Genomic DNA, 1153433 nt, shown 5'->3' on the forward strand with positions numbered 1-1153433 from the left:
TGACTGCTTTCAGTTCTTTATAAATAATAAATACAGGACCAAAGTCATTTATTCGACTATTTACTCCTTTCAGGAGAGTTACTGTGAACATAAAAAGGAGAAAAAAATCAAAAAGTGAATGCTGACTCTCTAGATGGGTCACTTGCCAGCCAAGTGACTCAATTCTACAGACCAGCCTAGCAGAAAACATTACTCAAGTAAATGTCCTAACAAAATTATGAGTTAGGTCATTTCATGAAACTTTGAGAATTGTGGTGAAATTGCTGATGTTAAATCTGTGAATGCTAAGGTTCTTCTTTATTTGAGTAACCAGAAAAGAAGCAGTTCCTATAATGGGTTAAGTTATAGAGCTGTACATAGGATGTCAAATCAATATAAAGTTATTATGAGAGTCATACAAAGATGAAATAGGCTGCCAAGAGGAGCATGTGAGCTCCTCCTCATGGCAATGACCACCTGATGGAAGGATGGAGGGAGGATCCAGGAACCAGAGGGTTTGGGTTAGACCAAGAGCTTCTCAAATATTCTTAGGACAGCAAAACCCTGCACCTAAAACCTTCTCAGTGAAATCCTAGGCATAGACCAGGGTTTATAAAATAACAGACTAGGTGGCCTATAAAAGCCTTTCCAAATCTAAGATTTTATGACATATTATTTAGCTGTAAGTAGAAGAACTATAGTTGAATTCAAATAGTTCGGGAGACGCTTGGGCTGCTCCTAATTATCCCACTTATTTCTAGACTTTGGTGTAAGATATAGGTATTAAAAATAGTCAAAGCATGGTCGATCCTTGGCAAAACTTTGAAATAGGCTTAGTAAAGCTCAGAAGTTAGCTCCTGGGAATACTGTCCTTTATTTCTAAGAAAAATGTGGCTTAAAGTCAGCATTCCCTCCAGTATCTATAAGATTTGGGGAAGATAGAAGACTAAGTGGGTGATGTTGCTCACATATACCTCTATATACCACAGAACATCAAAAAGAAGAGTAAACATCACCAAGAATTTTACATCCTCTTCTGGGGAAAGGGAAAGTGCATTTTCAGTTAAATGTAGAATTGTTGTATCATGTTAAGAGGAAGTATGGCCTTGCTCTCATCTTTGTTTGGAGATTAAGTATGATGTAAGGAGATACGGATGGGTGCCAAGTTGACAAGGGGTAGACTAATGATGGTTAATTTTATGACAAGTTGGCTAGACCATGGTACTCAGTGGTTGGCCAAACACTAATCTAGGTGTTTCTATGGAAGTATGTTTTAAGTGAGATTGACATTTAAATCAGACTTTGAGTAAAGCAGATTATCCTCCATGGTGTGGGTGGGTCTCATTCAACCAACTGAAGGTCTTAAGAGAAAAAATTCTGAAGTCCCTTGAAGAAAAGGGAATTCTGCCTCCAGATGGCCCTTGGAGTTGAGCTGCAATATGAACTCTTCCATGAGTCTCCAGCCTGCCAACATGTCCTGCAGATTTCAGACTTACCAGCCCCCCACATCTATGTGAGTCAACTTCTTAAAACAAATCTTTCTGTGAATGTACACATCATATTGGTTCTGTTTCTCTGGAGAACCCTGGCTGATATACCACCCTCCCCACCCTCCCCACTCTCTCTACCTGCTTTATGCCTCCTCATAGAGTGCCTCCTACATGTACAGTTTCTCTTCTGTACTGCATGGATATACCACCACAGACTATTGCCCCCATCACTTCATGTCATCAAATCTGTGTGTGTGTGTGTGTGTGTGTGTGTCTGTGTGTGTAGTTCACTCTACAGAAGACTTGAGTTAATGGGCTGGGGCAGGGGTGAGCACAATTGCACAGCCCAGCAAATACATAAACAAAAAAACAAACAACAAAAACCTTAATGTTAGACATACCTTTCATCAAAGTCCTTCAGCCATAATGACTGTGGTTATGTTTTGGCTGCCCCTGTTGTGTTATTTGGCTACTCTTTTTACCCCAATATACATATCTCAATAAATTTTCAAAAAGTAGAAAGAGCATAGGCCAGATTCTCTGACTGCTGTACAATAACACTCAGATTCAATAATAGAAAAAAAAAACTTCAGGGGAAAAAAACCTATTCACTTAGAAGTTTAAAAATGCTGCCTAAATAAAATAAGAAATAAAAATATAAATTATGAACTATTTAGAAAAATCCTATGAAAAGCAGCCAAAGAAGTATTCATAGAAATAATTAATGACCATAAAATGAATTTTTTTCATAAAATGAATTTTTTTTAGGAAATGTGATAAAAATGAATAAATTGGCATTCAACTAAAGAAGCTAGGAAGTGAACAACAAAATAACATGTAAGGAAGTAGGAGGGGGGTCAGTGAAGATAACAGAAGAGATAAATTAATTCAGTTAATTAAAAAACACAGGACAAAAGCAAGAGCAGGTGTTTTTTTGAATCCAATAAGTTAAAAAGCTTATGACAGATCTGTTTAGAAAGATAAGGAAGAAATCAGTAAGCAGGATTAAGAATAGGTAAAATGCCTAAACCACAAGAAGAAAGCACTGTTTTAAGTATGAGAAAATATTAGATACAAATTTGCTACACTATATATTTTGATAGTCTATATGAAATGAACAATTTTCTATGAAAGTATAACTAGTCACAGGTGGTCTGGGTGGCTCAGCAGTTTAGATCCTGCCTTCCGCCCAGGGCCTGATCCTGGAGACCCTGGATCGAGTCCCACATTGGGGTCCCTGCATGGGGCCTGTTTCTCCCTCTACCTGTGTCTCTGCCAATTTCTCTCTGTGTCTCTCCTGAATAAATAAATAAAATCTTAAAAAAAAAAGATTCACATTAATAAAAAAGTATAACTAGTCAGAACTTAAGAGGCAAGAAAACCTAAAAATACCATTATTCATGGTATAATTATAATATTATAATTATATATTCATGGTATCATTAACTAATGATAATCATATGCCAGATCTAGGAAAATTCTATCAAGCTAGAAAAAAGTTTTCTATTAATTAATTTTTTTTTCAAAATATACCCCCAAAAGGATAGAAAACTTCAAACAGCCCCAAAAAAAATAAAACAGATTCAACCCCAGAGATTCAAATGTATATGCACAATATGGATTATTTTTAAAATTGGGAATCCAATCCAGCATGTATTATGGTTATCAGTATTTTTCCTGCTACCACATCTATTTCTTATCATGAACCACTAATCTTTTGGTAACAGTGCCACTTCTCTAAGGAGTTACTCTGCCCCCATTCCAAAAGAGCACACACTATTCCTTCTCGACAGTGGAGTGGACATGTGCCCTAAGCCTGAGCAATCAGATTCTCTCTGCTTAAAATCTGCTTCTTGAAGTGTCACAAAGCAACAAAAGCAGTTAGGGTCAATTATACAATAGTGCCATAGTAGCAAAATGGTCCACTGGTTTCCGCTACTCTGCTCCTTGGAGCAATCCTGATTCCTGTCTTTCTTTAGCTGTAATCATTCAGGTTTTACTTTGCTTCTGCAAAATACCTACACTATATTTCTAATGCACTTTTTCTTCATTGTTATTCAAGGATTATTGTTCATTGTTTGCCACCAGAGAAATTCAACCAGAACAGTTAGAGTATCTAGAAATATAGTTTAGTTACATAAAGCTTTCAATAGAAGCACCCTCTCCAAAAGCACTTACTAAAATACAATGCTTATAGGTATTTACCCCCAAAATACAAAAATGCTAATTCAAAGGGATACATGCACCCCTACATTTATAGCATTTATACATGTATATATGTGTGTGTATGTATATTTGTGTATATATATATGTATATATACATACACACACTGGAATATTAATCAGTCATAAAAACAGATGAAATCTTGCCATTTGCAAAAACAGGAACAGCATGGATGAATCTAAAGAGTATAATGCTAAGTGAAATAAATTAGTCAAAGAAAGACAAATACTTCATGATTTCCCTCAAATGTGGAATTTAAGAAACAAAATAAATGATCAAAGAAAAAGAGAGACAAATAGAAAAATAGACTTTAACTATAAAAAACACACTGATGGTCACCAGAGGGGAGGTAGTTGGAGGGATGGGTGAAATAGGTGATGGGGATTAAGAGTCTACTTACCATGATGAGTGCTAAGTAATGTATAGAAATGTTGAATCATTATATTGTACACCTGGAACTAATATAACACTGTATGTTAATTATACTGGGACTAAAAAAAATAAAATCCAGTGCTTATTCCTAATTTTTTAAAGAAATTCGTAGTCAACTAAAAATAGAAGGGCATTTTCTCAATTTAAGCATATCTGCCAGAAGACGTCATAACATGATTGTGAAATATTAAAAGTAACATGATAAAAGTCAGGTTTAGGTATCTCTTCTATCAATCCTATCACTCTACATTGTCCTAGAGCCCCTTCTTGGTGCACTAAGAAGAATACAGACAAAATAATTTGCAATTATTATGATGACCTTAAAATAGGCCAATATTTGAAAATCATTTAGAACATGATATTTGCCCTAATTGGTGAAGGGCAAGTAGAGATAGAGATTATAATTTCATCTTACAAAATGAAAGAATCCAGTAATATTTGGCTTCTAACATGCAAGTAGGATTAGTGTTCTTTGGGGCAGAAAAGATAACCATGTCTTCCTATGATTGCCAAGCCATGACAGAAAAAGAAAAGTAGTGGAGGGCAAATTTCAAAGAAATCTTTTCTTTTTCTGGGCTGGGAAAGGAAAGGGATTCAAGAGAGAAAAGCAGGCCAACTGTCCCAGTGTTCGTCTCTGGACAAGGAAAGAGAGATGTGAAAGATAGATCAGATGAAACAGAGGGCAGATGGGTTCTCTTGTCTCTGCTCCCCGCCTGGGACTCAGGGACTCCGCCTCATAGGTTGTCCCCATACCATGAAGGGACTCGAATCAACGCAGAGAGAGGTTTGATGTGCAGCTTTCACAGGCTACCACCTTCTGTTCCCATCTCTGTGGAGAGCCTGGAGGCTTGTGCCGTGGGAGCAGAGGCTGGGAGGGACCCTCAAGCCAGAGGGCCGGAGAGGATGAGGCAGAGACTCAGGGATGCAGCAGCAAGAACTGGAGGAAGTCTATATAATAGTGTGGGGGCCTAGGGAGGAGGGCCAGTGAGAGTACAATCACTGCATCCAGGAGCATTGGTGAAGTAGAACAGAGTGAACTGTAAATCACAGCCACAAATTACAATACTAAGCCCAGCAGAGCAGTAAAAGAGGTAATGGAGAAGACAGAACAAGAATATTGCATGCAGTGGAATCCTCCCTCCCAGTGCCACCCTGAAGACAGATTTGGTTTCCTCCTATATCCAGACCCCATCCTGGGGAAATGAAGGGCAAAGGGGCAGATCACCAAACAATCGTGTTTTTTCCTGGAGAGACTGGCAATGCTCTATAGAGAATACAGTTAAATTACTAGATTGGACTAAATTAGAACTTTAAGTTAAATGTTCTTGCTGTTAACTAGCAAGTAGGAAGACCAAGTCAACTATGGGCAAAGGAAAGAAACTACATTTTCTCTTAAACGTAAGTTGTAGGGGGCACCTGGGTGGTTCAGACAGTTGAGTGTCTGACTCTTGATTTTGGCTTGGGTCATGATCTCAGGGTCCTGGGATGGATCACTGGGTCGGGCTCTGCACTCAGCACTGAGTCAGTTTGTCCCTCTCCCTCTACATCTCTTCTCTATCTCTGGAATAAATAAAATCTTTAAAAAAAATGTAAGTTGCAGGATGACATAAATTTTGTAACTCCATGCCAGTCTACCAAAAAACTGTATGATAATCAACTGGAAAATTATTAGAATAAAGAAGAGAGTCAAGTAAAGTGGCCAGATAGAAGATCTACATGTAAAAATTAAAAGGTGTGCTATATGGTAATAATAACTAGCTACAAGTATAATTTTTAGAAAGATCTCATTTATAATAAAACAAAAACTCTCCTTAGGAGATGAAACAGATTAGCATAAAGAAAACCATAAAATTTCACTTGAAAGCATGAAATAAATAAAGAGACAGAGCATGATCATACATATGAAGAGTCCATTTTTAATGTCAAACAAATTTCCACAGGGATATTTTTGTTGAAATTGACAATATCTAGGTTGCTGGACTAAAAAGAATTTAGTATAATCACTTAAGTTCAGTATCTAGTGAGATCTCTGGCAAATAGCAGGTACTAAATAAACAGATACAGCAGCTCTAAGAATTATTATTACTTCTATTCTCTTTGCTACCACTCTTAGTTGGCCAATATTGTTAAATCTTGCAATAGAGAGGGAATTACTAAGAATGAGGCCAAAAGTAGAATCCATAAAAGACAAAATTTGTAGATTTAATTATAAAAAATTAAAAACTTTCTATGCAGCAGAGAGCACCATAAACAAGATTAATACTCAAATAGAAAAGCATCCATAACATACACAAAACATAAAGGTTACTATCTTTCATATATATTTTTAAAGTCTTGCAAATCAACAGAAAAAAAAAACTAAAAGAAGAGAGAAATGAGTTAACTGGAAATTCACAATAAAATAATGGGGAAAGGAAAAGAAAAGAAAAAAAAATATATCACATCTTTATCCATTCGTCTGTTGATGGAATCTGGGTTCTTTCCATATTTTGGCTATTGTGAGCATTGCTGCTATAAACATTGGTGTGCATGTGCCCCTTTGAATCACCTGGTGAGGATGCAGAGAAAGAGGAACCCTCTTGCAATGTTGGTAGGCATGCAAAATGGTGCAGCCACTCTGAAAAATAGTATGGATCTTCCTCAAAAAGTTAAAAATGGGGCTACCCTATGACATAGCAATTGCACTACTAGGTATTATCCAAAGGATACAAAGGATAAAAGCAAATAGTGGTTCAATTTGCTTTTGGTAAAAAATATTTATGTACTTTGCAGTTCACTTTCATGTACAGGTAGGTTTTCTTGCTAAACCTTATTTGATGTTGTTACTTCCCAAGGATACTCCTAAAGTGCTTGGGACAACTCACCCACATCTTGCGAAGAATAGCTTGATACCTGGTCACTGAGTGTCACCAATTTAGAGCGTGTAGGGGCAGTTATCGAACAAGAGAACTGAAGTCCCTAAAATCTCACTGCTCGTATATGAAAGTAATTTTGTATGATTTTTCCAAATTTGACAATAACTAAAAAATTAGCAAGACATTGCCAGCAGCAAGTTGTGAAGCTGAAAGAAAATTTTATAAACTACAAATGTGATTTAAAAATTTTTTTTTTACTTAGACATCCAAGAGGAAAGACTGGTCTATCTATTCTCTGGTGAAAACAATACTATAAGATTGTCCTATAAAGAGGTGATCATAGAGAATGCAGATTTAAAATATAGGAAAGCTTCTTGGTATATCAGTCATTCATTGATCATGTTTATCAAATATTTGAAGCATCTCTGAATACTAGAACAGGAAAATGCAGAGTGAGGTGTTCAAAAAATGCTACTTTGGGCAAGGATTTCTAGTCTTCTTTTCTCAAACCTTACTCATTTTTCCGCACACATCTGAGTGCTAACATTTGGATCTCCATGACTAGTATATGGTTCCATGAAAAATGAGCCAAGAACTTAGATTCCTTGAGTTGGTTTTAAATCGTAGAGTAAAAGGGAGCCCCAGACCTCATCATCCTAGGAGACCACCAATGATGCAGAGCCAAATACCTAACAAAGTGGATAAAGTATATTTCCTTGGACTGTCACTTGACGTTGGTCCCTTAGAATTCAGAAAATCTGATCGTGCTGTTCCTCTGTGCATCTCAACATATTTAGTAGTCTTAAAAGCAATTTCTCAAGGATAAGAAATAGAAATTCAGCTCCTATTTTCTGTTTAGCCAAGTTACTTTGGTAGCCATGACAGTTTGTCAATGGGGATGCAGGAAATCAAAGAGAGCTCACTTCCACACATCAGAGTGAAAATGCTATTTGCTGCCCAACTGCCAGCAGGTGAGGGGCATTCAGGACTTTAACAGAACAGGATGAGAAGCTTGCCACATACAATTTATCTTTGCCAATTGTCTTTACTGCATTGCCCCACAGTTGAGAGAATTGTACCTACCCTCTTCAAGCCCTTGTAGCTCAATGAATAACATATAAACCACAAAGGCAGAAAATGCATTTCATTCCCAGATTACCTGGGGATGCCTGTATTCTAGTGTTTTTACATGTATGGTAGATAGCAGAGGATATAATTTTGAAACTTTTTCTTCAGAAATATTTACAGACTCAGAGGACATTGCAAAAAAAAAGTTCATGGCATCCACATCTTCAACCAGTTTCCTGTAATGGTGACATTGAAAATAATTGCAGTCCAACTAGGATTGCCAGATAAAATACAGGATATTCAGTTAAATTTGAATTTCAGATAAACACAATTTTTTTGTAGAAGGATGTCCCCATAAAATTTGTTGTTTATCTGAAATTAAAATTCAACTCAATGTCCTATATTTTTATTTGTAAAATCTAGCAACCCTCAGTATAGTGTCAAAACCAGGAAATCAATGCTGGTACAATATAGAAAATTTTACTCCAGACCATATTCAGTTTTTACCATTTTTATATACAATCATTTGTATGTGTAGATATAGTTTGCTTTTTATTTTTTAACAATAGAAACAAGAACCAGAAACATCTGGCAACTGAGTAGAGTCCTTCCACGACTGGTGCAGAGCCTACCCCAGCTGCCCCTGATCACCTCCTGGTATGCCATGGAACTGGTACATTCTCCTCCCCGGGTACCTGGCTAAATTCACAGGCTGTGGGCATCAGGTCTGGTGGAAAGCAGTAGGTTTGCTCTCATCTAGAAGACTCAATTAGCTTTCCACCTGTCTCAGGAAGGTCTTCATTTGAATTTCCTTTGTTTTTGTTACCCCTAGACCATGATTTCCTGAGTGAATAACCACTTTCATGCTTTATAACAAGAGGAAAGGCCAAATTCCTTCTCTTGGGCTATAATTTATATTCTGCAACCAGCAATTCAATATTCAATCTTCTGGACAATTTTCTTTATTTTCTTTGTGAACAGTGATGCTAAAAATAAGAAAGAGAAGTAAGGTGGAGAAAATAAATCAAACATCACACTGCCTAATCCATGCAGATCTGGTGGTTCTCCTTGAGGACGGCTGGTCACAGACCCTGGGCATGGGCACCCAGAACCACAGAATGAAACAAAGAAAGCATTTGCTCCACTCAGGACACCTCATGAAGGACCTCACCTGGCTATTTCCATACATCCTCATGTCTCAGAAACAGCGTGCTTTAAATGCAAGGGGTGTCACTTGCCTTTTGAAGAGTTAAATAGAGATTTTTATGAAAGTCATTATAGCAAAATGGTATCCTGAGATACAGGAAAAGAAATATGCAGGAACTGTAACTCATACATAGCTGGAGAGCCCAGGAGTTATTCTGGGGGATCCCCAACTAGACCCTTCTCTCTGCATAGAGACTATAGTTATTCCCAGACTGCTACAAGCCAATGATGACATTTTCACAGTTCCCATTTAAAAAAATGAAGAAAATGAAAAGTCATTAATGTGTTCTTCGTAGAGTTAAATACTTTAGTTTGAAGGAAAATCCTTTATTCTAAATTTTTTCTTTCCGGGTTTCAGTAATAAGATGTTGTTTAATATGAAATGATGGTAATTATAACGAGAACTTTTGCCCTTTGCTATTCTTGCTTGGCAAATCAAATAAAATGTTGAGTAGGTCTATCAGTTATAGCCACAACAATTCTACATAACACCCAGAGCTCAATGGCATATAAGAATAAAGATTTATTTCTTGGTCACTCTTATGGATTGGTGGCACAGCTTTATTTCTTAGGCCTCTCCCTCTGGGCCACTAGGGCAGCTGGGACTGGGACATGTTATTCCCATGACAATGGCAGAGAAGCAAGAGAGAAAACCCAAACATTCCACAGGGCAAACTGAATCCCACAGCTGAGCCCAAAGTCAAGAGTGAAGTACTTTCCATTCTCTGTGGGGTCAAGGTTGTAAAGGTAGAACCACACTACAGGGAGACGGGAATGTGACTACTGGTTCACTCTACCACATGGTGGCAATTACATCAACCCCCCATTTTGTCCTGACATTTGCTAACCTTAGGAACACAACAGATTGAGAACCTCAGCTTCAAAGGCACCTTGACCGGGGCGGGGGGGGTGGGGTGTGCAAAAAACAAAAAAACAACCTAACACACAATAAATAGTAGTTCAGAAAAACCGGAAGTGGGAGTTCTATGATTTGAACCAGGACCATGGGTCCTCGCTAGGCCTCAACTGTCCTAACTGCCACCACTCTTCCCCATTTTATGAAACACGATCCAAATCTAGGGCAATTTACAGTGACTGTACTATTGCCTGGCACATTTGTGAGGCATCTTTGATAGAGCATTAGGTGTTTTATTTTGCTATGACTACTGGAAAGAAATACACTAATCAGAATTCTGTGTGAAATCCTAAGTAACTGATTAATTCTCCTCATCCAGCTTTCCCTGTGCACATGCAATGGACCCAATTTCCATCCTAGGAACTTAATATCATTATTCCATTATTAATTCATCATCCAAATCTTCCCTTCATGAAAGATTATACTCTAACTTTCCAGCCTATGCAGGCTCAGCTTTACCAACAAAATGTTCAGTGTCTTTTTAACATTTTTATGTTTTAATTTTAAAAATAAAGACTGCTAACTCTGGGAAACGAACTAGGGGTGGTAGAAGGGGAGGAGGGCGGGGGGTGGGAGTGAATGGGTGACGGGCACTGGGTGTTATTCTGTATGTTAGTAAATTGAACACCAATAAAAAAAAATAAAAAATAAAAAATAAAAATAAAAAAATAAATAAAAAAATAAATAAAAACTTTCTGTCAGAAGACTGTTATTTACTTTTGATATTAAAATCTGGAATAAATGTCATTATATTTGATAATTTAAAAAAAATAAAAAATAAATAAAAAATAAAAATAAAAATATTCTGGGAATCCATCACCATGGCCTCAGGTCAGAAAGTTTAATCAACAAACATTGAAAATTCCAAGAAATGGTTAGAGCATTTTGAAAATTATCTGCACTCTTCCCATAATCTTCCCAGAAAAATTAGAGTCTCTGGAGGAGTCAGCTAAGGCACACAGCCTGAACTCTGTACCAGCACCCACCTCTGATGTGGAGTTGCAGTGAATATGTTTGGCATCTCTATTCCTCTGGTTCCATAGCTACAAACTGGGTGTTGGGTGGGATTTAAATGTGTTTTTGTGTTGCAAAGCTCCTTGGGAGAAAAATGATACAGATCTGGAAATCATGTTATAGTCCAAGGCAGGATCAGGCTAGACTACCCTTGACACAAGGTCAGGGATAACTGCCTTCCTCTTAGCGGAAGCCTAAATATGGCACGTCTGCCCTCTCAGAAGGAAGCACTGAACATACACAGCCACCTGTTTCCAGTTAGAATGCCAGGTGCAATCATTCAGGCAGGAGACAAAGGCCTTTGTTTTCTGACCAGCTGCATCCACCCACAGGTCTGCTGGAGAGTTCTACGAAGCAGTGGGTGTCTCGCAGCTTCTTGCTGCACAGCTGGGCTCTCAAATTTAGAGTCCATGAGCTTTGAGAAAAGCTCACAGACATAATTACGTTCTCCACCCATAGCCAGGCTCAATCCAGAGAGGCGTTGGCTCAGTTTGCATCAGGTAAGACTCCTTCGTGGGGCCAGGAAGGAGGTGGAGGAGGGAAGGTGGACAAAAAGGGGGTGGGGGCCCTGGGCCTGGCCCGCTTCTGGGACACAAGCTGTCTTTTGTTCTGTGTGTCATCATAGACGGGCGAGTTGAATTCCTCTAAATGTGGTGGCATCTCACATACGTGCCAGGTAGCTCAGGGGCCAGCCAGGAAGGCTAGTGAAGCCTCAGCCTGGAGGCCTCCTCTTTGAGGGAAGCTGAAACAGCTTTTTTCCGAGAAAGCCTGGTAGTGGGAGCTGTAAGTCTCTAGTCCCACAGAAAGATGTAGAAAAGAAGTGAGTGCCCCTAAACTCTGGAAGCAAGGAAGTAAATAGATCAAGAGACGATCTCCAAGACCTGAAGAAGGACTGCTTTAAACAAAATTCAAAATCGGCATCACAGGCAAAATGTTTGTTAAATGATGACCTAGAAGTCACAAGAAAGCTGAATTCTAGCCTGAAGAGCCTCAAGCCAAGAAGCCAAAGGTTTACTTCCTCAACTCCACGGAGTCCCTGAGGATGTCTAGAGTGTGGGGATAGAGGTGCTAAAACGAGGGGACTGAGCCCAGTTTCTCTGCAAAAATCTAGAACCACGTACATGTCCCCCAAATCTGGTTTAGCTAGCCCAGTTCCCCTATCTGAACCCAGAAAGAGGACTTGAACATTTATTCTCTAATAGTGTGAACTGAAAGTCTCTGGGCTTATAGACACACAGATGTGGTGTAAGTCAGGGGGTGCCCACCCCCAAAACCAGAGGGCTTGTATAAAACAGTTGTATACTCTAGTCTGAAAACCTCCCTCAACACTATCCCTTCCCCCAGGCCTTTCCTTACCTTTTCTAAAAGCCAGCAGCTCCATGATATCCTCTGCAGGATAGGAGAAGACCCTTCTTGGGGGAATCTGCCCCTTGAGCTGAAGAGACTTTGAGGCACTAACCAGCAGACTACCCCACCAGCGGCCTATGAGCAGGAGGTCCTCCTGCACAAACAGAGCTTCCAGTCAGCTTGTCCGTGTGACCGTTGTAAAGCGTACAAACACACAGTTAGGGACTCACCAGACATTTGAGTAAAAACTTTGAATGAGAAAGACAGAAGCCAAAACATACGAAGAACAAAAAGGCAACCTGGAGAAAACAATGATGCGAGGAGGATACTAGCAATTATTTTTCCACGAATTGATGAGGAAAGTTAAACTGTGTAGCAGACTGTGTTGGGAAAATTGATTTACCATTTGGAGAATTTAAAGCTGGATCACTACCTAATGCTGCAAACAAGGGTAGATGCTGGATGGCTTAATGGCCTAACATTATAAATTTAATATAATAAAACATAAGAGACGATCTCCATGACCTGGAAGAGGACTGCTTTAAACAAAATTCAAAATCAGCATCACAGGCAAAATGTTTGTTAAATTGATAACATCAAAAATAGGAATGTCTATTCAATGAAGAATGATGCTAAGGAGAGTTGACAGACCAGGAAAAGGCACCTTCAATATCTAAAACCAATAATGGATTTATATGTAGAATATAAAAGGAACTCCATCAATGGACAGGTGGCGGGCGGCACCCTGCAAACTGGCTCTCCCACTCAAGGATGAGTCTGCAGAATGCTCACCCTGCCCCCCTGCACCACCAATGCGGCCCCCCAGTTGAGCATTCCCAGCAGCATACAGCCCTTCATTATTATTGTTATTCAATTTTTAAAACACCCTCTCCTTACTCCACTTAACCCAGTTTCTCTGCTCCTCTTTACAGAAACACTCCTCAAAACAATTGTCTAGAATCCCTGTTTCCAATTCCTCTCATTCTGTTTTAATATTTTTGTCGTGTAATATCCGACTGATACAAAAGAATATATGTAAGTTATGAAACATAATGAAATCAACACCAGTGAATATTCTCATCCACTTAAAACATGAAACATCACCAGTTTCATGGCATCGACTTATGGTTCCTTCCCGATGCCAACACTCTGCCCTTTCTTCCCCCAGTGGAGAAGCTACTACCTTAAATTTTGTGATTGTCACTCCCTTCTATTTTACAAACTTTTATCACACATGTCTGTCTTCCTGGACAATAAATATTAAAGTCCGAGGGAGTAAACACTTTGTCTTCCCTCCACACTTTGAAACATTCCAAATCTAATGGGTTCAGACAGAAACTCCTAACCTGTCCTCTGAACTGTCCACAGGCTCCCAATTTCCAGTGTCATCCTCCTAGGTGCTCAGATGACTATTTTCATAATTTATGTTGCTTTTTCTCTTATACAGCATATCCAGTCTATCAGTAAGTCCCGTTGGTTCTACCTTCAGAATCTCCTCTAAATCCAACAGCTGTTTACCTCTGCTCTTTTTTCCCAGGTTCAAGCATCTCCATTCCATATCTCAATGACTGCAAGATGCCCATCTCTGACTCCTTGCTTTCACCTTACCCCCACCCACACCCTGTTCTCCACACAGCACCCAAAGTGATTATTTAAAATCCACATCAGATCACAGTACCCTTTAGCTTAATGCTCTGCAGTGGCTTCTATCTCTGGCAAAGTGAGAATCCACAAGGCACTATGTGCTCTGGATAGCCCCAACTCGCACACCGTCTTGGAGACTTCTCTCCTGGGCCCACTTTCTTCCATCCATCTGCTTCCATGAATGAGCCAGAATCCTTTTGTCCCAGGGCCTTTCCTCATGCTATTTGTCCTCTATCTGAAAGGCTCTTGCCTGTGAGTATCCCCTCTTCCCAACTGACTTGGTCTCCATCCTCTCCTTCACTCCTTAAATGTCATCTTAGCAGCAAGACCTTGCCCTGTGGTCGATTTAAAATAGCCTCTGGATCCCCATCAGCACATCTTCCTTCCCTGCTTTATTTTTCTCCACAACACTTATCACATTCTGACATGCTAGATCTTTTGCTTGCTTATTTGTTTATTATCTGGCCTCCTTCACTACAGTATAAGCTCCGTGAAGACAGGAGTTTCGGTCTATAGCGTTCACTGCTCTCTTCCCAGCAGTGTGTACAATGTGTCAACAAATATTTATTGAATGAATGGCTGGCTGGATGAATAAATGAATTAATGAATATAAATAATCTCATTTCCACCACTTTTACCAACTACCAAAATCCCATGTCCAGCTCAATGTGCCACATTACCCACCCCAACCAAACTTCAAGCCAGATCAAAATGATGGTTAGCCCCTAACCCAGTGACTTCCAAATAGTAATGACAGGTTCTCTCTCTGCCTCCTTGCAGAGCCTCAGGAGATGTGCCTCACAATTTTTACTTCCTCCTTTTGCATCTTTACAGGCTGTGTCATGGCACCACAGATTTAAATTGTGTTCTTCCACAACAGAAGGTAAGTCAAAAGCTATTTCTCGAGAAGTCATTATCCATTTGTCTTCCATCACTGACATAAGCCCATTGTCGATTTTAAGGATATTAAAGCATAAGCCTGGTTGGCTCTGAGCAAAACATCCCATATTTTAGTTCTAAGAGTCTGTGTGGCATCTTCGGGTTTACTATGACACTCAGAAAAATAAAAAGAAGAAGAGAAGATTCTTATTTACTCTGTATCCTTCCTCTTTCTTGGAAAATCTTACATCAGATCAGAAAAACCTAAATTACATGAAGTTTACAAAATTAGTTGCCTCATGAATAAATGGATTTATTATTCAAGATGCTGGGAAGCACATTTTATTATTCCATATCCTTGGAACAAAGTATTTGAAATGTGGGATGAAATATTTTCAAGCTGCTTCACTAAAGTCAGACAGACCAAAAAGAACATTTGCACATTAACATAAAACATTCATCAGGAGGTCTGCTGGCAATGCAGAGGGAAATGGTTGCATTTTTTATTGCTAATCATTCCCATTAAATGTGTGGTTTGTGACCATTTTTCCTGTACCGTATTCAGGAACTTACCTCAGATAATGGAGGTTATATCCACAGATCTCATAAACGATCCACTACAAAGAACTAAACCTTTCAGAAGTGTTCTTAATGATTAAAAAGATATGAATGACCAAACAGCCTAAAAATCGATTGGTTTCATTACATGTTTTGCTCAAAAACTGAAGTTCAATCTTTCTATAACCCACAAGCTTGTAACAAATACAGCAAGCGAGGAGGAAAACTGTTCTCAATTTTTAATTATCTTGCTCAATTCAAATTTCCTGACTTATCTCTGAGCTCTCCTCACCTCCTCCCTCTGGGTCTGTTTATGATGCACTGTTTCAAGGTTAAATTCCAAAGCCAAGTCCTCTGCCTCAGCACACGGCTCATCACGTTCTCAATAAATGTTGGACCCTTAGGGTCCTAAAGGCCATGCAAAATATATTTTTCTAGGTTTACTTTAGAGAAAAATTTTAGCAGTTTCATCTATCATTGGTTTTAGAACCAAGTATGATAAAGCGGGGGTGGGGGGGGTGTAGGGGGTGGGGAGCTTAGAATAATGGAATCTTCAAGCAGGAAGAAACTTTTGATTTTCTAGTTAACCCCTTCCTTTTACAAGTAAACTCAGCGGGGGACGTGGTTGTCCTGGTGTCCATCACCAATTCACTGCAGCACTGATAGAGCCAAGGTCCCCAAGGCCAGCCGGTGTTTATCACCATGGTGTGAAGTCCTGATCTGCATTAACTCACCAGGCTTCCTCATATCTGCATCCAGCCAGGGCCCCCAATCCCAGCCTTCAGCTCTGGAAACATCTTGCCTCTCTCCACCCCATCCCTGTTGTTACTGACTTGATCCAGCCTCTCACTGTGCCCTGCTGGGGCTGCAGGCTCCTTCTGTACAACTGTCCTGCCACGGGACTCGCCTGACATCAGCTCATTCTCTGTGAGGCTGCAAAGCTACCCTGTCCAAAATAACCACTCAGGTCATACTGAGTCCCGCTTTACAACTTCACTGATGTCTTGTCTCTGATATCTCCACGCATGGGTACAAAGTTCTGTGCAATGGTCTGGAGCCCCAGCTCCTCCATTCTTGGTGCCAGAGACCATTCCATGTCACTTTTCTCTACCCCAAAAGACTTGTGACATTCCTTATCCACCATGCACTGAATCTTGCACACTTGATTACTGGGAACCCTTAGTTATCCTTCAGCAGCAATTCAAATGTCATTTCCTCTCAGTGAAAGCTTGGAACCCACCTTGATCTTCAGGTCTCCAGTTTGCCCCAGGGCAGAGCCACTCTGTCTATCTTGGAGATTCCAGGTGTGGCCCACTCCTCTCTTCCTGTTTCTGCCCTTCTCCAACACTTGGACCTTTTGATTTCTGGATTCCCACAACTGTCTTTTCTTTCTAGCCTAGGTTCTCCACAGACTAATGAATCACATTATGACCTGTCCCTTATTTTCCTCTCTGGCCACATGTACCTTGCAGGGACTTCTCACCCCAGATTTCTGCCCCAAAAGGCAGCTCATAGAAGGATGACTCAGTCTCCTCAGGGGACCAAACAGTGGAAAGATTTGTGTAGAAATGCTCACACTGCCATGACAGGAAGAGTTTACATCCTTGAATACCTCTTCAGATTGTGAATAAAGTCATATGAGGAACTGTGACTTTTTTATCTTTAGTTGTCATTGCCTGATATATAGCTATCATTCAATAAATGTATGAGTGAGTGCAAGCAGTCCTAATAGCAATAGAGTCCAAAGCATTGAGCAGACAATTGGATTGGGGAGTCATTACACTCATAGATCCCTTTCAGTCTGAAGAATAAAGGCTTTGTGGGACATTAGAAATTAAATTCAAGTATTTATTTCTTTAATTTTTTAAAAGATATTATTTATTTGAAAGAGAGAGAAAGATACAGAGAATGAGCAGGGGGGAGGAGACACATAGGGAGAAGCAGACTCCCCACTGAACAGGGAGCCTGAAATGGGGCTTGATCTCAGGATCCTGGGATCATGACCTGAGTTGAAGGCAGATGCTTAACCAACTGAGCCAAACCTATTCACTTGAGCAAGTAACATGGTTGTGCCTGACTTCAAAGAGACATGGAGGGACAATCCTAATGGAAAGCTGGAAGGACAGGGAACTGGGGATCCATGGAGGTGGTGATATCTGCCACATTCCACTCCTCTGGTCACATAATCATTTCCTCTTTGTCCCTCATGCAGAATATATGCACCTGCCATGGCCCTGTCCCAGCTCTGTAATTCTGCTGTGGAGAAAAGGGAGAGCAAAAACATATCTTTTTAGATCATGGGTTTTAAATTCAAGAGGAATTACGCTGTACCTAACATAGAGACAAATGTTTATGATCTAGCTGTATTAGTTTGCTGGGGCTGCCCTAACAGAATACCACACACTGAGTGGCTCAGAACAACCAAAATTTACTGTCCCACAGTTGGATACTAGATGTCTGAAATCAGGATGGCAGAAAGTCATGCTCCCACTGAAACCCATAAGGGGGAATCCTTCCTTGTCTCCTTCTAGTTTCTGGTGGTTTGCCAATAATCCAGAACATTCCTCAGCTGGCAGCAGCAACACTTTAAGCTCCACTTCTGTTGTCACAAGACCTTCTCTTCTCTCATCTCTTCTTTTGTTACAAGGACACCAGTCACACTGGATTAGAGCCCTCCCTTCCTTAATCCAGCATGACCTCACCTTAAATTCATTACATCTGCAAAGATTTCAATTCCAAATAAATTCACATTCACAGGTACCAGCTTGTAATAGGACTTCAACCTATTTTTTAAGGGTGACAATTCAATCATAAATCTTACCCCTGAAACCTCTCATTTAAGCGCTGTTGCCCATCACCCCAAGGTCATGAACTTTGAGCTCAATGCCATGACTGGATAGGGCTATCTGTACTGACCTCCCTGAGAAAGGTGTTTATATGTTCTGCATTGGTGAAAAGGAGAATGAACCAAATATTTGGGGTCCAGAACGGTGGACTATGGCAGTTGTTAGAGGTCCTGACCAATATTCCTAGTTGTCTTTCATCCAGTGGGAAAGATAGTACCTTACCTGCTCCCATGAAACTGGGTGTGACCATGTAACTTGCTTAAAGCCAATGAAATAAATGTGAGCAGAAGTGATATGCATTATTTTTTTATATGTATTATTTTTAAATAGTAGAATTTAAGAGGGAAAGCATAATTTTCCACCTTTCTTCGATGTTCCAGGTTGTCTGTAAATTCCCACTGGGTGAAAGTTCTGGAATAAAGACAACATAATCGCATGTAGTTGACCTGTAGCTTGAGTCAGCTACATCTCATTTAGACATTAAGACACTAGGATGAATGCATGCATATCCTAGGACACAGCAATTTCACTTATATCAGAAAAATTCAAAAAAAGAGAAAGAAAAAATTTTGCACATATTCATCAGGGAAACATATACAAGTATTTTTAGGAGAATTATTTGCAGCAAAAAAAGTGAGAATCAGTCCAAATTGTAGGTTGAAGTAAATAAATAAATTCTACTACCTCTCTGAACTGAATAATATATAACAACGAAAATTATTTACAGCTCCAAAAATGCATATGGATAACATTTTTAAATAATTTTAAGCAGTCATAGAAGAATGTATAGATATGATTCCAATTCCATAATACACTCAGAATTAATCAGTATATTATGTAAGGATATAAAAATGTCTAGTAACAACAGTGAAGAAAAACCAAGGATTCAGCTAAGTGATTACTTTTGGCAGATATATTGTGTAATGTGATTGGAAAAGTCACACAGAAAACTTCCAGGTTATGATAATTCATTTTCTGGCATGGTTGTTGGGCATATGCTGTTCATTTTATTATTGGTCTTTAAACTCTACATATATATTCTTTATGTACTCTCTTTACAATCTATATTTTACCACTATTTTTAAAAAATAGATCTAGGGTAAAAATACATGAAGGGCATGTGTTGTAGAAATAATTCTATGGGTTTTTTTATATAAAATGAAGAACAATTTCTTGTATAAATAATGATTCTCCCACCTGTAACCCTCTACATCTATTGGCTTTTTTTTTTTTTTTTTTTTTTTTTTTTTGAGAGAGAGAGAGAGAAAGAGAACACATGTGGGCATGAGCAGCAGGAAGGTGTAGAGAGGGGCAGAGGCAGAGAGGAAGAGAGAATCCTAAGCAGACTCCATGCTCAGTTCAGAGCCCAACACAGAGCTTGATGTCATGACCTTGAAATCATGACCTGAGCCTAAATCAAGAGTCAGATGTTTAACTGACTGAGCCACCCAGGTGCCTTTCGTTTGGCTTTATTAAAGAAGAACTGGTCTTTCATTTTTAAAATTTATGTCCCTTTCTCTTTGTGTGATTAAAGAGGAGAAAATAGGAAATCACAAGTATATAAAGGGTTCTTTGGGAGAAGGGTAATTTTCTTCCTGTGCTAGTGAAACAGCAACTCTATCACTATGTTTCGATTTTCCCCGTTGTTTGTTTTTGCTATTTTAATGGTTTTCTTTAAAAATTTTTACCATACTTTCCTTAACAAAACAAAAATTAATATCTCACACCTTCATAACAATGACTTTAGAATTTCTTAATTTTCATACCCTCCCTGCTCTTTTTCAGAAGTATTTTGGTTTCAGTAAACTCAACACATCTTTCCTTTTTTGAAAATGTCTTTATTTTAACCCCAAAGAGATTCTTCTGGGCATACAATTCTAGATTGATAGTTATCTTCCGTTGGTGTGAACAAGGTGTGACTCTGCTCTCCTCGGGACCCCATGTTGCTGCACACGACTCTGCAGTCATCTACATGCCCTTGTATATCTATCCTTCTCCCTGTCTGCTTCTATGCTCTTCTCTTTGCTGTTCCACTACAAACTATGGTTTCTTTTATTTGTTCTTCCGAGAAAACATGGTTGTGGAAATTGGTCAGCTGTTACCTCCTCAGATATGGTCTCCATCATTCTCATCATTTCCTTCTCTGGGTCATTAATTAGCCCTTTCTTACATACTCCCACTCTGTCTTCCATAGCTCTTGCCCCTACTTTATATTTTTTATTTCTTTTTTCACTCCCTGTTACATTCTGGGCAAGTTCCTCAGAGCTGCCTTTCATTCCACAATTTTCTTCAGCTGTATCTAATCTAATATTGAACTTATTTCAATACCTATATTTTCATTTTGTTATTTTTTTCCAGTCTGCCTGTTCATTTTGTAAAGGCATTTGTTTCTTATTTTTATAATCCTATATTTTATTTCTTTAAACATTTTATACATAATTATTTTGTATTCCCTATTTGTTAGTTCTAGTATCCCCCAAAATCTTTGGGATCTAAATGTTTTGCATTCTACTTACTCTGTTTCCTTATATATTTATCAATGAATGATTGTGAGCTACTATATTTGATTAATTTCTATCCACAGGCATCTTAGAAGTCTTTTCTCCAGAAGGATTTGTGTTTTCTTCTGCACAGGATCCAGGGAGACACAACTGATCTATAGACTATTTCAAGCCCCTGTAGGGGTCCAAGATTATGTAGGACTCTGGACAAGTTCTCTCATTTTGCTGCTGGCCCAAAGATTAAGGATACTACTGAACAAATCACAGGGCTAATATTGAAATTTGACCCTCAAAAACTCTGTCATTTATGTTATGTTGTACAATTGGAATTAATGGACCATTGCATGTCAACTATTGGATTTTTTACCTATTTAATACCTGTCCTTTGACCTCAGGGATATCTGTGTGCTACACACTTCTCTTAGGGGTACAACATTGGCAGCAACCTGAGATCCATTGATGTCAGATAAATATAATAATGTGGTTTAAAATAATAGCTATTTTTAACATCATGACTACCTGTTTTTCTGTAACAACCTATGGATATTCAGGCCTAAACAATAAAACAGTTTAAAACTTTTCTTGCCTGCCCTTCCTGCTGTAATTTTTCTTTCCAATATCACCTTGACAAACCCAAGTTATAACTACAAAGGAAGATTTTAGATATGCAGATAACAAAGAAATAAAACTGAAATTATTTACAGATCAGATGATGATTTATGGCAAAAACCCAAAATCAACAATGAAATCAATAGTTAATGATAGAATTTAGTAAGAGGTTGGGATAAAAGATGAATATAAAAAATGTATTGCAGTTCTATGTCACATTAATAATCACTTAGAAAATGTAATTTTTTAGGAGCATCTCAGTGGCTCAGTCAATTAAGCATCTGCTTTTGCTCAGATCATGATCTCAGGGTCCAGGATCAAGCCCTGCAATGGGCTTCCTGCCCAGCAGAAAGTCTGCTTCTCCCTCTGTGCTTTCTCTCTCTCTCTCTCTCTCTCTCTCAAGTAAACAAATAAAATCTTTTAAAAAAACGCAATTTTTAGCATACTATCTGGCAACATAAAAGTAATTTAGGATAAACCCTACCAAATATGGGTAAAACATCTATTGAAAACATTTTAAACTTTATAACATTATTAATTCATTCTTTACATACACATTTTAAAGATTCTTCAATGAAATAGTTCACAATACAAAAAATTAAAAACTATGTTTTGAAATTATTATAAAATTACCATGAGTAAAACTTTCTATTGTAAACTCACCAAAACATACAAGTGAGAAAATCTTATTTGGAAATAAGCCTATTCATTTAAAAATGTGTCTGTGTAAATTGTATCCATGTGTACATAGAAAAAAGTCTGGAATGATATAAGCAAAAAATTGTAACAGTTATTTTCCTGAGTATCTCATTTATTTAACAAAATATGTCATTCACTATGTGGCAGACACTATTTGATAAGTACTTTTTGAATATTAATTCCTATAATCTTCATAATAACCCTCTGAAAGATGCAGCATGATCTTCATTTTACAGATGATGCCGTTGAGGCATGAGTGGAGTAAGTGATTTGCATAAGGTCACACACAGTGATGATAGAATGCAGATTTGAACACAGGCAGTTTGATACCAGTCTAGGCTCTCAGGGACTACATTAGGCTAGGGGTTTATGTACTCATTTTAATTTTTTCTTTATATTTTTTGAACTGCATGTTCTACAATGAACACATTTTACAATAAAATCCAATATTAAGTCAATCCATTTTGGAAAGCAGAGTAATGTATTTTTAGCTTTGATGTGGGATATGAAATTCACATAAACATAAGGGGAAGAATAAAGAGTTTTTAAGAAGACAACATATACTCACTCTGCCTCATATAATTTACACTTTAGTATTAGTTCTGTGTGTTTAAAAGTCTCAAATAATGCTGCTTCCTCAGGAGAAAAATGTGGGCTGATATTAGCTCTTAACTCCTTTTTTCTTTTTTTTTCATAATTCCACCTTGGTTCTTCCTGAGGAAACAGTTGGGACAAGGAACCTGTTTAAACTTCTTATTGTGCATAATATCTTTTATTGTACTCACGTGGGTGACTTTCCAACAATACTGTCATATTTCTTTCCAAAGTACAAGTAAATTAAATACAACACCAATTGGCTTTCAGTTTGTTCAATTCTTCTAAATTTCCCTTAATGCCAAGTGGAGGTATTGGTAATTTCAAGTCCTAACTAAACAGCTCTACAGATGAGTCTGTCTCAAGAGTCGGACCTTAAGCCAATGCATGTGAGAGACATAGATGCCTCCTGTTGCCCCATTTTAACTCACTTTGTGCCTTTAATATGTTTTAATGAGTATCTACCAGGGGCTGGAGCCTGACTGTGTCAGACACCAAGAGCCTGGCAGCAAATGGCCATCATCCCTGTCCCCAACACAAGGAGATGATTTTATCCTCCAATTATGATATCCTAAGCTCAAGTGCCTGGAGGCATGCAGATGGCACAAGAAGGGCACTGGGGGAGGAGAGGCTGGAGAGAGAAAGCCATCAGGTGGTTGTCATTATTCATCTCCAGCAAACTGTGTTTCTGTTAAAGGGTGATATTAGTGTTTGTATCTCTACTTTTTCAAAGGAAGCCAAATACTCATATTTCATAAGTAATAGCCCCATTCTTATATGATGGCAAGCTAGTCAATGCTTATTTTTTAACTCAATAAAATACATCTTCGAAGTAAAGACCTGACTGGTGATGAATTTGTAACCTTTGTCCTACTTAGTTCTGTGGTTTTTGACCAAAGAATTTTCTGTGTTTCCCTGTGTTCAAATATGAAAGACCTCTCCAAAATAAGTTGGGTTAAACTACCAGGATTCTGGGCCACCAGGCTGAGATTCTGATAGCTTCATGCTACCACCTCTTCCTTATACCAAAGTGCAAAGTACACACACACATGTGCATGCACATGCACACAGAATCCCTCACCTGTTGATAAGATCCTGTGTGATCCAGCCATCCCACTGGCCTTGACTTCTGACATCTTCCCTATTCATGCTTTGCCTTGAAGCCAAAGACTCCCTGCTCCTTCTCGTCTCAGAGCCTCTGCATAAAACAATTTTCTCTCTGGACAATTTCCGTTCCCCTGAACCTGATTAATTCCTCCCCATTCCTCAGACTTCAGCTTAAATGTCCACTCTTTAAGAAAGCCTTTCTTGCTCCCCAGCTCCCTCAGCGGGACAGCAGGGAGTCTCTGGGTCAGTGGACAGTAGCAGCTTAGGGCTCTATCTTACTAATGGCCAGCAGATGCTGGATGAGGTTTCACAGGGTATGCAAAGCAGGCAGACTCTAAACAGCTAAAAATCTACTCATTTGGGTTATTTTTAAACAACTGGATATGTAAAAATTTGAGTGTGGCACCAGCAAGCTTGTCAGCTAACAGGTCTCCTCTACCTGACATGAAAAAATAACAACCTAGGGACAACAGAGCCATCGTTGGCTCATTGATTTCATGTGGGGCAGGGGCCTCCATACACTGATGCTCCCAGTAGTGCTAGTTGTGGTTAAAGAATTTGAATACCTTTCTTTGTATGTGATACATGAAGAGTTCAGATCCTGATCTCCATGGAGTCATTTTCCTGAAGGCAGGCAGACGGGTATAGTCCCAAAAAACCATGAGACTCTAAAGCCAAAGGCCATTCAGGAATTTAGCCATGGTGACCATTTCTGTTAAAGGTAAAAACAGTTTTACCTCATCCAGTCCTGACTCTTATTTTACAGCTCTTCCAGACAGATATTTAGAGAAAATCCTATTAAAAGCAGAAAGTTGCTACAAAGACAAGGGCCACACTTCTGTTTGTCACAGATGGCTATTCCAAGGAGACGAGGGAAAAGACTAGTGCTCTGCTTAGATTGTAGAATGAAACACACTAGAAAAGTTCTAGCACTAAAATTAGAGAGTGAAAAGTGAAGAGAATCTGAAGACACTTTGGCTGCTTGAAAAAACAAAACTAACCTGAATAGTTGACGTACACATATACATACCAAAGACTTGTATTCTCCTTTTGCTTTGGCCCACTTTGTCATTTACTGTCTCTGCCAGCTCGGGCTGTTATAACAAAACACCACAGAGTGTGGGGCTAGAACAACAGAAATTTATTTCTCACAGTTCTGGAGGCTGTGATGTCTAAGATCAGGGTGAGAGAGGTTCTGGGAGAGCTCACTTCCTGTTTCCAGATGACTGCTTTCCCATTGTGTCCTCATATGGTAGAGAGGGAGTTCATTTCTCTCCTGGTTCTTCCTATAAAAGCACTAATCTCATCATGAGGGCTCCATCCTCAGGACCTAATGACCTCCAAAGGCCATACATCCAAATATCATCATATTGAGAATTAGGACTTCAACATATAAATTTTGGTGGAATACAAATATGTACTTTATAGCATTTACTAAATCTTAGCTTCAGGTATACACACCTGGGGCAATCTAAGAAAAAACAACACAGACTCGCCGGGATGCAGAGAGTCTATAGAACTCAGGAGCTGTAGGAGGAGTAGCTAATACCCACAAGTTTCAAACATTCTAGGGGTGGATGGCCATCTCTTCTGGACCATTCATAATCTCTGACAACTTGCTTTTTCACTGAAGCTACAGTTCTCAAAATATAATGTGCACCAAGTATCATACAGGGAGCTTGTCAGATTTGTCACTTCCAAGGCTCATGATCTCTGAGGCAGGAGGTTTGAGAACCCAGCTTGTGAAGCACTATCAAATCATAATTTGGTGAACCCTTCTCCTTCAAGGTTGACATGATCAGACTCAGGAGCCAGTGTGGGATCATCTCTAAAGGAAAAGCCTATAGGATGAGAAACCAAGGTAGATCACAACCTTAAGTGCAACCGTGAGAGCAAAATGTTGCACCAAATGTAAAAGCTTGTGTGGTAGCAGGTACAAATATCTATCTTTTACTTTGTGTCAATAAAGTGCCACTGACTGAGCTCCACTCAGTAATAATGTGAGCTACCATGAGATGTTCATGAATCCCAGCTGATCTCAAAGAGTCTAAACTATCTCTTCCATGATATGATCATAAGGGTTAGAGAGGTAATTTTACTTGTTCCCTCTTAAACCTTCCTTTCAAATTCTTTAAAATAAAGAAAAAGGAGGAACACCTGAGTGGTATAGTCAGTTAAGTGTCCAAATCTTGGTTTCAGCTCAGGCCAGGACCTCAGGGTCCTGAAATCAAGCCCCATCGGGCTCCATGCTCAGCATGGAGTTTTCTTCATAGTCTCTCTTCTTCTTCCTCTTGCTCATGCTCTCTCTCTCTTTCAAATAGATAAATCTTTTTAAAAATTAAGAGTGAGAAATAATTTAGTAAACAGATAAGTCAAAAGACCACGGTCACACTTTGCCCATATAGCTTACATATTATGCAAGTATTGATCATTTCCTATCCTGTTACACTCTATATTGAGCAAGATCATTTTGATGGCAATAAAAATAATAATACATTATCAATTGGCAAATGATGTGTTTCATTCATCAAACTAAATCATTCACTCACTTCATTTCCTATAGACTTCTAACATAAACAATGAGGAAGAAGCTACTTTTTTATGCAGGTCAGGCACAGCTCAATTCATAGCACTATTTCTTGACTTTTTTGTTTTCTTCTGCCCTGAGCTAGGTCTTTAGGCACGTATCCTCAAAATGCTGAATCATTCATTTTAAAACTATATTTGAGGGCACCTGGGTGCCTCAGTGGTTGAGCATCTGCCTTCGGCTCAAGTCGTGATCCCAGGGCCCTTGGATAGTGTCCCACATCAGGCTTCTTGCAGGGATCCTGCTTCTCCCTCTGCCTATGTCTCTGCTGCTTTCTCTGTGTCTCTCGTAAATAAATAAATAAATAAATAAATAAATAAATAAATAAATAAATAAATAAATAAAATCTGTAAAAAAACAAGCTGTAAATCTGATATTCTTCTTTCTACTTCATCAAAAGAAGTGAGGAGTCATAAACATTAAAAATGGTAATATAAATAATAACAAATGCTTGCTTTCTTTGTTATTATTTTATTCACTCAGACTGAGAGGAAAAATTAAATGGTGATAAAGCACAAGCAAAATGAGGTGGACACATAGTAAACCTGCTATGGAACCCATTAGGTACAGGAAAAATAAGCCTGTACTTGGAGCTAGTTAGCAAAATCTTAAGAGGAAAAATAAGAATAAATCAGTTCTCTAATCACCTAATGTTTTTTCAATTTCACTACAGGTTTTCATTCAACGTCTTTTTTCTAAGGTACAATTCACTAAAGAATGTGATATGAATGCCACACAAGTGATAGACCAAAGAGTGCGTTTCCATTCCCTCTACATCAAACAAGTGCTAGCTCCTGTGGGCAACTACAACATATCATTAGCTTCATCATCTTAGCAAATCAGTTCTGGTTGATAGTTGAAAATTGGTTAAATGGGATGTTCTATGACATGCAGCCCTGGGAGTGATGGGAAGATAATGGGTCTCTCTTTAGGCAAAAGAATAATTAGCAATAAGGAGTTGGCCAAGTTCAATTATTTAATGATTTGCCAATGCAGTGAGTGTCACATAAGAACAGAGAGTCTAGTTCAAGATTTATCTAAATCAAAATGAATAAGCAAACCCAAACAAAAGGATACCCATTAGCTGTCCCTTCTTCCTCTTTAGTGCAACCTCAAGGAATTTATTAATCAAAAAACTGACCTTCTTTAGAGAACAATCATGAAACATTTCTTCTGTTTAAAGAGGTAAGTCTTGAGACAACACCTCAGGACCTGGCAGAGTTTGCAAATTTTGTAGATATATTACTAATCCCCAAAATATTGTATCAATATAGTCCACCCTATAAATACTGGATCAAGAGGCATTCTAACTAATCTAGACAGTTAAAGAATTTTAGACGTGGGTTAACTGGTAAATAGGCTGATTTCCCTCAACATATCCCAGTTAAGGGTATTCATTTCACCAAGATCATGAGAGCTAACCTCCTGGAATTTAAGACCAGAGACACCTGATCACACTCCAACTGAGCAACCAACTCTGTACACATGATATGGTGACTTTATTTTCTACAGGATAGAGAAGTTGGCAAAATAAACTGCTCTGAAGATTAAGATTGACAGAATGTATGCCAACTATTGGAGGTTTTTAAAAAAAAAAAAGGTTTAATTTGAGTATAGTTGGTGCACAATGTTACGTTAGTTTCAGATATACAACATAGTGATTCAACAGTCCTACATGTTACCCTGTGCTCACCACAAGTATAGTTGTCACCCGTCAGCCGTCATACTCTATTATAATATCCTTGACTACACTCCCTGTGCTGTGCCTTCTATTCCCATGACTGATTCATTCCATAATTGGAAGCCTGGATCTCCCACTCCCCTTCACCCATTTTGCCTATCCCCCTACCCATACCTTTCCGAAAGCCAGTAGTATGTTGTCTGTACTTATAAGTCTGATTCTTATGCTAACTGTTTGAACTTCCCAGAAGAAAATGCTGTAGGCCCTTCTTCCCTATGTTTGGTTCATTGTTAGAAGCACCTGGGAAGCTTCATACAAATAAATTCCGCATCCCAGTGTTATCAAACTTCAAAGTGCATAATAATTCCCAGAGTTTGGGTTGAAGCCTCAGATTCTGCACTTCCCACAAGCTCCCAGGTGACAATGATGATGCTGGTCCATGGTTGGGGAATCATTACTCGAAGCTCCGTTTTTAAATGGGGTAATTTTCTTGTGAACGTGCTTTGTAAATGATGAAGTATCACTACATTGAAATATTATGATAAACAGAGATTGTGTTATTAAAATAACTATGTCACAGTCCATTTTAGATGGAATATGGGCCTCAAACTGTTTCCTTTGATTTTATAATTACTGAGTACTTCTAAATCCAATCTATTAGCTAATGCTGTCAGGACTGGTGGGACCTGCTCCTTTCCTTCAACATCAACTTTGTAAGATTCATTTGCATCATATGTAGCTACAGCTCATTAGGGGAAAATTGTATTTCAATATAAAAACATGAATTCAAGTCTCCAAATATTATACCCTACTCAAAAATAAACTGTAGGTTGATTTTTAAAAACTAATGGAAAATGACTATTAGTGGAAGACACAGCAGGATGTATTTATTACTCCAGAATATGGAAGGGTTTCTTAAACAAGAAGAAGAATCACAAATCACAAAGATAAATACTTGATTGAATTGATAATATAACAACTTAAATGGTCAACTATGATTAAAAAACTAGGGTGGCTGGCTGGCTCAGCCAGGAGTGTATGACTCTTGATCTCTGGATCATGAGTTCAAGCTCCACATTGGGCATAGAGCCTACTTAAAAAAAAATGTTTTAAAAAAAGTGGATACGTGACAATAGATACAGCCTATATGGTAAAAAATTAATATAGGAATTCATAAAGAACTCTCACAAAATTCATAAGAAAATGACAAATGATACAACAGAAAAATGGTTTAAGAAGGAGCAATTGACACAGCAAAAAAACCTAAATGGCTAATAAACAGCCAAAGGCGTTCAAGCACAATTGAGTAACCAAGGTACATAAATTAATACATTAAGTTACCATTTCATAGTCATCAGGCTGGCAAAAATTTAAAGTCTGATGACACAAAATGTTGGTGAGAATAACACTATTCATGGTGTGGCTCTAAATTATTAATACCATTCTGGAGAGCAATCTCCCAATTTCTAGTAAAGCTATTGTTCCCTTCTGTCTTACATCTAGATAAAAAAACATGGAAATGATTGTTTATTGAAGTACTGTTTATATAAAGGATAATAACCATTGTAGTGAGTAATACAGAGTTTGTTTGCTTGCCTGGAAAGAGAAGACATGCAAGTCAAGTAATTCACTGAGTAGTCCTATAATGGGGAGGGTAGGGGAGGTGGCCCATGGAAACCACATTAATTATAGACTGGAGCTTGCATTTGGGGTAGAGTTAAATATTTTATATACTCTAGAGCCATGCACAGTTGATTAAAAAATATCAACAGTAAATATTGAAAAAGAAAAATATCACACAATGTCTGAAACCAAGAGCCCAAACTTACTCCCTACTTAAGAGAGGGGGGTTATGCTGGTCAGGTATACAGTCATTTAGCAAATCAAACCGCTCGTTAGGTTCTTCGGGAAGCTTACTTTGGGCAGTGATGATTACAGATGCAGAAGTGGGTTGGCCTTAGTTTCAGAAGCATGGATTGTGTTACCTACAGAGCATGTTTTGGGTTAGTTATGGAGTGGGAGTGACTTGTCATCAGTCTTAGAAGCTTAACTGGAGTGAGTCTGATGCTGATTGGCTGCCTTTCAAAGCATGAGGCTCTCATTGACTGGTTGGCTATGATTTAACAAAGGGTTTAAAAAGCCAATTTTGGGGGCCCCTGGGTGGCTCAGTGGTTGAGCGTCTGCCTTTGGCTCAGGTCGTGATCCTGGGGTCCTGGGATCGAGTCTGGCATTGGGCTCCCTGCTGGGAGCCTGCTTCTTCCTCTGCCTATGTCTCTGCATCTGTCTCTGTGTCTCCCATGGATAAATAAATAAAATCTTAAAAAAAAATAAAAAGCCAATTCTGATGTTTACTTGTTATCGTGACTACTGGCCTATCATTGATTAAATAAATACACTTAAAACCAGTTCTAATATTCATTTATTACTTCTAAGACTAAAGGTTCTATTGTTTTTCTTATTATCAAGAAAGAGATTTAGGTCACTGAGGATCGCTCAAAGCATCTAGTTGCCAATCAGTTTCTATTAGAACCAGTTGTACTGAAACACAACTCTTGGTTTGATTAGCATTTAAGCAAGCACTGCTGCAAGTGTCAAGTTCTTGCTTTACATTTGCGTTAGGAAAAAATTGGAGATCACATATATTCCATAAATAGAAGAATAGGCAAGTTATGGTATATCCGTATTGTAAAATACAATTGTAAAGATCAACTTGATGCACATATGTCAACAGAATCAGTATCTAAAACAATGTTGGGTACAGAAAAAAAGCCTGCAGAATATTACATATAGTATACTACATGTGTAATTACAAAAATAATAATATATGTTGTGTATGTTAAAATTTAAAAATACATGGACTGGAGAAACACTAAATTCATAATTATACCTAACTCTGGGAAGGATGAGGAATATATGGAATTGGGGAAGGAAACTCAAAGAACTTTGAAAAAAAAAAAAGTTAATATTTGTTTATTTGGGGATTTATTTTGTATGTTTATGCATATTGCACATTTTAAAAATAAAACATGAAACTACAGTGTTATGGCACAAAACATAATCTAAAGAAAAGTTTTCTAAAACCACAACTTGTTCTGCTTATATTATAAACATAATACTGGGGTTAAATTTGCACCACAATCTAAAACCACAGATACAGTAAGATCTAAGTAGAAGGATAACCTCCTCTTCTAGTACTACATTCTAGCTGAAATTCTGACTGGTGCCATTTTCCTCAGCTTTTGTGACTTTTAATTTAAGGCAGAGAAATAGTCTTCTTTGCAAGTTTCTTGAAGAAAAGTAGAAGTCGCTAGAGGAAAAATATAAGGGATAGAAATAAGCCCTCCCTCCTTTTGTTGACAGTTTTATTGACATAATTAGAATATAGAATAGATTTTCATGCAGTCAAACAAAATAATACGTAGAGATCCCATAGACACATTTACCAGTTTCCCCCACTGGTAATGTTTTGCAAAACTATAGGATAACATCACAACTATGATATTGACATTGACAATCCATTGATCTTACTCAAATTTCCCTAGTTTTACTTGTGCTCATGAATCTGTGTGTGTGTGTGAGAGTATGTATTAGGTATGATCCACTTTTTAAAAATTTTTTTATAAATTTATTTTTTATTGGTGTTCAATTTGCCAACATATAGAATAACACCCAGTGCTCATCCCATCAAGTGCCCCCCTCAGTGTCCGTCACCCAGTCACCCCCATCCCCCGCCCACCTCCCCTTCCACCACCCCTAGTTCATTTCCCAGAGTTAGGAGTCTCTCATGTTCTGTCTCCCTTTCTGATATTTCTCACTCATTTTTTCTCCTTTCCCCTTTATTCTCTTTCACTATTTTTTATATTCCCCAAATGAATGAGACCATATAATGTTTGTCCTTCTCCAATCGACTTCACTCAGCATAATACCCTCCAGTTCCATCCACATCGAAGCAAATGGTGGGTATTTGTCGTTCCTAATGGCTGAGTAATATTCCATTGTATACATAGACCACATCTTCTTTATCCATTCATCTTTCGATGGACATCGAGGCTCCTTCCACAATTTGGCTATTGTGGCCATTGCTGCTATAAACATCGGGGTGCAGGTGTCCCGGCGTTTCACTGCATCTGTATCTTTGGGGTAAATCCCCAGCAGTGCAATTGCTGGGTCGTAGGGCAGATCTATTTTTAACTCTTTGAGGAACCTCCACACAGTTTTCCAGAGTGGCTGCACCAGTTCACATTCCTACCAACAGTGCAGGAGGTTTCCCCTTTTTCCACATCTCTCCATGTGGTTTCCTGCCTTGTTAATTTTCCCCATTCTCACTGTTGTGAGGTGGTGTCTCATTGTGGTTTTGATTTGTATTTACGGTATCATCCACTTTTATCATGTGTGTAAATTCATGTGTTCACCATCATATAGTCAAGGTACTGAACAGTTCTCACCCCAAAGCATCCCTTGTGTTGATCCTTTATGACCAAATCCAACTCCTTCTAAGCACCCCTCCCATCCATAACTCCTGGAAACTACTAATCTGTTCTCCATTTCTAATGTTCTCATTTTTTAAATGTCATGCAATGGAATCATAGAACACGTAACCTTGCAGAATTGGCTTTTTTCACTCAGCATAACTGTAGATTCATTCAAGTTGATGGAGTATGTCAGTAGTGTGTTCCTGTCTGTTGCTAAGTTATTTCAAGGATCACACAACAGTTTGTCTAGCCATTTTTCCCATTGAAGGACCTCTGAGCTATTTCCCGATTTGGGCTTATTATGCATAAAGCTGTTATGAACAATTGTGTAAAAGTTTTGATGTGAGAAAAAATGTTTATTTCTCTGGGATAGATGCACACGTGTTCTATTGCTGGGTCATAGAATAATTGCATTTATAATTGTACAAGAAGCTGCCAAAACATTTTCCAGAGTGGTGGTACCATTTGGCATTTCCACCAGAAATGCAAAAGCTCCTTTCTCTGTATCCTTATCAGGTGTTATCACTATTCTTACATTAGCCATTCTAATAGGTGTAGCTAAACATAGCTCATTGTGGTTTTAATTTGCATCTCCATGATGGCTAATGATATTAAACTTTTCCTGTGCTAATTTTCTTAAGTAAGCTCTACACCCAATGTGCGGTGCAAACTCACAACCCCAAGATCAAGAGTCCCATGCTGTACTGCCTGAGCCAGCCAAGAGCTCTGCTGTATGCTATTTTCTATCTGGCCAATTTATTTTTTTTGTCCATTTTTAAACTGGATTCTTTAGTTTTTTAATGTTGATGTTTCCTTATGTATTTTAGATATTAATCATTTAATAAATATAGGGTTTGGAAATACAGGCATACCTTGGTGATATTTTGGGTTCAGTTCAAGACCACTGCAGTAAAGAGAGTAATATATATAAGGCAAGTCAAATAGGAACACTTGAGTTGCTCAGTCAGTTAAGCATCGGACTCTTGATTTCAGCTCAGGCCATGATTTCAGGGTTGTGAGATGAAGCCCCTCACCTCATTGGGCTCTGCAGTCAGTGTAGAGTCTGCTTGGGATGTTCTCTCTCCTCTAAACTGCCCTTGCCACCCCTGCTTGCACATACACTCTCTCTCTCAAACAAATAAATAAATAAAAATCTTTTTAAAAAAGCATGTCAAGTGATTTTTTAAATTTCCAGTTCAAATAAAATTTATGTTTATACTATACTGTACTATACTATTACGTATGCAATAGCATTATATCTAAAACAACAATATACATACTTTAATTTAAAAAGACTTTGTTGGGGGATCCCTGGGTGGCTCAGCAGTTTAGCACCTGCCTTTGGCCCAGGGCGCAATCCTGGAGTCCTGGGATCGAGTCCCACGTCAGACTCCCGGCATGGAGCCTCTCCCTCCTCCTGTGTCTCTGCCTCTCTCTCTCTCTCTCTCTCTCTCTGTCTATGATAAATAAATAAATAAATCTTTAAAAATTTTTAAAAAAATAAAAAGACTTTGTTCCTGGGGCACCTGGGTGGCTTAGTTGATTAAGTGTCCAACTCTTGATTTCAGCTCAGGTCATGGTCTCAGGGTCATGAGTTTGAGCCCACATAAGGCTCTATGTTCAATGAAGAGTCTGCTTGGGATTCTCTTTCCCTCTTTCTCTGCCCTTCCCCCCATGCTCTCTCTCTCAAATAAATAAATAAATAAATCTTTAAAAAAAAAACCGAAGACTTTACTGTTAAAAAATGCTAACCATAATCTGAGCTTTCAATGGCTCATAATCACTGATCACAGATGACCATCAGAAACATAGTAATAACGAAAAAGTTTGAAATGTGAAAATTACCAAAATGTGACACAAAGACACAAACCCAGCAAATGCTGTTGGACAAATGGCACAGAAAGACCTGCTCCAGATAGGTTGGCCACAAACCTTCAACTTGTAAAAAATCATATCTGTGAAGTGAAGAGCAATAAAATGAGATGTGCCTGTATTTTCCCCTCGTCTGTAGCTTGTCCTTCCACTTTCCTCACATGGGCTTTCACAGATAACAAGCTTTCATTTTAATGAGGTCAAATTTATCTATTCTTTCCTTTTAGGAAGTCTGTTTTTGCCTATAACTCAGTCAAAGGAGCAAGGAATCCAACAGTTATTTTTCATTATTTACATAAAACTACCAAATTATGACTGGCATTTTTCACTTTCCCTTTAGTCTTGACATCTTGTAAACACTGCCATGGGGAAAACAGGAAACCTAATAGCAGCATCTTCACCTTCAATTTTCATTTCATACTGAATTAGGTGGTCGTACCCTTTCCCAAATGCCCTCAGGGTTTCCAGTGGTCATTTATTCCTTCCAGAGGAATGTCCTGGAGAGTCCCTCTGGCTGGCCTGTGGTACAGGACAGGGCAGAGGACAGACAGGGTGCCCATGTGATTGAAACACAGTGGGCTGTCTGATAGGAGTGAGAATAAATGCTGAGAGATCCCCAAGAAGGGCATGCCCAGTTCTGCAATGGGGAACAGAAGTTTTCCAAGAGAGTGACCTTTCAGCTGAGACTTGAAAGCGTGAATGTGTATGCATTGCTGAGAGAAAAAACAAAAACAAAAATAGAGAAAATAGATGGCATGGCTGTTTGAAGACTGAAAGATGGTGAGCCAATGGCATTTTAGAGGATGTGGGTGGGAAGGATTATCAACAGAGGTAGATTGGGACAGATGTTGCTGGGTCTCTTCCTGTCTGTCTCTCCCTCATGAATCAACAAAAAGCTACAGTCTCACTTTTTAAAAGTTACCTCACTTTTTAAAAGTTATATTCAAGAACTTGTTTAGGTTAAGAAAGAAACACACACAGGAGGAAGGCTAACTTTAGACTGTAATTATATTTGCCAGGAGTGCCATATTGGAAGGTGGGACACCAGAACTATCCTCCCAGCTTCACTACTAACCTGAGGAAAATACCATGAGCTTACAGCTTCAGGACAGACAAGTAGTTGTTTACAATTGGAGTTAAAATGCCTCTAAGATGTGAATCTTCATTCATTATTAACCAGGGAATGAAAGGAATGAATGGAAGCTTCTGGTTGCTCAGTTACCAAGAATAAATATAAAGCTAATATCAACAATATGACAATTAAATGAATATTGATTTTACCCTGAAATGGATATACTGAATATTTAAAGTAGTATTTCATTTATTTTTTTAAAGATTTATTAATTTATTTTAAAGACAGATAGGTAGATGGGGGGGTGGGGGGGGGCAGGTTGGATGGCCAGACAGAGAGGGAGAGAGAATCCATAAGCAGAATCCCTGCTGAGGACAGAGCTAGATGTGGAGCTTGATCCCATGACCCTGAGATCATGACCTGAGCCGAAATCCGGAGCTGGCACTTAACTGATCGAGCCACCCAGGTGCCTCTATTTCATTTATTTTTTTTAATCAATGAACACATGTGATTTTGGATGTGTAGCTCAGCCCATGAAACAGTGGACCCCAAGCTTTGGTTGCTGGCACTCCAGGGTACAACTTCTCTAATGACTGGTTTTATAATTGTTACTAAATAATAAGTTTGTTTATCTTTAACTTATTATGTTAGTGCCCTTTCGAGCTGATTAGTTGATTCTATATGAAGCAAACAAAGTTGCTTCTAACTCTACAGAAGAAATCATGTAAAAAAAAAAAAAAAAGAAAAAGAAAAGAAATCATGTAGAAATGTGATTTGAGGCCCTCTGGAAGGTTTTATCTCTCACAAATCTGTCCCCAGGCCTTTCTTTTATCCAGTACAACCTCTATCTTCAACTTGCCCCAGCATGAGAACACTGGATCCCAGGGCAATGTCCTTCCAACGATCCCTAAATCAATATACACCTGATTTAAGCCAGTATGAGCACATTAAAATATACTGGTGTTCATTAAATCTGAAGAAATTAATCTCATATATTTTGAGAGGGTTGAGACATTGTACGGAAAATTGGAGCCCTAAAAGGGAGGCTAAAAAACTCCAAAATATATTTTCTTGCTCCAGATTGGGTCTAGAACCAAGCCTCAGGGTCAATTCAGCTTAGAAATGTTTATTAAGCAATAACACCTGCCAGGTAAACACTACTACTTTACAGGTGGCTAGGAGATAGGCTCTGCCCTCCACAGAAACCTGGATTCAAACCTCCACTCTGTCACTTAGTTGTATATGCAAATAACTTTACCTCTTTGTATACTTTCCGTATCAGTACAATAAGGAGAGTAGTAGGACCTGCCGCATGGAACTTTGATGAAGATTATATATGATATTTTAAGTAGAGTTTCTGACACAAAATAGAGTATCAGTATGTGCTCAGATACCAAATGGAAGAATCAAGGGAGATGCCCCCGAGAAAGTAATGCCTGGATTGAGCCTTGGGCTTTGCCACAGATTATGCTCATGAATGGCAGAGGGGATGGTGACAGGCACAGGGAATAGCATAAACTAAGCCTCAGGAGAGAGAGAAACATAGGGAAAATGCAATGTGGGAGGGAAACAGGGAGGGGAAATTGCTCAAGGTGGAGATGCTGAGGGACAAATGACCGGAGATGACAACATGAGTAGCTCATCTCTGGTAGGACTGAGAAATTTGAACTTGGTCCTTAAGGCTTTGTGGGGAGTCACCCAAGGATTTTAGTAAAGGAGGGAAATAATAAAGCTTGCTTTTAGAATTATTACCTAGGAAGCAGTGTACAAAATGAATGAGAGAGAGGTGTTAATTAATTAGGGGGCAGATGGAGTGCTCTGGTGACAGTCCTGCCCCAGCTAACGTGCCAAATCCATAAGACAGAGACCAATCGAATGTGACAAGGCAGGTGAAAGCATTAAGGAAGAATCTGGAATGTTGGTTTGAGTAACTGAGGGGGTGGTAGTATGATCAACTGAAACTAGAAACACAAGGCAAGCTTGGGGGCAGGGAAAGGGAAAACCAGATCAAATTCAGCTCTCTGTCCCAACCCTGGTATGGACAATTGCACTTGGCATCTGGTATCTCAATACCTCAAGGTTTAAGATTTATAGATGTCCATGTTCCTGTCCCAAGAACACCCTGCTTTATCCATCAAAATCTGGTGGCAGATTAACACAGGGTGAATGATCTATATAGCAAACAAAATCTGAGCTACGAAACAGAAGCAAAAGCAGGGAATAAATTGCTAAATTAGGAAAAGTGTTCAGATGATCTAATATGCTATTCAATGCAGCACTGTTGAGAAAAAGGTCTCATTGTTGGTTCATCTTTCTTCTTGTTTTTGAGACACAATACCATGCCTATTGCATATATATGCCTATCACAGATCACTATATTCAAGCAGAAATTTTAGACAAAGCAACAATTTTACGTGTTTCATCCTGACTTCTAAAGTGGTTTTGATCTACTTCCCTGTACGTGAACATATCAGAGTCCATCATTTCCACCATAAAGCTACATATGTTTTTTTGCTCAATTTCAGATGACCTTTTCCACGTAGTAGTGAGAATTAGAATTAATTCAACTCAACAAGTAATTAAAAGTCTGCTACATGACAGCAATGTGCCATATATTCCTGAGACAAAGAAAAAGAAAAACACTGCAGATCACCAGTGTCCTCCACTTTTTTTAAGAGATTTTATTTATTTATTCATGAGAGACACAGAGAGAGAGGCAGAGACATAGGTAGAGGAAGAAGCAGGCTCCCTGAGGTGAGTCTGATGTAAGACTTGATCCCAGGGGGATCCCTGGGTGGCTCAGTGGTTTAGTGCCTGCCTTCGGTCCAGGACATGATCCTGGAGACCGGGATCGAATCCCATGTCGGGCTTCTGCATGGAGCTTGCTTCTCCCTCTGCCTGTATCTCTCCCTTTCTCTCTCTCTCTCTGTCTCTCATGAATAAGTAAATAAAATCTTTAAAAAAAAAGAGAGACTTGATCCCAGGATTCCAGGATCATGCTCTGAGCCAAAGGGAGATGCTCAACCATTGAGCCACCCAGGTGCCCCAGTGTCCCCTTTTCTGAACCATGATGTAAAGACTGGAAGTCCCCATGCAAGGGCCAAAGGGGGGCTGGGGCTGCATGAATTTGGGAATGAGAACAATGCTAAGGAAAATAATTCCCACCAGGATGCCCTGAGTATGCACGGATCCCAGTCAGATGTGCTGTTGTCTGACTTGGAAAGTTCCATTTCTCTGGGTCAGGGGAAGCAACTCTGTGCCTGAAAAGCCTGGATTCTGTGATTAAATGTAACCCCCTATACATACACTCCCATAAATTTTGTCTGGGGCTTTGTATGGGGATGAGCCTGACAGGGCCTCAGACATTATGAACCTATATTCATAAACCCATATACAATGTTTAGTGAATCATGGTATATGTTCCATGAACTGTGATTTTAATTGCTCAGTTTTCAGAACAATAACTCAAGAAAGCCAATCACTGGAAGACAATAATGAAATCAGTTTTGAACTTGGCACACATGGGCAGGTAACTGTGGGACACCAGGAGGAGATGTCTATTAAGCAGTAGGAAGTCTGTGTCAGGGCAAGGTCTTAACTAGAAGTACTAATTTGGGAATTACCAACTTAGTTGAACACATGGACATGTACGAGAAGAGAAGAGAGCTGAGGTGGAATCCTGGGGGCAATCTGAGGGCAGAGAAGTAAGAGGAGCCTCATTGATGAAGGAACAGAAGGTAGGTTGAGGGCAAAGCACAAGCTGACACCCCACAAACCCCCCATCCTACCCTGCCCCAGGTGGGATATATGTGACATTCCTCAGGCACTCTAGGCTGCCCTAGAATGAGGGAAAGAGAAAAATAAATGGTTAACTGCTAAAGATCACAGTCATGTAGGACATGTATCAGTTTGCAACTGTCTTAATGATTTACAAGAAGAAAACAATCTCTGGAAACCCATAGACTCAATTTCCCGGAGCCCTAACATCACCTTCTCCTCTAGAGGATAGAAAATCTTATATAATCAATCACTCCTCACAACTCTGGTGCAGCTATTTCTGCCTATGGGTCCTGCCCCCGGGCTTTAATAAAAATACCCTTTTTGTGCCAAAGACATATCAAGAATTCTTTCTTGGCCATTGGCTCCAGACCCCACCACTCCAAACCACATCACCATGAAAAAGAATAGAAAGTAGGAAGCAGCAATTCAAATGTGGGAAAATCATGAGAGATTTCTAGTTTGGAAATATGGTGGAGTAGATCATCCAAAAAGCTTGCTTCTACTCAGATACTCACGTAAGTTGTTTAATACATAACAAAAAGATCTCTCTCTCTCTCTTTTTTTTTTTTTTTTTTTTTTTTTTTTTTTGAGAGAGAGAGAGAGAGAATGCAAGCGAGGGGTTGGAAAGGGACAGGGGAGAGGGAGATAGAATCTCAAGCAGACTCCTCCCTGAACATGGAGCCTGCTGTGGGGCTCAATCCCACAACCCTGAGATCATGACCTGAGCCAAAACCAAGAGTCAGGCACTTAACCAACCGCACCACCCAAGAGCCCCCCAGAATATTTCTAAGGCATAGCTGAGTTTCTAATAAATTAAGAAAACCTTAAATATGCAAATGAAGAGGACAATGAACCTCAGAAGGGTGAGCATATTTTATGAAGATATTTTGCTGACCCCAGGGACAAGCAGCTTGGATGGTAGCTGCCCCATGGAGACTGGGTGGAAGGCTGTGGGCATCTTCAAGACTGGGAACTGAGGGGATCCCTGGGTGGCTCAGTGGTTTGGCACCTGCCTTTGGTGCAGAATGTGATCCTGGAGCTCCAGGATTGAGTCCTGCATCGGGCTGCCTGCAGCAAGCCTGCTTCTCCATCTGCTTCTCCCTCTGTCTGTGTCTCTGCCTCTCTCTCTGTCTCTTATGAATAAATAAATAAAATCTTTTTTTAAAAAAAGACATGGAATTGAAATTGAGACTCTTATATGAAGCATTAATATTTAATTTCTTTTCTGTGTGTTTAAAATTCTCCACTAAACTAAAAAAATTTTTTTTAAATGGTCACCAGTGATCCCTAATGTAAGCCACAGACTTGGAGTGATAATGTGCCCTATATATGGCTCTGGTGGGTGGCAGTGTCAATAGTGGGGGAAGCAGTAGTGAGGAGGGGCATATAGGAATTTCTGCCCAGTTTTTCTGTGAACGTAAAACTGCTCTAAAAAATAAGATCTGTTAACAGAAGAGACATGGGGTTCTGGGTTTCCTGGCAGAAGTAGATTTAAGATCTCTCTGGAGGACAGATATAGGCAGTAGAGAATTCCCACAATTCTCTGTTCACGATCACATAGATATAGATATGAAAAGACAAGCCCACATGAGAATCACCAGGTGCCACAGCAAGTGAGATCAGAGCCTCAGAACTTCAAAAAATAAAACGACTTACTATAGTATAAGGAATAAACAAGCTTCATATTATTCAAAAGTAAAATAAAAAATCAGAGCATAAGAAATTTATTTGCTTTTTAAGGGAAAAAATGTCTTTTAAAAGGAATGAAACTTCCAGAAATAAAACCTCAGTGAGAAAAAATAAAAATCCCATTAACTTAAAAAGTAAATTATACACAGCCAAAGAAATACAGTTTTTACACCTGAGGAAAGATCTATAGAAATTATCCAGAAAATAGCACAGGGAAATAAAAGATACAGAAAATGTCAAAAGGGAGCACCTGGGTGGCTCTGTGGTTGGGTGGCTGCCTTTGGTTCAGGTCGTGATCCTGGGATCTGGGATTAAGTCCCGCATCCAGCTCCTGAGAAGAGCCTGCTTCTGCCTCTGCCTGTGTCTCTGCCTCTCTCTGTGGGTCTGTCATGAATAAAGAAATAAACCTTAAAAAAAAAAAAAAAGAAAAGGTCAAAAGGGAGAATACCGACAAAAATTCTTATATATTGTTGAAGAGAGCAAAACTTTGTACAACCAATTTGAAATACAATTTGGCAAAATCTAGTTAAATTGAAGATGCACTCATTCTAACCTAAAATTTTCCTCTTAAAATACTCCTATGGGTGCTGGGTGTAATTCTTGGATCCTGCCCCTTAGGACTCAGGCACTAACTTCTTCTCAGGAAAATGCTCTTACTGACGGGAGCTACCTCACCCAACAATGAGTGGATGCCCTGCTGGGGGCAGCCTATATCCAACACGGGGATGGAGACCAAGCCTCACCCCGATTCAGACAGCTTGAATGACCACATCAGTTGCAGACCTGAGGCTTCTTTTGTAAGTACATCTCAGTTTAAATTTTTTCTCTACCCAGTGTTGTTCCAAAGAGCACTGCACAGTAGCATCTTGTATATGTAAACATCAGAGTCTTCTCTAAATCTAGATGATGACCTAGAGTGAAATCCATCCAAAGTGCACCAAGGTTTATTTACATGTTCATTGCAGCAACGCTAGAAACATGGAAACAGGGACACTTGGGTGGTACAGTCAGTTGAGCAACCAACTCTTGGTTTCAATTTAGATCCTGATCTCAGGACCATGGGATAGATTCCCATGCCTGGCTCCACGCTCAGTGCAGAGTCTACTTGGGTTTCTCTCTCCCTCTCCCTCTGCCCCTCCCCCCCATGTTCACTCACTCTGTCTCAATAAACAAATAAATCTTAAAAAAAAAGAAACATGAGAAAAACAAATGAAGGTCATCCACAAAAAAATAGATAAATGAAAGATATATTTATGAAATGTTATAGTGTAAAGTGTCATCAAGCACCTACTAAGTGTTAACTTATAGGTATGCATCAGTGAACAAAACAAAATTCCTGTGTTAATAGAACTTAGTTCTTGTCAGGGAGAGGAAAAACTATGGATAGATGGGTGATAGATACATAACTAGTTAGCTAGATAAAATGTTAAAAGTTTCTAAGTGCTTGTGAGAAAAAAAGATAATAGTGGGGGGTCTTGTTTTTATTTTTTAGAGTTTTATTTATTTATTATTGTTTTTTTTTTAAGGGGGCCGAGGGGCAGAGGTAGGAGAGTGAAAATCTCAAGCAGACTTTCTGCTGAACACAGAGTCCATCTCACAACCCCAAGATCATGACCTCAGCCAAAATAAAGAGTCAGATGGTTAACTGATTAAGCCACCCAGGTGCCCCTATTTATTTATTTTTTAAATAATCTCTATGTGCAGGGTGAGGGGAGCAGCTTGAACTCATAACTACAAGATCAAGAGTCACATGTTCTTCAAACTGAGCCAGCCAGGTGCTCCATTTTTAAAATTTGGTTGGGGGAGGGGGTATATCTTTTAAAAGTGTAATCAGAGTAGGCCTCACTAAGAAGGTGGTATATGAGTAAAACTTGACAAAAGTATAACATTTGTTATAAGGCTATACATGGAGAAAGCATTCTGAGCAGAGGGAATATCATGTGCAAAGATGCTGAGGAAGGACTCTTGCTGGCTTGTTAGAGGAACAGTAAGGAAGCCAGAGTGGCTAGAAAGTAGTAAGAGGGGTAACTGGAAGACAGGAGAGGATTAAATCATGTGAGGATTTCTTTGACTCTGAGTGAGGTGCCATTTTGCTGAAAATGGACTGCAAGGGACAGTGGGAATCGGGGGCAACAATCCGGAAGCTATCACAACAACCTAGGCAGCAGATGATGGTGGTTTGGACCAAGCCAGTAGCAGTGAAAGTGTTGAGAAGTGGCTGGTTCTGTATGTACACTGAAGGTGGAACCATGGGATTCACTGGTTGCCTGATGTGAGATGTGAGGAAAGAGAGTTCAGGAATGACATCGAGGTGGTCATCCTGATCAACTAGAAGTATGGGCTGCCATGAACAGAAGTGGCAACTACCATGGGAGGCACAGACTTATAAGATAAAGAATCAGAATTTTGACTTTAACATGGTAAATTTGAGATACCTATTGACAGAGGGTCTCGATGCCCAATGGTCAAGAAAGAGGTCTTGAGACAGCTTTGGTGCAGAAAAGGTGATTTTATTAAAGCATGAGAATAGGACCTGTAGGCAGAAAGAGCTGCATTATAAGTGTGAGGAGTGACTGATTATAAAGAGTTTTTCATCCTATGGAAGGGGAAGGCAACATTAGGGCTCCAGAAAATCGAGGGTATAGGTTTCTGAAGCTCTGACTATTCTCAAGATTGTGTTTTTCTTGCAAATCATTAAGACAGTTACAAACTGATGGTGACTTGTGTCCTTTGTTTGTGTGATCCTTTGCAGTAAACCATTTGCTTTTTCCTTCCTTTGTTCTTGGGCTGTCATGAGCATCTGAGAAATGTCACATATATCCCACTCCCACTGTGGGGAGGGGGGTAGCATATGGAGCATCAGTTTGTCTTTTGCCTTCAGCTTGCCTTTTGTTCTTCCATTACCTGGTACACACCCAAAGAGATGTGTCTAACATGCAAGTAGATATATGAGTCTAGAGTTCAGGGAGGAGTCTGAGCGAAAGATACAAAAGGAAGCTTCATCAGTATGTGGATGGCATTTAATGTCATGAGACTGGATGAGCTCATGCAGGTAATTAGTTTAGATAGAGAATAGCAAGCAAGTACAGGGCTGAACCTAGACACAAATATATATATTTGTCACTGTCAGCAAGTAACTGTCTTTCCATAATTACTCTCATTGCCTCGAATGTTGAGGGCCTTTTAAGTAGGTACTCAATAAATATTTAGCCATGAATAAATGGAATGAACAAACAAATGGATAAATAGTGGGTTTCTGCATAAATCTATATTTGAAGAAAATGCTTTATTTCTTTTATAGTTTAAAAACCACTGGACTTAAGAATTGTATGTCAAGGGGAATTTGTTTCATTTGAAACATTGACTTAATACAATTTTACTTATGTATTAATTAGAACTAATTAGAACCGAAAATATATTGAAAAGAAAATGGCCATGAGACTATAGAACCAGATCAAAATCAGGAATGAGTAACATTGCCAAATATCACAGAGTTCAAAAGGACTGAAAAATGTTCCCTTGATTAGATAACTGAAAGGTCAGTGATAATGTCAGCAAGAAATGTTTCCAATTTAAATAAATGAGAACACTTGGGAGAAAGTAAAATTGGGAGAATGGTGCCTGTGAGTGGAAAGAGAAGGATCAGTTGATGGCTAGATTTGGAAGATAAGATCACAGTCCCTGTGCTGATGGGAATGAATTAGGAGATAGGAGGCAGCTAGTGCCAAAGGAGGGGGAGTCACTGATATAATTACTTCTTGTTGATGAGGGAGGGATAGAGCCAGGTGAAATTTGCTTTAGCTCAGAAAAAGAAAGAATAACTTAAATGCTCAGGTTATTTTTTTTAAGATTTTATTTATTTATTCATGAGAGACACAGAGAGAGGCAGAGACATAGGCCGAGGGAGAAGCAGGCTCCCTGTGAGGAACCCGATGCAGAACTTGATCTCAGGACCCTGGGACCATGCCCTGAGCTAAAGGCAGAAGCTCAACCACTGAGCCACTCAGGCATCCCTGAGCAGGTTCTTTAAAGAAATGATCTGGAACTTACAGCATATTTTCTTTACGAAGGAGGAGGTGTGTGACACAGGTCAGAAGGAGGAAGTAGAAGAGATTTGAAAAGAACAGTGAATATTTTGAACAGATTACATAAGGAATTGTCTAGAAACTCCCCTGAGGGTTGCAAGGCATTGTCAGGGCTGTGTACCTGTGTTCAGAAACAATGACATCACAATGGCAGAAATTTGCATAATTTTTGACGTTCCTCAGAAATCCTTAGCAACATGGACAGAGGAGCAGAAACAACAAATGGTTGGATTGGTCCTCAGAATTGGAGCTTAGAAAAAAAAAAAAAAAGAATTGGAGCTTAGACTGAGGGTAGTGGAAGCTCATGGGGTTAACAGAGTGGTTCAACAGACAAGCCACTGGTCTCAGAAAATGTGAAGACTTAAAAATGTTTACTAACTGGAAGTAAAATGAGGCATCAAGGAACTAAAATTTATATTAGATTGAAGAGCAGATAGGATGGGAGATGAGATTTGGAGAACTGGAAATGTGAGAGATTGTCGTCCTAAATATGATATTGCAGATCAGATCTTTGACAATGGAATGGTTCTGTGCAATGATGGAATGTGGGAGTCCTCAGGTGGGCTGGCATGGATTCAAGATGGAGAAAAATGATGTCAAAGGGGTCACAAGGATATTTGATGAGGCATTTAGTTCCAACACCCATAGCCACATGGGCAGTGGCAGAACATTGTTTCTAGAGAGGGCAATGGTCTCAGAAGGATGAGTCAGGGATCAGGAACCTTCAAGCTCTTTGGGAATGCCTACATAGAAAGGGTGGTTTGCATTGTCCAATGGAGGTGGGAATATAAGCCTAGCAGATTAATTGGCCTCAAAGATTAGAAAGGAATATGATGTCAGGTTTTCAGTATTAGCACATGCTGAGGTCCACACTTCTATCAGAGGCCTACTGCTATCTTCCCAAGCTTCCAAGAGGAAGTTTGTCAAAAGAGCTCTTGTGACCTTGGTAGAGGTTCAACAGCTGGTAGGGAATCATAGGAGAAAGCAAGTCAAAGCACCTACTACAAACCAAACACTGTGCAGAGCACTTTATATAGACTATCTCATTTAATCCAAGCAGTATTGCTTTTTAAAAACATTTTATTTTTATTTATTTGGCAGAGAGAAAGAGAGCACAAGCAGGGGCAGCAGCAGGCAGAGGGAGAGGGAGAAGCAGACTTTCCACTGAGCAGGGAGCCCAACGAGGGGCTTGATCCCAGGACCCTGAGATCATGACCTGAGCCGAAGGCAGATGCTTAACTGACTGAGCCACCCAGATGTCTGCAAGCAGTCTTGCTATAAGATAACTATTATTCTTATCTCCAAGGAACCAAAATGGAAGCTGAAGTTAGTAGACCTGAAACAATTCATAAAGATCATGCAGTTATTAACTGATGGGGCTGAACTTTGAACCAAAGTCTTTGTACTCCATTTCCACTGTACACTTAAGAGTCATGTGACTTAGGGGCACTTAGATGGCCCAGTCAGTTAACTCTTGGTTTCAGCTAAGGCAGTGATCTCAGGATTATGGGATCAGGCCCCGCATCTCTCTCTGCTTTTTCTCAACCTTGTGCACATGCACACACGCTCTCGTTCGCTCTCTCTCAAATAAATTTTTTTTTTAAAAGTCATGGTATTTAGAGGGTATTGAACAAGCCCATATCCATGAATGGGCCCTAACTAGCTTAGAGTCCCTTTCACCTCAACCAAAGTTATTGGCTCAGGAATTGGCATATGATCCAAGGAAGGCCAATCAAGACCATTTAGATTCATGGCCATGATTCAGCTTATATCCCGCTGTACTCCATAAAGAAAGATTACAGCCTAAGATGCCAGGACTGCAGGAGAGTGGATACCTGGAGCCCAGAGAGCACATCAGCAAGTGGCACTGAGAAATGGAGGGAGGAAAAGGAGGTCTTGGCCCATATTTTTTAAGCCATAAATTAAGTCCTGTTTTTGAAATCTACATCTTTTCAGTTTTGTGAGCCAATAAATTCTCTTTTTTGCCTAAGCTAGTTTTAGTAAGGGTTCATAACTGATTCCATACCAAAGTATAAAATATAAGCATTTGCAAGCAAACCAACATCTTAAGAAAATATGTGAAGAACAAACTTAGCTTTGAGGACAGACCTACTTCACTGTCAATAACTCATTCTTGGTTTCCCATCCCTCTACTCTGAGAACATCTAAAAACTCTATAGAGTGCTATTCATTCTTCCAAGAAGAGAGAAATCTAAAACCTAGCAGCCCCCCTGTCTTCCTCTCCATCTAGGCCCTCCTCTCTAGACTCTCCTGAAGGTCTCAGAGTCAAACACAGCATGAATTCACAAGGAGTTTCTCCTTGGCCCTTTGCTGACTTCCTGGCAACAGACTCATAGCTCTCTGAAAATGTGAATGTATCACACAAGCTTGTTGAAGAGGGCTTATTTAGAATAGGACGGAGCAATAATAAAGCCAATATGTGGGATGGAGGGGGAAGTGCAAATGTTAGCTTCATTTGGTTCAATGTGCCCTTAAACGTACTTTGTTAGTTTTATTTTTTTTTAATTTTTTATTTATTTATGATAGTCACACAGAGAGAGAGAGAGAGAGGCAGAGACACAGGCAGAGGGAGAAGCAGGCTCCATGCACTGGGAGCCCAACGTGGGATTCGATCCTGGGTCTCCAGGATCGCGCCCTGGGCCAAAGGCAGGCGCCAAACCGCTGCGCCACCCAGGGATCCCACTTTGTTAGTTTTAGATTTAAAGGGGGGAGAGGGAGGAAGGAAAAGGCATGGGCAGGAGAGCCCATTTCTCCTGGAGAGCCAGGAGAGAAATGTTCTTAATTTTGGACGATATTTATCTTTTAAATAGATAAAGTTTTCAGATATTCTAACTATATTATCACTTTTGAAAATGTCTATATAGAAATATACAAAATTTGGATTTTCCAAGAGGAAAAGATCACAAAGGTGGGTCTGTGTTTGTTAATGATTCTTGTATTACTTGTCAGCCAATCAGTACCTGTGAGTTGTGCCCTGGTTGTTTAGTTCATAGGTTAAGAGAGAGCCCTTCTCCTAAACCTGCTTGTGTTATAATGGAGTCATTCCCTAAATGACATAGAACCTTGAGAAATGCAAGAACTATGAAAAGAGAATTTATAGTGGGTCAGAAGTGGTTTGGCAGATGGGAAGCAGGGATAATTTAATTTCAGGGAGGTAAAACTTAAGCGAATACATGAAGGGCAGAGATGCAGCATGTCAAACAAGGCAGATGAGCCATCTGTCACCTTGAGGGTCAATCCAGTAGGTCCTGAAGGTCCTGGAGCTGGAGGCAGAACTAGGGCTCATTACTTTTCCTTTGCAATGTATCTCATACTTAGTGCTCATATGGCTTCTTGCTCCCACTGCCCTGGCCTAGAGCATCATTGTCTAAGGCCAGGGTGAGCATCTTAAACTCTGCCTCGACCCTCCTGGCCATGTAATCCATTCCAGCATGCTCATAGGCAGCATCATGTGCAGCAGCATCACAAAGGTTACAGATTGTCAAGAGCCCAGAGACTCTGACACTTAGAAATATAAATATTTATGCAGCTAATAAGGACCAAGATGTACTGATTTGGATAACAAGGTGCCAGGAGGGAATGTGAGGACCAGTGTTCAAAAATGGGATTCCCGAGGGTCCCTCAAAGCCAGAGATGCACTCAGGCACCTGACAGCAGCCTGCAGGATGAGGACACTGGGTATGGAAAGCCTGCTGTTGACATCACCCCATGTCCTTCCCAGGGGGCGATGGTTGGATATTGGTGAGAGTCCTCACTGAGACAGGCCAACCATACCCCCACTAACAGTTCTGAAACAGACCCTCTGCTACACATCCATTCAGGCTGCATTTCATCTGGATTCTGTCATCAGGTGTGTGCTTTGGTTCTTCATTTCTTACAGGCTCAGATCTGGAGTGAGAAGGCCAGGTCTGGTTCCTGGCTCCTCTCCTCTAAAAGATTATAAAAAGAGCTGCATCTTGTTCCATCTCTCCTTCAATGTGTATCTCACTCAAAAGAGCATTCACAGATCTATAGAAGAGGAGCACATTTCTCTCTTATTGCATATATATTTTTTCACTAACTTAAATATTTCTAAATTATATTTATAAATTAAATATATAAATATAAATAGACAATATAAATAGATCTAAGTCCAATAAAACATTATTAAACTCTGGCTATGGTCTTCCATGTTCTTGCCTAGAATATATGCTATATGTTTTGAACTTTAATGGAAATTTGGTTAAATTCACAATTAAAGTATTTCTTAAAAGATTTTATTTATTGAGAGAGAGCACGAATAGGGGGAGGGGCAGAGAGAGAGGAAGAAGCAGACTCCCCATGGAGCAGCAAGCCTCATGCAGAACTCCATCCCAGGATTATGGGATCGTAAGCTGAGCCCAAGGCTGACCTTAACCTACTAAGCCACGCAACGGCCCCCAATTAAAGTATTTTTTAAGTATACTGATATTTCTTTGTCTTAAAGCTGATTACATGTTTCTTGAGATGCCTATAACCCCCAGAAGATTAGGAAAAATAAACTACTTTTATTTAAATATTTCTTGAACACTTATCATCTTCATAAAATGCATTCAAATCATTCTAAAAGCATTTCAAATACGAGGATTTTATCCTCTTTTTACAGAGAGGATGCCTGTGCACAGAGTAGTTGAGATAGGCTGGCTTAGCTTCTATGCCAATTCCTTGACCAAAATCTTCAGGGAGAAAGAAAAAACCCAAACAGATGGAGTTACAGACTCTGTCTATAGAAAATAGATAGTCCTAGTGTCATAGGTAAAGTCTCAGCCTTTAAAAATATCAAGATTTCTCTTTAAATTTTCTGTTTAAAAATGCCAAGAGAACACTTTTGATTTCTGTGTTTAGGTACAACTGATGTAATTAACATTCATAAAAGTACAAGATGGATCCAGATAGGTAGATAGAGCTGGGAAAATAGATGAGTTTTAGATATAAACATGCATGCACAGAAAAAGGAAAAAATGCATACATAGAAAATATCAATCTCTGCATTTGACCAGGGTATCTTTGATTGTTGTGATCAGTTTGGGTGTTCCACCTTTGCTTTTTCTGATTTTACATGTTTTCAGCTAATTCTTTTATAATTAAATTTTTTAAAGTGCTTCTTTTTCTTCCCTTCCCAGCCTGTCCAGAACAACCCAGTCCTCGAGCTGTTTGTGAAGGCAGAGCAGGATAGGCTGATAGGGGTGGATGAGCCACTGTGCCTCAAAGCAGAGCATCAGAACACACGTGGGCAGAGGGCATCACATAGGAGGCATGCCTAGTGTAGGGTGCTGGAGCCCATGCAAAGAGAGGGTGTTGTCCCGAGGTGGGTGGTGTGATATAAGGAGTCAGAGTCCCAGCAAAGGCAGAAGGGCACTTCCGTAGAAGGCAGCCTCGTATTGGGCATCAGAGCCCAAGGCGGGGGTGAGGAGATGTCCACACTGGGAGGCCAGACCTGTACAGATCAGGAAACCAAGCAGCATCAGTAGGACATCCTCACAAAGTGGCAGCCTGGTGGGAAGTGTTGGAGTCTGGGCAGAGTGAGAAGGGCATTCATGCCTGGACGCCTCCTGGCATTGTATATGAAGACCAAGGAGGTGAGAAGGGTGTCCATGTGGGTAGGGATTGAGGGTGGGAGAGTTGGCAGCATAAAAACTGGGCATCTGAAAGCAAGTGGGGTGAGGAGGGCTCAATGTAAGTTGTTCTATTTGCCCCTAAATCCTATAATGTCTCGACAATGTTAATATCTTAGCATCTAGATTTTATCTCCCCCAAAAGAGGGAAGGGACATCTGGGTTAGCGTCAGAATGACATTGACACCATTGAAAAAAAGAAAATCTGCCACAAACGTCATATTATGTCATATAATTGTTTTAAGTTGTTTGAAAAACAGGCTGTCATTTTTCATCTGGGTTTATTGGTCACAGGTTCTCACTCACCTCCCTAGGCTTGGAGCACAAACTTCTCAGCTATGTCTCTGTGAGAAGGGCTGTGAACTCGGTTGTATTACTCTTGGCATTCACACACAGGCAGAACAGAGGCAATTTTGACGCCTGATTCACCCCCACAGCACTCTGCAATGGGAGTCAGGTCTTAGCAAATGTCAGCAAACACCTGACAAGCACGCTATATCCCGTCTTGATTCTTGTGTCTACCACAGATACTAGTAATTGGGCAAATACTCTTCCCCACCAGGAGCCAATGCCTCAGAATCTTTTACAACACAGGACTCCAATTTTCCATTACCAATCGATAGAGGTTGACACAAGAGATGAAATTTATTTGCTAACCTTGGTATAACAATAATTGAAGTTCTTGCTTAACATGAGATGTGTCTTATATTTAGGAAAAGAAAATGCAGCAAGATATCAAAATTTGCTGGAGATCTGGGGGGAAGAGCAACATGGGGACTAACCAGTGTGAAAACATTTAAAACCCTAGAATTTTGGCATATGGCTCTTCCCAAAGTAAGCGTTAACCCTACCCAGCCCTGCAAAAGTTTAAATGACAACTCAGCTTCACTGGAAAACAATGATCAGGGGAATCAGAACCATCTGAAAGCTTCATATCATGTCAAGGGTAAAGCCCATACAATTTTTCCAGGAGCACATTGGCCTTGCAGGGAGGCACAGCAGTATGCAGGAGGTTGGGAGAAAGAAAACATGTAAAATTACATGATGATTCTCTTTGTGAAATGCAAGAGTGTGCATATAAATAACATGAAATGTTTGAGTACTAATAGTAATTACTAACATTTATGGAGATATTCTAATGGTCTGGGTACTCTGCGAAGTACTTTGAGTATTATTTAATACACAAACAACTCTTTGAGGTAGGTAGGTTTTACATTGGAAGCCCAGGTCCTTAACCTTATATAAAATTGCTCCCCCCACACACCACATACAAAAATGCAATGAAGAGCAGGGATACTTCAGAGAAGCAAATGCAGATGACATTCAGGATATTAAAACTCCTCTGCTCCCAAAACTGGCTATTGCTCTGGCACGCTTTTATTTGTCATTGAAAATTAAATATTAATTCATGTGAGCCTCTCAGTTGGCAAAAGAAAATGATAAACACTGTCTTTAAGAAGGAAAACATTCTCATGGGGGAAATGGGAAGCATTTGTAGCTAACCGGATCTTCATCAGAAAGGTAAGGAAATGAAGCCAGATTCAGGATTCATAGCAATGTTCTATTGATTCTCCATCAGCACTGCGTAAGCGGAACTCCCCAGAGCCAACACTCACTCTTCAACTGGCTTATAACTAGTCCTGGGAATCAAACAGACAGAGAAGTATGAGGATAAAACTGCATGTTGAGCAGAACAAAGGAATAAATAGCACAACAAGCCCAATTCAAGTCTTGAAGGATGCAAACCAGGTGCCCAGTCATACTGTGTGACCCGTGACTCCAGTAGAAGTAGAGTTTGAGCCAGATTATGTTACAGGACAGACCGGGATGAGGGTCAGAGCAGAAAAGACAAGGATCAGGAGAGGAGTGAGCAAGGCCATGAAGGAGGGAACTGGCCTCCTGGGGGAAGACATCAGTGGTCCAAGATGCACTCTGGAGGGAACTGGGAGAGATAACACTGAAGAATAATGAGGAGGAGATTGAAGACAAGAAGGGATAGGGCTGCTCTGGCTTTGATGCAGCCACAAATTAAGAGAAGCCTGGCAGACTGAAGATGGCAGAGGACCTTTGTGGCAGCACAGCGTCACTTGAAGAATCCCAAGCTACTGGGGCACCTGGGTGACTCAGTTAAGTGACTAATTCTTGATTTCTTGATTTCTTGAGCTCAGATCATGATCTTGGGCTCAGGAGATGGAGCCTCAGCACTCAGCAGGGTGTTTGCTTCCTCCTCCCTCTTCCTCTGCTCCTTCCTGCCCTCTCCTCCAAATACACCTTTAAAAAATAATAATCCCAAGACACTGTAAATTCTGCACTTCGTTCAAGAAGTGTTGGAAGTACTTTGCCAATATTAACTCATCTAACACCCACAATAATTCAATGTCATGAACTAGGAAGTATCATTCATTCACACAGGTTGAACACATTGGATGTTGCACAGGTGGTGGTGGTAGAGCTGAGAGTCCTGTAACAGTGCTTTTAGCCACACTCCCCAGTTGCCATTCTGCTTTGTGACACATTGGAAGTAGGAATAATCATTTGGTCCCAGGGCGTGACATTTCCAGGTACTACATCATGGGAGGTTTTTTTGTTATTATTTAAAGCCATCCATCGAAATCAAAAAGAATCTGTTGTGGGCTGAAGTGTGTCTCCCCACTCCCAAATTCTTATATTGAAATTTTAACCCCAGTACCACAAAATGTGACTGTACCACAAAATGTGAGATAGAATCTTTAAAGACCTAATCCCTGGAATTTGTAAATGTTACCATATTTGGAGAAAAGGTCTTTGCAGATGCAATTAAGTTAAGGATCCTGAGATAAGATCATCCCTACATGTCATCACAAGTTATGCCATTATGAAAAACAAAGAACAATAACACAAGCAGAAGGTGGGTAGAGACTGGAGGGATGTGGCCACAAGCCAAGGAATGCCAACAGCCACCAGAAAATTGAAGAGCCAAGCATCAGATTCTTCCCAAGAACCTCCAAAGAAGGTGAGAACCTGCCCACACCTTGATTTCAGACTTCAAGCTTCCAGAACTGTGAGTTAATAAATTTCTATTATTTTAAGCCACAAAGTTTGTGGCAATTTTTATGATAACTACAGGAAATTGTTAGAGAAAGTAAAGAATAAACATTTTTCTTACAAATGATATGATTTTACATGGAAATATCCAAAAGAATCTACAGTAAAGCATACTAGAATGAATAAGTGAACTTAGCAAAGTTGCTGGAAGCAAATTTATTAGATAGAAAGTATCTGAATTTTTAGGGGCACCTGGGGGGGGATTCAGTTGGTTGAGTTTTTGATTCTTGATTTCAGCTCAGTTCATGATCTCAGGGTCATGAGACAGAGCCCCATGTCAGGCTCTGAGCTTGGCAGGGAGTCTGCTTGGGATTCTCTCTTTCCCTCTGTCCCTCCCCCCACTCTTTCTTTCTCTCTCTAAAATAAACAAGTCTTTTAAGAATATAAATCATTTGGATTTTTATATATTTTATACACTAGAAAAAAGTAATTGGAAAATTGAATTTTAAAACAGTACTATTTATAATAGAATAAAAATTTATTAAAGTTCTAGAAATAAATCTAAGAAAATATGTGAAAGACCTCTACACTGAAAACTAAAAACTATGGTTAAGAGAAATTTGAGAAATCTAAAGAGATATATACCATCTCTTTATAGATTGGAAGGCTCACTTTCTTTAAGATATTAATCTCCTCACAACTGATTTATACATTCAATGAAGTCTCAATCGAACTTTCAACAGTTTTACTTTTCATTAAAATTGACAAGCTGATTATAAAATCCAAGTGGAAATGCAAAAAAAAAAAAAAAAAAAAATCCAGAAAAGCTAAGACCGTATAGAAAAGGATGATCAAATTTGGAAGATTTAAAAGCCAGATTTTAGAACAGACTCTAGAGCTTTAGAAAATAAAGCAATAGAATATTGTTTCAAGATACAAAAACAGAAAAGTGGAGCAGAATAAGAAAGATCAACAATAGATCCATATTTAATAACATAATTTGATTTAAAACAAAGGTGTCACTTCAATTCAGTGAGAAAGAATAGTCAATAAAAAAAAATCAATGATGCTAGAGCAATTGGATATCTACCTGGAAGAATAATTTTTTACTCCACCTCACTTTATACAAAAAAATTAAATTGGGAAGGATCATAGATATAAATGTGAAAGCTAAATGAATAAAACTTTTAAAAGAAAACAAAGGAGCATATTTTCATGACCTTGGGGTTAAGCAAAGGTTCCTTAAGACACAAAAGCCCTAACCATCACGGGGAATTTTTTGACAAATTGAACTTCGATAAAATAAAGCAAATCTACATTTTAAAGACATGTTTAAGAAAGCAAATAGGTAAGCCATAAGCTGAGAAACACATGTGTATATAAAATGAGGATATACATGTATATCTACATCTATTTTTTCATATTATGTCACATTATCTATACCCTTATAGATGAATTATATATATTCTCATACTATATATCTATATTTTTTACACACACAAAGGAGCTTGTATCCAGAACGCCTACAACTTAATAAGAAAAAGCCCAATTTTTAAAAATAGGCGAGGGGTGCCGGGGTGGCTCAGTTGGCTAAGCATCTGTCTTCAGCTCAGGTCATGATCTTGGGGTCTTGGGATCGAGCTCCACATTGGGCTCTCTGCTTGGTGGGGAGTCTGCTTCTCCCTCTGTCCCTCCCCCCACTCGTGCACATGCGCTCACGTGCTCTCTCTCAAATAAATAAAAATCTTTTTAAAATTTTTTTAAAAAATAAAAATAGGTGAAAGACTTACCCACTTTACAAAAGAGAATGTCCAAATGGTAAATAGGCATAGGAAAATTCCCTAAAATCAGTCCTTATTGGGGAAATGCAAATCAAAATCAAAATGGCATACTACCACCTTCCCATCAGAAGAGCTAAAATGAAAAAGAAAATATCAAATTTAGGAAGAATGTGAAACTGGCAGTCTCTCAAACGTTTCTGTGGTCCATGGAAATTGGTTCAACCACCCTGGAAAATTCTTTGCCTTACCTCTATGCTAAACATTTGACTCAGCAGTTGCATTTCTAGATATATACCTGAGAAGATGGTGGATATGTCCATGTTCATAAAAACTTAATTCATATGACCAAAAGACTTGAAACAACTGAAAATTGTCCTGAATTGAGATAAGAGGATCAAATATATGTACCCAACATCCACCAACCTTCGGATGGATGTTGACCCATTAGAAGGGTTGTGACCATGGCAAGGAGGCTCTCTTCAGCCAAGGGAAAGTCCCTGAGGGAGACAGCCTAGAGCAGTCAACTGCCAAACATCCTATCACCCAGGGAAATAGAGCTTCTGACCTGAAGGGGGAATCTGGGCAGTGGACCACAGCTCTCACTCTTCCCTACCAGGTCAGAGTTTATCCAAATGCAGTTCTTTGACTACAGGCTATTCCCAGAAATCCCTGGTAATCCTTCAAGCTGTTTACAGGTGGTTTAGCCATTTGGGAGCAAAAAACTACAAAATAAGTTTCCTTACATTAGAAACATAAAAATTAATTAGTTCTTTAACAAAAATATTCTGTATTTTTGATAATGCTTATATTCTTAAACCATCTGTTTACACTAAAGGAGATGAATGAGGGCAGACCGGGTAGCTCAGCAGTTTAGCACCTTAAGCCCAGGGCCTGATCCTGGAGACCAGGGATGGAGTCCTACATCGGGCTCCCTGCATAGAGTCTGCTTCTCCCTCTGCCTGTGTCTCTGCCTCTCTGTGTGTGTGTGTGTCTCTCATGAATAAATAAATAAAATCTTTTTTAAAAATTTAAAATAAATAAATAAATAAATAAATAAATAAATAAATAAATAAATAAGATGAAGAATTATATTATCTTGATTAACATTCCAAGGTCCAGGACATCTGGGCTAATGTATTTTCATGTCAATGGCATGTAATGTTTTATGTTGTTTAAATTCTACTTTTTCTCCTTATTATTTTGATGAATAATATCTCCAAACTGACAAAAAGGGATGGCTGACTCCAAAACACTGCACTGATGCATGAAAGTAGTGATGAAAATAGAACCTAAACACAGCAATTCAGAATAATACAATAAACATGAAGAGGAATAGGAATTCCAGCACCATGCACTCTCTGAGACAGGTGAGGATTTTGCAGCAGCTGATAAGGACACAAGTGAACAGGAGCATAATAATGAAAACACAAAGACTAGTTAGCTGTTACTACTTGCTTCTAGGGCTTCTAGTGTTCTCTGTTGTGATACTTGGTCAAATGTTGTTTGGGAGTCACTGAAGAATGCTTCATCATTTGCAAAGATAGGACCCTAACTTGTAAGCCCCTTAAATTAAAAGAATGCTTTTTAGTACAAAATTAATGATCTTAGTCACAAAAAGCAAAGAAGAAATCAAAATCACAAAGTCATCATTCAAAGTTGTATTCTTTATAGCAAAAATGGGGCAAGCTACAGGATTGCCAAAAGTCTTATAAAACAGGAGGAAGGTTTATGAAATGATGCTCAGAGAGAATGCAGAATGTGCTATTAGCACAAATCCTTTCTGAAATGGAACCTGAGCAAAGTGATGGCATTTGATGTAGAGGAATAGCCACCATCACATATGTGTGAGAGAAAATAGTTTGCTTTGGGGATGAACAATACCACCTGTTGTACAAAGCATGAATAAGCACTTGGAAAATGTATAGTATGTATAACAGAGGGACTTTTATCTGTTTGGCATTGAAAATCAATGCCATTAAAAGTAGGAACAATTGTTTATTGGTCTGATTTTTTAAAAGATTTCATTTATTTATTTGAGGGAGAGAGAGCGCACGTGCATGTGAGCCAGGGGAGACATAGAGGGAGAAGAAAGAATCTCAAGCAGACTCTATGCTGAGTGGAGCCCGGTGTGGGGCTTGATCTCCTAACCCTGAGATCATGATCTGAGCCAAAATCAAGAGTTAGACGCTTAACTGACTTAGCAGGCACCCCTTGGTCTGATTTTTATTTTGAAAAAAATGTGTGTTGGCATGTTTCCTAGCAGGGTACCAGTCCTTAGCTTTATGAATAGAAGTTGTCTCTAAATCCCAATTCAGAAACTTACTGCTTTATTAACAGACAGTAGTTGGTGATCAGTAATGAGCCTCTTGATTCAGTGTTGAAGAAAATAATGAAAACAGTTGTTTCCTTAGTGTACATCTTCCACACATGCTGGGCAAAGAAATGAGCGATAAGGACAAGACCTTGCTAACTGTTAAGGGCAAAATGCTCATGTCCATTTCTGAAATGAGGGGAGAAATAAGAAAACATTTTTTCATGACATGGCAATTGTAGTAAAGATCATTTCTACCACCTCGAGTGGCTCAGCCGAAGAAATTAACTCAACAATGTATGTGGGGGTCATAAGTAACCTGCACAGATTATACTGGGATTTTAATCAGGATTTATAAGAAGTTTAAGCAATGAACTGAATAAGTCAATTGCTAAGAATTCAACTCTGTCCCAATATTTTGATATTTTATGTCACTCATTAGAGGGTGAAATTAATCACCGACTATGAAAAAATGTAAAACCACATCTAATATCTGAACAAAATATCATTTTAATTTCCAGAACAGCATGCAATCAGTGAATTCATTAGTAATCTATTTTCTCCTATCTCCCTAATTATACTTTTGAATTTTCTAGTGTTTCATTGTGACCAGTTCTCAGCACTGACAGCCACCAAATATTTGCAACCTTTCTAAAGGAACCTAAAATTGTGAATTTGACGTTTCCAATTTAGTAGAAATAAAAGGTATGAATAAAAAGTAGACATGAAATCTGATCTATGGCTCAAGTTACTTGCCCTCAAGCTCAATAGAGTTACTTTGATGAAAGTTGAAATAATCACCTCAGTCACTAATGTGAAATCATAGTTACCATTATTTTAAATAATTTACATATATTTCAAATTCATAATGAATATTTTTTTAAAGTATATGTTTACCTAAATTGATGTTCATATTTTCCTTAAATTGGTTCATGGACACCAAATACTTGAGAGCCACCACTGAGGTTAACTCTGAAACAAAGACCAGCCCTGGCCAAGAATAAAAGCCAGAACTCTGAGTTCCTTCTCTCCCATGTGACTTCAACTCTATAAATTCTTAGGCTAGTGCCTGGTACATAGTAGATGGTAAGAAGAAAATCTGTGTCTATTTCCTCTCATCCCTGGCATCAACTATTTATCTGATTTTATTAGAAGTGAAATAGAGAATACTTTGTTCCTTATTCTAAAGAGATACTTTGCATGATCTATCAAAGTCGGGAAACATGTCACTTCAATAAGGAGATTAGAGACTCTATAGTTGATGAAGTATCCAATTTTCATTTCCTTTCTAGTTATACGGAGACTATACCTCCCAGTCCTGATGAAGTTACAGAGAGCTGGTTTGAGATGGGAGCAGAAGTATAATGTATCAAAGGCCCTGCCTACATCAATCTCTCATCTTTTTTGTTTTCTTGTGTTTTCTCTTCTCCTGATTACAAAGGCTGTCTGTTGAGGTCTCGGTGTATCCATCAGCTTGGGTCTATGAATCACAAACAAGAAATTACCTTTTGCTCTGTCAAGAAACTGAGATTTCTATGACAACATTGATAGACTTTGAGAGTATTATGCTAAGTGAAGTAACTCAGACAGAGAAAGACAAATACAGGTGATCTTTAAACAACTGGGAGGTTAGGGGAACCAACCCTCGTACAATCAAAAATTTACCATATAAAAAAAAATCCACCATATATTTTTGACTCTCCAGAAATTTAACTACTAATAGCCTACTGTTGACTGGAAGCTTTACCACATATTTCATATTATTATATGTATTATATAATGTATTCTTACAATTAAGTAAATTACAGAAAAGAAAATGTTATTAAGAAAATCATGGGGTACCTGGATGGCTCATTCGGTTAAGCATGGGACTCTTGATTTTGGCTTAGATCATGATCTCAGGGTCATGGGTAGAGCCTCATATCAGGCTCTGTGTTCTGGGAAGTCTGCTTCTTGCTCTCCTTGTGCCCCTCCCCTACTTCTCACACTCTCTTTCTAAATAAATTAATAAATAATTTAAAAAAAAATACCCTCATATAGGTGGACCTCTACAGTTCAAACCAGTATTGTTCAGGATCATCTGTACTGTATGATTTCACTTCTATGTGGAGTCATAAAAAAAAAAAGTGAACTCATAGATAGAACAGATAGGTGGTTGCCAGAAGTGGGGGGTTGGCAAATGGGTGAAGGGGGTCAAGAGGTACAGACTCTCAGCAATAAATAAGTCCTGGGGGCTAATTTATGCATGGTGATGTTAGTTCACTATATTTGGAATATTTCAAATATTTCAACTCAGATATTTGAATGTTGCAAAGAGCGTAGCTCTTCAAAGTTCTTGTCACAAGAAAAAAATGTGTAGATGTGATGGTAGACATTAACTAAACTTCCTGTGGTAATCATATGCCATATCATTACTGTGGTGCGCAACATAATGCATAATGCACTATATATATACGCACACACATATATATATACACATATATACATATATATACACATATATATACATATATATATACACATACATAATGCACTATATATATATATATCAAACCATTACAGTGTACACCCAAAAGTAATACAGTGTTATATATCAATTACATTTCAATCTTTTTACAAAAGATAATAAATAAATAAATAAATAAATGTTTATTTAATAAATAAAGGGTTTTTTGGAAAAGAAAGTGAAATTGGAGTTTAGAGCATCATCTTGCTTATTCCTTTTGTTTATTTGTTTGTTTGTTTGTTTGTTTGAGAGAGAGCACAAACCAGGGGAGGGGGCGAGGCAGGAGCAGAGGAAGAGGGACAAGCAGATTCCCTGCTGAGTTTGAAGCCAGACAAAAGGCCCAATCCTACCACCCTGAGATCATGACCTGAGCTGAAATCCAGAGTCAGATATTTAACCAACTGAGCCACCCAAGTGCCCCAATCTTGCCTATTCTGACTTTTATGTGACTAGTTGCTATCACTTAGGGAGAAGATTTATAAGCATACTGAACAAAAAATAAAACAAAAACAAAACTTCTAATAACAGTCTTCCAACTTCCTTTTGATCCCAACATTAAAATCAGACTCCAGGGCTCTGATGTGTAAACTTAGAGACAAACTTTGTTTCTTCTGGAAAAAAAGATTGATTCATACTAACTTATAACTAATAAATCTACAGACCTGACAAAATCCTGTCTTTCCCAAATCATCTGTTTTAATCTGCCATGAAATCAGTCTTTTCTCCTGCTTATGCTTGAAATTTGATGAATTTTAGTTTCCTCATCTATAATAAAGAGATAGAAATATTATATGATTACACTCTGAAGCAGCCTGACAGAGAGAAAAGAGCTTGACTCTTGGCATCGGACAGACTGCTTTTAATACCTGTTCCTAAGTTCACTCATGTTTATTTAACCACTATTCCCTTTCAGAATGTGCCAGGTTCAAGGTTAGACTCTGGATTGGAAGACATGAGGCAAAATGCCATGCTCCTTACTGCTTTCCAGACGTTCATAGACTGAGATCTCAGTCTTTTTACCCCCATCCTCTTATTCTACTTTTGAAGACCCATCTCTATTTGTGCCTCAAGTCTCAGCCCAGCCTTATTTCCAGAAAGAACCTTTATGTGATCTCATAAGACAGAACAGATGGCTGTCTTATGTGCTTCCTCAGAAGAGTAGTGGGAACTCCCATTAATTTACCCACAAAGTCTGGCCACTTGACCCACTTCCATCACCAGCACTCTGATCCACAAGTGTCATCTCTGGCCTGGCCTTCTGCAGTCCTACCTCTTCTCCTCAAGTCTACGTTGACTACACTACAGCCCGAAAGATCTTTCCAAAAAATCAAATCTGATCAAATTCCTGTTATTCAATATTCCACAATACACTCACCCATACAACCTTTCAGTGTGTTCCTACTGCTCTTAGGATAGAGATCCAAAGCCTTCACATTACCCTTCTGAGTCTGCATCAGACACTTGGACTTTTCTTTCCTCAACAGGCCTTGCTCCCTCATGCAAGGGACTGACTCATCCACTTTCTACCTCTCTACCTGGGTTAATCCACACCTTTCAATCATCACTTTCTGGAGGAATCTTTCCCCAGTAGGATTAGTTCCTCTGATAAAAGTTTTTATAGCCCATGCACTTCTCCTTAGCATGTATCACTATAATAATTTTACCTTTATAAAAAGTTATATAATTTTTTTGGTTAATAGTTTTCCTCCCCCACCCCACACCCCTTCCAGGCTAAGCTTGATAAGGGAAAAAACTATGTCTTTGTCTATATTTGTGTCAGAGCAAGAAGAGATGAAAGGAGGTCAGTCAGGAGGTTATTACCACCCTGCAAGTGAGAGGTCATGATGGCTTGTTGGGGTGTGGCCATCCTGAGGGGAGCATGGATTTGTAGATATTTAGGAGTCCAAAATGATAGCACTTGGAAATGGCTTGGTTACAAGACAGCAAGGGAGGGAGACATTGAGAATGACTCTTAGGACTCAGAGCAATTCAGTGGATGAGATGTTGATCATTAAGGCAGAAAAGCTTAGAAGAGGTCCAATGTGGAGATATTTGTTTTTTAGGAAGAGGACCTAGAGCAGGCTGCTTGGGTCTGAATGTGCTGGAGGACTCTGAGAGCCGGGCTTATCATTGTGCCAGCCATGATCTTTGAGCCCCAGCCTAAGGAAGCTAAAAATTCTTTGTGAGGTAACCTATTGAGGTGGGTAACCTATTGGTTGCAAACTCCTGATTACTTGCAAAACTGCCAAGAATCTTAGAAAACAATGCAAATAAGCCTCCAGTTTATTATAAGGCAGCAGCTACTGCCTTAACTACATTTGCATGGAAATTGGCAATTAGAAACCTATTAATCTTGCACCAACTTATTTGAACTGCTTGTTGTCAAGGTCTGTTTTGCCAACTCATTCCCCAATTTAAGAGTATATACTAGATAATTAAGAAGTCCCTGACCCTCCTATTCCCTTGACTTTTTGGCAATAATAATAATAATAATAATAATAATAATAATAATAAATCTACTTCTGAAAAGAATAAGTTAAGATGACCTTATTTATAGTACAAACCTTATAGTACAAACCCACTATGAGCCAGCTCTTTTTTTCTAAAAAGCCTTGATTCCTTGATTTCCTCATTGATTCTCTCACTTCTGCATTTTAGAGACCAAAAAGAACCCCAGTATATGATGTTTTGTTGATACAAGGAAGAATTTATGAGACATGTGCCCTGTATGCCCTAATTAAGAATTTGTAATTAAGGCTGCCAGCAAAGTGAAGCAAATGAACAATCACCCCAATGAATGAGATTATCTAGAGGTGAAAATAGTCCTGGAGATGAGCTGTCAATGTGCAATTGACAAGGTCTGGGAACCCTGAAAATTCCAATCTCAGTGGCCTGGAAGCTCAGAGCTAAAATGTGGGCTTCCATAGATTTCTATGGCTGCCATAACAAAGGGCCACCAGCTGGGTTGTTTAAAAGCAAAAACTTACCGTCTCACTGTTCTGGAGCTAGAAGTCTGAGATCAGATCAGTGTTAGCAGATCTGTTCCAGGCCTCTTGCCTAGCTTCTGGTAGTTTGCCGGCAATCTCTGCCTTGCAGATGCATCATCTTCACATAAACGTTCTCTCTGTATGCATGTCTGTCCCTGGGTCCAAATGTCCTCCCCTTTTAAAAGGACACAGTCATACTGCATCGGGAGGATCATCTAACCTCCAATCTGCCAATGCCCTATTTCTAAGAAAGGTCACATTCCAGGGGCACCAGGAATTAGGACTTTTGTGGTAATATAATTCAATCCATAGCAGGAAGTAAAGTTTAATAAATCAAAACGTAATTGGTTGTATCCTCAGTGGCTGTCTAAAGAAGAGCTCTGTAAACACAACAGGATTCAGCCTGGAGCATCTATGAAAGACCAGCCAGAGAGTAAACATGTCAGTATGTCAGGGAGGAGTGGTGGGTCAGTGGACAACACAGAGGATTTTCTAACTTTGTGAATAATAGAACCATTTTTCCCCTAATGAAATTTTAAACAAAACCCCAATGAATAAAGCAAATATAAATAGAGCTATTCTAGTGGAACCTTGAGTGAAAGTCTGTGTTCCATCCAGCGAGCCTTCCCCTCACCCATCAAGAGTATCTTGTCCCTAAGAAATATTTTGGGACAATGATACCAAATTAAAGTTGTGGCTATATACAAGTCAACAAGTGCCTCTAGAGAGAAAGAGGGTCATTATATAATGATCAAAGAGTCAATTCAACAGGAAGATATAAAAATTATAAATATATACATACCCATCATCAAACACCTAAGTATATAAAGCAAATGTCGGCAGATCTGAAGGGAGAAATTCACAGCAATACATTGATGGTAGGAAACTTTAATACTCCACTTCCAATAATGAAAGAACATCCAGACAGGAAATCAATAAAGAAAGAACTATCTTGAGCAACACTATAGACCAAATGAACCAAATAGATGAATTTAGAACTTTCCATGCAACAGCAGCAGAATACACATTCTTCTCAAGCACACACAGAATATTCTCCAGAGCTGCCGCCACCAACATGGAGACCTTGTACCGCGTCCCGTTCTTAGTGCTCGAATGCCCCAACCTGAAGCTGAAGAAGCCGCCCTGGGTGCACATGCCGTCGGCCATGACGGTGTACGCTCTGGTGGTGGTGTCTTACTTCCTCATCACCGGAGGAATAATTTATGATGTTATTGTTGAACCTCCAAGTGTTGGTTCTATGACTGATGAACATGGACATGAGAGACCAGTAGCTTTCTTGGCCTACAGAGTAAATGGACAATATATTATGGAAGGACTTGCATCCAGCTTCCTGTTTACAATGGGGGGTCTAGGTTTCATAATCCTGGACCGATCGAATGCACCAAACATTCCAAAACTCAATAGATTTCTTCTTCTATTCATTGGATTCGTCTGTGTCCTATTGAGTTTTTTCATGGCTAGAGTATTCATGAGAATGAAACTGCCGGGCTACCTGATGGGTTAAAAAATGCCTTTTGACAAGAAATCTGTGGATATTGGATTTGCTCCTGTTAATGAAGTTTTAAAGGCTGTACCAATCCTCTGATGTGAAATATGGAAAAAGAGTGAAGCAGCAGAAAAGAAGCATCTCGTAAGAAATAGGAATCATATTAAAGCTTGAACTAGAATGTCTTCTTGGTATCAAAGAGACAAATTTCTCACAGTATTTCTCCTGCTGGCCTGTACTGACACACCAATGATGTTTAGTGGCATTTTTTTCTTAGTTTTTCATTTCTTAAAGAAAATATACTCCCATTTCCACAACTATAATATTGAATAAAGTGATTATTTCTTATAGCCCCCTTAACATTTTGTGGAGATAACATTTCTGACTTTCAAAAATTAATCTAAAATCAGGAAGCGAGATCCCATAAGCTGAGAACTCTGATCAGCTTTACCTATGGTGCTTTGCCTTTAAACAGTGTGACAGTACATTATTCAGATATGTGTGAGACTGTTTCTGCACAATAAGATGTATGAAAGGAGCAGAAATAAATAATTTTTCTAATTAATAAAAAAAAAAAGAATATTCTCCAGAATATATCACATGTTAGGTCACAAGACAAGTCTTAAATTTTTTAATAAGACTTAAATTATCACAGGTATCTTTTTAGACCACAATGGGATGAAACTAGAAATCAACACTGAGAAAATGAAAAAATTCACCAATACCAATATATAGAAACCAAAAACACACTCTTGAATAACCATGACTCTAGTAATCAAGAGAATTTTCAAAATATTTTGAGACAAATAAAAATAAAAATATGACATGCCAAAACTTATGAGATATAGCAAAAGCAGTATGAGTAAGGAAGTTTATAGCAATAAATGCTTATACTGAAAAAAGGGAGGGGGTGCCTGGGTGGCTTAGTGACATAAGCAACTGACTCTTGGTTTTGGCTCAGGTCACGGTCTTAGGGTCATGGGATTGAGCCCGCCCCACTTAGGGCTCTCCACTTAGTGTTGAGACTGCTTGAGATTTTCTCTCTCTCTCTCTTCCTCAGCCCCTCTCCCTGCTTGTACTCTCCCTCTCTAAAATAAATAAATGAAATCTTAAAAAAAAAAAAAAAAAGAAGAAGATCTCAAATAAAGAACTTAACTTTACACCTCAAGGAATCAGAAAGAGGAATAAAGCCTAAAGTTAGCAGAAGAAAAAAATAATAATAAAGATCAGAGCAGAAATAAATAAGAGAATAGAAAAACAAAACCCACAACCAAACTAATTAAAAAGGAGAGAAGACTCAAATAAATAAAATCAGAAATGAAAGGAAATATTGTAAGTAATGCATTAGAAATAAAAAGATTAATAAGGAACTTTTATGAACAATTATATACCAACAAATTAGATAACCTAAAAGATATGGATAAATTCCTGGAAGCATATAATGTAACCAAAATGAAACCAAGGAAGATTAGAAAGCCTGAACAGACCACTAAAAATTAAGAGACTGAAGTAGTAATTAAAAACCTCCCAAGACAGGGTGCCTGGCTGGCTCGCTTGCTAGAGCAAGTGACTCTCAAACTGGGGTTTGGCAGTTCGAGCCCCATAGTGGGCATAGAGATTAAAAACCTCCCAAGAAAGAAAAGCCCAGGACCAGATGGCTTTACAGGAGAATTCTAACAAATATTCAAAGAAGAATTAATGCCAATCCTTGTTAAACTCTTCCAGAAACAGAAGACGGAATGCTTCTGAATTCATTATATGAGGTTGGTATAACCCTAATACCAAAACCAGAGACACTTAAAGAAAAGAAAGCTATAGACCAATATCTCTGATGAATCTAGATGCAAAAATACTCAATAAAATCCTAGAAAACTGAATTCAACAATGCATCAAAAAGATTACACACCATGACCAAGTGGGATTCATCTCTGGGATGCAATATTGGTTCAACTTACCCCAATCAATCAATGTGATATAGTACATTAACATAATAAAAAATGAAAACCACATGGTAATCTCAATAAACACAGAAAAAGTATTTAACAAAGTTCAGCTTTCATTTATGATAAAAACGCAACAAAACCAATAAAAAGGAACTTACCATAATCAGGCCGTTTATGAAAATCCCACAACTAACATAATTTTGGGAGAAAAACAGAGCTTTAAACTCTTAAAAAAATAAAAAATAAACCCTTACCACTTCTATTCAACATAATATTGGAAGTCCTAGAGCAACTAGATAAGGTAAAGAAACAAAAGGCATCAAAATCAGAAAGAAAGAAGTAAAATTATTTCTATTTGCAGATGACATGATCCTATATGTAGAAAGCTCCAGAAAGGCTCCATTAAAAAGAAAACTGTTGAAACTAATAAATGAATTCAGTTAAGTTGCAGGTCATGAAATTAACATTAAAAAACCAGTAGTATTTCTTTATACCAACAAGGAATTCTCCAAAAAGGAAATCAAGAGAACAGTCCCATTTATGATAATATCACAAAGAATGAAATACTTGGGAATAAATTTAACTGAGGAGGTAAAAGATCTGTATACTGAAAACTAAAAAATATTGAGGAGAGAAACTGAAGATGGCACAGCTACTCTTCAACAGGGTACAAAGAACACACGATGGGGAAAAGACAGTCTCTTCAATGATGATGCTGGAAAAGCTAGATAATCACATACAAAAAAATTAAATTTGACCCTTACACAATACACAAAAACAACTCCAAATGGTTTAAAGACTTAAACAGAAGACCCAAGACCACAAAACTCCCAGAATACATTACAGGGAAAATTATACATATACAAATTATGCATAAAATTACACATATATGAAAAGGTGCTCAACATCACTAATTGTCAAGGACAGGCAAATCAAAGCATAGTGCAGGGGGAGTGGCTCAGTGGGTTGAACATCGGGTTCTTGATTTCAGCTCAGGTCATGATCTCAGGGTCCTGGGATGGAGCCCCACATCAGGCTCTATGCTCGGTGGAGAGTATGCTTACAATTCTTTCCCTCTGCCTCTCCCCTCACTTCCACTTTCTCTCTCTCTCTCTCTCTCTCTCTCTCTCTTTCTCTCTTTGTCTCTCTCATAGATAAATAAGTCTTTAAAAAATAAAATAAAACCAAAACACGATGTCATATCACACCTGTTAGAATGGCTACTATCAAAAGGGTGAGAAAAAGATAAGTGCTGGAAAGGGTGCAGACAGAAGAAAAGAGAGAAGAGAACAGAACAGAACAGTAGAGAAAAGTAAAGGGCTCCTGGCCAGCTCAGTTGGTGGAGCATGTGACTCTTGATTTCAGGGTTGTGAGTTTGAGCCCCATGTTGGTTGTAGAGATTACTTAAAAATAAAATCTTAAAAAAAGAAAAGAAGGAAATCCTGCCATTTGTGATGACATGGATGAACCTGGAGGACATGATACCAAGTGAAATAAGCCAGCCTGGAAAGAAAAATACCCTATGATGTCACTTTTATGTAGAATCAAAAAAACTCAAATCCATAGAAGCAGAGAGCAGAATGGGGCTACCAGGGGCGGGGTCGGAGGGTATGAAGCTTCAGTTATGTATAATGAGTAAGTTCAGGAGATCTAATGCACCTCAAAGTGGCTATAATTAATGCTGTACCATAGACTTGAAATCTAATAGAGTAGATCTTAAGTTCCTCTCTTGCCCACATACACAAGTGGTAGCCTTGTGAAATGTTAGATATGTTCAATATCTTGACTGTAGTGATCTAATCCATTTGCAATGTGTGTGTATGACAAAACATCACATTGTACACCTTATACACATATAATTTTTAACTTTTTTTAAATAGAAAATTATGGATAAAAAAGTGTCTTGCCCATTTAACAAGTGCGTTAACAGTGGCCTCGGAGACAGAAAGCTCTCATAGGATATGTCACTGGTCCAGCCAACTCCCCTTTCTCCAAGTGTATGTTTACCAAGAAATCTTCTGCTTCTATGTTTGTCCCTATAAATTTCCCTGCAGGGAGAGATTATCCTGATAAGATGATTCAAGTGTCTGTTCACAAATTATATTTCTAGTTATACTGTAGTATATTGACCGGGTTTATACATCAGTTTCACATGAGTTTGTCAACAGTGGAGTCAGTGCCCCATAGCACTTTGACCTTACAGTGTCTGGCCACATAAGGGAATCAGGCTCTGCAAACAGAGAAACAGACTGAAGCCTTCCTAGGAAGAATCCTTAACATGCCCTCTCTCCACTGCTCCCCATAGCTCACTCCAATTATTAAGACGTTTATGATTGAGGCCACCCAATATCTGTTCCTGAATGCTCTCATTTGAAACCCTTGCTATTGTTCTAAATCAGGTTTCTCAACCTCAGTATTATTGACATTTTGAATGAGATAATTCTTTACGGAGGAGTCTATTCATTGTAGGGTGTCTAGCAACATCCTTGACTTCTCTGCCCTAGATACCAGTAGCATCTCCTAAACTTTCACAACCAAAGCTGTCTCCAGACATTGCTCAAGGCAGGGAGTCATTTGCCATCAAAAGCCACCAAGCTAAGTGAGGACTCTAGAACCAAGTCAATTCTTCCTTGTACACTATCAAAGGGAGGTGGTAGGCTGGAAGGAGAATTGACAATTTCTGCCACAGATTACTCCATAGCTAGACATTTCTCACATGTAGCTTTAATCCTGTGAGAAGTTTCATCACATTTACTAAAGGCTAAATAATCCCTGAGAAGTGCCATGACATTTATGAGAGTTAATCCTTACTGGAATTAGAAGACTATTCTGGGGTTGGGGTTGGGGTTGGTTTTTTTTTTTTTTTTGAGGTTTAATTTACATGAACTTTATACTAATACTTCAGGTGTACAACATAATTATTTGATATCTGCATACATTGCAAAAGGTTCACCACAAAAAATCTAGTTACCATCTGTCACCAAACATAATTGCAAAATTTTTTTCTTCTTTTTCTTGTGAGACAACTTTTAAGATACACTCTCTTAGCAACTTTCAAATAGGCAGTACAGTATTATTAACTATAGTCACCATGTTGTACATTATCTCCCCATGATTTATCTTATAACTGCAAGTATGTGTCTTTCAACCTGTTCGAACCATTTTACCCTCACCTCTACCCCCCACCTGTCTAACAACCACCAATCTGTTCTCTAATCTAGGAGTTTGATTTTTGTGTTTTGTTGGTTTCGTTTTTTTAGATTTCACATATAAGTGAGATCATATGGTATTTGTCTTTCTCTATCTAATTTATTTCACTCTGTATAATGCCCTCAAGTTCTATCCATGTTGTCCCAAATGGCAAGATTCCATTCCTTTTTGCTGAACACAATTCCACTGTATGTATGTATGGATGTATGGATGTATGTGTGTGTGTGTGTGTGTGTGTGTGTGTGTGTGTGTGTTTGTGTATACACATACCATATCTTTTTCCATCCATCCATTGGTGGACACTTAGGTTGCCATATCTTGGCTATTGTAAATAACGCTGCACTGAACATAAGGGTATGGATATCTTTTTGAATTAGTATTTTTGTTTTCTTAAAATAAATACCCAGAAGCAAAACTGCTAGATCTTATGATAGTAATATTTTAAATTTTTTGAGGAACCTCCATGCTATTTTCCATAGTGGCTCTTCTAACTTACATTCCCTCCATTAGTGCACAAGAGTTTTCTTCACAGCATCCCAGAAATAATTTGTTATTTCTTGTCTTTTTGATAATAGTCATTCTGATAGGTATGAGGTGATGCTTTTTTATGGTTTTTTTAAACTCCAATAGAGTTAAAATATAGTGTTATATGAGTTTCAAATGTACAATATAGTGATTCAACACTTTATACATCATTGGTGCCCCTCCCCTCAAGATAAGTTTACTCCTTTTTTTTTTTTTTTTTTAAGTTCACTCCTTAATTCCCATCATCTGTTTCTCCTCATCCCCCTGCCCACTGCCCCTCTGGTAACAGCATTTTATTCTCTATAGTTCAGAGTCTGTTTCTTGGCTTATCACTTTGATTTAGTATTTTTGTATTTTGGGGGCAAATACCCAATAGTGTGATTACTGGATTGTAAGGTAGCTCTATTTTTAACTTTTTGAGGAATTTCCACTCTATTTTTCAGAGTGGTTATATCAGCTTGTATTCCCACCAACAGTGCATAAGGTTTCTTTTTTCTCAGCATCATCACCAACACCTTTTGTTTCCTGTGTTTTTGATTTTGGACATTGTGACAGGTATAAGATGATATCTCATTGTGATTTGGATTTGCATTTCCTTGATGATGAGTGATGTTGAACAACCTTTCATGTGTCTGTTGGCCATCTGGATATCTTCTTTTTTTTTTTTTTTTTTTTTTTTTTATGATAGTCACAGAGAGAGAGAGAGAGGCAGAGACATAGGCAGAGGGAGAAGCAGGCCCCATGCACCGGGAGCCTGATGTGGGATTCGATCCTGGGTCTCCAGGATCACGCCCTGGGCCAAAGGCAGGCGCCAAACCACTGCGCCACCCAGGGATCCCTGGATATCTTCTTTGGAGAAATCTCTGTTCAGGGGCACCTGGGAGGTTCAATCAGTTAAGCATCTGACTCTTGATTTCAGCTCAGGCCATGATCTGAGGGTTGTGAGATTGAGCCCCATGTCAGGCTCCACACTGGGCATAGAGTCTGCTTAAGATTGTCTCTTCCCTAGGGATGCCTGGATGGCTCAGTGGTTGAGCTCCTGCCTTTGGCTCAGGGTGTGATCCCAGAGTCCTGGGATTGACTTCCGCATTGGGCTTCCGGCATGGAGTCTGCTTCTCCCTCTGCCTATGTCTCTCTCTCTCTCTCTCTCTCTCTCTCTCTCTCTACCTCTATCTCTATCTCTCATGAACAATAAATAAAATCTCAGAAAAAAAAAAAGATTCTCTCTTCCCTCTCCCCCTCGCTCTCCCTTCCTCTCTCCTTGTATCTCTCCTCTTAAGAAAATGTCTCTTCATGTCTTCTGTTCATTTTTCAATCAGATTTTTGGGTTTTTTTGTGATTGAACTGCATGAATACTTTATATATTTTAGACATTAAACCCTTATCTGGTATATGACTTGCAAATATTTTCTTCTATTCACCAGGTTGTCTTTTCATTTAGGTTTTGTTTATTTGTTTGCTGTGCAGAAGCATTTTTTGATGTAGTTCCACTTGTTTATTTTTTATTTTGGTGCCTTTGCTTTTGGAGTCAGATCCAAAAAATCATTACCAAACAAATGTCAAGGGGCTTACTGCCTATATTTTCTTCTAGGAGTTTTATAATTCCAGGTTTTAGGGTCAAGACTTTGATCTCTTTTTAGTAAGTGTTTGTGTATAGTCTAAGATACCAGTCTAGATTAATTCTTTTGCATATGACTGTCCAGTTATCCCAACACATTTACTGTCCTTTCCCCATTGTATATTCTTTTTAAAAAAAAGATTTATTTATTTATGATAGAGAGAGAGAGAGGCAGAGACACAGGAGGAGGGAGAAGTAGGCTCCATGCCGGGAGCCCCACGGGGACTTGATCCCAGGACTTCAGGATCGTGCCCTGGGCCAAAGGCTGGTGCTAAACCACTGAGCCACCCAGAGATCCCCCCTCCCCCCATTGTATATTCTTGTCTCCTTTGTGGTAGATTGATTATATATGTGTATATATTCTCCACAGTGTCCCCAACATTTGTTATTTCTTATCTTTTTGATAATAGTCATTCTGATAGGTATGAGGTGATGCCTTTTTGTGGTTTTTTTAAAATTCCAATAGAGTTAAAATATAGTGTTATATGAGTTTCAAATGTACAACATGGAAGAAAGAAGAGGTTACAAATGAGAAGCTATTATTGAGGCTGTGACTGTAAATACCAACCCATCTCCATAGATGAGATTTGCCCTACTATTATTACTGCTTCTATTCCTTGGTACTCAGAAGAAAACATTTTTAATAGCTTTATTAATGCTGACTAAGTTTTCTCCCCTAATCCAACTGTCCTTGCTGCTTATTAAAAGTATTCAAAAGTACTTATTGTGATCCTGGATTGGTATAAAGGAATCTCATTACCTTTTTGCAATAAAAATCTTGGGGAAAATTAGTTTTCCCCTGCAGTTCTAATAAGACAGAAAAAAAAATAGCTGGGTTTCTGCAATAAAGTTTGCTTCGGAAGCTGGCAATGAAAATGGGACCTCAGATATTGGCTATGATACAGGCTGTGTGCCAGGAGTCCTGCACATGCACTGTCTTGTCATAAACTCCCTATTCAGAGCTGGAAAGAACTGGGGCTCTTCCCCCAGACTGTAGCTCCAGAGCACACATCAGAAACAATACCTAATCCCAGAGACTGGTGTGGTGATCCAGTGATGGCTTTTCCCTCTATGCTGGTGGCCCTGTGCTGCCTAGCACCCAGGGAGCAGTATTTGACTCCATAGACTTGGGTGCCAGTTCACAAAGCTGAGCTCCAATGCCATCCTTGAGGCCACTGTGAATCTACGTGAGAGGCACCCACCTTAATATTCAAGATGGAGAAGAAAAAGCAGGGAAGATGTCTGGGAACCAAACCAGTTATGAAATTTATCTTTTCTTGCCCTATTGCATATCAGAAAGATGAGTGGGAGCTTGAAGGACAAATTTATTCAGGCAATCAGGGCTTTTGAGCACATCATTCTTGTGAACTATATATGCATATTCTTGATTTTTCTGGCCCAGCACTTTTCTAGGAGCAGAAAGAGCCCAAATGCTGTAGTTTGACACTCCAAAGCAATTACTCTCTTTAACTTTATATCTGAGCTTAATAAAAACTTTATGGACTCCGTATCTTTCATAAAATAACTAATGTTTAATTTAGTAGAATCTTTTAAAAGAAAACATAAAACTCAAGGTTTGGTATTATTTAATGAAAACCTTAGAAGAAAAGTGATGTTGGCTCAACATCTTTTGATGATGCAGCAATGAAGCAGTCATAACTTTTTCTCTCCAGGCTAAAAAATAAGATTAGAGAGTTCATGCTCATAGAGAACTCAAATGTGCAGAAGCTCTGCATGAGCAGCAGAGAGAAGCCCAATCACAGCTGTAAGATATGATCTCTGTCCAGGTTGAGGCATAAAGCTATGTTGTACATAACCAGCACCAGCACACTGATTTAAATCAAACATGGAAAGTGTCCAGTAGATTGTTGCATTCCTTGCAAACAAGGTAACTAGCTCACCGAATTTTTCATATTAGCTAGTAGCACATACAGTGTGCTATACTTTGCTCCTTGGTGGATTTGTTAATGATCATGATGTCACCTAGTTTACTTTCTTTTATGCCCTTTGGAATCTTCTTTAATGATAAAGACTTTTCCAACATTCAGCACCTGACAGATTGTTCTCGGGTTTCAAATTCAGAACACAACACATCCTGCTTTGAATCCCCCTGTGCATCCAAATGCAATCCAAATGTAAATCCAATTCAGTGTAAATCCAATTCAGCACCTCTCTTCCACTAAAAATTTAACTAATCCAGATGCTCTAGAGTATTTTGGCTAATTAAATGTTCTGATTCACTCTGGATTAAACAGAGAATTCCTTTTATTTCTATCTGTGATGTTAAAAAAAAACATTGCTAAACTGTGTTAGTTCACATTCTTGCTTAAATACCAAGACTCGTAAAATCTCTACCCCAAAAAGAGAAGAATTCTTCTTTTCCATATTCCAGAAAGTTCCAATTCACGTTTCACAAAGGATCACTCCCTTTCTAAAGTCTATGTTGAGTAGGAATGCTGTCTGGTGCTGAAATTTTGAAAGCTGTCACCCAAGACTACATCCGGTTTTAAATATAAACTTAGAATTTATTAATTCAGTCTCCCCACCACTATGCTAAAATTACACTCTGGTCACCTTTTTGTTCTTGTCTTTTCTGGATTTTTTTTTTTAAGATTTCATTTATTCATTCATGAGAAACAGAGAGAGACAGGCAGAGGGAGAAGCAGGCTCCATGCAGGGAGCCAGACATAGGACTAGGACTGGATCCCGTGTCTCCAGGATCATGCCCTGGGCTGAAGGTGGCACTAAACCACTTAGCCACCCAGGCTGCACCTTTTCTGGATGTCTTTTTGTAGTGAAATTGCCTGAGACAAGGAAAGATCAAGTCAGAAAAATATAGCCTTTTGAGTTTTTGCCTTTTATCCTGTCCATAAGCCCAAGCTTAGATTTATCAGGCCATGTGTAAAAAAGGAAGTAGATTTTGCTGAAGTTCATGTGGAGACAGATTATCCCATTTTAATTAGGCTGTCAGGTAAAAGAGTTAATTTCTTGTCCCAGCTACTTCTTAGTTGTGAGATTTGGGACAAGTTATTTACCCTTGATCTGTAAGTTTCCTGACTTATAAAAAGGAAGACGTTTATGATTATTTTCAAGGTTCTTTTTTGCTCTACTCATAAACCCATGAAGTTCTTCAGCAGTGTTCAGCGGAGTGGAAAAATATTGATTGCTGATTAAGACAATTTTCCAGGAATGATTTCAATCATTTCAAACCAGCGTCTTATCTGACATATAGAACACATTGTGATTTGTATTTTTCTCTTCTAATCTTACATCAGCCAATGGCATCTTGTCAACAAACCTTTATGGGAAGCCATTCCATAAGTTCTAGTGATCAGAGATAATTTTTCTATAAAGTATAAAGTTGGATCATTTCATCATTCATGTATGAAACATTCTATAAATTTGACAGAAGCATAATTGCATTTGAAAGGAGCCTATTTGGCAGATTCCACTGAGTGCTGAACTGAGAATCTGAAATCATTTATACCCCTATCTGCCACTGGAATCTGGAAGAACCTATAGACAAATGGAAGCTCCATTTTTAAGCTCCTAATAAGCAAAGATTATTAGAAATTACTCTGGAACAAAGATATGAAGTTGTTATATTTTAGTCCATCCCACAAGTTTAGAAAAATCATAAATCAGAAGAAAATAAGAAATAACATAATTGTACACTCACTGCACATAATGAATGATTCACTTCCATTATCATTTCATTGCTTGGAAGCATAATTTTTAGTTACTTTCATCTCCTATATTCTTGGATCTGATTCTAAATTTGTGATTTGTTATTGGTTCACAGTAATCATAAAGACATCAAGAGAATATCTTTATTATACAGAAAAAAATGACTAAATGTTAGAAAGTCCACATCTTTGAGATCACCATGGTCTTTCTGGTTAGCATCCTCGGTGTTTTTGGCTTTCAACCACAATTTAATAATGCTTTTGGGTGTGGTTATGTTCACAATCGCATACAATGATTTGTTGGCCAAATTTAACATCATACTTTTCTGAAGGCTATTAACATTTTTTTCAAAGAAGATTCCTAAAAATAAAATCTCACTCCAATCCTCAGTCACTCACACACAAACACACACACACATACACACACACGCACAAATTTAATCACTCTTGTAGCTACCCTTTTACATCTGAGTAAAGATGACTTTTACTTCAATGAAAATATTACTGGACCATGATTTCAACTCATTCTAGCAAGGAGAAACGAGGACAATAAAAGCACGAAATGTCTTTCCGCTGACTTTCATTTATATTCAGCTTTCTTCTTATAACACTACACATCCTCTCATTGTGTTTTTGCAATTCCCTTAATATATTTGGAAAGAAGCAGCTCAGATCTCCTTTTTCCATTAATAGATATTTCTTCATTTAGATATCTATCTGTTTCTTTCTTTACCCTCAAACATGATCTTTTATATAAAAGTGGGTCACAGAAAATTGTTAATGTCAAACCATTCAAGATCTATTAATCCACCTTCCAGGGCTTAAGAAGCAATAGCTGACATTACCAGGAAGCAATTTCAGGTGAGGTCCACTAGCATTTCTAGTATTCTTCCCTAAGGAAATTTTGTCTTTAACAGAAGAAAATGGGTAATTTTAAATATTGCACTTGGTTTCAATGGCTTAAAAGTCCCAAAGCTTTAGGCTCAGAAGATTAAACAGAAATCAAGCTGTATTATATTACATGTTATCTGATTAACAATTTTGCAAACTACTTTTTAAAATTTCTTCAGTCCAAGGGCAACATGAGGAAACACAATGAACACTGGGCTTGGGGTCAGAAAATCTAGGTGTGATACTTGATCTGCCACCAACAAGCTGTGGCAGATTGCACACTCTCTATTGGCTGCACTTCTTTCTCTGCAAAATGTGGATTTAAATTAGAAGAACTTTGAGGTCCTATATGACTCTATGACATTTCTACAACTCTCCCCAGTTCATGTAGTCCTTACATATTTGTTTAATCGAGCTAGTGCCAGGTTCTTAGAGGGGGTAGACTTGGGACTGGGTAAGGCTAAGGGCTATGGACAATGCAGCTGAGAGAGAGAGCCAGAGGTGGTCTCTAGAGGCAGAGTCATAGCAAGCAAGACTCCATAATACAGCACTTGTGAAACATTAATACAGAAGGACTGGGCAGGGGAACATAAATCATGAAGCCAGGGGAAGGGCCAGTAATAGGGAGCTTTAACACAGAGTGAACATGTGCAAAATGGAGTTTGAGTGTGGCACTCAACGTATTTCTGGGGGCACCTAGATGGCTTGGTCAGTTGAGTGCCTCTTGATTTTGGCTGGAGTCATGATCTTGGGGTTGTGAGATCAAGCCTGGTGTCAGGCTCCACATTCAGTGGGAAGTATGCTTGAGATTCTCTCTCCCTCTCCCTTTGCCCCTCCTGCCCTGCTCAAGCCGTGTGTGTGTGCCCCCATGCTCTCTCTCTAAATAAATCTTCTAAAGAAAAAGATATTTTTGAAGACACTAGAATGTTTTTCTAGAAAGCTATAAAGAGGGCCAAGTCCAGAGAGAAAGACAGGAAGGAGAGACAAAATCAGGGAGGAAGGACAGATTGGCCCCAAACTTATGAGAACATCTTGAAGACGAGTTAGAAAAAAATTTAATGGCCTTGAGCTCTTTTGAAGGAGATGAATAATATCAGCAAAGTCTTCCTTTTAGCCATCAGTTGGTTCAGTGCCCAAATTGTATTGCCTTCTAATGAAAAGTGCAAGAGAAACATTTGCTTTGGTCTTATTTCTTACCAGTGCTAGATCTTTACCTTCCATGTGTGTCCCCAGAGGATATAGACAAGATGGTGACATAGAGTTTAGAGATTAACAGAACTAAATTAGTAAAATGGCATTTTCTTAGCAACATCTAATATCTCAGCAGCTAAGTCCAGCCTTTCTGGGGCTGGACCCTTGTTCTGTTCCCCAAGATTGCCTCCTTAGGCCCTGGTACCATGCTCATTAGATGTCATGGCCAGTGCTGTTTCATCTGAATTCGCCCCTAGAAAATGTTTTCTGAGGACAGGGATCTTTCTGTCTGACCTAGTGAATCCCTTGTGCCATCTAGAATTGGAGACATTGCAGGTTCCTTCATATATATTTGTTGAATAAATTAATGAAAGGATCAATTAATCAATTCAGCTCATTTTATAGATCAACCACCCAGATTTGAAAATACTCCTTTTCTTTGATCTATAAAAAATAATGGCCCAAATTTCTCCAAAAGCAGGCTTTGTCCTGAATTTGCTTTGCCTAGATTAAGTACAAGTACAGGAAAAGGGCATTTGCTTACTCAAAGCTCTCTGGGGGGATGCCTGGGTGGCTAGGTTGGTTAAGTGTCCCACTCTTGGTTTTGGCTCAGGTTATGACCTCAGGGTTGTGGGATCAAGCCCCATGTTGAGCTCTGCCCAGTGCATGAAGTCAGCTTGAGATTCTTACTCTCTCTGCTCCCCCACCCCTCATGCTCATTCTCTCTCTCAAATAAATAAAATCTTAAAAAAAAAAAAAAAAAAAAAAGCTCCTTGGGGCTAGAAACACATGTCCAGTTTGAGGACCTTTCCGTGTGAACCAGATGCTATCTTTGCTAGACAATAATTTATTTTTTTTCCTGCCCTCCATAAGCACTCTGCTTCTCAAATCATTTTCTATTCACAGTCCTTTACATCTTAGAATGCAGATTTATAAAGATGAAAAAGATAAGGAAACAGAGGTCTAGAAAGATTAGGATTCAGCACTTCTGCCCTAGATTTTAACTGCTCAGATAGAAATACACACTTCTACAGAGAAGTGTTAAGCTAACCTACAGAGCAGGTTAAACTCTGCTTAGAAATTTCAGCTCATTAAGTCCCTTAAAAACAAAGGGACCCTAAAGGAAATGATGTAAAATAGGCCTGGGGAAATGAGTTATACAGGAAATGAATGTTTTCTCTGAATGATGTCCCTTGGAGATAGACTTGGTTATTTTCTAATGTAATTTAGAAAGATTCCAATAAAAATGTTTTTAAATTATTTTATGGTTTGGTAGTGTACAGTGTCAAATTCTCAGCCATCCTGGAAAACCCACCATTCAGAACAACCTAATCTCCAGGGGTTGCAGACAGTAAGCATGCCACCTAATTCTATCTGTTCCTCTTCTTCCTTTCACAAGAATACTGACATGAACCACACCAAGAGAGAATTACAGAAGGGAAGAAACACAGCCCTCATTACACAGATATTATGTAGCCCTAGTAAGTTAGAAGCAGAGTTCCCAGAGCTCTAGTGCAGTGCTCATGGAGGCAGAGGAGCCAGAAAGTAGGTTCCCTGGCATGCGGAGATAGGAGCAGGCATAGAAAGCCATGTAACCAGCAATGCCATAGATTAGGCCGTAGTGATTCCACTGGTGCTTCAGTTTTCCCCCAACATGATCTGTCCTGTTGGACATAGCATCTTTCCTGACCATCTCTGGGGGAAATCCAAAGTTATCAAGGTCCCATGTGAGAGTGGAGGTCTGTAGAGGGCAGATGATGAGGGGGTTCCTGGTTTGGGGCCATCTACAGTGGTCATTTCCTCAGTTTCCAAATGCATAGCAATGTGAAGGATGGACATGTTTTGCATACAGTACAATCCTCATTTTAGCTCCTTAATCTGTGAAGTAAGAGCCATCATTAAGAAAAGCCAAGAAGAAGCCCTTGAAACTGGTCCTCCCACTCTCCCACCAAGATTGTAAGCAAAAAGTAACAATATCTCTTGCATGGAATGGCAGAGATTAGTGTCACTCTCAAAGACTTCAAGCTTGCAGAAGTGGGGAACCTCATCATACCCCCGCTTAATTCTACAGTCTGGCCACTGAAGTAAACAGATGGGTCATAATGGTTGATGGTAGACTACCACAAACCAAATCAAGAAGTGGCCTAATTATGGTTTCTGGGCAATTTTATCCTTATTAGAGCAGATAAACACAGCATCTTATACAGAATGTGACTGTAGATCTGATAATTTCATTCTTGTCAATAACCCATCAGGGAAGAGGGCGAGAAGTAGTTCACATTAAATGGGGATGGACAACAACATAAATTCAATCTTTTCCCAGGGCTGTTAACGCTTCTGTTCTCTTTATAATTTTCTCTAAAGAGAATTTATTGTTTAGGCATTCCACAGAGTAGCATCCTGGCCCATAATGTTGATGACTTTGTGTTAATTGGACCTGACTGGCAGAAAGAGGCAGGTCTCCTGGTTGTCCATATGAGACACATCAGAGGGTGTCCAGAGAGTGGTAGAAAACCCCTACAAAGATTCAGAGACCTACCACATTGGTGAATTTTGGGGAGTCTAGAGGTCTAGGATATGCTAGGATCTCTCTTCCAAGTTAAAAAATAAGTATCACATCTTGCAGCTTCTGTCACTAAGAAATACTGCTCTGAATAGATCTCTTCAGACTATAAGGTAGCATGCACCAAACTTAAGAACACTGCTCAACTCATAGATCAGTAGGCTCAGTAGTCTGGCAGTTTTGAATGAATCCTACAGATCCCATGGGCCAGCAGATCCCATGGTGCTAATGTTATTTGTAGTAGATAGACAGAAATTGGGTATCTGGAAAGCTCCAACAGGAGAGTTTCAGGGCAAGCTCCTAGGATTCTGGAGTAAGACCATTTGAAAGCATCTTCTAGTAGAGTACTGTGCCCTCCTAGAGACTGAGCTCTGACCATAGATTAAGTGACCATGAAACTGGAGCTTCCCATCACAAGCTGGGTGCTATCAGACCAACCAAGTCATAAAGTCATCTGAGTACAGCAATAACCCATTATACAGTGGAAGAGGTACATCGTAAACTGGGCACAAGCAGGATCATCAGGCACAATTAAGGCACATGAACCAGTAGCCAGGCTCCAGCATTCCCCACCTTGTTGCCCTAATGTCTGTCCTTTGCCTCACATCTATGGCCTCCTACTGCAAGTCTCTACACCAAGCTGGAAGAGGTGGAAAAATCCTGGGGCTGGTTTCCAGAGGTGTCAGCTCAATATGGTTGTATAAGCTGAAACAAATATTGCTGCTGGACTACAGATTCATTCAAGCATGAGCCTGAAACACGATAAAAGCAAGCCCTCCCAGTGGGCGAGGCTTCAGGAGATACATCTGGTCATCCAGTTCATTGAGAGAAAGAAGGGGTAAGCACACATTCGTGCCTTTGGGGAAGTGCTTTGCTGATTTGTCATAGGGTTGTACTGAGCGAAACAGCAACATCAAAGATAAGGGGTCTGCAGAAGAGGCATATGGAAGAAGCATGTGGGAGTGGGCACCAAGTGAGCAATTCTTTGTGCTAAACATTAGTGTTCACCAGACAGTATCCACTGCAGGACAGGCACTAAACAACCAGTGGACAGAATGAGTCATCCACTAAATGTTGGCAAGCCTCAGTCTTTGGCAATCCTAGTGCTTGCAAAATGGGCCAGTGCAGAGTATAGCCACAGTATAATAGATGAAGGCCATGCATGGGCCTCAAACCAAAAGCTCTCTCTCATCAAAGCCAATGTAGCCACTGCCACTGCTGCATATCCAACCTGTGGTGGCACCAGTCAACAGTAATTGGGTATTACAATGTCCAATGACCAGAATAGGATCTCATGTAATATTGCCCTGGACCAAGAGACCTGCTTGTCAGCAAAGGGCATGCAAATGATCGTTGCCTATGACCACTAGTCAGTGGTCCTATGCCATGCTGTACAGCACCACACAGAAGCTGCCAGCCTGGAAGATGGGGAAAGTCACTTGAAGGTGCAGCTGAGGCACAAGCCTGGAGATGACAGCCTTCTATGTTGATGCACTGTCCTTCAGAATGCAGTACATACCCTGAGCCAGTGGTCCTTATATGGTTCTGTGTTCTACATGTGTAGAATATGAAAGTCTAGCAACCAAGGGATGGAAATAGAAGTGGTTCCACTCACCATCACTGCTAATGTCCCACTAGAAACAAACAGGTACTGAAGGTCTAGGGTACCTTGTTCCCAGAAAAGGAACACGTCTAACACTATAAAGTTCCTCCATACCTAAAGTCACGGCACCTGTCTGGTGATTTTAGGTTATGCTTGTAGACCAGCAGGTAAAGAAATTTTATCAGCAGGGATAATAGAACAGTGGTAGAGCTGTTGCTACATAATGGGGGTGGAGAGGAATATATTTAAAACACGGTTACCCGCCAGGAAATATCTTGGTGTTTTCATGCCCATGTTTTAATTGTGAAGAGATCATTAAAATGACCATGGCTTGACAAGGACTCTGATCCTTCAGGGATGAAAATCTGGGCCAGGTAACCAGGCAAGCTGTCTAGACCGGCACAAGTGTTAGCCGTGGAGCATGGAATCTGGAATGCATGGTAGATCAGTCCTGCACTGTGAACAACCTTACCAGATGAATTGTGGTAGCTTGTCCCCTACTATGTCTTTATGTGCCCCCTCGCCTCCTGCTTTGTTTCCACCACTCACACCCTTAGCAGTCTTTGGAGGACTGCCCTCATCACTCTGCTTACACTTGCAGAGAACTGGAGACTTTCTCCTCCAGCCCCACACCTTGTGGTTTACAGGATGGTTCCTCGGGACTACAGGCAAACTCTATGCCTATGGTACAAAACAGGGAGACTCTGGGACAGAAGCTTCTGTCCACACAGTGAAACCATCGAACTCTGGTCCCCTTAACACTGATTATCCACCCAAATATGTTAGCAGTCCAAGAAAGGGAAGTGCAAGTTATATCCTTAAAAATTACATGCCTAAAAAAGCAGAAGCTTTCACCACAGAAGTTATTTATCAATACAACTCTAATTTCTGCCAAAAGGGATAATTAGCCCCAAAATATCCTTTCCTCAGAGACTTTTTAAGAGATAATGAAGTGAATGCAGAGTATACACAAACAGATCTTTTGCTCAACTGCTTTAAAAAAAAAAACAGGGCAAGAAAAAAAAATAAAAAATAAAAATAAATTTAAAAACAGGGCAGGACATGGGTACCTTTGTGTCAGATGGACCTGGCAGTTCTTCATTGCAGCAACCACTCTGGCAGAGGCTGTGTGTTTTAAAATTTCTTTCTTGGTGCTAAGAGCCTGTGTGCTCTCTGTAAAACTGGATCTCATTCTGTGCAAGGCCCAGCAGTTATCTGCAACTTGGTCACATCACAACCTTTCCATTTACTTATCTTTAAACTATGATGGCTATATTCTATTTTGGAGGTAGGAAGAGAAAAGATAGGTTATCTTTATTTACTTAAAGACATATAGACTGTGTAGTTCCAGAAGGACCTGGGGCCAGCTCATGGTTTTGACATGTAGCTCACAGGCACAGTAGACATTGAAACATAGAGCAAAAAGGAGCCCCCAGAAAGGGAAAGAGCTCAGGCTAGTAGATGCCACAGCTGAATAAACTTCTACTCATGGAAAATTATTGTGGACCTCACCTTCCCAGCCACTGAGGGAAAAAGAGAAACATATTGTTGTTACTTGGCTTTCGTTTCATAAATTTATCTTCAGAAATGCAATTATTCTTAAAACAACAGAATGGAAACTACCTCTGGAAACAGGTTACAATGACACAGAGGGCCCAAGATTTTTAGAATCATTTCTTCAGAGCTAAAGAGGGGATGTCAGTGGTTTTACCTGCCCTCTGTTTACTGACCTGGAAGAGTCCGGTCACCCAGGAACAGAGGAATAAAACCCAGCACTTCACATGTGTGGCCACCAGATCATGGGGAAGTGATGTCCCTAGGCTTCAAAAGAGCCAAAAGGACTATGGCCCAGCACCCCAAAAACCAAGAAAGGAAGAGAGAGTAGCAGAGCTATGATAGAGAAGAAACAACAAAAGGCCTCACCTTCCTATATTTTTTCAACTCTGCTAACAAAGTTTCTATCAGCCAAGTATGTCTTTGAAACTCACCTCATTCATTGATTTATTACCAACAGCAATAAATATTTCTTGAAATAGATGCCACAATGACTTCCTCTCCTGTGGGAGCATCCCCTTCTCAGCTAGGGGACTCCTAGGGTCTCCCTCTGTATCCCCTAATGAAGCAGACAGAGGCTGCTTGATCATATGAGAAGTCTGGAATGGAACATTGTAATGGTGGAAGCGGTGCTGATAGCAGTACTTGGCCAGGGAAGGAGACCTCTGAACTCTTGCTCTTAGATGCTTTAGAGCTCCCATGGGATTTCTCCTTCCCTGGATCCAGATAAATCATGTTTTTCTTGGATTCTGTGGGCTCTACCATCGTCTTTCAATTTTCCTCTCCTTCTCTTCCCTCTAGTTGCCCAGAATTGATTTTTATTTCTTAACTTTTAACACAAATGAATCCTTCTATAAGAGTCTTACAAATGACACTAAGAGACATGGGGGGAGATAGCCAATGGTTATTATGAGTAAGAAATACAATCATATACGATAAAATTAAAAAGCATGTAACAAAAATGGAGGACTGGTGGTGAATGGAATCAGCCAGTGTCATGGCTCCAAATGGATAGAAATAAGGTGCTGTTATGGGCTGAGTTATCTAGAAGCAAATGCTGAGAAGGTTGGGGTACAAGATGTTTATAGGGGATGAACATCTGTGAATGGAAGGGACAGGATCCAGGACTGTGCGGAGAGTGAAGTCAAATCGTGAAGCCCATCCAGAAAATCCTCTCAGCCAGGAGCCCTGGAGCACCAACACTGAGGCAGACCCTGAAACGTATGGACAACTAGAGACTGCCTTCCGGTCACCCCACAGTTAAGTGGCAAATCCTCCCCTGAAGGGAGACATAGGTAGTGCATCTCTGTGTCCATTTGGATTCACTTCTTCCTATATACTCAGGATCGTCCCCTCCTAGTTTCCTGTGGACTTTTCCTCAGGAGAAACTTAGAAGACAGTGGCTAGTTAGGGGGAAGAATTGTTCCTCCTCCACTGTAGTTGACCTCAGGGCTGCAATGGATACTCCTTGTCTCCCTCCTGTACTATCCATTCTCAATTACCCTCATCATTTGCTCCCATCTCTGTTGGTCTCATCGGCTTACTTGGGCCACAAACCAGACCATCACCTCTGAAACATGTCTTTCACAGGCTAAAGTTGCTGTCTCTGTCCATTTGCAATCACAGTTGTGAAAGACAGTCCCAAGAAGCATCCAAGTGGATCATCTTGGTTTCCTACGTATCCTTCCCTACCCCATAGCACAATAACAGCCCTGCCTCTTCTGGAAGCTCAGGGCCAATGACCCACGCTGTGACAATGACACTTCTTCTTGTCTGTCCTTGACGCGAGTTGCCTAAACTGCTCAGGTGGCAGCCATCCTTCAAAATTCACTGGGAACCTCGCTGTGGCCTTTGGCAATAATATGTCCCCTCTGGGGACCAGCATCTCCCACCTCACAGAATCCAGACTGCAGAGATAGAAAGCAGTCATTCTGTGGATTTCTGGGAGTAATGTAAATTTTCATTCCAAACAATGGCCAAAACCCCAGCACTGAGCTGAGAAGCAGCAGCACCCAGGCCTGGGGAACCTGTTAGGCACCTGTGCGTGAGTTATTCTATCTGATGCTCAAGACACCTAATGACATGAGTCCCCTCATTATCTCCAAGCTGCACAGGAGGGCAGTGAGGCTTACAAACAGGAAATTACTTGCTCACGGTTGTGCAGCTAATACAGGTGAAGCTGGGACACCTTTGCTCTTACGATTTTGTGGCATCATATAAAATAATTAAAAATTAGCTACAAGACCTAAAATAAGTGAACAAATGCAAGTTGATATAAGAAATAACTTTATAGTGCTTTGTACATGCTTGCTCCTTGATAAGTGAAGAACCAGTTTGGCTTTATCCTTTCCATTATCAGTTAATTATTCTTCCTACTTTCATGTCTCAAAATGGCCCTGCATCTCTTCTTGTTATCATTATTCAATTAGAACTATGCCCCAGTTTCTATCCTGCAGTAAATCCTGGAGTGGTGTCTGTTGAGTATAAGTGTAAGAGAATGATAAGACAGTCTCTTATTCTAAAAATACAGTGAAGCAGGAGAAATAGTCTGTACGTTAATTTTTTTTTCCCAAAGAAGCTCAAAACGGTATCTCTCTCAGCTTATTAATTCTAGAAGCATCCCTGTGAAGATGGCTACCAAAGGAGTCTTCTTATGTTTCAGAATGAAGGGCAGGTAGTAAGTGGATGGAAAGGAGAACTCAAAACTCTAGATAGAGCCATTTTATTAGAATCTAAGTGTCTACAGGTGAAGGAGCTAAAATCAGATTGAATTCAAAGCCATAGTCAGAAGACAACTTCTCTCTTTTGGGAGCAGGTAGGAAAGGGTACAGGTAAAGTGTTTTTAGAGATAACTTTTTAATCTAGGAAGAAGAATTTGTGGATAAGGAGTATTAATTACATTACTATTCCTACATCTCTGTTTTTTTTTTCAAGCTTTTTAATACAAAAATCTTTTTAAAGAAATCTGAAAAGGAGAGAAAGATAAAGAAGACAAGATTTATTTTTCCACACACAGATATCTCTTCTTCCTAAAAGGAAAAAATACCTTTCAGAATCAATTTATGAAAATAACCACCCTAGCTTTTCTTCCTCTTCTACCCTCCAAATTTAAAAACAAACATGAAAGCGGCACCTGGGTGGTTCAGTCAGTTAAGCGGCTGCCTTTGGGTCAGGTCATGATCTCAGGGTCCTGGGTGTGAGCCCTGCATCCAGCAGGGAACCTGCTTCTCCCTCTCCCTCTGCCATTCCCCCTGCCCCCTTCCTCTCAAAGAAATAAAATCATTTTTTTTAAAAAAAGAATTTTTTCAGGTAATTTCTAATATGGTAAGAATGAGTAGCTATAATCCATATAAACAAAAACTCTTCAAGGTCCACAATTAATTTTGAAGGTGTAAGAGATCCTGATACCAGAAAAAATTAAGAATCACTTCCTTAGCCCTAGAAGTCCAGAAACCCCAAGTTTTTTCTGCTGAGATGGTTCCCCCTCTAGGCGAGCCTCTGTTACAGGATGTGAAATGAAGTCATGCTGACTTGCATGACTACCTCCAGTCCTTTACTACAACTTTTCCTCAAGCAATGAATCATGTGGGTCACACTCACCCAGCTTCTCTTCTGCAGCCATAGAGGAGCCAGCCTGCCTCAGTTTGGGCCTGTTTCACCTCCTCGGGGTAAGTTGGAAGCTCACAATCCCTCAGACTGCCTGGGACATACATCAGGCTCAGAGCTTGAAGGAGAGAGCATCTGCAAACTTCCCCACAGGTGAGTGGTGGTGACTTAATCGAACAGTGCTCCCCACAAATTCTCTCCCCTCCGTGCCTTCAGGCCCACAAGGTGGGGAGAGGTTTCAGAGTACTGCAAAATCCGAATTTTAAAATCTGCCTCTTCTGAACCCCTATAATATTCCTCTTGAGGTTTTGAAAGTTGCTTAACAATTGTTGACAGTCAAGTACACACCAACTGGACCAACCAGAATGTAAGCTACTTGAGTCTCATTTATTCATTATTTAATCCTTAACACAAGAGTAACGCTGATCATGTATAGGTGGAATTCACAGAGGCCAACTCTGACCTCCTGAGAGATCATCAGAAGAGAGGACTGCTCTTAGACTGAATTCTTGCCTATCTTTCTAGCATCTGTTCTAGATCTCGTCCACGTTATTGGTAAGAAAAACTACATCAGGGACGGCCTGGGATGGAAGCTCAGTCTTTATGGACTCTTTGGGGCTCTTCAGTGAGGCAGTGCAGAGTTCGAAACATGAGCCGGTTCTCAGAAGAGGTGGCCGCAAGCTCGAGGTGCACTATTGATTGTAACATTCCTGCCATCCTTCAAAGCACCCTGCAGCAGGACACCATTTTCTCTCTCCTTGCATGCAGATGTAGGCAGTTCATAGAACCATGAGCATCTGTGCAAATAAGAACTTCAGACATATTCTTGCCCACCCACTCATCTGCAGACGATCATGTGTGTTGCTCACATCACCGGGCTGACCGACAGTGGAGCTCTCATCAGGTACGACCCTGTCAACTCCACTGATTCTGAGTGTATGTGGCTGTACTACAGTCACCTAGCATGACAGAAACAGGGACCAGTCTGACTAGGAAGGGACACTCCAAAGGAAGATTTGTGGAGGGAGGAAGAGAAACAAAGAAAGGAGGGAAGTAAGAAATACAGGCATGATATAAAATCATAGCTAAAGCTATGATTACTGCTTTAGAAGAAACAAAACAAAACAAAACAAAACAAAACAAACTGCCCCCGACCACCATAACTTCCCCTTTGTTCTTCTACTCAGACACTGTGGATTTCATTTTCTATTTCTATACTGCAAATTACCACAAACAGCAGCTTGGAACAATTCTCATTGATTCTCTCTGTTCTGTAGGTCAGAAGTCCCAGCAGGGCTTGGCCAGCCTCTCAGCTCAGGTGTCACAGGGCCTTAATCTTGTGTCTATTTGTCATTTGGATTGTGTTCTGAATTGGAATTCAGGGTCCTTTACCACACTCACTCAGACTGTTGGTAGAATTCAGTTCACTGTGTGGTGGAATTCATAGAAGCTTGTCTCTTCAAAGCCTGCAAGAAAAATATCTATACTGCTTTGACTCTTTCTGGCTTCAAGAAATGCCCAGTACCACCCCTTCTAAGGATTCACCTGATTAGGCCAGGCCCACCCAGAATGTTTTGCAATTAATCTAGCCAAGTGGCCAGGAACCTAATCATGTGAATAATATCCCATTATATTCACTAGCTCCACCTATCCTCACTCAAGGAGAGAGGACTACACAGGCTGCACATGCCAGGAGGCAGGAATTTGAGAGGCCACAGTAAAATCCTGCCTACCATAGTCTGCCCTCTAGCCCAAGTACTTTTCTTTCTATCAAGTACAAAATATATTCACCTGCTCCAAAGCTTTCTGAGACTCTCATCCCACTATAGTACCTGTTTAAAGCCTAATATCTAGCCTTATTTTTCCACTTAGTTATTTTCAAAAAATGAAAGTGACAGTTCTAACCACCTATAAGTCAAACAAAAGTAGATTTGTTACTTTTTCAAAAGATTTTATTTATTTATTCTAGAGGGAGAAAGAGAGAGCACAGGGGGTGGAGCAGAGGGAGAAGGACAAGCAGACTTCATGCTGAGCATGGAGCCCAAGGTGGGGCTCAATCTCAGGACCCAGAGACCATGATCTGAGCTGAAACCAGGAGTCAGACACTTAATCAACTGTGGCACAAAGGAGCCCTGATTTGTTACTTTTAATAAGAAGATATTTGTTACATAGGAATAACATGCCTGTCCTCAAAGATTGCTTCTGGTTTACACACCCGAAGTGCTTTATTAATTCTTCACAGTCATTAGAGACTTGGATTCCCCAGAGTACCAAAACAATAGGGACTTCACAATAGGCTGTTGTCTGAGTGGCACACACATCCAGTCTCTGGCTGCATGATTTCACCAGCTGCTTTAGGTCACTACAAATGGTCTCTGCCCCTTATTCACTGTTAAAAATTACTTCCTCCAGTTCCTATTATGTAGGGAAGTGAGCTGGCCAACAGACACACCTGAGGCAGCAGAGAGAGGCTGGACAAGCTGCTGCCATTTGCAACCAGTATTTAGATTCAAAGCAGGCATGGGAGGGAATGCTGAGTTAATGATAAAATACCTCCTGGTCTTTATGTTTTCCAGACACCTATCCCTTATATGTGTCTGCACTTCACCAGTACTCTTTTCTTTTTAAAAATCTTTAGTAGTATACTTGACATAGGACATTATATTAGTTCCAGGTGGGCAACAGAATGTTTCAGTATTTGTACATGTTGCCAAATGATCATCATAATAAATCTAGTTATCATCTGCCACCGCACACAGTTACAAAGTTCTTTTCTTTAATGAGAACTTTAAAGATTTCCTCTCTTAGCAACTTTCAAATATGCAAGACTATTATTACCTACAGTCACCATGCTGTACATTACGTCTCCATGACTTACTTATTTTATGACTGGAAGTTTGTACTATTTGACACCTTGACCCGTTTTGCCCACCCCACACCTCTGGCAACCACCCTTCTGTTCTCTGCATGTTCTGTTGTCTATGAGCATGGATTTTTTTCATTTGCTTGTTTTGTTTAGGATCCACATATAAGTGAAGTCATATGATACTTCTTTCTCTGTCTTATTTCACTTAACATAATACCCTCTAGGTCCATCCATGTTGTTGCAAATGGCAATATTACATTTTTTAATGGTAGTTTAAAGTTCCATTATCTATCTATCTATCTATCTATCATCTATCACCTCACATCTTCTTTATCTAGTTACCCATTGATGGGCACTTGACTTGTTTCTATATCTTGATTATTGTAGCTAATACTTCAATGAATATGGGGGTGCGGATATTTTTGTTTTCTTTAAATAAATACCCAGTAGTGGAATTGTTGGATTGTATGATAGTTTTATTTGTAACTTTTTGAGGAATCTCCATACTGTCATCCACAGTGGCTGCGCCAATTTGTATTCCCCATCAACAGTGCACATGAGTTCCCTTTTCTCCACATCCTTGCCAACACTTGTATTTCTTGTCTTTTTTTAAAAAGTTTTATTAACTATTTAAGAAAGAGAGAGCATGAGTCGGGGGGAAGGTAGAGAGAGAAGGAGAGAGAATTTCAAGCAGATTCCCCACTGAGCACAGAGTGCAACACTTGGCTCCATACCCAGGTCCCTGAGATCATGACCTGAGCAGAAGTCAGATGCTTATCCGTGAGCCACCCAGGTACCCATCTTGTCTTTTTGATATTAGCCATTCTCACATCTTCATGACCATTACCCTAAACTCTTTGTTAGGTAAATTACTTAAGTCTGTCTCATTAAAGGTTTTTTTCCTGAGGTTTCATCTTGTTCTTTTGTTTGGAACATATTCCTCTTTTTACTCATTTTGCTTGCCTGTGTGTATGTTTCTATGTGTGAGGTGAAAGAGCTACCACTCCCAGTCTTGACAGAGTGACCTCACATAGATGAACGTTATGGTTCAACCTTGCCATAGCTCTTGGTTGTCTCTAGAACTGTGATTATCTAAGTAGCCTGATTTCTTTTTATTAGCTCCAGTTGTTGAGGGTATGCCAAGACACACCAGTGTTTGCAAGGGAGGGATCTCAGTCAGCACCTAGATTCAGGCTGACTGGAAACCACACACTGAGCAGCTTCTAAATTATACAAATATATACAGTGGGCTACAAATGTAAATGCTGCTGGCCTCCAGACTGGGAGATCTGGAGGTGTCCCCTGTGCAACAGATGCAAAGATCCAGGCTCAAGACATGTAGAATCTCCTTTCTGAGAGGTACTGGTGAGCTGGAGTGAGGCAGAGGGGTGGCACAAAGATGGCATTCCCTGGCCTATGTTCCCTGAGAGCACCTCTATAGCCCTTGGTTATGGGGCAAATCTTCAACCTGCCTCTTAGCCTGAAGGTCCAGGACAAGAAAGAAGGACTCCTTCACAGAAAGACTGGGGATGTGTTTCAGTCTGCTCTCTGTGCAATGTCCTGGGGGTGGGAGCCTACCAAAGACTGTCTCTCCAACCATTACAATTTCACAGGACCCAGAAGCATGAGCCACCCTCCTACCCTGACCCTGGTCACCAGAGCCAGATGTTCAAAACTGGAGCACCAGATATGAGTAAAACTCCCCACCATCAGACACAAGCACTGTGGAGCATGACAGAGAAAGGGCACAAGGACAGTAGCCCCAGGCCTTCTTGAGAGTCAAGCTCCAGATGGTAAGCCCCTCCTGACTGTGTGTTAGGTGACTGGAGTGGGGTTTTTGGTGAGACTGTGTCTCAGCCTCTTGGAGGTTGGATGTGGGCTTCTCATTTGAGGTGAAGCAGCTGCTCGGCTGGTTTTCAGGTCTTTTTCAAACAATATTGTTCCATATGTAGACTGAGTGTGTCCATGGAGGGCATGAATCAGGATCTCCCTATGCCACATCTTGGACTGCTCTCCCAGTGCTTCCTTCTTAAATGTCTCAACCTAATTTATTCTCAAGCAGTAACATTCTGATATTTTGGTTGCTTTAATTTTCGTGGCTGCTATTATATATTTATTCTTCAAGATGAATGTTACAACCACTTTTTAAGAGCGTCAAAAGAAATACTATTAGAGTTGACATCAGGATTGAATGAGTTTATCAAGATTTATTAGATTCATTTGTGGAGAATAGGCACCATGAATATATTGAGTTCTTCTCTTCAAATAGAAGATATGTCTATTTATTGAAATCTTTGTTTATATTCCTGGAAGGAGTTTGTTTTCTTCATATAGATATCATTTCTTATTTAAGTTTATTCACAGATATTTTTTATTTAGTTATTATTTCAAATGCAGTCATTTCTTAAATTTCTAGCTAGTTATTGTTGCTGGAAACTGGAAACACTGACTTCTTTGTATGCATTTTTAACCAATTACATTATCAACCTCCTCTATAGTTGATACTAAAATTCTAGTTGGCTCCCTGAGTTCTTCCTGGTATGTAGTCATACCATCTGCCAAAAAACAATACTAAAATTCATTTACAATATGTGTTTCTTTTATCCAATTATAGTAGCCAATACTTCCAGAATCAGTGAAAAAATAGCTAAAAAAAAAGTCATATGGGGATCTCTGGGTGGTGCAGCGGTTTAGCGCCTGCCTTTGGCCCAGGGCGCGATACTGGAGACCAGGGATCGAATCCCACGTCGGGCTCCCAGTGCATGGAGCCTGCTTCTCCCTCTGCCTGTGTCTCTGCCTCTCTCTCTCTTTCTCTCTGTGTGACTATCATAAATAAATTAAAAAAAAAAAAAAACAGATGAGAAAAGTATAAAAAAAAAAGTCATATGGTGACAGGTCTTGTCTCATTAATAATCTGAGATGTTCATTGTTAACTGAGTTGAGAAAATACTTTCGTAATTTATCTTGAAATTATAAATTATCAAATATTATTTTGCTATTGGAGTAATACAGGTTTTCCTTCCATTGAACTATTAATAGTGACATATAGTGATTCATTTCTTTTTTTTTTAAGATTTTATTTATTTATTCACGAGAGACACACAGAGAGAGGCAGAGACATAGACAGAGGAGAAGCAGGCTCCTCACAGGGGCCAAACGCAGGACTCAATCCCAGGACCCCAGGATCACAACCTGAGCCAAAGGCAGACGCTCAACCACTGAGCCACCCTGATGTCCCTAGTGATTCATTTCTTTAAGTTGGATGCTTAACTGACTGTGCCACTCAGGTGCCCTGTGATTCCTGTCTAACTACTGAACCATACTTGGATTCCTGGAATGAATTCCATGTGTCACAGTGTATTAATCTTTTAGTGCACCGTAAGATTCTACTGATTGACATTTTGTTTAGGGTTTTTGCATCAATATCCAAAGGTGTGATTCATTTGTAGTTTTCTGTGCTATCATTTGTTTTTGATAGTATGTTTCCATGTTGAAATTATACAAATAAGGGGATCCTTGGGTGGCTCAGCGGTTTAGTGCCTGCCTTCAGCCCAGGGTGTGATCCTGGAGTCCCGGAATTGAGTCCCATGTCAGGCTCCCTGCATGGAGCCTGCTTCTCCCTCTGCCTGTGTCTCTGCCTCTCTCTCTTTCTCTCTCTCTCTCTCTCTCTGTCTATCATGAATAAATAAATTAATTAATTTAAAAAAGAAATTATACAAATAATGAGGAATTTTTTTCTTCCTATAAACTCTGGAAAGGGTTGAATCACACTGCAATTATCTGTTCTTTTAAAGTTTGAAGGAATTTAGGGCAACTCAGTGGCTAAGTGAGCTAAGCCTCTGACTCCTGATTATAGCTCAAGTCATGATCTCAGAGTTGTTGGATCAAGTTCCATGTCAGGATCTGTGCTCAGCACAGAGTCTGCTTGTACCTTCCTACCCTCCCCTTGCTCTCTCTCTCTCTCTCTCTCTCATTCTCTAACATAAATAAATAAAATCTTTTTAAAAATAAAGTAAGTCTGAAGGAATTTAATTATGAAGCTATAGAAGCCTCATGCTTTCTAGAATGTTAGTTTTTTTTTAAGATTTTATTTATTTCTTTGAAAGAAAAAGAAGAGGGAGGAGCAGAAGGAAAGAGACAGACTACACACCTAGCAGAGAGCCTGATTCAGGGCTGGATCTCATGACTCTGAAATCATGATCTGAGCCAAAATCAAGAGTCAGACACTCCACCAACTGAGCCACCCAGGTGCCCCCTTGCATGGTAGATCTTGACAATTTTGAAATGTTTTTTACAATAACTGGTTTATTTGTGTGCAGTAAAGAATGTACTCATTCCAATGGTCTTCAAGCCAATGCTAGACCAGCTCCTGGGACATAACCTCTAAGCCCTTTGGATATCCTGCCTAAAAAGAGTATGTCTGGACACCTGAGGCCTCAGGCTATGCCAGAGAGTCTATGTTAGCAATGCAATTTAAGGTGAATGCCTATTTTTGTTCACATGGGGTCCTGGACCATGCTGTGTCAGTTTGACCCCCAAAGGGGCTAGAACTTATGTATGAAAGTCACTCCCAGGAGTACTTCAGGCCTACATGACTGAGTCTCCATGAAAACCAGAGTTTTCAGGTAAATATCTCTAGTTGGCAACACTCTGCCTGTGCGGTCCCACACAGCTGCTGTCCATGGGAGTCCCTGGGAGAGGACAAGCTTGCAGATGCTTTCTCCTAGACTCCATCCTATTCACCTCCTTCCTGTGATTTTAATCTGTGTCTTTTCACTGCAATAAACAGTGTTTCTGAGTTCTGTGAGTTCTTCCACACATCATCAGTCTGAAGCTGGTCTTACAGACACCTGACACATTTGGTTTTGAATTTCTTCAGTCAATTTTGCTTATTTCTCATTTCTTCAAACATCTTCCTTCTCATTCAGTTACAAGCGTAAGAGCAGAGCATTTCTTATAATTATTGTAATTTCTTTTGTGATGACTACAATATTTCTTCCCTTAATCCTACTTGTATATATCTGTGTTTTCTGTTTTATTTTTAAGATTAGGATAGGTAGTATTTTAACTACTTTTATGGTTGCTTTATATTGTTCTTGAGATTACTTCTTAAAACTGTAGGCTTGTTTATTTTGTAATTCATTAATTTCTATGCTTATCTACATTATTTTCTTCTACTCTACTAATGATTGTTAGTCTTTTTCTTAATTTGTGAATTCGGGGCTTAATAAACTACTTCTACTTCTTTTTTACAAACAGGCTTCAAGGCTTTCTATCCATATATTCAACATTCTAATTATTTTATAACTCTTTGGGAATTGCAATTTTTATGTCTTCTTTGATTCATGAGTTATTTAGGAAATGGTATTTAAATTTGTGATGGGGTTGGGATGCCTGGGTGGTTTAGCAGTTGAGTGTCTGCCTTCAGCTCAGGGTGTGATGCCAGAGTCCTAAGATGGAGTCCCACATCGGGCTCCCTCTGGCAGTGTCTCTGTCTCTGTCTGTCTCTGTGTGTGTGTGTGTGTGTGTCTTTCATGAATAAATAAATACAATCTTTAAAAAATAATAAAATAAAATAAATTTATGATGGAGCATGTGAACTCTACTTTTACTGTTTGTTTCTAATTATAGTTAATTCAGTTCAGAGTGTGTAGCCTGTACTGTTTTACTCTGAGGAACTTACTTGTTTTATGTCGTATATGGTCAGTGTTTATAAACATTTCATCAGTAGTAGAAAAGAATTTGTATTTTCTGTTGCAACACATAAGGTTTGATGTATAGCTTTAAAGGTGGCATCAAGACTGGTACCATTCATATACTGTTATTTTCCTTTGTCTGCATGCTTTACCAAGGCCTGGGGTAGGGGCTGTTAAGAGCCTGGTGCTGCTAGCAGTTTTCACTTACATTTCCAAAGATATTTGCTCTTTGTATTTCAAAACTCTTTCTTTTTTTCTAGAATTGCATAATTTTAATAGCTTCATTGAGTACTGAAACCTCATTGTTGATGACCCTCCCAATATTTAATATTTTCATATTTTTCTGGCAAACTTTTGTTCACTGTTTTCCTTCTAAAGTTTCTGAATCACTTCATTTTACCTATGTCTCTTTTAGACAACAGATTGCTAGATAATTGTTTTTAAGTTCATTCTCAGAGCCTTTGTCTTTTAAGTTCTTTCAAATTTCTTTCAAGAGCTAAGTTGCCTCCTTCACTGTTAAAACAGGTTAAGTTTTATTATTCATTTCATTTTATATCATATTTTATATCTCTTTTATACCTTTCCTCTCTATTGTTTTTTTTCTTTATATTCCATTTTGTTTATATTATTTAATGTTTTCTTTGATTTTCTCTTGAGATTTTTGAAAGTTCTATAATCTGGGTTGGGTTCTACATGGGTTTAGCTTTAAGTTATATGCCTGAAGCTATGTTACTACATACCTCAACTATTTTTTTAAGATTTATTTATATATTTGAAAGAGAGTAAGAGAATGTGGGAGCAGGGGGAGGGGCAGAGGGAGAGAATCTCAAATAGAGCCCCTGTCCTGACCCTGAGATCATGACCTGAGTTGGAATCAAGAGTTGGAAGAACTCACAGATGCAAATGATGGATACTTGTTCAAGATTCTGTGTTGAGTGGTGGGCTCCAGGCATTCATTGTATTCTTATGCTTTGTAGCTTACATATATATCATTTATATTGTCATGCACATACCAACTGTTATTTAAAACCTAATTGTCTAATTACCAAAAAAAAAAATTTGCAATGACTTCCTCTACTCTCTTCCCTGGTAATTCCATCAGTTCTGCCTCTCCCCCAATTCTTAGCAAACCATTTTCTATTGTTATCCTCTTGATTTCTTATCCTATTTGTTTTAGGTAAACTTTTTGAGACTATATAACTTATAGTTAAAAAATACCAACAAAGTGGCACCTATACAATGATTTCAACATGACTAAAAAATACTTAGAAATTATATAAACAAATTCTAAAGGATAAAACACAAAAATGAGACAATTTTATGTTAGTATTGTGGGATTAGGTAAGACAATTTTCCCCTGAAATTGTTTTTTGCTACCTCATCATTTGACTTAAAATGTCAAAAAGAAACAATAGATGTAAGTATAGTCTTCTTACAAAAGCAGTTATGAAGTATCATACTACAAAATATTTTTTACATTTTTGTATATTGTATTATACTCAGCAATTTTAAATTTCAGAAGAAAATAATAAACAGTCCCTTTACATGAATGGCTCTAGTAGATTACAAAAGCCTAAAATTGTTGGCAAACCTGAACCTACAGAAGTAATTTGATGCTAATTAGTTACTTAAATATGCAAAAGATAGGTGAAGTGAGAGAAAGGTACAGAAGACAAAGTCAGACCTGTACAAGTAGTAACAACTTACAGGAATGCAGATACTTCAGAGCTGCAGGGTTAAAATATCTCCTAACAGAACAAAGGGGAAAAATCACTTTGAAGTCTTTGTTCTTAGAAGTATGGAAAACCCATATGTGAAAGAGCCTATCTAGCAAAAAATTGCATTTTTAAAAAAGTAGTTCACGTTTTACCAATCAACTTCAAATTAGCATCAGAGTGTTCCTACCTAGAGTGGAAATAATTCCAGTCTAGAGTAAAAACATTTGACATTTTAGTTGGCCTGAGTGGCCTGCCATGGGTAAACATGTAAGTTCCTTTGAGATTACTGAGGTATGAAAAACAGACCTGGACCCTGGAGTCCCAGGTTGGAACCACAGCTGACAGAGGACTTTGCAAATCAAACTTCTATCAGCAACAGCAAATGTTACACAGACCCAGACCACCGGGAGAGCTGAGTGCATGTGGCTGGCGTTATTTTTACCTGAACCTACTGTCCAAATACCGATGGTTCCCTGAGGGTTGCCAAAATAACCTAAAGGCTCCTTATAGAAAAAGCTTAGGTCATTCTGTCAATGTGTTCAATGTAAGAAAGGTAAAAGTCTCCGTCTGCTGGGTTTCTTCACCTTCCTTGAGACTCCGTCACATTCTTTTTCTTCCCAAAATAACTGTTCCAGAACAGGGCAGAAGAGAGCAGGACATCAGTTCAGTTTGGCTCTTTATTGCATCTTTCTTTGCCTCCCAAAGGGCAAGAATACATCAAAGCCCTGAAGTTTCTAATGCAGCTTTTGACTTAGCATCTGGTCTTCCATGCCTCAGTTGTGAAAATGCTGCCACGTTCTGATATCTCTCATACTTCTGCACCCCCTTGGGCCCAGCTGTCTGCCCTCTACTGAGTATCTCCTGGTGCTCTCCATGGCATCCTACAACACTGATTCTTGGAGCACCTATCAGACACAAGGCAGGTGCTGGGCACAGACAAGGGGTTTTAAGGTGCACAATAAACAAAGTCAAATCACCTCAACATAAAGTAGATAACAAGGAGAGGACTGAAGACAGTGCTTTGAGGCTTTACAGAAGCAAGAAGAGATTACTCTTTGGGAATATGGTGAAGCTCCACATAGCCACCTGTATTCTTGACTGGGAAGAACTCAGACAAATTGGACAGTAATGGATATTTTCCAAGGAGAGGCAACCAAAGAGGGGATTTAAAAGCACAGAGATGCTCAAGAGATGACTAGGAAAGAATGAGTAGTCCAACTGAGCTAAAGCATAGTGAGCTCAATGGGAAAAACTGAAGAGGGACGTAGCATTGAGTTTGTAGGACCTATGTTTTCTGGATCTTCCAAGGAATACATATAGGCAGTTTGTCCCACGGAAATTCAAAGCTGCTTTCCCCTTTCATCTAGACTGCCACCTCTCTAAGGTCCAATTTTGGTTGTCCCCTCCAAAAGAAACAACTGTGGAAATGACTGGTCAGCTTGTAGGGGTACTGCATGTCTCTCTCTCTCAAAGGACTTCACGTAATCTGACTTAGTACTCTTTCCTCTGGTCTTTCTCCAGCTCTGATGGCTTACATAGACCTCTTTAGTGCAATATGAAGGGCTATACTCCAGAATTATTATATTATGAATATTATATTATTCACAGTAAAAATCAGAAGACAGCTCAGTCATAAGGAAGGGCAATGGTGCAAGTCGATCTGTGGAAACATTCAACAAATACAAGAACAGAATGTCATTCAATGTGATAGAAATTTGGGTCCTGGAAGAACCACCAGTTTGGCATTGACCTAAGGCTTCCCTCAGTGAAAGAAAAAATAACTTCTGTTCTGGGGTCTACACTTGGTGACAGGAGTCTGGGAAGAAGATATGAATGGGAAACAATAAAAGTAGATGCTTAAGCAATGACAGGAAGGGAGGAATAGTTGAATAAGAGTCATGTGAATGGGCACAAGTGTACAAGCATCCAAGTGAGAGAAAAAAAATGGTTTGTGTTTATTGTCCTAAAGAAATCAAAGAAGAGGAGCTCCTGGTTGGCACAATTGGTTAAGCATCTGACTCTTGATTTTGGCTCAGGTCATGATCTCAGGGTCATGAGATCAAGCCTTGCATCAGGCTCCATGCTCAGTGGGGAGTCTGCTTGAGATTCTCTCTTCTTCTCCCTCTGCCCCTCCCCCTACTCATGCTCTCTCTCTCTTTATCTCAAAAAGAAAAATCAAAGAATAAATTTTTTACATAAAAAATTCTTTCAATACTTTTTTATAAAAAAGTATTGAAAAAATCTATTCATAGAACATTAATCCCATTTCTTTCTCCTGAAAGATACAGAAACTAGCCAGACTCTTCCCATATATCCTTCTATTGGATAAAGTATTACTAATAGAGTAATTTATTTTTTTATTTTCTCTAAAGAACGATAAGAAGGATGCTGACAGCCTTCTAAAAACACTTTCCTACAATAAGGATGGTGGGGAATCATTCACTTATCCATTCCACGAGGATTTATAGGGCCTACATTTTGCTAGGCATTAAATACATAAAATCAAATAAAAATGTCCCTTCCCTACTATACGGTGGGAAAGCACTTTCACAGACAGAAGGTTGTATGAGGCAGAGAGCTAAGTGGTGTGATGAAAGCATGTACAAAATGCTCTGGGAGTACGAAAAATACTTTATCTGTGCTGGAGAGAAAATGGTGTGATGAGGCTCCCAGATGAAGTATGTCTTAGGCCAAGGGTTAAGTGGTGAGTGGAAATGATCCAAGTAAAGAGCAAAAGAAAGTACTTTCTGGGCAAATGGTTACAAAATATGCCCACAACACTGTCATGAAACTGCCAGTGGCTGAGTGAGCCTGAAAAACCGGGGCAAAGACAGAGGGGAGTGGTAGGCTGGAGGCCCCTGTGCCAACAGGCCTTATATGTCAAGGCCAGGAGTCTGGATTGGCTAAAGGCAAGGAGGAACCAACAAACAACTTCAAAAAGTGAATCTCTTGTTCATAATTGCCTCTGATCAGTCAAACTTGTGAAACATGGAAAGCATATCAGGGAAAGGCAAAAAGCATGCTTGGAAAAACATGGTTGGAAGCAAATAGTAATCCTAACAAGAGCTGGTGAACTAAAGTCATGAGGATAGAGAGGAAGATACATTCGAGAACTGGGGGGAGCACAGCTGCAAGTTTTAGTTTGAATATGGAGAGTAAAGGTTTTGGGACTAGGGAAATCGATGACAGAGACATGACTTGTTACATGCAAGGATCCTCCATACGATTATTGGTGGGTTTCTCAGTAGAGTCTTTCAGCCCAAAGGCAGTGAGGATGATCCACTTAAAAGGCCAAAAGAAAAGAACTGTCCTGCAAGAACTCCATATCAGCGAAGCCATCTTTTAAAATAAGAATGTAATTGAGACATTCTCACTCAAACGAAAGCTGAGGGAATCTGTTATCATGAAACCAGGCCTACAAGAAAGGCTATTAGAGACCTTCAGGTTGGGGCAAATGGCAAGTTATTATTTAGTGAATACAGTTTCTATTTCAGATGATGAACAAGTTCTGGAAATGGACAGTGGTGATGATTGCACAATACTGTATCTGTACTCAATGCCACTAACTTGTACACTTAAAGATGGTTACACAGCAAGTTTAAATGTATGTATATTTTACCACAATAAAATGAAGTAAAGGGAAAAAGCATAGAATGGTGCTTACTTTTAAAAAAGATATTTATTTATCTTAGAAAGAGAGTGAGGGGGATGGAAAGAGAGAGAGACAATCTCCAGAAGACTCCCCACTGAGCAAAGAGCCCAACATGGCGCTTGAGCCCAGAACTCCAAAATTATGACATGAGCTGAAATCAAGAGTCAGTTGCTTAACTGACTGAGCCACTCAGGTGCCTCTAGATCAGTACTTATTACCTGCACCATAACCATGACTGATATATAAGTCAAACAGTAGATTTTCATAATTCAATCAAATAAGCCATCATTTTATTTTTTTAAAAATCTATCAATGGACTGATAATCAACTAAGTCAAAATACCCCATCCAGTATTTCTGTGTGCACAAAGTCTACAGGTGGCAATAAGGTGCCACCAATATCAAGGAACAAAAGTCTTCAAATAAGACTACACTCAAGAATCCATAGCTCTGCAGGATTTATATCTCCAAATCAGCCACATCCTACTTTTAATCAGTTTCTACAGCACCACCGACAAATGACAGCCCACTGTGAGAGCTACAAATGTCAGTTCTTGTGATGTGACTTTAGGAGTCTTCCACAGGGCTGTTCCTCCTGTTCACCTCATTTTCAATACTTGAGAGGTAATGTGAGGTCATGGGCATCTTTAGTTCCTTTAGGACCTCATGCTCCCTCCATGGATATAGCTTGTTTTATGAAGTCATAGTTATCAACTATCACATGGCACCAAGTAGGCATCTAAGGACTCAAGCAAGTAAAATGTGTTTCCCAGGGCAAGGAGCAGGAACCCCACTGGAGGGCCCACTGGGAAAGGCAATTGGTGAAAAAGGACATGAAAACTAGCTATTACGAACTGCCTGAGATACCAGACACGTAAACAGGACTATAGATGCTGGTTCTTACACCTGCTGCTCTGAACATGAGAACATCTTCAAATTTGGGATAAAAATAACCCTAAAGGTCGCACTCATTCACCCTCAACTTCACTGCAGATGTCTCCTCCCAACACTCCCGACAGGAATGAACCTGTTCTCAAACATTGGGTGCCTACTGAAACCACGCACTGGTCCAGGGGCTGAGGATTCAATGATGATCAAAAGAAAGTTCCTGTTGGTGCAGCTTATAGTCTAGGGGAGACCAAGGAAACTAGCAAATAAATACATATCATGTCAGGTGGTGATGAGCACAGGGAGATAAAGAAGGATAAAGTACCAGAGGATGATAGGAAGAGGTAAGAAGAGCAGACAGGAAAATGCATTGAGCCACACAGATACACTGGAATGGTTACTGAGGAGGTAACTGTTTAGAAGAAGGTACACTTCTAAATTCTCTACACAGGTTAACTCTTTTAATTCTCATCAAAATCATATGATAGGGGTGCTATGATTAGCCTCCTTTTGCAGATGGGGAAACTGCAAACACGCAAGAGATAATTGACTTGCAAGTGGCAGGGGTGAGATTTGAACCCAGGCACACTGGCCTGAGTCAGTGTATTTACCGCCCCCCACCCCCCATCACATCCACCTGAGGCTGGAGGGTCTCAGGTGGAGGGCAATTCAGGCAAAGCCCCAATGATGAGGAGAAGGCTTACCCTGTCTCAGGAGCAGCCACAAAGAGAGATGGAAAAGACTTATGAGCAAAGGTCCAGGAGGTAGCAGAGTTCAATTTCGTAGGGTCTTGAGGACAGTTGTGGGACTTGGGAGCACTCACAGCAAGTTGGACACAGTAGAGGTCCACAGCAGAAAAGAAACATGATCTGTCCAAAGTTCTCAAAAGTTCCCTCTGGCTATTGGGTGGAGAGTAATCCTTAAAGTGAGCAGATTAGTTTCCCATTGCTGCTATAACAAATTACCAACAATTTAGTGGCTTTAAGAAAAAATGATTTTATTTATTTATTCCTGAGAAACCCAGAGAGAGAGAGACACAGGCAGAGGGAGAAGCAGGCTTCCTTCACAAAGCCTGATGCAGGACTCAATCTCAGGACCCCCAGATCACGACCTGAGCCAAAGGCAGACGCTCAACCACTGAGCCACTCAGGTGCCCAATTCAAATTTATTGTCTTACAGTTCTGTAGGTTAAAAGCTTGACACTGGTCTTGCTGGGCTAAAATCAGGGTGTGCACAGTTCTGTATTCCTTATGAAAAGCTCTAGGGGGCAATAAATTTTCTTGCCTCTTCTGGCTTCTAGGGGCCACTTGGATTTCTGAGCTGCTGATGCTCTTCTTCCATCTTCAAATATAGCAATGGTGGGTGCAGTCCCCACATCTCATTACTCCCACCCTTCTTCTGTCTCCCTTTTCCACCATTTCTTTAGAGAGAGAGTGCACGTGTGTGAGCAGGTGGGGAGGGCAGAAGGAGAGAGAGAATCCCAAGCAGGCTCTACACCCAACATGGAACCTGATCGGTGGCTCAATCTCACACCCTGAGATCATGACCTGAGCTGATATCAAGAGTCGGACGCTCAACCAACTGAGCTACCAAGGTGCCCCCTCCCTCTTCCATTTTTAAGGACCCATGTGACAACACTGGACCCACCCAAAAAGTCTAGGATGATCTTCCCATCTCAAGGCCCCCAACTTAATCGCATCCTGCAAGATCTCTTTGGTCACATAGGGTAACGTATCCACAAGTTCTAGGGATTGCAAGCTATCGAAATAGTACCAGTAATTATGCCTGAATAATTATCGTGGACATTCATTCTTAAACAGTGCACATTCTGCATTTTACATTTATTATTTCACTGAAATCTTATAACAACAGTCCAAGTAGATATTGTCATCATCCCTGCTTTACAGCTGAAGAAATCAAGAGTTACACCTTGTCTTAAAAACACAAGACTCATATTGGAGAAAGCAGGACTCTGCATACAGGCCTGCTTCATATTTCATCCCCATGCCTTCCCTACTGCACTATTCCACTGCACTAACAGAAGCAAGGACAAAATAACACTATGAACAATCATTTTAAAAAGTTTTTGAAACCTGTTATGAGAGAGGAAGAAGGAGGGTATGCATAGAGAGAAAAGCAGGACGCCAAAAGTCTTCACGAGGAGTCGTTTTCTAAAAAGGCAAGAATTTGAAGGGCAACCTAAGGATTCCCACAAGGAGACACCAGCCTGGTTCCCAGCACACTATATTTCTAAACTATTTTGCCATGTTGAAACCATGATATAAAGATATCGTTACTTGTGTTAATGCTCTAATGGTAATAGACCACAGAACAAAAGATTTCCGGACAGCAACTTGGACACAAAGGATAGAGAGAGTGTGAATATATAAATATATTTTTTCCCTTGGCCTATTTCTAACAAGCCATTCATCAGTTATTTCAATAGAAAACTCATTAAGGATTTTCTTCCCCAATAGACCTTTTACACTTCTTTCTCTCTGCCTACCCTGCCCGGTGCTCTAATTCATAGCTGTTTAATGTGTTCTGGCTTCAGACTGTAGTGATGTGCAAATCAGATCCAATAATGACTCAATCACTCATTTTCGAAGACTTCCTAATTAGGACACTTATCTCCTCTCCACAGAAATGCACCATTAGGGCTCCTGGAAGCAACACAGGTGAGTTTGTGCCCTAGAGCCCCTGCAGCCATGGCCCCCTGGGTGCATGGCCAAGCAACTGTGTGTGCGCATGCATGTGTGTATGTGTGTATATGTGTGTACTATTGCAGAGGAGGACTGGGGGCCGGGGTCAGAGGTATTTTGCTTGGAGCAGGGAGTGTCACAACTCAGTGTCCTCCCTTGTGTTCTCTTGGGAGGACTCCTTGTAAAGTCTCTGGGTCACAGCCAGAGAGAGAACAAAGTGCTCCCAGAGCTAGCACCCAGCTAGCACCCTGGGGCAGCCTCCTTCCTCCGAAGCTCAGGGTGGGTGGGAATGTGGAAACTCACTCCCTTCTCCCCACGGTAATCTCATAATCTCAACGTTGGGAGCAAGTTCCCTCTTCCAAGGCTGGCTCAAACCAAAGTATAAACAAACCTTCCAAAAGATGTCTGCTTTCAGATCTAAGAAAATCAAACTACAACTCACAGAAGCTGGGAGCTGTGCAGCTCATCTGTGCATCTTCAGAGAAGCCTGAGCTCCTGCCCCTTCCCTCATTGGGATACAAGGGACTGGGCTGGTGTTCTCTTGTTGGCTGGCCTGGAAGGGTGAAAAGAAGTGATCACTTCACCAGACAAGACTGTGCTTGAAAGGACAGAGCTTTGTCACTAGGATGGCAGGAGCCAGCCGCAGGCTACATCCATTAACATAATTCAGTTAAGGGAGATCCTTCCCTAAAGCAGAGCCAGCAGAAAGGTGTTTTAACTTTTCATTGTTAATACTTCCCCAGTTTCCATGGAGACCAAGGTAAAGCTGCAGCACAGATTTTCCTTGTGAAAGGCAGAGTGACATCACCCTGCCTGAGGAGACACTGGAGCCTCTGGGGGCCCCCTTGCTGCGCTGCCCTTCCTGCCTTTTGTAGGGAAGGTGGCTGTGCTGGAAGCTCCACAGAGAAAGCTCTATCCTCCCTCCACGGTCCCTCTCACCTTGCAGGTGAAGGCTGCTCCAAGGAAAGCAAAATTAAAATTTTACATTAATAGGATAACTTTTACCACTCACCTTTATGTTGTTCATTTTCAGAACGCCCCCTTTGAACATGCAAACATAAGGAACACCAGTAAGAAAGGAAATGATAGGGTTCCTTGGTCACATGGGTTTCTTAAATGGCATTTCCTTCCTGTATTGGAAGTAAATTGTTCGAGAGGGAAGCATGGCCTTTTGGGCTCTCAGTGCCCAGTTCACTCAGCCTTTGGGCCTCACACCATATACACCCCTGGAGTCTCCCAAACTCCTATATACCTGCCACATGGGACCCCTCGGTTCTGCAGGGAGTGTGGGGCCAGTGAATTTGTGTGCATGCTCCATTGCCCAACCAGCCTTCACTCACAAAACACACATTCACAGATAAAATTACTCCAAATTTCAAAATGATAACAACAGAACATTAAACCCCGCAGGTGGAGCCCTTGAATGTGCAGGGGTGCAGGAGGGCAAAAGCCCATGAAACCAGCCCTGAGTTGGCCATCTGAGCTCTCCCTCCAATGCTCCATGTGGGCAAGGCAAGTTCCCAGGGAAGCTTCTGCTTCCTCCTCCATAAATTGAGCATCAGCTCCAAGGTGGCTTCCAATATACAGACTGGTGCTTCTAGCCTTAGGACTAATCCTGGCCCTGAATGCTGGTGTGGATGACCCAGAGCAGAGGATTTGAAGCAGGGGCTGCCCACAAATGACCTTGAGTCATTTTACCATCCCACTGCAGCTTGGCTTGACTAACTTGCCTGCCTTAAGACCCCCTGGAATATTTGTTTAAAATGAGATCCTGAGTCCTCCTCCAACACATATGGTACAAAAGAAAGCAGCTCAGTGAAGCAAAGGCACAGTGGTGGGAACTGAGGGAAGCCTGTCAGCAGGACAGTAAAGAGACTGCCTGCCCAAGGAAGAGGTCACAGTGACCTCACCGTGGGTCACGAAGAAAACAAAAAACCACTTAGTCACCTAGACAAGCCTGAAGCAACCTCAGAGTCTGAAAGGTGTTTTACTTTCAATTAAAACAAAACCCAGGGGATGCCTGGGTGGCTCAGTGATTGAGCGTCTGCTTTGGCTCAGGTCATGATCCGGGGGTCCTGGTTTTGAGACCTGCATCAGGCTCCCCAAAGGGGGCCTCTTTCTCCTTCTTCCTATGTCTCTGCTTTTCTCTGTATCTCTCATGAATACATAAATAAAATCTTTTAAAAAGACACAAAAAACGCAGGTAAAGTTTCTTCCAGGTAAACCCTGCTACTTGATCTAATTGCTCAATTTCTTTTCTCCCCCGTTGTTTTGTAACATAGACAAAAGCTGCTCAGTCTTAAATGGACTAGTCAATCTGGGCAAAATTTTCCTTCTTCAGTGGAGCAAAGTCAGTAAAATGGGTCATTTGTTTCCTTCATCTAAAGATAAAGGCTGATTGACCGAATGTGTCGCTTTGAAACCAATCATACTCATGTAGACACAGCTTAAGACTGTTCTTTGCTAATGTCCCTTCTCAACTGGTAATGCCTCCAGAGGACTGACTGGAACTTATTTCCAAGAAATCAATACCAAAAAATGAAAGAACAGGGATAGAGCAGAACGCACCCTCCTGCCCCTGCATAGCTCTGCATCAAGTACAGAGGGACATGATTCCATCCAGCGCCTGTCCCAGGATCCGCAGTACCCCGCTTCCCCAAATAATGACTCTTTCTGAACTCATGTGGCAGAAGCCACTGTCAGAAAACACTTCATACCAATTTGGCAACAGAGATTGTGTTTGTTCCTTAAATTGAAAAAGAGCTCTGCTGTTCTTCCCAAGTATGGGTTATAAGAGTTAAGGAAGGCGTCAGTGAGCTGTAGAAATTTTGTGGGTAGGGGAAAAAGGCAAATCCGCACATCAACTTCTTTGTAAGCATTTTGATGACAAAACTCTTATGGAAAACTGAAGATAAAATTCATCCATGGAACCTTATTTATATTATTATTAGCACAAATTTCCCTTTTGCATGGAATGGTAACTCTCTGTGCACCTCTATACTTTCTCTTGGAGAAGAGAAAATCAGAAGTCAGCAGTCAAGATTACAGCCGTAATTTTGCTCATTCACACACTTGGACCTTCAGTCACCTACTTACTGACTTAGGCTGAAATTTATTGGAAACAGAAACTCACAATAAAAGAGAAGCTTGTTTTTATAGCTCAATTTTATCATATTCCCCAAAGAATGAAAGTTATTATTTCGGTAAATTTCTGCACTTTGGTTTCAGTATTAAATATTAAATAAAAATTGTGAATTTACAAATACTGACTTTGGCAGAAACCTCCACAGCCTCATACTTAGCATATATTCAAATCTGCTAATTTTGCTATGAATTGGTTCTTTTGGAGAATAATGTTACATAACTGCATTTACTCTGTGTCTGGGCTTATAGTAGCAGCTTAAGTCCTTAAAATAATTCAGGTTTAAGATACCTTGCCAACAGCTGTTGGATTACTTCACCCCAAATCCTAACCTAGTTTCCTATTCTTACATTGCTTCCTAAGTAATAAAGAGGAGCCATTCGTTCAACAAATAAATATTGAGCACTTACTATGTGACAGGTGTTATTTTAAGCATTGTAGGATATATAGGGATGAACAGATTAAAGTCTGTTACATTCTAGTGAGAAGAGGTGAAATAAGTAAATGAAGTTGTTAATTTCAGATAGTCATAAGTGTTTTGAAGAAAATAATACAGGGTGATTCCAGCTTTGATTCTCAAATATGTTTTCATGATGATATCATAAAACTGGATATCATCATAGGAAAAGAGCATCCCAGCCAATGGAAACAGCCCATACCAAAACCCTGAGGCCAAAAAGCATTGGCAAGTTTAGGAAACAAAGACCAAAGAGCTGGGGGTTGGTGAGCAAGAGAAAGAATGGAAGGCCAAGGCCAGAGAAGTAGCCAGAGTCAGCTCACCCAGGAGCCTATAAGCCATTCCAAGGGCTTTAGACTGAGGGTTTGCAATGGGGAGCTGCTGTAGGGTTTCCAGCAAGAGAGTGACATGCTTTGACCCACACTTTGAAAGATCATTCTTGCTGCTGTGTGGAAACCAGGCTATGGAAGGACAAAAATGAAACTGGGAGACCAGCTAGCGAACAAGAATAATACTCCAGTGACAGTATGAGGATTTTAATGCCATCTCCTCTATAAAACTTGCCCAAGACTACCAGGTGTGTGTTTTACAATCTATAAAATGGAGATACAACAATAAACTTATATATCTGCAAGAGGTATTGTGAGAATCAAGTAAAATCTTGTAAATAAGAGAACTTTGAAAAGTATAAAGCATTTCATGCACTTAAGGATTAAACCACCCAGTTCTAGTCTCCACAAACTCCCTGAAACACCACACTGGATGCTACTTTTTATAGTATAAAGTATCGTGCTAGAAATACATAATCATGGAACGCAGTCTCAATTTGCATTGCTTGAAAAATATGTCTTTATCTGGAAGCTTAGTGTATTTTGGCTCACCACACAGAAACTGCTTGGATGACACCAAAACACCAGTCTCCACCATAAAATATGGGAAACACACATACATCCCATACATACACCCACTATATGTGCATAAATTTCTTAAAGATCCAGAAAAGTAAGCATTTCAATTGAGAACTCAGATGACTGCTGTCTTATCAGCCAAAATTCTAAGTGTGTAAAATGAAACAATTCAACAATCAGAAAAAAATTCACAATGACTTGTCTTAATTCTGTCCTTCGGTCAAGCTCAAGGCTTACTCATCCATATGTTTATTTATGCCACCAACACTTACTTTGGTGCCCGTTTCCTGCACTATGTTCTCTCTTTTAACTTGTACATAACCCTGTGTTATGACATGATGGCCACTTTTCCAATTTACTGATGACAACACTAAAGCTTTGAAGAGACAAACGGCTTACCAAAAGTGTCCTACTAGTTAGTATACCACTGGTTAATGGTAATGTGAGATTCAATCTCAGGTACCCAAAACCCAGCTCCAGTGTTCGATCCTGGACTGGACCATTATACCTGCTGCTTCAAACTGCTGCTGGGCCAGGGAAGGAGCCAATGGAAGGAAATTCAAAAATCAATTGCAAAACAAAGGAAGACTCCAGACCAGAGGAAAGCTAAGAAAAAAAAGACATAATCTTTGAAAAACTATGGCATCTATTTCTCTTGCAACGTGCAGAGGTAACTGTAAGAATCTGAAAACAAGTCCAACATACTCAGCTATGAAGGAAATGTAATTTGCTTCATATTTCCTGCTTTCTCCTTTCCAAGTGAGTGGACACAGGAATAAATAGCTGAGTGAACCAATCCTCATGCTTCCAGTTCAAATTGTGGGTGGATATTAACAAAGCCTCAGAGGACAGAGGAGACGCCAACACAACCCACACCTCTTGCCCACTGCTCACATCAACCCTGCCTCATCTTCTTCCAATATCCAAGGTGAGAAGCCCGCAGGCACAGAGCCAAATCAGGAAGTACCCTTCAACTTCCACACCGATGCTGTCCTTGCAGTCACCTGTGCATCCCTCCCCTGGGGTGCAGTGGGATGTAGCAGGAGAGGCTGGAAATTCATTCAAAGGAAACTTCAGTGATGCATTAATGCTGCAAACAGGAGGCCTCAGTAAAGCTCCTTTCTTAAGGTCTTCTGCTATCTCGGGAATTGTAATCTCAAGGCAATATCCTGCTTGGCCAGTGAAAAAGAGAAAGGTTGCTGGACTTGGCTGAATGCTGACAAGAGCCTGCAATGGGTGTTAGGTGGCTGCTCCTGACAGCACCACAGTTCTTCCCCTTTCCATGGGGGATGCACTCCAAGACCCCCAGTGGATGCCTGAAACCCTGGATAAGGGAGGGACTGCTGTACTCCATAAACCAGTCCTGCTGGAGACGCCCATCTGGGGAGGCAGTGCCAGGACCACATGACTCCTAACACCTGCCTGGATACTTCTCTCCCTGGTCCTGTGGGGAAACTGAGAACCACAGCTCCCTTCCCTTCTCTGTTGTCACTTCGCTTTCTTGCATCCTCTCTCCCCCTCCCCTTCTCCCCCTTCCTCCCTATAAAATCGGAGACACTAGATGTGTTTCAAGACCCTCGGTCTATCTTTCTCCAAGTCTGAGACAACTAATTTAATTTCTCCAAAGAAGAGGAGAAACAGCCATCCCCACCTGGCTTCCCTGCCCCTAGATCACACACAGACTCTTCCCTCCTGCGTGCCCTGGCGGACAGCAGGCATCACTCTGGGCCTGAGAGCTTATTTCAGCCTCTCAGAAGGCTAGGTCAAAGCTCTCATCCAAAACTCGCTGCACTAAGTTCTCATTTCTGACTTACCCTTTCACACTAGCACTTAAAAAGGCAATAAAAAGTAAAAATAACTCCAAAGACTCTAGAGATTGATAGCTTGGCTATTTTCTGGCAAACACTTTGGACTGGAACTAAATGTCTGTGTTTCCTGTCCAGGTCGCTTAGAGAGGTGCATCTTACAGTGAGATAATTATGTGAGGGCAGTTGGTCCCGAGTATGTGTGCCACTCCTGTGACACGCGTGTCTGGATAATGGATATGAAGCCCGGTATCCCTTCCTGCCCTCTTGAATTCTTCTATTCCAGCATAAAATAAGGTCATGTCCAACACATCCACAGAAGAGCTCTTGGGTGTAATGTGCTTTTAAGTTGCTTTCACTCACGTTCATTGGCACATAACAGCCATTTGGTTGTAGGTGCTTTCCCCTCTCCTCTCAATTCAAAGACACCATTTTTTAAGATGAAGTTTTAACCAGAACAATATACCTATATTGTTGGACCCTGTTGCTTCCAGCCCTCCAATGCCCTACACCTTCCACCCTGCTCAGCTAACCCTTCCATTCATTAGCCGGTTGTTCCAAGAAGCATCTCCTGAGAACCTAACGTGCGGTAGGAGACACTGGATGGTCCCTGGGTCATGAGGATGAATCATCTCTGCCCACCCAAACTCAGAGCCCTGCTGGGGAAACAGGTATGAATCTGTCCAAATAAAGCAATACCATCTGAAAGGGGGAGGAATGATGGGATGCCATGTGAACACAACAAAGGAGAAATCAGCTCGGCTGGGTGAGTCAAGGAAGACCCCCTCAGAGAAGGAGGTAAAAGAAGATGATATATACTCTGGGCCTGAGGAAAGTGTAGATGTTAACCTGGAGGGGATATGGAGGGCAAAGGGAGCCAACACTGATTAGTAGCCGTAAGACTCACTCTCACCCCTTCCATCCTGGCATCAGACCAAGCTCCAGGTGGTCCCTGCCAAGAGTCTACACCTGGCTTAGTCTCTGTACCCTGAGAATCCTGGATCTGCCCTTGCAGGAGTACCCACCCCACCCCGAACCACCACCAATTTATACAGGAAAGCACCTCACCTGGAAGCCCACCAGCACACTTAGGTTTTATTCTCTCCCATTCCACCTCAAAATAAAACGCTTTCTGAGAGCATCCTGATTCTTCACTTTAAAGTTTCCTTGCTAAAAGCAAAAGCACCCAAATATCAAAGATTTGTCAGAAACAAGAGAAATATCATCTTGCCAGTAATGTGTGCCAGTCACTGCTGGCTCCCATAGCTCTAATCACACGGGCAAAGGCAGAAGTAAGTAAAAGTTAAATGTAATAAATCTGTTGCTTTTGGTTATTCAGAATCACGAGGACATCTTTAGTAGCCAACAAATTATCATTTAGAAGACCACACATAGAAACCTGATGATTTACAAAACTATTGTCTGAGTCATGGGAGGTAGCTTGGAGAGACCTACTTTATAAATCATCAAGAATCCTTTACAGAGGGGTGCCTGGGGGGCTCAGTCGGTTAAGGGTCTGATCCTGGAGTCCTGATCCAGGTCCTGATCCTGGAGTCCTAGGATTGAGCTCTGCATCAGGCTTCCTGCTCAGTGGGGAGTCTGCTTCTCCCTCCTACCCTCCCTGCTCTCATGCTCCTGTGTGCTCTCTCTCTCTCTCTCTCTCAAATAAATAAATAAAATCCTTTAGAAAAAGAATCCTTTATAGAAAAGGGAACACATAAATTAGCAGCAAAGCCTTTAGGCTGTATCTTGGGTTTGGGGGACATGAGCCGGTAGGTTGCTGTTTCTAGCAGTTGTTTACTTCAAACATCTTGGAAGGAAATGGTTCGCTAATGAAATGACCAGCACAGTGGAGCCTGTTTGTGGGGAAGAGTTACTGACTTCAGGTTCATCTGTTAATGTAGAGGGTGCCCATAGGGAAGCTACGCCAGGAAGCTGGACAGACAGGCTGCAGCTTGAGAAAGATTAGGGCCAGCTATAGACTGGAGCAATATCTGTGTGCAGCTTGGATAGGCTGCTGCTTGTAACCCACAGTCCGCCCCTCAAATGTCTTCGAAGGCTGCCTGTGATAGTTAGGAAAGGTGCTTGGAGTTTCCATCTGATGTGCTCTGGGAAACCCAGGAAGCTCACTGCTTCTGTAGATTCCCAAGCAGGGTAGGTGCACATACCATCTTGACTACAACTTTTCCTTTCATTGAATTTTCTAAGATCCTCCTAATTGGTTCATTTTGACTCCTCAAAGCACCCCTAACACGATGTTCCACACTTCTGTATATGGCAATAGGGAGGAAAATAAAGCCAAGCCCAGAACTAGCTTCACCTTGAAAGCTGGACCTCCCACTCTCCCACACAGCAGAGCATTTTCCCCCCAGGGATTGCTCTCATGGGCTCAGCTGGCTCCTGGTTCACTGTACCTGAACCCCCACTCCCACCCCGCTAGCCACATCTCCACCCTCACCCCCACCACCACTCCCATACCACCCCCACCCTGCTGGCCACATCTCTACCCCCAACTCCCAGGGTTGTTCCAATCCTGCTGGTTTTTCACTCCTCCTTTCTGGATTACCTACAAATCACAAAATTCCTCTCCTTTTACTGTGCCAGTGAATTCAGTTCCATCTCGTACTTAATGTTGCCAAACAGGCTGTGTCGAGGGGGCTTTGCTTTTCCACCCACATGAGGCCCCTCAGACTCCACCAAGGTGTGTTCTTAACTGCTGGGAAAACCCACCCCTGAGACAAATGGCACTCCTTCTGTAGGTGACAAAAGGAGCATCAGACAGCAGATATCCCTAGAAAGACATGCTGACTTCTTCCTACCAGAGAAAGCAGAGAAGCCTGGAATTGTTTAAGGATTATTTTAGCCAGTATTTCTAGAGCCCATTCCACAGGCTGAGCTAAGAATTGTGATGTGTCTTATATGCATTGCACTGATTGAATCTCACAACACTCCCACTTTACAGATGAGGAGACTAACACTCAGGGAGGTCAGGCATCTCACCTCAGGTGACCAGCCATTGACAGAACTTAGAATGAGCTACATCATTCTCCTGCTGCTCTATCTACCCCACCGTCACTGTACTCAGCGGTATGCTGGTCAATGTTAACAAGAGGCCTCATAGAAGAACAATCCCTGCTTTGTTCTGTTTGCTAATTTCCATGGTGGAAACACTCCCACTAAGGCCTATTTCAAGTTGCCAAAATGACATCACTGAACACAGAGTGGGGAAGAAATGGACAGGAAGTACCATTATATCATAATCCCACCAATGGACCAGTAACCCCAAGAGCATACATAATAGCAAAATGTAGTAAAATAATTAGTAATACATTTTACATATTTATTACCTTTTTAAATGTTACTTAAGTAATTTTTTTAAAGATTTGATTTATTTATTTGATAGAGAGGAGGAGCACGAGCTGTGGGGAGGGGCAGAGGGAGAGGGAGAAGCAGACTCCCAGCTGAGCAGGGAGCCCCATGTGGGGCTACACCCCAGGACCCTGAGATCATGACCTGAGCTAAAGGCAGATGCTTCACCACCTGAGCCACCCAGGTGCCGCGAAGCTTAAGTAATTTTAAGTTTTAATAATGGCTGTGGTGAATGATCAGCTTGCAAAATTCCTGAAAATTTACCAATTGTCTCTAGCAAGCCAATATGAGCTCCCTCTAGAACATACAACTGCTTCTTCAGTGTACCTTAAATATAATCCAGACTTGGAGGAATTAGGGAAGGATATAACATGAAGATGGAAAGAAAACCAGGAATGTGTTCTATAATGAAAGTAGAAAATTTCAGGAAGCTAGACTGGAATTGGGGAGGCCAAACATTGGCTGCTAAATGATATGAAAATGCTTGGAGTTAGGACATATTTGCCATGAGTTTCAGAATTTGTTTCAGTAGATAAAATGATTGGGGGAACCATGTGGTTGCTTGTTTATTGATCACAGTGAAGTTACAAACAAATTATGATCCTGTTGACTACTCATAAAGGAAAGAAAATATAAATGATGATAAATGTCATCACTGTGGATGTAGGAAGTACTTGGCTTGGTTTGAGAAAATAAAATGATATCAAATCAACTCTAAATATCTATTAATTCATTATCAATTTTGAAATATTTTCATATGGAAACATTCACACAAGGATCTTATAGCAACTAAAGACAATAATTCTCCAAAACTTCTCACATCCGTTCCTGCCGCATATGGAACTCCTGCTGTCCCAGCTGGGGAAACCGACCTCAGGTTCACACAGACAAGCTCAGAGGCCGGAGCCCAGGGCCAGCCTTTGCTTTTTAACTTTGGGACAGGTAACTTGACTTTTTCCTGCCTCATTTTACATGTCTCCAAGATACTTATAATCCTATCTGCTCTATCCTGCTACTCCTTTGTATGTAGTGATTACAATAGTAATAGAAGCCAAAGTCCTTGGAATCCTTCCCCTTGGGAAAGATCAATTGGGCATACAACTTTCTGCCAGGCCGTGGGAGTACGATAATGAGCAAGCCAGACAAGGTCCCTGTCATGAGGAGCATTCAGTCTACTGGTAAAGCAAAGAGTGTCTAGAGAAGGAAAATTTATAAGCAGTGTTCTACATTCCTATTGTCATTTTTTGTTTAAGAACATACATTGGAAAGGTTGAGAATTTTATTTTATTTTTTTTAAGATTTTATTTATTTATTCATGAGAGACACACAGAGAGAGGCAAAGACATAGGCAGAGAGGCAGAGGGAGAGGCAGGCTCCATGCAGGGAGCCCAACGTGGGACTCGATCCCAGGACCCCAGGATCATGCCCTGCACCGAAGGTAAATGCTCAACCGCTGAGCCACCCAGGCATTCCAAGGTTGAGAATTTTAAAAAGAATCCACCAACACCCAGAACTTGCAGAATGTTCTACACAGCTTCCTGAAATCCATTCAGTGTTACACCAGCAGGCTGGATGGGTTATGTTGGTGTAATTAAAAGAAAGGGACCATGGTTCTTGTAATAAGAAGACCCACCATCAGTACCAGCTCCAAAACCAAGATAAGTTCTATTTCTTGACAATGGTTTTCAAAAAAGTCCTTTCATTTTAAGAAAGTCCTTTCATTACAGATAGAAAGCATTTAGAAGATAAGCATGTGGTGAAAACAAGTCAAGATAAATGCCTAAAAAAAGCTTTTTCACTACTCAAAGCCAGTGTTGGCGACAAGGTTAGTTTTAAGCTGGAATCAAGGTATTTGACCTTGAAAGGCTGGTTTTTCATTTGCACAACAATAAGTTCTGGCTGTTGTGCAGTCTGTCCAAATATCTAAAAATCTATTATTACTTGGCTTAATGGCCTGTGTAACCTAATTTAAAATGGAAGGGTGAACCTCAGGTTGTCTCTCGTCAGTTTGCTGTGAAGTCAGTATTAACATACTACTGTGTTCTTGTGGTTATTTATCCCAGATGGATCCTTCCAGTAGGAAGAACCTGCCACATCATGGTTTTGGCTCAAAGGTAGGTGGTTACACCTGCCCAGACTGGCACAGGGGTGGGAATGGAGGCAGGTAAGATAACATAGTAGACAGTACATGAAGAGATTGTAGGCTTTAAAAGGCATAGAAATTTACATTTTATTTTTTTAGAGAGCAGGATGGGCAGAGAGAGAGAGAATCTTAAGCAGGCCCCATGCTCAGTGCAGAGCGCCACATGAACCTGACATCATGACCTGAGTTGAAATCAAGAGTCTGGACACTAAACCAATTGAGCCACCCCGGGGCCCCAGAAATTTACATTTTAATCTAAGTTCTACATCTCACTGATGACAATGGGCCCTTGAGAATGTAACATGCCCTATCTGAATTTTAGTTGCCTCCTCTGTACAGTGGGAATAGTGACTCGGTAAACAGCTTCTGGGAGAGCTGCCGTCTCTGCAAACAGTGCTGTGAGTCCCCAGAGCCATGTCTGTACCAAGCCATCTTTCCACCTGTGCCTCTACTGATTCATCCAAGGTGACACCTGACTCAATATAAGGCAACTCACTTCTCTTTTCTGGAAGTTTATGTTTGCACAAAGACAGACACATGAAGTCTCTGGTGCTAACAAAAACAACAGCAATAATAATTTTTAAAATAATAATAAAGCAAACATGGAGAGCATTTCCTGGGTGCCAGACACCATTCTAAGCTCTATCACTGTTTACATCTTCAGAACCAATTCACGTACATGTACCATTACCTTTGTCATCTCCATTTAACAGATAAGGAAACAGACCCAGTTATGGGTCTGTTGGTGGAAGATGCAAGAAGTGCTGCCTCTCAGACTCCTAGAGATGCTTAGCTCTGACCTCCTCCATGTCCTCATGGTCCAACAGTTTGGAATTCATGGGGAATGTCCATGCACCTTCCTCTTTTTGCTACACTTGCCCAGAAAGCAGTTGTTTGCAAACGAAAAAACTAAAATCTTGATGAATGCAATATTTTCCATAGGATTGTTAGAAATAGCTTAACTAGAGCGCTAATAAAGAGCCTAGAACAATTATGAGAGAGATTCTAGAAGAATTTACCACTGAAGCATCTCAACTATCCAAGGCCCTCTAGCCCTCAGGATATAGCTACAATACTGCTACTACTGATAATGGTTGTTGAAAGATTATTCTGTGGCTGGCACTGTGCCATGGGCTTTGCTTGCATTATTGCCATTTAAATTTGAGGAGTTGCCTGTGAGGCAAATCCTTTCACTGCTTCTCTTTGGCCTGTGGAAAAACGTAGCTCTGGTCCTTTTCATCCCTCCCCTTCCTCCCTTTCCTCCAGTGGGTGGAAAGAAGGTCTGACTTAGTATAAATAGAGACTCTGTGCTTGTAATGTCTCTGAGGATTTGACCAACATCGGTGAGAAACAAGTTGGCTTGTTTTACAGATGCTATAATTTACAGAATGTGAAAGCCATAAGGCCACTCACACCTAGAATAACCTGAGGCCAGAAATGCTGCTCTCTCAGAGACTGGGGGCACCTACCAGATGGGCTGGGACACAGAGAAGATAAGAGGACATGAGAGGCAGAGCCAGGGAAAGAAGAGGCTCCCCAACACTGCCCACACCCAGCCCTGAGGCCTGATGAGGAAAGAAGGGCCATAATCTGGGTGCTAGAGTACCCACCATCTGTCAAAGCCATGATGGCATCCTAGCTGGTCATGAACAGCAAGACCCACACAACACTGTGAGCAATGCTGAGAGTTTCCATAGAAATGAGGGTATTTCCATATTAATGAGGTATCCATATAGTATGGATTCTGCTTGGCCTGGAGCTGGGTAGGCATGTCCAGTCTCCCTAGCTAACTGTGGTTCTCAGGTGCAGAGGTATTTAATATGTCTTAGGCTTTCTTCCACACCAGTCCAATGCACACACCATACTGCCACCACTGGGACACTGCCTTGCAGTTGGCATACAAGAAATACATATTATAAATAAGTCCTGGGAGCTAATGTACAACAAGGAGAGATTGTAGGTAACATACCATATTGTGTACTTGAAATTTGCTAAATGTAAATGTTAAGCGTGCTCACCACAAAAAAAAAAAAAAAAAAAAAAAACCGGAAATGATGACTGTGTGGGTGATGGATGTGTTAATTGACTTGACTGTGGTAATCATTTCACAAAGTATATGCAGATCAAATCATCTTATTGTACACCTGAAAAGCACACAATTTTTATTTTATTTAAAATTATTTTATTTTATACCTCAATAAAGCTGAGGTGAAAAAGCAGTACAATTTGAAGGAGGCAAGCATTCAGAGGACTCAAACAACACACATATAACAGCCTCAGAGAAAATGCCAGAAGTGAGCCTGTGCTCCAGCTCCGTCCATTAGGCTGGAAGGGCAGCTTGAGTCCCCTGAATCAACCAGTTGCAGGAAGCTTCTTCTGAGGACAAGGATATAGCATCTTATGAATAAGTCATCTGCTGACTCACTACATAAGAATAGAATAATTTGTTATCTAATTTAAGTGCACAAAAAAGAAACTTGGGGGCACCTGGGTGGCTCAATTGGTTAAGCAACTGCTTTTGGTTCAGGTCATGATCCCAGGGTTGGTCCTGGGTTAGAGCCTCCAAGGGGAGCCTGATTCTCCCTCTCCCTCTGTCTGTCACCACCTGTTCTGCTCTCTCTGTCAAATAAATAAATAAAAATTTTTAAAAATCACCCCAAAGCCCAGAAACTGGACCTCCACCTCCCTGAAAGAGCATTTTTTATAGCCCACTTCCAGCTCGTCCAGAGACCATCAACCAAACACAGGATTGGCTGTTTGCCACAATCCTAAGTAATCACTCTAATATACAAGTATAACTGCATTGCATATCTACCTCACCTCTAGTCCTCTGGGAAGGAGAAAGAAGGCAAACCAAATGCAAGTTCAAGCCAGCCACAAGGAAGCACTGGTCACAGGCTCCGGGACCTACAGAACTCAGACGAAAAAGGGACACGTGGACAGCAAACTGAACTTGAGCTAGAACTAGAACAGAGAGGCTGGGGGAAGACCATTCTAGAAGAGAGGAAAGCATCAAGATGGGAACAAGCCCAGTGAGCTTGTGAGGCTATGAGGAACAGCTCAAGGAGAGCTGAGATGAATGTCTCCTTGTCCTTTTTTAGAACCTTTTAGAACAGGTTCTAAAAAAGAAGCAAGAGCTCAGAGGTCTTGACGGGCTCTTGAGAGCATGCATGGTGATTTCAAATTGCCATGGAGGCTCTTCCAAGATTCCTCACCTCTCCATCCAAGGGGGCCATCTCCTTTTTACATTTTTGGATGTATTTTTCACTTAAGTACATGACCCCTCACTAGAGCTTCCACAAACATTTGGCGAGTGTTGGCTGTGCCGGGTCATCATGGATCAAAGTCCTGGTCTCGTGGAGACAGTACCACCCAGTCACAAGCAGTGGTTATCATGCTTGTTTCCACCTCAGGGCTTCTTTGTACTTACTATTCTCTCTGTTGGAAAGGCTATTTTCTCAGGTCTTCTGTTACCTCCTGAGAAAGACCTTCCTGGACTACCAATCTAGAAGAGCCATTCAGCCACTTACCATCACGCCACTTTGTTTGAATTCTGTGGGGATCACAGCCTTGATCATTATTTGATCTTTCATGTGCACTTATTTGTTTCCTTTGTGTCTTACTCAACAAGAATGTAAGATCTGTGATACCAGGGCCTTATTTTCTTGTTTACCACTTTATCTCAGGACCTATAACAAGGCTGTATTAGCTGGGGTTTTCCAGAGAAACAGAACCAATAGGAACTATACTCTTATCTCTTCTGGGTCAGAACTTCTCAGCTTCTGGAATGGTGTGAGCTGATTCCTTATAATGAACACATCCCATTGGTTCTGTTTCTCTGGAGAAACTGAGAAGGAGGAGAGCTGATGATGTAAATTCTACTCCAAGTCCAAGTCCAAAAGCAAGAGAAGACCAATGTCTCAACTTGAAAACAATCAGGCAAAGAGAATTCTCTCTACCTTGCCTTTTATTCTATTCTGGACTTTAGGGGACAAGGCCACATTAGGGAGGCCAATCTGCTTTACCCAGTCTACCTACCCAAATGCTCATCACATCCAGAAATGAGACTCACTCAGAAACAAAGCTCAACCAATCCACGGCCCCGTCAGGTTGACACATAAAATTAACCATCCCAATGCCTGACATTGTTCAACAAATATTTGTTAAAGGAGCAAATAAAGAAATTATCTGACCTTAACAGAGTCAGACACTGTTCAGATGTATTTGAAAGTGAGTGGAGACAGTCCCTTTGTGTTCCCCCAACCCTACCCACTGACAGGATGCTTCTACCCAGTTTTCCCCACTGCTTACAAAATTTGTTCTAGCCCTCTGCTCAGTATCAGTCTAAGACTGCTCTTCTTCCAGGCTCATAGCCTCTGCCTTGGCACTGCCAGCATGGTAAGCTCTTGAGAACCTGCCCTAGAGCCTGCCAGTTTCAATTCAGTGATTCCCCTGCCCATGCTTGGCACAGCCCACAGCTCTAGAGAAGAACATATGGTAAGAGAGTTTGGTACCTCTGTGTTTCAGAGGGAGCCTTCTGGAAGGATGGAAGGAAAGTTTCTGAACATGGCAGATTTAGAATGGCTGAAAATACTGCCTTCATGCTACTCTGGACTACAGTGTGACCTTGGTAAGCCCTTCCCAAAACTGCTACCAAATGATCTCCCCTCCAGAATCGATGGGTAAGAGTACTTCAAGAGAAGCCTCTGATTGACGGAGCAACTCTCAATCATAGTGCTTTCCAACCGATGTGCCACAATATCAGTGCCTTTCTTCCAGCATCTGTTTACAGAACCTTAATTCCTAAGGCTGTGTGACCACTGATCAAAGCAGTGCTGTTTCAGGCACTACTGGGGAGGAAATAAAACATCCCCTCCAGCTGCAAGATCAAAACTCTTCTGTTTGCAGGATATAATCCATCACTAATGCAGTGGTAGACTATGCTCCTAGTATTTAATTTAGCTCACTGTTGCTGGGCTGGGGAGGATGGAAGATCTGTAGTAAGGCCAGGACCCTTTGCATATGACTAAGTGTATGTAAGAGACATGTATCTAAATAATCCTGAAATCTGAGTCTTTAAGGTAGCCCTTTATGATGAAGCTAGTGTTGTAGCATTACATTCTATGCTGTAGAAATATTCTTCCCTAATGACCCAGGCATTCCTGCATGGCCATTTCCGGCAGAAAATACCAGTCCTTTAAGTCCAGGGAAAAGGGTTGCAGGGAAGCACCTCCTTTGTGCTTTACTTTTTTAAAAAATATTTTACTTATTTATTCATGAGAGACACAGAGAGGCAGAGACATTGGGAGAAGGAGAAGCAGGCTCCCTACAGGGAGCCCAACGAGGGACTTGATCCCAGGACCCCAGGATCACGACCTGAGCCAAAGGAAGACGCTCAACGACTGAGCCACTCAGGTGCCCCTCCTTTGTGATTTTTACCTTTAATAGACCTTCATTCCCACCCTAATACAGCATTTACTCCAGGATTTTATGACAGGTTGTCTATTTCTTTGCCTCCCTCACTAGACTACGAGCTCCTGAGGACACAGGCTGTGCTTACTCATTGTAATATCCCAAATAAATGTTTAAGATTTCATTAATAATCAATTGCGACAGTGAATCCAGGCAAAAACTGTAATAAAACCAAGTATAATAAAATTTTGGGCAGTCTATAAATAAAATAATATACATAAGCAGCTATTAAGCAGCCTTAGCAGTCACGTACTAGGCACAGAATGGAAAATTGAAACAGCATCTGTAGAAACAGTATGCTTTATTAAAATTACTCTAGAACATGAAAGAAGTGCTGGTGGTTGTGGGAATGGAAACATACTGGGGTGGTCATGATCACAGTGAGGTTTTGCTTTGTGGTTTCAGCCTCCCCACACACAGACACACTTGAACCACCGTAAACAGCCACGCATTTGGAAGGCCACCAATCATTTCATTATCACTTCCTCCCTTCTCCCATGTCCCAATGCACACACTAATTAGAAGGGCTACCCCTTGCCTTGCCAACACAAGATAGCACCAGTCACTTCATGATGATGGTGTTGCTGCCATTGCACTGATGCTGAAGAGATACCTGTGCACCTCTCCCAGACAACCCTAATTCACAGCACCCCGTGTTCAGTTGCTAGAAAGGCAAAGTGCTTTTTATTTTTAAAATTTAAGAACACTCTTCTTTCAGAATCTTCACATTTCACGGCGAAATTAAGGATGACCATTCAAAAAGAATGACCCGGCACCTTATTTCCTACAGCATCTACTTGTTCAGATCAGAGGACTCCGTGTCTTTCATGAGTTAGATGCATAGCCAACCGAGCTCCATATCGAAGTCAGACCTCTCAGTCTAGAATCCTATTAGCGCTTTTCTTTATCCACAGACAAAAAACATAGAAGTCCTGGATGCTTTTCACAAAATTCTGGCCCCTGTTTCAAGTCACAGCCCCCGGCACTGCTTCACCTGAGTATTACTGAGGGAGATTTGCTCTTCTTTCTCTTTCCCTTACCCTGTATCTCATCATGCCAACTAGTTGAAAAAATAACCAAAAGGTGGGCTGGTAGAAGAAAATGAAGAAAAAAAAAAGAGTTCAAATGAAAGAAACTAGTTCCTTGACCCTTTAAAGAGTTACTCCCTTGATGTGTGTAAATACCAATGGTCTGACTCATTCGCAGACTGCACCTTATCCAGCATCTCCCCTCCGAGAACTCACGTTTCAAACAGTGATACCCCATCTGTGCAGGATTCCTGATGTTGCCCCTTTTCAGAGAAAGATGCCAAGATGGAACGATTTCAACATAAGTAGAGAGATGGCAGGTCAGAAAATCATCTTTAATCAAGTGAACCATCTAAAGTTAGCCAAGGCTGTGCTGGTGTGGATTTCAACTCTGAAATGTTCTCCAGCTCACAGGACAACAGGCAGGGGAGCCAGGGAGAAGTCTCTATTTCTGTGAGATTAAAGCACAGACCTCTGACTCCCCGGCAGGAGTTCGTTTGCAGAGAAAGATATACTTACTTTGGCAGAAGGGTGAGGGAAGGTTCTCTTTGCAGCACTTGTAATTTAAAGGCTAACGTGGAGCTGGATACACAGAGGACAATCATTCAGTAAGTGCTATTGACTGGCAAATAACTTGAAAAGCGTCTGAATGCTCCTGGAATTGGTGATTTCTTAATCCCTGTCATCCCTATCTTCAGATTGGCATTTAAAACATGCCCTTTGGGGCCTCTGTTTTAAAGCTTTGGATCATTGTGAATTCTTTTAGATCCTTAAGATGAGAAATGAATGTTAGGATCAAGGCTTCTAAAATTTAAAACCATTTTCCTTCAAATTGGGTTGACAGTCACTGAACACACAGAAAACTAAACCCCCTTTCTCTGCTTCCAGCTGATGTTCTGGCTGCCTTGGTAAGAAGATCCAGAAAGTACAGAGTGGGACCAACTTCCTCCTGCCGCAACTCTTAACCTATCACCTCTAATTTTTAGATGTATTGGTCAATGTGACCAGAAAAGTAGCACTGTAGCTTCTTCCCCACTTTTGCCTCCTGGAGGGCGCTCTGCCTTCGGGACCTTCTTGGGAAGGTCCTAGGGATCTGGTAACGGGTGAGAGGGGGATTAAAAGTCATCAAAATGAACTGGATTGGTTTACACTGGAAATGACAGGTAATCATCAACCAGTGAATATAGACTACACACAGAGGATGGGATGGGAGAAAGAAGAAAAGAGCCTTAAGGGCAGAATTGGAATGAGCTTGAGGGAGAGGAAGGGGTGAAAGATAAGGGAGGGGAAGCTTCTTTGAGTAGCTGTCAGGTCAGGAGTTGCTGAGAAACAGAGGGAAATGTCAGAGAGATGTTAATAAGCTTGCTCAGTGTTAAGAACAGCTTGGAGGGGCACCTGGGTGGGTCATTTGGTTAAGCATCTGCCTCTGGCTCAGGTCATGATGCCAAGGGCCCTGGGATTGAGCCCCGTGCCAGGCTCTGTGCTCAAGGGGAGTCTGCTTCTCCCTCTGCCTCTGCCCCTCCCCGTGCTCACTCGTGCTCTCTCTCTCTTTCTCTGTCTCTCAAATAAATAAAATCTTAAAGAAAAAAAATAATGGTTCGGAATTATTCATAACATTGAAATTGCTTTTCAAATACTCTTGCTGGCCATCAGCAGGGCGCTCCTGCCAATGCCACACTGCACTGAGCCTGGGCCCCCAGGGAGCTCAAGTTAGCAGTTAAGTAGGCTGTCCCTCTTGGGTCCAAATCTATGGTGCTCCTTGGAAATGTCTTGAAATACATCATGTTGTTTTACTTATCTCAACATTGGCGAAGAAGAAGCTCCTCCTCAAAATTTATTCTATGGAGTCTGAATGTTGGGCAGGAAACCTAATCCAACCCTCAAAGATTAATATTTTTTTTAATGTAGAAAAAACCAGAATCCCTGGGTGGCTCAGCGGTTTGGTGCCTGCCTTCAACCCAGGGTGTGATCCTGGAGTCCTGGGATTGAGTCCTGCATTGGGCTCCCTGCATGGAGCCTGCCTCCCCTCTGCCTGTGTCTCTGCCTCTCTCTCTCTCTGTGTCTCTCATGAATAAATAAATAAAATCTTTTAAAAAAATAAAATAAAATAATGTAGAAGAAACCTGTGATTTCTAAAGGTTTTGCTGATTAATTTTAGAACTTAGGTATGTAGTTTATGTATTTATTTCTTTATATAATAGGCTCTAATCAAAACTCTCAACTTATTAACTGATTCTTTTTTTTGATAACAGCTTTATAGAGATACAATGCACTTACCATATAGTCCATAGCCATTTAGAGGGTACAGTTAAATGGTTTTATTTTTTTTTATTTTTTTAAAGATTTTATTCATTTATGCATGAGAACATGGAGAGACAGAGACAGAGACAGAGAGGCAGAGACACAGGCAGAGGGAGAAGCAGGCTCCATGCAGGGAGCCTGACGTGGGACTCGATCCCCGGTGTCCAGGATCATGCCCTGGGCCGAAAGCAGCACTAAACCGGGCTTCCCCTAAATGGTTTTAGTGTATTCACAGAGTTGTGCAAATATCACCACAATCAAGTTGAGAACATTTTTATCACTCCAGAAAAAAAAACTGTACCTCTTAGCTATCACTCCAAATCAAGCCCCAAACCCCCACATCATGCCAATCCACAGGCAATGACTATCTACTTATGGTCTCTCATAGATTTGCCTATTCTAGACATTTCTTATAAATAGAATCATCATTTGTGGTTCTGGTGACTGACATCTTTCACTTAGCATATGTTTCATGTTGTAACATCAGTAATTGTTATGAATTTTCTTTTTTTTTTTTTTGTTATGAATTTTCTTAGCAAAATAATATCTGTTGTATGAATATACTACATTTTGTCTATTCCTTTGTCAACTGATGGATATTTGGGTTGTTCTCACTTTTGGTTATTTCAGCTATTATGGGTAATGATGCTATGAACATTCATGTATGTGTTTCTATGTAGATATATGTTTCATTTCTCATGAGTATATACCTAGAACTAGAATTGCAGGGTCATATGGTAACTCTAGGTTTAACGTTTTAAGGAACTATACTAATGTTTTCCAAAGTACTGCAGCATTTCACATTCCTACCAGCAGTGTATGAGAGTTTCAATTTGTCCACATCCTCACCAACACTTGTTTTTACCTGACTTTTTGGTTAGAGCTACCCTTGTTAGTATGAAAGTGCTATTTCACTGTAATTTTGATTTGTATCTCCAGGATAACCAATGGTGTCAAGCATTTTTTTTCATGTTCTATTAGATATTTGTATGTCTTCTTTGGAGAAATGTCTATACAAATTCCTTGCCCATCTTTTAATTAGGATGTTTGTTTTCTTACTCTTGAGTTATAAGAAGTTATTTTTTAACATATTCTAGATTCAGGGATCCCTGGGTGGCGCAGCGGTTTGGCGCCTGCCTTTGGCCCAGGGCGCGATCCTGGAGACCGGGATCGAATCCCACGTCGGGCTCCCGGTGCATGGAGCCTGCTTCTCCCTCTGCCTGTGTCTCTGCCTCTCTCTCTCTCTGTGACTATCATAAAAAAATTTAAAAAAAAAAAAAAACATATTCTAGATTCATATTTAGATATTTAGACATGATATTTATAGATACTTAGACATCTAGATTATGATTTGCAAAATTTTTTTCCCATTTTATGGATTTTCTTTTCAGTTTCTTGATAGAATTCTTTGGAACACAAAGGTTTTTAATTTCAATGAAGTTAAATTTGTCTATTTTCTTCCTTGGTTACTTGTGCTTTTAATCTATCTAAGAAACTATTGCCAAATCCAAGACCATGAAGATTTTCCTCTGTTTTTTTTTTTTTTTTTTCAAAGAGTTTTATACATTTAGCTCTTACATTTAGGTTGATCCATTTTGAATTAATTTGTATATGGTGTGAGGTAGAGGTACAACTTCATTTTTTGACATGTGATATCTAATAGTCCCACCACCATGTGTTGAGGATTATTCACTTAAATGGTCTTGATACCCTTGTTAAAAATCGACTGACCATAGATGCATGGGTTTGTTTCTGGACACTCGGTTCTATTTCATCAATCCATATGCCCATAATTATCCACATATCCTTGGTAACCATTAGTTTGCAATAAGTTCTGAAATTAAAAGGTATGAATTCTCCTACTTTGTTGTTTTCAAGACTATTTTGGATATTCTGGGTCCCTTGCAATTTCATATGAAAGCTTAAATCAGCTGGTCTGTTTCTACCAAGAAACCAGTGAGGACACTAATATGGATTGCAATGAATCTGTAGATCAATTTGCCATCTTAGTAATATTTCAATCCATGAAAATGTACTATCTTTCAGTTTATTAATATCATCTTTCATTTCTTTCATGATATTTTGCAGTTTTCAGAACATAAGCTTTGCACTTTTTTGTTTTTTTCTAAGTGTTTTATTCTATTGTAAATATAATTGTTTTCATTTTCTTTCATTTTCAGATTGTTCATTGCAAATATGTAAGAATATAATTAATATTTACTCATTGATCTTATATTCTGAAACATTGCTGGATTCATTTGTTAGTTCTACTAGTTTTTTAGTGGATTCCTTTAAATTTTCTGCATACTAAATCAGATTGTTAATACAGATAGTTTTACTTCTTTTCCAATCAGAATGCCCTTTTTTTTTTTTTTCATTTTCTTGCCAAATTGTCATTAGCTAGAACCTCCAGTACAATGTTAAATAGAAATGGTGAGAATAGATAACCTTGACATTTTTTCCTAGGGGAAACTCATCCAGTCTTTCATTATTAGATATGATGTAGGTTTTTTATAGATGCCTTTTATTAGGTTGAGGAAGTTTCCTTTATCCCTTGTTTGTTGAGTGCTTTTATCATGGAAGAGTAATGGTTTCTCTACTGAGATGATCATGTACATTCTGATTTTTTTTCTATTGATATAGTATATTACATTAATCAATTTCAAATTTTAAGGCAGCTCTGTATTCCCAAGGTAAATACTACTACTTCATGGCATATCCTCCTTTGTATATGTTACTAGATTTGATTCACTAGTACTTTGTTGAGGATTCTTGCATCTATACTCATAAGAGATATTGGTCTATAGTTTTCTTAGGATGTCCATGGTTTGGCATCAGAATGATACTAGACTCACAAAATATGTTGGGAAATGTTCCCCCTACCCCCATTTTGTTTTATGGAAGAGTTTGTGAGGAGTTAGTTTTTAATTCTTCTGAAATGTTGGGTGGTGTTCAATTCATATTTTTACTTTCAAACATTTGTTCAGGGACCACTGGGTTCAAGGCACTGTCCTAGGCACTGGGGATACCATGATAAATAAATACCTGCCAAATTTTTGTTTAGCTAACCAAAATGTGAATATTCAGTTTATTTGTGCCCTTCTTCATATTCACAAGATTTAACAACAAAAAAAGTATGAAGTAAGAACATAATTAAATTTAGTGTTCCAATTTCTGTGGTTTCCATTTAGCATTTAACATAGAGTGACATCTGTCTCCCTCTCTCTCTCTCTCTCTCACACACACACACACACTCCTTTTCTTCTTCCTGCTCTTCCTCTCTCTCCTCCTTTCCCTCTCTTAATACTAAGCTCTGTCCCTAATCCCTACCCTACTTCCCTATTGACATCTACTCTTGCAATCTAATACAGGATTCTAAAAAATTTGAGTACATTACCTACAATAATTTGAAAACTAGCAAATGTGTCATCTTAAACTTCTCATTCTTCGAGAAGTGTGCTCTGTGGTACAAGGGAGGTAGACTAGGCTGTGTGGGGATTGTCAACAGCTTTCTTCATCACTCTATTCACAGCATTTTGATAGTTTCTACTACAAACATGGCTTGTTCTGGCCTTGGCTGTAAAGATTTCCCCCAGAGGTTGCAGGATCTTATTTATATGCAAAGCCAGACAGCTGGGTCCCTGCCACAGATTCTGAGGATGGCCAAGACTACCCAAAACCACCGAGGCAGTGAGGGACCTTTCAAACTGCATCCCCAGTGAAAGAACAGGACTTGTCCCCCATCCAAGAAAGAGAAGGGACTTCAACCCCCAGCAGCCACATGACCCCTTTGGCAGATTGATTTACTTAATGATCTAAGTTGATACCCTTCTGGACAATATCATCATCAGTGGCCAAAAAGGCACCAGCAAATGAATCTTTAGACATTGACCCAGGGCAGGAAGCAAATCTCTACAAAGTTGACCATTCACTGCTCTAGTGATCACAGCCATGGAATCAGTGATGTATTCTTTTTCTGCAATCCACAAACATGTTGGCCACTTACTATGTGCCAAGGACTGTGCTAAGTAATTATGAAGATAACTAAGAAGAGATTCTGTGCTCCCAGTATCTAGACTTAGTGAGCAACTCCAGTTCCAGTGGAACTCCAGTCCAGGACAGAGTACACTTCATGCCACCAGAGGATCTAGACAAGACCTTATGATAGCCTGAAGTAATGAGATGCATTTAAAACTTCAATGCAATGTAGCCAGCATAAAGATATAAACAGAAACATTTCCAGGAAGCAACTACATGCCCTAAAATCCCATAATAATGTAAATAAATATCTGTGAGTGCCTCTATGTTCCAGGCACTGTGCCGAGTGTTGGAACGCAAAGTTGAATAACACAATCCTTTTCCTTAGAATGGACTAAATGTAATTTAGTAACTCAAAAAAGACAGCAACTCTGTCAAAAGTGATGAATTTCTAAAAAAGCCAAAGAAAACTATGACCCAAATCATTTACTGTTACAAAACATGCTAAACCCCATGCCAGGTACAACTTGCATATTAACAGTGTTCTATAAAGACTAATGGTCTCGGGCAGCCTCGGTGGCACAGCGGTTTAGCGCCGCCTGCAGCCGGGACCTGATCCTGGAGACCCTGGATCGAGTCCCATGTCAGGCTCTCTGTGTGGAGCCTGCTTCTCCCTCTGCTTTGTCTCTGCATCTCTATGAATAAATAAAATCTTAAAAAAAAAAAAAAAAGACTAATGGTCTCTGTCATTCCTCCAACCAAGTGTCACATTACTTCCTTAATTGATCTGTTTCTTTTTTAATTATTTTTTTAAAGGTTTTATTTATTTATTTATTTATTTATTTATTTATTTATTTATTTGAGACACACAGAGAGAAAGAGACAGGCAGAGACAGGGGCAGAGGAGAGGCAGGCTCCATGCAGGGAGCCCGACGAGGGACTTGATCCCAGGTCTCCAGGATCACACCTGGGGCTGAAGACAGCAGTAAACTGCTGAGCCACCCGGACTGCCCAATCTGTTTCTTTTTAAACCAAAAACATGACTGGAAAGACATCTTCCCCAGATCCCTGTAGCACAAGCCATTCCATATCTCATAATAAAGCAGAAAATATGGTAAAAGAAAGCCCCTCAAATTCAAAATATGTGCTAAACATACTTGAGTTGTGTGTTTTTTTGAGGGGGTTGTTAAACTAAGACCGCTTGTCCCAACTGCTTGCCTTATGCCCACTCTGGCGGTTGTACAGCAGGGCTGAGTGCTTGAAAAGAGCTAGAGAAACTGGTAAGTGATGACATCTCATTTTGGAGGGAATGTCTGTGTCAGGTGTGCAGAATGATTCAGTCCTGGATCCTGCCCCAGGGAGGTTGCAATCTGGGATGAGAGTGAAGGTATAGCCATGACTATTATTTCAGGTAGAAAGCAAGTCCTGGTTAAACTCTGTTAGGGCAGTGAATAAAAGCTGTAGTCAAACCATAAAATTGAATTTTTTATTGTTGTAAATGGACTCTTATTGGTTGAGAATCCCATCTCATATATGTGAAAGCTACACACACACACACACACACACACACACACACACACAAGATACTAGAACATACAAGAGTAGCTACTCAGGGATATACACACGAACTCCTAGGGCAGCTGGAAGATTACACCACTTTTGAGCTTGAGCCAGGCACAAGCTTGCCAGGAGATGGAGTCAGAAAAGACTCCTGGACCAGAAAATATACCCTCTAACAAAGAATAGGTACAATTAGGGAGTTTACCCAAGGGAGGAAAAAAAAGTGTACAATGCTAGTGATAATTTCAAATGTATAAACCCTCATGGCTCACCACCAGCCTTGAGCAATCCTACACTTTCCCAATCCCCCAGCCACGTGGGCCTTCTGGTTCCTGGATGTGACCAGCTTCCACCACACATATTAGTCCCTTTGGTGGAATATTATTTTCCCTTCTCTTCCTCTGGCTAATGGGTTCTCTCTTTAAATGTCACCTTTTCTAAACTCCTTTCTCAGAGTCTTATTCTAAACAGAATGCCTTTGTTGGTCTTTCTCAGATATTACATATTTGCTTCCTCACATTTATCACAGTCTTTGGCTACATATTTGTAAAAATATATCATATATATATTTGTATATCATCTATCCTCACAGACTACCTAAGTGAGGGCAGGAATTCACCGCTATCTACCACTACCCACTCTACTGCAGGGAGCCAAATAATAAGTGAATGTACAAAAGAGATTAAGATTTTTTCCTAGGTCAAGGTCCCTGGGTGGCTTAGATGGTTAAGCATCTGCCTTTGGCTCAGGTTGTGATCTCCAGGTCCTGGGATCCAGCCCTGCATTGGGATCCCCCATCAGTGAGGAGTGCCTTCCTCCTTCTCCTTCTGTCACTACCCCTGCTTATGTTCACATGCTCTCTCTCTCTTTCAAATAAATAAATAAAATATTTTTATAAGTTATTTTGATAGGTCAGAGTAAAGACTAATAGAAAGGAGATTGTCCCAAGACTATAAATAAAAACTTTTTGGGATGCCTGAGTGGCTCCCAATACATACATACATACATACATATATATGTATTATATATATATATATATATCAATTTATTGATAAATAAATTATTGTGGAGTGTTTACTATACACCAGGTTTGATGCTGGGGATGGAGTAGTGAACACATTGTGATCCTTGCTTTCCATCCTGGCCCCTGTATATTTCTGTGAACAGAGTATCATCGGCTGAGAAAAGGCACTGGAACTTTTTAGCTTCTGGCCACTACCTGACATTGAAACTGGTTTTAGAACCCTTAAGGCAAAGAATGTATTTGTTGCCAGGGTGGAGTGGAGATTTCTCAAGGTTACAGCCCAGCTGAAAAGCCAGCCACAAATCATGCTCAGGTTGATAGCACTCTTAAGAAATAAATTATATCCCAATCTTACTGGGTGGATGGTTTTGTCAAAAGGGCATTAATTCTATCCTTCCTTTAATTACATACCAGGACTATAGACAAATCAATTAGAACAATAAAGGTAACTATGCAGCTGGATATACCAAATTGTCTTAATGACAGCTTTTCTGGGATTTTTCCAATGCTCACTGGCATCTATGAATCCATGTCCAACTCAGTTCTCAGGGTGACCACCAGGCCAGATCTGCTGGCCACAGGTCGGTAGCAGTGGCGTGGCATCTCACCCAACGTCATTCCCCCAGCAGGTTTCTGCCTCCAGAGCCCACATTACAGCTCTCCTTGCTCCTTCCCAAATGATTGGCAGGTTAAGTACAGTCCTGTCAACAGCCAAGGACTCTAGGATATTTTAGATCTTTAGAGACACCAAGCAAAGGGTTGCCTGGGTAGCACGGTAAGTTAAACATCCAGCTCTTGATTTCAGCTCAGGTCATGCCCCATATTGGGCTCAGCACAGTCTACTGGAGATCCTCTCTCCCCCTGCTCTTGAGTGCACTCTCTCTCAGTAAATAAATAAATAAATATTTAAAAAGAAATAAAGACACACAGCAATTACTGAAAGAATGGATGAAAAGGAAAGTAGCCTCATCTGGGATATTGCTTTTTAGACAAGTCTTTGTATTAAGGAGTTGAGTGAGTACTGATTGCCTCATGGTTTGAGACTTGTTATCCTAGTCTCACTGGTACCCACAAATGAGGAGAATCTTCAGCACTAAACAAATAGGACTCCCTCTTATCTGGGCCCCATGTTTAACACACAGCTTTTCCTTTGCCTTTGAAGTAGATCCTATTTTTCTAGGACTGTATCCCAAACTGCCTCTGCTTCAGAACTTGCTAGGAGTGTACTCTTTCCCCCTCCACTCTTTGCAACATTGACTTTTTTTTTTAATCTCTCTCCCTCTTTCTCTAACGTATATATCCCTTCCATTGTATGACAAACAAAAACAAAGAACAAAACAAAACAAACCTATTTAACTTTAACCCAATGACTCTACAGGATCAGAAAGGAACACCAGGAAGCTAAATAAGCTCTGTCCTTGCCTTGGCCAAGAACTCTTTTATTTTCGGACCCTCCATGGGCTGGAGTAAAATGGATTTCCATTGGAGCCTGGAAGAATATGAATATGACTATAGTTCATCAGCGATTTGATCGCACTGCTTTGTCAACTATGGGTTCGGTCTCTCTCTGACCCTAAATTGATTCAAATACTTTCATACTCTAGTTCAGATTGAATGCATGCTAGTTCCCCACACCTGGAGAGAGCATTGGATCCTTGAGAGAAGCTGAGACATTCACTCTCTACTTGTCCCCATGAGCTCTGACAATGGTAACCATCAGACGGAAACCACTTTAAAGTCCCACTTACACTCTGAAGATCCTGACTCTCAACAGTGAATTATAAGAATAAAGATCTGTCCTTTTAAGATATAAGATGTGAGACCAATAACACATCCAGAGCACAATTACTAGTTAAATGCATTTACTTCTAATCTCAATGCTTCTCTCATTATCAGTGTTTGAGCTCAGGAGAATAAAGAGATCAAAGAGGTAAGAATACATGGGGCTGAGATTATATGATACCATTCTAATAAGGTAATAAACCACTGTAATAAACTCCCTGGCTTTTAATATTCAGAAGGACAACTAGCAATCTCCAAGATTTAAAATTTAGAAATTTCACTTGGCGATGATGAGCACACCTGTGGATTTGGGTACCCATTTGCATTTCATTATGATGTAGGAAGGTCTGCTTACAAATTGAAAAAATAAACTATATCCATGTGGACCAGCTGCAGGGTACATTGGGAAAATAAGCTCACTTATATTTGCTTTTTTGAGTGGGATAGAATCTTTCAGTAGAGTGGCTGATTCATTCAGAGTTTTGTTTTGTTTGTGCTTCTTTGCTTCATCTCGAAGAGAAAGGGAAAGAAAGGCAAAGAAGCAAAGCCTACTGCTCCTTGACAGATCACAGACCCTCAGGACCATCTTTTTCTTGGACATATCCATTTTTATAGAACTAAGCATGCCTGGGTTTGGACTTTACTAGGAAATGTGTCCGACAACCTACTTCACTAGCCAGAAAGCACAGACTGACCCATATATTTTAAAGGTGTTTTTAAAAGAGTCTCTTTAAAGATACTCAGTTCTCATGGCGATTCAGCTGTGAAGGCAATGGTCTGATTCAACCGTCTACTATCTTTTTTGCATGAACCATGTCTCAGCAGCAGTCAGGGGGCGGGGGGGCAAGGCTAGCATCAACAGTGTTAAAGGAGCCCAACAGGAATTCCTCTCTGGCTTAGGATATAAAATCATGAGAGAACGTCATTCCCACCCCAGCAAGACACAGTCTACAAAAGAATAACATTTTTCAGCCTCTTGGAGAGCAGACATTGTACCAAGGAGAGAGAGCCATACATACAACTCTTTCACTTCCACTAGCAGGCCAGCAATGGACACAATAGTCAAAGAACCAGGACAGAAGTAACATTGATACGTTTAGTCAACATTTCTAAACTTCCCATCAAGCTAATACACCTTTTTAAAAGTCCATTGCTTATGTGACAGTTGTGCATTGATAATAGTGGCTAGTGTTCAGCATGTTATGTGTCAAACTTTGCATACTGTGCACCTTTCAGTTCTTGAATCAACCACTGCAGTAGGTAAAACTGTTTTATAGCTAAGGAAGGCAAAGCTTAGCAAAGGGAAATGATTTCCTCAGAGGAATCTGGGTCTATGAGTCCACAAAGCCTTTAGTCTTGGATCATATCACTCATTCCATCCTGCTGCTTTTAAGATGAATGAAAATCAAGGAGTTGCTTATATTGCTACAATATTCTGAATACCTGGGGCAGATTTTCTTCCTTCTTTTCTTTCTCTTTTTCTTCTTTCTTTCTTTCTTTCTTTCTTTTTCTTACAGAGATTGTGGGTGGGGAGGGACAGAAGGAAAGGGATAGTCTCAAGCAGACTACATGCTGAGTAGGGAGCCCAATGCTGGGCTTGATTCTAGGACCCTGAGATCATGACCTGAGCCAAAATCAAGAGTTTGATACTCAACCAACTGAGCCACCCAGCTACCACATCCTTCTTTTTGAAGAAGATTTTCCTTTAAATTCTAAGAAATTGCTGTGTCAATTCCAGGGGAATGAAAAACACAATTCTTTTAAACATGTGCATGCATTAACTTTCCAAAAGCAACTGAAATGAGTATTTGAATTCTTGAAGGGATTATGCAGGGAATTTGAGGCACACGAAGACCACATGTACCTTGAGAGAAATACCAGGATGCCTAAGTCCCTCAATGCAACATCACTTTTGATTGCTTTTCCTGAGATGATATATCTCTGAAATCATGATGAAAGTTATTATTAAAGGTAGTAGAATTCAAAATGTGAATATTCACTCCACATATGCCTTTTTCAGGAGTGTTACAAACATTTAAAGCAAGAATAATCTACATTAGCAATGATGTAACATGCCACTGACCAACTTTATATTTCAAATTTAACCCAATTTCTACATCAATAAGTTGGTGTAGGATGGTATTGTCTGCCCTCCTCAACCAGACAATGAAGACTGCTCAAAAAGAGAAAATATATTTCATAATGTTGGTACAAAAGTAAGTATTTTGCACCTTTTAAAAATGATCGTGTTTGTTTGGCAGGTACATGTTTCCATTGCTTTCATAACTGCTGCCCATTCTTTGTCAGGGCACAGGGCTCAGGGACCTTGCCTAGCTACCCAGCCACTGATGAGCCAGCAAGATGGTGTTGATGGGATGATGATGATGGATCGTTGCGATCATTGCAAAGCCAGTGCTGATCTGATCATATCAGATCATCTGATTTAATCATCACAATGGTTTTATGAAGAAGATATTATTATTATTCCAATTCAGAGCAGCATCTGTATTCCATTGTATCTTGGAGCCTCTGGAGAACACTATGATGAAGACAGTCTCTGGAACTCCTGGATGAAACTTGTTAAATCAGATCTTAAGCCTACTATCTTAAGACTGTAGGATCCTAGCAAGCCCCACCCATGGAAATCAGGGGTGTGGATAAGCAAAATGCATTGCAGTTAGGATGCTTGCTCCTCTGGCTAAACCACCAAGTCAGTGCATGGATTAGCAGGTGTTTATTTCAGGATGGCAGCTGGAGCCAGGTACTGGGTAGTGCTCCTAGGTCAGGTCTTTAGCATCTGCTTAGAAATAATCATTTTACAACTGGTCTGTAAATTAGAAATTACTTGGAGACACTTTCTGAAGCCAGCTCATCCTATCAAAACAGCAACCAGGTACTCGGGTCTCCAATGTTAGAAAAAAATTTTTTTTAAGATTTATTTATTCAATTTAGAGAGAGAGTGTGTGTGTGTTAGCACAAGTGGGTGGAGGGAGAGAGAGGGAGAAGGAGAGAGAATCTCAACCAGATTCCCTGCCGAGTGTGGAACCCAAGGTGGGGCTCTATCCCATGGCCCATGAGATTATGATCTGAGCCAAAAAAAAATGCTTGAACAATTTCAACTGCTTTCGGTTCACGAAGCCCCCTATTACAAGCTACTCCACTCTGGATCATTTTGAAGCAAACCTCAGATACCAAGTCAGTCATTTGTTAACGTTTCAGCAGGTAATAAAGGAGTCAGGAAAAAAACAACAACAACGCAGAACTGAATCTCATTAATATCATTAATCTCACTAATCATGAATCTTAATACAATTAAAAATTAATAATAGCTCATTAATATCATCAAATATTCAATCAGCATTCAAATTGCTCTGATTGTCTCCTACTTATTCTTATAGTTTGTCTGAATACGACGTTCTTTTTTTACCTTCTTTATAGTTACTATAGGTCATCAAAATGTCTTCCCTGAGATGTTAACTGAAGTTTATGCAATTTAAAAATAAATCTCAGGGCACCTAGATGGCTCAGTCAGTTAAGCATCTGTCTTTGGCTCAGATCATGATCCCAGAGTCCTGGGATCAAGTCCCACAGTGGGCTCCCTGCTCATAAGGGAGTCTGTTTCTCCCTCTTCCTCTGCCTTTTCCTCTGCTTGTGCTCTCTCTCACTCACTCTCTCTCTCTCAAATGAATAATCAAAATCTTTAAAAGATAAAAATAAATCTCATAGGGCAATAAATTTAGCAAACGCTGAATTAACTTTAAACAGATTTCTTTACTGAGGGGTTTTCCTAAAACTTCAATATGTTAATCTGCATTGAAACTCTCTGAGAAAGGGATCTGGTGTACAGTTTTACCAAATCTGTGGGAACACAGTTTCTTTCTCTGATATAAGCCCAAACCTTAAGAAATACTACCAGAGGTAAGTCACTTGTTGTATCAGTTTTCTTTCCCCTGTGTAAAACGTAATGGGATTGGTTTTGTCTAGAAGTCTTCATGATGATCAATATGGTCTCTCCAAAGCCTGCATTCTGTTACTAACTGAATTCAAGGAGTGTAGTTACTAATAAAGGTAACATGTGGGCAGACCAATGACCACCATGTGTCTGTAAACAAAAGTTTAATATATGTTAGATCAATACAGTGCCTGGATACATGGCTACAGAGGGGCAGAATGTTGAAATCAGTGCTGCCCTTGGAGCTCAGAGCACAAGGTCAGACTTCCTGTGCAAATGAAGCTGTCATCTATCAGGGAAACAATCTATGGTGTTTCAACATCCATGGTGACCATAATTCCCCAAAACCAATAAGACTCAATGTACTAAAAAATGAATTTTGTATCACAAGGGGTTGGAGATAAGCCATCTGAGAAATATAGATTCAATTTCAAAACAAAAGTATATCCAGGACATCTTATCAGTTTATAGGAATAACAAGGTGGAACATTTGAAATTAGAAATCTCCAAAAGATTTGCAATGTGCTATTTTTGAATGAAGAATGGCCACGTAGACCTATTGAGTTCAAGCACTTACTTTTCCATTTCTCTTGAGGTCCATGTTGTATTTCTAACATTCACTCATAATCCTAAAAGTAGTACTGTAGGGAAAAAGTGATACAAGTTGTGTTTTTAAAATGAAGGAAGATGCATTCTTTTCTACCACCTGGCAGTGGAAGTCAGGGAAAGAATGGAAGACTGACAATAATATTAGCTTAGATAGTTCTTATTTGGTCCAGGTGACACTAATGTTTTTATAAAATTCCCAAGAACCAAAAAAAAAAAAAATACCCAGGAACCCATCCTCCACCAAGGCTGCTTGTGGAAATGACCCCATGCAATGGAATAGTGCATATCTGCCAAGAATCTTTCCAAAAATCTCTATATTTTAGGACTAATAGAGTCCAGAACCCCAGGGGTTATATTTTATTTCAAGATCTTACTTTGCTGACTAGCTTCACCTAAAAGCAGTAATCAAAATGAGTGATGCTAATTGGGATGCTCGTTGATTTCTGTTTTCTTTTGCGTTCACTGCTCTGGGAACAAAGTTATAAAAGTTTGTTTTTGCTGGCAGGCATTGAGAAACAGGACTCCAATTACCACCTACTCATCTTCCAATCTAGGGCTATAAAAAGTGAAGGATGTCAGTGTCTCCTTTCACTCCAATGACACTTGGAATTGCTAGTCTGTTAGCCTTTTTCTCTTGCCTCCTGGTTAATGACTAGACATCTGTATTGAGGCATGATGGCTGGAGACGTTTGAGGTGTTGGGCACTGGGCTTGTTACAGAGGCTATAATAGGTAGGTACAAAGCAGGCCCCAGACCTCCAGGGTTTGCAGTCTAATTGAGAGATAAAGCTAAAAAAATCATGGCACTTGTAATCTCCTTTCTTTCCGACTTTTTGTTATGAAAAATGTTAGTCTCAAAAGCTAGAGGATAGTGTATACTGTGCACTCGTGTTCATCACCTCTATTAAAGATCTAACATCTGCTGATACTTGCTTTATCACTGTGTGTGTGAGAGAGAGAGAGAGAGAGAGAGAGGAGAGAGAGAGAGATTGAGATTGTTGAACAATTTGAAAATAAGCTGCAGGGATACCTGGGTGGCTCAGCAGTTGAGTGCCTGCCTTCCGCCCAGAGCCTGATCCTGGAGTCCCAGGATCTAGTCCTATATCGGGGCTCCCTGCATGGAGCCTGCTTCTCCCTCTGCCTGTGTCTCTGCCTCTGTGTGTGTGTGTCTCTCATGAATAAATAAATAAAATCTTAAAAAAAAATGAAGAAGCTGCAGATATCACAACACTAGAAGCCCCTAAATAATTCAGCTACCTCTCTTAGAAGAAGTAAGAACATTCTCCTCCCATTTAACCACAATATTACTGTCATATTTAAGATATTTTATAATAATTTCATAATACCATCTAAAATCCAGTGTATATCCAAATATCCCAACCTGTCCCAAAATATGAGTTTTTTTGGAACTGTTTTGTTTTGTTCTCACCAGGATCCAACTGAAATTGACATATTAGAGTCAGTTGTTACTTTTTTGAGGGAGGATCTTCTAGCCATCACCCCTCTTTTGTTCAGGACATTGACCTATTGACTTTTTAAAAAAACATATTTATTTATTTATTTGACAGAAAGAGAGAGAGAGAGAGCATAAGCAGGGGAAGCAGCAGGCAGAAGGAGAGGGAGAAGCAGGTTTCCTGCAGAGTAGGGAGCCCAATGCAGGACTCTGTCCAAGGACCCTGGGATCATGATCTGAGCCAAAGGCAGAGACTTACCTGACTGAATCACCCAGGTGCCCCCTTATTGACTCCTTAAAGAAGCCAGTTATAGATTATATCATTTTTGATTATCTGATTTTTCTGATTGCTTCTTCAGTGCCCATTAAATGTTTTTCTGTTAATGTTTCCCATAATCTGAAAGTTAGGCCTAATGTCTTGATTAAACATGTTTGCCAAGAAAACTTTCATACATTGCTAATGGGAATGAAGGATGGTACAGACACTTTGGAAAACAGTCTGGCAATTCCTCAAAATATTAAAAAATATTGGGAATGAGGCAAGGATGTTCCCTCTCACCACTCCTTTCAACATTAGGCAGGAAGTACTAGCCATTGCAGTAAGACAAGAAAAGGAAATAAAAAAGATTCATATTGAGAAGAAAAAAAATTAAACTGTCTTTGTTTGCAGATGACATGATCATCTATACAGAAAAATCCAAAAGAATCAATAAAAACTCCTCAAACTAATAACCAAGGTTGTGGAACACAAAGAAGTAAGTCTCTTTCCTATATACCAGCAGTGAACAAGTGGAATTTGAAATCTGAAACACAATACCAAAGAAGTCTGGGCGGCTCAATTGGTTAAGCATCTGCCTTCAGCTCAGGTCATGATGTCAGGGTCCTGGGATCAAGCTCCACATCAGGCTTCCCGCTCAGTGCAGAGTCTGCTTCTCCTTCTCCCTCTGCCCTTCCCCCTACTTGTACTGGCTCGTTCTCTCTCTCTTTCTCTCTCTCTCTCTTTGTGTCTCAAATAAATAAAATCTTAAAAAAAAAAAAAAGAAAGAAAGCACAAGGCCATTCACATTAGTACCCTCTCCCCAAAAGAAATACTCAGGTATAAATTTAACAAAATATGAAGAAAATTACAAAACCATATGAGGAAAACTACAAAACTCTAATAAACACAATCAAAGAAGAACTAAATACTGGAGAGATGTTCTATGTTCATGGATAGGAAGATTCAATATTGTCAAGATGTCAGTTCTTCCTAACTTGATCTATAGATTCAATGCAATCCCAATCAAAATCTCAGCAAGTTATTTTGTGGATATCAACAAATTGATTCTAGAATTTATATGGAGAGGCAAAAGACCCAGAATAGCTACCATAATATTGAGAAAGAAGAACAGATTTTGAGGACTAATGCTGCTGAACTTCAAGACCCACTATAAATCTACAATAACCAAGGCATTGTGGTGTTGGTGAAAGAATAGTCATTTAGATCAATGGAACAGAATAGAGATTCCAGAAATAGGCCCGCATAAATCTTGTCAATTGATCCTCAACAAAGGAGCAAAGGCAACACAATGGAGAAAAGACAAATTTTCAACAAGTCGTACTAGGACAACTGGACATCCACATGCCAAATCATTATCATCATCACCATCATCATCATCATCATCATCATCATCTAAACACATCATCATCTAAACATCTTACATCCTTCACAAAAATGAACTCAAAATGGATCACAGATCTAAATGTAAAATGCAAAACCATAAAACTTCTGGCAGATAACATAGGAGAATACCTACATCACCTTAGGTCTGGTGATAACACTGAAGGCATAACGCATGAAAGAAATAATTGATAAACTAAATTTCATTAGAACTTAAGACTTCTCTATAAAACAAAACAACAACAACAACAATAAAAAAAAAAAAAAAAAACAGAAGAATGAGAAGACAAGCCAAAAACTGGAAGAAAATATTTCCAAAAGACATATTGGATAAAGGACTGTTGTCCAAAATATATAAAGAACTTCTATGACTTAACAATAAGAAAATGACCCAATTTAAAAATAAGCCAAAGACCTTAACAGACACCTCACTAAAAAAGAGATACAGATGACAAATAAGCATATGAAAAGATACTCCACACCATATATCACCAGGGAAATGCTAATTAAAATAATGAGATACTACTGTACACCTATTAAAATGACCACAACCCAGAACACTGACAACACCAAAGGTGGTTGAAGATGTGGAACAACAGGGACTCTCATTCATTGGTAGTGGGAATATATAATTTTACAGCTACTTCTGGGAAACAGCTTGGTGGGGTTTTTTATTTTTGTTTTTACAAAAGTAAACATATTCTTAATATATATTTGAGCAATTGTGCTTTTTGGTATTTACCCAAAGAAATAGAAAACTTATATCCACACAAAAACCTGCAAACAGATATTTATGAGTGATTTATTCCTAACTGCCAATCTTGGACACAACCAAAATGTCTTTTAGTAGGTGAATGGATAACTGTGGTCCATCCAGACAATGGAATGTTATTCAGCACTAAAAAGAAATAAGCTATGAAGTCATAAAAAGACATAGAGGAACTTTAACTCACATTACTAAGTGAAAGAAGCCAATCTGAAAGGGGCATATGCTATATGATTACAATTATAGGACATTCTGGAAAAAGCAAAACCATGAAGACAGTAAAATGATCAGTGCTTTAAGGGGTTGGAGTGAGAGGGAAGGATGAATAGGATAGGCACAGAGGATTTTTAGGGCAGTGAACCTGAGTGGCTGAATGGGTTAAGCACTTGACTCTTGATTTCATCTCAGGGTTCTGAGATTGAGCCCTGAGTCAGCTCCATGCTGAACATGGAGCCTGCTTGAGATTCTCTCTCTCTCTCTCTCCCTCTGCCCTCCTGCCTCATCCTTCCTCTACTTGCTTGGGGCATGCATGCTCACACTCACAATTTTTCTCTAAAAAAAAGGGGGTGGAGGAAGCTCTGTATGCTACTATAATGATGCATACATACCATTATAACACCAAGAGTAAACCCTAATTAAATGACAAGCTTGAGTGATTATGATGTGTCAATGTAGGTTTAGCAATTGTAACAAATGTACCACTCTGGTAGGGATGGGGGGGGTGCGCAGAGGATATATGGAAAAATCTCTGTACTTTACACTCAATTTTGCTGTAAACCCAAAAGTACTATTAAAAAAAAGGCTTAAGTAAACATTGTAAGAATACACAATATTAACAGAGAAAAGGAAGAAAAAATTTTGATTTTATTAAAAATAAAAAATATATATATTAAACATAGAGTTAGCATATGATCCAGCATTTCTGCTTTAAGGAATATACCCAAGAGGGAAATGGAACAACGTATCCGCACAAAAACCTGTACATGAGTGTTAAGCATGGCATTATTCATAATAGCTACAAAGTAGAAAAAAACAAGTGTTCATCAACTGAGGGCTGAATAAAATGTGGTACATTCCATTCCATACAGTCGGATATTATTAAGCTATAATAATATCAAATTCTTCAATAATTCTTCAAAAAAGAATGAAGCACTGACAAGCAGATAAACCTTGAAAACACACTAGGTAAAATTAGCCAGTCACACAAGACTGCATATTACATGACTTCATTGATATGAAGTATCCAGAAAATGTAAATCTATAGAAACACAAAGCAGATTAGCAGTTACCCAGAGCTGCTGGGCAGTGGGAGGGAGCTATGGGAGTGACGGCTAATGGGTCTGGAGCTTCTTTTTGGGGTGGTGAAAATACTCTGAAATTAGATTCTGGCAATGGTTATACAACTCCATGAATATAAAAAGCCACCAAATTGGGGCACCTGGGTGGCTCAGTCTGTTAAGCACTTGACTCTTGATTTCAGCTCAGGTCCTGATCTCAGGTGGTAGATAGAACCCCACATGTGGTTCTGCATTCAGCAGGAAGTCTGCATGGGATTCTCTCTCCCTCTGCCCCCCTCTCAGTGTACTTGTGCTCTCTCTCTACAGTAAATAAATAATTTTTTTATTTTAATTTTAATTTTTTTAAGATTTTATTTATATATTTATTCATGAGAAACACAGAGAGAGAGAGGTAGAGGGAGAAGCATGCTCCATGCAGGAAGCCCAATGGGGACCTCAATCCGGGACTCCAAAGGCAGACGTTCAACCGCTGAGCCACCCAGGCATCCCTAAAAAAATTTTTAAACCACTGAATTATACACGTTTTAAGTGGGTGAATTGTACGGTGTGTGAATTGTACCTCTGTCAAGCTGTCAGAGATGGTGCGGTGCATTCTCTATCGCATCACATCAAAGGACCCATAATTTCAGGTTGTCCCTCCACTAATGATGCTCATTTGACTGCCTGGGTAAAATGGTGACCCCAGATCTCTCCAGAGTAGAGGCATGCTTTCCCTTTGCAAATAGTGAGTAATGTGTGGCATGATGGATTAAAAACACACAAACACCTGCTCCCCGACACCTGCTTTCCTAATGTTCTAGCGTATACTGATGAGCCTTGCCTGTCTCAACCATTTCACTGAGCGCTGCAGAATAACCAGCACCACTTTTGCAGATTCAAAATCTCAGATGGCTTGACGGAGTTTCCAGGATCACTACACATTGCTGGCACAATGGAAACTCATACCCTGGCCTTCTTGTTCTAGGACCCTGCTTGTGCCATTGTCTTATCTACAGCTGTCATTTATCTGTGTAGAAAGATAGCTTCTGCTACAGTGCAGGCCAGAAAAGTGTTGCAAGGATCCAGGAGCAAAGTTACTGCCTGACAACCAGGAAAGAATACAGGAAGGCTTCTCAAAAGAGGCCAGACCTGTGGGTTGTAAAGGAGCAAATTAGGAGTCCACAGGAGGACTCCAGCAAAGCACAACAAGCAAAGACCACCCCCACCTAGGAACAGAATAGCACTGAGAGGAAAGCATTGTTGGTTAAAAGAATTACCATTAGTATCAGCCTGGTCCAAACAGGCATGAGCTCTAGAGCCAGATTGCTCAGATTTGAACACCAGCTCTGCTACTTACCACCTATGTGACCTTGAGCAAGTTACATAACTTCTCTGTGCCTGGACTCCCTGGCTGTAAAAAGAGGATCGAAGTAATAACTTCATTGGGGTAAAATTAAATGAATTTGGGAACAGTTCCTGGCAAAAGAGTCCTCAAAAACATTGGCTATCATCACATTTTACAAAATATTTGGATAACAATTTGCAAAGAGTAGGATGCACAGAGGCCAACAGCCACCTGCCTTTCCCTCTGAAAACATAGCATTGCCCCTGCTCGTGGGCATCCACAGGGACTGCTCCCGCAAGAGGCAGAGTAGGCTCCAGAGAGAGAAGTCAGGATTGGACCCAGGAAATCTGGATTGTCATCTCACAGCTGCCACCAACCACCACATGATCCAAAGTGATCTGTAAGCCTCAGTCTCTACAATGATAAGTGGAGAAGTTGAACTAGTTTATGTCCCAGGGCGCTTTCCACCTCTGCCTGTGTGATTCTAGGAGTCGAGTGGGGGCCCCAGCCAGTGCATTATGCTCCACGCTGTGAGGGTGTAGAGGGCAGGATGGAGAGCTGCCTCTTCTAATGGTAAGGCATGGCTTCTCTGAAGCCAGAGCTGGCACAGGTCAGAGCACCCAAGGTTACTAACGTAACCTCCATTTACTCATTTATCAGAAGAAAAGCTGTAAAGGGAGCTGTGTGAGTTAATTGATCTCACAGGTATGTAATTGTTTAGGTACTTATTATTATTATTATGAGCCACTTATGGCTCACTGTGATGATATCACAAAAGTTATGGTAATTTTATTTGGTTTGTTTTCTACTTCTTACTCTGTCTGCAACTTACCAGCAAGAACATTTGGCCAGAAAACAGAATTTGTGGGGAAAAACTGTCAATCTTTGGTTGTATTAAGGTCTCTTTGATGTTCATCAGTACATAATATGAAGCATATCTAAATATGTATGCTATATTTATGATTGAGAAACTCCAGGCAGAAAACAAAAATTTGGTGTGTATTCAACTAGACTTTCCATATATAATATGTTCCTTCTTTGCACTGTCCAAGACATGGTAGGCGTTCAATCACCAAAGACCACTGGTGGACTGAGGTATTACAGCATACCATGGGGAAAAGTGGTGGAAAAGATATCTCCAAGCTGATTCGTTGACATTGATTACTAAAGTTTATGAGCAATATGCTGTTTAAATATTGATTATTTCCTTTACTCCCAGATCTTCAGCTCCTTGACTGGTACCTGGTACAAAGAAGGTAATATATCAATATTGGAGGTTTTAAAATGCACCCACAAATTCTCTGATGCTCTTTCTTGAAAGAAGTGGGATTTAATTCCTCTCCCTTTCTTTTTCTTTTCTTTTAAAGATATTTATTTATTTATTTATTTATTTATTTATTTACTTATTTACTTATTTGAGAGAGAGAGTGCGTGGGCATGAGCAGGGGGAGGGGCAGAGGCAGAGGCAGAGGGAGAAGCAGACACCCTGCTGAGCAGGAAGCCTGATGCAGAGGCTCAATCCCAGGACCTGGGATTGTGACCTGAGCTGAAGGCAGATGCTTAACCGACTGAGCCACCCAGGTGCCCTAATTCCTCTCCCTTTGAGTGTGGGCTGGCTTTAGTGACTCACTTCTAATGAAAAGAAAAAAGCAGACAGGGTGATGTATGGTTTTGGGGGCTAGATCATAAAAGGCACTGTGGCCTCACTCACTCATCCTCTCTGAAATTGCTCACTCCGGGTGGGGTGAACTGACGTGTAATGAGTGGCCTTATGATACAGCCCACCTAATGGAAAACTGAATAATGAAGAATGGAGGCCTCCAGCCAACAGCCAAAACCAGTGAGCCATCTGGAATGGACTCGTCCAGTCCCCCACAACTCCATGAGACCCGGAATCATCTAGTAAGCTGTCCCCAGATTCCTGACCTTCAGAAACTTTGTGAGATAATGAATGACATATTGTAAGCCACCAAGTTGTAGAATTACTTTGTCAGCAGTAGGTAACTAAAACAGATGCACAAACGAATAAACAGAAAACACGTTGCCTATGTCAGTACCAGAGGAATGTCAATAATCAGACATCTTTTTTTCTTATGAATTCTCTAATTTATTCCTTACTTGATTGTGTCCTTATTAAACTTATTTCTTATTTGATTGAAGCCCATGGACTATTTTGTGGCAGACCTGTCAAAAGTAATAACAAAACTATAATGAAATATGACACAATCTGATTAAGTTTAAGTTAAAGATGTGGAAGGCCTGGCTTCATGGCTGGCTAACTGGAGGGAAAGCCCAGAAAAATCCCACTGACAAGAAGCAAAATACCCTTCATTCTTTGTCTTTTCCACACTCATATATGAGCTGCCAAGCCTCTTCCCTTCCCTTTATAGGGAGTAATGTTTCTTTCTGCTCCTTCCTTTTGGCTTAGAAAAAAAAAAAAAAAAAAGCAAGCAAGCTGTAGATTTTTAGCAGCAGCAACCAGCAATAGAGTAAGCCATGTTATCTATGAGAAACAGGAACATTTCAATCAGGGCTAAGATGATTTCTTTAGGGATAAGGGCCCAAATACATCTCAAATAGAATTTTCCAGGACGAGAGCATGTTGTGAGTCCAGCTCCCATTGGCTCATTATCTCGTAGACTAAGAAGCCAGGATTACCGCTGCGTCTCTTTCGGACTGGCTTAGCTAGTCTGGCTGGTTTCAACACCGTGTAAATCAATTTCAGCTTCAGGTTTACTAAGTGCAGTAGTGGTGGTGACCCTAGGTGCTCCAACAACAACAAATTAACCCCACAAGTGTAAGGATTTAAACAGAAGAGAAGTTTATTTCTCACATCCACAAAGTCTGAGACACATGTTCCTGGTCAGCAGGAGGCTCTCTCTTCTAAGCCAGGGACCTGGTCCCTTCCTTCCATCTTGTGGCTCCACCTTCTGCTGCCTGTGACTTCCAGTCACCGTCCTTGTCTGCATCCAGCCTGTAGTTGGAGAGAACATACAAAGAATCACAGGTTAGGTAATTTGCAGGCCCTGCCTAGAAGCAGCCTTCATGGCTTCTGCTCACATTTTATTGGCTACAATGCTGTCATGTGGCCTCCCGACCACGAGGGATGCTGTCATGCCCAGCAACAAGGGGAGACAGAGTTCTGAACAACTAGCCAGTGTCTGTCATGGTAATGGCACCACTTACCTCCCTATGGCTGCAGATGACCTCTGCACCTGGCACCTCCTTCCCCTGTGTTCTAGACAGCCAAGCATCTGTCCCCACTCTACTATCACCCAGTTTATTGATCCATCCTTCCACTTCTCCATGAGCATCTGGGGAGCAGATAGTAGTTTTCTGTGTGTACATCCACAGTATGTGGCTAAGAGGAGGGACTCATTTTGAGCAACAAATGGATGAACTGAAGGATGACCAAGATGTTACAGTAAGGCCAGGTATGAGAAAACCTGGTGGTCATGTGTGGTGAGCACAGGGAATACAGGAGCTAGCTCAGTCAGGCCATGGGAGAAAGGGCAGCTTTTCTGGCTCTGTAACCTATCTGTGGACTACTTACAAGTGCCAAGAAAAAGACAACAATTTGAGTATTTCTTAAAGTCCAATAATGGACAGTGTGAAATCAAACTTTGACACTCACATTTTAAAAGGATCCAGTATTTCTTGCCAGGGCCCATGACAAGAGGAATGCTGGACCCATAGGGAGACTATTACACAGAGGCCGGCTTTGACACAATGTAAGGAAAGGACACTGGAGTGGGTCAGGAGCTCATGTCTTAAATTCTAAGATTCCTTGAACGAGCTACTCTGGGAGGTAGTTAGCTTTCCATTCCTGAGGGCATTTGAGCAAAGATGAGATGGTCTTCATGAACCACAGTGGGCACATTTACTGAATGCTCACTCTGTTCCTGGTCTCATGCTGATGACTTCTCTGCATATTTCCCCATAAGAACAGTGAGAGGTAGGGGGTGCCTGCTGGCTCAGTTGGTTGAGCGTGCAACTCTTGATCTCCAGGTTGTGAGTTTGAGCTCCATGTCAGTCTAGAGATTAGTTTAAAAAGCAATCCTTAAAAAAAGAACAGTGAGAGGTAGTTACTAATATTATCCTTATTTTTTAGATGAGGAAACCGATGCTTATGGAAGTGAAATCACTTCCTGAAAGTCCTCCTGCTGCCCAGTGGTGGTGCCAGGAATGGGCCAGGTGCGCACTCTTGCTCCATGAACTGAATTAGAAATCTTCCTTGGGTCAGAAATCTGTGTAGAAGGCCTTGGGGTAATGCTTCCTCCTTGAATATTTTCTACCATCTTATCACTGTGTTTCAGTTATCAGGAAGGGCTATGATGGGCCTCGGAAAGCTTTCTCAGCTGGAAAGAGTTGACCACAGTAAACCACAAGGGCTTTGGAAAGTTCTCTGCTCAACAACAGTGTGTAGGGCAACCAAGACTCTGTGTAACTGATGGGAAAGATTTGATGGCTCGATTTCAGTGGTTTGTTTGTTTTTTAATGAATGAAATTGCCTTTTGAGGGTGCTATGGAAAGGTGACATAGCAACATAACCCATGAAGCATCCTTGGTCCTGTGCCTCCAAAGGTCCCAGGCACAGGTAAGCAACTTCTCCGGAGAGAGGCAGATGGCAGCCTTCCTGGCACAGAGCCCAGGTTCAGGTACTCTGCTGCACTCATCTTGACCCTGTGCTTGGGGACAAGGACCCCACCCTCTCAATTGCTCACTCCATTAACTGCAAAGCACAAAAAGTGACAGGCTCAGTCTCGAGGGAGTTGCCAGGAGGACAGTAAGAGGGAAAACATTCCAGGTGCCAACCACATGGTTGGTACACAATGGATACTAACACAGCCATTCCCTTCAGTTTCAAGTTGGCAACGGCTATCTTATTTTTTCACAATTTGGGACAGAGGATTTGGGAAAAAGAGTCATCTCAAAGTCATAAAACAGTGGTAGAAGTGGACAGGCAAGAACTAACTCAGCAGCCAGGACCACTCCAGAGTAACCGGAGCTGGGTTTCACAGGTACCACCAACCTGGCCAATCCATCCCTGATCATCACGCCCTCATACCACAGAGGCCCTTCCAAACAGCCTCTACCTCGTGAAACAGTTTACCGTTCAGCAGAAAGAGTTTTGTTTTGTTTTGTTTTGTTTTGTTTGAGATATGTCCGGATGGATATATAGGATCACCGTTGAAACTGTTTTCATCACCTTATGGAACTTAAGAAAGCATGAGGGGTGCATTAATAAATTCGGTGTTGATAGGCACATAACTATAAAGCAATGTCAGGCATCATTTCTATATGTTAATGGAAGCTGGATTCCAGGGACGGGAGAACATTCCCAGAGGGAACTGACCCACTTTATTATTTTTATGTAGGTTCAGAAGTGATTTATTTCACAGGTATGATATGGAATGATGCTTTATTCCATCAACCATAATGCAGACACACACAGTCATCCCATTTCCCAAAGCAATACAAGCAAATAAATCTGTAGGCAACAAATGGAAATATGTCCTCTCTTCCCTCGCAGACTTCTTTCATGGAGCAGAATCAGTAGATCTTCCTGAGAGGAGGCTCTGCTCTCTCAGACCACATCGTCAGTCCCCAAGTGGTCAAATATCCCCCAGATATTTCAAAGTCACAGGACTTGGAATTCATTAAGATTATATAAGAAAACTCAGCAAAGGCTGTGCTGATGACCTCAAATGCGAAGACTCAGTGCAGATGACTATTTTGCATGATGGAAGTCAAACATCTTGGTGGCTGAGTTAATTACTTCGATGTCAATCTCTATGTGTACTTTTGATGCTCTAAGCCACTTACACTCCAGCGGAAGCACTCCTCATTTCTGAGCTCTTGGAACAAGCAAGGTTCCTGGGGGTAGCCTGCACATTTTGTACCTCAGTTGAGAGGACACACCAGCAACGACCTGACACTTATGGAAATGTTCTTGGGTTCTGGCCTCGTTGGAATTCATTCAGTTTGTTTTATAAAATCCATTTGATCCTATTGGTTAAAAACAAAGCCTTACAATGAGTTCAAGGAAACAAATTATTTCCCAAACAGGCAGTGTTGGTCAGGACTGAGAGTAAACACGAATGTCAAGCTCTTGCTCATCTTGTCATCCAACCAAAAGTAAAAACAAGCAGAAACCAACCCTGACAGCCACGTCATGCACTGTGCTCATACAAGGATGCAAAGTTTAGCCTATGCTCCTTATGTGTGCTTTTTTCACTGGAGCAGACATTCGGATGTCTGAGTCTGATAGGCATCCTCTGCTAATGCACTTTACGTGATTGAATCAATACTTTGATGTGCTGCTTTCTGTAAGATGCCAAGACACTCCTGGAAACACTATTTTAAAAATCTTATTTCTCTACCTCAGATGTGGCCCTTTTGCTCACAACCGACATTAGTTCTCTGGCAAGAAGACCAAAGGCAGCCCCGTAGGATACTGAGGATGTTCTAATATGTTTCAACAGCTTTAGACCTTTCAGTATGAAGCAAATCTGTGGCCCTGCACCCAAGACCTGGACGCTATGCAGGGCCACTGCCAGTCGTCCCTTGGGCACCATGTGAGATCAACCCCAATGTGGGATCAAGGGAGGCTAGCCAGAACCATGTTCCTCTATCCTCACCCCTCCTCTCTCCATGCTTCTGGCTCTGCTGAATTAGGCCTTCAAATGGGGCTGGGTTCTCTCACACAGAGAAAACTGGGAAATTCCCAGAATCCAGAGCTGAAAGAACACTCTCCCACTGTTCTGCTGTCATTCTAGAAATCCCTGGGCAAGCTCCGCTGGATGTTGAAAGATTCCCCCCATCTGGAGTGAAGGTAGAACAGCAGTCAACCACTGGTGACAATCCCTTTGGATCTTAAAGTATAGGGGAAGCATCCATATTTTGTCCTCTTCCTGTCATTCTAGCACATGGGTTACGTGAAACAATTTCAGGCATCCACAGACCTTCTTCCTTGGACACATGGAAAGCAAATTCCAGAGTGCAGACTCCACAGCTGTTGAATGTAAGGAGGTTCTAGAACAGCCATGGAGTCTGTAGTGCGGATGAGGAACTGGAGGGCTAGTTGAGGTCAAATTACAGTTGATATTCCACAGCCCCACCTCTGCCCAGGGTGGGATCTATGTGACATTTCTTAGGAAACTTCCAATTGTCTTAATGTTAATGCCTTGCTAGATGGAAAACAATCTTTAACTTGACAATGGCAAGGCCTCCAGTATCTTGTAGATCCTCCTTAGCATATGAAAATCATTAGAAACCTCCCTTTTCCTTAACCTCCCCCAACTCCTCGGGTATATAATCAGCCACCCATCCCAAGGCTTTAATAAAACCACCATTTTGCACCAAAGACCTCTCAAGAATTCTTTCTTGGCTGTCGGCCCTGGACCTCACCTATATTCCAAAACTGCATCAGTGCAGCTCCCACTCCTGGCACAAGCTCCACCTAGACCCCACAGGGGAGACCCGGCAGGACCACTGCAGCCCTGACTCCTGGCGGTTCACATGTATGAATCTGATCATTAGTCAGGGCTTGGCATCTAATTAGGGTTTCAGAGTTTTTTGTTTTTTTGGGTATTTTGGGTTTTGGGGGGGTTTTTTGTTTTGTTTTTTTGTTTTTTGTTTTTGTTTTTGTTTTTGGCATCTAGTCTCATTACATTTGCCCTGTTGGGAATATCCATCCTCATCCATGCTCTCCGTGGACATTCATCTCAGCGCAAAGGTGAGAGAAGGTGAGCAGCTAATCTCTCATACGCTGAAAGGCAGACAATATGACTCCTGCTGGAATCCCCTCCTGAACCCAGAGCGGCACTGGCTGCTGGGGCTGTTCCAGCTCCAGCATGTGGCCCAGAGAACAAAGACAGTCAGTCCCTGGCCAAGGCTCCTTCTTTGCTCACTCCTTTTCATTAAGTCTAACCAGCAGGGTGGGGAGTGGACTCCCAACCCGGGCTTCTCCCCCGGGGACAAAATGCAGTCTCTTATCTTGCAATCAACTCAGGCCCACCAGCCATTCCCTTTGAGTGCAGCCTGGTGGGGGGTGAATTATCCTGAGCTTTTAAGAGTTTGAGTGAAATCACCTCTGATGGAAGGAAAGGCTTTTAATAAAAGAGGTTTCTTCACCCTTCATTTTGTCTGAATGCAGCTGCTCATCTACCACTCTGGATCTCAAAAGAAATGTGTTGTGCTTCTGGGTCTGGATACGCTTTCGACTACCTAGTTGGAGGACGCTGAGCCTATTGAAAAAGCTGGACACTCAGGGGGCTGGACACTCAGAGGGCAGGGCGGATATGGCCAGAGTGGGACCGCCGGAGCTGGGTGCCCGTCCCAGGCAGGAGCTGATCCACAGGGTCACAACCTAACACAAAGCCCTCCTGGCCTCAGTCACAACAGTCTTGAAGAGTCCAGACAGCCTTCACAAAAGAGATAAATGGACATTCACTCCCTAGAATCACTTAACACTCACATACTCTACTTTTGGGAAAAACCCGCAACTTTAATCCGGGAATGTGCTACAAACACCTCAGTCTGTATGCTTTTAAGAATTGATCACCACCACACTCTGGTAAATCAGAGGTACTCGTCCTTCTGAGCTCTGTGACAGACTCAGGGATGCACAGGTAACCCTATCAAAGCCAGAGTCTATAAGACTTTGATGGGAATTCTGGACTTGAATTTTCTACCGGACTGGAATCTGAGAAGGTATGAGATCTGAAGCCCCTGCAGCCATTCTGTTACCACAGAGTCAATGTTTTTGAAAAATGGAGCCAACACAGTAAGTGAAGAGGCAGAGGAAGACTGCCTCCTAATAATAGAGTGTGTGCCTAGATCAAGCCATGCCTGAAAGCAGTATATTCCTGAACTTTTACAATAAATTCTCTTTTTGCTTAAATCATTTGGGACTGGGTTCTGTTCATCTGTAAGTAAAAGTGTACTAATAATACAAGGGAGTGCATGAGAAATACTTAAGACCTAGAAATGAACAGGGTCCAGTAAGTGAGTCCAGGTCAGCTAAGGAAGCAAAGAGGCAGACAGCATCTGAGAGGCCTATGCTCTGTATTCAAGCTCTGGATCGGTGGTGATCAAACTTCATATGCAGGAGAACCCACGGAGAATGTAATGACAGCACAGATTCCCAGCAACCCCGGACCAACGCTCCGGTTTCCAGTCCCGAGGTAGAGCAGTGGGAAGAGCCACATAAGAGAGAAGAACCCTAGGCCAGAGCTTAGCACAGGACTGCAGGGAGACAAGTGCGGCCATAGCAGCTCAGCTGGTGACTTGTGTGCATGGTGAGCCTGCAGGTCATGAGCAACGATTCTAGAGTTGAAACACCACAAAGTAGTTCAGAGAAGCAGAAAACAAGGTCTGGTCAGAAATGCCATATGAAGGAAGGGGTGCCTTCCACTCAGGTCATGATCCTCAAGTCGTGGGCTGGAGCTTCACATTGGGCTCCCTGCTCAGGGTGGAGTCTGCTTCTCCCTCTCCTGCCCACCCCCTACTCATGTGTTCTCTCTCTCTCTCTCTCTCTCTCTCTCAATTTCTCTCTCTCTCTTTCTCTCTCAAATAAATAAAATCTTTTTTAAAAAAAGTTCCATATGAACACTTCCAAGTCCACAAATGTTCTTAGGTCAATCTGAGCTATTCTAATCGACTGACGAGTTTGGCAACTAGAGATTAGGAAACCAAAACCTGGAGCATGTCCATCATCAGGCCACACAGCTAACTGGTCAGCCTAGACCTGGGCCCTGGTCTGCATTATGCCTAACTCCACACCTTGTAATCATTTCGAATTCAGCAGAGGGCAGACCTCCTCCAGCTCCGTGAGAAAGAGAAGGGGTGCAGAGGATGGTGATCAGTGAGAGGACCCAGTTCTGGCAGGACTCAGCTGGCAAGGGGCTGCTCCACCTGACCACACCAGAAGGCAGGATGTGCTCATGGTGGGTTTCAGCAAGTCGTTTTGTTCAAAAAATCCTGGTCCAGCTGAAAATGGAGAGTTCAGTGGGCCAGATGGCCAGCCATTGGGAGAAACGGAGATAATCCTTTTATCTCTCTGAGTCAGCCCCTGGCGCCAGGAGGAGCCCCATTTCTGCTCTGGTCTCTTCCCCTGGCACAAGAGAAACGGATGGCGCTCTCAGGAAGATTGCAAGCCACCTCGGCCCTCAACAACACTGGCACTTCTAATAGACTTACCTAAATTTTCTTTTTAAATGAAAACTATGTTTAAAAGTAATACAGAGTCGGGATCCCTGGGTGGCGCAGCGGTTTGGCGCCTGCCTTTGGCCCAGGGCGCGATCCAGGAGACCCTGGATCGAATCCCACGTTGGGCTCCCGGTGCATGGAGCCTGTTTCTCCCTCTGCCTGTGTCTCTGCCTCTCTCTCTCTCTGTGTGACTATCATAAATAAATAAATTAATTAATTAAAAAAAAAAAACTTAAAAAAAAAAAACTTTAAAAAAAAAAAAAGTAATACAGAGTCAACATAAGAAAAAAATTATATTTTCCAAAATTTCATCACCTGCAATTAACTACTGTCACTGTTTTAGTGCAAGTCTTTTAGGTGTCTTTAGAAATAAGTGCAAGGGAGCCCAGATGGCTCACTCAGTCAGTTAAGCCTCTGACTCTTAATTTTTGGGTTAGGTCATGATCTCAGGGTCATGACATCCAGCCCCAAGTCTGGCTTCACCTGCTCAAGATTCTCTCTCTCTTCCTCTCCCTCTGCCTCTCACTTCCACTTGCATGCTTGGTCTCTGTCTCTCTCTAAAAATAAATACATAAATAAAATAAAAATAAGGGCGAACATATTATACATATCATTTTTATGCACTGCCTTTTATACTATTTACTATAAGTCTCTTTCCATGTGAAATATTTAAATGCAAAAGAATGCTAATGTTTAAATAATACCTCATTTATCATTAGACAATCCCTTATTGTTACAAATTTAGATTGTTTCCAATTTTGTACTACTATAATCTTAGTTCATGTCCTTAATTAAATCCTTAAGAGAAATCCCTAGAAATGTTATCTTGGGGTCAAAGAGCCTGGATATTTTTTACACATCTTATATACATTGGGAAATTGCCTTTCAGGAAGGTTATGACAATTTACTCAGTCCCAGCAGCGGCAGACCTGGAAAGTACATAGTATCTAATATTTAACTCTGATAGATGTGACTTTCTGACTTCTGTTTCACTCAAAATATTTCTCCCACTCCCTTATCAGTGTCTCTTCACACTGATAAGACAGGTGGCAAATGCTAACACTTCACAGTTTGCAAAGCACTTTTACACACTTTTAATCCTTGTAACAACTGTGAAAGGATTTACCATTATTATCTCCCTCAGCACATGAGGCTCAGCATGATTTCTCTAAGGTCCTGTGGCCAAGAGAAGAAAAACCAAGGTCACTTATATTCCAAGCCCACTGTTTCTTGTACAACGATGGTTCTCCACCCGGGCTGCCCGAGAGAATATACTACCCCCAGCAGTTCTGATTTAATTGTTCTGGTATGGATGTCTGATGGGTGAACACCCTTTTGAGAATCCAATGAAAATACATACATGCACAAAAATTGTAAGGACAGTTTTGGGAGCAAATCAAAAAGACCAGTACCCATAAATAGTCCCAGAATCCATCTCCTCAGAGACAGAGACCTGGAACGGGGACACTTCAGAGCATTTTCAGGAAATGGCAATTAGACCCAACCTGCAGAAGCCCAAGGTGGGTGAGTGGAAATAAGATGACAAAGGGAAGCACCTGGGTAACTCAGTGGTTGAGCATCTGCCTTTGGCTCAAGTCGTGATCCTAGAGTCCTGAGATCGAGTTCCACATCACAAAAAGAAGGAGAATGAGAAGGAGAAAGAGAAGAAGACCAGAAAGGTAGGGAAAGATTGAATTGGAGAGGAGTTTGGAGTTGAGTGAAGGCTCTGAACAACACTCTATGCAGTGGGAAGTCACGGAAGACTCGCTGCTGGAGTAGTTTTTGCAGAGGTGGGATTGAGGGTGATTGCAGCTAAGAGGGTAGGAGAGGCCATTCCAGAATCAAAGCATGTTGGGACAGACCAACACATGAACAGCCTTCTTGTTGGTTTGTCCTTATGGTCTTATTTGCCTGAGGAAGTGGGACATGCTGAGTAAGGCAGTTGTGTGGAGCTGTGTTCCTTCCCCACCTAACTCCCACTATCACATCCATGTTCACCCATCCCTAGTACGATCCCTAGAAGAAACATGCTGTCTGTCCCTAACCCACTCCAGGGGTCAGGGCATGGCCTGGTGCTTCCTTCCTCTGCCTGAGGGAGCCATGCCCTAGTCAGCACTCTTGAACTACTACACTTCAGCACTAGTGGGTCTCGTGAAGAGCCCCACACTGTCCCACCACCATCAGCCCTAGGAGACACATCCCACTCCCCAACACAACCTGTGTGCCACCCTCCGTCCTCCCCTTTCACTCCATCCCCAGGGCACCCTTCTTGGCTAAATGGGAAGAGCCCTTCTCAGGGTTCAACAGCTGATTTACTCTTCACAATGGCTCAGTGAGCGCTGGGTTCAGCCACAGCACACGTGGTAACTTTCTAAAGCGTTACCATGGCTTGGGTGGCTCCATGTGTCTCATGCCAAACCATCAATAACCATCAGAGTCAACAGATGGAGGGAAGGCTCTGCCCATCAGACGGAGGGTTTGCAACTAACATGGGTCAGCTCCAGAGCTGTGAGAACCAATGCAACTGGATTTAAGGTTGGAAGTTAGTTCTTTGAAATGGAAATTTGGTGCAAAAGCTCTACTCTGTTCATTCTAAGGGCTACCCATTTACAGAGCCAGAGTGAAATTTGTGCTGGTCTCCCCTCTGCTCTAGGGATGGCATAGACGCCTCCATGCCATGCACACCGGTAATGCCCCTTCCAGTTGGATGCCCTGGGGGTTTTTGCCTAACCTCTGTGCCTCAATTTCCTCTGTAAAATGGGAATAAGAGCTTGGCTTGGAACACGGCTGCCTCATGCTATACCACATGAGTTCTCTATCCACTGAGAACACCATGCTATTTGCCCGTCCTGCGTGAGGCTTGTGTTCACTGTACAGAAACAAAGGCACACACACCTTGTGCACTCGTGACCCCTTGGGCTGTGTTTTCCTCTGTGTTCATGGGCTTGTGAGACCACCTCACTTTCATGATCCTCAGGACAGTGGTTCTCCAAACTTGTCTGAGCTTTGGAATCCTGTTTAAAATTACTGACCCCTGGCCCCATGACATTCTGAGTTCATTGGTCTGGGATGCAGCCTGGTCATCTGGGTTTTTTAGTTCTCTCCTGGTGATTCCAACGTGCAGGCAAGTTTGAGAATACACAGAGCCAGGGCTAGCAGTGCTGCCAGGGGCTATGCGCCCCTTGGTAACTGGCCTCGTTGAATCAGTGACCATGGCCTCATCAGCATCTACTGTGAGGGCCCCACCAACCCCACACAAGGAAGAAGAGCTGAGTTAGGTGACATCACTGGGGACCTGAGTCCATGAGGAAAGAGGACCCTGAGCCCAAGGCTGTCCGCACACAGCCTTCCACCCGAATGCACCAGCCTTGGGTTAGCAATCCCTGGCCTCTCCACCTTCACACTCGGAATCAGGAGGAATTCCTGGAAGCGATTAAAATACAAAGTTGCTATTTAGAGAACCCACTAATGTAACAATAAACCAAAAAAAAATTTGTTTTTAAGTCAACAACCTTAAAGAAGGAAAAAAAAAAAAAAGCAGTGCTTTCCCGGCACAGCCTCCAAAGTGTCAGTGTTCCAAAAGTTTCTGGAAACCTATCTTTTCTGAGATGTTATGGTCTCTCTGTTGTTTATGGTGATGCATTGCAACCGGAAGTCCTGTGAACAGGTGCAGCAGCTCTGCAGAGCGGGCTAATTATTCAGGTTTGACGCCTGTTTTAATCACTGTCATGCTCCCTCCGCTGAGATCCTGACTTAATAGAAATGCTTTCTTAGCATGAATTTTAACTCAGCTACTGATCATGCTAGGATTGCTCCTGACCCCTCAGAGGGGATGAAACTTTCGAGAATCTGCAGTTGCTACTCTGAGGCTGCTCGGTGAGGGAGGAGCGGGCAGGTGAGCGTGACTCTGCCCCGCCACCTCCCTCCACACAGCCCACACCCTGCCTTCCAAAGGGGTGCTTCAGCCTTTGGCTGCCCGCACCCCGCTGCTTCGCTGCGACTGCTTCTCTCTACCAAAGGCCCCCACACAAAGAGACTGCAGGTGTTTCTCTGAAGTGCTCCCGATTCTCCGGGCCACAGTATAAGCTCCACGCGAGGGTGGGGGATGTAGCATGGGATAAAAGCACTGTTGATGGCAGAAAACAAAGAAATGTGCCATCACAGGAGATTTTATATTATTATTATTATTATTATTATTATTATTATTATTATTTTCTGTGTTGTAAACTCCCTGAGAGCAAGGACTTTGTTTCCCACTATCTCCCAAGAGCCTAGCACAGTGCTGGGCACCTGGTAGGTCCTCAGTAATGTTAGGGAAGGAGGGAGAGAGGGAATAAGAAGAGGAGAGGCAGGGGTGAGCACATGGACTGTGGAATTAGATCAACTTAGGTTTAAGTCCTTTCTATAAAATTCTAACTGTGCAAAAACATGGGTGTGTCACTGACTTTCTTCAAGTCCTCTGGTCCTTCATATCACCAATTGCCAGGGCCATGGTGAAGATCAGCAGTACTATACATAAAGCTGCTAGCACTAGTAGGCAATCAAAACATAGGAGCTCTTAACTGTAGAGCAAACTGCTGGTCACCAGAGGGGAGTTGAGGGGGTGGGAGTGAAAGAGGTGATGGGGATTAAGAAGTGCACTTGTCATGGGGCATCTGCGTGACTCAGTGGGTTGGGCATCCAACTCTTGATTTTGGCTCAGACCATGATATCAGGGTGATGAGATCAAGCCTTACCAGGGGCTCTGCCCTGGGCATAGAGCCTGCTTAAGATTCTCTCCCTCTCCCTCTGCCCCTCCCCCAGATGCACAAGAGCGCTCACTCTCTCTGTCTCTCTCTGTCTCTCTCAAAAAAAAAAAAAAAGGGAGTGCACTTATGAGCACCAGGTGTTGTATGAAAGTGCTGAATCACTATATCTTACACCTGAAGCTAGTATTATACTGTATGTTAACTAACTAGAATTTTTTTTAAAGATGTTATTTATTCATGAGAGACACCGAGAGAGTGGCAGAGACATAGACAGAGGGAGAAGCAGGCTCCATGCAGAGAGCCCGATGAGGGACTCAATCCCGGGTCCCCAGGATCGTGCCCTGGGTGGAAGGCAGGTGCTAAACTCCTGAACCACCCAGGCTGTTCAACTAACCAGAATTTAAATAAAAAGTTTTTTAAAAGGTGGAGCAAATTATAGACTTAGAGTACATGTAAAATTATTACTACTAGTAAGTAAAGTTCTGAACACTAGTACAGATAGGAGTATTGGCACCTAGTCAGAGCTCTCCAGACAAGGGATGTTCCCAGTTTGTCTCTGCTCATTGTGTGAAGGTTTTCTGTTTATCCAGCAATACATTTGTCTGTTTTCCCAATTTAATGAGAAGCTTAATCTCTTGTCTTCACTATCATCCTTCCTGCTTTGTCCTACTATGGGCCCTATTTTTTCTCACCATGTGGGTATCCCAGCCATAGAGCTCACCCCACTCCCAATCTGACCCCAGACCAGGATACTCAGATCTGGGAATAAACCTCAAGTCAACCAGGATAAAGAATAACCTGGCTCTGCCCTGTTACTTCTAACCAGGTAGCTGGTCTAACAAGTCTCAAAAGATTTTCCCCAGCCTATTTGGTTGAGTTGTCCAAATATAATTTTCAAAAAAAATTAAACATGTTATTATATAAGCACATAGTAAATGTGTATCAAAGACTTATTTCATAAACTAGAGAATCAGAAAATGGTAAAGCTATTTTCATGTAGAATTTGGAGGCCAAAGACTTAGATTGACTGTTAGGAATGGCACGTTGAAATAAATGTGATAATTTGGAACTAAAATTGGTTGATGTCCTATAAGCCAATCAAATCTTTACACAGGAAAGAAATCATTTGCACCTCTACCAGACAAAAAATAAATAAATAAATAACATGTAACTTTGCAGAGTCTGGGCTCCCATTATAGTAAATCATGCAGGAGAGGAAAAAGTTTTCCCTCTACCCTTCTAGGTTCCTGACTGAGACCTCCCTCCTCCCACCCCCCAATAATGAAAGACAGGTTAACAGGAGAAAAACAAAACAAAACAAAAAAAAGTTAAATAACATGTATACTTCCAGTTTACAAGGGAGAGACCAAGGAAAACTGAGTAACTCCCTCAAGTGGCCCAAGCCACCACTTTAAAAACCGTTTTCAGCTAAAGACAAATGTTGGGGAGGAGGAGGAGCTGGTTATGGAAGGTTTCTAGGCAAAGTACAGTGAGAGAGTGAGGTTTTTATGTAGATTTAGGCCTTTGCTTTCTCCATTGATAAGAGTTCCTAGAAATGTAGTTATCATTCCCTTCCTGGTATAGAGAGGGAGATATCCTTTCAAATAGTGATTTGTCTTAAAAATTGTGTCTCAAAATTCCTCTAGCCTGCACCAGATGGCTAAAATTACTGCCTTCCATATTTCTATGTGTTATATGCATCCTTTAAAAAATATTCATTATTTTTTTATTTTTATTTTTTAAAATAGTCATTATTTAAGGTAACCTTAAAGACACTTTTTCTTACAGCCAGTGGAGCCTCGGTCACATGAAGAGTGGCTCCTAATCCAGAAGCCATGTGGCCTAGATTCATACACATGTGACTATTTCTGAGGACACTATTCATTTGAGTTTGGGGATCAAACCAGAGCAGAACCCAATGTCTCATTCAGAGACCATTCAAAAACCAAAAACCCACTCAAAGCAGCTCAAGGAGAGATCTGTAGAATGGGTACAGAGCTCTTATAGAACGTGTTTAGAATCCAAGGTGTCACCACGCAGCTTCTCCCTCCATCTCACCACCTGGGTCTTTAAATCTCTTATCTCAGGATCCCTGGGTGGCACAGCAGTTTGGTGCCTGCCTTTGGCCCAGGGCGCAATCCTGGAGACCCGGGATCGAATCCCACTTCGGGCTCCCGGTGCATGGAGCCTGCTTCTCCCTCTGCCTATGTCTCTGCCTCTCTCTCTCTCTCTCTGTGTGTGACTATCATAAATAAATAAAAAAATTTTTAAAAAAGCCAGTAAAAGATATTCAGTATATATTAAAAAAAAAAACAAAAAAAATCTCTTATCTCTGCTACTTTCTGTGCTTCATTACTCATTCTTTTCTTTCTTTTTTTCTTAAGTTTTTATTTAAATTTCAGTGAGTTAATATACAATGTTATATTGGTTTCAGGTGTACAATACAGTGATTCAATACTTCCCTACATCACCTGCCCCTCATCACAACAGGTGCACTCCTTAATCCCCATCATCTATTTGACCCATCCCCCCCCCACCTCCCCTCTGCTGTCAGTTTGTTCTCTAGGGTTAAGAGTGTTCTTGGTTTGTGTCTCTCTTTTTCCTCTTTGCTCATTTGTTCTGTTTCTTAAATTCCACAAATGAGTGAAATCATAGCATTTGTCTTTCTCTGAATGACTTATTTAGCTTAGCATAATACTCTAGTTCCATCTATATCATTACAAATGGCAAGATTTCATTTTTTAAAATTTATTCATGAGAGACACAAAGAAGCAGAGACATAGGTGGAGGGAAAAGCAGGCTCCCGGTGGGGAGCCTGATGTGGAACTTGATCCCAGGACCCCAGGATCATGACCTGAGCCAAAGGAAGACAGATGTTCAACCCCTGAGCCACCCAGATGTCCTGCAAGATTTCATTCCAATCATACCATTTGTCTTTCTCTGAATTAGCATAATACTCTAGCTCCATGCAAGTCATCACAAATGGCTATATTTCATCCTTATTTATGGCTGAGTAATATTCCATTGTGTGTATCTGTGTGTGTGTGTGTGTGTAACATCTTCTTTATCCCTTCATCATACTTGTGATTTCCATAATTTGACTATTAGAGACAATGCTGCTATAACCATCAGGGTACCTGTATTCCTCGATATTTTTGTATTCTTTGGGTAGATACCTAGCAGTTCCATTGTTGGTTCCTAGGGCAGTTCTATTTTTAACTTTTTGAGAAGAACCCCTACTGCTCTCTGGAGCGGCTGCACTAGTTGCATTCCCATCAACAGTGCAAGAGGATTCCCCTTTATCCACAACCTTTCCAAAATCTGTTGTTTCTGGTGTGACTGATTTTAGCCATTCTGACAGGTGTGAGGTGATATCTCATTATAGTTTTGATTTGCATTTCCCTGATGACCAGGGATGTTGAACATCTTTTCATGTGTCAGTTGGCCATCTGTATGTCTTCTTTGGGAAAAAATGTCTATTCATGTCCTCTGCCCATTTCTTTTTTTTATTTTTTATTTTTTTGTTTATTTAGTTTTTGTTTTGTTTTGTTTTGTTTTCCTCTGCTCATTTCTTAATTGGATTATTCATTCTTGGGGTGTTGAGTTTTATAAGTTCTTCATGTATTTTGGATACTAATCCTTTATCCAATATGCCATCTCCAAAATCTTCTACTTTATAGGTTGCTTTTTAGTTTTATTGATTGTTTCCTTTGCTATGCAGAAGTTTTTTTTATTTTGATGCAGTCCCAACTGTTTATTTTTGCTTTGGTTTCCCTTGCTTCAGGAGATATATCCAGAAAGAAGTTGCTATGGCTGATGTCAAAGAGGTTACTCTTTTGTTCTCTTCTGGGATTTACATGGTTTCAGGTCTTACATTTAGTTCTTTAATCCATTTTTTATTTATTTTTGTGTATGGTATAAGAAAGTGATCCAGTTTCATTCTTTTGCATGTGACTGTCCAGTTTTCCCAACACCATTTGTTGAAGGGACTATTTCCCATTGGATATCCTTTTCTGCTTTGTCGAAGACTAGTTGACTATATAATTGTGGGTTCATTTCTGGGTTTTCTATTCTGTTCCATTGATCTATATGTCTATTTTTGTGCAAATACTATACTGTTTTGATTCCTGGAACTTTGTCATATAATTGAAGTCCAGAAGTGTGATGCCTCCAACTTTGCTTTTCTTTCTCAAGGTTGCTTTGTCTATTCAGAGTCTTTCATGGTTCCATATAAATGTTAGAATTGTTTGTTCTAGCTCTGTGAAAAATACTGTTGGTATTTTGATAAGAATTGCATTAAATGTGAGATTGCTTTGGATAGTATGGATATTTTAATGATATTTGTTCTTCCATCCCATAAGCATGGAATATCTTTCCATTTCTTTGTATAGTCTTCGATCCCTTTCATCAATGTTTCATAGTTTTCAGAGTATAGGTTTTCACCTGTTTGGTTAGGTTTATTCCTAGGTATCTTATTGTTTTTGATGCAGTTGTAAATGGGACTGATTCCTTAATTTCTCTCTCTGCTGCTTCATTATTGATGTATAGAAATGCAACAGATTTCTGTACATCAATTCTGTATCTTGCAAATTTACTGAATTTGCTTGTCAGTTCTAGCAGCTTTTTGGTGGAGTCTTGCAGGTTTTCTTTTTCCTTCTTTTTTTTAAAGATTTTATTTATTTATTTGAGAGAGAGAGTGTGTGTATGAGTGAGGGGGAAGGGCAGAGGGAGAAGGAAAGGAGACTCCCCACTGAGCAGGGAACCCGATGCAGGGCTCAATCTTAGGGCCCTGGGATCATGACCTGAGCCAAACGCAGATTCTTAACCAACTCAGTCACCCAGGTGCCCTCAGGTTTTCTATATAGAGTATCATGTCATCTACAAATTGAAAGTTTTATTTCTTACTTGTCAATTTTGATGCCTTTTATTTATTTGTGTTGTCTGACTGCTGTGGCTAGAACTTCCAGTACTATGTTGAATAAAAGTAGTGAGAGTGGACATCTTTGTCTTATTCCTGACCATAGAGGAAAAGTTCTCAGTTTTTCCCCATTGAGTATGATGCTAGCTGTGGGCCTTTCATATATAGCCTTTATTATATTGAGACATGTTCCCTCTAAACCTATTTGTTCAGAGTGTTTACCATGAATGGATGCTATACTTTGTCAAATGTTTTTTCTTCATCTATTGAAAGGATCATATGGTTCTTATCTTTTATTGATTGGCTGTGTCATGTTGATTGAATTATGAATATTAAACCAACCTTGCAACCCAGGAGTAAATCCCATTTGATTATGGTGAATGACTTTTTTAATGTATTATTTCATTTGTTTTGCTAGTATTTTGTTGAGGATTTTTGCATCTGTGTTCATCATAGATACTGTAGTTCTTTTATTGTGTTGTCTTTATATGGTTTTAGTATCAAGGTAATGCTGGCTTCATAGAATGAATTTGGAAGTTCTCCTTTTTCTATTTTTTGAAATAGTTTGCAAAGAATAGGCATTAGCTCTTCTTTAAATTTTGGTAGAATTCACCTTGGAAGCCATCTGGTCCAGGACTCTGGTGTGTTGGGAATTTTTTTTTTTCTACTTGTAGCAAGAATTACTATCAAACTCCACTCATTGGGCCAGAGAAAATTTTTTTATTACTGATTCAACTTCTTTGCTGGGTATTGGTCTGTTCAAGTTGTCAGCCCTGCAAGTATAGTGGTCATGAACTTCTTTAGTTTTTGTTGACTGGGAAGCTCTTCATCTCTTTCTATTCTGAATTTTAGCCTTTCTGGATAGAGTATTCTCGGCTGCAGATTTTCCCATTCAGCACTTTGGATATATCATGCCACCCTCTTCTGGCTTGCCAAGTTTCTGTTAAAAAGTCTCCTACCAGCCTTATGTGGTTTGCCCTGTACATTACTGACTTCTTTTGTCTTGCTGTTTTTTGGGGGGTTTTTTTGGTTTTGTTTTTGTTTTTTTAACTGCTGGGGAAAAGTTTAAAAACATGAGAACTTATACCAACTTTTTTTACATTACACTTCCATTTAAAATCTTTAATCAATTTTATCAGATTACTAGCCATATTACATGCTTTCTATAAACATGATTAGCTTTCTATAAACATCTTTACTTTCTATGTACAAATCAGTGTCAATGTAATAAAAAATAAAACTGTATACTAGGCAAAGAACTTCATTAACCTTGTTTCAAACTTTATTCCCAGCCTTCCTCAGCTTAATTAGCTGCAAAGAATGAATTGTGTCTAAGCAAAAGAATTGCACTGAAAAGAATTGCAATGTCCAAGGAGCTTGGGCTTTAAAATATTAGAGATCTAGCTTTTATCAGATCCATGAACAAAATTTTTAAAAGCAACCACTATAAAATATCAACTCCCAGGAACTTCCCTTCAAGTTTTACCTTCTTTAGTTGACTCGATTCAGTTTACTTCATTCTTGGAAGCTTCATCAAAATTTTCCACAAGATATGGAACTTCATCATCATCCTCTCTGGTAGCAAAAGGGTGCTCTTCCATCCACAGATTGTGTGGACAGAGCTTCAGCCAGGCTTCTAGAACTAGTATGACTATCTGTACCACATTACTTTAAGATACTGGGTAGCATTTCTGTTGGCTTCTTTTCTCAGTGTGGCCTAGAGTGGTGAAAGTGTTTGATGCCAGAGATGTCTGAACTTTAAGGCTGTTAAAGCGGATCATGGATATTTGTGAACATATTCACCTCTTCATTACCAAGGATATTGCTTACCCCTAACTTCTTTAAGGAGAACTGAAAGGTTTTTTTGTTTTGTTTTGTTTTGTTTTGTTTTGTTTCGTTTTGTTTGTTTGTTTGTTTGTTTGTTTTTTATCATATGCTGTAGCCATTCTATGAACCGTCTTCTTCTTTTGGTGAGCAGTTCCTTTCCCACCAATGTGCACCTGTGCTTGTAGTTTAGCAAGTTTCTCCTGGTTCATAATGGTTTCTTTAATCTTGCCGGTGCAGAAATGGGACTGTGCAAGGGACTGGGTCAATGCTCAGGGAGTCTCAGGTGAACCACCTGAGATTGTCTTACTGCTTTTAAGATTTTTTTCTTATTACTGTATTTTGCAAATTTGATTACAATATATTTTGCTGTTGGCTTGTTTTTGTTTATTTTGATGGGAGTTCTTTGTGTCTCCTGGATCTGGATATCTGTTTCCTTCCCCAGATTAGGGAAGTTTTCAGTTGTTATTTCTTTAAATAAATTTTCTGCCCCCTTTCTCTCTTCTTCTTCTTCTTCTGGGATTCCTATAATACAAATGTTATTACATCTAATGGAGTCCTAAATTCCCTAAATCTATTCTCATTTTGCATAATTCTTCTTTCTCTCTTTTGTTCAGCTTCATTGCTTCCCATTACTTTGTCTTCTAGGTCGTTAATTCATTCCTTTGCTTCTTCCAGCCTGCTGTTCATTCCATCAGAGGTGTTTCTAATCTTGTCTTTCTGCACTCTTCATCTATGATTGATTCTTTTTTAAGCTTTTTATCTTTGTGGTGCCTCACTGATGTCTTCCAACCTTTTCTCAAGTATAGTGAGAATCCTTATGATCATTGCTTTAAATTCTCCATCAGGCATGTTACTTATATCTGGTTTTCTTAGATCTCTGGTCATAGCCTTATCTTGTTCTTTCATTTGGGATAAATTCCTCTGTCTTCTCATTTTGTTTAGGTCTCTGCCTTCTTATCTAAGTTAGGAAAGCCAGTTATGTCTCCTGCTCCTGAAAGTAATGGCCTTGAGTAATGGCCTCAAGAAGAGGTCTCATAGTTCCCGGGGCCTCATGCTTCAGGGAGAGTCTCCAATGTGTGCTGCATATGCTCTGCTATTATGTTCTGATTACTCTCTCCTTTAGACGAGCCATGTTCCAAAGTTCTCCTTGTCTGCTGTGGGCAGTGCTTCATCCCTAGCGTGAATGTGGTGATTTTTAACATATGCTTGTGAGATGAGATCTGTCACCACTTCCACTGGAACTGAGGCCCTGCAAAACCCTCTGGTTAGGAGACTTGGTGTGGGCAGGGGTTTGTGCTGGTCTTCTGGAGGAGGGACCTGCCACACTGGAACTGAGGCAAACATGACTGAAAAGGGCAGTTCCACCAGAGTGCACAGGGGTGGGCTTAGTGTAAGTAAATTAGGCAACAGTGTGGTTATTGGACTACTTCCCAAGTTGGCTCTGTATTTATGCTGTGGGACAGGGGAAGGAAATAGTTCTGGTCAGCTCCTTTGTTCCCAAAGAGATGTCTCCATGAACACTGCCTCTCAGGGACAGGCTCCAAGAAGAGCAAATAATCTCCCCACTCTGTGCACCAGGCACTGCTCAGGTCACTGCTTTCATCCCATTTGCCCCCACCCCCACCCCAAGGTTATTTGTCTGCCTTCTTTCCTAGAGTACAGTTCAGTATCCTCAGGGCTCTATCCCAGCCAAACCCTATGACCTTTAAAATTCCAGGCTTTAGGGCAGCCCGGGGGGCTCAGTGGTTTAGTGCTGCCTTCAGCCCAGGGTATGATCCTGGGGACCTGGGATCAAGTCCCATGTCAAGCTCCCTGCATGGAGCCTGCTTCTCCCTCTGCCTGTGTCTCTGCCTCTCTCTCTCTCTCTCAATCTCTGTGTGTGTGTGTGTGTGTCTCATGAATAAATAAACAAAAAATCTTTCTAAAAAAATGAAAAAAAATAAATAATAAATAAAATAAAATAAAATTCCAGGCTTTAGAGATGCCTGGGTGGCTCAGTCAGTTAAGCAACTACTTTCAGCTCAGGTCATGATCCCAGGGTTATAGGATCAAGCCTCACGTTGTGCTCTCTTGTTCTCACGTTGTGCCGAGAACTTGTTTCTCCCTCTACCTCTGCCCTTCCCCCCTTTTGTGCTTGCTCTCTAACACTCTGTCTCAAATAAATAAATAAATAATCTTTAATTTAAAAAATTTTCAAAAAAAAAAAATCCAGGCTTTAAGTACTACTCTCTCATTGCAAGAACTCATGAAATTCAGCTCCTCTTGTTTTCCAAGCCAGTGGCTATGGGGAAATGTTCTTGTGTATTCTCCTGTGTGCTCTTTTCTCTCTCAGCCTTCTCAACAACCATAGCTCCTTCCCCTCTGCAGCAGCTGGGATTTGTTTCTCCCTTAAACTATGTCTCCACATTTCTTACCTTTTTCAAGGTGTCTTCCTCTCCCCCCTTTCACTGTGAAGTTTGTTCTTTTAAAAAAAAAGATTTTATTTATTTATTCATGAGAGATACAGATAAAGACAGAGACATAGACAGAGGAAGAAGCAGGCTCTCACAGGGAGCCCAATGTGGTACTCAATCCCTGGACTGGGATCACACCGTGAGCCGAAGGCAGACACTCAACCACTGAGCCACCCAGGTGTCCCTATGGAGTTTGTTCTATCAGCCTTAGGGTCAATTTCTAAGTATTTAGGATTATTTGTTAGTTATTTAGTTGGATTCATGTGACAAGGCAGGCCTAGAGTCCTCTTACTCTGCCACCCACCGTCTTGCTCTATCCTTTTCTTTCTGCAGATTAATTTCTCTCTTCACTCATCCATTTCTGGGCCTGTCAAAGTTCCTACAAAATGGCAGTCTAATCATTAAAGTCAGCCAACCTTCCAGCTCAATCCCCACCATCTCCCAATCCCCACTTGCCAGACAAGGGCATCTACCCCAGGTGTCCATCCCTGGTCCCATCAGCTGTGCCCAGGCACACATTCTTTGCTGTTACTAGAACAGTTTCTCCAAGAAGGGGAATAGGCTGGAATAGGAGAGTGCAATGAAGGGGTAAATAAACTACAATTGAAAGAGAACCATGCACTCCAATCTCCAAGGGCAGGAAAAGATAGATGTCCCAGCTCAAAAAGAAAGAGAAAATTTGCTCTTCCTTCATCTTTTTGTTCAGTTGAGGCCCTCAGTGGTGCCCACCCACATTGATTAGGGTGGATCTCTTTACTCAACCTACTAAATCAAATGCTAATATTTTCCAGAAATATTACAGACACACCCAGAAATGATGTATGACCTGAGCATCCCTTAGTCCAGTTGAGTTGACACATAAAACTATCACAAGACTTAGGATTTGGGGTCTGACAAACCTGAGCTCAAATTCTACCATATTACTGGTTTGGGGGGGGGGGGGGGAAATCTCTTGATTACTTTGAATCTCACCTTTCCTTATTCATAAAAAGTGTCTTTGTTGTGGTGTTATCATGTAGATTCAAAAAAATTAAACAACATAATATATCCAAAAGACTTAGCAAGAGCCCAATGGGTAATAAACAGTCAATAAATGCTAGTAAGCACTACAACCAGACTCCAAGAGGAAAGCAAGTCTTCATTCCCAAGAAAAATTTTGCAGAAAGGTCCCTTTTTAGTCTACCCTCTTCCCAAATTTGGAAATCATGATCTGAGAGAAGGAGAATATAAGTGACAAGAAAAAAGGAGAGTGAGCACAAAATACTATAGACACACTAATAATAAAGTCTCTGAGTCTGTGTTTGCCCATATCAAAAGTTGAGACTTGAAGACTTGAACCATCACTCTGAACATGCCATTTGCAGCATTCATTGGATGTACTGTGTTTATTGCCATGCATCTAATTCATCCTAATAGCCTGAGAACCCCCAGAGTACAGAGACAGAGTCTTATTCATCTTAACTCTCCAGCTCCTGGCTTAGTATCTAATAATATTTACTGCTGGATAATAAGTTTCTGTTGAATAAATGGATGAAGAAAGATAGGAAATGTATGAAAGAGATGTGGTTCAGACCAGTAGCAATCTTGGCCACTCTGCTTGGGCCCCAAGTCATCACTCTGAGGTCAGACCCACCATTGCATAAACTCAGTCTCCTACAGAGGGCCAGGCTTCCTTCGGGCTCTGCAGACCAGACACAATAGAAGGCTGGACAGCTTCTCTGGACCCTCCAGGAGCCAGCCCCAGGCAAAGCAGGATTGAGTTCTGTGTGAGCAGGCCCAGGAGCTGCTGGCTCAGCTGCCAGAGCCCCCTTACTTCCAAAAGTGGTTGGCTTCTGCCCCAAAATTACCATTTAATTTTCAGACATGAGTTGCTAGAACTATTCCAAAGAGGCCTAAGTGCTCCTGAGGGGCAGCGCAGGTTGGGATCATATTCCTCCTGCCAACACCCCCTGCCTCCTCAGGGCCAGCGCCTTCTACATCCTGCATCACAAATTCTGGTCATTCACCTATGATTTCATTGGGAAAAGAGTGCTGATATTTTCATTGTATATTGAACTACTGCACTAGAGGAATGTCACCTCACATTCTCTCCAGGAGACAGGACACAGCCGCAGGGATGCACTGAATGACAGCAGAACCACTAACAGCACTCTCTGTCCCTCTGTTCTCATCACCCTCTGAGGCAGACATAAATACTGCCCCCCACCAAAAAAATTTTCAAGTGAGAAAGCCAAGGCTAAAATTTCAGACTCAGTGGTGCTTCAGAGAGATTGTGGCCCATGGAGCCAGCATTTGAACCCAGGTCTAGAACAAATAGAATGAGGGGGAGAGGCAAGAGGAACAGAAATTCTCAACCAAAGAATAATGATTTTTTGCAGCTGGCACTTATTTAAAATTTTTTGTGCCTACTGACATAATCTTTGAATCCACTTTGTTTCTCAGTGAATGAATTGGAAGCCATTTCATAAAGGAAGACCTCAGATGAATACAAGGAGGTGATCTTTGACTAACTGTGCATGTACTTTCTGGGCCAAATGGATTTGCAAATAAGAACATTAGAGAGACTTCAGCTTGAGAAGAGTGATAGGCATTCGAACCTCACTTGCTGGCTGATGACCTCTATGCAATTTCAACAATGGTTTCCAATATTTCACTTAAAATCAGTGTGGCTTAGGTATGAAATTGCTTCTGCCTAAAGCAACCCTGAGGTCTAAACAGTAACTGTGACCATAACCATGACAGGGAGGCTCTTGAATTTAAAATATATTGACCGTTCACAGCACACCTTACAAATTCATCTCAGGATTTCTCAGCTATGGAAGTGCACTTAATCTTATATTCCCTTCACTCCTGACCCCCCAGATGGGACTCTGAGCCACTCTGCTGGCTGGATATGGATCATTCAAAATGGCCATTTCCCTTCAGTCCCACAACCTGACCTAAAGTCTGTGAGCAATGAGATTATCTTCTTGGATAGGACTTGATTGCTTAATATAATAAGATGCCAGATATTTCCCCTGAAGCAGAACTTAGTCCTTTTCTTTTCTCAGCAGTATTTCTCAAAATTCTTTCCATGGAACATGAGTTCTATTAAGGTCTCCACTAAAAGCAGAGTCTGGGATGTGCAGGTAAATAAGGAACACTCGTCTGAGATAGTTGGCAAGCTCTGAGGGGGAAGCTTCACACACGATGACTTGGCGCAGCTGGTAACCAGCCAGAAGAAGGGAGACAGAGCTCTTTGCACAAGGGAGGGTACTTTTCACATAGGACTTTCTGCATTTAAGAGAAGGAAGGAAGATCCCTTGCAGCCCCAGCAACAATGTACTAATCACCACTTGCAGCCAATGAGAAACCACCACAACCTTACATTCTCCTTCTCAGGTAAACTCCTGTCCAGATCAACCCTCCCCAGGCTCCTCCTAAAACCAAACAAAAGCTTGTCTTCCCTTTGTCTCTTTAGACTCTTTGCCTGTAGCTCATCATAGCTTGCTTGTCTCAAAGTGCCATTCTTCTGCTATTCCTAAATAAACTCTTTTTTTTTTTTTAACTTAAATAAAGTTGCTCTTTGCTCTTTTGGAGGTTAACCATGATCTAATGAATTTAGTAAGTTGGGAAATACTGCTCTTGATATTTGTAGCAGCCATGGCTTCTACCAAATACACAACATTTGTGTTCTACAATATTTACCTGCTTTTGAGTGATACCTATTACCATCCCTCTGATGAATATTCCATGGGATGCACTTTGGAAATCCTGTTGTTTAAGAAAATGCTGGACTATGGGGGTGCTTGGGTGGTGCAGTCAGTTGAGCTTCTGACCCCTGGTTTTAGCACAAGTCTGGATCTCAGATTGGGCCCCATGTGGGGTCTGTGCTCAGCACTGATTCTGCTGTAGATTCTCTCTCCCTCCCTCTACTGTTCATGCTCTCTCTCTCTCAAATAAATAAATCAATCTTTTTTAAAAAAGAGAGAAAGAAACACTGGAGCATGAAAATTATTTACAATAAGCCTACTCACAAAATCCCATAAATATCTGAAATCATACCAAAAAGCTCCTGGAAAAAGGTCGAGTTGCCCATTTCAGAAATAAGGTGATTCTTTTTGTAATAATGACTACTATTTAAAGCATCTGTTGTCTCATTGAATCCAAAGAATTACCTCACAAAATAAGTATAGTTCTTAAACTGATAAGAAAAAAGGTTCAGAGAAGCTAAGCAACAAACAGTACTGGGAAGAGACAGGACCTGAGTTTTTCAGGTAAGCTCAAAACACAAGTCCTTAAAGACTCTATTGTTGTTGAACTTTCTGTGTTGGGGCAGAGAATGTCCCCTCCTCAGACATCCCGGTGTCTTGTACACACCAAATGTACACACCAGACTGCAGCCCTCATGGGTGCCCAGGCTGAGCAGAGCCTACAGGAACTACAGCCTCCCTCCCTCAGCCAAGACCAGCTCAGCAGCTTCCCAGTAAGAAGCCAGTGATGAAAGCTTCAAGCCAGTCCCCACGGCATGATGGAGATCAAATCAGCAACCCAAGGAATTTAGTCTCAGCTTAGGATTGGGGCCTCGAGACCCCACGACCCAACCTGGCTCAAGGCTCTACTCTGAGGGACTAAATTCTCTTATGGGCACCATATTTATGCTGAAGCATAAGCGAGGCCCAGCTCAGCACCTTTCATTCACACACAAGATATTTAATGAGCCCCTACTATGTGTCAGTCAGTATGATAGACTCTGGAGCTCCAAGAGCACATGGCAGGAGAAATCCCTTTCCTCACCGAGCTTCTTTTCAAATAGGGGGATGGTTAGTATAATATGATGGTAGGTAACAATAAGGACTTTAAGGAAAAAGAAAGCAGGGTGTGAGGGTGGCAGTTGCTATAGAAAGCTCAGGGCAGGACTCCATAAGAAGGCTCCTTGCTTGGGCAGAGACCTGAAGAGAGGGAGGGAAGGTCTGGGGGAAGACCAACCCCTCTGGCCCTGGCCTGTGCTGCCTGCCCAGGAGGTGTGACTGGGGGCAGCCCTGTGGGGGCTGGCAGAGGCTGCTACCCAATCTGGGGAGGGGGCCGGCCTGGAGGGCAGAGGGGAGGGCCCAGTTGGGACTGCTTCCTAATCTGCTCTAATTTGTTTGGGAGCGAGGCCAGAATGTGGGAGGGAATCTTGCAGTGGAATTCAGTAGCTGAGGCTGAGCTCCACTTGGCCCTTTGCAGTTTCCCACAGGGTTGCCAATACCCACACTCTCTGGTGGGATGGTGTGGGAACCAGCTGCACTGATCCCCAGCTTGGCAACCTTGAGCGAGTTAGTTACCCTCTCTGTACCTCACCTCTCTCATTCGTAGGACAAAAGGGAATAGTAATAGCATCCACTTACGGGGTTTTGAGGATTAAATAAGTTAATATATGTGAAATATTTAGAAAAGCAGTGCCTCCTACATAAGAAGTTCTCAACACGTAGTAGGTATATCACTATTGTTTGTGTCCGCATCAGAGTGGTGTGTGTGGGGGTGGGTGGTGGTGTCAGAGAGAGTGTGAGTCGAATGGAGGATAGGTGAACAATCTCTAAGGTCTCTTCTGGCACTAAAAAAGAAAGTGATACATATCTGTAAAATATATAATAATATAATTAACATTGCATAAAATATTACACATTTTGTCTGATATCTCATGTTAGTAGCTGTCGCAGAGGCTATCAACAAGACCTGTTAGCAACCCTTACCTCCATTTCCCTATCCAATCTCATAGGAGAGAAACTGAGGCAAAGTGTGAACTTGTACTCAGGAAATTAATAATGAGGTTGGTAATTGCACAATTGTTGGGACAACAGCATCAGGACAAATCTAAAGTCATTTGATGTACAGAAGAGCGATTTCCCACAGTAAAACGAAGCTCTCTTTATTTGCTTCTGCTAATTAAAAAATCAGAGCTAAAGATATTTAAACACTACAGTTAAAATGGCATGGCTCTCTATCGGCTTAATGAATTCCCTCATGAAATCAACTCTAAAATGTTACCTCTTCTACATAAATCACCAAATGCAAGCTTGTTCGCTTACAAGCTTTATGGTTAATTTTTAAGCTCAGTGTTTACACTTTTTTCTATAGGTTACACAATAACCTTTGGCCAGAAGAAGCAAATGTCTGGCTTTCTGACTTAACACAGGCACTTCTTTTAACCAGAAAGAAAAATAATTTTTTATTTAAAATTGACGATTACTGGTGGTTTCGATCTTACTGTGAGTTCACCATGGATCTCATTAGAAGCAAGACTCTATATGAAGCTCATCATCATTCTCTGGTGGAAAGCCTCCTCCACGAACAGTGCTTACAAACACTAAACTCATCACCTGTCCTTCCCAGCATCCTCCCCTGATGAGGGGCCTCCACCTGGGGTGGCACCACCCTCCACTCAGCTTACTCCGCCAATCAACCAGTCCCATCAATTTCCCACTTTCAATACCTCTCAAATCTTCAAATCTGCTTTGTTTTCTCCAACACCTGCCCCACTCCTCAACCCACATCAATTCTTAAATAGATTGTAATAGCTTCCCAGTGGCCTTCCTGCCTCCAGCCTCCGTACCTGCTAATTCATTCTCTGTATGGATGGGTTTACAACAGTGATGTTCTAAAAGGAAAATCTGGGGGTGCCTGGGGGGCTCAGTGTGGTAAGCGTCCTCCACTCAAGTCATGATCTCTGGGTCTGGGGATCCGAGCTCAGTGGGGAGCCTGCTTGGGATTCTCCCTCCCTCTCCCTCTGCCCCTCCCCCTGCTTGTATTCTCTCTCTCAAATAAACAAATAAATCTTTTTTAAAAATACATAAAACAAAGTAAAAAGTCTGACCATCTTACTCTCTTGCCTAAACCTTTCTATGGCTGCTTTCAGGGTTAGGTCTGAAATCCTGGCTGTGGGACAAAAGGCCTTGTGTTCTGGCCACTGCTTATTTACCTGACCTGCAATCAGTGCCACTCCCACAACGGTACCATGAACAGAATTTGGTGCTTCCATCTCTGAAAGGCATTGGGCTTTTCAATTATCTATTGCTGTATAATCACCATCCCCAAACTAACCACATGATTTATTGTTTGCCTGGGCTCCTTCATTTGACTGTGTTCAGTGGAAAGGTCTAGGGGCTGGCAGGTCAAAGATGGTTTCACTCACATGACTGGCAGTTGACTGAGAGCCTTCATGCTCTTCTACTGACCTCTCATCCTCTGGTGGGCTAGGCCATCTTATTTACAGTACTCTCAGGGCAGCATTTGAAGACAGTAAGTAAATGCAGAAAATCCAAAGCCTTTTACAGCCTAGCCTTAAAAGTCACATAACATTGCTTCCTCTATGTTTTACTGGCAAAACAATTTCCAAGGCCTGCCCAGAGTCCATAAATAGTCTCCTTCTCTTGATGGGAAGAGTGAAAAAGTCACATGTGCACACCCATGCAAAGGGACATGTGGACCAAGTTAGGAATATGTGATTGCATTTTGCAATCTGTGGCACTAGCATAAACTAAATGCTTTCTGAAGGTTATGGGGAGAAACCAAGGGACATGACCAGTCTGTTGGCCCTGATGATATCTGGGAAGCTAAAGAGTGTGGCTAGTCTGAGGCAGAGAGAAGGTCTGACACTAGGTAAGATGGACTGAATGGTCCTTCTTTAAAGGCACCATGATTTTCTTTTATAATCACCATTCTCAACTTGCTGTGAGCCAGGGCAGCCACTAGGAGGGATAGAAAGGAGGCAACCAGGATATCTTTCTACTCTCTAAACCTATTGATCACACAGAACACTTTTGTGTTTAAAATTTCTAGGGAGAGGGATGCCTGGGTGGCTCAGCAGTTAAGTGTCTGACTTTGGCTCAGGGTGTGATCCCGGAGTCCAGGGATCGAGTCCCACATTGGGCTCCCTGCATGGAGTCTACTTCTCTCTCTCTTTCTGTATCTCTCATGAATAAATAAATAAAATCTTTTTAAAAAGATCTTTAAAAAATTTCTAAGGAGAAGAAATAAGGACACTTATCAGAGTAAATACCAGTTATATTGCCTGGAATGTCCATCCTGGATGTCTGTCTATCAGAAACAACAGGAGTGCCTGGGTGGCTCAGTTGATTAAGCATCAGACTCTAAGGGTTGTGAGATCAAGCCCCACATCAGGCTCTGCACTCAGTTCAGAGTCTACTTAAGAGTCTCTCCCCCCACCCCTTTCCCTCCACTGACGCCCACAGGTGTGCTTTCTCTTTCTCTAAAAAGAAAGAAAGAGAGAGAGAGAAAGAAAGAACAACAGCACCATGACAATGGGGCAATTTCTGAACAGCATCTTGTATTTTACTGATATGCAGAAAATGCAGGCAAATCTAAGGAAAAAAAGTAAATGTCTCCCATAATCCCACAGCCCAGAGTTAACCATTATAAAGAGTTGGGCATGATTCTAACCAGTAGTCCAAAAGATGCATTCACTTAGAGGTTCCCTCCTTCCTGAGTCCCAAAGCAAAACGTCAGCATCTCAGGTTTTGCCAAGTTTGCAGATATCTTGGGCCTCTAGCATCTGCTCTAACTCAGGGTTAGAGTCAACTTGGTTGCCAAAGCCAGGAGTCAGAACACCCAAACCACACTGGACACGAGAGAGCAATTCCATCCAAGGACATTCAAGGACAAACCAAGCAAATGAATTCAGGAGAGACATGAACACCAGTCACCAGTTCTGACAGGTGGCTCAATGTGACAGAGAAAAGCAGTAGGATATCATCCATATGGCTGGAGGGCCTCCTCCCCAGAACTTGAGAACTTCCCGCTGCTCAAAAGCTGGTGGGAGAGACAGCTGGAATTAGCCACACCTCCTGGCTGCATTGTGAGCCCCCTCAGTCTTGGGCACAATAACAGGCAGCTTCACAAATAAGCCTACATCAAACCAGGAAGTTTGATAAATACTAGAAGATTTATAAACCCAAGAAAAATGCAAACTGTCAACGAGGGGGAAAAAAAACCCTCACAACGATCTTATCTTTTGAATGAATCCTTTGCTGAGGATTTGAGATTTCCTGGGGGATGATATGGACACTGGCTTGATGAAGGGCAAAGGTAGGTGGTCTCTGAAGGCAACCCTCTGCACACCCTGAGACAGGACAGGAGGCAGGTGTCTATGTGCGCTGGCAGGTGGACGCTGGACTTCAAAATGTTCCCATTTTGTCCTCATTAGGTAACAATGAACGTGTAATTTCTCTGGTCACTTAGAGTACGAGAAATCTACAAAGGCATTTTCTCAATACCCTTTGCAGGAGAGTGGGAGAGACAGGAGGTACAACTGCAGTGAGTTATAAAAAAAACTGCTTTTCCGTTTGAGCCATAAATTAGTTCGGGCAGACATCCTGAAGGGCAAATAGGGACTCTCCACTTCAGAGCTGCAGCCAACACTTTTGTCGCCACTGGGCTGAGAATAACTCACCAAAGCCTCTAGTAGTCACCACTCCAGGCTCAGAGCATACGCTTCAAAAGATTAGCACTAAACTTCCTCAGGAGTAAATGAGCTTGTTTTATTGGTTACTTCTTTTATTAGTTTTTAACATGACAGGGACCACCAGTTACAGGATTCATCAGGCTAAGTGGATAAAATGAGTTTGGGGTTTCTTTCAGTCTCCCTAAAGAGAAAATCGTTTGGAAGACTAATTCCTAATATAAGCAAAGTTGCCCAAATGAGTGAAATTGCATGGGTTGTGTGTGTGTGTGTGTGTGTGTGTGTGCCCATGTGCATGTGTGTTTCAGGACCAGGTGGTAGGATAATGGGAAATGAAGAATAGGGATGTTCAGTCCAAGGGCTTCCATGTAACAGATGATAAGCTATAAGAAATACTAGTGCCATCTTGAGCCAAAACTATATTTTAGCCCAAGGCTATACTTTTTTTTTTAAGATTGGTTGACTTATTTGAGAGACAGGGCACACAATCATGCCCACGCATGTGTGTGTGGTAGGGAGGGAGGGGTCAGAGGGAGAGGGCAAGAGAGTCTTTAAAAAATTTTTTTTATTTATGGAAAACAGAGAGAGAGAGAGGCAGAGACATAGGCAGAGGGAGAAGCAGGCTCCATGCAGGGAGCCCAACATGGGACTTGATCCCAGGTCTCCAGGATCACGCCCCAGGCCCAAGGTGGCACTAAACCACTGAGCCACCAGGGCTGCCCAGGGTGAGAGAGTCTTAAACAGACTCAGCACTGAGCACAGAGTCCAATGTGGGGCTTGATCTCACAACCCAAGATCACAACCTGAGCTGAAACCAAGAGTCAGGCAATTAACCAACTGCACCACCCAGGTGCTCCCCAGAGGCTATACTTTCATATTCAAACCCTGTGCTTGTTGTTTTGTCACTTTTTAGGTACTTCTAGACAACCTGACAACCTACAAGAGCTATACACATGTTGCATTATTACTATAATGCTACCAGCAAATTCTGTTTTCTGAAGGAACATAGGCTATGCTTATGTGATACTTGAAGTATTTATTACACTTTAATATGGCAATATAGCAAAAATCAGACCAATTCTGGTTTAGTGATGGCTATCAACTTGTTCTCCCTATTTTGCAAATTATGTAATACATAGTTAAAATGAATTGTATTGATATCACAGTTGTTTTTGTCTCAATTACTTAAAAGGCCATTTAAAGTTTTCCATTGGTCTATGTTATTAAAATTTGAACCTCATTTTGGGCAGCCCCGATGGCACAGCGGTTTGGCGCCGCCTGCAGCCCAGGGTGTGATCCTGGAGACCCAGGATCGAGTCCCATGTCAGGCTCCCTGCATGGAGCCTCTGCCCCTCTCTCTCTCTCTCTCTGTCGCTCATAAATAAATAAATAAAATCTTTAAAAATAATAATAATAATAAAATAAAATACAATTTGAGCCTCATTTCTCAATATTTCAACTTATTGAGGAGATTGGGCCCATCAGTAAGAACTCCACAAGTCCACCATGCCAGAGTTGCAAAATAGACATTTTAAAGGAAATTTAAAATTATTTCTTCCCATTAAGAATTTCCTTCCTAATTGAGCATGTAGAAAATTTGCACAACCAGAACACAGTAAATTCTGTAAGAAGGGCTATAAACATGTACTGCAGTGGTGATTGGAAACATGGTAGGAATGCACCTCCATACCATTCTTGACGTTTGGTAGGGCCACATGATTTGTTTGGTCAATGCAATGTGAACAAAAGTGATGTGTAATTTCTAGTAGAAGCTTTAAGAGCTAGAGAGTGATTCACACACTTTCCACCTACTGTAGCCTGACACCCAGCAGCCTGGGTCCCAAGTGACCATGAGGAGTAGAGCTCCCTATGGGGGATATTTGTTAACACAGCATAACCTAGTCTATCCTGACTTATTCAGTACAAAAATGTGTAATAAATAAGTCAGTGAATGCTGAGAGAAGGCACATTTAGTCAAGGTCCTAGGTTGAAAGTCTCAAAATCTGTTCTGAGTGTTCTGGATAGATTTAAAAATAAGGGATTGAGGGGCACCCTAGCTGGCTCAGTAGGTAGAGCATAAGACTCTTGGTCTCAGGGCCATGAGGTCGAGCCCCACATTGTGCATAGAAATTACTTAAATAAATCTTTTAAAAAATAAATAAAAATAAAGGATTTATTTGAAAGTATGGGTGAGAGACTCACAGAAGTAATGAAGAACAAGGCTTGAAGAACAGGTCAGGACAAAGGGATTCCCCCACTGGGCTGAGTAGCAGAAAATACAGGCTGCCAGGGGAACATTTGAATCCATTTGTCTCTGTGTGGCAAGATTGCCCTCTCACTCATTCACTCTTCAAAATCCCATTGAGAATGTCCCAGCAGCCGAAACTAAGTCACCTGTCCTCACCTACACCAACAAAACTGCCCAGAGTGCAGAATTCCTGATGAAAGGAGATCACTGTGCTAACAGGAAACGTGTGGATGTTTCAGGGCCAAACAGTGGCAGATATCCTTTACAGTGGCAGAAGTAGAAATCCTTGAAATAAGGTTCTTCATTTGCACTAGAGCTGAGGCAAGAAGTTAGGGAGCTAAACCTCAGTATTCCCAATCTCCTACCATCCCACCCTAATGCAACAGAAGCGTCTCCTGAGCTGCTTTTTAAACCAGGGGTTTCCCACAGAACCCTGAGCTGCCAGATGGCTTCTTGGAGAGACCACACTTGCTTTCTCCTTCTGCTATTGCTGCTGACTCATTCCAGCTTTTAAAATACCTCATTATCCAAGAATTTCCTTTCTATAAAGGTCATACAAGTAGTCTCAGGAGGCTACCTGTATTCCTCTAGCCACATCAGGAGACCAACTGCAATGGAGAAAAGTAGCCTCAGAATTATGACATGGCAGGTTAGGATACTGAGGTTAAGGTCTTTGTAAATGCGATTTTCTGTTGGTATTCACTTCTCCTCTAGTGGCATTTAGTAAATATCATTGACTGAAATTGACTAAACATAGCCATTTGACTTCATAAAGAAAGAGTCTCCTTAAAACTAAGGAGTGCCCTTTTCCTGGCATTTAATATGTAAGAAAAATGCCTTAAAAAGAAAGCAGAGCCGCTTTAATTACTATTAGCATAGGAGAAATGCATTGATGGGCCTTCCTAGTAATGGGTTTCTTTAAAAAAAAAAAAAAAGTCAAATATAAATGATTTTCGGTATATTCATGTGTGTGTGTGACACATAAGAACAAAGCCTATTGTACTATATTCAGGAAAAATGCTCCCAGGGCCCAAACAAATGAGTGTCACTGTGACAGCCTTTGTAGCCTCAGGATTGCCCTTATAGCCCATTGTAGACACAATATCATTTAGTCCTTGGGAGTAATCTGGGCAGAGTCTGGGAAATAGTGACAAATATTCAACCAATGTTCTCAGTTAAGAATAGCAAAAACAAATTCATGAATTTCTTGCTTACTTGTCTTTAGTCAAATATAAACACTTGTTAAAAGATATTTTTCTTTAAAATTTTTCTCCCAGGAAATAAACAGGTGTTTGATATCCATCCACATTGTTGTTTGACCCTCATACCATTCCATCATGCCAGGCACCCAGATTCAGTTACAGAGTTTCATGTGATAGTGAGTGTTGGTAATAAGTCCATGTGATTTTGAAGGGGGGGAGGGTGGTAGACTGCCACAGGGCTCTCCTTCTGATCACATATGGTCCATGATTTTATTGGAAAGTGTACGGTGATGTTAAAGTGCCCCCAAAAGGGAGCCATTTGGCAGATCACCATCACAGGCAATGTCTTGGAGAATTCATAAAGTTTTAAGCTCTGACTCTAACCTCGTAGATGCAAAGCTGATTTATCCACATCTAAGAAAGGATGAGTATTTCTGGAAGTGAAATTATCACACTAAGAACATAGAGAATATTGTATAAAACTAAGATGCCAAGTTATCAAATTATACTGCGATTCTTGCAGTACAGGGGCTGAAATGTTAGCATTGTCAAGCCTAGTACATTCTCTCCCTGTACATGGAGTTATATGAGTTGCTGAATTATAATCAGAATAGTGTTTGGTGAGCAAAGAATCACAACAAGGGAAGTTATTGGATAAATTTTAGAAATGTGCCTTGGTCAAAATAGCTTAAGGCGGTCCCAGGGGGTATATTAATCTTGCCCAGGGGGTATATTAATTGAAGATACTAGGAATGGCCCTTCGACTTTGGACAGTTTCTGGGCTGGAACAGTCTATTGGCGGTTTTATAAGTCTTATGCAAGACCAGAAATCAATGTGTCATCCTAAGGGGACTCTCCATATCTGTTCTTTAACTCTGTGATTCAGTGTTCAAGACATTGAAGTAGGGTAACCAAAATGTTTCCTGGAGCAGGGAGCTGTCCCTGGTTCTGAACAACTATCAGCAACCCTGATATCTGGCTGAATCTTAACTAAATTTCTCCCTAGAACTTAAAACCTATGCTGTTAACAACACTCAGCCAGATTTAAGGGAGGGAGGTGGGCAAAAATGCCATTTAAAGATGAAATCCAAATATTATGCGCAAAAATTATATGCATGATTTTTTATGTATACAAGTTTTGTAAAGATGAAACTTAGAATGCAAGAAATATAGAAAGAAAAATATCAATTAGTGAGGCTTTTTTGCTCACCCTCTAATTTCATGATAGTCAAGAAAGGCAACAAAGAAAATATACAGGGGCCTTAATACACATATATAATATTATAGAGCAAAACTTGTAATGAGAAAACAGAAACACTGAATTTATATATATACATAACATATTTATAAAATTGAACATATTAGACATTCCCCCCACCGAAAAAAAATCTGAGCAAAGTAGAGAAGGTAGAATTGCTTCAGATGACATTATTTGATCATAATGCAATAAAGCTAGAAATTACAACATGAGAATTTATAAGCTCTCTCAATTCTTATGTCAAAAAGAAATCAAAATAAAATTTGCAAAATATCTATCCAGAAAACTGTGGCAATAAAATATTACATATGAAAATAGTTATAATATAATGAAAATAAATAATTATCAAATTTAAAAATTAGTAAAAGATAAGTACTCCTAGGAAAGCAGAAATAATGCATTAATATACATGAAAGTAGAGATCAATACATAAAGAACAAAAACATAGAATTAGTTAATAAAGTACTCTATCTTGGCAGGAGGGAGGAAAAATTTGAATTAGGGGAGGGAAGGGATGATTGGGGCAGAGAAGAAAGTAGACAGCTCAATGAATAAACACAGCTGGAGAAGAAAGCCAGAGGTATATATATATATATATATATATATATATATATATATATATATATTCAAATTACCATCTTTTCAAATGACTGCAGTGCCTTATAAAATTATTTTGCTCTCCATGGAAGCTTGAGGGGAGTTCACTTTTCTACTCCCCTTCCCTCACACACACACACACACACACACACACACACACTCAGACTCATACACTCACACACACACACACACACACACACACACAGGCAGAGAGAGAGGGAGAATTCATACCCCTCTCATTCTATATTTACATCTCAAATGGTATTCTTATTTCCTTTATTTCTTTTTTAGGATAGCTCACATTTCTCTCCTGTATACAAAGCTACAAATTACCAGATGCTTATCGTGGGCCAAGTGGGACATTACAGCTTTTCAGATATTCTTGCTAGCTAAACTTACACCAAAATTTTCAGACATTACGATTATCTTATAGATGAAGAAATTGAAACTCATAAAGTTTAAGTGATTTTTCCAAAGTCACATAGTAATTCAAACCTAACTCGATCTACTCCAAAGTCAATTTTTCGTGATGATACTATACTGCCTCTCCATGGATAGAGGTAGAGATCACATATCACATACTAATAAAATTTGTACACGGTTAGAAAATTGTTGAGAAGGGAGGTTAAGAGGATCAATAAAATCAGTATCTAAATGATCTCAGCAATCTGAAATGATTGACACTAACATGAAAGGCTCTCACAGCTAGGTTCAAAGTACTATATTTGGGGAGTTAAAAAATAGTTTTACACATACAGAATCAGGAAAACCTGATCTGGTGCTGTTCATTTGAAAAATTCCTCAGCATTTTAGTGCCTGTATGCTTCTTATACCCAGTCCATGTCCCAGTAGGAAATGGTGGTACTGTCAAAGAGTTTAACTAAGAAGTTTAATGGAAGGAGTGTCATGGCAGTTAACTAGTAATGGTGAATCACCCAGGGACTGGCACCAAGACTTCCCAACAGGAGCTAAGGTCATAGGTAGATGGAAAACCTCCTCCCCACTCCCCTTTTTTAATAGTTCAATACTTTTTTGCTCTTACCTTCAGAATTTGTGCTGAGGCCTCCCACTGGCCAACCCAACCGGAACTAGAGAGCAAGGCAACCCAAGTGAGAAATACGTTCCTTAGAGATTAGGCTCCTAATCTTTTAGGGAGGGCAAAACTGGGGAACCTATCAGGCAGGGGAAAGCAAACAGAAAATAATCAGCACATTGATTCTCATCCAACAGAATTACTCAGATACTAAAAATAAACAAAGCTAATCCAGTCTCAGGTCTATTGATATATATTCTAGGTCTTGATCATCAAAGATCTCAGTCCTACGGTCCTCTGCACAGAACGTACCTGGAACTCATGCTCAATCTGAGCGCTTCATAGAGAAAGAAATGTACACAAGAAGTGCATCGCAAGAAAGCCACCTGGTATGTCAACCCTTACAAAACCTAGGGCATTTACTCTAGCATAGAAAGGCTCCAGAATGACAAATATAAAGGCTTGTGCAGAAGGAGACTAACTTATGATGGTCCAGAAAGCAGATGTTAGACACACGCAAGAGAGTTATCGGGAGGCAGAAATTAGTTCAACATAAGCAATTACGTCCTTACTTTTTAGATCTATCAGTGATGTGGATTGCAATCAGAAGAGTAACCCTCCCTCCCCATCACCTATGGAACTCAATCATAGGCTAGGCTGCCACCTGCTGTCAGGGCTACTGCAAAAGATATTCCTGTTCTTGACAGAACATTTCCCTCACACCTCTAAGACTCACTCAGACTCAGCAATCTGATGCTGGTACTGAACCCACTACGCAGTCCTACTTAAACAAATGATTGTCCTTCCCACAAAGGATCACATAGGCAAGACCCAAGATCCTGAATTTCTTCGGATCTTTCCTGTTACTGATGTAGGCATTAAAATATTAATCCTTCCACAAGCCATCTGAGTTTTGCCACTTGCAAAAGGAGCCTAATGGGTGGTGGCCAAATAGCCTGAAGCTCAGAATGCTTCTACATCCTGTCTAAACAATAAAATATTCATCAAAAAAGAGTAGTTCTGCACTTAATTTTAGGCCTCATCTTATACCTCCTTTCTTGCCATAACTACAGCCAGAATAGCTCTCTCTAACAGACAGAATGCAAGCCTGTTGAAAGTATGGGGTCTCTAGATAGAGGAGCAAATGCTTGATTCTGGAAAACCTTCAAGAAAAAGTCTGTCATAATAACATAAACAACTGTTCATAATCTATTCAGTGAGAAAAGATTGTGAAACAGTATATATATATATGTGTGTGTGTGTGTGTATATATATATATATATATTAATGTATACACACACACACACACACTGTGCATATACGGTCTAGAGAGTTGAAAGTATACATACACCCAAAGAAATTATAGTTATCTCTAAGTAGTGGAATTAGAGTTGCCTTCTGTTTTCTTCTTTCTGCTTACTATATTCTCTAATAAGCATGGATTTTTAGCTAGGAAAAAGTATTTATGTTGTGTGATATTTTTTCTTTCAGAGAGAGAAGGTCTACAAAACTAGGTAGCTAGGTAGATTTTTCGAAAGCTTGACTACTTTGGAAGGTTGACATACCTGTATTCCTTCCATATTCTGAATTCTGACCTAGAGGGGACATAAAAATCTGCTTTGAACCCTGGTTTGGTTGTGCCATTTCACTGTGAAAGCAATTTTATGGGTCATGAACCACAGAAGTGACTTCAACAATACAGAGCCCAAAAAACCAGAAAGTACAAGTGATCCAAACAGATGACAGAAAACAAAGAGTCCATCAGGAAAAGCAGTGGCCTTTAAAAAGCTCCCAAATAATTAACATTTGGGATTAAGCTGAATTTCATGCTGCCCACCCCCCAAACTCCCTCATGTAATTGTAACTTAAAATGACTTGATTTATGAAGCCCAAAGGTCCTCAGTGATGTACCAAGGGCAGGGTAGAGGGAATGGTCAGCTCCCATGGAAGCAAGTAGGCATTGTCTGTAGAGAATTTAAAAACAGTAATAAAATTGGGTAAAAATGTGTCTGCTTTTTAAAAATCACTATGCACCAGCAATGCCAACCTGTCCTTGGCATGTTGCTGAGGACTTTGTAAGTGCCCCAGTGAAGGATTCACTGATGGGACAGGGACTTTCTTCCCCTGCCTTGAAGAAAGTAAGGGAGGTATGCACCTCCCTTCCCCTCTTGCTTCCTTTCTTGACTTATTTTCTTTCTTTTTGTTTTGGCAGGGGATGGGGGCACCGAGAGGATGGGGGGAAGAGTTGGGAAAATACGTATTCCTTTAAATAGAAATAGTGTTAATGAGTCACCTGTGTCCCAAAATGCTGACAAGGGACAGATGTCAAGATTGGATGATTTCCATTGATTTGCTACTAAGAACAACATTCCACCTTTTTTAAAAAAGATTTTATTTATTTATTTGTTTGCTTGTTTGTTTATTTGAGAGAGAGAGAGCAGGAGCAAGAGTAGGTGGAAGGGGAGAAGCAGGCTCCCTGCTGAGGAGGGGAGGAAAAGAGTGGGCTGCTCTTCAGCACCCACCTGCTGTGCCCATTAACTCGGGCATCAGGCAGCACTTTTATCCACTCCCTCTTCCCCTTTGACCTTTCTCACCCCGAAATATAGATTCTAAGCAGCTATTGTAATGTATGAAATCAAAAGAAGACGTCATCAGTGAACAGAAAAGGACCAATCCTATTCTCCAAAGGATGAATGACCAAGGTGGTTGTAGAAGATTGAATTGAATTGCACGTTTCAGGTTTCCGCCATGCAGAATCAATGGGGTTATGGGATAACAATGCCTTCGGTTGTACAGGAATTATCTGAAAAAAAATTTTGGAGTGCATTGCAATTTTTTTAAAGCATAAAACATATTTCTAGATATAATGTAAACCTTGGCTATATGTTGACTTATTCTGCATTTTACCATGTGAATTTACTGTTAGGCAGTTAGCTACAAGTCACTCAGGTTTCAAAAACATCCCTGCTCCCCTAGCTCCTCCTGCTGCAGGGAGCTGGCTTCAGAAAAAAAAAAGTCTTGGGCTTGATCTCAGGTCCCCAGGATCTTGACCTGAGCCAAAGGTAGACACTCCACCAACTGAGCCACCCAGGTTCCCCTAGAACAACGTTCCATCATAACTAGATTGTAGGGTCATATTGCCTTTTCTCTGTTTAGTGGCAACATTTACTCCCAAATTTCCTCAGTTCTTTGAAGAACTAATTTTCTTTTCTTCTTTTATTCACTCCTATAATTATATACAGCTTTTCTGCAAGTGTTAGGGCTTCTTCTGCCAATGACATCTTTTAGATGAATTTTATTTCTTTTTTTTTAAGATTTTATTTATTTATTCATGAGAGACACACACAGAGAGAGAGGCAGAGACACAGGCAGAGGGAGAAACAGAAGCAGGCTCCACACAGGGAGCCCGATGTGGGACTCAGTCCCAGGACCCCAGGATCACGCCCTGGGCAGAAGGCAGGCGCTAAACCGCTGAGCCACTCAGGGATCCCCTAGATGAATTTTATTTTCTTATATGCTGTATATTATTTTCAAGGTGTGTTATAATATTCTTATGCCATGTGCTATTAGAATTACTACCTTAGTCTTTGCAATACCAAGCATTTTCTGTATTATATCTCCAATTGTGTGAGGTTAACATACTTACAAATCCACAGGGATTGAAATACCTTTAAAAAATGTACTCTCCATTTTTATTCATATGATATTTTTAGTTTTGAAATTCCTTTCAGGTAAGGTCAAATCCCAAGTACTGAGGAAACACCCAAAAGAGCAATTCTATTCTTATAATCTTATTGTTCTAGTTCAACTGGATTTATCTCATTCTAACCGCAATGCAATTGAGATAGAGAAGAATAATTTTGATTTATAGGCTTGTATCAACTCCAGAATTCTGACAATATATACAAATAGCAGTGGGAAAGACCAAGACATTGGAAAATGCTGGAACATGAGGTCTATTTTCACCTGGTTTTAACTTACTTTAAAAATAAACTTTTATAGCATCATTTTTCCCAGTATTCCTTGTAGATAATAAACTAGGATCTCCCCAGGATCCATGTATAATAGGGTAGTCAAGGAAAGTACTGCAGGGAGGTATAGTCATGTCAACTCCAAGGGCTCTGCTATGCCTCTTCCAAATGAGCTGATTTATTAACACCAGTAGTACAGTGGAGCCTTATGTTTTCAACAAAGTTATTTAGTACACTTTTAATTTTTGTGAATTATTATCAGAGTACTAAAGCACAATGTATATAACCAAAACCACAAACAGAAACTAAGAGAGCTTCAAAAATAATCTCCCTTTTGACACTACTCTATTCCTTTTACATACACATCTACCCTCTAATAATAAAAATATTGTTATTATAAATTAACCAATACCATTTATTGGGCACATATTATATGCTAAGTACTGTATTGAACACATTTTATATGCTGTCATATTTATTTGTGACAGCACAATAATAATTCTGAGAGATAAGCATTATTGAGCCATTTAATGAATAAGGAAAATGAGCTATTTTTATCCGTGGGAATATAGTTCAATAATGACAGGCATTCTTTTATTCACTTTCTACACTTAATAATACCTCCTTATAAAAGCATACTTTCATTATCAATAAAGAGACAACCATGCAGACATTTCAAGTGACTTTCCTAAATGTTACAAAGTAGCATCTCTTCTGTGACATCCCTGCCAACGGTGCAGTCTGTGAGTCTAATGATGAGGGAACATTAGACAAATCCAAACAGAAGGACAGGCTACAAAATAATGCCTATAATATACAAAACTGTCAAAGTCATGAAATCCAAGAACAAAATGGAATAGACAGAAAGTGGCCCTAGACTAAAGGAGAGTAAAAGGACATGGAATTTAAATGCATGATTCCTCACCTTTCTTTATGGAGGACATCACTGGGACTGTTGATAAAACCTGAACAGAATCTGAAGATTAGATGGTAGATAATAAGCTAAAGCTCTTTCCCTGCTTTTAATGGTTACACTATGGTTTTGCAGAATGTTCTTTATGTGGGTGATGCATACTAAACTATTCAAGGGTTATAGGACATCATGTCAGCTACCCCAAGTAGTTCCAAAAAAAGTTCTTTGTATTGTAAATTGAGACTGTTTCTCAAAAAAGGGAATTTTCAAAATAAATGAAAGATATCAAGCCACAGACTCAAAAAAGGTGCTATAATACTCAAGCATGGTGAGGACATAAAAAACTATGCAGGTACACTATAGTAAAACCTAATCTCATGGTTCCTTTCTAGCTCTCAACAGCAGGGCCCACCCTCATCAGCCCCACCACAACGAACAGGAACTTCCAAACATCTTTTCACCTTGGAGGTGTAAATCCAATGACATTTCACTCTATTGAGAGGAAAAGATCCTTCCCCTTTCCTTCCAAAGCTTTCCTCCTTTGCAGCTCCAAACATGATGAACAGGACATCCATATTATTCAGAGTACTTCCAAGCCCACAGCCAAGGGGCCCAGACAACTCAATCACAAAAATGCATAGTCGATGTCCAAAGACTGGAGAGTACAGTCTGCACTATTTCTACCTTTAGAACTCCCAGTGATATAGAGCCACACCAAATCCAATTCCATTCCTCATCAAAGGTTTTATCCCTCACCTTGAGTAAAAGAATATATCAGGCTCTTACAACCCTGTTGCTATAGTTCAGCATGTTGTTGTACCCATGAGTAAATTCTGAGGTAGGACAAAGATGCACTCTCAAAGGCAAGTAATAATTTTTCAGATATAGGTAGGGCAATCATTTATCTTGGTTTGCCCAGGACTGTCCTCATTTACAGTTGTCCCAGCACCTGCTTTCACTCTCAAAGTGGCCCCAGTTTGGACTGTAAGTTACATGGCCACTAGGGACAGTGTAGATTAAAACAAAACTTGGAGGGAAAATTCTATATTTGGTAGATACTTAATATTTGAAGTTCTTTGTTTAGTTGGTTGGCTAGTTTTTGTTATCTTGATTTCCCAGGATCTAAAACCCATTCTATGTTTGGGAAACCCACCATTGTGTGGGTCTTGGAACAAGATAGGGCATAGTGCTCATGCTCTAAGCTTGGTAAGTTACAGATTCTTTGCCAGACTTAGAATCAGAAGCAAGTGACAAGGCAGCATTATTAGACCTTATCCTGGTGTAAGAGGGGCAACCTCCAATGACTACCATCTAGAGCAATGGGGGCAGCTTGCAGTCGCCAGGTCCTCTGGTGACCATGGCTTCTTAAGCAGGGTCTTCTTGTGTCATGACCTGTCTGTGGTGTCAACTACATAACTTTCCTTAGTTCTTAGATACTTATTTTTCAACCCTGATTCTCCAACTTTTCCATCAATTCCATGAGCTAGTTACTTGAGCTAGCTAGCTTCTATTTCCTTTTCTCCTCATGCTCACAATGTTACACATACTTGGCTTCTACTATTTGTAACCACAGACGTGAATACATTCAGCTTATAATGCTAAACAGAATTCATACCTTTTTTTAAGGAAATCTGTCTCAAAAGTGAATCAAATTCCCTGTTTTGGCTCAGAACACTGATAGAAACGTTTAAATGGCAGTCATCTGGATTTTTGTTTTTTAAATGAGGAGTGGGGGACCAAGGGAGAGAGAGAATCTTAAGCAGACTCCATGCACAGCCTGGAGTCCAAATCAGGACTTGATCTCATAACCTTGAGATCATGACATGAGACGAAATCAAGAGTCAGAGTTTAACCGACTGTGCCACCCAAGTGCTCCTGCAATCACCTGGATTTTTAAAAATATCTCATTCTCAATGAAGCACCTGATTTCACAAATAACATTCTGAATATTGCTAGTGGTTGCAATGTATCAGCCACAGAGAGGTTGTCTACATCAGGATACATACATCAACTTGCTTTGTTATTTGATTTCATAAATTTGCATGCTTGAGTCTTTCCAAAAACATCCATAGAAAGAGGGAGCAAATCTTTCACTTTAAGGGGACAAAAAAGCACAACCCTCCTCCCCAACCCACATACATATGCACATACACACACATGCATGTGCACAGGAAATTTTTTAAAAGATATTTTGGCTTAAGTACAGTTAGTTCATTTGCTCAGGCAGATTTTGATATTTCTTTGAGCTAAAGTTATTTTCCAAGGCAATTGTACACTGTCTCCACGGAACATCGAAGTGTCAAAAGTGCAAAGGACTTTGCCTCAAAACAAAAATTGACACCACTTTACCAAGAAATTCTCTCTGAGTCCAGGAAAAGGCATTCTTTATGACCTCACACTGCTTTCCTGCCAAAGACTTAACCCGATAACTCTTTCTAAATTAATGTTCTAAGACCAATTGGCCGGCCTAGCTCACTTGATTAATCAAATTCCTCTCACCATTTGCATTTGTTCTGGACCTACTGAAGATACTCTGAGCATTTCTCACTTGCCAATTACTGAGGAAATCTCAATTCACTTTGAAATAAGGATCCCTGCCATGTTTGGATGTTGCTGACATTCCAGGAACTCTGAAGACCATGCCATTTCTCCACATTTTATTTAGGTTTATCTTCCTGCCTGTCCCCAGGTCTTCCCCACTGGCAGCCCATTAAGGCCCATTTGCAGGCCTTTGTCTCACCATCCGTCAAACAGCCCAGTGGGTTTACACTGTCTCCTGCCTATCACATTAATTGAGGATGGAATTTCTTCTTAGATCTGGATTCCAGAATACATATGGGACATTTTCTTCCTCCCTTCCACTGTTCTATCACCTCCAGTCTAATCAAAAGATATCAAACTGAGGGTTGAGGACAAAGGAATGTAATTCATACCCTTCAGACTTTACTAGATGTCAGATTTCTTATGGCCATATGACCATATATAACAATATTACATTTATTTAGCAACTGGTCCATGCCAAGCACTTTCTAAAAGTGCTTTGTGGGTGCTATGAGATATAATTTAATCCTTGTAACAGTTCTGCAAAATAGATATCATTTCATAAATATCATTGCTATCATCCCCATTTTGCAAACGTGGAAACGGATAGAGAGAAGTTAAATAATTTTCACATTCTCATAAAAGGCAGTTAAGTCCCTGAAATTCTTGTTCTAACCATCCCTGGGCTCCTCAGCAGGACCACCATACCATGTGATAAGCACTATAAGTGAGTTGATACAAAGTGCCATGGAGAATCAAGGACCCTGAGATATGCAGAAAAATGCCCCCTCCCAGTCCACATCCTAATTCCCAGAACTGTGAATATGTTAGATCACATGGTGAAAGGAAATTAAGGTGGCAGATGGATATAAGTTTGATAGCCAACTGATCTTCAAGAAGGGAGGTGATCCCAGGTTTTCTGAGCAGGTCCCATCTAATCACAATGGTCCTCTAAAGGGGGAGAAGAGAAGCAGAAGTTCAGAGTCAGAGAAAGATTTTAAGATGTTACCTGACTGGCTTTGCAGATAAAGGAAGGGAGCCATGAGGCAAGGGATGTAGGTAAGCAGCCTCTAGATGCTGACACAGTCAGGAAATAGATTCTCTCCTAAGGCCTCCAGAAGGAATACTGCCTGCCAACAACTTGCTTTTAGCTCAGTGAGACTTATTTTGACTTGTGACCTCCAGCACCATAAGATAATAAATGTGTATTGTTTCAAGCCACTAAATCTGTGATAATTTATTATGGTCATGATAGGAAACCAATACAGATGTCTTGTTCTGGATGGTCAACAGCAGACAGGATATGGTATCTAAGCAAAATTGGCAAGAATGTGTAGCAACTCTCTGAGCAAGAAAGAAGTGTGGAGAAGGGGATTCTCAGTAGAGAGAAAGACAAACACCAAGGCTCAGAGCATGACAGAGCATGTGGGCAGGGGACAGGGGGTGTCCTAGTGAGGCTGGCACAGGGCACAAATTCAGAAAGCAGAGAGGACTCCAGATGGACCTGATATCCCAGAATAAAGAATAAAGATTTTTTTCATGGGCAGCCCTGGGTGGCTCAGCGTTTTAGCGCCTCCTCCAGCCCGGGGTATGATCCTGGAGTCCCGGGATCGAGTCCCATATTGGGCTCCCTGCATGGAGCCTGCTTCTCCCTCTGCCTGTGGCTCTGCCACCCTCTCTCTCTCTCTCTCTCTCTCATGAATAAATAAACAAAATTTTTTAAAAAAAGATTTTTTTCTTGCAGAAAAGGATGACTGTTAAAGGATTTCAAATAAAGACAAGTTTTCATTTTTAAAAAACCACTCTGATTGCATTATTTGACAACAACACTCATCAGATATTCGATGAATATGGAGAATGGGCTCAAGAGCGGTAGCCTAAAGAATAGGAGAAAAACTCGTTATCTAAGTAGGAGATGATAAAGGCCAGAGACAGCAAGGTTGGAGGACATAACAGATTTGAAAGATACTTAGAAGGTACAATTCATAAGATCTGGTAACTTGTTTGAAGTCAACAAGCTTCATGGCTTCAGAGATTAAGAGGATGCTGCTGTTAGCCAAGACAAAAAAAGAAGAAGAAAGGACAGCATATATTGGAAAGTGGGGAGCTATTTTGTTTTCAAACAAATAATAATGACAATTACAATTTATTATGTGCCTATTATGTGTCAGTTTTTATGTATATTATTACCCTTCTAATACACTAACACTGTTCTTATTATTTTCATTTGTCAGATGGAGAAAATGAGGCTCAGACTGGTTAGAAATAACTTTTCCATGGTCACAGAGCTGACTCTGAACCATGACTCTGCTCTGGTGTAGGAACAAAGATTTTCTTACAATAAACCAAAATTTTCTCTGTCCACTCCACTGCTCTGGTACGTTGCATGTGGCATGTGACATGCTATCAGGCAAACGTGCTTTATGATGATGTCCAATAACCAATTCAAAATTCAAGTCTGAAAGTGAGACTTGGACTAGGCATTTAAAGAAGTTGGCTCTCGGGCTCCCTGCATGGAGCCTGCTTCTCTCTCTGCCTGTGTCTCTTCCTCTCTTTCGCTCTCTCTGAATAAATAAATAAATAAATCTTTTAAAAATATAAATAAATAAATAAATAAGTTGGCTCTCATCTGCACACAGGCTGAGCATGGCTGAAATCACTTAGATTAAGAAGAAACCAGAACTGGGGCAGGAAACTGGGAGGACACATTATTGAAGGAATGGGCCAAGTGTGCCAGCATAAGAGGCCAAAGTGTGCCAGAATCTAGGACAAAATACAGAGTGGAATGATGTCATAGAGCCAAATGGGGGTGTCAGCTATGGCAAGCCCCCACAAGTATGTGCTGGTCAAATACAATTAAATTCAAAATCCTTCCCAGTCCAGCAATCCTCTTCTCAAGGGTAGCTGAGAAGGAGAATGGGTTTTCATTGCATAAGCACTAAGCCAGAATGTGAGGCAGTCTGCTCAGAGATTGCCAAGACAGAAAGAAACCTCGCCCTCTTATACAGTCAGGCAGATACAACCTGTTGCATCATGGCTTAATAGAAGCAATAACTAGCCCCCAAGTAAGAGGATCTGATGGCATCATTTGTCATACACAGTTCCTCCTAGCTTTACCCAATAGTTGAGGGGACCATTTGTACTAGCAAATTGGCTTTATAGGAAGGAAAACAACCTTTTCACTTTATGGCAGGAGGTAGTTTTGCAGCTTGGAGCAAGGCACCCACCACCACGTGAGTTAGGCTCTTAACCCCCACAGAAACTAGAGACAGGGGCACTCTCTCCCTTGATGTTTATATTCCAAAGAGATGGTTTTGTGTCCTTAAAAGACATTCTTGGGGAAAGATCTGACAAAAGGCTTATGAAGCCTTCACAAGGATTTATAAACATGTCTCAGAGAGGAGAAAATTTACAGTTGTAAGTTTTCTAAAGTAAATGCTCTGAGAAGAAGAGGAGTCTCGTCTCTTATTTTCAACAGGAAGAATTAAACCTCTTATTTTTAGCTCATGTCTGTCCTTACATGTGAATGGGGCACCTCCAAGCACTCAAGTAAGATTTTGTCTGATGTGGATGAAACTTGAGGGAAATAAGTCAGTCAGAGAAAGACAAATACCATATGATTTCACTCATATGTGGAATTTAAGAAAACAGGATCATAGAGGAAGGGAGGGAAAAATAAAATAAGACAAAATCAGAAAGGAGCCAAACCATAAGAGACTCCTAACTCGAGGAAACAAACAAGGTCACTGGAGGGGAGGGGTGAAAGGATGGGGTAACTGGGTGATGAGCATTAAGGAAGGCACATGATGTGATGAGGATTGGGTGTTATATGCAACTGATAAATCACTGAGCCCTACCTCTGAAACTAATAATACACTACATGTTAATTAATTGAATGTAAATCAAATAAAATTTTAAAAAGATATTGTCTGAAATAGGATTTTTGTTTTGTTTTGTTTCTGAAGATTTGGCAGTTAGAAATTTCAAGATTGTAAAGGGTTAAGAAGTGAGGATGGAGAGGTAATGAGGACAAAGAGCTGCAGTGCTTTGCAAGAAGTTTGGTCAGAAAGGAAAATAAAGAAATCGAGCTTCTGCTAGATGGTCAAGTTTGAGACAGAGATCCAACAGAGCTTATTTATTCAGGGCAAGGAGGCAGTACAAAGGACCAGTTTTTGGAACCAGGAGACAGAAGATATGAATGATGGTGCAGTTTTGGAGCAAGTGAGTAGAGAGATGGTAAAGAGGCAGGAGGAGAGACAGAACATAGCCTTCTTCCACATCCAGAGCATGAGAATTAGGAAAGAGAGGATGAGTAGAACATGCAAGTTTGAAGCAAAGAGCAAAGGAAGTTGTATGTATTGACACTTAGCCTTCCTTACAGTCTCTAGGAAAATGAAGACAAAAACATCCATAGTTTAACAAATTTAAGTGAGGGTAGTGTGGTGCCTTTGGCTTAAGAGCCAGAGATGAGAATAGGAGTCCCAGATTGATGTCATAGAGTTGTTGTCACAGTCTCATCAGAGACAGAAACAAGATGATGCTTATGATGTATACCCAGCATAGCACCCAGTAAAGCCTAGATGGTTGGTACCTGCTAATGATTAACATCAGCCAAGGTCAGAAAAGCAAGTGCTAGAGCCCAAACTGGAATCTGCACTCACTGCCCTGTCCTCTGCTCCATGCTACCTTTTGCCATCAAGGTGACCTGGACTCCCTGTTAACTTTTCTGGGTCTCAGTTCATTGCAAAATGAAAGGATTGACTTTATTGATCTAAATCTCTTAATACAGGCAGCCTGGGTGGCTCAGCGGTTTAGCACTGCCTTTGGCCCAGGGCCTGATCCTAGAGACCCGGATAGAGTCCCACGTCAGGCATGGAGCCTGCTTCTCCCTCTGCCTCTCTCTCTCTCCTCTCTGTGTATTCTCATGAATAAATAAATAAAATCTTAAAATAAAAATAAATCTCTTAATCCCTCTGAGTTCATTAGCACTGGGGTAGGAATCCATCATCAAATCATCATCTGGGAACACTGTAAGAAGGCACATGATGAGGCTCATAGTTCTGAGAACAGAGTAAGGCACAAGAAGACCCTGGAACTTGGTACACATTATCTCATTCAGTTCCCGTAGGCACTTGGATTTTTATTATACTCATTTAAGATGAGACTCAGAAATTATGTGACCATCCTAAAGTCACAGAGCTAGTGTGAGAGGGCCAGGATTCAAACCCAGATATGATTCCAGAATTCATGATATTTTCACCACTTCTGTTTCTTATGTAATGTGTCTCTGAGGAAGAAAAAATTCAGTCACATATAAGGTCAAGTAGGGCCAGTAGGTGACATTAAAGGCGAGAAAACACCTGTAATAGGGTAGTGTTTATATTACACGGTCAGAAGAAAAATTGAGAAAGACTTTGAAATTTTTTGGTTATCTTTAGTTTATCCATCTGATTTATGGATAAACACTTTCATGGTATTTGACCAGGCTATCTTACAACTTTGTGGAAATGAAAATTGGCTGTAGAAAACTAAAAGTAATCAAATAATTCCTGCTATAGAAATACAAATTTTGTCCCAAGGAGGTTCAATTGGCTTCCCTCCCCCCATTGTGGAGGAAGTCAGTTCACTTTGCTTTTAATTTGCTTAATGCAAATATATTTCTACATTCTAAAAGGCTTATAATTGTGTCTGCTTTTTGGATTCCTCCTTTGAATCATTTGTAACAACTTTCTGGTTCCCTCAATTAATGAGTTAAGTAAAATCTTTGATGTTTGTTCATTTTATATTTGTATGAAAGTCATGATTTATCCTCTTTTAAAACAATGTATTTTTACCTTTGGTTGTCCCCAGTTTCAAATCGCTCCATAATAAGAGCTACACCCAGCCTCCCCAGGTCATCGTTCATTTCCAGCATCATGGAAAGTAGCCACTCCATGAAGACTTAGGCTGTATGTTTGAAGCTTGTGTCCCTGAGAAGATGGAATACGGAAAGTAAGCCTGGCCCCTGTGGAAGGAAAAGGGAGGTGGATTGAGCCTAATGTGGTGATTGGACGGAGGAGGAAGTGGAGTAGGTATGAAAGCACCCAAGAAAACCATTCAGGTTCCTTGGTTGCAGGTTGGAGAGAGACCACAAGCCTCTCCTGGAAACCCCATGTTCAACTTCACACAGTGCTAGGGAATGTTACTGGGAAGGTGAGAATGGATCTATCTGTGCATATTGAACAGAGGATCTGGAAGTTCCTTTGCACCCTTGGGAAGAAATTCAGAAGTGCTGTGGGGTTGCCACATAAAATACAGGATGCCTAATTAAGCTTTAATTTCAGATAAACAATGAATAACTTTAATTTATTGTTAGTTCCATACTTATACTAAACACTATTTGTTATTTTTCTTTGAGATTTTATTTATTTATTCATGAGAGACACAGAAAGACAGAGGCAGAGACATAGGCAGAGGGAGAAGCAAGCTCCATACAAGGAGCCTGATGTGGGACTTGATCCCAGATCTTGGGATCACACCCTGGGCCAAACGCTCAATGGCTGAGCCACCCAGGTGTCCCTGGTTGTTTACTTTACTTCAAGTTTAACTGGTTGTTCCATATTTTATTTGCTGAGCCTGACAACCTCAGCTGAGAGATCACACTCAATAGTCAGAAGGCCAGAGAATACAACAGAGCATCTCCTCAAGGCAGAGAACAGCAAGGGTCCAGTGGCTTTCCAGAGCCTCTAGACCCAGAGGCTCCTTCCACATGACCATCATGGATATCTAGAAACATATACCCAGACACTGGATTGGGTAGGGACAACTGGAAGCAGAAGTCTGAAAGCCAGAGTGATTGAACAAGATAATCTAAAAGGGATGAGATTTTATTACCTTTAATTACCAGGTTTAAAGTTGTTTCCATTCTTGCAGATTAGGAACTTGTAGGGGAGGAAAATTTTTTTGTTCTATATTTATAGGTTCTTTGGGTTGGTCAATTAATCAATTTGCCATAAGACAGATTAACAGGAGAAAATCAAATTTAGTTATGTTTGGGACCCCATAAAAAATATGACACCAAACAAGTTGATCAGTTGAGGCTTATGTGCCATCCTGACCTAAGGATGGGATAGGGGCCTGGGCTTCAAAAGGGAGGGGGGCAATTCATAGGACAATAAAAAGCAGCTGTTTGGTAATTAGCTATGTGTCCTGCCATACAAATAGTTCTCTCAGATAAAAAGTCATCTCTGGTCATAGCTCTCGTTCTAGGGCAGGCCTGTGTTAAAGAACAAAAATGAATAAATTTGAAGATCTAATTGTCTTTATTAAGTAATTTAAAAATCAGGCAGCATCCTATTTAGCAAGCAGAGAGATGCTCTGAGGAGTTGTACAAAATGGAAGGTTTTTATAGGAAGGAGAGCAGGGTAAGGAAGTTATTAGCAAAAGAAAAGATTGTTTCAGGCAAGGTCACCTGCCAAGGTCACTCTTGGGGGAAAAGCATGGACTCTTACCATGTAGATGAACTCATCTTCCTTTGGGGGATGGAAGGAGCACATGCAACAGATTACCTCATTAGTGCTGACCCCAAAATTCCTGACTGACCAGTGAAAACCACATTTCTGGGGAAAGTTGAAACTCCAATTTAATAGGTATTAAGCTTTATTTTGATTATGTGACCTAGCATTAAGGACTCCATTTTGGACTGGGGCTTTCTTTTTGATGCCCTGTAACTACATTCTTTAATTACAGTTAAGGAAGAGGTAAAAGTTTTCTTGAGTCTCCTGGGTCTTGATTGCCTTCAGCTCAAAATAATTCACATGCCAAAGTGACAATATTTTGGAGTCATGTATTTTGCTTCCTCTCAGATTCCTGGAAAAGATTAATCACATTAGTTATAAAGAAATAAATAAATGTGGGGGAGGAAAAAAATAATTTTCCCTCTACCTTTCTAGGTTCCTATCCAAGACACTACCACCCTCCACCACCATACTGAAAGACAGGTTAACAGAAAAACAAGAAGCTAAATAACATGTATACCTCCTGTATACCTGAGAGACACCAAGGAAAACTGAGTAACTCTCTGAAATGGCCCAAGGGACCACCCAATATACTATCTCCAATTAAAAACAAAAGATGTTGGGGGTAGGAAGGGTTGTGGAGTCAGTTGTGGGAGCTTTCCAGGAAAAGCACAGTAAGAGAGGTTGTGGCTGTTATGTAGATTTAAGTCTCTGCTTTCTTCATTGATAAGAGTTTCTAAAGATTTTGAGTCATCCTTCTTTTTTTGGTAAAGACATCTTTATAAACAGAAATTCCCCTTCTAAATGTAAATGTCTCTTACAAAAATGTAACTTTTACTCTGTTTTCAGAGTTTCTCTTGTGTCTGCAGTTTCTTAAAAATAACCAGCTTAAAATAATCCTATGCCAAAGAGGCATGTTTTGGGGTGACCAATTCCACTCCCCTTTCAGAAGTTATGTTTCGCTTGGAAATACATCTATGTGTTTGACTCCGCTATGCTGATTGAACTGATGTTGGGTATATGAACAATTCCTAACAACAAAGGCCAAGCAGAGCACCTAGTCCCCTATTGAGAGTAGTGTTCAAAGTTCAAGTTACACCCCAAGATGAGGGTCAAATGCCTCATGCCCATCTCTACTTGTATCTGTTAGGATACCCAGAACACATAGGTTTCTCCCACTTCCTATCATGAAATGGTGATGATTTGGTCTCTGGTTTTGTATATCCTTTTCTTTTGCATATGGCACATTCAGAGGACCACAGGGAGCTTTTACAAATGACTAGTGGAGCATTTAAGTTAAATCCAGCAGATCCTCTCTCCAGGAAGGAATTATGCTTAGTACTTCACAAAGCTTTTATGAAGATTAATAAATTGCTGTTTTCAAAGGTGTTTGAGAACTCTGGATAATAATGTCTACATTGCATGCTTTAGAAATTTATGAAGACTTGCATTAATAAGGTATTTATTTTGTACCTAAAAAAACAAATGAGAGCAGCCCTTTCCTTTGGCAGCTACCTGCCACATGTAGCTTTTGAGCACTTAAAATGTGACCAGTATGACTGAGGAGCTGAATTTTAAATTGTATTTAATTTTAATTAATTTAAATTTAAATAGCCATATGTGGCTAACCACTTCTCACGCGAAGCAACACTAGAACAATAAAATAGGAAAATTTAAGATTTAAAGTAAACTCCTAATGGGAATGATAATTATATAATGGCACTTTCTATTATTATAAAAAATTTTAACATCTACATCAGAACTTCCCAAATTAGTTTTGCAAATAACACTTTTCCTACAGGGAATAAAATGTTCCATTAAACAAAATGAAACAGGACTTGTTAGATCCTTCAATGTTAATAGGAAGTGGAATTGGTCACCCCAAAACATATCTCTTTGGCATAGGATTATTTATTCCTGCAGATTGTGCATATCCAGGAATAGGACATTGTATTCAGGCCTTTTCAATGTTTCTCCCAAACTTATTTCCTCCCAGAATCACTTTTGCCCACAAAGTACCTATTCACATCTGAAACTTGTGTTTGAGAAATCTCCTGGAATACAGTTTAAGAAAGCCTGATGTGGAGAAATGGGACACAGCAAAATCACAGTCTTGAATGTACACATATTGCTTTTGAAATGAGCCCATGTCCACACAATGCATTAGGACTTGATACTATTCACTATTTTGGGTTGACACCCTTTTGCTATTGTTGTGCCCAAGATTGCGTACCTAAGAAACCACCAAGGAGCTGACATCGATGCAAGAGCATGAGGGTTTATTTGCAAGCTGGAGCTTGGATCCAAGTTTACCTGACACAGAGGAGCAGGGACTTGGGCTCCGAGGTTAAGAGGCGTAGCAGTTTTATAGGGGCCAGTGGCCAATGGGATTGTAACACACACAGAAAGTTGTATAGACATGTCAGTCCGCAGACAGGTGGCCAATTGAATTACAATTTACTCTATAGTGACCATTTGAACTAGCCTATCACTCTGGTCAGAAGTGGCGCGCAGGTTTGGCGGGGGGCGGGGTTTACATTCTTTGACGGTTAGGGGTTCCACATTCCTATATGAGCCGGTTTCCAGTAAGGTTGTGCTCTGTGGCTTGACTAGGGTGGGGCAGCGCCTTAAGCAATAAGCAGGTCATGTGGGGGTGATACATGAGATGGCAAGTGTAGCACAAAATGGAGTTAGTCCTGCTCTGCTTGTCCAGGGGTAGGGGATTTTTGTTAAATTCCTTGGGTCCCACACTATAACTATGTGTACCTCATTTCTGACCTTCAACTGTGCACCTTATATACTTTAACAACAGCAGCTACAGAACAATTTACAGAACAGTTTACATGACAGCCTAAAACACTTGTTTTTGGACTTTTTTAAAGAATAGGAACACACTTTAAAAATGAATTCTTAGAGAAAGTGCTACAATCTTTACATATAACAGATAAAAAGAGCGTCTCATTACTATAAATGTGTTTTAGACATATATCTTTACATTAATTTGTAAATAGTAAAGTAGTAATATAAATAAATACATTTCTTATTGGGAGCTATGGACATTAATAAGCATCTTACATAACTCTCAGCATGTAACTGGTTTTTGTGTTTTGTTTTGGTTATTGATGTAGTTTTGGAATATAGGTGAGGTTTGCTGGGGTGAGGTCTAGAGTCGACAACCAAGAAATAATTCTTGAGATGTCTTTGGTTCAAAATGTTGGTTTTATTAAAGCATAGGCACAGGACCCATGGACAGAAAGGGCTGCTGCCCAGAACTTGGGTTGGGTGGCTGATTATATATCTGCAGAGTTGGGGTAGGTAAGGAAAAGCGAGGTTTCAAAGGGACTTTCACTTTTTTTTTTAAGATTTTATTTATTTATTCATGAGAGACACAGAGAGAGAGGCAGAGACACAGGCAGAGGGAGAAGCAGGCTCCATGCAGGGGGCCCGATGTGGCACTCGATCCCAGGTTTCCAGGATCACGCCCTGGGCTGAAGACAGCACTAAACCACTGAGCCACCCGGGCTGCCCCCAAAAGGACTTTCATATGCTAAAGAGGACCTACAAGATACTGGAGGCCTTGCCATTGTCGACTTAAAGGTTGTTTTTCCCTCTAGCAAGGTATTAACATTAAGACACTTGGGAACATCCTGAGGAATGTCCCACTTACCCTACCCTGGGGAGGGGAATTCTTTGTCGGGTGTCAGCTTGTGCTTTGTCCTCAGCCAACCCTTGTTCCTCATCAGTTATAAACAAATGTATTTTAAAGACATGACTTACACATACAAGTAATTGTATGTGGTAACAGAACTTTTTATGTATTTCATTTTATTTTTTTAGTAACTGACTTGCAATTACAGGATACTCTACAGCAGACAAAACAGGAAAAATTTCATCTCAAAATTAGTTTATGTAAATTGAGATTTCCACTTCCAGTCAATATGCAGTAAAAGGGACCAGATTTATTCTTCCTACACAACTAAAAACACAGACAGAATATAGGAAACAAAGGTTTTCAGTCATTGGATGTCAGGCAGCACAAAAGAGGGAAGCATACAACTTGGTTCCTATAGGTACCCCAAGAGAGTTTCTAGGCTGCAGCTCAGAGAGGGGGATCCCAGGTGGGTCCTAGCAGTCTCTCAGGTGCAAAGAGACAGACCTGTGTGTCCAGGCAGGCAAGTAGCTAAAGGTCACAGACCAGGGTACTAAGGAAGAGAGAGCTGAACAGAGAAAGAGTAGAGGAAATCTGTGGAGGGTCACCTTTGATTCTTTAAGAGAGCACTGACCAGCACGGATGTAGGACAAACAACCCCAGGAGCTCACATAAGGCTGGAAATAGAGGCATATCTCATTTTATTGCACTTTGCTTTATGGTGTTTTCTGGGGGATTTTCTTTTTCTTTTTTCTTGTTTTCTTTTTCTTTTTCTTTTTTTTTTTTAATTTTTTTTTGCAAATTAAGGGTTTGTGGCAACCCTGTGATGAGCACATCTATCAGTGCTATTTTTCGAATAGCATTTGCTCACTTTATGTGTTCTGTGTCACATTTTGGTAATTCTCACAGTATTTCAAACTTTTTTTTTAATATTCTATTTGTTATGGTGGTTTGTGATCAGTGATTATGACTCGTTGAAAGCTCAGGTTATGGTTAAAACTTTTTAGCAATGAAGTCTTTCAAAATTAAGGTATATACATTGTTTTTATAGATATAATGCTATTGCCACTTAATTGACTATAGTATAGTGTAAACATAACTTGAACATGTTCATTTGACTTGTTTTGTTGTGATTTTTCACTTTATTACAATGGTCTGGGACTGAGCTTGCAATATCTCTGAGGTATGCCTATAGTTTGTGTTTCCCCCAGGCAGAGTAGAAAAAATTCTTAACTCATAGAACATTGGGTAGATCAATAAAAGGATTTTTCCTAAGTAAAGGAGCAAAATTGGTCCAAACCTAAAGACTGTTCTGATTCCACCTAACAAGAGCAAGCCTCAGAATAATCAATTTGTTTCCAAGTAACTAACTACATCCCAGAATAAAGATCAAGAATATTTATAGGAAAACAAAAATACTTAGCATTCAAAAAGGTAAAGTTCAAAATATTTAGTAACCAAACATTACCAGGCATACAAAGAAGCAGGCAAGTATGAGCTGTAATGAAGAGAAATATAATCAATAGAAACAGACCCCAAGATGACAATGATGAAAGAAGTTACAGACAAAGAGCATAGAGCTGTTATTAAAACTATGTTGCATATATTCCAGACAGTAGAGGAAAGATGGAGCATGTTAAGTAGTCATGAAAAATATAAAAAGATATTTTTAAAAAGACCCAGATCATATTTCTAGATGAAAACTATATAATCGGAGATAAAAAATACACTGGAAGGATTTATGGAAGATTAGATGTTGCAGAAGGAATGATTAGTCAACCCAAAGAAATAGAAACTAGCTAAAATGAAACCAAAAAAAAAAAAGATCAAAGAAATGTACAGAGCATCAGAACAATTTTAATCAGCCTAATTTCCATGTAATTAGAATCTCAGAATAAGAAATGAGAGAGCTGGAGTAACAGAATTGCCATTTGAAGAAATAATAATAAATTGGCTAGTTTGATGGAAGCTGTAAACCCAAGACCAAAATCTCCACCTACTAGAAACAGGAAAAAGACTACACTAAGACACGTCAAAATCAAATTGCTTAAATTCAGTTTTTTAATTAATTTTTAAAAAGATTTTATTTACTTATTTGAGAGAGAGAGTACAAGCAGGGTGAAGGGCAGAGGGAGAGGGACAAGCAGACACCTGGCTGAGGAGGGAGCCAACACAAGGTTCCATCCCAGGACCCTGAGATCATAATCTAAGCCCAAGCCAGACACAACTGACTGAGCCACCCAGGTGCGCCTTAAATCCAGTTTTATTTTAATTTTTTTTATTTTTTAAAGATTTTATTTATTCATGAGAGACACAGAGAAAGAGGCAGAGACACAGGCAGAGGGAGAAGCAGGCTTCATGCAGGAAGCCTGATGTGGGACTCGATCCCAGGACTCTGGGATCATGCACTGAGCCAAAGGCAGATGCTCAACCGCTGAGCCACCCAGGCATCCCTTAAATCCAGTTTTAAAGAGAAAAAATCTTAAAAGCAGTCGGAGAACCAGCAAGTGGAAGAAGATCCAGTCCAATCTCAGGGAAGGGCACTCAGTATCCCATCACCTGCCAAGGGCCCTTGCCCTTATCCAGATTTTAATGTGCTCCAAAATATGATCGTTTGCTTTTCGTCTTCAATACATTTCTTCTCTTCAACTGCTGCTCTGGTTGGGAGACATTTGACCAAATTCACTGTATCAGTCAAGGTCAATCAGAGAAGCAGAACCACTAGATTTTATAGAGGATATAAATATATATAGTTCCTTAAGGCAGGCAGCTGGGAAGGGAAGACAAACTTGAAGGTGGGGAGAGTAAAGAAAAACCAAATTGCATGAGCTCAAACCCACAAAAAAGGAAGGGAATCCTTACCAGTTCTTGCTGCATATGACCCTGGTAATGGGGATGTCCTTCAGAAGCCAACACCCTTCATCATCAAGCTAAACACACACCCAGGTGTGGGAGAAGCTGAAGGAGAATCCAGAGGATGGTAGAACAACTTTAGGCCTGACTCCTGCCTCATGCTAACAAGCTGAACCAGAAGAGAGTCAAGGTATGTGAGCTACAAAGTGGCTGCAACTTCACTCCCCAAAATCTCCCATAAGAATCTGTCTAGTGGTCCATCTTAACCAGAAACCAATAGGAAAGAGATTTCTAGGAAATGTAATCCAACACATTGACACATTAAAAACCACCACAGCAACTAAAACACCATCTGTGGGATAGCAGAGAATTTTAATTATCCATGCTCTTTCTGGTCCTAATTAAAACTGATAATCAAAAATGTGTCCATTGGGATGCCTGGGTGGTTCAGCAGTTGAGCATCTACCTTTGGCTCAGGGTGTGATCCTGTAGTTCCAGGATCGAATCCCACATCGGGCTCCCTGCATGGAGCTTGCTTCTCCCTTTGCCTGTGTCTCTGCCTCTCTCTCTGTGTGTCTCTCATGAATAAATAAATGAAATCTTTAAAAAGAAAATGTGTCCATGGATGGTCTATCTAAGCTTATTGCATAATAAATTGTTCTATAGTCACCTTTCTTTGTATTTAGAAATCCTGCCAGAACATTGTGATGAATTCACCAGGTATAAGTGGCTCAATTGCTTTTTCAGTGGATAGACCACACAGTGTATAAAAAGATTTACAAGAATACAAACCTACTAAGTAATGCTAAAGAAAGACTCCATCTTGAGAAATTCCTCCATAATACTTGAAGTCACAGGAAAGAGGTGAAGGTATCTGCTCCCAGGAAGGAAGACGTTGACAAACTACAGAAAAAGCCAGAATGAAATTAGGTAGTTAATGAACTTGAATCTTGACTGTCCCTAAAGGATGATTTTCCAAGCATGAATTCTTGAGGTTAATTTAGTGTGATGCTGAAAAGAGCTCAATGGTGACAAAATAAGAGGCAACAAAATCTTTCCTGAGGGTGGCCTAGAGATCATTTTCTCTGGTGAAGGGAAAATCTGGAAACAGCTTATTTAGAACCTCGAGTATTTCCATAGTACTAAAAACCAATGGAAATGGCAGCCAGAGTTCTTCACAGACAGGGGGACAGGGGCTTCATTTATGAGAGCCAGACAAACTTCAAATAGTATCCAATACAGTCTAATGTAGAGCAATCCTTAGTGGTCTGAGAGGAACAATACAGAATCTGGTAAAGGAAAGGTGCTGAGGATCCCTACATGGTGGAGTAGGTGGACTCCCACAGGTCATCAACCAGCATCAATCAAGAAGCACAGGCATTCTGCCTCTTAAACACCATTATGGATTGAAGACCTATACTTAAGGTGTGAAATGAGTTCTGTCTGTTGACATAATTGCCTTTGACCAGAAACCACTTATGATTTCTCAGGATGAGAAAACTGTAGTAAGATGCAAGATGCCTGTTGATGGATAATTGAAGATTAATGAGATTTTGGTGACATTCATCAAGTGTCAAATCACAGACAGGTCATTTTAGGCATAACTACAACAGCACTCGTATTTCAATTCTCCAGAGGAAAGATGTGATTATGGATAGCCATGGCTGTTTAGGCAAATCCCAGAGAGCTGCAAAATATGTGAACTAAGAGTATATTTTTTTGTCCTCTGTGCTTAAAACTATGATTGGTTCTTGACATTCTTACATTTGGCTTTTTAAAAAATGTCAAATGTTATGAATTACCTAACAGTCTTCATCAAGCCAACAGAGACCGTAATTAGTCTTACATTAGGTTTCCTAATGAATCTGGAACATAAGTAATTCACTGTCACATTGAAACTGTCTTGCCTCCCCGTTTCCACAATTCTGCACTCTGGCAAGTATAAAACTATGCTTTTTTCATGTTCACTAACTGGTAGATTTAGTTATTGGCCCCAATTGTCCATCCTTCCCCAGATCTATACTTTTTGCCATGTAAATATGCAGTTCTTTTCACTAAAAATGTAAAGTTTTCCCAATCCATAATTTTGGGCTTGCTCATGTAATTTCCTTTGCCTAACTGAATGGGAGCAAGGTGATAGTTTGCTAATTCTATGCATAAATAGTAAGAGGTTACATGTGTTTTCCTTTTCCTTGTTGGGCTTCTACCATTGCCATGAGGGGAACATGCCCCACATCACTGACTAGTCAAAGGACAATGAGAGAAATGGGGAGCAGAGCTGAGCCCCATCTGTGGCTGATAGCCAAACTCAGCTGAGCCAAAAGCCCACCCCCAGCTGGCCCACAGATTCCAGACAAGATATTTGTTTTAAACCATTGAATTTGAGGATGGTTAGTTAAGCAGCAAAAGCAAACCAATCAACCATTTACTGACTCCCTATATATTCCAGAGATGGGTTAAGAACTGGGCAGTTAGAGATATGCAAAATGGAAGGCCTTGCCCTCAAGGGAAGTCTAGACACTTGGCAACAAGATACTACTCTGACTGGGAGTTGGTTATAGAGCCTCAAGCTCCCGGATTCCAGCTTCAAGTCTTGCCTTATTTCATGCACCCAGAAGTACTAATGTAAATAGTGAGAGCAACAGTGCCAATAGAGAAATCTAGCAAAAGAGTTAAGGGAATTATTATTGAATTGTGGGCTTTAGTTCAAACTTTAGGAGCCACTTTTCAAAGACTGTTTATAGATTGATTAGATAGATGATAGATTTTTTTTATTTACAAAATATGTTCACCAAAAAGATCTCTTTAAAACTATGGTTTTCAAAAAGCTGCATAAGATTTATGATTGGTCCTGGCTCAGTCGGTTAATTGTTTGACGCTTGGTTTTGGCTCAGATCATGATCTCAAAATCATGAGATCAAGCCCCAGGTCAGGCTCTGCACTGAGCATGGAGCCTGCTTGGGGTTCTCTCTTTCCCTCTGCACCCTGCCATTTCCCCAAAGGCTCACGATTAGTAGAAGTGAGTCATTTTATTTTCTTTGTGATTTCAGAAGCCTCAGGGATTCCAATTCAGTAGGTCTGGGATGAGACACCTGAGTCTGCATTTATCATTCCTCTCCTTTTTGCCCCTCCAATTATGATACTATGAGTCTACAGACCACTATTTGAGAATTTCTTGCCATTTTAAAATGGCAAGATTCTTGGGACATTCAAAACATACTTTGACATAAATTTACATGGACCCTGTCTCAAGTTTCTCATTGGCAGAGCTCTGGCCAGTTCCTAAACTTCTGGAAGCCTCCTTGCTCCATTCTTCCCATCATCTCATGTTATCTCCTGATCCCTACCTCTTGGCTTGGTCAGCCCGGGCTCTGGATATAGCTCTGCACTTAGTAGGTGCTCAACTAACATTTTATGAATGAACCATATGCTTGTCACTTGCCTGGACCCAGACTCCTGCCAGTTCCTCCTTGCCCAGCTGACTCCTATAGATCTATCACTTATCTGATGATGTGAGTTGTCCTGTCTCTTATCTATTTAACCATATGTATGTTGTTTCTGAATCCTCTTCATTCCATTAAGGACCCCAACAATTTGTCTTCTTGGACCACTAATGCTCAGGGCTGACAATCTCTGAGCTTTATGGGGGCTTTTTTTGGATTTTTTTTTTGTTTTCTTTTTAAGATTTAATTAATTAATTAATTAGTTTGTTTGTTTAGAGCATATAAGCCAGGAAAGGGAGAGGGAAGGGGAAAGACAATCTCAAGCATACTTCATGCTAAGTGTACAGAGCCTGACACAGGGCTCAAACTCACAACCCTGAAATCATGACCTGACCTTGAGATCATGACCTGAAACCTAGAGTCCAACACTTAACCAATGGAATCACCCAGGCACCCCTGAACTTTATGTTTATTGGGACCTAGTGCACCTGGGAGGTCAGACCTCAGACAAGACCTTTTGTTGTCATTAACACTGGCCTGAACTCCCACAGCTTCAGCACATCTTAAGGAGGAAGAAAGATGAAGGAAGCAGAAAACTGGTTTATGTCTATAAATATCAACTGGCCTCCTGGGAACAGGCCAAGGCAAAACAGAATCAAATGCCATTCCAGAAATGTCAACAGTCCCAGAGAAGCAGGCATGTTTACAATGCAGATCTAAGTCATTTAGAATCACTGAAGTACAGTCCAGAATATGGGCTGCTGGCTGTTCAATAGGTATCAATAAATAATCCAGAACACAGTAAAATTACAATTCTGCACTGCCATCTGGAACTTGATGTTCATGTGCTGATTAGAAACCAATCACCTGATGTCATTGTATTTCTCCCTTGCCTATTTTAAGAGAATTTTACAATATCCCAGAGCATGAAAGAAGTTGACAAAACACACAAGAGAGAATGAGGTTCTGGTTTGTTCTGCATGTTTAGAAGTTGCTCTCAGACATAGAACAGGAATTTGGTTTGGTTTGGTAAATAGAATTCTTTATTTAATGGCCCTGCAACCCTGGGATTATACCTGGTTAGATGCTGCTTTACATTAATTATTAAATTCAATGCAATTTGAGAACAAATATAAGGAGCTGATGGAGTAACATCTTTTAGCCAGTAAATACGTGGCTGAAGAGTTGCACATAAATTCAACTGTGGCCAATCAAATGACAGTTTGAATTCAAACAGAATGCTGCCATTTGGGACACCTGGGTGGCTCAGTGGTTGAGCATCTGCCTTCAGCTTGGGGCATGGTCCTGGGGTCCTGAGATCGAGTCCTGAGTCAGGCTCCCTGCATGGAGTCTGCTTCTCTCTCTGCCTGTGTCTCTGCCTCTCTCCCTGCCTCTCATGAATAAAAAAAAAAAAAAAAAAAAAAAAAAAAAAAAAAAAAAAATGCTGCCATTTAGAGGAATGCTATAACGAATTCTTTTGTAAAACCAAAGATATTCTTAAAATATATAAATTATAATTATCCTTTGTATTTTTTTGATAAATACAAATTTCATATGAATGCACAAAACACTTTTCCATACCTCTCTGTAGGCACATGTTGCTTTCTATCTGCTCTGGCCCTTGTATTAGCTTCATTGTATGCTGGCTAGTCTTTTCATTCCCTGGTCATGGGCCTTTCTGATATTTGAGTTCCGGGACCATCTACCTCATGCTCTGAGCAAAGCAAGCACCTGTATTTGTTACCTGAGTGAATATCTGGAGAGTACAATTTATGTTTATTACAGCAGCCAGCACAAATGCCTCTCTTTACTACCTAGAGGCAAAAACACTGAAAACATAAATCAACCTTGAAAAGGTTTTCTGGATCCAATGATGGTATTATCAGAATGACATTGCCCTGAATTTTAGAGGACAGCTAATGTTTTCTCTTGTAAAATCTTCCTGTGTTATTGTCAGAAAAGTAATCTGACATTATGCAGAACAAGAGTTTAAAAATTTGGTGTTCTTTGCCTTATTAGGTCCTCAAAGTAATTTACCATTTCATTAGCTATAAGCACAAATAACTTATAACTGTTTCCTGCATCTGGTAAACCTGCTTTTCCTTACAAACCTTTATTGTCCTATCACCGGATAGCATATGACTGCAAGAGTGAAATGAAATGGGATGGTTTATGTCAGGGGGTTTTAAAATGGAGCTGGGAGGCCATTAAGGAGAGGGGTATTATGCATATCCTCACCAGAGAAGCCATGAACTTTTGACCTGAGTCAACCACAAATTTCTAAGGACTCAGCCCAAACACCTGCAATCTGCTATAATGAGGATTTGCTTTGTGACAGCCTTAACAACCAATGATCTTCAGCCAAGATTATTGTTCTGCTCCGAACAGCAATCAAAGTACTTTGTAAACAACATATCCAAGCATCCGCCTTTTTTTTTTTAAACCTTTGACTTTTTTTTGAGAAGGGAGCAAGGGAGCACAAGTTGGGCTCCTGCCTAAATCTGTGTTCTCCAAATTGCAATTCTAAGACCCAGATAAATGCTTTTGTTTTCATTTAACTTAGCCTCTTTTCTTGGTTAATGTCACATACTGTGGCAACTCCTTTATGGAATCAAAATTGTTTTTAACTACTTGAAGTCATGGACTATCTTAGGCTTTGTTTTTTTAGGAATTTTGTGTTTTATTACATGGACTATCATGATTCTGTGTGAAAAAGAGACATTCAAGTAGTACATCTATGGGTTTTGTTGAAAATAGACTGTGATTAAACCACACCTATGGATGAGATTTTTTATTTAATTGTTGCAAGCCATCTGGATGACTTCTTCAGCACTACAGATAACAGACACATATTCTAGTTATTGGTCTTGTTATAAAATATTTTTGCATAGTAAGGAAGATATATTAGAGAGCAATCCATAAATGGCATCATTATAAAGCTAACGGAGCAAATATGTCTGTGGTGATAGTAATGAGGCAGTTAGTGCTAGAAGATAATTCTCCATGGATCTCTCACATTTCCACATGTGTTGTGAGCAGAGACCTTTCTTCTGGATTACCTTTTCCAGAGTATGTGTGGGGCAAACAGCCTTAGAAAAGAAGATAGCATTGGGACACCTGAGTGGCTCAGTGGTTGAGCATCTGCCTTTGGCGCAGGGCGTGACCCTGCAGTCCCAGGATCAAGTCCCACATTGAGCTCCCTGCATGGAGCCCGCTTCTCCTCTCTGCCTGTGTCTCTGCCTCTCTCTGTGTGTCTCTCATGAATAAATAAATAAAATCTTTTTTAAAAAAATAGAAGGTCTCAAGCTAGAATACTGACAAAATCAAGTGTTGGTGAGGATGTGGACCAAATGGAATCCTCACACATTGCTGGTAGGAATGTAAAATGGTGCAGCCACTTTAGGAAACAGTGTAACAGTATCTTGTGAAATTAAACATATGCTTTTCATGTGATCCACCAATCCAACTCCTAGGTATCTCCCAAGAGAAATGAAATATGTCCATGTAAATATTTGAACATGTAGGTTCATATCAGCATTATTCAAACCAAAACAGCCAAAAACTATAACCCAAAACAAGGATGCCTGCTTTCACCACTTAGTGAAGTTAGCATTAGAAGTTCTTGCTAGAGAAACTAGGCAAGAAAAGGAAGTAAAAGGCATTTAAATTGGAAAAGAAGAAATAAACTTATCTCTGATTACAGATGATATGATGTGTAGAAAAGCTGAAAGATTACACACACACACACACACACAAATCTATTAGAGTTAATAAATGAATTCAGTAAAGTTGCAGGACACAAAATTAACACAGAATAATCAGTTGTATCTCCATACACTGACAAAGAACAACCCAAAAAAGAAATTGAGAAAACAATCTCATTTATAATATCTAAAAGAAATAAAATAGGAATAATTATAATCAAGGAGGCAAAAGACTTGTGTACCAAAACTACAAAGCATTGCTAAAAGACATTAAAGAAGACATAAATAAGGAGAAAAACATCCCATGTTCATGGATTGGAAGACAATATTATTAAGGTCACAAGACTACTCAAAATGATATACAGTTTTCATAGAATTTATTGCAACCCCTATCAAAATCTCAATAGTGCTTTTTTTTTCCCCCAGAAATAGTGAAAGATATCCTAAAATTCTTATGGAACTTCAAGGGACTCTGAAGGGCTAAGACATTCCTTACAAGGAATGAAGTTAGAGAACTCACACTTCCTGGTTTCAAAACTAACTATAAAACTACAGTAATTAAAACAGTGTGATACTTATATAGGACACATATAAACCAATGGAATAGAATCCAGCAATAAACCCAAATATATGGTCAACTTGTCCCTGATAAGGTGCCAAAACTATTCAATGGGGAAAGAGCAGTCTTTTCAACAAATTGTGCTAGGAAAACTCAATATCCATGTGCAAAAGAATGAAGTTGGATTCTTACTTTATACCAGATGTAAAAATTAACTCAAAATGGATTAAAGACTTAAATATAAGACCTTAAACTGTAAAACTCCTAGAACAAAGCATAAATCTTTATGGCATTAGATTTGTCATGATTCTTGGACACCTAAGCAGAGGCAACCAAAGAAAAAATAGATTAAATTGGACTTTATCAAAATTAAAAACTTTCATATATCAAAGGACACTATCAAGGGAGTGGAAAGACACCCCAAAGAATGGGAAAACAATTGGCAAATCATACATTATAAGGGTTTAATATCCAGAAAGATCTATTACAACAAATAGATAAATAATCCACCTAAAAAAATGGGCTAAAGAAGACAAGCAAATGGCCAGTAAGCACTTGAAAAGATGCTCAGTCTCACTAGCTTTTAGGGAAATGCAAATCAAATCACAACCATAAATTACACACCCATTAGAATCCTAATATAAAAAGTTAAAAAGTAGAATGCTAATATAAAATGTTAAAAAGTAAAATTAGAATCCTAATATAAAATGCTAATATAAAAAGTTAAAAAGTAAAAGAACAAAACCCAAAAACAGAAAATAAAAATTGTTGGTGAGGATGTGGAGAAATTGGAGCCCTTAGGAGTGGGAATGTAAAATGGTGCAGCCCTTGTGGAAACCAGTTTGGTGGTTCTCTAGGAAGTTAAACATAAAATTGCCATATGATCTAGCAACTCCATTTCAACTGCTATACCCAATAAAATTGAAAGCAGGGGGTCAAACAGATCCTTGTACACCAAGATTCACAGCAGCATTATTCATAATAGCCAAGAAGTGGAAACAATCCGATGTCAATCAACAGATGAACAGGTAAATAAAATATGATGGATACAATCTTCCAGCCTTAAAAAATGAGAATCTGAGACATGATACCACATGGGTGAACACTAAATGCATTATGGCAACATGAAATAAATGAATCAGTCACAGACAGTCAAATTCTAAATAATTCCACTTATTTGCGATACCTAGAGTAGAATTCATACATACAGGCTCAAAGATGGGAAGAATGGAGAGTTAGCATCTTACAGGTAAAAGTTTCTTTTGGCAGATAATGGAAACCTTCTAGAAATGGATGGTGGTGTTGCACCGCATTATGAATCTACTTAATGCCATTAAATAGTAGTCTTAAAAATAGTTGAAATGGTAGATTTTATTTATGTATATTTTAATGCAATAAGATAATTAAACAAAAACTATCTACAACTCAAATGTTTATCAGCTTGGGAATGAATAAACAAATTGTGACGATCCATTCCTTGGAATACTATTCAGCAATCAAAGTACAAAATATTACTTACTCAAGAACATGGATGAACTCAAAAACATTATCACCAAATGAAAGAAGTAAAACACAAAAATTCTCAAATAGTGGTATTCCATTCATATTAATTTCTAGAAAAGGCAAAAATATAGACACAGAAGATCAGTGGTGGCCATTGGCTGGGGACTGGGAAAGAGGTCTGATGGTAGAGTCATGGTGAAACTTGCTGTAGGGATGGAACTCTTCTATATCTTGACTGCGGTAGAGGTCTGTCATTGCATAAGCATATCAAAAATCACCAAACTAGACACTTAAAACTTAGTGGATCTTTCAATGCAAATATACCTCAGTTAAGCTATTTTAAAGGTATAATCCTAAAAATCAGTGTTAGTGATAACAGAAGTTCAATGGTCCAAAATAGATCACTTGTGTCATAATGGTTTTAGAAACATATGTCTAATTCTTCCATGGTCCAGCTTCTAGAACAAGGGTTATTCAATGACATGGGTTATTGGACAATGGATGGCTGACTCTTTAGTCCTTTTTCCAATTATTCTAGATGCTTGTGATACACTGATTGGCAGAAGAGACATATGTATCAGTTAGGATAGACAAACTATTCCAAAATCTCAATGGCTTCCACCACAAAGTTTCATTGATGACTCACTCTACCTGGCCATTGCTGGCTAGCTGCAGCTCTGTCACATGCTGCCTTCCCCCTGGGACCCAGTCTGTTGGAACAGCCATTATCTGTTTTGTTTGTATAAACAAATTGTGGTATAGTGACTCTTTTGAATATTATTCGGCAATGAAAAAGCACAGCATGTTATAAATTCAGAAGAAAAAAGGATGAACTCAAAAATATCGCTACGTGAAAGAATTCAAATATGAAAGACATCATGGCAGAGTGGTAAATACTGTAGACCGTATGCTGGCCCTAAATCTTCTGCAAAGAAGTAAGATCACCTCCTCTTACATGTCATCAATCAGAGCAAGTCCTACAGCAATGTTGGAAGTCAATGAAGTGGAGGAGGTATAATCTTCTCCCAGAGAGTGTCAGAGAATATATTTGAATAATAACAGAGCTTATCTGTTACCTGCTATAATATTATATAATAATAATAAAGCAGAAGGAAATAAGAACAGAGGAAGGAGGCCATACAGAATGGTATGGAGCAGAACATAGTATCAAAGAGCTCTCAGGACAGCCCACAGTGGGAAACAAAGTGGTCATGGAGGTGAGGAGGTTGGCCAAACAGAATCTGGGAAATAGCACTCTCAGGAGAGGCAGCATTTAGAGCAAAGGCGTTGAAGTCAGAACGTGCCTGGGATTTTGGAGGAATAGTAAGGAAATCAGTGACGTTGGAGTGGAACAGGAGCGCATAGGTGATCAACGCAATGGGCAAGGGGGCGGGGGGAGTAGGAACAAACAGAACTTTGTAGTCATCGCAAGAACTTTAGCTTTTTATTCTGGGTGAAATGAGAAGCCAGTGCAGGGTTTGCAGCAGAGAAACAGTCTATCTGGCTTATGTGCTATGTCCTATTTATAAAGATCACCATGGCTATTATCTTGGAAACAGAGGTGAGAAGCAGAGAGATCAGTTGCAAGAATTGCAAGAATCCATGCAGGCGACAAGGGTAACTCAGACCAGTGGGACAGCTATGGAAGGGGTGAGAAGCCATCAGATCCTGGATATTTTTCAAGGTAAAGTCAGGAGGATTTTGTGGGTGTGAGAAAACAAGGAGGATGAGGATGCCTCCAAGGATTTTGCTTGTTTGCAGGTTCCGTGTAAAATGAGAGATTAGGTGTTTAATTTAAAACATGTCAAATCTGTAAAGTCTGTGGGCATTTGAGCAGATTTCCACTTCACCCCGGGGTGACACAGGTCTCACTTTTCCATTGTCTGGTGTCTTGGAAGACCGACTAGAGCCAGAGCCAACAGAAGCAGATGGAAATGTTGGCCTTACCACTTGGGAGCTCTTTGACCTTGGGCAGGTCACTAGCACACTCATCTCTCCTCATCTGTGCCCTGGGACAATACAACACGCCCACGGGGATATCGTGAGCATTCAGTGGCATGTGTGTATGGCCATAAATTCTAACGTAGGATCGAAAATGGCCACACTGTTGTTGCAGCTGCTGATTCACTAGGGTGGTCTCGTCAAAGGTGCCCATTGTTTGCTTTGGGATGAAACACAGCAAATAAATTAAACCGGAGTCTCAAGATCCCCGATATCTAAAACCACAATTTGGAAATGCTAAAGTCACTGAATCTTTTTCTTCTTTTGATAGGCTTCCTTTTCATTCCTGCCTAGTCCATTCTGGGATAAATCCCTGTAGAATTCCTTGAGCAACATAAGATCTTTATGTTCTCATAAAATCAGAAATTACATAAAGCCCCATGATGTGCCTGGAAGCTGTCCCACACCAGCTAGCTGCTGAGGCTGGGTCCCAGAGCCTCAGGACCAGACAACACTGGGGCTCAGCTACCTCTGAGCTCCCCACTCCCTGCTCTGGATGGCTATGGAGCACGGATGGGGGTCAGGTGTGGTCTGGAGGGGCCAGAAGACACTTTGAGACAGATGGGCTTGGAAGGGAGGAACACACTTAGCCATGTGACCTGGGCAAGCTGCTCATCTTCAGGAAGTTCGGCTTCTGCCTCTGCGAAATGACAGCGATGACCTCACCTGACCTGGGTTGAGGAGGAAGGATGATGTGAAACACGGTGGGTGTTCCGCAAAGTTTAGTCCTGCCCCCTAGCTCAGGCACCTGGTCTACCCATTGCTGCCTCCGTGTTTAGGATGATGGGAGGACATGTGGGGACAACACCCAATCACCTTCCCCGTGTCAACTTAACTTGCCCCAAAGCATTTTCTATCTCTCTAAAAGCCATTACAACTTGATCATCCATGGAAAAATCTGAATTCTTTAACTATTAAATAGGTTATAGCTCCATTCCATATGTTCCCTTAGTGAAACAAAGCCCCTACATTTCCTGTTTAAGCATAAAATAATTCCCCCAGCTGTTTTGTTTGAAAACTACCTCACTCAAAGCCTCCAAGAGTTTCTCTTCATCCTGTTAATCTGGAGTTTAGTGAACTTGCTCAGGTTCCCCGAATGTTGGAAGATACGCTTTGGGAAGTGTTCTTCCATGGTCTTTCCAAGGAGCTAACAGTTATAACAAGCAGACATGCGCACACATGCCTAGGGCATTGACATTTCTGGTAGGTTATCTCAGCAATTTGTATGACAGGCTTAACTTAAATTCTTCATTAGGGTCTTGGGGTCCAGGAGAAAAAAAATATCTTCAGATATTTAGTTTTTTTTCCTCCAAACCCAACAAGGGTGAATCTTTGCTACTCAAAGAACCCAAAGTTGAATATAGAGATTAATAGTGTGATTTAAGCAATACATTGCCTCGAGGGAGCTTTGTGATGTTAGTATTCTTTTTTTTATTTTTATTTTTTTATTTTATTTTTTTTAATTTATTTTTTATTGGTGTTCAATTTACCAACATACAGAATAACGCCCAGTGCCCGTCACCCATTCACTCCCACCCCCCACTCTCCTCCCCTTCTACCACCCCTAGTTCATTTCCCAGAGTTAGCAGTCTTTACGTTCTGTCTCCCTTTCTGATATTTCCCACACATTTCTTCTCCCTTCCCTTATATTCCCTTTCACTATTATTTATATTCCCCAAATGAATGAGAACATATAATGTTTGTCCTTCTCCGATTGACTTATTTCACTCAGCATAATACCCTCCAGTTCCATCCATGTTGAAGCAAATGGTGGGTATTTGTCATTTCTAATAGCTGAGTAATATTCCATTGTATACATAAACCACATCTTCTTTATCCACTCATCTTTCCATAGACACCGAGGCTCCTTCCACAGATTGGCTATTGTGGCCATTGCTGCTATAAACATCGGGTGCAGGTGTCCCGGCGTTTCATTGCATCTGTATCTTTGGGGTAAATCCCCAACAGTGCAATTGCTGGGTCGTAGGGCAGGTCTATTTTTAACTGTTTGAGGAACCTCCACACAGTTTTCCAGAGTGGCTGCACCAGTTCACATTCCCACCAACAGTGTAAGAGGGTTCCCTTTTCTCCGCATCCTCTCCAACATTTGTGGTTTCCTGCCTTGTTAATTTTCCCCCTTCTCACTGGTGTGAGGTGGTATCTCATTGTGGTTTTGATTTGTATTTCCCTGATGGCAAGTGATGCAGACCATTTTCTCATGTGCTTGTTGGCCATGTGTATGTCTTCCTCTGTGAGATTTCTGTTCATGTCTTTTGCCCATTTCATGATTGGATTGTTTGTTTCTTTGGTGTTGAGTTTAATAAGTTCTTTATAGATCTTGGAAACTAGCCCTTTATCTGATAGGTCATTTGCAAATATCTTCTCCCATTCTGTAGGTTGTCTTTTAGTTTTGTTGACTGTATCCTTTGCTGTGCAAAAGCTTCTTATCTTGATGAAGTCCCAATAGTTCATTTTTGCTTTTGTTTCTTTTGCCTTCGTGGATGTATCTTGCAAGAAGTGGCTGTGGCCGAGTTCAAAAAGGGTGTTGCCTGTATTCTTCTCTAGGATTTTGATGGAATCTTGTCTCACATTTAGATCTTTCATCCATTTTGAGTTTATCTTTGTGTATGGTGCCAGAGAGTGGTCTAGTTTCATTCTTCTGCATGTGGATGTCCAATTTTCCCAGCACCATGTATTGAAGAGACTGTCTTTCTTCCAATGGATAGTCTTTCCTCCTTTATCGAATATTAGTTGACCATAAAGTTCAGGGTCCACTTCTGGGTTCTCTATTCTGTTCTATTGATCTATGTGTCTGTTTTTGTGCAAGTACCACGCTGTCTTGATGACCACAGCTTTGTAGTACAACCTGAAAGCTGGCATTGTGATGCCCCCAGATATGGTTTTCTTTTTTAAAATTCCCCTGGCTATTCGGGGTCTTTTCTGATTCCACACAAATCTTAAAATAATTTGTTCTAACTCTCTGAAGAAAGTCCATGGTATTTTGATAGGGATTGCATTAAACGTGTATATTGTCCTGGGTAACATTGACATTTTCACAATATTAATTCTGCCAATCCATGAGCATGGAATATTTTTCCATCTCTTTGTGTCTTCCTCAATTTCTTTCAGAAGTATTCTATAGTTTTTAGGGTATAGATCCTTTACCTCTTTGGTTAGGTTTATTCCTAGGTATCTTATGCTTTTGGGTGCAATTGTAAATGGGATTGACTCCTTAATTTCTCTTTCTTCAGTCTCATTGTTAGTGTATAGAAATGCCACTGATTTCTGGGCATTGATTTTGTATCCTGCCACGCTACCAAATTGCTGTATGAGTTCTAGCAATCTTGGGGTGGAGGCTTTTGGGTTTTCTATGTAGAGTATCATGTCATCGGTGAAGAGGGAGAGTTTGACTTCTTCTTTGCCAATTTGAATGCCTTTAACGTCTTTTTGTTGTCTGATTGCTGAGGCTAGGACTTCCAGTACTATGTTGGATAGTAGTGGTGAGAGTGGACATCCCTGTCTTGTTCCTGATCTTAGGGGAAAGGCTCCCAGTGCTTCCCCATTGAGAATGATATTTGCTGTGGGCTTTTCGTAGATGGCTTTTAAGATGTTGAGGAATGTTCCCTCTATCCCTACACTCTGAAGAGTTTTGATCAGAAATGGATGCTGTATTTTGTCAAATGCTTTCTCTGCATCTAATGAGAGGATCATATGGTTCTTGGTTTTTCTCTTGCTGATATGATGAATCACATTGATTGTTTTACGGGTGTTGAACCAGCCTTGTGTCCCGGGGATAAATTCTACTTGGTCATGGTGAATAATTTTCTTAATGTATTGTTGGATCCTATTGGCCAGTATCTTGTTGAGAATTTTTGCATCCATGTTCATCACGGATATTGGTCTGTAATTCTCCTTTTTGGTTGGGTCTTTGTCTGGTTTTGGAATTAAGGTGATGCTGGCCTCATAGAACGAATTTGGAAGTACTCCATCTCTTTCTATCTTTCCAAACAGCTTTAGGAGAATAGTTGTATTCTTTTTTTTAAAGAGTTATTTATTTATTTATTTATTTATTTATTTATTTATTTATTTATTTATTTATGATAGACATAGAGAGAGAGAGAGGCAGAGACACAGGAGGAGGGAGAAGCAGGCTCCATGCCGGGAGCCCGACTTGGGACTCGATCCCGGGACTCCAGGATCTCGCCCTGGGCCAAAGGCCACCCAGGGATCCCTGACATTAGTATTTTTATGATACACTCTTATTACATAAAATGTGAACGTGAAAAATACTTTTTTTTGCGTATTACTTTAAGAATGAGATAACCCCAATAGCCTTTAGTGAATGGCATCTCCAAATGCACATAAGCATACTTCTGAGGGATTCTAGAATGGATTTACTGCTTTCTCTGAAAACTAGGACATGACCTGTTTCATACGATATTGTTTTGATTCAAACACATAGGAATGAAGGGCACCTGGGTGGCTTAGTGGTGGAGCATCTGCCTTTGGCTCAGGTCATAATACTGGGGTCCTGGGATCAAGTCCCACAGCAGGCTCCCCGCAGGAAACCTGCTTCTCCCTCTGCCTATCTCTGCCTCTATCTGTGACTCTCATAAATGAATGAATGAACGAATAAGTAAGTAAGTAAGTAAGTAAATAAATAAATAAATAAATAAATAAAATCTTAAAAAAAAAAACAAAACAAATGCATAGGAATGAAGAATAATTTCCAATACTAAAAGCCAGCAACTGGGCAGCACGGGTGGCTTAGCAGTTTTAGCACCGCCTTTGGCCCAGAGAGTGATCCTGGAGACCTAGGATCAAGTCCCAGGTCAGGCTCCCTGCATGGAGCCTGCTTCTCCCTCTGCCTGTGTCTCTGCCTCTCTCTCTCTGTGTGTGTCTCTCATGAATAAATAAATAAAATCTTTAAAAAAAAAAAAGCCAGCAACTTTGATGTACACTTTTGTTCCCTGAATGTTAAGATGGAAACAACACATGGATTCATCCAGTATTGTCTCTTGAATGATTGGAAAAGGGTAGATAAGGGGGTTTGTATTTATCTCCCAACCCAGGAGATTACCATTTTTGGAGTGACTACCTGTATGGGATGAAATGTGTGCTCTGCCTCACATCATCTTTGTCCTTCTCTTACTACAGCCACTGCTACTACAACCACAGCTTCAAACAGGTGGAACCGGGGGACTCCTCCCAACTGTCTGTCGATAGCACAGCAGGGGACATCTGCAGGAGCCAGACCAGCACTCATACAGGCATGCATGAGGGACTCAGTGCCCCAAGAGGCAATCCTTACAATGGGAGGTGGGAGCTGGTGAACAAAGGCTCCTCCCTGTCTATTCTGAAGCACAGTCTACACAGCTCCTTAGGTGGTTCTGCTGGGATCAAGCCTAGGTAGCCTGTAGAGATGACCTGAGAAGACATCATTGGCCTTCCTGTTTCACTCTCCCCAATTCCTCACCCCCCAAATGAGAAAACTCTGGAAGCCAATTAAAACAATAAGCTAGGGGATCCCTGGATGGCTCAGTGGTTTGGCGCCTGCCTTTGACCCAGGGCATGATCCTGGAGTCCCGGGATCGAGTCCCGTGTCGGGCTCCTGGCATGGAGCCTGCTTCTCCCTCTGCCTGTGTCTCTGCCTCTCTCTCTCTCTCTCTATGTCTGTCACGAATAAATAAATAAATAAATAAATAAATAAATAAATAAATAAATCTTAAAATAAAATAAAACAATAAGCTAGACACATATATTAAGTAGTCTGTGATGGATTATCAAGGGACTCTTGGAGGAATAGACCCCCTGGATCTAGCTGAGACGACAACTAAGTCACTGACTAAAAAAAAAAAAAAAAAAGCACAACTCTCTGAAAAAAGAAATCCTTGAAATCTTCTCTAGTAAATTCATTAGGTATTCAGATCTTCATTGAGCATAAATTTTCCTAAAGAAGAGGCAAAGTAACAGAGGTCTGAATGTGGGCTGTAGGTTCTAGTGTCTATAACTTCATGAGCCAAAGAATGAGCTTAGTGGACTTCACTGTTTTTCCGCAATGTTAGTTCAGTTTCGGAAGTTCAGTGCCAGTTTAGGTCTTTTTACATTTTATCTCCTTCAAATGAGTGACAAGTGGGTCTGATAAATTACTCTCCTTGTTAAACATGCCAGAAGTTCAGTACCAATTTTTCTCTTAACTGATTGATGTTCTGTGATCACATGTCAAGAGAGGGAAAGGAAATACATCTTAAAACACTTTCTTTTTTTAAAAAAAAAAACCTGACACAACTCAGGCATACAAAAATCACAGAAAGTAACAAGTTTCTAAGGCATACCATCAAACGAGACAGTTATTAATACTTTGGCTTATTTCCTTTAAACCATCATTTCAGTAAACAAAATGCTATTTGTTAATACACAAAAGATTATGACCCAACTAAGACTCACCCAGTGGCCACCTCCTTCTTCTCTCCATCTCTAGGAATAACTCAGTTCGGGTATTAGTGTGAGTCATTCCCATACATGCTTTTGTACTTCTGCATGCATCTGTACCCGGAAATAATATGGTAGTCCCCTGCATTCTAGCTATTGCTGCTGTTGGGAAGTCTAGTTGGAGCTCTTGGTGAAAAAAGTCTCTTCTCTCTTCGATTAATTTTAAGATTTTATCTTTGACTTTGGTGTTCTGCAATTTCTCTACAACATAACCAGGTATTTCAGAAAAAATATATCAGGCTTGAGACTTACTATTATTTATAAGTCTGAGGATCTGTGTCATTTCTGGGAAAAGATCCTCTATTTTCTCCTCGAATAATGCCTCAGTCTCATGCCAGGTCCCCCTCTCCTTGAGGTGGCTCATGTGAAAATCTCCATTCTGACTGCCTCACATGCACACACATGAGGCTCATGTCTTTCCCTGCACCCAAGCCTCTGGTCACCAGGAACCAGCCACCAGCAATCTCTCTGCCAGATGCAGAATCAGCTCTGTATTTCGGTTTCCTTCTTAATCCTTGACACTGGGAAATTTAGAATTAAGGTATGCTACTAAAACTGTTTTTGTTATACTTTACCCAGTGTTTTTAGGTGTTAAGAGGGAGAGAGATTTTATATCTGGTTTATTTTGCTGGAATTAGAAGGCCAGGACAACACATGTTAAAAATATATCTTCTGGCAGATTTCTCCCTCCCTCAGGATATACTGATGACTCTCCCAGGGTCCTAATAGAACACAGTAGCTGGAAAGTCATAAGTTAAGTTTAGGAGTACTTTGCTGATCACTGCAATGAGCTTATGAATATAAAATGCCGGCATTTCAAGTCAAGGCATCTATCGCTCACCTGAAGATTTTCGGAGTACCTTCCTTGATGCCTGCAGTAAACTTAAGATAGTGCCTCCGGGTGATAATGATGTTTGATTCCAGAAATCTCTAAGTGATTGGCTGGGGGTAGGGAACAAAGGGGCCTCAGCAAGCAGAAGCTTCTCTCCAACTCACAAATCTTCTCCCCTCTCCAAACTGCTTTGTGAGTCAGAAGACTTTGTATCAGGACTGATGCCAAGTGAGGAAACCAGCTTTAATGTGTGGCAGCCCAGAAAGTTCCAGGTCAGGAAGTTTTCTGACATCCTTGCCACACTCCAGTGCTAATCACAGTGCCTAGGGTAAAGAGATGTTCAAAATGTAGTTCCTGAATGAATAAGTGATTTAGTACATTTCCAGAGGGCTGAACCCAAGCGCTCCTGCTGGAGAGGCATGGGGCAGGGGAAGACAAGGGCAAGTTCCAGACAGGCTTATAATTTGCAATTGTTAAAGCTATTGTCTCTTCCATTTTCAACTTCCCTCCCACGCAAACTTCCCCAGTGTCAGTTGACAACAGAAAGGGTCATGACTGGGGCAACTGGGTGGCTTACTCAATTAAGTATCTGAGTTTTGATTTCAGCTCCGGTCATGATCTCAGGGTCATGAGATTGAGCCCTGGGTCAGGCTCCAAACTGGGTGTGGAGTCTGCTTGAGATTCTCCCTCTCCCTTTGTCCCACATATATGGTGAAAACTAAGAGCACAGGCAGGAAGGCAGGGAGGCAGGGAGGCCAAGCCCCGTGCACTGTGCATGCCCACCTCCTCATTGAGATTGAGGCTGCGCATGGAAGGGGTTACTGTTAATAATTTGCCAGGAATGTCCCGGGAAAAGTGACCTGGGCACAAACCCTGCTTGTACTGCTACTACATATGGACATATAAAAGAAATGGTCATGGCATGGATAAGGGGAATTGAGGATATATTATGTTTGGGTTTAGGATAGAATTAAGTGGTTCCCTGTCTCTTCCCAGTATAGCTAAGGTGTTGCTGGTACCTTTCCAATGTAGGAACGGTCTCCAGAAACTCTCCTGCCAGCCACTGGTGCCAACTCCACCGGCAGGCATGACAGGATGGTGCAGACACAGTAAGAACATGCTCAGCAGCGCCCCACACAGGCAACATGTGGGTAGTGGGAAAAAACCAGGCGGGCAATGTGTGGAGCTGGACGCTGGTCTGTGGATCAGTGTAACAGAGATCCGATGTGTAACAGTGTAGAGGGAGCAAAGTCATTACAGGGAATGCATTCCCAAAATACAGGGAAAAAATAGGGTAGAGGTTTCTTTTTCTGGGTTTGGTGGTGCTGTCGTAGTGTCGAAACTTGTAATTAGTTGTGATTTCTTGTCTCACTCTAAATAAATCTTCACTTCAGTGCCAAATTTTGTATTTATAATTTTCTATTCCTTGCCCTTAAAATGGCTCTCTCAGCAGTACAGGCTTGGGGTGCATACCCTGGCTGGGCCCCGGGGACTGTCCCTCCCCATGAGCGCAGTGGGGAGGCAGGGAGACAGGGAGGCCAAGCCCCCTGCGCTGTGCATGCCCATCTCCTCACTGCTACCTGTCTCCAGGGCTCCCTGAGAGTGAGGCTGCTCATAGAAGGGGGCACTGTTTATAATTTGCCAAGAATGTCCCAGGCGAAGTGATGTATATGCAAACCCCATCTGTGCTGTTACTACCTATGTGTTTTAAAATTAAGGTGTGTTGTTTTTTTTTAGACATCATGCTAATGCATGCTTAACAGACTAGAGTGTAAGCATGACTTTTATATGTCCTGGGAAACCAAACGATTCATTTGACTCACTTTATTGTGCAATTCACCTTGTAAAAGCAGTCGTCTGGAACCCAACCTGTAATATCTCTGAGGTATGGCTGGACACACATACATACTATATGCCTATAAGGAGAGCATGTTGTGTAGACAGATCTGTATCTCTAGATACCTACATAGATGTGGATGTATAGATAGATATTTACATACAGATTGGTCCATAATCCACACACTTGGATATGTACACCATGTTTTCTCTAAACCAGCTTAATTTTCATTTCAGACGCCCCATCACTGCAGCTGGGAGGATGCCAGACTTCTTTTTGAGATATCCCACCCCACATCGGGGCATGCTACAGAACTCCACACTGTGTCAAGCTGTCCACAGAAGTTACCTCTGAGAGGCCTACCATTTCTTGCTTCCTGGTGGAGACCAGGTCATGCGGAACTTCCCACACTACCGATAGCCCACATGCCAGATACACTGTGCCATGGCTTCCCTTGGGAATGTTGCCCATCTCATGGGTGGCACTGCAGTAAAGCTAGAGCAACTGTTCTCCCCTTCCCCCTGCTCCCAGGACTTGGGGGTCCTCATTTTTCTGCTAGAGAAGGTATCCTTCTCTCTTTAAATTCCAGCTAAGGCATTCTCTCAAAGCCTGAGAATCTACTTTCATTTCATTACTCTGAAAGTCATATCACTTCCCCCAAGGGCTTTGGTCTTCAAAATCTCAAAACCAGAGAGTTCATTACAGGTGAGTTTTGCTTTCTATCCTACCACATTCCTCCTCAGAGCTTAGGAGCAATTGGTTGGCCAAAGAGAGAAATATGAGGGAAAACAAATTCTCAAAATACAGCCGTGGTCAAGTAGTGCCTGCCATATAGAAGAGGTTCGGTAACTGCTAGGCCCTTTCTCTTTGAAGTGGTGTCATCATCACTAGGACATCCTGGTTCGCCCCAAACCACCGACACTCTTCATGTGGGCCAAAGGGAAAGGAGTCAACTATTATGGTGGAGCCATAGAACTGGAAGATTTCTGGGAGAAGCAGTTTAAGAATAACAATGAGGGAGAGTGTCTGGTGAGTCATTTGCTAAAGGGGATGAGAAGAGAGGCAGAATTACCATGAAGGTAACAGGGTAGGTTTCTGCCACAAATCTGGGGAAGAGAACCAAGAGTCCACCCTGCTCTATTGTCTCTTCATGACTGAGAATAAAGACTATAGAAGTCAGTTAGACCCAGGTCCAAATCTTGACTCCCAGAGCCTCTTACTTAACTCAAGCCTCTACTCCTTTATAAGATGGGACTAATAATCCTCATCTATTATAATTCTGGGTGGTTGTGAATTTTATTTTTTTAATTCTTTTTCAAGATTTTATTTATTCATGAGAGACATACACAGAGGCAGAGACACAGGCAGAGGGAGAAGCAGGCTCCATGCAGGGAGCCTGATGTGGGACTCCATCCTGGGTCTCCAGGATCACACCCCGGGCTGTAGGCGGTGCTAAACTGCTGAGCCACCTGGGCTGCCCTGTTGTGAATTTTATATGAAGTGTTAAAGAACCTAACACAGTGTCAGCAATAGCAGTTGCTCATTTTAGACTGATACTCAAATTTCTTGGTAGGAACACAGTCTTGACTCTTCTCTTGGCTTCCAGTTCTCCTAGTACAACACATTTTTAATTTTATTTTTTAGATTTTTATTTATTTATTCATGAGAGACAAGGAGAGAGGCAGAGACACAGGCAGAGGGAGAAGCAGGCTCTGTGCAGGGAGCCCGATATGGGGCTCGATCCCAGGACCCCTCGGATCACAACCTGAGCCAAAGGCAGATGCTCAACCACTGAGCCACCCAGGCGTCCTGCAATACAACACATTTTGATACAAAAATCTTCACATATTCTATTTTCTCTGTTTAAAAAAGAACACATGGCAAAGATTTTATTTAAATCATCAGCTATTGGGGGAAACAGTAAGATGTTAAACTCAATACAAAGCCAACTGCAGAGGACAGACATATATAAGCTCAAGCAGAATGCTAACAGGTGCAAGCTGGCACTTCCAGGCACAGTGATGAGCAGCCATCTCCACCTGATGTTGCACTTCTCTCCCCACTTCCCCCTCCTTCTACTTTTCTTACTCATTTTTCTTGGAATAATGAGCTTTATTGAGATCTCATTCACATACCTAATTTATATAGATATACAGTATTGTAATTCAACTACTTATAATGTACAGTTCAACAACTTTCAGTATATTTAGAATTGTGCAACCATGATCACAATTTTAAACATTTTAATCACCCCAAAAGCAACCTTGTATCCCTGACCCATAACCCCCTAACCTCCCCATCCCCTGCCCTGACACAGCCATTGGCAGCACTTAGTCCACTTTCTGTATGTATTTATCCATTCTGGACCTTTCATATAGATGAGATCATATAAGTGGCCTTTTGTGATTGGCTACTTTCATTTGTCAGAATGTTTTCAAGGTTCATCCATATTGTAGCATGCGTCGGTACTTCCTTTCTTTTTATGGCCAAATAACTTTCCATTGCAGAGTCCACTTTTATCTTACACTGCCTGTGCTCCTAGTGTGCTTTTTCTCTTAAGATGTAAAACATGGAAAACTTGTGAGGTCTAATGGGTTAGAATGTTCCATTTCTCTTGAGAATGGATCCTTGATGCTGTCAGTTTCCCCATCCAAGCCACAGGCTCCCAACAAGCTTGGATTCTGGTTGTTTTCCTGAAATTTCTATTTGCTTCCAAATGGGTTAGCACAACCTGGTGAGAAGGATTTCTCACTTGGCCCCTGGCCCAGTCACCACTATGGCAGCCACAGAACACTTCCGTGAACACTAGCTCTAGAAAAACCTAAAAAAGGAGTTCCCAGAGACTACCAGCCAAATGTTAGGGTCTGATGTGGTAGCCAGAGGGATCTGGTCTGGGAGTATGAGCTTAGAAATGTAATGAGAAAATCAGGTAGTTTTCCCTCCTCTAACCCTCTTGGCTGTGCTGAGCTGGCTGTCAGAGTGAAGTCTGCCTCTGTAGGTCCAGCCCTTCCTGGCCCTTTCCCCCAGCACTGTAGCACCCCGTGATCTGTAGGGATGTTGTTTCTCCTTCAGAGAAGGGAGAATCTTAGTAGACCACTTACTTCTCACTGCCAGTAACCCAGTTCCAATAGGTGTTAGGCACTTAGTACATATTGTTGAATAGACCTATAATCAGGGCTATCACAAAGGACAAGGTGTTAGAATACAGTGAAGAGAAGGTTTTACAGAACAAAGAATCAGAGAAGGCTTTCTGGAGAAAAAGAGGAAGGGGAGCCATTTCACGGCCACAGATCACATGGACTGGACTCCACTTGGGATGCAGAGAACGACAATGATGCTCTCATTCTGCAGATTGGAAGACAGAGACACATATTTTAGCTATTGAGGGATGTGTCTGGAACCCAAGCTTCTAGGTCTAGTTCCCTTGTCAAAAGTTCAGGTCCTGACAGGCAGAGAGATCACAAGCAAGCCAAGGGCAGAGTTGGCAAGCAAAACGTCACGTTTGAAAGTATAGGATCTGTTCAGGAAATAAAGATTATCTTAGTGATTTAGAAGGAAGAAATATGTGTATATGCAGTGGGGAAAGGGAAGAGAAAGATGCAAGGGCCTGGCAGTACCCTGTACTGGGGCCCAGTCAAGTGGTTGGTAGGCCTCTGAAGAAGGGAGGGGAGGGGGCAGTGCGTCAGCAGGAAGTAAGGAGCAAGAGAGGCGGCAAGAAGCTCCAGACTGTAAGGCACTCGTGGGACAGTCTGTATCAGGTATACACAGACACATAAGGACCAGATTATGAAAAGCCTCCAAGGGTCAAGATAAGGAACAGAATGTTGAACAGTAATAGGGAGACGTTCAAGGCTCTAGGGTGTGGGTGATACAATGAAAGAAAATGAATCCAAATGGATGGTTCTCAAGTTCAGGATGTCCAAGATATTTTAAATTTCTTCTTTGTTCCCTAAATATATCACTGTCATAAAGCCTTCTAATGATTCCAGGACAGCTAGAAATAAAGGCCTTGTGTGCACATATTACATTAAGCTAAGAGAATGAGATTTACAAAAATCTGCTAAGAAAATGTTTTCTTCTTGAGTCAAAATACTGTGAAGTCTCACAATTATCACATATTAGTTAGAACTGAAGGAATTCCTTGTTTTGCTAATCCTTGGAAAATGGTGTATAAATAGTTACTTGGTAAAGTGATGGAGTACTAGCAGTCCAGATGGTAGAATAAAATGTACAATCATTGTATAAAGTTCCAGAAACACTTTATTTAAAAATGGAGTTGTAAATGCATAACAAAATAACATAAGTAATAAATGTAACAAAAATAAATAAGGAGGAAATGTATTCATACAAAATAAAAATAACATAGTAAAAGGCCAAATGTTTATAATTGAACAAAACGGTGTAAACACTTAAAGGATAATGTAAGTAGAGTAGATGCTAATATTTTCCTAAACAACTCCTTACCTTCTACTTCCATGGGGATATAATCAGTACCCAAACATTAAATAAAAGAGAGAGCAATGGTGATTATTTTGTTTGACTTTTTCTTCAAATGGACTGACCCTGTTTTAATGTTTCACTTCCTCCTTCAAAGCATTTTTGTATCATTCCATTCATGTTCTTTAAAACTTTTTTTCAGTCTTCCTTTATTAAATAGAATGGAGAAGTTAGCTTTACAAGGAGAATAGTTCATTTACCTTTTTTTTAATTTAAAGAAAAATATGAGATTCATTATACAACAGTCTTTTGTTTTTTACATCTCTATAAAAAGGGTTTTTTTGTGGGTTTTCTTTTTTTTCTTTTCTTTTTTTTTTTTGCATCTCTATTAACTGGCCCAACATTACAGGAGTTTTTAAATCTTGTAAAGTTTTGATACGTCCAGAGTTAGTCTCTTGCAACCAATGTAGTAAAGGATTATTGCTGAAATACTAAAGACCATTCGTAAAAGTTGCAAAAACTGCAGTATTAATCTTTATAGACTGATAGGGTCAAGGGGGAAATCCAAGTCTACTAAGTAATATTTAAAGGAATTAAGATTCGCCCAAATTATAGTGTTCTGGAAACACAAAGATAATTACTTTCTTTTAAAACTTATCCAAATGTGAACTTACTGGAAGGAGAAAACACAAGTTTACAGAAGGTACTTTTCCACAGGCTTCCTGTTTAGTGGCATAGGCCTGAGCCTTCATCATTACGGTCTTGCAGGGTCCTTCTAAATGTGTAAGACGGACAGGATTTACTACTGGGTCCTACTGGGGAACACACAGAAGCAGTTCATTGCTTGGGAGTGAAACTATCCACTAATCTTATGACTACTGGTTCTCCAAGTCTCCTAAAGAAGCAAATCTTAACCTCATGATCATCTCAAGGGGATTTTTTTTCAACTGTCACATATAAACTTGGTAACACAGGACCAATATACATGTTCTCAGTTTAAAAAATATACTCCACCTAAACAGTCTAATCTGTCTACTTATCATCTGCTCTAAAATGAGACAAAAATCTTACTTCCGTTAAAAAAAATTTTTGAAAAAAGTGCCAAATTGAGCATTTTGAAAGTGGAGTAAAACACCGAGGGGTTAAAACAAATACAGTATTATCAATATCCTATATACAAAAAAGACGGTTAGTCCTTCCTTATTGATATACAGCTATGTCCACCTACCACTCCCGGCAAATCTTAGTGCAAACATAATAGTTCATCTCCGTAAACCCCAAGACAATTTACGTAGCAACAAAGTTATATAAATCACATATATGCTGGAAAATTTCAGAACACAAGAACGACTGTTTTGAAAGGTCAGGACTGTGGAGAGTAATATGTCATTGTATCCAATGGTAATGAATACTAATATAAATCCTATTATTAAGAAGTAAATATAAGCGTTTAACAAATCTGTACAGATGAAGAGGAAGTCCATTTCGGGAGCAGCTTGGCACAGAAGACATGGGGGTCAGAAATGTTGGGTATTTAATTTGCTTGTAGGTCACAGCATGGCTTAAAGAAAAAAAACAAAGATCTATGAAGGGAAAGGATGCAATGAGAGAATTCAATTTGAAAATCATAAAACCACAAAAGGCGAAACTGCCACAATCTGCTTTTTCCTATATGTGCATCACGTAGTTTTCTAATGGTCTGAAGGATTAATAGGATACCACATTATAGGTAAAAAATAAATAAATAAAATTAAGAAGACAGAGAGAACAAGATTGTAGCTGATCAAGCGGTCTTGTTTTGTTAAGTCAACACTATGCTGCTTCCAGTATTCCTAGTCATCCACAGGTACTGGTTTTTAAACATCGAGAGAAAGTCACTCATGTACTGTAACGTCTTCCTCTTCCCCATCAGGGTTGAACCTATTGAAATGGATACTGAAATCAGCCTCAGACTCGGCATTCTCAAATTCAGCTGACACTGAGATAGCAGCAGGATGGGGAACCCTAGCTTCTGGCGGGCAAAGTGTCGGTGTCTGACCCGGGCTGCTGTGGTTATTCACGGGAGACTTCTGTTTTGGTGGAGATGGCAAGATAGCACTGGGGAATCCCATGTTGTTCAAAGCCTCCAGAGTTCCATCTGGGTCAATCATCGCATTGATTGCTGAAGGGAAAACAAGAATATGGGGGAAAAAAGATAATTGTAGATGCAGTTAAATTTGGATGTAAACACTGCTTATGTCTTGGATAATATTTCAACTACTGATGCTTGTATGAGCTTAAATTTGGCTAATCCCTTTTTTTTTAAAGATTTTATTTATTTATTCATGACACACAGAGACAGAGAGAGAGAGAGAGGCAGAGGCACAAGCAGAGGGAGAAGCAGGCTCTATGCAGGGAGCCCAACGTGGGACTCGATCCCGGGTCTCTAGGATCAGGCCCTGAGCCGAAGGCGGCGCTAAACCGCTGAGCCATCTGGGCTGCCCCTGGCTAATCCTTTTGATACTGTATTTAAAACTCATTTTTAATAATTCTGGGCCTGACCTCTATTGTAGATTATATGGACCTGAATGCTTTCTCTGGTGCTCTGAATAGGCTCACATATAGGCCTTTTGGAGTCTGCTGAAAGACTAAGATTTGAAGATGTAGAATTTGAGAAAGATCTTTTTGAAATTTGCTTTCATCATTGTAAGACAGGGAAAACACCAGGTGGACTTTAATGAGACTCATAGCTATAATTACCACTCAGATAACTGGAGATTCACTGCTAAGATGGGGTTCAGACTAACTGGAAGTTTGGGGAGGCTTGGAGAACATCAACACGCTTTGAAGGCTACCACAAAATGTTCATCCTGGTAAGAGTGTGGGGTCATTAGCCGTGTGTGTGTGTGTGTGCCACTGAGCCACAGGGATGCCCTCAGAACCTAGATACAAATACCCCATGGTGGCTCCAGCAGGCCATACAGACCTGCTACTCCACGGGAGGAGCCAGTGAAAGCACAGCTTTCAATCCAAAAGATCCTTGAGAGACTGGACAAGCAAAAATCTTAGGCAGTGATTTTCAACTTGGCATCAGGTAGAGTGGGGAGATGGCAGAAGGAAGTGCCTTTGATACAGGAATCACTCAAGTATACTCCCGCTCTACCAGCTAATACTCACTGTGTTATTAGCAAGACACTTTTCCCCATTGGGGTAAAACATAACCCTTCAGTGTATGGAGGCTGACCAGATATTAAGAATCACTTAGCTAGGGCCCACTTATTAAGCCTTTGATAATTCAAGCAACAAAGACTGAGTAGTTGACTCTGGAAGCTGCTTTTGTACCACTGCAGACTTTTAGTTCAAGACACACACAGGCAATAATGCCTGAGTAAGATCTGCCACATATAGAAATAATGGCCCTGTCAAAGTACAGGAAGGAGGCAAACATAGTCTCTTTTTTTTTTTCTCCTTCCTTTTCTGCTCCCTTTGGCCAATATACACTCTTTTCTGTGGTTTACCCAAATAACTGTTATTTGTATCAGAATACAAGTTCATTTGGATTACATAATAAATGTAACTTGAGATGTCAAATCGAATAAATAATGCCAGCTGTTAATAAGCATCCTGAGCTGCATACATACATTTTAATACATTATTTTACGTATTTTTCATATATTAGAGAGTGAGAGAGAAAGAGAGTGCACAAGCAGGGGGAAGGGCAGAGAAGAAGCTCTCAAGCAGACTAAGTGCTCAGTGCAGAGCTTGACATAAGGCTCGACTCCACGACCCTGAGGTTGTGACCTGAACTAAAATCAAGTGTTGAACACTTAACGGACTGGGCCACCCAGGCACTCCTATTCAAACTGGGTTTTAAAACTTCCTCCTTATGAGTGATTTGAATATGTAGAACTTATTTTTATCCACATGTTGTTATATTTAACCAATCACTCTGTAATAATGAGAATATTTTAAGAGATACCACTTAGAATGAATGTACTTGTCTGAAATCATTAGCTCTTCCTACTTAATTCAGTAGTAAATGTACCTTGTAGCTGCTTTTCAACTCTTTTTAGCTCCTGTAATATAGAAGAAATCTCCTGTAGGGAAAGCAATGACAAAAATTAGTTTACTGAAAATAAGGCACTTTTATTTGATAAGCAGTGAATCTCCCACTCCTCTTATTTGGAATACTTAACAATATCTACATGGCACTACATCTGCAACAACTAGATAGGAAATAATGATGATACCAATTTTATCTCCATGATGAGATTCAAAATTTAAAATCTTTAATGTTTAATTATTTTTTCAATGAGATAATGATAAAAGATGAAAGGTTTAAGATAATACTATCATATAAGCAAAGATTTTGAAAAACTTGCATTGATCAACCCTATAACAATTTGGAAGTGCGTAAAGATTTTCTTTGAAAAATACATGAACTGTGATCTCAGTTTTAGGATAACTGCCTGAGCCATGAAAACCTGTACAGATTCTTAAGAAGGAGTCGAGCAATCTACTGAGTTAAAGGAAATGATCTGTGTCCACTTCTCTTTGAATTCAGCTTTTATTTCAAACTATTTATAGTGTGTAATTATTATAAGAACAATAATGTATTAGTGAGAAACATAAAGAAAGTTCCTCCTTCATATTGTCTGCAACTTTGAAGCAATCATTTTAAACCCCTGTGAGAGACAGCTGAAGGCATAAAACTTGCCAAATCTGTGCCAAATCTTTTAAAAATCTAAATCAATAAACACTTCAAAAATAAGCACACTGTTCCTTTAAAATAAACCTGTCTATTAAAATGTTTAATGTTCAAGATAAATTATCATACCATGCTTGAGGTTTTCACAATAGGGACTTCACTCTCAGCTCTTAACTTGCTTTCTATTTCATCCCAGTTCCGATCCTTATCTTTAAATAATATTCTAGAAATCAGAAAACATAAGCATTTTACTTTCCATGCTTTAAAAACCTGTCATATGTTTAACAATGATACCAAAATAATGTATTTTTTCAAAGCTACACAAGGATAAAGAAACCACTAAACACTACACAAATGAAAATAAAGTACTGAACCAATATTACCAATAAACTCATTTATGTGAGAAATCTGTATTTAAAAAGTGAGTGGTTATGAATACACACATAAATCCTTTCATACTTATTCCATCTATTACTGAAACCCAAATATAAAACAAATGTAGATGAGATAGCCCCCACATTTTATCTAATACTTGTAATTAACCATAAAATGAGCACTTACTAAAACACAACTTTGTTCAGATGGAGCATATGCAGTATAAACATAAGATGAAAACAGACTGAATTAGGTATGATCAATTATTGATTAAAAGGCTGAAAATTGGAGTACTCACTGTGCTTTTCCTTAAAAATCTTAACTCACGTTAGTATATTTGTGTTATAATAACCCATAGGAGTTAAGACACTCACTATTCTTTTGATAAAAACAACTGCCAATAAAAATAATTATCCTTACATTAGAAGCTAAACTCAAATATCTTAACTTACAAAAAAAGTATTACAAAGTTTTGAGTTGTCTTCTAAAAGTAGTTATCCTCGATATGACTTGGCAGTTTGAGAGATATAAATAATAGGCATCTTTCTGGTTTCTTTTAAAATTTCTTTATTGAGCCTTAAATAGCCTGGAAATTTATTATTTATTTATTTATTTATTTATTTATTTATTTATTTATTATTTTATTTATTTATTCATGATAGTCACACACACACACACACACACACACACACACACACACAGAGGCAGAGACATAGGCAGAGGGAGAAGCAGGCTCCATATAGGGAGCCTGACGTGGGACTCGATCCCGGGTCTACAGGATCACGCCCTGGGCCAAAGGTAGGCGCTAAACCACTGCGCCACCCAGGGATCCCAATAGCCTGGAAATTTAATTCAATTGCCTTATATAAACATCAACATTATACAGGTAAGTAAATTTTTACTACTAGAAGCTGTCAGTTTTTAAGTAGTCTACTAAATTATATTATTTGTATTTCTTTAAAGATCAAAATGCCTTACTTTTAACTTAAGTTTGAAAAACATGAAATTCATCAACATCAAATTAAGTCCAGAACATCTGGAATTATACATCTCCATTCCTTAAAGGGCAATAATAATTCTAGAAACTGATATAAGAATATTCTTCTGTGAAATTTTTGAAACAGGAAAAACTAGTAAACCTCCTTGCCAGCTGTCTAAGAGCTGTTACTGTTATGACCATGACACGAAGGCATGTAAGTAAATTATGTGGTTTGTAAAAGTCCCTGACAGCATCAGACTGTCATCATAGTTCTCAAATGAGAATGGACTTGTATATAATACAGCAAGTCTGCACTAAAAACCCAGTGAAGTCTGCGAGAATTTGGCTACTGGATCTAATGCTTAGGCTTCTCAAACTGTTAAAGGACATATAAATCACCTTTGCTGAAAATGGCTCAGGATGGTCACCTGAGGTTCCTGACTCACTTGAAAAGCCCCCTAGACCTCCAAGCCATTGAAGAAATAAGAAGAAACTTACTTTAAAAAGACAATGTGTGAGTATTGTGCTATGGATTTAAGAAACCAAATTTAGCATTTTGACTTTAGGAAGTAGGCTCAAATATACTATTTAAATACTAAGGAAGCAGAAAACTAGATCAAGGTCATGACTTTAGACCAGGCCATAATGGCTAGAACTTAGCTGTCTTTGTTTAAAGGTCACTATAGATCTTTCAGAAAAAAATTCATGGCTTTTGAGTGATCTTATCACGTTATAGATTCAAAATAGTAGTCAGACTAAATGTTAACATGGAAAACACAGTAAAAATGCTAAGGATAACTTTTTTCAGTTATTTAACTAAAATACTCTTTTCGATAAAGCAATTGGTTTTAGAATAAAGTCTCCAGTTCATATTTTAAGACCTTCACTATCTATTCTCTGGCCCATCCCTCAACACATGCAAATCAGGGTTACAAACTGGTAGTGCATATAGAGAGGGCCGTGCTACACAGCTTCAGAGGGTCACGTTCACATAGAATACCATGAGAATGCTGTAAAACAGGTTTTTTTTTTTTTTTTTTTTTTTTTGTAAAACAGTTTTTGTATAAATATTTCCAATTGTGCCCATAGAAAGTATGGGGGCAATTTAAATAGGCGCATACTGTTAGGATCAGCTAGGCATCTGAGTTTGTAACTCCTGGCACAAAACTTAAGGACCAGTCATTTCCCAAACTACCCTGATACTCCATCCAAAGGGCTCAGGCTCTCTTCCTTAGATGTGCTGATTAAAACACCCATCGTTGAATGAAACCCTCTATACAGCCTACCCTCACTGTCCTAGGTGAAAGTGACCCTTTGTCTGCCTTTACCTCTAACTAACTGGGCACCGATCTAGCACACACTACCTTGTACAGTAATTGCCTACATGCTTCGCCTTGCTGGCCAGATTGTAAACCTTGTAAGGATGGCATGATGTTCTATCTTCCTGGTTATCTTCCAGAGAGCCTGTTATAGTGCTTTACAAATAGTAAAATTTAATGCTCACACTGTCAAATTTCTGAGACAGTAGAGTTAACCAATGAATGTGTTCTTTGGTCTCAATTTTAATTAAATGTCAAAGGGACAAAGTATTTTTTTTGGAGAAAACTAGGGATGAGTTCAGTGTGGACTGAGGAATAGTCAACAGGAAGAGAGAATGTATCAGTCAGACGTGCTATGAAAATGTATTGGATGAATAAATGAGCAGATGGGGACCCAGTTAGTGTGGGAGGACGACTTGTATTTCAGTAGGTAGTAGGTGAGGAGATGTCAAAGTTTTCCAGCTGGCAGGTCACATGACCATATGATGAGACTTACAGGTACTTCTATGGATAACATTGGGATATCAAGGGAGCCCATATTTAACATATTAGCCTTCCACAGCTTTTTAGATAAAGTGCAAACTCTTGAGTAACGGGCCTCCTTACCTCTCCAGTGTCAACTCTCATCACCTCCTAGCCCTCTTACTTTAACCCAGCTTTTGACTATCTAATACCATGCAAAATCTAGCTATATGGGAACTGGAAGATAAAGCAAACTGCTTTTATGTAGTGTATTTATTTTTTAATAGTAGTTTAAAACACTTTTATGTGGGTTTTTTTTTTTTTTAAAGAACACCTTAATATTTTTAAAAGATACTTTTGAAATAGTTTTGGAAAAAAATTATCTAAACGATTTCTCTTAAATAGACAGCCATACAATTAAAGAACATTATGTTCAATTCAATGTGTTTTTACCATTATTAGATCCTCATCAAACACTAATGACCAATTATTTCAACATATAAGCAATATAAAATTATATTTGATTCTTTCTAAATTAAAAAATGTGTACATTTTGGGACACTTGGGTGGCTCAGTGGTTGAGCATCTGCCTTTGCTCAGGGCATGATCCTGGGGACCTGAGACTGAGTCCTGCATGGAGCCTGTTCTCCCTCTGCCTATGTCTCTGCCTCTCTCTGTCTCTCTCATGAATAATAAATAGAATCTTTTTTAAAAATGTGTGCATTTTAAGGTTTGCATTTGATTTTAAAGAAACTAAATTAGTTGCATGCTATTTATGAATATCACATTCTGTAGTTTCTGACTGGGCTTATAAGTGAGCCTACTGTTGATGTTTTTAAGATTTTACTTATTTATTCATGAGAGACGGAGAGGCAGAGACATAGGCAGAGGGAGAAGCAGGCTCCCTGCGGGGAGCCTGATGTGGGACTCGATCCCAGGACCCCAGGATTATGACCTGAGCCAAAGGCAGATGCTCAACCACTGAACCACCCATGTGCCCTGAGCCTACTGTTTTTATTTTCATCATACTTAGTGATTAAGCAATCAGCACTCTACTATCATCTTAGGTGTGTTCCCCAGCAACTACAAAACTTCCAAGTCTGCTGATCCTACCTTCTTCTCTCATAGGTCACAGAGTTCCCCTTTGCCATGACAACCCGTCCTCCTATGAGTTGCCAATATAGCATGTAGCCAGAAAATGAAGTCCATCCAATGAAATTTGTAGGAAAAAAAAAACCCTAAGCCTAACTAATAAGTTATTATACAATAACTAACAAATGTATAGGGTCTAATCACATGCCTACTAATACCAGAAATCACGCATGCCTGAAGTTTGCTTCAAGTACGCAATGCAGTTGAAGTTGATGAAATTGTTATTTTGAATATAATTCCACTAAAATTATATTCTAAAACCAGGACATACTGGAAGGATTATTAACCAAAGGAATAAATAAATGAAATAATGCTAATTAAAAGACTCTTATATGGGAATGAAGTCTTCAAATTTCATCGGACTGAATGATTTTTGACTGCATATTATTTGTCCATCACAGTTCTGATGCCCTCACGATTGAGTGCACAAGGCAGGCGAGTGAGCAGGTATTCTGAGTCTGATAGGATTATGTACCGTCTTCTTTACTGATGAGGAAGATGAAAACTAGCCTTAAGTTTCACGTCTTATAAAAGAAGCCCAAAAGGTCTGTTAATTTAAAATACTTCACTATTATTTTGTGGAGAAGTAAATTGTATCTGATTATTAACAAAACTAATCTAAGTAATTATAGCTGTTAACTCTCCATTATAAAGGGGTGATTACTTAGGACATTTATTTCCCTTTCTGCCCCCTTCATGTGGTCTAGCTTCTGGCTATTACTTATACCTGAAAAAGAGAAGGAACGTGACAGTGGCAGCAGTAAGCTCAGTGGCACTGCCTTCACTCGTTCCTCTCAGCTGTAGGTGGTAGCAAGTGAGCACAGCATGGAACAGGTGTCTCCTAACAATATAAGCCAGGAGGTTTGAGTAACAGAACAGTACCTGATCTTTCCAGCTGTTTTATCTATAGACTGTCTTATCTTCCTAGAAAACTGAAAGACGGATGACAGCAGCAGATTATCTCCCATGACCTGAAACATCCAAAGAAATTAAATTAAAATATTATCACTGTATTGTACAAACACCAAGAACACCACTCACAGCTTACTATATTTAGGGGGATTTAGTATTTATGCTAATTTTAATTTTAAAAAAATCAACGAGGAATATCATTTGAGTTATGTATAACTAAATTGAGAAAGAGAAATAAATATTGATAAAGGAGTTCCTTTTCAAAAAATAACTCATCTGGTTTCCATATTATTTTGGTCGTATCATTTAAAAAAAATAATCCATATAATCCTATCTTCAATTACTATCATGATCCCATCTTTCTAGCCTCCAAATTAAATAATCATAAAAAGGAAAATACAAATAATTTAGAATACTCAGTTTATTATTTATACTTTCACCAAATAATATGAATATAGAGATCAAGAAGATTACGATCCTTGCTCTTTGGCCAGAGTCTAGTGGGAGAGATTCTTTTTAAAGATTTACTCTAAAAAGTAAGTTTTTATGATGGCAGTTGATACCACCCTACTTGAAATTTATGGGCAAAAATAGGGGTTGGCAAACTTCTTCTGTAAAGGCCCAGAGAGTAAAGATTTTAGGCTATCTGGTCTCTGTCACAACTACTAAATTCATTGTTGTGAAAGCAGCTATAGATAACATGTAAGTAAGTGGACTGGGCTGTGTTGAGATAAAGCTTTATTTACAAAAACAGGTGGCAGGCTGGATTTGGCCTGCAGAAGCTAGAAAAGAAAACTTGGGGTTGGTGTGGGGTCCCAAATCACCTCTTTGTATTTCAGAACCGTATCTAGACTCTGCAAGACAATCCAGAAAATAGGATATGACCTTGCAGGTTTCAAGATCAGTGCCGGAGTTAAAAGTATATAGGAAACAGTATTAAATATTTTTTTTCAAAGAACATAACTAAATTTTGTGATTCAGTGTTACACGAATTCTAATGAAAAGGAGTTCAGTGAAGGGTAGTGTAAATAAGGAAGGTGCCATGGAAAACTAGAACCTAAGAATAACTCCTACCGTGTGGAGTTAGCGAGGGATAAAAAATTACTTAGGATGTGATCAGCAACATACAGGGAATGAAAGGCTAAACAAACATAATGGTATATTGTGAGCCTTGAGGAAACAAGCCAAAGCAGTAGTGGAAGACATCTATTACTTAGGCAAAGACAGAGTGTTTTAAAACTATCCAGGATATTGCAGTAGCAACTATGGAGCTGGCTTCATGCTTTGCCATTGGACATTTTTTCCTACTCAGTAGTATACTGCAAACATACACATTCTTACATACTAACTTTTAGCTCCTGTTGCATAAATCTAGGGATTAACAGGATGCCAACCTATGACTAAACCCTTCTTGTCCACTGCTACTTCCTAATTTCTCCTTCTACCCACATCCTAATAAGCCTTTACCTATACTACCACTGCATGTCATTCCTCAATCAGCTCTTCCCATGGTGCTATTTGAAATAACCATTCTTTGGTGAATAAATTTCATATCCTTGAATTTTTCCCAAACTCATTTCATCTAATTTCCATTATCATAAATCTTCTCAATAAAGCTCTCTATACCTGATTCTCACAGCCATATTTAGGTACACAGAATTAATCATAATTCTTCATTCATGACATAAATCACAAGTTCAATTTAGACTACTTTTTCTTTCTCTTTAATATAATAATCTAACAGCCAAAACAAAAGTTAGAATACAGCAACGACCAGGTGACAGAAAAGATGGCCAAAATACTTATTCCTTATCCCAAAGGAAGAGGTTACTTGTCTTTGACCTCCACTATATGACTTGGTTTCACCAATGGGATATGAGCAGACATGAATGACATGAACATGAAATGTGCCCGCATGGTGGGGCTTGCCCTCTTCTGCTTCTGATAAAAGTAAGACAAGAACAAGCTTTGGCTAGCCCACTTGTCCAAGCAATATGACAGACACGTGGGCAGACCTGGACTCAGCCTACAACTTTTAATTGTCCAGCTGAGCTATACCAGGTAACCCACAGGTGTGTGATACATACTTACTGCTCTATATCCCTGAGATTTTTGTGGTTATGCAGAAGTAGCTGACTGATGTAATCTACCACTGGTCCTCTGGTTTCCTCCATCCCATCTCCCTGCTACCTTCCACCCAGGTTAAACAATATCCTGAATTCCATTCATCATTCCCTTGCTTTCCTTTTCATATCATTTGTTATATTTATTTCTGTCCTAAGCATATGTTTTCACTTTTAAAAACGTATGACAAAGAATCATATTATATGTAATCTTTTGGGAATTATTTCCTTCATTTAATGTTATATTGCTAAAATTCATACATATTGTGGCACACTGCTGTAGTTCATTTATTTTGATTTTTCTGTAATTATTCAATTTGTGAACATACCAGTTTATTTTTTTTTTTTTTTTTTTTTAATTTTTTTTAAATTTTTTTTTTTTAATTTTTATTTATTTATGATAGTCACACAGAGAGAGAGAGAGAGAGGCAGAGACACAGGCAGAGGGAGAAGCAGGCTCCATGCACCGAGAGCCCGATGTGGGATTCGATCCCGGGTCTCCAGGATCGCGCCCTGGGCCAAAGGCAGGCGCCAAACCGCTGTGCCACCCAGGGATCCCAACATACCAGTTTATACATTCGCTTTTCTGCTGATAAAAACGGTTATATTGTTCCCAAGTTTTCGTTAGCATCCACAGTGGTACTATAGATATCCTTTTGCATGATGACTTTTGTTAATAGGAAAGGGTTTCTCTTGAGTATTTTACTAGCAGTAAAACTGTGTCGTATGATCATGGGATATGTTTATGTTCAACTTTGGAAATAATGTCAAATCATTTTCCCAAGTGACTGCAGCAATATAACCTCCATCGGCAACACATGAGAGTCCATGTATCCACGTTCTCTATTACTTAATATTTTAAGACTTTTAGTTTGTTGTAAATTGAACAAGAATCACCCTGTAGCCTTGAAATGTATTTCTCTAAATACTTAGGAAGTTGAACATCTCTGTATTTTGAAGATCTTAGGTAATTTCTCTTCAGTAAAATGCTGTTTATGTCTTTTGGAAATTTTGGGGGGGGGTTGTTTTTGTCTTTTTAAATTGATTGGTAGAACTTCTTTATGTATCCTGTATACTAATCCTTTGCTGACTCTGTTTCATAAAAGTCCTTTAATATACTCTAATTTATCAATCTTTTATTTTATGGCTGAAGCTTTTTGTGTCTTTTAAGAAATCATTCCTTGCAATAATGTGGAAAGGTATTTAACTATATTTTTTTTACAAAAAGTTTTGCTTTTGCATCCTTTAGAAATTTAATTTATAATTAATTATGTATACACGATGTGATGTCAGATGAAATTTCATTCTACTCAAAAGAACAAGTTATTTTTTGCCCTAGCCTCATTTATCCAACAGTTCCCTCCTTTTCTCACAAGACATGCCTCCTCTGACATTTGCTAAAGTTAATGATTTACTTACTTCATCTCTACTCCAGGTTCTCCGTCTTGTAATTGTTAAGTGATCAGGAGGCTCTGTTGGCTGAGGTCTTGGATCACCAGATCTACAGTTGTTTCCTTCTGGAGTTTTAGAATGAACTAATGGAGGGATCTTTCGGAAGTTGAGGCTTTCATCAAAAACACGATCAACCAACTAATAAGACAAAAGCAGATCCTTATGAGAATAATTTGGAAAAGTCCCGATATTGGCATTATAATTTTATTAGACAGAAGTTATTCCATTGTCAGGTAGTAACAGAAGCATGATATCTTCAATAAACCAATTACTCTTTCTTTTTATAAGTACTTTAAAGGTACCTGTTTAATAAAATAGATGTTCACCTACATAGATTTTATTTTTAAAATCCAAAATACATAACTATGTTAAATTCAATTCTTCCATGGATAAGATTTCCCCAAAATGGAAAACAGATTTAAGTAGAAAGGGCTGAGCCATCTAGATGGACATGTTCGTTTTACTCACATTGTATTACCAATGTAAAATAATGTTTTTCTTTTAGTTTCCTATCTGTTTTTTTCTTTTTTCTCCCCAAATCCAGGTGCCAAATTTCTTCACAGATACATAAACAGCAAATTCCAATTAAGTGTACGAAAGGAAAAAAAATTAAATGAAGTATTTTGGTCTTAGGTAAATTTTGAACAATGCTACAAAGATTACATATTTTAGTAAAAATGACATACTGCCACCTACAGTGCAAATTATACAAATACAATACAAAGTAACTCAGGTTTACTGAAGAAGGAATAAACTTAGTACATTATTCAGAAATAAAATAAAAAAGAAAAATTAAAGTCTATTCAATGAAATGTTGAGTAATTTTACTGGGTCTGAGTGAATGCATAATCATGTTAGATAAAATTTAGTTAGATAGTTGAGAAAATAATATCTTATCATTTAAAAAATGTACCAGAAGAATTGTGTATGTCTTGCCACCAAGAAGATTCTTTTGTTTTTCAACAATGAGGATGATTTTATATACATTTACAATTGATCAATGTGGTAACAAAACTCTACACAGATTCATGAAAGCTCATTTACCAAATCAGACAACACATGAAGGAGAAAAAACCAAAACAAAACAATGACCATCGAAGAATTAGATTATAAAAGGAATGTGACAAAAAGCAAAGTAAGAAAATATTAACACAGTTTATTAGAATCAAATCTATCAAAAAGGCTAGCCATTTTGGGCTACTATTGAGAACATTATCTTATAAAATTGAGAAGCTATTAGAGGCTGACATATTTTTTTTTCTGCAAAAGGTTAGATAATAAATATTTTAGACTTTGCAGCCATTCAGTGTCCATCTAACTACTAATTTCTGACATTGCAATACAAAACAGCCAGATGATAATTAAATAAAGAATGTGGCTTTGTTCTAATAAAACTTTTAATTAATTCTCTCAAATGCCAATCTTTTGCTTATACCAGATCAAGAGACCAAACATGGCAGAGTACCATTAATTTTATGTTATCTGTTAAAGGCATCTTCTGGAGCAGTGTTATGCAAATATTGGGCCCTGAAGCCAGAGAATAGGAGGCCCTGGTTTTGGAAGAGCAATAATCTATATATGCTACCTTACATTCCAGAATTTGCAAGAATGTTTCAAAACTGAATATATCTGTATTTGTGTGTGTGTGTGTGTGTGTATAAATGTATAAATACATTTCAATTTTCAAAGTGCATCCTTGAGTATATATGCGTGTGTATTCTTCAAAAGAATTTTTTAAAGTAGTGAAAACTGTAGAATTTTCTCTTTATTTGCTAGTAGAGATATCGACCAGCTAAGCAGGTATAAAAATACCCTTTAACTGAAGTATTTTCATAGCCAGACTTTATAGAAACATTACACAATCATCTATCAAGTTTTAGTTTGCTATTCAGATGCCATTTATACTCATATTTTTATACTCATATTTTAAAGTAAAACTATACACCAATAATTGGCAAAGTGCTTGTTTTAAGTACTTTTACAGCTTCATGTTAATAGCAGACCAAATGTTAGCCTTTACTAGTTTTGCTACAAAAACATAAAAAGAAATTTTTTAAACCAAAGTTGGAAAATGCAGTGCTTCATGCAAACAGGGAGGGTGGATGTAACTAAAATAAACTAAGCAAAAAGCTAAAAGCAAAAGAAATAAAGAAAAGAAAGAACCTTATGCATTTCTCCATGAAGATCTCCTACCTCTTCTCTAGTGTCTATGGCAGAGCCAGGGGTGGTGGCAGCAGTGCTTACTGTGGTACTAGGGGCAGTGCCTGATGAAGTCACTGAATCTATCTCTCCTGCTACATCGTTGATTTCCCGAGCAATGAGAGCAAGATCTTGGCTGATCCTGGTAATAATTTCAGAAAAGAAGTTTAATCCCTTTTAAATAACAGTTCTAGAAACAATCATTTGTGATAGAATCAGTTATAGAAGTTGTGTATCTAATTAAAGATTTGCACCAAACTTAGGATTTTTTAGAAATTCTATTAACTATTTTGACTCTAACAGTCTTAAACTTTAATTCCAAAAGTTAATAAAACTAAATTTCACATAAACTGTCACTTTGAAAAATATGTTAACACCCAGAAGTAGTGCTATGTCTTTTAAAACACACTGTTAGTATCAATGACTAGCATTAATAGAGGACAATGGCAAACAGAATCCAAGGAGTCGCTGCACCTGAATAAGAAAGTAATTACAACTTCATTTTCACTAACCTTTGTCAAATGAAGCTTAGCATTTCTTTTGATTATAAGTACAAGTAACAAACAATTAGTAATATTGGGTTGTTAATTTTTTCACCAACAGAAATCACATTATGGTTGCTATAGGTATCTTAAAACAACTAGTCATTACTACTTCAAAATTAAACCCACAGCAGTCATTAAACCCACAGCAATTATGTTCCAGTAAGTATGTTAACAAAGAACTAATTATTGCTCTGTCACTTTAAAAATATTTTGATAATATATTTTTTAAAATTTTTATTTATTTATGATAGTCACACACACAGAGAGAGAGAGAGAGAGAGGCAGACACACAGGCAGAGGGAGAAGCAGGCTTCATGCACCGGGAGCCCGACGTGGGATTTGATCCCGGGTCTCCAGGATCGCGCCCTGGGCCAAAGGCAGGCGCCAAACTGCTGCGCCACCCAGGAATCCCGATAAATTATTCCTTGTTTTTTTTTTTGATAGTCACAGAGAGAGAGAGAGAGAAAGAGAGAGGGGCAGAGACACAGGCAGAGGGAGAAGCAGGCTCTATGCACCCGGAGCCCGACATGGGATTCAATCCCAGGTCTCCAGGATCACACCCTGGGCCAAAGGCAGGCGCCAAACCGCTGCGCCACCCAGGGATCTGATAATATTATAAAGAAATGCAGTCCTACTGAAACACAACTAAGTATTTTATGTTGATGCATTTAGAAACACTATTCTGAGAGGAGCTCCATAAACTTCCCCAAATGGCCAAAGAGGTCAGTAACTCTGACACATGACTTTGACTTCATGCGACACACAGCACTTCATAGTACACGTTGTTATATCATTTGCGAGTCACAAGGTTCTTGTGAGGTAGGACTTCTCTAACTGAATGTGAATAAGGACACATTCTCAGATAAAGTGAGTGGCTTGGTTGTGATAATATAATTTACTAATAGCTAAGGCAAGGCCAGATGCCAAGTGTAGAGCTCATTTCCACAGAGCCATTTATTTGTGTTACCAGCCACGCGGACTGAAGAACTAAATAAGTATTACCAGTGATAAGCAAAAGAAAAAACTGATTTTTTCCAATGCTGCTGTTTTTAAGAGGGAGAAAACTTAATAATCTACCAGTGATAATCTTGCTTTTCTCAAAAAGATCTCAATTCAATGAGACATGAAAATTCTAAGTAATGCATCTACTGAAGTCAATTTGGCTACTTCCACAGGGAAGGTATCTGAATTACAGAACATTCTTAAAACAAGTGAAAGCTTCTGCAACTTTAAAACTGAAAGCAGGTGGGATCCCTGGGTGGCGCAGCGGTTTGGCGCCTGCCTTTGGCCCAGGGCGCGATCCTGGAGACCCCGGATCGAATCCCACATCAGGCTCCCGGTGCATGGAGCCTGCTTCTCCCTCTGCCTATGTCTCTGCCTCTCTCTCTCTCTCTCTCTGTGACTATCATAAATAAATAAAAATTAAAAAAAAAAAAAAAAACTGAAAGCAGGTACAAATTACCATTTTTTTAACTTGGGCAAAATGTAAGCTTGAAAGACTTTTAAGGAATGCAGTAACTGCATAACAATTTAACAGATTTAAAAAGAGAAGCTAAATGGAAGCTTATGGCCTAACAGACACGATCTATGGTCAATTCCTTTATTTACCAATACAAAAAGGTAGGAAGTACACTGGTAAATATGTTTTGGTCTCTTACCACGTTCCAGGCACCATGCTATATACCCTAAGGGCTATAATGATGAGGAAGCAGATAGAGTCCCTGCTCTTATAAGCTTAGAATAAATATAATGAGCACATTATGTATAATTATGTAATGTATATTATAATATGACCAAAACCACTATATGATAATAAGCACCCCTAGAAAGAAGCTTTATACTCAACTCACTTCATTCTCACAGCCACCTTGTAGGAGAGGTACTCATCATCTTGTTTTACAGATAAGGAAAATAAGGCTTAAGAGAAGTTATTTGAACACTTTTTGGTTAAAGTCACAAATACTTAAATGGTGTAACTAGATCTTTTTATTAGGTCATGCTATATCTCACATTATCATTCCATGTGTAATTTTTAAAAACTTGTAACTGTAACTTGTAAAAACTTGTAATTTTATAACTGTTGATATAATTCTTCTGGGGAAGAGTTTATGGTGTTTTCTTAGATACTACATTCAATTCTTGCATTTCTGAAATAAATGAACTAAAATTCAGAGAAACCAAATAACCAAGCTTAAAAGAGACAAAACATAGATAAGCATGAGCTTATCCAAAAATCTATTTTTGCTTTTTAAGTTTTTTTATGCAGACATTTGTAAAATGAAGCTTCTGATCTTTGTAGATAGCAATCTGAGTTAATTAGAAAAAAATGAATTAAATAAACAGACAATAGCAATCTCAACAGGTTATGCAGTAAAAACTATGCTAACATGAAGAACTCTAATGTATACATGACATAAACTGTAGGTCAGTGAGCACCTTAAAAGCCGCCTTTTAATTTGCAAGTTTATCATGTACATGCCAGCTGTTTCTTTGTGTGATGACGATTCCTATCTTAAAGTTGACTCAGTAATACAGACCATTAAATTGGTTTGAATCCACACTGCTTAAAAGTCTCAGCACCTACTAAAAACCAGCATTAGGAATTCTAAAAAGCAAAATTATCAAGAAAACCAAAGTAATAAATATCTTCAAGCAGAAATAACAGATTTATAATTCAATATAGAGTATGGACCTATTTATATAGCTGTTAATTCTAAGCTGACTTATTCCATAATGCTTCTAGGTTACAGTCATTGGAATATTTTATAATAATGTATTTCTTGACATCTCTTGATCTGTGTGTTTTTTTTTTTTTAAGTTGAAGCTCATAATCGTTCATATTCTGTCTCCATTCCTATCAAAACTGCTAGAGGACGAAATTCTAAAATGATACAAATGTTTTATTTGGAGTTTTGCAATCCATCTGGTTTGCTTGCTTTCAGATACATGGCTGAAAAATACACCTTAAAAAATAAAATCCCAAAGGCAAGTTTTATAACCACAGTGCTACTAACAAACTAGAAGGAAAAGGAATAAAGTCATTAGAAGTTAAATGATAGGCAGTTTAGCAGTCCTGCTAACGAGACATGCAGAGACGGTGGTAATAGAATGCATGTAGTAACAAGGTAGAGCCAAGTGAAAAATGTCACCTTGAGCTCCTGTGCACGGTCTCCTCTGTGGTAGCTTTCCTGGGTGGGGGCAGGGAAGGGGTTCGGCCCAGAAGAAGGGGTCTGAGTTTGGGGGGGGGTGCCCCTCAAAGGGAAGCAGACACACCCACTGTTCCCTCAAGGTACTTCTTGAGTTGGTGTAGGAGGACCTCTCCTCCTCAGGAAGGGGAAAGGATGAGACAGGGCGAAGTCTGCTGTTGCCGGCTGCACCCACAAGAATAAAACATGAGTTTTATAATAATAAAACATAAAACATGAGGGAGATTCTCTCCCTGCAGGCATCCTGTGGGTTCATGACAATTAATGGATCCTGAAGCACAGACAGGTCTGTTCCCTAACTGGAACTGGCTCACAATGCCTCAATAATTTGTCTCACAAAAAGCTATTTATACGGTAAAATAAAATGTTTAAGCAGTACAATGAGATTAAAAGGGCATGTCTCGGGATCCCTGGGTGGCGCAGCGGTTTGGCGCCTGCCTTTGGCCCAGGGCGCGATCCTGGAGACCCGGGATCGAGTCCCACATCGGGCTCCCGGTGCATGGAGCCTGCTTCTCCCTCTGCCTGTGTCTCTGCCTCTCTCTCTCTACCATAAATAAATAAAAATAAAAAAAAAATAAAAATAAAAAAAATAAAAAATAAATAAAAAAAATAAAAGGGCATGTCTAAAAGAATTGAAAGCAATTATAAGTAAATAGTCATTAAAGACCCCAAAACATAAACATTACATTAAAGTAATGAGCCAGAAAAAAAACATAATTCATAGAAGTCAACAAAGAAAAACAAGATAAACACTATTAAAATTATGTTAAGGGACAGCCCGGGTGGCTCAGGGGTTTAGCACCGCCTTCAGCCCAGGGCATGATCCTGGAGATCCGGGATTGAGTAGCATGTCGGGGCTCCCTGCATGGAGCCTGCTTCTCCCTCTGCCTGTGTCTCTGCCCCTCTTCCTCTCCATTTCTCATGAATAAATAAATTAAAAAAAATTTATGTTAAGAGTTTATTTTTTTGGATTATTACATATTATGTTCTTTAATTATAATAATATTACCTAATATAAAACTTGAAGATTAGAGCCTTAAACTGAAGGCGGAAATAACTGTAGCACATAAACATGAAAATGTTTTAGGTGACATAGGGTATAAAACACTGCAGTAAAATTTAGTTATCTTACAAACTTAAAAAAACATACTTTAACTACAGTTAGCATCTGTTTGAGTATAGCCTCTCTTCAATGTTTAGCCATGATAAGGTACTAATTAAAAATCACTTCTGCAGGGATCCCTGGGTGGCGCAGTGGTTTGGCGCCTGCCTTTGGCCCAGGGTGCGATCCTGGAGACCCGGGATCGAATCCCACGTCAGGCTCCCAGTGCATGGAGCCTGCTTCTCCCTCTGCCTGTGTCTCTGCCTCTCTCTCTCTCTCTGCGTGACTATCATAAATAAATAAAAAATTAAAAAAAAAATTGTTTAAAAAAAATCACTTCTGCAGCATGAATTTTACATTTTAGGATACAACTTTTAGTTACACTAAGCAAATTTATTTAATAATCTTTTTTCAAAAGAAGATTTTATTTATTTATTTATTCATGAGAAACACAAAGAGAAAGGCAGAGACAGAGGCAGAGGGAGAAGTAGGCTCCCTGCAGGGAACCCGATGTGGGACGGGATCAGGCCCTGAGCCAAAGGCAGACGCTCAACCACTGAGCCACCCAGGCGTCCTACAAATTTATTTAATCCTCAAAATAATTAATAAAGGATTGAATTAAGCTAGAATCTAATGAACTCATAAACTGTGAGTAAAAATCCATCTCCTCTAAGTCTCCCCAGAGAACATGAGCAAAATATCTCCAACAAGTGTGCTTATTACCTCTTTGGAAGATAAAAGGAAAGTAATAAAAAACTCAGCTGCACAACTCTTAATTATATAAAGCTGACATTACCTTTCAAGAATGATATTAACTCATCAGTATCTTCACCAGAAACAAGAAAGGGGGGCTGCAACCAAAATAAATCAGTTGTACAGTATGTTAGTAGCACTGGTGTTAAAAACATGAACCGGGAGAAACTGCATGGAGAGGAACACTTTGGAGGAAACTAAGTTCATAGCTACCTATGGATTTCATTTCTTGGACTAATTTACACAAATCAGATACAAGCTAAACTTTGTTATCAAGTTGAAACACTGACAAAAAATTTCAGCTCTTAAAGGTGATCCATTAAAACCAACCTGGCTATCTCTTCTCGATGGGCTGTCCAGTCTCGGATGTAGTCTTCCTGCTCTTTGATCCGGTGCTTGAACGAAGAACTAGTAGGCATTGCTGCTGACCCAGAGCTCTGCAACCGAGTGGTTTTCAGGGCTGGAGAAGTACGTAGACGAGTATGTTTAGGGGAATTACGGTTTGATCCAAATTCATCTTCTGAGGTGGAAGCATAATCAGTAGGAAAGCGCCTCCATCTTGAATTTACTAAATTAGTTTAATTATTAAAAAAAGAATTATTATGTTACCTTTTAAAGGAGATAAAAATCATGATTTCAAAAACACCATGAGACAAACACAGCACAATTTTCAAAAACTGACATACACATACCTAACAAAAATCATGTCTACTACTTCTTAAAGATAGAAACAATACATTTTGGTGAATTAAAAATAATGAGTAATTAAAGACAATTGAAAGACCATGTTTTCCGTAGTATGGTGAATAAAACACTTAGATGAAAAATTCACTAATGATAAACAACTAAGCAAGCTCTATTCATAAATGTTTAACTCGGATACTTTTTAGTTGCAAATATATATCATTTGAGTGAAGGTATGGATTTTTTTAAATGACAGTAACAGTAACAACAACAAAAATAAAAATACGGGAAAAGATTTCCTCATGCCACATGGACTTTCAACATGGAGATGGTAATCTCTCTTTTCCCAACATACAAATGTGCATAATTCCTGCTGTGGAAATTATGCTTTTATGGCAGAAAAAAACATTACCTCTGTCATTCAACATCCTGTTATGCTATGATTGGAAAAAATCTTTTTACATGGTAAAAACACAACAAAGCATCTTCAGTACAACTCTGCTTTGACACTGAAAGCATATGGCGAAAATAGACAATGGCATAAGACCTACAAGGAGCGAAGCTCTACAAGGCTATTCTCACAACCAATGACATTCAAGGCACAGAAGATACTGTGATATTCACATTAAAGAAAGTGGCAATCACTTTCTTATTTAAGGTTAGTAAAGACATTTAAGAGATGGTATTGCTGACACATCTGAAAAAATCAGAAGACAAATTAATTTCACTACTACTGTTAATGTAAGAACGAAACAAACAATTTGTGAGGCATAAGATAGAGGTCACAAATAGGGCAATAATGACTGATTCACAGTAAACTTCACAAGGGCAGGAGCCACACCAGTTTAATCTACTACTGCATATCTAGCACTTAGCAGAGTGTCTGGCTAGCAAATGTTTTAAAAATATTTTTGAATAAATTCCTAGATACTGACCACCTGCTTTTCACAGATTAGGTAAAACCCAGTGAAAAGCATGAAATATTTTTAGTGGCTAAGTGACAAAAACTCAGCATCTGCTATAAGTTCCAATTGCCATTAATATTAGAAGAGTTTTCTTTCTCTCTCTCTCACTCCCCTTTTTTTTTTTTTTTTTGCTCCCCCTCTTTTAAAACAGAAACTGACCCTAGGCTGCAAAGATTGGTCAAGTCTACAATTCCTTCATCCTGCTTCACTGGAATTTTGTACCTCTCCTGTCTTTTCCTCCCCAAACCACAATTTTGCCTAGCATGGCTCAGGTGGCTGTCAAATAAAACTGATATACAATGCCACCAGAGTTGGTTTAAGAAGCAGAGAAATCTATAAACGGGAATGTGTCTTGAATCAGAGCCTACCAATTCATCCTGATTCACACTCCCATTTGAAGCTCCTAGAGCTTGGAACGAGATTCATGGGTATAAGAAGATATGCAGAAACTTCATGGCCTTCTGGAAAAATGTATGCAAACACATATACAGAACTCTAGGTAATTATTCATAATGTCTTTTGGAGGTAGTGGTCAATAAATTTTCCAGTTTTGCCATTACAAGATAATTCATTAACATAAAAATACTTTTACCACTAAAAATTACTAGTTTTTAGACATCTGAAAAGTCCTACGATTTGAACTAACCCCAAGACTTGAAAACAATTTCAGAAACACTTTAGGAATAAGAGCAAAAAGACTCTAGAAAAAAAATAGAAATATTGCAATGTTTATACTTTTTAATAAAGGCATGCCATTAAACATTAATGTTTAGAATATATCATTCATAGAAAACAAGTTCACAAATAAGAAAAGGACCATTCATAGATTTGATTTCCTGATTTTTGATTTGGAAACTATGGAAACCATACTTACAACAACTGAAAGTTGTTTGGAGTGAAAACAAAATCAATAGCAAAGAGTTTTAATAAATTGCAGGAGATGTGAAAACATAGGTAGGGATGATGAAACTAGGTCATTGACTTAGAGGTAACTGACAAAGAATGCCATCATTGGCTACTATATTTCATGAGTAGCACAATATATGAAAGCAGAACGAGAAACTGAGAACCAAGTGCTAAATGTCAGGTGATGGCATGTAATCCATGCCACATTAGAATGAACTTTGAGTCTCAAGATCAGAAAATAATTACATTTTGGGGGGAAAAAGAGAAAAACTTCTTTTCAAATGACATTCATAGAGTTTCCACTTATTTTTACAGGTCTATCTAGAGGCCAGCAAGATTACTGAAGTTTAAGAATAGCTTTCCAGAGAAAAGCAACCATAAGGTACCATAAGGATATTTTAAAAATGGAAAGGTAACATATTTAGGCCTGTTCTCTTAAAATTGAGGGCAAAATGGGAAATAAAATAAACAGGGGATAGCCAAGAAATGAAAATATGGCTAGTAAATCTTTAAATGATTAAGGGTTATCTTTATTAATGGCACACCTATCATATGGGGAGTACTAGGAAGCAGAGCTCAAGTATGGTGTAGACACCACTTGGCTTGTGTAACAGCCAAGAGGAGAGTGGAGACCAGTGGGATGATCACTACCGGCAGAAGAGAGACCAGGAGAGGGGCTTTAATGCCAGGGCCTGTTATTTCCCAAAGAACTTATCTGAAGAAAAAAATCCCTACCATCGACTAGTTACTGCAGGGTAAACTTCAAATTAGAATGTTTTTAACTTTCCCTATTGACTACTTATTTCATAGAATTTTAGAACATAAGAATCTCTATTTAACATTAGCATAAATTCTTCAATTTAGAGAGAGAAAAACAGGCCCAGAAAGGTCTTGCCTTACTTAAATCAAAGTTTAAGCCAAGTTTACCGACTCCCAGAGTTCATAGCTCATTTGTTGCTATTCTAAATACTTCACAGTTACATGTTAGAAAATCTTTATTTAAAAAAATTTTTTTATGATTCCAGTTAGGCTAATTCTTTGAAAAGATATCCTCAATTTCTCATAGAATGATAGTTTTTGTGATCTCTATCTGTGAAGAATTTTACTTCTTCCTCTTGAATTTTATTGTCTAAGTAAAATCCTGTATAGAGTTAAAATGCAGCATTAGGCTTATTTGATATATTATTGGTACCAGGAAGGCATTTCAGATAAATCATTAAATTGAATATTATAACAAAAGTATTTGCAATGCCAGGCCCTAGGGAGGCTTCCTCGATTGGTGAGATACTAGATAGCACATAAAATAAAATCAAAGTTCTAAGATCAGCTTAATTAATTTTGTAGCTAACCTGAAAATTATTTTAGTTACATTAATTATAATGCTTAGTTACAAAATTATGCAACACTTCCTCTTATGGAAGTAATAAACTACTATATTCACTATGAAAACATACTATTGAGAATTTAAAAAGGAAGAAAGAGTTATCAGGATTATTTATTTGTGAATGCTCTGATTTCTTTCATTGCTAACTAAAACTTTGTTGGCCTTAAAACACATCCACATCTATAGATGTAACAAATACATTTCAGGAAACAAACACTGCATTTTCACACTTTATATCAGAATATTTTTGTGGGAAATGAACCACAAACATACTTTACAGGTATATTTATAAGCATGTAGCAATTAAGATCATTTGGGGAAAAAGATCCCTGACAATGTTCTGTATTGGTCTTTCACCTGGAGGAAGAAATAACTGAAGCCATGCGTGCCCAACATCTAATTCCTACCATCTATAAAATTTGAGGTTTGGAATAAAAATAAGAAAGCAAAAAATCTAAGGATGTGTACCTAATGAAAACCAACTGCTTTACTTTGAAAACCTTGCACACTTAGTTTTAAATATATCTTATCAAAATAAATCTGGATATTTTAACATAACTTGATATTAAAGGATTACTGAAGGAATGGGGTGGGTAGTGGAGACTAGACTTTCCTAAAAGCAAATTACATCAGAATTAAAGAAGCATCAAAGAACTTTTAATGTTTCTAAGCCAGAGATTTCCATTCTTCTATTTTTATCATATACATTTCTTTGGAAAACTTTTTTTAGACATGGCCTAAATTATGAAATCTGAAACATTACAGAATTATTTTCACATATGCCAATCTGGACATATCAAGGCTCTAGGTTCAGAGACCTCTAAGTCCTTTAAGTTTACAGTTTGTACAACACTGACCAGTATGATTTTACATTCTCTTAAATCATATTTCAAAATCTAAGAATTTTTATTTTCTTTTCCAGTCAAGATATAATTGTCTTAAGTAGAAATGCCATAACATAAAGACAACCCATTTAGCAACTAGATCAAGTATCTGCTTTTCTTGTTTTTTTATTGCCTACCCATATAACTATGTTAGTGTGTGACCACTAACTATGAGATGCTAGCCATTGTCCTTGTAGATAGTATAGAATACTATAAACAGGCATCTTGAGAGAATCCAAACATACAATCCTGGATCACAATGTGGCTTCATGAATTTAGTAACACATCAGAATTACATAGGTTATAGTGGACAACATACCAAATATATTGTATGTTGGCCTTGTATATACTTCTGGAAATAATCCAATAAATTCCAGGCATTGCCCAGAAGCTTGTAAGCAGAGTATTTCTGAGAGCCAGACAGGATGTGGTAGAAACAGCAAGAGGCTGGGAATGAAAAGGCCTTGGGGCTTCTCATCCTGTCCCTGCCTCTGCTATGTGACCAGGACAGGTTGTTGCATCTCTTGGCCTAAGTTACGTAAACTGAATAATCCTTCCAGTTTTTAATTCTATGGTTCTAATTATTTAATATACTACTATTAAGTATGAAGAAGGGCCAAAAGGTACTAGGGAATATCGTTAAGCAATTGAAGGTACTTTTTGGATATAGAAACTGCATGTTTATCAAGTTCTGTATTCAAAGGAGAAAACAAAATTTATCTTTGAAGACATAGCATCTTATAACAGTTTCTTAGATTTGCTTAAGTAGTCCTCTTTGGCTTGCACCTCACAGAAGCCCTTCATGTTAAACAGATCACTCATGTGTCACAGACCAGAGAACCAGTACAGAAGGAACTGTTCCATGCTACTTGGTGACATACGGCTTGCATTACAGCTTACAGTGAGACAGGAGAAAACTGGAACATTTCTATGTACTGAAATAGAGATGAGGTGATCAAACAAGCCATGTGACAGAAGAAATTCTATCACAGTACACACCATAGAATGCAGCACAAAGGAAATGTGAATTGAAGAGGTAGAGCCATAAGGAACAGAACACCAATACTGGGTAAACACAAACCGACAGACAGCAGTCAGTTTTAAAATGCTTGCAATAACTGCATGAACCAGCAACAAGAGCTCCCAGTGCAGAAGCAGGGACGATGGGGCATGAAGGAAAATCAGCTATTCTTCTGGAGTCCTGATTACATAATCCCTATTTCCCACCTACTTGCACTCCTACCACAGATCTGACCAGGAGAGAGGGAGCTGTGAGTGCAGGGGAGGGAACAGCAGTGAAGACAAGAGAGGAGGAATTAAAAGTGAAAACAGAACATGAGGAGCACTGTTAGTTTTGAGTCTTGTGGACTCCACCGTGGTAGACATGAAAGTCAGAACACGGGATTGTATACCAACCTTCCCTCACTCTTCCCTCAAGACTTAGGCTCACTTGGATGCTTGCTAATAAGAGCTCTCTAAGTCTTTGACCAGCTGGCTTCCCCTCACTGGCCCTTGTAGCCCCACCCAGGGGTGAGGCTGATTATGAAGTAAGAGTCCATGCGTACAGGGTACACACAAGCATCTGTGTTAGTACTATGGTCACACACTCGTACTCTCCTGGGCTACAGCTGTGAATATGAAGTACACCAACAGACAAGTATCCCAGAGGCCATTCAATTTGCATGGGGAGGAAACAGCTTTTGGAATGATTAGTATTCATTGACAGCTAATTACTATAGTTAAGTGACAGAACGGTGTTTTATGAGATAGTGCTCGTAATCAGGTTTCTGTAGCCCAGTTTGACCCATATATACTTAGGGATTATCTCATGAATCCATCTTCTTCCACTGAAATAAATTAAGGATTAGTTTTCACCTGTCCCAACTATAAACAGATTTAACTTCAAAAAATATAAAACATTTCTACATAAATGGGAAAGCAAGGATAAAACAGCAATTATTTCACTTAGCTCTGCTAAGCATACTACTTTTCTTCAGATAAAGGGCTTCTGCAAAGGGCTTTGAATTACGTGAGGATATTTAAGAATCCCTATTCCTGTTAATTCCTATTATTTAAACCAGATACTATTCCTCCTCTAATTCGACACATGAATCCAGATATCTCGTCAACCAGACAATTAAAATTCCTAAACAGATACTAATTTTGAAGTCACTATTTTGTCCCAGGGTATTAATTGGAAGTGTATGTAACTTCTGAATCTTCCATTTACTAATGAGCTAAAATAATTTTATAGAAAATATTCTCTTATAGCATAACCTTTCTGTTGAATATTTTTAGAATTAACACTAGACATCTAATTTTTTTTTAAAAGGGAGTCCCAAAACATGAAATAAATATGCTAATATTATAAAAAGTCTGGATCCAAATTACCTGAAGGAGAGCCATGTGCTGAGGTCATACTTTTGACTTTGGAGTCTGATAGTCGAGAGATACTGTTAGCTCTAATTCTAGGAGAAAATTTATCTGAAGGTACTAATCTGGCTCCACTTCTAATGATGGCTTCTGCAGTCCTCGAAGAGGCACTACTTCTAGAGATCGTTGCCTCAGAGTCACTGCGAGCTGATAATGAGCCAAGCCTTGTTCGACGAGGCTGAGCCAATAAATCAATCCTAGAGATGTTACGCCTTCCTGTGGGGGGCTTTGACGTGGAACTGGTTGTGGACACTTCAGAAGCAACGGATGCTTTGTCAGCATCAGCCAGTTCACTGTCGGACACTTCGCCAAGTCGTGCTCTGCGCAAGAGGGAAGTCCTGGTAGGTCGCGGCCTTGGAAGAGTGGTTGATTTACTGGATGATCCAGGTGCTACAGGAGAAGTCTTAGATTTAGTTACTTTACTTCCTTCCAGTTTGGAATGTGCATGCTCATCAGTTGAGGTAAGTGGAGTCCTGGCATGAGATTTACAAGAGTAAGTTTCCTGATCAGATGACATAATATCAGAGATAGCAGAATGAGGTACACTAGAGGTTTGGTCATCATCTGTCAAATCTACTGAAGGTTGTCTCATTCTTCCACTGGACTGTACAAATTTACGGCCATCCGCTCTTGAGCCTACATCTGACGAACGACTTTTTGTTTTCTTCTCAATTTTCTCCCTAGCACCTGAAGATGATGATTTTGTAACATCTTTGGAAGGAGAACCTGTGGAACATCTATCTTTATAGAGACTTGTGAAACTCTTTCGCTTTTGGGTTGACTTTCTTTCAGTCTCTCCTGTGACCAGACTGATTGTACTAGCTGTGTCCACATCAGATTCTGGTGAGATAGAGTTGTCTCTATTATAACTGGGAGTATCTGGGCCTTCATCAGTTTTATTATCTTCACGCAGTTTGGCTTCCAGAAAAGCCATCACTGCTTCTGTGTCTTTCAGAATAAGAGTTGTGTCCATACTGGAATCAGTATCCATAGAGTCACTTCTTTCTCGTATCCTGCTGGCAGCTGTCAATGCCAGAGAAGGGGGTGTGGATGAAGTCTGCTTATTTATATGGGGAATAAGTTCTATGGGTATGTTGGGACTAGGTTTCTCTATGGTGAAGCTTCCTTGTCGCACTAAGGACTTTGAGGATTCCTTCTTGTCTCCACCTTTTGAACTCTGACCTTTGAGAACATCCTCAGCTTTTCTTCGCTTGCTCTCATTTTGTGTCACCCTTTCTCCTTTGCTGGTAGAGTGTCCTGGAACTTTTTCTTGAGGTTGTGACTCTTGTTTAAAAGATTCCTCCCGGCACCTATCTATCTGACCTGAAACATTTTTGGAAGCAGACAACTTGCTAGGTGTCCACTGTGCCTGCTCCTTTTGTTCCTGTTGAATTTTGGCCAATGTCTGCTTTACCACAGAAGCTTCCTTATCAGTATCACTTTTGTCCTTTCCAGAAGAGCTGCCCAAGTGAAGAAGGGTTTTATTATCTCCGCCAGGCCTAACAGCTTCGCCGTTCACTGCCCTGCTCATCTTACTCAGGGGTCGGTCAGCATCTTGTTTATCCTTCTGATATGCCTGTGTAGGAGCTTCTTTCTCCTGAAGTTCTGTGTCTTGTTTTTCTCCAATCTCTGACCTCTGTGTTATAACCTTGGCTCTGGAGCTCTCAAGAGACTTTTCTTCATTTGGAAGCTGGGGAAGGGTGCGTCTCCTTCTCTCTCCCTGACTAGCCAGGGAAGTTGCCGAGCCAGTACTTCGTAATGAAATGCCAGACTCGCTGATATCTGTATCTATACAATAAAACCACAAAAAAGAAATGTATTAGAGCAAAAAAGTACAAATAAAAATAATATCATATCACATTAGATTTTGCAGTGGAAGCTAAGAAATGGCTTAGTGTACAAGGAAACTCTGAATAAACATGCCAGCATCGTGATAGAGCCATTTCAAGAGCAAGTACAATGCCACGATACAAACAGGCAGATTACTAACAGGGGTAGTCAAAAAGGCAGTTTTATGACATGAAAATTAGGGTCATTTGTTGCTCTTTCTCTTTCAATATACTTTATGGCAGGGAAGGTCACTGTGTTTATTCTTGTTTTTATAAGGTCCATGAAATGTTGCTCAAGAAAATGTTTTGTAGAATTGCACAGAGAATGCCTAATAAACAGTTTCAATCACATAGTACAGAAGAAGAATATATCTAGGGGCACCTAGGTCACTCAGTGGGTTAAGCATCTGACTCTTGATCGCAGAGTCATGAGTTCAAGTTCCACGTGGTTTTTTAATGAGCATTGTAATCTATCTGAAAGAATGACAAGTTTGGATTTCCTAAGTAAAACAGAAAATGCAAGACTTTAGAAGGTTTTCTAAAAAAAAAAAAAAAATTAACTCTGTTAAAAGGATTGTTTTTAAAGATTTTATTTATTACATAGCTCGGAACAGGGGTAGGAGCAGAGGAACAAGCAGACTCCCTCCTGAGCGCAGAGCCTACTGTGGAGCATCTGATCCTAAGACCCTGAGACCATGACCTGAGCTGAATTAAGAGTCAGAAGCTTCGTCAACTGAGCCTCCCAGGTACCCCAAGATTTTGAAAAATTTTAAGTGTGAAACAAAGTAACAGAACTTGTTGTACTTTTATAAACTGAGGGATTTTAAAATTATGGTGTTCTGGTATATTAACACCTCATATAGAAACACATGATCACTTTTTCTTTTCACAGTTACATAGAAAACAGTGAGAATATATACACTTTGATATTTCTATGTGAGAGAATTTGAGAATACCTGAGGATTTTGCTGACTACTATACTTGGAATATATTTCTGAGAAAAGGGACATCTGTTTAGGGAAATAAAAACTAACATATAAAGTATTCTCATCTTTGAGGGTAAGTGGAGGCAAGATACCAAGACCTAACTTCTGTGGGTCTTTTCTCCCTTTATAATTCTGAAAGTTGAACATTTAAATTTCACAGCAATATAATAGTTATGATGCAGGAAAACAGCTACTAAACTTCCTGATTGAACTTTAGCAATTAGTCAGGACATTACTGTATTATGTGTCATCTCGATAGTGCTACTGTAAGTACCTAAATTGTACTACCTATTTTATCTTTTTGTATTTTTCTAGCATTTCTCAAATTGTCCTGCTTCTAAGGCACATGCGATGAATGTTTAACAAGAATATTTTAGTACTGAAGTGCATTTATCAGCTTATCTAAATAAATTAATTTAGAAGATGATGAAACATTTTGAAACAAGATAATGAGGGGTCAGCTTGTTTGTTATATTTAATTTTTTTTTGTTTTTTTTTGTTTTGTTTGTTTGTTATATTTTATAACAAGGGTAGAATTTTGCTTTCTTCAGCTAAACTGACTAATTTCACAATGCATTCTTTGGTAAACATACCTCTGACCCTCTGACCCCCTCTGTTTGGGTTCCTTGTTCCCCAAACAGTGACCAGTTTGTGTCAATCAATCTGCACAAATCACTCAGTCTTCTCAAGAAGCTTTTGGTAATACTATTGATTACTTCTAGTTTCTTTTTTTTTTTAATTTTTATTTATTTATGATAGTCACACAGAGAGAGAGAGAGAGAGAGAGAGAGAGGCAGAGACATAGGCAGAGGGAGAAGCAGGCTCCATGCACCGGGAGCCCGATGTGGGATTCGATCCCGGGTCTCCAGGATCGTGCCCTGGGCCAAAAGCAGGCGCCAAACCGCTGCGCCACCCAGGGATCCCATACTTCTAGTTTCTATTGTAAATCAGTGATATAGCTTTTCTAGTACATTGCTATGCATCCTGCTCAAATGCTTGCTAAATAAAGTTTACAAAATTCCTAAACCAGATTTTTGGGGTGCCATAAGCCAGAGACAAAATAAAATTCCATTTTTAACAATAACAAAATTAAGAATATAGATAAAAAGCCACATGCAAATTCTTCTTGAGGGTTTTATTTCTAATTAAGAATCTAATTAATTCAACCTAATAAAATCATTAGAGGCATAAAATTTCATTTTTTAAAGAAAACTTTTATTTCAATTCACAGAATTATTAGAAGGCAGTAAAAGTCATATTACATAGCCTTGCAAAAGATATTAAGTAAATTAAGTATTCTTTTTTATCGAATTTTATTGAATTGTATTAAATATTGAATTTTATTGAATTGTACATTTACTTAAATGCACAAAGTAGCATTAAAATACTTGTTGTATTAATGATATTAATGAATATTGTAATTTGGAACTGTTGTTTTACTTTAAAATTATCTTACTTTAAAATTTCCAGGGCAGCCCCAGTGGCGCAGCAGTTTAGCGCCGCCTGTAGCTCGGGGTGTGATCCTGGAGACCCGGGATCGAGTCCCACGTCAGGCTCCCTGCATGGAGCCTGCTTCTCCCTTTGCCTGTGTCTCTGCCTCTGTGTGTGTGTCTATGAATAAATAAAATCTTAAAAAAATAATAAAATTTCCATTTTTATATTTTTACCATATATATACATTTGTATACATGTACGTGTTTTTCACCTACATATTAGCTCTTCAGTTATTTATATTTTAATGGTATCTGCATTATTAGTGCAAATAAAATCATATATTTAGTATAAACATGAGAATACGTGATTATGTTTATTTAGGTTTAGTTTACTTCTCACTATACAGATTTAGTTTGTTTTTAAAAAAACTGATGTAGGAGTCACAAAAAAGAAAAGGGGGGGGGGGGGAAATACCATTCTCTAAAGGAACAGGTACAGACAATTCCATTATTCTTTCTTCTTGATCATGCCTTGTATGATTTGCAGCCAAACTAGCCCACTGTGAAACCCAGCGTTTGTTTCCAGATGAAGATGTGCCTTCCTAAAGGAGAAAGATAAAGTAAAGACATCAGTCTATTTAGTCAGAGTTCTATAAAGTCACATTATCTTATCATACAAAGCCATGTTTAAACCTCACATTGCCATATTATCAATTATTAAATTTCTTTATATATAGAATGAAGATTCTCTAGGTACTCCTTTTAACTGTATCTTATTATTACTTTAAGTGTAGTTTAATTTTCTCTACTTATGAAATACTAATGATGGCACTAAAATAAACACTTAGAGCTTAAAATTTACTGTGGCTGAACAAACGTGGGTGAATTATCACAGCCTTATGGCTAAGACAGTGGAGTTGATTCTACTTCATTCTATGGAACAGGAGTCTAGTGGTTCTCTGGCCCTCTAGATGCTTCTAGGAATCAGACTGGTTCCAGAGTCTCAAGGAGTATTAAACCTTCCAGATCATGTCTTTAGGGATTTCAAAAACAAACCCAAAGCTTCAGACCTCTTTTTAGAACATTTTACTGTTTCCAGAAGCAGCTAGAAATCACTTAACCCTTAAGAATTTTTCGATAACTGGGGATCCCTGGGTGGCTCAGTGGTTTAGTGCCTGCCTTTGGCCCAGAGCACGATCCTGGAGTCCCGGGATCGAGTCCCACGTTGGGCTCCCGGCATGGGGCCTGCTTCTCCCTCCTCCTGTGTCTCTGCCTCTCTCTCTATGTCTATCATAAATAAATAAATCTTAAAAAAAAAAAAAGAATTTTTCGATAACTAGTCTGAATCTAGACTTGTGCACATATAGATCTGGCCTTAAGGCAAGTGCTCTTTGAACCTTTATAGTCAAGTGTGAAACCATTTAATTCATGATATGGTTCCACAGATTTATGGACATATACTGATAATTTTTAACATCAGGACAATCTAGGCATTTAATATGGAAGATCTAGGGAATACAGAAAAAAATATGTTCCTTCACAAAAAATCTAAGTCAAAGCTTAATTTTGAGACTGTAATGACAACTACGGAATGGAAGGCTATTAACCAAAATTGTATTATGAATTATTCAAAACAATATCTTAAGTATCATATTTACTGTATTAAGGATGATATGCTAAAAACTGATGAGGTACATATTCCATACAGACTATATATATGGTTTTAAGAATAGATTAAAAGTAAGTATACATAGTGACATACATACAATGAAGATTAAGGATTCCAAAGCCTGCTGAATCCTTTAATTCCCTTTCAAGATTCTGTGCTAACTGCCCAAAGTTCTCAGCATGAAGGAAGTCCCAGAGCCACTCACACCTTCACTGGTAGTAGAACTATTCTGTAAAGAGGTTCTCATGGCCTGTTTAGGTGATTCCTTCAAAGGCAGGTGCATATTGGGGCTATATATAGAGTCCACTTGGCAGGGGTAGAGGGGACAAAGAAGGGAAGAGGGAGTCTTTTAAAGTTCATGTTTGTCAGAATCATTACTGGACCAATTAGAATACTGTAACAATAATTTTAAAAAATGTTTAAAAAGGTGGATTTACCTGTCTACTGAAATATTTTACATTTCATACAAATATAACATTTTATTTGAAATTGTTTTATTTATATTTTAAGATTTTATTTACCATTTGTATATCTATTTACCATTTGTGTATTTTAAATTAGCTCATTTCTTGAGAGGGAGCATGGCAAGTAAGAGAAGGAGTCAAGAAAACATGGCTGCTTACTACAGTTCAAATTCTGGCTCCCTAAGGTACTCGGTTTTATGACCTTCATCAACTTAATTTCTACATATTTCAGTTTCCTTATTCGTAGACGGGCACAAGAAATGTGAGATGACATTCTAATATTATTTCCAATAAGGGAATAACCACTTGTTAAGGGCATAAATCTTGGGCAATTACTATGCTGAGTGCTTCATATACATCACTGAACTCCCTGTAAATAGGCTTTGTCAACAATTCGCTTTGTAAAGAGGAGAACACTGCAGCTAAAGGGGAAGTGCCCAACACAGATGCAGCCGCTCTGGGATTCGCATTCAGGTCTTCCAGGCTCTACGGTACCAGACCACCTAACTTTTGAGCCAAGCCATCCTTGATTAACTTTAGGTTATCCAAATCACATCCAGGGCTGCTCTGTACCTGCACTTACTTAGGTTTGTAAATTTTATCTGTCTGGCTCTACCTGGCAAATGCTTCCTGGCATGACAGACAGGCCTGTTCATGCTAAATAGTATAAGCAGTGTATATTTTTTTGTTTCATCTCATAATGCCGATCCGAGAGTGAGCATATAGCTCATCAACTGCTTTCTGAAATTAACATTTTCCCCTCACTGAACATAATTTAAAAGAACATAACAAAACCTGAAATAATTACTACAAAATTGCTTTAGGTTTTTATTAGAAACAAATTTGTAAGAATTTAGTTTTTAGAAGAACTCTCAAGGGGATATATCAATATAATAAATGATACAAATTTACATTTTATGTGTAAAAGTTACATATGAGGAAGGGATGTATACCTCTGAGTTGTGAAATCCAGGTGTACTCAGTGGCTTTCTTTCTTCCATTACTATTGCAGCAGAACTGAGAGCCCAATCTTTTATCAGATCTTTATGCTTTTCATTGATAATAGGCCTATTATAATCCTGATTGTCATCTACTCCAAATACCTAGGAGGAGAAATTATTTTATAAATGAAAAGTCTGAGCACCAGATTAATATATTATCAGTAACTTCAGAGGCAAATAAAAATATTCTAAATTAATTTTGATGGGTAATTCAATAGCGAGGGAAATGTGTTTCAGGACAGAATAACATCCAAATGCAGTGACCACTGGAAAGAAAAATTGGGCCCTGGCAGCTTACTATATTGTAAATAAAACTATCTTATTTAATATTTAGCCAAGTACTATTTGATAATAAATAAGAAATATCCAGAATATTACTCTTTGATTTGTGAAAAAATGTTAAATATTATAATAATGCAGAGTTAGGGAAGAATACCACTTCAGCTTGTTTTCAGCTTCTCCCTTTGCTCTATTATTTTTGAGAAGCATGTTGCAGAACTATAAACATACGGCTAATTTTACTGGCTCCTTCTCTAATAAATGTGTAACATTTACATACATGAATTAAAATTATACTTGAAATCTTCTAAGGTCCCAAAAAACAGATTTTATTGTATGATCTCTGTATAGAGTACAGCATGATCTTCACAATTTGCCTAAAAATTCATTGAAAGGCCTCTGAAATGCAGATCCTGGGTCTCCCCCCACAGATGAGCATTGACAACAAGCAGGCTGACTATGGTCAACACCTGTGGGGTATTTAAATACAAGGACCAAAAACCATGTGCTCAATCAAGGGCAGGATCTGAGTCTTGCTCATTTCCTGGCATCTAACAGCCTGGAGGAAGGTTAGAACTACATAACTTTAACATTCCACTTCACTATTTAAGTTTCTTTGTTCCCAGTGCTTATTATTTATAGATTTTATTGGTGGCTCCAATGATTACATTCAAGAAAAATATTACATGTTTGAATGAGTGCTTTGTAGAAAGGATTTTTAGAATATAATGAAAGGGGGCAGCCCGGGTGGTTCAGTGGTTTGGCACGGCCTTCAGTCCAAGGCATGATCCTGGAGACCCAGGATGGAGTCCCACATCGGGCTCCCTGCATGGAGCCTCTTCTCCCTCTGCCTGTCTCTCTCTCTCTCTCTCTCTCTGTGTGTGTCTCTCATGAGTAAATAAATAAAATCTTAAAAAAAAAGTTTCTAAAAAAATATAAATAAATAAGTATATATACATATAATGGAAGGGCCTTCTTTGCTATAAAAAGGGACAAATAACTTAGGTTAAACTATTTTCTAGAAAGACTTTTTAACAATCATACAATACACCTGATACAATTCTGAAGCCCACATTTGGTAAAGAAGACATCAGATTTTCAAATTCACTAAAACTTGGAAATTTTACCACTAGATGGCCTTATTACTTAATATTAATTCAAATATAACCATAGCTTTCAAGAACTGTGATTTAATATCTATTGAACCATTCAATATTTGAATTATCTTTGCTTTCAAAGTAAATTGTAGATTGCTAATTTTAAATCAAATATGGATTTTAATAATACCGATTATGCACAGAAGGGGAAAAATAAACCTGTTTCATTTTGTTAACCATCAGAATTGGTAAGTTTAACAATAACAGTAAAAAATGCTGTGTATATATACCATTCCATGCATTCTGCCTCTAGTCCCACTTGTAAAGAAGGCAAATTAGAGCTACTGGAGCTACTTGTGACTGTCTTAAAATAAAAACTTAAAATTATTTGTAACTCAAGGTACTGACCTCCAAATTTACTAGAATTTATTTCCTTATTTTTATAATTATTGGGGAAAAATCAACTCCGGTTTTTAAGTAAAAGATAAAACCACTCACACATAAATACTTGCACATGGTATCTGGCAAGTTAATTTACAAACAATCTCAGGTGATTTTCAAATTTGGTGACATTTACTTCTATGTCATATTCAAAACGGACTTCCAAAACTTCTTTGCCTCAAACATTTAAGCACTGCCAGTTTCAAGTAAAATAATAATAAATCTCTCTAAATCACTCTGACACTATTTTGAAATGATAACAAAATATAGGCAAAGAAGTGATGCTTCTGGGGAAATAGGGCTGAAACTGTACAGAAAGAACACTCGGATGACTTTCTACAGATTCCTGGTAAAGCATCAGAGATAGCTCTGCATACACCTGTCAGAATAGTTAAATCATCATCTGTTTTTCAAACATGCAATAGGACCTAAGGCACTATGTGAGGAAAGAAGTCTTCAAAGTTCCTATCTGTTTTTTTTTTTTTTTTTTTTTGAGTGTTTTGGCAAACTGATAGTAATGCCTACCCCAGCTTGAAGTCCTTATCATCCTTTTTGTGTCTCACTACAAAAACATCCACTTGCAAGAACTTTCATGTGAAAACAAAGAGGATGTAAACATCTTACACAGTGTCTGTGTACCTTAAAGCTATCAGAGTTTTCACATTTTATAAAGCACATGTAATCTGACATATGATCCAATAGCTGGACAAAACTTGAGACCAAGTTTGCTAGATTTTCTCATCTTTTCATTGTAGGCTTTGTCCCTAGGTGATTTCATCCACATCCAAGGCTTCCCTTAACCACAGACAGCTGCTCACTGGCATCTCCCCTCACAGATGGCTCAAAGGTATTTCAGATGCTCAAAGGTATTTCAGATGCAGTGTTATGTTAACCAGGGCCCATACTTCTCTTCCCTTCCCTGGGCTCAATCACACCCCCAACCTGATATATTACAAGACTAGGTTCTCTCATTCAGCTAGGGACTTTTTTAGGCTATAAAGTCTAGACTGAGGAAGGGAGAGAGATCAGATACCCAACTGTTCATGCTTCCTCTCTAAAAGAGCTCCCTACCCTAAGTTTGTCCGTCAGTTTCTAATTCTTCCAGGAGGGAGCAAAAAAAAAGGAGTGATTGGGAACAGAAAATCTCCTTTTGAACCTGCACTGTCTGAGCTCTCTGTGCCTAGCAGATGCTTAAAGATAATTCATTCATCTTAAGGGTGGAGATGCTTGTGCCTCTAGGTCCCTTGATCAAAGGAGATGCATCTCTATTTTGGGTGACCTGTGACCCCTCCTGTGGCCTCAAGATTTAGGGTAGGAAAACAGCACTTCCCTCACCATCCTACTCCAATAATTAGGGAACAGCAATGTCTTCTTTTTTCTTTGGATGTGTGCATATGATATCTGGCCTCTTACTTTGGGATTTCACATCCGTATCTCAGTGGCTACTCTAAACAATTTTAACCACCTGTTCCTTAAGTATGGTACTTACTATTTTTTCAGGCTACTGAGTGAGCCAACAAAGGGGCTTCAAAAATATATACAACTTAATCCCTGCTCTCAGAGAGCTGAAGTGTAATACAAGGAAGCTTATTAAAACAACATTTTTTAAGAACCAGACTCTATTTTTAGATTTCAGCTTTAAATTTATAAAAATGAAACATTCTCCAGATCATAAAGGTCTAGTATGTGCAGTACATGTGAAAAGTTTGACCTTGGTTTTTTCACCACTGTATCATCATCCTTGTCACTATTATTTAAAAGCTCAGACTGAATAACATCCACAGTTTCTAATTCTAAAACTGGAGAGTTGGGGGGGGGGAGGGTATATCAAACCAAAGAATACAGGGTCAATTTTCATGGGGGTAAATATCCCACCTACTAAATTCTTGTAAAGAAAGGTCAAGTTCTATTTGGTGACATCAGATAAGGAGTTTTGCTTATCGTGACAAAGTAGGGACAGTGTGAGAAGGCGTGGAGAAAGAGGAAGAAGACTTACTTAAGCATATGAATTTAGTATAGGTATATATGTAGAGCAAAATGGTAATTCAACAGCCATAGTCCTTAATTTATTAGTTAAAAAAATTTCCAAATCAACTGAATTCAGATTTCATCTTTCCATAGAAATGAGAAACATAATGGTGAGTTGAACATCAAGCTTTTGTGGGCTTATTTTGAATTAGTAACTGAAGAACAGTATTGCATTTACTGTATCAATCATATCAAACTGTCCATGTAAATATGCACTCAAGTTTCAACTTCAGATGACCAGAAGAACTCTCTCCTCAATGAGCAAGGACCTCTCCTGGGTAGAGAGCAGGGTCTTTACCAATTCAAATCAATAGCAAAGGTTCCCATGGCCTATGAAAATCATTTGACACATACTTTAAGAACTATGAAGAATCCTAGCTTCTAACATCAGGAAACAAAACCAGGATGATTTAATAGAGGAGAATTTCTTTAAACATGCAACTTTCCATAAAAATCTAACTTCATTTTTAAAAAAGAAAAATCCCTTAAAAGTCAATAGAATAAGTGGTCCTAAGTGTTTAACAATGGGATTTTTATAACATATTTATAATCAACCTTTAAATGTAAAATTCAGATAAAATTATTAGAATAAAGAATGGGGTTAAGGGAGACATTTAATAATTTATCATGGTATGTACATGCATGTTCATAGGAACATTATTCACAAGAGTCAAAAGACAGAAGGATCCCAAATGTCCATCAACAAATAGGTAAGTGGCTTATCCACACAGTGGTCATAAAAAGGAATGAAGTACTGACACATTCTGTATCATGGATGAACCTTGAAAACATGCTGTGCGAAAGCAGCCAGTCACAAAAGGCCACATACTATATGATTCCATTTATGTGAAAAGCCCAGAAGAAGCAAATCCATAGACATGGGAAAGTAGATTAGTGGTTGCCAGAGGCTGGAGGAAATGGAACGGGTATGGTATCTCTTTTTGGGGTGAAGAAAATGCCCTGGAATTAGACAGTGCTGATGGTTTCACAACTTGTGAATGTAACTGGAAGTCAATGAATTATACACTTTAAATGGCTAAAATGGTGAATGTCTTGTGAATTTTACCTCATTTTTTTTTAAAGGCACCATTTAGTTTGATCTTCCTTTTTACTTCTGCCTGTGAAAAACCATGCTCAGACCTTTGCCCTCTCTCTGGATCTACCCTGTGGTCCTTGATTCTTCCCACTCCTTAGGAGTATTATATCCACGCCTCTTCCCTTTCCAGCATTGCTTAGCATTCTTTTTCTATTAGCTTCTCCTTTCGTATTTTCGAATTATGTTCAGGTTTAATCTCATGTTTCTACAGTTAAAGTATCCGATTTCTCTTTTTATGGCTCATTTCCTTGATATGCATTCCTTCCTTTCATGCCTAAAATCTGGCTGCTCATCAATGACCATCATACCTTTTCCTTGCCAAGCAGATTTTTAAGCACTAAGCTGTTAGCTGGGTATTGCTAGAAACTCAAAGGCATCTCCATTCTTCTACTAGTCAAGGTAATTCCCCTGAAACTTATACATGTATCTCTTCTGATACAACCTATACTCTTATGCAGCTTTCATACTTTACTTACAAAGTAAAGCTTATAACACATACAAGGTTCTAAACTAGACATTTTAACAAGTTATGTTAGGATCAAGATACAAACTGGTTTCAGCAAATAAAAAAATATAGGAAAATCTGTGGAGGCATGGTGGAATCTGACCAATCTATAAATTAATTAAAAATAATTTATAAATTATAAATCTGACCAATCTATAAATTATAAATTAATCTATAATCTAATTAATAAATCAGCTAATTAAATCAGCTGATCTATAGCTATCAGTATGTGTGTATAACATGTTATACACATACACACATACTGATGAAAATGAAAAAGCATATCACAAAGTCTTCTTATTCATTCTTTAAAAAGAGACTGAATGTCTACCATATGCCAGCCACTGTTCTAAGCACAAGAAATACAGAAGTGATAAAGACAAGTAAGGTCATTCTAGAAAGAACTGGCAGAAAATAAACTAGCTAGAGGGGAGTTCTACAAGGAAAATAAGACATAGTAATGTGATGGAAAGAGAAGAGATGAACAGCAGGGCTACCTGAGACAGGGAGAGGACAGAAAGCCTTTGAAGATGGACTAGAAGAAGGAGCAATGCATGCAAAAATGCAAGGAAGAGCTTATGGGCTGAAGGCATGGTAACTGCCAAGTCCGATAAGAGGGAAAATAAGTAAGATTTCATATAATAACACAGGAAGGAAGCGGGGGGGCTCATAAATGTTAAGCTTCTGACTAAAGACAGGAAGGTGTAGATGTGAAGCTTCGGGAAGGAGCACAGCAGAAGAGGGTTTCCCATACCTGAGAAGTTCTAAGAAGAGGAGCTGAGAAGTGGAGAAGAGCAGTCATCAGAGGGACCCAGAGTGAATGCTCTTGCTAAAGATTTTTTTAAAAAATTGTTTAGTGAAGAGAGGGCAAGAAAGATTAGTGGAAGAGGAAGAAACATGAAGGCCTCTGAATTCGCCAGCTAAGAGCTGCTATTTGCTTTGGCCCATTAACTCAAATGGTTTCTGGACTGGCAAGAAGTTGAAGGAAATATTAAGTCCAAATCAAAATGCTTCCCATGAACAAGGTCCTCTCCCCCTGCTCCAGGCTCTTTAGTTCTCACACATATCTGACTCTGTGGTTGAGTGGACCTGGGACAGGCTGCCTTTTTGTGTTCGATCTGGCACTGTCACCTAGAGTTTGACTCTAGTTTATCAGGGGTCCCCTGGCTCCAACTTGGATCTAATCTAAAATCTTGCTGTGAGCTTCAAGATTTGGAATATCCCCAATTCCAAACTGCTGACAGATGATCCAGGTCCTCAGCACTGACTTTCTTCATTTTGTATTTCCAGTGTTGTTATAGTTTTCCTGGTTCTGGATTCCTCCCTACCACCTGCTGCCTGAAGAACAGCACTGGTAGACCCAAGGCCCATGAGAGAAGAGAATATGCTAATAAGAGGCATTTTGGGAGACATATATGTTGCCATGGACACATGAACAGGCATCAACACTCAGGGCAGAATTGGTCTATGGTATGAAATTCATGGAAAGCACTTTTTTCAAAAGACAGAGCCTCAAGCCCTCTATCTTTTTTTTTTTTTCATTAATTTAATATTTAGCTTTCTATTCTCAGTATAAGTTTTTCTCCCTTAGCTTGGAAGGACAGGAAATAGCCCTAATGAATGTCTTCCTCTTCCCTCACAGCAGTGTCTGTTTTGATGGAGTGGGAAGAAGAAGCTGGCACTATGATGGGTTCTCTAGCACCACAGGGAAGCCGAAGGAGGGAGGGGGCTGGGGAGGCTATGATGACTACTAAGACAGTTACCTTTACTCCAGGCAGTCAACAGCACTTTCTTATTAGAGCACATCTCCATGTAAGCTTAGACATAAAACTCAAGAGGTCTTCATAAATAACAAGCATCTGTATTAATATTATAAGTGAATTTAGGGACAATACGTAAAATAAGAGTACCTATTGACAAACACATAGCACAAAAATACGAACCAAAATACTGTAATCCCATAACTCGGGGTCTGGGGAAGGGGCATTTCAGTACCTTTTAACTACAACCAGCAACAAAAAACAAAAAACAAAACCAGCTGATGGTACTCCAGCTTGATAATTTTTTTTAAAGAGATCCTATTTTAAGCACATGCAACTTTTCCTAAGATGCAAATACCTGTTCTAATTATCTTCTTTAGGCCCAGGAGTACAATGTATTTTGGGGAAAAACTGAAAAGGCATTCAGGGCTGTATCATGTGATACTGTGGCTTACTCACTTCCTTTTGATTCTGTTTTTGATTCCAACATGCTATTTTCTCTTGGTTTTGTCTCCTCTGTGTGATTCTTTTCAGCCCCCTTTGCTCACTCTTTGTCCACCAATGTTCGTGTTGCTAAGAACTTCATTTTTTGGTCTCCTCTCCCTCTATATATTCTTCCTAAGTAATCTCACCTATTATTTTGCATCTAGCTACTCTCTAATATTTCCCAAATTATGATGTTAGCCCAGATCTCTTACCTAAGATCCAGATGTTTCTATACCTTTCTATCCAGCTGACTACTGGACACATCAGCAGCTTTTTAATTGCCTTCTCTGCTTCTACTGCTTCTGGCCTTTCCAATTTTCAATCCATTCTTTATGCTTCTGACAGTGATTAGCTGTCACTGCACTATTTAAAAGTTTTCAGGGATTTCCCGCCGAGTTTGAAAACTCTACGGTCCTTTATCTGATACACAAAGGCCTTTAATATCTAGTCTGACCTCATCTCTCTAAATAACTGTGGTCCTGTGAACAAGTCCTTCTTATTCCCATGCTCTGTATCTGGGACAGGTTGCTCCATATTTTTGGAAAACCCGACTTTACCACCCTCGTTATGGGATTGATTCTACCTGCTTAAATATGAGTTCAGTTGGCAAATAAATTCAATATTTATTGACATATACAATGCCAGGCACTAGATTCCCATAGTCATGGAGTTTACATTGGTGTGTGTCCATGCGTGCATACCTTCCAGGGGAGTGGGAAGGTGACTAAACAAATAGGAAACTATCTGTAGAAATATCTTTAGGGAACTACTGGCACCCTTCCTCCAATAGCTTATGTCTAACAAAGTACTCATCATATTTTGAGTTCATATGTATTTACTTGTGTATTTCCATTCCTCTAACAGACTCATGTTTTGAGAGGAACAATTCTGTCTTTTCAATTTGAATCTCTCTCTTCTACCCCAAAGGGTGGCATACAGTTGATGTTGAATAAAAGCTGTTAAATGAATAAGTCAATGAAATAAATCAGTTTTCAAATGATGGTGTGAAAAAGGAAGAGACCACACATGCATTTTCAGGGCCGAACAACAATTAAATTTAGATGTATAGCAGCTGAAGGCCCCAACTTCTGTCCATATACCCTAAATCATCCAAACAATTGGATATGATACTTGTATTACTTCTGCCCTCCCAGAGTGCTTCTTATGCCTTGATTATGGCTAGTCTTGGTCTTTGTTTTCTCTATGCCACAGTTACTTCATCTTCTTCAGACATTTGACTCCTGCTTCTCTGCTTTGTTTCCCAGTGCCTGATTTTAGCCTGAATTTGGCTTCTGGCTGTAACCACAACTAGTGACTCTTAGCTTTTTTTCTTTGTATCCACAAGATAATGCAGTGAATTCTTCCTATAGTTATAGGCAGCTTCGTTTTGTGGTTTATACAAACTAGGAATGATTCTGAATTATCCACTCATTCACACACTACCATTACTCCCTTAAATGAATCCTGCTTTAAAATCTTCATTTTCTCTATCCATAGTGGCACTGTATAATTTGCCACTGAAAAAGGATGCTTGTGATAATTATAGACAGCAGGTATGCACCAGGGTTTGTGGTCACCCTCCTCTCTATCCAGCAGTTTCCTATGAGTCTCATGTGTAACAGTGACTTCTTTCTTGGTTTTCTGCTGTTTTGGATGCTCCCTGGCACTGTCACATCTCCTTGGGCTTTAGATTTGAAAGCTAAAAGAACTTTCTAGGATTTATCAGTACCTTGTGTAGAGATCCACATGTGGAGACCTCTAGTAAGGGTCATAACATAGCTAACATTTTTAGACGTCTTATTACAAAACAAGCATTGTGATACTCATTTTATATATTTCATCTGAATTCTTTTTATAAGACCTGGTGAACTTTCTCCCATTTTAGAGAAAATAGAAACAGAGTTTTAAAGAGGTTAGTTTACTCCAGGGCAAGGGCACCTATCCAATTCATTTAGAGTTTATACTCAATTCCAGATCTGCCTGCAAGTGTTCATGTTCTTCAATCCCAAAAGAATCCCTCACTGTAAAATAACCTAATGGAAAAAACACCAATCACTATGAATATAATATCCATAAACCAAACAAAGGCATAATAGGATAAATTTAATATTAATCTAAAATTTTAAAACTTCTATTTTCCTTTTCAAAACCAATTCTTTTACTTTGCATTTTACAGTATTTTAGATAGCAATATTCTTGTTTTCAGTAACCAGAGGGAAACTTTGGAACTTTAAAACAATCTGAAAGAAGTATCATTATCAATTCCCAATGATGAAAATAATTCAAAATCACCAAGAGTCATTTTCTGTGCTAACACTGTGTCCTTGTACTTCTTTTAATATAACCAGGAAACTCACTTTATTCATCTTTTCTTACTTGCTTTGTTTTCCTTATTAACAACTATTATAACACTGCTCATGCAGCATCTACTTCCCAGGCTAATGGGTCTCTGAAAGTTTGAAGGTGCACACTCCAACAGTAAAGAATTTTGAGCATGTGCTCTTCAAATAAGTACATACTTTGAAATTATATACGTATACCAATGTAATAATAGATTGCATCCACTATAGAATATATCCCAAAATGTAAATAAGAACTATGAAATTAAAAGCAAACAGAAGTCCTAATAATTTTCCCAGGTCCCTAAGGTTTATCTTGTTTAATTTCCTGATGCCCTGGCCTGTAAACTCATCATCTAAACTAGAGCACCTCAAATGTTTAGGGATATGTGAATCACCCTGGAGATCTTGCTTTTAAAGCGGATTCTGATTCAGTGTATTTAGATGAAGGCTAAGATTTTTTGGTATTTCTAATAAGCTCCTAAATTGATGCTCACTCTCTGAGTAACAAGAACTTAAACAAAAAGTTAATGTTTAGCCAAACTTAAGCTGCTGTTTTCTAACAGCTGATTCTAAAGTCAACTTTACATTACTATGGGCAAAACTGATAAAAACTGCTTTTAAAACCATACAATGATCATTATATGCATTAATCAGTAATATCAAGGAACAAATCTAAAATGTAAATAACCATCATGGCTGGGCATACACTTCAGTGGCTGAATTCAGAGTATCATAAGAAAACTGATTCTGTTTTCATGCACTTCTATCTCCAAAGGCAGCAGTGAACAGAAAGAAAAGAAAATAAGGACAAAGAACAAAACGGACTAAAACATACACACTTTCATCTGTTTCTAACATGATTATTAGTAGGCAGGAAACCTGTGGTTAATATTATCAGCTGACATTTATGTTTATATCAACAGAGGTATAGCAGCCTGGCTTTGTCTTGTAGTTTTTATATAAATGCAGAGTGAGGATGGTCACACAAAGCACACAGTTTTAAAATTCTATCTTAAATTTACACAACTTTAAAAGGTCTACAGAACTTAAATGTACAGGACTTTACATAAGAAACTCAGGCAAAAGTTCAGAATATAAGCAGAATAAAATCAGAAGGCACTTTGGTTTTATCTTTAGTCTTGCAGTTCCCTCACAAAATCCTAAAGTTCCAATACTACTGATTGCATGAGAACATACCATGCTTGACCCTCCAATAATTTCCAACAGTCAAATATACCAAAAGAAAACGTCCACCATCCCCAAATTTCAATTATTTACCTTGTCAATCATTTTTCTTGCTTCCACTTCCTCACTGTTGGGATTCTCTAACTCAATGGTATAAGTACCCTTGTCACTTTGGTCATCATCATTATCCTTTTCAGAAGTGGCAGAAGTAGGTTGATTTTTTAACATTTTATCCATCTCCTGGCTTGGTCTGTGCCCAAGACTCCCTGAACTTCTTAACAATGCAGTTTGTAGGAAGGGAATTGACACCGATGGCTCCTCTGATTTCTGTTTTAACAATTTCCCATGTGGAACACCATGCCCCCCTCTGTGATGCGTAGAGCTTGTCTGTAAAGACAAAGAAACCACTTTGGCATCTGCTGTTGGAGATTTTGTTTTTTCAAGTTTTGTATGTGGTGTTGAGTAAGTAGTTTCCTGACACAAGATTCCCGCACTCTGAGTAAAAGAGTATGACCTTCTTTTTCTGGGATTGTCTTCATCAAAGAATGCAATCATAAAAGCAGTTTGACTTACAACGGCTTGGTCTTGATGCTTTTCAGCAGACTGGGCCTTCTGTAGCTTTTTCTGTTCGGAATGGTGGCGCCTTAAGTGTTCCTCAAGAGCTGCACGTTTGCTACAGCGCCTGTGAGCCCCAGCATTTTCTGAATCGCTTTGTGTACCATCATCATGTTTATTTCCTGCACACAAAAAAGAAACCACATAATACAGAAGGAAAAAAATCCCATGTAGAAAATTAGACACATACACAAAAGTGCTATTTGTTTTTTGCCCCCTCCCCCTTTTCAATCCAAGTCATATGTTCTTTTCAGTAACAGGCTCTGCAAACTTCCCTCAACTGCAATGCTCACATTCAAATTTTATCAACCAACAATGAGGTCCTTTATAAACAATTGAATGGGATTGCTTTTCTTTCTCCAAATTTTAACTTTATAATGATTCATCAATGCCGTAACAGATAAGCCATGCTATATCATCATGATAGTCTGTACTTTTAACATTAATAAACATTAATCCTGCCTCCAAACCTTATACTTTCTTTAAGCAATCAAAAATTTGCTTCTAGCAGGAGGGGCAAAAAGAAAAAATGGTGATCCTCCTGAAACGCTTACCATGACACAGTAAAAGAAAATGCAAGTGCCACAAAAACGTGATGAATTTTAACTTTCAACAATGTTCAATACTTCTGAAAGTATAGCATACTTTCAATAAAAAGTATGCAAAATGTTTATAAGAAGATACACATTTGTAGTTTTCTCCAATTAACTATACACTTCTTTACAAGTGTCTTTCTAGCTATGAGAATTTTTGTAAACTTAAATTTGTGATCTAAACTCTGGTGGCTTTAAAAGTTAAATAAAGAATGCTAAAAAAAAAAAAAAAAAGAATGCTAAAGGCCTATCACAGAAAAGCATAGTCTATGAAATCCTATATAAATGTAGCTACCTTCTGGGCAAATGGCAGGGTGCTAAATATAAGCAGCTAAAAATCTGTCTTCTCTATAAAGCACACAGAGTCAAGTTAGAATACATTTGAATTTTGAAACATCAGGTTCCTAAAAGGTTTTCTGTTACCCTTCATAAGTCTACTAGGGATCTGATGTGAAACTTTATGGAAATTGTTTTTCAATGATTTAGAATTCTCAGTATTTAAATAGGTACATTAGAAGAAATAATCAAATGGTAATTACATTATTACAGCATAAATTTACTACTGGAAAGTCAAGAATTACTCTATGCATGTTTTAGCCTGAATCACAAATGAGGGCTTAAATGAGGGCTTCTGTAGAAGAAAAATGTAAATGAGCCTAGTCAACTAGGTGCAGTCAGTCTGTGGCTTCCAGGGCTGAGTTTAAGCTTTTTCTGGGTTACAAATCTGAATCTTAATATCTGTTTAATAACATAGTAACAAGACAATGCCAGAACTGAAGACTTGTTGGCTGGGTGGGGGCAAAGGGCATTCATCCAATGGAAAAAAGTTGAGTTTTAATATTTGTGGGTTTGTTTCTAATGAATTAGCAGGTTACCAGTTGGTGCCAATGGTTTAACACAAAAGGACTGGTTGTCAAAATGTGGTACCTAAAAGGTGTGAGAAGATTCAGAGAGAAAAAGCACACACACAAAGGGTAGTGTTTCAAAAAAGTAATAGGCTAGGGAAACAAAGGGAGAGAAATAAACCAAAATGAAGGCGATTGGGGAAGCACTCCCAGCAGAGTAAAACTGATGAATGTTATAAATATCAGCTAGGACAACAGATCTGAAAAATCTTTCTTCAAATTAGCAACTATTCAAAATGCAATCTGAAAAGAATAAAACAAAACAAATGTTCAATTAATGGAATCCCTCAGGTAATTACGCTAAGAATCAGGGATAGCAGATGGAATGTAAAACCAAACTAAACCACTAACTCAAATAGAAAACTCGTTAAAAGCATGCAATTTTACAACATAGTTAGTTGTTGCATTGGATAAACTGAAAAGAAATCAGTTTGTAAGAGCCAGGAATAACTAAACTCTAATATTTCCTATATGATAAGACCAAATAACCCATATTGCACATACACACGATATGAAAACACCATCTTTACAGAATTCAATTCTTGTACTTGTACCAACACACAAAATTTGGCACTTATATGGTGTCAGAACTTTTCAGTATCTTTTTCTTTAAACTATAGTTTAAAAACTTCTCTTTATGGGTTAGCCATTTTCTTTTTTGGAAGATTGTTATTCCTTTTTGTATTTCTCTGTGTTACAGGAGGTGAGATATCTGATCAGAATTGCACACTCTCTTTGTACTCAACAACAAACAAATCACTAGGAAACTCTCAGAAACACCAAGTTTCTGGTCTTGTCTACCATTAACCATGCCTAAATATGCTGAAGTCGGTTTAGTATTTTCTAGGGTAGGTTGGCTATACCAAGTCAGGAGCTGTGGTCAAAGAAGTTGCAACTCTCCTAAAGGGTAAAAGTGTATGGGCTTTGTGAACATTATTTTCTTCACTGTCCCAAAGCGCGTGCACTTTACTCTTGTAGGAGCAAAGGTTTTGCTTTTATTTTACTTACTTTCAAGTCTTTGAGATTGATTCAAAAAAACTGCTGAAGTCTAATTACTGTAAAATTGTTACTGTTTGCCATAATTACCTTTATTTAAAATTTATGTATACACTTTCAAGATTCTATATTGTGGAAAAATTTTATCTAATGATGGAATATTTAACTTTGGGGAAAAGTCAAATGTCATTTATAAATATGCCTGGGGAAATAAAATGGATCTTGAATCAAAAAGGAGTTATATTCACATTTTCTTGGATGGTTTGTAAAACAGTCTGAAGGCAAATCCAAAAGAAGGGTTCTGAGCAATGGCAATATCCTAAAATATATATCTCAATCAACTTTGAGGGACAACAGGATTTTGATTGTATTATATCTGGTAAAGTTCAAAAATATCTAATCATTAATGCATAGATAGTGTGAAGAATATGAACATTAATGTCTCTGTTTGGAATCAGGCTTACAATGGGCCTTGTTGAAGAGAATGTCTAAAAATGATGGCTTAAAAATAATAGCTAATACAGATATTTATAGATGACTAAAGAAGCAGCTATAATAAAGGGATAAAGGTTCTGTAAAATAGTAGCTTTTTAAGGAATCTTTTAGCTCATTTTTTTTGACATTTATTAAGAGTAGTTTAAGAAGGACCACATCAATTCTAAATTTTCAAGGTTTATGCTACCTTTTATATTTTACTAGGATAGAAGTACTGTTTATAAATTCATAAAAATGGTCAGTTTCCAAATGGGTAGCTTTTATTTGTGAACTTTAACCTATACACATATATATAGTTCTTAGTTATGTATTTAATATTACCTGATAGAAGAAAAGGGAACAATCACATGTGAAAAGTATATATTCTAGGTAACTGCTTACGATTATAATTAAATATAGTAATAGGCCCCAACAAAGAATTAAGTAATCACACCACTTCACTATCCTGAAATGTCTTAGAAGCAAATCAGAACAGGTATTTCCTCATGACTTGACCAAACAAAATCCCAGGGCCTAAAGTACTGGTTAGGCCAGGGTTAGTCTTATCACTGATAATGAAGTCATTCATTGTGTATTCAAATTACCGAGTACTTGCCACATAATTAAGTCCCCAGGCAAAATGTCAGGGATACAATGACCTCAATGAGCATTTTTTTTAAGCTTATTAACTCCTTGCAGAGAAACAGAATGGCCAGATTAGCATGCAATCATTTCTTTTAAAGATAGCTAATTAAATAAAATAAAGATAGGGTAATTAAAATATACTTAATTAGCAAAACAATGTAAAAATTATTCAGTTGATACTCTGATATAGAAGTATAGATATTTGCCTAATTTTGGTCAAGTGTTACACTGAAAAGCATATATTGACTATTTCACAAATAAACATTCGATTGTGATTTCATAAATTTTAATATCAAAAACATTTTTAACTCAATTAATTCCTAGTATCTCTAGACCACAAGTTTTTTTGTTTCATGAGTAACTGCTGAGAAAAGCTGGAAACACTCTATCAACAATGTCACTATATTACTAATGTAGAACTTTTGGCCCATTATCAAACGGCTTAAAATTTCTTTCAAAATCTAGATTTTGACATTTTACAGGAAGCATCACAATAGAGAAGAACAGAATTGAATATAGTTTTTCCTGAAGTCAAGAAAATGATGAGAACTGTCTTCTAGGGAATTCCATTGGTGAACAGAATTAATCTTTTATTTCCACAGGAAAAAGAAACATTTTTAATGGCATAAATATAAATTCACAAAACCAATTTGGTTTTGGCAAGAAAATGAAGGCAGACTATTTTTCATGAGTAAGGTGGACATGGGTAGTGTGGCTTGCTTTTGAGCTTCAAAATCAAATATAAAGGTTTGAAAAAGCTGAAGTTTCCTATCATATAATTATTTATCTAGGAGTAGTCTGGTTAACTGTGAAGACTGAATTTTCTTTATCACAAAACAGGAAGTTCTGAAATGATCAATTCACTTTACCTTTCAACCTTTTCAAGTAAACTGGAACATCACTTTTAATACTTTTGGAATCCTCTTCTGTTCTTTCCCATACCATTTGAGGAGGGTTGTTCTGTGCTAGCCAGTCAGCTACTTTATTTTCTGGTGCCATCATTCCTGTTTGAATCCCCGGCAGGTCTTGAGTTCCAGGAGAAGACTTCTTGGACTTGTGGCGCTGATCAGAAGTAAATTTTGTCACATGGTCTCTAATAGTTACCTTCCCTGGAGTACTGTCATCAAATTCAATGGTAAATGAAGCATGCCCTGCACCTGCTGTATGGGAACTTGGTGTGTCTTTTGTTGGGATTTCATGAATAGTGCTCTCTGTTATTTGTGACGGCTGCTGAAATTCTTTTGTAGGGATTTCAAAGTAACTTGGTTCCCTACAGAAAGGAAAAAGTACTTCTTCATTTGCAGCTGCTGCAGACTGTTCCTCAACTTGCTTGGCATCTATGCTGCACCCTAATGAAAAAAATAAGAGAAAATTCAAAATATTTGGGAGCTTCTAAAACTTGAAGGAGAATAAATATGGCTATTTGTATTATGCCATGAGACTCGGAAGGCAGATCACAGCCTGGATGAAAATCTGGCAAATGTCACAGAGAAAGAATAATTTTGATTATAAATAGCATTCAGTAACAGAAGATGCAAGATAAGCAGCAGCAGTGACAAAGAACAAAGCAGTTAAGAGACAGACCCTGGCATGGCTAGATCCGTATTTTTTCCAATTTGGATCTAGAAATCAAGGTGCAAAAGAACTGAAATCAAATGGAGATGAAGATGCACATTCAACATATACATCTAGAGACAGAAAAAATATGAATTTCCTTATCAAGTCAGGAGGATAAATTATCTATGAACACAAAGTAGAGCTCTGAAGGAGAACAGGTGCTCATATGAAGAAATAAACATGAAGTCAATATGCAAGTGATGTTCTAGAGGCAATGATTCCACTTACCATTCTTCACCATCACATTTAAAGACATTACTTTTAGAATTATAAAAATAACATTACTGATGTGTGATCACTGCAAGAAGATGGATACATTCTATAAAGAATAAAAGGACTAGAGATAAAACACGTGGTTTGCTTGCAGCATTGCAATCGAAGCAGCAATGTGAAAGAAATAAGGTAAAAATAGAAAATTTAGTTGCCAGCCAAAAATTCTAGAAGAAAATTCATGTGTATGTCTATATAGCAGAATATGCGCAAGTGTCAAAAATTCTTGGGAGGAAAGCTGAATTATAAATCTCAGATCAAAACAACCAGAGTTGGCAGAAAAAGTGAGCAATTGCTATCTCAGAAATAAATATAAAGGTATAAAAATATATGCATAGTATATGTCAATAAAATAGGTAAATAAAATATATAAACAAATGATTATTGAAATGTTTTCTTGTAAGTATGTGTAATTAGTACAAATGCAAGCAATAACTAAATAGATAAATTAAAAAGACTAAACGGCCTTGTTTTTCAGGAAGCAAGAGAACTATGTCCATTATGAAGATCGTAAAGAGTTCAAATGAAAAATATTTCCCTTAAGCTCTCAGAAGCATTCCATTTTTAAACAGATTGATGGAAATACCATGTGCAGATAATTTATTAGGAAGCAGTACAGGGAGACTAGGTTGTTTCCAATCATCCCCTAATTAAGTAAAGCAGTATTTGTGGTCTCTTGAAGCATCTTTTCAAATATTGAATCTTGATGGGATTCTACAGGTGCTGTAATTATTTCTTGGTAGTACTCTCTGAACATAAACAAAACTATTTGCTTTTAGGTTATAAGAATGGGACAATAGCACTGCTGTAATCAATGTATGGAACAGGGCATATAGAAAATATCAAGCTCCAGTTCCAAAAAAAAAAAAAAAAAAAAAAAGCTCAATATACAGAAGGTAAACAGTAACAAAAATGTTTTTCAATGTAAAAAATTATTCTTTACAAAATATACTTAATTTTTCGTATAACTAAAAATGTGAAATGTGTTTCAGAAAACACTGTCATTAAAGCAAAAATTTTACATGCTATTTGGGAGAAGAAATTATACAATAAGACTAAATAACCTAAAGTCATGTTTTAAATTTCTGTAAGAGTTAATTTATCTTGGGACGCTTGGGTGGCTCAGTGGTTGCATGCCTCCCTTCGGCCCAGGGCGTGATCCTGGGATCGAGTCCTGCACTGGGCTCTGTGTGGAGTCTGCTTCTCCCTCTGCCTGTGTCTCTGCCTCTCTCTGTGTCTCTCATGAATTAAATAAAATCTTTTTTTTAAAAAAGTTAATTTATCTTAATAATAAAATGCCTACTTGCACTCTTTACTCTGAAGGCCTGTCATTTAAAATTCTTATGAGAGGGCAGCCCTGGTGGCGCAGTGGTTTAGCGCCGCCTGCAGCCTGGGGTGTGATCCTGGAGACCAGGATCGAGTCCCACATCGGGCTTCCTGCATGGAGCCTGCTTCTCCCTCTGCCTGTGTCTCTGCCTCTCTCTTGCTCTCTCTGAATGAATGGATAAATAAATCTTAAAAAAAAAAAAAAATTCCCATGAGAGTAAACTGCATCAGTCACTCCCATATATTAGTAAACTCATTAATGTTATTTTTAATTTTTCATACACTGGCTTATTTACTATTTATTACAATGTCCATATAATACAACTGGCTTTTAAGCCTAGCCTATCAGCGAAATGACATTCACGGAGTCATTTATTCTGCTTTGCTCATCCTTCTGGTAACAGGATAATGCTGGCTGGAGATAAAGGGTGGTATAGTTTCTTTCTACCACCAACTTGTATACCCAAATAAAATGAGGTGGCTGAACTACAAAGCAAAACCCACAAAAAGCTGCTCCAGGTGTATAACATTTATCTTCTACTTATCATTCATAATTTAAAGGAATATTTTCCTTCTTTGTGAAGGAAAAGCTCACTGTTAATACTGACATACATACTTTCAGCATGTTTTCACACTGTAACACATAAATACAGCAGAGATCAAGAGCTGTTGTGCGTCACTATTCTTAAGGTTATCATCCACTGGTCCTACTTCAAAGTCACCTTTATTTACTCCAAGGACTAGAAACCTGAGACTTACTAGATAATTTCCCCCAAAATCAGTTATCTAACAACATCAGGTGGCACATGCAGCATTTTAGGAACTGATGACTGTAACGAGGCAGGAAAGTAGCGAAGAGATCTGCAATCAGATAAATCCTGTTTCTGTCGGTCTTCAATTCTCATTTTCCTCATCAAAAATGATGCCATCTATCCATCAGATTGTGATGATGATCCAATGAGGTTAAGTATTAAGTGAGATAATATGTTACCCAGAACAAGGCCCGGCACAAATAAACATCTCCCTCTTTTCCTCAATTCTCCAACATAGCTAAGAATCAGGAAAATAACTAAACAAAAAATTCTAACTCTTAAAAATCTAAGAGAGATTCAACGGCACCTATACTCCCATGTTGATGACCTTTACTAATCGGGAGGTCACTCGAGAGTGTTTTTTTTCTATCTGCTCAGATACATGAAGCAAACCTGCAGTAGGATTAAGGTAAGACATACAGCACTGGGAAGTAAGAATCAGATGGCAGAGGGGAGACAAAAAATAAGAGCTCATAATATGCGTCAGAACCACAGCTGTCCAGAACTCTTCAGTATATAGAGCCAACAGCCCCACATCCCTCAATGGCCACCAAGGACATCACTGTAATGTATCACACATCAGGAACTGATACTCATCATGATGATAAGTTTCATTAACCAGAAACTTAAATTATAGTTAGCCTTCTCCACTTAAGAAAGCAGTGATATGGATAATTCATTTAATAGAAATTTAGAAAATGATTAAACTCTTAAAAGAAACTGTCAATTGTAAAAAAGTTCAGTCATCTGAAAAATTCATTATGTGAAGGAATTCATTTCTCTGAAGATGATAAAAACAGATCACATGCGGACCTACTATACTTGGGAAGTGTAGGCCTACTAGAAAAATCATTGGGAGTCTTCTAAATTAATATTGAAAATTATCATTATTATTTTTTAATATTGAAAATTAAATAGACCAGAACACTAACAGACCAGATTTTGGAAATTTGTGAATTTAATATCCGTTCATCTTCAAAATCTATTTTTTTTACTAAATTAATACACTAAATATCATAATATTTTGTGTATACTGATATTTTGTTATAATCTCAACTGCTAGATATTTAAAGCTAACTGGTTATACTAGAACTAATTATGTTTATCTGAATCAGAACAGCAACTGGTGATAATATTGTCTAAGTTCTTAGGGTATTTTATGATTGTGCCCCACTTTTTTTTTTTTTAAAGATTTTATTTATTTATTCATGATAGTCACAGAGAGAGAGAGAGAGAGAGAGAGAGAGAGAGAGAGGCAGAGACACAGGCAGAGGGAGAAGCAGGCTCCATGCAGGGAGCCCGACACGGGATTTGATCCCGGGTCTCCAGGATCGCGCCCTGGGCCAAAGGCAGGTGCTAAACCGCTGTGCCACCCAGGGATAATTGTGCCCCACCTTTTGGGAACCTTATAATATACATAATCCAGAAAAACTATACCTTTCATTCTTCTGTACTAAATTAAGTAAAATATTCAATTAATTCAAGATGATAAAGGCTATAATGATGATAAGGCATTCATCCAGCTTACAACATATATCCAACCTGGCATATTCAAGTACCTCAAATAACAAAAACCAGGAAACATCTCTTGCGAAAAAGGATTCACAACTGGAAAGTTTCCATATTTAGTGTGATTTGATTAAAATCAATGTAAAAGAGCCAGAAATCTATTCCTCACATTTGCAACACTTTAAAGACCTTTACATGTTACACCTAAATAAATGTTTAAACCATGTCAGCAGATAGAAGAGCACACCTATAGTAAAAAATGAGGACAAAATTTCCTAATAGGACTAAAAATATTCATACAATTTCAGGAGAATTTGGTAGCTCCAGCATACATATTTGCTTCCAGGGTTTTTTAAGCTATAAGAGTAAGTCTGTAGGAGATTCTAGATACATGTGGACCCACTGAGAGGGACAAAGGAAATCAGTAAGTAGCACATACTCTATTACCCTTTCTGAAATGTTCACCTCTCCTAATAATTACTAATATTTTACATTCTAAAAATTGGTGACCAAGAAGCAAATCACTTTGTTTTTACAAGCGCATGCTTAGAGTATAAACGAATCACTTATATTTCATAATTTGAAACATCTGATAAAAACAATTTTGAAATGATCAAATTAAATAAGATTTAGTATATATCTTCATACTGATCCTATGATCTCTATTAATATCGTAAGTTAATTCAGGTCAGTAAACTGTTCCCTTTATCCTAGATTTTAAGAAACTGCAAGTAATAAATGTGAGACAAGGATATCCTCACACTAATGTAAGAAAGCAGAAAAGACCTTCACAAGGCCCTTAACCTGCTGAATCTGGCTGAGTTTTTTTTTTTTTTCTTTTTAATGATAGTCACAGAGAGAGAGAGAGGCAGAGACACAGGCAGAGGAAGAAGCAGGCTCCATGCACCGGAAGCCCGATGTGGGATTCGATCCCGGGTCTCCAGGATCGCGCCCTGGGCCAAAGGCAGGCGCCAAACCGCTGCGCCACCCAGGGATCCCCTGGCTGAGTTCTTTGAGCTACTTAACACAAGACATAAATCACTTAATTCCTGCTCACTCAAAAATAACCCCAAGATTATGAGACAGCTTTTGTCATGGGGCAAAAATGACACTGAGACAGGCCATATGAGCTGATAATCATAAGAATTCAGTTTCATTCACTCAGATGATGATAAGGGCAAACACTCTGAGACAGAGGGCTGAGAAAGGGGGAGAAACTGACTCCAGCGATGCCAGTGCAGAGGTGCACAAACCAGCCCCAAATGGCCAGTTATTTTAGCCAGAAAATTTCCTTCCTGCTTAGTCTCAGGGAACATTTCTGTTATTTGCATCTGACGGTATGCTAAATGATACTAAGTATTAATATTTCGTATTTCTAAGCTTGGACATGAAGAAAACTGCTGGTGGACAGCACCAAGGAAGCAATGACAGGAATTTATCTGCAAAGTTGACAACTTCAGTTTGCGGCACTTGTAAAATCGAGTCCATAAAGCCAGCTTTCTTAGACTTGTATCCTGGCAAAATCAGAGCATATTTTAAAGAACAGTGTTCTTGGGCAGCCTGGGTGGCACAGCAGTTTAGAGCCGCCTTTGGCCCAGGCATATCCTGGAGACCTGGGATGGAGTCCCACGTGGGGCTCCATGCATGGAGCCTGCTTCTCCCTCTGCCTGTGTCTCTACCTCTCTCTGTTTCTCATGAATAAATAAATAAAATCTTAAAAAAAAAAAAAAAAAAAAGAAGAAGAAGAAGAACAGTGTTTTTACTCTCCAGCTTAAAAAAAAAAAAAGTCTTACTTATCTTGTACAACTAGGGTCAAGGGCAGAAAACTGAGAAGGGTTCTGAAGGAATCTATCTTTGACTCAGAGTCAGACTTGGTTTTCCATACTGCTAGGTTTCCTGGTACCCATATTTGATTTCTCCTGTTCTGGATCCTTATCTGCCATTATCATGGAAACTGGCTGTTTGACCCCTCGGTATTGATGTCTTTGCCAAAGTCTTTATGTGACAACTGATACCTCCGTTTATTTCCTAGAAATCTTGATTTTCTGGCTTATGGGACACTTAGTTCATCACTAAATCCCTCTAGCAACAAAAGAATATGTTCCTTGACTATTAGTGTGACCCAGAACAATTTTTTCATTCTAGCTGCTGAATTCAGCTAATCATGTTGCTACCTTATCCCAACAAATAAAGCACATTGAGGTCTTAAAAAAGTTTGAATTTCATATATCCCATTTCTGAACATAACAGAAACTGTTGATTTAAAGATATGATTACATACATGCCTGTAAATCTAATGAAACACACAAAATTAGTTTGTGCCTACTATTTTGGTCTAATTGAAACATTTTAATAATTATTTTAAAATACTTTAAATGCCCAGTTATATTATTCATCTATTTTCCATGTTTTAATCTCATTAGCTGGAAAAATATTTTAAATAAAAATGATATGGAATTCATACTTTAAGTGAGAAATACTCATAACAAACTTACAATGACAAGATTATTAAGATACTCACAACATTTTTTATTAAAGAATAGTAGATATAGATCTCTTTCCAGGGTTGCCAGATTTTTGCTTAGATTACAAATTCTTACCAAAATACCCAATGAATGTCAGCCTGAGCTTTTCCTTACCTGCTGTTCCAGTTTCATGACTTTTTTCTTCGGCTTTGCCATTTGACTTGAAAGCCCTCTGATCCTCCACTTCATCATCTCCCCACCATGATGGCTGCCCATATAAGGGAGTGCCCCGGGGCATGGCAGAAATGTCTGGAAAGAGGTTAAAAAAAAAAAAAAAAAGGAATCTGTCTAAAGCATATAAAACAGAAAAAAAAAAAAAACAAAAACCAAAAAAACCAAACATCCTTTTGCAGAATGCTAGAACTGCCTGTTAATTTATTAAATAAAAACAAAGTACAGTCTATATAGTTGAAAAGTACTCTAAGTTGAAAAATTTGTTATTTGTGTAAGACCTTATTCAGTGTTGGACATGACTAAATAAATGACATTTTGCATTGTCTAATAATACCTAAGTAATGCAAACTGCGTTAGACTAATAGCTTTTTGTTAAGGCGTAATCAGGTTTTTGGTATACAGAAATGGCTCATCAAGTAAGTCTAAATAAAAAGACAAAACTAAAGTAAATTTTGGTGTGAATGACCATTAAAAATATTTTTTAAAGCCCAATGGCAATACAGAGTAACTAAATTTAAACCAGCTGTGTAACATGATTAGATTTATATCTGAGCAAATCTGGTAATACCTATCAATTTAAAAATTTGTTTTTTGCATGAATGGGATTATTTATGTAGAGCGGTTCCTGGAACACGATAAATATGCTAATTATTATGACATAACAAAATTGGATATTTCCTTTTAATTCATGTCAGTTATAACATAAAAAAGCACATGAGATAATAGTAATACTGTAAACTAGATTTACCTCCCTCAAATATTTAAACATATTAAACACACCTACATATAACTGCCATATATAATTATGTGTTATATAATGCTTTCTACTGAAAGCATTGCCTGTATTAAATTTCACTCTAAAACTGTCATTATTTTTATAATCAATATGGACCTGGCCAAGTTTTTTAGAACAAAGCATGCACTGTCTTCATAATCAAGTATGTTATTTTCAAAGAGATTAACTTACCCATGGCTTTTTCCTCAGATTTTAGTACTTCTGTGGCTTTGTGCTGCACTTCAGTTGAAGTATCTGCCACCTTTGAATCTATGCTTTTGGCACATGCAGATTTTGATAATTCTGATTCTGAAGATTTTTGGGACAACTGAAGCTGAATGGTAAATTTCTCGTGCTATAAAACATTTAAGAATAAAAGAGAAACATGTAGGAGTGAAATCAACTCTAGCAAATGACAGGTTTACAAAAGAAATAAGTAATAATCTTTACCTTTAGAGCTTCTTCAGGGACCCTCATTTCTCCTCGGACTACAGTGAAAAGATTTGTATGTAGACAGAGCTAAGGAAGAATATAATTTCCAAATTCTGATAATCAAGCTTAAAGTGATCAAAAATACTTTTGAAACTGTCCTATTTTCAACAGGTAATTACAACAGAAGCATTATATTCTCTTTAAGAGTTAAATGCTACAATATGCTCATAACCATGAGACTTTAATTTTTAAATACTAGAGAAAATCTTAAAATCTAGCAAGTAATTCTAAACTTCAGCAATAATGGCCTTGGTGAAGCAAATAACTGGGTAATTACAGCACAAAAGATATTTTCAATTCTAAAAAAACCAAATACTATGACTGCAAAGAAAAAGTACCTGGATCAAATTATATTGATAGTTAATCACAAAAATGTGAAAGGAAGTATCTCATCAGTGATTACCCAAAAGTAAATCCTGAAAGAATTTGATTACTCAGACTTCACAAGCATTGATAAAAATGAAGTTCATTTTCAAAGTGCAGAAGAAATGCTATAATAAGGGTCCTTACAACAACCACAATCGCCCCTTTCCTGAGGCATTGCAATCAAGGTCGTATTACATTAACAAACAACTGATTCTATACAGATTAGAACCAAGTGCTAGATATAATGAATGCTTTCATTATTATGCCAAAAAGAACAATGCCTCTGTATATTAAAGAACATCTTTCACTACACAGTAGAGGTCACATTTCCCACCATTTCTTAACCCTGTACTGAAAGGACTTTTATAACCATGTACTAAAATTCTATAATCCTTTACCAATTCATAGCACCCTATGACTTCAAGGGTAGAAAGCTCTAATTATCACAACCGTTTGGGGTAAAAATAGTTCTCACACATAAGGAGCAGCAAACTTGCAAATGAGTATTTAACTTATATTTCTACTCATTAGAATAATTAAAACTCAGAATTTGCGGGGAGTTGTAAAGAGCTTTGGGGAATATATGGTTTAATTCCATGAACTGGTCCTCCTATTCTATATAGGGAACTTGAGGACTGTAGGGGCAGAACCTAAAACAACAATCTAGTCAGCTGAATCCCAGTTCAGAGTTCCTGTAGCTGTGAAATATTAGAATTTTCCTTTTTTGTTAGGTACACACGCAGATACATGTTTTCTGATATAGTTGAAAAAATATATTTTGTAATAATTTCATACTTAATGAAAAACAGGTCCAATAACTTTGTTTTACCCCCAAGAAACACATTAACCCCTGAAGAATATTCATAGCATTCCTACATTTCCAATGGAAAACAATGTCTCAAAAAGAGTAAAAGCCATTTCCATTTTTGCAGTAGGAAACACAATGACTGTACCCTGATGGTTTTCTGGTACTTCAAGTTTATTCCTATAAGTATTCTAGGTTATTACCCAAGACTAGTCTGGGGTATTGTCTTTAGACTTTAGACTCTTAAAAGATCAGGAAAAGCTTCAGAGAGGCCACATTTCTTGGCATCAAACACTTTACCTTCCAAAACAGTTTGTGTCTGTGGAACCAAAAATATCAGGATCCTCTTGTTTGGGTCATGAATTTACCTAAGAACCCTGGTATCATGAGATTTTGAGACTGCCCTAGTCCCTACTTTTATCTCCAAAGCTATCATCTTTCTAATGGTATAGACTCCGGTTACTGTTAATCTAAAAAAATGACTAAGTAAGATACAATTACTCCTGTTGTCGGTTAAGTTAAAAATATACGATATGGTACAACAGTCACGTTGATTGTATCTGAATAAAAAAGTTACAAAAACTTTAAATTCTTGCTTATTAAAAATCATTTGAAGACACCTGGGTGGTTCAGCGGTTGAGCATCTGCCTTCAGCTCAGGGCATGATCCTGGGATCCAGGATCCAGTCCCGTATTAGGCTCCCTGCATGGAGCCTGCTCTTCCCTCTATGTATCTGCTTCTCTCTCTTTCCAGGATCCAGTCCCGCATTGGGCTCACTGCATGAAGCCTGCTTTTTCCTCTGCCTAGATTTCTGCCTCTCTCTCTTTCTCTGTCTCTCATGAATAAATAAATTAAATCTAAAAAAAAATATATATTTGTAGGTTATTTCCCTATTGCTATTCTAAAAGTCTTCCCTGAACTCAATTTATTCAACAAATGTTTATCTAAAAGTGGGGTCAAAGAGACTCATCAACATACTAGCAAAGTGCTCTATGACATCCTCCTTTATCTAAATGACAAAGCGAACTAAAAGGAGAACAAAAATTTCAACAGTTTTGGTTACTCCTAGGACCTTAAAAATACCAGGTGTCAGATAATCACTGTGAACTCATCTTTCAAAAATCATTTTAAAAATTAAGTCACTAAGTTGTTTCACTGAGGCAATACCAAGCACTTACAGAAGAAATTCAGTATTACATATGAGCTTTAGTTGCTTGGGACAAGATTTTCATCGTTTTAAGTTTCAAAAAGTGTTGTATTCTCAAACAATTTAATTACAATATTCTCTGAAAAACTATATACTAAAAAGAATGTGACTCTCATGAAGACAATAGATGTCACAATATATGAGAATATTTGAATACAATTACTTTATACAGTGGAAGAATGGGGGGAAAAGCATTCTTTATGGATCTTCTCCTTAGAAATATGGGACATTTGACTATATTCAATACTGAAATACAGTATTTTATGTTAAAATAGACTGCACACTGTATTAACAATCCAGGTCCTAGGAGATGCTAAAGCTTTTTAAAAAGTTCATGACAAAAAGCCTCCCAAGTGGAAAATTTTATTTTCTACTAGTTTACATTTGTCTACATCTTCAGAAAGATGCATCATTGGGCAGCCCGGGTGGCTCAGCAGTTTAGTGCCGCCTTCAGCCGAGGGCATGATCCTGGAGACGGGGGATCAAGTCCCACATCAGGCTCCCTGCATGGAGCCTGCTTCTCCCTCTGCCTGTGTCTCTGTCTCTCTCTCATGAATAAATAAATAAAATCTTTAAAAAAAAAGTATTTTATTTTAGTAGGTGAATACCTTGAACAACTTTTAGAAAACCTTGTTTTATAAGAACACAATTTTTAAACAAATGCTTTTAACTTTTCTTCTGTGACATTATTCCTTATTTACTAGCTCACCTCAATTTCTTAAATTTAGTTCTTTCAAGCTTTGAGAAATGTCCTCCATTTTTGAAATCTGGAGAGTGTGTGCATGTTTTGTTGTAGATATCAATCACATTAATCAGGAAGGATTTTAACTCCTCTAAATGAAGAATCCTTGATTTTTAGTTCTGTTTTATCCCTCTCTTGATCATTTTAGCAGTCACAATTGGGACCCAAGCACCCAGTGCCACATGTAATATTCCAAGTACATAAATAAATAAATCATGATCTTGAGAGCTATGATAATGATCTTTACTTTGCTTCTAATATTTTGTGGCCCATTGTTATGGGAATAGACTTCTTTGGGAAAAAGAACCTCATTAAAAAAAAATCAAGGTCCTAGATTCTTATACTGACTCATATGATTGGGATGGTGAGGATTTTGAGATTTATGGTATGTAAGTAATATTTAAATAATTTTCCACTGAACATGGAAACCATACCATATTCTAGTTTTCCTCCTAGTTCACCAGTGATTCTCTCTTAATCCTTTTTAACTGGTTCCTATCTTTCCCACCTCTTCATATTGGAATGTACCAAGTTTCAGTCCTTGGACATCTAACCTATCTATTTTCACTCCTGTGGCTGATATCATTTAGTCTTAAGATATTAAGTATTATTTAGACTATGGAAATGCCCAAATTTTTGTCTCTAGCCTATACCTCATCCCTTGGATTTAATCTGTATATTCAGAATGGCCAAAATCAAATTCTTAGACTCCTGTTTCTGGCCAAGACAGAGAAAAAGGAACCAGATTTACCCTCTCACCTGAAGCAACCAAAAAATCGACAAAATATTATAAAACAATGTTTTTCAAGATAACCAACATCAGGTAACAAAAGAGTGATTCCTGAGTGAGGAGAAACAAATCGAGGGGAGTCCAATCACTGTTACCAGCTCATTACCTTAAGGGAGCTTCCAGATCACATTGTAAGAAGAGGTAATCTGGGCAAAGCCCGGCAGGTTCCCTGAGCTGTGAAGGAAACAGGATTGAGAGTCTGGGGAGACCAAGGTGACTAGAGTTCATGGGACTGAGTAGTGAAGAGAAGACAGCTGAACAGAAAAAAGAATTTCAGATATTCTGAGGACCTTGCCCAAGTATTCAGTTAAGTACTGATTAGTAATGGATGTGAGAAAGCTACCTAGGTCTGGGAGAAAAACTATCTAACAGTATTACAGGTAATAGTGCCCAGTGCTCAAGTACAGCCAGGAAGAGTGTCTGTTCCTAAAAGCCAGGTGGGAAAATATCATGAATCATGAGTCATTGGATGAAGGAGAGGTCACAAATTTTTTCTGTAAAGTGCCACAGAGTAAATATTTTAGGTCTTTGGGACCATATGATCTCTGCTGCAACTATTTAACTCTGCTGTGATAGTCCAAAAGCAGCCATAGAAATATGCGAATGAGTGGGCATGGCTGTGCTCCACTAAACCTTATTTACAAACATGGGCTGAGGGCCAGATTTGTCACTGGGTTTGCTGACCTCCACAGTAGAGTATACAGAAAGGTCTTACCTCCATAGTGGGGAATAATTAGTCTCAAACTAAGCTTAGAAGTAAAAACAGACCTTAAAAGCAAGACCCAAAGTGATAAAACTTTCCAAGTAACCTTGTCCCAGAACAAAGCTTAAAATATGTATAGGAATACAAAAATATATATGCAATACTCAACAAACTCGCAATGCCATTCAATCAAAAATTACTTTGCATGCAAATTAAATCAATTAAAACCGATATAGAACTGACCAAGTGTCAACAAAAAGTTATAACCATATTCTGTATGTTCAAAAAGTAGTACCTTGGGAGGTATCAAATACGAAATCCAAACAACTTCTAGAGATGAAAGCTATACTGCACGGATTAATGGCAGATTAGACACTGCCAAAGAAAAGATCAGTGAACTTAAAGACAGAGTAGTAATAACAATCCAAACTGGAATATAGCAATGATTTAAAAATAATAAATAAACAGAATATCAGTAAGCTGAGCAACATTAAATACCCTAACAATATTTAATTAAAGTCCTTGAAGGAAGTGAGGAAGGCAAAATAGTATCAGGAAAAATAATGGCTGAAACTTTCTAAATTTGATTAAAACTATAAACCTACAGATCCAAGAAACTTAACAAACCTCAAGCAGGGAAAACATGAAAAAACTACACCAAGGCAGATGATAGTTGAATTGCTCAAAACCAGGGATAAAGGGAAATAATCCAAGTGAGAATACAGCAAAGCAACAACTTTAACATACTGAAAAAAGAAATGCCACCTACAATTCAACACCCAGCAATAATTGTTTTCAATAGATAAGGTGAAATACTTTTCCAAACACATGAAAGCAGAAAGAATTCATCACCAGCAAAACCATACTACAAAAAATGTTAAAGAAGTCCTGAGCAGAAAGAAAATGATACCAGATGAAAACATGGATCTATAAAGAGGAATGAAGAGCAGGAGAAATGATATTTACATTGGTTTAAGATGTGAGTACAATACACATAAAGATAGAATATATTTTTCTTATTTAAATCTCTAAAAGATAATGGACCTTTTGCTCATGATGATGTAGTATGCTGTAATATATCTAAAAATAAAAATTTGACAATCATAGCACAAAGGTCAGGACAGAAGAAATGGGAAGTATACTATATATTATAAGGCTCTTACACTGTATGTGAATATATTTAATGTCACTTGAAAATACAGCTTAAAAGATGTAATTACAAATCTTGAAGCAACCACTAAAATAGAAAAAGTTATAGCCAATAAGCCAACAAAAGACAGAAATGGAATCCTATAATATGTTCGAATAAGTCAAAAGAAATTAGGAGAAAAAAGAAAACAAAAAACTGATGACTCAAACAGAATGTAAGTATCAAGATAATAAATTTAAATCTATCATCTTGAGCCTGGATGGCTCAGTCATTTAGGCATCTGACTGCTGTTTTAGGCTCAGGTCATGATCTCAGGGTCGTAAAATCAAGTCCCACCTCATGCTCCACACTCAGTGTGGAGCCTGCTTGAGATTCTTTTCCCTTCCTTCTCCCTCCAGCTCTGCTCCTCCTGCTGTGTGCACTCTTTCTCACTCTAAAATAAAATCTTACAAAACAAGTAAAAAAAAAACCCCTCTAACTACATCATTAATTACATTAAATGTGAATGACCTAAATTCCCAAATGAAGGCAGAAATTCTCAGACTGAATTAAAAAAGTTAGACCGACTATAGGATGCCCACTTTAAATGTAAAGATACAAATAGGTTAAAAGTAAAAGAATGTAAATATTCCATGCTAACACTAATTTAAATAAATAAATAAAGCTGGAACAAAGATATCAATGTCCAAACAAACCATATTTTGGAGCACAGAACACTGTCTTGAATAAGGCAGGTCATTTTATAATAATAAGTGAGATCAATTCATCAAGAAGGTATTTTAATCCTACATGTTTATATACTTAAAAACTAGATTTCAAATTACATGAAGCAAAAACTTCTGCAAAAAAAAATAACAAAGACTAATCCATAATTACAGGCTGAAATGTTAATACCTCTCTCTCAATAACTGACAAAACAAGTAGACAACCAAATTGGAAAATATTGAGGATGTGAACCAAGTTGGCCTGACAACAGAACATTTCACCCAAAAACAACAGAATGCACATTCTTTTCAAGTACATATGGAACATTTATCAAGACAGATGAGGTATATTCCAGGTCTATTCTGGATCACAGAACAAGTCTCAATAAATTTGGAAGGATTTGAGACATATAAAGTATGTTCTCTGACCACTATGGAATTAAATTAGAAATCAGTAACAGAAAATCTCCGGGAAAATCTCCAAATTATTTTAACAAACTTACAACCTACATTTAAAAATCAGGAGAAATTAGAAAGTATTTTGAATGTTAAAGCAGTACTTAGGAGAAAATTTATAGAACTAAAAGCCTATAAAAGAAAAAAAAAAAAAAGACCTCAGCTTTCACATCTAGAAAAAATAAGGGATGAAACCAAAGAGAAAACAGTAACAGATAAAATTCAGTTAAACCAAAAGCTTGAGAAGATTCTCCCTATTTTCTCCACAAAATCTGCTCTACCCACAGAATTAACTGTCGGTTAATGGTGACTTGCTTTTTTTCTAATTGCTAAAGTGAACTGCAAAATCTTGGGATTCAACCTTGAACTTTGTTTTATTCTACTTCCAGTCTAATCAAGAATGTTACTGGATCCATCTTCAAAAGATTTCCAGAATCCAAACATTTGTAACTACTTCCTCTTCTGTCACCCAGCTGCAAACCTCTATGATTGTTCCCTTGGGACTACTGCCACATCCTCCTAACTGGTCTCCCTCTTTTGTCCCTGCTCACTTCTATCCATCCTTAGTCTTTTTTTGAACAAGAGTAGCCAGAGAGAGGATCTTTTTACATATGTTAAGTCATTATCATGTCACTCTTCTGATCAAACCCCTCCCTCTAAATGGCTCCCCATTTCACTTAGAATAAAAGTCAAAATCCATAGAATGGCATATTAGGGCTGTTAGGTCCCCCTACTCATATTTTCCTACTCTTTACTGTCCCAGCAACAAAGACTTTTATGGCTATTCCTCAAACATACCAAACAAATGTGTTCCTGTTTCAAGTTCTTTGCATTCAACTCTTTTGCCTGAAGAGCAGATATTTCTCCAGATATCCATATAGCCAGCTTCTTTACTTTCTCCATATCTTTGAATGTGGGCTTCATAAATATCTTTTTCTAAAATTATAACTTCTCACTTGCCACCACTAGCTCTCTGTATCCCCCCAGTCACACTTTTTCTCCTTAGAAATTACCATCCTCTTTTATTCTATTTGTGTGTGCTGCTGTCAGCTCCCTCCAACCCCATTAAAATATACATTTCATGAGGACACAGACAGGTGGTCTGTTTCACTAACCACCATATTTTCAGACCATGGGGACAGGGGTCTCCTGGCACACAGGAGACATTTAATAGCTGTGGTGAATGATCTTACGCTTGTCTGCTACATTTCAGGCCACCTGGAGCCTTATTAGCTCTTTCTGAAGTTTATCTTGATTACTGCAGTGTTTTATTCTCTCTCATGAATTTACAGTCATTTCTTAAACTTGGGTATTTCACTACTGGCTTCCCCAAATCACTTAATCTCTTTAGTTAGAAAAAATACTTGCAGCAGATAAATTTTGTTTCCTCGTTCTACCTCAATTCATGGTAAAATGTTCTTTCTGCTGCTGTGACATTTTAATAATATGTGGAGTTTTCCACTCCAAGGTTTAGCAGTCTGTAGACTGGCTAACTATTAAGCTTAATTTTAATATGAATAAAGCACAATAATTACTTCAGTCTGGTACAGCCAAATATAAAACAAGTATAACATATAAAATTTGTTTTAAAAATGTCATCCCATATAATAAAATTTCTGCCATGGTAACAGCCCAAAGTTTGCTATGTATAGTACTTAAAAATCATAAGCAATTTGAGATGCTATTTTAAAATAATAAAGTTAAGTAGGCCTATCCTGAGGATCTGGAATACCAGCTCTGGTTCAACTCTGACTTAGAACTCTGAAACAGTCCTTTGGAACAAAACATTTGTCCCAGCAATTTCAGAAAGACATATTATGAATCAATACATAAAAAGGAGATACTAGTTCGCTAATAAGAAATCACTATACAAAGTGTAAAAGCAAGAGTTACTTCTCAGTAGTTTCTTCTTGATTTCAAATTCAACGTAAACAGTACAGAGTTTATTGAAACTCAGATTTCTTACTATTTTCTTATGTTTTGAAACAGCTATGGTCAAATGGCTTAAGGATGTATTAAATTCAAAATATATTTATATTTACTGTTTGATGTAACATCTTAGGTGAAAAATGGCCCATGAATCAAGGTTTTAATGTTCATTCGTAAGTCATTTAATGTGGTTGGTATTTCTAAAAGGATTTAAAACATACAACTCACAAGTATTAATATTACTGGTTTCACTCTTCACATGTTCCTTCGCTCCACAAGTATAAGGTTTATATGATATGCTACAAAAACACTTTTCACCAATTTTAAGTTAAATAAAAAAAAACCAGTTATGCTTTAATAACAATTTTAAAGTGTTAGTACATTTACTTTATCTAAGCATCAAGTCAGATAACTGAGACTACATTTTCTATGCTACAGTAATAAAGTCCATCTAGGCTGCCAATACACATTTAACACATTCTTCAATACTGAAATCCATATAAATGTAGTAACTGAAAAAATGAAAACAGAAGAAAAGCATTCAGTATAATATGGAATATTTGTATTTTAATAAAATTTAGTCCTTTACTACAGAGCTTTTTGCCTTGCATGAACAGAAATGTTTTATGCTTCTTCAATCAATCTTGTCCCTTTTCTTTGCTAGTGGTTCTTTACCCTACTGTAGGAAGGACAAAGTCATGTCCTTGGTCCGGTTTTTAGGATCCTATTTTTATTTATTTATTTTTTTAACATTTTTAAGTAATTTCTACAACCAACATGGGGCTCGAACTAACAACTCCAAAATCAAGAGTTGCATGCTCTACTGACTGCGCCAACCAGATGCCCCTAGAATCCTATTTTTAAACAAAAGAACCTGAAATACACACTAACTGCATAATTAACCTAAGCAGGGAGTGCAGGTCTCAGATTTAGGATACAGGAATATCTGAATTAAATAAGCAATAGAGATAGAACTCATAAAACAGAGTACAGGTATGAATGGAAAAAAAGGTAGGGATAAGTTCTTACACCCCTCTGAGATCGATCTGTGCCATGACCATCCAAACAACAACAACAAAATCCCTGGTCTGGGCTAATATTAAACATCCCGTCCTCTCCCTGTTACATTCTCCTATACCAAAATTATATATGTAATACCACTTCAGGGAAATCTCTACTGAAAGTAAATGGGGCGGGAAGGGGGGGAAGAAGGCTGAGTCTATCAACTTTTCTAGGATTACTTTTAGGAATAGACAAACTGACCAAAAATATGTATGTATTATTTTTAAAGATGTATTTCAGTTTGGGAGGGCAAAGAGACTTCTAGTACGCCTCCACTACAAATTTTTACATCTCAAGAAATGTTAATTTACACCAGAAAAAATTTTTGAATAAATTTAATAAATGCACAAAATCATACAAGGATATCATATCCAAATCTCAGCTTATCTTCAAGTTTCAAGGTGATATAAGTCTGTTCTGGAATCCTTACATCATTCACAAAAGTCTACAAAGAGAGAAAAAGATGTTAAGTTATATATGGAATATTAATTATTACCTTTCACACAAACAAATACTCAAACCATATTATACTTAAAAGTACATTAGATATAGTGGCTAACACAGCTTGTGTATCATAAAATGTGTGCCATGCATCTTACAAGCTGATAAATGATTTCGTACCAAGCCTTTTATTAATTACTGTAACACACAAAGAACCAGATTGCAGTCCCTCTAAGTCTACCATGCTGCCAAGACAAATTCAGGCACCCAAAAATGATGCTAAGAAAAGTTCCTAATTTGAAGCTAGCAAATTGTAAAGGGTAAAGTACTAAACTCTTGATAGATCATCAGGATTCACTGGACTCAGTTTTAGTTTTTTTGGACAATTCTAACTATTTGTGAGGCTTGATAATAATTTTATTTCTTTAATTCTTAGAATTCTTCCAAAGAACAAAAAGTTTACTTTAAAAAATGGAATAAAACTCGTATTTTCTATTTTACAATTGCCATGAGTCCTTTCGACCCTTTTATGACTCTAATACACTATGGGATTCTACTGACCTTACTTTTCCCTTTTTCTTAAAACACTGGTATTTCATCATCCCCTCATCATTTTGTCACTACTCATCAGTGATTTCTAAGTGTGCCAAATATGACCAAAATAATAAGAAAACAGAATAATGGAATTACCTAAAACCCTACTATCCAACAGAAATATACTGCAAACCCCAAATGCAAACCACACATACAATCTTAAGTTTCTTTCTTTTTTTTTGTTTTTTTTAAAGATTTTATTTATTTATTCATGAGAGACCCAGAGAAAGAGGCAGACTCAGACAGAGGGAGAAGCAGGCTCCACACAGGGAGCCCAATGTGGGACTCGATCCCCGGACCCTGGGATCACACCCTGAGCCGAAGGCAGACGCTCAACCGCTGAGCCACCCAGGTGTCCCAATCTTAAGTTTTCTAGTAGGCACAATAAAACAGAAAATAGAAAAGATGAAATTAATTTTAATACTATATTTTAACCTAACCCATATATCCAAAATAGTACTATTTCAACAAATAATCAATATAAAAAGTAATAAGATATTTCATGGTTTTTTAAAAAGATTTTTAAAGATTTTATTTATTCATGAGACACAGTGAGAGAGAGAGGCAGAGACATAGGCAGAGGGAGAAGCAGGCTCCATGCAGGGAGCCTGACGTGGGACTCGATCCCGGGTCTCCAGGATCAGGCCCTGGGCTGAAGGTGGCACTAAACCACTGAGCCACCAGCGCTGCCCTTTTTTTTGTTTTGACTAGCCACTTTCGAGTGCTTTCAAGGGCTAGTGGCTACTGTAGTGGGAAGCCCAGGACTAGAAGGACAATGTAGTAAACCACTCCTGCTGCTTCGACCTTCACTTTCTTTCCTGTGTTGCCCACAAAACTGCATCATCTCTCCAAGAAAATGTGATACACATCTGGCAACACAGTCTTTGTCCTTCTCTTTTATAAGTTACTAAAGAGCACTACTGAGGATTCAGAATTTCTCACTTAACAATCCATAAAGGCAAAGAGAAGAAACAGGATGGTATTTCACAATTATAAGATGAACACAAAGACAGCAGAGCTCTAGACTATATTAATAGTGATAAAACTGATAATAATGTAGCAGAATATCAGACCATGAGTCTTCAGATAAAGCTAATCCTAGATGAATTTTGTCTAATGTAAGAAGTAGTAAAAGAAGATTGTTTTCAAGAAGAAAAAGGAAATAGGGTATTTTTCATTTAGTTAGCCTTTCACTAAGAAGAATCATGCAATTATTTCTCAATAAGAAATTGAATTATTCTGTATTTAAAATTTTCACAGCATTCTTTTGTCTTTGATGTTTGTTTTTCAATACTTATTTAAGTTTCTAAGTGGACAAATGCCCAAGGCAGATATCTACACAAAGGTAACTAGAAGGAAAGATGATATCAAAAGAAATAAACTTACCAATAATCTTCTGTTAATAAGTCTAAAACTAAAAAATGTTTTACAGTTATGGAAGATAGCTATCATCTTAATAAAATTTTAAGCTGTCAAAGTCTTTAAAATAATGCATTTTGACAATACAATGTAAGAAGAACCAGAAATAATAAGCTAGAACATCTATTATGTGCTTGAAATCTGAAACAAACATTTAAAAAATGGATATAAAAAAATAAAAATAAAAATAAAAAATGGATATACATCCCAGGTATCCCTGGACAACCGATGAACATACCCATTTTATATATTATGTACTTTTCAAAAAAAATAATAAATAAAAATGTGAGTTTGTCAGGATTAATTTTTTATTAAAATTTCTATTGTTTTTCATTATCCTTTTATCCTTACTTCTGCAAACTATTTGTAAAAAGACTTACAGAGTCGACTAGACACAGATGGTAAACGGTGATGATTATTTTTCCTGGCACACAAGAAGTTAAAGACTTGGAATTTGCTAGATTCATAGAACACAGAATACTGTTATACTTAATTGCCCAGAATGAAAATATCATATGAATATCCAGGTTTTCTTCTGATCAGCTGAAACTTTAAAAATTACTTTTTCCTTTTGAGTTCCATTTCTTAAATCTTATATTTTATTGGATTTGAGATGGCCAGGATACCCTGGTTTGGGAAAGCTCCCTCCATCATGAGGAAGTTTAGAAGGGTCCTGAATGACACATAGTAAAATATATAAGGAAATTATGTTGTTATGGTCAAATACTCAAATTCCTATGCATAACAGGCACTTTGTAATATGTCATGGAATATCAGTTTGTAAATCTACAGAAAAAATTAGAAGAAGTTACGATCATAATTCCAAGCATAGATATACAGAGACAACACAATACTGCTAAAACTTGGCATCACACCTTAGTACGATTTATGAGTAATCCTAAAACACAAGCTTCCAACATTCCTGACAGAAAGGCTGAAGGAAAATTCAAAGGCTTCAGGCATGTATAAACTTCATAGTCCTGGGATCTCTGGGTGGCGCAGCGGTTTGGTGCCTGCCTTTGGCCCAGGGTGCGATCCTGGAGACCCGGGATCGAGTCCCACATTGGGCTCCCAGTGCATGGAGCCTGCTTCTCCCTCTGCCTGTGTCTCTGCCTCTCTCTCTGTGTGACTATCATAAATAAAAAAATAAAAAATTAAAAAATAAAAAAACTTCTTACTCCTTCTCAAAATGAACATTTTAGAGTGTTTTAAAAGTTACACCTTCAGTTTACCAAAATATTCTAAGTATTATTACAAAACAGAAGAATTGAGGACAATTATGGAAAAGAGAAGAATAAAAGAAAACATTAATTCACTGATGTTTGGTATGCAGAAGACAAGCAATGTGGTACACTGTGTCAGAGGTATGCCACAGTTCTAAGTCAATTTCACTTAAAACTGTCTCAACCTAAATATCATTCTTTTTTTTTTTCCTAAATATCATTCTTACTCAAAAGGCCTAAGATAACCAATCAGATCCACATAAAGCTTAATACTGCTCAACTTTCTTAATTAATTAAGCACCTACTGTGTGTTTATCATATATATTAGGTAGGTATTTGCAAAACTCAAGAAACATATAATTTTAACATACTGGCACTTCAGGCAGAAATATTCCCTAAGGTCTAAAAAGGCTTAGGAAATGTAAATCAGATACAAAGTTTCAACTCACAGAAATACAAGTGAAAACATCTGAAGGGAAAAACTCTCCTGAAGGTCTAAGATAATAAGAGAAAATTTCAAAGAGCAACAGGCCAAAAAAAAAAAAAAGACAAATCATTTAAATGAATCAATTATAGGGGTGCCTGGGTGGCTCAGTCAGTTGAGTGTCTGCCTTTGGCTCAGGTCATAATCCCAGAGTTCCAGGACTGAGCCCCCCATCAGGCTCCCTGCTCAGTGAAGAGCTGGCTTCTCCCTCTGCCCTTCACCTTGATTGTGCTCTTTCTCTCTCCCTGAAATAAATCTAAAAAAAATCAATTACGAAGCATTTTAATAAATTAAATATGGGGAAATATAGGTTTTGTTTCTATGTCAACATGGTTTCATCACACCTCTGCCTTGCAGGTAGAATAGGTAAGGACAATGAGGCACCGAGAAAGTAACAAACAAGATTTCAGAGTTCAGAAGTAGAACTGCTGGGATTCAAATTCAGGTCTCTCTAGCTACAAATCTCATGTTCTTTCCATCTGAAGGAAGCCTGGGTGCCCAAGCCAGCTCTTCCAATTCCCTCTTCTGAACCACTAAGTCACAGAAGTGAAACAAACTAGATAAACATCTATTTAATTTACATACAACTGCAGAATTGATTTATAAAACCATATAACCACTGTGTATTATATTAATGCTCTAAGTAATCTGAACACAGTCAGTGGCCAGGAGCACAGCCTCCTCAATCACACTGCCAGTGACAAAAGTCATCTCATTTTCCCTAGACCTTCTCTGATCTATGTCACACTGATCTGATGCTGACAGAAACTCCAGTGTGAAAAGGGGGTAGAACAGAAAGCTGGAACACAGTGAGCTAAGGGGCCAGCTTAGTAACAGAAGCCAGAGGTGGAATGGGATAAGGAGTGATATGGCAGAGACTCTCAGAGGGGCAAGTGCTCCAGTAGAGGAAGGAGGGAGGAAGAAGTGACAGCAAACAAGGGATTTCATAAAAAGAGAAGCTTCAAGGGGCTTGCAGGGAAATGGGCCATGATAAGATCAACTACAAAACTAGTTCCAGCTTCCTCAAGCAGAGCAGTCTCATTTCTGGTAGCAATAACATCAAGTAGAGATCTAGGGCCCTTGGGAGCATATTTTAGGATGGGATAAAAGGAAGGAGTGAAAGTGATCACAGCCAGAGTTATTTATAAGTTGGGTTTAGCTGGTAAGTGCTTTAAAAAAAACATACAGCAGTGGATTCATCGAAAAGTATATAGGCCACAGGGTGCTAAATTTAAGTGCTTTTCTTAACATACCACCACCACCATTTATTGAATGCTAACTATGTGTCATTTTAATCATTTACAATTATGAACTCATTACAGCTTCACAACAACCTGAGAGGAGTATCATTTTGCTATGAACACTGAAAAAAATTGAGGCACAGAAAAATTAAGTACCTGTCTATGGTTACATCACCAGTAAGAATTCAAGCTGGGCTCATAACCACCACATTGTGTCCCCTTACCTCCTAAAATTACTACTTTTAGGGACGCTTGGGTGGCTCAGTGGTTGGATCTGTCTTTGGTCCAGGGCGTAATCCTGGAGTCCCAGGATGGAATCCTGCATCAAGCCTGCTTCTCTGTCTGCCTATGTCTCTGCCTCTCTCTGTCTTTCTCTGTGTCTCTCATGAATAAATAAATAAAATCTTTAAAAAATAAAATAAAAAAAAATTACTACTTTTAACTTGATGCTCAAATTTCTAGAATTATATGAATATTAAGAGTAAACAGGTTGTGAGTAATAGTCTACTTATGAATAAAGTGCATGACAGTTGGTAGTTCACAATTTTGTCCTGGCATATTTCCTAGGCCATCATTTAGGTAACAGCACAGTTATCTGTCATTCATGTGAAGATTTCAAGCTCCATACCAGGCACATATCTACATGTACTGTCACATGTTATCCTCATAACACTACAGAGCAGGAAATGTCATTTCATTATTTTAAATCTAAAGCAAGGTAACTGAATTTTTCAGTATTCAAATTAACAAGCCCATTACATTTTCCCACAACTCTGGGAACTAATGTGAAGATGTATGAGAAAACTACATTGCAGAGAGTATATAATTTTCCCTGGTTACACCACTGGTACATTACAGACAGAAATTCAAATCATGGTCCTTATTTTGAGTTCAGATTGCAAATGTTGCTCTCTAGGAGTAATTATCTTCCATAGAACTACTGAATATAATCAAATTAAGAGAGAGGTGAACCCAGAGAAACTTAGAATTGGTATTTCACCTGATTTTTTAATAACACCAAGTAACTTTTATATCTGATCACAATCTTTTAAAAGAATAAAACACTGTGATGTAATTTGTACTTATTATCCAAGATAATAACATAAAAACACCTACAAACAGCACTGTAGTGGAGATGAAAATTTCTAGGCTTAACACCAGAATGTAACATTTTAGTTAAAATAGTCCACATATGCAAATAGATTAAAATTTTCCTCTATGAATTCTTACATATAGAAAATAAAATTAAATTCCATTCAATAAAGATTTACTGTAAGAAAAAAAAAGATTTACTGTGTTCATGCATCATACAGAGCTATAAGCAAAGGCTCGTGAGCTGTTCTGGATCCAGTACAGTGACAGGTAAGTAAAAGTAGATCTACTACAAGGCTGACAAAGCATCCCAAAATACGATTAAAACAGAAGGTTACAGGTGCGGAGAAGGAAGAAAGTAATTCTGCAAATTAGAAGCTGGGAATCAAAATAGCTTACTTACCGGTTTCATGTTAAAATGGTTTCTACCTAATCTTCCTCTCTTTCTGCTTTAATCCACTTGACAGGTTAACAACATCAGCAAGTTAATATTCCTAAATACCTCTCCTTAGTTCCTACCCTTCAGGAAGATGTGGAATTTGGGTTTAAGTACAACTTTTATAAATGACAAGGCAGATGGGAGAAGCACTAGGCTCAAGAAAATCTAACAAATTATTTTGAGAAGGAGACAGATAACAGGAGAATCACTACTGGGGATGTACAGAAAGGGAAAGTGTGATGGAGCAGGAATCTGGAAAACTTTGGTATTAATACCTGAAGTATTAATTCTGCATGCCATGAGAAACAAATAAAGGCTTGAAAAAAACTAACAGAAAAAGTATTTCAAAGAGTAAATATCAGTCTTTCAGTAGCAGGCCAATTCAGAAGAAGAAAAAATGTTTCACAGTAATTGCCAAATTTCTGCATATGTTTTCCCGTATAATGTTTAATGTATACTTTGAAAAGCAATAGCAGTAACAAGCATTTGCATCCATTTAGTTTCTTTTAAATTCATTTTAACAATTTCAACAGCTCAGATATGGGAAAATGCTGCATTTGCTTATGTTAGCAGGGCCATTAAGAAAATTGAAGAAATAAGAAATTATTCAATACTTTGGCATTCTCTTATTCTGTGGCTCCTTATATTCTGACAATGTGGAAAGACCAAATGAAGAATTAGGGAAAAACCTCACTGCAGTAACACAAAAATACCTTTGAAGTAGGAATAGAAAAAAGCAGTAACGAAAAATCACATGCTATATTTTTAAGGAAAATGAATGTGTTTCATGTCTTTTTTACTCTAGTATAGAAAGTCCTCCACCATCTGGCATCAAACCATGTTTTCACCTTTATTTTCTAAGTTTCTGTATATTTATCTCCCAAGAGTGCTTTTACTCATATTAACGGCCATGACTTTCTACTGTTTTTCCACATATAAATTCAAGCATCCAGTGAGGTCAACTTTCATCTCATCTCCTTAAAGAAAAAAAATTTTTTTAACCATTACAGGTAATAACAACCAATAACCATCTGAATTCCTGCATTTATTATTAGTTTCTGGGGAACAAGGGCTAGTTTCATATTCTTCTGTACGGTCCCCAAAGTACTATGTACCTACTAAGCCTTTAAAAGTAAAATGCAAACTAAAGAAAAGGAACAGAGCACAAACGGGAAATGTAGCTGGATCCATCTTCTTACAATATTAAGAAAATATTGAAATAAGACAAAAAAGAAAATCTTTTACTTACCCCATTTAGGCTGCCCAAATCTTTCACCAAATGTTCATCCATAGAGGCATCATAATTGATTACAGCATGTTGCTTGTCCACACTACGAGACTGAAAGGAATTTTTCTGAGTTAGTATATATAAGAAAATACTAGAAAAAATAACAAACACAATGTTTTTGGCTACTTTATATTAATAGGATAGTAGATAAATATAGAGAAATATCAAAGTAAAGTAGATTAAATGAGATTTAAACTGTATTACTATACAACACAAATTTGGCATCATTCCCCAAAGAATAAAGCAGCCAAAATTTGAAGATGTTCTTTTCAACTAAATTTATACGTCCTTTTTAAAGAATTTAAATCAGGTGACTTTGCTGAATGTATCAAATGACAATTTTTTAAAATAAGACTGTAACATGGAAGTCATGCGAATTATAATTTCGTAATGTTTTATGTGTCTTACTGTATAAAAAGAACTAACCCTACAGGATTTTCTTCTATATTGAAAATTACAATGTAAATTATATAAGGAATCCAAAGATTTAGAGAAAACGAATAATGATGTGATACATCCTTGAACAAAATTATCCTCACTTAAAATATGGGTTCTAACACTGGAATTCATAGAAGGCACCTGGGGGGCTCAGGCAGTGAAGCATTTGCCTTCAGTTCAGGTCATGACCCCAGGATCCTGGGATTGAGCATCAGGCTCATGCTCAGTGGGGAGCCTGCTTCCCCTCCCCCTGCTTGTACTCTCTCTCTCTCTCTCTCACGCAAATATATAAATAAAATCTTAAAAAAAACAACAACAACTAGAATTCATGGGAGAGTGCTAAGAGAAAAAGAGAGAGAAAGTTTAAAAAAAGGAAATTAAAATGGCAAATGATTACTGAAAATTGTTTTTCAGTCTTTCTTAAAAATCCACACACTCATGTGTGCACACAGCTCCAGAGCTTAGTAGCTGTCTGCAGATAAAAGCACCTGAGAGGTGAACTATACAAAAGCCTGTGGAAACTTTTATTGAAAGAAACCATTGGTACGGTAACAGGAAGAAACAGTCTGAGAACCACAGTGAAGCTGAATTCAGTACCATGGGGCCACTACAGGAACCTGGGTAAATGAAAAGCAAACAAAGTATCCCAAATGGGGAGAGATATCACTTCCAGTTTCCAATCTAACATGTAAAGAGCTTAGAAGTCATCAGTCCTGACTCTCTGCTCCTCCCCGTTCTACAGACAGCCGCATCTTCTGGTGCAGTGCCAGCCACGTCCCCGAGACACCACGATGGTGAGGTCGGAGTGAACAGATTTGGCCATATTGGGTGCCTGGTCACCATGGCTGCTTTTAACTCTGGCAGTGGATATTGTCGCCATCAATGACCCCTTCATCGATCTCAACTACATGGTGTACATGTTTCAGTATGATTCTACCCATGGCAAATTCCACAGCACGGTCAAGGCTGAGAATGGGAAACTTGTCATCAACGGGAAGTCCATCTCCATCTTCCAGGAGTGAGATCCCGCCAACATCAAATGGAGTGATGCTGGTGCTGAGTATGTTGTGGAGTCCACTGGGGTCTTCACCACCATGGAGTAGGCTAGGGCTCACTTGAAAGGTGGGGCCAAAAGGGTCATCATCTCTGCTCCTTCTGCTGATGCCCCCATGTTTGTGATGGGGGTGAAGCACGAGAAGTATGACAACTCCCTCAAGATTGTCAGCAATGTCTCCTGCACCACCAACTGCTTGGCTCCTCTAGCCACCAAAGTCATCCATGACCACTTCAGCATCGTGGAAGGCCTCATGACCACCGTCCATGCCATCACTGCCACCCAGAAGACCATGGACGGCCCCTCTGGGAAGCCGTGGCATGACGGCTGAGGGGCTGCCCAGAACAACATCCCTGCTTCCACTGGCGCCGCCAAGGCTGTGGGCAAGGTCATCCCTGAGCTGAACGGGAAGCTCACTGGCATGGCCTTCCGTGTCCCCACCCCCAACGTGTCAGTTGTGGATCTGACCTGCCACCTGGAGAATGCTGCCAAATATGACATCCAAGAAGGTAGTGAAGCAGGCATCGGAGGGGCCCCCTCAAGGGCATCCTGGGCTACACTGAGGACCAGGTTGTCTCCTGTGACTTCAACAGTGACACCCACTCTTCCACCTTCGATGCTGGGGCTGGCATTGCCCTCAATGACCACTTGTCAAGCTCATTTCCTGGTATGACAATGAATTCGGCTACAGCAACTGGGTGGTGGACCTCATGGTCCACATGGCCTCCAAGGAGTATGAGCCTCCTGGACCACCAGCCCCAGCAAGAACAAGAGGAAGAGAGAGGCCCTCAGCTGCTGGGGAGTTCCTGCCCCAACTTAATCCCCCAACACACTGAGAATCTCCTGACCTCCAAATTTACATCCTAGACCCCGAGGAAGGGGAGGGGCTTGGGGAGCCCTACCTTGTCATGTACCATCAATAAAGTATACTGTACCCAGTCAAAAAAATAAAAATAAAAAAGTCATCAGCCCCATCCTGACAACAAGAAAAAAGATGCACAAATGGAAAATCAAAAACCAGTCTTAGTTTTATCAGAGAATTGAGGTCCACCCAAAAAATGGAGAGGTGAATACAGAGAATCCCAGCTTCCTGAGAACAGAAACCATGGCTGCAGCCAGCAAGGCAGGAAAACTCAAGGGTAAGGTAACTGTGAGACATGAATATCAAATCAACTAGCTTGCAAGATAAAGTTCCTAGGGGCACAGCCGCGGGGGATACTCCTCTTTGAGGAGTTTTCTGAGTTTTACCTCCAGAAGCCCCACCAGGATGTCAGGGTGAAGACTGGAGAAGTCTTCTGGTGTCCCCTCAGCCTGGGAGTAGAAGTAGCCATTCTGAAATACACCCAGAGCATTCTGCTGTCACAGACAGACAGACAATGGCCTGTCTTCAAAGAAGACTATTTTACCAGTGTTCCACCATAAGGGTTTTACCAGAGCCTAATTGACATGGGGGAATGGGAATACTAAGCTCGTGTCCTAGAGTGTCCTCTAGCCTTCTTGTCTCACCTAAAGAGGGGACAAAGAAGAGCTAAGATGCACTTGTGAAGTCCCACCAAAAGACCGAGAACTAATCACAGCATTATAGAATGCCTCTTCTCCCTCCAAATCTCACCACCACACCCACAAGAGATATTACAATGGGAAAAACTGCTAAATTCTGATTATTGAATAAAGGGTCTTTAAAGAAACTCCAAAATCAACTGAAGAGACGAAAACAGGGACACTATAGGAAATATTAGCCCTGATACTTTTACTACAGCCAAGAGTGAACACAGCCTGACTCCTAGATACAGCAACAAAATGAGAAGGTCAGCAACTAGTAAAACAACAATACAGAGTATATCCTAGTTGAAATCAACCTTTCCAAATAACTGTCACTAAAGTGAAAAGTTCCTTCCTCAGTTAGCTTCAATTCCATATTGAAAAAGTTTTGGTCTTTCCTTCCAACATTTGGAAGAAACAGTATATGACTTCAAACAATTTTTCAACAAAACTCAAACATTCATCATACATACACTCTTGTTCTTTTTGAAAGTTTTAAAAGTTGTTGTTTTAGTTTTCTCTGAAACCTCAATTTCTCTAGGAAAAATTACAAGCCTCAGACTTAAGAACAACTTTCTGTATTGTAGGATTACTGCTACTCCTCTACAGCTTACCTGTCAAATTACAACAATTAGCACTACGAAACATCTGCATTAAATCTGTAAGTTACTTAAACTTCATTCTGGTTTTTATTTTTGCGTTTTAAATTGCTGCTCTGTTTAAATTAATAAAGTATGAAATTCAGTTATTCAGGTGACAAAAAGCACATGTAGCAACTTTTAGGAAAATCACTCCTCCTTATTGTGGATTTATCACGTTGCATTAGTCTGCGGAATAAAAATCTCTGCATGCTGTAAGACACGTGCAATTGCAGGTATATGTAGGCACTTAATAAACATGAATGAATGGTCATAAATAATCTCTCTGTGACAAAGGAAACAGAGAAAGAGTTCAAGTCCTTAGAATGGCAAACTGAAATTCAAGGGGAAAATCTAAGAGCTGAGAACACAAAAATCACACAGAAAAGGGAGCTACTGTAAGCTTTGGAAAATAAGCCAAGTGGCTCCTTCTGGAGTCAGGGAACCAGAGCTTTTGAGGGAAGTGATCAACATGCACCAGAGAAGGTAGTAAAGAAAAGGAAAAAAATGGTCTAAGGAGGAAACAATTAGGAGAGGCCACTTAAACTTGCTAGAAACCAGAAAATCCTGAACTGATATACACTTTGCCCTCAAATTGTTTGGGGATAGGTAAGTACAAGAATGCCTCCCATGGAATGTAGAGCAAACATTAAGACACCAGAAGACAATATAGTCTGAGTGGAGATGCCTTTCCAACTCTAGGGACTGGGGAATGAACTGAGTATGTTATGTGGGGTCAGAAAAAGCATCTTGTTTAAGATTTATTTATTTGAGAGAGAGCACATATCATGTGTGGGTGGGCAAGCAGCAGAGAGAATCTTCAAGTAGACTTCGTGCTGAGCATAGAACCTGATATGGGGCTTGATCTCAGGGTTAACCAACTGAGCCACCCAGGAGCCCCTGATGTTTTTTTTTTTTTTTAAATAAATAAACCTTATTTATTTATTCATGAGAGACACAGAGAGAGAGAGAGAGAGGCAGAGACACAGGCAGAGGGACAAACAGGCTCCATGAAGGGAGCCCAATGTGGGACGCGATCCCGGGTCTCCAGGACCACACCTCGGGTTGAAGGCGGTACTAAACTGCTGGGCCACTGGGACTGCTCACAATCTACTATTTTCAAGGTGGCAGGCATTGTTTAAGCATCCATCAAAGAAATTTAGCAGAAAACCAAAATTATAGAGCATAATATATCTAGTGAGTGCTCAAGAAAAAATGAAGTTATGAATAAGGAAAGTTCCCTACTTACATCTAACCATATAAGCATTAATTAATGCATTTTCATTTCCAGATAATCAAATCCACATTTTCTCTAGATTACACAAGCCAGGAGAAGGTGTACTACACCTTAATTTTCACAACCCATTTGGACATTTCAATGCAAATCTAATAATTTCTCAAACATCTAATTTAAATCCTGACAAAGGCTGCTAACTTCATCAAGTTTGTGGTCCTAATGGGAAAACCTTAGCTGATTGGGTGTAAACTATAAAGATTGTCAATATTAGTAGTTCTCTTATTCTTGTCACTTTAAGACTCCAGTAAGAATGCAAGACTCCTAAAGTCATCATAAGAAAAGCCATTTTTTTCTGTAGCTTTGTACGGGGACAGACATTAACTATACTTACTAGGGTGATCACTTCTCAACATATACAGTCAATCATTGCCCACTAGAAACTAATAAATATTATAAGTTAATTCTATCTCAACTTAAAAAAATGCCAGACTCTCTAGTTACTGCCTCCTTATAGAAAATACCCAGAAGAATGTACCTCCTTCTTTGTGATTTTTTACTTTCTAGAAAGATTCTCTTCCCATGGCTTTGCATTGCACTCTCAAGAATCCACCTTACCCGAAACTCCTCTTCATTCTCAAGCTCTCACAGATGGCTACCTCTTACTTCCTTCAACTGAAATCTGTCTTTCCCCCAGAGAACACTATTTCTGCTGCGTTCCTTTAAAGTGGATGCCCATCTCCTAAATCCAACATTCTGCTGAGTTCAGAAACAGAATAAATCCACAGTGTACTATTGTGACTTTTGGATCATTACTTTCCCCCTTCAAGGAAAAGCCTTTTACTTTTTTTTCAAGTTCTTGTTATCCACCTATACATAAATATAAATACAAGTATAAACAAATATATATACACACTATATACTTCCACACACATACACACCCCTCTAAGATTGCTGCAATCGTCTGTGGTTATTTTAACTTTTTTTTTTTTTTCCCTGAGTAAACTCTACCCCCCAGTCTGGGGCTTGAACTCATGCCCCAAGATCTACGTCACAGGCTCTAACTGATTAAACCACCCAGCAGCCTTCATTTTAACTTTTTGACTAAAGTTTGGAGTTATGGTTCATAGTCTTCATTTTCATTCAAATTCCTACTTCATCATGACCGATTTTGAACATCTATATAGGGAGCACCTGTGTGGCTCAGATGGTCGAGTGTCTGACTCTTGGTTTCAGCTCAGGTCATGAACACGGGGCCCTGAGATCAAGCCCTATGTCAGGCTCTATGCTCAGCAGGGAATCTACTTGAAGATTCTCTTCCTCTGCCCCTCCCCTCCATTCATGTGCTCTCTCTCAAATAAATAAAATCTTAAAAAAAAAATCTATGTAGACAACCATGTCTAGCCTTCCTGACCTCCACAACCAAACTCCATACCCTATCTTGGCATACCACTCCCATTGCTAGATCTTATGTGAAACAGATTCTACACCTGGAATCTAAAATAGTATTTTCTCTATGACTACTTTTCTCCTTTCTTCCAGTTCTCTCACTTATTTACAATTACTTACTATTATGCAACCTCAGTGCTCTGACTGTAGTAGGTCATCTCATACTCTGACCCCTTCCTGTTCTCCAGCAACCATACTCTATCACTCCTTTACTTTCTTCCCTGTAATCCAGCTCCCTCTGGCTCTCTCTATCCCTTCATGCTCCCAACTCCCAAACGTCTACCTTCTGCTCAGACTACTCTGCTCAGCTTCACATATTTATTTCCTATTTTCTACTGATTATCTCAATCTGGATGTCCCTTCAAAACCTCAAACTCACTACCTGGTTCCTCAAAAGTACACCTCCTGAAACGTTATTTCATTCATTTCTATGCCAAAGATGCTAGGTCTGAGGCTCTTTTTCTCTCTGGCCCTCATTAACTAGAAAGTACATCCTAACTTTTCAATCCCTCTCATACTTTTGTCTTCATTTTAGAACTCACCTCACCTCCTAAGTGCTTATACAATTCTGTGCTCCAATTTCTGAGCAGCAATATAGATTAACAGTTTAAAGTGCAAGTGCTGGAGTCCAAAAGAACTGGTCGAGACATCTGACAACTGTGCGGCCTTAGTAAAATAACTAATCTTTGTCTTAATCATCTATAGAAAAGACCTATCTCAGAGGTTGGTTTGTGAGGATTAAATGACATAAGGCATGGGAAGCATTTAAAAAAGGCAATATTGCCCTGTGTAAAAACTCAGCATACTTACTGGCTAAGGTAAAATACAATCTTTAATCTAGCACACAAGGCCCTCCAAGATCTCATCTCTTCTAACTTCCAAGTCTTAATCTCTCAAAATGTTTGCCTTCACATCCTACATATAAATCACAAGGGACTATTTAAATTGCCTAATAGACACGGAATGCCAATGCTTTCTTTAATACCATGTACTGAGTCACACACTAAACCTTCCAGAAACCATTTATTCATCTTTTAAGATTATTCAGCAGAAGCCATCTCCTCTGTGAAAATTTTCCAGACTTCTCATCTCCACATTTCCTTGCTGGAAGGACTGATCAATCTGTCTTTTGTGCACCTCACATCAAACATATCACTGTTCTGTGCTGTAATGTCTATTCTTTATATGCACACTTCCTTTTAGTGGACACTTCCTTTTAGTTTAGTGGACAAGGACAGGGAGGCCTTACCTGTATATGCATTGATCCCTCAGTGGCCAGCATGGGGCCTGTTTGTAGATGCTTAGCAAAGGTTCTTTGGATAGAAAACAGATGCTATTTAGCCAATCTCATTTCATGAAGAATGAAGATAGAAAAATTTTCTTAAGAGAATAAAATATTGAAAGTACTGAACTTACAAAGTTCAGACCAAATTTTAAGAAACCTACAAACTGGATGGCTTAAAACAGAATCAAACCCAAACAAAAAAATTTTGGACCTCAGACAAGATAATTATAACCAGAAAACTGTGGAAAATAAGAGTATTAAAATGAAGCAACAACACTGCTACATTTAAGAAATACTTCCTTTTCTGAAACAAACAAAACAAAGAAACAACAAAAAGTCTGATATCAAATAAGTCATAATAAAAAAAAAAATTCTAGGCCAGGCACAATGAAAAGCTAATTTTAACTAAAAGCTAACACATGAAATGGTGCAAATGACTACCTTATATGTGTCATATGTGCTTTTGGTATGAAATGGCTACTTCTTAACATTATTTCTTCTCCTATTACTTCTTTTTCCTACTAAAACACAGACATACATGGAACATAGGATTAAAAAAAAAAAACCTAATGAGAAAAAGAAAGATTGACATTGTGCATCATCACTCTTTTAAAATCTTTTTTAAAGACCCTGTGGCTGACTCTTTAAAGCTCAACTGCATTTTTACAGAATATACACAGAGACTTATTCTTTGCTATATGCCCCCCAAGGACAGAAGAAAATAAGTTACCTATGATCTTCAAAACATATTCCATTATCCTCCTGGGGACTGTTCTTTTACTAGTGTGAAAGTTAAAATATTTTTTTGAAAGTTAATATTAAAATAGTAAGTCAAATATAACTTCGTTACAGTCTTTATTATGCATTAGGGGGAAAAAAACCATGTGTCAGTACAATGACATTTCTCAAAACAGAGCAAAATTCAACTATTTGGTGCAATAAAAAATTTTATGAAGATAAAATTAGATTTAGATAATGAACCTTTCAAAGTGCAATTCTATTTGTACTTAGAAGTATCCCATATATTGCAATAAAAGTTTGAATATATTTACTAGCAGAAGTAAGTTATCAAACCAGTTTAAGATTATATACATGCAGTAGCAGCTTAGTGGTAGAAGAGAAAGGTCATTTGATTTTGAGCCAGTATGACCAAGACTCTAATACTAGCTTTCATGACTTAATGCTTATGTGATGCTGGCCCTCTAAGTCTTTCTAATCTTAATTTTACCATCTGTAAAATGGGGATGATTCTATCTTTAAGGAAAATGGTGAGAGGAACAACCAAAATAACATAAATGAACAAGGAGAAATAAAAAGTACTATCAAGGTACTTTTAATAGTTGTATTAACGTGTGTTACTCCAGACAAAAGTGTAATTTCCATCTAATAATTATACTTTATAGCTTTCATCTTTGGCTAAGATTTATTTTGCATAATATGTCTTATGGAACATAGCACAGTCATCTTTCTACAGCAAGACAAACAGGCATAGCAAGTCTAAATAATTTGCTGGAGGCTTCCAGGGTAAGTGGGAGAACTAATTCCAGAACCCTTTGTTTAACCATCTACTCTAATATCCAGGTACATTTTCTTCCTAATCGTCACATTCTTTAGACTACCTTTTTGGAATGAGATGAAATTAAAAAAACATAAAACTCAAAAAATTTATTTTTTGTCACAAAACAACAAAAATTTTTAATTGTAATCAAGCAGGTCATATAACCTTATGGATCATTTATTTCCCTTCGGCTTTGGGTTTAAGCCATATTATCACCAAAGACCAGTTAATCTATTTGTAGTTGAAATCTTTACAGGTAAGAAACTACTTAAAATTATTCAGAGGCAGAGATTCTAAGACCTAACAAGTGATTTCCTGTACCTTATAAATTGAAGATTTTAAGCCATAAATGCAGATTTAGATCAACCAAAATTTTAAAGATCTTCTATTTACTCATTTAAAAGCAATCAAATACTAGCTATTTGCACTTCTAACAATTTTAATTGTCACACTGACTAACCTAGCCAATGCAGAACCACTGAAGCTATGTAAAGGCTTTAAAAGGAAAACACAATTGCAATAGCTCTAGAGCACTAATCTTTCAAAACAAATACCTTTTGCATTTATAAACACAAAATTCTTCACTTTTCTAACACTGTAATTTGTACATAAGCTTAGTTCATTTTTAAAATGATATAAAAGGAGTAAGTTTTAATTATCCATTTATTTTACTACTATAGAAAAGATTAACATTAAACCACTTAAAAACTAAATAAAATTTGCAAATATTTGTTCTTACTTCCGTAGATAAGATGTCCTTTAGTGCTACGAAGAGTGCTATCAATTTGTAGCACTAATTCAAACTACCAGATTACCAGTATGCCAATCTACTCACAGATCTCTTTCAGAGAAATCTACTGTGTCTAGAGGAGGGCTATAAAGTGTGCTATCATCAGATAAAGGGCAGAAGTATCTTTAAGGGTGGAGATTGAGGAACAGATCAAAATTGTTCTTTTTCTTGCCTGTTCATGGAGTTCCATTATCTCCTTTACATTCTATTTAAAAAACAAAGCATAAATAAAAACAGTCATAGATAGGGTGGATATTCATACCACAAACATTAATGAAATTTAAATTAAAATCTTATTTTAAGTTTTGACTTTTTACAGCACTGTAATATTGGTTCCTGCTCATTAAAATAATAATTTTTCCTCTAAGTTTCATAAAGGCGCTATGAATCACCTGACTCAATTCAAAGATACTTTAAAATTCTATAGCCATTTATTTCCTTTTTTTACACTGTGGTGATATATATATTTATAGCATAATGCCTGCCATTGTAAGCATTTGTAAGTATACAGTTCTATGGCATTAATTAAATTCACAATGTTGTGCACTAACACAACGTGCACTACCACAATGTCGTACACTAACACTATTTCCAAAAAATTTTTTTAATCACTCCAAACAGAAACTCTAGAACTCTTAACCAATAACTCCCCAAACCTCTTTCTCCCAGCCACTGGTAGCTGCTAACCCTCTTTATGTCTATGAATTTGCCAATTCTAGCTATTTCCAAAGAAATGAAATTATGTAGCATTTGTCCTTTGTGTCTGGTTTATTTCACTTAGCAGAATGTTTTCAAAGTTCATTTATGTTGCAGCATGTATGAGAACTTCATTCCTTTTTACAAGTGAGTAATAATCCATCATAGGTATATACATTGCATTTTGTTTTTTGTTTTTTGTTTTTTTTTTTTTTTTGCATTTTGTTTATACAATTCATTTGTGGCTAAACACTGGGGCTATTTCCACCTTTTGGTTATGTGAATAACGAATGCTGTAATGAACAATGACACACAAGCATGTGTTCCAGACCTTGCACACAATTGCTGGATATATACCTAAAAGTGGAATTGCTGGTCTATGTCCATTTTGAGGAACCACTAAAAACTATTTTCTACTGCAGTGACACCATTTTACAATCCCACCAGCAACATACAAGAATTTCAATTTCTCCACATCTTCACTGACATTTATTTTCCTGTTTTAAAAAAATAATAGCCATTATAGTAGATGTGAAGTGCTGTCTCACTATGGTTTTGACTAGCATTTCTTAATGATGAATGATGTTGTTCATGATCTTTTTCATGTGTTTACTGAGCATTTTTAGATCTTCTTTGGAGAAATGTCTAGTCAAGTCTCTTGTCCATTTTTTAATTCAGCTGCTTGTCTTTTTGTTGTTGAGTTGTAGGAATTCTTCATATACTCTGGATTTTTTAAAAAAATTTTACTTGGAGTTCAATTTGCCAACATATAGCATTAACACCCAGTGCTCATCCCGTCAAGTGTCCCCCCTCAGTGCCCGTCACCCAGTCACCTCAACCCCCTGCCCACCTCCCTTTCCACTACCCCTTGCTTGTTTCCCAGACTTAGGTGTCTCTCATGTTTTGACACCCTCACTGATATATTCATTCATTTTCTCTCCTTTCCCCTTTATTGCCTTTCACTAATTTTTATATTCCCCAAATGAATGAGACCATATGATATTTGTCCTTCTCCAATCGACTTACTTCACTCAGCATAATACCCTCCAGTTCCATCCACATCGAAGCAAATGGTGGGTATTTGTCATTTCTAATGGCTGAGTAATTTTCCATTGTATACATAAACCACATCTTCTTTATCCATTCATCTTTCGATGGACACCGAGGCTCCTTCCACACTTTGGCTATTGTGGACATTGCTGCTAGAAACATCAGGGTGCAGGTGTCCTGCCGTTTCACTGCATCTGTATCTTTGGGGTAAATCCCCAGCAGTGCAATTGCTGGTTGTAGGGCAGATCTATTTTTAACTCTTTGAGGAACCTCCACAGTGTTTTCCAGAGTGGCTGCACCAGCTCACATTCCCACCAATAGTGCAAGAGGGTTTCCCTTTCTCCACATCCTCTCCAACATTTGCTGTTTCCTGTCTTGTTAATTTTCCCTATTCTCACTGGTGTGAGGTGGTATCTCATTGTGGTTTTGATTTCTATTTCCCTGATGGCAAGTGATGCAGAGGATTTTCTCATGTGCTTGTTGGCCATGTCTATGTCTATGTGTTCCTCTGTGAAATTTCTGTTCATGTCTTTTGCACATTGCATGATTGGACTGTTTGTTTCTTTGCTGTTAAATTTAATAAGTTCTTTATAGATCTCGGATACTAGCCCTTCATCTGATAGGTCATTTGCAAATATCTTCTCCCATTCTGTAGGTTGTCTTTTAGTTCTGCTGACTGTTTCTTTTGCCGTGCAGAAGCTTTTTATCTTGATGAACTCCCAATAATTCATTTTTGCTTTTGTGTTACTTGCCTTCATGGATGTTATCTTGCAAGAAGTGGCTGTGGCCAAGTTCAAAAAGGGTGTTGCCTGCGTTCTCCTCTAGGATTTTGATGGATTCTTGTTTCACATTTAGAACTTTCATCCATTCTAATTTCATCTCATTGAGTTTATCTTTGTGTATACTGTAAGACAACGGTCTAGTTTCATTCTTTTTTGTTTCACATTTAGAACTTTCATCCATTCTAATTTCATCTCATTGAGTTTATCTTTGTGTATAGTGTAAGACAACGGTCTAGTTTCATTCTTTTGCATGTGGCTTTCCAATTTTCCCAGCACCATTTATTGAAGAGACTGTCTTTTTTCCAGTGGATATTCTTTCCTGCTTTGTCGAATATTAGTTGACCATAAAGTTGAGGGTCCACTTCTGAGTTCTCTATTCTGTTCCATTGATCTATGTGTCTGTTTTTGTGCCAGTACCACACTGTCTTGATGACCACAGCTTTGTAGTACAACCTGAAAGCTGGCATTGTGATGCCTCCAGCTCTGGTTTTCTTTTTTAATATTCCCCTGGCTATTCGGGGTCTTTTCTGATTCCACACAAATCTTAAGATGATTTGTTCCAACTCTCTGAAGAAAGTCCATGGTATTTTGATAGGGATTGCATTAAATGTGTAAATTGCCCTGGGTAGCATTGACATTTTCACCATATTAATTCTTACAATCCATGAGCATGGAATATTTTTCCATCTCTTTGTGTCTTCCTCAATTTCTTTCAGAAGTGTTCTATAGTTTTTAGGGTATAGATCCTTTACCTCTTTGGTTAGGTTTATTCCTAGGTATCTTATGCTTCTCGGTGCAATTGTAAATGGGATTGACTCCTTAATTTCTCTTTCTTCAGTCTCATTGCTAGTGTATAGAAATGCCGCTGATTTCTGGGCATTGATTTTGTATCCTGCCATGCTACCAAATTGCTGTATGAGTTCTAGCAATCTTGGGGTGAAGGCTTTTGGGTTTTCTATGTACAGTATCATGTCACCTGCAAAGACGGAGAATTTGACTTCTTCTTTGCCAATCTGCATGCCTTTTCTTTTTGCTGCCTGATTGCTGAGGTGAACACTTGTAGTACTATGTTGAATAGCAGTGGTGAGAATGGACATCCCTGTTGTGTTCCTGATCTTAGGGGAAAGGGTCCCAGTGTTTCCCCATTGAGAATGATATTTGCTGTGGGATTTTTGTAGATGGCTTTGGAGATGCTGAGGAATGTTCCCTCTATCTCTACACTCTGGAGAGCTTTGATCAGGAATGGATGATGTATTTTGTCAAATGCTTTCTCTGCATCTATTGAGAGGATCACATGGTTCTTGTTTTTTCTCGTTGATATGATCTATCACATTGACTGCTTTACGAGTGTTGAACCAGCCTTGCATCCCAGGGATTAATCCCACTTGGTCATGGTGAATAATATTCTTAATGTACTATTGGATCCTACTGGCTAGTATCTTGTTGAGAATTTTTGCATCTGTGTTCATCAGGGATATTGGTCTATAATTTTCCTTTTTGGTGGGGTCTTTGTCTGGTTTTGGAATTAAGGTGATGCTGGCCTCATAGAACGAATTTGGAAGTACTCCATCTCTTTCTATCTTTCCAAACAGCTTTAGTAGAATAGGTATGGTTTCTTCTTTAAACATTTGATAGAATTCCCCTGGGAAGCCATCTGGCCCTGGACTTTCGTGTCTTGGGAGGTTTTTGATGACTGCTTCAATTTCCTCCCTGGTTATTGGCCTGTTCAGGTTTTCTATTTCTTCCTGTTCCAGTTTTGGTAAGTTTGTGGCTTTCCAGAAATGCATCCATTTCTTCTAGATTGCCTAATTTATTGGCGTATAGCTGTTCATAATATGTTTTTAAAATCGTTTGTATTTCCTTGGTGTTGGTAGTGATCTCTCCTTTCTCATTCATGATTTTATTAATTTGAATCTTCGCTCTCTTCTTTTTAATAAGGCTGGCTAATGGTTTATCTATCTTATTAATTCTTTCAAAGAACCAAACTCCTGGTTCTGTTGATCTGTTCCACAGTTCTTCTGGTCTCGATTTCGTTCTGCTCAAATCTTTATTAATTCTCTTCTTCTGCTGGGTGTAGGATCTATTTGCTGTTTTTTTCTCTTGCTCTTTTATGTGTAAGGTTAGCTTTTGCATTTGAGTTCTTTCCAGTTTTTGAATGGATGCTTGTATTGTGATGTATCTCCCCCTCAGGACTGCTTTTGCTGCATCCCAAAGATTTTGAAGGGTTGTATCTTCATTCTCATTAGTTTCCATGAATCTTTTTAATTCTTCCTTAATTTCCTGGTTGACCCTTTCATCTTTTAGCAGGATGGTCCTTAACCTCCACGTGTTTGAAGTCCTTCAAACTTCTTGTTGTGATTTAGTTCTAATTTCGAGGCATTATGGTCTGAGAATATGCAGGGGACGATCCCAATCTTTTGGTATCGGTTCAGACCCGATTTGTGACCCAGTATGTGGTCTATTCTGGAGAAAGTTCCATGTGCACTTGAGAAGAATGTGTATTCAGTTGAGTTTGGATGTAAAGTTCTGTAGATATCTGTGAAATCCATCTGGTCCAGTATATCATTCAAAGCTCTCGTTTCTTTGGAGATGTTGTGCTTAGAAGACCTATCGAGTGTAGAAAGCGCTAGATTGACGTCACCAAGTATAAGTGTATTATTATCTAAGTATGTCTTAACTTTGGTTATTAAATGATTGATATATTTGGCAGCTCCCACATTCGGGGCATATATATTGAGGATTGTTAAGTCTTCTTGTTGGATAGATCCTTTAAGTATGATATAGTGTTCCTCTTCATCTCTCACTACAGTCTTCGGGGTAAATTTTAGTTTATCTGATATAAGGATGGCTAGCCCTGCTTTCTTTTGAGGACCATTTGAATGGTAAATGGTTCTCCAACCTTTTATTTTCAGGCTGTAGGTGTCCTTACGTCTAAAATGAGTCTCTGTAGCCAGCAAATAGATGGGTCTTCCTTTTTTATCCAGTCTGAAACCCTGTGCCTTTTAATGGGATAATTTAGCCCATTCACGTTCAGTTACTATTGAAAGACAGGAATTTAGTGTTATCATAATACCTATTCAGTCCCTGTTTTTGTGATTGTTTCCTTGGACTTCCTCTTTCTTTTACAGAGTCCCCCTTAATATTTCTTGTAGAGCTGGTTTGATGGTCACATATTCTTTCAGTTTCTGCCTATCTTGGAAGCTCTTTATCTCTCCTTCTATTCTGAATGAGAGCCTTGCTGGATAAAGTATTCTTGGTTGCAGGTTCTTCTCATTTAGGACCCTGAATATATCCTGCCAGCCCTTTCTGGCCTGCCAGGTCTCTGTGGAGAGGTCTGCTGTTAACCTAAGACTTCTCCCCATAAAGTTTAGGGATTTCTTGTCCCTTGATGCTTTAAGGATCTTGTCTGTATCTTTGGAATCTGCAAGTTTCACTATTAAATGTCAGGATGTTAAACGGTTTTTATTGATTTTAAGTGGGGGATCTCTCTATCTCCTGGATCTGAATGCCTGTTTCCCTCCCCAAGTTAGGGAAGTTCTCAGCTATGATTTGTTCAAATATACTTTCTGATCCTCTGTCCCTTTCAGTGCCGTCTAGAACCCCAATTAAACGTAGATTTTTCCTTCTGAGGCTGTCATTTCTTTCCCTTAACCTTTCCTCATGATCTTTTAATTGTTTTCCTCTTTTTTTCCTCAGCCTCGTTCCTTGACATCAACTTGTCTTCTATGTCACTCACTCTTTCTTCTACCTCATTAACCCTCGTTGTTAGGACCTCCAGTTTGGATTGCAACTCATTTAACTGATTTTTAATTTTGGCCTGATTAGATCTAAATTCTGCAGTCATGAAGTCTCTTGATTCCTTTATGCTTTTTTCCAGAGCCACCACTAGCTCTATAATTGTTCTTCTGAATTGGCTTTCTGACATTGAATTGTAATCCAAATTCTGTAACTCTGTGGGAGAGAGTACTATTTCTGTTTCTTTTGTGGTGAGTTCTTCCTTCTAGTCATTTTGCTCAGTGCAGAGTGGCTAAAAGCAAGTCGTACTGGAAAAAGGAAGGAAAAAGAAAAAAAAGGGGAGGGAACAAACAAAAAACAAAAGACAAGGAGGGGTATTCTCTGATTCTATAAACTGTAAGTCCCTAGACTTCCCCTGGAACTTTCCAGTGCTGCTTGGTCAAGAACTTGCTCTTCCCCTGTCCTTCCAGCTGGTCTTCTGGGGAAGGGGCCTGCTGTGCTGATTCTCAGGTGTGTGCACCTGGGGGAGCTGCCCCACCCCCTGCTGGGTGCCGGGCTCTGTGGGAGCTGTTTATCCTGTGAGGACCCTGCTCCCTGGCGCCCTGCTCAGTCCCAGGCACAAGGCGACACCAGGAGGAACAACAACAGTGGCGGCGGCCAGCTCTCCAGCTCTGGAGTCAGCTCTATCAGCAACTACTGCTGTCTCCCAGTCCACAGGGACCTGGATGCTCTGGGGGCAGGGGGTGCTGATCTGCATAGCTCAGGGTCGATGGTGGCAGGAGCGTCCTTATTGTCCTGTGTCCTCCCAGCCCCCGCCTGTCCCAAGGGGAGCACCTGATCCTGGGCTATGTCCCCCAGTGCCCTGGGCTCCAGGGTCTGCGCCGCTGAAATCGTGCTCCCGGGCTGCACAGCCCCCTCTGCACAGAGCTGTCGCCTGAGCGGCTCCCGGGGCCCTGCCGGGCACACTCCAGCCCTTTTCAGAGCTCCGCCCGAGGTGTGTGGCGCCCTCTCCCCTGGGCCACACTTCATCTGTTAGTAGCCCCAGGAACCTGGGGGCTCCACTGCCCTTCCTGGGATCCTGCCCGAGTTCCCTGTGAGCGCCTTTCCGTCAGGGAAGATTGGTAAAGTTCCTGTTTCTCCGGGACTGGACTTCCCTGTCCTGGAGGCACTCGCTACCGGGCCTTAGCCCAGCTCCTCGCGGGGCGGGGTGGGTGGAGGGCCTCCCTCTTGGATGCTGTTTTATTTATTTATTTTTTCCGTCTTCCTACCTTGATAGAAGTGCAAACTCTTCTCACTATAGAATTCCAGCTGTTCTCTCTTTAAATCTCAGGCCAAATTCGTAGGTTTTCAGGATGATTTGAAAGTTATCTAGGTAAGTTGGTGGAGATAGGTGACTTGGGGATCCTACTTTTCCGCCATCTTATATACTCTGGATTTAAACCTTTATAAGATATATATAATTTTGCAAATATTTTCTCCCACTCTAGGTGTTGTCTTTTCATTTGAGGGGTAATGTCCTTAGATATCCAAGTTTTTTACTTTAATGAAGTCTCATTTACCTACTTTTTCCTTTGGGGCTGGTGCTATTGGTGTCATATCTAAGAATCCACTGCCAAATCTAAGGTTATGATGGCTTATCCCTATGTTTTCTTCTAAGAGCTTTATGGCTTTAGCTCTTAAATTTAGGTCATTGGTCCATTTTAAGTTAATTTTTATATGATGTGTGGCAGGGATCCAACTTCATTCTTTTGTATATGGAAATCCAGTTATCCCAAGCCTCATCTGCGAAAGAGTCTTTCTTTCCTACACTGAATGAACTTAACACTCTCAAAAAAATAAGTTGTCCATTGTAATAGTTTCCTAACAAAGTATCACAAGATGGCTTAAAACAACACAAATTTATCCTCTCACAGTCTGGACTCTAAAAATCCAAAATCAAAGAAATAAGATAGGGCCTTATTTCCTCTAACACTTGTGGAGAGGATCTCTTCTTTCCTTGCCTCTTCCAGCTTCTGGTGGACTCAGGTGTTCTTTGGTTTCTGGCAGCCTGTCATCTCCACTTCTGTTTTTACATAGCTGTTTTTCCTCTGGGTCTGTCTTTTCCTTTCCTTATGAGGACATCGAGTCATATTAGATTAGTGTCCATCCTAATGACTTTATCTTGACCATTTCCAAATAAGGGCACATTTGCAGGTATGGAAGATTAATGCTTCAATACGTTTTTTTAGGGGGACACAATTCAAACCAGATACAGCCACAGATATATACAGAGGTTTATTTCTACACTCTCTATTCTATTCCACTTGTCTATATAGAGTCTGCCCTTTATACAAGTCAGTATCACCAGCTTTGTAGTGTTTTGAAATCTTTTTCAGGATTGTTTTACCCTTTTTTTTTTTAATTTTGCCAGACTTTGACAAGTTTTTACTTTGCCAAACTTAGCCAAACTCTTCAGAAACAAAACATCTTTTATTATCAGTCTTTATTATGGGTCACATTTTTCTGCTTCTTTACAAGACTGAGTTTTTATTATATACCAGACACTGTAAATTTTGCCTTTCGGGAATGTTGGATATTTCTGTATTCCTATAAATATTCTTGAACTTTGTTATGGGACATAGTTAAGTTACTTGAAAAGAGTGTGACCCTTGGGTACTGCTTTTCAGATTTAGCTGAAGGCAGAACTCAGTCTATGGTAAATTACTCGCTACTACTGAGGGGGTAGAGATCAATGCCTCATGAATTACGAGGTTTTGCAGTCTTGCTGTTAGGACAGGCACCATTCCTGACCATGCTACTGCCCCGCACTGTCAACTCTATCCTTTTCTTTGCTTTTTTCCCCCTCTCTGGGTTATTTTCTTCACATATCTGTGCTAGACAAACTCTACAGAATACTGAAGGATTACCCCTGCCAAGTTCTTTTTCTGTGTACCTCTTTCCTCTCTGATGTCCTGTGAACTGGAACTACCTTGTTCTCCTTAGACTCACAGTTTCCTCCCTCCTCCTCAGAAATTGTCAGACAACTTCCATTTGTTATACATAGTCCAGGAATAGACACCATAACAGTCATGTCTCTTAATATTCTTATTTCCATCTAAGACGAGACTTATCCTGCAAGCTCCTTAACAATCATTCTCACATTTCTTGGCTGGTTGATACAAATGCCACATAGAAAGCACCTCTTCACTCTCTGGTAAATGAGCTCCCCCTATTTGTGCCTAAGATAGGGTCCAATTCTATGAGGCCTTTATCCAAAAAGAATCAGTACTGCCTTTTTGTCAGTTGGCACTCTCAACACCTTATCTCACTGAGAAACACAAAAAAATATCTGTACTACTCTATTCCTAGCACTTATGTTGTTTAATTAAGGTGTCATTGTATGCAACTTACTCATAAACTACACTTAGTACATTCATATACTATACTCACATAGCTATATAGTGGCTTCAGTTTTATTGCCCCAGAACTGTAAAATAAGTTCCCTAATTTTAAAGTAAACGTGTATAACTAACATATGTAAATTTGATTTTTCTAGGGATAACTCAGGGTTTCTCAATCTCAGCACTATAGATACAGATACCTCCTTGTTGTGTGTGTTTAGGGTGGGGAGAGAAGTATGCTGTACACTATAGGATGCTTAAAAGCACACGTGGCCTCTTGGCCTCTACCTACTAAATGTCAGCTGTGACCACATCCAACCTCCCACCACATTTAACAATCTGATATTGCCAAATGTCCTTTGGGCAGGGGGTGGCAAGATCACCCCAGCTGAGAACTACTAGGCTAACAGAAAGAACATTTCTAACCTTAAGTATTTGTTTACAGTTTTTAACAACAGAAAAAGGAGGAAGAGTAAGGGGATAAGACTTAATTCCAAACTGACAGGAACCTGTTAAAATAACTAATTCTCAAAAATCTGGAGATCCATTTTTCTGCTAATTACCTTACTCAAATACATTGTAAATATGTTTTAAAAGTAACTTCTTTATATATAATGCAGTAAATACCATCAATCTTTAATTATGCTCAATCTACTGAAAGGTATCATAATGAACATCTTGAAAAGAAGCAGAGAAACTAATTTCCCTATCACTGAAGCATTCGTGATTAAAATTCAGTTTTACTTCATGCTATGCTAATTTTATGAATTATTTACAAGTCTTAAAGTACATAATGTGAAACTTCTTACTTGAAAATAAACTTCTCTACTCTGAGATCTCATTTTTCAAAATATATTCCCCAAGACTTAAAGCTTATTTTTAGGCGATTCAAGAGGGAGAAAATTAATTAAACTGGTAGCTAGAGTTAAAAGAAGGAGAGCCAGAAAGTTCATATCTATGTAGTGTTATTCTCCAAAGGAACAGAAGAATATTTTATACCAGTTCCAGGTTTTGAGTAGACACGTCTAGAAGTCTAATGCAATTACCTGCAACATGAGCTCACAGTCATCTCTTCCAACAAAAATCATTTCTCGTGGCAGCCTGTGGCGAGTGCCTCCACTGCTCACCAAAAACCAGGATGTTAAGCTCATTTTCTGCTTAGCTTCTAAGTCTCTGGCAAAACTACGTCATCCTGCAGAGATATTGAAGAAAAACATACATTCAGATATTTTTAGCTTTAGTATCTATTCATCAAACCTTTTAAAGCAGGCTTAAGAATAGAACTGCATCATCTACTCCTAGCTAAGTAAACAGTCCAGAGGTCCTACAACATAATGGATTTACCAAATTCTCAGGAGTGTATTAAGTCCAAAGACTCAATATTAAGAGTTCAATTAAAAAGGAAGATATTAAATTAGTCAACCAATTCACACTTATCACACTTCTGAAAGGCTTTGAGCACAGCTTATAAAGGTCTACAATTCTCAAGTAAATGATCATGATATTATGTTAACCTGAGTAAAAACCAACATTATACAAATAAATGTCTGATTTATAGATAATTTGAGAAAGACTAATTTCAAATGTATATATTTGATATCTGATTAAGAACTGTAAATAAAAACCAAAGAAATTGTCAACGAAGCATAGACCACTGAAAGAACTTTTAAAAATATGCAATTGCAATTTCTCTGTCCTCACATGTACTTCACTTTCTTAGGACATTTTTCTAGAGTAGCAATTTTTTTTTGTTTTTTGTTCTTGGAACCCATTACACTCTTTTATTTTTTTAAAAATTTATTTGAGAGACAGAGAGCAAGAGCGAGAGAGAGCATGAATGGGGTAAAGGCAGAGAAAGGGAGAAGCAGACTCCCCAGTGAGCAGGGAGCCCATGCAGGGCTGGATCCCAGGACCCCAGGACCATGACCTGAAGGCAGATGCTTAATTGAGTCAACCAGACAGCCCTCATTTCACTATTTTTTAAAAAAAGAACCCCAAAGAGCATTTTGTTTATATGGGTTACATATGTCATTTACCATAAAAAGAAATGAAAACTGAGAAACGAAGATTTATTCATTTAAAACAGAAGGCCTGTCTTCATTCAGATAATTAGAAAAGAGAAATTTATTTTAATAGTTTTCTCAAAGAACTGTAGTTTTTTCTTTGATACTACATCAAAACTTTGAAAGTTTCTTGAAGTTTACTTATAATAAGATATCTGAAACTTTTTATAGTATGCTACATGAAAATTCATCTTCAACTTTGAAGGAATCTTGTATTATAAATTCATCATTTGGAAAATATTGGTTCCCTGAGTTACACAGATCTTCCAAATGATGACACATTCATTTTATTATTTAAAAACATCCCATTCATTAATTTCACCACTCATCTCCTCAAAAAAGCCTTTAAGTGCTAGGCAGCTGTGAGGATCATGGTGGCAGAATCAAGTTTTCTAAAATCCTAGTTTTCTCTTGAAAGCTCAAATTTTGACAACAAAATACTACCAGTTCTTTTTTTTTTTTTTTTTTTTGAGATGACAGGCTTTGTTTGCAAAATACTCAAGTCTACAAAACCGTAAATTTGTTCATCATTGTTTCAAGTAACAAGGTGCTCCATGAAACAAGTGGGTAGTGCAGTTCACAACTCAATGATACAGATGCTTCCCATTGGGACAACCAGGTACTTTGGTATACAACATAAGTGCTTTATAGGTCCTTCCAATTACTTGTACAGAATATTAAAAAGATGTGACTCATTTTTACCACTTTATCAGAGACATTCTTAAGTGAAACTGGATTTTTTTTTTTTTTTAACTGCAGGTACATGGCAGTGAAGGATACAATTACTATTAGTATAGTTCAGCCTAGATCTATGCCAAGCAACGAGCAGCTTTACCTACCTTTCTTTTTATACTAGAAGTTCAAAAAAGGTAAATAATGTTTTGATGTTATTATGAAAATAGTTTTAACCTCTTGAACCTTTGAAATGGTTTCAGAACTCCCAGAGGCCTGTGGATTGAGCTTTGAGGACCACTGTGCTACAGAAGGTGGCTATGTCATTTAGAACTTAAACTTTGGAGTCAGATTGACAGATCAAGAATCTGTCTTGTCTCTTGATTCCAACACTTTACTTTTTATTCAACATGACCTGGGGCAAGTTACTTATCTCCTGCTCATTGGTTTATTCTTTCCTAAAATGGGGTAATGATAGTATCTACTCAATACTTTTTTCTTAGGAACCAAAATCTATTTGTAAATATTTTCCCCAAGAAATGGCACATTCTGTTATAATTTAAATAGAAGCAAACTATACTCCAGTGAACTGAAACATTCTGCAATAAGAACTATATCTATACATTAAAGCAAAATCCTACAAAATGTAGAATTTTATGTCAAGGTAAAAATATTATGGATTATAAATTTATCAGCACATACAAGAAACAGTGGGTTTCACTAAAACAGGCAAATAATATTCTGTAAAATCCAAACAATAGGGACTATTGGATGGCTCAGCAGTTGAGCGTCTGATTTTGGGAGCTCAGGGCATGACTCGATCTGGAGATCGAGTCCCATGTCAGGCTCCCTGTGAGGAGCCTGCTTACCCTCTGAACTATGTATCTGCCTCTTCTCTCTCTCTCCATGTCTCTCATGAATAAATAGACAAAATCTTAAAAAAAAAAAAAAAGCCTAAACAATCAAGTCTTGCTCCACTCTCAGCTTACCAATTGATATGGTCAATTTATTTGGATTTTTAAATCTTTCATCCACCTAACTCTGTGCTGGAAATGTTGTTAATCTTCCAACTGTCTAGTCTCTATCAAATTGGCTTTTAGCATTTCACATGTACATCCTGGCCAAGTCAACACAGAATCAAAAAAATTTTATGCAAGAAAAACCCTCCAATCTAAATACAGCATTTACGTTGCATACTGCGTTTATAAACCAACAAAAGAACAATTTTGAAACATGATATTAATAAGTTAGCTATTATTTATATATTTATTTAAAGGGACTGGAAAACAAAAAACTACAATAAGACATGTTAAAAGGAAATGAAGTTAAACACTGAAAACTAAAACAGCACAGCCAAATATGGTAATGGGAATACAACATTTTCAAAATCAAATTTTATGTGAACATTGTTTGTATGCTACAAAAACACTGTTTTAAGTATTTAGACAACATCAAATAGAATTATATTAATACACAAATATATAATCTATAATTCTATAATATAAATATACAAACAATAATTATAGTTTACCCTTGAACAACAGTTCAAACTCCATGAACCTGCTTATATGTGGATTTTTTGATACAGTATGATAATTACAATTTCTCTTCCTTATGATTTTCCTAATAACATTTTTCTTTTCTCTAGCTTACCTAATTCTAAGATTATAACACATAATACATGTAATATAACAATATGTGTTAACAGTTTGTTATTGGTAAGGCTTCTGGTCAACAGTAGGCTATTAGGAGTTACATTTTAGGGGAGTCAAAAGTTATACATGGATTTGCAACTGTGTAGGGCTTGGAACTCCTAACACCTGTATTGTTCAGGGGTCAACTACATATAATTACATAAAATATGAAATAATGGCTTTTAATATATTTTTTTGATTTTCACTGACACTTAAAAGATAAATAAACGAATACATAATTTCTGAAACAAAATAAAAGTTATCCTCAAGATGAGGGGTATTTATTTACTGGAGTGGTACAATGGCCTTGAGACCTCTTCTAGCTTCTCAACAGCAGGTGGGAATGAGATATCACAAAAAAAGCTACTGCTTTTCCATTTTTACATAGGGCTCTCTCCTTATCTAAGACAGCTTTCTCACTGGTCCTTCAATTCCAATGATCTTTTTCTACTCACTGAGTAATATAAACACACACAGATAAAACTGAAACCTGGTTGAGAGCTTCCTCAAAGTCCAAGCTAGGTTTCAGCTCAGGATCCTCTAAGGGTTGGGGGAATAAGAAGCCTTTGGGTTCAACAATTGTAGAGAAATGCCCGAGTGTTGACCAGATGTGATAGCAGTTACATTTCCTTGTACAGTTTCTGGATGAGCCAAGAAAACATGTATTTTGGAGTAGACTTTCTGAATTAAAACCCCAGTCCCTCGTGCTAAGTGATTCAAAACCTCAAAAATGACAAAAATAACAACAAATGCTTCTCAATTTTAGATATATCTGTACAAAGAAAAAAAAAACCCAAAGAAAGAATATTTAAAGACAAAATGAAACACAGATATGGTATCTTATAATACCTGGCATATGGAAGGTACCCACTTAATGTTCGTCTCCTTCTCTCCCTCTCCTCCTAATCTTTTCTGCCAAATAATACCCTAAAGTTGTAACTTGAGACTAGAACAATATCAACCAAACAAGTAGCATTTATTGAGTATTTTCTATGTCAATTCTCTAAAGTATTCACTTAAAGGACACTTCAGGATAAAAATTGTGACAATATAATGTAGCTCATGGATTAATCATAAAATTAAAAATGTTAGTCTTTATATTTCATTCATATTTCAATTCTAGAGAAGTTTAATGGATCATTTATTAAAATTCCTACAACATTTTCTCAAAGCATGAACAGTCTTCATTGGGATCTAAAGTATGATTGTACAGAGGCTCATTGAGTTTTTTGAAGACTGCAGGCCCAGGCCCTCTTACATATTCAAATTATACCACAAACTATAACCTTTGCCCTGTGATTCTGCATTCTTCCAATCAGAGGTGGGGTATAATCTCCCATTCCTTAACTCTAGGCTCTGCCTTATAATTTGTTTTGGCCAACAGGATGACATCAGTATATGTGATGCAAATAAAGCCTAAAATGTGCTTGGGCAATTGGCTTGCCCTCCTGCACCTCTGCCATCACCAAAAAAAAAAAAAAAAAAAAAAAAAAAAAAAAAGGAACATGCCCTGGCTAGCCTATTTGTCCAAGATGAATGAGAGATATGTCAAACAGACATAGATCTAACATATAACTTGAAATAGGGTGGTCAGTGTATCATCCAACCTCCAGCTGAACAACAGATATATGAGCAAAAAATGAAAATGTTGTTTGAAGTCCCTAACAGATGTGAGCTGATTTGCTTCACCACTGACTATAATATAATGCACACGGAGTATAATTTACTAAAATACAGTATCTTTCCGTAAGTACATTCAGTCCAATACATTCACTTGAGTATCTTTAGAATTTACAAATGAAATGTTTTCATTGTCTCTTTTCCCAATTTACTCTTTTCTTGATGGTAACATTTATTTGTATAATTAAATATAAGGCTGCTATATATATCACAAAACTAAAAATTAGAGGTAAAGCTCTCAGCTTATTGTAACAAAGAACCAATAATTGGAAAATCCAGCAGTGGTAGAAAATGCAAGCTCCCTTTCTTTGGGTGGGGAGGCAATATCCTTAGTTTACTTTTTTCCCCTATGGAGTTCAGTTTACTACAGGAGACTACTCCCATATCCCTCACTAATGGGCAATAAACACACTGCTGATATTGTAAGAGCTAAACAAAGAAGTGGTTTAGGGGGTTTCACTGCTCTAGTTGCAGTTTCTACATATTAATCTCCTTGGCTAAGCAAAGCACTTCTACTCTAGTAAACAATTTAATTCCTAAGCTTAGGAATATCAAAAAAATGTGGAAACAGGAAGCTCCAGGAATCACTTCTCCACATAAATGACTATTGAACTCCTAATAACTATATGAAGTAACTGTTTGGGGGCTCTGGTGTCTAGCCAAACAACTGCTAAACTTCAGTATTTGGCATGGTAGCACGTACCATCCCCATTTCCTATTCCAAAAGCTCCAAGAAGTAGCTTGTGGATATCCTCCTGAATTTCTAGCGTGACTCACTGGAGAGGATATATAATAAAGACTTTCTCATCAAAATATTGGATTGTGTGCTCTGGCTGCTGATTGATACTTTTTATCATGAGCCTTTGTGCTGGCCATCATTGCTTCAACTCCTAAAAGCTGAAACATCTTTTAAGGAATTTGGAGAGTCAAGTGTGCATGTTTCTTTGTTTTCTTTCCCTTTTGGGAATCAGGTATTTAAGGAAATCCTTATGAAGTCACTGGCTGACCACAGAGATGACAAAAAAGAAATTTTAGTGACCACACACAACAAGGAATACACACCTTGCAAACACAGTTTCAAAGAGTAAAATGTTGGCTTCAGCATTCAACAAGGGATATTGAGCAATCCCTAAGTAGTGGGATAATTAAATTTCCAGATTTATCACAATATAATACTTTAATATCCAGTTTGGTTCTCAAACTATATAGAGAGCAAGCAACAGGAAAACTCACTTGTAGGGGGGAAAAATGGACAGAAACCATCCCTGGGGAAGCCCAGACATTTTAATTATTAGTCAAAGGTAGTAAATCAACTGCCTTACATGTGTTATGTGACAAAGAACTAAGGGAAATCAGCAAAATGATCTATGAGAAAGCCAAGATCATAACAGGAAGATACAAATAATATAAAATGAAAGGTCACTACGGAAGTTCAATAGCAGATTTCAGCAAAAAGAAGAAATGATCAGCAAATCTGAAGGTAAGACAACTTGAAATATCTAGTGTGACAGAAAAAAAAAAAAAAAGAGTAACATAAACGGAGCCTGAGGGATCTGTAGTATATTGTCAAATGTAGCCACACATACATTATAGGAGTCCCAGAAGGAGAAGAAACAGAGAAAGGGGAAGAAATAATGACAAAAAACTTGCCAAGTCTGAGGAAAGATATAAACACATCCAAGAAGCTCAACAAACTCCAAGCAGGATAAATTCACTCAGATCCAGACTCAGCCATATTATACTCAAACTGCCAAAACTGAAAGAAAAAGACCATTTTGAAAACATCAAGAGAAGACACTTGTCATGTATCCCTAATAAGATTAATGGCTGATTTCTCCTCATAAGCCATGGAAGTGAGAAAGCAGTGGGATGGCATATTTATAAAGTCTGGGGTTAAAAACTGTCAACCAAGAATTCTGTATCTAATAAAACTAAATCTTATAAATGAATCACAATTAAGACTTTCCAGTTAAGCAAAAACTGACAGTTCATTACCAGTATACTGACCTACAGAAAAATGCAAAAGAAAGACTTTCAGGCTGATATGAAAAGACACTAGACAGTAACTAGAAGCCATGCGAAAAATTAAAGATAACAAAAGTAAAATAAATATGTAGGTAAATATAAATCCAAGATGATTGTTCTTCTGATATGATTTGCAGCTTTTCTCTTTTTCCAGTATGATTTAATAGGCAAATACATACAACAAAACTTATAAAGCGGGATGCCTGAGTGGCTCAGTGGTTGAGCACCTGTCTTCGGCTCAGGGCGTGATCCTGGGGTCCTGGGATCAAGTCGGGTTCTCTGCAGGGAGCCTGCTTCTCCCTCTGCCTGTGTCTCTGCCTCTCTCTCTCTATGTTTCTCATGAATAAATAAAATCTTACAAAAAGAAAACTTATAAAGCGATGTCAATAGGAATACAATATATAAAATGTAATCTGTGACAAATATAAAATAACACAGGAGGGAGGGAGATGTACAGAAGCAAAGTGTTTGTATACTCTTAAAATTAAGTTGGTATTACTGAAATTAGGTTATTATAAATTTAAGATGTTATTTGCAATCCTCAAGGTAACCACTAAGAAAATAACTAAAAAAACACACAGGAAAGGAAATCTAATGACACGTTAGCAAAAAATCAACTAAGTACAAAAAACATGCAGTAGTGGAGAAATGGAGGAACAACAACAACAAAACTTAAAAGAATGTAAAAAATAGGTGACAGAAGTAAATTCTTCAGAAACCATATTAAACACATATGTATTAAACTCTCCTCTAAAAAGGCGGAAAAAGGAGGTCAGATACAATTACAAGATCTGTTGGGGTGCCTGGGTAGCAGCTGGTTGAGCATCCGACTTTTGGTTTCAGTTCAGGTCATGATCATAGCGTTGTGAGATGGAGTTCTCAGTTGAGCTCTACACTCAGCAGGAAGTCTGCTTGAGATTCTCTCTCCTTCTCCCTCTGTCCCTCCCTCCAGCTTGCCCTCACTTGTATGAGCTCTCTAAAATAAATAAATGAATCTTCAAAACAAATAAGATCTCTCTATACACTGCCTACAAGAGTTTCTATAGATACAAGGGCACAAAGAGGTTAAAAGGTTGAAAAAAGATATTCCATGCACTTTGGAGACACTTGTCTCCACTTTTGAGCAAAAGTAGAAGTGGCTGTATTACTGTCAGAAAAAATAAATTTCAAAGAAAGATAAGAAACAAAAGAGGACATTACATATTGATAGAAGATTCAACATAGCAACACATAAAAAATGTAAACATATGTACCTAACAACAGAGGCTCAAAAGATACAAAGCAAAAATTAACAGAATTTTAAAAAGTGGACAGCTGAACAATAATAGTAAGAAACTTCAACACCCCATTTTTAACAATGAAACAAAAACTAGACAGAAGATCAATAAACAAAGGACTTGACAGTCCAATATACCTAACAGACATATATAAAATGCTCAATTCAGCTACAGCAGAATCCTATTTTTTTCAAGTACACAAAGCACATTCTCCAAGACAGCCCATTATGTTAGACCAGAAACAACTTAATTTCAAGAGTGAAAAGTGCAAAACAACTTTTCCAATCACAATAGAAGGAAATTAGAAATCAGTAACAGAAATGAAAACAGGAATATTCTCAATAGGTGGAACTTAACACACTGTCAACAGCCAATGGGTAAAAGAAGCAGTCATAAGAGAATGAAAAAATCCAATGAGACAAGTGAATATAAGAACATAACATACCAAAACTTATAGGACTGTACAAAAGCAGTATTAAGAGGGAAATTTACTGCTGTGAATGTATATATTTAAAAAGAAATATCTTAGACTAATAACTTGTTATTAACTATTAATCATCTGTAATTCTTAACACCTTAAGGAATGAGAAAAGAGGAAACGAAACACAAAGCTACCTGAAGGAATAAAATCATAAAGAATAAAAATAAATGAAATAAGAGCATTAAAAAATAAGAGAAAAATCAATAAAAGTTATTTCTTTGAAAGAAGACTCAAATCTCAAATCCCTAAAATCTGAAATAAAAATGGTGACATTACTAATTTTGATACATAAAAAAGGATTATAAGAACATTACAAACCGGTGTAAGCAAAAACACTGGATAACCTAAATGAAATTGACAAATTCTAGAAACACACAACCAAACCAAGTTAAATCATGAAAATACAGAAAAATAGAATGGACTTATACTATGAAGACTGAATCAGTAATAAATGCCCAACAAAGAACAGTCAAGGACCAGATGTCTTCACTGGTAAGTTCTACCTAACAGGTAAAAAGGAATTAACACCAATCCTTGTCAAAGTCTTCCAAAAGCTTGAAAAGATATCCTAATTCATTCTATGAAATCAGCATTACCTGATACCACAGACATAAAAACTTCAAAAAACTGATAAACCATTATCTTATACTACTGATACAACAATCTTTTTTTTTTTTTTTTTTTTTTTTTTTTTTTTTTTTTTTTTTTTTTTTTTTTTTTTGATACAACAATCTTTAACAAAATACTAGCACACTCAATTCATTAGCGTATTTTTTAAAAGATTTTATTTATTTAAGAGAGACACAGACAGAGAGAGGCAGAGACACAGGCAGAGGGAGAAGCAGGCTCCATGCAAGGAGCCTGATGTGGGACTTGATTCCTGGACCCTGGGATCATGTCCTCAACCGTTGAGCCACTCAGGCACCCAATTCATTGGCATATTAAAAGGACTATATAACCATAGCCATATGAACCTATTCCTGGAAAAAAGGGATGGTTCGATACAAAAAAACCAATGTGACAGACCATATTAAGAGAATGAAGGAAAAAAAAAACCATGATTATTTCAATTGATACACAAAAAAAGCATTTGAAAACATTCAAAACCCTTTTCTGATTATAAAAAAGCACCTAATAAACTAGGAATAAAAGAGAACATGATAAAATCAAATATGAAAATCCCATGGCTAACACCAGACTCAATTATGAAAGACTGAAACCTGCACCTTAAAATCAGGAACAAGACAATGCCTACTCTCATCATTTCTATTTTATATGGTCTTGGAAATCCTAGCCGTAGCCATCGTGATTAGGTAAGAAGAGAAAGAAACATTACATATCAAAATTGGAATGAAGGAAGTAAAATCATCTTTCTCCCAAGATGACATGATTTTATAGGTAAAAAATTTATATCCTCCCCAAAGAAGGCCCCAAAAGTGTTCACAGCATGAAGGGAATCAGAAAAATTGCAGGATATAAAATCCAGTCAAAAATCAGTTGCACTTCTACTTGCAATTGAACAATCTGAAAGGGAAATTTTTTTTAAGAGTTCATTATTACACCATCAAAAATAACAAAATACTTAGAATTAAATATAACCAAGATGGCTCAGGACTTATACATTGAAAAATATAAAACACAGGATCCCTGGGTGGCTCAGCGGTTTGGCGCCTGCCTTTGGCCCAGGGCGTTAATCCTGGGACTCCACACACCCGCCTACCTGCGTGAAGCTTGCTTCTCCCTCTGCCTGTATCTCTGCCTCTCTCTCTGTGTGTCTCTCATGAATAAATAAATCTTAAAAAAAAAATAAGAAAGAAAAATATAAAACAATGCTGAAAGTTTAGAAGACCTAAATAAATGGAAAGGCACTGGGTCTTCATGAACTTGAGATGTAACACTGTTAAGGTGACAAGACTATCCAATGCAAAGTAGATTTGATGCAATCCTTATCAAAATCTCAAGAGCACTGTTTGAAGAAACAGAGAAATCCATCCTAAAATTTATATGGAACCTCAAGGGACCCTGAAGAGCCAAAACAACCGAAGTGTAAATACTCAGGACGTTTCCTGATTTCAGAACTTCCTAGAAAGCAGCAGCAACTAAAATATTGCCATAAAGACAGACGTGTATCAGTGAAGCACAACAGAGAACCCAGAACTAAACCATCACATATACAGATTCCTGATTTTCAACAAGGGTGCCAATACCACTTATTGGGGAAAAGACTGTCTTTTCAACAAATGATGCTGGGAAAACTGGATATTTACCTGCAAAAGAATGGAGTTGGCCTCTCACTTGACCACATGTGAAAGTTAACTCAAAATGGATCAAAGACCCAAACATAGGAGCTAACACTGTATAAAATTCTAATAAGAAAAAAAGAAGGGGATTTGCATGACCCTTGTATTTGGTAATGGTTTCTTACAGATAACACTGAAGCACAGGGTACAAAAGAAAAAAACAGATAAATCAAACTTTATCAACATTTAAAACTTTTGTGCATCAAAGGACACTACCAAAACAGTGAAAGGAATGGAAGAAATATTTGAAAATCGTTTATCTGATAAGGGATTAGTGCCCAGAATATTAATCATTAGAAAAATACAAATGAAAACCACAATGACATACCATTTCACATCCATTAGGATGTATGATCTATTATCAAAAAATGAAAACTAGTGTTGATGAGGATGTGGAGAAACTGGAACACTTGTGTGTTGCTGGTAGGGATATAAGTGCAGCTGCTGTGGTTTCTTGAAAAGTCAAACAGAGGGGCACTTGGGTGGCTCAGTCAGTTTAGCCTCTGACTCTTGGTTTTGGCTCAGGTAGTGGCTCAGTGATGGGATGGAGCTCTCATCTGTCTCCTTGCTCAGCGCGGAACCCTGCTTTTTTCCTCTCCCTCTGCTTTGCGCTACCCACCCCCCGTCTCTCATTAAAAACAAAACAAAACAAAACAAATTATGATTTTCCATATCATCCAGCAGTTTCACTCCTAAGTATATACTCAAAAGAATGGAAATGTATGGAGTAACAGATACCTATATACCAGTGTTCACTGCAGCATTGTTCACAAAAGCTAAAAAGGAGAAATAACTCAAGTGCCCATCAGGATGAGTAAATAAAATACGATTTGCACATTCAATGAAATATTATTCCATCATAAAAAGAAATCAAATTTTAACATGTTACAACATGGATGAACTTCATCACATTATGCTCAGTGAAATAAGCCAGACACAAAGGGCAAATATCATATGATCCACTATCATAAGGTACCTAAAACAGGCAAATTCATGTAGATATAAGGTAGAACTGAGGTTACAAGAACTGGGGAAAGAAGGAGTTACTATTTAACAGGTGCAGAGTTTTTGTTTAGAATGATGAGAAAGTTCTAGAAACAGACAGTAGTATGTTATACACTGTGAATGCAATTAATGTCACTGAATTTTATGCCTAAAAATGGTAAATTTTATATATATATTTTAAGATTTTATTTATTCATCAGAGACACAGAGAGAGAGGCAGAGACACAGGTAGAGGGAGAAGCAGGCTCCCTGCAGGGAGCCCAACATGGGGCTCGATCCCAGGACCTGGGATCACACCTGAGCTGAAGGCAGATGTTCAACCGCTGAGCCACCCAGGCATCTTGGTAAATTTTATATTCTGTATATTTAACCACAATATTTTTAAAATGTAATTGGAGGGGAAAAAAACCACTCGAGCCCTCTCTCTGCCTTGAATCACTGTTTTTAAATTGGAGACATAGTGAATCCTTATTTTGCTTAGTTTTGTACTTGTTTCTGATTGCCTTTAGAACAAGTTGTTTTGGACATTCAAGTTTTCCCTTAAAGCAAGGATTGGCTAACTTTGGCCTTCTGCTATTTTTGTGAAGAAAGTCTTTTTTTTTTTTTTTTAAGATACTTTTAATTTATTATCTGAGAGAGAGAAAGCACACATGTGCATGTGAGCGGGGGGGGGCGGGCGGTAACAGAGGGAAGAGTAGAGAATCTCAAGCAGACTCCACACTAAGCATGAATCCTGACATGGGGCTCAATCTCATGACCCTGAGATCATGACCTGAGCCAAAATCAGGAGTCGGACACTTAACCAAATGAGCCACTCTGTGAATAAAGATTTGTAGGCACACAGATGTTTGCATTTAAACAGCCAAGCTGAGATGTGATACAGATCATATGACCTATAAAGCCTAAAATATTTACTTTTTGGCCCTTCACAGTAAAGGTTTGCCATCCCTGCCTTAAAGGACTAATACTAGTTTTTAGCTTTCCCATGTTGGATGAAAATACTTTATTTTACTTTATTTTTTAAGTAGGCTCCACTGGGTGTGGAGCCCACTGCAGTACTTGAACTCACAATCCTGAGATCAAGACCTGGACTGAAATCAAGAGTCATACACTTAACTGATTGAGCTACTCAGGTACCCCCAAAATACTTTAAATTATATTTCACATTTATCTATTTCTTACAACTGAAAATTGAACACTGTTTTTAGTGGGTCGTGATTATTACTATTATTAACAGTTACCAAACTATGCTGCAAAATAGTGAGTTTCTCAGAAATTATTAATATGCATGTATCAGTCCTAATACTATACTGTTCTACATTTCTGAAACTCTGTACTCACATAATTTGTTTTTTCTGTTTTCTCCCTTATCAATCATTTTTCATTGTCTTAGCCCTACTCCTTCCTGCAAAACCATAAAAATATATAAGTATGTTGGAACTAGGCTCAAACAAATAGAATCTACACAAGAGCTCCTGTGAATAAATTAGGTGGTTTTGTAACATAAATTTTTGTCACTCTGGAGGCTTTAGTTATGTTTAGATTTTTAGTTGGTAAGTAGAAGAACTCTACAAGCAGAATACTATTGTAAAACCAAGTATCATCCTTCCAAATTAAAGATCAAATTAAATAAAAATCCTGGTGTTCTTTGAATTCAAATAAAGAAATTTGATACTACCAAAGTACTACTAATTTACTCTCTAGTATAACACTAGAATTGTACAAGAACTTTAAAAACCAAAAGATTAGCACAAAAACTTACTAGTAAAGTTTCAGGGATTAGACCATGGGTGTATGCTGACCCATCAATCATGAAATACATAATTAGCATAGGTATGGCTTAGATTTAGATTAAAAACCTAAACAGATTCAGAGTCCTAAGAGTTTTATATCTAATTATGAAAAATCAACAAAAACTGTAAATATGTACGTTTTGGATAGAAGAAACAGCTAAGAGCTTTAATTACAAACAGTAAAAATTCCAGGAAATTTCACTTAAGAATTACAAATATGAAAGCCTATTTATTAACGAAAAATCGATACAATTTTCTCTGCTTCATTTAAAATGATTAACAATAAAACTAAAATGCAACTCAAAACTCTATTTCCCATACCAGCAAACCTCAATGACTTTTCTAACACCATAACAACTTAATTTTAAAAGCCTACAGCCTTAGAAATACAGACTAGGGGATCCCTGGGTGGCTCAGCGGTTTCGCGCCTGCCTTTGGCCCAGGGCGCGATCCTGGAGTCCCAGGATCGAGGCCCGCGTCAGGCTCCCGGCATGGAGCCTGCTTCTCCCTCTGCCTGTGTCTCTGCCTCTCTCTCTATGTCTACCATAAATAAATAAATAAAAATTAAATCTTTAAAAAAAAATAAATGCAGACTAGATTTGATACAAAATTATATTAGTCTGTATCTTCTGTGCTTAATTTTAGCACTGAAGAAATCTCAGAGTATGACAACGTACAAAACTAACAGATGCCTTTCTGTACGTCTATTCCCATGGCAGAGTAAGCCCGTCTTTTCTCTGTAGTTCTATGATACTTTTTCAAACATCTTTCATGCTATCACTTAAACTACAATTTATAGCATTAATGTTGCTGCACTATTATATGATAATGTGTCTAGCTGGTGATCTCTTTGAAAGCAAGAAAAATCTATCTTCTTCCATCCCCAGTGTTTCATTAAATATTTATAGAGAAACCTACCAAATCCAAGTACTCTGGGCATTTAGGGTGCATGAAGACAAAACAAAACAAAACAAAACAAAACAAAACAAAACAAAAGCTTTCCACAAGGAACTTAGTCCTTGGGGAATGTTGGTCAGTAGACGCCATGATGGAGATAAACCTAAAGTGACACTTGAACAAACAGGAGGATGTCATTACTCCACTGTGGAATGCTGACACTGGGGGTAGTATCCTTTCAAGTCCATGCACAGCTGAACTACGAAGTTTATCTCTGTATCCCCAGAGCCTAACACAGCGTTCAGCCTCTAGTATCTGACAAGCTATTTTTAATGAATGAATGAGTAGTTCTGGAGCTGTGGCAAATCTTGAAGTGGATAATGGAAATCTTCAGGGACAGAAGGTGAGAAATTAATCATTTAACCTTTGCTACATATAAAGCCCTTAAATCCTCATTTCCACCTTTGCCTTCAGTTGTCTCCTCCATATTCTTTATCTTGTCACATAGTATGCAGCAGCTAACTGACAAAAGTTTAAAGCTCTGACCTTTGAAGGTCAGATGGAAGTAAACACTGGCCCAGAATCACAGTCCAGTTTCCCTGTTCCTGATAGCTATAACTGGCTTTAAAAATGGACTCTCCTGTTAGATCCTAGCTTATTTCAGAATTGAATGTACTAAAAATTTAATATTTAAGATTTAAATTAAAAAATAAAAGATGCATATGTTCAGCAGAGGACACTGCTTCAACTACACTTCTAAGTTTCAACCTCACCTATATTTTTCTGGTTTTGTTTATTTATATTTAAAAAATGTTGCTTCAAGTCACTTATAATTAAAATTGAGGACTAGTGGCAAGAAGCCAAGTGAGATTAATTACTAGAATGCTGTGAGATAATAGTGTACTTGATATGTAGTAACACTATAACAGTTCTCTGAAACGATGCATAACATAACCAATGGCAAAGGCCAGTTTAACTCAGATTATTAGGTTTGAGGAAGAAAAACTATTCTATAAATGATCCTCAGCGTATGCAATTACTTGAGCTAAAATACATGCTAAGGGCAATATATCCTCTGCTTCTGGGAATCAGCTGGCTGATTCATCACCAGATGGCTTTATAGAGAATGAACTTCCTCCTATTCCACAAGTCCTGCTATCGCAGAGTAAGAAATAACTGGAGTCGCATTAAGACTATCAATCCATGCAGCTGAAAATGCTTTCCTCTAATGTATGTAATTCTTATTTTAATACAATATTATCTGTTGATGAATCCAATGGTTTTCTGGTACCAGGAGGCATGAAAGGGTGAAAAGGGTCTTCATGGGCTTGGCCCAGTACCTACTTACTTCTGTTTCCTGAATGAACAACAGTAGTAGAAGAAAGAAAATATGATTTTCTTAACAAAATAAATGAAAACCTAAAAGGAAAAAAAAGTGATAAATTTCAATTCCTGAAACTGTCATTTAAACCAGCAGTACAACTACCCAAAGGTTAGAAAAATATTGCAAAGGGGCACATGCATCCCAATATTTATAGCACCATTAACTGCAATAGCCAAATTATGGAAGCAGCCCAAGTGTCCATTGACTGAGGAATGGATAAAGGAGTTGTGGTACGTACACACACACACACACACACACACACACACACACTGGAACATTACTCAGCCATCAAAAAAAAATTGAAATCTTGCCATTTGCAGTGACACAGACAGAGCTAGAGAGTATTATGCTAAATGAATTAAGTTGGTCAGAGAAAGACAAATACTGTATGATTTTGCTCATAAGTGGAATTTAAGAAACAAAACAGATGAACATGGGCGGTGTGTGTGGGGGGTGGGGTGGGGGGGCGACAGAGGCAAACCAGGAAACAGATTATTAACTATAGAGAACAAACAGGGTTACTAGAGGGAGATGGGTGGGGGATGGATTTGGTAGGTGATGGGGATTAAGGAGGGCACTTGTAATGAGCACTGGGTGTTATATGTAGGTGATGGCTCACTAAATTCTACACCTGAAACTAATTATTACACTGTATGTTCACTAACTGGAATTTCAATAAAAACTTGAAGAAAAAAAACCTAACAGTAAAGCTTATACGTTAAAGTGAACTAAGCTGCTGCATCAACTGCCATAAGGCTGTTAGAACTTGTACCAGGCCCTTAAAAATTTGTTTAATTAAAATTTTATTTGTTTAAAGCAGTTTAAGTAAGGTTCACAGCGAAATTCAGGGAGAAGGTACAGAGATTTCCCAATACTCTAACCTGTGTTAGACAGGCATAGTCTCCTCCAGTGTCAACATCCCCCACCACAGTGATGTATTTTTTACAGCTGAGGAACTCACACTGACACATCACTATTAACCAAAGTCCACAGTTTACATTATGATTCACCCCCAGTGTGGCACTTTCTATGGATCTAGACAGATGTATGGTGACATATATCCATCATTACGGAATCACAGAGTATTTTCACTGCCCCCAAAATCCTGTGCTCTCTGCATACTCATCACTCCCCTATAACCCCTGAACTTTTTCTTGTCACCAATTTTGCCTTTTGACTGTCATATAAATTGGAATCATAAAGTTCGTATGTAGCCTTCTCAGATTGACTTCTTTTGCTTACTAATATACATTCCAAGTTCCTCCATGTCTTTTCTTGACTTCATAGCTCATTTCTTCTTGGAGCCAAATCCCATTGTCTGGGTCTACCATAGTTTTTATGTACCCATACACTTGCTGAAGGACATCTTGGTTGTTTCCAAGGTTTAGCAATTAGAAATCAAACTCCTACTAATACCATATCTTTTTATCCCATCACACCAAGTACCCAAAAGATAACTGAAAAAATTTTAAACAAATGTATATATTCAAAATTCTTATTTCACATTTTCCCCATACTAAAATCCCTGTAGAAAATATTCTTAACATTAAAGCCTCTTGCCTTTTGGGAAAAAAAAAAATTAGGGTTGCATTTTAGCTAAAGACTCAGACTCAATGAAGGTATAGATATAATTGATCATATGTTATAAAAGCAAACAGATATAATTATCTGTAATCTTTTATTTATAATAAGTAGCATTTACTGAGCATGTACCATTCTAAGAACTTCATTCATATACATATGATCACAAAATTGATTTTAACTACAAAAATTATGTAAGTTCTAGAAAATGGACATAAACAGTATGTACCAATTTATACCTGAGGACTCAATTTTAGGAAACATTCTAAAATGAATTAATCTATTTATTTTTCATTCACAAGTATTTAATCACTAAGTACTATAGGTAAGAGTGAAAAGAGTGATAATCAGTATAGAAAAAGTTCTTTATCCCACAGAACACAGAAGTAAAAATAGACAAAAAAGAGCTAAGTAAAAGAAGACAAGTTTAGTGACAATGGGAAGGCAGGAATGTGAAAAGACAAAGAAAACAGCATAATGTAACAGTTTTAGGGTGTTGGTATTTTAGGTTGAGTGGTGTGGGGAAACATCTCTGAGAAAGTGACATACACTTAAATCATATTCACAAATTCAGCTCTGCTATATAACTTGACCAGACCAAAAATGAAAAATATATCTTGGGAAAAATTTTCTTCTAAAGCCCTACCCCCACTTGAAATGTACAGTTAATCCAAAACAATAAATCCACAGCTGTGCTGTTTTTGGATACTTGCCAAAATACTTGTTCTATGCTCATGTGAACAAACTCGGTACTGGGAAAATTTTTGTTTTCATACGCTCCTGATTATTTTGAAATAAGTGCTTCAAATTTTACCTTTACCATATAATTAATTAAATGTTTCAAAAAACAAAGCAAATACTGAGAAAAAAGTATTGAGAAAAAATGTAATTTACAACTTTCACCTAAAATGGCATTAAACTGTGAAAAATTTTTTCACAAAAAATGAAGATGACATTCTAGTATCAATAGCCATATATTCTGTATGAGTTTATCACATATTTCCAAAAGAAGACTTAATTTGGATAGGAAAAGCCAGTGATTTAATAAGACCTGATTTTGGGGATCCCTGGGTGGCTCAGCGGTTTAGCGCCTGCCTTTGGCCCAGGGTGCAATCCTGGAGTCCCGGGATCGAGTCCCACGTCGGGCTCCTGGCATGGAGCCTGCTTCTCCCTCCTCCTGTGTCTCTGCCTCTCTCTCTCTGTCTACCATAAATAAATAAATAAATAAATAAATAAATAAATAAATAAATCTTAAAAAAAAAAAAAGACCGGATTTCTTCATAAAAATCATTTTATAAAGTGTTAAAGAAAATGCTTGAGAAAATAAGTTCTATATTTCCATAAATTATCTAGGCATTAAAATTTCCTGCCAAGTTTCCTCTGCCAGTTTATGAAAAATGTAAAGTCTGACTTGCTTTCTTTGGTAGAAGTGCACAACTTTGTTAAAACCTAACTGCTGTTTTACAAGAAATCATTCAAGACTTAGATTCAAACATTTACCAAGTACCTTCTTTGTGCCAGCAACTGTGCTAAGTGCTTAAACTCTCAGCCTTCATTTAACTCCCAGAAGAAGTGCATGGGAGTCATTTTTGCCTTCAAGAAAGCTAAAGTTAAATGACTTACAGGGTCACAAATCTAGTAGTAGTAAACAGGAGCCATCTAGATTCAAACCGGGGCTTTCACACCAAGTTCTGGGCTGCTCCCACAATCACAGTCTCCATCATATTTTTCTCGAGTATCTTAAAATGATGCTAGTGATGCCAACTCCTACAAACTCAGACTTGGCTTAAGAATTTGAATATGACTGAAAAGCAGAAAACTTTTACCTGATAATATTCTCTGACACTATCTTTTTAAGCCATAAACACTGAAGATTCATGCAAGACTCAGTCTATTTTTAATCTACCCCTTACCCTCCTGCTTGGCCACCAGCAGGCTCCAAAGACTGCCTCTCTGAGAAGTCTGTAGACAAATAAGAATCAATCAGTTTATATTAAAGTCAGATAAAAAATCAGCTGACTCATCTGGAGGAATGAGGCGAATTTAGTAAAGAGGGTTCAGCATGGATCAGAAACTCAGAATCTGAAAGAAGAGTAAACTATCCCTAGGCTCACTGAACAACAATGATCTGAAAAACTGTTGGGTCACATATCAGTAGGAGCAGGAAACATCTACAGAAGGGGCTGACAGTAGGAAGAAAGCAGTATGAACTAAGAGTCTGTAAGACCTTGAAAGCCAAATGTCTTTGATTCACCTTCCCTAGTTCAACAATTCCGTAGCTGACAATTTCCCTTATCTCTGTCACCTGTCTGTAACTCATTGTTTAATTTAACAGTGATTGTTAGAAAATATTTCAATAGCACATCTAAAAAACTTAAAAGTGAAATAGTTTCAAATGATTTAAGAGCCTTTTTCTTGGGACGCCTGGGTGGCTCAGTGGTTGAGCGCGACTGCCTTCGGCTCAGGGCGTGATCCTGGAGTACCAGGGTACCAGGATCGAGTCCCACACTGGGCTCCCTGTGTGGAGCCTGCTTCTCCCTCTGTGTCTGCCTCTCTCTCTGTGTCTCTCATGAATAAATAAATACAATCTTAAAAATAAAAAAAGAGCCCTTTTCTTACATGCACACATTCATGTCTGCAGTTTACTTTGAAATGCTTCAAAATGTAAAATGCACTGATGAACAGACACAATGGATATATGTGTGTGATGTGTGATAAAACTAATATAATGTTGGAGTGTTTGGGCGGCTCAGTTGGTTAAGCATCTGCCTTAGGCTCAGGTCATGATCTCAGGGTCCTGAGATCCAGCCCCATGTGCTGGGCTCCCTGCTCAGTGGGGAGTCAGCTTCTCCCTCTCCCTCCTCCTGCATTCTCATTCTTTCTGCCTCTCTCAAATATATAAATAAAGTCTTTAAAAAACAAAAACCCTAATATAATGTTAATGGTACAAATGGTGAGGTGAGTATTCACTATGAAATTCTTCCAATTTCCCTGTATATTTGAGATAAACCACATACACACAGACCTTTGTATTCAAACAACCCATCTCATCAATTAACACTAGTGAAAGAATAAGATAGTTTAAAAAGTCAAATCTCTGGAAACATTATTTATATAAAATCTAAGGAATGCACCAAAAGCTGAAGTAAGAAAAACTTTAAAGCCTTAGATGTATTTTCTACTAAACTAGAAAAAATAAACTTATCCAACAAACTAATAAAGGATTAAAAATTTAAAAAGAAATTAATGAATTAAAAACACAAAAATAAGAAGGCTAAATCAGAAGTTACTTCTTAAAAAAAAGTACTAAAATTCCTGACAGATTTTTTGCTTCGTTCATCATAAACATTTGGTTTTGTAATAAAAAGACATAGGCACACATGTGATTTTTTTAAATTTAAGAACTAAACTTTATACTTCTAAATTTGAAAATCTCAAATGAATAAACTTCTAGGAAAATGAGAATGACATAACTGACTAAAAAAAAATAGGTAGGAACTTGAATAGATCTGAAAACACTATCAAAAACTAAGACCCCAAATACCCAATGGACTATTACTCAGCCATAAAAAAAGAATGAAATCTTGCCATCTTCAAGAAAATGGATGGATCTAGAGCGTATAATGCTAAGTGAAATCAGTCAGAGAAAGACAAATACCCTAGTATTTCTCATATGTGGAATTTAAGAAAGAAAAAAAGGGGGGGACACCCAGGTGGCTCAGCGGTTGAGTGTCTGGCCTTTGGTTCAGGACGTGATCCCAGAATCCCGAGTCAAGTCCCACATCGGGCTCACCGGCAGGGAGCCTACTTCTCCCTCTGCCTATGTCTCTGCCTCTCTCTTTCTGTGTCTCTCATGAATAAATAAATAAAATCTTGTAAAAGAAAAAAAAGAAGACACACCAAAATCAGACTCTTAACTATTGAGAACAAACAGGTGGCTACCAGAGGGGAGGTTGGTGGGAGATGTGTATAACAGGTGAAGGGGATTAAGAGTATACTTATTGCCATGAGCACTGAGCAATGTATAGAATTACTGAATCACTATGTTGTACACCTGAAACTAATATAACCTGTAGGTTAGTTTAGACTACACTACACTAGACTAGGAATTAAAAGAAACAAAAATAAGGCCCCAAAATCTACCCCCTTGTCATCTTTCAGATCATTTTTAAAAAAATCAATAAACTCAGTTTAAGCTCAATCAAAACCTCAAAAGGATTTTTTTTCAAATGAGCCTGACAAAATAATGCTTAAACACATCTGAAAAAAAATAAGCATACAAGGAAAACTAAGTAAATTCTGTTAAAGCAAATGTAGCATAGGGAGAACAGTCTGTCCCATTTATTTATTTATTTTTAAAGATTTTATTTATTTATTCATGAGACACAGAAAGAGAGAGAGAGAGAGAGAGGCAGAGAGACAGGCATAGGGAGAAGCAGGCTCCACGCAAGGAGCCCGATGTGGGACTCGATCCCTGGTCTCCAGGATCACACCCTGGGCCGCAGGGGGCGCCAAACCGCTGTGCCAAGGGGGCTGCCCCAGTCTGTCCCATTTATAAACAGATGTTACAAACTTATATTATACAACACAGTAATAATATAGCAGTGCAGAAATAGGTAGATGGAATAAAAAGATCCAGAAATAAAGCTAAGCATATTAATAGAACATTATCAAATTGTATCAACTAATGAAAAGTAATGCAATAAATGGTATGGGTATGGAAAGCTATATACATAGGTCTAAATACATTTTAGAAAAACTAACACATTTGCACATATTAACATCATAAAATCCATGAGAATTAATACAGGTATATATTTAATAAAACTGTACAGTGGTATTACTTCATAAAGGAGAAGAGGAAATTGGGCTACACACAAGTTAAAATCTTTGTTGGGTAAAAATAAAAAAGATAATGACAATCTGGGAAAAAATTTTACAACGTATATGACAAAGGAGTTGTAACAAGTATATACAATAATAACATTCCTTCAGAAAAAATTAACAAAGGGCACACACAAGCAATTCAGATTAGAAATACAGTGGCCAATATATATATTTTGCCAACAAACTTTTTATTTTTTAAAAAGTTCTTCAGATATATTACTGATAAGAAAAATCTAAATAAGGTTTTCAATTTATCACCTTGGCAAAATTTTTTAAAAGTATGTAATATCCAGCATTGGTGTAGGGTTGAAGCAACAATCTCATACGCCAATGATGGAAGTGTATACTGGAAAAGACCAGGGAGAGGAGATTGATTTCATCAGAAAATTAGATAAGGCATTCAAATTCAAATTTTCTTTAATACATTTAATTTCTTAAAATACTGGCAAAGAAAAATAGTAATTTGCACAGAAATTCACAGTTGTTCACAATTTTTAAAATATTCTTAATTTCCATAAATTCTAAGTAAATTACAAGTTTGATAACACAGACTCCTATACGGTCATAAAAGAAAATTAGTCAGAAAGTTTAATCTTATGATAAAATGTTACAAATTAAGCCAAAACAGACAAGAAAACCTAACAGTGGCATCACTGGCTAGCGGGATTACGAGAAGTGTTCTTCCTGACGTAATGGTATCTTCTAAATATTCTGCAATAGACAAGGATTAGATTTGTAATATGAAAAAAAAAAAAATAGCCTGAAGGAATATGGTGGGCTTCAATTTGCAATGCATTGTTTATCCAATGAGAAGTGTTTACTGAGCAACCAAAGCAAATAATAATACATGGGGTCCTCAAGACAGGTATTCTGAAGTGATAGTCCTTTGCAGACTTATTGCTCAAAGTCCTCTATTTGCAATGTTCCTTTTTCACCAAAATAAGTATTTTATACTTTACCTCTGTATCAAGTATGCTCATTTCCTCTGTCCTCTGTCTCCTCAAATCAGTTTCTATTTGGCTGCCCTGAGTTCAAGACTCCTTACAACCCCTCAGCTTTGAATTTGTACTTTATTATTCCATGTAAGATGTGACAAACCCTTACCTGGTAAAAAACACCTTCCACAAAAAAAAGCCAGTTAAAAAGAGGAAAAATGTCCTTTTGGCCTGGAAAAAAAGTAAGCTGGACTCCTTACTTTTTTCTGACTTCATTCTCATTTAGACATTATGCTTGGAATTATGGATGAATTTAGGATTGGAGAAAGTAATAATCTCAAAGCCTCTTTCTCACATCATGTCTTTTTCTCCACTCCCAAGAACACTAAAATTATGTGTAAAATGCCTTATGGGGACAAAATGCAGAAGAAACAGAAAACTATTCCTACAGTGTCAGATTGAAAAAAATATTTCTATTCATCACTCCAAACAAAACATTTCTTCAGGTGTAACACTACTAAGTGACACTGCCACATCTAGGGCTATGGGAAGAGATCCGTCTTTTACGCCTACATCTTTTGCTTTTCAACATAAACCTCTGAAGTAAATGGACTATCACTAGCTTATTTTATAGATGAAGAAACTGAATTTCTGAAATTAAGTGACATGTTTAAGATCACACGAGTAGGGGCTCTGAATCAATTCCCAGTAGTAACACCACCACCTCTCCTGTTCAGTACTCAGCAACAGCAGCAGCCATAACCCATCTACCTAAGAAACAGCAGGGGCCTATTTACAAAGAAAACTTTGTTCAGGGCTTCGTTGAGATTTAGTAGTTTCTGGAGGAGAATGATTGTGAACATCCCCATCAAAAAACTAGAAGAGATGTCTAACAAAATGTTCTCATCCACAGTTTAAAGGAGTATTCAGGTTATTAAAGGTAGTATAACCTGACTAAACAGTCCCTCTCTCTAAAAATAGTATCTTTACTCAGCTTTTGTGACAGCAGACTCTTAACCTCACTAGCCACTTCTTTTCAATCCTTCTGGATAGCTCTTTCTCCCTTGCTAAGCTTTCACTGTTGAAGAGTATCAGGTCTCAACTCTTGGACTTCTTCTCATCCTAATTAACCAACTCTCAAACTAAGTGATGTCTTCCAGGTCTATGACTTTAATTAAATATGTTCTACTGGTGATGCTTAAGAATTAAATATCTTCAGGCCTGAACTACTCCTCTGAATTCCAGACTTGTGTACTCCACTGCCTACTTGCTAGCTCCACTCCGATGTTGAACAGACATTTTAAACTTAACATTTCCAAAACTCTTTTATTTTTTAAAACCAGAACCTTGCAACTTTCACTATCTCCACCATTATTCTAGTGGAAACCACTGACAACTTAGTATATAGATCGCTCCAGTTATCTTCTTAGTTCAGCCCCATGTTCCTATTCTTTTCCCCACCAGTCTGTTCTTCACAAAAGAGCTAGAACTACATTTTAAAAATATGATACAATTCTTTTGTCATTCCTTTGATCAAAACCCTCCAATGAACTCTGAAAGCACTTGAAATTAAAAGCCCTACAATCTCTATCCAACCTCATTTCTTCCGATTCTTTCTTCCTCTTGCTCATTCACCTTCAGCCAGTGGTCTCTATATTCTCTGAAGTCACTCATCCCATTCCTATCTCAGGACCACTGCACAGTCCAACCACATATCTCCATGGCTTACTTCCTTACCTAATACAATTCTCTGCTAAATGCCACCTCCTTACAGAGCAGTATTCCCTAATTGCTCCTAAAATGGTAACTCTTAAGGTGCAGAATATTGTCTTAAGAGGTTATCTTCTGTGTAAAAGAGGAGAGGCGGGTTAAGAATACATATTTGTTTAACTTGAAAAAATTCACTGGAATGATAAAGAAGAAATAATAAAAAGTTAGCTACTGGATTAGAGAACGTGCTAACCCAGCAGACAAGGTGAGGGATAGGAGGATTTTTCACAGTATTTGTTTTTAAAACAGTTTGATTTCTTTGAACCATGTGAATGTTCTGAGGGACTACTTAAAAACAAATGAAAAACAGCAGCCCAATATCACAGTCCACCCCCTTATTCTGCATGTTCTTCATAGCATCTATGCTTACTTCACTCTCCATTTTATAATTATCCATATCACCCAACAGACTTTAAGCTTTAACCAACTCCTTTAGTACTGGAGAATATAATAATTTTCTCCTTAATTAAAAACAAAAACATTCAAATGGTTTTCATTATCTTTGTATCATCTCAAGTATATTTTATTTATGTTACATTTACTCCATTTATAAATCTGCATGGCTTTGTCCTTGTCTATATCTAGTACATGGCCAGGACAAAGACATAAAAGGGCTGGCTTGTTAAATCTATAAATGTCTATTAAGACAGGAAGGAAAGTGAATCCCTTGGATGACAGTATCATGATTTGTGAAGACTTCAACAAGTTTTAACTATAGGTATATTCAAGGAGATACTATCTGAAAGGGACAAAGTTAAACAGTGCTTCAAAAAATCATCTATGTGTACTTACAGAATGGGAAAAATCTTAAGAAAGACACTAGCTTATGTTGACTATATCAGTGATTTCCAAACAGATTTTTTAAAAAAATGAAAAACAACATAAGTTTGCCAACCTTTTACTGTTCATCTAAGAACCAAACCAATACAAAAAACCCAAAGCAAATATTACAAGAAATTACTACATACTAACACTATCATTTCATAAAGAGGTCATTTTAACATTAGAAAAGTAGAAATACAGACACTCAAGTCCCTTGAATTGCATGCCTGTAACCTGAAAAGCCATATAACTTTTTCTCATTTCTTTTTTGCTTAGAACTAGCAAAGATATCACCGCTGTTAAAGAGTTAACACAATTTTAGACTGTAAACACAAGTGTATAGCTTGAATTAAGGAAAGGGATAATTTCACTACACTGCATTCAGACCATAATTATAGAATTAAATATAAAAACTAGATTAGAACAAAAAGAGCAACACTGACAAAACAATCTAGTTGACAAGAGATGAGAAAGGTAAAGGAAACAATATCATATGAAGTTGTAAGAGTTATATGTTTTAGGAAAGAGAAAACCTAGCAAAGAAATACTTTACTGAATCTTACTCTTAAGACAGAATTGTAACCAATGGGGAGAAGTAAGGCAGACAGTAGCTCAACTTAATTAAGATCTTTCTATTATACTTTACAAAAGCTAAATGAGACATCCTATGCCTCTTTGTTCATGGAAGTGCTGTTCTTGGAAAAGCTGGACTTGATAAGATCTCAAGGATATGAGTAGTAGTAGAAGGCACACTATACCAAATGACTCTAAATAAAGTCTCCTGTAGTTCTAAAATTTTGTGAATCAGAAAAGAGTACATTTTGCTTTTTTAATTTACCAAAAATGATGAGTGGAAAGAATTCGGGGTTTTGTCAAAAAAGACAAAGATTTAGTTATAGGCTCTACTACTTAGTAATGTCTGACACAGAAGTAAAATTATTCACTAACTCTGGGCTTCAAATATCCTCAAATTTAAATGTGTAAATTTATACCCATGTACAAGACTGTTGCATTTATACCTTATACACAAGACTGTTACACACACACATACTGCCTGACACATAGTAGGTTTCAACATGTGGTACGTATTAGTCATTGATTCAATAAATATTATGTCCCAAAGGGTAATATGTTCCATAATACTTACTACTTACAGATATATTCAAATAATGAGTTATTCTCTATGTCTCATATCGTTTCTCAAACCTAAGCAATGCATGCTTGAGATTCTTTTCCACTTTTATGTTTTGTATAATCCCTATTTGTATGTAAGTAATTTTTGTAAGGTTTTCTTTAACCTTGCTTTTGTTTCCTTTCTATCTTTGTTTGACATAAAAGAGGGCTTTCTTTACCTTCAGTATATACAGACTATGTCATTTATTTTGGCCAAAAAAGCCCAAATTATAATATAGATATACTGTTGCATAATCATTCAACTAAACTAGACTATATGTCTAATATAATCAACTCTACTACCAGACAGATGTCTTCTTACTCTTTTGTATTGTCCACACTAACTCACTGCTGAGCACTTCCCTCAAAAAATATTTAAGAAAATAAATTAAATCCCATCTCACCAAGGGTAGTTGATTATTGGAAATCTTAGTTACTAACAAAAGTTTATAAAATGAAGATGGTCTGAAGTTTCTCCCCATAAGAACAAATTCATTTTTTACTGAAACACAGCAACACTTAATATTCTCCTCCATATTATCTATCCACCAAGGATTTTTCAGATGGTATCTAATTGCTCTTTTGTTATACTTCCATAATAATTTGCAACTATACAGATATTTTAGTTGGCAATTTAATACACTGCTGTTAGATATTTATTAAAATGGGAAAGCTTGGGGCAGCCCCAGTGGCGCAGCGGTTTAGCGCCACCTGCAGCCTCGGGTGTGATCCTGGAGACCCAGGATCGAGTCCCACACATTGGGCTTCCTGCATGGAGCCTGCTTCTCCCTCTGCCTGTGTCTCTGCCTCTCTCTTGGCTCTCTCTGAATGAATAAATAAATAAATCTTAAAAAAAAAAAAAAAGGGAAAGCTTAAAACCTCATTGTTCAGGACAGAGAACAGAAATCAATCATTACAGATTAATTAAAATAGTAAAAATTATTTTATAGGAATATAATTTTGTTGCAATAAAAAAACATTAACAAGTTTAAACATACACAGTATTCAGTACGACATGAATGATACCTGGTTACAAATGCAACAATAAAACTAGGTTTTTCTTCAGTGATAAAAGGAAATAAACTGATACTTAGAATAAATAAATCACTAAACATAGAGTCTTTAAAAACATTTTGATATTTGCATTAATGGGCATAACGTATGATGACTTTATAGCATAAATTTCATTATTCTAATGCTAGGACAGAAAACATGCAGATGGCTATTTATTTCCATACAAAGTAAATGCGAACAGCAAAATTAACCAGTAAAATACATTTAACGTTTGGTTTAATATAATTTCACAGGCTGAAGTTAGCTAGATTATTTTTAAGTAAGCTAAGATTTAGAAGGGGCTATTAATAAATTTTTAAAAACTCTATTAAATGCAATGTAGAATTAAAGGGTAAGATTATAAAGCAATAAAAAAAGCACTTTATGTCCAAAGCAACTCAATGAAAAGAAAGGTAAATTTTGATAAAAAGTTCAACAGATTTTTTTTTCTCAAAAGCTAAGCTGAAAATAATTCATTAATTGAAGAAAAATGAACTTCACAGCTTCCTGTTACATGGCAATTTTATTTTTAACCAAGCTTATAGAATTCATACTATAAAATACTACTGAATATCAGGAAATATTAAAATATGCTTACTAATAGGGAAAAACTTCCAAGAGTTTGTTTTTATGAAAAGCTCATTTTAGGGCATCTTTCCTTATAAGTTAATTTATAAAACTAAAACTCCACATATTTTTGCATCACAAGGAAAAAGGACTAGATTAATACAACTAGAGTATCAATGAACTTGATCGGTAAAGAAACTCAAGGAGCACGTAGAGAAGCTTTCCTTAAGTTTTCTCAGGCTAGGAGGACTAAGTGAAAAAACCAAAAGAGCGCACTGCAAGAACAGATCTTGGTTTTATTTGCCTCTGCCTTTCCATTAGCATTTAGGCTTGGACAGACAATTCGGTTAACTTCCCAAGTTTTAGCGTCTTCCTCCGTGTCAAGTGCACTTAGATTCTTGACTTTTAAAACACCAAAATTCTACAATATCTACAAAGTTGGGAAGGACAAAAACAGCTCTGGTTTTACTTTTCAAGACAAAATAACGGCAGAAAAAAAAAAAAAAAACCCGAAATTATTTGTACTTGCAATGTAGTATTTCCAGAACTGAATCACTAAATTTTTGAAGCATATCCAGCTAGGATTGCATCAGTGAAGCTCTAGATGCAGTATTCACAATGTAACTCCCTCCTCTCCCATTATTCCTCCACCTGCTCCTCCCCATCCTGCTTATTCTTTCTTCCGCTTGTTTTAGTGCCAGCAAACGGTTTTAAGCATTGAAAGCTTAAGATGAAATCATTTTAAAAGATGCATTTCGAATCAACGATCATCTGCACCACCACATTTCTCCCAAATAGGGTGGGATTTCACTAAGAGAATGAAAGTATGAATAAACAAAATCAGGAATAGAAATGTACCAGGCCTGGTTTTTTTTGTTGTTGTTGTTTTGACTGCTTAAAAAAAAAAAAAAAAAAAAAAAAAAAGAACCGGAAAGATGTAGCCCAATCTATTCCCTCAGGAACGTGTAAGCGTTACCCACCCAATGAAAAAACAATTCTGCTGGTTCATTTCCCTGCTACAGAACAGCCTCGTCGTCGGGCCCTTCCTAAGGACGATCTTCGTCGCTATCCAGTAATTTCATACGGCTCGCCTTGGCAGTGCTTGGACAGGCGCTGTACCTGTCTTCCAGGGCCTTCCATCCTTCAAGCAAACACCTAAAGCTCTACTAAAACACCACCCTCCCTCCCTCCCAGCCCCCCGTCCCCCCCGCCCCCAGCCCCGGCGGTTCTCTTAACTTAGGACACAAATCCCACGTCTTCCCGCCTAGTGTCAGGCACGAAACCAAGGGAAGCATACCCAAACCCCACATTTGAATCTTCGGACAATGAAGCCGACAGGAAGCCGCTCTCTCCTCCCCTGGGTTTACTACGGAGCCGGAGCCTGCGCGGGTGCAGTCGCCTGGCACAGTGCGTGACACCACGTCTTCCACGCCCTCCAACCGCGTCCAGAGGGCGCCCGGCCTGACCTCCCCCAAGCCACCCCACATCCGCAAACCAACCTCACAAAAAGGCCCGGCACGGTTAGCTGCTCCGACCCGGGTGGGAAAAAAAAAAAAAAAAAAAAAATCCGTTCCCCAGCGCCAGCGCAGCCATTCCGTCCAATGCTCCGCCCGCACCCCCTCGCGAGCTGCTACAGCGCAGGGGGGAGGGCTGCACAAAGCCGAGAGAGGGCTGAAAAGGATTCAAGAAGTCCTCGGGAAGGGGCAGCGAGGAGGGGGCGGGGGAGGGGCGCGGGCCGAGTGGGGGAGGGGAGGGGAGCGGAGGCCCCGACGAGCCCCGGCTGGGGGGCGGGGGGGGGGGGGCCGCGCGGAGCCGCCGGGAAGCGCCCCCTCCGCCGCCCGGCCCGGCACTCCCGGCCAAGGCAGGCCGCGCCCTGAGCCCCCGCTGCAAACCCCGGAGGATGTGGGGAAGCGGCGGCGGCGGCGGCGGCGAACCCGACCGAGCAGCTGAGCGCATCACTTACCCCTCACCGCTGAGAGAGGGACCGGACGGGGGAGGCGGGGCGCGTCGCGTCCCGTGAGTCTCTCGCACGCCGTCCTGCCCCCACCCCGTCGTCGTCGTCGCCGCTGTCGTCGTCGCCGCCGCCGCCGCGGTCGAGCTCCCGGCCCTGTGCTCCGCTGGGCAATAACGTTATTCCACACACGCCCCGCACATAGCGGTAACGGCAAAGAGCGGCCGCCCAGTGCGCAGGCGCCTGAGGAATGGGCGAGGAGCCGGGCCCTATCCCCTCCGCCGGCCCAGTCCCAACGATCTCCAACTGCGCAGGCGCCAGACGCAGACAATGAAAAGGGGCTGTGCGGAGGGTCTCACCCAAAGGCTTCTCCAGCTGCCTATTGCGCAGGCGTGCTCCAAAGACCCGCTTGAACAATAAAGAGGGCTCTGGCGCTAGTCGGGACCGCAACTAAAGCGGACTACGCTTCCCAGAGGGCAGCGCGCCAAATGCAAGCGGACGTTGGGTTGCTGGGCATGCTAGGATTTGTAGTGTAGGACGCCTTCACAGTTAGGCTGTTCGGTAGATTTCAACCTTCTTGAGGATGTATTTGGCCGTTTTGGCAAATGTCGCGGCTGGCAGGTGGAGAGCTTGTTATTTGTGTTCTTGAGAAGACCCAAGGACCAACCGAAAACTAGCAAACTTGGAAAAGAGTCAAGGCCTCCGTCAGTTGGGTGGTCCAAACCGCAGGGCGGGATAAAGGCAGGACTCAGCCAGCCTGGGCTAGAGAAAGAGGGCGGAGCCTCCGAGCAGTCTCTTGGCAACCGGATCTGGCCGCCAAACCGCCAAAGCTTTTAGCGCGATGTCCTCCGGGAATTGTAGTACAGTCGGAGGGGTAGTTTAGGAGCCTCCTGACTGCAGGCCAGCAGTCTGCGAACTACAATTCCCGACGTCCACCAAGAGGGCCACTGGGTGGGAAGCGCCCCCTGCGAGCTCGGTCCGGGGTTCCCTGCTCCCCCAGTGACAGCAGCGGCCGGAAGCAGGCGGGTGCTGCTCCGGCGCCAAGGCCTCTTGCTCCCCGAGGGGCGACACTGGACACTTCCCTACGTAACTCCCATCCCTGGGCCCCGAGTCTGTGCATGGCGAAGTCCCCGGAGAACTCTACCCTGGAGGAGATTCTGGGGAAGTATCAACGGAGTCTCCGGGGTGAGTTGCGCCGAACCTCTGCGTGGGCGGGGGCTGCCCAGGTGCGTTTCCTCACACCCCGCTTCAGCCCCCGCCAGGACACAGAGGAAGAAGATGGATGGTGCTGTGAACCTTGAGGAAAGATGAAGTAGTTTGTGTTTGTCTTTACGGTTAAGCAGTGTTGTTTCCCTTGATTCCCATAGTGACCTACCTGAACCGCCTCCCCGAGCGAGCTCGACTGAAGCATCTTTGTCACCCGAGGCCCGCAGAAACTCGTGGGTGGCTCTCCCCCACTCCTGCCCACTTCCTGGCCAGTAAACTCCTGACTCACGCTTTTTACACATTCGGATTGTGGTGTAGTGGGCTGAATGTGACCTAGCGGACCAGGAGAAAGAAAATACTAATTATTTTAATCACAGCAGCTTCAACTTAGCGGTCTGAGCTATTTACATACATCAAGATAAGCTAAAACTTACAGCAACGTTATGAATATCCCTCTTTGACACGTGGGGAAATCAAGGTGCAAAGATGTTAAGTTAGGCCAGAGTCCGCACAGCTGGTTGGTGGCACAGCCGGGTATTCAGGGCTGACAGCCTTAAAAGCCTATTTTTTTTTTTCTTTTTAAAAAATTAAAAAAAAAAATTTTTTTCTTTATTAATCATGTCGCAATTATTATTACCGAAACCTTATTTAGTTAATTCACATTTTCTTAATATGGCTCCTTATGAGTGAGACTTTATAGAAGTGATGGTCGTACTTATAGATCTGTCATCTTGGACATCATATATGCCATCTGGAAACCTCAGTCTTGTTATTTTTAAATAGGAAGTTATGTCAGCTACAGGGTTATTATGAGGAGCAAATGAAATAATCCATGTAAAGCTTTCCAACCTTTTTTTTTTTTTTTTTTTTTTTGCTGTTACCCATTGGTAAGAAATACATTTTATATGGGACGTATACATGTAAAAATTTCACTGAAGAATATTGTACTAAATAAAATACACTCTATTCTTTTGCATTTTCTTAGCCCTCTAGATCATTGACCAACCATTTTTAAACAATTATTTAAAGTGTTTGGAACAATGAATCATTTAAACATGTGGTGCCTACTATGTGTAAGGCATGCGAGGTGTTGGGGGATGCAATGAAGTAGAGTCCCTGTCCCCATGGAGCCTCTGGATTAGTTAGGAGGAGAAAGATGATAAAATAATTACAGATTACTATGATAGAGAATGAGGGTAAAGATCAGTGCTTGGCACATAAGCACTCCAATGTCAGCTGCTATTTATAATTGGTACTTAAAGATTTTTCAAGGAGATTAGAAAGTTTATCTTTTAGAGACTCTAGATTTTGTAAGCATTATTCTGTATTGTTTCCATCTGTCAACAGTGTTCTAAACTGTCAACATTCTCAATACTCAAACTGCAAGAGTAAAATAATTGGTCTTGATGAATACTTTCATCAGCCTACTGATACTTCAAGAGCTGTTAGATACAGAAATAACCATTTCTAACTTTTCGTTTGAAAGCAAGATAAATGCTGTGCACAATGATAATGAGTGATTTTCAAGGCTGGTAAAAATTTGTTTTCTGTCATAAGTTTTTGCTAATGCTTCTCCTCTTTTACCTTATTTTGAACCTTTATGTAAGCAGTGAGGCTTAATATTGGGCTTTTTACTACAATAAAGTGGTTAATTTCAAGAAAATGCTGCTTTCAATAATTACATAGAGTGGAGAGTTTTCGTTAAAAGATGATACATTTTAAAATAAATTTTAAGTTTAGCATAATATAGGATTGTAAAAACATTTATAATCAAAAGCAAACATGAAGCAGAGAAAAAAAAGTTGTTGTTTTTTTTTTATTGATGGTTTTAACAATGAATAAGGAAATGGAACCTGAAATTTTTTATGGGTTTTCAGGACTTATTATTTATTTAGTAGCATTCTAACTTTTATGTTTATTTAGTTTATATAACAGCTTATGGAAGGAAACAGCTAATCCTGAATGAAAGCACAATCAGAAGTTCTTTCCTTCACATGTATAAATTAGCCCTTTTAATTAAGATAATTCCCTTTAGAGTTAAAAATTTGTGTTTCTTAATAACAAAGTATGGTGGCATTATTTTACATGTAGAACTTCATTATTTTAAGTGTTTGCGCCTAATGACTTGAGAATTGTGTTACGATACAATCAGATAAAACGTAATTTTTTTTTTATTTTTATTTATTTATGATAGTCACACAGAGAGAGAGAGAGAGGCAGAGACACAGGCAGAGGGAGAAGCAGGCTCCATGCACCGGGAGCCCGACGTGGGATTCGATCCTGGGTCTCCAGGATCGCGCCTTGGGCCAAAGGCAGGCGCTAAACCGCTGCACCACCCAGGGATCCCGATAAAACGTAATTTGAAGTTCTTTTGTTTTGGTTTTGTCTATCTGCCATTACGTCCCCAAAATGTTTTGCCTAGTTCATGCTTAAAGAAAGGCTAATAAGTATTCTTGGTCTTTCCTCATGTGTTACTCCTCTGGTTCCTAAATAACTGTACGTGTAATTATTATTAATATCCCTTCATTTATATTTAGCCGGAAGTACAGTATAAAAATGCAAGATGCTTTCACAATTTTCTTTGCTAGTCCCCCATTTTTGTAGCTTTTCCTCATTACTTTATTTTATTTTTAAAAAAAGGTTTTATTTATTTATTCATGAGAGACAGAGAGAGAGAGAGAGAGAGAGAGGCAGAGAGGCAGAGACACAGGCAGAGGGAGAAGCAGGTTCTATGCAGGGAGCCCGATGTGGGACTCGATCCCGGGTCTCCAGGATCATACCCTGGGCTGAAGGCAGACACTAAAACCGCTGAGCCACCCAGGTGGCTTTAAATGTAATTTTAGGTAATGTTATATAGTATTTTAGAATTTGAAGCTCTGATTTGAAAGGCAGAATCAAAGCTGCTTTTTTTTTTTTTTTTTTTTTAAGATTTCTTTAATTGAGAGGTTGGCGGGGCAGAGGGAGGGAATTTCAAGCAGACTCTGTGCTGAGTGCAGAGCCTGATAAGGGGCTCAGTCTCATGACCCTGAGATCATGACCTTGAGATCACAACCTGGGCTGTAACCAAGAGTTGGAAGCTTAACCAACCCAGGCACCCTGCTTGCTTTCTTTTATTTTTTTTTTTTAAGATTTTATTTATTTATTCATGAGAGAGAGAGAGAGAGAGGCAGAGACACAGGCAGAGGCAGAAGCAGGCTCCATGCAGGGAGCCTGACATGGGACTCGATCTGGGGTCTCTAAGATCAGGCCCTGAGCTGAAGGCGGAGCTAAACCGCTGAGCCACCCGGGCTGCCTCTTGCTTTCCTTTAAAACTGGAGTAGGAATCTTGTCTCTTCTTGACTTGTGATCCTAGAACAGCCATGCTCCTAGAACAGCCATGGAAAGAGGGAGCCCATTGACAGACTCCACAATCTCCTGTCGTCCTTTCCTTCCTCACACTTTCCAGATGTATTCACTCTATCCCCTCTAAGGGTCTCTCTTGCTTTGGATTGTTTGTGCCCTCATTGCAAGAAATTAGATTTACTGACTGTCCTTCAAAGTAAGTATTCTGACAAAAAGAGAAGGCTTCATTGCCCCACAGATCTGTAATATTATTGCTTCCCAGTAGATGATCTGAAAGTTTCCAGTGTGGAGAAAGTATCCCAAGTACCCTGGGAATCACGAAATTTCATCTAGAAGTAGAAGTGACTTGGGAGGTCTCCTGGCAGTATGGTTAGGTGTTCATTCTCTTTGTGGTGAATGTAGGCAGCTAGCATTCAAGACCCACAGAATGACTGAGAACAATCTTGGGAACTGGAGAGTGTAGCAAATACCTTTCTCTCATTTAAATCCAACACATCATCGTACAGAGGCCATGAGGTATAAGCTAGTATATAGCCAAGAAAGGGTCAGAAAAGCCATTGTAGAAGGGAATCCGGGCTTTTTAAACATCTGTGCCCTGAACATAGAGATGTGATAATAGAAAGAAGAGAACTTGTTAGAAAAGCAGTGTTCCATTCTTTTTTTTTTTTTTTTTCAGTGTTCCATTCTTAATACCAGAATCATGTCCCGTGTCTTGCTGTAGTGTTGGTTGTGGATACAGTTGTATCAACAACACTGTGTCCATGACTCCCCTATTCACCTAGTTCCTAGCCACCCTTGGCTAAGTGGGCATAAAGAAATCTGGAACAAGCTTAGATTGGGACAAGAATACATCATTCTTTTCTAGACACATTTTGTAAGCTAGTTCCTCTTTTTCTTTCAACATTTTTGTATTCTGGGCTCTAGACTGAATTTCCAAAAGAGTTTGGTGGAGTCCAAGTGGAGGATGTAGAACTAGGAGCCCGGTCCCTGAAACCCTACTGTGGCTTTGCTGATAACCATTGGTGTCACCTTAAGTGAGTTAGTAAACTGTTCTTAGATTCATGTTCCCTCGTCTGTAAAAGGAAAAGTTTGCAGGAGGTGACAGAATTACTGCCTTTAGGACCCAAGCAGTTGACAAAACATGTGGTGGAGTCTACGGAGGACACAAGGCTTATGGCCAAACTGGGCAGTTTATGCTTTTTGTAAAAACATTCCAATTTCTGGGGCGCCTGGGTGCTCAGTCGGTGAAGCTTCTGATTCTTGGTTTCAATGCAGGTCATGATCTCAGGGTTGTGAGATTGAACCCCATGTTGGCTCCATGCTTAGCGGGGAGTCAGCTTGAGATCCTCCTTCCTTCTCCTCATGCCCATAGGCCCACTCACACGCGTTCTCTCTCAAATAAACAAATCTTAAAAAAACTAAAACATTCAAATTTCTTTTTCTTCTCTCTTCCTCCCATACTTGGTTAGCAAAACATATCTGAGAACCTCATTCCCCCTGCAGGCATTTTTCTCAGACCCCTGCATCTCTAATATCCCTTCTGCCAACGCTGATTGGACCATGTGAATGATAAAAGTTACATTTCTGGGGCTCCTGGGTGGCTCAGTTGATTAAGCATCTGCCTCTGGCTCAGGTCATGATCAAGTGCTGGGATCAAGTGCTGCATTGGGCTCACTGCTCAGGGGGGGAGTCTGATTCTCCCTCTCACTGTCCCTCTCTCTCTCTCTCTTTAAAAAAAAAAAAAGTTATGTTTCTACCTTTTAAAAATGAGAGGAAGGAGTGGAAGTAGGTTCACAGAAGCTGAGAGCTTGAATATGGGAGAAAATATATAATTTGGGGGTGATTCTTTCCTTTGTAAATTGATCGAGTTTGAGAAAACTGACAATAATGTTGATATGTTTTACTTATATATGATTGACACATCTCCCCAGATCCTACAGACTGTTTTCTTACTTGCCAACACCTTGGTCACTGAATCAGCCAGTAGAGCTATCATCTGGACCTTTCATAAACTTAAGAAAACATATGTGCAACTTGTAAGAAGTAAAGTTCTTCTTTTTCTCAGTTTTACACATCAAACTTGTATTTCTCCTTTTTATTTTTGCTTTTGAGTGTTTTCCAAATGTTTTGCCATGTACACTATAAATGTGTAAACACACATGCTCGCACACACACACATTCTCCACAGTGAGTGTTTGCTTGTTTGTTTTACTCTCAGCCTCATTGAGAACAAGATAGACTGCAATGTAATAAAACCCCTGGAAGCATTTGTCATGAAATGAGAAAATTATTTTGGTATTTCAGTGTGGACTGAAACAGCCCGCTCTCTTTTCTCAAAATTAAAGAAATGGAATGGTTTAGCTATTAATAAATAAGGATTGGCAATGCAAATGAAATTTGTAAACACATTTGAGTTTATTTTTTTGCTGATAAAATTTAGAGTACATATATTCTTTTTATGTGTGTGTTTTATCTGCTCTAAATGGTTTTTAGATTGTTATAACCATTTCTTTTACCAGAATAACAAAGCTAGTAGAACCTCATTTTTTCTTTCTCACTACTGATGAGGTAAAGAAGGCAAAGGATCAAATTTAACGGCCAGAAAAGAAAAGCCAGTAAAAATTTATTTTACAAGTAAGTAGTCATCCCTGGAATAATTTAGTGCCAAAACAATGGTTCACTGTTATGAAATTTTAAGAGCATTTTCACATGTTCTTGGGCAGAAAAAGAGATTAAATTGTTCTCAAGCTAATGAGATACTGAGAATAATTACATTTTCTCTTGAGATGTTTACAAATGTATGCTCTGATCACTTACCCAGTGTGGGTTAAGGTTTCCCACCTTTTCACTTAGTGATACTCCTCTCGGGGTCAAAAGATAGAGAAAGTAGCTGAACTGGGCTAAAGCAATCTTGATGGACAGGGGTGGGTGGGGTCAGGGGTGTTCTTCATCAAGACTCACTAGAGTATTTATTTATAGGAAGATCACCTAAGCTGGCTCTGAAAGATGGCTTTGAAGTGTAACTTACTTCACATGTTAGGCCTTGAAACAACATGAAGCTAAATATGAATTTCCAGTTCCTGATTACAGTAGGAACAGCTGGGTCAGTAGTACCCATCACGGCAGTGATGGTTGGGGCTTATGCACCATCCACCACCACTGAATAGCTCACTGTCCTGCCCACTTTTCATTAAGACATGGCTATAGTTACAACATGGTAATGTGGGAGGTCTCTCCTCAAAATTCAACATTGTTGATGACGCTGCTATAAACATCAGGGAGCATGTAACCCTTCAAATCTGTATTTTTGTATCCTTTGGATAAATACCTAGTAGTGCAATTAATTGCGGAAGAGACTCTTAAAGGTAGAGAACAAACTGAGGGTTGATGGGGGAAGGTAGGTTGGGGGAGATGGGCTAGATAGGGGATGGGGATAGGTTATGATGAGCCCTGGGTGTTGTATGTAAGTGATGAATCACTGCACTGTGTTCCTGAAACCAATATTGCACTGTATGTTAACTAACTAGAAGTTAAATAAAAATTTGAAGAAAAAAAAAAACCCAACTCATCAAAAACTTGAACACTAGCTATCCTGTTTTATTGATCTAAAACACTGGTTCTCAACCAGGGGTGATTTTTCCACCAAGGGGACATTTGGTAATGTACAGATATATTTCCAGTTATCACAGCTGGTGGTGGTGGTGGTAGGAGATTTGATGCTAAACATACACAACACAGGTCCTTACAGTAAAGAATTATCAGGTGCAAGTATCAATAGTGCTAGGTTGAAAAACTGTGACCTAGAAGTAGCAAGGCCTTGCTCATAGCCTTTGTTCTACAGGAATCATCCTTGAGAGTAATTACCATTAAGGATACAGATTGTACTTGGCTGGTGATTTTACCTGTGTTCTACCACCCTGATTAGAATTACTTCTTTATCAGTGGAAAGTGACAGGTGCATAAATCCTCTCAGTTGGTGCTAAAAATACACCTGATGTATCCCTCATAACATATATATATAGTCAGTCTCCTTGGTTTGTCAACATCCACATATCTTAATGATCTTCCAGCCACTGCTTGCTTGCTTTTTTTCTTTCTTTTCTTTTCTTTTCTTTTCTTTTCTTTTCTTTTCTTTTCTTTTCTTTTCTTTTCTTTTCTTTTCTTTTCTTTTCTTTTCTTTCTTTCTTCTCTTTCTTTTTTTCCAGCCACTGCTTTCTTAAGATGTTGACGTTCTTGTTCAGATTATCTTCCATTCCTGGCACCAACCACTTCACATTTTTCAGCTGTTAGTGTCTTTTCTTTTATGATAGAATTTTCTTCTAAAATTTTCTTAGTTTCTACATGTTACTTTTAATCCCTTTCACTGTTGTCATTGCCATTTCCAAGGCTGGCTTTGTCTGGTTTTGGATTAGGCCATTTTTATCTTGGTTGTCCTACCTAGCAGTCCTCTAATAGACAGCAACAGCAATCTTCCGAACTAGCTGAGGCCCGGTCAAGTGTGGACAGATACATGTATCTCTTATCTCGCTGTGGTTTCATTTTTCTGCTTGTCTGCCCTGGCCCCAGCTTGGTTTGAGAACTGCAGTGCATTTTGTGTCTCAGCCTCGGGGAGGTATGGTTCATGGCCTGGTTTCTCAGAGATAGCTGGGTGCTGCCTGGGGTGTGGTTCCCTCACCCTGTCGCCAGGGTAATTCTCATTCGCATCTCCATGTGCAGATGGAGAACGTAGGCATGAATAATTCACGTGTGTATATAAGTGATGATCCTTCCTAGACTGGGACATATTTATCTTCTGTTCAAAAACACCTTGGTTAAGCGAGGCCTGATGGTAAGCTGGGAGAAAGAATGGGGGGAACTGGACTACAAAAATGATTAAGAGAGAATGAAATTGGCCAACGATTTTGGTGCTTATTGTACTGATTGATGTTTGGATAGCAGACAACCAGAAATATGATTTACTTACCTTTATGTTCTTGTGATGCTGCAGGACTCAGAGGACCTATTTGTGTTTGTATTGTATTATATTGATAATTAAGTTTATTTCCAGGCCATGGTTGATGTTGGGAGAAGAAATCAGGATACATTGTGAAATACTTTTACTGTCCTCTCTGGAGAGAAGGGGAAATGAGTATTCTTTCCGTCTCTTGGTTACGGACAGATAAAGCTGTACCCAGTTGCAGTGGGATAGGAAATGATAACTAGAACCTCCTGTGTAATCTAGTTTGTAGCAGATAACTGCATGTGGGGAGTAGTGTTCTTTAAAAGGACTACAAGGGGGATCCCTGGGTGGCTCAGCAGTTTAGCTCCTGCCTTCAGCCCAGGGCATGATCCTGGAGACCCGGGATCGAGTCCCACATCAGACTCCCTGCACGGAGCCTGCTTCTGTCTCTGCCTCTGTGTGTGTGTCTCATGAATAAATAAATAAAATCTTAAAAAATAAATAAAATAAAAGGACTACGGGGCCTTCAGTTGCAGTGGTTCCCCCTGAAGAGCAATAGAGTTTCCTCTGTTTTGAATCATCTAAGCATTATTCCTCAGGATTAACTGTTTGTTACAGTGTATAATTATGTTGCTATGTATATACTTGAAGAGCATTTAGTGTGTTTTGAAATGTGCTATTGAAATGACTTAAAAATATCACTTGACCTCCTTAGTTTTAGTTTTAGAACACAGTTCTTGCAAATTCCTTCCCTTCCTCTCTGATCCTGGTAACTGAAGTCAGGGATCACACACACACACACACACACACAAAAAAAAAAAAAACAAAAAAAAAACCTCATGTCTTAGATATCACTTTTCCTGGGGATGGTTGTTTCAGTAGCTCACTATTTCACATAATAACTGTTTTCATAGTGTAATTTTAACATGTACGTAGTCTTTGAATATCATAAATTCTAAAGGAGTAAAGAAGAATATTGGAAAAGGTGTTAAATGGGCTCATGAAACTCTGCCATCATTGTAATCTGATAAAAGTACTCTATAGACGTTTTCAACTGCAACATTTTTCCAGATTTCCTCCCTTTTTCCTAATATAGCGTATTAGCTTTTAGTCAGATTAGGTATAAATAAATGATTATCCTTTGCTTAGAAGTGAAATCATTTCATAGCTCTATTGAGCACACTTTTAACGTTAGTCAAACCCTCTATTTCCTAATGGACGCAATAAAGATAAGTGCTTTATTCATACATTTATGTGTGTAAATCTAAAGCTCTGTGAACTAAATTGCTAATCATGTAACACTTTGATTTTCCTTTTCCATTAACAAATCTCTTTAGAAAATATTAAGTTATTGGAAAACTACTGCTCCTTTTTATTTTGTTAAAACCAGGAATGTGTCTTATCTGGGTCTTTCTTAAACTCATGATGAGTAAAAAAAGAAAAAAAAAAAAAACACCCCCAAAAACAAAACTCATGATGAGTAAGGGGTTAGTATTCAGTATCAAATGCCTGTCAGAGAAAGGTCTGTGTGGAAATAGGATTAGTGTGTGGAGAAAAATATAGCAATAAATTTAGTGGATCTCTTGTGTAGTTAGTAATAAAATTTCATTGTTGAACCCTGACCTGAAAGACCTGTTTTCTTTAATCAAGAAATAAAATGAACTGCTGTAAGTGAAGAACCTATGTTAGATATTTTGTAGCATGGAGTATTTTTTTTTATTTTTTTACTGAGTTACACTTTTTTTTTAAATTTTTATTTATTTATGATAGTCACAGAGAGAGAGAGAGAGAGAGAGGCAGAGACACAGGCAGAGGGAGAAGCAGGCTCCATGAACCGGGAGCCCGACGTGGGATTCGATCCCGGGTCTCCAGGATCAGCGCCCTGGGCCAAAGGCAGGCGCCAAACCACTGCGCCACCCAGGGATCCCGAGTTATACTTTTTCTGTTCTAAACTTTGAAATTAATGAGCTTGGGGCAGCCTCGGTGATGCAGCAGTTTGACACAGCAGTTTAGTGCCGCCTTCAGCTGGGGTTGTGATCCTGGAGACCTGGAATCGAGTCCCATGTCGGGCTCCCTGCATGCAGCCTGCTTCTCCCTCTGCCTGTGTCTCTGCCTCTTTCTCTCTCTGTGTTTCTATGAATAAATAAATAAAAATCTTAAAAAAAAAGATTTGAAAGTAATGAGCTTGGAGAAAGTAAAATCTATTTCTCAAGGTCCTGTAGACCTTGATGTATATTTGTAAATATATTTTCATCCATGAATGGTAATGAAAAAAGATGGTTGTTTTGTAGCTTTCTTACGGTTCCCAAATAGGTAGCAAAGATGAGGAGCTTTTCTCCTGAGGACATAAGAAGGAATAGACCTGAGTTGTCAAAGAAGAGCAAGAATGACATTGGTCATCGTTGTTATGAGTTGTTCCTTCTTAGGGAAAGTACCATCTCCCTTTGAGGATCTTAAGGATTGTTTCTGTGGAGTCCATTTGAAATAGATAATAGGATGCCTGGATGGCTTAGTCAGTTCAGTATCTGTCTTTGGCTCAAGTCATGATCTTGGGGTCCTGGGATTGAGGCCCTTGTCAGGCTCCCTGCTTATCAGGAGAATCTGCTTCTCTCTCTCCCCCTGCACCCTTTCCCCCAACCACGTAGTGTGCACACATGCTCTTTCTCTCTCAAATAAATAAACAAAATCTTCAAGGAAATAGATAATAGATGTAGATGAATTTGAATGGAAATTCATTCTTTTCTAACATAAATTTCCATGTTAGATATATGGGTATGTTTGGTAAATTAATCAGTGGGCTAAAAAATAAGTTTCAAATATAGATATCAAAATTCGAACAGGGTTACTGAAATCTGGGTCCCAAATCTAACGTACAAGGAAAACTTTTTGTTATAATGTTTTCTAGATTGGAACCAGTGAATTTAATCATAAGAGACTAGCAGAAAAAAAAAAAAAAGAGAGAGAGACTAGCAGAAACAAGAAGTTTAAATGGAAAAAATAAGTGGACCTTAATTAATGAAATTACCAGTTAATTGCCTGATTCTCCAGTTGTTAGACATGTAAAAAATATCCGTAAAGTAAGGTAGAAATCTTAGTAGTACCATCACTAGTATCATTGGTTTAGTTCTGTTTTTAATTTAAGATTTGGATCCTTTACTGAAAACGTTTTTGGATATTTCACTGAATAATTATTTCAGTTCCCTGTTGCTGCATAACAAACCACCGTAAAGCCTGATGGCTGACAGCAACAACTAACGGCATTTGGGTTGACTGGACTCAGCTGGGCAGTTCTTCGGGTTTCTTTCATGCCATTGCAGTGAGATGGCCTCTGGCAAGTCCTCTCAAAACTCCACTGGGCTGTCAGCAGGGCTGGGCTTCTCTCCTTTCCCATGAAGTCCCAGGGCCTCTTGTTTCCACATGGCCCTCCACAATCTCTCCAGCAGGGTAGGCAGGCTTCCTACTTAGTGGCTTAAGGATCATAAAAACAAGCATTCCAGGAGGGAGGAAGCAGAAGCTTTTAAAAAATGAAGCCTGGGGGCTCCTGAGTAGCTCAGTCAGTTAAGCTCCCTACTCTTGGTTTCAGCTCAGGTCACAATCTCAGGGTCATGGGATTAATCCCTGAGTGGGCTCCACAACCAGCAGGACATCTGCTTGTCCCTCTCCCTCCCCTGCTACCCCACTTCCTTTCCCCCTTCATGTGTGCACAGCGGGTGCTTATGAGTTTGCACGTGCTCTCTGTCTCTTTAAAATTAAATAAAACAGTCTAAAAAAACAAACGAAGCCTGGTCTGGCATACTGTAACTTCTGCATTCTGTCAGTGAGTGCAAGTTACTGACTTAGTTTCAACTTGAGAGGGGACAAGGGGAGAAGCTGGGTTTTTTTTTTTGGGGGGGAGGCTATTTATAGAAATGAACTACTATAGTATAATAAACCTTAAGATACTTCATTTTAGGCTGCAGTGTTAAGTATGTGCTAGTAAGTTGAAGCTTCAATCCTACGGGTGCTAAGAATTTCTAAAAGTATGTAGTGAGCCCACAGGACACAGGAAGGACTACATTACAGAGGCTAGCTTTGTAAGCACTTCATTTGGCTCTTCCAGCCTTAATCAGAACTAGCCCGGCAGTTGGCAGTCTCTCAGTGGGGAGAGATATCTGGTTCACAGGGGCAAGTAGGCTTCCCTGGGTGGGAACTTGGTGTAGTGGAATCCCTCCTGCTGGTTCTGTGTCGCAAGGAGGGGAAGGGGATCACCTTCTGAGGGTGAGGTTAGTGTTGAGAGGGTGAGGTGGGGAGGATATTCTGTCCTCCTTGGCAGTAGAGCTATTTATTGTGAATATCTACCTCTGGCACGTTGGGGACCTTAGAGATCATCAGGTCTCACCTCTGACCCATGAACTCTATCTCTCTCTTCCTCTAGCACAGTCCTCAGTGAGCTAGAACCAAAATTCTGCTTTTTTCCCATAAAGTATGAGAAAAAATTGCTTTTCCTTTAGAAACTGCCTGTTGGAATAAGTGTTTATGTGGATGTGCAGACTTCACAGGCCCTGATTTTCATCACATTATGGTTGCAGAACGTCAGAATAGAAGCATTCACCAACTGAAGTATATCCTGAAAGAAGGTGATGTCACTGTGGGAGAAGATGCACTGGATCCCGCATTTAGTACCAGTGTGGGAGATGAGGATCCTGGCACTGCCTGGTATGAACTGCAGCACAGCCATGCTGGTGAGTGTGAGTGGAGGTCAGCCCTAGTCTGAATGACACACATTGAATATATTGAACTCTGAACAGTAAAGACTCCAAGCCATCCTCTGCTCAGCAGGTAGGATTTTCTTCCTAACACACAAATCAGCTGATACAATTCCCTTGCTTAATATTTTCTCTTTGACTCATGAAGCCTTACACTGAAGTCCAAAATCCTTTGTATGTCCTAGCAATATTTTTTCAAGATGGCTCCAAGCTACCTCTCCAGCCTTGTATTCCTATCCTCCTCCCAACTGTCCATCTGGTAAACCATGTTCTAGTCACATCAACCTATTGGCCCTGCTTTTATGCTTCTGTACATGCCATCCATCCCTCCTGACTGGGATTTTTCTTACTCTTTTCTGCTTGGTAATCTTCTGTTTCTCCTTACAATGTTAACTCCTCCGTAAAAACAGGCATGATTAGGTGCTTCCTTTTCTGACAGCACCATATACACCTGCATATCTACATGTGAACTTCTTATATCTGTCAGTGGATCTCTCCTGTTTGGTGGATTCTTAGCTTTTAAGTGGTAGAGATTTTCTCATGTTTGCCTTTGGATCCTCAGTCCATTGGACAGTTGTTGATGCCTACAACATGTTTAAAATATATTTGTTAGGTGGTTAGAAGCATGGATAGGTGATGAGAAGCCATGGATCTGCAGTAAGGCTAACGAAATCCCTTGTGTTTGCTCTGCAGTCAATCAACTCAAAGCTTTGTTGCACCAACAAAAAAGTAAGGAAAGTGAAGTGTCTCCATCAAGAAAACACGATGTGTCTGCTCTGGTACGTATCAGCATTTGCAACCTGACAAGAGCATTGTCTTTCTATGTTTTTTTATTTAAAAGAATCTGTTTGTTTGTTTGTTTGTTTGTTTATAGAGAGCATGAACAGTGGGAGGGGCAAAGGGAGAAGGAGAGAGAATCTTAAGCAGCCTCCCCACTCAGCACAGAGCCCGACATGGGGCTCAATCTCACAACCGTGAGATCATGACCTGAGCTGAAATCCAGAGTCAGATGCTTACCCAATTGAGCCACCCAGGTGCCCCTCTATGTTTTAACTCTCCAAAGTTGCTTTAGTAGTACATGTTCTCAACAAATTCTGAGAAGGACATTCTAATAGCATAAAGCATCAAAAGAAATGATCTCCCCTCTGATTATTATTATTTTGGCTGAAGAAGAGGGACTTCCATGGCAAAGGGAATCCTGAGTTTTAAATTTATCATTTACTTAAAAAATATAAATGAGGAAACAGATTGGAGAAATTACTTTGCAATTGTTGGCAAATATATATAAAAAAGGAACAATATATGGAAAAGAAGAGCCATTTCTTTTTGGTATCCTATCTATATCCTATACATATTGATATCCTATCATTTTTAGAATTTACTTAATTGTATTTCTAGCTGTTCTTGTTTGTTTTGAATGTGAAAGCCAAAGTATGTAATCTTGTTCTGCATCTTAAAATACATGGTTATAAAATTGTATGAAATGAGGAGCTGTATTCTGTTTTTTTCTGAAATTGTTTTTTATTACTATTGCTTTGACAGAGTGAATTATTCCTGATTGAAGCAATGTGATACGCTAAAGCCTAAGATAGATGTGAGGGAGGGATAGGTATGAGGGAAGGATTTGGCCAGGTTTAAATGGTCAAAATAACAGTCTAGGTCTGTCTAGGGCTTATTATGTACTTTCTAGAAGGATATTATACCTCATAGCATTTCTGTAATAATAAGAGTATATACTTCAAATTCTTAGAAACTTACGAAGCTTGACACAAATCTAACATGTCATAGTAGCAATAACTAACTTACATTTTCAGTGTGCATGACAGTTGGATAGCCAAGCTACATTCTAGAAACTGTGGAGACACATCACTTTCCTTAATTCACAACTGAAATGTCATAGCCCTGATCCCATATTAATACTTCAGCCTGACACAAACCTTCATGCTTAATTCCCACTTTAGAGAAAAGTACTACAGGCCCCTATTCAATATTTATGGCTATCAATTATAATTTTAATATACTTCACCATTCAGTGAATGTATTTCTGTTGTCACCTGGCTTCTAGAGTGCTCTTAAGCACACAGTGGGTGGAGTACTTTCAATGGAGTAGATGAGGTTGCTGAATCTGTTGAATGCTCAGACGTGCTCTTTAGCATTTTAAAGATATAACAGGGCAGTGATATTACAGGCTGGTTGAATTTAGGGTAGCAGGAGGAGCCTCACCAGGAGCATCATCTGTTCAGTATATGCAGTATACACTTTACAGATACACAGGTCTGTTTATATGGAGCTATTGGAAGGATCCAACTTAGACTCTGAATGTATATAGTTCACGTGGTGTGATAACAAGCTGTAAGGATAATAACGGGCATTTGAAGGTTTAGAAGCACTTTAAATGCACTTTCTTTCATCTTTTTAAAAAAGATTTTATTTATTTGAGAAAGAGAGAGTGTGTGTGTGAGTGTGACAGGGGAAGGGGAGCAACAGAGTGGGGCAGAGAGGGGTGGGGGAAAGAATCTGAAGTAGACTCTGTACTCGGTACAGAGCCTAATGCTCTGTTGATACAGAGCTCAATGTCACAACCCTGAGATCAAGACCTAAGCTGAGACCGAGAGTCAGATGCTTAACTGACTCAGCCACCCAGGTGTCCCTTAGATGTGCTTTCGTAGCCAGTATGACATACAAGAGATATGTGGGCTCTATTGACAGTAATTGAGGTACTGTTGAGATGGAAAATATATCCACATAGTATTACTTAAATTTTTGAAATGTGGATATCCAGTACCAGCTCTTATGGCAGAATAATTCAGGAGAGTTTTGCTGGTACTTTGTTGTTAGAAATTCCTACCAGGGACAGCCTCGGTGGCTCAGCGGTTTAGTGCTGCCTTCAGCCCAGGGCCTGATCCTGGAGACCCGGAATCGAGTCCCACGTTGGGCTCCCTGCATGGAGCCTGCTTCTCCCTCTGCCTGTGTCTCTGACTCTCTCTCTCTCTCTCTCTCTCTCTCTGTGTGTGTGTGTGTGTCTCTCATGAATAAATAAATAAAATCTTAAGAAAAAAAGGAATTCCTACCAGACTGAGAAACAATGATTGGGTGTCTCATCTTGAGCTTTCTCCAGATTCATTGAACTGTTGACACTCATTTTCCCTTCCTGGTTTCCTCTTTTCTTTAAAAAAAATATCATGGAATGATAAATGATTCTAGAAACCATGTTACAGTCATTTTAGGAGAAAGTCGGGTGTACATAAAGTCAATGCAGGGGGATCCCTGGGTGGCTCAGCGGTTTAGCACCTGCCTTTGGCCCAGGGCATGATCCTGGAGACCCAGGATCAAGTCCCATATCGGGCTCCCTGCAGGGAGCCTGCTTGTCCCTCTGCCCGTGTCTCTGCCTCTCTCTCTCTCTCTGTGTCTCTCATGAATAAATAAATAAAATATTAAAAAAAATAAAATCAATGCAGGAATGCTGCCAAAGTGTAGGATTATCACTTTTTCTGAGGTCTGTTTGCTGGGCTCCTGGTCCAGGGGGACTGTCAGACAAAGAAATACTATTGGCCACAGTGTGTCTATATTTATATAACATCAGTACTAAGTTGAATATGGAGGTGATATTACCTGATTCTTTTCTAAATCCCAACATGCTTAATTTGTTTTTGTTTTTTGCCTTAGAAGTCATCAGAATGTGAGGAAGCCAATATGCCTACCGTATACAATCTTGTTCCTATCATCAATGACCAGTCTCAATACATTCATCATTTAGAAGCAGAAGTCAAATTCTACAAGGTAAGTTTCTCATTAAAAATTTTAAAATAATTAAATGAAAGCCTGTATTAATGATACCTTATATGAAAATTTGCTATTATTAATCTTCATGGGGATTACAGTATGTTAACAGCTGTCATGCTTACATGTTGGTAAAGACATATTTTCAGGGGCTTCCTCAGCTGGGGAATGATACTCCTGACCTTGCTATTTCTGAATGCTTAATTTCCCAGTGGCTCATAACTGTCTAATATCCTGATAATGTGCTCTCATGTTCCAGAGTTTTTGCTTTCCATTCCTTGTTCTTTAGCCCAGCTGATGGCAAATGCTTTGGAATGGTAATGCCGGTCACTCTCCCACACGTGTCAACCTTGGGAAGCTCTGGTGCAGCAACCAGGGATTCTAAGCTACCAGGCTAGGTCTACTCCATTGTCAGCATACAGGTTCTTGCCTTAGCTTTGAGTAAGAATGGCTCATGGGGGTATGGATAACAATAACCAAGAAACCAAATGTGTCTGCTACAGCTTGTAACACCGGATGGTTATATTGCTCAACTGTATGCAGTTCAGTAATGTCATTAATGCCATCAGAGCTTTTCTGCCTTTCCAAGCTATGTGTTCTTAGTTTTTCTTCCTTTTTTATTCAATATCAATGAATTATATTTTTACATTTTAGTTACTCTTCCAAGGTCCAGGTCTAATATGTGACTTCCGAAACCTTTAGACATTTCTTTTTATTTTTTTCTTATGTATTTATTAGAAAGAGAGAGAGAGTGGGAAGGAGAGAGCGTATGTGCAGGGGAAGGGGCAAAGGGAGAGGGAGAAGCAGACTCCCTGCTGAGGAGGGAGCCTGACATAGGGCTCTTGGATCATGGATCATGACCTGAGCCAAAGACAGAAGCTTAACCAACTGAGCCACCCAGACACCCCACCTTTTGACATTTCATTGTCTTGACATTTCAAAGAAGTTCCTGATCTTAAAATGTCACTTTGTCTTTGTTCTTGGAGGATACAATTATTATTGTAAAAGTATTCTTGGATTACCAAAGAGACTAAAACAATATCCTAGGACTCATTTTCTTAACAAGCTCCTGCTAATCCCTAAGATGCTACAGGTAAAACTTAAAAGACATTGTAGGGGAGTTTTATCTCTCCTTCTTAGGGTTTTCTGCTGGGATTTATAATTAAATTTACATAAAACAGATTAACAGGATGAAAGTATACACATTTGTTTTATTATTGAAGTATAATTGACATACAATATATTATTTTTAGATGTCCAATATATTGATTGAACAAGTCCATATATTACTTAGTGCTCACTACAATAAGTGTAGTTACCATCTGTCAGAATACAATGTTACTTCTCTATTGCTGACTATATTCCCTGTGCTCTACTTTTCATTTCTGTGATTTATTTATTTTATAACTGAAAGTTTGTATTTCTTAATCCCTTTCATCTATTTTACCCATCATCTCCCTTCCCACCTCCCAACTGACAACCACCAGTTCTCTATATTTAAGAGTCTGTTTGTTCCTTTATTTTGTTTTTAGATTCCACATATAAGTAAAATCATACGATACTTGTCTTCCTCTGTCTGATTTCTTTCACTTAGCATGATATCCTCTAGATCCACCTATGTTGTTACAAATGCAAGGTCTCATTCTTTGTTATGGCTGAGTAATATTCTATTCCATATATACATATACATATATGTGTATGTATACAAACACAGACACAGACACACACACACAACTCACATCTTCTTACATCTTCTTTACCCATTCATCTATCAATGCACATTGGTTGCTTCCATATCTTGGCCATTTTAAAGACTGCTGCTGTAAACAGGGAGGTGCATAAATCTTTTTGGAGTTGTGTCAGTTTTGGGGGTAGATACCAAGTAGTGAAATTACTAGATCATATGGTATTTCTGTTTTTAATTTCTCTGAGGAAACTCCATAATGTTTTCCACAGTGGCTGCACCAATTTATATTCCTACTAACAGTGATTGAATATTGCCTTTTCACCACATCCTCATCAACATTCATATTTCTTGGCATTTTGATAGTAGCCATTCTGACTGGTGTGAGGTTATATCTCATTGTGGTTTTGATTTTTTTTTCCCTGATGATTAGTGATGTTGAGCATCATTTCATGTATCTGTAGGCCATGTGTATGTCTTCTTTGGAAAAATGTCTATTCAGGGCTCTTGCCTATTTTTAAATCAGATTATTTCCTTTCTCTGGTGTTGAGTAGTATAAGTTCTTTTTATATTTTGGATATTACCCCCTTATCAGATACATCATTGGCAAATCTCTTCTCCTATTCACTAAGTTACCTTTCTGTTTTTTGGTGATTTCTTTTGCTGTGTAAAATCATTTTTATTTCAGTGTTTCCTTTGCCTGAGGAGACCTTTTTATAAACATGTTGCTAATCCAAGAGATTACTGCCTATGTTTTTTCTTTTAGAAGCTTTATGATCTCACATGTAGGTCTTCAATCCACTTTGAGTTTATTTTTGTGTATGGTATAAGAATATGGTCCAATTTCATTCTTTTACATGTAGCTATCCAATTTTCCCAACACCATTTATTAAAAAGACTGTCTTTTCCCCATTGTATATTCTTGCCTTCTTTGTCATAGATTAACTGACCATTATAGGTGTGTTTATTTTTGGACCCTATTCTGTTCCATTGATCTATGTGTCTATTTTTGTGCCAGTGCCATACTGTTTTGATTACTATAGCTGTATAATCTTGAAATTTGGGATTGTGATATCTCCAGTTTTGTTCTTCTTTCTCAAGATTTGCTTTGGCTATTCAGAGTCTATTGTGGTTCCACACAAATGTTAGGATTATTGATTCTAGTTCTGTGGAAAATGCTATTAGTATCTTGATAGAAATTGCATTGAATCTGTAGATTGCCTTGGGTAGAATGGACATTTTAATGATATTTGTTCTTCTGATCCATGAACATGGTATATCTTTTAATTTGTCTATATCTTTACAATTTCTTTCATTAGTGTCCTAGAGTTTTCAGAATGTAGATCTTTAACTTCCTTGGTTAAATGTATTCCTAGGGATTTATTCCTTTTGGTGCAACTGTAAATGGGTTGTTTTAATATAAGTTTTATGTGACATGAGAACCCTCAAAAGGAGATGATGACCCAAAGAAATGGTGAAACTTAAATGCTTTTATGTTGAACAAAGAAGGAAATGTATAAACATAACTAAAATATATGAGAAGGCTAAAGGAAAGATGAATTATTTTAATGAGATCTGTTTGCACAGATTCCTTTTAGCCTCCATTCCCTATGTCTGGTGATAAGAATGTTTCTTTCTTCCTGATATGAGGAGGACATGTTTCACATGAGAGCTTTATCTCCTTCTTTCAGGAAGAAGGGAGAGGTCAGAGCACTCTTTTTGTATCTGCTGTTTTTCAAGTGCTTTTAGTTCAAAATAGTTCTTATTCCAAAGTGGTATATTTTGGGGTGTCAGATTCTACCACAATATAAATTGTAATAAACTTACCATCAAGTTGAGAAAAATACTAAAACCTATGAGCACCACAGTAACACTATAGAGTATAATGTAGTCTGTGTTCTATAGTATAAAGTGTAATTATAATAAGAGTAGCAAGGTACTAAAAGCTAGAGTTTGGGGGGATGTTTTTCTGGGAGAGGAAAATCTTAAAGGAGTAGGATCATTTAGATCAGCAGGAGGATGAAAGCATTCCATAGTGAAAACAGCAGCACTGAAAGGATATATTCGAGATGAATATGGTTTATTTATGGGGGCCACAAGGCATCTATTCTAAATTCCTGTAGTAGAAGATGTCTGTTAGAAATTATTAAAACAATGCTGAACTAGGGAAATGGAAGATTACAAAAGCCTTGAAAGGTAGACAGAGTATGACTCGGTACATTTTAACAAAGGAATAGCAGAATAAAAGTAACATTTAAGGGCTTAGAAGTGGTTTATTAGTTTTTTAATATTTTTTTAGTATTTTTAGCATTTTTTTTAGTATTTTTAGTATTTCTAGTATTTTATTTAATTTTAATAATTTTTATTTTTATATCCTTTTTAAAAATTTACTTTTGAAAGTTTTTATTTTCTTATTAAACATTTAAAAAATTTTAAGTAAACTCCATGCCACACATGGGGCTCGAACTCACAATCCAGAGATCAAGAGTCGCATGCTCTACCAACTGAGCTAGCCAGACTTACCTAAGTTTTTATTTAAATTCCAGTTAGGGCAGCCCGGATGGCTCAGTGGTTTAGTGCCACCTTCAGCCAGGATGTGATCCTGGAGACCCAGGATCGAGTCCCACATTGGGCTCTCTGCATGGAGCCTGCTTCTTCCTCTGCCTGTGTCTCTGCTTCTCTCTCTCTCTCTCTCTTTCTCTCTCTATGTGTCTCTCATGAATAAATAAATGGAATATTAAAAAAAATTCCAGTTAGTTTACATACAGTGTATTAGTATCAGGTATACAGTGTAGTGATTCATCACTTTCATACAATACCCAGTGCTCATCAGGACAAGTGCACTCCTTAATCCCCATCACCTATTTCACCCATCCCCCATCCCCCTCCCTTCTGGTAACCATCAATGTGTTCTCTATACTTCAGAGTCTGTTTCTTGGTTTGCCTCTCTCTCTCTCTTTTTCCTTTGCTCATTTGTTCTGTTTCTTAAATTCTACATATGACTGAACTCATATGATACTTGTCTTTCTCTGCCTTACTTCCCTTGGCACAATTTTCTGTAGCTCTGTCTGTGAAGAAGAAGATTTCATTCTTCTTAATGGCTGAAAAATATTCCATTGTGTGTGTATATATACACACACACACACACACACACATACATGTATGTATGCACATATATATATACCATATCTTCTTTATCCATTCATCAGTTGATGGACAGTTAGGCTCTTTCTATACTTTGGCTATTGTGGATAATACTACTATAAACAGGGTGGATGTAGCCCTTTGAATTACTATTTTTGTATTCTTTGGGCAAATGGCTACTAGTGCAATTGCTGGATTGTAGGGTAGTTCTGTTTTTAACTTTTTGAAGAGCCTCCATTCTATTTTCCAGAGTGGCTGCACCAGTTAGCATTCCTACCAACAATGAAAGGGTTCCTCTTTCTCCACATCCTTGTCAAAACCTATTTTGTGTTGCTGATTTTAGCCATTCTGAAAGGTATAGGTGATAGCTCATTTTAGTTTTGTATTATAGGTTTAATGTGTATTTCCCTGATGATCAATGATGTGGAACATCTTTTCATGCATCTGTTGTTCATCTCTATGTCTTCTTTGGAAAAATGTCTATTTATGTCTTCTACCCACTTTTAATCAGATTATTTTTTATAAGATTTTATTTATTTATTTATTTATTTATTTATTTATTTATTTATTTATTTATTTATTTATTTAAAAGAGAGAGCATGAATGGAGGATAAGGGGAGAGGGAGAGGGAGAAGCCAGGGAGCCTGACACAGGGTTCAATCCTAGGACCCTTAGATCATGACCTGAGCTGAAGGTAGATGCTTAACCACCTGAGCCACCCAGATATCCTGGGATCATTTGTTTTTTTTTTAGTATTGAGTCTTATAAGTTCTTTATATATTTTGGATACTAACCCTTTATCGGATATATCATTTACAAATATCTTTCCCATTCCATAGTTTACCTTTTAGTTTTGTTGATTGTTTCTCTCACTGTGCAGAAGCTTTTTATTTTGATACAGTCTCAATAGTTTATTTTTGCTTTTGTTCCCTTGCCTCAGGATATGTCTCAGAAGACATATCTAGAAAGAAACTTGCTGCAGCTGATGTCAAAGAAGTTACTGCCTATGTTCTCTTCTAGGATTTTTATGATTTAGGTCTTACATTTAGATCTTTAATCCATTTTGAATTTATTTTTGTACTTGGTATAAGAAAGTGGTCCAGTTCCATTCTTTTGCATGTTGTCCTATTTTCCCAACACTATTTGTTGAAGAGATTGTCTTTTCCCCATTAGATATTCTTTCCTGCTTTGTCAAAGATTAATTGATCATATACTTGCGGGTTCATTTCTGGGTTTTCTATTCTGTTCCATTCATCTATGTGTCTATTTTTATGCTAATATCATACTATTTTGATCACTACAGCTTTGTAATATAACATGACGTCTGGAATTTTGATGCCTTCAGCTTTGCTTTTTGTTTTCAAGGTTGCTTTTGCTATTTGGGGTCTTTTGTGGTTCCATACAGATTTAAGGATTGTTTATTCTAGCTCACTGAAAAATGCTGTTGGTATTTTGATAGGGATTGCATTAAATGTGTAGATTGTTTTAGATAGCATAGACATTTTAACAATATTTATTCTTCTAATCCATGGGCATGGAATGTTTTTCCATTTCTTTGTGTCCCCTTCAATTTATTTCATAGGTGTTCTATAGTTTTCAGAGTATAGATCTTTTACCTCTTTGGTTAGGTTTATTCCTAACTATCTTATTCTTTTTAGTGCAATTGTAAATGAGATTTATTCCTTAATTTCTTTTTCTTGCTGCTTCATTACTGGTGTATAGAAATGCAACAGATTTCTATACATTGATTTTGTATTCTGGGACTTTACTGAATTTGTGTATCAGTTCTAGCAGTTTTTTGGTGGAGTTTTTCAGGTTTTCCATATAGAGTATCATATCATCTGCAAATAGTGAAAGTTTTACTTCTTCCTTGACAATTTGTATGCCCTTTATTTCTTTTTGTTGTCTGTTTGCTGTGGCTAAGATTTCTAGTACTATGTTAAATAACAGGGGTGAGAGTGGACATCTCTATCTTGTTCTTGACCATAGAGGAAAAGCTCTCAGTTTTTTCCCATTGAGGATATTAGTTGTGGGGTTTTGATATATGACTTTTATTATGTTGAGGCATGTTCCCTCTAAACCTACTTTGTTTAGAGTTTTTGTCATGAATGGGTGTCAGACTTTGTCAAATGCTTTTTCTGCATCTGTTGAAATGCTCATATGATTCTTATCCTTTCTTGCATTAATGTAGTGTGTCATGTTGATTGATTTGCAAATATTGAACTACCCTTGCAACCCAGGAATAAATCCCACTTGATTGGAGTGAATGATTTTTTTTTAATGTATTGTTGGATTTGGTTTGCAAGTATTTTATTGAGAATTTTTGCATCTGTGTTCATCAGGGATATTGGCCCAGAGTTCTCTTTTTTTGTGGTGTCTTTATCTGGTTTTGGCATCAGGGTAGTGCTGGCCTTAGAGTCAGTTTGGAAGTTTTCCTTCCTTTCCTATTTGTTGGGAATAGTTTGAGAAGAATAAGTATTAACTCTTCTTTAAATGTTTGGTAGAATTATCTTACTAGTTTTTTTAATTAATAGACTTTATTTTTTAGATCAGTTTTAGGTTTACAGAAAAATTGAGTGGAAAGTACCTAGAGTTCCCCTTCATACCTCCCCAGCAGTTTCTGCTATTCTTAACACCATGTATCAATGTGTGGCACATTTGTTTCAATTAATGAGCCAATATTATTACATTATTATTTGCTAAATTCCACATTTTACCTTAATGCTCACTCTTTGTATCATTCTGTAGCTTTTGAAAAAAAGGAATGACATGTATCCATCACTACTGTAGCAAAGAGAATAGTTTTGCTGCTTTCACAGATGAAAGATCATCTGTCCTCCATTTACTCATCTCTCCTTCCCTACCCACCAAACCCTGGCGACCACTTATATCTTTACTGTCTCCACAGCTTTGCTTTTTCAGAATGTTACGTAATTGGAATCATACAGGCCACAGCCTTTTCAGACTGGTTTCACTGAGTAATATGCATTTAAGATTCCTCCATGTCTTTTTATGGCTTGTATATATCTTTTTTTTAAATCACTGGATAATATTCTATTGTATGGTTATAACATAGTCTATTTATCCATTCCTACTTTGAAGGACATCTTGCTTGCTTCCAAGTTTTGGCAACTATGAACAAAGCTGGTATAAATATTCATGTGCAGGTTTTCGTGGATATAAATTTTTAACTCATTTGAGTAAATACCAAGAAGCTCAATTGCTGGATCACATGGTAAGTGTATGTTTAGTTTTGTAAGAAGCTGTCAAACTGTCTTCCAAAGTGGCTGTACCATTTTGCTTTTTCAGCAGTGATGAATGAGAGTTCTTAATGCTCCACACCCTTGCCAGCTTTTGGTGTCATCAGTGTTTTGGATTTTTAATGTATTCCAGGTGTGTAGTGTTACCTATTGTTTTAATTTCAATTCCCTGAAGATATATATATATATATATATATATATATATATATATATATATATATACTTTCCATTTACATACTTTCTTTGATGTGGTGTCTGTTCTTTTGCCTGTTTTTAAAATTGTGTTGTTTATTTTCTTAATGAGTTCTAAGAGTTTCTTATATATTTTGGGTACCAGTCATTTAACAGCTATGTCTTTTGCAATTCTTTTATCCTAGTCTGTGGCTAGTCTTTGATTCTCTTAACAGTGTCTTTTATAGAGCAGAAGGTTTTAATTTCAGTAAAGTCCAACTTACCAATTTTTTCTTTCATAGATTTTGCTTTTGATATTCTATCTAAAAATCATTGCCAAACTCGAAGTCAACAGTATTTTCCCCATTCTTCTTCTAGACATTTTATGATTTTGTGTTTTACTTTGAGATATATCCTCCATTTTGAGTTAATTTTTGTGTAAGGTATAAGATCTCTGTCTAGATTTTTTTCTTTCTCCTCCTCCTCCTCCTCCTCCTCTTCTTCTTCTTCTTCCTCTTCTTCCTCTTCTTCCTCTTCTTCCTCTTCTTTCTCTTCTTCCTCTTCTTCCTCTTCTTCTTCTCTCTCTTTCTCTCTCTCTGTATGTGGATATCCAGTTATTTCAGCACCACTCGTTGAAGACTGTTTCCATTGAATTGCCTTTACTTCTTTATAAAGACCAATTGACTATATTTGTTTGAATCTATTTTGGGGCTCACTTTTCTGTTCCATTCATCTATTGGTCTGTTCTTTTGCAAATACCACACTGTCTTGATTATTGGAACTTTATAATTCTTGAAGTTGGGTAGTGTCAGTCTTCCTATTTTGTTCTTCTCCTTGTTGTGGTGTTAGCTATTTGGGTCTTTTGCCCCTCTCTATAAATTAAAATTGGTTGGTAAATATCCAGAATTCTGATTATCCCCAGAATAACATGCTGGGATTTTGATTGGGATTGTGTTGTATCTATAGATCAGGTTAGGGACTGAAATGTTGACAATACTGAGTCTTACTATGCATGCACATGGAATGTCTTTCCAGTTATTTAGGTATTCCTTGATTTCCTTTTCAGGGTTTTACAGTTTTCCTTGTACAGATCTAGTACATATTTTGTGAGATTTATATCTCAGACTTCATGTTTAGTGTTGGTATGAATGGTAATGTGTTCTTACTTCAAATTCTAATTATTTATTGCTAATATATAAGAACAATCTTTTTTGTATATTGACCTTGTAATCTGCAGCCTCGCTATAATCACTTATTCTAGCTGTTTTGATTCTTTGAGATTTTTTGTAGAGAATTGTGTCATTTTTTAACAAAAACTCATATGTCTTTTTAAGAATTTATTTCTTCCTTTTCAATATGTGTGATTTTTATTTCTTTTTCATATCTTGTTCATTATCTAGAATTTTTAGTAGGATAGATATGAATAGATATCTGAATAGGAGCGATGAGAAGGGACATCCTTCCCTTGTTCTTATTCTTATTCTTAGTGGAAAATCAGTTATAATCTCACCATTGAGTATGATATTAGCTATATGTTATTAGTAGATGCTGATTATCAATTTGAGAATGTTTTCCTTTATTTCTTGTCTGCTGAGAGTTTTTCTCTTGAATGGCTACTGGATTTTGTCACTTGCTTTTTCTATTTATTGATATGATCATAATGATTTTTCTCGCTTGTTGATGTGATGGATTACATTAATTCATTTTCAAATATTGAACCAATCTTGTATATCTGGAATAAATCCATTTGGTCCTGTTGTATAATTCTTTTTATACATCATTGCATTTGATTTGCTAATATTTTGATGAGGCTTTTTGCATTTATGTTCTTGAGATATACTATTGGTCTGTAGTTTTTCATTCCCAAAGTGTCTTCACCTGCTTTGGGTATTAGGGGAATGCTTGTCTCATAAAATGAGTCAGAAAGTGTTCTCTTGGACACTTTATAGAAGATAGTGTAGAGAATTGGTATAATTTATTCCTTAAAGTTCTGGTGTAATTCACCAGTGAACCAATGGCAGGCCTGGTGCTTTTTGTTTTGAAAGGTTATTAGCAATTGATTCAATTGCTTTTATAAATAGAGGACTTACTCAGTCTGTTTCTCCTTCCATGGGTTTTGGAGGATTGTGTCTTTTAAGGAATTAGTCCATTTCATCTAAATTATAAAATTTATGGGCATAGAGTTGTTCATGGTGTTCCTTTGTTATCCTTTTAAGAATCTGTAGTGATGACCCCCCCTTTCATTTCTGATATTAGTAATTTGTGTCTCCTTCCTTTTTTCTTAGTTAGCCAGACTAGAGCCTAGAATTGTACCAGTTTTATTGATCATTTCAAAGACCCAGCTTTTGATTTTGTTGCTTTTCTCTATTGATTTACTATTTTTAATTTCTTTGATCTCTATTCTAATTTTTATTTTATTTTCTGCTTACTTTGGATTTAGTTTACTCCCCTTTAAAGTTTCCTAGATGGAAGCTTAGATTATTGATTTGGAATCTTCTTTTCTAATATTTTTCACTGATTTTGTTGCATCTCACAAATCTTGGTAAGATGTATTTTCATTTTTGTTTAGTTCAAAGTTTTTAAAAATTTTTCTTGAGATTTTTCCCTTGACCTGCATGTTATTTAGAAGTGTTGTTTAATCACCAGGTATATTGGGAGTGTTCCAGCCATCTTTCTGTTACTGATCTCTAGTTTAATTACACTGTTGTCTGAGAACATACTTTTTATGATTTCTATTCTTTTTAATTTGTTAAGGTGTGTTTTTAGGTCCAAGATATGGTATGTCTTGATGAATATTCTGTGTTAGCTTCAGAAGAATGTGTATTCACTTGTTGGATGAGGTATTCTATAAATGAGAATTAGATCCAGTTGATGGTTGTTGCTGTTCAGTTCAACTATGTACTTACCAACGTTTTGCCAATCTGCAAGATCTGTTGGATCTGTCGATTACTGACAGAGGGACTTTGAAATCTCCAACTGAAATGACGGATTCATCTATTTCCCTGTACAATTCTATCAGTCTTTGCATCATGTATTTTGATGTTCTATCATTAGGCACATACACATTACAGATTATTATGTCTGCAAGGAGAATTTATCCACTTATTATGTGATGCTCTCTTTTATTTTTTGTGTACATATGAGCTTATAGTCTGTTTCATTTTTCTTCTTTCTGAAGAAAATTTATTTTTTTAAGATTTTATTTATTCCTGAGAGACAGACAGACACACAGAGAGAGAGAGAGAGAGAGAGAGAGAGAGGCAGAGACACAGGCAGAGGGAGAAGCAGGCTCCATGCAAGGAGCTTGATGTGGGACTCGATCCCGGGACTCCACGATCACGCCCTGAGCCAAAGACAGACGCTCAACTGCTGAGCCACCCAGGGGTCCCTATTTACCTTACTTTATCTGTGTCTTTATATTTAAGATGGGCTTCTTATAGACAACATATACTTGCGTCATGTTCTTTATTCACTATTATAGTCTCTGTCTTTTATTGGTGTATTTAGACCATGGACGTTTAAAGTTATTATTGATATACTTGGATATCAATATAGTTGGATAACATCTACCATATTTGTTACTGTTTTTTACTCGTTGCCCTTGTTTGCCTGCCTGTCTGTCCATCCTTCCATCCTCTCTTTTTCTGCCATATCTGGTTTAAATGAGCCTGTTCTGTGATTGCAGTTTTCTTCCTCTCTTAGTGTATCAGTTGAAATTTTTTTTTTTTTAACTTTTTGTAAGTCCTTGAGTTTGCAGTTACATTGACCAGAAATCTAAGTCTACTTCCAAATAGCTCTATATCACTGCCTGGGTAGGGCAAGCTCCCTATAAGAGAATGTTTCCAATCCCTCCCTCCTGTCCTCTATAACATTGCTATCATTCAGTTCAATTATTCATAAGCTATAATCACTATATATAGTGCTACTACTGTGATATTGAGCAAACTGTTATATGTTAGGTAAGATTAAGAAAAAGAAAATATTTTGTTTTATCACCATATATTCCTTTCCTAATTTAATTTTTGTGTACATATGAACTTATAAAATTTAACATCTCTTATAAAGTCTACTGGAGACAAATAGCCTCAATTTTTGTTTATCTAAGAAAGTATTTATTTTCCCCTCACCTTTGAAGGTTCATTTGCCTGATACAGAATTCTAGGTTGGTGAATTTTTTTTCTTTCAATACTTTAAATATTCCATTGTCTTCTTACTTACATGGCTTCTGAAGAGAACTCTGATTTCTGATTTCCTTAGAGATTTTCTGTTTGTCTTTGACTTTCTGCAGTTTGAATATGATATGCCAAGGTATAGATTTTTTGCTTGTTTTATACTGCCTGGTGTTCTCTGAGCTTCCTGGATTTGTGGTTTGGTGGTTATCATTTCAGAAAATTCTAGGTCATTATTTCTTCAGATATTTCTTCTTGTCCTTTCTTTTGTCACCTTTTATAATTGTCTCATGTTTCTTGGATATTCTGTTCTTTTTCATTTTTTTTCTCTTTGTATTTTAGTTTGGGAAATTTCTATTGGCAGTTCTTCAAGCTCCTGATTATTTTCTTGGTGGTGTCCAGTCTATTAATGAGCCTATCAAAAGCATTCTTCATTTCTATTATAGTGTTTTAGATTTCCAGCACTTTGATTCTTTGAGTTTCCATCTCTGCTTATATTTCCCATCTGTCCTTTCATGTAGTTCACTTTTTCCATTAAACCCTTTAACATATTAATCATAATTATTTTAAGCTTCCAATCTGATAAGTCCAACATTGCTGCCATATTCAAGTCTGGTTCTGTGCTTGCTTAGTTTATTAAACTGTGCTTTAAGTCTTTTAGTGTGCTTTCTAATTTTTTGTTGAATGCTGGCCGTGATGTAGTGGTTTAAAGGAACTGAGGGAATAAGCTTTTAGTGTGAGATACTGTGTTTGACATGGTAGGAGTTAGGCTGTGTTTACTGTTTGGTGTTGCTACAGGTGTCAGAGGCTAAATTTCCTCTAGTGTCCTCCTTTACATCCCCCCTGTTGTGCTTGAGCTTCCCTTGAGAACTCTTCTATAGTCTGAGATGTGCAGCTATTTTAGTGTATTCCCTTGTTATTTTATAGGCACACTTCTGACGTGGTGGAGGCTGTAGGAGTAGAGGAAGCATTTTATAGCCCTGTGATTAGGTCTCAGTCTTTTGGTGAGTCTGTGCCTTTTTAGCTTTGACCATCACAAGTGCTTCTCAGTCACTCTGTCACCGTGAGATGGGAAGGCTAGAAGGAGCTGGAGTTGGGTATTTCTCTTCCCACAGGTCAGTTAGGTTGTGAAAAAGGCCAGCTATTTAGGCTCTGGTAAAATACTTTCTCTTGAAGCAGGCCTTTTTAAGAATAGAGATGCTTTGGGCATATTTCAAAATGGCAACTTTTCCTCTCCTACTAGAGGAAGCTTGGAGGGATTTTTCTATAGTCTTTGCTTGTAAGAACCTGTTCTAGAGATAAAATTCACAGAAGTGTAGGAATCCCCTTCAGATGGTCCTTCTGAAGTTTTTAATCCTCAAACTTGTCTATCCTGAGCTTCCAATTTTTCTTGACATTTTCCTTCCTAGCCCTACTTCCCCTGGAAGTTTCTGCTCAGGTAGATTGTGATTTTTAGGAACACCTGTCTGTCCAATTTGGGGGATGGTGGTTTTCCCTGGGACCCCAGTTCTCTAACGGATTTAAGAAGAGTGGCTAATTTTTTGGTTTGTTCAGCTTTGCTCTTGTTGTGAATGATGTCTTCCAAGCTCATTATGTGCCAGACCAAAAACTGGAATTCTGCAATGCTTTTTTTAGTTAGAACTTTCAAATATGGACTGAGGTTTTGGCTTTATTCTGAATAAAATAATTGAACTGGAATTTGCCTATATTGTTTAATAGCCTTTTATTACATTGGTAATAAAGTGTTGTGCCATCAATGTATTGATATTTTTAACCTCTTTTTAGAGAGTGAAATGCCACTCAATAGCTATTTTAATTGTAATTCCTTTTATTATGCCTGGAAGGCCAGGGATAATCTCTTTTAGAACTCTCCACCAAACTATCTCATTCATAATTTCCCTCCATCAGGTTATGAGTTATAACTCATAACTCATCAGGTTATGAGTTATAACTCATCAGGTTATGAGGTTATAACTAGTCTCACTTTCCATGCCTATCCCTTTTATCCTCCATTAGGTTCAACAAGTTGTCAACATTTGAACATGAGTAATCATATATCTTACCTTATTGTTTGAAAGTCTACCATATTCTTAAAAGTCTTTTAGATAACCCTTTTAATTAAAGTCTTTCTGGAAGCCTACAAAATAACTCTCAGAAAGGACACATTTCTGTGATACGACCATGAGCAGGCCTTTTGCTGTATTTCCCAGGCTTCTTTTTGTTTGTTAACTGAATGTTGCCTTATTTGTCTAAATATAATTACAATATTTCAGAAATGGGTAGAGAGCATGTTTTCCATACTTTATGTCATGTTGGATCATCTAGTAATCAGCAATTAACACTGCTTAAAAATACTTAATGTATTTGGTATTTTTGTTTCTACTTTTTACAGGATGAACTCTCTGGAATGAAAAATAGGATACAAGTAGCTGAGCTAGAAAATGAAAAGCTCCAAGAAGAGCTGAAATCTCAGAGACAAAAGGAAGCAATGAGGGAACAAACACTTCTGGATGTATCTGTGAGCATTTCTTAAAGCCATAAATTATATCCGGTTTGAATGTTCCTTCCTACTCTCTCCCACAGCCTACTGAACTGCTGAAATTCTCAACTTGAATTTTGGCAGGTGTACTGTGCTGTTACTCATTAAGATTCATCATGGTGGAGTGGCTCCTCAAGTGAAATGTGATGTAGTGATGCCGAATCTCTGTACTGCTTTCCTCTCCAAGCATACCGTGTATGCTTTTCCCACAGGGAAAGAGTAGGTCTGAAGCAGGAAGCAGGTCATATAGGAAGGACTTTGTTAAATCCAGAAACTTTCCAACTGCAGCTTGGGTTTCTGTTGTATTTCTCTATACTTTCCTTGTGCTCTGAATAAGTCTAATTGGCAGCATGATGTAGCAGAGAGAACACCAGCCTGAGGGTGTCAGGATCAGCATGTTAGTTTTCCTGAAAAGCTGGGTGTTTCACAAGTAATTTTACGGGGCTTTCAAACATGGTTTGACCTCATGTATCTTCTGTTTATTGGCAATTTGAGAAGATTCACATATATTAACTGTTCTGAATCTTTAATGTGAGTAACAATCACTTGGGACACTTGTTGACAGTGCAGATTCCTGAGCTCCCTCCCCTGAGAGTCTGATTCAGTGCATTTGAGTTTAATCTTTGAGTTAAAAATATGAATTTTTAACAAGTTGCCTAAGTAATTCCAGTACCAGTACACCACATTTTGAAGAACAGTGGATTTGATGATCTCTATAATTGTATGACACAAAATTCTTGTGATGATATTTAAGTAGTTTTTAAACTTAATATCTCCTTATGACTTGTCAGAGATACTGTTGCCTTAAAAATGTTATTTACTCTTTTGCTGTAGGACATAGTTAATCACAGCTTGTTCTGCTTTTTGAAACAAATTCAATGTTCCATGGGGAAGTTTTATTTATTTTTTTTTTTTAATTTTTATTTTTTTCTTTATAATTTATTTTTATTTTTATATATTTTTTAATTTTTATTTATTTATGATAGTCACACAGAGAGAGATAGGGAGGCAGAGACACAGGCAGAGGGAGAAGCAGGCTCCATGCACCGGGAGCCTGATGTGGGATTCGATCCCGGGTTTCCAGGATCACGCCCTGGGCCAAAGGCAGGCGCCAAACCGCTGCGCCACCCAGGGATCCCCATGGGGAAGTTTTAATACTGCCTGTTGCAACCTTACTTTACAGTGGATTTTGGTGGTTTTGACTTAGTTGTCATAGGTAAATCGGTTCTGATTAAGAAAAAATATGAGTGTCTTAATGTTTTACCTAGGTGTCCTCTAATTTTTTATTTTGAAATTTTTTTGTCAACCTGACCTGATGTCTCATTTGTAATCTTTCTGAGTTCTGTGTTAGAATTTCCTATTTAGAAGTAGCTGACTGTGCTAAGTTTATTTTTCTGCAGTACATTTCAGTTTGTGTCCAGCTGTTTTCCCTCCACCAGAAGACTTTTTTCTGAGTATATATTATTTGTTATCAATGTTATTAGTTAAAAATTCCATCTCAGTTGCTTATTATTGTAATGTCAATTTGAAGATGATGTAGCCATATGAAAAATACTTTGAAGTAGCTCCTTTTAAAAATAAATATATTCTTTTGCTTTTCTTCCAAATACATCGTCACTTAGCAAACAGTGACTTGCTTATTCATAGACTTCAGTATTTGTACAATGGCAAAGAAGTGGAAGAAGGGGAAGTGAAATGAGAAAGGAAATTAGGCAGACAAGTGAACCAGAGGGCAAGAGAAGTAACACTGAAGAGGAAGGAAACAATGTAAAAGCACACATGCTTTGCTATATGAACAAAGGAAACTTGCTGAAGAAAAATACAGCCATAATTATGGCAAAAACAAAGTTGTAAAGTGGTTTTTAAAAACAAAAATTCAAAATGATTGTTGCAGATGTGTCAGGAGACCTTGATATCTATTTTAATGTTAGTCTTCTACGTTATTTTGTTGTTACAGAATTAGTACCCCTACTGCTTTTGGCTTGTGTAGGTGAATTGGGGCATTTCAGCAATGTATATATGGTACTGTGTTCAGAGTTTTCGTGTAAATGAAACTTCTTAGAATATCTTAAATAGCTGAGTGAAGTAAGTCAGTCGGAGAAGGACAAACATTATATGTTCTCATTCATTTGGGGAATATAAATAATAGTGAAAGGGAATATAAGGGAAGGGAGAAGAAATGTGTGGGAAATATCAGAAAGGGAGCCAGAACGTAAAGACTGCTAACTCTGGGAAACGAACTCGGGGTGGTAGAAGGGGAGGAGGGCGGGGGGTGGGAGTGAATGGGTGACAGGCACTGGGGGTTATTCTGTATGTTAGTAAATTGAACACCAATAAAAAATAAATTAAAAAATAAATAAATAAAGGGGAGAGGCCAGGAATGCTGCTAAACTTCCTAAATGCACAGGAGAGCTCTCCACAGTAAAAAAAACTACCTGGCTCCAAATGTCAATACCGCTGGGTTTAAGAAATCGTGGTCTATCCCAAAGTCAAAAAGATTTTCCCTTTGTTTTCTTCTAGAATATCTGTAATTTTAGATTTTACATTTAGGTCCAAGACCTGTTTTAAGACATTGATTTCTTATATATTTTATCAGGTATGGATCACAAATTGTTTATTATTGTCTTCCATATGGATATTCAATTATTTTGTTGAAAAGACTATTCTTCTTCCATTAAATTGCATCTTTGTCAAAAAAAAATATCTTAAATATAAACATATCAAGGGACATCTTTTTTTGCCCCTGAACTCTTTTTACTAAGCCTGTTAGCATGCTGATGGTTAGATCTTGCCAAAGCTATTGGCAGATTTGAATATAGACATTCAGTATTTCTTAATGCCTTCTTTTGAAAAATAATTAAAATAGTTATATAGTAATGATTAGTAACTGATGACTACATGTTATGTAGCAGGCACTACATCAAGCACTTTATTTACATTCAATTATTTTAGGTTTATAGTAGTGAAGGAAGGCAGGTGTTAGGTCTGTTTTCAGATGAGTAAATTAACGTACAGGGCAGTTAAATAAACAAAGCAACTCTACTAATGTCACAAAGCTAGAAAATGGGAAAACAAGGACTCAAACATGGGACTAACTCACCAGATCCATCTGCCTAGCCTTGAGTTGTACTGTCTTTCTGTATAAGTTAGGAATAGCTTGTCAGTATTGAACCCAACTATCTTTGTTTGCCATGGGGTAGAAGATTCTCCCCAGAGGAGAGGGACATCCTTTATTGTTCCTGAGTTTTAGTCATCGACTTGGATGGTAGCCTACATGACTTTTAGCTCTTAGCCCACTTTATGGCCCAAAGGTTGAAGAAACAAGCAGGTTATGTTTTTAAAATGAAAAATCATTATTTTTAAAAAATAAAAACCATTTCCATCTTCATTTTTCATCATTTTTAAGTGAAATTTCTTTCCATGCAAAGTTTTTCTCCAGAGTTCAAAAAATTATAATATTAAAATATGCTATTTATTAGAAATTTGGGGGGCGGCTGGGTGGCACAGTTGGTTCATCATCCAACTTTTGGTTTTGACTCAGGTCATGATCTCAGAGTCGTGGGATCAAGCCCCACATTGGGCTCTGTGCTCTTCAGAGAGTCTGCTTGGGACTTGCATTGCCCCTCCCCACCCTTGAAAAATAAATAAATCTTAAAAAAAAAAAAAAAAAGAAAGACATTTGGCATTTGTACTCATTCGAAGATTTAGATTTTTTTAAAAGATTTTATTTATTCATGAGAGAGAGAGAGAGAGAGAGAGAGAGAGAGAGGCAGAGACACAGGCAGAGGGAGAAAGAGGCTCCCCGGTAGCCTGACATGGGACTCGATCCCAGATCTCCAGGATCACTCCCTGGGCTGAAGACAGGCACTAAACCGCTGAGCCACCCGGGCTGCCCAAGATTTAATTTTTTTTAAAGCAGAAAATTTCTGAGCCATTTCTTTTTATGTCTACATTTATCCCCTCGCTACCACTCCTCTTCTCAATTAAGAAATCGAAGGTTTTCAGTGATGTCCAGAGATGTAAATGTAATTAAGTTTTAAAAATTTTGGTCAAGGGACGCCTGGGTGGTTCAGCAGTTTAGCGTCTGCCTTTGGCCCAAGGCATGATCCTGGAGTCCCTGGATCAAGTCCCACATCGGGCTCCCTGCATGGAGCCTGCTTCTCCCTCTGCCTATCTGCCTCTCTCCCTCCCTCTCTCTCTCTCTCTCTCTTTCTCTCTTTCTCATGAATAAATAATAAAAAAATAAAATAAAATTTTGGTCAAATACCATTCAAGTTCTTAAATGTTATCTGTGAAAGGACAAAGTGTCAATTAGGCTAGCACTTCTTTCCAAAGAATGACAATATTTTATATCATGAATCAGTGATCTGTGAGTTACATACTTTTTCCAGTTTCTCTATAGGAAATTAGTGCTGCCATTCTTCATAGTTCTCTAAGGCAACTTTGGATGCACTCACATCTTGAGAGGTTTGTCCTTACCTACAAAATCGAGTTCAAGCTTGTTATACCATACTTTCCAGACCCTTACATGAATCTCTAGCTCGACATTTGGATGTCCATTGTTTTGTGCTTCGATCTCTAGTAATTCTGAGTTGTGTGAGTCTCCTGGAGGTACCAGACTTTTTCACACCTCTTTGACTTTCCCCATGTGTTTTTTTTCCTGGCATGCTCTTCTCATCTAGCTCACTCTTTTTCATCTGAGATATCCCACCAATGTCAACATTTCCCCATAAAACCTTCCTTGAATCTCTGGTTGTTCTTAGTACCCCTCCTCTGTTTTGGCATCATCCCCTATACACCCCCTGGCCTAGCACTTACTGGTTAAATTGAAATTATCTGCTTAGCAGTTTGTGTTGAGGGTAAGATTGGTCTTGCTCATTTTTACCCTCCAAGCTCTTAGTGCAGTGTCTGAATGTAGGAGGTATCATACCCAAATGTTTGCATAAACTGGACTTCCAGAAGAATATAGGATAGGCCCTCAGAATACTAATTGGGATGAATGCAGCTTACCTCATTCTAGCATGATATGACACTGCAGTATAGTTTAGTTTGGGACCTGTCCTCTCTTGTGAGTACTACTATATACTTTGGCCCTTAGAAGAGTTCAATAATTATTTATTGAATTGAATTAATATTTCAATCCTTATTGTACACATAAATTACTCAGATCTTTGGGCTGTATATTTCATTGAATGTTGAGAGGGTACTGGAGGTGGCAAACTTAATGGGTATATACCAAATTCAATCTGTAGGTATGTTTTATATGTTTGACAAACCATAAACCAGTATGTAACAGTGTTTCAAATGAAAAGTCAGATCTCTGGGTTAGCTTTTAAAAAATCAAAAGATTTTTTTGTAATGGGAGTTTGCATTCACACATGGCAGCAATTGCCTGGAACTGAGTAGTGGCTGCCCCACCACTCTTTTGTGAGTTCCTGACATGCAAGTTACATGTCATTTCTGTTTTTGTCTCCGTGCACTATTTTTCTTATTGAAGATAAATATTTTTTCTGGAAATGCAGGACAGCATAGCGGTTCAGGGCATGGACTAGGGAACTAGATTGCCAGGGTTCAGATCCTAGCTCTGCTGTTTATTAGCTACTTCCTACCTCTGTGACTCTTACCTGTTACTCACTGTGACTCAGTTTCCTCTTCTTATTTTATTTTTTTAAAAGATTTTATTTATTTATTCATGAGAGACACAGGGAGAAACAGAGAGAGGCAGAGACACAGGCAGAGGGAGAAGCAGGCTCCATGCAGGGAGCCCAACAAGGGACTTGATCCCAGGTTTCCAGGATCACGCCCTGGGCCAAAGATGGCGCTAAACCGCTGAACCACCCAGGCTGCTCTCCTCTTCTTTTTTAAAAAACAGATTTGTTTATTTTAGAGATAGAGAAAGAGAGCAGCATGGTGGGAGAGGAGGGGCAGAAGGAGAGAGAAAGACTCTCAAACAGACTTCCCGCTGAGCATGGAGCCTGACATAGGGCTCCATCTCATGACCCTGAAATCATAACCTGAACCAAAATCAAGAGTCAGACACTTAACTGACTGAGCCATCCAGGCACCCCAGTTTCCTCTTCTATAAAATGGAGATAACAATGGAACTTATTTCATGGGTTTGTTATAGTGATTAAATGAGTTAATATATGTGAAGCACATAAACAGTGTCTGGCACCTAGTAAACACTGTATGTATTAACATTATTATTAGTCATGCCTTTATGAAAGGTGGAAAATGAAATCAAGAGAGGGCTGTGTGTTTTAAGAATATATGTCTTCAGAGAAGTAAGAAACAAGTTCATTTGTTGAAACACTGGCAGCCAGTCCTCTTTGCTCATTTATGTTATTGCCTGGACCCATAGGAATTTGACTTTGTAACACTTGTGGACTATGACCCTAATAGCCTGAAAATGTAAAATCGTGCTTGATGTGTAGTTTAGAGCAATCTGCTTTGTATTCCTTTCATCACAGATGAGAATCAGTGTTCCATTCGTAAAACTGGCATATTGATTAACAATTAAATGCAGGTTGTAATTACTCATACATTTTATTTTAGGGAAACCTGAAGAATTCTTGGATTACAACAGGTGAAGACTCTGGGATGGATGAAGCTGCCAAGAAACGATTCTCCCATGGCAATGTAGATACTGTCAAGGGTCCATCTGCCAGTGAGACTGAGAAATGGAAACTAGAACTGGTAAGAATTTGGGTGCTTTTCTCTTATGCATCTACTTTTTTTGTACCTCTTTTTTTTTTTATCATGGTAGATATACATACTATTAAATTTAGTGTTTTCGCCATTTTAAAATTTACCATTTAACCATGGTAAGTGTACAACTTATTTGCATTAAATACAATCATGGTGAACAACACTCTCCATTTCCGGAACTTTTACCATCCTAAACAAAAACTCTGTACCCATGAAATAATAACTTCCATCCCCTTCTCTCCCAACCCTTGGCAATCTCTTCTACTTTCCAATCTCTATAAATTTGCCTAGTCTAGGTACCTGACATATGTGGAATCAAACAATATTTGTCCTTTTGTGTCTGACATGTTTCATCTAGCATAATGTTTTCAAGGTTCATCTGTGGTGTAGCACATATCAGAATTTTTTGCCTTTTTAAGAGTAATATTCCAGTTACATATACACCATACTTTGTTTATCCATTCATTTGCTCATCAACATTTTAGTTTGTTACCACCTTTTGGCTCTTATGAATAAAGCTACCATGGACATCAATATACAAGTCTGTTTTTGTCCCTACTTTCACTTCCCTTGGGCATATAATCAGAAGGGGAATGATTGGATCATATGATAATTCATTCTTTTCTTTTTCTGCTCCTCAGACTCAGTCATTTGAACTGTCCTATATTAAAGTTTGCTGATTCTTTGTTCTGCTACTCATATCTGCTCTTCTATGCCTTTAGGAATTATTTCATTTGTTGTATTTTCAGCTCCAGATCTGTTTAGTTCCTTCTATAATTTGCTTTCTTTAAGTTTTTATCTTAATTCCAGTTAGCTTAGAGTATTATGTTAGTTTCAGGTGTACAGTTGTTTTCCTTATTTCTTTTAGTCCTTTGGCCATATTTTCTCTTAGCTCTTTGAGCATATTTAAGATTATTGTTCTAAAGAGTTGTCTAGTAGGTCTGGTATCTATAGATTTTTTTTTATATAGATTTTTTTTAATGGTGGTTTCTGTAGATTTATTTTGTACCTCTAAGTGGGCCATATTTTCCTGTTTCTTTGTATGTTTTGTGATTTTTTTTTGATTGAAAAGTAGACATTGAAATGAACTATTACACTGTGATAACTCTGGAAATCCAATATCCCAGTTCCCTATGGTTCTGTCTCTTTTATTATTGAAGGTTATATTGTCCCTTTTGTTTTGATACTTTTCCAGATTATTTCTGTAGACTATTCTTTGTTGTGTGTGATTACTGAAGTCTCTTTCATTAGCTCATGTTTAGGTAATGTTTGACAGAGATTCCCATGAATGCCAGGAGCTAAAACAAGTAAACAAACAACCACCAAAAAAAAATATGCATAGAAAATCAAAAAAAAAAAAAAAGAAAAAGAAAAATAGCCACCTCTGCCAGTGTTTGCAGGTGTGCTCAGTGCTGGGGCATTCCTTCACCATGTAGCTGGGCTTGCTCTGAGCCTAGAGATCAGCTTGAGCTGAAAGCTTAAGGTCTTCTCAGGACTGAGCATGTGTCTTTCCTGGACATGCTCCTGGTTTTCTGAATTTCCCTCATATAACACAGCTGGTTTTAAATATACTCACTTCCCAGAGTCAAAAATAATTTTATTTTCAGATAAATGATACTTTCCAATCTTTTGATCTGTGTAACAGGCCTTTCTTCTTCCTCCTGTTTGAAGTTTTCCTTGCATTAAATTTGACGTGGTAGAATTGATCAGCAATGATGAAAATGTAAAAATGACACTGTAAATGGAGGGTTTCAGGGAAAGATAGAATGGATGATAGTTCAGCTCTCATTATCATCTCTCAGTGTTATTTTTATAGTTTTCTAAAGTCTCTTTCTGGCCCCAGCCTCCCTCCTTTCTCTGTCCCTAACTCAAGCTTTTTCTGCTATTTTGGAAAGAGTTCCTTTAAAAAAAAAAAAAGAAAGACTAAATAAGTCATATTGTTTTTCCAGCTGAATAATCTCTGATAACTACTTAATACCCACCCATGGGATAAAGATCAATCTCCTGAACCATCCACAATTTGCCTCAAACAACCTTTCTGGCCTCATTTCTGTCAGTTTCTCCAATATTACTGTAGACACACAGATCACTCACTACTTAACTACTTCATAAACTTATTACCTACCTCCATTCCTTTTTGCATTGCATTGCTGACTGTGGTTTATGCAGACATCCTGGCCTAAAATGTTTCCTTATCTTCTGCCCCAAAAAGGTTTCCATCCTGTAAGACTTCATTCAAATGCCCCCTCTGGGGATCCCTGGGTGGCGCAGCGGTTTGGCGCCTGCCTTTGGCCCAGGGTGCGATCCTGGAGACCCGGGATCGAATCCCACGTCGGGCTCCCAGTGCATGGAGCCTGCTTCTCCCTCTGCCTGTGTCTCTGCCTCTCTCTCTCTGTGTGACTATCATAAATAAATAAAAAAATTTAAAAAAAAAAAGAAAAAAAAAAACAAACAAAACAAATGCCCCCTCTGATTCTGCCTTCCCTGATTACATTCTACTGCTCTTCTGTTTCTCACATTAGAATTAATTTCTCTTTTATGTCTCCGCTTAGTGTTGTATTTATAACTGTTATGGATTCATTTGTATCCAGTTTGTGTCAGAGGTCCATCCTTGCATCTGTGTGCCCTATGTCCTAGATCTTTCTCAGTGTTTGAGAATATTGTGAATATTGCTACTATAGACATTCTTTAATATACCTGGTGGTGTGCATGGCACACATTTATGTTGGGTATGTACCTTGAAGTGGATTTGTTGGTCTTGGGATCCGTATGTGTTCACAATGAGTAGTTAGGGTAAACTTTCTGAGTGGTTTTTATCAGTTTACACTTCTATAGCAGCATAGGAGTGATATCATTTCTTCTTATTCCCAACACATTATATTGTTAGTTTTTTCTGATGGACCTATAGTGCTATCTCATTGTGATTTTCATTTGCATTTCTCTAATTACTCAGGAGATTGAATATCTTTTCATGTATTTATCAGTGTCCTTCTTTGTTTTTTTTTTTTTTCAGTGTCCTTCTTTGTGAGGCACATGTTCAAATATCCTATTCATTATTTTAAGGTAACTGACATTTTTTTTAACTACTTTATATATTTTGGATATAAGCTCTTTATGGATTATTGTAAATATATTTTCTGACTTTTTCTTTTCTTTTTTTTTCTTCATGACTAATCTAAAAATTTCTTAGTTTTATTATAAACTAATTTATCAGATTTTTCCCTTTATTGTTTAATGCTTTCTGTATCCTATATAAAAAATGTTTTCCGGGCCCAGGTCATAAAGATATCCTGTTATATTATCTTCTAGAAACTTTATAGTCTTACTTTTAACATTTAAATCTATAATCCACCTGTCTTTATTTTTTTATGTGATGTATAGGGGGTCATTCTTGTTCTTTTCCCATATGGAAAAGATATGGAAAAAGATATATATATATATATATATATATATATATATATATCCCCGTACCATTTGTCAGAAGGACAGTCCTTTGTCTGATATCTTTGTCATAAATCAGGTGTTACATATATGTGTGGACTCTGTGTTTTATTTCTTTAGCTTTTATGCTACTATCATCCTCTCTTGATTGTTATAGCTCTATGCCTGATAGACCACATACCACATCTTCCAACGTTATACTTTGTCCTCAAGAGTTTTTTATTTCTGGGGCGCCTGGGTGGTGTAGTCGGTTGAGCATCTGATTCTTGGTTTCGGCTCAAATCCTAATCTCAGGGTTGTGAGATCGAGACCTGAGTTAGGCAATTAGGCTCCACGCTCAGCACAGAGTCTCTTAAGATTCTCTCTCCTTCTTCTGCCCCTCTGCTCATGCTCACTCTCTCTCTCTCAAAAAATAAATAAATAAATAAAGAGTGCATCTTCTTTCTGTCTCTTTATATTTCCAAATACAATATAGAATCATTTTGTCAGACTCCAGAAAGCCCTTATGAGGCTTTGACTCAGTTTATCTTTAAGCTATAGGTCACTTAGGGGAGAAGACATCTTTATGGTATTATATCATCTAATCCTTTAAACTTATGGATCACTCTATTTACTTAGGTCACCTTTAATTTTTGTCTGTAACCTTTTACAATTTTCTGAGTAAAGGTCTTCATATCATTCAGTAGAATTATTTCTATATTAGTTATCTTTGATATTATCATAAATGACATAAATATTTTAAAATTTTCATTGCTGAGTCCTCCTTGGTGGGATGGGGCAGACACATGGTTTTTGTATTTTGGCCAACTCCTACTTTCTTTTGAGTAGGTATATTTTTTATCCTTTTACATTTTTTTTAAGATTTTATTTATTCATGAGAGACCCAGAGAGAGAGAGGCAGAGAGAGAACCAGGCTCCCCACAGGAAGCCTGATGTGGGACTTGATCCCAGTACTCCAGGATCATGCCCTGATCCAAAGGCAGACATTCAAACCACTGAGCCACCCAGGCACCCTATCCTTTTACTTTTAATAAATTTGTATCTTCATATTTAATCTGGGTCTCTTATAGCTGAGTTTTGCTTTCTTATTCAATCTAACAATATCTGCCTTTTAAATGCAATTATTTATGTACTTGAGTTTAAGTCCACTATCCTGCTATTTGGCTTCATTTTTTTCTGATCTTTTTTTCTCTTACCTCCCCCTCCTTTTTTTTTTTTTTTTTTTTTTTTTTGCCTCTTTTGAATCAGTTGAATATTTTTATGGTTCCATTTTGCCTTCTTTTACCAGTCTGAAAAAATTTTTAGCACCAGCATTCCCCCAATTGCTCAATTGCAGAAACTTAGGACTTTTTTTTTAAGATTTTATTTATTTATTCATAGAGACACAGAGAGAGAGAGAGAAAGGCAGAGACACCGGCAGAGGGAGAAGCAGGCTCCATGCAGAGAGCCTGACATGGGACTCCATCCAGAGTCTCCAGGATCACGCCCCGGGCTGTGGGCGGCGCTAAACCGCTGCACCACCGGGGCTGCCCTAGGATTATTTTTAATATATTTTTCTCCCCCATTATCTATTAAATTATAAAATTCTGTCAATTTTGGTCTTATATAGCTCCCTACTAAATTCTTTCTTTTCCTTCCTTACTGTTTGATTACGTTTATTCACGTGCCTATCTCTTCCCTCTGTAGTTGCAGTGCACTTCCTCATTGGTCTTCCCTTTTCCATACTTCAGAGTGACTTAAGGTTCAAATCTGATAAAGTTTTCAATGTTCACCCAGTGCCTCTACTACATGGAGATTACATGACTTGTCTGGGTAAAGGTCTTATATATTTAGTTTTCCATGGCCCATTCTCACCTGTCCCACCCATCTCTATCCACTCTTCCATCTAGCTTTTTATCTGTGGGGATATAGATCCACTCACTGGCCAGACATGTTTTCTCTAGCCTCTATGCCTTTTTCTCTATTGGAAGTTAATCCTTTAAGTATTAGTGCTTCTTCCATGAAGTCTTCTTTACTTCTCTTAAGCTGAATTACAAGTTCCTGCATCTCTGATTTCAGTTTACCTTCTATATACCTCCCTGGAGTGAATTATATATAATTGAAATTGTCCTCATGTTTTTCTTTTATTTTTTTTAAAGATTTTATTTATTTATTTATTTATTTATTTATTTATTTATTTATTTATTCATTCATTCATTCATTCATTCATTCATTCATGAGAGACACACACACACAGAGAGAGAGAGAGAGAGAGAGAGGCAGAGACACAGGCAGAGGGAGAAGCAGGCTCCATGCAGGGAGCCCGATGTAGGACTTGATCCCTGGTCTCCAGGATCAGGACCTGGACTGAAGGTGGCGCTAAACCGCTGAGCCACCGGGGCTGCCCTGTCCTCCTGTTTTTCTATTCCTTCTGAGAATATAAGCTCCTTGGGGTTAAAGTCATCTCCATCTTAGATACCCAATAAATATTTGCTGAATGAAAGAACAGGAGGATACTAGCAACTCTTGTAATTAGTATATCAGTTTGGTCTGTCATTTACTGTGATTTATAACTTTCCTTTTATCATTCATCCAGGACTCATTTAGTTTGTCAATACACAGCATTCACAGTGTGGGATCCTTGCCCTCATGGACCTTATAGGTTAAAATTGGTTTTTCCCAGAGTCACACTTTTAAAAGTAAGAACTGCTGTATGCATTTTTTAAAGAAATGGGGAGGGGCAGCAAATAACCATTTCATGACTAAGTAGTTCTTTGTGGGTATACACTCAATAAAAGTGAGTTACAGAAAGTGTTTCTGGAGAGGACACATTATTTTTCCTCTTGGGTAAAAGGAAGGAAATTGAGTTTAGTATTAGTAATTAAAATTTGCTAATAAAACACAGAGCATGGAGAAAAGGCACACTTTTTGTTTTCTTTTCTAAAGGAGAGGCTAAATCTTACTTATGAAGAAAAGACTGGTATCCTGGAATCTCAATTGAAGTTTTTAAGGTAAAGTATCATCATCCATTTAAAAATCATAGCAAAAGCATAATGATGGTAAAATATATTCGAATGTTTGCTGACATGCTAGGTTTACTCTATATAAGAATGACTTGATGACATTTTATGTTCAATATAAGAAATATCCTCAGGTATTAAAGGAACAGGAGCATAAAATTGTGAAGTCCCATCTCAGAGAACTGTGATCTGAATTATAAATTTTGTCCCTTTATCAGTTATGAAATATTTGTGTTTTCTCATGGAATTAAGAATCACTAGCTGCTCTGGTAGAAATTACGCCTTTAAAATAAAATACTTAAAATAAAGCATTGTGGTTTTCAAATTAGAAGCAAGTAGTTTTTTCTTTATAGGTATTTTTATCTAATTTTAAAAATTTTAACAATAATAGTTTGAGCATTTTTCTATATATTATGAATATGAGTATACTAGTCCCCTCTTTTCTGTAGGAAATACATTCAAAGACCCTCAGGAGATGCCTGAAACTGTGGATAGTACTGAACCCTATATATATATTGTTTTCCATGTACATACATATCTATGATAAAGTTTAATTTATAAGAGATTAGGCACAGTAAGAGACAAACAGCTAACTAATAATAGAATAGTTATAGCAATATACTGTATTAAGAGTTATGGAAAAAAAAGAGTTATGGGAATATGGTCTCTCAAAATAGCTTATTGTCCTGCATTGATGCTTGGGATGATATGAGATCTAAAATTCCCCGTGTAATGAGATAAAGTGAGGGGAATTACATACGCGTTGTGACATGGACGATTAGGCTGCCACTGACCTTCTGATCATCCATCAGAGGGGCGATCATCTGCTTCTGAACCTTGGTTGACCTCAGTAACTCAAATCATAGGAAGTGAAACTATGGGGGGGTACTTTTATATACACAGTAAGTTTTCAAGTATTTTTTGACTTTTTTAAAAGAAATCTCAATAAAACCTATATATTATAGATTAACGATTAGTATGTATTATGGGCAGAAAATGATATCAGGAGTTGATTTTGGGAGGTGTTAAAGCTTATTTTAAATAGTGACAATGAAATATTTTTCAATCAAACAAACTTTAAAATACTTTTTATAACTTTAATAAGTCTAATTTGAAATAAAATTTAAAATCTTCAGGCCACATATTATTTGAGACATAAGCACAGTAATGTTAAGAACCAGAACTCTTGGCTTTCATGCACACTATCATTTATTTTAATTTGCTTTTATGCACTTTATAACTTATCCTGATTAGTTTTAGGGTTTCTGCAGAGACTTTTATTTTTTCATGAAGAAACCTAGCATTTATAAAATGGCCTACTTTTTGCTTTCTTGCTTTTATTATATTTTGATTTACATTGGGTTTTGATTCTTCAGTTTTTAAAGTAATATATTTCTAGGTCACTGTGGTAATTTGACTTATTTTGTCTCATTCATAAGTCAAATGTGCCATTTTTAATTACATTAAAATACTACTTTAGAATGAACTAGACTTTGTTCCCTGCAGCTTCTATTTCTTTCTTTTTCCTTTAGTATAACTTAAGATTATTTGGAGTCATTTTCTTTAAGAAAGAGATAAAACCACCACTCTCAGAAACTCTGGCTTTCTGGTATTTATTTCTTTTTAATTTTTTTGGCATTTCAAATAATCACATCTGTCTGAGTGTTTTGAATTTGAAACTGACAGAAATAGTAATGGAGACCCTTTGATTTTGGAATGTGCTTCCAAAGTTCCTTTTACAAAGACTTTGAAAGTCAGACTTTTTCTACATGATATTTTAGAAAAAAAAACATATTATGCTGAAGATATCTTGGGCAAAGGGCAAAAACAGCTTTTTTTTCACCTCAGACTGTCATTAGATTAGCTTTTTTTTAACTTTTTTTTAAGATTTTATTTATTTATTCATAGAGATGCAGAAAGAGAGAGGCAGAGACACAGGCAGAGGGAGAAGCAGGCTCCATGCAGAGAACCTGACACGGGACTCGATTCTGGGACTCCAGGATCACACTCTGGGCCGCAGGCAGCACTAAACCGCTGTGCCACGGCCACTGGGGCTGCCCTAGATTAGCTTTTTTAACCCTTAGATTGCCTGCGGATCTTTCCTACCTCCTCAGTGCTGCCTGAAAGGCACCCCCCCACCTCCATTCCAGAGTGGAGGTATTGTGTGACTCGATTATTGGTTTCTCTTCTGTGATAGCTGGTTAGGAGAGCTATAGCTCCCTGAGTATAATAGAAACTGATTGAGCTGGAGATAAAATACATGCTTTCAGTAGTCCAAGTATTTAAGGGCTATTTTCTCCTTTGTAAACTAGGACGTTTTATTCACACACACACACACACACACACACACACACACACACAGTAGGAAAGGAATATCTGTGCAAGGAAGCTCAATTGTCCCAGTTGACTACCAAAGCTTTATGGAGAAAGGATGGGGGTGAAAATACAACCCATACATTGGTTGTTTTATCCTTAAAAGGTCAGCATGGAGAAGAACTCATCCAAGGATGATCTCCTATAATAAAACAAATAGACACACACACATAGACACACACATATATACACTTCTTCAACACTTTCTTTTAGCAAGCTGCTTATTTCCAGCTAATAGCTGCTACTTTATAAATCTCCATGGGCTGGTAAATTCTATATAGCTTCTTTCTAGAGGAAGAGAGCAGCCCACTTTCTTATGAAATAGCTCTTTATAGAACTTTGTGGTTAGAGAATTTTTTAAAGTTTTTTTTCTCCTGAGGAAGAATGAGCAATAATAAGTTACTTCTGGATAAAACTCATGAGCTTTATGTAATTTTCTAAGGGTTAACACTTGGAATAGGGCATTTCCCTCAATTCAAGGATGTTACATTGCCTCACTTCTTTTTTGAGAGAATTTATTTAGGATTTGTATTTGGAGTTTTATTCTTGATCAGTGGGTAATATAATGTAATGGAGATGGGATCCTTTGAACAGAGAGCCAGTTATCAAGAAGCAGACTAATCTGTGTTAAAATCTTACAAGAACTTGGGCTAATTATTTAATATATTCAAGTCTCATTTTATTCAAAGTGTCAATTAGGATAATCACACTTACGTTTTAGGGTTGTGGTAAGAATTAATTAGATATTGTATACAGAGCACCTCATAAGGTAAGCACCCATAAGTGATAGTAGCAGTTATCTCTGGGATAATACGTGAAAGTAATGTACCTAGTACTTGCTAGAACTTTCTTTCCCTTCTTTTCAGGAAAGACCTAGCTGAATATCAGAAAAATTGTGAAGATCTTAAAGAGCAACTAAAGCATAAAGAATCTCTTCTTGCTACTAATATTTCTAATCGAGTTGGTGGCCTTTGTTTGAAATGTGCTCAGCATGAAGCTGTTCTCTCCCAAACCCATAATAATGTTCATGTGCAGACCATTGAAAGACTGACTAAGTAAGTATGCTTCTCCACACGGAGGTTTTGCAACATGGAAAATTGTGTCTTTAAAGGAGCATTGTGCTCTTTCATCCCCATGCTGTCTCTTGTGGGATTGATGCTGAGCTTCAAATAAAATGGATTTTATTTTATTTCATTGGAGTTTTCTTAAAGACAGAACAGGTGAGTTCTGCCAGCTGTGTGTGACCAGGTCCTTGGGACAAGTAATTTTACCTCTCTTGGCCTCGGTCTCATCTTGAAGTGAGAGGATTGAAGTAAATAATCTTTTCAATTCTGCTCCTGTCTATGAGTCTATAATTGCAAATCCGGCACTTTTTGTAACAAAAGTGAATTTGAAAGGAATTCTTTTTTTCTTTTTTTAAGATTTTTTATTTATTTGAGAAAGAGGCAGAACACAAGAGTGTGCAAGCACTGGCAGATTAAGGGAGGCAAAGGCAGAGGGAGATGCAGGCTTCCCACTGAGCAGGGAGCCTGACTTGGGGCTTGATCCCAGAACTCTGGGATCCTGACCTGAGCTGAAGGCAGACGCTCAACTGAGCCACTCAGGTACCTCCTGGACTTCTCTTGTTTGGAGGAATAATACCTACATGTTGGGATTTTACTGGGACACTTAGCCTTGTGGCTAGAGCAAAATTGCCTGGGGATTCATTTTCTGGTTCTACTACTAACTGCCTATATAACCTCATGAAAGTTACTTAACTTCTCATACCTCAATTTCCCCATTTTAGAGATAGATGGAGATAGAAGTACCTAATAGTGTTATTTTGAGGGTTCTTTGAAAGAATACCTATACAGTGCTTAAAAGAGTTTCTGACAAATAATAAATGCCCCATAAATATTAAAACTCCTCTGTACCTCTCATACTCCAAAAGCAATCAAAATGTCTAGTAGCCATGGTTTCCATAAGTGACTAACCTTTTGGTTGTTACATAAAAACTGAAATTCTGGGGAACCCCTGGGTGGCGCAGCGGTTTAGTGCCTACCTTTGGCCCAGGGTGCGATCCTGGAGACCCGGGATCGAATCCCACATCGGGCTCCCGGTGCATGGAGCCTGCTTCTCCCTCTGCCTGTGTCTCTGCCTCTCTCTCTCTCTCTCTCTCTCTGTGACTATGATAAATAAATAAAAATTAAAAAAAAAAAAAACTGAAATTCTAGGATCCCTGGGTGGCTCAGTGGTTTAGCGCCTGCCTTCAGCCCAGGGTGTGATCGTGGAGACCCAGGACCGAGTCCCACATCGGGCTCCCTGCATGGAGCCTGCTTCTCCCTCTGCCTGTGTCTCTGCCTCTCTCTCTCTCTTTCTCTCTCTCTCTGTGTCTTTCATGAATAAATAAATAAATCTTTAAAAAAAAAACCTGAATTTCTCTAGTATGGACTAAAGAATAGTTTTTATAATCTGAGCTGATGGTCCTATTTTTTTGTTAAATATTATATTAAATTATTCTTATATTTTTAAATATATTATTAAATTATTGTTATTTATTTCACATAACTATAAAATTTAGTAAGTATATATTAAATATATTTTCAGATCCAACTACCGTGTGGCAAACATTTATTACATACCAAGGACTCGGCCAGGCAGTTTTTTTTTTTTTTTTAATATTTATTTATTTATTTATTCATGAGAGACAGAGAAAAAGGCAGAGACACAGGCAGAGGGAGAAGCAGGCTCCATGCAGGGAGCCCGACATGGGACTCGGTCCTGGGTCTCCAGGATCACGCCCTGGGCTGAAGGCAGGCGCTAAACCACTGAGCCACCTGGGCTGCCCTGCCAGGCAGTTTTTAAAAAAATAATCTTTTTTAGCATTTATGAGGTAAATATTATTACCCTCATTTTTGCAGCTAGGGAAACTGAGGCTCAGAGAAATTAAAAATTTACATGTTTACACTAGAAACAAAAAGAATAGAACCATACTTCACAAAAACAAATTCAAGATGGTTTAAAGACCCAGATATAATTCAGACTATGAAAGCATTAAAAGAAAATATAGGAAATTATCTTTATGGCTTCTGGGTAGGTCAAATCTTGAACATGGTATGGAAAATGAATGCCATAAAGGAAGAAATTTTACATTTAGCTTCATTAAAAAAGAAACTTATGATATAATGACGCAAATGAAATTAAAAGACTGGGGAAAATATTTGCATGTTGTATAACAAAAAAATGGTATATTATCTAAAGAACATCCTTTGAAACAAACACAAAGGACAAACTGTACAGTTGAAATGTGGATAAAGAATAGGAATTGGTGAGCAGGGGCACCTAGATGGCTCAGTCAGTTGAGTGTCTGTCTTTGGCTCAGGTCATGATCTCAGGGTCCTGGGATTGAGCCTGCCCATCAGGTTCCCTGCTCTGCAGGAAGTCTGTTGCTCACCTCTGCTGCTCCACCTGTTTGTGTGCTGTCTCCCTCCCTCTCTGTCAAATAAATAAATAATAAAATCTTAAAAAAAAAAAAAAAAAAAGAGGGGATCCCTGGGTGGCTCAGCGGTTTGGCACCTGCCTTTGGCCCAGGGCGCGATCCTGGAGACCCGGGATCGAGTCCCATGTCGGGCTCCCGGTGCATGGAGCCTGCTTCTCCCTCTGCCTGTGTCTCTGCCTCTCTCTCTCTCTATGTCTATCATAAATAAATGAATAAAATATTTTTTTTAAATTTTATTTATTTATGATAGGCACACAGTGAGAGAGAGAGGCAGAGACACAGGCAGAGGGAGAAGCAGGCTTCATGCACCGGGAGCCTGACGTGGGATTCGATCCTGGGTCTCCAGGATCGCGCCCTGGGCCAAAGGCAGGCGCTAAACCGCTGCGCCACCCAGGGATCCCGAATAAAATATTTTTTAAAAGGAATTGGTGAGCAATTAAATAGGGAGATGTCAATATAAGAGAAGGTATTCACTCTGTTATTATTCAGGGAAGTGCAGATTTTCAAAAAACCAACCCCTCAAATTGGTGAAAGTTAAAGAGATTGATAGTGACAATAATTGGGGAGCTGCGAGTGAGCCAGTATTTTCACACCCTACTTGTGGGAACTGTAAGTCAATAACTGCTTTTTCGGGTAATTTAGCATTATCCATTAATAGTTAAAGTATATTTCAAAATCTAACCCAAAGAACATATATATGTATGTATACGACGGAGTCATTCTAGGGAATGTTTTTGCAACATTATTTGTAATTGGTGGTGTGACATTGTGATATGTTAAGAAATACATATTTTGGTCTTCATCTTTAGTTCTTGGCACAGAGCTCCTAAACTATAATTTCCTAAATGATAAAAACAATAGAAATATCCTTTGTTATACTTGGTTTCTATTTCCTGCTCCTGAAATAGCTCTTGAACATCAAGGTGAAAGGAACATCTTTTGTTATTCTTAACAAGCTCCTCTGAGTAATGCCTGAGTTCACCTTAATTAGATGACTTTTGGAAACCCACTAAGGATGGGTATGGGGCTGGTTCCCAGGGCAATCAGCCATGTGATTAGAGCATTGGAACTTTCAGGCCCTCCTCCCTAATCTCTGTGGAGTGGGCAGGGACTGGAGATTGAGTTCAGTCACCAATGCCTAATGATTTTATCAATCATGCCTATAGAACCTCCATAAAAACCCTAAACAATGGAATTTGGAGGGCTTCTAGGTTGGTGAACATATCAAGAAGCTGGGAGGGTGGCATGCCCAGAGGTGGCACAGAAACTCCACCCCCCTTCCCACACACTTTGCTCTGTGCATCTCTTCCATTTAGCCGTTTGTGAATTGTGTCCTTTATAAAAGGGGAATAGTAAGTAAAGCACTTTCCTGAGTTCTGAGCTGTCAGCAAATTATCAAAACTGAGGTACGGGTCATGAGAGCCCTTGATTTCTGGCCAATTGTTCAGAAGTACAGGTGACAATCTGGGACTTGCAATTGGTACCTGAAGTGGGAGACAGTCTTGTGGGACTGAGCCTTAATCTGAGGGGTCTGTGCTAACTCCAGGAAATTAATGTCCCAATTGAGTGAATATCAACTGAGAATTGGAGAATAGCTTGGTGTTGAAAACACACATAAGGTGTCAGAAGTGTGAATACAGAAACTGTGGAGGAAAACAAGTATTTCTTTTAGGTGTGAACAACCTAAATATCCTTCAAAGGTTTAGATAAATTATGTTATGCACAGTAAAAGAAAAAAAGAATGAGGTAGATTTATGTGTACCAATGTGAGACTTAAGCTCCACAATGTATTGTTGAAGGAAAAAAATAAAAATGAAAAAGACACATCTGAAATGAAACTCATTTGTATTTTTATTTTTTAAAAAGGTCCATACCTGAACATACTATGTATTTTCTTCAGGTTCATACATAGGCATAGAAAAAGATTTTAAAAGATAAGCACCCAGTATTTAACAGTGATTGCCACTGAGTGGTGGAATATGGTACCAAAATCAAAGTATGTGTCAAATGGGTCTTTAGCTGTGTTGGTAATTATGTTTAGAAGGAGAATGTAATGAAAGGGGCAAAAAGCATATTCAAAGTCACATAGATGAAGAGATACAGAGTTTAACTAAATGGTCTGGTATAACTAAACCAACAAATAAAAGACAGGGTTTTTTTCCCCCTCTTGCCTTTCATATTATCCTTATAGTTCATGAGAGTAATATTTTAAGAGGAAACTACAATGTTTGCATTGATTTCAGGGCTGACAGTCATTTAGAAATTGGATTCTTATTTAGTTATCTATTCCTTTGTCTCCATCCTAAATTTTAGCTCTTAGTCTTTTAAAGTAAATATCAACCTTCTCTGTTCAGTTTTCTGCTTTGTCAGCATATCATGAACTCATGTTCTACTTTCATAACAGAGTATAGTGGAAGGCTCCTGATTTTATTGTCAATGAAACCTTTGTCTATAAGATTCCTTTGGCCTAAGCTGGTGTTCAGCTTCTTTCAACTTATTAATTCAGAATGCTGTATATTGAAAGTTATGCTGAGTTTGAAGGGTGGCCAGCACTTTTTAGGTCTGAATTTCTAGTTTTATGCATAATTAGAAGCCTAAACCCTCAGTGCCCTCTATCATAGAATTTCCTGCAGGATTCTAAGAGGGAATTAAAAAAAACTATATCCCAAATGTGATGCCTCAAAAGAGTGTCCCAGCCTTTGCTTGAAATGTGGCATTGTGACACGAGCTGTAAGTTCCTTTGTTGAACTTTTAGCATGGAATGTATTGAATATATGACAAGAGTAACTGGAGCACTTGAGAAGGACAGGATCAGGCAGACCACCAGTATGTTTGTGGCCTTGTGTTAGGAGAGTATACTTAACAACTGTTGATGACACTGGATATATTTTAAAAGTTGATTTGAAGGCCTTATAGTGTTTCTGAACTTCTGACTTACACTCAGGCCTCATTATGTCATAGGGTGGGTAAGAGCGACAGTAACCTCTCTTACGTAATGATCAAGCACCTTCAAATGATAATCAGGATGGAACTTTTATATTAGATCCTTTTCCGTAGCTCCTCATGCCTTGGAGAAGTTTCTGTGTACCGTTCAGAAAAGAGAAGTGATTACTACTGTACTCTCCTGGGACTTTAGACCAGCTTGTGAATTTCGAGTGGGTCTTGGCAATGTTGTGTGTAGTTGGCTTTGAAAAACTATGCAGGAACTTCCCAGAAATGAGGAACAAGGAAATGTTGTAGTCAGCCTCCTAGACTTGCTTTTAAAAGACAGGGATAGTACTTAACTAATTCTGCTTGAAACTGCTACTCACTGTGGAATAACCAGAATTTCAGGCATTTCTTAGGCACCTTATCTTTCAAGATGAAGCTCATGCATATATGTATATCATACCAGCTCTCTCTTTTCCTTATTTTATACATTTGACCCAGGGGTGCCCCAGTGGCTCAGTCAGTTAAGCATCTACTTTTGGTTTAGGTTATGATACTGGAGTCCTGGGATTGAGCCCCATGTCAGGCTCTCTACTTGTCCGGGAATCTGCTTCTCCCTCTCCCTCTGTCCTTCCCCCTGCTTGTTCTCCTCACCTCCCCTGCCCCCCCGCCACCAAATAAATAAATGGAAAAAAAAAAAAGATAGACATTTGACCCAGATTATTCAGGGACTTTCTCAGTGCTTGTTGCTCTGATTGTTGCACTAAATTCCTTAAGTACTCAATGCTCCTTATTAGCTGGTTCATCCCAGAACTTGCACGCACCTCCTTGCCTCCACTTCTGTGTTAGCTGCACTTCATGGATCATTTGATCATGGAATGTGACAGTGTTGATGCTGTCTTTCTTGCTCTGCTTCAGAAGACTCCTTGATGACACATGGTGTTCTTGAAGTACTCACAGACCTCTGGCCATTGCAGATGGTAATTTGGATAACTGCCACTTTGCAATCATATTGGTAGGTCATCTGTATTTGTACAGCTTCCCACTGGGAGAGGCATGCTCAGGCCTGGGCTCTGGGCTGGGCCTGTGAACTGGGAGCTCTGGAGCAGACCTGTAGCTGCCTGGATGGTTCTCCTCAATGGCTGGAATTGACTGCTTCCTGAAGGCCGGATGATGCAGAATGGCATGGGGCCAGAAGAGGGGGAGCTAAATCACAAAGGTGACCTCTAATTGAGACTGGAGGCAAAGCCTTGTAGGAAGACAGGCCAACATGCCCAGAGCTGGTTTGTTTTCAGGGCTTGCTTTTAGGAAGGGCTGACTGAGTTGAAATAAAGCAAAACAAAAATGTAGCGACTGAGTAGATATTCCTAAAATAGCAAGATGGCTTCCTGTACCTATAAGTATGTATGCAATTTAGGCATCTCTCTAGAGCCTCCCAGGTAGTCTGAAGGCCATCTTACAGCATGCAGTACATTTCTCTACTGGAAAATTGGGAGTGTGTCAGTCAGGTGGCCATACAGATTTTTAGTGTAATCATTTCATGGGCTCACTGTTGAATGATGAGCTTAATAAGACATCAGTATTTGGGGGTGTTTATCTTTGATGATTTTCTGTGGTCTGAACTTGATGAGTTGATTGTCTGAAAACCTTCCGACCAGAACAATTAAACTCTTTAGTCTCCAACTCTAGCTAGCCTAGTGACTTTTAAAATCTAGATCCTAGGATACTAGAACTAGAACTTTACCTCTTTTGATGCCCTTCTGTAGCAGAGTCACTACTCATTCATTGGGTCTTTTGTCCTCTGTTCCACTGATTATCTGCTACTGTGGCATATTCCTCTCTGTAAGAGGGCATACTGAAAAAAGATTAAATAATACTAAGTGTTAAATCTCCTGTAAGAAGCAAATTGGTTATATTTTGTTCCCTTTGTGATCTGTCTGCATACTATCAACACTGAGCTTTTCTGTTAATTCTTTTTAGTTGGAATTTTGGCTTAAGTTGAGGGCATGGCATCACAAACAGATCCAAGTATCACTGAGTGCTTTCTCAGTGGCTTTCACTTTGGCCTTCAAATAATCTGTTTTTTCTTACCTAGAATGATTTCACCTTGCTTTGATTCTTCTATTCTTTACATAACCATTGTGTTTGTATTTGATCAAAATAATTAACTCCCTTTTTTCATTTCCTTTAGAACAAAATAAGAGTAAATTATTTTTCTCAATTTAAAACAAACCAAGAAATTCTTAAATTAAGATCACTGTGCTCTCATGAATTTTATGATAGTTGAAGCAATTATTTTTCTTTTTTTAACAAAACAGGCTTTTATGAAACTGCTAATAATTGTAACTTTGTTCAGTATTGCATATTTCTTAAAATATGAGTGCTTTCCAAATACCACAAATAGTTTAAATTATTTTATCGTTAAGAAATTTTTTTTAATGGAATCACTGGTTAATTCTGAAAGCAACTCAAACTCAGAGATTATAACCTTTGAAATTATTATTCCTTAAGGGTTGCTAAACTTAAGAAGAAAAAATCAGAGCTGGCTCTTTCCTGATAGTTTAGAACTTGGCAAAAAAAAAAAAAAAAAAGGAAACTGCAAGCAGTTACTTGAACTGAATCTGAAACCACAGTTTAGAGCTTGAGCTCTTTAATAAAGCGTGGAATAGCAGGCAGAGCTGTCCAACTTACTTTTTTTTTTTTTTGCTTTGTGTGTATAGAAAGTTTCCCACCACATTTTTTCTTCGGTCTACTGGTCATTTTTATCCAGTGAATAAAACCCAAATATCCTAAAATCTTATACATGATTTATTTAACCCATGAGATTGACTCTTTGCTATTTTACACACCAAAGTGTTTTGGCATCTGGTTGCATCAATCCCCAAGAAATGATTAGCTCAGAGGACTTCTGAGAATTGCTGACAAGGGTGTGGGGCCAGGCAGTGATCGAAGCCAGCGGGATGAGATTTTGTTAAATCGTGAATGTTCTCTGCGTGACCAGGGTATTTGAGGGTTTCATCAGTCCTTCCCATTGAAAGAAGAAATGTGTTCATAAGTTGGTGAAAGATTTTAATTGAAAGGGAAGGGTGGAAAAGAGGGTTGTGGAGGAAAACAAACAGGAAAGAACCTATTTGTTCAGACAAACGAGAGGTGAGTCAGCAGTTTTGCTAGGACCTTAGTAGGCCCTGAATATATAAGTAAATATGTTCTCCTTTGACATACAGTCCCCACCTTCTCTGCCTTATTCCTTTTTCCCCTACCCCACCCCCCGCCCTTCAAATTTTTAAACTGACTTCCTCTTTTCTGGGCTTTAATCTGCAGCCTAGAGTGGGGCAGTCCTCCCCACAATAAGTTATTGTGCCCCACAGATGCAGTCCTGCCATGAATGCTCAGCCTTTCCTGGCTGCCCTGCCTGCCCCTGGCCAAGGGAGGACAGAGGGTCTTTCTCTGGGGGTGCTTTACAGAGTGCAGAGCCAGCCCACCCCACCCCGGCTCTCCTTCCACTACATGTTAATGCCTTGTTCTTCCTGACTTACGAATACAAGATCATCTGACCACTGCTTGTTTCGAATGTTCTTTTTGCGCTGACAGGGAAAGGGATGATTTAATGTCTGCGCTGGTTTCCGTCAGGAGCAGCTTGACAGATGTGCAGCAGAGAGAAGCCAATGCTTATGAGCAGGTGAAACAAGCCGTGCAAATGACGGAGGAGGCCAATTTTGAGAAAACCAAGGCAAGTCTCAAAAGACCAAAATAAAGCCACACCAGAATTGCCCTCTTTTCTTTTCCAATTATTTCTGTGGTTACTCTTCCATAACTAAACTCTTTTTTTCCAAACACGCAAAGTGAATCCCAATCTGTTAATGTTGACTTTGCAAAATTAAACAGATTTACTGGTAGAATTCTTATTCCTCTGCAAATCTCCTTGTTCTGTCACTAGTCAGAGAATATAGCACAATGTGGGAGAGTGCTTGGAGAGACCTGCCTGCTTAATCTTCTCATTTGCTGATCAAGTTTGAATGCTGTGAAGACCATAACACCATTTGTACATTTTCATGTATGACCACTGACAAATGCTTTTCCCTTGTGCATGGGAAATTTTGAGGACATGCAACACGCCACAGTTAATAAATAATATATGTGTATTGAATAGCATCTCTGGCTAGGAATGGGTCTGGATCCACAGATGCTAAATCAAACACATTGAATGATAGTGACAGTAATAGTTACCACTTCATGATCAAGCAGTGTTGTAAGCACTTTAAGTCATAGGAGGCTATTGTTGACTCACTGCTGTCTTTGGGGAGCTACACCTCAGTGCACTGAAGCTGCTGTGTGTTTTCCACAGACACACTAGCCACACTCCAAGTAGCTAGTGATCACTGTATTGGGCAGTGCACATATAGAACATTTCCAGCATCACAGAGAGAGTTCCTTTGCATAGCTTTGGTCTAAGCCCTACATTAGCATCAGTATTTTATTAAGGTATGAAGCACTTCACCTCTGTATTCAGCTCCTCAGTCACTCCTTTGTCCATGGTCTCTATCCAGTACATCCCTGGCTCTTCCCAGACCATTGACCATCATAGCTTCCATTACTAACACCCTGGTGCCTTTGTAACTTACGTCCATTCTGACCAAACTCCCTAACAGGCTTTGTCTCCTTAAATATTCCTAGTTGTTCATTTGTACTGAACTCTAGCAGTCTCTTGATGATACCATGACCCTCAAGCCCTTTGCCACTCATTCCTTTCATCTGGCTGTGATGAGGCCTCTTTGAAATCATCATTGTCTCTCCTCTCCCTAATTTTAATCAGTATAAACTCAATCTAGATGTTACTATTTGACACTTTTTTTTAAAAAAACAAAACAAAACAAAACCTCCTCCATTTTACTACTTGAGTTTATAAAATAGTTGTTAGCTATAGGACACTTTTTAAGAGTGTTAGCATCTGGCCCTGTCTTTGTCTGCTCAGGCTGCTATAACAAAAATACCATAGCCTGACTACCTTCAACAGCACACATTTATTTCTCACAGTTCTGGGGTCTGGAGAGTCCAGGATCAAGGTGCCAGCAGATCTGGTGTCTAGAGAGGGTTTGCTTCCTGGTTCATGGATAGCTGTCTTCTTGCTGTGTGGCCTCACAAGGCCAAGGGGGTGAGGGAGCTCTCTGGGACCTCTTTTATTAAGGCCACTACCCTATTCATGCAGGCTTCCTCCTAAGGACCTAATCAGCTTCCAAAAGCCAGACATCCTAATACCATCATGTTGGAGGTGAGGTTTCAACACATGAATTTTGGAGGGTCGCAAACCTTCAGTCCACAGCACCCTCTACCTTCCTCCTTTGATTATCCTGAAAGGTTTCTAATCTATCTTGTTAATACACACAACACCATAGTCCCAACATACTTCGGCTTGCTTGCCTCTAACATTTTCCCTGTTCTATAGTGACTGTCACCTGAACTGATGTGTCCATGGCATCTCCAACTCTGCATCTGCTCCCTTTGACCAGTGCCTCTCTGCCTCCCTGTCCCCATTAAACATACTCAATGTCCCCATTCCTGCCTCTGCTGCTTCAGTCGCCTCTCCTATCTTATATTATCTATTGTCTCTAGGCTGGTCTTTTTCCCCTTCCATTTATTTATTTTAGTATTTTTTTTTTAAGATTTATTTATCTGAGAGAGAAAGAATACAAATGGGAGGGCCAGAATCTCAAGGAGACTCCCTGCTAAGAGCTGAGCCTGACCAACCCTAAGACCCAAGTTGAAATAAAGAATTGGACCCTTAACCAACTGTGCCACCCAGGCACCGCCCCCCCCATTTAAATATGAATTTTACATCCCCAACTGAACTCATTACATTTGCTCCCCTAATGCTACTGTGTTCTGTATGCCTTGAATGGCAACTCTGTCTACTACCATGCCCTGACCAGAAACCTGGTTGTCATCCTCTCTTTCATGCTTGACTTCCAGCCAATCACTAAGTATAAATCTTAGTTTCTGAACTCTTCTTGACTTCTTTTCTCACTGTCACCTTTCTTGTTCAGGATACCATAATCTATGGATTTGTGAATTACAACATCCTCTTCCTTCACCCTGTTCCCTACACTGCAGCCAGAAGTGACCTTTCTTCAAGGCAGATTTGATCCTGTGAGTCTTTGATTTCTGATCTGTCTGGGATTGCCCACTATTTCAGGACAGTCTTTAAGCCCTTTGGCATTACTTCTGAGGTCTGTCGTGTGCTTCCTGATTACTCTCTTCCAACAGACTCAGCCAGTGTCAGCTTGAAAGGGCAGTCGACTTTAGGGGTTGGTCAGGGTATATTAGTTAGCAAACCTTGAATCAGCTCTCCAGCCACACCATTCACCGACTACATGACCTAGGACAACTTACTTCATTCCCTGAACCATAGTTGTTCCTCATCTGTAAAATGGAAATAATATCTGACTCAGAGGACTGCATCCTAAAATGCGTATCTGTTACCTTGTAGATCTCTGGCACAATGTATTTCCTCAACAGTGGTGCCACTGATGCTCCTGGCTATTATTCCCCGTTTATGCACTGTTATTTTTACCCCCTAGATTTTTATACACACCATGTAAATTCTTCTCCACTCCCTACCTAGATATCTTCTCCATCTCTAGAGAGGTCTTCTGCTGTCTATAGAAAATCTCTAGTTTGATGTTCCTCTTATGTGCCTTCATAGCAGGATTTCTCAACCTTAGCACTATTGACATTTTGGACTGCATAACTCTTTGTTTTAGAGGTTGTCCTGCCTGCACATCATAGGATATTTAGCAGTATTCCTGGCCTCTATTCACTAAATGCCAGTAGCATACCTCCTCTTCCCCAAGTTCTGACGACCAGAAATATCTCCATACATTGCTAAAGGTTCCCACAGATATGTGCTCATGCATGCATGTGTGTATGTGCGTATGCATGCATAATTGCTCCCAGCTAAGAACTACTTCCCATTATGTACAGCACTCATCAAAGTATATTATTATGCCTTATTTGTCTTTATCTTTAATTAAACTTTATTCTTATATATTTATTTAGAGAGTCTACACATGTGGGGATGAGGGGCAGAGGGAGGAAGAATCCCAAGCAGGCTTTATACTCAGCACAGAGCCTGCACAGGACTCGATCTCATGACCTTGGATCATGACCTGAGCTGAAATCAAGAGTCAGACACTTAACCGACTGAATCACCCCAGCACCCCTTCCATTAAACTTTAAAATCTCTGACAGGAATGCATCTTGATCACTAGTAACTCTTTAGCATCTTGCGTACTGCTTGGTATGTAATAGGTTCTCAGAAAATATCCACTAAGTAAGGGAATTGTAATCTGTTTTCAGTAACACTCTAAAATCTTTTTATTCTTATCTTCCCAGTTTATCCCCACTGCCAGTACCCAGCAGAGGCTCAATCACACATTTTTTTCCTTTCGCTGCTTTCAGCCTATCAATTGTTGGTTGAAGAAGGCCACAGAATGAATTCCACAGGAGAGTGATACTGGTCACCTTCAGTGATTTTAAGTACTATTGAGCAGTTCTCTTCTTTGCAGTTGACCACTTTCTGTATGGTAGGCAGAAATACAAATTCCATCCTCCCCTCTGTCATTCCCATCCTATCTCCAGCCATAATTCTTGTTCAAACAAAAAACAGGCAGCCTTTACTTGATCAGCTTCCACTCTATTGACTAACTTCTCATCACCACATCACCCACAGACCTTTCAAAATGAGTGTCCACTGTTGCAGCTTTCTGTTCACTTCTGAACACACTGCAGTCAGGCTGGTGACAAAGTAATCTGACTTCCTGCTGCTGAATTGCTCACTTAATGGTCACCAGTCACTTCCTGATTACTAAGCCCAGTGACCTCATCTCCATCTTCATTTGACTCCCAACTCTGCAGTCTTGGAAGTTATTGGGTGTCCTATCATAACATGTCATCTTTCCCCCTTGATATATCTGACATTTACTCCTGTGGGTCTTTTTATTGCTCGTCTACTCTTCTCCATCTCTCTTCACTTGTTTTCCACAGGCCTTCAACTCAGGCATTACTTGGTCAGTAGTTCCTAGTCTTCCACTGCATTGTCCTAATTTCCAGGAATTTGTTTCTCCTGCCATGTCTAAAACATTCCCTTCATTTGAACACCCCTGCCTTGTACCTTTAGCTCTAATGGCTCTCTTGAGCACCACACCTACATTTCTTGCCGTATATGTATGACATTCTGTTGGCATCTGAAAATCTATGTGACCAAGTTTCTACTCCTCTCTATTTTCCTTTCCACCTCTCCTCCTTCTACTATTGTCTGTGTTTTCTTTCTCAGATAATGGCATCCTCATCTTACCAGCAGCCCTGGCTCAGAGCCTTTAAAATATCTTGGCCCCTCCCCATCCCATACTCTCAACATCCAATCAGTTGCCAAACCCTCACTGTCTTTGGGACTTTGGAGTTCCATCCTAAGCTATGCCCACCCTTTCCATCCTGGTTCAAGTCTATGCAGACAATTGCAGTAGACTTCTGTTGGTCTTGCTCAAGCCTCTTCCAGTTCCAGGGTATCTTTCCTATTGCTACCAAAGTCCTCCTCAATTGTAACTCTCCCTGTCTGGTAACTCCTCTCTTGCAGTAGAATAAAAGCATGATCTTCCAGATCTTTTACAATGTGGCCACCCTAACTTTTCTACCCATATTTTTCACTATACTCTTTCATACGACCTGGGCTGTTTCCTGAATGTGACTTACAAAGTCAGGAATGTGACCTTCCTGAATGTGACCATGAATTTGCTCATGTTATAATTTATAGCACTGTATTGATGTATATCTATTCAACCTTGGGGCTCAATCCAGGTGGCAATTTTCCTCAAAGTTTTCCCCAGCTCTTTCTTGTTTGAATTAATCTCTTTTTCCTCCATATTCCAAATGAGCTGTTTATAATTTTGGTAGCTGTTTAATTTTGGTAGCTGTTTACATAGCTCTCACCACCGAAAGACCTTAAAAGGCAGGTCTCTGGCATTTACCATTGTATTCCTCTTGTGTCCATTTACATATTAATTGTACAATGTTTGTTGAATTGAATCAAAGTCAATTGTTAGCTTTAACTATGAATATGAATTTTTATAATTAGTGCTTTTAAAAATTTAACAGTTGACAAAAGAAGCTATTGTGTATTGTGAATCTAAAGCATTTTTCCTTGAATTACTAATACAAGAACTGATTTCTATGCAGTCTACAAAATACAATACACATCTACTAGTGTTTATCTCAGGTATGTTAAAATATAATAGGAATTTTGCTTTCTGAAAGTAAAACATAAAATGGCATCCATATTTTAATTTTGAAACAAACTACTTGATTGTTGAGCTGATGAATTGTGTACTTTGTTCTTAACATTTTCTTGACATTTGTTGCCATCTAGTGTTCCAGTTTGCATATTGCATGCTAAGTAAGGGCACAGAAGGAATTATTTCATGTTCTATATTAACACTGATGATGGCAGTGAAGACACCTGAGGATTTTATTTATTTATTTATTTATTTATTTGTTTATTTATTTATTTGAGAGAGAGTAAGCATGAATGGGGGAGGGGCAGAGGGAGAAGCAGATTCCCCGCTGAGAAGGGAGCCCAATATGGAGCTTGAACCCTGACCCCGGCAGAAAGCAGATGCTTAATCCACTGAGCCAGCCAAGCACCTCACTTGGAAATTTTATAAGCAAATAAGTCTATAACACAGGGAACCTGTAGTGCTGTGCATAGTTCATCTGTGGAACCACCCTGGCTCAGATCTCTCTGCTCTGCCACTTAGTAGGTCTGTGATCCTGGGCAAGTTACTTAATGTCTCAGAGCTGCACAGTTTCCTTAGCTGAGTAGTAAGAACTACTTAAAATTTAGCAAGACTGTTAAATATGTTAATCAATGGAAGCCATTTAGCAAAGTATCTGGCTCATGGTGAGTGGTCAATAAATTGTTTTGGTTTTCTTTGAAAATTGCAAGCCATTACAACCAGGGGTAATTTTAAAAGAGTGGGAAAAAAAATATCCTCAGAAGAAATGAAGAAGAAAAGTAGAGGTTTTGCAGTGATGCTTTGGTGAAGCTACAGAGATGAAAAGGTTTAGTAGGCCTCAGATCTGCTTGCTTCTATTTGAAGGGAAATTGTTGGCTTTCACATGAAGTTATCATGAGCTTATCTATAATGAGATAACACTCCAAGGGAAGATTTTTAAAAAAAGAAAACAAAAACCTGAGAGGTTGAATAAATGTCCCCAACCCTTTTTCTTTTCCTTTCCAAATTATTTTTCTTATACTACACCAGAATCAAAAAGATGAAAATTTAGAAACCTAAACTTAAAAAGATCAAAACAATTGATCATTTGATTGCAAGCACAGGCAGAGAATATAATGCCTTTTTTTTTTGACAGAGATTGAGCAAGTAGGGTGAAGGGGTGGGTGAGTTGGGAGGGGGCAGAAGGAGAGGGAGAGAGAATCTTAAGCAAGCTTTATGCTCAGCGGGGAGCCCACCATGGGGCTTGAACTCAGGACCCAGAGATCATGACTTAAGTCAAAATTGACACTTAACTGACTGAGCTTCCCGGCTGCTCCATTGCTTCTTGATATGTACATTATCTGCCACAAAAAAAATAATAGACATCTTGAAAAGGGGAGACAGTTTTTTATCAAAGAAGAGTTTATAAATTAAAAAATCAATAGTTGTTATTGTTCATAAGTTAAATGCTTAAAACATATTGATGATCATTTTAGTTTTGTGGGCTATAGTTCATAAAAATGAAAATACTTTTGCAAGTTTTTATTTTAAATTTTAAATATTTTAAAATTAATTGAATTTTAAATTTAATTTTTGAAGTGTGAATTTTGTTGTTTTTCATGAGTCTTTAATTATTGGGTTGTGACTAGTTCGATTACAAAGATTTCTAGAAACCTAACCCTCACACTTGGGAAGGACTTTCATAGGTCGTAAAATAGGTTTCCTATTTTAAAAAGTTGAGCTGACTAGATACAAATTTGTTTCAGAAAACATTTTGACCCCATTAAAATAGTAACCCATACTCAGTTTAATAGAACCAAAGAGGGGAATATCAAGTCCAATAAATTATGTTTTGAAAACTGTGTTAATGTGGCCAGCATAGAATAACCACAAATAAAGAAACTTCCCAGAAAAGATCCCTTGACAATTGAGTTGACTGGGTGGGGGGAATAGTGTAATTCATTTAACTCCCCAAGAGCTACAGCCTTTTGCCCCAAAACAGGGCTGTGCTCAGGGAAAGAAAGAAGCTACCCCCTTGGGAGCCACTGGGAGAAATGGCAGCTACAGACCCCAAATCCACTTGGTCCCCTCTGAAGATCTATCAGTTAGCTGTAACCGACCACTTACTGACCTCGCTTGTGAGAATTCAGTTATTATGCCTTTATGGAATGGGTAGATGAGCAGAATCAGGGAGTCCTGGATCAGCTGGGATTCTGGACGCTGGGAGAGGGAGCCCTGGAATGAAAAGGTAAAGCTTTAATGCAAAGAGTGTATAAATACTTTTTTAGTTTGCTATGATCTTCTAATATGTGAGGTCCATGGTAAGAGAGATATCTCTAGAAAGATTAAATCACTTTTCTAAATTCAAGTGTTATTGATCCTCAATATTTTCTTCATTGGGACCAGGCATATATATTAAAATCAAGAGAAAAGTTCTGCCTTCATACTTCCTTATCATCACCACTATGTGGTGGCCAGTCCAAATAGGGAGAAGGCTTCAGCAATGGTGTTGAATGATTTACAACTTCTTGCTTTTGTGCTTTGTACTTTTTGTTTATATCATCTTACCTTGGCATTAGACCTCTTATCCTATCAGGATCATTTACTGGTCCTTGTTCCCAAACTAATTGAATTCTTGGAATTGATTCTTTGGTTGATCTTCATGTCAGCCTGATATTTAGATCTTCAGCCATCCCTTCCACTGCTTCTGTGCTGGATTAATGTTGACTCTTGAGTTTTTGTGCAATGAAAAAAGCTTCTGATTGGAAATATTGGTTTATCATCAATAATCATTTTGTTATTTCATGCTACTGGTATTGGATCAGTGAAAGTTATAAACACTTTTATTAGGTTCATATAAAATATTTCTCACAACAGCAATTGTGTTCTGAAATACAAAAATCTAAAATTCATAATATATCAAATTCCAAGGGCTTAAATTATAGAAAAACTATGCTTTTTCATTTCTTTTACAATCTAATGGAAAATTTTATTTTCCAGACCTTCTCGACTAAGATCATACTTGGGACTGAGTCCTGGGAGAATCAATTGTCAGTCACTATATGTGCTTGTCAATTAACCTGAGACAATTGAGTTTTACCCTTATATTTTCTGCCTAGGAGTGCAGAAACTTCCCAGAAGAATTTGAAAGAGATTAGGGTTTAATGCTTTCCAGATGAAGAGAAACAAATTCACATACCCTAGATTATTTATTGTCTGTGTTTATTATCACTTTCACAGAGGGAAGCATAGCTATGTATAAAACTTGCAGTGCTTACTGAGACCACTTCCTCACCATGAACAACAAATGTAGCTATCACATATAGAACTCAATACACACTTACACAGTTCATAGGTCATATGAGACTTGCTTCCTTGGGTTTCCAATTCAGAGTAACATAGTGGTTGAATGAGGTGAATATTGTATAAGAGCCACTGGAATAAGGTTAAGAAACAATAGAATGGTTCAGATTCTCTAGGTCGAGTACCTTACCTGTATTGGTTTTTTTTTTTTTTTTAATTGAGATTTTGAAGTAAGTTAATTATTGGGTATTTTACATGAAGATACTGTGAATGTAGTTAAAAGGAAGTTAGAAAGTTTTTACTTCTAGAAATTCAGAATGGGAAATCAAGACTAAAAAACAATTGTAAACTTGCAAATTACGAGCAGTGAAAGATGGCACTTCTCATTTTATGAAACTAGATAGTAAATGTTTTGAGTCTTTCTTTATTGAAACTTTTTTTTTAAGATTTTCTTTTCTTTTTTTAAGATTTTATTTATTCCTGAGACACACACAGAGAGAGAGAGAGAGAGAGAGAGAGAGAGAGAGAGGCAGAGACAAAGGCAGAGGGAGAAGCAGGCTCCATGCAGGGAGCCTGATGTGGGACTTAATCCCAGGACTCCAGGATCATGCCCTGGGCCAAAGGCAGGCGCTAAACCGCCCAGCCACCCAGGGATCCCCCGAAACTTTTTATTATTACCTGATTTTTACTTTAGTTATGTTTATAAGGAGAGTGAACTAAATCTTATCTTACTGTATTTAAGGAAACTTGATCATTTGATAGTCAAAAATAGATTCCTGTATATAATAACTAATGCATCTCATTTTAAATTTTGAAGGATTTTACTAATTTTTAACAATGATCAAATGAAAAGTCAGCTAAATTGAATACTTACCTATTTCATTTAGTATAAACATGACATTTAATTGAAAAATATTAGGACATTTGATTTTTCTGATGCTCTTTTGCAAAATTTGGACCCATCTGTGGCTTCATCAGCGTCCATTAACCATTTTCTTACTGCTTAGTTAATTCGGACTTAATTGTGAAAATTGAAATAGGTGAATAAATGTTAACATGTGAATTGTGGTTTAGATCTGTAATTGATATTGACAAACATAAAATTATTCTAATGGGCTTTACAGTGGGTTGTGATGATTTTAAATAAAACTAAAGCTTGATTGTCTCATTGCCCTCTTATTTTTTCAAATTCTAACGTCCCATTTCCTCTGTCTTACTCTGGCAGGCTTTAATCCAGTGTGAACAGTTGAAGAATGAACTGGAGAGGCAGACGGAAAGACTTGAAAAAGAACTCACGGCTCAGCAAGAGAAAAGGGCCTCTGAGAAAGAGATGATGAGAAAGGAAATAACAAAAGAAAGGGAGGACATGGGATCAAAGGTACTTGGGATTCAATTTGTTCCTTGCTGTGGCAGAGATGTTTGTGGTGATGTCACTGATGATGCTGTGGACTGCAACTCTTAAATTGAACACTCAATTTTAAAAACCCCTTAGTAGTCAATTGCTTATAATTCAGAGTTCATAAAAATTTTCCATTTTTCCATGTTTTGTCATATTCTCAGACCTCTTCAAATAAAATAATCTGTTCGATTCCATGGTAGGAAGTTGTGAAATTATACATTAATCCCGCCATTCTGTTTGATGCCCTCTCTCATGTTTGTCATAGAAAAGCAGGTGCTCTGTGGATATCCAGATTTTATTTCAACCTGGTCTAAATCCAGGAGAGATGACTCCCCACCGTATCCCCCACTCTCGAATTAGACTTGCAGAAAATGAAACACATGTAGGAAACCAAGTAACCAAAAAAAGTAATTATATACACCATACAAAGTAGGTTCTGACAAATTGCATAATGGATAATGAACATAACCAGATGAACACATGGATGGGAGAAATGAAAGGCAAAAGTAACAACTAATGTGAAATGGGCACTGTTTGGAAAACAGTAACAAACTGGAATATAGAATTGAAACCTATCTTTAATGTTGCTGCAATGGGGGCACCTGGGTGATTCAGTCTGTTAAGTGTCTGACTTTTGTTTTCGATGAGGTCATGATCTCAGGGTCATGAGATTGTGCCCGAAGTTGGGCTCCTCATTCAGTGTGGAGTCTGCTTGAGATTCTTTCTCTACTTTTCCCTCTCCTTCCCCCAGCTCACCCGCTATCTCACTCTCTCTAAAATAAATAAATCTTTAAAGTTGCTAAGGTAGAGGAAAATTGAGTAAGATGGTCCATAAAATAACCAAAAGGGCTATAACATGTTTTTTTTTTTTAAGATTTATGTATTTATTCATGAGAGACACAGACTGAGAGAAAGGCAGAGACATAGGCAGAGGGAAAAGCAGGCTTCCCACAGGGATCCTGATGCAGGACTTGATCCTGGATGCCAGGACCACGACCTGAGCGGAAGGCAGGCGCCCAACCGCTGAGCCACCCAGGCATCCCAACATGTTTTGTTTTATTTTTAAAGCAACTCACAGCTTGTACCCTTAATGCTTTTTTATTATAATGTTCCAGGGTGTGAGAATTACGTTATTGAGCACATATTTATTGAGTATCTGTCATGTGCAAGGCAGTGTGTAATCCTGAGGATATAGAAAAGAGAAACATCACAAATTCTGTCCAGGAGATTTTAAGTCTTATGGATTCTGAAGCATTTACTGTAAACCCCCTTGTCTCAGCCTTTAGAAAGATGGCGCCTGTCAGAACCTTACTCTATCAATCTAATCATCTACCTTCTCTGACCTGGATGGGCCATCTGAGCCTGGCAGATGACACCACGGTGCATCATGGCCTTTACATCCATGGTGCTCTTGCTGCTTTCCAGCAGTTTGCCACACATTCCTCTCACCTGTTCATTCCACATTCAACAGATAGTAACTGGAGGGCCTGGGACTATGGGTGTCCCAGGACCAGTGCAGTCCTGCTTACAGAGGAAGAGAGAGGAAGACATTAAACACATACTTCCATAAGTGAGTTTGTAATTACCACCACAGTAAAGGCAAGAAAGTACAGTATAGAGTACCATAAGAATATGTAACAGGCACACCTGACCCAGTCTGGACAGTTGTGTAAGACTTTCCTAAGAAAGAAATTTTGAAAGACTCAACAGGGTTGAGTAGGAATAGTCAGGTGAAGAGTTGAAGGAAAGTTTCAGACCCAGGGAAATGACACCACCCAGACTTTGAAGCTAAAAAGCATCATAATTTTTAGAAATTTAAAGACCCAGGTGACTGGAACATAGGAAGTAGGGACAATAGTGGGAGATGAGTTTGGAGTAGTATGCAGGGACCAAAGCATAAATGGCCTTAAAGTCCATGTGAAAGATTAAAAAAATTTTAAAGCTAATGGAAAACCTTTGAACGGCTTTAAATTGGGCAGCATCATGATGCCATTTATATTTGAGAAGTACCATCTGTCCATAGATTGGAAGGAGGATGGGAACAAATGCCTGGAGATCAGGTGGGAGGTAATTATCGTAGTCCAGGTGGCCATGATGGTATCTTGGGCCCTTTTTCAAGGACTATTTTAAATTACTTTTATTCTCCTCAATTATCTACTCTACCATCGTTCCCCTCATTCTCAGTGGAAAGCCTTACCTAACAAAGAAAACTGAAAACTTCAACTACTTATTTTCCCCTTCACCTGGGCCTTCCAATAAGATCTCACTGGCATACCAACCCTGTCAGAACAGGAGAGGCCTTATGCTAATTCATTCCCCTTGCTCTGAGTTCCATTCTCTTCCTCCACCTCAGGGAGGTCATTTCTTTTTCTTTTTCTTTTTCTTTTTCTTTTTCTTTCTTTTTCTTTTTTTTTTAAGATTTTATTTACTTATTGAGAGAGGGCAGGGACAGAAGGAGAGGGAGAGCAAAAGCACACTCTGAGGTGAGCGTGGAGCCTGACAGGGGATTCAGTCCCACGACCCTGAGATCATGCCCTGAGCCAAAACCAAAAGTTGGAAACTCAACTGATTGAGCCACCCAGCCCCTCATAGCTGTCATTCCTCTTCCTCTCCCCCGCTGAATCCTGTCTTTCCCTCACAGCAGCCTCTTTGTTATGATCTCAGGGTCGGGTTGAACAGAGGAGAATCTGTTCAAGAGTCTCTCATCCATTAAAATAAACACTCTTTTAATCCAGTGGTTCTCAATCTTGGCTCCACAGAAGCTCCAAAAATCTCATTGCCCAGTCTGCATCCCAAACCAACATGTGTACATAACTGTGGGTCGGATTTTAAGTGTCAGCAGTTTTTAAAGCTGTTCAGGTGATTCCAGTGTAAGGTTGGAAACCACCTCAGTAAATTCCATGTCCTTCCTAACTCTTCCCCTTAATGGGCAAATTTCTTGAAAGGTTTGTCTGTATGTGTTGTCTTCATTCTCTTACCTCATTATGTTCACCAAAGCCCTCCTTGTACTATTTTTAGGGAATATTTTTTAGTTCTTATTCTCTTTAAAAGATTTTTTCTTGATTTGATTTTTCTTGATTTGGGAGAATGATGGTGTGTGCCTTTCAGTTTGCTCTGAGTTTAAAGTGCCTTTGAGACAAGAAAGGAAACATATCCAGAAAGCAACTTGATGGAAAGTTCTAGAGTTTAACAGAGAGCTTTATATTTTGGGATCTTTGGCATTACAGTGTCTCCCAGTTTCACGTATATGGAATTGATTCCTAAATCCTCAGCTCTCTGGTGAGCTCCCATCCTCACCTGGAAGTGAGCCAGCTTCACTTCCCATCCTCCTTCTCCCAGAGGAGCCACTATTCATCCAGTTGCCAACCCCCGAATCTTGTTGGCATTCTTGTGTCCTTTCTCTCCTTCACCCTGCTCATTATTAGGTCACCAAATTCTAGAGATTCAGGCACCTAGGAATTTTCATTACCCTCTCTCTCTACCCTACTGCTATTCATACCTCACCCCTGGATTATTTCTATAGCCCCAAGACCTCTCCTTGCTTCCAGTCTCGCCTTCTCATCTGAGCCACAGCCAGGATGATCTTTCTAAAATGAACATGTCAATACGCCAGTCTCTTGCTTTAAAATCCTTTCATGTCTCCCTGCAACCCCTTGAATAAAATTTAGGATTCTTCAGCATTGCCTGAAAATTCTACGTTTCTCTTCCTCTCTTCAGCTCTCCTATCTCATCTCCCTTCACTTTTCTTTCTTGCACTGCCACCATCACCATACTGACCTACCACACTAACTCCACTGCAAACATACCAATCTGCCATACTGTTTTTTCATTTCAGGATTTTGTATGTGCTTTGTCCCTTACCTAGAGAAATCCTCTGCCCTGTGCCCTTTATAACTGATCCTTCAGGGTTTTTGATAAAACCTGCTCCCAGAGATGAATTGAGAGCCCCTCCTATGGGCTCCTATAACTCAATTAATTGCAAATTCTTACTGCATCATTTTTCTCTCCCAATTTACTGTGAGTCCTTTGAATATGTGGTTGGTTAACATTGTCATCATTTGGCACATCCCACTCATATAAAATGTGCTCCACATATATTTGTTGAATGAAAAAATGACAAATATATATAGAAAAAGACCCTGTGCCATTGGAAAGGTCTGGCTAAGATTTTGTGAATTCAGAGGATCAGGATGGCCTATGTCTGCAAGAGATCATGGATGATTTTGTGAGGAAGGTAGTGTTTTAACTGAGTGTCAAAGTGCAGGTAGGACTCAGAAATGTAAAGCATGGGGCGAGGAATGCTGGCTACAACAAGAGTATGGCATGGAGTAGAGGTAACTTTGTGAATTGAGTGTTGTGTGTGTGACAGAGAATAGGACCAATAGCAAAGACCAGCTATTATTCATGTGTGGGAGACTCTTCTGGGTTGGAAGAGTGGAAACTTTTTGCCTTGCTGAATAGTTCTACCATATACAAACATGGAGCTGAGAATTGCTGATAAGGGAGGACAAAAAAAGACTGGAAGTGCCGCTATATTCCAGGTGCTCTCGTGTAACAGCACCACTTTCTTACACTGATAATTATTTCACGAATAAAAGCAGCAACAGAAGTAAAATGTATGTCTGAGTCTGATTCATTTTGAGTTTTGCCCGGAATAAGCCTTGGCTGGCATTTAATCTCAAGGTCCTACCCTAAATAAAGTGTCTGAATAAAGAGCTGAAAGTGGTCCTAGGGGCAGCCCAGGTGGCTCAGCGGTTTAGCGCCACCTTCAGCCCAGGGCCTGATTCTGGAGTCCCGGGATCAAGTCCCACGTCAGGCTCCCTGCGTGGAGCCTGCTTCTCCCTCTGCCTGTGTCTCTGCCTCTCTCTCTCTCTCTCTCTCTATCTCTATCTCCTTCTCTGTGTGTGTGTGTGTGTTTCTCATGAGTAAATAAGATCTTAAAAAAAAAAAAAGACATTCATTGAAAGTGGTCCTAGCACTCAGGCAAGTGCTGTCACCAGGATATGGCAGTAAGAGTCGAAGGGTTTAGAGTTGAATCCAGTTCGACCTTCCTGTGACCTTGAACAATTCTTTTAACCTTTCAAATTTCAGAGGAGTAAGTAATAGAGTTAATCTACTCAAGGAATTGGTAAGATTAAGTACAAATGTTTCGAAAGGACCTAATATACCTGGCTTAGAGTGGACATTTAATAACTTTTAGCTCAAGGCTACTATCATTCTTACTCTGGAGAAAGAGAAACAGGGTAATGGGATAGATTTCTTAGACCTTTCTATTAGCAAAGCAGACATTTTTTACTATAAAGCCCGGCTTTACTTTTTATTCATTAGCTTTTGAATGAATTTAGGCAGATTCCTTAATTTTCTGAATCTCATTTTTTCAACTGAAAATTAATTCAATATAATTCATCCTTCAAGGTGATGAAAAAGAGAGAATGTACATCATACTGCCTGGCTTAGGAAGTTATTCTAAGAGGGAGACTGAACAATTCATCCTAACATTGTGAGAGCTCTGTAGTTAGGGTAAAGCAAGCATCCCCTGCCCCCACTTTCTGAGCAGTCAGGAATGCTTGTGAAGACTTTTACTTTTTTTCTCTTTTTATTATTTTTCTTCTTTTTTTTCTTCTGACTCGTTCTCATTAATTTCTGTGTGTGTGTGGGAAGCTCAAAGAGAGCAGATGTCTTCTACCTAGACAGATTTTGAATCATCCCCCCATGAACAGTACTTGCTGTGAGTTTGTTGTCTTCAATGATGGTCCTTGGCTGCGCTGAGCCCCTGGGTTTGTTAGTTCAGTCATTTATCATATTAGTGAGCGCCCCCTTTGGTCTATACATTTTTTCATAGAATCCTTCATTCTTGCACCTGTTATATAGGGAGGACCACATTATACCATGTTCAGGACACTAGGGACTGCTGTAGTCTAGAGAGTTCCATCAAGCTCTCCCAGCCTGGGTGTCCTTGTCTCTTGCTTGCCCCTGTCAAAGTTTAAAGGACTTACCTGATGTCAACGCCCTGGACATCCAGCAGTGTTGCAGCTGTCTGCGGTACTTCTGTCTCCGCAACAGATGTGGATGGAGAAGCTCCTGCAGTGTAATGTTGACTTCCAGATGGTGGGCGTGGGGAAAAAGAAGGTGTGACAACAGGAGCGGAGGCCTCAGGAAGTGGGTGACAGGAGGGAGCAGACAGGTAGTGGGCAGAGGAAAGAAGTGATGGGTGGCAGAGGGAGGGAATCAGATGGAAGGAGTGTGATTTGTTACATGCTTATAATAGAAACTGACTTGGAATTTACAATTAGCAAGTAAATGTCTGCATATTTACTTCAAAAACCACCAATGTTAATATATTTACCATAAGATACATCTTCACATAAGTATGATTTTTTAGTAGCTGGTAATTAAAGTTTGCTGCTGTTGTATGGTTCCAGAAAAGCTATAATTATATTCATAATATGGATACTCATAAACTTGAATTTTAAATTAAGGATATAAAGTAATCTCTTTATTTGTTATATTTAACGTCTTTTGACTTTCAATTTAGGGTTCAGATTGCAGTGTGTATTAGCATAGTTTGTAACTTCGTATTAATAATTTTATGTGCAAATTATATTTTTAACCAGACTTTTAATGATAAGAAGGACATGTAAACAGCCATAAGTCAAACATACAATTCTCCACAATCTCCAGGAAAGTTAATGAGTACATCTACCATTTAATTAGAAAAATCACTACCAGGGCTCATTATTTTCACGTGTCAACTTTAGCTTGTTACATAATTCAAAGGCAATCTTGATTTTTATCACAAACTTTGTGTTATTGAATTCAGTTGTAAAACTGAATTCCCACCCTTGTCAGTGTACAACAGTAGATTTTAAATATTTCAATTTTGTTACGAGCTCTTTTTTAACAGATTAAAAACTGGTAGGTGTCTCTATGTGTTTCCGTCTCAAGGAAAGTAGCATTTCTTCTTTGCTTTAAAACTGCTAATACAGGGATCCCTGGGTGGCGCAGCGGTTTAGCGCCTGCCTTTGGCTCGGGGCGTGATCCTGGAGACCCAGGATCGAATCCCACATCGGGCTCCCGGTGCATGGAGCCTGCTTCTTCCTCTGCCTATGTCTCTGCCTCTCTCTCTCTCTGTGTGTGACTATCATAAATAAATAAAAATTAAAAAAAAAGATTAAAAAAAAAACTGCTAATACAAATAAGAAATTAAGAGTCCAGGAAATTTTGACTTCCTGGAGCAGAGTAAAATGTAATTGCAAATGAAAAAATTATAAAGGTTAAATCTAAGATCTAGAAAGCATTTCTCACCCTTGGATAAAAGCTAAGGACCTGACATCCATAGAGTGCATGGCTCCTTAGGAAAGTTGTTTATTCCAATGATCTACTCATTCATCAAACGTTCAGTCTCTCTTGAGGAACATGCCCTTGAGGAACTTGTAGTCTAAGGAGAAAATAGACAACTAAACAGTTGTCTAAACAGATAAGTACAGGCTGGAAGTATGCGGACTTTGCAGGTTGCAGTGTGATGGAAATATATAGAGGTGGTTGTGGCAGTGCATGCCAGAGTGAGAGTCAAGATATTAAACCACCAGCCTACATGGGCAGCAATCCATGAGAATGGATGCCAGCTGCAAACAGCAGACATGGCTGTCCCAGTACACAATAGCTGAATAGCAACCCTCTGTGTGTGAAGGGGCTCCTATTTTGTGCTGGGAGCAAGAGGTCAAAGAAACCTTCCGAAGGAGAGGGGGTAATGGCTTAGAGGAGGAATAGCAGTAGCTAGATAACAGGAGGGCTAGTGGAGTTTTATAGCAAGGAAAGTGCACAGAGCCTTCTTTATTGGTGCTGGAGTGATGGTAGTAGGATCCACTGAACCTCTGTTCTCTCTAAAGATATCTGCCTCTCCAGGTCTCCCAACCAGTCTTTATGTCCTTAAGGGTTTAAGACTTCTCTGATTGGGATGCCTGGATGGCTCAGTGGTTGAGCATCTGCCTTTAGCTCAGGGCGTGATCCCAGAGTCCCGGAATCAAGTCCATATCAGGCTCCTTGGATGGAGCCTGCTTCTGTCTCTGCCTCTCTCTGTATCTCTCATGAATAAATAAATAAAATCTTAAAAAAAAAGACATCTCTGATTTTTTACAAAGATTTATTCATTTTCTTTCTCTTTTTTTAAAAGAGTTTTAATGTATTTATTCATAAGAAACAGAGAGAGAGAGAGAGAGAGAGAGGCAGAGGCATAGGCAGAGGGAGAAGCAGGCTCCACGTAGGGAGCCCGATGTGGAACTCGATCCCAGGACTCCAGGATCATGCTCTGGGCCAAAGGCAGGTGCTAAACCGCTGAGCCACCCAGGGATCCCTGATTTATTCCTTTTCTAAAAGATTTATTTGAGACAGAGAGAGTGGGGGGGAGGGGCAGATGGAGAGGGAGAAGAGAAAATCTTAAGCAGGCTCCCTGCTGAGCATGAAGCTCAACTAGGGGAGGGGGTGTCGATCTCATGACCCTGAGATCAGGACCTGAGCTAAAATCAAGAGTCTAACACTTAACTGACTGAGCTATCCAGTCTCCCCAAAAGATTTATTTGTTCATTTGAGAGAGAGAGCAAGCAGGGGGAGGGATAGAGGGAGGGAGAGAGAGAACCCTCAAGCAGACTCCCTGTTGAGCAGGGAGCCCAATGTGGGGCTCCATCCCAGGACCTTGAGATCATGACCTGAGCCAAAACCAAGAGTCCAATGCCCAATTGACTGAGCCACCCAGGTTCCCCAAGACTTCTTTGATTTCTTGACCTCACCTCTGAAATTTATTCATATTAATCCCCTCTACAATTTATAGGATTATAACCTTAAAGTTTCAACCCAGATTTTGATTTTATCATCTTGTTACATGTTCTCAAAATGAGGGTAGAGACCAGAGAATGAATGAAAAGGAAATACAGGGATCCCTGGGTGGCCCAGCGGTTTGGCGCCTGCCTTTGGCCCAGGGTGTGATCCTGGAGACCCGAGATCGAATCCCACGTCGGGCTCCCGGTGCATGGAGCCTGCTTCTCCCTCTGCCTCTCTCTCTCTCTCTGTGACTATCATAAATAAATAAAAATTTAAAAAAAAAAAAAAGGAAATACATATTTAAGTCATAGGGGAATGGGTGAGTTGAGGAAGTGGAAAAATTGACATACCCAATCCACAGAGAAATGACTTAAGTGAAGTGGCCATGCAGAGACTCCCATTAATTTAAGATTTTTTTTTTAATTTTTTTTTTATTTATTTATGATAGGCACACACACAGAGAGAGAGAGAGAGAGAGGCAGAGACACAGGCAGAGGGAGAAGCAGGCTCCATGTACCGGGAGCCCGACGTGGGATTCGATCCCGGGTCTTCAGGATCGCGCCCTGGGCCAAAGGCAGGCGCCAAACCACTGCGCCACCCAGGGATCCCAGATTTTTTTTTTTTTACATAGTATATTAGTCTCAGGTATATAAAATAATGATTCAGCAGTTCTATACATTGCTCAGTGCTCATCCAGATAAGTATACCCTTAATCCCCTTCATCTGTGTCACCCATCCTCTACCCACCTCCCCTCTGGGAACCACCTGTTCTCTGTATTTAAAAGTCTGTGTCTTTTTTTTCTTTGTTTTATTTCTTAAATTCCAGAAATGAGTGAAATCATATGGTATTTGTCTTTCTCTGACTTATTCCACTTAGCATTATACTCTCTAGGTCCATCCATGTTGTTGCACAGGCAAAATCTCACTCTTTTATGGCTGAGAAATCAATGTTCTTAATATTTATTTTGTCAAATGACATTATTGTTTAGGACTTTTATTTCCTCTTATAGATGTTGTCCCTGTCTCAAAATATTGCACAACTGGAGGCCCAGGTTGAAAAGATTACAAGAGAGAAGATTTCAGCTATTAATCAACTGGAGGGAATTCAAAACCATCTTGCTTCCAAGGAAATGGAGGCCACAAAGGTACAAAGTGAGATTTTAGTTTCTAATTTTTTCCTAATGTACGAGGCCCAGAAAGCAGTTTGAAATAGAAAAATTTTGTTATTTAAGATAGTAAAAGTCCACATGAAGTTCATTAAGCAAGCGTTTACCTATTACGGGCAAGCCCTCTGATGGGTGTTGCAAATACAAAAGATTAATTAGAACAAATAATATCCTTGAACCCAAGGATAAGTTGCTGAGACGGACTTGTCAAAAAGCAAGTTTCATTACTTTAATACTTAATATTTGATAAAACTTACATTTCTGTATTAAACAGGAGAAATGTTTGCCAGAACTAGCATTGGTTTGGCCTCCACAATTGTAGAAAAAGAGATTTATTCACCACACGAAGAGTGTGTTTAACATAAAAAATTCTCCATGTCCCATTCCTCTCAGACCTGGGCTCTAAAATCAAGGTTCCAATACTGAGTGTCTTATTTTATTGGTCCCTAAATTTATACTTTAAAATATCACAGTGTCTGTGCTATTGGCATCACAAACTTGTGAACCAAAAACTAAAATGTTTAGTAGTCTTGGCTGATTACTGTAAGGTACACATTTAGGAAATGCTAGAAGTCCATGTAGATTTCAGTGATCAGTTGCTTTAAAACTAAGAAACTAAATACAGGCATGCATAATGTAATAAATTAAACCAATTGATTTTTTATTATCAATATACACAGGTCAAAATGACACAGGTAATTTTGTTTGAAATGTGTGCCCTTTTCATACAGCATTTTACTTATCAATGTATTTTCCTAAATGTTGACACATATGTAATGCCTTTGTTACTTTATAATTTAGTAAGTAAAATTATCTTTAATATATAGAAGAAACAAAGCATTTTTCTTTTCTTGACTTGAATTTCTATAATTCTCCATTTACTTTCTAAAATTCAAACTAGCTAATGTAAAAGTTTAAAAATACCTTATTTGCCAATATCATCAATATGTTTATGTGGAGGTAGGGGTAGAAGTATGGGAATGTGTGTAAAGGGCTAGCAGTGGCTAATCCAGATATATGGGGGAAAGCTGGTGGTGAGAGCATTCAGTCCATGTAGGGAGAGAACTTTCTGTTGGAATGTGTACAGTAAAGATGGCTCCTCTGGCAATTTACATGTTTAATGCAATCCCTATCAAAATACCATGGACTTTCTTCAGAGAATTGAAACAAATTATTTTAAGATTTGTGTGGAATCAGAAAAGACCCCAAATAGCCAGGGGAATTTTAAAAAGGAAAACCATAGCTGTGGGCATCACAATGCCAGCTTTCAGGTTGTACTACAAAGCTGTGGTCATGAAGACAGTGTGGTACTGGCACAAAAACAGACACATAGATCAATGGAATAGAATAGAGAACCCAGAAGTGGACCCGCAACTTTATGGCCAACTAATATTCAACAAAGCAGGAAAGACTATCCACTGGAAAAAAGACAGTCTCTTCGATAAATGGTGCTGGGAAAATTGGACATCCACATGCAGAAGAATGAAACTAGACCATTCTCTTGCACCATACACAAAGATAAACTCAAAATGGATGAAAGATCTAAATGTGAGACAAGATTCCATCAAAATCCTAGAGGAGAACACAGGCAACACCCTTTTTGAACTCGGCCACAGTAACTTCTTGCAAGATACATCCACGAAGGCAAAAGAAACACAAGCAAAAATGAACTATTGGGACTTCATCAAGATAAGAGCTTTTGCACAGCAAAGGATACAGTCAACAAAACTAAAAGACAACCTACAGAATGGGAAAAGATATTTGCAAATGATGTATCAGATAAAGGGCTAGTTTCCAAGATCTATAAAGAACTTATTAAACTCAACAGCAAAGAAACAATCCAATCATGAAATGGGCAAAAGACATGAAGAGAAATCTCACAGAGGAAGACATAGACATGGCCAACAAGCACATGAGGAAATGCTCCTCATCGCTTGCCATCAGGGAACTACAAATGAAAACCACAATGAGATACCACCTCACACCAGTGAGAATGGGGAAAATTAACAAGGCAGGAAACCACAAATGTTGGAGAGGATGTGGAGAAAGGGGAACCCTCTTGCACTGTTGGTGGGAATGTGAACTGGTGCAGCCACTCTGGAAAACTGTGTGGAGGTTCCTTAAAGAGTTAAAAATAGACCTGCCCTACGACCCAGCAATTGCACTGCTGGGGATTTACCCCAAAGATACAGATGCAATGAAACGCCGGGACACCTGCACCCCGATGTTTCTAGCAGCCATGTCCACAATAGCCAAAGTGTGGAAGGAGCCTCGGTGTCCATCGAAAGATGAATGGGTAAAGAAGATGTGGTTTATGTATACAATGGAATATTACTCAGCCATTAGAAACGACAAATACCCACGATTTGCTTCGATGTGGATGGAACTGGAGGGTATTATGCTGAGTGAAATAAGTCAGTTGGAGAAGGACAAACATTATATGCTCATTATATTCATTTGGGGAATATAAAAAATAGTGAAAGGCAATAAAGGGGAAAGGAGAAAAAATAAGTGGGAAATATCAGAAAGGGAGACAGAACATGAAAGACTCCTAACTCTGGGAAACGAACTAGGGGTGGTGGAAGGGGAAGTGGGTGGGGGGTGGGGGTGACTGGGTGATGGGCACTGAGGTGGGCACTTGACGGGATGAGCACTGGGTGTTATTCTATATGTTGGCAAGTTGAACACCAATAAAAAATAAATTCATATAAAAAAATATGGTTCCTTTGTCTTTATAACTGTCCAGAAAGACTCAAGCATCAGAAGCATGCCTGAAGTGGCTCCAACCATGAGATATCATTTTACTTTGATTTAATTTGTCAGTTTATTTTAGGTAAACCTAAGGGTTATGGATAAACTTAGCAGATGCTAAAGTGAAAGTAGGAAGGCAAGGGAACCTTTAAAATAAAATTAAGGGATAAGTTGATATTAAATAAAACTTAATGCCTAGACATATAATAATATACAATAATTATGTATTAGTATTAGGTTTGAAGCACCAGGGCTGTGTAATTATTATTTTTTGATGTTATTGATTTGGGTTTTTTCATTTCATTCATGTATTTAAATCAAATAGATTGTGATAAGAATAAGGTAGCAAGCAAATTAGGGCCCCTCTAATTTTTTTCTGTCATCTAAATTTTAAACTTTATCTAGCTTTAAAATTAATAACTTTCTATAAATTACTAGTTTTTTTTTTTCTTTACAATGAGAGGGATCAGCTCTGACACATTCAGGGCATTTCAATTTCAAATCAAATTTTTTGTAATTTTATTCTTTTTCCAGCATTTTGAGGGCCAATGGGGAGAAACTATCTCCTCTGTTTTGTCACTATAACCTTTAGATACAGATTTGTTTATTTTTCAAAGGTTTTTTTTATTTGAACATGGGACATAGATAGAGGTTTTATAAGATTCTAATATCTCAATAATGATAAAACTAATTTCTGAAGTTCCAATCATCAGTTTTGGAGAAATACCAAAATTGAAGAGTTTCAAGCAACTATAACCATTGGATGATACATGATTTTTTATAACTTATATTTGTAAGTCAGAGCCTGAATTGGAAGACTTGTGTATTAACCTTTCTGTAGGTTCTCAATTGTCTCAAAGACTCATAATTTGTTTTTTATTTTTTTTAGATTTATCTGCTAATTGCATTTTCCACATATATTTACCTGTCTGTAGAGACCCTGGATTGAAAAAAAAATCATATTAAGGATGATATATAACACTTTTAAGATGCTCTGTGTATTCATTATTTAATGATATATTAAAAATAATTTCACCTAAATGTGTATTTCCTTTTATGTTGAATGCTACAGTTATAAATGCAGAGTGCATGGTTCCAGTCCATGACTTTTACTGGACAGGGTTTATTAACTTACATATATCACACTGTGCATAAGATTGACATTATCTACAAAGATCATAATAAATACTGTGTTCTACTATGCACCTAAATACCATATAGCCTCTTAGCAGAGAGAAAAATTCCTTTATTTTTGAAGGAAATAAAGCACCCAAAAGTTTAAATAAAGCCTAACTCATCAAATCTTTAAAGGAGAAGTTTATTATATAGAATGTATATTTAACCATAACAATTTGAATGAATATTCACATAGCTTAATATTTTAATTAATGATTTTATCTACGTAAGATGGAGATGATAGTGCATTTTGGATGATAATATGCAATTGAAGCTGTTATATTACACAAAAAGTCTTGGGAACATTCATTAAGTTTCTTAGTTATACATTTATTTATAATAATTTGAAATTGTTAAACCTGGTAATACCTGATACTACCTTCACATCTTAACAGAATAAATTGAATATTCTAACAGAAAATCCTCTTCTTAGGAAAGTTCTATTGTATTTTATTTATATGACCTCTAGGGGGCACCAAAAGATCTAATTGCAGGCATTGCCTGGTAGAATCCCGCAGCTATTGATCTAGTTTTTACAATCTAACAGGTGTGCGGGGAAATGCGCTATCAGTTGAATAAAACCAAAATGGAGAAAGATGAGGCAGAGAAGGAGCACAGAGAGTACAGAACAAAAACTAAAAGGGATCTTGAAATTAAAGATGAGGTAAGAGATGACAAGTATAACTGCAATAATTAAAGACATAATTAAAGACGTAAGTTATTTATTTCTATTATATTGCTTCTAACTAATGGAACAATCCAGTGTATACTATTAAAAGAATTTCATTTATAGTTGCCTAAAATTATCACCTTTCACATGAGATGGTGAGAATACAACTGCCTGCATATAAAATCCCAATCTGACAGGTCATAAATATACATTTGGATATGTGTATCTATTACTTACAAAAGTAAAAAAAAAAAATGTTCTAATGCACGGTTTGAACCTAAAATATACGTACATAAAGTTCTTGAAAGATGCCAACTTGAATCCAATTTTAAGTGAAAAAGTTTAAAATTTGTAAGATGAGATGAGTTGATATGTAAATATGTCAATCAAATTGATTGTTGGCAGAGTGAAACCAGTTTTAACTAAGATAACCATGAATACTTTTGCTCAAGAAGCCTTAAATACAGGGAAATTAAAAATGTTAGGAAAAAATGCTGCTTACTTCATTTCAGTTGAACAGATGTTTTATGTTATATCTGTGTTAAGATCGTGTAGATACTCCAATTTTAATTGACGACATGGATAAAGTTTTGAGAGGCAGTTCTAATGGACTTACTTTGGATTTTCTATTTTTGTGTTACAGTACAGAACATCAAAGGCTTTCATTCTCTATATTCAACGAAAGCAGATTGTTAAATCTATTCAATTAAAATGAATTCTCAGTGTCAATATTTTTTAAAAATCACAATTTAAAAGTAGGTAAATGTAAAAGTAAATTTTTCAAATATATTTCTAGTTCATAGCTTTTTATCATACTTTCCAGCATCTTTTTTCCCTTGCAACCCGCTCAACTCTTCATTCAGGCGATGAGAAGACAATTGGGAAAAGTATTAAAAATTAAAGTGATAATGAAATTTAGTACTTGAAATAGTTTTTCAAGTCATAACTGAAATTCCTAGCACTAAATAAATATCTGAACAACCAAAATCAGATTCTGCTTTAGTACCACTATATTCAGAGTGTTAGGAGTTTTAATTTTCAGAATTTTCATTATTAACACATACAGATATTTAAACTCTTTTATTGCATCCAGTTGGGGGCGTGCCTGATAGTGGAATTGTAAATTCTCTCTATCGCGACTAAAGGTTTAGCACTACCAAACCAAATAGAACTTTCCTTTCCTTTCCTGATATATTATGACTTAAAAAAAAAAAAAAGTATCATCTTGGTATGCTACCTAGCATTGTTATATACTTTTGTATTATTCTATAGTATCTGCCCAATATACCGACTTGGACTAACTGGAAAAAAAATAGGAAGAGTGAGTTATTTAAAATTAGAAGATAATGTTCTAGGAAGAAAAACACTGTTGGAATAGTAAGATTATCATATCACTTGTAAATAATGTGTAGAAGTATTTGCAATATTTGTCTTTCAGAGATATAGCTCATTGCAATTAACCAGTAATGATCTGAAGTTACAGGATTTTAAAAGGAGCTGTTTTCATTTGTAAACATTTCCTGCTAAATAGTGAAACATTAGCAGTTTTCATAATGATTTCTAGTGTTGTTTTAGATAAAGATGTGCCTTCTTAGGAGGTTAGAAATAAACCCTCAGAATGATTACAAGATGTTTGTGATGTGATGTGCTTGTTATCATTTTCTCTTGGACAGAATGTGAGGAAATCTTATAGGTACTCTTTGTAACTATTTTGTATTGAACAGACAGTTTCAGAAAAGAAAGTGGTAGTGTCTCATTCCATGGATGATCTGGAGGAGCAAAGCAGCAATTGTTCTTTGGTCTTTCAGCCATGACCTGACCTTCTGTCTGTAAGACCAAAGAGCTACTTTGCTTGGCCACCATCTGCAGTCAAGAGAGAAATTTACATTCAACTTTTAAAAGCTGGGTATGTTGAACATTTATCAGAAATACTTACAATAATATAAAGTGTATTTAACTTTTAAAGTGTTACACATCATACAATTCAGCATCACAAGAAGGCCATCTCTCAGTTTACAAACAAAGCGTTCCTTGTGATCTAGTCATTTTATTCATATTTTTGTTAATCTGGCCTCTTGATATATTTTTAAAGTAGGTGGGAAACTGTGAGATTGGAATGTGGTAAGAACAAGGGCTTTTTTTGATGTAGACAAAATAGGGCAAATGGTTGACCACCAAAATCATTTTCTTTGTGACCCGAGCCTTGACTCTGGCATAATTAGAAGGAAGGGTTAGGGGAATAACAATAGCGATCTCTTCCTCCCACTTTCTCTTTTTCTTCTTTATATTGTGTCAGGAACTCATGGGCGAATTATCCTTCCCATCAACTCCTTTGTATCTCTTCAGTGTAGAGCACTCCTGTCAGCCTGAGAGGATACTTCTTGCACCAGAAAAAAAAAAAAAAAAAAGACATTTGGTATGGAGGAAAATGAAAAATCCGTGCCCCAGTTTTTATTTGAAAATTTTTCTAGGCAACAGGTACACACGTACATGCACACACAGAATCCATTATGGGAATTGAAAAACATATGAAAAGGAGGTTATAATGAATTCCCATATTTCCATCACCTCAGTTCATCATTTTGCCAATCCTATTCCATCTATCTCATGTTTTTTTCCTCTCCTTCTCATTTTGTCATTGTCTGTTTCTTCATCTTCTCTTCCACATTCTCTTCTGTCTCCTTCCTCTGTTGCTCCTTTTGCTGAAAAGTATTTGAGGAAGATCTCAGACATGATATTATTTCACCAATGAATCCCTCGATGTGTGTCTATGAGGGATTTTTTTCATAATCACTATGTCGTCATCTCACTTGACAACACTAACAATAATTCTTTAATATTTTATAATGCCCAGCCCATACTCAGACTTCTCTGACCATCTCCACAATCTCTGCTTTATAAAGCTGGTTTATTTTATTCAAACCAGACATTCAGGTGTGTTTTTATATGTCAGAATGTTATGGTTTTTATCTTCTTTAATAGGAAATAAAGGGATATCTTAGAAAAATTTCAACTTTCTTTATCTACCGTTGTCATATTAAATTTCCTACATATGTTTTGATTGTGCTCTATATTTATAATGTGCCACATCATCATTCTAAAGAAATATGAATTTATCCTATAGCAAACTATATAAGGGAAGTGGCCACCATGCAGCAACCCCAATCATCATATCCTTTTAGCTTCTGAAACCCAAAATTCATAATTAATTTCAGAGTCTTACATTTAAGATTGGAGAATGCTGCAGGAAGCCTTGTTATTCTGGCATTGCAAAGGTTTACTTACAAAGGTTATGGCCAATGCAGAAGTAGAATTTTCCTTGCCACCTTCTATTCTGGTAGATGAATCTCAGAAGGTGGTTCTTTAGAACTCAGAGGGTTGATCAGGGCATGGTGGAAAAGAAGAATGCAGGACTCTTTGTTCAAAATGCAGGAAAAAAGTGATGCTAGAGGTAGCATTATATTATATTTTATATTTATAATATAAAACATTGTCCTTTTATAGTCTTAATCTCTCTCTCTCTCTCACCTAGTTATGGTGTTTTTTATTTGCTATTTAACTTTGGACTACCTTCAGCATAGTCATTCTCATGGGGGAGTGTAGACATACGGGTATCTGGATTAGGATGAGCAGAGACTCCACATTGGTCTACTGAGTGTGCAATAGTGCTGGCAGTTGGGCAGGGATGATCACCTCCATATCCTGGGATGGAAGGGTGATACACTCAACCTAATCTTCCCTAGGCTCAATCTGGGTTCCTGCCAGAGGCAGAGGGCAATAGTAGAACACAACCCCACCCACACCCACACCCACCCTTACACTGCTATGACCAGGTTCCACCTAAGGCAGATGGCTGCGAAATCCCAAAGTATGGTCCAGAAGAGGAAACTGCAGGGGACGTGTCTGAGTAACACCTCGAGGATGCTGGGAGGCAATGAAGAGACAGAACCACAGATAGGAGTGGGTGGCCACTGTCCCATCAGACTTCTCTGACAAAACACAAATGCCAATACATAATCATTAAAAATTTCAAGATGTTGACCACAGAGCATTAAACAGCAAGGCTCAGCACCCTTCTAAACAGCAACCTTCTAAGCCCTGTATTACTGCACTGACCACAGGCCCATAATGCTACCAAGTCTGTGAGGATAGGCAGGCAGACGTTTGGTGTACTGCTACAAATAGAAACACCCCACTTGCACATACAGACATGCACGAGTGTTTAACATGCCCATGTCCTTGTACCCCTAAGACAGGGCTGCCCAACTACAACTCATGGGCCAATCTGACCTATTGCCTGTTTTTACAAATAAGGTTATGTTAGAACACAGCCATATATGTTTGTTTATATATTGTCGATGGCCATTTTCCTGCTATGCAGAGTGGAGTTGTGGCAGAGACTCTGTCCCTGTAGCCCACAAGGACTAAGATATTTACTATCTGAGCCTTTGTAGAAGTTTGTCACCTTCTACCTTGGTATAGAAATAGAACTGCATGGCTTAAGTTTCTCCTGCCTTACTAAAAAGTGGAGCTTTGAGTTTAAAGACTAATCAACCTTAGATGATAACTTAATAGTTTTAGAGTATTTTGCAGTATGGCACATGGCCTCATCCCTGGTCTCTTAGTCATCTCATAGCATTGCCAAATGACGGTATGATAGGTTTTAATGTTGTTATCTTAGCAGTGGTACATGGCTTAATAATGGCTCATATGAGAGGGGCCCCTGGATGGCTCAATCAGTTAAGCGTCTGCCTTCAGCTCAGGTCATGATCTCAGGATCCTGGGATCGAGCCCCAAGTTTGGCTCCCTGCTCAGCGGGGACTCTACTCCTATCCCCTACCCATATTCTCTCTCTCTCACAAATAAATAAATAGATCTCTTTAAAAATAATGACTTAGATGTAAACATAGATATAAAACTTGTTTTACAGTTAGAGTTTCTTTTACATTGGTAAAATTTTTTTCAGGAGACAAGAAGACTTTTTTTTTTTTTTTTTTTTTTAACCAGCATTGCATGAGTTATAACTTTGGAATTGTGGTTGCAATTAAACAGGAAACATTGAGGTTCAAAATTACTTGATCAAATATTTTAGGGTAGGGCATATAAAAAAAGAAGTAGATCAGAAAATTTTGGCTACAAGAATTAGGGCAAGAAAGAATTTGAGCTCCTATCTCCAGCAGTATGATTCAGCACTTTAGTACTGACATTACATGTGGATTGTATCAACACGGGAATTATCTCTAAAGTTCAGTTGAATTAATTAGATTGTTGGAATAAGTGCATCTATTTTGTATGGGTTTGTGTAAAGATGTGAGGAAACCCTGCAAGTCCTAAAAGGAGGTCTTACTTAAGCCCAGAGAAATTAAAACAATTAAGAAAAATAGAAGAATTGTGCCTTTTTACTTAGAGAAGCCTAAAACATTGCTTCACTGCCGACAAGGACTTGACAGATTCTTTCAAGGAAGAAGTTAAACACCTGTGCTTGATCCTCAGTATGGAAGGAATAAGAACAAAGCAATTTAATCACAGCAATTGGTAATCACAATAGCCTGACATAAGAACTTTCAGACAGTAGGAAGGTTGAAGTAGATCACAGTAACAGGTCACAGAACTTTGTTCCCTGAAATTGCCAGTTTCAAACAGAACTGGCAGTTTGCCAAAGACCCAGCTCATGGACCTCTAAGGTCCGATGTCTCTTAGTGGATTGTAAAAGCATCCTCAGAATATTTCACTCTGCCTGCTAAAGTGGCTAGTAGTGGTAGCCGTCTTTTCTACTTGGAACTTAGCACCTACACATTAAAGTGAAATCCTCCTCAGCTCTGTTCTCCACTTTGTGTCTGTAACGCCATGTACGCTCGTCAGAAGGCTTGGGGGGATATATTGAGATAATGGATAGCTTCTGGAGAGCCAGACTTGAGAGACTTTCCAACTACCACCTGCAGTCTCACTTCTGCCTCTAAAAACTGACTGGGAGAGGGGCCACTTGGGCATGCCGCTAGCACATGTAATCACTCGGTCCTGGTGATGACAGAGTTGCTCTCCACTGTTCTTCACACCCGCTTCCACTACTGGAGGCTTAGCACCTCCCTCTCTCTGCTCCTGACTCTCCCTGCTCCTGACCCAGACCAGTGGAACTGTGGGGGTGGTAGCTGGAAGACCCAGGTCCTGCCCTGAGGGAGTTTATATTCTAGTTGAGGAGACAGGGTACACATTTGAACATGCCTACAAAATACTTGCAAAGCAGCATATCGACAAGTGCAAATTAATGTAGTGTGAACTTCATGCTGGCTCCAGCCCATGAGAGTCAGAATCTGGTTCCATGTGTATGATGCAATAAAGCTTTTTTTTTTTTTTAAAGCATCTTCCCTAAGTACGCCCTAAAGCATTGTTCAGATAAATCTCTGTTCTTATCACAGCCTAACCAAGAATTCTGAGAAAATTCTTCAGCCTGGCGTGTGTCTAATAAATCAGCCTCTTTTGTTCTTGCGTGGCACGATGCTAAATGGGATAAATGGGATTATGTAAATAAAAAATATCTTCCTTTAATAGAAGATTATTGAACTTCTAATTTTTCTCAAACACCAAAGTTTGTTTCTTCATTTTAAACCATAAGTATATCAAGAAAGTCACAAAATTAGCAGTGAAAAGGTAACTTTCTTTTTTTTTTCCCCACAAAGGAACAGTTCCAAATCAACCCAGTGAATAATACCTAATTGGAGTAGTTGGGGCATTTACCATTTGTAACTTTGTTAATGATTTGGGCAGAGGTTTTAGGTGGTAGTACATGTGTATGTCTTTCATGAAAACACAGTAGAAATTCATACACCCAAAAAAGAGTCATTTGATTCTCCAGGAAAGATGGTAATGCTATTCATTATAATAATGTATTTTTTAAAAATAAAATGTATAAGCAGAAACAATATATATGAAGATAGCAATTTAGGGCGATTTAGAGATGAGGGTACATATTGGACATAAAACAAGCCCGTTTAGAAAGCATATCCCTTATGGGGTAAACATTTAGAAATAAATGTTTGTCTTTGGATAGGAATATAAAACTAAACTGAACTCAAGGAATTTTTGCTATATTTTCTATTTCACTGGATGATTTATAGTTTGGTTCTTAAAAAAACTTTTTTGCATGCTTCTTTTGACTTTAATAGTTGAACTTACAAACCTACCTGCCCCTCTTGCGGAGCATCTTTTCAGGTACCAGCTCTGCAATTGTGGTAGCTACCAGGTGGCCTGAAACTCCTTGTGTGTCCATATGGGCCAGCGAGCTAGAAAGCACTAGACAAAGGACAGCTATGTGTGCCTTTTTTTTTTAACAGTCCAGAAATATTAGTACTGATATTCAGTATAAATATTACTAATTACCACAGATGTATACATTTTAAACAATATTTATCATATAAACATAAGCACATTCACAGAAGCCAATAAATCCATCACCCAATAGAGCAAATTGTTTTCATTTTTCTGTTTTACCTTCTACTTTTTGTCCATATGCATATATGATATTTTCAAGTAATAAACAAAGCCTAGGTATAATTTTGGTTTTTGCATATTTCATGTAACGATACCTCCAGCATTTTTATGTGTTGCTGCTTGCTCTTCAGAGTGATCACTTTAATAGGGCCATTTACATGTACTTTCAAAGGAAAGAATAATAAGTCAGATTTGGATTAGAACAGACGCAAATTCAGAATTTTTTGCCCTCAACTTCACTTTAATTCAACAACCATATACTGCATGCACCATACTGGCCTCGAATGAGCTTCTGTTTTTCTGTTCTTAAAGAAGGGAAAGTGTAAGACAGGTATGCAAATATGTAAATGTTCAAGAGATCCCAGTAACTATAATTAGCAAACTATACAAGGGTATGGGGATTTAGAAGAGGGAGAGCTGGCATCCTTGAAGAATGGGTAGGCTGTTGCCCAGAGTGGATGAGAGGAAGGCATTTTGGTTGGGAGGTCCAATGTGTCAGCTTGAGCAAAGGAATGGGGATGGGGCAAAGGCGGGAGTGGGATTGGCATGTGGGAAAGGAAGATGCATTGAATGGATGTATGTGTCTTTTGATTCCAAGGCACGCTAGTATAACTGACCTCAATATCTCCAGTGCCACGTCTCCATTATAAAAGATTGCCCATAGAGAATGGGCTTCTTTCTATAAGGTTCAGAATCCCAGTGTAATTGCCTATTATATAACATACTGCACACTCTGCAGTCAAGCACAGAAATCATACTGTGTTTGGGGAATGTTTGCATAGGTTTTTCATTTCCTTTGTAATATTTTCTATATAATGGAATAATTTCAAGATGTTCAAATTTCAGATAATATACAATAAAATGTCATTTTGTAAATAATGTTGGAATCAAGTAGGATTAGTTTTTAGAAATAAAGTATTCACAATTACCTTAATGATTTGTAGAAGGTTTCTACATGACTAACGATGGAAGGTAAAATACAGAGTACAGAGTTTTATTTGACTTCTTGATTTGGCTTTTTGGCTAATTTCCTGAGCAAACCTCTCAGAGCTTCACCTTTTTTCCCAGGGGAGTGAAAAGCTTGGAGAAATGATAGCTAAGGTTTTTCTCTAGCTCAAAATTCCTTTGTTACCAAAAACATAGGCAATACTTCTCTACCCCTCTTAATTATGAATTAAGTATTAATAAAATCAATATAAATTACATGGAGTCTCAAGTGTCATTTCAGATTTTCCAGTTATTCACCTGATTTGATAAAGATGAAATTTTACTGTCATCAATTTTAGATCATATTCTTTTCATTATGATTCATAATAGAACAATAAAATGTCTAGTCTTTTAAGCAGTTGAATTTAATTACAAGATAGACTTTAATTTGCAATAAGGATTAAAGCCCTCTTCTGAATTAAGAATGAAGTTCTATTGGAAACATTTCAGGCAAAAGCAAACTGTCTAAGGAAGTATTTTAGAGGAGTAGCCAGCCTTCCCAAAACCCGTGGAATTAAATATCCTCAGCCAGAGTTTCCTTGTGAACCCATGATCCACAGGATGACAGGAGTGTTCTCCTGTTAGAGAACAATGATACTAATAGTTAATGCTTTCCCTTAATGCTTCCACTTGGTGCTTGCATAAATGCTTCCGTGGAATGAAATCCTGTGGTTAGAATATGATTATGTTAAGTCTCTGCATTTTGATTTTTTTAAATCATCAGAATGAAAATAATTTTTTTAACCTCTCAGAGATCTCACATATTCCTGGAATATTTCCCTGACCCTCATTGGAGTGCGGTGTGAAAGACTACCTGAGACAAAGCTTCTAGATAGAGCTGACTATTAATAAATTGCATAGTGTCTAGGTTTTCCTATTATTCTCGTTAACAGGCTGTCAAAGTAATTTAACCCTTTTTGCTATTAACATCTGTTTTTAAGTGGATCAGCTGCAGTAACATTTAGTTTTTAGGGAAAAGACAATAAAGCACCAGTGTCCTTACATCTGGCTTGCCTTCTGTCCTCTCCATGAGGAATGGAAAATTGTTCTGTGTATCAAATCTCTCTACTTAACAGCTGAAGTTCTGATATTCATTCTGTGTCTGATCTGTCTCTCTCCATGGTAATAAATCATGCAACTGATAGCATTAGCCTGGCTTAGGAAATCATAAGTCAAACTCGTTGTTGAAAGTTCCCATTAAAGTGTGAGGAAGGGCTCTGGTCTTCTTAGAATAGTAGCCAAGGAAAAAAGGGAGGTAAAACTTCTATGGGTATCTTAAGGAGATAGGCTAGAAAGAACTGTTCCACTTAAAAGACTATCCCATCATTGCAAGTACTGCATTTTCTTTTGGACCCCTTTTAATTTGCTCAGGATTTCATGCACAGAAATCTGAATTCACTCAGAGCCACCTAGGTGGCTCAGTTGGTTGAGCATCTGACACTTGGCTTTGACTCATGGGTCATGGAATCGAGTTCCATGTTGGGCTCTGCACTCAGCTTGGGATTTTCTTCCTCTCTCTCTTTCTCTCTCTCTGCCTCTCTTCTCCACTTGCTGTCTCTCTCTCTCTCTCTCTCTCTCTCTCTCTCTCAATTTTTAAAAAATAAAAAAAAGACATCTGAATTTACTCATACTAAGAGATAATTGTCCTGTCCTAATTTGAGTCTCTGCACTTAAGTTTAATATTGAATTATAGGGCTGGGTCATTGTTTCTTTCCTGCTTACTGGAGGTCTACTATATATAAGGTGTATAGTGATTAAAGTGATTGAAGGAATAGAAAGATTTCTATAACAAGAACCAGATATGTTTTAATCTGAAGGAGGAGTTAGAACAATGGATCTGATATCTATTTGTGTTTATATTTGAAAATCTGCATGTGGATATTTATCTTTGTGTGTATCTTACTAATATGTCATACAAGACGTTATGACTAGCTAACGATTTTTCTTGATCAGAGCCTAAAGTCTTAAGTCTCTAAATGCTGAATTTAGGGTACCTTAGATTTACCTCATCAGCCAGAAGACACGAGAGGATCCTAGAGTTACTGTCTCAGTTATAAAAATAAGAGGAGTAAAGAAGAGTGGAGGGTAAGGGGGTAGGGAAGTAGAGGAGAAAATGAGAAAGATTTTTTTTTTTGTTTTTATTTTTTTAAAGATTTTGTTTATTCATAGAGACACACACACAGAGAGAGAGAGAGAGAGAGAGAGAGGCAGAGACACAGGGAGAGGGAGAAGCAGGACCCCTACAGGAAGCCTGACATGGGACTCCATCCCGGGTCCCCAGGATCACACCCCAGGCCGCAGGCGGCACCACTGGGGCTGCCCTGAGAAATATTTTAGAATGCATTCTAAAGACATTTACACAGAGAATAACCAGGCTTTTACCTCTACATATTCTGCTTCCCATTAGACTCTAGCTCAGAGAAGGCAAACATGACCACAGATCCATCATTATCTTCTATCCAGTATTTTGAGGAGGGATCTATAATAATAACAATAAGATTTTTAAAAACTATAATAGCTATTATAACCTCCTTCTCTCCACATCTTCACCCTAAACCATTACTGGTTGTTGAGAGTAACTTGATATAGCTTGGCATTTTTCAGAAGATGCTTTCTAATCACATAGCAATATAATTCATGGAGGTGATTTTTTTCTTTAGTCTCTCTCCTTTCATTGGTCACATGAAAAATCAAAGGGAGGGCCTTGGGTTGTCAGAAGCAGTGGTATGATGGGTACTGAGAACCAGAAAGCTTTTAATGACTTGTTCTGTCCCCTTCATATTGTAGATAATTAGACAGCAGGTGAGTAGAGAATGATCACTTCATTTTTAGGCACTAATTTGTTTAATTAATAGTTGTTGGTAAACTATTATATGGCACTCACAAATAAGTATTGGGGTTACAATGAGATACGTTTAAAATAAAATATGTGTATTGCTTACACAACTCATATAGTCTGGTAAGGAGGTAAAATGTGATAAGATGGGGGCTCAGTGCAAGGGGTGGCTTCCTGTGGTGGGAGAGAATTCAAAAAGATCCTACTCAACAGCCAGTTTTCCACAAGGATAATAAGAAAATTCATTGGAGGAAAGGATGGTGTTTCAACAAATGGTGCTGGGCAAACTGGATATCTATTTGTGAAAGAATGAACCTGCTACCTTGTACCATTTACAAAAATTAACTCAAAGTGAAGACCTAAACATAAGCACTAAACTTCTAAAGCTCTTGGAAGACAACATAGGCATAAAATCACTGTGACCTTGGTCTAGGCAGTGGTTTCTTAGATATGACACCAAAAGCACAAGGAGCAGGAAAAAAATAGATAAGTTGGGCATCATCAAAATTGGAAACTTTTGTGCTTTAAAGGACACCATCAATAAAGTGGAAAGACAGCCCCCACAGTGAGAGAACTTGTTTACAAATCATGTTGCTGTTAAGAGATTTATGACTAGGACTTTCAAAGTATGCTTACAATTTGGGGATCCCTGGGTGGCTCAGCGGTTTGGCGCCTGCCTTTGGCCCAGGGCACGATCCTGGAGTCCTGGGATCGAGTCCCACGTCGGGCTCTCGGCATGGGTCCTGCTTCTCCCTCCTCCTGTGTCTCTGCCTCTTTCTCTCTCTCTCTCTCTCTCTGTCTATCATAAATAAAAATAAATAAATAAATCTTAAAAACAAAAAGTATGCTTACAATTTAACAAAAAAGACAACCCAATTAAAAACAGGCAAAGAATCTTTTTTTTTTTTTAAAGATTTTATTTATTTCTTTGAGTTGTGGGGGGAGAGAAGGGCAGAGGGAGAGGGAGAAACAGACTCCCCACTGAGCAGGGAGCCTGACATGGGGCTTAATTCCAGGACCCCAAGATCAGGACCTGAGCCGAAGGCAGATGCTTAACTGACTGAGCCACCAAGGCACTCCCAGGCATAGAATCTTAATCGATATTTCTCCAAAGAAGATATACAGCTGGCAGAAAAAGCATGTGAAAAGTTGCTCATCATCGTTAGCTATCAGAGAAATGCAAATCAAAATCAAAATGAGATACTATTTCACACCTACTAGAATGGCTATAATCAAAAAGACAGATAGTAACCAGTGTTGGCAAGGATGTGGAGAAATTGGAGCCTCATGCATTGCTAGTAGGATTGTAAAGTAGTGCAGCTGCTTTGGAAAAAAGTCTGGCAGTTTCTCCAAAGGTTCAACATAACCCAGCAATTCCACTACAATGTATATACCCAAGAGAAATGAAACATGTCCCCACAAAACTATGTTCATCAATGTTCATAGCAGCATTAGTCATAATAGCTCCCAACTGGCAACAACTTAAATGGTCATCAACTAATAAATGGCTAAATAAAATGTTATTATTTCTCTATCTCTGTCTATATGTTGACAGTAAAATCAAAAGACATACTGGTACTTTCTATAAGACGGTTGAAACCTGAAAAGAGTATGCTGAGTGAAAGAAGCCTGGCATGAAAGACAACATATTGTATGATTTCACTTGTGGGAAGTGTCCGGAATAGGCAAATCTATAGGACAGAAGGATTAGTGGTCACTTAGGGCTGAGGAGGTTGGGGGTACATGAGGAGGACTGCTAGTGAGCATAGGGTTTCTTTGGAGGTCATAAAGTGTTCTAAAATTGACCAATATCATGGTTGTACAACTCTGAATAGACTAAAACACATTCAGTTGTATACTTTAATGAGAGAATTGTATGTGAACTGTATCAATGACACTGTTGCTTAAAAAATGATCCTACCATACAAGTCATACTTCATCCTAGTCTGGATCAAAGAGACAGAAAGGGGAGGCCATTCAGGCAAAAGGGACAGAATATGCAGAGGCACTCTTCGGTGTGTACCTGCAGGACGAAGAGGGCTCAAGAGATGAGGATGGAAGACTGAGCCCCAGAAAGCTGAAATCACTTGCCGGTAATAGTGATAAACCATTTGCCGTCAGAGTCTGTATTCTTATCCATCCTGTGTCCCCAGGACCCAGCACAGAGAAGGCTTACAATAAGTTTTATCTGTCAGTTGAATGAATGAGTAAATGAATGCATAGGTGAGCTGAAGGATGAACTTCAGTAATAAATGATAATGCCTCGACTAGAGGACACATCCTCTAACTCCTAGTTCATCTTTATTTTGCTATGGCAGGCAAAAAGTTGTAGGCAGAATCAAGATGAAACTAACTTCTTTTGGGACACCTGCGGGGCTCAGTCAGTTAAGTGTCTGACTCGATTTCAGCTTACGTCATGATGTCAGGGTCATGAAATCGAACCCCATGTCTGGGCTCTGCACTAGGTATGGAATCTGCTTAAGATTCTCACTCTGCCCCTGCCCCTCTCTTTCTCTAAGAGAATCCAAAAAACAACCCCAAAAAGCCCTTCTTTTATAATAATGTTCCTTTTTTTTTCTTTTATAGCAGTTAATTAGTATAAAATTTGACTTTTTTTTTATTTTGCCACTCTAATAGTGTAAAATGGTATCTCATTGTGGTTCTCATTTGCATTTCCCTGATCATTAATGATATTAGACCTCTTTTTGGGTACCTCCTTGCCATCCATATACTCCCACCAGTTATATCCACTCCTATACTGTAGTCCAAGACACTATCTCTTTGTCAGTGTGATAGCAAGAATGTCCTAACTGATTTCCCTTCCCTCTGTTTCTCCCCATTTTAGTCCCTTTGCAGCCAGAGGGACCCTGTTAAAACTTATGCCAGATCTTGTCACTCTTCTGATTACAACCCTCTAGTGGTTCCCTATCTCAGTTCTGGTAAAAGGCAAAGTCCTTACAGAGATGTACAAGGTGAAAGTGCTACACAATTTGATCCTGTTTCTCTCTGTCTTCATCTCCTACTTTTCTCCCCCATCTCTCTGCTCTGGCTACACTGGCTTCCATGGTGTTTTGCAGACACATCAGATAAACTCCCACTTCAAGGTCTTGGTACTTGATGTTCCCTTTGTCTGAACACTGTTCCCCACAATAACTCTGTGGATCACCAGCCTTTAAGTCGTTGTTCTAATATCTCTAGTGCTTCAGTGTCTTGCATGCAGTTAGGATCCCATAACTGGATGGATGGGTAGGTAGAGTGGTAGCCAAGAGGTTAGGCCCTGAAGTAGATGTCTGAAGTCAAATTCTTACTTCACTACCTACTACTTGGTGAACTTGGGCAAATCACTTAAGATGTCCAAGCCTCAGTTTTCTTATCTGTAAATGAGGATAGATAAAATTAACAGTTTTTTTTTTAAGATTTTATTTATTTATTCCTGAGAGACACAGAGAGAGAGAGAGAGAGAGAAAGGCAGAGATACAGGCAGAGGGAGAAGCAGGCTCCCTGTGGGGAACTCGATGTGGGACTCAGTCCTGGGACTCTGAGATCATGCCCTGAGCCAAAGGCAGGTGCTCAACCACTGAACCGCCCAGGCATCCTAAAATTAACAGTTTTAAAAAACTTTTTTTTAGTAAAGACTTATTTTTTATTTTTGAGTAAGAGCATGTATGAGTAGGAGGAGGGGCAGAGAAAGGGAGAGGGAGGGAAATTTCAAGCAGACTCCCCACTGAGTGTGGACCCTGATGTCAGGTTGATTACATGGCCCTGAAATCATGACCTTAGCTGAAATCAACTGACTGAGCCACTCAGGTGCCCCTAAAATCACTACATTACAAGGTTTTGTAAAATTTGAGATAATCTGTGTTAACCCCATGACACAGTACACAACAAATAATAACTGGTCTATTAATGTTAATAACTTATTTTTTCTAATGTCTTGATGACTGCTATTCTCCACCCTTATCTCTTTCTCCTGATTGTGTTTTATTTTATCTAGTTGCTTTCTAGAACCACAATAAATGAATATGATTTTTTTGGTATGACCTGACCAGTCATCTGAGCTTACATTAATCTAACAGCAGAGCCAGTTATCATTTTGCGTTATGTGTTTATCAAACATTTCTCACTGTGAATTCTTATTGAGCTTCAGTTCAGTTAAAACTCCAAATGGCATGTGTCTGCTGCCTGACATCGGACAGTAAATATAAGTATCTGCATTTGTCTCCCTGAAAGTTGATAATTTTTTTGGACCTATTGTGTCAGCTGGTCTGAACCACTTTGGATTCTGTTTTTGACATCTCTACATAATAAATTAGACTCTCACATCTATGTCACAGGCAGATTTGATCAGCACATCATTGGTGTCCTTAGTAAAGTCAGTGGTTTAAACAGTTTAGCACACATGACAGCGCAGAACCCGGTGACCTCCCTATAGCTGGATATTTTCATTCTGTCTTCCATATGTTTTCTTAAACTGCTGGTTTATTTTCTTGTTTGAGAACCAGACCATATTCCTTCCTCAGAATAATTTTAGTCAAATCAAAGCATTGACTTTTTTACCTACTATGTACTAACAGTGCATGCAGGCACCAATGAGCCAAGTGACAGATTAGATTGATGGCAAATACTGAAGAAATTAGGCAGAGATCGCTAAGAACTCAAAGTGCCTTTGTACATAGGGATCAGATGTATAGTTGGCAGGTAAACCTGTGTTGGTAAACTCCCCATGGAAAAGGGATGGGCCTGCCTGATATTCCAATTTCTTCATCTAAATAATCTGGATAAATAGACTACATTGGAAATTTGAGGAATTCAACTCTGTAAAATCAGTTTTTCAGATTTCTTTTAAGTCCATTGACCTACTCTCCTTTGAAAAGCATGTTCATGTACATTTATCAAATCATTATGCTGTATACCTAAAAGTACAGTTGACCCTAGAACAACATGGGTTTGAACTACTAGGGCCCACTTATGCATCGATTTTTTTTCAATAAGTAGTGTCCTATACGTGTATTTTATCTTCCTTATGACTTTCTTAATAACCTTTTTTCTTTAGCTTACTGTGTTGTAAGAATGGTATATAATACATAGAATATACAAAATATGTGTTAATCAACTATATTATTGATAAGACTTCTGGTCAGCATTAGGCTTTTATTTTTTATTTTTGTTTTTTTTTTTTAGCATTAGGCTTTTAATAGTGAAGTTTTGGGGGAATGAAAAATTATATGTGGATTTTCAGCTTTGTCAGGGGCCCACACTCCTAACACTCATGTTGTTCAAGGTCAGCAGTAAAACCCTGTTATATATCAATTTTATCTTGATAAAAAAAAACATTCCATCCTAATCATTACCCAATATTTCTCTGTTCTTTGCCTCCTTCATTTTTCTTTTTGAAAGTGAATGAAGGCAAGAGTTCTGTTATTTTTCTAATTGTCATAGCATATAAGTTTAGTACTTTATATGAAAGTGTCTTCTAAACTATGAAAAGCTGTGTGTATATATATATATATATATATATATATATATATATATATACACACAGCCGTCATGATTGAATACATGGTCAATAAATTGAATAGATAAATTTACTTCTTTGTATGTGGATGCTGCTAATGTAAAAGAGTCATACTCAAAATATTTATTAACTAAAACATCTACTTTACATTAGAAGCTTCTTGCCAAATTAGTCAGAAAATATAGGTTATTTTTGAGTTAAAGCAAAGTACAATAAATTCTTAAGTTCCCCAAATAGATTTTACAGAAATATTTCTATAACTCACAGCTAAAGTGAATTTTCTAAAAACTCCCCATAAGGTGAGATCACGTACACCATGTCTCAGTACAGAAGGATTTTTTTTTCAATCAGTTATGTCTCTAAAAATAAACCCAGTTTTGTTGTTAAAATTTGCTGTTTCCTCTTCACATAAGACCGTCTCATTAATTTCAGTGAAAACCGTCCAACAAGATAAGGTTACATTGTCCAATTTTCCAGTGGAAGAGAATCCATTTTGTGTCACGAGCAGAGTAGCAGCTAAGAGGTGAGTTGAAGACAGACATGCGGTTTCAGTGGTCAGAGTATTTTGAATCCAAGCATAAGTGTTCAGGGAAGAGGTTTGGATGTTCTAGGTGTAGTAAAACTCTACCTCTCTTACTCTCTTTAGAGTTTTATAGCCAGAGCATTGCTGTGGATGTTCTCTGTCATCGGGTTCACCAAGGAGTAACAGAAAGTGGGGAGGTGGTAAAAGAGGGTGACCTCTTGGAGGTCCAGTATACTTATATGGGACAGAAGGGGGGCTAAATTCCATCGTCCGTACCGTTAAGTGGTCTAGACACCTTAGGGGAGGGTTTCCTTTTTCTCAGTCTTTTCAAACTGATTTTGTGAACAATTAAAATATGATTTCTTATAAAATCATTCTGTTTCAAGTGGAAAGGCTGGGAGATTTTAAATAGGTCTAAATGTTTGAGCTTTTCTTGGTTTGAGAGAAAAGAAATATGTTATTTGGCTCCAGCACCTATACTAAACAGTAAAATTGATAAAAAATAAAATCCTATAAAATACATTTTTTAAATTAAGAAATGATATATATGGTCTTATAAACCTAGTTTTAAAAAGGGGATCTGAGTCTTAAATTTGTTCTGGTTGTCAGAGATTGACAGAATTTAACTAATAAGAGAATACACAGAGCACAGAGAAAAACTTCTTGTTGAATAACAGTTGTCAGAAAAGAAACAGAAGATGTGTCTTCTTTATTGCATTAAAAAAAATTAATTATTGCCAATAGAAGCTTGTTGATGCTTGTTAACTGAGTTAGCATTGTGGTTTAGCATGATTCCACATTTGAGTGGAAATGGAGTTCGGTGAAGAGTCCAAAACCTGGGTTCTAGTCCAGCTGAGAGAACTTCAATCGATTGTTTGATTTGATCCCACTGGACCCCAATTTTCGCATTTGTAAAGGGACAAGTAGACAAAGATGATAATTGAATATCTTCTACCTCTCACTGTACCTTTTTTTTTTTTTTAAGGCCTGTATTTTTATTAAAGTCTTGATGTAAACAGGGAAGTTAACACCCAAATGCTTTAGGATCCTCCCAAATGTTTTAGGGCCCTTTTGGTAGGAGCACATTTTAGATAAAATATAATCAATTAGCACAATACTTAAGGAAGAGGAATTTTATTTGACAAATTAAAGAATGCACATCAAGGTCTTGAAAGTTAGGTGCAAAATAGTCCTAAAGCTTTCTTGTGTTTTCCTTTTAGGAATCAGAATATTTAACTGATACTTTTCTGACAACTCCTAAAAAAGTAACATTGAATATAATAGTTATAATTTGTTCTAGTTGAAAAATAATAAAAAATGCGTGCATTATCTAAGAGATAAAATAGTTTTGCCACAACTGCCTGCTTTTTTTTACTAAGAATAAATGGGCAGTTTATTTTCACACAATTTTTAATAGCTGAACCATAACTGAGAAACCATGCTTACTGTTGGAATAGCAGCAGACTTACTAACTCATTTTCTTTGGAAATTGTCATTTAGTAATTGTACTTTTATGTCTACTCAAAAAAATTTTTGGTTTTGAAAGGTATACTTGAATATTGGTATTCCTGTAATTACAGTATTTAAAAAGCATTACATTTGAAGCAGAAATAGAAAATCTAGAAAACCATTGGAATTCTGTATTGCTTTATGTCAATAGAAGCCAGTAGAATAGAAACCTTTATGCTGTAATTCATGTAAGGTAGTTGTCAATTTTGAAAAAAATTTCAGAAATTAACTATTTAATTTAGGATGAGAAATTATATCCTTGATGTCTTTTAAGTATTTTTAATCTTATCATGAGAACCTGAAGGTATTATAAATATATTTAATAATAAAAAGATGTTTTCTAAACTATAAAAATTTCACACATTTAAATTTACATATAATTTTTCCTGTAGCAAAATCAGATAAAACTTTTAGAATAGCAGTAGTTTCAGTTCTTTCAATTTATTTATCTTTATAGATGGTGAAAATATCTTTATCTTACTTGACAATGCCTTTCATTCTCGTTTTTTAAAATTGTTTTAGCATGTTTTTATATTTAATCTTGTTTTTTATTTGTGTTTGGTTCCGTTTCTACCAGTGGGGAATACTGCAGTAGCAACAACACTGTAATTAGTAGTGGGCAATATGACCAAAGTTATTTTAATCTTATATTTCAGTATATTTTCAATTATTTTATCATAAAATATTAATAGCTTTAGTATTCAAAGATACACAGAATAAGATGGCCCAAAATATAGAAATGTAACGTGAAAATTGTGGTTAGACTTCATTTAACATGAATCCTGGAGCCTTAATATTAATACTTACAAGATATTTTCTGCTATAAATTTTTACAAGAACTGAATAAGAATGTTGCAATAATTTCTGTTATTTACTGTAGCCCAGATGCTTGTAAATTTGAGGAGGTAATATGAAAAATTAGATGTATCATTTTGTTTTTCTTTTTTAATCAAAATATAGGAAATTAGTTTACATTTTAATAGTTATAAAGGACAAGAAAGAGTGAGATGAAGAGTGGACAGATTGGAGATGTATACATGTATGTAATTATCTGGTCATCTGGATTATATACATTTTAAAAAAGTATATATATACTATACAATGTCCAGCACATAGTAGGCACTCAAAAATACTTCTGTTGAATTGAGGACTTGGGAAGAAATTATTTACAAGAATTAACAGTTTGTTTTCCTAAATTGGAATTATTTTATTTTTGCTGTGGGTGATTTTCTCAGTTGGTGATAAAATAATTTTCAAATGGTGACAAAAGTCAACAATTATAATGAACATTTGAGAGTAGCCATTTATAGATACTTTTCTTGAGTAATTCTTTTATCTCTCAGCATTTGTACTAGTTGAGTAGTGCCTCTTTCATAAGAGAAAAAAACATATGAAATAATTTTTTGCCCTTAGAAGAGACCTACCTTTTAATATAAGGATGTCCCATCAGAAAAAGGATCTTCCTGTTTTTATTATAGCTTATTTTGAGAGAAACAATTCCAGGTTTATTTTTCTTTTGGGTGTACTTACTGTAGCAAGTAAAATACTTTTAAAGTTCCTTAAAGAATTGGCTTACAGTTAGTCTAACATTTTTAATATGAATCACATAGGAAGTCACTATAAAAGAGAATTGCATTATTTATTAGGAACTACGGGTCCAAGAGTCCTTTGTGTTGGTGACTCACATCCCAGAAACCGGAGTTGTCTTCACTTGCCACCCTCCTGCCTCTTGGTCCACATGACCCCATTTCAGGGAAGAATGGAAGGAGGCACAGTTTCTTCTTGGCCATTTTTTTTTTTACTAATATCCCTTGTTATTTTATTAAATTAGCATTTGAAGTTAATTTGAATATATTACATATACTTAAAACATACATACACATATAATAGATTATAATGTATAACATGTACATATTTAAATGTGTATGTATTTAAATATATGTAAATTATTAAATAATTCATGTAATACATATAAGTTCCCCATTTTATTAAGATACAATTAGCATTTAATACTATGTTAGTTTTTGGGGTGCCTGGATGGATCAGTTGGTTAAGTGTCTGTCTTCAGCTCAGGTCATAATCCCAGGGTCCTGGGATCAAGTCCCACGTCGGGCTCCCTGCTCAGTGAGGTGTTGGCTTCTCTCTCTCTCTCTCTCTCTCTCTCTCTCTCTCTCTCTCTCTCTCGGTCTGCCCCTCCCTCCTACTCTTGCATGCTTGCTCTCCTCTCTCTCAAATAAATAAATTAACTTAATTAAATATTAGTTTTAGGTGTACAATATGATGATTTGATATATGTATATATTGTGAAATGATGACCACAATAAATTTAGTTAACATCCATCACTTCACATAGCTACACATTTTTTTTCCTGTAAGGAGCACTCCTGAGATATATTCTCTTAGTAACCTTCAAATATACAGTACAGTAATGTTAACTTTAGTCATCATAGTGTACTGAATCCCCAGATATCTTATAACTGAAAGTTTGTACCTTTTGACCCCTTTCAACAGTTTGGCCCACCCCTCAGTTCTATGAGTTCAGTTTGGATTTTTTTTTTTAGGTTCCACATATAAAGTTCCACATATTTGTTCCACATACAAATACCACAAATGGTATTTGTCTCTTTGTCTGACTTGTTTTACTTAGCATAATGCCCTCAAAGTCTATCCATTTTGTCACGGATTTCCATCTTTTTTTATGGCTAAATATCTAAAATCACCTTTTCTTGATCTATTCATTCATCCATGGACTCATAGTTTGTGCCCCTATCTTAACCACTCTGAATAAAGCTGAATTGAACATGGGAAATGCAGATATCTTTTTGAGATGGTGATTTTGATTTTTTGATTTTGTTTCCTTCAGATAAATTCCCAGAAGTGGAATGGCTGGATCATCTGTTAGTTCTACTTATAATTTTTTGAGGACTTTCCATTACTGTTTTCCATAGTGGTTGCACCAATTTACTTTCCCATAAGTTAATTTTATATATTCACATTTTAAATGTAAAATGGATCCTCCTTTTATTAAATTGGAATGTTAAGCACATTGCCAACATAAATTTCCTTCTAGAAAATAAGAAGCCAAACTGTTACCTATTTAAAGCCTTCCTTTTAAAAAAAAAAAAAAAAGCTATAACATGGCGGGGAGGATACGCCTGGGTGGCTCAGTTGGTTAAGTGTCTGCCTTCGGCTCACGTCATAATCCTGGGGTCCTGGGAACCAGTGCCACATCAGGCTCCCTACTCAGCAAGGCGTCTCCTTCTCCCTCTCCCTCTGCCCCTCCTCCTGCTCATGCTTTCTCTTTCTCTCAAACAAATAAAGTCTTAAAAAAAATAAATTTATAACATGGGATGGTTACAAGATACTAAAGGATTTTCATATTATGTACACAGGAACATAGACCTGCACCGGTCTTTTTAGTTACATTCTCTCCACAAACAATATTACAAGACCTGTCACATTTCAATGTCCCAATATAGCATTTTATGGTACGTGCAGTAGAATAGATGCCATGGCATGACCAGCTATGTAAAGCAGGGGATTGCCAAAGATCTGAAGTGTTTTAAGTTTATTAAAATTACTCCACTAACATAGCTCTCGTGATACAGCTATGAACAAAACAGAAATATTCTCTTGGATGATAATTCAATTAGGTTGATTTGTAAGAGATCAAACATTCCTAGGAGGTTTTTACTTCTAGAGATATTTAAACCTAGTAGTTCCCCTGTCATTTAGTCAACTCACAGTTGAGGGGACAAGGGAGCCACAGGGGGCAGTGTTAAGAAGCCATTTTCAAATGTTTGAAGTTAGAGCAGACCCTTGATTATTTGTAGGGACAAATCCCGAAGACTTCACAATAGCAAAAGCAATTAATTCCTCCAATTAAATACAGTAATATATAAATGACCCCTTCAACTTCTAGAATGTTTATAAATATAGGAATAAAATTATTTGTGAAGCTATTGAAATAATTCTATTACTAAAATAAACTCAGTTTATTTCATTAGAGTGAAGTGACATATCAGGAAAAGGTTATGTCTAAATTCAGTTTGAAAGGGAAATATTCTATATGGTCATAATTACTTTTGAAAATCTCATATATTGTTCATAATGAGCATAGTCTACAGGGATTTGTATGCATTAATTTTATATGCGTTTAAAGTATTATAGTCCTCCCACATTGGAGACATTCATACCCTTTCTCAGAAATTCTAATTCATGTTATTTTATTTCCATTGTTGGGACAGATTGCCATTTATTCAGACAGGGATCAGATAAAAACAAATTGGCTTATGTTTGGGGGCCCATTTGTATGAAAAATACATCTGTCTCTTAGATGAAATTGCATTTAGTGTGGTGGGATGCTTATAATGTAAGAGGTATACATGTGCTATGATTGACCAAAGGCTCAGTATATTCATGTCTCAATCTTCATATTCATTCCAAGATGTTCACTCACTGAGTTAAATGGTAGACAGAGTTATGTACATTTCTTCCATGTCTCTCTTGGTGTTTTGCATTGTGGCTCTACTATGTATTCCTGTTGCTGTTAACATTAACTGTAAACCATCTAATTCTGTGATCATGATGAATGAAGACAGGATGAAATGTACCACACAGCAGGGTGATGTGAGATCCTACACACTGGGAGCCCTTGGCATCAACTTACAGAAAAGAACAGGGGACCTTCAAGGTAGAAAATGAAGGATTCGGTTTCCCACAGGAAGCAGGTGTGTCTCTCAAGGTGGTAGATTCTTTCTTAACATCATGATTGATAGCTGTCATTTTTTAGTGCAGCTCTCAATACTTTCCTGGTGTTGAACCAAATTTATTCTCAGATAATTTTCAAACTTCACATCATTGGTACATCTATCAGTAACTGGTATGGTCAACAATTAGCAGATTTATGTATTTGACTATTTCATTAATTTAAGAATCTAACATTGATTTTAGCATTGTGTTCCTTAACTCTTTTTACTCAGTGTGGGGTCTTCATTATCCCTTGTAATTTGTGATTTGTAGCTAACTCACCCAGCCATTCTTAGCCATGTTCTTGTACCTTAACAACTCTTTTGCAATGGATCATTAGAAAAGATTGTTACCTCTTTTTTTTATGGCTTTCCAACATTGCCTCTTATTTCAAATTTTACCTCACCCAGGGCCATCTTAATGCTGCTTTATATTCCCAACAATATTATACTGCTAACATAAGTAGACATAAAAGGTCAAGATCTCTCTCTCTCTCCATGGTGTTTACAATGTGAATGGGTGAGCATATGAGTATTTGAACAATGTTAATATTTTACCCTTTTATTTATTTATTTTTTTAAATATCTTACTTAGCTATTTAGTTTGAGAGAGAGAGAGAGCAGGGGCAGAGGCAGAGGCAGAGGGAAAGAGAGAGTCTCAAGCAGGCTTCACATGAGCGTGGAGCCCAACACAGGGTTTGATCTCACAACCCTAAGATCATGATTAGAACTGACATCATGAGTTGGATGCTTAGCTAACTGAGCTACACAGGCACCCCAATAATTTACGTTTTTATAATTTTTTTAAAGATTTTATTTATTTATTCACAAGAGGCACACAGAGAGAGGCAGAGACATAGGCAGAGGGAGAAGCAGGCTCCATGCAGGCAGCCTGATGTGGGATTCAATCCTGGATCCCAGGATCATGCCCTGAGTGAAAGGCAGATGCTCAACCTCTGAGCCACTCAGGCATCCCTAATTTGCCTTTTTAGAACATAGAAAGAGCATGAGAGAATTCAGGGCACAAAATAAGGCACCTCCATATTTTCAAGAAATATATTAGACTCTATGAATGACTTAATATTTTTTTATCTGTGATAGGTAGAAATTTTCACTCATGAGAATACAAAGCAAGCCATTTCTCTACTTCTCACAAGAATAAAGCATTTATTAAAGCAGTCCAAAAGAGTAGAGCTATCACCTGGGCTCTTTTTGGTAAACTGACTCCAGAGCTAAAAGGATTCTTCTTTTTGCCTTTGAATCTCCTGGCATCACAGAACAGTGGTATAAGCTTGGCTTCACCAAAATGTCTGCTGTATTGTCACAGTGTAACAGAACCTGTTTTATTTTAGATGTCTTAAATTTTTCTTTTCTTTGGTTATGTACTTTTAGAAAGATACTTCTTTTCTGCCATGGTCCCTTCTCATCTGTTTTAAACACTTGTTTTGGCTGAGAGTTACTTTAGCTCCAGGGAAGTGCCTCTGAATATAAGTGATTAGTTCATACCACTTCCCTTAATGTTAAGAAAAGGCAAAAACAAACAAACAAACAAACAAAACCCTTTTGTTAAAATTTTTTAAAGAACATTTGCTTAGGGGGGATCCCAAACCCAGTGGTTTGGCGCCTGCCTTGGGCCCAGGGTGTGATCCTGGAGTCCCAGGATCGATTCCCGCGTTGGGCTCCCTGTGTGAAGCCTGCTTCTCCCTCTGCATGTGTCTCTGCCTCTCTCTCTCTCTCTCTCTCTCTCTCTCTTTTTTCTGTTTCTGTGTCTCTCATGAATGAATAAATAAAACCTTTAAAAAAAATAAAAGGAACATTTGCTTACAATAAGGATGGATTTAGTAGTCACATGAGAAACAATTAGAAAACTGAAAAGTTTCATGAAAAAGTTACATACTGTATTGGGAAGGCTAAAAGGTCAATGCCACATTGGTTCTTATGCTAGTGTGGAGTCACTGTGTTGTAAGCAATGGAAACTGTGACCTGAGGCTAAACACACCTCACTCCACTTCTTGAGATCAGCACCACTAAATTCTCAAAGAGAAATGCTTCTTCAAAGTGAATTTTGGCTGGGGCTTTGCAAATCCCAGTTGTCATACTTGCTGGTGTGGTGTTTGATCAAGGTCATCTGAGTTACACTTCTTCCAATATCTGTTTTCCATTCTGAATTGTAGGTCAAGAGGTTTTAGAAAGCATATTACATCATTTCCTCTTTGTCTTCTCTTAACACCTATAGGGTTTGTTTAGGGAGACCTATGTGGTTTAGTAGAAAGACTGGAGAACTTGAAATCAGACTAACCCACTTTTGGATTTTTTTTTTTTTTAAGATCTCATTTATTCATAAGACGCAGAGAGAGAGAGAGACAGACAGACAGACAGGCAGACAGGCAGAGGGAAAAGGAGGCTCCACGTAGGGAACCCGATGTGGGACTCAACCCTGGGACTCCAGGATCATGCCCTGGGCCAAAGGCAGGCACCAAACCGCTGAGCCACCCAGGCATCCCAAGACTAACCCACTTTTGAATCCCAGCTCTGCAACTATAGAATCTTGTATAAGTTGCTAAACATCTGAGAGCTTCAGCTCTCCCATCTGTAAAACAGGAATAGGATGCTGATTTTGATAAGGTTGTCACAAACACAAAATGAGATTAAAAATACAGAGTGCTACCTGTAGCAATACAAAGACAATGCCTTAAACGGGGTAAGCCCTCAAAAATGATGATTGCTGATCACTAATACTATTAGGCCTACAATAAAAACATATTAAATCAAAGTTGTGTGCCCTCAACAATGATAACCACGAACAGAACTTCTAGAATGGTAGCAACAGCCTTCCATATCTACTACACTAAGAAGGATAACCAGTTTTGTCCATTTCTAAATGACTTTTTAACCTCCTTTAATATCCTTTTATTCATATAGGCTGGTTTTCTAAGAGTCTAGTTTGGAGAGTAAGTCTTAGAAATACATATTGCTATATTTATATTGTAGAGCAGTGTTATCCAATAGAATTTTGTGTGGTGATGAAAATATTTTATACCTGCACTGTCCAGTATGGCAGATATAATCCATATTGAGCACTTAACATGCGATTAATGCAAATGAGGAACTAAACTTTTTATTTTAACTGACTTAAAATTTTTTTAAAGATTTTATTTATTTGTTCATGAGAGACAGAGAGAGAGAGTCGCAGAGACACAGACAGAGGGAGAAGCAGTCTCCATGCAGGGAGCCTGAAGTGGGACTCAATCCAGGGTCTCCAGGATCAGGCCCTGGGGTGAAGGTGGCGCTAAACCGCTGAGCCACCCGGGCTGCCCCTAACTGATTTAAATTTAAATAGCCAAAATAATAAATAAATAAATAAATAAATAAATAAATAAATAAATAGCCACAGGTAGCTCGGGTTGCTCCAGACAAAACCTTATTAGTGATTTGGTAAAATCATCCTTAACATTTGTAAGTTAACAGAAATGTCAACCAGCACATACTAAATTTCCAGTAAGTACATTGTTTTTACCCATACAGAACTTGACAGAAACTATTATTCCTCTCCCAAGTTATGTATTGATGTGTTTCATTTGTTAGTATCATATACAATTTTATTTTCTATATATATTCTTTGAATTCATCCATTGGTTTCTGAGTGATAAGTTCACATTGTCAAGTCTTGTCATCTTCAAAACCACAAGTTCTTCTCACTCTGCAAGAATTTTGGGTTCTGATCTTCTTACTGTTCTGTTTTTTTTCCCCCTTTTCTCCCTATTCTCTTCCTCACATATACAATGAAGTTATCCTATATTAAAAATTATTAAATGATTTTTAAGTCACATAATGTTTAGTAGCAGGGATAAATCACAACCATTGGATTAAAATAATTCATGTATGCTACTTTCTTTCCACGTAAAGTTTCTTTTAGGATTAAGATGACATGTAATTTTTCAGATGGGTTTTATGTTCATTTTTCCAGATATTTTTTCTGAAAGAGGAAATCAGGAGAAATGTATCATAGAGCTTCTCTTAGTAAAACTCTTTATTTGATTCTACTTAATTTATGTTTAAAAAGTATTTTTTATTTATCAGAAATACACAATGCTTTTCAAATTGCAAGGTTGAGAAAACAATATTATAGTTTGCATCCAAAAGTTTTTTTAAAGAAGCATATAGAACAAGAAGGACTAGGACATATCTGAGCATTTCACACAAAGTAAGGATTAATACTGTCTTATTAAGTGCTAGTTATATTCAAATGTGTGTGTGTGAGGGGCACCTGGGAAGCTCAGTGGTTGAGCATCTGCCCTTGGCTCAGATCGTGATCCCAAGGTCCTAGGATCAAGTCCCACATCGGGCTCCCCGCAGGGAGCCTGCTTCTCCCTCTGCCTATGTCTCTGCCTCTCTCTCTCCGTGTCTCTCATGAATAAATAAATAAAATCTTTTAAAAAAATTTTAGAAGTGTGTATGTGAAATGTGCATGTTTCTGAATTGTGATGTAAAATGGGTTTCTTACCATGGTCTTGTTTAAAAAGAAAAGAAAACAAATAAGATTGAAAGTCATTATTTAACTAATAGTATGGTGTGGAGGCAGTAATGTCAGATGATCTGGGTTAAGGCTGAGATTTACTTCTTTGGACAATCATTCAATGTCTTTGATCCTCAACTTCTTTTTGTATAAACAGGGACAACTACCCTATGTGCTTCATGCAGTTGTTTTAAAGATCAAATAAAATCCTAAGGGAATAGACAGTTTTCATACTCCATATTCCTTTAGAGTGGTTTGTCAATCATTTTCTACTGAAAAAACTCATGGCTTATGATAGCAATCATTTATGCTCATTTTATGAATCTTAAGGTCAACTGAGATTTGGCTAATCTAGGCTTCATTTGACTAGGTGGCTCTGCTTCAGGTTATGGGTTGTAGGTTGTCTGGGCTGTGGCTTGGGTTTGGTTCTACTCCACACGTATTTATTCTTCAGTCCAGGCAAAAGGGGTAGTAGCTGTCCAGGGCATGCTTTTCTAATGGAGAATCACCACAATACAAGAGCAAAGCCAAAACACATAAACATATGTATGACTTCTGCTTACCTTATAGCCGCAAATATCCCATTGGCAAAGTGCAATCACATGGCTAAGTCCAAAGTCATTAGGAAGAGATAGTGTATTCCATTTCCAGTGGAAGGGGGATAAAAGTAAAAATTTTCTGAACAATAATGTAAACTATTACATTATGCAAAAAACATTTTTTTTGTTGTTTACAGCTTCATTCTGGATTTGAAATAACATTATTTGAAGAAAGCCTCTAGCACAAGGGATTGTCTAAAAATAAACAAGCAGAAAAAAAGGAAATTGAGGCAATATATAATGAGTAGAAGAGAACACTTAAAATACTATAATGTTCTAATAGGTAAGATATTGTATCCATAAGATAAAAATAGCATGCTATGTGAAAACAGTGAAAGCAAGAAATATCTCATGGAAATGAAAAATGTGGTAGAAATCTTTTCCCAAATTCAGTAGAAACTTTGGAAGATGAAGTCAAGAGAATCTTCCAGAAGTTAGAATAAAAAGATAATGAGACAATGGAAGAAAATTAGTTGATAAATGCAATGGAGACAAAATCCATGTCCAGGAGTTTCAAGAGGAGGAAATATTAAAATGTATACATCAAAATATTTTAAAATAATAATAGAAGAGAAATTCCCCAAACTGAAGAGAACAAACCTCTAGATTGAAAAACACCTACTGAAAAGCCAGCACAAAGCATGAAAAAAGGTTCATTCCAAGATCCAATAGTGCAAAATTTCAAAATGGCAGGAGAAAAGAAATTATTATAAAAACTTTCAGAGACAAGCAAATCACAGACCAAGTATTAGGAATCAGAATGACATAGGACTTTTCGATTGTAATATTGCAATCTTTTAGACAATGGAGTAGCCCCTTAAAAATCCTGAGTAAAAATTAATTTCAACATAGATTTTTATGCCTAGTCAAACTGTCAAGTGTATACATAGAAAAATGGTATTTTCAGGCATACAAATACTTTTAAAATGTATTATTCATATATTCTTTCTTATGAAAGTTATCTCGAAAACATACTTTAACTAAAACAGGAAGTAAACTGAAAAACAGGATGACTTAACCAGCCAGAAAGCAGGAAACTCTAATAGGATCATGTCTAAGGGTTGACCCAAGACAGAGATCAGTGAGGACAGACATAGGCACCAAGAAGGATATATCTAGGAGGAAAATTTTAAAGGAACTGGGAATTTGTCTGATGTGTTTTATTATTGGAAAAAAATATATTACTGATGGGTAGTTGACAGATCTGTTTGAACATTGGGGAAAAAAATGTCAGTAACCTAAAACATAAGCTATTAAAAAGTAGGCAATTAATTCCAGAAATAATAAAATCTTGTATAAAAAATTAAAATAAGACTTGTCTCAGGAGTGAATAATATTTCTATAATCATTATAATGTAAATGAACTACTGACTAATGATTTAACCAGAATTGTTAGATGGGAGGATGAGATAGGTCTGTTGAGTGACTTAAATTGTTACTTCTTTACTGTAGGACATCAATGATAATGTCTAATATTGCAAAATCAAGAAATAGCATTATAAGTATATCCTATAAAATATGAAGATAAATGGGACACCTGGGTGGCTCAGTGGTTAAGTGTCTGCCTTTGGCTCAGGGTGTGATCCTGGGATCTGGAATCAAGTCCCGCATCGGGCTCCTTGCATGGAGCCTGCTTCTCCCTTCATCTAGGTCTTTGTCTCTCTCTCTCTCTTTCTGTGTGTCTCATGAATAAATAAATAAATAGAATATTTTAAAAAATAAATAAAATAAAATATGAAGATAAGTATCAGAAGAGTGCATAGGGTGGGCCATTGAGGATCAGGCTTAGAGATGGGTGCAGGGTGTAGAGTATGGGCACTGCCCTTTTTTGTTATGAGCAGTTGAGTACTATTTGACTTAAATCAGGAAATTACCCTGATACGAAAATGTCATAAATAATAAAGTTATGTATGTCCATGTTTAAGAAAAAAAAACTTAACTATGGTATAGAAGACTGTAAATAAATAGTAAAAAGTCTCTCTTTTTCCCTGTCCTGTGGTTGGTGCGCTTCTCCTAAGAAAGCCACTTTTAACAAGTTTCTACTTTGAGTTGTTCTGGTGGTTACATTCATGACTTGAAGTATATCTTTTGGTAAAGTGTAAAGCTATCTGGACTTGTCTTTGCCTAGTTAGCCAAAAGATGGCCACATCAAACTGCATTGTAGACACTGCAGGTTAATGGAGTACTTTGGGATTAATGTACAACTGGCCTCTGAGTGTTGTTGGTCTTTCATCCCAGAACCAGTATATACAGCCAAGGGAGTAGTGCTGACCTAGTTGGGTGAGGCAAAGGGTTATCCTGCCAGTGGGAGCATGGCATTTCTGGCAATAGATTCCTCTTCTAACTGTTGGAGTTGGTGCCATGGCAGATTTTCCTGACTCAGGGAGTAAGTGTTGAGCCCTGGTCCAGCTGGTTAGACTATTTGTTGATTTTGATGATCTGCACCAATAAGCTCTTTTTTCTGGCCCAGATAATCAGAAGCAGGCAGTAATTTTCCATCTTCCTAAGAAAAATGCTTTTTGCATTTTGAAACTATAATAAAGTTTTATTCAGTTTTCATCAAAATTCTGGGGGAAATTTTATTGAACTAAATCAAGAACTGTTTAGTCCTCAGTGTAGCCATATATCCTCCTGCAGTCAGTTTTTCTACTTACTGCTCTGCTGTTCTTGAAAGATCAGTAGAGAAAATAATCAGCAATAATAACACTAGCTGTGTTTTATTCAGCTCTTACTATGTGCTGGACACTCTGCTAAGTACTCAGCACCTCATTTAATTTTTTTTTTTCATTTATTTATGATAGTCACACAGAGAGAGAGAGAGAGGCAGAGACATAGGCAGAGGGAGAAGCAGGCTCCATACAGCGGGAGCCCGATGTGGGATTCGATCCCGGGTCTCCAGGATCGCGCCCTGGGCCAAAGGCAGGCGCTAAACCGCTGCGCCACCCAGGGATCCCTCAGCACCTCATTTAATCTTCCTGATAGCTTTGGGAGCTTGCTACAGCCACCAGTCCCATGTTAGGCTGAAGAATCTTTAACAGTTGAGTGACTTGTCCAAGGTAACAGGGCTGGAAGGTGTTAGAGCTGTGTCTGAAACCCTAATTTGTGTTGACTCTGGGGCCCATGTGTGTTTTGTTTTTCAAGTTTTTATTTAAATTCTAGTTAATGTGGTTTCAAGTGTAGAATTTAGTGATTCATCACTTACGTATAACACCAGTGCTCATCATAGTAAGCAGGGTCCATGTTTTTATTTCTGTGTTTGATTGGCTTTCAGTGCGGCCTCTGACTTTTTATTACATGAGAACAAGAAAGAAAACAGCTGATTTATATTCAAAACCTAATTACCAATAGAAGGTTGTATGTCTCATTATTGTCACATAGTGCTCATAAAAATAGTCGCATCTTTTCTTTTTAAGAAAGTTTGGGATTTTACACATTTTTCTATTTCTGTCTTTTTTTTGCTATCCTCTTAGTTCATAATTCTTTGATATCTCCTGACATCTCTCCTTTTATTTCCATATATTCACCATGTTCCTTTTACATTTATTTGAGGTGTCTCTATTCTCACGTCTGAAATACTGCAACTCTCTTCGTGGTCTCCCTTCTGCCAGTCTGCCATCTTAAATTGATCATAAACATGACTCCAGTTATTTTAAAGCTGAGCTACTCTCATTTGGAATATCTGTTTAACCATTAATCTCTCTCCATTGTCTATAAAAAAATACAGCTTTATTAATCTGGAAGTCAAGACCTTTCACAATGAGGTCCCACCTGTTATTCTATGAGTTAGCATGTCCTTACGTTCTTTCCCTCCTTTCTTGCCCATGCTAATAAATCCCTAATCTGACCTATTGAAACACAGATTTTCTCTACTACTCACTTGTTTCTTAAGTGCTTTGTATTTTGATAGTTTTATGTGTGTATGTGTGTGTATATCTCATTTACCCATCTGAAATGTTAACTCCTAAGTGTAGAGATGAAAGCTTTCTGAGCCCACCATTAATACTCAAGTCATATGGTTTCTTGCATAGAGCAAGCACTGTGTACAAAATTAATGAGTGAATTTTTGAAATTTTAAAGTCAACATATAATTCCAATTCTATGCATATCTGCTTTTGTAAATTTCATGAATGTTAGGTGAATAAAACTTAATAGACTTTGATATTTTTTCATATCTTTAATTATATTAAATAATGGGATTAGAAATAAATTGGTATAACTTTATCAGTTTGAAATATTTTACAAAAACAGATCAGTTTCATTTAATATTCTGATCTGAAAGATATAGAAAATCTACTCTGAATGAAAGTGATAGGCTCATTATTACATAGGTTTTTAAAAATGAAACCATATTTGAGAACTCGTTATAAGTTGTTTTATTAAATTGTGGATAATGTACAGTTTTGATGGAGATAAACTGAATATAGTGTAATAAATGTCAAAAAAACAAATAATTTAGCTTATCTTGCCTAATGTATTAAATGTACTTGGAGAGTGTTCAGCATATTGAGTAATGACATGAGGAAATTTGAAATGTACTTGAATACTAAGTTTAAAACTCTTTATTAGACATGATTTTGTTTTCCAAAAGGAGATTGCATTTTTGTGAATTAAAATTAGTTCTTGCTTTCTGTTGAATTTGAAAATGTTTCTACCTTTTACTTTCCCTTTTATTTGCTTTTCTGTTTTTAACAGTCTGATTATTTATCTCTTTTTTTAAAAAAAAATTATATATGTTATACAATAAATATTTGTACTTTAGTGTGTAAATTATTAAAGACTGTGTTCTATATAAGCTATTTTTGCTTTGGAATATTGAGTTTCAGTAAGATAAGGATAATTTTATCCTGAGACCAAGGAATAAACTATCATAAATTTTCATAGATTTTAGATATTTATATTTATTAATCTTAGAGTGCTTTTGTTACCTTTTTTAGTGCCATTTTAGTGTAAATATTATTTTAGCTCAGAAATCTCATGTACTCTAAAGCTTAAAGGGTCTCGTGCTCTATTTTTTCCTAAAGTATTTTTTTTCCAAATAATGTTGAGCATCAAATCATGCCTTCTCTTACAACTCACATTTTTCTAAAAGATGTATTATTTTACCCTTTAATTTGGCTTTCAAAACATCACAATGAAACCATAAATATACCTTTCAGAATAGAATCACATATTTGATATAAATCACTTCATGGATCTGATCGGATCTCACAAACAAAAATGTTCTATTTTAAAGTGGTGACATTTTTAAGTTCACATTGTTTTTTAAAGGGACTGAAGCTTAAGGATGAAAGTGCAGATTCTCCATTTGACCACTCTCATTTAATCATTTCATTTCTGAAATTAGACGATCCCAAAAACCTCACTAATGTGCATTTTTGGCTGTGTTAATTCCCTTTGTCATAAAATGGAAGCTAGCCTAAATTTTCTAATAATTTTTCATCACATTAAAACTCATGACAAACCTAAAAATGAGAGCATTTTGAACTCCAGTGCATAGAGTTTACATGGGTGCTTTTTCCCTCTCCTCTCTACCTAAGGAAATCGAGAAATTGAGATTAGAAGTGAGTGAAAGCAAGCAGCACTTGGAACAGGAGCAGCAGAAGGCAGCCCGGGCCAGAGAGGAGAGCCTGAAATTGACAGAACTGCTGAGCGAATCCGAGCACCAACTGCACCTCACCAGGTACTCCCTAATCCCATTACGCGCCAGAGCACCAATTCCATTCCGCTGATTTTTGCCACCGGCTTCCAAACAGTTGTTAGAGTTCGTCTTAGTCATTCAATTCACACACAGCTTTCAGGCATATTAAGAAAAGTGGAGATGTGGTAAGCAAAACACCCAGACATGTGAATGATAAGTGTGGCAGGGAATTACTGATATATTACAAAACCTTCCATCTACAAGGCTCAAATATTTAGGTGGTTCTCTACCAATATAAGCAACACGACATATTTCTCCTACCATCACCACTACCTCTCCTGTTAATTCTGTGTCTAATAAAAATGTTGAACTGAAAGATCCGAGGGATATATTTAGGAAGAGAATCAGATGCTGTCAGTGGTGAAAGAGACAAAGTAAAGGACTTCCTGAAATGCCCGCTGAGATGGGACTGATGGGAGGTAAGGACGCTGAGACCTAAGGAGCTATGAAATTGGGAGAAGAAATTGATTGACACCGTTCATGTTCAGACCATGATTGTAACCGTGCGTTTGTGGTATCAGATTACATGGATTCTGTCACCAAGATACTGCAATGTAATTATTAATGTCGTAGAAATTTAGGGATCATGTAGCTCAGCCCTAGGTTACAAGGAGACATTTTAGATAGCAAGCACTCTATAATTTGCTCTGTGGAAAAGACACACAGACACGCATACACACAAATGTACATACGCAGAGAAAAATTCAAATAGAGGTTGCAGATATTTTACACTCCCATATAAGTGGTTTCTTCTCACTTCGGGTTTTAGTACAGTTTTTCATATTTCAGATCAAGCGTTTGGGTTTGTTCAGTTCTGAGAGTTTTTCAGTTTTTACAGAGAACTTCATCTAAATACACATGTAAGTTTATGAGCTTTGGTTTGGTTCATAAATTAGAAAAATACTGGCCTTCTAATCATAGTAATATGTTGCATTTAAACTATGAAAGGGGACTGATCCCTTTTACATTAAATATGACAATGTAATTCTGAGCACGGTATGATAACAGATGGAGAAAAGCACCACTTGAACAGCCTGCATTTGGAGAAAAAAAATATTTTAGAGGTTGGTGAACCTCCCAAAGTTTTGGGTTAGTGTTAAGATGCCTCCAGTTCTGTTAAAAATCAAACTTTGTTAAAAACATTTTGTTATGATAATATCCCAAATGGTTTGCCAACTTCCCTTTTAAACAGTGAAAGAGGACCAGAAAAAAGAAAAAGGGAAAAAGCAAGCAAGAAAAATCATTTATACACATGTGATATATCTGGAAAAATCCCAAGAGATAAAACACTTTTATGAGAAGAAACTCCTTAATACTGTAGAATGATAACCATTCTTTTAACACCCATTCAAAGTATTGTCTTATAGAACTAAGAACGTCATGTTAACATAGTTCCTATGGCTTATTTCATCTCAGAAGTTTCAAAATTTAGCTTTATCATGATAGTTAATAGTTTTTCTTCTGTCAGACTTCTGTTGGGAGACAACCATTTGTGTGCTCAGCACTTATTAAACCACAAAAATAGGACAGCTTTCAGAGTCTCAGTGTGGCTGAGCCTCAGAAAATAAATATTAATGCTGGTTTTGTCCCCTCTGCCATCCTGTCTCATTCAGAGAGTTAATTTCTGAAGTCAGAGTCCTACAGGGAGTTTTTCTGTGCAGTATCAATTTGTACTGTCTGACAAGACTAGTTTCTTGCAAATAGAGCATATTTAAGGTACAGCAACTGCTGAAAATGGGCTAGTGGTAACTAATTCCTTTGTTCTTGAGAAAAACGGTTTTGCTTGGTTCCATAGAAAGCTCTTTCTGTTGAGCTTTATTTACAGCAAGTCTACAAAAATTGAAAACTAGTTTTACGGAAAATAAAACTTAATTACCCATTTTCTGAGTGCAACACTCTTTTGTAAGCATTTTACATTTAGTCTGTGTTTGTGTTTTATAAAATCCACATTCATAAATTTAAAGATGACAATTAAAAATGCAAAGAACTGCATGTATCTCTCTTTTGTACTGAAAATGTGTGTTTGCTGTTGGGAATATTTCTGATATATATATATATATATATTTTTTTTTTTTTTAAGAGTTTGCATTTCCTAGACAGTCTTTATTGATTCGGTATACTCAAGTATGTGGCTGAGAAACATTACGTCTTTCTTTGCCTGTGTAGACCAGCCAAAATAAGTAAATGCCACACAGGTAGCTTAGTCTTCACTTAAACATTTCGAATGACATAGTCTAAACAAAGTTTAACATCAAATATGAAAACCACGTTATAAGTAATGATGAAATAAGAATGCAGATCTCCCAGGGCAAAGAAAATTGAAAAACTGGAGTATTAATCTATAGATCATCTGTATCTGAAAGATACATCAGCTATCACTCATCTGTCTTTTCCTCTTTATTGTCTAATTAGACTTAAATAGAAGATAGAGGGGCTCCTGGCTGGCTCAGTTGGTAGAACATGTAACTCTTGATCTTGGGGTTGGGAATTTGAGCCCCACGTTGGGCAGAGAGATTACTTTAAAAAATGGAAAAGACCCAACTGAAAGACCCAACTGGTAAGTTTAACAGTCACTCATTCAACAAATATTTATTGAGCACCTATTATCTTTCAAGTACATTACTAGGTTCTTGGGTCTAGAGAAAAAAAAAATCAGATTCAGTTCTTCCCCTTAAGCTGCTCACGCTCTGCTACTGCCGTTACAATCAAGTACCATAATAATGCAGTAATAGAAATAAAGTTACCACAGGAGCACATAGGAAGAAGAATTGGCTCACTGTGCATTGGAGGTGAAGATGACAGGGAAAGCTTTCTGAAAGAGGAGACGTTTGGAGCTGTTTTGATTAATGAGCTCTTCAATAGCAATTCTCAAAATGGAAGAAGATGGGGTGGGTAACCTGGGTGGATGGAGCAATATATACAAAGGCATAAAGATGGGACACACTCAGGTTAGGTATTTGGCAGGGGATAAGCCTGGAAAGGCAAACAGGGACCAGAGGCAGGGCCTTGTGGTCCGTATTCTGGAGTTTTGGCCATTCTGACAGTAATGGGTTACTCTTGATATATTTTAAGTAAGGCTGTTGACATGATCACTTCTTTGGGTCGATGTTCTGACTCAGCAGTGTGGAGAGTAAGTTTGGAGAGCTGATGTAAGAAATAGGAAGACCCGTTAGGGCAGAGTCAGCAACTACAGTCTATAAATATGGCTTGTTGTCTTTTTTTGTCCATGAGCTAAAAATGGTTTTTATATTTTTAAATAGCTGGGGAAGAAAAACACAAAAGAAAAATAATGTTTTGTGACACATAAAAATTATATACCCATAAATAAAGTTTTATAGGACACAGCCATGATTATCCTTTATGCATTATGTATTGGGACTATCATGGCAGAATTGAGTATGGTTCTCAAAGCCTTAAAATATCATCTGGCCCTTTACAGAAACAATTTATCAACCCTTCAGTTAGGAGGCTGTGTAATTCAAGTAAGAAAGCAAGAGAGCTTGAACTTTAAGGTGTTCAAATATGGATTTAAGGAAGGTAAATGTAGGGTAATTGAAGACAGATTGCCTGAGAAAGAGATCATTGACTGAGGGACCCCGATTAGAGTATAAGCCCCAGTCCAGGAGGTAGTCATGAAGTCCTGGGCATGGCTTTGCCATTAAAATGGAACGGAAATATCATCTTTAAGAGGCATTTGAGTAGCAAATGAGAGAGGCCAGAATTAAAGGTGATTCCAGACTTTCTAGCCTATGTTAACTGAATGAGCCATTAATTCCATTAGGGGACTTAAAAGGAATAACAGAGGAAAATAATACACTGTATTTTGGGAATCAGGTGGAGATGTGCAGAGTAGGTCCAGTGTGAGGAGAAAGGTCAAGGCCTGAGGCTCTTTACTAGATGCTTTTATGTAAAGCTACTGGTAGTAGCCAAGGAAATGGGTGAAAACATAAGAGGGTCATGCTCTTAGAATACGAGAGTGGAGCTCCACCAGCCAAGGAGACTAAAGGGATCATCAGTCCTAAGAAAAGAATACAGAATGATGTAACAAAGTCACATGCTTTTCTTAGGGGAGTCCCCGGGCCTCTGAGCATTGAGGAAGCCGAGTTTTAGAATCTTCTTCTGGGCATTGACCGTCTTTGCAACTTTTGACACATAGCTTAATTCTTTGAACCTGCTTGCTTACCTATAAAATGAGGCTATAACCTGATATCTAAGTTTCCATCTAGCTCTAATCATCAGTGATCCTAATGGTGACTGAAGACACCCCATGACGAAGTGCCCATTTCCCAGTGTTAGGCATTTAATTTGCTTGAAATATTCTTTGTTTAGGATGTTCCCTTAGGGAGCCTCTTGGTGGTTCAGCTGGTTCAGCATCTGTTTCTTGATTTTGGCTTAGGTCATGATCTCAGGGTCCTGAGATTAAGTCCCACATCAGGCTCCATGTTCAGCTGGGAGTCTGCTTGAGATTCTCTTTCCTTCCTCTGCCTTTCCCCCACCCACCCCCTGTAAAATAAATAAATATTTTTTCTTTTTTAAAGGTGTTTTCTTAGTTTGAACTTCAGAGAGATTTTCTGGAGGTATCCTTCAGAGACCTACCATTTACATTCATCATAACTTAGGCTCTGCTAACCTTCTCACAAGGGTCATGGACCCTTCTGGTCTTTCTCACCAGGCACTGCCAATTGAATATTCATAAGCACTGTCTTGACTCTGTCACCTGCTCCTGAAACCTTCCCTGGTGTTACACTATTACAGGAGGTTTAGACCACTCATGGGTAACATTCCAGGACAGGGTCCCAGCCTTCCAGTTTTATCATCATTCTCATGGGCTCATGTCACAAGCCAAATTGCACTTTGGAGCTTTTCTCCCCTTTTGCTATTCTCTACACCTAGAATACCCCTTTGACCTTCTCTAGCCCTATTGTAATCTTACCTTCTTTCCAGGTCTCTCTGAAATCCTGATTTTTCCACTGTAGCCCTCCCAGATGGCCCCACTACCAGAGGAGTGTGTCTCCCTTTGAATCCTCCTTTCCACTCAGAGCTGAAGGCTTAATATCCTGAGTGAATTACTCAAAACAGGGACAATGAAAATCTGAAAAAAAAAATGAGTTAATACTCTGAAGGGTTTTATGTACTTGCTTTTCTTACGTCCTGGAATGTGTTATTCTTCAAATGAGGGATGAGAGGTCTTATTAATGTTCTATTTTTCAGAGCATCTGGCTCAGCCCTTTGCAAAGAATTAGAGCTCAGTAATTCATTATAGGGATGGCCAATGTACTACAAGTTTATGACTGTTCTTTCAAAGCCCAGTATTAATAAACAAATATATACATACATATGTATATATATTCTCAAATATATCAGAGTAAAAAGTGTAAGATGGAGAAAAGATAGAAATAGCTTTTTTCATTTTTAACTTTGTATGCATATACATATTTAAGTATAGTAGAATCAAATGATAGTCATTCTAACAATTCAAGTAGAGTTGGTAAAATATACCATACTCTCACTTAAATATGCTTGCATAAAAACCACACACACACATGCACACACATGCACATGCACATGCACACACAGTTCCAAGTTAGCATTCTCAATAATTAAAAGGTGACGCTTCTGATAGAAACTTACAGGGTGGTAGGGAAGAAAAGAAAATACACAAAAAGCTGGTAAGATAAATGAAAAGATCCAGAAGGGAGATTCCAGATGAAGTATTACAGGAGCAGAGAGACAGGTAGCCTCTTATTTACAACCTGTCTTCTAAATACCTAAAAGCATCAGTTTCTGAGATTAAGAATGTATCCATCTTAAGATCCGCCTGGTTACCATGCTCATGCAGTACCTCTTTAAAAAAATAAGAACAGAGGTAATGGCTCAGGGCTGTGGCTGTCACTTACGAATCCCTTCTGTGTTCCAAGACTTGAGCTCATTGCTTTTCATTTAGTGTCCCCCATCCCACCCAGAGCTCAAGAGGGTACAGGTTGTTATCTTCCCTGTCTTACAGCTGAGCTAACCAAGGTACAGAGAAGTAAAATGATCCTCTAAGGTCATTTACACAGCTGCCATCTTATAGAAGCAGGTTTTCAACCCCAGCAGCTCAGCTCGCCTACCAGGCCTATACCATTATCTATCACTCTGGAACTCTGTGTAAATTCCAAGGAAAATGATTAAGATAGTTGTTCCTGAAAGTACAGTTGGAGAAATCAGTAGCATAAATTTATAATTGAAATAAGTGTTAGCTGCCACCTCATACACTGATATAAATACGTGTCAGTGTGTTTTAGTCCTGGTTTGGGCTTTTCCTAAGAAACTGTGTTGGGGTCAGTTGCCTTAGTCACGTTTTAACATACCATAATACAACTATCTTACCTTCTTCACTTCATTTTTACTCAAGAGGAAAGAGAGGTCTTTCCGACAAAGTGGAAATTCCTTCACATATTTGTTTCTGACATGTCCAAACATTTTTAAAGAGCTACCGGTTTTGACCCCTCTCATGAGATTACCACTTACATCAATGGGATAGATTACTTCATGATACAATATATTGGAACATTTTGAAATGTTTATATGATTGTTGTTGACTACTTATGGAGGCAAACACTCTTCTCCATACCTGCTGTATCTGTATTGAAACATATTCTTACATCCTTTCCTCCGGTCTGAGGAGGGGAATTACCGCCGGAAACCTTCTGTTTACTTTAGAGAGACTTTAGAACTTGAGTGGCTCTCAGTGCAAAACAGAAGGGAGACCAACCTGCCATTAAACCTGCAGGTTCCAGCTTACTTCAGCTGAGTTGCCTTTCAAATGTTTATTTTTTCTCTTCCAGAAACTATGTTTTCAGTGATAGGTACTTCAAAGAATCAGCAGGAATCTCAACAAGGCCCATAGAGTGGATTCTCTGCTCTTCCCTATGGTTGCAATCCACATGGTGGGAAGGTCTAACCTTTGACCTAGAGAGATAATAACCTGAACTGTAGTATTTGTATCTTTCTGAAAGTGAGAAAGGGGGGCACCTAGGTGGTTCAATCGTTGAAGCATCTGCCTTCGGATCAGGTCATGATGGGATCAAGCCCCACCTTGGGCTCCCCGCTCAGCAGGGAGCCTGCTTCTCCCTCTCCTCCCTGTTCCTGCTATCTCTGTCACTGTCTTCCTCTCTCTCTCAAATAAATAAATAAAATCTTTAAAAAAAAAAAAAGTGAGAAAGGGTATAACAGAGAGGTCACTGTGTTATCCTGTTATGATAGGTGATTTACTTGGAGAGAGGTGATGAAGTCTTTCTTTGTGCAGCATTGCAGAGTGTTTAGCCTCTGGTACTAAGGACTATAAATGCTTTCTTGAATGTAGTTGTTACCAGTAGGAGTCAGGACTCTGGTTGAGGTAACAGAAACCCAGAACAGAGGAACTGATTAGCCTGATAACCAGACCGTGTAAAATCCAGACACAGCTGGCCTCAGGCTCTCCTGGAGCAGGGACATGGGTCCGCACCAGGATGCTGTCCTTTTCTGCCGATCCCAGGCTTGACTTTTGTCTGAATGTTGGCTCATTCCTTCAGGTTCTTCCGTACCATGGAGTCACATCCCTCAGTCTGAAATGAAGGTAAAGTCACGATGCCCGTGACTTCAGACTGTAAGAATATGACTCCCTGGCTCCCCTACTTCTGATCACACAGCCACCCCTTGGGTACACACAGTCCTCTGCACTGGAGTAAAGGATGAGAGTTACACTGAGCAAAAAAAAAGTGCTCTTACTAGGGGAAAAGGGGCCAGGGACCCCTGGGATAATAAACAACAGGCATCCCTTCTCGTCTTTAAAAATATAATCTCTGATTTTTTTTCCCTTGACTAGGAACAAAGTGCAAGGGGGGGAAAGAAGAGTACATTTCTGTTCATATTGGATTGTGAGTGATAGTCTCCATTGTCATAATGCTGTAAGGCCAAGGAGGCAGGGTTATTTCTTCACAGGGTGACTTTGTGGTTCTCTTTAGAGAACTCTTAGAATGCAAAAAGAGAGATGTGCAAAAGATGCATTAATGAGCCCCTAGTACTAGCCAAGCACCGTGCCTGATTCCCAGCAGCAGTGTGACGTGAAATGTGGCCTGTGATAGACTATAAATGATAAGTCTACCATAAATACAAAGATTGAGTGCTTAGTAACTTTTATTTTAAAATGCCATAATATCCAACCAAGTGCATGATCAGTGGACTTTTTCCTTTTTTTCTGTGTCTTTTAATATTTAAAAAAATTATTGTAACTCATTTTGTTCCTATTTTATAAACTCATGCTTTGCAAAAAAATTTTTGAGAAAATAAGCTTTTACACAAGAAGTTTGAACTCCCTGCCTTCTCAGTCCTTACAGCAAGCCCAGGGAAGCTGAGGCTTGAAATCAACCGGGAAGGAGGTAAGGTGCCAAGCCGAAGAAGCAGGCTTTGAACCAGGTCTGTCAGAGTCCAGAGCCTCTGCTCTTGAGCTCCTGTTCACAGATAGATGCAAAAATGCATTTCAGAGCTAAGTAGAAATACTCTTTTGATTGCAGAATCTCGGTTCATAGTCTAGGAAACAGGTCTCTTGAACCACGTTTGACATCAGGCTGCGTCTAGCAAATTCTCTACAAGCATTGCACAACTTTGCCTCCGCTCTTTATTATTAGGGGAAAATTAAGAAGAAACTGCACTTATTTTCAGATGACAGTTGGCTTAGGTCAAAGAACCAAACTTCCAATCTCTCTTCATTTTGGAAAGAGGAGTACAGCATTGACATGTAATCTTGCTATTCCTTGGTGAACTTTTTTTTTCCCTCCTGAGTTTTATTGAAGAATTTTTAGCTTCAAGTTTCCATTTAAAAGTTAAGCTTATTTTTTTCTTGTACTCCTTTCATGAATAAATTAAGCAGAGAACGTGTCAAAAATACTTTTAAATGGATATATGTGCAACCAACATCTTCAAGTCTTGAAATAGATGGCCTTGGTACTGTTTTAAATTGCGTCCTCTTTTCTTTCCCCCACCCGGTACCCGAGAGAACGGGCTGTCAGAGAGCCAGGAAGGCAAAGGCGTTTCATTTTGCTCTGGTGGACACCGGGTTGCCTGAGTGCCCTTGCCTCCACCTGTTTGATGGGCTAAGAACCCTGGTCTCGGTGCAGCCCTGGGCGAGAAAGGTCAGAGTGGAGGCTGCCAGAGCATGTGTCTCTGCGGGTGGGCTCTGCCTAACTTTCCCTGGCTCGCTTCTCTCTCGGTTCTGTGAAGCTCAAATGTGTGCGCAATGAAAATCGACACCGGGGATGTCTCTTCTCCCCTGCCACACAGGCCCACAGCCTGGAGCATGGTGGTGGTGGCAGCCAACTCATTTTCTGAAGAAGCCCAGAGGAAACCGAGAAAGGATTGCCCACAGCATTTGCCCGACTCAACAACAATGAACATCAAGTTCAATGCAAATAGAAGGAGAAAAAAAGCAAAAACATAGAACTGTTGTTTTGGTAGCTCTAAGTAAGAATATTTTTTCTAAAAGGAAGCTCTGATCTCCAATATTAATTTAAGGTAAATTAAAAAAAAACTTGATGTTTAATTTCTTTTTAAACACCTCTTCCTAATTGGAAGTGTTGGCTAGACCGATTATTGGGTATGACTCACTTGTTATTTGATGTTTCCCTGATACCCACAAGGAGATTATACAGTGATTCATTGATGTGAAATGTTGGAATCAAAGCTCATTTTTAGGGTCCCAGGAAATAAAGAGGTTTGGGGGAATATCCAGTTTCCTCAGGGTCCACCCCAGGGCCATCCATGTCCCACCAGGGACTAGGGTCCAATGCAACTAAACACATTTTTAATAAAGCTACTCCTCTGTTAGATTGGCTTAGCAGACAGTACAATTACCTGAATTCAGGAACTCAGAGTGGGCACCAAATGGGTCAGGAAACATTTGGAAACAGCCTATGACACTGACGTCCAGCTGAGGGAAAAACTGCTCCACCTTGGCTCTGCATGACCTCTCCACAGCAGGCACTGGTCACCTGAGGGAGAGCTGAGCATCTCCTGCCCTGGCCAAGGTGGTTGGGGGGAGAGCCAAGCAGAGTATGAAGGGATCCCTTTATCAAAAGAATCCACCCTATGTTGAGAGTACAGTTATTCTAATTATTCTAATGTAGCTATAGCAACAAAAGAAGTATATAAAATAGAGTAAGAAGTCACTATTGGAATATATGCAAGGGGTAGGGGGAAGAGGGAGTTCAAGATGAGGCATTAAAAGTGGGTTTTAGCAGGTACGAGGGTTGCTGGTTTTCCAGTAGCTGATCTGAAGTGTGGTTCACCAGGCTGGGCATAGCTTGCTTTTGACACCAGTCCTGGTTCTCTTTCTGAGGACCTTCTGTCACCTTGGGAAAAGTCTCCTACTGCATTTTATTTCCTGCAGATCTTAACTGTAATTTTATGAAGATATATGTGAATATGAAAATCACAAAACTCATTCAGGGTTCTGTAAATCTGAGGGGTTCCTCATCTGTTCAGGGATGATGCTACTAATGAGAATTTGTGTAAAATATATTAATTAGCAGTCACAGTGCATTGCTCAATCTAGAAAACTTTAGGGCAATTGCAGCAAGATCAGATTACTCAAATTTTTTTTGGCAAGGTGGTGATGGTGACAAGTCAGGGACATGAAGAGAATATATCGTTAAATATATGACTTCCCACTTTCTAACTCTTAGATGGCCCTCTTTGTCTTCGGAGGAAAACCACCTTGGTACTCCTGATATTAGCTGTTCGTCAAGTGAGAAATAATGGGAGTAGCTCTGCAACCTTGGGGCTCTTTAAGCTCTGCCTTGTTGCACTGATGGCAGTTCTGGATTCTTCCCCTATTTCTGAAATAAGGCGTTTATTCAGGATCAGTCACTATTGAATTAGTCGACAATGTTCAGTGAGGAAAGATGATAATTACGTTTAGGACTTAGATAAAATCCATCCCCGGTGAAAAGAGAGCCCATGTCAGAAATGTAAGAGGAGCCCAAATTCAGGTCCCGCGCTCAGATTGATTTGCACAAAGGCTTGTCTGTCTGTTAAAAGTGGAAGAAAGAAGGACAGCATGAGACAACTCATGTAACTAATCAACTTTTGAGATGCTGTTTCATATGTTTGCTTTTCATTAAATTCAGGAATGGTTGCGACTTTGTTGTTGTGATTCAGTCAACATTTATTCCTATCTGTTTTTCATATACAAAGGCTTGGGGATGCCAGAAAATAAACTGTTAACGGAGAATTAACTTCTTTGGCATGCTTTCATACTTATCTTCCAAATTAAAGAAAATGAAATGGGCAGAAACAGAGTGTAGATTACCTCCTTTTTGTCAAAAATGGTGGGAATTTGAAAATTAATAATAAAAAAGGGAACAGATGCAGTAACATGCCAGAGGGAGATTAATGTGGAGAGTAAAATCTGTGAGCAACAAAACTGAAGCAAACTGAATCAGTGGGAGGTGGTTGTACAATCAAAATCAGGATAAAAGAGAAATTACAAACAACCCTGCACTTGTCAAAGTAGTAGTAATGAAATCCTGACTCTGCCAGCAGTGAGAACCTGTGTTAGCACTTTGGGGTAAGGATGGTAGCCGGGTGCCAGGTAGGAGGGCAGTGTTAGGTTGCTGGGCAGCAGCCATCTTGCGTAGAACAGATGGCATCGAAAGCTGGCAGGGGAGGGGCTCCTTAGCAGAACTAATCAGACAGTAACAGATAGGGCAGCTGGGAAGACTGACCACAGAGAGGGAGTCTGCGGGGTAGCCGAGTGCCATGATGTTTGCAGTGGTGTGCCCATTGGTCTGAGATAAGACCTTGCAATGTCTTTCCCATCCACGGAAGAACGGAAACTTTTGTTTCAAAAGAAAAATTGAGTTGAATTTGTAGCACGGTTGGGGGTGGGGGCGGGCATCAGGGTAGAGAGCGAGGAAGGAAGAATTGTCCATCTCGAAAGTCGGGGCATGCATTTTCATCCCTGGCTCCCACAGAACTTTGGTTTTTGCTGTTTGTGTGGTTCTGCCGTCCTCATGTGTATGATGTGGCACAGGGAAGGATCGCTTTATGTATTTTATGCATCAGAGAGTTTCTGATATTGAGGCTATGGTTAAAATTAGAAGAGACTTTTTGATATGATTTCTACCACATATGTCTTTAACAAATGAAAGCCCAGACCAACAGATGATATGTGCATTTATGCCTAATAATTTCTCATAACCTAATTGGAGCCATGTTGATCCAGAGCCACTTGACCTTCTTTTCTCTCCCGTAAAACTGCGATTGAACATCAGAATGCTAAGCCTAATTCAGAACTCAACCTTAAAACAAAAATAAAAGCAAGTCATTCTGAAAGAAATGAAAGAGAAAATGACCTATTAAATTTAATAACTCATTAAGGAATCGTGTTTTTTAAATATAGAGTTGGGACATTGATGCTAAAACTATTATTTTAACAAAGAAATCCAGATCTCCTACATCTGTTTTTGAACTAGTATATTTCTCTCTCTCTCTCTTTTTTTTGCAGAAGCTTTGTAGCTTGGCTCAATTTATTCATTTTGGAGGGGGAGGGGGAAACATTACCAGGATTTGAAATAGGTGGTATAACATAGCCATATGCTATTTATGCAGCAGTTTCTGCAATAAATCTAATTTGGTGCTGTCAAAAAATTAGACTTATTTGATATAACAGCACATTAGTAAATGATTGTGGCAGATTTAAAGTTGTCATTTAGTTTCTCCTTACTCTTAACAGAATCTCACAAATTTGTCTTCTCCCCCTTGCTCAACTCTGTGAAAATGTCTCAGTTCTTTGTCCTGAAGTCCTACAAATATTTTCACATCTGAAACAAGGTCTTGCCTTGAGGTAACTGAGGAAGGGGGTGGAAGAAGGAGTACCCTCTGTTGTTAAAAGGCTGCAGGGATAGATAGGCAGAAAAATACATACACCAGGGAAAAATCGTTGTATTCTCATCGTTTTAAATTCTTGGAAAAGCAAAACTGCTAGTCTCATTCAGAATGTCGATAAATGAGGCCGGTCAGTTCTCTATTAAGGAGCTGAAATATTTTTACCTTCCAGCCTACGTACATATGCTGCTTCAGAAAAACTGGTATGAACGAATGTGAGTGACATCAGCTCTTCCTCCACACCTAGCAGGGCCCTTGGAAATGGTTTCCCTGTTCTCTAATGCAACCTGGCAACATTGCTTCAATGCCACCTTATTTTATTTTATTTTTTATTTTTTTTTATTTATCTTTATTCTTCTGTGAAATTTGTCTTTCAGATGCTGGTATCAAAGTATCTAAAACTTTTTCCTAGTTTTTCTGCTTAAAAGATAAAACAAGCATCTTACACCTGAGGCAGATAACTGTAAAGTATTCTCTGAATTCCTTAAATCGGTCTATTTGGAAGAGTAATCGTGATATTATTTCCCTTTTCTTTTTCTTACGTATTTATGGAGGGGAAGAGTAGATGTGTGTACACACCCCATGCATCCGTGTGTGAGTGTAAGTGCTGTTCAACTGAGCGGTTTTTCATTTGTTTATGTTCTTGTCATATACATTTTCTAAAACAAGCCTACTAGTGGGTTTCTGAAATGCAATTTGCTAAGAATGGAGCGTTCCTTCACGGTGATTTAAGCAGCCCCTGTGAAACTAGCATTTTGCTAATACTTCTTTCTTTTATATAGCAAATCAGACCACGGAAGTGATCAGATTACCAGTACCCTTTCTATGCTATTCAGAAGCAGGGATCCAGGTAACCAAGCTACTGTCAGGCACAGATTACACTAAAGGGGATAAAATACAGAGAAAAATATTAAACAAACTTGCTGGGTAAATTAGATACTACTTCTGAAATTTTCTCCACATGAATAGAGATTATTTAGAAGTCATGTTTTGGGAAGCTGGAAAAGGAAGCACCTCTTAGAATTCATATTTTGTGTTCAAAAGCCACACCTTCAATTACATTATATATGTTTCATAAGAATGATTTATAGGACATAGGGAATTTTGGAGATTAGGAATAGAGTTGAAATTCGAGCTAAAAAAGAATGTCTCTGCACTTGGATTTGAAGCTGTCTTTGTCGGGTTTTGTTTTTGCTTTTATATTTAGCATCACAATAATTTTCTCTAACACATCTGAAGAATTGTTCTGGAAAAGTCTTTTTTTTTTGTAAATTATAAATATTTAATCAACCAAACCCTTAAGATTCAAATTTTAGATTGCAGGTTTTTAAACTGCTTTTATTAATAAAACCTGCCTGCAATTTTATGTCAGTGAGAAAAGCTTTCATTTTTGCCTTTTCTACAAAGGATTTAGAAAATTTTCCTGGCTCAATTAATTGTGCTTATTAATAAAAACATATGCAATAGGATCAAATCTTGGGGTAATTCCTCCAAATATAAAAGCAGCATTATGAATGAAGTACCACTTAGGTTTACATTTAGCTTCACATTTCTAACAGTGCTTTGGTTAAAATTCGTGTCATCTCTTTTCTCCTAGAAAAGTGATCTCCCTTTTTCTTAAAAGAAAACTGAATTGAGTCATTGGTTTACCTTTTTCCTAGAGAATATAGTTGTCTGAAATACTGGGAAATAATTCAACATAAAGTGATTTCATGTCCGATTTCTGAAGGGAGGGTAAATACTTGATAGCAGTGGATGACACAGAATAAATTCACTTGAGAGTATAATTTTCACCTAATTTTTATGAGTTAATTTTTTTTCACAGAACTGTCCTATTGGTACAATTTCTATTTCTTTAGCTAGATGATGATGTGCTTGTTGGGCAACATATATTTGAATATTATTGAAGCAGAATTGTTTATTTTTTTAAATGATGGAATTTAAAATATACTCAATTTGTATATTATGGGTTCAGTCTTTCAAAGCAGTAATGGAGCTGTGTGTTAATATATAGCTTATAATTGAAATGGTACATATTTGTACATTTTAAGCATTTCAGTGTAAAATTTCTTAATTGGAATACTCTTTCCCTTGGCTAATTCATTAGTGAAAATATTTATTCCTCAAGTTAATGCTGTATAGTATGAAGCAATTTTTACATAGTGTAAACTTGTTTATGATATTTTGATTTCACTTTAAAACTTTTATTTTGCTTCTTATACATATAGTTCATACTTGATATAATAAGAAGTGCAGACACACATGAAGGAAATACATATCAGCTGTCTGGTTTTACAAATGATCATGAAAATACCATGTCTTACTACTTTTGACTCCAAATTATTGTCTTCCCGAACCCAAAAGTAATTTTCACAAGTACATTACACAACAGAACTTCATCTTCTGCTGGTTAGCAGTAGAGGATTTAAATCCATGCCGACAGTTCATTTGACAATGACCTTGAGGGGCTTTGCTTCTTGAAGAAGAAAGCAGAAGCTTGCGGTAAACAAAGTTCACTTCTGACAGATGGATTGAATGACAGAAAGGTTGCGAGTGCCAGAATAGCCCTGGCAGAGGAGGAAATGTTCAGTGGAATCCAACAGGAGAGGAGGTGTGAACAGGTGCAGGGTTGCTGACGGAAGGGGAACCAGATGGAAGGAGCCAGAGCCAGTTTATTTAAAGGAAAAGGCAGAAAACATTGAAAGGCTGTGCGATCAGTGGCTAAAAGTGTTCATAGAGGAAGGTAAAAATTCACAAAGCAAAACTGCACAGTGGGGTAGCTAACACTTAGCATAATGGTAGTAATTTGTGAGTTTAGTTTGGAAGTTGCAATTGAAATACATTCATCTTGGCTCTTGACACCATCAAGGATAGATATTTGAAAGTTGTTTATTTTTTTTAAGTTTCTAAGCTTTTTTTAATCCATCCATTAATTTAATTTTTTCCAGCCAGAAGCTCCGTTGTGATAATACTAAAATTGTGTCATCAGCTAGGAAAAGAAAAAAAAATTTAAGTGAAGGTTAACATTCCATTCAAATTTATCTTGTGATGCCTCAGTTTTGTTCACATATGGGAAGCAAATGCACGCACTGTTGGGTGACATCTGTAATATCTAAGAAATTTGCAATGTTGGAATGGATGCTGTTGGTTGCTTTTGTTGTTTTGAGTCTCTGTTCATTTCGTGAAGTCCAGTTTGATAGTTCCAGTAAGATTAATGCTCCCTAAAATGTATATCTGCCTGCCAGATCTGCAGGTTAATTTCTGTTGCTAAGGTGTCCTGGTTGTCATTGACTTTCCATGACCTGTCTTTAAGGAGACACCTGCAAACTCAAGAGGCATATACAATAGGAACAGTGTATACAGTAGGGCAAGGCAGGGAGGACTTTCTTATTTTCTTAGACTTATTAAACTTTCTGCAAACCAAAGACATCCTTGGTAATCATCTGCCTGGTCACATCACACATGCCATTTATGTGGACCCTCGTCTACCACTGTTGTCCTTGAAATTTTCCTACGTTACATTACTGATAAAGAGCTGCCAATTGAGGAGGAGCTGCTAGGAAGCAATCCCCAAGAAAAATGATGAAAATGCACAATTATTTTGAGGTGTTAAAGATCTAGTAATTTATCCACAAGAGTTGCTGCACACTTTTCACAAAGATTAAATACCCAGGATATACTCAGCAAGCACTGTGTTCACATTCCCCATCTCAGAGCAGCCTGGATCGGATAGTTTACCATTGGATTCGGGCAGATATTCGGAACATTCTGATTTTAGAGATGACATCTACGATCCCTGGAATGTTTTTGTCAGTGAAAAGAGAGAACTGCAATTTGATTAGCAGTTATAGAAGATGTTGATTCATGCCTGTGTTGTTCTTGGAGAGCCGAGCTCTTGGTCATTTTTTTTTTTAAGACTGGGTGAGGCTATACACAACTGTATATTTGAAGGAAAACGAGTAAATGATTTGTTCCAAAAGAAGGAATTTGATCATCTGTATTTACAACCAGCTCCAAAATGTGCCTCTTTCTCCTCACTTGTTAAGAAGTTTTCATTTAATATATATTCTTATTAACCTAAAATTTTACATAAAGTTGGTTGGAGCTTACTTGCTCTAATTGTAATGTACTGAGTTTGCCACCTCTTCCATCATAGTTCCTGAGTACCTTTATAAAATCCTTCTAATAACAATATTGAGCCTTTTAATAATAATATAAAAAACTAGCATGGTGCTGCCATATAAAATAATACCATAAAACTCACCTGAATTATGGGATGCAAATTGAAAGGTTGTAAAAAGAAACCACAACAATTAGTCATCATTTGGTGCCTCACAAACTAAGCTGCAAACTCTTTATAGGTGGAACTAATAACTTCCCAGAAATATGTAAACTTAGCTATATTCAGCATAATGTCTTATGTCATAGGGGTTTTGAAATTTTTTTGAATGAAGGGATAATGGGTTGATTGCTATTAAACAGGCGTTCATTCAACATTAGCTATACTAGGTGCTGAAGATGTTTTAAATGAAGAGAGCATGATCCCTCTCCACAGGTAACTTACAACCTAGTGGATAAGGTGTACATAATAACTACCTATGTGTGTGTATGTGCATGCGCGTATTTGTGTTAAATCTGGAACAGTATTAAATATAGTAAAACATAAAACAGTATATTTATAAATGTTCTTTATCATTGTGAGTGAATGAATTAGTGGAACAAGCCTCATCCGTCCAGCCCTCGTTATATGTGAGGATTGAGGTGAGGGAGGTTAAGTGACTTGCCCAAGGTCAGCAGTTCTTCAGTGGACACTGAAAAGTACAATCTCCATTTCCTTACTCTTAGTCTAGTGCTCTTCCTGGTACTCTGCATTATATAACCCTGATATTCAGTGATAATATGACTTGTCTGAATAAACCTATTAAAAATCTTTCTGTCAGAGTCCTGCACAACCTGTTGCTGAAAGGAAAAGCAGCTTTCTTTTTGGTCTTTTCCACATGGTTACAAGTTCTTGAAACAAATAAAACACTGTAACTTGAGCAGCCAGGTGGCTCAGTGGTTTAGCGCCACCTTCGGCCCAGGGCATGATCCCGGAGACCGGAGACCGGGATCGAGTCCTGCGTCCAGCCTGCTTTACCCTCTGCCTGTGAAGGGATAATGGGTTGATTGTGTGTGTGTGAAAAAGCAGTCCCAGCCTGCTTTTCCCTCTGCCTGTGTCTCTGCCTCTCTTCCCCTCTCTGTGTGTCTCTCATAATAAATAAATGAAAATAAAAACAAAAACGCTGTAACTTAAAAGCACCAATTACTACTTCTTGGAACACTCTTCCTGGGGGTAATGGTCAAGATAGCTCCCCTGACACCCTACTTACTCTCTGATAAGCTCGTTACTCACATTAACTCACTTAGTCTCCACATGACCCTTTTGGATAGATTCTGCCATGGGCCCATTTTACAGATAAGAAAACTGAGGTGCATGGGGTCACAGCACTGGCAATGAGGTAGAGTCGGAATTCAAGCCTCAGCAATTAGGCTCCAGTATACGTTTATTTATTACACTTAGTATATTGCCTCTGATGGTGGGTGTTCTGAGAAAATTGATTCTGTGATCAATTCCTTTTGGAAAGTTGAATTGAATAGGGCTTTTGCCAGTAGGGCTTCTCAGAGCCTTGGAAATGCTAACTAGTGCACATTGTGACTCTCTTGCAAAGGGATTTAGTTTTCAGCATTTTCCAAATCTATATGACTTATGGAAACTCTTTCATTAAATCTCTACATGTCTCCCAGGAATCAGGTTTTTAGGAATACACTTGGGGAAGAATTAATCGAAATTAATTTGTGGTAGGATAACTGAATTTTCACGTGGCAAGTTTTTATTTTCTTATCAGTACTTCTGGAACTTCTCTCCCTAGCCCTGCTCCGTGCTGCACTTCGATTCATGCAGAGAGCAGGTGGGTGGCACCTTTCAATTTAAGTGCAGTCTGTCCTCTAAAGTGGGGTGAGCATGGGGGAGCATCTCTGGCCATTACTTGAATAGTTAGCTGTGCCAGTGTCACATTACAATGGGGTCCTCCAGATCCACCATTTCAACTTGGCCCTTTATATGATAATAGTTCTTGAAAATAAATTTGGCAAATAACTAGATGCCAGTCAGTTGATCAGATTTAGGTATCTCTCTCAAAGCTTGACCCTTAGAATAAGATTTCATAGAGTAAGATTTAATGGATACTTTTGGACATAAATCCTTCCAAAAAAAACCTCTGCCAGGAATTATTGGCACAGATTCAAAGTCTGGGCCCCTAAATCAGACTCTGCAGTAGACCTTATTCTCCTTCAACTCTTGCTATCCTAATATTCCTTCCTCCCTTCCAAGTATATCCCTTCCTATATCCTGAAGAAATGGAGTAACTAACTCATGGATAGTAAGCTCTAGAAGTCGAGAAGTTGAGAACTCATAATGTGTTAATTTTTTTGTAAATACACTTGGAGGTGCCTATAATTTATCATTTTTTCCAGCAGCTCCCATTGGTAAGATTTTTCTGTAAATAATGATGTTGCAGTGATAATGATGACTGGAACTGTGACTCTCATGAGGGCTTACTATGTGTGGTCCTGGCTTCCCCACCCATCCCTCCCCTTTCTGGGTTCTTGAATTCTATTTCTTCCAACAAACAAATTCCAGCAATTTTTGTAGAGAGTTGAAACCATTCATTGGCTTATCTGAATTCCACAAAGTGCAGATTATGTTTTGCAGTAAGTGAGAACTACAAAGGCAACAGATTAGCTCACCAGGCGGTGGGATAGTTTATTAAACTGGCTGACACACTAACTCATATGAGTATTTGGTCCTCTTGACAGACTATGGAAATGCTAGATTTTTACTAGAAACAAGTAATGAATTATACAAGATTGATGACTAGAGATTCAAAAATCTTTGGGAAAAAAAAGGGAAATCCGTGGGGAAAAATCTCTTGGAGAATTTGTTATTTCCATTAAATAATTACAGAAAGACTATGAAATGCTAAAGATTTTCCAACCCTATGCACTTTACCTTATTAGGAGTCTTAATGCATGTTCATAACTGGATATTTTTCTATAATTTGCCTGCTTGACTATGTGGAATAATTTTTAATATGCTTTATAATTTAATTTTAATTATGAATATGTATTTTGGGAGGTGCTTCAAACCAGATCTGATTTTTTTTTAAAAAAGGTTTTATTGCTTCCATTTGTATAATATGGTAACTGCTTCAGCTTTAGCTAATTCTTCATTTTCTGTCAGAAATCTCCTTCCATTCTCCTTTCAAGCAATGGTGACAGACCGATTTAAATGAGAAATTTGTCAAAGTAAAAAAAAAATGTTATTTTAATAGCTTTTGCTTCTTATAAAAATTATGAGATTTGATATCTTCATGAGGCATTTAAAGTTAGCAGGTTTTGGCAACATGGTTATTTTGATTTGTGGCCCATCAAGATTAAAAATGATTCTTTGCTCTGGGGAAGTAGACAAAGGAGTTATGCTCAAACCCACACTGTCCAATGGAAATACAAGGAGAGCCACAAAATGCAAGCCACATATTTAATTAAAATTTCCAAATAACCATATTTTAAAAGGTAAAAAGGAACAGGTGAATTAATTCTAAAAATTTCGTTAACCTAATAAAATAAATAAAATGGCATCATTTCAACATGCAGTATAAATTAATGAGGTTTTTCGCTTTTTTTTTTCTAATTCTTCACAGCCCAGTGCACATTATTTACCCCTATAGGGCATTTCCCTTCAGCCCAGCCACGCATCAGGTGCATGGCAGCCACATGCAGCCAGTAGCTACGGTACAAACCATGGCATCCCTAGGCTCTTGTTTTCACTTTTCCCAGCTTCTCCTCAATGCCTGGTCAGGTTGCGGTTGGTTTCTCATGAGTGTAAAATCTGAATTCTGTTTCTACAAGAACTGGAATCATTCTATAAAACAAGAAATCGTGTCAGGTTCTTCTGTAATTTTGGGGTCAGTAGCCAGGCCTGTCTTTGATTAGTACTTTTTTGAAGAATTGCCACTTTGAGCAAGAGAGGGAGAGGAAGCTGCCATTCCCTGCCGTTCTTTGAAGAGCAGCTCAACTTCTGGCTGTACCAGCAGCCCAAGAGAGTAAGTTCTTCCTGTCTTATGGGCCCATCTTTGCCTTTACACCTTACAGCTGTGGCAGATAAATTTGACAATGAGCTCACCAGATGAGTTTAGACCTTTTTCAAAGGGTGGTCGGGGCCAGATGTTGCTGGCTGCTTTATATAGATTGTCTCACGTATCCTGATAATATCATTTCATTAAAGGAGAAAAATGGCTTTAGACTGAGGTCCCGTCTAATGGCACATAATTGGTGCCTGGTGGGGCCAGGGCCCAAATCTGCTCTGTGTGCATCCAAAGCCCAAACTCACATTTGCTCTACAATACCACTCCTCCCATATTGCTTTTATCAGTAAACTAAGGAAATTTTTTATTATTTCTTTGAGCTTGTGAGTCTTTGAGGTAATGGTATTGATTGTTACACTTTGAATAGTCATCTTCTAGAAAATAATAACAATAATAATGGTATTGATTAATATTTTTGATCACAGGATATGACCATGTTGTACTAAGCACATTTTACATACAGTGTTATGGTATTCCTAAAGAGAGGTATGTTATTAACCCCATTTCATATTTGCAAAAACTGAGACATCAGGTAAGTGACTTGCTTATGGTGCACAGCTAATAAGTCGACACGTTGGGACTCTGATGCCGCATCCAGCTTACACCAAGGTCTGAGCTCTTAACCTCTGGCTCCTGTGTGCAAATTCATGACCCAGCCCTGCTGGCAGTGGGCTTACATGCTGAGGCCTCAAGTCCAGGGGCCCAATGTTGTTTTTAGAGGCCCTTTAGGATTTTAATTCTTTATATTCCTCAGGGCATGAATTCCCCTGTTTGGGGTAAGCTCAGAACAGACTACTCTGTAGAAATGAAGTTGAATATAGATTTAGAATAAAGGAAGAAGGAGGTCTTCAGGAACAGAAGGGGCAGCTCTGTAGCCATAGGAATGCTGAGCATCATGGCCTTTTGACGGCCATGAAATAAGAAAACCAACACACTTATGTTTCTGTAGAGAAGGAACCTTTCAGAAGGTAGGAAAGACAAATTATAAGCATGTGTTCCAAGTCAAATAGAAATCATGTTAAATCATAAAAATGACTACAAGGAAAAATGTTTTCTTGAGAAAAATGAACCTCAGTACCGTGGCAAGAACATGCTTCTCTTATTTGGAAAAGTGAGGATAACACTAGGATGGGAATCTAAACACTTGAGCTCCGGTCAGTTTTTTTTTCTGTAAATATAATTGTGCTTTTCAGCTCCAGAATCCTGTGCAAAAATGGAAAGTTTACAGATATCTCAATCAAGATTTAAAAATGAACTAGCTATATTTTTGTTATCAAGCCAAGATTAGTCAATAGAACACAATCCTAATTCCTAGGTACAGACATACTTAATGTTTGACCAGAAGCTCACCACTTCAGCAACAATGTAAACTCCGCTGTCTTTTTTACAGCATTTCCCCCACTTAAACTCAGACTTCTGGTAAATTCAGCCGTTTGACACATAGCTATAAACTGAGATATAAATTAAAAAGTACTTTTAAGAAGCAAAACAAGGGACACCTGAATGACTCGGTGGTTGAGCATCTGCCTTCGGCTCAGGACCCTGGGGTCCTAGGATTGAGTCCCACATCAGGCTCCCCATAGGGAGCCTGCTTCTCCCTCTGCCTATGTCTCTGCCTCTCTCTGTGTGTCTCTCATAAATAAATAAATAAAATCTTTAAAAAAAAAAAAAAAGGAGGGAAAACAAAACATAGCACCAACTCATAGACAACTGACACAAAAAATTTTAAGAAGTAGGTCAGTATACTTCGATTTGCTTTCTGGCTCTTTAGAACAGCATCTGAGTCTTTTCATGCAGCAGCTGTTATAAACGGCCTCCTGTTTGCAGTCACCAGTAGTAGGCACCTGAAGGTACAATGGTGAGCCCTGATCCCTAAGAGCATCCCAGCAGTGGTGATGGTAGTAGCAAGCAGACCTTCCTCATTTGACATTACGACCTTGATTATCAAGTGGAGTTGATTATAATTGCTCACGGAAACAAAGCCATAATAAATATATATTTTAGACATATTTCTACTGTAAACAGATTTCTGTGGGTCTTATGCCTGGAAAGTTCTCTCATGTGGAACACCTCACCTCTCAACATCCCAGATAAATGAAGGATTATTCTATTGTACTTGAGAAATGAGATGCTATAAAGTAGATTTAAAAATTTTTGCTATTATGACCTATTTCTTAAGAAATTTAGTAGCCACAAAGCAACCAACACATTCCCCATTTAATAATCAATCTGAGAAATTTCAAAAACAAAAAAATTTTCAAAAACATTTTATTTTTATTTATTTTATTTATTTTTTTAAAGATTTTTATTTATTTATTCATGATAGACATAGAGAGAGAGAGAGGGAGAGACACAGGCAGAGGAAGAAGCAGGCTCCATGCCGGGAGCCCAACGTGGGACTCAATCCCAGGACTCCAGGACTGCACCCTGGGCCAAAGACAGGCGCTAAACCGCTGAGCCACCCAGGGATCCCCTCAAAAACATTTTTTAAAAAAATTTTATATACTTATTCATGATAGACACAGAGAGAGAGAGGCAGAGACACAGGCAGAGGGAGAAGCGGGCTCCATGCTGGGAGCCCGATGCGGGACTCGATCCTGGGACTCCAGGATCATGCATGCCCTGGGCTAAAGGCAGGCACTAAACCACTGAGCCACCCAGGGATGCCCCCTCAAAAACATTTTAATAAAATAGAAACTTTTTTCAATTGGCAGTATCACAACTTGACAATGATGCATATCCATTGACAGGTTACAGAAATTCCATTATAATATATATCGATCCTACTGATGTCTGATCTGAAGTGACTCAACAGAAGGATGAATTATGAGAACTAGTAGATAAGCTGTCATCTTTCAGAGAGGACAGGCAAGAATGGACCAAAGTGATCAATTTATATAGAAGGGTTACAGATAGAAAATATGGATATTTTGACAATAGGAAGATACATAGGCAAAATCATGATCTAATTTATTTTATGTGATAGCATATTCTCATTCTTTGCTCTGGTGAAGTGGGCCCATGATGTCATAAAATAGAATAGACTAACAATCACTTACGCATCAGAGACCTCTGAGCTCTCAAAAAATGTTCAGGGTAAAAATCGTTGAAATGTGCATTTGGTGGTTGTTCAGTCTCAGTATCTACCTATGGCAGCTACCATCTCTCCGAAACAAATTCAGAAATTGCTCTTGCTATTGCTGTAGTAATAAGTGCTCTCCCTCCTTCTGATGTTGTCCCTCCCCATCTGTTCCCCACACTGCAGCCAGAGTGATCTTTCTGAAGCATGAGTGTGATCACAACACTCCCCTGCTTAAAGCCCTGCGTTGGCTCCCTATTTCCCTCAGGATGGAGTCCTTAAAAATAACTTCATGTTCTGGCTCCTGCCTACATCTTCAGTCTCTTCTTTCTCCAATCTCCCTCTACCAGCAGCTCGCTTCTACCCTGCAACGTGTGTATCCACCCTTCGGTCTTGCCAAGGCTGTTTGCAATTTTCCAAAGGCACCTGGGTTATCCCTCCTCCCTGAATCTTTGGGCACGCTGTCCACTTAGCTTGTCACAATATTCTTCTCATTCTTTGCATGGCTATTTATAGCTCATTTTCAGCCTCTAATTATTTTTTTAAGAATATTTATTTATTTATTTATTTATTTATTTATTTATTTATTTATTTATTTGAGAGAAAAAGAGAGCATGAGCAGGGGTACAGACAGAGAGGGACAGGAAGACTCCCTGCTGAGCAGGGAGTGGGACTTGATCCCAGGATCCCGAAATCATGACCTGAGCTGAAGGCAGACGCTTAACCAGCTGAGCCACCCAGGCACCCTCAGGCTGTAATTTTTTAAACTTCCTAAAAACCCTCCCTGACTGTATGCACCTTGCCACTCTCCAACTCCTGTCCCGTCTTCCTGTATGATAGCAGGCATTTAGCCCTATTTTCATATTTACCATTCTGTCTTAGTTGTTCTTTCTTCTCTGTCTTCTTCACCATGAGTTCTGAAGGCACTGTCACGGTCTGTGTCTTGTACACTGATGCATCCCCACACTTCTGTGTGTGGCACAAAGTAGGTGTTTGAGTATTTGTCGAATGGATGAGCAGTAGGAGTCTGACGAAACCACTCATGTGAGGCGATGCCATGAAATGGAAGTATATTGAACTGGAAGCAAAAAGATAGATGTCAGTTCTAGCTCTGCCACTTCATACTGGCTGTGCACCGTTGAGCAAATATCTTAATTCTCTGGGCTTGAGTTGTCTCTCATGTCAAGCAGGGTTAACTGTTCCATCTTCCTGGCTTCCAGAATTGTTATAAGAGTAGAGAGGTCAATTCATTTGAATGTTCTTTACAAAACAGAAAGCACGAGTGTGGGGAGACACTGAGTTGGTTAAGATTGCGTGGTTTTGTCTGCTGTGAATGCAAGTGGCGCACAAGATATCTCATCAAGCACGGCCTCCTTTGCTTGACAGTTAGCATTTCCAAATTATTTTGGAGATACTGTAAGAACACTTTTGGAGAGCCACTTATTTTTAGGGATGTTTTTGTTAATTATTTCCTTTCTTTTGTGTTTATTCCTTTGAAAGATGTTGATCTCCTTTCTGTTTCTGCTTCCTTTCCTAGAAGTGACTCATGTTCTAATCTGATAACTCATGTTTCAACATTGTACTTAAAATTCTGACACACTTTGCAGTGAAGAAAATAGAAATAATTTACTCTAGGAAATATGAGTGATGCCATTAGGTTTTTTTTTTTTTTTTTTTTTTTTTTGCGTACTTGAGGAAGTAGGGGTTGCTGAAAGCTACTCCTCTTGTATTTTTTTATCCCTCTTGTATTTTTTTTTAATTTGTTTATGTATTTATTAAAATACAAGAACCTAGCCCTTGTAAACAAGTATAGGATTTTTTTTGTTCTTGTCAAACATGGAAGACATCATGTTGTCTACTAATTTTACTGTTGTTTTTATTTTGTTGTTATTGTCCATAACAATATAAAACTAAATTAGATGTTGGCCAAAATAGGGACTATCTTATCCTGTTCTCTTCCAATCAGTAGATAGGAGGACCCTTAAACCTTGTGGAGACTTAGTACTTTCCATCTCTTAACAGTTGTTTATTCATTCATTCATTCATTCATTTATTCGTCCATCAAATATTTGTTGACCACACAGCGATGTCCCAGGCCACTCCAGGCTCTTGGGATAAATTAGTGAGCAAAACCAAGGACTCTATTTTTTAGGTACTTACATTCTGCATAAGATGTACGTGTCTTATCTTCTGAGGCCAGAGATGTAGTTGTGTGCCTTTAACGTTTTTGTAAAGCTCAGTGTATTTCTTTAAGGAGGATATGACTAATTGATAGTGTCATTGTAGGAGGAAGTGATCCAATAACATATGGGACAAATGGAGAAGGAGAACTATCAGGGAATTCAGCTATCAAGGTGGATGATATAACTCTTAAAAGACACACACGGATAATTGAATTATTTCAGTTATCTTTTTAACCTTCTCTCATTTCTCTGCACCCCTGAAAAACTAAGAGATTGAAACATAGGGATTCATACTGTGGACTTTAGAGTCAGGTTGGCCTGGATTTCCTGGCTATGGCCCTTAATAACTAGGAGATTTCGATCAAGTAATAAAACCTTTCTAGGCTTCAGTTTCCTAGTTTATAAAGTAAGGATAAGAATCTACCTCAGGAAAAAAAAAAAAGAATCTACCTCAGAGGCTTGGTATGAAAATTAAATAAAAGGAAAAATGTAAAGAGTTTAGCATACAGTATACATTAATAAGTAATACTTTACCAAAATTATTCATCCTTTAAGGTAGGATCTTTTTTCTGCCCTATTTGAATGAAGAACCCTGGGATTAAAAGAATTAAGTTACTGGTCCATGGCCACATAAGTAACAAGAAGGTGAATGCCATGATTTGACACTGTAGCTGTGTGACTTTTCTACTGTTTTCTGTTTCCTCTCAAGATATAATTTTTCCAGAACACAAAGAAAATAAACTGAAAGTGGTATGTTACATTTGTGTAAAAAAATAAATAAAAATTTTAAAAGCCACAAAGCCACTAAAACTGTCAGCAAATATTTAATTCTAGTTAATAGTAGATATGCTTTCTATAGCAGATTAGCAATTTTCTGTGTATACAATATAAGTTTGAACAAATGAGTAAATATGTTGAAGATAATGGGAGCCAAGTTTCTCACTGTTGAGGAAGAAAATTATAGTGATGGAAAGAAGGGAGACTAGGTTTTATCTATGCTGTTGGGTTGGAATTAGAAAGATTAGTGTGAATGTACATGTATTATTAATATGCACTTATGTGGAAAAAATAATTATGTATTTCTACCTTTGTATGTATATTCTTATCCTGGTACTGTCTACTAAGGTTATTTAGAAGCAGACTTCTCAGTAGCAGTGTGCACCACCTGATGACAAATCTTGGTTCTAAATACCATTCTCCACTAAAAGGCAGAAGAGTTCCTTGGACAAATGATGATTGCAAGACTGGTACAAGGATAGTACCAGATGAGCCTGGAACATCTTGGTGGGGATAGAAGGCCAAGGCATTCATAGGAGTAAGAGAGAGATATAGGAAACAGCTTGAAGGGGTTCTCACTGGCCAAATCTAGGATGAGCTAAACAAAAAAATAAATAATGACCGTACTAGATTATAGCCCACTGAGTAAAATAGAAATCTATGACTCCATGCTGATATCAATGAATTAATAAAGGGAGAGAAAGGAAGACCCCCTTTTTTTTATGATAGATTGAGAGAGAGAGAGAGAGAGAGCAGAGACACAGGCAGAGGGAGAAGCAGGCTCCATGTACCGGGAGCCCGACGTGGGACTCAATCCCGGGTCTCCAGGATCGCGCCCTGGGCCAAAGGCAGGCGCCAAACCCGCTGCGCCACCCAGGGATCTCAGGAAGACCTTTTCTTGCAGCACAATGTTAACTAACAAATAAGGAAGAATGTTAGAATAGAAGAGTCACCATTGGATGTAAAATTAGTGGATTAGAATTTAATGAGGAATAGGGTATTTAAGTGGTCTTAGCATCTCCCAACAAATTACCTATCAATTACAAAGAAGGAGGTAGTACCTTTATAGTGGAGAAGCCTGGGAGAGCCCACCTAACCAGTGGTATACCAGGGCTGCCTCATGCCAGCCTATGAAAGCCAACCGTGTGTATTTTGTCCCAAATGTGTGTTCAGTGATGTTACTTTGGTAGCCTAAAACAGGCCATGGTAGAAGCATTTACACTGGAAATTGGTAAACACTACAAATAAACAGTTCTGTCCCTCTGGAGACCAGTTATTAAACATTTTATAGCATACCAATGACATTAAACAAGTGTTCAAAGATAATATTGCTAATGTTGGGACAAATGAACATCATGTGTCTTAACTCATAATAACACCCATACCTCTCTGCTGCTTTTCTATATAATTCCATCAGGAATGGCTCTTGGCTAGAAAGCATGTTAGAAAGGGTCTGATAGGGCAACCTGGGTGGCTCAGCAGTTTAGCACCACCTTCAGCCTAGGGCATGATCCTGGAGACCCAGGATTGAGTCTCATGTCAGTCTCCCTGCATGGAGCCTGCTTCTCCCTCTGCCTGTGTCTCTGCCTGTGTGTGTGTCTCATGAATAAATAAATAAAATCTTAAAAAAAATTTTTTTTTAAAAAAGGTCTGATAACTTTGTCTTACCAATACTGTCACAAAGCTCTCTATATTGTACTTTAAAAGGGAAACACCTTTTAACCAAAAGGGTTTTAAGTTTAATACTAGAACTTTCAGCCCTCAGTGAAAAGATGACTAGAAACATGGCAGACAGGACTGGTGCCTCAAATCACTGCCACTATAGGCCTCATTCTCGGGTTAGACTTGAAGCTTTCATCATTTCTGTCCCAGACTCATTGATGAACTTTAGGATCATCAGAAACTTTTAGTTCTTCAATGTATCTATAAAATTTTAAATGTCCTTAAAAAAATCTAGTAAGTCATTTTTTCTCTTCGACATGAATATTTTTAAAATAGCAGGATTTAAAATAATGATCCAGAAATGTTGGGGATCAGAACAGTTCCTCAGTCTGTTTCTTTAATGGGATGGTATATATCATTGCAGACATTCTTAGAAAATATAATCAACCACAACTATAATTGGAAAAAAGGAGTGGCAAAACCTCTGTGTGTACATAGTCTGTGTTTTAAGTCTATCCAGTACTTTTGACTTTAACTCTTGTCATCAAGAAAACATTGACATGGCCACGCATGCATTTGTGGCCACTGGTGATTGTGAATAATTTGGGGAAGAAGAAAGATGTTCCTATTGTAGTCCATTTGCTCCTTTTTAAAATTAGCTCTATGGAGGTAAATTTAAATATAAAAATCACCAACTTTAGGTGTGCAATGAAATATATTTAGGCAAATGTATACAGAGGTGGAACCGTCATAATCCTAATACAGAATATTTCTGTCAACTCCAAATTTTCCTCATGCCTATTTGTTGCCTCACACTCATCCCCTGTCCTCGGTTCCTGGTGGCACTCATGTGTCGCTCTAGTGTTTACTTTTCTAGAACATCATGTAAATGAAATCATACAATATGTTTTTGGTGCCTGGCTTCTTTAACTAAGCATACTGATTTTGAGGCTCACTTGTGAGTTATACTTACAGTACCTTGTTCCTTTTTATTCCTACTATTCCTAGTATCCCTGTAAAGCTATAACACAATTCGTTTATCCACTTGGCAGTTAATAGACATTTAGATTGTTTCTAGTTTTTAGCTATTATAAATACATCTTTCAGCCTCATTTTAATCACAACCAAGAAATTCTTCTTTACTGACATTGCTTTTATTCCAGTTTATAAAATATGGCTAGCTACAAATCTGATTAAGTGAAATCATCAGTGTTCTGAGTGAGAACGGAAAGAAACCCAGTTGGGGAAGACCAGCTCAGCTACCCTTCAGGGCACTCTCACACTCCACTGGGACTGACGTCTCATTTTTCTTAGCTTTGGTAGTTTACCCCTTATAGCTTTCTTATCATGTATTCCACCTTCTACTTCCTATTTTAGCCATTTTGAATTCCCTGTCAGGAGCAAGGACTATGCCATATTTGTCATTATTTGACTCCGTGCCTAGCAGAGTGTCTTTCACATAATACAGTTTTGTTAAATATTAAATGAATTGATTTGAATTCTTCCCTAATCCCTCCCTTGGATACATAAGTGGTTTTTATTAATTCTTTCATCCATGATTACATTACCTCTGGAGTGTCATAAAATAGGTTTCCCTAGATCAGAATATTTCAAATACCACCTCTGCCTTCACATCATTTACAATGTAACCTTGAGCAGATTTCTTTTTTCAGCTGTAATGTGAAAGGATGTGATTAGACAGATCTGAGATTCCCTTTCAGTTCTAACATTGTAAGGTTTTATAAAAAGCCTACTAAGTCGGGGCAGCCCCGGTGGCACAGCGGTTTAGCGCCGGCTGCAGCCCAGGGCGTGATCCTGGAGACCCTGGATCGAGTCCCCCATCAGGCTCTCTGCATGGAGCCTGCTTCTCCCTCTGCCTATGTCTCTGCCTCTCTCTCTCTCTCTCTGCATCTCTATAAATAAATAAAATCTTAAAAAAAAAAAAGCCTACTAATTCAGAAAGAACCTACAGGAGGAGAACGCAACACGGGAGTAATGGGGGCTGAAGGGAGGAAATAGGAAAGTACAGGTATGCCATGTTTTTATCCATTAAAAAAAATGTGAACTGGACTTGTGATCATTTCGTACCACAGATATTGAATCATTATGTTGTACACCTGAAACTAATATGTCAATTATACCTCAATTAAAATTATAAAATAATATGTAGTTTCTTAAATACAGTAAAAATTGGAGAAGGATTCAAGAAACAAGACATGGTGTATAACTCAACATTTGTTGGTAGAGCTTTTTTTTTTTTAATTTCATTTATTTATTTGAGAGAGCAAAGAGAGTGCACATATAAGAGGCAGGGAGGGGCAGAGGGAGAAGCAATCTCCCTGCTGAACAGAGAGCCTGACCTGGTGCTCAATCCCAGGACCCTGGGATCATGACCTGAGCCGAAGGCAGACGCTTAACTGACTGAGCCACCCAGGCACTTTGGTCGAGTATTCTTTTAAATTGTCTTATTTTATAAGGAGAGGTACAATAACAATAGTTATTTTTTCTATTATAAATTTAGAATATCAGTTATTAGGCAGCTTCTCATGCTAAAAATTGATGTTGAGACCCTTATGTAGAAGAACCATAGCCACAGTTTACCAAGGGTAGCCCCAGTTATCACTATTGTCCTGGTATGATTATCAATAGCTCTCCTTTTCACTCTCAAATGCATATTGGTTTTGTATCCATTTGTATTGGTGCATTGTATGGCTACCCGGTTTTTAGTGATCTCAGAGCCCCACATCTCCCTGCCTATAACCAGGGGTCTGACCTAAATGTGGTTACTCAGTGGAAGAGTTCACAGTGTTCTTTTTTTAGGCTCATTCCTTCAGGAGCATGATCTCCAGCTGACAGAGGCACCAGAGCCACTATCATCCAGGCACTCTTCTTTTTAACATGTCTGAAAAGTTTTTGCCCCCTCATTACCAGCTTGAGCAGATTCTCCAGCCTCACTAAAGACTGCACCCTCCCGTCCCCCATGGTAAGGATATAAGAACATCTATTCATTAAGCATTCACTGCTGACTTCTTATGTGCCAATCCTAAGGCGGGCTCAGGATTTAGAGACACAAAGATGACAAGAAGCAATAATTCAAGTGTGATAAATGCTATCTTAGTAGGATGTATCCATTTACAACATATATTAAGGTCGCTGAGGAAAGAATACTTGATTTAAGAGAGAATGGAAGGAGAGGGGAGAATTTTGAGCAGACTTCAAAGGACCAGGGTACATTGAGTAGAAGGACAGGGGTGGGGGTGGAACTGGATGGTGGGGAAGACATCCCAGGAAAACAGAGACATAAGCAGTGATCCACAGGCAGAAGATGCATGAAGTGACTGGAGAGGCAAAAGGTGGCCTAGTATATCTATTTGTTGCAATATACCAGTTTGGAACTTAGTGTGAGGGAAGACCTTGGAGCAAGTCCAGGGGGGTGTTGTTATTAGAAGCACCAGAAGGGACCTTATTTCACATTTAACGTGGACTCCTGATGATTCCATTTGAGTGAGGTATGGGTATAGTTTCCTTCTGAAATTTTACACCACAACATTACTGCATGCATTGACCAATTTCAATACAGACTTTCCTTATGTTGCTTTATAATTAGAAGCCAATGAATCGAAGCTCCACAGCGGTATGTAGACTACTAGTGATAGCTTTATGGAATTGTTTATTTTTAGTTTGGCAAAGGCAAGGCAGTAAATATCTCAATTAGTAAACTAAAACAGCACGGATGAGAAATGCCCACAAGGAGATAAGGAGTTAGAAATAACTAAGTCAGTTAATTAAAGGAAACCCTCATTTCACTTACCCATATTTAGAGTATGAGGAACAAACCTAATGTGTGTGTGTGTGTGGTGTCAGTATCTACACTGCTGCCAGCAATGTGATCCTGTACATTCTTCAGCTTCTAATTGTTTAGACAGTTTCTTTCTTTAGGAACCACTGTGATGGGATATTGACCTGGTGGGATGACCCATCTCAAGGAGTCAATATCCCATCACCCAGGGGTGGGATATTGTCTTGGACTGTGGCATATTCTCATCTTGGAAATTCTCTCAAGTGACCCAAAAGGGGTCTTATTATGAAATGCTGGGGGAAGTTATTCATTTTCATATTCATATTTATATTCCCATTATGTGGCCTAATGTGTGAAGATGTATACTGAAAACATGCACGTGGAAGAAGCATTTATTTGCTTCTAGATAGGATCTCCTACATTCTATCTGAGATTCCATTTTAAGTTGGAGAGGAAAAGCAGAGTGGTCTACAAAGCTTAGTTTCAAGAATTTAAGTTTTGGTGTATTGAATCATGCCTTTTGTGGAACCACAAGATCCGTAGGAAATCTGACCATTCAAAAGCTAAAACAACAATTGGTGGCACAGAACGTTGACAGTCTTAACCAAAAAGGGGGTATGTGTTTTAAAGTTACAAAATATTCAGAGGTCATGATGTTTTGATTTTTAAAGTTGTATACTTTAGTCCCTTTCAATGTACGGCATGTATTGAATACGGTATGAAAGGTCCTTTGGCTTTTCCCCTGCAGGGGGTGGGGAGGGATTGCGGGAGAGTCTGGCAATGATTGTTGTCTTCTTCTGCTTCACAATTTACAATGTATCAGCTCTCTGTGGTCTGTAGGGGAAATGGTGGGCCTTGATGCATCTGTAGATTACATTTCTGTCTGTCTCCTCTCTGCTTTGTAGACTGGAAAAAGATAGCATTCAGCAGAGCTTTAGCAACGAAGCAAAGGCTCAAGCCCTTCAGGCCCAGCAAAGAGAGCAGGAGCTGACACAGAAGATACAGCAAATGGAGACCCAGCATGACAAAACTGGTAGGTGGTAGGGAAAGATTAGAGCCTGGGCACTGGCTCACAAGCCAGGCCCACGCCTTACTGTGAAATGACATCAGGAACACCTGTAACCTTTGGCTGGCCGAAGGGAGCAGATGCTAACTACACCGGAGATTCCGAATTACATATTAGTTAGCGTTTAAAAGAGAAAATGGAAAGTATTGCCCACTGTCTGTTGATTTCAGAGTGCTGCTCTCACATCTGTTGCACCATCTGGATTATGAGTTTATTTACCTGTGTTCAAGAAACGTAAAGCTGAGAGAGACCACAACAAAGTAGAAAAACAAAGGGCTTGTTTTTGGCTGGGTTTTCAGGCACACATGTTATATAAAAAAATAGCATCAGAAGCTCTGCGGGAAATGCTCTGAGCTTACAGTTAGAGTCTCCTGAATAGCATTGAACAGTTCCCACAGTACACACATTATAGCTACTCTAAAAGCCTAATGAGTTTGCTTCAGCATCCAAACTGGAGAAAAGCTTTAGCCATTAATCGGTTCTTAATTCACTGTCGCAGCTGGATGTAATTCAGTGGCTCCAAATTGATATGTTCCTTTATTTAATCTTTGCAGCTTCGAACATTTTTAGCATTTGTATGATTTCCCCACCTCCCCCAGCCCAATCTAGAGTGATGTTTAATCCTTTGCATTCTTCAAGTTCTCAAACTGCTGTGAAAATTCACTAATACAAGGCATTGACCACAGCTGGCAGCTTGGCTAAAAATTGCCATCTTTCATCACATCGGTGCTATTTTGCAGACTGAGTTGGCCAGTAACTCTTTACCTTTAATTTGAAAGTAAAATGCACTTTTGTTCAAAGCAGGCAGTTTGATGTGTTCAGTCGGAGCATTCTGTGGTTCCTTTCACTTTTGAGTTGTGTGTTCACAGACAGTGTTAGTCAAAACAAGACCATGTCAGTCATTATAATTCCACACCACATACTCCAAGCTGATTGTACTATTAAAACAAAAGTTTAATTGATCCTGTCTCTTCCAGAAAAGTGTTGCTTAATTTTTAGTGCCTTGGTTTATTTTGCTTTGTAGATTATATGCTTTTTGCCAATAAATAGCTAAAATCAGAAAGAAATAAACGGATTTGTTAAACCTTACACTTAAAGATAATTTTTACATGATCTCCTGTGCACTATTTTTGATGACATGGTAAAAAAAATTATTGCTTATCCTATAGGTGAAAAATTGTAGGATAAAATTCATTAAATCATTTATTTGCTTCTAAAAGGCAAATGTCATATTGATTGACTCACATGATTCCCTCTAGCATTTTTCCAGAATCAGTAGTTGTTTGTCCAGTAAGAATAAGAGGAGGAAATCCTAGGAAAAATTAGTGTTTACCCCTCCTGCTCGCAAGATTCTAGTAAGCAAGGAGTGTTGAGCAGAATCTCTGATTCTAAATACTCCGTGAGAATATTTAACTGTTAAGAGCTCCTTAAGGACACTTCCTTTTATTTTGTACAAATATATCACACTCTCTTCAGTTCCTTTGACCAGATCTTCAGTGAAACTCATACTGTTGACAATGAAATCCAAATTTGAAGGAAAATCATGTATTTTACCTTCATAATTAAAGAAGTATATGCAAGGGGTTGGAACAGTGAGATACGTGGGCGAATATGAAACATAAAGTACGAATTACAGTATAGAAGAGAGTTCCTCCGTTATTTTAGTTATGAATTATCTAATTGTGATCATTTTTGACAGTTTATAGTAAAATTGTTAAAATAAAAATATTATATCTTGCGTATTACAAAAGATACAGGCATCTATGGCTTCAGTTGAGATATCTGACAGTTTATCAACACCTTAAAACATTACCCCAAGCTAGAGTGATCAAAAATGTTTTCGGTGTGTAATTATTAGACAAATTAATGCCTCCCAAGATTCAGTGTCTTTCCGGGTGAGTGGTCCTTTGACTTAGGACCTTGAAATTGACCAAGTGGCTTACCAGAAATGGGTAGCAGTCTTAGCACTTTTACCAATCTACATATGGAAGCCCTGCAGAATTACAACCATAAATATCTTATATTGGTGGTGGGTTTATTGTTATTTCTAGAAAATGAACAGTATTCATTGCTGACCTCCCAGAATACATTTTTGACAAAGTTAAAGGAAGAGTGCTGTGCATTAGCCAAGAAACTGGAGCAAATCTCTCAGAAAAGCAGGTAGGTAATGTTACACAATACTTTCAGAGCACTGTTTGTGTGAATACTGTCATTTTTTTTCTTAAAAAACAGTATTTCCACTATTTGAAGCTAATGTCAAAATTAGATATGTGTTGACATATTTCCTGTGAAAATATTTTCTCTGTATGACAGTTTCTTAATTATCCATACAGACACCTAGGTGTTTTTTCATGATTATGTGTATGTACTATTATTTGACTTTTTTTAATGTTCAGAATTGATAATTATAAAACTTCAGAACACAAAGTTCAAGATGGCAAGTATTTTAATAAAGGATTCAGATAAATCAATCAAGCAGTTTTAAAGTCTTACGTTGGTACAGTTAACATTTTAATCTGTTATCACAGTGCTCCACGAACACCCAGAAGCTGTTTCTAGGTCAAATGATAATAGATGAAATGTGTATCTATAAAAATGAAAGTAGGTGATACTTGAAAATAAATAAACCCAAACCATCCTTTTGTTCTCCTAAAATTGACTTGTTTTACAGTAACAGCTATCATTCATTTTGTAGATACACTGTTCTTTTATGAGATACATTGATTGGGATCTTCATAAATTATTTTCTGCACATTTTCTAATCATATTACTTCCCATGGATGGATGATTTTATACTCTAAATGACAAGAAGTCTGAATTCTCATCTCAGCTCTGAGAGTGTGTAATCTTAGGCAAATTTACTTGACCTGCTTAAACTGTGCTTTCCTCTTATAAATGAATGATATTGGATAGAATCACTTTGAACTGAACTATAAAAGGCATCATTCATGTAGCTAACTAGACATCAGATGTCCCATTAAAATACAACCTAATGGAAAAATAACCTGTAGATATCTTCTATTTTTTTCTGAAGCTCACTAAGATCTACACAGAGCAAGTGATAGAGCTCAACAAACTTCTGACTTAGGTATCTCATTCAGAATTTCCAAGAGAATCAGAGCAAATCTGATCAACCTGAGCCCTATCTTGGGTTCCTGCATCAATGAGGTGGTTTAGCTGATGGAATCCCCATCCCTGAATCATGTAGGAAACCAGAATGCTTATGAATCCAGTTCGTTCTGCTCATAGGAAGACAGAGCCTCCTAAAAAGCACCAGAATATGCTCTGACATGTGCACTTCCTTAGCAATTACTAATTATTATTTTTTAAAGATTTTATTTATCTATTCATGAGAGAAACAGAGAGAGAGAGGCAGAGACACAGGCAGAGACAGAAGCAGGCTCCATGCAGGGAGCCCAACGTGGGACTTGATCGTGGGACTTGATCCCGGGACTCCAGGATCACGCCCTGGGCTGAAGGCAGGCGCTAAACCACTGAGCCACCCAGAGATCCCCAGCAATTACTAATTAAATATCTTGTTTGGGTAGAGAACAAGCTCAGGGTGCCAAAATCCCAGATATTTTCAGGAAGTTTGACAGGGAAACCCAAATGATTTTTTCATGGAAGAGACCCTTATATCAATAGTAGCTATTGCTAATTAGAAATATTTAATTTGCCTCACATAAACTCCAAAGTAAAGGATTTGTTAGAAATAAACAAAAAAAGACTATCATATAATTTAAGAAAAAGTTATATCGGTCTGGGACTTAAAGGATTGTACTATCTTAAGATTCTTTGTGATCGGGATCCCTGGGTGGCGCAGCAGTTTGGCGCCTGCCTTTGGCCCAGGGCACGATCCTGGAGACCCGGGATCGAATCCCACGTCGGGCTCCCGGTGCATGGAGCCTGCTTCTCCCTCTGCCTGTGTCTCTGCCTCTCTCTCTCACTGTGTGCCTATCATAAATAAAAAAAAAAAGAAAAAAAAAAAAAGATTCTTTGTGATCAATTATTAATTACCTTGCTCTCTAAGAAGATGTAATTCTGGAGATCGCAGCATATAAAGAGAAGGACGTGTACTATGCTTGGTATATGTTATTTAATTCTTACAACTTGAGACAGGAATTATTATCTTCTTTTACATGTGAGGGAGCCAATAGAGTATTTAAATAGCTGGAAAGTGGGAGAGCTAGAGTCTATCATAGATATTTCTAGTTCCAAGGCCTATAATCTTTCTTGTAATAAGTATAATATTTTATATCTACTACCAAAGAAAATCGAGGCCAAAGTAGTGATAATGAAGAAGTTTGGGAAAGAAAAATTCTTGTTTAAATTCCCCTGGAGAAGTAGGCATGCTTGTCATGGGAGGGGAGCCTGTGAGCCTGGGTCAACCTGTGCCCTGTGCCCCAGGCCCTCTTTTTGCTGATCTAAATCTATTCATTTACCCTGTACAGACTGAACCTCAGGCCTTCTCCACCTCCTCTTGCTTTGGATCCCTCCGGTGTCTGACCACTACTGTGTTGAGTGTGTTCCTCTATGTCTGACACACACATGGCACTCAGTACATATTCACTGACTAAATGAATGAAACAGGTATGGTTTTACACCCTCATATCTTGCCCTGATTCTGGTCCCAACCTATTCCTTTGTTGATGACAGGCAAGGTGCAGTAAAAACCATTTCAGAATTCAGGAAGAACTAGGTTTGACTATCACTTGGCTGCGTGACCTTGGGTACATTGCCTAATATCTCTAAACTTAAGCTTCTCCATCTACAAAATATATATTTTTTTAATTATTGATTGATTGACTGATTGAGAACATGAAGGGGGTCAGGAGGGGCAGAGGGAGAAGAGAGAGAGAATCTTAAATAGGCTCCACACTCAGTGTGGAGCTTGACCCTGAGATCATGACCTGAGCTGAAACCAAGAGTCAGATGCTTAAGTGACTGAGCCACCCAGGTGCCCCTAAAACATTTCTAAAACTATGTTGCAAGATTGTTGTGGGAATTAGAAATATAGAGAGATACATGGATCCACACATATACATACATGCGTATATAAATCACCTAGCATGGTGCTTGACACACAAAAGTGTAACCATAGGTGATAGCACTGTTTTAAGGTCTTGACTAGAGCAGTTTGGATTTGACTTTGATCTAGCCATTACTGTCTTTGCCAGGGAGGGTCTGAGTGCCATTCTGACAGACATAAACTCTATACCACAAGGAAAACCTTTTTTAAAGGCAAAGTAGGATCAGGAAAATGTGGATCTGATTGTGTTTCAAGTCCTGCTCTGATGGCTGGTTTTGTAAATCTGAAGAATTCAAATAGGCATCTACTGTAATTTTACATGTTTATCCAAAACTAAGTCCTGGCGATCGTAAACATTCAAGAAACCGTTACTTACATTTGTTAAAACTTTTAAGAGCTCCCAAAGTTTTTTAAATATTCATTTTGTGTGTCTCACAAGAAAGTGGTACATATGATAAAGATTGTTTTTTACTCTTAATTTCTTGTCCACTGAGTCTCTTTTCTTTCTGGCTCCCTCCATGAAGACTATGACATTTTCAAAATGCATACAACATTTATCATTTGATTTTGACATTACCTTTTGCTTTGAATTCACCTATATAACTTGAAGGGATCAGAGTATTTCTTTTTAAATAAAGATTATAAACTTAGGAAGCCCTATAGATACTCTCCAGGAGCTCTGTATATCCTATACTAAACTTTGGATAAATGATTTTTCCTGCATTTTGAGGTAAGGAAAATCTTGGAGTTTTTGGAGCTTTCTAAAGTGTTGTCATTGTGGAACTTCAGTCTCCAAAATAATTAAATCACATGGTAATTTTGAACCTGCTTTTCCTCAGAGTACTACAGTAATATTTTTTTTAAAGTAGGTATATTTATTCTGTATTGATCAACAATTGAAACCAATTTTTTGACTCCCTTTTTCTTAAACGTGACATTTCTCTAAGAGTTCCATGTTATTTATAATCCCATATTAACCAAATGGAGTCACACCATTTATAATAAGCTTTATTTTTTTTTACTCACAGATCCAGCCCTTTAACCAGAGCCCATGCAGTCCCTAGGAAAGCTGACAGTCTGGGCTCACCATTCCGTAGGCTCTAACTCGTTACCCCAGCCTCGTGTTAGGCTGCTCTGTGGAAGTGTTTAGAAATGGGTCCTCCGTGTGTGTCCATTTACATGTTTTTTCCCCAAGTAACGTAGGTCGTCTTGTGGCAGCGCCTTGTCCTCCCATTGTCTGGAAGCCCTCCGCAGTGATTAGCACGCTACTTTGTGCACCGCGCATTCCACACCGCTTGGGTGGTGTCTTTAACTCTCGGGTTTGTGAATGGCACATCCCATTTTCAGACTAAAAATGAACTGCCGATTCTGTGCATTTTATATAGCTTGTTTCTGACCATGAGACGAAGAGAATTAGTTCCATTTTGTTTTTAATTGGCACCAGGCAGACACTCTGGCTAATTTTAGTTGATGCTCCCATAAACTTTAGCTACCCTTTCGTCTTTATTCTCCAGAACCCTGGGAGCTTATTACAGCTATAGGGTTGTTTTTAAAAGTGGAGCTTTTAAAATATTTCTGGGGCAACTGTGATTTCTGTTTATCAGAGTGAGGGAAGTGTTCCCTCTCTGCAGGCGCTTGGATGAATCAGCAGTAAAATGTTCAGAGTGCAGTTTGTAGTGCTCTGACCGTGGCCTGGGAAGAGCTGAGAAGTGTTGGACGCTGGGAGGCATGAGCCTCTGCCAGCTGCAGGGTGAAGATCCAGCCTGTTCTCCGTTGCAGCCCCTGGGCACTTGCATGTTGGAGAGACAGGCTAGCAGCGAGCACAGAACCCCGGTCTACATGGTGGTTTTGCTTCTCTTCTTTCTTTCCCGTCATTGTCACTTTCTGGGTTGCTAGGCTTATGGATTGATGTCTAACACTGCCCATTGTGTATTTGTGATTTGCGTTTTGTAATTAAGAGGAACAATGGGAGTCCATTGGGTCTCGTTATATATAATGGTTGGTTTAATTTGTTTCACTTCTATCTTGTTAATTGTAAATTGATCATTAAGATTTGAATTCTAATCTGTCACCAGGGTTGTGGGTATTGAGGCTAGAGCAATGATCCTGGTTTTAATCACTGATGATGAGAAACAAATTTTATAATTTTGGTACATATTGCAGTTCATATATTTTAACACTGTATTTTATGGTGTTATAAATATTGTTAAATGACTTTTAGTGTAGTTTTACTGTGTGGACTATAATGTATAAATTATATTACTGTTTTGGCAACACTCAGTATCCAACTGTGTGAGTTTAATTGAAGTAAAGAACACACACCCGGTTGAACTATTTTTTCCCCCCGCATATTTAGATGATGTTAGGTTGGGATGCTGCACAAATTATGTTCTGCAAGGAGAGACTCATACTGGCTTCTGCTAATTGTCACCAAAAGTTAAGTGAGAATCTAAAAGAATAAAAAATTAAGGGGTCAGGTTTTCCCTTAAAAAGCAATTTTCATTGTAATCGTAATTGTAGTAGTAAAATATTATACTTCATGCAAGTGCCACTATACAATATAACTGGTATATAAAAATGCAGGGAAAAGTTCATGCTTCTGTGAAGCCAGGAATTACCTAAATTTTCTATAAAAATGGATTAGAGTCAATTATTCTTTTATATGACATTGGGATAATCATGCCACATGTAATCTTGAATCAACACAGAAACTTGTGCTGGAAGTTTACTCTCTGAACTTTGCAAACTACTAGTTCTTTCAATATATCATGGGCCCTAGACAGACAAATGATGATGTCCATATGTATTTGCCAAATTTTTATCAAACATTGCAAATTGTAAGGCAAATTACCATTATAAACAAAGGGAGGGGAGAAACCCCAAAATATGCAAAGCAGAAAAAAATATAGCAGTAAAATACCTGATAGTAATGTGCACTTTACAAAATAACATTTACCTTTTTATGGTCATGCAAGAAATCCTCAATATAGGACATTTGGCTATAACTATAAAGAAAAATTAAGAAAAAATTTTCTTTTGACATTACCATCCAGTGAAGTATATTGTTCAGCTGTGAAGTATCTCCTTTCAGTAAGTTTGTGTGTGAATGTATGGGCACATGCATTCACCTGGTGAGTGAGTTCTGTATATACAGTTTGTATCCTGCTTTTCACTTACTGTCATCTGGTGAACATTTGTCTACATCACTACTCTGGAAACTTTTAATTGAATCATTCATATGCATGATACTTCATTAGACATTTAAGATGTTTCCAGTTTTTAACTGTTATGAAGAATACAATAATAATTTTGTCCATAACTCTGAATTTTTTTTGCTGATTCCCTTAGGCAAGATGCCTAACAGGGGATCGCTGGTCCAGAGTCCCTGAACTTGTCTCTTTTTTTGTTGCAATAATTTGGACCCTTTTTAAGGCTGTTGAGGTGGATGACTTTGATCAGGTGCTACGTTAAATTCTCAGTATACATGTACCCGTATCAATATGTAACACAAACAGGCGAGGTTTAAAAAAGAAAAAGTGAGAGGCAGTATTGTACAGTGGGTGGGACAACCCCTTTAGAGTTGGACAGGCCAGTGTTTGTATCTGGGCCGGGCTAATCACCATTTAGGTGACCTCCTACTTATCTCAAAGAGAAAAGGAAATAAACACGTACCTTGAAGAATTAATTGTGATCATATAAAAAGGATGCATTCAGCTATCTGGAAGAGACTAGGCATGCACTAAATATTTAACTGGAATCTGGCTTTGTTATGCATTTTTAAAATAATAGTAGAAATTGAGTATTTTATAAATCTTTATTGACCTCTGTGAATATTTTTCATATTCCCCATATTTGTTTTTAATTGGAATTTTGCTGGAGAGTGGAATAGCACTTTATTAAATGAGGCTTCTAATACTCGTTTGTCTCATTTTTTATGTGTTCCCAGTTCTTGTTTTAATTTTGAAATTTTTATTCCCAGTTCCTTTTGGTTTTCATGAATTGTTTTCAAAATCAAAATGACTTTCAGTTTTTTTTTGTTCAGGTTTATTGAGAAATAATTGACATACATCACCATCTAGGTTTAAGATGTAGAGCCTGATGGTGAGGTTTATATGTATTATGACATGATGGCCACAATAGATTCAGCTAAAGTGACTTTATTTTTTGTCTTAAATCTATGTCCATTGTAAAAACTCAAAAAACATGGAAAAGGAAAATAAATTTTTAAAAATTCCTAATTTTGACACCTAGAAAGAGTCAATATTAAAATGTAATATACACATCAAAATATTTTAAGGGGGGGGGAAAGGTATTCTTAATTATAAAATGGTATCACTTTTATAGATGCTGATTTTTCAATATTTTCCTTTCTTACCAGTATATCATATTTTTAGGTCAATAAATCATATTTCTCAGTTAATAAATAGTGCCACCAACAGATAGCTCTCACTGTCAGTATAGCCTCTTGATGTTCCTTTGTATAAGTAATGTAACCAATCTTCTGTTGACACATTTCTAGATTCAGTTTCCATATATTGGGTTGCAGAGCAAGGCTGCTTCTAGAAAGAATTGCTACTGTGAACATTATGATTTTTTTGTATGTAAAGGTTTTGTATTTTTATATTGTAAAATCTATGTTTCGTTTGTGATTGTTCTTTTAAAAAGTGACTTTTTTTTTTTTTTCCTGGGGAAATAACTGAGAACAGATAAATATTCCTCTGCATGTTTTCCTAATCCAGGTTAAGGATATCTGTTGTCTTTTTGGAGTTTATTTTAGTACATAGTACATGTTGTGGCAGGAGATACTAATCTTGGAAGAACACTAACTTAACAATTTCTTATAACTCCCTTAAATTACCAGATATTGTATGTGATTTTGAAAGGAGAAGCATAAATCATTATTAACTGATTTGGACTATTTCAAATATAGGTAAATTCTTATTAAGAGAAGCAAACGTAGATTAAGTGCTTGATCTGAGCTTGAAAAAGAGATAATCCCTGCTCTCATGTATAATCTAATAAGAAAGATAGGCATCGAGCCACAGTTCAGAGGAATAAATTATAAGCTAATACATGCATAAAAGCTGGGGGTAGTTTTAAAAAATGTGCTGACATATTGAGAACTGCAAAGTATTGATCAGAGCAAGCTTCCTTTGAGATGAACCTGGAACCAAAATGAAACAAAATGAGGAATGAGGTGAATGGAAAGTGGGAAATTGCTTCATACAATGAGGCCACTTGGTCCTTGGGATGAATTCTAAGCAAATCCACATCTCTTCTTGACCAAGAAGAAAAGGCTCTCTCACCTAATGGAAGAATCCTTTCATTGGAGAGACATCATTCTGCTTCAAATGTCTTACTTAAACTTTAAGAAACAACCGGTCGTTAACTGTATGCAAGAGCTTTAAACTTTCAGTACCTGTGAGGCAGTGGGGCATGGTGGGGGGGCGGGGGGCACAGGGACCATGTTGAACCAAAAACAAGGACAGGGATATGGTTTTTCTCAGATAGGTATCTTTCTGATCTTTAAATTTTGAGACTTGAGATAATCCTCCAAGATACTGAAGAGGTAGCATATTTCCTGAGAGACGTGAATCATTACCTAAGGAGCCCTCTGTGATCCCAAATGAGATGTGTGAAGGCAGAAAGAAGATTGGATAAATAGAACCTGATGTGGCAAAATGGAGGAAGGCAAATCTTATGTGTCTCCAGAGGAGCCACTTGCGAATGAAAGAAACTGATCTGCTCTCGGGATACCAGAAAAATTCGGAAGGCAGAAGTGGAGCATAGGACTGAAACCAAAATCAACAGTTCTACTCCCCACCCTACCCAGCCATGACTATCCTCCTCCACCCAGCAAACTGGGGGCTTCCTCTCTGAAGACATTAAACAAACCAGCAGGCTCTGCTTAAAATAGAGGCACTGAAGGCAGCATAGAGAAATTAATATTGACGTCTGCATTCTGAAAGGTGAGATCCCTACCTCTCTATCTCCGACCGGCTCCTAGACCACTGCTGGCAAGGGTCAGACAGAACAAGCAGGGAGCCGGAGGATTCTGCTCTTGAGAAGCAAAAGAGCCACAGAGGAAAGAATTGTACACACTGGTATTAGGAATCTCCCACTGAAAAGGGTGGCTTCACATTCTGTCAATCTACACTAAATCCCACTCATCTGGGGACAATAAATGTATACCAGTGCATATGTGATCATAATCAAGTACTTAGCCAGCAAAGACCAATATTGAGATAATCACATGATATAAATGTGGCTATTGCTTTAACTACACATTGAAATACTAGTAATTATATTGACAAGCTGGAGATGGGGCCAGGGGGAGGTGGTGGGGTAGGGGAATGTCATTTTTCATTATTATGCTTTTTGGAACTATATGATTTTAATCATGTGCCATTATATTAGCTATGTTAATTAAAAGAAGCAATGCTCCATCCTAGAGATTAGGCCTGGGGTTGCTTCTGTAGCAGCATGGTGGCTGGCCTATAATAGGCACTCAATAAATATTGGGTATGAATATGAATCATTATCATTTTTGTGTTGTTCCTGGAAGAAGCCATCTCTTTCAGAGTAAATCATTATTCCTTTCTCTGTCTCCCACTTGAGTGCCTGCAATGCATATATTCCTCCACTAGATATTTTGCAATTTCTGAAATATTCTGTTTTACATAAAATATTTACACCATCATTTTTAAGCATGAGACTTAAGAGAATGCCAAGGTTATACAGTAAAAACATGCTCTGTAATAAATACTTTAACATCCATCATTTCTGTGTTTTTACCTCTCTAGATCTGAAATAGCTCAGCTCAGTCAAGAGAAAAAGTATACATATGACAAACTGGAAAAGTTACAGAGAAGAAATGATGAATTGGAGGAACAGTGTGTCCAACATGGAAGACTACATGAGATAATGAAGCAAAGGTAATATGGCTTAAGTAATCAACTGACATGCCGTATCTTAAAGGTGTTGGGTTCAAAATCAGAATGGAAATTGATATGGAATAAATAGAATTCATGGCCACCGTGGCACTCAAGAGACATGTCAAAATCTAATGTTCTTAAGTATTTATGCTTTCTCAACTTAGATTGTTCTTATAATACAGAGGGGAGAGCATATCTTCTCTTTATTATTCTCTAGACATAGATTTAACAGAGGGCATTGTAGGAGAACCATCTGACTTTAAGGTGTAAGTAAGTCGGTAATGTAATATGAAGGGATTTCATAGTTTCATGTGTTTTTTGTAAGATAAAATAAGTAAGAAGGTCAGGTATCTCTTTTTTTAAGATTTATTCATTTACTTAAGAGAGCAAGTGTGCACGCTTGAGTGGGGGGATGGAGAGAAAATCCCCAAGCAGACTCCCTGCTGAGCAAGGAGCCTGACATGGGGCTGGATCCCTCCACCCTGAGATCATGACCTGAGCTGAAACCAAGAGTTGGATGCCCAACTAACCGAGGGTATTGCTCGAGTCAGGATTGACTCCAAACCCTCTGATTCTTCCTAGTGGTGTGCCTTGGAGCAAGCTACTTGACCTCCCTCAGCAAGTGTCTTCATCTGTGTACTGTGGCTAATAGTGACCGCTTTGCAGTTTGAGATCAAAATCAAATGTATGTCAAGCACCTGGCTCCTAACAGCCACCTTCCAAATGGCACCAATGATATTTGCTCCCTTTTTCTGGATGAAGAAACATAAGCTGCTCAGAGAGACTAATGGATTTGCCCCAAGGGACAGATTGAGGAGGTGGTAGAGTTCACACGTGGATCTTGATCATTCAACTCCAGATTCCTTTCCTGTTTAGTGCAGTTCTTTTGTAATAAACACAGCCTCTTCTCGATTTCTATAAATGTGTCATATAAAATTTCTGTACAATGGTGGATTCCCGAGGGGCAAAAAGTCAGTATTTACACCCTGCAATGAATTGATTGCGGTAGATTTGGACTCCACGTGGCGATCGCAGCGGGTTTGCAGCGGTTTTCTTTCTTTTTTCTTCTTAGCCCCCCATTCCTATCCCATTCACCAGACATTCCACACCTCTGTTTTGGAAGCACTTGATAAAATTGAGAGGAAAATGAAAATGGATATAGACTCCTTTTATTTTGTTTTTATTTTTTTATTTTAAAGATTTTATTTATTTATTCATGAGAGACACAGAAAGAGAGGCAGAGACACAGGCAGAGGGAGAAGCAGGTTCCATGCAGGGAGCCCGACATAGGACTCGATCCCGGAACTCCAGGATCACTACCTGAGCCAAAGGCAGATGCCCAACCACTGAGTCACCCAGGCGTCCCTATTTTAAAATTAAAAGTCAACATAGAGTCCTTGGGGAGGGGGTAAATATTTTATAATTTTGATCACTTGCTCTATTGAGAAGAAGAAAGGCAGTCAGAGAATGGCACTGCTTTTCAGTCACTGAAATATTAAAATACGGGTGTATTTGGGAGGTATTAATCATTCATTTATTTACTCATTAAAAGATTTACTTAAACTCAGAGATACTGTTTTAGGCCAGACTAAAATATTTTAGGTTTTATGGGCCATATGTGATTTCTGTCAGAAAGTCCTTTTTGTTTTGTTTTTGTATTTTATAACCTTTAGGAAAGCCAAACCATTCATAGCTAGAGGGCCAACAAAACGAGCCAGAGGATTTGGCCTGGCCCTTGGGCTGCAATTTGCCATACTAGGCAACCAAAGCTTCTTTGTAATATTTATTTTTCTTAAATTTGTGTTAGAGTCCACAAAACGCACTCACCCATGTTATCTTACTGGAAAGTAGCTGTAACTATCCTCCGTTTCCAGATATATAATGGAAGCTTGGAAATCTACATTTGCCAACTGAAGGTTAGGCACCAAATTAATCATTCATTCATTCATTCATTCATTCTGCAGGTATTTATTGATCACTCTCATATGTCATGTTCTCCACCACACGCTGAGGATAAAAGAGCAAAGTAAATGTAGTCCCCAGTGTCATGGAATTTACAGCCTTATAGGGAAGATAGAGATTAAATAATTTCATAAATATCTAAGTAATTGTAGTAATAATTAGTTCTGTGAAAGACAAATATACTTTGTGGTAAAAGCAAATTTAATAAAGTGACTTCCCTGCGCAGTAAGTTTCAGTGAGAAAAGTGATGCTTGAAATGAATCTGTAAGCATGGGGATAGAGGTGGCTGGCTTTTTAGGGCAGATGCTGGCAGACTGCCCCAGCCCACAGCCCACAGTGCATGGCTCATCTGTCCATCTACTACTGTCTGTGGTTCCTTTTGTGCTGCAGTGCCTGAGCTGAGTGTTTGAGTCAGAGTCTGTGACCTGGTGGCCTGTGAGTCCTAAAATACTTACTATCTGGCCCTCTCCTAAAGAAGTTGACCAGCTTCCATTCTAGAGAAAAGAATTTTGACTGTGAAATTGAAGATTATGAGTTTAGGACTTTTGAGGAAGAAGAGAAACTTGTGTGTTTAACATCAAGAATAAGGGAAAGAATGATACATGATGAGGTTGGAGAGGTAAGTGAGAGCCAGACCTAAAGATAGGGCCTTTAGGTTTTTATTATAGACCTTTTACTTTATCCTTTTTCTATTTTTTTTTTTTACTTTATCCTTTTTCTAAAGAGAAGAAATAATTTAAAAAAAATTTTTTAAGACTGTGATCAAATTTGCAATTTAAAAATAGCATTCCAGGGCTACCTGTGTGGCACAGTTGGTTGGGCATCTGACTCTTGGTTTTGGCTCAGGTCATGATCTTAGGGTTGTGAGATCAAGACCCACATCAGGCTCTCACTCAGCACAGAGTCTGCTAGAGATTCTCTCACTCTCCCTCTGCCCCTCCTGCTCATGTTCTCTCTCTCTCTCTCTAAAATAAATAAATAATATTTTTTAAAAATAGCATTCCAGTTCCAGAGTAGATCATGTATTAGAGCAGAACCACAGAGTTTGCACAAGCTGCAGTTAGGGAGCTCCTGGAGTAGTCAGTCAAGTGATGATGATGGCTTGGACTTGAAGTGATGATAATAATGATAGTTGTAAATAGATGGGAGAAATACGTAGGAGGCAAAATCAGTGGGACTTAATAATTGTTTGGCTGTGTTGGATAGAGGGTATGCCAAGGATAATACCCATATTTCTGACTTGAACAAGAGTGCCACTTAGAGAACTAGAGGATATACAAAGAATCAGGTTTGTGGTCAAGATGGCTTGAGTTTGAGATGACCAAGTGTTCATTTTGGCCCTGTTAAATTTAATGTGCCAATGCCTTGTACAAATGGAAATGTCAAATAAACAGGCGGACATGACATAGGGACTCCTCTTAAGAGACAGGTCTGGGCTGGAGATAAAAATCTCCATTGGCCTATAGAGTATATTTGAAACCTTGAGAGTAAATGAGATAGATCACCTAGAGGAAAAACACAGTAAGAAGCAAAAAGGGCTTCAACATGTAAAGAACATCAACATTTTTTTAAAGATTTATTTATTTATTTGAGAGGGACAGAGAGAAAGCACGAGCAGGAGGGGCAGAGGCAGAGGGAGACAGGGAGAATCTGAAACAGACCCCATACCAAGCGAGGAGCCCATCCCAGGGCTCAGTCTCACAATCCTGAGATCACAAACAGAGCTGAAACCAAGAATGGGATGCCTAACTGACTGTGCACCCAGGCACCCCTAGAACATCAACCTTTTTAAAGGTAAGGTAGAGGTTGGCAAAAGACATTAAGACAAGTAACCTGGGAAATAAATGGAAACCAGAAGAGTGTGCTGTCGTGCATGCTTCAGGAAAGAGGAGAGGATCAACCAGATGCTACTGAGTGATTAAGTGACTGTGAGTATCCACTGGACTTAGTGACAATAGACAGCACTCGTTATGTTAACAAAAATATTGTTAGTAGAAGAGTACAGCAACCATATTAGAGTAGATTGAAAAGTTAGTGTGAATAGAAAAAGTGACATAGCAATTTTGAAGTACTTTTTCATGAGATTTACTGGCCAAGGAAAGTGGGAACCATTAAAGAACAGGAGAGATAGACCAAGCATCTGGTGGTGAGAGAATGTATTAGGAGGGGCATTGTAAAACAGATAATTTTTTTTGTTTTATGTTGGAGTAGATGTGAATGTATTAAATTCTGATAGTCAAGATCATTAAAGTTGTGGAGTCAGAGAAGTTACATTTTCCAGCTGGTGATTTGGAATCCCTGGCGTCTAGAAAGGCAGTCCAGGGGATTCATGTTGAAGATAGCAATGACATTATTTCTGATAATGTTTTAAGAAGGTATTTATTCATGTATTTTGTCATAGAAAATAGAACCATGTGAGAGCTCCACAGTGTCTGCAGAGGGAACAAGCCCTAGAGCTAGTAGAGGCCCACTGAGTGCACTTATGTGCTGTCAAGAGGTCAAGTATTGGGTTACCAACCCCCAGCGATCGTCACTGCTTTGTCAGTTATACATTCTTACATGGTTTTGTTTTCTTTCCTGTGGTAATGTATCATTGAAATTATATACATAAAAATCATTAAAGAAGATGTGCAGCTGCTGATTGAAATATAGCAAGTTAGTGAGTTTAAAATCGGTAATTCTTCTATAAACTACCACAGTATGATTTTTACCAAATCTATTAAGTTGTATTTTTCTAATAGAAAATTTATTCCTTGAAAACCAGTGTTAAGAATAGGAAGTAGGAGCACCCAACTGGTTCAGTCGATAGAGCATGTGACTCTTAACCTTTGGGTCCTGAGTTTAAACCCCATGTTGGACCTAGAACTTACTTAGAAAAAAAGGGAAATAAAATATTGATTTTAATCTAATGTGACATTCCATTTTGGGGAAATAAAGACTATTCATTGTTTTCAGAGAAGTACCTGAAAATAGAAGCCTGAAATCTTAACCTTTATTTCATCATTTAAAGACAAAACATTGGCAGAGAGAATCCAACAATATTTTGAAAGAATTACACACTACAACCAAGTAGGATTTATCCAAGGTATGTAAAATCAGTTCAACATTCAAAAATCAATTAATGTAAAAAAACAAAACAAAACAAAAAAAAAAACAAAAATCAATTAATGTAACCCATCACATCAATAGGCTAAGAAAGAAAAATCACATGGTCATATCAGTACATGCAGAAAAAGCATTTGACAAAATCCAACACCTACTCATGGTAAGAACTCTCAGTAAACTAAAAGTAGAGGGGAACTCCGTTAACTTGATTCAGAACATCTACAAAAAATCTAGTGCTAATATCATACTTGATGGTGAGAAATTCAAAAGCTTTCCCACAAAATGAGATATAAAGCAAGAATGTTCCCTTTTGCTTCTCTTTTTCAATATCATACTGGGAGTTCTAGCTAATGCAATAAGACAAAAAAAGTAAATAAAAGATATAAAGATTGGGAAGAATGATATAAAACTGTCTTTTTTTGTAGATGACATGATCATATATGTAAAACAAAAAATCTCCTGGAACTAATAAGCAGTTATAACAAGGTTGAAGGATACAGGTTAATATATGAAAATTAATCACTGTCCTATATATCAGCAATGAACAATTGAAATTTGAAATTAAAAACACAACACCACTTATATTGGCACCCCAGAAACGAAATGCTTAGGTATAACTAATGAAATAGATACGAGATCTATATGAGGAAAATTATAAAATTCTGATGAATGAAACCAAAGAATTAATAAATGGAGAGATATTCTATGTTCATAAATAAGAAGACTCAATATTTCCAAAATGTCTATTCTTCCCAGCTTGACCTATAGATTTAATGTAGTTCCAGTTAAAATTCCAGTAAGTTATTTTGTGGATAGTGACAAACTGCTTCTGAAGTATATGGAGAGGCAAAAGACCCAGTATAGCCAACATAGTTTCAATATGATGAGGGAGAAGAAAGAAATCAGAGGGCTGGAACTATAGTACTTCCAACTTACTAAGAAGCCATAGTAATCCAGATGATGTGGTATTTGAGTAAGACTCAACAAGTAGATCAATGGAATGGAACAGAGAACCCAAAAGTAGGCCCAAATCAAAGATCAGATGATCTTTGATGAAGGAGAAAAGGCAATACAATGGAGCAAAGATAATCTTTTCAACAAATGGTGCTGGAATAACTGGATATCCATATGCAAAAAAGAAAGAAAGAAAGAATCTAGACATAGATCTTATGCCTTACAAAAAATCAACTCAAAATGGATCACAGACAAAAATATAAAATACAAAACTTTGAAACTCCTGGAAGTTAACTAGATGACCTTGGGAATGATGATGACTTTTTAGACACAACACCAAAGGCAAAATCCAGGAAAGAAGTAATTGATAAGATAGACTTTATTCAAGTATAAAAGCTCTGCTTTGAGAAAGACCATGTCAAGAGAATGAGAAGACAGGCCACACACTAGAAGAAAGTATTATACATCTGATAAAGGCCTATTGTCCACAATACTCAAAGAACTCTTAAAACTCAACAATAAGAAAACAAACAACCCAATTAAAATTAGGTCAAAGACCTTAACAGACACCTCATCAAAGAAGAGCTACATATTGGCAAATAAGCATATGAAAAATGCTCCACATCATATGTCATTAGGGAAAGGCAAACTAAAACTAACTACGATGAGATACCTATTAGAGTGGTCAAAATCCAGAACACCGACACCATCAGGCACTAGCAAGGATGTGGAGCAATAGGAGCTCTCATTCACTGCTGGTGGGAATGCAAAATGGTACACTTTGGAAGACAGTTTGGCAGTTTCTTACAAAACTTAAATGTATGATCCAGAAATCATGCTCCTTAGTATTTACCCAAAGGAGCTGAAAACTTATATCCACCCAAAAACCTGTACAGCAATGTCTATAGCAACTTTATTCATAATTGTCAAAACTTGAAAACAACCAAGATATATCTCTTCAATAGGTGAATGGATTAATTGTGGTACAACCAGACAGTGGGATGATATATATAGTATTAAAAAGAAATGAGCTACCAGGCCTTGAAAAGACATGGTGGAACCTTAAATGTTTATTATGAAGTAAAAGAAGTAGTCTAAAAAGGCTACAAACTGTACAATTCCAACTCTATGACATTTTGGAAAAGGCAAATGGTGGAAGCAGTAAAAAGGTCCGTGGTTGCCAAGGGTGTGGGGGGGGGAGAATAGAGGATTCCTCGGGCAGTGCAAAATATTTTGTATGATACCATAATAGTGTCTACAAGTCACTATACATGTCTAAATCCATAAAATGAATAACTCCAGAAATGAAGCGTAACATAAACTATGAACTTTGGGTGATTGTGATGTGTCCACATAGTTTCATGACTTGTAACAAACATATCACTCTGGTGGAGGATGTGGATAATGAGGGTTGGTTTGTACCTGTGTGGGGACAGGGCATATGAGAAGTTTCTGAGCTTTCCCTTCATTTTTGCTGAGTCTTCCCTTCAGTCTTAAATTAGTATGAAAAAAAGTTAATTTAAAAAATGAAGCAATAAATTGAATTTTACATTAAAAAAACAAGAATTCCAAAAAAAAATCATGAAGCTATTTTTGTAGGGTTTTTTTATTCTTACACATCAATTTAATTTCAAATCTACATTATAGAGCACATTTTGTTACTAAAACATGTTATTGGCCAATTGTGCCTTTTTTCTTATATAATTAATTCATTAAAGATTTAATTTATGTAAGTGAAGTAGCTGGCATTGTTCATTACATAGGAAAATTACTTTTATTTAGCTTTTTATTTTGAAATAATTTGATTTCTAAAAATGTTACAGAACTAATGGGTGAGTTCCCATATGCCCTTCGCCCAACCCTGCACAAGGTGAGCATCTTACATAACCACAATACAGTGATCTGGCCTAGAAAATTAGCTTCAGTGCAATACTAGGAACGCACTCTAGACCTTCTTAGATTTTCACTAGCTTTCCCCTAGTATTCTTTAGTTCTGGTCCAAGATTCTATGTTGCGTTTAGTTCTCATTTCTCTTTAGTAGTCCTTAGACACTCAGTAATTTCTCTCAGCGGGGAAACCCTCGGTGTCGGCTCCTTGGCAGTTTCTCGGATTCGCGATCTTGGGCACAACTTTATATTATAAAATTTAAAGATATGCCTATTTAAAATAAAATTTGTTATTTTAAAAATCCCTCCAAGTCATATCATGTAAAAACTATAAAATAATTTAACTGATTACTGATCAGATAAATTTGGAGATGCTGAGGTAGACAGAGGAGAGGAGATATGGGACACCAATCTCAACTGTGGCTTGAAAGGAAGATAGGAGCTTATAATGTGGCTTTCCAGATCAGGTGCTGGCAAAGTGAGCTGATGCCAGAATTGGTTTATTCTGTTTATTGTGCATCTGTTTGGTACCAGCCACCACACTAGGCCAGGAGGTACAGAGATGAAAAAGGTCCACACTCCTTATCCCCTGGTTGCAGGTTTTCTCTCTGTTTGGGCTGATGGGGATCCAGAGCAGCTGTGACATCACTCACTGTCTCTTGGGGTACTCTTGTGCCTCCAGAAACCCCATGGACAAGAAGGAGGAGGGTTCTGGGGGACTCGCCTCCATAGGCAGCCTGGGCAAGAGTTGGTTGCCCTGGAGTGGAGTGTTTATTTGATCTTTTGTTCTCTCTGATTTGTATAAACCAGAAGTCTGTTGATACTAGATTTGAGTTTATAGTCGTAAAACTTTTCCCTGTCCCTGAGGAAATGTTTTGAGTTGATCTTTCCTTATTTAGAAGAGTAATCAAAGTATAAACCAAAGTGCTCTGGGTCATGATTTACTGAGAATCAGGAAATCGGTAATTTACTGAGGATGCTATTGCAGCATTCCACTGGCTTCTACCCCTTGCCAGTCTCCCCTGATCCTGCCCAAGCTCCACCGGTTTGACTTCCCATTATTTGGGGGCAAAAGGACATTTACTGAGGTCATCTGGGTTTTTAATGTTGCTATTCTTGCTTTTAATTATAAAATGCTCTTAATTTAGTGTCATGGTAATTAAAATCATTCGTCCTATGTTGTTCCTTAACCTCTTAGGAGTACAAAATTGCATATTTGTTTCAGCAATGTATCGGTTTCTCAATAACTATGTTTCAAGTCCTATATGAATTGTAATTCACCAGTGAATCATCCACATCTCTTTTGCTAAAGCAAATGTGTATATAATCTCCACCTCCCATCTCCCCCAGCCCCTACCAGTATGCTGTAGAGAGGCACTCCTTTGGTAATGTGCTGCTTGGCAATTTGGGATGTGTTGTTGTTGTTGTTGTTGTTGTTGTTGTTGTTGTTGGGAGAGAGAGAGAGTGTGTGTGCATGCAGACATACATGTGTGTGGGAGTAGTTCAGGGGAGGGGTAGGGGCAGCCGGAGAGAGACAGGCTCCATGCCCACCCACAGAAGAGCCCCACGTGGGGCTCCATTTCACAACCTTGAGATCATGATCTGAGCTAAATCAAGAGTCAGAGACTTAACCGACTGAGCCACCCAGGAGCCCTGGGTAACTGACAACATACTATTAAATGTAAATTAACATAATTGCTATGTTATTTTAGATTTCTGTGCCATTATTTTATAATATAAAATTATAAAAGATGATAAATAGCCCATATTTGCTAGGAAAGAAGCTCATTGCTTCTTGTTAATTTTGAAATGTTTCTTGGTAATCTCTAGCTTTCATGTTCCTAGACCATGGAAATGTGGGGATTAGGTAGACTGCCTCCCCTAAAGGCTCAAAGGACAAATGATCTGCGAATATTTTATATTAGAAAGGAGGAAGCTGTAAAAACCAAGAACAGCTTAGAAAATTTGACCCTTTCCCCCCAAATTATGCCAAAATTATAAGCCAATTGGGGTTAACAGCAACCTCCTTAAAATCCAATTATCCCATGTATTATTGACAAGTCCCTAAGAGGACTGGACGACAGGTTCGATTATATTTTAATAGGAAGACATGAAGTCAGATTGTTTTCCTCCCAATAACAGAGGAAGTTCTAACAGCAGGGATTAGAATTTTTATCTGGGAGCAGGTAATAAGCTATTAAAGCAGTCTGTCTAGACACTGCAGTTGGAATAAGTCAAGCACTATCACGACTGTTTACCTGAGAGTAGATTACATGGAAAGATATCCAACAAAAGAGAATAAGGAAAATGCAAGACATTTTAGTATAATTGACACTTCTTTATAGAATAGGCCCAATACCCAAGAAAAAGAAGAAAACTCCCTCTCACTTATTCATCAGATATTTATTATATAGCATCAATGTGCTTTGGATAAATGGCTGGACAAGCAGACAGACATCCCTGCCCTTTTGTAATGCTTTAAGCTGCCTTCAGGTTCTAGTTGTTGGTGAGTTGACCTACAACCCAAAGTAAAGAGACTTTGTACAGTAGTTAGGAGCATGAACCCTAGAACCAGATTCTCTGGGTTCTCCTCATTTACCAATTCCTAGCCAGGTTGTCATGAGCAAATTCCTTAAATCTTATATTTCATCATCCTCACTTCTTCCCTTTCTCTATCTGAAAAATGCAACCCTAGAAGGACATGATAATTACCTAAAATAATTCATGAAAACTCTTAGAATAGTACCTAGCACAGACTTAGTGCTTGACAAATGTTTGGCACTGTTATGCCTTCATTCAACATACTTATCAGCCCATTAACACACAACAGGCTCTGTTCTAGATTCTGGAGGTACAACAGGACCTTCAGAGGCTAATATTCTAGAAGGAGGTTTATTTACTTCATGGTTTACATTGGCTCTCCTGAGCAGGTCTGTGAAACCAAAACACTGTGTTTATACAATGTGATTTCTAGGGATACCTGGGTTGCTCAGCGGTTGAGTGTCTGCCTTTGGCTCAAGGCGTGATCCTGGGGTCCTGGGATCGAGTCCCACATCAGGCTCCCTATAGGGAGCCTGCTTCTCCCTCTGGCTGTGTCTCTGCCTCTCTCTCTGTGACTCTCATGAATAAATAATCTTACAAATCTTTTTAAAGATAATGTGATTTCTATGGGAACATCCCTTTTGAATTTTCAACAGCTGATTTATGGAACCATAAATCATTTTGGATCATACTTGGGAAATGCCTGAAGTATTCTAAGTATCTGTGAATATTTGTGTCTGTGTGTTTATGTGTGTATGTCCTCTATTTGGTGGTGAAAGTTTTCAATTCAAGCCCCAAAATTTCAACAGGAATACATTTTACCTACTTATTTTAAAAAGTCATAGTTTCAGCATAATAGACAGTGAGGAGAACAAACAGAAGCTAACAGATTTTAACTTCTGTTCCTGGGAGGGAAGTTGTTACAATATTTAAAAATTTAAAAAGAAAAAACTCTAAGAACATAAAGTAATAGTAAATAGGTAATACATTTTTGGAGGCAAATATTTTAGCAAATCAACTATTACCAACAAATTTTAACATTTTTATAATGTTTATTTTTTATTTTTCCACAATTAAGTCTGGATAATAAAAATATTCAATTAAAAATAAGTACTAAACATATGTTCAAATTGTACAAAGGACCACTAGAGGTTATGAGCATTAAACAATCCTTGGACAGAACTTTTGCTTAAAAGAGAAGGCAAATTTCTGTTCTTAGAGGACAGAAAGTATATTTCCATGCTTAAAATGCCTAAACATTTTTTCCATAAATCTAACATAAACCACTTTGAGTGAGTTCATTCTTTAAAGCCAAATTTCTGTTTTTATTTTTTAAGTAGATCGAGAACTTCTGGTTAGCATTTTCACTTTCTTAACCCTTATGATTTAAAATTTAATTTAGCGTTTTTAAGTAATCTTCACAGAGATAAAGAAGTACATGTTTGAAGGTCCCGGGGGTCAAGGAGAACATGGTCTCTTCAAGAATGACACCATGGCTTTTAAATCTAATGGGGGAGGGAGAATAGATGAGATGGAGATGGTAAGCAGCACCGCCCCCCCCCCCCCCCTTACACATTGGTTAGACCATCTGAGGCTGTCCCATGGCTCTTAGGCGCACTGTTCCAGGTACTGTCCCCGACCTGAACTCCTTTCTTTCTTCTTGTATTTCACTTTGGATCATGTCTGTTGGCCAGTCTTCAGACTGAATGATTTTCCCCTTCTGTTGAGTTCATTCTGCCAATAACCCATCAAATATATTCTTTATTTCTGATACTTTTTTGTTTATTTGACTGTGGTCATGGCTTATGTTGGAGATGGGGAACAGGACCACCTACTGCTTCCTCAGGGTCAGATGCAGTTATATTTTGGAGCTGATTTATTAAGTTTTTATAAACATATGGGGCATTCAACATCATGTTGATAGTTTTAAATTGACCATGGCGGAAGTATTCACATCAGCTAAATTGGCAGACATCATGAAACAGGACCTCTTTGCCCCAAGAGAACTGTATTTCAAACATTTGCAATCATACCACTGATGGATTTTGCTTCTACCCCTCCCTTAGTAACAATGTATCTGTTTCTCAGGTCAGGTGCACAAAGTGTCCACCCATTTGGCTTTTCACCTTTCCCCAGAAACTATCTGGGAAGGTTTCTTACCTTTCCTCCAGAAGCTTGAGGCTTTTGTTTCAGATGAAAAAGGAGTCTGGTGAGGTGGCAGGGTTTTGTGCTTGTGCCCCACCTGGTGTGGTGCCAGGGGATATCTCTAGTTTCCTCTCCTGCCACCATCTTTCTTATGAGTATCTAGTAGAAGGAAGCCTGTGGAAAAGTGCTTGAGAATGAGTGCAAATCCTGGGATCCCTGGGTGGCGCAGCGGTTTGGCGCCTGCCTTTGGCCCAGGGCGCGATCCTGGAGACCCGGGATCGAATCCCACATCGGGCTCCCGGTGCATGGAGCCTGCTTCTCCCTCTGCCTGTGTCTCTGCCTCTCTCTCTCTCTGTGACTATCATGAATAAATAAATAAAATCTTTAAAAAAAAAAAAAAGAGTGCAAATCCTCTTATCCTTCTGTGTCTGGGGCTTCCAGGGATTCTAGAGGGTCAACTAGCCCACACTTTAAGAATCCAGGAAAATTTTGCCTCCTTCCCTCTTTACACATCTATAGGAGCTATCACTCTTTGCCATGCTCTATCAAAGAACAACTCAAAGGGTTCAGTCTCACCTCAGAGAGGCAAATCACCCTTTTGAATGATTTCACCTGATTATCTTGCAACCTCAGCTCTGATTAGCTCAAGAAAAAATATGGTTTTGTTGATTATCTAACTTTTTTTTTTCTCCTGTTGGGTAAGAGTTATGTTCATGTGTGGCTCCCTGCATCCTAAGAAGAAGTAGAACGCTCAGCTGTTAGGTCTGGAAGAGTCTTTCCCTTGCATCATGTAAAACATAAATCTGGAGTTTATTCTGAGCACTGCGAAGGAGGGGGAAGGCCTTTGAAGGCTTTTCAGCAGGGTGAGACAGTTATGTGATGTTAATCTCTTAAACACGGTGATGTCTACCTCCTACTTGCTCAACCAGAGTGGTCCACTGATCACTTTCTGCTCAGCATTTCCCATCTTTAATCTGGTAGCTTGCTTCTAGTTCTTGAGCTCCTTGATTCTTTTCACTAGTTATTTTGCCTGCATTATCAGACTACTTCCATTTCTATGACTTATTCCTCTGGTATATATCTTTCTCTGTCCATTTTTAGATATGTTAACTACCCAAGTGGATGGTATCTGTGAAGATTTTGCCAATCCCTTCATTTCCATTGTTTCAGTACCTGAGCAAGAATTAAGGGTCAGTGTTTTGGCTGCAGTCTCAGGGCATCAAGAGCGAGGGAAAGGAAGGTGAAGCACGGAAGAATGCAGAACAATGTAAGACAATGTGTTATCCTGTACTGACTGTTTCATGATAAGCCACAGAGACACAACCACACGGATGTTTCTGGATCAGCCTGTTACAAAGAAACTGCCTCCAAATGGCCCACCAGAGGGAGGAAAAGAGAAGGGATTCTATCTCCCCAGATTCTGTCTCCTATCTCCCATGGGTCCAGAATTTTCCCCATGGGAAAGAATTCACCTGCTCTTTAGACTTTATTAACCAGTCCTTTTAGCAGCTGCTTCAGAAACCAAATCCTAAATTCTTGTCTTTGGCATGGCATTTGACTCCCAAGTGGTAGGAGGGAACATTGACTCAAGGTGTGGGTAGCATGACTCGAGTGGCAGACCAAGAGGGTCACCAAAGGCAGCAGCGAGGGATTGAGAGCCCAGGAGAGGGTGGCCCTGAGAGATGCTGACATACCTATCAGGGATGATAACATTAAACAGTGTCAGCCTCAAGGCCAGCCCTGGAGAGAAACTCAGTTATGTGCATGCCCTGTTCTCTCTCCTGCTGCTTCTCTTCCAGAGTCATCCACTAGTCTTGGCTTATGCACATATCTGCAAATGTGTTCTTTGGCTAGGTGGGTTTCATTTTCTTTTTTTCATTCTCCTCTGGAATCTCTAGCTTGGCTTCTTTTCCTTTCCAGGCAAGCCTGAGTGCTGCACTCTCTGGATGCCTAAGACCATCCCTCAGTACAAACTGCATGACACACCCCAGCCAGACAGCTTTTCCTTTCCTCTAGGACCCTTCATCAGTCCGTACTTACTTCTATCTTTCATAGTCTTCCACTTTCTCCATCAATTTGTAAGCTAATTGACGCTAATGACACCAAAGGCGTCATTCATGTTTTCTGTGGAAACAACAAATTGTAATAAGGAAAGACCACTGGCTAGGGAGCAGAAGCTCAGGATTGATGTCACCTACTACTCTATGATTTTGGACAGGCCACATAAACTCTTCCAGGCTCAACTTCCTTATCCATGGAATGGGGATTAAAGACCATGCAGGATAGTTATGAGGATCATATCAGATCCTGTGTATGAAAATTGGTGGGGGGAGGGAGACACTCTGCACCGTATAAATATAGTGCAGTATTATGATTAAATCGACCGTCTTACAGCATGACATCACATTTGTTAGGGAGCTGGGACTTGGTGATCTCTGACACAAGACTGCGGCTTTATAATTAAAGAATCTGAAGCAGAGAGGCCATATGGAATTTGACTATTAGACCAGTACTATTAGATAGTATTCTTGTCTTCTGTGTTTTAGAGAGGAAGCAGGCTCTAAAAGGTTATGTGACTTACCATGGTCACCATTTTCACTTAGCTGATACATGGTGATAGGGCCAGTCTGGGGAATGCAGGGCCATCTGATGCCAGAGCCCACCCTTCACTGGGTACACTGCAGTGCCTCCCCAAGTGTCCCCAGCCAGCCGGCATCTGAGCTGGGCCTGGAATTCAGGATCCCCAGAGCCCTGAGCTCCAAAGCTCCCTGGCAGATTTTCCCATTCCAACCAAAGAGTGACAGCGTGGCATCTAAGTCAAATTCTCTGCTAGGGACTCTTTGGGCTAATGTGCCTTAGAGACCCCCCAACCCCCCACCCATTACAGCCAGACTAAATGAGCTTTTGAAAAGATTTTTTTAATTACTAACACAGCATATGGTGCATAGTAGTTAGGAACATGCAGTTTCTGAAGCCTTCTGCCCCGGTTCTAATCCCAGCCCCACCACTGAACAGACTGTCACTCCTCTCCTGGGCAAGTGACTTCTCTCTCAATGACTCAGCCTCCTCATCCATAACAGAAGAGAAGAAAGATTCCCACTGCCTCAACTTCGAGTCTGTGGCTGTGATATGTGTTTTCATTAAATAAAATAATTCATTCCAGGGTCTTATTTTGTAATTCAGATTAAATCGTGTATCATCACTAAATAAAAAAACAAATCAGAAGGAAAGAAAAACACAAAATAGCAGGTCTCACTTTGAAACTACATAGGCTCTGTTGGTAGAATGGCCAGACCTCACTTTTTCTCAGGAAATACTATTTGAGGCTCTTTTGTGGGGTTTGTTCCGAGGCAGCTGACTTAGGGAGGGCAATTCAGTTGCCCTGTCCAGAGCCCACTGGGCAGCTCCAGGAAGAGCAGGCACTCTCAGCCTGGCAGGTGGGAACTTAAGCAGAGCAAGAGGTGTGCCTGGGCCTTTGGGCACTATGCTTTTGTGCTTATGTAGCTCTTTGCATTGCACAAAAGACTGAAATCTAGAGTCAATCGAATATAATGAATGGATTCCTTTGTGGAATTCCATGTTGTTTTTAACATTTCTTTGGTAATTTTGGGCAAAATAACTTCTGAGGTGATTATACCAGGAACAATGCCTTTAGACCTTTTAAATTGTTTTCCTTTGTAGAGTTGAACATGTACTTTTTAGGGGAAAGGGCGAAGCAATTTGATGCATTGGTCTCTCCATGTATAATATGCAGGCTGCTGGCAATGGAAATTTAACAGATTAAAGAGAATGTTTAGTTTGGGAACGATATCCTGATGATATACAGTGATATTTTCTGGGCTTTCATTTTCTAGAAACTAATTGGTGTAAAAAATTACTACTGTCCTTGAAATATTTTGTGTGTGTGTGTGTGTGTGTGTGTGTGTGTGTGTGTGTGTGTGAACATGAGCAGAGCCATTTTCACATCATCCGTGAAAAGCATACAACAGGTTTTTAAAAAGATTTTATTTATTTATTCATGAGAGACACACAGAGAGAGGCAGAGACATAGGCAGAGGGAGAAGCAGAATCCCTGGAGGGAACCCGATGTGGGACTTGATCCCAGGACCCCGGGATCACGCCCTGAGCTGAAGGCACTCAACCATTGGGCCACCCAGGCATCCCTAGCATGCAACAATTTAAAGAGCAGGTATTTTAATGATTTTTTTTATTTATTTGAGAGAGAGAGAGAGAGAGCACAAGTGGGAGGAAGGGCAGACGGAGAAGGAGAAGCAGACTCCCCGTTGAGCAGAAAGGCCAATGCAGGGCTCAATCCCAGAACTCTGAGATCTTGACCTGAGCCAAAGGCAGATGCTTAAAAAAACAAAAAATAATAATTAAAAAAAATTTTTAAATAAAAAAAAAAGACAGATGCTTACCTGACTGAGCACCCAGGCACCCCAAAAGAGCAGGTATTTTAAAGGCACTTTGTAGAAATACAGAAAAGCAGCATTAAGTGACTTGAGTCATTCTTTCCCACTAAATATAAATTTTAATTTTTATATGCTAGACAAAAGAGAAAGTAGACATCCTTCTAGCTGATGCGTTACTGACTCTGGCTGCTAAATGAATAAATTTGCAGTCAGGCCTCTGCAAATGTGGAGATGGGGAGAGGATGGGTATCAAAGATGCCAAATCCATGACTGCTTTCCAGTCAGCCAGGGCTACTCACCTGCCACATCCCCTCCTTACCCTTCTTTGTCTCTTTCTCTCCTCACTTTTACATTATTTTTCCTCTCCCTTGTGATGGTTCTGTTGCTTTGCTTTGGCTCTTTATTTTTAGATACCCATTTGTGGCCAGATTTCATACTCATACAGTGAAATGGTGTACCTTGGGTGTGGCATTTAATTAAAATTCATAGTGTTAGGTTGTGTTATCCAAAATCTGAGACTTACTAAGAAACACAGAATTTTTTTTAAAGTGAGTTCCATGCCTGGCATGGAACCCAGTTGGGGCCTTGGACTCATGACCTTGAGATCAAGACCTGATCTGAGATCAAGATTCAGAGGTTTAACCAACTGAACCACCCAGGAGTGCCTGAAAAGTGGCGTTTTAATCAAACATCTAGTTGCCAGGGAATTCTGTATTCATAGAGAAAAGAAAAGTTATAAGACATGTAAAGATTGAACTATCTTTTTTTTGTTGAAGATTTTGTAATTTGTGGGACACCTAGATGGCTCAGTGGTTGAGCACCTGCCTTCGGCCCAGGGCGTGATCCCAGAGTCCCAGAATCGAGTCCCACATCGGGCTCCCTGCATGGAGCCTGCTTTTCTGTGTGTGTGTGTCTCTCATGAGTAAATAAATAAAATCTTAAAAAAAAAAAAAGATTTTATTATTTGACACAGAGAGAGAGAGAGCACAGCAGAAGTTGAGGGAGAAGCAGGCTCCCCACTGAGCAAAGAGCCTGATGCAGGGCTCAATCCTAGGATCCTGAGATCATGGCCTGAGCCGAAGGCAGATGATTAACCAACTGAGCCACCTAAGCACCCCAGATTGAACTATCTTAATGAGGTTGCTTTTTACAAGCCAGATCAGCTTTTAGGAATAAGTCAGTCAAAACTATAGTTGGCCATAATTTATTGCTGTTTCTGGAGTCTGTTATAAAAAGAAATGCCTTATATTCAGCTTGATTCTTTAACATCATAGACTTTCATTCAGGAGAGTTTGATGAATAGAAGAAATTTTTACTCCCAAATCTTAACCTGTACTCTGCACATAACATCTGCATATATGTCTAGCTTAATACTTTTCCATTGCAAAAAAGGCTCTTTCAAGAGTAAAATGATTAAAACTTCGTATATGCAGTTCCTAAAATATCTCAAATAGCAGTTAAAGTAAATTCCTGATGGTTTATAGCTGAGATAGAAGGTTGGCTGTGTAGTTCATCATGCTATGACCAGAGGTGATTTTTGCACGTCTATCAGCAGTGCTTCTTGAGGCTGAGGCTTTGAGAAAAAGATTGTAGGAAACTGGCAGTTTTGGGCAGATGTGTATCTATACCTCGGGCATCACTGGTTATAATTTAACTGTAGCTATGTTGCAACCATCTGGGTAGCCAAACAGCTGAGGTCTGCTCTTGCACATGATTGTAAGTGTGGAGGAGATTTGCTTGACTTCCTAGACACTGGATTTATAAAAAAGGAGATATGTCAAGCAGTAACTATGGTGGCATGCTGCTGGGATGGGTATGTCTGCAGCCAGCTTCCTGGGGTGGCTTCCCTTGGACATTTAAGTGTGTCCTAGCTCTTGGGTGACACGGTGCTGCTGGATTTTTTTTTTTAAGATACTTTTTATTTATTCATGAGAGACACACAGAGAGAGGCAGAGACATAGGCAGAGGGAGAAGCAGGCTTCCCGCGGGGAGCCTGAGGTGGAACTTGATCCCAGGACCCTGAGATCACGACCTGTGCCAAAGGCACTCAACCACTGAGCCACCCAGGTGCCCCAAGTGCTGCTGGATTTTATGTCAGTTCTACCTTCAGGGTAAATCCCTGATTTCCATAGATAACCTAATCTTTAGAAAGAAAGAACATTAAAATATGGTAGACTTTACCATTTTTTCAGAGTGAGAAACCAAATTACAGGCTCACTGATACAGAATCTTTCAACATTGAAAGTTAACGGCTGATTTCTTGTTCGGGGAGAAAAGCTTACTAACCATTTCCAGACCACTTTAGGATCGATTCTAGAACCCACCATCTTTCCTGATTTATATGACTGTTCGGCTGTGTACCTCCACAGTTAGAGCTATTAGAGTTTTTGCTGATTTGCTTGGCACATCTCCAGCAAAATAGTCCATTAAAATTCAAATCCTTTCCCAATAATTGAGACAATCAATTTACATTAAACAAGGCACAATTATACTTTCATGTACAATTTAAATTCTATAGAAAATAATGAGTGTGCAATAAAGAGGGACACTTATTTTGATGCAAAGGGATGTTTTTATAGTCTGCATAAACAAATCTTTCATATTTTCAAAATAGTTCCCTCATTATCTTTGGTGTAGGAGAACTCTATTGTGTGTTATTTTGATGTAGGGACAAATGTGTGTCCGTGGCTGCATGTTTAATAAGCAATGTGACTTTCTCTCAAAGGCATTTAAATTGCAAGAGCTGAGATAGAATCAGGTAGGTCCTTGCTTGCTGTTCGACATGAATCATTCTTATAAAAAGAGCAAACAAAGAGGATGCAGATTGAGTGATTTTGTTGCCTTTGTGCCTGCCTTAGTGAAATAGGCACCAGGCATCCATCTCTACCTTTGTGCAGCAGACCAGGGATCAAGTGCTCCAGCCTCAGAAAGCCATTCAGAGGAATTTGGGAGGATGCAATTGCGGTGGCTGCATGCCTTTATGCTGAGGGGTTCCTGGGAGAGCCGCAAACCACAGGGACTCAGTTCACCAGGCAGCCAGGCTCGGGGAGTGTGCCCACCCCTCTCCAGCTCTCCTGCACAAGCTCTGAGTAAGACTGGGATTGTCGGTCAGGAAATCTAGAACACTGGAGAAACAGTATTAGGAAGAATATAGTACAAATAATGACAAGCTAGAAAACAAATCCTGTCAGAGCCCGAGAATATATTTGGCTTCCGCTTGCTGTGTCTGTCTGTTTCTATAAACGGTCCAGAATAGAAACCGGATGTTTAAAATCTCTCTCCCTTTCACATGCTTGCCTCCCCCCTCCTGTCTTCCTTCCTCTTCAGTATTAGTAGACTTACTATTTTTATTAGTTTGTATTTATATTCCCATTTTTCAATATTTGCCATTTGTGTGGATAACACATTAATTTTTAATGAAACATTTTCAAACTCTTAGAATAGCTGCATCATAAAAGAAAAACTTGAAATTGATATAGACTCTAAGGCAGCATGTAAACTGAATATTACAATTGTTTTTCCCTCTTACAGGTGGCAAACGCTTATTTTAAAAGATGGTGGATGCTCAACTTAAATCTTATCTTTGTATAGGAGCCTAGGTTTTGTGTCTCATATTTGTGGCACAAAGTGTAACTCAGGTGCCATTCTGATTAAAGTGAAAGAAATATCAAAACAATGTTAGTGCTCTCTAATAATTTTTCTTCCTATCTACAAGTACATTTTTTTTGACAAGCCTCACTGCTGTTAAAGAAAGTCAGTCGTGGCTTAAATTGAATCTTGAGCATAATTTTTCATTGTCGTTCTGTTGCAGAACTACAATTTTAACAAAGGCAGCATTAGTTTCTTTGAGTAGTTTATTTTCTCCAGTCAGGAATTATTTGTAATTTTGTGCTTGTGAAATTGAAATTAATCCTGGAAAATATTTAAACAGTTTCATAATACATGCTGTTCTCAGAACTAAAGCTCTGCAGTCTACTTTGGAACTGCAAATTAATAAGTATAGCTTCTTCCAGAAGTTTCTTATAGGAAGCATGGACATTGAAGATGTGGCATCTTAGAGACTTTTTCCCACTCACAAGTCAGAAGGAAACAAATAATCAATTTTATGTGGGTAACTTAAATTGTATTTGAATCATTATATAAACATGCACATACTCGCACATATGGTATGCTTATATATCTAAGCTTGTATTTTTGCATTAGAAGAATATATATCACTTCACATTTTATTCTCTAAAGTAAAAATTTTTAAATAGTATTTACCTTTCTCAAGTACATTTACTTATTCTGAACATTAACAAAAAATATATATATTTTTTCCAAATATTTGTATTTTGTATCCTAAATAAAGACTAAATGTTTTGGGGAACACTGTGTGTATTCTATGAGCTGAACTGCACAGAATGGCATTTTAAAGAGTCAGAGACACCTGAAAGATTAGTGACCTCCCCTGTCCTAGCATCTACTTCTCACCCTCCATCCTCTACCCCAGCAGACACTTTCTAGGTAAGGAAACAGACCTGACGACATAGGGTGACTCCTAAGATATGGTTCAGGTATTGACCAGAATCTGTGATTTCTGACTGCTGCTCTAGTGTTTTCTACTGAACTCACTCAATAATGTGTATGTTTCAAGAAGGAGGGAGGAAAATATTAAGTGCAGGTAAATAGATGTTTAGTAAAGCCGGCTGATCCAGTAAGCTTGAGACCAGAAGTTGGATGGTTAATTCAAAGGTCAGGAAATCAAAACAAGTGATCGATATGTTGAACGAAGACATTTTCTTTGTGTATGGATCACCCAATTTGGAGTGTCACATCAGTTTTTCTGGGTGCACCACACCAAAGCTGCATCTTCTGGTGCCTCCAATTTGGGTTTCTTTAAACCAGCCGAGGACATAAAGACACTTGGGGAGAAACTTCCCTGCAGAATTGACTGTTTCAATGACCCCCTCCCACCATGTCTTTTACAGTTATTACACACACACTTAATTTGACAGACTTTGTAAAAAACAAAAACAAACCCTCTGCTTTGTTGATTCTTTCTAAATCACTCCACTTTGTTTTCATTGAATCAGCAGTCATATTTCTGAGTTCACGAAACATTAAGTTATGCTTGTGTAAGCAGCAGAACCAGGCTTGGAAAGAGACACAACTGCCTGGAAGCACTGCATGACTGGTGGGAGCAGTGGTGAGCAATCGTACTGGGAACTGGCAGCCAGTGGCCACAGGTACTGAGTGTGTCCTGGACTTTACTCAGTACCTTTTATGGAGAGCAAAGGAGAGTGTTGGTTCATTAGATGGTCAGGGTAAGTGGCCATCAGTTCAGGGAGCTTCAGCTCTACTTTGGAGGGAACCAGTGGAGTCAGACAAATGAAAATAGGCAGAATGCTAACTCATTTTATAAGAGGAATCTGCAGAGCATGCTCCATGGACATTTATTCCCTTTGTACCAGAGAGGAGACAGCCAACCTGCAGGCAGAAGAAAGGGAGCTTTCCCTGTTCCCTTTGCCCTGTTCCCTTATCTTCCCCTGGGTCAAGAAGATGAGGCTCACACCACCCAAAAGTTGGGCCAACGGAGCATTCTTTTTTTTTTTTAATATTTATTTATTTATTTATTTATTTATTTATTTATTTATTTATTCATTCATTCATTCATTCATTCATTCATTCATTCATGAGAGACAGAGAGGCAGAGACACAAGCAGAGGGAGAAGCAGGCTCCAGGCAGGGAGCCTGACACTGGACTCAATCCAGGGTCTCCAGGATCACACCCTGGGCCAAAGGCAGCGCTAAACTGGAGAGCCTCCCAGGCTGCCCTGGAGCATTCTTATACCAAGCGAACTTTCCACAGCCGCTTGGCAGTCAAAGCAGTGGCCATTATTCAGCCTAGAGAGTCACTGCTCATGTATGGATTTGTGAGTGACCTGCTACTCATTTGGGGAAGATAGGGGTTGTAGCCCTGCATTCTTTAGGGAGCTGATCTATTCCTTGCATCAAGTGTCCTAGAAGGAATGCTTTCTTAGGTGGTTGGGCTGCTGAAAATGCAAATGGTTTCCAAATGGGTTTAGATAAATTCTTGGATTGAGAACCTATGCCTGGGTACTATAAATGCATAAAGTCCCTTTCCTAGAATAATGATGAACGAAGAAACCAACAAGTAATGAACAACTAACCTCTGTTCTAAATTGGGTGAATATAATTTTTCTACTTATCTTTTTTATCTTTTTTTTTTTTGTCCAAGCATCCATCCATTTTTCCTTTTTTAGATCATAGTATTTGCCAAAATGGTGATTATAGCACACAGCTGCTTCACACACCAAAAAAATGATACAATATAGCTGCCTCTTTACTGCCTTGCTACCTTTGTTGTGGCCCAAAGGGATGGGACAGCATTTTTCCCTATGTATTTTATGAACAATCAGTTCCACAAAATGGTCTTTGAGAAAAGCCTTACAGGATTTAATTTGGGACATTTTGCGTAAAGTCTACCCACTCTTTGGAGCCGCAAGATATACATTAGTATATTAAAATTGCCTTGAAAATCTTAGAAATCATTAGATATTTTTAAAGTTTAAGTTAGCTTTCATTGAAATAATAATATAAATAAGAATATCTGTAATACTTTAAAACTTTACAGCCAAGGGTGTACAGATAGGGCATGAAGGGCTATAGGCTGCCCTGCAGGAGACAGATCGCCTGTCTAAGCAGAGAAGTGACCATGTGGCACCTCCCAGAGGATCACATGGTTTCTCATGGCTCTGTGATCATCGTTCATCCCTTCACCACTGTGTTCCAGCTCTGGGCTTTACTTTCACTGCATTTTCTTTGTACTCTATGGTGTGGTATGATCACCAGGTCCATGCTCTCTCTCTCACAGGCAGGAAGAACTGCTCATGGCTACAGCATACACAGGCACTGCCAAACAGCAGGTCTTTTAGCTGCAGGTGAACTTTGAGGTGTGATGACCCAAGACTGTGTTGTGGAATGGATTTCATGAGAAATAGGAGGACTTGCATATCTCCATCACTGCCGACGTGGCTGTGATGAGCAAGAAGAGTAAACATCTTTTTCTCAGTCCAAAGGCTCTCAAAAAGGACTTTTTGTTTATGTTCTTCCTTCTCAGGGATCTAGAATCATTTCTGAGAATCTACAGAAAGATTTGTGTTCATTTCGTTATTAATTTGTTCATTCGGTGTTTATATATACACACTTAGGATAATTCCTGATTGTCAACTGTGGTAGCAGGGACCTGTGGCAGGCTTCGGGGTGAAAGATGCAGGGGGCTGAACCCTGGTCTTGGAGAACACACAGGCCAGATGTTCTTGCCTATGTTTCTTGAAGTCTGAAATACCTTTTCTTTCTCGGCCTAGAGACTTCTTGTTTCTGAAGAGTCAGGTCAGTTGTCATCTCAGGGAAGCCTTCCTTAACTCACTGTCCACATTCTTCAACACTTGTTCAAACCACACTTTGATCAAGGGCACAGGACGTCATAGTTATTCTTTGAATGTCTGACTTGTTAGACAGGAGTTCCTTGAGAGCAGGGCCTATATCCTGGTCATTTTTGTTTCTTATGCATGTAGCCCAATGCCAGGCACTTACAGGATACTCACTCAGTGAATTGTTAATGGTTTTTATCTTCAAGTTCACCTTTTTCAGTCTGCCAGAACTGTAGAAGGGGGGAAAAATAATGAGTTAAAAGCAGAATTTATGTGTATGTACAACTTTTAAAAAATACTTTATAACCTCTTATCTATATCCTAACATTTGGAAAAAAATCTTCAATATCTGTGTTTTTAATGACTATCATTAAGTAATACAAATCTAAAGTTTTATTGTGTAATGATGGGTATCCAGTAAACACTCGATAAATATCAATCACAACCATTTAATATGCTTTGGTCTCATTAAAACAGGAAGAGCTCCCTCACTCTATTCAAGCCATTGAACTACTCGTTGTGTTATTAGTTGCTTCTTAAGGTTTGGAGGTCATGTTTAATGGAGCTGCTGGTTAGGGTTGTTAGCAGTTACGTAAATGTCTTTGACTTTACAAATTTTATGACAGTCGTTTGGAATGAGTTATATATTTTCCAAGCCTTCAGTTTCCCCAGTGGCCTGATATATTAAAGAATGATTGTTAACTTGCAAATCTGGTGAGAGGTTTTTTTTTTTTAATCAGCCAAATTTGACGTTTTACATAATGCTAGTGATTGCTGTATCACAGGCAATGGAGATAATATAGAATCGAGGGAAGGGAAAATTTTTCTTGTTTTACATGGCCAGGCAGAACAATCCTTGGAAAGCTGATCCTTGGAAAGAGGTTATCATTTCTTGCTCCAACCGAATATACTCAACTTCTGTTATGTCTCCCACTTTAAAATAATCATTTCTGTGACCTGTGTCTGGAGCGCTCCAGTTTTTCCACATGGCCCTTAAAAGATAAGGCCATCAGTCTTGCATTCATAGTTATTTTGAATTATGCCACCATGTTCAGCTGCAGGGTTGTCTCCTGCAGGGCCTGGCTGGATCAGAGAGAGAGTCCTGGGCTCCTCTAGCTTTTTGCTAGAACAGGAAGGCCTGAGCGAGTGTAGGTGAGCAGCCCAGGCAGGGCCCTTCCTCCCTCCCGCACTTCACCCCCTGCTGGGGTACATGCTCCCATTTTGGCTCCAGATCTCCCTCTCTTGAGCATGAAGAGTAAATGACCCCAAGGAAAGGCTGCAAAATGTGTTTGGGCTTGCTCTCTAGATATCTCACATGAGAACTACTACATGGAAGGTTGGGTTGGTGAGGCTAATGGAAACTCTGAGCTCTCACTGAGGACCATTCTTGCTTAATCCTCCCTAGTTAGGCACCCCCTCCTCTTCTCTCCCATGCTTCTGTTTTCCAGCACTTGGAGCACTGCATTCATGGCATTGTACATCCTCTCCTGTTGTCAGATTGTGAAGTCTCCAATCTTGGACATTCAAGTGTATAAAACTATGTGAATTAATGAATAATCCTCCAGGAACTGCAACTCTTTTAACTTAAAAGCTGTTAGCTGATGCTTAGTATTAATATATACTGATTGCATATGTGCCCTCGTTTCTTTCCATTAGCCTTTTAGGATTGGAACTCACTTGGCTTTTATTAGGCAGTTTTTCAACCTTTTACGTTTTTCAACCTTTAAGCTATAATATGATTTGGTCCATCCAAAGCAGCAACAGCAATAGCAACAACAAAAACCAGACAAAGGAATGTGAATACCTGTTACATGATAGGAACTACAGGCCATGGAGATCTACAAAATAAATTAAATGATCCCTGACTTCTGTTCTCTGGAGAAAGAGGTATGAAGTCCTACTCTAGCTCCATAGGCCCCATGTAGTAAAGACTTTGGTAGAGATGACTGTGTACCTGCATAGGAACACTGAAGAGAGATACAAATCTGGTCTGGGAGATGTTGGAAGACTTTCTGGAAGAAGGAACACCAAAACTTAAATTTATTTTTTTTAAAGACTTATTTATTTATTTTAGAGAGAGAGAACGAGCTCAGGGGGGCACAGACGGAGAGGCAAAGAAAGTCTTAAGCAGACTCCGTGTTGAGTTCAGAGCCCCTTGTGGGGCTGGATCTCATGACCCTGAGTCCATGACCTGAGCGGAAACCAAGAGTTGGACGCTTAACTGACTGTGCCTCCTAGGCACCTCCACGACTTAACTTTAGAGGGAAGTCTCATGCCAGGCAGAGAGGAAACCTGGAGAGAGAAGTGATGTCATATGGAATAGCAACAACACACAGGGCCATGTTGGAAGGTGGGAAGAAGCAGGAATGCACTGGAGATCCATGCCAGAGACCTACCTGTCTCTGCTTCCCATAGGTATTAGGGAACCAATGAAGAGTGGTAAATAGGGCACAATAGTGGGTTTGCATTTCAAATAGTTCACACTAGTGGTAGCCTGAAGGGTGGATTTCAGGGAGCCTAGTAGGGAAACAAGACAGGAAATGATTGGTGCCTGTGATAGAGATGAAGAGGAGGGATAGATTAGAGAAATATTTAGGAGGTAAAGTAGCTGTTGATGGGATATGAGAAGTGTAGAGAAATCAAGAATCAAATAATATTGCTCATGACTATTACTATTAGTACCTATTTCTTTGGTCTAAATCCCAGTGGGTTTTTAAAAATTAATTAATTTTTATTTGAGAGAGTATGTGTGCATATACACGACTGGGGGAAGGGCAGAGGGAGAGAGAATCCTAAACAGGTTCCACACACAACATGGGGCCTGACATGGTGCTCGATCTCATGACCTGAGCTAAAATCAGGAGTCAGACGTTTAACAAACTGAGCCACCCAAGTACCCCCCCAGTGACATTTTTTTATTTCTCTGGGAATGAACCTACAGGAGGCCTGAAAAGCTAATGACTTTTAAAATGACAGTTGTTGGTCATATTTCCATTTGGCTTTAATTTTCCCTAACACAAGTCTAATTTTTATTTTCAGATTTACGTATATTTCTATGACTATTCACACTAGATTTGTAGTTTTTACAGGAAGCACTTTAAATCCCAAGAAATGAGTGTCAAGAATTGTATCAGAAGAGAGATTGTAGCTGATTTACTAATTCCCAACATTTCAAATGTATAGTCGTCCTTCACCTTCCAGCCAGGCTGCTCCCTGTTCCCTGCAGTACACCGACCGTACACCTGGTACTGTCCTTGGTGCTTGGTAAAAGGGTCCTCCTTTATAGGACAGACACCTAAATAGATAATAAAGTATATATACTGTAATAAGCAAAGATACTTTTCTTTGGCCAGCCCTACTGATTATAACTCTAAGCAGTATATTATTTCTAGGAGAAGAGCATTAAAATAATCAAATCAAAATATTAAGTAATCAAAATGTCCAATATTAGAAGATTAGTTACATAAACGGCTTACATAAATTCCCTACAATGGAACTCTAAAATGCCAATAAAGTCACTTATTCATAGAAAAGTGCTTATTGACATGACAGATGTTCAAAATATCTCCATATCTGCAAGGGGAAATAGGATAAAAGTAGTATATCTTATATGATTTCATTTTTGCCAAAAAAAATAGATACAGATATATACCCAAAATATCTTCTTCACACTCTAGCTTTTATATCCCACACATGTGGACTCAATTTTTGCTCTGTGCCAACTCATATGTGGAACTCGGCATCTCTCTGAGTTCCCCAAAAGGCTTCATATGCACAAAGCACTGCTGATCAGCATGGGTGTTACTGTAGAGGATATTATAAGAAAGAAGATGATGGGCATTCATACCACACATCCCGTAGAAGCAACCTATCAGTCTCCATTGATATGGTTCTCTCTTTCAAAGTCCTTTCAAGACTGTATTTCCACTCAGGCACCTGTGTCTTCTCTCTGGCTTTTTCTCTCCTTATCACTCCCAGTCTTTGCTTTGTCACACCCTGAGAATGCTAATTCCTTACCCCTCTGTTATGGAAAATAATCCAAATTGGCCCCAGCACATACATTCAAGGAGCCTGCATCTGGAGTAAAAACCTCACACCCATACACATACAGCAAAAGAAAGTTTAATAAAATAGTACTTACCTTCACTGTAGACTGCAATCCATATTTTTTTTTTATTTTATGATCTACTAGTGGCTCATGACCCAGAGTTTAAGAAACTGCATAGGAGGCCAGCTCATGAGCACAGAACTTCAGCAGTACCTCTGGAATCTTCTCAGATTATCAAATTGTTTCACCCAAACACCCAGTACATTGTTGCCCATCCTGTTACACAAACACACACACAGGCACATACATGTGCACACCTAGGAGTGTCATAGTTTACTTAGCTGTTTCTAAGCACTGGGGTTATTGGTGTATTTTCTTCAGTTTTCCAAGAATTTGTAAGTTTCCTGCACTGAGCAGTGTTACTTTGTAAAAGGAAATGGAAACAGTAGAAAAAATTTTAAAGACAAGGCTCTGCTCCTTTTTCTCAGAAACCCTCCCTGACTAACCCCTTCCAAGCATGGTTAGCTTCCTCCCTCTGTTTGTTCATTTTGCCCTTTTGATTTCTTGTCCAGCACTTGTATCTTTGCCTTATAATGATCTGTTTTCATCATGTTTTCCTCCTGGTTTCCTTCCCCGCCCCTAGCTTCATCACCGTCATAGACCTCTTCTCCCTTCCCTCTGTAACAAGAGTCCTTTTTTTTTTTTAAGTTATTATTTATTCATTTGAGAGAGATGAGAGAGCGATCATATAAGTGGAGGGGGAGGGGCAGAGGGAGAAGTGGGCTCTCAAGGCTGGATCCGAGGACCCCAGGACCATGATCTGAGCCCAAGGCAGACCGCCCAATCGACTGAGTCACCCAGGCACCCCTGCAATGAAATTCTTAAGCTGAAATCCAAAGATTAAGTGAATCTTCCAAAAATGGATGCAAAAATCTAATGTTTATGCATTTCTTTTCTGGGAATCAGATCCAGTTAGTTTTTGAGTGCCTGCATTATGCCAGGCAAGGTTCTAGGTCTGATCCTCAGTCAGACTCTCAAAAACATCAAAGAATTCCTGACCTCCCCCCATTCTCCATACTTACTCTGTTTAGTTTCCTTGCCTGGAATGTCGGTGCCATGAGTTGAGACTTGTCTGTCTTGCTCATCACCAGTCTCCTACTGCCTAGAACAGTGCCTGAAACATAGTGGGGCACTCAGAAAGTGAAACATTTCCAGTGATTCAACATTATGAGGTAGAAAAGACCTTTCTTTTACTATCCCCATTTTTCAGAGTTGAATAAATGTCATGATGTTACTTAAGAAAAGAGGTAAAGGTAATCACAAGCATCAGGAGACTCTGGAAAGTCAACCTGGGCTTTATGCTCAATGCTGTCACAGAATTGACTGTTGTGGAACAGCATTCCATCAGCACCTGCATTGGGGTCTGTCTCCTTGTCTCTCAGGCTGGACCCTGTGGTTGCCTAGGCTCTTTCTGTCTCTAAATTCCACTCCTTGGTAGGCTCAGGGCCCCAGGCCAAGTCTATAGGATTAGCACAGTAGGAACACCCAGACCTCCTGACTCCTAACTCTTAGGTTACAGAAGGTACAAGGCTTTTGAGTTTTGCTTTCCCTTTGGCTTCATGTAATATGGTTCATTTTGTGTTTGAAGGTAGTTCATTCTATAGAAACCAGACTGGGTATTGTTTAAACAGTGGGCTGAAGTCTCAAGGTGACATACTGGCCCACCAAGATCTACAAAAACATGAGTCCCAAACTCACCCTTGTGCAATTACTGATGCGGTATGAATGTCTGATACTGCGGATGTATGTTCTAAACCTAAGGAACTCCTGCAGAGAATGATCAGATTATCTCATTTTGCCGTCAATTATATTTTGAGATGTTAAGTGGGTAGAATAACTGCTGTTTCTGGTTAAGCAGATTCTCTCAACTAACGAAATATTTTTAAAATCAGGCAATTCCATCTCTAATCCGAATTGTATTTTGTATATTTTCTTCAGACATTTTTTTTGTATGTGTGACTAGGACTGTGTTTAAAGTTCAGCTTTGTGTGTGGTATTCCTGTGATAATTTCAGTACATAAAATAAGATGTTTACAAAAGCCAACCTGAGACCGATACTATACAGCAGTTTAGCAGCAAATTTCTACTCTGGGTATTTAACAATAATTGGGATCTTTCTATTGGCTTTATATAAACTCAGATTAGTAGTAAAATCTAAGCACCAGCCCATTTGGCAAACTCCTGCACTTCAAGCTCACAAATTTGCTTCTGATTGTGCTTTTCATTCGCACCTAGCTCAGATTTTTGCTTGGTGCTTTTTTAAATCCTCTCATTTACATACTGTGGTAAATTTAAAATGAGAACAGATGAATGCTGCTAAACTTTCCTATTTCACTGATGAATATGGTATTTTGCTTCAACTATCTAGCTGTTATATATTCAATGACCTTTAAAACATGAAATAGATACTTCTTTTTCATATACGCTGTGCAAGATGGATTATTAGTATTGTCTTCCCTTTGAGACAATGGGTCTGAGACGTACAGCCTGAGCAGAACACCTGAGAACTAATTGTCACAGGATAAAAAATTAAGTTTTCTGTTGACAGGCTACACTGTCATTGGGGTGGAAAGGCCTCCTTAACATGGGGTCATCTTGGGACTGTACAGGTAATGCATCTTCTCCAAGTGCATATCTTCCTGCCCTGAAGTCCAGGACATTATGGTCTACGTATCCCACTGGGGTATTAGGAAGCATAGCTGAAGTATGAATAAGAAAAGAGGTAGCATTTTAGGGGGTGGCTAATATGGATTTGGCTCTAGCTAAGCGTAATATATTATTATTTCATTTATTATTACTATTGATAGTCATGGGCTTGTTCTCCAGAGGAGCAGAGTGTGGCTTGGGGAGGTGTCAAGGAAAAAATCAGAGCCTGACAGGAGTTAAGGCAGTAAGAACAATTGTATTCAGGACCTATTGCAAATTGGGGGCAGGAGGAGAGACCATAATATAGAAGTAGCCTCAATTTCAAATTGGAAGAGAGAGTGGGGTTCTATAGGTGAGGAGCAGGATGGAGTGGGTGCAGGGGAATCCGTGGATGGAAAGATGGCAAAAGGGGGTTCTGGCTAAAGCAGCCCGAGAGAGGATTCTTCCTGAAAGCAGGCAGGGTGAACATATACCAGCTGGAGAATGGTAAGAGGAGGAGGAATTCTGATCAGATGTCAAAGTTGATCAAATATCAGACAATATTCTGGGCAATGCAGGCCTGACAAGGGCAGACCCTGAAGCCCAAAGTCAAAGCCGAGTTGAGAAGGAGGCTCAGAGAAACCCGACCAGGTTTGGTCAAAAGTTTTTATCAGAGGTCACATTATGAAATCATTGAGGTTTCTAAAAGCATGCTCCACCTGTAACCTGCACTGTCTCCCGGTTACATCGGCCTGTCTCCACTGGGTGCTGAGCAGCTGGAGAGAAGAGCTCACTACTGGCTCCCGTGTCTTGCACAGTGAGCGACACAGCAGCCGGATGAGACCATCTGTGTGGTTAGGATTTCAGTAAGTGCACCAGATGTGCCGCTCACAGTGCGGGTGTCTGCTGGTCCGAGAAAATTTCCTGGGGGAGGTAGAATAGATTAACTTTGTAACAGCGTTCATTTTAGTTTCCATAACCCAAATCAGTATTAATTTTAAGGTTATGTATACTGCTTTTAATAAAAATGTTACAATGCATAAAATAAGAAAAACTGAGGGCACAATTTTAAAGAAAAGTACAACAGTATTAAAAGAAGGGAATCTTTGTATTTCAGAATGAAGGAATATAAGGTTTTAAAAGCTGCAACAAAAACTTTCCTAGGCAATTTTGCAGTCTTTTTCTCTCCTCATGTGGAAAAGTGGGCCAACTGCTAAACATATAATTGCTTTGCTTCAATCTATCTTGATCACACTCAATTGGGCTAAGAAACCGGAGGCTCTGGAATTTAATAAATGACCCTAAATCAAAATGTCTACTCCAAATTCAGCTTGATAGAAAGCCAAGCTGGTGTCACTATATCTCGCTCTAGGCAAACCCGGTATATTAAATCCAAATTTCCAAAATGGATTAGTTAAGTGGTCATTCCTCACTTAGCAACAGAATCCTTGTAGTAAATTTTCCTCGGAATGCTTATAAACTGTGATTCAGTTGGTTAGAACCCTCTGTGCCACATTTCAAGGGCAGAGTACATTTGAGGATGTGACCCAACAAACCAGCCATTTCATGTTTCTCCCAGGATTTGTTAGGGCACTTATCCTGGGCCCTAAGGGAACAAACATGGGTCACAATGGGCTCTGAGCCCAAGGCATGCATTTTCAGAGACTGGAGGAGTGGAATGATTACCTTCCCCTAGCGGGGAAGGGGGCACGCAGGGGGAGCTCGGAGCACTAGCCTCCCCTCTGGTCTTCACCAGCCAAGTTTTGTGTGTCCTCCAACTCATCCAGGGCATGCAGCAGCTTGTAGAGTTTGTCTTGATGGAAAGTCTTGCCTCTCCTTCCTCTTCTTGTGTTGGTCAACTGAAAGGAAAAGCCTGATGTAATTAGGTGTGAGAAGATGGGTTAGGTTCTGTCTTCATCCTTGATCCTGCCCTTGCCAGTGAGGAAATTCCTTCCCTTACAGTTCTGGAGCTGGTCTGGGTCATGCAGTGCAGGTCATGTGTTCACTGGGCCATTCGGGTTATTGAAAGCTAAAAGATGTGTGTGGGGAGGTGCATCTTAGGGGATTTGTTCACAGAGCCTGCAGTAGAGTCAGGACAAATTTGGGCAGACAGTGGCAAAAGAAAAAGTATTTTTAAAAAATGGATGCCTCAGTTATAATGAAGGCAGTGTGGAAGAATCTGCTTTGGAAAAAGATTTCTTAGAAGACATTAGAGTGAGCTGTTAGCTGTGCCTGTGATTCTTTTCATGCAAACACATAAGGAAAATCAGTCTTTTCGCCTTTATTTTTATTCTAATATACCTAGGTCAGAGTGGGTCACTCCCAGCATTAAAAAGGGGAGGTGGGGCCAGGGAAAGTAGTTTACCTTTTGTCTTTGGTGAGAGGGAGGTTCTTTCTTTCTTTTCTTTTTATTTTGAGGGGGCAGTCTTCCATCTTTATTCCCTCTTTCTCATTGTGCTTTTTCCTGGACCTTTTATTATGCTTTTATTTAACTTCCTATTGTGGGATTGGCCTGGGGGAGGGGTGTGGCCAGAGCTCAGCCTGAAGGTCTTTTGGTGGATGCTGTATTTTTAATAAATGTGAAATACCCTCATCGTGCTGTCTTCTAAAGAACATTTGTTTTTTAAGGGTCTTTGTGCATTCATCTGGGGAAAAAAAAAAGCAACCAAATCTGCTCTATTCAAATTCCAAATTCTAGGGGAGCAGATTGTCACAGAATATACAGAGATGAACTTCCAAAAATGAAAATGGATGCAGGAATTAGAGGTATTCATCTCGCATGCTAGAAACATTAGTGCTTGGAGTAATAAATGGGTGTCCTGCTTTATCACAATTGGCTTATTGATTATTTCCTAATTTTTCTTTATGCAAAGAATCCTGTGGATATTCAAGTTTAGCCTGTGTCTCTTGTGTTGATCCTGGAGAAACGAAGGAAGTTTCATTCTCTCTGTCCAATCACAATGAAAATTATCACAAAACTAGAGATAACTCATGTAAATGTCCACATTGTTTCAGAGTTGGTTTTGCATCCAAGGCACAGTTCTTTCTTTTTAAATGTAATAAAGCAGCCATGCAGAAAATAGAGGGAAAGAATCTACCCTTTAAGTAGAAATGCCTTGGCTTTGCCTGGTGCATCAGTCTCCATTTTCATAATGGCTTCCCACCATTGTTGACTGACATTGTGCATTGAGAAATGTTTTTTTTTAAATGCAGTATATTTATTTCCAAACTTTTTGCTGGTGGCAGTCCTTGTGCAAACATGACATTTGTACTGTTGGTGGTTGATGTCAAAGTACAGTATCTTAAGTTTAATGTTTCATTAGTTTTAGAAAGCTTTTGTCATTAATGTATTGATTGAAGTCACTCAGAATTGATTCTTGAAAGATCATTTCTGTGTTTGTATGATTGCAACCTCATGCATGCTTTATGAATTTCATTTGGCACTCTCCATCCCCTCAGTTAAGTGGTTATCAAGGGTGGTTATCATCACTTACAACATGAGGAAAGCAAGAGACCGAGACTTTGTTGACTTGCACTGAGCCAGCATTGCTGCTGGACTGGCATGTGCTTTCTTCTCTTTTTGGCTGCAATATCTACCATATCTCTCTGTGTCAGAAATATAATTAAGCATCCTGGTATGGATAGAGATGTCTCTGTAGGAACCTTCAGGATCCATCCTGATATGAGGTCTCAAGAGGTACAAGACACAGTTCAATTTGATCTTGACTTTGTGTCTGAGCAAGTCACTAATTCTAGGAGCATACTTCTTACAAAGAAATCTGGTCATTCAAGATGATGATCTTACGATCTTTGCTATAAGAGTAATTCATCCACACCTTCAGCCTTATGGGCCCAGGACCCTGTCTGTACTCTCATTTCATGCCTTAAGGGTTCTTGGTTCCAGACTTCTTGACTCCCAGTTTTTGTGGTTTGATAGCCATTATACATTGTACTAAACCTGTTGCTACCATGTACAAATTTTCTGACACACCTCACAGTAATGATAATTATTACATACTACATAATTATATAACACGTAATAAATATGTAGTAAATTATCATTACAATTATTATCATTATTATAGCAGCAGCTGGGGCACCTGAGTGGCTCAGTCACTTGAGTGTCCAACTCTTGATTTTGGCTCAGGTTACGATCTCAGGGTCATGGAATCAGGCCCTGTGTCAGGCTCCACACTCAGCGTAGAGTCTGCTTGTCCCTCTCCTTATGCTCCTCCCCCTGCTTGCTCTCTTTTTCTCCCTCAAATAAATAAATGAAATCTTTAAAAAAAGAATTATTATAGCAGCAGCTAACTTTAGATAGTATTGTCTTTGTTTTAAGTACTTACCTTTATTAACATGTCTAATTCTTACATCAACCCTATGAGGCAAGTACTACTGAGGAAACTGAGGCACAGTGGAGTCACACAGCTACTACAGGACAGAGGTGGAAGTTGAACCCATGCAGCATTGCTCCCATGTCTATGAAGAAGGGATGCAGATGTGAAGAATCTTAGGAATATTTTAGCTCCCATCATACCAATATTTATTTATTTATCTATTGACTGATTGATTTTTAAAGATTTATTTACTTATTTGATAGAGCAAACCTGCAGGGAGGGGCAGAGGGAGAGGGAGAGAGAGAATCTTAAGCAGACTCCGCAGTGAATATGGGGCTCGATCTCACGACTCTGAGATTATGACCTGAGTAAATGAAAAGTCAGATGCTTAACTGACTAAGCCACCCAGGTGCTCTGCATGCTACCAATTTTTAAAGAGTTCTTGCTGTGGTACCAATCAAATATGGTATTATTTTATGTTTTCTGAGCTGCTATCCTGGCACTAAACCATGACTGTGGTCCCACAGCAGCATCCAATCAGTATCTGGAGTCCCAACATACATGACGTAAGTGTTGTACACATATCTTACACCTGAGTATCCTGTGTCTCCATGTGAAAACCTGACATGCCGATCAGTGGGATAAAATGTGGGTAGAAAGCCTAAAACAGTCACCCTCTCAAATATGTTTCTGTTACCTTAACTTGAGATTGATGAATAGTGAGAAGGAAATGAAGAGTAATGATAATTTAAAATAAAGGAATGGCAGGAAGGGCAATTTAGTAAAATCTTTTCTCCCCATAATAAAAAACGTCGTTGCTAAGTATGACAATTTACTGTGACATGACACTCAGTGCCCTACAAGAGGTTTGCCTGACTCCAGAGCCTGCGTGCTCGCTACACCACACTGTCTTTCTTCCTCTAAAGGGGATGATGGTACCAGTGGACCTAGAGAAGCAGTGACTCTCGGGGGACTTGTCAAGACGCAGTCAGGTAGATTCTGAGAAGTGTTGCCAGGAACAAAAGTCACTGGAAAAGTGGAGGAACCTTACAAAAAGGCTACCTGGGGACAATAGGTGTATGTCAAAGAAAAAAAAAGGACAACCCCTTGCCCAAGTGTGAATAGAAGGCAATGCTGATATACTCAGGAAGGCAGTGAGTTTCTCATCTGTTCGCACATGTTTTTGAACATGTTAATGCTTTCCACATCTTACCACTCAGGGAGAGTATTGCCTATCTGTTGCAGTATGTTTGTTCCATTTTTAGGCTGTGTGTGGCTCCTTTCTGTTACAGTGGAGTATTAATGTTATGGATCTGAGTGGAGTATGAATGTTATGGATCTGGGTGGAGCAGAAGGGTGTTATTCATCAGCAAGACCCAAACTAGATTTATAAAAAAAACTTTAATTGAGCAGTTTATCAGGTGTTAATCATGTGCATATATGAAATATAAATGTATATATGTTTTCTCTTTTTTGTTCATCCAATTAGAGGCCTCTACTTAAGGCAAAATAAAGAGACACAATTTTTTTTTCCACAAAATGCATGGTTTCTTCCTTTAAATGCAGAGTTTGTGCAGTGAGCACTATTGAATAAGAGTGTCTCTATGATTTGCAGCAGCGCAACTATCAGTTTTCCCTGAGGGTACACGTGAGGTTGGAATCAGTAGCAGCCAGGAATGGTCCACCAGAGTGCTTAACTGGCAAAGTGACTGATCACCACCTCACCACTGTGAAGCCTGGAAATTTCCTCTTCACTGACAGTTGACACAGCCCAGTCTTGGGGAACATCTAATTGGACATTTTAACACAGGCAAAGATGTTTTGGAGGATAAGCAGCCCAAACCTCCATTTCCACAGCTTGAGGAATCATGGGTCCAGTGGGGGCAAAGTGCCAAGGGCGCATGTTGATCATTAAGAGTGGGGGGACAAGGCTGGGGGTGAGTGCATAACTTTCTCTCAGTGATGTCACCGTCACGCTGATAAGCTCCCAACGTCCAGTCTTGCCTGGGAGTTCTTACTCCCGTTTCCTATTTGTGTGCACTTCTGCCAGCCATTTGTGGGGCTTGCTGCATCTCTCAGGTGGTTGAAGTCAGCGGCCGTTTGCCTGCGCCTTCCAGCTCACCTGAGGGGAACCATGATTCCCAGTAGGGCACTGCCTGTTGTATCTTATTGCTTAATTATTATACCTATTTAATGCCACTTAGAACATTGTCAGCTGTTGAGAAAGGGTAATTATCACTAGTCAAATGAAAAACACTTTTTTGGCTGCCTTACGGATACACATTTTACTGGTACCTTGATACATAATGAAGCCTGATAGCAAAACTTTTGCTTGTCTCTTCTTCAAGCCACAGCTGTTTCCCTGCTAAATTCATCCCATCTGTCTTCCCTTCCGTAAAGCTGTAGGCAGTATAGCATAAGTACAGAAGCAGTTCAGTGCTATTTTGGATAAACATAGCTGAAATTTGAATCTTTGCCATTTGCGATGCACACATTTTGTTTTACTGCTGTAAAGAGAGCTGTCAAAATACAACTACATGGATAATTTACTAAAATACAGTCAAATATAAGGTTGATCAAAGAGAAAGTACAGTGGGTCAGCATGCCAGTTCCCTTATGCACTCTGAACGGTGTCCCTGGCCTCGCCATCCCGTGCATGCTGGTTGGGGAAAGCAGCATCTCTGCAGTCTTTGTTTTAATCCTGCAGTGTGGCTTCAGGAGTTAGCAGTTCCTTCTGTCTGTGGCATGACTAGCAGAGTCCTTGTGAGGCTTTAGAAGTCCATTTTCTTAGTCTCCAAAAAATCTGCATCGATGGGAAACATTTTCTCTCTTGGCACATCCAGTCAGATTTGCACTACATTACTATTCTGCGGTGTTTTGAAACTGATTGCACTGAAACCTTTGTTATCAGTTAGTACATTTTATTTCCATCCTATTCTATTTCAGGGTTATTGGTGCCTGTAAATGTACTGTGGTGCCTTTATGTTATTGTTGTTTATCAGTAACACACAATGCTGTGGAGTTAATGGAGAAACTTTCTTGAATGAATTTGTCTTCTGAAGTCAAAGACTACTCACCTGCCCCTGGGCCCTCAGCTCGCACACCTGTTTGTTGCCTTCCTTACCCATGTGCAAAGGTCTTTGTAGAGGTGCGGTGACCTCTGTGAGGGGAGGGGCTGGTATCCAATATATTTGGGTAGCCACTGTAACTGGAGCTCAAAAAATGCATTTGAATTCTGTTTAAACAAATCTAACTGAATCACGTCACCTCAATGACATCACTCTATGATTTCTTAATCTCAATCAGAGGAGGTTAGATTTAACTTGCCTCCTTTCCACCAGTGAGGTTTTTCTCCTAGCACAGTGAGGTTTTTCTCAAAGCATCTTTGCAAAATTCCCACAAATATGGATCTTGTTAACAACCACATGACTTCCTTGGAGTGAAATCCTATCGGTCTGGTTCTCCCCCATTTCTCAGTACCCAGTAGAGAGGACATTGGAAGTGTTTGGTAAATGTATGTTAAACAGATGAATGTTGTGGTCTTTTCTTCACGTTGTGGTAAAGTCCCTGCCTCTTGGTCAGCTAGAAAACATGAGCATCTATAGTGTGTATGGTATTTAAACAGCTTTAGCAAAATCATAGTGCTGCTGAATCTCCAGCTGCTGCCAATGAAATTGTTTTCCTAGAAAGTCCCCAAGGCCTTCTCTGCACCAAGGCATTGCCCTTTCTTTCATCTGGTTTTCTTTTAGGGGGAAAAAAAAAAACCCACATTCTTCAGAAAGCAAAAGCAACATGACTTCCACAGATGAAACTAACTCTACTTCAACTGAATGTGGAAATGGTAGCTTTTGCTGAGGTTTCTTTGAAAGCTCTCTATGTAGAGCAAATCTTTGAATTTATACTGTGGTGCTATCTGATTTCAGGCCAGTAGGTGCTTTATAAGCACAATCTATGATGCCAGCATTGCAATTCCTTCTTTTGTTCAACACCTACCTTTGGTAGGCTCTGTGCTGGACATTGTGGATACCCATAAGAACCAGCCTCTTAGTGCTGGAGACAGTTACAATGCTCTGCAGTAAAAGCCATAAAGAGGAACTCAGAAGAAGGAACAGGTAGGGGGAGATCAGATAAGGTTTTGTAGAGGAGTGATTCTTGATTCCTAAAGAGAACACAGTGCATGCAGAGAGAAAAACAAAAACAAAAAAAGACCCCACTTTTTCTAACCATATTCTTTGGATTCCACACTTTGAAAGATCATTTTATTTATTTTATTTTTTTAAATTATTTTATTTGAGAGAGAGAGAGAGTGGAAGGAAGAGCAGAGGGAGATGGACAAGCAGACTCTGCACTGAGCATGGAGGCCGACATGGGGCTCGATCCCACAACCCCAAGATCACTACCTGAACCAATACCAAGGGTTGGATGCCTAAACAAGTGAGCCACCCAGGCGCCCCTAGAAGATAATTTTAGAGTTAAGACCCAAGATAAGAAGCAGCACGTGATTTCTGTCTGACCTCTTTATGTTCCCAATGTTGAGGCATGGTTCTATGCCTCCTGGTGGCTCAGTCAGCTAGCAGGGAGTGTTCCCATGGCTGTCCAGCCAAGACTCAAGCACTTCTTATAATGCCCCTATAGCAAAATCCAATCACAGTGTGGGTCTCTGAGCAGATTTTTAACTTGGGAGGGAGAAAATAATATACATAACAAAACATGTTCTCTATGGTAACATTACTCATTTAACTCAGCATATGATGAGTTTTGTGAGTTTTTCAGTAATTCATTGACACCTTCTCCCCATCTTTATGATAATTCTAGAGCCTGTGCTTTTGACTCCATTTGCATGGGAGGTACTCTCTGCCATCTGTGATGGGGAAGATAATGAGACCACTCTGCCACATGGGCACATGCCCACACAAGATATTTAAAAAGCAGTATCTCCTGGAAATACCTGTCTGTATAATCGTGTGAACTCTCAGTGTTCCTATGAAATTGAGTAGGTGTAGGTGGCTGTTGTCTAGAGAGAAGGATAGAAATAACCCTTTATTCAGAACCTTGTAAAGCAAGTTGGGTTGCCATGGTCAGATCCTCTTGACCCAACATTGCTGACCTGGTTGGACACAATGATATTCATGGAGGCAACAAAAGTGGCTAGCAAGAGTTAACATGGCCCTGACAAACACTTGATCTTCTGAGTAATATTTATTTTTGGAAATTTCATTTTAAAGGGGTAGTGGTATTGGTGGTACTTAAACTATTTTTTTTTTCTTCTGAATATTGTACACTTGGGCTTTTTGGTCATACTAATTGTTTACAGGGAACTTGCACACACATTCCCATTCTCTGGATTGAGCTGGTGGCTCTGTTGTGAACCTGCCTCTTTATTTCCACAGGAGGTCACAACGTAGTGATTCGGTCTTGTCTTCAGGTAAACGATTACAAGCACTGAGTAGATATTCACTTCACTAGAATTTGCTTTGAGTGGGACAAAGACCAGTGGATAGTTATTTGAGACTATACTTAATAGTTGACTGTACAAGTGAGCCTGCTACAACTTAGTTAACTGGGATGCCAGGGAATTACTAAAAAAATCTAATTAATACACATTATTAAACATATTTACACACACTGAACTATTTCAAACCAGTAATGCTGGAATAAAGACAAAATAATACTGTGTATTTACATAACACCATAACACCTCTCGTTCGAGGAATCTCAAGCCTTCGCTAACTCACTAAGCTGTACAGCACCCCACGAGGTGCGTCAGAAGTAAGGTAGAACAAAGCAAGACACTGGAAGAAGGAGAGAAGCAACTGTGCTCACACAGGGTGATGAAGATAGTGGGTGGCCCCTTGGCATTGGAGTTCAAGTCACCCCGAGGTAAGGGAGCACGAGACTGAAGAGCATCACAGGCAGTTGTGGATTTTGTCTCCTAATCTGGCCACGTGGTCCACTGTACAACATTCCCTAGACCCAAGTAAATATAAATTTTTTTCTCTCTCTCTTAACCAGAATTTTTTACCAGGGTGTGACAGTCTACTTTCCAGAGATGCCCCCAGGTGGTCAAACACAGCTAGTCAGTGGGAAAGGTGTTGGTGAGCCTCGGGAGGGTCAGAGTTGATGCCACATCTAGCAGCTCCCATAACAGGACTGGCCTAGCACTGTGAGCATGTTCCAGAGAACATTCCAGGACTTCTGTGGAGCACCTGGGGCAGGGCTGGAACTGGGAGCAGCCGAGTGCCAGGAGAACCCTTGTGAACACAAGAATATGAACAGACCACTGGGAATAGTGAATACACATTTAGATTTTTAAATAGCATACATTAGCATCTTGGAATGAAGTTTGAATTTGATATTCTATTGGATTTCCAGAAAGTTTGGTGCTGGGATTCAGTACTCCTTTGGTTCTGCTACACACTGAATTTATTCACCTGCTCCTTTGAGGAAAAAAAGGAACTTTCTCTCTGTGTGTCTTTCTCACAGTAAAGCCTTTATTGTGGCTTAACCTTTCAGATTTTGGGATAATTTAGGTGTCACATATACTCATGATAAGATAGCTTTCAGACACTATAATTTAAGTGTCTCTGAAATGTAATAAATAGAGCTTTGTCTGGGTTTGGGAAATAATGTTTTCTTCCCAAACAGCTGTTCATTTGTATTAACAATTTTCTCTCTCTGGAAAGGCAGTATTTCTGTTTTATATCTAATCTTGTCTCCCATCACGTTAGCTGCCTTCACTCCCTTGCTGTGGCAGTATTTTTTGTATCCCCTGAGTGCCATGGGCAGAAGACAAGGCTGACCTCAGGGGCTTCCAGGAGAGAAGACACCACATGTTTTTTTATTCCAGATCAGAGTCCCTGTATACTTAGTGGGGCTGGCTGGCTGATTTCACTGCCTTTTCATTTTATCTGAGATCATTCAGGAAAGGCATTTAAACAGTAACTACAGGCTGAACTAATCTATGCCCCCTTCTTCAACTGCAAAGCAAGAGATCCTTGGTTTTTTATTTTAGGGCCCCTAAACACACCCAAAGAGGCCATTTCTGAGGCAGTGATGAAGGCAGTCACAGCCAACCATGAGTCCTGGCCACAGGGGCTACCTAGATATATCAGGTGCTGGCCCTCCCTTCAAAACGGTCACAATTTGGGCCTACCCAAGACTTGTGCACAAAGGGAAAAGGAAGCAGAGAATCACATGCGTGAGAATATGAATCAGATGAAGTCTCCCAATAATCTTGTGAAACAGGTGGGACAAGTATGGGGAAAAAGAGATTTTACTTTGAAGAAATTTGGGCACAGAGAAGCTAAGTAGCACCAAATTCCCATGGCTGGTAGGCTGAGAATCATATCCTTTCCTACTAAATGTCCCTGAGAGTCATCGTAGGGAAGGGGCATTCAGAGTGTGCATTCTGAACCCAGATGGCATGGTTTCCAGTACTGGCTCTGCCCACCCCTGGGCTCTGTGATGTGGGGCAAGCTACTTAACATGGGCCTAAATGTCTCCATCTGTAAGATTATGACAGTGGTGTTATGGATCTCGTGGGGTTCTTAGGAGGATTGCGTGAATTATTACAGAGAAATGTTCAGAGCAGTGCCTGGCGCATGGTAAGTAACTCAATCAGCATTAGCTTTGTGAGTTGCTAAAGTGCTTGGCCCAGAGACCAGGGCATAATCAGAGCTGGTACTTTTCCCCAGGAGGGGTGGGTATTAAATAGGTCCTCCCCACACCTTTAGCTAAATTAGAATAAAACAGCATTTTTGTTCTCGTGCTGTAATCCAGAGCTATTCCAGCCTTGAAATGAATGAAGGACAAACAATTCACAGTGTCTGCCTCTGGGGCACTGGGTCTCACCTTCAGGGGTATGGTTAATAGCCCTACATTGACAGATCAGAATGCTCCCATTCCAGAATACTCTCAAGAACCTTAAATCCTTTAAATTTGAAATCCTTGGGGCACTTTGTATTTCTACAGCACTCATTCCAACCATCACATCTCTGTTCACAAATCTCTTATGCTCAGACCCTTCTGGAAGCTATTGACTGTTGATTGAAAACGTGACTAAAGATTTATGAATCTGGAAGCATTGAAGTGATAGCAAAGTTGGTTGGTTGGTTGGTTGGTTGGTTGGTTGGTTGGTTGGTTGGTTAAAATCCTACTCCATTCTGAAACGGGTTGAAGTCAGTGGTGAAATTAGGAATCTAGAAGCAGTGGGGGAACTGGGGATTTTGGAAATCAGTCCGAGTGCAATCAGATGGAGAGGCAGAGAGGGAAAGAGCAGAGGTCAGATAAAAACTCACCTGAGATGACAGCCCCTGGGGTCCCCTGCCCCAGACGCCAGAAGAGAGAGGCACAGGGAGGGGTCGGGGCTTTGTCTGGGGAGAGCTGTCTGCTTAGGCACATATGTGCATCACAGCTCCCAGGGCCCCACGTCAGCATGTAAGCAGCAGCCTGCAAATGTTCTAGCATCCCAAGCAGATAATTTGGATTTAGAAGCCTTCTATTGATAGTTAATTTGTATTGAAAAACTATTCTCTTGATAAGAAATTTCTAACAATATCAGTGATGTTAAACTAGATTTCAAATACGTAATGACAGCTCTGTCGGTGTGTGTTTCTGTGTGCAGTGCATTCAAATGCACATGCCATGTCCTGCTTTAATTTCTCACTGTGCTGTAGGGAGCACCCAGCATTTAGGCTCTGTGTAAATGTACATGGTTGGAATCACGGACCCTATAGAATCTACTAAGCATGTGTGGACATTTGGTAGACAAAGATTTTTATGCTAGGAAACTTCCTTATCAAATGTCCAGTAGTAGCGTTACTTAAGTTCCATCCAAGGACAGCATGGTATAGACAAAGGAGCACCAGATTTTAAACAGAGACATCTGGCCTGCCTTCACTATTTTATAACTATTGTTAGGATCATAGGTTCAGAGGATAGACCTGGAATTGCTTTCTAGCTCTCCACTTACTGTGTGAGGTAGGCAAGATATTGGTGGCATCTCTGATAAAATGAGAATCACAATAGTATCAATAATACCTTCTTTAAGAGAAGGTTAATGATTAAAAATGGCTGGGGAATCACTTAGCATAGTAACTGCACAGAGAAAAGGCTCAATAAATAGTAATAATAGTTCATATTGTTTATTGCTTTAGTTTATTATTATCATTTTATTTATATTTTTATTATTATTTTTTAAAGATTTTATTTATTTATTTGAGAGAGAGAGGAAGGGCTGTTTTCAGAGTTAGGTAAGTGCATGTATGTGGAAGCACCTCGCATATGCTCTGAAGCACTTTATTGAAAATATTAATAACAATGATTGTGTTTTCACTTACTGAGAATCTACAGTGCCTGGCACTTTACACATTGTCTCTAATTCTCCAAATAGTCCCGAGAGATAGTAGAATCATTTTATATTGAAAATGAAACAGGCTTAGAAGAATTTGCCTGGGATCATGCTCAGATTTCAACCTAGATTTTTTTTTTTTTTTAAGATTCAGAATCATCATTCTACATAGCCACATCTCAATGGTAACAACAGAATTGTCAATAATAGTTTATTGTTCCTGTTGATAATAGAATCGGGCTTCCAGCATCTAATCTGAGCAGTTGTGTCTTCAATGAGTGGTATAATATCCTCTGCGTGTATTTTATATTAAAACATATGATTTTGAGGAAATGAGTTTATTATACACTTGAGTGTGTGTCTGTCTATAAAGCCCGAGGCTATGGAGGGAGTTTCAGAAAGAAGGAACATGTGCCCCAAGACCTAGGCAGTGGTAATGTGGTCTGAAGACTTGTGCCATCCTCATGGGGGATATCTAAAGGGCAGACTTTTTGAATGGCTGCATTCTCATACTTTCATCATAACATTCAATGCTTTTTTAGTCGCTCCTCATGTTTTTACATTTTACATTTCACTTACATGAATTTTCATTCATAGTGTAGATTTCAAGTAAACGGAATTTACAGCTTGGTGCTCTCGCCTGCATATGAATTTGAACTAGCCTATTGGTCGCCAGCTGACAGTGGTCTGCTCAGGTGGGCATCCTGGACCCAGGGCAGATCCTAGGAGGTGTGTCTGTGCAGCAGTGTCCCTGCAAACCTGACGGGAGGTTGATGTGGCTTCTGGGGTTGGCAGTTCCTAGCTGCACAGCTTTGCTGAAGTTCTGCTTCTTTTTTTATCCTTATTAAGCCTCAGCCTCCACATCTATTAAATCAAAATAATAATACCTGTCCCTTAGTTTCCTTAGATTCATCTAATTCCCTTAGATGAAGGGATATTTCATTTAACTTGCTCAGCACTCAAACTGCAGAGCTTCCTTTCCACCCTTTGACTTATGAAGAAAAAAAAAAAGGTCTTTGCAACAGTAGATTATTTGGTTTGCTTTTTTACCATCTCTCATTTCCACAGACTTGGAAAACCATGCGTGGGCAACCAACACACGGTTCAGACAAATTTCCAAGATCAAAAACTTAGCTTTTCACCTGTAGCCGAATGGTGCCACCAGTGGGGCTGTCCCATCTGCAGAGGGCTCTCTGCCAGGGTGCCGAGGGAATGTCCCAGCTGTCCCCAAGTCCCAGAGGCTACAGCAACTGCCCCTCACCCCCACTTTCAGATTTTTGCTCCCGAAAGCCAGAGTCCTGGCCCGCATCATTCACAGGCGTCCACCGTCTTTAAGTTCTTAGTTTGGGAGAAGCGCATCACTGTCACCTGTGTCTTTCTGATTCCTGGCCTGATAAAATATTTTAGAATATTTTCCCAATCCCGCTCCCCCACCCCCAACTGTTCTAAGTTACAAATGGCCAGATTTCAGTCATCAGGAGAGTAGAATGTATTATTTTTTTGCAGCCTGTCTTTCTGGGGGCCGGATTCCAAGGAGGCAGCCCGTGCGCTCACAGGCCAGGAGAGCCAGGATTTCAACAGTGTCAACAATCTTTGCTCATCATACCGAAAAGCAGTGGGTCGGTGCCGGCTCATTAGCATACAGCCGCGCCGTGCTTGCTAACAAAGCAGGCTCTGAGTATCTGCTAGTTTCGCAGCTTGTCTGTCTTCCTTGACCAAAAAGGAGGAGAAATAGCTTCAGGCAAGGGTGCTGTCCCTTTCCTGTGGCAAGAAAGCATCCCAAGGATTCCCAGAGGGAGAGCTTTGAAGTGGTTTGCAAGTAATCAGGCTTTGGAAAAAGGAGACCAGCCATCCTTTGTTTTTCTAATCTTGTTTTAAATCATGACTAGCAAATAAATCGCCCTGTTGTCAAGTTAAAAAAAAAAAAAAAAAACGAGCGAGCGAGTCCTGAATAATATTCGATCATCCGATCATCCCTTTTAATAGTTTTGTTTCGTTAGCCAGCTTCCAAAGAAATAACTATTCTGTGGGCAGAGGTAACATGCATGCCCTCCTCTCGGTCTGTCTCTCTACCCCTCTTTTGTTAGGGGGATGGAGGGGAAGAAGAAACATACAAGCAGATGTGCTGCTAGATCTACAGGCTTCTGCCAACCATATGGCATCTTAAAGAAAGATGGTTGGAGCGTCTGGATTAGCAAAGAGTCGGGATGGGAAGCCATGTGTCGTGTTGGTACAGGCAGTTGTTTGAGCTCTCTCTAAATGGCTTCAGGAGATTGTGTAATAGAACAAATGGTCCTGCGAGCCCAGGAACAGCCTTGCCGCTGCTGGAGAGGCAATCGGCCCTCCGGCGGGTACTGCTTCCCTTTTTTCTCCCCCAGTGTTATGTATTCTTCTTTTAGTGTTCTTCAAACTCGGAGAATTGACTCTGAACTTTGCAACTTAGAATGACGCTCCCGGCTCTCCCTGCCTGGATGTCTGCCTGAACTTTCCTTTCTCTCTGACCTGGAAATTAATGATCCTTGGGTCCTCTCCCGTGGCCCTCTGCGGGGGGTCTGGGCACCTCGCTCCCCTCCTTCTGGTGCCTCCTGACAAAGGCCTTTCCCAGGGAGCTTGCCTGGCTATTGGGGGTGTGTGCACTCCCACCAGAATTTCCAGAAACCCCAAGAGATGGAAACTCTTCTCATTCCTTAGTGGGTCATCTCAGAGTTTTATGCGGCCCCAGGTGTTGAGCACATAAGAAATGTGTCCCTTCACTATTCTGGATCTTGTGTGTGGCATTAAAAAAAAAAGTACTAATTCCATAGCAGCGAATTCTTTGGACTTTCAGGTCACATGAGCCGTTTACCGAGAAGTTTTGGTGACCTCAGGACTCTATTCCCTGATACAAAATGTTTAAGAGGTGGCTCTGTGATTCAACGCTTTGACAGTATTTTATCCATGGCCAAATTCTCTGTCCGTTCTTGTTTTGAGAGATGGAGGCAGAAAGACCCAGGAGCCCTTCTGGCAGGGCAGATCTTTGCAGTTGTTCTCTTGAGCAAGCTCTTTGGACATTTTGGCTGCATTCTAAGGCAAACAGATCTTATTTTGTTGTCATTTCAGAGCCACTAAAGCATTCAGTGCAGCATCTTTAGCCACTAGAAAGTTGGGTGTGCCTCTCCATTGAGATGGATGACCATGTCTGAGGCGCCATGGTGTATCATACATTGTGGTTCACGGAAGGTGCGATGAGTAGCTGATTCAGTGAAAGAACTGGTTGAGGTATCTGACCAAATGATCAAACCAGTTTTATGATGCTGCCAGTCTGGTGGGAGTCTCTGATTGGTGCCTAGTATGTGCCTCACACCTGAATTACAGTAGCACCTCCTTCGGGGTCTGAGCCCCCCCGCCCATGACAAGTGGGGAGGCCAACTGTACAAGCCCCAGAGAATGGTAGCAAGTAAGGAGTGAGCACCCAGGTTACAGAAAATACAAGCTCTGGTCAACTGTGGGAAATGTCTACTACAACTTCTATCTAAAGTACTTTGAGGGATCCCTGGGTGGCGCAGCGGTTTGGCGCCTGCCTTTGGCCCAGGGCGCGATCCTGGAGACCCGGGATCGAATCCCACGTCGGGCTCTCGGTGCATGGAGCCTGCTTCTCTCTCTGCCTGTGTCTCTGCCTCTCTCTCTCTCCCTCTGTTACTATCATAAATAAATAAATTTTTAAAAAAAATAATAAAAAAATAAAGTACTTTGAGCAATGAAAATAGTTTATTTTGCTGCATAATGATGCAAAGGCTCCCCTTACCCCCAAAAGAAATGAAACCTAGAGCATTTGCGACTGGGCTCCAGTGGGAGGAAAGGGCACAGTGTCTAGAAATCTGCACGTCTTCACACTGTCGTCGTTTTTGTGTACTTGTGTCTGAGGCAAATGATTTTTACTGTCTTGACACAGGGTCATCTGAAAATTACCTCTGGAGATTGTTACCAATTTCTTTCATAAATAACTATTTTCTTTAAGAATACCGATATCACCCAGAAATTTCAGATTGAGTGCTATTTCATTTTGTGAATTCTTTGTATTAAAAAATCATTCCTATCTCATCTACACAGGTTATAAACACATTCCTTTGTGCCCCCCCGCCCCTCCCCCCCCCCCCCCCGGGGCTCATTTCATGTTGAACACCTCAAGTGTTAGGCTGTTCTCACTTTGTCTTGGGAACGTAGGATCTGGGGAGATGAAGGAGGGGCGCAGAGGGGGAAGTATAATTTTAATTGTTATCTACCAATTGGAAGAAATTACCACTTTAATCCCTTTTACCATCCAAGTGTACATGGGCCCAAATTTGTCAGCATTAGAATTTCTTGAAACAATGCAATTAAACTGCAACATATTTCCTAACATTCTTAATTAAGACAGTAACTGAAAAATGTAGATTAACAGAAGTTACTGTTTTTATCAACACATTTTCTTTCTTTCCCGCCACCATCACATCCCCCTCCCCCCATCCCTTTTTGCTTTAAATGTCTGATGTCAGTTTCGTCCACATGTACATTATGCACATGGCACGAAGAAACAAAGTAAAAAATTCTCTTTTAATTCTGAGCTGCATGCCCAGCGCCACATGCACTGTCTGTTACATGTCGCTTCTTATGAGGTTCATGCTGGGAGTTTCTTTTTAAAGGCAAAGTGTTTCTGAAGGAAAGAGTTCAGGTTGCGCAGATTGTGTTAGAAAAACCTCACTCTCTCCGAGTGGAATTAATATACTGATTATTCTGTGCAGGCTCAAACTGGCAGCGTGTGCAAAAGTTCAAGAGTATCTGGGAATTGAAATATGGAGGGGAATTGGAGTGAGTGGAGACAAAGCAATGGGAAGTTTTATCTAGAAGTGAAACTAAGGGTAACTTTGTAAGGATACGGAGGGAATTCAAGTAGGAACAACTGTGTCCTAAAGCCGCTTAAATTATTTTTTACAAAGTCCTGTTTCTCGTGGCACATTTTAGGACAGATCATAAAAAACAGTTGGGTTATTGGACCATAACGGGGGGATCCGATAAAGCAATGTCATGCTCAGCACCTTTTAACTTTGATGTGCTCGAGTTCTTCAGATGTTTGACACTTTGAGTTAAGTAACAGGAGAAGCCTAATCACTACCAGAAATTAAAGCGGGCTGTAATATTTCTTCGGCCTATTAGCCAGGATGTTTTTCCTGTTCTAATCCGAGTCTTCCGCGATCAACAACAAACGATTAATGTTTGGTTTACAAATAAGGACTTGAAAGGGAAGAAAAGCAAAGACGGTCACGCTGCACCTTTCCCATCACCAGGAAACCAAACTTTTTTTCACTTCGGGGAAAGAAGTGGGGACGTGAGCCCGGAGTTAATGAGGCTTTCGCCCATCTCCTTCCACCACTGCCACTTCGGCCTCAGCCTCTCCTGCCGCCGAAGCTCAGAGCCCCGCGCGACCCGCCTCGCAGCCCCGGCCTCGGCCTCGCAGCAGGTGCGGGCGCCGCCCCGGCTCCCCGACTCCGCCCCCCCGCCGGCGTGGCCCGGAGGTCGCGGCGGGCGCGGCCCGGGCGGGGGCCGTCTGCGGGGCGCAGGGAGCGGGAGCCGGCCGCCCCCCGCCCCCCGCCCCCCTGCGGAGGGGCCGCCCCCGGGACCGGCGCTCGAGACGGCCTGAGAGCAGGTGCAGGTGCGCAGCGGGCGCAGGGGGAGGTGGCCAGCGCGCGGTGGGAGGCCGGCTGCGAGCTCCAGGCGCTCCCAACTCGGTCCACGGGATCTCACTGCAACTCTCAGATGAAGCTTCTCTTTGGCAGCATCTAGAATATGGGGGGAGGGTGCGCATATGACAGCTACTACCTTCTGTTTAGCAGTTGCTCTTTTGTAAAGCAGGAACTTATCCCTGGGGATGATTTAGTGCAGGGTCCTCCCATTGCCGCGAGGATCAGGGCTGGAGGGCTGGCCGTATTCTGCACCCACACGTCTTAAAATGCCAATATGCAGCTTGTGGGGAGAGGCAATGGCAAGGTAAGTCTGTCCCCAGCCTGCCACCACTGTCCCGCCCGTCCTCTAGCCCCTCACTGCCTGGTAATTGGCCGTCAGGGCTCTTGTTCCCACTGCTGCTCTATCACAACCACCAAGGAACTGACCTGTAGAGATTAAATGTTGTATGGATGATTTAGCATACCTGGGGTTTCTTCTTCTTAAAACCTGGGCACTGCTGCCCACAGGGGATTCCTAGTCTACCCAGCAGGAGCTCACCAGGGGGCCTGTGCCATCAGGGCCTAGGGCACAACACTGAGCCCCGGCTGCGGCCTGCAGTGTGCTGCCTATTGTGGCTGAGGTAGTCCCCAGGAAGCCCCTTCTTTCCCTTTCCTTCCTGTTCCTCTCATTCAGGAAATCTTGATTTAAGATACATATTTTGCTCTGTTAGGAACATGGCCCCACTGCCATAGAGAGAAAGCCCCTGACCTCCTCAACCATACTGTCATGAGGCTCCCAGCACTCTGAACTGAAGCCTGTCTGTCTCTCCTGCTGTCTCAAGGACTGCATGCCTTGGACACGTAGCTGGCTTCTGCTTGGAGCATCTAAAAGTTGATTGATGACAGGTAGGTGGTGGTAGCCTTCCTCATTCTAGAGCAATCTTAATATTCCATCTCCCTGCCACCTCCCTCAGGGCCACAATGGTTTCCTGAGCTACTTGGGGCATTTTGTGTCCTGGTTCTATTTTTTTTTTTTTTTTTTTAAATAGAGGAAGGAGAGTTGGAAGCCTAGACTGGTTCTCTTGCCACTTTTAAAATTCAAAATTTCCTAGCCCAAACATTAAACCGTTGATGTAATTGGTTCCTTCTCCCTGACGATGGCATGCAACTGGGCAGGATCAGACTCTTCCTTCTGCTGCCGGAGCCCACTGGAAACCAAACGAGCGGCCGGCCCTTCTAGCTGGAAGAGCTCTGCCACCACATTATCCCAACACTCATCACTGTGCAGAGGACCCCCTTTTACTAAATGATTTATTACTCTTAGCAGAATTCCTTTGGCTGCAGATTTTATTTCTGAGTCACTCTCTTCAGCTCAATTGGTCGCCTTCAGTTACCGTGGCAACCAGCAGATGGGGTTCTTTGACAAGGGTCAGCAGGGAGGCTGCCTGGGTATAGACTATAGATGGAAGAGGAGCTAAATAAAAAGCTTTCAGCATTGACAGTTCTGTAGTGGCTTGGCCAGGAGTACTTATCAAATTACTTGCATTAAAACCTAATTAAGATATGTGCCAATCCATGTACCGTAGTGATTGGATCTGGTTACTTAGCTGCTGTGGGCTCACTCTTACTGGATCACACCTCTGTGACCAATTGGCCTATCCCAAGGATGGTCAAACATGAAGGAATAGAGAGCAAGCTCGCCACATTGTGAACCTGGTATGCTCCAGGACTGCTCCCAGATGGTTTGAGTGTCCGGGAGCACCAGGGGGACCTCATTGGAAACGAATCTTCACGCAGACACCACACTGCTGCGAAAACTCCAGAGGGTCGAGGCACCTGGGGGGCACGGTTGCTTAAGCATCTGACTCTTGGTTTCAGCTCAGGTCATGATCTTGCAGTCATGGGATGGAGCCCTGCATTGGGTTGCATGTTCCGTGTGGAGTCAGCTTGAGAGTCTCATTCCATCCCCCTGTGCTCCTCCCCCTACTCTCTCTAAGTAAATAAATAAATAAAATCTCTTTTTAAAAAAAGCTCCAAGGGATGCCTGGGTGGCTCAGCGGTTGAGTGTCTGCCTTTGGCTCAGGGCATGATCCTGGGGTCCTGGGATCCAGTCCCACGTCGGGATCCCGGCATGGAGTCTGCTTCTCCCTCTGTCTGTATCTCTGCCTTTCCCTGTGTGTCTCTCATGAATAAATAAATAAAATCTTTAATATAAATAAAATATTTTTTAAAATTTGTTTTAAAAAAAGCTCTAAGAGGGCAACTGGGCAGGAGACTCAAGTTCTGATAGTTTCATATCTGGTTTTAAGATGATTTAATTGTGTTGCAAATAGTCCTCAAAATAAAACTGATCTTTTAATTGTGCCAGATAAAGACATGGTTATCTAAGTGCAAAGGATCTTTTTGGTAGGGAGGAAAGAGCACATTTTAGGATCAGGTGACAAAATTGGAAATCGGTAGTTTGGAAAAAGATATTATATCTATTATATCTCTGTTCCAGTACTGCACTTGAAAATATACTATGGTATATTGGAGTGTCTTTATCATTAGGATGTACGCTGAGGTCTATATATTCGATTTACTGTCCAATGACTCAGAAAGCAATAAAAAGTATACATGTGTGTGTTAGAAGGGGTGGACAGAGAGAGCGAGCAGAATAATAAATGGGTTTAAATGATAACAACAAAAAAACCCGATAACAGTAGGTAAATTTGGATAAAGGGTATGTGGGTATTCTTTGTACAATTCTTGCAACTTTTTATAAGCATGTTACTATTTCCAAATAGTTTTTAAAAAGAGGATGCTTAAGTTTAAGTTTAGGTAGGGAACAGTATGAGACACAGTCTGAGTTTTTCTGCTAGGATTTCTAAATGGCCACGAGCCAGATGTGGCCTGGATTCTACTCTGCAAACACTGTGATTTTCAACCATTCTCACTCCTCTGTCCCATTTGGTTTTGCACAGTGTCCCTGACTGTTGCTGCCTTAAAAAGAGCTGGCTAAAGGTAACTGAGGCTTAAGGCAAGTGGTGTCCTGGTTCTGGAGAGTCTCAGATTCTTGACGCATCAGCTCCAGTCCCTACTGTTCCACGGTGCAGGAAGGATCCTTTCTTCCTGCCAGGCCCTGCAAGGGGATCACAAGATCAGCTTGTGTCACCTAGCACTTGCTCTTTAGGATGACAAGGCAGTGATGCAGCAGATGTTCTTGGAGTTCTGTGATGAAGCTGAGTGAGGCTCATTTCCAGTGGATGCTCTGTTTTAAGCAGTTGGTCTGTGAGAGAGCATGGTGGCACTGTCAGAGCCCTCAGGGTGCTAGGACATGGGGAGCCAGCCCACAGCAAGCTCTCCAAATGGGTCTCTGGAGCCTGGGGCCTCTAGTTTGTGCATCCTTCATGCCCACACCAGTCTGGACTAGTCGGTGTGGTGTCCAGACTGAGGAGGCCACAAACTGGTTGGTGACAAGATAAGAACAGAAGCAGTGTTTAGAAATGTTTATGGCCATCAGTGCCCCAGTGTTTTTATGGTACTTCCCAAAACTCTAAGTTGGCAGCAGAGTGGAAATTTAAAAAGGAATAAAAAGCAAACCTCAAACCGTCCCTCCCCTGGGCCAGGTGGAAGAGAGCTGGTGTGGGGTTCCCCAACCCCCAGGCCTCGGAGAATGACTCTGTTCTGTTGGCTCCCACTGGGTCACCCAGTGGTCACCTTTCTCATGGTCTTTGCCGAAAATCCTTATTATTTTTAGTGTGGAAAAGAAGTCAGGCCTTTTTCTAAAGGATTCAGACAAGCTTTCCAGAGCACTGGATTTAGGGTCAGGAGACATGGGTTGCGGTCCTAGATTTCCTGCACACAGGCTATGTGACTATGGGCCTTGGGTTCACCGTCGCTGGCTGGACTGAATGACCTCACATCTTACGTGACCTTGTGATCTGATCCTTCTGAAGAGAAGAGCCCAAGTCTTTCTCCCTAATTGCTGCCCTGAGCAGCCGCCTGCCCCACTTCCACAGGCAGCCAAGGCCGATTGGAAATTCAAGGCAGAAAAACTAAAGGGGTGCCACAAGAACATAAATCTCTTTGCTGGGAATATAGATTCTCCCCAGATTTGCAGCATCTTCAGAATGAGTGACTCTCTGACAATCACCTGGAGTGGGGTGGATTTGAACAAAGGAAACTGGAATGGCAGAGCAGCCATTGGAAACTGCTTTCACCATCTAAGTGAGGGTGACGGGCTAGCATGTGTTCCAGATTCCTCAGAACGTGGCTGCTTCTCGCTGACTCTGTGCAGCTACGGTAACTGAAACAGAACTATGTAAATTGTGGCAAGTGATTTTCAAGTATGACAACCAAATGTACAACTTTTTTTTTTTTAAGATTTTATTTAATTATTCATGAGAGACACAGAGAGAGAGAGACAGAGGCAGAGACACAGGCAGAGGGAGAAGCAGGCTCCATGCAGGGAGCCTGACGTGGGACTTGATCCTGGTTCCCCAGGATCACGCCCTGGGCTGAAGGTGACGCTAAACCGCTGAGCCACCCTGGCTGCCCCCAAATGTACAACTTTATATGAATGTGGCTTATGCACCACAGCTAATTACCTGGAGCCATAAGTTGGGGGTACATAGGTTTTCAAGCTTGAAGTTGGGCAGTAGGGGTTGTTGGGACCAGAGCTGGCCGCAGGGTAAGGATGAAGACACAGCAAGGTTGTGTAGGGTCAGGGCACTGTGGATGTGTGCACCAGCTGAGAACTCAGTTGTCCCCGAGCCCAGCAGCCCTAAGGTTCAAAGCATCAACATTTTAAGCTCAGTGAGAGCCTCTCACCTTGGCTGTTACAGGGCAGAGCAGTCATAGCACCCATGTGTACGAAGAGCCTAGTGTTTGAGTGACAGTTTATTTCAGGGAACGAAAGCTGCGTTTCATGGAATGTTTGCACCACAAAACGTTATTTTTCTTATGATTTTTTTTAGGTTAGTCATTTAAAAATGTAAAACCATCCTTAACTTGAAGCCAGTACAAAAACAGGCAGTGGATTGGCCCTGGGCTGTGAAATTTACTGACCCCTATTCTAGTTCATTCTCTCATTTCCCAGGGGAGGAAACAACGTGATCGTGTGCTTTGCTTAACTTATCATGACCAACATCCAAGCTTGGGAGTAGACTACAGCAGTTTTCATTCGGACAGTTGGTTGATGATCAAAGTAGGAGCCACGGAAGAAAACCATTCTTCACAAAAACTTATTTTGTATGCATGAATAATATTGTGAAGTATGGCATGCCAGTGGTTCCCGTACTTGAGAATGCACAGGAATCACCCAGAGGGCCTATAAAAACATGTACTGCTGGGCCCCACCCCAGTGTAGCTGATTTGGGAGGTATGGAGGTATTCCCTTCTCAGTTGTAGAAATGAAGAATGTGAGGTTGCCTAAGACTGAGATCAAGCCTCTTGCCCAAGCAGAATAGGTAGTTCATGGTGAGATTTTGAACTCGTGTCTCTGCATGCACATGCAGCAGACACTCATCTGTTCTAGGATCCTCTTAAGTTAGGGGTGAATTTCAGTAGCATACTACAAATGATTTAATGTATATGTTATGTTTTTTTCAAAGTTATTACATATGAAAGCATCCTGATACCATAGATGAAATCACAGGTCTTCTCTTTGGTGTAAATATTATCCATTGGTAGGTAGTTTGTTCATCCTGACACATTTATCCAGCACAGTCTAAATGGCAGGCACCTCACTAAGTGCTGGAGATGGAGAGCTGAATGAGACCCCATTTCTGTCCTTAGGGAACCTGAGTGAGTTCAGTGGGAGTGGCCACGATTATAGTAAGTAGATGGGAACACGGTGGGATGGTTGGGATGATGGACTGCAGAAAGCTGGGGAGAGGTCAGGGCCCAGTCTTCAGAGCCAGGAGTCTGAGCCGTGTGGACTGGAAGGGCGAGGGAGGAAGTAGCATGGAGGACTCAGATCCAGGCCATTGGAGATGGTCCCACCCACAACAGAGAGACACAGAGTGAGAAGCCATTTGTGGCTTGGTCATTCTAGCTAGTTGTTGAGTGTGGGCAAGTGACTAAGTTCTGTGCCTGGCTTTTCTCAAGCAAGAAATGATGAACATGATAGTAATACCTACCCTTTGGTATTGTTAGGAGGATTAAATTGGTTAATGAATGTAAAATGCTTATTACTCACCGGGAATAACAGAGAAGTAAGTGTATATTTTACAGCCAAATATTTGTACCTTCTAAGTCCGTATGTTGGTTGAAAAATGCTCTTCATTTCCTTGAGGAGGCCCCCTGTCCCAGTGAATTTTTGGTCTGAGCATTTGAGAACACTTATCTAAGAAGGGCAGGGCAAATCTTTTCTATAACCAGAGTAACCAAACAGAGGGGCTCCGGTCTGAAAACATTCTCTGATAAAGGACATTTGACCACCACCAAAACCGAAACCAAAACAATACAAAAACAGAAAGAAAAAACAAACCCCAAAGTAAACTGGTAGGAAGCTCCTGGGTGAAATTACTGAGTGAAACTAAAGCCTCTCATTTAAAAAATGTATATTTATGGGGATATTGGCCACCTCTGGAGGAAGAAGGAGGCGGGCTTGGGGATGAGGACATGGAGGGTTGCCCCGGGTGCTGATACCAGCTTCACAAGTGTTCATTTGATTATTATACCTCATCACTTATTTATACACTGCATATATTTTGTATGTATCACATACAACATAAAAAAATTTAAATATATGTATTCACTTGCTTTCACAGTATTCATAGCAAATGAGTGTCTGAAGCATAGGACCAGAGCTGGCAGCTTGTACCGCTTCTGTTTTGCATAAGATATTTTACCCAGCCCACTCAGCTCTATAAAGTTGTTTTGTATTGCGCCACTTGCTCCATCTTATCCTGAAGTCTTGCATATTTAAAAAAAAAAATGTTGGTTCTGATCATGCCTGCGGGGTGTGGCAGGGAGGATCACTGTTGGATCAATAGAGCTGTGTCCAGGTCCAGTGCACACACCAGCCCCTTCACATCTGATCTGCATCCTGGGTTTTGAAAACCCAGGTGCTAATTCCCATGGTAACCATTACTTCCCCCACCCCGCCTGTAATCCCCAGGGAGCCTTTGCACAGGCCAGCCCTACTGACCCCTCTGCCCCAGCCTGGGCATGGCTGCTCTTCTCCCCTACAGGCCCCACTTCTACTGAGTGGTGGTGGTTGTACACCCACAGGTCTGTAAGGAAATGGGCTCTGCACCTGCAGTCAGGATGGTCAGCCCAGCCTGGGGTAGAGAGGGGCCTAGAGGGGCCCTTCCTCACCAACTGGGTGAGCCCTCAGCACCCTCAAGGGCAGAGGAGCACCAGCTACCTCATGGAGAGGACTGGCCTCCTGCCCCTGGCCAGCCTGGCCTGGCGATAGCTTCACTGGGTACTGTGACAGCACAGTGCAGATGCCAAGTCTGTCCTGGAGGCATCTGGAAGGGACAGGGTAGCTACCTGTTCCAGAGATGGGGTGCATGTAGGCCTTGGGGAAGAAGGTCCAGGTTAGGGATTGAGCTCTGAAATCTGAGGATTCCACCTCTCTCTCCTGCCATGTGCTTTGCAGGCTGTCAGGGGCTCCTTCTCGCGGGGGTGGGGGGGGGGTGGGGTGGGGGGCTGGTGCCCAGAGAGACTCCAAAGTGCACCTGGGGAGGGCAGCCCCACTCTCCTTTAATTCCTTCGTGCCATGAGGAAGAAACGGCTCAAACAAGGGACCCAGACAGAACAAGAAATTAGCTCTCAGAATGACACACTGACAGCTGAACCTTGAAGATAGGAGGGGGTCCCACTCCAGGCCGAGGGACTGTCCAGTGCCAAGAACATATGTGGGAGAGCAGAGGGGCGTCTGGGCGGCTGGAGAGCAGGGGTCCTTGCAGGGCCGAGACAGATCGTCCAAAGGATGAGTCAGGGTGCCCTCATGCACATGAGAAGGCTCTCCAGTGGCTTGGCCCTGATATCCCTGCCCTTGGCCAGTGCCCACATCCTTCATAGCAGCTCCCTGGCCACCACCCTGTCGCCTCGCTGCCTTTCTCAACCAATACCTGTGCCCTGTAACTGGGACAGAATAGGAAGGCTGCTGAATGGGGGCTTCCCCTCACTCACCCTGCCGGCATTCCCCCCTGCGTCTGGGAGGAAGGTCCTGGGCTCTGCTGCAGGTTCCCTCCTGCCTTGGGAAGCCTGGCACCCTTTGCCTTGAGGAATTCTCTTCTCTCCTGCGGGCCTCCTGCCCACCCTCTCAAGCCTCTTCCATCTTCTACCCCCCTCTTGCTTCCCTGCGCTCAGCCAAGCCCCTCTCCAGAATGGTCTCCCCTCTAACATCCTACCATCAGGCTTCCACGACCATCCTGCTGGAAGGGCAGGCCACTTTGGCCAGGTATGTCCACAGCATGTTCCACCACCAAGTAGCATCTCACACAAAGGCCCCCTCTTCCTTCTGGAAATCTTTTCTTTCCCTTGAGCTCCAGGTTCTTTTCTCCTGGATTTCCTCTTTCCTTCTGGGCGGCTGTCTCCGTGGCTCCCTGTCCCCTACTAGCCTGTAAATGTGGCTGATCCCCGAGGCCCTGTCCTGACCCTGTTGCCTCTCACTGTGGCAGACATGCATAGCCAATAGCTTATAGGGAACATATATTTTGGGGGGAACATACATTTTTGATATTTATTTATTTATTTGAGAGAGATAAATATTTCAAAAACAAGCACTGGGAGGAGCAGAAGAAGAGGGATAAACTGACTGCCTCTGAGCACGGAGTCTGACTCAGAGCTCCATCACAAGACTATGAAATCATGAGGAGCCTAAACCAAGAGTTGGATGCTTAACTGACTAAGCTACCTAGGTGCCCCCAACAATACCTGTATTATTAACAGGCTTGAAAAGCTCTTCCAAGCTTTCCTGGGTGAATCTTGCTTTGCATTCAATGGCCTCACCTCTCAACAGGTTTAGCTGGCACAACCAGACGTCCAGCCAGACCTGTCCTAGGCACCAGGCCACAAAACTGCTCAGTTCTTCCCCCTAACCCCAGAACTTCTATCCCAGGCCTGTCCCTTCTCCCATCTTCTCCTTCCTGGTGAAGGGCACCACCGTTGCCCTGGAGGGCAAGATCCACATCTGTTAGTTTGGCTACGAAGCTCAGCTGGGGCCCGCATCACCTCTGTGAGCAGCCTGCTGACTCTGTCTAGCCGGACCGCCCAGGTTTCAGTTAGCAGACAGCATTGCCTTTGCAGCACCCCTTCTCCTGTGGGGAACCCCTGCCCCGCCCCTTCCAGACAACACCAATTCCTCTTTCACATCCTGACTTGCCAGTTCAGTGGCCCCAATCAGCCATTTACCCTGTCTGTGCCTGGGCTTCCCTGGTCCTCAAAGTGAGAGTAAGACTAGTTCCTGCCTTGTGGGGTGGTTGTCTGCACTTAGTGCAGTGCCTGGCACACAGCGCTCCGGAGATGTGGTCTGTTTCCTTGGTAGGTGCCAGCCTCCTGAACCCCGCACCTGCCCTGTGCCCCCTGGCTTTCCTGCTTTTACATGGTCCAGTTTCAGGGTCCTACCATTTCCTTTTCCAGCTGTTTTCTCCCTAATTGGCTGGAAGTCCCCCTCACGCCCCCCACCACCAAAGGCAGGGACCAGTTGTAATTCCTGATGTATTCCAAGTATCTACCGTATAGTACTTGACCCATGAAGGAGAGGTGCTCATCAAGGGTTAACCGTTTGGTTGGCTGAATTAACTAAATGAATAAACCATCTATTAACAATAGTTAAGAACACCTGTGCACTGTTGCCATGTGCCTCTGGGCTGGGCAGCTTCTTGGATGACTTTGTCCAAGTTCATTGAACCTCTCAGCTTCTCATCTATAAAATGGGATGCTAGCACCCACCTTTTAATTAGATAACCTATACAGAGGACTCAGCACAGGGCTCAGTAAATATTAGCTCCTCGCAGTGGTGGTAGTTGCAGCTGTGGTTGGCTGAGCACGCAAATTTAGAAGGACAAAAATGAGAGCAAAAAGCAGCATGGAAAATGAAGGATGACATTAGTGTCATAGGACACCCCAAGATATCTCTTCTAACCGACAGTAATGAAACATCCAAGAACAGAGTAATGAAACATCCAAGAGCAGTGTTTGGGGAAGGCTGTTCCAAAAAATAGCTTGTTAATTAAAAAAAAGAAAAGAAAAATGTCTTCCCAATATAAATAAAAGGCCTCAAGAGAGCGGCTGTTGAAATCAATTTCCTTAACCAAGTCCCTTTTATCTAAAATCTGGGTTTCTTTCTTTGTTTCTGTCTTTTAACAAATGTGGCTTTGGGTTTGTTGTTTTTACCTTTTCTGAGTTTGTGATTGACTTTGTTGCTGCACGTGGAGCGACATAATAGACAGTGACAAACAAGGAGGGAGCATGTCTTGTAAAGGAAGAAAAGCTCCCCAAGATAGACTGCCTAGAGTGTTCAGGTTAGTTCTGGCTGTGAAGCTAGGGGTGGCAGGGGAGGCAGGGCTCTCCTGAGGTCCTTACTCCTTATGCCCGGGTGGTGCTCTGCTGGATGACACCCAGGGACTTGATTCAGCCAGTCCGGGTGGGGCCTGGGTGCACTCTGGTAATCACCACAGGGATCTGAAGCCTTCGGTTTGCAGAACATCGCCAAGAGAGCCTCATCTAGGTTTTAGGGGCTCCAAGGGAGGAGGGTCTAGGCAGGAACTGGCTCCATTTCTGGCTGTAAGCCCATGTGGACATTTTGTGCTGAGAGAGCAGGTTTTGGCTCAGCCCATAGCTCTGGACCAGGCATCCACCTCTTTCCAGGAGCCCAGAAACACATACTGAAGCCATCAGTCCATAGGACTGTGATCCCATTTGATCAAAGCACAGGGCAAGGGACCACATGGAGAAAGGCCACTCCTGGCACCTTGTTACCTTTAAGCCTTAATGGGGTCATCTATTTATCACATGTTTCTGTTGCATTTGTTTCCAGCAAGCGTGAAGCCAATGGGCTACTACCTGGCTAGAGCTCTTAGCCTGTGGCCATCTCCACACCGAGGACTTGATTGGAGAGGGAAAGCCACCCAAGGATTTAGACAGCTCCACTGCTAATGATGATGATTTTGGCCAGTCTGATTCAAATATCCAAGTGTTAGGTTGTCTGCTTCTCAAGGAAAAAGGCTCTTCTCAACTCTGCATCTTCTAGAGGACCCGATCCAATGCTGACAGCACAGTACCCACTCAGATGAGTGGTGGCTGCCTGCATCTGTCCGAGGGTCAGCCCGGGCAGATGCCCCTGCCCCATGCCCTCCAAGCCCACTGGCTGGGCTTCTCTGCCGCCCTGGGATGTCCTTTCCCCTCCCTGCTGTGCTCTGTCCAGGAGGTGGTGCAGGAAAAGTATTCGGTCTGACACCCATGGGGTGGTTTTGAGACTGCTCTCAGGAAAAACTGTCCCCACGTGACAGTGTGATGGGTGGTGGTGGGGACAGAGGAGGCTTCCCAAAGCTGCAGTGCCCTGGCTTCACCGAGATCAGAAGCAGGGCGCCAGGGGCAAGGAAGCATTACGGTGCCGAAGGAGGGAGCGCTCGAACTCGGGTGGTGGCTCCTTGTGTTCGGTTCTGTCCCACTGTGATCCGGGGCCCCTGACCCTGGCCCTGGCCGGCCACACACACAAGTGGAAGAACTAAGTCATGCCCTTGCTCTTTCTCCAAACCCAGCAGGAGGCAGGAGGCCAGGGGGCGGGGCCAGGGCCGGTGGGCGGGGCCAGGGCCAGGGGGCGGGGCGGCCGGTGTGAGCGCGTGCCCTGCTGCCTGGGCACCTGCCGTGCGCTCGGGGTCTCCCGCTCCTCGCACTTGCCGCTGTCGGAGGTAGCAGGAGGCCCGGCGTGCTTGAAAAGCGGGAGCCCGCGGTGCGTGAGGAGGAGGAGACCTGGGTGGGGACCCCAGCTGCGGCACGTGTGCCTTCAGGGGCAGCTTGAACAAAGATCCTTCCCAAGTTGGGAAGGGCGGGCAGGGCCCGGGGTGGATGCCGTCTCGGAAATGGACAGGGTTGCAGGTAGCACGAGAATCTGGGCGGGCGGGAGTCGATACTAGAACATCATCAGGTTTCCCAGAATGCAGTTTGGCCTGCCCGCAGGTGCCGGCTCCCTATTATGTGGGGAGAGGAGCGCGCCCACCCCAGGCCCAGTCTCTGCCTTGGCGGTGCTTGGTTGTGCCGGGAGTGCTGCACCGCCGACGGCCCAGCGTCTGGGCGTCCCGTCGGGGCCTTGGGCCCAGTGAGTGTTGCATGGGTAGCCTGGAGTTTGAAATACATCTCAGCTTTTAAAATCCTTTCTTTGTGAAAATAGGGATGCCTGGGTGGCTCAGTGGTGAAGTGTGTGCCCTTGGCTCAGGTCATGATCTCAGGGTCCTGGGATCCAGCCCCCTATTGGGCTCCCTACTCAGCCGGGAGTCGGCCTCTCCCTCTGCGCGCCCTACCGCCCACTCATGCTCTCTCTCTCTCTCCCTCTTGCTCACTCTCTCAAATAAATAAAATCTTAAAAAAAAAAAAAAAAACAAGAAAATACAAGTTAATTTTACCAACGGTGCCTTTGGTCAGTGAGGAAGGGTGCCTGACACATTCAACTTCTTTCCAGAACAGTTCTGGGTAGTTGTGCAACTCTAAATTTAATCCAAAGCCTACATTTCCAGGGGTGAGTGTGCTGTAGGAAGCCGTCTGTGGACAAATGAGGATAATAGTTTGAGCGAATTAGCAAGTCTGGAGAGGAGGGCCCATCAGCAGAATGACAAATTTAGGATCTTTAAAGACATCTGGTCAGCGATGCCGGAGCTCATGATTGACTGAGTGATTAATAATGGAAACCCCTTAGTTCAGTGTTTCTGCTATCCCTCGCCCACTTCCCCAGCCAGGGCGGGCTGTCTGCTCCAGCCTGCCAGAGACGTTTCCAGCTGAACAATGGAGCCATTGAGGCCCCTAGTCCTCCACCTCTGTGAGCTTAAGGTTTCAGTTGTCTTCTTATCCAACTTATCTGTGTGTTTCCTATTTGACAAGTCATGGAGAGAGCTCCTGATTCCCTTTCACGTCTGATGCAATTCCATTCGGTGTCATCAATGCTGCATTCCAAGAGCCTCCGGCCAGCCGGAGCCTCACATCTCAGGGTCACGTGGATTTAGGGCTCCTGGCTCACTGTCCAGAGCTGCCCGCAGACACAGACAGCAGTGGAGCACATTGAAGGCCTTAGGTTGGCCATTGTCTCCCTTGCTCTCTAAAGCTTGTTGCCCCCATGTGTCGGGATCCATCCCTAACTCTGTGGTGGATTTCTCTGCAGGCTAAAGCAGCTGGACAAGCACAGCCAGGCCACGGCCCAGCAGCTGGTACAGCTTCTCAACAAGCAGAACCAGCTTCTGCTGGAGAGACAGAGTCTGTCAGAAGAGGTGGGGCGTCTGAGATCCCAGGTACTGTGTAAACCTAATGCAGGGGTGGGGATCTTCAGGGCCAGCTCACCTACCAGGGAACCCAGCAGGGGTCTGCATATGGGTCTTATTCTTGTTCCTTTTTTCAGAGCTGTATCTTCGCAGGTGAAACCCCCAAGTGATCACGTGGCTCAGCTAGTAAGCCGGCAGGGGGATCCTGAAGATAGTGCTGGGCACTGTGGGGGACATGGGTTGCATGGGCCACCAGCCTGCTGTCTTTAGGGAGCTAAAGTTTGTGTGCAAGAACAACCCATGATCGAACAGGCCACGCTAAGTGCTGAGCTGTGTGTGGGCACGGTTCCCTTGTGGCACAGCCAGTGGAAAGATGCGGAGGGCTGTAGTGGTGAGCAGGCTTTCTGCAGGAGGCAGACTCAGAACTGCCACTTCGGGATGTGTATGGTTTGAATTGGTTGAGGAAAGAGGTGCTGCCAGTTGGGGGAGCCACTGTGAGTGGAATGCAGAGGTCTTGTCTGAAGTCAGCTGTGGGATAACTGAGCTGAAGCTTCCGAGTGCTTGTGGAAGGTCTGGCAGCACTGCACGGACTCTTGTTACCCTTGAACGAGCCTGCAAGATAGATTATTGTCTCCACTTTGCAGGTAGGGAAACTGAGGCACAAACAGCCTGTACAGCTAGCAAGTAAGGACACTACCAGTGGCACCTAAGTCTGATGCAACAGCCCAGGCCTTCACCATTGAGGTTCTATCTGGGGCTGCCAGAAGGGGTAATGGAGGAAAGAGAATATCTAGGGGAGTCTGGAGTGTGCAATGAGACTTCTTTCCCCAAAGTTACTTCTCTTCCTGTCAGAGAAGCTGTACTTTGTGCCCCATCAAGCAGTTGTCAGGATAATGGGATGGTCCAGGGCCTGGCCATGGTCTCCGCTTTGGATTAGGATGGCACCCAGATGCCTTGTGAGCACCTGGGGATGCCACACAGCGAGTGCTTGGAATGATTAATGGGAAAAATGCCTCTCGAAATGAAAAGGATGGGAAACTGTCTCTCATTCTTTCAAATGTGCCAAACGGATACTGGGGAGCTGCTGTCCTCTGAGTGAATTTTCATATTCAGTGAACCAAATCCCCCGCCATATACTACTCATTTTTCCACGTATAGTAAGAGGATGCTCCCAGAGCCAGTCCTGAATTAAGGCCTGGGGTTGGGGACCCACCTATACTCTGCGCCCTGGTGATACTCATGCCACGCAGCACAGTCGTCCGGCAGGCTTGTAAATGGGCAATTTTGAGGAACACGGATTCCGGGGCCTGTGTTCACACAGGCCAGGAATCTGCATTTTAACAAGCTGGTTGGATAATTCTGAGGGACATGGAGGTTTGAGAACCTCTGAAATATTTGGAGGCAGAAAGAGTGGAGCATGATTCCAGACTGTTCCGCTGTTGTGAGGCTCAGAATAAGTCAACTGAAGTCTAACCCCAAGGGATACTGGAATTGTCATGAGTATAGCCCTCAGGTGCTGCGCAGAATCACTTGTACACGGTAGGCCCAGGAAATGTCAGGGCTTTCCCTTGCCTCTCCCCGCCCAAGACCTGAGGAGGCCCAGCAGAAGCGCGAGAAGGCAGAGGCCTCTGGGGCCAGCAGCACTGTGCCCACTGCTCCCCTGCTCTTCTCCAACGCCCTCAGGCCCCTCCCACGGCCCCTGTGGGGCCGACGCGGCCACACTCTAAATGCCTGGGCAGGTCCTACAGGAGGCCCTGGTGGTGCCCGCCAAGGATTGGGGGCCACCGGCTCTCTAGGCAGGTGACTGGGCTCCTGTCACACGTGGTGGAGAGACAGAGGCTCATAGCGTGAGCAAATCCTTTGGCTTTAGGAGCCAAGAACCACTTCAGAATGACTTATGGGTAGTCTTCTGTACGGGCTCCGAGCACATGGCAGTTTCCTGTCCATTCTGGACCAGATCATTATCATGTAGGGTTTCCCTTTTAACTCCCCATCTGCCTACCTTACAATCACTCAGATCTTAACATGGACCATCAATGCTTAGAAACCTCTTCCAGGGCTTTAAAAACTTGATAATTGCCAAATGGATTGCGAAATTTTCATAAAATGCATTAAAAAAAAAAAACCCCAAACCTCAAAAAATCCTTAGAAAAATGAGCAGGTCTTTCTTCTCTTGCCTGAAGCAACAGAGATGATTTGACCATCCTGAGTTATCTGATATCAGCCCATCTGGCTCATCTCTAAAGGGATCTTTCAGATTCAAATAGTACATTTGGAGTTATTTTAATATGAACACGACAAAAGAAATTTCATAGAGGGACTGTTGGCTTTCAGTAGCAAATACTACTGTTCAAAGGAGAGGCAGGGATCCAGTTTTGCAAGTTCTCTGCTGAATATCTAAACCGCAGCCCTGCTCTTTCTACCCAAGTGTGGTGTTACACCTGCTTTGGCCATGGAATACCCTGAAACTGTGACTTTAGCTTCCAGCCCCTGAAGTGAACAAGGCCACTGTGCGCCCTCAGCAGGGATATCAGAGGACACTGCCTGCTGCAAGCTCCCAAGTGATCAACTGTGCTCCCTGTTTTCCTGGAGGGACACTGGTTCATCTCTGCCTAGGGATGGCTTCCGTTTTCTCAGCCTGGGTGGATTAGGCATAATGACTTAATTGTGTATGTCAAACTATATGTCTCTCTGCCCACCCACCACCCAACAGAAAGTGGAGATTTCCTGGCCTGGGCAGCTGCTCTGCGGCTGAGTCCCATGCCTCTGGTTTGCTCCTGTGTCCTGAGCCCTGGGCCCTGGAGCAGATGACAGGCCTCGGGTTGGCTTGTGGTCTCTGACAGGAAGCAGCTATGTCTATTCAGAAGGCTTATTATTCTAAATGGTTTCTGCTTAAATTCTGAAAGGCACACAACAGCATGTCTGGCAGAGGGAGATGGTCATCGTTGTAACTGGGCCACAGTGACATTTTTAACCATGAGGATTCCCGGCTTGGCCTCACATTGCTCTCGTGCAGGGGGCCAGTCAGGTGCATGGTGCAGGGTGCCCACCACTCATCAGGGCTTCTTATCTGACTTATTATTTGTGTGACTGGAAACTGGCCTTGTCACTCTCCTGCCTCATGCTGCAGACAGGTGACTTCCAGAAAATGGCTTTTAAAACGTCCTCTAATGGCTCTGCTGGTCACTGTGGAGAAACAGAAGAGCCTGAAGACACCCACCCAGGCTGACTGCAAACACAGCCCCCCAGGCTGTCCCCGGGCACAGCAGGCAGCTCTGTCACAGGCGGGGCTGGGCACTTGCCCTGTCACCTCTTCTTGGGGGGACAGAGAGACTCTGGCCATGGTGGCATGGGGCTGGTGTCCGAGGCGACAGGGGAATGCAGGCAGGGCCTGGCAGCCGGCAGCAGGGGCGCTGTTCTGAACGACCCAGCACCCTGGGGCTCTAACATCTGGCCAGGAAGGGAGGTGCCAGCTGCTTAGGAAATCAGCCTTTTCTTGGGGAGAAAAGCATCTGAGAGATGGGAAGGAACAGAAATTGGCCATTTCGAGGATGGCTTTATACAGCTGAGACTTTGCCTGTGTACTGCTACTCACTGGGCAATGACTTGGGGTTCAGCAGATTGGCATTTGGTGATAGCCGCCTTCTCCACAGGCCTGGGGCTCTGTGGTCAGTGCTCCGTCTGGGGAGGGGCTCCCTTTCCTCCCTGTGGAGGAAACATTTCTACAGGCAGGAAGCAGCTCCAGAGGCTGACTTATCAGTGATGAATCAGTTGGCCCTGTGACTTTTGAGCATTCTTGGCAGTGAATGGACTTTCTAATTTGATTCAAACTCCTGCGTGGATCCAGCAGCCATATGTGATTATATTCAAAATCATGGACATTATCTCATTACTCTGAAGGGCCCGTGCAAGAGAGCCCAAATGAGCACAAGAAATGGGCACAGAGGAGCAGGGAAGTCAGGACCCATTTGTGACCTGAAGCTTCAGAAATGCCAACTCACGTGAGGGCCACCAGGCAGGGGTCCTGCTGAGGAGAGGGCGCCAGCAGCTCCTCCAGGGTGGGCCCTGGAGGTGTACACAGGTTTGCAGGGGTCCTTCCTGTGCCCTGGGGGCCTCGCCCGGCTCCCGTGGGCGCTTCCACAAAGTTAGCTACCTGCAGGACAGATGGTGCTTGAATAGAACAGCAAATACACTGAATAAAATAAATTAGAAAGCCTCCTCCTGAACCAAGATTTTTTGGAAAGAATTCTAAATAGATGAAAACAAACAATTTGATTTCAACCAAATTGTTGTTTTTTTGTTTTTATCCTGATTTTCACCCGAATTGTCAGTCTCAAAAATAAACACTGATACATTCCCAGAAAATATTTTTCAAATAAAAACTGACTCTGTTAAAGTTTGCCCTGATTCTTTCAAAACTGTGTACAAGACACTGTCAACCAAAGTGACTTGCATATTTTTTTAAATACACTTGAACATATGCAGCTAAAATGTCATTAACTCCCTGCTGCCTGAATGTTTTTAAAGAGTGACACGAGACCCCTGGTGCTGTGTTTCTAACATAAGGGTCTCATGACCCTCAGACTAACTTCCCTGAGCAACTCAAATAGCATAGTTTAACTTTTTTTTTTTCCTCTTCATGGAAGGCCCTGTGTGTAATTAATATTGAAAAGCACATACGGCTCTATTGAAGCCACACTTGCTCTCCCGTTAACAGTTCACTTTGTCCAAGAGTGAATAATTTCAGAATGAGACTCATGGAAGAAAAATAAATGGGATTTTCTGTTGCTTCAGATACATACTTGCTGCACTTATTGCTTCCTGAGTCAGACATTACATTTTGCAATATAAATTCACAATCAAGATTTTAAAGGGAGCTAAATATTTTAATCCAATTAGACAAGTGAACAAAACACTGAATATTGCATGGAGTGTAGAGAAGTGGTTCTTGCCTTTAAAAGACTGTGATTCCGTCACATTACAACCCCAAATGTCAGTGTTGTCTTTATTCTTAACGCTTTCAAACATGAGGCAGCCAGAGGCTCCTCTCTCTGCTGTTGGTGACACTGTCTGTCCTTTGGGAATTCTTAAAAAATCTATTTACCATGGAAACATGGTCCCTATAAAACGCAGACACCTGCCCATGTGCAGAGAAAGTTCGCAGGACTCGAGGGATTCCAGAAAGCTGGAAGACTACACAGCCGCATGGCACGAGGTGTAGGACTCTTGTGTCTGCAGAGCTCTGGGGAGGAGCGGCGCCCTGGCACTCCGACCCGGGCCCTGGGTGCACAGGCCTCCCGCCTCCCGCGGGGCTGAGGGTCCCCGGTCCAGCCGCAGCTTCTGTTTTCCAGAAAGCCGAGGAATCATTGGCCTGCCTTCGTTCTGCAAGGCTTTCCTGCCTCTACCTTTCCCTTCTCTGGCTTCTATGGCCCCTTCCCTCTTGGGGAGCCCAGAGGCAGGGAGCCAGGCCCATGGTCCCCGTGGTCTAGGGCACCCGGGGCCCTGACCTCTGCCCGTGCAGACCTGTGGTCGTCAGAGGCGGGGCCGGGCAGCCCGAGGGGAGAAAGGACTGGGTGTGCCAACAGCTGGATTCCAGGAAGGTCAGCGAGCGTGTGGGTCACTCCCCTGGGCGCAAGGCAGGCCTCTGCTGACTCAGGGGCACCCGCCGTGTGCCTTGCGGCATCTGTCACGTCTCGGTCCCCCCTACAGGCCACATTCCGCGAAGTCTGCAGAGGACTGGTGAGGAGAGCTTCCTCCAGAGCCAGTCGGTGACCACTCAGTCCATGAGGCCCGTGTATGCAGCTGCCCTTCGGGCTCTGGCCTTCCAGATCACCCTTGGTGGCTTGTGTGCTCTTTCGCATGAAAGAGCCAGGATTTGGAGGTCGCACTGCTGGGGTTCAGATCTCTGCTCTGTACCACTCTTGGCAAATTGTGTAGCTTTCCTATCACTCAGGTCCTGGTCAAAATTGAACCCCAAACCCAAAGAAAAACCCTTAAAACTAAAACAAAACCCCAAAACAACAACAGAAACACAAAAAAAACAAACCCTTAAAACTAGAGCCAGCCTCCCTCAAGAGGGACCCCCGCATGACCCTGCCTCCAGCACAGGTGACCATGAGGCCAGCCCTGTTGGCGCGGAGATCATGGGCGTCAAGGGGCCATTGCATCAGTCATTTGACGTTCTTTCCCAACAGGCAGGACAAATGAGGCCTAGAGGATGAGGTGAGCAGAACTGGAAAGTGAATGGCAGGGAGGTGAACTTCTTGACAACGTGGTGTTAGTACCCCGGGGCGTCCACCTGTGTGTCTCTCGGAGCAGCCAGCTCTGGCTCCCCGACAGTCGGTTCTGGTGGCTTCCCCGGCTCGGCTCCCTCGGGACAAGCTTCAGAAGCCCCAGCAGAGGTGGGGGCGGGACTCTGGTCTCTGGTTAGAAATAGAGGCTTTCTGGCCAGAGGCACAGGAGCAGGGCCATTTTTGGACCTGGCCACACAGAGACAGGAAATGTGCAGATGAGCAAGGTGGTGGGGGTCCCGGCTCTGGGGGGACCAGTGCGTGGGGGTCCGCAGAGAGGAGCCGCGGGGGGTGGGGGGGCAGAGAAGGCTCTGCGGCCCCCACAGTGGGTCACCTGGGGAGCAGTTCGCAGCACCCGGAGACTCCGTTTTTCAACTCCGAATTCAAGTCAAACCCCAGGAAGAAACACAGAAGTGAGGGTTTGTGGAGAGAAGGCTGTTAGGGGTCGAGCGGCGGGCGCTAGGAGGGCGCCCTTCTGGCGTGGGGGGCCTCTCGGACGAGCCGCCGCCCCGGGCCCGGGCAAGCTCGTCCCGAAGCTCCGGCGACACGAGACACCCAGCCGCGGCGCGGCGTGGCGGGGAGGGACCGGGCCCCGACGTCTCCGCGGCCGCAGGACGGCCCGGCATCGGCCCAAGCCGAGGGGCAGGCGGGCGGGGGGCGCAGGCTGGGGCTGCGGGGCTCGCACCTGCACGCCCGGCCCGGGGAGGCGGCAGCGGCCGGGCCCCCAGCGGACAGGCCGCACGCACCCCGCCGAGGCCCGCCCTCACGCTCGGGGTGCAGTCTGTGGGACGCCTCTTTGGACCTCACCTCCGCTCTGTGCGCGGCCCGGGTGGGGGGGGCTTCTGCCTGGGGTCCGGTCACATCCTGCTCTTGCCTGACCCGTTTCTGCGTCTCCGCGGACTCCGCACGCGCATCCGCTGGTTGTCCCGCTCGGCGCGGTGGCTGCGCGCCTGACCTCTGGTGGCCTCCTCCTCACAGATCCCGGCACCAGGGAGAAGTGGGAGAAGCCTGCCCGGGATGTCAACATTACCTTTTTGCATTTCTCAAAAGAGGCAACAGACTGGATTCCCTATTTCTCTTGCGTGAATTCTGATCTCTCCCTCACTGTCCCGTGTTGGAAATCCTCAAGTAATCGTGGCTTAGCCTGGGTTCCCAGGAGGCCCCGGCCCCCCTGCCAGTTCTAGCTCAGGAAATCTGCATTGGGGTGTGTGCAAAGGCCCATGCATCTTTCTGGAAGATGGTTGCCAGCCAGCCAGAGGGGACTGCGCACCATCTTAGGACCTCCCGCTGCTGGAGGGCAAGGACTGTGCCTTATTCATCTTCCCATGTGGTACAGGGTAGGTAGACAGTAGGGGCCTTGTGTGGAGTGCAGCTGTTTGCAGTGGTTTCTGGCACCACTTCTGGCCGTGGCTTAAGCTAACCTGAGCAGCCACGTGGGCCAGGGCAGACAATGGTATTCTCAACTCCACTGATCTGTCACTCCTTCAACCCAGTTTTCACCACCTAGTCTTGAAACATTTATTCTGGTTTATTTTTCTATTTTTATTTTTTAAAAGAATTTATTTATTTGAGAGAGATAGTGAGCACAAGCCGGGAGAGGGGCAGAGAGGGAGAAGCGACCCCCCCTGAGCAGAGAGCCTGATGTGGGGCTCAATCCCAAGACCTGAGATGGTGACCAGTCGAAGGTAAATGGTTCGGCTCCTGAGAGCCCCCCAGGCGCCCCAGATTTATTCCTGTTTAAAATGAAGAGGCCAGATACACAAAATTCCCTCTTCCAGCATGCAGGAGGTTGTTTCCATGTGAAAAAAAAAAAGCCTTTATAGATGTTATAATAAAGTGACTCTAAAAATTTGGGAGGTTTTAGCTCGTTTTGATTTCACTAGGAATTTCTGAGAGACACACGGCCTACATCCTGTTTTTGTTCTAGCTTCAGCAGCTGTAATCCATAAACACACCCTGGCATGGATCGAGGTCTCCTTCCCAGGACAGGGAAGTGGTGGCTCGCCAGCCTTGCCCTGTCACTGGACTGCCCTTCCTCAAGAGGCAGACACACGTCTGGAGTCCAGGTGGTTTTTAGATTTAAAGCCTTTAAACAAAATATTTCACTTCACCCTTCTATCTGACAAGGCCTTTGATCCATGGTTGGGGGGAGCGCAAGCTTTTCCTGTGTCTGCTTACATACACTCTCTGCATTTTTAGCAAGAGTTGTTTTTCTCTGTAAACATAGAAGGGGTACCTCTCAACCAGCAGAAGACAAATCACAGGGAAGAACAGGATCTATTTAAATTCACTTTTTATTTTCATTTTTTTTTTTTTTCCAGTTACCCAGCATGCGACAATCTGATTGCTGACCTGGACGAAACAGAGTGAAAGAAATGGTTTACAAAGAGATATTTACATTCATTTGATTTGTTCGTGAGATGCCACAACGCACCACGACCTTGCCAGCGGCCAGAGCCTTGGAGGGCAGCGGGCTGCTGGGTCCGCGCCCTGTCCACTGCCTGGAGACACCTGCGAGCCGGGTGGGCTGCAGCTCAGCTCTGGTGCCAGACAAGGAGCCCTCCTGCAGGATGTTTCCAGAAATGGCTTGAAGTGATTATGTTTTTAGATATGCTCATTTGTAATGCTGTTACACATATGGATTTCAATAAATGAACTTTTTAAAGACCTGAATTGTAATGTTTCCTTTTTACCTTGTAGTGATGAACGAAACACACCAAAAAGGCACATATTTTAACTAGGCCAAAGGGTACGAAGGACCAGACTTTCTTCCTGCCATTCACGTTTCCTTCCCTCTTCAGGAGCTAGGGATCATCCTCCCACTGCTTATGATTTGAATCAACATCTCGGAAGTCTCCCATTATTTATCATCCTGCTACTCTTTGCACAGTCAGGAGGCATCAGGAAGCACTCTGTATCCTGTCCACTGTTCACAACGAAAACAGACAAAGTGTCTTTGGCTTGGTGGTCGGGTCTCTTCTCCAATGTGCGGTATCTGAGAGAAGCCTACAAATGTACTTCGTGGAATTACAAAATTGACTTCGAGGTCTAGCAGGTATCTGTACACAGATCATTAGTTTAAGAGAGTATTTCTACTACACACACAGTTAAGCCCTCAGATGCTTAAAAGTAATAGAAACGGGCACTGAAAGTGTCGTGTTGTCTCTGAGAAGGACAGTGAAGCAGTAAAGGCAAGGCTGCAGGCGGAGGCCCGGACCTCAGGCAGGTCTCCTGGCTAGCCGGCAGGCATGAGGCCTCCCCCCCCACCCCCCCGCCCTCCCCGGGGCCCCCCTCCCTGGGCCCCCTGTGGCCTCTCGGGAAGGGCCGAGATTAGGCTGGGATGATACACACGCAAAGACCTGTTCTTAAGTCTCTGGAGCATGGAAAAGGTTCCAGCCTGAGAGAGCAGAACTTCTATCTGGATTCAGTGTTTGATTTGCTCTAACGTGCTAGACATCGAGGTTGTCACGGAAGAGCGGTTAGTCGTCCCTAATTCTGTTTTAGGACTACAGTAAATAAATCACACGATATTCTACAAATAGCACCCTTAAAGAATTATAGAGGTCACTTTATGTTAGCCTCCTGGATCTGTCCATCCCGGTGGTTGTGCGGTAAGAGCACACGGAAGAATGCCCTCAGAGTCGGCGTGCGACATACGCATGCGTGCCTGCCTGACTTTGGTCCCAAAGCCAATTAGTCACATGAGCAAAGCTAAGTCTGTACAAGAGTAGGTTTATGAGGTAAAATCAGAAAAAGGCCCCATCCAAAACAAGTCTAGATGATCAGGCTGTAGGCCAGCCGCCCTACCCACCTCTCACCCACGACTAAGTTTGTTCATTTGCCAACACACACTCTGAGGAAGAAGTTTGCGGAGCCACACGGGTAACGTCCTCAGGAAGACTCAACTACCGAGGAGCGACACTCCTGAAGCGTCCTGGGCCCGAGCCGCCTGGTGGGAAGTTAGAAGGAGACCTTCTTCCTGCCCCAGAACTCGCGGAGCGGTCGGCACCTCCCCGTCAGAAGTGGGGCCCCTCGTCCGCGTTGGCACAACCGCACTACTGCCATCTTAGTGAAGGAGGAGCACAGCCATCCTGTGTGCGACCTGGGCTATGAGAGACGGACGTCATTCTCCTGCACACTTTATGGGGGGGGGGGGGGGCGTTAATACCAGCTGGAGCTATTAAGAATCTTTTTTTTTTCCAGAAAAGAATAATATTCCATTTTCTGAGACTACAGAAGCACGTCCAACAACAATAAACAGAGAAGTAGCAGATTGACATAGTGCTTTATTTAAGCCGTCTGTACGAAGGAAAATAATGTGCATCCCTATCATATACGTGTAAAAATACTAAGGATGTACAGTGTACAAAAACAGTTTCTTGTAGTTATTTCACATCCTTGTGGGTCATATGCTTAAGGAAATGAACAGTTTTAGTATGACCGACAATAATAGTAATACAGTTTTTCTTGGGTTCATAGTTGCGTCTGCTTAAAATCCTTAACCAGATGACTAGATCTTGCGCGGATCTAATGAAAGAACTAGCAAGGTCAAGAAATGTCACAAACTATAAAGCTACAGGGAGGTAATTCAATTACCAATTTAGAGGTTTTCTTTTTATTTAAATAAATACTTTACATTTCATGCTTGCCTGTAACGCACTACCAGGAGCAAGATAAGGAGATTCTACTGTAGACAGTACGAACAGTAGCAGCAAAGTGTGTACGTTGAGGTGTAATACAGAGACCCTGCAGTTAGTAGGGCGGCCCTCCCTCCTGCCCTCGAGGAGAAGCGAGGGGCCCCTGCAAGAACAGTCAGCTGGAAGAAGCCGGAACCAGGACCGGGCGCTGCAAACAATACTGGACTGACGCGACGGAGTGAGTGTAGAAAGCAAAGCTGTGAGCAGCCTGCCAGCGACCCAAGCGGACACGGCCCCCCCCCCCCCCATGGCGGCGCGGAGGCGGGAGGGCAGGCGCCAGGGGAGTCGGGCGGGGCGGCGCGGGACCTCCACGCACGCGCGCAGGGCACGCACACGCACGTACTCGTGTGCGTACGCACGCACTCTCACGCACGCGTCAGCTTTCCCGCCCCCCCTCCCCCCCGGGGGCGAGCGCGAGGCGGAGGCAGCCTGGAAGCCACGGAGACGCCCGCGGCCCGAGGGAGCGAGCCCGGCTCGCGGCCCGGCCAGCGGTCACCCGTCCTCAGGAGGCCGCCTTGGCCAAGGTCACGGAAGTCCCCTGAGGGGGGGCAGCTACGGAAGTGCTTGGTGTACGGGGTCGCCTCCCCCTCGAAGGGCCCAGAAGGTCCGCGGCTCCGCAGGACCGGGCGCCTCAGCCGCCCGCTGGGCCTCGCACCTCGCACCCGCGCCCCTCGGCCCTGACGCTGCGAGACGACTTGCAGGACACACCTTCTAGGCTACTCTCTGGTCCAGGTGAGACAGTCAACAGAATTCCAAGGGGGAAGAAGTGAAGCTACATGTGTAAGTAAGAATGAACTACCATTTCCTGTAACTTCCTACTCCATGCTAAGGATGAACTTCACTCAGGTAGGAAGATGAAAAATTAGGATCAACCTATGTCTGAATATGTCTTAGCTGCCTTAGTAAAATGCCCTTTGACCCCCGTCAGTCCCAGTGGCCTGCCCACCGCCAGCAGTGGTGTCTCGTCTACAGATCCACACTCCAGCGTCCGAGGCTAAGACATCTGCATATGAATGGGATTCATCCTCCTCAGAAAGTCACTTGCTCCTCTGACAACAGTGATCCCACGTCACGGTCACGCTGCCGTCCTCCACGGGGAGCTGTCAGATCGGGTGACCACATCCTTCTCCAGGATCGCAGCCACGGCCCCGGCCCCTGGACTTCATAGGCTGCTTTGGAAAATGTCAGCTCCTAGCACCAAAGGGTTTAATCTGAAGATCATCATTAATGAAGGAGAAAGATGAGGTTTGCATACATGTCCCCTTTCAGTGAGAAATGTTGGAATCTGGGGACATGAGTATATACAGAAAAAGAAAAGTTGGAGGTGTTCTTTTTGTGTGTTGTTTTGTTTTCTCCCTGATGGCTTAATTCAGTGATAAATGTACCATGATCGGAATAAACACACCAGGTTCTTATCCCTTACTGCCTACTCTGAATACTCGAGATGTGTGCATTTTGCCAAGTACGGTGCATTTGTCACGGTCACGCAGATTCTGTTTCCTTCACGGCCCCATGTCACCAGGCCGTCAGAGCATTTCCATCTCAAACGAGCAACAGCAACATCCTTCCATCCTTCCATCTCCTTAACCCCTCAGCACGGAGACCTGGGGATTTTCTCACTTTGAGCACCAAGGGGTTCAGTGCCAGCATCTCTTCTCCCAGAGCCCAATTCTAACCAATATGTACAATTTCAGAGCCTCATCAGATTTTGTTACAAAGGAGAAAAAGTGCATGATTCTCATTGGCGTGTACATTCCTTGCACATGGGTCAAAATAAACTGCAGTGAGTCTAGTTCATGTAAGTTGGAGCTGCATTTGCTAACATGACACACAATTTTTCTTCACTAAGAAATAAATACTACTGCAATATAAACAAAATCATAAAAGGACATTCAAAGGTTTAACATCCGAGAAAAAGCTAATCCACGAAGAACTGAAAGTCAAAACTTAAAACAAATAAGGCAAACACCTGTTTACCTTGGTGTACGAATTTTGGTGAAAAGCAGGATCATTATACCTGTCTACATTCTTCAGCCATCAGAGGTGATAAATATCAAGAAGGGAAAAAGGTTTCCAAGCACGGGGTGGGGGTTGGGGGGGGAATGCTCTCTGGTGCAAATCGTGTCATAGAGCCTGTAAGCGACCTTGCCTCTGCTGTGCATATGCCTCCTTCCCTGGAAGAACAGTGTTCATCTTGCCAACGACCGCCCGTGAAATCTGGATGTCCAGGTGGAATAGCGGGCTTCCTCAGCAGTGTCCAACAGGGACTACGTGTGTATCTATCGCTCTAGCTCAACAGTTGTTCGGTCCTTCTCTCAGATGCTTCCCTATGGATTCCGGCCAGGTCTGGGTGCGAGATCCCCATGGTACGCACTGATCTCCTGTGCCTTCCTAAAATTCTGCATATGCACATCACCACCCTGCCACAATTGTTTGTTCTGAATTATAAACTAAATCTTCTTAGTCTAATTAGTTTTTGATTTATCTTCTAGAAAGTTAAAAAATGTACCTAGAATCAGTGTATCTCATTTAGCCTTCACTGTTAGGGAAAAACAAAAACTAAAAGATCGAAAGATGACAACTGGTGCACAAATGAACAATGGTGGGCTCATGACTTCCAAAGATTGTAAAATTACCTCTTAAAGTTGCTAGAATAGTAAGACAGTAGCAGCAGCAGCATGAGACCGTAGACGGAGATACAATTTCATGCAAAAACAAACAAGTGTGTTTGCGTACATGTGTGTTCTTGTGGGGGTGAGAGTGGGCTGGGGTGTCTGGAGGCGCTCCTGCTTTGTAAGAGCTACGACTGCTGTGATGTCCAGGAATCGTCTTCAGGAAGAAATCTGGGATGACAGTGAAGGAGCAGAACGAGGGCCTTACTCCCGGCCGCTGGCGGAGTAGGAGAACTGAGGGAAGTGCGGCCGCCGCTCGTTGTCCACGCAGTCCATACCGTCCTCGTCATCTGCGGGCAGAGAGGGGCCACTTAACGTCATGGTTACTCTTTGCAATGGTATCACTGGTCTATGTGGTTCTAACTTCTAGCACAATGAACATCAACAACGGCAAGTTCCTACAAACTCATGGCTCTTAACACGGAGGAATTAAACTAACTCCCCAAACGATCTCCCTTTTAAGCACACCATCTGTGAAGAAATACCACCATCACATCGTCTCCTTCAAGCCATGAACATCTTAAGATTCAAGACACTATAAGGAACTACTATTGAAGAGAACCAGATTTTTAAAAATAAGATGGAGCGAACAATCTTCAGTAACCTTCAATTTCATGAAACTACACGTCAACATTTACAGAAGCCAGTCAGTCCTAAGGCACCAGAAGTATCCGTCTGGCATCTGGTCCCAACACCTTCAAATGTGTGGTTTATTTATTGTTTTTTTTGGGGGGGTGCTTTAGGTGTGACTGTGAAATCAAGCTTTGTATGCATCCTTGATCTGACACTGTTGACATTATTTACTCTCCATCTCACATCTGCCTTTGGTCACCATTCCCAGGTTCCCTAAGATGCAACATAATTTTTTTTTAAGATTTTATTTATTTATATGAGAGGTAGAGAGAGGGGGGAGAAAAGTGCGTGCACACAAGCAGGGGAAGGGCAGAGGGAGAAGTAGACTCCCTGCTGAGCAGGGAGCCTGACACGGGACCAGGACTTGCTCCCAGGACCTTGATATCATGACCTGAGCCAAAGGTAGACACTTCACTGCCTGAGCTACCCAGGTGTCCTGTAAGATGCAACTTTAAACCAGAGTGAAGAGAGTAAGACAAAGAGGGTGAGATGTCAGCATCTAACACTAGCTCTGCAGGAAACCAAAAGTGGGCAGAGACATGAAGGCCTGGAAGGAAGCCGCTTTCACTTGGGCTGCCCCTTTCACCTTCCCTGCCTTCCTGTATTTGAAAGATCTCAGATGATCCCCACCCCGAAGCCCTTCTTGTAATGTTCCTAGTGATTAAAGTCCTGCACGGCCAGGAAGCTCTTCCTTGTATGTGGTCACATATTTGGTCACCCCGGCCACACCATCTCCTGTGTACCTGCTCCAGGCACTGGGCCAAGTCCGGCCACCCTCAGGGCTCCCCATCTATGCAGGAGATGCCTACGAAGCCTCTCCTGTTTTCCTCCAGTTGCATGGGGTCAGATGCTGTCCCACGGGGGAAGCACCAGAAGAGGGGTTCAAACACCTAAACTTTTCCTCAAGCAAAATAATTCTACTTCCTCAGATCCCTATAGGGAGCACAGTGTCAATTCTTTAAACTTTCTAGCCTCTCCAGGAGCATGGATGTCACATCAGCACACAGGCCTTTGTATGGGGGGCACCGACCCTATCACACAAGGATAATACTCTATACTCCCTGAGGACATGCATTCCTCTGGAGAGCAAATGTTTGCACTCTTTTCTCACTGTCCTTGTCTTCAGTATTCTATTCTGAATACAGAAGATTCTAGAAATGGGGTCAAGCTGCTAACCAAAATGTGTGGTCTCGAATGTACTAGAAAATATCACTGGATTAGGTGGGAACCAATCCATGAAGAGGATTTGGGAATCCCTGCTCCGTGTAGACCACTGATCTCTGCCTCCTTATCAAATACTGGTTAGGTTCCCAAGCAAACCACATGCATCACTCAGATCAAATACCTTCCACAGTATTTTTGGCTGCACGAAAGGCAGTATGCACTTTCTGGTGTTGAGTCACAAAGAATAAAAACTAGAGAAAAGGCAGCTGAAAGCTTCATGTTCACATTCTGACATATGCCAATCACATTTCAAAGAAACAGTTTCCCCACTAACAGCTTTGTTTGGCTGCGTGTTTCTGTGCAGTGAATGTGCACAGGGCCCCAGACCGCTCATGTGGGAGGCTGGGGCCCACATAGCCCTGGCTCCCTGGGTGGCCCCAGGCCTGGCCCTGGTCAGCAGGCCCTCCACACTCCACGGGAGGCACCGGGCTTCCAGTCCGAGGAGGAGCATCTAGTGCTCTAGGCTGCACGTCAGCTGAGAATTAAGAGAGTCTTCATTCTGTCACTCTGGTAACAAACAAATCACGTTTCCAAACATAAAGAAATCTCAACCTCACAGATGAGCAAGCAAGAGCCCACACCCTGGGGTTCTTTAAAGCCTGATTACACCACTTGCTTCGGCTTCCTCCTGCTCAGTCACAGCAAGGGGCCAGTATCTGATCCTGTTGTGGGGGGGTGCCCTGTGCCCACAGGTGGGGGGCTGTGGAGGGAGGGGCAGCAAACTGCCCCAGTCAGAGACCGTCACACCCCCCAACAGCTACAAACGTGTTCCTGCGATGCTGATGACATACAGGAGCCATGCTAAAAACACAAGACATGTCTGAAACCAGAAAGCAGGGATTGACTCCCCATCCCACATCAGAATCCACGGCCCAAGGAGCCTAACTTCCTTACAGTGTTCAGCAAATGTAATGACATGCATTAAGAGCTACTTGATCTCAAAGAAATCCTCTTTTCCCATAAGAGGAAGGCAGAGGACCATTAAGGGACAGAATGCAAGACGACACATTCCAAAATCTGTTCAATTAACACCAGTGAGAACAATCTGGCATGTGACCGCAGCTGTTTGTAGGCAAGAAACACTTGGCCGTCTAACTGCTGATTTGTCCTAAAAAGTAACTCTACTCTGTCCTAAAAGCCAGGTGGCAAGTGGGAAAACAGCAGTCACTAAGAGTACCACGGAGGGCTCTGATGAACAAACCTTCATGCTCTAGCGGCTGCAGGGCCACTCGCCAGCAACACCCCTCAAAGCTGCGAGAAGATTTTGTTACAAGTAATCATAGGCTGAGGTTTCCTTGAATCCCCTTTGATCTACCTCTTGAGGAGATCTAGGATCCTTCCAGTGACCATCCCACTGAAGACCTGGCCCCTGTGCCCGGGGCAACCCAGGAGCTACAGCTCTCCAACCTTGCCCAAGGCAGGGGTAGGGGTGGGTGGGTGGGGGGTCCTGCCAGGTGCTGTCACCTGTTCCCTCTACTGAGGCCCTGAGCCGGGAAATCCAACAGACACAGGGTGCTGCTGCGGACTCGAGTTTCTGGGGTCAGATGCCTGCAACAGCCACAGGTTCACAGGCCTCCACAGCAGGTGGATTCTGGAACCCACGATGTGAGGGACTCCAATGTGTGAGCCTCCTGCTGATCCCTGTCTCAGTCCAGAACCCGGAGTCACTAGGCGTATAGAGCGCTCCCTGAGTCTACAATGATGTAGAGTCTCTCAAGAACAGCCTGCTGTTAGTGATGAAACATTCTATGATGATGTGCCATTCTTTTACTGATAGAGAAGCTGAAACACCAGGTTCAGGTGATATTCTAGAAACCCTGCTGGGTGACTTAAGACACTTTTTAACATCTCTGTCTCATTTTATAAGTTCTGGAAACAAAGCCACAGTGTGCCTGTTAATGACATATTCTCAGGGTGACAAGTGCCATGGGAGTCTGGAGTGAGGGGAAGGCAGGCAAGGTGACCCTTGAAGGGATCTGGATCTTGACAGCCAGGGCTCTGGAATCCAGGGAATCCTGACGGCCAGGGTAGCGGACACTGCAGAGCTTTAGACTGAACTCATCCCTAGTCATGGACGTGGGTGCTGCTCTACCGGTATCTATCAGTTGTCCCCTGACCCCAGATTTGCGCCCACTCTCATCTGTAGGGTGTTCGTCATTCTGGACTCAGCCTCACGCTTCAGGCAGTGTGTCCAGAACAAAGAATGCTCCAGACTGGTTCACCCGGCACTTCAATAAAACCAAAACTAGGGTTCTTCGAAGCTGTCCAACTCCGGGTACTTTCTCAGGGGGATGGCTTCCCAGGCACAGCTAGGTCTCGGGGACACTACCCAGCCTTGCACCCCCTTTCCAGGGAGGGAGTGGCAGGGCCAGGTGTGACACGGTCACTCCACCGGGCTCTCTTCACCTCTTCAGCAACTTTTCCTTGAGACTCAGCCTCTAGGCTCTCTTCCACATGAGGATGGGACTCCTACCCTTCTCAAGCAACTACGTGCTCTGGCTCTGCATTTGCGGAGCCTTCCTATCCCTGTGACTCCAGAGACCACAAGTTTAGGTCTCTTAAACGACTCTACAAATGTCATAGCTCTACTACCAAAGAGAGCAGCCTCCAAGAGGCCGAGGCTGAGGGACCTCACCCTCTCAGTGCCACTGTGGCGTCATGCAGGGAGGGAAGTCGAAGCACAAAATCCCGGCAAGAGTGCCATCTGTAAAGACTGGGCCTCCTCCCGGCCGGGAAACCACAGGCCTTCGCCATAACGTGTTTATTCCTTTGCTTCCTACATATTTGCTGACTACCGACGCCAGGCCAGATACCCAGCAAGGAGCTGGGGCCAGCAGCGAATGGGAAAGCAAGCCCCTCTCCTCAGGGTTATGGCCTCCAAGTTGCACAGACAGTAAACAAAGAAACAAACACGTTAACCAGAAGATCAGCAAGTTGTCAATGTACAGAATCAAGGGGTGGGGGAGGCGTTGGCCAATGGGCTGCACAGTTCTTTAGATGCTGGGAGGTTAAAGAAAGCTCTCTGGCGAAGTGACATTTAAGCTGAGATCTGAGGGAGTAAGAGCTGTTCATGCAAATGTCAGGGAAAAGAGCACCACAGGCAGAGACAATGGGCGACACGCATCCTGAGGCGAGGCAAGGCAAGGCACGGCGCCTTCAAGGGGTGGCCCATCACAGGTGGGGTAGGGGGGTGGGGTGCATGGCAAGGTGGAGCAGGAGCAGGGACCTGACAGGGCTGTGCACTTCAGTGTGAGCAGTTTGGATTGAGAGTGCAGAGCTTGAGCCACTGGAGGCTGGTGGGCAGGGGAATGGTGGGGTCTGATTACAGTTAAGGTCCTATCCCAGTGATGAGGCCGAGCAAATGCTCTGAAGTGGAAAGCCTCAGGGGCCATTCCAACACCTCCCTGGTCTGCCTTGCACTTGAGACAACGAGACCCCCCACAGTCCATCTGGGGCCAGGGGAGACTGCCGAGGCCTGAGCCCCCTGTAGCCCTGAGCTACTTGCCCGCCAATCTACAGGCTTTCCAACACTGTCTTCTATGCTGATGGATGCTAAAATGTCAGCAATGGCACACAACACAGGTTGGGGGCCCATCGTCCCACTGGGAATACGCCATGAGCAGTTCTTCCACGTTAATAGTTCACAGCTTGGCCATGTTGGGGAATCCCACCCTGGCTACTGCTGATGCTAACTATGCGACCTGGGAAGCTCAGTGTCTCTCTGGGTTTCAATTTCTTCTCTTCCAAAATGAAAGTTAAGAGGTCCTTAACTTCTGGAAAGTCTAAGGAAAGAAAAGTGCACACATGCGGACATAATCATATGTCTCATCTCAGGGTGCGTTCACGGGCCTTTGTTGTCAGGCCACGGGTTGAAAACTCTAGACCAGGATGACTCCTGGTTTGTCTTTCCACATCCAATCAGATGACCGTATCCGTGGTTGGAAGGACATCGTGAGTCAACTTTCCCTCTTGTGGATACTCGCTGTGTACACCAATACTTCTAGCTACTCTGGAAGTACTGGTGTACTTCGACAAAGGAGAGAAGGGAGAAGAAAAGTAGGAGGGGATCTAAAGAAAAGAAAAGAAGAGCTAACACAATGGGATTGGGAGCCAAAAGATGTATGACCTGAAGGAATCTTTGGCTTTCCAAATATGACCCTGAAACTCGATTTTATCCTCATTGCTAAACTAATGATAACAGATTCATAGTCCTCTATCAGTACGAGAGTGTTTATTAGTTAAATCTGATACCTTATTTAGGACATTTATCGAAGTGTGTACACACTAGTATACGTGAAACAAAAGTGGTATATGAATGTACTGTTTTAATAGACATGTAATTTAATTTATATGTTTCAACAAATTACTGGCACACCATGTCTTCACAAATATTATTAAGACAAAGCTAAATTTTAAAAAAAGGTGATTCAATTTAATGTAATTTTTAAAAACTATTAAGTAAGCACGAGACCAGAAGGGGGCATGTGGGTAAACTGTAGGGCAAACACGGGAAGAGTCAGTTTCTGGTCCTTCTGGCTGATGGTGGAAGAATGTATTAGAACAGTAAGGAAGGGCTATGTTGTCTACAAGCTGGTCTGTAATTCCCAGTCTACAATTTTTCTTACTCCCCAAAACTTCTCTCTCAGCTACCTGTCTTTGACACCTCCACATTCCTAACTCCATATTCTTAAGTGGAACGGAGTAAGCCACTGGAATTTGACCTTGAAAAGATCCAACCAAAAAAGCAGCTGTTGTCTTCTGTTCTATCAGAATATTATCAACTGCCCATTCAATTTACTTACACTTTTCAGGTGGTGTTATTGTAATAGTCTGCGCTGTAAATTCTTCATCGAAATATCTGGTATCTGTCTCAGATGTTACTTGAGGCTTAAAAGGAGGTACAAGCTGCAAGCAGAACAAAGAAAGTACTGTTAACAGATTTCATTTTAGGAAAATTCATTTCTAGGATAAAATTAGAGAGCAAATAATGAACTCAGCGGTGCCAGAGACCAGACCGCTGAGTCACTGCGTACAGGAGACATGGCGTTTGGCTTCCCAGTCAACAGTCTGAGCACAGAACAGGAGGTACTTGGTTGTTCTGTATAAAATTTGAGGGATTATGTGAAATAGAACAAATGAGAACCAAAGAATAGGGTGGAAAGAGGATACTGCAAAGTCCTAATTTCCCCCCAATCACACACATACACACAAAAAGCATGTGGATACAAACCCCAGTGACAAAATGCAGGCTCTCCCCCATGCAGTGAAAGCATGACTCATCCCGTCTTCCTTCCTGACGCCTGGTCCAACAGTTTATTATGAAGAACACAACTAAATGATAGTTATTCTCTAGGTCACAAAGTGCTAGACTTGAAAAGAAGCACACCCGCTTACTTGAGATGGGCATTAATGCCTGCTCTGCTCTGGGACAGGGGTCTTGGGAGCCCCTGAAGCCACGGGTGAACATTTTGTCCCAAGGTTGCGTCTAATTCTCAAAGGGGACTAGGATCCAAAAGAGGGTCAGAGTAACTGCTCTGAGGACTGAACAGGGCTGGACGCATTTCCCTCAGAGTTGTACCCGGCATGGGGGTACGGGGCAGGGGATGTCTGGGGCTGCTGAAAGCCACAGAAGCCCAAGCCTCTGTGACCTCCACTAGCAGGGATGAGCAGAAGCAGGGATGGGACTCCTAGATCTCATGGCTCTGGCCAGAGAGTCTATGGTTCAATGTTCACAGAGGGGGTCCTGTCCCAGGGCCTGGCGTCCCAGTCCATGCTCTCATGAGTACCCTGCTGACCAGAAGATGCTGCTTGTAGAAAGAAATTCCCAAGCAGACAGAAATACGGAAAACAGAGAGACAGAAATCTGTATGTTTTATAAAAATTTTACTGAAACAAACAGAAACACACAACTGGCTTTGGCTCAATACATTTTCCCACTCTTGTCACCAAATTTATGTTAAATAATAAGGCAAAAATCTTTACATTATTCTCTAGACAGACTATGTTTTAAAAAACCAGGGAGTGAGCAGAAGGAAAAGCATGTTTTAGAATAAAGGACCACGCATCTCGGTTTATGGCACATGTAACAAGGCATTTTTAATCTCTGGGCCTCTTATCATCCTTTCTCTCTGCCCAAGGACACAGCTCTTCTAAAGTCTCTGTTAGGAGCAGGCACTTTTTTGGGGGATGACCCTATTTAGGGTCCACTTCTGATGGGCAGTAGCTTCAACAGAACAATATGGCTCTCCTTCCACACCCCTGACCTCACCTGGGCCAAGCTCCTGTCGTGTGGGCCCTGCTCTGTGACACGGCCTGGGCCATGCAAACATTCACTCTGCTGATGGCAATCTTCCCTCTTCCACTCAAGACACAAGGACATGCATTTCACGTGTGCCACACGCAAGCATACAAGAACAACAAGGGTGATCAGGACCAGACAACTTGGGGGTTTCCTCTTTGGAAACGGAAAGGTCACTGCTTCTACCTGTAGGAGACTGGAGGCTGGGGTTCCGGCTGGGGTCCCCATCCTACAAATGCCCCCCAAATGGTTCTTCCTCATCCTTCCGGTCAAAACTTCACAAGAAATGCCTTTTTTTTTTTTTTTTTTTTTTTTTTTTTATAGCAGAGGTGGGCTTCTGGGCATGTGGAGTAGGCTGTGCTTACCTCTGCCCACTCATCCCATCTGCTTCCTTCTGAGGGCAAAACCAGAAATCTGCCTCAGGTTTGGGGGAAAGGTGCTAACCTTTAAGTGAGAGAGAGTAGCTGACACTCAACAAAAGCTGGAACAGATCTTAAAAGTTTCCAAAGGTTACAGGGGGCTTAAGCTAGCCTCTGTTCAGGAGCCCCCATGCACCAGAAGGCTTCCCTGACCCCACTCTCCGACAGCCACCCTCCCGCCACCTCTCATCCTCACACTTTGCCTTCCTTTGCCTTCACAGGAGTTTCAACATCTGACTCAACACACCTACACGTGCACACACAGACATGCACGAAACATACATATATTTGTTCCATGCCACCACCATTATACCTTCTTCCAACAAAACCTAAGCTCTGTGATGGTGAGGACTTATAAGAACAGTTTTACTGAGGTATGACTGATATGCAACAAACTGTACATGCTAAGAGTGTACAATTTGACGCATTTTGACATATGTATACACCCATGAAACCATCACCCAAACCAGGATGGTGAAGTGTCTGTTTTCTCATGAGCCTATTGTGGGCTGTCCTCCCTCCTATACCCTGGCAGGCAATGACTGACATGTTTTCTGCCACGATGGATTTGTTTGTATTTTCTGGACTTTTATGTACATGGAATCATATAGCATGTATCCTTTGATTTTTGGTATTTAGCATGATTACTTTAACGTCCATCCCTGTCACTTCAAGTGTCACTGGCTCACCCACTGTATTGCTGGGGAACACTCCATACAGGTGTGCCACCATCTGTTTATCCATGACCTGTCAACGGACACCTGGGTTGCCTCTAGTTTGGGGCTATTGCAAATAAAGCTGCTAGGACTCTTGGGTGTCCCAAGTCTTTGAACAGAGATGAGATTTCATTTATTTTGGACAAATACCAAGGAGTGGACTGGCTGGATCACATGCTAGATGTACACTGAACTGTTTAAGAAGCTGCCAGACTGTTTCCCAAGGCAGTCACTTCATTTGACATTACTACCACTGTGTACAAAATTTCCAGTCGCTCCATGATCTTGCCAGCGCTGGTTTGGTCGGTCTTTTCACTATCAGACATTCCAGGGTGTGTTGGTGTTTCACTATGGGTTGAATTTACAATGAATAAATGAATGAATAATCATCTTTTTTGTTGAGTTCACTTCTTTGGTGAAGGGTCAGTTCAAATATTTGCCTATCTTTTTTTTTTGGTCAATTAGTTTCAAGAGTTCTTTACATAATATGCACGCAGGTCTTTAATCAGATTTGTGATGTGCAACTGTTCTACCAGTCTGTGGCTTTTCCTTTCCTTCTCTTGACAGTGCCTTCTGAAGAACACACATTCTTAATTACACATAGTCTGATTTATCAGTTTTTCTTTATGGGTCATGTACTGCCTTCATCTACAGAATCTCTGCATAACCTAACACCACAAAGGTTTTTCTCCTGTGTCTTCTTCCAGAAGCCTCTACACTTAATGGCTATGATCAGTTTTGAGATAACTTTGGATATGCTGCAAATTAAAAAAACAAACAAAAAATGGGATGTCTAATTGTTTCATCACAATTTATTGAACTGAATTATCTTTGCACTTCTATTTTAAGTCAATCATACATTAGGGTCTAGATTTTTAGGTTCTTTGTAGGTAAATAAAAGATGTTATCTGTCCAGGGGCCACCTTGGTGGCTCAGTTGGTTAAGTGTCCAATTCTGGATTTTGGCTCAGGTCATGATCTCGGGGTTGTGGGACTGAGCCTCGCTTCGGGCTCCACACTCAGTGGGGAGTCTGCTTAAGATTCTCTCCCTCTGCCTCAACCTGCACGTGTGTGTGCGTACACTCTCAAATAAATAATTTTAAAAGATTTTATTTATTCATGAAAGACACACAGAGAGAGGCAGAGACACAGGCAGAGGGAGAAGCAGGCTCCCCGTGGAGAGCCGGGTATGGGACTCAATCCCAGGACCCCAGAATCATACCCTGAGCCAAAGGCAGATGTTCAACCCCTGAGTCACCCAGGTGTCCCCAAATGAATCTTTTTTATTTTTATTTATTTATTTTTTTTAACGATGGGGGTGCCTGAATGGCTCAGTAGGTTAAACGTCTGCCTTCATCTCAGGTCATGATCTCAGGGTCCTGGGGTTGAGCCCCATGTCAGGCTCCCTGCTTAGCAGGGAGTCTGCTTCTCCCTCTCCCTCTGCACTCCCCCTGCTTATGCCTGCTCTCTTACTCTCTCTCAAATAAATAAATAAATAAATAAATAAATAAATAAATAAAACCTAAAAAAAAAAAAAAAAAAAAAAAAGATGTCACCAGTCCATAACAAACTATCCTGATTACTGTAACTTACTCTTAAAATTGGGTGGTGCAGGTTCTCCAACTTTGTTTTCTGTCAAAGTTGTTTTGGCTACCCTAACTTCCTGGCATTCCATTCCATATGAATTCTAGAATCAACCTAACAATTTCTACAAAATAGCCTGCTGGCATCTTGATTAGGATTGTGTTCAATTATGTATTAATTTCGAGAGAACTATCATCTAAAAAATATTGAGTCTTCTAAATCATGAACACATTAGATCTCTCCATTGCTTTATGCTGTCTTTAATTTCTCTACAATATTTTTTAGTTTTCAGTATGAAGGCCTTTCACATCTTTTCCCCATCCGTAAGTACTTCATATTTCTGTTGCTATCATAAGTGATATTCTTATTAATCTCTATTTTGGATTGTCTGTTGCAGCTGTATAAATTATTTTTGTGTGGTGCAATCTTTTACATATTTACTTTGTATCAAATAACTAATGGGTTAAACTTTCTTAGCTTTTTTGTAGATTCCATCTGATTTTCTATAGATAACCACATTGTCCATGAAAAGACAGATTTACTTCTTTCTTTCCAATCCGATACATTTACTTTCATTTTCTTGCCTTACTGCATTGGCCAGAACCTCCAGTACAATGTTGAATAGCAAACGTCTTCACCTTATAAAATCACTCAGTCTTTCCACAGTAGGATGTTAGTGGTAAGTTTTCCCCAGATGTCCTTTATCAGGGTAGAGATGTTTCCCATTTCTAGTTTAGGGGGGGGAGTCTTTTTGTTTGCTTGCTTTTGTTTAAATCAGATGGGTGTTGGATTTTCTTGAATGCTTTTCTTTTCTGCATCCAATGAGATAACCATGTATATTTCTTTATTATTGATATGATAAATCATAATGATTGACTTTTGAATAGTAAACCAATATTGTATTTCTAGAATCAACCCCACTTGTTAATGATGTGCTTTCCTTGTATTTATTGATTTACTTTGCTAAAATTATGTGAAGTATTTTTACATATATGTTAATTAAGGAAATTAGTCTCTAGTTTTCTTGTATTATCTTTGCTTGATTTGATATCAGGTTAAGCGAGCCTCATAGAATGAACTGGACATACTGCTTTTATCTTCAATTCTCTGTGTAGAACCAATACTATTCTTCATTTAAATGTTTGGGAAAAGTCACTGGTGAAGCCATAGGAGTCTTTTTTTGTGAGAAACATTTTAACTACAAATATAATTTCTTTTACACATACCAGGCTACTCATGATATCTAGTTCTTGGCAATTTGCATTTTTCTTTTTCTTTTTTTTTTTTTAATTTGCATTTTTCAAGGGATTTGTCCATTCAGCAAGATTGTTGACTTTTTTTTTTTTTTAAAGATTTTATTTATTTATTTATTCATGAGAGAATGAAGCAGAGTGAGAGAAAGAGGCAGAGACACAGGGAGAGGAAGAAGCAGGCTCCATGTAAGGAGCCCGATGTGGGACTTGATCCCAGATCCTGGGATCACACCCTGAGCCAAAGGCAGATGCTCAACCACTGAGCCACCCAGGCGTCTCAGATTGTTGACTTTATGGGCATGAAGATTTTCATATTATTTCCTATTATCCACTTAATATCCATAAAATCTGTAGTGACATTACCCCTCTCATTCGTGATATTAATAACTTGTCTTCTTGCTTTTCTGTTCACTTTGGTTAGAAATTTATCAATTTTGTTAATCTTCTCAAAGAACCACCTTTCATCAATTTTCTTGATAATTTTACAGTTTTTATTTCACTGACTGCTTCCCCAATCTTTATTAATTCCTTTCTTCTGTTTACATTGACTTTAAATCATTCTTCTTTTTCTAGTTTCTCAAGATGGAAGATAAGATCACTGATCTCAGATCTTTCTTCATTTTGAATATTGTCCTCTGGTACTACCCATCGTCCTTGAAGTATTACATTAGCTGTATCCCACAGAAAAACATGTTTTATTTTCATTTTTAGGCAGTCCAAAACACTTTCTACTTTCCCTTTTGATTTTTTTCTTTGACCCATGGATTATTTAAAATTGTACTTAGTTTCCAAATACTTGAAGAGTTTCCTTGTATTTATTATTGATTTGACTTGCTAAAATTATGCAAAGTATAATTTTATATATAATATATAACTATATATACTATTATATATTATATAATATAAATGTTATAATAAATATTATATTTACATATAATATATATCTTTGTTTTGATTTCTAATTTTATTCCCTTTTCATTCAAAAGAACATGCTTTAAATTATTTGAATCCTTCAAAATCTACAGAGTTGTTTAGCTCAAAATATGGTATAACATGGCAAATGTTCCGTGTGATCTTGAGAAGAATGAATGTTCTTCTGTTGTAGGGTAGTGTTCTATAAATGTCAATTAAACTACTATTGTCTTCTATAACCTTAATGACTTTCTCTCTGTTTCTTCTATCAGTTACTTAGAGATAGGCATTGACATATCAAACTATAATGTGGATTTGTCTATTTTTTCTTGCACTCCTATTATTTAGCCCTACCTTTTTAGAAATGAGGACACTTGGTAAAATGACTTGCTAAAGATGATACAATCAGCAACAAGAGCAGCCAACCCTCCACCTCTAAATCCCAAGCTCTCTCTAGTGTGGTGCCTGGACAGACATGGTGTGAAAATGCTTTTGCTTTTGAGTGCTTCTCCAGACATTAGTCAAAGTCAAGCCATGCATGCTGGGGGCATATTTTCTCTCCTCAACACACACAGAAGCAGAGGACAACACAGTAAAGTATAAAAATCTAACAGGGAAGCGAGAACCCTAATTCTGTACATGGGGAAAAGTGTGAGAGAGAACATGCAAAGAACTGCCACAGGTCCCAAAAGAGGTGCTACCACACACCATCCTGGGTATGCCCAGCCACGGGTTTTCCCAGAGCATACATTCACTTTAAACAACTGAACACATTTCAAATATTCATACTTATGGGCTGCATTGTGCCTCCTCCCTCAAATCCACATATTGGGAGTCCTAACCCCCCAGTGACTATATCAGCAGAGAGGGTCTTTTAAAAAGTGATTACATTAAAACAAGGTGTTACTGTGGGCCTTAGTCCAACCTGACAGATGTCCTTATAAGAAGAGGAAATACGGACACACAGAGGGACTCCAGATGCTCACACACATGGAGGAAAGGCCATGTGAGGAAGAATAGATAAGGTGGCCATCCATAAGCCAACCAGAGGCTTCAGAAGAAACCAGCCTTGCCAGTACCTTGATCTTGAATGTCCAGTTCCCAGAACCATGGGGAAACAAATTTCTGTTAAGTCGCACCAGACTGTGGTGCTATGTAATGTTAATTTTCTATTTTGCCTTTAAACCAGTATCATCTTAGTTTTCCCTCCCTTGCTCTGGAAATCTCTCTCAAAACACTCCTGTACCAACTGACACACTGCAGACTCTCATTTAGGAATGTACAAGTACTGGCAGAGTCAGAAGCACGCAACTGGAAATCTCAGCTACCTTTATATGTTAACTCAATGGATGCCATTAACTGTGAATCTGACAATGAATGCATTAAACCTTGAATGTATCTGTCTTTAAAAGCTCGTTGGTTTTCAGGAAATATAGTTCCAGACGATGTAAACAGGAAGATCACAGTGCTGGGTTCAGGACTTCCAGTTTACCGAAGAGGCATTTATAGGATTGTGTTTCCTTGTGCAGCCTCAAGACCACAGAGTGGTGGGCAACAATGCAGCCCCTGAAATCCTTCCATGCTGACCCTCTACCAGATTTGACATGGTACCCAGTCACTCTGTGTTTCTTCATAGTGTAAGTGAAAGAACAGAGAAAACATGCCCCTGCACTTGTTCAAGTAGGTCACAGTCCCCACTCATGGTGTGGCTACAATGACCGCAGGGGAATATGGACACCAAAGTCTCTGAGGGTCAGTCTTCCCCCAACCTTCCTCAGCAACAAATCAATTGTTATTGTCTGGTCTCTATGTTCTTTCTTCTGTTTTCAGTGTTGGTGTTCTAAAAAAATAGCAGGGCTTGAAACTTATAGGGAAAGCTGATACAGACAGTGACTACAGAACCTTAATGGTCATCCTGTTTGAATGTCCACCACTCTAATATGGATCAAAAAGCCTGGGAACACACACACTGCCAACACTACTGAATGCTTAGGTTTACTATGGATGATAATTTACTGCTGTAATCCTGCCTTATTAAAACAATTCAAGAGAGTAACTGAGCTTAGATAGCGATTCTAGTTTATTTAATCTCTGTTCCTCTGAAAACCCGTTTTTGCTTTTGTTTTTCTTTTGACAGAGTGCAAGTGGAAGGTGGGAGTACAGAGGGAAAGAATCTCAAGCAGGCTCCATGCCCAGCACAAAGCCTGACACATGGGGCTTGATCTCACAACCCTGAGATCACGACCCGAGCTGAAATCAAGAGTTAGATGCTCAACCAAGTCACCCAGGCGCTCCTCCTGAAAAACTGGTTTTATGGTGCTTTGTATGTGTGTATATATATGTATATGCATGCACGCATGTACACACACACACACACACACACACACAGGAAAAATGAGAATATGGAAAGAGGATTTATTTCTACCAAAACTAGTAAATCTATGGCAAACATTACTTAAGTATATTATCTGCTAAGCTTTATAATACCAATTAACATTTAAAGATGATCAGAAACTCATAACTATACTTCATTTTCACAAAACCACACAATAGCAATTCAGGTCCATAATGTTGACCTTGATCCCATAAAAAAATGCACCAAGGTTCCCACAGAATGTATCACACTAATATACAAATATTATATCATAAGTTGAACTCAGCAAAGTGAATATTTTAGCTATAACAAACATTAAATGTTTAATTAATACATCTGTTTTCCCTGCTGGAATTTAGAAGGGCTTTTTAACACACAGTATGCATGGTTTGCACTGCTTTGAAAGTAATCCCCCAAAATCTGAACTCATGCTTTCTTTTCCTTGATCAATTTCCTCATTTATTTTTTTTTTAAAGGTTGTATTTACTTATTCAGGAGAGAGAGAGAGAGAGAGAGAGAGAGAGGCAGAGAGACACAGGCAGTGGGAGAAGCAGGCTCCAAGCAGGCTCCAAGCAGGGAGACTGATGTGGGACTTGATCCCAGGTCTCCAGGATCAGGCCCTGGGCTGAAGATGGTGCTAAACTGCTGAGCAACCCGGGCTGCCCTCAATTTCCTCGGTTAAAAAGAGCTTCACAAACATTCTGCTGGCTGTGGGTCTATGGACAGGTGATGCTGCTCACAAACATCCACAGGCACATCATATCATTTGAGCATCTCAGTTATACTTGGAGAAGAGTTGCTTATGGAGGTAAAATAACTTTCATCAGTGAAACAGGGCCCTTTCTGAAAGGCAGGGGAGGTTAGTAAAAAGACTGCTGCTATGGCAGTGACGATGGGCAAGCCGCATCCATTACAAGCCTCAGGATTTCACTAAGAACCTGCTGTAATAGTCCACTGTTCATCCTCCCTCCAGCTGACCGCACAGGCATGGCCCAGCATCAGCAGTGTGGTAGCCACTCATCAGTATTTCTGATTAGAAATGTTCATGAACATGGGCACAAATGAGGAAGTAAACTGGGGAGAAATGGTGTAAGCTGAAAAAAACTCAAGACCCTGTATCAATAGACAAAAACCAAACCAAAGCAAACAAAAACCCTATAAAATATGATTAGACTCCCAGGCAGTCACAGTACTGTCTTGTACAGACTTGTACAGACTTAGTCAAAGTCTAAACCTAAAATACAGAAAAAGATACAGTAATAATAATAAAGCTCCCAACAAGATTTATAGTATTTTTCCAGAGACATCCGTATCATATTCCCATGAAGATGACCAAGAACCTATCCCTGTGCCCACCTTCCCACCACCATCACAGCCACTTTCTCATGATTACATCAGACCAATATCTACAAAGGACCCAGTGATCTGAATGCCTCTGGGTTTGGGGATAAGATTTTGGTGGCAAGGGAAGAAGGAAAGTAGGGAATTTAAAAGCAGAGCAGGAAAATGTGGAGGCTCAATTTGAGGGCAGAAAGAATCTGGGTTTGTGAGGAGCTCCTATGGCCCTGTCACAGTGTTCATTCATGGATTTGTAGAAACTAACCAGAATTGGATGAAGAATCCCAAAGGCAGGAGCTAAGCTGTGCTGGCCCCCAACAAGGGTAAAAGGAGGGAGGTAAGGCATAAGAGGACCTAAACACACATGCATTTTTCCTAAGTTGATTATGCATGCAAGGACCCCTGCAGGTGTGCACGGTGCAGCTAGGCTGTACAGGATGGGAGCTATAACAAGCAGCACTACCTGCTAATCCTGGCACCTCTCAGTGAAGCTATAGCTTAAGTGATTCAACATACCCAAATCCTTATGAAGAACAAAGAAGTGGGGTTTTGAGTACCTCTTCTTTTCAACACATTTTTAACTGAATTATAAAATATTTGCATTGAAAAATCTTGTAGATCTAATCCAATCCCCTCATTTTAAAATGAAAAAAATTGAGGCCCCAAATTTTCATACTAGTCAGTTATCCAAAAGCATAAGAATATAAATAAAATTCCAATTACTTTTTTTAAAAAAAGATTTGTATTTGTTTGTGAGAGAGCAAGTGAGAAAGAACACGAGCCATGGGAGAAGCAGAGGGAGAAGCAGACTCTCCGCTAAGCAGGGAGCCCAACGTGGGGCTCAATCCCAGGACTCTGAGATCATGACCTGAGCCGAAGGCAGATGCTTCACCTACTGAGCCACCCAGGTGCCTCTAATTCCAATTACTTTTAATTCAGCCCTGAGGTCACACAAATGCAACAGTCTGCTAATTTTGCCTTCTTTACTAAACTGTGAACAACTTGGGGACACGGATCTTCCCTTTAGATGCTCAGCACACTCCTAACCCTTGCTACAAAGTGGATGAGCAGTAAATGGTGAGTTACCAGTGTAAAACAGTCATATGAGGTCCTCTGGTCTTGCGGTGATTGTGGCTCACTCAAGACAAAAGGTGATGCAAACTGCACATTTTCTAGGAGAGTCTGAGTCTGTTACTAAGAGCAAAGGAGGGAAGCAAACAAGCAAACAAGCAAACAAGGGAAGAGCCGAGTTATCTTTGGGAGGTGCATTGAAATAACGACACATTCACTGCTAATTCATAGCATCTAAAAAAGCTCTTTAACCTACACACATTCTTTGGAAGGCTGCACAAATGTGAATTTGGGGGGTACTTTGCATGAATAAAAAATGTCACCAGAAGCAAGGCTATGTTTGACTTGCAATAATGCATAATCAAAAATAAATACTAAGTTTTGCTTCTGTTAATAGCCAAGCAGCTCCTGTTGGATCCACCCTCCTGCAGATAATTATAAACTCAGGAAAAAATCAGAACATCTGGGAAGCAACTGGAAACAGGTATGTTTTGGAAGGAAGTTGAAAGTAGGAAGAAGGGAATGGTCCTGAATGAATTCCCCACTTTTGTGGCTCTTAGCTCCAGTCTATACCACGCAGGGTTAAAATCTGGATGAGACATCTACAGTCTTACATCACAAAGAATGAAGGTTTGGGAGAAGTACAGCAGCTTCAAGTAGGGGAGCAAAGGAGGGAGAATGCCACATTCTGAGTACAGTCTGCCCAGGTCTCTGGCTGACTCCCTGAGCCATGCACACTCAGGGCAGAGTCTGAGCTCCCTAGGGATGTCTGAAGAAACCAACCTCAAATTTTAACTGACACTCACTGGGGAGGACATAGAGGCTGCAGTTTGACTTAAGCCATCATAAACTGTCCATAAATACAAAGAAAAAAAATCAATATTCTTGTTGTAATCTAATAGATTTCAGAGGCCCTATTGTGTCTCAGTCACAATGCCCAGGACATATTCCAAAATGACTCAACATAAAAACAAACAGGAGAAGATGGCCCATGTACCACAAAGAGATAATGAGGGAGGCTGATGTGAACCAGGCCTGGACTTTGGGATTAGCAGACAAAAATTCAAAAGCAGATTTTATAATTGCACTCAATGATGTGAAGTAAAATATGTTCCTAATGCTTAAAGAGATGTAGAAATGGAGACTATTAAAAAAGGAGAATCAAATGGAAAATCTAAAATGGAAAAATACATTTGAAATAAGAAATTCACCATATGGGTTTACAGCGGTTTAAAGATTACAGCAGAGTCAGTAAACTGGATTTATCAATAGAAACAATTCAATCTGATGACCACAGGCAAAAACTAGAAAAAAATGAACAGAAATTCAAAGATCTGTGGGATCATGTCAAAGGGTCAAAGGTATTGTAATGGGAATTATAAAGGAAGGAGACAATAAGACAAAAAGTATATTTCAAGAAATAATAGCTAAAATTCTTCCAAAGTTAGTGAAAGGTAAGAGATTCAAAAGGCTCAGAGAACTCCAAGTAGGATAAATACAAAGAAAACCTCACCTACAAACAGTATAGTTTGAAAACCAAATCTCAGTCAGGATTCAAACAGAGAAGCAGAAACACTGTGTGTGCATGTGTGTGTGTGCATGTGTGTGTGTGTCTGTGTTTGTGTGTGTGTGAAAGAGAGACAAAGAGACTGAGAGGGTGAGAGAGGGAGAGTGAAGGAAGAAGAGGAGGGAGGAAGAAAAAGAAGGAGAGGGCAGAGAAGGGGATTAGGGGGCTCTGAACTCCATCAACTTAGGGAGGAGGCTGGCCACAGTCTCTGTGAGGCTGCTGTCTTCATGTTTAAGGACATGTGGAGCTTGGTGTCCATGGGACAGGAGGTGGGAGGGGAGGATGCATGTAAAGCAGGGAGAAGAGCAATATGAAACCCAGAAGCATGAACTGGAGCCCACAGGATGGCTGAAATCCATGTCATGGTCACCACCTTGGACCTCAATGGTGTGGCACTCCTGCACAAGCTGGGGACCTGCATCATGAGGCTGAACATGCACGCTGGCCCAGTAGTGGCAGAGGTGACCGGTGACCGGGCTCACAGGGGGACCAGGAGCAGATGCAGGCCTCACCCCTGCCTCAGGGTCAGCACTGGGGAAGTGAGCTAACAGACAACCCACAAGAGCAGGAGCTACCAGTGGCTGCTGCTTCACTTCTGCTCTTGGAATCTTACAGGAGAATTCTGGAAAATGTAGCTCAGCCTACTCAGTGATTTATTCTAAAGCCATCACACAAACGAAAATATCTTGAAAGCAGCAGGAGAAATGATGACACATAATTTACAAAGGGACACATAACTGAATAAGCACTCACTAAACTATCAGCTTACAACTTTATATTCAGTGAAAATATCCCTCAAAAGTGAGGGCAAAATAAAGACACCATCAGATAAAGAAAACAAGTTCCTTGGCAGCATACATGCACTATTGAGAAATGAGGGCAGTTTCTTGGACTGAAGGGGAGTGTACCAGAAAGGAACTGGGTCTTCAAGAAGGAATGATGAGAGAGGAGCACTTGCTCTGCTTCCCACAGCAGCACCAGGGACTCCGGGTCAATACCAACATTGACCTTATGTGTACACTTTATAGAGTGAATCAGAGCTCAGCAAAAACAATTTTTGTTTTTTAATTAAAAAAAAAAAAAAAAGAGTATTTGAAAGAAGGGTGAACATGGAAAAAGATAACAAATACTTAAAGTTCTAACTTAGCATCCGGACAGAGGTGAAGGTTAATATTCAAACTGGAACACAGAAGCGTAAGGAAGGAGCCAAAGACTTAAACTCATATAATAAGGTGTGGAAGATCCCGGTGACCCTTCCTCCCCACCCCCCTCAAGCATTATTTCATTCAGGCCCGTCTCTGTTCCTCCCACTAGGGACTAGAATATAATTGCCCATTTAAACAGTTGCCATTTCACTGAAATGAGTATCAAATGAGTGACCAAAATAAATTATGAAGTACCTAAATTACTCTCTAAAAGCTGCGGAGGCCGAGAAAAATTAAGGCCATGCCACCTAAAGTTTAGTATTAGCACAAGTACAGCCATCTTAGGCCCCTGTGAATAAGAGCTGAACTTTACAGGAAAAACTGCAGAATGTCCTCGGCAGGGAATCCCATATCAGAAAGACAACAGAGCCCACGCCCGTGGTAGAAATTCCCATATTAGAATGAGAACAGAGCTCAATGCCCTTGAAAGCCCCATATCAGAATGTAAACAGAACTTGAGAAATTCCTCCACTCCTTCTAAAAATCCCCTAGACCAGCCTATAAAAAACCCAGCTGTAACCCCCCTCAGGGTCCGAGTGCCTGCTCGGCTGTGTTGGGTATACTTGGACCCAAGCTCGAGCTTGCTAATAAACCCTCATGCGCTTGCATGGGTGTCGGCTCCTTGGTGGTTTCTTGGATTCGCAATCTTGGGCACAACAAAAGCAAGTTTTCTTTTCTGCAGGGAATCTCTGGCAAGTACGTACAATTGTGATAAGTAAAAGGTAGATCAAAATGAGGTAAGATTCTAGTAAGATCACAATGAGCCAAAGATTCCAAATCCATCTTCTCTAAAAGCCCCTTTAGTGGTCTTCATGTTTTATAGTAGAATGTTTTTTCCTTACAAAGACTAGAGCTTCAGCAGTCTCCATGAACTTCTGGAATCTTCTGCCTCAGCTGGGCCCTCCCCCCACCACACACTGGCTGGCGCCCCTGCCCTGGCCCTGATGAGGGTCCCCCAGTACCCTCTCCTCAGGCAGTTAACGTGGGCCTCATACTTTCTTCTCACTCTAAGAAGGCAGGACTCCTGGAAAGAAGGCAGGGCCTTCAGGCAGGAACTACTACCTCAGCTTCAGGACCAAATAGTTATAAAAATATTTGCCTCAGAGGGCGTTTCCCTTTCTTTCCCATCAGTGTCACCAAGAAGGCGCCCCACCTCTTCTGTGAAAACTAAGCCCTCTGGCAAGGCCTCACAGTCTTGCTTGTTCTTATCTCACTTTCCCCATGTTTATCAGTCTCACACCTACAATCTCTATATTACAATACATCTTGCTGTCTGCATAGAAACTTACCTTGTTCCATGCACCTCCACTTCCAGAGTCCTGATTGGATTTTCCCCCAGGGACAGACCAACACAAGAGCAAGGCCAAATCTAAAATCTAATCCCTTCTGTAGGCTGTTTCCCGGTTCACCCCTACTCCTTCCTTCATTATTCTTCCATTTTCTTGAGGAGACTACGCTTGGTGCTTCCATTTCTTTTACCTCCCGCTGCATTTACAAAATTTAAAAAGAACTATTTTGAACATAAAGGAAAGAATAGAAAATAATATAAAACAACAACTGAATCTGATGTTATGTTTAGTCATAGATAGTTTCGCACTTCTGGATATTTTTAAGATATAAAACATGGAGATGCAGCTGCATACCTATTGCTTTCTATTTCTATTTCTATTGCTTTCTCCTCATTAATGTTCACCCATTAAAAAAATTTTACTTATTTATTCATGAGAGACACACAGAGAGAGACAGAGACATAGGCAGAGGGAGAAGCAGGCTCTGTGCAGGGACTCGATCCCAGGCCCCGGGATCATGCCCTGAGCCGAAGGCCAATGTTCAACCACTAAGCCACCCAGGCATCCCTGTTGACCCATTTTTAATCCCCCAAAACTACAATTACATATAATTCAGGCAAATATTGTGGTGCTCTATATCATTGCATGTACTTTTCTCCCATAGATAGGCTATGAGAGATATAATTTTCTTTAGTTCATTTTCAGTTTTTACAATAATGGTATCATTCCCTAAATATCTTATGTAACTTGATTTTTTATATTTATGTCTTTTTGAGATGTACCAATAAATACTTAATTTACCAATTGATACTTATAAATCCAACCTATTCATTTTTTAATTCAGTATAGTATTCCACTGTTAAAATAAGACAAAATGCAATTATTACATATTCCACCATCAAAGATCTATTAAGGTTTTTTTTTCCTTTAAAAATCAAATACCCCTTATTTCTTTTTCTTATTTTTTTTTTATCATCTTATCTTATTAGAATCTATGATAAAAGCTGCCTAGGGGCACCTTGGGTGGCTGGCACAGTTGTTGGTTAAGCACCTGACTCTTGGTTTTGGCTCAGATCATGATCTCAGGGTCGTGGGATCAAGCCCTGTGAGGGGACCCACTCTCAGCTGGGAGTCTGCTTGAGATTCTCCCTCTCCCTCTGCCCTTCTCTCCTGATAAACTAGCCTGAAAAACTCATAAGACCTCAACTCAAAACCTGTTTACCTCCATTTCTTCAGTTTCTTTTATCCAGTACATGTCTGGCTTTCAACAGAAAATTACAAGGCATACTAAAAGATAAAAAAAATACAGTTTCACAATAAGAAGCAAGCACCAGAACCAGCCTCAGATATGGAAGAGATACTGGAATTATCAGACTGGAATTTAATTCCTCTATGAAAATACAGCAGCGTTTTTTAAAAAATATTTTATTTATTATTCATGAGAGACACAGGGAGAGAGAGAGGCAGAGACACAGGCAGAGGGAGAAGCAGGCTCCATGCAGAAAGCCCGATGTGGGACTTGATCCCAGGACTCCGGGATCATGCCCTGGGCCGAAGGCAAGTGCTAAACTACTGGGCCACCCAGGGATCCCACAGCAAGGGTTTTTTAATGGAAAACTGCAGTACATGTAAGGACATATGGGTACTATAAGTAAAGTAATTAATTCTCTAAGAAATAATAAAAAGGAAATGCTAGAAATAAAGAAACACCATCAGAGAAATCAAGAATGCCTTTGATGGGCTCATTAATAACCAGAGCATGGCCAAGGAAAGATTCAGTGAGCTTGAAGAAATGTTAATAGAAACTTCAAAAACTGAAATGGAAAAAGAATATATGAAAATGGACTATTCAAAAATCATTAAGCAATTATAATAGGTATTATAAACGGGAATATGACAGGGAAAGAAAGGAGAAAAAATACTGAAGCAATAATGACTGCGCATTTTCCAAAATTAGTGCTACCCACCAAGACACGTATCTCTTAAGTTCAGAAAATAGCACTCAAGATAAAGATCCCCAAATATACACCATATCATATTTAAAGGACAGGAAAATGGGATACCTGATTGGCTCAGTGGTTCAGCGTCTGCCTTTGGCTCGGGGTGTGATCCCAGGGTCCTGGGATCAAGTCCCATATCAGGCTCACTACAGGGAGCCTGCTTCTTCCTCTGCCTATGTCTTTGCCTCTCTGTGTGTCTCTCATGAATAAGTAAATAAAATCTTCAAATTGCAGGAAATCAAAGACAAGGACAAAATTTTGAGAAGCCAGAAACATACACATGTGCACACTAAAAATCTTTTCTATAGAGGTTCAAAGACAAGAATTACACTGAATTCTCTTCAGTAACCATGTAAGTGAGAAAAAAAAATACAGTAAAATACATAATATTGAAAGATAAAAACAATGACCTAGAATTCTGTATCCAGGAAGATTAGCTTTCAAAAATAAGGAATAATGGAGACTTTCCTAGACAAACAAAAATTGAGGCAATTTGTCACCAGCAGACCTACCTTGCAAAAAATGTTAAAAAAAAAAAAAGTCATCAGAAAAAAAGAGAATGATATAGAAGCTTAGTTCTATAGAAAGGAAGAAAGCTAGAAAAGGAACCAACAGAGGTAAAATATTTTTTTTTCTTATTCTTTTTTTTTTTTTTTTTTTTTTTGAGAGAGAGAAGGACAGGGGTGGGTAGAGGAGGCACAGAGGGAGAGGCTCCATGCTCAGTGCAGGGCCAAGTGTGAGGCTTGAGCTCACAACAATGAGATCATGATCTGAGCCAAAATCAAGAGTCAGACACTTAACTCTTGACAAGCCACCAAAGTGCCCCCCTTTTCTTATTCTTAATTAATCTACCAGGTAACAGTTTGTTTGAAATAATAATACAATAATATATACAACAATTATAGCTTATGGATGAGTGAAATTAATGAGTAATGTTACTTGGGACAGGAAGGAGGAATTAGAAATACTGCTTTAAGGTACTTACACTATGAAATGGTGTGGTATTATTTGAAAAAGGACTTCAATTAATTATAAATATATATTGCAAACTTAAAGAAAAACACTAAAACAATGTAAAAAAAAATATGAGATGCTAAAAGAGGAGAAAAAAATAGTCTTAGAAAATGCTCAGTTAAAACCAGAGAAGTCAGAAAAAGAGTACAACACACTAGAAGATACAAAGAACAGGACAATGACTAGAAAGCAGTAACAGTTATAGCAGATATTAATCCAACTGTGGTAATAATCACTTTAAATTTCAATGGCCTTGGGCAGCCCAGGTGGCTCAGCAGTTTAGCACCGCCTTCAGCCCAGGGCCTGATCCTGGGGACCTGGGATCGAGTCCCACATCAGGCTCCCTGCATGGAGCCTGCTTTTCCCACTGCCTGTGTCTCTGCCTCTCTCTCTCTGTGTCTCTCATGAATAAATAAATAAAATCTTTAAAAAAATAAATAAATTTCAATGGTCTAAAAACACCAACAAAAACAATGACTGTAAAGTGTATAAAAACCAAAGAATCAATTGTGTATTATTTACAAGAAATCCACTTTAAATGTAAAGACACCAAGAGATTAAAAGGGGATGGAGGAAGACTTGCCATGCTAATGGGAAAAGAAAGCTGGAGTAGCTGCACTAATTTCAAACAAAGCAGATTTCTTTTTTTTTTTTTTTCAAAGCAGATTTCTGAGTAAGGAAAATCATCACAGATAAAGAGAGATATAACATAATGATAACTTGGCCAATTCTCCATTAAGACATAAGAATTGCTAATGTGTATGCATAGAACAACAGAGTATCAAAACACAATAGACAAAAACTGATAGAGCTGCAAGGAGAAACAGATTAACTCACTATCATACTTGGTGACTTTACCACCCCTTTATAAGGGTTTGACATATCCAGCAGGAAGAATATTAGCAAGGGCATCACTGAACTGAAAGACACCATCAGCCAATTGGATCCAACTGACATTTACAGACCACTTCATCCACAACAGCAGAATATACATTCTTCCCAAGCTCATAGACCACTGACCAGGATAGGTCACATCCTAGGCTAAAAAACATACCTTAAAAAATTTAAAAGAACAAACATTCAAGGGAATGCTCTCAGACCATAGTGGAATTAAACTAGAAATTAGTAAGAGACAGATAGCTCAAAACCCCCAAATACTTAGGAGATTAAATAATACACTTCTAAGTAATGTATGAGTCAAGTAGGAAGTCCCAGGAGAAGTATTTTCAACTAAATGAAAACGAAAGTACAACTTATCAAGACTCGTGGGGTAACAGAACTTAATGGAGAATTTATTGCACTTGAATGTATTTGAAAGGAAAGATCTAAAGTAATTATCTAAGGTTCAAGCTTAGGAAACTAGAAATAAAAGAGCAAATAAAATCTGTGATAAGAAAAGAAATAAGTTCCAGAGCAGAAATCAATGAAACTGAAAAAAAAAAAAAAAATTGATGAAGAAAATCAACAAAACCACAAGCTAGATCTTGTCAGCTAAAACCTCTGCCACATTGAGCAATAAATTGTTTTTCTACCAAGTCCTCTGGCATTTCTGATAGTGTTTTGTGCTTGTAGATGCTACTATTTGGTGAATATTGTACATTATGCCAAAATGACCTTTCACATTTCATACTTATATACTGAAATCAACTTCGCCCAAAGTTACTATTGTTTATAACATTTGGACTGTTAAATCTCTAATCATCCTCTTATTTTTTCTACTTTTCTGTGTAATTTTGTTTTAGGCGACATTCTTATAAGGAACATCTTGTTATATTTTGTTTTTAATCCAATTTGAGGGATTTTAAAACTTTGGTCATTCACATTTTGCACTGTAACTAACATTTGGACAGCTGTCTGTGTTCTTTTGTATCCACAGTGCAACGTCCCTGATCAATGAAAGGGTAGTTTATTTTATTTTTTTAAAAGATTTTATTTATTTATTCATGAGAGACAGAGAGAGAAGCAGGCACCCTGTGGGGAGCTGATACGGGACTCTGTCCCAGGACCCTGGATCATCACCTGAGCCAAAGGCTCAACCACTGAGCCACCCAGGCATACCGGAAGTAGTTTTAACATTAAACCATAAGAGTGTCTGGTAGATATTTGGAGCTTATCTTTCTTTGATCCAAAGCTTAAAAATGGGCCATCATTAGAGCAGGTAAGGAGTGTATCAGTGTGAATGCCCGGGAAGTATATTTGTAGCTATGATCTGTCTTCTCTGCTAGTGTTTGTGTTATACTGGAACCTTGCTTCACTGACGGAAACCACAGTGATCACTAACATCTGCATAACTGCCATCAATCACCAAACTCCTCAAGATGAATTTTTCAGCCAGAAAATAGAGTCATGATTTAGTCAGAAAGGTGTCCCTGCAACTATTGCATGATTCTTCACAAGGGATTTGGATACACCTTGTAAAAACATGTCCTCAAACCAACTTCCCTTCCTGACTGGACATTTTCTAACACACCCGTGGCTCTCAAGTGTCCTTACACCGTCTTCCCTCCCCAACTTTCTTTCCCATCGATTTTCGCATCCCTCTCCTGCTCACAGAAGAAATCCACTCCCACAGCCCTCAATAACAGAGTTCCCAGATAGCCATATCCATTCCTGTTCTCACTTCTAGTGCTAGTCCTGTATTTCTAGCCCTTGGGTAACTGCATTCAGAATCAAACATTACTATCACTGTGCAGTCTCTTGATTTTCCGAGGTTTTCTTTTCCGAGCTCTCTTGCCTAAAAGTCTATACGAACAAAAGCTGAAAGGGTCCAATCATGTTATAGCATTTCCCTACTGGAGGAGCTACTGTCCTAGTAAGCAGGTGCATCAAGCAAACAGGAGGAGCTAACCTTGCAGGAACTACCCCAAATCAACAGGGGCCCTGCTCCATTTTTTGCACCCAGTCTCAATCCACCCTGAACTGTAGGTTCTTCACAGTCAGCAGATCTTCACGTACTTCATTTCTCACTGCCTGATTTATTCTCACGTTGGCCTCCACTTCTGAAACGTCACATTCCCATCATATCCTATCCTCTGTTTCCTTCAAATACCCTCTTTTTCCAGGAATCTTTCCAAGCCCAGGGAGTCATGTCTGAGAAGTGAAGCTACATAAATGAGCCTTTGAATAAAGGTTAAAGAAAAGCAACAAAGAAAAAGCCCAAAATCAGATACCAGATGGAAGCAAGGATCTACATAAAGGAATGGAGAATGCTAAAAGTATAAATACATAGTTTTAGTCTTATTAAAACATAACTCTTGAGAGCAAAATAAAGGTCTCTTATGCTATGATGTTTATAACGTGAAAGTAAAATGATAGCATAAAGAATGGGAGACAAAACTAATGTGCTGTTGAATGTGATGTGGTTCTAGTATCCATTGAAAGCAATCTGTCAGAAGTTAAATATGTTTATAGCAAACTCTAGAAACAACTTCAAGACAATAAAAAAAAGAGATAGCTAGTAAGATAGGAGCCAAGACAAAACAGAATCATAAAATATTCAATAAATCCAAGAGAAGGCAGGCAAAGATAAAGAAAGGAACAGATAAAAAATGAAACCAAAAACAAATCCCAAAATAGCAGGTATAAACCCAACTCTGTCAATACTTACATTAAATAAAAATGGGTTTCAGAGCCCATTTAAAAATCATATATTACCTAATGAATAAGAAAAAAGGCACAGAATGGTGGCTAGGGAGGCCCATGTCTTCCTCCTCCTCCTGCTATGGGACCAGATCTCTTGATGGTGTCCAGCTAAGCTTTAAGTCTGGCTGGTGCCACCTGTCTCTACAATGCCCTCCAAGAAACAGAGTCAGGCTGTTGGCAGCAAAAAGATGGAGCAAAAAAAGAGAAAATTACGGAACATAAATTATTATTATTTTTTTTACAAAGAGGGAGGGAGAGCATTGAGGGGGGCAGAGAGAGAATCTCCAGCAGACTTCACACTCAGTGCAGAGCCTGACATGAGGCTCAATCTCATGACCCTTAGATCATGACCTGAGTCAAAATCAAGAGTTGAACACTCAACCAACTGAGCCACCCTAGTGCCCCTAAAGTATTTGATCTAAAGAATAATAAGGGGGGCAAAAAAATATATATATATAAGTTTATCAAAGCTATCAGTCATCAAGTTCAATTTAAGTCAACAAAATCCATGTCAGCATAAAGTGAAGCTGAAAAGAAACTAAAGACAACAAGAAAGAATTGCAAGAGCTAAATGAGCTATTTAAATCTATACTTGTTGCTCAAAAAAACAAGCAAAGGTGCAGATTCAAATCGCAGTATGTGTGCTCTTCGAGCAAAGGCAGTGAACAAAGGGAGGTAATTGTATGTTTTCCCATAATTGACTCTGGGGAGAAAATGTGATGCAAGACATAAAGAGCTTGAAAAAGATACTATGGATAAGTGAGATGAGATAAAACTGTAAACAGTGAACAAAAAGCTGGAAAAGAGGAAAAAACCCTTAAATAGTGTGCAAACATTTCTTGAAGCTTTTGAAAACAACAAATATGGCTGGCCTGAGGGGATGATACTTATATGTTTCACTGTGCATTTCCTCCTGGATTTGTGTGAAAGAAAGATATAAAGAAGGAAGAGAAAGAAAATGAAATTGCATGAGATCTAATTGAGAGTGTTTTGCCTAGGTTCAAATATTACCAAAATCACCCTTGAACCTTTTCCTGCATGAAAAGAAAGGAAAAACAAGAAAACATTGATGGAACTTGAGCAAGATATGGAAGGAAGGCAAGCATACATCAAAGCAGGGAAAGCACTGGTGATCAGTGGGCATGAAGAGCTGGAATTTCATCCTGCTTTGGTCGATGATAATGAGGATGGAGATAGTATCTGTGACATCCAGGCAAGAGGTGGGGAGGTGGGGGTGGGGGGGTGGGATATGCTTCAGTGCACACAAACAATGGAGAATTAAACCTGTACATTCCAAGAGATGTAGATGAGAGAGGCAGAAAAGTAACCAGTCCTGAAAGATTCAGTACATGTACTTCAGAAAACAATGAAGTGAGCCTTCCAGAGGTAGGGCTGAAGTGGTGAAGGAAGTGATCTGGAAATAGCACAACAAAGGGAAGAGGCAGGAACTCGGAGCCAGGGCTGTTGTTCCTATCAATGAAAATCTCTGTATTGTTGAAGATTTGGATCAACTAGAAGAGTTAAACACAGTAGATTTTTAAAATGACACTAAACATGTCAATGAAAACAGTAAGCCAGTTCAGCAGGAGTGGACACGGACTACATTAATTTTTCCATGCGGAATCCTTCAACAAGATATTTCCCATGCCAGTTCTGAAAGGCTTAACCTCCCTCCAAAAAAGAAGTCCTCTCCCTAAGTCTTGTCTTCTGACTTTGTCCACATCTCATGGTAAATTCAAAGTAGCTAATGATAAATTGAAAATATAAAGGTCATTGCATAAAATGATTGATTGTTGTAACTGTCCACTCAGATAGGAAGTGCAGCTGCTTTTCCGCTTTTGATTTTCATTGGGCATGTGTTATTACGAGAACATAAATTTAAATTTAAAACACCTTTAATTTATGTAGTTTTAAGGAGTGAATCCACTTTTTAGAATTTTTATGTTTAAAAGATGCCTAAAATATGAACACTGCACTTCATAAAGGAAACTGCATATGTAGATTCATTATTGTTTACCTTTGGGCACTGGGATGGGCATTTAAAATGGAATTTCTCCTCTGCCTCTCTCTGTGTCTATCATGAATAAATAAAATGTTTTAAAAATAAATAAATTAATAAAATACAATGGAATTTTTCTAATCTGACAAGATCAGTTGGAATGCCCTGTTTTAAACTTTTCCCTATTCTTTTTTTGCTATAAAGTTGTAAACAAAGAGTGTTATATACACGGAAACACACACACACAAATAATATATGATGCTTAAAAGAAAACTCACTCAAATGTACTGACGTAGATTAAAACTAACACGATGGACATGATAAATAAAATCAAAAGAAAGCTGGAGTACTCATATTAATTATATTGGACAAAGTAGATTTCAAAACAAGGTTACGGTTATGGATATAGAGGAACACTTCATAATGATAAAGGTGTGAACTCACCAAGAAGATATAACAAACCTAAATGTGTACACAACCAACAATGAAGCTTCAAAATACATGAAACAAAACTAAAAAGAGAAACAAATCCACAATCATAGCCCTAGATTTCAATAATCCTTTTCCAGTAACTGACAGAACAAGTAGACAGCAAATTGGTAAGAATTCAGGAAAGATAAGCACCACCAACCATCTTGACTAATGGCTACTGGTAGAACACTTTGTGCAATAAAAGCGGAATATACATTCAAGTATACATAGAATATACACCAAAAGAAACCATTTTCTGGGTCATAAAACAAGTCTCAAATTTAAAAGGACTAGTATCATATATACTATGTTTTCCAAACACAGGAGAGTTTAGTTAGGAATCAGTAAAAGAAAAATCTGAAAAATCCATATATTTGGAAATCAAGCAACACATTTCTAAATAATCTCAGAGTTAAGAAGGAATCACAAGAGGAATTAAAACTATTTTGAAATGAAAACATAACAAATCAAAACTTGCAAAACAAAGCTAATAGCCCTTCTATGGAAACTCACAGCATTCCTTGAGTGCTATGCTACAAAAAGAGAATGGTCCCCAAACAGTAATCTTAGCTTCTCTCAAAGAAAATAGGGAATGAAGAGCAAAGCAAACTCAAAAGAAGCAGAATAGAGAAGTAATAAGTAGCAGAATTAATTAGTGAATAATGAGCAGAAAAACAATACAGAAAATCAGTGAAACCAAAAGCTGATTCTTTGAAAAAAAAAAAAACAAAAAACAGTAGTATTGATGGATCTCTCACCACATTTATCAAGAAAAAGTGGAGAGAGAACACACAAATTACCAATATTAGGATTAAAAGAGAGATCATCATCACATATATAACAAACACTGTAAAGACAATAAGGGAATATTATAAATATTTTTAAGCCAATAAATTAGAAAGCTTAGAAGACAAAAGGTCCGGAAACATTTAAGAAGCAACAGACAACCAGAATAGCCTCACAACTATGAAAGAACATGAGCTCATAGCTAAAAACCTCCCAACAAATACAAAACCCCAAGCCCAAGTGGCTTTGCTGGTAAATTCTATCAAAGATTTTAAGAACAGATAATACGAATTCTAAACAAACAATCCCATACAATTGAAGAAGAGGAAATACTTCTTCATTTTAAAAAATCAAACATGATCCTGAATGAAAATCAAACAAAGACATTTTAGGAAAAGAAGATGAGGCCTCAGCCCCAGTATCACTTGTGATTTAGGGATGCAAAAATCCTGAAAGAAATACATTGTATCAAATCTAGGCATACATAATAAGGACATCACAAATAGGTGAGTTTTCCCCTGGGAATATAAGGTTCACTTAACATTTGAAAACCAATCAGTGCAATTCACCATCTTAATAGAATATAAAGGAGAAAAACCGGAGGGTCATTACAACAAATGCAGAAAAACTTGTAATGAAATTCAACAGTTCTTCGAGATAAAAACTATTAGCATACTAGGAACAGAAGGGCACTTCCTCATCCTAATAAAGGAGGTATAGAAAGCTTACACTAACATATTTTTAGAACTTGTTATACTGAAATAATTTTAGGCTTAGAGAAGACTTCTACAAGTAGTACAAAAGATCTCCTATCTCGTTATCACACCTGCCCCTAAGGCTAATATAAAGCCAAAGCACAATGCTCAAAACTAAGAAATCAGCGCTAGTACAGAACTGTCATCTGGACGTCACCACCTTCCCACTGTGCCCCTCTTCTCCATCTCCACTGTCCCTGGTTCCACAGCCACTCCTGGCCTTTCCTGAAGTGGATGCTTTTGAGGCCACATGGCCAGTGATTTTGAGGAGTGTCCCCTCCAGGTGGTTCCAAGATTACGCTGAGGTCATGCATTTTGAGAAAGAATACCACAGCAGTGACACAGCCTTCCCACAGTCTCCGGTCACAGGCTACATGGCAGCAGTCGGTCTTACTACCAGTGATCTGAATCTTGGTCAGCTGGCTTAACACATGGTAGGCCAAGTTTTTCTACCATAAAGTTACTCTCTAAAGCTTGTAAATAACAAATGTTTGAGAGGAAATACATTAAGGCTATGCAAATATTCTTTCTTAAACTTTTGCCCACTGATTTTAACACTCATTGGTAGATCCTACATGTAGTTAAGTCCCACCCTGGGGGGTCTTATGGTGATTTACTAGTTACCTCATTCCTTCTACTTTTGTTCTATTTTGACATTCATGGGATTCTTTAAATATTTATAGACTTTTTTTTTTTTTTTTTTTACAGATTTTATTTATTTATCCATGAGAGACAGAGAGAGAGAGGCAGAGACACAGGCAGAGGGAGAAGCAGGCTCCATGAAGGGAGCCCAACGTGGAACTTGATCCCGGGTCCCCAGGATCACACCCTGGAGTGAAGGCGGCACTAAACCACTGAGCCACCGGGGCTGCCCTAAATATTGATAGATTTTTAAATGTTTTGTCTTCTTAAAGTTTTAATGTTACTTATGTCTATATAATATATCTACATAGTTGAAAATTCAAAAGTTGCAAAAGCACATGTAATGAAAAGTTGAACACACACCAGAGGGATCATTAACTTAGCTCCCTCTCCTAAGGCAACCAATGTTACCAGGATCTTAATATGTTTCCAGCAATATAATGCATAAGAAGTATATACACACATTTTCCTTTAGGTAACTTCATTCTACATTTATTAATTGCAATTCATCTATCAAGAAGACATGTCTCTTCTCAACATTTATTTGTTCAATCATTTATTTTTGTAGTGTGGACTTACAGATATATATTTTATTCTTTGAGTCATGATAGACTAAGGTATAATTATAAATAAGCTTTATTTATTTTGTTATTGAAATGGTTCCAGCTTTCACCCCTGGGACTTAAGGGTTGGCTCCTGCATCCTACTAATGTACTTCTATTTATCTATCTAACCTTGTTTTTTTTGTTTTACTTTTTTGGCACCTCTAAATTCCTTGGCCTTGTCTTTTATCTTCTTCATCCCAGTGCTGAAGTCACTACTTCTCCAAGTAACCTTGGTTCTTTTTATTGAAGAATGATATTTAAAAACTAAGACTCAGGATGCCTGGGTGGCTCAGTGGTTGAGTGTCTGCTTTCAGCTCAGGGCGTGATCCCAGAATCCGGGATTGAGTCCCACATTGGGCTCCCTGCAAGGAGCCTGCTTCTCCCTCTGCCTATGTCTCTGCCTCTCTCTCTCTCTCTCTCTGTGTCTGTCATGAATAAGTAAATAAATATTTTTAAAAAATTAAGATCTCTGCACTGTCTGTGATAATTAACATCATACTTAATGATAAAAGATGTTTTCTCCATAAGATCAAGAACAAAACTAGGATGTTCACTCCATCACTTCTACTCAACATTATAGTGAGGTCCTAGCCAATATACCGAGGCAAAAAAAAGAAAGAAAATACATACCAGTTGAAAATGAAGTAAAAACTTATTTACAAAAGATATAATCACCTATGCAGACTTGTCTACCAAAAAAAAAAAAAAAAGAGCTACTAACGCTAATGAGTGGGTTTTGCAAATCTGCAGGACATAAGGTACATATACAAAATCAATTGTATTTCTATATAATCATAGAAGACAATATGAAAATAAAAATTAAAAATACCATTTATACTAGAAGACATAAAACACTTAAAGACAAGTAACAAAATATGGGTAAGACTTGAACACAGAAAATTATGAAGCATTACAGAGAGACATTAAAGAAAAGCCAAATAAATGGAAAGGTATATGATGTTCATGTATCTGAAGCCTCAATCCTGTTCAAATGTCAATTCTGCCCCAAACTGATCCTTAGATTCAACACAGTATCACACAAAATCCCAGCAGATTTTTTGTATAAGACGACAAACTGAGTGCAAAGTCTACAGAGAAATTTATCTGGATAAATTCATCTTATAAAATATCTTCTTAAATCTTAAAGCTTGAAGGCACTTCGGAGATCCTAATTTTGTGTGAGTAAAATGACTTGTCCATTTCCCCATAGGAAGGAAGAAGCAAATCTAGGACATGGATTTCCACACTTCAGTCCTGTGCTCTTCATTACATTCACAATTAAGATTAATTTATTTTTTTTTACTTAACCTAGGAAGAGATCTAGATTTCCCTTAAGGATACTAGCCTCTCTCTATGTCTTATCTCTAGTTTTGCCACAATATATTGAAAAGTGGCCAATAATTAGGTGATAATAAATCTACAAAAGAGTAAAGCTCCCAAAGAATATTAATAAAATTGTAATTAAAAAAATACCTGATCTTAGAAGTAAATTAACCTCTTATGAAACAGTTACATATTTTAAAGACATATGAGTCCCATAAAAGTGTTTCATTTTCTAAATTATTTCCTAATTTATACTGTCTGAAGAGTAGAATTATAATTGGATTCATTACAGTTACGGGTGTCAACATTCCCATAATTCTCTGTTTCTTAGTGATATGATACAAATCCAGACAGACCCGATCACATTTTCAAAGCCTTTTAGAGACAGACTCAAAATGTGAGGGTGCTATTATAATGCTGCTGTAGTGTCCTTCAAGCATGTAAGGTGGTTAAAACACCAGAGCCTCATCGGACATCCATCCAAGTAAACCTGCAGAAGAGGTCAGCTCCTGATGAATTCTGTTCACAGAAACTTCGTAATTTTTGTGGTTGTGCTTCTTTACATAAGACACTTAACGTCTTTGCTCAGATTAAGTAGCATCTATTTTTATCAATTTTAACAATTGAAACCCATGTCTCCACAATACATCATTTAAAGCTATGTTTTGGCAGCTCCTTCTCCTGGCTTGCTAGCCCCCTCCAAGCCCATTCACCTCAAGGCAGCTGGCCAGTGTCTTACTGTCACTGCTCTGGGCGTGTCGAGCTCCATGGCATGTCAGAGCTTTCCCTGAGTGATGCCAAACTCCCACTTAACATGGAGAGCCAAAACCTGATGAAGAAATCTTTGTGGTATATTTTAGTCTCCTGACAGGACTGAAGAAAGTACATGTTTTGCCTCCTATTGAAGTTAGCAGTGACACAACTGGGACTCACAGTTGTCTCCTCAAGGAATGTTTTCTCTCCTTCCTTCTCTCTCTTCCTCTTTACCCCCTTTATTACTGAGTTATCCTTGGTGATGGTATGTAAAAGGGACTTCTGTTTGTGGCTTACAGCTTTGTATGCCAAAGAAAACCTCTGACCATGTATTATTTCTGGGAGATATAAGAAGACTCTGATCTTTCTCTTTTACAAGGGTCTTTTGTAGTGAACTGATCTATTAAAAATAGCACACAGCCATCATTAGGGTCTAAATAGGGATGCAACCCATAAAGAACACCATCACTATTATAAAGTAGATGTCTAGTTTTCTACATGAAATTAATAAACATTTAAAAATGGTTACATGCTTCTCATAAGAGTTGAGAAGGATCCAACATCTACCCCAGTGCTTGGTACATGGTGGGAGTCTAAACTTGAGAAGTGTTTAATATCATACAACTATTTCACAAGAAATGCTTAGAAAACCACCATACTCTCTATTCCCATAACGTACTGCAGAAATTCAGTACTTGTCTTTTTCCTTGTAAGTCATAATGATTTCATTCTATCTTTACTTTAGGGATTAATAAAGAAGGATATTTGGCACAAAACAGACATTTAAAAAAAATTTTTTTTTAAAGATTTTATTTATTTATTGAGACACAGAGAGAAAGAGAGAGGCAGAGACACAGGCAGAGGGAGAAGCAGGCTCCATGCAGGGAGCCCGACGTGGGACCCGATCCCAGGCCTCCAGGATCACACCCCAGGCTGCAGGTGGTGCTACGCACTGCGCCACAGGGGCTGCCCAAAACAGACATTTTCTAAATGATGTTGATTATGTATGTTTCTGAGAAAACAGGGAAAACTGGAATAAAATGAAATAGAAGGACTAACTACACAAAAGAACTAAAGATTCTAAGCAATTATGGTATTACATAAAAATTTCATAGTAAAATTTTTACATGAGCATTTAAAAATCAAAATCAGTGAAATCAGTGCCTGTACTAACAATACCTTAAATAGTAGAAATAAAATAGACAAAGATTACAACAAAGGACTAGACACAATAATTTCCTGTCCTAAGGAAAAATTACAGTATTAAACACAAGTAATAAGCAGATTATAATAAAAATAAAGTTATAAAATCAGTAGCATCCACTTTGTGGACATTAAAATTCCATTTCAAATAACAGAGAAACCCCAACTAAGAAAAATATCCATTCCTTTGTTAAATATTAAAAACTAAATTGCTTTTAATTCCCTTTCAAGTAAGGTTTTGTATAAATACATTTATAGAGTTCACTTTAAAATTAAAGACATGAAGATAAGGAAAAACATTCTGATTTCGTTTTGCTAGTTTTCTTAAAGAATAACGTAACATCAAGGTTTTTATTTTTTCTCCTAATATTTAGGAAACAATGAGAAGCAAATTAATGTTACTGGGATAAAAGAAAAATCAACTGACCACACTGAGTAACATTTCAACCTGCATTTTGGGAGTCAGAATCATCGATAAATTTTTGGGCTAAGAAGTTCAATATTATATTCAAATACGTAGAATAAAATGAAGAATATTATTAATATCATTAAATTTTATTCACTTAAAAATTTTTTTTTGGCCGTAAATTCATCTTAGGCAAAATATATAAGGATTGTTCCATGAAAATAACCTACCTTTTTATCGTATACATCTTGCCAATTGACTCCAGAGAAGAAACTGTGCCTCATAATTTCTTTTGCATCATCTGGGCCCCCGCCAAGGCTAAGAGACAGAAACAAGAGTGGAGAGAACATTAAGAGAGAAAACAAGAGTGAGAGAACATTAAGAGAGAACATTAAGAGATCTATATAAGCCCAAAAGGAAACAAGAAAGTGTCCATGAAATGTAATTCTCTGTGGTATACATAGTTCCTGAGATCAAGAGCTGTACCAATAAAAAGCTTTTACTGTCAGATCTGATTTCCCTAACTTGCTATTAGTAAGAGGTAGCCTCGGGGCGCCTGGCTGGTTCAGTCAGTTGAACACCTGACTCTTGATTTTGGCTCAGGTCACAATCTCACGGTCATGGGATTGAGCCCCACATTGTGCTCTGCACTCAGCGTGAAGTCCGCTGGAGATTCTCTCTCCCTCGCCTCTCCCCCAATCTTCTACCCCTGCAAGCATGCTCTCTCTCAAATAAATCTTCAAAAAGGAATAAAAGGGACACCTGGTTGGCTCAGTGGTTGAGCATCTGCCTTCAGCTCAGGTCGTGATCCCTGGGTCCGGGATTGAATCCCACATCAGGCTACTTGCAGGGTGCCTGCTTCTCCCTCTGCCTATGTCTATCCCTCTCCCTCTGTCTCTCATGAATAAATAAATAAAATCTTAAAAAAGAAAAAAGAAAAGGAGAAGGAAAAAAAAGGAGTAGCCTCAGGACAATGTGGTACCTGAAAAGAGTACAGGCTTTGGGGACAAAACTGAAACAGGCAACCAGCTTTGGAACTTATGAATATGTGACAATGAACAAGCTGCTTACTCCCAGTGTCTCTACTGTGTGTGTGTGTGTGGGCAATACCAGCCTGGTGGGCCACCATGAAGGTTAGCCATAACACAGATAAGTGCACCTAGCACAACAAATGGTAGCAATTACCACAGTCGATTCTATAAACCAGATTTTTTTTCTTAAAGATTTTATTTATTTATTCATGAGAGACACACAGAGAGAGGCAGAGACACAGGTAGAGGGAGAAGCAGGCTCCTGCAGGGACCCCGATGTGGCATTCGATCCCAGGACCCCGGGATCATGACCTGAGCTGAAGGTATATGCTCAACCACTGAGTCATTCAGGTGCCTCTATAAACCATATTTATTTTGATTAAGATTCAGATTAAACTGCATCCTTGCTACCATAAATTCCAAACTAACTAAGTAATTAGTTAGAAAAAGCAACTTGTACAGTGATTGTTAATAGATAGAAACGTGAGGGCTATTTTCATACCTCAAATGAATTTCCACAGAAATGACATCACTAATCTAGGAAATACCACTGCTACATAATTTATTATGCAAAGCGCAATACACACTATGAATTTAAAGATGTTCCCCCCAGCTTTGCAGGTATTCTTACTTAACGGAGAGTGGGCACAGTGTGAAATTCAGGTGCTTTCTGGCTTCCTAAGCTTCCTATAGTTCATACTAGTTACTATGAAGAAGGAATGAAAAAAGAAAAAAATAACCCACAGAGGGAAGCAAGGAGGGAGTGAAAGAGAGAAGGGGGAAAAAAAAGAATGTGGAAAGAACAAGAAAAAGAAAGGAAAGGAAATCCATTTAAATCTGGATCAATACAGCAAGCTTTCTCTGTTCTTGCTCATGGCTACTAGGGACAGTGTGTGCCCATAAATGTTTAAGAGCCAGCAATCCAGGCAAAATGATGCATGTGCAATATTACATGTGCAGATTATATAGATATGTTTGTTATAATTTTACAGATAGAAAGGACACAAGGCACAAAATTTATTAAGAATAATAAAATATAGAATGCCCTTTTCTCTAAAGTAGCCAAGTGATGCTCACAGAAAACATTTGTTAATTTTGCTAAACTTGAAAGCCACTAACTGACTTAGGAGGAGCTCCAACACAAATACTGGCTGTTCGTGTCATTTGTGGTGAGAGTGAAACAACAAAGACACACAGTCAGACTTTCCCTGGCTTGTCAGTTATAGGAGTGACTTCTTTGATGAATGGTGAATCATCTTGGAACAGTGGAAGAATAATCTCATTTTGGAGTGCTATTCACAGTGTTATGCATACAGACAAAACAAACTTTAAAATGTAATCTGTGGGGCACCTGGAGGGGCTCAGTCAGTTAAGTGTCTTATTCAATTTCAGCTCAGGTCATGATCTCCGGGTCATGAGCTCTGGGCTGAGCATGCAGCATGCTTAAGGTTCTCTCTCCTCCCTCCCCCTTCACCTCTCTCCCCTGCATTCTCGGTTCTAAAAAAAAAAAACAAAAACAAAAAAACACAGAAATAAAAATGTAATCTGTGTTATTAACATCTTCTCTATTAGTTTCTAAAGTCTAAACAATCAACAAAACAATAAAGCAAGCCCTGACTTACAAAGTTTGCCAACTTTGGTGATATAAATACTCCCCCATGGCTAATCTCAAGTAAGCAACCTGATGTCACTGACACAGAAGTGGGAAGAGGTGCACTCTAGAAGCAGGTCGTTACATAGTATTTCTGTACAGACACACAGATAAAAGCAACCTCAAAAACACTGAAAAGAGTAAAATTTAACAAAATTATTAAAGACTGATGACTTGAGTATTTATTACTTTTGTTTTTAATGTACTTGATTTGATTCGTATGTTTATAAAATTTGATTTTTAACAATGACTGTATTAAACAATCAGCTCACAAAATCCTTGAAGTTTAACATCTGGTTTTCATGAGTTGGTACATGCCAACTCCCACACAACACTGGGTAGGAAGAAACACAAATAGGTCATAATAAACAAGCAATACTACAATCTAACAGTGCTAGCTATTATTAGGTATAAGGAATACACGAACTGGGGAAGAATCCAGGATTCCCTGACACACAGTCAGAGAGGAAAATACAACCAACTTATATCTGAGTATCTGTAGTCATGATCCATGGTTCCCACAATCTAGGTCTCCTGTCCTCAGATCATACAGAACGAACCACAGCACTTACAGGGAACTTCTAGACTGGACCAGATGGTACTAGCAGTGTTCGGTGTTCGTATGCAGGACTTTCTGACTGGCGGCTCTGTATTTAGTTAATGCCAGCACTCCACCCCCTGGCCTGGCTCTTTCTTTCTCTATTCCAAGTTGTATGTGTCCCTCCCTGGCTGGGCTGCAAATTCTTCTGACGGCAGAGACTGGTACTGGATGATCCAAAAAGCATTCTGAGCTTCTACTTAGGGAGCCAGAAAAACAGAGACACCAAAATATGCGCTGAAAAGAATTTAACTTCCCAAAGTATGCATCAAAGTGGTCTGTGTGAGCTCATGGTATTCTCTTACCCTTACGCTATTGTTTTCATTTTGAATGACAAATGAGATGATGGGGGAGGTGGGAGCTGGGCGTAGAGAACCATAATCATTTTGTAAATAGAAGGTTTTAATCCAGCTTCAGTTATTCATTTTATGTCACCCCTCTGTTCTCTAGCAATAGCTTGGCTTTGGACATTGCCAGCATTTAATCTATATTTATCAAATACATAAAAAACTAAAGTATCAGCCATGAGTACTATGCGAAGTCTAAGAATATAATCTTAGACTGCCATTTTAGAAGCTGGGAGAGATTCTTTAACACGAACTTCCTCCAAGTGTGAAACTGTCAAAAATTTCAATGTCAATGACTCCCTAATACACAATTTAAGACTTCAAAATAATATCAAAATATGATTTGCACTAAGATATTTATGTCTAAGAATAGTAAACTCCAATATCAGAATGCCAAACTAAATCCTCAGCTACTATGGGTTCTTCATTATTAGGAACATCATGGAATGTGTATTTTCCTGGTGCTACTGATTGCACTGTGAGGTCATGTTTTCCCCATAAACTGCATAGAGGGACTAAGGAGATTCTAACAGAATGAACATAAAGTAATGGAGAGTAAGAAATAAAGGCAAAAATCACAAGTGACCCTTTGGGAGAACTGACAGAAATTCAGTAAAGAGTATCAGAAAAATTCGTCAGTATTTCAAACTTTGAATAGGAAGAATAATGAGATCTACCATAACACTATCTTATTACACTTCCAAAGACTTCAGGGTTCAGTCCTTTAGTGGCTTTTATCTTTTTTTCTACCTTTTAAATTCTTTTTTTTTTTTTTAAGATTTATTTATTTATTTATTCAGAGAGAGTGAGAGAGAGGCAGAGACACAGGCAGAGGGAGAAGCAGGCTCCATGCAGGAAGCCTGACGTGGGACTCCAGGATCACACCCGGGGCTTCGGGCGGCGCTAAACCGCTGCACCACTGGGGCTGCCCTCTACCTTTTAAATTCTGATGTTTCCCCGGATTCCGTCCTCGGGCCTCTTCCCATTGTATAAGTCTGTCCCAACTATTCTCATGGCTCCAGCTGTCTCTGAGACGTCGGTGGGTCCCCAAACCACATAGCCAGCCACTGTGTGTCTACTAAACACTGGCAGGATTTTCGACTGCCAGCTTCACGCTTTCATCCAGGTTTTCTTATAGATCTGACTTGGAACAGCCAAAGTGAGTAGCAGCATCCTTCCCACAAGCCTCCTTTGCCTGTGTTCCCTGTCTGTTAATAACACTCCATTCTCCAAACGGGTCACCGGAGTTAGGCATCCCTCCACCCACCACCTCCACTCCTTCCCCTTCCTCACCATTTCTACTTAATTGTTCACAAAGTCCGAATGACTGCTCCTTTACCATGGCCCCTGGAAGGACCCCATCCTTTATCTGGACAATCCCTTACACATTCTCAAGGGCTCTGCCTACCTGCCCCAGGCCCTTCCGTGTTTTAATTCATCCAAGACAAAGCTGCCAGTTACCTTTCATAACACAAATCCAATTACACTATTGCTTACTTTTAATAATTCAGTGGCTTTTTATCCCCTTCTGAATAAAGGGTAAATATTTTCTAAGAAGCATAAAGTCTTTGCAATCTACCATTCCAGCTTCCTCTCCCAGTGTTACCCAACTCAGTCTACACTCTAGTCACTGAACTTCTCAAATGGCACGTTCACTTGCAATTCTAGATTCCTTCCCACATCAGTTTCTCTGCATGAACACCTTAGCAGACAACAACCCTTCCCATCACCACCCCCAGCTAATAATTTCAACAGGCCTGAGCATCTGTGAATACCCATTCTGTGTCCCACATTATTCTATGAACATTGAGAGCAGAGCTTCTTTGTCTTGCTTATCCTTGCATTCCTGATACTTTAATGCGACATCTGCCCTAAATGAAAACAGCAAATCATTGAAAATACCCCGCCTTTCCTTTAGATTAATCCCAACCTCTACGTGGCCAAACCTTCAGGGGTTGTCCTACACATGGGCCACTATCATTCTAGAAATTTTCCTCATGTTTCCTCAACAATTATCTAGTATCTGCTACTTGTTTCCTCCTCCCTGCCCTGGGGATAGGGGGAGGGGTGGGGAGTCGAGATAGGAAAAGGAATGAGAGACACAGACAGGAAAAAACACAAATATAAGTGTGTTTTACCAGCTCCTTACAGAAGGGGCCATCAAGTTACCTGAAGGAGTCTGGAAAGGATGGCTAAAAATCCATTGCCTTGAAATCCAAGCCAAATATTAGATCCCCAAATCAAGTAGATAAAATGGAAATCCTAGCTCTGTTTAAAGATCACCTATCACCAAGTGCTGTCCCTTACATTACTTGTGAAGTAATCACACTAAATGGAACACGTTTCAAAACTTGAACCAACTATAAAATGGATGCACTGCAAATAAGACACAAGAGAGGGTAGCCCTGGTGGCTCAGCGGTTTAGCACCACCTGCAGCCCAGGGTGTGATCCTGGGGACCCGGGATCCAGTCCCACGTCAGGCTCCCTGCATGGAGCCTGCTTCTCCCTCTCCCTCTGCCACACTCTGCCTCTCTCTCCTGTGTATTCTCATGAATAAATAAGTAAAATCTTTAAAAAAAAAAAAAAAAAAAGGGATCCCTGGGTGGCGCAGCGGTTTGGCGCCTGCCTTTGGCCCAGGGCGCGATCCTGGAGACCCGGGATCGAATCCCACGTCGGGCTTCCGATGCATGGAGCCTGCTTCTCTCTCTGCCTGTGTCTCTGCCCCCCTCTCTCTCTCTGTGACTATCATGAATAAATAAATAAAATCTTTAAAAAAAAAAAAAAAAAAAGACACAAGAGAAATACCAAGTAGGCACCAAGAAAGTTGATTACTCTGGTTCCACAGGAATTTGCTGTAGGGTAAATCACTTAACCTCTCCAGGCCTCACTTTTGTCCTCAATCAAATGTAAATGAAAATAAACTCTACCTATCAACTGCAAGGCTACCAAAACAGCAAAAAGCACAAAACAGATGCAAATGCCCTGAAAAAGACAACCTGAAATCACTCTATAAATACTAGGTAAACTCTCCATTACCAGGATCACAAAACACAGTTTTGAGAGGTTCTTCACGAAGCAAAAGGATGGTGTTCTCTTTTATTATGTTTGCTTATTTCTGCCAAAGGTAAAATCACGATCCTCGTGAACTTAGAAGCTAGAAGTGTGTGATGGAAACCATCTAGAAGGTAAACTAAACCCACATTTGAGGATTCATTTATTCCTTCCTTCATTAATTCAGTCTGTCAATAAATAGAAAATGGGCAGCAACCAAAAATAGAACTTTGTAAAAACACATTATGTGAGGGAAGATTTGACATTAAAATATTGAAATCTATCCTCAAGATGCTTAATAGCTAAGTGATTTTCAGGGCAATGCTGATATGCCTATAAATTGACAGGAAAGGATGGCTCCGTACATGTATACACAAACACAGATTATAGGACATTTTTACAGTAATAGTCATTTCATATATGACTTACAAATTGTATGTGTAAATGAATATACAAATATGAACAAAGAATACTACAGTTCGCTAATTAAACAAAGGGCTGTAGGACTCTTTAGGTCACAGTTGTAGCTACAAAAGAAAAACAAATCTTGTAAAGATATGTTGCCATTAATCCTCTCAGTCACACAGGGAAAAGAGTATCTTCAAATGGCAAACAAAAAAAGTAGTAGGGCATGTTAACACAGGTTGGAACTAGAAGAGAGTAGAGAGCATGGCTATCCTTTTTATTATGTAAATAAGCATAAATATAAAGGCCCAGAGACTGAAAGGAAAGAAAAAGGGGAGGGATACTTCCTATCCCCACAATAGCAGGTATCAGGGCAATTAAGAAATTGTTCGCTCACAATATGGATAAACCCCTCAAAATCCTTATTTGGTAAAATGTGAATAAATTTCCAAGTTAGGAAAGAGTTACAGAAATTTAAAAAATCTTCTCTATAATGCAGTTAAAAATAAGTCAGTATTTCCATGGAAAGATGTCTCCACCAAATACACTGCTCCTTGGAGTTATATTTGAATTAATTTACACATCAGAATCTCTATAACCACATTCATCAGTAACCCATTGAGTGTCATTTGTGGCTTACCGTTTATTTGGATCCTTTATCAAGAGCCCCGAAAGCAATGATTTTGCATCTGAAGAGAGTGTTCGAGGGAATTTAATGTCTTCCATTAGTATTAGTTCAAAAAGCTTCTCATGATCCTGATTGTAGAAAGGTAACCTCCCACACATCATTTCATACATGACGACCCCCAGTCCCCACCAATCCACGGCTCGGCCATAGTCATTGTCTTCTAACACCTAAGAGGGAAACCAGTGAAAAGATTCATTATTGCACATTAACTTTTAGAGCAACATTTACAAAACGTACGAATTTTACATCTAAGTGAATCCTAACCTGCAAAGCCTAGGTAGGCTATTCTGATATCTTCACATTTAAACTAGAAAGGATCCCACAAAAGACAAGAATTACATCAGAGATGTGAAGTGTTCAATACATGTCCTGAAGTGGCCAGTGTATGAGAAAGGGGACAGGCCATGCAGCAAATTCCAAGTAAATGACAATGCAGGGTTCACATGAAAATTGTTTGCAATTTGTTTTCTCTGAGGCCTACTGAACTTTTCACTCTGGTTCCACTAATGTGGACTTCAAGTAATTCAAGTCATGCTGACTGAGCATACGAGGAACCTTATACTCTCTTGCATGAAGGAGAACTAAGTAACTCCAATCAAACTGTGAAAGACAGAAGTCATGTAGGAGGAGTCCTACAGACAGACGAGTTCAGGGCAAGGCAAACAAGATGATCAAGCTGAAAACTTCTGGAGGCCCCTATGTGTTTAAACTCTTTAAGGAAATAGTCAACAAAGTGGATATAAAGATTTACCATTTGGAGTGTGTCCAAAACTTTAGTACCTCACAATAAAATTTCTGTTAAACACAAACAACAAAAATCACGGATGCAGTTTGTCTCTGGTATATGCCCTTAAACTTATTTCCCAAAATACATTCCACGCAAAATAAATTTAGAAAGAAAGAATAGAACAATATCAGGGTATGTTAGAGCCACCTATTCAAATTGAGGCATAATAATTTGCCATTTGTCTCAGGAAAGTGTTGGTTTTTACCTTTTTTATTAGGTATGTTCCTTGTCTAATGCAATTTTTTTCATCTATTTGAATCTATTAATATATTTTTTAAAAGATTTTATTTATTTGAGAGAGAAAGAGGGAGAGCATGCAAGCAGGTATTGAGGCAGAAGAAGAGAGAGAATCTCAAGCAGACTCTCCATTGAGCAGGAAGCCTGACTCGAGGCTCAATCCCAGGACCCTGAGATCATGACCTGAGCCAAAGGCAGACACTTAACTAAATGAGCCACCGAGGTGCCCCAGGGTCTTTCAATATTTTGTTTTAAATTACTGTATCTGAATAACCTTAAACCCTACTTTTATTTGATTCTCTTAGCTTTGGGATAAATAGAGCAAGAAAACCATACCCGTGAAATTTATCAATTAAAAACATAACCGATTACATAAGAATTTGATACAGAACTAGTGTACATGTTCTAAACTTTCTTGGCTCGAGTTAAGTAAGTTGTTGAAGATTACCCCATGTGACCTTTACTTAAAATTTACCAACAACTTCATAGAATTGTACATGGTATGTTTGACAGTTATACTATGATTACCTACGGACACTACGAAAGGCTTGGTAGACAGTGTATTTATATGCATGGAGAATGTAATTTTGAGAAAAAAACTATGTTACTTAATTCAGCAATGTTTTTCAAATGTTATGATGAGAAGATTTTTAATTCAGTTGTATTACAGTTCCAAGACAACACAGGAACTGCATTTGCAAGATATGAACAGGAGTCTAGTTCCTGTGTCTTTTCCGAAAATCTTCTGTAGAGTAACAATCTAAGCAAAATATTTTGGGGAAGAATAACAAATTCTAGTTTTCCCCTTTGGCTAAAAATATTTCAAATTTCTACTTGTTTGAAATGAATAACGTAAAAACACACAGAAAAGAAGAAATAAGCTAAAGAAGCAGAAAAAATTCAGCTTGTATACTTAACTTCAGTGAAAGGAAATGTACGTATGATTTTTAAATACCAGTGACTTTTGATTATTCAAGAATCTATCTCCTGTCCAATTAGTAGAATGTACTGTTTGTGGGCCTGAATCGAAGAGATCAGGATTTTACCTAACGACAGACAATTTTAAAATCTAAGTAACCTTTACTGAGTTCCTACAACACCAACAAAACAGTGGCACATGCGAAAAAGAGCCAAATGTGGTTTTTAACCTCTTTTTTCATAAAACCATAAAAAGCATAAAAGCTGGATTAACTGCTTCCCGAACCCACATTTCACCAGCCGGGTTCTCATCCCCAGCTGGCAAAACTGGCAATCCTTTATTTTTGTTTAAATACCTGGTTTGCAGCCAGAAGGGAAAGTGAGCACATAAAAAAGGGGTTTTATTTTTGAAGAGAAAAAAGCAACTGAAAAATAAAACTATATTGTAAAAAAATCTGTTTGATAAAATAAAATATATTTTATTTAGCTTTGTAAAATGACCACTGATTCTCAAAATAAGTGGTTTTGCTTCTGAACATACGGGGGTTAATGAATATATATATACATAACGCCACAATGACTGTGTGCTCTATTACTTTGAACTGAACAAGTCTGATGTAATATATTCTCCTATCGACATGTGAAACCCAGCAATGTTGAGGAGAAAAAAACCCTAAAAACTCAGCCAGCCCTCTTTATCTAAGAGTCTTTGTTATCAATTATAAAGAAAGATTTCTCCAAACAGCTGGAAGATGAAATACACAAGGAATGAAAATAAAAGTGATCATATTTTACATGTGGATACAGTATATAAAACATGTAACACCACTATTCAGATATCTTTTCTCTCCCTAAATCTAAATTATCTCAGAAGACAGTACTTCAAAATGCTCTAGAAATTTGAGTGAAATTAAAATCCACAGCCTCCTTTATATATATATATATATATATATATATATTTTTTTTTTTTTTTTTTATGATAGTCACACAGTGAGAGAGAGAGGCAGAGACACAGGCAGAGGGAGAAGCAGGCTCCATGCACTGGGAGCCCAACGTGGGATTCGATCCCGGGTCTCCAGGATCGCGCCCTGGGCCAAAGGCAGGCGCTAAACCGCTGCGCCACCCAGGGATCCCTATATTATTTCTTAAAGAGATTTTTTTCTCCCTTACTCAAAGCACATATTTTTCCCCAAATTACAGTAACATGTAATATTCACATTCTTTGACCTAAGAGTTGCAATTCCTTCTGGCTACTTCTGATGATTTTCCCCCCTAGAAAAAAGGCCATTATACTTCCTGGTTATCAGGAGAGCAGATCCAAAAGGTAGGATAATTGGTAACACGGAGGCCCAACAATGGCAAAGTGGATTTCAACTCCATTGCCATGAGACTGATCATATAATTTGGATATAAATGCAAATCAAAACCTGCTCCTAGAGAAACAACCCACTGAAAGACTTGTCTTGAAGGATTAATCTAAAGAAAGTGTCCCTTTTCCACAAAATCATTGATTTTGTACATTTTATTTTTTTATTTTGTACATTTTAAACTGAACTCAAGGTTTCAATATGAATGCAGACATTTGGTATTTCCTTTTAACCCTATTATCTCTGTCACCACAGAGGTAGATTTACTTTGTAACTACATTTAATGCAAAAGATAGACATAAAGAACAAGAGGTGATTTGGAACCCTAAAAGTAATGTAAATATTAAACAATGATAAGAGGTCACATCGAATCAGCATCCAAACAGAACCCAAAGGCTAGGAAACAAGGCTGAGTTTCCATTTTTCTACCAGGAGCCATTTTTCTACCAGAAAGCTTCACTTTCTGATATAATAAAACTGGTTTCAAAGAGGTCATAGCAGGTATCCATTACTATTAAATATTCTGGTAATATCTGATGAATATTTGGTACTATTTGAGGTAGATGCTTCCACATCTAAAAACAGCCAGATGAGTTAAACAGAAATCAGCAAGAGTGGCTCCTGAATGGTTACAAATTTCAAGAATGACATCAAATTATAAACTATGTATTTTAAAACGGTACCATTGGTTAAAGTTCCCAACGCTGAATACTTATTTGGCTGATGGGCACTTTCAAAAACAATATTCCCTCCAGTATTCTTTTACCAACCAGGACTTACTGGAAGACTGGAGGCCACCAGGCCACACAATGCACCTAAGGCAAGCGATTATAAGGAGGGGATGCATGCCCCGAAGTGGCTTGCTGCTCAATCAATAATCCAGACAGAACAGATGGGGGAAAAAATTAAACATCCAAACAAACTGTCTGTACACCTATGTTGTGAAAGTAAACTGCGAGCTTGCATGAACCAATTTACCACTAATTCAAAAACGAGTTTTTCCCCCTGGTAACCTTGTATTTCAGGTAATGGGTATGCATGTATTTTCTATATAAACATACATTTCTATACTTTGTCATTTGTGGAAATCCTTTACGTATCCTTATCATCATAGGAATCTGCTTTAAAAAAAAAACAAAAAAGGGGCACCTGGGTGGCTCAGCAATTGAGCCTCTGCCTTCGGCTCAGGGCATAGTCCTGGGGTCCTGGAATCGAGTCCCACATTGGGCTCCCCGCAGGGAGCCTGCTTCTTCCTCTACCTATGTCTCTGCCTCTCATGAATAAATAAATAAAATCTTTTTTTAAAAAAAAGGGAGGGTTGTTAAGTCTTCTGATCCAGATTCTAAAATGTACGGCAGCTTCAGGGGAAGTATGTATTTCATGAGAATTATGAATTCCAAGGTTTCTCAGTATTTTCTTCATAAATACAGATTTTCTGCCTGGAGCTTCACTGCTCTGTTAATTCTCAAGAGACTGAAACTGTACAGGCCACTAGCTCTTGTAAGCTGTATGCTCTGTCCTAGCACATACACCTCAGTACAGCTGACCGCGCGCTCTCTAAAGCAATCTCTGGCTAGCACAGGCAACACGCTTGAACAAGATGCAACGCTAGTGGCCGAATCACTCTTATGCACAGCTTCCCAGAAATTTCTCAACTTCCCTGGTATCCCGGAACAACAGACATCAAGGGATTTCAGGAAACTGGGGCCTTTGCCACTGAAGTTAAAACAGCTGATGTAACATACTACAGGCAATCACCAGCATGCAGCCAGTTGGGGTGGATTTTGTCTCTGTTCTTATGCTTCAGAGAATCTACAATTACACTTTATGCTTAACCTAGAATCATCCTAAAGCACTGAATGCAAATATTCATACTGTTAAAGCCAAAACACTGTACATAGCTGAGAAGAACTTTAGGTGAAAACTAGCCGCCACAGGAACTGACTGGCCTCTGGGGAAGGAGCCCCAACTTACTGACACCAAGAGACCGTCAAAGTTGAACTAGAAATATTATTTTCATTTATATTTAAATAATATCCAATTTGGGGAGAAAGTGAGATGATTTTTTTCTTTTATTTATTTATTTATTTATTCGTAAGAGACACAGAGAGAGAGAGAGAGAGAGAGAGAGGCAGAGACACAGATAGAGGAGAAGCAGGCTCCATGCAGGAAGCCCGATTCAGGACTCGATCCCGGGACTCCAGGATCATGCCCTGGGTTGAAGGCAGGAGCCAAACCACTGAGCCACCCAGGGATCCCCTGGGATGATTTTTAATATTATCCAGAAACAATATAAGCAGTAAGCCGACTCACAACAGTTTCAAGTCCTTAACTATGCTTATACGTGAACAGACAATGATCTACCTGAACTAATGACCATGCTCCTTCACTTCATTTCTGCCTTAATATTGATGAATCCTTTCTGGAGCCATTCAGGAGGATGAAGGTTTTCAAAAAGGCCTTAAGAGGATGAGTGTTGCATGAATTATAAATACATAAAGTAAGGATGCACACAGTATAAGAAGGGCTACTAAAACTTTGTATTTTTACAAAATGCTTAGGCATTTCAGGACTTAGTTTCATAATCTGTTAGATGTAGTAGAATTTCATCCAAGGGATCAGCAAACTGCAACTGTGTGCTACTATTTTGACCTATGGATTAAATGTGCAAACACATGTTAACTTGGACTCATTCATCTCTTAAAATCTCCAAGAGACAATACTGACAAGAACCCATGTAATGATGTCTTTTACATCTATTCTTTGTTGCATTTAAGATAAATACATACAAATTCCATTTCATACCTTTAAATCAAGTTGGGGATCTAACTGCTCCCCACGTCTATACCACTCTGTGCTAGCAACTACCTTTATTCTTAATTTATGGATGCTCCCAGTTCATTCGGAACAAGTGACTGTGTATCTCTGGCTTTAAATTTCTAAGAAATTTAACATCCATTTGTGCTACTACCTCTATAGCATCACGATAACTTCAAGCAAAATCTTTTTCTTAAAATCATCAGCAAAATATTCTGGTCTCTTTCAGATATTTTCAAATTATACATTATACGAAAGATAGTAAAGGTGATAGGCTTCAAAAGACAAGGGAATAAAATGACAGCAAGTGAACGTTTTCTATAAATGAGGTTCTGAAAACTAAGAACACATCAAACAATGCATCTTTAGACATTGGAAAAAAATATTTTACACTTACATGAAATCAAATTATGTATATATTTTTTCTGAATATCAACCACAACTCGATACTATGTATTTTCCAACAGCCAAGCCATTTTTCTGCAATCTTTTTGTTAGTTCTAACTTGATTATCAAATAATTTTTATTTTTACACTATTACAGAAGTGCATTTCTCTAGGTTTCCAAAACCACCTTATTCAACCTTCCCCATCTGTCACCATCTGCTTCTTTTTAGCATGTACTTTTTTGTGTGATCACATAAGCATGTGAAAAATAACTAACATTCAGATGATTATCTGCTGGTACATTTGAGGACTGGGCATAATAAAAGTGAACTGCCAAAACGTACTTAACACTTTTAATTTTGTTGGGTCTTGCATGTAAGCTACATTTGATTTTCAAACTGTTTTACAGTTGGAAAGTTGATCAGGTACTGCTAACTCAAGAGCAAAGCTGAGACTAAATAATTAGCACTGCATAAAATGGTTTGGATTCACTGAGAGCCAAATCAAATAATAAAATTTAACAGTAAGATTTTATATGTGATTTCCAGTTTCTTTTATGATTTCTCGGTTGAAAATACAGTATCAATCACAAAAACAAAATCTCCTCAAAATATATTATTGTCCATAATGTATGGCAGGTGAAGTTTCTTTCTTTCTAATATAGGAAAGAGCAAAAACATGTTCATTTACAACCACAGACAGTAATGCATTTTTAGAGATGTGGGACACTAAATGCATACTTTATACATCTGTTAGGACTTTATTTCTTCAACCTCTTAAAAAAAAAGACATGATTTTTTTCCTTTAACAATAAATATCTCTAATTCTTCATCAAAAGAGATAAGAGAACAAATACTTGTAAATACTTTTTCCCAGAAATGGCATTTTTATATCGTAAGAGTCATCTTTCCTGGTGTTCTCTGGAGCAAGAAAAAGCTTAAGTTTACTTAAAATTTGTTTTTAACATCAGCTATGACTAACATCTCGGACAGCTAACAATCGGTTTTGACTTGATTGCTAAGTCTTTTTTGAAGTATATTTTCATATATCCTTAAGTAGCAAAGCATTTCTGCCAGATTAGATTAAGACAATGGAAAAGGCAGGGGGTGACCACCGCTAGATGAAGCACAGGTGACACTGAGACCTCTCCATAATGTGTAAACAAGTCTTGTGTAGGAAGAGAAAACGCTGACAGTGAACCAGGGAAACAGTGATCAGGAACGTATTCCAGGTCTGACAAGCAACTACAACTTAGACACCATGAAGAAAGTCTGGCACTGATGATGGAATGTACTAGAAATTTCAAGGTTTAAGAAAAGTGAGAGACACCATCTGAAGGGAAGAGACTGGTTTCAGCTCTTGCCCACCCCTCTAACTCTGATCATGTTGATCTGATGACATTATTGCCTGGCTCTCAATTCAAAAGTGACTTTTCTTTATCCAAGAGATCAAACCTCAACTCCTTTGCATTCCAGTCCCCATCTCTCTGCCCTATCTCCTGTCCTCCTGCTTCCCGTTCACTGCCACTGGACCCTCCCTGAAGGCCTACCCACCCTCCCACTACACTTCTCCTCCCACTATGGTGGGCATAACTCTAGTAAAGCAATTATTTTCTTGCACAGTAATGATTGTTTTCTGTCTCTCTTTTTTTTAAAGATTTTATTTATTCATGAGACACACACACACACAGAGAGAGAGAGAGAGGCAGAGACACAGGTAGAGGAAGGTAGAGGGAGGTAGAGGGAGGGAGAAACTCCATGCAGGGAGCCTGATGTGGAACTCCTGTTGTGGGTCTCCAGGATCAGGCCCTGGGCTGAAGGCGGTGCTAAACCGCTGCTCCATGCTATCTGTCTCTTATCACCCGAGTAAACAGCAAGCTACTTGAGGACAAAACCAATTTCTTACTATCTTTGTATTCCCAGCCCCTAACATAACATATGGCACCTAATAAATACTCTGCAAATATCTCTTTAACGAACGAGAATGTTCTTCAGTGAAATGGCCCCTATCAGAGACCAGAGAAAAGAACTTAAAATTCTTGTTCTTAAAAGTAAGAGTAAATACATTCAAAGTTACCCCTATTTAACAAAAATGCAATGATTGACACAAATGCTTAAAATGTAAGAATTTAAATTGCATGAGAAGTTAGTTGTTTCAGGAACTGTCATCCCCAAATGGTAAGGATAGTAAATGGGAAAAAAAGGGGGTTGAGACTGTAATTATAGATCAATACACATCAGCCATGGATACAGAAATAGCTGTTAAAGACCAGACATCTGCAATATTAAAAAAAAGAAAAGAAAAAGGTAAACAGAAATTTCTTACTTGTTTTTAAAAATAAAATGATAATTTCTTGGGAATTATAAAGTTTCAATTTAGAAACAACTGGACTCTTCTTGCATGAAATTCTTGGTTTTGTTCTTCAGCTGATGATATAAGCATGTAAAACAGTACCTTTGCCTCTTAGATCAACTGCTTCTGTATGAAATGTGTTTATCTTCTTCAGAAATAATTTCCCCTGATTGTGACACAACTAATTTTGTTATTCTCAATACACGATAGTATTATCTATGGCGCAGGGATACTTGAACTCCAGAGAAACAAAGAGTGTGTTCTTCATGACATTCACAAAACAACCTTATTCTAGAAAATATGATCTCATATTTGAATAAATAAGGAAAAGTGTTCCGAAAATTTTACCTAATTCATCACAAAAATGGAGGATCTTAAACTCCAGATTTTATAACAGAGAAAAATAATATTGTTGGCAGCCTGCAAGGAAATAATATTTGGAAATGTACTGTCCTTCAAACTATTAGCACTTATTTATATTAGTGCAACATTCTTGAAATGTAATAACAAACTGCTATGAGTTAGGTACAGGTATAGGGAATGCTAGTGTTCTCTATGTATTCCTACTTCTTAATTTCTTTTAATTACCTTTTCCTTTTGAGCATTTATAAAGCATTCATTTTATTTTATTTTATTTTATTTTAATTTTATTTTAATTTATTTATTTATGATAGACATAGAGAGAGAGAGGCAGAGACACAGGAGGAGGGAGAAGCAGGCTCCATGCCGGGAGCCCGACATGGGACTCGATCCTGGGACTCCAGGATCGCGTCCTGGGCCAAAGGCAGGTGCTAAACCGCTGAGCCACCCAGGGATCTCCTAAAGCATTCATTTTAAAAATGACAATTATTCATGTCTATTAAGTGGTCTTGAAATTGTGACTTTGGGGGCCATCATATATGTAGTTAAAATAGGAAGAGTGGCCTTTATGAGATGGACCTAGTTAGACCCCTGATCCTCTTGCTGACAAATCCCTGCTGTGTACAGACTCCATTAAAAAGAGGTTCTGATCCTCAGTTCTCTCACCTTTAAAAAAACCATCTGGGATGCTATCACCAAAGGTCATTCCAAACATGCAACACATATATATAGCAGATGTTCAATAAACTAATATCCATCCACCAAAGATCACTGCCTCCCTGTTTGGCTCCAGCCACACCAATCTTCTTAGAGTTTGAGGGAAGAGTTTCTCAGTTGAGCACGTTAATGTCTCAGGGTTTTACACTAGCTGCTCTATGGGTCTGGAAAGCTTGTCTCCTTTACTTCCACAAGAGCTTTTGCCTTCTTAGCATTCAGGTGTCTGGTCAACCATCACTTCCTTGAGCAGCCTGTCATTAGAAGACTGCATCTTCCAAAGACAACTGCAACAGTGCCTTCTGTGCTCTTCTACAATGGGGACGTGGAGATCGATGTCACCACCCCTTCAACAGGTGTCGGCTCAGACTGCTCAAGCAGTCAGCCTATGACAGAGATAATACATGATTTCCTAAACCAGGCCATAAAGGAGAAGCAATGCACAAATGTTCACAACAGCATTATAGCCCCAAATTGGAAGCAAACCAAATGTTCACTGACTGCTGAACGGATAAACAAGATGTGGCATGTCCATTCAATGGAATATTAGTTGGCTGTTAAAAGGAACAAAGTACCAAGAACATGCTAAAAACATGGATGAATCTTGAAAACACACTATGTGAAAGAAGCCAGGACACAGAACGCAGTAAGAGTAAATACATTCAAAGTATGTATTTACCTAGCCTACAAAGGCTCCCTATTGTAGGATTCCCCTGATATGAAATATCCAGAATAATGACATCTACAGAGACAAAGTAGACTGGTCTGGGTTCTGTTGTCAATGATGAAAATACTGTGGAATCTGACAGTGGTAACAGTTACACACCTGTGTGAATGTAGTAAAAAACCACTGCTGGATTTTATGGTATGTGGCCTGTACTCTAATAAAATTATTACAAATATACCGTGAAAAAGAATTTGCAAAAAACCAACAAAACATTTCTTAATGGTTTACTAGGGGAACAAAAAAGCAAAAACAATGGGAAGCAGCTGGTGACTTGTTCCCTGGGACTTCCACTTTTAGAATCCAAAGCCAGAGAAGTCCAGACCCATGGTGAGGCTGAGGCTCTAGGTCACTGCTCCAGCTGATAGCATGTCATGGTACCAGCAGACTGGAGCATCGACTGCCGGATGAGTGAGGATGCTTCCACGTTCCAGCCTCCAGCCACATGGTCCCAACACTGCTGTAAAGTCCTTCTGGCTGAGGCCCCACATGCTGTGGAGCAGAGATAAGCCATCCTTGCTGTCCCCTGAGTATCCCTGACTCTGAATCAGAGATCACATAAAATGCTTGTTTTTCACTATTACGATTTGGAATGGTTTGTTACAAGGCAATAGTAATTTGAATTCTATCTAAAATAGCTACCATACCACACCCTTCCCTTTATCTAGCTTTATTGCTCTTCCTGACCCTTATATTCATTAGATGACATTATGGTATTTACTTATTTTTATTGTTTTGCTGCAGAGAGCAGGGTCTTTTATGTCTCCTGTAACCACATCACCCAGGCAAATACTTAATACGTAGTTGACACACGATATATATTTATTGAATAAACAAATTAACAAATTATCATGGAACCCTCAGCATGGGGAGGTCACTGTTTGGGACCTCCTTTGGCATGAATTCCAAGATGTAGCTACTGTCATTTCATTAACTTTCCCTATAAAATACTTTCCAATAATGAAGTATGGAAATCCACAATACTATGAATATAAACTGTCTTTGTTTTGATGGAAAATCCAAGATGGCTTATAAAACCGCAAACATTCTTGCTGATGCCATTCGATTATTTGATTTTAATGAATGGATCAAAATGGGCATAATCTAGAAATAAAATGTATATGGCCAAAAATAAGAAGTGACTTACTCTACTGAAGCTATTAGTACCTTTGTGTTCAAAAAATTTAACCGCTACATTATTCTTGCTCTATAATACCATGCTAAACGAGTCAGAGAAAAATAGTTTTGGTTCACATTGGTGGAATTTAAGAAACAAAATAAATGAGCAAAGGGAAAGAGACAAATCAAGAAACAGACTCTTTGTAGTTAAGAACACACTGATGGGTCACCAGAGGGGAGGTGGTGGGAGGATGGATGACATAGGTGATGGTGATTAATAAGAGCCCACTTATCATGAACCGTGAGTCATGTACAGATATGTTGAATCACTATATTGCACACCTGAAACTGATAAAACACTGTATGTTAACTATACCGGAATTAAAAATTTTTAAAAAGTAGTAGGTACTGCAGTGTTTTTTTAAAGCTATATGGTTTACTTCATAAAACATTATGGCCATGTTAGTTTTTCCTATGAATGGAAGCATAGCCTACCTCTGGTGCCAGATACTCTGGTGTGCCACAGAATGTCTTCATGGTGGCTGCATCTGTAATCCCTTCTTTGCAAAGTCCAAAATCTGTAATTTTTATGTGGCCATCTTTATCCAGCATCAAATTCTCCAACTGTGTAGTAAGAAAAATGACATAATTTGTTTTATAGTTTTCAAAAATAGGAAAATACTGCTTTGCAAAATTATTGAATGCTGCGTAAGTTATTTTGGAAAGAGGACATTGCTGTAGTTAATAGAACTTTCAGCACTTACAAACCCTACAGCTTCCTGTCATGTGTAAAAAGAAACATGTTTTATCAAATACTTCATGATGATAAAATTATTGATTTTTTAAACCAATGGCAGTAAGAACCATTATTGTGTAAGTTCTGAGTACTAAAACCTAAGTAACTTTTCAAAGATAATAGCGATCCTTTTTTTTTTTTTCTTAATAAATTGTGATCTAAACAACCCCAAAGAGACGAGCATCTTCTTCTAGATATATACAGAAGGTTTTCTCAACAATTGCTCTTGGGAATCTATTGCTATTATAAAATATTCACTTACAGAAATGTTTTTTGGTGGTTGTTGTAAATCAAACCTAAATCTTATTTTGTAAGGTAAGGCGATATCCTCTTTTTGAAGATCTTTGTAATAAAGAAATACCAACCCTTTTAAACATAAAAAGAAAAAGAATATCAAAGTCAAACATTCAACAGTTAGTGAAAATATATAGCACAAATATTATAAAACTGGAATCTCTTTGAACCCATTAATTCAAAAACACCAAAGAGAATCATGAAGACTTAACCAAAGAACCAAAGAGCAAGATCATTGACCTCAAGTGGAAATTATAAATGTCGGGAGTGGAGGTGGGGAGTGGAGGGAGGAGTTTGTGCAAAATCAATGCAATTAAAAATAGCAAAAATAACTGATCTTTTCCTCCCAATTTGAACCTAAATTTAGGATTATCATCACACAAGTACACATAGGAGTTCTAACTTGTGATCCTGCAGCATTATATAGACAAGGCTCCTAAGCTTCCTCAGTCATATAGATATAACCTAAAGGTACACACAAGAAAATACATACACAAGAAACACGTGACAAATGTATTAGCAGGATAAATGACATTTAACTTAGTTAAGGAGTAATACTGATTCTCCTCCTTTATGTGATGACATATAACAGTGCTTACCTGAACTTCTGAAGTCAATATCAATTTCAAAACAGAACTCCATATAAGAATATAAATAGATATCATATAAAATGTGATATTGTACTTTGTCATATTATCCAAGGTCTTACAAATGAAAAACCAAATACAGTTAAGGAAGCTATATTCACTAAAGAAAACATGAGAAGAGACCTAAGTCCTTGAATATAGTACTTAGATGTGGTTCTGGCTGAACTAAATGCTCAGTGCATGTTTCATGTACTGTACAGACTTCAGGGACATAAGTATGTCTTTCCTTGGTCTATAGGAAGATGAACGAACCCTAAATATATTGTTGACTCTTTCAAAAATATAAGTTCTTTAATTTTATCTAAATTCAGATATCTTGCATCTTCCTTCTGCTCCTCCACTAACTGGAACCTAAAAACCAAGCCTAATTTGCACAGTGGCAACAGGTCCTGAATACTGAAACCAGCCAAAAACATCCAGAAAGAGTCTCTCTATGTCCCTTTCTTCAGATCACCACTGCCTGGCTCTGGTCTTTCTCTTCTTCATGCCTCTTGTTTTCTATCCCTTTTCCTTCTCTTTCAAAAACACCCTCTTCTACTCTTTCCCATCTCGCCCTACTGAGAAGTATATGCCAGAGAGTCTGTCTGTTGAATAAAAAATAAAAACTCAAATTAAATCATAAAATGCTGAAACGTCTTCTGAAAATATTTAATAAATCTCTTTTCATTAACATTATAAAAATTCCTGCTTGTTTTATAAATCAGCTTTTTAAAAAGTGATTACAATAAAATAGTAAGAAATAAGGCCAGCCTAAGGGATGACAGTGAGAGGTGGAGTGAGGTAGCACACTGCAGGGGAGGCAGAAGAGGGCAAAATGGCCATATATGGAGTCAGGGAACACATATTAAGTTCAAGCTTTGTCCTTTCTAACTGTGCGACCTTAAGCATGCTATTGAGTTCTATGTCCCTCAACTTCATCTATGAAACAGAGGTAAGTAACAGGAGCATCCAAGGTGGTTGCTTTGAGAATTAGATATGGAGTGCTGAACTTTACACACCATAAGCATTCGATAGATGTATTGATCATTTATTAACAGTGGAGAGCTTAATGATGACTTAAAAGTTATCACAACGGTGTGTGCTCTTCAAGACAACACAGGAAAGTTCTGGAACAGAACCCAATAAAACACTTTGGTCAGCTCAGTGACATTGTTAAAAACACAGTCGATATTTCTACTGAATAAAACAACAAAACATAAATACTTCATTGTTTTTGAGCTCTTTTTTTTAAAGATTTTATTCATTTATTCATGAGAGGCACACAGAGAGAGAAAGAAGCAGAGAAAGAGGGAGAAGCAGGCTCCATGCAGGGAGCTCAACATGGGACTCGATCCCAGGTCTCCAGGATCATGCTCTGGGCCAAAGGCGGCGCTAAACCCGCTGGGCCACTGGGGCTGCCCTGAGCCCGTTTTTTAATGGTGTCCACCTCCTCCCACCAACTATTTTTGCTTTCTCACCATCTTAAAATATCATTTTTTTTGAGAACGACTGCCAAAAAAAAACAACTTATCCATCAAAAGTATCAACAATAGAGATGCATCCCCTTGCAGAAAGGATATCTCCAAATCTACTCTTGTATAAAGATAAATTGGGGGTAGCCAAGTATCCGATCTTGTTAAAAAATACATAATAATTTGATGCAGATGCCTAGCAAAGTTTCTGCAAAATGTTAAGTACCATCAGTGTTGTGATTAACGAATGTGAAGGATGCACAGAATCACCTGGAAATCTTTTCAAAGCAGATCAATGGCTTAAGTATAATAAATTTCACCTGGAAATCACTTCCTTCGTGCATTTAACACTAAAGGGGACTTACTTAATCACACATTCTGTGTAAAGGAGAAATAAAAATAAAAATATTTACAAATGATCTCTTTGGTTCTTTCCTAAATCTCATGGCTATCCTTCTTCCTTTGGCTGGCTGGAAAGCACACAATGCACAGTGTCGCTTACTGTTCAGGTGCTCTCTACTTGTAAATTTCAAATCCATTTGTTTTTTACCTCCAATCAGTCTAGTTTCCAAGACTGAACACAGGCATTATGTTTTTGCCCCATGGGTCCCTCCACTGGCAAAAGCAATGACAAAGTCAAATAGGAGGTTTGAGAGAAAAAATTATAATTATTAACAATCTGAGTGATGCTTATTATCTGTCCAGTTAGAGAGGGTTGCTTTCTAACATTTCGTTCTTTGAGGAGAGAAAAAAAATGTTTAGACCTTACCTCACAGGGTTCCCATAAAAAAAATGGTAACATTTTTACCCAACAGGAGTGGACAGCCTCTACCTGACAAAAGGTCTTGATTCAGTGTATATAAAAAAATATATACTAGATTTGACATCTTTTTTCCTCTATGCTTTGTGGACAAGAAATCATTGCAAGAAAGTACTATGCTCTTTCTTGTTCTTGCTGGTGTCTAGCATAAAATAAAACCCTAAAAATCCTTGCTGTCCTTAATATAGTGCTTCTCAACACTTCATAGTACAATTACAAATGAAATCTGTAGGGCGTATCAGGATCAGTGGACAGGCTGCCTGAGGCCAGAGCTGACTGACCCAGAGGCTCCCTGAGCCACCTGCGCACTGCGGGAGGCCATGGCTTGGGCACACCTGTGACCCATCTATGGTGCACAGGCTGGGAAGCTCTGATACACGCCAGGCTGGCTAAGTTTTTGTACACTCCCTAATATTCTAATATAGATACACATTCTAATATCTAAGTATTGTACTTATCTCTGAGGTATCATTTTATTTAAATGGATGACACTGTGATTAAAAGAAGGAATGAGAACAGCAGTTCCCAAGGGCTCTGACAGCTGTTGGACAGTATAAGCAATCCCCCTCACTCACTCTTAGGCTCCATCATGGCACCATTATGTCAAACCCAATGTTCCATACCAAGCTGCCTTCGGGCCCAAGAATGGCATAAGGAATGTCCTCTGCATACTGCCCTCTCAGGTTTAGGGGTATCAGTGTCAACATGTCATACAAGTTGACCTGTAGGAACTTAATGACCACAGAGTTAAGACTGTGTGTTGAAATACTGAAGGAAAAACGTCTCTGCTTTGACCTGCCTGAGCTAGTACAGGATTCCTGACGTATAACAGCAGAGACCCCACCTGTGCGGCCAGGCTGCTTAAGAACCCGCCTACACATAAGGAATGTAGCCCAACAGTACAATTTGATTTTCGAGGGTGAAAGGGTTCTTAATGGCAGTGGCTTAAAATTTTTATAGAAGAGGGAATCCAGAGTGACGGACAAGAGTCAGAAGTAGGAGCTGGGGGATGGGTCTCGAGACTCGTAGGTAAAGCCAACACACTGCTCCGGTTTAGCCTGCGGGTTTATCTGGGGCAAGTGTCACGAGCTGAAGAAGACCGAGAAGACTCTCAGACTATCCTTTTGCACCAGCATCGAGCATCGGAACCTACCTAATCTATTTGTTGGTTTCTCATGCTAATAATATAAATGGTCACATTAACCATGAAATGCTGTAATTAGGTAGAGAACCAGATCAGATGAACTACCAATAGAATGTGGTAGCAATTGATGTATGATTTTCTGCCGTTTGCCCTCTTATATAAAGTCTAGAGAAATTAATTCTTAAAGAATTCCAGTATCCTTATATGCACCTTTGCATATGTCCCTACTCAGCTCATTCTGTACTTGGATGGCATGGACTTTGAAAAGAAAGCTTTCACTTGCAAAATAAGAACAAGCAGAAAGGAAGATTTAATATAATTCGCATTACTGATAAAATCTCAAAAGAGACTTCTTCAAATTTTTACACTATCATGAAGATATGCCAGTTTTTCCTAAGTAATCACAAGAGATTTGAGTCCTCACTAAAAGAGAATTTCATATTATGATGTGTATTGATAAACTAAGCAAACTTACTTTGAAAAGTGCAACAAAAGTTGTAATAATTTATCTGCTGCTATGAATACCAACTTCATTAGGAACTATGAACTAATAAAATATCTTAAATTAACTTGCACATGAAATAAAGTTTTCCCTCCAATGATCAGTCAGGCACCAGCAAATAGGTACGGATTTCCTTGAGAGACGCAGCAATGATAGGCATTGCAAATGGATTTGCATTTCAATAAACATAAGGTCATTAGTAAGGAGATGATCAAGACAAATCTGAGGCTGATCAATTAAAGTGGGTACCTAAATCAGTATTTGATGATGCTGTTTTCAATGTATCTGGTGAAAATATATTTAAAACACCCATTTTCCTATTTTTGGCAGCTTTATTCAAATTTTAGATTTACAAAGATGTCCTCTAGTTAATCCAATGCATTCCTTCCCCCATGCAGATTTCATTTCAACTCTAGACAGGCAGAAGGGTGTAAGGAGCAGGATACCGGGCCTGGATCTAGGATTCATGATTTTCATAATCTTGACCAAGTCACCACCTTAGTCCCTGACTTCAAGTAAGTCACTTGCTAGGCTTCCAGCTTCAATGACACCACCTGTCAAGTATGGACCAATTTGAAATATCAATGATCCCACCTATAGGATCTCATTCTGTTACGCACAAACCTGTGCACTACAGATACCAATAACACTTGTATAAATTTGAATGCTAGGCTTTTAATGTCACATGTATTCTTCTCAGTGTGTATTCATGTGGCTTCTGTCCTGTGTTCTATATTTACTCAGACCTTTAAGCTAATACTATATTTTAAGAAAATAAACTTCAGAGAGCAGAGACCACCTAACTGTCTAGTAGTAAACTTAGTGGTTTATGAATAAGTAACTACATGGACTGGTATATATGTATATATATTGCTATTTAATGATCTTGGTCTAATTCCAACATCAGAAAGGACAGGGCAATGAAACTCTTATTAAATGCACTTTAATATACCAACATGTTGATTCATTTTTTAAGAAATGATTAACAAAGACTATTGACCAAGACCATCCCAATGATATCATTCACTGCTCAATACTGGCAATCAGATGAGCATTCTTTTCCCGTTTGTTTAGGTTGATAGTTCCTGCTTCCAGCAGAAGTATTCTGAATAGGTTACTGAGTACTTACAAATTATTCTCATCTCCCTGAATCGAGGAAGCCCTCCTTTTCCCTATAACTAAGATCCATAGAACATGACACTTCATGAATGGGGAGAACAGCCTCAGAGAAGAGCTACTTCTAAGTCATTCTGGAAATGCTACATTTCAGCATGTCATATAACTAACTTTCCTTTCAAAAAATACCTAGATTCAAGACATGTAAACATCACTGGATTATTTGGCCATGCAGACATCAAACAGGGGGCTTCATTTTGTCACATTCCTGATTACAAAGACTTCAGGCTAAATACAATCACACTGTTGATTTGGGTTCATTTCTGGTGCACTTTGGCATCCGTGATCTAAATGGTTTACAGTCGTATAGTTCATTTTTCCTAAATATAGTATTTTATAGCTTCTTTTAAACTTTAACACATAATAGGTTATACATATACTATAAACTTCATTGTCAGCGTACCAAATACTTTGCGAGATGATCAGCCTTAGGGTCATTCACAGGGTAAATGTACATGATAAGAACATCTTAAAAGAACCCAGGCAAGTGCTTAGAAAACTTAGGAACCCCAGGTGTTTAAAAGGGTGGGGAGAATTGTGATTTCTGTTACAGTATGTAAATGTATACCTCATTTCATACAGACTGGATTTCATAAAAGACTTCTATTTCTACAAATCATAGTTGAAATGAATTAATATTTAATAAATCGAGCAACTCTGTATCAAATCTTAAGCCAAGATTACTAAATGATTTACTTTTTTACAAAGTAAGACAGTCACATTTAGAATGTGTTCAAAATGTGTCATGGTACACATTTCCTTAACGTGGCCAATCTAATTCAAAAGAGTTGTGTGACTATCATAAATAAATAAAAATTAAAAAAAAAAAAAAAAAAGGTATCCCTGGGTGGCGCAGTGGTTTAGCGCCTGCCTTTGGCCCAGGGCGTGATCCTGGAGACCCAGGATCGAATCCCACGTCGGGCTCCCGGTTAATGGAGCCTGCTTCTCCCCTCTGCCTATGTCTCTGCCTCTCTCTCTCTCTCTCTCTCTCTGTGTGTGTGTGACTATCATAAATAAATAAAAATTTAAAAAAAAATTAAAAAAAAAAAACAAAAGAGTGTCATGAGAATTACTACTATCTTTTATGGGCAACTCCAGGGTTTGACAAAGGATGGCCTGTGAGCGAAATTTAGCCTACCACTTGGTTTTGCAAATCCAGTTTGACCAGAACATAGCCAGCCATGTTCATGCACCTACTGCTCTACAGGCACAGAGGGAAGCAGTTGCAGAGGCGACTATGGGCAGCAGAGCCTATCTAGTCTTTACAGAAGGTCTGCCAATCCCTGAGCTGTTCCGAGAGTCTTGTCAGGAAAAACTCAGAGAAGTCAAGTCACTACTGTCCATAAAACAATCTAGTACTTTTTAAAATGGAAACTAAACAAATTAATCAAAGGCCTTATTAAAATGCTTCAGGTATTTAAACCCGTCACAAAGTGAATACCAAAATCAAATTAAGTATTTCCTCCCAAAAATATCTTACGTATTATAAACGTTTCTTCATAACACATCATATGATGGTAGAATGTAATAGTGAAACTTAATTTAGAATGTCTCTGGCAAAGTCACTTGACACTTTGTCGGATGTTTAACGTTACTCATAAATTTCCAGAAAAAGGAAACTATTATTGGTAGGTCATATTTGATCAGAGCAGTCAAGCAGAAACTATGGCGCACGTGAAAGACTCGGACATAAAGGAACTATGTACGTATCAGTGAATGGAATTCCTGTCAAATGCAATGAACTACGTTCTTAAACAGAGTGCTTTTTTTCCCAACTAAATCTGCTTTTCTCCAAACTGTGTAACTTTGTAATTACTTTGTGTTTGTCCCTGTAGTCTCTGCAAAAACAAATTTTGATTACTTTTTTTTTTTTTTTACCTTGAGATCACGGTACACAATCTTTCCGGAATGTAGATAGTCCAAGGCAGAGACAATTTCTGCACCATAGAAACGTGTGCGGTCCTCGGAGAACACCCGCTCTCTCGACAAATGGAAAAACAGCTGCAGGGTAAACAGCAGGGACAGGATTGTAATAATTACTGATTTAGTGGGGGAAATTAACACAAACATAAAACACCTCTCATCACCATATTGTGATGATAGATAGTGTACTCTCAGTGGACACTGAGCACTCTTACACAGCAGCTGGCTTATCTTCTCCAGGTTTCCAAGGGGAGACTGCGAGCTGTTAAATCAGCGTTTTAATCAATATACCAATCTTGTTTAAGGCATTCTGCTTGCTACCCATTTAACCTTCAGTTACCAGAGGAAAAAAGTATACATCATCAGATTGCATTTCCTCCTCACTATACTGTTGCTTCCCTCTTTCAAGGATTAGGCGTTGCATTGAGACATGATTAAAATAAATGTAGAGAACAGAGATGTAATATTTCTACTTAATTATTTGATTTACATTTGATTTCAGAGAAAGGATCGTTGATGTGCTAAAACTGATGGATGTGAACTTGTGATATTCTACAACTGTTGTTGCTTCATCAAATCTCTAGAAATGTTTTCAAAGTCCAAATCAATGTTTTCTACAATGACAAACTATAAGGCTTCATTTTGGTAATGGCCAAAAGGGACTGAGACGCTCTTGTTATTCCCCTTATGGTTCTATGTCTACAATAACTGCCACACCAACCTCCCCTCATATAATTACCTAAAACCATAAGCTCATTCACTTCCTATTCATCATCTACAGGACAGACCACTCTGCAGTCAACAGGTATTTCCTTCCTGGCTGCTCACTGTGGCCACACACTCAGTTCCCCTCTAAAGCCTAAGCCAGCTCCTTATTTAGAAAACTGCCCATCTCGTCTCTCAGTTCAACAATGCATCTAGGGAAGGAGCAGGTTCCAGGCACTATGAATGGACTTCCAATGCACTATTTCACTGTATTAAGAAATCTGCCAAGAACAATGAAAGTTTGTTGACAGTGCTGAGTACACTGCCAGGTATCAAGGTAGGTACTTAATACACATCTGTGATTAAAGAAATGAACCAATCAATCAGTGTCTCCTTGACTATAAGATCACAAACTAACTACACCTTCTCATGGATTACGGACTCTTAGCGCTTCTACAAATGTGTAAGAATTACAGTTAACCAAGATTTGTTCCTCACACACCAAATCCTAATTTAAGCAACATAAAAAACAGATTCCTTCTGACAGATTTCTTTCCTTTTTCCACCTCCACTGAAGAGTCTATCATTATTTTAAGATAATCTTTACACATACCCATTGTCACAGTAGAGTGGGAGGGAATATGACATAAGAATTGCCAAAAAAGACTGGCTTAACATTAGTTATAGTAAAACTAAAATATCTGACTAACAGTCTCTAAACTCTAATGCTCTCTACTATCTTGTCATATTTTATCAGGTCTACGATGTTCTTGATTGGAATTCCATCATCATTTTAAGATAGCCAGAAACAAAGAAGTTGCCAATTAAAGCTATAACCAACCATCAAGTGTAAAAGGCATTCTGACTGCAAAAATGTTAAAATACGTCTTACAAATGATCCAATATAGTATGCCAAAAATCAAACCAATGCATACAATTGTTCAGGAATATTTCTTCAAATTTACTCATTTTATATAGGCAGATAATATATATTATTAATGTGTTACCATTCAAATGGGGATGAGAGGAGAAAGAAGTATCTATCACCAGTAAAGCCATTCTGAAAAATTTCTGGGTCAAAATAATTTCTGCCATGCTTTATTCAAAATATCACTAACTTGGATGAAGGAACTCCTATGATCTCTATGTAAATTTATGGCAATCTTCTAATGGGATGAAAATATTGTTTACATTTCTGAATTTTTAGAAAAATAATGTAAAGCCTACTACTTCCTCATCTACTGTATTAAAGATATAGATCCTCCCTAAATCAATATAATACATGCAAGCTTCTAGATCTTTATTTAGACCATATTCTTCAATTTGTCTCCCAGCCAATTTCTATAAAAATATCAGCTAAAAAAACGATACTTAAGGAGAAAACTATTTCTCAATCTGCTGTCCTCTGATGTCTACCCGTTTTACCTTATGGAACTTATTTTTGCAAAGATAACCAAGAATCTCTTGATTGCCAAATTCAATGATCTATTTATAGTCTGTACTTCTTCCTGTTCTGGACCTGAGCACATCGGCTGTTGGCCTCTCTTTGGCTTTGGTGATAAAGCTCTCTCCTGCTTTTCTACCTAATTCTCTATATCCTCAGTTTTCTACCTTGGCTTTGAACCAACTTTCCATTTAATGAGCATTAATTATTTTAAAGTCACTGTGTTGAGCACCAGGGAGAGACAAAGATGGCATACAGACATAAAGAAATCATATGAAAACAATAAAAGACCAAAGCACAAAGAAAAAAATGGAAGGGACACAGACAATTAAAATGAGCGGAACACAAATGAATACAGTTTATGAAAACATATCACTTATAATAATCAATGAAGTTGAGATAAAAACAAAAATGAGAGAATTTAGCATATCCAGAAATAGCATTGTCAGTGAAAGTGCTGGGAGATAAGTATCTTTATACACTGGTAGCTGGGATGTAAGCAGATAGCAACTTTTCACAGGGCAATTGGCAATAGATACTAAGATAATTTTTAAAATACCATAGTTCCTCTTTAAAAAAAAAAAAGGAAAGGTAGAAGTCTTCAAAAGGATATTCTCTGTAGTAGTACATATAATGGTAAAAATGCAAAAACAGCCTTCGTGCCATGTGGAAAAATAAAATTAGATTTTCATCTAGTATCACACAAAATAAAATTCTGATGTAATTCATAGTTAAATATAAAATATTAAGCTAATTAAAAACTAGAAAATAAGAATGAAAAGCCCACAGGGCCAGATTTACCCCCTTGCTCTATACAACTGGGCAAAAATACATAAAACGGAAAAATGACAATTGGGAAAAAAATTTATAACAGAATCCTCCTTAGATGCTGGACAACAGGCAGTGCAGGACTAAGATCTTTGTGAAGAGAGAAACAAATGAGTGAGACCTAAAACCACTGGTCTTCTGTCTGAGGGCACTTTGTGGAACATGACCAGCAGGAAAGGAGGTCCCAAGCATAACTCAGAGGTCTCACTATTGGAAAGTGAAAAGCAGATTTTGAGGAGGGTAAGGTGGCTAGCATTTGCAGGTCAGAATGAATATCAATGAGGAAGATGCTATACAAAATCCGCACACTGAGTCTGCTGCTGAATATATAACAATGCGTGGGTCAGGTTAAGCTCTATGAGAACAAGCAGAGAAGGAATGGACATCTGTATGCCAAATAATTCCTGGAGGTCACTCAGAGCTGAGATGTTCAATTTCTAACCAGTCAGAACAGTGTCATTACCCAACAGCCTGGCATTCAGTAGACATTTTAAAACAGCCAAAGTTAAACACACAAAAGCTAACAAATATGAAGAGAACAAAATCCAGACATCCACGTAAAATTCCAGTGATCTGGTACTCTGATTAACAATTATGAGACAGAGAGATGCAGAAAATGTGACCTATAACCAAGAGAAAAATCAGTCATTAGACACAGACCTTAAAAATAGCAGAAATGATGTAACAGTTTGACTTTAAAATTGAGTAGAAAGAAGAGATAAAGGAAAATAAAAGCAAAAGTAAATGTGACTTCTAGAGACAAAACCTATAATATATGAAGTAAAAAATCCACAAGATGGGATTTACAACAAATAGACATTGTAAGAGGAAAAAAAACCCAATCAATGTAAAATCAGAGTAAAAGACACTATATAAACTGAAACTAAAAAAAAAAAAAAAAAAAAAAGCCTCAGGAACCTGTTGACAGTGTCAAAGAGGCTAACATATGTATAAAGGCAGTTCCTAAAACGGGGAGGGAGACACTTGCAAAATCATGCCTGAAATTCTCCCAACTTGGATAAAAATGATAAACACATAGATAAGTGTATTTCAATGAACCCCAACATGATGAAAGTTTACAAGCATGCACAAACAATCAGAACATAAGAAGTCAGACCATATGCAAATCACAGAAAAACCAAGGATAGAAAATCTTAAAAAAATTCTATGTGTGAGTGGGGAAACATTACATATCGAGGAACAAATAGGAGGATAATCCTAGACTTCTCAGAGGCTATATGAGTAAAAAGGCAATGGAACAACACACCCAAACGGCTAAATAAAAAACAAAAAAGTATCTTAAAAATTCTGCATCCAGTGGGAATAATCCATAAAATAGGAAGCACATGTATGTGAGAAAAATACTAAGGCCAGGGAAAAAAACAATGGAAAAGATCAAGTGACATGACCACAGGCTCACAAAGAGCCCAAAGTACTTTGCATCCTCTCCAGGAAGGAAGGAAAGGCTTCCTAAGAAATGTGGCACCTGGGGGTGTCTGTGAGGTTATGGCCTCCGTAGCACAGCAATATTAGTGTTAGAGCAAAGGCTAGTGTGACCAGGCTCAGCTTAAAAGCAAGCCTGGAAAAGATCACTGTTTATAAGTAAGAACAATTTCATCCAATAAAAAGTTATCAGGCCCAAAAAGAAAGGGAAATAGAACCCATTACTAGGAAAAAATATGAATAAGTAGAAACTGACTCAGAAAGTGACACAGATGACTGAAATAGAACACTGTGATAAAACAGCTATTAAGATATAGTCTAAAAGTTCAAAAGGTAGAAAGAGAAGCATAATAAGGAAATAAAATGGGAAATATAAAAGGAAAAGTCACAAATTAAATTCCAAGAAATAAAGTCTGAGACGTCCTAGATGAAAAATGAAAAACTGGATTGAAAGAACACAGTATGCTAGACACTGGAGGAAAACCATGATAACAGACTTCAAGACACAGGAACCAAATCCAAAATTAAATATAGGAAAAGATATGAAAAAGATGGACTGAGCATTAATGAACCGTGAGGACAGTATCCCACAGTCTAACAAGTGCGTAAGTGAACTCTTAGGACAGGACTAGAGAAACGAAAAGAACAGAAAAATATACTTGAATCATGTCCAGAAAGCTTTCAAATTTGATGGAAACTCTAAGCCCAGATTGACAGTCTTAAAAAAAAAATGGAAAGAAATGTGAAGAAAATCCTACAAGGCACATCAGAATTAAATAGCTGAAAGCAAGTGGTAAAAGGAAACCATGACAGGCCAGGGCGTGGTGGTAATGAGATACAGTAACCACAAGGAACAAAGAATGAGAGCAGATTTCTTGTCAGAAATGGTGCAAACCAGGAGAAAGAGGAGAGGCAGCTTCATAGTAATTAAATATAGAACTGGCAAACCACAATTTTATACATAGCTAAAATATCTTTCCAAAAATGACAGCAAAAGAAAGTCTTCTGGGGACATTCAAAAGGTTAGAGAAATCATCCTCAGAAACACTGCACTATAAATGCTCAAGGTAATGCTTCAGGCTGATGCAAAATGGTACCAGATGTAAAACTGGGTCTACACAAAGTAAAGAAGAGACTGAAAATCATAACTGTGTGGGTAAATACACGTTGGATTTTTCTTATGTTTTTAATCTCTTTAAAAGACAGTGCTGATTTTAAACAAAAATAATGCATTGTGGAATTCATAGCATATGTAAAGGTAAAATGTATTAACAATAGCACAAAGCCTGAAGGGGGAAAATGAAGGTGTACTGGTGGAAGGGTCTTACAATAGTTAAAAATGGTACAGCCTAACTTGAATATAAAATGGGGTAAGTTTGGGGTGCTTCAGTGGCTCTGTCGGTTGAGTGGCTCTTATTTTTGACTTAGATCATGATCTCAGGATCATGAGATTGAGCGCTGTGTCCAGCTCCACACTTAGCAGAGAATCTGCTTGAGATTCTCTTTCCCTCTCCCACTGCCCCTCCCCATGCTCACACCCACTCTCACTCACTCAACTCTCTCAAATAAATCAATAAACCTTTTTAAAAAATGGAGTAAGTTAAACATGAATTTGCATTTAAAAACCAACCCCCCCAAATTGTAGTTCCCCCCCCCTAATTTATAAACAATGTGTTAGTGAATTCTACCAAACTCCTGAAGAAGAGTTAATAACAATTTCATGCTCCAGAAGACAGGAGGAAGAAACACTTCTCAACACATTACACGAGGCAAGCATCACTTTAATACAAAACCAGACAAAGATATTATATGAAACAGTGCTTATATATCCCTCAAAATCATAGATGTAAAAACTTAACAAAACTTTACCGAATCATATCCAACAAAAGATGATAATATGTCATGACTAGTGATGGTTAATTCCAAGAATGAAAGATTGGTTTAACATTTGAAACCAATATAATTTGTCATATTAACAAACAAAAAAAGGGAAGACCATATGATCACCGCAAACAATGCAGAAGCAGCTTTTAAGACAACTTAATGGCCACTCATACTAAAATCTCTTAAAAAACTGAGGAACCAAGAGAGAACTTCCTCAACCTGATAAAAGGAATTTAAAAATGTATAGCTAACATCACACTTATTAATAATGAGAGACTGAATCTCTTTTCCCTGAGACCAGGAACAAGGATGTTCACTCCTTTCATTTAGTGTACACCGGAGTTCCTAGCCAACTGAAATAAGGATAGACAGACAGACAAATATATAAATGTCATACAGATTGGAATAGAAGTAAAACTGCCTTTATTCACAAAGTGCAAATCTATCTACATAGAAATTCCAAAGAAATTTACCCCCCCAAATTATAAAACTAGTAAGTGAGCTACAAAAGGCCATGGGATACAAGGTCAGTACACAAAAAATCAACTGTATTATATGCTAGCAACAAACAACTGGTAATGAAAAAAATACAAAAGAAGGATGTAAGGAAAAACTTAAAAAGTTATACAAGACCTATATGCTGAAAATTACAAGACATTTCAATAGAAATTATAGAAGACATAAGTAAACAGATATACCGAGTACTGCTGGATCAGAACAGTACTATTGCTGACATGTCCATTCTCCCCAAACTAATCTATAGACTCAAAGCAATCCCATCACAGTCCCAGCAGACTCTTTTATAAAGATTAAGAAGCTGATACTAAACTGATACGGAAATGCATGGGATCTAGAAGGAACACCACAATTCTGAGAAACAACAGTGTTCTTCCTGATTTTAAGATACACTTTAAAGTTATAGTAATCAAGTCAGTATGGTACTGGTGTAGAGAAAAATACATCAATTGATGGAACATAATAGGGAATCCAGAAACAAATATCTGGCATCAATTTTTGACAAAGGTGTCACAGTCCTTCAATTGGGCAGAGTATAGCCTTTCCAACAAAAGATGCTGGAGTAACTAGATATTTACGTGGGAAAAAAATGACCCTCAAGCCTTACCTTACCATATACATAAAAATCAACTTAAAATAGGTCATAGACCTAAATGTCATAGGTACAACTATAAAAGCTCTAGAAGGAAATATTTGTGACTTAGAATAGACAAAGATTTCTTAGATAGCAGACCAAAAAATAAAAGCCAGAAAAGACTAGAATTGATAAATTGGGATTTCAAAGTTAAAAACTACTGATGTCAAAAAATATCAGGGAGATTATGATAAAACAAGGTACAATATGGAAGAAATTATCTGTGAAACATTTGGCAAACTACTTGTAATCAGAACATATAAAGAACTCTTATAACACAATAAGAAAACAATCCAATCAGTAAGTAGGCAAAATATTTAGACAGGTCACAAAAAATGTATTTGAACAGCCAAGAAGTCTGTGAAAAGATACTTATTATCATTAATCATCAGACATATGCAACTTAAAACCATAATACACTTCTATACACTGACTAGAAGAACTAAATTAAAATACTGACCAAACCAAGTGCTGGTAAGGATGTGGAATAACAAGAATTCTCATAAAACCAGTACTGGAAATGTCAAATGACACCACTACTTTAGAAAACAGTTTTGCAATTTCTAAAAAAAACATAAACATATGCTTACTATAAACTCGGCAATGGTACTCCTCAGTATTTATCCAAGAGAAAAGAAAACTTGTACATGAATGTGCATATCCCCTTTAATAATAAGCAATAAGTGGAACTAATCCAAATGTACATCAAGAGCAGGGTAGATTAACAAGCCTTCCTATAGCCAGGATTTGCATCAAGACTCAGCAAGAAAAGTCACAAGGCTAGGGAGAAATGCAAAAAATGGATAAACTCCAAAACAACAGGTTGAGGAAAAGAAACGCACAGAACAGAAAATATCGTATGAATCCATTTCAAAGAAATATCAGACATGGTAAATCAAATCTTTAGTGTCAGAAGGTAGGTCAGTGGCTGCCTAGGGCCAGGTGTGGGTGCAGGATGGAATGAGACATGGCATGACAGGCTGTGGCAGAACTTTCTGAGGCCATGGACATAGTCCACCTCTCTATTATAATGGGGACTCCATGCATATACATGTTTGTCAAAATTCATGTACCTGTATATTTAAAGTAAGCATGTTTTATTGTATGTAGATTATACCTATGCAAAGTTGATTAGGTAATGGAAAAATCTAAATGTTCAAAAATTTGGTTAGGACTTAATAAATTATAGTATATCTATATAATCAATCACTAGACAATTAGGATATATTTTAAAATAGTGAATAAAATGGAAAATATGTGTACAGTATAAAACCAGGAAAATACACCAACATGCTAAGAGCAATTATTGCTAAAGATGGTGAGATTTAGAGTGGTTTTTCTGTTTTATACATTGAAAATTACTTGTGATTATTTGTTTAATATTAATTCCCCAAAACACCATGCATTCCTTAAATACAGAGACCATCTGTCTTGTTCACGTCATATACTAGGTACACAGCACCGTGATTAGCTTATAGAAAGCAGTCAATAAATTTTTCAACTGAACTGAAATAGCTTTGGCTTTTTGATGTTCTGCAATGAACATGCAGTTGTTACATTTATAATCAGTAAAAAATGTACAAAGCTTTCAAATACATGTACTATTAATATTAACCCTTGTGACAAATTTAATACTCTAACTTTGTCTTCTTGGCAGATACACAAGGAAAAGAGAAAGACTAGGCAAGTACCCTATAGTTTTGCTTTCTTGGCACCACACCTAGTATTATGCACACATGTATTATGTGCTTAATAAATATGTCAAGAATAAAGGGAAATTCAAAAATACTTTTCAAATAATTATTTAGAGGGAAAATAAAGTTAACAGTTTTAAAGATAAAGTGTTTTTATTAGAATCATAATAAAATCATATAAAATACCTGAAGGTTCCTTTGTTCAAAAATAATAATGCATTACTTGGTACTCAGGCAAAAAGTGTATGTTTAGAAATTTAGGCTCCTTTAAGGGAAAGACTACATAGAAAGACTACATATTTTTTTGTGTATTGTACTTAGTCATGCTGTTAGAAAACACTAATGTAAATAGATTAACTTACTAAATAAACAAGTCTGTACTTCATTACAAAACTCATAATAATGTTTTTTTGAAAATAAATTGCTGTATTTTGAAAAAGTTCTATTCTTTTTTTTAACTCAAGAAAAATTGACATATTATGTCCTACTAGTTTTAGGAATACATCATAGTGATAGTGACTTGGTATTTTTATATATTATGAAATGATCTCCACAGTAATTCTAGTTATGATCTGTCACCAGACACCATGTAAGCCCTATGTTGTACACCACATCCACATGACTTATTTATTTTATAACCAAAATTTTGTATCTCTTAGTCCCCCTTCACCTATTTTACTCGCCCTCCTCCCTCTGGTAACCCACAGCTTATTTCCTGTATTTATCAATAGATTTGTTTTGTCGTTTGTTTTTTAGATTCTACATATAAGTAAAATCATACGGTATTTATCTTTCTCTGACTCACTTCACTTAGCATAATGTTCTCCAGATCCATCCATGTTGTCATGAATGGGAAGACTTCTTTCTTTTTTTATGGCTCAGTAAGATTCCATTGTATATGTGTATATTTGTATATATACACGGGTGTATATACAAAATAATAAAACTAAGTTATATGTGTATGTGTGTGTATGTATATATGACATCTTCTTTATCCAATCACCTACCAGTAGACACTTAGGTTGCTTTCAAATATCCTGGCTATTGTAAATAATGCCGCAATGAGCATAGAGATGCATATATCTTTTCAGATTACTGTTTTCATTTTCTTTGAGTAAATATCCAGAAGTGGAATTTGTTGGGTCATTCTATTTTTAATTTAAGAAACTTCCATGTCATTCACCATGGTGGCTGCACCAGTTTGAATTCCCACTAATTGTGCACAAAGGTTCCCTTTTCTCTACATTGTCACCAATGCTTGTTAATTTTTCTGCTTTTATTAACAATCTAATGGGTGTGAGGTGATATCCTATCGTCACTGTTAGTTGCATTTTCTGACAATGAGTGATGTTGAGCATCTTTTCATGTGTCTGATGGCCATCTGCATGTCTTCTTTGGAAAAATGTTTATTCAAGTCATCTGCCCATTTTTAACAGAGTTCTTTTTTATATTAAGTTGTGTAAATTTTTAATATATTTTGGATATTAACCCTTTATCAGATGTATTATTTACAAATATGTTCTTCCATTCAGTAGAACTTTTCATTTCATTGGTGCCTTTTCATTTCATTGGTGGTTTCCCTCACTGTGCAAAAGTTTACTTTTTAATGCAACAAACTTTGCAAAAAACAAAAAAATCTAGACATAGAAAATTTCTAAGAATTATCACTGCAAGGGATCCCTGGGTGGCACAGCGGCTTAGCCCCTGCCTTTGGCCCAGGGTGTGATCCTAGAGACCCGGGATCAGTCCCACGTCAGGTTCCCTGCGTGGAGCCTGCTTCTCCCTCTGCCTGTGTCTCTGCCTCTCTCTCTATGTCTATCATGAATAAATAAAATCTAAAAAAAAAAGAATTATTAATATTTTAAATTCAGTTTTTTTTCTTGCAAATACTACTTTTATATTTTTCAGTCATTCCTTGGTAATATATATATTAAAAAAAAGGTGAACTAGAGAGTATCAAAATATGCTTATTTCCAATGATGACATTATTATAATATCCACTGAGCTTAAAACCTGCATATCCTGAAGATGACTAATTAATTAAGCAACAAGACATGTCAGTCTGCATCATATGCAGATCAACATGTCCCTTGGGTTTACAAAAAGACTTAAAGAATGGCTCTGGCTCACCCACAGAGAAACAACGCAATGACACTTACTTAGTCTGTTTAGGCTGCTATAACAAAATACTTAAGATTGGGGAGGTTTATAAAAAAAGAGAAATTTAGTTCTCATAGTACTGGTAAATCTAAGATCAAGGCACTGGCAGACTGAGTGTCAGGTGACAACCTCCTTCCCAGTTCACCAATGGTTGTCTTTTTGCTGCATTCTCATATGGAGGAAGGGCAAGTAAGCTCTGGGATCTCTTTTATAAGGGGACTAATTCCTCCCACAAGGCCTTTACCCTCATGACTAATCAATCACTTCCCAAAGGCCCCACTTCCTGGTACCATCACACTGGGGGTTAGGCTTCAACACATGAGTTTTCTGGTGAGAAGGGGACAAATACTCAGTCTATCGAAAATACAACACAATTGGAATAGTATTAATTACATAATGAAATAAACACCTCAATACTTAATTTTATAGGATCAAATGGAAGTATTCTTACATTTAACAGGCAATTCTTCATATAATTATCTTCCAGATAATGTCTATCCTTTTCACAAGCTAAGCTCATAGTTTGTATTTATTTCACACAGAAAAATTAATGCAAAGTAATCTATGTTTGTAGTTTTTAAGTAAGGTTCTTTCAGAAATGACTGTGATATAGACATAAGTATAAAAATGTCATATTCTAATAACATAGTTCAGGGCACCTGGGTGGCTCAATGGTTGAGCATCTGCCTTTGGCTCAGGTCATGCATGATCCTGGGGTCCTAGGATTGAGTCTGACATCAGGCTCCTCACAGGGAACTGCTTCTCCCACTGCCTATGTCTCTGCCTCTCTCTGTGTCTCTCATAAATAAATAAATAAAATCTTAAAACATAGTTTAATTTGTATTTCAAGAAATACATCCTTTAGGATGCCATAGAAAAATTGAAAGGATCTAAAGTCAGAGCTGCTGGACAGTGGAACAGTTGTTTGATGGCAACTGTGTTAGCCATAAATTATTAGCTAAGGCCTTAAGTCCTATTTGTCTACTTCTTGGCCTCTTTCTTACAAGTCTGAAAAAATAAGAATTCTAGTTTACCAACTAGGTGCCTGAAATCTGAAAGAGTAGCCCGTACATTGGCAATTTTTAAAAAAGTAATGCAATACAAGTTAAGACAATTTTCTGGGAAAAAAAAAAAAAGAAAATTTTCTGGGATTAAAAAATCACCTACTGAAAATACTTAATAATGTGAAAAGTACAAAAAATAGTTTCCTTTAAAAAATAATTTTAAATTCCCAATCCAATATTGTAATTAAAATAAATTAAAATATTTTATTAAAACCATATTATCAAGATTAAAGAAGAAACTGCTCAGTTCTAATCACATTAAATATTAATAGATTTCTTCATTTGGAAAATATACTTTTAAGAAGGTAAAAAGTTCTCAAGGTAATTATTCTAAAATATTTATATTTATTAGGATATATGTGAAATATCTGGGCTATTTGTGAAATATATCCAATACCAGTACAATAAAAATAATAAACATTATCATTTTTGAGCATTAATAGCAGTACATTCTAGCAACAATCATAAAAGCTACATGTCACCTCCACAGTACAGATGACTAAATGTAATAAGTGATTATTCCCATTACTATCTATCACAATAGGCATTAACTTTTAATAGATTTATTTATTTTACAGAGATACAGAGTGTATGTGGGGAAGGGCAGAGGGACAGAATCTCAAGCAGACTCCTGGTTGAGCACGGAGCCCTTACACGGGGCTGTATCCCATGACCTTGAGATTACCACCTGAGCTAAAACCAAGAGTTGGATGTTTTACTGACTACACCACCCAGGCGCCCCACGAGAAGCACTATTTTTGAGTACTGCTACTTGTTGGGTACTGTACCAAGTGACTTACATGCATAGTCCTCAAAACACTCTTATAAAATAGATAAAATTATTATCTGCATTCAGAAATGAGAAAACTAAGGCTTAGAGATGTTATAAAATTTGCCCAGCATCACATAGCTATTAAGTGGTAAAGTTGAGATTCAAACTTAGGTGGTCTCTAAAGCATATCATCTATTTATCATGCTAAAATTATAGTTTCTATTAATTTGAGATGATACATGTATAAATTATTCTAGTAAGAAGAAATTTCATAAATTTCCTTCATAATTGCATAATATGAACTACGTAAGAGAAAGAACTTGTCATAGAACACAGCTTCTCAAAGTATAGAACAAGAACAGGAATACAGCACATCTCTGTTGAAAGATCAGTACACCTAGAACTGTGACCTACACAGGGTCTCACTCTCAAAAAGCTGCCCTCACCACAGCCTCTGTGCAGGCAGTTCTTCCCCAGTTTCTGCTTCCCCAAATATTTTGCTAGCAAGCCTCAGTCTAAGTGCTACTTCCTCAAACGAGTAACTCAATTTATAGTTAAGTAGGTTCTCCATTATTCTCTCTCATACCACAGGGTTCTGTTCATTGCTATTATAATACATTTATTGAGTTTATTTCACAATATGGCTGTTTTAATCATCCCAGTACACCCTAAGACCAGAACACAATAAGCACTCAATAAACATTTCTGAATGATAAACAAACCTTATTTGGAAAACATACACCTTTAAATAGACCATTGGTCAATGAAAACATGACATGAGAAATTAGTAAATTTAGGAAAAGAACAGTTCTAACAAATAAAAAACATGAGAATACATATGTAAAATATGCTATATTCATATGTAAGTACAATATAAAATTGGTTTCTACAGGTTAGTTTATACATTAAAATTTTATATTAGTAAAGAAAAAAGGTTTAAATAAATGCTTTAAGTTTCCATATTATGAAACAAGGGTAAGAAAAGCAAATTAAATCAAAGTAGCCAGAAGGAAGGAAATAATAAAGAGTAAAAATCAATGAATAGACAACCCCAAAATAATAGAAAACCAATCGAACCTAGAGCTGAAAATATCCATAAAAATTATTAACCTTTAGGAAGAATGATCAGAAATAAAAAGAGAGAAGACACACACTGCAATATTAAAAGAGAGACATTAACCATTGCTCCCTACAGACACTAATGCAGTAACAACAGAATGTTATTAACAATATTAAGCAAATACCTTAAAAATTTAGATGAACAAATTCTTAGAAAAACATAAACTATCAAAGCTCACTCAAGAAAAAATAAAATGCATGGCTACACACACACACACACACACACACACACACATATATTCTTTTTTCTTTCAATTCATTGTTAAAAACCTTCCTACAAAGAAAATTCTTGGTCCAAAAATTTCAGTGATGAAATCTACCAGAAAACAGAAGAGGCAGCAATGCCTCCCAACTCACTTCAAGAGGTTAGCATTAACTTAAATCCAAACCCTGAGACATTACATGGGATAGGGAAAAAGAGAGACCTAAAGTATATTACTAAGGAACAAATATTTAAAATTTTTAATAAGATTTTAGTAAATTGGATCCAACAAAACATCAAAGGGATAATATCTCATAACTAAGTTGGGTTTATATAAGAAATGCAAAATTGGTTTAACATTAAAAAAATCAACCAACACAATTCAAGATATTAGCAGAATAAAGAAGAAAACTATATGGCCATCAAAATAGATACAGGAAAATCATTTGACAAAATATTATACTTCATCAGGATTTCTTAAAAATCTCAGCAAACTAGGAATAAGAATAAATAAATTTAAAAAAAAAGTCTCCAACTTGATGAAGGAGGCATCTATGAAAAAACCTACAGCTAACAATATACTTTTTGGTGAAAATATGGATACTTTCACCCTAAAATCATGTATAAGGCAAGAATGTCTGCTCTCACTATGCTGTTTAACACTGTTCTGGAGGTCCTAGGCAATAACAGAAGAAAAATGCATGAGATTAGAAAGAAGAAGTAAAATTCTGCCTCTTCTCACATGATGATCATCTACACAGAGAATGTCAACATATCTCAAAACTTTTTTTAGCAAGAATGCAAAATTCAAGGACAATAAATATCAATGGCATTTCTATATATTATCAACCAACAAATCAAATTTGGAAGACCAATCACTTACAATAACATCAAAAACATAAAACAGTTCAGGATAAATTTAACAAAAAAATGTTCAAGACCTATACACTAAAAACTATATAATATTGTTGAAAAAAATTTAGAAAATCTAAATAATTGGAAAGATATACCATGTTCATGGATCAGAACACAATGTTGTTAATATATCAATTCTCTCTAAATTGATCAATAGTTTAATACAACCTCAGTTAAAAAATAGGAGACATTTACATAGAAATCAACAAGCTAATTCTATAATTTATGTGGAAATATTAAGGAAATAAGGTTGTCAAAAACAATTTTTTTAAAAGAGCAAAAGTGGAAGACTTTTAACTTATTGTCATGAAAGTGTTAAAATCAAGTGTGGTAGGTATAAGAATGGATAGATATATAGATTAATGCAACAATACAGAGTCCAGATATCGACCCTCATGTACATGGTCAAATGATTTTTGACCAAGATGTCAGGGTAATGAAAAATATACTGTTTTCAACAAATATGCTGGAACAATTAAATATCTAAATCTAAAACAAAACAAAAAAACCCACTGACTCTAATATAGCACCATATACAAAAATTAACTTGAAATGGATCACAGGCCTAAATGTTAGTATTAAAACTATTCACCCTTTTAGAAGAAAACATGGGAGAAAAATCTTAAATTTGGGTGAGGAAAACATGTTTTAAATTAAACACAAAATGCACAAACCACACACACAATGTATGAAATGTATTTCATCTAATTTTGAAGATTTTACCTTCAAAAGATACTTCTAAAAAAGCCTATCAAAAGAAGATATCCAGGGACACCTGGGTGGCTCGGTGGTTTAGCATCTACTTTAGGCTCAGGTTGTGATCCCGGGGAACTGGAATTGAGTCCTGCATTGGGCTTCCCGCGGGGAGCCTACTTTGCCCTCTGCATATATCTCTGCCTCTCTCTGTCTGTCATAAATAAATAATAAAATCTTTACGAAAGAAAGAAAGAAAGAAAGAAAGAAAGAAAGAAAGAAAGAAAGAAAGAAAGAAAGAGAAAGAAAGAATCTCCAAGTGGCAAATCAACACAGGAAAAGATGATCAATATCATTAGTTGTTCAGGAAGTTCAAAAAACTACAAAATACCACTACACACCCACCAAAAGGGGTAAAATGTAAGGATTAACCATGTCAAGTGTGGTGACGACGTTAAGTAACATACTAAAAACGCAAAATGCAATTTGGCAGTCTCTTAAGAAGTTGAACAAACATACCAAATGATACAGAAACTGCATTCCTAGATATTTATCCAAGATAACTGAAAATATATGTCCATATGAAGTTTTGTACCAGAATATTCACACTTTTTCATAATAGCCCAAACTGCAAAGAACCCAAATGTCTATCTACTAATGATTGCATAAGCATATTATGATACAACTATGTAATGAAGTAAATCCATAAAAAGAAACAAGCTACTGATATACACAACCATTTTGTGAATTTTTAAAGTATTATGCTAAGTGAAAGATGCAGAACATAAATGACTAAATACTGTGCTTGGAAATTATACTCGGGGGGGGGGGGAACGTAGTTATAATTCTTAATATTTAGGTATCGTGTTGAACTGCCCTGTATTTTTTTCTTCAAGGTCACCAATTGTACATATATTGTGTCTTTGGTTTTCTCTCCTTTGTATGCTCACTCTGGATAATCCAACCTTTGTGTGAGAAGCTTAATTACCCTGAAAATGTGGTGCTGTACGATAACCTGGTCAGCTCCTACAGTTCAGTCACCTCATCCTGAGATTCCAGAAATGAAAGTAAGTAAGCCTCTTAGATGTTGAGGCTAGTCAAGGCTTTGAATTGTTACCTTAGATGGAGTGATATATTGGTTTAAAGATTTATTTTAGAAAACTAGCCTTGAAATTTATTATAAAAGTATACTAAAATACAGTATATACTAAAGTATACACTAAAAATATTCCCAAATTTATTTTGCCTTCAACTTTATATGTTAAAGTGAATATTATAATGTAACTTTCTTGGCTTAGGAATTTCTGAAAAAGCTTTAGATGAAAGCTATAGAATTCTGATATAACCTACATAATATATTAATAACTAAAACAGCTAAAAAATGAACTCATCAGACTCCTGACAATAAAGATATTTATATACATATAAATTTAGTAAAACTTTCAAAATCATCATTGTGAATATAAAATGATACTTTTAATTTAAAAATCACCCAAATCACACCTCCATAAATTAGTAAGTAGAATTAGAATGATGACTGTCGGCACTTCTGCCTCATGTGAATTTAAAATGAGATGATTTTGGTTCACTGAAGACAAAAATGCCAGCCAAATAATGAAAATCTGAAACAAATATGAGAGGATCTCAAGATTGGCATGAAATTGAAAGGCAAATGAAAAAAATGAAGTGAATTTTATCAAAATAATTAATATAGTGTACCATGGGCTAAGTATAGGCAAGAATAGCGAATAACTGAAAGTGTCAGTTTCATCCATATCATATCCACATAAGTAGAGGACTGTGAAGAATTTAATCAGAAGAGTATACATTTCTACATAGTGATTTTCATTTATGCCCTAATGGATATCTTAACTTCCAATTTCAGCCTGGAGAGGTTTATAGAGGTCCAGAAAGAAATAGGGCTGGGTAAGATCTGGGGGAAGAGTCCTAAGTAGAGGCATTCTTGTTTTTTATTATTATTAGCTTTTAAAGAATTTTATTTTTAAGTAATCTCTACTCCCAATGTGGGTCTCAAACTCGCAATCCCAAGATCAAGAGTCACACTCTACCAACTGAGCCAGTCACATGCCCCTACGTAGAGGCATTTTAAACCAACCACCACCATCTTAGTCGGTTTTCAGTTTACTTTTTCTTTTTTTCCCAGAATATTTTTCTCCTTATGTAAATTTTTTTTTTAATGATTTTATTTATTCTTGAGAGAGAGAGGCAGAGATACAGGCAGATGGAGAAGCAGGCTCCATGCAGGGAGTCCTATGTGGGATCATGACCTGAGGCTAAGGCAGAAGCTTAACTGTGAGGGTGAGCTTTAACTACAGGCGTCCCTTCTTATGTAAATTTGTAAATTTAATACCTAAGCTACCAAAAGAGAGTTGATCTGGGTATGTTAGGAGCAGTGTTACTGGTCACATTACTCAGGTGCTTTTATAATTTGTTCTTCAGATGCTGGATGACTGTTTATCCAAGGCTGCCCTGAATTCATTGTCAAACCTTGAGATCCAAACCAAGTGTTGTACGTTCCATTCTATTGCCAAGGTTCACACCTTGCATCAACCCAAGAAAAAGGAAAAATCCATGCTTCTGATTAGGAGCTAGTATTTGTCAAATCCAATGCACTTTTTTCAATTGTTATCTTGCAGGATTCACTCTACAAAGTAATACTTCATATACCATACTCAGCTTCACAGGCTTCTCTTGCCTGGGTCCTTTTGCCAAGAAGCTCCTTAGGCTTCTTTCAACACCAACAACCCTACTGTTGGTATCTCCAGGCACCATTCTTGGCCACTAATGTTCTAACTTTACATACTTTTCTCACATTGGACATTTCTTCCCTTCTTTGGTTTTAGCACTCCTGATGAAGCCTATTTGTATATCTGACCTAACTCTACCTCCCTGTTAGCCCCACTAGGTACCTCAAATATAAGATAATCACACTAGAATTCATTCTTAATCCTGTGTTTCCTGATTTTTTGAACAGTCCAGTATCCACACAATTCCCCCCAAGCAGTAAACAGGAAACTGTGACATTTTTCTCTTTCCATTTAGTCATTAAATCCTGGAAATTCTAGGGGCACTTGGTGGCTCAATCATTTGAGCATCTGACTTGGTTTTAGCTCACGTCATGATCTCATGGGTGGTGGGATCAAGCCCCATGTTGGGCTCCATGCTCAGCACAGAGTTTGCTTGGGATTCTCTCTCTTCTCCCTCTGCCCACCCCCCTACCACCCCTCAACAGCACACTATCTCTTCTCTCTAAAATAAATAAGTAAATCTTTAAAAATCAATCAGTCCTGGAAATTCTAGTACCTAAACATGATTAGAATTTTATTCCTTCTAATATTGCTTCAGTTAATGACCCTATAAGTTTATAAATGGATTACTAAAAACCTAAATACAGTATCCTCTCAAGTATTTTCCTGGTTCCCAATTCTGTCTTCTTCAATCCAAGTTTCATATTGCTACAAAATATTCTTTCTGAAAGATTTTCTTACAGAAATCCTTCCATGATGGTCCACTGTCTTCAGGATAAAATCTAAATTACTTGGGAGAGAAAATCTATCCTAATACGATGCTATTTGTTCAGAATCTTCTGGCTTTCTTCTGCAGGACTTTGTGCGTCACCAATACACTGTATTATATAGCCGGGCAGGTGGTGGAGGATTGGCATATTCCTGCACATTCCACATATTTTGTTTCCTCTGTACAGAAATGTGCTCCTTTTCATTCATAGTGATCGAACTTATAGTTAAACTAAAGTCTTAGCTTAGCAATCACTTGAGGAAGGGTTTCATTTCCTACCTGGCATCTTCCCCCTTTCTCTTCTCTCTTCCTTTTTGGATTGATTCCAGTGCCCATTCTCTGTATCCCACAATAAGCAGTGTTATCATAGCAATAATGGCACTATAAAGTACATGCATATTCTCTTGTCTATAACCCCAATTAGATGGTTATCTTTTAAAAGAGAGTACTATGTTTTCCTTATTTCTGCATCTGCTGAGGTCCAGTCGATGGTACTTACTCATTAAATATTTAATAGGCAAATGGACTATAATGGAATAGGTTCTAAAGTTCATACATAAATTATCGAGTATAATCAAAATCATTCTTGAAAATTCCTGAGGAAGGTATTACACTGCAGACCCAACATATTGTCTCAATATAGTTAAGCCCAGCAATTCTTCCTCCAGCGCTGAAATACCACAGTTTCTTTAGACGGATATCTGTAGTTACAATGCACTTAATGACAATGATTTATGAAAACTATGTATTTTTAAACATCAGAGTTTATGTCCCATGAAACTCAGTGGGTGGCAAGTAGAAACTGACATAGCGTAAAATAGCAAATTTATTTCTCATCTTAAGGTGACTCTGTGAACACAGTTATTGAGAAGAACGGCAGAATCACCATTTCCTTCTTTCCTTCCTCCATTCCTTTCTAACTGTATCTATCTATTTATCGATTTTTTTACACCAATATCCTCTCTCAATCCACTTCCATCAAGATTATTTAGTGCTTTAAGCAACACTGGCAAACACAGGGACAATAAAAAGCATGGCCATGAGCATGCTACATTCCATGCAGTCTCGTAGTCTGTTTTATGTATATTTCATGATAAACATTCCAGAACACAGGCTAAAAGGAGACTATTGCTAATTAAAAATCAAGACAAGCATGAATTAAGTAAAAATTGTGCTAGATATAATTACTTAAATAGGCCCACTGAATAAGCCCACCTCAGGGCAGTGGTTGGATATAAAGAGATTTGAGGATGCTGCCCTTTTGGTGAGCAACATTTTATCAGAGCTTCATTTTCTTTCCTTCTTTCTTTTTTTAAGAAAACGTTTTATTTATTTATTTGAGAGACAGAGAGAGAGAGGAGGAACACAGGGAGAAGGACAAGCAGACTCTCCGCTGAGCATAGAGCCCAACACACAGGGTTCGATCCTACACTGCAATATCATGACTTGAGCCAAAATCCAGAGTTGGAAATTTAAGTGACTGAGCCACCTAGGCACTCCCAGAGCTTCTTTTTCAACAGGCCGGGCATCTCCTACCCACAGTTCTTAGATGCCACCCAGAGTTTCCCCACAGGGTAACTTATGGACTGTGTGAGCTTATGGCTTCCCTTACTTTACCTCTATTTCAACCTTATTTCCAAACATAAGTACCATTTTTAGTGGTTTTTTTCTATAGCAATGGAGTTTTCTAAATTTCTAGGAAGCATCCCTGGGCAGAATAAATGTCACAATGAACCTAAAGCAAAATCAAAATCAAGTAAGTCACAAGAAAGATATAGTGAACATAGATTTCCTTTGCAGAAATGATACATTTAAGAACAGAAATAATCACATTAAGTTTCAAGAACTAAATAACTGTTAGTATTCATAAAGTACATTCAAAAGTACATCTAAACTGTATTTAAAAGTGTATCTGATAACTAAAAAGTGTATCTGATAATTTTTTAAAAGAAAGAAAAATTGGGAAATTATATATATAAAACTTTCATTTTTACTAATATACATATTACTATATACATATACATATATATATATGGCAATGCTGTGATTATGATCCAAGCACTTGAAAATTACAGACCACATACAGAATCAGTTCACCTGCTGCAATCCATTAAATAATTTAGTCTTTATCTATAACATATTCTCACAACAGAAATTCTGAAAAAAGAGAGAAATAATGTAGGAGTTTCAGTGCTAAAGAAAACCATCTGGCTAGTCTGAAAATCTGCTTTTGTGTGTAAAATTTTTTCAACAATTATCATTTAATTAATCTCAGAAGTACTCTAGGTTTAGAACGAGAGTGTGGGTGCAGCAGGCCCCCCCAGGAGGCTTCCCACCACACAGACCCTCTTCCCTCCTGTGAAGTCCTGTGTTTCTTCATCTGTAGTTCTGATATAAGCAATAATTATCACTTTACACTTAGTGTGGGCTTTGTACCTTATCTCCCCCACCTGACTATAAACTCTTTGAGGGTAAGATCCAGGTTTAATTCAGATTTTATATCCCATATTACCTACTAGAGTGACTTGCACAAAACCTCAAAAAATGCCTATTTTATAAAGACACTCAAAGATACTCCCTCCTGAAAAAAACATTTTCAAGTTTTTTCCCAAAATAAACTATGTAGTACATTACTTTCTATTTTTCTTCCTACTTGTCAGCAGTTTCCAGTTTAAACGTCCCTGTTGATCCTTGCTCCAGAGAGAATTTATTCATCCATTCACTTAATTTATTCACTCAAACAACCCAATAAATTATTTGTCTAGTTCCTACTTTGCCAGGTAGTGTGTAAGGTGCTGGGGTTATACCAGCAAAAAAGCCCTTAAGGAGCACACAGAGTCTAGCAGGAAGGATACACAAGTAAATAGGTAATTTTAAAACAAAGTGATAATTGTTATTAACAGGTGTAAATGTATGACACTGTGTAAGACTATTTCTATAATTTAAGAGTATTTCTCCAAGTTTTTGTTTGTAATTTATCATTTTTCTGATATTATGGTCTTCCCTGGTCATGTATCTATCCATCCGTCCACATTGGTCCATCTAACTTCCTTCCTTCATTTTTTAAATATGTATCTGTGGTACAAAATACACAAACTGCTCAAGAACACATAATTTAAAAAGTTGTCTTTCTCACACTGTCCCCAGCCATTTGTCTTATCTTCCCAAAGGTACACACTAATGATCAGTGCATACCTGCAGAGACAGTCAACGCATACACAGAAACATGTATCACACGCACATGGTCCTAGTTTCTTTTAACTATTACAATGGTGGCATGCTTTATCCTCTCCATCTTGTCTCTTTCACTTCAGAATGTATCTTAGAAGTCATTCCCTATTAGCCCACATTGGGCTACCTTCATTCTTTTTAATGGATATAAAGTATTCCACTGCGTGGATACAACACAATTAATTTAGGCAGTCTCCTTACCGAATGCTTATCTAAGGTTCTACAAATGCTGCAATGAATCTATTTATCCATGTATCATTCTGTGGTGTATCTCTGAATACGTCTGTAGAATAAATTCCTGGAAGTGAAACTGCTGGCTCCAAAAATAATGAGCACTTTTTATGTCGACAGATACTAATGTAGAGGATTCAACCATTTAATTCCCCATAAAATGGGAAATATCCACCCTCATAACATAAATTATAATCCCTATAAAAAAATGACTCCCTAATCTGTACCCACAGTTCTGACTCCCCACTTACTCTCTCTGATGTTCTCACGTTCTTTCCACATACACATTTCCTAGGAACCTTAGGGAAAACCACCACATTTATAATCTTACCCTTAACATATTCTTTGTTTAAGTACACTGTATTTGTTATCCCCAATTCCAACCCAAAGCCACTTTTGATCCTTCTCTCTTTCTACCCATACCCAATTCACTGGTCATGAAGATGGACCAATCCTGTGCCATTCTATGATGTTCACCTTCTCTGTATTTTCTCAGACACCTCTGAGTCCAATGCCTGGATTATTCTCCTCCAGCCACTCAAGTGCCTCCAGTCCTGTGCTCACCCTGGTGATTCTGTTCACGTGATCCTCTCTCTGCCTGAAGTATCTCAAGTCAGTTCCCCTACTGAGATCTCAGTAAGAATCAAAGGTCTACCCTTAATGCCAAATCACCCACAAAGCATCTTCTTTTTTTTATTTTCATAAAGTACTTTCTAATATGAATTTATGAACACTTAGGTCTTTCACTATATATGTTCTAATTTATAGTACACTTACAACGTAAATTACAAACTCCTTCATAGAAAGGATCATGTCTTAGCACATTCTGATAAACCCACACTGCCTTGGCATTTAAAATGTGATTATCAAATGAATGAATGCATTTTTGCAATTAATTCCTATAAGTCATATAATTCTACAGGAGAAAATATTCCACAGAGGATATTTAATCCACTTATTTTTGAAAAATAAGACTATTTTAAAGTCTGTGACATACAATCAATCCCCTGCTTAATAATTATATTTATTTCAGAAAACCCACAATGTGAAATATTTCCAGTTAAGTGTGCCAGTAAATTATAAATTTCCCTCACAATCCAAAATGGGGAGGACAAAGGACAGGGAACAAAGAGGTGAGATGTACCACTACGCTGACTGCATTTCTCTTCAAAGCTACAAAAACCTTTCAAATCTCTTAAATATAGTCAAAGTTATTCTAACTACTATGTAAAAGAAGAGAGAACTAGCCATGACGTGCCTATGGACTATTGCTCAAGTGAGTTTAAAATGGGCTAAATCTTTTACCAATTTCACAAACACTTGAAAAGAACTTTGCAAAGCATCATAAATCCTGTATTTCCAGGTTTCAAAGTTAAATAACACGATTTCCAAAAGCACATTTGTGATAAAATATTTTACATTTAAAAAACATAGGGAAAAAAAGAATATAATTATGCTTTCCAATATGTAAAAGCAGTCATAAAAAAATTAGTGATCATTATGTTTCATTATAAATGATTCAGCTCCCATCTACCCAGTGGTAGATGGAGCTACACAAATCCTTGCCAGGAAGAAGAGAACTATTACATTATAACTTATATCTTCAATAATTAAAGAAATGATGACAATACTACCATGCATATTCAAGTGGTGGATTTACTTCTTGACTCACCTCTCCCCCATTAACATATTCCATCACAAAACACAAACGGTCTTTTGTCTGGAAGGAATATTTCAAGGACTTGAAATGAAAAAGAAAAAATGTTACATTATAATCCAGAATTCTTATAACGATACCAAAATAGAATACTTAGAAACAGTAAGCTCCAGGGATGAAATGAATTGTTCTTGTCCTGACGAGTCTATTTAACTCCTTAAAAGTGTTAAGAGTTTGGAAGAACACAAAACAAATTTTGTTTAGATCAGCACTGGCTATTGTTAGGGAAAAAGTTAAAATTAAAATTTTAAGTAAAAATACACTTAGTAATTGTGATGAGCAACTGTCAATATATTGTGCTATTTGCAACTGTATTAGTTCCTGAGGTCCTCACCCTCAGGATCTTCAAGTGAGGAAGTCTAAGGAATACAACTGGAGTAGCTATGCTCCTGCTCCTAATACAGTTTCAACACTGCTTTTTGCATACTGGGTGCAGAACATGAGTGAATTCAACAGAGCTGTTTCATTTAACTGTATAAGTTATAAAGGTATCAGAACTTTAGAGCTATCTTAATACACTGGACAACAGACTGACAGCAATGTAACAAAGTAAGCCTAGGTATGTAACTATTCTTCTGAAAAAACTCCTACTACATAATCCTAAATCTCTAAAAGGCTCCTCCTTTGGAACATCTACCTGTTACTTCTTTTTCCTCTTTCTTTTCTATGAGTTATTTTTCATCTTAATATACTTCTTTAGAACCAGAACAAATTATGTCTCTATTATAAGCAATCTAAGTACAGGCCTAAAAAAATTAGTTCTTTCAAAACAAGTAATATGCATGTAAGTCACTGTTTACACTTTGTCCAGTCAAGAAAAACATCATGACTTATCCTATCTTTAATTTTTGTATTCAGGATTCCTGTTTCTTCAAGTACTCTCTACCTATGGGAGGTTTCAATTTCTATGAAAAATATTCAGTAAAGATTTTCTGCCTTTCATATCTGGAGACAATGTTGCTTGATCATTGAAATATGTATCAGAAGCCATTAAGCAGAGGAAACACAAAATCCTTACATTTGATACTAAGAATTTCTTGTAAGTCTACCATTTTCTCAGTGGTCTCTGTATATTTGCTCTATGGTTTTTTGTTTTTTAAGGCAGTGACATTCATGGGGGGAAAAAGTTTCAGAAAAGTAATGGCCATGTAAGAGGAGGATCACAAACACACACATATTGTAAACTTCAGCCATACACTGCAATCATTCGAAAGAAATACGACCTAGAGTCTGTCTACAAAGAAAATGGCATACGTAGACAAATGAGATTTTTCATGGCTTAGTTTTGCAATAACACTCTTGTGAATGTAAGTATCAGATGAGTACACCTGCCCTCCCTTGAACGTAAAGGTCAGGTGAGCGCACCTGGCCTCAGTCACTTACTGTTAAAAAGGGGTGTCGAGTGTTCTTTAACACTCTGCTTTCCGTTAGAGTATGTGCCACTTCATCCTACAAAAGAAAAAGGTAAACCTTTAATATATGGACTAAGCACCAGCAATAGAAAATATTCACTATTTCTCTAAGACCAGAAGAGGTTAAACCCAGAGACAAAAAAATCAGATGGCTGTGAGGTGTAATAAACACATATACACTCATAGTTAATCAAAGTATATTGATAATCATATAAAAGTCACCAAAAAGTTATCAGGGACACAGGTGATTGAATAGTGAACCTTTCTCCTTTGAGGCAATGCCTTAGCAGCTAACATTCAGGCATGGAGTAGTTAATATTCCCATGTTTGTAGTATATTTTATTCAGGAGGATATAAAGGATGTATTTCAGTAAAGAACATAGAATTTCTAAGTCTCCTACTTAAAAGAAAAAATCAGTTCCTGAAAATAGGAACACAGAATATACAGATAAGATTTAATTATCAACTATACATTTTACAAATAGCAACAGAATATAAAATTTGTATATTTTTGTTTGTGGCTTTTTAACATGCTTCTTAAAAAAAAGTTACAACCTACTTAGGTGACAATTTTAAAAATCTGGGTTTATTTCAAACCAAAAATAAGTGTATTTCCCCAATCTTGTACATAAATCTCATCTTGACATCAAAATGAACTAGGAGAGATTTTCTTCAACATATGGAAAACTGGAAGAATGTTTCATATTTCAAAAATAACAGCATCTTAAAGAAGAAAGGAAAGGAAGACACTGCTGAAATTAATACAGCTGGTCTCTCTGGTCTCTGCCTCCAGCAAGAGCCTAAACAAGGCTCTTGCTGGATTAATGTCTCCACACTGTCAGCAAATCACAATTAAATTATAAGTAAGATGTGGAGAGCAAAACATTGGGTCACTACATTATATTTATCATCTGACCTTAATCAGACCTAGAAGATAAATGAGAAATAAATTGATCAAAAATGCTAAGCCCCGGAAGCCATTCCAAGAGGGCAGAACCAGCTTCATCTGAACAAGCCAAGTGTTATTTACAACACAGAGTTTAAAACTAATAGTGAAACAAAGTATGGGTATGAAACCACTCCTGAATTATCTGTTTAATAAAAATTAGAATTAAGTGCTCAAACAATTCAAAAGCCTCTGTCAGTCACAGTTTCTAAACTAATTAGAACAGCACACATCTTAATGCAAACTAAATCAGAAGCAGAAATGAGAGCATGACTTACTGATTTCTGACACCCACAGTGCCTAGCATCGTGGTTAGCACACAATAGACAATAAATGTTTGTTGAACTGAACTGTTTATCACAGGAATAAATTCCAGATGTCAGGAGTGTATGACTCCATTAAATCAATCACCCATTCCCTCCACAAATATGCAACCAAACCTACTGGGTGCAAATAGGGCCCTGAACAACAACAACAAAAAAACAAAAGGATCTCTGCCCTCAGGGAACTTTCTGTCTCTCTACACAGATGGTGATCAATGCTAAGGGGGAAAAAATGGAGCCAGGGCTATTGCAGTTTAGGAGCATCTTGTAATGAACATGAAATACATACGGAAGCATTACACAAGTGGCTACTTTGTGACAAACACAACCAAATTTACATACGGAAGCATTACACAAGTGGCTACTTTGTGACAAACACAACCAAATTCATTAAAAACCAAAACCCTTGATGGGCACTTAAATGCTAATGACAGTGCAGGTATAAAGTGGTAAAAAAAAAAAAGACACAATCTCTCTGCTCATGGAGTCACAAGCTAGTGGAGAAGACATAACAGATGGGTAAATATCCAACTTCAAATAAATTACTAATTCTGATGACTGACATTAAGAAAAAATGGGGGAATCTATGATCATAAATGGCATAATGAAAGAAAACTAACATTATTGAAAGACTATATAGGGTGGGTAATGTGATGATGTGGGAGGCAAGGGTGTGACATAATCTAATATCTATTTTTAAAAGTTTACGCAGGCTCCTCTGAGTAGAAGGACAACAAAAATAGCAAGGATCAAGCAGAAACAACAAGGAGTCCAAGAGAGAAACCAGGATGGGTTAGACTACTGTGTTATCAGTAGGAGCAGGAAAAAAGGGGGACCATTTTGAAATCTTTTTGAGATATAAAACTAACAGTCATAATTCAAAAGTTACCTGCCTCTACCATGAGCGTGACTCAAAAGAAACATCTCTTTGCAGGCAGTCAGAAGAAGATTCACAGAAGAGATAACATTTCTGCAGGTTATGCTTGAGGACGCTAAGTGGCTGGAAGCAGCCAGCCAGGAAAAGACTACAGAAAGGTAAGTGTGAAACCCATCTGAAACCAGAAAAGATATTCTAATACTTCAGAAAATATTTCCAGAGGGTAGTTCATTCTGTTTTTTATTTTTAAGGATTTATTTACTTATTTGAGTCAGAGAGAGTGAGTGAGTGAGTGGGGCGGGGGAGAGAGGGAGAAGCAGACTCCGCTAAGTACAGAGTCTTACAGGACGGGTGTTCAATACCATGTCCCTGAGATCTCGACCTGAGCCAAAATCGAGTTCAAAGCTTAACCATTTAACCGACTAAGCCACCAGGTACCCCCATTCTATTTTTTAAAATAAGCCTACCACATACAATAGCTATTTTTATAAATCACTTTGTAAGTTTCAGGATAGAAGATTAGTTTTTTCCTAAATTCTGCAATCTGCCTAACCACAGAGAAGAAGCCAAGGCAAGATATATGGCAACAAATGCTAAACCAATATTTATCATAAGAATGTGAACAGAATTAATACCATGTACATATCTTTCAAATGTTAAAATGTATTTTTTACCATATTTTACATATGATCAGATTAGAATTCTTCCCCCTTAATGCAGATTTAATAGTACTATACTTCACATACTAATTAGTTTCTGCTATGAAGATAAGGTATGCATCAGCTAAAAAGTAAACACAGATGCCAATAATTTTTAATTACAGTTAAAAGCAATATGTCAAAACAAAAAGTTAAAAATAACAGTGATAAAACTTAGTGGCTAAAACAATGTGATGCCTTTCAAAAAATCCACTCGTTGATCAGGACTATAAATGAAGGGGGCTAAAAATGCTTGAGTGTACAATAGAAGTCTAATGTTTTAATGAAAAAGCTTCTGAAAATCAGTTTCATGTATATTCACCCACGGCAAAATAGTAACTAATGAATTTTAAATCTAATTTCTCTCATAGGAATAGGATTTTATTTCTTGAGGACATGAGGCAGAGAAAAGTTCTTCTCACATTTATTTTCCCAATCATCTCCAATTTACCACTCCCTTCTACTGCAGATGGTCTAAAATTCTGCCTTCATTTGCCTCCTCCTGCCCCGTACTGTCGAGCAGTTGTTGGGTATTTCATGAGGGGTCAGGAGTAGGACATGGCAGAGAACTGAACGAAGAGATCTCTAACCCGCTGGCCAGGGACAAGGGATTCAGGTCCCTTCACCCCTATACCAATTCAGCAAGGTAGGCTTTCTTATTCCCATTCTGCATAAAGAAACTGAGGTGCCGAGAAATTAACCTGTTCAGGCTGCAGTGAAAGAGTCAGTACTGATTCCACATCTAAGGACCCATGTTAGGGTCACTTCTGCTCCACACCACTGCCTCCCATTCAAGTGCTCAGTATCTCCTTAACTGGGCACAATCACTCTGTTCACAGTATTTTCTCCAACTTGAATGCAAGACTTTAATGACCTGCTCTATCAGAAGCCAGTTGAAATCAAGATATGGCAAGTTCAAAGCACTTCCTTCCTCCCTCCATCAGAGCAATAACAAAGACCCAGAAGGGGAGGAGGCAGGTGGGAAATAACCAGAATAGGGCAGAGAGGTCTGTGCTCCATTTCATTTACTCTCAACTAAACCATGGGCACTCCCACGTTATGTACTTCTTCTGTCTTGACACCATAGGTTAGCAATCTATACATTTTTTTCCCCATAGGAAAGACGTAACACATTTTAAGCTCTAAATTTGGGGTCCTAACTTCCTCTTTTCAAAACTAGGGCACTGCCCAGATCAGCCCTGTCCTGCTCTCCCACTCTCCAGGCACCACACTGTCTTCTCACTGTTCCTTAACTACTATTTCTCTTTTCTTTATGATTTTTTTTCACTTTGATGCAGAGAATGAAAGCACAGTTGTCCTCGGTTGTCTATGAACACTACATTATCTTTCTCAAGGATAGTCATTTGATACTTTGTTCTTGATCCTCTTGTTCCAAATATTGCTTGGATGGAGGGCTATGTGGGCTCCTCTGACTTTGATAATGATATAATCACTTGGGAACCTAGTCTTTCTTAAATTGTACAGTATGCTGCTTGTTTATCCTGCCCCCTATTTGCACTGCATTCTTTTCTTCTACCCCTTTGAATTCCCAATATTGGAATAAACCAGTCTCTACCTTCTCACCTTTCTATCCCACATCTAAAGGGTTAAGAAATCACATAAACATACTGACTAGAACCATTACAATTTCCTCTTCAATCTCAGCTGAATCTTCAGAGGATTCTTTTACTTGTCACTCTTCCAGTCCTTATTATAGTGCTCTTAAAACGTTCCCAGGGCTACTACCATGCCTGGTACGTCTGCTACTTACACCTGTCAAGCTACTGAGCTGGGACAGAGGCCCAGGTCTGTCACTTTCAAGTCTAGGAGCTTCTCATTAAGTTTCTCTCTTTATCTCAATTTTGCTCCCACATACTTTCAAAATGTGATCTACTTTCTTTGCAGAGTATTAGTCATTAATAACATTTGATACGTTTGATGACGCATTCCTCCTGAAGACCTCTTCTCTTGATTTTTTTCTTTTTTTTTTTTTTAAAGATTTTTATTTATTTATTCATGAGAAACACAGAGAGCAAGAGGCAGAGATAGAGGCAGAGGGAGAAGTAGGCTCCATGCAGGGAGACTGATGTGGGACTCGATCCCGGGACTCCAGGATCACTCCCCGGGCCGAAGGCAGGCGCCAAACCACTGAGCCACCCAGGGATCCCTTCTCTTGGTTTCTAGAACATCACAATCTCTTACTTCCCTCATCAGTAGTTCCATTTTCTCAAACTTTTACTGTTTCCTTATCTCTGAATCCTTATTCTAGGAGTACCCTCCCAAGAACTCAGTCCTCAGATGTCTTGCCTTCACTATGATTCCAAACAGTCTCTATGGTGATGGACTTCCAAACAGATCCTTCACCCCCCAAAACGCCTGTTTGCCATCGATGTCTAGTAGAGGACTTAAACTTGGATGTGTAACAGAAACATCATATTTGGCATCCAAAACCTAATTTCTAGGGGTGCTTGGGTGGCTCAGTCGTTAAGCATCTGCCTTTCGCTCAGGTCATGATCTTGAGGGCCTGGGATCCACCCTGCATCAGGCTCCATGCAGGGAGTCTGCTTCTCCCAACTGCCCCTCCCCTGCTCATGCTCTCTCTCCCTCAAAATAAATAAATGAAATATATTAAAAAACCCACAAAAAGACAAACCTAATTTCTAATCTGCCATCAAAAAGCTTTGTTTCCCTCACAAAACAAACAAAGCAAATAAAAATCTCCATTGCTGAGAATGGCAATACCATCCTTGCAGTTGCTCAGGCCAAAACCAGGCACTGATCCTCAACCCTTTTCTCTCACACCCTACATTCAACCTGTCAGGAATCTGTTGGCTCGGCATCAAAATACAACCAGGATCTGAATGTGTCTTTCCACCTCTATTGATACTACCCTGATGCATGCCACGAGTATCATTTATCAAGATTATTGCAATTAACTCCTAGCAAACTCCCTGCTTCCTACCCACCGTCTATTTTCAACTCTACAACAGAAGAGATGCTCTTAAAATGAAAACCAGATGATGTTACACTACTTAAAAATTTCCAGTGGCTTCTTACTTATCTAAAGTAAAACCTAATATTCTTATGACAGCTGCAAGTACCTACACAATCCTATCCTCTTCTTACCCATGCAAGTCACGGTAGACTCCTAGCTTAGTCTGAGAACATATTACTTATGCTGCTTGTTCGGGGCCTTTTCAACTGTGAAGCCCTCCGTCTGCAGCAACTCTCTCCTCCAAAATACCTCAAAGGCTTGCTTCCTCAACCCCGTCAAATGCTCACTGAAATTTTACCGTAATGGTGAGGCCTTCTGTGATTACTCTATTTAAAACTGCAAAACCCACAAACATCACTCCTCATTTCCCTGCCCTATTTTATTGTTCTCCATTAGTATGTATTAGCTTCTTACATACAGTGTGATTTACTCATTTAATGCGTATTTATTGTCCATCTTCAGACTAGAGTGTAATTTCCAATGGGGGAGGTAGAGTTTGGTCAGGTTTATTCATTCACAAAGTCCCAGTGTCTAGAGCATGCATGTTAAATAATTTGGGGCTCAATTTATATTTATTGAAAGAATGAGTGAATGAATCAATAAATAATTATTCTTTAGCATATGTTACTGAAGAATGACAAGCTTCATAAATTCCAAGAAGCAAACCAGAACACAAATGAATGAACTAATTCCTCCAAGAGCACAATGAGCAGATAAAGATACAGCAGATCAAACCAAATCCATTCACTATCTGTCTCCCACAGTAAACCACAATCACTGGCACAATGTTTAATACAGAGGTTCAAGAGAATCTCAAAGAGTGGATCAGAGAAGCTGGCAGATGACGTTAAGAAGTTCTGTTTAAGGTCTACCAGCAATAACTGAAGATCCAAGGACACAGAGATATAGTGGTCAAGCCAAACCACTGAGTTTATATTTTAGTGGGCAAGTGTGCAGGAAAAGGATTGATGGAGCAGGCTTGGGCTGCTAGACTCTGCATTCATAAGAATGGCCAGTCTTCAGGACTGGCACTCGGCCAGCTCCTGGGAAATAAACTCTGACCCCTTTCAATATTCTGTATGATAGTTGTTTTTATCAGAGATCTTGGACCACACAGTACCAGTCTGACTGGATAGTTTATACAAACAACTCTAAGAATGGTGAGGGCTACACTCCTGATTTTGCTCGGAATGGCTAGAATCTGAGCAGCTAAGGGAAGTCAAGCAGTGCTGCTTGCCTATGTGACTGACCTCCACAAAAATCCTGGACGTCAAGGCTTTGGTGAGCTTCCTAGGTTGGACAACATTCTGTACATGCTGTCACACACTGATGCTGGGAGGATGAAGCATGGCCATGCGAGACCATTGGGATAGAACACCTGGAAGCTTAGACTTGGTTTCTCCTGGACTCTGTCCCATGTGCCTTTCCCTTCGCTGATTTCAGTCTGTATCTCTTGGGTATAATGAACCGTAACCGTAAGTACATCAGCTTTTCTGAATCCTGTGGTCCTAACAAAATAGTTAGCCTGAGGTGGGTCTTAAGGACAACGGACACAGCATCAGCTATGGGATTTATTAGGGGTGACATCAGCAAGACAGAGGGCTGGAGGCCCAGTGCTAGGCTCCCCCATAAAACCAAAACCAAAACCAAAAAAAAAAAAAAAACAGTGAACAAATACAGACTGACGAATATAGCTTTGGAAAACTTCTGGACTACAGTGAAGTCAGCAGAAAACAATAAAGCAGCAGAAATCTTATAAAGCTGAACAAACAAACAAGGATGGCTAATAGGAAAGCATAGGAAACATTTTGCAGCACTCCATCCTCAAATCCAGAGGAGCCAGGCACCAAGAGGGATCTGCTCAGTAGGATTTTATGGGAAAATTAGAGCAAGAGAACCCAGCAAGCTTTATCACCACCACATATGTTTGCATCCTTGGCTACCAAGGCTGCCCACAGTCTTCACTAACATTGAACTCAGCTGACAGCGCTGCCCAAAGTCCCCACCACTGCATCTCCTCCCTGGGACTAGAATGTCATTGCAGTGAAACCCACCCCTGGGGACCCAAGTTGCTGCTGGGCCCACTCTCTGGGATCAGGATGCCACAAAACTTGGCCATCCACAGGGCCAAGCTGCAGTTGCTCTAGGCCTTACCACTGAGTCCTAAGTCAGGGATCTGACCTACCCTATACTGCTGCCACCACTCTGCATCCTCCTATGTTCAAAACTAGGACTCTAACTTGCTATAACCAGGACTGTGCTGCTGCTGCCCACCCCAGCCTGCCTCCAGCACCCAGTTGCAGCTTTTATTTGCCATAAATGGGGCTGTGCCAATAATGTTCTGTACCCAACGTTGGGTCTCAAGTTGTAGGTCTGACCATTCATAACTGGGGCTGAGTTACCCAGATCCTAATTTGGGGCTCTGACCTACAATCACCAGGGCCACACTGCTGTGGCTCTGCACCCTGCCTTTGGTGTCCCAAGCAGGGGCTTTGACCAAACATAACTGGACTGGTGCTGTGAATGCTCTGTACACTGCCACTGGGTCCTAAGGCACCACTGCACTGTTATCCTGCCACTGGTGCATCTGTCTCCACCCCAAGTCCTGAACACTGTGGTGATCCCCAGAGACCCAGGTCCCAGTTCCAGAGGAAACCTGCATATACCTGCATCTCAGATACCAGCACCCCCCCCCCCAAATACACTTGTGCTCCAGGGCTCAGGTGCCATGGTAGCTCTGTGTGTACTAGATCCCATGACACCAGCTCTGCGGACACTGTCAGCACATCACATCTGGTACCAAAAGGGATTCCCCCAGCTAGAACTTCCTTTTACAGGCAAAAAAAGAACAGGAGAACCCCAGCAAACTTCATCTCTAAGGATCTGAGTAGCCCTAGACACCACTGCCATCCACAGAACCTCTACAGGCTTAGCCATAGAAGACCCTGACCACCCCCAGTCTTCACTGATGTTGGTCTCAGCTGACAGAGCTGCATGGGGACCAGTCTTCTGTACCCTCCCAGGAATCAGACACTGGGCCACAGCTAGCTGGTGTGCTTACAGTTACCTTCAGGCAAAAGTCTCTCTCTAAAGAAATCAGTTCAGAAAGGCTAGAAGAGATGACCACTCCTTCAGCAAGACAGAGGGAAGCATCCTTCATATGCTCAGATATCAACACAAAGACATTAGAAACACAAAAAGGGAAGGAAACATGACATCTTCAAAGGTACACAGTAATTTTCTAGTAACTGACACCAAAGAAATGGACTTGAGAGTTACCTAAGAATTGAAAATAATTAAAGTTCACCAAGACTCAAGGAAACACACAGTAATAATTCAATAGAACTCAGAAAGACAATACATGAACAAAACTTCAACAAAAATATAGAAATCATATAAAAGAACCAAACCCGAAATTCTAGAGCTGGAAAAAACAGGGAACAAAATGAAAAAATGCATCAAAGGGCTTCAAATCAAGCTCAGTCAAGTAAAAGAAAGAATGTACAAACTTGAAGATAGAGACCTCTTGACATTATCCAGTTAGAGGGAAAAAAAGATGTGAGAATGAAACAGAGTGAAGAAAGCCTATATGATTTATGGGATACCACCAAGTAAAACAATATTCACATGTGAAAGTCCCAGCAGGAGAAGACAAAAGAGGGAGGAAGGAATAGGAAATTTATTTAAAGAAATAACAAAGAAATATTTCTTATTAAAGAAATAACAACTGAAAATGTCCCAAATCTGGGGAGAGATAGGACCATTCAGGTACACAAAGCTCAAAGATACCAAAGGAGATTCTACGAAAAAAGATCTCTATTGAGATCAAGCCCTCAAAAATCAAAGACACAGAGAATTTTGAAAGCAGCAAGAAAAAATATATTCATCAAATACAAGGAAAGCCCAACAAGGCTGTCAGTGAATTTTTCAGCAAAACCTTGCAAGCCAAGAGACAGTAAGATGATATATTCTACATGATGAAAGAAAAAAGTACCCACTAGGAATATTTTTTTTTTTTTAATTTTTTATTTATTTATGATAGTCACACAGAGAGAGAGAGAGAGAGAGAGGCAGAGACATAGGCAGAGGGAGAAGCGGGCTCCATGCACCGGGAGCCCGATGTGGGATTCGATCCCGGGTCTCCAGGATCGCGCCCTGGGCCAAAGGCAGGCGCCAAACCGCTGCGCCACCCAGGGATCCCCCCACTAGGAATATTTTACCCAGCAATGTGGTCCCTCAAAAATGAAGGAGAAATAAAGACTTTCCCAGAAAAACAAAAGGTGAGAGAATTTATCACAACCAGACCTGCCTTACATGAAATGCTAAGTGAAGTTCTTCAAGCTGAAATAAAAGATGCTAAGCAGGAACATGAAAACATATAAAAGAATAGAATTTACTAGAAAAGGTAAAAATATAGTCAAATTCTATATTGTTGAAATAATAGCGTGTAAATCACTTTGACCTCCAGTATACAGGCTTAAGGACAAATGTTAAAAAATAATAACAATAAAAAAATAACAATAGCTACAGTATTTTGCTACAACATCACACACAAGTAAATGTGGACATCAATAACAGAAAATGTAAAAAAAAAAACAAAACAGAAAATGTTGGGGGGAACAAGTAAATGTGTAGAATATTCTCAATCAACTGAAGCTGTTAGCAGCTTGATATAAGACTTATTACAGTAAGATGTACTATGAACATCCTGGTAATCATAAAGCAAAAGCTTACAATAGATTCACAAATAAAAATAGAATCAGAGTATACCACTACAAAAAAATAATTCATAAAAGAGCAAGAGAAGCAGAAAGAACAAAGGAACTACAAAACAATTAGAAAGCAATAAACAAAATAATAATGGCAAGTCTTTATTACTATTTTAAATGCAAATGGTTTAAATTCTCCAATTAAAAGAGAATGGCTAAGTAAATTAAAAAACAAAAAACAAAAAACAAAAAACCAAGATCCAACTGTACGCTGCCCAAAAGATACTTAAGCTTTAGGAACACTCATAGGCTGAAAGTGAAAAGATGAAAAAAGATGTTGCAGGTAAAACGAGCAGGGGTAAGCAACTATACTTATCTCAGACAAAAGAAACTAAGTCAAAAGCTATAATGAGAGGCAAAGAAAGTCTTTATATAATGACATAAGGGTCTGCTCACCAAGAGACTATAACAATTGTAAATATATATAATAGTTAACAAATCTGCATATTAAAACAGACAGCAATATCACAGTAGTAGGGAACTCAAATATGCCACTTTCATCATCACATCACCCCGATCGAAAATCAGTAAGGAACTAATGTACTTAAACTACACGTTAGCCAAATGGAGCTAACAGAAACAAAACATTCTATCCAATAATAATATACATTCTTCTCAAGTACACATGGAACATTCCCAGGATAAATCAAATATTAGGTCACAGGGCAGCCTGGGTGGCTCAGCAGTTTAGCGCCTGCCTTTGGCTCAGGGAGTGACGCTGGAAGACCTGGGATCGAGTTCCGTATCAGGCTACCTGCATGGGGCCTGCTTCTCCTTCTACCTGTATCTCTGCCCGCCCCCCCCCCCGTGTGTGTGTGTGTGTGTGTGTGTGTGTCTCATGAATAAATAAATAAAAAATCTTAAAAAAAAATTAGGTCACAACTCTTAATAAATTTAAGGAGTTTAATCCATATCAAGTATCTTTACCAACCAATACAGTATGAAACTAAAAATGAATTACAGGGGGAAAGCTGGAAATTTCACATATATATGGAAATTAAAATACTGTGGAATAAGCAATGGTTCAAAGAAAAAATCAGGAGGTAAATTTTAAAAATCTTGAGACAAATAAAATAGAAATACAACATACCAAAACTTATGGAACAAGCAAAAGCAGTTCTAAGTGAGAAGTTTACAGTCATAAAAAGGAAGTTTCTTACATTAAGAATAAAGAAAGATCTCAAAATAACCTGAATTTACACCTTAAGGAACTAAAAAATGAACATTCTACACTAAGTTAGTAGAAGGAAAGAAATAATTAAGATTAGAAAAGAAATAAATGCAATAGAGACTAGAAATACAATGGAAAAACAACAAAACTAAGAATTGGTTCAATAAAATTGACAAATCTTTAATGATACAAAGATTTTAAAAAAAAGATTCAAATTAATAAAATTACAAATGAAAGAGAAGACATTACAACTGATACTACAAAAATACAAGAATCCTAAGAGACCACCGTAAACAATTATCACCAAAATTTTAGGTAACTCAGAAGAAATGGATAAATCCTAGAAACACACAATTTGAAGTTACAGAAAATCTGAACAGAATAATAAAGAGCAAGAGTTTAAATTAGTAATCAAAAATCTCCCTAGAAATAAAAGCTCAAAAGCAGATGGTTTCATGGGTGAATTCTAACATTTAAAGAATATCAATCTTCCTCAAACTCTTCAAAAATTGAAGAGAAAGGAACATGTTCAAATTTGTCTTACAAAGCTAATATTTCTCATACCCAAGCCAGACAAAAACACCTTACAAGGAAAGAAAATAATAGGCCAACATTTCTGATGAATTTAGAAGCAAAAACCCTCAACAAAGAACCAACAAACCTAATGCAAGAGCACATTAAAAGGATCATATACCATGATTACATGGGATTTATCCCTAAGATGCAAAGATTCAACACATCTGATTCAACACAATTCAGTAAGTGATATACCACATTAACAGATTAAAGGATAAAAAGCACATGATTATTTCCATAGATCCTGAAACATATTTGACAAAAATAAACACTCTTTCATGATAAAAACTCTCAATAAACTAGGTATAGAAGGAATTGTACCTCAACATAACAAAGGCCATGTATGACAAGCCCACAGTTAATATCATACGCAGTGGTGAGAAGTTAAAAGCCTTTCCTCTAACATCAGGAACAAAAGGGATGCCCACTATTAGCACTTTTACTCAGCACAATACTGGAGTTACTAGCCACAGCAATTAGGAAGAGAAAACGAGAGAGAGAGAGAGAGAGAGAGAGAGAGAGAGAGAGAGAGAGAAAGACATAAAATGAAAAAAGAAAAAGTAAAATTATCTTTTGCAGATGATATGATCTTATATACATATAAAGAAAAACCTAAAGACTCCAGCAAAAAACTGTTAGAATTAATACATGAATTCAGTAAAGTTACAGGATACCAAACCAACACACAAAAATCCGTTGCACTTCTATATACTGACAATAAAATACCTGAATGAGAAATGAAGAAAGCAATCCTATTTCCAACTGCATCAAAAAGAATAAAATACTTTGGAATAGATTTAACCAAGGGGGTGAAAGACCTATGCACTAAAAACTACTGGAATTGCTGAAAGAAACTGAAGAACACAGACAAATGGAAATATGCCCCATGTTTTTGGGTTGGAAACATTAACATTGTGAAAATGTCAGTGATACATACAGATTCAATTCAATCCCTATCAAAATTCCAATGGCCTTTTTTTACACACCAATTTTAGTGTAGTTTTTTCTTCTGAAGTGAAGTGTGTAGCCAAAGAAAACCCCAAAAGTCAAAGCAATCTAAAAAAAGAACAAAGCTGGAGGCAAAACACTTCTGTATTTCAAACTATATTCCAAAAGCTATATTCCAAAGCTATAATAAAAGAAACCATACAGTAAGCAAGACCATATGGTTTAAAACAGTGAAACTGGACCTCCATCTTACACTACTCACAAAAATTAACTCAATATATTAAAAACTTAACTGTGAGACCTGAAAATGTAAAGTTCTTAGAAGAAAACATAAGGAAAAGTTCCTTGATGTTGGTCTTGCCAATGATTTTTGTGTAGACACGAAAACCAAAGGCAACAAAAGGTAAAATAAATAAGTGAGGCTACATCAGGCTAAAATGCTTCTGCACAAAACCATCAATAAATTGAAAAGGTACAGAACAAGAGAAAATATTTACAAGCCATGTATTTGATAAGGGGCTCATTTCCAAAAATATAAAGAATTCATATAACTCAATAGCAAGAAAGCAAATAATCTGATTAAAAAGGGGGGGCAGCCCGGGTGGCTCAGCGGTTTAGCGTTGCCTTCAGCCCAGGGCCTGATCCTGCAGACCCGGTATCGAGTCAGGCTCCCATGTCAGGCTCCCTGCATGGAGCCTGCTTCTCCCTCTGCCTGTCTCTCTGCCTCTCTCTCTCTGTGTGTCTCTCATGAATAAATAAATAACATCTTAAAAAAAAAGGGAGGCGGCAGAAGACTTAAACATTTTTCCAAAAAGACAAACAAATCGCCAACAGGTATATGAAAAGGTACCCAGTATCACTAATCATCTGGGAAATGCACATCAAAACCACAATGAGATGTCCTTCATACCTGTTAGAATGGCTACTATCAAAAAAAGAAGAACAAGTATTGGCAAGAAAGTGGAGAAAAGGAAAGCCTTACACATTGTGGGTGGGAATGTAAATTGATGTAACCACTGAGGAAAACAGTATGGTGGTTCTTCAAAATATTAATTGAACCACCATATGATCCAACAATCCTATCCTTATATATATCTGAAGGAAATGAATTCAGGATGTCAAAGAGACATCTATACTCCCATGTTCATTGTAGTGTTTTCACAATAGCTAAGATATGGAAACAACCTAAATGTCCTTGAAGAAACTTTGGTATATATACACAATGGAGTATTATTCAGCCATAAAAAAGAAGGAAATTCTGCCATTTTTGACAGCATGGATGAAACTGGAGAGCATAATGCCAAGTGAAATAAGCCAGACAGAGAAAGTCGAATATTGTATGGCTTCACTTACATTTGGAGTCTTAAAAAAAAAAAAAAAGCTGAAAAAAGTTGATTTCATAGAAACAAAGGAGAGAGTGATTGTATGGCCAGGGGCTGGAGAGGGGAAAATGGGGAGGTATAAGGCATAGGGCACAAATGTTCAGTTACAAGAAAAGTAAGTTCTGAGGATCTAATGTGCAGCATGGTGACTCTAGTTAATACCACCATATGTTATACTTGAAAGCTGTTCAGAGTAGATCTTAGGAATTCTCATCGCACACACATGAAAGGTCAACTATGATGTTCTGACTGATATTTTAACCAACTGAATCTTGGTAATCACTCCATGATTCCAAATAATCATGTTGTATACTTTTAAATACATTTGCATTGGTCAATTACACCTCAAAGTTGGGGAAAAAAAAAAAAAGTAAAACTTTTTAGAACAACTCTGACTTGCTAAATTGTGGCCAGAATGGGATGTCTGGGTGACTCAGTGGTTGAGTGTCTGCCTTTGGCTCAGGGCATGATCCCAGGGTCCTGGGATCGAGTCTTGCATCAGGCTCCCAATAGGGAGCCTGCTTCTCCCTCTGCCTATGTCTCTGCTTCTCTGGGTTTCTCATGAATAAATAAATAAAATCCTTAAAAAAAAATGTGGCCAGAGCTTTGTTAGGGAAAAGGAAAAATGACAAAGCAGGTGATGATGCATGGGCAGTGGCCATCTGCCTGGCCTTGTGGTCAGTGTGATGGGCAGTGCAGAGCTAGACTATTGGAGGGATGGACTACCAAGAAGGCACAGTACTACGGAAATCATAATGGGAATTTAAGAGGTTCATCAAAGTAGGGCAAGTTGATGCTCATAGAAGTACCTTCTTCCGAGATCAGCAGATGATTGGAACCAGCAAGTGGACATCCTCCTATGCTTGAGGTGGCCACCCGAGTTCATAAAATGAGTAGATATAGGAGAGCTGTGGCAATGCAGAGTTAGGTTGACCATCAACATATTCCTCTGCACCCCCTGAGACACAAAATATCAGTAAGAACTATCTAGTCTGCCAGAGAGAGAGAGAGTAGATGCCTAGGCGGCAGATTCCCCAAGAGGAAGACCTCCCTGCTGCACACAGTTGGCAAGTGCACTATAGCAGTCCCCACCAGCATTCCCCAAGGCTATACATGGGACCAGACAGGGACAGAAACTTATTCTGGACTGAGCTTTGCATACTCAGTGGTAGATAAAAATTCAAAATACTATAAAAAGACTAGAACAGAAGATAACATACCAGTTTGGACCTTGGTGGTCATCCAACCAAGAAACATCCTTTATAGCCCATAGCAACCAATAACAGGCAAAGAGGTAGCACATCAAATGGACAGGGTATCTAAGAGTCTGATAAAGAATTGGAATGGGAAATTGTAACATCTGTTATCTAAAATGAGAGAAGATAAAGACATGCAGGAGCCCTTCATGGAGTCCATGCCTTCAGAGGTGTGCTCATACCTGAACACGAGGAAGGCTGAAGGGGGTGGGTCCCTGCTTGATAGAGTCCTCCATTTTCCTGGAGGACATGGGAAAGAGGGGGTAGCAGAAGATTGTGTTATGACTCTGAAATTCTTCACCACATCACCACAATTTTCCTTCTTCCTACCTGATGGATGTTGTGATCCTTGGACCAGGGCTACCACTATGGGTGCTTGAAGGAGGGCTCATTCCTTAGCAAGAAATTGTAACTATACCTGTTAGTGTTATGCTGGAATTCCTAAGGCCCTGATGGGATGGACTCCCTCCAGGAAAAGCAGGGTTGACAGTGAATGTGGCTGTGTTGCCTAATTGTCAAGAGAGCTCACTGGTTCTGTAACTCACCCTATGAGTGAGACTGGACTGCAGGAAAGGTATGTGGTAGACCTCCAGTACTGCAGGCAATTTGCTTCAGCACATACTTACCCTAAATGGGAAGTTCATATCTCTAGGTACTTGCCTGTATTCATTTCATGTGACTGTTGTCACAAATTATCACAAACTTGGTGGCTTGAAACAACAAAAATTTACTCTCTTACAGTTCTGGAGACCAGAAGTCCAAAATCAAGATTGGGAGCTAATAAGCTCCATTCAGAGGGTCAGGTGCTGGGGGGATGGGGAATCCATTCCATGATGTTCTGGCCTCTGGGGGCTGCCAGGAGCTTCTCGCCTTGAAGCTCCAGGACTCTAATCTCTGCTTACCATGTGAATCAAACCTGCCTCTGCCTTAATGACAACTGTCACTGGATATACGGCCCACTCAGATAATTGAGAACCATCTCCTTATCTCAAGATCCTTCATTTAACTGTATCTGAGAAAAGGGCTTTTCCAAACAAAGTCCCATTAATATGTTCCAGAAATTAAGATGTGGAAATACCGTTTTGGGGTTCAATATTCAACCATTACAGTTCAATCCTGGTGCCCCAAATTCACTTTTGTCTCACAGGCAAAACATATTTACGCATTCCAACATCTCCAAAAGTCTTGACTCACACTATCAACTTTAAGGCTAAAACCTCATTTAAAGAACAGCAGCTCAAAAGTCTCAAATCTCATCATCTAAATAGTGAAGTTAGATACGGGAGAGATGCAGGGATGGCCCATCCTGGGGCAAAATTCATCGACATCAGTTGCCCTATTAAACCAGAAAACAAGATATTCGCTTCCAAAATACAATGGTGTGACAGGCATAGGACAGATATTCCCATTCTGAAAGGGAGGAATTGGAAATAAAGAGATCACCCATCTCAAGTTCAGCAGAGGAGATTCCTTTAGATCCCTAGGTCTGAGAAATCCTTGGTATTTGCATTTCCACTCTCTAGGCCCATGGAGGGCCTTGTAGCCTCTGCATCTGTGCCTTTCTCTGGCTCTGGCTTCAGAGTCACACTTCCTGTTTCAGAGTAGCATGTTTTCAGCGGCATCCACCAATTGTACCATTTCTTTTACACTGCCTGGGCTCGTAACAGTTTCAGTCTATCCTGTAACTCTAAATAAGTCTTGTACACTTTGTCTATTGATTTATTCTGAAAACTGAACACCAATGTGGTGTTTGTAATATTATAAAAATAGGTAAATATCATTTACAGCAGAATCACCTAGTATGGTTAATCAGTAAAAAAGGAAAGGTTACTGTTCATCAATAATCCTAAGCTCCTCCAGGGACAATTTTCCATGTGTCCAGGCCAAACTGTCTCTGATGCTACATCCATTGGTCATGATCATTCCATATTTCACTCTGCTTCACATTTGGACTATATCTTTCTCGAGGAAATATTTACTTTTCCTTGTAGGGTCCTACCTCCTTTTTTCTCCTCCTTCTTTATTCTACCATTAGAATCGACCTTAGTCAAATGATCTACTATGGAATGACCGGCTATTTATACATATGTCATCTTGAGATTTCTTATCATGCACATTGAACGTAAGTTCTCTTGCCTCATGGACTCCATCTCTGACTATGACATTTCCTTCTAAATTTTGCTAAAATAAGTACCACACAATTTTGTTTTTATTCCTTAATGGAAGGTAGTCTGTTCCTTGCTTTCTGAAAACTTTTAGAGGATCTTTTTAGCTTTAAGATTCAAAACTTTCCTAATGATTTAAGAAGGTGTCTATTGTCCATTTTCTTTTCTTTCTTTTTTTCCCCCAGACTTCATTTTTATGTAATCTCTATACCCAATGTGCAGCTCAAACTCACAATCCTGAGATCAAAAGTCACAAACTCCACTGACTCAGCCAGTCAGGGGCCCAGTTTTCTTTTCTTTGGGCTCAGCGCTCAGTAGATACTTTCAATCTGAAGACTCCTTCAGCTACAATCAATTTTATTTTCTTTGATTACTTCTAAACTCTTTCCTTCTCCCTTAAATTCTTACACATGCTGAGTGCCCTTTATTAAGCCTTCATGTCCTAACTATTCTTTCAGTATTTTCTATTGCTGTATTTTTGGCTCTTCATTCTTAGATATTACCCCAAAATTTGTTTACAATCCTTGTATTAAATGTTTTATTTTAGTAATCACGCATTAAATTTATAATTACTTTCTTGTGCTCTATTTTTCAGCCTATTTTTGTTTTGTAATACAACATTTTTTCCTACTTCTCTGCAAATACTAATTAGAGATTGTGAATGTATCTTCAGTTCCCTGTTTTGTCTGTTTTCATGAGGATCAACTATTCCTTTGTTCTTCTTCATTCTATTTTATTCTGTCTTTAGATTTTTCTCATCTGTTTGGTGATCCTCAGTCCTCTGTTCATATTCTTGAATGACTAACGAGGTAGAGTAATAGAACATGGGTTCTCTTGTTGAATGGGAAAGCTGAAAATAGATTCTACTATGTGAATTAGGAAACGAGCTGGCACACTTTAAGACTCTGATGAGGTAGAAAACAGAAAAGCAATTTGACCACTCCATTCTGACCCCAGAAATGTCCAAGAAAAGAGGGTGCCAGCTGCCAGAACTGGGAACCTAGCCTACCTAAGTCAGACAACTCAGTAACATTGTAAGAAGGTCAGTTCTATTTTTATCCTGATGACATAAACATTATACCCAATCACTGTGTATGGCTGAGGATATGAGCAGGATTAGATTGACTCAGCTCATCTAATCAAAGTGAGTTTAAAATGCTGTACAGGCATACCTCACTTTTTTTTTTTTTTTTTTTTGCTTCACTTTACTACACTTTGCAGATAATGCATTTTTTACAAATTGAAGGTGGCAATGCTGCATCAAGAGTCTATTAGTGCCATTTTTTCAATAGCATTTGCTGCTCACTTTGTGTCTCTGTGCCATATTTTGGCATTTCTTACAGTATTTCAAACTTTTTCATTACTATTGGATTTTTTTTTAAAGATTTTATTTATTTATTCATGAGACACACAGAGAGAGGCAAAGACATAGGCAGAGGGAGAAGCACGCTCCCTGGGGATCCCGATTGGAACTCGATTTCAGGACCACGGGATCATGACCTGAGCCAAAGGCAGACACTCAACCCCTGAGCCATCTAGGCATCCCACTACTATTAGATTTCTTTTATGGAGATATCTGATCAGTGATCTTTGATATTATTATTGTAATTATTTTGTAGTGCCACGAACCCTGCCTATATAAGAAAGCAAATTTAATCAACGAATGTTGTGTGTGTGTGTTCAGAATCTTCTTCTGATTGTCTATTCCCGAGTCTCCCTCCCTCTGAGGCTCCCTATTCCTTGAGACACACAATATTGAAATTAATATTTAAACAATTAATAATCTTGTAATGGCCTCTAAGTGTTCAAGAGAAGATGTATAATCTCTCACTTTAAATCAAAAGCTAGATGTGATGAAGCTGAGTGAGGAAGGTAGGTCAAAGCTGAGAGGCTGGAAGCTAGGCCAAGCTGTGAAAGCAAAGGGAAAGTTCTTGAAGGAAATTGCAAGTGTTATACTCCAGTGAACACATGAATGATAAGGGAGCAAAACAGCATTACTGCTCATATGGAGAATGTTTCAGTGGTCTGGATAGAGGATCAAATAGCCATGACATTCCCTTAGGCCAAAGTCTAACCCAGAGGAAGGCTCTGACTTTCATCAATTCTGTGAAGGCTCAGAGAGGTGAGGGAGCCACAGAAGAAAAGTCTGAAGCTGGCAGAGGTTGGCTCACAAGGTTTAAAGAAGTCATCTCCATAATACAAAAGTACAAGATGAAAAACCAACTACTGTTGCAGAAGCTGCAGCAAGTTATCCAGAAGATCCAGCTAAGAGAATTCATAAAGGAGGCCAAACTAAACATCAGATTTCAATACAGACAAAATAGCCTTATACTGGAAGAAGATACCATCTAGAACTTTCATAGCTAGAGAGGAGAAGCCAATGGCTGGCTTCAAAGCTTCAAAGGACAGGCGGACTCTTTTTTTTTTTTTAAAGGTGATAATGCAACTGGCGACTTTTAGTTGAAGCCAATGCTCATGGGCCATTCCAAAAATCCTAGGACCCTTGAGAATTATGCTAAATCTACCCTGCCTGTGCTCTTTGACCAGAACAACAAAGCCCAGATGAGACAGTACATCTATTTACAACACGGTTTAGTGAATATTTTAAGCCAACCACTGAGTAGCTCAGAAAAAAAACTCCTTTCAAAATATTACTGCTTACTGACAACACCCCTGACTGCCCAAGAACTCTAATGGAAATGGACAACAGGATTAGTGTTGTTTTCATGCCCACTAATACAACATCCATTCTGTAGTCCATGGATCAAGGGGTACTTTTGACTTTTGAGTTGTATTTAGAAGTACATTTCAAGGGGTGGTTGGGAAGATGGCAGAGCAGGAGGATCCTGAGTTCACCTGGTCCATGGACATACCTAGACAACAGTTACATCTGTGCAACTAACCAAAGACAATCTGCAGACAGGTAGAACAGATATTCCATAGTTCACTGTAAAGAGAAAGCCATTGGAAAAAGGTAGGAGGGGCAGAGGCAGAGTTGAGAACCAAACTCCTGGCAAGACTCACCACAAACAGGAGAGACACCACAACCACGGAGACATGAGAGCCATCAGATGTTGGGTCCCTGCATCAGGAAGACAAAATCCTGCTAACAGCTGGCTCTGAAAACCAATGGGCTTAACTTTAGGAGCTTTTCAAGTCAATGGAGCTTAACTCCAGGTACGTTAAAAATCAGTGGACTTACCATCCTTAAAGGGCCAGCAAGTAACTCACTGAGACACAGCACAGAAGCAGTAGTTAAAAAAAGCACCTGGGGTATACATGAAGATTTATTTACTCATCTCAGAACATGTGCTGGAGAGGTGGGCATCTTCAGGACACATCTCCAAGAAGAAAAGTGCTATGGGCACCATTTCTCTTCCCCTCCCCCAGTCTGGAGAGCTAGACACTTGTGGGAGCCAGCACCAGCACCCTCCTCCTACCTTGCTAACAATGGTGTTCTGCCCTGGTGTTCCCCTGAAGACCAGTCCCATTCAACCCTCCAAAGTGACTCCTGCCATGCCACATCCCACAAGCAGCCCCATGAGGGATCGGTGCCATTCCAAAGTGACTTCTGTCATGGAGAGAGGTAGGGAGATAACCCACACACTTGTATGCCTAGTTTGAGCAGCAGAACCTTTTGGCTGAGTGTGCAGAAAGAAAAGTCCTGCCACGTGGTGTGCTTACCACTGTGGCAGAAAGAGAGACTAAGTGCTGACACTCAGCCTAATTGCTGATCCCACCCAACGCTGAGATCCCACTAGCCTCTGGCAGGCACCCCAACAGCACAGGGACCAAATCCTGCCCCGTGCTCCCGCAGTAGGCCAAGCAGGTCACGGCAGCCGACTGGAATGAAGGCAAACATGGCTCAGCCACAACAGTAGGGCACACACAGCCCACATAGCAGACACCCCTGGAGCACCTTTATTTAGTGACCTGGGAGGGGTATGGCATTACAGGGTACCACAGGACCTCTTTTACATGAGGCCACTGTTTTTAGAACCAGGAGATGTGGCTGACCTCCCTAATACACAAAACAGAGACTGTAGAGACACCTAGGTGGCTCAGTGGTTGAGTGTCTACTCAGGGCATGATCCCAGGGTCCGGGGATCAAGTACTGCATCAGGCTCCCTTTGGAGAGCCTGCTTCTCCTTCTGCTTATGTCTCTGCCTCTCTTTTTCATGAATAAATAAATAAAATCTTTAAAAAAAAAAAAGACTGTAGCAAGAGACAAAAAAGGGCATTGCATAATGATAGAGGGATCGGTCCAACAAGATGATATCACAATTGTAAATTACATAAATTATAACTATAAATTTATATAAAGCAATTTACTAACAGACATAAATTGAGAGTAATACAACAGGAAGGGACTTTAACACCCCACTTACATCAATGGTGAGATAATGCAGATGGAAAAACAGCCAGCAAACAGTGGCTTTCAATGACATATTAGACCAGATGGACCTAACAGTCATATATAGAACATTTCAGCCAAAAGCAGAAGAATACATATTATATTCATGTGCTTATGGAACATTCTCCAGGATGGATCACATCTTAGGCCATAAAACAAGTCTCAATAAACTTAAGACTGAAATTATATCATGCAATTTTTCTGACCACGGAGACATAAAACTACAAATCAACTACAAGAAGAAATCTGGGAACAACAAGTAGAGGCTAAGCAACATGCTACTAAACAATGAATGGACAAACCAAAAAATCAAAGAGAAAATTTAAAAATACATGGAGATAAATGAAAACACATGGTACAAAATTTGGCGACACAACAAAAGCAATTATAAGAGGGAAGTTTATAGTAATACAGACCTACCTAAAGAGACAAAAAAATCTCAAACTAATAATCTGATTTTATACCTAAAAGGGCTAGAAAAAGAAAAACCTAAAGCTAGTAGAAGGAATGAAATAATCATTATTAGAGCAGAAATAAATGAAATAGAGACTAAAAAATATATATAAAAAATCAATTAAGTTAGGAGTTGGTTCCCTGAAAACATCAACAAAAATGATAAACTTTTAGCTAGATTCATCAAGAAGGAAAAAAAAAAAGACAGGACTCAAATAAATAAAATCAGAAATGAAGGAGAAATAACAACCAACACCATAGAAATACAAAGGATTATAAAAGAATTTTATTAAAAATTATATGCCAACAAACTGGACAACCAAGAAGAAATGGATAAATTCCTAGAAACATAATCTTCCAACTGAATCAGGAAAAAATAGAGAATCTGAACTGATGAACTACTAGAAATGAAACTGAGTCAGTAACCAAGACACTTAACAAACAAAAGTCCAGGACCAGACGGCTTCACAGATGACTTCTGGCAAACACTTAAATAATCAATACCTATTACTCTCAACTACTCCAAAATACAGAAGAAGAAGGAAAACTTCCCAATTCATTCTATAAGGCTAGCACTACCCTGACACTAAGACCAGATAAAGATACTACAAAAAGTAAATAAATAAAAATTACAGACCAATATCTTTGATGAACATGGATACAAAAATCCTCAACAAAGTATCAGCAAACCAAATTCAACAATACATTTTTAAAAAATCATTCACCACAGTCAAGTAAGATTTAGTCCAGAGAGGTAAAGGTGGTTCAATATTCACAAATCAGTCAATGTAATATATCACACTAGTAAGAGGATAGAAACCATATGATCATATCAATAGATTCAGAAAAAGCATTTGACAAACTACAACATTCATTCACTGTAGGATTCTCAACAAAGTAGGGCTAGAGGAAACATACCTCAACATAATAAAGGCCATATATGAAAAACCCATAGCTAACATCATAATGGTAAAAACTGACAGCCTTTCTTCTAAGATCAAGAACAAGACAAGGATGTCTTACCCTCACCACTTTTAATCAGCTGAGTACTGGAAGTCTGGGCCACAGTAATAAAACAAGAAAAAGAAATAAAAGGTATCTAAATTGGTAAGAAAGAATTAAAACTGTCACTATTTGCAGTGACATGGTACTATATATAGAAAACCCAGAAACACCAAAAAACCACCAGAACTAATAAATGAATTCAGTGAAGTTGCAGGATACTAAATTAATATACAGAAATCTCTTGGATTTCTAAACAGTAATAACAAAGTAGTAGAAAAAGAAATTAAGTAAACAATCCCATTTATAATTGCACCAAAAAGAATAAAGATGTCATTTTTAACATAAATAACTTAAAAGGGTTGAGTAGAGTAGCATAGCAGCAGAGAAGCAGTTTTTGTATGTTACTGAAGTTAAGGTGGTATAAATTCAAATTAGAATGTTATAATTTTAGGTTGTTAAATGTAATCCCCATGGTAACCATACAGAAAATAGCTACAGAATACATAGAGAAGGAAATGAGAAGGGAATTAAAATGTTTCACTATAAAAAGATCAACTAAACATAAGACAGTTGCAGACAATGAGGACAAAGAAAGTATAAAGCATATTGAAAAAAAATAGCAAAGTGACAGAACTCCCTCCTTATAAGTATTTATTTTAATGTGAATGGATTAAACCCTCCAATCAGAAGATAAGAGATGATCAAAATATGCACTGTCTACAAAAGACTTATTTTAGAGGCAAAGACACATATATGCTGAAACTGAAAGGATGAAATATTACATACAAAGGTAACCAAAAGAGAGCAGGGGTGGCTATTTCATTATCAGACCAAAAAAAAAAATTTTTTTTAAGTTACAAAAGACAAGAATTGACATTATATATTTACCAAAAGCTCAAATCCAGCAACAAATAATAGTTATAAACATTTTTGTACCTAATAGCAAACCATCAAGATGCATGAAGCAAAAATAAGACAATTAAAATGAGAAATAGTTTTACAATAATAGTTGGAGACTTCAGTATCTTACTTGCAATAATGAGACAGAACAACTAGAGAGAAGTAAGAAAATGGAAAACTTAACACTATAAACCAACTAGATCTAACAGACACACAGAGAATGTTTCACCCAACAACAGATTACACATTCTTTTCAAGTGCAGGTGGAAAATTCTCCAGCATACACCATATGTTAGACCACAAATTAAGTCTCAACAGATTTAAAAAGACAGATATCATACCAAGTACCTTCTCTAACAGCAATAAGATAAAGTCTGAAATCAGAAACAGAAAGTAAACTGGAAAATTTATAAGTTTGTAGAAATTAAAAGAGTCTTTATCAATGGATCAAAGGAGAAATCATAAGGGAAATTAGAAAACACTGAGAGGTGAATGAAAAGAAAAACCTACATACCAAAATTTATGGGAAATATCAAAAGCAATGCTAAGTGGAAAATTATAGCCTTAGACGCTTATGCTTAAAAAGAAAACAGATCTTGAGGTACCTGGGTAGCTCAGTTGGTTAAGTGATTAACTCCTGATTTCAGCTCAGGTCATGATCTCAGGGTCCTGGGATCAAGCCCTGTGTCAGGCTCTTGCTGAAGTTGGAGCCTGCTTAAGATTCTCTGTCTCCCTCTGCCCCTCAGCCCCAAATTCCATATGTATGCACTCTCTCTCTCAAAGACGATGACAATGACAATGACAACGAAGAAGACGACGATAGATCTCCAATCCACAACCTAACTTTACAACTTCAGGGAGTGAGAAAAGAATAAACTAAAGCTAAAACTAGCAGAAGGAAGGAAATGATAATGATTAGAGCAGAGATAAAACAGAGAATAGAAAAATAGAGAAAAATAAATGAAAGTAAAAGTTCACTTTTTGAAAAGATAAAATTATCAAACCTTTATTCAGTTAGACTCAATAGAATAAATGCATAAAGAATGAAGGAAATAGAAAATACCATTAGTACCCACAGTGATAACTGTTGTAGACAAGATCCACTGATGGAAGTTAAAATGAGTGGGCAAAAATTTAAGAAGAAAAAAAATACCTGTATAGTGTCAGATATCCCTCCTAAGATAGTTAATAATTACAATGGGAAAAATGCCTACAGTAGAGAAACCTGGGGAACAATGCTTTAATCAAGTGGTTAGTGTTAACATCAACAGTAATAAGGCCCATGGACATCATTTATTCCTTGATATGAGGCTCTGCAATGGGCACATCATGATTCAAACCCCAGGTCTTATCAGACAGACTCTGAAACATTATACTGTTAATCATTTTACTATAAGCAGACATATTTTGTTTCAAGAAATGGATAAATGGATTTATGGTGAAAATATATCAAGGATAGTACACCACACTGGATATGCTATCACTTGTAAAATATACCCAGTTCTATAGAGTTATTCAGGAAAGTATAATTAATAGGGAAAATAGGCTTCAAGTGAGGCTAATGCATAAAAGAAAAAACAAAATAGAAATGATTTACTGATGCTTCACACAGGGTAGGTGGTAAGAGTAATAATAATCATAGCAAATACTTAGAGTGATAATGTATTTATTTTCGTTTAATACTATTTTAATCTTAGTTCAATTTTATTTTCAGCAAATGCAATTATACTTCTTCATTCATTTAATCCTGATGACAAATCTATGAGATACGCATTATATTATCCTCATCTTACAACTGAGGAAATGAAGGCATAAAGAGTAATTTGTTTGGGTTCATTTAGTAAGTAGCACTATACTAGCTCCCAGAAAATATAAGTTTAATGAACAGTGTCAGGTATGATGCCAAACATTTTGCCTATCCTAATCCTTAATATTCCTGTCCAGAAATACCTTTTTAAAAAATTTCTTCAATTTAGATTTAGTTAACATACACTGTATTAATAGTTTCAAAGGGAGAATTCAGTGATTCATCAGTTGCATACAACACTTAGTGCTCCTTACTTCAAATGACTTTTTTTCTTTTAACAAGTGAAATTTTGCAAATAAAAAATGCAAGGCTGTGCTGGGCTGCTCAACACATTGCAGGACATTCAGCATGCACGGCCTTATTAGCCTTATGATGGTCAGCAGTTTCTTTTTTCCTGATTCACTGTGATAAGCAAATATGCTTGTGATAAGCAAATATGCTCCCCCAAAACACTGCAAATGTCTCTAAGAGAGCCGTACTGCCCCAAAAAATGGGTTGTTAAAGGTTATGAAATCTTAAGATGCAAAGCTAGGGTGTGAATCCAGGCCTATAAGACTCCAAGGTCAGTGTTATTTCCAATACCAGACACAGACTTGTGTAAGAGTTGAAATGAAAACAAATGTTAGAGACAGGAGGAGCACAGCTTCATAGTGTGTAGAGCAATATGCTCCAGATGAGGAAACTATACAGTTGACCCTCAAACAACATGTGTTTGAACTGCAGGGGTCCACTTAAATACAATACAGTCATGTAAATATATTTTATGTCCCTTATGATTGTCTAAATTATAGTTTCTTTTCTCTAACTTACTTCATTGTACAAATACACTATATAAGACGTGACTGTTCATGATATTGCTAAGGTTGTCCGTCAATAGTAGACTATTAGTTAAATCTGGGGGGAGTCCAAAGTGACACTGGACTTTCAACTGAGCAGGGAGTCACCCTTAGCCCCCAAGTTGTCCAAGGGTCAACTGTGGTTTGAAAGTTAAAGTAGTCCATTAAGTACACCAATAATATTATGTATCATTTGTTCAATCAAACAAAACATAAGGCATGGACCAATTTGTAAAGTATATTGAATTTGTTTATTGAGGGTATTAGGATTCAGTTCAGAACTCTGGGTGAGAATTGGCATCATTAACATGTTAGTTATTTGTGTATGTCTAAGCTGAATAAAGTTATGAAAGTGGGAGTTAAAGGTTCCTGAAAAAAATTCAGAGACTATTATTTCTTTTAATTTTAGGATTCTCATATTTTCAAATCTATTAAGGATGCTTTCCCATTCATTCTTATATGAGCTGTGTAACTTATGGATGCAATATGAGCTGTGTAAACTTATGGGTGCAAATCACTTATGCTATTTGAATTACTTTTTTAATTTAATAATAAAAAATTCAGAATATTGAGGAAAAATATCAAAAAGCAACACTAGTGGATTAGTGATATAGGTCAAAACAGTCAAAACATTCCCCCAAACACAAAAACATAGAATAAATATTTTTATCTCCTCAAGAGAATAAAATAGCTTCAGTATACAATGTTCAGATAATATTATAAATTTTTGAAATATATAATGTTATAAATAAATCCTGATATACAGATACTACTGCAACAACAGCCTACAATCAACATTTTGGTTTTTTAATGGAATTTCTACGCCTCAGTCATGTGTATGCCATGAGTGCATACCATAAAGCAAAATTTAGTAATTAACTCTAGTAATCAATTACCTTTGCAATAATCACTTCTTTCTTCAGAATCTTCATAGCATAGTATTTCCCACTTGCCTTCTCTCGAACCAAAATAACTTTCCCAAAAGTGCCTTTACCTAGTAGTTTCAAATAGTCAAAATCATTCATTGTCTGAAAAATACAAATTAAAAATATAGTATGAAATATTTGATGCAATTTATTTATAAATATATAGGTATATGTTTGCAACATCTCAAAAGCAAATTTAACCAATTTCTAAACACACTTAAATGAGTAAGAATCAGATCGGCAATGGCTGCCTCACCAGCAAGCATGGATACTAGAAATAATTTAAGCAATTCTCAGATACTGGAGACAATAATTTTGAACCTCAAATCCCTCAGCCACTCAAGCTATCAGTCAAGTGCAGGGGCAAATGGAAAATAGAATCATTTTCATTTACTTTCGAGGACTCAAGCCTTTTTTGGATTGATTGAAGTATAATTAACATATAGTGTTATACTAGTTTCAGGTGTACAATATAATGATTCACCAGTCCTACACATTTCTCAGTGTTCATCAAGTTAACTGTATTCTTAATCCCCTTTATTTCACCCATCCCTCCCACCTGCCTTCTCTCTGGCAACCACCAATGTGTTCTCTTATATTTAAGAGTCTGGTTTCTTTGGTCTCTTTTTCTTTGTTCATTTGTTTTGTTTCTTAAATTCCACATATGAGTGGAATCATATGGTATTTGCCTTTCTCTGACTGATATTTTGTTTAGCGTTATACTCTCTAGCTCCATCCATGTTGTTGCAAATGGCAGGGTTCATTCTCTTTTATGGCTGAGTAATATTCCATTGTGTATACATACCATGTCTTCTTTACCCATTCATCTATCAGTGAACACTTGGGTTGTTTCCACCTCTTGGCTATTGCAAATAATGCTGCAATAAACATAGGGGTGTGCATGTATATTTCAAATCAGTGTTTTTACTTACTTTAGGTAAGTATCCAATAGTGGAATTATTGGATCATATGGTAATTCTACTTTTAATTTTTTGAGGAACTTAGATACTGTCTTCCAAGGACTCAGGTTTTTTGGGGTTTAGTAGTGCAACATCCCCAAACAACATGGTCATCAAAAATGCCCCCACAAACTTTTCCAAATACATCTAAGGGAGCAGTACCTTTCAGGGAAGCTATTTGAGAATGTACTCTAGCAAAATTAGGATGAAATCCTCAGAAGTGAAAGATAGGTGTGTAAGAAATGTTGAAAATAACCCTGGAGCTCAGTAAGAAGAAATCTCAAAAGCAGCAGTACTATATCTGAGAAAGCAATTGGTGCAATTCAGAATAGAAAAGTTAGGGACGTCTAAGAATGCCTTTAATTAATCTGTTTTCAGGTTCATTTCTCACTCCTAAGTTAGCTGATTCCCAGGATTTTGCCAAGCAGATCTGCTATTTGCTCTCTACAGCCCCCTTTATGCATGCTTTTCTTGCTCTATTAGTGTTCTTCCACAAATTTCCATAATTTTGATATGGTTGTCCACTAATGCCTTTCCTCTACCCAGCTTTTCATTTGCGTGTCTTTTTTAATGCCTTTACTATCATTTTAATGGGCTTTTAAATAGAAGGAGAGACAACCGGGTATGCTCAGTTTATCTTCCTAAATTTATTTATTTTTATTTTTTTTAAAGATTTATTTATTTATTCATTCAGAGAGAGCGAGAGAGAGGCAGAGACACAGGCAGAGGGAGAAGCAGGCTCCATGCAGAAAGCCCGATGTGGGACTCGATCCCAGGTCTCCAGGATCACATCCTGGCTGCAGGCAGCGCTAAACTGCTGCGCCACCAGGGCTGCCCTATCATCGTAAATTTAAATTCAGTTCAGGCCTCTATGAATAACAAGTTAAGAATCTGGGTTTTATCCTATAGATAATGAGAAGTTATTGAAGACTTTTCTGCCATTTTATAACTGTATTTTTTTCCTTTCTACCATTCATCTGAAGTAAATATCAAGAATGTCTCAAGTCAGTGATCTCAGCTTCCACATTAAGAAGCTGAACAAGAGCAAATTTGACTCAAGAGAAAGCGAATAAAGAAAATAATAAAGATAAAAGCAGAAATCAATTAAAATTTTTTTAAAAGTAGAGAATATCAATGAAACCAAAAGCTGGTTCTTTGAGAAGATCAATGAAATTGATAAACCTCTAACCAGATTGCTCAGGAAAATAAAGGCAGAAGACATAAATGACCAACATCAGGAATAAAAGAGCTGACATTACTCCAGACTCTATAGACACTAAAAGGATCCTATGGGAGTATTACAAACAGCTTTATGCCCATGAAATCAACAATATACAACAATATACATGAAATGAACAAATTCCCTGAAAGCCTCACACTATCAGAGCTCACTCAAACAGAAACAAATAACTTAAATAGCCCTATGTCTACTAAGAAAATTGAATTTGCAGCCAAAAACTTCTCAAAAAGGAAACCTGAGAGCCAAATGGTTTCACTGCTGAATTCTTATAGAATCTTATATAGAAATGATACCAATTCTATATAAACTCCTACAGAAAGATGAAAAAAAGAGAATACTTCCCTATTCATTCTATGAGGCCATTATTATTACCCTGATTATCAAAACCAGACAAAAACATTTCAAGAAAACTACAGACTAAATATTCCTCATGCTCATTATTTGTAAAAATTCTAAAAATTTTAGAAACAAATGCTTACATTCACTTTCAACATTATCTGCTGCCCTGTAAATTTGAAAATTTTTCCAAATGTCAAGTTGTAATGTCTTAACCAGTCAATAATATCTCCAGTTCACAAAAGAAGCAGCAAAATGTATCAGGGAAGAAAGGAAAATACATTTATTAATTCAACTAAAAATCAAACATGTGGCACTAAATATACAGAATATACTCAACAAGGTTAGTGTCATTTGAATAGTACATAGTGCTAAGAAATTTTGTTTCTATTAATAGATGTTTAAAACTCAAGGAAAACCATATAACTACAAAGCTATCTGTGCTAGGTAGTCTCCAACACTGGTTGCCACTAGTGCCCTGACTTCCTGGATGCACATGCCATCCTTCCCTTGAAGAGGCAGACTCAACTTTCTCTCTCCCTGAGCTAGCCTTGTGTCCTGCTTTAAACACAGAATAGGATCAAAGTGATAGTATGCCAGTTCCAGAAGAAGCCTTTAAATCTGGCGGCTTATGCTTTCACCCTTTTGGAAAAGTCATAATTCAAAGCAGGCTTTCATGCCGTAAAGAAAGATACTATGTAGAAAGGGCCTAGATGATGAGATACCACATACCAAGAGATCACATGGAGGAGAAACCAAGAATCCAGAAACGTGAGAAAGGCTTTCTGGGATCTTCCAGACCAGCCTGTGTGCTAACTGAATGCAAATGCTTGAGAGATCCACATGAGACCAGTAGAAGTACTCACACAAACCACAAAATCTGAGAAGAAATACAGTGTTACTGTTTTAAGACATTGAACTTGGGTAGTTTATTCTATGTCAATAACAAACTGAGAGACATCATTCTCCTAACTAGGCCATGATATTTTTTGCTCAAAGCTTCATTTGAGCCGTACTCTCTTCAATGTTTATTTAACACTGAAAAATGATCTTTGCTATGTCCCATTATTAAATATCATAGAAACGGAAACTGAATTCTTAGTGATAAAAATCAAAAAGGAATTTATAAATTGTCTTATGACATTTTCAGATGAAAAGCAATATGTAATAAAATATTATTATACTGCTTAAGGATTGCACTTCTGAGAGAAAAGGAGGTTTTAAAAAATATAATAGCCTTATCTTTATATTTCACAGCTTTATCAGTTTGACTGTCAAACTTTAAAAAAAGAGAATTTGCATGGAAATTAATATTAGTAAAAACATCGTATGTGAAAAAAATCAGAAACAGATTTTGTATTTATTTTGACAAAACTTCAGAAAATTTTAAAAGTATTTTTGATACCAAATGCTCACATTAGCATGATATACACAATAATTATCTAGTCTTTACAAATGAAATGCAACCTATTACAAAATGTTTCCCTCTTTTAGATGATGTTAAAGGAAAAAATACAGTAAGAATTTAATAAAAGATGAGAGCATGGATCCCCTGCAGAAAAATTAATCTTCTAAAACCCAACTCCCAAAATTTATTAAGTAAATATTTTACATTTTCCTTCGCATAATCTCCAGCACATCAATGTAGCTGTTTTAGGTTAAGAGATGCATGGGCATATATAACAAATACTTAATAAATGTACTCAATTCAAATACACACTAGAATATAAGAAAAAGACTAATTATGTGGTACAAAATTTAGGTTAAGAATATGAACATATAACTGAAGACGAATATGAGAAACCTCTCGGAAAAGAATACAGGGAGGGTTTTAGCACCTTTGGTCAAGGTTAAGAACTAAACCAAACAAAGCCCCATGTGGTACTAAGTAAAAACGGGGCTTTCAAGAAATTCACCTTTGTCCAGCCAACCTCTCCACCACTGATTAGGCAGCTGCTCCTTCTTTGGACAGGCAGTGAGAGAGCACATGATTTCTGCAGATTCCATGGAAACTTCTTCACTCTTTCTCCACATGCCAGCCATTGCTTTGAGTTAGTGTAGCCAGGCATTAAATAACAACACTCCAAGAACTGGAGCCAGACATAATGGGAAAGTAGTACATACAGCTTACACTTTACACCAAGTCAGGAGATGATAAGCAGCTACTACTCTCAGAGAGGTCTACACTGGTCACTTTAAAATTAGGCAGAACTTTGACTCCTATTGGCTGTTGATCCTTCTATGCTGTGCTCCTTCACAGACCTGACAGTATAGAGAATGGTTGCTTGGCAGACCAAGAGTAGGCACTTCCGAGTCCTCTAATCAAATTCCTTTGAAAGATCATCTTTTAGTTAAAACACAGAACAGCACATAAATCTGGTTAGGAGGCCTCTGCCTCTTTTCCACCACCCAGTATCTTTCCCTAAAAGATTTTTCACCCTGCGCATCAGATACTGGGTAATACTCTACCACTAAGAGAAGTAACCATTTATCTGCTTGAGGCAAGAGAAAACAGCTAAGACAATTCTTAGCAAAGCTAACACAATTAGGAGCTATTATTTCATCCTATTGCTCATTTTTCAAAAAAGTGAACAAAGAAGAAAATGTGCGCTGTAAATTATAAGAAAGGCATTCTTATTTCAGGGTATGCAGTCTGATATTAAAAATAATAAAAACTTCTGCAATTCTTTTTAGGATACCTGATATACACAAAGGATATAGTACTAGAGACCCAGGAAAGTGATATGACTATCTTACCCTTTTTAACCAAGTTGTTAGGGCCACACGAAAGAGTGCTACAGAGGTTCTTTTTACACTCCTTGTCATTTAAAACAGTTTTATACCATCTCACTTAAAATGAAATGAAATAACAGGCGCCCAGGGTGGCTTGGTTGGTTGAGTGTCTGATTCTGGATTTTGGCTCATGTCATGATCTCATCTCAAGATTATGAGATCGAGTCCCACACGGCTCTATGCTCAGCACTGTTGTCTGCTTGAGATTCTCCCTCTCCCTCTGTCCCTTCCTCTGTCTACATACTCTCTCTAAATTAATTAAATCTTAAAAAAAAATTTTTTTGAAATGGACCGAAATAAAAAAGGACAATAGAAATCAGATATAGATCAAATAAAACAATGAATCCCTCAATTTTTGGCTTTTGAGATCCAGTTTCAGTGAAAGATTTCTTAGAGAATCTACTTTAAAAACCTCACTTCCTATCACTATTCTGTGATATTCAAATTTTACTGATTTTCCCAACAGTACACCAATAAAAAATGAAATTAACAAAAACACTAAGTACAATAGCTTGACATAAATATTTGAGAAACCAAGTACAATCACAAGTGAGGGTATCTGTATAATTCTGTTCTCTAATACAACTTGGTCATATAATGAGTATAATAATTATAGTGATTATAAAGGCTTATGATATATCAATTATAAGAAATAAGTTGCACACTGAAGGTATCCAGTATATAATTATAAGTCCTTACAAGTTTGAACAAGATTATTTAATCTCTGAATGTCAGATGAATCACCTGCAAAGTGAGATAATAATGATACCTAACCTCATATGATTTTTGTGAGGATTAAATGAGATAATAGATATAAAAGTACTCCTGAGAGCAGAGCACAAAATAAATGTTTACAAGTGATAGTTAGTGAAGGTGATGATTTCTAAGATAATCCACATTGGTAACTGTGAAAAAGGAAATCACATTGTGCTTTTATGATTTATAACCAGTCTTACCAGAAAAATAATAAAATCCTCCATATTTTTGCATTTTTACATCTTTGAAAATGTTTGTCTTTCTTCATTCAAAGTTTTTCTGGTAAATAATTTCTATATTCATTTCCAAATTCTCTCATTCATAGTAAGAGTACTTCTAGTTAGGGCACTTTAAACTCCCCACTTTTAACTTACAACCACCTCAATAGCAGCTTATTACTGTCAGTTAGTAAGCAGAGTTTTAGGAGGTCCACAGACTTAGTGGTTAGCTACTATAGCTTGTTTATGAATGTGGTAGCATAGAATTCAAAGGCAAGATTAATTGGGACCTGATTTTAAATTTATGAGCATAATCAAATTTTATATTTATTGTGTACATGTGCACATATATATCCAAAAGAAGCTTCCTTATCTCTGAGTAGGTGAGTAAAGCTAGATTGTTTCTTTGTTTTTTGCAATGACTACAGAGCAAGCTGGTGTTACACTGACTTAAAAGAGGGATTCATTTCAACTAACAAATAAAGGGTAAGTCTTTAATGAAGACACAAAGAGTTCTCAGACACTGGATCAAAATCACTCACAAAATATTATTATAATTAGAATAGAAATTTTAGATAAGGAGAAAGTAATTAATAAGCTCTAGGTTGTGACAGTACAACTTCATCAAGTTCATGTTTAGCACTTGGAAAAAGGAGGATTTGAACAAGCAGTCTAACTCCAAAGAGTTCTTAATCATTATGCTAATATCAAATTACATGGGCAATTACATTAAAAATTAGTGTTTTCCTACATGGAGATTAAATTTACAATTCATTATAACAAATATATTCTAACATGATAAATGGCACGTTCATTTACTTTGAACACTTAGATCTTTAATCTTAAAATACCATTTTCATACAAGGAAGTAGGTTTTTAATTTTTTTTAACGACTTATTTATTTAATTGAGAGAGAGAGAGAGAGAGCACATGTGCATGCGTACAGTGGGAGTGGGAGAAGGAGAGAGAACCTAAAGCAGACTCCCCACTGAGTGCAGAGCCCAGTGTGGGGCTCAATTCCAGGACCTTGAGATCATGACCTGAGCCAAAATCAAGAGTCAGATGCTTAAGTGACTGAGCCACCCAGGCACCCAGCTTTTTAATTTTCTATATCAATAAAAACCATAATTTATAATTCTATCAATATATAACTTGACATTTACTAATCTGGAGCACTTGGGGAAGGAAAGTCTTTTCTCTCACTAGCTCAGAAGCAGACATTAAAATAAAAAGCTATTATTTCCAAGACTATTCACTTTTCTGCTGATATCAGTGAAGCTGGGGTGCCAGGTGGGAAGCACATGAGTACCACTTCTGCTTTCAGAGCAAACAAAACACCAAATGGAAAAGGGTCAAATCATTAGGGAAAACATTATTTCCAAGTTCTAAAATGATATTAAAAACAATAAGAGAAAAATGCAAATTATAAATCAGCACGAAGGCACTTTAGTCAACAAGTACCTCAGAAGTCCTACCAGCAGTGGTAAGCGCTAAGCAGTGAAAGCGAGGTGACTTTTATATTATTTGGTTTTAAACAATGACAGGTATTTCAGATTTACCAGGATAAATAACACCCACATCTCTATATTTGCATAACGTAAGATCATTGGCCAATACTTCATGTAACACTGTGCATATTTCTTCCATACACATAATAAGCGCTATACTAAGTAGGGAATAAATTACTATTCTCTACCTTTCTTTTATGATGGGTTGTGGAAGCATCCATCTCTTCCTCCCCTATATTATCAATTTGTGAAGTTGGACTACAATTCATTCTCTCCTCTTCTTGTCTCTGAAGTCTGTCTGCTACCGCCTGAATAGCTTCTGTCCACTCTTCCCTATAAAACAAGTACAGTTTCCCGTTAATAAAGAATGGTAAATGATTCAAATATTTCCCTTGTGTAAAATATGACATCAATACAAATAAAGTCTATTCCAGGATAATACACACACATACATGTAAACATACCCTCCCACCCTTACTCAAAAGTGAAATTAATCCCCAAAGCATTTAACATTACAGACCTTATGATTGTTGGAACATTTATTTAAATGTATGTCAAAGAAAAAAAGAAGGAAAGGATTATACAAAAATTCAGTTAAAATCCTTTAAAAGTACAGTTAAATTTTATTGCATATATACAACTTACCTATAAAGTAAACTGGCCCCCAAAAGCTGGCTGCCCCTTAAAATCCTTCTTTGTCTAGTCATTGTTAAGTTCATCATTGACATGGTCAAGGTCTTTACTGTGGTCCAACAGAAGTTCCAAGAAAAGGTTTTCAAAGCTAAAGCCTTTCACTGTCCCCATAGTTTGTAGGTAAAATAGTCTCAGGAGCACTGTTCCCATAGTTTGTAGGTAAAATAAGTCTCAGGAGCACTCGTTGAAATTTGTGTTATAGATCAAGAATTATTCATTTTCATATAAATGCTTAAATCAGCATCTGTTTCTTAAAGTCTGTTAGAATTTTGAGTGGAATTGTATTAAATCTACGGATCAATTTGGGGGAAATTGCTATCTTAAAAAATTAAATTTTTCACTCCATAAACATAGTATTGTCTCCATTTATTTAATTTCCCAGTGCAATCTTTTATGACTTTCTGTGAAAATGTTTTGCATATCTTAAATTGAATTTATTCTGAAATATTTTATTTTTTCATTGAAGTACAGTTGACATACAGTATTATATTAGTTTCAGGTGTACAACATAGTCATTATATGCACTATTAAATGCTCATCACGTAAGTGTAACTACCATCTGTCACCATATAAAGTTATTACAATATTATTGACCATATCTGCTATGCCGTATTGTATTACATCCCTGTGACTTATTTATTTTAGAACCAGAAATTTGTATTTCCTAATCCTCTTCATCTATTTCACCCATCACCCCATACCTTTCCCTTCTGGCAACCAGTTTGTTCTCTGTATTTATGAGTCTGTTTGCAGTTTGTTTGTTCATTTGTTTTGGTTTTGAGGTGATTATCTCATTGTAGTTTTCATTTGCATTTCTCTGGTGATGAGTAATGTTGAGCATCATTTCATGTGCCTGTTGGCTATCTGTATGTCTTCTTTGGAAAAATGTCTATTCAAGCCTTCTCCCATTTTTTAATCAGATTATTGGGTTTTTCGGCATTGATTTGTATGAGTTCTTTGTAGATCTTGGATATTAACCCTTTATCAGATGTCATTTACAAATATGTCCTCTCATTCAGTAAGCTGCCTTTTCATTTTGTTGATTATTTCCTTTGCAAAAGCATTTTAGTTTGATGCAGTTCCAATTGTTTATTTTTGCTTTTGTTGCCCTTGCCTTAGAAGACAGATCCAAAAAATACTACTGAAACCATTGTCCAAAAGGTTACCACTTATGTATTCTTTTAGGGGCTTTATAATATATAGGTATTCATTCCAGTTAGTTTAATATTCGTATATGATGTAAAAAAAGAAAAAAGTAATCCAATTTCATTCTTATACTTTAGCTGTTCAGTTTTCCTAACACAATTTACTAAAGAAACTGTCTTTCCCTATTGTATATTCTAGAATACTTTGTTACAGATGAAATGACAAAATAAGTGTGGGTTTATTTCTGGGCTGTTGTGTTCCATTGATCTGTGTATCTATTTTTGTGCCAGTACCATACTGTTTTGACTACCATAGATTTGTACTGTATCTTAAAATCTGGGATTGCGATACCGCCAGCTTTGTTCTTCTTTCTCAAGGTTGCTTTTACTATTCAGGTTCTTTTGTGGTTCCATACAAATTTTAGTTCTATAAAAATATTGATATTTTGATAGAGTTTGCATTGATTCTGTAGATTGCTTTAGGTGGTATGGACATTTTAACAATACTAATTATTTTAATCCTTGAAAGTGGTTTATCTTTCCAATTATTTGTGTCACCTTCAATTTCTTTCCTCAGTGTCTTATAGTTTTCAGAGTGCAGGTTTTCATTTCCTAGATTACATTTATTCGTTTTGAATCAATTGCAAATGAGACTGTTTTCTTAATTTCTCTGATAGTTCTGTAAGCGTATAGAAATGCAAAAGATTTCTGTATGTTACTTTTGTATCCTGCAACCTTACTGAATTCATTTACTAATTCCAATAGTTTTCTTGGTCAAGTTTTAGGGTTTTTGATATATAGTATCATTCACCTACATACAAATAGTGACAGTTTTACTTCTTCCTTGCCTAGTTGAATGCCTTTTATTTCTTTTTCTTGTCTGACTGCTGGGGCTAATATTTCCAGTATTTTGTTGATTAAAAGGGGTGAGAATGGACCTTCTGGTCTTTCTCCTGACCTTAAAAGAAAAGCCAGCAAATTTTCACCATTAAGTACGATGTTAGCTGTGAGTCTGACTTATGTTGAAGTACAATCCCTCTCTACCCATTTTGTTGCAAGTGAATGTATATAGCATTTTGTCAAATGCTTTATCTACATCTATGGAGATGATCATACAATTTTTATCCTGCATCTTGTTAATGTGCTGTATCACATTTAGTGACTGATTTGTGGATATGAAACCATCCTTGCATGCATGGAATAAATCATATTTGATCGCGGGGAATGATCCTTTCAATGTACTTTGAGTCTAGTTTGCTAACATTTGGTGACTATTTTGCATCTACATTGATCAGAGATATTGGCCTATAATTTTCTTTTTATAGTGTATTTGTCTAGTTTTGGAATCACAGTAATGCTGGCCTCATGTATTTAGAAGAAATCCTTCAATTTCTAGAATGGTTTGATAAGCATAGCTATTAACTCTTCTTTAAATGTTTGGTAGAATTTACCTGTGGAGTCATGTGGTCTTGCACCATTTACTTACTGGGAGTTGATTACTGATTCAATTTGATTACTACTAATTGGTCTGGTTAGATTTTCTATTTCTTCTTTCAGTCTTTGAAGATTGTATGTTTCTAGGAATTTATCCATTTCTTTTAAGTTGCATAATTTGTTGGCATATAATTTTTCATAGTTAGTCACTTTTAACCCTTTGTATTTCGTGATGTCAGCTATAACTTTTGCTTCATTTCTAATTTTGAGTCCTGTTTTTTTTTTTTTTTTTTTAAGAGTCTGGCTAAAGGTTTACCAATTTTGTTTTGCTTTTCAACAAACCAGCTCTTAGTTTCACTGATATTTTCTATTGTTTTTTAAAGTCTCCATTTTATTTATTTCCACTGGAGTCTTATTTCCTTCCCTCTACTAACATTGGGCTTTGTTCTTCTTTTTCTAGTTTCTAAAGAGTAAGGTTAGATTGAGATTTTTGTTTTGTTGTTGTTTGTTGCTAGGCCTGTATCACTGGACATGGGTAGCAAAGATTTTGAACTACTGTGTTTTCATTTTCATTCGTCTGCAACCAATTTTTATTTTCTCTGCATTTTCTTCACTGACCCATTGGTTGTCTGGTAGCATATTGAGTTGAGACTCCACAAGTTTCTGGGTTTTTTCCAGTGTTTTTCTCATAATTGATTTCTAGCTTCATATTTTTGTGGTTAGGAAAGCTGGCTGATAGGATTTCAATTTTCTTAAATTTTTAAAGACTTGTTATGTGGCATAATATGTGATCTGTCCTGGAGAATGTTCCATGGGTACTTGAAAATAATGTGTATCCTGCTGTTTTTGGATGGAATGTTCTGCATATATCTGTTAGGTCTGTCTGGCATAATGTGTCATTCAAGAACTGTTTCCTTCTTTATTGATTTTTTTCTAGATAATTTATCCACTGATGTAAATGGGGTGCCAAAATCCCCTCTTATTATGTTAATATCTCCTTTTAGTCTGTTAATTTGCTTTATATATTTAGGTGATCCTATGTTGTGTGCATAGAAATATACAACCATTATTATCCTCTTGTTGGACTGATCCCTTCATCATTATGTAACTCCAATCTAGGTCTCTTGTTAGACTTTGCTTGAAAGTCTATTTTGTCTGATAAGAGTATTGTTACCCCAGCTGTTTTTCTTTCACTTCTATTTGCATAGTATATGCTCTTCCAGCCCTTCCCTTGCAGGCTATAGGTATCTTAAGGTCTAAAGTGAGGCTCTTGGAGATGGCATATTGGGTCTTGTTTTGTTTCTTCCCCATTGGGTTGGTCACCCTTAATCTTTTGATTGGAACTTTAGACCATTTATGTAAAAAAGTAATTATTGATAGGTATGTATTGCCATTTGTTGGCATATACAACTGGCATGTAACATTTTCTGGTTGTTTTGTAGTCTTCCTGGTTCCTTTCTTCTTCTCTTCTTGTTCTCTCCCTTGTGATTTTATATTTTCCTGAGGGCTAGGCTTGGACTCTTTTCTCTTCAGGTTTTTTATCTATTAAAGGGTTTCGGTTTGTGGTTCATATGACGTTCATATATAAAACCCTACTTATGAATCAGCCTATTAAAGTTGAGGTTCAATTAAATTTAACACATTCCAAAAGCACCATATTTTTACTACCACTCTCCACATTTTATGTATTTGACTTCACAATTTACATCTTTATTTTGTATATCCATTAACTAATTATTTTAGATATAATTGATTTTACTACTTTCATCTCTTTGTCTTCCTACTAGCTTTGTAAGTGATTGATCTACTACCATTACTGTGTGTTTGTTTTTACTAGTGAAATTTTTTAGTAATTTTCTTAGTTCTCATTATGGCCTTTCTTTTCTTCTTAAAAAAAGTCCCTTTAACATTTCTTATAAGGCTAGTTGAGTTGTAACAAACCTTACTTTTATTTATCTGGGAAACTCTTTTTTCTTTCCTTCATTGTGAATGACAACCTTGCTGCATATATTATTCTTGGTTGTAGGTTTCTTCCTTTCATCACTTAGATTATATCATGCCATTCCCTTCTGGCCTGCAAAGTCTCTGCTGAAAAACCAGTCAATAGCTTTATGGCATTTCCCTTTTATATAACTTGCTACTTTTAAGATTATTTTTATCTTTAATTTTTGACATTCTAATTATTATGTGTCTTAAATGTGGATCTCTTTGGGTTTATTTTTTTTCTTTAGGACTCTGTACTTCCTGGACCTGGCTGTCTGTTTCCTTCTCCAGGTTAGGGAAGTTTTCAACTAGTAGTTCTTCAAAGAAGTTTTCTTCCCCCTTTTCTCTCTTCTTTGAGAATGCTATAACACAAATGTCACTAAGTCTGATGTTGTCCTTTACACATCTTCATATATTTAGATTCCTCTTACTTTTGCTGTTCACTTGGTGTCTTCAGATTGTTGATCTGTTCATCTTTATCCTTTAGTCTGCTGTCAATTTCCTCCTATTGATTCCTGCTGGGTGTGGAGGGGTAGGAGTGGCTTTGGAGGGGCACCTGCCAGCACAGGTCCACAGGGCAGGGGTACGCAGTGCTAGCAAGGTAGGAGTACGTCAGAACTGGTGCCTGTCAGCATCAGGCCAACTATGTTGAAGGAAGTCAAGAGAGATGGCACTGGCCAGTTCTTCCATTCCCAAAGTGCCTACAGATCCCTGATCTTCCAGCACAACCCTACAATCAGTTAATAAAGCTCCTTCATATGAGCCCAGAAGCTTTCAAACTACTGCCTCTGTAGTGGGTCTCAGAGTGAGTGATATTGTGCACAGAACCTTTAAGAGCACTGTCTGCTATATATAGCTCTCCACCTCTCCTGGAGTTAAGACCCACTAATGTTCAAAGCTCTTGAGTTAAGCCTCACTGATTTTCAAAGCCACGGGCTATGGAGGCTTGCATTCCCAGTGTAAATGCCCAGGGCTGGGGGTGCCCAAGAGCTCCTCCCAGAGGACCTCTGCACCTGTGATAGATTTCCTGCTTATGGATCAATGTGTCTGGGGTTTGGTTCCCAAGTTTGTCTCTTTATCTCCTACTCTTCTTGCTGTGATTGTTAAAATATATCTTTAGCCACGGAAGAGCTGTTCAGTAGTCTTCAGGTTTTTCTGAAAGTGAGTTGTACTATATATAGTTGCAGCAATGGTGTGTCCATGAGAGGAGGTGGTCTCAAGATCTTCCTACTCTGCCATCTCCCTTGAACAAAATCAGCTGATTTTTTTTTTTAGATTTTATTTCTTTATTCATGAAAGACAGAAAGCGAGAGAGAGAGAGGAAGAGAGAGAGAGGGAGAGGGGGAGAGAAAAAGAGAGAGAGAGAGGCAGAGATATAGGCAGAGGGAGAAGCGGGCTCCTCACAGGGAGCCCGATGAGGAACTCAATCACAGAAATTGGGATCACACCCTGAGCTGAAGACAGATGCTCAACTGCTGAGTCAGCCAGGCATCCCAATTCATTGTTTTCTTAGGATGTTCCTTTCTTTGGCAGCATTCCTCACTTTCTTAGAGATCCCTTTCTGAGTTACCTATTGCTAACTAGTTTTTATGCTATTGGAATATGCCTTTAAAAATGTGTAATTTTCTAATTTTTCATAGTAGTTCTTAAAGTTGGTATTTATGTTGACCTTGAAGCCTTACTAAGAGGTTGATGTACCAATTCTAATACCTTTTATTTTTCTGGATTTTCTACACATGCAAACATGTCTACAAATAAGAGCAATTTTACTTCTTTTTCTTACCTTATAATGCCCTATATCAGATCATTAGAATAATGTTAAATAAAAGTGGTGAGAGAAGACATTCTTACTGTTCCAGATCTCAGAAATAAAGCACTAAGGCTTTTACTTTTGATTATCATATAAGCTGTAGGTTTTTTATAGATAGAAGTTGAGTAAGTTCCCTTCTTTTCCTTGTCAGCTGAGTGTTCTAGTTATGAAAGGATACTGAATTTTGGCAAACGCTTTTTCTGCATTTGTTGAGATGACCATTTAGTTTTTCTACTTTATCCTCTGAATATAGTGAATTTAGTTTAATGATTTCACATGATAATGCAACTGAACTCTTAGATATACTCTATTTGGTCATGATGTATTATTCTTTTTCCATTTTTTTTTTTTAATTTGTCAAAACTTTGTTAAATTTTGCACTGACAGGGCAGCCCTGGTGGCCCAGTGGTTTAGCGCGGCCTTCAGCCCCGGGGTATGATCCTGGAGACCTGGGATCGAGTCCCACGTCGGGCTCCCTTCATGGAGCCTGCTTCTCCCTCTGCCTGTGTCTCTGCCTCTCTCTCTGTGTCTGCCATGAGTAAATAAATAAAATCTTTTTTAAAAAAATTTTTTTGCACTGACATTCACAAGTATATTGGACTATAGTTCCATCTTCTTATGATAGCTTTGCCTGGTTTTTGAAACAAGAGTGCCCTTTTAAGTTGGAAAGTGTTCTCTTCCCCCATTATTCTCTCAAATAGATTGTATAGGACTGGTAATATTTCTTTGACAGAACTCATCAGTGAGGACATGTGGACTTGGGAGTTTTTATTGAGGAAAAATAGTTAAATTATTAACTCAATTCTGCTCATTGACACTGGCTGTTCAAATTTTCTAATGTTTTCTTGGGTTGATATTGGTAATTCATGTCTTATCATTTTAACAATCTTCCATGATGTTTTCTATTCTTTTTTTTTTTATTTCAAAGAATTAGCTCAGGTTTATTATTATTTTTGTTTCCTATTTCATTGATTTCTGAGCTCTACTGTTTCCTCTTGATGTTTGCTTTGCATTTACTTTTCTAGTTTCTGAAAAAGAAAGCTTAGGTTATTGATTTAACCTTCTTCAAGTACAGGCATTACTGTTATAAATTTCCCTCTCAGCACTCACAAATTTTTATATGCTTTATTTTCATTATCATTCATTTTAAAACGATTTTCTAATGGCTCATGTGAATTTTGTTTTTGACCCAATGATTTTTAAGAGGTATGTTGTTTAACTTCCAAATAGTTGGGAGTTTTTCAGGTTCTTATTCTTATTGATTTCTAAGCAATTCTACTGAAGCTGGAAAGCATATTTTATAAAACTTCAATCTTGCTAAATATATTAAGAATTGCTTATGATCCAGAATATGACCTATCCTGGTGAATGTACCATATGCATTCTCTCACTTTTGAGTGTAGCATTCTGTAAATATCAAGTACATCAAGGTGATTGATAGTGTTATTCTATGATTTAGTTGATTTTTTTTATCTAGCTGCTCCATCACTTGCTGGAAAGAATTTAAAAACCTACATATATGGGTGTGGAATTGTCTACTTTTCTTTAATTCTGTTATTGCATGCATCCATATTCATGACTGTTATAACATCCATGTCAACATATCCCCTTCTATCATTATCAAGTGTCCTGGAACTCTCTAGAATATTATTTTGAAATCTGATTTATCTTCCTTATGGCTGTTTGTATGATATATTTTTACCAATCCATTTACTTTCAACTTAGTATGTTTTTATACTTAAAGTACATTTCTTATAGACAGCACATAAGTGGACCTTGTATTTTTAATTCTGTAACTCTGCCCTTTAACTGCAGTTTTAACCTATTAATATTTAATGCAATTATTTATATGGTTGTACATAAGTCTACCATTTTTTTCTACTTCTTTCTTTCTTCCTGCCTGTTTTTTTTTTCATTATTTTAAAGTTTTTCAGAATTCCATTTCAATTTTCCTGTTGGCTTCTCAGTCTTTTTTTTTTTCCATATTTTTATTTTTTATTTATTTACTTATTTTTAAAGATTTTATTTATTTGACAGAGCAGGGGGAGCAGGAGGTAGAAGAAGAGGGAGAAGCAGACTCCCCACTGAGCAAGAAGCCCAATGCAGGATTTGATCCAAGGACCCTGGAATCATGACTTGAGCCAAAGACACTTAACCAACTGAGCCACTCAAGTGCCCCTGCATATTTTTATATATAGCATTAACTTCATACAGTCAACTTACATAATGTACTCTGGGTTAATTAATTTTTTATGATTCTATTTCTCCTCATATCAGCATTGTAGTCATTATGTACTTGCTTTCCTTTTAGCAATTTTCCTTGAAATCATGACATTCATCCTCAACTTAGCAAAGTCTAATATTATATGTCTATACTTTTAAGCCTTCTAAGAAAATGTAGAAATGTCATACAACACTAACTCCCATTTTTCCCTCAACCTTAGTTTACATATTATTACTTTAGTAATAGTATAATCTTCATATAATTAAACCATAAAATGTTATTATTATTCATCAGATCAATATTCTTTTGGTTTACCAACTTATTTGCCATTTTGTTTTTCATTCCTTCCTATATCTCTTCTCCCATCTGGGATTATTTTATTCTGTCTGAAGAATACTGTTTGTATTCCTCTTCTGCAAGTCTGCTGGTGAGAAATTCTATCAATTCTTAACTGAAGTTATTGAAATTTTTGACTGAAATATTTTCATTTTACTTTCATTCATGAAAAGTATTTTTGCTCATTAGCACTTATTTTCCTTCAGCACTTTGAGAATATCATTCCATTATCCCAATTATCATTCCATCCCATATATTCCATGTTAACTGTTTCTAATGATATCATCTTTTCATCTAATTGGTGGTCTTTGAAAGCAATTTATTTTTTCTATCTGCTTTTATCTAGAGAGCCTATGAATCTGATTTGGTTGTTTTGTCTCTGTGGTTTTTGAATCTTTGAATCTTTATGTACTTGTTTATTTCTTAATGCTTATCAAATAATGTACATTAAAAATGTAAATAGTTTGAGATTACTTATATTTGTTTTTAACAGGTTCCAAAGAGACTAGCAAAAGTGGTTCACATTAACCAAATTTAAGATCTGAAATAATTTAAAGCTAGACTTTAATCCTTTAAAGGTAAGTCTAAATCTAGTTTATCCTTAGGTACCAACTTAAAATGTACTGATGTACAATGACCACTCTCTGGTAGGCCCTGGGTTCCAGAATAAGATTCCTAGATTTGATAGTTATTCCAAATGTCAACATATCCCCTTCTATTATTATCTAGAATTGGCAGGCACCCCTGGTAAAAGAGTGAGCTCATCTCTCTGGGTTTCACCCTTCCATTAAATTTTAGTCCTTTAATTCTTTGCAGTCAAATTGCCTCATGTATGCCTTTTTTTTTTCCCCTAACGTTTTGCCCACCTTTACTAAGAGTTCTTAGGTGGATTACTGACATAAATTACCTCATTCACCATAACCAAAATATGTATATATGCTCTGCAAACAAGTATTGGGCCCAAATATCTCACTAATGAAAGCATGTAATTTCTCATTCCTAACTAATGTTGGCAAATGTATTCAATTCAGAAAACAGAATGGAGATCCCTATGAAGCAAGTAAATTTAACTTTAAAATATATATAGTACTTATAGGAAACTGAAACAATTTTTGTAAGCTGATAGTTTATTTAAAATAAACATTAATTAAAATGTCTAACATATGTATCCTACTAAAGTTCAATAAGCCATAGTGTATATATATAGGTAAATTTGATATTGTAAACAAATATAACAAAATTTTATAGGTAAAAATAATAACAAGTTTGCACTGAGAACAGTGGTGTTCTAGGAAAAACAATGTTAAGCTTGAAGTGGGGACCAAAGGAGAAGAATGATTTGTAAATGAGATGTACAAGATGAGGTGGTATAGGAAGAAGCAAGCAAGGGAAAATATTTCTGGCATAGGGAGAAAAGAGCCAAAAAGAGCCACAAGTGATGTGAGAGTCACTACAGAATTAGTACTCGGGAAACTACATGTAGTACATTGTAGTTGTAACATAAGAGGGCATATATTCATGCACATGAACATGCGGTTTTGATTGCAGCAGGCCCATAGTGATGATAATGAAAGTGATAGCTCTAAGAAAGGAAAATTATCTGGGTCTGTAAAGTGGTTCCACTATAACAAAATAAACTATACATGAAAAATCATATTTGACAGTGAATAATTTGAAGTACATTCATTAAAACTAGAGAAAAATATAAACGTATAAGCTATCATGAAAATTATGATGCATTATTTAAAAACAAAAAACAACAAACCATCCTATCTGAAAGAAAGAGATAAAATTATTAATATCTGCAGATGCTATGCCTGCAAAGGCAAAGAACGTTTTTGGGGGAAAAAAAAACCCAGTAATAACTGAAGTTCTCCTTTACTACATGTTTGCTATTACCTGAAATTTTTTCTTTTCTCAATTTTCTTACTTCTAAGGTCCTTTCTTTCCCTCAGAAGTTAAAAACTTTATAAGGACTCTCTAATTAAAACGATGTGGTCTTAGTGCTAGAATGACAAGGAAATCAAAAGGAAAAAAAGAAAAAAAACTAAAAATACAAATATTTGTGTATGTGCCATCCGTAATCAGTGAGGACAGAATGGATTATTCAATGAAAAGAAATGAAGAACAGAGCTAATACAACGGTCTCATCCTTTGGGAAAAAATAGTTTCCAAACTTGTATCATGCAATAAAACAAATAGAAGATTTTTTTTTTAAAGATAGGGATACAGCAAGAATGGATTTTTAGACTGGCAGAGAGAACACAGAAAATACACAGCTTTTCTAGTTCTCACTACATTTTTCTAAGTTTTCATTACCATTAAAGTCATATTAAATCTCTAAACACCAGATTCTAGATGAATGTAGAAAAACAGACTCCAATGGTAAATACAAAGATGCTGTTTTTTCATTTTTACTAAAACTGCTTTCTTCTAGTCATAAATGCAAATAAAAACTGTTCAGAAAAGTAAAGTAGTGATATAAGTACAGGAACTAATTTTAAAGTCTTAAGGTATGACATAAATCCAGCTTTGCAAACATAAAATGGCAAAATTAATCATGCTTTGAAGGGGTACTGTAAATCTACTAAGAATAATATTTTCAAAGAATATACGACGGGAACAATTCCATTCATTCAGCCAGTAAACGAATACTATGCTGGGTCCTGGACTATCCTGTACAGATAGAATATTGAGCAAGAACCGTATCTTCCTTGCTAGTCAAGAATCTCATAGTCTAGTGAGAAAGGTAAACAAAGATACCTGGTCTACAAGGGTGAGAGAAGGTTTTGTACAAAATGTGGTATTTTTAAGCTCAGATCTGAAAAACAGGAATTAGCCCAGTCACAATTATGGGTAGAAGTATAAGCAAACTGAGGACTTAGCATATAGAAATGCCCAAGGAAAAAAAAAATTAAAAAAAAAAAAAAAAAAAAAAAAAAAAGAAAAAAGAAATGCCCAAGGAAGACAGGGGTAGACAGGGAAGACCTATCAAATTGTATGTATATTCAAGACCTAAATACATCTGCACAGAATAAGACTGGAAGTGTATAAAAGAAAATATTATCTGTCCTTAACTCTGACTATAAAATTATGAGTATTTCATATATATTTCAAAGTACTCATAATTTTATTTCTAGTTCTCTTCTATTTTTCTTTCTAAAGTAATCACACATTACCTTTTTGCTTACTGATCAAAAAAGCATTATTAAAAGAATATTTATTTACTAGGTTTTATGGGAGGTTATTTTTGTTTTTTGGTTTTAAATCTGCGACAAGTCTCCTAAGACCTACTATATTCTCTTGGAAAATAAGGCTAAGAACATTTAACTTCACAAAGTTGCTGATTTGGATCAAACATGACAACATCCGTGCAGGAAAATGGTTTTGTGGTTGTGGTTGTTGGACCTAACTCAGCAGCAGATAAGAGGGTATTAACACAGAACTGGGGGTTGAGGCAGGGTTGCAGGAATGCATAGATCAGGAGGATGACAATATGGCCTTGAAGAAGATGCCACTCCCCTCTTTGGCAATGAGGACAAGTAGATGCCTATCAATCCTGGTACTGTTTTTCTCACGGAGCTTGGTCCCAATATCAGAATCCTTTTCAATGTAATACTCCGGGGCAGCCACCTGCATGATGGTATACTACTTGAAACATTTTGCTATCACTAGCCTCAAGATTGCAAATATGAACACAATCAATTCAATCATTTTTTAAAGGTAGCTTAGTTATAAAAATGTCCCAATTTGTATTTTAATTTTTAAATGTCCTGTTTTTTTCTTAAGTATCTTACAGCAGTTCTAGAAGTTTTAATATGCTGCAAGCCTTGATTATTCATCTAGTAGACCAGAAACAGAATTATTAATGGACTATAGGATTTTACAAATATGTTCATATATATTTACAAATGGTGAAGTCAGATACACATATATCTTTGTACCGATTGTGGCTTTTTCTCAAGATAGGAAAAAAAAAAATTCTTACCTTTCCTCTGGAGTATCTACATGAAATGTTCTCTCTATAACAGTGGTCCACTGGAGACATCTGATAATAAATGTGTTTGGCTTTGGTCGTTCTGTTTTCATTAACTGGCATTCTAGAAATAACATAAAATGTCTCTTTGAATACACTTACATTTAAACCAAGAAGTAAATAGTTGAGAACCATAGAGTTCAGTCCCAGGCAAAAAGCACTGCAATCTCACAGCTTTCCATGGACCTATACTCAGGTTCTTCACAACCTGACCTCAGTATTCATTTCCAATCCAACACCCATTCTGGCCACATGCTCGGTTAACCAACCAAACTGGACCATCTAAGTTTCCCCAAATACATCTTGCCCCATCCTGAATCTACACTCTTGCTCCAGCTGCTCTGACTACCTAGAACAGTGTCCACTGATTTCACCCCTACCCATATGTAATCACCTACAGTCTAAAGAATACCTATCCATTAAGGCCTAGAACCAATCCTACCTTTCCATGAAGCTTTACCTATCAATCTGGTCCTAAATCAAACATCCCCCTCTCCATATTCTCATTACTTATTATTGTATCCCTCATTTTATGCTATTTTGTATTATTAGGTATCATTTACAAAGGTATTCTTATCCCTTACCTCAATTATACACCTTTTAGACCATATATACCTAAACTCTTAGTAATCATAACCCATAGAGCCAGTTGGTCAAAAGGAATAAATTATGTCAGGGAATATCTCGGAACACTTCAAAGAAAAGTAGTATTTTGTAGTGGGTGTGGATTCTAATAGTATGGATTCTAACACCAGTATTCCTGGGTTCAACTTCTTTTCCTGCCATTATGTAACCTTGGACAAGTTAATTAACCTCTCTGGTGTTCAAATATTAGAGGAAAAACAAGTACCTACATCATAGAATTGATGTGGGGATTAATAATAAATAGGTACAATACTCAGCATAGTGTGTGACACTTCATAAATTAAAAAAAAATGTTAGCTAATATTATTAGGTGTATACCTGAACTGGACTTTAAGGATACATGGTACTGGACAATAAGACAAAGTGGGGTAGGGTTGTTTACTGACACTGCTCTTTGGAAGAAACAATTTCCCTGCAGTTGACAAAATTGTGTTTCCTCAGCGTTTGCATGTTCTATCATCCTACTTCCATCATTAGCAATGATGAACTACTATCTCTAAGTCTTTGCAGGACCCAGTCATTAGCCACACTGGACTAGTTCACTGACTTCCTTATACTAAAAAAGATCATTCACCCAAGGGTCTATGCTTATTTTTCTTCTCTTTTCTAACAAGATTTAGGGTTTCAGCTATCATCTCTTGGTTGACCAATATAAAAATCCAAACTTCTTTCCATCTTGGATCTTTATTTTGTGATGCCCATGATTAACTAGACAGTGGACATATCTACCTGGTTAAATTACTTGTTCCTAAAATCTACTATCTTTCCTCCTGATTCTGTTCCTCTTTCTGGCTTTGATAGTTTTTCTACCATCCAAACTGAAAACATGGGGTACTCCTGTTTGATACTGGTAGTATCTGCCATTACCTGGCTTTTCCAAGGATGCAGTTTTACTTCAGACTCTCACTGCCAAATGCCTCAACCTCCCCATAAAACCAGCTCTTCCTAACTCAGAAACATGGAAGGGCTAGATCCATTACTTAAAGCTAGAAACTGTATCCTAAAATACATTGGGACTCAGCACTTGTTGTGATGAGCATCAGGCGATGCACGGAATTGCTGGATCACTATATTGTACACCGGAAACTAATATCACACTGCCATGTTAACTGGAATTTAAATAAAAACTTAAAAAAGACACCTGAACTCATCCAAAAGTGAACCAATCTCTTCTACCCTTGGTCCCCTGCCAACTTCCACTACAGCTGCATCTCAGACAGCAGCATCTCCATCCTCTCAAGTGCTCAGGTTAGAAGCCCTGGACTCACCCTTAAGTCCTCCTCTTTTTTCTCATATCTCATTCTCGAAATCCTGTTGGCTCTGCTTTCAAAATATATCCAGTATCACTTCTCACTTCTTTCACTATTATCGGAACAAGGCATCATTATCTCTCACATTGACCACTCTGAAAATTCTAGAATAGCTCTCCAAGCCCCTCACTGCAGTCTGTTAACAATACATGCAGCCAGAAATCTCCTTAACATGATCAACTGAAAAAGAAATAATCTGTAGTGTTTCCATTTCATGAAGAATAGAAAACAAAGGTCTTTCAATGATGAACAAGGGTCCCACGTGACCTGAGCCTCCCACCCACCCCACTTTATTTTCTGACCTCCTCATCTAGTTAAGTATTCTCTCTCATGCTACTCTGGCTTCCGTGCGTTCCCTCAGACACATGCTGCACCCTCTCTCCTAGCATTCTGCCCCTCACACAACCCATAGCTACTCCCTCACCACCTTCAAAACTCTGAGCAGATCTCACCTTCTTACGGACACCTACTCTGACCACGCTCCTAAACACTGATCTGCACCCCTCATCCAGGACTCCCTAGCCCCTCTTACCTGATCTACTTTTTATTTCACACCATCATCTTCAAACATCTGAAATAGTATCTTTTTTGCTTATTGTCTGTTTCCTCAATAGGAATGTAAGTTCCATTGATAAATTCTTAGCACCAAGAACTGTGCCCACCTGTGCCTAGGCAGTGTATATTTTTTCCCCCTAGCTGACACTTAATGAATGAATGTTGTCCATCTGGATGAATTCTGATAGTACTAAACCAACAAGAAGGTAATTTTGATGACATAAAAGAGGGGTAAATTTCTGGAGCAACTTCCTTATATAGTCAAGAAGGGATGGGATTTGCTCGACAAGTAGAGGGCTGGTTCTATTCAGTATAGACAGTTTAGTGGCATAACAAGACATGGAGTCAAAAGGTTCCCAAATGCAGTCAAGGGAGTACACAGCAAGTAGGAGCTGGCAGAAATGATTTTCTTGTTGCTTCTACTTTTTCAAGGCATGAGGATATAAAACCATCTTTAAGAATCAAGTTGGAAGAAGATGGACTGGTGCTTTGAGAAGATATCTAACAGCCCTCTAGGAGAATGGAACAGCACACAGACTAGGGAAATATAGCAAGACAACTGGGCTGCATCAGGGGCCTGCTAAAATTTAATGATCAAGAATTCAAGCGAATGCCAGGAATCATGGTTGTGTATTTTCCCCCAGATATATTCAGCTACATGGGTGCAGCAGGTAGGTCACAGAGGACTGGATTTCTGCCAAGCTGTAATTTCACCAAGTAAGTTTGGCAAAGCAAGAAAGAGAAGAGAGGATGCAAGACATTGTGGTTTAGAGAATCAGCTGATGAATTTAAAATGCGTAAGAAGGAAAGTGAGAAGCTGATAGTGGGTAAAATAATGAAAAGGTGGGAGAACTGACAACATAAAATCTCGTTTCACAGTTAAATATTGTACAGCAATGTTACATATCTTCTGAAAATATGAATGCTAAAAAATACCAAATACAGAATGCCTATTTCTCTTTTTGTTTTAAATACGAAAGTTTTAAGATATCAACACTATAAACCAGAAGAGTTTACATGTAGATCTATAAAGCAGAGACCCAACCTGACTCTCTCTGAAGACCACTGTTCTTCCTATTTCCTTCTTCAAAAAACCCCTATTATGCTTCTACTCAGTGTTTAATACAGGCTGACGTGATGTCCTAGTAAGAAGTTACTGAGAAGGTAGGAATTATGTGCACAACTCCCCACACAGCACCTAGGATATGACAGCACATAAGGGGGACACCGTAAATACCTTGTGACTGAAGTGATTCAGTGGCTTTTAATGTAAAAAGCAGAGGATAGGGGGCACCTGGTGGGCTCAGTTGGTTAAGTATCTGCCTTCAGCTCAGGTCATGATCTCAGGGTCCTGGGATGGAGCCTTGTGTTGGGCTCCCTGCTCAGTGGAGAGTCTACTTCTCCCTCTCCCTTTGCCCCTCCCTCTCACTCATGTACCCCCCCCCCATCCCCTCCCAATCAATCAATCAAGGAATGGAGGACAGACACTTCAAAGATGGGCAGGCCCAACAGAAATATTAAAAAATGGACTCTATAAAGCAGAGAGGAGAGAATGCCCTATCAAGTCCACCTACTCTTCAGTTTTACCACTGTTGTGCTGATGTCAGGGTGACTAAGACAACAGACTTTAATATCAGAACACCAGATCCAAATCTAGTCTCTCTCACATAAGCAGCAGGGTGATCCTAGGCAAGGCACACCTCCAAGCCCCCAGGTTTTTCATCTTTAACAGAGCTATGAGAAATTTAAGATTTTTAAAGGCAACGTATTTACAACACTATACGTAAATGAAGTTTAAGTGGTATGATCTTAATAACTTCTCCATGCTATAATCTAATAAGCTATTTAAATTATTATGTATGAGATTCTAAGTAATTATCAATTACTGTAATTTACAAAAATAATAACAAAAGTGATTTTTTAAATTTTTTTAATTTATTTATGATAGTCACACAGAGAGAGAGAGAGGCAGAGACACAGGCAGAGGGAGAAGCAGGCTCCATGCACCGGAAGCCCGACGTGGGATTCAATCCCGGGTCTCCAGGATCGCGCCCTGGGCCAAAGGCAGGCGCTAAACCGCTGCGCCACCCAGGGATCCCCAAAAGTGATTAATTACCATTCTCACACAGACCACTGAAAAGGAATTGTTTAGAAATGAACAAAATGCTTGTATTTACAAAAAGGATGGTTTTAGAAAAATAATAAAATAATAATATAACGATCTATATAGTTACACACAACTTGGCTATTTTGAGTAAATATGTGAAATATTCATGGACTCAACGACATATGCCAATTAAGGGCCAAGCACTATGGAAGATTCTGAGCATAGAAAGAAAAAGGAGTAAGAAACTCTACATACTTACAACATATACTAAACTCTGTTATTAATCATTCTAACACATGTCATTAAAAAGTAGGGATCCCTGGGTGGCACAGCGGTTTGGCGCCTGCCTTTGGCCCAGGGCGCGATCCTGGAGACCCAGGATCGAATCCCACATCGGGCTCCCAGTGCATGGAGCCTGCTTCTCCCTCTGCCTATGTCTCTGCCTCTCTCTCTTTCTCTCTCTGTGACTATCATAAAAAAAAAAAAAAAAATTTAAAAAGTAGTATCTCACAAGTGGTATAAAGGTATCAACCAGGTCTTTCTGAAGCCTAGTTGAACAAAAATGTTATTATGAACAAGTAGTAAAACATAAATAAGCCTATATTTTATATGTTTCAATATGAAATACTCTATAAATGAATCCTATTTCTAAACAATACTCACTAGATTGAGATGGTAAAAGAAAGAAGCAGCTACCAAAAGCTGGCTCAACATAATTCAAGTGGAACTTGGGTCAGTACCAAGAGAAGAGGACACTCTACCACCAAATCCCAAGGTTTACTGCTGTACATAAATAAATGTAGTTAAAGAGCTGAATCTGACATCAAAACACTTGACATTTTAAAGTATCATGTTTAAACATGTGGGCCAGTTTAAACCCGAAAACTTTAGTTCTTTCATCCTAGCCATAATACAGAATCATGAACACATCTTAGTTTTCAGTAAAATGAAGAAAAATATGGACGTTTTCAGAACATGGTTCAAGTCTGAAAACTCTCAAAAGGGATTCTTATTCTTAAATTGACTCTATTTTTAAAGACAATAGTGGTTAATAAATAGATTAGCCAACACTTCATTAGAAGGATATCTTCCTTTTAATTAAGTAAATGTTCCCAATTCAAGCTGAGCCATGTTAAAATTTTACAATCCAAAGTGGAAGCTTCGAATAGCAATTCTAAAAAGCTATTACCCCGATGATTACCCCATTTTCTTGTATGACTCCTGCATACAGGAAAAAAGCATGTGTTCTAATATAAAATGCCAGGTAGCTAACTTTTATAGTATCACAGCCCATGACACTTACCAGCAAAGTGTTTGTTACACTGGTACTTGAATTAGTTATACTAAACTCACCTGAGCATGTTAAACTACAAGCCAAATTTCAAGTGTTCTGCTTATTTTTACACATTCTGAACCACAGACAACCAAGTTTATTTGAAGTTGTAATTACTCTAAACATGGAGGCCAATTAGAGGAATGGGAATATGTCAAATCAAAAAATGTATGCCTAAAAGAATTTTTTATGTCATCTGATCAGAATCTATTAAAATTAGATTTTATTTCAACTTCTATAACCTTTGAATACTATTTTTTTCTTTTAAAAATAAGTTGTACTAATATTTAACATGAAAAACAAAGGCATAATAATAGATTCCATTTATAATTAAATCACATCATTATGTGTCAACAACGCTGTCAATTATAATGACCATAAAGAGTGTATTTTAAGCCCTCAGATATAAGACTATTGTGGATATTCTTTAAAGGGGACAGAAAGCATTTCTTCCTTTTAAGTTTTTACTGTCTGGGAGCCAAAATGCATAGGGTGCAAGTAAGACTCAACACATTAGTCCTAAAAAAGATTCCTTCAATCCACAGAAAGAGATGAGTCGTGGGTGTGGCAGGTGCACTGGTCAAGAGCAAGTCTAGTAGAGGCTACCTGTTCTGTGCCATTATGTGCCAAGTACTGCAGGCACTGCTGGTCCCTCAGTGTTTCCTGTTTCATCCAGAGGACAAGCCTATAAGGTGTTCTTGTCCTCCATTCCATAAATGAATGAATAGAAACTAGCTAAATAGCTTGCCCTAAGATGCACAGTTTGTAAGAAACGGTAGAGGGATTTACCCTCAGGTCAGCTGAATCCAAATTGAATGCTCTTCAGGAGAGCTAGGAAAAGTGCCTTAAAGGATCAGTGGCCATCTGTCCAAGCACGGGGCAGTGCACTCCATCTTCTACACTCCCCATCCCTTCCCAGTGCATGGTGTTCCTCTTTTCTATGACATCTCTTCTCCTACAAAGAAATCCAGGACATTTTCCACCTGCTAACAATATTTGAGGACGGGGGAGGGCCCTGATGCATTTCTTTGCTCCTGGCTCTGAACAGGGCATAAGGATGGACAAACATGAGGATTATGCCCTAGGGAATCCGGACCCTGGCACTTCTTGTTTTTCCAAGGAGGTGGGTAGAGGGAAGGTGACTGAGAATGAGGAGCAGAGGCAGGTAGTAAGGAGGCAGCAGAATCTCTGGGTCCTCTCACTGCAGAGTCTCACATCCCACAATACCAATAAAGCTAGTAAGATTTTTCAATTACTGAGAATGAAAAAGCAATTGCCAAACTCGCACTGATCCAGCTCCATGTTTGTAGCTGTTTGTGTCTAAAGTATCTACCTATGACCCAGAGTTGACACAGCCTTCTCCATGGAAGGAAAAAAGGGAGAAATAATACAAAAAGTTCTATAAAAGAGGGGAGTAGGATTGGGTTTCTAACACTATACTGCACTCTAGAAGATGTTTTTCACTTTAAGATACACATTTCAAATCCTGACATTTTAATTATCATAAACTTCATTACTCTGGTTTTAACATGGGATACTATTTGTGGACTGAAATCATGACATGTTAAAGTTAACCTCTCCTAATACATTTTTCTTTAATGAAAATGGTCACCACAGATATCACTATTTACTGAAAGTGTACTTTCAGAGCCAACATGTTTCCGATCAACATTTCTCCATCTTGTCTTGTCCACCAAATCTTGCCTCTTTTTTTTTTTTTTTAAGATTTTATTTATTTATTCAGAGAGAGAGGTAGAGACATAGGCAGAGGGAGAAGCAGGCTGCCTGCAAGGAGCCCAAAGCGGGACCAGAACTCGATTCCAGGACCGGGATCATGCCCTGAGCCAACTGCAGATGGCTCAACTCCCAGAAGTCCCAAATCCTGCCTCTAATTAAACAAAGAAAACACCTGCAGAATCCTCTAGAACAACTGCTTTCTGCCTACCCTCTGCATACTTGAAATTTCAAGTAAAAATATACTATGGTCGCTATGGAACAATAATTAAGATATGAAATGACATAAGGCTAACAAGAGTTCTAAGAGGTATGCAAACATCTAGTGGACTCAAAACATATGACTAGGCAAGCTGCTTTCTGGTTTTGTTGTCTGCAGTATAATCGCCATGGAGTCTTTTTTTTTTTTTTTTTTAATTGTGGGGGAAAAAAAGCAACACACCACAAAACATAAAATTTACCACTTCAACCCTTTTTAAATGTATAATTCTATGGCATTACGTACATTCACGATGTTGTGTGACCAAGCTGTTTTATTTACTCTTACTGTATAAATCAGCTATGCTTACTATAGAAAAATTCATGAACAGGTACAGCTAAAATGAAAAGAAAAGTAATCATCATTCTATATTCTACTACACAGGTATGACCAGTGTTTATGTTTTAATGTATATTCTTTCAGATCTTCTCTAAGCATTTTTAAAAAAATAACAATGACATCAAAGGCTCCTGGACGGGGCAGCTGGTTAAGCATCCAATTCTTAGTTTTGGCTCAGGTCATGATCTTAGGTCCTGTGATGGAGCCCGATATTGGGCTCCATGCTCAGTGGGGAGTCTGCTTCAGATTCTCTCTCCTCCTCTTCGGCCCCACCCACTCATGCATGTGCTCTCTCTCTCTCGCTCTCTCTCAAATAAATACATCTTTTTAAAAAAAGACTAGCATATGGGACATATTACATAAGTGCTCTGCTCATTTAATGTTGCGAATTTTTCATTTCAATAAATGAAGGTCTACATCATCCTACTGAACAGTGGCAAAGAGCCCACTATACTCAGATATCACAGTAGGCAGATTATAATAATCCAAAAAACAAATAGAAGTGGACCATTCAGATGTAAACAGGATGACATCTAAGCATTTTAACATAGTTTACCATTAGGTACTGTGTTAAAATCTGAAAAATTATCAAAAGCACCAGTTGTTTCAACTAAATAAGAAAAACTACTTTATATTTGAAATATGATGAAACTAGAATTTGATAGCAAAATTTTAAAAGAATCTGACAAGAATGTATGTTAGATTCCAAATTCTCTAAGGACAAGATCCATGCTCTTTGATTACCGAGTATTGTGCCTAACAACACAGCCAATCTGTGTTAGGCACAGTGTGTGTCAAATGTGTTAAATGAATAAACATAAGGAGAGAATATAGGACAAATTTAGTCATGTAACTTGTTAAATGACACTTCAATAAAGCAATCAGCAGAGATTTCCAGAAGAAGGGACTTTCTACAGGTCAAAGAGCTTCGTCTCTTTACTAAGTGAATGTAACTGAAGTGGGGGTGATGGTAGAGGACACAGCTCTCTTCCAGACCAGTAGAGGCTTAAGAAACATGCCTATTAGATATACTGTGAGGTCCTTCATGTATTCTGCTTTAAACCAGACAGTTGCAGGGGTACCTGGGTGGCTCAGTGGTTGAGTGTCTTGCCTTTGGTTCAGGGCGAGATCCCCAGGGTCCTGGGATTGAGTCCCACATCGGGCTCCTTGCAAGGAGCCTGCTTCTCCCTCTGCTTATGTCTCTGCCTCTCTTTCTGTGTCTCTCATGAATAAATGAATAAAATCTTTATTTTTTTTAAAGATAAATAAATAAATTAATTAATATAAATAAAATAAACAAACCAATTGTTAAAGGTATTTTAGGTGACAACTGGGGAAATCTGAATATGAATTTTTTATTAGATTTCTAATAAAAATGGTGGTACTGTAATTATGTGGGGAAATTCCTTATTGTTTACACGTATCTGTACTCAGGAATTTAAGGATAGATGTTATAATTTCCTAATTTACATTAAATGTTTTAACAAAATGATAATGCAAGTCTGGTAAAATGGTAAATGTTAAGTCTAGTAATGGATAAGAGAGTCCAAGAAGCTATTTATCTGTATGTCTGACATTTCCCATCATATAAAGTCAAAAATAGAAACCCTCTCCAAGATAATATTAGATTCTTTCCTCAAAGTACGTCCCAAAATAAACTACCCACAGTTTAAATGGCTGACAGTGGGAAAGAAACTATTTTTAAAATATAAAATATACAGGAGAATATCTAAAAGCCACTTCTACTTAATTAAACTCATTTAATGCAATTTACACTTTAGAATATTTCACTGGGCATTTACGTTTATAGGAATCACTGCTGGAATAATCCTCTTATTTAATACAGACTCTATAACTTAAATGCCTTGCACTTCTATTTATGTCAGTGGGACAATTTCTAGTCACACATGCTCAACACCACTTTGTGTTGCTTTGTGCAGGCGCACAGCAAGGTGAGCGAACCATACACATACAGACCAAGCTGGCTGTGCACTAAGTGTACCTTCCTTCCCCTAACTACTCCTGCTACTCAAACCCACGAGCTATAGTCATGGCCCTTTGTCACCTCTCCAACAGCCTTGATGATGGTTAGGGTCCCTCCTAAAATCCCCTCATTAGGTATCTTTTACTTGTTCTCGTTTTCATTTCTTTGCTGTACCTGATATTCTTGGCCCCCACTGCACCCCCACTGTGGTCCCCAGGACACTGACCTGCCCAGTTTTGCTGCCATCTCTTTGACCACTCTCGAGCATTTTTTCTTTGGTTCTCTCCTCCCAGCTGCACTGCTCCCTTAGGCTCAGTGTTTTGTGTTAAACTTTTTTTTAAATGATAATTTCATCCTTAGTACATTTAGATATTTGTTAAGTAAATATTTACTGTGTGCCCACATTTTTCCAGGGAACAAGCTAGGTGCTGAGGGTAGAGCAGTGAACAAAACGAGGTCCCTCGTTTTTATAACACTTGTACTTTACTGAGCGGAGGAATGGTCAAGCAATAACCAAGTAGAACAGTTAATTTATAACACAGAAGGTACTCAAAAAGATTACAAAGAGAAATGAGGGAGGGCAACAAGTTAAAATGACAGGGAGGTGGTATTACTTTAGAAAGAAGGGTTGTTAAAAGGGCATCTCTCAGGAAAACGAGGCACCAAGCAACCATCTGTGGGAAGAGGGACGCAGGTGGAAGGAACAGTAAGTGCAGAGACCCACCGCTAGAAGGAGCCCATGAGAAACAACAAGGAGTCCAGAGTGGCTGGAGTAAAAAGTAGGTTCAGGACACTGCAGGAAATGAGGTTGGGAAGATCTTCAATGACCTGGTAAGGGGTACAGATGTAATCCTGGGGAGGCTCACTGGTGACTTTGCCTCAAATGTCACCTGATGTCTGATGACTCTCAAACTTGAACCTTCCATCTGGCATGTCTCTCATGAGGCCCTATTATTTCTTCATTCTCAACAAACCTAAATGGGTTTCATTTTTTTGTTTTTGTTTTGGATACTTCAAACTGAAAATGACCACATCCAACAGTGCTTCTACTTACCTTATTTTTGTTTAATTTTCCTAATCACCCAAGAAACACATCGTCAGACATCCTTGACTCTCAACCCATAGCTAAGGCAGGAACATTCACCTTAACAATTCTTTCATGCCTCTTTCCACTGGTAACAGCCAACCAGAAACTTACCACCAAAATCTGGATCCCTGAAGTGGTCTCCTGGATGGTCTCCCCATGCCCACCTTTCTCCCTGTCCAATGCATCCCATATATTACTGGCCTCATTGGTCTTACTCAAACTCGTATTCCATAGATCATTCTCCTCAAAAATAAAAAATCTACTAGTCTCTGCAAGAGAAAGCTCAATCCCATTAGTCTGACTTTCAATTTCATAAGCAAGCCAGAATCTTTTCAAAACTTTATTCCCTACTATAAAAACAATGCATATCCCACCAAAAGAACTAATAGAATTCACTAAAGTCATAGGATATGAAATTAATATCCAGAAATCTGTTACATTTCTGCACACCAATAATGAAGCAGCAGGGGTGGTTGGGTGGTACAGTGGGTTAAGTATCTGACTCTTGGTTTTAGCTTAGGTCATGATCTTAGGGTCATGAAATCAAGCCCCACGTCGGCTCCACACTCAGCATGGAGTCTGCTTCAGATTCTCTCTCACTCCCTGCCTCTGCCCCTTTCACTTGTGCTCCCTCTCTTTTTCTCTCAAATACATAAATCTTTTTAAAAAATGAAGTAGCAGAAAGAGAGATTAACAAAAAATCCACCAAGGAGGTGAAAGACCTGTACTCCAAAAACCATAAAATTTTGATGAAAGAAATTGGAGACAACACAAATGAATGAAAAAAAGTCTATATTCATGGATTAGAAGAGCAAATATTATAGCTGAGTCAGCACAATCCCAGGTTTCAAGCTATACCACAAAGCTCTAGTGATCAAAACAGTATAGTACTGGCACAAAAACGGACCATATGTCAATGAAACAGAACAGAGAGTTCAGAAATAAACCCATACTTATTTTGTCATTTTATCTGTAACAAAGGATGCTAGAATGTCCAATGGGGAAAAGACAGTCTCTTCAACAATGCTGTTGGGAAGACTGGACAGCTACACAAAAAAGAATGAAACTGGACCATACACAAAAATAAACTCAAAACAGATTAAAGACCTAAACATGAGACCTGAAACCATAAAACTCCTATAAGAGAGCACAGCAGTAATTTCTCTGACATCAACAGTAGAAACATTTTTGTAGATATGTCTCCAGAGGCAAAGGAAACAACAAGAGTAAAATTAACCTAATGAGACTACACTAAGATTAAAAGCTTCTGTATAGCAAAACCATCCATAAGACAAAAAAGGCAACCTACTGAATGGGAGATGATATTTATGAATGACATATCCAATAAGGGGTTAATATCCAAAATATATAAAGATCTTACCCAACTCCATACCAAAAAATAATAATAATAATCTGACTAAAAGACAGAAGAGCTGAATAAATATTTTTCCAAAGAAGACATACAGATGGCCAACAGAGACATGAAAAGATGCTCAACATCACTAATCTTTCAGGGGAATGCAAACCAAAACCAACCTGTCAGAATGACTAGAATAAGAAGACAAGAAATAACAAATGTTGCCAAGGGTTGTGGAGAAAAGTGAACTTTTATACACTATTGCTGGGAAGAGAAACTGGTAACAGCCATTATGGACAACTGTATGATGGTTCCTAAAAAAAAAATTAAAAACTGCACTACCATTATGAACCAGGAATCTCATTCCTGGGTATACCTCCAAAAACTGTAATGTGTTCATTACAGCATGATTTACAGTAGCCATCTTTTGGAAACAACCTAACTTCCCTATGACGGATAAATAGATAATGAACATGTGATGTAAGAAAAAACAACACATGAGATTTCATGGATGACATCTGAGGGCATTACATTAAGTGAAATGAAACAGGGAAAGACAAATTCTGTGGCATCACATGTAGAGTCTAAAAACAACAATGAATATACTTTCTGCTGATTCTTTCTCTTTCTTTCTTTTTCTTTCTACCTGCCTACCTACCTACCTTCACTGACTCTTAAACATTCCCTGACTCCTCTTTTCTTTCAGGTGTACAACACAGTGATTCAACAACTCTGTACGTTATGCTGGGTTCACCACAAGTGTAGCTGCCATCTGTCACCATTCACCGCCATTACAATACCACTGATTGTATTCCCTATGCTGTGCTTTTTAGTCTGTGACTTACTCATTCTACAACTAGAAGCGTGTACCCCATCTTCTCCCAATGTGTCCATCACCCCCACCCCTCCCCTCTGGCAGCCATCAGTTTGTGCGCTCTGTACTTATGGGTCTGCTTCTGCTTGTTTGATTTTTTAAAATGTCCCTGAGTATCCTATTTTTTTTTTTTTTTTTTGTCCCTGAGCATTCTTAACTTCGGGATCTAATTCACACAGATTCCCTCATCTGAAACACTTTCCATCCCTTCTACCTAGATTCTAGTCCCTGAAAATCTCTCATGATTCCAGTCCTCATTCTCGATTCCTGCAGATCTAGTGCACTTAACATTTACATTCCACATGCCGGTACCTGATCACACACTATTACATGCAGGCTGTTTCATGCACGTCTCCTTAACTATACTTTAAGTTTCAGGGGATCTGGTACTTCTAATTGTTCTGTTTTATTCATCACAGCCAGAATTCAAACAAACAAAAAAAAGCTTCAGAAAACATTTCTGATGTAAGAGTTTATCACAAATAATCTTCTTTCTCTTGTGTAACAATCTCAATATTTTAAAGTTCACATGCCCTTAGAAACACAATTTACTTTATGATCTCTCCCAACTCAATCTTACTTATATCTTCAAAATTTAATTGTACAGTTTAGTTTACATATATGTATAAATAAATCCTGAAAACATCAATTTGAAAAAAAAGTATTTAAAGCCTAATCAAGGGATCCCTGGGTGGCGCAGCGGTTTAGCGCCTGCCTTTGGCCCAGGGCACGATCCTGGAGACCCAGGATCGAATCCCACGTCGAGCTCCCGGTGCATGGAACCTGCTTCTCCCTCTGCCTGTGTCTCTGCCTCTCTCTCTCTCTCTCTGTGTGACTATCATAAATAAATAAAAATTAAAAAAAAAATAAAGCCTAATCAAATCCTTGATTGCACAGTTATAGCTCTAACACTTAAGAGATAACTTTCCTTCCCTCATAGAAAGGATTAGAGTTATAGAATAGTTAAAGGACTTTTCCCTTGGAGAAAAATTAAAAGATGGGCCTATCTATTCAGAGTAAGACAGGGAACAGTCCAAAGAAACAATGAGTTTTGGAAGATTATAAACCAACAAGCCTATTAATTTCATGAAAAACATATATAAAGATAACCAAAGAGTCATTGTCACAATCTGACCTATCTGGAAAACTCTCTAACAACTTCTGACTTTAAGGAGAAGACAGAGATGTCTCATTTTCCATTTGGGAATATTGACTCCAGATAAGCTATCCTGACTTTAAAAAGTTTCGATCATTACCATAAAGAGGCCTCTGGGCTTTCACTATAGAACCAAAATACTTCATGTCAAAATCAGTGTAAGTGCTATGTTGCACTGCAAATGAAGAGCATACTTTGGAATAAGCAGTTCGCCGAGTCCAGCAGAATTTACCAAATCAAAAACAAAAACAAAAACAAAAAACCCCAAAAAACAAACAAACAAAAAAACAACAACTCATCTTCAATCTTTTTTCCCAATTTAAATCAGTAGGGAGACCTTGATTTCCACTACACATTTCTCCAAAAATTTTTTTGAAGAGTGAAGTACCAAGTCATTATTTTGGCCTATTATCTGCTGCCTCACCACATTAAGATTTTACATGCATTATTTTTCCCTTCATCTCCCCAATAATGTTTTAGAGCATCTTTATCATTTCTACTCCACAAATAAAAGAATGGAAGCATCTGGTTTTTAAGTCACTTAATCAAAACCATCAAGTTGTTAGGGTTGTAAAACAGAGTCTCAAATCTACGTTTTCTAGCCCTAAATCCGTGGCTCCTCTTCGTATGTCACATTCTGTTTTAGGAATGTCAGCTACTTACGAGAGAAGAAGTAAAGTTTTCTTTCTTTCTAATGAACATTGTATACTACACTTATGGGTTTTCTGCAGTTGAATTGACAGAAACAGGTGACATATAGAGAGTACTGAAATCTTTTCCCCAAAGAAAACTGTCCAAATTTGTTGTTTAGTTTTTGTGCCCTCAAAAAAACTGCCATCTATTGAGAAAATAGATGAAAATCATCTATTTTCACTGAAAATCAGCACCAATAGACTTGGATCACATGATCATAAGACAAGGGAAGCTCTAAGCTCCGAGTGGAAGATCAACTGTCAAGGAATAATACTGTTTCAGAATTTCTTCATAGAAATTACATTTGAAAAATGTCTCTCTGTCAGTATTAAATTATTGGTACAAGGCTGAGAGCACATTTAGAATATTTATTGGCCAAAATGTTAAAAACTGAACAAGAATTGACATGTAACATGTACCACGTGCCTGGAATCTGATAGCCAGAATTTATTCGGGCTTGTCAATCTAAGCCAACCCTACAGATTTGCAGATTTCTTAAAATAATAATAATCTATAAAAATCAAGAGCCACCTGGGTGGCTCAGTGGTTGTCTTCCTTTGGCTCAGGTCTCAATCCTGGGGTCCTGAGATTGAGTCCCACATCAGACTCCCCACAGGGAGCCTGCTTCTCCCTCTGCCTATGTCTCTGCCTCTCTCTCTGGTGTCTCTCATGAATAAATAAAATCTTTTTTTAAAAAAAATAAGAATCAAGAGCCATTGGTGGGAAAACAATAAAAATGTAACTTCCTACAGGCACAGATACTCCTAAGAATCTTTGAGTTCCATCAATAATACTGTTTAACAAAATATCCTACATCCACAGGACGAGGATGAAGCTCAAAGGACATGATGCTCATGAAATAATGCTATAAAGAGAGTACTGCATGTTTATTTTCAATTACTTTATAAGAATATCCTATAGAGACAGAAACTTTAAACTTCATCAGTGTGCTTTTGGAAGCAGTAACTGTTGCTGGTTGGATGATTCAATTATCATAAACTATTCTGGCATGTTTCAAAAGCATTGCCATTTTAAAACATAAAAAATGTCTAAAAATGCAACCATAGTAATAGATTCTGAGAGCATGGGTTGGGGGGTGAGGGAGAAAGACAATGACAAATTGGTCCAAAAGGACACAGAGACTTCATAGTTGGAAGACTATTGTGCTGACAATTAGTAACAGGAAGCAGAGCACAAAACAAGTGAATGAAAAAAGCTGAACCAGCAATGAAAGACCTTATTATAGGGCAGAAACATTATTGTAATAAAGGGGCAATGTCCTCTCCTCCATGAAACTCTCACACAGCCACCCTAGCCTCTTTTCTCTCTCCCTGCATTTCATTTTTCCATTAGCATCTGCTCGATTGTGTATTATTTCCACCCCAAAAGAACTCCTCCACAGCGGTCCCAAATTCCAAGGCTTCAAGGTCCTTCCCTGCACCCCAGCCTTGGGCCTCATTTAACATTACTCAAATAAATAAATAATAAATAAATAAATAAATAAATAAATAAATAAATAAATAAATGCATTTAAATTAACATAAAGATAGGACGGGGGGGAAAAACAGAAAGGCAGTGATTTAGCATACAACTGCAGAGAGATCCACAAAACACGTGTCCTTCAAGTTCAATTTGTGAAAATACAATGATCATGAGTCATACTAAATATCCAGATGATTCTGCTTCTAAAAATTAGTGTTTCTCCTCTGACTTCTCTAACATAATTAGAAGTCGGAAATGTTCACACATTAGTGGATCCTCTGCCTTGAGCTTGTTTCCTTAAAGAGAAGTAGCCAAAAGCTCTGAAACAAATCTTCCCATACTAGTTGAAAATCACAAGATTTGATCCCTGATACTGACATACAAACTCATCTAGAAGCATGGAGAGCCCGTAGCTTCTGAACTGCCCATGCTAGAAAATCTCGTACACCTGAGGTGGCCTGAGATGCTTTCTTTAGTCAAGCCGTGGTATAGAAAAATCACTGACCTTGAAACCTGAAAGCTGTGGGTTTGGTTTCCAGCTCTATCACCTGACATGACCACTGGCAAACTCCAAGAGCCTAGTTTTCCGACTATCAGGAAGAGATATTACATATCCCAGAAACCTTTAGTAGGATTAACAACAAATATATAAAGTCCAGAGCACACAAGTGGTAATTACTATTATTGTACTTCTCAGTAGACTGAATGTCTCAAGGAATGACTATGTGTTGCTGATAGGCAAATCACTGCGTGTCCCCAGGAAGGACTACAAAGATCCTTCATCCTACTTCCCTCACCACACATGAGTCCCGGGTGGTTGCAGGACCAACAAATATTACATAATAAACTCCTATCAAATGATTGGCCACCTAGGTATCACCTGCATGTCTGTCCCCTTGCTACAGCATAAATAGAATCACTATGGCATAAAATACAGTTCTGGAGAACACTGAGAGTCTGCTATTAAACCTACTGTGTATAATCCTGGGCACAGCACAGAGTTTCTGGGGGCACTGACTAGACCCTACTTGAAGAGGGCTGTCATCTCTGAGCTCCACATATGATTCAATGCACTATAGCCAGATGTCAGATGGACCAGAGCCCAAATCACAGCTCTGCCCTCTATCTGCTTTGAGGCTTGGGAAAGGTTCTTAATCTCTCCAGGTTTGGGTTACATTATCTCATTTGGGGTTTTTTAGGTAATTTTATTTCATGTTCTTCTTGTCAAGACAAAACGTGATCACATAAATAAAGAACCTGGTACAGAGCAGGCTCCTTATAAATACCAATTCTCTTTCCTTGCTTCCTTAGGTCCCTCTTTTTTTTTTTTTTTTTAAGATTTTATTTATTTATTCATGAGAGACACAGAGAGAGAGAGAGGCAGAGACACAGGCAGAGGGAGAAGCAGGCTCCCCATGGGGAGCCTGATGCGGAACTCGGTTCTGGGACTCTAGGATCACACCCTGGGCCGAAGGCAGGCGCTAAACCATTGAGCCACCCAGGCATCCCTTCCTTGGGTCCCTCTTAATTTCCTATGTATTAATTATAAAGTGGCAGAAAGCACCAAATCTGATGGGCATATAATCAGTTTTTACTCTACAATTTAAAAAAAATTACACAAACATCTCCTTCCTGGAAATTAAACAAATAAATCAGGTAGATATCCACATTCAGTTCAACCCAAAACAATCTATAAACCTAATCAGGTCATAAATGAGTATAGTCAGAATGGTGTGCAAAAAGAATTATTTTTACCCTTCAGAGATGGAAGGGTATCATGGAGGAAAATGCTAGGATCAGTAATAGAGATAAAACAACAGTACAGGGATCCTTAGCATCACAGGCTGGCTCATGTTATGAGGTGTTACATATTCAGTAAGTTTTTACCTGAAACAATGAGCTATATTGGCCCATTAATAATTAACTTAATGTAAAAGAGTACACAAGTGTGTGGATAAATCCACATACCTGCTTCTTATACACAGTCTGCAGGCGGAGAGCCTCCCACCCAGTACCCATCGTCTATGTCACCTTAGCTTTCCTTTATTTAAGAGTCAGGGGTTTATGTTTTTTTAAATAAACAGATAAAAAGATAATGTACCCTTTTCCAAGAGAAAAGCTATCATTTAAAACCTTTTTAGCTGAAGAAAACACACTGGCTTCAGGAGGGGATTTTAAAAAGGAATAGTATTTCTTTGCATCAGTAAAATTCTTTGATACCCTAATAGGAAAGACAATGGACAGCAATGTTACTACATGAGCTGCACATGCCATGCCAGGTAAGCTAACAGGAAGGCTCGTGCCTAACTCTGACCCTGAGAAAACAAAGTGTCTGGTACTATCACAGCATTCTGCTACAGATTTCAAGTGCCATATTCATTCCTATCATTTATCCTCCTTCCTCCTTTGATATTTTTCACTCTATACAGGGATAAAAAAAATAACATACCATCTGGAGCTTTCATTCATATCTGAGGAGCTCATACTCATTTAAATCAACAATAAGAGATTCAGCTGAACTTTCTCAGAAATAACATTTCAAATTAAGGCTATTCCTGTTACCTGGAATGTGCTTCATCTTTCGAAATCTTACTATTTCTCTAAACAATCTCAATTTCTAAGAACGTCTTCTTAATGATCCTCCCTTCTCCCAAGCTCTTCTCAATGTGTTAATTGTAAAACTTACTTCAGGACTGAAGCAGGAGACATCTCAGAATACCAATCCCAATGGTCTGGGGCAGAGTTTTGCTACTGGGTTATAAACTCTCTGAAACCAAGGGCTAACCCAGACCTGTGGATTATGAAAAGAACAGAGGCTTCAAGGTTAGCCCCTTGGGATACATGGGGTAAAATCCTGGCCCAGCTATCTTTCAGATAAGTGACTTCAACCAAGTCACATCACCTTCCTCAGTCTCTAAAGGAGAGAACATGATACTCTCCTCAGAGCGCTGTGAGGATTAGATGGGAGAACACATGTGAGAGGGCCTGGCATAGTGCAGTGCCCAAAGGAAGGCTGGTTTCTTTCCTTCCTTGGTTCTGTTTTCCCCCAGTACCTAGTACAATGTTGAGACCACCAGAGACTCTCACTAAAAACTTCCTGAATATCCATTAGAAGTTGGGTTTCCTAAAACTACGTTTCAATATTTATTGTGAAACTCTCATGTTTCCAAGTTGTGTTACTTTATTTTTTTTTTAAGATTTTATTTATTTATTCATGAGAGACGCAGAGAGAGAGAGAGAGAGAGAGAGAGAGAGGCAGAGGCACAGGCAGGGAGAAGCAGGCTCCATATAGGGAGCCTGATGTGGGACTCGATCCCCGGACCGTGGGATCACACCCTGAGCCGAAGGCAGAAGCTCAACCGCCGAGCCACCCAGGCGTCCCCAAGTTGTGTTACTTTAAATCATACACACACAAGGTGGAGGATTTCAAAAACAGAATTCAGCCTGTGACACTGTTAGGTGGGGCATCTAGGAAAGAGAGTCAAGGAAAGAGTCCAAGGCAGAATGTTTAAGAATAATTCAGTGAAAATAATTACATGTAGTCTGTTCTTTTATGGAAATATCTTTGAATAAATGGCAGTTAACTGTTAACCTCAGGAAGGTTCAGAGAGGGGAGGAGGGAAAGAAGAGAGGATGAAGAGGAGGAGGGAGGGAAGAGAAGAGGGAGGGATGGAAGGTAGTACAGGGGAGTAGAGAGTGAAGAGGAGGAAGAGGGAGGGAGGAAGGTTGGCTCTGCCAGGGTACCTTCACATCATTTAAGGTAAGCTACTGAAGCTCGCCTTCCCCTAAGAACAAGCCCCACTGCATCCTCCATCTTTCAAAAAAGTCATCATCTAATGGAAAAACCAAATTATTTTAAAAATTTCCCCCAATGGATGGTAACCAAGGGATCCTCTTAAGACAGTCAGAAAGATACTGGATAATTTTATTACTTTTATCAAAAACCAAAAACCACTTGTGATTAAAATAAGGCATAAAAACAGTCACTCGGATCATTCCCCTGTGGAAGTTCTGACCTTCAAGCTTGAAAGTTTGAAGAATGTGGTCTGCACCCAGGTCCTCGGAGGCCAGGGAGATGCCCCTGCACCAGCCCTGATCCTCCCTCCCTTGGCCAGAGGAGGCTACAAGTGTGGTTTGAGGGTCTAGCTCATGTGGTTTAGTCACAAGACCTCACCCTTACAGATCAAAGTTCTTGGTATTAAATGAAATTGAGATTCCCGCCCCACCCATCCAAGCAATAGCATCTGTCCTCAACTCGAAGAGTGCTGCAAATACTTTCTACCTCAAACTTCTAGTGATCTTTAAAAAAAAAAAAGAAAAAAAAAAAAAAACAATCAAGCAGTTTCCTTCCCATTCCAATGTAATTTAGCTGGAGAGGGAGAAATGGCTGCCATTTAACTCAACTGAGCAAAATTTTACTGAGTATCTCCCATCCTACAGTAATAGTTTTATTTGTATAGCATTTCACAATTTATAAAGTGTGTTCACATACAGCATTTAGGGTTTTTAAATATTTTTTTTACAGCATCTCATTTAATCCTCACCATAATCCTGAGAAGTAGGTATTTATTAACTTTCATATTTAAGGATGACAAAAATGAAGATCAGAGAAGTTATGTGATTTGCCCAAGATCACACACTAGCAAAGGAGCAGAACCAAGACTCAAACTCAGGTCTTTTGACTCCAGTCAGATGACCTTCTGGCATACAGATCCTGTAATAAATGTTATAGGAAATGTTTTAAATGAGTATACACAGGCATTGTGCTCTAGAAATTTATCATTCCCTTGGGTTCTACATAAGCCACCCCTGCCCCTGCCACTAATTTATATTCTGACAAATGAGGTTTTGAAGGTAAAGGCCCAACTATAGATTAGATTCAAGTCAATCAGGGAAGGGGGTAAGAGAGCGCTCAGGGAAGCCTCTAGGGAGGTGATGACACTAGACATTAGAAGACTGACAATATTCCACTGAAGGAAGTGTTACAACAGTGAGATTAACTAATAGGACACTCACATAAGTCATGTGTACATTTATGCTTATAAAAGACATGGAATTGATGAAATATTTCAGAGATGCAGAGGGTTGCTCTCACACCTAGGAGCTGGATTTGAAACTCTGGATTCCACAGCCATATCCATGAAAACAGAATTCTACTTTTTCTTTTTGCACATTTGTTGTTTATTACAGAAAAAAAGAAGGAAGAAGAGAAATTCTGTGGAAATTTTTTTCTTGCGGTATTAGATGAGAGGAAGAAAATATGTGACTAATTAGGGCATTATTACTCGTCGTCATTTTCCAAACATGATTTTTTTTTATTTTTTAAGGATTTTATTTATTTATTCATGAGAGACCGAGAGAGAGGCAGAGATACAGGCAGAGGGAGAAGCAGGCTCCATGCATGCAGGGAGCCTGATGTGGAACTCAAACCCGGATCTCTAGGATCACGCTCTGGGCTGAAGGCAGTGCTAAACTGCTGAGCCACCCAGGCTGCCCTATGATCTCCTTTTAAAGTGTTTTTTAAAAAGGTTTTCTCTGGGACGCCCGGGTGGCTCAGTGGTTGAGCATCTACCTTGGGCTCAGGGTGTGATCCCAGGTCCTGGGATGGAATCCCACATCGGTCTCCCTGCATGGAGCCTGCTTCTCCCTCTGACTGTGTCTCTGCCTCTCTGTCTCTCTGTGTCTCTCATGAATGAATAAATAAAATATTAAAAAATAGGGTTTCTCCATTCCCCATTCTAAACTTTGATTATGGATTAAAATTTGCAAATAAATGAATATAGTACCACCTATAAAAATGACAGAAGGAAAGCGGATTACAGTTGCACTCATTCACTGTATGATCAATTTTTAAGTAAGGCATCTACTCCATACAGTGAGATGCTACTATTATCAGATATAACTTTTTGTTTGCCTAAAAATCTGATCACATTTAGTAGGGGGAAAAAAGCACCAAATCTTCAAATAGTCAAGTACATAAAATTGTTTAAAAATCACTAAAAACAAAAATGAGGTTAAGAACTTCATATGTAACTCAACCTAATAGAAGTAGCAATGTATGTCAAAAAGAAAACATATGGAATAATAAAAAGGAAAAAGTAATCCTGAAACTATATAGAGTATAAACACAGTTTTGACTTGGGCAAGTGTTTAACTGTTGATATATAATACATTTAAAAATAGGGGCATCTGGGTGGCTCAGTTGGTTAAGCATCTGACTGTTGATTTTGGCTCAGGTCAAAATCTCAGGGTCATGGGATTGAGGGGAGTCTGCTTGAGATTTTTCTCTCTCTCACTCTCCCTCCGTTCCTGTGTGCTCTGAATAAATAAAACCTTTTTTAAAAACACATTAAAAAATCACAATGATCATCTTCCTCCCATGACAAAGGGAGAAATTTGGGATTTTTCTGAGGAAGGAGATGATACTTGAAAAAGAATTTTTTTGGAAGCTGAATCTATCCTATGCATTGCTTCAAATACTCCAGAGAGAAGAATATATAGAAGGCAAGAGATCCATTAGTAGACTATCCAAATAGTCCAGGGAGGAACTGATGAAGAATTAAACTAGGATGATAGCAGTGAGATGGCAAACTAAGGAAACCAAGACAATGCCTTGGTGACCAATGGACTCACGGAGGGAAGAGCATGGTTTGCCTTCCATTATCACCAGGTAGATTCCGTTTTTTTTTTTTTTTAATCAAACACTGATTTGGACACCTAACGCTTAAAAGTCTCCAATGGTTTCCAACTGGTTTCCACTAAAAACATCATACTGGCATTCAAGACCTTTTACAATCTGATTACAATGTATCTAATCTTGTTTTCTCTCCAACAGAAATTCTCTACCTATGATATTGCCTATTCTATTCACAAAATAAGCTACTCATTAATTCCAGACTTCATATGCTTGCCTATGTATGTTGTTAACTTCACCGTGAATATCCTCCTTCTTCCAAAATCTTCTGTTATGACCTATCCTTCAGAGCTCCTGTTAAAATTGTTACCTAGTCACCCTTGTTTACCTTTACCTAGTCTCTCAACTTCTACAGCCACTTATTTTCTATAAAATTTATTCTGGCAACCAGCGTCCTCTCTCCTCCCATTGTTATGTGTGTCCATGTCTTCCAGAGTCACTGACAAATTCCTACATTCAAAAACTGCACCTTATATTCCGGTTAGTGCTAGTATGGTTCTGATGATCAATAAACCCTTTAAAAGTGAGCTATTCTGATCCCCTGCAATGATTCTATACCTATATGGTATAGAGTTATTCTAGATTTATAGGTTGATATTCCAGGTTGTATTATATGTTATGTAAGACTAAGGATCAAGCCATAAGCAATTTCTCTATTGCCATAAATAACCACAGTGAAAGCAGTAGTAGAAATCAACTGATTTTTCTACATATTTAAAATCTCCGTGTCTAATATTTATTCAGAGGTAAAGATGTTTTTTGGCAGGTTTAAGCCCCATAATTTCCTTATCTTCTTACAAAGAAAAGAAGAAAAACAGGTTAGTGAGTAAATATTTCATTTCGATTTTAAAACTGGCCTAAGCAATTCAGACTGATCTATTTTTTGAAAAAAGGAAGAAAGGTTTCAGAGAGGAAAGAGATAGTGTCAGAATGCACCAAAAGCTGCAACATGGAAGAAGGTAGGAGGTGGTGCTAGGGACACAGGGACACCTCTCTGTTCCCCCCACTGAGAGTAAAGGGAGGAGATTAAAAGTAGGATGAGCCCCAAGACATGGACAGATGTTCCAACTCTCCACTGAGGAACTGCTTTACTTTACCAGTTGGGCTGGTAACTGTCAACATGTCTGAGACCATGAATACTGGGTAGCCCAGCTATTGCACTCAAAGTATGTGTGAGCACAGCTTTGCAGCAGTGCTGGTGTGTATGTGCCCGTATCCTCCTTCGGTCATGATGTAATGTTTCCTGTGCAAGGGTAATCTCATTCTACAATGAGCAACTGACCAAATCATAATTCTGATTAAGATACACTTTGCTTGAAAACAATTTTTTACTGACGTTTCATTTCCACAACACTATCTTTAAATTTTTTTTTTTTTTAATTTATGATAGTCACAGAGAGAGAGAGAGAGAGAGAGAGAGAGAGAAAGGCAGAGACATAGGCAGAGGGAGAAGCTCCATGCACCGGGAGCCTGACGTGGGATTTGATCCCTGGTCTCCAGGATCGTGCCCTGGGCCAAAGGCAGGCGCTAAACAGCTGCGCCACCCAGGGATCCCTCCACAACACTATCTTTAAGAAGGAACCTTCACATAAAGTTCATATGTGATCCTCCCAAAGAAGGATGAAAGTCAAATGTTTTTATCCATATCTCAGGGGGCATGGAGTCTACATTCTGCATGCCAAAGGACACCTAGCAATTTGAAGTGTCGGAACTCTAACCCCAAATTAGATCTCAAGGCTCTTAACCTAGAGAAAATGGTACAAGGGGGTGGGGGAGGGAAACAAAATGTAAATGAGGGGAGAGAAATCTGAGTTCCAACCTTAATACTTGGCTACCACTACCCTAGTTCAACAACCTAAAACAGATCACTCAATTTCTAAAAGCCTCTTTCTTCTCATCTAAAACAGGAAAAATCCGGATTAGTTGTTTTCAAACACTCATTCAAAAACGGTTATTAGGCCCTAATATATAAGCCCTAGGAGATATAAGGAGGTATATTATTTAACGTTAGGCTCTTTATCCTAAAATAACTCAGATAAGTAGATGAGACATAACATATGAACACATAACACCAAAACAATGCAATAACAACAAAAGAGAACAGTTTTGTGAAGAGCAGGGAAGACTAATTCAGCAAGGAATGAGGCTGTGAATTTAAGTCTAAATTACATCTTTTTAAAAAAGATTTTATTAATATGAAATAGAACATGAGCGAGGAGTGGGGGGCAGAAGGAAGAGAAGCAGACCCCCCACTGAGCAGGGAGCTCCAACATGGGGCTCCATGCCAGGACCCCAGTATCATGGCCTGAGTCAAAGGCAGACACTTAACCAACTGCCCCTAAATCTTTTTTCTTTTTAATTTAAATTCAATTTGCCTACATATAGCATAACACCCAGTGCTCATTCCATTAAGTACCCTCCTTAGTGCCCATTACCCAATTACTCCATTCCCCCTTCTGCAACCCTTTGTTTCCCAGAATTAGGAGTCTCTCATGGTTAGTCTCCCTCTAATTTTTCACACTCAGTTCCCCTCCTTTCCCTTATAATCCCTTTCACTATTTCTTATATTCCACAGATGAGTGAAACCATATGATGATTGTCCTTCTCCGACTATATTATTTCACTCAACATTAATACCCTCCAGTTCCATCCATGTCAAAGCAAATGGTGGGTATTTGTCATTTCTAATGGCTGAGTAATATTCCATAGTGTGTGTATATATATATGTGTGTGTGTGTGTGTGTGTGTATATATATGTATGTATACACACACATATATATACATACATATATACCACATCTTCTTTATCCATTCATCTGCCAAAGGACACCATGATTCCTTTCACAGTTTGGCTATTGTGGACATTGTTGCTATGAATATTGGGGTACAGGTATCCCAGCATTTCACTACATCAGTATCTTTAGGGTAAATACCCAGTGGTACATTTGCTGGGTTGAATTAAAGCTTACAGGATAAAAAAAAAATTATCCACACAAATAGAGGAGAGAAGGCCAGTCCAGTCAGAGGGAAGAGCATAAACAAATTCTCAGAGCAGAAGAGCCGTGGAGTTAGTTAGCACAGGGAATCACACACATGCTTCACTGCTGTTGAAGTGTGACTGGCCAGCAGGAGACACAGAAAGCAAGGGTCCAAAGCAGAGGTCAGACTGAGGACATGCCCACAGGATATATTAAGGAAGCTGGATTTTGTCCAGCAGGCAATGAGGATCTAGGGCAGGGCTCTCACAGTGGAATGGCATAGTCAGCACTTACCTGTGGAAAGGTCACTGTCATGAGAAGTCATGAAAAGGAAGAATGTAAGTGGTCGAATCTAGAGGCAGAATGCCTAGTTAAGAACCTAGAGTAGAGGGACGCCTGGGTGGCTCAGTGGTCGAGCATCTGCCTTTGGCTCAGTGTGTGATCCTGGGGTTCCAGGATTGAGTCCCACACAGGGCTCCCTGTAGGGAGCCTGCTTCTCCCTCTGCCTCTGTCTCTGCCTCTCTCTCTCTCATGAATAAATAAATAAAATCTTAAAAAAAAAAAAAAAAAGAACCTAGAGTAGAGATGGTGAGCACATGTTCTAGGGTGATTATAGGAAAGGATGGACAGAAGTTCAAACAGTAAGCTGCAAAATCAGTAGAAACAAATGAATTGGGAATGGGGTGAAGATGTGAAAGGTGGGAGGGAAGGCATGGAATGGACCCAGGTTTCTGGAGGGGGTATAATTGACAAGATTATCTTGAATCCAGCTTAGGACAGGCTGAGTCCCAGAAATACATGGGGAGAGATGTCCAACAATTGCTTGAATACAACAACCTGTCGCTCAGGAGAGAGGCCTGCCCCAAAGATATGTACTGTGGTAATAAGATATATCCAGTGGGTAATAGAAACCTTCTAAGTGAAGGTGATCACCCAGGGAGCAGGAACAAAATGAGAAGTATCCTTGGCCAGAACCAGTGAGATACCATGATGCAAGGAACAGGCAAAGGAAAACCAGGAAGACAGCCTCCCAGGACACAACAGGAGAGGTTATGCCAAGAGAGAAGGGTGAACAAAGGTACGAAATGCAGTCTAAGGTGTCAATCCAAGAAAAGTAGGATGGCAGGATTTCTGCTTGGCTGAGCAGGTAAGTGGTCGCTGGAGAACCTACTGAGATTGGTTTCAATCATGTGACAGAGAGAGAAAGCTAGGCGGTGGTGGATTAAGAAAGAGAAACAATGAGCATATGGCATCTCTGGGGGAATTTTAAATCAGAAAGGAAGGAATGTGGAATTCAGTGAAGATTGGGAAGAGGGATTCCAAGTCCCTGCTAGTTCTCATACTTCACTTTTTCAGATGGATAAGAAGCCTATTTTGGTAAAATTCCAAGAAAACCCACGACTTAAATTTAAATTAAAATTAAGTAACATTTTTAATTGTCAGGAAAAATAGAGGACTCGCGTAGCTATCAGCAAAATGTACACGAATATGTCTCCCAACACACTTTAGAAATACCTGGTAAAATCGTCCCTTTTCTCACATGCTCAAGGGGGCCAGGGCCAGAGGGAAACCATTGGCCAAGTAAACACTCCCTTCATCCAACTGTTCCCCCTCTTAATGTCTCATAAAAACAGTCTTTGTCCCCCTTGGCCCAAAATACCACTCTCCCCTACGTGACTGAATTCCTAGTCCCTTTTTCAAGGGCTACTCAAACCACCCCTAGCAGAACCACAGCAGGGAGGAGACAAGTGTTCCTATCACGCCCAGAACTCCAGAGAATCACCCATCCCAGGTCACACTCGTTCCCGTGGCAAAGCTGACCCTGGTACTTCTTTGCCAGCCAGCGTCCATCTCATTGCTTGTTGTTCTGCATGGCAGTTTAAGATAGCAGGAAGTCCAATTTTAAGAACCATCAGTTTTACCCAGTTTATCTGGTGTAAGACACATGTTAACACCCTGCTGAAAATGAAGGAGCTGCTCCACAACCTCACTTGTTCGCTGGAGTCAATCACCTACGACTACTTGGTTTTACCAGTGAAGATTCCAGATGTCGACTAATATTTATTTCGTGGGTAGGCTGACAGTCAGTCACTAAACAGGATCTCTCCCCAAGAGTGCAGCATTTATCGTCGCCTCTGCCAGTGGAAGTGTTGGAGCAGATGTTGGCAGACTGTGACATACAGTATGTCTTTAAAACTTGTTGGGGTGTGAAATTTCATAAGGTCAAAAAATGCTGCATTTTGATCAGCAGATACAGGAGTTCTGTACTTTTATAAATTATTGCAGGCAAACCAATACCATTTGCTAGTAAAATAGAGAAACTAAGAAACTGGACTTGTTTCATGTAGGAGATAATATGTGCAGTTAGTGTTTTAAAAGCCAATTTCTATCACTTTAAAGTAAATGCTCACCCAAAAGATCTATAGAATGAAAACATACTCTTAAGTCAATACAAAATACAAGATATTATTTTCAATTGACAACAGGATTTTAAAAATCATTCTCTACTAAAAGAAAGCCATAAATACCTAACAAGCATTCTAGTTAGGGGAAAAATGGTTTCCTTAACTAATACATACAGATTAACAGAGTTGTCACTTCTTAAAAAATGAAATCCCTACATAAGAATCCATTTATAGAAATGGAGAGGTGTCTGGGTTTATTTTTTTTTTAAGTTAGTATTCTTGCCACTCAACTGATTTCACAAACCCTTTGGTTTATGGCTTTACCTTATTTTAAAAAATTAAAAAATAGTATCCATAAAACGGGCTGGGGCTCTATCCAATTTTAAAATGACTTTTATAACATTCAAGGACTTTTGTTATCTTGGGTTTTTTGTTGCTATTTGATGTTATTTTTCATTTTATTTTTTTGCTTCAATCTTTACCTCCTATCTTTTTCAAATGAAACTAACACAAAACAACATACAACCAAAATCAAAATTAAGAATGGTGTCTGGCTAAAGATTTTATCTCAAGGGTACAGACTTTAGCTTTTATGCAAGTTTATCTTAACCTAACATGAGTTTTCAAATATATTTCTGAATTGATGTAGAAAAACTCTTCCATTGATTAATCAGTAAAACCACCAGCTTTAAGAGCCTGGTTATAACACAGCAATGATACCTTGCCAGTGTCACCAGCAGCAGAATCTTTCCATTTATTTTGTGCTATGTTCATGAAAATATATAATTAAATCAATTTTCATTACAAACATTTTTCTGAAGTATTTGTAAGGAAGAAAAATTGAACTTCAAACATAAAATCTCCCCAGAAGATAATTTCTAAAGTAGATCACTTGTTTTTCATCATATGATCAACAAAAAGAGCTAAGGTCATGACAGGAAACTGATTAAAAATGTACCAGGTACTGCAACATCTTACAATCAATGTCACTTAGCAACCGAGTTCAAAGGTCTCTATTTATATTTTATAAAGAAAAACTTGACGTACATATTTGGTGAATTGTATTTATCACATTTAAGTTCTATATTCAACAATATTGAATTATATAAGACCATATACTATCAATAACCCCTATACTAAGAAACTGAAATTCTATCAAAGCTGAAAATTTCCCAGCACTTAAATACAAACCTAAACTTTTGCATAGGCTTCTCCTGTAATGCAGTATATCTGATACATGAGGTCATATAGATAAATAAATACAAGGTGAATCAATAATCATAATGAACTTACTTGCCACTGAAAAGTTGTTGAGGGGATAAGGTAAATCCACATCTTGAGGTTTCTCTTTATATCCTATGAATGAGCCATCTGTCTTCAAAAGGAAATATCTTGGCCTCCAGTTTTTTATATATTCTCCTACATGAGGAAAGCATGCATGTTAATGCTGGGGAAAAAAATGAACAGCAGCTTTTATGTGAAAAATAAATTATGGTACAATATATGTCCTACAACACTGGCCTCCAAAAATTTAGTTAGGCAATTTTCTTTTAACTTAGCTTACAAAAGAAAATACATAAGCCTGCAATTAAGATTCAATAAAAACTCAAACATGTTTTGTTTTTAATGATTTCACACTTTGATAATTCATTTGCACTATTATTTCTTCAGAGAATCATTCATCTGAGTACACATTTTATTCAGTTTTTCATTTTATCAGATGGTTGTTAGAGCATATTTCAACCATTTTAAAAAGCCTTGGTAAATCACCCACACACAGTATCAAGGAATTTTGATGAAAAACACTTATCATAAGGAGGAACATAAAATAGATGTTTGTTTTCCAAGTACTAACTGACTAATTGTGTCATTTTTTAAGAAGAAAGGGGGAAAAGTCTGTTTTCATTGTTAAATCTTGATCAGAACTTGTTTAAACAACATTTTATTGTTCTGAATAGAGAAATTACCTTCTGTGCAATTCTGTAAATAAGTCAAGGAAATGAAAGACTGAAAGACCATGAGTTACCGGAGCTTAAAAACCACACACATGCTCACACAAACCGTAATAACTGTAAGAACACATGGTACAATGCCAAGCACATAATAATCAATAAATGCATATGTATCAAATTTTGATATAAACTATCACCTAACTACCAAAATAGACCTTTATAGCAACCAGATCCCAAGATGCTTGCCTAAGGAGGGACTCATCTTAATTTTAAGAAACAGAGGTACTCTGTGTGACACCAAAAGACACAGAAGGCCAGCTGGTCTCAAATTCGTCAGTTCTCTCCTGGATATTTCTACTTGGTTCTTCAATCTCAAAATGCTGAATCACAGTCCCACAAAAAACTGAACAGAGCTCCACTTTCCCTACAGGTCAGCTTCTTCCCTGGACCGCAGCTACGCAAGCTTTAGCTAACAACACAGGGCTATTCCCCGTGCTGACGCTAGGTCAGCGCTGCCTTGGCAAGTCTCTCATCCAGGCCAACCTAAAGGGGGCTCTCACACCTCACCCTTCTGCTGCTGTGCTGTGCCTGGGCCCAGTCCTGCTCACCCCGCTTTCATCCTCACGCATTTATCCCCCTCCAGATTAATCCTGATGTGTGTACCACTTTGATTTATATCACTATTCTGCTCAAAAATTTCTGACTCCTTCTTGTTTAGCACTAGTCTCTTAGCATCAAACGTAAGCTCCTTCATAATCTCACTCTAACATATATTTCAGATGTAGATCAGCAGTTCTTAAAGCTCCTTAACTCACACCTCTTTACAGCTTTAACTCTGACAACTTCAACAGTGTATGTAGGTAGACTACATCTAGGTTTACTGTATCAGGAACCAAAATGAAAATTTAAATTCTTTTATTACTTCCTTTAAAAATAATAAACTCATTATGTGTAATGTAACTCATACATTTTTATGAAAATAGTTACATTTTCTAAAACAAAAAAAAATCAGTGAAAGAGCATAACTTCTTTCCACTTAAAAAAAACTCTTTGATGTTTGGCTTCACAGAAGATAGCCAGGTTCTCATACCTGCTTCTGTATTCAATCTACTGTGGTATGTTGTTTCAGTTTAAAATACAGAAAGCAATCTGGTTCAACAGGTATGTAGCCAGGAAGGGCAGGAGTATTCAGATAGTTATGGTTTTCTTTGAAGTTTTCTGAAAGGCTAACTGCAGCGTAGAATTTGAAACCATGTCAAGGAAACTGTTGCACCCCGTTAAGTGAAAATCCACTGGTCTATATTACACACTGAGTGAATCTTTTATACTATGCATGGTTCTGCAACACCACACTTTGGCTATTTAGGAGACACTGGTCCACTGAGATATACTAATCTTTCAAGTATTGACACATTTTATTAGCAAAGTATCATCAGAAAAGTAGGCACTGGGAAGCCATCAAGCTCACAATGGCAGATATATTCTATTTTTTCTTCAGAACTTGATTTTCACCATTGGTCCTAAGTACTGTGAGTTCTTTCTCCTTGCAGTGATATATTCCAAGCACCCACTCCAGTGCTCACCACGTGATAGGTGCTGAATAATAATCTACCAAATGAATGAATAAATGAAAGAGATGTATACAAATACCATCCCAGCACATAAAAGGCACTTAAAGGGAAAGAAAAAGAAACCCTAACTTCCCTCCCAAAGGGAAAGAAAAAGAAGAAACCCTAACTTCCCTCCCTCATTTTGCTTTACTGAAAAAAACATGGCCTTGGTATTAATAAACACATGCCAAATTTGCAAAACAAGAATGCTATCTATACTCGGGATCCCTGGGTGGCTTAGCAGTTTAGTGCCTGCCTTTGGCCCAGGGTGTGATCTTGGAGCCCTGGGATCGAGTCCCACATCGGGCTCCCTGTGTGGAGCCTGCTTCTGCTTCTCCCTCTGCCTGTGTCTCTGCCTCTCTCTGTGTATGTCTCTCATGAATAAATAAATAATATCTTAAAGAAAAAAAAAAGAATACTACACTCACAGTTCCCATTACAAAGATGAAGCAAGTTCCTTTCTTGATTGCACTTATTATTTACTTATTGTATTTTTTTACTTATGGATTCCTATATTAAATCTAAAATCATTAGACATTAAACCTCTAATTAGTAATGTCATATTTAGATTTCAAATGCTCCTATAAAACAATAGATTCATACTAGTATAAGATGCTCTAAGTCTATCAGGCTAAAAACTAAGCAATAGCTTAATAGTTACACAAAGGACAAAATAAATTCGTCTAAAAATTTTGAAAGAAAAATGGGACAGCACTATTCTTTATTTAAGCAAAGTACTGAAAACACTTATTCAAGAAATATGAAACTAAAAGAAACAAACATCAAGTTTTCATTTCTAAGAATAATTTCCTGTCAGCCACTAATGCTGTCATGCTCAGTCAAAAGACACAAAACACCATCACATAAATCTTCTATCTTTTTGGTTAAACAAATCTTGGGAAATTTAGAATATTTTATGTGGTCTCCAGCAAGACTTCCGGTTGCCAAAAAGTTCTTTTAAAAATCAATCTGTTATGTCTTCCTGACACATAATACATTACACCAAGACAGTGCAGTAGTCATTCACACAGGAGTAAAATTGAAAAGTCAAAATTTACACTCTTAATAAAATAAAAAATATTATTATTTGCCACAAATTTTGGTTAACAATTTTGAGTTGATTTCAGTTCAATCAAGTCAACAATTGTACTGTCATGTGGAGCTAACTGGATCTCAAACTTTAAGACTCTTGATTTTTGATTGTTGTTTATAATATGAATGGACTTCCTGAGAAGATGTTTAGAGTACATTTACTTATTTATTTGTTCTGGGTCCTGGAGACATAGTGGTGGACAAAAAAATAAAAAAGACAAGGACTCTAATTCTTGGATTTTGTATTCTAGTACTATACCAGGTTTCAGATACCCCTTAAAATTCAGAGGCTTCTGAATACTTCCTGAAAGCAGATCCTTTTTTATAGGTTCCCATTAACATTCTCAAGTCAAGTTCATACAATTGCATGATGTGCTGGCCTAATTAAATATTTATTTTCTAGTTCCAAAAGAGGAACTGAAAAGGGATTCTTTTTCTGCCACAGAAATGGGCCTTAGTAAGGACACAAATTCACAAGGTAGAAATTAAAAAAAAAAAAAAAAAAAAGCTTAACTGCCACCTACTAGGCCTAAAACAAAAGAAGAACATTCCTAGCTCAAGAGTATAAAAAGTCATAGCTTTCCATGTTACCACAGCAGGACACCATGCCCACTGATGGAAAGGTAGAACTGTTCCTGCAGCCTTGAGGTTCTTGTCCAGCTGGTCTTGACAAAGGATCTGAACACTCTCCTCACTGACTCGGTAATTGAAGCAGTGAGAGTCTGGATAAGGAACATATTCTCAGGCTGTTCTAAAAATACAGCCAGATAGTCGTTGCTTTTATGGGGCTAAATGCCCAGAACAAAGGTGCTCTCTCTGCCACCAGTCCTTTTAAGATAGACTGCTAAAAGTCAACCACATCTTGTATTTTAAACATAGCATTTACACCTAAATTTATACATGCTGTATTAAAACCAAGCTGTATCATACTTTTATATTTATAGCCCATAGGCTTCAACTAATTTAAGACACACAGCTTGGTTGTAACAGGGCGGAAGTCTTGTTTTAAAAAGCAACAGCATTTATGGGGTATCAATTCAACATTTACATGCATTGTCATGATAAACCTGCAGAAAGCGCCACAGCCACACCTGGACAGGATTTCCAGCACAATCTCTTTCCAACTTTCTTATCTACCTTAATGAGGGTCCTTGCAACTCTCTCACACTCCCTGGCAGAAGGTTTTATGTATTTTGAAGAGGGCCCTTTCCAATATCAAAACACATACACTTCCCAATAAGAATCCTGATAGTTTGGTTTCTGTAGTGAGCTGAATGGTGACCCCTCAGAAGATATGTATCCACCCTAATCCCTGGGACCTGGGAACACCACCTAAAATGGCAAAAGATGGGATTAAGTGAAGGATTTTGAGAAGAAGGGCTTATCCTGGATTATCTGAGTGAGCCCTAAATCCAATCACAAATATCCCTGCAGGAGGGTAGAAGTGTAAGGCAGAGGGGGTTTTTGACACACTAAGAGGAGAAGGCCATGTGATCCAGTGCCATACCATTAGCCAACAAACACCTGGAGACCCCAGGAGCTGGAAAGGCAAGGAACAGATTCTCTTCCGAAGCCTCTAGATGGAGTATGGCCTTGCCTGACCCCTGGATCTCTAACTTTCAGTGTCCAGAACTACGAGAGATTTTGCCATTGTCTTTTGTTTTGAACCACCCATTTGTTGTAATTTGTTAGGGCAGCCCTAGAAAACTTACTGCAGTTTCTTAGCACTTTAACCAAAGGCTTGTTTATAGAACCAAAAAAAACCCCCTATTGATTAAGCTCTTGGCATCACTAATACAGAGACATAGTTAATAGTTAATACCTTATAAACGCAAAGGAAAAAAATCTTACCTTGCTCTTATCAATAGGAAAGAATGCTATTTGTCAAATGTGGGGTTAGAGGAGGTTGTCTACTAGAGTTCAGTTTACTTGGTTATAATGCTTTCAGGTTCTGGACTTTTGCCAGCTTTCTTTTTTCTTTTTTTTTTTTTTTTTTTTGCCAGCTTTCTTAATTTATTTCCTGTAGGTTCTTAAAACAAATAAATAAAAAAACCTCAGTGTTTTTCAGTGAATGTTGGCCACAGAGAACATTCTTGATTTCCCCAGCTGAGTACAAATAATATTTTGGCTTTCAGGCTTAAATCTTTAATAACCATCTCAGATGGGAGATGGTAGGAGTTTAAATTCATCCTCACTCGGTACCTCAATATTTTGATAGTGTATTCAAGTGGATCATCTTTATTAACAATATGCATTCAACTCAAGGTTATCTGATGAAGCTGACAGGTTCATTTCCCACTACTCACCTAACTTCAAATTACATTTTTATTTGATAATAAATGAATCAACCTAAATTAATCCTCACATACTACAGATTATTTCATTAATACTTCAATAAGAATCACATTTGCATTTTTTAGAAGCTGAAATCATCAAAAAAGTGCCAAAGCAGGAGCTAGGAATGTATGTCTAAAAACTAAAAGAGATTGATGAAAACATTCAAATGGTCTAACATCTAGAATAACCAGGAACTGACTAGATTTGTTCAGACTTACAGATGGAAAAAAGACCCTTAGAAATGAATCAGCTGGTATCCTCATAAATGAACTGTGTCGATAAATATTTGGTTCATGCATTCATTTGTTTGTAAGGCTAGGCTGTGTTCTAGAACCTGGTCCTAACTCTAATTTCTCAAGAAGCAGAAAATCAGATGTGCAGTCAATTCTGCACTAGCCGAGAACAGTGCAGAAATACTCATTCATCTATTGGAGGCCTAGCCTCCACAATCATGTGCTATGCTAAAAACACAATTAGGTAGATGAACTAAGATGTCATTAAGATAGATATAGATAGAATCCAATTGAAAAGAAGCCTATACAAGTGTAGCACTGTTTTTCACAAATCCTACACACATGATCATTTAGAACTTAATTAGACAAAACACTGAAGCATCATTTTCAAAATAAGCTACTTTCCTAAGATAAAATATGAAGAAAATGAAAGATGCTGGTTATCAACAGTTGTACTGCAAACAAATCAGGAGTTCTGATTTCTGTACAAGACAGGTGACATGGCTTTTAAAATGACTAACAGCCACTCACAAGTGAGATCACATAGGCTTCCCAAGCTAATCGCTCCCTGAAGAAGAGGGTGAGGATATGCTCATGGGCGTGTCGGACAGAGGCACCACTGTTATCATCACAAAGCTGAAACAACTATAAGCTCAGCTCTCCTGATTAAAGTTTAATCACAATCCACATTTTTAAGATACATTATTATTTATCTCAGAGGGGGAATATGAATAATATCCACACTCGCTATAACTTCTTTACACCTTCTTTATTAATAGAGGGGGAGAGCTAATAGTATTTATACAAAAAAGCAGCAGGCCATGTTACCACTGCAGCTTAAGGCACATGGGTCACATTTTCAGACCAAAGAAACTTTACTTAAGACAAATGCCATATTGTATAATAAAAGTCACAACAAATAGTCCTTGTCAATATAGGATCAAGAAATTTCTGCAGTGAGGCCTCAGTTCCTTCCCCACTCTGCCTCACCCTTGGAATGCTCTAGGCAGGATAACACAATGCTTCGGAGGCAAGGACTTCGCAGCCTCCCAGCCTCCCAGTATGGGTCTGATGCCTGGCTCTTCCACATCTCAGCCTTAGGAACTTTAAGCTCTCTACTCCCAAACTCAGATCTGAAATCAGAGAAACACAACTGTGCCCACCTAAAGGACAAGATGTGCAAGCGCCCACCTGAGCGCAGCATGAGTTAGATTTTGTTATTAAAAATATCATTGTCATTTATGGCAATATCATTTAAAACTCATATCCAACCTTACATTATATATTCCACTAATTATTATATATTCCACGTAATATATTACCATAGTACATTATTCAGGAATATTGTCGTAAGTGAGGCAACAAGCCTCACTTGGGTAATAAATGTATTCTATTGCCCCAAAAAACAAAGTCTCTTTAGCTGGTGTCGCGTATATAAAACTTGAATTCTCTGAAGAAATGAAAGGGCTATCCCACAACAAAACACAGCACTGATTTAATACTTCTTTTTCTTTTCTTTTTTTTTTAATACTTCTTTTTCAAGACAGGGGTAGGATATCAGAGTTTTTTTTTTTTTTTTTTTTTTTTTTAAAGAGCTAAAGTCTTAGATCTCTCTGAATTATTTTTATTAAATGATACAGGGCACAGTATTGTGAAAATCAAATAATTAAAAATTTCCCAAGAATAGCTTTTAAATCCAGAGATGGCAACTTTCAGTTAAATTAATTTATAGGACTTTAAGAAAGCATTAGTCTTAAATGAAAGTCTCATGGGACAATTTTTACCTAAGACAAAAAAAGAGGTTTAATATTAATAGCAAGTGTCAAGTCGATTTTCATGATTCACAATATAGTTAAGTATTTAGTTGCTTGTTGACCGATGCCAACCAAATTTACACATGTGAACTATCTAAAAGAAAATAGAGTGGAATCTTTTTTCGATTAGGAGATTTTTGCAAGTAATTATTAGCACTACAAATACTGAATATATAATTCACAATAGTGTGCTATGTCTTAAATATCGTAAATATAGTAAAGCCAGATATAGTTACTGCAGAAATGTATGATGATAAACATAACAAAACATTTGCAATCTCTGAAATTGTCTGTTCCATTTTTATATAGTGGATTGCAAGTGTTCCATTCCAATTAGTTCTAAGTAAAAGCCCTATGAATGTTTCTCAGGGAATAAAAGAAGTACAATCTCTCACTGAAATTATCATCGTCCTCTCTTACAAGTGTCTTGAAAATAACCCTAAGAATTTTTTTTGTTGGTATTTTCTACACTGCAATGAGCTAGCATAGTAACAATTTTTCAACTCACAGGGACCATCTGAAACATAATTTTTTAAAAAATGGAAGTACTTTTCTACATTCTACAAGCTTACTAAATATATGTTGATCAGGTATTCCAGCTCTTACAAACCCAAAGGTCTGGGTTGTCATTCCCCTTTTTTAAGTCCTTTCAAGCATGTTCTTACCTTGCCCTTGGGCAAATTAAAAGTGTCACACTCTGAGGTGTCATCTGTGCAATCTCCTTGACTGTCATCAACCAGTGCTGGCTGTGTTTCAATAGTCTGAAATTCAATGGGGTCTACAACACCACCCAAAGCACTACAGGCTCCTGCCCTGCTCCCTCATTTTCAGGTACTGCTCATAGCTCAAAGAATCACAACCCAAAGAACAAGCTTCTTGAAACACTTTCATTTAGAACTGGGGGAAATGGGCTTCTAATAGATACATTCATTCAAAAGTATATATTGAGCATCAAAATACACACGCGCACTGAGAATGCAGGATCCAGCCACAGGACCTGCCTCACAGAGCTTTAAGTGTAGAGGGCAGCTGCAAGAAGAGAGAACTGAAAAAAGTGGATGCTTTGAGCAATTAAAATGCTAGATGAGAAACTCTCCCATGTCTTTTGTCATTCTTCATGATAAAAGAAGTCACATGGAGGGGTAGGAAGATGTTCCATGCTTGGCATTTCCCAATGGGACCCTTGGGCCTTATGGAAATGGTGCTCAGTAACACTGCGGTCTGATGCCTTCCTGTGGGGAAAGGGGAGGCAGAAGTTACTAGCACATGATCCTTCAACATTTCATGGAAGAGCTAGCTGGTTTGCTGCTGTGTTGGTTCTGGGATCAGGCACTGTACCCATTCCTCTTTGAAGCCTCATGACAGTATAAGCAGAGGCATGGTAATAGTTTAGGATGCTTCTTTCACCTAACATAACGTAGAACACACCTGAGCCTTTCAAGTTTCAAGATCCCGCCTGTGCAGTCTTTTTCTCTCATGGTTTTCTGCACAGTATTGATTAATGAGGTCATATTGCAAAACACTCAAATGTTTAGGATGATTTCACCCTGCTTGTCTGCCTGTCACATAAGGTCACTGAGAGATTTGTCTGCTCTTGTACTGGTCAATGTTACCACTACAACTGACCAGATGGAAGGTGTTTACAATTTTGGTGATTTTGCATTGTGCTTCCAAGATGCCTTAAAAGTTTTCCAGATGTACCCACATTCCTCTGCTTTCCCACATATGCTCCTTCATGATTATTTTGAAAAGTATATTATAGTCAAGAAATTGTGCTTCCACTGCATAATGCATGAACTTGTCATTTTTATATTAGGTATAGTTTTCATATCTCCTTACTAAAGAAGGCTGGGGTCCATGTTTTGCTTTGAAGCTGAAGCAAGTGATGAGAAAAGGACTCCCACACTGAACACCACAGATGTTCCAGTGCAGCCTTTCCTAAGGTCAGAACGGCTGGCCCACTGGTACTTTACCTACTTTCTCATCTTCTGTTTTCCAGAAAACTGCACAATGATCACTCACCTTTAAGCACTATGGTATTTGTTTCCAGGTATTCTATACATCAGTTAATCAAACAACTCTGGTTCCCTTTGTTTTTCGAAAACATTACACTTCAAACCTAAAATGTGACAGTTACCAATTATTCTTATAAATATAAGACATCTTAATGCAATTACAGCATTAAGTTTTACTTTGAGAGAAAAGCAAGGTGAATGGAGAGAGAGAGAATGAGAGAGAACAAAACGCATCCACAGAAACTAGCCAACAGAAAAATAGCATCTTGGCAATTTAATGAAGAACAAACCATGAGATTAGTTTACATAGCAGTAGATATGTTGTGGAGAATTACTCAATCTGCACTCAGCTTCCTGCTGGGTTAAATGTGAGCTAAATTATTATTTTGCTTACATTTACGCCCTTGTAGATTGTGAAAGCAGAGCTTTCTTTTTAATCTGCTTTCTGCATGATAGCAAAAAGTCTCCAACTCCACACACTGCATTAAACACTCAGTCATTCTTGCACTATTTAACAAAGTAGCAAGGGCCACAGAACGTTAAACAATTTTGAAGAAATGGACAAATTTTAAAAGATGACATTTTCCAACTTCTTCACTTTGCCACACCATATTCTCTAAATGTTTAAATTAATGTAATTTCCTACATTATATATGTGCTGCAATAAATAGCCTCAATGAGTATCAGATACGGAAGCAGGGAGTACATAACGCAACCTACTCACCACGTATCTCTAGCACCTACCACAGAGCAGGCTGGTATTTATCCATTAATTGAATAAATAAACCTACCTCTATGTAAAGCACATTCATGTCAGAAAAGCTCACTCAAACAGAAATCTCAGTCCAACACAACCTAGCACAACTCAGCCCATTTCTGTTATAACACACCAATGGATGGGCAGCATATACAGCCATCACAGTGGGTCCCTGGGGCAGCTGGCAGGAGTGGCAGTAGCACCTAGGGAGGAGGCCTGTGCCATCTGAAAAAACCCTCAGGTGATTCAACCCTCCCAGCCCTATATTCTAATTGCTGCCTCGTAAAATAAAGCCCAACAAAACAGAATAGGGTTTTCTCTTAGACCACGACCGATGGGAGTATCTCCTGTAATAAATCTCCAGTAGCACAAGACCCCAAAATGATCAAGCCACAAACCCTGATATTCTGGGTCTGAATCCATGGCCTTCCCAACACCTACGTTTTTTCCTAGGCAATGGCTGACCGTGACTTGTCTCACAGCAAAGTGGTGAACAGAAGTGCTAATAGGTGGGATAAAGGAGACGTGCTCAGGCTTTACTCCTGAGATCTCCCCTCAGTGACACGGAGAGACAGGGGCCAGGGTGTCCTCACCCTGCACAGCCATGCTGAGGCCCTGAGACACTGCTGACAGGCAAAGGACAAAGTTGAGATCTGAATAAGATCTCCTGAAGTAAACAAAATCCTGCTCTGCCATACTGCTCAAGCCCTTGGAAGGAGGCAGCGTATCACAGTGGTGGGGAGCACATCCTCTGAAGTCCAAAGTTCAGACGCCGACTCTACCACTAACTAGCTGTGTGTCTCTGGGCATACTGCTTACTAGCTGTGCCTTAGTTTCCCCTTCTGGAAAATGGGGACAATAGTTCAGAAGAAATGAATTAATATTTATGAAGTACACAGAACAACATCTGGCTAATACGGAACATTACACAGCATTTGCTAAATGAATAAAGTATGGCTACACAAAAAAGATGCAGTGAGTGCTTAATACATGTAAACATATTAAAGTGGGACACCTGGGTGACTCAGCAGTTGAGTGTCAGTCTTTGGCTCAGGGTGTGATCCTGGAGTCAAGGGATCAAGTCCCGCATAAGGCTCCCTGAAGGGAGCCTGCTTCTCCCTCTGCCTATGTCTCTGTGTCTCTCATGAATAACTAAATAAAATCTTTAAAATAAAAAATAAACTAACAAAAGTGTAGTATTTAAAATAAGGTGGAATTTATAATCTCATTTGGCGGGACCATTATTCCACATTAGTTGAGCAGAATAGGTGCTGGGTCTTTGTGAATGAAATATCAATTTTTGTTACCCACTTTGCTTATATCCTATTTTCATCCCATGTTATTACCGATAACAATGAGTTATGTATCATTTATGCTCAACCAATTGAAATCTGTTGTTACAAATGATAATGCTGCTGTCACAGAAACAGTCTTTCTTGATTCAGTATCTATTAACTATGGAGGAAAAAAATCAAGCACTCCACTGGATCTACTACAAAACATCTCAATGTTTCTTTCAAGTTAATTATCTCATAAAACATTAGCACATACAAAAAGCAAACACAAGAGTATACAACTCATTACTTTGACACCAGTCAAAAGTGCAAGTTTTTTATTGTGCAAGTTAATTATTTAACCTCAAACCACTCTGAATCTGGATATGCCTTAAACCAAACACTCATGTTAGGCTTTCATAAATACTTAGGAATGATACTGTATTTCAACTGTAGTGCATTTTATATTTACATGTAATGGCTACATGTGCAGTGAAGTTAATTATTCTTGATTTGTATTGTAATGATGTGATTATGTTTAAGTTTATAAAACGGAAGGGAATATAATGTTTCCACTTCAATGAACGTGGCTAGATATTCAAAAGTGTGGTTCAAATAATTTCGAACATCAGAGCATCTGTTATCCAAGAGACAGAAAGCAAAAGATACTCAAGTAAAATCATCTCAACTTTCCTAGGTAATTTTCTTAGCCTCTTTGTAAACTGATCTAATGTAGCAATCTGGGGCCAGTCCCCTGCCTTCATGTTCTTAGAAAAGGACTGAATGGGCTTGATGTGCTCAGCACCCCAAGTATGGAGACAGCTAACATTTTCAAAAGAACAGACCAAATCAAACACTATTCAATTATTCAAAGAAGTCCATTCCTCTCCTCACAGTAAGCTTATCGATCAAATAAAGAGCAGAAGAGCTGCTCCTTAATGTTAAAAATGAATTTACTTACCTTGGCCCTCTGAGGGCAGTATTACCTAACACATAGACAGGATATTTCAGAAAACAATCTACCTACCCTTCCAATAAAAATGATCTTCTAAAAAAACCTGAAATGGGTGTATTTCTCATTATACATGAATATTTCTTTCCTCATCATTATCTGTACCTCTACAGGCATAGGAGTGTGTTCTCAAGTGTTTCTGGTAACTTTGAAAGGAAAGATCTTAAAATCAAGGCATCATCAAGGAAAATGACTTGAGGTATGTCATGAAAGTCATTCAAAATCCAATGAAATGAAAAATGATATAAATGATTCTGCATTATATAAATACTAAGTTCTATTACATTTCTGTCATAATGAACTCTGTAATTTGTTATTTAAAAACTGTAGGACAGGGGGATCCCTGGGTGGCTCAGCGGTTTGGCGCCTGCCTTTGGCCCAGGGCGCGATCCTGGAGTCCCGGGATCGAGTCCCACATCGGGCTCCTGGCATGGAGCCTGCTTCTCCCTCTGCCTGTGTCTCTGCCTCTCTCTCTCTCTCTCTCTATCATGAATAAATAAATAAACAAATCTTAAAAAAATAAAAAAATAAATAAAAACTGTAGGACACCAGAACATATGAACCTTTTAGTAAAGATAGAGTAATTCAAAGAGATTAATATTCAGCACCAAACCAGAGGTGATCAGGTATCTTCTTACAAGCAGCCAATAGCCAAAAGGATTTTATTACAAATCCCTCGTTGATTAATAAAATATAAGACAAATGACAAATGGGTAGGACCTCATTTTCATACTGCTCCTAAAACTGTAAATTTCTCCACAGGCCATGAAGAAATTTCCTAGACCTAATGCAACGTGCACTGGGTGATTTCTTCCTTTTCCTCATAAAGTACCTATTTCACCCAAAGTAGGAAAAAACTTTTCTGGCATTCACTCATCAAAGATTTTTTTTTAGGCTGTTCAAAACACTAACTAGCCCTACATAATACAGTGACCATCCAACAGCACACCACCAATGTCCCACAATAAACCCAGCCCAAACCACAGAGCTATCTTATGGTGAGTGACCTCCTGAGGGGAGATAAAAATTATTATATGCAGGTAAGTACCAAGCTTTCCTTTTACACGGTAAGATCTACTGACATATGGTTTCCATTTAGTGAAAATACACTCTTACATAGAATTTGTATTTACTTTTAAGAAAAGCCTTTGCTTCCCCAGGTTAAGGGATGATTCTCCTCTCAGGAACTATACCAGTACCTGGCATAACTTTGAGTAAACGAGGTTCTTAAAATATGTGCTACTGGAATTAAACAGTTTTATTCTTTTTAAATTATACTATACTACACTACAGAAAGTTTAAGGTCAAAGAAAAAAAATTCTTACATTCCATAAACCTAGTTTACTAAAACAAAAAGTACCAAGAATTAGCTTAAGAGTCAGTGGAACATAATGTAAATGCAGAGAAGGGAAAGAAGGTCACTTCATAAAATTCTTTTCTGTAATAAATATATATACTTAAGTTTAAATATCTCCTCAGAGAGATGCCAGGAAACAACAGCTGCTGTTCTATGCGCTTTCACTTAAAAGTATAAAATTATGAACTTTGATGCTGTGTCCCAGTCTCAAGCAAATAAGTGACTTGCCCAGCCAAAAAACTACACGAACTTCACGGTTTCTGCCTTTGTATCTTAATCATCTTCTGTTCTAAAAAGTGCTACCAAGTTTACCAACATCTTTAATCAGATTTTCTTGAAACTAAAACACATTAAAAAATTTAAGCCAAAACATTTAGCAAGATGCCTTAAAGAATATGTCAGACAGAGAAATACTCTTCTGTTTTCAACATACTGGCCAATATTTTTAAAAATTACTATTCATGCAGGATTTTTCTGAGGCACAATTCAAATACATCTATATATCATTAACGCTAGAAGCTCCTCCAGGTTTTTTGGATTATCCTGAAAACACACCAAGTACCGGTTTCCCTCATAGGTCTTCACTGTGGGAGTCTCCTCCTAATCTGTGACGCTACATTTCATGGACTCTGGGATATTTCTGCTTCTCTGGTCCTGGAAGTTGTTTGTGGTAAACATGCCATTATTAAAAAATAAAAAAATTAAACGATAACAATGAACTATTTGTATATGAACACTGGCATTTATCACCATGTGTTACTACATGTGAAAATCTCCTTCTGAGAAGCCAGCATCGTGTTTATAGCATTTAGATTGAGGGTTTTTGTTTTGTTTTGTTTTGTTTTGTTTTTTAGTGTAACCAATTTATTCTTCAAAACCAAAACAGAAGTCCTTAGTCACTATACCCAGTCCTATTAACCACTTCAACAGCTAAATCAGGCAAGCACTCCCAGGTGCAGCATTCCTGGACTCTTCACCTAAAATTAGGGAGGAAACCTTAGTAAAGAAAAACACTGTTTTTAAAGGGCAAACTTTGCGGAACCACCTACACACATGTGGGTACTAAACAGGCTATGCTGATCTGACCGACACTGTGGCCGGCCCTGGCCACCCTCTTCCCCTCCAGAAAACGCTGTGCCACCCCAGCACCCAGCACTACGTGAGCCTCATCAGTGTCTCCATCTGCAAAATCAAGAGCTGGGACGATCACATCATGTTTTAAAACTCCACAAGAGGATAAAACATTATTTTTAGTGTTGTTTGTTCACTACGATCATTAAATTTAGTCACTGTGATGTGTCTGAAAATCTCATTTTAAAAATAATCATAACCCAAATACAGCTTAAGTGTTGGCCATAGCAGAGAAAAACGGTAGTTTGAAAATAATGAGATTAATACTGAATTAAAGGAATATATACAATTTATCTATTTTGCTGAATTTTTAAGTAGAAAAAGGATTTTACAAGATACAGTATGAAATCATGCCTGAATACTCTCTCATATCACACTCCAAAAGTAGTTACATTCAAAAGTTTTCTTACATTCTCTTTAAACAGTCAAATTCCCTTTAGATTTATGAAACAATCATAAATAACTAGACATAGGTTCTATGAAAGCACCTTACATTTCTTACACAACCTCAAGGACAGTGCATGCTCACCAGGCAACACTCAGAGCACCGTGAGGTGCCCCACTCACAACAGTTACAGACCTGCAAACCTACATACGCATCACATCTCCCAAAACCAAAATACTAACAGCTACAATGGCACAGGGTCCAGACATTCTAAATATATCAGCATCTCATTTAGTCCTCACGAGATCTCTGCGTAGTGTTTCTTGTGGCCTTCTGCTAGCATGTGAAGAGACTGACCCTAAAGTAGGGAAAGTACTTCCATAAAGTCATTCAGCTAAGGGATGTGATATTTAAATCTGGTCTGTGTTAAGTTCAAAGATGCTCTGCCTTTAATGTTTTAATCACCTTAGCATGTATACTTGTCCACACCGCTCAGATTTTGTCAATGGGTCTCAAGAAATGAGAATAAGACATGATGAATAAAGCCCAAAACTGCAAGTTTGCTCTTATACAAGCTTGCTTTTGTTCAGCCACTCAGTGGCATCCTGTCACATCACACTCGCTCGGTTTAATAATGCCCCTACCTACAAAACTTAGCAGGGATGTCAGCACTGACCATGCAACTACAAATATTTATACATAATTCCACATACAAAAACAAGGGCATATCTGTGGCCTTCTAAATAAAAGAGAAAACTAACACAACAAGACAAAGGCAAGGTCCAGTGTGGCTGTTGAGTCTCTAAGCCTTTCCAGCAAACACAGATTAGAGTTCACTTGAAGAGAAATTGACAGTGAGCTCAAAAGTTTTTCTAAATAGACCTGACCTCTATTTCTTTACAAAGAGTGGAAAATAACAGATAATCTTTCTTCCGTCCTTTCAGAAAGACGTTACTCTGGACACAAAGCTCTGTCAGTTATGTTTCCCTTTCAACCACACGTTAGGCATTTCTGCTTAATAATTATGCAACAAAACCCTAAACGTTTTAGGAAAACAGGAGTTTACCAAAAGTCAAAGTAAAAATTCTTTATAATTACACCACACACATTTTTTGGTAATATAAATCCAAACGAGGAAAAAGGGGGAAAGAGAAGTCAAGGCTTCTCTTTTTGTTCTTTGTTAATTCTACTCATATACTGATTGATTTTAAGATTTACAAACATTTTAAAAAATAAATAAAATAAAATTTTACAAAAATTTAGTGTCCTGGAAGAGAAACGCCTTTGAGAAACCAGAGTTCACATCCCTGTTTCTTCTCAAGTGTTTAAAGTCAAAAGGGATTAAACAGGTATTTGGTAAACATTCCAAGTGTGACCGTAGCATTTAAAAAAAATTACAGCAATACCACATCTCTGATACTTAATGACAAGAATGGCTCAGAAGGAAACCTGCCGCCAAGCCAATACTCCATGATGACAATGCACGCCTGTCATTTACAGAATCAAAGACGATCGAGAGAGAGAAAAAGAGTATTAACCAAGAAGGCCTGGTTCCCATGTAACTCTGCTTCACGGCTAGTCCCATCTAAGTTCAAAGTAGGACAGAATTACTTGGTAAAATAAACTCGGGACTCTCTATCTCACCCCTAGTGGTCGGCCATAAAATAAATCCATTCAGTCCCAAGTAACGGTTGAAGGGACTGAGTGTTAAACTGCTCGTGGCTCGTGTACACAACTAGAAGCATGGCAATTTACCGGCCCGACTTCCTAACCAAAATCTCCCACTAGCAGTTAACAATTCACACCCAGTATTAAGCAACTAGATTAGCTGTCATCTCTACAGGGCAGCCAGAAAGTCTGCGTTGCCATTTAGTGGAGAAGCTGCTTTCCGCAACTATACGTGCATAAGAGAAGGAAGAGGAAGTATTAAGTCCCTAAACTAATTAACAAAATAAGGGGGAGGGGGGAGGCAGGAAAACAATGATAATTAGTATGTACCCTTGGTTAACCAAATCCACACATACATTCATTCTGTATATGCACAAACATCAGCAGCATCATAAACCGTCTCAAGTTCTAGCCATTATTCAGTTCGACATCTGCACATGTTTATGCGTCTCTCCAAACAACCTCTTGAACACCCTGCTGGAGCTGTCATTTTTTTTCTTCTCCCTATCTGGCAGATGGCAAGTCAACAATCGGCATCAACAGCAGCCGAATATCTCCCCCTCCGTCCCTACCCCCCTAAACAGACACAATAATAACTTCTTTGTGCTTTCCTACAATGCAGCTGCTTAAACCATTTCGCTACAAGGCTGCTTTGCCTTAATAAAAAAAAAAAAAAATCCCTTCTGTCAAGTCTAAAAAGCAGCATAATGTTAAGCAAGCTAAAGCCACAGCACAGCTGCAAACGGGCAGACACATTGACAGCTCCTCCCTTAACAAAGCCCTGTGAATTGAAGGGGGTTCATCTGAGGCTCACACAGTAATTAGTATAAAAAAGTCCGACAGCCTCTATTATGCTAAGGGAAAAAAAAAACTGGACAGAACTGGGCTGCTGTTTTGCGTCAAGAGTTCTGCTGCAGAGTAGATAAATCATGTTGGGTTTTTTCCTCTCTTTTTAAAGACAGTAATAAGGAGGATGAGAGAAGCTAATTTGAAAACTTGGACACAGTAATTGTACCATATGGTGAGCATTTATCCTTTCTGAAATGCACGCTAACAGTCACTTACATGCACACTGCTTTGTTTTACAGTTGTTATTCTCCCTACCATATTCATAAAATGGATTTGAATATCTGATACTCAAGAGAAGTTGTGTGTAATTAGCAACAGAACTGCCTGGCTTTAATTTATTGGCCTCGCACTGCAATCTAGTAAATGCAAAACAAAATTAAACAATGTGTCCACTTGGTAAAATGTTTTTTCCTTAACTCAGTAAAAAAGAAGGACGACCAGGACAGGTTCAGAGTGTTGCTAAGTTAAGGTATGGTATATTTTGAAAATTCCAAAACAAGAAGCTATAGCTATTGAAAACATTTCTACGGACCCATTTCAAAGATACCAGATCACCAAAATGATCTTTCATTAAGACCATCTGGTTCAATTCTGTATCTCACTGAAGCAGATGTAACTCTTCTCCATACATATCAGTAAATCTAGACCTAAAAGAATTTCCTTGTATGTGTCCTAAATTTTTTTCCAAGAAAATCTGTCAATTATTAAATACTTAATTCAGTACTATGTGCCAAGCACCCTGCTAAGGCACAGGGAGGAGGATATAATGTCAAAAAGTCTTCACATATCTAAAATAAAATCTGAATATAAACTCGCTTAATATTTTTGTCTACTTCAAAACCCTATAAAAATCCACCTACTATTTGAAAAAAGTCTTCAATAACATCATTGCTTATCAAGCATTGCTTATCAATAACAGCATTGCTTATCAAGGTCCAATATACATCAAAGTGACATTTTTCTGACAAAATATTGTGTAAAAAACAACTGTAAGAGTTTTTCTCTAATCAGAAGTAAATTCATTTCAATGCCAGCTGTGTGCCTCTAAAGATCAAAATATAAAGTCTTTATCTTCGATAAACTACACTCTAAAACCGAAATACTCGACTAGAACACATAGGATCATTGAAACTTCAAGGGGAATGAAATCATAGGTCTGAATTTCTATGATTTACATGTACCCACAAGTATTGCCCTGATCGCTATTTTGGGGATATGAAAAAGTAAAATACTTTACTGAATTATTAGGTCAACATAGAAATAAAGAGTCCCCACTCAAGCTTGAAGTCATCTGTGATTTTAAAAATACATATGTCAATGGTTAGTATACTAGAAGACTGATCCTACTGAAGAAAGCAGGTGTAGTTAAATTGAGAAGGAACAGCCCTATTGAACAAGCTCCCCCAATGTCCAGGATCTATCTCTATTTTGGCTTAGAAGATACAAACTTTATCATCCATTACCGGTATAGTGGCTTCTCTTCATGGTACCAATCAGGCCAAAGGACCAATTTACCTTAAGATAAAAATATCTCATTTTTGTATGCTGCTTTACAATTTATGGAATATTTTCAAATATTAAAATGATCTTAAAAGCTCATTCTGACAGATAATTTGATTTGACATATACACGGATGCTTTGTTTGGGGAATTATCTGGCCAGTAATACATGTCTGAGTCTGTAAACTTTCAAACTAGGTGAATCCTATTATGTAAATAAGGTCATCATACTGTCTGGTGTCAAAAAAAAAAAAAAAGACTCAATCTACACAATGAGAAAAATAAATGTTTTTCTAAAACTGTGCAGAAATATATATAGTACAGTAACTATCCTAGTTAGCGAAAGAAATAAGAGAATAAAATCATTTGGACAATAGGGTCAAAGACGTGGCCATCAAATGACTGGCCTCTTTATTACACCACAGTAAAAAGCCATTCTTTGGATAAATAGGTACTTGGTTCCATTTAGGGAAATCAGGTTGAGGAAGTGTTTGTAAGCTTAAAGCTCCATTCAGTTACAATACTTAAGATGTTGGATATGAATATAAGATCTGAAAACTGAAGGGAATGATGAGCTTGACTTCTTTATCTGATCATTAGTGCTTCCTAGCAAAATCCATCAACAGTGTCTAAACTACCTGAAACCATTTCTCATTATCTCAATAACAGTGCAAAAAATCTAATTGTACACAGAGACAAATTAAGGCTATTTTAAAAGTCCTTTCTAATATGAAGCATTTGTCAAGAGTACAAATGATAGCTCTGAAAGAATGTTTTCTTTGTGTAATTACAATTCTGAGGACTATCCTTTCCCTAAGCAGGAGACGGAGAGGGAGAGAAGGAAAATCAGGTAGAAGCAGAGGTTAAGAAAATGTGCATAAGTTAGACCTGCACAACCCAAGGATACCAGCAAGTCCAGTAGGCATCATCATTTTGATTTACCCACCATGAATCTCTTTAAGGGCTCATGCCTAACCCCCAATCACAGAAGTTGGGAGGTCCTCTTGTTAAATGTGAAATACTAAAGTCCCCCTAAAGGTTTAAAGGTAACACAATTTATAGTGGATGGCGTATTCCTAAATACTTGTGAACAGTTAGTCAAAAGCTGTGACACAGCACTGGGCAAACAGTGCAGCGGGCTACTGGTGCCCTCACTTTGAGGGCAAACAGGAGCCAAGCCTTCAAGATTCAAGACTAACCCAAGCACGTGGACTTCCTCAGCAAAAATACAAGCCATGCCACAGTTATAATACATTTCTCATTTCTGTAACAAAAGCAGAGCAATTAATAATAATCCCTATTGTAGAATTTAAAATTAAGAGGGCCTACAAGTTAAAAATGATTACTTAATATATCATTATGATGATGTAGAAATGGAAGAACAGTATTTCCAGAATCATATTCAGTAGGAAGCTTCAAAGATACACCTTTGATATTTTCTCTTTAGCCTCAGTGCGCTTTCAGGGCTCTTCCAGATGCCAGGAGAGAAAACCCACTGAAGCTAATACAAGCAGAGGATTATTTATTATAAAAGTATAAACAAAAAATATATATATAAGAGTATAAACACCTCATCCAAAGAAAAGAGCTAGCGCAGGTAGAACTTCAGCAAAGAGATCTGTGAAATTGCAAACACCACTTCCCTTTGGTCTTGTTCAAGGACTGTGCACTGTGTGGTCAGGGTCTCTATCTGTTCTCTCTTCCCCCCTCTCCCCAGCCCTCTCCTCTCCCCACCAGAATGTCTGCTGCATCTGTCATATTGTCTCTACCTGCTAGTTCCTCAGCTTGCTAACAGGGGCTGTTCCCTACTAAACTCAGACTGTGGGCAGCCCGTAATGGCCACTCCAACTGCAACATGAGCTAGGGCTTCACCTCCCTGTTGCTTTGCTGCTTCGGTCTTTGGCCTCTCCAATCACCTGAAGAAGCTCTTGGGTCAGATGCCCACTTATCAACCTGACTGGGACAGGGGTGTTTACCTCCCAGACAACAGGGGGTGACAGTGAGCTTCCCTCAGAAAGGGCTGTGGATAAAGCAACAGATCACTGGCATCTCCAGCACACTTGGCCAGGTTAAGTGTGTGTGTATACATGTGTATGTTTCCAGAAAGAGATTTCTAGCTTAGCAGATTAAACAACTGGAAAAATTACTAATAATTAAAGGCCTTATGGAGTAAGTCACTGAATATGTTATATATATAAAAGAAACTTACCCCAAAACTGCTTTGTGTTTTGATAACCACCAAACAGAACTATTAAGGCATAGGCAGAAGTTACTTGAATCCATCATTTACTGTTAGCACATGAAAAAGTTATGTTTTTACCCCAATGAATAGTTTTATACACTATATTCAAGAAGAACACAAACTGCAGAGCAGAAGCATGCAGTGTCCCCCAAGATCTGCAGGAGGTACATTCCAAGACCCCCCATGGGGGCCTGAGACTGCAGAGACTGTCCTGCAGACAGGACTGAACCCTGTATGTACAATGTTTTTTCCCTAAAATCCGTAATACAGCTAGTAAATCTTTATATCCATGATAAAGTTTAATTTGTAAATTAGGCAGACTACAAGAGTAAGTAATAATCCACCAGGGTGGGGGAGAGGCAGGAACTACTGTGTAAATAAATGACTTCTATGTAACCATATTACAGGTCCTGTTTGTATCACAATCTTTAGTTACAATAGGAACTGTACTCCTGCCACCCCCCACCCCAACAAGGATCTAAATGTCTACTCAAGAAAAGTCTTGTTCTGTAGTTTTTAAACTGTGCATGAGGATCATTCATTTTCAAAGATGAGGCAGTATAAAAAATACTAGAAGCACTGGCCAAACCATAGACAAGCCTCCAAAGGTTATTTGTCAGAGATTTCAGGCTCAGTTGACCACAGGAAAAAATGTTACTAATATAAATGGTAGTCCATTCCTCCATAAAGCCCTTAGTTGAAAAACCACTACCCAGTAGATGTAATCCCAAGACTTCATGTTTTTACAACACGTCATTTTGTTCTCAATCTCATTTCACAATGTCCCCCCCTCAACCTGGGAGACAGGCTGGGTATTAATATCCCCATTACTATTCTCTGCCCTAGGAGACAGCACACAGAGAATGGGGAGATATTTTGTTCAGCCATTTCCAAACTGCATGTACCTGAGAGAAGAGATAAGAAATTGAGCCTCTTCTTGTTAGATGACCATGTATCAAAGACAAAAAAGAAATCGGAGTGTAAGCTTGTGCCAGATTGTTCCTTAGGTCGCTAGTAACACTCAGATTCTAGAATGTTATGATTTTACAGATTAGGAAACCAAAACTATGGGCTGGCAAGGGAAATGTGCATGGACTGGTTCTTTTGACTGCAAGTCCAGTACAGTTCTAGCTAACCTATATGCCATAGAGCATACATTCTATGCTATATTTGTTAGAAATCCTGGAAACATAAATCACCTTTAGCACTTCTATTTTTAAGATGAATTATAATGAGTTCAAGACATTGAACATACAACATATCTATGGTCTTCTACATGCATGGGAGGAAGTATATGGTAAAAGAAGACTGCCATATTCTTTTTCTTTCTTTCTTTTTTTTTTTTTTTTGAAAGATTTGAGAGAGAGAGAAAGAGAGAGAGAATGTGCAGGGGGGAGGGGGAGAGGGGGAGAGAGAGAATCACAGGCAGACTCCATGCTGGGTATGGAGCCCAAAGTGGTATTTGATCCCAGGACCAAAATCATGACCTGAGCCAAAGGCCAAGAGTCGGACACTTAACTGACTGAACCACCCAAGCACCCTGAGAACTATATTCTTTTTATGACGCATGGTATGCATAGAAAGAAAGAAAACTTTCTATCAGACGTAGCCACTGCTTCCAGACCAATGATGCCCAAGGCCCAGGTCACATAGTTTCTTAGCACTAAGCACATGTGCAGCTAAAGCAGTTGTGGACAGTGATTAAAAACCTTTACCTCTTAAAGCCACTGCCACCACTGGCAAGACTAAGGACATGGGTATTCCTAAGTTAACAACAACACATATTCTCTTTACTATCATTTACAAAGGATATGAAAATCGGAAATATCAGGTCAGTCATGTAGTATATTTCTAACTAACATATTATTAGCTCTTCATTTTTAAAGCTTTTTTGAAAAGCTGTCTAAGCCACAAATATTTTACCATTTGCTTTCTTTATTGGGTGATAAAATCCAGTTGTGAGGCACAAAAAGTTAAAAGCTAACAACTGAAAATATAAAGTGTAAATGTTGGTAAAATGAGTTGTTGAATGTTTTCCTCTTTAAATATTCTATCCAATATTTTAATGTCTGAAACACAAGGTATATTCACCTATATTTAGGCATTGTATAATATGATATACTGTATTAAAGATATGCATAAAACACGGCCATAATTCAATTATCTTCATGTACCTAACAGAATGACTCATTCAGGAAATAATTCAAGTAATGAATCTAAATCACAGCACACAAGATATATAGGTTGGCAACTCCTCTGTTCATTTAAATATGTCACATTTTCTGAATATCATTGTTGTGTCAAGATATTCATTAACCTACAATAAGCAACCAAAAAAAAAAAAAAACTGCACAGGGAATGAGGAGGCAAAAATTCTTTTTTAAACAACTAATAGTGTTTTTAAAATCCTCTCCAAGGGGCGCCTAGGTGGCTCAGTCAGTTAAGTGTCCAACTCTGATTTCAGGTCACGGTCTCAGGGTCATGAAACTGAGTCCCACATCAGGCTCTGCACTGGGTGTGAAGTCTGCTTGAGATTCTTGCTCTCCCCCTCCTTTTGCCCCTCTTCTCCTCACTCATTCTCTCTCTCTAAAAATAAATAAGTAAATTCTTTTTTAAAAAAAACCTCTCCAACTCTCAGAGTTGATTTTCTTATTCACAACATCTCCTATATCTCCAACTCCCAAGGACGGCCTCTTAATTTGCCTATATTACAATTCCAGGCTCTAAATTGTTCCTACCAATTTCCTAACACAGCACCCCACTTGCTTCCCCTCACTGAGTTCCATGCAGACTCCTCCCTCCAAGTGGAGTCACACTCAACTTCTCACTCCTCAGTTCCACTTCCCTTTCTTGACTCCCACCTCTAGTTACTAACAAATGAGAATTAAATTTTAAATAAATGAAATCATTCACTCTAACCAGTGTCGAATGTATTAGTGAGCTACTGAAAGAGCTAAACACCAAGATCTTACTCGCAAACACAACCAAAATTGACTTGAGGCTCACATAAAGTCAAACAAATGCACCTTCTCCATAGGTGGCTCTTTTCCAGGCAGTGATTCAGGGACCCAGACTCCTTCCTTGGCCTTATGATTGCCAGGAGAAGGGACAAGAGGAACAGAACTGACACAGGAGATGTTTATGAGGCATGGCTGGAAGTGGCGTATCTTAATGCTGCTAACAATTCAGAGGCCAGAAGGGGGCCTGTTGGCCAAACCAGCCATTAAGTCAGCTGGGAAATATGGTCTAACTCCTGCTGGGGTGCTGGTGATGGCATGCACAGAGACTGAGTGACTATGTAGCCAATCTCTGCTATATGGAACTTATTGTAAATTCTTACATTACTGCCTTGTACTGTGAAGGGACACATAAAGAACGAAAGCAACTGTTTAGCTATAAATGGTACCATGCTGAAGGCAGGCAGGCAGGCAGGCAGTCTCAACCACTAAGGAACTTAAAATCTTTTTGTAAGATACCCCAACCCCACATACACACACACACACAAAACAGTCAAAAAACACGTTTCATTAGTAAAAAGTACTAAATCACATATGAGCAAGGTCCAATATCACTAAAACACAATAAGTGCAATCTTCCTTTGCTTGACTATTTTCTTAAGAGTTCTGAGGTTTTTATCCTGTATCAGGTCTCAACCTGATGTGGCCTACTTGTGCTGATCTAAAAGATGTGAGGAGAGAAAAACAGACTTGGTAACATCACAATATTGCCTTAAAAGAAGAATTTAGCCAGTTAAAGAGATACTCTCCTCAAATACAAGTATCTTTTAAAATTATACACTAGTAATAGGCAATGAATGTTAATGCAGTTTGGGACAACACAAAATGTAATCACAACTTGTCTTTTTATTTTTTTAACATCTTCCTAGCTCACGGTATATCTTTCAGAAAAAATAAGCATACAAACCATTCTTTCAAAGTAGATGCTGTAACACATTCCACTGGCAAAGAGGGCTGCCAAGGATAAATAACTAGCACTCTTACAATTCTTATATCTTCTCACTGTTTTTTATATCATGGAAGAAAAAGAAATTAACAAACCCATAAAATTTATTATTTCATTATAACCCTATTCTATCCTGCCTTCTTAAAGAAGGTATCCGCATAATATAGGCATAGAATCAACGGCTGTCAGTGCTAAAAGGAAACATTATTAGTGCAGTATTGGATAATGCTTGCTATCTGTTGCTCCTGGACAAGGAACATCAGAGGTGAGATTACCCTATAAATAACATTTTTTAAAAGATAAAATAAATACAGGCATGATGATATGCTTCCATTTTTATACTAGATTTGAATCTCTTCATATTACATAATAAAAATCTCTAAAAGAGCCAAGCATAAAACATTCCAAATAATTTCCAAACACATTTTGGAAATGAATACATTTTAATTTTGCAGTCACTGAAATTTATACAGCTTAAAAGGTCATAGCAGGTGTTATGTCATTCTCATGAACAAAACGTTTAACATTAAGAACAATGCATATGTTTTGACATATCTGCTGAAATCATGTTGCACGTATGCTTACATTTGAACTTGTTATCATAAGAGAAACACACTATAATATGAAACTTTAAGAAAAAAAGATATATAGGTTGAAGGAGAAAGAACCTATATTTACAATTCCATCAAAGCAGCTCCATCTAATTTTTTTATTTTTCTAAAATATATTCCATGCACGCCTTTGAGTTCATGCACATGAATAAAATGCTAAAGGAGAAAAACAATATAATTACCAGAATTTGTTTTACAAAAGGCACTCCCCAATCACAAGACATCTTTTCCAGTGACCCTCATACTCCCAGGCCAAAAAGCCTTTAAATAGAGGATCCTCACATTACACATAGAGAGTCAACACATTCTTTCAAATGAACAAGATGAGCAAATTCCAAGCTGGAGCAAACCTGGATGAGAACGCCCAGTCTAATCCCCACCTGAAAAGGAAAAATTCTTCCTAAATGCAGAAAAATGATGTGAAGATTCATGTCTTCAATAAAGTTATCAACTCAGAAAAAGAAATTTCATGACAAATCCTACCTCAAATATGTAACATAAAAACAAATCACTATAAATACTTTGTCTAGGAAGTAATTTATCTTTCTCCAGAAATAGATGAAAGAAATCTGGGTACTTTTTTTTTTTTCAAAATTATCAAAGCTACTTTTCATTTAACATTTCCAATTTTTATTTAAAATATTCAAAATGAAACTGTTGGTGTCTATCTGTTGTCCTTTTTTTTTTAAATACATCATTTTACAAGTAGTAATACGGTCTGAAAGACAATTTATAAAATCAACTAGGTGTTATTATAGTCAAAATAAGCAAATCATAAATATCTGACCAGCTCAAGAAGCATTATTGTAAAGCAGCTAAAAACTCAATCCTGATATAAGGAAAACAAAGTTGGCTGGCATAGGGAGAGTATTTTGAAGTGCTTTCTGAATACCTCAGTCTCACACTCAAATCAGAAGCATCTGTCCGCCAACTGTCAAGATAATGTCTAGCCTAGGAGCTTTCCTGAATTCATCACTATTCATAGATGCCTGTCACTACTCAAAAAAAAAAAAAAAAAAAAAAAAAGAAAAAAAGAAAAAAAGAAGAAGAAAAAAAAAAAAAAGGAAAAGAAAGCCAGGCTTTCAAAGCTATTTTCTTTTTCTATATGTCACAGTAGAGGTAAATATAGAATTTATCACTTTGAACCTAGTTGATTTTGACTCAACTGCCCTTCCATCTCCAGATCTGAGACTACAAGTTAAATGTTCTTCAGAATTCTAGACAAGCCACTGGGTCACGTTAATACTTCCCACTTTATGTAGTTATTGAATTCAAGGATCGGATCCCTACACTCAAAGCCTCCACACCTCACCATTACTTTCAGAACCAGATAGAAGATAAAAGCATAACCCGACTACCAGCCCCTACGGGAAATGGTACAACAATGCATCAAATATTTTCACTGGCTTCTTGTTCGATGACACTACAAAATTCCATTTAAATACAGTTGTCTCTCTCAAGAACCTTCATCTGAAACTGATTCCTACAAAATCCACATCCTTTTTTTTTCCAAGTCAGATACAACAAATCATACATATACATCGTCCTCAAATGATTCAGAAATGCTTTTCTGGGCCATTGTCCCAATGTTGTGTGAGACAGGAGGTCCTGAAATGAAAAAGTCTACATATACCCAAAAATAATGGAGACAAGATGAAACAGGGCAAAATCAGGGGAAAATAAGGGGAAAAAAACCAGTAGAATTCAAAGAACAGTTGAGACTATTCCTCACCGAGTACTACTCAGTTGTCCTATTTTCTACTTTACATGGTAACAGAACCAGTTGGCTACATCTCTATTTTTAGTTATACATAAACCCACATACATCAGTGAGCTATTGTATGAAAAATCAGTAATCAAAATAAAAAACAGAATCAATAAGGAAGTTCGTTTCCTTCCAAAGACATAATTTTTTAAACACAAAACTGAGGGAAAATTTTTACATTATAAAACTTACCGAATCTTAGAGTTAGTTATATTTTGACATAATTATGTATTAAGAAATACCCTAGGCAGCCCCGGTGGCTCAGCGTTTTAGCGCCGCCTTCAGCCCAGGGTGTGATCCTGGAGATCCAGGATCAAGTCCCACGTCAGGCTTCCTGCATGGAGCCTGCTTCTCCCTCTGCCTGTGTCTCTACCTCTCTCTCTCTGTGTGTGTCTCTCATGAATAAATAAATAAAATCTTAAAAAAAAAAAAAAGAAATACCCTAAACTGAACTAGATTTTCCTACTGATTTCCTTCAAAATTTAAGCAAATAAGGCGTACACTTTAGTGTAAATATGAATTACCAGAGTACTTAATGCACACATAACCATCTTGCAGGATATCAAACCTAAAAATCTGAATTCCAGTTTCTGAAAAATTGCATTTTTAATAAGCATCCCACAGGATACAAAAGCAGGTGGAGGGGCACCTGGATGGCTCAGTCGGTTGGGCATCTAACTGTTGGTTTCTGCTCAGGTCATGATCTCAGGGTCATGAGATCAAGCCCCACCTCAGGTTCTACACTCCAAATGGAGTCTGCCTGAGATTCTCTCCCCCTCTCCCTCAGCCCCCTCTCTCAAATAAATAATTCTTTAAAAATAAATAAAAATACAGCACACAGATACAGCTCATCCTTAAAAAATATTAACTTAAGTGTTAAATTCCTACGGGGAGATGACAGATACTTAAATTTTAAAATAAAATCCATCCCTCAACAAATCACAAGTCAGCAAAAACTCACAAGGTGATGGAGAAAAATAAATGAAAGGCAACTACTGTGCTAATCTGCCCTCATATATGGACGGGGAAATCAAGTACACAAGGTGTTCCCCTACCATGATAATTACAACTACATAAGAAAAGTCTTGACAAGGGATTGGCAGAGTTCCAGGAAGGAGAATTCACTTTCACTGGGGCCCAAAGGGGAACCTCGGCCAAGTGTTGACAGGGGAGCTAACCCTGAAGGACTACCGGGCAGGATCTCAGCACCTAACTGGAATGAGGAAAATACAGGAGGCCCCCCGTGGAAGGGGATACCTGCTGGGACCCCCAATGATACCTGAACCTCGGGAGGTGCTGAGCGCTCTATACACTGTGTTTTTCCCTCTGCACACACCTGTGATAAAGTTTAATTCACAAATGCCTAAGAGATTAACCACAATAACTAATAATGAAGCAGTAACAATAAACTGTAGCAAAAGTTCTATGAATGCGGTCTCTCCCTGGCTTTCAAACTATCTTGCTGCTTCTGTGTTGATGTGTGAGGTGACTTGCGATGATAAAATGCCTGTGGGATGGGAGGAACAGTCCAATGCTGTGATACAGCGCAAGGCTACTGCTGAGCTGACAGAGGTTCAGGAGGAGGATCATCTGCTTCACCACTGCGGGTACTGAAACTATGGCGAGCAGAACCACAGATAAGGGGGTGCTGCTATACCCCTGGAGGGAAAAGTGCACTCTCTCTCTGCAAAGGTGCAGGGAAGAGAAATTACGTGTGCTTTCCTGGCTGGAACACAGCGCAGCAGATCTCAGCTGTTCTTCTGTCTCTACTTCAAAGATGAGAGTCATATATATAATCGAGCAAAAATGTCACTTGCTGCACACAGGGATCAGTGAGGGTTGGAAGCAGGGACATGAAGCACAGAAATTAGGTCCTGAATGGCAAGTAAGTAAAAGAAAATAACATGTGTCTTTCCTTTTAAAGGCCACTTTGGCTCTTTCAAAATACAGCTCAAATATATGTTAATTCTTCCAAAACAACACTGCCAAGAAAAATTAGCGAAAATGGTAATGTCTTATGAGATTTGAGAGTATTAATGAAAAAGATACATATGCCAAATGTATGTGGCTAAAAGATGTCATAATGATTCAAAATGAATAAGCAACACACCAGTACATTTCTCACAGTAGTAGCTACAAGTACACACAGAACTGATTACGTGCATTCCACTCATTTACCAAGCACTTAGTAGAAGACCAGAAGCTACTGCCTTTTTTTGTAGTAAAAGTTACTACTGCTCATAAAGGCCTAATACAGGGCAGATTTGGAGTTTAAACACCTCCAACATTAATATGGTATTATGCTGGTGGGTGCTAATGGTCCTCTCAGGTCTGTCCTGACTCCTCTATTTCTGAGCACTATAATGGATCTTAACTTTGATCCATCTATAGCTCCAAAAGCAAGATAACATTCTCCCCAGTATCAAGACCAAATCCACTTTAATAATTTATGAAAGGTACAAGACTTGATTAAATATGTGTTTAAGGACACTTTAGTGAATCCTGGCAATAACACCTGAAAAAACTCCCTGGATCAAGTCAGTTTTTTTTTTTTTTAATCTACCGGAAAAAGCAGGGTCAGTACCGTTTGACCTACCTACCAGATGGAAAACTATTTTAACATATAAGGTGAACTCAACTAATGGAGAAAATAACCTAAAAATATAGTAAATATTTAATATGGTTTTTGACCAATATCTAAGCTTGGCTTTTATGATAACTTATAACTGTAATTTCTCAAAATAACAATTTTCATGAAAAACTTCATAGTTACTCAATATATCAAACCAATATCCTCTCAACATAGAGAAAGTTCTTCATCTAGGGACAAGTACTCAGTCCCACAGCCATACAAGAGTTGTCAAAACAACGTAAGAAAAAAAAAAAATGGACCAAGGGTGTAAGATAGGAAATTCTAAATGGATCAGAATGCACAAACTGAGAGTCAAATATGTCTTCTTCTATGGTTTGCACAGCCCTTAAAGACTAAAGCATCTTCATGAAAAGAGCTGGGGACAGAGTGCAAAGAGGAACTTGTTTTACCCAAACACCTGGCATCCTACATGAATCCATCCATACAAAGCCAAAATAAGGCGTATAAAATTCTGCCAACCCCATCCTCTGCAAGCAGGTGTATAGGTAAGTGAGCCCCAGCTCCCTGCCTGAGCCAAGTGGAGCGAGGTCAGCACTGTGGGAAAACCTGCCTCTAGCCCTGGGCCCCACTGGGTCCTTCAACAGATTCCTTCCACATCCCCAGGTTAGGGTAAAAAATGAGCAATTCACATAAGTCTAAGTGTTTCTGGTGAATGTGGACACATTAACATTTAAAAGCCCAACCTACATAATAGATTCTGGGGCTAAATACGCACTACCAGTCAAAATCAGGACAAGGCAGCTCAACTTGACATCTGTTAAGGAAGGAAAAATAAAGGGCGGACAACAGACAACATTTCATCCTAGGGTCAGTCTTCATAAATCAACTTCAAAGGTTTATTATTATAAGGATTCTTGCCCTTACTTGCAATTTCTAGGTTGAATTATGCAAAGCTGAAAAGTCTAGTCTTCTTCAAAAAATACTTTAGGGGTTTAGGACTCATGACCACATTCTCTTGGTCCACAGAAAAGGAACCTCTACCCTCGTATTTCAAAATATTTCTAATAAAAAAAAAAAAGACCCAAGAAAATGAAACATCACAAACATTCTATCAATATCAACTCTAAAATTAAATAGACCTGAACCTGACTGGAGTTAAAATAATAATAATAATAACAACAACAACAACAACAACAACAACAACAAGAGAACTGTAACACTGGTTTGATAGTCACTTGTAAGGGAATGTTAACATTTTATAAGAATTGACCTGTGTGGCATTTAGCTCCATCTCTCTAAACCAAGTGAAAAACCACCAGTATAAAAGCTTAATGCAAAATGTTGTGATCCTATGACATTAATAGCCTAACAGAAACCCCATACAACTTAGATACTGAAGACTGAAACTACTGCATCCCTAAGACAACTTACCATCTACACTAAAAGGATTTAGGAGACCCTGGCCCAGGCACAGAATCAGACTGTTCATTATTTCACTTTCTGAAAAACACCCGTCAATTATTCAATGGTAAGTATCAAGTGTTTAGTCTCTTTAAGATTCTTTCAATTCTTTACTGTTGTATATCTTTTTTTTTTAAAGATTTTATTTATTTATTTATTCATGAGAGACGGAGAGAGAGAGAGAGAGAGAGAGAGAGAGAGAGAGGAGGCAGAGACACAGGCCAGGCAGAGGGAGAAGGAGGCTCCATGCAGGGAGCCTGATGTAGGACTCGATCCCAGGTCTCCAGGATCAGGCCCTAGGCTGAAGGCAGCACTAAACCGCTGAGCCACCCGGGCTGCCCGTATATTGATCTTTATATAAAATACACACACATACACCCCTGGATGAACTCATCTTAAGCCAAACATTGGTCCTCAATACATACCAACCTTGCCTTCTTCCTTCTAAGACATGCCAAGGTTCTGTCCAGGTGGTGGAAGCAATAAACTGCAGGAAGCAATAAACTCAGTTTTGTCTTAATGCATTGTGAGGAAGATATTCGGAAAGCCAGCATTTGATACTATGTCAATTATATATTTTAATTATTCCAGATAAAAAATTTAAAGAGTTTTTGAGAACTTTTAGCTTGCCAATGCAACATAGGAGCCATTGTGAATTTGGATTACAAAACTTATTTTACCTAAAACTTGACAAGAACAGTTAGGACTAGACAGGCAATCACAATATTCTTTTAGAAAACAGTTCTGGTCATGCTGTCAGTTCTTTAATGTTCAAAGGATAACAGTTGAAAGAAAACCTCAGAAAACTAAAATCTTAGAATTTTCTAAGATTGAGTTTAAAAAGCACATAGCCTTAAAATTACAAACCCATTAACAGTCCACAGACTTTAAGGCAGGAATCAAATGCCAGACTTCCTGGGAGAAGAAGGAGGTTCTTAGGGAAAAAAGCACCTAAGGAGTTCTAGCTGTCTTTAGGGAAAGAGCCCTAGGTTAAGGCACAAGCCTTCTGATTATGTAGGCCTCAGCCAGAGTTTCAAAAGCCAATAAAAAAGGGAATGGCCAATGAGTTAGAAGAAGCAAAGATAAGAAAGTGTTTCAACAAGGAGCAGTTGCTAACTGTGCTGAATGATAGTAAGAAGTAAAAGAGGAGCAAAAAAATACGTCCAATGGATGAGAACCATAGATGTCATTTGTGATTTGACAAGAGCTTTTCCAGCGAAGTGGTAAGAAATATAACTAGCCTGGAGTGGGCTAGAAAGTAGAACGGTAACCACGAGGTAAGAGAGTCTAGGCTGGGGATATAGACAAAGTATTCAAGAAATTGTATTAAAAGGTGAAGCAGTAATAGAGGAGGGAGCTGGAATGGGTAGCACGTGTCCAGGGAGAGGGCATTTGTTTTTCAGATGGAAGGTACAAGGTCATGTTCGGATGCTGGTGTGGATGATGACAGAAGGTAGTGAGGGAGGGTCCTGCACTTCGAGAGAGGGATGACATAATTGAGAGGTCTTAGAGAAAATGAAGACGGATGGCATCCAAACTACACAGGAAAAGAACAGAAAACGCGCTATTCTAAACATTAGTACATGGCAGGAATACAAACTGGTATGACCTTTCCAGATCAAGCACTTTATACATTACAAAGAAATATAAAAATTACTATCATTGAGCCAGTAATTTCATTTGCAAAACTCTATCTAAAAAAAAATGCAGGAATGATCTTAACTATGTAATGATAAAGGAGAACTATTACAATATGATATAAAATGCTTATGAAAAGTCCTTAACAACATGGGAAAATGTTTATAGTGTTAAAAGAAAAAAGCAGGGTATAAAATTCCACATGTTGGATTTCAAATACATATAAATACATGTATAGACAAAAAATGAAAAAAATACAAAATATTAATAACTTAACTCTGGGGATAGGAGGATTATAAAAGATTATAATTTTCTTCTTTATAGATTTTTTTTAAAGATTTTATTTATTTATTCATAAGAGACACAGAGAGAGAGAGGCACAGACACAGGCAGAGGGAGAAGCAAGGCTGTCCATGCAGGGAGCCCAATGTGGGACTCGATCCTGGGACTCCAGGATCACGCCCAGGCTGAAGGCAGGCACTAAACCGCTGAGCCACCCAGGGATTCCCTCTTCTTTATAGATATTTTTAAAAATTTCCCCCCAATGAATGGGTCATTTTATTTATTTTTATTTTTTTAAAAGACTTTGAGAGAGAGAGAGAGAGAGAGCACACAAGGGTCCTGTGCTTCACTGACTGAGCCACCTGAGCACCCCTGAACGGGTCATTTTAAATACCAGAATAAAACAATTTGTTTTCACATTGTCTATGTTTTCAGTGCCTGCCTCTGTACTTACTCCCTCCTAACATGATTAAATACTTATGTTTCAAAACCATCATTGGGTTATTTTTTATATAAGTAAAAAACCAGTATGTCAGTATCTGGGGCATTAAAAGCAATTCATCACAATCTAGAGTGAAAGCAAAGGAGTGCAACGCCTGCTGCAACTAGATACGGCGGTGGAAGGGTTCATTCATGTTTCCTGCAACCCACACTTTTAAGTTAAATGGCATAACGGCATCACTCATGATAAAGGCCACAGTGAAGTCTCTGAGGATGCAGAGAATATTTGCTTTAATATAGCAGCAAGAACTGAGGGGGCAAGAGAAGAGGTAAAGGGCAAGACCCACATGACTTCTTGAATGATCTCAAAGCAGAGGTGACAACCATGAGCAAAAGCATCCTCTAAGGCACGTGGCAAGGCCAGCCTCAAACAAGGAGCATGGAGCCATAGCACTGAAGACTAACAGCCACAGACATTTAAAAATTGTGAGAAAGAAATTATGATTTAGACCCGCTTCAGGCAAAAAGAGTGTTCTGTGAAGAAAAAGAGAAAACAGAAGGCCCCAGAAGTGGAAAACTGAAAGGTAATTTTTACACAGCCAGTATCTCGGTTCACGGAAGGGTTCATTCCTCCTTTTCGACCAATGTCTTTGAGGTCAAGAAGCTTTGGTTTATCATTTCAGCCCCTCTGTTTATTATCTGTGCAACCCTGGACCATTTGCTTCACATTTTACCTCAAATTTCAGGATCCTCATATTTCATTTCAAGGGTGTAATATTCTACCTATAGAGTGATTAAGAGGATGAAATGAAATAAAATACAGAAACCATTTAGTGAAAAGCCTAATACATAATTATAGTCTTCCAATTTTTAGTTTTCTTCTCCAATTTCATTTACCACCTTCAAAATTTTTGCCATGTCCAAATGCCATCTGTATTATCTATTTAATATGCTTCTTTATATAGGTGTACATATATTTTCCCTAAATAGATTTAGTTTCACCTTGCAATACTAGCTACTAAGGGGCTATGAACACAGACAGTGGCCAGATTATATGTGACAACAAAACTCTGCCCCCCAACCCCTACAACCAGCCTGGGGAGACAAAAATCACAAGCTCTGCAGAAATCTGCCCAGAACAGTAAAGACTTGGCCCATTCCCAAATCTCTGCCCCTGCGTCCAGCTGTGACCAACCAGTAAAAAGCTAAACAGGCTTCCCAAACCAATCATGTAAGATACCCATCTCCTCATGCTAACAATCGCCCATCAGGGCACACACCTGGAGCCTTCCCTATTCTTGCTATGAAGCTTTCCTACTCTTCTACCTGCCTTTGAGTCAGAGACAGTTTAAAGGTGGCTGACTCCTTATGCTATACAAACTCTGAGGAAACTATTTCTGCTCTTATTTGGGGGCAGACTGTTGATTTCCACACAGGGAAGGACAGGTCTGACAGACTAATTTTATTCTAATATATAAAAATAAATATTGAATAAAATGTAAAAGTCCCCCTAGGTACCACCTAAAATAATTTTCAAATGTCATACTTTGGGAAATGTTGCACCGGGTTGTAGACAGCTCTGCCAACCACCTGTAGAATTCTCACACAGGTCAACACTACAACCTCCTGGGGACATAAAGTTAAAAAGCTTCCTTTCTAATCTATATAAAAAGCATCTTCTTTATTAATACTTCTAAATTAGAACTTCTGAAGTCTGATGGCACTACCAGAATATTTTTAAAAAGGTTTTATTTATTCATTCATGAAAGACATAGAGAGGCAGAGATATAGGCAGAGGGAGAAGCAGACTCTATGCAGGAAGCCTGATGTGGGACTCGATCCTGGGACTCTGGGATCACGCCCTGAGCCAAAGGCAGATGCTCAACCACTGAGCCATGCAGGCGTCCCGCTACCAGAATATTTTATAATACAGGGAGGAAAGTCTCAGACCTCTAGAATGCTAAGTTAGTGACTGACCACCTGTCCACTATTTAAAGGGATCAGGAAGGGAAGGCTGCATGGATTTGAATGTGGCAGGGAGCAGGAAAAGAAAACTATTACCACAGACTAACAGCTTCCATAGAAGGCTATTTGCAAAGCCAGTGACCCTGTCTGCACCCATATATAGTTCAAGATGCAAAACTTGAGGTCTAAATAATTCCTACAATAATGAGATGCTAAGCTAGAACACTAGAAAGAGAATGTATTCGCTTACAGGAAAGATCCATTATTCATCTTAAACTTACCTTTTTTTCTAATAGGTTTAAAAATGCTCCAATGTGGAATGAGCTTATCTACCCAACAAGCTTAAATATTTCTCAATCTCTGGAATTACTAAATACATCAAATTTGTTTTTAAATAATAACTCTAAATCCTAATTGGTCTAGAAATTTGCTACATTACTGCTCCAAGGTGACTTTAAAGAACTATTGTGTAACTGACACTGGTTCGTTGAAAAAGAACAAGAAGAGCCTGTGTACTGAGAAATACACTCAAATTCAGAAAAATAATAAATACCAATGAACAAACAAGTATCCTCAAAGCTAGATGGTAACACAACTATTGTGATATGCTCTTGCCAATCAGCATTGTTACGGTTTGACAAAGAATCCAGTGCACCAGACTGTAGCTAATTATGTATATTCAAGTGATTAGCAAGCACTTGTTGCCTCTTTCACACCACCCTCCAAACAGCAGCCTTTGAGAGGAGAATAGACTGCAAATTTATTGAGAGAACACTGTTAATCCTTTGGGGAGACCGTAAATGTAAACAGGACTACTCTACATCAAGGTGCTTTGACAACAACAATCATCTGCATAAACACATGCTCAACAACAAACAGGTGTTCTATTTCACAACTCGCACCCATTTGATGCTTTCAAGTAAGCATTATGCACAAACTGTTAGAAGTACTTTGAAACCAGCTGCAATTACTATAATTAGCTGCTTTCCTACATTTTGTTTCCTTTTACCTGTTCGGCACTATGCTATGCCAGCTTATGAACCCTAAGTGACCAACATTTCACGGCTTTCACTTTGAAGATATAAAAAGAGGAGAGAATAGGGTCAACTTAAACTAATTAAACCAGAGCCTTCTGTAGAACACCCCACCCAAAAATACTAAAGCGCAACTCAAACTTTTGTTTTAAAGCTACATTAATAAGAGAGAGTTCTTTTTCAAAAGCTATTCATGTTTTTGACTCAGAGAACACCAAAATTACTATAGTACTGAAAAACAGAAGGTTGGAAGAGTAAGTATTCTAAAGTCCATCAATTAAAGAGTAAGTAAAATGCAAAAAAGGAAAGAAAAGAAAGAGAAAAGAAGAGAAAGAAAAGAAAAGAAAAGAAAAGAAAAGAAAAGAAAAGAAAAGAAAAGAAAAGAAAAGAAAAGAGGAAAGGAAAGGAAAGGAAAGGAAAGGAAAGGAAAGGAAAGGAAAGGAAAGGAAAGGAAAGGAAAGGAAAGGAAAGGAAAGGAAAGGAAGAAAAGAAAGGAAAAGAAAGGAAAAGAAAGGAAAAGAAAGGAAAGAAGGAAAGAAAGGAAAAGAAAGGAAGAAAGTTAGGACAGCCTGGGTGGCTCAGCGGTTTAGCATCTGCCTTCGGCCCAGGGCATGATCCTGGAGTCCCAGGATCGAGTCCCACATCGAGCTCCCTGCATGGCGCCTGCTTCTCCCTCTGCCTGTGTCTCTGCCTTTCTCTCTCTGTCTCTCATGAATAAATAAATAAAATATTTTTTAAAAAAGAATAAATAAAATGCAGAGCCATCTATTCAAATGGCATATGACACAGCAGTTAAAAGTCAGGACCTAAGAGGGCCATGTGGTAACTACATAGTATGAATAGAGCGCACATATGCAACAGAGTGAAAAGAAGGAAAATTCAGAATGCCAAGAACAAAAGCCTAACCATCACAAAAAGTATGGAGTAACCAAATTGTTATCTACAGAGCTACAAGCATCCATCTAAAATCAGGTTTCAGACACTTATGTGGCCCAGTAGGTTAAGCATCTGCCTTCAGTTCAGGTCATGATCCCAGGGTCCTGGGATCGAGCCCGACGTCAGGCTCCCTACTCAGTGTATTGTCTGCTTCTCCCTCTTCCTCTGCCCTGCTGTACTCTCACTCGCTCTCTCGTGCTTCCTTAAATAAATAAAATCTTTTTTAAATAATCAGGATTTCCCAACATTAATACAAAAAAACCCAAAACATAAAAGTCATACATGGCAGGGCTTCTCAATAAGAAAACTTGGGGAGGGCTGATGCTCTTAAACTTCAAACCAGTGACAGATACGCCATCAAGTCTATGTAGGTGGAGACTGTTCAGCCCTGCGTGTAGGTGTATCTCTTGGGCCTACCCAGTGTTTCCAGAGAACAGTAAAGACTGACCAATAAATAACTCATGAATGAATGAATGTGTGAGTAAATGAGAGCATAACTGAAGGCTTAAATTACATCATACATATAAAGCAAGAAGCACAGTGCCTGGTACATACTGTGGTGAGTGATAAATATGTGTTAGAAATGGCAATCCCCAATTAGTATCAGCTATAATGATCAACATTCAAATTCCTAAGAACTGCGGTCAAGGAAAAAGCAAAAAGCCTCAAATGTTTGCACTTGATGCCCAATGTAAACAAAAATCCACCAGAAAAGAAAGGTTCTAATAATAAAAGAGGCTGAAGGAAGCACAGCCCTGAAAAAAAAAAAAAAAAAAAAAAAAAACAGAATGAAGAACAAGGAAGGGAGGGCATGCTCAACTGGTAAAAGTGTGAGTGTCAGGAAAACACTGGCCTAGAGCAGATTGGGTCTAAAGATACTTCTTCAAAGGCAAGCGAAACAAGAATGACGAATACAGTCACAGGACAATCTTAAAGAAACTGGGACCCATGGAAAGTGCTCAGAGTTAAGAGAAAGAAGTAGAATCCTGACTCCTAAATGAGACCATCGAGGTACCTTAGAACAAAACAGAACAGAGAGCTATGAAGACTCTGCTCAAGATTTACCTCCTTTAAAAACCCTCAAAGTCCACCTGATCCCATTCAGCCCAGTGCCCGCCACATCCTGCTACTTTCTTTCCGCTTGTTCAATGAACAGTGCCTACAGGGCCAGCACTTCATGATACTTCGTGGCACTTCATGGCCACGTATGGCAAACTTCAAGAGAATTTGTACAACATGATGTAAATGGAGAGCAGCTATCTCCTAAGCACCCTCTCTTACCCATCCCTTCCTCAGGAACTCTCCCCAGTCCTTACAGATTGCCTTTTCCTTCCAGAAAGGTCTGGATCCCATCCTGTCACACTGGCTAGGCCACTTCCAACAACCTGCTTCCCTTCACACAGCAAGAAGTCACTCTTCCACTTCCTTCAGTCTGGGCTGTTCCTTCTTCATGACCTCCAGGACGCCCTTCTTAATTCTGCTGCACACAAGCTACACGAGCTTGGACAAGTCACTTTGTTCTTCTGGGCCTCAGCACACCCACCTGCAAGACAAGGCTTCTGATGGTGCTCACTTCACAAGATTGCTAAGAAAATTAAAGGACGGTGGTCACGTGAGGTGTGGGACACAGAGCTGGGCAAGTAGTCACCACTTTTAAAAGTGCAGCTCTCTTCGTTGCTCCCTGACCTCAACTCTAGGCAGAGGACCCTTCATGTATTATTACAGTCATACCTCTTTTCCTCCCACAGCACTTACCCAAGTGTGGACTCCACTGTATTCTGCTAAGGAAGCTGAAAAGTACAGAGAAAAAGCAGGAAAAAGAAATAGCAGGCAAGAGAAAAAAAATGGACACTTAAGACAGGGATGAAGGGAGCAAGAGAGACTGGGAAAGGGTACATTTCCGTAATGAGATCGTATAAAATAAAGTTGAACTCTTGTTGTCAGGCCTTCCACATGTTTTTCTTGAGCCCACAGAGACTCCATGCTAACTAGGAGGACAACTGCATCCACTGGGGCAAATGACTGGGTGGCAGCAATGAGGATAAGACTTCGCTATGAATCAAAAGAAACGAAATCAAGAGTCAAAATGATTCCACATCCGAGTATGAGAATCAAAGTCACAAACAAATACCAGTCTAGGCTAAAGTAGGACACACTTGTAAATGACGAAGATTCCAAAACACTGTAGTACTTTGGTCCCTTCATACAAATTAGCTGCTCCTTTTAAAATAACATAGTAGCGTTAGGACCAGAGATTGAGGTAAACACGCCCAAATTCCATCAACTGCATCTACAGACCAGAGAAGTTAAACAGCAGAAAGCAACAAAGAATAGACTCTTCACCAAAAAAGAAATGTTTGTTTTTGCAGGTTAGCGCCACCATTTTTTTCACATTTGCATCCTACTAGTCCTACTTGGCCTCCCTATTATGCAACAGTTCTTTACAATACAGCCAGCTACCCTGACAACTGGGTTCCTCTGCCAGAGTGGCTTTGTCTAAATCCTAAAGCTGCGCTTGGCTTTGCACTGAGCCCAGTGGCTGCCTGTGATCTGAATGCCAATGAAGAGTCAGCCCTGGTTGTCTAACAAGCCAGAGACTAAAAGGTCTCTTTGGGGTCAACAAACCGTCTCGACTACTTTCATAAGCTTAAGAGACTGGAAAATGAAGCTAGAAATGCATCCTATTTCTTAGGAGGACAATAGGAAAAAGTATTAAGCATCTAACATCCATCAGATATTTTTTAGGACTTCAACTTCAAATTAGAGGGGGTCTAGTAAGCCTTTAAATGTAAATAAAGTCCTGCTTCTTCTAATAGGAATAAACTTAATCTTAAAGAGAAGTGTAAATAAGTTTCAATCATCACATCAGAGGGTGTCTAGAGAACTTATCTGCTCAAAACTACATAAAAAAACCCATGTCCCAGTCCCCACTTGGTAACTGATCGAAGGAGATGAATGACAAATATAAAGATGGTAAATCATTACACTGTAAAATTTAGTCTGGCTACAATCTAAGAAAACCAAAATTGGTTCTCTGAAGAACCAATTCCTAGCTAGAACCTACTTAACTACAAATATTAAAATGCTTTAAAAAATCCAGTAGAAGCAGAAAAATCATTTCAACTTACATCGTTTTAGTTCACCTGTCAATGAAAAATAACACACTATTGTTTGCTTAGTTTGCCATTCAGTTACTAGTATATATTTCCTTATATTTTTAGTACTTGGAGGCTTCCTGTTTCTTCCTTACAATTAAATCTTACTTAATCGATGCCAAATTCTGTTTTACTTCCTGGACAGCTCTCAAATTTCTGCATCTTACTCTGCTGCCACAACCCTAACTCTAGATCACCACGATGGTTCACCTGGATTCCTGCAAGAGTCTCCAAACTGGTCCCTGGCCAGAGCAGTCCAACAGATATATACTGCAACCCATATGCATAATTTTAAATGTTCTCAAAGCCACATTTAAAAATGTAGAAACAAACAGGTGGAATTATTTTAAATAATATATCTTTGGGATCCCTGGGTGGCGCAGCGGTTTGGCGCCTGCCTTTGGCCCAGGGCGCGATCCTGGAGAGCCGGGATCGAATCCCACGTCGGGCTCCCGGTGCGTGGAGCCTGCTTCTCCCTCTCCCTCTGCCTGTGTCTCTGCCTCTCTCTCTATGTGTGACTTTCATAAATAAATAAATAAATAAATAAATAAAATTAAAAAAAAATAATAATATATCTTTACTTAACCAAATATATCCAAGATATTATAATTTCAAAAAATAATCAATAAAAAGAATTGAGATATTTTACATTCTGTTTCTTCCAGAGCATGAATTCAAAATCCAGCATGTACTTCACACCTACAGTACGTCTCAATTTAGATGTTACATTTCAACAGCTTAAGTGAAATGTAATCCTACCAAAACAATAAAGTGAAAGGGAAAAGATTTTATACTGCTTCTGCTTTTAATTAGAGTTAAATGAAATTTCCAATCTAGCTCCTCAGCCACATGGGCCACATTTCCAGTGCTGAACAGCCACCTGTGGCTCAGTTATAGGGTTTCAATCTTGGTCTCTTCCAGTCCAGACTTAATATATTCAAATGTGCAAACCATTCCCATCATCTACCAGCGTAAAGCCCTTCGTCCACTTCTCAGTGATCTTCTGACAAAAACCCAACCTTTCTAGCCTGCTTACAACATGAGATTGTCCTTCTCTCCAGCCTCATCTGTACCTACTTCCCTGCACTTCCCCCCTTCCCCAAGGTGGTCAACGGGCTCTGGTAGGGAACATGCTGAGCTGACACTCCTCTTCCCCACTCCCTGTCTACTGGCCACCTCCAGCTTATCCTTCAGGGTTCAACTGAGACATCACTGTCTTTTCTCAGATCCCTTCCTATCATACAACACAAGGTCTCGGGGGCGGGGCGGGGGAGGAGGATCACATCACTCTTGTTCACTGCTGCACACCTAGCATCTATCAAAATGCCTGGCACTTTAGAAGCACCCAATAAACATGATTTAATCAAAAGAGTGATCAGAGCTTACCTTATGCATGCCCTCACTCAACACACGTGGCAGGAAGATAAGTGTCCTGTGCATTCATTAACGTGGTTTTACTACTACCAACCAGAAACAGACTGACCATGAGACTATGCCAAAATGAATTCTGAAACCCCAAGACTCTCAAAGTTGGAATCTTTAGTATGAACTAACCCTCTGTGCCTAACAGATTCTTGTGTGTCTACTAGAAGGACAGTGAAGGTCAGAGGAACATTTCCCTCACTTCTTATAAGGGGAGTTCATTAGCATAGTAGTCCCAGGTTTCTTTCTCTCCCTTTATTCACTCTATTCTGGTGAGATGGAGTCATTTTCCTGGTGGAGAGATGTGGGGAAAACATCCTGGCATGTGGAATTCAGTCTAATTCTCTTCCTTCCTTTTGAAGTTAGTCTGCAGTAGAAAATGCAAATTTGTCTTTGTTCCTACATGAGACCAGCAAACTAACCACACAAGGCCTGCAGCCTTTTTCTCTAAATAAAGCTTTACTGGAACACAGCCCCACCCATTACTCTAGATAGTGTCTATGGCTGCTTTCCTGCAGAGTTGAGTAGCTACGGTTGTGAAGGAAACTGTAGGGCCTACAGAGATACTTTAGTATCTGGCACTGTGCAGAAACAGACCCATGCTCTATGGCACCGTCTTCCTTGTGCTGGCTGAAATGCACTTGGAAAGTCTACCTGATTCTGTAATTCAATCGGCAAGTCCTTTGCCTCTCACACTAAGGCGTCCAGTTTAATCTTTATCGGTGATCTGCTGTGGCCTCTATCTTTGCTCTGTATTTCAAATACTGTATACAGGCTGGATAATGAGTAATTATTTACCCTATGGCCTCTAGAAACCGCCACGCTTTGTCTCTGGAAGTCTTATAGGCATAGTTATTAAGCTCCAGAGTACCAAGGCATGAGGGGAGGGGTCACAGCCAAGTACCTGTTGAGGCTACCAAGTACCTGGAAACATATCTTCTGAGAGGAACGTTGGCCCTACATCTGGGAAGCATACCTCATGGACATTAACTTCATCACACACATAATCGTCTATCTTTCCATTTTCAGTGAAAAAAAAATGGCCCTCTAAATGCCAGCCTAGGTCACTGAAGACCGACAGAGTTGCATGCAGGCCATGCCTGGCTCCCTCCCTCATGGCCACTGCAGGCCACAGGGCACCACAGAGGCCAGGCAGGGCGCCAGGTGACACTGAGCCTCACTGAGGAAAATAATTGAACATGGGCAAAGGAGAGCCTAAGAAGCAAGAGGCAAAATGTCATCGTGTGCATTCTCTGTGCCAACTTGCCAGGAGGGGCACAGGAAGAAGCAGCCAGAGAAATGGAAGACCATATCTGCCAAAAAGAAAGGACAACCTAAAGACACACCAAAGGCGGATGAGGCCCATGACCAAAGAGAAATGAAGATTTATCTTCGTCCTACAGGGGAAACCAAAAAAGAAATTCAAGGATCCCAGGAGGCCTCCTTCATTCTGAGCATGGCCCCAAATCAAAGGAGAACATCTTGGCCTATGCAATGGTGATGTCACAGAGAAACAGGAAGAGATATGAATGACTCTGCATGATGATGAGTGAGTGGCCTTATGAAGAGATGGTTGCCAAGCTGAAGGAAAAATACAAAAAAGATGTTGCTGCATGCCAGGCTCAAGGAAGGCTTGATGAGGCAAAAACGGGAGTCACCACCAAGGCTGAAAAAGCACCACCCCCCCCCCAAAAAAAAGGGAAAGAAGGTGGGGAGGGAGAGGAAGATGACAATGATGACTAAACTGGCTCTAGGGCAGGTTTCCTCCTGACCAGGAAAGCCATCTCAACCCCCTGCAGCCAACTCACTCCTTTTAAAGAAAAAAAAAAGGCACGGCTGTGTAAGATTTGTTGTTAAACTGCACAGTGTCTTGTTTTGCATAGTTCACATACTACCTAATGTGTCTTTAAGACGGCCCTGGCCTGGTGGCATTTCTGACAGCCACTGACCTTGCCGGCGACAGTTGAGAGCAGGCTCCTGCTCCAGCTCGTTGTTTATGGGAACCAGAGTTTTCTTGCCTTCAGCTGCCTCTGATGCAGCTTGTATGAAGTAACTGTCACTCTGGTAACTGAATACCCCTCTGTAAACTGCACACACGCACATGCACACACACACACAAGTTGCCACTGTTTTGTTGACATTCTAAATGCTACTAAGCAAATAGTTTTTTGTATCTAAAAAAAAAAAGACTTATAGTGTTAAGTTTTCATTTATGCCCTTTGTTTTAGGAAAACATGTATAATACCTGTATTCTTTCTGCAACAAAACAGTCTTTGGACAGTATTGATTTTTGTTTCCTTGAATGTTTCTTTTTCTCTTGAAAGAAATCAGTATTACTCAAAAAGTAGCCTCAGAGCACCTATTTCCAGGAATGCCAGTAAAAAACTATTCTCATAATTTATTAAAGAGCATTTATCTTTTTATCCCATACTGATGCTGTTTAACTACAACCCTTCAGAGACGATTCTATCACACATACTTGTGAAAATTTACATGCAAGATTATTAATCTTGACAATAACCATAAGGACGTTAAACGGAGGGAAAGAAGGTTTTCCCTTTACAAGTTTATAGAACACAGTCCAACAATAATCTTTCACAAAATATTTAAATAGATCAGAGAGTTACATATTTTTATCACATGCTTTTTATTCATTTCAAGTTTGTCCTATCATTTCCCTGGAGCTACACATCTCACATTTCCAGTTTTCTACTCATGTTGCTTAAGTAGTTTAATAGAAGAATGTTAGCAGACACGTGATGATATGTAAAATACTTCTGACCTCTGTACTAACTCAGGTTTATATTTGGTTGCTGGGAATACTTCCTAAAACAAAGCCAAGGGTAAGAAATAAGCAAATGAGAGCTTTTCAAAGAAATTTGTGCAAAATTAAAATAAAAAAAAATAAAATGATAGCTGAAGATGAAAGGACCTTCATTGTTTTTAAATAAAGTATTTGTCATCTCAGTTAGGCCATGAGTTCTTTGTATTCATAATATGAATACATAATATTCATAATATTCATAGTACTTAAGAGACTACAATACTACTTTCACAATCCTTCAATATATTGACAGGTGTCTCCTAGGAGAGCTGTCACCTTCCTAAGTTGAAAATTAAGAAATTTAAAAGAAGAACCAGTTAGAATCATACAAAAATGATGAGATTCCATGTAAATGATAAATATGTCTCTCAGGGAATTCAAAACAAACATTTGTTTTTATGTGGTCTTCTCTTTTGGTAGCATAGCAAAACAAATGTTCTAGTCTTCCTTACTTTCTCATCAGAAACCTACCTCCCCTTATAAACATCTCCTCTGAATTCCATAAAGTCTTGAGAAAGACAGCACTCTGCTCACAGAAACATTGCACATAAAAGTACTTTCAGGGATCTCAGAGTATTTTTTTTAAAAAGTGTGTAGAACATTCACTGAAATAAAACTGTATTAGGCTAGGGAACGCAGACCAGTGCTGGCCAGCTAGATGCATGACCCTGGAGGGCACAGCCTCCATGGTCACCAGGGCAAGAGAAAGGATCAGGGAAGCAAGAACAGTGCCTCAGTCCACAGTGACACACAAGATTTTCACTCTCAGGCCACTGGCTAAAAATTAGTCACCTGGATGCAACATAACTGCATGGAAAGCTGGAAAACGTAGGAACACAGGGAAAAGTTGGTCTCTACCTCTGAAACACAGCTCTAAAATAATGCTGAAGGAAATGTCAAATTCCCTGTTAAGAGATAAGGGTGTAACTGATTTTCAATAAAACTAAAGTTAGATCAACATTAAGTTGCATCCTCTACCATGTTGAGTATTTTTATCCTGGTGGGGGGAAAAAATGTATGCTATTTATTTAAACTATCTCATCTTGACAGTCTTTTAAAATGGTATCAACAGTCTTAAGAACACTTAAAAAGATAAGCATTTAAAATTAATTTTATGGTCTGAAATACAAAAAGCAGTTTTATTAGGTTAGAAAAGACTTCCAATGAATTTCACAATTCATCACAGTATTAGAGCAAGTGATTACACCAAATGTTTTAGATAATATCTAATTTACAATGTCTCTTACCTAACATAAGAAAGTTTAATTATTTTTAAATGCAGTGTCTAAAATTATTTTAGGACTGCAAGTGAATAGCAAACATTAAAAAAACAAATGCTCAACTTCAGCAGTCATCAGGGAAATAAAACTGAAACCACAAAGCCATATCACCAACCAATGACTAAAATAAGAAAGACAATCTCAAGTGCTGACAAAGAAACAGATTCGATGGAACTGTTGTAAAATGCCAATGGGATTATGAAGAACCAACATTTCAATGTCAACCATGCTTCAATGGAAAAAGAAAAAAAACAAACCAACATTTCTGGAAACTGTTTGGCAGTATCTACAGAATAAGCTGAACACATGCACATCCTGTGATCCTGCAGTCCTACCTGTAGAACTGAAAATACCCAACAAAAATATGAGCACAACACACCAGAAGACATATGGCCAAAAAGTACAAACAACCCAAATATCCAACAGTAGAACAGACAAACTGTGGCATAGTCACACAATGGAAACATTATGTAACAAAAGGCAGGAATGAACAATATATTGTTACATGCAACAAATCCAATGAATCTCATGAATATGACATTGGGGAAACAAAGCCAATAGATTCCATATTCAAAAGCAGGCAAAACTAATCTAAGATGTAAAAGCCACTCTATTAGCTTGGTGGAGGATACTGACATGGAGAGGTAGAAAGGAAAGGTTTAGAACATAGTGGTAATGCTCTGCTTCTTTATATGGGTATGTTACATGGTGTACTCACTTGGGTGAAAATTCACAGAAGGGTATTCTTAGGACTTTTAACTTTACCATATCTTATACTTTAAGAATAAGTTTACCTTAAAAATTATTACTGGCAACAGAAATAGAATCTCTTCATTTTGTTATATTTTGCAACATCATCTATTAGTTCCAATATTCTTTACTATGGCCAATGGTAATTTTTGAAATGGCTCTTCTAGTCATCATGTAGGAATCACATTTGCAATAATTATTACTCATTAAGGTCCATGCTCATTAAAAAAATTTATTTTTATTTTTTTTACAGAGAGAGGATAGAGAATGCACCCATGCACATAAGTGCGGAGGGAGGATGACAGAGGCAGAGAGACAGAATCTTAAACAGGCTCCACACCTAGCAGGGAGTCTGATGTGGGGTTTGATCTCAAGACCCTGAGATCATGACCTGAGCCGAAATCAAGAGTAAGATGCTTAACCAACAGAGAGCCATCCAGGCACTCATAAAAATATTTTTTATTAACTTCTCAAAATAGGTTTCTTGAATATGTGATGCAGACGATTTTTAAATTATTTGTAATGAACCTGTTGAATATTTCAGTTCTAAAATAAAAGTATGAGGTAGGTATGTGTATATATGTATGATACCAAATATGATACCAAAGACATGGATATCACCATGCTAAATATATAGGGATTTTAGAGATAATTTAGATAATAATTCCTCTTACTTTACAAAAACAGGTAAAATGATTACCCCAACGTCACAAAAATAAGTGGTAACAGATGAAATTAGTATTCAGCTCTCCAGAATGAAAGTTTATTATTCTTACCTCTAGACTATTCTTCTGCCCATTTAATCACTGACACTGGGAACGAAAATTTTACTACACAAGGGGTTTTCCTACAGAATGTCTTTGAAGTTGGATTTAGTGACTTCAAGGCATATATCAGCTATATAAACTGAGCATCTGCAGTAGTATTATTCATGAAAATAGCTGTTAAGACAGTGCTTCAGACTCACATGGTGATCATTTCACAATATATACAAATACCAAATTAGTATGATGTATACTTGGAATTAATGTTAGTTACATAAGGTCAATAAAACTATGTTAGGTAGAGCCTCAAAAAATAAGTAAATTTTGTACTGAAAATAAGTACAAAAAAATTTTTACAAAATTTTACAAAATTACAAAAAGTTTTTACAAAATCTGTACAAAATTTGTACAAAAAAATAAGTAATTTGCACTGACTCTAGAACATAACTTTAATACAAGTGTCAACACACTGAAGAAACACAAATTTCCAAAGTAGAACCAAAATGAAAAGATCTTCCAGATTCACTGATGATTTTTTACTCTGCTTTGTTTCTACTTCCAGTTAGCCCTAGTTGGATACTTTCTTCACTAAATTCAAAATACAAGTAGCACTTCTAGTCAAACATGTTTCTCTGTGTATTTTGTAGTAGTTTAACATCCATGCTTAACTTGGCATGTGAGTCCCCTGTCTTCTCAGATCATCTCAGTGTATTTTATATATTCTTATGTAAATCATATTCTATTTAATTATTCAGTTAAAATGTATCCCATCTTTATATACCAGTGAAGTAAACCTGATTTGTCTTAAATAATATTTTCCCTGTAAATAATACCAATATAAGCCTATATTTGATAAAGCTAGTTAAACAAAACAAAAAAATTTTACTCTTTTGCTAACCAGTATGTCACTGAGTTAACAAGGCATTAATTGTCACTTGCTTGGGATATTTGTACCACCATTGTTTTAGAGAACAGAGAGAGATGAAGAAACTTCAAAGTTTGATAACTAGGCCATAATCAGAAATGCAGATTGAACATCTAATCCCAGGTCTGTCTCATATTAACACTCTATAGAAAAGGAGAGTCACCCCATTACCTCTGAATATATAGTGCTGCCAGTATTTTTTTAATTTATCAAAGAAATTAGTTTATTAAAGACAGTGAGCATCAGAGATGACACAGAGACAGAGATACAGGGATAGAGGAGGGAAGTAGTGAGACCGTTCCCTTAAAAATCTCCAATAAACTGTATTAATATACTTATGGAAAAGAATCAGGAAGAATAGAGAATAAAGAAACCATCAGAGATTTTCAGCCCTGGATTTTATCTCTGGAAAACGCTTATTGTCTTGAAGAACATGAACATAGGGGTGAGGTGGGGTGTGTGTGTGTGGGGGGGGAGTACCAGGACAGGAAAGAAACAACTGCAAGCTGCCATGCTGAGCTTAAAAACAATCACCAAAAGGGGCTTTGGGAGCTCACCAGCTGCAAAGGTTTTGTATTAGGCTGTGGCTCCACTGGGAGGATGGGCGCCCCTAAATAATGATGTCAAAAGAGTTTTTACATGCCCAGGAAGCTATTCCAAGCAAACAAAAATCTACAGTTGTTTCTAATGGAGGTTAAGACCTTGGGGGATTAGAGATAGAGAGTATAGATGGCTATTATCTAAGTAAACGTATTGTTCCTAGCCCAACAAAAGAATATATTCCTGGAAAAGAGTATGTGATATTTTCACTATGAAGCTCCAAACGAACAAAACAAAAAAATGAAATGAACAATCAGTCTCTCCATGCACCAACAAAAAATGTCAGAAGTTTCATTTTGAAAATTACACGGCAAAGTGAATTTAAAAATAAAGAAGTAATTACAGAATAACTTCCAGGAGAATTTCATTCATGGAGCATTTTTGCATCCCACTTCATTCCTTTATAACACAGAGGCAGTAACTCATAATGATTGGCTCAACATAATTTTGAGGAAGCAGAATTCTGATGGTGCTGCTGGGAAGTTCTCACTGGCCTCCTCTCTCGCTAGCATTCCACTCATTACACCTCAGTAAATATAATGTATTTGTGATTTGTGGTCATTTGTCCAAAAAAGCAAAATATTTTTTTTTCTTTTTTGCAAAAGACATGAAAAGATTTAAAGAAGCCATCCTCACAGACCAAGATATCACCTAATAACATCTGGTCTTAAAAACCAATGAAAAAGTACCTTTTTTCCCCAACCATACAAGTCTCAAAGCAAGCTGCAGTGGCATCTCTGCCTATTTCCAGTTATTCCAAATAATTGTTTCTTTCTTTGTAGTTTACCAAGTTTGTGCCACTTGATGTAAAGGGCTTTCCTTTTTTTTTTTTTTTTTTTTTTAAAGATTTTATTTATTTATTCATGAGAGACAGAGAGAGAGGGAGGCAGAGACACAGGCAGAGGGAGAAGCAGGCTCCATGCAGGAAGCCTGACGTGGGACTCGATCCTGAGACTCCAGGATCACGCCCTGAGCCGAAGGCAAGTGCTTAACCGCTGAGCCACCCAGGCGTCCTGTAAAAGGCTTTCCTGATTAATCCTGGTTGATTATGTGATGTTACCAAACAGGCACCTTTCCAAACAAAAGGGTCAATATTACATGGGAAGTACTACAGAAAACCAACCTTAAAATATAAACTGACTTTGTCCACAAACTTCAAAAAGGGATAAATTAAAGACAATTTACTTCAGACACTGTATAAGCTTTTGCAGAATGATTTAAGGTCATAAGAAATCACAAGCTAACTAGAGGTCATCAGTGAAGAGAGGTAGGTAAAAAGCACAGTGATATATATGGTCAGAATATCACACACACAAAAATGTGATACTACTATGCCTTTTCTACCATTATGATCTTCAAATTGTTTTATACTGAGACCCAATAGTTCTAGCAGAATCTCTCCTCCGTCAAATGAAGAAAAAATTGAACATAAACCCTAACCCTAGCCCTAAGATACACAGATTAAAAAAAAATCAAAACACCCAGATCTTATAAAATACATAATGTGCTAGAGAATTGTTTATCTATGTTGTTGAGGAAGTCAACATGGTTGTTACTTTGTCTGTTTTCACAGGCTTATTTAATAATTATATTTCACAGCTGTCCAAAATAGTTCAGAGGTTTTAAAAGAACCAAGTTGGAAAATCTTGTGGGCAGGCAGGAAGTTGGACAAGCTCCCTAAACACAGCTCCTTTATCTGAGCAAGGAAGATAAAGAAGCAAAACTACACTTGATGATCCTATCTGCTTGAAACAGAAAACAAGAATGGGATTTAAAAAAAAAAAAAAAAAGCTGGATAGATACCATGTTCTTCCTTAACAGCTGAGGGAAGAGGAGAAAGGTCACATAAAGTAAAACTTGACACTTATGGTGTGGAAAGGCACAATCATGATAACTTAGAAATAAGTGGTTTACTAGTGTGCTTATAAAAATTCATTAGTCCCTATAAAAGCAGAACCAATCTAGCAGACAAATAACTGAAACAGTATTCAAAGGAGAGAAAACAATTTCACAAACTTTGATGTAGTGTGATTAATTTAGTAAAAATAGGGGCGCCTGTGTGGCTTAGTAGGTTAAGCATCTGCCTTCTGCTCAGGTCATGATCGCAAGGTCCTGGGACTGAGCCCCACATGGGACTCCCTGCTCAGTGCAGAGTCTGCCTCTCCTCCCCACCGCCTGTGCTCTCTCTTGCTCTCTGTCTCTCAAACAAATAAATACAATATATTTTTTTAATTTAGTAGAAAGTTTTTACCTGCAAAAACTCCTAAAGATTGCCTGTTTATATACATCAGGCTTTCAAAGCCTTGCATTTTGAAGAGTAATGTGTCGAGGCTAGCCCTGCCATATGATTCAGAGTGACATCTAGTGGCAACTCCGTTGAACAGTACATGTTTGGTATTCCCATCTCCTGTAACTACAAACGAACAGTACCCAGCACATGGTAGGCACTCAAACACTACTGCATCCATCAGCTACTCTACCATTAATACTTTACCCTAATATCCTAATTTCTCCATTCTTACTGAACTTCCTCCTTCCTTTCCCACCATTCCAGGCCTTCATTCTGCCTGTTTTCCCAGTCTACAAGTTCCCCTCCACACTTGCTCACTTGTCTCATTCTCTATGGAGTCCTTAGTCAGTCCTCTATTTTTCCCATCTACTTTTCCTTCACTGTACACATCTTTTAAAAAATATTTTATTTATTTGATAGAGAGCATTAGCAGGGCAGAGGAAGAGGAAGAGGCAGCAAGGAGCCTGACGCAGGGCTCCATCCCAGGACATCCCAGCTCATCTCAGGTGAGCTGAGACTAAGGCAGATGCTTGCATAACCCACCGAGTCACCCACGTGTCCTCACTGTACACATTTTATCAATCTCTACCCTATGTCTTTTGTAAAATCCATTTTCTGTGGAATTGCTCTGAGCATGGCAATATTAAACCATGAAACTAAGCCAAATGCATCAACCATAATTCATGCAACCCTGGGCAATTACTTAATTCATCTCCAGTTGACTTGAACATCTATCAAGTCAAATTGATAGATGATTATTTACCAAAATCAATCATGTCACATCTTCTTTATCCTTATTCAAACTCCTCTCCCCAAACTCCATCTCTCTCATCCTCTAATAAGCTCACCTCCTAGAAAACATGGAAACCACTGAAAGTAAGTAACCTCAACTTCCGGACTCTGCATTTCGAAGCAGATGCTTTATTTAGAACAGCCTCTATTTCTCTTCCTCCAAGGAGGACACGGACATCCTCTTTGTCAAGGGATAGTCCTTACTCTTGTGCTCCATTTTTGTTGTTATATGTAAGATCTGGTTACATCAATGATTATACCTCTCTTGAATGTTCAAAATTCCCCTCTGTATTTTGACACCTTCCCTACAACCTATGAACATGCCCACCCCATCCAAACAGCATCTTTCTTTGACCTGTTGTAATCTATTTTCTTTCATTTTATATTAAAAAAAAAAAACTCAAAAGAATAACCTAGTGACTCTCTTCATTTCTATATCCATTCACCACCCAATCAAAACTCCACTGGGTCCAGGGAATGGTGGGAGAACCTACCTTACAGAAGTCTGGCCAGCTAATCACAACCAGCTGCTAAGCCAGGGCTAACACTGTGTACAGAGTTCTAATCAGGGCTTGTTGGCAGGCCTCTGTTTTATTATTTAACATAACTGGAAGTTTATTTTTGATACAAAATCAAAAATCACTAAATGAGAGAATATTTTCAACTAAGAAAAAAATCTACTCAATACTGGAAAGTACCAAAAAGAAAAAAAAAAGTGATATGTATCCAAAAGCATATAAGCATATAAAGCATATAAGCATATAAGCACCTGAAAGGTATCTCTAGTAAAATGACATGGCATAGCATCTTAAGTAGCCCTGAAATGTTGACTTAATTATAGTTAACCACTAGCAGTGCTTTCTGAACAGCTCTGATTCTGAAATGAACATTCTTTGTATTTGATGATACTAATTCAGCCTTTTTTGTGGTCGATGCTATAAATGTTACGGAAATTATGTACTGCCCATGTTCATTACCTAAATTTCACATAATAATAGGTTTGTTAAATTAATTTTTCCCTAAAATAGATAAAACAATTATTCTTTATTAAGGATTAATCACTTGCCAAAATTAATTGTCTAAAACAACCTCATTTCAATTACACACTAGTCTTAGATCTGGTGTTTTCAACTTTTTATTTTTTCAAACTTAACTACACTTTAAATTTTTAAATAACAGAAACCCTTTGCAGGTTTATAAGTGGTCTGCTCCCTTTATGTTCATCAGTAGCTTCTGGGTACTCAAAAGTGTTTTGTTCCAGAGAATAAAGCTATAAATAGAAAATGCTATAAACTGGAGGATGTCATCCAAGGTCTATTTAATTCAGTAAAATAGTACTAATCAGTACCAGCTAACCCAACCTTAAATCTAGGTCCTTGGAATGGAAAGGTGAGGAAAAGGAAGTTAAAGTTTTTGTTACTCCTTCTAGGCACAGAATTCACTGTAATCAAGTACTTGAAATGGGCAAGTGTACCTTGGGCATAATTTCTACATCCTTTCCAATACAAACTTTTCTCCCACACCCTGCTGTTATTTCTACCAGTTTCAAGGTTTTCATGCTTTCTTATATTATGTCATACCATCTTGATCTGCCTTCACTTTCCCAAATGCCCCAGATTTCAAAATATACTTCTTCCCTCTACCAAACTCTGATCTTACCAGGCTACAGCGCAACCTGATTCGGAATAAGTAAAAAGGAATAAGTAAAAAGATATGCCTAAACCTTTTAAAAGATAATTTTACAAAATAATAGTAACAAAAGGGAAAGAGTACCGTTACAGTGTCGAAAACTAGCAGTCACTACTTTAATCAAGTGATCAAAGCTAACATCACTAGCAATGGAATAAATCGAAACTGAACACCACCCCAGAGGATACAGGGACACAGCATCTCTTCTGTGATAGCGCCAAAAATGTATAACCTGAATTTAACAGTGGGAAAAAAAAAAAATCAGACAATCCCAATTTGAGGGACATTCTACAAAATAACTTGCATGTAATCTTCAAAAGCATCAAGACCATAAAAGTAAAGACTGTGGAGCCATTCCAGGCTAAATGAAAATAAAGACAACCGAATGCAATGCAAGATCTCAGATTAGAATTTCTTAATAAAAAAAACATTATTGAAAGAACTGACAAAATCTGAACAGGGCCTGATGATTAGAGGGTAGTGACTGTTTTATCAATATCAATTTCTCAACTTAATAGTTATACTCTCCTCATTCAGAAGAATGTCCTCCTTTTTTAAGAAATATCCACCAAAGTATTTGAGAGTCTTAGAACATCTTACACTCAAATAGATCAGGAAAGAAAAGCTTCGGAGTTATTCTTACAACTTCTCTATAAGTCTGAAATTATCTCAAAATGTAGATTAAGAGTAAATAAAATGTAAAGGTTTTTACACTTGCATTCCTTATTTGCATTTTGACATAGCTTTATCTAACAAAGCTCTTAATAGGTTCTATAGATAGATTTCATTCATTCATTATTCACTCAACAAACACTGTGTCCCTTACTCTCTGACAGGCAAGGGGAGCACAACAGGAGCAAGTGGAGAAAAATCACTGCTTTCATGGAGTTTGTATTTGATGGGAGAGACACAAGTAGAGCGTACAGTTATGTGTAGAGTATATGTTAAATACTGATAAGTTCCAAGGAGAAAAACACAAAACAGGGAGAGGACTAAAGTTTTAGATGAGGTAGCCAAGGACATCACTGAGAAATAACTTTTAAGAAAAACTGAAGAGATGTGAGGAAACTAGGCACAAGTACCTGGAGGCGAGGGAGAGGGAAGATGGGGGAGAGATTTCTTGACATGGAGAACACCGAGGCTTTGAGCTGGGAACATGCCTGCCATCCTCCTGGGACAGCCAGAGAATGAAGAACAAGGAAGGAATCAGTAAGAAAAAGTCAGAGAAGTAATGAGGAATCTAAAGCCTTTTAGATCCCACGGAAGATTCTGGCTTAGACCATGGGTGAAGTGGAAGCTATGGGAGGTTTCTGAGTAGAGAAGCCAGATCATCTGACTCAAGTTTTTGTTTTTTAAAGATTTTGTTGGGGATCCCTTGGGTGGCCCAGCGGTTTAGTGGCCTGCCTTTGGCCCAGGGCGCGATGCTGGAGTCCCAGGATCGAGTCCCACATCGGGCTCCCGGCATGGAGCCTGCTTCTCCCTCCTCCTGTGTCTCTGCCTCTCTCTCTCTCTCTCTCTATGTCTATCATAAATAAATGAATCTTAAATAGATAGATAGATAGATAGATAGATAGATAGATAGATAGATAGATAAAGATTTTATTTATTTGAGAAAAAGAGAAAGAGCGCAAGAGCGAGGAAAAGGAGAGGGAGAAACAGATTCCCTGCTGAGTAGGGAGCCCAACGAGGGATCCCAGGTCGATGCCAGGACCCTGAGATCATGACCTGAGCCAAAGGCAGATGCTCAACCGACTAAGCCATCCAGGCACCCTAACTCAAGTTCTTAGAAGATCACATGGAAGGTACTCCTGGAAAACAGAATAAAGGGGGACAAGGACAGTTTGGATGAGCATTAACAATCAAAACTAACTTCTCCACAGTGCCAGCCCCATGTTATAAAACACAATAAAGTAGGATGAAAGATTATAAAGTGAACTTGCCTTTGGTCAGCAGGTGAACAGAACACTGCCAGTACCCAAGAGCCATCCAAATGTCCCCTCCTGCTTGCATCCTCTTATCCTTCCCCTGGAGGTATAAACATTCTCCTGACTTTTACCTAGTTTTATTATAGTATTAGCACCTAGCTATGTCTCCCAAAATACAGAATGTTTGCTGCATTTGAAGGTCATCTATATTAGAAGAAAACCTTATGCATCATCTGTACCTTACTTCTTTCACTCAATATCAGGGGTGTGAGATTCATACGTGTCTAGTGTAGCATTAGTCCATTCATTTTCTTTGTTGTATAGTATGCCACTGTGCGTACCACAACTTCTTTATCTATTCCATCATACACAGGCATGTTCCCAGTTTCTTGTCATTGCAAGCCATGCTACTGTGGACATTCCCATACGTGTCTCCTGGTGAAAACATATACACATTACTCTAAGTCGAATTCTATTACTGAGTCAGAAGGTATGGTTATTCTCAACTCTACTAGATAATACCAAACTGTTCTAGTTGGGCCAGTGTTTGTTTTTGCCAACATTTCCAACCTTTGGTATTATCAAGATTTCTAGTCTTTACCAATGTGGTGTTTGTGTAGAAACTATCATATGGTGATTTTTATTTATAAACCTCTGGTTTTGGGATGCTTGAGTGAGTATCAGCGGTTGAGTATCTGCCTTTGGTTCAGGGTGTGATCCCAGAGTCCCGGGATCGAGTCCCATATCGGGCTTCTTGCATGGGGCCTGCTTCTCCTGTCTCTGCCTCGCTCGAATACGTAAATAAAATCTTTAAAAAACAACAACAACAACAACAACAAATCTCTGGTTTCTAATGAGGTTGCACATTTTGTTTTTCACTTTTGTCATTCTTTCATCTCTTCCTGGAACTATGAATTGAGAGCATGCACATTCTGCAAACTATTACCACCATGACTCCATAGTTCCTTTCATCTTGTAAAACTGAAACTTTGTACCCATTAAACGGTAACTCCCCAACCCCACACTCTGAGCCCCTGGCAACCAGCATTCTACCTACTATCTTCATGAATTTGGCTTCTCTGGGTACTTCATATAAGAGGATGGGATCATACAGTATTTGTCTTCTGAGGCCAGTTCTGTGCTACACTTCCTGCCTAACCACCTGCACAAAGCAAAGCAGTATATCACCCAGGTACTGAAAGACTAGATTCTGGTCACTGATAAGACCCCTATCACAGGAGGCACACCTCACCAAGTGGAATTTCTCCCATTACCTAAGTATTCAATCAGAACAGACAGAGGACAGCTGGCTGAGGCCAGACTCTGCTCCCATGCAGCCAAGCCCGTTTACCTTACCCTTGCTCCAAGTACTCACTGAATCCCAAATATTAAGTTTAAAGCTGAGATGCTGACAGAACATCCTCCCCTGGCTCCTGAAAATTCGGTAAGTCAAGGAACAATAGTTTAGAAAGATTTCTCCAATCCCTGGGATCATGTGACAGTTAGCTACAGCATAGATATGCACCAATGAAGGCTCTGTCCCAGTTACCTAGATGTCTGGGCCAAATAAGACAATGACCATCCTCCCATGACTCTATGCAGAGATCTAAGGATCTTTCTCTGTTTAATCATCAGCCACATATACATAGGAAGTGATCTACAAAGCACACAGGACTGCCTGATAAGGATTCAATGTTAGGTAGAAAAAAATACCAGTTAACTTAAAGACAACCTTTTCAAAGACAATTATATGAAAGTATTTCAAGGAATATAATATATAAGCATTTTAAGAACTGTATGAAATGCTTATTTTATTGTTAAAGACAAAATGTCCAGAGTTTTGGTTCTTTCATCCAGGAATCTTTGTTGACTGAACTCCTGATACTAATCCAAATCCCGTATCTCATAAGAAATTATGAGATGGGGCTCCTGGGTGGCTCAGCTGGCTCAGGTCACGATCAACAGGTTGTGAGATCAATCCCCATGTCAGGCTTCACCCTGGGTATGGAACCCACTTAAGATTCTCTCTCTCCCTCTGCCCCACTCCGCCCCCTGATGCCCACATGTGAATTCCCTCTCTCTAAAATAAAGAAATAAATCTTTAAAAAAGAAATTATGTTGCTAGGGCAGTTTCTTAAAGTCAAAATAACAGGGTTTTATCAGCATACCTGGTAATTTTAAATGAAGAAAGCATCTACAGTACCCCCCTAAATTTCTGAAAAAAAGCTTAACACTGTCATGGTAATTCTGAGTTTCTGAGAAGTTCTGGCATGGATTTAGTGACTAAACAATGTGAAATGGATAAATTTAAAATATGTTTATTAAAATTAATTTTTCATTTCTAGAGGCAAAAAAATAATCATTTATTCTCAGGCTAGATTGATGATCATCTGTTCTCAAAATTTTTCATGTCAACAGAAAATACTAAAATAAAATCATAACAATGAATTTACTATATATTTTTTTAACTGCCAAATTTGAGACTCTATGTAATGATTTGAACAACCTAACACACCATTTCCCAGAAACAAGTTTTTTAGGGAAGGATAGTGTCAAAATTATCTTTTTTATCTGACTTATATATAATCAATGATCCACCCTCTACAGATGGCTATGAAAGCAACCAAAAAAAAATGTTGCTATGTGACAAAGTGCATCATGCTCCACAAAATGGACTGTTTTCCATACTATTAATAAGGCTATTAACAGACTTCCTCTCAAACCCTACTTTTCAATAAGTCCCTTCAAGACTTCTTCATCTTGAAATTCAAGTAATTTCAGGAAAAAAGTAAGATATGTGAATGGTTAAGACTGACCTGAGCACATCTGGCAATTGCCAATTATGCATGGCAAGGTAAGGACTGTTGACACTATATTTAAAATGTAAATCTCCTAATCTTCCAAAATCATTCACTCTCTTGGTTCCAGAAATATTTCTAGAACTAACCATAGCTTTCCAGATTGGGGCCAAGTATTTTATAGTGAATTTTAATGTTGGTTTATAGATCTGGTATTTGCCATTTACTTACTTTATGACATAAAGACAGCCTTATCTGAACAGAAAATATTTTAACAACTTATGAAAGCAAAAAAAAAAAAGCTATTTCTAAGTGTAATTCCTCAATTATGAAATCAAATATCAGATTTTCCTACTGAATGAAAAATTATCATCTTTCTATTCTTCATTAAATACTGTCTACTAGCTACAGAGAATTATATGGATTATTTTCATAAAGAAATATTATCTGATTTAAAGTTTGTTATTGTTGATAATTAATAAAACCAATCAACTTATAAATCATCATTTTACTCTATCTAAAACTCCTATAAGTTTTAAATAGTAAATAAACAGCCTACCCACCAGCATTTTGTTTCTGGAGAGTCTAATCATTATAACAATCACATCAATTAAATTATTTAAAGTTTATTACTCCCAGAATAAATCCCTACTCATTTTTTATACTGGTAAGCTGTATTTCAAGGAACTTTGCTACCTTTAAAACTGAGTATTCACAGATTTTATACATTTCATTAAATGACTGAACAGCTAGTGCTTTCCAGTGAATTACTTGCAAGTTCACCTTCATTATCTACCTTAAGGCTTGAGGTCAAAGCCTACCTAGGACAAAATATTCTAGCAGTCCCCTCAGGGATATATGTCATTATTCCCATTGGCTAAAAGCACACCAATTAACAAGAAAAGTTTCACAACAGATTTAGAACAAGAAAGAATTCATAGAACAGATGCCCATACCAAAATTCTTCATAGAATACTTAAATGTAAATGAAGACAATTATGATGATATCAAAAAAGTTTAGTAAATCAATTTGGAAGGTTTCTAGAGAAGCTACACCCCCTAGCTGCATGGCAATTTTTAAAGTAAGTATATCCCAAACCACAGCATCTGGAGTAGAGGCCAGAAGAGTGTTAAAATTATCTCCTTAATCATTCTAGAATTTACATACCTCTTTCCCTTAAGATTTAAAATTAAATTCTGTTCCAGTTTATTACCTTTTAGACATAAATATGGCTTTTGCTTTAATGTCAAAAGATCTGGAAACGCACAGCCTTCACTACCTTTTCCACTCCATCTATGTCCTCGGCACAATATTAAGACGGGGAGGCGTTACCTTGAACACCCTCCAGTGGCTGGCTCTGCAGCACAACAGAAGCACTGTCATCATGAGCTCTCATTTCACTGTGGACCGCTCTGAAGGACAGTTACAAAACCATCAACTTAAGACACCTGATTACAATCCTTTCAACTGTAGTACAAACTCAACTTTTAAAAAATGAAAACTGTACATCATTACCTAAAATTGCCTCTATTTGCAAAATTCTTAACTCCAGATCTCCTCTATCAATTGTGTTAGATGCTGTAAATAACAGAATGGTTGATTTCTTTTTAATCTGTTGTCATAATCAAGCAATATTCAGAAAGTAAAAGTGGAAAGAAGGAAGGAAATTAGTCAAAATGCAAACAGTGAATCCTCCTGAAAGAAAAGTACAGATAAATGTTTAAAATAAGTGCCTGTATGTGCTACCCGCCAAACGTAACTATCTAACATTTTTTTTCTTGGCCCTCATTCAAGGGCAATTGGAGTTAAACAACATATACACTGAGACTATGCTTCCCCAAACAGGGAGTTTACTTATTAGTCAGATAAGCAGCGTGTGCCTGTTGAGAGAAAAAAATTATTGGCTACAGTTTTAAGAAAACCTTTCACTAAAATTTATGCCAACTTAGAATAGAATTACATATTCATGTTAACATTTAAATATAAAGCATTAAATCCTGAGCACTGACCTCTAGAAAATAAGATTGGTTTAAAAATACACTGTAACAAAGAACGGTAATAAAAGAAAAACACCAAAAAAGTCTATATTTAACTGGCTGCTCTGTCATTAGAAAGGTGCCCCATTACTACCATATGTTACTCAAATATGTTATCACACCTACAATTCATCATATGTCTCCCAAGAAATTAATTAGTTCTAACTTTTTCAACTTTGACAAAAACGTCTGCATCAGTCAGATTTCTAGTTATTGCAAACATTTCAAAATTCAAAGCTTTCTTCAGCTTATATTTAACCTTTTAATTACTATTAATGATTTAGCAACATTTAGAACAGCATTCATTAGACAGATGTCTAGTTCTAGAATTTTGAATAATGTAAAGTCATTTACACATACATTTACTTGTGGTGCACATTTACTACGTTAATTTTTCAAAATAAAGTTAATAGAACGTCCAGAACCATTTACTGATACATCACTTCACAGCTGCATTTAGGTCAAAGAACACTTAAAATTTTCATTTTCTCCAGATATCTAAAACGTCGTAAGAACTGAGATCAGAGAACTTACAGTAATAAAATTCTATAATTATAAAACTAATATAAATTAAAAGAAAGATACATAAGAGGACATGTTCATTTGAAAGAGATTTTACATGCTATCATCAGTAAAAAAGAAACAAAAGTAACCAAGCAGACAATTTTCATGAATATTCTCTTTACCAAACTTTTTAAGAGGGGCAAGAAGAGTTCTGTTTGATTTCAAATTACCAGCTGAGGTTATCCTCAACCATATAAACCTGCTTCCATCTCCACTATTGTTTTTAAGACTTTTTTTTTTTTTTTAATTTACTCATGAGAGACACAGAGAGAGAGGCAGAGACACAGGCAGAGGGAGAAGCAGGCTCCATGCAGGGAGCCCGACGTGGGACTTGATCCCGGGTCTCCAGGATCACAGCTTGGGCTGAAGGCAGCGCTAAACAGCTGAGCCACCCAGGCTGCCCCATCTCCACTATTTAAACTACTCTGTCAAGGCTACCAACCACTTCCTAAGTATTCATTCATTAAGTATCTGTTGAGTGATGAATGACACAACAGACAAGATCCTGCTCTCACAGAGCTTACAATCTAATGGGAATGAAAGGGAAAATAAACGTAGTAAATTTGTAAATAAGAGGTAGAAAGGAGTCTGGTGAGTAAACAGTACTTCAGTAGTGCCAAGTGCTAACATCTCCTGATTCAAAATCCAATAAACCCAACAAAAATCCAATAAACCACAAACAACAAAAGCTTGCAGTAGCTTCAGTAAAGCCATGGAAGACACTAGTGGATTCTCCTTCAGTTATCTAAACTAACAAAACAAGGGGTAATCTAACAATCATCTCTATCTAGTAAAGAACTAGATTTCCATTCTCAAGTTACTCCTTAGGTTGAAGGAACTGTCCAGCTTAATCAGAAGGAGGGCGGCCACTGGAACCTGCTGGAACTGCCAGGAACACCTGCTGGTAGCTCTCACTCTTCTCTTTGCAGGGCCCCAGGCTCCAGCCTCCTGCAAAGGAGAATGCACCCGCTGACTATGTAATTATTGAGCTGGAGAAAAACTTGAGAGATATCAGATGTCCTTTAGGAAGCTTTCCTTGACCTCCTCCTCAAGGAGGCTTAAGTATGTCTACCTCTTTACTCCTATATTCCATAAAAAGCAGAAATGACATTCTTTTTTTTTAATTTTTTCTAAATTTATTTATGATAGTCACGGCGGGGGGGGGGGGGGCAGAGACACAGGCAGAGGGAGAAGCAGGCTCCATGCACCGGGAGCCCGACATGGGATTCGATCCCAGGTCTCCAGGATCGCGCCCTGGGCCAAAGGCAGGCACTAAACCGCTGCGCCACCCAGGGATCCCCAGAAATGACATTCTTATTTATGTTTGTATTCTCAGAACCTATCTTAAGTCTGGCCCAGGAGTTTAAAGGGACTTTTCACTAATAAAAGTACCATTTTAGAAAGATTATTCTGCAACACACTATATGTTAACTAAATTTAATTTAAATAAAAGATTAAAAAAAGAAAGACCATTCTGATAACAATAAAACAAAAGATTCAAAGACTGAGGTTTATAACTGCTGTGAAACTATCTGTATTATGTATAAGTGCACTACTCTCTACTGGGGTGGAGGGGAGAGTACCCATTCACATTCAATAGATATTTATTAGGGTCTTACCATATATAAGGTTATATTACAGGACACAAAAATGTAAAAGACTGATATGGGTTTGTACCATCACAGAGGGTTTTTCCAGGGGTGGAAAAACCCATAATTAAAAAGAAAATAAATAATAATTTTAGACTGCAATAAGTTCTGTGATGGAAATTTACAAGGCTGACTTACACTGATATTTTATTGCTTTCTTAGACACTCAAAGGTTTCAGACTACTTTACATAGGACGCACTGCAAGGGAAAAGATAAGACCTTAGGTAGATATTGCAGAAATGCAGGTAAAGAGATTAGAAGTTCAAGTCAAATCAATTAGCCTTTAATAAATATCACAGTGCCTCATGTGCCACAATGTGAGCATAATGAAATCCCATCTTAGTCCTGAAGAGCTTGATTTCTAATGAGGGAGAGACATGTACATAGATCATCTGGACTAGATAATGCATGAGGCTTAGAGAGTCATAGAGAAGAGCACTTGGCTAACCTAAAAGTAGTTAGGAAGTTTCCTAAATGGAAAAAAAAAAAAAGGTCCATAATAATAATTTAAAAATGCAAATAGCTTACATCTTTTGAAGGAAGAATTACTAGGACAAGATAATAGCATGTACAGAGGAAACTAAAGGAAGTGGAAGATAGAAACATTTCCAGCCCAGCGATTTGAAGAAACCTAGCAATTTGTCAGTAAAGATCAGGGGAATAAGTGTTAACAAAACAAAACAAAAAAAAGATGGGCTCAGTTTTGAAGATCTAAATTCATGAAGACATTGAGATATCCATGGGAAATTTCAAAATCTTCAAAGAGAGGCACCTGTGTGGCTTGGCTGGTTAAGCAACTGACTCTTGGTTTTGACACAGGTCATGATCTCAGGGTCTTGGGATGGAGCCCTGCATCTGGCTCTATTGCTCAGTGGGGAGTCTGCTTGTCCCTCTCCCTTTGTTCCTCTCCACACACACACACTCTCTCTCTCTTCCTTTCTCTCAAATAAATAAATAAATAAAATCTTCTTTAAAAAATAAAAATAAATATTCAACTAGAACATGAAAAAGAGGTTCTTTCATTCACTGGTAACAAATATTGTGGATTCACTAACACAGTTAATATACCATACAGTCATGAGAGCAGAACTAAGAGTTCGCAGAGAGGTTGGAAGAGGCTCAAGAACAGAGTAAGGATGAGATATAATAACATTCTGTGAGTATCAAAAGAAAATGTGTCAATGAAAGAGTGCTCTGACACAGGGATGAACTAAGAAAGTCAGATGTCAAGGAAGCCAAGAGAGATGTTGTGTCCAATAAGTAGTGGGTAGTAAATGATATTACATGATACAAATGCTCCTAGAAGCCCAAATGGTGAAGGCCACTGACTATGGTAAACACAGGTAATGACTAGCTTTAGAGAATAGTTTTATCAGGCCTAAGTCCTAGTGAATCACTAAGAGGAACATAAGGACCAATATGTGAACCATATTTTTGTAACAGCAATTTATTATTTTATAAACACATCTAATATTATTAGAAGATGCAAATATAAAAACAAATTTTTAAAATTGTGTAAGAGTAACAGTAACAATTTCCAGTAACAGATTCACTTTTCAAATTTGTTTTCATAAGAAAAAATTTCCAAGTTAAAAAATACTCAATAATATGTTTCTTTTTTTATCATTTAGAGATAAATGAAAGATCTGTATGAAACAATGTGACATTTGAGATTTGCTTCCAAATAATCCAAGAGGTAAAGGAGTAAGTAGATGTACAGTTGGTATTAATTATATGGTGTTTTGATTATACTGTTCTCTCTGTTGTACATGTTTGAAAATTTTATAAAAGACAGCTTATTACCTAAAAGAAAACAAAAATAAATATTTGTATTTATTCTAACTCAACAGTAAATCATGCTTACGAGGATCAGAAATTAACCTCAAAGTGTCAAAAGGAATGAAAACAGTAGAATTTCTATAAACTGAACTTATCAAACATATAAATAGAAGAAAATAAGCATTAAGCAAATTCTAGAAGCTAGCTTTGGTTTCATGAACATTGTAAATTATAAAATGTCATAAGACTAAAATTTTACAGTCAAATCATGAAATATAAATGCTATGTTTTTCCCAAGAAGGTGAGATATATACATACATACATATATCTCATAATAAACATTATGGGGTAAAATTAAATTACTTAAGGCAAAAGGTCTCCGACAGTCTTACACAGTGACAGAGGTAGGAGCTGATATCTGTTACAGCTGACACTGGCTGGAAGCTGTTAATTCTCACATATTCTTCCTCATTTCTGTTACTAGATGTTTTTTCACCTGAATAATTCCAATTCATCCTTCAGGTCACCACATTACTTATTTCAGGAGTCTGACCCCAGCTAAACATACTGGGAGACAATATCACACCATATCCTCCCATGGAACCCTTATCCCTATTACAGAAACAGTTCACTGTAGCACCAAGAAGGAAAGGGCCACGTCTTCTAAAAAATCTTATTGAGATCTACTTCATATATCACAAAAATCACATTTTAAAGTATAAAAATCGTGGGTTTCAGGTTGTTCAGAGGTTGTGCAACCATCACCACTAATTCCAGAACTTTTCATCACCCTAGAAAGAAACACCGAATCCATCGGCAGTCTCTCCCCATCCACGCCTCCTCTCAGCTCCTGGCAACCTCTACACTGCTGTCCACCTCTGGATTTGCCTATCCCGGACATTTTATGTAAGTGGAATCATACAATATGCGATCTTTTGTCTAACTTTTTCCACTTAGCAGAAAGTTTTCAAGGTACATCCACTTTGGAGCATGTAACAGTACTTCTTCATTCCTTTTCTGGATGAGTGATACTCCATTTTATGGATTACATCATATTTTGTTTATCCACATATCAGTTACTGGACATTTGGATGACTTTCACTTTGGGGCTATTATGAAAAACGCTACTATGAACATTCATACACAAGATTTTATGGAAACACAGGATTTCGATTCTCTTGGATATATACACTCAATTCTCTAGCTGTGGAACTACTGGCAACTCCATGTGTAAGGTTTTTAGGAACTGCCAAACTGCTTTCCAAAGCAGCTTCACCAGGTCACAATCCCAGCAGCCTGTCTGAGGGACCCCATCTCTGTAACCTCACCAATACTTTCAATGATCTTTTTAATTATAGACATCCTACGAGTGTAAAGTGGTATCTCATGAGATTTTGATTTCCATTTCTCTGATGGCTAATAACACCGAACATATCTCTTCATGTATTATTGGCCATTTGTATATTTTCTCTGGAGAAATGTCAATTCGGATTCTGCCCATTTTTATTTGTCATCTTTTACAATTGAGTTAGAAAAAAATCTTGATATATTCTGGGTACCTCGACCTTTATTAGATATATAAGTTACGGATACTTTTTCCCATTCTGTGGGTCATCTTTTCACTTTCTTAACAGTGTCCTTTGACCCAGAAAAGGTTTTAATTTTGATGAATTCCAATTTATCAGCTTTTCATTGGTTGCTTGTGCTTTTGATGTCAAATCTAAAAAACTATCACCTAACTGAAGGTCACAAAGATTTACCCATTTTCTTCTAAGAGATACATAGTTTTAGTTCTCATGTTTAAGTCCATTTTCAGTTATTTTTTACATATATAATGTGAGGTAGGGGTTCAAAATTCATTCTGGCACATGTGGAAATCCAGTTGTCCCAGTACCATTTGTTGAAAACTATTCTTCCCCCCTGAATGGTCTTGCCACCCCAGTCAAAAATCAATTGCCCACAGATGTATGGGTATATTTCTGGACTCTCAATTTTCTTCCATCACCAATAGGGCCTACATCCTCCATGTCTGCTTTTCACAGCACAAAATGTGGGAGGCACTCAACAAAAGATTTTATAGTTAAAGAAATAATGAAAGGATGAAAGTTTTGAGCCAAGTAATACCTCAGAGAGCATTATCCTAAGCCCATCATTTACAAAGCAAAAAACTAAGACCTAAAAAAGTTGACTAACTCAAAGGCAAAGAACAAGAGACTGAGGTAGATCCAAAATTCATCTCTCCTAACTTCTGGTGCAGGGCTCTTTCCACAATGTCATGCAGCTTCTCAAGTACACCAAATTGCTTTGACATCTGCCAGTGTGCCTCTGAAAACTACATGATAGACAACTGTGCACGAGAATACTTAATCAAAGGGGAACCCTTCATAAGGGTAATTCACCAAATAGCCTTACAACCAAAATGGGCCAGAAAATAATACACCACTGAATACAATGTTCCCCTCCAGACAACTGTCCTCCCATTACATTTTCGGCTCAAGAACACAGCTAGTCACACTTTCAGTCCTGAGGTTAATTCTAAATGGAAGGAAATCATTTATGCCACAGTCAAAATGATAAAGTGACCAGGTGCCTGGTCGCCTCCATTACCCTCATCTCTTCATTTCCCACCACCACTGTGACCCTTCACGCACCACAGTGTTGCAAAGAATGAAGAAATAGACAATTGACATTTGTTTTAAAGATTTATTTCTTTATTTTATTGGTAATCAACATTAATCTGATTTTGCTTGACCACCCAGAAACTTATCTGCTTGCTTCCAAAAACCAGAGAAATCTAAGAGTGGAAAGCAGAAACGTAAGGGGTAACAAGTGAACAGCTAGCTCTAAGACAAGCTTTCAAAAAGATATGGGGAGAAAAAGAAGATACATGACCATGGATAACTGGGGGAAAGGGAAGAGGCTAAGCATTCAAGCTTCACTGCTGCAGTTACGTGTCCACATGAGGGAACCGCTGTGGGTGCAAGTGCTCCACACACAGTATGTGTAAGCTAACTAGACAGCTTCTTGTAGGTGAGGACATATTCCAACTTCAGTGAAACGACACTCTCTTCCCTGAACTCCTCCATGAGTCCCCCTGAGCAGCTAGCTATTCCTTCCAGAGTGCCCCCACTTCTTCTGTGCACCCACATTATCATATGAGGATAGTGTGTGCTAGTAGGGACCTCCCTTATTTGTCTCCCTTCTAAATTACCACCCCACCGAGGCCAGAACCAGGTGTTTTCAAGTGTTGGGTTCAGTGAAGAATCTAACATTGCCCGGCACACAGTATGCACTTGATAGCTCTTTGCTGAATGAATATTTTCAAACTGTTTGTGATAGTGAACACAACTGTTCAAAATGTTAAGAACAACAAATTCATCAGTTCTTACTGTGATCATTCCCAAACATCACGATTCTCACGTAACTCATCCATATTTCCTTACTCAAGTACAAGGATCGGGGTTGGCCAATCTGCTAAAAAATAAACCTGAGTATGTTTAGAACTCAATGTTGCAGTTGTTGGCCATCTCTTTTACTAATGGACCACAAGTCGCAGGGTCTGTATGGTGATTTACACAGGACCTGGGAACTCATCTCTATAGAACCAAGGGAAAGAAATCCCTGAGGGTGAGATGCTGTATGTCCACCACAGAGGTTTGGGTAAAAAGAAGACAACAATGACTATTAAAGGCTGGCCTGGAAGCGAAGGTAAAAGCTTTGGAGTCTGGAAGTCCTGATCTTGAGATGTGCTTCCACTGTGACCTCCTTAGAAAGGTTATTTCATCTCCCTGTGCCTCTTGCAGGTGCTCTTCTGTAAAAGGTAAGAATGCCCATCTCACCATTGAGATCAAATGGTCAATGGGGGCCTAGCCCAGACACCCACACATCAGCATGTTGACAGGCCTCCCCCAACAGATGTCAATGTTTGAGGTTTTTTTTTTTTTTTAAAGATTTATTTATTTATTCAGAGAGAGCGAAGGAAGAGGCAGAGACACAGGCAGAGAGAGAAGCAGGCTCCACGCAGGGAGCCCGACGTGGAACCTGATTCCGGGTCCCCAGGATCACACCCAGGGCCGCAGGTGGCGCTAAACCACTGCGCCACGGAGGCTGCCCAATGTTTGAGGTTTTACCCTAAGGAAATTCTGTTTGGATTTTCAAAAGCCCCAGTTCAGTGTAAAATACCTGCCATTAACCGTGTCTACTCATCTATCAAAGATAGCCTGTCAAGGCCCAAAAGTACTGGCATCCCCTCAACCGTGATAAAACAGGGTGAGGCCTATGGAGGGTGATCCCAAATGAAGTTAAAGGAGTAAGAAAAAGAAAAAGCAGTAAAAGTCCCAGAGATGAAGCTTTTCCTATATATATTACATGCAGTCTCATCTAACTGTGCCACTACATACATTCTTAGAAAACTCATAAATTGACCAGTAAACCAATACAACCAATTTGTTATTTTTATATTTTGTAAAATGTATAAGCCCTTTTTTAATGGCTCCACTTTTACTGGCTCCATATCTTTTCTGATGTCAACTTACTGACTTTTTCCCTTTGTTTGTATCACTGCTACAATACTGATTATGTTATATGAAATCACAGCTTTGAGGTTACATACTATATAATAATAAAGTTAATCTTGGGCACACATCATTTTTCTTCTGAATGAAAATGTTCGTCACCTGATAATTATTTTATCTTAATATTAATTGCATACCACCTCCCTGTAAGTTTTCTTACTTTCTTTCAAGTTTGATTTCTGTAGCTCCAGAAGCATATTTGTCTGGTAATTACAACTAAAATAGTATTTATTAAGAGTGTAATTTTTATTATTAAAACAAAAAGCCCCAAACTGCATCTTAATGATGCACTTTTGACCACTATCACCAAAGAAATGACATACCCTCGGATCAACTATTTGCCGTTTTCCAAACCGTCAATTGTGTGCTGAGTCACAGTGTGAATTTTGATAAAATCTTAGTACAGATGGCATGATAACTACACCATACTAATTATTAGTAAGATTTACATAAGAAAAAGCCCATCACATTGTCTACAGATCTCACAAGACAATGTAATGTCCAAACTTACACTTCATGTGTTATTTCTGTTATTAAGGGGCAATCACTACCACTTTTTCCAAATTCCAGCCCAAATTCTCAGTCACTCACCCGCCCGCCATCTTACGAATCCTGTGCTTCCTCTCCGCCTGTGGGCTCCACCAAAGAGGACTCTATAAAGTAAATGTGGAGACAATTATTGCCAAAAGTGAAAGACCTAGAGATTCTTAATAGTTCTAGAAAGGCTCATAAATTAAGTCTTTGATTCATTAAGTTTGAGAGGAGAAAGTCAAAATCCAAAAGCCAGCGAGTAGGAATAGATTACACTCCAATTCTAAAACATCAAAACAAATCTAATGTTTAAAATACAACTTTTTAAAATCCAGAAAATGAATTTAATATTATTTGTGAAGAAAGATCTAAAAGGCACTTCTGTTTTCCTGGGCTCACAAAAAAAAACTCAATCTATCAATGAAATCAGAGAAAATAAAAGAAATATTTGAATATAAACAAATCAGGAAGTACATTTAAGGTCACACACATGAATAGAATGTGAAAGTTCTCTTTCCTTCTACTGTTAGCATAGTTAGGCTCCGTCTCTAAACTGGACAATCTCATCTACCTTCTTCTCCCCTGCAGGTAGAGTAAAAGCAGCATCTCTGCCCACATGCCAGAAATCCCACCCTTCTTCCCACATCCCTTCTTAATTAATATTATCACATGTTCCCTATCAATGAAGAGCAAAAACATCAGATCATTTTGAACTTTCCACCATTACACATGTAAAATTTATGCCAAGTCAAAATAATGATAACAAGAGGTTAAATAAACACAACACTTGCTATGTTAGAGGCACAGTGCTAAATGCTTTCCATAAATTACTTAATTCTAACAACCACTATATAAGACAGTGTTATGGACGGGAAGTTTACGTCCCCCTCACCACCACAACCAAAGTCATATGTGGAAGCCTCAACTCCCCCACGTGATGGGGTCTAGAGAAGGGCCCGTTGGTAGGTAATTACATTTAAATAAGGTAATAAGGGGGGGACCCTTATGATGGGATCAGTGCCCATAAAGAGATATACCAGAGAGCTTGATCTGTCTCTCTCTACCATGTGAAGATACAAGAAAGTACTGCCCACAAGCCAAAAAGAGAGTCCTCACCAGAACCCAACCGTGCCGGCACCATGATCTCAGACTTCCCACTCTTCAGAACTGTGAGAAATAACTTTCTGCTGTTTAAGCTGCTCAGTCTCTGGTATTTTATTATGGCAGCCCATGCTAATTCCCTATATTACAGATGAAACAATTATGGCTCAGACAGGCTTAAATAACTTCTCTATAGTGGACCCAGGCTACAGTGGCAGAGCCAGGGTTTAAACCTGGTTTTAACCAATACTATTGCACTGATGTCTCTAACTATTGGTGTCTAACATGTATTGCCAGCTGTGCTCGGTGTAAGAGATCAAAATAAGGTCTCCTCAAGAACTCACACATCTAACCATACATTATAGGGATCGCCAAGGTTTCCTTGAGGTTTGATACCCAAGAAATAGTTATTGAAATAAACAGAAAAACCATCAAACAACAATGTAATTTGTTAAGTGTTAAATGAATGGGTCACATAAAACAACACAGGTTCCTAGGACAAAGCAACTAATAACTCCAAGGGTGATTAAAACAATTACTGTAAGATACATAAAGTATAAAAAAGGTTACAAAAGAAATAAATGAAACACAGTCAGAAGGGGGCACGAATAATCACTTTTGGAGGGAATTAACCAGGGATTACAAACAGAAGTAACACAAACCATCTCTTCAAAGATGAATAGACTCGGGATCCCTGGGTGGCGCAGCGGTTTGGCGCCTGCCTTTGGCCCAGGACGCGATCCTGGAGACCCGGGATCGAATCCCACATCGGGCTCCCGGTGCATGGAGCCTGCTTCTCCCTCTGCCTATGTCTCTGCCTCTCTCTCTCTCTCTCTGTGACTATCATAAATAAATAAAAATTTAAAAAAAAAAAAGATGAATAGACTCTCACTGCTGGAATAACACGTGATACCAGGGTGAATGGACAGTACGGAAAAAAACACGGAGTCTGAAAATTACTGGCTACTCCTTTTCTGATCCCATATTCAACACTGTAGCTTACAGTATAAAGTATCTTCACAGGTGCCCTGCTGTCACATTCCTTCCTTTTCAAACCACCCTACACAAAGCATAAAAGTAATCATCCTAAAACAGATCAGATTGACTCCCTGTTCAGAAACATTCTACAGTCCTACTCTGCCCACAAGATACTATTTAAATTCCTTAGACTAGAATGTTAGACCTCTCACAATCTGTGTCTGTTTTTCCTTTTCTTCCCAATTCACCTTGAGTCATGATTCCTCTCTGCTGAAGCTCCACCAGATTATGTGCTGCTCCTCAATGGGCTGTGGAAATGTCTCCATCTGGACTCTGGCCCACCTTCAAGACCCTGTAAAAGACCTTCTGTGGAAGTATAACTTTGCCTACTATCTCACTTAGGAGACCTGTCTTATGTTCACTACATTCCTGCATGTCCATCTCCAGGAACAACTAGATCAGCTGCTTGAGGGATGGCCCTGACCCTACAGGCCAAGATCTTAAAAAAAAAAAAAAAAAAAAAAACAAATCTTTTGAGCGTCTGTGTCCATGTATGATAAAGGACCTGATCCTTACGATGTGATAAGAGCAGTAAGAGACAAATATACAGAGCATTGTGAGAGAACCGCCTAACTCAGCCTGCAGAGAAGATAAACTGGTTTTTAACAAGGAATATGAAGAAGAACATAAGTAAAACAGGCACAAATATGAAACAGCACCATGTATGAGAAGAACCAGAAGAAATTCAATCTTGCTAGAATGTGAAATATAGCGCCAAAAATGACAAAGTAAACACCTAACAAGACCAAAGGCTTTATATAAAGTGTGTTAAGGAACATTATGCTGTGGGCTAGTGGCTTAGAACTACAAAGTAGAAGTCTGTGCTGTGTCAAAACTAGCTTTAAGCTATTCTAGAAACATTTATAAAAAGTAATTAGTATCCTTCATATGTGACAAATCAAACAGATTTATTTATTTATTTGAGACAGAGAAAAAGCATGAGCAGGAGGGTGGAGCAGACGGGGCAAGAGAATCCATAAGCAGATTCCCCACTGAGCAGGGAGCCCAACACAGGGCTCAATCCTAGGACCCGGGATCATGATCTGAGCCAAAGGCAGACACTTAACTGACTAAGCCACCCAGGCACCCCCCAAATCCACTATTAATAGACATTTGGGCTTTTTCCCCCATTCTGTTGCACTAGGTTTTGGGTCACACATGTAAAAAAAAATCTAGCCTCATGTAGATATGGGGAGAAAAAGCTAATAAACTTTTCAAATTTGTATGAATAATCTTTTACTATCATATACAAAGTTCATATAAATAATTCTGCACATGTCTTTATGAAATAAGCAGTGATACTAGTAAGACACATTCCCAGAAGTAGGAGCATATACTTGTAATTTTGATATACATTATCAAATTGTCCCAGAGGGATGGAACCAGTGCAGACTGAGCATTGACAGTACTAGATCCCCAGAGAAAGGACAGAATCTTAGGAAACTCTATCCTTTAAAAATTTAATCAAGGAAGAATAATCCAGAAGAAGAATGAGATAAGCAGTCAAAGAAGCTAATCAAAGAGGAACTATGAGCTTCTAGAAGTAAGAAAAGATGACTGCTCACAGTGTCAAATATATAGCAAAGAGATCTACTAAAATAATAGTTAACTAAAATATAAAATTTAATAATTAAAGCAGCATGGTACTCATGAAAAAACAGAATGGATCAAGATAGGGTAAAAAAGTACAGTAAGGAAGAATAAGGGTAATTGAAAATAGAAGAATAAAAGAAAGCTAATACTATCATCCACTAGAAGGAACCAGAACTCTGTGGAGAAATGGCTGATTCTAAAACTGGAAAAGGGAAAGGATATGATAAGCCTGGAATACCTTACCATGTCAGAATGTCAGAAAAGCTTTACAAACTGATGGGACATGCCAAAGGAATACAGGAGATATAGAAGCAACCCAAGCATCTATTAATACATGAACAGATAAAGAAGAAGCAGTGTGCATATACAATAGATTATTATTTAGTCATAAAAAAAAACACTTGTAGGGCAGCCCCGGTGGCTTAGCGGTTTAGCACCGCCTTCAACCTGGGGTGTGATCCTGGAGACCCAGAATCGAGTCCCACGTCGGGCTCCCTGCATGAAGCCTGCTTCTGCCTCTGCCTGTGTCTCTGCCTCTCTCTCTCTCTCTCTCTCTCTCTCTCTGTCTCATGAATAAATAAAACAAAAAAAAATTGCAACAACATGGATGGATGTAAAGAGTATAATGCTAAGTGAAATAAGTCAGAGAAAGACAAATGCCATATGATTTCACTCATATGTAGAATTTAAGAAACAGAACAAACAATGAGGAAAAAAAAAGAGAGAGAGAGAGAGACCCTTAGGGACGTCTGGGTGGCTCAGTGGTTGAGCATCTGCCTTTGGCTCAGGTCATGATCCCAGGGTCCTGGGATCAAGTCCTGCATCAGGCTCCCTGCAGGGAGCTTGCTTCTGCCTCTCCCTATGTTTCTGCCTCTCTCTGTGTGTCTCTTCTGAACAAATAAATAAAATATTAAAAAAGAGTGAGAGAGAGACTCTTAAAAATAAAGAACTGATGGTTGCTAGAGAGGAGGTGGAGGGATAGGTGAAATAGACACACTATTTACGTTGAACACTGAGTAATGTATAGAATTGTTGAATCACTATATTGTACACCTGACACTAATATAATATAGATAATTATAATGGTATTTTAAAAAGAAATATTTTAAAGAAAAATAAACTTTTAAAAAGTTAATAATGATAGTAAAAGATTATTATCCACTGAATAAAACCAGAATTCACGAGGGAAAATAAATTTCTTCTTTCTCATAAAAAGTCAATTAAAATGAAAAAAGGTACAAGAGAACTGGAAAATCACCATGAATCCTTAATAACTGATTCAAACAAGAACCATAACAGATGCCAAAACTGGCAGGTCAATGTCTGAGGAGTAACCAGACATTACACAGTCACAAAGTATCAAACACACAGAGACACCACTGTAACCAGTGATCAAGGTTTCCATCACCAGGACTGGGACAGTCAAGATCATCTTGTGCCTCCTGATTAAAGGAAACTGAAGAGACAGGACAACCCATGTCTCTGCCGCAGGATGAGACATCATGATGTCACATAATGAGATGTGTAAGATGACCTAAGGTGGTTTTTTTTGGGGGGTGGAGGGGGATAAAGTTTATTATTGGCAATATTGAAATAATAGTATTATGCTGATGATTAATTCCTTGATTTTGATAACTACACATTATGTAACATAATGTCGTTTTAGGAAACAGACTGACATATATAAGGGCACAAAGTACATTATACCTCAAATTTTCTTTCAAATGGTTCAGAAAAAAAATCTATACATTTGAACATAAATGCATTTAAACATTAAATATTTTTAAATTTATCTACATAATTTCTCTATAAATATATTCAAAATATCATATATAAAGAAGGACAAAGAAGGCGACAGAGAGAAAAGGAGATGAGAAGAAAAAACACAAATGTAGAAAATTGCTACCATCTGAGGAATGGGTGTATATGCACTTCTTTGTACATCCTCCTCTGTCAAATCCCTGTTCGTGTTCTTTGCCCATTCTTCCACTGGGTCCTTTATTCTTTTTTTTCAATAATTTATGGAAGCACACTGTATAATAAGAATGTTAGGGGCGCCTGGGGGGGCTCAGTGGGTTTAACATCCAACTCCTGATCTCTGATCTCAGCTCAGGTCTTACTTTCAGGGTCATCAGTTTGAGCCCCACATTGGGCTCCATGCTGGGCATGGAGCCTACTATGAAAAGAAAGGAAAGGAAAGGAAAGATTAGTTAATCCCTTACTTTTTCCCAATACATCATGCCCTTTGTTACAGAGCAGATTTAACTTTTACAAAATCAAATCTTTAAGGATTCCTAATGTGTATTCCTAATCACAATAATGGTGATGTTTGGGTGATGAGGTCATGGGTCTTCTTTTTTTAAGTTTCTTTTTATCTATATTTTACAAATCTTTATGGAGTGCTATTATTTTTTTTTTTAATAAAAAAAAAAAAGGTCATATCTTTGTATTCCTTAAAATGAGCAAAATCCAATCAGGACTTTATATGGAGCCTAGAAGACTAATCCTAAAACTCAAATAGATTTATCTAACAAGTTCTCTCTTATTGGTCCTCGGGGGACAAGAGGAGCTAAGGCAACCATGAAGAACAAAAGGAGTTTGAGGCTTGCGTTATAGAGATCAGTGCTTATTGTAAAGTGGTATGGGCAGAGGAAGGGAAAGAGAAGCTAAAGAAGTACAAAGAGTCCAGAAACAAACCCACATACAAACAGAACAATAATGATGGGATTATTTAATTAAATGGGATTGGGACAAATTATACCTGTAGAGAACAGTGAAGTTAGATCCCCTTCCTAACACCACATGCACATGCAATATAAAACCCTCAAAGTGGAGGAAAGGAAATCAAAATGTGAAAGAACTTTTAGGTACCTTAAAAGAAAAGAGAAGACACTCCAGTAGCTAGCCTCCAGGTCAGCCTGCAGTGATATGCATACCTCGCAGTGATCTGCACACCCAGCTCCTGCAGCCCCCATAGGATCTCCTCCCCAGTGAGCAGGGCTGTGACTTCAAATACTAGATCATAAACACATCGAATTTCCCACCTCACTCTGCTGTCTGCCTCCCTCACTGAGGGGAAGCCAGCCTCCACCTTATGAGGATACTCAAGTGACTCTGGTAAAGGACCAAAGAACTGAGGCCCCCTCCCAATAGCCCACACCCAGTGCCAGCCATGTGAACAGACTCTCTTTAAAAGCAGGTCCTCCAGCTCTAGACAAACCTTCAGATGATGGCAGACTAACTGCCATCTCACCTGCAAACAGAGACAGAGGGGAGAACCACCCTGCCACACTGTCCCCAAGGGCAGGGAGAGATCATAATGCTTACTGTTTGTTTTAAACTAAGTAGGCTTGGGATCCCTGGGTGGCGCAGCGGTTTGGCGCCTGCCTTTGGCCCAGGGCACGATCCTGGAGACCCGGGATCGAATCCCACATCAGGCTCCCGGTGCATGGAGCCTGCTTCTCCCTCTGCCTGTGTCTCTGCCTCTCTCTCTCTCTCTCTCTCTGTGACTATCATAAATAAATAAATAAATAAATTTAAAAAAAATAAATAAATAAACTAAGTAGGCTTGAGTGGCAATTTACTAGCATTAATAGATAATTAATAAATAGACTTCTGTTACAACCTCAATGTAGGCAAAACTGTTCTTAACTATGATACCAGAAGCTAAAACTATAAAGAAAAAGATTGATAAGTGTATCTGTATCAAAATGAAAAAGTCTGACACAACAAAAGTTAGTACAAGTGCAACTAAAAGGACAAGCCACAAATTGAAAGAAGATATCTGTGATTTAGATAAATTATTACTACCAATAGCTAAAGAATTCCTACTAATCAATAGGAAAAAGACAAATCATCCAATACAAAAAAACTTTGGGGAGAAAAGACAAGAAAGAACAATTTACAAAAGAAATTAAATAGCAACAGACACATAAAAAATTTTGAAACCCCACTGGTAACTGGAGAAATGCAAATTTTAAACACACAATACCGCTGTCACACATCAGAATGATTACATTTGACAAACTGAAGTGATGGCAAGGAGATGACGCCTCTCCTGAACTGCTGGTGGAAGACTGGTGACAACCTTTTAGGTAAGGTGAATGATGAGCATCTTTACAACTTGGCAATTTCTACCTCAATAACATATCCTAGAAAAAAATTTCAAATAAACATTACAAAAAACCTCTTCACACCATGGTTTGTGATAGGGAAAAAAAAATAGCAACCACTTAAAGCCCCTCAATGGAACAGTTCAGTAAAGTGTGATTTATTCATGCAAAACCTCACAGCAAAGCAAATGAAGAAATAAGAAGACTCTGTGTATCAATATAAAAACATCTTTAAAACATAATGTTTAAAAAAAGGTGCAGGAGATAATGTGCAATATGGTACCATTATGTAAAGCTTAAAAACATACTAGTTCTATTGTTAAACATATCTATTGTTTATATATGCATTTACACATAAGAAAAAACTTAAAATACAAATGCATGAGAATGCTAAACACTGAACTCAGTATACCCCTGTATTAAGCAGAGTAGGATGTGAGGGAGGGATGCATAAACCATAATAATATCTGTCTAATAACATGCCAAAAACAATTAACAAAATAAGAAACTGAACTAGCAAATACTCAGCAAAATGTACATGCGCTAGCTTATTCGTAACTTTTCCTGCAATGGATATCCACTGAGTGCCTGATAAGGTCCAGGCACTTTTCAACATGGCAGTGAACAAGTTCTCACACGTTGAGCTTCTGTCCCAAAAGGTAGAGGCAGTCCATAAAAACACCAATAGAAGGTCCGGTGTTGGCAAACGCTATGAAAATCAAGCAGGTGATATGTCAGAGATGAGGGAGGAAGAAAAGAATACTATAGAATGGGTGGTCAAAGATGCTCTGAGAAGACACCTGAGAAGTCAATGAAAAGTTCTCTGAAAAGCCAAGAGTGTCCTGGGCAGGTGTGTAAGGTCTGTGGCGGGAACAAAGCTAATCCTCCTGAGGAACAACAGGAGGAGTAAGCCTGGACTCCAGTGAGTGGGAATGTGTGGACATGACATGAGGTGGAAAAGAGGCAGACGAGGAAACCCAGGTTTCAATGGAGCTTGAAGCTTATGCAACTGGGGGGGAAGAGCTCTCTCAAGAAAAGGAATATACAGCTATGAAAACAAAATGAGGTCCTAATTGGGTATTTCTTTGGATTGAGAAAGGAAGCTACATCAAATTATAATTCTTGAAAAGTTGTTGACCACATCAAAACATCCTAAACTATAACATGATATTTTTAATAATTAACTCACCGGTGCACTTCTATATTAATTTTAGAGACAACAGTTTAGTCTTTTATCTGAAATAAAGGGTAAAAATTTGTTTTTTATTACTGATTGTTTAGAAAGGTTTCTTGCACCTTCACAACTATTGGTGATACCATGTAAATATTTCAAATTATTGAACTGGTGAAAACCTCTTTTATGTTTCTTTCACACTTGAGCAAGAAGATTGGAATATTCAACACACTTGCAAATGGTCTGTCCTGGCTTCTCCTCCATTGCCCATGTTCTTCCAGTATAGGATGGGTGCCACAGGACAAGTTCCAATCCCCATTCATCCTGGGCCCAACACCATCGTGAGCAGATGTCAGCCGGAAGGTGTTACACTGTGTCAGCTTGCAATCACTAAACTACCCATGACAGTGACTGTCAAATCACAGTACTGCATCTCACACCCCTCTCCTTGAGGTTCCCAAACTGCCAGTGTCCACTCCAGCACAGTCTGCAAGGACAGGAAATATGACAGCAAGAAAGGCACAGTGGAAAGCTATAGCGGCCTCAAGCGATTTTGGTCCAGCCTAGGAAATGGCCACTCCAGCAAGAGGCTGTAAACATTATTAGTTCTGTGGTAAACTCACCTCTGTCCAGGGCAGTCTGAGCCTTAAAAACTATCAAAAGCAGTTTGGATTTTTGCTTCTACGTGAGACGAGAAACCAGGGGAGGGTTTTGGTCAAGGGATCTGAATTCCATTTTAGCCAGAACACACCCAGAAATGCACTGACCTAAGGCTAGCCTCTAACTCTCCTCAAAAAGGAGTACTTGAGTACAAAATAGACCAAAATTAGGCTTTTACCTCATGAAAAACTGTATTTCCTCTTTCTCTAATCTCTGGATTTAAAATCCTAGGAACTGGGGTGTCTGGGTGGCTCAGTTGGCTAAGCACGTGTCTTTGCCACAGGTCATGATTCCGGAGTCCTGGAATGGAGCCATGTGCTGGGCTCCCTGCTCAGCAGGGGGTCTGCTTCTCTGTCTCCTCTACTTGTGGGTGTGCTCACTCTCTCTAATAAACATCTTTTTTTTTAATAAATAAATAAAATCCCAGTAACTACAAATCCAGTCATCATCACTAGCCCCACTATGACCTGTACCTGAAAAGGAATAATTTCCCAGTTTACAAGTTTTTAAGAGCTACATTAATGTGATAGAGAATGGTAACCTTCAAACACAGGATTTTCAGTTACCGAGTGTCCTTCCACAGCTATCTTAGGAACAGAGGCACTGCTCCCAGCTACATGGCCCCATCTTGAGATCCCAATCCTAGCCTTTCCACTGGTTCAGGGAAACCTTCAATAGTGCTAAGAAATCCCCTTTCTACATATATTAGCAAAACTTAATTAGTAACTTCGTTTTTACAAACAATTAAGAACTCTGAATTGAAGAGGTAAGTATGCAAGAAGCAGGTAATAGTAAACCAATCATCAAGAACTGTGAAGTTGTAGAAAGAGCCAGGATGGAGATGGCAAAATGATCAGAAGCTGCTGAACCAGAAATGCTGCCTGGTGATACCCTCCTCTTCTGGGGCTACTCACCGTAGCCCCGCTGTTCCACCCTCCACCCGAGCTTTGGGAAAAGGGGTCAGAAGAGCACAGAGCTTCGTACTACACAAGCATTCATACTACTTAAATGCTACAAAGAAATAAGATATCAGCAAAGACCCAAAAGGGGTGCTAAGTGAGGAGTCTAATGTAAGAATTGACCCCGCTTAACCTAACACCCAGAAGAGCCTAACACAGATGGAATAGTTATTCTAGGTCTGAGAGACTGAGCAGAACCACTGCAGGAAGAGGGGATTTGGGAAAACTGGTCCTACAGCAGCTGATGTGGACAGACTCCCAGGCAACACCTTATTCATACATAAAATCTAAATAATGAAGACAACAACAAGAAGAATTTAAGCATTTCAAATCCAATATATACTACAGAAAATTTAACTGAATCTAACATTTAAGTGAGAAACTGAAGCACTTGAAAAGCTTCTGATCTAGGAAAAAAACCACTAAAGTTAATGGCTTCTCTAAAATCCAGAGTTTCAGATATAAACGTTGCAACCCATAGAGTTTCTTAAGAATCAACTAGATCTATAAGATTTGTTAAGAAACACTAGCCTCTGGTCCCTATCTTGCCAATATTTTCTTTCCACCAAACTTTCCCTGGTTAGTTGTTCTGGAATTTACCTCCACATCTCTAAGTAACACAGTATATTTGTGTCACTGCTTCTTAAACGGCCAGGGTGGAGTATTCTCTAGTGACTGAGCTGTTTCCTAGTCCTGTCACTCTCCACACTCCCCGCCCCCACTGTTTCAATACTCCGGTTATTAGATCAATACTGGAGGCTTGTATCATGACTACATAGGGCATTCAGAACTGAGCCAAGGAGTAAACACCAATTACCCTTCTTTTCCTGCGTAACATTTTGTCTTCCCTGGAGTTAATAATTGCCTGGCTTCTCATTTACTTAGTTTACTGCATTATTTATCCCTATATATGTATCTACTATATGTTTATCTCTTATTAACCTGAGACTCTTCAGTCTGACAAATCCCCTTTGAATATATTCATTCACATCAGATTTCTACCAATTTCATCTCCTTGAAAAAGTACCTCCCTGCCTTCTGACTTGCTCTGATCTGGACAGGTTCCCCTGGGCCTGCTGTGTAGCTACCACCCTGGGGGCCCTTTCACCCTCTCCTGGGTCCAAACCCACCTCTCGGCTCTCCTGGATCCTCCTCTTTCTTGACATATTCCCTCCTTCTCACGGGATCTGTCCTTCTCAAAATATCTTTATTTTACTCTTAATATTGATTAATCATGGGAATCCCTGGGTGGCTCAGCGGTTTAGCACCTGCCTTCAGCCCAGGGCATGATCCTGGAGTCCCGGGATCGAGTCCCACGTCAGGCTCCCTGCATGGAGCCTGATTCTCCCTCTGCCTGTGTCTCTGCCCCTCTCTCCGTGACTTTCATGAATAAATAAATAAAATCTTTAAAAATATATATTGATTAATCATTTACACTACTTAGACTAGTTTTGGATATCATTTTTCTTCAGAATTTGAAAGGCACTGCTGCTCCATTATCTTTCTGCTTTTGCTACTGCTGAGACCTCTAAAGGTCCTGATTCCTGGTTCTTCCTATGTGCCTTAATGTGGGGTCACCATTAATTGTTGTGCAGGGTATCCAACAGGCCCTTTCAATCTGAAAATCATGTCCTTTTTCTAGAATATGTTCTTGATTTATCTCATGATTATCCCCCTCCCCCATTTCTTCTGATTTCTTTCTGAAAGTAATTCTGATGTTAAAAACTTCTGGACCAGTTTTCTAATTTTCCTAGCTTTTTCCTCCTATTTTCCAACTTTTTCTTTTACTGTACTTTCTGGGAGATTTTCCTACTTTATCTTCTGACGTCTACAAAAACATTGTTCATTCTTCTTTTCAAAGTATCTTTATGAAATCCTCAATTGGTAGGAATAATATAATTTAGTACAGGTAAACTTTGGAGATATTGTAGGTTGGGTTCCAGGCCACTACAATAAAGATAATATTGCAACAGTGAGTCAAGTACGTATTTCAGTTTTCCAGTGCATAGAAAAGTTCTGTTTCCAATATACCAGTCTATTAAATATGCAACAGCATTATGTCTAAAAAAAAAAAGTACATACCTTAACTTAAAAATACTTTACTGCTAAAAAAAAAAAGATGCTATCACATAAGCTCTCAAGCAAGTCGTAATCACTGCTCACAGATCAGCACAACAAATAATGAAAAAAGTTTGAATATTGTGAAAATTACCAAAATGCGGCACAGAGACATGAAGGAGTAAATGCTATTGGAAAAATGGCACCAACAGATGTGCTCCTTGCAAAGTTGCCACAAGCCTTCAATTTGTAAAATTTCGTAAAATTTGTAAAAAATGCAGTATCTGCAAAGTGCAATAGAACTAGGTATGCTGTGTAGCATAGCATAATGTGTAAGTTCTGGTATAGATAGATCTCTTGATAGATCTCACCAAAATACTATTAATGAAAGAAAAGAGTGACAACACGGATAGCTCCTAAAACCAGCCATGCTTAAAGTCATTTACCATTTATTTAATAAGCACCTACGCAACAAAGGTACAAGATATGTTGCTAAGGATGGCAATAACAGCTAAAATTTATTGAATAATTAAATATGCCAAGTACTTTATCTGCAGTATTGCTTAAATCTTACAGTTGAAAAGAGAAGTAACTTGTCCAAAATCACAGAGCTGATTAAGTGACACAGCTAGAATTAAAATCCTAGTTTGGAAGTACCTGGGTGGCTCAGTCAGTTAAGCGTCTGCCTTCAGCTCAGGTCATGATCCCAGGGTCCTAAGGATGGAGCCCTGAGTCTGGCTCCCTGCTCAGCAGGGAGTCTGTTCCTCCCTCTCCCTCTGTCTCTCCCCGTTCCTGCTTTCTCTAAAATAAATTAAAATAAAATCCTGGTTTGTCTGACTTCAGAAAGCAGGCTTCTAAGCACGCTGACAAACTGCCTCATATTAACAAAAACCTCTTCTCTTCCCAGGCACATGCTTCCTCAGAAGTCTCCCTTGCAGTCAAATGTGGCCACTCGACTGAGTTCTAGCTAATGAATTATGAAAAATGAGGAGTGCTACTCCTAGGCTTGGTCCACCGAAAACCTCCCCAGGGTGATCTTTCTGTGTTCTTTCCCTCTCCGGCTTCATGCAGATGAGCACATGTTGAACCATTTGCTGACGACAATGCAGTCATCAGACAGAAGGAGCAAAAAGCAGGAGCATCGTACTTGTTTTGGACTTTGCCAAGCAAGACACAAAATTCAAGTGATATTAATCCACAGAGATTTGAGGTTTATCTGTTTCAGCAAACTCAATGTCGTATTGCCTAGAGAAACGTATACCTTCAGAGGCAATAAGCTGGGCATATTATTATCTACCACAATATATACCAACAGCACCAAGAGTGGACAAACTTGTATTTATAGAGAAAAGCTGTGTGTGCAGATGAACAACAGCTCTCACAGCTGGAGAGATTGTGGAAGCATCAGCTTTTAACATGAGTTTGTTGATGGCTAAGATTTAAGTATTAAATATGTGGTCCAAAAACAGGCACTCCAAGAAAAAAAAGTGATACATGCCACCAGGTGAAACCTGGAAAGGTTAAGAACCTCATGACAAACAGAAATGGTGAGCAATAGTACAGGGGAAAGAGTACATATCAAAAAGTAGTGAGGGCCAGGTTGGAATGACCTGTGCCCCAAGTAATGACAAGGCCCCCAGACAAGGTCCCCAGGTAATGACATTTGGGCCACCTTCCCCACATCAATGAGCTACTGAGATATCAGAGCAGAAATCCAGCGTAAGTCAGAGTGTACCAGGAACAAAGTGCTTCAGAATTAAAGACTAAGGAGTGCCTGAGACCCATCTGTCACTGGAGGACATTAGTCGTCCAGATTCCATCATTCGACAAATATTTACTAATTACTTACTTTGTGTGAACCATGGCAGTGGGAAAGGGAGAAAACACCAGTGAATGCTAAGGAAAAATCAGGCAGTGTTTGGTTACAGGCACTGGGGCTCTGGTTGAATACGACAAAGCAAAGATTCAATGATGACTGTGGTCTCCTGTCTGCCTAGAAAAGGTGCAAAACAGTCTAATCGAACAGAAAAGGTGGGAAGTGTACCTGTTTTGGAAGAAATGGTTAGTATGCTTAAAGACAGTCTGAATTTGAGAAAAGAAGCACCATTTCTCATAGCGATTACTAATCCCCACATCCAACTGATCTATTCAATCAAAAGACCCAAGTCCCTTATCTGACCTAAAAGGGGTGAAGAAGCATGAACAGCCCCTTGCAGCAAATGCTAGCCGTTTGAGGCAGAATTTAGAGGCATGGGCTCCGTAAGAAGATAACATCAGTCCTGTGTTTCCCAAAGAGGGTTCCATGAGTCCTCAATCATCCTCTTCCTGCACAAATCACTGCCAATATCTCTCCCCCTCCTTCCCCTCAGATCCCACCGCAGAAGGTTCATGAGAAAAAGAAACGGTGTTGAGGAACTCTGAACAATCTTACAAAGCATAAGTACTTTTTGGAATTCCACAATGTACACTTATACTAAAGAAACCTTTTATTTTCTTTAGTCCAGGTATTTCCAAAACTTATTCAATGACATAAATCTATTTTTGAGGAAAATTCACCTACTAATGATGTATGCTTTGGGAAATGGTACACTGATGGTAAGCTACTGGAAGGCAGCTAGGACTTTTTATTAATCTTTGCAAATCTGAAACACCTGGGACACAATATATGCTGAAAGAAACAATTACAGGGTTTTTAAAACAGTACAAGCCACATATTTGTGGTTATTTCCTAACTACTATTCCAAAATACCAAGGCTCATCCTCAAGTTCTTAGAAAAGTTCTTTAGATACCTGATAAAAGCTCTGCATGGATTCATTGTACGTGAGTCCATCTATGATCCCACCACCACTACATATAGCATACTTCTTTTTGCTTTCAAAACGAAGTCCATCCTCAAAATGAATCTCACCTGACTCACAATAGATTAATTACCCAAAATAGAGCAGTAAAAACTGTCAAATGACACGTCACAGTGACTACACAAAATAGCCCTTATACTATGAGTGCTGGATGAGAAGCCTGTGCCATAAATTAAAGATAACAACAAGGCAAGGGAAAGGAGAAGTAAATGGTGAGCCAATCTTTTTCCCTTCCCTTCTAAACAATTCAGGTAAGGGAGGGTCACTAATTCCAGGCCCCTGCCCTCCAAAGGGCAGAGAAGAAGAAAAACACTGTGCCGCTGGGTGGGGGAGAACAACCTGTGCCCCTCCAGGCTTCATTCAGTAGCTTTGGGTCAAATGAATCAACATGTTTATCTGCGAATACAGCTGAGCTCATTTGAACGTTATGCACTTGAAAGGAAACAAACTTTTTTCAAATGGAACCAGTAAAATTCAGAAAGTGTTTGTTTTCCGTTTCAGCAACTTTAGTTAAGCTCTTTGTTTAGGAAGACCAAAAATTATGTGAAATAAATCTTTCATTGTGTCAAGATGTTTATCCCAAACTGAAGAAGAGTTAAGGAAACTCAGCTCGAAGACATTTGATCTAAGGGTCAAGGACACTCGGACTTCGTAAGTTCTGCCAGCAGTTTTTAAAAGTTGCTTCCTGTACTAGGGAATGTTCACTGTTCTCGCACAAACAATAATAAAAGTCATTTATACAACCACCTTCATTAGTCTTTTCCTTTTAAATTCACTGTTCAGTAACAGCAAAGGCTACAGTCATTAACTCTGGTAAGTGCTTTGAGCTCTTAATTACCATTATATTTCTACTCGCTTAATATTTGTCAAGGAACAATTTTATTTTATTCGCTTATTCAAAAAATATGTCCCGAATGTCAATTACGTGCCAGATCCTTGTAGATGAAAGTCAGCAAAAGAGATGTATGTGGTCGCTGTCCTCAAGAGCTTTCAATCCAGCTGAGAAGAAAACTATTATGAAAGTAGATGTGTATATAACCCAAACAATGAAAAGGAAAAAAACAAACAAACATGTAAATGTACAACACGATCTAGCCCAGGGGTCAGAAAAGGATTCCTTTGGTAATGACAGCTGAGCTGAGATTAGCATAACAAACATTAAAGATAATTTCAAACACAAACACACACACCACTCCCCAAAATCATCTGAGGAATAAGAATGTCCATAACCATTGGGAGCAAAGGGGTTTGTAAGCGCAATGGTAAAATCCACAGGACTCTGAAAATACTGGTGATAGCTTCATGGGAACAGCACCAAAGAGCACTTAAATCTATAGGAAGAAAAGCAATGGCCACTTCTGGCATATTTCCATGCAAAAATAGGTTTCACAGCTAGAACTATTGTCCAATGAAAAGCCAAACATCGGCTATTAGTCTAGTAATGTCCAATTGCCTCAAGTCCTCAAATACATAAAATGAGTTATATTAATAAATGTATCCCAAACCTCAACACCCCATAAAACCCAGCTCGCAAAAAGATATCTAAGTTTCATCGGTCTCAGGATCACATTAGAGCAGAAGCAAACTGTGAGAAATCATATTGCAAGAGAACACTTTCATTTTGCAAATCAGGAAGGAGACCCAAAGTGGGGAAGTAACACACACAAATGACATCACTCATCTAGTCAGTAGTAGAAAAAGGAGGCTAACTAGACCCTGAATCTCCTGAGTCCCCTTCCCATGCTCCTTCCACAGCATTACAAGAGCAAATCTATCAGACTACAAGGAACACATGGGTTGCAAATAAATAAGGCAAATTTTAAAACAGGGGAATCCCATTTTGAAAATGTTACACACCTTCAATTTAATTTGTCTGCACTTCCCTTAAGTCCTAGAAAAATAATGTTCCCTCTTATCACATTCCACAGAAAGGTGAAGTGAAGGAAACTTAACAGACCCTACCGCATCCAGGAGGCAGGCTGAGTGCTTTATCTACTTTAATTTCACTTAATCATCATAACTGTCCTCTGAGTTAGACATTATTCATCCCATTCTGCTGAGATTCAAAAACATTAAATAACTTCTCCAAGGTTACACATACGCGGCAGAAAAATGGTAGAGGCAGGATTTGAATTCAAGTCTGTGGGACTCCAAATCCAGAGACACTGTACCACAAAAAAGTCTTTTTTTTCTTAGGAAGATGTTTACAAAAGCAGTGAGGTCTCCCAGAGAACCCACCAATGGCCACTTAATTGCTGATGGACAGTCTTTTAGTGTAGTCTGGGAATCCAAGAATCATTTTTTATATTATTCCAAAAGGAAGTACCAAGTTTTAAACAACTACTTTAAAACAAAATGTAGAACATACTTTTAGGTTAAATATTTTGTCTATTTTCTTTTTGGCAGCGTTATCAAACTCACTGTCTCTAGCACCCAGAAAAGCATCAGCTATCTACTTCTGTGAAACACTGGCTCACAAGCACTAAGGAGAAGGATGTAGTAAAGCACAATCATTTAAGAGAACTGTAAGAAATTTAGTAATTCTAATTTCTCCACCGATAGACAGCTCATTCATAGCTTCAAGTGGGAAAGAGTATACTATGAAAAAATTAAGAACCAGTAGTCCAAATAGAGCGATGCACATCAAAATTAAAGGAAGATCAATATTGGCTTGCACACCACCCACCCATATCCTTGAAGTATGTTTCCACTGTCTGGGCTCTGCTAAGTCTGTTACCAATCATGGTCAGGTTCTCAGCTTCATAGCTGAGAATGCAGCTGGTGCCTCTGGTCTGCTATCATCTCCCATCCAGTTCTCTTTACCCTCATGGAAATATGCTTTTGTTTTCTCCTTCTTTTTAGGGGGAAGAAAAAACATATTTTCTCTGATACTACTATTAGAGGGCTGGATTTTGGGGGGTTTTCTCTTGACCCTTACAGTGTCTGTTTTCTCCCAATACTCCCAAGTACCGTTCCATCCTCCACCCCTTTGTTTCTGTTTGCTTATTTTGACCTTTTTATAGAGGCTTTCCCCCAAATGTTCAATGGTCTTGGAATGTTAACTCCTATCTAGAAATGAGGCTCTGAAAAAAATTGACTTCAAAGGTCTGTGTGGGGAAATGGGGCTTTTAAGTATCCATTTAAGGGTTCTGTGGTAGTGAGCCTATCCATATCTGAAGATATTTCAGTCTTCTGCAGGGGATCAGCAGGATAGGCTTCACAGTGTTATGGAAGGAGAGCAGAGAAAACAGACTAAGTTCCACAATTCAGGTGTAGATTTCCCTTAATCTTCCTGTTTTGAATCAATCAGCCACCTACTGCCCCTGGTTCAGAAAGCAAGCACTTCTTCAATTTTATATTTTATCATTTAAATTTTATAAAGAATAAGTCTTGGGGGCACCTGGATGGCTCAGTCGGGTAAGGGGCTGACTCGTGGTTTCTGCTCAGGTCATGATTCTCAGGGTCCTGAGCCTGAGCCTCTAGTGGACTTTATGCTCAGTGGGGAGTATCCTTGAAGATTCTCTACCTCTGCCCCCAATGCCCCCCTACCCGTGCATGCCCAAAAGCTCTCTCAAATAAATTTTTAAAAATCATCAATCAATCAATCTTGGCCTCCTGAGGCCAGGAGTGGTGGTAGTGGATGGTTACCTATCCTACACCAAGTGTACAGGGAGAGAACCTAAGGATCCAATCAACTCATTTTCAGCTCCACTTCTGATGCCTGCCTTCCTTAGTGTCTGGTACCTCCCAAAGCCGAGCCTCTGGGGAGCTTCAGGCCACCGTCCTGTAGTTCTTGCAAGTATTATGCACTTAGTCTTTTCCTCCCTGCTAAATCCAATGCTATGTATCCATCTGCTTCCCTATTTCAAAAGAAGTATAGCAATTTCCATCTCCTGTTGTAATCCCATTCAAAGGGGAATAGAGAGTTTTTTTAAAGCTTTAGAGATTTTCAATTTTGCAAGATGAAAAAAGTTCTGGAGCTGGATGGCTGGCTGCACAACACTGGGAACGGACTTAATACCACCAAACTGTGTATGTTTAAAAGTGGTTAAAATGATAAATTTTCTGACATATATTTTATTTTGTATATGTTACCATGATTAAAAAAAAAAAAAAAACACCTTTTTTTAAAGCAAGGTTTAAAAAAGCTATCTCCTCAAAACTTCCAAGATCACCCTGTGCAAAATTATCTTTCTCCCTGGATAGGGTAAGTCTCTAGTATATCCCACAGTTTACTTTCTTTGTAGCACTTATTGTTATATGAAATTATCCTATTTAATTATCTCTGTCCTCCAATTACAGTAGGCACCTGGGCCACCTTCAAACCTCACTTATGTATTATTATGGTATTATTATTATGGTAATAAGAATATGGTAGGAAAGCACTTGATAAACATTTGGTAGATAAATGTATTAATTGGTTTCTGGGTCCCACCTAGACCTATTGAATAAGATTCCGGAATTCTCAAGCTCTGACTTATAAAAAGAGAAAATTTGCTATTTATGACCCAATTAGCACCCCTTCTTCTAGCTAGTCAAAACAAGTTGACACATCTGACCCTTAAAACAGATATTCTATTCTCAGCAAAAACCCATTTGCTTTTGATTAGAGGACCGAGCAATGAGGAAGGTGAGATAAAAGAGTTTGTCATTATTTCCAAACAGGAATTCTTGATAACATGGAAGTATTTTTCCTTTAATATAATTCTTTTAAAATGTTAGCACATATGCCTTATGAGAAAAGCTTTCACATCATAAAGATGTTTAATGATCTATTTTATCATGTAATTTGAATTCTGAGTTAGAAAAAACAAAACTGTTTTCCATTTATGCTCTTGAGAAATATAATTTCCTACAGGATTCTATTATCTTCTTTCTCCTGTCTTTAAATATCCCCTTCCATTTCTATTGCTCCCTCCTCAGCAGCAAATATACCTACCGTTCTCTATAAAAAACACTCACTTGATCTTACTACACACTCAACCTACAATCTTATCTATTCCCCCTTTACCACATCAAGCTTCTTGCAAGAGTGCTTTCTCATTTCCCGTTGATTCCTCAACCCTCAACTCGTGGTAACTAACATGGCTGTCGACCCCTTAACACAGCAACAGTCCTCCCTGGCCAGCACCTTGAGCCCCTCTGATACCATGGATTTCCCACTACTATTCCAGTTCCGCTCCTTCCTCCACATGACTTAGATTCTGGTCATCCCATTTTAATCAGGGTGTGAACCCAGTCCAACATTGACCACACTTTTCTGAGCTGATTCAGGAGCCAGTGTGTCTCCCAAAGGACAAGTTACTTGAAGGCAGGCACTACTTACTCCTCTTAAGTAAGCAGACACACAGCAAAGGTTTGTGGGAGGTTGAGAAGGAAGGACTGGACCTGGGGAGGTGGATAGGGATGAAGGGAGGGAGCGGGAGATACAGGCATCTTTTTATTCCTAAGTACAAAGCAGAAATGTGAACTATAAGAGAATCTGAGTTAATGTTTGTTCAGTCTAACTGAATGCACAGATACCACTTATTTAATGGTTTGGTTTGGCTCAATTTCCCTGAATACTCACATTTAAAATTCTGAGAATTATACATTTACAAGTCTGGTTATAAAAATCACACTGTTAACTACTGTTGTCCAGTTTTAGAAATTACCAGTCAACAAAATAATAACACACTTTAGCATTCTTCAACTTCCAGATGGCACAGTTCAATTGGGAGTCCCTTTGAGATGAGGGGCAAGTCAAATGTTATCACTGAAGTCTAGAGAGAGGGTAGTACAGAAACTCCATATATTTCCTAGAATTAACTTTTAGATCTCAGAAGAACCTGTCATAAATCAATTGGGATAGGTTTTAAACGGCTTTTCCAAAAGTGTGATTTCTGTTACCAAAGGAAAAAGAAGATATCCCTAAATTTAAAAACAAAATACATATAAATTGCTTTAAATAACACTCTTTTGTTAGGTTTCAAGGGAAAACTAGGACTTCTGGACATTAATTAAAAGTGAAAAGGAAAACATCTCTTCATAGTTAGGAGGGCAATTCCTTGAGGAAAAAAGAAAACCAAATTCTACATTATGTAGCCAGAAGCAGCATTGCTCTTGGCTCCTGCTCTCCACCTGTTCCCGATTTCAAACCCCTTTCCCAGGGGTTCCCGTCTTCCCCTTTCCTGGGCTCCACCCTGGCCTATCAAAGCAGCTCACTGAACATGCACGGCTGCATATACAGGCTCCGCAGTCAGGAGCACACCTACAGGACCAGATGTGCCTACCTGTGCTTGAGTCCTGACCCCACTATCTATTGGGTGTGGAATCCCAAGATTCAACCTCTCTATACCTCAGTTTACTCACATGCTAAAAAAAAGAAAAGGGCAAAACAGTACCGACCTCACAAGAGTGTTGCGAGAACCAAGTTTCTAGATACCCGAGCCTTAGGATGCTGGGTAGCACATATGTGATCCCAAAGTGTTCGCTAAGCAAGGGACCACCTCATTTATCATCCAAACCAGGGCACTTCTGAGATTTAAAGAAGAGACTATTAATCACTGGAGCAACAGGCATCAACCAGAACTGTCCTTGGCAAACCAGGACGGAGTCACCCAATTAGTTTAAGACGAACCATAAAATATTCTTGGTAGGCAGTAGTTTCTGTCCTACAAATATCACAGAATAACCTAATATTGTTCACTTCCAGTTAAACAAACCTACTTTAGACTATAATTCTGAAAGTGGGTTCAGTGGAGGGGGGGAAAGAGTAGAATAGGTCAAAAAAGTTTCGGAAATACCAAATTAAACAAATTTCTTTACCATCTAGGTTCTACCCTGAAAGTCATTGGTATACTACCAGGGTGCCTTATTTGATTTTAGAGCTTCGATTAATTTTATTTTGCAACTACAAAGTTATTATGAAATGAAATTTAAGTGAGAACCTGGCTTTTTTCTAACACAAAGTATGTTACCTATCTGTGGTCACTGCTCTTTTCCTTGGTACCTAGACCCTTAATGAGTCCTACAGATTCGCTGAATGAATGAATAATAAAAAAATTTCTCATTGAAAATTGTCTCAGAAACTAAAGCTAGATCAGAAAGAAAGTAAATTTTAATTTGGGGTTTTAGTTGAGCTTCTTCAGTTTTTTCTGATACACAGTTCCAGTAGAGCCCTCGGGTAAGAATGGCACTGGGTGGTCCCCTGGATTTGCCCATGACTAAATATGTTGGTGATCCAAGAGGAAAAAATATTCCTGAAAGATAAAAATAACAATAGTAGTAGCCAATGTATATGGAAAATATTATGTTCAAGGGCTTACATACATTATTTCCTTTGACCTTCACAATAATCTTTAAGTGATATCTGGCTTGGTCATGGGAACCTTAGTAGATCCCATGTCCACAACTTGAGATTTTCCTTTTTGTAAGTTTATACACCTCTTTTTTGCTGGCACAATTTTATGGGGGAAATTTCAACACACTCCACCACTAAGCCTAACTACCTAACTACTTGGTAAGGTAGCTAACTAAGAAGTGCTCAAATCCTGTTATGAAATGGTCCATATGAACAATCTACATCACGTGGTCTCAAAGGGCAGCATGTTTAGGTCTCAAAGGGCACAAATGCTGCTGTGCCAAAGGTCACCTATATAACCATACATTTATAACCATACACTTAAAATAATCATGACTTACAATAATCTTCCTAGCTGGAATTTACCAGAAAAGATGGAATATTCATATAATACAAATAATACCACATATCAAATTTTGGAGCTGGAAGGAACTTTACAGATTCTTATAAAGTAAAATGATTTGGGGTGCCTGGATGATTCAGTCAGTTAAGCATCTGCCTTCAGCTCAGGTCATGATCCCAGGGTCCTGGAACTGAACCCCACTCCTGGCTACCCGCTCAGTGGGGAGTCTGCTTCTCACTCCGCCACTCATGCTCACTAGGCTCTATCTCTCAGTCTCACTCTCTCAAATAAATAATCTTAAAAAAAAAAAAAAAAGTAAAATGTTATTGAAGATAAATCCAATGCATTTCTGAATTTCTATCCTTAAACTATGTAGAGCAGGTATTATTACTAATTATTGCCATTCTTTACATGAGGGGACAAGCTTTAGCAATTTGTCTAGGTGTGCACAGCTGGTGAGCAGAGGACTTGAAATTCAAACCCAAATCTGTCTAACACCAAAACTAGGATCATTTATTTTCTTTACGGTATACAAAGATTCTTCCTACTTAACATCTTTCTGTGACCCAAATCATTCTAGTGAAAATAATAGAACTTTAGAGCTTGACAAGATCTCCCCCACGTCTCTGTTTTATAGACCCAGTGTTGTTGAGTACCTTGATATGCTGGGTGCACACAGTTGGTCACGGAAAGAGCTGACATAAAAATCCCAGGACTTCTCCTAGAGTCACACAGAGCTCTCTGTAGCATCACAAAAGATCAATGCTTATTAATAAAAATTATACTGATACCTATCACTTGTCAAGCACCTTTCAGAAGCCTTGAACTACACTAGGTATCCTGTGTTGTTATCTTAAATCCCCCCACAATTTCTCTAAAAGCCCAGAACTGCTGACTCCAAAGGCAGCTATGCTTGTGTTTCCATCATAACCACTTTCAAAATCCCAACTAGAAACCCAGGTTGTGTGCGTGTTGTGATGGTTGTTTTGTTTCTCTGTGTTTGTGTTTGCTGCTACTAAAATCGACCCACGTACAGCTGCTCCATTTTTGTGAAGACATAAAAATATTGTGATATGTGGCACGGAAAACACTTTTACTTATAAAAAAGGAAAGGCTTCTAGAGTATCTTTATGAAATCATAAACTAAAGAAGCTGTTAAGGCTCATTTATATAAGCAATCAAAGGCTGATTCTTTCCTCAGGAATTTGATTTCAACACAAGACTTTCACTAGACAACCTGGTTTGTTATAGAACAAATACATACACACACATACATACATATGTGCATAAGACAGGAAAGGAACATGCCAAAATTTTAGAGCCCCCACTCCTCCCACAATCATGGTGACCTCCCTCAACCCAGGCTCTCCACTATCAGCGTATGCTGTACTCCTGGCTACAGTGATAACTGGGGATGGCAAAATTACACAAACAGAATCTCTCTAATAGTTACCACATGGCTGGTGGGAAAGTCTATCTTCTTTTTGGATAGTGAGCCATGATGCTGCTGCCCTGGGGCTGCCAGTAACCACATGCATGCTACTGAGCAGAAGCCTGCTCGACAACGAGACCATCACAGATGGAAACAGAATAGAATAGAACCAAAAAGAGAACGTTTGACATCATCAGGCATACCTGAAATCAGTTTGTTCTCATTTACATAATCTATTAAATACATCCCCTTTTAATTTTTCTTTCATTGCTCAAGCTTGTGTTGGTTCTTGTCGCTTAAAATGTTTAAAGTCTTGATGCATTATCCTCATAGAGAAAATCCTCATTTAAAAAAAAATGACATGATGGGGATCCCAGGGTGGCTCGGCAGTTTGGCACCTGCCTTTGGCCCAGGGCGCGATCCTGGAGTCCCGGGATCGAGTCCCGCGTCGGGCTCCCGGCATGGAGCCTGCTTCTCCCTCCTGTGTCTCTGCCTCTCTCTCTCTCTCTGTGTCTATCATACATAAATAAATAAATAATTAAATAATTTAAAAAATGACATGCTGCAAAATTCTAAACATTCAAAAATTCAACCATTTTTTACACCGAAGACATGCTTTTGAATGTAAATACTAGCAAAACTTTTAAAATTAAGTCCCGTAATGCTTTTTGTTTCTAAGCAGGTGATTTTAAATCTTTATGTATTAATAATAATCACATTTTAAAATACTATTAGATTTGGTTTTTGTTTTTTTTTTTTTAGATTTTTATTTATTTATTCATGAGAGAGAGAGAGAGGCAGAGACACAGGCAGAGGGACAAGCAGGCTTCATGCATTGAGCCCGACGTGGCACTCGATCCCAGGTCTCCAGGATCACGCCGTGGGCTGAAGGCGGCGCCAAACTGCTGGGCCACCGGGGCTGCCCAGATTTGGTGTTTATTTTCTTTTTTGTATTAACATTTTTCTCAGGGTAGAAAATACCATGTGACTACTGTCCTGCCCTTTAGCCTTCTGCCATGCAGTTCTCCACCTGCAGAGGGTGCAGGCAGAGGGGACCTCCTCCCTGAGAGCACCTGGGGGCATGAACAGAGAAGGGAGGGCTAAAACCAAATTCACATAGCACATGTGCCCATCACATGCAAGTTCCTTCTTTTCCTCTTCTCTGCCTTAAGATTCCTTCCTTGTCTCTGCTCTTCCCTCATCCTTCCTTCCCTCTGCACTGAGGTTCGCCTCTCCTTCTTTCCTAGAGCAACCCCCTGCTCTCATCTCTTCCCACCCTCTGCCTGCTCTCTCCCTGCTAACAACCCACCACCACATTCCCCTCTGCCATTCCCCTCTGTGCTGACAACAAGGGGTTGTCTTTTAAAAACACTTTCCCTTGACCAAGCAGTCCCGTTTTATTTCACCTCTACTTTTGCTGCCAAATTTTACCCCAAAAATGGCTTCAATTTGGTATTTAAGCATCTGACTCTCCCTTTTCCCCAGAAATCTGGCTACCACACCGCTCTCCCCCCAAAATCACTGAAAATGAATTCAGAGCATCCTCTTACTGTGGAACCCAAAAGCCTTTCAGTTTTCACTCCCTATGTACACTGTTGTATGTGACATTAACTATCTGCTTGTAAAACCTCTCCTCTATTAGCTCTGACCTTACTATTTTTGCGCTCTTCTTTTTTTTTTTTTTATTTATGATAGTCACAGAGAGAGAAAGAGAGAGAGACAGAGACATAGGCAGAGAGAGAAGCAGGCTCCATGCACCGGGAGCCCGATGTGGGATTCGATCCCGGGTCTCCAGGATCGCGCCCTGGGCCAAAGGCAGGCGCCAAACCGCTGCGCCACCCAGGGATCCCTGCGCTCTTCTTAATAACTCCTTTTGTGCTTGCCTAAAGAGTCTCTTCTTCCTCCCACTCCCCACTTGCTACTAGAGTGTTTCCTGAGTTCCTTCCTCAGTCCGCTGCTCATCTTTCCATGTTTTCTGAAAAATTATACCTACCATTAAAATCTCAACTGTGTTCTTTTCCTATATGAGAAAAAGTTTTACAGGCATACATACACGAACACACTGCTGTCACCCTCTCAAATCAGGACCACTCTTGAGCCAGCTGAAAATGGCATCACTAGCACCCCTAAAACCATGACATGTACAGTCACACCCCTCACATGTGGGCCCACCTTCCAATGCCTAGGATATCCTTCCATTCTCAATCTAAACGCTGCCTATCAGACTCAAATGCCACTTCCCCCATGAAGCCTTTCCACCCACACCCATCTCCAAAGCAGTATGAAGTCCTAGTTCTCTCCTCCATACAGCCACGGCACTAAAGAGATAATTATATTACAGCATTTTTATGATCATAGGGAGGATACATTCCCATGTGTTTCATCTCACTCAATAATTGTGTCAGGGGTAAGGGACAAATTTCATTCTTTTTCTAGTTGCTGGAACATGGTAGGCACATGATATTTGCTAGAAAGCATGCTTAAAAGGCCTAGGTTCAGGATGTCACCGATATTTTAAAACATTTCATATACCTACATTGCTTTGCACACGTCGAATTTCAGTGATTGCTCTCTGAACACTGAAAGCATTTATTTTATTTTTTTTAATTTATTTTTTATTGGTGTTCAATTTACTAACATACAGAATAACCCCCAGTGCCCGTCACCCATTCACTCCCACCCCCCGCCCTCCTCCCCTTCTACCACCCCTAGTTCGTTTCCCAGAGTTATTTATTGACTACACCAGTAACTTCGCATTTATGATCTTCTGCTGTGACTATTATTCTATTTGTATATGCATGTGTCTTATCTTCTCAACTGGGTAAGTATTTGAGAGGTACGATTTTTAATATTAAGCATATTAAACTATCTAGTGTGATTCCTTACACCCCACCAGGCGTTAAGTATTACATGATTGTTCGATGAGCCTCACTGTTAGCAATTCTAAGAACCATCTGACTGATCTGTATTGACTTATTGTTTTATTTTTTTATTTTTTTTTTTTGACTTATTGTTTTAAATTAAACCACGGTCTTTCCAAATCTATCATTAAGGGAAAAAACCATGCATGGAACTCAGACAATAATAAATATCTTTAAATCCTAGCCCAAATAATATTTTTAAAAGAAAAAGCAACAGTGGGTTCTTTCCTTGCAAATATGAATCTATTATACATGGACATTAAAAAGCAATTTCTCTACAATTCACAATGTAAAAATTGATTTAGGCAAGTATCATCAGTGGAAGTTTAAACAAAGTGAAGTGTTGTTAGGAACTATGACCCTACAGATTTATAAGTGGGGAAAATAGTCTTTATAGGTAAGAGACTCAGAAGTCAGCTTCTTGATCATGTATGTATCATCTATGCAATATTCTCACCAAAAGGTTCACCATGAATGTAATAGGAAAAATCAGACAAATCCAGAATGTGGGACATTCTATAAGACAACTGAAGAAATAAAATCCACCCCTCCTCAAATTTAGAATTTCTCAGAAAGAACTATGTCATAATTTTATTATTCCAAAATAATATGGGCCAGAGACACAACCAAATTAACAGTATGGACCCTCAATTTTTAAAAATGTGCTTTTTTGGACTACCATATTAGTTGCAATTACTGAATGAATTGATTTTCTTAGGTGTGTTAATGGTACCTTATTCCTGGGGACTTAGGCTAAAAGGACATACAGACAGAGCAATACCTGCAACTTTCTTCCAATGGTTCAACCCCACCCCACCCCCCAAAAAAAAGTACAAGAAAAACTGTAACTGTCTGAGAAGTTAAATAGGTTAATCAGCTTGGTATTGTAACTGTCTCAGTGTATAACCGTATCAAAACGTCACACCACACACCTTAAACATACAATTTTTTTTTGTCAAGCGCACCTCAATAAGGCTGGAAAAAAAATAAATGTAGCAAAACATTAAGGCTGTTTACATACTCATTAACACTATATACTTTCAACTTTTCTGTATATTTAAAATTTCCAAAATAAAAAGTTAGGAGTGAAGGTAATCTCTTCTTCTTTCCAGTCACTTTACAGATGAGTGGAAGTAAGAGCTGAGAATATGGAGCCCCACTGTATCTAACATTTATTCATCTTATATACATGCATATGAAATGGAACCCCTGGATGGCTCAGTGGATTTGAGCAACCAGCTCTTGGTTTGGGCTCAGGTCATGGTCTCAGGCTCGTGAGATCAAGCCCCGTGTCAGGCTCTGTGCTGAGTGGGAAGTCTTCTTGGGATTTTCTCTCTTCCCCTGCCCCTCCCTTGGCTCACACAAATGCTCTCTCTCAAATAAATAAAATCTTTAACATAAATAAGTATGTTTATGAAATACATAAGTTAACCTTTGAGAAGATATACTATGTAGACATTACTTACTAACAAACAAGACTAAATGGTTAAATGTAATGTAAGCAGAAAAATGTTTTTCTCATTTCACACATAAAATTCTGTAGTTCTTAGTAATAATTATTGGTCAGATAATTTCCTTCTCCAATATTTCATAAAACATCCATTTGCGAACATGCCTGAGTTTGCATGCTCTTCAAGTGAGTCAACTGGCTCCTGGCCCCTGTGTGGGAGGCCTTCCTCACCCTTGCGTTTAGTGTCCCCTGCCCCTACTGCCTGCCACCCGTGCACATCTGCCTTCCCAGTCTTGCAATTTCAATTTAAGTGTCTCTTCATTTGTCTTCTATCAGTGCACGGCAGATTGCCACAAGACTTCGTACTTTAACAAACCTTATCATCTCATGGTTTCTGGGAGTAAGGAACTCAGGACCAATAATGCAGGAGGCATTGCTGCTCAAAAAGGAGTAAGGAAGATAAAGAACTATTGGGGCACCTGGGTGGCTCAGTTGGGTAAGCATCTGTCTTTGGCTCAGGTCATGATCTTAGGGTCCTGCGATCCAGTCCCATTTGGCTCCCTGCTCAGTGGGGAGTCTGCTTCACCCTCTTCCTCTGTACCCCCTCCTGCTTGTGCTCCCTCTCACTCTCTCTCAAATAAATAAATAATTTTAAATGGGGCGGCGAGTAAGGAAGGAGGTGGATGGCCATCAGTGGCTCACAGCATTTCTGAAATCCAGTGGGGCCCAGGCAGTTCCTGCTGAGGGTCTGCGCTCCCACTGCTTGGTTCTATTTTTGGAGCCATCTTTCTCTTCCCAAGAGGGGAGCCCAGCTGTGAAGCCATGTGGTTTTATTTTCTCAGTGTGCTTCCTGACCACAGGGACTCAGGGATCCAAATACTGCCTGTCATATGCACTGGCTCTGGCCCTATCAGTCCAATCCAAGCCAACAGTGTTTCTGGCAACTCAACAGTCTTTAAAAGAGAGAAAGAGGGAGACAGAAAAGGAACCATTCTGTGGGTCCCCGGTGCATTTGCTCATGGTTTACTCCATTAGGAGACAAAGGCCACACCCACAACTCTCCTGAAGACAAGCCCCTTTTTAGGAAGTGCTGAGGCCAGCTCTCTTCTTGTCCTCAGAACCCCGAATGGGGGACTGAACAATCTCCAATGGAACACCTGGGATCTTTCTGAGATCCCACAGGATTTTCAAGTCACATCTTCAGCTTCACTGGCAGACCACATTTTCCTGAAAGTGTCTCGTATTGGATCTTCCCCAGAACATACTACTTAATGTGAGCGATACTGGTCACACAGAGGCCAGGAATTTTAAAACTCAACCATTCCTTGCTCTTTTTTGTTAACAATATTTCCCTTAGGTTATTTCTCTCCTTCTACATTTTAGCAACTGAACTGCTAAGCTTCCTGCTGCTGCAGAACAAGGATTTCCTTCCTCAAGTTTCCACAAACATTTTTCTCACTGTTCTTTAAGCTCTCCCGCAGCTTTCCCAGAGGCCACCAAACTCACCATCAACAGTCTACCAAGGATCTTCAGGCTTTCACTAAATGCCTCAAATCTTTCCAGCTTGTATCCACCACTAAGTTCCAAAAACAGTCCTCCATTGTAAATTTTTATTTTGGCAAAACAAAACCACCAGTACAAAATCTGTAATAGCAATCGCTATGTAACAAACTACCCCAAAAGTCAGCACTTTAAATACAATGAGCTTTCACTGCACAGTTTCAGGGGAGCAAGAGTGGCTTGGCCTGAAACAGGATCTCTGATGACACTACAGGCAATGACAATGACCATGGCTGTGATCATCAAAAGGCTCTACTTGAACTGGATCTTCTTCCAAGATGGCTTACTCAAGTGGCTGACAAATTCATAATACCTTGTGGCCTGTAATTCCATATTCTTCTTTTAAAAAAAGATTTTATTTATTTATGAGGGAGTGGTGAGCAAAGGGAGAGGGACAAGCAGACTCCCCACTGAGTGCACAGCCCCAACATGCGGCTCAATCTCACGACCCTGAGATCATGATCTAAGCATCCTAGTTTTGGATGCTTAACCGACTGTGCCACCATCCCTTCCACATTCTTGATAAGAAAAGTAGTTCAGCGGCCACTCTATTTTTACATGAATAATGCTTTTCCAAGTTAAGCACTAGGTTGAATTGTTTTCTAAACTAGCCTAATAACATCTTATTTTACATGTTTTAAATCACAAAATTTGGGTAATTCATAATTTCACTGGAGTTTTATGGGTAACCTGCTAAAATCATTTTCACAACCACTTTTATGTAAAAGCTGAGTGACTAGCAAAAGCTGAAGACTGTCTCAAGGCAAAGGGGCAATCTGGTCATGTTTCACTAGATCCCTAAACCAAAGATTCAGGCTCCTCATGCCACTAACACAGTATCATAGACACCACCCCAGTGTTTCTGATACTGCCTCTAGTCCTACTACCATACCTATCTATGGTGTATGTTATGACTAAAAACTTTTAATAGACTGTATAAAATTAAAGTTAAAAAAAGTAAAGCAAAGGGAGATAGCTAAAATATAGAATACATTAACATAAAACTAGAAAAACATATAGCCCAAACAAAACCAGCAGGGCAGAACTAAGATCCACACTGTGGAAAAATAAGTTTGTATCAAAAGAACAGAAACTTGAGTCACTTAAACAGTCTGAAGACAAACTATGAAAGTTCACTGAGAATGAAAGGAAAGAGGAAAAGACATAAAAAACATAAAGGAAGAAATAATAAATATGGAAGATAAATATCCAATCAAAAATAGTAAGGCCCCAGGCTTCTATCATGGATTAAAGAGGACCACAAATTTTTTGCCATTCTTCCCATCAAGAAATTGAGTCTATTTCTCCTCCCCTTGAATCTAGGTTGGCCTTGTAACTTGTTTGACCAGCAAAATAGAATTAAAACAAATGCTGTGCTAGCTTTGGAACTGGCCTTGGGAAGGGTCAGTGGCTTCCACCCTCAGAGGGGGGCAACTATATGCTCTCAAGCAGCTTAGGCTGCTCTGTGGGGGAAGGGAGGCATGGAGGAATACGAAGGCACTCCCAGCCAACAATGAACCCAGGACCCAAATTTGGGGGCAAGGCTTTCTTGGATCTCCCAGTTCAGCTTTCCCATGCAGCCATAGGAGTAACCCCAAGTGAGACCACCAGGGTAGCTTCCAAGTCAAATCATAAAATCATGAAAAATAATAAACCATTGGTTTTAGCCACTAAGTATTGGGTGGTCTGTTCTGCAACAGTAGGTAACGGATGTCACTAAACAGATCTAAAACAACACAATACTGCCAAAATCTATGGACAGAGCTGTAGTCTGCAGTATAGTTGCATCCCAAGTCCTTGCTAGAAAATAATATGTCTTAATTTGTCTGAAAACCCAGCTTGTTTCAAAAGCCAGGTTGAAAGTAATAGCTCTTCTATTTCTTAAATTATCTTCTATTATTTACTTACTTGAAAAAAATACTCTAAATTCTATCCCAGGATTAAATCAGGCATATAAGATCAGTAAGTTTTAATATTACATCTTCAAATTTTATAAATTTTATATCTACTTAAAGATACTTTTAAGAAAACTCCACTTGGCTAAGTGTATTCTCATTCTCTGATTAATTCATTCATCTACAGTTTTTGAGGGCTGACTAAGCAGTCGGCATTAGAGTGGCAAAGATGAACATGGAATTAAGGGCAGGTAAAAATTTAACACTCCTCTAGCTTTTCCAGAAAGTCAATCCCTGCCTCATCTGTGCTTGCAAAGCATTCTGTGCAAATCTCTGTTTTGTGATAATAATAATAGTAACAGCAAACATTTACGGAACATTTACTATGTGCCTGGCCTAATTCTAAGCCTCACATGATTTCACTCACTCAGTCCTCATGACAACCATCACGAGGTAGGTAAGAAGTATCACTAGCCCCACTTCACAGATGGGGAAACTGACTCATGCAGAGTCTCTTCCCCTACTTAAGACTCTAGACTCCATTTGGGCAGGTGAGCTGTTTCTTCATCTTCATATCCTCCCCAGTCTCCAGCACATATTTCTCTATAACTAAATAAATTTTTCAAATACTAGAAATGAGTATGATTATTTCCTTTTTTTGTTGTTGTTTTTGATCATTTCCTTTACAAGGACAATTTTTCACTCCTCAAAAGCAAAAGGTGGGACGCCTGGGTGGCTCAGTGGTTGAGCATCTGCCTTTGGCTCAGGGCATAATCCTGGAGTCCCGAGATCGAGTCCCATACCGGGCTCTCTGCATGTAGCCTGCTTCTCCCTCTGCCTATATCTCTGCCTCTCCCTCTGTGTGTCTCTCATAAAAAAATAAATAAAATCTTAAAAAAAAAAGCAAGAAGTAATAATACCTTTTAGGATTAAGGAAAAATAGGCTAGGACTAAACAAATATCTCTGATTTACAGTAAAACAAATGTAAAATTAAAGTTTGACAATTCATCGTAAACTTATAAACAAGTCTAATTTGATAGTACCATATTTTACTTAGCACCATTTTAATGCTGAAACCCATAAACATCACAATGGCAACTGCATATATCTGTAGTTTTAAAAGTTTTTTAAAGAAGTCCATGACAAAGGAATAAGGAATAAGAAATAAGGGGTAATATCCATTAAAATAGGTGCATGAAAAAATCCATGTAAATATAAGACCTCATACTTTGAACAAAGTCATCTGGGTACTTTTGGCTAACCCAGTACTATGTGGGTTGGTAGAGTTGGAATCATCAGCTATAAAACTTGTGACTACCATTTTCATTGCATACTCTAACTGAAAAATAAAAATGAAAATCTTTATATATAATTTACCTGACACCCTTTAAAAACTCACAATCCTTTGAATACTGGATAGAAAACTGAAATTTGGATTTTATAAGAGGAATAAAGTCAAATTAGGGAGTATTTTACAGACATAACCCCTAACTCACTATCACCTCAAAATATGAAAGGGAGCACAAGCCTAGTACTCCTACAACCAGACAAAATGGCAACATTTTGGAGTAATCACCACAGGAGTATATTCTAGAAATGCCCGTGCAGTAAGGGCATTCTCAACCTAACCTCTAGAAAGGCTGTTGTATCTCCTGGAAATGTGACTGGCAACCAAAGTACAAACATTATAATTGTATATATCAAAACTTTTCATAGGGGACACTGTTGGTTGGCTAACATAGTATCAACTTCCAGTCCCCACTACCCTTGCCACTTCCCCCTACAGAGGCTGAAAGACAAATATTCACTTTCTTGGAGCCGTGGGGAGACGTAACCCAGTTCTGGGCAACATGACATAAAAGGAAGTCTGATAGTGAGCTCTGAGAAAGCTGCTAGTTTCCTAATAAAAGGGACAGTGTAGCTAACACTAGCCATCTTCCATCCATCTGCCTTGAACAGAAATGTCATGCTTATTAGCACGGCCATCTTGAAACCTTAGAGCAACAAGTGCAGGACAAAAAGCCAACAAGCTACAGGCAATGCAGCAGAGAGAGTCTGATTCTCCTATAATTTTATCTTTATTTGCTAAACAGCTAGCAACTGCTCACCTTTACCCTTCTTAAAGTGAAAAAAATAACCAGTCTTTGTTTTGTTACTGTTGGCTGGGTTTTCTGTTATTTTTAGCAGAATGCCTGCCTTACAAATAGACTTACAAACATTTAGAGAATATGGTGTACAATTCTTTTAGTTAAAAAAAAAAGTTATAGTACTTATATAAATAAAAAAGTCCTCTTGATGCCAAGTAAGTATGACAAATTAAATCCAGGACAGATATTTTTCTTTAATAACATCTCTTCTAACTATAAAAGTCACAATATTCACTTTAGAAATTTTACAAAATACAGAAAAATATAATGGCAGGAAAAAACTCGCTACCTAGAGATAATCACTTTTTATATTTGGTATATTTCCTTCCAAACAATTTTTAAAGACATCAATATACAAAAGTGTACTTTTTTATTTTTATAAACTGGGATCATGCAGGATAGAACTTATTTTTAAATAATTTATTTGAGAGAGACAGTATGAGAGGAGAGAATATGAGCAGAGGGAGAAGCACAGGGAGAAGCAGACTCCCCACTGAGCGGGGAGCCCATGCGGGGCCTGATCCCAGGACTCCAGGATCATGACCTGAGCCAAAGGCAGATGCTCAACTGACTGAGCCACCCAGGCGCCACAGGATTTATTATTATAAAAGGATACATGCACCAATTAACAACAATTCGAAAGCATATGAAAGAATAGAAAACTGAAAAACAAAAGCATCTCTTCCACCATTCCCCACCCCATGTGCTTGCACACACACACACACACACACACACACACACAATACGCACAGCCTCGATCTCTTTTCCACTTCTCAAAAACGGACACTTATAATGTTTTTGGTATTATGCCTCTGTCTCTTGATTTATCACCTATAACCACATCAACTGACTTCCCATTCTGAAGGTGAAAACCTGGGTTCTCCCTCACCCTTCTTCCCAATTCTTACTACTTTTATTTTCATTTTTGGTTTCTCTCTTGCTTAATATTATAAAGTTAAAAAAATACACTTAACCTCTACTTCTAGGCCAATGAATATTGAATAGAATGTCTTTGCTTCCAATTATGCAAGGTAAGGAAATTAGTATTCTTATATGGCAAATAGTTTTAGTCATAAAATTCAACCACAAGATTAAAATGTGCCTATCATTTGACCTTACCCAACCCTGAATGAGGAAGAAAAAAAGTATGTATTCGTTGCTTGAAGCACTAGTTCATTTAACATAGGAAAAAGTGTTAGGAAAGAAATGTAACAAAGAACAGATACAGAGACCTAGAAGAAGTAAGTCTATAATCTGTAAGCCCCATTGAGGATCTTTAAGTCCTCAATGAATTGAGAAAAACAGTTATGGACCAACATGAATTTCAAAGTTTTAAAAGATGAAGCCAGAGGAAGAGAGCACAGCATTCAGGCCCAGACAATAGGAAAGGAATACTGATTAACTCCTCTTTTACACTTATCTTCTCAAAAGAGAATCATCATAATGCAAACATTGATGCCCAAAGGTGCTGAGAAGACAGTAAATGACTTATCGCTGAGTTCCAGTTAGCATCAATAATCTCTGAGAAATGCAAAGCAACAAAAGGGATTTAAAAAAAAAAAAAAACTGAAAAGGGCAAGTATCCTTATTGTTTTTATTAAGGAACACAATGGATGAGTCTAAACATTAAATACTAGTAAACCTGATGGGAAATTTAGCAATATCCTATAAGAGATTATTAAATAATAGCTATTGTGTATTAATGATTTAGTATGTCCCATGCACTGTGATAAGAGCTAATCAAGAGTCTTGTTATCATCACCATTTTCCAGATGAGAAATTTAAGGCATATTAAGTATTTTGCCCACAGTCACTAATAAATGGCAAAGCCAAGATCTGAAGTTAAATTCCATCCTCTTAACCAGTGGACTAAACTGACAGTACACGAATACTTAAAAATGCAAAAAGCAGACGGGTAAGAATAGATTGTCTAAAGCAAGCTGTATCAAGTTAGACACTTTTTTTCAAAATTTCTGAGTGACCATGTTACAATGGCATAGACAGATCTCTAAGATACACTGTTAAATGATTATGATGCCATTTATGAAAAGTGAGATAAAACAAACAATCCAAATGTGTATACAGAATAAAGTGCAAAGTCCCATTTCTTTAATTATCCCTCTTCCTGCCCCTCACCTAATCTCTTGGATTCTAATCTCTTGACAAGAGACAAATATTACTTATTGTTTGGTATGTATCCTTCTGGTTCTTACCTATTTTAAGAAAAACGCTGGCTTTATAGTAGTACATTCCACTTGACAGTGGTTATTTCTGAGAAGGAAATTGGGAATGGAGAAATCTTATCATACTCTATTTATTTATACACTGCTTGGATCTTTTACAAAAGGGAGTAATAGATAATACAAATTGTTTTAATCATAATGATGCTCAAAGAAAACGGCAAAAGTTTCTAAATGTGACCTCAATGGCCTCCTTGGAAGGGAAAAGTCTTATGTATTAAACTACAGAACAATTAAAAACTTTTACATGACAAAAACATAAAGTTAAAAGATCTATTCGAGCCAGGAAAATATCTGTAACAAAAAAATGATTAATAAAGTATTGGTATTCTGCAATTACAAAAAGCTCTTACAAATAAATAAAAACATGTAAAATTTATAAAACTAAAGACATAGGGCCACATATATAAAAATCAACTAAGGACACAAACAAGCAATTCATTCAAAGAAAAAAAGGCTAAAAGCATTAACAACAAAGTTAAACCTCAGTAACAAATAAATGTAAAACAAAACAGCAATATGATGGCAAGAACTAAAAACAGTAACACCCAGTGATAATTATGGCATGAAAAAGCAGAAACTTTTACATACTGGTGATAGGAATGTAAACTGGTAACATGTGGACAACAAATTGGCATATGCAAATTATCTGCATAAACAAAACAAAACAAAACATCATAAAAGTTCCTTTGAAAGGTAAAATAGAGAAAACTGACTGCAGCCTTGGAGGACAGTGGCAGCCCTACTGTGATGTACTGTAGGAACAAATAGTCCTGCTATGCTCTTCCCTACACTGACCACACCTGCAGGATCATGTTCACTTCTGGGTACCACATTTTAAGAAAAACATCGACAAACTGAGGTATTTCCACAGTAGGACACCAAAATTATATATGAGGGCTAGAAACCATGTCACACAATGAACAAATTAAAGAGAACATTTTGCTTAAAAAGAAGATTTTAGGGAAAATATCATAGCACTTCTGAAGTGCTATGGCCTAATAGTCCAAAGGCCTATTACATGGAAAATAGAACTTGTTTCATATTGCTCAGGAGGGCAAATGAAAGACCACTAGTACTCAGAGCTGTTAAATAATGAAACACTTAGGTCTTACATAGTGAGATTTTAGTTACCCATTAATATCTGAGATAACGATCCATCAGAAATGTAGTAGAAAAGATTCTTCTAGGCTGGAAAAGTTAGGTGTCATGAACTCACAAAAGTACTTTGTAGTTCTAAGAGTAAAATGTGGATAAATATTCCAGGACTATGACCACTAACTCTATTCTTACTATAGTGTCCAGGTTGCACCTATCAGATTTAGATACTTTAGGTACTAATCCATTCTGGGTCGATCAGAGTCTTGCACAGCCACCTCTGCCAGGAATAACCATTCAGTCATTACTACCAATTCCTAATTCTGTTTTCCTCCAAAAAAACTTGACAGATACACACCGTGATCTAGAATCCCAGCATTGCCCTTACCAAAAGTCTATCCTAGATACAGGCTGCTTTCATAATTGAGATCTATTTTGTATTCCCTGCCTTGCTTCAGCTGTCCCAATTCTAATTCCTTGCCCTGAAATCTGTGACATACTGTTATTTGACCTTCTAAAACTGTTTTCTTCCTCATTCATTCAAAGACTGAGAGCCTACTATGTTCAAAGTCCTGGTAGATCCTAGATGCAAAATACAGTTGTATTAGACACAGTTCCTGCCCTTGGGGAGTTGACAACGGATAAAAAGAAATAATGGATCTCTGTAATAGCCAATATAAAGCCAAGAGGAAGCAAAGTGATGTAATACCGCAGACAAGAGAAATCATTCTAACTTTCTAAGACTGTGTGATCTGGGAAAAAACTGAGATTATATCAGAATGTATATTTAAAGGACACAAAGGGTTTGCATTGACAAAGACACAAGAAAAAAATATGCCAAGTAGAAAAACTGGCATAGGCAACAACATACATAAAAGAATATTTGGTGGTAGGTACATGGTTAATCACATCAGTAAAATAATGTGATTGATTACAGAATGTGAACAGATTATTAAAGAAATTTTCTTTCTGTCAAAGAGTATAAAAACAGTTTCTTCAAGAGAGGTAACAGAATAAGTTCTAGAGGTACAGCTTCCTTGCATTCCCCACTGGGACATACATCAATAAGTGATACTACTTGACGGGCACTGGGGGTTATTCTGTATGTTAGTAAATTGAACACTAATAAAAAATAAAAAAATAAAATAAAATAAAAAAATAAAAGATACAAAGAAAAGCAAAAAAAAAAAAAAAATAAGTGATACTACTCAAATAGTGTAAGGATTCCACCAGATGGAAGATACTCCCCTTTTTCCATTCTCACAGGGTTTTTACACTCTCCTCCTGTCAACAGTTCTGAGCCCCTCTCTCACCAGGTCCTAATAAGAGACTTTTTAAAAAAAGAACTCCAATATATGTCTGAGTGTCCGAAAGAAACAAAATATGAAGTAGCATAAAATTGACAATAAAGAAATCTCAGCTACTGGTCCAGGCTAAGCCCCTAACTCCAAAAATGACCTGTTTTCTAATCTGGAAGATAAATGGGTCTAAGACAAGATGACTTCTAATGTCTCTCCTTGCTTCAAATTCCATAAATTCACTTGGAAAAAAGGTTCAGCTGTTTCCAGGTGACTGGAACTCAGCCAGTTGAAACCATCAGTTTCCTCAAATCTAAATCCTGCTTCTCCCTCTGCCTACATCTCTGCCTCTCTTTCTCTATCTCTCAGGAATAAATAAATAAAATCTTTAAAAAAAAATTTCTACTGCACATGACTTGTTATGAGCAACTAAATAACAAAATTAAGCGAATTATAAAACTTAAACCAATTTTTATGTCCATACATTAAAGCCTATACCTATTAGAATTTCACTTCCAGTAGTTGTAGGGTGATTTACATTAGACTAATCTTCCCATACATAAAATTACAAACTCTATATAAAAATATAAAAAACAACTATTTTAAGCCAGTAGAAAGCACCAAAAGTAAGCAGGAACTGGAAAGAAGTTGGTACCTGAAACAAGGAAGTGCATTGGGTGAGATTTGCAATTACCTGGCTTTCTGCTTGAGAGGGCTCCCCCATTCCTTTCAAATAAGGTGGATAAAATTCAGACCAAAAACTATATAGTCTTGTTGGCTTAAAGAGTCAAATGCTGGAGTCAGATGCCAAAATGGCTAGAAAGAGAGAGAAATCCCACAAAAATGATAATGGGGCAGCCTAAAAACCTACATGTAAACTCAACCCAAATTCTAGCTAAACCGTGAGTTGTGCATGAATAGAAAAAAACTCCAGTAAGCCTGACAGCAGAAATCAAAAAGTGGACAGAAAAGCTGAGATTTCAACTTGCTCTTCACAATAGGTGAAACAAAGTGTTGAATTTGAACAGAAGGACAATACCAGTTAGCAGAAATACCAAAAGTTTCTGTAGAAAACAACAGATCACAAGTCTGCAAATATATCATCACAATGAACTATATGGCTGAAAATTACTAGACATATGAAGAAATGAGAAAGTGGGCAAAGAAAGAAAAGTCAACAGAAAACAACTTGAGAAAATCCTAATGCTGGAGTCAGCAGGCAAGGACTTCAAAGCAACTATTATAAAAATAGTTAACAATAAATACAGTCCACAGTAAATAATGAAGAGAGATGGCAGAAGAGTCAGTGAACTTAACAGTTTACTAGCAAGTATTCTACCTCTAGAACTGAGAGAAGAAATACTGAAAAAACTCAGCCTAATTGAAAAAGACAGCCTAATTGACCTGTGAGACATTGTCAAGTATCTTCACAGGTATAACCAGAGTCCCAGAAGCAGAGGAGATAACAAAGTAGAAAATGTTCTTTAGAACTAATGGTCAATACAATTTCCCAAGTTTGGTAAAAAAGACATAAATTTATATATCATACAAACAATCCCAGTAAATTCAAAATAGGATATGTAAAAAGAAAATAACATGTAGGCACATCACATTCAAACTACTGAAATCAAAGCTAGAAAAATCTTGAAAGCAGTCAAGAAAACTGACATGTTGTACATAGGTAACAACACAAAATAACAGCTTACTTCTCATCAAAAACAAGGAAAAGCAGAAGAAAATGAAATAACATCTTTAAAGTGAAAGAAACTAACAATCATAATTCTATATACAATTAAAAAATCCCTCAAAAATAAAGATAAAATGAAAACATTTTAAGATAAACCAAAAATATGAGTGTACTAGTCACCAACAGGTCTGCTCTAAAAGAAAGGCTAAAGAAAGCTCTTCAGGCTGCAGGAAAACAGTATCAGACAGAAACTCAAAATCTATAAGAAGAAATAAGTAGAAACACTGTAGGTAATTATACATAAAAGACTATATTTGTCCTACTATTCTTTAAAAGACATAAAAATGACATAAAACAAAAATTAAAATATCCAGAGTTTTATAACATAATTTGTATCTAATATATATGAGAACTGCAGCACAAGGCACTCAGAAGAGGGGTAAATAGAACTATAGTATTTCAAGTTATATTTTACAGGAAGTAGTAAAATATTAACCCAGTATAGAATGTGATAAATGAAGGATGCACATTATAATCGCAACCTCAACCTCAGCACTAGTGACATTTTGAAGTAAAAATTTTTTGTTTGGGAAGAACTATCTTGTACATTGTAGAATATTTAGCAGCATCCTCAGCCTACTAGATGCCAATGGCACACCCAACCCAAGTCATAACAAAAAAATGTCTCTAGACATTGACAAATGCCCCCCAGGCTGGTTGAAAACTACTGCCCTATAACAACCATTAAGTAATGCAAGATTATAGAGCAGTTCAGTTTTTTCCATTATGGCTCAGCTAACAAGACTAGACTTTTTTTTTCTAATAGCTCTAACCTCCTACATGAAATTTTAATACCATGGATATATGTATATGTTTACACATTTATATAATCTGTCCTATTGGAAAGGCACAAACGACTGTAATATCTATGTTTTTTGCCTCTCCTGGAACCAACTATTGCCCCCTTGGGGGAAATATCCTCTCCTCCACTGAGAATGCACACTGATAGAGGAATTTAGATGAAATACTAAAAAAATTTCAATTAACCCAATAGAATATATATTTAATATATATATATATACACACACACATACACACATGTATGTATATACATATACAATATATACATACACATGAACAGAGAAATTTTTTTAAATAAGACAAATAGAAAATAAATAACAAAACAGTAGACCTAAAGTCAATCAAATTAACAACATTAACTACAGATTTGTTTTATATTTTAATAAGAGGCATAACTAACAAGCCAATAGCAGAGATAACATGAGAAAGTAAAAAAAAAAAAAAAAAATTCTAAATCCAAAAAGTACAGGTATATGGAAAGAAGGAAACCCAACCATATTACTAATTACCTTGTTATTATTAAATATGAATGGTTTCAATATGAATGATCCAAATTAAAGGGTAAAGACTGTCAAATGAGATTAAGAAAAAAACCAGAACCAGACCCAAAAATTGCTGTCTACAAGAGAGGCAGTTTAAATATAAAACACAGATAAGCTAAATGTAAAATAACATTTAAAAAGATAGAAGATGTAAACATTAATCAGAAATAGTCTGGAGTGGTTACATTAATAATAGACACACTGAATTTCAAGACAAAGAGTATTACCAAAGAAAAATAAGAACACTTCATATGCATAAAAGACGTAATTCATCAAGAAGATACAATCATTATAAATGTGGACACAGTCAATAACAGAGCTTCAAAACATATAAAGCAAAACACAGAAAAAAGAAGCATAAATTCACAATCATAGCTAGAGATTTACCTCTCTCTCAGTAATTGATAGAACTAAAGAAAAAAATCAGTAAAGTTAGATAGGACTCATCATCACCCATCCTGACCAGACATTTATGAAAAACTACACCCACAACAGCAGAAAATTCAAGAGAGACCATATGGTGGACCATAAAAAAAAAAATTTAAATAACAAAAAATTCCAGGTGACTGAAATTTTACATATTATTTTCTATACAATCAGATGACTGAAATTTTACATATTATTTTCTATACAATCAAATAAAAAGCTGAAATTAAAACACTGAGATATCTAAAAACACCTATATGTTTTCAAATTAAGCAATATTTTTCTAAATAACCCATGATTCAAAGAAGAAATCACAAGAGAAGTTAGAAAACACTTTACACTAAATAATAAATAATAATGAAAACACATTTCATCAAAACTTATGGAACTTAATCAGTTAAGTAAGATAAATCCATAGATTTAAATGCTTATATTCAAAAAAATATTACATCATTACAATGATGTAATAAATATATTACATCATTACAATGATATAATATTTTACCATAATCCAGAAAAAAAGACAAGTAAATTAAAATAATGAGCAAAAGCAATAAAATAGATAAAAAGGACAAGGAAAACAAAGTAAAAAGCTGGCTCCTTCAAAAGATTAATGAGAGGGGATCCCTGGGTGGCTCAGCAGTTTGGCGCCTGCCTTTGGCCCAGGGAGCGATCCTGGAGTCCCGGGATCGAGTCCCGCGTCGGGCTCCCAGCATGGAGCCTGCTTCTCCCTCTGCCTCTCTCTCTCTCTCTCTCTCTCTCTCTTTCTCTCTCTCCTCTGTGTCTATCATAAATAAATAAATAAATAAATAAATAATAAATAAATAAATAAATAAATAAATCTTTAAAAAAAAAGATTAATAAGATGTATAAATTCCTAGAAAAACTGATCAGGGACGCCTGGTTGGCTCAGTGGTTAAGGGTCTGCCTTTGGCTCAGGGCATGATCGTGGAATCCAGGATCTAGTCCCACATCTGGTTCCCCGCAGGGAGCCTGCTTCTCTCTCTACCTATGTCTCCGCCTCTCTCTCTCTCTGTGTCTCTCATGATAAATAAAATCTTTAAGAAAAAAAAGAAAAAAGAAAAAAACTGATCAAAGAGAAAAAAAAGAAAGTGGGAGGACACAATTTACCAATATCAGAATTTTTTTTCCAATATCAGAATTTAATAAGGAGATTATCATTACTTAAAGAATAAGTAAATTTAAAAACTTCATGGCAAATATATCAACTTAGACAAAATGGACAAATTCCTTAAAAATCACAATTTGTCCAAATTGACACAAGATGAAACAAAAAATCTGAATAGTCCTATATCTATCTATTAATGAACCTGGATTTGTTATCAGAAATCTCACCAAAAATGCTCCAACCTGAATGGTTTCACTGATGCATTTTACCGAACATGTTAAGTTAGAAATAAATTCCATCTTATCCAAATTCCTTCAAAAATTAAGGAGAAGGAAATACTTCCCAACATATTTTAGGAGTCTAGCATAGCCATTATACCAAAACCTGAAATGAAAATGACAGACCAAAAAAAAAAAAAAAAAAGAAAGAAAGAAAAAAAAAGAAAATGACAGACCAATGTAAACACCAAAAAAAAAAAAAAAAAAAAAGATCCTTAACAACATATTAGTATATCAAAACTGGTAAATTAAATATATCATGACCAAATGGAATTTTTCCAGCCATGAAAGTAATACACCATTGTCAATAGTAATGGGAAAAATCATATAGCCATTTCAACAGACCTGGGAAAACTTTTTGAAAAAAGTGAACACCCACTCATGATAAAAATTCTCAGCAAACTACAACAGAAGAGAACTTTCTCAACGTGATCAAAGGCAGCAATAGAAAACCCACAACTAATACAATACTGATTATTATAGAATATTATGATAATGGTAAAATAAATGCTTTCCCAATAACCCAAGAAATAAGGCCAAAAGTCCACTCTCACCACTTTTACTCAAAATTGCACCAAATTCCTAACCAGCAAAACAAGACCAGAAAAATCAATTAAAGGCATAAGGATTGCAAAGGAAGCAGAACTGTGGCTCTTTTCAAATGACCTGACCATCTACACAGAAAATCATAAAACTAACTAACATGAATAAGTGAATTTAATGAGGCTGCAGGATACAAAGTCAATACACAAAACTCAAGGGCTGATTGGGAAGCAGAGTGTATGAGTATGTGTATGCATCACAGCAGCTCTACAATTCTTGTTTTTATGCATTTATTTTAAGAGAGTCGGAGACTTAACCGACTGTGCTACCCTAGCAGCTCTACAATTCTGTAACTCTAGAATGCATATGAAAGCCTTATCATTTGATGGTTCTCTTCATTTGGTTTTCCTGGTTAAAATTTTCAAAATAAATGTATTCAAAATATGAGAAAAATAAATTTCACATTTTTTAAGGGGGAGGTGGTGTGGTAGAGTGGTTGGTAAAGAGAATCTTAAGCGGGCTCCATGCCCAGCACTGAGCCCAACTTGAGATTCAATCTCACAATCCTGAAATCATGACCTAAGCTGAAATCAAGAGTCAGACACTTAACTGAGTCACCCAAGCTCCCCAAATTTCACATTATAGTAAATACATTAAATCTCAGAGTTCCAACGCCATTAGAAAATAAACTTAATTTTTTCAAGTTTATGCTCCATTTGTAACATCAATAGTTGAAATAAACTTCTCTAATCTATCATGTGATTTATTCGGTTGCTATCACAGCTCTTTACTTTCTACGGAAAAATGCTGCTGAGTAGTAAACAAAATCATACTGTCATTTTCTATCTCCATAATCACTTGATAATTTATTTCAAAACTCATTTTGTGAATGAAACATGAACAAAAGGTATGCAAGTATGTACAAAGGAAAAGAGAAGGCCCTTGGACTTGGACAAGCAGCCAAAAAATTGTGCGTTTTGCTTTCCATAATAGCTTATAATTGGCCAGATCACAACAATCACACATTAAACATAGGCCAGCTTACACTCTTCACATTACTAAAATATTCTGCATAGTGGCATTAAGCTATTTTGAGAGAAAACTCATACACTTATTAAGTTTTAGCTTGGAGTTACCAAATACTAACATTCTAGTTTCTCTAAACAAATCATTTCAAAGAATATAAAACAAATATCATTCCAAGGATATGGTTTATGGATATCCTTGAACCACAAACTGTTTAGTACAAGGCAAAATAAAGGAACAATTTCTTGAAAGCACAAACTGGTTACATACACAGAACACAATGTGAAAGTTCAATTTGTTAGATTTTAAGGCAACAAAAAGTTTAAGAAATTATCACATGCATGCAGCACCATCTCTTGGATTTGTACCAATTGCAAAACAATAAGATTATGAGTTGACTAACAACACACTACAGATTTTAACTTATCAAGAAACTGGCTCTCCACATGTATAAGAGAACACTTACCTTTTTAAGAAACAGTACTATTAAGCAAATGAAATTTTATAAATTACAATCAGCCCTGGTTAAGAGTATTGCAGTCTACTTAATTCTATAATTTAGACTTTTTAGGCTGGTTAAATTTACCACTTTATTAATGGGGTTAAGTTTTTTGCAGCAAATATCACCACTAGCTGGAATGGGATTAAAAAACCAACAGAGCAAAACTTTTGTGTTTTTGGGGTTTTTAAAAAAGATTTGTTTGTTTGTTTGTTTGTTTGTTTGTTTATGACACAGAGAGAGAGAGAGAGGCAGAGACATAGGCAGAGGGAGAGGCAGGCTCCATGCAGGAAGCCCAAGGCGGAACTCCATCCAGTTCCAGGATCATGCTCTGAACCAAAGGCAGACAGACGCTCAACCACTGAGCCACCCAGGCGTCCCAGAGAGAGCAAAACTTTTGACATCAACTTTAGAAATCTGTAGTTACCAACAGTATAGCCATAGGCTGGTCTATGAAGGACATCATGTTAACAAGTGCTTAACATATCTGCAGATAACTCCTAGGCTAACCATCAGGGAGGAAAATGCAAGTGGCACTTTATTCCATGTGTGCTACATGATGTTTTCTTGACTGTCCTCTCTAACATCAACGATACCATGTTACTGTGTTATCTCAATTAATACTTACCTACTTACCATTTTGTAACTACTCCAACAATGTACAGAAAAAAAAAGTTTCAATATTATGTCACCAGAACCAAAGTTAGGAAAGCATTTGTCCCACATAGTACCATTAACTATCCTTAAGCCTGCTTTTTTCCTTTTCTGGGATGATATTTACTGAAGAACAACTTATTTACATTAAAAATTTTAAAAAATGAGATTATATCTGGGCAGCAGCTAATAAGAACTGATTCATAAATACAAGTTTGAGGAAAAGGACTTAATACTCAAAGTTAAGGGCTATTATAACTCTTTTTGTCAATACTTTTATTAATAGTTTAGAAATACTCTATACATATTAGCTCATAATGCTCATCACCACACTCTGAGGGAAAGAAGGCAGATGTTATTGAATGTATTTTCAAACCAGTATACCCAAGTTCAGGTGATGATTATCTATTTGCCCAGGGTAAACAGGCAGCAAATAATAATGCTCTTTTTTTTTTTTAAATAATGCTCTTTAGAAGAAATTCTCTGAACCAAAATATGGCCAAACAACAATAGACTACCTAATGAAATGCTTGACTAAAACACAAGGTTATTATTAAAATCATACTGAAAATCTCTGAAGGAATAAATTAAGAACAGTAGAAAGAAAGAATGCCCAGTTTGGCTTCCCCTAATATTTCAACTAATGCTTCCAAAGGTACAGTTAAAACTACCATCATAAATCTTCAATTCAGTGAATCTAACTTGTCATAAGTATAGGGAAAATCCATAAATTGTACAAATAGAAGACACAACCAGCAACCTCAGTCTTTCCTTCACAAGTATAAACACACCAACAAGACCACCAGATACCTGAGGAATACAACACTACCAAAAAAGAACCAGAATAAATAAACTGAAAAAGTTATTCAGAGGAGAGAAAAAACTTAAAGTCTAGTTAAGCGTCCTAAGATTAAAGATTCTATCTGTAAAATAAGAGCAGGTGGTTATGAACTACAAAGAATTCCCAGAAATATAAAGTAACAGCTGAAATAACTCAGTAAAGGGCTCAAAGAAAAAGTCAAGGAATCTTCCAGAACAAGGCAGGAAAATGAAGACATGGAAGTGAAAGAAAAATTGTAAAACCAGAGCAATGATATAGATGTTCTAGTGGAAAAAGCTGTAAAAGAATACAGGGAAGAAAGGAAGGGAAGAAATAATGAAATAAATACAGAAGATTCCCCAGAACTGAGGACATATGAAAAAGGGTCCACCAAATCTTTATAGGATAAGTTAAAAAGAACTACATTTCATAATGTCAAGGATAAAAAGGCATGGACAGAACAAGCTTCCAGATAACAGAAACTGGTTACCTAGAAAGAAATTATTCCTATCAGCATTAAGCCTCTTTTTTTTTTTAATTTTATTTATTTATTCATGAGAGAGAGAGAAAGAGAGAGAGAGAGAGGCAAAGACACAGGCAGAGGGAGAAGCAGGCTCCATGCAGGGAGCCCAACATGGGACTCGATCCCGGGTCTCCAGGATCACGCCCAGGATCACGCCCTGGGCCGAAGGTGGCACTAAACTGCTGAGCCACCCAGGCTGCCCCAGCATTAAGCCTCTTATCAGTGAAACTGTTTCTTAAAAGGTAATGCAAAGAAAAATGTTTCACAACTGAATTCTATATCCAGCCAAGGTATGTACCGGGTGTGAAAGTGAAAAGCACATTTTTGAATACTCTGTTAATACTCCCACATATTTTCTCTGAGAAAGTACTCCAGGAAATTTTTAAAAATTAAAAAATTAAAAAACTTCTAGAACATTGTAAAATAAATCCAAAACAAATAGTGGAAAGACAGGAGATCTAAGAAAGCACAGACTGTGCCCAAGAATGCAATTAAATAACATGCTATTAGCTGAGCATCTTACCCAGAAAAAAGTCAGTTTACAATAGAATTTCAACAAATACCATGATAAAAAGCCAGATAAGCAAGTGATAAAATGAAGAAGGTGGACAATGGAGGCAATGTGGCAACTAGAAAATCCAGGAAAAACAGTTACAGCCCAAACTAGAAGCCAAACTAAAGTACATCCTGATCTTGAATACCAACATGGTAGAAGGAGTTCATTTGTTCTCCATGGTTCCCACTGTACCCATCACACTACTTTTTGCTCAGCACTGGATGGTAATGTTTACTTATCACAAAATTGATTATTGCTTCTCGGAATCATAGTGTTACTATTACAAACCTTGACAACATAAAATAAATGTCTCCCCTGGTAGGGAACAATGAGGAATTCAGGGAAAAACTGTGAAGGGTACTGATTTTTCTCAACTCATAAAGTGGCAAGTTCAGAGATGATGCCTAAGTATTTTCTAGAATTAAGAGTGTAAGTATTGAAAGTATAACCATAAAGCCTTATCAATCTCCTTCAGGGAAGTAAGAAAAGAATAGGTATTACACATTAAATTCTGCATTTTTCACAATGGTGATACACTCAATTATGTGAGATTACTATATAAAGTTTAGCATATAATACATAAAATTGAAATAATAATCACCAAAAAATTAAAAATAAAAAAAGGTCTAAAATGGCAATCTTTGAGGAGAGAAACCAGTTTGAAGAGGTAAAAGGTAGAAAAGACTTATATTTATCATTTTATACCTTTGTGTCCTATTAACCAATGCAGGAAAAAACACAGAGAAACCTTTGTCCATTTTTTTCTTGTTTCTGTATCCCATGCACTATATATACCAACCTTCTCTTATGGTATTTCTTCAAGACACAATTAATTAAACAAACTCAAGAACCACCCTAAATCTCTGACAAAATGCAGTGACAGCAATAGTTTACACTGGTGTTAAAACTCAAAACAAGTCCACATCCATTATCCCCATAACGGTCTTATTTTTAGAGATTAATAAAGTATTACCCCAAAAGGTTTAAGTGATTTGCCATGACAAAGAAACTAGGAAAGGTAGTATAAATGTAACAGACAAGCTAAAAAATAAAGGAAAAAATGCCTTCATACAGTAGTAAAATCTGAAAATCCCTTCTAAATTTAAAATAGAACATACAACAAATAAAACTTAACAATAGTTGGCTGAAACAGTGTTTATCATGAAACACACTTACCATATGAGCAGCAATCTCACTCCTATGTTATTCCCCAAGAAAAAATGAAAATACATCACACCAAAACATGCACTCTCTTGCTCATAGCAGCTTTATTCATAATAGCCAGAAACTAGAAACAACCCAAATAGCCATCAGCTGGTAAAACAGGTGAATCGTGGTATGGCCAACAATAAAGGAATATGCCTCAACAATAAAGGAACAAACTAATGATATACACAACATGGATGAAACCTTGAAGTATTATGCTATGTAAAAGTAACCAAACACAAAGGGCCATATGACTCCACTTATAAGAAATATTAGAAAAGGAAGATTCCAGTGGTAGTACATCAGTAGGCTATCAGGGTTGAGGAAAGAAGATATAGGGGAAAGGGCACTTTGGGGGTGATGGACATGTTTGAAGTCATAACCAAGGTGCTTGTTACACTACCATATAAACGTAGCAAAATTCATCAAAATGTACACTTAAGATTGGTGTATTTTGTTATGGAAATTATAACTCCATAAGGATAATTTTTTTAAAACTCAGTCATACATAATCCCATTTAACTACTGACGACAGCTTTTCAAGCATAGGAATTAATTACAGATCCATAAGGGACATTGAAATCGCTATTTAAAAGGCAACTTTTAATCAGAAAATAGACACAGTACACAGGAACTTAAAAGTCCTGAGAATGAAATAGTCCTCGTTCTACTCAATTTGGCCACGTGGATAAACACTAGTTGCCTGGCAACCAGTCTACATCCAGATTTCTTAATAAACACATTGACCACATTAGCAGGTAATCTCAAAGAGGATAAACTAAGCTTTACGTTGAAGAGTTCTTCAGTGTTAAAAACGAATAATAACACATATGAATTATTTATCTAAAGTAGCAGTGAACAAGAAATACTAAAACTAGATCATGAAAAATAAAAATATGAGATGAAACATAAACACACACACAACACGAAAGCCCTTTCTTCTTTTGGTCTTTCACTTTAGGACTTTCCTTAGCTAACTTACAGGACTGCCAAAGCCATGAGTTTGTGGGTGAACTCTTTCCCCTTTAAGCCTGTAAGCCCCTCCCCTGCTACCACCCAAATTGGCTTAATATAAATGTACATGTCTTTAAATGCATACAAGTCAGACACTTTTTAGATACTAAATCACCCAAAAGACACCTCTGTGGATGGCTCGAAAACACAAAACACGAACCTTCCACAACATGCAGCACCCAACATACCAGAAGGCCAAGTTTTCGTTAATGCTGATGATAAATGATCAAAATCAAGAATTACAAAGAATCCCTAAATAACAAGCAAATCCTAACACATATGTTAAATATCATTTCTCTTTTACTGGACATAGTATGTCTGTTGACCTGGTGAACAGCTTCAGAACAATTATCAACTCCTAGGACACCGCTAACTGTTAGCACACTTACCAAGCATACAACTTTTTTGGCTTTGGTGAGTACTTACCCCTCTTCTGAACCCAGCCTTCTTTCACAACGGTAACATCGCTCATGATGGCTCCCCTCTGAGCCCCCAACTTGGAGAAATGCTACTTTGTGGTATCAGCTTTGGGGTTTGGATTCTCTGCTGCTGCTGCCCTTCCCACTCTCTAGTGATGACTCAGCCTGGAAGGAAGTATTGAAGAAAGAATTTCTTTTTTTTCCATTCTTGCAACTCACATAGCAATAACAAACAACTAATTCTTTGTAAATGTCTTCAACTGGCCTGACCTCACATAAAACTCTACCTCCTCAAACTGGGGAACTTATTTATTCAATGGTTCGTTCTATAATGAAAGCACTTCCCTGGTCTTGTGACAGATTTCAAGTGATAGTGAAACTTTTAACCTAAGAGGTTGTAACAAAAAATGTCTTAAAGAAAACCAATGTCACATACAAATAATACAGAAAATCTGTTTGGTGCTATGTGTTTGAGGTGAAAAGGGAAGAAAATGAAAGTTAAGTGAACTAAAAGTACATTATCACGTATGTCTAGTTTCAAAATCTCTGTGGATTTAGGAATATTTATGGCAAAGCAACTGTGAATGTTTTTAATAGCTGTATTTTATGTATAACACAATGTGCTAAGAAACCAACACTTATGTATACTTACTCTGCCTTACTCCAAGAAATATTTTAGACAATAGATGAATTAGAGTACAACAAATTTTCAGATTACAATAAACATTATAAATGACATAAAATTGATTACTTTTTTAAAATACAGGAATTGAAACAAAGGGAATATGAAAGTGGAAAAAATATGAAGTCTCCAAGATGTGTCAAGAACAAGTGCTTACATCTATTATCCTCAGGTAATCCTCACAATAAACCTATGAGAGTACCATTAACTTCATTTCAGAGATGAGTAAATTGAGGTTCACAGAGATTAAGCAGCTTGCCTGGGTTCAACACAACTACTGAATGATGGAGCCCAGATCTGAAAAAGGCTCTCTGACTCCAGAGCCTGCAGTCCTAACTCTAAAACTAGACTGCCTTCAGATAAAGATTAAAAAAAAAAAAAAAAAAAGCCAGAGTAAAAGTCTACATATTTGTAAAAGTGGGGCCACAAATTTAGCAGGAAAGCTTTCAGGAAGCAATGCAAATAAGAAAACACAATGGGTCTCGGTATTTACAGCATTCCATAAATATTAAAAAAAAAGTTGCTGCTTCAGAAGGAATCCATTTTTTCTAGAATAAAAATCTAAAATTTATCCCATGGGTCTTTGTAAGATACCTTGTAGTGTAACAGACAAAGTCCTCAAAAATGTCCTTATATATACAGTAATGAGTTTTATAGGGCTATTTCTCATTGTCCCTCTCAACCTAAAAAGGAAAAATGCCAAGATAAAACAGAGTTAAAAATATTTCCACAGAAAGGGACCAAAACATGTGGTCCAGGGTACACTGGCATTATGTGGTCCAAAAACACAGGCAAAGAGTTTAGATAACCAGAAGAATGGATGGAGGGACTGTAGAATTATACTGTTTTCTCAGATCGGGTTTTGACAAATAGTCCATAGTGGCAAGTTCAAGGTCAGACTTCTGAGCGACTATCAAACTAAATTATGGCTCATTTTCCAATGCAAATTAAGTAGAAAGCCTAATTCACTTAGCAGTGAGGAATCAGGACTAACACTCTTAAGAAAGCCTGACAAAGTCTGTGTGGTTGAATAGCAAACTAGCCCCATATGTGCCCTTGGCACTTACAGGTAAGGCCAAGACTATCCACAGAATCACTGGTGTCTGCTAGTGCAGAGAGTCTAAAGGGATATTAAAACCTGGGTCTATTTTCCCAAAATATGTTTGAAAGAATTCCAAGAAAAATTCCAGAAAAATAAGAGAAAAATGATGAAAAAAGAAAAAAAATTCTTTGGTCAAATAGTTCAGGAAAATTCCACAAACCATATCTTTCTCTTAGAACAACACAATTAACATATTAAAGATATAAGATGTGTATAACCTCATGTAACTCAGCAAATCCTAAGCTTACTGAACCCACAGGGCTCTTTTTTTTTTTTTTTAGTCATATGTACTGATATCTAGGGGAACATGCTTTGAAAAATGGCCACATAATTCAAGACAAGATTTATTACACCGTTAAAAAAGAGCAAGAAACCTTCAGTAAAGAATCAAAACATCATTTTAGCTTGATTTAGGTAACTTTCTGAAAACTGGCTACATACAGAACGAGGTAACTAAAAAGGTTATCTCCTTACACCACATAATTATAAAGACATTAAATATAGGGAGCCCGAGTGCAAACTGATGACTTTAGAAGGCCTCTTTGGTAGCACCTGTAGCAAAGAGCCTCATCTCATTCAAGCCATTCTTGGTTTGACTATAAAATTACATTATCTGGGTAAAAAAAAAAATTCCTATCTTAATATTCTTGGTATTGGAAATGGAAGAGATCAGGGGCCAACATTTATTAATAACCAAAAAACAATACAAATTCAAGAAACATAGATAAAACATATCCCTTTCTATTAAAATAATCTGCATCACAACACATGTTCTAAAGAACACTAAAAAAATACTTTCAAAATTTATTCCATTGTTTTAAGCTGACATTTCATTGCTGGGATCTCAAAGCAGGTAAGGACCTTCATTTTACAGTTGAGGAAACAAGAGTCCAGATAGATGAAGAGACTTGCCCAAGGTCACACAGCTGCTTTCTGAGGAAACCAAGACCAGACAACCAGGCACATGTTCTTTCCACTAGCACTACCCCTTCACTACAAAACAAAACAGTGAAATATGCAGATCAACACAAATCAATGAATTTTCTTTTAAAATGGAACTGTTTGGGGGTGCCTGGGTGGTGCAGTCCATTTAGCATCTGACTCTTGGTTTCTGCTCAGGTCGCCATCTCGGTGTGCACGGAGCCGGCTTCAGATTCATTCTCTCCCCTGCCCCCACTCCTGCCATTCCCCCCCTCAAATAAATAAGCCTTAAAAAAAATAAAGAAAACGAAACTTTAAAAAAACTTTTTAGATAAAAATGTTTATCTGGTACTTATATATTTAGATTAGACTGCTAAACGGATGTTAAATCAACAGGACAAAATTTACAATCATCATCAGGACCACTAAAGCCACTCATTATAGAAATGGCTTTATCCACTTGCATCTTAAGATGTTACCAAATTCTACACATAATATCCAGCTTTAAAGTTGCTCCTGGGACTCTCAGCTAAAATGATATTCTTTGAAAATAGCTTAAAAGACATTTAAAAGTATACTACTCCAGAATTATGACCAATAGACTAGAAATAAATGCTATCTTGTGTGTATAAACTGACTCTTAAGCAATGCACCATATTCTTTGGTTTAATTTCCCTATAGTGGCAAACCTCTTGCACTAAGTCATCTATGCTCTCCCACTCAGTGTTCCATGTTGCTAAAAACACTAATCTGCAAAATGATGAGCTGGACATGAACTTCACCTCCTCCTACAGTCCCAACTTCTTCAGAAGTATGTTTCTATCCAATGAGCTAATAGGCAAAAATTTGGTTTCTTTTTCTTTTAAGCCTATTGCATTAAATATTTCATTGCTGAATAATCTAATTTTGTCTATTCTTAAAAAAAATGTCATACAAAATTCTTGGCAGATTCAATTTAGAATTTAAACAAAGCAGTTACACTAAAGGTACTTTCATTCAAAACTATTTGAGAATTTGATAACAGCATTTGAATATCACTTCACGATTTACAAAACATTTTCACATCTTGTACCTCATTCAATAGCATTACTATTTAGTAAAGCAATTTGACAGTGCCTGGCACAGAAGATATACCCAACAAATACAGAGTAAATGAATGAGTGGATGAATGAAAGAGCGAAGATGTAGCTTTACATAACTAATGAAGGACAGACAAGACAAACCAATATTGTAAGTCAACAGAGAGAGCGGTATTAAGTCATCTTGAAGACAAACCTGAACTCAAATGTTACGAAAGCACCTACTCAGAAATAAATTATAATAAACATTCTTCCTTATTCATTAAAGTAGATTTACCATAGACCTGCACTAATTGTGAGGACTACTAGCACACATTAAAATTATCTTCCTTTTCTCTGCGTTTAATACTTTTTGTTGAGATGAGGTCAAGTTTCAAGTCCCAAACAATTAAGCATCAACGATGCTCAAAGTTATCTATTGTGGAAGGAAAAAAGAGAAAGAATGGCATATTTTCTTAATGATATTTATAAAAATTTTTTAAAGATGTTTGTTTACTTATGGCAACAAACCACTCAGTTCTAAGCACTAAAGTTCTTCAAACATCTTTCTAAAATATCACTCAAGAAACATGTAATGTACATATGTAGTCAGTAAAAAAGTACTGATTGCCTACTCTGTGAGAAGGACCACACTGAGTATATAGAGAGGCAAGCAAAACAAACTTTTTAAAAAAATCTTTTCCATGTAATAATTTGTTATCAAAGTGCTTTTATGTTATTTGCAAATCTGACTAAAAACAAATCTGTACAGTAGCTACTGCAGCTACAATTCTGAACCTAGGAAACCTGTGACCAACCAAAAATGATATTATTTCTTCGCTGTTACCATAACCAGATAGTGACAAGTAACAAGAATGACTGCCTACAATCCATGTCTTCTATCAGTTTGGTATGCTTTCTACCAAATAACCCAATATGAACTCTCAGATGTATAATAACATTTGTGAATCACTTAAAACACTTTTTTTGTATCGAAATATTTTTCAAAAGTCCAGTAAACACAATGTTTTCAAATAAATTAAAAATCAAATATAACCGTGGCATCATAAAGGAAATTATACCAACAGAAGACTAGAAGGTTGACAAAGTTGAAAGGCACACCAGCAATTTTCTTTTTTACAACCTAGAACAAGATTCACAGGTTGGCAATTTCCTACATGTTAATTCTTAAGTTTAAAGCCACTATACTATCTATAATAAAACTTGCTCTAAACTATATCCTTCGCTATAATTAATGCTATATAGAGTATACTTGCCCTGCACCACAATTTTTTACATTCTTTAGATATGCCTAGTCCAATTAAATTCATAAAGGACAACTAATGTGCAAAGACAATAGAATCTTGCTTCTTTGAAAGACAAATGACTATCAAGGGTAACCAAAATACAATTCTATGGTATCTCCCAATTTCATGAAATAAGTGAAACTAACATATGCCATAATAAATACATAAGGTTATATAAAAATTTTTAAAGGGTTTGAGGGAAAGGAAAAATACTGAAATGAAACGGAAATTCAAGGCAGCTTGCTCTGTACTTCAAATAACCCTCAGCCAGCCTGTCCTTCTTAAGAGTTGTTATCCTGTTCATAAACTTGTCCTATGGGAAAGTGAGCCAAACAAACGATATATTTTGGATCCTCTCTTCAGAGTACAATAACAGATTCTGTGGACTTTCTTAAAACTAATAGATATCTTCACTGTTCCACCCTATAGGAAAATATTTGAATAGGCACATAAGCAAGATTTCCAACTTTCAAGCAAAATTTCAGTCCTTTCAAACTGCCAACTCTCAAAAATCAACTTTGCAAACTTTTATGTATGTATACAAAAACGGAGAGTATTTCCCCCTTCTCCCTACCTCAGTTTATGACATCTAAATGCCATTTCAACCAACACATCCATTATCAACCAAATTAAAAAAAACAACTTGTGCTGCGTGCTATATTTAATATTCTAATTTGAAACAACTAGGAAAATGCCTATTGGATTCCCGTTTCACCGAAAGCCCTGAACAAGCTACAGACAAACAATCCCCTACATTTCTCATATGAAGTGTGGCTTGTCTCTGTCTCTATGTGAAGGCACCTGTAATGTAACAGGAACAGGTTGAAGGTTGCCACTCAAAGAATTTTGGTTACACAGCTCGCCATATTCTTCCAACACACATTTAAAATCCTTCTATAATCTGCCTTGGGGACCTCCTCGACAATAAAATGAAACAAAATCTGCACATATACACAAAATACAATTGGTATAAGATCCATTAAGTGTCGGGAATTGGCTTGATGGATTTTTACCCCGGGGTTAAACCGAGAGTTAACCCACAGGTATGATATCCTATAACAAAGCTTATTTACCACAATAGTTCATCAGAAAGAGCACTGGGCAGGCCCAGAAACTGGGGTCCCTGTTCCCAACTCTGCCCCACTGGAGTGATGCTACTTAAGGGCCTTTAATTCTCTGTGCTTCAATCTTCTCAGCCATAGAAATTAAAGTGTAGCACTAGACAAACTTAAATAGCTTCACAGCTCTTCCAGAGCTAATATTTAGGATTCTTCAAGTTCAAATCTACCACGGGTCTACTTCACTTATAGATGGCATTTCAGGGGACACTATCATGATTATACAATTCCTGTCCTCAGAAGTTTAGTATGTGGTTTGGAAGATAAAACATCCAAACATCAATTCCACTAACACAAAACCTGGACTGAACTCCAATACTGGCAAAACAGCATCCTCCTCCCCTTCCCATCCCCCAGACTCACGAACAGAGTCAGAGGCTTTCTTAGTTAATATAGGAGAGAAAATTTCTCACTTGAAAGTCTTCTAGGGATTTCTTCTGGTAAATCATTTGGCCTTTCCCTCTGAACATCAGCAAAATAGACCCATTTACAAAAAGTGAAATCACTGCAGTTGGTGATAAATATAAAGAGAGTACTGAAAAGCCAATCTCCAGGTCAAGAAACATACATTAATTTGTCTATCAACTACCATTTGAAGGCTACCTGGCAAAAGAAACGCGTCTACATCTAAACACCAAAAGGCTATATACCGTTACAATAACATATGTAAACATCTGAGGCATTTAACCTGGCCTCTGAAACAACTGAAATGAAAAAAGAATGTTATGGATCTGTCGATATATAATTGTTTTTACCATATTAATGTGATTTCTGTGGAAATTATTGCACTACATTACCAAAACTGGTATGTCACTGGGAAATCTAATGGTAGGTACCAGCAACATAGGAGAAATGCTAAGGAAAAAAGTGTTTCAGAACAAGGAAAGTGGGACACCCGCGTGGCTCAGGGGTTGAGCATCTGCCTTCGGCTCAGGTCGTGATCCCGGGGTCCTGGGTTCAAGTTCCGCATCAGGCTCCCCGAGCCTGCTTCACCCTCTGCCTAGGTCTCTGCCTCTCTCTGTATATCTCTCATGAATAAATTTTTTTTAAATCTTTAAAAAAAGAACAAGGAAAGTTCTACAGAAATGGGAGTTTATAATTCTGCATTAATAAGTGTCTTCTCTTGTGAAAACCACCTCAAAAGTAGCAGGGGCTGTTGTGAAGATTAAACCAATTGACACACGTTAAACACACACAACAGTGCCTGGCACATGGCAAGTGCTCATCAGGCCCTGGCTGGCACTGACTCTAAAGCTGACCTAGTGCTGCCATAAGTGAAAGACCATAATAAAATTGTCTGTCAGTTAACATCAGAAGATTCAGGGCTATCCTTTCCAGGTGACTACATAAGAGTATATGCTGTATAAAACCAGGATTCAGAATACCAATGCACACTCCTGAAACCTGGAGTTAAAAACAGGGCAACTCCAAATGATTTAAATATTCTAACACAAATCTACAAAAATTCATTATGTGCAAATTTATGTCAAGAAAATAAAAAATGCAAGTCAAATTATAAAATGATTTGGTCAAAACAAATTAAATGGTTTCTTTTTCTGCCTTGTCTTTTACGGTATTCAAATATAAATTATTGTAAATTAAGTATCTTTTAATGCTTAAAACGTAATCACACTATTAAGACAAGATTCTATCAAATCATGCTAAAAATGCAATTAACACGAGTTAACAATAATTGCGTTATCTTCCCAAGGATGAATTCTTTGAACTAAAAAGCGTAACAACAAAAAAAAGTGTAGCTATCTTTTCACAAAAATATGCAAAGTTCATCAAGTAAACTCTAAACTTCCACAATATCAATTTGTAAAACAGGTTCCTCTTTTTCAAGAAACCCAAATTGTTGGAAATTTCCATTGAATTTTTAAGAAATAAAATCTCTTATATGTTTAAATCAAAAGCCAGAGTTTAAAGAATCTTAAATCCCTACTTTGCACAAAAATCTATTATGCTAAGTACATCTGTCCTATGATATGTCTAACCAGAACATATTTAGATTTGCCATGATTCTGAAAACAAATTCTCATATCTAACAGTAGTAATCTTGTGAATGAAATGTAAATAAGAAAAGTTTTTTAATCAAACTAGCTCCTGGCACACAGTTCACACTCTAATACCTGCTGGAATGAATGAAATCTTATTTAAAATATTTTTACAGCTATAAAATTACATAAACTGAAAGTCCAAAGCTGAACCCCCTTAAGTACCTTTACATACACAACTTAGAGTTGTCAAACTAAAAATTAATTTTAAGTTGGAAAACTCACTAAAGTAATCATTACAGAAGTAATCATTACAGAAAGACTAAGTATAGAGGACAAAATGAATAGAAATAACAGTTTCCTAAGTTTTTTGGTAGAAATACTTTGGACTAGGTATTTTTTTAATTCTGTAGGAAAACCTACTACTGAAAACACATACCGCAAACATACAACAGAACGCTACAGCTGTACATTCATCTAAATTCCAGTGCTGTCTCATTCATGTGATATATGCACTCCCTCACTTTAAAATTAGAAGCTCAAGCCAATCAAAGATATTGGGGTCAGCCCTAGTGAGACAAACAAGAAGCAGATCTTCAAATACAACCTCCTCGGTAAACTTTCAAAATCAAGATTGTGTGTTGGCAAAAGAAAAAAAAAAATAAAAAAAAACCAACAGTCCCTATATATATACTCCAAATTATTATGCATTCACCTTAAAAAGCTAATAGTTTACTAAAAACTAGACTTCGTGATAAAAAAAAAAAAAACACGTTCACGTTTTACACAACCACTTCCTGGATGTGTGTATTGGTTTTGGACCACCACCTCCTGGAATATTCATATTCATTTATACATATTTTGCAAGGATATTTAAGTTCTGAAAACAAACTTTCCTAAACCATGTTTATTGGACTCATCTAGCTTTGGCTTTTTCAACTATTTCCTAACAACGTATAACCTAATTTAATGAGCTTCCACCAAAAACCAAACCCCAGGGGTTGACTAGTAATTTACAGCCTACTAAAAGATATAAAATGACCATGCCTTTACAAATATGGAACATATGTCTAACTTGATGATTTGAAGCAGTTGGCAAGGTATTATTAACTGCAAGAAGTCATCATCTCACATGTTTTTGCTACAAGATGAACTAGAAAAGTGTGAACATTTTCTTAATGGTACTACTTAATACAGATACATAGGTTTCGCTGCGAATTTCTACTTGAAAACGTAATCAATTACAAACTACTGGGCTCTCGACCAATTACCACACTGGTGAAATGGGTTGGTTTTATTTTCACAACGTTCTCTTGGTGCAAGAAATGGGAGCATCCTACCCTTGGCTTATGGGTAAGCCTTTCCCCCCTGCTTTCAGAAAATATACAGTAAATACCGGTTTTGAAACCCTGGCCCCAAAGAGACTCAATTCAGCCTAAGTGAAGATCCCCGGGTAATCCCAAACAAGGAATGACCCCGCCTGGAAGTCAGGGTGTACACGGCGACCAGCTAGGCTTCAACTTTGGGCTCTTAGGGCCCAGCAAGCATCATGGCTGATGCAGACCGATGCGCAGGAGGAGGAGGAGGAGGTGGACGAGGAAGAGGCTGGTTTGTTTACTTGCAGCCTGAGCCGCCGCCGCGCCAGCAGCGACAGCATCACTGGATCCGCCAAACCCAGCATCTTCCGCACATTTCTATTCTTAGCACACAACTCCCAAGCGGATTAAAACCCCACTACTATTAAAAACACAGACGAGCACGTTACCCACCTCCCACACACACACACACACACACACACACACCGCCCCCCCCCCCCCCCAGGGCCGTCTTTTCCTGCGCGCCGGCAGCAGGGGAGGGTGGGGAGGAAGGAGACCCCGGGGGACGCCGGAGCATCCTCGCCTGCACCCCACCCCGCGCGCGCAGACAGCCCCCGCGCCGGGCCGCGCGGCAGACGGCCCCCTCCCCCCAACCCAAACACGCCGGCACCGGCCGTCCCCGCGTTATATAAGCCCGCCGCCGCCCCCGCCGCCGCCGCCGCCCCCGCCCCGCCCCCGCCCGGCCGGGGCCCCCTCCCCACGCCGCGCCGCCCGGGCCGGCGGGGAGCGGGCGCTGCGCAGCGGCTGGAGGCGCCAGGGCCGGGGCAGCGCAGACGCGGCCGGTACCGCTAGGCCGGGAACACCCTCCCCGGCCCCCCGCGCGCCGCCGCCCCCCAGCTTCCCCCGGAAAGTGAGGGGGTGCCGGTGTCAGCGGCGCCGGGCATCCCCCGGCCTCCCCACCCACACCCACACCCGAGCCTCCGGTGACCCAGCCCCCGCCCACGCCCCCGGCGCGGTGACAACCCAGACGCCCCCGCCTCCCCCCACACCACCCCCCCGCCCTAGGGAGGCCCGGGGCCGGGGGCCCGGAGGGAGAGGAGGCCCGGCGGGGAGGGGGCGAGCGGGGGGCGGTGGCTGTTACCTGCAAAGGCGGCGGCGGCGGCGGCGGCGGCGGCGGCGGCGGCGGCGGCGGCGGCGGCGGCGGCGGCGGCCCCGCAGCTGCTCGGGCGGCGGCGGAGGATGGAGCCGGGGGGGCGGGGGGAGGAGAGGGGGCGACTCGGGGGTCCCCCCTCCCTCCTCCTCCCCTCCTGTCCTCCCCCCACCCCGCAGAGCCTCTGGCCCCCCTGGAGCCCGGTGCGGCCGGCGGGAGGGCAGGCGAAGGCTGCAGGGGAGGGAGGAGGGAGCCGGCCGGGCCGGGCCGCGGAGCTGGAGCGGGAGGCGGCGGCGGCGGCGGCGGCGGCGGGAGGGGAGGGCGGAGGGAGGGAGGGAGGGCGGGCGGCGGCGGGGGGAGGAGGAGGCGGAGACTCTACATGGGAATCGGATATCGGCTACAAATTCAATTCATCACCAGAAAACACCGCTCGGGCGGGGGTCGGGTCACGCCGGCGAGGCGGCGGCGGGCGGAGGCTGCGGGGCCCGGGGCGCGCCCGGCGCGGGTCGGGGGCCCGCGGCCTCCTCTGGGGGGGAGGGGGCCGCGCCTCGCCCGGGGGACCCCGCCGCCGCCGCCGCCGCCTCCCCGCCCCCTCCTTCCTCCCTCCCGGGCCCCGCCGCCGATCGCTGCTCGTCGCCGCCGCCGCCGCCGCCGCCGCCGCCGCCGCCGCCGCCGCGGGGCTTGTTGTTGACTTTGAGGAAAACTCCTGACGTCAGGGGCTGGCTCTCGGCGACTGGCGGGAGCGGCTTCCCCGCGTCCCCGGCCCTGCCGCCGCCTCGGCTCCCCTCCCTGCCGCGCCCTCGTCCGCAGGCTTCCCCGCGCCCCCCAACCCGCGGCGCCCCGCGCCCCCTCTCCTCTCGCGAGAACATCCCCCCCAGCCCGCCGGAGCCGGCAGCGGGGGCAGGCGCTCCCGGGCGGGAAGTTCTGGCGGTGCCCGCGCCCTCGTGGCCCGCGGCGGCCCCCCGAGGCCCGGCGGCGCCCCCGGGGAGGTGGGCGGGCCGCGCCCCCCGGGCCCCCGCGCCCCCCGCGCCCCCGCGACCCCGCGCCCCCCGGGCTCGGCCCCGAGCGCGGAGCCTCCTCGGCTGTCGGCGGAGACCTGGCCGCGCGGCCCGAGCACGCCTCTCCGGGGAGCCGCGGCCGCGCGGGACCGGCGGGACTCTTCGCACGACACCCTTCTTAGGGAGAGTAGTTTGCGTGGACTTGGGGGAAGCCATGATGTGCTGCATTCACTACGAAGGAGATAGCCATCTCTTTCCTTTGAAGTTCACGGCTCCCGAGACTGTGCAGTGGAGACACGGCTTGTGCAAAAGGCCATGCTCTCCTGTCCATCGCGGTCCGTAAAGTTATGAAAGAAGTTGTTGGGTTTGTTTTGGGGGTTTTTCTGTTTTGTTTTGTTTTTTGATGTTGTTGTTGTTGACACCGTGTTGTGTCGCTTCTGGAACTTTGCAAAGACCTGTATTGTCTCACCACGTGGCTGTCGCTGTTGGGGTACCTGCTATTGCTCCCAACGCCAGGTTCCTGGTGGTGCCCCTGGCTCCCTTCCGCAGAATTCCTCCCGCACGAGCGCGCTCCCCCGCTTCCCCGCGGCCTGCCTACCTGTGACAGCGGCCGAGCTCTCCTCCTGTGGGTGCACCACAGCATGAAACCTAAGAGGAAAAAGGGGGAGGAACGGGGGCTAAGTCCATTTTCCCCACTGGTCGGGGACGATGCCACAACAAAATCTGCCTTCTTTAAGATACACAAGTCTCCCTGGTGGAAAAGTCCTCAATTGCTGCTTTTCCTCTTTCCCCATAGTTCCCAACACATCAAGAACTGATTAGTGAACATAGACTTGTTTCCTGATACACTGTATCGGTGTATAACGTACACAGTTTATTCCCATAATCATCAGACCTCTAACAGTCCCTATTGGCAAAGCCATTCGGTTACAGATTTCTTGCTGTAAAACACAGTAATGGGTCACATTTTTATTCGATAATAATCCACTCCACTTATCTTTAAGAAAAGAGCGCCTATGACACCAGAGCTTAAAAGTGTCTCCAAAGCTCTTGTAAAATATTCGACTCCGATAGGTGTGGTGTTCTGAATTACTAGAATCTCTTATTAATTTTAATTTTCATTTGTTTCCAATTTGAACATCAACATCTTTGGGAGAACCAAATCTGTCCTATAAGCCATACTGCCCCAAAATATTTCTCCTGGTCTCACCATATTATATTATATATCTTTGCTGATTAAATCCTAAAATTAAGTATTATATAAACTACAGTGGATTATATACTCCGAGCTTCATGTATTTGAAAAATGATAAACTTTCTACTTTGCTGTTCTATAGTAGTTTCATAAATCTCTATAATAAAAGCATGGCAGCTTTTATTACAGAATTATTATTATTTATTATGGAACTACTATTTATTTAAATAGCATTATTCTTTCCCTTAGACCATGCTATCATGAATTTGGCAGAATCTGACCATTATGGCATAATGGTACTCCATTCGGAGCATATGCTAGATTTCTCCTCTTCATTGTCAACGCATCACAGTCACACAGGGAGCAGAGCACGTTTAGCCATGAGAATGTCCCTCCTAAACTTCAGGGAGAAAGCCCTCATTCTTTCTTAAGCCGGATATTCTTGGCTAACATCTCTCAGTTGTAGTAATTTATGCATCTTAAGAAAACTCTTCACTCTTCTTGACTACCAATGACTAAATTAGATACTGAGAGCTATTTCTAAGTTCTTCTACCATTTAGGGGGAGTTACTTAAACTGGAAGGTACATTTAAAATTTCAGGACAGGGCAACCCGGGTGGCTCAGGGGTATAGCGCCGCCTTCAGCCTGGGGTGTGATCCTGGGGATCCAGGATCGAGTCCCGCATGGGGCTCCCACCTGCATGGATTCTGCTTTTCCCTCTGCCTATGTCTCTGCTTCTCTCTCTCTCCTATCTCTCTCTCTCTCTCATGAATAAATAAATAAATAAAATCTTTAAAAATAATAAAATGAAATTTCAGGACAGTGCCACTTCTCTGCCTTAATAAAAAGTTTATCTTGTCTCTGGTGTCTAGGACAGGACATGGCACAAAGCATACACAGAGTGTTTGTTGAATAAATTAATGAATGAACAAATGAAAAAAATCTGTACCCTGTGTACAGTTTATACAATACTTTCCTCTTGAGATGGCTTATTGGCAAGATCATAAATGCACTTTGGAGACTTGCAGGCCTGAGTTCAAATCCTCTCTCAGCAGAATTTATATGTCAGGCAAGTTGCTTAACTTTTCTAAGCCTTAATTTCCTCCTTTGTGAACTGACAGTTACAACTACTCAACGGCTTATTATGAGAATTAAATGTAGTGAAATATTAGACAGTATCTAAAACGTAGTAAGTGCACACCAAGCTGAAATTCCTTTATCCTAAATGTGAATGTATTCATTAACATAACACTAGCTGCTACGATAAATCAACACAAAAATCTATCCATGCACACAATAACAGAGGTGTAGCTCTCATCCATGTAAAGTCCTGAATACAGGGAAGGTTCCTCCAAACATTTAGTCTTATAAATATTTAGGGCCCATGTTTCTTCCGTGTCAGAGCTCTGACACGTTCAGAGCATAACTGTGACATCAAGCAGGCAGAAAAGAGGAAAGCATGGAGATCTCTCAGGTAAGGTTTCCGCACCTCACTTCCACTCACGTTCCATTGGCCAGAATTCTCCTCCAGATCCACCTAAGTGCAAGGCAGGCCATGAAATGGAGTCTAGCCCCAAAAAGGAAAAAAAAAAAAAATTAGTTTTGATGAACAGCCAGGGAGACTCTGTCACAGTTGGTTTCTGAAATAACCACATTAAGGCCATTTTCAAAAGACCAGAAGAGTAAGTAGCAGAAGGGTCGATTGCAATAATTATTAGTACAAATTGTCTTTTTTGAGGATGTCTTTTTTAAGGTATAGGTCAAATGTCTGTGTTAGTAACACATGAGAATACCTGAAGACAGATATGCCACCAATCTGATGCCACCAATCTGGGATGCTTAAAGCCCTCTGGAAACCTCCCTCTTATTTCGTCATCAAATTTTCTCTCCCAGCTATGTTACTTCGTTTGCATGAACATTATTTTTCCATTCATATTGTCCTTCTTTGTCTTGGACAACTAAGTCTGATAGCAAGCAAAGCAGTCTCTGGACATTATATGCAGTCTTTCAGGACACTTGAGTCACAGAAATTACTGTCCACAGTTATATAATTGCTCAGAGCTAGAATTCATGATCTAATTCCAAAGCAACCAGCATACATAATTATTATTCCTGGCTGTGCAGGAGAATCAAGGTAAGCAATAAAATTAACACATTCATATTATATTCCCAGAACATCATTTGAGGACATAATTTTTAACTTCGCAAGATGGTGTATGCATTTAGGTGTTTCAGAACCTGCTCTGTGGGGACTGAACTTCTCAACAGGACAACTTGCAGTAAAGTCATGACAATGATTTTCCAACCGTCCCCTGGATAATTACCCCAACCCTTCTTCAGTTGTCTCAGATAAGTACAGTACATGAAGGTCAGATAGATTTTTTTTTTAATAGCATACGACTGCCTTGAGTTTTCTTTGATGTCTGTGATTGCCAAAGAGGAGTTGCCTTGCTTTGTTTTATATCAAAGTATAAACAATCTAGAAAATGATGGTCTTTGCAATAAAGGATTGGTATCCAAAATATATAAAGAACTGATGCAACTCAACACCCAGAAAATAAATAATCCAATTTAAAAAAGGGGAGAAGACTTGAACAGATATTTCTCCAAAGACGACATCCAGATGATCAACAGACACCTGAGAAGATGCTCAACATCACTAACTGTCAAGGAAATGCATAACAAAACTACAATGAGATACCACCTCACAGCTGTCAGAAAGGCTAAAATTAACAACACAATACACAACAGGTATTGGTGAGGATGAGGAGAAAGGAACACTGTTGGTAGGAAGGCAAGCTGGTGCAGCCATTGTAGAAAACAGTATAAAGGTTTCTCAAAAATTTAAAACTAGAACTACCCTACAATCCAGTAATCACACTACTGTATTTTTTGGTATTTCCCAAAAAAATACAAAAACACTAATGCAAAGGGATACATGCACCCCTATGTTTATACAGCAGTGTATGCAATGGCCAAGATATGGAAACAGCCTAAGTGTCCAACAATTAATGAATGCATAAAGATATGGTATGTGTGTATATATATATATATGAATATTTTGCAGCCATAAAAAAGAATGAAATCTTGCCATTTGCAATGGCATGGATGGAGCTAAAGAATATAATGCTAAGGGAAATAAGTCAGTCAGAGAAAGACAAATACCATATGATTTCACTCATACACGCAATTTAAGAAACAAGACAAAGGGCAAAGGAAAAAAAGAAATAGACTCTTAACTATAGAGAACAAACTGACAGGAGGTGAGAGGGGGATAGCTGAGATAGGTGATGGGGATTAAGAGTACACATAACCATGAGGAGCAATGAGTAATGTAGAGAATGTTGAATTACTCTATTGCACACCTGAAACTAACGTGACACTGTATATTAACTCTACTGGAATTAAAATTATAAACTTAATTTTTTTTTTAATTTTTTTTTTAATTTATTTATGATAGTCACAGAGAGAGAAAGAGGGAGAGGCAGAGACATAGGCAGAGGGAGAAGCAGGCTCCATGCACCAAGAGCCCGATGTGGGATTCGATCCCGGGTCTCCAGGATCGCGCCCTGGGCCAAAGGCAGGCGCCAAACCGCTGCGCCACCCAGGGATCCCTATATAAACTTAATTTTTAAAAAATATGATAGACTTTGGAATGGACTTTGGTGTCTAGTGTAACCTTCTTGACTTCATCTTGCTCCACTGAAAGTGCTCCTGTGGGAGTACCAGAATGATTCAGTCAGTTGAGCATCCAACTCTTGATTTTAGCTCATGTTTTTATTTTTTTAACTCCTATTTTTTTATTTTTAAATAATATACAAAGTATTTTTTTCAAGACTCACATGGGGTATGATCTCCTTATTCAAGCTGAGTGCCTGCACCTCCCTCCAGCAGACCAACTGTTAGGCAAGTGTGGGGCACTTATTGTACATCTTGCTTTTTATGGAAGATTCTGAAGTCACTGAATGGTGCATCTCTGCTCAGTACTCTCAGGGCACTTCTCATACATTTTCTGTTCCTTTTCCATGTTGATAGAAGTGCAGGGTCTGCTTGGGATTCTCTACCTCTCCCTCTCCCGCTGCCCCTCCCCCATTCTTACACACTCACACTTTCTCTCTCTCTCTCAAATAAATAAATAAATAAATAAATAAATAAATAAATAAAATATTGGAAAAAAAAGAAAAAGTGTTACTGTGAGCCTGGAGTATACAAGTCAGAGAATAATAATTTATAAACATGCCATGCTTGCCTATAGTAGGCCTCCTACTACCTCTCATCTTCTGAAAAGTTCCTCCCTTATAGCTGTCTTTTTCAAAATACCTGAGAAAACCCTTGAGCTGCATGATATCTACAAGTCTTATCTATGAGCCAAAGCTTCTTTAGATGATTCATAAGAAAAAAACTCATAAAGGCACACTCCCCACTTTTGTTACTCTTCCTGCACTTCCTCCTTAAAGTGAAAGATGGGTTATCGTAACCTCTTTTTCTTAAATCTCCAGAGTTTCTAAAAGCTTGTTTGCACATTTGCTTGTCCAGTTGTCTTCGCTGATAAAATGTTTTACACCCGAGATCAGGATAGTCCATGTTTGAACATTCACCTCAACTTAGTTCCATAAAGACTTGTTAACCCTATACAGATGAAGGTCTAGAGGCAGACACAAGTACAAACCAGCGCCTACTTTCAAGAGGTTCCATCTATTGGGAGACCAAATGTAAATAAGCAATGATACACCAAATACGTGTGACAACAGAAATATGTATAAAGGGATAAGAGAAGACACCATGGGAGCATTAAAAATTAATGAGAGGGGAATAAGTCTGGCAACCTAAAGAGAACTTAATGACATTTTAGCTGAGCTTTAAAATGAGGTCAAAAGTTGATGGGACAGCAGGAGACATTTCAGGCAGTGAAAGAAACACAAAGAAAACTAACATCAAGGACTCCAAGGGAAAAAATGGGTGCAGAAAAAGTTTTAGGAACATGAAAAAATTTGAGCTGGTTCTGAAGAATTATCATGAGAGGAAATATGAGTGTACATTTATGCAAGAGCAGTTGAGAAGGAGAAGAAGGAAGGCTCTTCAGAGAACTTATGATGCAGAGTCAGGAGGACCGAGTGACCAGATGGTGGGCAGGATGATGCCCAGAATTCTGTCCTCCTACTGCTCGCTGGGAGGAAGGATCGTGTGTGTGTGTGTGTGTGTGTGTGTGTGTGAGAGAGAGAGAGAGAGAGAGAAAGAGAGAGCATGCATACACAACTTGTTATCTAATTTGGGGAGGAGGGTTATCAAGAGGCAGGGTTATGAAGGAGAAAAGAGAGAATGAGCCATTTTGGACATATTAAAACTGATGGACACCTGTGAGACATTCAGGTAGATATAGTAATAAACACTGTTACTAATGTGATTGAGTACTTACCTGTACCAAGCCCTGTGCTATGCCCTCTATAAGAATTAACTGACTTAGTATCTGCAGCATTTGGGAATGTGAAAATATGGAGATTTAAAGACTTGGCCTGAAATTCTAGGTCTGAGCACAGGGTGAGTGACACCATGCAGCAGTGTGACACAAGAACTGAATCTTGAGACATACTCATACTTGAGGGTAGATGGAGAAAAAAAATAGCCAAATGAGTAAGTAGAAAAACAGGAGAGGCTATGAGAGCCAACGTAGGAAAGAGTCTCAGAAAGGAAGCTTTAGGGACTGCTGGATGGCTCAGTGGTTGAGCATCTGCCTTTGGCTCAGGTCGTGATCCTGGGGTCCTAGGATCGAGTCCTGCATCAGACTCCCCACAGGAAGCCTGCTTCTCCCTCTGCCTACGTCTCTGTATCTCTCTGTATCTCTCATGAGTAAATAAATAAATGTTAAAAAAAAAAAAAAAGGAGGCTGTATTATCCAGTGGAAATGATGTAGGGAAAGTCAAGTAAAGGAGAAAATCAAGTGAATACCTCCTGACTTTTACAACCGAGGAGTCACTGGTTAGCGTCGTGAAAGTGATCTCATCATAATGGGGATTGAAAGCTTCACCGAACTGAGTTCAAGAGAATTCAGCTGATTGAGGAGGAGGGGGTAGTGCAGTGGTGGGGATAGGAACAAATATTTAATGAGACCTACTACGGGCTCAGCTTTGTGCCGGCACTTTGCTGAAGTGTGGCAGGATGAGGTTTTGAAGTATTGACTGTTGCTTTCTGGTTTCCAATTCCCCTAGCTCTTTCCCACCATTTAGAGAGCCAGAAGATAATTGCCTCATGAAACATGACAGAGTAGATTGATAAGGAAAGGAGTCCTCTCCTGGCTTTTTAGTTTCAAAAGCCTGACCCTGGGCAGGGGGCAGGGGTGGAGGGTGGAAATGATTCTAGAACTTAAAACAGGTAGTTTGGGAGAATCTTGAGGCCAAGAACAAAGCTTCACACCACCACCACCACCATTGCTAAAACAGTCCTCCAGCTAGCTGGAGGAAGAGAGTACACAGATTGAGAGGTGGGTCTCTGGGGAAGCGCTGGCCCTGTACCCTGGCCCACAGGGTACAGCCTGAGTCGGAAAAATGAGTAAATAACCTGATGGCTTTCACAATTCCAAAACGAGGGAAGTTGTGTTTCTTTCCTTGTAAGAGACTAGGTGGAGGGAAGAAGAACCAGAGGGTGACTTGTCCCTGTGGTTAATGTGGGCATATGGAGAGCTTCCTGGGGTTCAGCATGACAAGAGCACCAACTGGATTCCCATGTGAGTAAGATTTCTGAGATTGCATGGGGCTCTAGGCAGACACCTGAGAGCCCCAAACTCAACTGTTATGAAGGATCATCATTGCAGTTCTAACACATCAGCAAATGACAGTGAAGAGACCAAGGGACAGCTCAGCAGTAACTCTGAAGGACCAAGACCAAGGGGCAATTGAGGTGATTGATATCTCAGAGGATGCCAGTGTGCGCACAACCAAGACCAAGAGCCCTTTCTCTCCATGACTTGGTACCACAGAAGCCATTCTTCCCACCACCTTCCCTCCAGAACTCTATCATGACCCCAGACAGAACGGAAGCTTCTAACCACCCAGCAAAATAGAGACTCCAAAAAGAAATAAAGTTGAGTTCTAGAAATTAAGTTATATTTCCTAAATACTTAAATTGGGGGAATTAAATTCATGCCTACCGTATTCTGACACTTCCTCCTCATTACAATAGCACAAATAGGTAATGTCCTTTCCACATTACAGACAATGAACTAGGTTCAGAGAGTTAAAGGAACTTTCTAGGCCAGCAAGCAAGGGACAAACCCCAGTTTGTCACCCCAAGGTTCTTCTTACCCCACAGCCAATGTTCTCCCCGCTAGACCACTTCGCTCTTGGAAAAAATTTGGCAGAGAAGAGGAGTGATAGCCAAAAGGGGATTTGGGGTGATGGAACTTTTTTTAAAGAACTAGAGAAATTAGACAATATAAATGGGAAATGGGAGGAAAAGCCAGTGAGAGGAGATATTGAAAATGAAGGAAAAAGATTATTTCTCAAGAAATGATTCTAGAGGGTGTGAAAAGAGAAGATATATAAAAGGATAAACCTTGAATGGAAGGTGGATGCTTCCCAGAGATAGGAGAGAACATGGAAAGGCTGGGCTTGGGTAGAAAAATCATAGATGGTTGGGAGAAATTTGGCAGCGCTGGAGTTCGGTGGCACGGAGGAGGAAAAGCAGGGTGGTGATACTTGGAGGGTGCATGCACGGTGAAGGCTAGACCATGGCTCCTCGTGTTCAGCACCTTGAATGTCAGATGGTATATGCCATGCGTTTGGTTGAATTCCTTCAACACTGCAGTAACTGGGAATTCAACCTGGGAGGAAACAAGCCAACATGCCTTGGGGAAATCCAAGGTTCTGTGAATGAACAGCTCTGTGGAGGGCAACAAACTCCTTCTTCCCAGCCCTCTTTTTCCCATGCAGTTTAAAGTTACACTCCTGACCTCTCTCACTCCTACACCCTTGTCCCCAGAGATTTATCTGATTGGGGAGTTTGGAAGGAAGTAACTGGGCACTTAGCCCATTCTGGGGTCTGTCTGGGAGACAAGTTGGCTCCCCCCATGCCAATAGAGACTTCTCTACCAGGCATGGCCTGTGGTTTTCTGGTCCTGGGATGAGGTGTTAGTGACCTCACCTGCATGCAGGCCTAAATTCACATTCTCCAACCCGACCTGTACCGGGCTATTTTCTGATCTGATGCCTATCTTTTGTATTCTGTCTCTCTGTTGGGATCCAAATTCACAGAAAGGAAAGGGGACAGTTGTTTTACTCTCTGAAAACGTCACCCTTGTGGCACTTTTGGAGGGGAGGAAAGAAAACACTATTTAGTGTTTGGGTGGCTTTGAGGGGGGCAAGAAATGGCCAGAGTGACAAGGAATGTGAAAAATAAACATGATGTGGAATATAAGATAAAGAAAAATATAGTGGTTGCAACGTTTGGAAAATATCCATGATCTCTACTCCTATATGCAAAGCAGTTCCCGCCTAAGAGAAGAGAATCACAAACAGAATCTACCCAGGCTCCCAGTCGTTAGATTTAAATCATTGTTCTTTTATTCTCCAGATTTTTGGCTTAATTCAAAAGATTCATAAAGAACCAAGAGTGTTTGGCTCTGTTACAGAGAACTGCATCAGCTTTTTGCTGAAATCAGTTTTACCATTAACTTAATTACATTTTATTACCAAAAGATAAGTATGCTAAATGGATCCATGTATCAAAACATCTATTATAGATTTGCTGAAGTGATGGTAAGGGTGACACTATTTTTATTAATGCCTATTTTTAAATTACTTTAATTTGACCTCATTTTACCCCAAATTACCCTCCAAATGAATTTTTCAGGCTTACTCCCAAGTTAAGGATGACTCTGAAACTTTGTCCACAGCCAGAAATTAGGCAAGATTTTGTTTTGAGAATAAAAAAGATTAAGGAACATTTATATTTTAGACAAGTTGAGTGTTTCAGGTATCATATTTTGCAGATTCCACATGTAATGTCATTCTATATCTGATGCTCATTTTTGTTATTCTATAAATGAACCAGGAAGAACAAGGTTACAAGAGCTAGAAAGCGTGTATTTGGCCCTTCTCATCTGATTGGGTCAATGTTAGGATTTCTAAGGTACCATTAAGTATTGATAAGATGAATCTATAAATCATTTGTTGCTTACCAGTTGTATCACTTTTCAATAATGATATTATCAGGGGTGCCTGGGTGGCTCAGCCAGTTGAGCACCCGACTCTTGGTTTCGGTTCAGGTCATGATCTCACAGGTTGTGAGATGGAGCCCCATGTGGGGCTCTGCAGTCATCAGGGAGTCTGCTTGAGGATTCTCTCCCTCTGCCCCCACCCCACTCACTAAATAAATAAATAAATCCTAAAAATATAATGGTATTATCAGTTTTCTCAAAGGCATTCTGATTTGCTAAAAGAACGAAAACAAGGCAAGTGTAATTATCCCACTGCTTATAATAAGATTACAAGGGGCAGGAACTGGGGGGAGAGGGGGAGATAAAGCCTTCAAGTTCTCATCTTACTGTAATCTTCCTAGCCCTCTATGAGATGAGGAATGTATGAGCTACCAGAATGACTCGGCTCTCAGAGGTGATGATGGGTTTGCTCTGAGCTATCGACACTCATACCTGGGCCTCTTGTGATCAATGACACACAATTTGGAGACGGCTGACTGGGGTTAATGGTGCAATCTGTGGCTTTGGAACAGAGTTCTTCTCTATGTGAAACTAATTGGCCCATATGGGGATTAAACTGGTAACAGTGTCCTCATTTGTCAACCCTTCTATTCAGTGTTTGCACTGGTTGCACTAGAGCACTGCCCTCAATTCAGCCAGTGTGTTTTCAAATCATAATATCATAACTTTAGAATGAAGAAGAGGTAATTTTTTAAATATACAGGCAATTTATCAACCCAAATCACTGTAAGGAAATCATTAAAAATGAAATAATAATTATCCTATTGCCAATTATTCTTCAGTGAATATTCCCAAGCTGTGGGAAACAGAAGAGGAGGCAAATCAGCTTCCCACTAGGAAGCTTATTCCATTGCAAATTCTAGAATTACTTTTGAAATTGTCAAGACATGCCTTCAGAGCACCCTCCTACCTGCCCAGTGACTGCTGAGAGTTACCACCCCAACAATCTCAGCTCTCCCAAACCATTGGGTTTCAAATGAACCTGACCTTCTTCCTCACTTTATTTTTCTTTGTTTTGATGTTCATTAGAAGGCTTTCTTTACTCCTAATCTCAGAGTATTTTTAAAATATATTTACCATTTACACAATTAATATCCTGACTTTGGAAAAACAGCCAACCAACCAATCCACAGTCTGCCACAAAAAAGAAGTCCAACCTTCTAAATAGACTTGAATTTGGACTTCAACTCAACTGAATACATACCTCAACAATACAGCATATTTAAAATCAAAGTTTCTTTATAAATTTTTCTTTCATTTTCATCTTGATTAATCTGATGACTTCCTCCAATTCAACTGATTTTTAACGAGTGCACATAAAAACAAGACCCAGGTTGTCAATTTAATGTGCTATGGCTGCACCTATATCATAGTAAAAAAGAAGAAGTCAAAGTCATAAAAAAAAAAACCCCGAGACTAACAGGGTACCAGGGGTGGGGGGATAAGACTGATGTCGGAGGTTTTGAACCTGCAATGAGTTGTGAATAAGCCACAGAGATCTTTTTTAGAAATATTTATTTACTTATTTTAGAGAGAGAGCATGCACACACAAACGGGGGGGAGGAGCAGAGAGAGAGGCAGAAGGAATCTCAAGCAGAATCTTGCTGAGGGCGGAGCTGAGTGTGGGGGGCAAGGCACTGAATCTCATGACTTGAGGCAAAATGGGGAGTTGGGTGCTTAACCCCACTGATCCATCCGGGTTCCCCAAGCCATAGAGTTCTAATGTATAGTATAATGAATGTAGACAATATTACACTATAATCATGTAATATGATAAATATTGCTACAACAGCAATCATATTACAGTACGTAAATGTATCAAAGTATATACATTGTACACCTTAAATATACACAATGCTGTGCAACAAATTTACTCAATTAAAAAAATAAATGGGGAAAATCCAAGAAATTGGGGAGGTAGGGAAGATTAATAGGAAGACAAGAAGGGATGGATAAGGATGAGGGAAGGTATCAAGGTGACCATATTTACATGCAATGGAAAAGCATTTTCTTTACTCTCAGAGGCTATTTTTTCCTGTCATTTTTTTTTAAATAAGTGAATTTTACACAGTTACAGAAACAGTGAGCATTTCCCACAAGTAGCAATTAAGACCCACACACAGGAAATTGACAGGACCATGTAGACCAATAGGCATGTGACTTGGAAGAAACTTGAAAAGGCATAAAGTTCTGTGGACTGACTCTAAGCAAAATTTCATTTTAGTCCTACTGGCAGAGTTTTCACAGCTCCTTAGTGAATAGAAATTGGAATTTAACATCAAAAGTCTAATGTTTGTAATTTGTGGGAATATTTGTATCTGCTTAAACCTGCATTTGATTCTCTTGTCTTCATAAATTCTTTATTAAAAGAACTGCTTTCAATAAATATGTGTAGGATACACACTACCTTATTATGGTAATCCAAATTCTAATTCCAAGATGACTCAAAATCAGCTCAACTGCTTTCCTGCGAAAAGAGTGCTTTATTTAGTTACAGTATGCAGTATATTATATTTGCATGAGGGAGAGGGAGGGAGAGAAAGAGAGAGAGATGTTGAACCAATATGTATGGAATGAAGAATGCATGTAGACTTTAAGTCCTGTATTGATTTATCTTCCATTTTTAATTGTGAACTACAATACTTGTGCAGGAAGTGTGTAAAACAGGTATAGAGGCTGGCCAAAAATGTCAAAATAGACATCTAGCATCCAGGTCCAAAAACCAGAACATAAGCAACACTCTTGAATCCAGTGTTCTTCTGCTTTCAAGAGTAACCGCTGCCCTTTCTCCTGGAATAATAATCCCCTTGGTTTTCATTATAGTGTTTCCTCTAATTTGTCAGTCCATAAGTTCTCAGTTTGTTTTTGTTTGACTTTCTCCTTGTTCTCAATATTATGGATTTAAGATTTATCCATATTGTTGTGAGGAACTGGATTTACCCCCCCCCTTTTTGATGCTATATAATATTCTGTTGTATAAATAAATATATCGTGATTTTTAAAGGAGTTTATCTCTTCTAACTCTCAAATTTAATGACAAAGTTTAAAAAATAGTATCTCATTTTTATTAATATCTGAAGAATCTGTAATGTCCTCTTTTTCATTCTTAATACCATTTATGGATATGCCCTGTCCCCCACCCCCTCTCTCTCACTCTCCCCCTCTCCCTCTCATCCTCTCCCCCTTCCCCTGTCTCTCCTTCCCTGTTCATCTCTCTCTCCCTCTCCTGGTTGATTCTCACTAGGGGTTTGCCAATTTCAACAACGCTTTGAAAAATACAACTTTTGGTTACTTGACTATTTTATACCTGTTTTGTAATTCATTAATTGCTGCTATCTTTATTACTCTCTATCTTCTAACTTTCTTTAGTTTTATTTTGCTGTTCTTTTTCTAACTTCTTGAGATGGATGATGAGCCTATTTATTTTAGTCTTTCTCTTTTTTCAGTATATGTATGCAAGGCTATACATTTTTCTCTAACCACTTCTTTTTTAAAAAGATTTTATTGGGACTCAGTGGGTGGGTGGCTCAGTGGTTGAGCATCTGGCTTTGGCTGGGGTCATGATCCCGCGATCCTGGGATCAAGTCCTGCATCGGGCTCCTGGCGAGGTGCCTGCTTTTCCCTCTGCTTCTGTCGCTGCCTCTCTCTCTCTCTCTCTGCGTCTTTCATGAATAAATAAAAAATCTTTAAAAAAAAAAGAAAATAAATGTATTAAAAAAATAAAATATTTTATTTATTTATTCATGAGAGACACAGAGAAAAGCAGAGACATAGGCAGAGGGAGAAGAAGGCTCCCTACAGGGAGCCCGATGAGGGACCACAACCTGAGCCAAAGGCAGATGTTCAAACACTGAGCCACCCAGTGCCCCTTTCTAATGACTTCTTTAGCAAAGCTTCTACGCTTGAGATATCATATTTTTATTATCTTTTAGTTCAAAATAATTTATATTTATGTCTGATTTTTTCCTAGAATTATGAGTATTTCTTAATTCCCCCAAAGATTAATTTGTATGGCTTCAATCCTTTAAAATTTATTGAGACTTATTTTGTGTGCTAGCTTTTGCTCAATTTTTGTAAGTATTCTACATGTGCACTTGAAAAAAATATGTATTCTGTAGTTGTTGGCTGTTGTGTGCTATATATCTACATATGCCCATATGTAAATCTTTAAAAATCATATTGTTAAAATCTTTTATATGTTTACTGATTCCTTTGTCTCCAGAGTCTCAGTTACTGAGAGAGGTATATTAAAATCTCTCATTATGATGTGGATTTATCTACTTTTCTTTAAGTTTTGTCAATTTTTGATTTACATGTTTTAAGGAAACATACAAATTTAGAATTCTTATATCTTCCTGGTGAATTGTGCCTTTTATCATTGTGAAGAGATACTCTTTATCACTAAAATTTTTTTGACCATTATATACATAATGAGAGAAAGAGGGCTACTGAGCTATATAGACACAAGTTTGATTGTATGTATATGTATGTGTATGTATGTTTATTTTTATATACTTATCATACATACATATAGTAATATTTGTGTGTGCATAAAGCTATATCAGCCTTCTTTTGGTTAATATTTACATGATTTTTTTCATTCTTTTACTTGAAATCTTTCTTTAAACCTTTCTGTATACTTAACACTTTGCAAGGATTTAAGAAAATGGAATCTGACATTCTTTTCCTTTGACCAAAGCATTTAGTTCATGTACATTTCGTGTAACAATCAACAAAATTGTGTTTTAAAAAAATTGGGTTAAAAAAAAATCTTCGGACACCTGGGTGGCTCAGCGGTTGAGCATCTGCCTTTGGCTCAGGGCATGATCCTGGAGTCCTCGGATTGAGTTCCACATCGGGCTTCCTGCATGGAGCCAGCTTCTCCCTATGTCTGTCTCTGCCTCTCTCTGTGTGTGTCTCTCATGAATAAATAAATAAAATCTTAAAAAGAAAAATCTCCTCTCCTATTTGATGGTTTCTGTTGGTACTGCTACTTTCTGTAGCTTAATCAGAAGCTCACTCAGCAGATCCCAGCTCAGTGCTAGGGTATAAAGCACTAAGGTCCAGTGGCTTCCCTTTTAATAAAGTTGGTTTCTTGCCCAGGAAGGTCCACTGCTAGAGTTGAATCAGTGCTCCTGCCTTCCTCCACGTCCCTTGTAAACACAGAAGATCAGATAGGACCTCTCCTCTTCAAGTTTGCCTCTGTCCAGGATACTGAGCAATGGAGGCCTGGCTGGTATCCTCGAACTGCCCTGGGCTTCCAGTTTCCCTAATAAACCCGAATTTGCATTTATATCCTGTCATGCCCTTGGTACATGTGTGTATGGCCCTTTGCCCAATACCTTTCTTGCTTCTTTTTCACTAATTTCTTTCTCTGTATATATATTTTTGGTTCTATATTGGTTTGGCAATTACTTTTGTCTATTATTATAGTAATTACAACCTAGAAAATCAAGATACCAATGTATAAAGCTGATACCTTTTATTTTCCTCCTGAAATGATGGGGCAGGGACAAAAAAGACAATTAAATAATGTTCAAACCTTATTCCCTCCATAAATATCAAATTAATATATTTTTGCAGTTGTGGGTCTTCATCAAATATCTTTCTTTAAAAATCCCTATGGTGTATTATTAATAATATTTATACAATCAGGGATTATTTTCTTTATCCATATATTTACCATTTCTTTTCTTTCCATTCTTTTTTTTTTAATTTTTTTTTATTTATTTATGATAGTCATACAGAGAGAGAGAGAGAGAGAGAGAGGCAGAGACAGAGGCAGAGGGAGAAGCAGGCTCCATGCACAGGGAGCCCGACGTGGGATTCGATCCCGGGTCTCCAGGATCGCCCCTGGGCCAAAGGCAGGCGCCAAACCGCTGCGCCACCCAGGGATCCCCTCTTCCCATTCTTTTTTTGCATCTTGAATTGTCCTCCTTCTAGGAGCACATCCTTTAGCTCAATAAATGATCACAAAGCAGACCTACCCATGGCATTGCCAATAGGTGTAGATATATAACATTACCAGCACTCCTGGAACATCCTCCTACCCCTCCAAGTCATCAAAGGTAATTATTATCCTAACTACTAATATCACCCATGAGTTTTGTCTGGTTTTGGATTTATTTAAGTGGAATCATATTATATGAAATTTTTTTATTAATCTGGCTTATTTCTGTCAATATTTTGTTTGTGAGATACACAGTTTGTTGCTCGTAGCAATATTTTGTACATTACCATTGCTGTATGGTATTCCATTGTATGAATATGTCGCATTGAGAAATAAAATCCATTCCATCATCAATGGACATTTAGACTATTTTCAGTTTGCTGCTGTTATCAATAATGTTTCCATGAACATTCTTGTATATCACTTGGTATGTATATATATGCAGGTCATTTAGGTAGATCCCTAGGAAGAAACATTGAATCAGAAGATATGTATGCTAGGTTTTGCTGTCAAAGAAGTGCCTCATATGAAAACTCACTTTTACCAGAAATTAGAACTTCCGTTGCTGCATTTCTATTTTGTAGCAAGAGAATATTTATTTTTTTCTATGTTGGCTAATAATTCTTACTTAGAATTATATTCACAACTTCAATATAAATTTTATTAAGTTCCAAATTTGTTTGGAGTACAGTAACTCTGCAGCACATATGTGTATGCATATTTATGAGCATAACAATTTACAGATAAATTGTTATATTTGTCTTACGTCTCACTAATGAATCTTATTTTGCATTATCTTGCTATTTGATAAGTAACTCCTTTTCCAGCTACCCACCTTCATTGGTATAGTATGGAGAAGGTGTGTTTTTCCTGAACATAAAATAATTATATAACATTTCATGCTTCTTTATTCTTCAGTTAGATCATGGAGGTGAGAACCTTGGCTGCCATGTTATACTTGTTAATAGTATGTGATATAAAAGGAAATAAGACTATAATCCTGTGGGTACAAAATGAGGAAAATCACTAAGAAATTCCCAAGGCCAGAAACTTGGATTGGGAAGAGGTTAACGTGAGGAACTATTACAAACTCTGTAAATATAAAGTTGACAGAAGCACGCTGATACTAAGTACAATTTTAAGACTACTTCTGTCGAATAAAAAGAAAAAAGGAAATAAGTATAGTTTGAGGTCATTGCTCATTAATTTTTTCAGAGTGCTAAGAAAGAAGAGGTTTAGGATTATTAATTTGTTTTCAAGAAAAGATTGTGAATAAATATATAATAAAGCAAAGCAGATAAAGGATTAAAGACTCGGGACTTTGGTTTGAGACCTAGCTTTGCTATGTATCAGCTATGGGAAATTGGGCAAATACATAACGAGACTTCAGTTTTGTCATCTGTAAAATGGAGATGGATAATATTGGTACTTAGATCGATGGTCATTTCTAGTTGACATTAAGAGACTTGTCAGTTTAGTAAACTATCGAGTAGAATTCTAGGTCTAGACTATATTGCCTTACTCTCCTGTGGGTGTTTTATTCCTAAAAGTTTTAACTAGCCATCATATTTTTAAAATGTAGATTTCCAACTTCTTTTTCTTAAATGAACTTTATCAAGCATTACTTACATAAATACAAGTGCCTATTTTACCTGTAGAGTTTTAAATTTGTACAAATGTATAGATCTCTGGAAGTACCACCACAGTCAAAATAAAGAACATTTCTATGACCATACAAGTTCCTCTGTGCCTCTTGGCATCAATCACCTCTTGGCATTATCACCAACAAGTTCCCCTGTGCCTCTTGGCACCTCCCTACTCCACTTCCACATCCCAGATAACTATTCATCTGCTTTCAGGAACTATTGCATTCTCCACTTTCTAGAACGTCATATAAAAGGAGTCATACAATATATACTCTTGTATCTGGCTTTGTTTGCTCACCATACTGTGTTCCAGTCACCAGTGTTGTGTATACCAGTTGTTCATTCCGTAATACTGCTGGATAATTACTCCTTCTATGGATATAGCGTGATTTATTGATTCATCAATTGAAGGACATTGTGATTGTTTCCAGCTTTTGGCTTTTATGAACACAACTGCTCTGTACATTCCTGTATAAGACTTCAGGTAGACCTATGTTTTCATTTCTCTTGGGTAAACACCAAGGAGTGTAGTAATTGGGTCATATGCATCATATGCTTAACTTTATAAGAAACTCCAGGGGCGCCTGGGTGGCTCAGTCATTTGAGCATTTAACTCTTAGTTTTGGCTCAGTTCATGATCTCAGGGTTGTGAGATCGAACCCTGTGTAGGGCCTCATGCTTGGCACAATCTACTTGGGTTTCTCTTTTTCTCTCTGCCCTCCCCTCACCCCACACACATTCTCTCTCTAAAATAAATAATAATAAAAAAAGAAACTCCGAATTTTTTTCCAACGTGGATGCACCATTTCACATTGCCATCAGCAGTGCCTGAGAGTTCCAGTGGCTCCCCATATCCACCAATACTTAAGTCATCCATCACGCTTGTTTTCATCATTCTAGTAAGTGTGTTATGTTGTTTCATTGAGGTTTTCATTTCATTTTAATGACATTGAGCATTTTTTCATATGAAATATCTTTGTAAATAATTTATCTGCCTTTTATAAGAATGTTTGTCTTGTTATTAAGCTGCCAGGCACATTACATGTTCTGGATGTAAGTCCTTTGTTAGATATGTGAATTGCTAATATTGTTTCCCAGTTGGTGGCCTGCCTTTTATTTTGGTAATGATGTTTTTTGAAGTGTAGAAGTTCTTAATTTTAATGAGATTCAATTTATCAATATTTCTTTTATGCTTTTTTGCATCATATCTAAGAAATCTTTGCATGAAGATTTACCCCCATTTTTTTCTAAACATTTCATAATTTTGCTTATTGCAATTAGGTCTATGAGCCATTTTAGGCTGATTTTTTGTATATAATGTGAGGCAAGGATTGAGGTTCGTTTTTTCTACCATGAAAAACATGTCCGTGTGGTTCTATTTCTGAAATCTTTCTTTTATTCCGTTGATTTATATGTGTGTGCTTATGCTAAGACCACATACCATGATTTAGTAGTTTAATAGTAAGTTTCAAAATCAGGTAGTTTAATTTAAAGTCCTCCAACATTGCTCCTTTTTAAATAATTGCTTTGTTATTACAATTTCCATAAAAATTTAAATGTCAGCTTGTCAATTCCTTCCAAAAAATTTTTTTTCTGGGGTCTTGATAGGAATTGTGCAGAATCTCTAGATCAATGTGTGAAGAACTAGCATCTTACAATTATTGAATTTTCCAATTCATGAATGTGGCATATCTCACCACTGATTTAGGTATTTAAATCTTTTCTTGGGATGCCCGGGTGGCAGAAGCCACCAACTCTTGGTTTCAGCTTAGGTCATGATCTGAGTCCTAAGATTGAGCCCTGAATCTGGCTCCAGGCTCTGCATAGAGTCTGCTGAAGACTCTCTCTCCCTCTCCCTTCACCTCTCCCCACCCCCCATCCCGTGCTCTTTCTCTCTCAAATAAATAAATCCTTAAATTTTTTTTTCTCAATGTTTTTTAGTTACATACATATGTCAATTTTTATGGTCTTTGAAGCTATTATAAATGGTACTTTTTCATAAATTTGATTCTCTGATCATTTGTTGCTAGCAATACAAATACAACTGATATTTGTATTTTGACCTTGTATCACAAGATTTTGCCAAATTAGCTTATTGACTTCTAGTTACTTTTGTATAAATTCCATATGTATATGATCATCTTCAAGTAAAGAGAGTTTTACTTTTTCTTTCAAATCTGTTTACTTTTTATTCCTTTTCTTTGCTTTATTATACTGGCTAGGACTTCCAATATAACACCAAATAGAAGTGGGGAAACTATGGGGAAGCATTCAGTATTTCACCATTAAGTAAAATGTTATAGGTTACAGATTTTTTAATTGCTGTTCTTTATAAGATTGAAAACATTTCCTTCTATTCTTTATTTGCTAAGAATTTTTGTTATAAACTTTTTTTTTTAGATTTTATTTATTTATTCATGAGAGATACACAGATAGAGGCAGAGACATAGGCAGAGGGAGAAGCAGGCTCCATGAAGCAAGCCCGAGGTAGGACTCCATCCAGGACTCTGGGATCATGCCCTGAGCTGAAGGCAGATGCTCAACCACTGAGCCACTCAGGCGTCCCATGTTATAAACTTATATTAACTTTGTTAAAAGCTTTTTCTGTATCTATTGGAATACTTATTTGTTTTTTTCTCCTTTGTTCTGTTAACATGGTGAATTATATTAGTTGGGTTTTGAATTTTAAACCAACCTTGCATCTCTTGGTTAAGTCCCATTAGGTTGTGATGTATTTATCCTTTTTATACATTACTGAATTTTATTTGCTAATTTTAAACAAGATTTTGTATCTGTTCATAAAGGATATTGGTCTGTAAGATTTTTTTTTAAAAGATTTTATTTATTATTCATGAGAGACACACAGAGACAGAGAGGCAGAGACACAGGCAGAGGGAGAAGCAGGCTCCATACAGGGAGCCTGATGTGGGACTCCATTCCAGGTCTCTAGGATCAGGCCCTGGGCCAAAGGGGGCACTAAACTGCTAAGCCACCCAGGCCACCCAGATTTTTTTTAAAAAGTAGGTTCCACATCCAATGTGGAGCTTGAACTCACAAGGTTTAAACTCACAACCCTGAAATCAAGACCTGAGCAGAAATCAGCAGACACTTAACTGACTGAACCACCCAGGTACCCTGTCTGTAAGTACTCTTGTAATGTCTTATGTGTGTGTGCTTTTTTTTTTTTTTTTTAAGATTTTATTTATTTATGAGAGAGAGAGAGGGGAACCCGACGCAGGACTTGATCCCGGGTCTCCAGAATTGTGCCCTGGGCCAAAGGCAGGCACTAAACCGCTGAGCCACCCAGGGATCCTTGTCTTATCACGTTTTGGTAGCAGCATTATATGGTCCTCCTAAAATGAATTAGTAAGTATTTTCTTTACCTCTTTTGGCTGAAAGAGCTTCTGTAGAATTAGCATTCTTTCTACCTTGCTTGATAGAATTCCACAGTGAAGCTATGTCTTGGAGCATTCTCTATGAGAATGTGTTTTTTTTTTAAATTCAATTTGTGTACTGGACATGGGAGTATTCATATTTTCAGTTTCATCTTGTGTCAGTTTTGGCATTTCATGTCTTTTATTTATTTATTTTTATTTTTTAAAAAAGATTTTATTTATTTATTCATGAGAGACAGAGATAGAGAGAGAGAGAGGCAGAGACACAGGCAGAGGGAGAAGCAGGCTCCATGCAGGAAGCCCGACCCGGGACTCGATCCCGGATCTCCAGGATCACATCCCGGACCGAAGGGGGCACTAAACCGCTGAGGCACCCAGGCTGCCCTTCATGTCTTTTAATGAATTTTTCAATTTAATGTAAGTTGTTGAATTAATTGGCATAAAGTCAATCATAAAATTAGTTACTCCCCTCTTAATGTCTAAAGCTTTATAGTGATAGCCCTTCTTTCATTCCTGATATTGATCATTTGAGTCTTATTTATATTTTAGTCAAGCTATAGATTTATTAATATTACTTTTTATAAAACTGGCTTTTGATTCCAGTAATTTTTCTCTATTGTATATATGTTTCTGTTTTGTTGATTTCTGATCTTATCTTTATTACTTACTTCCTTATAATTGCTTTGGGTTTATTTTAGTTTAAGCCTAAGATGCAGCTTAAGTCATTGATTTAAACTGTCATTTTTTTCTAAAATAAGTATTTACATTTCTCTGTAAATACTGTCTTGGTGGCATCATACACATTTTGGTGTGTTATGTTTTCATTATCAGTCAGAATATTTTATAATTTCTGTTATGTCTTCTTTGTGGACCATAGTTTCTTCAGATGTGTATTGTTTAATTTCCATATGTTTTGGTATTTTTCAGATATCTTATAATTGATTTATGATTTAAATTCACTATGAGTAAGAGATCATACTCCATGATTTCAATCCTTTTAAATGTATTGACAATTGTTTTATGATTTGGTATACCTTCTATCTTCTTGAATGTTCCATATGTACTTGAAAAGAATGTAATTTTGCTGTTGTTAGATATAGTGCTTTATAAATGTCAACAAGGTCATGTTCGTTGCTAAGGTTCAAGTCTTCTAAATCCTTAAAGATTTTCTACTTGTTTTATTTATATGTTCTCAAGCTCAGAGATTTTTTTTCTCAGTCATGTCTAGTCTACTGATAAGCCCAGCATGAGCATTATTCATTTTTATTACAGTGATTTTTTTTAATTTTATCTCCAGTGTTCTTTCTTGGTTCTTACTTAGGATTTCCAACTCGCTGCTTACATTGCCCAACTGTTCTTGGATGCTGTATATTTTATCCATTTGAGCCTTTGACATATTAATCATCATTGTTTAAAATTCCCAGTCTGGGATCCCTGGGTGGTGCAGCGGTTTAGCGCCTGCCTTTGGCCCAGGGCGCAGTCCTGGAGACCGAGGATCGAATCCCACGTCGGGCTCCCTGCATGGAGCCTGCTTCTTCCCTCTGCCTGTGTCTCTGCCTCTCTCTCTCTCTCTGTGCGACTATCATAAATAAAAATAAAATAAAATAAAAAAATAAAAATAAAATTCCCAGTCTGATAATTTCAAGATCTTTGCCATGTCTTCCAAGGGTTTTACAGTTCTACATTTTATATTGGAGCCTATGATTCATTTTGAGTTAATTTTTATATAAGGTATGAGGTTTAGTTTCAGGATCCTTTTATTTATTTATTTTTTGCATATGGATATCTAATTGTTCCAGTGATTTGTTGAAAGACTATCTTCATTCTTTGAGTTGTCTTTTCGCCCTTATTAAAAATCAGTTTTCTGTACTTGTGTGGGGTTATTTTTGGCTTCTTTATTCTCCTCCATTAATCTCTGTGTCTATATCTCCACACAGGCTTCTTGAATTAGGTATAGTGATTCCTCCCTCCTTATTCTTCTGTTTCAAAATTATTCTTAGCTATTCTATTTCCTTTGCTTTTCCAGAAAAATTTTGAAATAATCTTGTCTATAGCTTTAAAAAAATCTTCCTACACCTTGATAAGAATTGCATTAAAGTTATGTATCAATTTGGAGGGACACCTGGCTGGCTCAGTTTGTTAAGCATCTGACTCTTGATCTCAGCTCAGGTCTTGATTGCAGGGTTATGAGTTCAAGCCTATTTAACAACAAAAAATTTATGTATCAATTTGGAAAGAATTGATCTCTTTACCATATGTTAAGTCTTCCAATCCATGAGAACAATTTATATCTCCATTTAGATCTTCTATTTCTTTTATCAGTTTTAAGGTTTTGTTTTTGTTTTTTTAGTTCTTGGTAGAGAAGTCTTGTACATGTTTTGTGAGGCTTACAACTAAGTATTTCATATATTTTTAACAATTCTTTTTTAAAAAGATTTTATTTATTTATTCATGAGAGACAGAGAGAGAGAGAGAGAAAGAGAGAGAGAGAGAGGCAGAGTCATAGGCAGAGGGAGAAGCAGGCTCCATGCAGGGAGTCCGATGTGGGACTGGATCCCAGGACTCCAGGATCACGCCCTGAGCCAAAGGCAGATGCTTAACCGCTGAGCCTTCCAGGTGTCCCTATTTCATATTTTTAGAGAGCTTCCAAAATGATATTGCATTTTTAATTTCAGTGCCACATATTCATTGTCAATACCTAGAAATACAATTGACTTTTGTATGTTGATCTTGTATCCTGCAACCTTGCTGAACTCCCTTGAGTTCTAGAAGTTTTTCCTTTTTTTTTTTTTGATTGAGATATAATTGACACACAACATTATGTTATTTTTAGGTATAAAACATGATGATTCAATATTTTTATATATTATAAAATGACCACACACAATAAATCTAGTAAATATCCATCACCACACAGTTACAATAATTTTTTTTCTTGTGGTGAGAAGTGTTAAGATTCTTAGCAACTTTCAAATAAATGGTATAGTATTAACTATAGTTACCATATGGTATGTTATGTCCACATGGCTTCTTTATTTTATAACTGGGAGCTTGTATCTTTTGATCATCTTCACCTGTTTTGCCCACCCTCCAATCTATTTTCTATCTGTGAATTTGTTTGTTTGTTCCATATATAAGTGACATGATATGGCATTGATCTTTCTCTGTCTGCCTTATTTCACATAGCATAATGCCCTCAAGATCTATCCATGTTGTTGCAACTGGCAAAATTTCCTCTTCTTTATGGCTCAATAATATTTCATTGTGTATATGTACATACCACATTTTCTTTATCCATTCATCTATCAATGGACACTAGGTTGCTTTTATGTCCTGGCTTCTGTAAATAATGCTGCAATGAACATGGGGTGTAGATATCTTTTTGAGATAGTGATTTCATTTCCCTTGGATAAATGCCCAGAAGTTGAATTGCTAGATCACATGGTAGTTCTATTTTTAATTTTTTGAGGAACCTCCATACTGTTTTCTATAGTGGCTGCACTATACTAATTTACATTCCCACAACAGTGAACAAGAGAGAATTCTCCACATTCTCACCAACACTTGTAATTTCCTGTCTTTTTGATAATAGCCAATGTCCTAAAAATTTTGTTTATTTTTTTGTTGATTCCTTGGGAATTTCTACATAGACTACCATCTCATTGCAAATAGGGAGAGTTTTTCTTTCTTTTCCATTCTGTATGCCTTTTATTTCCTTTCTTGCCTTATTATGCTTACTAGAGCTTCTAGTACTAATTACGTTGAATAGCAATAGCAAAGTGGTAATCTTTACTTTATTCCTGATCTCAGGGGGAAAGCATTCAGTCTTTCACCATTAAGTATGATGTTAGCTGTGGGTTTCTTGTAGACATTCTTTATCAAGTTGAGAAGTTTCCCTCTATTCCTAATATTCTGAGAGTTTTTATCATGAATGGCTGTTTAATTTTGTCAAGTGCTTTTTCTTCATTGATTTATATATAATGTCATATTTTTTCTTCTTTAATCTTAACATGGATTACATTTAATGATTTCAAGTATTGAATTAGCTTTGAGTATCTGGAACAAATCTTGGTCATGGTGTACAATTTTTTCTATATATTGCTGAATTCTATTTGATAGTATTTTGTTTGCTAAGGAGTTTTACGTCTGTTTTATGAGAGATACTGGTTTGTAGTTCTCTTGTTATTTTCTGGTTTTGGTACCAGAATTATACTGACTTTATAAATGATCTGACAAGTGTTCACTTCTTTTCAATTTTCTGAAAGAGATTATATAGAATAGGTGTTAATAAATGTTAAACATTTGGTAGAATTCACTAGTGAAATAATTTGGAGATTTCTTTTTATCAGAGTTTTAAAATTACAAATTCAATTTCCTTAATAGTTGTAGGGATATTCAAAGTATCTATCTTATTTTGGGTGAGTAATGATAGCATGTACTTTTCAAAGTATAAATCCATTCCATTTTAGCTTGTCAAAGTTATGTGTGTAGACTTATTATTCGTTTGATGTCTGCAGGGTCAGTGGTTATATTCAATGTTTCACTCCTGATATTGGTAAATTGTATCTTCTCTCTTTTTTTCTTTGTCAATCTTGCTAGAAGTTTTTTACTTTATCGATCTTTTTTTTAATGGATTTTTATTTCCTTAATTTTCTCTATTGTTCTTCTGCTCTGAGTATCATTGATTTCTGCTGCTATATTTATAATTTCCTTCATTCTGCCTACTTTGGGTTTATTTTGCTCTTCTGTTTCTAGTTTCTTAAGATGGAAACTTAAATTTTTGATTTGAGACTTCTTGCCTTGTCTAAGATAAGCATTTTGTGTTATTGTCATAAATTTTCCTCTCAGCACTGTTCTAGCTGAGTCCATCTTAAATTTTGATATTTTGTATTTTCATTCAATTATTTGTAATTTTTAAAAATTCCATTGAAAGTTCCTCTTTGGCCCACAGAATTTTTTAGATGTGTATCATTTAACTTCCAAGTATTTGGTAATTTTCCTGTTATCTTTCTGTTAGTGATTTCCACTTTTATTCCACTGTAGTCAGAGAACATATAGTGCATGATTTCAATTCTTTAAAATTTTTCAGGTTTGTTTTATAGCCCAGGATAGGGCCTATTTTGGTATTTACTTTGGTGGTGCTTGGAGAGAATGTATTTTGCTATTGTTGGTGCAATATTCTGTATGCGGCCAATAGATACATGAAAGATGCTCAACATCACTCATCCTCAGGAAAATGCAAATTAAAACTACAAAGAGACATTTCCTCACACCCATCAGAATGGCCAAAATAAAAAAACACAAGAACAACAGGTGTTGGCAAGGATGTGGAGAAATGGGAACCTTCTTGCCCTATTGGTGGGAAAGCAAACCGGTGCAGCCACTGTGGAAAACAGTATGGGGGTTCCTCAAAACGTTAAAAGAATGATCCAACAATCACACTACTGGATATTTTCCTAAATAATACAAACACTAATTCAAAGGGATACATGCACCCTGATGTTTAGCAGCATGATCTGCAATAGCCAAATTATGGAAAGAGCCCAAATGTCCTTTGACTAATGAATGGATAAAGAACTTGTGTTATACATATACAATGGAATATTACTTAGCCATGGAAAGAATGAAATCTTGCCATTTGCAATGACATGGTGGAGCTAGAGAGTATTATGCTAAGCAAAATAAGTCTGTCAGAGAAAGCCAAATACCGTATGATTTCACTCATATGTGGAATTTAAGAAACCAAACAAATGAGCACAGAGGAAAAAATAGAGAGAGAGAGAGGCAAACCAAGAAACAGACTCTTAAATATAGAGAACAAACTGATGGTTATCAGAGGGGAGGTTGGTGGGGGATGGGGGGAATAGATGCTGAGGATTAAGGAGTGCACTGGGTGTTGTATGAAAGTGTTGGATCATTATATTGTACACCTGAAACTATTACAGTATATGTTAACTAATTGGAATTTAAATAAAAACTTAAAAGTAAATAAAATACACGTTTTTGTAAAAAAAGAAAAAGTTAACTAAATCCTATTGGTTGATGGTGTTGTTGAGTTCTTTTATATTCCTGACGATTTTCTATGTAGTTATTTTATCAGTTTTTAAAAGAAGTGTGTTAATGTCTCCAACCACAATTGTGGATTTGTTTATACATATTTAAGTTTTATAAAATATATATTTTTCTGTTCTGTTGTTTGGTGCACACATATTTCAGGTTGAATTGACTCTTTTCTCATTATGTAATATCCCTCTCTATTCCTGATAATTTTCTTTGCTCTGAAGTTGACTTCAATAGACTTCATAGGTAACTTTTTCTGAAGTCTACTTTACCTGATATTAATGTAGCCATCCCTGTCTTCTTTTGATTAATGTTTGCATGGTATATCTTTTCCCATCATTTTGCTTTCTACCTACCTACATTATCATATTTGAAGTGTTTTACTTATAGACAGCATTTTTCATCCACTTGGCCAATCTCTGTCTTTAATTGGTATATTTAGACAATTTTCACTTAAGGTAATTATTGATATTTAAGGCATTAGCCTACAATTTAATTTTTTGATATATATTCCCTCTGTCTTATTTTTCTTTTTCCTTCCTTCATGTGGTTACTTGAAGATTTTTAGAATTCCATTTTGTTTTATTAATGGTATTTTTTAGTGTATTTCTTTGTATAGCTCTTGTAGTGGTTGCTTATATATTACATTATATATATAATTATATATAGTATGCATATATAATATACATATACATTATATATACAAATAATCACAGCCTACTGGTCTTGACATTTTACTTGTCCGAGTGAAGTGTAGAACTTACATCCCTTACACAATAACCATGTCAAATATTTCCTTCACATACACAGAATCAAGTCACACGGTGTTATAATTTTTGCTTCAACCATCAACCACCATTTAGAAAACTCAAAAAGGAAAACTTATTGAACTTATCATATTTTTACTCTTTCCAATGTTCCAAAGTTCTAGTATCATGTGTCCTCTGTTTAAAAGACTTACTTACCTCAGTCATGCTTATAGGTCAGACCTCAAGGTGATGATTCTTTTATTTTCCTTATTATGAAAATGTCTTGATTTTACCTTCATTCTTGAAGGATATTTTTACTGAATATAGGATTTGGGGTCTTATATTTTAGTGCTCAAAAAAATGTGCCATTTTTTTACAGTCTCAAAGGTTTCTGAAGGAAAATCTCTGTCCTTTGAAGTATTTTTCTCCCATATATAAGATGATGCTTTTCTCTTGGTGCTTTCAAGAATTTTTCTTTCCTTTTAGTTTTCAGAAGCTTGACTATGATGTGTCTTGGCAATGATTTCTTTGGGTTCCTTTTGCTTGGGGCTTTCTCAGCTTCTTGAATCTGTAGGTTTATGTCTTTTGCCAAATTCTGAAACTATTCCATCCAGCATTATTGCCTTGAATATTTTTCAGCCTCAACTTCTTTCTCTTTTTTCAGAATGCCAATGACTACTGTCTATTGTTATAATCTCACAGATCTCTGAGCCTCAGTTTTCTTTCAAAAATTTTTTTCAGTATATTTTCTCTTCATTGTTCAGATTGGTCCATTATTTTCTTCTACATTCAAGTTGACTAATTCTTTCCTCTGTCCTTTTCTATTTTGTTGTTGCACATTACTTAAGTCTTTTATTTCAGCTATTGTATCTTTTAGTTGAGAAATCTCCATTTGTTTCTTCTTTATATTTTCAATTTCTTCACTGAGATTTTCAATTTCTTTGCCAAAACGGTTTTATTTTGTTTGTGGGGGGAGGACTCCTCATTGCTGTTGAGTAGGCTTGGGGTTCCTGCCACCACGCTGGGCCTTCATTGATACAACAGAGCTAAGTGGGGCAGGGGTGTCTCATTATTGCTGCCCACATGGCCTGTGCTGACATGAATGTGTCCTAGTCTGCTTAGGTGGCCATAAAAGAATACTATAGACTGGGCAGCTTAAATGGCAGGTATTTATGTTCTCACAGTTCTGGAGCCTAGAAGTCCAAGCTCAAGGTTCCAGTGAGATTTGAAACCTTCCTGGTTGCAGATGGCTTCCTTTTTACTGAGTCCTCACATGGGAGAGTGAGAGGGATTGAGAAAGAGAGAAAGAGAGAAGAGAGAGAGAGAGAGCCGTCTCTGAGTCCATTCTTATAAGGACACAAATTATATCAGGGCCTTACTCTTGTGATCCCATTTAACCTTAATTACCTCCTTATCAACCCTACCCCTAAATACAATCACATCTGGGGGTTAGGGTTTCAACGTCACAATTTGAGGGAGATGAAATCCAGTCCATAGCAGGATGGATGGTCATGGGACTCCTGTATCTGTTGGAGGCCTCCTCTGACACAACCCCAGAGGGGTGAGAGAGGAGTGGCTCATTACTACCATCTGGCACAGTGTCACAAAGGTGTTGGGGATAATTATAGGTTACATAGGGCTCTGCCCTGTCAGAATGGCGTGAGGCTCTCTTGCTGCCCTGGAAGAGGTGTGTTGTCATGTGAGGCGGCCTGTGAGGGGACGCATGGTCTTTCGGAGTCAGGAGCAGCCCTGCTGACAGCCCACAGAGAATGGGGGACCTCAGTCCTATAGCTACCAGCACCACAAGAACTTGGAGGAGCACCCTGAGCTCCAGAAAAGAAGTGGCCCAGCTGACATCCTGACTGAAGCCTTGTGGGACCCAGGAAGGCCAGGCTGAGCTGAGCCAGACCCCTAACCTGCAGAAACTGTGAGGAAAGGAGTGTATGTCCGTGTCAATTCAAGCTGCTGAATATATGGAGGTTTGTTACAGGGCAATGGATACCTAGTCCAGCACTCCAGTTTCTGAGTCTTTCCTTTCTATGTGTGATCGCTTCTCCCTGAGCCCTACACATTGCGTCAATGACATAAACAAGTAGAAGGTGTAAATATTCAGGGGCACGTTTAATGACTTGCCTGCAGCGAACACTGATGAAAACCTAGATACACTTCTTGTCATGTGAAGTAAGTGGGCTTAGCAGAGAATAGGCTCTTCTGGGACGCCTGGGTGGCTCAGTGGTTGAGTGCCTGCCTTGGGCCTAGGGCGTGATCCTGGAGACCCGGGATCGAGTCCCACGTTGGGCTCCCTGCATGGAGCCTGCTTCTCTCTATGTCTCTCATGAATAAATAAATAACATTTTTTTTTTTTTAAATAATAGGCTCTTCTGCCAAAAGTTGGAGGAAACAACAAAGGGTAATAAAATTTAATATCAGAGAAGCTGGTAACAGATGGACTGTAGGCTTTAAAAAAATGAATCTTGGAACCTCTAAGGTGAATGAATGCTTGATGACTAAAAAACGGAAGACAGGTTTTACAAGTATACAGTGAAAAGAATAAGAAAAGTTGAACTATCATGAAAAAGATTGAAAATAAAAAGTTAAAAGGAACAAATCTATGATTAGCATCAAAAAGTACATCTGTGCCAAGAAGTTAATCAAAGAATAAAACAAAACAACTTTAATAACAAGGGAGATTCTGGTAGCATAATGTCACCCGTGAAGAAACACGAAAGTCAAGACAAAATCGCTGCAGAGCAAATGCTGCTGCTGCTCAATGAGTGCTAAAGTGTCACCAAAGAAACAAGATTTCAATCCAGGAGCATCAACTTCAGTCCAGAAGCACAAATATGTCAGTCATTTCTTGCCCATTTCAAAATTCCAAAGGAATTTGGGTCCAAGATACAGCATGAGTCTCATGCTAGCCAAACATTATATTATTTTCTCCTCAATTAAATTTTCTCGGTGAGCTACAAATGTTTCCTTTGTCGCTAACCGCTCCAGGTGGGCCTTGTTAGCTCTGGGTTTATTGCCAGATTGTGAAGCCCACTGCTCAAGCGAGTGCTGTCATTTCCTGCTCTTCCCACATTTGCTGCCTCCCCCCTCTTAAATCACAACTGCTTACCACTCCCACTCTCCCCTTACACTTGCACCTCCTCGTGAGCTTCCACATGGCCCTACATGGTGGAAGCAGAGTTCTCTCCTCCGTCTGACATCACCTCTCTCCTACGGACTCCTCCAATGAAGCTCACCTCTTCTGGGAAAGCAGTTCTGAGATGATCTTCATGACAAATTTCAGTAGCACAGAATCTATTAATTGAAATCATCTATCTTCGATCTGAAAGAGGTCCATGCTTCCCTCCCTGCCTTAAACACGATCCCTTCCTTTCCATATTTCCCTGAGTCTTGACTGCGGAGCAAATAACGAATTACCAGCTCAAGAAGCAGAGACTGAGCCCAGGAAAGTAGGTTATACGTAGTGTCTCTCCTTTTAAAGAATAACAGACATAATTCTTAGCTAACTGGTAAAAAAACAAACAAACAAAAAAAAAAAACGTTCGTGAGAATTTAGGCTCCAGTTCTGAAAATAATATAATTTCATTGAGTAATTTAATTATTAATTTAAGAAATGCTTCTTGCTAGTTATGTGCTAGGCAGTGCTCTGTGCTGTGTGCACACTTGGGGGAAGACAGACTTTTTGGTGTGTGTAGGTAGTCAGGATTAAACATAAAGGGAAAGTACAGGGGCACCTGGGTGGCTCAGTGGGTGAAGCATCTACCTTCTGCTCAGGTCATGATCCTGGGGTCCTGGGTTCGAGTTCCATGCTGGGCTCCCTGCTCAGTGGGGAGTCTGCTTCTCCCTCTGCCTCTGCTCTTATGCTCTTTCTCTCTCTCTCGCTCAAATAAATAAATAAAATCTTAAAAAAATAAAGGGAAAATATGGATTGTGAAAAGTGTTTTGCAGGAAACAAGGAGAATTTGGTGATAAGGACAGAGAGAAGAGAGCAAGTGAGGTGGTTGGAAGTCCTCCCTGGAATTGTTTTTGGTGGTAACATTTTTGCTCTTTTCTTTTCTTGGTTTCCACTCTTTTTTCTTCACGGGCTCCACTCCTGTTGTGTTTCCATACCCCTACCCTGTCTTTTTCACTCAGAAGCCAGTAACCCCCTGCTGCTTCTACCTCAAGAAAGGAGCCGAGTTTGCACTGTGTGGGTTCTGGAGTCAGAGTGTGTCTGGCCTGAAATTCTGGCTTCTCCACCTGCTAACTGTGCAAACTTGTGCAAATATCTTCCCACTTTCCTTATGAATAAGGTGGTGATAATTATGGTTCCTGGATTATAAGGTAGTTGCGAAAATTAATTAAAATACAACATGCAAACTAATTAATACAGTGCCTGGCATATAGCAAAAATCAGCAGATGTTAGTGATTCCTGTTACTTCATCCTGCCACATTTAAGATAAGCTGCTTTATAGGTGTGTGGAGGGGTTGCTGATTTATCCATCAATGGCCCCCAAAGATCCAAGCAGCCCCTAAGTATAATTAACTTAAAAAGGTTGAGTTGGAAAGTTTACTATCTATCCCACGCCCAGTTTTCCTTCAGAATGCAACAGTAACCCATCGAAGGAAGGAGCTCACACTCACCCTACCTGTCTCTGGGTGAGGTCACTTCTCTGAGGCTCTGAGACTTCAAGCCTGGTTGGCTTTAAAAGGTACCGGGCTACAATACTCAGGTGCCCTAATTAAAAGGGAACTCTATGATTCTCTCCGACTCCGTTCTGCTCATCTCCTTAGGTTTGTGGTAAATATACTTGGACTCCGATGCAGCTCCTGAACCTTGGTGTCAGAGTCCCCGGAAGACTCCACCATGGCACTCTTCTCCTCTCTCATTCTCTGCTTAGTTACTGAAGTGAGTCTCTGAGTGTTTTTGGCATCTTTCCCTTCGGAATTCAACTTTTCCAGAAAAGACTGTGGCCATACCACTGATCTCCATGTGTTGATCACAAGAATCTTAGTGCTTTTTTTTGCCTTTTTTTTTTTTTTTTTTAGTTTAAAGGACATTCATCATCAGACCAATTGCTTCTCTTTTTAAAAAGATTTATTTGAGAGAGAAAGTGAGCACGAGTGAGCACGGGGAGAGGCTGAGGGAGAGGGAGAGAGAATCTCAAGCAGACTCAAAGCCCAACATAGGACTCTATCTCATGATCCTAAAATCATGATCTGAGCCAAAACCAAGAGTCAGATGCTTAACTGGCTAAGCTACCCAGGCGTCCCCTCTCAATTGCTTCTTTAAGTCTCACTCTTGGCTCTGTGAAACTACAGCCTTATAATTTCCATCTGTGCACAATGTACTCAGTGCTCATTTCCTTATACTTTTGGAAAGCATACATAACGCTCCTATGTCACATCTGTTTACGTGGCCACTGCTATGCTGGGTGCACTTCCTTGAACACAGAGACTGTGCCTTTTTCTTTGGTACCATGCACTCAGAATAGTGTCACACATGGAGTAGGTGCCCAAGAATGTTTGCTGATTGAGCAATGCTTAAGTATGTTCCTACACTTACTGCAACCTACAATAAGACTGTTTCTTTCCACGCAGCAAGGCCTGCTACACAAGCAAGTCTAATTACATGTAAAATTTGACAAGGTGTAAAAAAGACACATCAATGGTTTCATCACTGTTTTTATATTTTAGTAGGTGGTATTTAGATTAGCTGTGCAGAGCTATTTTCCCGCCGTAAAGGTTGTGTTAAATATTGAAATAGTTCCCACGTGTGGTGACAGGAAGTGGTAGCTGGCCTGTACTTGTGAGTGAATTGGAGTATATGGTATATCATGTACATGGAGTACATGTGTATCATGTGCCGGGGTCCAGCCCATGCCTAACTCAGTATTAGATTTGTGCAGGTACAAACAATAACACGCCAAAGACTTGAAATGTACATGGGGAAATGATACTAAACAAAATTATGGCACAAACCTAATAAGCCTTACTAAGTATCTTAAAAAAATAAAATACAGTCCATCTGAGAGAAGCATACATTTTATTTTCATTCATTAGGGTGATCCACTCACTGACTCATAGTTCTAACTTCCTTGACTAATTTGAAAAATTAGTCATTCTATGTGGTGATGTGAACATTGCAACTAATGGTCTATTATATTTTTGATTTGCATAACTTGTGAATACTATCTATAAATACTAGTATTTTCCTCAAAATTGGAAATCATATAATGGCAAAAGAAAACTCAAACCGACTATTAGTGTGACGCATACAAATTGACTTTCAAAGATCTCATATGCAGAGCTTTAGCTGCAATGAACACAAGAAGCAGCAGCAACTTTTTGACTAAGCAGTCTTTCTCTTTTTTCTTCTTTTAAAGATTTTATTAGCTGACAGAGAGAGAGCATAAGTAGGGGGAGCAACAGAGGGAAAGGGAGAAGCAAACTCCCTGCTGAGCAGGGAGCCCAACATGGGGCTCGATCCCAGGACCCCATGATCATGACCTGAGCCAACGGCAGATGCCCAACTGACTGAGCCACCCAGAAGCCTCTAAGCAAAGTTTTTCTTAACATTTTGTATCAATACCCACTCTTGCTGTAAATCCTTTACCCTTCCCTATCTCCTACTTGCCTTCCCCAAAGCAGACTTAGTAGAGAAAGGGTATTCTAGAAAAACCTTGCTTTTTTTTTTTTTTTTTTTGAGAGGGAGAGGGGGGGTTGAAGGAGGGGCAGAGGAAGAGGAAAATGAAGACTCTCCACCTAGTGTGGAGCCCCTACATGGGGCTTGATCCCAGGACCCTGAGATCATGACCTGAACCAAACCAACAGTTGGATTCTTAAATTATTGAGTCACCCAGGCACCCCAAACCTTGCCCTTTTCAAACTTTCAAATCTTATGCAAACAGCCAGTGATTATTCCTTTTTTTTTTTCAGCCAGTGATTATTCCAAACATATTCTTATTTCTCTTCTGAACAGGTTTTCCTCTGTAACTGCAGCTTCACGTGGAGTGAGTTGGGGTGGGGTCTGGTTAAACTCTTCCATATAAGAAGTGTTAATGGTTGAAATGGTTTTTCCTAAACTTTCTACCACAGAGGTTCCAGAATCCTCTTCTTGAAAAATGTACTATAGCGGTTCAATGCTATTGGCTCTCAGAAGTACACACTATCCAGAATGCCACCATGGAAGGGAACAGTGGGAGAAATGATAGGGGGGCAAGTCTCACTGCGTAACTGGGGACCAGGAGATTGGATTTCCTGCAGAAAAAGGAACAGATGGAAATCATAGGCTCAGCATGGCCTTGTGTCTGACGATTTGGTTCGACATCTAAAAGGCTGCCTGATGCCTACTCTGTTCTCTCCACTGGGTCTGACAGGATCATGCTTTTTTTGTTTTTTCATTTTTTGCATGTGCAGTCATGGTATTGTGGAATCTGCAGCAAAGGACTTACTGGCAAATTTCCTCTGTGGATGTGGAACCAAACGGAGCTCATTCTTTAATGCAAACTGCCTTCCTCTGTGCGGAGCCACTGCATGAATTACAGTAGCTGGAAAGTCAATTGCCAAAAGGCAACCTGCTCCAGATTCGCTGGTTTCAGATTTAAGGATAGAGACGAATGCTTGAGAACATCTGAGTCATGATGTACTCTCAGTTATTTTGCTAGAACATTGGGGACAAGGTGCTTGGTGTTATATACTACTTGCATCTGGGTGGGGTTACAGCTTCCCGTGTTTCCTTGAGAAGGCTTATTAATAGCAGAGGACTAAAGCGATAAGTGTGTGCCATGGATAGCAGTTGAGGAAATGACCAATGCCAGCCAACGTTTATCAGGACTTGCTGTTTGTTCTTCCTCCAGCCCTGGGGAAGCAGATGTATTGATCAGATTTTTAGAGAAAAACAGCCTGCAGTCGGTTTACTGTGCTGAGATGTGATAGCCCAGGAAACAGGCTGCCAGAAAGACTCAGAGGTTGGCTACCCTGAGCATCAAAGGGAAGGCTGTAACACAGAGGGGAGGGACAAGATGTCAGTGTTGATTTCTGGTCTGACTTTCTCTTAGCCTCTTAAGGTAACATCGCTGACTTTGAATGTATCATATCCAGAATCATCATATTCCAAATTTAAGGAGTCACTGATGAAAATAGTCTTGAAGATTAAGCACTTTCTCCTTCCTACCCCCACCACTAAATCTTCAGCACTATAAAACAGACCAGAAATTAAAAGCACTTTGTGTAGCTATGAAATTGAAAAAGGAAATATACATGACCAAAGACGTCAAACTAAATCTTAATGACAAATAAACGGGCACAGCATAAGCCACGCTGTTGTTTGTCTATGTGTATGCTGTGACATTTCCTGTTGGTTTTTTTCTCCTTGACCGAACCATTATGTAGGGAAACACACTTAAGTGTGTGTAAATTTTAGAAAAGGAATTTTTTGGCTTTTATAACTGAAAAGCTCAGGGATCTAGCTTCAGGCAGAGCTGGATCTAGCTACTCAAATTATGTCATCAGGGTTCTTTTTCTCCATCTTTCAGCTCTGCCTTACTCTGCATTGGCTTCATCTTCAGGATGGTCTTCCCATATGATGGTTCTTAGCAATTACAGCCTCTTCCCTCTCACTTTATTTAAGCTTAATAACCCCCAAAGAATGCAAGTTTCTCTTCCCAGTTTCAGCCGAAGTCATAAAATGGATGCTCAGGCTTGGGTCTGGGGCCCATCTCTGAACCAATTACTGTAGCCTTGGTGATGGGATACACTCAATTGGTCAGGTGTCATTAGTGCTCCACCTTCCCCAGTAGCTACTGGCCTGAAGGTGGGTGAGGGGCTCATTCCCAAAGGAAACCCATGTCCTCTCATTGGAAGAGGGAAGGGTAAGTGCTGAGCAGACAAAGCAGCAGGTTTATGCTTCCATTGGTAAATATGTTGAATTTATCTAAGGACACGAGAATTTTTTCTAAACAAGTCTATCAGTTTTTTCCACCCAAGCAGGAGAGCCCCTTCAGGGAGCTATATGCTTATTCAAATCATGTCACCTTTTACTTACCATGGTTTTGTTTTTGTCTCAAAACTCCATTTTTGAACTGCCTCCTGAGTCAGTTCATGAACTATAAAATAAAAATTTTCTCATTAGTTTATAGTTACATAGCATTTTTACATGAAATAGTCAACCATAGGAAAGAGATTCAGATTCTTTCCCACTGTTTGAGAATGAATATGCAAAAAAAATTCCAAAAATGAAACTTAAAAAATATCACAGTGGAAGAATTATCGGATTTAGCCTAGAACCTCCTGGTACCTATTTAGAACAGGGCAAAACTTGCTTGGGTAGGTAAGCCATTTTTGACTGGGTCCTTGCCCTTAAAGAAAGCTTGGTCTCACACTGGAGGTAGCACACTCATGTGCTTATCCCAAAGACTGAGTCTCTTCATGAGCATTTGAAAGATGGAATGGATAAATACTAAGGACCAACTCATCTACTAGTACAAGCACCGAAAGTGCTGTGTTCCCCCATACTCAATAATGCCAAGACTGGAGAAGGGTGCTCCTGAGCAGATGGCTGGACAGACTAAAGCATTAGTTTGCTGAGCCTCCGTGCTTGCTAATTAATTCTTCAGTTTACTAGGATTTACAATGATTGTTCAAAACAAGACATCCCTTAAAGTAAATGCTAGGTGAAAGTCTCAAGATAGTATTGATTACAAGGTGGTTATTTCAGACAGCTGAGGTGTTGTCATTCAATAACAGAATTGCCTTACCTGCCCTGTTGGTTTAATTAAGTTGTTTTCAATTTGTAGAAAGATTATCTACAGTTTTAATTTTGGTGTTCTCCTGGATGGTGTTTTCCAATTTTCTGGTTAAAATGGTAAATGGGATTCTATAGCAGATTTCATTTTACAATTCAGATATATAATATAGTTGGCATTTATTGCTGGGAAAGCAGAATATGCAGGACTGTGGTTTGCATACCCTGGGTATTGAGAATTAAAAGTTGTAAATTCTAGTTTTGACACAGCTGCTTACTATATTATCACATGTCACATAACTTCTGAGTATTCCGACCTCCCTGGGAAATATGAAAGCTCAACACTGACCTATCTCATGCAGAGCAATGAGACTGAACTTAGTATCTATTATGAAAGATATTGAGAGCAAGGTGGTATTTTTACCCTACAAAAGATTATGGAAGGGACGCCTGGGTTGCCAGCAGTTGAGCGTCTGCCTTCAGCCCAGGGCGTGATCCTGGAGTTCTGGGATCAAGTCCCATATTGGGCTCCCTGCATGGAGCCTGCTTCTCCCTCTGCCTGTGTCTCTGCCTCTCTCTCTTTCTCTCTGCGTGTCTCTCATGAATAAATAAATAAAATCTTTAAAACAAAACAAAAAGCCCTAAGCCTAAGATTTTTATTGTATGGAATTCTTTAAATTTAAATTTAGTAAAAGAGTTTTGGGCTGATCCTTTTTTTTTTTTTTAAGATTTTATTTATTTATTTGAGAGAGAGAGAGAGAGAGAGAGAGGAAGGGACAGAAGGAACAGGACAAGCAGACTCTCCGGCTGAGCGTGGAGCCTGATCCCAACCAAGACCTTGAGATCATGACCTAAGCCTAAATCACATGCTTAACTGACTGAGCCACTAAGGCGCTCCTTGGGCTGATTCTTTTTATATTGGAATTCTGATATTGACAGCGGTTATATGCAAATGCAAGCCATGCAACTCTATTTAGAGCAGTAAAGGAAACCTCAAGAGCATTTTTATAATGAGACAGGCTCTCCAAGTGTATATTATTCCTTCAGAATAACAAGCACATTTTGAAAGATGTAATAACTTGGACAGGTTGCTAGGCTATTGTTGTCATTTGAAAAAGGAGCACTATAATCCAAAAACCTGAAATCTAAAGTAATTCAAGGCACAATAGTTTTTTTAAATCAGACACTTATGACAAAAATAGGTTAGTGGGTGTAAATGAAGCAAGACACAAAATCTTCTTTTCTTAGTCCATTTGCCTATTAGCATGAGCATCTCTTTTTGGGAGGGAACTTTAGAGGATACTTATGAAAGCAAATTCTTGTGTTCTCTAAATCTGGTGAAGTGGGAGGGAGAATGTGATGAGACTATCAAAGGTCTAACTGGGACTAGAGAGGAGGATATTAGATTTTAAAATATGAAAGTTGATACAATTTTTGTAGGTTAATAAAATGTGTAAGTTATGAAAATTATCTTTGACAAAGAAGAAAGAATATTTAGTAGCATAAAAACAGTCTCTTCAACAAATGGTGTTGGGAAAGCTGGGCAGCCACATGCAGAAGAATGAAACTGGACCACTTTCTTACACCACGCACAGAAATAAATTCAAAATGGATGAAAGACCTATATGTGAGACCTGAAACTATAAAATCTTAAAGGAGAACACAGGCAGTAATCTCTTTGACATCAGCTGTAGCTGATGACTCAGCTGTAGCTGAGACTTCTTTCTACATATGTCTCCAGAGGCAAGGGGAAACAAAAGCAAAAATGAACTATTGGGACTACATCAAAATAAAAATCTGCACAGCAAAGGAAACAATCATCAAAACTAAAAGGCAACCTACTGAATGGGAGGAGGTATTTGCATATAACATATCTGATAAAGGGTTAATATCCAAACTATATAAAGAACTGATAGGGGATCCCTGGGTGGCTCAATGGTTTAGCGCCTGCCTTTGGCCCAGGGCGCGATCCTGGAGTCCCTGGATCGAGTCCCGCGTCGGGCTCCCTGCATGGAGCCTGCTTCTTCCTCTGCCTGTGTCTCTGCCTCTCTCTCTCTCTATCATGAATAGATAAATAAATCTTAAAAAAAAAAGAACTGATACAACTAAAAAAAAAATACCTGATATGACTCAACACCCAAAAACCAAATTAAATCCAAATAAAAAGTGAATGGAAAACATGAACAGACATTTCTTTAAAGAAGGCACACAGATGGCCAACAGACACATAAAGAGAGGCTCAAAAATCACTCATCATCAGGCACATACAAACCAAAACCACAGGGAGATATCATCTCACACCTGCCAGAATGGTTAAAGTAAATAACACAAGAAATATTAAGTGTTGGAGAGGATGCAGAGAAAAAGGAAACCTTGTGTACTGTTGGTGGGAATGCAAACTGGTGCAGCCACTTAGAAAACAGCATGGGGATTCCTCAAAAAGTTAAAAATAGAACGACCTATGATCCAATAATTGCACTATTGTATATTTACACCCAAAATATGAAAACACAAATTCCAAGAAATACATGCACCCCTATGTTTATTGCAGAATTATTTACAATAGCCAAGATATGGAGGCAGCCCAAGTGTCCACTGGCCAATGAGTAAGTAAAGAATATGTGGAATATATACAATCAAATATCATTCAGCCATAAAAGAAGAAAGAAATCTTGGCATTTACAACAGCATGGATGAAGATAGTATAGTGTTAAATAAAATAAATCAGAGAAGGACAAATACCAAGTGATTTCCCCTGATTTGTGGAAATTGAGAAACAACAAATGGGCAAAGGAAAAAAGAGAGAGACAAACCAAGAAACTTGTAATGATGGAGAACACACTTTTGGTTGCCAAAAGGGAGGTGGGTGGGGAGGTTGAGTGAAACAGGTGATGAGGATTAAGGAGTGCACTTGTGATGAGCACCAGGTATTGTAGGGTTAAATCACTGTGTTGTACACCTGAAACTTATATAACACTGCATGTGAAACTATACTGAAATTAAAATTTAAAATAATCACAATAAACTTTATAATACTGAAATAAGAAAAAACTAAGATTTTTATTATATAGAATTCTTAAAATTTGTTAAAGAGTTTTTGGTGAACCTCTTTTTATGTTGAAATTTTGTTATTGCAAGTGGCCACTTGATGCTTTTTGCCCAAGTCTCAAGCTTGGAGCTTCCCTGTTTATCCATTGAAGGGAATGTTTGCAAGTACCTTAAACTCATTATGTCCAAAACAGAATTCTTTACTCCTCAAACATGTTCTTTGCCCAGGGGTCCTATTTCTATAAATAACTTCACCATCCATCCAGTCACCCCAAGCTTCAGCCTAGCTGGATTCTTGATTCCCATCTCTCCTTCAATGCCTCCTGTATTAAGGAGAGATCAGTCAGAGAAAAGAGCCATCAGGAGATATTTGTACACTACACTTGCTTTTTTTTTTTTTTTTAAGATTTTATTTATGCATTTGAGAGAGAAAGAGAGAGAGAGAATGAGCCAGGGGGAGGGGCAGGGGGAGAGAGAGAAGGTTCGCCACTGAGCAGGGAGCCCCAAGTAGGGCTCCATCCCAGGACCCCAGGATCATGACTTGAGCCAAAAGCAGACGTTTGACTGAGTCACCCAGGCCCCCACACTGCACATGTTTATCTATAGATAGATGCAAGCAGATAGGCATACAGATTCATGCAGGCCTGTCTTAGGGATTTGATCTCACACAGGGTGGGCACCAGTTATGAATCTCTGGAGAGCTATTCTCTTTGCAGGAGGTGTTGGAGCTTAAAAAGCCCACAGGATGGGAAGATGGATGAAAAGAGAGGGAGAAGAGGAATGATCTGGATTCATAGCACAAGCTGGCTCCCCTCAGGGCAGCTGACCCCTACTCCAGGTCGCCAGGTCGTGTGCCCCAGCCCCTGGAGGGGTGGGTACCTTCCGGGGGGCCAGGGCTCTGCGCGCCGCCCCCAACCCCCCGCCAGGGCGGGACCTCAGAGTAGGTGCAGCACCCAGGCAGAGGGCTCCTGTGAGCAGCCGCCGGGGGGGAGGAGGGCGGGGGGCAGCTACAGGCCCCCGGCTGCTTGCCTTTGTTAGACGGTGAAGGGAGGCACCTCCACCCTCCTGACCAGCATCTCCCTTCCAGGCGCACCTTCATGGGAAAGGCGCAGGAGAGGAATTCCGGGTGGACACGCTCAGCCCGGCCAAGGCCACGCGTCCCAAAGCCACGGCAGCTCCGCCGAATCAGCCACCAGGTCCTGCTCATTGGACCTCTGGATGTCCCGCTGCAGAGCCCTTCTGTGGTCCCTCCGCCGTGGGCTGGGCCGCTGACGCACCTCCCTCCCGCCTCTCTCCTCAAAGTGATTGATCCTCAAGCTGGCCGATCACGGTCACGGAAGAGAAAACCTGCTGAAAGCTGTCCGTGCCCTGAGCAGAAAAGAGCAGGTCAGCAGTAGACCCCGCGCCCCCACAGCCAGCGGCCCGCGCCCACCTGCCTCTCCCGGCCCCCCACGGCTCTGCGCTCCAAGCGCCAGGGAGCTTACATTTCCCGGGAACTTCCTACCCCGCCTCTGACCTTAACGCCCTCACAGATCCTGCTTTCTCTGCTGCTAACGTTTTCTTTCCTCTTGCCCCCTTGACTCTTTCCTACTAAGCTCTGCCCCTGACTTGGGTCTCATATGAATATGGCCAGACCAGAGGGCCTTTCCCAGTTGGTGCTGAGGTCTCGGTGGCCCCTGATCCACCCTGGACACACACACCACTCTCATTGAATGGTTTCATGGATGGTTTGATCTTCTCTGCTGCGCTCTGGGAGGGCAAAGACCATGCCGATCCTGTTTATTGCTGTATTTTCAGAAGCTGGTGCATAGTAGGTGTTCAGTAGGTATTTGCTCAATCAGGGGGAGACTGCTAGGAATTGCAAAGCAAAGCCTAAAAGCCTACCTTCCCATCCTAGCCTGAGACAGGCTAGACATAGATTTCCCAATGTGTGCGATGCATATGATGATTGTTTCATGGCATCTTATACAAGGCACTGTACTGTCTGGGAGACAGAAAAGGCACTGCTGAGGAAAAAGTGTTTAAGCTGAGACTTGGTAGATGTGTAAGTCTATCCAGGACCCCAGGGTGGGAGTGAGGCAGAAGGAAGAGGATCACAGCAGAGGCTGGAGCTAACCTGAGCAGGTGGGCAGAGGTCCAGCCCCAGGAGAAAAGACCAACCCACTAGTATGCTCAGACTGGAGATTTTTTTCCTCCTGTCTGGAGGGAGAAGCCTTAAAGAACCATGAGACAGAGGGGCTCTCCACATTTGTATTTTTGGAAGTCATCTGCAGCCAAACAGCAGGTGGACTGAAAAGGTGAGCAGTGCTAGGCTCCTTCGAGTTTTCAGGGATAGAAGCTTGCTTGTTCATGGGACGCTATTGAAAGGATTCATGGGGAAAGTGGGAAAGACTTGTAGCCACGTCATCTACTGACCGGTCCGGCCTCAAGAAACTCAGAACGACGTTGTTACTCATTCTGCACAGGCCCTCAAGCTGTGCTGTCCTGTTGCCCATTCCGCTTTAGGCAATCTCTGCTTCTTTCTGGAACCAGGGTGTATCTGTTCTCTGCAGCTTCTCTGCATGGCTTGGCTCCCCAAGAGGGAGGATTTGATTGGCAGCCAGTTTTAATCTAGTGTGGAGCATGCTCACCCCTACCCCACATTTGAGCAGGTCTCCAATGCTAGACCTCTTTCCAGGCCTGTGATTGGCTGCCTTTGAGTCAGTCTTCCAAAAGCTTCGGCCAGTGGTTGCGGGGCTGATGGTATAACACATAAGCAAATTGACTTGGGAAACCCCTGGGTAGGGGGCTGGGCTCTAAGCTTCTCAAGAAGGAGGAGAGTGGAAAGAGCCCTCCCGGGGCCTGTTCATTGCAGGGGCTGGTCCAGAGACAGCATCTCAGCTGAGAGGCTTCTGCACCAGTGAGCCGTGGTGAGGGCTGACCAAGGACAGGGACAATGTGTACGACAAAGCAGTGGTGATTGAAAACACAGAGCAAGGACGTAAAATTGGCAGAACTTGGTGACTTGGTTGATTGGCTTTGGGACATGAGACAGCATGACTTCTACCTAGAAATGGGGGGCTGTATCTACTTAGTAATGATTAATGTATTAGGAAGAATAGGGAAAGAAGAAGCTGATTTATCATGGGGGAAGGGAGTTTGGCTTCAGACGTGTTTGCTCTTTAGACATCTATAGGCCTCCCAGACTGATGGGTTCAACAGGCAACCGGTGAATGAGTGTGTCTGGAGGAGACTCTGGATCGGCCATGTAGTTGGCGCATTCAGGAGAAAGTTCAAGGGGATGGATGGATCACCCAAAGAGACTGTGCCGAATGAAGGCAAAGCACACTGCAGGGGGTTGGGGGGGAATGGGGTGCTGCCAAGGCAGACAATCCAGTGGAGGCTGAGGTGACAAAATGAGATGTGACCAAAGCACTAGTATTTTAAGCATTTGTAATGTATCAGTTTGTCTCAAATGTCTTTAATAATTATTATATTTCTGTCTCCAATTTCTCCCTACTGCTTCTTACAAGATTTGGATATATGTCTGAAAACTAATTATATCAGATGTTTGCATCACCTTCATATTTCCTTTAGACCATAAAAGATGTCGGTGCAAGTGCATTGAATGGATATAGAACAGGAGGTTACATTAGGGGTGATTTTTAGCTTCATTTCCCCCCATATTTACCCTCGCTTGTAATATAACCAAGTCCCAGAATTCTCTACCCTTTGGTTAGCGCTGCTTGGGAAGCGGTACTCAATTTATTAGATCCAAGCTTATCATATTCATGTCAAAGAAGGGAAGTTAATATCATTCTTACCTGTGGTTAATATCTTTCTTAAGGTACATCAGCCTAAATACTCTAAAATTATTTAGCAATGCCTTTTGTCTTTATTTCCAGTATGTTTCTTGACAATTTTCTTGATATTTTTAGCTGCATACTGACCTACCCAGACTGCTCTCTTTCAAACTGCATGTTATGACAGTGGACTCTGAAATCACTTTAGACAGTCATGTCAGCCTTTTAAAAAATTAAATGAACAGGACAGAAAATACTGCAGTGTATCACATACATAAAGGGTAAGTTTGATTTGTGAAAATTGTGTTTCAGTAGAGCATTGGTTGTATGCTGCTTGTGCATGAAGCTATATATGTGTGCTTTACAGGTACTGAGTTGGGATATAAAGTTTATTTCTTACTGTGGATTATAGTAAAAAAAAATGGGGAGCACATTGGCAGCTCAGTCAGTTAAACATATGCATGGGCTTAGGTCATGATCCCAGGGTCCTGGGATCGAGCCTGGTGTTGGGCTCTCTGCTCAGTGGGGTAATCTGCTTCTCCCTCTCCCTCTGCCTCCTCCCCCTGCATGTGTGCATGCGCTTTCTCTCAAATAAATAAACAAATAAATACATAAGTAAATAAAGGCTTAAAAATTCTTTTTTTTAGAGAAACACCATTCTGACCATTTTGGGGATTGATGCATGCTAACTCAGATTCCATCATATAGTGAACTCTTTTTCTTGTTGGGAATCCCAGAAATTAGTACAAATGCCTTGCATGAAGTAGGACATTAAGCAAAAACTTGTAGAATAAATGAGCGAGTGAATGAATGTGTGAGCATTAGTGTAGTATGGGTTAATTTCCCCTGAACTCATTATCCTACATTTTCTGATGTTCAGGATAGGCTGTGATACAGAGAGAAAATAAGGACAAGAAATCAACTGAGTCCCTTCAGGAGCTTTAAAAAAAGAAGCCTGATTTTGACAGAAACAATTATTATGCATTGCAGCCACTCCGCTGGGCAGAGAATGCCTGAAACACTAAATGGAAGTGCTATGTATAGCACATTTATAAAGTTTTGAAATATTATCACACGGCCACAATCTTGTTCATTCCATTTATAGGAAATACATCACTTGTTTTAAAAAATTCTTTGTTCTGAAACAACTTATCCTGATTCTTGAGCTTCCGTATAAAACCCAAAATGGTCCAGACTAGTGCATATTTCATTACTGCTAGGAAAATTAAAGACAGATATTTTTATATATTTTTGTCTCCTTCACAATGAACACAATGTGTTCAAAGCCAGAAAGTGATCTGGCTTTCTCAGGTACCTAGGTCATGAGACTTTCTCCAGTGACACCTTCCCAATGGGAGCTGTTCTCTCTGGGATGAGCTAAGTTTAGTCAGGTTCTCAGATGGAACTTGAATGCAGAGAGACTCACAGCTAAAAGAAACAGAAAACACACGACTGGCAGAGAGCAACTGAAGTCAGTGGTGTGATATCCTGAGAAATTGAACCTCACACCTCTTTCCACCCGGGGAGAATGTTGAACGTCCTCTTTGGCAATATCTGAACAGCTCATGCAATTTTATCGATAGAGGAAATCTGCAATCAACTTTTTTCTAGTTTGTTTTCCTCTTCTTATTTTTTCTGTTAGCTATTTAAGTGAATTCATTGTTTGATAGAGAGCAACTAGAATTCCTTGATGAAAATATTAAACATTTTTCATTGAAACTCTGATGGCAAAGGCTCTCCAAATTTGAAATTATTCATAGCCTTCCATATAGCTGCTCACCACATGCTGCCCAAAAAGTATTATTTTGTGCTGCAAGAATAGTAAATCATTTTGTTTCAACACATTTTTGTGATCATAGTATCTCAGAGTTGGGAGGAGTAGTAGACAAATATTGGCCACATATTGGCCCAACAACTGGTGCCGGCATGAGAGGAAGCTTTTCTGGTTTGCACCAAAAGAAGAACCTAAGGATAATGTAGTGATTTACTCCCAATAAGTTAAATGATTATATTTGTAGGACTCTTCTTTATTTTGTGATTTTGTAGCTATCCACTCTCTTCATGTGAAGATAACCCTTTAAAAAAATGACATGATTATGATAGTTAATTTTTTTTTAACTTGGGAGGAAAGACTGATGACTCAACACTGGGAAGGGATAATCTAGTCCAAATCTCCACCTAGTTTTTGAATTCCCTCCTCGCTTCTTCTGTGGTAACTTCATTTAGCCTCTGCCAAATTACTGCCAGAAGTAAAGGAAGGTACCATCTCATGGGGAACATGCATCTGAAGAGGATGTTCTCAGAATGCTCTCTAATACCTTATAGGACTCTCTTCATTGAGGGTGTACCTCTCTGGAAATCCCCCTAATGGTCCCATTCTACACTTGATGCCTGAGGGGAGATAACTAATCATAAAATGTGTAAAGCTGCTTCATTTGTCGGTGAGATACTTTAAGATATATGATAGTTTATTTTAGTGATACCCTTTACAGTATATGCACTGTAAAGAATACTGTTAAGACAAAAAGAGTTTTGTAGAACCAAATTACTTCCAGCCCCAACTAATGACTTTTTAGCTTTAGTTCATCCAATGGAATGAAACACCAGACGGAGAAAATTGAAGCATATTTTGAATTGATTATAAGAGTATTAATTTGCACTTGGGGAAAATGGATTGACAATTTAAAGTGACCATGCTCTGACCCATGATCCTTAATTCTGACAGTTTGTACATTTTACAGTCACTGTGTCACATTATTATCACAATTTCTAACCCCTTTCTAACTGTATTTTATAGTTTGCAAAGCTGGTTCACATCCCCATCTCACTTAATCCTTACGATGAGCCTGTGATATAGTCAGGGGAGGATTTCTACCTTTATTTTAGAGGAAGTAAACTAGAGCTGAAAAACAATAAGTTGCTTGCATAAGCCCAAGTAACAGGGCCAGGGGTTAATCGTGGGTCTCCTGACTCCAAATCCATAGTTCTCCCACCAAACCAGGAAAACTTCCATCCAGGTATAAGAATGAATACTTCTCTTCTTACCTTCAAATTTGATGACATCTGATGTTAAATCTACTAAGAGAACATCAAAGAATACGTGATCAATGGTGAATCTCTGGTAAACAGACTTTTAGATCAATTTGTTCTATCTAAATAGAGTCAAACAAGCAACAAGATCAGCCTTCTACTGTTCTGTGTACACATGAGTGGTCGGTAAATATTGTTGACAGGCTGCTGCGACAAAGTGAGCACACAAAACGTAAATGATAACTCGAGAGTCATGATACTTCTCACTGGGTGCAAATCCAAAGGCATTTCGGCAGAAAATCTGGAGAGATATATATCTGGTACATAGATTTCCTCCCAAGTCAGCTTATGGTTTTGAGTGGCCAACCCCCAAATAAGCTTTTCTCTCAGATTTTTTCTTTCACAAGACAGACCAGTGCAGAATAGTAATAGCAATTAGTATTCTGTAAGCAGCAACCCATTTTCAGCTGCAATGGCAGGGTCCAAAGAGCCTAAGCCAGAATCCATATGACAGGAGCTCAGTTCTTTTTATTTATTTATTCTAAACACATGTGGTCTCTGTAACTCATGGCTGGGGATTGTGATTATAAGGGCAAGATGATAATTTTCTGCAAAGGAAAATGGTTATTTGCTTAGCTAGAGTTGAAGGCTGCCAAACAGACCTCTATGAAATATAGAATTAGCTTATACTTTTACCTGCTGGTCCCAGCAAGTCAGCTACGTTCAACAGTTTCTCAAGGACAAGAGAGAATTCGTGCTGGCTTTATATCAAGAAGCTAACTCCAAACAGACAAGAGAAACAAAAGCCAGAGCAGGACCGATAGATAAAAGAGCCCTTGTTAGTGGACTAAAGCGGTTGCTACAAATAGGACAGCGGAAGGAGGGTTGGGAGGGGGAAGAGTAAAGCAAGGTCAAAGAAGGATGATATCAATAGAATATCTCCAAATAGCACAGAATGCAGCAAGAAGTAGCAGCAGATGTCAGTCCAGCCCCAATGTCAACCCCCGTGGAGCTATGTAGAAAGACTTGGAAAGAAACAGCATCACTGCAGTTGGTATTAGGAGTAAAGAGAGCGCAGATGATACCTTTCTCCCCATGAATTGAAAGCCACGACTCGCCACTGGCCACAGCCTCATCTCCTTTCGGACTGGCCCCATTCAAGCTTTTAGGTTTTTTTCTCTCTATTTCAGATCTTTACTCCCCTCCTTTCCTTTTGATTTCCTTTCTTCTTCCAGACTCTTGCTGCCAATTCTAACTCTGATCCTCACCCCACTGGCTGTTTCTTGCCTATGCCACCAGGTACTCTGGTTCCAGATGCTTACTCTGGCCTCAGCAACGTTCCAGGAGTGATGATGCATAACCAGGAGAATGGATTTACTGCAGCACTCAGAAAATTCCCATCGTGATTTTAGACATTACTGGCATGGATTGACTTTCATAACTGTGGAGGAAAGCCAAAAATGTATAAAGGAAGTCTGTTTTCAGAGTTCATATTCCTTAATTTTAGTGAATGGATGTGGGTGTTTTGAAAACTTAGTTTCTTAAGAACTGCCTAAATTTCATAATTATTTCATTTTCATCCGCTCACAGATGGCTTTGCCCTGGGTGTAAAAATTGAAGAGCCAATATAAAATGATGCTACCTTTACTCTGGCAGTTAAATTTTAAATTTCAAACATTGGTTTTCAGAACCTTGGAGAGCATCAAACGCAGCCCTCCATTTCCCTCATTGGAGCCAGCTCAAGTGTAGGCTGATTTCTTCTGTAAAAATGTAAAATGAAAAATAATGGGATGAGTTGACAGTGAAACTAGATTTTGTAAAAGAAATGCCTTCCACAATAACCTATTTTTGTAGTTTAAGTTGCTGTTGTAGTGTTGCATAGCTCTTGAGAGGTGGATTTGGAGTCAATAAGACTTGGATTCAAAACCAAGTTCTGCCAATTCCTAGTTATGTAACCTTCAGCAATCTCCCCAGGCTTTAGCTCTTCTCTTCCATAAAATAGAGCTACAAATAGTAGCTACTTCGCAGGGTTGTTTTGATGGTTATGTGAGATAATCCATGTAAAACCTTTGGCACATAGCAAGCACTCATTGCTTTCTGTGTACTTTCAAATGGGTTGTTTCTGACCCAGTTGACAACAGCTGTACTGACCGGTACTGAGGCTTTGGGGCTCTTTGGGGGCTTTCTCTTTCAGGGGAAGGACAAGCCCAGGAAGTAAGAAAGCAACCGACTCCCAGCCTTGACAGTTTTAGTTTCAGGTTCTGGAGTAGAGGCTCCAGCTCAATGCATTCACTACCCAGACCTTCAGTCAAGTAGGGTTTACTTGTTTGCCCATTTCAGTAGTGTTATCAGCTACTGATACTATTTTCTTGCTTTTCTCTATGCCCCCCCCAGATAAAACCAGACCATACATCCATTTGTTGATCTCATGTATCTATATAGAACATCTATGTAGTGTCAGTATTGTGCTAAGTGCTTGAGATATAGAGATGAGCAAAAAGAAATGATGCTTTTTGTCTTGGGGGAAATTTCTTACAATGGGAATCTTGATCCAAGTTAGAGCTCACCTCTCTCTGTTGAAGCTAAAGGGGCCAGACTCATCCTTTCTCAGTCTTCCTTTCAGTTAGGGAGCCCAGGCACAGTCTAGACCTATACTCATTCACTTAGACTCACCTGCCCCAGACCTCTGATAGGGATCTGGTGATTCAAAAATGCAGGCAGAGTGAAAGATTCTTCCTGGTGGCAGCCGTGGTAGCCCCAACACCCAATTTCTAGGGCTACCAGGATGGTGGTGCTGGCATTGGTGTCTCGTGCCTAGTGATGGCACTCTTGGGGCTGTGACTCGTTACTCTGACTCGTGTTTAACATAACTGACCACACAGTGAAATCAGCCAGACTAGTGTAGTGGCATGATATGGGCTGTGGTTCTGCCTTCGTAGCCTCTTTTTGCTCCTGACCGTTTTTTCTGTGGCAGTTAAAGTAGCCCTCTTGGAAATTCTATAAATGATCTATTATCCTTTTAATAATCCTTTCCATTTTGCTAAAACCAGCTGGTCAGTTTCTATCATTGCAGTGAAGAATCTTGACTGTCTCAGCAGAGACTCAAATCCCAGATCCATACTTGAAAGCTGGGTGACTTATTCTCCCTAAACCCCAAGCTTCTTATTTATAAAATGGAATCTACAGCAGGTGAAAGAATATACATAAAGCACTTATCATATCATATCTAGGACATAGTAGATGTATAATATATGTTAGCTCCTATGAACATATTGAATAATAATAAATGAGGACATGAGACAGGTGGCAAAACTGTGAAGCTCTCAGCTGTAACGTATGCTTCTCAGACATGAAAGAAAAGGACCACATTTATTTTAAATTATTGCAGTCACTGAGAATATGATTAAACTGAAGGAGGTAGGCAAGCTTTAAGTCAGTCAACTTCAATTTCTTTCTGTGTCAGAGCATTAAATGAGATTGCCAGATATCTATATTAAAAAAAAACTCAAATAGAGAATACATCAGAATGATTGATTGAATTTTAAATTTCACCTTGATAATTAAGTGACACATATATACAGAAATAGAATCCTTAAGTATAGGGGTCCTCAAATAAATCATTACAGGTTCTGAGAAGTTATTACAGGCTCTTGCAACCAGCAGGTATAGTTTTTAAACACCCAAAATTCATGCTTACCTTCCCTGCTTGTGAATGCCTTCACTTATGATCCTCAAACCATTCCTCCAAGAATGCAGTGACTCATTTTGGATCCTTACTGTTCCAGGGGCTCTGCAGTAGTCTCTGTCATCATACTTGTGCCTGTAGCATCAAGAACTTGTGTCATGTCCAAAAGCTAATGGAACCAATGTGCTTTTTTAATGCTTATGGTCAAAATTGGCTTGGACCAATAAGCATTAGTTTTCTGGAATATTTCTTCACGAGGACCATGACAGACATAGAGATAGAATTAATACGACCATCTTTCACTTGAAACCAGATCCTTCAATATTCTTTTAAAAACATTCAAAATTTCAGTGCAAATTATTGCTTTATGGTTTGACATGGCTGTTGTTTTTTCTCTATTACTGGATGCTACAATGTGTATGGCAGTCATAAATTGTGCATAGGTATTCATTATCTAAGTAGTTCTGCTAAAGTATTTTGGAAGTTTTATAAATGCCTTGACTTCAGGCAAAATAACTGAAGTTCTTATCACCCTGAAACATCCAGAAAGATTGCATTCTTCATGGGTACCCACTAGTCTTCGTTCCATTATCCTCCTTTCCATAGCTAGCCACCAAACTGAAACAACTTGACTAGTAAAAGCCCTAATACATATAAACAAACTCAGGGCATGAAGATTTACATAGCTCCAGGAATGGGTGGCTTGGACTGAAAGTCCTAGCTTATTGCCACGTGAAGGTATCTCTAAAGGGCAAGATAATTTATATTTTAGGACAAGGAGATGGGATGTGGAGCAGTATTAACAAACCAACATTAAAGAATGGAATGGCAAGTGATTCAAAATTAAAAAGTTAAGTATGGATTTACAGAAATTATGAAGCTTTGCTAAGAAATAAGTTCTTGGAGAAAAGAGTTTTCAATCTAATTAAGAAGCTGGTTTTGAGGGCTTTGGTCAATAAGAAACTCCCTTCTAAAGTCAAAATCTGGGGTAGATTCTCTTTTAAAAACACTATTATCATGAAAACAAACAAACAAAACAAAGGCTGCAGGTCAAAATTGTGTAGTAATAATTGTGGTGGGGCTTAGAGATTTTACCTTCGAGCACTAGCAAATTATTTGGTACCTAGCAGAGCAGAATATTATGGTGATTCATATTTTCGCATAGTTAAGGATTAGATTACAATTTAATTTCTTATCTCTATGTGAAGTTTTAATTTTTATTAAAATTACTGATGGAAAATCACCTAATGAAGGACTTATGTCTGTGTATTAATTCTAGCAATTGGGTCTCATTATCCTGAAAATCTAAAAAAAAAAAAAAAGAGACAAGTTTTCAAAGGATAAGTCCATTGGTTTGAAATATCATTTTTCCTGTTTCATTAATGTTGTCATGTCACTTAAAACTCTCACAGCTGGATTCTAAGAGTGCAGTTACACTTTCATTTCCCACCTCCAATACATGTTTAGATTCCTATTTTCCTTTTGTGCTAGCTCTTGATCTTTTTATTCATTTTATTTTGTGATTTCTTTTATTTAAGAGCTGTCTCTTTTACTCCAGAGCTCATTTTTTCCTTTATTCCCGTTATTTGACATTTTTTGGAAGTGTCGTTTGAAAATACCCTCTTCCCTTAGACAAATTACTTTTCTTAAACATAAAAACTTCTTCAGGGTGGTGATCTGTCAAAATAGTATGCAGGAAGTAAAAGCACCGAGGCTGTTATTTATCAATGGGAACTGCGTGTCGACTGGTGTAGAAAGATTTGAAAATTACCTCTAAAGAACAGTGGGAGTCTAAGCTGAATACAGATGTGAGACCATGTCGGCATGATTACTGGGGAAGAGATTCATTCAAATGCAATGCTGGCAAGGAAGGAAACATTTTTTACGACATAAAGAAATACTTGGTAAATTTTTGTTTGCAACAGCCTATTACAGTGTAGTGTGTGGATTTAAATAAACCTTATTACGTTTGACATTAAATATCAAAAATGAGACAAACAGGAGCTCTGTCAGGTTCCTTGAAACTCTTAGTGCTTGCTTTCAAAGAGAATTTGCTATAGTGGCAAACAGAAATGATGCTATAGGGAGGGTCTGCTATGTGTTGAGTACTCTTGGTCTGTGATGCCACTTGTTCCTCACAACCTGCAAGTAGATATTGTGATCCTTCTGTATAAGGACACTGAGGCTCAGAGGGCTTGAAGAATTTCCAACATGCAAACTGGGGAAGGAAATGAACAGGGACTTGAATGCAAGACCTCTTCCTTCCAAAATTTATACTCTTTCTGGCCTGCATTTATTTGAATAAATTGACCCTACATTTATGTTAGTTTGCCTAAAGGTATTTTTATCTGTATACACTGTCTTTTCCTCTGTGATTTAAATTGAATTCCAGCTTTATGTTTGTGTCATCAGGGGAACTAATTTGTCAGGCTACCCTTAGGTCATCCCCACCGTGCTGTCACTAGGAGAAAGTGAACACTCAGTGGAGGAAAGTGATTCAGGACTCCCTGTGCAGTCAGGCTGTGCTGAGGGATGAACTCTCATTATTTTTTAATTTATCTGCAAAATAGCAACATACTGATTAGTTGATTAAGCATTTATTCATGCAGTGCATTTTTATTAATCTGATATGTTCACATCTAGGCTCTGGGGATACAGCAGTGAACAGGACAGACAAAATCACAGCCCTCATGGAGCTTCCATTCTAGAGGGGAGACAGGAAACAAGCAAGATACACAAAAGCATATTTACAGTTGTGAAATGTATTGTTGATGACGTTTCAGCTGAGGCCTGAAAGCCACGTGAGGATCTGGAGATGCAAATGGAGGTAACAGTGAGTACAAACAAAATGCACACCTGAAGTGTTCAGGGTTCAGAGAGAAGTTCTGTGAGGCTGAGTGTGGTGATGAGGAGAGCAGGATGTGGGGGTGAACGAGGAGTTTTGGCAGGTGTGACTTATAGAACTTGGTAATGGGGACTGAGTATAAGAGGAGAATAAAGAAGGATTCCTAGGGTTTAGTGTGAACAGCTGAGTGGATGGAAAAGCCATCTGTGGAGATGGAGGTGACTAAAGGAAGCAACAAGTTTGGGGAGGAAAATCAAGAGCTCTGTTTTGGACATATTAACTTAGAGATATCTAGTAGATGCTCAACCAGAGGTGATGGGAGGCAGTTGGCTATGAGTTTGGAGCTTGGGAGAGAGGTTTGATAGTAACTATAGTTTGAAAAAAGACAAGTTTATTATGTAGTAATATGTGTGCTTATCTGGTAACATGTTACACCACAAGATCTAGCAGTGGGTCTAATAATGACTGTATTTTGAGTCATGATGAAGCAGAAATGCTATTTGGAGATGTCTGCAAAACTATAGTGTAATATCAAAATGTCTGATTTCTATTGCGGATAAAGATAAAAAGTCTTGCTAATATAACTGTGCCTTGATCAACAAAGGAAAATAGAGATGTCATAGATGTCATGTTTTTTTCCCATATAAATTCACAGAACTGAATTTCTCCATGGACTCCTTTTGGGTCTATGGACACTTCTTCCATTAAAACCAAGGTGGTAGCAAAGATGAGTATGGATGAATTCTGGTTTGTGGATTTGGTGGCTTTTATTTTCTAAGGAAGGCAAGGTGATCAGCTGAGAGTGGGGAGGCAGGAAAGGGGTAAGAAGGTATGAGGAATAAAATACTCAGTTCTGATAGAGGAGGCAAACTTTTAGGGAAAGGAGGAGGCTAGCTGGGCTGTATAGAACTACCATTAACTATGTGGGCTCAGAAGGCAGTCTCCTCTGGTTTGGAGCCAAGTTCTGACACTTCCCTACTGTGTGACCTTGAGAATGTTGCCTCATCTCTGTGTGCCTCATTTCCTCATCTCTAAAATCAGGATATTAATTGTACCTACCACGTAGTGTTGTAGTCAGAATTAAAAGTCAATACAAATTAAGAGTTTAAATTATGCCTGAGATAAATTAGGTACTCAGTAAATGCTAATCTTTATTTTTATTTATTTATTATTTTAAAAATGTAATTTAATTTAAAAATTTTTATTTAAATTCAATTAGCCAACATAAAGTACAAACTTAGTTGAGTACTAATATCTTTATTTTTATTTTTATTTTTTTTTAAGATTTTATTTATTTATTCATGAGAGAGAGGCAGAGACACAGGCAGAGGGAGAAGCAGGCTCCATGCAGGGATCCTCACGTGGGACTTGATCCGGGGACTCCAGGATCACACCCTGGGCCGAAGGCAGGTGCCAAACTGCTAAGCCACCCAGGGATCCCCAATATCTTTATTTTTAAAACTAGGTTTATAGCAGCAGTTATGGAAATGAATGCATGGATTCAGAAGATACTTGCAAGGTAGATTCGCCAGACCTTGGAGATTAATCTGAGAGGAGTGATGGAGAGAGAGGAGTCAAGACTGATTTGTACGTTTGAGTAACCTAGTAGGTGACAATGCTACTTCCTGTCCAAGAGAATAGTGGAAGAGCAGGTCTGTGGTAGAGGATGGGGAAGAAGACAAATATAATCACTTTGCCCAGTGAGTGGTCATATAGACAGACCATCTCTGGACCCAGAATGATGGGCTAACGATCCTGAGGATTGCTCCACCCCTATGTTCATAGTTATGGCTTGGGCGTTGGTTTTAATGGATTGGTTGGAGGCAGTCTCCATTTGTTATTTCTATTTCTAGTTCATCTTTGTCCAGGCTAGTGGTAAGCTGACCACTGATTTTTAAAGATCAACAGTTCTAGGATGCCAAATATTGTTTACCAACAATCCCTTATTGAATTGTTCCCACTTTTCATAATCCTGTATGTTTCTCTCTTATCACCTCCTTATGTGTTAATTTATCCACTTCTAAAGAGAATTAAAGGCAATTTTCAATATAAATAATGGAGACTCTATAGGAGCAGAAAGCATGTCTGTTTAATTCACTGCTCTTTTCCTTGTGTCTAGCAAGTACTTTTGTATATATAATAGGCATCCATAAATAGGGTTCCAAAAAAAAAAAAAAAAAGCTTAAGAAGTAAAAATCAGGTAGAATGGGAAGAAACTATATACCAAGATCCTAAGGCAAGAGTCCAGGATTATTCTTACACTTAGGAAAAAAATTGGCATTCTTTTTCAAGTGAAGTACCACCTGGCAACTCAAAGTATTTTATATATTAAAGGATCTTATGTATGTAAAATAGAATATTAATTTAGAACATGTGCTTTTTCAACTTTCAAATATTAAGAAATAATTTTATTCAAACCTTTTAAATGAATTTTTAACATTGGTGTTACTAGTCAGAGTTCTCCAGAGAACAGAACCAAAAAGATATTTATAGATATTTATATAATGTATATATTTATATTATATATGTTTATATATGTATATATAAAAGGAGATTTATTATGAGGAATTGGCTCACGATTATGGGGGCTGAGAAGTCCCACCATCTGCTATGTGCGACTGGAAATAGGGGAAAACCAGTGGTAAAATCCAGTCAGAGTCTGAAGGCTCGAAAACTGGGGTTTCCAATGGTGTAAATCCTAGTCTGAGGGTAAGAGAAGGATGAGATGTCTTGACTCTAGCAGCGAGGCAAAATAGGACAAATTTCCCTTCCTGTGCTTTTTATTCTGCTTAGGTCCTTAGTGGCTTGAATGGTGCCCACTCCCCCTGGGGAGGGCAATCTACCTTTTGAGTCTACCAATTCAAATGCTAATCTCATCCAGAAATCCTATAGATACACATGATGTTTAATCTGGGTATACCATGGCCAGTCAAGTCAGTTCATAAAATTAACTATCACATAGTGTTGTCATCAACAGGAGCTGCCTTGGGAGTCATTTACAACATTTTGAGGGGGGGAGTGGAGAATATTATCTTTTCATGTAATTGTTTGGGAGACAGCAGCTTTTGAATCCATGTAAGATGAGGTCATTGAATTTTATCTCAAGACACAAATATCATTTGCACAAGACCAGAGAGTTGGTTTAAAACATTTTGTTCTGTAGATGTACGTAATAGGTTGGATTGTGTCCTCCAAGAAGTCATGTTGAGGTCCTAACCACTGGGGCCTCAAAATGTGACCTTATTTGAAAATAGGGTACTCATAGGTAGATGTATTTAGTTAAGGTGAGGGCATCCTGGAATAAGATGGGCCTCTAATCTGATATCCAGCAAGAAGAGCAGAGAGACATACAGGGGGAAGATGGGCATGTGATGATTCAGGCAGAGATCACAAAGAGGCACCTACAAGCCAAAGGAGGCCAAGGGTTGCCAACAAACACCAGACGCTGGGAGAGACAAGGAAGGATTTTCCCTGACAGGTTCAGGAGGAGCATATGCCTTATCGACACCTTAACTTTAGACTTCCAGGCTTCAGAATTTTGAGACAAGAAATTTCTGTCGTTTTAAGTTACTCAGTTTGTCATACACTGTTAGGACAGTCCTAGCAAACAAATACAGCATATATTTGTGATCTTTACTACCTAATGACTTATTTTAGTGCTTGTTAAAAAATGATTCATGTAGATAAGCAAATCCTGAAGACCTAATACATTTTACAGTGATTATAACAACAAAACTATATTATAAAATTAAACTTGCTAAGTGACCAGACCTTAATTGTTCCCCAAATGGGAAGAAATGGTAATTATGTGACAAAATAGAGGTATTAGCTAACACTACAGTGGCAATCATATTGTAAAATATATCAGATCAGTATGTTATATACCTTAAACTTATGCACAATGCTGTATGTCAAGTATATCTCAATTTAAAAATTTTGCTCATATCTCTTAGTAGGATTTCCCCCTGCCCAATTATAAGGTCATATGTCCAGAAATAGCCATTTAAATCTGTGATAAATTTCTTCGCCTTCTTTTAAAGTATTCAAGACTAGCTTTTTTTTTTTTTTTTTAAGATTTTATTTATTTGAGAGAAAGCATGAATTGTGTGTGTGTGGCGGGGGTTGTTCAGAGGAAGAGAAGAAGCAGACTCCTTGCTGAGTGGGGAGCCTGACCCAGAACTCGATCCCAGGACCCTGATATCATGACCCGAGCTGAAGGTAAATGCTTAAGTGACTGAGCCCCCCATGCACCCTTCAAGACTAACGTTCATTGAGATGATATCAGGCTTTCCTAAAAAATACTTTGTGGTAAAAAATAATTAGTTCAGCACCTTGTAATATGAAAAAGTTTTTAAGGGCTCAAGTATAAGGAATTCCTCTTGTCTGAGGGTTAATTTTGCAGGAGGGTGAAATTGCCATGTATTTGGCATCTGTCGCAGAACAAGTAAAAGTAGAGTCCCTTAGCAATAAAGGGGTTTGGTCTCCCAGTCTCCTTACCTGCTCTTGGGAGCTCAGTTTAAACTCTGCTGCTCTGAAGGGATTTTATCAGGAGAGTCAATACCTAGAGCTATTATACAGCATAAAAATAACATCTGTAGCAAAGGGTTTCTAGAAAATGGCTTTTTCCTATGGCTATTTCATTTTAAGCCCAGATAGAGGCCAAGGGTATAATATAACTTACAAATGGGCAAAGGCATATTTGGGGAATCCTAATTTAATGAGGTCTGTGAGCAAAGCTTATGATCTAGCCAGTGTGGACTAGTACTGTGCTAAGCTCCCTAAGGAGGGGTAGACCATAAGCCCCTTAGACTACCTTCTTTGAATCTCACTTCCTTTGGATGGGCATTTGCCAGGCATTGGACCACAACACTCTCCAGTTAAATTTCCCAGTGAGAGCCTAAGACCTGTGTCCGTGCTCTGTGTTGTTGATTGAAGGACATTCGTATGCTTGGATACCAGACATCTGTGTAACAAGATTCACGTGGGGTGTTCTTGCCCAGTGGGAGGGCTGTCCCAACTTTGACTGTCAGAGGCTGCTCTCATTTCATCATTACAGGGAGAAACAGAGAAATTTATTTTTCCCTGAAAAAAAAATGCTTTGTTTTTCTTCATTACTCATATGATTCTTATTTGTTGAAGATAAATGAGAAAATATAGAAAAACAGAAAGAAGAAAGCAAAACTCACAATCCTTGGACAGTAACATTTTGTATGCCCCTCCAGATGCAGTTCTATAGACTTTTTTTTTTTCTAAAAAAAGGTACTATGAATATGTATACTCTGCTAAAATGAGCTTTTTTCCTGTTATCAACATGCGGTAAGTTGTTTCCTTTGCCTGGACTGCTGTAACTTACTTAAGCAGTCCCCTATTGGGGGATGCCTAGATCTGTTTCCACTCTACTGGTGTTATTAACTCTTCTTCTAGCCAAAGACAGTAGAACGACTGCATCAAAAATGTGCACATTTCAAGGCTTCTCATAAGTGTTTCCCAATCATCTCTTAAAGATTGGCTCCAACTGGCACTCCCACTGGCAGCATATGAGATGGCAAACTACCTTCTTCCATTTTGTTTGTATTGTTTGGCCAAAGTAAAATTTGGTATCTCTTTTTGATGTTTCCTTTCATTGCTTTAATCACTAGTGAAGGTAAAACTACCGTCCTCTCTAACACACACACACAAACTGCCCACTCCCTTCCTCTTACACAAATTCAGGCATTTTCTGACCAATATGCTCCAAACCTTAACAAATCTGCCTGAACTCTAAAATTTCGTTTACTGCCTTGTTTTCTGAATTATCAACATATTCCCAGGTACATAGCACAAGATTTCCAGCATTTTCCAGAGCACGAAGGAGATCACTTGTCACCAGTTAGGAAAGCCCTGTAGACCACCTGCCTTTCAGCCATCATGCTGGCAATGGCTAGGGCACACGTTTGTGGTTTCCCACCTTGGTTTTTAAACCCCCTCCTCTGAGCCGGAGACCTTTCCTTAATCCCTGTAATGGGGAAACAAGCTGGTGGAGGGTGGCTGTTCATTGAACCCAAGGCCTTCAAGAAGCAAGGGAACTCCCACGGGGCCAGGCTTTGCTGCTGTCAGATTGTGAACAGCCGCCTGCCTCTTCCATGGATCTTCTGCATTGGCCTGGCGTGTGACCTTGACAATGGCGGGCTCTCTCCAAATGAGACAGAGGAGATGGAAACTCTTTTCCGTCAGGGCGATTCCCGGTGCAGGTTATGGAGAAGTTCTGGGTCGGTGACAGGTGCAGCCTAGCGGTGAAGAAGGTGCACTCTGCAAGCCTGGATCCACGTGCGGTGCCCCAGGGCCAGTCTGTGCCTCGGTTTCTGCACCTTACCTGTAGAATGCACCTGCTTCAGGGGGCTGTGATGACCCGGGCCGGGTATCGCCCACTCCCTTTGCGGGGCTCTCAGGGCCTGGAGCATTCAGAGGCGAGAGAATGGCCAAAGGAGAGGGGAACAGAGGGCGGAGGGGTTCAAAGTGGGGGCGAGGGAACCCCAGGCAGCACAGAGGAGCTGGTTTGAGGCAGAAGGCCAGGCTGCGTGCGGGTCTTGCTTTTCCCTGTCTGCAAAGCCTGGGAGCAGCGAGACCCGAGTCACAGCCAGCCGGGTGTCCCCGCAGCGCGGCGGGGCGGCGCCCGCACGAGGAGGCACAGCTGAGCGCCGCTGGGCCAGGGTCGGGGCGGGCCGGGGTGCCGGGCTGGGAGCCCGGGTGCTGGGGGCCGGGGGCGGGGGGAGGGGGACCCTGGGGGCCGGAGGACCGAGGGCGGGGCGTGGGGCGCCGGGGCCCCCGGGGCCCCACGCGGGGAGCCAGCCAGCGCTTTGTGCGACGCTGCTGAATGGAGCTGGTCTGTGTGCGCGCTGGCTTGCACGGATTAGTCGTGCTTTCCCATGAACTACAAAAGAACGCCCGAATCTGGGACATTTGTCATCAAGGGGCAGGCTGCTCAGGATGCAAGGTAACCGGAGCTTTTCCCGGACTGCTTCAGTCTTTTGGGACGTGGGGTCACTCTAATCCTTCCTGTTTATATTGTGAGCGCGTATGCAGCGAGGCTTAGCCCCGCAACGGTAAATAAGCCTCGGGATGCCGCATTCCTAAACAGCTACGTCCTCTGGCTGCTCTCTACATTCTGTTTGGAAGGGGCACTGTTCCTCCCGCTTATTCAGTCCGGTCACAGACGGCAGCGCGGCCGAGGCGCGACCAAGGCGCGACCAACTCCATTTAACTCTCGGAGAGTTTAATGCTCTTGTTTGCACATTTATTTCTTTTCTCCGTGCCACCACTTTGCCTTCCTATTCCTGGGAGGGCTTCAGGAGACTGTAGTAGATAGCTGCCCACACACCTCTCACTTAACCGCTGATGCTCAGCAAATGACAGCGGTGTGATGGTGCTTGTGGAAGCCAGGGGAGAAATCATAAGGGTAGGAACGGGTTACTCAGAATTCTCCCCCAAACGGCACATGTTTCTCTCTTATTCAAGTTTGATATAGGTCAGTACCTGGGATCCCAAAGTCTGCAGTTACTCATCCGTTGTTGATGAAGTTTAAATCTCGCAACCCCACTCTCGGTCAAGAGGGGAGGAAACCACCCTGGCAGCGAAGCCTGAAGTCAGGGCTTCCAGAGGAAGGTACCTGCTGCTGAAATTGAGAGCCCACCTGAAAGGGGAGGGGGCACAGAGGGTCTCGGCAGATACCCCTGAGTGCCCAAGGTCCTGGCCCCATCTTAACCTTTCCATCTTCAAGGATACTGAGCCATTTTTCCTGATTCCTTCCTTTACTAGTTCATTCCGCAGAGATGTACAGAAATTACAGTATTGCGAGACTTGTGCTAAGACTAGGAAGAGCACCATGGTGGAGATCCTGCCTTATGTATGTTATAGGATTATATGATAGGTTTATATTTACATATAGCTTGGGAAAAGAGCGGGGAATTGAGAAGATTAGCAAAGCTTCCAGGAGGAAGTGGTACTTGAGGAGTGTGTTGGCAAGTGGCTCCCCAGCTAGCCCTTCTTTGGAATGACTTAAGGCGGTGACCAAAATCCTTATTCCCTGGCTTCTTCCTCCACCCACTGAGTTGGGATTTGTAAGGGCAGGGCAGGGAACCTGCATTTAACAGGCAGATGAGCTGACTGTGCGGTGGGCAGCTGAGCTCTTGGTTCCATTGAAAGCAGGGTGACAGTGGGGCTAATGGAGCAGAGGTGACAAACACCTGATGTGGTGGACAGTGAGTAGCTGCACCATTTGTTCCAAAAGCATATACTTGGTATTTCTGCAATAACTATGTAGGAAGCCTTTACTTCTAGAATTTATTTATTCCTTTAGCTTGACATTTTTATTACACTAGTAGAAATCAGTAGCAGAAAACGCATATTATATAGTACTTGATTTAGGGCTCCTCTCTCTCCAACAACACACACACACACACACACACATACACACACTGCTGGGATGCATCTAGTTAATATGAGAGAGACCCATTTTTCTGGAAGTTATGAAATATCTTAGGTAAAAGGTAAAGTCTTATTTTTTTAAAAAACTAAACTAACACATGAATGTTTATCTTAGAAGTAAAGATACTTATTTTGCAGATACTTTATAAACACATGTAGTCATAAAGGTTTTTCCTGTAATCAGTGGTGACAGAAAAAAACCTTCAAGGTAATTGTGGAGAAAAGTTATCGTACAGAGCTGAATTGTAAGCAACTGACCCTCTTTATTTTATTTTATTTTTATAATTTAATTTACATTTTTATAGAGAGTGTGTGAGTGTAGGCCAACAGGGTGTGGGGAAGGACATCGGGAAAGCGGAGAATATTAAGCAGACTCTGCGCTCAGCCTGGAGCCCCATCCAGGGCTCATTCTCATGACCCTGAGATCCTGATGTGAGCCCAAATCAAGGTCTGATGCTCAACTGACTGAGCCATCCAGGTGCCCTGACTCTCTATTTTAAGCCTCGTAATTAGTCAATGATATCAAAGTATAACAATGGAGAGATTTATTAATTTTTTTCAATTAAGGAGATATTCAAGCTTGATTTTGTTTTGTAATTAAAGCTGCAAACCTTTTGATAAATACTCCACAACACACATCACCTCTGGTTATTTTCCTTCTCAATTCCTCCTGAAAGTTGTAAAGAAGCTATTACTTCCATCTGCATGAATGTTGAACTGCTGTATGCAGTTCATGAGCACCTCCATGCAAAGATTTCTTTAAACCTAACCTTCCAGTGGAAGGTTTTTCTAAGTCAAGGGAGCTTATTCTCCCTCTTCAGCTCTGAGGTTAAGTACACCTTCCCCAGGATAGTCTTTTTGGTACCTGGGCTAGGTGGGTTTCTTCATCCTGGCCCCCATTAGCTTTGCAAAGCTTCTCCTGAATTCCCCATCAAGATAGTTTTTATCTGTTTAATGCTTGTCTCTTCCACTCTCTTATTCTCCTTGAGGACAAGAGGCCATATATATCAAGCTCAAGAATGCCAGGATCTAGTATGTGCTAATTGTTCAATAATATTTGTCAGATTGGTGACTGGGTATGAATTTTCAGTAAGTAAAATACCGTCTTTTCACTGATCAGTAACTTTCAGCGTTAAAATTTCTAGATTTTTTCCATGTGATTGATATAGAAAATGATCCAATCATCTTATTATTTCCTGTGTTAGATCATCTCCTTTCAGGAAGCCAGGAGACATGCTTTTGTGTGTTCTTCCAAAGAGTGTCAGGGAAGCTTTGCTAGCTGTGGCAAGCAGGGATATATCTATGCTTTTGCAATCTTTTATACCAGAGTCTTTTGCTTTTGTTTTATTCCGCACATAGCTATTTTGACTGAGCAGTTGTCTATTGAGCGTATATTAAGTGTTCAGTGTTCTGCGAGGCCAAAAAAAAAAAAAAAGCAGCATTAGACCAGGTTCTTGTCCACAAGGAGCTTCCAACTTACTTGAAAAGATGAAAATGGATGTAGGAGACAAGCAGTGGAAAATTGAATAATAAGTGCATGGGACTTCGTTAGTGGGATAGGAGGGAATGATATAAAGAGATATAGAATGAGGAAAGATGGTTGGGGTGGGACATCAATGAGGCCACCATTTCACAAGTGGAGAGTCTGGGAGAGGGGGTGAAGTCTGGGTGGGAGGCATTGCCTTTGGACACTTGATTTCAAGAAGGCCTAAAGAAAAGGCAAGGGACACTTGCTCAAAACAGCAGGCTCAGAATTACGGTTACTGAAAAGAGTGCAAATATCACAAAACTTGATAAAATAAAAATATTATCACCAAGAGAAATTTAAGGGTAGAGACGGGAGGAGGCTAATTGCCCTACCTATTGATCCTTACTATCTAACACTTCAATGTAAAAGGTAAAAATACTCTAACTTCTTAAGCAACAGATTTGCTTCTTTTTAAAAAACTTGAGTATTTTAGGAAAACAGTATCTCTCCTGGCCAAGAAATATGTGTCTAAGAATTCCATGATACTTTTCAGTTTCACTTCAAGGTATTTTTCCTGCCGATTAAAATCAAGTCACATTAAAAAAATAAAATAAAATCAAGTCACATTAAAGTGAATACTTTTAATTAATAAGAGAATATATAGCATGCCATCCTTATTAAATTATTTCTGTAGTTCTCCTTTTCCAGATCTGTCTCATGTGCAGAGTAAGGTCTGCGATCATGCTCATCAGTGTTAACATCAGTTAGTTCTCAGCAGTGGGATTTGGTTGATTTGTTGTCCCTGCCTTTGTACTTCTCTATGTTGCTCATTTAAAAAATAAGTATATATCATTTTGATAAATACAATGAAGTCGTTATTTATTTTTTTAAATGTGTATCTGTCCAAAGGAGACAGAAACTTAGGGAGAAGGGCTATCCAAAAAAGAGACAAAGGAAACTAACTTTCCTGATGGCCAGCTTGCTGGTAGAAACTCCAAGATCCTGTCCTTCCACCCCATTGTTATATATCATAAAGCTAGATCTTTATTTAGCAAGCATGGGGGAATAGAATTGATGGGCCTCTCACAATGTCTTAGTCTGGAGATATTTGGAGTGGTCTAACAACCACAATTATTTTTCTACTCATTCTTCATTATCTTTGTACTCAGAGAGGAGGTCCTAGTCCCTCCTGGGGTGAAACTTGATTGGTTCAAGTCATTCCTAGTGGTCTCATGTCCCATTGCCAGTTACTGGTGAAACATAAGCATCTGATACAATTCTGGCCAATTAGATGTGCAAGGAAGATTCCTGGATAGGAATTTTCTGTGAAAGGTTTAAGAATGTCCTCATTTTCCTACCACTTTGCATTACCACAGAAGGATGAAATGCTTGGAGCTGGGGAATCCCTGGGTGGCTCAGCAGTTTGGTGCCTGCCTTCAGCCCAGGGCATGATCCTGGAGTCCTGGGATCGAGTCCCACATCGGGCTCCCTGCATGGAGCCTGCTTCTCCATCCTCCTGTGTCTCTGCCTCTTTCTCTCTCTCTCTGTGTCTATCATAAATAAAAATAAATAAATAAATCTTAAAAAAAAAAAAGAAATGCTTGGAGCTACCACTGCCATCTTAAGACTCCAAGAAAGGACAAAGGCCACAACACGACAGACACAAGGGCGGAAGGGCAGGGGTGGAGAACGGAAAGAGAGCTTCTTGATGACACAGATTTGGTTGCCAAATAACCTTAGAACTGTTCCACTTATAGTCTTGCTATGTGAGATAATCAATGCTCTATACGTTAAAAGGTATATTTAGTTCGGTTCTTCATTCTTGTAACTGAAAGCACCCTAGCAGATATATACAACCTGGGAAGCACTGTGACATGCTCATTAGTCTGGCAATAGGAGCAGCAAGAGTCTCATAAGTTTTTCCTTTAATAAAAGCCCAGGCAGAGTGAAAGAACGGTTCTACATTGCAAACGTCTGGTCCCGGTTTGGGCCATGCCCACATGCCTGGAAGGCTGCCGTTTCTTGAAATCTTACTCTGTGCTAAACGCTTTATCTTAATAATCTGCACAACAACTGTAAACCCACTTTACAGGTAACAAATCTTGAAGCACAAGAGCAAGGCTCTGTCAGGATTTGAATCTAGATCAAAGCTCTCTTTCGATAACTGGTGTTAATTCCCAGTCATCAGATTGTTAATATTTTTTTATGAGGTATATTCACAAGTAATTACTGATAACCAAGCACCACAATTAAAAAGAAATACAGAGGGGCATATTCAAAGCTATCCCCACACGAAGCGCTGTCATGATGCTGCGTTCTAGTGAGTTCACTTTCTGTGGTGGGAGCTGTGCCCATTCTACCGCCTACCTTGGCTCTGTCATCACCCCTGGATTTCTAGCAATCCATCCCTGCACTGGGTATGACTGTTCCTCCAAAGGATCCTTGTAGATGGGGTCTTTTTTTTTAAAGGTTATTTATTTATTTATTTATTTATTTATTTATTTATTTATTTATTTGAGAGAGAGTATGTAAGGGATAGAGAGAGAGAGGGAGAAAAGCTGTGGGAGAAGCAGAGGAGGAGGAGGAGGGAGGGAAAAGAGTCTTCGGCAGACACGGCCCTGATACCTCCCTGAGAGAGAGAGCTTGACGCAGGGCTCAATCCTCTGACCTTGAGTGGAAACCAAGAGTCAGACAAGCACTCCTTTCCCCTCCCAACAGCCACAGAGATCAGCAATGACAATCCATTAGAAAATACAGTCTTTAGCCCCTGTTCACCCTTCCTTATGCTCCTCCAGAGGGGTGATGCGCTAATGTGGCAGAATCAGAGCCACAACCTCGTGTGTCTCCTGCCAGGGTTGGCTGAAGCACAAGGGCAAGGGTAGGTTTTCTCACCCACAGCACTTTTGGTCCTTTGGACCAGGTGATTCAATGCTGAGAGGCCTACCCTGTATCACAGACCGTTCAGCAGTTCTGGCCTCTACTTATTACAGGTCAATAGCGTTCCCCGAGCTGTGACAACAAAAAATGTCTCCAGATGTCACCAAATGTCCCCCGGGGGTCAAAATCACCCTGGGCTGAGAGTCTCCGGAGTCCTGTATTGCTGCCAGCCTCTGGCCCTCTAGAGAGCCCGTGCTTTGTCATTCTGTTGCAGGTGGCTTCTGATATCAGAAGGTGAGCCTAGAGCCTTGCTGCAAGCAGACCCCCCCAAAAGACAATAAAGAAACCACATTTGTAGTAAGCTAAATCATCTGGCTGGAATCCTTTCTGTTTATCTCCTTCCTCTTGCCTCTTTAGAAAAGCTGTTTTGATGTTTTGTAACCTCACCTCCATGCTAGCACAGACATCAAGAGGAAATCAGAGGTGGCGACAGCGGGGTCACGGAGAGCGTGAGTGCAGCTAGCTCCTTGCCACCCACCCCTTGCCCCAGTGAGGCCAGCGTGGGTGGAGGTGAGGCTGATCATTGAGAGCATTCACAGAGAGCCACACTCTGGGCTTCGGGATCCCGCTGCTCTTCCTGCAGAGAGAATCTCCCTTTGCTGCCAACCCACCCAGGCAGATCAGATCAGATTCCCTTCTCTCTTTTCCTTTTTCTTTTATTAGGACACCAAAAGTTTTCTGATCACATCCTATTAGGATTGGATAAGCGGTAAGAGCGCAGAGCGTGGGAGCGTGTCCCCCTCCTTAGGTTGGGCTTGATCTGGAAACCTGGTGAGGAGCTGGGCCCTGCTGAGGGCGGGGGTAATGCAGGAAGCCACTGCTGGGGACTGGCCAGTCTGTCAGGAACCTTTCTTCCAAAGAAGATTGCTTTTTCCAACCAAATGCATCTAATAGATACTCACAGAGGGTAAATGAGTGAGGAACACTTGTGGCCAAGTGGGCTACAGGCTGTAGGGCACAGTGTCTGTGCCCCCGGGGAGTCCCCTCTCTGCCCTCTGCCCTTGTATCTGCTGCCATAGAGGGAACCTGCCTTCTCTGATCCCACACTCACGGCTTCAGAAAGCAAACACACCTGTGTTGTTGTTGTTGTTGTTGTTTTCTTAGCGAAATGGAAGATGTAGAAGGGCAAGGTTGTGCAAATACCAGAAGGCAACAGGAGTGGAGGCTCAGCAACCCTAAGAGCCACCTGCTGCCAGAGGAAAAGTTCTATGGCCAAAAGCAGAATGGAAAACAGTAGAAAAGTGCCTGGAAAGCCAGGAAGGAAAGAGATTTTGATTATAACCTATTTGGTGGGCAGCTGGTTTCCATGGGCCATTCTTGAGAAGGCCCAAGGAAACTTCATGTGATGGTAGAGGTTTGGAGAATGGGATGGAGGCCAGGATGTGGCCCCTTGGGGTGGGTTGCATTTCTCGCCTTTCCCAATAGCCACCTGCCCATATCTTCCCCCTTGACCAGTATCAGGCAGAGATTCATTCCAGGAGTCAATCGTTTTCACTAGTGATTGGCCTACCGAAAGGCAAGAGATCCAAGTCTGCCAATAAGATCCACAGGGAAATCTACACAGGGGCGCCCTTCCTGAATAAGAGGGAGCCCAGTCAGGCTAAAACTTGTGTGTCTGCCCTTTCTTCCTTGCTGGGATGCCAGTGAGAGAATATGATACCTAAAGCTTTGTCAGCCAGCTTTGGATTGCGAGCTGACAGATACTAGAATAAAAAGCCTATACACAAAAGATGATGGTGGAAAACAAGAATGGAGAGTTGAGGCCCTTTGAGCTGCTGAATTGCCCGAAGCCACCCAATCCCTCCAGACTCTTGTGAGGAGGACAATAAACCATCCTTACAGCTTAAGCCACGGCCAATTGTTTTTCCCTCATGCTCTAATTCATGCTAAGGGACACACCAACAACTCTCATGTTTCCTATTTCTTTAAATGAACTACTGAAGCAAGTTCTTAGGAAATGACTTACATTTTTTTTAAACTTTTTTTTTTTAATCCCGAGAGCTAAGTAAAAGGTTATGGAAAAATGGAATTCTTTTACAAAAATAACACACTGCATACATATTTGCTTGATATTGTGAGAACCACTCAGGCTTAAAGAAACATTTTATAATGTCTGGTTTTGTTGATCTTGGACATGGTTATTTTACTCCCTGTCAAATGATGGATTCCCACTGAGAAGCAGGCACTTACTTTCCACCACCCCCCCCCCCCCCCTTTTTGTTCTGATGATGCTAACAATCCCTTGTATGACAGACACAGGAAAGAATGCAGGAGACAAATGGGGGAATGCATTCAATTCACATAAGGATTTAATGAGTCAATCTAGATTACAAACCCCTCACTGGCAAGGTTGTATCTTAGCACTGACTTGTTCTCACCTTCTCTATCATTGTTTACATTCTCTCTGCCAACAACAGTAGTCACAGAGTTTAGAGTGGCTTGCTGTTTGTCAAGAGAGATTTAGTGGCTCGAGGCTTTGAGCTGTGCCTTTAGTTCCAGCTAGATGTTTCTATGTAGTTTAGATTAATAAAACATGAAGGAATTTCCGGTATAATGCATAAGCTCTGCTTTGCTTTTTGATTGCATATTAATTATATGCATACATCTTCCTTCTAAGAAAATAGGATCACACCTCTCTAAGCTTTAACTTGTTATCCAGGTTCCAGTTGATTCTTTCTCTGTTTGTTTTTGTGTGTGTGCGTGTGTGTTTTAGGAGAAAATATGTAACAAAACCAGAGACAAGTGTTTTGGCTTTTGTGGTTACTAATGACAGAAAATTATTAGAGCACCTATTTCTCTCATCCTTCATGGGCAAGAGCCATGTTAGCAACGCCTGGGACTGAAGGTCATGCTGCCTGGCTTTGTGGGGACAGATGGCCATTGCTCATCATGTTAGCAAGAAGCTCGATGCTGACTTCTGGACATCAGCTGCTCACTGTGTATATTAACTGATAATTTAGCTTCAGGTGGCATCAGGCCTTGTGCCGTCTGATCTCCTGCCACCGTAACAGAAAATATTTGGACAGCAATATCTTACTGTCCTATACTCCATGATGAGACAAAAGCAGACTCATTAATACACCTAATAATGATCATAATAAACACTCTCGCCTCTGATCGTTTGGATTTTGCTTTGCCAAGTAGATATTCTGAATTTAGGATCCCAGGGGGCAATTTTCTAAGTTATGCATGGGGGTGGGGGTGGGAAAGAAAACTCTCCCTAAAACCCTTGTGAAAAGAATACATCAGAAGCTGTGAAGCTGGGATGAGAGGAGGGGGGAAGCAGGGCAGGTTTTAGGGGAGGCAACAAGAGCTGCAGTGTTATTTGGTTTCAGAATATTAACTTCCTTGCCAGTTGTGGCTTTATTGACAAATTCTCTGCTTCTGAAGTAGCGTAAAGTTCTTCAGAGCAGCTCTATCATTAATTCTCATTGAATTCCTGTAAGTCACTGTCTCCATGGGTAAATGGAAGAGCCAGGCACATAGCACAGGCAGTTCTTCCTTAGGTGCTATTATCACTGGCCCCGGTTAGAGGGTTGTAGAATTTATTCATTTATAGTCCTTATCATGTTCCACAATGGGTTGGATGTAGTATCTAGAAGATATTTTGTCTAATAATAGAGAAAGTATAAATATAGAATCAGGGCTAGGGAAAACATGGATAGGATTGGAAGACCATAATCTAGTATGGCATGGAGACACACGGGTCATAAAATCTTACGCGGTCACCAAGACTTACCAACCAATTTGGATCTGAGTTTCCTGGTTACCAGAGCAAAAAAAGGAAATATGGTAAATTGCTAAATAGTCTCAATTTCCAAATTCACATTTTTCCTGGAGAAGAGCATGCTAATTTCATAGGCAACAGGCAACAGCCTTAACTAATAAAGGCTATGATGGCAGGCTTCATAAGTGCATAGAGCTGAAGTATACCCCTGTGCCTGTGCCACAGCACACCTGGCTGATGGCCTTTCCTCCAGTGCTCCAAAACTGCTCCTTTGTACAGAGTCTGATCTTTATGTGCTGGTTAGACTTTGAGATTCCAGGACTATGAGCAAATAACATTCTATTGCTTAAGCCACTCAGCCTCGGGACATTGGTATGCCAGCTCTAACAAACTGATACACCAGCCGTGTGCAGAATCTTGCATGTTCCTTTGCTCTCTCCTGAAGAGTCACCACTGAGCTTTCCTGACTGATTTTCCCAGAGGCTCCCTCACACAACATTTAAGGGAGTGGGGGAACCTGAAAACCATCCCTGCCCTCCAGTGGAGTCATGACCTAGGCAGCCAGGAAGGGGGTAGTTGGTGGTTTCCCCAGCTCAGCCCCCATGCTTAAAAAAAGAAACTGGACTTTATTCCCCTAGGCCGGGATATTAACCATAGAACCAACACTGATGTCTAGTCATTTGTTTCTAAGTTACAAGGAAATACCTGGGGGAAGCAACCTAAATTCAGTAGTATATTCAACATACTGAACAAAGAATTCTGTTAAAGGGGAAGGAGGCCTACTTGGAACAGGGTTTTTTTTTCCAACGTGTATAACAAATAGCACAGTAGGAAGTAGAAGTATCTCTGAGGGCTAATGAGTGTCCATGGATGCCCTTCTCCGGAGATCTTTTTTGAGGCTCCCACTCTAGGGAAAGACTAGAACAATATGAAATTATTTTATACTTGGTAAGTGCCTTCCCTTCTACTTTGCAAACTGCGTGCACATTACATTATTGCACTTGATTTTCACAGCATTCCTGAAAAGTCAACAATCACTGTCCTCATTCCTGAGAAAGAAACTGGGACTCAGAGATTAAGTGGCTCGTCTAAACAGTGGAGCTAGAATTTACCTAAAACCAGGTAAGTTCCCAAAGGCCTGCCACCTAGCCTGGTTTTTTTACAAGATGGAAAAGGAGCAGTACCAAAGGGAGCTCCTCCCAGCTCTGACCTCTGTTCAATGGCAGGTTGGTTCAATACCTCTGTGCTTCAGTGTCCTCATCTGCAAAATGGGTATAATAACTTGGTCTTCCTCACACTCCTAGAATTGCCCTGAGAGTGAATGATACATTGTGCTCGAGCAATTTAAACATTCCCTGGCTTACTGATGGTGTTAGGGTGACAGTTTATCATTTTCGCTGACTGGCTGCTTTTCTCCACCTGCCTCAGAACTTCCTTGTCTCTCTTATAGTACAGCGCCCCCCCCCTTTTAAATAAAGATTTTTACTTATGTATTTATTAGCGCGCGCGGGGGGGGGGGGGTGGGTGGGTGGGGGGAGTGGGAGGGGTAAGGTGGGGGGTAGGGCCAGAGAGAGGGAGACAGTCTCAAGGAGAATCTCACTGAGCGTTCAGCCTGATGCGTCTCCAGACCCTGAGCTCATGATCTGAGCCCAACCAGGAGTCCCCCCATCAACCCCTGGGCCACCCAGGGCCCCACAGGGCCCTTCTCAGTCTAAATTTTGCCCTGCGGCCTCCTGTAGCACATTACAGACCAGCAGTCCTCTCAGGGTAGAGAGTCCAATCCCAGCTCCCCGTCCCACTCCCACCCCTGGAATTTTGGTTCAGTGCTTGGCCCTGAGCGCAGTAAGTCGGTCTGAAAGAGCCCCTAACCCTGAATCCTTTCCCCCGGGACCTCTTAGCTGGGATTCAGGTTTTTGTTTTGTTTTTGTTCTGTTTTGTTTTGTTTCAGCGCGGCCTCTTTCCCTTTCAAGGAGTCCTAAGTGTTTTCCCGGGAAGGGTCAGGGAGGACGGGCACGGGACCTCCGGGGCGCCAGGACCCCCGCTCCCAGCAGGAGCCCCGCCGCGCCCGGGTCGGGTGTGCGGGAGAGCTGGGGGGGGGGGGGCTGCGGAGGCGGCCGCTGGCGGGGACCCCTCCACTCGGGCGGCAGCAGGTGTGGGAGCAGCGTCTCTGGACCTGGCGAAGGAGGGGGACTACCCCGGGCTCGGTGCCTCCCGGGGCTCGGGGAAGGGCTTCCCGCCCGGGCGGCGAAAGCGCCGTGGGCGCGGGGGAGGGGCGCCGAGAGGGCTCATTCCTGCGGTTCCTTCGAAGGTTCCCGAGGCGCACGCAGCGCGGGGGCTTGGCCGGATCCGGGGCACCTGCCGCAGCCCCGGCCCGCAGCCCCCGCCCGCAGCCCCCGCCGCGCGCCCGCGGGGCAAGGCCAGGCCCGGCTCGGTTCCGCTTCCCTCGGAATGCGCACCGCTGAGCCTCGGGCGTCTGAAGAGAGGCCGCATCTGGGAGAGGTAGAGGAAGACTGCGAAACCGAAGGCTCCAGCAGATGTGGAGCGGCCTGCAAACCCCGCTGCGGAGCTGACCGCCGGGGCGTCCAGGACTCACGCATCTGAGCAGCCGAGCTGCGCTTGCGGCTGCGCCCGGCCTGTACCGCATCCTTGCGCAGACGAGGGGCCGAGGGTGAGAAAACAGTTCCAAGCACCACCAGGACCCTAGTGGGGTCCCTGGCTTTCTCTTCCACCTGCGGAAACACTGAGTGGCTTTGGGCTGCTGGGAGCCACAGGAGCCCAGGTCACACGTGGCCTCCGTCAGTGTAGCCTCCGGCTACCCAGAATGCTGGGATCAGCGCCTGGCCCCGGGTGGGTGGGAGACAGGGAAAGTGTGTGCGCGTGTGCGCATGTGTAAGGAATGAGGTGTTCGCTTAACATTTTCAATGCCTGCGAGTGGTGAGAGGAGAGAGACAAGTTGGTAATTTGGTAACCGCCTCCCCTGGCTGGAGAGGTTCACAAGCCCCCCCACCTGGCCATCCTCACCCAGGCATGTCTGTTCCCCGAGGGCAGGTAAGGCGCAAAGCAGTCCTACTGAAAGGTGGGGGTGGTAGGGGTGGGGAGCAGGGTTCTGTGATTTGATTTCCAACAAACCAGTGGAGGTCAATGTGTCCAATTGCTTACTGTGGCTGCAGGTGACTTACAAAAGCACTGTGGGAAGGTAAAGCAGCTAAGTTGGTTTATATTTGCTGCCTTTCAATAAAACATGTACGGGTGGCCCACAATGTGTCAGGCAGTTTCTTCTAGTGGACGCTTCGTGGAAGGCTTTTTGGAAGAATTGAACTCTGCTCTGGGCTTTGATGTTAGTGGGGCAAAACTCCAAGATGCTAGTCATTTTCATGTTTCCATCCTCACTATAATCTTTTGCTTCATTTATTGAGTATCTTTACAGGGTCACACGTGTTTAAGAATGAGTTGCAAACATCTTAGTCTTTGGTGCTGCTGGACGAAAATGTATTTTGCTCTACACTAAAATCGATTTGTAAAAGAATTTAGCACCCCAAGCAGAAGACTCGTGGTCTTACCATACACCACCTACCCACACACTGCCTTGGGCAGTACTACGAAAAACTGGGAGGACAAGAATGTTCCAGGGCAGGAGGAGAGAGTGATGCTGCTTTTTCTCACTCACTCCTTCTATTTTGTAAGAAGTCTCTCTCAGCACTTGTTTTACATTTCACAATAACATTGTCATCACCTATATCGATTATTTATGGTAACCTCTACAGGTTGCTTCCTTCTTTCTAGAAATGTTTGTGATTTAATTTTTGTTTTGCTAGAGTACCTCCTTGAGTGAGCTTTTCAGAAAGAACAAAATGGAATACATTTAGAATCCTTCCATAACAAAAAATGCTTTTAGTTTGCTCTTACGTCTGAATAATTTGTTGTCAGGTATAGAAATCTTGATCAGATAGCTTTTTTTTTTTTTTTTTTTTTTCCTGGAAAGCTGGAAAACATCACTCATTGTCTTCTGATTTTAGGGTTGACTATGAGATGGTGCCAGAATGATTCAATTTGCTTTAAAAGAAGTTAAAGCAGAGAGAGTTGCTTCGGTTTGTCAGAGAGTTGTAAGATATTCCTTAGGAAGGAAAAATTGTCCCAAACCTGGTCTGGATAGAACTGATGTATTTCTCATGATGTATTTCTCAACTTCCTTCTGGGAAGAAATTAATATTCCTGATAAAATGCTTAAGTAATTTAAAAATAAACTTTAATGAGCTTAAAGAGAGCCTGCCTTTGGGAGATTAGCTTCCTACTCAGTGGACTGTCAGTCAAGAATCTAATGATCTTTCACCAGAATTTCCTACAAATGTGTCCACCAAGAGAGAAATTTTTATGTTGGTTTGTTTTTGGACTCTCCCTTTGAAGCAAATGCTCATAACTCAATTTTCTGAAGCTTTTTTTTTTTTTTAACCTTCATTTGAAGTTCAGAAATCACCCAGGGTCATGTCTAAATGTGAAGTATGACACTGCTCTGGACAAATCACAAGAAGGGAGGGCAGAAGAAAGCCACAAACTTGTTTCAGGATTTTAACCTGCCAACGATGGACAGTCATTTCGGAGAAGAGAGGGCTTTGGGAAGACGGTTCTGGTGGTAGTGTGCAGAGACAAAAGCATAGACCTGCTCCTCCTCAGAAAAGCACCTGCTGGCTGCTTATCAAACTTGAGTGGACTCCAAGAGCAAATAGATAGAGTTGATCAGAACAGTGCTTTCACCTCCACCCCACCCCATCCCACCCTGTGTTTCCAAACTTTAATCCTGCCCCGGATGAGCCAAATCAAAATTTCTTGGGGTGGAGCTCAAGCCTCATGACTGTTATTTTTAATCTCCTTTGGTGATCATAAGTTGCAACTAGTGTTGAGAACCACTAGTATCAATATTCTCTGGCTGCACCAGATCCCTGTCCATTAGTCTTCTCAGGCACAGTCCCAACAACTCCTACTTTTGTTCAATTTCCCTGATACCTTGATGCCATAAAGCATCTTCATTGGTTTAGATGTATTTTTATGCACCTTAGTCATCAATGCAGCAACTATTTGTAGAATTTCGTTTTGTGCCAGGATGATGCTAAAAGCTGGGAATCCTAGAAAGTGTAAATAAGCATCCTCTTCCCTTCCTGACTTGGGTCCCAAAGGCACTGCTCCAAGCTCTCACTGTGGCCTGTTACCTGGAACATAGAAGGCCTTTTCCCCCTGCATCCTGCTTTCACCCCCAGATCATCTGCCACTTAGTCACTTGCGCTCTAGATTCCTTCACCTCATCCCTGTCTTGTTGGAGGGGCAGCAAGCCTTCCCCCCAACAGCTGTGTATGGGAGTTTGCTTCATGTCTTCTCAAACCTTCTTTTTTTATTGCCTTGGCAACTCTATGCCTTCAGCTTGAACTAGTTTGAACTAAACTTAGTGGTTTACCTACTTAATATGACACTTGTCTGGGGCAAAACTACTCTGAGTAGAGACAGTCTTTGGTCTTTGCAATCAGCTGGAGACTCAGTAAGAACAAAATGTCCTCTAGAATGTAGAAAGGAAAAGGAAAATGGCACTGAGGTTGACTCTCAGAGCCCCTTGCCTCAAACGGTATTCCTTCTTTCTCCCATCATTCTAGTGCTTTCTGCTATTATTTGCTCATGAATAAGGCATCAGGTCCTTTTTTCCTTATCTTTTTGGCGGTGTCAGAGCCGAGAGGCACAACAGAGTGGCTGGGAAGAGTGTCTGTTTGGCTGAGTGTAAAAGGGAACGTACGATTTTGTGGTCAATTTATTTTCACCTCATTCATTCTCAGGGGTACATGGTTTTCGCCTCATTGATTTTCTGTGTTCATTGACTTGAAGCCTGCTGTGTATGGGAGTTTGCTTCATGTCTTCTCAAACCTTCTTTTTTTATTGCCTTGGCAACTCTATGCCTTCAGCTTGAACTAGTTTGAACTAATCTCAGTGGTTTACCTACTTAATATGACACTTGTCTTTTGAGTAGAAGTATTATACTATTTAATCTTTGTACCACAAATGTTACAGTTTGAAGGGTTCTTACAAATCATCCTAGTCCAGCTCTTTCATTAAATATGAAAGACACTGAAAACCAGGGAGGTGAAAGGATTTGCCTAAGTTCACACGGCTAGAAAAGCAGCAGAGCTGCCTCCTTAGGAAGGAAGGAAGGAAAAGGAAGGATCGGAAAGAGAGAGAAATAAAAAAACTTTGCCTCAGATCTATCAGTGAAGGTACTTCCGGTCATAAGTCACAGAACATTTGTCTGGCTTAGGAAATATGGGCATCCCTCATCTCCCATATCAAGAAGTCTTGAGGTGAGGTGGGCTCTAGGTGTAGTATGATTAGAGCTCCGGCCCCACTTCTTGGTGATTCTAGATCTCACCAATCTCCGTGTTAGCTTTTTTTCTCAGAATGGCTCCCCTCTTGGTGCTAAGGTGACTACCAGCAGCAGTAGGGGCAGTATGTTCCCTTGTTCATGCCCAGATGAGAAAGACAGAGGGAGAGGGAGTGAGGGAGGCAGGGAGAGAGAAAGAATGGATCAGAAGTCCTCCCTTACAGTTTGGTTGACCAACTTAGGTGACATACCCACCCCTAAACAGATGCCAGAAGAAGGCCATGAGCTTATCTGCATTCCTCAGCCAATCTCTGACAAGGGGAATGAGTTCACTATGATTCACTTAGACCCATAAGCATCTACCTCCAGAGTTGAGAATGGGGTCAATTTGTCATGTGTTGCTTGGGCTTCATGGGGAAAAGGTTGATCAGGGTGGAGTGGTAAGGTTGGGTAGGTACCAGACAGATCTCCTACACCAGAAACCATTATGTAGTAACTTTTATATAAATAGCACGTAGTAGAGAGTAAGTGGCCAACAGTTAGTACTGTTCTTATTACCATGTATTCAAGCCTGGTGACTTCGGAGGTGAACCATACATTTCGAACTTCACCTGTGTTGGTAGGGGAGGTGATAAAGTCAGGAGAGGGCTGGCCATGATTCCTCCTGCCCATAGAAACTCTGTCCTGTGATTTGAATGGCCGGAGGGAAAAAAATTTGGCTTTCCTTCATGCTTTAGGAGTCTACACCATCTGATTTGTAGGGTTGTGCCTGAATCAGTGTTCTACTCAAAGGTGACTTCCTTAGCAATGGGGGCCATGGGGAAACATCAGTCTGAGTAAGGATCCTACTGCCTCAAAAGGATTTGATCCAACACAGAACAGAAAGAGGATTGGGGCTGCACCTGAACATTTCCTCTGGAAGAAACTATAATCCTCTCTTGCCAAAATGCAATCCTTTTCAGGGGGGGTTGGCAGTGTGTGTCACCCATCAGAGTCATAACGAGGCTCCCGACCAGCCATGTGCTTGCCTTATTCCTGGCTCAGCAGGCTTTTTCCTTCTTTCTGAAGTTTTTATTTATTACCATCCATGAATGCGAGTCTTGGGGCAGAACTCCCTCCCCACTTCGAGGCATTGTTTCGACTTTTGGCCGTTCCTAGAACTTTTTACTATTCTGAACACTAGTCATCTCAATTTATTGTCCGGGCCTTTCGTGGCTGCTCCCTTGGGTGTGTTTGATGAAGAGTGCTTTGAGGTTTGTGAAAGGCATTTTTTGAGACACTTGCAGTTAGATAACATCCCTGGGTCTCAGAGATCCCTTTTTAAGCATCACCATCATCGACATTAATCATCCTGTTTTTGATGCAGAGACAAAGGATGTGGAACTGTTTCTGCGGCGGTGGGGGGGGGGGGAGCTGTTTCTAGGAGCTGTTTCTTCCAGTGTGGAGAGGCAGCTCCAGCCTGAGTTGTGGGGGCGGTGTGGAAAAGCTTTTGGCTCCTGAATTACAATAAGGATCTGAATAAAGGGAGCCCACAAAGATTTTGCCCATAAAACTGTTCCACCCTTACTTTCTGCTTTGGAAGTGAGGCCCTGAGTATTAATGTTTCCCCACTGAATATAATTACGCATGAAGAGTGCAAACAGAGGGGACACTCAGGGATGAGTCCTTGTCTCTCTCTTCTTCTGTCCTAAATAACATCCTTGAGTTCTTAGAATCTTGAGAAGCATGTGCTAGTGTGTTTCAGGTCTGGGTGAGGAGGTTTCATGAGGCTGGGCTGTTCTGTCCTTCTCTCAGGCCGGTGGGCAGAGGCTTGTTGCCTCTGAAGCTGCTGTCTAGTTCCTCTCACAGAATGTTCTGACGCCCCCACTGGCGGACTCATTTTGGCCCCAGGTCCTGAATCAGTCCTGAGAATAGAAGGATACCTGCCATCCCTGCCCTATCCACCACCCGGCAGCTCTGAGAGCTAAACCAAATGCCCAGCAGACTTAAGATGCCATGGCTCTGCCACGTCTGTTAAGTGCCCCCCACCTGATGTCCTCTGCTGTCAACCAGCCCCAGAGGTAAGCACGCATCTCTTATATGTCCCTAAAGTATTGTGTCCCACCATGACCTGTGCTGCTCCATCCATCCTCCACCTGCCTTGTTCTAGCACTTCTACCTTTAATGGCCTTTACTGAGCAGAGTCCTGCTCTGAGACGAGCCAGATTTCTTTATACTATATGTGGCATTTACTAGCCCTCCTCTCTGGAGCTGATTCTTGCTCTATGCCTCCCACTCCTGGATCTGTAGTCTCAGCATCCACCTAGCTTCTGATTCCTGAGGGCATGATTACTACCTGGGTTTGTCACCCCATGGAGCAAACCTGTTGATGCCCATCTGCATCATGCCTGGGGGCTAGTCCCTTCGACATTTTATCTTAGAGTGATGATTAGAACCTGAAGGCTATGATGCCTGCACAGGACCAAGACATTTTGAATGGTCCAGGTTCCCATATGTCTATCAGAGGCTGAAAGTAGAGTGGATATATTCTCCTCCTAAAATATGTGTAGGTGCTTCTGTATCTAATTAGATAGAAGTCCATTTAATGGCATTATTGAATTCATAGCATCTTTTGTCATTATATATCTTCTCAATCAGTGGATACCAAAAATACAAGTACAACACAATACCATGTTGATATCTCAAAAGGCTCTTTTACGGTCACTCTCTGAACTAACCTGCTCTCACCGATGTGCCACGTTCCCTGGGTAGCAGTACTCTGACAGTCATGCAAAACTCCTGAGAAGCAGTTCATTTTGCATCAAATGTGAACCTTTGCTGGCCATTTTCCCTGCTAGCTATTGCAGGGACGGGAGCATCAGGGTGGCCGCCTTCTGAGCCACCTCCACACCTGGCTCCAGGCACATTGGCTGCGAGTTGTGCCAGCTTCAGCACTGCCCTGGAATGAAAGTTTTGGGGAACATGTTTCTGAGCTTTATTTGGACTGCAACTCTTTTAGAATGTCCATATTCCTCAAGGCTAATGGAAGACTTGAGTCCTAAAAATTCCCAATACGTTGGAAGACCCAACTTTGTTGCCATTAATCATCGAGACAAGCTCTAGCTTCTGAGATCTTCTAAGCAAGCGTCCATATAAACATCTGATTTTGTAGGAATTGATAGAAGGAAAAAGGCAGCCAGAATCGATAACTTCCAAGTTAATGTTTTGCCAAGACTAACTGACTTGACCTGACAGTAAATTCCTGATAGGAGAAGCTGAACGTGCTCCCCACTCCCAGCCCTGTTACGTTCCCAATACAGTGAGGCATAGGTCGGAGACACTGGATTCCAAAGTAAAGTCTCTGAGCTCTGGGGGTGAGTGAAGCCTGACCTTGAACCCAATATACTCTTCCACTGGCTTTCTGAATGTCTGAAGTTATTACAGAGGAGGAATGGCTCTAAGCTGTAACAAAGGAGCTGGTGGGCAGAGGACACAAGAACCCCGCTGCCTCCCTCAGGCCCAGAGGAGCTGTCCTTGGTGGATTTTTGCCCCATCTCTGCTCTGGGGGAAAGCTATGTAAGCAATGCCTTTGTCTCCTGAAACTCCATTGTCCCAAGTGGAGGGGAGCCCTAGCTGGAACTAGGCAAGACCAGTCAGTCCCATATGGTGTCTGTTGTCCTTGGCCCATCCTTTCCGAGGCAGTAAGTGAGCCCTGCTGGGGAAATCACGGGTAGAGAGAAGATGGAAACCCTGGACAAGCCATGCCATTACCAGTAACACCCCAAAGGAAATCTCATGAACTTTGAAAGAGACAATGCTAAGTAACAAAGTTCCCTCATTCTTGCCCATTTAGGAAGAGCTCTCCCGGAGGCCTGGGACAACATCCTATGCTTCCCTTGTCAGGACTATGAGAAAAGCCAAGGCTAATAAGGTGATTCAGCGTGTTCTCATGGCAATGACAATCTTTCCTCAGACCATACCTTGTGCTGTAGGTATAATGGAGAAAAGGATGGGTGTGGCCCTGACCTTCCTGGAGCTTATGTTTTGAAGGAAGACACAGGAAAAGAAATATATATATATATATATATATATATATATATATATATATATATATTTTTTTTTTTTACATGTTAGGATAAGGAAACCAAATGAGTGAAGAAAGAATGCCAGTGGAATTCCTTTATTTTTTTTTTTAAGATTTATTTATCTGTTTTAGAGAAAGAGAGAGAGCACACGGGAGTAAGCAGACTCTGAGCTGAGTGGGGAACCCAATGAGGGATCCAATCCTAGGATCCTGGGATCATGACCTGAACCAAAATCAAGAGTCAGATGCTTAACCAACTGCACGCCCCCCAGGGATTCCAAGAATGACAGTGGGCCTCCTTTAGATAGGGAAGATCTCACAAAAAGCAATGTTTGTTGCTGGGTTATGAAGGGTGAGGAGGAGCCAGTCAGCTCCTGAGTTAGGTAAGAGTGCCTTGGGCTGTGGGAAGAATGAGTTCAAACGTCCTGGGGCAGGAAAGAGCTCACTCCTTTTATGAACTTAAAGGTTTCTATGAGATGAGGTCATAAAACCTGCTTCCCTGCCATCACCTAAGGGCAGGGAGAAATGCCTGAGTGAAGATGAAGTAACTGAATAACTGAGGTTAACTAGTAATCCAGAATTTAATTCAAGTTATTTCAAAGGGAGGTAAAAAAATGCTCGGAATCTGCCTTATCAGACTGACCTTGAATTCTGCTGCCTAGTTTTACATTAAGACTTCAGTAGTGCTGTGATTTTTCCTACCAAATAGAATTCTATTTTGTACCATGACGTGTGCCTTTAAAAGCAGGAGAGAACTGTATTCTCAGTGGGGGGGGAAATGACTAGAAAGAGGAAATCTTAGCGAAAACAAAGAAGCAAGCCAAGACAGAGACAAAGCTCTTATCTGCACAACCCCAGAGTCTGGTCAAGAAACACTCAGAGAGATCAGAGACAAGTGGTAATCTGTGATAAACAGATGGGGAGACATGGGGGATGTGGGTGGAGGGGCCTGGGAAGAGCCTAAGGGATGGGATTTGGGGAATGGAGTTTTCTAGGCCAGGTCAGGCTGCCTACAGCGTAGTTAGTCCGAGAAGGACAATGGTGTGTAGGGCTTATATGTGAGATCAGGAACTGATCCTCATGTGCTGGCCCAAATTTATAGAATGGAAGCCCATGCGTATGTGTGTACGTGTGCCCACACATGGAGAACATTTCACAGGGACCAAGGCAAGAATGCCAAGGACCCTCCCCGAGCCTCAGAATCCTGGGCAAGAGAAAGGCCTGCATCTCACACTCCATTCACTTCATGGCACCTCTGACTGTGTGCAAGTCGTCTCATACACATTATGACTTAACCTTACCCAACACAGGAAAGAGGCACCAAACTTGGATCATGTGTTGAGTCCTTGCTGTAGTGGAGGGGAAAGTGGCCACCAGGGCAAACCTGGAATAAGGTTGGAGCCACGGAGTTAAAGGGTGAAGATAGAACAAAGCCAGACAAGTGGTGGGTCTTCTATCTCCTCTGGTGAATGGCTGCGGGGATGCTTTCTTGGCTCAGGGACTTTGCTCAACTTCCCCCATGAGACAGAATCGTCCTCACTGTTGGTAACTAGCCTGTGACAGGTAAACCTTTGGTGACATGAGTGCAGTGCACTTTATATCCCTGTATGCTGGAACCAGCCAGATCTGCTGAGAAGAGCGGGAGGAGAAACAGCCTGAAGTCGCCCCTCAGCCCTTAGTGGTCACATACCCCATCCCAATGTTGATTCCTCCCCTTTGTTGATTGGAAGCTGCTGACAACCTATATTTTTCCTAAATAGATCCCTACCTCTAAGCTCCATTTTTCCTGCTGTCCCTGTGGAAAAAAATGCACCCACATCACACCTCACTCCCCAAATAGTTTGTGAGATAGACTCAGTAGGATGAATTTATACTCAGATTGTAAAGGCAGGCCTTATGTACTGTCCTTTCTAGAAATATTTTTTCATTGAACAAAAACTCTGGGTGTTTACCATGCATCAGACACTGAAGTATGGCCTGGGGTGGGGGTTGGGGGAAGGAGGCGTCCATCTCTTGGTGGGAAAAGCAAACACACAGTGGAGTGGATGCCTGTGGAGAGTAGTCAGAACTTTCGGAAAGAGGACCCGGGAGAAAGCAAGGAACTACTGTCAAACGTTGAGAATATCAACTGCTAGTTGCAGCCGGCAAAGGAAATAGGACAGAGCAATCTTAGTATGTCCCTCCCGTGATGGCCTGGGAAAATTCTCCTGTGCACCTGAGCAGTCGAGGTGATGACCAGTACTTGGGAGGCTTGGCTCACAAGTTTTCTGCCCTGAACCAGGCAATCTCTGAAGTGTCTGTCGGCTCTCAATCAGGTGGAAACTAGGTTGGAACTATTTCACACGAGCCCAGGTGGATGGCAGAAAGACTGACTGCTCATTTATTCTTGAGCCTACCTTGGCAGAGAGCAGTGTACAGTGAGCCTGACTTTGAGAAAGCCAAATGTAGAGTGGCTTAATATTGTCCGAGTTTTGCTCTCTGACGATCTGATTGCCCTTTATATCTGCAATGATTCGTAGGTATTAGCTGGATTGCTAGAGTGTATCTGCAATTTTAGAGCGGCTATAAATCCATTTGTTCAAGATTCCAGTATCCTGGGGCTAATCCTTACCCTTTTAGTTCCATGAGAAAATTATGATTGTCCAAGTGACTATCCAGGCAGGGTGTGGTCCTGAGAAGCAAAATGTTGCTTCTCGGGACCAAAATTGCTTTGAAAACATTTGTCTGCGATGACCTGAATTGAAAGGTGATAGAGCAATTTGGTTTCACTGAAAGAGATGATTGTATAAAAGCGTAACATCTACGGTAATTCTTTCTGAAGCCGTGTGGAATGCTGCCCTCGCTGATTTAGACCACAAGCCTGGGCGGCACATCCATGCCCAGTGTGAAGTTATATGAGGCACTTATCGCATTCCTCATGCTTGACACGGGGATAGTTTACTGGGTTGCATGTATGTGTAGACCCTTGGTCGTCTGACCCTATGTGCCGTGTTTCTGCAATGGGAGTCTTAAATGTTGGAAATGGCTTGTAGTCTCTGGAGGTGCTAAAAGCATATATCTAGTCTTGGGGGTCCCAAAGAGTTCTTTCCACTTTCCTGTTTGCACAGTGATCACCCAGACACTGCCCCCAGACATTGCTTCTGTCTCTGTAAGTGTCCATCAGTCCTATCAGTGTATTTGACTCTCATGATAAAAGCTCAAAATAAAATCAAACCATGCTAATAGTATTTTCAGATTTTTATATCTTTTCATTTTTAGGATTTATTTAAATCTTTAAAAAGATTTTATTTATTTATTTATGGAGTGAGCTCAAGCGTGCATGCATTTAAGTAGGGTGGGGGAGGGGAAGAGGGAGAGAGAGCATCTCAAGCAGACTCCTCACTGACCTGAGGCTCTGTCTCATGGCACTGAGATCACTACCTGAGCTGAAATCAAGAGTCAGATGTTCAACTGACTGAGCCACCCACGCACCCCTAGGATATATGTTTAAATTATAATGCAAATCTATTTCATATAACTTTAAAACTTTCTTTTAAACTTTGTAGCATCTTGACTTTGTTAAAAACTATTTCTGTCCCTCCATTTATTACTTTTTTTTTTATTAAAGAACAAAGGCTAAAACCCTATAGGTTTTTGTTTTTTTCCTGTTGTGTGTCGAATTATGTCCTCCCAAAAGATGTATTCAAACCCTTATACCTGGTACCTGTGAATGTGACCTTATTTAGAAATTGGGTCTTTGCAAATGTATTCAATTTCATACTAGGTCAGACTAGGCTCTAACCCAGTGATGGTGTCCTTATAAGAAGAGAGATGTTTGGATGTAGCCACAGACACACAAGGAAAATGCCATGTGACGTCAGAGATTGGTGGTATGCGGCTACAAGCTGCTACAATGAGGATTGCTGGCAACCATCAGAAGCTAGAAAGGCAACGAGAGATCCTGCCCTAGAGCCTTATGAGCTTGCGTGGCACTATAGACATCTTGAATTAGGACTTCAAGTTTCCAAAACTGTGATAGAACATTTCTGTTGTCTTTTTTTTTCCTTCCCCATTTCTGTTGTCTTTAAAAAAAAATTTTTTTATTGGAGTTCAATTTGCCAATATTTAGCATAACACCCAGTGCTCATCCTGCCAAGTGCCCCCCTCAGTGCCCATCACCCAGTCGACCCAACCCCCTGCCCACCTCCCTTTCCACTACCCCTTGTTCATTTCCCAGAGTTAGAAGTCTCTCATGTTTTGCCATTTCTGTCACCTGAAGCCACATTTTGGGGTAGTTTATTGTGGCAGCCCTGGGAAACAAACACAGCTTCAAAGGAATCCTTCAATTCGGATTATTAGATGTTGGGTCTCTAATACAGTGATTGCCCTGTGAAGGGTTTACAAACACCTGTGCTTATGTCTGAGACCTTACAAATGACTTTTCATCTCATGGGATGCACAGAACTCCAGAGGAATGTCAGCAGCCAAGGCAAGGTCCTGCTTTACTGGAGTTCTGTGCAACAGGGGATGGGCCAGAGAAGCTTGCACTGTTGTTTGCTACCAGAGGTGAGAACTTGGTCTCCCTGGGTTGTGTTGCTGTGGTGGTAATAACTCATTACCAGGGATCTGATCATTGTGCGATACCTGCCAAGGATGTGAGTTCAATTAAGTGACAATTAAGTGACATCAGCAAAACAACCTGGTGTATCTTCCACAAATGTATCTCCTTGGTTTGGCTATTGGCTTGATGAGTTCTATCAAGGAGACAATGACATCTGATCTAATTTTATTGTTTGACGATCGGTGGCCTGCAAGTTTTACCAGGTGGGAAGTTAGGATAAGCTTTCACAAGAGGGCTGGTGGTGCCTGGTCTCACAGATGAAATCACAAACTGTGGTTTTGTCCATAATCTAGATTACAAACACACTTCATTGTATTGTATTGTTTTTGTTTTTTGCAAAAATTAGCCATTATTAAAATAGAGGAATGTACTGGCCATAACATGGTAGAGTGGATAATATTATAGCAAGAGATCAGAAAAGAAACTCCTTTGTACAATCTGATCTTTTTGTTTGAAAGATTCCTAAGCGTTGTACATTTTTTTAGGTCTCAATCTTGTACCCAGACTCGGTTTTCAGTTTGTTATTCACCTGTGAGGAACAACTGGCTTCGAGACTCAGGCTGGGATAGTAGGAAAACTCTAGAATTCAGAATGTAATTCCATCAACCATAATAGAAAGATGCAGGATTTCTCGTAGCATGGGGAATGGGGCAGATTGACAATTCCTAAGTATGCTAAATGAATATAGTGTAACCCAGCTAAGGAGCCAGCGTGTTCACTGAAAGGATACAGTCAAAGGGAAATAGGCTTTGAAGAATCAGAATTTGCCCAGAGAGGAACACGGATGATTTCCCAGCAGAGATCTCTGTTCTCAGCACTCTTCAAGCTTGATTCATGTTTAAAACCAGTTAAAGCATCATCTCCTCTGGGTGGTTTAATGACACCTCAAAATCAATACGTTCAAGACTAGTAACAGGTCCCTGCACACAGTAGGTGCTAAAGAAAAGTATTTTTGTTTTATTTTTTTTTTATATATTGTTTTTAATTTTTATTTATTTATGATAGTCACAGGAGAGAAAGAGAGGCAGAGACACAGGCAGAGAGAAGCAGGCTCCATGCACCGGGAGCCCGACGTGGGAATCGATCCTGGGTCTCCAGGATCACGCCCTAGGCCAAAGGCAGGCGCCAAACCGCTGCGCCACCCAGGGATCCCAAGAAAAGTATTTTTGAAAGATAAATGAATAAATGGCTCATCTGCCCCACCCCAAACCTAGGCTTTCAGAATTTTGCTGCATGAATGATGCCATTTGGATTGCGTGCTTGAGCTAGAAACCTCCTACAGTTGATTCTTTCCTCTGATCCTGCCCTATCTCACTGATCACCATCTCAAGCCTACCTACCATATCTACCTCTGCTTCCTGAAAAAAACACATGCCCTTTGTTCTGCCTCCAGCAGAACCGCCTCCCTCTGTGGCTTCCACCCTCATGGCCTGACCACTGACTGCAGGCAGCTTGAGTCACTCCCTCCAGTGAGACTCCTACAACCTTCTGTGTCACTGTGTGTGTGTGTGTGTGTGTGTGTGTGTAAATATACACACACATTCACTATATCCCCAGACTGATGATTATCAGTCAAACTGAAGCCCCTCCTTACTTCTCTCTGCGTCCACACTGCTCAGCCTCCGTTGAGATAGAGCGGGGATGAGAACTCAGTGACCAAATCAACGGAAAGACACTGTGCTGGGCCTCGGGGAGTCCATGGACACACAGTGCAGTCTCTGCCATCCCTGGCTGAACTGAGTTGGAGCAGCAGCCCCCGAGGAGGCTGAAGACAAGCAGTGAGTTCAGAAATGGCCCAGAGCAGATGCCAGGGCAGTTGGCTGGAAGTGGAGTAACCTAGGTGAGAAGTGTCTGTTTTTGTAAGCCTTGGGCAAGACTTTTTCAGAAGCAGGTGAGTGTCCACTTAAAATAAATTGGCATCTGCCCTGTGACACTTGGGCGTGCACTGCCCTGTGTTGTGCTCTGTAGTGCATCCCCATCACTGGGGTGGGGGGGTGCGCAGCTGGCGGACCAACAAGCCATTATAGGGAGGCAGCCCTTCTTTCTTCCCTCACTGTTAACGCGCCTGGTTAGGGTGGAGGGAAAGCATGTGATGGGATGAAGGTAGCCCCCCTCCCCATCCCTGCCAAAGGCTCTCTTCCTCCCCATGGATGGAGAACACTTGGCACCAGACAAAGATTGCTGGGTGGATCTGGAGAACCATTACTCCAGAGAGGAAGCAGTGGTCCTGCCTGGAGTCTGTCCCTGGCCTGGACTCTGTGGTCACGTGCCATAATCCAAATCAGCATAACTAAGGAAGTCCCTTGGTGGAAGTCAGGGTACCACGATAGAACTTTGTGCTCACGCTCGAGTGTGTTTCTGTTTTATTGTCTACCACTGAAAAGCTCTGCAATAAATAGGGCATGTGGTAATTAGGACATTGCTGGCACCGAGCAAGTTCACAAAGCAGGCAGGTGGTTGATGTAGCATCGTGAGCCTCTCTACCCTGCTTTATCTACAAGCCTGGCTCCGGTCTTCCAACTTCCAACATCGGTAAGCATGGGGCTCTCAGCAAGTCAGCAGGGACCAAATTCTATTTCTTTTTATCAACTGTGAGTGGATCTTGAGCCCTACCACATTTTACTTTGATCTGAGACAATATCCAGGGTAAGATAAGGCCCTTTCAGCCTAACAAATTTATCGAAATGAGTAACTGCCCTAGAACCTGTGAGTGAACCCTGGCAGAAGTTAGGTCAGTCTTCTGAAGACCTGGCATCTTTTTCAGGGGTACCGTTTGTCAATGTATTTATTTGAGAGAGAGAGAGAAAGAGAGAGAGAGAGAGAGAGCAAGGGATGGGGGAGCAGAGGAAGAGGGACAAGCAGACTCCCTGCTGAGTGTGTAGCCTGATGCGAGGCTGGATCCCAAGACCCTGAAATCAGGACCTGAGCAGAAATTAAGAGACCCTTAACCAAATGAGCTATCCAGGTGCCCTGAAATCATTTTTATTCTACTGAATGGTGGATACCTAATGCTTGCCTGTGCAAAAAGACCATTTTGTGACTAAGTTATTGACACTCCATAGGAAGTAAAATAAAAACTAGGGAGAGAATCTCTCCATTAAGTTCAGTGTACTCACTTAGTCTCGATTATGTTTTTGCTATATATTCAGGAGTTTGAAAATGCCCTTTCTACCTGAATCAAAGCATGAGTCAATGGACAAATCCAGAATGTAGAACATTCTACAAGACAGCTTGCCTGGATTGTTCAAAAGAGTCAATGTCATGAGAAACAAATGATTTTTAAAAAACACATGGGGGTACTATTTTAGATCAAAAGCTACTGAAGAGATATAACAACCAAATACAGTGTATGGTACTGGATTAAATCTCAAATGGGAAAAAATCTATAAAGGAGATTTTTGAAAACAACTGACAAAATTTAAATATGAATTAGGTGACATTGAATTCATGTTGATTTTCATGCGACAACAGTACTGTGGTTGTTTTGGAGAATTTGTTTTCTTAGAGATGCAGGACAAAGTCCTTAGGGGTGAAGTGACATGACATCATAATCTTCAAATGGCTCTATAGAAAGAAAAGCTAGCAATAAAGCAAATGTGCACAAATGTCTAGAATTTAGGGGATGAATATTCATTGTGATGTTATTTCAGCTTTTCAATAGGATTGAAAAATTATAAAATAAAAAGTGGGAAGAAAAGATTCAATACTCTTGATAAAATGTTTTATTGACCCCATGTGTTTGGCCAGTATGCTCTTGCATGATGTGAGCTACTTTAAAATAAAAGCATTTTAGAAATAAACGGTTCCACCATCCCCTTTCTTTTACAAAATGGTAGTTGCAGGTAATAGTTGCTTTGTATTAACATCTAAAATAACAACTTTGCAACTCCACATTGGTTCTTCTATTTTTTTTCTTCTTAATGTTATTGGTCCATGAGTCTAGATGTCTAGAGAGTGCCACACCAGTGCTTGGCTTGTGCTGTTCGGTTCCACAACATTATTCATGTCGTGGCACATACAGAAAGTAGTAATATGTGTATGGCCAATGTCTGAAGGCGACTAGCCCAGAAGTTCTGGCTGCCCCCTGGATGAAGGGGTCACCATCTTGGTGCACCTGTGAGCCATCTGGGCCACACAAGTGTGCCATTGTCATAGGTGGGACTCAACTTCCATGCATAAAAGTGCTATGAACTGCTTTACACACAATTTGAAATGTTTGCTTGAAAAAAACCATCTAGTATATGTCCAACCGCTGTGGATTCAGACTTTGCTTTCAATGAAGGGATATAGGTATCTTCGTGTGTCTGCAGTTGTACTAAATACCAGTGCAGTGTCCTGTCTCTCTGACATGCTTCCATCTGATCATCACTCATCTCAACACTTGTTATGATGGATCTTGAGTTGTAATGAGGTTAACTGCAAGGCAAACTCCTACAGGAGCATATGGAGGAAGCTCAGGAGCTAATGTTCTATCTCTGGCTTTTGTGATTCAGTCCAACTTGAATGTACTGAGATGAGACCAGAAATGACTCTGAAGACAGAAGCCAAAAAAGGACAAGTTAACCCAGTTTGATCCAAACCTTTTTCACAAAGTAGCATTTGGTGTTTAAAGCTTAGTGTCCTGAAGTTCTACATAATTAATTTAAATTCTCTGTTAAGAACCTGCTCTAATGAGGAAAGAGCACTGATTGGGCTTACAAAATCCCAGTGCATCCCGATAGCCTGGTGAGTCTCTTAAAAGCATATGCTCCTGGTCCTTATTCCTGAGAGATTCTGATTCAGTTGTCTAGAGATCTCCCACCCTGGTGATTCTAATGTGCCATCCAATACTGAAGCCTAGAATCAGAAATCAGAGGCTAATAGTAAGAACTGGAAGTCTAAAGTGCTTTACAAATAGGAGACATTCGTTTTATTATGTAGCTACTATAATTTTCTTCCTGTCTTCCCCTCCTAATTTCCCAACATGGTTGACTGATTCTATTTGGAATGGAGTTTTTCTTCTGGAACCTCTGTAGTCTTATTCTTTCTGTTACTTAGCAAGGACCCGTATGCCTGTGGTTAGCCCCAGAAAGGTAACAGGAAAGTACCTGCATGAGGACGTGTGAGTGTGCTAACAGCTGAGAGTGTGCTTTCTTTCTGAAGCCAAATAGTACGTTGTTGTGACCTTTATTGGTCTAGATTAATCATGCCTTCACTTCCTTCCATTAACATGGGCACCTCAGCATTCTCTGTCTTGATTGTCTTCACTGTGTGCCAGGTATGATACTGAAAACAGCTGGACTGTTGCTTAATTTTAGACCTATTCCAACTTCCTTTTTCATGGTACAAATCTGATGGTCAAACTATAGACATGGCAATAAGATGATTTATAGCTGAGGATAAGAGTGTGACTTTAAATTGATGCTGAGATTTGCCAGATACAGTTCATATGGTCCAAGGAAAGTAAAAATCGAGTATCCTAATGATGATGATGGTGAGAGCCAACCCACAGTGTTTACCACCTGTCAGACACTGTTCTCAGTGCTTGGTTCTCATTGATACACTCAACCTGCACAACTCTACCTGTTCTATACTCTTATCATCTTTATTTTACAGAAGAGGAACCTGAGGATAGGTTGGTTCTACACTTGCGTTTGCCATTAATAAGCTGTGTGAGCTTGGATATGTCACTTAAACTCTGAGGACCTGCTTTCTTTTTTTTTTTTTTTAAGATTATTCGAGAGAGAGAGAGAGAGAGAGAGAGGGAGAGAGAGAGGCAGAGACACAGGCAGAAGGAGAAGCAGGCTCCGTGCAGAGAGCCTGACGTGGGACTTGATCCTGGGTCTCCAGGATCACACCCTGGGCCGAAGGTGGCGCTAAACCGCTGGGCCACTGAGGCTGCCTGAGGACCTGCTTTCTGATTGGAGCTGTGAGTCTGCTAATGATCTCTGTTCTCCTTGATTCTAACCAAGGCAGTCCACTTCTGTCCGTTCTCATATTGATTTGGTGCAGTGATTTATTATTTTCTACTCTTGCCCTACTTTGTTTTCCATTAACCTCTTTTCCTACTTCCTCAAACTCTTCTGCATTTTGACAGACTTCACTTGTAAGTATAAACAGCTCCTCTACATATATTGACCCTGGGTTTGGGGACTTTTTAGGAGACAAATATAAGGCTTGGAACATTAATGAGTCAAGCAATGGCATTTCCCTGAAAATAAGTAAGTGAATGGTGAAAATGACAGCAATAGTACTGGTGGAGCCATAGCTCCTTGGGGTATTATTGCCATCTTGTGTAGCATTTTCCTAAATATTGATCACATAACTGCTGGCGTAGTTGTGATTTAAAGAATCAGAGTATACTGATACACCTAATAATGAGGCAACTACCTTAGGATTTGTTATCCTTCCAAACTGAAAGTGTGGACCATGAGATTGAGGAAGTAGTAGAAAATACTCAAGAAACTTAAGAGGACTGAGGTACTCTGTTTACTTCAAGTGGCTAAGGGATCAAGGAACAGTATTGCTCTCCATGGTGACTTACTCATTCCAGAGAAGCAACTATCTAAAGGAGAAGCTAAGAGTCATGAGAGCAAACTTCAAAATCATTTGGATCTTTTGATCCACCATGTCATTGGAACCTTGAAGTGTGTGGTTTCCTATCCCTTACCTATAGATCTGAGTGTTTTCGTGGTCACTGTATTAAAAACTTCTGTAAAAAAAGGCCTGATAGGTGATGAAAAGTATTCTCCGCTGTGTATGCCTACCTGGCACTTGTAACATTCAATTCTGTATTTCACATGAGACCACGGAGTTTATGGATTCCTCCAAGTATTCAAATGACTCACATCAATGAAGGCGGTAAATATGTTGGGCCAAAACACCATCAGAAATGTCTTTGTCAGCAGGGAGCAGAAGTTATATTAATTAAAATGTTCTGAGAAGGTACAGGGTGCATTCCCAAAGAGTCATCAAACTATTTTAATCCTAATTAAGGATGTTTGCTCTTGGCATCTTGGAACATAGGGGATTAGAATTGAAAAAGTCTGTTGCATTTCTAGAAGTAAGGTCATCAAACTCAGACCAGATCCCTCAAGCTAGGAACTGAGCATATTTTGATAGAGAGCCACCACTTTAGTTAATCGATATTTGTTCAGTGCCCTCCCATGTTCAGAGAAGATTATGAAAAGGTATGAAGTGAAAAGATCAGAGACAGCTCAAATTTGTGTAGTGGAGCAAAGGACTCAGGACAGTGACAAAATAATCACTGACCTTTTAAGGCAAAAGTGTGACTGAATGGAGGGTATTCTTTCTGTATATGAGTACTGGCATATCCTGAGACTGTGGCCCACGTGGGGCTGGATCGTCAGCATGTCCACCTTTATCTGGGAAAAAATGATGTCACCAGGATTTTTAGCCTAAGACCTAGACAAATTCATTTGTTTTATGGTAACCTGGTGATGCATTGTGTTACAGCTTAGTGTTTTCTGTGTGGATTTTGAAGCCTCATAAAGTTGTTGAGGCATTTCCTCACTGTAGCTTGTCACTTGTATAGACTGAGTACAAATCTTTGGACGTGACTGCAAGCCATTTTATCTGTTGTCAGGAACGTCATTATCAATGCTTTGAAGCATAGTGAATAGATGCAACTCTCATCATTGGAAAGGTTGGGTTAAATAATCCAAGCTGAAAAAACAGGAGGTAGATGCTATCCTCTGGACGTCACATTCCTGGTAGAGCATCAGTTTTCAAATGACAAACTCTGGCTCATCCTCTGCCTCTGAAAACCATTTTGGAGGAAGGAAACTGGTTTAATGTTCAGAGATTCAATGTTGGTGCTCCTTAAAAAAAGTCTTTCCTAAATGAGAAAAGAGAAAAGAGAAAAGAAAAAAGTACTATATATATATATATATTTTTTTTTTTGCATTGCAGTGATGTTGAATATTGAGGTTGAGACTATGAAAATACTTTTTTTTTCAACTTTAAAGATGAAAGCTCATTCTTACCCAAAGAACGGTTTGTGTTGGCACTGGTAAAATTGACATTTGAGAGAGGAAAGAGAGTTAGCTTCTGGCCGGAGGGCACGCTTCTGACCTTGCTTAGCTCTACTGGGAAAGGGCCAGGGCCAAAGGCCTGGCCTTACCACCCGGGTGCACCCTTGGCTAATACTCTGCAGAGCAGAACGCAGAGAATGGGAGTGTATGACACACACATCAATCCACATGTGTAACTCTGTCAATTAAAAGACCAATAAACAGGCAGCTTAATAGAATATTATGCCACAGATTACTCTAATCAGCTCGACATATTGATTTTTGAGCATTTTCAATTTGGTTATCAGAACAAAGTTATTCTTTTTTTAATTACTTTGCCAATTTATTGTTGTGTTCAGGGGCTTCTGCAGTATTTTCCTCTCTATCGTTTCATGTTGTAGGAGATGCCCTACCACAATTAATGTTGAATGGGTTCTTGGGAATGGGTTTCATACGATCAAGACAGCATTGACCAACTTTATTCTGTTAGGTAAAGTTGGGTGGTGAAAAGATAGATAGAGAGATGTGAAATTGTTGTGAAGGGGATTTTTGCCTGGATTCAATCTAAATACATCTCAAAAAATTGTAAAATAGAATCTACCAGCTAAGACTAATGAGCACAGAACTGCATTGATTTGGCCCAGGGTGGACAAATAGAACATCTGGCATATTTGGCACCAATGACACAGCTGGCATTGTTGGAAACGTTTCTGCAGAAGGTACAGATGCAGAAATGGGAGAATTGGTACAAACAGTGCAGATGGAACAGTTGGAACAGATGACAGTGGGCAGAGCTGGCGATGCTGGCACAGGTGTCATAACCTCAACAGCTGGCACAAGTTGTGACAATCCTGGGATTTCTTCGTACAAGGCACATGTTCATTTTGGCTTTGGCTGCAAAGCGATAAGAGCATTTTATAATTAGTAAATGTGCCATTTAAAAAAGAACTTTTTTCCCCTCCATCCTTAAGGACATCTACCTCCAACTGTTAAAGCTTGGAATATAGAGCATTTTTGCAAATTAGAATTTCCCTGAGAAAGCCATAATTGATAAATACAGATTTCATAGGAGAAGCAATTAGATATTTTTGTTCAGACATAGATAAAATTCATGAATGGAATTTCTTCATAGGAGTTTTGTGGGAAATAAAGGTCAGATTTTTGGAAATAAAAGTACACTTTGCATTTAAAGTGAAATTTGTTATCAAATTAGCTGCGATGTGTTTCTGAAATACAGGGACTATTCCCCAATTATGTGAAATTTCCTGTAGAATCACGCTTGAAGACATGGTACAGAATTGGAAACCGGTCTACAGAACAGGTTGGGAAAACAGGAAAAAAAAAAATGCTGGAATACATAATATGGAGAAATCATGAATTGCCACTTTCAAATACCAATGGGACTTGGCTCTAATTTCATTTAAAATGCTATAATTTGGGCTTGAATTAAAAATACAATATAGTATAATCTTTTGGGCAATGACATTTAATACCAGATGAAAAGTTGAAAGAACAAAGCCACTTGTTTGTTAGTGGCTAGAAATATCACCGTTTTCTTCTTATATTTTTGTCATAACAGCCTATTCATATTATGGGAAAGCCAAATAGTATTACCTAACTATAAAATAATAAAAACATAAGAAAAGATTAGGTAATGGGCTTTTAAATTTATGTGCACATTCTCTTGAAGATAGTGAGTGCTCCATCAATTCCTGATGAGTAAATGAACCTAGGGTCTAAGAAATACCAATATTCCAAATTTTTAAAAATCACTAATTACCTTCTCTATTGAGGACAAATCTTCCATTAGAAAGAAACGAAATGAATTAGGTCTCAGCCCTCCTTAAAGCCTCAAACTCGACACATACATGTTAGCCAGCTTCCTTCCCCAAGGGAAATCATAGATGCGAAAGATTAGTTGGATGTTATATACTCCTTATCCTCAAGTAAACCCAAAATTTCTTTAGGTTTTCCAGCTTATATTAAACTAAAACCGGCATAATAAACCACCTTCTAGTTATTATCAGTGCAACACTGTGAATGTTTTATATGTGTCCTGAGACTTTTGGGAAACTACTACAGTAATAGTTAATTATTTCAAACTGGACGTCAGGTTCTTGGTCATTAAAAACATACTGTCTTTGTTTCCGGATGACCCTTGCATGTTGTTACCTATAGTTAATTTAAACAAGAAACCCACAGCAGTGTAAAGTTATTTAGGCATATTTGATTTCAATTTTTCCATTACTTCTGCTTTGTTATAACCTCATGTTGAACCCAACTAAACTATTCTTATTATTCAGAACTTGAATTCTATCACTTAACATTAGTTCATTTCTTGACTGAGATGACAAAAAATGTTTCTGCTTCAAACAGATAAAATACCTTAATTTTCTAACTGTACTTTTGTGACATAGAGAAACTAAGAGAGGAGGAGGCAAGAGGGCTTACTGTTCTCTCCGGGCACAAAGATGATGACAGATGAATCCCTAGCCAAACAGGCTGGAAATGTCCACCTTGTACCTCCTCGCTTGGTTTGAAACACTGCTTCATGGCTGAACCTCAGATGAATATTGCTTCTAATCAATAAATGCCGTATGAAAAACGATCAATTCAGGAGCGTAACAGATAGGGGTATTTCCAGGATTTGGCGTCCGTTGGGTCGGCAGGAGTGTTTCTGAAGGAAGAGGATGAGGGTGAGTCATTCCTCTGAGCCTCTGCCTTCCTCAGGAATTAAACGAAAATTAAACATGAAAGATGCAATCTGCTGTAGCAATGTGATTCCTTTATCATTGTCCCAGCCACTATCTATTTCTAAGCACATTGAACTTTCCAATTTATTGGCATCTCATCTTATGTAAATATCCTTTTCCTTCTCTTAGCTCCAAGACATCAGGATGTGCTTTCATTCCTCCCTTCAAACAGTTGCTCCACATTATGCCTCTCCACCGTCCCTGGGGCAGCTTCTCTTCTCTGCACGTGGCAACCTGGAATACAGTTTTTGCCTAGACTTAGGGTAGGGAGGTGGTAAACAAAAATTAAGCATATTATTTAAAACAAAGCCACTTATAAATGTGAACAAAAATCCAGGGGAAATTTACATATTAATTTCAAGCACTGAGGAACCATTATATTCAGACGTGATCTCCTTCCACCTTCCCTGCATGGTCCCGATGGTCCCTAAATACACATCAGCCCCAGCTCCTCTTTGGGGTCATGAGCATCCACTAGCGCACTGGGTGGGGCACCAAGCTTGTTTGTGTGAAGGCAGAGCTTTCCTGCCCCAGACCTGCAGAAGACTGTGCTCTGATTGATGAGATGCAAAAACATGCTGTAAAATGACCTATTCTTGTTACTCTGTCGGAGACAGGAAAGGAGGGAAGGAGAGGCAGGTAAGAATTAGGTGGGGTGGGTTTTTTTTTTCCTTATGGAAACAGAGTAGTCCTATATGGACGTTAGTGGGCTATTATTGGCGACCTGTATGTAGAACCAGCCAGATTTAAGCCATGATTGATTCTCCAAAATGATTATGCTGATAACTATCATTGTGTCATGTGAATAAACAACTAATTGAAGTGTAGATACATTTACTCATGTTTTAAATATGTTTCAGTACAAGAATATTAAAAACTTACAAAATAAGCAGATAGACTAGGATAACGAGCTCTCGGGTGTCCATCACCTAGACTTACCAATTATTACTATTCTGCCAATTTTGTTGCTTCTTTCTCCTTGTCATCCATTCACACTTCCCCCTTCCCTTTCCTGGAGTATTTTCAGGAAAATTCAGGATGTTATTTCACCCTGAAATACTTTGCTGTTCATCCCTAAGACACAGGCACAACTTTTTGAAACACAGTGGCCAAAAATAACAATATTTCTTTGACCTCATCCCACTTAGTCCATCTTCAGAGTCTCCTACTTATCTCAGAGGTGTGTTTATACCATTAGCTTGCTTGAAGTAGGTCCCAAATAGACTCCTGATTATGTGTCTCTCCCTTTTTTTTAAAGATTTTATTTATTTATTCATGAGAGACACATACAAAGAGAGAGAGAGAGACAGAGACACAGGCAGAGGGAGAAGCAGGCTCCATGCAGGGAGCCTGACGTGGGACTCGATCCTGGGTCTCCAGGATCATGCCCTGGGCTGAAGGCGGCGCTAAACCACTGGGCCACCCGGGCGTCCCTGATTATGTCTCTTATGCTTATTTTAATCCCTCTCTTTTCATTTCATTGATAGTTGGATAAACCAGGTTATTTGTCCTTAGTATGCCCTCACTCTGAATTTGATTAGTTGCTTCCCTGTAAAGACTTTTGATCTAACCCTATCTCTGTATTTCCCCTATGTCAGTATTTGGAGCTGTGGGCTTGATTAGATTCATGGTCCAGCTTAGGCAGGAATATTTCATCATTGCTGCTGTGTCATTACTCCCTATTGCACCATCAAGCATACAGTATCTGGTTGTCCACTCTCAGTGATGCTAAGACTGGTCGGTGAGTTCAGGTGCATATACTCTTGATCCCTAAGACTATATTAATCAATTCTCAAGCTTCTTTTCACATATGGATGTCTCAGTGTCTTTGTATAATCATCAGGGAGTCTTTCAATTGTTAACAAAAAATCTTTGATATTAATTTTATTAGGGAACTGCCAAAGGGCAACATCAAGTTTCCATCAACACATGTGCACACACACCCCTGGAATTTTTTCCATAACATACATATATATTGTGGGAGTCTAAATCTAGATTATAACCTGCTTTTTATGTCCAAATGCATGGGCCAGTTGCAGGCTCACTGATCAGTTAGCAGTTCTACAGCTGCTGCTAAATATTTGTAGTCTGGTTAATTTCAGCCATATTTGTGACCAAATTGGGTCCACTGTTCATTGATATGTAATCAGTCTACAAGCGATTGGCCCAGTGGTTTCAGGAATCCTGATGGCTAAATGAATATAACTATTCTATTATTCATTATTTGGAAATTCATCATTGTGATAGTCAAATAATCGATAATTTCAATGTGGTATGATTTGTTTTTTTATTGTAGATCATTGATAAAGAATAAATAGAAATATAGCAAAATATGTAGAGACACCTGATTCCAAACTATAAACATTCAGGTTGAAAGCCTACGATAAACCACATACTAAATTTGATTGTTTTAATAGATTGTTAAAGATAAATACAATTAGAGGTATATGCAATTACATATTTAACAGACATCTCCAATGTTTTAGTATTTTTAATTCTGTTTCCTGATTTACTTGAAAATGGAAGTGCTAATGTCACTGGTCTAGGATTAATGAATATAAAATTCAGTGTTTTTCCAGTGGTGATTCATAGTAACTATAAACACTCTCAGCAACAGGCAACAGTGGAACATTTCAAGTTTTTCTAAAACCTTAATTATGAAAAATGTCTTATTTCTGCGTGAAGTTTAAGTTCATTTGATGGTGGCTACTGCCCGGTGGGAGAGAGCATTTGAACAGATGAGAGAGCTGAGCTGGGGGAGGTCACATGTCGTAAGCAAGGCCACACCAGCAATAAAGGACAAAGACTTTCATCAGGATCACTGCTAAATCCAGTTTGAACTTACTGCATTCTGTCTAGAAAGAAAGAATTTCACTTACTGCTGCCCGCAGAGCTTTGATTATTCTGAAGCCTAGGCCTGTCCGAAGTGCTGAAGAAGCTTCCAGTTTGAACGCGCTCCGCCTGCTTCTAGGTTCCAGTGATCTTTGGTCAAAAGCTTTGTACAGTCTGTTTCCTGTTTACCTGGCGGAGGACGTTTGACTGCCATGATTCTCATCCCTCGTGCATCTCTCAACTAAAAACCTTTTCCTCCTTTTAATGCTCGCAGGGGAGCTGGACTTTTATATGTTCTTCTTTTCTCTTTCTTTTATGAAAACACAATAAAGTTGGAGAGGAATAAGGTACAGGCTTTTATAGAATACCTGTAAGATCCTTGGTTTCTCGATCTAAGATTTTTACTTCCTCAAATATGAAAAAGTTTGCCCTGGCAACCACCCCTTTAGTTTATGTACTTTCTCCTTCCTGATAAATGCCCAAACTGTGTTGGGAGGAATTTCCTTATGAAGCTCCACTAGTCTTCAATGTGACTTCTGCTGTTGACCCATTTTTTTTTAGAAGAATTGCCTTTCTTATTCTCTGGCTTCCATACTTAAAAAAAAATTGAATTAGAAATCTTCCTAATTAAATACATGTTTAAATAGAGGTACATATTGCTTTTCTTAGGATATTTTTCTAATCTTCTAATAAGACTATGGCCATTAAAATTTCTTTTAAGATTTTATTCATTTATTTATTTATTAGAGAGAGAGATTGAGAGAGGAGGCATGTGTGTCCATGCATATATGAGCCCCTGGAGGGATGGAGGGAGAGAATACCAAGCAGACTCTGCACTGAGCATGGAGCCCCACGTGGGGCTTGATCGACCCTGAGATCATGACCTGAGTGGGAATCAAGAGTCAGTGGCTTAACATACTGAGCCACCGAGGTACCCCTATGACCATTAAAATTGAGAAATAATGTTTTCTCCCTGATTAGGACCCCAACTTTTGGTCTTTTCACTGGATATGGAGAAAAACATATGGTGCTTTTGAGACAGTTGCTTAAGCGAATTGAGGGAAAGATCAAGAACTTGAAATTTCTGAGCCCGAAGGGGAAGCAATGAAGGGATAAAGCTCTATGGTTTGTGGTCATTGTCAAGAAGATCTCGGCAGTCATTATATTCACTTTAAAAAGCAAAATGAGGGGATCCTTGGGTGGCGCAGCGGTTTAGCGCCTGCCTTTGGCCCAGGGCGCGATCCTGGAGACCTGGGATTGAATCCCACGTCGGGCTCCCGGTGCGTGGAGCCTGCTTCTCCCTCTGCCTGTGTCTCTGCCTCTCTCTCTCTCTCTCTCTCTCTCTGTGACTATCATAAATAAATGAAAATAAAAAAATTAATCTTTAAAAAGCAAAGTGAAGTATATTTAGATTATAACCAAAAAATAGCAGCAAAGACCAGGATAACCTTAAGAGTAACTGTTTTAATATCAGAGCAGGATTCTAAAGAACTCTTGGAATCTTTAAGAACAACAAGAATGAAAAACAATCCTTAATCTTTGATTCCTGAGAGGCTAGGTGCCGAACTGGAGGCTTGCTGGAAAATCAGTGTTTTCACCTACTTGAAGCTAGGACTCTCTTTGCTTTGCAGAAGCCTCCTGTACAGTAGGGCTGAGATCTTTTTTTTTTTTTTTTTTTAATCATCTGAGTCTAAACTTGGGCCATTTCTTCTTTCCTCTTCCTCCTCTCAGCCTCCATCTTCGCAATGACAGACTGCATTCGGTAATTGCTGTCTTTTATAATTGTTCTATCTCCAAATTGGCTGATTAGGGGAGAGACCCAGCTGTCCATCAAAATGGTGTAAAGTGGCTGAAGCAGCCATCCCCTGAGCTGAAGAAAGTTAATTGCACTTTCTGAGGCTGTCCCAGTAGGAGAGGTGCTGAGAAGAGCCCTGGGAATCCCTGTTAGTGCTATTTTTTTTCTGAGCGTGTCCATTTGTAACCTGGAAAAAATGTAGTAAACAGCATGTTAATTAGATTTACAGATGAAATTAAATCAAGAAGAGTTGGGAACACACCAGTGAATAAAGAAAAATGCTGCATGGGCTTTCTGAGGTTAAAAATATGGAAAGAATCAAACAGAATGAGAATTAAGGTAGACAGTTGTAACCCCAATGCTTGGGAGGGGGAAAAAACAAGCTATAAAAGTAAGCAGCAAGAGGGAAAAATCCAGAAAGCAGTGATGCCAGAGAGACCAAGGGAGAGTGGACAACAAATTAGATGTGTTTGCAATATGCCATGGAAGCTAATGTGATTTGGGGCTGTATGTGTAGAGACATCACATCATGAGGGAGAGGTGGAGTAATTTAGTGCATTTGGCAGAAACACACCTGGAATATCCTGTTCAGGTCTGTGTATCTTGGGAACACACAGATATAGAAGAACTAGGGGGAAATTAGCATAAAGCAACAAAAGTGATTAACAGGTGATGGACTGATTTTTAGAAAAATGGACTGTGTGATTTGGCTTAAGAGTCTCAAGATTGAAGCATTTAGTTTCAGGCTGTTTTCCTGATCTTTAACCTACGAATCCGGAATTATTAAAGCAGAATTAGTATAAAAGTATAGACCCTAGCTTGACTGGACCGAAATTGACAAGAAGGAAAATAGGAAAATTTCCTGTGAATAAAAACTATGAGATTATCTCTTTAGGGGAGTAAGAGGAGCGCCAGTCTGGAAAAATATGAGTTTACATTGTTATCATACTTGTCATTCCAAAGCCATTCTATTCACCCTGGCCTTGACCCCTCAACACTGAAGAATTCAGTGGAACTGCTCATCTTTCAGGACCAGAGAACCCTCCCCGGATGCCCATTCCTCTGCAAAGTTCTGCCCAGAGGTGCCCATTTAAAAACTTCCCCTTATAAGTGCTTGTGGCAGATGGCTTATCTTTCCCGTCCTTTTGGATGCTTCTGGTATCTGCAAAGGCAGTGACCAAAAGCAACAATTGATCTGCCGTGTCATCTCGATGTGTGGCTGGAGGCTGTCGTTTAATCCAAGGGTTGGCTTCTGATGGCAAAGGAAAGATGAATCTAATTTTAAGAAAATCTCAAAATGATAGCTGGAGGAGCAGCATTTTGTACTAGCTAATGAGGCTAATTTGTTCTTAAAATACAAGTTGCTGTGTTTCCTAAATTAAAATTCCCTTCTGATGTAAATACAGAAGATATAAATACAGAGAAGAGATGTATGCTGTATTTTTTTATTTTGCAATTTGGAGCCCATTCTAAAAGGATCTGTCAGAGAAGTGATTTTATTCTCTAACTTCAGGGAGACCTTTATTTCCTGGCTTCAAATACATGGAAGGACAATATTAGCATGAGTTTTACAAGAAAGAGAAGAAGGTGAGATGATTTCCTCCTGGCTAGAGATTGTAAAATGCGTTGTCCTACAGATTATTTCCTATACCGATGTGATTCTCAACTTCCTCATCAGGAAAATGAACATCGGGGAGTGTACTGGCTTTCAAAGTAATTAAATAATCCACTGACAAATGCTTTATTAACATTTAGGTATTTAATTAAATCTGCTGGAGAGAAAGTTCTTATCCCTAAATCAAGAGGTTTCCCTGCCTTCTATTCACTGTGGTGGGGAAAAGTAATTCTCGGGTGGTGTTGCTATAGAAGATTGTCTTATTCTTTTCATTTTGAATGATACAAAGAACAGAGCAGAGTCTTTGGATAAATTAAAGCAAACAATAAAATGGAAGACCTTAACAATAAATGCCATTAATTTTCTAAAGACTGTTTGATCAGCTATTTAAGAGTTCGGACCACATCCTAGGAGAAATAGATATTCTCTGAACAGGGCAATAGCATTTAATGCATAAACTAACACAGGGCAAGGATCTAAGGTATCTTTTCATATCTAGTTTATCTAAAGGATCTCTTCAATCCTTTCACTCTATATTTTGCTTCTGAACACTGGACTCTGATTTTTTTTCCTTTTTCTTTTTTTTGCATGTGACAGAGAAATGAGCTGCCCCAGCCTTATCTCATTTTAAGTGCAGGTCTAGAACTGGAAAAAGTTATGTTATTTATATGAATTAATTGGTGAATTATGTCTGAGATTTTGGATGCATCTCTAACAGATAAACTTTGCCATTATTGACACCTATAATTCACTTTAAAGCAGTTAAAACTGTTACTCAAAGGAGCTTAAATTGCTCCTCACTGACCTATCTATGTCTTCACAAGAGACCATATGAGAGCTACCTCAGCTGTAAAAATCAGTGCTCAGACTAAAGATTTCCTTTTTTCCCTTTCCATCTGGATTTGGCAGAGTTTCTCTAAAACTTGCTCCTCCCTATGTATTTTCTTCTTTACTGTAGTACTGCTGAAAAATGTGAAGGAAGAGCACGCCAGGTCAAAGGAAGGAAAGATGTCTGTGTGGAGCCAGGAGGCCTCGATGCAAGTTGCTAACATGCTAAACATGCTTTTGCCATCACGTGTGAACTTGTTGCCGCGGTGGCAAGACCCTGCCTCATCCGGCTGCTGTCGGCATCTCCAGTCTCGTGCTGTGCCGCTCCCCTAGCTTCAGCCACAAAGGCATGCTCTCTCTGGCTTGAATATCCTGTCTTTGCTGCCTCTGGGCCTTTGCACTTGCTGTGCTTTCTGGCAGAAGACTCTTCCCCTAACTCTCTCTAGCTGGCTTTCTCCTCTTTTGGGTCTCAATGTAAATGTCACTGCTTCAGAAAGGACTTTCCCACTTACTCAGTCTCCATTAGCCCTGGTGCTGTTACCTTTTCTTTCTTTTTCTTTCTTTCTTTCTTTCTTTCTTTCTTTCTTTCTTTCTTTCTTTCTTTCTTCCTTCCTTCCTTCCTTCCTTCTTCTTCTTCTTCTTTCTTTCTTTCTTTCTTCTTTCTTTCTTTCTTTCTTTCTTTCTTTCTTTCTTTCTTTCTTTCTTTCTTTCTTTCTTTCTTCTTCTTTTTTCTGTTACCTTTTCTATAACATACTCTCTATCATATCACCCTATTGTCTCTGCCCACCCTCTTCCTCCTCCTCTCCCTCTTCCTCCTTTTCTTCCCTAGTACACAAATTATCTTGCCTTTTTGCCTGTTTGTTGACTATTTCCTCCCCTAAAACGCATGTTCCCTGAGAGCAGAGGACGTGCCTACTTGCTCTTCACATTTTCTCCAGTGCTGAGAACAATACTAGACCCACAAAGGTGAACCAATATCTGTTAAATGTTGGACATCATTTATAGAAATATTGCATCGCGCATTTTCCAAACATTTTTACTTGTAGAAATGGAGGAGGAAAGAAACATTAAAAATCATTGTTTTAGAATACACTCACGCATGTTTCTTAAGTACGACTATATCAAGCTATCAGGATATAAACGTTGCCAACTTCAGCAAACTCATCTGAATATACACACAGATGCCAGGGTAGTACCATCAGAAAAACAACAAATCGATAAGTTAGATTCTTGCAATGCAGAAGAAATTGAAGCACTAACGAAAGGATACAGGCTGGAAGGTCCTTCAGGTCAAGAGCCTTCATTTCAATAATTCTTTTGGATCCTGTAAAACAATTGTAGAACATGGAATGCACCCACGGCCTACAGAAGGGCTGAAATAGAATGGAATGTTGTCATGGTAGACGTCAGGGAAAAGCCAGTGGGGAGGATGTGAAGTAGGTTCCATTCTCATTCAAAGAGCATTACCAGTACAAGGCATCTAGCACTGCTCCCTTGTGTTTCCCAAATTACAGAGGCCTAAAATGAGGAATAAATCCATAGAAAGGAAGGCACCTAGGCCTGCTTCCAGAGCACATGATACAGAAAACAAAAATTGCATTTCTCAAGCCCTTGTGAATCTAAGTACTCATAAAGACTGCTGGTCAGCCATGCTCTGGGTCTAGGAGAAGCAAGGAAATCTCTACCAGGGTCACTGCTACAAGTACAAAGGGAAAATTTGCCCACAAGGTGGCAATAGCTAAAGGCCCCTTCTAAGGGTCAGGGTCAAGGTCAGGTATCATGTAAGTGCTATGCATATTCATTAAATTCCCATCACAACCCTGTGAAATACATACTATTGTCATTAACATTTTTATGGATGAAGAAACCAAGATACAGAAAAGGGAAGTGATTAATTTGCCCAAGATCAGTCTGCTAGCAAGTGACAGAGACATACTAGAACCAGGAGAGGTTGGCTCCAGAACCTGCAGAGGCTGAAAATGCTCATGCTTTTTACTATGAGATCTTGGTTTTGAAGATATCCTCAGTATTTTCTCTTATCTATGTAAGCAGGAAATTGGGTGGTAATTTAAGGCCAACAGTGCCTTACCATGCCTAAGCAACATACTAGAAAGAGTGTGTAGTGATCCCTCTGTAGTCAGCCTCCTCCAAAGGGGTTGATGGAAAGAGGCTTGCTTCTTTCTGCAAGCACCACAGCATTATGCAGGGGGCAGTAAGGAAAGCATTCATGGCTTCCTGAACAGGGTCTACCTGGCTTTCTGCTGCACTCCAAATGATGCTTGGTGGCAACACTTGTCCCAAGGTCCCACACGCCTTAGGAGAGGCAACACAGCAGAGAGAAAGGGACCAATGGGGACACTGGAAAGAGGCAGTCCTGGATTTATTTATTTATTTATTTAATACATATTTTTAATTTTTTAAAAATTTATTTATTTATTTATTTATGATAGTCACAGAGAGAGAGAGAGGCAGAGACATAGGCAGAGGGAGAAGCAGGCTCCATGCACCGGGAGCCCGATGTGGGATTCGATCCCGGGTCTCCAGGATCGTGCCCTGGGCCAAAGGTAGGCGCCAAACCGCTGCGCCACCCAGGGATCCCCAGTCCTGGATTTAAATCCGGGCTCTGCTGCTTAATTACCAGCATGGCTGTTGGCAAATTATTTAACTCCTTTATGCCTCAGTTTTTTCTTCCACAAGATGAAATTGGTCATACTCACTTCCAGAGCTGTTGTTGGCATAATTAATGAAATAAGACCTGTGGAAATGTCTATTACATAGAAGGCACTCAGTAAACACTAGCTCAGTCTCCTGAAACCAGACCAAATCCTTACCTGGAGATAGTTGAAATTATGTTTGAGGTCTTGCATGGTGTCAGAGTATGTTTCTCAGCATGGGGCATGGAACACACAAAATTGGGTTAGCAGTTTGCATTTGTGTGATAGAAATGGAGACCACTAGCACCATGTCAATTCTAAGTCACTGAAATCCACACCAGTTTTATTATTGAAGATGTAGACCCAAGTTTAGCAATATAGGCATGTGATGAAGGGTGATGGAGAGCAATGTTTGCCCTGATGGCAACAAGAGAGTTAAGGCAATTAAACTAGATTTTACCCTCCAGAGTCCAACACTGTTTCTCCAAGTACAGTGAGTTACAGAGATAGCACATCATGTACCAATAATGAAAATAACTCTGTGAACAGCACGGAAGTAAGTAAGTTGGGGCTACTTCCACCCACACAGAGATGAATTTTATGTGCAGAAGCCCAGTGGAATATAAATGAATTGCTGTATATGAGAAATAAGGAACAAAAGGCTGAGACTCTGGGCTATATTTCAAGAAGAACCTGCATATTATTTCCCCTATCTCCCCACATCAAGATCATGGACTTCCTTTCCTCAAGGCTGTAGCTAGTTGTAATAAAATGTCATGCACAGTGTGAGTGAAAGCCTGCATTTGGAGACACTCTGTCTCAAGAGCCCCTGGTTCTCATCACAAACTCTCTAGATGCTCTTCTATGTGTCCTTATTCAGGGCACACTTCACTGGCAGCAGGTGTTTGTTCATTTTGATAAATGTCAGCTTCTTAACATTCACTTTGGAGAGGGAAGGGTGACAGACACCATCCTGCCCTTGCTGAACTGATGGCCCTTCCACACTGTGTACTGGAGGGAAGAAGCATATAAGTGTTAGAGCCACATGGCTGGAGCTGGCCCTTGCCTTCTCTTCCCCTTGTCAATGTAGGGTGACCCAGCATCCGAAGACATGCTCCAGATGTCCTGCCATCATCTGACTGATGTAGACTCTGGGGAGCCCCCAGCCTCCCGTGATATACAAGGAGACAGGAAGCCCAGGGCTTCCAAGTGGTGCCCTAGGGGTTTCTGAAGTGCACTAATGCACTAATTGAATATCACTGTCCTGCTGCTCCTGTCCCTGCCTGTTCCTCTTTTCTTCGTTGTTTGCTTTCTGAAGGCTCACTTAATCAAATATGCCACTCAGTCCGTTGATGCTGAGGCGCTGTCCAAGGTACCAACCCTACAGTTAGTTACTGCAAATTGCTGTTTACTACCAGAGGGTATGCTCCATTTCTGCCTCTGTGAAATCGTCTCTTTACAAATATAGTGGGTAATTATGGGTAAAGTATAAAGTGACTAAATAATATTAATTGAGATTTTTGAGATAAAATGCAATGATGTGTAACTTTGCAAGTAGTGGTCTTTCCACTATTTATTTAGAATTTTAAGGGAAGCATCAAACTGAGGTGTGTCCAACTAAATCCTTCTTTATGGATCAATAATTATTGACTTATTATCTGCTGTGTCACAGCGCTGTTATAAGTCTTGAAAAGGACTTAAGAAGGTTTAGACATGGTTCAAGCTTTCAGGAAGCTTACAATCAATCTAGTTAGGAAGATATAATAAATAATGTACATGTCTGAAGTAGCTCAAGCAATATGCAATTATACAGTTAAAATTGTTAAGGGAGCAATTATATAAATGCTTTATTTTAAGCTCTTTAGATTTATACATGGCCTTGGTTAGCATAAACTCATACTTTTCCTAATTTTTAAGAAAGATTTATTTATTTGAGAGAGAGATGCATGTTGGTGGGGTAGGGGCAAAGGAAGAGGGGGAGACAATCTTTTTTTTTTTAAAGATTTTATTTATTTATTCATGAGACACAAACACACACACACACACACACACACACACACATACAGAGGCAGAGACACAGGCCTGCCTGTGGAGAAGCAGGCTCCATGCAGGGAGCCCAACATGGGCTCAATCCTGGGTCTCCAGGATCACACCCTGGGCTGAAGGTAGCACTAAAGTGCTAAGCCACTTGGGCTGCCCAGGGAGAGACAATCTTGAGCAGACTCCAAGCTGAGCATGGAGTCTGATGCAGGGCTCAAGCTCATGACCCTGAGATTATGTGACCTGAGCTGAAACAAAGAGTTAAGCACTTAACAAATTGTGCCACCCAGGTGGCACCCCTAATTTTTTGACATAGCAAATACACATATGATATTTACCATTTTTAAGATGACAGTTCTGTGATACCATGGTAAATTTTATAGCATGAACTCAACTTGTTGGAGAAATTGAGAAAGGTGGAAGACTTGAGAAATATGATGCTCTCAAAAGAGATATGACTTGAGCTCTTGTTCAAAGAAGACAGCTAGGACTGGGACAGATAGCAGGGGAGAGCAGAGATGTGTCTGTGGCATACCAGTGAGATTTACCGAATTGTTCACATCTGGGTTGGAATCTATGCAAAGTACTTACTCATTTTTTTGTGACTGCTTAAGTGTGAAATAATAAGCTATACAATAATAATTCTGATAAAGGTAGAGTTTTAGAATCAGTAATTTTATCTTAAACAAATTAAGAACTTGAGGGTCATTTTGCAATCTGGTTACAGCTTTTGTTTGAATACATTCAATAAAAAATTTCCCCAGAGGCTAAGTCTCAAAGAATAGCTCATTAAACATTGCTATTATTTAAAAATGGTTTCAATCTTTCTATTTTTCTATGTAATAAATGGCCCACTTCTATAAAGGTGGCAATTGCTATCTCATCTGTTTGCAATTGACATGGCTATTGGAAACTTCTGATTTTTTTTCAAAACTAAAATTTTCTATAGGGCTTGTCTTTCTAACAGCAAGAATAACCGGCTGAAGATGCTATGATACTTCAAAGGATACACAGGTATCATATTACATAGGAAAAATGCAAAGCAAAATGAAGTAGAACAGAAATAAAATCAAATTCCATGACACATAAGGAACTCCTGGTTGGAATTTACTACAAAGAGTCCTAGGGTAAAGCACAAAGAAGGAGTCATAACACCTGGGTCACGCCCAAGTTTTGGCACCTTGGTCACCTTAGTAAAAAAGCACTAGTGAGCTTCAGTGTCCTCCAAGCCAGCCATTAGCCAAGCCAACAGCACCTTCCTCTTCATTAAATGTCTAATTAGCTTATATAAGCTGGAGGTAATGCCTGTTTTTTTCTAATTTTCATGGTTTTGTTAAGTATCAACATGATCATGGTATACTAAAAGAATGTAAGACGTTGTTATCAGCACAGAAGCCATCAATGTAACTGGGACAGGTGGATCCAACAAGCTCCATTTTAAGAGGTATTCTTGAGGCACATTTGGATCACATAGTGAAAACTGGACTGTTTGCAGTAATTCTGAGCATGATTTAAAAACTTCCACCCGGGACACCTAGGTGGTACAGCGGTTTGGTGACTGCCTTTGGCTCAGGTCGTGATCCCAGAATCTGGGATTGAGTCCCGCATCGGGCTCCCTGCATGGAGCCTGTTTCTCTCTCTGCCTGTATCTCTGCCTCTCTCTCTCAGTCTGTGTCTCTCATGAATAAATAAATAAATCTTTAAAAAAATTTTAAAAATAAAAACTTCCACCCGTATGACTTTGGACTTATCTTGTGTTTACTAGAAAGCTTGTTAATTTTTTAAAAAACTTTTTAAAGATTTTATTTATTTATTCATGAGAGAGACACACACACACACGGAGAGAGAGAGAAAGAGAGAGAGAGAGAGAGAGAGAGGCAGAGACACAGGCAGAGAGAGAAGCAGGCTCCATGCAGGGAGCCCAACGTGGGACTCTATCCCAGGTCTCCAGGATCAGGCCCTGGGCCAAAGGTGGCGCTGAACCGCTGAGCCACCCAGGCTGCCCCGAAAGCTTGTTTATATATATGTTTTCACCATGGCTCTGACTTTGGGCTTATTCTGGTATTTATTAGAAAGCTTGTTTATATGTATTTTAACCATGACTCTCCCATTATCTTTCTCTGTGCAAGGCCCCTTAGGTGGCATTTGCATTGAGGGTGTGATTTTTGTTTTCAAAGAGGGAAATTTTACAAATTGTGCTTCACTTTTATTTCAGCTTGAGCTGTTTTCTCCTGGGAAAACAGCTTTTTGCTTGGCAAAAATGGATGTGAAGCATTGGCGAAAACGAAAGGCCGTTTTTATTGCAAAGAAAACTGCCTTTTGCTTTTGCCAAAAAAAAGCTAAACATATGAGACAAAACCACAAATATTTCCCTGTTTGCAAACCCTGTGAAAACGTGATTTTTCACCAGTGGTGAGAATATTTTCCCACACTACTCTTCCCATTTCTAAAAATCATGGTTTTGATGGTAAAAGTCATGATTTACACCTATAACACCTTATTGCTATAATCAAATATTGGGAGTATTGTTATTAAACATGTGGAATATATTTTCTGCTGGATGTAATATTGGAAGAACTACAGCTCGTACCAAGTAAGACTATGTTTCCAACAAAGTAAAATGAAAAGGGCACTAAGCAATTGTGGGCTGTGGACACTGAGCAGGGAAGATTGCAAAGGGAAGGGGTCTGAGGTTCAATTTGGATTTAATATAGAGAATGTAGCTGAATGAATTAAGACTTCAGAGAACAGTAATGCAAGAGCATAAAAGGGTGGTAATACTATCACCCAATGCTGTAGAAACAGCATTGAAATGGTGTTTTAGAGAATTGCATCCAGTCCTGAATGAATGGTTAACTGGCAGCACAACCTTTGGCAAATCAGTTCAGCCTCCTGGGGTCTCATATTCCACTTGTGAAATGCTAAGATTCAATTAAATGACCATTCATATTCCCTTCTGATCTAAAAGTTTGCAATAACGAGATCGGAAGTACATTTGTAAAATATAGAAATTGTGAATATCAAGGGATCTCCCCTAATTGGCTCTCTTGATTCCAAAATAGCCCACTAAAGTCAGAGGGTTATTTGGTGTCTTTAATAATTTATGTGAAGAGGTGTGCATAACAAATTTAATAGGGAATTTTTGTTTCCATGGTTGTCCTTAATATCAATGTGTTTTTCCTCATGCCTGCCCTAAGTCCTTCCTGCTGTAATTAGGCTAATTTTTTTCATTTCCCCCAGTGAAGTAGTAAGCATTTACTCACATATTCCATATTATTAAAATATTAATACAGATGTGATTCAATCAAAGCAAAAAATTTGCTCAGGAAAGTGACATGTAAATAAATTTGTGATATGTGAAATGCTATTTTGAAAAAGGTTTAGTTTTTAATGCAAATGTATGGTGAATGTTTTATCAAGCAAGAAATCACTTTATCAAAGGAATATGTTTCCCCAAAATGAATTTATTTTATACACATCTATTTTCATAAATATTGTAGAGAACCCTCAGAAGTTCCTTGCTGTTCCTGACCCTCGTCTTTCAGATCTGGGTCTTCTGTTTCTCTCTCTCCCTAAGAGCTACCTATAATTGAATGACAGCCGTGAGTCAGGCACTGGAGTAGGCATTCATTCTTCATCTATGTATCAGGTGTTTACTGACTGCTGATGGTGTGACCCTTAGACATCTGAAATTTTTTTCATTCATTCCCTAGAGCAAGCTCTAGGAAGGAGTTCTCATCCTGTGTAACCAGGGTGGCCTTCTTTATGGCTTGGGTTGCTGAGAAAGTATTGCAGGCAGTCCTCAGAGTCCCTTCTTCCCTCTGCTGGTCTGTCTCCAAAGCTCTATCATTCTCAGCAGGGTTTTGACAGGATTTTTGTGGCTAGGATGAGATGACAGTCGGGGACTCTTCATGTGCTGCCTCTACAGAAGAACAATGCCTACTGGCAGAGGCTGCATCCAAATCCAAAGCCAGTGAAGCCCACAGCTCCTTCAGTGCCCCTTGTTCCAAAGAGGTTTCCTCCACATTGGTTAAGTGATTAGAGGGGCTCCTTTCTTGTTATAGTTGGTGGAAGGTCTCTGGCCACAGTGCCAGGGCTCTTTGAAATCCTCCCATCCTTATTTTGTGGGGGCTCAGAGCTGAACTGGCCTGGCTCTTTGGGAGAAGCCACTTCTGGTTGGTTCTGCATGGGCCAGTAACATGGGCAGACAGACGTGATTCATGAGTGGCCCACTTGCCCAGACGTTCTGGGCATGCAGGATAGGTTTGGTCACAAGCAGGCTGTGGCCTAGCTCTCATGGAAACTGCACTCCAGTGATGAGAAACAAACAAGTAAACAGTAAATGGAGAAGTAAATGAGAAAAATATCAGGTAGCGGGGTGATATGCCAAGATGTTTTTTTTTTTAATTTATTTTTTATTGGTGTTCAATTTACCAACATACAGAATAACCCCCAGTGCCCGTCACATATTCACTCCCACCCCCCCCGCCCTCCTCCCCTTCTACCACCCCTAGTTCGTTTCCCAGAGTTAGCAAGATGGTTTTGAGCAGTTAATCCTCAGCTGCATCAAACACAAAGGTCTTCAAAAAATTTTCTAACGCTCCATTTACTACCTTGACATGAAAGTAACAGATCTGCAAGTGTAATTTTAAAAATATACACTATAATGCATTTATATAGAAACATAGTGCATTATAAATATATTTTCTGTAAAAATATACATAGAAAATAAACAGAAAATATTTTAGTTTATGATAAATACGAAATAGATTTTTACTTGTATATATTTACCAAATATGAAAAGGAAATAAGAGGAAAGCAATTTGTCAAAAATACTATATATATGTATTATATATATATATATATATATATATATATATATATATATATGCTTGATCTCGAACCAGACCTGATAATGCCATTTCTCTGGTGGTTACCCCAGATTTATTTAGATTTTTACTTATGTTTATTTTTCACTATCAATGCTTAAAGCTTTTGCATATTTATGTCTTCCTCTTGAATGAAAAAAGCTCTTAGTAGGCTTTTTGTTTCTTCCTCCACTCTCTCCTCCTGGCACATTGCTATTGTCTGGAGTTTTAAATCTGAAATGTTAGAGATATTTTTTGGGAGAAGGGAGGGGTAGATTATTGCTTTTTTTGTTTTAACTCGACTTTCTTAATGTATTTCTGAGTTTATTTAAAGCTTATTTTGCAAGAGTACAATTTGGTGGTTTTTGGTATAGTCACCAAGTCGTGTACCCATCACCACTGTTTAATTCCAGAACATTTTTTATTGCCTCCTCAAAAGAAACCTTGTACCCATTAGCATTCACTACTCGCCTTCCCTGCTTAGCCCTTGGCCCTCACTAAGCTACTCACTGTCTCTGGATTTCCTATTCGACATTTCATATAAATAGAATCATATAATATGTGGCCCTTTAGCTTATTTAGACTAATATTTTCTTTTCTTTCTTTCTTTCTTTTTCTTTCTTTCTTTCTTTCTTTCTTTCTTTCTTTCTTTCTTTCTTCTTTCTTTCTTTCTTTCTTTCTCTCTCTCTCTCTCTCTCTCTCTCTCTCTTTTTAGGATTTTATTTATTTATTCATGAGAGACAGAGAGAGAGGCAGAGACATAAGCAGAGGGAGAGGCAGGCTCCCCATAGGGAGCCCAGTGCGGGACTTGATCCCAGGACCTGGGTCACAACCTGAGACAAAGGCAGATGCTCAACCATGATCCACCCAGGCACCCCATAGACTAATGTTTTCAAGGTTCATTCATGCTATATCATATATCAGTATTTTATTTCTTTTTATTTCCTAATATCTTGTGGCTCCTTGATGGATTAAATTCCCTTCTTAAAGCATATCCCAAAGAAATCTTGCAAAGAGGTATAAATCTGTGGCACAAATTTTCCTTAGATCCATGATGCTTCATGATGTCCTCATTTTGTCCTCAAATTTTAAATTTTTTTTTATTTCAGAGCAAGAGAGAGAGGGAGATAGAGAATCCCAAGCAGGCCCTATGCCCAGCATGGAGCCCAATGTAGGGCTTGATCTCATGATCCTGAGATCACAATGGGAACTGAAAACAATAGTTGGACACAACCAACTGAGCCACCTAGGCATCCTCTTGTCTTCACATTTAAATAAAAGATTGACTGAATAGAATTGTTAAGGTTCAAAGTTCCTTATTTCAATACTTGGAAGGTATTTATTACTTTTAAGAATCCTGATTCCAGCCTGATTCCTGTTTCTTTAGGGTGATCTGTTCTTTCCCTCTGTAAGCTTTTAGAATGAATGTTCTTTTAGCTTTGATGTTCCTCAATTTCACTGTGGTGAAAAAACACACAATTATGTTTTTTTTTTCCCCAACCTCTTTGATCTTGTCTAGCACTGGATGAGACCTTTCAATGTAAACATTCTCCCTTTAATTCTGGGAAATTCTCTCTCCAGATTTTTTTCTTCTAATTTATTTTTTCACTCCTTAGAGACCCTACTATACAGACAATGATGGTTTTACTTCCTCTTTCTATGCCTCTTTGCTCTCAGTCTCCTTTTCTCTATCTAATCTTCCAGATCACCAAATCTTTCTTCAGCCATATCCATTCTGATATTTAATTTATCCATGGAATCCTTCACTTGGAAAATTATGTTTTTCTGTATACAGTATTTCTAATAGCTTTACCTCCATAGCTACTTGATGATTCCCCTTTATGTTAGAGGCTACTAATTATGCCTGTATAAAATTATTGTTCTTTCTTTCCTGTTGCTTTTGCTCTGTCTGGAACAATTGTTTTGGTATTTTCTCTATGAGTTCATCTTTTCTTCTGTTGGGACTCCCAGCTATGTTGACTACCAATGTTTGCTGAGGCAAAGGGAGAAAACTTTCATTATGCTTTTCAGCCTAAAATAGGTTTGGAGGGTGAGGCTTCTCCTCGAAGTATACAGAATCTCCTATTGCTGACTTGCTCAATCACTCCCTGTGTTCCCTCCTATAGACATCATCTGTTCCTTAGGGAACCTTCCCCCACCCCCAGTACTTCTGTCCTAGGAGAGGTGGTTGCAGGTGAGTAGCAAGGAGAAGATGCTCAGCATCCTGCTAGCCTGCCTGCCTCTCTCCCATGTTTCCTATTCTGACGGGCACTGATGTTGCCCTCATGTGGCCTTTTCAGCTCCACTTTCCCAAGGTGATGGGCTGATGTTGCTGCATAAAATAATTTCCACAGATAAATGCGATGCATGGGAAGAGAACCATAGGGAGGAAGGAATCCAGTGGCTCAAGCCCTCTCCAACTCCAGACCACACTGCTCCAATCCTAGTTGTGGAGCTCAGCTCTGGAGTCCTCCAGCTGTGGCCTCTCAATCACTTCTGTGGGGTCTCCACCCAGGGTTAGATTTAGAGGAAGGTGTCAGGATTCTATGCTACTTTGTTGTTATTCAGTCTAAACATATCATCATTTGTCTTTCCCAATACGAAAGAAATACTTATTTGATTTCAACCGAAGCTATTCCAGTGTTCAATTGGTAGGACATTTGGAGTAAAATGTGCAAGCCATTGGATTTTAAGTGCACTTTAATACCGTATATGTACAAAAAGAGACCTTTTCCAAACTCAGTCAATGGTCTGATTAATATTTCATCTCAGAAGCCTAGACACGAGCCCAGCCAGTAACTCCATTCTGAGGCAGATAGGATTCAGTTTGTTTGGTGCATGGCTCTCAACTTCCAAATTCAGAAAACGGGAGCATGCTTGTGAGGACATCCATCTGTATAATTGCCCGCTCTGATTTCTAAAGGCAATCCAGTAATACAACTTTTGGAGAGGGTGGTTTTTGGTAAGGGGGAGTGCAATTGAATTATTTCTTCACTCAAAAAATATTTTTTGAGCACTCATACTGCACCAACTCTATGCTAATATATACATAAGACTTTCTTTTATGTCAGTGATAACTGGAGTTTTAAAGTATAAACTGATCATGGGATGCCTAGGTGGCTCAGTTGGTTAAGTGTACGACAGGATATGATCTTAGGGCCATGAGATCAAGCCCTGCATCAGGCTCTGTGCTCAGTGAGGAGTCTGCTTAAGAATCTCTCCCTCCCCCCGCCCAACTCTCTCTCTCTCAAATAAATAATAAATAAATAAATAAATAATTTAAAAAATAAAGTATAAAATGACCATGTATTTCTGACAATACATGGTATAGCCTGAAGAATGAGTCTTATTGTCTACTTGTTCTTTTTTTTTTAAGATTTTATTTATTTATTTATGAGAGACAGAGAGAGAGAGAGAGAGAGAGAGAGAGAGAGGTAGAGACACAGGCAGAGGGAGAAGCAGGCTCCATGCAGAGAACCTGATGTGGGACTCGATCCTGGAACTCCAGGATCGCACCCTGGGCTGAAGGCGGCTCTAAACCACTAAGCCACCCAGGGATCCCCGCCTACTTGTTCTATTAAAATTCTGGCCTTTGCTAAAATTTGGCCTATGTTATCCATGAGACTTTGCTCAACAACATTTTGATGGCTCAAGAAATACTGTATCAGACAGACAGCTATTTCCTTAGACTATCTAATTAAACTAGAAAAAGTTAGCATCCTGGCTTGCAGATGCACAGCTGAAAGCAGAGAACCAGCAGATGGACTCCTGGAAGGTATGAAGTAGGTGCTGTAGCCCAGATGCAGCACAGTACATTATCTGGAGAGCTAGTGAAAATACCAAGTCCGGGATCTTTCCAAAAGATATTGAACTAGTGTCTATGCGATTGGTGGGGCCTCAGCTGTATGTGGGTCTGTCCAATTGCTGGTCTGTCCTGTGGTTCTAGGGCAGACTAGATGTCAGACACCCACATGGGAAGAAGGAAAGGAGGCCCAGGTAATAGACAACATTGGATGGTGTAGGGGCAATGAGAGAGTGACAATGTATTCAGAAGACTGCTCAGTTATTAAGTCCTGAGAAATAAGATTGTGTGTCAAGATAAATGCATGAGATGATAGAATCCTTGCCAGGATGGGTTGTGAAAAGGAAGCCAAGAGTTAGATGTAAAATGAGAGAAGCAAATTGAGATCCAGAATACTGGACCACAGTAAAACCTAATTTTTAAGTAGAGCCTTGTGTCTGTAGTCATGGCATGAAGACCCCTGAGACTCTGTTGGTGGATAGAGATTCTTCTTCAAAGAGGAAGGTAGGGATCCCTGGGTGGCGCAGCGGTTTGGCGCCTGCCTTTGGCCCAGGGCGCGATCCTGGAGACCCGGGATCGAATCCCATGTCGGGCTCCCGGTGCATGGAGCCTGCTTCTCCCTCTGCCTATGTCTCTGCCTCTCTCTCTCTCTCTGTGACTATCATAAATAAATAAAAATAAAAAAAAGATTTAAAAAAAAAAAACAAAGGGGAAGGTAGCTACTCATTTTTCTATTCATGTATTAATTAATTTATTCATTTGACCAGCAGCTAGACGTGGCATATTTATTCCTCAACAAATATTAAGGGTCTCCTACATACCGGCACTCTGTAAGTGGTAAAACAGGAGAGTAGGCAGAGATCAGACTGTCTAGGGCCAGGGGTAGTTCTGTCTTTGTCCTAAAAGTAAATCTGAGAAGTCATTGAACAATTCTTTTTTGGGGGGGAGGGGATTTTATTTATTTATTTGAAAGAGAGAGAGAGAGAGCATGAGAGGCTGGGAGGGGCAGGGGGAGAGGAAGAAACAGACTGTACTAAGCAGGAAGCCCGACACAGGACTTGATCCCAGGACCCTGAAGTCATGACCTGAGCTAAAGGCAGATACTTAAGTGACTGAGCCACCCAGGTGCCCCTCATTGAGCAATTCTAAGAAGAGATATAACACAGATCACATGTTGAGAGACCACTCTGCGGGATCGAGGAGGAAAGATTGTAGGCCATGGGCATGGCTGCAGGGCAGATCGATGTAATTGGTACTGGCTGAATATGGGCAAGGTCTGAGGGAGAGGCATATGCCAGGAGTCCCTCCTGGATTTCTGGCTTGATCAACAGGATGGATGGTGGTGTTATTCACAGAGAAGAAATGCTGGAAGAAGGTAGGCTATGAGATCCTATTAAGGTCCTTAAAGTCCAGCTATGTCCTCTACTTCTGTTAGCCCTAATGGCCTAATGGGCCACTTGGTTTACCTCCACAGAGCATTGACTTCTTGCACTGGAAAAAACGTTTTCTAAACTAGTTGGTGACTGGTAGGAGAAGGCCATAAGGTAAAATAACTGGGCAGAGATGTAAAAGTACCGGGTCCCATCCCAGCGACTGTGAGGAGGGAAGAACAGGATGGGTTAATCTTGGAAGTTCTTCACTGTAGTTATGAAGCCACTGATATCCACCCTTCTGGATTTCTGCCCCAATATTGATCAGGGTTGGCTAACAAGTACTACCTGTTTGAATGTCCTTCCCTTTAGTTTTCTCTGACTCCTCTGGAGCTTACAAACAGACACATGTCAAAAAGGTAGGCAGAAGATATCATTCAGTCAGATAATGATATTTATCGAGCTCCCTGTTTACAAAACACTCTACTAGTTTTTCTACGAGGTAAAAAAAAAAAAAATGCCTCCTCCCCACCCTGCCCCCCGACCATGGCAAGATAAAACCCAGGCAGGACTCTGTGTTCCAGCCCCCTTTCTGGCAGGGAGGCTGGCACTATGGGGCAAGCAAGCTGCTCTGGAGAGAGGTCTTCCAGGCTGCCGCTGGGAGGGGATCAGGGCCTCTAATTTGAAGGTGTTGCGATCCTACGCTTGGGGTAGCTGTGCACTTGCTGAGAAACAGGTAGGGGCCAAAGATGGTGAGCTGGGAAAGAGGCTTGGAGCAGACACCAGCGTGGAGAAGCACAGATGCAGGTGTGAAATGGGAGCCTCAGGGGCTAGGACCCGAGGGGAGCAAACACCTGGGAGCAGTATTATGCTCCAGAATCATCTGGATAAAATGATAGCTGTTTCAGCCCTTCCAAGTTTTGTAAAAGCCCCTTGGCTGGCTGATTCTGACAAAGCCGATCCATAGGCCTTTATTTGGAAACTATTGCTGACTTTCAAGATATGATGAGAGTCCACTCTGTATAATGGCCAGAAGTAAGGTGGGCCACTTGGGATCTGTGAGCACTTTCATCATGCTTAGGGCCTGAGCTTTGTCTTTATTAGTTAGTACATTGGCTTGGCTGTTTTTACAGAGATGAAACCTCTGTAAAAGGCTAAACCAAATAGAAGATTCCTTTCTCTTTTATAAAAAAGTCTGAGCCGGCAAGGCATCCAGGATAGTACCTTGGCTCTGCTCCATGATGTTATCCGAGAGCCCCAGACTCCTTCCTTCTTGCTGTCTGCCTTCCCTTGGGGTGCTTTTTCCCATCCATTTGATCAAAACCTGCTCACGAGCACTATGCCAGTGTTCCAGCCCTCAGGAAGAGAAGAAAAGGAAGCATGGGCATTAGTGAACATGGGCTGCTATAACAGAATACTGTAGACTGGAAGTCTGAGATCAGGATGCCAGCAGGATCAGGTGCCACTGAGAGCCCTCTTTCTGGCCTGTACATAACCACCTTCTTGCTGTGTCTTCACATGACAAGAGCTCTGGTTTCTTCCTCTGCTCATAAAACCCTTAATTCCATTGTGGGGTCTCCACTGATAAGATCTCATCTAAACATAATACCCCCCCAAAGGCCACATCTCTAAAACCAGCACATGGAGTTAGGCCTTCAACATATGAGTTTCATGGGGACACAATTATTCAGTCCACCACCTGCAGCAAATGGCTCCCTTTTAACAATGTAACACAAAAGGTGCAGATGCCCCTCTCATTCACAGCCTGTTGGCCAGAATCTGTTCATGTGGCCTTATCTGCTGCCAGTGAGGTGGCGGAAAGAAAATCTTTCACTGGGTAGCTATTGCCCAGCTAAAGTGTTGGGAGTTTGGTCATTAGAAGGTAAAGGGGAAGATGATACTGAGAGTTAATCAGATGTCTTTCTAAATGACTAGGAGTCACTATACCTCTCTTTCCCAAGCTATTACTTTCTATCATTACACTCTGTCCTTCCCTTGTATGCCACCTTCCTTTGTTTATGGACCATGGCCTTAGACACTATGGAGGTCACTTGAAGGCTGTGACCAGGTCTGTGTCTGTCATGTGGAATGTCCTATTTTTTTTTTTTTTTTGATGTCCTACTTTAAGTCGCCTGGTTTTCCTAAGGTTAGGCGGAAGCAGGAGGAGGGACAGGGCTCAATAAATGGATGGTCTGGTGGTCCTGAGCTCACTCCTAGCAGCCGCTTACATATTGATTTAAGACACTTCCTTCAATGCTTAAGATGGGGATTCCCAGTTTTGCTTGTTTGTTGGATCTCATTGGATTAGTGCACATTAACCTGTACTTTCTACATCATATGCACCTATGTCACTACATAATAAAATCCAATATTTAGCCTACAGCATCTTACCCATCAGATATCCCTTATTCATCAAAAATTCTCAAATTTAATAGGCAACACAGTTAAAAAAAAATGTAGGGGTGTCTGGGTGGCTCAGTCTGTTAAGCATCTCCAAGAGCACTCTGAGAGTCTTCTGGGCTTTGATGCCACCTTGTCCCACCATGCTATACCAGCTTCCCAGTGTCAGAGGGGGCATCATCCATCCACTGGGTCAGTCCACTTACCTCCTTGAAGACGTTGCCAAATGTCACCTGGAAGGCAAAATCACCTGCAGTTGAGTACTGCTGTGGAGAACTATCAGACATCTCCCCTACAAGGCACACTGCTCACACTGAGATTGAGGATGAGTATTACAGAAGAGTCAGGGACTCTTCTCTCAGGACACTGGTTCTTCCCAAAGCTTCCACTGATGTGGAAATTGGACTTCAGTCTGGGTGAAAATATATATCTTATTCTTTTATTTATATATTCATTCATATACTTATTTGAGAGAGAGAGAGAGAGAGAGAACAGTATGGGGAGGCAGAGAGAGAGGGAGAGAATTTCAAGCAGACTCTGTGCTGAGTATGGAACCTAACATGGGGCTTGATCCCACCATCCTAAGATCATGATCTAAGCTGAAACCAAGAATCCTTAACTGACTGAGCCACCCAGGCACCCCACACATCTTATTCTTAAACTTTCCACAACAGAATGATAACTGTTTCCTCACATCTGATTTTAAGGCATATGGTTCTTGCTCTAACCAAAACACCAAATCTTTGCACTGAGGCAGTGGTTAGACATTCATTTCACTCATATGTGGAATTTAAGAAACAAAACAAAAAAAGAAAAAGAGAGACAAACACAAAAACCAGACCCTTAAATACAGAGAGCAAGTTGGTGGTTGCCAGAGGGGAGGTGGATAGGGGATGGGGGAAGTAGGTGAAGGAGAAGAAAGTGAAGGAAGTAGGTGAAGAGCACACTTGGTGTGATGAACATTGATAATGTATAGAACTGTTCTTTAAAAAAAAAAAAGATTTTATTTATTTATTCATGAGAGACAGAGAGAGAGGTAGAGACATAGGCAGAGGAGCTTATGCATCTCCCCACAGGGAGCCTGATATGGGACTCCATCCCAGGACCACAGGATCATGCCCTGAACCAAAGGCAGACACTCAACCACTGAGCCACCCAGGAAACCCTAGAATTGTTCAGTCACTGTATTGCATGCCTGAAACTAATATGACACTGTATGCCAATTACACCTGGATTAAAAACAAAAAAAGAATGATACCCAGGGATGTCCAGGGTATACTACAGACATCTGGTATTTGAGAGGCAGGCTAATCAACATGTTTATGTTCTTGTGCATGTTGTCATGCACAAACCTTACTGTGCATCACAGTCTCTGGGGATTTTGTTTAAATGCATGCATAGGTCCTATTTCCACATATTTGATTCAGTAGTTTTGAAGTAAAGTTCAGGAAGTTACCTTTTCTGAAAAGCCCTTCCAGGTTCATGGGCTCCACTTTGAGAAATTGTATATATTTTTCCAAATGCTGTTTCTGTGTGAAATTAGTCAATAAGAAAGAGGAGCTCTTAATTAATTAATTAATTAATCTCATCCATAAATAAATAAATAAATACATGTTAATCACACCCAGAAACACCCTACGCACATTCACAATTAATATTTAACCAAATGTCTGGGCACCCTCTGGCCCAGTCAAGTTGACACATAAATTTTTTTTAATAAATTAATTTTTTATTGGTGTTCAATTTACCAACATACAGAATAATACCCAGTGCTCATCCCGTCAAGTGCCCCCCTCAGTGCCCGTCACCCACTCACCCACACCCCCCGCCCTCCTCCCCTTCCACCACCCCTAGTTCGTTTCCCAGAGTTAGGAGTATTTATGTTCTGTCTCCCTTTCTGATATTTCCCACACATTTCTTCTCCCTTCCCTTATATTCCCTTTCACTATTATTTATATTCCCCACATGAATGAGAACATACACTGTTTGTCCTTCTCCAATTGTCTTACTTCACTCAGCATAATACCTTCCAGTTCCATCCACGTTGAAGCAAATGGTGGGTATTTGTCGTTCCTAATGGCTGAGTAATATTCCATTGTATACATAGACCACATCTTCTTTATCCACTCATCTTTCGATGGACACCGAGGCTCCTTCCACAGCTTGGCTATTGTGGCCATTGCTGCTATAAACATCGGGGTGCAGGTGTCCCGGCGTTTCATTGCATCTGAATCTTTGGGGTAAATCCCCAACAGTGCAATTGCTGGGTCGTAGGGCAGGTCTATTTTTAACTCTTTGAGGAACCTCCACACAGTTTTCCAGAGTGGCTGCACCAGTTCACATTCCCACCAACAGTGTAAGAGGGTTCCCTTTTCTCCACATCCTCTCCAACATTTGTGGTTTCCTGCCTTGTTAATTTTCCCCATTCTCACTGGTGTGAGGTGGTATCTCCTTGGGTTTTGATTTGTATTTCCCTGATGGCAAGTGATGCGGAGCATTTTCTCATGTGCATGTTGGCCATGTCTATGTCTTCCTTTGTGAGATTTCTGTTCATGTCTTTTTCCTATTTCATGATTGGATTGTTTGTGCCTTTGGTGTTGAGTTTAATAAGTTCTTTATAGATCTTGGAAACTAGCCCTTTATCTGATATGTCATTTGCAAATATCTTCTCCCATTCTGTAGGTTGTCTTTTAGTTTTGTTGGCTGTATCCTTTGCTGTGCAAAAGCTTCTTATCTTGATGAAGTCCCAATAGTTCATTTTTGCTTTTGTTTCTTTTGCCTTCATGGATGCATCTTGCAAGAAGTTACTGTGGCCAAGTTCAAAAAGGGTGTTGCCTGTGTTCTCCTCTAGGATTTTGATGGAATCTTGTCTCACATTTAGATCTTTCATCCATTTTGAGTTTATCTTTGTTGACACGTAAAATTAACCATCATGCTCTGATAGTTCTGGATGATCTGTTTTTCTGATTGCCTTATTTGCCAGTTTATTAAATTTTGTAAGGCACTGAAATTTTTTCATTCATTCTGGACAAATATTTATTGAATAATTATTTAATGCAGGCAGTGAAGATATAATAATGGTGAAGAAGAAGAAGAAGAATACAATCCTGCCCTTGAGGAGCTTTTAACTAAAAGGGAAAGCAATTTGAGTTTCCATAAATGTGACAAGGTAGGGGAAGAGAGACAAAAGTTCAGAAGTACCACTAATCTTGTCTGAGGATGGGGAAAGGAGGGCTAAGATTTGAGATAACTAGGGAAGATAATGGAGCAACATTTAGGGAAATGTTGAGAACACAAGATGTGCAAGGGGTAAAGGTAAGATATACATACCATAGCATGTTCTAAAAACTGAGACATGACCAGCATGGTGGGAGAGGAGATGTGTCACAAGATACGGGCAAGAGCCAGATGGTGGGTACCCTTGTAATCATATTGGATAATCATTGGGTAATCATTGTCACCTAAGGACAATCAGAAGCTACTAAAAGGTTTTAAGAAGAGGAGTTTTTCACAGAATCAGATCACTCTGGATTCTGTATATACAAGTCCTAAATAAAAAGTGAAAACACACTCATTATGTACCAAAGTCCAGTTTAACTGTATTTTATTGTACAATAACTTTACCTTTCTGCTATGCAGTGCATTATAGTAGCCAGAGTACCAAACTGGTATTCCATTGTAATAATTTTTCATTAACTTTCAGAATATGGGAGTGATTTAATTAGCCTAATGAAACACAGAGTGAGGATTTATAAAGGGTAAGCCATATAGACCAAGATGGCAGTATTGCACCTAATGTGTGTTTTTGTCTCTTTCTCTCAACCTAACTATTCATTTCTCTCTTCTTGTCTGGCACTGTTTCCTGAATCACTGCTAGTGATAAGTATAATCAATTCTTATCTTGAATCACTCTATAGATTGAAGATAAGTATTAGTTAGGACTCTTCAAGTTGCAAGTGAATGAAATCCCAACTCAAAATGCTTCAGGTATGAGGCCCAGAGATCAGCTGATGAGCTGATGAGCTCCTGCTTACCTTTGCTGTGGGTCAGTTTGGTTTTAGGGAAGCACTCAGCTCATGGTGGCAAATGGCTGTCAGTAGCTACCCTCTTACTGAGTCTTTCCTTCTCAAGACACCCAGTAGGAAGAATTCCCCTTCCTCGACAGTCTCAACAAAAGTCTTGGATTGAGTTCCATTTGTTCTAGTTGGCCTGGATCACACGCCCACCTGGAGCCAGGGGTGGGGCCTGTCCCACAAAAAGCCAGGGGAACTGAGTGTGGGGAGGAGGTCAATACAGGGCAGAAAAGGCTATAAATGTCCACATGAGCACCAAAGGGGGCCTGAGTGGCAGCCTTTCAAATGTCAAGCCTAAGAAGATGTCCTGATGGGTCCCCTCAGTGCTATGTTTGCCAGAGCACACCTGAACCCTTTGGAAACATCTGGTGTTGCCCTACTGGCTCCAGACCTTTGGTTTTGATAGTTCTCTTCCATTTGCCCCTTGCTGTGGCCTTTGGTGTCCTCCTGCTCTCCTTTCCAACTGTGGCTCCGGCAGCCACTCCACCATTCACTTGTCATCCTTTAAGTTTTTCATATACTGTCGCCAACCTGGTACCTACAGTTTCAAATGTAGCCACACAACACATGGGGTGAGCATGTAAAAAGTGTGAAATCTGGACGCAACTCCACTTGTATCCAAATGCCATCCACTGGATTCATTAAATGTAGGCACGCATCTCCACATGACACAGAAACAAGGCAGAGACTTGGAGATTTCAGGAGAATCTTACCCACCTTGCCCCTTTCTCTTTGGGCCTAATGTAGGCACATCCTGTCTTTGGAGGGCCATAATGGGAAGTGTTGTCTCAATGGCCATGACCTTCCATTATTTTTAAATGGCTGTAGCCAAACAAAAGACAAATGAAAACTTTCTCTGCTTGACATTGAAAAAATTACTGCCATGTCATATGGTAATTCATTAAAGAATTCTCATTCATCAAAACAATTCATTTTTGTTTGAAGAGGCTGAATAAGCAGTTTCTTGCTGATTTCACTGTCAGCCTCTCTGGCCACATGTGGCTCCAGTTCATTTGCAGCGATTTTATTCCTAATATGAAGAGCTTCGGGGGCATATGCGGAATATTTTAAATCAAATTAGGCTATTTTACTCAGATATCTCCATATAAGCTGGTCTCTCCCTTTTACATTCTTTTCTTTTTAAAAAAATTTTTTTTTTCATTCTTTCTTTTACAATTCTAACACCTGGGACTTGAATGTAATCACATTTTTTTTTCTTTTTTGTTTTGTTTTGTTTTTTTTTGATAGAGAAATTCACACCAAGTAGATTCTTTTTTTTTCAGAAATTGAAATATACCTGATTGATTTTAATCCACTGCTGAACTGAGCACAGGAAATTGTTCTCAGGCAATTTTAGAATATTTGTTATCATGGTATCCTAAGCGAGGGGGAATTGTTTTAGTAGTTTTCAGAGTTCTGAGCCCTTAACTAGGTTTTGTAAATGTGTGTTTCACAAAATTCTTCATGATAAAGCACACCTGGTTCGTTCTCTATGTTAGCTATGTTTAAGCACAGAAAGATAACTGCTGGGTTCTCTTTAATCTTTTCTCAAAAATCTTTAGTCAGGAGTATTTCCCAATATCAAATGCGTATTATTTATCCAGTGGATTTTATCTTTGAAAACACTGTTTCCCTTTCTTTAACCTTTCAGCTGATCCTGCTGTGAACCTGGTTCCCTTCTCTTTGACTTTATCTTACCTCTCCTCATGGCTTCTTCCCCTCCTGCAAATAACAGGGTTGTAAAGCTCAAAATGCTAACCAAGGTCACACAGGTATTTTAAATGGGTGAATAGGTTGGGAACAATAAAAGGTGTATGGGGACTCTGGGAAACCAGACTCTCTGGCCAAGGACAAGGCTGCCACCATTCAGCTCCAGCTGAGTCCCCTGGAGAGAAGTCAGCATCAGATTTGCCAGATCTCACACTTTCATGAGAAGCCAGAAATGTAGGGTTTTTTGTGAAGTGTTCCAATTTTAGAAATAGACAATTACTTTAAAAATTTACAGTCATTCGTCCCCAAAGTCTGCAAATATCCCATAGGCCACTAGAAATTGTTTTTTTTTTTCCCCGTGCTTTAACCATACTTGCATTCATCGTAATCTGATTATGCCAGACGCATCTTGCCCCTCCCCCACTCCCTCAGTTTTTGGCACAGCTTTGCAGTAACTTGGCAAATACCTAGTGAGGGAGAGCCCTTCTCTTAATGGCCATTCCAGGCATTGCAACTAGAGCTCTTCCAACAGTGAGTTCTTCTAGGCCTCACACTTGCCACTGGTCTAGACAGTGACTTGGGATGTGATTGGTTAGGGAAGAGGTGGCTGCGTCCCTTGATGCCAGAAAAGAATAGAGCAGCTGAATTTTATTCTCGACCTGCCCACTTCCTTCTTATCCCTTGTCATCATCCCCTCAACAACGCCTCAGTCTGCACACAGCCGTACATTCTGCTGCCATTTTGTGACTTGTTTTCCCTTTTTCACCTGCTCTTGATGTTCATTTTGTTCAAACATTGTGTTGAATCTGAGATTTCCAGTGCTATAAAAGGACTAAAGAAGTGGTATGTACTAGGGGCACAAGAGTGGCTCAGTGGTTGAGCATCTGCCTTTGGCTCAGGTCGTGATCCCGGGGTCCCGGGATAAGTCCTGCATGGGGCTCCCCACAGACAGTCTGTTTCTACCTCTGCCTATGTCTCTGTCTCTCTCATGAATAAATAAATAAAAGCTTAAAAACAAAAAGAAGTGGTATGTGCTCAGTTATACCAATACTCTATTTAGCTCATAAATTTAGATAATTGGGAGTTCACTTTATTGTAATAATGATACCTTAGATTTGTATAGTACTTAAATTTTTAAAAGCATTTTCACAGTTATTTCATTTTTATCTTTACAAATAAACCCTGTAGCTCAGTACTGAGACATGTCATCCTCTTTTCATAGATTGGGAAACTCCTGTCAGAAAGGTCCAGAGACTAGCCTGATGCTGGGGTCAGACACATGAGGCTCTCCAAAGAAATTCTCAGGGCAAATATTAAAATAGAATATTGGCTGATATGTATTTTCAGTGAGTTGTATCTCTTTTCCTGTGATTTCACTCTTTTTAGCAAAAGTAATTTAATTACCAATGGGATCTATACATGAGCGAATATTTATAGAATAGGTGACTGTAGTGTCCCAATTTTTGGTCTGGTTAATCTGATTGCTGTATTTATGAGCCACCCGGCTAGTTAGTAGGAGGTCAAAGACCAGTATTCATTTCCTGAGTAGGATGATTTGCTTTTTTTTTTTTTTTTTTCTAATTAGAACAGGCAAAGTAATATAGAAAGAAGGGGAAATGTGAGGTTTTAAGGCAATGTGCCTACTTGTACATACCTTGCTAAAGTTTTTAAAAGCACTACACAACTAACTCATTACTATCTTATGCTCTAGCAAGATCTTTGGGGAAAACATATTAAGTAGGATTTTTTTTGGTAACAAACAAAAGAAAACAAAAAGGAAAACCCAACTGATTATAGCTTTATTTTTATTTATTTATTTTTTTGATTTTTTTTGATTATGGCTTTAAAAAACATATTCTATCCCCCAACTGCCAAAGTTGGAATGATATGAGCAACAAAATAAATAAAGTAGTATTGGGTCATAACATGAAATATAAAATAAATACCCATGAGTCCACACTGATATGAATAAATTATTGAATAAGTAAGTACGTAAATAAATGAGGTCATAAAGACAAATCTCTTGCATGTAGGAATTCTAAATTGATGTACTTGTTCCACCCTCAAGAAGTGGGGAGTGTAACTTTCCATGCCTTAAGTGTAGGCTGCTCATAATGATGTCCCTCCAAAGAGGATAGTGTGGAAAGGGAGGAAAAGTCAATCTACAGTGGAGACACTGGACAAACACTACACCAGGCAGGTAGTCAAGGTTAGTATCAACTGGCCATACTGCTTTATGATAAAAGCAAAGCTAATTACCTTCCTATGTGGATGTGTGAGGTTGGCTTCCCAACTTGAATACAGCACTCTGGTCCCTACTAAACTTCACCCTCTTAGTGTGTCCATTTCTCCAAGTGGTGTGAATCATTTTGAAAGTTAACCCTTAAAGATTAAAGATTCTATATTAAGTTTACTTTTCTCCTCTCTTGTCAGTGGCTGCTGACTGGCTCTACCATTCACTGTAGTCATCTCTCAAACTGACCAGGGAAGGCTGCTTGGCTCTGTTCTCTTCGTTGGGCTAGTTTGGAGGCACTTACTTGCAGTGTTCCCTGATAAGCTCTGATAAGGCAAAAATATTTTGGCAAATACCTAGTGAGGGATATGATGTGTGCATATAACAGATGCTCTGCCAGAGTTCCTAAACATCTCTCCAATTCTTCAGTCCTATTACAATACTGCATCCTGTCAATTTCAGCTTCTCCAACTGGTGTAAAGGTTAGATTTCCTGTTTGTAGTAACATGGTTTCTAATAGGTTATGCAATAATTATTTGTAAATAATTACTACCAGTAAATGTGATCTCACAATCTTTCTTCAGATGTGAGGTAGGAGGAAATCCTAAAATAGGTAAAGTTTTATGTGTCCAAATGATGACAAATGTTGACACAAATCAGTTTACATTTGTCCTAAAACCAAGAAAAGGCAAGAAATCAGAGTGAGCATAGGAGGGAATCTGAAGATTGGGGTCCAAAAGTGTAGTTTGTTCAAGAGGCACAAACAAACAGACAAAGGAAGACCTTGAAAACCACATATTTTCTGGCAAAGAGAGTGCAAGCTGACTGTGGTAAATGTGTACTCAAGGAAACCACTGGAGTAAAATTGTTGCTCTCCTCTTACTTCTCCCCTTTATCTGTCAATGTAGACAAAAGCAAAGAATAAAACCAATAACAAACAATTGTCTAATGATCATTTCTGAACCTTCTACACCCCTTTCTCTTACCAAAATCCCCAAGAGGCAATGGTATGGGCACGAGTCTTAGGATAGTGGAGGGTCTGAGTAGAACAAAAAGGCAAAAGGAACAGCAAATTAGCTCTCTTTGCTTGAACTAAAGCATCCATCTCCTCCCATCTCTGGACTTTGGTGCTCCTACTTCTTGGCTTTTGGATTTAGACTCATACCATTGGCTCCTTTGATTCTGAGACCCCGAGACTCAGACTGAATTATACTACCAGCTTTCCTGGTTCTCCGGTTTGCAGATTGCGGCAGACTCTGGGACTTGTGAGCCTCCACAATTGTGTGAACCAATTCCTATAATAAATCTCATGTATATATCTGTGTACATGCATCCTATTGGTTTTATGAAATACTCTGGGGAGTTCTGAGTAATACAGATTTTGGTACCAAGAGAGGTTTTAGAGAAACAGAATTTTAAGGATGAACTTCCTGAATTAGTTCTGTTGTTTCTGAAAGTGGCTCTCTAATCTGATTAAAGATGCAAATGACTCTATCTCCAATAGAATGACTCTATCTCTAATAGAGAGCACAGAACTGTTTATAAAAATATGCAAAATGTTTGCATTGGATACTCCTAATTGGCCACTTATAAGAAAAAAGGGGCTAAGTAACTCCTTTTATGATCCTTTGGAACATTTCTGGAAAACTAAGGAATGACTTCAGTTGGTTGCTTTTAATGTTGCTGAACAGAATAGTGAGGGAAAAGGATGAACTCAAGCCTTCAGATTCCCAGCTGGAGAAGCACCACAGAGGTGATCCAAGAGCCTGTCTGTATCCTGAAGGAGGGCTTTATCTCGCTATAGCAGCGAGGCTCAGTTGCTGAAAATCAAATGCAAGACCTCCTCCCATAACCACTGAATTTACAATGCAAGATGAACTCTCAGCCTTGCAGCATTCCTACAGTTAAAGTGAGGGCTCGGTTGGGAAAGAGTGGGACCTATGCGTTGGTGTGGGGATATGGGAGGACTCTGGTGAAGTTGGGGACAGTGAACCCCTAAATCTTGTTGAATCTCCTTGCCAGCGAAAGAGTTCTCCGTAATCACAGAGGAAGCGGCTTTCCCACACTGAGTTCCCTGATCAGAAGCAATGCTTTATGTATGATCAGAAGTAATGGAACAAAATGTGAAGATATTTGTGTGCCATGTGAATGCTCACTAAAAGATAACCTCAGCAGAGGAGGATTTTAATAACCGGGTAGATGATTTGACCCACTCTGTGGATATTGGTCAATCTCTTTCCCTAGCCTCACCTATCATTGCCCAATAAGATCATAAACAAAGTGGCCCCCATGGTAGCAGGGATGGAGGCTATTCATGGGCTCAGCACAATGGACTACCACTCATCTAGGCTGACCTGGCTAATACCACTGCTGAGTACCCAGTCTGTCAGCAGCAGAAGCCAATACTGAGCCTTCAATATGACATCATTCCCTGGGGTGATTAGCCAGCTACTTGGTGGCAGGTTGATTACACTGTTTCTTTTTTTTTTTTTAATTTTTTAAATTTATTTATTATAGTCACAGAGAGAGAGAGAGAGGCAGAGACACAGGCAGAGGGAGAAGCAGGCTCCATGCACCGGGAGCCCGATGTGGGATTCGATCCCGGGTCTCCAGGATCACGCCCTGGGCCAAAGGCAGGCGCCAAACCGCTGCGCCACCCAGGGATCCCGATTACACTGTTTCTATCATGAAGGGGCCAGTGTTTTCTTCCTACTGGAATAGACACTTAATCTGGATATACATTTGCATCCTTCCATACAGAGTTTCTGCCAAAACTACCATTTGTGTACTTATAGAATACCTTATCCTCTATCATAGTTTTCCATGCAGCATTGCTTCTGATCAAGGATAGGTATATGGCACCATAAACCTAAAACATGGAGAGGAGTAAAGGAAAGGTTCAAACTTAAACAACCATCAACAATACAGGCTGCTATATGCAGAAGATGTTATACATAAACTTAATGGTAACTACAAATCAAAAACTACTAGTAAGTATGCAAAGAATAAAGAGAAATAAATCCAAATATATCACTAAAGACAAGAAAGAATCAGAGAAAACCTTCAGAAACAAAAACAAGTATTAAAATGGCAATAAATACATACCTATCAATAATTACTTTGAATTTAAATGGTTTAAATGCTCCAATCAAAAGGCAGAGGATGACAGAATGGATTAAAAAAAAAAAGGTCCATCTATATGCTGCCTACAAGAGACCCATTAGACCTAAAGATACCTACAGATTGAAAGTGAGTGGATGGAGAAACATTTATCATGTAAATGGAGGTCAAAAAGAAACCCAGAGTAACAATACTTGTATCAGACATAATAGACCTTAAAATAAAGACTGTAACAACAGACAAAGGGCACTATATAGTAATAAAGGTGTCAATCCAACAAGAAGATACAATCGTAAATATTTATGCACCCAACAAAGGAGCATCCAAATACATAAAACAGTAACAAACATAAAGGAACTAATCGATAATAACACAATAATAGTAGGAGACTTCAATACTCCACTTACATCAATGGAAAGATCATCTAAACAGAAAATCAACAAGGAAACAATGGCTTTGAATGACACACTGAGTCACATGGACTTACCAGATATATTCAGAATATCCACCCTAAAATAGCATGGTGAATAATCTTTCTCATGTGCACATGGAACATTCCCCAGAATAGATCACATATTAGACCACAAAACAAATCTCAACAAATTCAAGAAGATTTAAGTCACATCATGCATCTTTTTGACCACAGTGCAATGAAACTAGAAATCAACTACAAGAAAAAATCTGGAAAGAACACAAATAAATGGAGGTTAAACAACATGTTACCAAAAAAAATTATTGAGTCAATGATAAAGTAAAAAAAGAAGTAAAAAATTACATGGAAACAAATGAAAGTGAAAACACAATAGTCCAAAACCTTTGGGTTGCAGCAAATCTAGTTCTAAGAGGGATATTTATAGCAATATAGGCTTACCTCAAGAAGTAAGAAAAATCTCAAATAAATGGCCTAAATTTATACCTAAAGGAGCTAGAAAAAGAGCACACAAAACCCAAATCCACCAGATGGAAAGGAATAATAAAGATTAGAGCAGAAATAAATGATCTAGAAACCAAACCAAACCACCACAACAAAAAACAACAACAGTAGATCAATGAAACTAGGAGTTGGTTCTTTGAAAAGTTCAACAAAATTGATAAATCTCTAGCCAGACTCCTCAAAGAAACAAAATCAGACATGAAAGCAGAGAAGTAACAACTGAAACTACAGAAATATAAAGGATTTTAAGAGAATATTATGAAAAATTATACCCCCAAAACTGGACAACCTAGAAGAAATGGATAAATTCCTAGAAACATATAAGCTACCAAAACTAAAGCCCAAAGAAATAGAAAATTTGAACAGATCAATGACCAGCAATGAAATTGAATCAGCAATCAAAATCTCCCAATGAACAAAAAAGTCCAGGATCAGGTGGCTTCACAGGTGAATTCTACCAAACATTTTAAGAAGAGTTAACACCTATTCTTTTCAAACTATCAGAAAAAAATTTAAAAAGTAGGAAAACTTCCAAATTCATTCTAGAAGGCGCAGCATTGCCCTGATACCAAAACTAGATAAAGATACCACAAAAAAAGAGAACTACAGGCCAATATCTCTGATGAACATAGATGTAAAAATCCTTGACAAAATACTAGCAAACTGAATCCAGTGATAAGTTAAAAAAAATCATTCATCATGATCAAGTGGTATTTATCCCAGGGTTGCAAACTTGGTTCAATATTCACAAATCAATCATGACACATCCCATCCATAAGAAAAAGATAAGAACCAGATGATCATTTCAATAGATGCAGAAAAGCATTTGACAAAGTTCAGCATGCGTTCATGCTAAAAACCTTCAACAAAGTAGGTTTAGAGGGAATCATAAACCATATATGGCTTTAATAAAAACCACATATGAAAAACCCATAGCTAACATCATGCTCAATGGGGAAAAACTGAGAGCTTATCCCCTAGGATCAGGAATAAGACAAGAATATTGACTCTTACCACTTTTATTCAACATAGTATTGGAAGTCCTAGCCACAGCAATCAGACAACAAAAAGAAATAAAAGAGGGCACCTGGGTGGCTTAGTCAGTTAAGCGTCAACTCTTGGTTTTGGCTCAGGTCATGATCTCAGGATCGTGGTATGGAGCCCCAGGTCGGGCTCCATGCTTGGCAGAGCAAGGAGTCTGCTTGAGGATTTCTCTCCCTCCCCCTTTCCCTCTCCCCCTGCTCTTATACACACACTCTCTCAAGTAAATAAATAAATAAATAAATAATAAATAAATATATAAATAATAAAAAAAATAAATTTTTTAAAAAAGAAGTAAATGCATTCAAATCAGTAAGGAAGAAGTAAAACTTTTACTCTTTGCAGATGCCATGACCCAATCTGCATCATCACGCTCCTATTAGAATAGGGCATATGGGAGCCAGGTAATAAATGGAGGCCTTGACCTGGACTGATTCACAGTAGGTCCACTGGGTCAATGAACTCTCCAAATGGTCATTTCCTCAGTATCATAATGTGTAATTGGAATGGGCTTACTTGGTCATTGATGGAACTTCAGGTTCTCTTTGGTTTGTGAGTTTTTGGAGCAATAACTACTATAATAGAGAAGTCTAAGCAGGGAGCTCAGCAACTGCCTCCAACTCCCCAGCAAAAATACTAAATGAAAATGATATTGTAGCCTACAGAGAGTAGTAGAACATTAGCGCCGCCCATAAAGACCTAAAGTATCTGAGGAGTAGTGGTTCTAATCATAGCCCACATTTAATCCATCAGTCTGAGCCCTATGAAGACCCTGTAGATTCTGGAAGCTGTAAACTACTGTGGACTCAACCAAGGAACAGTACCAATACCTCCTGTCATTCCAGATTTGTTGTCATCGTCATCATTGTTAGAGGAGAGAAACACAACCTTGGGTACATGGTATGTGTCCTTGATCTTGTCTGATTCTTTTCCATTTCTATCAGAGGAGAGTTCTAGAAGCAGTTACATTCATATGGAGTAGACAACAGAATATACTTACAAACTTGCCCTCAACCTGTTAACTCTTATGCTCTTGGCAATAATTTAATCCAAAGGGAACATGGACTGTCAGACCATCACATTGGTCTGCTAATCTGATGACACCAAGGTAATAGGTCCACATGAGCAGGATATGGCAAGTAATTGGAGACCTTGATGACACATGTGCTCCAGAGGCTAGGCAATAAAAAAAAACCCTACAGGGATTCAAGAGCTCATCTTATCTGTGGACATTTAGTAAATGACAAGATAATGCACTGGGTACTTCTCCTCACTAAGAAGGAAACACACCACTTGTAAGCCTTTTTGGGTTCTGAAGTCCGCATTTACCATGTGGGAATACTACCCTGATACATTTACAGGGTAATGTAACATGTAAAGTGACATGAAGGGCTGTCAACTTTGGGTGGGGCCCATATCAGGAAAGAGCTCTGCATCAGATCTAGGCTGAGAAGCAAGCAGCCCTGCTTCTTGGACCATATGACTGACTAGCAGACTCTGTTATTAGAGGTATCCGTGGTGGGAAAAGATGCCATGTGGAGTTTATGGCAAGCCCGATAGGAGATTGACAACATGGACCCCTCGGGTTCTGGAACAAGGCCATGCCATCTGCAGCAGAGAATTATACACCATTGAAAAAATAGCTCCTGGCATGCTAATGGATCCTAGTTGAGATGGAGTGCCTAACCATGGGACATTGAGTGACCATGTGGCTAGAACTGCCTGTGATAATCTGGGTTCTGTCCGACCCACCAAGTCATAAGGTCAGGCAGGCCTAGGAGCAATCCATCACAAGACAGAAACAGTACATCCAGGATGAGACATGAACAGGGAAAGTGGACAAAAGGAAACTCCATGACCGGATGGTCCAGACATTCATGCCACCCATCACCGTCACACCAACTCTCCTCCCTCAGCTCACATCTATTATGGTCACATGTATGCTCATGAGGTCCCTTATTGATCAACTGAAAAGAAGAAGGCCAAGCTTAGCATAAGGAAGAATTAGATTAGCTTCACGTGCAAGCCAAAATAGGTCATGACTGTATTATAGCCCCTCCTAGGAGTGGCCTTGAAAGAAGTAAGGGGAAATCCTCCTCCATTGTGGATCTTTGGACTATGTACTTGATCATTTACTTTCAAGAAAAAAGAAGTGGCCCCTGCAGAGACTCAAGAGAAAGGCAGAGTCTAGGCCATAGGCTAGGAAGGAATAAACCAGAAATATCAGGGATGAGGACTTGGGGGGAGATACACAGGGCTCTAACTATGGTAGTACCTGTTAAATGCCCGCCGAAGGGCACCTGCTATGGAAGAGGCACCTACCCACCCAGATACAAAATGACTCGCCAGTGGATGCCAACCAGCTTCTACCATTAGTCACCCAAGGGCTGGTGCATTGGTGCATAGACCTTAGGGATAGAGGCTGCCTACAGGCTCACCAGGCCCGGGTTCTGCTCACCACAAGTTGGCGGAAGGAATTACCACCCTGGCGGAAATAATTGATCATCAGAGGGCTGGGTAGGGCTGCTGTCATACAATAAGGCAGGGGAGAATTTGCTGGCCTCCAGGTGATCTATGGTGACATCTATTGGTGCTGCCCTGGCAAACTGTATTGATATACAAGCGCAGCATGCACAGCCTGAGAAGCACAGGGTGGCCAGGAGCCGAGGGATGAGGCTTGGGTTCACCCTACCAGGTAAGCCATCTGTGTCAGAAGAGGTACTGAGAGTGAGGAGGATGGAGAATGGGTGGAGGGGGCAGGTGGAGATGACAAGCAGTTGCAGTCCAGGCCACTCACAGCCGCAGGGGCCATCATTTGTCCCACTACCCTTCCTCTTGAAGTTTCTCCAGGGTAAGAGACCAAGGAGACTTGTAGAGGCCTGGTTTCCTGGTTGGTGTGAAGTTACCACATGAAGTAAGTGGACCTGAGTGTGCAGAACAGGACTGGAGTGGATGTGGTGTACGGCTGAGATCCCCCATCCTGACCCAGGTGGTCATCACCTCACCTCCAGCAGCTCTGGCTGCAGAACCTTCTCTAGCTGCACCCCCACATCTGGGGCCAAAGGGAGCTGCCCTCTCAGGCCAGGGTCCTGCCCTGGGAGCCCCTGCATCTAATGTCTCCTTGATGTGGGGCTGAAAAGACCTGGAGCTTTTGCCTCATCCCATCCAGCTCTGAAAAGAGACACCAGCCCTGGACACCTGTGTGGGTGGCCAAAGCCCTGTGGTAACAGCACTGACGGTGCCCAGTCCTGGTCCCCTCTCCCCCGTCATGGGCGGGTCCTGCGGCACCCCCATCCCTCACCCCTCCAGCTTTGTAAACTTCTTACCAGTGTAGCTCTGCCTCCCAATCTGTTTCCCAGGAACCTTAACCCAAAATGGTCTGAGACCGGATCTGCAATAGGAACCAACAGAAACCGCACACGTCTCATTCAATCGGAACACGGACCACATGCTTTTAAGGATGTTTCAGCCTAAATAGGAGCATTTAGAACGATGAACGATGGAAACATGAGATTTGCAGTTTAGAGTTTTACAAAATTCTTTCGACTCAGGCACAAACATCTCCATCCTGCCGTCCACCCCCTCCCTTTCCCCCTCTCCCCTCCTGTGTGTACCCGAGGCGTTTACTAGAACAAACAGCTCTGGTTCGGCAATGCATTTATTTGTGCTGCACCCAAAAAAGGCAGAAGGCAACACAGAAAAACAAAACCCAAAGGCAAACACTGCGAAAGTGTTGTTACCTTTCCAGCCAATCATGTAAACACCCGTGACTAACTCGTCTCTTTTTGGAGAAGCGATGAATGTTTATATTTAAACACTGATCGCAAGAAGTGTCTAGTGAAAGCCCTGAAACCTTGAGGAAAAGCTCAAGTTCCATCTCCTTCGAACTTCCGTCCAATTCAATTTTTCTGTGATTTTGACCGAAATGAAATGTTTGGGGAGAACGGAGAAAAAGGATATCTTTAGGTTTACATGGTGGGCTCTATGCGAACAAGGTGCTTAAAATTCACTGCTAGATAAACTAGACTCAGATTCAAAACTTCACTTTTGTCGGGTGATGCATATTTCAAACTTTTACTTTTTTTGCTGACAGAACCTTGTTTTTTTACCCCCCCCCCTTTTTTCCAGCAGGAAGGCACAATCATTCTACAATACTGCCAAATATAACAAACATCTACAGATGGGTTGGTCTGCAGCTGGAGGCTTTAACTTTGTAGTATTTATTTGAAATATCCAAGCCAGCAGAGCAGGGCTAAAGCACAGTGGGTACAATTCACAATGTTTTGGCTCTGGAGCAAATAGCAGTTGAACTTAGTTTTTCCAGCTAAAATGGAATTTATGCAGATGTGCTTTGCACTAAATTCATTAAACAATTACATCCTGGTGCAGTTTTCACATTTTTGTAAAGGATCTGCATAAGCACTAATTAGATCTAAAACAATGTTACTGAGCAAATTACAGTGCCGATTGTTTGCCTCGTCTTTGCGTTCTGCATCTGCTTTGCAGTGATGATGATAATTTAGGTGCAAGCAATACAAATGCTGGTTTTTGTTACATTTAATAGAAATATTTATTTAAAACATACTATAGATTAATTGATAATGTAACCGGCTTTACAGAGCCTCCAAATGTTTTCTCATGGACATTGAGCGGTGTAAAAGCGGAATATATGGAATTACAGTAGCTGAAACTTCTCACGCTTGTAAACTGGCATTTCTCCTCGAGGTTTGCTATTGAAAGGCAACTTTGCATTTCATTTGGCTGCAAGTACAAGCTGGGTTAGCTGAATTGCAGCAGTGCCTTTCAGAGTGCGGCATTGGACGCAGAGGCATAAAGACTCCCATAAACGGCTCCCAGCCACCACTCCCCACGCCACCCCTTCTTCGGGCACTGGTTTAAAAGGATAACTTAGTATTGGAAAACCACTCGATGCTCAAGTATTTCAGACATCAGAGCCTGCTTTCTTCCTTCCATGTTTCTCTGCTTTTTATTTCACATATCATTAAGTGTAAGAAGGCATATTAACATTTAAACATCAAATCAATCCTGCAGAAGTGAGGACATTCAGTGAAGGTTTCTATGGCAACTTTGAATGTACCAACTTAATGCAGGGCTTGCTGCAGCCCGGTTACCTCCATTAGTGCTCTGGTCCTAGACATATTCTCTAACCCGCCCGCCCAGCCATGCAGTTGCGAATCCTGGGTATCATCATCCTGCTCTCACTCGGGATAACAGCTACTACAACTACCTAGCATTATTTTTATTCCTGGGAAGGGGGCCAGCTTGGTGAATCAGTTTGGCTGCTAGTCTCTTTAAAACTACTCCTGTTATTTGACTTTTCAAACGGTTACTTTTATTGTTCACTGGAGCCAGCCATAAAAAGAACAAACTCTGTGCCAGCCCCAACAGAGATTAAGAGGCAAAATGACACTCCAGATTTAATCAATGCAAAGTCCAAGTTTGGAAATACCTCCTCTCCAAGCAGGAATACTAATTATGAATGCAAAGCACAGCAACTATTAATGGTGCTTTCAAAATTTAGCATCCAGTTTCCTTTACTCTGGTAGATTGCCTCCCCAACCTTTCTATGGATCCTTCCATTTAATTCTGCAGTTCCTGTGAGGCAAGAAGGATCATAACTAGAAGAATGATAATTCCTTCTACAGACCTAATTGGTAAGCCTGAAATTGCTGTGCTGGTTGAATGTGAAATTATATCCTCCTTGAAGGAAAACATAATTTAGCACTGGAGCTTTGGGTTGTTTCAAGGTAAAATGTCACTATGCCTATGTAAAAAGGCAAAGTAAAACTTGTATCAGAAATGTTATTTCGGGGGGCGCCTGGGTGGCTCAGTTGGTTAAGCATCTGACTCTTCAGTTCAGGTCATGATCTCAGAGAGGTGAGACTGATCCCCCCATGGGGTTCCACACTCAGCAGGGAGTCTGCTTGAGATTCTCTCTCTCTTCCTCTCCCCTCTGACCCTTCCCCCACCACCTGCTTTTGCACATGCTTTCTCTCTCTCTCAAATAAATAAATCTTTAAAACAATGTTATTTTTTATTAGAAAAAGAGACTAATCAGTATTTCCTAACTTGAACTCCAAATTCTTATTGTTTTACCTTGAGAAGATACTTGGTTCTGTATATTACTCTTATTTTGTGTGTTACCATAAGGGGGAAATGAGGAGAATTTAATTTTTATCAAATTAGAAATAATGTGAGAGTTTTTCCTCCAACTTCCAAAAGTTACATTTGGACTGATAGCAAATAGAGAAAGCACTGAAATAGCCCAAACACTGAAATTTTAGAAAGCTATGAACAATTGGGAAAGGGTTAGTATGACAACTTTCAAGATTATTACAGTGTTACTTGCTCCTATAGCTGATAAAATACATACTAGTCTATGTAACTGCTAAAGAGATGGTCAAATTGAAGAACAGGGCTCTTGGTAAAACTGAGTTAATTCAACTATTGTGCTTTTGGCCTTAGAGGACTTCATTTATAGTTGGTTGGCATGAAAGAGACCATTTACCATTCCTAAGTGTCCCTGGAAGTCCTTGGGTAATGGCCATCTCTGGGCCCTATGGGGCCTGGGACCATTCTTTGTTCCATTTTATTCCTCTCCTTTTTTCCCTGGCCTTCCTCCTTCTCCCGCTCAACAAGAAGTTCTGGGTTCTTTCTCTGGGCCAAGCACCATATTAGTCATTACAGATACAGAGCTGAATGAGCCTGAGGAGTGTGATGGGGAATAATCACGCATCTTTATCCAACATGGCCCATGCTTGTCGTTCCTGATTATCTTATGCTGTATATTGGAAAAACCCCAGAGGTTGGGTGCCATGTAGCTGTAGTTATTATGAAGTAACCTCAACAATCTGTGGGACCAAACTCCTGAATTGTCTTCATCAGAATACATGATCCAATATAATATTAGATATTACTCATCCGATACAGTATTAGATATAAACTGACCCACTGATGTCCATCCTGGAAAAATATGAATTTCTGTATTCAGAGGATGCTAAAGGTTCCAGGGGCCCCAGAATGTCTCTCCATACAGCTTTGTCTTTCCGTATAGCTGGCAATTTCTATTTCCAGCATTAAAGTGTCCCCTTAAATGAACCTTTTCTAAGAAGCTTATCTCTTTAACCAGTTTCACTTTATATTACCCAGATTGACTTTAAATAGCAGGACTCTTAAGTACTTCTGGTAGAAATTTTCTAGTCTAGATGGTATTACTGCACTGGACAAGGGGCTAATTCTCTACTTGTCGTAGTGTCCCCTACGTGTTCAGACAGGACAGCAAGAGCTCCTTGTTCCTTATATGAGAGGAGACTTTTGCATGTGGATTTCTGTATCAGAAAGACTGGTGCTATAGGAAAAGGAGCATAGGCTAAACTTTAGGCTATTGACTGTTAAATAAGTTTTTGTTTAATCTGAAAGGAATTAATTTAATCAAACCTCTTCTATCCAGTGCTTTACAACAGGAGAGAGGAAACAGTATTAGTGTTTTCTACTTATTGATGGAGACAGACACCTAACCAGATAATTTCAAAATAAAACAGCAGGTGGGGAAGGAATGAGTCCACCAGAGTCTCCTAACCCACTGTCTTTGAGGCTTAAAGAATCAGCACGTTAACCGGGCTAAGAAGACTATAGAGCGCTTCCAGGCAGAAGGAATGGTGAACAAGTCATGGAAATCTAAAATGGCATAGTCTCTGGAAAAACTACAGGCTGCATGGTGTTAATAAAGCTGAGAATCCCAGGTGAACCTCTGAGAGAGAAAACTTGAGTAGAAAATACAGACCAGACTTGTGCCCTTTGGGAACAAAGGAGAGAACCTTGGGTTTCACTCTATAAGCAATGAGAAGTCATTTCAAGGGTTTTAAGTACAAACTAATCTCCTCTACAATATTGTCTCACTATCTAGGAATAATAATAACTAATAGGTATGTAGTGCCGGCTATTTGCTAGATGCACATCTAAGTGCTTTAAATGCTTTTTCTCATTTTACAGAAGAGAGAAACTCGACACAGGTTAAGTAGCTTGCCCAAGGTAACACCTGTAAGCATAGAGTTTGAACTTGAACACAGGTCTCAAGCACTGTAGCCAGAGGCAGAGAGAATCTGCAAGGTTTCATAGAGAAGTGTTGAAACACCATGGTTTTTGACCCGAAACTGTTTTTCTTTAAAATTAACACTAGGTTTGCAAAATCATGATTCTCTGGAATATAAATTCCTTTTTGTTTTCTCTGTTCAATTTTTGCTTTTCTTTTTTATTTTACATTAGAAAAACTCTATTTTTTTATATAATAAATTTATTTTTTATTGGTGTTCAATTTACCAACATACAGAATAACACCCAGTGCTCATCCCGTCAAGTGCCCCCCTCAGTGCCCGTCACCCATTCATCCCCACCCCCCGCCCTCCTCCCCTTCCACCACCCCTAGTTCGTTTCCCAGAGTTAGGAGTCATCCATGTTCTGTCTCCCTTTCTGATATTTCCTACCCATTTCTTCTCCCTTCCTCTCTATTCCCTTTCACTATTATTTATATTCCCCAAATGAATGAGACCATATAATGTTTGTCCTTCTCCAATTGACTTATTTCACTCAGCATAATACCCTCCAGTTCCATCCACGTTGAAGCAAATGGTGGGTATTTGTCATTTCTAATAGCTGAGTAATATTCCATTGTATACATAAACCACATCTTCTTTATCCATTCATCTTTCGATGGACACCGAGGCTCCTTCCACACTTTGGCTATTGTGGCCATTGCTGCTATAAACATCGGGGTGCAGGTGTCCCAGCGTTTCATTGCATCTGAACCTTTGGGGTAAATCCCCAGCAGTGCAATTGCTGGGTCGTAGGGCAGGTCTATTTTTAACTCTTTGAGGAACCTCCACACAGTTTTCCAGAGTGGCTGCACCAGTTCACATTCCCACCAACAGTGTAAGAGGGTTCCCTTTTCTCCGCATCCTCTCCAACATTTGTGGTTTCCTGCCTTGTTAATTTTCCCCATTCTCACTGGTGTGAGGTGGTATCTCCTTGTGGTTTTGATTTGTATTTCCCTGATGGCAAGTGATGCGGAGCATTTTCTCATGTGCATGTTGGCCATGTCTGTGTCTTCCTCTGTGAGATTTCTCTTCATGTCTTTTGCTCATTTCATGATTGGATTGTTTGTTCCTTGGTGTTGAGTTTAAGAAGTTCTTTATAGATCTTGGAAACTAGCCCTTTATCTGATATGTCATTTGCAAATATCTTCTCCCATTCTGTAGGTTGTCTTTTAGTTTTGTTGACTGTATCCTTTGCTGTGCAAAAGCTTCTTATCTTGATAAAGTCCCAATAGTTCATTTTTGCTTTTGTTTCTTTTGCCTTCGTGGATGTATCTTGCAAGAAGTTACTGTGGCTGAGTTCAAAAAGGGTGTTGCCTGTGTTCTCCTCTAGGATTTTGATGGAATCTTGTCTCACATTTAGATCTTTCATTCATTTTGAGTATCTTTGTGTATGGTGAAAGAGAGTGGTCTAGTTTCATTCTTCTGCATGTGGACTATCCATTGGAAGAAAGACAGTCTCTTCAACATTTTTGCTTTTCTTAAAGAGCACAGGGCAGAGCATTATTTGCGAATCTCCTTTTCTTCTAATATATCTGTAAGAGTTATAGATCACCTAGTATACTGAATTGGCTCTTTTTGTGAATCACTGAAGAATGAAAATACCATTTCCTCCTCTCATGTCCCTCCAACCCAGTGGTTTCTTTCCTGGAGACTTGAGAGCAGAATTATCTGATGAAACTATGTGTGATGATGGAAATATTCTATATCTGTGCTACCTAATACCATATGACTGGCCATTGAGCACTTGAGATGTGGCCAGTGTGACTGTGGTATGGAAATTTAAATTTTATTTAGGGATGCCTGGGTGGCTCAGCGGTTGAGCACCTGCCTTCGGCCTCGGGCGTGATCCTGCAGTCCTAGGATCGAGTCCCACGTCAGGCTCCCTGCATGGAGCCTGCTTCTCCCTCTGCCTAAGTCTCTGCCTCTCTATCTCTGTGTCTCTCATGAATAAATAAAATCTTTAAAAATAATAATAAATTTTATTTAAATTATTATTACTTTAAAATTATTATTTTAAATTCAATTTTTATTTAATTTTAATTACTTTAAACTTAAATATCTACATGTGGCCAGGAACTACTGTTTTGGACAATACAGACATAATACATTTCCGTCACTGAAAGCTGTATTGGATTGTCTTGCTCTGAAGCATTTTCCTTTGCTAACCAACTGGCATCTGTAATCCTAATATTACTGAAAATGAGAGACTCCACCATAATGGCCTATTAACTTCTACCTTAGAATTCTTGTTGGTGGTTTTCAGATTTTTTTAACTTTCTTAATTTGATTTTGGATCTCATCTATGGTCTACTGAGGTAATAATTATTCTCTGAAAGCAAATCTCATGAGATCAGTGATTCTCCCACAAAATCAAGAAGTTTTAAAGTTCTCATCCTGAAGATTCCACTTTAAAAAATCCTGTTAGGACCAGTGCATGAGTTCAACAAGGTTTCGGGATATAAGTTCAATGCACAAAATGCAATTACATACATATGTACTTGTACTAAACAAAAAAGTCCAAAAATGCAATTAAGAGAACAATTTAATTCAGAATAACGTTAAAAAGAATAAAATACTTAGGGAGAAGTTTAACAGAAGAAGTGAGAAACTTATGCTCTGAAAGTTACAAAACATTATCAAAAGAAGTTAAAGATCTAAATAAATAGAAAACACCTCATGTCCATGGATGGGAGGACTTACTGTTATTGATGATGACAATACTCCTCAAGCTAATCTGTAGATTCAAAGCCATCTCTCTCCAAATCCCAGCTGTCTTTGTAAAAAACAATAAGCTGATCCTAAAATTTATAGGAAATTCCAAGAGACCCACCACAGTCAACAATCCTGGAAAGGAAGAACAAAGTAAAAAGACTCATACCTCCTGATTTCAAAGTTTACTACAAAGCAACAGAAATCAAGACAGTGTGGTATTGGTACAAATATAGACATATGGATCAACAGAATAGAATCAAGAATCCAGAGATAGTCCATGTATCTATGGTCAGCTGATATTAAACAAGGATATCAAGTCCATTCAATGGGGAAAGAACAATCTTTTCAACAAACGGTGTGGGGAGAGCCAAAATGCAAAAGAAGTTGGACTTTTACTTCACACCATATACAAAAATTAAACTGAACTGGATCAAAGACCTACATGTAAGAGCTAAACTATAAAGTTCTTAAAGTAAGTCTTTATGACCTTGGATTTGGCAAAAAATTCTTATTTATGACACCAAAAGTGTGAGCAACAAAAGAAAAAAATAGGTAAGTTGAACTTCATCAAAATTAAAAACTTTTATGCTTCAGACGACACCATCAAGAAATGAAAAGATAATCCCTAGAATGGAAGAAGATATCTGAAAATTATACATCTGATAAGGGAGTTGTATCTAGAATATGTAAATAGCTCATAACTCAATATTAAAAAGGCAAATAGCTCAATTTAAAAATGGGCAAAGATCTGAATAGACATTTCTTTTTTTTTTTAATTTTTTTAAATTTATTTATGATAGTCACAGAGAGAGAGAGAGAGAGAGAGAGAGAGAGAGAGAGGCAGAGACACAGGCAGAGGGAGAAGCAGGCTCCATGCACCGGGAGCCCGACGTGGGATTCGATCCCGGGTCTCCAGGATCGCGCCCTGGGCCAAAGGCAGGCGCCAAACCGCTGCGCCACCCAGGGATCCCTGAATAGACATTTCTTTAAGAAGATCTACAAATTGTTAATAAGCATAAGAAAATATGCTCAACATCATTAGTCATCAGAGAAATGCAAATCATCACCATGAAATCCTGCTTCAGACCGCATAGGCTGACTAGAATTAAAAAGTCAGATAACAACAAGTGCTGGCAAGGATTGGGAAAAACAGAAGCCTTATATACTGCTAGTGGGAATATAAAATGTTTCAGCTGCTTTAGAAAACAGTCTGACAATTCTCCAAGTGATTAAATATAGAGTTACCATATAATCCAGCAATTCCACTCCTAGGTATATATCCAAGAGAAATGAAAAAGTATGTCTGCACAAAAATCTATACACAAATATTTATAGCAGCATTATTTGTAATAGCCAAAAGGTAGATGAAAGTCAATGAACAAATGGATAAACAAAATGTGGTGTATTCATAAATGGAATTTTATTTGGCCATAAAAAAATGAAGCATTGCTACATGCTACAGCATGGATAAACCTTGAAAACATTAGGCCTATGTGCAAGCAACCAGTCACAGAAGACCATGTAGCGTATGATCTTATCCATTTGGAAATCCAGAATAGAAAAATAGAGACAGTAGAGTAGTGAGTGGTTGCTTAGGGCTGGGGTGGAAAGTGGGATGGAGATAAGGGATAAGAGGTGATGGCTAAAGAGTATAAACATTTTTTTTCCTTAAATTCAGATATAACTGACATAAAATATCTTCTTAGTTTCAAGTGGACATCACGGTATTCAATGCTTTTATATATTCTGAAATGATCCCCATAATAAAGTCTAGTTATCATATGTCATCGTACAAAGATTACAGTATTATTGACTATATCTTCCCCATGTTGTACATCAGATCCCCATAACTTGTTTATTTTATAGTTGGAAGTTTGTACTTCTTAATCTCCTTCACCTATTTCACCCCCCCCCCACCCCCCCCCCGCCCAACCCATCCGCCTCTGGTCACGTAACAGTTTGGTTTCTGTATCTAGGAGTCTGTTTTTTTGGTATTACTGGTTTGTTTTGTTTTGTTTTTTATTTAGTTGTTTTTAACAGCACACACAAACAGGGGTGGGGGCAGGGCAGAGGGAGAGGGAGAGAATCTTAAGCAGGTTCTACACTCAGCACTGAGCCCAATGTGACATTGATCTCATGATCAAGATTATGACCTGAGCTGAAACCAAGAGGCAGACCCTTAACTGACTGAACCACTCAGAAGCCCCTGACTTGTTTTTTAGATTCCACATATAAGTGAAATCATATAGTATTTATCTTTCTCTATCTGACTTATTTCACTTAGCATAAAACCCTCTAGGTCCAAATATGTTGTCACAAATGGCAAGATTTCATTCTTTTTTATGGCTGATTAATATTATATGTAAGTAAAAATAAATAAACAAATAAACAAACGAATAAATATAAACACACACACAGACCACATCATCTTTATCCACATGTCTATCAATGGACGTTTAGCTTGCTTCCATGAATAATTCTGCAATGAACATGGGGTCCATTTGTCTTGTCAAATTGGTGTTTTTGTTTTCCTCAGATAAATACCCAGAAGTGGGACTGCTGGATGATCTGATAGCTCTATTTTTAATTTTTTTGAGGAATCTCCATACTGTTTTCCACAGTGGCTGTAACAATTTACATTCCCACTAACAGTGCACAAGGGCTCCCTTTTCTCCACATCCTCACCAACACTTGTTATTTTTTTGTTTTTTTTGATAACAGCTGATCTGACAGGTGTGAGGTGATAGATATCTTATTGTGGTTTTGATTTTGATTTGTATTTCTCAGATAATCAGTGATGCTGAGCATCTTTTCTTCTGGCTGTTGGCCATCTGTATGTCTTCTTTGGGAAAAAAATGTCTGTTTCAGTGCTCGGCCCATTTTTTAATTAGGTTGTTTGTTTTTTCGATATTACATTATATACATTCATTATATATTTTGAGTATTAACCACTTATCAGGTGTGTGCCTTCTCCCATTCAGTAGGTTGCCTTTTTGTTTTATCAAAGCTTTCCTTTGCTGTGCAAAAGTTTTTTAGCTTGATGTGGTCTCATTTGTTTATTTTAGCTTTTGTTGCCCTTGCCTGAAAAGACACAAAACAGTGTTACTAAGATGTCAAAGAGCTTATTTACTTGTGTTTGCTTCTAGGGGTTTTATGGATTTAATTTTTTTAAAGAGATTTTATTTATTTATTCATGAGAATACACAGAGAGAGAGAGAGAGAGAGAGGCAGAGACACAGGCAGAGGGAGAAGCAGGCTCCATGCAGGGAGTCTGACTTGGGACTCGATCCTGGGTCTCCAAGATCATGCCCTGGGCTGAAGGTGGTGCTAAACCGCTGAGCCACCTGGGCTGCCCTGGATTTAATTTTTACATTCAAGTCTTTAATCACTTTGAATTTATTTTTGTAAATGGTGTAAGATGGTGGCCCAGTTTTATTCTTTTGCATCTAAGTGCTTAGTTTTCCCAGCAGCATTTTTCTAGTTCCTTTAGGTATAAAGTTAGATTGTTTATTTGAGATTTTTCTTGTTTCTTTAGGTAGACATGTATGGCTATGGACTTTCCTCTTAGAAATGCTTTGGCCAGGGGCATCTGGCTGGAACACTCAGTTAAATGTCCGACTCTTGGTTTTGGCTCAGGTCATGATGATGGGGACATGGGTTTGGGCCTCCTGTTGGGCTCCATGCTGAGACTCTTTCTTTCTCCCTTTGCCCCCTTACCCAGGATAAATAAAACAAATCTTAATGCTTTGGCTGTTTCCCATAGATTTTGGAAAATTGTTTTTCTATTTTCATTTGTCTTGAGATTTCTTTTACTTTCTTCTTTGATTTCTTTATTGACCCATTGATGTTTACTGGCATCTCGTTTTGTCTCCATGTGCTCATGTTTTTTCCATTTATCTCCTTGGAATTGATTTCTATTTTCATAATTTTGTGGTAAAAAATGAAGCTAAATATGATTGCAATCTTCTTGAATGTATCAAAACTTGTTTTGTGGCCTAATGCGTGATCTGCCCTGGATAATGTTCCGAGCACACTTGAAAAGAATATGTAGTCAGCAGTTTTTGGATGGAATGCTCTGTATGTATCTGTTATGACCATCTGGTCTAATGTGTCATTCAAAACCATTGTTTCCTCATTGATTTTCTGTCTGGATGATCTATCTATAAGTGGGGTATTTAAATCCCCTACTATTATTATATTATTGTCCTCTTCTCCTTTTATGTCTGTTATTATTTTCTTTATTTATTTAGGTACACTTTTGTTGGGTATTTAAATATTCACAAATGTTATCTCTTCTTGGATTGACCCTTTATCATTATATAATGTCTTTTTGTCTTTTGTTAAGTGTTTGTTTTAAAGGCTATTTTGTCTGATATGAGTATTCCTACTCCAGCTTTCTTTTCATTTCTATTTGCATGGAAATCTTTTTCCATACCTCCACTCTCAGGTTGTGTGTGTCTTTAGATGTGAAATGAATCGCCCATAGGCAACATATAAATGGGTCTTTAAAAAAATTTTAAATTTACTTATTCATGAGACACAGAGGGAGAGAGAGAGAGGCAGAGACATAGGCAGAGGGAGAAGCAGGCTCCATGCAGGGAGCCTGACATGGGACTCAATCCCGGTCTCCAGGACCACACCCTGGGCCGAAGGTGGCGCTAAACCGCTGAGCCACCCAGGCTGCCGGGTCTTATTTTTTTTAACCCATTCAGCTGACTTGTATCTTTTGATTGGAGCATTTTGTACATTTACATTTAAAGTGATTATTGATAGGTATGTACTTATTTTTACTTTGTTAAATGTGTTCTGGTTGCCTTGTACAGCTTCTCTGTTCCTTTCTTCTTCTTTCAGTATTGTCCTTTGTGGTTTGATGGTTCTCTCTAGTGTTATATTCGGGTTCCTCTCTATTTTTGTGTACTTTTTGTAAGTTTTGGTTTGTGGTTACCATTAGGTTCATATACTGACCTATATGTACATAACAATCTATTTTAAGCTAATAGTAATGTAAGTTTGAATGCATTCTAAAAGCACTACATTATTACTCCACCCCACCCCACCTTTTGTTTTCTGTCATATTTTACATCTTTTTATGTTATGTATTCCTTAACCACTTATCATAGATAAAGTTAATTTTATTATGTTTGTCTTTTAACCTTCATTACTAGCTGTTTAAGTGACAGATCCACTGTCTTTAGTATATATTTGTCTTTATCGATAACATTTTTTTCTTTCACATATTTTCTTATGTCTAGGTAGGACTTTTTTCCCACTTAAAGAAGATGCTTTAACACTTCTTGCAAGGCCAATTTAGTGATGATGAACTCCTTTAGGTTTTGCTTGTCTGGGGAATTCTTTATCTCGCCTTTAATTCTTAATGATAACTTTGTCAAGTAGAGAATTCTTGGTTGTAAGCTTTTCCCTTTTTTGGCACTTTAAATAAATGTATCTTTGCCACTCTCTTCTGGCCTGCAAAATTTCTACTGAAGTTGGCTAATAGTTTTATGGGATTTCTCTTGTTTGTACTATTTGAAATTCTGTTTGTGACTATGTAAGTTTCTTTCTAATTTTTGCCATGCTAATTATAACATGTCTTGGTGTAGATCTCTTTGGGTTAATCTTGTTTGAGACTCTGATTCCTGGACCTGAATGTCTGTTTTCTTTCCTCATTAGGGAAAATTTCAGCCATTATTTCTTCAAATAATGTTTTCTGCCCCTTTGTCTTTTTCTTCTCCTTCTGGAACCCTTAAATGTTAGTATGTTTGATGTTCCAGGGGCCCCTTAAACCATTCTCACATTTTAAGTTCTTTTTCCTTTTTGAGGTTCTGGTTGGTTGATTTCTACTGTTCTGTCTTCTAGAATGCTGATCCATTCTTTTGTATCATCTAAGCTTCTGTTGATTCCCTCCAGTGTATTTTTCATTTCAGTATTGGATTCTTCAGCACTGATTGACTCTTTCTTATGTTTTATAACCCTTTCTTGAAGTTCTTACTGTGTTTTTCCATTCTTCTCCTAAATTTAGTGAAGTCTTCATAATTGTTATTTTGAATTTTGTCATGTAAATTATTTCCATTTCATTAGAGTTTGTTCCTGGGTTTTATTTTGTTCTTTCATTTGGAGCATATTCTTCTGTCTCCTTCTCCTCCTCCTCCTTCTTCTTCTTTGACTTTCTGTATTTGTTTCTATTAATTAGATGGGACATCTACTTCTCTGGGTCTTAAAGGAGTGCCCTTGTGTAGAGCACCCCTTGTGTAGACTGCATGTGCCTGGCAGCTTTAGCAGGCCATCTGGAGCTAGAGCAAATGTGAGCTAGAGGGTCCCTGGGCATGTTGTGTCAGGGTTGCCTTGGCAGGATAACTGGGGTTGGAGCAGGCACAAGCCAGGGGCTCCCAGGGCCACCTTGGCAATTTGGCTGGAGCTGGTATAAACATGGTCTAGGGAGTCTGGGGTTGCCTGGTGGGATGGTTAGAGCAAGGGCAAGCACAGAACAAGCAGTCCCAGGGCATGCCACACCGGGGCTACGCTGGTAGGATGGCTGGAGCTGGGGCAGGTGTGGGCGATGGAATCCTAGGGCAGGAAATGCCTCACTGGGCCACCTGGGGGGATGGTTAGAAGTGGTGTGACCAGGTAGGACAGCCTTAGCAGGCTGGTGAGAGTGTCTGGACTCTGCTTCCACCTTGTGCTATCAATGTGGAGGGGAAATGTAAAAAATGGTACTCATGGGCACTTCCAACCTTGGAGAGAGTCCCAGCAGTTCCCAACCTATCTGGTTGACACTCTGGGGTTAGTAAATAGATTTCCTTCACTTATACTCTGGTTACTTTTTAGCTGCTGTTTTTCATTGTGCCTGGGGCAGGGGGAGTCTGAGCCTCTGAGCCCCTCATTGATATCCCTCCTTATTGCAGATCACCATGTTGAGGGTGGGCTTTCCTTAGAATGTCTCCCTCTCTCCTACCCTTCTCTATGTAGTTTTGCTCTATTTGTTGTGCAGAAGCGGTTAAATCACTTCTTCTTTAGGAAGAATTGCTCTATATGTGGGTGTACATTCAGTCTTTCCATGGGAGGAGGTGAGTTCAGGGTCTTCCTATGCTGCCATCTTGGATTATGTCCCCCAATGTTTCTTCTTGAGGTGATAAAAGGGTTCTAAAATTGACTGTGATGATGGTTCCCTAATCTATGAACACACTAAAAACCATTGAGTTGTACACTTTAAATGGGTGAATTTTATGGTAGGTGAATTATATCTCAATAAAGATTTTTTTTAAAGAAGCTTTAAAGTATTTTGAAGTGTCCTATTTAAAAATCACAAGATTCGAGAAATTTAAAAAATTGATGTATTTATTTATTTGATAGAGTGTGTATGTATGCACACATGTGTGAGCACAAGTGGGAGTGAGCAGAGAGAGAGGGAAGGGGACAAGCAGACTTTGAGCTGAGTACCACGTGGGGCTCAACCTCACAATCCTGAGGTCCTGACCTGAGCCTAAACCAAGAGTCAGACATTCAGCCGACTGAATCACCCAGGTGCCCCAACAAATTTTTAATTTTCCCTCAAATAGGTCCATTTGATTTGGAAGATGTTTTTCTTCTCAAGATCCACCAAAAGATAGGGGCATAAGTAGGAGTCAGATTACCTGGGTTTATGAGCTTTGAAAGCTTTATAACATTGGACAAGACACTTAACCTTTCTCTAAGCATCTTTTTCTCACTTGTCAGATGGGAACAATAAAGAAAGTATCCACTTTGTGGTGGTGGTGTGAGGCCTGGACAAGCGAGTGGTTGTGTAGCACTCAGGCAATTCCTGCTTCCAGCAGGTGCTCAGTGCATACCAGTCATTATTATCAATAAGTAACTGATGTTAGCATTAATTATGGTAGCAAAGAGAGTAACTTGGTAAAATAGTCTGCAGATTTCAATGAAATAGTTAAATCAGTAAAAAAAAAAAATAAATCGAACTATAATAGTTTTTATTTGGCTTTATCATGGATATAAAAAGCAGTGATTCCTCACATTCTCTATAATAGCTACTACCAAAAACAAACAAACAAAAAACTCCAGAAAATAAGTGACATTGAGGATGTGGAGAAATTGAGACTCTTGCACACTCTTGGTGGGAATGTCAAATGGTGCAACAGCTGTGAAAAACACTATGGCAGTTCCTCAAAATTAAAATAGAACTACCATATGATTCAGCAGTTTCACTTCTGAGTATATACCCCCAAAGAATTGAAAACAAGGTCTCAAACAGATACTTGTACACACCCATGTTAATAAAAGCATTTGGTGGAAGCAAAGTGTTCCCTGACAAATGAAAAGATAAATAAAATGTATAGGCATACAATGGAATCTTATACGGTCTTAAAAAGGACACAAATTCTGATACCTGCTACAACATGGAGGAACTGTGGGGACATCACGCTAGGTGAAATAAACCAGTCATAAATAGATAAATACTGCATGACTCTGCTTATATGAGTGAACTAGAACAGTAATCTTCATGGAGACAAAGTAGACTGGTGGCTGCCAGGGGCTGTGGGAGGGGGAATAGGGAGTCATTTCATGGGTACAGAGTTTTCATTTTGCAAGATAAAAAGAATTCTGAAATTCAGTTGCATGACAATATGAATGTATTCAACACAACTCAACTGCACCCTAAACATAGGTAAGATGATAAATTTTACATTGTGTGTATTTTACCAAGATAATAATAAGAGTAAAAGCAATGGTTGCCTGTGTTATCAACTCAGAGTTTGAGAGGTGATGCAGGGTCATGACGAAGAGCAGGCTTTAGACTCCTGCAGGCCCAGGTCTGGATCCTAGCTCCATTGCATATCGAAGGGGTGACCCTGGGCAAATTCCTCCATTTCTCTAGGATAACAACTATAAGGTTGGGAACGTTCTCTTTATCCAAGTATGAAATGGTAGCTAGAGAAGACTATGCCTATAATACATGTTTGTGATTTTTTTTCTATTAATGCTAATTCAAAAAATATATATTATTAGGTGTACATCTAAGCCCAGTGGCCATACAGCTAGGAATGCCAGATAAGGTACAGGACACCCTATTAAATTTGAATTTAACGTAAACAATGAAAATTTAAAAATAATTTTTTAGTGTGCTCTAAATGTCGCATTATATCCCATGCAGTATTTAGAATATACTTCTCTATTAGATGGCTATTTATTTTTTATCTGAAATTCAAGTTTTTCTAAGTGTCCCTATATTTTATTTGTGACACTGGACAACCCTACATAGGACATTATTGTTTTTAATTCAGATAAGTGACAAGGGTTAGCTGGATGGGGGAAGAAACTGCTTTTCCTCCAAACCAAGCCAATTCATTCTTGTCCTAATTACTGAGTCTGGCTATTTGCAAAAAGGCATGACAGGCAGAGGAGTAAAATGACAACTGGTTCTTATCTACTGATCTTCTATTTTGTCTCCTAATTATAGTTGCTCTGAAACAAACAAACACAAGGGTTAATGGCTCTCCTGTTTTGTTTTCTCTTCTCCATCCTTTTCCAGTAAACATCTGTGAAATACCCTTTCCTCCACATCATACCACCATTCTCCTCAAAAGCAGAGCTTCATCTGTGAAGGAGCTGGTGGTCCTGAATTGCTATAGAGAAGCTGTGCTTTGGTAAAAATTAATACTGGTTAACATGATCAACTAACAAAACCTTCACTCTTACCATCCTGGAGTGTCTATGATGTTATGAGGCCTAAAGTGATTTTAATACTGTGGGCCCTACTTACACTCACCAGATAGTCTCCTGCTGGGGACAGGGCTGTGTCATTAAAATGGAATCTACTGAGAGAGATGGTAGTCACATTCACTGAATAGAGGCACTAAAGCCATGACCAGTATGTTCTGGACCTTATCTCAGCATATCCGCGGACTATATGCTTGTGGCTTTGTTCAGTTTGCTAGGTGGGACCTTTCTGCTCCATGAAAGTTTGTATTTGCATTGACATTGTGTTTGATATTTACAGATGGTGGATGTGCAGGCATTAGAAAGGGCAGCTAGGAGGCACAGATCTGTGTTTCTGTCACCCTTGTCCTGGGACTTGAGTGTGCCTTATAGACTGAATGTTTACATCCTTCAGAAATTCATCTGTTGAAACCTAATCCCCAGTGTGATAGTTTGAGGAAGTGGGGCCTTTCAGAGGTCATGAGTCATGAGGGTGGAGCCCCTCTGCGTGGGATTGATGCCTTTATAATAGAGACCCCAGAGAGTTCCTTTGCCCCATCTACTATGTGGCACAGCAAGAAGACGGCCATCTATGAACCAGAGAGCATACCTCACCAGGTATCAAATCTGCCAATACTGTGATCTTGTACTTCCCACACTCCAGAACTGTGTGAAATAATTATTTGTTGTTTAAGTCCCCCAGGCTATGGTATTTTTGCTATAGCAGCTCAAAGGGGCTAAGAGAGCATGTCACTGAATCTCATAGAGCCTTGGCTGGCACCACTGTACAACTGGAGCTAATGCGTGTCCTTGAGAGCAGAGAAGGACCCACTCACAAAGGAACTCTGAGGACATCGCCAAGACTCGGTGTATGTGGAAAGGGCACTTTTGACAAAAGTCTCTTTCCATTCTCTGCACTCTAGACCCCCTCAAGGTTGAGGGGGTCGGGTTGGGTGGCCAATCTTCCTGTGCTCCACCCTCAACTCTCTGCTCATTGGCCCCACCCCTTGCCTTCCTGAGCCATCACCAAGCTACCGTTAGTGCTGGAAACTTCTTGACCATGGCCATCTTGGAGAAACTCAGCCATGTAGAGGCCCTATGGGGGCCATCATGGACGCTGAAGTGTTAAGAAGCTGCCCACTCCCTTTTGAGGAACACAACACACCTGGGGTTTTAATGAATATTTGGTCATTAAAATTACACATGTAAAAGCCCAGTTTCCCAAAGCCTTCACGTTTATGTTACAATTCTTTATAAATTTAGTACATTTTATATAAAATAAGAGGAAACAACTTTGATTAGTTTTCGATCGACTCAACTTGAAAGGACTAAATACCCCTTGAGCCATTAGTGTCATTTACATGAATTATTCGTTTCTCTTAAATTGCAGGGATAAATTTAGCACATTTAATTTTCTTCCTAAGCGACCTCAAACGCTTGATCCAGCAAGCTAATGATTCTGGCACACAAAATCTTCCAATGGATGATCTTAAAGTTTTGAAAATCTAGTACATTGGAAGTCATAAATATTGCAACTCTTTTAGTTCTCTCAGACATTCAAACAGTGTTTACCAACTTAGGAGAATTATCGTGTAACATTCAACTTCTGATTGTAAAGTCTTGAAATTGCATTTTTAAACTCAGTACTCAGGGGAGTGTGGTGACTGGCATTATGTGGGCCTGGGAGGTCTAGGACCAAAAGTGCCTGGGGTTAATAGAGATAATGACTTCAGAGGAGCTAGTATGTGTTCTGGGCGGGGATCCAGGCTGTGGAGAGGAAGGTGGATTCAAGCAGGTGCTGGCGTTGCAAGCAAAAGGCCCAAGTAGAGGTTCAAGCACCAGAGTGTGTAGGGAAAGAGAAGAGAAAAGGCGAGACAGAGCCTAGGACTTCGGGGGCCTGGTAGAAGCTGATGATCGACCCAGAGAAGAATTCAGGAGAATAAGTCAGCAGTCTCAGCAGTCGGGGGCTCTGGGTCCTGTGCTCTTAACTTTTGGAGCCAAAAGGAGACCCTTCAGGAGTCATGGGCTCACTCTGTGCTGTGTGAATGTGATAAATCTTTAACTTTTAGAGTTAAGTCTCCCAACCTGTCAGATCATGAAGGCATCATGATAAAAATGATAAATCACAATCATGATAAATAATAATTTCTGATGTAAGTGGAGAAACCAAAAAAAAAATTTCTAATGAATGTCCAATTTCTAAATAAATAGGCTTTTTAAAAATGGAAATTGACCAAGAAGAAGTAGGCTGTGATACAGGAGCAGAAACTAGGGAAGGGTTTCCTACAATCAAGAGGGATTGAGTGTCCTCTAAGACTATTGGGGGTGGTGAGGAAGAGGCTGGGGAGACAGGTAGCCCTGGAGGGAGCACCAGGTCACAGGGTGGCCACAGCTACGTGTGGCAAGTCTGAATGGAGGTGTGCTTTAAGTGTAAAATGCACACTGTGTGGAAGGCCTTATGGAAGAGACGATGTCAAAGATTTAATTAATACTTTAAAAATTTTGATTACATCAACTCTATAGATATTGAATCTATAATCTAGAAATTCTAATATACTGAATAATAATATTGAGTTAAATAAAATGTATTAAAATTAACAAAATAATATTTATTTATTTATTCATTTATTTAAAGAGAGGGAGTGCACGAACAGAGGGAAAGGGGTAGGGGCAGAGGGAGGGGGAGAGAGGGACTCTCAAGCAGGTTTCACATTCAGCACAGAGCCTGATGCGGGGCTCTATCTCACAACTCTGAGATCATGACCTGAGCTAAAATCAAGAGTTGGACACTTAAATGACAGAGCCACCCAGGTGCCCCAACATACTAATCTTTAAATGTGGCCATTAGAAGGTATTCAGTTGTTTATGTGAATTATTTTTCTGTTTGGCAGTGCTGGGTTAGAGTCCTGAGCTGGATGAGAAAGGATCAGTGAAGTATATCCCTACAATCGATTTTTTTTTTTGACACTGTGGTGTCTAATCCTCGGTTGAACTTGTTTAAATTGTTGGGTTCCCCCTTTCCTCCTTCCAGGTCTTTACAAGGTCTGCTGCATACTTAACTTTCTCTATGTGAGGTTTTTTTCTGTGAGTAGAAATTGTGTTGCACATGTGGGTCACTGGAAGAGGGCAGACACAGTTCTAGGGGAAGAGGTTATCACGACAACAATAAGCCTGCTCCACCAGGAATATATAGACACTATGGGAGGGGTTTTGATTTCTACAAGGTGTGGCTTCAGGGCTCTGAGTCTCAGTCATGTCAGGTCTCATGAAGTAGCAGTGTCCCTAGGGCCACTGGGGTTACATCAATTTGTAGGGATTGCGAGTTTATAGGTAGAAAGCCTAGATGTCCAACGCTTAAATGTGATCAGTGATGACAGGGTGCAAATCCCCATGATAAGCAGGAGGAATTGACTGCCCACTGCTTTAACTATCTGGCTTCTTTCCAGAATGTTTCAAGTAAGCGAGGTGGATGAGCTTGGAGGAGAACCTAGTGATCAGGTGCAGACACAAACATGCGTTGAATGGCAGCAGACCCTTTTTGTTAGACCTCTGTGTGGCCGAGTCTAGCCAGTGTTCTCACACTCCTCCTGGGACTGCTCTCTTATTCACAGCCCAGGTTTACTGAGGACAGAACATTCCTGCTGCTGAGCCTCCTGGGTTTGACTACCCACGCCTCCTGTGACCTGGTCCCCATCCAGCCACCCCTTGTAAATCTTCACAGCAGCCCTCTTGGAACCAGTTTCTGGGAGAAAAGACTCTAGTATTTTGTTAAAGACTCTCTCTGTCATCAGAGGCTCCCTTCCTGTTCCCACCTTCTGGCCTTGAGGAAGTGAGAGAAAAGATTCCATGGAGCTCACATCTCAACACCGGAGACAGCAGAGTTGTCAATGACCTCCCCATCTGACACCTAAGAAAGTCAAGGTCCACAATCCCCAAACTGAAATCCTTTGTGTCAGATGGGATTTTGAATTCAGGCTTTTTCAGATTTTAAGAAGGTAATATGGTACATAAAACATGGAACACATAAAACATATATGAAGCATATAACATTCCACCGAGTTCTGGGGAAGCACCCATAAACAAAGGCATTATTGTTTCTGTAGCAAAGCAAGAGAAGATTCACACTAAGAAAAATAGTCTTCAAATAGCCTCATCTCCATTCAGGACAAGTTTTGATGACAGGTGAGTTTGCTCTTTACTTACTAAAGACAAACAAACAAACTTCTGGTTTTCAGAGCTTTCTGAATTCTGTAACCACAATGCGCAAGTATGGACCTAGACTCTCAGTGGGCACCTGTGCTGTGCTCGCTGGTGTGGGCTTCACTGCCACCGTCAGGGCCCCAGGAGACCTTGCTAGCCCTAGAAAACCTGGGGCAACTTTGGCATATTTAGGGGTTAATTCACCATTTGTGATTACCCAAAGTCTGAGAATTCCCTGAATGTGAGTTCCCCAAACAGCCTATTTCTGTTCCCATTGCTTTTTGGGGAGCCATAATGAGGGATGGCAGGGGAAATTTTTTTTCTGCATTATTCAATTCTGAAGCCTCACTGAGAATCAAAGACAGGTATTTTGTTTTTTGCCATTTTTCTACTTCATGTCTAGTGTATAATTTTATTTTTAATCAACAAGCATTTTCATTGCATGTATATATCAGGTACTGCTGTAAGATAGGGACTATTAGGAGCTTTGTTTTACAGGTAGGATGAGGCCCAGGAGGATCAAAGAACGTGGTCAAGGTCACACAGCTAGCAAAATGGCAGAGGAAGAATTAAAACCCACAAGTCTAACTTCAAAGTCTATGCTCTTAACCACTATACCACACCCCTTATGAAACATTGGGTTTATGGGAGGTTAAAACACATAGTACACACAAGAAGAAAAGCACTTAATTTTTTTTAACAAGAAATAAATGTGATTTACTTCTTCCAGGGAGTTAAGCCATGCCCTGAAAGCATTAACTTTCCATCTGTGGTCACTTATCTCTCACCCAAAGTAAGATTCAGTATGGTATTTTTTTTTTTTTGGAAGAATTGGCAGTTAAATATGGAGCTTGTTGCCCCAACAATTATATATTTTAATAGAAGAATTTAAAATTAAGTAATGTTTGTAAGTGTAAATTGAATTTCTAGAGCTTAGGAATAATTTACATTATAAAGAACTTCCTAACTCTCTTCTGTGCATGAATAGGCTTAAAATATGATGATGACTATTATTGTTCATGATACTATAGTTATGACTTTGAACATGCAAAGTGCTTTAAAAATCACAAATTATTAATGAGAATATTGCTCTTGAAGATTTTTATGGTTCATAAGGAATATAATTATTCTATAGAAAGAAATGTGTTTCATACATTGTCATAATTTGGGGTGAATAAACAAAGCTAGCATAGGGCCACATCATTAGGCATTTAAGGAAGGTTACCCTTCACTGAATAGATTCAGAATTCAAGGATCAAAAATATCCTGCCAATGTTTTGGAAGATGAGGCTCAAATACACTTTGATTAGAAATCTATACCCAGCAAATCCATCTGTTTCTATACATTTGTACTCACTTTACCTTCATTTCTTAAGTAGGAGATTTCACTTGGCAAAATCCCCATATTGCCTCCAGTAGACCAAGAAGAAAAGTGATATGGATACACTGGAGGTCCCTGGGTTCCCCCCAAGAAGCCAGGCATGAGGAAGCCCACCATCTGGGGAAGAGTTGGTGTGGCTGGGGTTGACTGAAAGGAAAGAACACAGGGGAAAAGCTGATTTTTTTTTCCACTGGGAAATTTATTTGCACTGGGTGAGTTGATTATTAATCCATAAAGTTCCTTCCATATCTACCGAGGCAGTGATTTCTCGTCTCCTCTAAAAGTCCTAAGCAAAACAAACATTTATTAATGGTATGAGGCAGGATAAGTTATGCTGTAGTGCAGTAATGTCTCGGTAACTTCATACGACAAAGGGCTATTTCTCACTTAAGAAGTCCACTGTGGGCTGGGTGATTTCCCGGGCGTCTGTCCACCAAGCTGTAACTCAACAATCCAGGCCAATCTTGCAGGTCTGCCACACTGCCGTGAGCCCTCCTTAACTGTCCAGGCAAATGAAGGGAAGACACAGCTGGAAGGTTGAGCATTGCCCCTTCTGAGTTTCGACCTGTAAGATTCACCGGTTCATAGCCCGACGGACAGAACTAGTTTCATGGCTCCACCCAAGGGAATGTGGCCAGTAACCTGGTTTCTGTTGCACTGTTTGAAATGAGAATCATCATCCCAAACTGAGTATCAGTGACAATTATAGACATCTCAGCCTCCTTCTCTTAAGGGAAAATCAGGGAGCTGTATTTGTTGTGTGGAGTATTTGCTGACATGATGACAATGGGGAATGATGATGATGACGTGGGATAATGATGGAGGAGGATGATGATGATGATGATGGGGTATGATGGGGATGACAATGATGACGAAGGTATGAATGAAGGCTCCCAGAAGGCAGGGACAGTGTTTATGTATCTTGGTATCCCTCACCTGGGCATGTACATGCGTCGGGAAGAGGATTCAACAAAGCCTTATGGGGGAAAGAAATGAAGGAATGAGGCACTCTGTATTCATAACTTCCCGAGGCATTTCTTATTGCCATTCTTTTCCCGCAGACCCCAGTTATATCACATCCAAAAGGCATTCTACAAGCCTGAAATAGCTTCCTGCTTGCCATCATTCATCTTGATGAGAACTGGAAACCATGGTCTTGCTGCTCTGGTAGCAGTTAGAAAACAATAGGAAGCAAGTAAATTGCCTTTCAGATGTAGACCATGTTTGCCCCTTACCTAAATCTCTTTCCAAGGAAGCATATTAGCCTTCAGATACATTTTGCATGTTAGACCCCTTGGCCATGTCTTTATCCAAACCAATCCTTACACCGTTCTCTCAATATGAAACGCTCCCACCACTATCAGCATTCCTGCTCGTGGTTATTTTTCTCATCACAGTAATGGGCCCGTATTAACCACATGTTGTCTCTCATCTAGTTTCCTGTGCGGTCGATGACACTCCCCTTGTGAGGCAGTTTGGCCCTGCAGCCACTGCCCAGATAATGGCCCGTCTTGATGTTTTGGCTTTGGCCTTCTTAGAACCCACTCATGAATGACCAAATGGCCCTTGGCTGGACTCCTAAAAATAACCTGTTTTGCCTGTTGCCTTGACATCTGACTGCAAAGTTGGTGATATGTATTATTAAGTAAATGGGAATTTAAAAAAATTTTGCTGTGGCTTATGTGCTGTTGATCTCATGCTGTGGTTTGAAACAATGTCAGGATTGCTACAGACTCTTTTGAGTTTATGGATGAATGTAGGTACGCCTGAGTACAGGGTTCTTCTACTTCTTGGAGTGAAATCTTTTATGCAGGCTTTGGTTTTCTCCTCTAGGCCTGGTGTCATGCAACAAAACTCTGTATGTACACGGTCATATTTTCATCTGTGTGCAGGCTGCCCCCTTGGGGTTTGAATATTAGCATTTACTGATTTTTCCTGCCATATACATTTAAGTGCAAAGAGTTTCATTTAGATGCAGAAAGGCCTGGAGGTTTGAGGGGGCGTAAGTTTTCAATAACGAGCTTAGTATGTACAAAAAGGTAATGGGCAGTTTTATATGGACTATTTATAAACTATCGAAGGGGAAAAAAGCACACTTCATTCTTGTTATGAGGATAAGGCACACTGGATGAGAAGACTGTGTTCATTCAAGTTTAACTGCTCTCTATCAAAAGGCTTGGAACGGGTGGAAATCAGTATATCAAAAAGACAGCAGGCCAACTAAAAACACCATACAATATTAATCCCAAGTAGTCCTATTTATCTTCCTCTCTGCAATTTATTAAAGCCCTGGCAATACTAAGAGAAGCCTGAAAAACGAGGAAGGGAATGATCCCACTTTTTAGTTATTTGATAGTCTCATAATTGTAATCCAATACTTTGACTTTGGCCTCTTGTTCGAACATGTCTTTGGTTGTAGACCAGGTTGTTCTTAACTGGCTATAATCTACTTTCTGGATTTTCTAATTGAAAAAAATAAAAAAACATACACACACATTAATCGCACGTCCTCGTGCTCTAGCCTCTTATTTACTAAGAAATGAATTAATTCTTTTAATGGTATTAAATGAGTGTCCAGACTGTCGGTTATGGTTTTCTAATTGCTAACAGTCCACCTGCACTTTTTCAAACTTTCTTTTTTTCTAGTGCTCATATGTTCACAGGAACGCAGTCCAAATGGTTAGGGGTTATAGCTAAGATGCAAGTGTTTGACACAGGGGTGTATTATAAAAATGCCCAGACTATACCCTGCCTCCTAGAGGTGAGGACAGAGACTGCAGGGATCATGCAATCATTTTTGAGCAAGAACATGATCCTGTCCTTTTATACCTAGCTGGTGGCCAAAAGCTATGACAAGTGCATTCAAAACCCCAGCTAATGCTGTGTTTCATTCACCTGCAGAGGTGAGGCATTTCTCAATCTTTGACAAGTAATGGATTCAACAGGAAGGCTTTTCAGACACAATTCCTGGATTCCATGGCCAGACCTTCCCCTTGGAGACAAGGCTTCAGTAAGGCTCAAGTGGGATCCTGGCAACAGTAGTTTGTGAAAAATGATTCTAATGAGCACTTAAAGTTGTTGAAGTTGCAACCAATGCCTGTGGTCAGACCCCCAAGCCTGAATACATGGAGAAAGATTCAAGGGAATCAGGGGATTAGCCCAGCTCTGGTTCTTTCCCAAAATGCACTGGGATCCTGGAAAATTCCTGATAGTTCTCCCAAACTTCAGAGCCATAGAGAGCTGAAAAATCTCTCCTTTTCTAGGCCACAAAATTCTGGCAGGTGGTTGGTGATTTCTTTGTAATAGATAAGAATGGAATGGTTACTTTATACAGATTGGGAACCTTACCTTCTTTCAAAAACTATTTGAGTGCTGCACTGTGTGCCAGACTTGTTAGATGTGTAACAAGTAATCCTAACATGTGGCACAAGTAATCTTAAACCCAATCATTCTAAATTGGGGCTTCCTTAAGACATACAAAAATCAATTAGGGGCACCTGGGTGGCTCAGTGATTGAGCGTCTGCCTTTGGCTCAGGTTGTAATCCTGAGGCCCTAGAATCGAGTCCTGCATCAGGATCCCTACGGGAGCCTACTTCTCCCTCTGCCTATGTCTCTGCTTCTTTCTCTGTGTCTCTTATGAATAAATAAATAAAATCTTAAAAAACAAAACAAAACACCAATTAGAAGCCTTTCCATTTTCAACTTAAAACTCATCTTGGTTTTATAAATGTATTTTTTATAATTTCCTCTTTCTCCTATGTGAACATCAATACTTCAGATTTCTTTTATTAATACAGTAATTTTTTAATGCACTCTTACATTTCAACTGAACAACCCAAGATATTAAAGCTTGCTTTGAATTTCACATGAGAAATTGACAAATACTCTAAAATGTACCTTCTGCCTATCAGATGCCTCAAATCTCTGGAAGACAGCTAAACTTCAAAACCAAACCATGAAAGGAAATAATAGCTAATAGTAGCAACATCTTCTGGACAGCTCTGAAAATGGAGGTTGCAAACTTTTTATTCAAATGAAGGAAGGATTCTCAGGATAAAAGGTGATGGGCAATATCGTGTCCTATTTGCAGGCTACAAACTAGGAATTCAGTTTGAAATGGAATCTCGGACTTGAGTACTCTTGACTCTATTATTCTTTATCTCAATCATGTTTCCTCAAATGGATTGTCTTTGATAGTTGCCTAGAATTCAAGGGAAATAGTGGTTAAATAAAACCATCATGATTGATTTTCTAGGGAAAAATAGGGTTTTATCTATCTATCTATCTATCTATCTACCCACCCACCCGTTTATCTGTCCTCTATCTCTGTCATTTCTTGCTTTCTCTTATCCTTCCCCCATCTGTTTTTGGAGGGTCTAAAACTTAAAAATATCCTAAATGACCTTATATCTCACAAGTGTCAGCACATAATCACAAAGCCTATTAAATATTCAACAGAAGTATAAGGAAAAACATGGAAAAATCTCTATCTGCCTTGGTGACCCATTGTTACCCTGTCTGGTATATTCCAAGGCCACCACTTAAACACATTTTAAACTGTTTTTCTCAGCAATATGTAGACTTATGGAAACTTTTCTTAATGTCATCCATATATGCTAAAGAGTTACCTCTCATCATGGAAAAAGCACATGGACAAGGAGAAAGAACAATAGTGGGAACGAAAAGAAAAGTAGTTGGCCAAAAAAGGGAGGGAATATCGCCGTTTATGACAACATGGATGGACCTCAAGGACATCATGCTAAGTGAAAAAAGTCAGACAGAGAAAGACAAATAGTATATGATTTCACTTACACAAGGAAGCTAAAAAATAAAACAAAACCTCAAAACTAAAACAACAGAATGGTGGTTGCCAGAGATAATGGGTGGAGGGTGGGAGAAACAGGTAAAGGGAGTCAAAAGGTAAAGGGAAAACAAAAATGAAAACATCATGTTGCCTACCTTAAATATATATAGTTTTTATTTGTCAAGTAGACCTCTACAAACTAGAAAAAAAAAAAACAAACTAAAACAAAAGTCTTCATGTTGGAGGAATATTCTGTTTTACCTATAAGAAAAAAACTAGCTATGAAAGTATTTCGGAGTTTCATTAAAGAGTACTGATAAAAAATGTAAAGTATATTGAACTAAGTATATTATAGGAAAAGTTTATGCATAGTGCTTAGAGCAGTTAGACTCAGTCCTTTTTAACCATAACCAGTCTATAAGGTTTTGCTATAAATATCATGCAAAATAATTTAAGGGTGTTCAGTATCTAAATACATATACATAATATGTTACGAGAAGGAACAAGGGTAGTTGGCCAGAGCTTGAGATTGAAGTCACACTCTTTAGGGAACCCATCTTCCATGATCAGAAACATTGAGAGTCTTAGATGTTTCCCTACAAAATGACCTAAAAAGAATTATTTTGCCACACGATGAGCTGTCTCCTTGAGCATGTGGTGCTTGTTGAATTTGGCCTTTGGAACAGGAGGTAGAAACAGGGATACTAGAAACTCTACTTTCTGTTTATTTCTTTGGGAAAGGAGAACTAATGCTCCTATTCCTTCTCTTCTTCCTGAAACACAGGGAAACTGCGCTTCCCAGGCTCTCTAGCAATTGTTCTGGGGCCACGTGGCCAAGTTCTGTCTGCTAGAATGTGGTCAGAAGTGTCAAAAGTCACTCTAGGCTCGGACCATTAAATATCTCCCATGGATGATCCTACGCACGCTCTCTTTTGTTGAGGCATGGGCGGCCCAAGTCTCTGATGGCTGAGATAGAAAACCTTGATCTTGGAATAGCTGCAAGGAACAGAGGCCTTCACGTTCTTCCGCTGTCTCAAGCAGTCCACATCAGACTGTTATATCAGAAAGACACTTTTCATGAAGCCACTGGAGGAGAGGGTGGTTGTTCTAACAGCTAGCATTATTTCCCCTACCTAATATTTTTTTACATATACTAAATATGCAAGTATATTAGAATCTAATATTTAAAGATAGCCTTTGTCATGTTGGCATATTTATAAGATACTGTATTTCATTTAAAGGTGTAAACTTCAGTGGTAACATAAACCGTACTGTTCACTGTGCTTTAGGGAAAGGCATAGATAAAGCATGAGTTAGGATTTGGTTCAGCTATACGTGAAGAAACTCTAAATGACCAGGCTCTAAACAAGATAGACAGGATTTTTCTCTTATAGAAACAAAATCTAGAAGCAGTCGAGAAGCAGGCTGGGCTGGTATGTTCACTTTAGGAACTCATTAAATTCAGAAGCTTCTTCTACGTCACCTCTCCAGCCTCTCTACAGTGTGGCTCTCATTCTCATGGTCCATGATGACAGCCCAAGCTCCAGCCATCACATCCATATCCCAGGGAGTAGAAAAGGACAAAGGGGAAAGGGATCACAGGGCATTTTAACAGTTTTTTTTAAAGGGAGGCTTCCTATAAAGTGCCATAGAACGTTTCTACTTATATTTCATTGTCCAAAGCTTATCATCTAAGTATACCTATCTGCAAAGGAAGCCAGGAAAGGTAGTTTTTAATTGTAGCAGCAATGTACCTAGTGAAAATGGAGTGTTTTACTGCTGACAAAGAAAGGGATAGACTTCCAGGAGCCTCTACTACATTTGGTGAGAATGAACTTCTTACTGTGAGGGGATCATTTTGGACATACATCTGTGTATATACATATAAATTTTTGTTTATATTAGATATATGTAGTACATATAGCTTCTCATTTCCATCCTCATCTCAGCCCATCAGAATTCCTCTAGAGTCAATGAATGAAGTATTGTCCAGTGTTTGGGGCATAAACAGAAGGATGGCAGATGACAAGAGATGGGTAAAGATACTTTCCGTGTTGTATATCAGGATGCACAAAAGAATTAGTTACAGGGTCTACAATTGTTTCAGTGTAAGGAGGACGAACATTGTGATTGTGGTATAGCTAGTGTAAGGAGGATGAACATTGTGATTGTGGATTTATGGATAGCTAGTCTCTATTCTGAGTCTGTTTGTGTGCAGTTGTGTGAGTGAATGGTAAGAACTCACTGTACTCCATTTCTACAAGGTGCACCATCGTGTAGCATCATGGAGAAACTGATAGAACAAATAAATATTAGAGAACTGTCTTTCAATTAGGTATGCGGTAGACCCCTTTCTTTATCCTGTTTCCTTCAGGTGTACCATATTTTCCAGGAGTATAACACATACACTGGTCCCCCTTTACTTCCTATGATGTCAGTAATGCCCTCCTCCTGTGTAATAGAGTATTTTTGGCCTTAAAATTGTATCTATCCTTCTCCCTCATTCTTTATCCACTCATGTAAATTCTAACACTGTATTTGCCCATGTGGCCCCCAAAGACACAGAGGAAATGTTTCATAGATTCAGAGATTTGGGGTTTTGAGTGCCTTTGGACATTAGGTGTTGGCAAAGTCCAAGAAACAAGGCCTTAATGAACTACCTGCCAGCTTTCCAAAGGACTATGCTTTCCAAAGGGCTACTCTTGGATTCCCCACTAATTCTGTAAGGAAGGTACATGCTCGCCCTGTCATCTGTCTTTATAGAGGTAGTGCTTGAGGTCCTGATACACTAAGGTAACTCGGGTCCAATCACAGAGCTAGTGGCAGCCTGAGGCCCCCTGCAAACTGCCTGCCACCAAACCCCACGCCTAACACCACTACATGCCACTGTCTCCACCATGACTCACCACCAGATCCTTGATCCCCTCGCGCTGGTGTCAGTGAAGTGCCCTCTTGGAGCACTGCCTGATGTGGGGCAATCCCTCTCTGGGAAAGCCTACCGTCTAACTGGGAAATAACAAAGTGCTATGAAATGACTGGAATGCCAAATATCCTGTCCAGGGGTGCCTGGGCGGCTCAGTCGTTGAGCGTCTGCCTTCAGCTCAGGGCGTGTTCCAGGGGTCCTGGGATCGCGTCCTGCATGGGGCTCCCTGCATGGAGCCTGCTTCTCCCTTTGCCTCTGTCTCTGCCTCTCTCTGTCTCTCATGAAAAACAAAACAAGAAAAAAAATGAACCCCAATATCCTGTCCACCAGAAGACCCTGGTCTCAAGGCCTGAAACGGCTCAGGGACTGTGCTTGACTCTGTGGCCGCTAACATCCTTTCATGGGCCATCTTGCCTTCCGAGGACAAGAAGCACCCATTGGAGGCACAGATTTGGTGGAGACTTTTCATCAGGCAGTTCCATCTTGCCATGAATCAACCACTAACCATTTTCACGTGCTCACTTATTTACTGCCCCCTCCTCCTCCCAAAACATTTATTTGCAATCACGTTCATGTATTCTGGGCACTGCGAGTCAGTTCAGTTAACAAGGAAGAAGGAAACCGATAAAGATATTGTTAATGGATCTCTTTGTGCATAAAAAGAGCTCGAATCTTCCCTCCCACATGCTGTCCTGAATTCCCCTTTTCCTCCTTCTCAAAGTTTTACTTTTTCTCAAATGTCTGTGTATGCCATATGACAGTGATTTTCTCTGGTAATTGCTTTATTCTTTGCTAAGAACCTTTACAATGGTGAACTCCTACAATACTTATGTGTAAATTAGGGCTGTTCCAAGGCAAAAACTGAACCTTTGAATATAAACCTGCGCCATATCTCCCTCGCTGTGAATGTGAGTAGAATTTCTGACTGGTGCAAACCCCCCGCCAAATCCCCTCCTTTAAAAAAAAAAAAAATCACTCCTTTTTTTTTTGCATCTATGGTTTCATGCCTTTGGGTTTACAACACAGGATCTCAGAGAGGACAGATCATAAATTCATTTCAAAATAATCGGCTTACTAAGGAAGAGTATATTTCATTCTTTTGTACACAAAAGTTGGGTGGAATTCTATATAAATGCAATTCTAAAATCCAAGCGTTCTCTGGCTAACAAGGCTCATGAGCAGGCTGGCTGTGGTGCAGGGGGTGGCTGTGTCCCCAGTAGCAGGGCCCAACATAAGAAAAAGCCACACACCTTATCTGAGGGGCCCCCAAAGACAGGATCGTGCTAGCATAGCTTTATTTTGCTCACTTGCAATAGCAACAACAAAATGATGCCGCAGACGCAAACTGCCATGTCCCACCCACACCATCTGTCCTGCGCTGTGCACCCACAGCCCCCTCATTCTACAAATTAATCTTTCACACATTTTTTAACAAAAAAAGTGTTAATGTTATAAAAGAAAAAAAAACAAGGAAAACAGAAAGGGCTGTGTAGAAAATAAATTAAATTTAAATTTGATGGCAGTTATGACTTTTTTTATTGACTATAAGAGCAAACAGTCACATCAAATTGGTGCCACTGGCATATCATTAAAACTACAGGGCACCCTTAATGATCTCTGACAATGATTGCGTGTGTGTTTTTTTTTAAATATAGCATGCACATTTTGTCCAATTTGGGCTCTTTTTTCCTGTTGCTTTTGTCTTCTTTCTGAGTGGATATTATTCATGAACTGAGCCTTTATTATCTATTTGGCCATCTGCATAGCATTGGCCATAGTCCCCTGTATTGTAATTTTGAGTGAAAAGGACTATAGGAGATCACAATACTAATACTACTACTACGAATAATATGCTTTAAGAACCCAAAAGTAAAAAAATCAAAAACAAAAACCCAATTATTTGTGATGGAGGTAAGGTTTGAAGACACATATAGCAAGGAGGTGGGGGCACACAGAAATCACTCCATTTGCTCATTTAGGATCATAGAATCTGGATATTCACTCTGACCAAACTGGCACCTACTTGCCTTGGTAACAGGCAGTTTAGAAAGTGATGCTCCTTCGAGGCAGAATGTCTTTGAAAGGGAAAAAAAAAAAACATTTTTCCCTTACTTGTTTCTCTCTCCTTTTCAGCAGTCCGCACATCTGTTAGTGGAGTGGCAACCCCAAACAGTAGCATGGCCCTGAAGCTATTAAGATTCTAAAATTTGAATATTCATGTTTACGAGGCATTAGGTGCCTTGTTTTAGTCTAGCGAAGGAAGATTTTAAATTAAAATATAAGGACATACTATTTCCAATTAAGAAAATTCTGTGCTAGGAAAAATGAACTGACTGAAAACTTGTATAATTGCTTCATTTCCTAAAACTTTGCCTAGTTTTATTTGGTCTTCATCCTTTCTTCTCCCTCCTCTTTGATCTCTTCTTCTCTTTCTTTCTGAAAGTCTCTTAATCAGTATTAGTTTACCATTTTTTCCCTTTCCACTTGCCAGATCTTTCCTGCAGCCACTAGAAGGCCATCAAGGTCAGCTGACTAAAGATGTATGTGGACTAGCCTGGAAACATCTTCCTGAGAAGAGCAAACACACAAGACTATAATGATTCATGACAGTAACACTTCAGTTTGAAATGAAAATATATAATAATCTATTTGGTTTTTAATGTTCCTTGTTTTTTTCTTGTAATTGTTTCCTGTTAAATTTGAGGACTATGCAATGAAAGTGATGCATACACACACACACACACACACACATACACAGGCGTGTACACACGCGCACACCTCACATGCACGTGCCATGGGTTTACTCCCAAAGCAAGATGAAGTCTGTCAGTTATCTCATGATTTGGAAAATGAATTCTTTACTTGCATTCACAAGTGGCTTAAAATAACTTAAAAAATTTTGTCTTCCCTCTCCAAATTGGTTCATGTATGTATATAGTAACAACCTATATGGCATAAAATGTTCATATTTGGAAAGTTTGAGCTAATCACTTTAATATGCATATTGACTTACCTAAAAATAATGAAGAGTTTCTAAGACCAAGAGGGATAACCCAGTTTCAAAATTAACAACTTGTTCATGGTTGGTAAAATTTAGGCCATATGTTTTTATTTATTTTCATATCCATTTAAAATGTATGTTGACGGTCTGTTGGTCATTTAAAAAATGAGTTAATTTATTCCTTCATTTTTAAGACAATTTTAATTATGAGTATAACAATAGCCCAGACATACTAAACACTTCCATCTCATTGAATGGTATGGAATTTTTATTAACATTATAAAATATATGTTTACATATCAATATTGTATATGTTATATATTATCTGTAGAAAATAAAACTATAATGTTATTTCTTACACCTGTCATATGGTTCCATTCCCACTACATTGGTGTGATAATCACTGATATTTTTAAACCTTATCCAGATGTACATTTGATAAAATGGTACAGACTTCTCTGTAACAAACTATATTTCCAGTCTAAATCTTTAAAAAAATAAAAAATAGAAATCTACCCCTCACACAGAAAAATGCCCAGCCTTGAGCATTCTTGTTTGAGAGCCAATGTTTCTACTCTTGCAGCAGAACAAGAATAAAGTGATTAAAGATCATGAATTCAAATATAATCTTGTAGATATATGCTATAAAATAAGTACTTTTAATAATATTAAAAGACACCATACTTGTATGAAATGGTTTGGGCCAATATCACATGCTTTGACTCTGCTTTATTGCCCTCTTCCAACACACCCCCAACCACCCCCAAGTATTATTTGCATGGAACATCATCCGAATGCTAAACATTAGTTCTTAACCAGGGCTGAGGAGTGTTCTAACAAGGAAGCCGGAGTCAGAACAATGAACAGGGCCAGGAGTACTCACTCATGCTCACCCTCCAGGAGTTATAGGATTGTTTTGAGAAGCACAATTGGAGTAATGAAGCACTAGTGTGCTTAGGTAAAGTGGCCTCTTTTTGGATATTTTTGTAGCTGTTTTAAGTGTTACAGATTGCTAATCTCAGAAGCTGTGTGAGAAGAAAGGATCTCAATCAAATTTCGGACCAGATCCCTCCTTATGGCCGTGAGAGTTTGATTTTCATTTACACAACAATAAATGTAGGCATAAGGGTTTGAGATAAATTATGGAAGCCCTTTAGCCATAACCATTACATTCTGCCACCAAATGAGCTGCTGTTCTCACTTTGTTTTATGGACTCTGCGTAGCCTGTGTTATTGTATCTGCCAAATAAAACCCAGCAAACCATGCAAATGAAAATCTAATCTTTTATATTTCATAGTGACAGGATGCACCCATATATACAGTTTTATAGATTCCTCTGCACCAGATTTACTGCTATTAGGACCCTACTGTCTTAGTATGATCTGTAGGACGGGAAAATATCCCTTGCTGGGAGGCTCCTTCCTTTATGTCCACCAGTGGCATTTGTACCCAGTTGGAGCTACACTTGAAAAGTCAGCAATGATTCCTTTCATTCTATGTCTAACTTGTCTGTGTGGTTCCGTTGAGATCATGGACTTTGCCCTTAAGGATAAAGACCTGGTAGGTTGTATTTCTTTCAAGGCACAGCAGATTTTAATTTGTTGAAAAACAATGGAGGCTTTTCTTTTAGTTTCAGAGTGGCCTAAATATCTGAAGAACAATGACTTAATGAATCGATGACTAACTCGTTCTGCAACTCACCAATCTCAATCTTGGGCCTTGAACAAGCCACTTAGCCATTCCATATAAACATTCTTCTCCCAGTTGCAAAAATAACAAAAAAATTTCTGCCTATAAGAGGTATTGCTCAATAACTCATTTCTAAAATGCCTCAAAGATGAAATACTCTTTACATATGCTAGGGAATTGCTATGATTCTACCAGAAGTAAAGTCTGCACCACATCCGTCTGGGTTGTTTCTCTCCTGGGTCAGAGTACTCCCAAGAAAGGAAATGGACAGTCTTCTGGTAATCTGTAGAATCAGCCGTACTTTTCACTTTTTCCTGAGTTTGAAGGAAGCAGTTGTAAATGTAAAGCACCGCTATTCCCTCCAGCTGGAAAAACGTAAAGGTGTAAGTTCTTTCTTTCCATCCTTCCCTTCCTCCCTGCCTTTCCCACCTCCGTCCCTCTCTGCTTACAAATCTTTCTTGAATGTGTATTCTATGTCCAGCACCATTCTGGGTGCTTGCTAAGGGTACAGTTGTTACTTTCATAGAAGATGTCCCCAAATGAGGGGAGCTTAGATCCTATTGAGGAAGATAGTAAACAAAACATAGAGTCAATATCTTAGATCATGGCAATTTTTCCTGGTTCACCTGATTCCAGCAGTTCAGTCTTCTCTCTCTTCGATGCTAATTCATGCATCTGGTCATAATCCTGGCCAGATGTTTTATATGCAGGCTGATGTGCTTTGTGCCAGGCCTTATGCATGCTAGATGTTTAGTGACTGTTGAATGAATGAATTTCTAAAATATGGTTAGTTATGTTGATAAGTAGTTCATATTCCTCAATGAAACGTCAAAACCTCCCCACCATTTCTCCATAGGGTCAAACCGAATACCATGTAATGAGTGTGCTCTGAAACTCGGATGCTACGTTACAAGGGTTCATATCAAGCAGGTCTTATCAGAAAAACCAATAAACTAATGATCTAGAGACATGTGCTCGCTCACACACTTATGCAGTAGGCAGTTGCCCTGATGGTGACAATTTAATGTCTTAGGAAGAGTTAAATACCAAGTATATTCTAATTCTCTTTACCTTGGGGCTGGCTATTTCTTAAAGCAGTATTTAAGGACAAAGAGCAAGATATGAGCTGACAAAACAAAAACAAAAACAAAAACAAAACAGTGGCATAGGATCAGCAGGGCCAGGAAGGAATATCGACATCTCCGTATATTTACCTTGTTGCCGCTACCACCTCCACCAGCACCACATCCACAAACCAAGGCCTCTAGCCACAGACCACTTCCTTCTGGGATCTTTCCTTTTCTTCATCTCTCTTCCATTATCCCTCTAGACTGCCACCATCTTCTCACTGTTCTTTAATAGCCCTACCTCTCCCCTATGAAGCTCTTATTTCCTATGTTGCTCTTCTCTCTTAGTATTTCTGTCTAAAATGCTCTATTATGCACGCATCTTTGTTGACTCTCGTTGCTGTTCTGTCTTAGTGAGCTTGTGTTCCTGCACCTGTCCTGTATTCCACGAGCTAAGGCATGGCTTGGCAATGTGGACCGGTTGTCAGTTTCTTGTTTTTTGAGGGCTTTTGACTCACAACCTCCTATTTATTTATTTATTTATTTATTTATTTATTTATTTATTTATTTATTTATTTATTTTTGCTGTGATCTTGTTGAAAAGCCTCAGTTTTGTAAAAACAACTTCAGAGCAATGGGTTCTCACTTAAACACGTGCCAATACATTAAAGGTACAGAGCCAGGGAACAAAAGCTTCCCGACACATAGAAGAAATCTGAAGCCTGTTTTCTCTGAGTTCATATTCAAGAACCACTTTTCCTATTGTCTCCCGTAAAGTCATTACTGCAGCTTCAATTTAAAATGCTTATTTTTACTGAGTTTAATTTAGATACACATTTGCATTGTAAAATGAGTACTTTAAAAATAATCATTTTAGTCTTAAGCATAAATGCTAGTTCTTTGTGAGGGAAGTAACTTCCTGAGTTGCATGTTATCGCTAAGGGCGAAGTAAATTTCTGGAGTGAGATTTTACCTTCTGTCTGCTCTTATTACCAGGAATAGTTTGAATTTGGTATGTATCAAGACTTTTGCATTAAATGTATAGAATTTCTGTGTAAGAAAAGATTTTTATTAAGACAGTTTTATATCATTTTAATAGTTAGGATCGGTATGCATTTCTTAGCCACTGCACAAAAAGTGAAATGTTGTCTCTTTGTCTAGTGTGTTCACAGTGACATTTATACATAATGAAGTCCTGAAGGGAGGGATGATCTTGCCTCGTGTATTGCTGGCACCTAGCACACGGTGGAAATTTGACGAGACCCATGAAAGGGAGCTCCACATTTCTCTAATGTATTGTAAGTTCTCAGTAAATAATTTTGGGATGCATCATTTTCCTTTCTGCCCACTTAAAGTCCAAGAAAGTACTGCATTGCAGGGTGGAACAAACATAAAAGGCAGGAAAAACTTCCTCCTGCAGTGAAATGTGGACAGGCAGATGTTTCTTTTGGTTGGAAGCACACCACTTGGCACCTAGTAGGTGCACAGCGACAACACCTACTGGAAATCTAATTCTCTTCAGCTTTTCTAGCTAAGTTCATTTGCACTGAATTTCTACAAGCCCCAATTTAAGCAACTGAATATAATTAAGAATATTAGCATTTACATATTTAGAAATTTTATTCTTTCATTTTGAACAAAACAAACTACCCCTATTGACTATATATTTTACAGAATTTTAGGACAAACAGAACTCAAAGATTTACGTTATTAAAAAATGGGGCATAAATATCAGAGGTTCATATCAGATCTTTCTGCTATAGAGTCTATTCATCTGGAAAAGTGATATGTTTCATCAGATTAATTTTTAAAAATTAAATCTAAAAAAACTCCACAGATTAAATGAATGCATCTTCTACTGATCCGAATTAATGCAGCCTCCACAGCAACAGGACAATTCCAACATCTGGGTGTTGGAGTTTCTGTGTGATTTTTCAAGGGCAGTAGACTTGTCCATCCCAATTTATTTTGTTTAGGAAGAGTAGAGGTGGGCAGTGGGGAGAGAGACAGAAAATTAGAGGTGTGGGTGGCTAGTCTGGGTGTCAACCCAGCCTAACCTATCAGCCTCCTTCACCCATTATGCTGTCTCTGGATTTATGATGGTCACATAAAAGCACTGGAAGACTGTATCTTTTGCTCCTTTTCTCCCCTTAACCCTCAAACAGGGTTGAATTACTGGTGTAGGCTCTTTCTGCTTTCAGTGTAGGGGGTGTATGGGTCCCCAGCGCCCTGTATAAATCTGCTAAGGATCTTTCATCAAGAGTTTATGATAATATTATTTCTGTCGTCAGGTCTGAGAATCAGGATGAATTATCTCTTATTTATGGCTTATCATAGTTGAGGAATTTAAGAAATAGATTCGAGTATTACAGCATTTATAACCCAGAGAATGATTTGGTATATAACATGTTTTGCAGAATTATAAACATACACATTTTTTAAAAACCATGCTTTGGGGAAATATGCTCCCTGTTCACGTCATTATTGTAGTGTGTGTTCCAGTTTGTTCACCTACTTTTTTTAAAACTATGGTCTCAGCTGTGATTCTGTGTCTTTTTACCTTTAGGCCATTTCAACCTGTTCATTTCTGAAAGCCAGAGAGAATGGGAGAGAGAGAGAGAGAGAGAGAATCTAAACAAGTTAATAGAATTTCATGTGTGCTATGACATTGAAAGAGTCTGGGCTTAAAAGAAGCTTTAACACGTTTCAATTCAGTATATTTTTTCTCTCTAGATTCAAAATCAGGTTAACCACTACCCACATTTTGTTACGTTTTATAGATCTTATATGTAAAATATTGCACTTTGGAATATCTGGTCTTTTATTTTTAATGCTTGCCTCCTTGACTTTTTAAGAAAAAAAGACCCCAGTTATACATGAAGTTCATAAAGCATACAATTGCAGGGATAACTTTTTTGACATGACCTATCTCACAAAGTGTTAACAAAGATGTTAAGTTTTTCAGAGATTTGACCTGTGGTTCACATTTAAAAGTCAGACATTCATTTTATGGAGTTGCCCATCAAATTAAATCTTTATTTGGTCTGTCAACATTTTATAGTGTTAGATTGTTATTGTTTGAAATCCATGTATTATTAAAACATAAAACTTGTTCTCTGGTGAGAAATCTAACCATGAACGGTTAGATTGGCTCGTGTCATTTTAAATTTCAGGACTCTTAGAAAAGTATGCATTAACTGTTAACTGTACAGGATTGGGATTTTTTTCAGAAGAAAGTAATGGTACATTTTTCTAATAGTTTAGAGATTGTACTTTTTACACTTTATTTCTCCTCACTGTGGGAGAGGGAAAAAAATATTGGCTTTCAAACTCTGTCAAGCAGCTTTTTTTTTTTTTTTTTTTAATCTTGTTAATTTGCTAAGCCTGTTGGGTAGAGGTAAACAGACCCCACTTTGAGGAGCTTACCCTGGGGGCTATTTGGGTCTGACTTCTTACTTTCCACAGTTCCAGTGAGCACTCAGTAAAAATAGTAATTGTTCTGTGTCATGACACCTCTGACATCAGTCTTGTTTTATTTACAATTTGTATGCTGATGATTTTCCAAAGATGATTAAAAGGATCATTTTTGTAGTAAGTTTATGACACTTTCAAATAAATTCAGAGAGTAAAACATTTTCTTAACGTAAAAAATGGGGCAGAAAAAATACAGCCTCACCAGGGGCCGGGGGAAGATGATTGTAACAACTGAATATTACATTTAGCTCTGACATTCATATTATATTGTTGTTTAGTCTCTCCGTTGTTCCAGATTTTTATACAGTCACACCATTTCTTTCCCAGCTCCATTTAAACCCCAGGAAGGAGAGAACCTGCCTCTTGCTTTTCTGTTCATCTTTCACATCCCATCAGAATGCCTTTCTTGAACACAATAAATACTCCAGAAATGTTTTTATTGATTCTGACAACGTATGAATATTCCATGCATTTTCATAAATTTATAAAACCCTTTACATAATTGAGGGATGACATACTTGCTTCCTTAAATATCCATTTAATCTATATTTTCTGGCTACACAACTCAGCTCTCAAAAATGAATTCTAGTAATGACTGCCCCATCTAGGAAACAATGCTCACAACTTCGGAGGCATCGACGTGTCAGACCCCTGGCTCATCTCCGGGGCTGTTATTCTACTTAGGTAATTAAACCCTTTGGTACAGCTGTGATTTTGCTCTCTATGCCACAGAGCTAAGTTTCCAAACTTTTCGTGGAGGATCTAATTTTCTCACGGACTTATTAATATCCTGACACAATAGCTTCATGTCTGTTCATCCAGAGATCTGTTATTTTCCTTATTTTGAACTTTTCTTAGGTGAGGAACAGCTCTGAGAATGCAAACATTTTATTCCTTTTTCCTTCCTCAACTTGTTGGCAAAGCATGTGCTCCTTTTCACATTTTTTTTTTTTTAATAGTATGTTGCATCCATCAAGAAAATTTACAAATTTCCCTAACTGGAAACAGAGCAAACTGAAATTGGGCCTTCTACCAATAGACTAAAAGATCTAGAATTCACCAAAAGCATACATACAACGGTATGTTTCATGAACTAAGGAACTAATTATCACAGGATGGCCTTGATCTCAGTGATCCATCCCGAGGGCATGTGAAAAAGCCCAGGAAAGAGAACATCGGATTGTTTCTAACAGGACAGCCCAACTGTATTTCAGCTCCAGGAATGTTACGTGCTCCTGTTTGGACTTCATTAGTAATTCAACATGTCTGATTTGCCCACACAATGCTCTCAACTTAGTTTACCCATTTGACCTGGAACAAAGTGAAAGCACATTTTGCTCAGTTGAAAGGTCTCCTGGCAAGTTGGTTAGCAACAGGCTTGCCAGTCCCGGTTCAGTTAGCAAAGAATAAACACATTTCATGTGACAATTACTAGTGCACTGACTTCCTTACTGTGCAATTTGCTATTGTACATTCTTGAACCTTTTTTTTTTTTTTTTTTTTTTTTTACTTGCTGCTCCACTTTGTCATCCCCGCCTCAACAAGATTTGCAATTTCTTGCGAAGTCTCTACATTTCTCCGTTGCCGTGATGGACCCACTTTCATAGCCAAGAGGCAGGATCAGATAAAAGTTCCTCTGGAGGGAGGGGACAGCGGCACCGCAGTCTGTCTCACATCTTCCCTCGGTGGCTGAACGCTGTGGCTTGATACGTACCAATTAAGGAATCCGGCTACGGCTTCCACAACTACCAATTTTACCGGAGTTCTCTAGAATTTGGTCGCTTGGGAGTGTGTGCTGGTGAGAGGGCGAGTGCCCCGGGGCCGCGGGGGCCGCAGGCGTGTCTCCCGGAGCCAGACCTCGTCCGGGGAGCGACGCCCCGACTGGCCTCCCGGAGCCCGCGGCCGCGGCGCCCCGACCTGCACCGGGGGGCGGGGGGGCGGGGGGGCGGGACGGAGCGCGGGCGCCGCTCGGTTCCGCTCCCCGCGCTCGGGCGGGCCACGACTGCGCCGCGTCCCCCGCGTCCCCGCGCGCCCTGCCTCCCGAGGATACCTGCGCAACTCGGCGCACGCCGGCCCCAGCGCTTTTAAAAGTGTGTTTCTGGTGGTCACGGTGCGCCCCGAGAAGGTCGCGCCGCACCCCCCCGGGGCGCGCGAGGCCCCGGAGCCCGGAGACAGGCCCCTCCCAGCGCAGCTGTCGCTGCCGCCTGCGGGCTCCTTTCACTTTCTCACGGCCAAGTCACCCAGAGGGGCGCCGCTGCCGCCGCCGCCGCTGCGCCCGAGGACTCCGCCCCGCGCCGCCTCGCTACCGGCCCCCCGCCCGCCCGGGCCCCGCCCACCGCAACAGCTCCTGCCCGCGATTGGCTCGCGCGAGCGGCAGCTCCGGCCCGCCTCGCCCATTGGCTGCGCCCTCCTGTCAGTCCGACGGTCGCCCGCCACTCCCCCCGCCCTCCCGCGAGGCCGCCCTCCCATTGGAGGAGGCCGCGCGCTGGGGGCGGGCGGGGAGCGCCGGCCCAGCCGCTTACGGTCAATCGCAGGGGCCCAACGCCGGGAGGGAGGGAGGCAGGGGGAGGAGAGGGGCGGGCCGAGGCCGGGCGGGGGGGAACATCTGGCCGGCGCCGCCGCGTGCGTGCGTGGTGCGTCCTCCCGCCCCCTCCCCTCCCCCTCCCCCGCCCGCCCCCCCTCCCCGCCCCCCCTCCCGGCCGGCGGCTCCGCACTCGCTCCCTCGCTCGCTCCCTCGCTGTGTCTGGCAGGCTGCGGCCGCCGCTGGGCTGCTGCCATGGGGAGCCGTTGAGAGTGGGGCCCTCTTCGCTCCGCCGCGCTCCTCCGGCTGCCAGCGGGGGTGGGTGGGAGGGAGGGAGGGGGCAGGGGGAGCGGGCGACGGAGCCGGGATTGGGGGGCGGGGGGGCCGGGAGGGAGGGGGGCCAGAGGAGGAGGAAGCCCACCAAGTCCGGCGGCGGCGGCGGCGGCGGCGGCCGGGAGGAAGAGGAGGAGGAGGCGGAGGACGCGGCGGCGGCGGCGGCGGCGGCGGCGGCGGCGGCGGGGACGCGGTGACTTAGGGCCGCTCCGTGTGAGTGCCGGCGCCCGCCCCGGCCCCTGACCCGGCGCCCCCTCCGCGCCCGGCCCCCCTGGCGGGCGGGGGGCGCCAGCTGTGCGGCCCGGGCCGGGCCGGGGCGGGCGGAGGGCGGGCCGGGCCGGGCCGGGGGCGCCCCCGCGAGTGGAGTTTAGTTTGTGTGCTCGGAGCGGTTGGGGCGGCGGGGGGCGGCGCAGCTGCGGGAGGCCGGGCGCGGGGACGGGGCCGCCGCAGCTGCGGGGTCGGGCGGGGTGCGGGCTCGCCGGCTCCGCGCCGCGCCCCCCGCCCCCCTCCCCGCGGCCGGTGCAGCTGCGGCGCGGGGCGGGCTCCCGGCCCGTGCAGCTGCGGCGGCGCCTCCCGGGTGCGGAGGGCGGCGGGCTGGGGGAGGGGGGCTTGGGAGCCGCCGCAGCTGCAGCGGCGCCCGGGACGGCCGCGGCTCCGGGGACCGGTGCAGCTGCAGTGGCGCCCGGGGGGGAGGGGGCCGGCGGGGGAGGGGCCCCTCCCGGGCTGGTGCAGTTGCCGGGAGGCCCCGGGGGCTCGCGCGCCGCGGCGTCGGGGAAGCGGTAGCAGCCACCCTCCTCCCGCGGGCTGCTTCTTACGACTTTTCTTTTGTTGTTGCCGTGACCCGGGTCTGTTTTCTCGTCTGCTGTGGAAGGTGTTTTCCTGCTGCACCGGCTCTCCGCCCTCCACCTCCTTCCCTGTGGTTTAACCTTCCTCTTTCCCCGTGTGTTTTATGCACGGCGAACTACGTGGAGATTTGCATTTCTTACCCACCCCACCCCCGGCCCCACTCCGCACCCTCGCCCCCACCCCTCGGGAGAAACAGAAGCCCAGCCTCACAGTCCGTCCCTGGACCCCGCGGTAGCAGGACTGCGAAGGGGTTGATTTGTGGGGTGGGAGTCGCTGGCCCATTGCGGTGCTTGGGACTCATTAAACTGTCACTCACCCCCCACCCCACCGGGTAAATGGGGTGATTAATGTCTGATACGTTGGAATGGGGCGAGGGCATTTGTGGAGAATAGGTTGTGTGGCTGGGAAGGAATGTGGCTCCCGAAGAGTGCCTCCCGCAATAGGCGTTCGTCATCCTGTCATTCACCGCGAAGTTAGAGAAAGTTCGGTCTGTGACTTTGGCAGAGCGAGGGAGACTGGACGGAGACGCCGGTGTTTGTTACTGGTTAACTGTGCCGCGGTGTTCGGGTGAGGACCGGGCGGTGACCAGCAGGGCTGCGACGCTCGCGCCTCGGGCCTGCGCTGCGCCTCGCCCTCCCGAGCCCGTGGGGATGGCTTTGACATTCACAGATGTCGCAGCACCTTGCAGGGCACGGGGCAGCCCAGCCCGGGTTACGTTATGATTTCATCAGCCATTAGAAAAAGACCCACAAAGTCGAGCTGAAAAGTTCCCAAACTTACTAGACTTGCCCCCCCCCCTTCTTACTGAAAGCTGAAAGGTTTTCTTGTGATCACGAAACATCACAGAGTGACCCAAAAAAAGATTGTTATGGGACACAGATCAAGGGGAAGACAAAGTTCTGCTTTTTTTTTTTTTTTAATTTTTTTTTTCTCCCCTGAGCGGAGAGTCAGATCAGATATGCAGGTGCAGTGTTCATTTTAAGCGGCCGTAGCAGGTTGTATCAGTTTATTAATTTGTCTCATTGAACTGAAGTACTTTCCAGGATTTCAGAAAGTGCAGTTTCACCTTGTTGATAGTGAGAGTTGAAATTTGCATGTAGTGGCAATGTAGAAATTTTATTGAGTAGGTTGTAGGACACAAATAGTTAAAATTAAGAGGGAAATAATAAGGTGAACCCGGCTGTAGTAATAGTTCTGTATAGTCTCCCAGCATTGAGACATGTATGCCATTATCTTGGCAGGAAAAAAAAAAAAAATGAAAGTACCGTAATAATGTTGAAATGGGACTGGAGATGTCAATTGGGTTGGTTTAAAAATATCCCTAAGCTGCCTTTGAAACTAAACGTTGGAGTTGAATAAAAGTGAATCTGGATTTCCTGAATAGCACCGTGGCTTGAGTGTGCTGTCAGTATGTGAGCCAGTCCACCAACTTAAGACAGAAGTGTTGCTATTCCATAAATACAGTAGAACTCCATATGCTGAGTTTTTCAATTTCTTTCTGTTAGAAAGTTTGGAAAAAAAGGGAGACTTTGAAGTATTTTGTTTATACTAACAGAAGAGAAAAGTTCTCCTAAGAAAAAGCTGGTGGCAGGAGTGTAGAGGAGTAGCATATGGCATTAAAAGGAGCACAGCTGGAGGTAGCATTTCCATCTGAACATGATGTCAGAGCAGCTGACAGCCTGCCATCCCTCAGCCTTTTATTCTAACACACAGACAGGGAGTTAGTGTGTGCGGATCTGTGGTGGAGAAGGTATCTTATTCCTCTCTAACATCATCTCCACTTTGCATCTGTCTCTCTTAGTCCGCTTTTTTTCCACCGATGTAACAGACCTGGAGCCAGCGAGACCCAGAGGAAAGGACTTAATCAGGTTTATGTGTCCTAAAGGTAGGAGTAGCAAGAGATTAGATTGAGCATATTTCTGTTTTGGTGTTTTGTTGATTTAATTAAAAAAATCACATTACTTTTCTAACCCAGTTTAGGAATAATATATGAAACCGAGTATTAAATGAACATCTTATTGGAGTTGAAAGTCTTGGGCTTGTGTAGTTTTAATTTTTATCCCTTTTGCTCGAGCAAGTAAATAACTTTAATACACAGAAATATTTCAAGTTTTGAAATGTTAAGAAAGGCTTTGAGATGTTGCTTTTTGAGATCACTTGGGATTAAAATGCTTTTTGTTGTTGTTCACTGCTATTTAGATTCCTTTTGCTTCTGGGGTAGAGGGGGGAGAGAAATAGTAAACTGTCTGGAATCCAGCATTCAAACTTATATGAGAAGATTATTCTAGCTAAGAAGCTAGATTGTTGTGTAATTAATTCCACTGTGAAACTTTATTCTTCAAAACATTCAGCAGCACTGCTGAAACATACAGCTGTAGTGCTTTTGAAACCGAAGGTTTTTTAAAAAGGGGGAAAAAAAAAACTTTTGTCCCCAGGAGAATAGTTTGACTGGTTTCCTCATTTCTCTTTCAAATATATATTTAAGAGAGCTTTTATTTCAGCATAACAATAATTATTTGCAGGAGTTTTTGTGTTAGCGACTAATTTAGAACTTGTAGATTTGAGCTGCCTGAATTGGCCAGACAGCTGTAATCGCACTCCTCTATTCTTAATCTCTTTATCTGGGCAGCAGCTGCCATATGGCCACAGTCAGCTGGATCAGATGTTTATAAGCTTCCTTCTTCGGCCCTCTCTGTCCTCCCAGCCTCCTAATTTGATCACGGCTACCTTGTGAGCTGCCCTCCAATCTTTATTTTTAGCCCTCTCAAGGATTAGGATTGATGTTAGCTGTGGGGCACTTAAAGTGATTGTATTGTAAATCTTGGTTTATTCTAGCGGTGGCATCGTGCGGAAGGTATTTGGGGGCTAGGATGAAAGTTTAGTCCATCTTGGACAAAGTGGAGAGAAAGGGAGGTAATTTCTGGAATATTAAATTGCTGTGTGTCCGTTCCCCAAATGCACTCTCTGAGATGGTTGGTGTGGAACCTCGCTTCTGGTCACAGGAAAGGGGAAGTCGCGTTTTCTTGATTTTTTTTTTTTTTTTTTTTTTTTTAAGGAGTTGAATTTTGACCCTTTGTACATCTTCTCCTTTCCTCTCCCTCCATTTCACCCTCCTTCACCAGAAAACAAGGGCAGCAATGCAGATTTGAAAGAATAGAAGCTAGTGGGAAAACAAAATATATCAAGTTTTATTGAAACAAAGTATTTTCTGTTGAATGAGGTAAGGCAGAGTCAGAAAAAAAAAATAGTTTCTCTTTTTCTTGCAAGGCTTTTTTTTGGGGGGGAGGGGGGTGTTGAACCTGTACAGCTTTTGAGTTTCATTTGAATACGATATGCCTTCATTTAAAAGTTTGAAATAATTTCAGTATGGAATTCATTTGCTTTGCACCGGATCAAAGTTTAGATGAGAATTTGCAGAGTTAAGAGAAGCCCTTCTGGTTCCTAATATTCTGGATATACAGATTTTACAAAGAAATGTTACTGTTTTTTTCCCTCAATTCATTTAAAAAATATTTGGATTTGTTCATAGTAAAGATGATCTTTTCCATCTGTTGGTGTAGCTCTTTCTGATCTCGTACATGTGTGCTCTACCTGCAAATCCTAAGGCATTAACATCTGTTTTTATACACAGGGCTTTTGTTGTTGTAACACTCTGACTTTAAAAGTGAGTTGTTTGCTAATTTCTGGGCTAATTATGCGATTTCATTTTTTTCCTCCTTGATTCAGCCAGTGTGTGTGTTAAAATTGTGCTTTCTAAGTGCAGTCATGTATCCAAAGTAATAAAATAAAAAGGACGGTCAAACAAGTTTTTGTGAATCTTATAGAATGTGTTTGGGACTTTTCTTTGTCTGTTCTATGTGCTGTTCCCTTTGAAATTAAAGCTGTTTTGTAGGTTTTGTGGGACATGATTTGATGAGTAGGTTCACTTCTTCTGAAAGAGATCTCAATTCTTAATCTCGGTGAGAGACTGCACTGAAATTAAGACTTTTAAAACTTGCCTGAAAGTTCCAGGAAGGTGAAGATGCGTCAGGGACTGTTGGGCTGGGACGAGCAAGTTTGAAAAGTGCACTTTATTTTTTCTTTCCCCCTTCTCACGTTTAGGTTTTGTGCGAGTCATCTGGTAGTCCCTGGGTCAGAGCCTGATTAAAATTCAGGGACTGGTACCTCGGGCGGCCAGAGCCGAATCACTGTCACTACCTTTTTTTTTTTTTTTTTTTTTTTTTTTTTTGCACGGGGCTAAAGCACTGGAAAGTTGTTCCTGAGCAGGCTCTCATGAGAACTCTCTCTCTCCCCAGGTTATGAAGACAGTATGGAGTTTCCAGACCACAGTAGACATTTGCTGCAGTGTCTGAGCGAGCAGAGGCATCAGGGCTTCCTTTGTGACTGCACTGTTCTGGTGGGAGATGCCCAGTTCCGCGCGCACCGAGCTGTACTGGCTTCATGCAGCATGTATTTCCACCTCTTTTACAAGGACCAGCTGGACAAAAGAGACATTGTTCATCTGAACAGCGACATTGTTACAGCCCCGGCTTTCGCTCTCCTGCTTGAATTCATGTATGAAGGGAAACTCCAGTTCAAAGACTTGCCCATTGAAGACGTGCTAGCAGCTGCCAGTTATCTCCACATGTATGACATTGTCAAAGTGTGCAAAAAGAAGCTGAAAGAGAAAGCCACCACGGAGGCAGACAGCACCAAGAAGGAGGAAGATGCCTCCAGTTGCTCGGACAAAGTTGAGAGCCTCTCGGACGGCAGCAGCCACATGGCCGGCGATCTGCCCAGCGACGAGGACGAGGGCGAAGACGAAAAACTGAACCTCCTGCCCAGCAAAAGGGACTTGGCGGCCGAGCCCGGGAACATGTGGATGCGCTTGCCCTCCGACTCGGCAGGCATCCCCCCGGCAGGCGGGGAGGCCGAGCCACACGCCACAGCAGCTGGAAAAACAGTCGCCAGCCCCTGCAGCTCCACAGAGTCTTTGTCCCAGAGGTCTGTCACCTCCGTGAGGGATTCGGCAGATGTTGACTGTGTGCTGGACCTGTCTGTCAAGTCCAGCCTTTCGGGAGTTGAAAATCTGAACAGCTCTTATTTCTCTTCACAGGACGTGCTGAGAAGCAACCTGGTGCAGGTGAAGGTGGAGAAAGAGGCTTCCTGTGAGGAGAGCGAGGTTGGCACTAATGACTATGACATGGAACATAGCGCTGTGAAAGAGAGTGTGAGCACTAACGCCAGGGTACAGTATGAGCCGGCCCACCTGGCTCCGCTGAGGGAGGACTCGGTCTTGAGGGAGCTCGAGCGCGACGACAAAGCCAGCGACGACGAGATGATGACCCCGGACGCTGAGCGCGGCCCGGTGGAGGGCGGCATGGAGAGCAGCCTGCTGCCCTACGTGTCCAACATCCTGAGCCCGGCCGGCCAGATCTTCATGTGCCCGCTGTGCAACAAGGTCTTCCCCAGCCCACACATCCTGCAGATCCACCTGAGCACGCACTTCCGCGAGCAGGACGGGCTACGCAGCAAGCCGGCCGCCGACGTCAACGTGCCCACCTGCTCGCTGTGTGGCAAGACTTTCTCGTGCATGTACACGCTCAAGCGCCACGAGAGGACTCACTCGGGCGAGAAGCCCTACACGTGCACGCAGTGCGGCAAGAGCTTCCAGTACTCGCACAACCTGAGCCGCCACGCCGTGGTGCACACGCGCGAGAAGCCGCACGCCTGCAAGTGGTGCGAGCGCAGGTTCACGCAGTCCGGGGACCTGTACAGACACATCCGCAAGTTCCACTGTGAGTTGGTGAACTCCTTGTCTGTCAAAAGCGAAGCCCTGAGCTTGCCCACTGTCAGAGACTGGACCTTAGAAGATAGCTCTCAAGAACTCTGGAAATAATTTTATATATATATAAATAATATATATATATACATATATATACATAGATCTCTATCTAGTTGTGGTACGGTCTAAAAGCAGCCTTGTTTCCTGGAACTAAAACGTCGGGGTGTTAACTCGGTTTTGCACTTTAGAGTAGCATGAGACTCTCACTAATTTAGCATTCTGGTAAAAGAGACTTTCGAGCAAGTCGGAGACTAGAGAGGGCTTTTTCTTTCGAGGGGGTAGGGGAAGGAAGCCAATAAGAACCTTGGAAACAACTCGTCCTATCACAAGATGCTTTCACAGGGCTTAATTTTGTCGACACTGCATTGTCTTCTGAGCGCTCTCTCTCTCTCTCTCTCTCTCTCTCTCTTTTTCCACTTTGTTTTGGTTTTGTGTTTTTGTTTTGTTTTGGTTTTGTTTGGGTTTTTGTTTTTTCCTTTTCAGAGTAGAAATTCCCTCCAGTTTTCTTAGCCTCTTTATATGTCACAAATTGCATGAATCTTTTCTGGCTGTTGGAAACCTGAATGCTTTTAGACCCAAATGGAAAATTTCTGAAATGCTGGATTATCTATTTTTAAACAAGCAGTTGACTTAAAACTTTCTGTGGCAACTTCTGGTTTTCTGACGGTTCCCAATGAGAGAAATTCTGAAAGTACACTGGGATCACTGGGACGCTGTCTTTGTGAAGGTTTGCTTGGGATGAAAAAGGATATTGCAGCTTCAGCAGTGTTGAACTGTGTGTTGAAAAATGTGAATTACTGTTCTTGTATACTGTAACTGATTACACGGGCTGGGGGGGGTGTCAAAGAACTTGACAGGTTGTGTTGATGCTCTTAGTTGAGTCTTGAAAAGTAAATATTAACGCTACAGAAATGCATGAGTTTCAATATATTTTTTGTCTTTGTTTGCATTGTATAACTTTAACGAGTGAGTTTAAAATTATTTAATTTCCTTAGAAAAAAAATAGCACCGTTTGGGGAAAAAAACTGGTGTTATGAAGAACGTAAATGCACTGTTTTTATTTTTATTTTATATAATTTAAATTGACTTTCCCACTGTCCTTAAGTTGAAACTGTTAAGCTGAATAAAAACTTAAGCTGCAAATTGATAACTTCGCTACATAACAAGGAAAATATAAATGTTTACAAACGGCTTAAAGATTTGCATGTGCAGTGTGCATTTATAACAAACTTCTAATTGCACAAAACCCATGCCAGCTCAAAAGTTTAGGTGTACACATTTACCCAGTTGAGCATTTTTAGAGTAACTACTGCACAAATTGACAATAGGTCATTCTCTCTCTTTTTTTTTTTTTTTTTTTTGGGATTTTTTTTGGGGGCTCCCCTTCTCTTTTTCTTCCTTCTCCCTCACCCACCCACCCTCCCTCCCTCCCTCCCTCCCTCTCTCCCTCCCCTTCATTCCCCCCCCCCCCCCCCAAACTCATGAAAAGATTCTATGGACTGAAAAAGCCCCGGGCTGAAAGGACTGGACTGCCTTGATTGACGTGGGTTAGGTGGGGAAGGGGGTTAGTGGACTCTGTGTATCGGGGCAGCAGAGGCTGCAGCCCAACGTGTGGTTTTCATGACCAACACGCAGGGCAAAAGCATTTTGCACAGTGTTTGTTTTCCTGTCTTGCACTTACAAATAAGGTCTATGGGAGTAGCATGGAAAACGTTTGCTGTTTTTCCCTTTTTTTTTTTTTTAATTGCTTTTGTTTAAAATTTGATCGCCTTAACTACTGTAAACATAGCCTATTTTTGTGCTTAAGATACTGAATGGAAAACTCCATTGTGTGTTGCTGGACTGTTTTGGAAATATTTGGTCAAATGTGTGTTAATTTGGCTGTAATGGCATTTAAAGCAAACAAACAAACAAAAAAAGCTGTGAAAATGGCCTTGGAGCATTATTTTTAGTTACTTGAAGAGTTTTTAGTTTTTTTTTTTTAAATACAGTTTATGTTAAAATAATTTTTATTAATTTAGAAGAGACAATCAATGTCTGAGAAAACGGACTTTCTTTTGGATTTTCTTTTTTGTGGTCATTGTGAGTGATTGCTTTTTCCTTTTATTAGTTTCACATTCTTCCTTTGTTCTAAACCTTAGACTGACATCTAGCTTTGACAATCATAGTATGTTTTATTTTCCTGAGGGGGGAATAACTTATAATGCTGTTTAGTTTTGTACTATTGGTGTGTTGGTGAATTTTTAAACTGTGTGCTAACTGCAATAAATTATATGAACTGAGAACCTCGTGTGTGTTATTTTCATTGTGATTATGGACTACATGGATCTTCAGTACGCATTGTACCGGGCGTCGTTATTTTCAATATCCATCCTGTCCCGGGCTTATGAAATTATTAGGATGCCTTAACTCACTCCGGTGGAAATGTGCAAACATTTTGGCTCTCAGTCATTTAAGATACTAACGCACATTTTAAAAATGTGACCCATTTTCTAGCACCTAGATCAAGAATGTTAAGATCATTCATTCCCTAGAAACTCATGAACCTCCAGAACTTCAGGTGGCAGTGGGGGTTTTCCCTAATACGCTGTGCCACCAGCTCCTCATATGTACACCCCAAGTCATTTTCATGGGTAATTTTGTCCTAAGTTGACCGGTCAGACCTATTCTGTGTTCTGGTGTAAGTGGAAGATTGAAGGAGACCGGATGTCTTAATTCGGAAGATTGCTTGGCTAATGACTGGAATTCTAGGCAATCAAATTAGCAGGCATTCGATTGTTGAAGATTGGCTGTATGCATCCTTTCCATTGCTGGGAGAGCTCAGAAGTTCCCAACTTGTAACTCTCACAAAGTTTTACTTTGCAAATGCAATCTCAAGGACTCCTGGACCCTAATGCTATCATCCAGACTAAATGATGGGCTCCTTGGGTGTGTCAGGGTGAGAAACGCTGCCGACTGACAGAATTGACAGAACACACATGTGCTGGACAGTGTGTGCGCTTTTGTAAAATCCTGATGCTCATCTGCCCCATGACTTCCAGCCTTAAAAGATACGCTTTTACATGACTACCGTCAAACAAAATACATTCATATTACGTGGCCAATAGTAATGTGAACATTCTTAGCTTCTGTAGAAGAAGTGGGAAATGAGGTCCAGGGCTTCAAAATACACTCATAAGCTCCCGGGTGGCTGGGGATGGGAATCTCAAAAGATTTTTTTTTTTTTATCATAGAGCACCATCAATAATTTACTATTTGGAATCCCTGTGTTTCCTTTTCTGTTGTTGTCCAAGCAGGATTTCTATCACATGGAGCTCACACTTGGTTTTAACCAACCAAACGTTGTTTCACGTGAAAGGGCTCCACGAAATTATTTCTTCAGCAGTTAAAACAGGCTTATTTTTAAAAAGGGCTGGAGGTGGGGGCAGGGTGGAGAGGGTGGATCTCATGTTCCTGTGGTAACTGGTCAGAGTACCTCAAAAGTTGTCTGAATATGTTGAGAGTTATCATTTAGTTTCACTGACTGGCATCTAATTTAAAACGAGGAGCATTGTCCTAAACTTAGCCGGATTTGATTATAAGAATAGTATTTTGACATGTGACTTGGAAGAAATAACTTCTTAAAACATTCCTTGCAAAACTAGAACGAATGGAATATTAAGTACACAAATCACTACACTTGTTAAGAGAAGTGAAGGAATCACTTGTTCATTTACTACGTTTCAAAGAAAAAGGAAATTAATTTGTCATGTAATCATGTTGGAAACCATTCAGATTGATCCCCCCCTTTGACATCTGGCTGATGTCTAAGTGTATTTTAACTATGTGATTTCATTTACTTTTGAAACCATCTGTTTTTTTTAGATAATCAGTTATGCCTTAGATCAGTGTGAGTCCAGCATTGTGCTAGTTCTACCCTAGGGAATATCCGAGAAGTATATATAATGTTAAGGATACTGGTTTTGGATTTCCTTTCTAGTTAATTATGTTATCAGATTAATAGGTCAATCAAGTAGAGATTTTTCTTTAACAGACTTGTCATGATTACCTGTAAATGGGTTATTGGAAGCCTAGGAAAAGGTGAACACTGTATTAAAATGACATGATGGTGCACAATAAAATGGCCAAAATACTAATTTTTCAAGGAAATCTTTTGTTTTGAACTGTCATCAAAGAAAACAGTTGAGTCTTTTACCCACGAAGTAATGCTACTTAAAAATCCCTGACTCTTACAAGTTTCAGCAATGAAACACAAGTATACAAAAATTAGACTTTACAAATCCCATTGTATCAGATAAGAATTCAGAAAAAAGTCCTAAGATCTCAAAATTTCCTGTATTGCATGACTACATTCCGGTAAAGCTTCAAACATTCTTGGATTTCTAATATGATCCAGGAAACTTTTATATACCTCTGGTTAGGAAACTCAGATAATTTTAGATTTAATCTAAGTTTTTGTCTAACTGTTACAATGCTTGAAATTGCTGATAAATACAGTGAATCGAGTAAGTGTGAATTTTGAAATCCAGGACAGAAGAGCTCAGTCGTTTTCAGTACAACCATTTGCCATTAAAATGCCAGAGATGATACCATTTGAAAAAATAATGCAATAGTTTTATTATTGTCTCTTTACAGCAAATAGCTTTTAGGAGTTTCTTTTTGGCTCTAGTCCAAGGTTATTACACTGACAAGATTTTGGCCCTTATGTTAACATTTTTCTACCTTTTGCCTACAAAACGTGGCAAAATATCTTCTATGTGCTCCTTTGGTCTAAAATGTAGAACTACCTATCTGTTGACTTCCAGTCGGTTCAGTTAGACGAGAATGAAACATGTTTCCAGCCTCCCTACTCCTTAGATTTCTTAATATCATGAAGGGTTAAGCAAAACCAATCAGAGCTTATTGATGTCACTTGGGGCTGGGAGGTTAGAAATAGTAATTTATTTTCAGAGACATTTTAGAAATTAAACTTTTGATATTTTTGTAAACTGACCTCTTAACGAGTATTACCAATTTTTGTAGTTTGTTAACGAAGCTGAACTCTTTAAATTTAAAGCATTGTAACGAGAAAGGGTGATGTCATAAAAATGAAACAGTAGCTGAAAAAGTTTCTCTCTTAAGCCCAAATGCCTTATTACACTAAATTGTTCAGGTAATTATCCAAATAACTCTGGCTCACAGAGTAGCTTTTTCCTAAAATATTCAAGCACTTGAAATCGGATTTTTTTTTTTTTTTGAGAGAGAGATGGATTTACCAGTTAACTTTTCTGATTCTGTTTTTACATTTGCTAGTTTACTGTTGATCACAATTGCTGGGTTTATGTGAGCACGGTATTTTCCTTGGCTTGCAGGGTACTTTACAAAACAATTTCTTGAAAACTGAAATTTTTCTTGAATTTTCAGGCTCTCTCCCTCTCTAATCTTTAGGAATGGGTTTGCAGTGGAGCTTGCATTTTGCTATAGGAAGCATTCTCTCTAGTTCCTTTGGCAAGAGAAGAGTGAAAACCCAATTTGGCTTTAAAATGTAGCGCATTAGTGAGTAACAGTTTCAGTGAGGATATTTAGAGTGGCTTTGAGAGGCCGTGTGACACCCATAGAGAGTCCATTCACGGAAATGACTTATTTACAGTTTGTCATAATCTCTGTAGTTAATCATTAAATCAAGTCGTTTTTATTAAATGTCAGTCTGCATGTTTCATATTGGCTATCGAGGAATTTAAGAAGTCATATTGGCCTAAATATTGAAGTTTTTAAGAAGTATATTTGTAGTTAACAGGAAGTGGTGCATGGAAAATGTATTCAAATATTAGTAAGCATTTATAGGGTAGATTAAATCTGTTGTTTCCGTACATAATGCACAGAGAACAGTACTGCACTTGAAAGAATGGCATAGGCTTATTTCTCTGTGCTGTGCCAGGCTGGTGCTAACTTTGATATATGACCGGGCTTAAAAGAATGCATCTTAAACCTATGTAATTAAAATATATGTATTACTTAAAATATTTGTAAATAAGGATATATTCACTTCATTTAAAGAATCGTCCTCAATGCAGTGTGTACTTTACCTTTGAGAAGATTAGTAAAGATACATTTTTGTATGGCTAATGCTCTGAAATGATCTTTGGTCAAAGGAAGAACATGTAGGCTTTTCATGTGAGTCTCTTACCTTTGTTTTTAAAAGCAGACTAAAAATATACCTCTATCTTTTCTGTAGACCATCTCTTTGGAAATGTATTCTATGAACAAGCTGTTTGGTAGTACTGAAATGCTTGTTTCATGTTTACTAGAGAGACAACAATGCTTCCTAAGGATGTCTATTTGGACAATTTTCAGAAAAGCACAATGGTCTAATAACGGATAATTAAAACACTTAAGAGAAGTATGTATTGCTTGTGAGCCATAGCCATAGAAGTCAGTGCCATTTATTTGTCCGTAGTGTAAAAAAAAAAAATCTGTTTCCTCTATTTTAAAACTGTTTCTCTGTCATTTAAAGTCCTCATCAAGTTGAAGAAATCTGAGCCCAGAACCATATCCCAAGAAGAGCAAATTTATAAAGTTGTTTCCATAACTAACTGCCTTTGAGAGAGAGAGAGCCTCTTAAGGATGGGCCCGGGGCGGTGTGTGTGTGTGTAGGAATGGTGCAAGTTTACATTCAAAGTCTAGATATTATACATAATCCCTTAGTGTAGCATTTGTTTGTGATTTCAAAATCCCTAAGATTTTGCAACTGAATAAACCAAAAGAAAGTGAAGGTAGGGGGGCACGTGGAATATCCCTTCAGGTTCTTATTTCTGTTGAGACACAAACTATAATTCATACTTTACATAGTCTGCTCTCCATTCCCCCCATGGCCTCTTATCAATAATAGAAGAGCACATTTTACGCAAGGGGTGATTTTGACACCCTTGCACCGATGCATCTTCCAACCAAGTTGGTTTCGTGTCTGAATTTCTACCATTTTGAAGTAATGGCAACAATCTTGAAATGAAAACCACATTTGAGATTGGCCCTACTTGCCAGTCTGCGCCAGCAAAGGACGCATCTCCAGGGAGGGGAGGCTGGAGCATGTGGATGAAGGGGCCACTTCCTATTTCAGGGGAATTATTACAACAAATGACATGGAACAGGATGAAATCTTTAAGTGAAGAGGAGACAAAAGTAGAGGGTATGCTGGGGCACAGTGAAGTTTTGTTTTTCATACTAAGTGTGGAGTCTAGAAAATGTGGTGATTTCTCACATTCTATTTATATGTTATTTTACTTGAGGGATGCCTCAGAGCAGTACTAGAATCACTTATGTGCAAAAGGGGGAGGGAGGGAGGGTTTGTCATCGTTTGTTCAACTTGCTTTGTAAAGGTGCTTATCTTGCAGTAAAAATAATACTTGAGTCAAAATACAGGCAGTCTGTAGGCTTGACCAGCATGGAAAGATTTTAATGATTGAAGTGTTTCTATTTAAAAGTCAGTCAAGTAACGCCCTCAAAGGCAATCAATCCTCATATTATTATTCTTATTTAATAATATATATATATATATAATTTTTTTTCTCTCTCTCCAAAAATAACAGAACTTTTAGGCATTACAAACCAACACAATTCCAAGCTTACATCTGTATCCTGAATTTTAAAATTTGCATTCTGGACTGGTTGCTCTTGAAATAACGAATTAATTTTGTTATTCAAACTGCAGAAATCTAACGGCCAGAATTTGAAAATAATCTCATGGTCCAATTATTCTCCATTATTTGAAGACCTATATTGGTGCGGCCGATATCCCCCCCCACCCCTTACAGATTGCCGTATAACATGGGCTTCCACAGAGACCAATCTCAAATCACAAAAAAATACTTAGAGCTGGAAAGAGCAAAAGTGATTTCCAGTTTATTTATCCTGGAAATGGAGAGGCAGGTGCAGGGCCAGGCACAGGGGAAGGCAAGGGGCTCCGAGGACTTTGCAAACATTTCATACATTCCCCAACCCATTGGCTATCTATCTTTTCAGACATGAGATTTTCCTTTCTTTAGGAGCACACGAAGGTTGAGTCCCTTGCTCTGGGTGCATCTCTGATGGAGTCTGAATCCGAAGTCAACATTCTGGTTATGCCCAAGGGATCAAATTTGCATTATGTAATTATATATCTACCATCATTGCGCTTACCATTGTCTGCTATATATATTTACAAACTGAACCCAAGATTGGAGTTATACTATTTCCTTTCCTGACTTGGATCCTCTCGACTATTTTAAAAATGTTATAGCAGAACACTCTCTCCTGGTGTCAGAGGAGGACAAGTTTCGGGCCCTCTGCTTAGGCTCCCCAAGAGCTGAAACCCTGGCAGGATTCTTCTGCTGACTGACACGCTCTCCCTCTCTGCTCCCAGCCACAAAAAGGGTTGCTTGGGTTTCCAAAACATGTTATTTGTTCAACCACAACGAGGCACTGCTACTTGCAGGCTACCGAGCGCGGGGCTGACAGAGCTGTTGCTGGCCGTGCGAGAGGGAGAGAAGAAACATGATGGCATGGCCGGGTGGCAGCCAGACAGGAGCCTCGGAACTCATTTGCTGCCCAAGTGGGAGAATTGAATAGTTTTCCACTTAATCTGAAAATTGGCCTCGGTTCTTGGAATGTTTCTCACCTCCTTCTCTCAGCATCAGCTGTTGAAAAGAAGCCTGAAGAGAAAGTTGTGGAAGGTCTACCAATGACACGGGAGGAACCGTGCCCTGATACCTCTGGTTCTCCGTTTGCAAGACCAAAGTGGTAACACCCACCTCGCCTTCTTCCTTAGAGGAATGCCAAAGCAGATGTGCAAAGCATCACACTCAGAAACAAGGCATCCTGTACATCTGAGGTGACCTCACTATTACCATTGTGATTATTTGTTGCGCCAGGATGAACTTGCTCTTTATCAGAAAGCCTTCTGACCAATGTGGCTTTTTTTTTTTCTCAGTGTGGCTTTTTATGATTTTAATCCACTGAGTGCTTACCGTCTCAACTTTATTTCCATTTTAAGCAGGCCCCGAGGAAAGCAATTGCCACGTGAAACACGGAAAAAGTTCTAGCACCAGGGTAACTAACGGAAAGGATTGCACATTCCCAGGTGGGCTTGTAGGTGGACACACATTTACGCACACGAACCTCATATAACTCACGTCCCACTGTTGGTGCCTTTGCCAGAGCTCTCAGAGCCTTTTCAACTCTCTGATTATCTAATCCAAAAACCTAAGTTGAATACAGATATTTCCCCCCTTAATGTTGAAGGGACCAAGCCCGAAGCTTCAGGTCATGTCTATACTTGTGTCATAATATGAACAACAGCATGATTAATATACATCATGATAGCGGACAGGCATAGCTCCCCCAGGGAAGCACACAGACGAAAGTGATTTACCCAGAGACTTAAATGAATTCCTCCGATCTCACCAGGGGAAGGGTGGCACAGGCCAGATCACAGTTTACAGCATCTCGGTCTCCGGCCTCACATCACAGATGCACTACGTTACATGTTGTTAGAGCCATTTGTGGTACAAGGACAGACTCTGGTCATACTGTATCATAGCGAACAGGTCCCTTTAGGGGAAGATGCACCTGGTCCAAGTTCACAACTCGATGAATGCAAAGCTGCTATGTTCCTTATAAGGGAACTTTGAGTCCCTGTTGCCTGAAACAGACTTAGGACCCATCCTGTCCGCATAAGCGGGTGTCGAGAAGCCCTTTCAGAGAGTCCACTTTGCGCTTTGATGCAATGCCACTTCACAAAAGGATTCGTGCCACACATCTCTTTCTCTTTTCCTCTCTCCCCTTGATATAATGACACAAACCTTCCTTTTTGTTTTATGATTTTCATAGATATTTTAAAAGGCAGTGACTTTAACAAGACATGTTTGGTGAAATGGTCCTTTGGGTTGATATATTTAAGAGTTTGGTTTAGAAAAAAGTTGAAAAACAACAAGAGCCAAAAACAAACAAGTCCCCCCTCACCCTCCGCCCCCCCGCCGCTCAGTGCCATAGACAAGAGTCCAAAGGACATTAGCTGCTCCATTGCACACATTGGGAAGGAGAGTTTGCTGTGAGCTCAGTCCTTCTAATAGACTGGCAATTTTGTAAAAGGTTTAGAGGATTTTGTTTAACCATTTCTGCATGTGTTTTTAATGAGCTCATGATGGTTCCTAACAAAGGCCAGGTTGTGCGTTTTGCTGCATTTTCTGACCTGCTCCCTCCCTGCTGACCCGAGGCATGGGCACCTGTGCTCTGCTCTTGGCTCACCTATGGGAGTCAAGGTGGTGGGGCCATCTCCGGGCCTGTCTTCATGCCAGGGATGAATCATGCAGTAGGCAGAGCGGAAGGAGTCTCTTTGTTGACAGCTTTCCATCTGGACTTTGGATACGGCTGATCGTTCACGTAGAGCGTTGGTTAGCTGGAAGGGGCTACGGGAGTCAGCTCCTCCGTAAGGGATCGGGAGCATGTAAGCATCAGCAAAGAATGGCCCCAGATTTCATCTGTAAAGCTGAGAGAAGCATTTCACCTCCCTAAGCTGCAGGTACCTAGGTCTGCAGTTTGACACGGTGGCATTTAATAGTCAATAGGATCATTTACAGCTCCATTCAGATAATCCGACTGGAGTACACCTGAATAAATACATTGAGCTCAGGTGGCTAGAAGCGAACCCCTTTCGAGTTTAATAATTAAAATAAACAGGGCTATTAAGATGAATTTCAGTTTGTCATGTATAAATGTAAGAGGCTCCATAAGGGATGGTGTTTTGTGATTCATATAGGAATATGATGGATGTATGATACGTTTTCCACAGCTATTTAAGAAAGAAAGATTATCTTAGTCATGGGGTAAAGTTATGTGATGCATTGCACCATCCAGGCTGTGTCTGGGCCAGTACAGATTTTTTTTTTTTTTTTTGTGAAAGATTACTTCTTGGCAAACTAGATATGCAAACGCCAGAATACAGTAAAACCACATTTAATTGGACCTACTTGCCAACTTCTTGAACACAGCTTGGATTATTCCACTGGAGGCTGCTTCTGTTAAAAGCTGGGGGAGGAGGAAGTGGCATATTGACAAGGCTTCAGATAATTTTTTTCACTCGAAGTACAATTATGCAATGAGCCAAGTTTGGAAGTATTTTACTATGTTTAATAATTATTATTAAAGATATTGTAAAACATATGCATTTGTTAAGTGGAATGTAATGGGAGGAAAATCATGTCATAAATTTTACTTCGGATTTATTTTCCTATTTTGTTTTTTATTTGACAGCCTTCCAAATTGGTTCTAGCCAAAACCATGCACTCTAATACATACCGTACTTGATATCAAAGTGAGAATACGAGTAATTTATAGAACCCGAGTGAGAACAGTTTTCTTCTCTTAGCCAGCTTCTCTGGATCTGCCACCTCTGTTCAGGTAGCAGCTGACACGTACAGCAGACACCGTGAGTGAGATAACCGGGATCGAGGAGCCCTCCACCTAGAGAAATCTCCGTATCCTTCCCAGTGATCCAGCTGCCCAGTCCCCTCGGCCTGGCCACGTCCATTGTTCAACTGTCCCCCCTCCCAGAAGAAGGACGGCTATTTCTTGACGTGTGTGTGTATGTGTGTGTGTGTGTGTGTGAGTGTGTGTGTGAGTCAAGGAGAATCCGATTCAGCTCTGGAGGGGTGAGTGGGGAGTCACTGACGATCCGTGATGCTGCTCAGGTGAGCCTTAGCTTCAGGTGACACCGCCGTCCCTCACTCAGAAAGCTGAGAAGGCATGACATCAGTTTGCTTCACATCTTGAGCTTAAACAAATTTATATTGTTTTTACAGGCTCTTTTCCAAGGGGAAAAAAAAATGCCCCTAAAACTGCGCTTCTTGAAACTGAACAAAGGTGCCATCTCTAAAGATTAGCAAGCCGCTCTGGATTTGCGCTGAACTCCACCTGCTCTGTGAAAACCCCATGGTTTTCTCACAATCCCACTCAAGCTGCTCAGCAATCGGGCCCCCTCTTCCGAGTGTGGGTAGTTGTCAGTTTGACTTCTGTTTGCCCTGCCGTTTCATCGTTTTCTCGTGCCATGCCACAGCCAGCGACCAGGGTAGGAAGGCGGCGGGAAGAAGAGAAGGCCGAGCCCTGGGGCCCATGCAGTGGGGCAGGCTCCCCCCTTCCCCGCCCCGAGGTGGGCAGGTCGGCGGTGACCCTAGGTGTGTTTTGAACGTGTGCCCGGGGATCGGGAGCTGAATGCAGCTCTGCGGCTGTGTGGGGTGGACTGCAGCAGTGCGAGCCTTGTGTCTGCAGAGGGGACATGAGGACATCTGGACCGTGTCCCTGCGAGCAGGGCTCCTGCTGCAGGCCTTTGAAAATCCTGCCACAATGGTCCCCAGCGCCTTAGAACTTTCTCCCTGGAGAATTTAGAAGAGCTGGTGTCCTTGATTTCTTGGACATCTGCAGCCTCCACACGTGCGGGTCTGTCCCTTAGCCGGGTGTTTCGGGGGGCCCAGGAAGTGTTCTGCGTGGCCCCTCTTTCTAAGAGCCTAGAGCTAGGAGAGGGCGTCATGCACACTACTCTCCAGTCCTTGGCTACCTGGCTGTGTAGTCTTGAACAAATGACTTCATTCTCTCTGGGCATTTCCCACCCCTTTCATATTTAAAATACACTCCTTGGGGGATGCCTGGGTGGCTCAGCAGCTGAGCATCTGCCTTTGGGTCAGGGTGTGATCCCAGGGTCCTGGGATTGAGTCCTGCATCGGGCTCCCTGTAGGGAGCCTGCTTCTCCCTCTGGCTATGTCTCTGCCTCTCTCTCTGTGTTTCTCATGTGTCTCTCAATAAATCTTAAAAAAAAAAAAAAAAAAAAAAAAAAAACCACTTCTTGGGCCATTGACTCTGAGGTTTTTTTTCAGCTCTAAATTCTTGGGGTTTTTTGCTTGTTTGTTTTTACCTGTTTAATGCTGATTGAACTTGGGCTGATTAATCAGAAAATATTTTCCAATTAGAATAGAGATGGTGACTAACTCACCACTTGGGCTTCACCTTGTTACCATGAAAAGCACGCTCACTCAGATAAGAGGGGGCCACGGGCAGGGCAGGTGAATGTTTCCACTAGCCTATGGATTTTTAATGTCTACTGTATTTACAAGTGGATGTCCTTCTTTGTCTCTCTTCAAGCCCAGCAGGTCTGGGGTCCTGTTTTCTGATAGGAGGAAGCTGAGAGATCCTGAAGAGATGTTAGGCAAGAGCCCGCCTAAGTCTATGGTTTGTTTACGCTGCACCCTGCTTTTGGGAAAATGAAGGGGACACTCTCACCCTCGTGGTTGTCGCTCATCGTATTAACTAGCAGCGAACACGTGCAGAGGACACCTGGCAGAGGAGTCATCCCTGTTAGTACTGCAAAGCTGTTTTCTGCTTGTTCAGCTCCTTGCAGAGTCCCGGTTGGACAGCTCCCTGCCACCTTCCAGCACAGGACAGGGCCTTGCATATGAAAAGGCTAATTCTAGTAGCTTCCATAGGAAGGGGCACACCAAAGACTATTGCCGTGGGTGTGGTTCGTGGAATTTGGAGTGTCCTGGGGGATTGGTGATGGGTCTACAGAACAAAGATCGCTTGAATTATGTTGATCATTGAGAGAAACACACCATACTCACAGACAGATTCTGAAATTAAAGAAAACCAAATTCTTAGGGACTGTCATAAAAATCCCATGTTCCTCCACTCACATCCAGGCCACCGACCTAGTCATTCCCCGTATTTCTAGCATGTATCCTGTCCATCCCAGGATGGAGGAAAACCCTACTAGAACGTCGTGTGAGAAAAAACAATCCAAGAGAACGATTGCAGACTAATTTGTTCAAGAGTCTAACTCAAATATTTCCCTTTTATTTTTTTCATTCTGAAGTTACAAAGTAAAATGGTTGCTGAATTAAAGATTAGCATGTAAGTAAGACCGAAATAGGCCTACATTCTTATATTAGTTAAAATTCTTTTGGTTGCAAGGAATAGAAATCCATCTTAAGCTAGTAAAGCCAAAAAGGAATTTTATTATAAGTCTCCTTGGATTCAATGGAATCCGAGAGAGCAATACGGGAGGCCTTGGGAGCGGCTGGAGTTAGGAGCTCAGAGGCTGTCAGGGTCTGTTCTCCCCCTGCCTCCGACTCCCGTTCTGCTGATTGGCATTTACCGTCCCTCAGTCCACATGGTGGTACGGGCTGCCAACTGCTTCTGCATTTCCATGTCTTTATCTTCAGATTCCTTTTGTCACTTACGGTTCCCAAATCCTGGGGGAGGGTTCTGGTTGGCCTGTTTGGATCTGGGCACCCACCTCTCAACCAATAGGCGTGCCAAGCGCAAGGCCTGAGGTCCCCGAGGTAGGACTCCACCCCTGCACCATGAAGGGAGACCCCACTCTGTGGGGGAGCAGCGGGGGGACTCCACCCAGTAGGGGGAGAGGCAGGGGCATGGTCTCCAGGGGGGCGGGGATGAGGCCAGTGCTGAAGGGACAGTGAGGACAGTAGGGTCCCACTGCATTTCTCTACCGAAATCAAAGGGAAACTATGAACAAATATTATTTATCTGGAAGTTAGAATAATGTATTGTTCTTTGTGGTTCAACAGCAGTTACTAATCTCTAATCTGTGGCCAAATAGTTAAGCAGAATAACGTTTATTTTCTAAAGTATAAAATATTAATTAGTTTTCATTTAACTTAGTTCATCTGATCTCCCTGAAATTCCCTATCGTTTGATGATCTTGGAGCCAGGTAAGGATTCTGTGAAATCTCAGTGAGCCCATGGAATTCAAGGCCGACCTTATTTTTCAACAATTTGATGGAGATCAGACAACAGAGCACAGTGAATGGAAAAGACGCTTCCTTTCTCCTCATTTAGGACCTAGGAAGGACACTGCAATGAAGAGCATATTTAGCAGGCAAGACATGTGTGTCCTCTGTGCGGGGACACAGGAGTCTGTTAGTCCAGAACTGGGAGGGACGGGGAAGGCCAGTGTTGGCTAATGAGCCAGGGGGTCACCTACTAACTCAGCGGTGCTAAGCCTCCCAGGTGACTCCAGCGTCACAGCTGGGACATGCACTTGCCTGCCTGGAGGAAGAAGAGACCTTCCTTGCTCCTCACCACCCTGTTGCTGAAGGCGTAAAATGCTCAGTGTGAAGGAAGCTCCTGGTTAGACTCAGGTCTTTAAGGCAAAGGTGGAGAAGCATGAGGCTCCTTGAGTCAGGGTGTCTCAAACTGTAAAGAAAACAAATATGAGTATTTTTTTGCTAGGTACTGGGATTTCACTGTTACTCCCTCCCCACCCCATGTTATTGTGACCTGCATTTGGGGAACTTTGGAGGCTCTTTTCCTGGATGTTCCTCTTTTCCAGCCTTGGTTGGGCTTTGCCCCCTCCTGGGTGCCTCCCGAGAGGCAGCTGAGAAGCCAAGATAGAAGAGTCTGTGCTTCGAAGTCAGGCAGCACAGGCTTCAGACTGAGCCTCGGGTCAATGTTTCCTCTCTCCAGCAGAGATCCCACAGCCGCCCCTCAGAAGGGCCCCGAGGACTGGCCAGATGGTGCCTCTCAGGCAACGGAAGCATTGCACCTGCCAGGACCCTTCCATCACAGGTGACAGAAAGTGAACTCAGATTAGCTGGAAAATAAAAAAGAAATTATTAACTCATTTGTCTGAGAGTCTGGGGTGGCCAGGGCCCCGGGGGTGTTAGGGCACAAGGACTCAGATGATGGCATTAGGTTCAGTCATTCTCTTTCTCTTCCCTGCCCTTTCTTGGGTTCACTCACTTCTGTCTTTATGGCAGAGGATGGGCTTTCCTCACGGAATGAGGAAACCAGGCTGGACAAAGATGGTGCCAGCCAGCCTCATCCCAGGAAGTGGCCCAGAGGGAAGGGGATGGCTTCCTCTGAACACCTGCATCTAAACCCCCAGTGAAGAATTCTAACCTGACCTAGATGATGTGCTTATCCCCAAGCCACGTGATAGCTTCCTTACAGTCACTGTTAGTTAAGCCTTGATTCAAGAGCCCAGAGGAGGAAGTGGAGCTGCAGGAAGTTTGGAGGGCGCTCAACCCTGAAGGGAAGATTTCACCAGGGACCCAAGGACAGGGGTAGATTCTGTTCATGGGTTCCTGTCTAGAGAAGACAAATTTGATTTGGGTGTGGGATGGTAGGAAAAAAATGATATTGCAGGGGGCAAATATTTAATTAAGTGACTACTGTATACTTGGCCCTGGGGGTACAGCAAATCTCTGCCCTCATGGAACTTATGGGTTAAACAAAACAAACAAAAAAAATGAGTAAAGCATCATAAGTATTATAAAAAGAGTATATAGTGAGTTCAAATGCACAGCAAGGGGAGGGAGTCCAGCCTGGCAGTTGTGTCAGGGAAGACTTTCCAGCAGAAGTGACATGGGAATATCAGTTGGTCACACAATAATGGGGTGGAGAGTGCTTGGGGCAGAGGGATCAGCATGTGCAGATGCCCAAAAGAGAACCAGACAGCTTTGAGAGGCCTGTTAGTTCCTTCCCTGAAGGGCTGAAGCCCTTTAGGGGAGAGTGTATTTGTTTTCTGGGGCCACCATAACAGGTTACCACAAACTTGGTGGCTCAAAACAACAGAAATGTACCCTCATGGTTCTGGAGGCTGGAAGTCCAAGATCGAGATGTCAGTAGGGCTGTCCTAGGGAAGAGTCCTTCTGGCCTCTAATATCCCAGTTTCTGGCAGCTCCAGGCACTCCTGTGGCCCTACTCTCCCATCCCTGCCTCCACTGCCACGTGGCCTTCTCCTTCATGCTCCTGTCTTCACATCTTTTGCTCCCTATAAACACTTGTCATTGGATTTAGGGACCACCTGAGTAATGCAGGATGATCCCTTCATCTCAGGATCCTCACCTTAGTTACATCTGCAAAGACCCTTTCTCTAAATAAAGCCACGCTCCCAAGTGGACATAGCTTTTGGGGGCCACCATCCAGTACAGGACAGAGGGTAGAGTAACGACAGATGTCCTGGGCTGAGAGGCAAGGCCAGGTCCTAGGGAATTGAGACCTCATCCTAGATAGGTCAACAATGTTTCAGATTAAATTCTAGAAAGAACACTGTGGTGGTGGTTTTGTGGAAGCAGACTGGAGGTGAGCAGTGAGAGGGAAGCAGGACTGTGGTCTATCAGAAGGCCATTGCTGTGGCTCAGGAGGGAGGGAGAAGGGGCTGCCCTAAGGAAGTAGCTGAGCCAGGGATGGGAAGAAGTGGAAAGCAGGTCAAGGGGATTTGGGGATGGATGAGCTGTAGGGTGGCAGGTGGCAGGACACAGGGCAGAGAGATTGTCCTGAGGAATGTGTATCGTTATGCTATGTATCCTGCAAATTACTTTTTTCCGCAGAGGACAGCCCTGAGAGAAGGAAAGAATGTTGGCTTTGGAATTGGCTAAACCTGGGTTCAAATCCCAATGCTTTCACTTTCCAGCTTCTTGACCTTGATTGTCTCTTATTTTCTCTGGGCCTCCGTTTCCTCCTCAATAAACCGAAGGCACAAAACTGACTTCATAGTTGTTCCCATAGTTCTGGGAAGAACGTAAAGATAGCTTGCAAAGAGTGCCTGGCCCTGAGCCCAGCACCACGTGGGCACCCCACATGCACTAGTTCCCCCTCCTTCCCTAGCTTGACCAGCCCCCTTTCCTGCCGGGGCTTCCCCCCTGGGTTCAGCTGCTCCCACCACCCACCTCACTCCCATCTGCTTCCTGGCCAGCTGGCCCCTCACCTGCAGCCCTTCTCTCCTGGGACCCGCTCACAAATTTCCCTCTCCCCATCCTGGCCCTTCAACAAACATTCTCTCATGTGTTACTCTGAAGTAGCACAAACTGTGAAAGCAAACAAGCTGTGAAATGGGTGGTCTTAGCCCTGAAGTACTCGCTTCATCCAGTTCCTGCTGCAGTTCATCAGTTCACTCACCGCTTGCTGCGTTTCCACAACCACTCACTCGGCAAACACTCAGAGTGCGCTGGGCCTAGTGTGAACACAAAGTGCAACCTCACTGGTTCCACCTGCTGCAATTTGTGGATTTCACTGGGCCACGGACGTTCTCTCTGCCCGCGGATTCTCCCAATAGGCTGACGTCACGGCTTCACTCTGGCTTTGACATCTCTGCAAGTAAAGTGAGGAGAAGCTCGAGTTAGATGCCCTACGAGGTGGAAAGTGTCTCCTCAGAAAGCCATCCGCCCATTCTACCTCTCAGGCCGATTTCCAGTTTCATCAGCCACATTGTCCTCAGCCCATCTCTTGCCATGTCCCTCTCACTCCTGCTTATTGCTCTTTTCTGGTTAGCTGAGAGGGCAGGGCTAGACTCTTATGTACTTAGAGCCATGTTTTAAGAGCGAGAACAGAAAAACCTGTGTGGTTTTCTGGGTCTGGCCTTGCACAAAATGGAAAGGGTCCACTACATCCTGCCCCACTGGGAGCTTGGCTTGCTCTTTTGGGCAGTGGAGAGGCCTCTGGTTACCACCTTTAGGCTGCCAGAAGCCTCATGGCACTCGGGGGACATGCATGTGCAAGGAAATGTGTCCTGATGGGATTTGCACACATCCGGAGCCCTCTCCATAAAGGGATGTTCTCATAGGCTTGCAGCAGAGATTCTGTGACACTGATCCAACACACCACCCAAGCTGTCGTGAGGAAGGGGGGAGATGGTGTGAACTCTGGGAAGGCAAAACTTTCAGGAAGAGCAAACAAGTAATTTCATTAAATGCTGCATTTATTTTTTACATCAGCATCATTCAAGACCCTGTGGGGCTTATCAGGGAGAATAAGAAACTGTTCTTGTGCTGGAGGACCTCAAAGAGTCTAGAAAGAAGGTGAACAGGGAGGTCCATGTGTCTTGCTTTAAGACTGTCACAAAAATGCTGACATGCAGCCGGCACCTCATGTTGAACACCTTTCTGGGTCACTCAATTTACTAATTCCTGCTAATCTTCCTAACTGTGTTTCAAAATAGGTATGAACACCCATTTCACAGATGAAGAAACAGAAGTGCAGTGACTAACTATTCCAGGAACCAGGCTTTCCAACCCAGTTCTGCTGACTCCAAAGCCTATTAAATCTGCTTGTCAAAATTTAAATTTAAAAAAATGGGTGAAAGGGCATTTGGTGCATTACCAATGTATTCTTCCTTTTGCAAAAGAACTTGGTTCTTTAACCCTTTAAGTTTTGAGTGATTCTAGAACTTTCATGATAGAGTTTTCACTCACCTGACTTACCTCCACAGTTTCAGGAACAGCCCTAGCTGGCAGTGCAAAGCTCTGCTGGCAGAGGTTTCTGTTGCTCTATCTAGAATAATATGCAGCTACAGAGGCTTTGGTGATTCCAAAAGTGGATGTGAGAAGGCCCCCACAAGGAATTTTGAGCCAGAAGGAATTTAGATTCCCTGAGCCAAATCGCTCATTATCAAGCATGGGAATTAGCACCAGAGAGGTTAAGTGACTGGCTCAAGGCCACACAGCTGGTTCGTGGTGGGGAGATGAGACTCGGTTTTGCCCACTGCACCTTTTGCCATTTAGTGCTCCTTGACATTGTACAGGCGGTGGCTCTGCCCTCAGGTTCTGTGGCCCATGGAAATGCTAGGAACGAGTGCAGTCACCTCTGTTTGATGGAGCAACCTGTAGTGCAATCATTCCCAACAGTTCACACGCTCTGGGGGTGCCCATAGCCAACTCGATGTACCCTGTGCCAGGAGCTGGACATCCCTGGTGCCATGTGGGCAAGACCCAGTGAGCAGCCTCGCCCAGTTCAGCCCCACTGCTATGCATTAAGGGATTAGTTTATATTTAATTGAAGTTTGACATATTCTGAGCTGAGGCAGCCTTGCTTTGGCTTTCTGAAGAAAGAATGCAGCCTTGGCCTAAGAGTTTGAGTTTCACACAGCAGGTTCCCATTCCCGGGGGAGACTGCCCTAATACTTTCTAGAGCCTTTCTGAACTGAACATAGAGGTCTATGCGTTTGCCTTCTTTGCTGTTCCTTTCTCAGCCAGGGCTCACTTCTCACACAGCAAGGAGGTGTGGCTGGGGTAACTGAGGCCCGTGGAGAACAGGCTGCCTCCCCTTTCACACTCAGGCCATTACCGCAGACGTTCTCTTGGAGTAGAGGATGAAGCCAGGGAAGGCTCTGGAAGTGCTCGCTTAGCTTTACTATTATTGCTGCCATTTACCCAGGCTTCCATTTCTGCGCCACTCACAGACAGGGACCTGGAGGCCATGGACGGGATCCTGGGAGGGAAGCCACAGAGTATGAAGGTGAGCGAGGGACGGAAATCAGCTCATGGCCCTGCCAGGCTCGCCAACGTCTCCCTGCCTGCAAAGTCCTTCCCACTCTCTGACTCTAGAAATTCTAACTGCTCTTCAGGCCCTGCCTCCTCCCTGGCTCTGCACTACCCCTGTGTGCATTGCCTGTGTCTATGCTCACGTGCTGCCTCCCCTCGATCCCACTCCTGGGGCCCTGCTCCTGCCCTAGGCTGCTCAGACCCTACTCTGAGTCATACACTTGACATTGAACATCCCTTTTGATTCTCACATCGACCTCATGCAGTAGATGTTTTCCCATTGTGATGGATGAGGAAACAGGGTTCACAGGAGGTAAGTGACCTGTCCAAGGTCATCTGTGGAGTGACAGTGCAGAGGCAGCGCAGCTCCTCTGGTCCCCAACACCTGCTCCAGGGCGGGGGCTCGCGCTGGGGTAAGACATGGTCTCTGACCTTCAGCCGGCAATGTGCTTGGGGAACATGAGCGGTTTTCTTTTTTGATGTATACATCTCTGTTTTTTGAATCTTTTTCAACAAACCTGTGTCACTTGTGTCATTGAAAATCACATTAATGATCGCTGACTACAGGCAGATGCTTACTGAGTACTGGACATGTGTCATCTTGCTTATTCCTCACACAACCCTGTCTGAGGAGCCTGTGACTGTCATCTTGGATTTCTAGAGGAGGAACCCAAGTTGAAGAAATGTGAAACAACCAGCACAGTCATATAGTTAAGAGCAGCAAAACCAGGCTCAGGCCTGGGGAGGCCTGACTGAGCTTTCTAAGCAGAAATGAAGCTTTGTCTTAGGCATAAAAAGAGCAGTCCGCTTAGTAAGAAATGACCAGAATTGGCAAATCCACAGAGACTGAAGCAGATGAGTGGTTGCCAGAGGCTGGGGTGGATGGGAACAGGGTTTCTTTCCTTCCGGGTGATGACACATTCTGGAACAAGACAATGATGATGGTTGTACAATGCTGTGAATGTACTGTCATTAATAGTAGATTTTACATTTGTGTTTTATCACGATTTTAAGAGTGTTAAAAAAAAAAGCAAGAGAAGGAAAAGTGATTACTGACCATTTCCAGGGTCAGTTACATTCTGGAGACTCTTTTCAAGAAGGAATACAGTTTCTTTGAGAAACAATAAAAGAATACTAAGAAGAGGCCCATGGGGATGGGGAGGCCTGGAAACCAGAAATGGGAATCCGATAGAAGTTAGACTTATTTCCTTTGCCAAAGGGGTCTACAGGTTCATCTGATGCTCATCAAAATCCTGGGCATCATTGCCTTTATCATACCCATTTCAGGGATTGGAAAAATTGAGGTCTAGTTCGGTTAAATGACTTACCCCAGGTCATGAAGTCAGTGAGTGGAAAAGCTGGGCTTTGATTCCAGGTGGTCTGACCTCCAGGTCCACACTGGGAACTGCAACCATCATAGATCTGTGTTCAGTCTTGTCACCTTATGAGTGCAACACGGTCCGATTTAACTCAGTGAAAGCATTCCCATCTTTACCCTTCCTGCTTTCATCAGTAATAGCTTGTCCAACAGAGATAAGTGCTTCAGAGATAGTAGGCTTAGTGAAACTGCTGAACACAGGATCCCCGGCCAGGCTGTGCCGGGTGATGACAAATCATGTTCAAATTAACCTTGTGCCCTGAAGGTTGTATTGGGTGGGAGGCTGGAGAGAAGATGTGAGCTCCTGGCCAAATGCACCCAGTGGAGAGCCTGTGGGACCTCCTGACTGGTTCTGTTACTGGTGGGCATGGTGGCCGCCACTTGACCGGCGGCTTGGTGGCCCACACTGTGGGTGGCCACAGCCACTGCCCAGGAACAGTGAGCAGGGAGACAGTTGCACCTAAGTGGCATGAGAAAGCACTTAAAGATTAAAAAACAAAATAAAAAGCCAAACCCACAATCCTCTGTTGCAGATATTCTTTTAGTCCTGGTGAGGTTGGAGTTAGGCTGTCTCTGTGTGAAGACAACCCCACGCAAGCCACTGTGGATTCCATCCTTCAAGTTCTGTTTGGATAAATAACGACAAATATACCAGTAACAACCCAATGCTGTGCAAAGATCTGCTCTCCACACCAGGGTTTGGGGCAGAAGCACAAAGTCTCAGATCCTGGACCCTTGGAGGACAGAGCACACATTTCTGTCATCCCACTGCCTGTTTCCCACGCCGGGTTGGGTGCCTTCTGCCTGGACCCTGGCAAGAGCCTGCTAACAGGGTTTCCTGCTTGGATTCATCTGTGTTGAGCAAGCCACCAACCCACCCCACCCCAGAGGGAACTTTCTGGAACCAGGTGGGGTCCACTCTCTCCCTTGTTCCATATCTGGCAGTGGTTTCACTTCACTCACAGACTAAAACAGTCTCCCCAGGCTGGCATTCAATGCACATGGGTGTCTAGTTTCCTCCACCCTTTCATTTGTAACTTATTCAATGCACATTCCTCCATGTGCTTGGCAGTGGGACCTCCATGGTGGACACAAAATGACAACATCCTCATGCCCTCTTCCAAGGATCTCACAGTGCAGTGGAGTCCACACTGGAGGTGCTATGGAACCACAAAACCTGAGCCCCTGCTGCTGTTCCTGGAAGTCAGAAACTTGTCCAAAGTCCCTTGAAGTCACCTGAAGAAGGCATGGGGGGAGGCAGACAAAGGCAGGTAGGTGGGAGGTGGACAGGGAAATGGAATGAGTGTGAGAGAGAGAGAAAAGCCCAGGGGCAAGAGGCTGCAAGTGTAAGGTGGCAGCAGGAGTGCTGAGTCCAGCTTACAGAGTGTGTCAGGGTGTCACACTTAGCCCTGAGACCAGAGGGGCCACAGAAGGGTGTAAGCAGAAGAGTAATAGGACCAGACTGGCATTTTAGAAAGACCATTCTGTTTGAAGTTTGGACACATGGCTGGAGAGAAGGGTGAAAAGAGGCAGGAAGATTAGTCAGAAGCACTTTCAGGAATCTGGGCAAAAGTGATCATGGCATTGGGGGTGGATGGAAACGCACAGGTTCAAGAAAGATTGGAGATGTCGAGTGGGCAAATCTGGGCAATTATCTGAGGTTTCACAGGTTTCTGGGTTGGCCAGCTGTGGGGACGATGGTCTATTTCCTGGGTGAAGGAAACCAGGGGGTGGGGTTGTCGGATGATGGCTCAGCTTTGGACGCAATGACGTCTGTGCCTGTGACACACACAAGCAGAAATAGTCATCATGATGGAGAAAAAGCAGAGGGCCTAAGACAGGACCAGGAACACCAGTGTTTGAGGATGATCATGGGGAGGGGCTCTGCCCGGAGACACAGGGAAGAGGCCGCACTGGGGGCCAAGCCAGGGAAGTGGGTCCCCAAAGTCAGGACACCAAGGTGCATGAGGAGGGAAGAGCATGTGCCGTCATGGCAGGGGGAGTTTTCGGGGGGGTTAGCGCTGGCCCGGGAGGAGCTGATGGCAGTGGCGGGTTGAGAAGGTGAGTCAAGGCAAACAGTAAGTGAAGGATGAATTTGTCAAGAACTTCAGCCAAGAAGGCGGGAGAAAAAGAAACAACTGAGTCTGGAGAGGAAATATCTTCAAAAGAGGTTTTCTTTCCTTCTTGCCTTCCTCCCTCCCCCTCTTCCTCGATCCCTCCTTCCTTCTCTCTCACCCTTAACAGGGGATCCTGACTGTGTTACACGGGGAAAGGGGCCAGCAGAGCAGCAGCAGGGGAAGACCCGGGAAGGGCCCGGGAAGATCCTCTGTCCTCTGTCCCTGTAGGGCCATCCCTACAGGGAAGGGGATCAGAACCTGGGGAGAAGAGTTCCCATTTTTACCGCTGCCAGGAGAAAGACAGGACGCAGAAGGTGCAGGTTGGCCTGGGGTTTGAGGCCAGGAGTTGGGGAAGTCACCGCTTCATCCTTTCCAGCCTTGCCTCCAAGTCCTCCTGTATGAAAAGGGCCACATGCACTTGTCCCCCTGCATGACTGGCTTTTCTCCAGCTCACTGTGTCTGCTTTCCCCGTGCCCTTCACTCTATCTTTCAGTGCAGGGAGTATCTAGATTCTGTGGGACCTGATGCGTGCACAATGTGGGTGGGACAGCTTCTTTAACAAAAAGAAAGCTCACTTCCATTCTTTTGGCAAATTTTACAAAAGCACGAGAAAATGTGAACACTTTTCTTGGCTCCTCCTAGGACCTTGAAAGGAACCCATGTAAGCTCAGGTGCTCGAAGGTCAAGCTTTATGAATCCTCCTCGACTCATATGTTAAAATCCCATGCAACCTTCAAACCTGAGCAGCAGCAAAAACAAACCAACCAAAACAAAGAAACCCCCAAAGGAACAAAAACTTCTTCCACAAAGCCCTTCTGAATGGAAGGAAGGAACCAGAGCCTTGGTGTCCTCATCTGTAAAACAGAGTTAAGAGCATCTACCGCTTTGCTGGAGAATTAACTAAGGTGACATATGGGGCAGGACCTGGGTACTTCCTTTCCCATAATCACCACTTCGTAAGTGATGGCTAAGGAAATAAAATGCTTTCCTTTCTCACTTATCTCTCTGACCTGTATGTTAGTTATTTGTTCTACTTCTCCCCACACATCTTGCACACATCTTGCTATTTTAAAACCTGTACCCGTGTGTCTTGCAGATGGTGGCGTTCGATGCATGGATCAAATGAACGGATCGATAAATGAACTGTGCATGAACCACTTCTTCAGGAAGGACGTTAGGAGACTTGCTTAGACCTCCACCTGAATGAGTTTCCCAGGGGGAGCCCACACCGGTGATCTCATCTGGAAGAACAGGAAGGTGTCACAGCAGGTAGCACACATTTGGTGGAGGAAGCGGAATGTGGGGGAAGCCAGGGCCTCGCTTCAACCAATTTTCAGGGTTTAGTTGGCAGAATTAGGAATCTTTAAGACAGGATGGTGAGCGGTGCTGCTTGGACTAAGCATGGCAAAGCCCCTCCTCCCCCTCCCCGCCCCCCAAGTGAGGCGGGAGCTGTCAGACGCAATTCACAAGTCTAATGAATATGTAGTATAATATGGGTGGATTTCTTACTTTATTCATTTTGAATACACTGCTGCTTAGGGAAATCTCATTTCCTAGAGCTACCTGTATGGGGAGAAAGTGCTTTATGGTTTTCCTTTCAAGGGACTTTTGTGAAGGTTAAGTGAAAAAAAAAAAAAATCTATAAAAGCGTTTGATAAACTGTCAATGCCGTGCAAATATATTTTGTTATTGCTATTAGTGTGGCTCCCTGGCCTGATCTCCCTTCCTCTTCCCTTGGGGCCTGCTCCTGTCCTTCCCCTTCCTTCCTGTAGACTTTGCATCCTACAAATTTCTCTGAAGCATCATCATTTTGTTGTTCCACACGGCCAAGGTAGCCTGCCCATGCATGTGTGTGCCTATCCCCAGATTCCAAAGTCCTTGAGAATAGCCTTAGCACACAGTAGGAGCTCCGTAAATGTCTGCTGGATGGATAATACTCTAAGATGATGGGAAAACAGCACTTGTATAATTTCATTTGGATCATTTGGTTGTACAGCCTCTTAAGGAAGGTAAATTTGGTTCATAAGACACTAGCCCCCTTCATTATTCCTAGGAAAGCAAGGCCGTAAATATTCCTACCAATGTTGGAAAAAATATGTCCCTTTTCCTCCTGGAAATCATAATGTACCTGTCCTCAAGTAACTTCTAAACTGCCCTTAATATCACATTGAGGAAGCCAGCTCTGCTGTGGAAAAAGCCCCAACAAGGTATCCAAGTGTATGGGCTTAAGTCCCCATGATCTAGTCTAAAACCTTCTACTTCTTGGAGCTTCAGTTTCTTCTTGTGTAAAGTGAAGGTAATAATCCCATCCTGCCTTCCTGTGGGGATTGTTTTTGAGATTGATAGAATAATGCGTGTATCCATGCAAGCCCTGCACCCTTCTGCTCCCTTCTCCCAGGATGATCTTTTTAGACAGGACCTTGGTAGACACAAATGGCATTTGTTGATAAATATTGGTAAAGGGTCAGCAATGAAAGGGAAATACTAGAAAAATGTGGAGCAACAGCTCTCTCTGGGGGCAGAGCAGTTGGTAGTTGTTACCAGGTGGTTTGGGATTTTCCCACAGAATTGGCTCTTGGAGAGAACCCCGATGTCCATGTTTCTAAATCCAGTGGATGTCTTGGAATCCAGTAAAGTCCAATCTTCATTGTATTTGTGATGCTCTCTCCCTCCAAGGTGCTGCTCTCCTGTGGGGGTGCCCACATCATGATGTTCTCTGGCCTTTCTTCCTGGCTGTGGGTGCTCCTTCTCAGTCTCTGGTGTGGGTTGAATCGTTTCCCTCCAAAAGATGCTGAAGTCTTGACTCTCAGTACCTAGGAATGTGACCTTATTTGGAAATAGGGTCTTTGCACATGGAATCAAGTTAACAGGAGGTCATTGGAAGTGGGCCCTAAGCCAAAGAGTGATGGAAATTTGGACACAGGCACAGATGGTCAGGTGACAAGAGAGGCAGAGACGGGCATGATGCATCCACAATATAAGGAATGCCATGGGTTGCCACGAGTCACCTGGAGCTGGGAAGAAGCAAGGAAGGACACACCCAGAGAGCCTTCAGAGAAAGCATGCCCTGCTGACACCTTGTCTTTGGACTCTGGCCTCCAGAACTGTGAGGAAGCAAATATCTGTTGTTTTAAGCCATCGAATGTGGGGTATTTGGTTATGACAGCCCTAGAAACGAATACAGTCTCTTTTTAGGCTCATCCTACGTTAGATGTTGGTTTTCCTAAACACTTAGTTCTAGACTTCTCTTCATTTCTCTACATATCCTCCTCCCTAAGTGACCTCCTCCACATCCACATGTCAGCCGTGGCTTCTCTGCCTGTAACCCCCAATCTCAGCGCTCATCTCAGACCCGACTCCCACGGGGAAGCTTCTGCAGTAGATGCTGTCAGTGTCCGCCCACATCGCTGGCTCTCCTCACTACCAGTTCAGCTTCTTACTGGGAGCTGCTACACTCTGCCTGAGTACTTTTGCTGGCTGCGGGGGGGATGAGGGTGGGCCAGAACACCAGAGAATGAACACCTCCAGAAGCCACTTGCCAATGACGGCAGATGGGAGCCAGAGAATATCCAGTCTAGCTTCCTCATTGCCCAGTGACCTCCAGCATCTCTGAGAGACCCCAGCAGACTAAGCCTTATTGGCCTACGGTGTATCTATTCACTGACTTGGTCCGTATGGGCTTTCTTCTTGGTCGCCACTCCCCTCTCATGCTTCCTGAGTCCACTTTCCAAACACACTGCTTTCACTCAAATCCTTGTCTCAGGGTTTTCTTCTGGGGGAATCTCACCAAGATGCTGTATCTGCATTACCAGCCTGAGACAAGTTCTTCAGGTATTCTTTCAAGCAGCGTGATTGTGCCTTGGCTGCACGGCAGCTCTTATAGTTTGTGTACATATTTCTTTTTGTGATTATTTGAATAGTGTCCGTTTCCTGTGCTGGAATGGGGGTCAGCAAACAACAGCCTTCAGGCCAAAGCAGACACGACTCTTCATTTCCACACCATCCATGGCTCCTTTTGGGTTACAACTACAGAGCTGATTGGTTTCAATGAAGACGTCATGACTTACAGAGCCAAAATATTTGCCATCCGACCCTTTGCAGAAAATGTTTCTTGACCCCTGTGCTAGGCCATAAGCTTGTGTTAGCTTTGGCCTTGTAAGAAATATCCCCAAACTTGTTCAAAACAAACACCGTTTATTTAGCCACAGTTCTCCGAGCTGGCTAGGCAGGTTTTCCAGTCTAGGCCTGCTCAGCTGATTTCGACCAGGCTCCCCCATGTGCCTGTGGTCAGGGGTGGGTCAGCCAGAGGCAATGCCCCTGGCATGGCTTTGCTTGCACTGTTGGCCAGGGAGACAGCAGCAACTGGGCCTTTGTGTTTGTCACATGCAGCAGGCTACCTTAGGCTTTGTCACATGGTGGTGGTGGCAGAGGTTCTAAGAGCGGCCAGATAGGACAAAGCACAAGTTTTTTGAAGCCTGTGCTTGGAGCATGTTGGCTAACATTCCATTGGTCAACACAAGTCACATGGCCAAGTTCAAAGTGGGAAGGCACTCAAAGGGCATGGTGGGGGCGGGCAAAGAGACTGTGGCTCTTCTTCACAGTTCACCCTGAAGCTCTATGAGGCCACAGGCCCATCTGCATTTATTCATATCAGTGACAGTGACTGGCATATAGTATGTGTTAAGTAAATATTTATTAAGTAAATGAATAAACCTTAACTGTTTGATAACAGCTGTCTTTTATTGAGCCTTTACTATATATAATAGATGCTGTTTGAAAAATCTCCCACACATTAGCTAATGCTTACTCTATAAAGTAGACGTTATCAGTACCATTTTACAGACAAGAAAACTGAGGTGTAGAATCGGTCACTTGCCCTGTGTAACACAGGTGAGAAGAGAGGAATCAGAATCTGAAACAAATTTGTTTAACTGCAAAGCTTTTGCTGTTAACCACTGTCCTAGAATCCTCTTATGATTATTGCCTTTTCCCCCTTTTTTACTAAAAACTTGTTTCGTAGTTGAAAATTTCTTCCTTTATTTTATTTGATTTTTTAAAAGATTTTATTTTTATTTATTTATTCATAAGAGACACAGAGAGAGGCAGAGACATAGGCAGAGGGAGAAGCAGGCTCCCTTCAAAGAGACCAATGAGGGACTCAATCCCAGGACCCCGGGATCATGCTCTGAGCTGAAGGCAGACGCTCAACCGCTGAACCACCCAGGTGTTCCTTCTTCCTTTATTTTAACTTTAAAGGTGGGAACAGGGTGTTCCTTGCTTCTCCTGGCCTTCCCTGCATCACTTCCTTGGAGGTCCAAAGGTCCTATTAACACCTTACAATAGATCTCTTATTCTCGTGCTAGGTGGCACTTCCAAGTTAAAAAAAGTAAGCTTGTGGGACAATCAACAATACCACATCTGAAGTCACTGCTCTTGATGGCTCAGCAAAAGTGAGGGCCAGTATTTCACCCAAGAAGACAATAAATCCAGCCCCAAAGGTAGCTGAGAGATGCTGAAACAGCCCTATTTATCTTATCTGTCAGACCTTTCAGTTCTGACATGAGGAAATCCACGGATGAAAATCAGAATGGTCTCTGGTAAACACAGTCTTCTAAATGACCATCATTATTCAAAAGTCAATAATTAATCAAGTCCACCAACATTTATTTAACATTTACTCTGTTCTAGGCACTATCTTATTTAGGATAGGGGAACATAAGCAAACAAGAGTCCCTATGGTCGGGACACTCATCTAGACATACTTATTTGACACTGTATTGAGTATACTGGTGGAGACAGGCCCAGAAAGGACAGAAGAGGGGAACTGAACGCAGTTTGAGTGGTGGGGGTGGAAGGGAAGGATAGGGGATTCTGTACAACTATTAGAATCCAATTCAGAGTCAGACAAGGCTGGGCTTCTGAAATAGTACAGTTGAGCAGTCAAGTTCATGGAGTCAGACAGACTGGGTTAGAATGCTCTTTCTGCCACTTGTTAGGTGTGCAATTTTCTAGAAGATAACTTTTCTTAACTTTAATTTCTTCATTTATAAAGTGGGCTAAGAAGAGCACCTGCCTTATTTTTGTGAGAATTACATGTATACCAAGTGCCTAGCACAATTTTGGGCACACAGTAAATGTCCAAAATTCATAGGTGTTATTAGTGGTTGAGGTAGTAGTAATCCTGAGAGTGGCATTCTCAAATTGTGATTCCTTTATTCACTCAACAAATATTTGCTAAGGGTCTGTCTCATGACAGATTATGAGAAAGAAAAATGACACAGTACATGTCATGCTCTCAAAAGGCTCAGTGTAGAGAGAAAACATGTATAAATAGTCATCTTATTGTCCAGATCCAGACTCGCATTCGGTAAGCATGGGGCTGGAAGGAATGGTCTCCCCTTTACAAAACCCAGCAATCTCTCTTCTGAACCATTCTGAAGATTTTTGATTTTAGATGTATCCCTCCCCTTCCCTCCCCCCCCCCCCCCATTTTTCATTTGTAGTCTCTCTGTCTTTGTAGTTGGAACTGGTTTCATGCTAACCTCTGGCTTTCATTTTTGGGTAGGGTTGATGTTCTCCCTTTGGATTATGTGGATTATTTGAGGGCCACTCCAGGCAAACATCTTACCTAACCTGGCTTAAGCAAAAGCTTGATCCAAGCTTAGTCCTTAGAGGTTGACCAGATTAAAAGGAGTCTTAAGGGAGGAATGTGAAAGCACTAGGGAGAGCCCAAGGGAAAGTCAGGCTGGCCTAGACTTCTGCACATGAGCTCGGTGGGCAGAAAGCAGCCAACCCTCATGATGTGATTCATTCTGTGCAACACAGAGCATGTCCTTGCAACCTCCTAACTGATCTTGTGTGTGTCTGTGTAAATATATTCTTTGTTAACATTCATACAGAGTCTTCAGATGCTTGACTATGACTTGACATCTAAAAATCCATCAGTATATTTATTAATGTTAACAAACTGGTTTCACCCATAGAAAATTGGAAGCTAATTTTTCAATAAGCCATGTCTCCGGGGATGGTTCACGAAATCAAAGAGGAAAATACCTGGTCCATTTAATTCATTATCACAATCAAATAATGTTGAAAAGTTTCCTTGTGGAATAAGATTAAATTAGAGAATTTTATTAGCAGCTCTAATCATTATTGATTATTTAATTATCAGCCTTTAAAAATCGTCTCCAGTTTTGAGATTTTTAGATCAGACTGAGATTTATAACATCATTCTTTAATTCCATTCGCCCTGTTGCACCATATATTTCACTATTGTTGAATGAGCCCTGGACTCACCTGGATTCACGTCCTAGATCCTTCATTTAGTGGCAAGTTGGAGAAAGTCAACTATTCTTCCTGAGTCTTGAGGTCCACATTCATGAATGGGAAAAATGATACTAATTTTGCAGAACTAATACAAGGATTAAATGAAACTGTACTTATGAAAGCACTATTTAACAGTAATAGCTAATAGCTATGAGTGCTTATCATGTGCTAAGAGCATCTGTAAGTTCCCAACACATAATGGTTGACCATATTTATTGGCCTATTTACTGTTTTAAAAGATTTTATTTATTTATTTATTTATTTATTTATTTATTTATTTATTTATTTAAGTGGGGGAGGGAGCAAGGGAAGGACAGACTTTGCACTGAGCACGTAGCCTGGCCTGGGGTTTGGTCCCATAACCCCAAGATCATGACCTAAGCCGAAATCAAGAGTCAGACACTTAACTGACTGGGCCACTCAGGTACCCTTGATCTATTTAACTTTTATAAAACCCTCTGAAGTAATTATTATTAGTCCCATTTTACATGCAGGAAAACTGAAGCATCAGAACCCTTAGTAATTTGATTCAAGTTCTCACAATGAATAAGCAGTAGAACAAAGACTTTGAGTCTTGCTAATCTGGCTTCAGGGTCTACACATTAACCACTCCTTGGATTCATGTCTAACTACTAGGCAACACTGCCTTCTGTGCCTACTACACCAGTGTTCAGTGTATAGTGAATAATAAGCATAAATGTAGCCAACTATTGGAGCGCTCGCTTTTTTTAATATTTCTTTCATTTCATTTAACTTCATTTTATTTTTAGAGAGGGTGAGCTTGTATGAGCGGAGGTTTGGGGGATGGTGGGATGGAGGGATAGGGAGAGGGAGAGGGAGAGAGAGAATCTCAAGCAGAGTTCCTGTTGAGTCAGGATCCCAACAGAGAGGGCTGGATCTCACAACCCTAGATCAGGACCTGAACCGAAATCAAGAGTCAGACACTTAACTGACTGAGCCAACTCAGGCACCCCGGTACGCTCTTTTGAAGACAGCATGGTGTCTCATTCACCTCTGCATCCATCCTTCACAGGCGCTAGCCCTGGACGAATAGAAACTAAATATTGTGTGTGTACATGTGTGATTGTGGGTATAATTTGGAGGGGTGAGTTTGGGGGAGGAGGAGAGGGGTGAAAAGGATGAGAAAGATTTTACTAATTCCATAGGTAACTTAAAGTCTAAAGATGTTACAATCTCCACTCCCAATCTTTTGAGGGAAATACCCTCTCTGACACTTCCCAATGTAACACAGCCAGGCTAAACTCAGCCTAGACTGCCCCGGGTCTGAGAAATCAAGTCTGGACATACTTTCTTGGAGAAATATTGGTAGGTAACAAAGAAACAAAGTTGGAACAGTTGGTGCATTAATATCTGAAATGTAATTCAGATGAAGTCATATATCGAGGTTCTGCCAATTTTCAATTGCTTCCAACATCTTAAGTACCAAGTGCCAAAACCTTCTAACCACCTCACTTACCAAACACCTCTGCTTCCCACTCTCTGGAACTCAGGATCCCCATCTTTGAATCCCCTTTCTCCCTGGGCACCCCTCCCCCTCAACTTAGTTTCTAGGGCCATGGAGTCAGCCTTCCCCATGCCATTCATCCTGGCTGTTCTTCCCTGCTATGGCCACCAAAACCTCCTCACTGGCCTCTGACCCTATTCTTGTCTTTCTCCAACCATTGACGCACCACTGTTCATTCATAGTTCTAAGTACATCATCACCCTGCCTTTTGGACCACTCTTCTCTTCATCTGGACCCTCTCCCCTTTCTCACCGAAATAACCATATTGCCATTCATAATCCAAAGCCAAAGAGACAAGTCATCAAGGGTAGTAAGGATCTTTTAATTTCTCTTCTCAAAGACACATTGTCTAATACTGTCTACTTACCAGCTGTCAGGACACATCAATTGTTTCTTCATTACCTGCTATGCTTTTATGCTGGTCTCATCACTGGGTTGTCCATCAAAACCAAGCCCCATCTTTCTTGTGGACAAGGCTTGCCCCAGCCTTGTTTACTTAGTTGATTTGTGCCAATGCCAATTACTTTTGAAGGAAGCCCCTTTGAAGCACCCCATCTAGCTATGAACATGACTCCACAGAAGGAAAGGCAGAGTGAAGAGCAGAGCACCAGAGAAGGCAGCCAGAAGCCAAGAGCCGAGAGTATGGGGGTGGATGGTGAGAGGAGGCAGGCTGAGTGGTGACTGCATCCTGGGGCTCCAGGCTCACTCCTTTTGACCCCTTCAGATACACATTATTCCTCAAATGCCATGTATAAGGTGACTGAGTAGAATTCTTTTTCTCCCCGGGAGGATCATGATGGATCTCAGTATAAGATTTTGGACTTAGCCAATAGAAAATGCATGTTCTTCAGATTTGGAGACAGGCTCATCTATGATAGAATGACCATTAGCATCATTCTATTGGTAACCGGACAAATTATTTCACCCACTCCTGCATTTTGCAGACTCTAGAGCACTCCTGGCCTGGGATCCGGTACTCCCACCTGCTTTAAACAGGTGGTAAGTAAGTTGCTGATTCTACAGAATAATAATCATCATCATCATCATCATCATCATCATCATCATTCTGTCCCAAGGAGTGGGTATCACTTCTTGCGAGGCTCTTTATTCCAGCTAACCTCTTATACATGGGTCATTTGCAAAGGACTTAACATAGAAATCTTGGGGCACCTGGGTGGCTGAGTTGTTTAAGCATCTGACTCTTGATTTTGGCTCATGGCATGATCTTGGGATCCTGGGATTGAGCCCCTCATCGGGCTCCACTCTCACTGCAGGTCTGCTTATCCCTCTCCCTCTGGTAATCCCATCACTCTGTCTCTCTCTCTCTCTCTGTCTCTCAAAATAAAATAAATGAATAAACAGAAATCTCTCATGTATCTAAAATTGTTTGCCTGAAAATACAGACCTCTGTTTTCTACACATCCCTTTAGAACTCTGGGACATCTTTCTTCTTATCAAATGTCACATCTGGGTCTTCAACATTTTTTCTGAGGATCATGAAGAACTTAGGCGTATTGGTCCATGACCATTTGTCACTGTACTCTTTTTTTTTCATTGCACCTAGGAGAAAACTGGAGAGTAACCTACAACTTTGGCCATGTGGAGCGCTTTTTCATTTAACCACAGTGTCACAAGGGGACTTTGATTCTGCAGGCAACAAGCAGTAAAATCTCAGAATCGACAGTCAGCTGTTAACGCCTCTTCAAAATCAGAATCATGACTTCATGCAGTTAATTTTATTTTTTTGCATACCAACATGTTCATGGCACTTTACTGGGCACTAGGAGGAGAGGCAAACATGATATTGAGGAGGACAAGAAAACACGTATGAAACAGAGATTTTGCCCTTAAAGGAGTTACAGGAAATTTTGTGATTAGCGATGGTTAAGCTCTGTCACCACCACATAGACACTGAATTCAGTGAATACTGAGCCGTTCCTCCTAAGAACTTACTGTGTTAGGTTGCTGTGAGCCTCTGGTCACGGCATTTTCATTAGTCGATCAATACATGACCTTGTTTTATGTGTCTTTCTCCTTAAAGACGCCTTACTTAATATATATTATTGATTCATTACCATTGAACTCCCTGCCAACCGCACTATCACTCATTCTGCACCCAGCTTGTCTGACACGCACTTTCTCTGTAAGGCACCGTTAAAATGGGGCCCTTTTAAACAGTAAAGGGACCAACAGAAAACACAATACGGAATCCGTGAATAATGAGGATTGACTGTGTATTCCCAAGGGCATGTGAACAACAAATTATAGAATTTACAAGACAGAATGAGGCAACACCAAAGTATTCGAGCCAGAGCCAGCTATGTAATTGGCAGAGCCCAGTACCAGACGAAAATGCATGGTCCCTTGTTCAAAGACCGCAACAGCAGAGCATCGAAGCCAGTGTGGAGCTTGGTGGGCACAGGGCCCTTCGACGACTGCACAGTCCTGGATTAGCACAACCCAAGGAGCAGGGTTGGCACTGGGTCAGGAGGGTTATGGTGGCAGTCGCTTCCGAACTAAACCTGGGATGGCACAGAAAAGGAGTTCTAATGAATGGCGGAACACTACCGATTCATACAACGCCTCTAGTGTTCACAAACAGCTGGGAAGCTGCTCTGGCCGCCGCGGTATAAAGGCTGAGGAGCACGGATTGACCCTGACCGTGTGCCAGGTACTGGGGTGAACCCTTCACATGCATTGTGTCACTTAGCATCACCTCGACCCTGTAAAGGACAAGCCATTATCTGGTTGAGGGAGAGGAAGCTTGGTGAGGCTGGATCACTTGCCCAGTAATGCAGATGACTAGGGCTCTCTGATCCCAAAACGACGTACCATCTTGGACCTATACAATGGGAAGGACACAGTGCCCTGTTTTCACAGCATTGGGTTTGCCAGTCTCACAGCCAATGGGCCAGGGATGCAGCCGTGGGTCACAGAAGGGACCGCCTGAGCAGGAGGGGAGGGACCCTAGTCCTCGCACATTCCTCAGTCCTATTGGCTCCTGCCAAGGAAACTCAGTCATGCATTCTAGGCATAGACAAAGGCCTTGCATTTGTATAGTCCCTTAGAGATTACAGAGCGTGCTTACTTTTGTCATCTTACAACAGACTTGCAAATTCCTTAACTCAGATTTCGCAGCCTGGAAAATAGGGAGCAAGGGTGAGTGACTAGTCCAAGGGCATGCAGGTGAGGCGTGGAGGCAGGACCTGGACCCTGGGTCTTCCAGCCCCCAGCTCAGCTTTCTTTGGGCTCAGCTCCCCCCACCCCCGTCTTCACTCAGGACCATTTGGGGACCAGTAGTTCAAAACTTAACGCTGCAGAAACGCATGGCCTCTCCATGTGCCAAAGCCTCTCACTGATATGGTTTGTTTAGCAAATGTGTCCTCCTTTTGATTCTGGTTCTTTAGTCGTGGGGCCAGAGCACCGAGAATTCCATCGGATAATTAATACTCTGAATAGTACACATGACGGAATCTGCTGGCAGTTCAGGTCGATCTGTGGGCTGCTCAGCAGAAGGGGGGTTTCTAGCTCCTCAGAAGAACTGGGCAATTAGGCAAAGTTGCTGGAGGGGGCTCCCCTTAGTAGGGGACAGGGAGAGCAGAGCACTGCTTGAAGACTCAGGCACTGACTGGCATCTTCACCCAGCACTGGAAGGCTCTTTGGATCCGAAAGATGAGCCCTTCCTAGCTTCTCCGCGGCCTTGGCTCCCGCCACCTCCCTGTCTCGCAGCCAGCGCCCTGAGGTCCATCGGGCCTCCTGGCCTTTGGGCCTTCGGGGCCCTCTACCTTAAGCACATGCGAGGGGACGGGATGCCCCCTCTCCTTCCAGCAGCCCTGGAAGGAGGAGGGCAAGGCTCTTTCTCTTCCATGCTGAGCTGGGCCTCCAGGGGAGGGAGGGAATGAATAGAGACACTGGCTCTGTTTTCCAGAATTAATGGTTAGCGTCTGCTGAAGCTATTTGCACTGTAAACGAAAGTAAACAACAAAGAGCAGGGAGAAAGCAAAACACCCCCAAATGATCAAAAAAACATTCTGATGGTGGCTGCAGAGGTCCAAGGGTGTGAACCCGCTGTAGATGATCTGATGAAGACAATACCTGTGCAAGCGGCTTCTTCTCAGGGACACCCGCACACGCATACACTTGGAGAGGAACGCACTTGGCTGCCCCGAGAAGTAGAGCACGTCTGCCTAGTCAGTGGTATGTTTCACAAGTCACCCAGGGGTCCTGATCTCAACTGGAAGTCACTGGAAATTTGTGAAAACTATCCAGAGGGGTGGGTAGAAATTCAGCAACTTTATTCTGTTAAGTAAGGAATAATTCTGTGGTAGCTAAGCATCCTTCTGCCTCATCCAGAAATTTTGTGGTAGACTCATTCTATGGAAAGTTTTGTCTACAGTTTTCCATCTGTTGTGATAATCGTTATTAATCAAGCTGCTGTCATGCCATCTTGGGCTGTGATTTTTGTCAACTCCTTGCTGCTAAGTCGGGTCGGGCCTGGGGAAGGAAGATGTACCTGAAAGGGCTCAGATGGTGCATGTTGCCCACACCACGTGAGAAGTCTCTGGGCTGCTAAATGCCATTTTCTGAAAGAAACACAAACTGGAGTCTGCAGAACATCTAAGGCACACCCAGAGGATTGTCCCCCGGAAAATCTGGGAAGCTAGTTTCTCACCCACAGGTACTTACATGGAGTTTATCCAAGTCTCTGATTCTATCAGAAAGTGCTCTGGTACTGCCTACCCCCTGGTCTGGATCTCTTGGCCTCTAGAGTCCACACATACTAACTTCCATTCCCAGGCGGCTGTGCTCAGTGGCGCTGATTGGAGCCCTGGGTCCTTGGAAAACCAGCTTCTCTGCAGTGGCCCTGGAGTCGATGGTCCACAAAAATTAGTCTGAGTGCTTTAGAGTCTGTTTGCTGTTTATTCCTTTTGTGTTATCTTTAGAAAACAACTTAGACTCAACAATGTTTTAAAATTAATGCTCTGCTTGAGGGAGCTGGCCGTAAGTAGAGTTATTTCAAAACCTAGAACCCCAGGATTGGGAGGTGTAAAACAGAAAGTGGTAGTGGATTTTTGTGTTATGAACTAGGACAATGGCAAAAAAATTTACAAGTAGAACTTTGTGCTGAAAGGCACTAGAATTCATCATGTTGGACCTATCAACAAAGCCTCCTTCTCTGCAGGCCTCAGCTGACCAAATTCACCCTCCCCTCCTGGTCTCCCCATATGTTCTATTTGAAAGGCAGACACATTGAAACTTCCAAGAGAACAAGTTTATAATAGCGGTAAATGATGTAGTAAACGTATTTGGGCTAATGCATAGAACTTCTGTATCTCCTCATACAGAGTAGAAGTTGTAATAATACCAAAGCAACAGCAACTAAGATTTATTGAAGGCTAGACATGGCACTAAGTGATTTACATGGATCATCTCATTTCTTCGCCATGACAATCCTATGACTACATTACTGCTATTATCCCCATCGTACAGATGAGTTTTAAAGCAACATTCCCAAACTGTAACTAGTTGTGTGACTAGTTCTACAACTAGTAAGGAGTCGAGCTAGCATCTGAATTCAGGTTTGTGTGACTGCAGTGCCCATGCTTTTATTTTTCTTTAAGATTTTATTTATTTATTCATGAGAGACACACGGAGAGAGGCAGAAATACAGGCAGAGGGAGAAGCAGGCTCCCCACAGGGAGCCTGATGTGGGACTCCATCCTGGGGCCCTGGGATGCTCAACCACTGAGCCACCCAGGTGCCCCGAGCCCATGCTTTTAAACACTGCACTCAATGAGAGAAAAATGGGCTTCTAACAGGAACTGGAAATGTTAAGGTCGCGAAGATTTGACATTCATGAGAATTCCTCTGTCTTTAAGAGAATAGTCAACTGTGTTGGCTCATCTGTGCTTACTGGGACAGTTAAGGGTTTTCAGGTTAGCCTTGAATCATCCAGAAGTTCAGGTAACTAGAAGATGACATCGCCAAATAATTTAGATTAATTAAGATTTAAATTCCTCTTGTTACCTTTACTGTTGTACCTTGGCTTTTACCTTCATGCATTTAGATATCTCCCTTCCTATGGTGTTTCCTGTTTTACGTGAAATTTCCTGACTTTCTTGTACTTCTCATTTTATCTGAGTACCATCGTCACTTTTTTCTGTGCTTGGAGGATTGTTTTTCTTTGCATATCTTGATTTCTCTATCCCACATTTTTTTTTTTTTCTGAACAAGCCAAGAAGCTCTCCTGAAAAAGGCAGGTATGAATCTTAGTGTCTGTCCTGTATTCCTTTGCTCTGCACTAGACTAACTTCTACATTAAAAAATTTTTCTCTTTGCATCCTCTTAGCCTTCATATACTTTATTTCTTTCTCCTTTCCTTCTCCTTTTCAGTACTATATGTTAAACGTGGCTCTTCTCACTGACGAAAGCAGCCCCTCCAGGACAGAGGAGATTCGGCTTCCCAAGCTGCCAATTCAGCATGGCAGTGGAGGAGGTCACAGAGAAGCATACATTTAAAATTGCTGATAGGCATAGAAAAACCTTGTAGGGTGGTTGAAAACTGTGGAATCCATGAATTTTCTGGGACCGTGTTCATTAGTCACGAACTTTGGCAGGTGGAAGCCTGCTCACCTCTCCCGGAGGATGACTGCTCCAGCTAATGGAATTCTTCTGTTTTCCTATGGTTCTGTTTTGTTATCTTTAGGCACTGAGTCAAGTGGCATGTGCCAGTGGGGGTGGGAGCTGCCCCTGCTGCTACTGTCCTGGCATGGCTATGACCCTTCTCTCTGTATCAGCATCAAAAGGAAGCCGTCATCCCGTGGTACCCAGCAAAGCCCTCCTTCCCACCTCCTAGAGCACCACGTTGTCTCCAGATCCTTCCTTTTCGCCATTAACTGTGACATACCCAGCACAGGAAATGAAGGTGGAAAGACCAGTAAATGGATGCACTTCTGCATCCTGGCGGTGATCATTCTTTTCCTTGGGATTTCTCTTCTGCTGACTATAGTTTCAAATTCTAATGTTACTGTAACTAATTCCTGGCAGATGATGATTTTTTTTAAGCACAATTAAATTAAAGCAGACTTTGCTCTTGGTAAACTATTTTTAGTAAAATGTATAGGATGAAAAAAAAAAGAGCCCAACCCAACACTGACAACATGCTCAATCTGGATGTGAAACACGTTGTTCACTCAAAACCCTTATGCATATTTTGTTATTATTTAAGAAATGAACTGGCTTATTAGTCTAAAGGAAATTTAACCTTGTATAGCTAAGTACAAATACATGGCAAGACATCTGAAAAATCTGATTTATATATACTCAAACGAAAGATTTTGAGCTATTAAAAATGCTAATATGCCTGTAGACATACTGTATTATTTGGATAAAGTAGTAAAGAAGGAGCTGCTATACAAAAGACTCCAGGATGTGGGATCTGAAGTATCTTGGCTCAGAAAATAGCTAAGGACCCATACGGTGAGCATCTCTGATCTTAAAATCAATTTTAAGTCCCATAAACAACTGCGTACCCATTGCCTGGCATACATAGTGTGGTGAGGAATTCCAGTGCCTAAATTACATGCTTAGTAAAGAGGAAAAGGCAGAAGGTCCTTCATTAAAGGTAGGTTTGAAATGGGCAGTGTTCAATTCAATGCGACCCCCAATTGTCTCGTAATATAAATGGCCCTAAAGTTTCTCTCTCTTTTTTCTCTTTTCCACTGAAGAGAATTATGAGTGAGAAAATGCAGCCCACTGAGAAGCAAATCCTTGCTGCAAACCCAATGGTTGGAATTCCTGACTTGATTTATTGCCCTGATGCACTCCCTTCTTCCTGGCAGGAGCATCCTCGCCCCTGCCCAGGACCACAGAGCCACCTCCTCTGCGCTGCTCACCGGACCAGCCATCCATTATTCCTTCCACTTAACAGCTGTTTCCTGCTTGCACTGCATGTAATGTGAGGCTTTTAAAAATCTTTTCTTCCCTCCTTCCTCCGTTTTTCTTTCCCTTTCTTTCTTTCTTTCTTTCTTTCTCTTTCTTTCTTCTTTCTTTCTTTCTTTCTTTCTTTCTTTCTTTCTTTCTTTTTCTTTCTTTCTTTTTCCTTCCTTCCTTCCTTCCTTCCTTCCTTCCTTCCTTCCTTCCTTCCTTCCTTCCTTCCCTTTCTTTCTCTTTCTTTCTTTCTTTTCTTTCTCTTCCTTTTCTTTTCTTTTCTTTTTTTCTTTTCTTTTCTTTCTCTTCCCTCCCTCCCTTTCTCCCTCCCTCTCTTCCTTCCTTCTGAAGATGTCTGTATAGCTTCCATGATTTCCTATTGGGATCTAACTAACACTGTCCTCCTTCGCTCCTCCCTAAATGACTATATTTGACACCACAAAGCCAAGAGTCTGGTCATGGCACATTGAACATCTCCATGAATTGGAAACAGGTAGAACTGAGCCATAGGGGACAGCAGTCCTATGAGCACCTTCCCGGGTGCCAGCTCCATGGTGACATCGCTGCAGGGTGGGAGTCACAAAGCTTGCATGGTTGCCTGTGCTCTGACTGGGAAACAGGCTGCTGTCTTCTTCTTCTCCTTCCAGGCAATAACATAATGAAGGGTTCTTAAAAGGAAAGTGAACAGCAGAAAGGTTGGCGCCTTTGCTATATCCAGCAGACCAGACAGCCTACACAGAGAATCGTCAGGATGGGCAAACGTGCAGAGCCCAAATGTAAAATTTTCCATATCAACAGTGAAGTTTCCCTTATAAATAAAAGCAATTCCCGTTATCTTGTAGCTAGATATTTATACTTATAAAGAGGCTTTTTGATCTTTTTATTACTCTTTCCACATTTTACCCAAAAGGTAAATAAGTGATATTGTAATTCCCTCTTATTTCTGGCAAAATTAGGATGCAGAGGAGTAAAATGACTTCAACCAGACGTGCAGTAAGTCAGTGGTAAAATCTAAATTAGGACTCTATGTCTTCTGAGTTCTCAACTTTCATTTTGTTCATTGAGCCATACAAACAATAACATTCAGTAGGCTGGGAAACATGCAGTCAATAGACTGCCACATTGTAAATTCTAGTCTTATAAATCTTTCAGGAAGTTCTTGAAACATCATAAACCATAGAAGTCATATTTTGAGTGGTTTGTCACGAGAACTTCCAGGTGAGATATTTTCTGCATTTTCTTGTGGCCAATTTATCATATTTTATAACCCAAAGTTATTATTTTGGTACTTTGGGAAATGATTATTAATTTGTATTTGCCAAACAAACAAACAAACAAACAGCAACCCAGAATTACAACATATGCTATACGCATGGTTCTGGGATGGCGTACCTTTTGTCTTTGCATGGGACTTGTCAAAAATCAAATCCTAACGCTGCCTGGTTGACAAATACATTTTATAGCTGTCTAAAGGTTTAAAGTAATACAGATTGTCTAAGCCAATAAGTTGATTTGGTGAGAGCGGGATGCTAATGAGTCTTTGATCCGTGCAGAGGCCAGTGAGCTCTAGCACAGTCTCAGCCTGCACCCCTCACCCTGCCAGCTGTCTCACAAATGCCTGCCATTGGTCACAGGGGGGACCAGTCAAGCTGGGAGTGGAGGTGGATCAGTGCAAATCCATCATCTCTCCGAACGCATCACTCAAGTGTCAGTCCTCCGCAAGACAAACCAGCGGCGTTCCCTGTCTGCACAGAGATGGGCGCGTTGCAATAAAGACATTTAACAATATCAGTATCTGGTTTTTAAGGGACACATCCCCCCTCCCCTTTGTGCTGAAAATAAATGCAGATTGGCGTCTACTTCATGACTGGGGCTCTTTAAAGATATTGTATCTGGTGATACCGGAGGCAAGGAGGAGTAAGTTGCGAGTTTTCAGGAAAACTTGCCGGGTCTTACAGACTGGCCATTAGAGTGAGTGATGTCAGGCACGCGAGGGCAGCATGAAGCAGCTGGGCTCCAGCGGGGAGGCTGAAACAACCCGCAGCAGCTGGACAAATGCAGGAGGTCAGGCAGTGTTTGTGGACACTGACTTCTCCCTGAGCGTCCCTGGAGGGGAAGACACATCAAAGCCCATCACCCAGGAATAACACCCCGTGGATTTTCTGTGTGTAACCCCCCTCCCAAGATGCTGACCCAGGTCCGACAGGTCTTCTGTTGGCTCCTTGCCCTTCGGGAATGGAGTCACATTCCTCCTGCATGTGCTATTTCTAGAATAGGTTGTGTGATTCAGGAGGACATAACCCACATTATCGTATCAGGAAGGTAAAATTGAAAACAATTTTTTCCCCTTTGCTATTCATTTTCTTTTTTTTCTGATGAAAATGCCTTTTAATATTCAACAGATTTTTACTAAGCACCAAAAAGACCCAGGCATGGAGGGTGAGGGGGTAACAACACAGACACTCACTTGGGTTGGGCTACTAAGGATCCCCATGTGGACTCCATCTTATAGCTTTTTTCTGATTACTTTTAAGGTTCGGGTATATTTGAGGTGGTGAAATTATTTTACTAGCCAAAGCCCTTGTATGAGAATACACACACACACACAAAAAGACAAGGAAACATAGTCTCTAAGGTTTCGGGGCTGGGATTATTACTAGTTTTTAAATTGTTGATGTTGAAATGGATGGAAGTGACAAGGGGACATACTTGTAGGTGGCCAGAGGAGGAAGCGTGATACATAGGGGAAAATCGTGGCAAAAGCTAAAGAGAGCCACTTTGTACAGTACAATGTTCCAGTTTTTGTCCTTAAAGTGCTTGAACCCGGACTGTTTCTTTCACTGCAGGCTCCTAGTTTCAAATGACTTGGCCTCTAAAAGCTCCTGGGAAGACTGTCATGTGGAATTTTAGATGCTCCCCTCCATAGGAATATAAGGACTTTTCATACTAGCGAGGTTCCCATGACAGCCCTTGAAGATGTTTCCTGTCCCTACAAGGGTCTCAGGCCCCCCTCCTCATCCGGCATCTTTTGGGCAGCCCCGCCTGGCTCCCTCCATCTGATGCTGTTCCAGGGCGTGCTCATGCTCTTCCAGCAGCGCCGAGTCCGAGTCTCGGCTGTTCTGGGATCTCTGGGAACAGCTCCCACCTTTGCACCTGGTCCCGGTCGCCTCCACCTGGAGATGGGCTTGCTGCCCCCCGTGAGTGCGAGCCGCCCCCTTGCCGCGCTGGGAGTCACCCTGCGTGCTAGGGGTTTCTCCAGAGCCCTTTCACCCCCTTAAACCAGATGCTCCTCCCACCTTCAGGTGGGCCGGCTCCCCTGGGCAGGGGCTTTGTGGGTTTTATAGGTTGTTGATTCTCAGCATCTGGACCAGTGCCCGGCCCAGAGCCGGCGCCAGTGAGCCCTGGCTGCGCGAGGGTTCCTGCACGCCCAGGTCACCCCGGGGGGCGGGGGGCGCCGCATTGCCCCTCCCCTCGCAGCACAGCAGGTGCTAGAGCAGGTGCTAGAGCACTGCTCCTCAGGGTGTGACACGTTCCCTCTCTAGGCCAGGGCGCTTCATCTTTAAAATCGGGGTGTCCTCCTAGCTACTCTTTACGATCCTCTCGGGAGCTCTTAACGTCGGCGATGATGATGGAGGCGAAATCCAGCCTCCTGCACGCTGCTGGGAGCTTGCGGCCGACTCCTCGTCCCCGCTGTGGAGTGCGGGGGGGGGGGGGGAGGCCCCCACCTGCGCGCCCGTGGGCGGCGGCATTCTGCTGGGTGATTCTGGAGGCTTCTTGCCTCTTCCGATCCCTGGGGTCCCTCCGGAGCCACGTGGGGAGGCCATGACTGCCCTGTGCACCTGCTATGCTCAGATTCTGAGGTCCCCCTTCTGAGCCTGGGGCATGCGATGGGGGCGCCTTTGGGGGCCTACCAGACAGGGGCTGGAGGCTTCCTTCCGCCTGCGAGTGCTGTAGAGCTCTTCCTTAGGCACAGATGTGGCTGCTTTTAGCAGGGACGGATTCTCCGAGGACTGGGTCAAAGCATGCCCTGGGCAGCAGTGCAGCCATCCTCCTCCTCCTGTAGCACAGCCTGGAAGCAAAGTTGTCCCCACAGGGCCGGAGCACGACTGTCCCCCTCTTCCCCACCTCCGCCCCCCGAAGTCGTTCTGTGCACGGCTGACCCATCCTTGGGAAGAAAGTCTCCTCTGTACCCCACCCCAGCTATGCCTGCAATGACCTTCACCATGCCATCCAGACTGCTCTCCGACTCTTGGGCATCACTCTGGCTTCCAGTCTGTATGCTAGCCTTGAGCCTATACCGAAATGTAAATTTCTAAGATTTATTTTAAATTTCCTTTTCATATGTCAAGCAGGCTTCCCTTTAAAAATCCTGAGATCACCTTTGAAATTTTAGACAAGGGCAGATGTCACTTAATGTGACTGGCAAGTGTTCCACACGCCATTTGTTGCGTGTGGTCGTTGTTTTCTCTTTGGCTTCTTTTTTATTTTTTCTCCTTTTAAAAAATCACCATCACACTGTAAAACCAATTAAAACAAACTTTTCAAAGACTGTTATTTCCTGGCTGAGATACTCCAACCTCTGACTTTTTCTGAAGCACGAGATAAGACTTTCTGATTAACTGGGGGTGGGATGTTTATTCAATCTGTTCGTTTTATACATTATGGATACTGCTTTTTAATTTTTATGCCATGTCAGTGGCATATACTTTCTGAAATTAATAAATACAATACATACCATCAATGTGCGAAATTTTAAAAAACACAGATTTCCATAGTTTGACATACAAAAATGTACTCACACACTTTTGAAATCTACTGTCAAATCATTTCACATCTGTACCTAAAGCAAACAGACATAATGCTAACAGCTTGTTAGAATTCAGAAATGCCACCCGCTAATCAGCCCACCTGTGGCATTCTCGGTCCATCTTGCAAGCTGCAGAGCCTGCTGCCAAGAAGCTTGACAAGAAAATGTATATTAAATTATTGAATAAGATTGGAAATACTGTACAGTGTGGGATAAAGAGAATGCGCTACGTGTGGCCAATGACATACTGTACCTTTCCATTCTAATGTCTGTCTGGAGGTGACCTAGCTTCATTCCCATTTGCCATAAATTATCAAGTCTCTGAGTGAAAAATCGGCAGCAAGGTTTTCATTGTTTCTATCCGGTTTTGTTATGTGTAGCTGGCATTGGCTAAAACAAAAAACAAGGAAGAGAAAAGCAGAAAACAAAATTTGAACCGAGTCTGACAGACACAACCCCCATTTATCCTACAGTTCCGTCCTGGGATCCTGTAGAGTTAAACAAAGAAGGAGATTTTTCTGACATTCCTGATACTCTTTGGGGAACCACAGTTGTGATGGTGTGAACCAGATCCAATCTTTATCTAAAAGCCTAAGGAAATGATCTTTTGATCTTTCTTAGCAAAAAGTCAAATAAAATGCACAAGTGAAATAAGGCTATTAAGACCCCAGAACAAAATAGAGCAGCAAATCAGGGGATGAACTATGGGGGTGTACTCTGCCCATACCTGGAAGCTCATGAAATCGGGGGTAAGCGTGGCATTGCACAACCCAATTACATTTCTACCAACTATTAATTTCTATAGAATATAAACTAACGTGCTCACAGAAGTATCTTCTCTGGGGGTCTGTGAGTAAGAAATGTGATTTTAGCATCTGTTCTTTTAAGGCTATTTGCTCTGGGAAGGCAGTGTGTTTTGCCATAAATCTAGGTCATTAATTTGTATCTGTTCTTTGTTTATTTAAGACACAGGACAAAAGGGCAGCTGCTGAAACATTTGGCTGTGCCGAGGGGTAGTGGGCTCAACATGCTGGAGTTCTGCACATGACCAGCTTGAGTTTGTATCCACAGCTACAGGACAGGACTTTATGGAAACACTTTGCCAAGCCATGTGGTGTTCGGCTTCCCTTTGCATCAATACCCTTTTAATTACCTGATCCTGAGGGGGAAAAAGTTAAAGCAAAGTGTCAGTACAGAAGCCTAGTAACCTGCAGAGAATCAGACTTTAAAAAAAAAAAAATCATCGTGATACAATGTCTGGCAATTATTCTACAGAGTATCAGTGTGAACCTTGCCACTGGCCTGCAAATGTAACACTATGACCTATCTGACTTGATATTTATAAACTGCCACACAATAATATCCAGGAAATTGATTGTTAACAACATTGAATGCTCTGAAATTGGCCATTAAGTGCAGAATCCTTTGAAAGGCATTATTGTTAGTATGAAGCATTGCAGAGGTTTTATTTACTATCATAAACCTAATGGACTCAGTAAATTAGGTGTATTTAAAAAGGTCATTTGCTGCTTGTTGAGATTGAATCCTAAGCACTTTAATTCAGATGGATCACACAACATAGCAGTGTTTTTAAAGATGATCCACTATAAGCTCCTTCAAATAAACAACACGGAAGCAGAGTTCCTTGGATTTGTGTACAATCATAATGATAATAATAATAATAGTCCCGAGAACTTTTAAGATTGCTTAAAAGGCCATAGTAGAAAATTAAGAGTTTTCTAATTAGAACTACTTATTAGAAATAAAAGGAAAAAAACCCATAAAATTCATCAAAAGTGAGTTTTAAGTCACAAAGAGAAATTTTTGCCTTGAGTCATATTTCTTCTGGATGAAATATAATGTCACCTTTGCATTTTTCTAAAAGTCTCTTGCTGTGAGAGGGTGTGGTCACTTTAGAAATCTCGGGAGTTGGCTGGTCTCAGCTGGGGACCTGCAGGTTGAGACACACACAGCCCAGGGGTCCTGACAAACCGCTGGGGTGTAGAGAGTTTGTGGAACGTGTAATGGAAATTTAATACTTATGTGGATGGAGATTAACATTTTTTTTCCTGTTGAATGTATTTTCATGTGAGTAGAAGTGGTTTTGTTTTTTTCAGATGCTCTCTTTTGAGGAAATCATAACTGAAAATTTGGTTGGAACTAGGGACTGTTCTTTTAATGCAAAATCATACCCAAGGCCCTTGCGTGGAACACTCTGGAAACCAGAGGAACATGCAGGCACTTGTGTCTGCAAAGCTCTCCCCTCTCGGCAGCAGGCAGCAGACAGCAGGCAGCATCTGAGAGAGGCCCGGACAGTCTGCATTCAGAGACAAGGATGGAAGGCCCTTAGCAAGAGACTTAACACACAGCTTTTCTTTACTTTCATCCCTGGAGTCTTGCTCTCAGAATAAATGTGAGCTTGGTCCAAAGACTGTGCTCTTTCCCATCATTGCCTTGTTTTGTGGTCAGGTGGTTCAGAGAAAAATTTTAAAAGTGTCAAACTGCCTCATTCCCAGGACTCACTGACATCAGTGAAAAAAGAAAAAAAACAAACAAAATCAATTTGATATGAGACCTCAGAAGATTTCTGATACTCTGAGACTATGTTCAGAGAAGGAAAACACACAAAGGATGCTTCCTGAATACGCACAGGCCAGTCACTTGGTGTCACACACGTGCTACATGCTTCAGTCCACGAGCAAACCAGTGGATGGCTCCTAAGCCAGCATCTATTCAGCACCTGCTATGGGTGAAGAAATATGCTATATGTTGTAGTATCTAATACTCTCTGAAAAATAAAATAAGTTTAAAAGATCTGGAAATTTGGTGTGTACCAAATAAAATGCCTAGAATGATTCCATAGGCTTAGATTAATCGAAAGTTCTCTTTTTGGTAAAACAAAGGAAACCGATTTTGGGTTATTCTCAAAGTGTGTGTGGGGGTTCCTCCGAATTTGTCTGTGTGCAGGAAAAGTGATCAGGAGTTAGCGGCTAAGCTGGCCAAAGCCTTTGGTGCTTGTCTCATCTGGCCACTATGTTTGAGTTCTATCTATCTCTTGGTGCTTTGCTTTTTCTTTGGCCTCATCCAAACTCTTATTCTCTCACACTGTCCTGTATTCCCCAAGGGTTTAATGGATGAAACACACACGCCCACATAATAAAATGCTGCATTTCTGCTCCCCTGGAGAACCAAAAGGCTTCTACTTAGTCCTTTATTGGGCTCTCAATGAATATAAAGAACAGCTCTTTTATAGATGTATAAAGATGTTGCTATATTTATATGAGCTAGAATGATCTGAGCTTCTCTTCGGCTACCTACAGCTCTTACACCCTCCAGCCTTGGTCACGTTTCAATTCTTCTCCAACATCTCTTGGCTGCTAAGTTCCTCAACTTTTCCTTGGGTCTCTTTCTCCCAAACCCAATTCAGATGCTCTCCATCTGATCATCTTCCCCAGGGTGGTTGTGGCCTTTGGGATGCAGTCTAGGTGTTAAATGGATGATTATTCATTGCTATCTCCAAGCATGAAAGCCCTCCACTCTTTATAGAGTCTCCACTCCCTAGAGAACACTTTGGCAGCATTTTCCTCAAAGTAGAATAAAAAATGCATCACACTTAAAAAAAACCCACACATGCCATCTCTCAGGAGACTTCTGATGCAGGTTCTGTTTCTGTCAAGAGAAGATGCATGTTGTTGTCAAGAAAGCATTGAACTGGGACTCCAGAGACCTCCCTTCCAGGCTGCCTCTTTAATTGCTAACTGGGGGATCTTGGACAAGTTACTTACTTCTTTCAGGGTCTTAGATCCCCAGTGTAAAACTAGAAAATGGGACCAGGGAGCACCCAAGGCCCTTCCAGCTCCAACACTTCCGAGTCTAGGAAAGGGAGTCCTAAAATAGCAGAAACAGACTTATATGAAAACTGGGATTTGATGCCCAGTGAACAGGTAAACCAGACTTACCTTCAAATCATGGAAATTTTGCCCCCTTTGCCAAAGCTTCTAATAATCATTTAAAGTACAATTTACTGGGCCTGGGTGGCTCAGTGGTTGAGTATCTGCCTCTGGCTCAGGTCATGATCCCAGGGTACTAGGATCAAGTCCCACATCGGGCTCCCCAGGGAGAACCTGCTTCTCCTTTTGCCTATGTCTCTGCTTCTCTCTGTGTGTATTTCATGAATAAATAAATAAAATCTTAAAAAATAAAGTACAATTTATCTTCAGGAATGGAATTTTTGAAGATTTAAAACCAAAATTCTTCCTTTTATGGGAAATGCGTGGAGAGCGAGATACCACAGATTTTTAAAAATGGTTAGCCTCATAATTTTGTCTACTTTACTGGTGAGTACTATAAGGCTTATTTTGATAAATCACTTTTTAAAAGTAAAACATTTTTCTGAATCTGTAGCTACAGTCAGATCAACCCATAATTCTAGCTATGTTTCTATCTATCTATCTATCTATCTATCTATCTATCTATCTATCTATCATCTATCTATCATCTATCATCTATCTATCATCTATCTATCTATCTATCATCATCATCATCTATCTATTCATATACCCACATATACTATTTTAAAAATAAAATTAGGAAACCTTTTTTTCCTCTTTTCTCAATAAATGCTCTATGTTAAGTACTTGGTGTTGAGAAGATTTTCCCATCATTGGGATACAGTTCAGATATACTCAAAAAACCGTAAAGAAGTCAGAACTAACAAGCCTAGTTGATTGCTTTTAGATGCATTTGCGCAGATAAGAGCGAGATCCATGGTTCTTGTGTTGATGACGGACTCTATTACTACGCCTGAGCTTAGAAACTATGAGGATGCTGTGGGGAAGTAAGGGGCTTTCCTAGCACAGTAGAATTACACTGGATTATATGTAATAGCCTAGAGAGTCTTTACAAAATATCAATTGATAGTTGATGCCTTGGGAAGTAGAAGTGTAATTTCACCAGTGTTTTCCCCAACCCTAGCTCAGCACACATAAGCACACCATGAAGCCTGCTCTGAGATGTGAGTATAAGCCAAGCTTTCTCCAACCCAGAGGATGCTTGTGGCTGTGTTCTTGAGGCTCTCCTGTCTTCTATCCATTGTGTCAACCCACATTTCCCACTGGCTTCCCAAACACAACTGAAATCAAAGTCAGGCTGCTGGTGGAAGGCTGCTGCTCACCTTCCTCCTGGACATCATCTGATTTTGACCATACTCCTTGGTCTTTCTTGGCTCCTCGTGTTTCAGACCACATTCTGGACATCTCTCCTATAAGCCCTCAGTTTCCCTTCTTTGCCACATGATCTGGTCAGGGACACTCTCTCCTCTTACCCTTTCCTAAGTGGGTTAAAGAACATGTCAGTATTTTTCAGGAAATGAAACAGACACTTGCAAAGTGCTGGACCAGCCCAAGCCCACCAGGGAATACGATTCATCCTGAGTGGGCCAGCTCTGCAATCATGCTCCCCCTCTTCTCCCAAAACTCTCCCAGGTACTAGGGCACTTCTGGCACTGATCATGTTATTATGGTGCCAGTAGGGAGTGATTTAGAATCACTGAATGTGACCCAATATTAAATCTAAACCTGATTGTCATTCAGTATTTTTTTTTATTTATTTGAGAGAGAGAGAGTGTGTGTGTATGTGTCTGTGTATGAGAGAGAGAGAGAGAGAGCAAGAGAGAGAGCACGAACAAGCCAGGGAAGAAGCAGAGGAAGAAGGAGAAGCGGACTCCCTGCTGAGCAGGGAACCCGATGTGGGGCTTGATTCCAGGACCCTGGGATCATGACCTGAGCCAAAGGCAGACACTTAACTGACTGAGCCACTCAGGTGCCCCTCTTTCAGTATTTTTTTATAAAGATTTTTTATTTACTCAATTGAGGGAGATTGAGACAGAGAGAGAGAGAGAGAGTGCAAGAGCATGAGCAGCGGGGAGGCTCAGAGGGAGAGCAAGAAGCAGACTTCCTGCTGAACACAAAGTCCAACACAGGGCTCAACCCCAGGACCCTGAGATCACCACCTGAGCTGAAGGCAAACACTTAACCAAATGAGCCACCCAGGCACCCCTCATTCGGTTTTGAACTTATGTAAAAGGCTAACTTTCCAGCCCAGTTATTACGACCCTAAATCTATAGATTTGATAACCAAGTTTATAAATTACTGAAGTGATACTGAGTACTATTTATTAAGGACTTAGGCAGTATGCTATGCACTTTCTCGGCTTTATTTCCCTGTCTTTTCTCAATAAATTTCTGTAGAAGGCATTAGCCTCACCCCATTTAGCAATCTGCCCAAGATCATACAGCTGATAAAATCACAGTCAGAGTAGACACCAAGGCCCGATACCTAAAACACACTCAATGGGATGCCTGGGTGGCTCAGCAGTTGAGCATCTGCCTTTGGCTCGGGTCATGATCTCAGGGTTTGGGGATCGAGTCCTGCATCAGGCTCTGCACAGGGACCCTGCTTCTCTTTCTGCCTATGTCTCTGCCTCTCTCTTGGTGTCTCTCATGAATAAATAAATAAAATCTTTAAAAATAAAAATAAAACATGCTCAACATGAAAATATGTAGTTTAGATTTCTTGAAGTCATTAACCATGGAGTATAGACTTTGAAGCAAATCATTCCCAGTGAGAGCACTTGAGCAGAACTTTGGGGGATAGATCCCATTACAGGCTGTGGGGCTGTTGAATTCCAGGCTTCCTGGGGGTAATGGCCTCAAACGAAGAATGAGACCATGCCATTCTTAAATGGAATCAATGGGTATAAGCTGCAATAGGAAGGATTTGGGGTAAATACCTAAGACAGTTTCCCATAGTAGGGAGCTGCAAGATGCAGGAATGTGTCTCAAAGGAAAATGATAGAATCTGTTTCACTGTAGCCTTTTACAACATGGGATTGATTTTCTTTTGAGCAAAAAGTGGGCAAGATCCAAAAGAAGGAACCAGGCCTCCTTTGCGATAGGATTCTGTAATCATTCTACAATTCTAAATGGTATCCTGGCATTATGTTCCTTCAGTAACAAGTCATTTGAGATCATGGGAGCCAAATGTATGGAGGCTCCAGTAAGAGAACCCCAAGTGTCAAAATTGGGTAAGATTCCATTTTCCTGAACTTTTAAGTGACAGTTTAGACAAGAAACGAATCCGAATCATTGTCGAAGGGAGGACATGAATCAAGCAGGAAGATTTTATCCTGATTTGATATTCGTTAATTTAAAAAAAAAAGATTTTATTTATCTATTTAAGAGAGAGAGAGAGAACAAGCCAGAGGAGCAGCAGAGGGAGAGGGGGAAGCCGACTTCCCACCAGGCAGGGACCCCCACACGGGGTTCATTCTCAGAATCCTGGGATCATGACCTGAGCTGAAGGCAGACTTTTAACCCACTGAGCCACTCAGGCAGGTCTGAGTCTGGTCTTCATTAATTAAATACAATTTGACCAGTCTCTTTTCTAATCTAGAGGTACAAGATTCAATCCTCTAGAGTCACTGAAAAGAGAAAAAAAATCCCCCCGCTTCATTGCTGCTGCGGGGGAAGCAAAGTTTTCAATCATCTATCAGCCCTTAAATTTATGGCGTACCCCTATGTAGAAAGCTTCAGCAATAAAATAATAGCTTTTTGAAACAATAAAGTTTTTATTTATGTATTTATTTTTTAACAATAAAGTTTTAAAATTTTTGCTTCTTAAGTAATTAATCATTGATTGAAGAACAAAATATCCAGGCAAGCTGCAGGTGGAGCAGGAATTCGAGATCTACTCAACATATGTCTGCAGAAGGTGTCTAAGCAACTGATTAGTGAACATCACAGGTTTGGATCCTTTGGGCGGAGTAGGGGTTTCAGAGATCATGTTCGAGATAAATCAATCAGTAAGAATTTTAATAAAATTTGGAACTTCGATCCATTAAACTGTTCTCTGGTGATTTCTTAAGGCTCTGATTGCTTACAGTTACTAGGGGCACCATTATTTTAACACCAATAAATATGGGAAGGCCTGGAAAAGTCTGGGGCGCTGGAAATTGCATGTGAACCAGTAGGTCTAGCTTTTAAAACTAATTCGCTGGAAAAGATATTCATGGTCTTTTTTTCTTTCAATCATAGAAAATATTATTCTCTATGTGCCATTAAGTGCAGTAGTCTGCTTTTTTTTTTTTTAAGAAGCGACAACAATTTCCTAACACCCCAAATGCACTTCACTGTGCTATTTTAAGAAAAGTATACATGAGTTATGGATTTGAGCAAAATCCATATTTAATCCAGATTATAAATTCCGTAGCAGTTAAAGAGTGTTTGCTTTTATCTCATTATTCAGCTCCCCATTATGTCCTTCGGACTCTCTTCAGAGATTCTGATTTGCAGGTACCTTTTCAGTTGTTTTCTTTATTGATTGAATCTTATAATTTGAGGTTTCAGACTGATTATCCAGCTTTTTAGACAGCAGTACAATTTTTTTTCTCTGTTTAACACATCGCAGGAAACTGAGTGTCAGGTTTCTGTCTCATATGTTCCATAATTCTGCGTTCTGGTGTGATGCCGGCATAACTGGTATAATTTGAGACAAACAGCGATCTTTCCAAGTTTCATAAAATAAATGCTTATAATTTATAGCGTTTATAGGAATTAGAAATGCAAATATTGAAAGGCTTTAGGATAGCACATGGTTACATTTTTTTCCATCTCAGAGATAGGGGAGAGTCAAACTGACCTGCCCTCCGGACAAATTGCAGCTGGCATTCTAGATTGTCCCAGAATCAGGGGGATGAGTCCCTCAGAGGGCGGGTGGAGAAAGACAAAACCACCACCACCCTGTCACGTTGTCCGTACTAGTTTAGAAAGACGAATAGGACGCTCACGCGGCCAGGCGCGCTTGTTCATATGTCCGTTCAATATTGAAAATACAGCAACATTTAGGTGGATATAAGCGTCCCTGTCAGTTGTTGAAGTCTCCACTGTTGATGCCAATCGTGTTGCCCAAATGTCTTAAAAATCTGTTTAAATAAAAATGTCAAACTCTCATATGATTTCTAAAGCTGTGGGGGGCATTTGAGGCGATCTACACGGTCGGGGACAATGTCTTAATTATCTCTTTGTTTCCCACAATGCCTAGCATGGGGTTTTTACTCAATAATTATGTATTTAATAACAGAATAAATGAATGGATCTAGTTCAAGGGATATTCCAATGCAGACAATTCTGCTTTGCATCTCTGAATTGCTCACTGATCAACCAACCTGAGCTACTGTTGCTCACCTCAGTGGCTCCAAAGGCCCCCCACCGAGGTTGAGCCAAAGCTTGAACAGTAGAGATCTCCACTCACGGATCTGGTTTGGACTTGGGGGTGTGGTCTATTGCCTTTACCACAGGATAATCCTTCTTATATTTTAAGGCAGTTATCATGTCTTCCCTTAGATACCTCCAGAATATTACCCAGTTCCTTATACCATTGCTCATAAGGGAGGCAGTGTAAAAAAAGGAAATTGCTAGGTGAGTGCTCAGGAAACTTGCATTTATGCCCAGCCTTGGTTATTTATGAGTGATGTGACATTTGGTAGGCTGCTTAATCTCTCTGGGCATTTATAGATTCATGCATAAAATGTCATTGTAAGATTTTTCTGCTTACATGATAGTATTGTTTTGGGTATCCAACCTTCTGAAAATTATAAGATGTTAGAGAAATGAAAGATATTACTATTATAATAAGAAATAGTTTCCAACTACTCCCCCAATCTGGTATCCTTCCTCCAGCTATATTTGTTGTTTGTCATTGTGTTCCTTAAAATGTAATGACCGGAAAAAATTCAGAGTTCCATCCATGACTGGCCTGGTACAAAGAACAATAAAGACTAAAGGAGGGGAAAAGAAGAAGTGAACCCATTTTATTAAAAGCTTATCATGTGCCAGGCCTTTCATTCTTTATCTTAGTCTTCATAATAACTCTTGTAGGCAGGTATATGTAGGTGAGTCGAGAAAACCTTAGCAATTCTAAGTAACTTGCTCAAAGTCACCAGGTCAACTTGACTCATGTCTTTTCTACTCTGCCATGTTGCCCATAACTCTGTTACCCCCTCACCCCCCTTTGGCTGGAGCATAACACTAACTCATATCAAGATTGCTTGGGGCGCTGAGATGGCTCTATTGGTTGAGCATTGGACTCTTGATTTCAACCTGGATCATGATCTCAGGGTCGTGGGATGAAGCCCCATGTTGGGTTCCATGCTCAGTGGGGAGTCTGCTTGAGATTCTCTCCCTCTCCTTCTGTCCCCTACCCCTGCTCTCTCTCTCAAATAAATAAATACATCTTAAAAAAAAAAAAAGATTGCAGCAGGCTAAGGACTTTAGGTTTTCATTTTTATGTGGTTTCACATATATTTCAACACACCCTGTACTTGTGCAACAGATTTGGGAAAACCTAAATTCAGGCCTTTTTATAGATTCATTCTAAGCTTGTGTTCACAACATCTCTCTGTTTAAGAATTCACTCTGGATTTGTTTTGGGGATAAACATCGGGCTTCCCAATTTTTAGTTTTTCCATTTCTTGTTATCCCTGACTTTGAAAATGGAGACATCTGTCAATCCATCTTCTCTTTTCTTATTCTCCCTTTTTCCTCCCTCCCTTTGTCCCTTCCTGTCTAAGTGACTTAACACATATAAAACTCTCAGAAGAGTGCTTGTCACATACAAAGTACTCAAAAATGTTAGCTATTATTATTCATGTGACAAGTAGTGATGGAGCATTTCCTATGTACCAAAGACTGTGCCAGATGCTGGGTATGCACTGGGGATGAGAAGGGAGATAATCTCTGTTCTGTGGAGTTCACAGCCAGTGGTGGTGGTGGGGGGGGGGCTGTTGGTGAACAGAAAAATTCTGAAGGCGGTCAGGGACCACCCTTTGAAGAAGTGACATTTAAGCCACCAGCTGAAGAATGAGAAATCAGACAATGCAAGAGGTTACCTGGCAGCAAAATCCTGAGACCACCTGTGCCACTGCTTCTAGACCCTCACTGACAGGTCTGAATTCACAAAAAATGGCTAAACACACACTTAGGTAATTCCTCATTCAGCTTGGTCTTTATCTGTTGATGCGTTCAACCATTTAAAATGTGAAAGGCATTCTCCCTTGTGGAAAAACTAGAAGCAATATGTCTTTCTCTGAAGGTGGCCCAGTGAGAAATTTCTGTTATCCTCGGTGTTTTCCCAAGCTTCTCCTGGGCTTCAGCCTCCTGTAGTCTACTGAAAAGTGTCCCGCAAAGACACCAGGTCCTAAACTGCGGAACCTAAACATTATATGGGGAAAGGGACTTTCTAAATGAGATTAATTTAAGAATCTCAAGATGAGGACCTTATCCTGGTGGGCCCTACATATAATCACATGTGTCCATAAAAGAGGGCTCAGAGGACCATTTGATGCAGATGGAAGAGTAAGAGGCAATGTGACCTGGCAGAGATTGCAGTGACGTGGCCTTAGACAATGGGGGGGTCACAGTATCCCCAAACTAGAAGAGACAAGGGACTGGCTTCTCCCCTACAACCTCTAGAAGGAGCACAGCTACCCACCTGGGTTTCAGCTTCCCAACTCTGAGTTTGGACTTCTGACCTTCATAACTGTGAGTGGACACATTTCTGTGGTTCTCAGTCACCAAATTGGTAGTGATTTGTTATAGTAACCATGGGAAACTAATACATTCCCTTACATTATTTTTTGAAGTTCCTGAAACTCAAAACTCTTTTGTAATCTCCTGGAGTTGTATGCTCCTCCTTCCTTTTTTTTCCCCCTGGTATCCATATTATTTAAGTTTCAATAAAACACAATCCAGGACATTAAGGAGTGCAACAGATATAATGAGCTTTGGGTGTCATATAAGACTGATTAAATCACTGAACTCTACCTCTGAAACTAATAATACACTATATGTTAATTCATTGAATTTAAGTAAAAAAATAAACATTAAAAAAACACCCACCCACCCACCCCCAGGAAACCAAACCTCCCAAAAAACAAAACAAAACAAACCACATTCCATATGTTTGGTTTTAACATCTGAGCTCGCCAAAACTGCTAATCATCATGAAAATGTTTTTGTTTTTGCTTTTAATCACACCGTTTAGAGGTCAGAGAATATAAAACATTGTTTGGACAAATATGTAATAATTTTTTAAAAGATTTTATTTTTTATTCATGAGACACACAGAGAGAGAGACAGAGAGAGAGACAGAGAGAGAGAGGCAGAGACACAGGCAGAGGGAGAAGCAGGCTCCATGCAGGGAGCCCAATGTGAGACTCGATTCCGGGACTCCAGGACCACACCCTGAGCCGAAGGCAGGCGCTAAACCCCTGAGCCACCCAGGGATCCCCTGATATGTAATAATTTTCAAATGTCTTTCTCCTTGGCTTT

At 39.5% G+C, this 1153433-nt stretch overlaps 5 protein-coding genes, 13 long non-coding RNA genes, 1 other non-coding gene and 2 pseudogenes across 67 annotated transcripts; 11 read left to right on the forward strand and 10 right to left on the reverse strand.

Annotated features, from left to right (window-relative positions):
• Positions 1–11482: 11482 nt before the first annotated feature.
• Positions 11483–21402, forward strand: LOC119872676. Its single transcript, XR_005361659.1, has 3 exons — positions 11483–11684; positions 15010–15058; positions 21043–21402. It is a non-coding gene; the product is annotated as an uncharacterized LOC119872676 (long non-coding RNA).
• Positions 21403–64527: 43125 nt separating this feature from the next.
• Positions 64528–65336, forward strand: LOC100688081 (oligosaccharyltransferase complex subunit OSTC). The gene has a single exon (XM_038541775.1). It carries the CDS (start codon positions 64545–64547, stop codon positions 64992–64994), a length of 450 nt encoding a protein of 149 aa, XP_038397703.1. The 5' UTR covers positions 64528–64544; the 3' UTR covers positions 64995–65336.
• Positions 65337–146548: 81212 nt separating this feature from the next.
• Positions 146549–149449, forward strand: LOC119872539. Its single transcript, XR_005362203.1, has 3 exons — positions 146549–146819; positions 149029–149111; positions 149234–149449. It is a non-coding gene; the product is annotated as an uncharacterized LOC119872539 (long non-coding RNA).
• LOC111096688 lies at positions 147752–190941 on the reverse strand. 3 transcript variants are annotated; one of them, XR_005361662.1, is made up of 4 exons: positions 190198–190941; positions 189749–189788; positions 184862–184991; positions 147752–147891 (listed from the first exon to the last, which is right to left on the reverse strand). It is a non-coding gene; the product is annotated as an uncharacterized LOC111096688 (long non-coding RNA). The 3 variants fall into 3 exon arrangements; XR_005361661.1 differs by lacking the exons at positions 147752–147891; positions 184862–184991 and adding an exon at positions 187264–187655; XR_005361660.1 differs by lacking the exons at positions 147752–147891; positions 184862–184991 and adding an exon at positions 187264–187655 and having other exon boundaries at positions 189749–189799.
• A 39947-nt stretch (positions 190942–230888) lies between these two features.
• Positions 230889–362475, reverse strand: CEP170 (centrosomal protein 170). Of its 13 annotated transcripts, none has more exons than XM_038542711.1 (20): positions 330747–330892; positions 310031–310120; positions 302215–302293; positions 291893–291951; positions 291635–291797; positions 290608–290742; positions 283304–283783; positions 278780–278943; positions 278300–278593; positions 266940–267089; positions 264329–264455; positions 259564–261393; positions 252680–252917; positions 246708–246885; positions 244512–244682; positions 240940–241028; positions 235900–235993; positions 235108–235159; positions 233122–233244; positions 230889–232644 (listed from the first exon to the last, which is right to left on the reverse strand). In XM_038542711.1, the coding sequence occupies exons 1-20, from the start codon at positions 330849–330851 to the stop codon at positions 232634–232636; spliced, it is 4632 nt and encodes a 1543-aa protein (XP_038398639.1). In that variant the 5' UTR covers positions 330852–330892; the 3' UTR covers positions 230889–232633. The 13 variants fall into 13 exon arrangements, with proteins under 13 accessions (XP_038398639.1, XP_038398631.1, XP_038398633.1 ...); XM_038542703.1 differs by adding an exon at positions 361723–362475 and having other exon boundaries at positions 231387–233244; XM_038542705.1 differs by adding an exon at positions 361057–361181 and having other exon boundaries at positions 231387–233244.
• On the forward strand, positions 258764–263949 carry LOC111096691. Of its 2 annotated transcripts, XR_005362213.1 has the most exons (4): positions 258769–258910; positions 259505–260066; positions 262039–262180; positions 263891–263949. It is a non-coding gene; the product is annotated as an uncharacterized LOC111096691 (long non-coding RNA). The 2 variants fall into 2 exon arrangements; XR_005362212.1 differs by having other exon boundaries at positions 258764–260066.
• Positions 281229–281285, reverse strand: MIR350 (microRNA mir-350). Its single transcript, NR_049346.1, has one exon. It is a non-coding gene; the product is annotated as a microRNA mir-350 (primary transcript).
• Positions 311037–312108, forward strand: LOC111096690 (annotated as a pseudogene).
• Positions 361901–598106, forward strand: SDCCAG8 (SHH signaling and ciliogenesis regulator SDCCAG8). Of its 13 annotated transcripts, XM_038542718.1 has the most exons (19): positions 361902–362895; positions 375766–375918; positions 376636–376721; positions 379609–379722; positions 394543–394668; positions 401245–401385; positions 407764–407828; positions 411077–411265; positions 420208–420346; positions 430408–430560; positions 440409–440543; positions 445039–445155; positions 479420–479562; positions 513072–513199; positions 515284–515392; positions 525065–525196; positions 589047–589173; positions 597361–597499; positions 597755–598106. In XM_038542718.1, exons 1-18 carry the CDS (start codon positions 362829–362831, stop codon positions 597373–597375), a joined length of 2139 nt encoding a protein of 712 aa, XP_038398646.1. In that variant the 5' UTR covers positions 361902–362828; the 3' UTR covers positions 597376–597499; positions 597755–598106. The 13 variants fall into 13 exon arrangements, with proteins under 13 accessions (XP_038398648.1, XP_038398647.1, XP_038398651.1 ...); XM_038542717.1 differs by lacking the exon at positions 597361–597499 and having other exon boundaries at positions 361903–362895; positions 379612–379722; XM_038542716.1 differs by lacking the exon at positions 597361–597499 and having other exon boundaries at positions 361904–362895.
• On the reverse strand, positions 401207–434025 carry LOC106559039. 6 transcript variants are annotated; one of them, XR_005362207.1, is made up of 6 exons: positions 433879–434025; positions 428011–428114; positions 427194–427240; positions 418361–418471; positions 403523–403797; positions 402786–403132 (listed from the first exon to the last, which is right to left on the reverse strand). It is a non-coding gene; the product is annotated as an uncharacterized LOC106559039 (long non-coding RNA). The 6 variants fall into 6 exon arrangements; XR_005362206.1 differs by lacking the exons at positions 402786–403132; positions 403523–403797 and adding an exon at positions 401207–401362; XR_005362208.1 differs by lacking the exon at positions 403523–403797 and having other exon boundaries at positions 402793–403132.
• On the reverse strand, positions 446174–457165 carry LOC111096692. 2 transcript variants are annotated; one of them, XR_005362215.1, is made up of 6 exons: positions 457109–457165; positions 456019–456115; positions 452343–452451; positions 448447–448576; positions 447730–447863; positions 446174–447541 (listed from the first exon to the last, which is right to left on the reverse strand). It is a non-coding gene; the product is annotated as an uncharacterized LOC111096692 (long non-coding RNA). The 2 variants fall into 2 exon arrangements; XR_005362214.1 differs by having other exon boundaries at positions 448447–448606.
• On the reverse strand, positions 472449–489691 carry LOC111096693. Its single transcript, XR_005362216.1, has 4 exons — positions 489451–489691; positions 484514–484672; positions 473847–474077; positions 472449–472743 (listed from the first exon to the last, which is right to left on the reverse strand). It is a non-coding gene; the product is annotated as an uncharacterized LOC111096693 (long non-coding RNA).
• Positions 552832–557288, reverse strand: LOC119872541. Its single transcript, XR_005362218.1, has 3 exons — positions 557090–557288; positions 554768–554859; positions 552832–552932 (listed from the first exon to the last, which is right to left on the reverse strand). It is a non-coding gene; the product is annotated as an uncharacterized LOC119872541 (long non-coding RNA).
• A 2446-nt stretch (positions 598107–600552) lies between the features above and the next one.
• Positions 600553–601549, forward strand: LOC119872540. Its single transcript, XR_005362211.1, has 2 exons — positions 600553–600862; positions 601103–601549. It is a non-coding gene; the product is annotated as an uncharacterized LOC119872540 (long non-coding RNA).
• A 374-nt stretch (positions 601550–601923) lies between these two features.
• AKT3 (AKT serine/threonine kinase 3) lies at positions 601924–908126 on the reverse strand. Of its 8 annotated transcripts, none has more exons than XM_038542732.1 (14): positions 908072–908126; positions 897437–897594; positions 774994–775119; positions 744661–744772; positions 731236–731380; positions 723208–723339; positions 694762–694827; positions 693334–693402; positions 668545–668667; positions 660332–660460; positions 648008–648222; positions 640514–640601; positions 609462–609564; positions 601924–603092 (listed from the first exon to the last, which is right to left on the reverse strand). In XM_038542732.1, exons 2-14 carry the CDS (start codon positions 897480–897482, stop codon positions 603007–603009), a joined length of 1440 nt encoding a protein of 479 aa, XP_038398660.1. In that variant the 5' UTR covers positions 897483–897594; positions 908072–908126; the 3' UTR covers positions 601924–603006. The 8 variants fall into 8 exon arrangements, with proteins under 8 accessions (XP_038398660.1, XP_038398657.1, XP_038398663.1 ...); XM_038542729.1 differs by lacking the exons at positions 897437–897594; positions 908072–908126 and adding exons at positions 846026–846087; positions 852569–852687; XM_038542735.1 differs by lacking the exon at positions 774994–775119.
• Positions 622535–635779, forward strand: LOC111096848 (annotated as a pseudogene).
• Positions 896721–900422, forward strand: LOC111096694. The gene is made up of 4 exons (XR_005362217.1): positions 896721–896754; positions 897324–897424; positions 898196–898283; positions 900333–900422. It is a non-coding gene; the product is annotated as an uncharacterized LOC111096694 (long non-coding RNA).
• Positions 908127–1002881: 94755 nt separating the features above from the next.
• Positions 1002882–1009887, reverse strand: LOC111096697. The gene is made up of 3 exons (XR_005362226.1): positions 1008667–1009887; positions 1005486–1006021; positions 1002882–1003928 (listed from the first exon to the last, which is right to left on the reverse strand). It is a non-coding gene; the product is annotated as an uncharacterized LOC111096697 (long non-coding RNA).
• Positions 1009888–1010063: 176 nt separating this feature from the next.
• Positions 1010064–1014178, reverse strand: LOC111096695. Its single transcript, XR_005362225.1, has 2 exons — positions 1013955–1014178; positions 1010064–1010601 (listed from the first exon to the last, which is right to left on the reverse strand). It is a non-coding gene; the product is annotated as an uncharacterized LOC111096695 (long non-coding RNA).
• A 23643-nt stretch (positions 1014179–1037821) lies between these two features.
• On the forward strand, positions 1037822–1087700 carry LOC111096696. 6 transcript variants are annotated; one of them, XR_005362224.1, is made up of 5 exons: positions 1037822–1037983; positions 1043856–1044002; positions 1048670–1048777; positions 1063452–1063566; positions 1064385–1064799. It is a non-coding gene; the product is annotated as an uncharacterized LOC111096696 (long non-coding RNA). The 6 variants fall into 6 exon arrangements; XR_005362219.1 differs by lacking the exons at positions 1048670–1048777; positions 1063452–1063566; positions 1064385–1064799 and adding exons at positions 1083847–1083983; positions 1086487–1087700; XR_005362220.1 differs by lacking the exons at positions 1048670–1048777; positions 1063452–1063566; positions 1064385–1064799 and adding exons at positions 1083847–1083983; positions 1087119–1087582.
• Positions 1087701–1089110: 1410 nt separating this feature from the next.
• On the forward strand, positions 1089111–1096640 carry ZBTB18 (zinc finger and BTB domain containing 18). Of its 4 annotated transcripts, none has more exons than XM_038542738.1 (3): positions 1089210–1089226; positions 1091661–1091744; positions 1094155–1096640. In XM_038542738.1, exons 2-3 carry the CDS (start codon positions 1091732–1091734, stop codon positions 1095735–1095737), a joined length of 1596 nt encoding a protein of 531 aa, XP_038398666.1. In that variant the 5' UTR covers positions 1089210–1089226; positions 1091661–1091731; the 3' UTR covers positions 1095738–1096640. The 4 variants fall into 4 exon arrangements, with proteins under 4 accessions (XP_038398667.1, XP_038398666.1, XP_038398665.1 ...); XM_038542737.1 differs by lacking the exon at positions 1089210–1089226 and adding an exon at positions 1090047–1090426; XM_038542739.1 differs by lacking the exon at positions 1091661–1091744 and having other exon boundaries at positions 1089111–1089226.
• Positions 1096641–1153433: the final 56793 nt, after the last annotated feature.

Source organism: Canis lupus, chromosome 7 (genome assembly GCF_011100685.1).
Source record: "Canis lupus familiaris isolate Mischka breed German Shepherd chromosome 7, alternate assembly UU_Cfam_GSD_1.0, whole genome shotgun sequence".
NCBI lineage: Eukaryota > Metazoa > Chordata > Mammalia > Carnivora > Canidae > Canis > Canis lupus.

Excerpts from the sequence above, each read along its gene's own strand:
- LOC100688081 (XM_038541775.1), top strand. The coding sequence starts at position 64,545 with ATGGAGACCTTGTACCGCGTCCCGTTCTTAGTGCTCGAATGCCCCAAC.
- CEP170 (XM_038542703.1), bottom strand. The coding sequence starts at position 330,851 with ATGAGCTTAACATCCTGGTTTTTGGTGAGCAGTGGAGGCACTCGCCAC. Across the intron at positions 291,952-302,214 it reads TAAGCTGAGATTTGGATATG|ATACAAATCTTTTCACTGTA; the intron begins ATATCCTTGTAT and ends AGCTCTGTCTAC. Across the intron at positions 241,029-244,511 it reads GAACCTGGAGTAGAGATGAA|GTCATGGGAGATAATCTGCT; the intron begins GTAAGTAAATCA and ends TGGATGTTTCAG.
- SDCCAG8 (XM_038542716.1), top strand. The coding sequence starts at position 362,829 with ATGGCGAAGTCCCCGGAGAACTCTACCCTGGAGGAGATTCTGGGGAAG. Across the intron at positions 515,393-525,064 it reads CAAATCTCTCAGAAAAGCAG|ATCTGAAATAGCTCAGCTCA; the intron begins GTAGGTAATGTT and ends TTACCTCTCTAG. Across the intron at positions 589,174-597,754 it reads TGGGGCGTCTGAGATCCCAG|TTACCCAGCATGCGACAATC; the intron begins GTACTGTGTAAA and ends TTTTTTTTCCAG.
- AKT3 (XM_038542729.1), bottom strand. The coding sequence starts at position 852,672 with ATGGGGGCTGCAGGAGCTGGGTGTGCAGATCACTGCGAGGTATGCATA. Across the intron at positions 694,828-723,207 it reads AAGAAGTGATTATTGCAAAG|GATGAAGTGGCACATACTCT; the intron begins GTAATTGATTAC and ends TTTCTTTTGTAG. Across the intron at positions 640,602-648,007 it reads ATAAAGGATCCAAATAAACG|CCTTGGCGGGGGCCCAGATG; the intron begins GTAAGCCACAAA and ends TCTGTCTCTTAG.